Here is a 1,024,990-nt window from a genome sequence, read left to right as displayed (position 1 = left end):
AAAACTTCAAAAAGTGATGGTTTTTGCTGCCAAACCTACTGATTATCTTTGTTGAGCTAATTTTCAATGCAGCATTCTTCGAAAAACATCTTAAAAAAAGCAAACCAAAAACCATACTTTTCCTTAAAAAGAAACATATAATTAGTCACTACTAGTTTGCTTTTGTAATTGACTTTCTTCTCTGTTTTTTTAAAACTGCCAAAAAGCTGCTTCACTACTTTGAATTTAGTCATTTAAGCAATAAATCCAAAAACCAGGCCTCATTTGATTTTCGCTGTATCACCTTGTACGTCTTATTAAACTAGACATTCTGTGTAGAAAAAACTGGACAACAAAAATAAAACTTCAATCACTCTGTATCTGAAAATTTCTGGTTAAAAATTGTCAACGATTCTAATACAAAAACTTAATAAATATCCTGTATAATGAAATTAAATTTGCTTTCTTTCCTTAGGGGGTATTTCACAGCACAAACCTAGTTTAAGTTCAGGGTGGTCGAGACTGTTACAATAGAGATAAAAAATCACAATCTAAACCACAATTACAACTTGGTTTAAACTAAGTGCGATTAAGCGTTGAGAATTATGTGACAATGCATAGTATAAACATAAAATTGTTACAAACAAAGTTTTAAGTGCTGAACATGAATACAGATTTGCTAATAATGATTTTAGAGGCATCTGGCCACTTTTTGTACAGTCAGAATCTTCTAAAACTGCCAGAGGCCTTTACAAGTGTCTTAAACCTTCCCAGAATCTTCTAAAATTACCAGAGGCCTCTACAAGTGTCTTAAAATTTCTCAGAATATTCTAAAATTGCCAGAGGCCCTTACAAGTGTCTGAAACCTTCCGAGAATCTTCTAAAAGTGTCTTAAAACTTCCCAGAATCTTCTAAAATTGCCAGATGCCTCTACAAGTGTCTTAAAACTTCCCAGAATCTTCTGAAATTTGCCAGAGGCCCCTACAAGTGTCTTAAACCATCCCAGAATCTTCTAAAAGTGTCTTAAAACTTCCCAGAATCTTCTAAAATTTGCCAGATGCCTCTACAAGTGTCTTAAAACTTCCCCAGAATCTTCGAAAACTGCCAGAGGCCTCTACAAGTGTCTTAAACCCTCACAGAATCTTTTAAAATTGCCAGAGGCCTCTACAAGTGTCTTAAAACTTCCCAAAATCTTCGAAAACTGCCAGAGGCCTTTACAAGTGTCTTAAACCTTCCCAGAATCTTCTAAATTACCAGCGGCCTCTTCAAGTGTCTTAAAATTTCTCAGAATCTTCTAAAATTGCCAGAGGCCTCTACAAGTGTCTGAAACCTTCCCAGAATCTTCTAAAAGTGTTTTAAAAACTTCCCAGAATCTTCTGAAATTTGCCAGAGGCCTTTACAAGTGTCTTAAACCCTCACAGAATCTTCTAAAATTACCAGAGGTCTCTACAAGTGTCTTAAAACTTCCCAGAATCTTCTGAAATTTGCCAGAGGCCCCTACAAGTGTTTGAAACCTTCCCAGAATCTTCTAAAAGTGTTTTAAAATTTCCAGAATCTTATAAAATTGCCAGAGGCCTCTATAAGTGTCTTAAAACTTTCCAGAATCTTCGAAAACTGCCAGAGGCCTTTACAAGGGTCTTAAACCCTCACAGAATCCTCTGAAATTGCCAGAGGGCTCGACAAGTATCTTAAACCTTCAGAGAATCTTCTGAAATTGCCAGAGGCCTCTACAAGTGACTTAAAACTTCCCAGAATCTTCTAAAATTGCCACAGGCCTTTTCAAGTGTCTTAAACCATCCCAGAATCTTCTAAAAGTGTCTTAAAACTTCCCAGAATCTTCTAAAATTGCCAGATGCCTCTACAAGTGTCTTAAACTTCCCTGAATCTTCGAAAACTGCCAGAGGCCTCTACAAGTATCTTAAACCCTCACAGAATCTTTTAAAATTGCCAGAGGCCTCTACAAGTGTGTTAAAACTTCCCAGAATGTCGAAAACTGCCAGAGGCCTCTACAAGTGTCTTAAACCCTCACAGAATCTTTTAAAATTGCCAGAGGCCTCTACAAGTGTCTTAAAACTTCCCAGAATCTTCGAAAACTGCCAGATGCCTCTACAAGTGTCTTAAACCTTCCCCTAAATAAACCCCTTAAAGAAGGCTTCTGATTGTACAAAAAGAAAAAAGTGTTAAAATAGTATGAGTTCATTCCAAATGTCATTTCAAGTCTCTTGACAACAATTAACAAAGATCACGTCACAGTAAACCTTAAACATCAATCAAAAAAAATCCAAGTTATTTTCTATTTAAAAATTAGCTTTTACTTAACAAAAGTGCAGTTATATTTTAGAAGTAATAATTAAACCTAACAGAGTGTAATATCTACGTTACACCAGCAGTTCTTTGTTTTCACCCTTGTGCCCATTTAGGCTAGTTTATTACTGTAACTGGAAACTCACTCACTATAAATTACAAATTATAAAAAAAGATTGGGTGGGTAACAAAGCAGAAATTCAAAGGTAAACTTAGCCACACTAATGCTGTATAAGGAAATGTCTTTTAGTTGCATAAATGCCATCTAAATGTGGGCGAAAAGCACCACTAATGTTATGATCACAGCATTAGGTAAATTAAATACATTAATTTAGCAATGTTGATTTAACCATACACTGTGTTTACTTACCGTTAATCTCTGTTAATGTAATAATATTTGTTTTTAGGTGTGTACAATGCAATGAACCATACTTGATCAAATGATTGTTCTCGTGGAAAGAACTTAGGTAAACTTGTGACTCACATTTTGTCTAATTTGACAGCAACAAGTCAATGTCACCAGAAGTAACTACGTTTACAGTACAAAAAACCCACAAGGAACACAGCAGAAACGTAATATGTATCTGTAATATGTAAAGGGATAGAGGACAGGAGTTTTTAAACTTTTTTATAGTTTTATTACTATCTTATTTCAGCGGATTAATTTATAAGCAAATCAACAGTAAATTATAACGGAATTTAAATAATTTGGATTATCCCAACAGGAACTAGAGTTTCCAAGTGTTGATAGCTGACAATGACGGGTTCCTGTCCATTCATAACTCGCTTTCTCGTTTTTAAGAATCTGTACCAGGACTATTTCTAAATTGCTATACTTTGGTATATTCAAAGCACTTGTAGTAATTACTTCGTATGCTCTTAGAGCACATCAAAACTGACAACCTAAAACTTCTACTTATCTTGCAACATTTATTTGGCGACCAGTGAAGATTTATTCCCCGACCTCTTTGCTCTCTAAGCCCCTGCTTTTTACTATACAGGGTAATTCAAATTCGACCCTCACCATTGGGATCTCGGAAACTATAAGAGATACGAGAAAGTTTAAATTGGGGCAAAGTTGCGCAATTTAAAGCTCAACCAAATGCTGTTTTAAAAATTTTGATTTTCCGAGTACTTCCGAAGATATCCGAAAAAAACTGAAATTTGATTTTTTGTTTTATTTATTTCTAATCTTATTTGAAGAGATATTCCAAACCTAAAAGCACCTTTTCATTGCCACTTTTTCTCAGCTATTCGATGATGGATTCAAATTTGCCACACGACGTTTCGTTTTTGGCAGCCATCATCAACTTTCTTTTTTCTTATGGGCGCCATATTGGATTTTTAGCCCACCAAATAGTACGTTTTATTCTGATTTTAGTGATGTATAATAACTTATGATTTGCTTCATAAATAACAAAATAATTCATAAAACACTATTTTTACTTTAGTTATTGGCTTTGAGTTAATGGGCCGTTTTAAAAAATGTCATTATTTGACAGTACTTGTCAAACACGATAATTCGGACGATCATTAGAGCTTTTAGAGATTTTATCTTTGTTACCTTTGAGTGAATGAGACCTTTTATGAAGATTACTTGGTAGTACTTGTCACACGCAATTGGCCTGAACATACTTAGTCACAAAGGTGTACACGTGACTTAAACCGGTTTATTCACTCGAAGAGCTTAGGCCACTCGCTACGCTTGTGGACCTAGTTGTTCTTTTCGTGAATAAAAAATGGTTTAAGTCACTTGCTGTATAATAACTATTAAATCACTCTGAATGACATTCGCTTATTTACAGATGTAAACAAACAAACATCAATGTTACATCTAGGGGGCGCGGTGCAAATAATAGAACTGTAATTTTAGTTTTTTTTTTTAATATAAAAAGTCCAAATTTAATAAAATACTGTATAAGACACGTGACTAAACCGGTTTATTCACTCGAATAAATATGAATGAATAAAAAATGGTTTGTCACTTACTGTATAAATAACTACAAACTTGCACTTAACATTATAAAAAATTGAAATTTGGCAAAAAATGAAGTTCCTAAAATGATGATCTTTCTCTTGGAAACATAATAAGCCTTTTAAGTTAGAGATAATGCTAACAAATCTCTTTTTCTGATTAACCTAAATAGTTCAGCAATGCTTGTATAATAATAACATTTTCTGCGGGGGTTTCTTTTCTAGATACATTTTTAACTATGATTGACGCTCTAATGATCGTCCGAATTATCGTGTTTGACAAGTACTGTCAAATAATGACATTTTTTAAAACGGCCCATTAACTCAAAGCCAATAACTAAAGTAAAAATAGTTTTTATTGAATTATTTTGTTATTTATGAAGCAAATCATAAGTTATGATACATCACTAAAATCAGAATAAAACGTACTATTTGGTGGGCTAAAAATCCAATATGGCGCCCATAAGAAAAAAGAAAGTTGATGATGACTGACAGAAAACGAAACGTCGTGTGGCAAATTTGAATCCATCATCGAATAGCTAGGAAAAAGTGGCAATGAAAAGATGCTTTTAGTTTTGGGATATCTCTTCAAATAAGGTTAGAAATAAATAAAAACAAAAAATCAAATTTTCAGTTTTTTTCGGATATCTTCGGAAGTACTCGGAAAATCAAAATTTTTAAAACAGCATTTGGATGAGCTTTAAATTGCGCAACTTTGCCCCAATTTAAACTTTCTCGTATCTCTTATGGTTTCTGAGATCCCAATGGTGAGGGTCGAATTTGAATTACCCTGTATATTTAGGTTAAGGAAATCCATTTATAAGCTCTTGTAACGGAATTTCAGTATTGCGAATTTTAGCAGCAAAAAAATCTAAACCAAAAACCTTCAAATCAATAGTTAATAAGACTTCCAAAGTTATTGTGTTGCCAGGAAAACAAACACTGATAAATGGTAGTTTAATACAATTTTTTCGCCTTGCGTCAATTATCGTGTTGATCCCTCTTTTATTGGATGAAGTTTTTGAGAATTATTTTAATTAAACTGTTCCTCGTAATTGAGTAATTTAATTAACGGGCAACCATCAATTTTAGTTTTCTATAGTGAAGCTCTATTTTGTGGCTTTTTCCGGCGGAGTTATTAATAGAGATTGTCGTTTTAGAGAAACTTTACCTGTAAATTATCGACTTTATTGGTTGCGGGCTTAAAGTTTTAGTTTTGATTGAATACTGAAAATTGGTAAAGTTTGCGGAATATTGGCAATATGGTTTTAACTATTGATTGACAGAAAAGTTTGTCAGAATAAATATTTTCAGTTTGCACTTTTAAAACGTTATTTCAGTCTGCTTTAAAAGCATTCAATATAAAACTTTCAGTCCGTTTTGTCCCAATCAAAATTACACTAAAACGCAATTTAGAGGTGGGCAGGCTTTTGCGCGTTTTACCTTAAGTTTTACTTGGGGGTGTGTATTCAGCGTTAACTGAAAAGATAAACAGCGAAGATAAATGGCAACCTAACTCACTTTGCCAAATGGAATTTGCCAGGAAATTTTAACATTTAAATTCGTTTCAGTAAACACACCTCTATTTCAGGACGGATATTGTAATATAAATTTTAAAAGTGTTTTTGTAGAAATGATCTAGTGACAATTTAATGGTACAGAATTTTGTAATAACAGTTGAACATTTTAAATGGTTAGCGTTAGATTATGGAACTTTGGCCAGGATATTCGAAAATTGCTGCTGAACTAGAGCGCGAAAACGAAACCGGAAATCGAGACGGATTTATTAGATCGTATCTCAAATTATCTGGAAAGGTCGGAGAATTATCGCCTGGATATTTTCAGTAAAATTTCTCCGCATTGAATTGGTTTAGACTTTGATTTTTACAGACTTTTTGAACCGTGCAAGGTTATGATTGAATTTAGTCCTCCCCATTACATGCATTATTTTTAGTTTTAGAAGAAAACTTTAAATAAAAAAGCGGTAGATACGAATACGTCCACTATATTTCCAGACAAATTTAAAAAATACAGGATGTCTCAAAAAATCAAAACTTGTACGACATTCCCTAGCGTATTTGATTTCAAACCGTTTTAATAATAGCAACTTTGCAGGTTTAAAGTTAATTTATTTATTACTTAAGCAAATTACTTAAACAACCTCATATATAATTTGAGTTGTTTGCAATATTTGTTTAATAATTTGGTTTATACCTACTTAAAGCTGCTGTGAATTAAAACGGTAAATATAGTAGTCATTCACACACTTACATGTATACTACAACATTTGTATTAAAGTTTTCTTCTAAATCTAAAATTAAATTTGTAATGGAGTGATCCAATTCAATCCAGTGTTGCCAACCCTTAAATGATATATTTCTCAAAAAGCATTTAAAAAAAGTTGCCAGATTTCACTAAATTTTCCGCTTAAAATGCTATTATTACGTCTACTCAACATGAATTTGCTGGTCTCAAAACAAACAGAATTTGTCCTTAGGTTTTCAAAACATGACACACAAAATGATTTAGAACTTAGTATGTTGCTTTTGAGTATGTTTTTTACTTTTATAGTTCCATAGGCATTTTGACATATGGAACTTTTAAAAATCCTGCTCATGGAGCTCTAAAAATATTAAATGTGAATTTTGCTAATATTAAGAAAGTGTTGTTATTTTATAGGTTCATGGAGAAAATTTTGATAGTTTTCAAGTTTATGACAGATTGAAATGTGATCAAAATAAACAAATACACTTCACGACTGTCCAAGTTCTACTCATGGACTTATAATAAGCATTTAATATGATTACAACTGTATTAAATGTAACTGTGCTTTTAAGCCGATTTTGTAGTTTTCTAGCTTTATAGTTATATTTCATAATTGCCACCACTGTGACAGATTTAAATCTGTCCAAAATAGATGTGTTACCTGTCAAAGTTTAACTTCTAAAGCTATAAAGTCGTTATAACGTTGTTTAACACTTATTTAAAAGCTTTTCAAGTAATTGCTTTAGTTTATTAGCTCTATGAGCCCGATTTTGGCACTTGACACTTTTGTAACAGATTAAATTCGGTTACAAGTCGAGTCAGGATTGTCAAAATTGTATTCATAGACCTAGAAACAAGCATTAAATATAATTTGTACGGTCTTTAAGCAGTTTTTTATAATTCAATAGCTTTATAAAGTGGTATTTGACAGTTTCCAAGCATAAGACAGAAGGAAATATGGTCAAAATAAAGAGATACACATGATAAACTGTCAAACTTCTTTTTTCTAATCTATTTTCTTATTGAAAGTTTTCTTCTAAATCTAAAAATAAAACTTGTAATGGAGTTATCTAACTTCAATCCATTGCCAACCCTTAAATGATATATTTCCCAAAAAGCATTTTAAAAAAGTGGCCAGATTTCACTAAAGTTCCCTAAATTTTCCGCTTAAACTGCTATTATGACGTCTATTCAACATGAATTTGCTGGTCTCAAAACAAACAGATGACACACAAAATGATTTAGAACTTAATATTGCTTTTGAGTATGTTTTTTTTTTACTTTTATAGTTCCATAGACTGGTATTTGATAGTTTGCAGCATTTTGACATATGGAACTTGTAAAAATCCTGCTCATGGAGCTCTAAAAATATTTAATGTGAATTTTAACTGATTGTACTAATATTAAGAAAGTGTGGTCATTTTATAGGTTTATGGAGAAGATTTTGATAGTTTCCATGTTTATGACAGATTGAAATGTGATCAAAATATACAAATACACTTCACGACTGTCCAATTTCTACTAATGGGCTTATAAATAAGCATTTTGTAGTTTTATAGCTTTATGAAGTGATATTTGACAATTGCCACTACTGTGACAGATTGCAATCTGTTCAAAATAGATGTGTTACCTGTCAAAGTTTAACTTCTAAAGCTGTAAAGTCGTTATAACGTTGTTTAACAGTTATTTAAAAGCTTTTCAAGTAATTGTTTTAGTTTATTAGCTCTATGAGCCCGATTTTGGCACTTGACACGTTTGTAACAGATTAAATTCGGTTCAAAACCGAAGTCAGAATTGTCAAAATTGTATTCATAGACCTAGAAACAAGCATTAAATATAATTTGTACTGATTGTACTGTCTTTAAGCAGTTTTTTATAATTCAATAGCTTTATAAAGTGGTATTTGACAGTTTCCAAGTTTATGACCGATTGAAATATAATCAAAATAAAGAGATACACGTGATAAACTGTCAAACTTCTTTTTCTAACCTATTTTCGTATTGAAAGTTTTCTTCTAAAAATGAAACTTGTAATGGAGTGATCTAACTTCAATCCAATGTTGCCAACCCTTAAATGATAAATTTCCCAAAAAGCATTTTAAAAAAGTTGCCGGATTTCACTAAAGTTTCCTAAATTTTCCACTTAAAATACTATTATTACGTCAACTCAGCATGAATTTGCTGGTCTCAAAACAAACAGATGACACACAAAATGATTTAGAACTTAGTATTGCTTTTGAGTATGTTTTTTTTACTTTTATAGTTCCATAGATTCGTATTTGATAGTTAGCAGCCTTTTGACATATAGAACTTGTAAAAATCCTGTAATTGTTTTAGTTTATTAGCTTTATGGGCCCGATTTTACCACTTGACATGCTTGTAACAGATTATATTCGGTTCAAAACATACATTTGCGTGTCAGAATTGTCAAAATTGTATTGTATTTAAGCAGTTTTTTTTATAAATCAATAGCTTTATAAAGTGGTATTTGACAGTTTCCAAGCTTATGACAGAAGGAAATATGATCAAAATAAGAGATACACATGATAAACTGTCAAACTTCTTTTTCTAACCTACTTTCGTATCTAAAGTTTTCTTCTAAAACTAAAAATAAAGTTTGTAATGCAAGTCTAAGATCAATCAATAATGTTGTACATTTAATTTAGTTTTTGTTAATAAGTAAATATAATTGAAGAGAATAAAATATGATTATATTACTTGGATTTCATACAATACATTTTAATTATTAATGTTTTTAGATCAATTCTCATGTTTCAAAAGTACAATCAGTCGCTTTTTGAAGTTAGCTGACATAAAAATTCGATCTTTTCTGTATTGTAGAATCTGGAGTACCAAAAAATAGAATTTTTAGGTTAGGTTAGGAAATAATTTTGGATTTATTTAACGTAAAAATGTAACATATTTTTCAAAACTTGACTTCAAAAAAATAATTAATATTGGCGGTAATAAAAAAATACGCAAATTATATAACGCTACAATCAAATGTAGCCAGCTGGAAACTTTTTTTCATTATGTTCCCTTCCACTTTACAAACCCGGAAAAAAATTAATCCAGCGTCTGAAGTGGTCGGAAGCGATAATTTCGCTTTAGGCTTTTTTCTGTTAAAACCTCTTTTTGCAGCAAATTTTATTACGAGCATAAAAAGTAGACTAAATGGATTTAATAACATATTATAGTACTCCCCCATTTATGGGACTAATCGTTTCCACTTTGTTTTTATTAAGTCATTAATGCCTGTATCGATTTTCAATTCCAATTCTCATAAGGTCTTGATAATAAAAGTAGTTTTAACGCTGATAGACGACGTAAATCGTCCGGACACAAACAAAGGTAAAATGATGATTTGCAACGTCCATCTGCTAGGACACATGGGCGGGACGGAAAATAGAAAAACGCTGCAGCGATAAAATTCCGAATATTTTTTGAATAAAAACGTGAATTAAAATTCGATTTGGTTTAGTAACAGATGGGTTCTGGTTAATTAAAATTCTTGTTTCGAGTATTCCAATTTGTCCTCCATTTCATTATTCGATTTTTGAATGTGTTGTGTATTTTGGGTTGAACGTGTGAGTTTATAAGTTAGCAGAAACGTTTCTGTTTAAAGTTGTTTTTTAATTGTGTAAAGCTTTAAATTTGCTGGATTATCCGTAATCCAACTCAAGGAATTAAACCATAAAACGTAAAACGTCGTAGGTTTTAGTCAACTTTTAATAAACTCGTGTACAGGAACTATTATGTTTTCTTATTTAGTAGCTTTCTGTCACAAGTAGATTAATATTAATTAACTTATTAATCAATCGGGTATTAAAACTGAATTTTCAATAATGTTTATTGCCACTATTCGCGGTAGATCAACATTTCAGTAATTCGATTTAACTTGTTATTAACAGTGAAGAATTAATAATTAATTTATGGTTTAATTTGAATACATAAAACTAGCATTACTTTGTTGCTATTTTATATTATTTACTTGGTTGTTTTTCACCTTCAAATTCTAAATAAGTTATCAAACAAATCCGATAATTGGTGACATAAATTCCAGAGATGATTAGTGAGTGTCTGTTTCAGTTTTTTAGATGTTTATTGATGTAAGCTTTCTTACTTAAAGTCTGGATTACTAATAAGTAAATTGTTGTATGTAGTATTAGTATCTGCAATAAAATTATATTAGTACTTTATATTTCTGACACAAATTTGAAATTTCTTTTAGTAATTATTATTTACAAACTGCTGACAAATTTCAGCGAGAATTCAGCTTAAGGTCATTTCTAACTGTTCTGATACAGACACGTGGTAATATGAAAAGTCCTTAACTTTCTTATGTATAGAAATTTCGCATATACCTAATATAATATTATACAACGTGCGGAGATCAGCATACTTGGCATTGTTTTACTGACAGCCATCGTCTGCAATTTTGGCCTGGGGGACTTTCAGAGTAGAGGAGGGTATTTTCAGCATAAAGCCTGATTTACTAAGTGCCTTCTGTTTATATTTTTGAATGATTGATGTATAGAAATTATTAAATTATTCTTCTAAAGTCAGCTCGTATTTTATTTAATTACATTTCAAAAGTGACCCAAAGGAGCAAGAAGCTTCTAAGGGCTCCCAAATCAGTCTAACAGCTTCCAGATAATTCTAAAACAGTCTACAAGTTTTCAACATTGTGTAGAAGCATTGGGAGATGTCCAAAAACTCCTAAAAGCTTTTAGAACAATCTAGAAACCTCCAAATGCTCTTAAAGCATTTAAAAAGCTACCCAAATAGGCTACAAGCCTTCAAGTAGTCTAAAGCTTGCAAAACTGTTTAAAAACTTCCAGAAACCTCTACAAACTTTCAAAAGCTTCTGGAACAATCTAGAAACCTCCAAATATTCCTAAAGCGCTGTAAAAGAATTTCAAAAGCTACCCAAATAGGCTACCAGCTTATAAATGCCCCTTGAAGTGGTCCAAAAGCTTTCAAAACTCTATAACAGCATCCAGAAATCTCTATAAATTACCAAAAGCTTATAGAACAATCTAGAAACTTCCAATTCTCCTAAAGCAGTCAAAAAAGCATTTAAAAGCTACCCAAAGAAGCAAGAAGCTTCTAACAGTGTCCAGATAATAAATTTTAAACTCTAGAAGCTTCCAGAAATCTCCAGAAGCTCCCAAAAACTTTTAGAACAATCTAGAAACATCCAAATGCGTCTAAAGCATTAGAAAAGCATTTCAAAAGCTATCCAAATGTGCTACCAGCTTATAAATACTCTTAAAGTAGTCTAAAACTTTCAAGACTATTCAAGACTAGTGAATTAACAAGGTCAAAATATTGAAGAAAGGTAAAATTTCAAGGTCCATTACCATGTTTAAAAAACAGTAAAATATCCTAGAAATTGACTTGGCGGACTATTTGCAGTCATTTTAATCAATTTAAATTGTTTATACAAACGTCCTGATTGGCTACAGTCCGTTGGAGGTGAGTGCACATGATTTGACAATGCTGCCAAAAATCACATATTTGACTGTAAAAAATGTCAAAATCTATCATTCCGTCTGTGAAAAGTGTCATTCTGACGCTTACACTCAAAAGTTCACAAGTTGTAGGCCGCGTTCGTTTTTATGCTCCATGGAGCAAGCACTTTTTTGACGTCACAAAGACGTAATTTGAGAAGTCGTCAAATTATGGTTTTGCCAAATTTCGTCATCATGACGTCAAAAAAGCTTGCTTTGCGGCCATAGTAAAAGAAGTCATTTTTAAAGAAATAAACATTGTGGTTTTGACTAAAAGCTAAACTTGCCATTTTAAGTTGGGTCTGTCATTTTTAACATTTCAGTAAAAATTTAAAGCGAATGGTGTCAAATTGACGAAAAAAAAAACAACAAACAACGTAACCTCAAAAAAAAACATATATTTGAAATAAGAAAAAAGACTACCTATTAAGCAAATAAAATACAGGGTTTTAAAATAATCAAATCATGTGTCAAAAACTTGACAACTGATTGGCATATGTCAATTTTGACGACTCTGATGTAAAAAAAATATGGCAACTTTGCTAAGTTATATTATGCTGTCGGATCAAAGTTAACAGAGTTAGCTATTGCAAGTTTTATGAGAACTTATACAGGGTGATGTATGGACGCTTAAACTTTCAGGAAAAATGTAATATTTGTGCTGTTTTCATACATGTATGGAGCATATGACATACTGATTTAAGAACACTCGTTATAATTTGTTTGTGCCGACTAATTCAAGGTATAAAAATCACATTATTTCCGTCTTTTGCTATAAATTGTGACCATAAAAATTTGAATAAATCAACCTAACTGTTACGTCTCAGCTCATAAAAATTGGCAATAAATTTATATTCCACATTTCTATTCTGAGATAGTTTATGCCCTTTCGTATTCCCTCTTACCAGCTCAAATGCTTTGAGAACTCTCGTTTTATTATCATACGCTTCATTACTCGCAAGTTTCTAGAACTTGCAAGTTTAACTAAACCATATATTGACGCCCTGGGCGCTTCTTGCTATATTATCCTGGCAGTGCAGAAAAGTTAATTACCTGAACCACCACAAGAAAATTTCATCACAGTTTTTTTTTTACTATATGAAAGGAAATGGTGAAACTTTACCAACATTAACAAACTATAATCTGGGAAGTTTCACAGCAGCCGAAAAGTGGCAGAACTAATTTTCTTCAGTCGGACGTGTACTGCAAGCATAGTGTCTATCTCGTTAATGGGTGTTTGGGAAATAATGTAAGTTTAAGGACGTCTGATTAAGATGTAAGACAACGTCAGGTCTTAGTTAAAGATAATATTGCCTGATGTGTCAGATTTGCGGTAAGATAGTAAAAGGCGGCAGTGTTAGTGCTTTGCGGATTTTGTTTAATTTATGAGCGCTAATTGCGAGCGGGCAACTTTGCAAGAAACGTTGGAATATAATGGAATTTCCTAGATAAATATCCGCATTAGGTTTGAAGGAAAATTTGAAAGTTAAATTGGACAACTGAATAGTTTTCACTTTTAGGAAAAAAAAAACATACATTTTCATGTTTATTAACAAACACTCAAATAACATATCATTGAAGACTTACAACGTAAAATTTACTTAAGCAGGCTCGCAATGGTTTTCTACAGCAAGTGCATGGATCTTCGACTAACACTTGTCCTTCAGGACACCTGTTTGGACACCAAAGACACTCAATGGGAGGTGGACATTCAACTGCTTCTGCACTGAATACCACAAGACCTACAGTCAATAATACCATACACAGGATTACAAGCTTCATTGTTGTTAGTTTAATAATGCGCTAAACGTTAACAAACGGTTATTTATAGGCTGTGCAACCGGTTTTAAAAAAATCCCCGGCTGTAAATAACTATTAGTTGTTTTTGTCCTGGATGGTAGTAATTATTGACTTTTAAAATACAATTGCAGCTAGCAGATGTAGTTATCATTTAAAAATTGTTATCGTAAAAGAAAATTATAATGCGCATATTGTGGTTGAATTTATAATATATAAATATCGGTTAGAAAATTAAATAGTAGAATGATACTTTGCAACAAATAATATGATCGTATTGAATAATAATTATTCCTAGAGCTACTATAAAAGTTGCTATTATTATAGAACTAAGCTTTACATATTGTTATAATTAAAGTGTCCGACCTGCTGATATTTTGACAACTATTGATACAGTGCGTCTCATACTTTAACCACGTGCATTCTCACGTGGAAATAAAGCAATCAAGATGGTTTCATTGTAATACTCTTATTGATTTACGTATCAATAACATTGCAGGAAAATATAAAAATAAATAAAATTGAAAGACACAACACATTGACACAAACATTTTCAAAAATTGTTAGCTAGTCTTGTAATAAATACCAAATTTTTATAGGAACTTTTTGTCTGATTTCAGCGTGTTGTAATTTCGTGTGTTTTTAATTTGTGCACAGTAATTTCGAAACACTCTGTAAAACTAGTTAGAAATGGGTCAATTTTAAACAACGCGCAGATACGAAAAGAAAATGCATTTACTACTACATGGCTATTTCGATATACAGGATGTTCCAAACCAAGGAGGTAAACAGTAAAGGATTGCTCGATTAATCGGAAACAATGTGTTTCTGGCAGGTCAAACTTTGACACCGCTTTTCTTCCCTGACTGTACCAAATTTTGTAAAAATTTTTTTATGTTATTGAATAGGAAATTTAATGAGGATTCCAAAAATGTACTTAAAACAGTCATTTTCTTACTCCAAGTGGGTTTTACAAGCAATTTTGTCCGTGACTGTTTATTCAAACAGTGTTACAGTTCAAACTTTGACACCATTTTTTCCCTGACTGTATTAAATTTGTAGTGTTGTTTATGTATCAGATAGGAAATTTAATGAGGATTTCAAAAATTTGCTTAAAAACAGTCATTTTCTTACTCCAAGTGGGTTTTACAGGCGATTTTGTCCCTGAATTTTCGTTTGTGTCCCTGGCATTTTACATTTTGACACCACTTTTCTCCCTGACTTTACTTGATTTGTAGTGATTTTTTATGCCATTAGACAGAAAATTTAAAGAGAATTAGAAAAAATGTGCTTAAAAATATGATTCGGTCATTCCAAGTGGGTTTTGCAGGCAATTTAGTCCTTTAAACCGTGTTCAAAATTTAGATCACAATTTTACTAACTGACCAAACCAGTTTTTCCTGAATTACTCGAAAACGGTGACTGTTAAAAAAAAATTGCAGGAGACCAAAATGTTCCTAATCAACTCCTTAACTAGCACCGTAAGGTTTCAGGACCGTTTTAGCTTCCAGTATACAGGGTGTGAATGAAAAGTATGGTGATTGAATGTTTCGGTCACTCTGTACACATTTTTTGAGATAGAATTTTTGCTCAACACTACTGATGGAAAGAGCAGCTCAAGACGGCTAATTTGCCATAGTAAGATATTTGTTGGATAGACAAACAATTTATAAAAACGGTTTAAAAATTCTAAATATTTAGATTTCATAATATACTTCGTGAATTTCAAAGTGTCCAAATTTCAGAAAACGGTCATATAATCTGGGAAATTCACTTTTTCATTTATAATTCAATGTCAAAAACAAAATTTAAACTGAAAGTGTCTACGTTACAACCATACTTAAGTGGAAAAATGGATTACGTAACCTTAAAATTTACTTTTTAAAAGTTTTTAGTTCAATAACCATCCGAAAATGGACACGTGACTAGAAATTTTGATATTCAATTTTACAGTTATACAAATCAATTTTGAGTGTCAAAAATCACTGACAATTAGGAAAATAGTCACCTGACTGTAGGATTTTGAATTTTGGGGCAAATTTCAGAGTCATAACAAGAAGGAGCCAAAGAAACCGAAACAGGGAAAAAAAGTGGTGTTTGCATATGGCGGCCGTAAACTTCCTGTTGCGTCAGAGTCAGAGTGGCGTATATTTTTTTTTCAGTTGCGCTTTTATAAAAAGTTGGTTGAGTATGATTTACATTGAATTTAACAAATGTTTTCAAGTTTGGTTGGTGAGTTTGGCCCAGGAAATAGCTTATTTTTACATCTTTTATTATCTACTTACACATTTTACTTCGATATACAATAATAATGATGAGATAGTCTAATAAAAAGTCCGATCAAAAGAAATTCCATAAAAATGTTTTAAACACAAACAACTTATGGCTTTTTGAGCCTTTTCTCATTTTTGCCCTTTAGAAAACTTAGAATCCATTCCATTGCAAAATATTTTTGAATTTTAGCTCAGAGTATATGCCAATGTTTTGGTAAAAAAGTGCATTTTATGAAGGATTTTTTATATTAATAATCCGCCAATCTCCAATTTTTGTTGTTTTGAGTAAAACAGTAAAAACTGTTTGAAATTTGGCACTTTTGCAAAAAAATGTTTTATTTTAAATAGCTTCTATATGGGAAATTAATTGTTTCAGTGTAAATGACAGAACTCGAAATAACCTTTTGGTTTCTGAATGCAGCAAAAATGTCAATCAGTTCAAAAAATGAATATTGGCAGTTTTGCTTAGACACAGTTTGTATAAAACACAATACTTTACTTTCGGGTTAAAAGTGGTGAACCAATATGGTCACCTTCTGTTACTTGTTATTTTTACTCAAGGGCAAAGGTGACCCAATAAAACCTAATCTTAAAAAGCTCAAAATGTTTTTCTTAAATAATCAAATAAAAAGACGTTTCGCTTGTTGACTTTTACCAGACTTGAAACATTTATATTTGATTACGTTTCTCTTACCGATGTCGAAAAGCGTCTGCACAAGTGGAATAGGACGTATCGGAGACACTAGAAAACATGGGCATTATTGCTGAGTATAACCTTCCAGTAATAAATCCTTATATTGTCAAGGCGTAGCTGCTATAGGAACCAATATTGGCTTGAAAACTAATTGTACGATATAGAGAAAGTATATTGCCTGAACATAACCTTTAAGGACTAAGTTTGGGCAATTGATACTTCAAAGCGAACGACAAAAGTTTTGGAAGTTTTAAGCGAAACCGAAAATTATGAAAGTATGAGGAAACATAATTTTTTCCTGACACTTTACGGCCTTTATGAAAATAGTTGAAGATTTATTTACTAGTTTAATATTAAATCTAACATAGTTTTAATTTTCAGTAAACAAAAGTTTTATGGAAGGGGTACAGTTATCTCTAAAAGACTAAGTTCTGTAAGTAAAGTAGCCTAATTGAATAATTCTATCTTAACTCTAAAAATAATTACTTAGTTGAAGGCTGTTTTAAAACATTTTGAACAAATTACTTTTAATAATGTGTTTTATGTTAATAAGTTAGGAGGTTTATCATTTTGTTTGAACTAAATTATTGTGAAACTGTTAATTAAAAATAAGAACAAGATTGATTTTCAACGATGGTTTTCTGAAATTGCTGTAAACTTACTTTTGCCATTATAGTCGTTAAATGATATTTACTTGCAAGTACACTAAAATTCTAGCTACAACTACGCAAATTCACAAAACGAAGGAAATCATATTTTCCCATTTTCGACTGAAAGCGTAGCTATGCTGCAAATTATATGACGTTTTGGGCCTTTTTTTCAGCTAAATTAATGGGCCATTTCGGCTTGTAAAAATTTCGCCACCGACATATCGACTTTATTAGTATAGGGAGCGACGCTTTGAAATTTTTAATTGCGTCATACAAGAGAAACGGGACAAAATACTGCAGGGGGAAAGTTTGAAAATTCCATACAAAAAATGTGGAGTACAGAAAATCGCTTTTATTTTCCACCAGGTATGTAATAACGTTATTTCTTATGTGTAAACCAGGTGAAAGATGAAACTTTCCACCCGGGTGAAAGTCAATATGCGTTCTGTCATATCTGGGTTTACTTTTTATAGTAAAGACACTGTACCGCCACCTTTGCAACAGCTCGAAGCTCAGGTGATGATGAGTAACATCTGCGTCTTCAGAAATCTCCAAGTTACTTTAGAAACGTTTTAGCTCAAAATATTAAAGACAGAATAGCACAATAATGACGTTGTCAAAACTATCTAATCTCGGCAAACTACCTAATTTCTCGACAGAAATCAACACTTTCCACCTGAGTATGTAAGATACTATTTACTGAAAAAATATGCACGTAACCAGCTCAAAAAAAAAAAGTTTTTTAAATACAAAATTTAATAACACGAGTTTTATGTTGATTTTACTGCACAATTTGTTTTCTCTCCAACATTCTGAAAGCGAATGAATAAAATAATAATTTAATTTCGTTGTGTGTTATCACATCGAAATAATCGTAATTTACCCAAAATACATTTAAAAGTTTTTCTTTATGCGAGTATCTGTTTTCGTAACTCCATATTTGCATTGAACAATATTTTGCGGTTAACTCAATTTGCATAAATCTATTCAAAATTACCAGTAAATTTTTTTATAAACTACGGTAAATACTGGTTGGTTGCGATACTTTTCCGCACGCGATTGCGTTGAGTGCGGAAAAGATGCTTTCCACATTTATTCTACAAGCGGGTAAAATAATCCATATTCCTTGTTGTAGTGCCCTGTTGACTTTGAAAGTATTAAATCCAATCTTTTAAGCGATTGATCCGGTTGATACGACGAATTCAGAAAGTTCTTCATCTGATGAGTCCAATGGACTGCATTTTTGCAATATACATTGGGAGCAAATAATACTCAAACTGATGTACTTCACATTTTGTAATTGATATGTTTACTTTGATTGACATAACATAAAGCACGTGACAGAACCAGTTTGTTGTTACACGTAATATACAATGTTAATCAGAAGTTTCGAAGAATAAATGTTCAATAGAATTCTTTTAAAATTTGCCAACATGAATGAGTTTTACGGAAAAACTAATTAACTATGATAAATTCATAACACGGTGTAGGTAAGTCACATGACGACTATTTGGTAGTCTGTTGCATTGAACTTAAGAAACCCAAAAAAGTTTTTTCCGCACTCATTTTATTTTTTCCATACTAGTGCGGAAAAGACCAACTTTCTGTAATCATATGCGTGCGAAAAAGTAGCAAATTCTGCACGCGAGTAGAAAAATTTTATTATATCATTTTGTGGTAGATTATGCAGAAAAATCACTTGCATTGTCAAGTAGTTATTTTTACGTCAAGTAGTTACAATTAATCAATAACAAACTAATCAGGTAAATCACAAACAAGTGCTACGATTTTCGCAAATGCTGCACTTGAGAACTTCAAACTTAAATTTCCATACAATCTAACCTAACATTGGAAATTGACATTGACATCTAAAAAAGCGGAAAGCATGTTACAAAATGGTGTATACACAACAGATCGTTAAAATTGATAGGGAAGAACTGAACTTGATTTGCGGAAGTGTGGATTTGAGGGGAGATGAAAGATTTTATATCTCTGGCTAGATTTATGACCTAAAACCAGAGCATTGATTTTATTTTTATGACCGCTTTTGGCCGAAACAAAGTAATACAAGTTTTACATTTGCCAATAAGTACAACTTTATGTTTTATGCAAACGAACAATCAAGAGCGTTCCGGTAAAGATTGTTAGAGTTTTGGAAACTTAATTTAAGTATTTTTGATGAATAATTGCTATAAACATAATTTAGTTGTAGTTTGTTTTCGTCAAACTCTGAAAAATTATAGTCATTGAGTGGACATTTTTCAATTTCTGAGTCATCCTGGTTAATCAAAATCATTTTGTTCTTGAAAGTATTGTTTGCATTTCCATTGTTTTAATTAAAAAATGTAGATCATCAATCAATTGGTAACGTTTGCATCATCGTTTGTTATCTTTGCTGTATGCCACTTGATACTTTAATGCACTTGAGCTAAATAACAGAAATTTAATTTTCAGTCAAACTTTAGCAATATATTGAATGAACCAAATAAATATCGAATGGCACTATATCGACCATAACGTAGAGAAATAAATTACATTGTTATATATCATCGTTGGTTATCTTTTCATTTATTGCTGAATATAGTTACACCCTGGAGTGAAACTTATCGAATACGTTGAAAGCCTGCCCACCTATAAATTGCGTTTTACTGTAATTTGATTACGACAAAGCAGCGGGGGTTTTCAGTCTGTAGGGGTATAAACACATGCACAATGTAGCTTTTTTTAAAAAAAAAGATAAAATTACCTTAAATTTAGCATAACCCCATTTGGTTGCTAAAAGTTTTATCGAGTATTAAAACTGGGCCGATCTAAGTAAAAATTTTGGTTCATCTCTAAAAATTGCTTATTTCACTAAGTTTATAGTAAGTTTTCGGGGAATCAGTTTTATTACTCTGTTTTTTAGAAAAAGTCTTAAATATTGATAACTTTAGAGTAGTTTCCAAATCTTAATACAATTCTTTTTCAATGTAATTTTTTTTGTAGTTTTCTGCTGCCTCGCTATTATCTTTCAAGTAGAATATTGGTCAATATTTTGACGTGGTTTCGGTAGTCTGACCAAACTATGTCAGTAATGTATTCAAAATGAATGACACCATTGTCTACTATTTTATAGACTGTAATTGATTACCTAACTAAACCATAATATACACTATATCACAAATACTTAATAGATAGATAGTTTGGTTTAGTTTCATATTATCGTTAACCAGCATATCCCTGTATCTAGCTACAATTGTCTGCTCATGCTTGATTTGAAAAGTCAAGAAAATATGAAATAGTGTTATAAGGCTAGAAAAATATGGTTTTCTGTTCAAAATGTGTTCACTGTCACGAACGAAAATAATGCATCAGAAACAAAATTTAACAGTCCCATAAATTGCGCGTGGAATTCTCTTAAGCAACATTGTTAAGACATATGATTTCATTATGAAAAAATGTACTTATACAACAGAAATTTATAACACAACGTCGGTATTATAAATAATAGGCTTAATATTTGAAGGTTTTATATCTTGTTTTAGACTTCCTCGCTGTTCTTTTAATTTATTAGATAATTTGTTTCTGTTCTACGAGTATCATTTTTCTCTGTTCTTGAACGGAAGGAAAGCTTTACAAAGTAATTTTGCCATGTTTTTGGTTTGATATTGAATTATTTAGGACATCACTCGATTAACCGCAGATAAATTAGGTCTTTATAGTGTATGTTCATTTGCAAAACTTAAAATGTTATAAACAATTATTTCAGTTGGACTGCCAAACTTTAGAAGTGTTATTTACTTTTTCTTCACTGTCGGAAATTTTTTAACTGATTCATTGTGAAACTGTGTTTTGAACTAAACTAATTGAGATATCATATTGTCCGGTTGTTATTTGATTTGTAACTTCACCCTTTTTGGTTACAGATTCATCTAAGTAACTTTCTGCTTCAGTGGAAGAGTAGTATGATTTTTGCTATATTGAGATATTTAAGGCTTTTCAAAAGCTTCCACAATACTATAGAAACTCCACAAGCTTTTAAATTAGTGTCTAGGAGCATTCAAATGCTCTTGAAGCAGCATAGAAGCTTCCAAAGGCATTTGGAACAGTCTAAAAGTTGCTAAAAGCTACCAAATGCTCTTTAAGTAGTTTAAAGGTTTTCAAACAGTCTAAAAGCTTCCGTATGATTCTAGAGCAGTTTAAAAGCTTTCAATATTATTTCTACAACCGTTTCCAAATAAAACAGTCCAGTCCCTTCAATATGCTTTTTAAACTGTCCAAATGCTACTGAAACAGCATAGAAGCTTCCAAAACCCTTTGGAACAGTCTGAAAAGCTTCTAAATGTCAGCTAGTCTAGAAGTTTTGAAAGGATTTGAAAACATTTAAAACCTCCGTACGATTCTAGAGCAGTTTAAAAGCTTTCAATAATTATTTCTACAACCGTTTCCAAATTCCTCTAAAACAGTCCAGAACCTTCAATATGCTTTTTAAACTGTCCAAATGATCCTGAAGCAGCATAGAAGCTTCCAACACCTTTTGGAACAGTCTAAAAAGCTTCGAAATGTCATCTAGTCTAGAAGCTTTGAAAGGATTTGAAAACATTCTAAAGCTTCCGTACGATTCTAGAGCAGTTTAAAAGCTTTCAATAATTATTTCTAGAACTGTTTCCAAATGCCTCTGAAACAGTCCAGAACCTTCAATTGCTTTTTAAACTGTCCAAATGCTCCTGAAACAACATAGAAGCTGTCAAAACCCTTTGGAACAGTCTGAAAAGCTTCTAAATGTCATCTAGTCTAGAAGCTTTGAAAATATTTGAAAACAGTCTAAAGCTTCCGTACGATTCTAGAGCAGTTTAAAAGCTTTCAAAAATTATTTCTACAACCGTTTCCAAATGCCTCTGAAACAGTCCAGAACCTTCAATATGCTTTTTAAACTGTCCAAATGCTCCTGAATCAGCATAGAAGCTTCCAAAACCTTTTGGAACAGTCTAAAAATCTTCGAAATGTCATCTAGTCTAGAAGCTTCGAACGGATTTGAAAACATTCTAAAGCTTCCGTACGATTCTAGAGCAGTTTAAAAGCTTTCAATAATTATTTCTAGAACTGTTTCCAAATGCCTCTGAAACAGTCCAGAACCTTCAATTGCTTTTTAAACTGTCCAAATGCTCCTGAAACAACATAGAAGCTGTCAAAACCCTTTGGAACAGTCTGAAAAGCTTCTAAATGTCATCTAGTCTAGAAGCTTTGAAAATATTTGAAAACAGTCTAAAGCTTCCGTACGATTCTAGAGCAGTTTAAAAGCTTTCAATAATTATTTCTACAACCGTTTCCAAATGCCTCTAAAACAGTCCAGAACCTTCAATATGCTTTTTAAACTGTAGAAATACTTCTGAAGCAGCATAGAAGCTTCCAAAACCCTTTGGAACAATCTAAAAAGCTTCTAAATGCTCTTAATTTAATTTAGAAGATTCGAAAAGATTTTAAAACAGTCTAAAAGCTTCCGTACGATTCTAGAGCAGTTTAAAAGCTTTCAATATTATTCTACAACCGTTTCCAAATGCCTCTAAAACAGTCCAGAACCTTCAATATGCTTTTTAAACTGTAGAAATACTTCTGAAGCAGCATAGAAGCTTCCAAAACCCTTTGGAACAATCTAAAAAGCTTCTAAATGCTCTTAATTTAATTTAGAAGATTTGAAAAAGATTTAAAACAGTCCTAAAAGCTTCCGTACGATTCTAGAGCAGTTTAAAAGCTTTCAATAATTATTTCTACAACCGTTTCCAAATGCCTCTAAAACAGTCCAGAACCTTCAATATGCTTTTTAAACTGTCCAAATGCTCCTGAAGCAGCATAGAAGCTTCCAAAACCCTTTGGAACAAGCTAAAAATTTGAAAATAGTCCAATTGCCTCTAAGAACCCTCAATATGCTCTTTAAATGGTTCAAAATCTTCCAAATACTCCTGAAGCAGCATAGAAGCTTCCAAACCTTTTGGAACAGTATTAAAAACTTCTAAATGCTCTTCATCCAGTTTAGAAGCTTTGAAAAAAATTGAAAACAGTCCAATTGCCTCTAAAGCCTCTAAGAAACTTCAATATGCTCTTTAAATGGTTCAAAATCTTCCAAATGCTCCTGAAGTAGTCTAAAGAGATTTTAGAAGCTTCTAAAACACGATAGAAACTTTAAAAGTTTCCAACAGTGTCTACAAGCTACCAAATGCTCCTAAAAACAGCATAAAAGCTTCCAAAAGCCTTTGGAACAGTGTAAAAACTTTCCAAACGCTCTTGAACTAGTTTAGAAGAATTCAAAGACTTCAAAACATTCTAAAGGCTTCCGTATGATTCCAGAGCAGTTTAAAAGCATCCAATAACTTCTAGAACCGTCTAAGGTTTCCAGTTGCCTCTAAAGCAGTCCAGTATGTTCAATATGCTTTTAAAAAAAAATCAAAGCACCCACAAGATTCTAGAAACTGTAAAATCTAGAATCTTGTGGGTGCTTTCGATTTTTTTTTAGCCTCTTAGAATATTTAGAGCATTCTAAGAGGCTTCTTAAGTGTTAATTTCAAAATATCTGTTTTACACATTACAATATACTGTCATTTTAATATTCATTGTAACGACAGGCTTCAGCTAAAATGTGTCAGGTAAAAAATATACTTTATCTGAAGATAAGTTGGGGGAAATCTAATCTTAATTTTAAAATAATATACGTTATTGAAGGGGTTAAAAGTACAGTTGAAATAATACTCAATTTCTACTTTCAAATTAGTGTACACTACATTTCTGGCATGAAGAAATAATATTTGGGTTGTACGTTTATTCGATCCTATCATCCTTCTAAGTTCTATCTAACCTAATCTAAAACTGTATCTCTAAAGTAAACAAATGGCCGTTTTGTATATTCTGTAATATGTATTCCGTCTTGTTCCTTTAAATGTCTTTGGTACAAACATAGAACAAAGAGCAATTTTAACAAGTTTAATACTACATATCACACGTGTACCATTAAACTTTTAAAGGGCAGCTTCGCTTAGCTGGAGTCCTGCACATTTGTTCTGTAGGGAGGTCTAACACGTTCGTATAAAGCTTTTCAGTTTGCATGAGAACCAAAATGCCGAAAGCGTACAAATGTTCGAAATTAGCCAGTGGGCGTTTGCACTACAACGCAAAGTCCATTGTGTAATTCGTTTTTGTTCTATGAAATATTTAGACGGGACATTAATTTACTTTTGTTTGTTAGGGATAGGTCGTAATAGTCGGAGATAAATAGGGAGGGTGTTAAGCAACTCTAGCTATTTTTATTAGTGTGTGTCAAGGTAATGCGGCGTTTTCAACACGTACTAGCTTTATTTGTATGCAAAAAAGCTGGAATAACCCTAATAATGTTGTAACAGATATACACACTTGTTTTTTTTAATTATCACCTGCATAAAAAAAAGTCTCCTACCAGATAAAAATAACTTGGTTCTCAATTAAACTAAGTTAAAAGGTGGTTTAAATCTGTACCCAATTTTGCGGTTCGGCTGTTCTGTTTAAACCGAAAATTTAATCAAAAATGGATCTCTCGATAATAATAACGAAAATCCTTTAAGCAACTCTCGACTTCGAAAGGACTCAAACCAAGGAAATAATTAATGAAATGCTTTGCCACAAAAAGTTTTTAATTTGTAATGTCGACCTGAATAGCCAACACTTTTAGCTAGTTTGTTGTATTGTACCATGAATCCATTAAGGCGACATGACAGATAGGGAATGGATGATGTAGGATTTTCAATATTTTAACGGAAATGGGGCGAAAAGTTGATGTCTGACAGAAGAAATCGTTTTAGAGGATAATGCAAAGTTTCTGTATTGAGGTAATGCAGTTTCTATAGTTAGTTTATTATTTATGTGCTGTTGAATTATGGGTGTAACCTAATTCTGTCCTAATATCTTATAAAATGTAAATATTTTCATAAACTTTTTAAAATCAGTTAGAAAGGGTTTTAAATATCAATTCCATCATTTATGCCATTTGATGGATATTTCTAAAATATTAAAATTGAGTATTATAGTAATTTGAAACAATTTTCAAAAGTGTTACCTTCTTCAGCATTGTGATAATCTACAAAAGGTTGTCAGAGTCAATCCTCAAAAGTGCATTTATATCTCCATTGACTTTGAGCGATGCTGTGTAATTGTTGACATTTTTGATTAGGTTCGGTTATAAATTTTAAACCTTCCATATAATAATTTAGAATGTGCTAAATAAGAATAAAACGGCCAAATTCGGATGCAAGTAAGAAAATTTTGTTTAAAATTTATAGATACATAGTCAGTAACTGAGAAGTTTTAGGAAATTTTCAGACAAACTAAAAAAGTTGTCGTATGTCGGTGATTAAATGTGATATTGATTGACTTTATAACTGAGAAAAAACGTCAAATCATCGACAGGATGCCAATATGTAAAAGATCGATATTCTAGTGATCGTCTATTCATTTCTTTGTAATGGTACTCATTTCTTACCATTTATGCCCTAGAGAGATTTTATTCTCACTGGAGTAACTATAAAGACTTTTGATATATGTGAAGAAAAAAAACTTTACAAGTTCTTAACTCAGTTGCGTCAAATGGGAAAATTCCCACTTATATGAATATACTTATAATAATAATAATAAACATTATTTCAAAAAGAACTCAGAACTTACAAACAAAACGCCGAAATTACTTTTTAATGTCAAAAACTTTTTAAAAAATCTATACAAACGATAATTTTCTATTACTTCCACAAATTTATGGAGAAGTTAAATATTGATTAAAAAAGTTAAATCACACTGTGTGGAAACTCATCTACTACTACTTGGGTTTTGCCCAAATTGGTATTATCAAAGTTTTGGAGATAATGGACAATCATCTTTACGAATGCGAAAACGTTCATATTTCTGCTTAGAAGGAGTTTCAATAGTTTTAGGATTTGTATACCTGAGTGAGAGACAATTCTTTGGTAACTGCTATTTGAACGCTTTCACATTGCAATATCTGGAAAGACACCATTTTTTAGTTAAAGACACTAAAAAAACTAAAAAACTGTCACGTGACCTTTAAAAAAAATAAATTTTGAGTCTTTAAAATTTGGAAAAACAGCAACGTAACGTGAGGAAGTAATTTTTATTGAATCATTAATCCTTAGTACATTTTGACAACAGTCAAAAGTACTGATGTGTACAAATTGTAAAGCAGACATTCTACTTAATCTAACCTAAAAACGTGTCACGTGACCATAAAAAATAGTTCAACGGTGTATTTCATCAAGATTTATCATTATCTCAATACCAGGGGACTAATTTAAAGGCATTTTGAGGCATTTTAGGCAGTTTTAAGGCATTATCACTATAAGGAATTTTAAGCAATAATAGAAACATTGTGAGGTATTTTAAACTGTTTTCTGTTTAGTCAATCAACTTGCAAAGCAAAAATCCCTATTTGTCCTAAAAAATTATATTTTTCCAATACAGGAAGTTTTGACAAATATGAACAAGCCAAACTGTGGTTATTCTCTAAAACAACATTTACTAATGTTTTAAATAACTTACATTTTAATTTCTTAAATAGCAAGTATCAAGTTTTAATAATGTTTTAAGTTTCCACTGTCGTTTGTAACCATTTTCTTTTAAACATTCTTATACAGGGTGATTCCAAAGTTGGTGCTTTCCTTTCACCTACGAACAGGCTTCAAAAAATAGCTTTTTTTTTCATTTGACGCTTTTTCGAAATATGAACAATAACGAAGATACAGGGTGTCAAAATTTTACTGAAAAAAAAAACAAAATAAAGAATAACTTAAATTTAATTTAACTAACTACAGGTTATTCTTTAATCAACAGACATAAACAAAAACAAAAGATTTCAGCCGCTTTTGAACTAAGTTTTAATATTTGACATTTTAAATTAAAACAGCATTCATTTTAGGCACACATTAATATGGTTTTTATTTTTTTACTCGAAGCGGTGCATCGTAGGAAAAAATAATAAAAGGGGTTTTATTTTGGAAATTGAACAAGGAATTCAATAATAAATTTTATGTTGAAAAAAAAACTAGTAGGGTAATATTTTTTTTCGAAAATGTTTTTAAAATATTATACGCGCGCCACTGGTAAACGCAAAAAAATTGTTGTTTCTTGAAAATTCCTTTCCATGTAGCTACTGACACCTACAAAATTTTGTTTAATTACTTCAAGTGGTTGGCCAAAATCAGTAAATTTTTATTTTTTCAGTAAAACTTTGACACCCGGTATCTTCGTAATTGTTCATATTTCGAAAAAGCGTCAAAGGAAAAAAAAAGCTTATTTTTGAAGCCCTATTCGCAGGTGAAAAGGAAAGCACCAACTTGGAATCACCCTGTATAGTCGAAACAGTGTAATGAAAATAATCTGGCAATCGTGGTGGCCACAAAATTGACTTAGCTTATTAAGTTCATCAAAGTTACTAGTTTATATGAAACGTAAAAAAATACAATTTGGTATTGTAATTGGATTTTATTTAAACATTATGTAATACAAATAAAATGTTGCTCGATGATCCACTGAAAAAAAGATCAAAACTTTGAAAAAAACTGCTTAAAACAACTTTAAAAATACTTACATCACTTCCCAACTGGAATACATTGAGTATTACAGCAATTACAAGGATCTCTTTGCAAACGTTGACCAATCGGACAGGTAGTTTGGCAACTAGGACAATGCGAAGTAGGAACTGGACATCTTCCAGCCTGAACTTGCAAGACCAAAAAGGCTGCACTTAGAACCAGCAAACACAAAAAAATCACTTTCATTTTCTAGCTTTTAAGCAAACGTTCGTTACAACTAAAGTAAATTACCAGATTGATTGCACTGCTTATAAAATAACATAACCGCATATGTACTCTATAAACTAGGTCAATATGGAAATAGCTGCCTCAGCGCGTTTGAGGCTTTTACTGCTTATTGTGTTGGCCATCGTTACCAGCAAGTTATTATTGTTAATATTGATAAATGGTTTACATACACCCCGACTAAAAATAAACAGAATAGGAAATCCCTTAAACTGATACTCCTGTCGGAACGGTGTTCAGGATTAAATTATTACATTTTAACATAAATTATTATGTTTCGTAAACAATTTACTGTCAAAGTTGGATCGGCTGCAATGCGGAGAAAGTTATTTTTATCTGTCCGTATACCGGTGAAATCTCCAAAACGGAAATGTGCTTTTATTTCGCACACAAACTGAAAATTCTGGAATTTTCTTTTACCTTAAAGCTGGTAATAACACGATCCTAGCAAAACAATCTAGTTATATAAGCAATATGTGTGTTTTTATTTTTATTCACACAACAAAAGTGTTTCAAGGATTCTTGTGTTCAATCTTTTGAGAAAATATAATAATTCTATTTGCTTCAATAGAGTCAGTTTTTATTATTATCCTGAGTTGATCACTTGAAATTTTTAATCAGTTTTAGAGCATTTACTTATCCGTAACAATAATCAGCAATTTTCGGTTAACTTTAAACGATATTTGAACAAATTCTTGTTAGTTTAAACCCTGAATGGCTTTTCTGTGGATTTTTTATTAGCTAAGGAGTACGTGTGGTCAACTGCGATTACTTTTTAAAATAGTTGGGACCGATTTATTGGACCCCAAGAGTTGCTTGAGAAAGCGCTCCTGGGCATTTCAGCGAAAAGAGCTCACACACAGAAAACAACATCAAAACAAGGCTGAAACTGCACTAAGTTTTCTTTGAACTTTTTAAATTTTATTAAATTAAGCTATACTTAAAAAGTGAAAAAACTACTTATTTAGATTTTTTCATAATAGATTTTATGTGTTTGTTTTTTCCTTGTTTTCTGAATTTTAGAGAACTACAACAGAACAACTTGAAATTAGTTAGCTGTATACGGGACGAGAAAACTGTAATTTGCGCCCGTTGAAACAAAAAATGTTAATAATTTATTTTAATGCGATTTGCAAAAAAAATATGCACGCTTGCGAAGGAAACAGGAAAAAAGCCAATTTCGGTATGCTTAGATAACTTGAGACTAGCAAGAAAAATCGCTGTTTTAGTACAAAGATAATCCTTTTCCGCATTTCCACCGGGAAATTATTAGAGTGTCGTCTCTGAAAACGTTTGACAAATCTTTAGAAACCCAGATTTTTGCCTGGTTAACATGGGTTTTTCATTTGAAAATGCTTTAGTGTGTTTTTGAGCTTATCTTTTTTTACAACTCCTTTATGCATAGTTGAAGCTAACAGTTTTTTAGGTCATGTCATAGCAAATTAAATTAATCAATGTAATTTGAATGAATTACGCATTATTATTTATTAAACGTCCCAGTTTTAATACGATTTTCTTCATTTTCAGTAACTTTTTTGTAATCCTTTGATACTATACATCGAATTTCTACAATAATCCTCCCTAATCAAAGTCGATTTTAAAAACTTTAAAAATCTACTGACTGAGTGTTATTTAAAAATCTACACCATTTACACAGGTAGTTTAGAAAATATCACTTGGATTTTAGAGAATCCAATTTAAATATAAATTTCATCTCAGAACTTAAAAATTGTATTTCAGTATCGTAAATTTGATTTTAGAAAGGGTGAATTGGATTTCAGATTAGTCTCTTGTATTTCAGAAAAGGTCTGTTGGATATGAGAATAGTTATTTTAATTTCAGAATTTTTCACGTGTATTTTGAAAAAAGTTATTTCAATTTTAGAATTTGATTATGTTCTGTGTGTTTATTAGTCCATTTTTTTAATTTAATATCAGCGAATGGTTCTATATGTAGCAACAATTACGAGTTACAAAACGCCAACAAGAATAACTTTGTCAATGAATACAAATATTACATCCAAACTGGCATATCTTCATTTGCTAAAACTTTTAATAACTTTGTAACAATGACAGCACAATTACCTTTCACAAATGTTAGTATGAAGATTTCTGATATACAACTTTAATTTTCCAAATTACAAATAACCGTGTCAAAATCCGACTGATCTTTTCTGAAATTCAAGAAACTGTTCTAAATACAATTTGCAATTTCTAAAATTAAAGTTATTATTCTAATATTGAATGTACCGTTTCCGAAATACAAGTGATATTTCTAAAATCCATCACATCTAAAATTCAACTGATGCTTTCTAAATTACATAGTATGTAAATGGTGTAGTTTTTTGATGAAAGTGCGTACCTACGTAAATTTGGAACATACTAACCTAACCTAACCTAACTTTAACTGTTTTTTAATTATCCACAACAAATCGTTGAAATAAGTGAGTTTTTTACGGTCGAATTCTCAATTGAGGGATTTATTAGGTTTTGCGGGTGTTACCTCTCTTGATTCCTCCATATTGGATATAGGGGAATCAAACTAACATATTTACGTCTCAAAATGTCTACTTTACCATGGAAATTGTAAAATTTCCTTATACAAAGTGCAATTGCTATGGATTGAATTGCAATTTTATTCGGTTAAAAAATGAGACAAATATTCAGTCAGATGTGATGCCATCTGAATGTCTCAAGACACAGTTGCTAATTTTTTTGTAATATCTGAGCTATTGGCACTAATTAATTTTTTTAAACCTTAATCCTTTAGAAAAACATTTAATTTGAAGTAATGTCGAATAGATTAATTGGATATTTCTGTTTAAACAAGAAAACATGAAAAAAGTATGCTTTTTTGGGGAAAAATGTTTAGTCGATTAATCAATTCAAATATAGACGATGCTAAATTATTTCGACTGATTATAAGGGATCATTGTAAATATTTGTAATTATCTCCAGTATTTGTGTTTTCATTTGGATTTAACTTATCTCTATTCAGTATTTTTAGTTTTCCTTAATGTTTCTTATTTAAACAAAGCTACGTCTGATTTATTTTCTTGTACATTAAAGTTAATGCAAAATGTATAATTTCGAAAGAATTAATTTCAAGAATGTATGAGGCAACAAAAAATCAATCCAGGGTCAAACTTAATGATAAATTTCTCTATCAAAACTTCGGCAAATATACATAAGTGAAATTAAGTTAAAATGTAAATTTAAAATCACAAAAATAAACCATTATTTAAAAAAATTAAGTTAGTGTCGATATCTCAGAAATTTTGGCAAATATGATCTGAGATCTTATATTGCCACCAAATTAGGAGACAACAATAGTGATCCTTAGCGCCATTGCTCCATCCTGTAATTAGGGTAGAAATGCACCCTATCTGAGATATTTAAAGAAAATCGAATTTAGCTGTCATTCACTATACTCTTTTGAAATCCGACATTAAAAGCAAAAGTCAACCCTGTCAATTCGACTGGAATGGAAAATATTTGCTTTTTGCAGTAATTTAGTGTTAAGCGTTGGTCCAATTTTGAATTTTGTAACTGTCTTAATTTTAAGTAAACTGGGATATCTTTTCTCATTTTGCGAATAATTCAAAAATGGTAGCAGACATCTAAAAAATCCATGAAACAAAGAAATTTAACATGGAATTCTATGAAAAAACCTTTAGACTTCAATAGAGCATCTCACCTAACCTAATTCGTGTTCTGTACCTTGAAATTAGTTTCCTGAGTCTTCCATTACTTCAATGTACATTGTGACTTTTTTACTTTAATTTTTACTATACTTGTACAACATTTGATTGATATCCATTATTACTTTCAGACACTTTTACTATGAAATATGATCTACTGATTATACAGTAAATTTCGGAGAATATAATTCGATTAACCCCAAACAAAAGTCCATAACAATCAAATTTACCCGTAAAATCGATCAAAAGGCAACATAATACCAAATTCGTTTCCCAGCTAGATCAATACTGGATGGCACTCGGGTTATCGCTAAAGAGAAATTTATATTTGACCGCATATACATTTTATAAATATTGCCAACCTTGGCGACGTTATTGGTTTTAGAAATTCATGCAGCCATCCAGAGTGTGCGTAACCGATATCAATTTTTTAGGAAAAGGCAATTTTCCAGCTGCTAAATCATTCAGATGTGTAGGAAAGAATAGGCAAACGTTTTCGAAGCAAGAAAAATCCAATAGAACCTGGATTCAAATAAAACTATCCGATTCCTTTTCAGGGTAAACCATATTCGGAGAACGGGAGATATCTTTGCAGCTTTTTCCTGGAGAATGTATTTTTATGAACAAATTTAATTGGATCAAGCTTCATTTTTCACTGTAATTTTGTATTCTGCCAACAATACCAACGTGCGGCAACAAAAGAATAACTTTTCCATTCCAACAAAAGCTGGAAGTTTTATTTCGGACGTAAAAAGCTTATTTGCTGCTAGTTCCATTTGTTTTCCTTTAAGAGACCTTATAGTTGGACTGATTTACGGTTTTTGGGGATGCAAAACTTTTTATATCTAAAAGGACAAACGGAACTTCCATGTCAATATTTTTTTTATAGCCAATCAAGTTAATGATAACATTTGAATTAATATTTATTACTTCAGATTAGAACCTGGGGGAAAAGAAGTCCAAATTTAATAATCGTAAAGAGAAGGAAGATTTGAAATTACATTATAAAGGAGCTTTGTAAAAATTGTAAGTCGTCGGATCGTAATTATTTCCTTTATGGCCATAAAAGATCCAACAGTTAATCTTTTCCCTTAATTACATTTATGGGTAAACAAAGCTATTTGTAATGCTACTGTAGTTATAATAATATTGTAGAAAATGTTTTAGTATTTGCAGATGGTTACTAAACAAGCATCCGGAAATAACTAGGAAAGAATTGATGTTGACACAACCACAATTTGCCTGAGGCTTGTAATTCCAAAAGTGTTTTTGTTACGTTTATTTATGCGGTAAAGCTAGAGATTATTGAGATATTTATGACAGCTCACTGAGTTCAGGTTCATTGTTTGTGACAAAAAAGTGACATTACAAAAGTATTACTCTACTGATTGGACACATTCATAAGAACACATCGATTAGCAATCGATAGGCAATTTTCTTATGAATGTACTGACAAAATCCATTACTGATCGACAAAGCATTACTTAAACGTCATTTTGCTCATCTAATTTCGATTGCTAATCGATTTGTTCTTATAAATGCGGCCATTATCACACACACTTGGTTTGTCTAATAATAATTTAAGTCTTGAACCAGTAAATTGAATATTTCAGACACTTTGGGAGCTGTAACGTTGGAAAATTACTATATTTTTCTCTGTAACATCGTGTTTATTTGTATGGATTTGAAATGAAGCAAAATTGCTTTATGCATACGGATACCAGTAATCTTTGTTTTATTATTTTTTTTACACTGAAGAGAGGAACAAAATTGAGTGAAATCTACAAAGTTAGTTAAACAAAATTATTAACGTGAAAATATAGCAACAATGAGAGCAGTCGTCAAGCTTACATAGCAGAAATATTTGATGTTTTGTTGTTTTTCTGTCAAACTTAGTTTTTAGAGTCTTCCAGCGTTTTCAAAAGGTTTTTACAGGCAACTGGCAAATTTTAAAGCATTTTTGGGAGGTTTTCTGTTGTATTTTAGGATTTTGAGTATTTATAAAATTATCCTACAAATATTATACACATTACTGACTTTGGAATTCTTTGTTAATATTACATTATAAGCCAAGCAGTAAAAAGCAACTTTCTCGTTAGCTTTAAGTTGCAACCAACTGAAACCCCCGCTTTTATATTTTTTCCTGCTTTGATAAATTTGCTTTCCTGAAGTAATTTGAATGGCTGAAAAGACATGACGTTTCGCTAAGGGCTGCTAAACTGAAGTTGTTTGCTTAATTACGAAATCTTGCACAAATCCACTGAAAAGCACCGAATTCAGCTAGTTGGGGGGAGCCACCGGGGTTGACAAGGGGCAAAGGGGGTGTTTAATTCGGGGGAATCGTCCTCATTTATATTCTTAAGTGTTTGCATTCTGCAAGCTAGAAAACGATTAATTTTCAATTATGGACTGACGTCTTTATGTTTATAAAAAGAAATTTAACAAAACAGTTTACAGTCAAGATGATTTATTTTAGTTAAGACAAATAGAATTGCCTTTACATTATTTAGTTTGAAACAGCGATGTCAATACAAAATTACTGTAAAAGAGTAAAAATTTATTATTTTTAAAAGTTAAAGAGAGTAAGAAACTCATTAATTGACTCTGAAATCTAGTTTGAAAACATTCAAATTGCAATGTTCACGTGACTTAGTCCTGTCATGTTTAATTTAGAATGTAACTAAATTTTTTTAAAACTAATAATGCAGGTTTTCGATTACAAAACAAAAACTCGTGATTTTTAGAATTTACAGTACAAGTTTCTCCAAGTTTTTGATATTACATTTTCCAAGTGTATTATCTGATCTTTGTTAACCAAGTAAAAATGATGACGTGGCTTTCTAAAGCAATTTTAACTGTAAACAGTGTCGAAAATTTAATTTAAATTTTGGGTTCAATCAATGGGCATCTTCACTCAAAAAATAGTTTTTTTCTTATCTTTTTGGTGTTTAAGTAATTATCTTTTATTATGTTTGTTTAGTGGTTTGGTGGAACGCTTTGATGCATGATTCCTAGGACTTCTGAATATCAGAATTATTTTTAGAACATCTGTGTCAAAAAATCACGTGACTTAAGACATTAGATATTTGAGTTTTCTTCAAAGAACAATTGTGTTAAGCGCTCACATAATTTCACTTTAAAATTAGTTTTTTTTTTAATGTTGGTTTTTTCTGAAGTTTTCGAAATTCAAATATGAAATTCAAGTTTTCTAAGATCTCTTATTAACAATCAATTTTCCAGAATCTGTTAGTATTTTATTATTAATTGCTGTATCACAACTTCTTCAAAAATGTATCTTCATTTTTGTTTAAAATGAATATTTCAGAAAGATTTTTTTAGAGACAAACCATACATTTCAATTTTTACACTGATTGTATTGCTTTTAAGTAAGTTTTGTACTTTTATAGCTTGGAATGGTATTTGACAGTTTCCAAGTTTATGAACGATTGAAATATGCTCAATATAAACAGATACACGTCACAACTTTCCAATGGACCTATAAATAACCATTTAGTGTGATGTATAACTGTATTAACTATAACAATGCTTTTAAGCAGGTATTTATAGTTTTATAGCTTTATGGAATTGAATTTTCCCATTGAGACGGTTGTAACAGATTAAATTTGGTCTGAAATCATGGATATAAACAATAATTAATTATGATTTGTACTGATTGTATTGTCTTTAAGCAATGTTTTATGGTTTGATAGCTTCATGAGTTGTATTTGACAGTTACCATCATTGTGACAGATTCCATTATATCCAGAATAGACAGTTACATGTCACAACTGTCAAAAAACAACTCATGAAACTATAAAATGCATAATAATATGATTTACACTGATTGTATTGCTTTCAAAACCATTTGTGTAGTTTTATAGCTTCATGGAGTGGTATTTGCCAATTTCTAAGTTTATGACAGATTTAGATATGACTACAATAAACAGGCACACGTCTTGAATGTCTAATTTCTACTCATAGACCTATAAACAAGTTTACAACTGTATTAACAAAATAATGTTATCTTCCCGCTTTCTAAAAAAATAAGAAAATGTGCAACACTGAATTAAAAGTTTCTAAACCACGTCCATGACAGTTTTAAAATGCAGACAATATTAGGGCACTTTTTTACGAAAAATTCTGTCGTTTCCAGAAAATTTCTGTCGTAAAACATATGACTTACACACTTTCAAAGTCAAAACACAAGATTAAATTAAATTACTTAAAAAACTCTCTTTTAAATTATAAAATTCATTAAAACCAAACAAAATCTACACATGGTTGGGGATTTCGTATCACCAATTTGGCTCACCTTGTATATAAAGTTAAGTTTCAGCGTAAACCATATCCTGAACCTTACAACTTTCGATTTTGTCGATTTTGCTTTATTAATTCTCAAAATTTTCACCCAAAATTAATTATAATAATAGTTTCAGTACTATTTCACTACAATATGTAATTTAGGACCATCACATTTGATTCCTTCTGCCTATTTGTAACCAGACTTTTTGAGTGTTCCCGTCAGTTACGTTTACCGTAATAATTATTACCAGTTAAGTACGGTAATATTAACGCTATTACCGTAATTAGTATTATCGCCGTTTCAAATGACGAAGGGAAATCGAGGTTATAATTGTATAGTCACCTATAGCAATGGAAAAATTGTAGTACAAAACGTTCGTATAGTAAAATTGCTATTAATAATTACAAATTTCTAGAAAAGTCTACAAAGTTCTAGGGACTTTAAAGTATCTGGTTAACGAACTTAGTGCAAGTCTGTAGTAACTTTGTCAGTTTGCGTGATACTTGCTTTCTAACTGTTCAAACATTAATGTTTCCACGCCCAATTTTATTCCTGAAATTTGTTTCACAGAGTATTGCCAATAAAACAGATTCTCTTTCAATTTTCGATTCAAAGCAAGTTTGTAAACAAACTGGAAAAGTTTCCTACTCGGATCAACGAAAAAAAAAAACATAACGTCCCTTTTGGTAAGGGGTTTTTAGGATTAACATACATCCTCGCTTTCGACGGTCCTGCTTGGCAACATAAAGTGTGAATAATCCCACTTTTTGAGTTTCTCCAGTGGAGGATTAAAGCTGGCCATTTAATTCTCCCTCTCGTTTTAGGTACTGACCAACCCCTTTGCTCTGCCAGCTTTTTATATTGACCATCAGTATTTTTTCTCGTGGGGCTTAACTAGAAAAGCTGATTGAATCAAGTTCTTACACAACTCGATTCGGTTTAATTTGAGCTACAAATTTTGCCACAAAGACACTCAGAGACCCAGCTAAGGGTTCCGAATTGAATGCATCCTGTAATCTTGCTGAAACAGTTGTGGAGAACTATCCGAATTTGCACTCTAAAGCCAAAAGCACGAGATTACTTTAGGGGTTACAAAATAGGGTTTTCCCCGATTGTCGATTATAATCACACAGAGTTTTCATTCTGTAGTGAAATTAAAATTTAAGTGAAACAACTAACCACGAGCCTGAAATGAATTCCACCAAGCTTGCATTATAAAGCAATTTAAATTTCTGTTGAAAAATTTCACTTAATGAAACAACGCAGGACTTGATGTAGTAATTAAGAAACTTTTTAAATCAATAACCATAAAAATTTCGTGCACGGCTTCCGGGTATACTCCTCGACTGAAACTAATTAAAATGGCGTTCAACTTTACAATTTTAAAGTTGTCGCATTAAAATGATTGCGGTTGGAAATCGTACAGTAGAAAAATTCCCTTATAACTAAAATCCGGATTAAAAACCACTAAAATCGTGAAAAAATGCATACAAATCTGTAAAAAAGCACAAAACTCTTTCAGATGCAACTTTTTTTACTTTTCTTGAGTCAAGGAAGATTTTAGACTATTTTGAAAACTTTCAAAATTTTTTTGATCTACTTGATTTCTTTTGGGAGTGTATAGACTACTCTAGGAGCATTGAAAATTCTGGACTGCTTTTAAAGCATTTGAAAACTTATGGACCGTTCTACAAACTTATGGAAGCCTTTAAACTGCTTTAGAAGCATACGGAAGCTTTTAGACTGCCTTGAAATTTTTTTAGAGCTTCTAGACTAGTTGAAGCAGCCTTTAAAGTGTTCTAAAAGCTTTTGGAAGCTTCTAGAGTGTTTTGGAAGATTATCGACTGCTTGAGAAGCATTGCGACGACGAAATCGTAGATCGATTTGTGGTGATCAGACAAGTCCATTAATTTGCCATACCACACGAGTATTGTACAATATTTTATCTACGATTAACATAGAAACAATAATAATAATAATAATAGTGTTTAGTTAGCATAATTGCTACAAAAATCTCATAAAAGGTGAGGGAATGAGGGATTTTACAGTCACTAGTGCGATAATAGTTATTTATCTACTCCTAGCATGGTAATCATTCATTACATAGCTCATTTTGAGTTGCGTAATGAGCGATTTTACCGCACTAGTGCGATAATAATCGATTTTATCGCACTAGTGCGATAAAACAACTTTAAATGAAAAGTTCTGCTGTAATTGTTTATTGAATTTAAACATAACTTTGATAAAACCATGAACAGACCTATCTTAAATAGTAACTATATTTTACTTTTTATAAATATTAAAAGTGAAATGAATTCCTGAATTAGAAAGTTCTTGGATCGAATTTACACAATGATTTGAAGACGAAGAAACAGATTTAATCGAAGAAAATTCTTCTTTTACATTTGTCTTCTGCGTAGGAACTTTTTCACCCAGTATTTTATTAGCGGTTGTCTTTTTATTTGCCGTTGAAGTGTCAATGTATCCTTCGGCAACAGAATTACTTTTCCATCCTCCATGGCGCTTGACAGTTAGACGGTCTACTTCTGAATCAGCCAACAAGGATGTAGAAGAACGCCGGAAACAATGTCCAGTGTATTCATTCACGTGAGGCAAATTCAAAAAGGATGCGATTTTTTTGGGCATACTTGCAAGAGTATTGATACCAACAGGCTAGGCTGCCTTATGCACACTCCTTGTCTAAAGCCGACAAAAAAGCGTCCGCTCTGAAGACCTATACAAAATGTTGCGTATATTTTTTGAAATCGCATTTCCAAAAAATGTAACAAACCTGAAGGACGTAAAGATATGTACCGTCGTACAATATCAGTCATGTTGACAGTTTCCATGCTTCCAGCAGTGATATAAAATTCTCTGGCAATTTTTGTTTTTGTATTTGGAATTTTTATGTGAAAAACCGTGGGGTATGGCAATTAACGTACTCGTGTGATCATAACTATTACATTACTAGTGGGGTATGAGCATTTTTATAGTCACGAGTGGGAGTGATCACACGAGTACGTTAATTTGCCATACCCCACGGGTGATGTACAACATTTTATCTACGACCATTAGAAGCAGCGTAAAGTAAGAAAAAAATTCATATTTTGTGCAATGTGAACTATTTAGGAACGTCTCGTATATGCTTGCTACGGGTAGTTATTTGTTACCCTTAAATCTTGTCATCTACGCTGTACTGTTTTGGTGTTGTTGCTATGGTGGCCATTTGTTTCCACATATCACTTAAGCGACAATTTAACAGTGTCAGTCACAAATTTTTAAAAGTGCGTTTCGTTATGAACATGTCTGAAGAACTTCCGTCAGATATTGAAGAAGCTGCCGCAAGCGTGGTATCTGGCTTGTTGCCTGCCAAGTCAAAGGAGAAATACGAAAAAATGTATGAACGTTTTGTCACCTGGTGCGAGACCAGGAACATAAAGAGTCCCTTTCAAGAAAAAGTGTTACTCGTGTACTTTGAAACCTTGGCAGCAACCTATAGTTCATCCAGCCTTTTTTTTTTTTTTGTGTAAATTCGATCCAAGAACTTTCTAATTCAGGAATTCATTTCACTTTTAATATTTATAAAAAGTAAAATATAGTTATTATTTAAGATAGGTCTGTTCATGGTTTTATCAAAGTTATGTTTAAATTCAATAAACAATTACAGCAGAAATTTTCATTTAAAGTTGTTTTATCGCACTAGTGCGATAAAATCGATTATTATCGCACTAGTGCGGTAAAATCGCTCATTACGTAACTCAAAATGAGCTATGTAATGAATGATTACCATGCTAGGAGTAGATAATAGTATATTACACACCGGGGTGGGAAGAGTTTCATTACTGTCAAGAGATTAGTTAGATAGCCGAGACGCGAAGCGTCGAGGGTTAGCTAGGATCTCGAGACAGGAATGAAACTTCCTACCGAGGTTTGTATACTATTTTATTTACAACCATCATATTTCTATCAAAATTTACAAACCATTGTTTCATTCTGAACATATCTAGAATATTACATTTAACAAAAAACTACCAAGCAGTCATTTTTCTATATGCTTTTCTTCTGCTTTTCTGTTATGCTGTCCCAACGTGCCATGTCTTCTGAAGCTGTTGCAAGTAGTTCACAAACCTCAGTCATTCAGCAGCAAATTAATTTGTCGACCAAAGAGACAACTGTTGGAGACGCCAGTGCTGGTACTGGCCTAAATATTTCTATAAACACTTATAATAATTCAAATGTAACCATTAATTTCAATAAGTAGTTTGTTTTAGTTTAGATCATGTTAATTTTAGTATTGTAATGTATTATAGGCATTATAACCGTTAGAATGCATACAATTCGAGTTGTAATCCAGGACATTTTTCTCAATTTATTATTTGCGAACTGAATATCGATCCGACTTTATCTGACATTTAAAAAATTTGATTCAATCATCTTTTTTTTTTTTAAAAATATTAACAATCACAATTTTAGAGGGCGGGAAATGAGGGCGGGAAGTGAGGGCGAGAAGTGAGGGCGGGAAGTAGAGTGGCGCAATACGATACTTCCTAACCTTCAATGACGTTAGTAATGACAGCATTACATATATGGTTGTAAATAAAATCAATTATCATTACCGTGCTAGTACTAGATAAAACCTTTTTAGACTACTTTAGGAGAATTTAGACAGTTTAAAAAGCATTGAAAATACTGGATTGCTTTTAAGGCATTTGAAACCTTGTAGACGGTTCTAGAAACTTTTGGAAGCTGTTAAACTGCTCTAGAAGTATACGGAAGCTTTAAAACTGTTCGAAAAGCTTTTCGAAGCTTCTAGGCTGTTTTGTAAGCTTTTGCAAAGCATTTTAGAGCTTCTATAGTGTTTTGGAATGTTTTTACATTTTTTAGACTACTTTAGGAGCATTTGGAAATCATTTGGTGAGTTTAAATTTGTAAATTGATACTTACCCAATTTGCAACAGATAAGTGTTTTTGCGTAAATCGTTTACATTAGATGTCAAAGGTTCGTTGCTTTTATTATTAACAAAAAGCAAAATTTCTAGAAATCCGGACTCTACTCATAACCATTTATTCTTAATGGAATAACCGTTTTCTTGGCACGTATCCAGGTTGGCAGCAGCCATTGCAGGAAGGTATTATTGTAGTGAAAAGTCTAATTTATGGTTATTAAAGCGCAAACAAGTTGGCCTTTTCCCACTTAATTTCAGGCGATGGAATATTAGATTATGACGAACGTGCCATGAAATCTGTCGCAAATCTTGTATGCTGCCAGAGTTTACTACAAGACCGTGAAATTGAGTCAGGTTTCTTTATACCCAAAAAAAATCGTGGAACGTGAACTAGTTAACATGAATTACAGAAAAATGGGAAAATGGAAAGCATTCTTTTTCTACCATGTTCGGAAGTAGATTCTACTTTTAGTTATTTCCTTCTTGCATAAGAGATTATAGCATAGAACAATATCTCTGCTAAAATTTAAAACTTGTTTACATTTTGTCTTCTGTACTATTTTGTTGCAAATCTAGTAGATTCATAACAAAAAAAGAGAAGTGGTAAACTTAGTAAATTTAACGTGGGAGGAAGGAACCACTAAATAACTGCCTTTAAAATTTGAAAAAACCAACAAATCTAGTGTCAAAATGCATAATGTTGATTTACTGACGATTTCCCTAGTTTCTAGAAAAGTTAGTGATTTTGCCTTTCTCAAAAATACGTAGCCAAATTGTACAAATTTACCCTTTTTTCCTGTCGTTTTTTTTTCCAAATTTGTTTTCTTAACAATTTTGGGACTTTTCGCCAAAAATTACGAAAAACTACAATTTCAACAATTCTTCCAAATCAAAGTTGTATAGCACATTTGCGCCTATCAACCATGGTATTTAGACACAAAACGTGTCTAAAATTGACTAAAATTATATTGAAAAAATTCACTGTTTATAACTTGAAAATATTTGGGTACTTAGCCAGCTCAATCATTTCAACACATTCTTCAGAGAAGAGTACTTCTCTTGAAAATTTTAGGCAATTAGCCAGCACAATCATTTCACTGTATCATTCTCTTCTTCTAGCATATTTAACTCGACAAAAGTTAAAGACTTTCAATCTTCAGGAGTTGTCATGTATTCCTGAAGATAACATCCGAAGTTTATAACATTGTCACAGTTATAAACTGATTAAAACCAACATTTTAGTTTGTTATACTGTTTTCAGCTCGTTTTATTACAGTTTTTGATATCCAACCGCATACATGAACAAAATATAAAACAGTACTGTTTAGTAACTGGGAAAACATTATAAATATCAGTTTGGCTGACCGTATAATCCTTTATACCGTCTAATATTCAGTGATATCATATTAATGCCACACCAGTTCATTATCAACATTTTCATACACACATACGGGTCAAAATTGCATTTGCAACGAGTTTGTTTGTTGCGGATAATATTATTTAGTTTGGGGACTATAACCGGAATAAATACGGAATGACAGATTTTTTTACGTTAATAAAATAGTAAGCGAACGAATAAAAACATTTTTTTTTTCAAAACCAAATATAGCAGGGAAATTTATCAACGCCCTAAGTGGTCGTTAGTGGAAGTTTTACTTACTTCGCTTCGTTTAATACACCGACGTATATTCCATTATTTAATGTCCGACTGGAAATTTCTGCAGATGAAGGATTATTTACGCTTTTTAGGCCGTCCGGGGAATACTTTGTTGTTGGCTTTTCACCAAACTTACACTCCGTAAACGAAACGAATCACAAGAGTAATTTGTATCTTTTTATCCCCATTTCAGCCCTAAAAGTGTACAAAGAGGCTTATTCACTTAGTAGTTGAATCTTATATAAAACTGTGAATTGCCCTTACAAATGCATGGTAGTTTTTATTGGATGTTCTGGATCAAGTTTATATGAGTTATGACTTTGGTAAAGGTACAATCAAAAAAAACTTATTTGCTGTTTTAAATAACTAAAAACCATATTTTGGAAGCATTTAGGAAATGTATTTTTCACTATTCAAGTGATTTACTAACCTACAGACGACATGGTCTGAGTCAGTTGATACCAATCAAAAAGCAATGAAATTACCTCTTACTATCTTATTGCTGTTGAAAGACAGTTCAATTATGTTAGGCACGCAACTTTTCCTGACAACGTAACCAGGTTGTCTTAAATACCTATCACATCCCAGCAACCGTTTTTCCATTAAAATCTCACCGAGTCATTGTGATTTATTGATTAAATCAAACGCATCAACTTTTTCGCTCTAATTTTCCACTTGAGGTACGTATAATTGGTCGCCAGGATGGATGATAAATTGGCCGTGTCAATTTAAGATTGATAAATGACTTTTGCTTGTTTGAATAGAAAAGCTCTGTTTCCTGTCTTAAGTGGTCAAAATAATTGTTAAAAAAGTTGACTGGTTATCTGCCTAAAATGTTTAAGAGAAGAGAAGAAGAATGTGTTGAAAAATAATTGTTTGCTAATTGTCTAGAATTTTCAAGAAAACAGTAGAAGAATGTGATAAAATGAATGAGCCGGTTAATTGCCCCTCATAACATAACACTTTCGTACTTTAAGCTTAGTTTACGTTGACTGTGACAATACGAGAGAAAAAGTGACTGGTTGACAGTCTCAACCACATTTAACTTAAGCTTGGCCTAAATTACTGTGTTGAGAATGGGGCTCTTCTCAATATAACTTTAACTTCAAGAGGCTTGATTTACCTTTGAAGTTTTTCAACGTACTGTCAAAAACACTCTATTTTTTCCAGTTGCGTAGAAGCTACAAAAAGTATCCAAGGGAGATAAAATAAATAACCGTAGGGAGGGCTACAATTCGCTAAGGGATTAAAAGACACTTTAGTCACGAGGTTTATATACTATTTTATGCACTTTAGGATGCGAGAAACTAAAAATAAAAAAAATTACAAAACTAACAGTGGTTACAACGGTACTCTCGTATTACTGATAGTTGTTATTGATTGTTGTTGGCATGGTGGATTCACTTAAAATTTATTGTGCCCTGGAAGTGTTGCTATGGCACAAAACAAATGTCAATCAGTTGTTATCAAACGGTGAGTCCAGAAAAATCGTATTTTTTGAAAATGAACATTGAAGAGGCCGCCCAAGAGGCCATCGCTAGCCTTCTTCCGTAAAAATCTCGCGAGGCTTACAAAAAACAGTTTCTTGTTTACCAAAAATGGTGCGTTGAACAGAATGCAGAGAATTTTACGGATGAAAAGGTGCTCCTAGCTTACTTCCTGCAGAAGTCTAAGAAGCTCAAGGCATCTTCTCTATGGAGCCAATATTCCATGATCAAAGCCACGATAATATCTGAAGCAAACGTTGACATCAGCAAATACAGTAAACTCCAGGCATTTCTAAAGAGGCAGAATGACCATTATAAGCCGAAGAAGTCCAAGACATTGGATTTCGACCATATAAGAGATTTTCTTCAAAATGCTCCAGACGAACAATATCTAGCCCAAAAGGTAAGATTATTTTCTTTACTTTGAATATTTTCCTGATAGTACTACTAAAAATAACACCATTGATTATTTTTGTCTACAAAACTACAAAATGTACTGACAGTCGCTGGAGCATGTCGAGGAAAGGAGCTCTGCCAGCTAGACTGCAATGATGTCTCGGATCATAAAAGCTTTTTTCTGGTAAATCTACGGGGTACAAAATCAGGAAAGGATCGCTTGTTTGTGATAAAAACGTCTGGCGAAAACTCTACGAATGTAGTGGAATTAGTGAGAAAGTATATTGGTCTAAGGCCACCTACAAAGCATACACGATTTTTTGTGTCTTACAAAAATGGGAAATGCATGACTCAGCCCATAGGAAAAAATACATTTGGACAGCTACCAAGGAGAATTGCTGACTACTTGAGACTACCAAACGCAATCCTATATACGGGGCATTGTTTTCGCAGATCATCAGCTTCTTTACTTGCCGACTCTGGATCAACCATAGATGTGTTGAAAAGACATGGTGGCTGGAAAAGCAGTTATGTTGATGAAGGTTATGTTGAAAATTCATTGTATCAAAAGAAGAATGTTGCCGATCAAATATTCACCAATGTCTTCTCCGATGTGGATATGGCATCAGCATCAACCATAGAAAGATCAATTTCAGAAAATGAGACAACGGCAACGGCGACTGCTACGTATGTGCAGAATATGTTTACTACTAAAAATGTTGCTTCCAATTGTCCACCCTTCGTTAGCTTTGCAAACTGCACCAAAGTCAATATAAATGTAAATATATATAATAATAAGAACTAGATTTAAGTTATGTTTATGTTAATTATCCTTTTTCGTCCTTACACTTTAACAAATAAATAAAATTTCAATAAAATCATTGTTTAATTTGGAAGAATTTACTTTAAATCCCCCAGGGATTAAAATTACGTTTAATCCCTGCGGGATTAAACGTGTCTCTTTTATCCCTCAAATGAGGGATTAAAAAAGTGCACTTTTAATCCCTAAAGTGCATAAAAGTAATTAAATACGTAAAGAAATCTTTTACAGGGAACAAAAATCATTTGTATGAAATAATACGTATATGAAGAAAATAAACTGAAGTTGGAAGAAAATAATTATAGCAATTGTGGAGGAGAAGTAAAGATTGAATTACTAAGCCAAGAAAAGAAAAAAAATCAAGATATCAGATCTTTTTGTCATGTTATGGCAAACTGTTCAACAATAATTACACTTACAACATGTGGTGGGTTGGTGAAGAAGTTTCAGCTAAATACAATCAGAATATCCTAGTTTCAGAGTTTCAGGCCAAAAAATATCCTTTAGCTAGTTTTGTACAATTTGTTTCCATTATTTCTGTCTGGTAATGCATTTGTGCCAAAGTCATATTTAACTACTGACATATTTTTGGAGTTTCTAGAGGCTTTTCTTGCATGTACATTTAGTAGTTTTTGTATTAAAAGGGACTCCTGTTTGGAAACTAAACAACTGCTTAGATTTCTCACGGAATATTTATTAGGTAATTTAAAATTGACAATGTTAATCAGGGTATTGGAATTATGTCATAAATAACTCCATTACAGCGGGTTTCGCCTTGTTCGGTAACAGACACCGTCAGCAATATCTCAATTCCCTAGCGAAATCTCAGTTCCATTAGCTAAGTGGATAATTTTAATAATCGCACGCACTACCACCAATGTCAAATTTATCATCGTCCCAAAGTCCTGGCTGTACATTTCGGATTATTAAAATATTTACGCTAATTTAAAATAACACATTTATCGTTAATTGGACATCGAACAAAAATGTCGCGCATACAAACGGCCTAATTCAATTATTACAAAGTTAAAAATGCATAAGAAAAATATTAAAAGCTGCACGTGGATTGGGTGTAGTACAATCCACTTTTAATGCCCTCAATTGTTGTTGTAGTTAACATGAAAACAAGCATTATCGAGCTAAACCCTGACTATTTCATTGCATTGTTAGGTTTATCAGGGATTATTCCGCAAGGATGCTGAAGTTAAGCCTTTAGCGGGGGGTTCAATGCTGATGCTTTGAAAAGGTTATTCTTTTCTAGTTTATTCAAACTGGATCCAATAAAATGAAATTCAGGGATTAAGAACCTTTTATGTTAACTGCCTGAGGATTTTATACTGAAGGAATCTAAAAAAAAGATTATTATTACAAATTTGTAGTTTGCTTAAAAAGCCATCCAAGTGATCGTACAAAATTGTTGTAATATCTTTTATTTTTAAAAATTGCTTTAAAAAGATTCAAATTTTCATAGTGTTTTTGGGTTAAACTAAATACAGGGACAGTGACAAACTATCACTTTTCAGGCACGTTTTGTAGCTTAGTTGTTTGAGATTCGGGTTTCAAGTTGAAATGAGAATGCCATTTTTAAAAAACTCAGTTAAAAACAATTTTCTAAAAATGTCTAAGCATTAAATAATAGTATTTTAACGTGGATAAAATCGTAAAATGACTGAAATATTTTGTTCACGTTTAAAACTATTTAATAGTAGAAAAAATTCATGCAGAGTTCCGAAGTTTTAAACTTACGCCAAACCCTTACAAACCCAAAAAAAAAACAGTTTTGCAGACTCTAAAACACTTTTTTACCTGGAAAAGTTAGAAGATTAAAAAAATGTAAAATTTATCTATTTTGGCAAAGCCATAACCTTTGATGACCAACGTCGAAAACGTGGACCACTGTGACAAACCGTACTAGCTATGACGTTTAATGACAGACTAATTGCCATCTGACAGCTTTCAAAACTTATTAAACAGAGCCGTGAAACTGTAAAATGTCAAATAGTCGCGTCTCTTTGATAAATAACGCCGCAAACTGTTACTTTTAACTCTGTGGAGTTAAATCTGGCGGTTATGACTTTAAATGATCTTACATTTGACAGTTATGACATTTAATAACACTTCACAGCATGGCTTATAGTCAGGTGACATGTCTTATAACTATTATAACTCTTTCAACAGTGACATATAAAACTATCAAATGCAATACAATGTATTTACACCTCAATACAACTCCAAATTTGATATTTGTGAGGCTTAGTGACACTTTGGTATGTTTATTACTTCACCTGTCAGCTGTCAATTGTGAAAACTCAATCAGCGCTAACATACACCCGAAAAACGCAGATTAGTTGTATTTCTTTGATAGATCGCATTGCAAGTTGTCTTTAAAGCTTCATAGAGTTAAATTTAAGAGTTATGACATTAACAGACACTGTGATATGTTTTTTTTGTGTCACCTGAGAGCTGTCAAAAATCACGCAGCTGTAACGCGAAATTACCAATCCAAAATAGTTCTTTCTCTTGGATAAATCACACTGTACATTGTATTTACAGTTCTATGGAGTGAAATTTGACAGTTGACGTTAAATGAGCTAAGTATCAAAATGTTCCTTAATGTCAGAACTGACAAATTTCGCACCATGGAGCTGTAAACACAACTTATTGGTCACACACATCTATTTGGCATTTTATACTTCAAGGTCACTGTTGAGTGAGTTGTGACAATTATGACAGCTGACAGCTTATGTCAGGTGACGCAAGCAAAGTATTAAGTGGTCCATAACAGTTAGGAATAACTGTCAAATTTGGCTCCATAGAGCCTCAAACTTGAGTAATTTTATAGTTTCAGGTCAATGCTGAACGGGTTTCGACAGTTATGACAGCTGTCGCGTGACGTAAGAACACTATAAAAGTTAATTCACGTCAGAATTTTCAAATTTGGAGGATTTCAAATTTTTCTCCATGGAGCTGTAAAGACTACTTACAGTGGTTCCTCAAAGAAATATATTTCTTTGGCATTTCATACTTTCAGGTCACTGGTGCGTGAGTTTTGACAGTAATGACAGCTGTCACGTGATACAAGCAAAGTATTAAAGTGTTCCTTAACGTCCTAACTGCCAAATTTGGCTCCATGAAGCTGTAAACACAACTTACAGTGCAACTCCTCAAAGAAACACATCTATTTCGTATTTTATACTTTCAGATCACTGGTGAGTGATTTTTGACAGTTATGACAGCTGTCACGTGATGCAAGCAAAGTATTAAAGTGTTCGTTAACTTCTTAATGGCTCCATGGAGCTGTAAAGACTACTTACAGTGGTTCCTCAAAGAAATACATTTCTTTGGCATTTCATACTTTCAGGTCACTGGTGCGTGAGTTTTGACAGTTATGACAGCTGTCACGTGATACAAGCAAAGTATTAAAGTGTTCCTTCACGTCCTAACTGCCAAATTTGGCTCCATGAAGCTGTAAACACAACTTACAGTGCAACTTCTCAAAGAAACACATCTATTTGGTATTTTATACTTTCAGATCACTGGTGAGTGAGTTTTGACAGTTATGACAGCTGTCACGTGATACAAGCAAAGTATTAAAGTGTTCGTTAACTAAACACATCTACTTGGCTTTTTCTAATGTCCAAAATCGCCTGAATTGTAGTTTTTGATGTACATTTTCTGCAAAAATGAATTTCTGAGAATTTTTCATCTCTACACATGCCATATGTGAGTATTAAGTTATAAAGAGCTTAAAGTGACTTTTATATCTTTTATGAAGGTATTAGCAATGGCGACAGTGCCCGCTTTGCCTGATAATTTGGCGCTTTTGCTTCAATATCGCGAAAATACCCGGCAAGATTATAAAGTATATTCAATTAACGACTGCGAGCTTTCCAGAATTCGCAATGTGAATTAAGTAACAATTCAAGAGCAAGTGGAAAGACATTGTAGAGGAATTTAATTAAAAGTTGGGAAACCGCCATTAAAAGGAAAAAAAGTGATATTAGGGCTTTTAGCAGTGAGTTTCCGATCACTGGTAACTTTCCTAACTCCTCCATTGACTGACTGTAATTAAACTTCCCAGATTGATTAGCCTCTGTACTAATAATTAGGTAATTTATGGCTTCGTCAAGAATACATTATTATCACAGTGGTGGATTTTTTGTTCCAACACCAAATAGCACAGCTTTCAGATTATAATTGGGGCGGCAAAAAATAATTAGATTTTGGTTTCGCAATTATTCCCAGCTTCCAGCTTTCCAATAAATGCGGTTCGAATTTCAGGAAAATTGAATTTTCCGTTATGGTTAATTTTAGGCCCAACCTTTGGAAGGACGTTTTATTTAGTTACAAAAAAATGTTCTCCCCTAACGTACGCATCATTAAAACATAAGCCGTAAGGTCGTATAAACATCCCCGTCACGTAATCCTTCGTTTAATTATTCACAGGGTGGATTAAAAAAATTATAACTTTAGGTGAATTGTTAACTATACAAGCACACATTTAAATTACCTCGCTAATAAAGCCAGAATTGTGAACAATTTTGAGTCTAAGCCGATTTTTTTTTCCGTAAACCGCTTAGAATCTTACTGGTTTTATTAGGTAGCCATTTTGTTGGGGCGCAGTCAGAAAAAGTTGAGCATCCTGCTGGGTCATAAATCAGAGGCAGCAACCCCCAATAAAAAACAAGCGACCGTATCAGCATACGAGCTTTTTACATCTAGAATAAAAATAAATGTCCTGTCTTCTTGTTTCCGTTTTTCTTCGGTGCTTTCGTGTATGAAACATTTTGTAAATAAATATGGATTTTAAATAAAAAATAACTGACTGATGGGGTAAGTTTCAGATTAAAAATGCTTCTTTGGAAATAAAAGTTCTTGTCCCAATTTGTTATATTAAATTAGTTCTCATCCTGTGTTTGATAATGATAAATACAACTATGAGTTTAAACATCGTTGAGTATTTTTAATATACTTTACACTACAGGGTTGTCAAAAATATCAGAAATTTACTTCCTCCGTTTGTTCTAACAGAATGGCTCATTTTGAGGAACTGAAGGAAAAAGAGAAAAAAGGTACTTAAATTTGTACGAATTTGTTACAAATATACAAAATTTTATGTGAGTGTGAGCGGATTATTAACTTTTTATGTCAGACAAAAAAAAACAGTATCTCTCACATCATAGAAATTTGCTGTTATTACGAAAGTTTCACATTCAGATCGTTCTTTCTTAAATTACCGATCCAAAACCACTTTTAATCTTGAAAATTGGAAAAATGTAATTGTTTGTCAAAATTCTCAATTTTTTTTGCTTCTAATGGGTTCCAATGCACACAAAGAGCATATTTATACTAAAGGACCTTAAATAAAGTTAAATAAGCGCAAAAAAAACACTTTAAAATGTTTAATTTTTCAAAAAATTGGAAGAAGAAGGTATTGAGGGTCTTTTTTAACTACTTTTTGAGATACAGTATCTCGGTAACATGAAGACCTAGAAGGGCGAGTTTTGGCTCATTTTGTAGTATTATTTATCCCTTTTCTAATGGCGACTTAGTGAAATTGTGTGGAGTTCAAATAAAAAAGTTACAACCTTTCAAAAATGAAAAAAAAATACATTTTTGGCAAAAGTGCTATTTTGGCAAATTTTTATTTTGCTTCATAAGGGTTTCAATGCACATCAAAGGGTCTCTTTATACCAAAGAACCTTAGATAAGGTCAAATTAGCGCAAAAAAGTAGTTAATTTTTAGTTTTTCAAAAAAATTTAAGGAATGGGGAGGTGTGAGGGTCTTTTTTAACTACTTTTTGAGATGCAGTATCTCGGTAACATGAAGAGCTGGAAGGGCGAGTTTTAGCTCATTTTGTAGTATTTTTTATCCTTTTTCGAATGACGACTTAGCGGAATTGATTGGACGTTAAATAAAAAAGTTACAAACTTTCAAAAACTAGAAAAATGACATTTTTGGTCAAAAGTGCAGTTTTGGAAAATTTTTATTTTGCTTCATAAGGGTTCCAATGCACATCAAAGGGTATATTTATACCAAAGAACCTTAAATAAGGTCAAATAAGCGCTAAAAAGTACTTAATTTTTAGTTTTTCAAAAAAATGTAACGAATGGGGAGGTATGAGGGTCTTTTTTAACTACTTTTTGAGATACAGTATCTCGGTAACATGAAGAGCTGGAAGGGCGAGTTTTAGCTCATTTTGTAGTATTTTTTATTTTTTTTCTAATGACGACTTAGCGGAAAAGATTGGACTTTAAATAAAAAAGTTACAAACTTTCAAAAATTAGAAAAATTACATTTTTGGTTAAAAGTGCAATTTTGGCTTAAAAAAACCTTTTAATTTAAAAAAAAAATTCATAGAATGGGGGGGTATTAAGGGTCTTCAAAGGTTAGAAAAATTTTAAAATTATCACCTTGTCCCAAACAAAACAGTAAAAATATCCAATCACGAAATGGACACAATTTTACAATTATTACAGCCGGTGAATGTTTTTCTCGATGGCTTAAAATTGCCACTTTTGTACAATTTCCTTTTGGAATTGAGCGTTCCAAAAGGTCGTTATCGAAAGTGTGCTCTTCTAGGGTTAGTTCGTTTAAAGTAGGCCCTCGAGACTACAAATATGAAGTTCTCCTTAAGTATCTCGAACAATCTTACGGGTGCAAATAAACGGAAAGGGCTCTTTAAGGAGTTTTACCACTTTTTTGAATTTGTATACTCACGTAGGCAAATAATATCTTAACGGGTTATGAGGAATAAATTTGAATAAGTAATTATTTTGAAAGTTCTTCCTGAAGGTAAAGAATACAGGAAATAGCAGAAAGAGAAAAAATTGGGGTAATAAATGGAAAAATCTTTCAGCGTGACAGCATCACACTTATCTTAATTTTTTGGCTTAGTGTTTTATTGCTAAAACCCGCCGGTAATTAATCTTGCTTTGTTTTAATAAAGCACATTATGATTAAATGAAACACTCATTTACAAAAAAATGTGGAAAAAATTTAATTTACTCTTATCGCAATTAAGAAATGTAAAAGAAAAATTACAATATCTGGTTTGAAAACAACTTTTGCAACACAATATTTATTCAACTCAGTTTAATTGGAATACTGCATTGTTTTCTAAACTGAAAGTTTCATTTTCGTTCAATATTGTACGGAAATTGAGAAGTTTAGTAGGTGTTCGATTGAGTTATCAATTGAAGCTTTGCTGTACAAAAAAATAAGTCGCAATGTCCTCAAGTCGTAAATATCAATTTACTTTTTCCGAAAGTTACCAAACAACCATAAATTTCCCCCCAAATCTCGGTCGTAAAAGTGCTATTTGCAGATAGAGAGAGAGTTAATCTGTTTTAGTTTTCATGTGCTCCTTAAATTTAATTTAAAGTAATTATTCCGAGCGCAATTCACCTCTCCCACTGCGGTTGTAATAATTAATAACACAAAGAGAAAACAGGAAACTACTCGTTTACATTCTGACATTTCTCCACATATTAAAATAGCGTTTTCCTACATGAGAGGAGAATATAATTTAGTTTTAGATATTCTCTGACCCAGGGATATTAAATCGCCTTTGCCAGTCTGTTTTCGACAGTTACAATTTTCCATTTCAGTTATGAAATAAGCGAGAATAGAGCAGTTAACTGTTTGAACAGTTGGAAAGATATTCACTTTCTACCCGGAAATTTAGATACATTAACTCTTCTTTTAATATTTAAGTGAGTTAGCAGCATTACACACATTACAAGTAGTACATCATGGGTATTTTGCACAACATACTGTCATTTCTAATTATTTTGACAAGACATTAAAGATGATTAATCATGTACAGTTTGAAATTCAAAAAGTTTGTTTTACGTCCAAAAATTATCATCATTGGAACAACATTTTTCTTAAACAACTTTCTTATTTGAAAAATGTTGTATAGATTATTATACACCTGTGGATAGCCAATAAAATGGGCTTTCCAACCGTATATATTTTTTGGTTATCTTTAACTTAGCCATTACCCTGTATATTTCTTTTCTAAATATCTGCAAATAACAAAATACAACTGTTTTACAAATATAAAACTCTCACTGGGTTTTCTTGATGTAATTGAGTAAACAACGAATACCATTTATCTACTTTTCCACTTCTACACACGTCAATCCAATCTAAAATAAAACAAAAGTAGATATTTGCAATTTAAAACTATTTCCAGCAAAACCACCTCTCAATCAGTAGGAAAACTCGATGGCAAGTTGGCACATCCAAATGTAAATTTTTCTGGATAACTAGAAAGGCAAATATCAAAAAATGAGTTTGGTTCCAAAGATGTTAGGTGAAATTCAGCTTGCCTACTTGTTATTTACCAATCAATGGTAAATAATTTAGTTTCTTCTTGAAATCATTTTAAATCTGCTAGTGTGACACTGAATAGTCCTAAGATCGTAAATAACCATTGACTTTTCAAGCAGCCACTGAACATCGATATATCACAATTCACATTGTAAGTGCTTCTTGACACTGAAGTAATGGAATTTCTTTCAGCGCGGTTTTACCTTTTCTAATGGGTTTGTAGTAACAAATAATACAAAATTAAAATTCAAATTACGCTAAAAATTGTTTACATCTGACAGCTTTCAACATATTTAAATTGGGTAGGGAATTTAATTTTCAATTTATTGCGATCCAAAAATATAAAACCCTTTTTGTCTGTCTGTTCTCGACAGTGACAATTGCCCACTTCACTTCTGAAATATTTAAAATATAACTGATGAGTATTTAAAATAGTTCCCGTTTATTGCTTTTTTTGAATCAAGTATGCTATTTGTCTCCTGCTAATTGCAGATTTACATAATCCAGAAGTGAAATACAGTAACTACCCCTATAAAGCCGGATTACTCGTTATGTTCACTTAATCGCACCTATGTTTCTCTTATTATCTACAAATTGTAACATTGTTTCAGGCACTAACGAGTTAACTAAGGGACTTCGACAGCCCGTTCAATTTAGTACTCTCATCAAATGGGGCAGGAAACTTAGTGGTTAAATTAAACAGGTAAGAGCTGACTTTAAGGTTGGTTTGATGTTTTTAATTAACTCCAGATGGTTTGATAGTCTTTTTGGGTACAAAACGTTTCATTCCGCAAAAGGTAATGTTTCGCCTTCTCTTCGTCAAACGTACAAAAGGAGTTTGACAATAAGGGGGGGTTTTTGTTGTGATGTGGCCCTAAAATTAACTTGGAGACCGACAAAGCCTTTGTATCGTAGTCCCTTTGTCTCGCATTAATTACTATCTTATAAACGATTCTCATATTAGGTTGCTTATTTCGGGTCAAGATGATTTTTGGGGAAGAAGCAAACAGCACTTGGTAGGTACTATGTTGGTAACATGCAAGAAAGTAGAAGGAATTTAAAACTTCAAGTCAGTAACTTTAAAATGCGCCAAAATGACAGTTTGTTATTGCTTGTTTGAACAAGCCTTGTTGCAAATGACTTACTTATACAAAGAAATTTCAAGCAAGTCATAAATTTGTATATTAATATCTATTTAAATCACTGTGGTAGTTTTATTTATGTGAATGAAGTACAGAAAAATTTTATGGAGAATATCTAAAAATCGAAGAGAAAATTGAATCAGTGTAAAGTAGCGTAAGCCGGAATTTTATTCAAACCTTCCTTCTATTAATTTAAGAAGAAGGTTAGTTCAGGAAATAACCAAACTTTTCAACTTTGCGTTTTTTAAGCGTTTGAAACTTTAGCAGTTTTAAAAGTTACGTTCTATTATCAGCCTTTGGACAGTTGAGCATTTCCAAATGAATCGTTTATCATAGTTTTAATTTTAAAATATTATGGAACACACTTAAATTAAATTAACTAAATTAACTCTTTGTATATACAGCTAAGCTCTTTTGTTCCATGTATTTTTTTAGAAGTGGTATATCATATTAACAAAGATTATGAAAGAAAAAAATGCCTCAAACTTGTCGAACTGTTCTACTTCTTGCTAACTTCAATTGACCATTTTCAAGCAAACGTAACTATTTTGTCTGAAATTCTGTTTAGTTTGAGATTCAAAAATAGGATATTTTTGATTTTTTTTCTGTCTTGAATTTATTATCTTAGAAACTGAGACACTATTACAGCATTTTTCAAGAATACAGTTCAGTTATCTCGTTTATTATAAGCATCTAAATTGTCAAAATTTGTTCTAAAGAGCACAAAGTGTCAAAGTACAGTCGGTTTACTTGCAGTTGTAGAATAATGTGTTTTATCGCTTCATAGTTATTCTTTTGACAATTATCAAGTGACCGTCTAAATATAGTTTTTTCTGAACAGCTCAGAAAGTCACAGTACAGTTTCATGATTTATGGCAAATATTTTGACAGTTGTCACGTGATCATTTATATAAACGGTGTTCTAGTGTCACATGACAACAGTTACTACAGTTGTACAGTCGGTTTACTTGTTGTTGTAGAGTCATTATGTATATGCTTAATCGCTTCATAATAATTATTTTCAGTGTTGTCACGTGACCGTTGTGCTGTTCAAGTATCACGTGACACTGTCACGAAATTGTCAAAGTTTGGTTTTAAGAGCCCAAATAGTTCGAGTACAATCGGCTTACATCCAGTTGTAGAGTCATTATGGGTTTTGTAATATTTCTCTTCAAATTTTAAGCAATTAGCCAGCACAATCATTTCTACACATTCTTCTACTCTTCCCTTGAAAACTTTGGACAATTAGCCAGCTCAGTCATTTCAATAAATTTTTCCGCTCTTTCTTTGGAAATTGAAGTGTCATTTTCAAACAATTTTCATAAGCTGTCTGTTGTTGACCTCTATCTACTAACTAATACATTCTACTTATAGACAGAGCAAGATTTTTAAACAAATTTGCTTAATTACCATAAAAAGTCCGGTATTGCTTGTGAAATGTTCTTTCCATAATAGACCTTAGTGCATATAACATTTCAAAATAAAATTAATTGAAGAAGATTGCAATATAATCGAAACGATGGCTATTTTAACCAGTGAATGAGTTCATATATTTCGTTTTGATCCTGCGAAATCGACATTAAAACTTAGTGATAGTACCTTTCCTGAAAATCTGATTTGATTGTGATTTGTTTTCAAAACGGTCAAAGAATTTATTGACGTAGATATCATACTTTGAAAATTCTGTAATACATCAAAAATGTCTTAGTTGCGTCATAGGTGTTCTGGCGATAGAGGACAAAGACGAAAAAAATATACTTCGTATTTTCATCTTCCGACAAATTGGAAGAAAACTTCTACTTATTCATCAATGATTCTTATGACTTTTAACATCAAGATTTCAACTTGTCAGGCTGTAGAACCTTCTGAATTCTTAGTTAAGAAAACTTCCATCATTGAATAGAGTCGCAAATGAATTAAAATCAAAAAAGCTTTCGAATGAAAAATGTGAATTTAAAAAACACTACTCAGACATAATTTCTCGTAAATAGGTCAGTTCTGTTAAACCCTCTTTTCAAAACTCAATTATTTATCGCTTAAACTTAAACACTTCGTTACTTACTTGTAAGCCGCTCTAGTTTACTTGTACTTTAAAACAGAAAATCCCCTCTACGAGATGCAAATATTTATCGTTTGACATTTAAAATATGTCGACCTCGTTATGAGGTTGCTTAGATATGGAAATTGAGTCTTTTCTCTTTGGAAACTGGAGTATATTTTAAATGGGTTTCGGTAACTTTGGGCATCGACAACGTCTTACTTTTAAAAGGTTTCCGTGTCGTCTTTTGATGCTTTTTCATCGATCCCCACTTTTGTTTCGTTTATTTGCATACCAATGGAAAAACTTTTGCAATGGCATTTCAATGTTACATTTAAAAAACTTTTTTCCACAGAACTTTCTTGATGCTATTAGATTTAAGCGTGGATGTTACAGTTGGTATATAAATAAATTAGAATTTTTTTTTTCAAATTGTAGTCTCAAATTGTTTGCTTTGTGAACACGTGAATTAAGAAATTAAGAATTTAAGCCTGGATGTGATGGTAATTTGCGCGCTAGCGCTATACTAATCTAAAGCATTCAATATTGCATTTCGTCCCTCTAAAGTGCAAATAACGTTGCTGAATATAACACGACTTGAATATTCATGTCTGTAGAACATGCCCATTGCCAGTTGCATGCTTTTCCGGGGTTTGTCGGATGATGAGTAATTATAAAGTGTTAATATAGGATATGTGTAGTAATATAAATTCTGAACTTTCTATGCAGAAATTTATTCATATCTGTATAACACACAGGACGTCAATTTTGAAGAAATAACCATTTATAAATTAATTTGCTTTTCTAAGCCACAGTTATGAGTTTTCTGGTGATAGTGATATGAGCAAATTATTTTAGATCATAATGTTCAAACAATTCAGATTGTCACGAAAATGTACTGTTCACTTTGCCTCAAACACAGAACTGTAGGAATGCACAAAGTGATACCACTAATCAAGTCAATTTTACAATCTTCTAGAATGAGAATAGTAATTTATTCTAATTCAGTAAATTTCAACATAACTACTTACTTTTAGTAAGCTGTTTTCTGTGATTTAAAACGTATTTCTTTTTAAACGAATACTTTAAACCTGAAATGTATTATTTGATACTCTGCATATCAGGCACGTTATTGCAACAATTTGAATTATTACACGTTATTCCGATCTCGTACGTTTTCAAAATTGATTTTAGATCGTTGAGTTAGCATGTAAATGCGTTTTAGAAAATGTATTACCTTTACGAGAGATTTGATGCGTTTCCGTTACTAAACGATTATTGGCTTAGATGGTGCTCTGAATTTTATGGGTGTATTTTGTATAATATTTCCTGATCAAGTCCAAGTAAACTGCTGAGTCCGCCAAAATTTTTCTATTGCATTTCAGTTAAAATAGTTTGAAAACAAAACAATATTAAAAAGTCTAGTTTGGGTTATTGATTAGAGTCATTTTTAGTTTGCTAAACATCTCTCAAAATATCAGCACTGTAATCCGTCAATGGTTCCGCAGGTTTTTGTTCTCTGAATGTTTTGTAAAGTAACTACATGAAGCGAATTAATAACACTAATAAAAGTATTTCAAGAAATCTAAAGATATTAATTAATATTGAAAATATTTTAATTATGTTTTTATACTTTCTTGATATGGGTTTACATTTAGAAAAACAAAACTATAAGTACCTTAAAGTGTACCTGGAAGGTACTCACCTACTTATATATAAATTTTAAATAGACCACCCTATATTTTATTAATCTTCTGCATACTCCTCACAATTCTAGTATATGTTTAATGTACCATAGTCTCTATGTTTAATTGGTTTCTCTTCTTAAAATTCATATAGCATGCTTGCGGTCACGTGACCATATTTAAGGTCAGAATGTTGTTTGTGAAGGTCACGTGATCATTTTGACGAGAAAAAAAAAATGTTGGTCGCGTGACCGTTTTTAATCATCAAATTTAATTACGTAGCTCACATGACTATTTTCAAGCGACGAATGGCATCTTGACTCTTTTTACAGTTTAGATAGAATCATTGCTCTCATGTGAAAATATTCTAAGTCCAAGTAAGTCCAGTAAGACCAATTTTACGATTAAAAGAAATTTCTATAGGTCACGTGACCTTTTTCAAACATCAAATGGAAGCTTAAAGGTTACGTGACTCTTGTTGTAACTTTTGTTTTATCTACAAGTTTAAAATAGTATCGTTGCAGTAACGTGATCATATTGAGGATCAAAATGGTGTTCTGAAGATCACGTGATTCGTTTTGCGATTGATAGATATTTCTGAAGATTGCGTGACTGTTTTCAATGTCAAAATAGCATTCTTAACGTCACGTTACCATTTTTACGACTAAAAGGATGTTTAAGAAAGTCCCGTGATCGTTTTTATTTATCAAATTCAGTTACAAAAGTCACGAAACTATTTTCAATCGTCCAATGGAATCTTAAAGGTCACTTGACTGTTCTTACGGTTAAAATACAATCCTCGCAGTCACATGACCATATTTCAGGTTAAGTTGTTGTTCTAAAAAGGTCATGTGACAATTTTTACGATTGAAAGGAATTTCTGAAGGTCACATGAATGTGTTTACCTATCAAATTTACCTACAAAGGTCACATGACTATTTTCAAGCGTCGAATGGAATTTTGAAGGTCTTATTCCTGTTTCCCCGAGACTTCTAAGTCGATTTTAAGTACAACTTTTGATAAGTTGGGGAGGTTGAATGTGGCAGGTCAGGTGCAAACTAACAAAGTCTAAGCTAAACTTATCTAAGCTGTCCTTAAACTCAACTTAGCCAATGTGGGGGAAACAGGCATTATTTACATTTTTTAAGGATCAAATAGCATGCTTGCAGTCACGTGACCATATTTCAGGTCAAAATGTTGTTTGTGAAGGTCACGTGACTGTTTTTATTCATCAAATTTAATTGCGTAGCTCACGTGACTATTTTCAAGCGACGAATGGCATCTTGAAGTTCAATTGACTCTTCTTACAGTTTAAATAGAATCATTGCTCTCATGTGACAATATTGAAAGTCACAATATGGTTTTCTATGTAAAGTGACCAATTTAACGATTAAAAAGAATTTCTAAAGGTCACGTGACTATTTTCAAGCATTATATGGAAGCTTCAAGGTCACGTGACTTTTGTTGTAACTTTTGTTTTATCTGCAAGTTTAAAAATGTACACTTTTAGTAACGTGGCCATATTGAGGGTCAAAATGGTGTTCTGAAGATCACGTGATTATTTTTGCGATTGATAGATAATTCTGAACATTGCGTGACTGTTTTCAAAGTCAAAATAGCATTCTTAACGTCACGTTACCATTTTTACGACTAAAAGGATGCTTAAGAAAGTCCCGTGATTGTTTTTATTTATCAAATTCAGTTTCAAAGGTCACAAGACTATTTTCAATAGTCATACGGAATTTTGAACGTCACTTGACTCTTCTTACGGTTAAAATACAATTCGCGCAGTCACGTGACCATATTTCAGGTTAAGTTGTTGTTCTAAAAAGCTCTTGTGCCTATTTTTACGACTGAAAGGAATTTCTGAAAGTACAAAAGTCACATGATTTTCAAGCGTCGAATGGAAACTTGAAGGTCTTATTCCTGTTTCCCCGAGACTTTTAAGTCGATTTTAAGTACAACTTTAGAGAAGTTGAGGTTTGAATGTGATAGATCAGGTGCAAAATAACAAAGTCTAAACTAAACTTATCTAAGCTGTCCTTAAACTTAACTTATGTTGGGGAAACAGGCATTATTGACACTTTTTAAGGTTCAAATAGCATGCTTGCAGTCATGTGGCTATACTTAAGGTCAAAATGTTGTTCTGAAGGTCACGTGATTGTTTTCAACTATGAGATTTATTTATAAAGGTCACGTGACTTGTTATATTTTAATTTTAGTTTTTTTGTATATGCAAATTTTTAAGTTGAACGGTCTTCAAATCTTTTTTTAATGTTCATCCCTTAACAAGCTCGGCCCTTTGATATGATACTACGGTACTGGTTAATACATCCTAATCTTGTTTTAAGGAATAAGGCCAGAGCACAGTAACCTTTAATGTGTTTTGTGGCCTTTCTTGGGAGGACCACACACGTCCAAAAGGAATATTTGTCTTAATAAGAACATCTAGGGAATGACTTTAGATATTATGAGCTAAAATCTTTTAGATTAAAAACCTAAAAAGCTTTATATCAATGGAAATTTAATGGATAACATCTACAATAAAATCCGACAAGACTATCCGTTAAAACTGTCATTAAGCCTGGCCTTTTGCAAGGTCACGGGACAAAATGATCAATCCGAACGACAAGGTCAGAGTGCCCTTTATAGCTAATTGATGCTACAGTCAGTCAGCTGCATGACTAATTTCGAGCACAATGGCCGCGTTCCCATTTCGGCAAATCCGTCTTATAAATAATGTTAATCGAAAGTGACGTAGGACAGATTAAGGCCGGCATGTTTGAGGTGCTTTAATAATTACTTCTTAAGGAAAGTGGTTGGCTGATTAGATTTTGGACCAATTAAATATTACAATCAATTCGATTGGATCTTAACGAACCAGCGTTGTTAATGAACGTGGGATGCAAAATTATCTGGAAAGTCTTTTTGTCTGTGAGGTTTTCCAGTGACAAATTGCAACCAACCCTCGCAACTAAATTAAATTGCCACCAAAGTAACTAAGTCAGAACAATAATTTAATTACATAGAAGAAAAGGTTTGAGAACCTTAGATACTTTAATATAATATTATTAGTCCCACACAATTTTTATGAATGCGAAAATAATCAAAAACCCAAACTTTTTTATTTTGTCCTCACCGACCAATTTTCCTTCTTTAATCTTCAAGAGACTGCGAAGACTAGAGGATTATTATACTCTATGAAAAGCCCCTTCATTTATAAGGGCAGTTTTTCAACTTTTTAATACAAGCTGACGGTTTTTTTCAATCAATTTTTCAGAAAAGCGACAGTAAATAAAGGTGACAGCTAATCCATTAACTTGTCGCCCGCAAAACTCTCAATACTCCATTGAATTGCGTCAGAGAAAGTTTAAAATTTTTGGTTTTCTGATTACTCTTTCAAATGTTTATTAGTAGGGAATGATGAGGGAAAACACGCGACCAATTATTTTCAAATGTCAGATTATCTTCTAAAAAAATAAACAAACATTTTTGTACTGTTCTATCAATAGTTAACAGGGGTCCCCTACGTACAGATCATGCATAAAGCACGAGAAGAAGAACAAGAAGAATGTTCTGCCATCACTCAAAAGTTTTTCATTTCATGAGCGATTATTACAATTTACGAACTATTCGGAGGTAATATCCCTAGTGCATTTAATTTATCCGGAAAAATTCGGAAAAACGAGTTTCTAAGTATTATATATTTGTTTTTACAATAGCATGAGCAAGAATGGTTTTAAAAATCATCCGAGTCGAAGACGAGGATTTTTAAAGCCACTCTCCCTTATGCTATTATTTGTTAAAACAAATTACTTAGAAACGAGTATTCCAATTTTTCCACAGGAAAAATTAGATGCACGAGGGATATTTGGTAAGATTATTTCCTGAGTTAAATAAACATTTTATTTTAATTAAAACAATAAGAAAAATAATTAATAAGAACAATAACTTTGAAGCTAGAAAGGGTAACACTATTCTTTATGTTGTTGTGAGGAGTGTGCAATTTTTTTGATTTTTTTTTCCGGAAAAACTGCTGACAGCTAAGTTGACAGTTGTTGACAAGTGATTTTTCCACTTAAAATTTACATTTGTTATACTAATTCTTGATAGCGATTGGTCAAAATTGATAGGAAGGAAATAATCACCCAAAAAGTCAATATTTTAATACTACTTCTGCCTTGTGGTTTCCAACCGACATATTTTTTTTAGAAAACGTTGCAGCTGTCAGGTCATAAAACATCCTGACTATGGTTTGAGTTCATTACTAACTTAACACTTTCAAATTAACTTGGGACGTGAAATGTATCCCTCGTCAAGCTGGTTTAGACAACATCGTGCATAGACCGGAGATTTAAATTATTAAAGGAAACTCATATAGGGAAATGTGTGTGGAAAGTGATAAGTTAGTTGGAAAAGTATGTTTGTAATCTAGATGTGAAAGTTTTAGCAAACTGAAAAGATCTTTTAGGGATGTTCGTTGAGTTTCAGGATTTTAGAGGGTCAGTAAATTCAAAAAGTTTGTTAATTTCATATAATATACAGAGTATTACTCCAATTCATTAGGTTGTAGATTATTTGGATAAATAGTCCATGAATAATGATATTTTCTAACACTCACGAACGACTCCTAAGTACTACAGTTCTGTATTAGTTTCAACCAAACTAATAAAAAAAATTGAATGTCTAAACCAAAAAAAAAATCAAATTAAATATCTTTTAATAAATAGGTACTACTTTAATAATTTATTAAATACTGAAACTATCGTATAATCTTTAATAAAATACGAAAGGAAGGAAATGACAAACAGTCTTCTCCACAATACTTTATTATGACCTTAGATGGTAAGGTCTGCTCAACAAGTTTCGGTCACATAAATGACCATCTTCAGGAGCGACTCCACTGAAAGAATATGGACTACTACTTCTTTCTTTAATAAAATGATTAAGTATTAAATTGCAACTTTTCTCTGTAACTATCATTTAATAAGAAAGGAACAAAGGAAACACAGTTTTAAAGAACACAATTTTTTTGAAGAAAAAAGAAATTTGAGCGTTTCTAAGCATTTAGCCCAGCTCATTTCAACTTATTCTTCGGCTCTTCCTTTCTGACGCTTAAAGATCTTAATTCTTCTTTAGAAGGTGTTTGGCTTTTGAAATTATTCATTCTCTCTCAAAATTTCTGGAAAATTATCCACCTCAGTTATTTCAACACAATCTTCCACTTCTTTTCTAATGATAATAGAATCTAATTTGTTTTTAAAACGTGTTTGGCGTTTAAAATCGGTCATTCCACCTTCTTTCAAAATTTCTGGGCAATCAGTCAGCTCAATTATTTCAACACAGTTTTCTCCTCTTCTTTTCTGACACGAATAGAATGTAATTCTTATTTAAAACATGTGTGGCTATAAAATCCATCGCTCAATCTTCTTTAAACATTTCTGGGCATTTACCTAGCTCAATTGTTTCAACATATTCTTCCGCTCTTATTTTCTAACGCTTAAAAAGAACTTAAACTTTCTTTAGAACGCGTTTGGCTTTTAAAATCGATTGCTCATTCTTCTTCTAAACTTTCTGAGCAATTAGTCAACACAATTTTCCTTTCTTCTTTTCTAGCACGAATAGAAACTTTTATCTAAAACATATTACACATTTTACATAAGTTTAAAATCTCAAAATCACTCAGTCTTCTTTAAAAATGTGTGTGCATTTATCCAGCTCAATTGTTTCAAAATTTTCTTCTTCTGCTCTCTTTTTCTGACGCTCAAAAATTGGTCTTTCAATTTCTGGGCACTTTGCCAGTCCATTTATTTAACACAATCTTCTGTTCTTCTTTTATTACACGAATAGAATGTAATTTTTATCTAAAACTTTAAAATCTATCACTCAGTCTTCTTTTAATAGCCATCTCAACTATATCAACGTATTCTTCCGCTCTTCTTTTCTGAAGCTCAAAGAACATCATTTTTCCTTAAAATGTGTTAGACTGTTAAACCGGTCATCAGACTTCTTTAAAAATTTCTGAGCAATTAACCAACTTAATAATTTCAAAACAATCTTCCGCTTTTCTTTTCTGATACTAAACGAACCTAATTCTTCTTAAGAATTTGTATGGCTTTAAAATCGATCAGTTAGTCTTCTTATTGAAAATGTTTGGGCAATTAACTGGCTCAATTATTTAAATATATTTTACCGCTTTTCTTTATTAACACGATTATTTATTTTTTCTTTCATACATGTTTGGCTTTAAAATCTAACATCTCTTTCAAAATTTCAACATACTCTTCCAACTTTTCCTGCTTTTCTGATGCTGAATTAACTAAATTCTTCTTTAAAATATTTTAGGATTTTAAAATCGGTTATCCAAGCAAAGATAACAAAGTTTAATTTTATTTTGTTATTTTAAGATATTTAGGTACTGAATTTGTGTGGATATTGTAAATTTGGCTTGGAAATTTTAAAATTTTACATAAAAAGTGTTAAAAACTGAAATTATTCTGAGTAAACAATATAATTAACCAAGTCTGCAATACTAGCAATAAAATTGATTTGGACTACTCTTTGATTTTCTGAAATATTTATAAATTCAATGTGTAATTAATTATAATAGTGTGATAGCGTATCTAATCCAGGTTTTTTGGTTTCTTTACAACAAACATACATAGAAGATGCTAATTTTGTGATAAAGATAAAGGAGAAAGTAAAGATTTAGATATTGACAAAAAATAGCCGATCTTTTAGGGAGGAGTATAAGAATTTGTTGAAATGTGACTAATCCTGCTAACCTAACCTAATTCAAACATCTTTAATTAAACTAAAGCACACATCGCTGTATTTTTGTTCTGACACGTTCGCACTTATCCCTCATTCCCATTCTTTGCATTTGCCAGCATTAACCAAATAGCGGAACTCAAACATCCACAACGTTATTGAAGCGAAGTTGATCGAATAAACAGTAGAGTTAGTGATACGCTTCGTTTCCACACAATTGCCTTTATTCGCGGCAAATTTCCGCTTTCATGTATCGCATTCCATTGTGCACGAAAATTGCCTTCTCCATTATCTCATAGTGCTTGCAGGAATTTAATTAGGCGCCTAATTTGCTTCCTGTCGCCCTGTAATCATCTAAAACGAGTCGGACCCAAAAAATTCATTATTCCAGTGTTGTTTTTATAATTTAATCCCACCTGCACAGTTGAAGAGTTTTTTTGACAGGATCCAGAACATCCGGGGTTTAATTCGATTGTCTAACATCGCTTTGATCTAATTGAGTAATTAAATTAAGCCTCCGATCCTGCTGGGGTGCTCTTCTAATCATGGATTTATTTCAGCCTGGTGTAACCTTAGTCTAGCCAGACAAATGTTCTTATTTCATTAAGTTTAGGAGTTTATTAATAGCACAATCAACATTGTAACACAGATTGGAAGGTAATTAATATTTCGACGTCCTTATCAATATTAATCCCTCAAAGCTCGACCGAGAGAAACTTTTAATTAGCTGGAGAAGAGTTTCAACGAGTTTCAACGTCTCTCTTATCGACGTTTTCTTGCTCAGTTTTGATTGTCTCTAAACCCCTTTATGTTTAAAGTTGGCTCAATCTAGGAATTATTGTCAGTCCTTTTCACACTCAATCGAGGGATTTTTGTTAGAATGAAAAACGAGGACGTTGAAGTTTTAAAGTAAATTGTGATGGTAAAAGAGGTGGTAAAGAATTTATAATAAGCCAATTCGAGAGGACGAAAGCAAAGTTTTATCTAAAATTAGCTTTTAATTTAAATATGTCAATAAGTGAAGTTTGTATTTTTCTGTTGGGTATTATGGATTATCAGAAAAATGCTAAATTTTTTTATTTTGGTAAAAAAAATATTTATTGTAAAAATATGTGGGTTTTTTGATTAATCTTTTTGAACTGAATGAAGTGCTATTTTACCACAATTATCCATTAAGGCAAATGTTGATTTTACTAATAAGACATAATTTAGCTCAAAATAAGGTAACTAACTACCAGGCATCCAACCTGTTAAGTTTAATTTATCGTGATTGTTGTGTTGTTTACCAGTATATGTAAGGTTACTCACAAATATTGTTCACTGTTAAAGCCCAACTCATAATATTTCAATGCAGTTATATTACAAATGCTCCAAACTATTTAAACTCTTCTCGAACCTGACTACTTTAATCCAATTACCTCAGTTAAACCAGTAAAGTGTAAAATTGCTTCCATATACTCACGTAAACGAGAAGGTATGTAGTGTTTTAAGCTGCGAATTAAGCTTTTGTTCTGTATCGTCACCTTAAGAGGCTCCGAATAATAGAGAAAAGAGAATTAAAGTGAGCATTGCGGTCTCAATTTTAGTTTCCTTTCAAAGCGAGATCCATCTATAATAAGCTTATCTTAATGAAGTTTCTGAACTAAGCTACGGTGGCGATAAGTTTCGAGTTTTAGGACGCTTTTGTTCTGTCTAGTGACAATGCGATTAATGATCAGGTTTTGTTTAATGTTTTAGTAAAATTTTATTAACAAACTTACTTATAACTAACACTCTAAAAGTAAATCTGCATGTGAACTATTTGCGTAAATCATAGCACTGTTCGGAGTTTTTGATTGATCACAAACTACCTACCTAACTTCTGGTATTTCTAGAGTTTGAATCTGAAAATATAAAAGCAAAGTAATAGTTAACTAAAATCTATAAAAGTAAGCATAAAGAGACGTTTTGACTGAGTGGGTGAAAAACGAAAAAAAAACCACTATACAAACGAGCAGCTTTCGGTTCCTGTGGTGGTCTATCGGGTTAAAAATGTGGATTCCTCAAATGCAAATCCGAAGAGCCCATTTATTTGACTGAGCGCGTACATACACAAAGAGGGATTTTTCCTAAAGATAGGGAGGATGTCGGCCAATTTTTGTTGTAGCCAGATTTATAAGCTCGTGTGTTTTTGGGGCCTCGGATTGAGTTATTTAACGGATTACTTGACAGTTTGTTTAGGTAGATTTAGGTGCTGTCACGGACAATGAGGTTTTTTGCATGGCAAATGGACAGACGATTCTGAATTTCAAATTTTTTTTCTAATAATGATTGATTAGGTTAGAGACTAGGCAACTCTCAGTTTGTTGGTATAAAACTATATTGAATTCATAAGGTTAGACTTATTTTGAATCAGATTGAAAAAAAAAAACTAAATGTTGCAGTTGTAAATCATGGTATGACTTTAAGTATTCAGCTCAATATCTGAAAAGTTCTTAATTAGCACATTTTACAACAACAGAGACATAAATATTAACTCGCCTCATTTTTCTAGAGAGGAAAATAGTCTTCATTCCATTTTGGTATTCAAACTGCATTCACTTCGACTTACAATGTTTACTCTATGTCAAGGGTATATTTTAAATCTTCTGCTCTGGCTGTTTCATCAATAAAAGATTCTTAAAGCTGAAAGAACAATACAGAAATTGAAATACAAATCAATTCCAGTATCGGTAAATATTTTTTTAAGTTTTATCTGCTTTAGGTAATATACAGAAAATACCTTGTTTTCAAGTTAATATATTTTTTAATATTACTGAAAGATGAAAGTATGCAGTTTGACAATTTAAGATTGCTTATTACATTTTTATAATTGAAAAGTATATTACTTGTGGGTAATTAATTAAAATCTCTGTATCAGAATTACAAAAAATAATTATTTCTATTACTTATACAAATAAATAAACGTTTCCATAGTTTATTCGAAACTATTTGAAATTCAATAATTTTTATAAGTTTGTAGTTATTTATTAATTAATAAACTGACTTCTATCATTTTTCTTAAGTGTTCAGTACAAAGACAGATTTTCTCATAACTTTTTAGGTACAACCGAAAACTGTAATTTGCAGCTTACTTTTCCTAATCTCTTTTGTTGATTAACGGGAAATTATTGACAAACGGATATAATTTACGCGAGATCTTTACGAACCAAAAATCGATTTTCTCGGTTGTCGCCTTTTCCAGTTTGATGGCGCCACCATACGTTTTCCACGTAAATCAATTTAAACACATTGATTAACGGAAAAGGAAAACACAAAAAATTAGAAACAGCAGGATAAGTAAAATGCAACGTTGATTATGAGTAACTACAGTCTGTTAAAGATAAGGTTACAGTGACGTCAAATGTATGATTGACACTGGCTTTCTGGTTTTGCTTATGTTTTTTCGCATTTTTTTTTCTTTACTGCGTCATAGAAATTATAGAAAGAACCTTATACTTTTAAGTCTGTTCATTAGTCTGTAATACATTTCGTATTTTCTGTATTTGTTTCTAGAAAACTAATTTCTTAATTATTGTCATTTGTAATCTTTTGAATTTTTGTTTATTCAATAATATTTAGTCTCTGAATGACGCTATTTTGAAGATTTTGATCACGTGACTTTGTAATTTTTTTTTAGTTTTTGAAGCTTAGTTTTTTTACGTCAATTAGGACACATTTTTTCAAAACACGTGATTTTATTTAAATTTTGCTTGTTAAATGTTGATTTTACTAAAAACAATTCTTGAGGTTTCTAATCAAAGCTTTCAACTTGTAGATGATCTATAAATACAATTATTATTAACATAAACATTGACAAGTCAATTTTACATTGATGCCGAAATACCATATGGAATTTTCTATAACTATTGACTTCTTGAGTTTAATATTTTGTGAAATTTTGCTTTTTTTAGACTCCAGAAAAGACTTGAAAGAACTCTTTTTATGTCCAAACAATGTTTCTTCTAATACCAGAACAATTGATTACATAAATAAATAAAAAAAACGGTATACATGTAAGTCAAACTAAAATTAATTCAAAAGTCAAAAAATGTATTCAAAAAAATGTGATCCAATTGAAAGATTTTATCAAACCATGTGATTACTATGATTTAAAACAGAAAACTTTGCCGTCATTTAGTTATTTCATGAAATCATATTATTTTACTTGCTAGTTTTAGTTGGGCTTCTTTCTGTAAAGGTAATAATAAAAAAGGGACAAAAGCTGAAATCTCTCTTAATTTGTCATTTAAAATTCTTTAAGTAAAGAGTAAAACTATTATAAATATAAATTTTTCAAGCAAATGTAGGTTTTCCTAAGAATTTCAGAGAAAACTCATGACTGCCTAAAACTGATTCTCGTTGGCTATTATTAATGGAAATTACATTTGTTATCGTATCACTCATTTGAGGACTATTACAAGTGTGTGCAAATTATCATATTATCCTGGTTGATGGTCATCTGATGGCACAGAAGCTGAACTAACACAGCCTCGTTATTCCAGAGATAAGCGTCAATACGCTTTAACAGAGGAGAAATAACATTACATGCTAGTCAATGTTCGTAATAGCATTTATGGTCTGATAATCACACAAAACGATTTACAAGTTCAGAAACCAGTTAATAGCCTTATTACGCGTATTAAATATTTCTCAGGGTGGTTCAGTAAAAAGCGTATGCTACGTGCAAGAAATATTTATCCTTAGTGAACCGGTTTCGGCCCTTTAGGCCATCATCAACACTCTAATCTGTCGAGAGAGAAACAAGGGACAGCTCAAAGAGGTATGCTTGCTGTTGAAAGTTGGAAAAAGAAGAAATGAAATACCAATGTTACTCACTCGTCAAATTGAGGCCGATCCACCGGAGACCACTACGCAATCAGTCACCGAACACATGTCCAGGGCCGCAGGACAGGACGTCCACAAAATTCAGAATTATACTTAATCTAAGATTACACAACACAGATACAGCACCGTATGTTTGTTAAAATTTAGATTAGAGTGCTGATGATGGCCTAAAGGGCCGAAACCGGTTCACTAAGGATAAATAAAATTTGCACGTAGCATACGTTTTTTTACTGAACCACCCTGTGTTCTTTACCGTGCACACTTGGCATTATTCGCAAAGTTAAATATTTTTATCTATCTCAAGGAAAAACTTTTAATTTTTTTCTGTTTGCCTGATTTTATTTCTCCTTGATCTTCATAAAATTACATTTAGGATTTGTATTTATCCTTGTGCTGGTTAATCTAAACTTAACTTACTAGACCTTCACGACCATACCAACCTTGGAAGATAAAACACAATTTCCGGGCGCCTTACAAACTAAAGTTTAGGAACTTTATTGATAATAACACTTATCTTCTTTAATATCATCCGCACCACTCGCTTTTTTAATGAAAATAAGAACATAAATTTTCTTGGTAATAATCAGTAGCGAGACAACATAAATTCACCTCCGCAAACCTCTTTTCCGACATCGCACGATCCAGTTCGCCATTCATGCCCATTCTGGAAATCTCTTCCATGGGCGGTAATTTTCGCGTAGCCGCGGTCGCATCAACTTACCCGATTCGGTAAGTCGGTGAGTCTGATAAACGACGTGCTTTTGTTTTGGTAACGTGTTGCTTTTGTTTTTTTTTGCGGGCGCGATGCTTACCTTTATTTATTTCGGTTAGTTCTAATTCGATTATTGTGAATATTAGTTTTGATTCACTTTTTCATAATTTAGTACTGTATGACACACACTTTCTTTTAAGAAAGTGTGTCATCCACTATTTTTTATTTTCAATATAAATTGACCTTGTTTTTTCTTAATCATAAAAGAATTAAAAACATTTCCTTAGGGTATTGAAAGTTCGAAACGCAATTTTCTCACCCAGGCTGGCCAATATACGAGCTTTCGGAAATCAATTTAAAAACCCACACAATTCCTCGACTCTTTAATAAAAGCCAAAAATCTTCGAGAGCAAAAAGTTCATTGATTGTTTGTGATTGAAACTTGTTATCCTGACGTTCGCCGATGTTTTCTTAATTTTTTTTTTTTGGTTTTTGCCTTGAAATTTGGCTCAACTGCCGTTCATCTAATTCGTGACCAAACCGAGCACAAAATTACGCTCACTCGAGACTGAAAAGAAAAGAATAAAGCGCTTAAAGAGTATAAAGAAGGTATTCGAGTGGAAATATGGTTCATCTTGGGCCAGGGCTCCAATATATTACGGAGGGAGGACGGGCTTATTACGACCCCAATAATCCTGATGATGTCGCGATCGAAACAAAGAAACTGGTAAGATTTTTTAAATAAATTAATTAACCTTTTAGAAACTATTGTTTTACAAGTGGTTATACTGGTAAATGCAGGTCTGACATTTATATTTGTTTTTTATATTTATTTTTGGTGTGTATTGTTTGTACACGTGTGGAAGTAGTCTCTTGGCAATTATCCAGATAGCCGCTCCAGTTTTCGAATGTAATGTTTATTTGCACTTTTTTTTCTTTTACTTTATCTAGGTTATTATATTTATATTAACATTAATATATCTAATTTAAATAAATAAATAACCCTGCACAAGACATTTATTATTTTTAAAATTTTAAAGTAATTTAGCTCAGTGCTGAATATTAATTGTTTTAAGCTTGCAAGCACAGACTATACATTTTGATAAACTCTACTAGGAATTTATTTTTCAGAATGTGTCTTAAATGTATGGAAAAATTAAGAACTTAATGATAAATACTGAATCAAGGTAGAAAAACAAATTTATATTTTACTTAATAGTTAACTTTGTCAATTTTTGTCAAAGTTGCAGTTTTTTTCTGAATCCTCAGCATCTACTCTTCAAATTGACAAATGTCAATATCTTGTCAAATTTTTGACACCTGTTTTGCATATTTTATATAGATCACCCTGTATTTTATTTGCTCAATCAGATTTTTTTTTCAATGAATTTAAAATATATCTAACTTATTGAGGTTAAGTTGGCTACTTTTAAACTACATTTTGAAGATCACGTGACTGTTTTTGACAGACAGTGTTTCAAGTTCAAAATTGCATAATTAAAGTCACATTATGTGTCTCTTACAATTCCAACTTAACAACTCAACAACTGTCTATATTTGATTTAGTACTTTTTCTTTATCCAAGCTATTTTTTCTGGTCACGTGATTTATTTTGCCAGGTACTAACCGGCCTTTACAATGTTGCAAGCTCAAAATTAGATTATTAACGTCACGTGACGTGGCTTTTACAACTGTTTCAGTTGATTTACCAAATTATCAACATTTAAACTTGATTTCAAAAGTCACGTGACTGTTTTTGATGTGTCAACTAGCCTTTACAGTGTTGCAAGCTCCGAATTGCATTATTAACGTCACGTGACAAGATTCAGCAAATTTTCATAGTTCAAACTATTTTTTATAGTCACGTGACTGTTTTGTCAGGTGCGAACTGGTCTTTGCAATATTGCAAGCTCAAAAATTGGATTATCAAAATTACGTGACATTTCTCTTACAATTTCAATCTTTGCAACTGTCTAAATTTGATTTACCAAATATTGTGGGGTAATTACAAGTGATTTTGTCACCGACTGTCCTTTAAACCGTCATTTTTACAGTTCAAATTTTGAAAGCGGTTTTCTCCCGGACTGTACTGAATTTTTGACTGTTTTTGTAGGTTATTGAATAGGAAATTTAGTGAGGATTCTAAAAATGTGCTTAAAAATGTGATCCGGTCAGTACAAGTGGGTTTTACAGACAATTTTGTCGCAGACTGTCCTTAAAACTTTGTTTCTGGTAGTTGAAAGTTTCACAGCGTTTGTTTCCCTGACTGTACCAACTATTTTAGGATATTGGATAGGAAGATAAGGAATCCTCATTGAGATTCCAAAAATAATCAGTCAATTAATTTTTTTATTTTTTTTTTAATGTTTGAGCATGACTTTAAATGAAAACTGTATTTTATCAAAAAACAAATGTCAAACGAGAATAATAAGGAACATTTGTGTACGACAATTGTCTGCAGGAGGAAATTCATTTGAATATGAAATATATTTGATATGTTGGATCTAAAATCATAAATATCTCAAAAACGCCTTGATTTTTGAGCGACTGAAAGATACTTAGTTTATCTTTCCATATACCATGTTTTTCACCTGGACCATATTACCATAGATACATGATCCGATTCTTTGATCAAATTGAAATGATCTTGATTCAATCTTGTCTATATCGTACCCTACCGAGTTTGGCATTCAATCCGATCCACGAATTCTTTTTCCTCTAAACTAGGTTAGAAAAGGATAGGAACTGATCTAGAGAGCAATATCAGAATATTAAACTTGGAGGTGCTTACTCATACTGCATAGTTATTGTTCACTGTTAATTTTTTGTTTTAAATATTATTTAAAGATGAGCAAAACTATGTAAAACTGGTAAAACTCATATTGTTGTAGATTTAACAGAATTGACCTATCTACTAATGTGTTGATCACATGTCATTGTTGTCATTTCGATCCGGATTGGTGTTCAAACTTGTACACGTCGCTAAAAACATGATCCTCGATCCGCTTCGTTGGTCCAATCCACTTGGAAAAGAGGATTGGACTGAATTAGTCTACCGGATCAAAATTTCATTCTTACACATCAATGTTTTTCAAGTGGATAGAGCTTTATCCCATTTTAACACACAAGAATCCGATCGTAAGTTACGTTGTATACGTGATCTATAAATGACTTGACTCAAGAGATCTTTCAAATTCCTGATATATTTTTTAACAAACTGACATGTTATTTATCAAGTAAGAATAAATAGATTTATCATGCCAATTTGTTAATATAATAATCTCTTAGGATTTTTACTAATTTATTTTTGTTAATATAGCTCTAACACAATATTCATCACAACTTCCAATTATTGCGATCCTCTAAAATACGTCAACAAAGTTTTAATTCATTCGACAAATTGGCTCATTCTGGAAAATTGAGAACTATTCAATGCCTTTGACATATACACCCACAGCTTTACCGTGCCTTGGTTACTTAGATCCAGCTCAAAATCGTAAAATATTTACGAGGTTCTAAAACTCGTTTAACTTTCCATGCAGACGTGAATAAGAAGAACCGTAACAGCATGCTTTTTTGTAAGATAGGAAGCATCAGAAGGGAGTATTATAATTTTTTTAACGTTCCGTTTTCCATTTTAAATAAATTCGAGCTATATTTTCCGGAACAAAAGCCCCGTTCAAATGAAACCTGCACGAGGCGGGCAATTTTTAAACCTACCCCATAAATTTTCTGTTTTATTTTTCATACAGTTGTTACCACCTGCCGCTCTTTTTTTATTTATTGCGTTTAAACAAAACACCTTTACATTTTGCAAACCTGTTTACCCTTTTTACATATGGCCGCACCTCACTCATACGAGGCGTTGCAACGATGTCAACCTTCCGCGAAATTATTACATTTAGAATTTTACGTCGGCCTGGAAAAAGCAGGTTAAGGACTCCATTCCCGATAGGAATCTGCTGTTACGATGGATTTCACGGCTGCTCTAGAGCACCAGGCCAATTTCCAATGTTAATGGGCCGTTCGTGAGCTTTCAAGAAAATCCAAGGTAACGCATTTTACCACTATGTTTGACAAAGCTTTGAAGGAGTTTTTTGCAGCTGGCGAAAAATGTAAATCCGCCACGTTTATGGAATTAAACGAGGTACACATAAAGCTCTGTATTTAAGTGAGCTACTATTCAAATTGCTCTGCTATTCCGGGAAAATAACTCAATTACATGGAAGTGAGCTTTTTAAACGTATAATGTTTCAAATTTAACTCATACAAGGATTGTTAGTAGTTACACTGAAATGAAGGCAAATAGTATAAACTTTTCATTTTGAAAACTTAGAGAAGAAACATTTTTATTAGAAACATTTAATTTAAAGAACATTTTAATAATATTTTTGTCAATTTATAGACCAAACCTAATAAGTATATTGTATCATTTTCATAGTTTGAATCCTAAATGAATGAAACTATAAAGGACAAAAGGAATACCTAATTTTCAAATGTCAGTTGTTGTGAAACTACAGGGTGTCCCATAAGTAATGGTAAATAGTTTAATAGCGGATTTAAGAGACCAAAATAATTCAATTTAGCACACCTTACCTCAGACGAAATGTCAACGAAAACAGAAATACAGGGGGTTAAAGTTATTTTTTTAAAATGGTGTTTTTTTAATTACTCATGAATAACTTAGAATTTCTTGGTAAAATTAGATATTCGGGGGTTTTTGAAGATAACAAATTTGATTATCAACGCAGTTTTAAGCGAGCACGCAGAGGTCGCCCCCTGCAGAAAATAATTCGCTTTAAAATCGACATAACTTTTTTCTGGTATAGCCAAGTGACAGCTGTAACCCGAATATCTGTTTTCCAATATCTTCCTGCCAAAAAAGTAAGTATACCAAAAACAAACGGTTTTCGAGTTTTTTGCAATTAAAATGCATGACCTCAATGCATTTATAAAAAAAAAAATTAAAATTGGTTGAAGTAACTGTGTATTATTGTTCCAAAATGTCTTAGCAGCATTTTAAGTTGAAATTAATAACTTGCCTTGGTTATCTATTATTTCTTCATACACAAAATGCTTCAGGTAAAAATCTGGAGGACCAATTTTCGAACTTGGTGCTGGTCATATTTGGCTTCTCCGACCATCCATTTCTCACTTGTAATGAGAAATGATCTAAGGTTCCATCCTCCAAGAAGATTACAAAATACAATCATGTTTGGCACCGAATATTTTAATTGCAAATATCTCGTGAACTGTTGATCTTAAGGGTGCCAACTAAGTATACCTTTTTTGTTTAAAAAATATTGGAAAACCGCTACTCAGATTTCAGTTGTCACTTCGCCTTACCAGAAAAAAGTTAGAGTGATTTTAAAGCGAATCACTGGTTTTAGATGGTGACCTCTATAAGGTGGCTTAAAACTGAGTAGATAATCAAATTTGGCACCATCGAGAACCCTCGAATACCTAATTTTAGCAAGAAATTCCAAAGGGGAGCGCGTATTAAGTGAAAAAATGCATTTTAAAAAAATATCTTTGACCCCTTGTGTTTCTGGTGACTTTTTGTTTGAGGTAAGTTGTGCTAAATCGAATTATTTTGGTCTCTTAAATCCGCTATTAAATTATTTACCATTACTTATGGGACACCCTGTATATACTAAATGTTATTTTTTTATGCCATAGATTAGCGACAAATGGTTAGAACACATTCTGTAACAAATTACAAAATATTTAATTTACTTCTGATTCTTACACCCATTATCCAGTTTTGTAATCTTTAATTTTCTAGTAGGTACTAAATTCTTCAAATTATGCATATAAACTTATTTCTCGGGTTTGCTTTAGACCTCAATGGGCTTCTGCAACCTCTTTGAAGTACTTAAATCAATTTATCAAGAGAGCTGCAAAAGAAATTGAATATCGTATTTTTAAGGTTTTGCTTGGGGCAATTTGCTCGGCTTGTGTCAATGTTCGTTCTTAATTTAACCGAAAATAATGATAAGATCGAATACCCAGTTCTTGTAATGTATCTAATAATTGCTTGTACATATTTCGCAACATGAATACTAACTAGAATTCACGTTTTAAATTTATCAAAAAGCCACAGAGTGGTGATATTGCTAGAAAAGATCAAAGCCGTTGCTACGTGTATTTTAATAATAAAAATGCATTAAAAACTTCTTCTCCCTTTTGAAATATATGGTTTTATGTCATGCCATCATTGAAAAGTGTCATTTGTCAAAATAGAATTTTTACGGGGGCCATGTCTTGAAAATTGTAAAAAATGTCCTAATTTCAAAGTCAGTGACGAAATGGCGGCAGCAAAACAGACACCAGATTTGTGTTCTGTTGGGTATTTGAAAAGTGTTTACAGTTTAAAGAGCACTGAAGGGTCTGGACTGCTTTTAAAACATTTGAAACCTTGTAGACGATTCTAGAAACTTTTGGAAGCTGCTAAACTGCTCTAGAAGCATACGGAAGCTTCTAGACTGACTTTAAATCGTTTGAGAGGTTCTATACATAAGTTGAAAAATATTTGAAAATTTTTGGAAGCTTCAAGATTTTGGAGCTTATATAGTGTTTTGGAATGTTTTTACATTTTTTTAGACTACTTTTGAAGCATTTGGAAATTATTTAATCAGTTTAATTTTGTAAATTAATACTTACCCATTTACCAACAGATAATTGGTATGTTTTTGTCTCTCAGAAGCCTTCAATATCTCAATAGAGCTTGAAAAGCTTCAATGGAAATTAACCTATACAAAATAAAACCATACAAAAAATAGCAACAAATAAGCATAAAAAACTAAAGTAAGCACAAAAAGAAGAAAAAAGCATGAAAAAAACTTGCCAAATGACGTGTTTTTGCGTAAATCGTTCACATTAATGTCAAAAGTTGGCTGCTTTTATTATTAGAAATCCGGACTCTAGTTATATCAAACCAAATCAAATTACTAAAATTTGAAACCAACAAAGATTGCGTATATTATCATTTACTATTTGCACCAAACATAAATTTAAATACGAATCTTATAAGTTTAGTTTTTCTTTTTCGAGCGTCTAAGAATAAGGCATTAAACAAACCAATTTGCTACTGGATAAAATAATACTAGAAAATGAATTTAAAGGAGCCTTTCTAGAAATCTCTCCTATTCCAAGACAAGAAAGTGAACAAGTACTAATTTACTTTTTTGTAGCTGAGCAACATTATGTGTTAATGGGTCCAATAAGATAAAACTTTTTATTTACTAACTGACAAAACTACTCCACACCACACCCCACATTTTTCTACCTCACAAGTCTACCTTGTTGGGATAACCCAACATTTCCTTCCCTTTTACTCAATTTTACGACGATATATTCTAACACCAGGCAACTCCCGATAATCGACATCTTTGCGGGTGGTGCGCTGTGGCCTAGAATCTGGAGCTGTACTGCCAGAATCACAATCTTTCAAACCATCATCGAGATGAAGCGTTGATGTGTGAACTTCTTGAAATACTTATTCTGAACAACTGTTTTCCAAGTCTTCTACCTCACTGTCATTCACTACTTCATTGCCATTAGAATTGGATTGTACGCACTCCAAGAAGATTATCCAGTTGAGTCTTGAACTTGATTAGTCTCCGGCAAATTCATTTACTTTCTGAAACGGTAGGGAGGATTGTCTACTTGGATGTCGTTTCCACAGTTGGTTAAAATGGCGAGTAATAGTGGTATCGCCATTTAACGTAATATCTACCGTTGCTAAAGCCGAACCAATAATATTGAGAATAACCCCATTTACGCGCGTCAGCATTTAACGCTATTAAGCAGACTTTGAAAGGCCCACTACTTCTCACTCACTTTGACCCCTGCCAGCGCTTAATTGTAGCTGCAGATGCTTGCCAATCTAGGATAAGTGGAGTTCTACTTCAGCGATACGCTGACGATTGATAGTCAAATCGAGAAAGAAGCTCTTGCCTTGATTACTGTAGTGGAAAGGTTTCATAACCTCTTGTGGAGCCGCCATTTTATTTTGCAAACCAATTACCTGGCCTTATTCAATACAAAAGATATGAAGGGACTCAGTGAGCGAACGTCGGCGCGTCTCAAACACTGGGCATTAAGACTGTTTGGTTATGATTTCGACATTGAATATGTGAAGACCGAAGAATTTGGTAAAGCGGATGCCCTATCACGGTAAATTGATGAATCAAAAGGGAACTCAACTGATTCGGAAATGGAAGTGGTTACATTGCTGTAGTTCAAGCTGCTGATAAAACGTTCAAATAGATCACCATTGAGGTTTGCAAGATCAATAACATTAGCTATGCTTATATCCGTCATGAGTGTATCATAACGTTGTTAAAATATTGACCTACCTAGTACACTGGCGTGGATACTTAGGTGAAATACGTGCTTTTAAGCGATTGAACTCACTTTCGTCAAAGGCTTGTAATAACTCTACGCATTCAGTATCCGAGAGGACTTCGCTCCGTCGAACGTACTCTTGTGTCTGGAAAACCATTCTGGAAACGTGCAACCAGCTCTAGGGTCGTAATAGTATATTACACACCGAGGTGGGAAGAGTTTCATTACTGTCGAGAGATTAGTTAGATAGCCGAGACGCGAAGCGTCGAGGTTTAGCTACGATCTCGAGACAGGAATGAAACTTCCTACCGAGGTTTGTATACTATTTTATTTACAACCATCATATTTCTATCAAAATTTACAATTTATTGTTTTATTCTGAACATATCTAGAATATTCCATTTAACAAAAAACTACCAAGCAGGCATTTTCCTCAGAATAATCAATCAGTAGGCGAACTCCGTAACGATGTAGGAAATAGAAAACGCATAGAAATAGACAAGAAAGAAAATTTCTTTCTATTAACTGTTGGTACTCTCTAAGCTATTTTCTATCACATTTGGCTGACACCGTCAACAGAAAACGGGTAGCTATCGGTACTAAAAACATTGATTAATTTCTAGTAATAATAAATCTAGGGCTTTTACTTGTTTCCTCGTATTCAGGGTTAATGACAAATATCAATGACAATAATTTGAATAATTCTACCTGTTTTGCTTTCTTTCTCAGTAATTAATCATATATCTCAAAATTTTCATTCTAAAATAGTCCGTTTTGTTCCCCTTATTGTTGTTGTATTTATTGTAGTTCTGTTTTCAGTTTCTTATTTTCTTGTTAGACCATTAATATTTCTCAGTTCCTTGTAAACATGCTACCAATTGTTATGCATTTTGTGAAGGAAGTTGGATGGGACTTTAGGATGTTGATGGAACTCATATAGCCATAACACAACCATTCATTCCATCATGAACAGCTTACACCTCAAAAACAACAAGTAATAGATGCATTAACACTTTTACTAAAAACTCAAAAACAATGAAAGGGGGGTACACACAATCAATTGGTCCCCAACCCAACCTTATTGACACAATGTTGACACTGACGGGCATAAGGTTAAAAAACAAAACATTTGAATTTTATAAGACGACGGAAAAGAAAGATTGGCAAATACAAAATTTCATAGCCGCAAGAGAGATAAAATCATTGCAAGACCTCATTTGGTATTTCTATTTTACACAACCTGAATAGCTACGCTGAGTGCCGATCTTCGCCAATTGAAAAGTAGAGAGTACCATATATTACGATAGAGAAGGGTTTTCTATGATAGCAAAGAAATTTCCTTGCTATTCGTTAGAGAGTTCGCCTTTTGAATTTTAGAAGACGACGGAAAAGAAAGATTGACAAATACAAAATTTCATAGCCCCAAGAGAGATAAAATCATAGCAAGACCTCATTTGGTCTTTCTATTTTGCACAACCCGAATAGCTACGTTGAGTGTCGATCTTCGCCAATCGAAACGTAGAGAGTACCATATATTACGATAGAGAAGGGTTTTCTATGATAGCAAAGAAATTTCCTTGCTATTCGTTAGAGAGTTCGCCTTCAGAAGGCGAACTCCGTAACGATGTAGGAAATAGAAAACGCATAGAAATAGACAAGAAAGAAAATTTCTTTCTATTAACTGTTGGTACTCTCTAAGCTGTTTTCTATCACATTCGGCTGACACCGTCAACAGAAAACGGGAACTTATCGGTCCTAAAAACATTGACTAATTTCTAGTAATAAATCTAGGGCTTTTACTTGTTTCGTCGTATTCAGGGTTAATGACAAGTATCAATGACAATAATTTGAATAATTTTACGTTTTTTACTTTCTTTTTCAGTAATTAATCATATATTTCAAAGTTTACATTCTAAAATAATCCGTTTTGTTGCCATTTTTGTTGTTGGTTTTATTTATTGTAGTTCTGTCTCTTCAGTTTCTTATTTTCTTGTAAGACCATTAATATTTTTCAGTTACTTGTAAACATGCTACCAATTTTTATGCATTTTGTGAAGAAAGTAGGATGGGACTTTAGGATGTGTTGATGGAACCCACATAGCCATAACACAAAACCATTCCATCATGCTTACACCTCAAAAACAATAACTAATAGATGCATTAACACTTTAACTAAAAACTCAAAAACAAAGAAAGGGGGTGCAAACACAATCAATTGGTCCCCAACCCAACCTTATTGACACAATGTTGACACTGACGGGCATAAAGGTTAAGAAAACAAAACATTTGAATTTTAGAGACGACGGAAAAGAAAGATTGACAAATACAAAATTTCATAGCCGCAAGAGAGATAAAATCATAGCAAGACCTCATTTGGTTTTTCTATTTTACACAACCCGAATAGCTACGTTGATCTTCGCCAATTGAAACGTAGAGAGTACCATATATTACGATAGAGAAGGGTTTTCTATGATAGCAAAGAAATTTCCTTGCTATTCGTTAGAGAGTTCGCCTTCTGGTATATTGTTACCGTAGCTATGTGGTAAACAACTCACCAATATAAATAAATGTCAGATAAAGTCGGATCGATATTCAGTTAAATAATAAATTGAAAAAAATGTCCTGGATGACAACTCGAATTGTATGCATTCCAACGTTTATAATGCCTATAATACAAGAAATAGCAAGAAATCAACCAATTGGGCACAATACAATAGCTAATTATTCCCAAAAAATCGCTACTTTTATGAATTTAGAGAACTCGAAAGGCTTTACAGGCCACGCTCTAAGAAGAACCGCCGCTACGTTACTTGCCAACAGTGGAGCAAATGTACTCCAATTAAAAAGGCTGGGATGATGGAAATCTAGTACTGTGGCAGAAGGTTATGTGGATAGCTTAATGGAGAATAAAACCAAAACTGCCGTTATGCTGTCCCAACGTGCCATGTCTTCTGAAGCTGTTGCAAGTAGTTCACAAACCTCAGTCATTCAGCAGCAAATTAATTTGTCGACCAAAGAGACAACTGTTGGAGACGCCAGTGCTGGTACTGGCCTAAATATTTCTATAAACACTTATAATAATTCAAATGTAACCATTAATTTCAATAAGTAGTTTGTTTTAGTTTAGATCATGTTAATTTTAGAATTGTAATGTATTATAGGCATTATAATTTAAAAGAATGCATACAATTCGAGTTGTAATCCAAGACATTTTTCTCAATTTATTATTTGCGAACTGAATATCGATCCGACTTTATCTGACATTAAAAAATTTTGATTCAATCATCAATTTTAGTAGAGGTGCGCAATATGATACTTCCTAACCTTCAATGACGTTAGTAATGACAGCATTACATATATGGTTGTAAATAAAACTTTTTATTTACTAATTGACATACCACTGACAAAACTACTCCACACTACAGCACACATTTTTCTACCTCACAGGTCTACCTTGCTGGCATAACCCAACATGTGTTGTGACTAGAATAAGGACAAAATAATTTATATCCCTGTTTTAACAAAATAATTTATTTCAAGAGGAAAATGAATTAGTTATTCTTATACAAAGGAAATATAACAGGACTGACGTCTTTTAAAAACGTCTGGTACATATTAAAGCAACAGTTAATCCTTGCGTACTCGGCCAAGCTCAAGTCCGCCCACATCATCTTGAGCATATTCACAGAATTCAAAATCTGCAAAACAACCAAACCATAGATAATTCAGCTCAAAAATGCGTGTTTTGCTTACGTTATTACTCCCATCCCTTCCGGACATTTTCATTTGCAGAACGCTAACAATTTCAGTCACCGACTTAACAAATTTTCCGTGGATTTCAATTAAAGAATTCAAATCTTGCGCCTTGCTTAAGTCGTCCTGGAATTCGAGGGAAATCTTGGTAAAAACCGAGCCAAACACGAAATGCTGCAGGCTGTTTAGCAGGTTTACTAAACAGAATTTCAGACGGACCAATCTTGCCACCGCCTTATTCTTGAAAGTTGGCATTTTGATTTTGTGCTGTTTTCCGCCTTCTGCACCCAATTCTACGGTAATTACATTAATGCCAATTAAAATACTGAAATGAGGTAAAAATCAACCTGAAAATTTTAATTGATTAAGTGTATGCAAGGCCCATTTAATTTTTAGCACAAACTGGAATGCTTCATTGTATTGCTGTAAATCTGCAGGACTGACGATTATGGTTAAAGGCCACGAAATATCGTAATTTATAGTGATTAAATCGCAGGCTCTTAATGAGTTTACAAATACATGAGAATCCTTCACTTGTACGGAAGTTTTAGTATAAAAATTTGGGTAAATGTCTGAAAATATGTCGTGGAGTTGCAGGGTCAACCAAACGTTGTTTGGACGGTATTGATGTGAAGAGTTTGCCTGAAAATCGTTATTAAGTAAAAAATCAAAACCTTTATACAACTCACCTGATTGAAAACATTCTTATAAATAGGAAAAATTAGATCATCATCAAACAAGAACAAATGCTTGAGAAAAGCAAACTGTTTGTCCAGAAAATACTCATTTAAAAGCAAATCTTTGACCAGCAAACCGGTACCGGAAAACCTTCTTTCAATCACACCAAGCAAGATTGACTCAAAAAAGTTGGTTTTTGGAAAAACAAAAGTGGTAGCATTTGAGATCCTGCAAATTCAACTTAATTCATAATTTTAATCACTAATTAAATTAATCACTTTTGATGCAAAGTGTCTTCCGATTGTTCCTCTTTTTTAGGCGTTTTTTTAATAAAAAAGTCCTGGAAAGCGGCCATTAAAAATCCATCAATCAGGTCAACCATGTTTTCCAGTTTGCAAAGGTTTGGTTCGGTTTTTGATGGTCCGAATACGCTCAAGTTTTCAATTTCAATACTATCGCTATTAGTTTCTCCCACCTCTAAGTTGGATTCTTCTGGTAATTTGGTACCATTGTAAATACGGATTTTTTCGAGGACTTGTTCGACAAATTCCGTGTATATTGAATCTAAAAAAATCTTTGTTTTCAACCCAAAATTCAAGGTAAAAATTGCAATACAAGTTATAGTCATGTGATACTTTTAAAGAGTAAAGTATCAGTTAACACCTTTATAGGCTTGAATAAAACTGTGTTTTCCCAATTGCCTTAAAAACGTTACGTTTCTCCCAATTTCTAGAACCTTGTCAAAGAATAAGTTAAGTAACGAGCCAGGTTGGCACCCTTCAACCACCTCAAAATCAACGCACTTTTGATCAGCAACGATTTTCCTGAAACTTACAACTAAAACCTTGATAAAACCGGATATTTTTTATTACTGTTTAATCAGGAATTCATCAGTGTAATCGCACAGTTCATTCTTGGTCAACCAGGAGTCAGTCTTGGATAAATACGGATACAAACTATTGAGGAATAATGTTAGTTTTAGATCCTGTTCCTCTTTGTTCACAATGAAATCCAGAGATTTGTGTAGGTTTGTAATAAGGTAAACTGAGCAAGTTTTAGCGTTATACCGATGTGGGTGTAGTATAACTGCTTCATGGATTTCTTTTAAAATCTTAACAGGTTTGAAGATAGTCTTCAAATCATCGGAAAGATTGAGTAGTGTGTACGTACATTCTAAATATAAATACAATTGTCTTGATTTAACTGTTAAATATTTAAATTTCAGTAATACCTTGCTCACGCACTTTATCTTCCAAGTCGCACAACTGTCTGTAAACAGGGCCAAGAATTTTCTTCAAACCACTGCAATAACTGTGATACGAACTTGAAACTAAATTTTTATCATTAGTTAAATCATTCTGTAGTAAACTATCAAACTCTCTGAAAAACTCCAGTAGCTCTATGTAGATGATAAATTCACTCATATATTCATAAAAAGAGAACTAAAATAATTTAATTAATGTCAAGAGAATGAGAAATAATTAAAAAACTTACAGATCTGACACTGGCCAGTGTTACATCAGGTCTGGGCCTAATTCTGCTTTGGACCAGCTCAAATGCACTAGAGTTATGCAGGAATTGAAGCTGCCATAAAACCTCTCTTATTACAATATATTCTGAAATAATTGACGGTTCTTTAAGAGGTATTAAGTCACAGACTGTTTCCTTAATATATTCTTCCCTAAAATTAAAAATTACAAAATGAGTATTATCAGAAAGTTTTGTTCAATTTTAATAAAGCTAAAGCATAACTGAAACAGTAATCAGAATAGTTCTTATGACTAAAAATATGGTTGATCACAATATTAATGTCAATCTACAATTGTAAACTAAAACTAAAATTTAATTTCATACAAGTTCAATTAATCAATTCAAAACAGCATAATATTTTGTGAAATACATGTCTATGAACGAAATATTAACACACTATTAAGGACCGGTACTTTCACCTCCAGATAAATTTATTCTTAGTTTCTATGGAAATTATCTTTTGATCAAACTAATTCTGAAGTGAACAGCTTTGCAACAATTAAGACAATGGAATTTTGGACGAGTAATCTTGGCGTTTTAAATTCATGCCAATCCTCCATAAACCAAAAAAAATCATTTTCCAGATGCCCTTTCTGGATGGAAAAGTTTGAAAATTACATTCAAATCAATGTTGCCAAAGACAGAACACTTGATTCAGTCATTTTATCAACGTCGAAAATCTCAAGAAGCTTTCAATTCGTGTGGCTGGAAAAACGTGAACCACTTTGACAAACTGAACCAGCTATGACGTTTAATGACAGACTTATAGTCACCTGACAGCTGTTAAAACTCATTAAACAGTCTGTGGAGATAAATTTGAGTAATTTAACAATTAAGTGTAAAATGACAGTTTAAGACGTTCAATTTGATAGTTGTGATACTTTACAGTGTGACTACTAGTCAAGTCTTTATTAAAACTCATTTAACAATGAGATAAAACTATCAAAAGCAACAGTTGTATCTTGTTTTAACACCTCAATAAAGCCCCAAGTTTGACATTTCTGAAGTGACACTTTGTTATGTTTTTTACGTCACTTGACACCTGTCAAAAATCACGTGGTTCTGACACGAAATTTCCAATGCAAAATAGTTTCCCAGCTTGGATAAATCACACTGTACCTTGTATTTATAGTTCTATTGACAGTTTCAACAAGTGATGTGACTATCAAAATGTTCCTTAACATTAAAACTGACAACTTTGGCTCCATGGAGCTGTAAATACAACTTGCAGTGCAATTCCTCAAAGAAACACATCTATTTGGCATTTTATATTTTCAGGTCACTGGCGAGTAAGTTTTGACAGCTGTCACGTGACGTCAGCAAAGTATTAAAGTGTTTCTTAACATGCCAACTTTGAAATTTGGCTCCAGGGAGCTTAAAACACAACTACCAGTGTCATTCCTCAAATTAACAACTATTTCTAATTTTATAATTTTAGGTCACTGGTGAACAAGTTTTGAGAGTTATGACAAATGTCACATGATGTAAGAAAGGTATAAGTCTTCATTAACATCAAAATTGTCAATTTTGGCTTCATGGAGCTTGTTTTACAATAAAAATTGGGCCCAACACCAAACCCCATTAAAAACCAATATAACTCACCACAAAATTCCAATGTTAGCCTCTCGGTGATCACTCTCAGGCTTCATAAAACAACAATCCTCTAGATACCATGCATTCTGTATAGTAGCAAGTAACTCCTCTCGACTTCTCTTCAAATTCATAACACACATATTCTCTGCACTTCTTATTTGAGTTAATCCATCTGACTGTAAACATTTAGTGGTTGAGGCAACCAGTTCTTTAGCAGTGTCATCCTGTTCACTGTCATCAGACTCATCATCCTGCAATAAGCCTCTGATTAACTACCACAATTCAATAGAATGCTACATTTTACTCACACTTGACTCATCAAATTTGGGATTCCACTGCTCAATACCTTCATTTAAGTAAGTGCCCCAATCAATAACTTCTTCAGGCTGTTCAGCTTCTTTAACCAGCACTTCAGGATGTTCCAAAAAATGTTTTGTAGGTGCCTGGGACATGCATAGCAAAAATTTAACCATGCTCAATCGATTCATTTTCTCCGTCTCGGTAAGTAAGTCCGGTATGTAAGAGTGGTAGGCTAAGTTTAAAGCACTGGCCTGTCTGGCAAAGCCGTGAAATGAAAACTTCTCACACATACTGTTAACATTGCCATCAATGTCTCGCTTGTTGACAAAGTGTGTGGTGCCGGATTTTTTCAGTTTGACTGTAAAGTGTTTTAGAATGTAGCCAAAGGGCTCAGAGTGTTCCTAAAAATAAGGGGAGTCAGTTCAGTTTATGTGTTGTTTGAGGTTATACTTACTTCAAACCCTGATATTTCTTTGATAAGTTCTTTGAGTGGGTTGAGGATATCCGGCGGAAGTTCTTTAGACATGCTTCCAGTTTTTAAAAGTACAAATCAGTGTATGTTTATTATAAGAAATTAAATATCAAAAAATGTAAACAAACTGACAATAATAGTAACCTAACCTCAACTTTTGTTTTGAATTGACTGATTCGACTGGATTGCACGTCGTGGGTTTAGTCACGTGATCACATTAGTAACTCGTAATGAAATGTCAGATGATAGCGGTTAGGGTTTTAATTTAAGCTTTAAATTATAATCATCACTTTTACTTTTGTTGGTTCATATAGAAGACACTGTACATTAAAATAGAACGTATATTGCATAGATGACCAAGTAAAACTCACTAAGAACGCCCAGTTTCTGCGATTAAACTGCGGAGTATTGCTGGTTGCGCACTTGCGCCGATTCAGCGGTATTGATTTGTAAAGCGCGTACGGGGGATGACTGATTATTATTCAAAATTTTATATACCAGGAAAGATTGAAAAATACTTATTCGCTTATACAGTAGTTATAGTAGATAACATTCAATGTAAAATTTAGAAATTGAATAAATCTACTAGTTAAAATAAGCAACTTATGTGTATGGATTAAACCTTTTAATTAATAATTAGGGCATTTTACAATAATTAAAAGCATTGAATATCAATATAAAACCCATGTTAACTACTTTGTTGTTTCTAAAAATATGCATAAAGCTTTAGAAGCCTTAAATGGCGTTTGACCTGGATATTAACTCGCTGCTTTGATAAGACAAACTAATTTTATCATTTCCCGGTTAAATATGTAAATAAATACTATTCCAATATATTTTATAAAGTTTTAGTTTCATTGCAGTGGCACAATGAGCTTAATGGTTGTCGTTGCTAAAAGCTACGTAAGTACAATAATACACTTTCTGGGTATTGTTTTATATCTAAAATATACAAAAACAACATTATCTCACAGCTTTAAATTAAACACGCACAATAAATGTAATTCGTTATCTCTTAAAATACAGGGCAACGTTTCCTTTTATTTTCACGACAACAACGTTTGTTTTGTCCTATTCCAGTGATGCATGTATGTCTGATTATGGATTTGATCATCGGTACGACTGCTCGTGTATTTAAATGCAGTGGAACGGCAGAATTAAACTATAAATTAAACACATTTATTGTAATATCAAATACTTTTAGGTCAAAGAAACTTACCGTTATTAGGGATAAACATAGCAAAAAAGCTGCCACTAGTTTAACAATTTCCATGATGTTTTTAACGAAAGAAGGCTTCTGATGCACTTAACCGTCATGCTTGCCAATTTATAATGTTTTCCTTTTATAAAAATTCATAGCTGGGATTTTCCTTTATTATAGCGGCTATCTGATAAATAATAAATGTCGACCTCTTCCACTCAGTATTAATAGTTAATTAGTAATTTTTATGCGTGCTGGATGTAGTAATTGGTCTTATCGATCATTTATAACACTGGGGATTTTATGTGGGATTTTTTTATAAAATTTTTACTACATGACTGCTATACGGGAAATAATAACTCATTTGCTTGCTTGCTACCTTTATTAGAAGTATATTACACAATGTTAGTCAAAATTAAGTTGTTCTGTTTATTCTTTAGCAGATTCATCTTTAGCTGCACCGTCAGATGGTGGATCCTCCTTAAAAATTGACAACAATATTATGGAAAACTCATCAAGAATCAGTCATAAGTAAATTGGTAATATTTTTTTAAAGTAACCTAACTAAAAAAAACATAGAAAATCAGTCATATATGAAACCAAACTTCTAACTTAACTTCTATTATTGCTATAAATTAAATTCACTTATGAAAATTGGGGTGTAAAATTATAGTCACAATTAACTGAAAGGACCAACAAAAAAAGTCTGACAATTTTCTATATCTTACAAACAATAGCATAATAAGATTTAAGTATACATTATCTAAAAAGTTTTACTTGAAAGCTTAGTTTAAAAAAAAAACCAAATGATTACTTACTGCTGCTCTAACCATGGACACACCGGACATAACTGCCATTAGAGCGCTGATAACTAGAAAAGCAAAAGTTAAAAATTTCATGATGGTTCCGTAGTTTTTACTGAAATTCCAGTCAATAATTTACTTATATAGCCAAGCAAAATGGAATTATTAAATTAATTATCGTCATTTGACACTCTAGCGTAAATAATAACTTATTTATCACGTAAAAATACAAAATAAACACATCAGAGACAAGCAACAATTTTTTAATAACTCTAATTAAAATAATAACACAAAATAACCATTGTTTTTGCTATAAATAACCTCAGTATGGTAATTTCCTTATAAGAAAAAATACTTTTAATACTAAACTTGGTATACCAAAATTTAAACAAAATTTGACGTCACAAATTCCAATAGACATCCCAAGGCAAACGTTACTATTTGCGTGAAAATCAAAAATTGATTCGACAGCATGAAGTTAGGTAGAATGTTGTCAGATTTGTACAGCTAAAATTTTTGGTGTTTTTTCAGTGCTGTATTTTTGTCAAACAACCAAAGATCTCTGCTACAAATTTGAAAAATTCTTAGTTAAGGCATCTGGCAATTTAAAAAAATATCTTGGCACGTTTAGAACCCTTGTAGAGGTCTCTGGCAAGTTTACCGTAGTCTTTAGAAACTGCTGACTGTTTCAACAAAATTGGGAAGGTTTAGTATTTTAGAAGCTTTTGGCAATTTTAAAAGATATCTTGACACATCTAGGACCCTTGTAGAAGTTTCTGGAAATTTTCGGGAACTTTACAGTAGTCTTTGGATGCCTCTGACACTTTAAAAAAAGTCTGGGAAAGTTTAGAACACTAGGAAATGCTTCTGACAATGTTTTATAGGTTCAGTCGTATTTTAGAAGCTTTAGGCAATTTTAAAAAATATCTGGACACATCTAGAACCCTTGTAGAAGTTTCTGGCAATTTTCGGGAACTTTACAGTAGTCTTTAAATGACTCTGACAGGTCAAAAAAATCTGGGAAGATTTTGGACACTTGAAGAGGCTTTTGACAATTTCTTGATGGGTTTTCAGTGGAATTAGCTTCTGGCACGTTTACTGGCCTTTTTAAGACAGTAAACATCTCTGATAATTTTCGGAAAGTTTACAGTAGACTTTAGAAGCCTCTGACATTTAAAACAAAATCTGGGAAGGTTTAGGACACTAGAAGAGGATTTTGATAGGGTTTGAGTGGTATTTTAGAGTCTTCTGGCAAATTTAAAAATTGGCAGGTTTAGGACACTTATAGAGGCCTTTGGCGAGTTTTAAGAGGCTTTCAATAGCATTTAGAAGCTTTTAACAATTTTGAAAATTTTGCAGAAAGTTCGGGGTTTTTGTAAAGATTGACAGTGGTCTTTATAAGTCTCTGGCAATTTTTTGTAGAGGCTTCTAGGTATTTTTGGAAGGTTTACGGTAGCATTTGGAGGCTGTCTAAATTTACGAAGTTTAGAGTGGTTTCTGGGCCTTCTAGCAAATGGTTTTATTTTGAAAAAATTAACACTTTTCTGCACAGTCAACCATTTTTTGGCTGTGTCATCTACATTTTGATATATGTTATTCCTCTCTTCTATTATTTTCCATACTGTTTGGTATATTCTCATTTTGGTATTGTTCTCCCAGTTAGATTTGTTTCTCTGTCTGTCCTATATAATGTTTTCTCTGTTTTTTTTACTCAAAAATTAAAAATACAATTTACCATATTTTTTACTATTGAATTTATTAGAAATTGCATCAAAATTTATATTTTGTTTTAGTTAATGATGCAGAAACGGGACATCGTCCTCACAGCGGTATTCTCCTCCATAGCCGCCCTTATCATACTAGGAGGTGCCGCAGCTGCCTGCTACTTTTTCCAGAAGAGACGTCGCAAGCGGGAGGAGGAGGAGGATGAGGCTGAAGGAGGACGGATTGCTGCCGAGGAGAAAAAATCCCGTCTCAATGGTTTTCTCAGCTTGAAGACTCCTTTGATTTCCACCAAAACTCTAGGGTAAGTTACTTATTTCTATTTATTAAAGCGCCACCTATGGGGGCTCGAATAAAGTTAATTATTGATTTTTGAGGGTTTGACAGAGGGCGCAAATGAATCTCTATAGAAAATCAATGATAAATTGCCTTTTACAGTAAAGCTTTGCTTGTACAGATGTCGCTTGAATCGTATAAATGAGTTGCTGTTTTCTTCTTAATTTTCATTATTAGATAATTAAGCTTCAATTTAATAGCTAAAATTGCATTACTGCGACGTTATGTGTGATGTAATTCCATGGATGGGTACATTTAAGATTTTCAATAGTAGATCAATTTTATACATTTATATTCACCTGAAAGAATATATTAAATTCTAGATTAGTTATTGGTATACTAAAAATTTGAGTTATCCATATATACTACATTCTAAATGAATTCATATGAAAATCGAAAATCAAAATTATTACGGTTGGACTAATCATTTTTTGATAAAATGTGAGTTAATTATGATATTTTAATTTTTTGTATTTTAAATATGGTAGACTTTCAGTTAGACTCGTTATAAAAGTAAAATTTGCCATTTGTCAATTATGTTAAAATAAAATTTAGAAATAGAAATTTCCTCAGTTTAGATGTCCATCCAACTGCAAACTTTTTTGTAAACTTATTTAATAAAGAATTTTGCGCGAAACATTTTCAAAACTTAATCACACATAAACTCGTATTAGTGCCAAACTGTTAAAAGGCACCCTGTATAGAGTTTAATATCAAATTGCTAGTGCGATAATGAGAATGATATTTAGATGGAAATTGCGCGTTTATATCGGTTATATTGTTGCCCCAGGTGGGATGTTAACCAGATCGAGTTGCTCTAAAATTGAGCACTTTAGCAGACTTTATCAAAAATTCAATGCTTGCGCTTCTCTTATCTTTTTTTTTCGACACTTCTGCGTCAAGATTCTGAAAAATTGAATGATTTTACAGAATCCTGACACAAATCAAACTTTTGCCTTTACTAATCTGTTTTTCCTCTCTGACTTACAGCATTGCAAACACTATAAGGTAATCACTAAATGTTTTGATGTGGTCGTTGATGTTACTTGTTTGTGATTTTAGTGTTTTACTGTTAAGATTGAAATTCTGAGTGCTTTTGGTGTAATTATCATTGTGAACTCGCATTGAAACTTTACTATTAAGAACACTCTTTTATTAGCAGACATTATTGTGTCGCCCTGCAATTTTCACCCGCAGATTCAAGTTCTGTAAAGGGCACAAAGTCGTATTTAAGTGCGGGCCCTGGGCGATGATAAATTTACCAGCCAGATGCAATTACACTTGCAAAACTAATTTTGCATTAAAATGAAGAGACATATGCACAAATTTTGTTAGCAAAACCGCGCTCAGGTTATCTCTAAATCAGAATGTTTAAATTTACTTGCAATTTTGCTTTAATTGATCCAGCTTATCAGTGGATTTGGATGGATTGGCAAATTTGATTTGTGGTATTTCATGGATAAAACCAGTGATAGATAAGCGTCAAATGAACAGGTTAACTCTAGAATTTATTAAATTATGAATCGTAATTATTGTGGGATCTATGCAATTAAAACGGTTTGCATCGTGGATTTGCTGTTTATTATTATTAAATACACGGAAATGTGTTTTGTGCTTGTTTTGAAATAATTGAGAATTAACAATTATGTTGAAATTAAGTGATTTTTGCTTGGAATTATTTCTTTTTACTCAATAGGCTGAATTTGGCTAATTTCAAACGTAGCCCTCATAAACACGATATTGCACGATATACCCTTTGTTCCAGTTTTACTATTAGGATCTCAATTATAGTATGAAACACAAAGGGATGAACACTGTTATATACAAATTATTTCCCCAGAGGCCAATTGGTTTAAGCAAACCTTCCACTTGATATTGGGAAGCGAGATATTAATCACTAACAAAGTTGAATAACATGTCAAAATTTTGTAATTAATTATTATTTGATTTATTTTTAGGATTTGAAGGATTTATTGGAAAAGTATTAGTAGAAATAATGTGTCTTTTTCACTCAATTTGTCCTAAGTTAGGTTAGATTAAGTCAATCAAAGTCAAAGTATCTTTAGTACGTCACAGCAAATTCTCTCTATAATACTGAATTGATATGAATAATTTTTAATTTTTCTTTTGCACTCATCATTAGGTACTTTTCCTGATATAATTATTATGGGTAAATTTACGTAAATTTTGGTTTGAAAAAGGCTCACGTGTGATTTTGAGCGCCATTTTGCATGCAATGTTGCCATTTTGTTTGAAAGTCTTAGTAATTTACGTTTTATGTTTCTTAAGCAAAAAATCCATTTAGAACCGCTAAAACACCCCATTAAATTGTCGTAAAATTTTGCTGAATTTTGCCAAGATTGTTTTTCAAGCTCTTTCAAGTCATATCTCAGTTTTTCTTAATTATTTTCTCAATAACTTCCTTCTGACGTCATTTAGGTCAAAATACTGATTTGGTGATTTCGTAGGAAATTAAATTTTCTACTACTTTTCACTCATCACATTTCTTTGGATTTTGCCAAGTACCAGAGTTATTGGGAAAAACCAAGAAAGTTCAGTAAATAAACATTGACACGTTGCCTGCACTAAAATTTATTTTTCAAATACAGGGTGTTTCCGCAGGACTTAAGGGATGATAGATATAGACACCTTTCTTTTAAAAATATGAAAAAAGTGTCCATTAACTCTCTCTAAAATAGTACATTTAGGGTATTGTTACTTGTTCGAACGTTCAAATAAAATTTCAAAATATTAATCATGTTTTTCTATATAAGAGTTGATTTTTCTCAAAAACGACTAATTTTACAGCTTATGAGCACTGAGCAGACAATGAAAATTGGCTGATAATGAAAACTCAAAACCGTACTTGATGGATGTCAAAAAGTGTAGGTTTTGGTGGCTCTTAGGCTGTTTGGCTCTATGGCCTCGACAAGTGGCCTCAAACTTTCAAGATTTTTAAAAATACCAGACGTCTCTAAAAACTATGGCAAACCTTTCAAAAACTGTCAGAATCTTCTACAAAAGTACTGAACCTTCCAAGATTATTTTAAATTGCCAGTGGTTTTAATTATTTGGAAAGGGCCAAGGACTTTGAAACACCACTAAAAATTACCCAAAACCAGTGTCCTGAATTCGCCAAAAATTTGTTAACATTTTCAGAGGCCTTTAAATACTACTGAAATTCTCCCAAAAATAGCCAGAGGCTTCTGCGACTGTCCTAAACCATCCAAGAATTTTTAAAAATCATAAGTGATTTTTGAACTATTTTGTAAATGCCAGAAACATATAATAACCGCTAATACATAAGACCTATTTTACCACTCTGGCTATTCATCAATTTTAAGTCATTTTTTGGTTTATTTACAATGGTTTTGAGCTAAAAGATATATTAAACAGTGCAATAAAACTGTAAAATCTCATTACAGTGATAGTGGACTCTTTCCATTGAAAAATTTGAAATTTCCTGAAAGATCTCTGTGAAACCCAATGCTGAGTAAAGATGAAAAAAGATTTGAGTTACTTGCTTTGCAATTTTTAGTTATTTTGCATAGTTGAAATATCAAAATCGTCAAAACTTAAAAAAGCTCTTTGACTGCCCTGAACTAATGGGCGATTAACCAAACCTAACCAGAATAAAAGTTAGGAACTATATTTTAAAGGTTAAAATCTAAAAATGTAACTTTGCAAACGTCAATATCTTGACAACCGTTGCAGATAGATATAGCTTATGATACATTAATAATATTTGAAATCGATAGAAGTATTCAAAAATATAATAACTAACAGGGTGTTTCATTTAAAATAAGCAAGTTGGTACCTACTTCCGGTTGGATTGGACATACTGACTTTACTAAGTTTTAAACTAAACTAATACTAAACTTTTAATACTTTCTTATCGGTAGTTTTTCTTATATCGATCTATGTCCTTCGTCGTGGGACACCCTGTATTATAAAACACCCCCTAAGTCTCCCTTCTAGGTGCCTATTCTTGAAACAAGGGAAGGGAGTTATCAAGAGAAAGGTATGCAGAATGTGACAGGAACCTGCCATTATCAAGTCTTCTGTCACATTCTATCAGCATTTCTCTTGAGAATCCTGTTCCCTGCTTTCAAGAATTAGCACCCTGAGGTCTTCAAGGGTGAAATCTCCCTCAGAAATTTGAGTAGAATTTTGATGAATTCTGTCAAAGAAAATAGGTACAGAAGGTAGATTTTTATCACACATTCACAAGTTTTGTCTCAGTTTAATGCAAATAACTTATCTGTGGAAGCTTTTAAGGCAAAACGCTCATCTTGTGCTTCAAGTAAAATTCTTTATCACTTTTTATAAAGAAATTGCCGTCAACTATATCAAATTGTGTTAGAATAGTCATTTTAGAAATACTTCCTTCAGAGCAAAACTCGGTTTTATCCAAATTATTATCAAACTTTACTCTAAATTCTTTTATTAGATCCTTTCTTCATTGATTTTTTTTAAATTTTTTCAGTTTTAATGATGTTTGACTAAATTATTGATGTTTTTTTTGCTTCTTCTTTCGGTTACTTTTTTGAGTATCTTCAGGTCACTATTTGTCAATTTAGTTTTCTGTAATCTTCCTTTTTTTCTAGTTTATTCAACTTTCCTTGTCTTTTACGAACAATTCTATCTATCTTTTGTTACGTTCGATTTTATTTTTTATTGGAGAGTCGTTAAAACCGTGCATGTTTTTGAACTTGTTTAGTAACAACGTCAGCATGTTTGCATAGATTTTTCTAGAACGTAATCCCTTTCTGTAAATCTGCTGTAACTAAACCATAAAAAATGATTATTAATTAATTACGCTGATGTAAATCTGCTCTCTCTCGAATTGTGTAGTTACAATGTCAGGTCCACCCACTCAGTTACACACACATACAATGTCACCACAGTGGCACTGGCTACGTTCATTCCGGCTGGCCTGGTTCGCGTGTCAATCGATATGGTGCAAATGTTGTAAATTCCTGACGTTGACCCTGACATAGGAAGTCCGACTATTTCCCTAAACAACATTTAATAAAAGCTTTTGTTACTTGACGTGCAATAAATTCCTCGGACGGATTGGCCTAACCCTGTCAAAAGGGATCAAATCGCTTTTCTCGCCGCTACGCCTTCCACTCCTCAAAATTTGATATTTTGAATATTATCATCCCTCCCAAGTTTGATTAGCCGTAGAGCTCGATTACTTCGGATAATTTAATATTGGTTTAACCCTCTTGGGCCTAATTAACGACTTCATCGTTCGGCGTCATTGGGTCCTAGGTTTACCCTCAAGCTGACGAAAACGGTAGTTGATGACGTCTTAATTATGTCTTTTTGACATCAAATTAGTCTTAAGATCAAACTGAATTTAAAATGAAAGGTTAAGTATAAATTGAAATATAGTTTTGACGAGTTAGGCTAAAAATATGAAACCGTGTGTGTCATACTGCATCAGATTATGTTCCACTTAATATTCAATAATGTCACTGTCAAATCATCGGCTTGGTTTTCAATGAGATTGTTTTCCAACAGCTCAATTTGGATGTGATTTATCTCTGAGCATATAATTCACCTTCGCATAAATGTAAAACTCGTTGCTGAATATTCCAGTATGAATGCTGCGGATAACCTCAAACAACAAATGGCAAAACATAAAAGCAGTCAGCTACATGCTATTTTGCCTCTCGGGTGGTTCTTTATTTTTAAGTCGGTTTTCGTGTAAAGAATGGAGGTTATTTGAGTGGTATTATTGAGGACAAAAGGGTCAAATTTGCTTGCATATTGAGTAAATTGACTTTTTTTTACCGAAAACTGAAGGGAATTGAGATACAGCATCAAGCTCACAATAAATCTGTATGGTAGATATTCAAATTAGGCTTTAAAAAAACTGAATGATGTCACAATTTTATCTACTAATCAAATTTCAATATTGGGATTGATGTCAAATTTTAACAATAAAAAAGTGTATAACTCAATATTTTTGTAATATCAGAGTTCTTAAGTGATATTAGTGTCAACGTCGAATTTGTATTACTAACTTAAGCTATTTATTAGAAAATGCTATTCACTAATAACTCTGTTTTCATATATTTCAAAAATTGCCATCTTTCTGCCTCAATGTTTTTTTGTTTTGGATCAGATTTTGCACGGACTTCCTGTAATGATAATCGAGAGTCAACAAAATCTATTAAACTCAGCTTAGGAAAGTGCAGAGGCGAATAAGTAGTGTGCTTTTTAACACACTAATTAATAAAAAATAACTATTATAATAAAAAATAACAAGAAATGTTGGTTTGTAAATAAGAACAGAACCCAAAACAAGATGAAAGACGTTTATTTTAGTAGCAATTTTAATTTTTACAAACTTTTACTAAATTAATTGTTGTTTCATTGCTATTTAGGTATAGTTGAAATATTTTATCCTTAACTTGCAATCAATTTGACAATCACTGTAACCTAGCTTTCCTGAAGTTTTCCATGAAAATGGATTAATTTTTTTTTCAGTTTCTATCACGTTACTGGTTTAGAGTTTTTTTAAAAAAATTACAGTGATTTTTAATGAAAATCTAAAATAAAAGTTTCACTCTTTTTCAACCCAACTATCTGGAACTTATTGTTCTTCTAAAATGTATTACAAAGTAAATAGTTAGAAAGAAAGAAATAAAGTTAGAAACTCACAAATGTTTAGTAGAAAAGTATCAAAAAACGGTTTACATCTATAAAAATTAGTAATCAAAGGAAGTATAAAGATGTAAGCACAATCAATTATTTGAAAAATATAAGCAATCAAAGTGTATAGCAATTTGGATAAGCCAAACTCAGAAAATATAGATAATTGTAAAACAAACCATTCTAATAAATAAGGAACAGGAATAATTTAGCTAATATAGAATAACAGTGATAATTGGACTTTTCGAAATTTTAAATTATTATTGATAACTATAATCTTAACATTATCCAGAGTTGTATTTATCACCTTTTCAGTAATTTTGGTATTTTTCTTTTTTCAATAATTTTGAAACAAAATTTTGCAACTCTGTCTTGAAATCAAATGTTTGTCTAATTAAACGGAATTTGTAACTACAGGATAAAGCAATAGACAACTATGGTAATTGCCAGGCTGTAGTTAACTCCCTGTATTGCAAACTTTGGACATAGAACTTCTTGAAAACTAAAATCGTATGATGTGCTATTCTTAATAAAATCAGTAGTGTCACATTTAGTTAAAAGCACTCTTAATTTGATTACAAAATTGTCTGTAACTTTCTTAATGAAAGTAAACTTACGGTAATTAGATTTAAACAGCAACTTTATCCGAGAGCTTTTAAATTCTTCAACTCTTTAATTTAAGGTTTTAATAGGTGGATCGATTTTAAACGCAAGAAGGGTTAATTTAGAACACGACGTTTTAAACTACTCAGAGATAACGAAAATATAGTACAATGAGTGATCAAACAGTTATAAATTGTATTTAAGGATCAGGGGCCACTCTGTCGAGAAAATGGTTGTACCAAATTTACATTTTTCTAATATTTTTTTTTCAAAATGTAAATGATCTTAAACAATTATGTTACCATTAAACACTGCTACCAACTGAACTGCACTTAGTTGCTATGTTGCCAAGCACTTTAAAAATTCCTGGAATCACTATTAAAGTGAACTAACCAAATTGAACATTCTCGTTGCTGTAAAAGTTTGAAAAAAATTGATAGGTTAGGGACTATTTAACGAATTCTCACATCGACCAGGGGCGTTTTAGATGCATATAATGCAGTTTTAGCTCGTAAAATGCCGAGTTGATATTCTGAAACGGAGGCGAAAACGTGACAACAGCAAACATTCCTTATTTGCCGTAAAACTAACGGGCAAACGGAAATAAATGAATATTTCCCTGTGGAGATTCCGCAGCAGTTTCTGCGAAACAAACAGTGAAATGAGTTAAAACTTCAAAAATAATTGAAGTGAGTCCCTTTTAGACATTGCAATGTCCTTTACCAATTTGTAAATGTAATTTAGGTGGAGTGGACCACGTGGGAATTGAAGTAAACTTTGAAGCAGATTCATTGCTTGAAAGCCTTTTTATGTAGTGATGGGCGTAAATTTACCGTGACCGGTTATTTACCGGTAAGGTAAAGTAAAATTGGAAAAGTAAAATTCAGTGTGACAGGAAAATTTACCAATTTTACCAGTAAATTTCAATCTGACCATTAAATTGATGGGTATAATTGAAATTTACTTGACAGATATTATTTTTCTGTCATGGCTGTCATCTGAAAAGTAATAAATCTGAATGACTACACTTTTCATCTACCTTCTGTATAGTAGCGACACTGACGAACATTTTTACTCTGTATTAAATTTTTTGAAACTTGCCTCTGTTAGAGTTATTTAGCAAAAACTGGTTTAATTCAACAAATTTTCAAATCAGTTGAAGTTGTGATTTGAAATTTGAACACCCTGTAAATTGGTTGTTTTTGGGAGTTTAGGGAGATTGGACCACTCAAATTAACCGTCTTGAGCTCATCTTTCCAGTGCTGTTGAGCAAAAAAGTCTATCTGAAAAATTGCGTACAGGGTGAACAAGAACAGTCAATCACCATACTTTTCATGCACACCATGTATACTGGAAGCAAAAACGGTCCTGTAAATTTACGGTGTTGGGTTAAGCAGTTAATTAGAAACGTTTTTGGTCTCTTGAAATTTTATTATAACTTTTACTATTTCCGAGTTATTAGGAAAAACTAGTTTAATGCAACAAATTTTCAAATCAGTTGAAGTTGTGATTTGAAATTTGAACACTCTGTAACTTGGTTGTTTTTGGGAGTTTAGGGAGATTGAACCACTCAAATTAACCGTCTTGAGCTCATCTTTCCAGTGGTGTTGAGTAAAAAATTCTATCTGAAAAATGACGTGCAGGGTGACCAAGAATAGTCAATCACCACACTTTTCATGTACACCCTGTATACTGCAAGCAAAAACGGTCCTGTAAATTTACGGGTTTGGATTAAGGAGTTGGTTAGAAGCATTTTTGGTCTCTTGCAATTTTGTAACTTTTATCGTTTTCGAGTTATTTAGGAAAAACTGTTGCAACGGTGCAACAAATTTAGAAATCAGTGAATTTGTAATCTAAAATTTTATTTTTTTCGCCTGTAAAACCTACTTAGAGTAACCGAATCATGTTTTTAAGCACGTTTTTCAAATCTTCATTAAATTTCCTATTCAATTACCTGAAAAAAACCTACAAAATCAGGTAAAGTCTTGGAGAAAAGTGGTGTCAAAGTATACACTGTCAGAAAGACGGTTTTAATGGACATTTAGGGACCAAATCGCCTGTAAAACACACTTAGAGTGAGTGAAATGATATTTTTACCACATTTTTGGAATCCTCATTAAATTTCCTATCCAATAACCTGAAAAACATTACAAAATTTGGGTACAGTCAAGGAGAAAAGCGGTGTCAAATTTTGAACTTCCAGAAACACAGTATTCATAATTTACCAGTAATTTACCGGTAAAATTTTCCTGGCAAAGTAAAATATTTAATTTGATAAAATTGCTCGAGTAGTCCTGTAAATGAAATTGCTAGCTACATAAAACCCACACAAGTACTGTGTTACGTCATTAAGTATCTAATCAAGGACAACAATATAATGGCCATGGAAAGTTAACTAACCCCAAACCAAAACAAATAACGGGTTAATGTGATGTTTATGACAATATATTTTACAAAGATCGAGTCAACTTTGTGTTTAAAGACCCTGAACCAATTTGGCGACGAACAGGGCCTTTATCATCGGTTTTTCCCACGCTATTTCGGGCACCATAATTCAATTTAGTATTAAAAGCATAATGAACGTATTTTAGAGTTGCCTACACGTTGCTGTCATTATTAGGTATGAGTTTTGACTAGGTTTACCTGTTGTTACATTCTAAGTTTTGTTTCCATCACATTTGAATTAATGGAAATGTTCTTTATCTATTAATTACTTGAATTTGTTATTCTCCAGTCTCTTCATCAATTTTATTTTTTGTTTTTGACAGTTTAGCTGTTGTTTCTGTTCTACTTCTTAAGTTAAAGTAACTTCTGTTTCTGTTAGATCTGAAAATCATTACCAGTTCTTGACAAGTTTTAAACTGAATTAAATTGAAAATGTCGGATTGTAACTGAACGTAACCTCACAAGCTTATTAAACTGAAAATAATTTGTAATTTAAATCCTCCACAAAATATACGAAATAACCGGGAAGTTAATTCAATAGCTGTCGTCGGCAAAAATGTTTCACAAAAAAGTAAATAACTCGTTTCACTTAGAATTAATCATGAACCCCAAGGAAATTTTCCGTGTTATAATCGGAGCGGAACTACTTGGAATTGAATTTTATTACCGTAATGTACTATTTTTGATCGATCATTTATTTTTTGGTTAGTAATTTCCCTGAACAAACACAAGAGTTACAGTTACGGCAGATTTTTAATTTAGCTTTAAAAATAGCATCCGCATGAATAATCACTCATGATATTCATCCGGGAAACACAATACCCATCACTTCCATTAGTTTGTCTGGCTTTTTCCAGTACGACAAACAAAAACTGCATACATGTCACTAGATAAACGTGATTAGGTGGTAGAGGGACAATTTTTTACAACCCGTTTCGACTTTGATGCGAATTGCTGTTGAATTAGAGCTTTGATACAGTTTTGTGTACCACATACAAAACTCCAACTTTCAGTGAATTCTGTTTCAATCGAAGCGGTTTATGTTAAATATTCTATTTTTTGCAGATGTGGTGCAACGGTCGGTTAATCAAAAGTGTTCCCTTCGCGATTTCATGAAAAATTCCGGGTTTTTCCGGATTTCTGGCATATTAACCGAACAACTTTCAAAGCGAGTCTGTTCTGGAGTAAAATGATACGGACAAAAGAACGCTTGATATGCAAATTTTACCATTTTTAAGGTCTTCCGATTTGGTTAAAGTTACTCAGGCGAAAGTATAAACGTTCAAGTTAAATTTGAGCTAATAGCATTTTTGGCTCAAGTGATCTTGCATAATGTTGTGATGACAGCTTTTTACTTATTTAAGAATACTAATTATTAATTATTTAGGTAACCATTTTTATGATGAAAGTTTTTATTATCACAATATATCATTTGAGACTTTTAATTAAGACAAACCACCAACTCCAAATTTCAATGCAATTAACCATTTATAAACTTGCGTTATTAGAATTGCTTAATGTTAATAATAAATAAAATTAAAATTTTTATAGTGTCGAATTTCTATATTAACAATTTTGGCAAGTTAAACTTTTTTTTTTGGTTTTGACATATTAAAATTCTAGTCATTTTAGTTCTAATCCTAGGAATATAATAACTCAGGTCATTATTGATAAAGTGTGTAAATGTAAAAATAATGTAAATGTGTTTTTTTTTGTTTTATAATCTGCAAAATTAAATTTAAACTCTTAACTTTTTTCTTTCTAACTTTATGGTTTGCTCATGGCGACAAAACGATTTCTTGGTTCATTTTTAAAGCGTTTTTATTTAGATAATAAAAAATGAATAAAGGTGTAATTTTCAACAAGATTTACACCTTCATGGAATTTTATACTGACGTGAACAACTTTGATTTTAATTTTAATTTGAAAAGGAGGTTTTTATCGTCCATAGTTTGTTGAAAATTATTGTCGTTTTAATTTTAATCTTTTAATTTATGTTTTTTTACCTACTGAGCTATAAATGTTTACTAATTTGCTCGATTTATCTTGAATTAGTTTTTACCTGATCTTTAATGTCAGTTTATTAAGATTGGAGAAGGAAGGGAAAAATCATTCCATCGAAACCATTAATTACTTCAATATTTTTTGAATTTAGAAACAGTACTCTACAGGGTAGAAACAATTGCACGCAACCAACACACAAAACACTAATATTTTTTAGTGCTTTTTTTTAAAATTAAATCTGGCAACACTCTTAGAAACCATGACAGCGAGTTATAAAAGTATAGAAAAACCTCGCAAAAACTGGAAAAGAGTATAAATTAAAAAAAGCGCATTTTATAGCTTCATGGATATGATTTTGACGCTTGTGACATATAAAAACTACTTCTATTTATAGTAAATATAGCAAACTTGTCAATATCCATCCAGGTATCCAGGAGAGAGGTATAAAACTATAGAAGCTCCTTTAGTAAACTGGAAAAGTGTCCAGGCAAAAATCCTTGCCATAAATAGCTTTATGGTAAGGATTTTGACGCTTGTGACGTTTCAAACCTACTTTGGTCTGTTGTAAATGTAACACTTCCAAAATTCGATCCATTGAGCTATAAAACTACAGAAAATCCTCTTGTAAAGTGGAAAAGCGTATTAATTAATTGAATTGCATTTTACAGCTTTCCGGACAGGATTTTGATAGTTGTGACGTTTAAAACCTACTTCTTTCGTTTGTAAATGTGGCAACACTATCAAAAATCCAGTCCATCGACTAAAAAACTACAAAAACCCTCTTGAAAAACTGGAAAAAAGTATTAATCAATTGAATTTTATAGCTTGACGTCATTTAAATTTCGAAACAAAATAACAGATATTGATGCGGTTTGGACTATCATTTTGCTTGATGAATTGGCTTTTGGCTGGCGGAAAAACTTTAATTTTAATGCTCCGTAAGTGTCCTATACAGGGTGAGAAAGAAGCGCGTGCGAAAAAAACCGTAACCCAGGAAAATTGGACATGACGTACCAAACAGCATAGAGAAATTTGTTTGCAAATGTTATTTTAAAAAAAAAATACTAGTGGACACACTTAAGCCCAGTTTACACTTACAAGAAATTTTAGGTAGTTAAATCTGTTAAAAACCAGAACCACAAGAACCAAAAAATTTAGAAAAAAGTTTGACTAGGCTTTAACACCCTCTAGCGGCCAAATGGTCAAACCAATCACAATTTCTAAAACTCATATTTTTGGAAAGCTCTGAGTCTGTACCATTTTTTACTTTTTACAAATTATATTATTTATTATTTTTTACAAATAACTGAGTTATTTAACTGTATATAACATTTACAGTTAACTGTATAGGTATAACATTTACAAGGAGTGAAAGTCAAAGTTTTTCACGTCAGTAAAAAGCCAATAAATCAACCCCAGCGACAGTCCAAACCTCAGTAAAATCTGATATTGTAGGCGATTTTAAATGACAAGTACCAAATAATCAGAAAATGACAGTCATGGGGTCTGTTTGCAGAGGCAATCCATGACTGGTTTCCAACTCAGAAACAGTAAATGTCAAGTTTCATTGGGCGAATCACGTGACTGGACGTTTTCTGACTTATGGCCAATGTATGTAACTATTTCTCTGATTACTAGTTGGAGATTTTCTCTGCAAACCGACTTATGGTAGAAAAATTGATTTAAACAAAACTGTCTCAGTACAGTCTTGATGAACATGGAATTTGCTCTGTCAAATACTTACTGGTAAAAATTTTAACGCTGAAAATAGTACAGTTCTAGAGCTCTTAAAGCCAAAAATGTATATATTTAGTATTCTTCCAGTTCATAAATTAAATAAAGTGCATTTTATAGCTTCATGGGTATGATTTTGACGCTTGTGACATATAAAAACTATCTTCTATCTATAGTAAATGTAGCAAACCTGTCAATATTCATCCAGGTATCCAGGAGAGAGGTATAAAACTATAGAAGCTCTTTTAGTAAACTGGAAAAGTGTCCAGGCAAAAATCCTTGCCATAAATAGCTTTATGGTAAGGATTTTGACGCTTGTGACGTTTCAAACCTACTTTGGTCTGTTGTAAATGCAACACTTGCAAAATTCGATCCATTGAGCTATAAAACTACAGAATGCTTTTGTACACTGGAAATGTGTATTGAATGCATGCATTGAATTACATTTTACAGCTTTATGCACAGGATTTTGACAGTTGTGGCGGTTCAAACCTACTTCTGTCTATTGGAAATGTGACAACACTGGCAAAATCTAATCCATCGAGCTATACATATAACTATAGAAAATCCTCTTGTAAAGTGGAAAAGCGTATTAATTAATTGAATTGCATTTTACAGCTTTCCGGACAGGATTTTGATAGTTGTGAAGTTTCAAACCTACTTTTTTCGTTTGTAAATGTGGCAACACTATCAATAATCCAGTTCATCGACTAAAAAACTATAAAAACCCTCTTGAAAAACTGGAAAAAAGTATTAATCAATTGAATTTTATAGCTTGAAGTCATTTAAATTTTGAAACGACATCACAGATAGTGATGCGGTTTGGACTATCATTTTGCTTGATAAATTGGCTTTTGGCGGAAAACTTTAATTTTAATGCTCCATAAGTGTCCTATACAGGGTGAGAAAGAAGCGCGTGCGAAAAAAACCGTAACCCAGGAAAATTGGACATGACGTACCAAACAGCATAGAAAAAGTTGTTTGAAAGTTGTTTATAGAAAAAGATTTACTAGAGGGTACACTTAAGTCTTGTTAACACTTAACAAGAACCAAAAAATCTAGAAAAAAGTTTGACTAGACTTTAATACCCTCTAGCGGCCAAACGGTCAAACCAATCACAATTTCAACTCATATTTTTGAAAAGCTCTGAGTCTGTACTATTTTTTACTTTTCTTAACATTTTGACGTAACTCTTCAAATAACTGAGTTATTTAACATGTTTTGTTTGCCATTAAAACTTTCTTAGACACTCATTTTGTCATGTTTCACCCTGTATTTTCACAGTTTGTCCAGTCAAAAATGGTGATTTGACTCAATGCACAGAAAGACCACTTAATTACCGCACCAATAATTGACGACTGTCAATTTTGACTTTTTAATTTCAGGTGTGTGTAGCTTCGTTCCTGATAAACCGACCACGTCAAAATTGGGTAGATTACGCACTACTATTAGGAACAACAAAAGTACCAATTGTCGGAAACGTCATCCTGTCAACTGTCAAAGTGACAATCTGTTAAAAATTTTACAATTGAAATTACTGATATGGCTTATATCATGATTGAACACATTTTTGTATCAATTTTCGAACACCGGACGTTAATTAAGAAACTCCTAAAAACGTTCCCACATATTGACCTAAACAACACTTCCTTAGGTTAAAACCAAAAAAAAATTGTTCAAATGCGGACGATTTGAAAGTTTGACATTTTGTGCACGAGCTTCTTTTCCACTCTGTATATAACATTTACAGGGACTTAAAGTCAAAGTTTTTCACGTCAGTAAAAATCCAATAAATCAACCCCAGCGACCGTCCAAACCTCATTAAAATCTGATATTGTAGGCGATTTTAAATGTACCAAATAATCAGAAAATGACAGTCATGAGGTCTGTTTGCAGAGGCAATCTCAGGAACAGTAAATGTCAAGTTTCATTGGTTGAATTCTCACGTGACTGATGACGTTTTCTGACTTATGGCCAATGGATGTAACTATTTCTCTGATTACTAGTTCGAGATTGTCTCTGCGAACCGACCTATGGTAGAAAAATTGATTTAAACAAAACTGGCTCAGTACAGTGGATACACATGGAGTTTGCTCTGTCAAGTACTTACTGTACAATAGTACAGTTCTAGAGCTCTTGAAGCCAAGAATGTACATATTCAGTGTTCTTAGAAGTTGTTCTTCTACAAAATACTAGATGATTTTTATTTGTCTAGTACTGTGAAATTCGGCATGAAAAAAATAAGGGACGTACGCTACTGAGACCGTCAAAACGCGCCCGTTCCTCCACCCCTTCCCGAAACGCACGGTCCATTCTCAGGCTCCGATTCAGTTCTGCTCCACGATGCACGTCCTGAGCAAGGATTCGAACGCGGGTGTTACAAATCTAAATCTTTAACCCTTTTCGAACTTTCTCCGAACTTTCTGAAGTCTTTTTCCATCTGTCGCGATTTTTCTCCCCTATTCTGACCATAGAAATCCACGCGCGTTCTAGAAATATCACCTCATCAACCCTTATCTATCAACTATTGTGTAGTGTACAATTTAATTTCTTCGTTTCGATGTGTCGTTTCTTTTTCTAATTCTTAAACAAAAGCTGAAACCAAATCGGTGCTAAAATTTAAAATAATTAAATTAGTCGTTGTTGTTGTTAACGTAAGTGGCTTCCAGTTGCGTTCACTTTGTTTGAAGTTGACTACTTCAAAAGAAAGTCAATTTCAATATTGAACCTCTTGGGAATTTAATCAAAGTTATATTCCATAAAGAAAAACGGTAAAAAAAGACCAACACTTTAATAATTTCCCAACTTCCTTATAGTGTTAGGAAGTTTAGAGCTGGTTCTCGTATTTCCCACTATGTTGCAGGTTATAGAATACGTAATTTAAAGTAACGTGTCCCATACACGAAAGTTTGCTTGTTAAGTTGTTAAAGTTAGTAGAACTCAGTGAACTTTGTTATGTGGTAGCAGATCAAAATGTCCAGCATGGCCACTCTTTCACCTATGGACTTTTTCGATGGTTTAAAGAACAACAAAACCCTATCCAGATTTCTCTCTCAATCACTGTAAGTATTTAGTTAATTTATAAATATTAGCATACTAAAATACTAAATGGAATATGCCCTGCAATTATTTTATATTATGAATGAACATCTCAACCAGCATGAAACATTTCCCATTCTAACAAATTGGTCCCAAAAAAAGCAAAAAAGCAAGCTTTGCATTTCAATTAGTTACTGAAATTTAATGGTTTCCCATTAAACGAACTTCTCCAATTCAAGTGATGTTCTGTAATAGTAATTTCCCACTAAGAACAATTTAAAAGCACACCCTCTAGTTTGATTAATGCTTTCTGGTGGAAGACTTGCAAAGGGCAACTCATAACCAGGCAATTTGGGTCAGATAAAAATTAATTACTGAGGTTTCCTGCACGTGCCAGGTTTTTCGGCATGTAGGTAATGGACGAGGAAACGTCCATTGCTCATTATTAAAATCAATTTATCGTCAACGATCGAAGCTTGGAAATATCAATTTTATCGCCTGGCAGTCAGTAAAAATTTAGCAGAAAATTAATTAATATAATCTCACATTTTATTGATGCGTATTACCATTAAATTAAATTTTACAAAACGCAAAAAAAATATAAATTACTGTTTTTATGAACTCATAAAAATAAAATAATAACTATGTTTGCAGTAAAGCTGTGCAGACAGTATTTTTCAGATATTAATGAAAATTTAATAATGTTACAACATTGTTAATTGCATTTTATTAAATTTTATTTATATATTATTAGTAACTTTAATTGTGACAATAACATTGCTGTCCACTATATTGTCGGATAAATACGTAGTTTATTTGGTTGCCTTTTTCAAGTAGCGATCATCTCTTCTCAGACACATAAATATAATTTTTGAAAAAAAGTGAGATTGGAAAAGTCTAAATAGCAAGGAAAAAAATTGGGACAAAATTGCTAATAACAGAACCCTCTGAGAATTTTTTAAACATTTTTGGAAAGTTCAGAACACTTGTAGAAACATATGACAATGTTTGGGTGCTTAGTTGTATTTAGAGGATTGTGGCAGTTTAAAAATTAGTCTAGAAGCATCTGATCATTTTTGAAAATGCTGTTGGGAAGTTTAGAACAGTTGTAGACTTCTGGCGATGTTTGGGAGGTTTTTAGTAGTATTTAGAGACCTCTGACATTGCAAAAATCACTCTAAATACCTCTAAGTAATATACTTATCAGTTTTAGGACATTTTTAGAGACCTCTAAAATCTTTGAAAGGTAGTATTTGCAAACCTATGTCATTTCAATATATATAGGACACTTGTAGAAGCTTTTGGCAGTTTTTGGAATCTCAGCTGTATTTAGAGACCTCCCGTGTTTCAAAAATGCTTCTGGAAGTCAATGACAATTTCTAAAATACACTTGAAACGTTTAGGTTACTTCTAGGGACTTCTGGAGATGTTTGGGAAGTTTCTGGTAATATTAACAAACCTATGGCATTTCAAAAATGACTATAAAGGCTTCTGGTAATATTAAAACATTCTTAGAAGTTTAAGGACACTTCTAGAGACTTCTGGCAATTTTTGGGAGGCTTTTAGTAACATTTATAAACTCCTCGAATTTTCAAAATCATTATTGAACCGTCTAGCTATTTTAAAAACATATCGGTAGGATTTGGACACTTATAGAAGCTTTTGCCAATTTTTGGACGATTTTCAGTTGTATTTGGACTTTTGGTATTCCAAAAGTCTCTAAAAGCCTCTGAAAATTTCTAAAATACACTTCTGTCGATTTTTGGGAAATTTTTGGTAGTTTTAAGAAATCTCTGACAATTCATAAATGACTGTAATGGCTTCTGGCCATATTAAAATATTCTGAGAAGTTCAAAGACACTTTTAGAGGCGTCAGGCAACTTTTGGGAAGTGCTTAGTTGTATTTAGAGAATTGTGGCAGTTTAAAAATTAGTCTAGAAGCATCTGATCATTTTTGAAAATGCTGTTGGGAAGTTCTGGCAGTGGACTTCTGGCAATTTTTGGGAGGCTTTTAGTAACATTTATAAACTACTAGCATTTTCAAAATCATTATTGAACCGTCTGGCTATTTTAAAAACATATCGCTAGGATTTGGACACTTATAGAAGCTTTTGGCAATTTTTTTCATTTTTTTCAGCAAGATTTTCAGCTGTATTTAAGAACTTTTGGTATTTCAAAAAGTCTCTAAAAGCCTATGACAATTTTTAAAATACATTTCTGTCGATTTTTTGGAAGTTTTTGGTAGTTTTAAGAAATCTCTAACAATTCATAAATGACTTCTGGCTATATTAAAATATTCTGAGAAGTTCAAGGACACTTTTAGAGGCATCAGGCAATTTTTGAGTTATTTTCAGTTGTATTACGAAACCTCTGGCATTTCAAAAATGATTATAAAGGCTTCTGGCAATATAAAAACATTCTCTGAAGTTTAAGGACACTTCTAGAGGCTTCTGACAATCTTTAGGAGATTGTCAATAACATTTAGAAGCTTCTGGTATTTCCAAAATGACTTCTCTCAAAATCTAGGAAAGAACGAGAGGATATTTTAATTAATGCCACTAAATCTGGTTTAATTATTCCGAATTTTTTAAAAACATATAAGAATTAATGCATGAAAGTTATAAAAAAACTCAAACCATACAAAGAAACTTTTAATATACGAGTTTCTTGCGACTAAAAGCTACAAAAGATTAAACCTTTATGGACTAATAAAAGGGTCGTTACAACCTTCCTCTATCATTATTATTATTATGTATTTTTTATGATCCATATGTAACATGTTGTAGTGGTTTTTTTCTTTGAGAGCTTTCTGTTCTCCTTTTTCTTCTTTCTGAATAAAGCAGCTTGTCACAAAAATGTAGTTTGCCCATAAAAAATTGCTTTTAAATTTCGTGAGTACACTTTTTAAGGTAAAAAAGACAAAAGCACTTTTAAAAGTGACTTAAAAACGCATTTAGATGCACAGATAGATACGGGGCTGAAAGACACTTTCAGTTTAATGAAATTTTAAGTTGTACTAGAAAATGCATGCACATATTCACCCCCTTTGTAATTAAAATGCAAAACTGAATTTTGTTAACGTAAACCTACAAACTTTACGGATTGCGTGTGACGATCCTGGTTACACTTCCTCAACAAATAAATAATTGAATTGATTCAACCAAACAACCATCTGGAAATTCCCAGAATTAAAGGAAACATTGATCCGAACTGGATATTTGTCGTCACTCTGGCACGCTGGAAATTCTATTAAGTTCGAAATGAGACCGCATTAGAATTGACACAAAGAAAAAAACTGTTATTTTGCTAGTTTAAGTATCCAATTAACCCTTAATGTTGATTTCATCGACAGAAACACTTGCCAAGTTATTTGGTTTTATTACATTTTCGAACTAAGTTATAACACGTGCTGAAAAGGAGTTCTCTGATTTTTTTTTACTTAAGATTTTCCTGAACTCTATTGAATTATTATGAAAATATCTTCTCTCTAGATATTCTAAAAATTTTTAGTATTTCAATTGTATAACAACATATGCTACGGCAGAATTTTTTATACATATTAAAGAATTAATGAAAAGCAGACAGTTTTTCAAATTTAGTAGTCTGCTAGGCCATTTTTAAGGGAAAATTTTTATTCTGTTTAAAAATTGTTTGATTATTACATTTAATAAATCAAGTCAGCAAAATTTCTTAGGGTGCTACAGCAACATGTTTTCCCATAACACTCGGGATTTCAAATTCAATTTAATTATTGATGTGTGGTTAAATGTTGGAGTTTTTTTTTCAATTTCCGAAAAGTTGTACATTATTACTACTAAAATAAAACTTAAACTTTTATGAAGTTGATAAATAGAATGAGACAGTTAAAGTTAGCACTTAACTGTAAGCGATACTTCAAATCTTACCAGGCAGAACCTTTTGTTAGTTTTCAGCTGCATTTTACGCTCAAGATAAGAGCTTTGGATAAAAAGCTCTAAACTACAGAAAGTCGTAAATATCGTTGTTGTATTGATCGATTTTCCTTGCTTTTAAAGACCGTCAATGTTCTCTTATAACCTATATAACCACACTTCTGGTTATTACAACTTTCGCATTAAAGTAATAACTTTTCGGATATAAATCCTAAACTTTTAGCTGTAAATTCAACGTGTTACTTATAAATTTTAAAAAATATAGCTGAACTGCTTCTTAAATATTCGACTGATCTTTGTTTTTGTGTATCGGGCCTTTCCATCCTTTTCCCCTACACACTTGTTTGCCAAGTTTCTCAACAGTTTCGAAATGGAACGAATTTAATTGACGCAAATTTGTTATCAGTCTTGACGCGTTTAAAGCGGAATCAATGAGCAAATCTTGTTAACGAATTATTCTGGAACGTTCCAGTTTATTAAATTTCAGTCATCTTTGTTTCGTTGTTTATTACTTAACAGGTAAAATACGTTTTTGCTTGGATTAACTGAAAACTTGACAGCTTCAAATTTTTAATTAGCATTAACTACAAAAAGGAATTTCAAAAAAAAATCTGTGAAAAAAACAAGAACTAAGTTTATGTAATTTCTAATACTTATACAACTCACTTGAGAATTTTTATTATTGGAATTTATTGCATTGTTCTTCAAATGAATTCTGAACTTTTTCCATTACAAAATTAGGATAATGATAATGGTTTGATTAAAAAACACCACTTTTGCTAGATATGATCCACTTTACTTAAACTTCCACAATTGTTCTGAAAAACGCTATTTTCAAAAAACTGATCTTTATTATCATCCATTACTGCTAAAGGACCTCGTTTCTTCCGTTTGACCACAATTGCCATACAGTTTTTCACATTTAAGTCATGTAATTTAACCGTCGTATTAAGATAAGGATAATCCACGACGAACAGAGCGACATTTCTCCGGAGAAATCAGTTCACTCAGATAAAAGTTTATTCAACTTTTAGAAACGTTGAACTGCAAATTAAGGGATGCAAAGCGTTTTGTGTCTGGACCGTTTCTTTTTTAACATTTTGTTAAATTTAAATATCCCGGGTCTAATTTTGGCGTCTGTTACGTCATCCTAATTTGGTTTGGTTTTAGCTATACGTGTTCCACTCTAAAGTAGTTTTTTGACAGTTTGGAATGCTAAAAAACTGCGTAAAATAAAAATATGATTTACACAATCGAAGACCTTTTCCACAATTTGTTTTGTTTGTTTGTCTCTGTTTTTAAAATACAACTGTCCAAAAGTTTATAGCGCAAATAACCGCGTCTTTTTTCGAAATATCCTTTTTATGTCAGATTTTACATGTTTACTCGGTACAAATTGCTTACTGTGGAGGTTTATAAAGTTTATTATTCCTGCAAAATGGCATTTTAAAAGTTGCATTGGTATATTGACCGTAAAATGCGAGTAGAAAAGTGTTCTTTGTCTTGAACGTAATTTGTTTGTTACTGAAACTGTTAGGATTTATTATCTGTTTGTAGTTTTCTTTTAATTTAATACTATTCCATTCTGTCTGGCAATGTCAAATATTCCCCACATTTTTAGTGTTGTTGTTCACCGTTCAAACTATTTTGTGGTGACTACTGGCCTTTACAGTGTTGCAAGCTCAAAAATTGCATTATTAAAGTCACGTGGTATGTCTCTTACAATCTCAACTTTTGCAACTGTTTAGATTTAATTTACCAAATTTTCAACAATTAAACTACATTTTAAAAGTCACGTGACTAGTTTTGACAGTTGTCAACTAGGCTTTACAGTATTGAAAGCTCAGAATTGCATTATCAACGTCATGTGACGTGTATTTCACAATTTCAGATTTTACACTTGTGTACAACATTCGATTTAGTAAATTTTTAGAGTTCAAACTAATTTTTGTGGTCACGTGATGGTTTACAGTTATCTACTGGCCTTTACAGTGTTGCAAGATCAAAAATTAGATTCTCAAAGTGACGTGTCTCTTACAATCTCAACTTTTGCAACTGTCTAGGTTTAATTTATTAAATTTTCAACGCCTAAACTTGATTTTAAAAGTTACGTGACTGATTTTTTTAACAGGTAGGTGTCAACAAGGCTTTGCAGTGTTGCAAGCTCAAGATTGCATAATTTACGTCACGTGACGTGTCTATTAAAATTTCAGCTTTTACAAAATTGTCTAAATTTGATTTATCAAGTTTTCTCACAGTTGAAACTATTTTTTTTTGCCACGTGACTGTTTTACAATTGTCAACTGGCCTTCACAGTGTTGCAAGCTCAAAAATTGCATTATTAAAGTCACGTGGTATGTCTTTTTCAATCTCAAACTTTTGCAACTGTCTAAGTTAAATTTACCAAATTTTCAACGACTAAACTACATTTTAAAAGTCACGTGACTGCTTTTAACATGTGTCAACTAGGCTTTGCAGTGTTGAAAGCTCAGAATTGGATTATCAACGTCATGTGACGTGTATTTCACAATTTCAGATTTTACAACTGTGTACAACATTCGATTTAGAAAATTTTTAGAGTTTAAACTATTTTTTTTATGGTCACGTGACAGTTGACAGGTATCTCTGGCCTTTACAGTGTTGCACGATCAAGAATTAGATTCTCAAAGTCACGTGACCTGTCTCTTACAATTTCAGCTTTTACAAAATTGTCTAAATTTGATTTACTTATCAAATTTTCTCACACTTTAAACTATTTTATTGGCCACGTGACTGTTTGTCAAAACTGTCATCTGGCCCTCACAGTATTGCAAGCTCAAAAATTGCACTATCAAAGTCACGTGGTATGTCTTTTTCAATCTCAAGTTATGCAACTGTCTAAGTTTAATTTATCAATTTTTTTTTGGGGATGAGATCTTAGGTTATCTATGATTGATCTTATACGCTATTTGTCTTTATAAATAATATTACAATTATCTAATTTAACACTGCTATACAATCCACTTTCATAATTTTTACTTTATTGCCTGAGTTAGGTTATTTTAACTTCAAACTTGGATAAAAATTAATTTAACTGTTAAAACAAAAATAGCTGAAGTTTGAAAATAGGGTTTTAGCGTTTATTACGTTTAGTGTGTATAAATTTCAATTAAAACACCATAACGCAACAAAGTACAAAGTTTAATAAAGCAACCTGCTGCTACATTCTCACTTGCATTGAAAACGCAATTAATCCGTTTAGTTTAATTTCAAAGTAGCAAACAATGTGCGGACGGTATTGTCAAATTTAATTAGCAAGAGTTATTATTGAAGGAAATGATAGACAAGACAAGAATTTCGACTTATTAAACGTATTATTTGACTTTTTTTAAGTCGTTAAAACAATATGTAAAAAACTAATACAATTAAAAATCATTATAAAACTATTTTTGTCATCTATTTTGTCACTCTATCATTATTAACTTTTTTAAAATTCCTAAAACGTTTGATATTATTTTAAAATCTTTTAAATCAGACTTTGCATATCTTTGTTTAACTTTAACATCTATTAGCTTTTAGGTATTTATTAATAAATTAGGGCAACAAAACATTTTGATTAAGAGAAAACTCTGATACCTAAAATGACTTCACCTCGAATAAACTTAAAAATTATACACAAAGTATTGTTCTAATTGTTTGAGCAAAGCTAAATAAGCCACAGAACAATATTACGATGATTTATTGGTCCAATTTGACGCTAAATTAAAGGGCAAAAATGCCTCCATTTGGCAAAGGAAAATATTCTCTTTCATCAAGATAACGCGTAAATTGAATTATGCAAATGACATTTAAAAAAAAAGAGAAGTATTACTTATTTTCTTTGTAAAATCGACCTTTTGTGCAAATTGATCTGAGTATTTCATTCATCGTAATATTAATGGTACTATGTTGTTTTAATAAAATCGTCTCAAATTCTTTACATACAGAATTTTTTTCCCTCTTGACTTGTTATTGTTAGCAGCAGTTTTAAATGACATATCCTGTCATCTGCCATCCAAAACAAAGTTGAGTTGAGTAAACTATTTAAAGAAATTACTTGAATTGCAAAGATAAATTCTGCCCAATTAAATAAACTTTATTGAAGTCAATCAATTTTATTCTTCAGCCACAACTATAAAACGGTTTCGAGTGTAGAGCAAAGCGTGCATTTACCCTAAATTGGATATAAAAACTTCTTGAAGAGGTTAATATAGAAAATCGCTTAATTTAACAAAACACTGTTCTAGAATACAATAACTTAAATTCTCATTTTGGTTAGAAAATCTAGTTGAATGGAAAGTTATATTCCAGCTTTATTAAGGGTAAAACTATGACAATTTTAGATAATTTAACTGATTTTAGACTTTCGAGATTTGTTACGTTTTGCATACGTAAACTTTTGTTGAAATTGAATTCGTTGCTATAAATCTTATTATATTTTCCCTCATTTTGTTGTGATACTTTAAGCTCGCGGTCTCGAAAACCTGAGGTCTTACAAGTTGTTTGGGTGACCTAGTTTTAGGGGCCCTTGGAGACGCCGGGGCTCTTTCATTTAGCCATCAATTATGTCTCGACAGATCCTAATGTAATTCTGGTATCAACTTTCCATTATTCGCTTTATTTGGTACACACGTATGATAAAAGGTTTTTACCAAAAAAATACTACAATATATTATCAAGCTGGTAGGAATCAAACGCTATTGTTAACGCTCAAATTAACAGTGTTTTAAATTTAAACTGAACAACTAGACTAAGCAATGGCATTAATTATACTTAAAAGCGGCGAGCCTGAAAGTTTGCGCTTTTAGCGAAAAAGCGTAGCCAAAAGTTACGAAACAGAACATTTTCGTAACGGGGAAATACAATCGAAGTTGACTTTGGAGTTTCAATGCGAAAGTTTTTAGGGTTTAAGGTTAAGTTCGTCGCGTTATTTTGGTCGTGAAATTTTAACAAGTGACGTCGGAAACATCTGCAAGACTCATCACCAGATTTATGAGACATTGATCCATTCTTAATACAGTTTCGTGGTGGCAGCCTCAGGGTTGCGTTGACGTTTTGATTGAACGTTCTAAATTTCCAGTCTAATTAGAACATGGAAGCTTTAGTTTTTTTAGCTCAGTCAATGGAAACCACCAAAAATTGCCACCAATCCCTATTCTAAATACACACAGATTTTAAAGACAATCCGACCTTTAAATTACTTGGTCAGTATATGTGATGCTTATCCACTAAAATTAATTCATGCAAAATTATCGTAAAAGTGGCAAAAGTACTTTGTTTTCAGTCCACTCTAAAATGCCGCCCTAAACGTAGTGACTGCGGTCGTGTTTCGTAAATTGCCACTCTCCTCGATTTGCTACTCTGCACTACTCTGTGGAGCAGATGAGGTCCACAAAAATTGCATTTTTTATGTGCACAAACGATTTGCTTTTCCATTTCAATCAGGTCACAAAAAAGTTGGCATTTTGGGAATTGGTTCTAAATGAAATTATTAAGTTTTTCCTATAATCTTGAAAGTACAAGGTGGTCCAGTTTTAAATATCAATAATTCACCATTCGATAGCTCAACAAAAAATAAGTTGACATGTATTATGTCATTTTTGTAAAAACTCGTTTCTAAGAAAGATACAGTCCCCCAAATTTCAGTTTAAAAAATCGTTGGAACTGTCAGACCATTGAAGGAATTTTGATCATATTTGGAACAATGTGAATATAATACTCATTATGTGATGTTGATGACGTTTGTCATAATTGTGTAGTGTCTTAAATTCCTTGTTCTATTTGGAACAGAAAGTATATCAGGCAAAATTCTTAACCGATACTTCGTTTACGAGATAATTGAGTTTTTACGTATCAAAACCCAAAAAAAAGACATTCATGCTGTCATTTTTTAGAAGAACTCGTTCCCAGTAAGATACTGCCCTCCAAAGTTCAGCTTCAAAAATCGTTATTTTTCGTTATAATTCTGAGACTGTTGAAGTTATTTTACGTTAGTAATTTTTGTTAATTGGTACTCATTACTTGACAAAGTAAGTTTGAAAGTAACTTTGCTCTAAGCTGTCCGTGTCGGTACAATAGAATTGGTTCACTTATTTTGAGCTACATTAAGTTTTATACCTTTGGACTTCGCTCAAAGGAATGATAATTGATTATTTAATTATTTATTTATTTAATCTTCTTTATTTTTAATTATTGTCCCAATAAGTTTCCTGTAACAAACTCGTAAAAGGAGTTATAGGAGATACAACTTTCTTTAAATTGAACAAAGAAGTTTCAAGTCAAATATCCAGTCAGCGCAGAAAATCAGATAAGTAAGAGTGGAAAAACGAACACCATCCCCCTGTATCTATGCTACTTAACAAGTTTGACCAACGTCATTCACATCACATAATGAGCATTCATTTCATAAGGACTTATTTAAAATTTGATTAAAATCAACGGTCTGACAGTAATAGCAAAAAAATATTTTTTTTAACTAAATTTTGGAAAACTGTATCTTCCTTAGGAAGCGTTTTCCAGCAAAATGACACAATGCATGTCAACTTATTTTTTGATAAACTATCGGATAGTGGACTATTGACATTTAAAACTGGACCACCCTGTATATAGGATCATGCTTTGCACAATGCTAAAGTAGTAGTTTTTTTGGACTATTGAACGCTACAAATTAATTTTTTTGTAAATGTGTGGTGAAGGGTTAGAAAGAGATTTAGTTTAATAATATAAAAAGCAATAAAGATTAAAATCTATTTGTTTTGATAGGCTAATCTGCGCTTAAAATGTTACGTTATATAAACTATTTGAGTGTTGTTTTTGGTGGCAAACTTTGAAACCAAAACCTTTAAAACTTATAATTTGCAATATAGCACTAAATATTATAGTAAAATTACTGTTATTTATTTATATTTTTATAAACTAACCGTTTCTTGATCTATTCTTACGAATAATTTGAGCCCCTTAATTAACGCTCTATTAACTGATGAGCTAAAAAATCATCTTTGATAGATTTTTTAAACTCTTTATTTCGTATTTTTTTGTAACGAGATTTGATTATCCCTTAATATTCCTTATTAAAATAAATCTTTGAAGCTTAATAATTAACTTATGGACTTAGATTATAAGATAATTTTTTCTTATTAACAAAAATGGAATTTGTCATACTTGTTTTTCGTAAAATGTCACAGACAAAACTATATTTGGTCAGCTTTTAATGAAAATGCAACTGACACATTACAAAAAAGGTGGGATTATGTAAAATTGCGAATTTTTAGAAGTAGGTACATTAGCTAATAATGATATAACTGCATATCACTTACAGTAAAATTCAAACGTACAATAGGACGACGAAACAAAATAATAAATAGAAACGTAAAGGTTTTGAATTAGACAAAGTCAAATTTCAGTACTAAACTGGTCAATTTCATGAATTTAATAGTTAAATTTTATTAATTTTTATAATAAACTGGTGAATTAAATCTGAAAATTCAGTCACAAACGAAAATTTCCATAATTGTTTAATTTACTTTTTAAATTTGTTTTGTTTCTAAAAAACGAAAAAACCAAAATAATTATGAATTATTATTTATAATTCAGTTAACAAGTCACTTGCATTGTTGTCGGTTTGTGCTTAATTTACATTTAATTGTCGGAAACATGGCGAGAGAAAACTAACAACACTGACATGATTTTTCTTCTTTTTTCACACAAGGGAAACTGGTACGTCAGTTTGTACACACTTATCAAAGAAAATCAAAATTTTGACCAAAAAATTTAGTGAGAACAGTGTTTTTTTGAACAATTTGTCGGTGAACTGACTTGAAAAATGGATTCCCTGATCCCAAATTAGTCAAAATTGAGTAGTAGATTGGTATGTTTTCTAAAAATAACAAGAAAATGCATTGTGTGTGTTTTCTAATACATATTTTCAATAAAGAATCACCTGTATTGTAAATCGATCGATATAACAAAAATTATCATTAGGAATTACTTTTTTAAAATGGAACACCCTGTGTTTTATTATTTTTTTGAATACTATCGATTTCATACAGGGTGTCTAAAAAGTCTGGAATATTGCAAATATCTCGAAATCTGCTGATTTTATTTTTCTCAAAATTTGCGTCTTGTTAAAGTAAATAACAGCGCATGACGTGAGGGTGAAATGAGGTTCGCAAGTATACAGGGTCAGTCACAAAGTATACCAACTTTCTTAATTCAAACCTAACACACTGTATATTACTTCAGATTTTAAGAGTACTCATAAAGGCCAATTCAACGATATACGATTTTTTTTTTTTTTTTTTTTGATTTTTTTTTTGTACCTACCTGTATCAATGATAGGTGTAACAATGACAGCTAACGTCAATATAATGTTAAATTAATTGGCAAATTTTCCTATTACTTAAAATGGTGTTTTTGAGTGAGAAGGAAAAGACTGACATCTTAAGTATGGTGGGATATGGCGACCGCAAGAGAACGCAGCAGGAAGTATGTGATTTGTTTAATCAGCTCATTGACGTTAGCTGTCATTGTTACACCTATCATTGTTATAGGTAGGTACAAAAAAAAAATCGTATATCGTTGAATTGGCCTTTATAAGTACTCTTAAAATCTGAAGTAATATACAGTGTGTTAGGTTTGAATTAAGAAAGTTGGTATACTTTGTGACTGACCCTGTATACTTGCGAACCTCATTTCACCCTCACGTCATGCGCTGTTATTTACTATAACAAGACGCAAATTTTGAGAAAAATAAAATCAGCAGTTTTCAAGATATTTGCAATATTCCAGACTTTTTAGACACCCTGTATTTTTGATGTTTTCGAGATATTGACGTTTGAAAAATGTCACTTTTAGATTTAAAACTTTTGGAGTGTCATAGCTCCTAACCAGAATTAGATAAAGCCAGATTTGTATATTTTTATCCTAACTTTTTTAGATCTATCATTTGGTAACATTTTTAATTTTAACGGGTGTCAAATATTTTGTGACACTTAAAAAACCTGTCAAATTTGACAAAATGAGCGAGTAATAGATTTAAAACATAGCTCCAGGTTAGGTTAGGTTAGGAATCTGAAAATGTCATTTTTAGTTGGATTGGACATGCTGACTTTATTATGTTATCAAATTTCAAAACTTCCCTATTGGTAGTTTTTCTTAGAGCGATGTCTTTCGTCGTGGGACACCTTGTATAGTTACTCTGACGACTTTTCTTTAATTTATTTTTTAAAGAACATTTGGTTTATTAATGTTTGGTGTGCCGCAAGGCACAGTTTTGGGTCCATTACTATTTTTGTTATATATTAATGATATGGTCTACGCGCTTAAAAGATGTAAGATACTTTTATTTGCAGACGACACCATGATTTATATAATAGGGAAGAATCTCCGCGAAATGTCAATTATTATAAACAATGAACTTAATGAACTATTTAACTGGCTCTGTAATAATAAACTAAGCTTAAATACAAATAAGTCAAAATTCTGTGTATTTAGCAAAAAATCGAAAATAAACCAGGAAGACATTCACAGTGTGAAAATAACTGTAAACGGGGAAAATATTCTTTATGAAAAAGATATTAAATATCTGGGTGTAATTTTGGATGCCAACTTAAATTTCCATTCTCATGTCGATTATACATATAATGAGAAAATTCGCAAAAAATGTTGGATTCTTAACAAGGATTGGGAAAAATTTGTCAATGAGTACAAAATTAATGTTGTATAATGCCATTGCGGTTCCACATTTGCAGTTCTGCTCAACATTGCTGTTTAATTTACCCCAATACAAAATAAATCAATTGGAAATAATCCAAAACAGAGCAATGAGACTGATTTTAAAGTGTAATCATTATACTCCTGTGAAGTCTATGTTGAGTGTCCTAAATATGCTGTCTGTCAACCAAAGAATTATGTTTAATTTTTATTTGTTTATTTTTAAATTAAAGAAACGTTTTTTACCTGACTATATCTGCGATAAGTTAACAGTTTTTGAAGATGTACACAATTATGGTACAAGAAATCGTACAGATTTTATACTGACAAACAGATGTAACACGAATCAGTTGCTCAACTCTGTGCTGTATAAAGGCTTAATAGAATTTAATAAACTACCTGTGATTATTAAAACCTGCGATAATTTGACACAGTTCAGGAGGCTTTTAAAAAAATGTTTTATAGATAGGTTGTAGGATTTGTTCATTTTATTTAGTTTTAATTTGTGAGTGTGTGTTTTATTTTATTTTTACATTTCTTGTTTAGTTTTAGACATTAGTGTTCCCATTTAGATAAGACTCAAAACTTTTAGGTTATTCTTATAGTTAAGTGACCTTTTTATAACATGTATCTTTTGTAGCATTGATGCTAAATAAATACTTACTTACTTATTTCCTATAAAGATTGACTCTCTCGTTTTCTCTGTCAAGTCAAATCCAAATGTGAAAGCCATTTAATGAATGAAATTGAAATTGCATCAACATAATCAGGAACATTGAGTAAAACTATTACCGATTCTTAAACATAATTTAATAACTTTTAGAATTTTTAAAACTTATTAATAGAGTCTTTTGTAGAATAGCTTTTTGCTAGATCGCGTAATTTGAAATGTTTTTTTTTAATAGATAAATTTTAAAACTCGACAATTACTACATTGTACAATTTAATAAAACAGCAGTCGCATTCAAACTGTGCAGCATTTTAATTCATTCCACTCTCTAGTGTCTTCCTTTTTTACTGTCATTGTCCGAATAGAGCAATTTTTCATCGAAATTAATGAATGTACAAAAATTACCATTCCAACTCCGACCGGAGCGTGTTATACTATTATTAAAACCTGGGGGCAAATTACTGGAAACTTCCACGAGAACAAGGGCAGAGCTTCTACAAATTAGCAATTTTCTTTTCTACCTCCTTAAAACAAGTTTTATGTACGAAATGCGACAGAACCCACCCTTTTAAATTTAAAGACGTTTTGTTGCTCCAACCAAGGGCGAACACTAACTGGTCGTGACTGCGATGAAGTTTCAAATAGCAAAGTTATCCCCGTAAAAGTTAATTGAATGGGAATTCGGCTTTAGAGACACGATGAACTTGAACTTTAACGCCATAGACCGAATTACAACTTAAATGAATCTTCCGTTCATATTCGCAAAAGTTTGCAGATTTCTGATTGCAGCTCTGGTAATTTATCATTTGCGTGAAAAAAGGTAGTAAATTGTTTTGGGAGTTAACGACCGGAAAACGCTTGTTTTTTCATGTTTTTGTACAAGTTTTGCACGTTAAATTTTATATACCTTAATAAAGCCTTATGTAGTTTAAGTGGTTCAACAGCTGGTAATTTGATGTGGCAAAATTCAATTTAGGGAAAGAGCGTGGAAAAACTCAGCCATGTTAGGACGGGGTGTAAAATTTTAATAACCACCAAAAACCACTATATGAAATATTTAGGACGGTTTTAATAATTAAAGACTCCAAGTCCGGGAGTAGCATGTAGAGTTGAAATTCCACAACCCCTTTGAATATCAGCTTCCGGAACTATTTGCACTTGGGGGTTTCACAAACCCGTGTATTTGCCCCTGATGACACTATCACGTCCGCACAATTTGTCAAGTTTCTCAAGCTGAATTTCAACCAAGGAATTATACTTCGGATGCATGAAAATTATAATACAAACGTGTAAATAGATATCCTTACACAACTTTGTATTAAGCTTGTAAAACTTCCCAACATTACCGTGAAATAATTAAAGCTAGGTTGGTCAAAAGTTCTGTAACACAGTTGAACCTTAACAATGTGTAATAGTTATTTACCTAACAAGTGCCAAAAGTGGTACTTTACAGCAGATGTTAAAGAGATGGTAAGACGCTTTCCAGATGTGTTTTATTAAATTAAGCAAAAACGTATAGTAAAATTATTAAAATAAAAGTTTTTGTTTGCAAAGATTATTAAAAGTGTGTTCTTAATTATTAAGAAATCAAAAAATTATCCTCTACAAGATTGTACTAGAGCAGTTTTGCCCTACAGGATCCCCCAAGGGAGATATGTGCTTAAAACTTCCTTAAAGTGGAAAAAAGTAACTTAATTTACATGTAGTCAGTAGACAATTCATCCGTGTCACGTGATAATTTCTTTACTAATAATAAATGAAACACGTGACCCTTAAAAAAACTTCATTGTTTTTTGGAAAAACTGTAAGAGAGAAATGTTGTAGGGAATTTTATCCTCTACAAGATTGTACTAGAGCAGTTTTGCCCTACAGGATCTCCCAAGGGAGATATGTACTTAAAACTTCCTTAAAGTGGAAAAAGTAACTTAATTTACATGTAGTCAGTAGACAATTCATCTGTGTCACGTGATAATTTCATTACTAATAATAAATGAAACACGTGACCCTTAAAAAAAACTTCTTTGTAATTTGGAAAAACTGTCAGAGGGAAATGTTGTAGGGAATTTTACCCTTTACAAGATTGTACTAGAGCATTTTTGCCCTACAGGGTCCCCCAAGGGAAATATGTGCTAAAAACTTCCTTAAAGTGCAAAATTGCTTAGAGAAAACTAGTTTTCAATTCAACCGACCTTAATTCCGTTGTTCGGAAAGGTATAAAAACATTGTAAAAAGGGAAACTTGTAAGGAATTTGATTGTACTAGGGTACTTTTGGCCTACAAGGATACCCAAAGGATTTATGTGTTTAAAATTGGCTTAAAGCACAATATTGCTTAGATGTTACTAGTTTTCAATTCAACCGATCATATCTCTGTTATTATTTGCAAAAATGTTAAAAAACTGTAAGGAAGGAAAGTTTTAGGGAATTTTAGCGGAAATAATCAATCAAATACACTTAACTATGCCAGAAGAAAGCAAAATTGCCAGTTTTATTACCAAATATTCATTCTACTTTTGACTTACTCAAACTTTATCAACTTATCTATTTCTAAAAAAACTTTCTATTCGTTTTAATTTGCTTGTTGGGTTAAATTCACATTTTGAAACCAATTTGAATGTTTTCTCATAGATCCAAAATGCAAGAAATGGAAAATTATGCTAAATCCCTTTGGGTTCATAAAGTTATATTACGATATCCAAAAGTTCCGAAGTTAAAGTGCCTATTTACCTACAAAAGAAAACCTAATCAGAAACCCAAACACGTTCTAACCGATATTTCCTCCATCTAGACGTTAAAACGTTATTAGACTGACATTTAAAAGTAAAAAGAAGGTGTTCTCACAAAACCCACAAGGAATTTTTTGTGTTATATTGCATATTCTCCAGTAGTACCTGTCACTTATGTTTATTAATCGTTTGAGTTGGGAAAATATGATTGATTAATCTAAGCTGTCCCCAAATATACCAGTTTTGAGATCTAAATACACTTCATAGACTTGAATAAACGCTTTGGAATTTCCATTACTTTTGAGGCCTTTTCATCAGCACACACAATGAACCGCGCAAACACTTCATCTCAAGCAGACAGCATACAAATTAGAATCTTGTAAACTTATTTCCCTCATCTTTTCTTTGTGCATATACGTACTAGACCAACGTAAAAAAGAATTTTTATTCCACTTAAATCAGCCTTAAGGCATAACTCTCTGGCGGAAATGTTTAAATTCATGAACTCGCCGCCAACTTACCTAAATCCTGGCTAGAAACTTTTACACTGACTTCTTCAGTCTATACTCTTTGGAGGATGTACTACAGTAAAATTTGGTTAAAACTTTGGCGAAGCCTTGAGCAATACGTCTTCAGCTGGAGGAGGACAGCAATGATTTTAAATAGGAGGCGATAAATCAAGCACAAACATTCTAAACAAATGAGCCCGAAAAATTAATCGAAAATAACAGAGAGAGCCAGCTGGTAAAGTGTCGGGTATAAATTATTCGAAACGGCATTGCTTTCCATAGAAATAATTATCTGGACAAATTTATGACAGGAAGGAAAATAAATTATTAGGTTTGGTTTCTAATCTTATTAAAATTTGTTCACGTATTCCTTCTCTAAAGATGAGAATAGAAGATAATGAAGCTGTCACTGAATTCAATGGACAAACGGAACAACTTTGGATGGATGGGTTTAGTTTAATTCGTAACTGAAAGATCAAACTTACAGATAATGTCAACTATTATCTCTTTAGAGTCTAGATGTGATCTATTATTAGGTTCTGGTCTTGGATGGACAATGTTAAAAGAAAATCTGCATTATCCAGTATTGTTGATTTTTCATAATAATACATGTTATCGCAGAGTTTGTGAGGACTTTTAAGCGTGTTATTTTACATTGTTGGCACAATAGCTTATTACACTAAGCTGGTGGTATTAGCCTTGTCTCACGAAAATAATGTATTGTCGCCTTCACAGTATAAAATTAACTTTACAGATACATTATCTCTATTATTTAGCTTTTGAATAGCTTCAACTAAAAAGAAGTACTAAATTTTCCAGAGGGACACATAAAATCATAGCCAATTTAACTATTTATTAAAAAAATGTGTAAATAATTTTTTTGTGGAGAAGGCTGAGTGTTCCTACCCATCATTTTTACACATACACCTCCACTTTGAAAATATGGACTACTACTTCACGTTAATTATTTATTACTAACCTAAAAAAAGTACTAGTAATTGTGACCAGCAAATATGCATGTTAGGAATAGTACAGGGTGATTGATTGAATTTTGACCACCCCCTTAACTTCCATAATTTTGATTTTAGCAAAAAACGTTAAATAAAAAACTAGTAGATATTTAGGTCTACTTTATTCTTAGCTGAACAGTTATTATACAGGGTGTCCCAAATCTGAGTAACGAACCAAACTTATGTTTTTTTAAATACAATGACTAACTTTTTATCCGATATTTGAATTCTACGTCAAATTCTAGGACTAATTGATGTAAAATGTCTGTATCAATATTCAACTTTTTCCGCAGCAGCATCTGTTATACTTATTATATATTAACAATATTGCCTCGACTATGTGAATAAGGGTTAATTTGGTTACTCAAATTTGGGACTCCTTGTATAATAATTGTTTATCTAAGAATAAAGTAGACTTAAATATCTACAATTAAGTTGTTACAACTAGTTTTTTAACTAAAATCAAAAATAAAGAAGTTAAGGGGGTGGTCAAAATTTAATCAATCAAGGACGCTGCTGCAGAAACAGTTCAATATCTATACAAACATTTTACATCAATTAGGCCTAGAATTTGACGTAGAATTCAAATATCGGATAAAAAGTTGGTCATTGTATTTAAAAAAACATAAGTTTGGTTTGTTACTCAAATTTGGGACACCCTGTATAATAACTGTTTATCTAAGAATAAAGTAGACCTAAATATCTACTAGTTTTGTATTTAACGTTTTTTGCTAAAATCAAAATTATTGAAGTTAAGGGGGTGGTCAAAATTGAATCAATCACCCTGTACAATCAATCAAAGTAAAAGTGTTCACAAATTTATGCCAACCTGTCTTTTTAGTCACTTTTCAAATTGATTTTAGAAACACATGGGCAATATTAAAAAATACTTGGATTCTTTGAGGATGGATAAAAAAATGAAATTAATCTAGAGCTGGTGCTTAAAATAGATTCTTAAGGTTCTGGAATTTTGAAAATATTTTTAGAGGCTTCTGGCAACTTTATAATGATTGTATCAAGTGTGGAACAAAAGTATGCAAATTTCTATTTCTCTGACTCTCTGCTAATTGATCAGTTTTATTCACACATAAAATTGGCACAACAAGTAAATTTTCTTGACTGGAAATTGGATATTTTTGAGTATTTCGAAATGACATTACATGAAAACTGCTCAGAATTTTCTAGTTTCATAAGAAAATACAAAATTCCTGTCAGAATTGTTTTTAAAATTGTAAAATTGTCATACTTCATTTGTTACACACAGTATAAAACCCTGGGACGTTTCTAATGTCATTCTAGAGATATCTGGAAATATTAAAAGATTCTTGGAACTTTAGACTTTTGGCATTTTGAAAATGACTTATACGTCATCATGACTTTTATTTCATTTTCAGTACACGTAGTTTGTATACAGGAATGGAACTAAAAACCGGTATGAATAAGTTAAAGACAATTTACTGAAAACATACATGATAAGGATGATAACTTTGGTCAAATTTGTTCTGTAAACAAGTTTTTATTACAACATTTTCCGATGTTTATACATATGCCACATGCAAATAAATGCTCAAATATGCAAGATATTAAGGTAACTCAAACAGTTATAACTCATACATTTGGACATATAACCAGTGTCCTACTGATGAGGGAAAGTTAATTTTGTTACTCTCCGTTTTAAAGCGTATTTGTGGACATTTGGAAGTAAAATAATAATACACTTATAAGTAATAATATCACACAATTCTAGTGGATTCGCAGGAAATAACGTCCAGGAAGCTTCCTGTGAAGGTAATACAAAGGACGTGGTCGTTAGGATTGGTTTTGGGGATGTCCGGGGTGGTACAACCTGGATTTCTAGGTAATTCGGCAGGTTCAAGGCATTATAGGAATTTTTGAGGAGGAAATTTGCGAGTTTTAGGTTTCAGTCGTGGCACAAATATCCCCCTAAACCTCCCCAGACAATTTCAGCTCTCTACCTTTAACCTTCTTTCTGATTGGAGCCTTCTACCGGAGATACACTTGGATTTTCAAGAAATTTAGAGGTTTAAAGCATTTTAGGGATTTTTAAGGAGGAAATTTGTGAGTTTTAGGTTTCAGTCGCCGGAAAAATATCCCACTAAACCTTCTTAGAAAGTTTCAGCCTTCTACCTCTTACCCTCTTTTTGGGCGGAGCCTCCCAATCCTCCCACCTGTTGGCACCTGTTCATGTTGTGGTCCCTCAAGCATTTTAAGAAGTTTCACTGGTCTCTTCTAGCGGATTTGAAGGAAATAACGCTTCCTGTGAAGGTAGGTCAAAGGACGTGGTCGTGGGGCTTGGATCTGGGGTGATACAAGGAAGCTACACCTCGATTTCCTGAAAATTGAGAGGTTCTAAGCAATTTTGTGGTTTTTAAGGAGGACAAATATCCCCCTAAACCTCCCTAGAAAGTTTCAGTCTTTTATCTCTTACCCCTTCTTTGGGCGGACCCGCCCAATCCTCCCACCTGTTGGCACCTAATCATGTTGTGATCCCTCAGGCTAATTTAAGGGATGTTTCACTGGTCTCTTCTAGTGAATTATACACTACATTACTGGATTTTTACCTTTTAACACAAAGTAACTAAAAGTGGCCTGGTCATTATTAAAAAAAAATGCTCATTTAAGATAATGATAAATTAACGAAAATTTTATTACATGTGTTATTAAAATTCTGGATTTAATAGACCGACGAAAAATAGCATTCTGACAGTGAAAAATATTGTAATCAAGTAATGTTTGATTTATATCAAAAAATATAATAAAAATCACAATCAAAAGTTTTTAATATAACCAAACTAATCAGAATATTTCTATTATCATTATTTGATTAATAGTATTGATATAGTTATTACATTTTGATTTAAAACCTTTATTTCTGATCTTAGAACAATTATTTGATCACTCGATACAAATCATATTTAAATGCCATACCGGGACATCGATATACTTTAGAGTTAAAACTTTCGTTCAAGCATTTAGAAATCCTAAAAAGCCATTTTTTCAACAGAAATCTGCAGTTATCGCCGTATTGTCCCATCCGGACGATTTATGCTCATATATCATTGAATTATACGAAACCAGACGTTTTAAGGGAGTTTCTGTAATAATAATGAGTTTTTGAATAAATGTATAAATAATTGATGAAATCTGAAGTTTACATGAAACTCTTTCTACCATTGATTTGAATATGTTTTGCGTTCAATCCAGAATGCTATTTAATAATTTTAATCAAGAATAATAAGAAGAAATAGGTATATGAGTTTATCAAATTTTTTGCTCAACTTGCTACTGAAATATATTTGGGCTTAAGTGTCGTCTCTATTCATACACAAAACGTTTGTATGAGATATTTACAATTCCAGGACGTTCCTGCAATATATCGTCAAAATAGTGTCAAGATATGTTCATGTTCCTTTCGACCAAATCCTACGAGTCGTAAATCTCCACACGAGATTACGAATTTTGTTCAAGTGGTCAGCATACCAACCGAACTAGGACATATAAAGCAGAATTTACGTTCATATTTTATTAGGACCCTTTAAACGTCAAATATGGGTAAAATTGAGTAAAATTTTCTAATGCCACAAGACTTTTGTACAATTAGAAACAAAAAAACCATATGATAAGTGATTAACGATGTAAAACTGAATGGTTAACATAATTGAGATTTAGAGCCCTGTCAGTTGCAACCTTTTTGCCTGTTCTTTCACTTAAGGCCGTGTGAGAAATGGATATTTCCAGGTTTAAAACGTGTACACAAAGACGGGGCTCAGTGTCGGAAAATACGGTGAAAAAGGAACGGTTGTGCAAATCTAATAATTTTAATTTAAAGCCAACGAAGCGAAATCTGTATCACGTAGCGACTATCCGCATTTAAAAAACTAAAAGACAAATTATCAAATACCCACTCCTGAATATTTTCGTTTACATACATAGCGGCAACATTTGCATTTTTGCCGTTAATTTCTGATTAAAAATGCTAGGAAAGTCAAATAGCTTGAATTTGTTTATATTAACTGTTTTTATTTGCTTTTCGTCAAAAGTTTCTTTGTTGCTTACATTTAAGCGAATAATTTGTACACAATTTTTCAATAACTTACTTTGTCAAATAATGTTATCGTCAATTGAAGAAAATTTCATATTTAGGGATTTGTAACATGCAGAAATTTTACATGTAAAGGGTGCTACAAACATGTTATTTTCTTAGAGTTGTAACTTTTTTGTGTACAATTTAATTATAATTTTTAGTGACAAAATCAATTTTTTTTCATTATTTTTATATCTAAACGGTATAATTTACAAAAGTTGCTACAATTCTTGAGATTTTCTCAATAAAAAATTAGATTTAATCATGAGGAAGTTATGATTCTTCTAAACATAGAAAGACAGGTAGAGTTTTTATCTTAAAAATACTTAATAAATCGCCATTTAGCGTGTTGAGACACAACAAATTGGCTTATTGAATCACCCTACAACTGTCAAAATAATTGACTTTAGGACGGTTGGTCGAAACAGTCAAAACCAGATTTCTGAGAGAATTTAGTTAAATCTGTATTTATTTAAAAAAACTCATAGATTTGACATATCCACTATATATTTTATATATAGGGTGTTAAAAATTAATATAGCAATTGTAGAAAACATTCCTAAACAGTTATAAAACTATTCAAGAAGCAAAAGTAAGAATCAACTAACCTTAAATAAGACAGTTGAGTTGGGGTATGAAAGTATGTTTTACTACATTTTTGGCATTATTAATTAATTTTTACTCAGCAGCTGGTTAAACAGTAAAAAAGTTAGTGTAAAACTTTGAATAAAATGAATAAATTCAGTTTGTTTTTCAGTGTTGGAATATTCCTTCTAATTGAAGATTTCAATACCAATAAAATGAGCAGATTAAAATGTCAAAATAACCAAATTGTGAACTGTTAAATTAAAAACCGTCGATTTTAGACAATTTTGCCATGCAATCACTTTTTATTAACAAAAAGTACTGTTATCTGAAAAAGTTTTGGATTGAGTTTTGAATCTCAATTTATATGGAAAAGTTTTTCAGTAGTTTTTTTTAGTTACTCAGTTATTTCTCACTTTTACTTATACAAGGTGTTCAAAAGATAAATAAATGTTTTAAAATAACCCCAATGTAAAGTTGGCTGAAATCACTAAAAAGTAAACTGTCAAATTCGGACATTTTTATTACAGACACTATACAGGGTCGATAAAAGATGACTTTAGTAGCTACATATCAAGTTCAAAAAAATGTTTCTCTATTATGAATGTAGACAAACAAAACTGGCCTACAACTTATCCTACAACTAGAAAGCATTGGCATCACTGTAATGAAATGTTTTCAAAGCTCTTTAGATTTTAATGATAAACACGTTTTAAAGGTAGATTTAAAATTTAATTCTTTAGTAAGCCTCTGCCAATCATAACTTTTATTAAGACGATTGTTTTGGAATTACAGAAAGGTATCTAGCAAAGGAAAGTGTACTTATTCTGCAAATTAATTATTTATTTAAGCAATCCTCGTTAGTCTTCGTCTTGAAGCTAAATTTGTACTTTAATCATTCTTATGAATAGTCCATGAATTATTTGAAGATGGATGATGTTTTATTAATTTTTAAATACGACAAAATTATTATCAACTTATTCGAACGATATTCTAGAACTTTTCTTTGCAATTCTTATTCACATTGTTAATATTTCCAGAATGTGTGAATTTAAATTTTCTCTCCATTATCCTAAAAAGTATAAGGAACCACATTTCAACGCAAACCAGTTTACTTTTCGTTCTTATTTGCTGTTGAAATTCCACAAATGCTTTGCAAACACCAGCCAAACTCTAACGAAAGATAAATATCATGGTTTGTTTAGTTTGTAAATTAAACATAGTGGCAAAAAACATGTAGTCATAACAACTCCAGTACAAATAATTAAAAGCAGAGCAGTTAACTTTTGTAATTGATTTTAAAACTATTTTAATGTATGCTAATTGTAAAAGAACATTGTTTTAAATAGTTTTTCCTGCATATGTTTACTCGAGTTCTTTTTAGTCACTTTTACAAAAGTGAATTAATAAAGATGTGGTTAACTGAATTCAGGAAGAACTTATTGATCATTAATTACCATTCACAGCCGGTTCTAAAAGTTTTGAAGACAGAAACTCCATTTTATTGTTGCTTTATTCAAGTTGAATATAAAGCAATATCCAGGGTGAAAATTCACACAAAGACTTTTTCACTAGGGAACGACTTCGCGAATCTAATAATTTTAAATTAAAATCAGCGGACCAAAATCTGCAACACGTAGCGTCTGTTCTAATCTGCACTTTAAAAATGAAAAAGCAAATTGTCAAATGGGCTGCCGCTGAAGATTTTTGTTTACATACAGAGCGGTACCAATTTGCATCCATTTGGATTCTGTTTTTATTAAAAAAAAAATATTACTACAGTTTGTTCCACGATTTTTCGCTCTTTTCTGGAAAAGTAAAATATTGGAGGTTGGTGACTTTGTATTGTGTTGTTATGCTAAAGGTTATTTGGCTGTTTACTATGATAGACAAGTCCTAGTAAAAACCCTTGGCACGTCGTATTGTGTGCATTGAACTTCAATTTCCTGTCTTATTGAATCCTGTCAAATGTGAAATATTTCTATCCTTCTAGAACTTAGTTTTTGGTTATTCAAGAAGTTTGAATTTTTAGTTGTTATGAACGGTTTTGTTTGTGACCAACTGTGCTAACAAACTCCTGACAACATTCAAAATACTATTTTTTCTACGAATGTTTGCAAATAAGCTACTTTGCATACGTAAAAGTGTGTGCAAAGTGGCACTTTCCCGTACACTTTTTAAAATGCTGATTATACCTTGCAACAGTGGTTTTATATAGACTATTATACATAAAATCTGCTTAGAATTTTGCGTAGAATTCAAAAATGTAATAATATTCAGGGGTTTTATATAAAAAACACGACTTTTTTCACATTATTCTTCCGTACAGTTTAGGTAAATAAACCACCTTGTCTCTGTCTTTGAAAATGAGGCTTGTTTCCTTAGAAACCAAAGCTCATTGTCAAACAACGCATTTATATGCAATTTAAAGTCTATAACAGTGTTTATTCTTACTTATTTAAGTTAAAAAAACTATTTTAATAATGGATATCACTGAAGATGAACTTCCGGAAGATGTTCTAAAAGCCGCCAACATGGCTAGTTTGCAATTGCTGCCTCTCAAATCGCGAGAAAAATACGAGAAACAGTACGAGTTGTTTACCCAATGGTGCGAACAAAAGGGGATAAAAACCTTAAAGGAAGAGGTACTTTTAGCGTATTTTGTTACTTTAAGCAAAGAATTCAAACCTAACACAATGTGGTCAAAGTATTCAATGCTCAAAAATGTAATAAAAATAAAAAGAGACATCGATATCGGTGAATTTTATAAGCTCACTGCATTTCTGAAAAAGCTGAATGTTGGTTTTAAACCTAAAAAGGCGAAAATTTTTTTACAAAAGAAGAAATATTCAGTTTTATGAACTCCGCACCAGATGAAATTTACCTGTTAATTAAAGTTGCCACTATATTCGGACTTGCTGGTGCATGTCGAAGGGAAGAGCTAGCCAATTTAACCACTACAGATATTGAAGACAAAGGAAACCTCATAATTGTTAAAATTAGGGATTCCAAAAATCATACAGCAAGAAACTTTATAATATCAGAAGAAGTTCATAACGGAACCTACCTGCAACTGTACAGAAGATACACCGGCCTACGTCCAAAAAAGTCAAACAATCGTTTTTTCCTAGTTTACAGAAAGGGTAAATGTTTTTCGCAAAGTGTTGGAGTAAACAGTTTTGGAAAAATGCCTTCTGAAATAGCTATTTTTTTGAAGTTGCCAAATCCAGAACTCTACACAGGGCACAGTTATCGTCGATCATCGGCAACGTTCCTGGCCGATTCTGGAGAAGGAATCACTGACATAAAACGCTTGGGGGGGTTGGAAATCGACTACGGTAGCTGAAGAATACATTGATGAATCCACAAGTTATAAAAAAGGATTAAGTAACAAAATTCTGACCTTCAATCCTAAAGAAAGTGAAGCAGTTCCAAGTACCAGTATTTTACCTTCAGTTGCTCAATCTGCGATCAATTTAAAAAACGCGACCAACTGTACATTTAACATTAATGTTGTTAATAACAATAAATAGTTATAAGTTGTTGTTTTTAATATCAATAAAAATTAAAAACAAAATGTATAGATATTTCATTCGTAGAAAAAATATTGTTCCTAACACGTGTGCAAAGTAGTTTTCCCGCACTTGAAGCTTATCCGAACTCCGCTTCGCGTCGTTTGTCTAACTGCTTTCGCGTGTGGGAAAACATAACTTTGCACACTGAATAGGAAAACTACTATTTCGTACCAATCTCGTCTCTACTTTTTATCACTTACTTGTCAAATTAGATTTGAATTTATGATAAAACAGTTTTTTTTCAAATTTTGTCATTCTGAAAACGTGGAAGGGCTTAACCGATAAACGTGTTTTTGGATATGTTATTCCCTAGAGTTTCCGTGATAATTCAACGCAAAAATAACCTTGATACCTCCTTTACCTCCTGAGATATTAAATTTTTTCTCTTACAGTCTCATATTTTGTATTTTTTCCAATTATCTCACTTTGGCCCTGTAATAACCAGGAAGGACGTAACTAACAAGCGTGAGATATTGATATAATATTCCCTAGAGCCTCTTTGATAATCCAAGGCAAAAATAACTTTCCTGAGATATTCAATTGTCCCTCTTACACTGTCATATTTAGGTTTTTTCAAATTTTCCTAGTTGTTCCTCGGTTGTTCCTCGGTTGCTCCAAAATTAATAGATACATAAAATAAAACAAAGGATTTGACACAAGATGATGGATGACATGCAGTTTTGTTTCAAACTATACACGCAATTTTCAAAGTTGTGTTTGCATTAATATTTCATCAACCCGGAATACTAAAAAATATCCATATTGACGGAAACATTGAACAATAAATTATTCCCGCAATTTTTGCAATCACAAAAAAGTCCATTAATTTCCATCACGGTTTTTGCAAACATTTTTTATATGGGAAGTTTGATAGAAATTCTGTATTTTAATTTAGTTTATGCGTTTATTTATTAAAAGATTGCAAGGCTAAGCTTCAGCAAAAAAAAATCCTTGTCGTAAAATCTGAAGCGAAACGGTCATTTTTCCTCTCGACTGGAAACGAACATGTGGGAAGCATGTGAAAGTCGTATTTTTGGCTTTGATCCAGGTAGAAAACTCTTTTATTTTTTGGCAACCAAAAGCTACGATAATGTCCTATTTTGGTTTTTTTTTACTTTCATTCAACTCTCTATCTACTGTAGATTATCATGTGCTGTCATTAGCTCTTAAAATGTTAGTTTTAGTAGCTAAACAGCACCAACCTTCCAGCTCTAAAACCATTAACTATATAAATCCACAATTAAATTGGTAATATTGTTGTAATTGTATATCGTGTGGGAGCATAAAGCCCTTTGTCTGCTTTAAGCTTTGGTTATTAGCTTCATAAACTCGAACGAATTGAGACGATTATTTGCCGAGCTTTCCCAAACTAATTAGGCACAAAATTGGAGAAACTGCTCTGGTTTACACCTCCTTTCCGCTGGATTGGCAAACCTCAAGACTAACAAATATTCAATCACAATGAATGAATTACAGCTGCGTTTCCTATCGCAACTTTACTGCTCTAAGAAAGATAAAACAGGCGCGCAACGTCTCTATATCTCTATCTGACCTTGTTGATGGTTTGGCCTTTGAACGTAATCAGGGCTTCTGGAAAATCTCATGGATTTCGAGCTAGTACTGAGGAAACATTTTCTCGGGTAACATGCACAATGTTTATGATTCCCGTAGGAGAGAAGGTTTTTACCAGAATTTCAGTTTATTGTGCCCAACTGAAATGTTCACAAAATAAACGTGGTTTCCTTTTCGGTTTGGTAATTTGTGAATTGTTTTGTAATACTGTTGCATTTAAAATAATAGGGTTAATGTATTGTAAGTAATCTCTTTTATTGTGGATTTTCATTAAAATTTTATTCTGGGTCTCAAAGTCAAATTAACTTGAAATTAAAAATAAAGATTTATGGAGGAGAATTGCAAATTTGCGAATATTCTCGGCCTCACCGAAGCATCTTAACTAGAAATTGCTAAGAAAGCGTTATAAAAATATGAATCACAACAATTGGAAATAATCAACAAAAAAAGTTGTATGTAATACATGTAATGTGTAATTCATTTGGGTCATTTAATACGTTGAAGAATATTTCTGTTATAAACGAATCTGTTATTTGTTTTTTTTTTTGCATAATAATAAATGTATTTGAAATATGTGACTGACAATGACAAAAATAAAACCAAGTGTTAAAATTCTGTTGCTTTGCTTAAGCTTTGCATAATGAAAGTTCTATAGTGAAGAAAACCAAAGTGATTTCAAAGATGTCATTTAGATTTTCTCTTCCTCCCAAAAAATTGATTATTTCTTTTGAATTCCTGGTTTATGAAGTGGAGAGTTACAAGTAACTAGATATTATTTTAAAAATGTCTATCTTTGTCATATTTTGCTACAATGCCCAACGATCTAAGGTATTTCATTTAAACTTAGGTAGTTACTTAGGTGTAAGTCATCATCAATCATAGTGAGATAAATAATTGAATATAACTGGAAACCCACCAAGCAAACAAACAAACAGCAATATGTGTGCCCGTGCATAATATACAGTGCGTTTTTTTTAACGCGCAACATAGGATTTCACGTGTTAAATTTTTAAGCCCATGTTAGACCATGTTATTTTGGAACTACAAGTATAAAACTTGACGGGTGGCTATTTCGTACCCTGAAGCTTAAGTAAATTTACCAATTCGGCCTAAAAAGTGTTAAAAAACTTGCAAAAAACATCTTTTTTCGAAAAGGTTTTATCGTTTCATACTCCCTGTATGCATTGTTGTTCTTTGTTGTTTTTGACACTGGCACGGCAGGTAGCAGGTAAAATTTGGCGTAGAAAGTAAAACAGGGTGATCATTAACTTTATATCAAGAAAGTTAAGAACAAAAGAAGTATTTTTATAAGTGAATTGTTCAAATTGACCTCCGTTTGAAGCCAAACAGTATATTCCAAACAATCATATAATGCCCTTTTGACGTTCAAAAGATGTCGGGTCGTGATGCAGTCAAAATAAGTCACTTTACCTGCTACCTGCCCTGCCAGTATCAAAAACAACAAGGAACAACAATGCATACAGGGAGTGTGAAAGGATAAAATCGTTTCGAAAAAAAATGATTTTTTTCCAGTTTTAAATCACTTTTTGGACCAAATTGGTAGACTTACTTAAGCTTCAGGGTACTAAAGACACACCCGTCAAGTTTTATACTTGTAGTTCCAAAATAACATGGTCTAACATGGGCTTAAAAATTTAACACGTAAAATCCTATGTTGCGCGTTAAAAAAAACGCACTGTATAGGATATCCCTAAATTGGTGTCTCAAACGATAAGGAAAGATAGAGGAAGGAAGTACATTCAAAAATATGAGAAAAACTTCTTATAAACATACCCTCTGAGGCCCTTTTGGTCGACATACAGAGTATCAAAGTTGAAAAAATATTATCGTTTTTTGTAAATTTAGTTGAAATTTTACCTTTTTAGAAGGACGTCATCCTGTTACATCTTTGTTTCTCGCATATCAAACATATGAAATGAACAATTTTAGCAAAAAAGGCACGTTGTAGATTTTGCCATCCTGTCTAATTTAAAACCTTGTCATTTGCTGTCACTTTGATTTAAATAAATGAATAAGAAAATGTTGGTCAGAAAAACCAAAATAATACATTTATGAAGAACACAATGAGAGATCAAATGAATGTATGCTAAAACAGAATTATTATGTAGGAATGGAAAATTTGCAAAAAGAGTTATGGGACCAAGTTGGTAATGGTAATGGTAGGTGTGGATGGTGACAGATGTACTGCGACCTGATTAGACCCCATCTTCTTCTGCTATCACAAGATTTCCTTGTTCATATCACCCCCTCATGATTTAGTTCCTTTAGGAATTTCAGGATCTTGAATGGGTCTGTTCGAGGTATTTCTTCCACAGCCAGCTGCGGTAATCCCAGTGAGTTTAATATTCTGTGGCGTACAGCATAACACTCCAGCAAGATGTGGTGGGGTGTTTCTGGTTCTTTTCCGCAAAACCTGCAGATACTGTCCTCTTCTAGGCCTAGCTTCCTTAGGTGTTCTCTGAGTCGACAATGACCCGTTAGAGACCCCGTTAATGCCTTGAGACGTTAATTTTGTTGAGGTTAATCAGTGGCTTCGATCTTGCTCGGTTAAAATTGCCAAGGAGATCTTTCACCTGCCTCAGTCCTGGAAGTATTTACCAGTGCGTTGCTCTCAGTTTTTCTTCAGCTTTATTAAGTACTTCCTGGACATATGCTTTTCCAAGACCGCAGAATGGTTCTGGCCCGATCAGTGGCGCTGATGCTCCTTTTCGTGGTTATTCCTTCCTAGATCATTGAGCTTTCCTAGGCACTCCAGAACCATCATCGAGTTGATGTTGGATGAGCTTAACGCTTTGATGGCAGCTTGGCTATCGGAAAGGATCGCAATTTTCTTGTTCCGGTATTTCCTGTCGAAGTTAAACTGAATACCCCTTTCTATGGGGTGAATTTCCGCTTGAAAAATGCTAGGGAACTGGCCCATAGGTTCAGAGTATTTGGTGCGAGGCCCGTTAACTCTTGCTCCAGTCCCCTCGGGAGTTTTAGATCCGTCCGTATACCATATTATGGTATTTTTTCCAATGTTTGAATAGATTCTCTACTCCAATCTCTCCTGGTGCTCAGTTCCGTTCGAAATTATTTTTCGAAACTAAACTTCCTGATGATTTCGTCGGTTGGGAGGTCGGCGAGGTGTGCACTGCCAGTAGGCAGTGAGTCCCTTGCACTGTGTGCTCTCCTTTTAAATCCGGTCTTATCTAACCTGAGATGTGCTCCCCAAGCAGTTGTTCTCACCATGATGTGGAGCGGTGTGAGGTCGAGAATTACCTCTAGTGCTGCCGTGGGGGTCGATCTCATTGCTCCCGTTATGCAAAGACATGCAAATTTCTGCACCTTCTCTAATGTTTTCCATGTTGTGGCAAGTTCGGGTTTTCTGTGCCACACTACTGCGCCATATGTGATCATAGGTCTCACTATCATGGTATACATCCATCGCAGTATTGATGGGTTCGCAGTATTAAAGTCTTGTTCTCCTGGTGAAAGGTATCACTGTGATTTTTGTGAATATTTCAAACTTAAACTTGAAATATTCACAAAAAGCGATATTATTGTATCAACTGACACCTTTTATCTAGAAGAAGAGGCATTTTAGAGAGTATGTTTATACTCCCTAGAGCATCTGGAAATAAAACAATTTGATACAAACATTCTAGAAATTGTCCAAGTGGATGAAACACGGTTGAAAGCAATATTTTCCTATTGAACGAATTCAAAAAAACAAAAACATTGACTACTCAGATAAATCGTCGACTAAACATAAGGAGCGAAATGAGAGGGATAAACGGTTTTCGGACGAGTAACACCAAAACCTTTCAGAAATAAACGGAAAAATATTACGGCCATTGCCAAAGCGCAAATGAAGGAATGACGATATAAAAAGTCGTAAAAAAGAATTGATGGCGAAATAAGCAAAAGGCTTAGGGTTATCTGCCTGATGCCGTTTGGAGCTTTTTTTGTCGACCTCCCACTTGAACAGGACGATATAAGAAAATTGCTGAAGTATTGCTCTTTTTTTAATGAAAGTCTATAAGCATCTGGTATGGTTTTATAACCTTCAGATCCGCAACTCAAACGTGAAACATTAAACGAGATGGGTCCAGTATACAAACTCGACGGGAACAGTAATTGTTGTTTGGATTTTCTCGTCGTTCTTGTTTCCAAACTAAACTCCAATATGTCCGTGGAGAAATAACCGGCAAAATATCCATAAGCGGAAATAAAGTTGGGGTCGGTATGAATACGAGAGGTAATTATCGTTTCACTGGACCATACTAAATATGAAGGGGTTCGTTAACAAAGATTATAAGGTTAACGGGTTGTATTAACTTAATGACCTTTTTTGGAAAGTGTTTGTAATCCCCAATTAACTTAATGGAAAAAGAAATTTCGGTAATTTTACAAATTAAATAAAAATTAGAATATTTTTTTTTGCAGAATACCTATTTGCGGTTTGGTTTTCTAGTAGTTTTTTTAGTTGTTTGATCTTAGTTCCTAAGTTCAATTATTACACTAGAAAAATTTTCTACAAATTTAAGTAAGTTGGTAACAAGTTGAAGTTGGAATTATAGTACTGTAATTTTTGTGCTTTTTGCACCCTTTTTCAAATACCTTTATTGGATCCTACTTGAATTTGGTTACTTTGGTATTTAATGGTATTCTCCATTATTTTGCTGAATGTTGTAGTTAGGGTATTTGACAATAGTTTGTGTATTTTAGACTAAAACAGGTTAGGGTAAGTGAGATATCTAAAATTATCATAAAGTTTCGATTATGATGGAATTATTGTACAAAAAAACTGAAATTTGGGTTAGGTTAGGTTTGATTGGATAATCTTCGTCAAGTTATTGTTAGTTTAAAAATGTAAAACTAGTTTATAGTTTGTCGTACTTTGACGTCCTCTTTTTTATGCCATCAATCTGTAGGGATTATTGTACGGTTTTACTGTTGACGCCTGTCAAAATCAGTCATGTGACTTTTAAAATATGGTTTAATCGTTAAAAATTTGTCACCTGTCAAAACACTCATCATGTGACCATAAAAATAGTATAAAATGTAAAAATTTACTAAATCAAATTTAGACATTTGTAAAAGCTGAAAATGTATAATACACGTCACTTGAGGTTGATAACTAAATTCTGAGCTTGCAACACTGTAAAGGCTAGTTGATATCTGTCATAATCAGTCACGTGGCTTTTAAAATGTAGATTAAAGGTTGGAAATTTGATAAATTAAAGTTGAACAAATGCAAAAGGTGAAATTGTAAAATACACCTCACGTGACGTTGACAATCTGATAAATTATCTTTAGATAGTTGCATAAGTTGAAATTGTAAGAGATATGTCACGTGACTTAGATAATTCAATTTTTGATCTTGCAACACTGTAAAGACCAATTGACACCTGTTAAAACAGTCACATAGCGGTAAAAAATACCTACTTTAAACTGCAAAAATTTGCTAAATTAAATGTAGACAGTTGGAAAAGTTGAAACTGTAAGAGACATGTCACGTGACTTTGATATTTCAATTTTTGAGCTTGCAACACTGTAAAGACCAATTGACACCTGTTAAAATAGTCACATAGCCGTAAAAAATACTTTACACTGTAAAAATGTGCCAAATCAAATTTAGACAGTTGGAAATGTTGAAACTGTAAGAGACATGTCACGTGACTTTGATAATTCAATTTTTGAGCGTGCAACACTGTAAAGACCAATCGACACCTGTTAAAACAGGCACATAGCCGTAAAAAATACTTTTCACTCTAAAAATGTGCCAAATCAAATTTAGACAGTTACAAACGTTTAAAAACGTTGAAAATTTGGTAAATTAAATTTAGTTTGTTGTAAAAGCCGAAATTGAAAGAGGCACTTCACGTAACATTAATAATGCAATTTTGAACTGGCAACACTGTGAAAGCCGGTTGACACCTATCAAAAATAGTCACGTGACTTTTAAAATGTTGCCAGTTTGCTCAATCAAATTTAGACAGCTGCAAAAGTTGAAATTGTAAGAAATGTCACGTGACTTTGATAATCAAATTTTTTAGCTTGCGATGCAGTAAAGCTCAGTTGACATCTGTTAAAAACAGTCACGTGACCTTCAAGATGTAGTTTAAACATTGAGAAGTTCGTAGGTAAATTAAATTAATTGTAGACCACGTGGCAATGTTAGTCAAATAATTCAATTGTTTTGGTATTCATGGCTACAACACTGTTATGTTTGACAACTGCTTTTAAGGGGATCTATTTAAAATAAGCAAAACATGTGTCAAAAATTTGACAAGCAATTATCATTTGGCAATTTTGACAGTACATTCTGGCGATAGAAAAACTTGTACTGTAAGGCCCAGTTGTACTATCGTGGTTCAACCATTAAACCTGGTTCAAGTCAGAAACGTCACTTTGACAGCAATGCATTTCATATGGGAAAGTTCAACTACGAGTTGCAGTTCAACTGAACCAGTCTTTGAACTGTGATTGTACAACTGAGCCTAAGTTTGCTAATTAAAACTATGAGACAGAGCTAGCTAAAATATAAACAATCACCACATAAATATGTAACAATCCTACCAAAGCAAAACTAAATCCTGTCACGAACAAAATACGTAAAACTAGGAGCAGTTTTCCATCGACAAATAAACGTAACAAATTACACGCTCTCCTACATTCGTAATACAAATAAACAAAAAAAATCCCAGATTACACCTTAAGGATGTGTGTGTGCTGAAAAATACGCTTTTACATGAATAAGCGAGACCATTTTTGCACCCTTGAGACTCAGTTATGTATATATAATTCTTCTGTGAAGGGGTAAATAGATCTTATGTACTCCCCGAGGCAGATTGTTATTTTTGGGAGCGAAAGAAACGGTTTCTTTACCGTCTCCATTTTGTCTTGTCAAGAATATTATTAAATTTTCCTTTGAATTGGGAAGATAGTTTTGGTATGTAATCGGTTATAATGTATCATGCACGTTGGTGGGTGTCGGATGATAGAAAAACAAATGATTGATGAATAATAAATAGTATATTATTCAACGAGCATGTAATGATTTGCCAAACGAGCCGAAGGCGAGTGTTGTAAATCATGGAGTGAGTAATGGCCATTACAAGCGGGTAGAATACAAAAGGTACTTTTCTACGACTCTGTGGTCGGTCAAGTCATGTTAAAATCAGCACAGAACAGAGATATTAAAGTTTTATCTTATTGAACAACAGACTGACAGAAATGAGTTATTTAAAAATGAAATTAGTTTTTCTTTGATTTAAGTGACAAAATGTCTTCAATATCCAAACAATTTTGTTGAGCCCACTCTATAGAAACTTTCAGAGCTTAAATAGCTCATTTAATGTCTTATCTTCGACGCATAAATTTCATCATCACTTGGCAGTCATTTTCTTCCTCTGAAGAATCATCGTTATAGTCAAAGTTAACAACATTCTTATTCCATTCTGCTACATTTAGTATAGTTAGTCTGCAAACAAATAAGCAAAAACTTACAGCTTTTAGTCCGTGAAAAATCACTTTGTTCACTTATTTTTGCAAGAACTTGCTTATTCGACTTCTTTAGTTTTAATCATCGTCCTCAAAATACTGTGTCTTTGCGTATATACTAGATTGGACGTGTTAGAAAATATTGTTCATGTTATCGAGCAACTTTCTGTTCATGTTATGAGGTATGTAATGTGTGTTCACAGTATAAGAAAATAACACGCAGCACTCTTATACACAAATTAAAATATCATCTCTTGTCAACATGACAATAATTGTCACTTGCTATAGTTTGGTTTGGTCCCAGACAATTTGACTGCTATTGCAAAAATCAAAGTAAATTGAGATGTTGTAGCAATGTCATAGTAAATAAAGTAAATCAAAGTTTAGGAACAACAGTAAGGACTTTACTTTATAGAATGGTTAATAGTTTAAATTTGACAAATGAAGAAGCAAATTTTCACAAAAGTTTCATTCAAAACTCCATTTTACTTTGGTTTTTGCTATACAGGGTGTCCCACGACGAAAGACATCGATTGATATTGGAAAAAGTATAAATAGGAGAGTTTTGAAAATTTGGCAGGATACGGATGTGGGCATGCCCAATCTAACTAAAATATTTTCAAGATGGTTGCACTTCCGTTTATACCGGAAGTCAATCACAACTTTCTTATTTTAAATAGAACACCCTATATATTATTACATATTTGGATTCCTCACAAAATTCTGACCAACTTTTGTATAGAATGCCCTATGCCTATCTCTAGCCGTTTTCAAAATATTTGATGTTTTTCCAAAAAAGTGACAGTTGCAACGCTCAACATATTTTTGTACTATGTTAAAACCGTATTTCATTTTGCAATGAAACTTTGGGTTATTGTAAATAAAGGATCGTTTTATTAAACTGAGGGTGCGTAATGACTCATTCATATACAGGGTCGTCAAAAAAAATCATAAACTTGCCACTAAAAAAAATGAAAAATCTCAAGTTTTTTAAATAGAAACCCACATTTTTTATGACGGAATTATTTTGAGCATTAAAAATTACTATAAGTTTCAATTTACTTGCCTATACCTAAATCCAACCCATTTCGTTTTATTTGAGAATAAACATTTTTTTATTATGGTGCACGGTTGGGATTATGTGGTGTTCTAGTTGGACATGCTTTTGACACACGGTGATATTGGAGACCTGCAGGGCATGTTAATAACACTAGTTTTGAGTGTTTTGACAACTGCAAATATGCCGTCGCGGTTACGTTATTCAAACCAAGATTACTTAAATCTGTTTATTATTTACGGAGAATGTGATAAAGTTGTGAGTAGAACATGTGAGGTATTTGCCGCTCGTTATCCAGAAAAACCAAAGCCATCACCAAAAGCTGTCAAGCAAATAATTGAAAATTTTAAAAATACGGGATATGTGAAGATAAAAGCTATTAAAACAAAACCAATCCTTAATAATACAAATGTAGAAATTGCAATTTGGGGCTATTTTGTTGCAAATCCAACTTTGTCAATAAGACAAGTTTCCGTAGAATCAGGCATATCCAAAAGCTCAATTCAGAGAATCTTGAAGAAACATAAATTTCACCCTTTTTCATTTAAATTAGTGCAACACTTTCCGAAGAGAGTTGTTTTTAGTGAGTTTTTGCTGACTAGTCACTATGGAGATGAATTGTTTTTGAGTAATATTATTTGGAGCGACGAGGCCAAATTCACTAAAAATGGAATGTTCAATAGACATAATTCACACTACTGGTGTGACATAAATCCACACGTAATTAGAGAGAGAAATTTTCAAGAAATCTGGAATTTTTATAATAAAAAATGTTTATTCTCAAATAAAACGAAATGGGTTGGATTTCGGTATAGGCAAGTAAATTGAAACATAGTAATTTTTAATGCTCAAAATGATTCCGTCATAAAAAATGTGGGTTTCTATTTAAAAAACTTGAGATTTTTCATTTTTTTTAGTGGCAAGTTTATGATTTTTTTTTGACGACCTGTATACAAATGAGTCATTACGCACCCTCAGTTTAATAAAACGATCCTTTATTTACAATAACTCAAAGTTTCATTGCAAAATAAAATACGGTTTTAACATAGTACAAAAATATGTTGAGCGTTGCAACTGTCACTTTTTTGGAAAAACATCAAATATTTCGAAAACGGCTAGAGATAGGCATAGGGCATTCTATACAAAAGTTGGTCAGAATTTTGTGAGGAATCCAAATATGTAATAATATATAGGGTGTTCTATTTAAAATAAGAAAGTTGTGATCGACTTCCGGTATAAACGGAAGTGCAACCATCTTGAAAATATTTTAGTTGGATTGGGCATGCCCACATCAGTATCCTGCCAAATTTTCAAAACTATCCTATTTATACTTTTTCCAATATCAATCGATGTCTTTCGTCGTGGGGCACCCTGTATATCGGTGGTGCCCGTGGTACGTGAGTACGTGAAAGCTAAAAACCTCGAAGATTTGTTGTTTTTGTTTGTTTTGCTTTTCGGTCCGTTAATGGTTAATTTTTGGAAAACTTAAATTAGTTGAATTGACGAGTGGATTTGTCAATAGTGGGCAACAGCAGTTTACGGCCGCCATACTGAACCATTTTTGTCTCCCACTCTAGTTGCTTATCTTCCTTCCTGCTAAATATTTTTTTCCATTGGTATACTCATTACTCACGGGTAGGCAAGTTAGCATTATTTATTTAAAACTAGTGAATAATAAGCATATTATTAAACATTTTTTTGTAGAAAAAATAATGACGGGGAAAGAGTCGTTTCGTAAAGATGAAGGTAAACTATCGCTCCAGCTGCTGCGATCTTTAATTGAATCAAGAAGTCAATTTGGGCCAGACACGACGTCTAGGGTTAATTTCACCCTTAATCGGTTAATTTAACTTTCTGCTTAGCTTCACGCACCATTTAGGAATTTATTTAGGGCAAGCCTGCGGAAGAGAAACGATTTATGTGTCGTACCGCATTAGCTGTCGCAAAAAAAGATTACACAAGACTGTTGCCTCTATTAATTTACGAAGAAAAACTTTTACATAATAAAAAATTTCTGAACTTGTAGTCTGCAATATAATTAGGCGCTTATAAAGCCGCGTCTCAAGCATTTTCGATTTATTTTCACGAGATTTCAGACTTGAACGAGTTCAACTTGTTGCAAAGCGGATTACTGCTAATTAAAGGGAAAACGCCTTCTCACTCACTGTATTTACTGTGTTAATAATTTATTAAGTTTTAGAGTAGTAGAATTAAAAAAGACCCACAAGTACCTGATGGAATAGATACGGGTCCGCGAATCTAATCGGTAACACCTCACTAACTTTGAATCGGTTACCGCGTGACACAGAAACCACTTTATCTAAAACGCATTAATGGCCGCCCATTGGGGATAAACTCTCCATAATAGTGAAATCGGCAATTTGATGATATTATTGTGGAGAGGTGGGCATGCCTGAAATGCCACTCTCATTAACGGCGACTCTATTATTGGCAGGGATCGAATTAATTACCGTTAATTAGCGTCCGACCAGAACTAATACGAGTGGGTCACACATCCATAGAGAAATGACCTTTGAGCAATCACATTTAACAAAGCAGTTTTTTCTGAAATATTCCAAATTGTGGAGTAGGGAATCGATAGATTGATAAACTGAAAGAAATTATAATATTATGTTTGAAACTTCTTCTTTCTTTCTAATATGGTTGTCCATGCCTGTTTTGTCCTATTATACTTCTTCGAACGTTGATGTCCAGCACTCTTTCCAGCGTTTTAGAGGTCTGCCTTGAGTTTGTTTTCCGACAGAATTGTTTGTTTTTGTGATTTTTACAAGTCTGTTGTCTTCCATTCTGTTTACGTGTTTATTCCAGTATTTTCTTCTCTGTCTTACCTACCTTCCTATGTCTTGTATCTCGCTCCGTTGTCTAAGGTGTTCGCTTCTGATTCTGTCATGTAGTGTTTTTCCGTGTATACTTCTTATTATTTTCATTTCAACCGTTCGCATCATTTGTAATGTATTCGATATGTGTCTGGACTTGATTCGGCTGCATACGTTATGCAGCCTTATTTTACTGCTTATGTTGAGGTATTTGTTTTTCCACACAATGTCTCTTAGGCATCCTGATATTCGCCTTCATAGTTTGTTTTCTGACTTAATTCTGTAGATTTCCATAACTTGTTATCTCAGCTCCTAAGTATTTGAATTGATTTACTTGTTCTACAATTTTCTGGTCAATCTCCAGTTTGCATTTGTTGGCTCTTTTGATGATACGAGACATTTGGTTTTAATTCTTCTTCTTCAGGTGCCGTCTCTGTTTCGAAGGTTGGCAATCATCAGGGCGATTCTTATTTTTGAGACCGCAGCTCTAAATAGTTCGTTGTTATTGCAACCAAACCATTCTCTAAGGTTCTTCAGCCATGAATTACGTCTTCTCCCCACAGATCTCTTTCCTTCGATTTTTCCTTGCATAATAAGTTGCAACATTCGATACTTTTCCCCCCTCATGACATGTCCCATATATTGCAATTTTCTGGCCTTAATTGTCGTAATAACTTCTCTCTCCTTATTCATACGTCTCATCACTTCCACGTTGGTTATTCTGTCCACCCACGAAATCCTCAGTATTCTTCGGTATACCCACATCTCAAACGCTTCCAGTCTCCGCACTTCGGTTACCTTCAGCGTCCAGGCTTCCATCCCATAATATAGTACGGACAGCACATAGCATCTCATTAGTCGTATCTTCAGTTCCAGGTTCAGATCCCGACAGCAGAAAAGCCTTTTCATTTTTATAAATGTGCTTCTGGCCTGTTCGATTGTGATTCGTATTTTTTGTGAGCTGTCGTTGTTTTCATTAATGGTCGTGCCCAGGTATTTGTATTCTCTTACTCTCTCAATAGGTTGATTGTTTACATATATCCTACGAATGTCCTGAGTTGTTTTTGTCATCAACATATATTTTGTTTTGTTTATGTTCAGTGATAGTCCATATTCTTCGCTTACCGTGACCATTCTATTAATTAGCGTCTGCAGATCTTCGTATGTTCCAGCCAGAATAACTGTATCGTCAGCATACCTCAGATTATTTATTGTCATGCCGTTGATCTTAATGCCTATGTTCTGATCATCAAGTGTCCTATTTATTATGTCCTCCGAGTACAGATTAAAGAGGATTGGTGATAGTATACACCCTTGACGAACACCTCTCTGTATTTCTATTTCTTCTGATGTCATGTCTTCTCCTTACTAATGTTTCTATGAGCAAGTCATGCCTCACTTTATCGAAAGCTTTATTGTAGTCTATAAAGCCTATAAAGCCTAAATTTGTTTTAATGACCATATTTAATTGTATTGCTGATTGATTAAAGGAGTGAAGTAATCTCTGAAGGTCGTCTTCAGAATCTGCAAAGAGCACCGCATCATTTGCTTAACAGAAAACATTGAAGTAAGTGTTCCCCATTTTGTATTCTACTCTTTTAGGTAGATCTCCGACAATTTTGTCCATAATCATGTAGAATATAAATGGGCTAACTCACCTCTCTTATTCCTGTGCGTATTTGCACTTCTTCAGTTAATAGATGTCCTACTTTTATACTAGTCCGACAATAGTTATTAATCTTGAATATTAGTTTTATTAATATCTGGTTCACTTCCTTTTTTCGCATTATTTCAATGATGTCCACCAATCGCACCCGGTCGAAAGCTTTAGTCATGTCGACAAAGCACATATAAGCTGGTTTATTGAACTCTACAGATTTGTCTGTTATTTGCTTCACAATGAAGATAGCATCAATGGTAGACCTGTTTTGTTGATGTTTGAAACGCATAGAAGAAATCATTTTAAAGATATAAAGTTCACTATTCACTTAGATTACCATTTTACGGATTATTTTGCAAGGGCGTTCTTTCTTTAGTATTGATTAATCCTAATTTTAATATTGGGGTATATTTTGTTTGAGGTACTTTTCCTCAATGCTAAATGATCGACTGGATAACCAAACTTTAAAAACATCGTTTCCTTCAATTAATTTTACAGTTTTATCCCCCACTTTTGAATATTTTTATCGTTATTAACCATAATGATAATTCTGGGTGTTAGTTTGACCGAGTATTTTAAAACATTATAGGTATTTAATTATGTCGTAGAAGCAGATGCTAAATTATTGTTAAATTTGCTTATTTTGTAAAATATGTGTGTCATACTCTTCTAAATTGTGCTGAATTTCTATTTAACTCTATTTTAATGGAATGATGATATGTAATGTTCAATCAATCAATAATTGTGATCTGAAAGCCTGCCATGATTGTAGAAATTATTAATAAGTGGTGTACTTGCACAGTTTCAATAACTCATTAATTGTAAGCTTTAAAAAACCAGAAATATCTAATTTCCGGAATTTAATAAAAAATCTTAAAAAATAAGGGTTCTAGTCTTCATACTCCCAGTACGAAAAATAGGTGTAAATTTTGATTGTTTTACTAATAATAATTTTATTTAATTTCATATGTATAACTAACTCAAACAATTTTTTGAAAAACATTTTTTATATAATTTTCTCTTTCAAATATTTTATTACAGTTTACACTTAAATTAATATTTTGGTATTGATATTTACAGTTACTAGAATGTCCAGTATATGCCAGATGATGATAACGAATTTGTCTGCAAATTCTTCTTGCTAACATTAGTTAATTAAATAGTAATTTACGTTACAGGTCAGGGAAATGGGTTATTAAAGTACAAGTCTAGATGTTTTTCTTAGTTTTTTTTTTGTGATTTTAACAACTGTTAAATAGGTTGCTAACAAAATTATATTACTTTTCCGAACTAGTCCGGAAAAAAACATTTTGCCGGACTAGTAACGTAATGAATCATTTCCCGGACTGAAACCGACTACGTAATAGAGCATATTACGATACAGTATGAAATAAAAACACACTATATATCCCAAGAAGTTTTTTTTTTGATTTTGCAGTAAACATTAACATAGTAGTACTTGTCTGTCTACAGAATAATAATTAATTGTAAGTGATTGCAAAATGTTTCTTCCATATCAGCAATACTGTAACATGGTATTATAATCTACTTTACATTCTAGTGCGTTAAATGTTTTGCATAACAACTGATTTTGGATACTTAAACCAGTTTAATTATCAACATAAATACAGAAAAAAAACAATTTTGGTAGTTGAAACGGCAGTAAATTGTAATTTTTCTAGTTCCAAAAGTAATTAAATAGTGCAGTTGGAATTTGGAGAATTTAGATAATCAAGCGCTGAACCATCACGAAAAAATTGTATTGTATTTATTTATTTCAATTATGTTATATATTATGTATTTCAATTTTTTTCAGCGTGTACGTGGTTTAACAGTTATTTCACAATTATTAATTAATGGAAATTGAAATACATTGAGGTAAAAGTGGTTACATTCTTGTATAAAAAAACTGACAATATTTCAAAGCATCACAATAAAATAAATTTTTAAAACTGTTTTTCTAGCGTAATATGAAGTGCCTCTTTGCTTGAAACAACATGTGCAAGTCGACTAAAATGAAATTTCCTTAAAGCGTTGTGCATACATATGATATAACGCAGATGTGAGAGAGCGTGGCCTTTTACATTATTTTGTCACAAACCGTTCAAGAATAAAACTTATTTTATACAACAGTCTGTTAAACTTTTTATCTTCTTGTGTTTTGTATTAATTTTTTCTGTGTAATCAAAATAAAACTCTCAAATTCTGTACAATGCAGCTAATCTAATATATTCATTAGCTAGACTCTTGATGATTGCTATCAAATCAAACCAAATCTACCCTAAATCGTTCATTCATCGACCCAAACATCATTAAGATTATAATAGATAAGTTGGTGATAGTCTAGACTACTAGGCAATATGTAACATTTTCTTTCTGGTTAACTTTCCCTTAAAACAACAAGTTAAATTTGAAAAGACCAAAAGAAAAAGGAGACCTGCAAAGGGCCTAATGGACTTACTTCACGTAAAATTAAGTTAAGTGAAAGTTGTTTTAGCTAGTTTGTTCCACATTATTGTGGATGTAAGTGAAAAACCAGGAAAACCAACTATTATACCAATCAATATATTATTTTCCCCATTGTTATAGGGCTTTGTTAACAGTAATTATTAAGACAATAAAGCTATTCAACTAACTAACTTAATGAACGAAAAAAACGTATCATCAAAGAGAACATTGTCCTGCATATGTGTACAGGAAAATTATATTTTTGAACATTATAGGATCAATTGTAAATTGTAACTTTCTAAAAAACATTCAACATTTCAACAACCCTGTTTTCTTCCTCTTTTTATAACAATTTGGGCACTGAGAAACCATTGTCAAAGAACCACCAGAACATTTAAATTTAGATTAACAATTTAGGTTAATTATGAAAATTTTTTTCAGATTGTTAGTTTTTAGGAAATGTTTGTCCAGATTAAATGTTAATACCAACTCCAGGTGTGGAAATTTCCAAATTGTCCATATGAAATTATCAAGAGAAGAGAGAGTCATTGCACATAATGCTCTCAAGCAAAATAAAAAAACTTTGTAAACGACATGTGTGAGTTTACTGGAGCCGATATGACATAATTTGACATTTGGGCACAATTAACTGTCAAACTAAATCATACTTTCTGGTAAAGAGTTAACCCATATTACGTTGTCACATTTCTAACTTACCAACCAGTCACAGCTGTAAGTGTAAAAGCAATAAGTAAACTAACTGACAGCAACACGACTAAATTACATTAAAGTTTATTTGAGTTTTGGGTTGTTTAGAGATGTAAATTACTGAAACATTTTACACAACTTGCAACTACAAATTCTATAATTTGGACGACTCCATTACCAACATTGTCAAAGGTACTAAAACTATTCAACTTCCGTCACCTTTATCAGTTGTATATCAAAGTGAAGTTAAACTCAGGGATTTATCGATATATTTATTCGAGTATAAAACCAGCAAACTTTACGTGATTTCACAATAAAACTGCCAAGAAAAGAAATATGACATCGTTTGAATTAGTCGTGCTTCCGATTCGGAATTCATGATTTATTTTGAATAACCCCACGAACTAAATGAAATAAATGTGTGGTTAAAATTAATGGGTAATTAAATATAATAAATCAGTTTGCATTATTTAGCTGCTAATTCGATTATACGCATATACAGTTTGTCCCAAAAGTATTGTCTAGTAAGGTTAATTGGAAATTCTGTTAAATTCATGTTTAATAAATACCTTCTACGCCATTGGATTTATGTAATTAAAATCAGTGGCTTAAGTTAGTCAGTCAGTCTCAAATTCAATTTCAACAACTTATAACCAAGCCTAAAAATTATTTTTTTTGATCAGTACCACCTACACTAATAAATTTTGAATATTTTCCTATTATATTATTCACTGTTGCTTAACTATTTTTGAGTACCATTCTCATTAAGCCAGGCATACACATCATTATCTCTATCAATATTTAAAAGAATTATAGCAAATGCTGCAAAAGCTTCAATTTTTCCACATTTTACTAGGATAATATTGATAATTTGAGCCAGCAATTATTATATACTTACACGATTGCAATTTCAACAGTTGCTTCAGAAGCGAAATCTCTATTTTACATCGTTAGACCCTATCTAACCTATCTATCAATATTACAATGTACCAGTAAGATTTTATAAAGCGGTCTTTGAGTTATTTAGGATAAAATTTCTCTGGTTTCTGATCGATAGGTTTAGAAACGTTAACTATAAGTCGGTTACGATTTTGTCTTTTTAAACCAGAGGCGTACCTGTCAATATACTACAAAGACTTTGTTAAATTAATGTAAGTCACAAATTAGTTTTCTAAAACTGATCAATTCACTTGATCATATCATGAGTTCTGCACAATTTTCTCTCATTGACCGTTGGCGTGTCTGGCCTAAATAAATAAAATTACGTTAAATTTATGAATATTTGAGTTTCGATTCTAAAAACTGCTTTATTTCCAAACTTCAGATTTTCTGATTAATATTCCATCTACGTCAATGAGTTTGTTTGACGCTAAGAAAGTGCAGTTATTAAATTATCTTATAACCACTGGCGTATATTTTCATGCAAGAATAGAAAAATCAAAATTATCCATTCCATGAACCAACGATAAAAAGAGATAAATCATTAATAATTAATGCTTTCGACAAAGACGAAAAAACTTTTTAACTGACATGTGTAACAGTCTGAAAAATGTGACGTAATTTAGTGGTTGGTCACTTGATACAAATCACAATTTTTTTATCAATGATCATGTGACCAATTGTCAAAATAATGTCGGTTATGGCAGATTGAGACATACAGAGTGATTCCAAAGTTGGGGCTCTCCTTTCACCTGCGAATAGGACTTCAAAAATAGGGTTGTTTTTCCGTTTGACGCTTCATTCCTCATTTTTTTAAATATGAACAATAACGAAGATACTGGGCGTATACTATTGACATTTTATAGCATTTTTTATCATCTTTTCAACAATATATAGAAAATCTAGATTGGAGAGCAAATTACAGCGTCACAAGGCTTCAAACCTGGCAAAATCGCTGCAAACTCACAAATAGTGATTCAATTTTTGAATTAGAATATCTCAAAAATTAAGAAAGTTAGAAAAATGGTTCAACCGCCATTTTGTAGCATTTTTTATTCTCTTACCAATGATATATAGAAAATCTGGAATGGATGGCAAACTACGGCGTCAGAAGGGTTTAAACTTGGCAACAACGCTGCGAACTCACGAAAAGTGACACAATTTCTTAATTGATTTATCTAAAAAAACTGAAACAGTTAGAGAATTCGTTCAAACTCCATTTTGTAGCATTTTACATTTTCTTTCCAGCGGTATATAAAAAATCTAGATTGGAGGCCAAATTACAGCCTCACAAGGGTTCAAACCTGGCAACATCGCTGCAAACTCACAAAAAGTGACACAATTTCCGAATTGAAATTTCTCAAAAACTGAAAAAGTTAGAAAATTCGTTAAACCAACATTTTGTAAAATTTTTCATCCTCTTTCTAATAATATATAAAAAATCTAGATTGGAGTGCAAATTACAGCTTCACAAGGCTTCATACCTAGCAACAACGCTGCAAACTCGCAAAAAGTGACCCAAATTTTGGAATTGAAATATCTCAAAAACTGAAACAGTTAGAAAATTCGTTCAAACTCCATTTTGTAGCATTTTACATTTTCTTTCCAGCGGTATATAAAAAATCTAGATTGGATGCCAAATTACAGCCTCACAAGGATTCAAACTTAACAACAACGCTGCAAACTCACCAAACTGACACAATTTCTTAATTGATATATCTAAAAAAACTGAAACAGTTAGAAAATTCGTTCAAACTCCATTTTGTAGCATTTTACATTTTCTTTCCAGCGGTATATAAAAAATCTAGATTGGAGGCCAAATTACAGCCTCACAAGGATTCAAACCTAACAACAACGCTGCAAACTCACAAAACTGACACAATTTCTTAATTGATATATCTAAAAAAACTGAAACAGTTAGAAAATTCATTCAAACTCCCATTTTACATTTTCTTTCCAGCGGTATATAAAAAAACTAGATTGGAGTGCAAATTACAGCTTCACAAGGCTTCAAACCTAGCAACAACGCTGCAAACTCGCAAAAAGTGACCCAAATTTTGGAATTGAAATATCTCAAAAACTGAAAAAGTTAGAAAATTCATTCAACCGAAATTTTGTAGCATTTTTCATTCTCTTTTCAACGATATATAAAAAGTCTATATTGGAGTGCAAATTACAGCTTCACAAGGCTTCAAACCTGGCAACATCGCTGCAAACTCATAAAAAGTGTCACAATTTTTGAATTAAAATATCTCAAAAACTAAAAAAGTTGTTAATGTATGTTGATAGGAAATAACCTGTCAGTTAAAATTAAGTTAAAGTTATTTTCGTTTTTTCAGTAAAACTTTGACACCCTGTATCTTAACGAAGATACATCTGTAACTTTGGAATCACCCTGTATAACAAATATTAGGAACATTTATTGAATAAAACCACCTAAGCCAACGAGTGAAATGAAAAATAGATTTCTGTTCAAAATTGAATTTTACCAAAATCTGGTGTTGTCGCAGATTTCATGTAAATATGGCATCTCCAACTCGTATCATTATTTGCCCTGTATAAACAACTTACCATCTTCTACAAAAATTCTAGTTGATTTCTAATTCCTTCAAAACTGATTAAGACAACTTTCAAGTTTAGTTCATAACTTCAATCTCAATGTTAGCGTTAAATCTTTTAGTTTAAGTTACTAATCAAACGTTGAAAGTTTGCGGTTGTGCCAGCTGAATTGTCAACTTTTAATCTCGTGAAATTAAATTCTAGTCTAACTGGAACTTTGGAGCTTCGAGGCAAATAGAAAGAATATGTTGACTAGACTTTTTTAAGTAGTTATAATAAAAGATCAGTCTTGATCTAACCGAGTGTAAAGCAAAATTTACGCAAAGAGAGAATTTTCGTTACAAGCAGGAAGTAAGTTTACTCAATGGAAGTGAGATTCTTTTGAAGACGAAATTGCTTATTTATCCTCGCACCACATAAATCTGATTCGTAAGAAGAAAAAAGGAAAATCGAATATTTTCCGCTTCGCCAGGCTTCGTCCTGTTGAATACGTAAGTGACAGGCGAAATCATTTTACGGCAAACTTTTTAATGTGATAAACGCATAACTTCCCGAAGCTAACCTAGAATCGATAATGAAAAAGAAAAAAATTAAGCCTGGATTGGGTTGAAAAAGTTGCCGGGATCAAAGCTGTCGCCTATATGGAGGTGTTAAGAATACAACTTAGGGTGTGACCGAAATTCAGGGAGCTAAAAAGGTGCCGGGTTCGTTTTTAGAAAAGTGGTTGAAAGGTCACTCTAATGGAAGTTTGTCGGTTATTTAAGTATTATACTGGCAAATTCGACAGTCTCAATTTGTTAGAAAGGTTAAGTATATGAGAGTATTTTATGTTGATTGAATTAATAGTATTTTTATGACTCTAGCAGACTAGCCATATATCCTTTTAATTTCAAGCAACTGATGGGGAGTAAATATTATCAGACAATTGTATCTCTTTCTTATTGGATCTAGAAGTTTTTGATAATTTAAAACAATTCTTAGAAAATTTAAGACACTTGTAAAGGCCTCTAGCACTTTTTAGAGGGGTCTCAATAGCATTTAGTGGTCTATGGAACTTTCAAAATGATCTTAGAGACCTCTGAAAATTTAAAACAGTTCTGAGACATATTAAGACAAATGTAGAGAGACCTGAATTTCAGAAAGTTTTTAGTAGCATATAGAGGTCTTTGGCACATTCAAAACGGTCCTAGAAGCATCTGACAATTTAAAACAACTCTGATGAGAAGGTTTAAGACACTTGTAGAAGCTTCTGGAACTTTTTAGAAGGTTGTCAGTAACACTTAGAGAACTCTGGCAGAGGCAGAATCAGAATAGTCCTAGAGACATCTGACAATCTAAAACACGCCTGGGAAGATTTAAGACACTTGTAGAAGCCTCTGGTACTTTATAGAAGGTTCTCAATACCATTTAGGTAGTTATGGAACTTTCAAAATGGCCCTAGAGAACTCTGGATATTTAAAAAAGTTCTGGGACTGTATAAGACAGTTGTAGAAGGCGCTGGAACTTTTCAGAAGATTCTCAGTAGCATTATCAGAATAAACTGATAAAATCGTCATAGTTGAACCGTCAAACTGATAATACCTGATAGATGATGTTATAAAACACAATTTTTTTTACTCAGAAGTCACTAAACAGAGACTATTTAACATTTTTTCTAGATTAAGGAATTAAATGATTGATAGGTACACAAAATTGATCCCATTCATAGCATGATATTATGCTGAAACATTTAAATTTTTGATAGTTGGATAATCATAAAAAAACAGTATTAATAATTGTTCAGCTTGTACATTTACCAAAAAAACTAGCTAAATGGTTTTGGGGTTAGTTTTTTGCACCAGATGATCTTTCCTTATAGAAGAAAGACAAAGAAAAGACAACTTAAGACATCATTCACTACTCAATATCCTTGTTTCTCTTCTTCTTCAGAATTTGTTTCACTTTTCTCTGAGTTGAGTGTGAACTGTACAAATTGCCATTTTTCCAACAAATCTTCCAAAAAACAAACACACATTTCACACGTAGGATCGTTCCTAAACCAAAATGATCAATGGAATATTGGAAAAATCACTTTACAAATTTTTTGTATGAAGCCAACAATAGAACGATTTTCCGACCGAATTTGATTCAATGCCTACAAAACTTGATGAATCAAATTTCTATAGGCAAAGAAAAGCAAATAATGGCGTAACTGACAAAGGGAAAAAATAAACCATGGTTTAAAATACGTTGGTAAAATCAACAATTTTTAATCATATAAATGCATTGCACGAGATCCCAAACGCTTTGTAAACGTCATACACATCGTCTCAAATAGTTCTCGTTATATTTAATCTACTTAATCTAATTTTTATTTTTATTTTCTCAAAACAATAATATTCTTACTCGACTGTTTTACGTTTCAAACTGGAATTAAATATACTTTGTAGCATATCTTCAAAACTGAAACAACAGGCATTCTGAGCAAACTATTATAATGTTAAAACAAAAGTATGAACTTAGAGAATTACTACAATATAATCTGTTTCACTTAACCCCTAATCCTGGTTTGACGGAGATTAACCTCATCTTCCTCCGTTTGCTCCCAGATTTCGAGTTTATGTTGTGTGAATACAATATGAACGCCCTAACTGAATATGACGTTTTCGTTGTAGCTAAACATTTATCAAAATTGAACTGAACTGAAAACATTACATTTGCCCAGCATGTGACATCGAGCTACAAATCATTAATAACCATCCGAGAGATAACAAAACTCACGCAGATTTGATTTAGGAAACGGGACAAACTTCATTGAGCGCATATAATATATTTCGCTGGTGTGAAGGTAACTAATAGATCGGCAAATTGTAATTTATGGAGATGTGTCAGATCATTCTTGGAATATGCCAATTTGTGTTATGCCATATGCTAAAAGATTTGAAATTTAAAACTTTAATAACTGTTACTCTCAGTCAAGTTTCGATTACGTTATCGACAAGTTAGAGTATAGCTGCGAGTTTATTTCGACGCTCGGAACAATGCTATCCCATCTGGTTCTAAATTGGAACTTGTCCAAAACAGGAACGGGTTGATGTCGGGAATTAGCGATACCGGAACCTGTTGCGCATTGTCTTTTGTTATATTATTTTCTTTTATTCGCCAGTTTATAATGGAAGGCGAAAATATCAGGTGTCCTTTTGTCTTGTCATAGCCCGCGCAAATAGCTTTTTCATTATTTGTTATGATGCGGCATAGCAATGTTTACGTTATACTTTCCTATCTACTACAAGTTTTTCAAAATAATTTAGAAAAAATCGTTTTTCTAATTTTGGCATATAAAGTGACACTTTTCAAAACTGATTAGAGTGACAAAACGTTTTACTTTATGTAACTAGTTACATAAAGTATCACTTTATGTAACTAGTTATGAAAAGTTCATTTCATCACTCCCTGTTTTTATGCATTTCCGTAGAAACATATGGGCGACATCCATCATAACATGTCGTTGTCACTGTTTGTACAAGGTGCTATGAAAGTGAATATTTGTGTTAAATCACTTTAAAAGCTGGTTTTTACCGCTTTTTGGTCAAAATTATAAAAAATTATGTATGCAACACGTTTCGAAAATGTCTTATTGTGTAACTCATTCAAATTGTAGGACCTCGCTGCGCTCGCCCTACAAACATTCATTCGTTACACAAAATCGATCTTTTCGTAACTGGTTACATAAATAGCTATTATTAGATGAGTAGTCAGAGCAGTACCCAGTCCATATTATATAAATATAACAGAAATAAAAATATATAGCTTACTATCTATTTTTTGAATCAAACTCTTAATTTATGGGCGTAGCAACCCCAGGTAAAGTCAGTACTAACTAAGAAAATAACTTATTGAGAAAGCTTTACTATCCTGCACTAATAAATTTTTATTAACAGGGAAATATTTGGGTAGAAGCAAAGTTGACTTGGAGGCCCCACTAAAAGCAAATTTGAAAATTGATTTCTGCTAAACTACAAAAAGCAGAATTATTAATACTAACCTTGTTGAACAGTAGACCAGTGCAGCAAAAGTCAATTTTTTACCTGTTTTACTACCAAACTTACAGTCCATAAAATGACACTCATTTCATAGACCATTGATTATAAAAATAAACTTTATTCTTAATTCTACACTTATCATCTTCTTCTTCTCCGGATGCGTGTCCATTACGTCCACTCTTCCTTATAACTCTACAGGTATGCGGTCTGAGCCAAACGTCTTTCTATCTTTGGATGTATTGATCGCTCTTATAATTTCCTCTTTTGTGATGGGAGGTCCCGAGAGGTCTTTGTCGTCTACATTTTCAGCAGCAGGTCTTTCATCGGCAAAAAGGTTGCTAATATAGTTTTCCCATATGATTTTACGCTGTTGATCATTCTGCGCTAATTCTCCCTAATCGTTTTCTACATTAGAGAATGGACTCTTTCTATAGGTATACTCCTGCCGTCTCTTTTATCTTTCTGTGTAGGTTTAAGTCATCGTGTATTCTTTGTAGTTGTTCTAGTTCTTCACACTGTTGTTTCAGCCACTCATTCTTAGCGGTTCTTATCTTCATTCTAATGACTTTCTGGATTTTTTTGGAGTTATCACCATTCCCTTTGTTTTTGTACCCTCTTCGTTCCTCAAATAGCGCCAGTATCTCATCTGTCATATAATCGTGTTTTTGTGCTTTTCGTTTATGTCCCAATTCTGACTCCGCAACATTGGTCATAGCAGCCTCCATTTCTTCCCATACGTCACCCATGTTACCTTCCTCTACCGTCTGTGGATCTATGGTTGTCACTATTTTCTCATTAAAATTTTTGGTAACTTTGTTTTTTGTTTCTTCATCTTTAAGTCTTTCGTAATCTATCTTACGCTGTGATACATGGGCGTACATGGGTTTTGATTGTCATAATTTTCATTTTAATTACCGCCATCAACAGAACATGGTCTGAGGGCACATCGGCGTCCGTCACTACACTTATAACCAGGAATAACTCAAACTTTAATCAAACGGAAATGGTATAGTTAATGAAGAGAAGAAGACAACGTAGCCATTTTCCTTACAAATGAGTACTTTTCCAGCACGTGACTGCAGTTAACTAATAAGAAATGCGGAACACAATCGAGTTTGCGGAAAATACCCTCTGCTTAACTTGAAACCTAGTTTAAATCGCTCAGATGGGAATCCAGGCCTTAGAGTAGTTTATTTTGCCCTCTATATTACCATACTTGCATAATTATTATTAACTTCCGAGTAGCTTTTAAGACTGTTGTGATACTTATACACAGCTATGGAAATTTTAAAATTATTCATAGCAAATCAACGATAACATTTTTCACCATTTTGTGAAAAAGATGAAAACTTGTGAAAACTACACACTATTTTATAAAACTGTAAATTTTCTCATTTTCACAAAGTTTTTCTGTGTCTTTGTCGAACAGCATTGGTTTGTAATGTGTAAATATAAAAAAAGAGTAAATGTTTGCTTTTTTATTTCTCATTTTGACAACCTTGTAAATTGTCTATTTCTATCTTTGTTCGATCCCCGTTTGGAAATACTCACAAAAAGCAACCAGAGTCAGTATACGAGATAAATCATGTTTAAACTGGCTTTCTGAAGCCTAAAATCTTGTATGTAGCCTTCTTGAGGCTGTTTGCAAAACTAGTATGCGTTAGAGCCAGTTTTTTTACTTTTTCCAAATCGGAATAATAAAACCTGAGATGAATTTCATAAAAATCTGTTTAAGCTGGTGTGCTTTTCACAAAAGCAACACTTAATCTGATTTCTCCAAGTTAAATATTCATACAGCTCAGATTAAACGTGGCAGGTGAAAAAGCTTTGGTGCTTTGATACTCGTTTTGATGGAAAATGGCAAAATCGGATTTTGAAATCAATTCAATCTTACTAAGCTTCCCGGAAATCACGAACTTCAGAGATGTGGGGGAAAGGACAAAGATTTTTGGTGAAACAACGCACTTCCGCTTCTAAAAACTCGAGGCAAATTTGAATTATGTTATATGAATATATTTGCGAAATCTAACGGATTAAATACAGCCGAGCTAGAGCCAAAGAAATTTCCAAAATCATTCAAATAAATGGAATTGAACTATGTTAGCAGTTGTTAAAAATACTATTATACATATTTCGATTTTGAGCTTTTGTCAAGGTGGGATAATGATGAACATTGTTTGAAATGTTGGAAAAAAGTCAATTACTGGTAACTACCAAAAACTTCTATTAATTATGTTAAAATGAGTTAGGTTAGGAACTTAATTTGCTGATAACACGTGTATTTTCCAAAAAAAGTCAGATAGAGGTACCAAACTTGGGGAAGAGACCAATTGTTCAGAATGCAGCTGCTAAATTCGAAGATTTAAACAAATTGTCTAAATTTTGTAGTCCCAACTGTATTACTTCTTTTTTGGACGCCTTGTATACTTTTAATCGTTGTACAGTTCAAGGAGGAAAGAGGTGAAAGAGCAGTTCAAGACAAACATTTTGAGTTTTTTCAAAACCGCAAAAACAACCAAGATAAGAAATATTGAAAATTTTAGATGCAATTTAAAATAAATAGTTGAATGAGTCGAATATCTTGGATCGGTAAGAGTTACGGAATTTTTGCAAGCGACCATGCATGTTCAGAATGACTTTCTGTGGTGAGAACTGGCAGATCGTTAGTTACAAATTTAACTGTTTTTATTTTTGGTTTTTGAACACCCTGTATATGTTCAATCGTATTGCAATTAGCAGGAGGTGAAAGAGCAATTCAGGACAAATATTTTGAAAAATTGCGGACTTACGATAATTTCAAAATTTTGATGCAATTTCAAAAAGAAAAATCAAAATATTCAAACCAAAAATTCAAGTTGGAAACAGTTAGAATTACGGAAATTTTGCAAGCTGCCAGATATGTTCAGAACCACTTTCTGCATCCTGTAAACTAGGTTTACACCCTCTTAGAACCGGATAAACGCGGTTACAACTGGTAGTGCGTTAGTTGCAAATTGAACAGTTTGTGATTTTGTTTTTTGAACACCCTGTTTATGTTCAATCGTGTTGCGGTTAGCACGAGGTGGAAAAGCAAGCTTTTTACAGCCGTTGAAATCCACAAAATGGCGGCCTCAAAGAGAAAAGTCAAAAAGTCAAATATATCTCGGAATCGGTTAGAGGTATGAAAATTTTGTAAGAGACCTGTGTAATAAATTATGGTGCTTATCAACCCCTTTTTTGATATACTAACACTTTCAACTTACAAAAAAAAACATATTTTGACGTATTCTTTCTCATATTTTTCTTGAAACGCAGTTTTTTGGACATTAATCGTTATTCCCTCGGGCTCTTGACTTAATAAATGTGTAGTCGAATGTCTAAAATTGCTTTATGCCTACGATATAAGCATATTTTGAGATTAATTTGCGACGATTAAAGCCTTCTGCGTTCATATTTACTGTTTCATTATGAGCTTAATAGGATGTCCTGTGTTTTATTGTTTAATTGCAGATTTAATCATTAAATAGTTATAAACTGTAGCAAAATAGCTGTAATTGATAATCCCAAAATAATTTGATAATAAATCGATCAGCAATAAACAATAGTTGGAGCTTTATGAAGGATTACTGTAACGATTAAGGATTTTCATCGGGATTGACGAGCTTTCGAAGCAAAATCTAGATTTAAAGCTCTGCTTGGATGCTTTTTACTGCGTTAGTCAGTTTTTTATATGCTGCTCTGTCAGAATTAGCCACTTTCCAATCAAAGTCCAATTTCACTAAATTTATAGCAAAATTTGCCAGTTTTACCAATTTATAATGGTTTAGGTGTGATTTTATCTTCCAACTTTGTTGTAGCTGCTGTTTGATTTACTGTTATCGCTTTTAGATCCTTTGAAATGTAAAGGGCTTTGCCACCAAAGTACGTGTTAATCGCGGTCATAAAAAGTGCATTCTAACCTTGAATATACGGTTATTTAATGCAAAGTTATTCTGTAAACATATCCAAACTATTGGGATAGGCTTTCCATTTCAGCTCTGACATACACTGTTTATTATAACGCTGAATACACTTTGTGCAATTGTAGTGATAAGCAGAGACAAGGCAGGATTAATTAAAACTGAAAATTTGACATTGAGTGGTACATACAGTGTGAAAACGGATTAATATCACAAAAACTGAAATATTATACAAACTGAAATAATGCACCTTTAGGTATTCAATATATTTTAATAATTGATTCATACTTCTCACAGAATATTACATAATATAAGTGTTGCAAAAAGTACTTTTACGAATGGGTGCGTAATTGACTTAAAACACTGTACCATATGTACTATACTTTACGTACAATTTACTTATGCGATTGCCAAATATTTGTAATTTGTACATTTTTATATTACCTGGAGTTTTACTCATCGTAAACTTATGTATACAGGGTGCATCAAAAATAAGTTACAAGTACTAACTTATTTAAAATTTAATTTTAATTCTTGATTTTTTTGATTTTTGATCATTTTGATTCCACAAAATAATGTTATATTATTTCAACTAGTTATTTTTCTTTTTTTGATAAAAAACTACAAATTTAAATCTTGATGAGACAGGTCGAGTTAGAAAGCTGATGGAATAATATTCGCGGTTTATAATTTCAAATTAAAAAGTGAAAATTTGACTTTGTACTAGGTCTTTCACTGGGGACTGACCAACCCCCTTTTTCTGACTTCCCTGTATGTAATTAAAAAAACTGAAATAGCCATTTAATGTAGTTTAAAAAGTAGAATCCAAAAATGACCACAACATTTTTAAATTTTTCTTTTTTTTTTTATTTCTTAACATTTTATTTTAGTTTGTTGTAAAATTGTAAAACATGTCTTATATTCTACCCTCATTTGTTTATGGCTATGATTCCAGAGTTATAATTAATGAATGGTCCTCTCTCTTTTTTTATCAATATACAAGGTTCGTCAAAAGACAAATTTCGAAACATTATTAAATTTTTTTTTTTTTGTAAAATTATATGCAGCATTTCAAGGCACATTCCAAAAATAGTTAAATATACCCAGTGATCCATTAGAAAAAACACCATTACTGGCTGTAGAGCTTCTATTTGAAGGTTAGGAATATTTTGGTAAGTTTTTGATTCAACTTTTTAAAATACATCAAATGGCTATCTCAGTCCAAAAAGGAAGGTTGGTCAGTTCCCAGTAAAAGACCCTGTACATTACGATAGTTTGGAACCCTGTATAAATTGTTTGAAATTAGTTAAAGCTTAAAGACTATTAGCAGAAGTGATCGAGCTTCGAACTTTGGCACCAAAGCCGGGATTATAGAGGGGACAGTCAACTTTTTAGTCCGAGATTAGCTGTTATCGAAAGTGGCTTTTTACGCGGATCAACTTGCAGAATTAATGAACCATTTTACGGTGAATCGACAATCAAAGCTTTAAAATCGAATAAATCCGTTTCAAATATCAACGCCCATTGCCTATTTACCAATGTCCAGCTAGAACCCAATAAGATTTATCGAATGGCAATAATCGCCAACTCGGCGTAAAAAGACAAACTTTACTTCGGTCCGCAATAAAACTCTCGAACAAGGAAATATAATGAGATTTGAAATTGTCACACATACACATCAAAACTAAAATAGGAGTTTTCCTGTTTTATTTAAATCGGAAATTTTACGTTTTATTATTAGAGGAGCTTGTAAAATCTGACAAAAGCTTATCAGCTCTCAGCAGATTAGAGAATCACAACTTATGTAAATGATTCCCAAAGATTAAATCTAAATAAGCATAAAATCGTTTAACTTTTCCACTGGAGCCCTTTAAAGTCCAGAGTTTGCCCTTAATATCTGAAGTTAGTTATTATTCCCAACGAAATGTTAGGGCGGGTCGTGTCCATGAATATTTCTTATACCGTTTTTATGACACGAATAACTTAGTTTGCATACCAGAAAATGGCTGCTTGGGGCTTTGAAAAGCATTTATTAATATTCATCTCTAGCCTAGCATTTGCTGTCTTTTTGGGTTTGACCGACTTAATAATGGTCAAATAAAGAGGCTTTTTGATGGAATGACCGTCATTGACTTCTCAAACCTTTGAAGTAAATAAACAATAAAATTCATCATGTACACATTAGTCTTGATAAAAAGTAAGGCAAAAGGTAAAGATTTTTAACACAATTTAATCTAACACCATAGATTGCCGTGACTAAGTGCCATTAAGTTATACGTTTTCAATTAATTTTGATTGGATTGGTTCAATTAACGTGTTAATTTAATATTTTTGTTAGTGTGTGTAGTTTTAATAACCCCAAAGTTTTTATTAATTTGTTAATTAATTATTTCGCACTGCTTATGTATTTAATAATAACTCTAGCTCAAAAATTAGAAACTGAAATAATCCACAATAAATAATTTGATTCTGAACTAAACTTGAGTCTTCACAAAAAAATGATTGACAACATCTTTTCCAAATAACTTACTGTGTAAGACATGAACCGTTTGTTGTCCTCCAGCTTTTTTCATCCCTTGAGGCCTATTCGACATCGAGGGTTGAAAAGGGTCCCAGTGGTGTTTGTACAAAGGACAAGATTGGACGATTTCCATGTATACAAATCGCTTTAAACTTTAGTACTATGAATTTGATGAAACGATGTTTTGATTCTTTTACATTCTAATCCTGATATTGCCTGTTTTACTGTTGAAATTAACACTTGGAAAAGGAGAAACATTAATAACCAAAACCGAAATTAATCTAATCTGAAAGGTGTTGTGAGCCATACTAAAATTTTAACCCAGATAACAAAACTCTCAAAATCTCAATTTTTTAACTCCTGTTGTTAGACGTTTTAACGCTATTCGTTCACAACTCACTGGTTCTAAGTGAAATCATAATTTGGCAGAAAAAAAATAATGAGGCAATTTGCATTTTTACGTTAAAACAATTTTTCATCCCCTTTTTCGATCGTTAACAAAAAAACTTTTCGTGCTCGGTATAATCTTAACCTACCATACAATGCTTCTTAGAAATTGTCCCGTACTTATAGGACACTGTGTATATGCACTTATCGATCCTGTTAATTCTCCTTCTTATTCGAATCACGTTCTTTGTCTCATCTTGCACTCAGAACTTTTGAGGACGTTCCACTTTTTTGTTTATGTATTTAGCTAATCAGAAACTTTAAATTCAGCACGAGCGTTTCCGGTTGCTTCTTATTCCACTTTGGAATTCAAGGTTGTGACTATTATTTATTTTCCTTAATAATAATAGGAAGCTGCTATTTGATGGGGTATCTAACAGGCAATTTTCCCTCGTAATATCTAGGAAATCTCTCGCTACAGATTATCTGAATAATTTTAGACGGGGAGGATGGGATTTACGCGCTAGCGTTTTAGAGGGAGAATTCTTAATGATTCCTAGATCGCGAGACCAGAATAACTCCTTTAAGGGAATATGTAGGTTCACGTAAACATGACGAGAATTTTAAGGAAGGTTAGGTTTTATGTTATTGTGTATTACTGTCTCAAATTGGGTGGTTTTACGGGGTATCTCCAAAACTAGCCAAGGTAGAAGAATCCGGTTTTCGCAAACTTGTGCTCGATTTTTATGAATGCAACGATGGAGCAGTCGTACCTTCCACACCTGTCCTCGTTTCTGAGCAACAGGATGATTTTGAACTCTTCTGGTAATTTTTTTATTATTAGCGATGCAGAAAAGCTACAAATGGCTTTCCATAGAAACTAACGTAGAATCCAAATATTCAGTCTTTTTTGGAGCACATATTCGTTAAGATATGAACCAAACATATTTTTTTATCTGGTATATTTATCCAGATTTAGAATAAGCAAAAAATTTCCTTTTCAAAAATATAGAAAACTATGGGGTTAAATTTAAAAACAACGTATAAATCGATAATTTTAAAAATTATTAATTTAAATTAATTTAAATTGCTCCATGGAACGATCAGAAAATCACAATGTCACAATGACTTAATTTGACACTAGACCAAGTTTGCAAAAAGTGTGTTTTATAATCTTGTAGATAGTAAAATTCCCTACAACTTTTCCCTTTTACACTTTTATGATATTTTTCCAAAAAACCGCGTAACTTGGTTTTTTGGAAAATTTTTGGTTGAATTTGTTAGGGTCTATTACAGCACGTTTTTGTGCTTCGACACAGTATTTAAGAAATAGCTTCCTAAGGACGCCCTTTAGGGCATAAGTAGCCTAACATTTTGTAGAGCCCATAATTTCCTACAACTTTACTCTTTAACACATTTTTAAAATTTTTCCTAATAACCGAGTTACGCTTGGTTTATACACTGTGTGTAAAAAGTCCGGCAACCCTGAATTATTTCGCAAAATATACAACTTATTGAAAAATATCCTATATAAATATTGACGCACTTTAAACGTTTTACCGTTAGGTGACATTCAGGAATATACAGGGTTAGCCACAATATGGCAATGAATTGAGGTTATGTTTTTTCTTATGGAAGGACCATGTTTCAATGACATTTTCTGATTCGCTCTCTTATTCTAATCACATTTCATGTAACTTGTTGTATGGTTATCTTAAACAGTTTGGCAGCTATTTAATTAAATAAAAAAAATAAAATTAAATTAAATTATTAAATAATTTTAAATTAAAATTAAATTAAAATAAATTAAATTAAATAAATTAAATTTAAATTATATTAAATTAAATTTAAATTAAATAAATTAAATTAAATTAAATTAAATTTTAAATAATTAAATTTAAATTTTATTTTAATTTAGCTCATTGTCAGACAGTTCAAGGGGCACATTTTCAGCATTTAATCAAATAAAAATTTTTTACTTATTTAAAGTGTAGTTTTCTTTAATAATTAAATAGCTGCCAAACTGTTCAAGATAACCATACAACATGTTACATGAAATGTGATCAGAATGAGAGAGCGAATCAGAAAACGTCATTAAAACATGGTCATTCCATAAGAAAAAACATAACCTCAATTCATTGCCATATTGTGGCTCACCCTGTATATTCCTGAATGTCACCTAACGGTAAAACGTTTAAAGTGCGTCAATATTTATATAGGATATTTTTCAATAAGTTGTATATTTTGCGAAATAATTCAGGGTTGCCGGACTTTTTACACACAGTGTATAATAGCATTTAGGGCAAAAGTGCCCTAATATAATCTTGTAGAGAATGAAATTTCCTACAACTTTCCACTTTTACAATTTTTTCTTCTTCTTTGTCTTTTTTTTCACTTTCTTCTTCTTGTTCTTTTTATCCAAAAAAGAATAGATTTTATGTTTAATTTAATTTTTTTTAAGATCACGTGACATTTCCGCCATTTTGACATGTTTTATTCCAACCAGTTTTTCCAAGTCTACGTAATTTTTTTCCGGGCCATTTTGGTTTGCCTTTTTTAACATTTTTTTATACTTTTTTGTTCTGCAAAGTCACGTGACACACGCCCACACAATTCCGCCATTTTGATCGTTTTTTGATGGTGTCACGTGACCTTTGGCAGCTATTTTAAGTTTTTTCAGTTAATTAGTTTGACGGTTTGGCCGCTAAAGCGCGTCAAAGTTGACCATTTTTTAAAATTTTTTTGATGCCTTATTTCACTGAATCGTTAATATCTCGCTAATTTGATACACTCTGTGAAGACTTTTGTACATCAATGGATAGCTAATGAAATGGACTTTCAAACGATATGGCAACACTGTTTGATTAATTTATTGGTTCTGGGTCGCTAGAGGGCATTAAATTTGATGAATTTATTTTCTATTTTTTGAGTGCAGTGTTTGTCAGTAATGGGCTTTTTAAAGATACGACAACACTGGTTGATAGGACAATCAGTTTGTCCGCTAGAAGGCGTCAAACTTAACCAATTTTTCAGTTAGTCTTGAGAATCCAAGCAACTGAAAACAATTTTCCAATTTCTGGTGATATTTTAAAGATCAGAATTCACTACTGCTATTTTGGTGGTTTTGACCTGCAAAAACCGTTTCAGAACCTCTTGTAATAATTTTAAAATTCAGAAGACAGTTTGAAAGATACTGGTGACATTTTGGTATTTCGGAGCTGCAAAAATCGTTTAAAATCTTCTAGTAACCCGTGAAAAAATATTAATAATACTGAAAATACGAGGGTGGTTCCAAATTGTCATATTTTCAAAATCACCCTAAAACTCAGAAATGAAAGCAGCTGTACAAGGTACCATTGATCCATCGTTTCTTTCACAAAAAACCGCATTGCTCTATCTTTGCTAGTTTTTTGGAGATTCCGCGTAAAACTATCGAATTTGAGACACCCTGTACATATACACCTGATTGAACATTTTTACTTTTTTTCAGGTAAGTGTCTTCCATATTCAATACCAGATCTTCAAAGTAAGGTAATGTAATTATAAGTTACTAAACCATGTAATCGATTTGGTGATTTATCTATTCAGACTAAAGATAGAACGGAGAGCGATTGTTACAAGACAGTTACAAGTGTTACAAGCTGTTCACTGATTGCACAGACTTATGAACTTGAAAACTCCAATTTGCTGCACTCGGCATCATTTCGAAATGCATTTTAATCAGATTGAACATAATTTTTTAACTCAAGCTAAAAAAAACTTGGTAATACAGAGGGTGTGGCAAAATTTGAAGAACAATTTAGAATAAGATAAGATTTTTGAATAATTATTTTAGGTACTATTTACAAAACTAAATAGTAAACTTGATTTTTGCTCAAATATAGGGCAACAACTTCCCTGATGTGGGTTTTAAGGGCTCAACCACCCATATATCTCTTCAGCACATAAGTTTTTATCATATCTATGACCTAAACAGCTTAAACATTAAATGGAAAGTAAGGAAAAAGCCGACACTTGATGACAAGAACCCGTTTGTTACATGACGATATAAATCTGGGCCATCTTTTTTGTCGGTTTGATGTGGGCGTGTTAGTTTTACCATTTATTAATCCCACCCTCAACTTTTTCCCTAATGGAAAATACGACTTTTTGCCGTACTTAACAAAGAACTCGACATTAAAGTACTCCTAACTGCAATCCATCTCAAATTGAAATTCAGTCCGGGACGTCGTCGTTAAGCAGCGAGATGCAAATATCCGAAGCTGGTCCCATTTAAAAGAAAACGGTTTTAAGGGTTCCTAAAGCTAATCTCGAGTACATTTTAAGATTGATTTTAAAAGGGTCTGTCTCTAGATTAGCTATTTGCCCTTGAAGAACAGAAAAAAAATAATATTTTACACCCTTCAGAAAGCAGGTTGATAAGAGGCGTAATAAATTAGAGGGAGGAATTTAGAGACAAAAAAAGTTCAAATGACTAATTATGATTGTCAAAAAGATAAAGTGATCATAGAGTGTCAGATTAGAGTTATTTATAACAATTTACTCAAAAATATTACATATAATATTTTTTTCAATTATTACAGGAGTGGAAAATTTATGGTTTTTCATTTTTTTTTTAATTACAATTAAAAATCAAAATAAACTCCGACAACGAGTATGACGAAGCACTTGCTCACTTAAAAAACACTGCACCTGGCATAGACAAAGTGAAAAGCAAACTACTAAAAAGCTTAACTCCTGAAACCCACAAACTCATACTAGACTCACTTAACGACTGCATCAAATCCAACACAATTCCGGATACATGGAAAACTGGTATAATAATACCTATTCCAAAACCTGGACTTGACAACACACAAACACAAAATTACAGACCCATCACACTACTTCCAGTACTTAGTAAACTGCTTGAACTTATTATTAAAAATAGACTTCAAGAACAGATCGGACATCATATACCACCATACCAATTTGGTTTTAAACCAAAGCACTCGACTATACACCCACTTTTCATCTTAACCAACAACATACAAACAACACACCTCAACAACAATAAATCGGCTTGTTTATTCATGGACATAAACAAAGCTTTTGACAGTGTTTGGCATAAGGGACTACTCTACAAACTACATAGACTTAGCACACCAAAATACCTACTTTACACTGTCAGAAACTTACTGGAAGACAGACAACTGCACGTTCGAATAGACAACACACTCTCCTTTTCCTTCAGCCCTGAGCAGGGATTACCGCAAGGTTCACCTCTCTCACCTTTACTCTATAATCTGTACTGCCATGACATATACCACCATAACAAGCAAGACAAAAATCAAATTGACAAAACAGCATACATGTTACAATACGCAGACGACACAGCACTTATTGTTCATGACAAAACTACGACAAAAGCAGTTTTAAAACTACAATCATTTACTGACGACATCATGACATGGTTCTACAGATGGAGACTAACGCCCAACGCAACTAAAAACCAGCTTTTATTACTGAACCATCAAATAAAAAACGACTCACCAAACATAACCGCAGACGGACACACAACTGATCCCAAACAAGACGTAAAATACTTAGGGATAACACTGGACCAAAAACTAAAATTCACAAAACACCTTAAAAATGTCCGGACTGAAATTATTAAAAGAACAAAACACTTTAGGTCACTAACATACAAAAACAAAGGCATCAGTACCAAAACGGCAACTCAAATATACAAATCCATCTGTAGACCGGTCCTGGACTACGGACACTTACTTAGAGCAAACGCTACGGACAAGACTAAAAAATATACACAAATTACTGAACAAATTGCTCTAAGACTAATAACAAAAATACGACATCCTGCAAACCCACTACACAACCCATCCAACCAACTTCTCTACGAACGTACGAACATGACTAAAATAACTGACAGACTCATACAACTACAAACCAAGTGGAAAAATAACCCAAACAACTGGACAATTGTAAATCCACTATGCATAACAAGACAGACCAGACAATCCCGTTACCTATTCCCCGCTCTCACCCTATTAGAACATTTTAATTGAAACTATTTTTTATTTTTTTTCTTTTCTTTAGATAATTAGAAATAAGATAACCTGTACATATAAAAAAAAAACATGTATACATAGGCAGAAAGACCGTAACGGTCGATAGCCGTTTTTTGTTTTGAAAAATAAAGATTGTTTATATATATATATATATCAAAATAAACGGTTAACAGAGATGGGACGAAAGGTAACATTGGGTGAGTTTATTTGAGCAAATGTGATGTTATTTGACAGTTGGACATGTGACCACTTAAATATTGTCACACTCTTAATTTATGACGTTTTGTCTCATTTTGTGAGGTTTGCAATTGTATTTTCTTATAGATAACTTCATAAAGGTAAAGTTCAAAACCCCAACAAATGGCAGTTACGTCAATATCTTTTATTTCTTGCAAGCAATTTAATCGTGATAAAAAAATATATGGTAGTAATTACTGACTTGAGTAAATGTTGTCGTTTTATTAATTATACAAAAAATCTAACTAAAATAGAATGACGCAACAATGTAATACCTATAACATTTGTCACATTCAAATCATTTACTTGTCTATTAAATTCCTATTTTTGTTTAATTTTCCTCATACAGTGGCTTATTTCAAATATTATGTAGAACATTTCAAAGTGTCTCTCAGGAAAATTCTTTAATTTATTATAGTAAAAGTCCAAAAATTTAGAAAATGTGTAGAAGTTTAAATCTTTAAAAATGAAGGTTTTACATACCCTTGAAATTGATACAAATCCGATTTTTTGTACTTTTGGACAAGTTAAACGTAATTGGGAGAAAATCCTTAACGTGAAAAACTATAGAGCGGTTTTTCAAATATCTCATTTATGTATCTCAATATTCTCTAAAACATTTGTATTTAAATTTTCTTTGTATTTCTCCAAGCAATTAAGATAATAAACTCTACTCTATCGTTGTTACATACTCTTATTGGGAGGATTTTATTTCACTTAATAAAAGGTAAATAACCATTTTTTACAAGATACAGGGGGATTCAGGCTATTCTTGTCTGTGTTAAATCAGAAATACCATATTCAGTTTCACAAAAATTTGAAATCTTTTATATTTTGAACACTGCGTAGTGGACACTGTAGTTGGTTCATTAAGATTCATTAATAACTAGGTGATGTTTTAAGAGTTCTAGATTCTCTAGTAAAGTATGTACAGAGTGTCCCATATAAAATGCTCTCTGTTCTTATCCTTAATGGTGATTGAATTTTTTTTATAAATATGTACTACATTCAGGGTATTCATCAAGCAGTAAACTTACATCTTTTCAATGATGCTGCTCTACTATTTTCTGTAATCTTTTTATATGCGATTTTAATAATATACGGTTTGATACATCTGTGAGTCGTTTCGAAGATATTTACCGTCATTTTCAGGAAATTGATTAGGTTAGGTTAGATTAATATGTGCGTAATAAAATTTTACTATAACATTGTAATTTAGTAAATGCAGTTTACAGAATATACCAATGATTTAAAAAAATACCAACAAATCATCCACTTTTAGACTAAAGTTGGATTTTACTGTCATATTTAAGCATTTTTCTACTGTTTTGAGTATGTAATTGAAGTATTTTTTGTCTCAGAAAAAAGGCAAACAAATCCTCTTCTTTGGAATTTGATTAAAAACCCGAAGCGTTAGGTTACACTTCCAAATGCCTATTTCACGTCCAAAAGTCACGTTCATCCCTCTGCTGCTTTTAACTTAATGAAGCCTCTTTAAATTTCCCCAAGTGTTATCAAAACACTAATGACCTCGGCAAACAAGTTTTTCTGTTCTTTTGTCCCAACATATTCACTTACACGAGAATGTATTATTCACCTTTACAAAGGTATTTTCCCTACGGAATGTCGAAGGTTTATTACAGAGAGACGCAGTAAAATAAAATATTCCTATTACCCTGTACTCTCCCGTCTGGATACAAGTGGAATACGATTTTCTGGATCTGATTGCTTTCGAAACCGAAACAGGCAGAGTGTGCAAAAATAACGTTAAACTCGACCGACATTGTGCATTTAAGTTTCGCCAAAGTTAAATAAGATTCGTATAAGAAGTTAACTTGGGGTGTTAAAAATTCCGTTCGCGAATCCACAAGGTCGAAGTTTATAACCCTCTCCAACTTCTCCGCAAAATGTCTTATTACTATTAGTTTAATTTCCTTAAGTGCTCCAATCTGATTTTCGGAACTTTAAATAGTAAAATGTGAGTCATGCTCTTTCAAGTTATGAAAACCTCATTGCATTTACTCGGTGATTTGTGTGTTTGAACAGCGTATTAAAGTGGTAATTAATTAAACTATACATAACATGGTTTGGACATTAATTGGTCGTTATTTCTGATTTGTGGAGTTGCGGAAAGTAATTGTGCAACAAACAACCATATTTCAGATGAAACTGTAAAAAAAATTTTAAATGAATTAAGCTTGGCAAAAAGCGACATCTTTACTAGAAACACAGAACATTCTAGAAAATTGATATCGAAATAGAGATGTCAGAGTATGCTAAAAGAGGGCGCCACCATGTACCAAAAAGTGGATCAATATTGTTTTCTAAGATTCGTTGGTTTGAGGTATTGATCCAGAACAGTTCCAGGAGTTGGGTTAGTAAATATCAAACTAGATGGCTTTCTGAATTGTAGTAAAACCATAAAAACTTCACAGAAGCGCTGTCTTAGACTTTTACTAAAAAATTGTAACGTTATTTAAAGAAGGTTATTTCTTCGCATTTTACTGTCTTTTGAAAAAAAAGGTTGACAGAAATTATTATAAATTGTATATATTTGAATAATTATGTATATTTTAATTTATAGTCAAAAGTTATTATATAAAAAAACAGACAACCTTTAATTTCTTTTCCTAAAAGTGGCCACAGTATAGAATTAAATCAAAACCAATAAGTCACTTTTTCTTTAATTTTTCAATAAGGATAAAAATATTTATCATATAAAATTGATCTTGATTTTTATTCTTCTAGCCAACAGGTGGCGCTTTACGTTCTTTATTTTTAAACTTAATGGTTCTTATTATCTCACTTTCACTACTATACTGTTACACCCTTGTAAACTTTTTTAATTGTATATTTTCTCATTTGCTACTTATGTCTAACCCTAATTAGAAATTTTGTGGTCATTCTTCTTCTCAAAACTTATTCTATCAAAATTAGAACTGATGCAACATTTTTAATAACTAAACAAGCTAAAAGAAGTATTTAAGCTCAGAATTTAAGGTCAATTATGTCAAATTACAGAAATGGTAATTCTTTGATAAAATCGTATTTTAACACTGTGTAAGCAAAGAAAATAATATTTTTTAAATTACCGAGTTTGCAAATTAAAGGAAACTGGAATTATCAGAGCTTTACCATGACAGTTTAGATACAAGATGGCGGATCATTAAAAAAAGAATTCTTTTATTACAATCTCTTTAAGATAGAGCTCTTATTTATCCAAAAGGCTGTCAGAAATTGAAGATGACAGCCAGTAAGCAAAATGGGAGATATCAAATTGAAATGTCCGCCTATTTGTTCTGTCGTATCAAATAAATCTTAGTCAATATCTTTAAGATGAAGGTCTTAGTAATTGAACTTGAATTTGCAAAAATATCAACATTAATGTATCCTGTAAACGTCTAGTTACCGTTTTAGAAATTTAAGATAGCGGTCGTAATTTGCTTCCATGAAATTAAAATTAAAATGGTGGACTTTTTGTTTTATTACCTAAAAATATCTCAAACTGGAATTCAATGCTTCAAAAAATTCCCAAAATCTCGTCAAAAGTTCAATTTAAGATGGCGGTCGTAAGCAATAAAGAGTTTGCAATTATCATATTTGATGGTCATACACTCTTTGTAATTTTAACATAAAGATGAAAGATAGTGAATTTTTAAATGGTATATGAAGCTACAATAATCCATAATTTGCATACCAGAACAAAATTCCGATCATAATAACCCAAAGCACAGACATTCCAGTTGGATGTTTCCATAAATAGTGAATCTAATACCGGACGTAAAACGTGCAACATAACTAAAAAGCTAAAGTCATTTCTAAGTCGTATTTATTCGACGAAAAGCGCGGTTTTCCAACCACTGTGCAGGTCTTTTCACCGGCTTCGTAAATTAAACAAAAAGCGAAAACTTCTATTTGCAGCTCCACATTAAGCCGAAGTTTCCATCAAGATAAATCACGGGCTGCACTGCCATGTTCAGAACTGTAAATTTTAAATGAGTTTTCCTTATCTCCTTTTACAATTGTCTCGCTATTAATTGTTAACTTTGGTTAGGCCTATAGGAAACAGTGGCGGCGCTAACCGAACATTTTATATTACTCAGTCTGGAGGAGATTTCTGAAATGGACCAAGTTGATGACTCTTCATAAATCCATAATGGCGACCAGACGTCTTGCACTAGTAAAACAGAATGTTAAAATTCAGTGTGCAAAGTTGACTACCACTCTTGAATATTTTATTATGATAGGCAGATCATGTTTATTGATTTTCCCCCTTGCAAGGGGAAAATATGAGAGACAACATCTTCGCTTTTTTTTTTTGATAAATATAAATTGCCTAAATACAATTTGTATTTGGTTTGAAAAATTGGATACTAAGCGCAATTGACTCTTAATATCGACATTATTACCCCAGGTATTTTTAGAATTGAGTATTTGTTGCCATTTTATATTATTTGCTAATTCTTTTGTATGAGTGCCATATTCGATTTTTAAACAAAAAAGTAATGCGTTATTATGAATTTAAGTAGTCACAGGGTGTCCCAAATTTTAGTATAACTTTCTATGTGGAAACAATGTAGTAAACAGGAAAATGTTTTGTTTGTCAAACTTTATGAACCCTTATAGAATCGTTTACAATGTTATATTACCTTTTTAATTGTTTAATCACTTATTTTCATTTTTAACCCTGTTTAGAAATTGCGGATTTTAACAGCTTTCACGACGTCACGTGGTTTTTTTTGTGGTGTTTAATTTAGCATCAAGTTTAACTATACGCAAAAAAAATCAAAAGTGTGAAATCTGGCCAATCATAGCAGACCTATTGAGCTTTTCTAAAAATTATAGTAAATTTAAAAATTTTACGAATAATGGTACATAACCTAAAAAATTAAACGTGTTATTGGAATATATTAAATAAAAGAAAAATGTGATTTATTCTTAAAAAAAAAGTATTTTTAAGAATAAAGCGGAAGATGTAAACATATTATAACATATTAAATTCATGAAGTTATTAAGATATCAAAAAGCAAAAAAATACAGTTTATAAAAATCTTAGTAAAGTGCTAGATACAATTCATTAATAAAAGCGACAAAAACAGACGAGAATTCAAACATCAAAAAATTATAGGGAAGAAAAATAACTTGACAAAGAAACAATTACGACAAAACTTAAAAGGTATTAAGACAAAAATGCCAAAAAGTCGAAAAATTACATTCATGGAATAAATGTATACAGGGTGTTTCACAGAAAACATTAATATCGTAAAGTCAAAAAACAAAACATAGTTATGAAAATACTAGTTACAGTTCATAGTTTTGATCTACTTTCAAGTGTATGATGATGCTTTGGGACATAATTCAGCTGAATCAAGTCCAGGGTTCTTACTCTTGAAATCAGGGAATGGAATTCTCGATAGAGTTGATAGAATGTCACAGAATTGGATGACAAAAGTTTCTGCAACATTCTGTATATGTTTCTCTTAGTAACACTCTTGTTCTATCGTTTCAAAAATACTACCCCTGAACCATTGAAGAGTAAAATTTTCAGCTTTGGAAAATTGATTTGGCCATTAAAATTTGACTTCATACATTTTTCTAATTCTAACAAACAGTAAAACACAAAATGACAGAATTCAGGATAATTTACTTGTAACTTGCAATTTTTAGAGCTTGAAAGTGGACTATTAGTTTCAAACTTTTTAAAAGCTAGTTTTATGGGTTTTTTGACATTACTTCCAAGCTTTAAACTTAAAAATTTTTGAGTTATTATAGAGTGGATTATTCGCATTGGGCAGTTTTCAGGCAAAATGCGTAATTTAATAGTTCTAGGAATCACGTGACTCAAGGCATTGTAATGTAACACTGCTCCTTTGGACGGAGGGTTACAGAAACAATCCCTTTCCTAAGTGGGAGATAGTGGAATCTGATTACAATCCCTTCACACAAACTCAAATCAGCAGTTGTCTTATTTTAGGATTGGACGTTGATTTGGGCAATGTCATGACATTATCTTGCAACTTACACTAAAAGGCTTAAACCTAAGTTTTCTTTTGTTAAAATTTTACTGTATATTTTGTATGTTTTCAAATTATTGACATTCATGTCAAAAATTGAGTAAGAGACTTGTGAGAATTGAGTTTTGAATAACTTAACTTTACCAGTTCAGCAAAAATTTAGTTAGAACCTTGATTTTTGGCTCATTTTAGTACTTTAGTACTGTAAGTTTAATCATTAGGTTGTTCCTTGAAAATTTTAGAATTTCAAATTTCAAAAATTCTTTAACAAAATATCTGCATTACCCTGTTAATTAAAATCACCTAATTATTATAACTGACAAAATAAATACCTTTTTTTGGTAAATATATTATGTGTAACTTTTGGAGTTTGATAGGTTTACTAAAATAGCATTTTTGATTTTTTTTTACATATACAAGATTGCCAATATTACTACAACTAACTACTCACGTTAATACCGCAGAATTTCCTTTTATTACAATGTTTATAGATAATTTTCAATTGTCTTCACACCTTTAAAGAAAATCATAAAATACACATAATGCAAATAATAATTTGACACCACCAAGTGTCTGGATATCATGATCAATTCATTTATCATCGTATTCATATGGATGGGTGCCAGGAATTTCCGAATACGCATTGCCGAAAACGTCAATAAATTATCTTATCACCAGTTCAATATATGGAAAGCTATTAGCTTTTAATCGGGCAATTTAAACCCGAAAACGTCAGCACTCTCCTAGTAGCAATAAAAATGATCAACAACGAGTTTTGCATACCTATATGCAGGAAAATTTACGAGTGTTTTCACGTCTTCTTCGTGTATTATTCATCAACTGAATAATGTCAAGTTATTTTATTGAAATTGAATAATACAGTCAAAATGTAGGCAGATAACGCCCACCGTATAAATAAACGAAATTCTAGGGGTAAATTTTCTAAAAGCGACCTTCAGACCGGAATTTTCGTACATTAAACAAAATCCAGACGTGTGGGAATTCGGTCAGTCAGTAAAATCCAGAATTTCCGAATTTTAAGCTCCGGTCAAACTTTTGAATACTTCATAAAGTTTAAACGTGGAAAAATTAAAATGCTGGATGGTTTTCGCATTATTCGGTTCAGCCAAGATGCAAATGTTGTGTTATGTTATTAAGTGAGGAAAACCGTAATTTACACAAGTGATATTTAGTTCAAGTAATAAGTAACTAAGATTGTCACAAGTTAGATATCATCAATCAAAAAATTAAATGAGCTAGTTTTGTCAAAGACCAACATCTACTTTAGGCACATTTACTACCAGAATCCTATTTTATACAGAAATCTTGAATGTTTCAAAATGTATTATAATTTTGATTGAAAAAAGAACAATTGCGTGTAATGGCGATGAAATATCAAATATGTAAATTAAGGCAACTTTCATTTGTCAAAGTTTAGGTTTTCAGTCGTATTTAAAAGCCTTAAGCAATTTTCAACAATTCTTAAGCCTGGTTTATAAAAGAAAATTTAAATTTAGCTGTAACTCTAAAAAAATATGGTGTTCATAAAAGAAATATTTCAAGTCTTAAATCAATGACTGCTAAACGCCAAAGTTGTCGTTTGCGCTCATTTGACATAGGACAAAAATATTAAGTGACATTCGGGATTCCCACATACCCAGTGTTGTGATTTTGGAATACACAAACTCAAAAATAGAAATTGGAAAAATCAAATATTACTAGGCTTCAGTTTAACCGTAACCTTTAGCTGCCAGGAAAAACCATAACCAAATATTCAAATTCAAAACACAAATCAGCTGATTGTGTCATTGGGGACGCTTGCGCAGTAGCAAGATGATTTAACTTTAGCATTAACTTTAAGAAAATTTAGAATTTTAAGTAAATCCAAGGTCAGGAAATACAGCTAAATTTAAGGTTAAAGTTAAATTTCATTTATGAACGTCTTGATTTAAAACCACTAGTCTTATTCTTAAAGTTAATACTAAATTTAATGCTAAATTTAAATTTTGTTTTATAAACCAGGCTTTAGACAGTTTATGGCGGGTGTATTCAAAAAGGCGCCTTAAATCCCATTTAAGCTAAATTATGCTTTGACTGTGATAGATTAAGGGCCAAATGTCCAATAAAAACTTAGTCTAGGGTGTTGAAATATGGATTGGCAAATCACCCTTACAATTTTAAGCAATTCATATACAAAGTTTAGAACCCTTGTAGAAGCCTCTGGCCCTTTTTAGACGATTTTTCAATTGCATTTAGAGGTCTATGGAACTTTCAAATGGTCCAGAGGGCACTGGCAATTTAAATCAGTTCTGCAATCCTCCGGCAATTTCTAGAAAGTTTGCAGTATTATTTACAGAGCTTTAGCACTTCCAAAATAGTTCTGGAGGTAACAAGTTAAAACAGTTGTTGGAAAGTTTAAGACACTTGTAGCAATCTCTGGCACTCTTAAGGAGGGTGTCAGAAGCAGTTAGAGGGCTCTGGCAGATTCAAAATGGTCTTAGAGGCCTCTGATCCTTTAAAACAAATCTGGGAGCTTTAGATCATTTGTGGAAGCTTCTGGCACTTTTCAGAAGGTTGTCAGAAGCAATTAGAAGTCTATGGAGTTTTCAAAATAGTGCTAGAGGCTTCTGGCAATTTAAAACCGTTCTAAGATAGTTTAAGGCCGCATTCGTTTTCAGGTTCCATGGAGCGAGCAAAGCTTTTTTGACGTCACAATGACGTAGTTTGACAATTGGTCAATCTATGGTTTTGCCAAATTACGTCATCGTGACGTCAAAACCGCTCTGCTCGCTCTATGGAGCTTGAAAACGAATGCGGCCTATGACAGTTGTAGAGTGCTCTGGAACTTTTCCGATAGTTCTCAGTAGTATTCAGAGGTCTTTGGCACATTAAAAATGGTTCTAAAGACCTCTGACCACTTAAAAGACTTGAGAGGTCTCTGACACTTTTTAGAAGGTTCTTAATAGCATTTAGAGTTCTGCGGAATTTTAAAAATGGTCCTAGAGGACTCTGGCAATTTAAATCAGTTCTGGGAAAGTTTAAGACACTTGTAGAATCCTCTGGCAATTTCTAGAAGGTTTGCAGTATTATTTACAGATCTTTGGCACTTCCAAAATGGTTCTGGAGGCAACTGACAATTTAAAACAGTTCTTGGAAAGTTCAAGACACTTGTAGAAGCCTCTGGCACCCTTTACAAGGTTGTCAGTAGCAGTTAGAGGTCTCTGGCAGATTCAAAATGGTCTTAGAGGCCTCTGATCCTTTAAAACAAATCTGGGAAGGTTTAAAACACTTTAGCTTCTGGCACTTTTCATAAGGTTATCAGAAGCAATTACAGGCCTTAGGAGTTTTCAAAATGGTCCTAAAGGCTTCTGGCAATATAAAACCGTTCTAGGATAGTTCAAGACAGTTGTAGAGGGCTTTGGAACTTTTCAGATAGTTCTCAGACCATTCAGAGGTCCTTGGCACATTAAAAATGGTTCTAAAGACCTTTGACAACTTAAAACAACTTGAGAGGCTTCTGGCACTTTTTAGAATGTTCTCATTAGTATTTTAAGTTTCTCCCTAGAGGCCTGGCAATTTAAAACAGTTCTGAGAGAGTTTAAGACACTTAAACAGTCAGAAGTCACTGAATAGAGCATATTAGTAGATTAGATTTACTTCGTTATAAGTCTCGAAATTGAGAAAAAAATATAATATTGAGAAATTAACATTGTAAACCAGGATTTCTGAGAGGAGAGGGAATAGTTGCCAAAGTTATTAACATTTTGCAATACATTAGTAAATCTTCAGGTGGGAAATATTTAAATTAACTTAAAAATTAATCTTAAGTTACTTGATTATTAAATTACAATATGCATATTTTTGCGTATAGTTATAAGCAGAGCAGGTTTACGTCGTTATCATTTGACCTAAATCATTGAACAGTTTCAAAAATACAATCTGGAAAATTACTTTGTAAAAACCTGAGTAAAAAAGTTCGTAAGTGTATTTTACTTTTTCAGATATTTTAAGCATATTGAAAAGTATACAGGGTGCTTAAAATAAACTTTTTTTAGGGTATAATTATCATTCTGAAAGAATAATTCCATATGTAACAATGTAGAACACATTATTTGACATTCAATAATGAATTACTTAATTTGAGTTTATCGAATCAGTGACGCTGAAATTAATTTAATATAATGAATCCGCTTCTACGATTTCATTATACAAACCCGCTTCGTATGTACTTTAAAAACCAACCGGACTTGACCGGAATATTAAAACGACAATCATATCCGACTAAATTATGCAACCGACAACGCAAATGAATTTCCTCCCTCGAGTATTTTTTTTTTGTTTACGATTCAGTAATTGGAAATTTCCAAACTTGGATCAGTAATAAATTCGCTTTATTTTATCGCGATTCGTATTTTTGCTATTGTATTATTATTATTATGCTAATATTTATAATTCACTTTGGCTTGCAGTGGAATTAATTAATAGAGTTTGGAGGACCTAAAGTTTAATAAATAATATGATTAAATATACGCATTTTACTGTAAATATGTTGTTTTGGGTTATAATAAAAAACATTATCAAACACTGACAGTGAAAATTTCCTGATTTAACAACAAACAAAAGTATAAATTGTGCGTAATTTTTTCAAAACAGCTTGTTTTTCGACAAAACACCTGTTTAGAAGCCGAACCTTTAAAACACCATTAAGAGAATAATCCCTGAGGATATTAGGAAAGTTTTGGGGAAAAATAATAACGTCTAGGAAAACTTTTTAATCGTTGCCGGCGAGGATGTGATAATATGAAAATTTAGTCTTGACGGGTTCCTAAAGAACAAGAGATAAACGAAACTCTGATATTAAACTTTTGTCCTACCTTGGCTTATGTCTCCTGGCAGTTAGCGTAAGAATTGTACCGAATGCGAAACTAGCTTTTCGATTTTACAATACTTTTTAAGAAATTACTAGTTAGCTAACTGAGTTTAAATAGATCGTTCCGAAAACAGAACTAGCTACAGCATGGTAATTGACTCAATTTGGCTCCAAAAGCAAACTTGCCTACACAGGCGAAGAGGAATAATTGAGTTTCGATCTTCTGTTAGAGAAATTATCGACTTTGTAGGAACTGAAAGAAGGAACACGTAGATCTTTGTCGAGCATATATTAGAAAGTTATCGTGAAAGCTGAACTTCCCAGCAGCAAATTAATAGAAAAATAACCAGTCTGTCTAGAATTCCATTGTGGCCTAATGTCTAGTCGCAAACATCTGCATTAGCAAAATTACTAATGCAAAATGGCTGTAATAAATCGTCTCCGTACATCCGAGGTGTCAAGCAAAATTCTAAATGAAAAATTACGTGGATTATTCCTGTAGGAGAGAATTTCCTGAGGTTTGACTTTTCCACTTTATCCAGAATTATTATAAACAATTTCCGTGTAGTATAAACGACCTAACCAATTGGATCAAAAAGTCAACGAACTGTTAACACTATTTTGCATCGACGATGACGAAACTCGACTTGGGAAAATATATGCTGATTTGGAAAACTCTCGAGCCTGGTATCAGTTTTGTTATTCGATTGGAAAAGCATTTTACAGCTTGTCACAATTTACCGCCGATAAAATATTCGATCGGTCGTTAGGAAAAACGGAAATTTTCCCATTTGACGAGAGATTTTTCTAGACGTTTATCTGTTTGATATTCCTGTGAAATAGCTAAAACCCAGTAAATTCAGTTTCGACTAACTCTCAAAAAGGTCTGGAGTTTTTTGTGTAAACCTTGTTTATTTTACGTTAAAGTCTGAAGAAGTATTAAGACTATAAATGATATAGAGGAATTATAAAAAGTACTTTGTAGATTGTGTGTATAATATCTAATTTTTTATACCTTAGCAAAGTTTGTTTAAAAATCAGTCTTGCTTAACAGCTAAACTCAAAATGGAATTCGTGCAACTTTGAATTTCCTTTCTTATACAAATAAGAAAGCTATATTTTTGATACTTTGGAGATAGTCAATGGAATGGCAGTTATTGTGTTTTCAAAATAAACTTATAAATTTAAAGTAAGTGGCTGTTGTAGTTTTGGTTTTATGAAGAAATTCCAAGTACTGGTGGATTATTTTCTGTTTTTTGGTAATCAACAATGGTAATAAGGAATATGAACACAAGCAAAATTAAAAAATAAGAATGTTTATTGACAATAAAGAAAATTAAAAAAATATATATTATTCTAACACTAGTGTAACAGTTAAATCTAGTAAGTATGTAAAAAATAAACCAAACTAAAATTCTTACTAATCACTATCTTCACAAAAGATGCTTCAAGTGTTTTTTTTTTGCAGAGATTTTTTTTATAGGGTGGAAATAAGTGAATGTCATTGTCAACTACTCCTCTGACGTCAATTTGTTATTTTTTAAATTGTTAATTTTATAATTAATTTCGAAAATACATGTAATTTGAGGTCCAAGCAAATTAACATTACTCATAATCAATACCTTGTCATTATTTTCATATTTTTCACATTTGATTGCAACTTCTTCCTGAAGATTTCTTAGTCATTATTTTTTATTAATGAAAATAGTGTCACTATCAAAAAAGTGTGACTTTTAAGATTTCATTCACCCAAATTATTGTTTTTGGTGAATGGTTTAACAAGCTCTGTTGTTGAGACAATTATTTATTGTAATTGAATTTCAGCTGTACCGTTCCTTGAAATATAATTTAAGGAAATTTAGACCGCTTGGAATTTCTTTGGTTTAAGAAGCTCTTTCCTCAAACAACTTATTTAAAAATCAGTCTAATAAGGTTTGTGTAAAAGGAAGTCTGTTGAAAAAGTCGAAATAATTTGAATATTTTATAACATAAAATAAAAATAAATAATAAATTAAAATTTGTGTTAAAACAACATTCTTCCAATATGGAGATGATTATTACCAACAAAATTCTGGAATGGCAATGGGTTCTCCATTGTCTCCAATATTAAGTAATATTTTTATGGAACATTTCGAAGAAAATAACATTAATAATTTTAATTATAAACCAACAATCTGGTGGAGATATATTGATGATGTTTTCACAATATATCCATTCGGTAATGATCATCTCAAACAATTTCTAACTCACATAAACTCAATAGAACCCACAATTAAATTTACAACAGAAACTGAACAAAATAACGAACTTCCATTCTAAGACATTCTAATCAAAAAAGACATAAACAAATTTGAAACGAAAGTATACAGAAAACCAACCCACACAAATAGATATTTAAACTACAAATCCAATCATCCAATAATGGTAAAAAAAGGTATTGTAAAAAGTTTATTTGATAGAGACAAAATTATTTGCAATAATGAACAATTTAATAAAGAAAAATTATTCATTAAAAATGTTCTAAAAGAAAATGACTACCCTGAAACATTTATTAATAAATGTTTTAGGGATTTAGAACATCCAAAACAATCTGGAAATCAAAATCAAATTTTACCTTTTACTAACCTTTTTATTCCTTACATTCCAGGTATTTCTGATAAAATCAAACGAATAGCTAAAAAATATAACATCAGAACAATATTTAGAACTCAAAACACATTAAGATCACACTTAACTAAAACAAAACCTCACAATGAAAATGAATCTACAAGAAACGCGATATATAAAATTCCTTGCGAATGCAATCAATTTTATATTGGTGAAACCTCCAGACCTTTAAAAAAACGTATTAAAGAACACCAAAATTATTTAAGAACTGGAGACTTTCACAAATCTAATATATGCCAACACGCGTTTGATAATGATCATAGAGTCAAATGGAATGAATGTAGTATCATAGACAAAGAAACTTTTTCAAAAAGACGTAAAATAAAAGAAAGTGCATATATTAGATTAAACCATGACTCCTGTGTTGCTACATCCTCTATTAATATTGACCAAACTTGGTTAAATATTCTAGAGGAGGAGATAACACTTGGTCATATCAAACGAAACTGAAATTTCTTGTAATTTTGTTTTCATTATAAAACCCACCTTTCACTACAACAATAGATAACCTTTTCTATTGGAATGACAAAAATCAAAATTTATGTCAATTTTTATTGACAAAACCCTTCTCAGAGTTCCAAATTGAACATTATCAGGTTTAATATTTAATAAGTTGTTGTTTTCTGTGTTCTGCCGCTGTGTTCTTTCTTTTTTAGATTCTCTGAAGACGGTGGTAGATTTTCCACCGAAACGTCAGCGTTTTTAGGTAACAAGACCGAGCCTAAGTCAGTGGTCTTGTGTTGGGACGACTAGGTTAATGTTATTTTCAACTTGGTTGAAAATAGTGCGAAATTCCATTTTCCCAACAAACCTTTTTTGTGTGAGACAGAAAACCCAATAAACAAAGAAAAAATGAGTAACTCGTCTCAACAAACATATAAAACATATCTTAAACTATCTTGTTGAAGCACTTATTTTTTTTAATAGACATTAACTATTTGCTCACGTGAAAAATCAAACTATTTGAATAAGAGCACTTTGGTGTATTCTGTCACTTTTTGACGTGTAAACTCCTTGAAGACAACTTTAAAGACAAAACGCCTAAATGTAATCTTGTAGACCATGACATTTGCTAGAACTTGAATTACACTTTTTCATAGCTCCTTAAATAACGGAGCTACGCTAACTTGAAAAAGAGCACTTTGGTGCATTTTATCTTAAGAACAAATGATAATATATTTTTTTTTAATTTACTTTAAAGACATGTTCTTTCATTAAGAACATAGAACATCAGGAATATTTATAGTTTCTGCTAAAATCTTTGGAAGAGATTTATTTTTATGGTACGCTACTATTATTATTATAAATCATGAATATCGATCTAAATAATTTCAAAACTACTTACAAATTTAAATTTAATGAAAACTGTTATATTAGAATATCACGCAAGACACTACTAATAACGATTACCCTTAACATGGTTAGGAAAGTGGTTAAGCGGATTTATGTACGTACTTGCCGCAAATTCCGTTTTGATAATATCAGTTTACCGATAACCAATCAAAGCCATGCGATGTAAATTCCTTTCTGCCTCGTGTCTTGCAGGAATGGCATCAGTATCCAGTGTAGCTACCTCTAAATTTATATCGCCATTTAACTGGAAGCCTTCCAGCGTTTTATTGAGCTTTTAGGATTTATTTCATATCTATCATTGAAGTGAAATGTTTTCAGGACAGGAGCTTTACAATAGTGCCAGTTTAGAGAAATTGTGTCGTTTATCAGTTTTCTTCAAAACACACAGGGTTTCAATTGTAAGTTTAACACAAAAATAGTAAAAAAAATAATTTTGAGTACTCAGAGAAAAAGTTATTTAATCCTTGAAACTCAAACATCAATCTACTTGTAACAATAAGTTGTAGAAGTTTCTAACCAGGTTGTACTTAACCTATTTTGCAGCTATAATTACTTTAATTATATTTTGTGTAGTTGGTGGGTAATGTTTCTTTACTTCCCTAATTGGTTTTCAGCTAATTACGTTAAACTTTTATTAACTTATTACTTTATCCTACTACGTCACGGAAATTTCTTGATAAATTACTTCTTCTCGGCAATATGAATTAAAGGGTGTTTTCGATTTTCAATACGAAATGTGTTCAATTTTGTCCCAAAAATATTCTTATTGAAAAGTAGTTTGTTCATATAATGTTTCATCTTATTGTATCTACAGGGTGCCACAAATTCCTGTCTAAGTATGGAGATCTCGAAAACAGTAAGAGATACAGAGTTGGTTAAATGGAGGCAAAGTTGGATAATTTGGAATTCAATCTTATGCCGTTTTAACATTTAAAAAAATTCGATTACATCCGAAAATATCCGAAAAAATCCGAAATTTCGGAAAAAGGTTTTTATTTTATTGTAAGCTTATTTGATGGGATAATTTAAATTTGTTGACCCTTTGTTATTGCAACATTTTTCCTCTAGAAACTGACATAGTTACATTTAAAATCCGACGTTTCGGTTTTTGCCAGGCATAATCAACTTTATTTTTTTAAATGTGACACTGTTTTTTTAAGGCAAATTTTAAAAGTGCTTTGTTTTTTTGATTTAAATGACGTGCAACACTTGATTAATCTTTTGAATTTTGGGATATAATTTGCTGAATTAATAATTACTGATGATGATTGCCCTTACTCAAAACGCATGTTGTTAAATTGAATACATTAGTTTGTATGCTGTAAAATCTCAAAATTAAAATAAATAAAATAAGTGATACCTACTTTTAAAAGTTGCAATGACAAATTGTCAATAAATTTAAATTATCTCATCAAATAGCTTACAATAAAATAAAAACTTGTTTCCAAAATTTCATATTTTTTCGGATATTTTCGGAGTGGTAAAATAAAAACTTAGTAAAAACTACAATAGGAATAACCGTGTAACGGACAGAGAAACATTGATATACGGGAGACAAAGACAGAAAGCCTAAAAAAGACCAAATAGACAAACATTTTGCTGCGATGTTGCCAAATTCCTCTCTGAATTCGTAATCGGGATTTATAATTTTTCTAACAATTTTATTTAGTTTGATGTCTACTCTGTTAGCCATAAAAAAAATTAATACGTTCCCACCTTAATCTGTCATTAACGTTTCCAAAATATTAAGTGACTACGTTCGAAAATTCCAATAATAACCAAAATTAGTGGTTCTCTAGTGTCAATGTCTAACTTAACCTAACTAACTAATGTTTTGACAAGTGTAAATAAATTTTGTCAGGTTGAAACCCATAGTTATGGTATTGGTTTGCGTATTGGTCGAGCGTCACAGTGACATTTTTATGACAGATCAATGCTTTTTGTGAATATGACACGTTTGACAAATTAACGTCAAAGCTAAGTTACACAGTCAAATGTCAACAAACTTTAAAACTACAATTATGGACATGTAAAGTAAGTAAGTAATAACCAGGAGTTGGATTTTGACTGATGCGCTTCATGTGACAACTGACAGCTGACAACTGTCAAACCACTGTGTTGAATAAGACTACAACTGTCATTTCATAAACCATAAACTTCTAGTGTATTTTTTTTTCACAGCTGCCAAATTCCATTATAGACTAGCTTAAGTTGAATTTTGCTCAATTAATGGTAAAATATCATTCCAAGCAGCACTTTATAACTCTATAAGCCGATTTTTCCATTGCGCTTTATATGACAGCTGTCTATTGACATACTAAATCGACAACGGTGTCACAACTGTCAAAAAGTCTACCATAAAAATGCAAAATAGTTTGTTTTTGCATTTTTATAGTTTTTTATATTTTTAGTTTGTGATGGCACAAACTGCAATTTATATAGCCATGAAATGACTTTTACCACTTACATGAGTCAACTTTCAAATGTTTGTTCTAATTAAAATTTGTTTAGTGGGTTTTTTATAGTTTTTTTTTTTACTATTACATCAAATATTTTGAAGGAAGGGAATGTTGGAATGTTTTTTGTTCAAAACTTTAAACACAATTTTTGATAAATTATCTGTTTATTGTAGTATGATTATAATAATTTGGAAACTTGTTTTCAAACAAACCTCTAATTAAAACACTTTTTGTCATCTGCAATCCTTACCAAAAACGTCATTTAAGAACTTATCTGTTTGAACCAATTTTAAATCATTTAACGACAACTTTTTGAGATAAAAAAGAAAATGGACATAAAATGGCATGAAAAATGGGTAGTATCCAAGTCAAAGTATACCTATACAGTAAGCTCTCTTTCTTTTTGTCCAAAAATATGATTTAAAAAAAAAATGCTTAAATTTGGCGTTTAAAACCTCAAAGAAACTTTTTGTTATAATACTGTGCATATGCGTTATTTTGAGGCTGAAATGGGACAACACTTGAAAGTTTTGCTTGTAATATGAAATACCTTTGAGTTATGATTTTTTTGAATTTATGCAAGAGCAATAACCGACTAATTTAACGCCCTCTGACTTGCCTCAAGTGATGACAAGTTGATAAAAACCCTTTAAACCTCACTTTCACCAAAAATTGATTATGCCAAACTCGGTGCAATATTTGTAATTTTTATGTTTGCGATAATATCTATGGATTTTAACTTGAATAACCGAGTAATTGAACGGAAAACCAATCACCACAAAAATGGAGAAAATACTGTTTATGCCAAAAATAAGTGTGTGGTTGCAAATTGCAATATCTACAAAATAAAGTTTTTAGTTCATAACCTGCTAAACGTCATGTGACCTAGGCGAAAACATCACGAAAAATCAAACTCGGTTATAGTATATTCTATATTAAGAGCGGAAAGTATATATTTGCCGCTTGCACATGAAATTTGCAGCTTGAGGCGAAGCCGAACGCTGCAATCATGTAAAAGCGGCAAAAGTACTTTTGGCTCGAAATATAGACGATATTTTTTCGACGACTGCTGTGGGGTGGATTAGAAGGACAACTCACATCATTTTCGTCGCTCGAACTCATTGTCACCGATAAATCACTTTGACGGAATGTGGTTATTTCAAACAGGTATGTCAAGCGTTGTTATGGAAACGCCGAAAAAAGTTGGTGAGTAGATTGTTAGTAGAAAGCGAAAACGCCCTAGAGCAGAAAATCTCTCTTTCTGCTCGCGCGCGGCAAATAACCCCTTTCTGCTTCTAAATGGAAGCGTACATGAGGTACTTTCAAAGTAAGTCGTCGAAAAAATCTATTATTGCTTATCTTCCAATTTTGACAATTGTAGTTTGCAGTTTGTTCTAATTTTAAGTGGTTTCAAAACCTGAAACCCAATTAGAAAAAAGTTTTCCAATGTATTGGAACGTTGATCTTTACTAATAAATCATTTGCCTTTCTGAATATGGTAAAAACATTTGCAGTTTCTCACAATTTCAGTTCAGCCAGTGACTTTTTAGCGTATAATGCTAGGGTAAATGTGCAGCAATTGCGTAAATCTCTGCAGAGTGAGTGGTTTTTGTGGTTGGTCAAAAAAGCAGCTGTCAGCTTGCTGCATTTTCTTATACACAGTGCTGTGATTTACGCAAATAATGCACATGTGAATTAAAATCAAAACTAACCATGTCACATTATCAAAAACAATAATGTACTGAATTATTAAATCCCACACAAACATTTTGGAGGAAGAGGAGAAATGTTTTACATTATTACATTATTCGCTATTTTAATTAGTTGATTCAATAGCCGCTGAAAAGCAAAACATCAAAATTCTCTTAGGATCAACAATTAATCGTCCCTTTTTCCCCTGAAGCGTGTCCAGGAAACCCAAACGTCATCTATTTAACTATCTATTCCCTCCAGTGGCGAAATGAATAGGTCCGGGAGACAAAAGGCGACAATAACAAGTAAAGGCGCCAAAATACTACCAGATGGAAAGCACCGACTTACGTCCCGGCTTGTACGACGTTTGACCCGCATTCGGGATAAAACGGGAACGTAACTCTGGAATAACTTCTGGAGCGGACGTCCCGACATGGATTCAGTCGCAAAGCGAATTTTCCACTGTTGTGCCAACTTGATCACGCAGCTAAAGCGCGACCGTTCAAAGTTTTTCCGAAAGTTTTTTTGTGCGGTGATGAACTTGAATTTCTAGTGCCAATCATGTATTATTTTATGACTGGAGTGGTGCAAAATTGCGAACAAATTCTCAGGTAAATTTTGGTTAATTTTAAAAGAAACGACTGTCATAACGCGACAAGTTATGACAACCACCGAAATAAAAATGTTTTGCTGCTACATTGTTAACTTGATGGCTAAACAGTGTGTAATAAATATTATTAACCCGTTAAACAACTTTTTTTCTCTGAAAATAATGATTTTAATAACGTTTGTCAAAATGTGCGTATATCGAGAATACAATTTCCCATTTGACCTGCCTGACAAAGTTCATTAACCTTATGCCCTATATACACGCATTTTGCCTATGTTTACCTGGATGCAGCTTCCTTGTGCATCCCCGGAAAATTTCCAATTTCCTCCGATTTTAAAATGTCTCGGTTTAAACGAGGTCACATTTTTGTTTACCTAGTTGGTAAAATGTTAACGACCTGTTGCAACGTTGCGCATCGGTTTATTGGTGTCCATTTACGTTGCAAAAGTGCTGATGTTGACCTTTTACCCCTGAAAAAATTGGGATTCCGCGTGAAGGATTTCTGTCTAGACTTCAATCGTAAATCAATCACCAAGTGACTTATTAGATCAGTCTCCCATACAGAGAAGAAATGTAAAAAATTAGGATATTAGATTGATTTTGTTTTATTTGCTCAAAACATTTGAAAAGTTTAAAATAAGAGAGACTGGTAAATGGTAAAATCGGTTGTAGTACGTTTGAATAGAATTAGTTAGTCCAAAGAGTACAAAAAAAAACATAATAAAATAACAAAATACAAATATTTTCAGACATTCTGCAAACATTTGGCAACTATGCTTCTTGTATTCGCCACTCATTTTAGTTAAGCGTAAACAGAGTTTAAAGTGCAACGTTGCCATTTTTTGATGAAACAGCCTTGAGTTATAAAGAATAACTCTACTTAAAACTGTTTCAAACTATGAAATTAAAAAAAAACTTTTAATTGACTTTTTTCAACATTTTGAACACATTTGGCAACTGCACTTGTGCTTAACATAACCGGATAGAGATATCAAAATGCAACGTTGCCAGTGGATAATTGTCGACTACCATTTTCTCAGATCAAGTAACTGAAAGTTTCAAATTAACGAGGTTATAAAGTATTTACAATAATATGTACGAAGTTTCTTTTTTTTTTTTAATGAGGGTAAACAGGGCTCCAAATGCTCCGTTGCCATTTTTTTCGTTTGCTGATAACCCAAAGTTATGTTGTTTGTTTCATACTATAAAACTTCTAAAATATTTAATTTTACGATATAACTATCTTTGGTATCAAGTTTTGAGTTGAAATTGAGTTTTGACTGAGATAAATTTGGTAGTCCTACTTTTATGTATTTAGCATGGGTTTTAAAATACAATGTTGCCAATTTTCCAATCAAAAACCCAAAGTGAACCTAATTAATGTGTGCCCACATCTCCAAAGTGTCATCTTTGGGTGACATTTGAAGACACTTTTCACACGTTTTGCGTTTACGATAGAGAACTAAATATACAATGTTGCCATTTTAGCAAGTTGCTTCAAGCCCAAAATTAATAATGTTATACGTACGAGAAAGATGTGCTAAATATCCGTTAATTTGGCAACCGGGCTTTTTATGTGGTGTTACAATGCAACGTTGCCAATTTTCCAGGTCGATAAAACCGCAAATCTAACCAGTGTATAATTAACAATGTTGTATTATTAATAATGTATTATAATATAGTATTATTAATAATGTAGTCGTGAAATTGTTAATGATGGTAAAATGGAATAAAAAAACGTTGCCAATTGTTTGTTGGACCCTCAAAGTAAACACCATCAACAAATTAGAAGCGTTCGAGATGTGGTTGTACCGCAGAATCCTCAAAATACCCTGGACAGCAAGAATAACAAATGAAGATGTGCTAGCATCTGTAAACAAAGAGCGAGAGTTGTTCACCACCATCAAAAAGAGGAAAACTGCATACCTAGGGCACGTCATGAGGAACGAAAAATATAAATACTTGCAATTGATAATTGAGGGTAAGATAGAGGGTCGGAGAGGAGTAGGAAGGAAAAAGATGTCTTGGCTACGGAATATTAGACATTGGACGGGAATGCACAACATACAGACACTGATTCACACCGCTGGGAACAGGGATGAAATGAAGAATGTAGTCGCAAACATCCGTTAACGGATAGCATGACAAGAAGAAGAATTGTTTGTTCCCAAATTTAATATCTTTATTTTTTCAGCTTGTAATTATTAAATAACTTGATTTTCCCTTTAAAAAAACATTCTGTTTATATTTTTTCATTATAATTTTCACTAGAATCACTGATTGCTAACAAATAATCTTTATTAAACTAAATACAGAATACACACAGAGACATAGTAAAGATAAAGCAGAATTGTTGCCCTAACTTTTGGAATATTTCAAAATTACAGCAGTATTGATGATACTAAAAAAATAAAACTCTGATAGCATGTGCCTTAAAAAGGAAGAGTTATGCTGAGATATGCTTATATGGCATATTTAATCATACTTTATATGTCACAGCGAACTCACCCGGTATATTCTGAAAAAAACATGTGTAAAACAAACAAAACACATACAGACAGCTCAAAAACTATTGCACTGGTTGAAAGATTGTGATATTTTTTAAATAGATTTTTTTTTTTTAATTTTGCATAACCTTGCTGAAATGCTTTGCATATACAATACTACAAATTTAAAGTAAGATTACAAATACTAGAAAAAAGGTGAGTTAAACTGAGAAACTTATAAGTACCATCGCAGTTAATGGATTTGATTAAATTTTTGTATCATCAATATCAACCATTGCAATATTTATGGAAAAATACAATACAAAATGAAAGAAGAGACTTTTTTGGGCAATTTACATGGCAGATTGAATTTCATCCGAATATGCACTGCTAATCTGTTTTCTTCAAATGATATAAAGCGTTTTTAGTAATTAATTTTTTACAGTCTTTGTCCTACAATACCGATTCACTATGGTATTAACTACTGAACACACATTCCGCGTACAAAAGACGTACATTTTTTAGGGATTTCGAAATGAACAAAGAGCAAAACAAGGTTTCATTGATTCCCTATTACGTAAATCGAGCGAGCTTTAGTAAAAAATGGAAGGTTCCAACTTTTGCTTACAATTTATTGAAAACAATTTTTCGTTCTTGAAAGGACAATTTGTGATTCTTTTGAAATAAATTTTGTGATTATGGTCACCAGAATATATTGAAAACTTCTTAATCTGATACAGAGGCAAACGATATCATATTTTGTTTTATACAGGGTTTTTCAATAAAAAGTAGCCACCCTAAATATCTTCCAAAATAATTTCTCTGTTAAAAAATGCTAAGACACGTCAACAAAGATTGAAAGGGGGACATCTTTTTACGTAGGATTTGAATTTCTGCCATCAGCCCCTTTGCCGCCATAACCACCCCCACTAAGTTTTGAAATGGCACCATACCCTGTGTGGCACATCGTTCGAAAGGGTATTTCATAAGGAATTAATTGCACTATTTTATTTGTACATTTGCTTTGAATTGAGACCAAAAAAAATAAAAAATACGTTTTGTGTTTATTTTTTGTTAACTGCAGAAATAATAGCAAATAGCGGTTATCATTTAATTAATGGCTCAAAATAACCTTTTTCTAATTTTGGCATATAAAGTGACACTTTTCAAAACTGATTAGAGTGACACAACGTTTTACTTTATGTAACTAGTTACGAACGAAAGTATCACTTTATGTAACTAGTTCTGTTCTCTTCTTCTCTGGTACTCATTCAAATTGTAGGACCTCGCTGCGCTCGCCCTACAAACATTCATTCGTTACACAAAATCGATCTTTTCGTAACTGGTTACATAAATAGCTATTTAACTTCCATACAATAATACAAGCCACTTTGGAACTAAGGTCTGCAATATTGGCCGGCTGTGTTGCATAGACTTTAGATTTTAAATGCCCCCATAGAAAAAAGTCCAACGGAGTGAGGTCGGGTGATCTCGCAGGCCATTCCATGGGACCACGTCTACGAATCCATCTTCCAGGAAATCGATTGTTCAGATATTCTCGAACGGAAAGTGAATAGTGTGGAGGTGCACTGTCTTGTAGGAAAATTAGTTGATTTTCAAATAAATTTTCATCATTTTCTAGTAGCTCTGTTATGGTCGGATCAACAGTGGTGTCAAGAAGCTCAAGATAAGTAGCGCTATTCAAATTACCGTAAATAAAAAACGGACCAACGATGTGGTCTCCTAAAATACCTGCCCAAACATTAAGTTTTTCTGGATATTGGGTATGGGTTTCCCTAAACCAATGTGGATTCGTGTCTGACCAATACCTACAGTTATGCCTGTTCACTTCTCCATTCAAAAAAAAAAACATACACTCATCACCTAAGCAAATATTGTACAACAAGTTCACGTTGTTTGTCAGATTAGTAGACATAATTTCACAAAATTGTAGTCTTCTATCAAGTCATCTTCGTATAATTCCTGAACCAATTTTACCTTGTATGGATGAAAATTGTATTTTTTAAAAATTTTCCATACACTGCTTGTCGAAACACCCGATGCATGGGAAATTTGATTTAAAGACTGATTATTATCCATTGCAACGTGTCCCAAAACAGCAACTTCAATTGATTCATTAATAATTTGTCTTTCAGGTTAATGTTTTTTGTTTGTCACTGAACCAGTTTCCATGAATTTTTGCCTCAACTTTAAGACATACTGATGACCAATTAATTTACCTGGATGAAAAATGTACAATTTCTATTCTTTCGGCAGTCGTGTAAACCATATTGACAATGTTCCTTCAAAACGAACTTACAAGTTGACCGACTGAGGCAAAAACGTGGAATGGAAAACAGGTATTCGGTAGTGTTATCAGCAGTTTGACAAAAATAACAAAAAAATGTTTTTATTTTTTTTGGTCTCAATTCAAAGCAAATGTACAAATAAAATAGTGCAATTAATTCCTTATGAAATACCCTTTCGAACGATGTGCCACACAGGGTATGGTGCCATTTGAAAACTTAGTGGGGGTGGCTATGGCGGCAAAGGGGCTGATGGCAGAAATTCAAATCCTACGTAAAAAGATGTCCCCCTTGCAATCTTTGTTGACGTGTCTTAGCATTTTTTAACAGAGAAATTATTTTGGAAGATATTCAGGGTGGCTACTTTTCATTGAAAAACCCTGTATAATACTTGAAACTATATGTTGAGAGAGACTTCGTATTTAACTTCTAATGAAACTCAAACATTATGCATTCGAGCTTAGTATGCATACAACACTAAATTAAATTATTCCATCGTCTGTACTAATTACCTGAAGACGTGTCGTTTAAACTTCCTCAGCTTAAGATGGTTGTTTGTGTACTAAACTGAAGGATCGTGATAAAGCGAATGTAGACTAGTTTATGAACAAGTTACATCACTACATTCAGACCACCACCTGTAATAAGCCGCATTGTTTGAGTTGGGAGTAAAGTGGAAAGCAGTTAACGACTTGCGTTCAAGCCTCAATCTTTCCGTGACTGCACTTTAATCCGCTTTAATTAAAGCCAAAAACCAAAAATCCAAGGGCAAAAAGGATGCCAAGGCTAATAAACCTTGTGGAGCTTTTATGATAGTACAGCGATATAATTGGAGCATCGTAGTTGTCGGAATTAAAAAAAAAAGTTTCTTATTTTTGTCATAAACGACTGTCAAAATTCAAGACTTGTAAGGGTACCTTCTCTTCTACGTAAAAACACAATTTCAAATTCAATTTTTCGTATGAACGGGCACACGTTCAAAAACTTGGCTTTTATTTCCGTGATTAAGAGAATACGTGTTTCCGGCAAGTTTGAGTGAAGAAACGCGCCCCCTAGGCCCTAAGGCAAACTGAAAATTCCGGTCATAATCACTTTCGTAAGTTAATTCCGATATTCGGGCTTATTCTCTTCACGTGCCCCTCGAGTTACGTTCGGGGAAAAACTTGGGCAAATCTCGGAAAGTTTAGTAATTTTGTTTTGCGATAGTAATTTGCTTAAAGTTGATGCGAATTATTATTGTTGTTACCAAACATTCAATGGTTTTGATAGGGAGCTTTATTGCTGAGTAGCAGAGAAAAAAAGAGGAAGTTTTAGCATGAAATCGTGTGGAAAGCAATAAATTTCAGTGAGTTGGATCCTAGCCAGACGTCTTTTTCGGAACAATTACAGTGGGGAAATAAAGCGTATTAGAACGGTTATTGAATTGTTTTTTAGTTACGACACCATAATGGTTTTGCCATAACAGGATCGTTTTTGGATATTTACAACCAGAGTGAATATTTGATATGATAAAGCCGCATTGTTTAAATTTTAGTTCGTAAACTTGCCTCATTACTATTTATCATAGTAATATCGAGAAAACAAGGTAACGGCTTCGTGCTATGCAAGGTAATTAAAAGCTTCAGCTTCTGGAAGTGTTGTTTGCACGTGCAGTGCTCTCCAAAGTTTTGAGCCTGGTTGACCTAAGGCTAATCTAATCTAACCTTTAATAGTAGCCTTTCTATTACATTAACTCTGTGGAACTTAAAATTTGTTATTTAAAGAATAAGAAATATGTTTAAAACGGGTCACTTAAACGGTGTTTTCAAATATTCTTATAAAAAAGTTTGAAAAGCTTAATTGAGACCAACATTTGTGTTCTTCTGTCAAACTGACTGTTCTATACTTTTTTTTTTGAGGCGTATTTTTGGTTTTAATCAAAAAAATATGGTGGGGAACTTGATAGAGATGGATTTAAACAAGGCTAATAGGACATGCAAGTCAAAGTGAGATAAATAAATACATTTTGTTTCTATTCCCTTACATAGTTTTACTTATGATTTCCTATGAAAATAAAACATTGACACAGTGTTCCCAGGAATCTATTTCCTAAAGAAGCAAAGAAGAACAAACTAACCTAAAAAAAAATCAGTTAAAGAACATGTGACTGCTACAAGTATCCCAATTTGCTATTGCTTTTATTCCAATTATGCCACTTTTAAAAGGTTTCCCATTGTTCTCAGTCTCACAAGGATGTCAACCACCAATTGTATTAAATGTTTGTAATGTATTGCAATAAATACGTACAAACTTTTAAGTTTCTTCTCAAACCGCAACCACTCAATATGTAAATTTAAACATTTGCTAACTTTGAAACGGAGTTTCAGTGGCTGAATAAATATTTGTATTTCCGAAACCTGCCGGGGAAAGGCATCTTATTTGGTTCAGTCGCTCAGCTGTACACTTTTTCTTTTAGAATTTTTCTAGTTGAATATTCACGTTCAGTATAAATTGAAAATTTGGCTTCTGGCTATCCTCCGGTTGAATTATGAGTTCAAATACAGTCAGTGACCTAATAAAAATTCCACTTTTAATGGGTTCAAGAGGAGAATAAAATCCCGCACCCTCAAAAAACGGAAATAATGGTGCGTGTAAATCCGAGTACACTACAGTGCAAAATAAATTAAGGGATAAAGTAGCATCAGAAGTACAAGGACCTTTTGCACTAGATTTATGGACAAAAGCAACATGTTTAATTACGGTACCGATGCGATTTTCAATATCCTCACCACCATGTCTGTATAGCATTTTCGAAAACAAAGAGGCGTTGATAAAATGGATTATCTTGTTTGTGAAGGTATGGCAAACAAACGTTTATTTACCGACCGAAGAGCTTGTTAAAAGATAAATTGTAGCAAGTTTCGTTATTTACTTCCCCAGTTATTGGGACGACCTAATCATATCAACGTCGCTAAATTGTTTTCGCCATACGTGTGGAAACAACGCAGAAAAAGAGAAAACTGTCATATCTATATTTATTATTCTGCTTATCAAATAATATTTATACAAATATTTTGGTTCAAGAACCTTTTTAATAATGTTGCAATAATATTATTAGTTTCAAATGGCAGATAATAATAATTGTTTTAGCTAAGTTGGTTATAAAATCCAATACCTCCAAGAGACTTTAGAACTTTTTCTTTTTTAAAAGTACATACATAATAATAATACAATTACTGATAAAAGGTTTTTTGCGTAAAATGTAAAACACTATTATGGTCTTCTTATAAACTGTTTTTCTTTTATAGGTTTTTTACATTTATTTTTTATTGAATATTTTAGTTTAATCGTTGCACAAGCCGGAGAAAAAAGTCTGTTTTTCTAAAATTTTATTTTATAACCACGATTTTTCTTACACGTGCAATACAGATTGTTTCATAGTTTCTATTTCATTACTGTAGGATTAAAATTCTTTATAAAAGTAAAGCTTTAAGAGCTTACCTAACTTTTCTTGAATAAATATTACGAAATTAAACCTTACGGTTGTCTGAAATGTGATAATATATTGGAAAAGAGATTCAGAATTTGAACAAAAGTTTGTACATTTTTAAATTTAGGATTAGAATAACAGTGGTGGTGTTTCGAGACCAGTACAAAGATACAAAATAATAATTATTACGCAGAATTTTGATTAAAGAATAATTTGTTGTATTATGTATGCTGATGATATAGGTATTGGCGATATAATAATAATGATGTAATAAGGTCGAAATTGGCACCAAACTCAGGCGATTTATATCCTTGTTTATTTTTTTCTAGATTTCTATAGTATTTAGAACTTTCACTTTGACTTTGAAATCCTCATTACTTAGGGTAGTTTAAGAAAAAATAAATAACATATTGTATATATTATTAAATGCACTTTTTTTCTTATAAATTGCTTATTAAGTTATTAAGTCATTTGAGAGACCATTTTGAACATTTGTTGAAAACAAAAGATGAAAATCTTGTGCAATTTCAAGAGATCGATATTTTAAAGTAAGTTGTGTTTAAAGCTCCATAGAGGCAAATGAGATGTTAAGGAACACCTTAATACTTTGCTTTTGTCACGTGACAGCTATCATAACTGTCAAAACTCACTCACCAGTGACTTAAAACTCTTGAAAGTATAAAATGCCAAATAAATGTGTTTCTTTGAGGAATTGCACTGTAAATTGTGTTTACAGCTCCATGGAGCCAAATTTGACAGTTCTGACTTTAAAAAGCAGTTTTATACTTTTTTTACAACACGCGACAGCTGTCATAACTGTCAAAACCCTGACCTAAAATTAAAAAATTAGAAATATAGTGCTAGTTTGAAGAATTACAATGTAAGTTGTGTTTAAAGCTCCATGAAGACAAATTTGACAGATGGGATGTTAAGGAACACCCTAATACTTTGCTTGCGTCACATGACGGCTGTAATAACTGTCAAAACTCACTCACCAGTGACTTGAAAGTATAAAATATCAAGTGGATGTGTTGGTTTGAGGAATTGCACTGAAAGTTGTGTTTACAGCTCCTAGGAGCCAAATTTGGCAGTTCTGACTTAAAATATACTTTTTATACTATTTTTTTTATCGCGTGATAACACTGTCATAACTGTCAAAACCTCGGTCTAAACTCATTTACCAGTAACTTGAAACTAATAACTTAGAAATAGTTACTAATTTGAGGAATTACACTGTAAGTTAAGTTTAAAGCTTCTTGGAGGTAAATTTGACAGTTGGGATGTTAAGGAACACTTTAATACTTTGCTCACTCACTGACCAGTGACCTGAAAGTATAAAATGCCAAATGGATGTGTTTCTTTGAGGATTTGCACTGTAAGTTCTGTTTATAGCTCTATAGAGCCAAATTTGTCAGTTCTGACGTTAAGTGGTGCTATTTTGAATTGGTAATTTGTCTCAGAGCTGCGTGACTTTTGACAGCTGTCAGATGACGTAAAAAACATATCAAAAGTGTCTGTTAATGTCACAACTGTTAAATTTACCTCTAGGGAGCTATAAATACAACTTGCAATACAATTGATCAAAGAAATACAACTAATCTGCGTATTCCAGTTGTATGTTAGCACTGAAATATTTTTGACCGTTGACAGCTATCAGGTGACGTAAGAAACGTATCGAAGTGTCACTTAGCCTCACAAATGTCAATTTTGGGGCTTTATTGAAATAAAAAAACAAGGTACAACTGTTTTTCATTTGATAATTTCTTCTCATTGCTGAATGAGTTTTAATAGTTATAACAAGTATCACGTGACTATAAGCCGCGCTATAAAGTGTCATAATACCCCGTAACTAGTGTTTTTTAACCATGCACTTCTGCTTATATTCAGTTTGTCTAAAATACCATGTATCAATGAGAATCTTAGAAACGATAAGAGATACAGAGTAAGCAGATTTTGCCGTTTTAGGAGCTTTTTAATGTTTCGTTTGCAGCGTATCCAAATAGCCTCTAGTTGTCTATATTTCGTTGGAAAACTACAATCGAAACTTGCAGTTGACCTGAATTATTGTATTTGTTAATTATCTAGTAAAAGTTTAAAAATGTGTTCTTTTAAGTGTTACATGACGATATCTAAAAAACTTCCTATAAAAGTTTGTAATAATGATAGATAGGAGGACATACAAGAATCACTCAATTACTAGATGAGTATTTTATTTAATAATGGTTCTATTGTAAAGTTTATATTAGCAAAAACTGTAGTTTTTTCGAATAATGTCATATTCACTTAATTGTTGTATACCCTCTTTGTGTTATTGAAAGTTATCTAAGAATTTTCCAAACCAATTAAGTTAAAAATCAGTCTAAAACCACCCTGTATAGCTATACAGTAACAGTATTAAACAATCAATTTATTTACTAACAAATTATTATTAAGTTGTCCTAGGGCTAGTACTTTCAGTTCAGAATAATTTTACTCCAAAGATAATTTCTATAGAAACTGTCAAATCAGACGCTACTATTGGACAATTCCGTAATTTTTATAGAAATTATTCTAAAAATAAATTAATCCGGAGGTAAAAGTACCTACCCTTAGTAAGTAAGATTAGAGTCTGTATTTAATAATTTCCAATTAAACAGTCCAAAATTTGATTATTTTGTCAGTTACAGAGTGATTTTAGGGCATTTTAGCGAGAAGTTGCCCTATATGTAGTGTGTATTTCAACATTAGCCACTTGGCAACCCTGTTTTTTAAAATAACATAAACTGACAGCAGAAGCTAAAGTTTTACTAGAAGTTTTTTTAATGGGATGTATGATTAAATAGATCACTCAAATTGTGTTCAGGTGGTTTGCTTCTACAGGGTGGCCCGTCAAAAAAGTACCGCAAACGTACCTAACCTAATCTTGCTAATGCAAATTGGTATTGGTTGTTATTGGTAGTTATTGGCAAATTTATAGATTTTGCTACCAACTTGAATGTTGTGCAAGGAAAATTAAAATGTCGATATGGTTCAAATTCGCCTTTACAAAAATTACTTTATTAATGCAATATGCCTTTGCATTTGCAATAGATTTTATACGAAAATCGAACTTATTGAACAAAATTATGAATTGTGCTACTGGGTCCAGTGATACCTCATTAGAAGGCGCTTTTATTGTATAGTGCTGTTTAGTTTTTGAAAATGAACTAAATTTTAGAAAATATACAAAAAATGCAAAATGTGATTCAATTTTACTTTAAAACTTATTTATTTGAAATTTGTTAAACAGTTCTTTTCCACTTTGTAATGCCTTGCCGCTACGTTTTTGATTGGCCACCATGTATGTATGTTTACTCTGTGAGTTGTCTTAAAATAAATAAAAATCTATAGAATTATCAATAGTGTGATTGGCATTATTTTTTAAATTATTTCTTGCAAAATGAGATTGAAGTGTAAACATTTTAAACGTGTAATGTAATAATGAATTTTGCTAAACCAATAAGATTTTCCCTAGCAAATATTTGTGATGGAAAATTCTATTCCTATTAATACGAAAATTTGAATCAAATTACTGAACTATACCTTATTAAATGTAATTGATGGTTAAATGAGTTCATTAAATTCATTTAAGAAAATCTGCGCAAGAACTTTCCTAATTTGGTTAGCACTGCAGATCAAATTAGTTATACTTTCAGTTAAACTTCGATCTGCAACGTAATTGCCTTTATCAGGCAGTGCAACTAAATTGTCTTGCAATTTGGTTGCCATTGAAAGTTTCCAATTTAGTTTGACCGCTTTCTTCTTCTAAATTTAAATTTAGAGCGAGTTATAATTAGTTTTTGTGTCATTATTTGCTGAATTGGTAAGTCAAATGTTGACGCCAGATTCAGTTAGAAAAGAATATGGAAAACAAGTATTATTTTTCATTAGGCAAGTCTGTTGGTTCTGCCATTTTAGTTATTTGATTGACAGCTCGATAATTAGGCTAATAATGCTAATATGCTAACGAGCCCCTCCTACTATATGACCAAGATTGATCCGTTGCTCACTTAATTTGTGTGCTTAAGTCCAACTTTTAGTTTTTTTCCAAGTCTAGAATCTCGGTCATTGTTAGCTTGATATTGCTGCCAGATGCATCGAAGGGGCGGGACTCTGATCAGCTTTAACAACGATTAAATTTCCTAAAACTCATTTATAAATTTCCAGACGTATTTTGCTCAATTTGCTGTGCGTTTAATATATTTTGACTGGCAGTTTAATCACGCGGACCGTTAAAGTAACGATGAAAAATTATCGTTCCATATCTCGGTATTTGGATGCGGTTATTATGGCACAGATTTCGTGCACCTGCCGGACTTTTGTCGTGTTATCTGCGGATTATTGATGTTTTTCCCTTATTTTGCCAAACTTTCCAGTTGTTTTCCCCGTCCGAAGATGTCAGTGTAAAAGGGTTACAGCTTTGCAAATCAATTTTCAATAAACTGACACTTTACTAAACCGATTAATTTGTTATTATAATGGACCGATAATTTATATGTCAATAAAGCGCCACGTGGCCAAGTGACGAACAGATTTGGCTGGCCTAATTAAAATGGAAACTGCTTACTACTCAGTAAAGACAAAATGGGATTTTTTGAGGTTTCAATAAATTGCCCAAGTTTCAGTGTCAAGTTTGTGGGATGGTTCAAAAGGAAAACATATTTTTGGATCGGTGGTCTAATCAATTTAAGGGTTTCCTAGAAACCCTGTATGTCAATTTTTGTGTCGTATTAACAAAGCAATATTTGTTTTTTGACGGTTGATTTAACTATGCTATTGTGCTTTTTACTTCAATTATGACATACTTGCAAATGTTCCTATAAAAGAATAGTTGTACTCCAAAGACTGGCCACATAATCAATTCTACAGGAATATCCATATTTCTTTGACAACTGACATGTTAATTTTATCGACAATGCATCTCGAGTTGAATTCAGCTTCGTCTTTGTCGGCCCGAAACGTTATTTTCTATTCTATGAGAAAATGCGATTTACACATTTTAACGTTGTTCGTTTTACCGTACGGACAAAGAGCGAACTTTCCACGATTCAGTGGAACCGTTAGAGTTGTCCTAATTTTTTTTAGTTTTGATTTTTGCTGGAAAATTTCTTAACATAAGATATTTTACTTTTACTAGTCAATAGTACGTCATTCCTAACAGAAGTTTGAATAACAAATTAGAGAAAAACATAAATTTTAAGAAAATTAAGAATGCTTGTTTAAAAATCGTTTTCGAGATATTTTCCTGTGGAAACACACATATTTTAATACCAACGCCATATTGATGATATCTAATCCAATATTAATTACTTTTCCAGGAAGTCGATAAGTCATCACATAAATCATACATGAAGTTAACATGAAAAAATATAATGTTTCTAAGAAATAGCAGGTTTGTCACTTAAGTGTCTTGGCTACTAAGTAACTTAAAATAGACAGGTGTGGTAAAACTAACAGAGAAACATTGATAATTGCATGCGCGAGTCAAAGACAGAAAACCTAAAAAAATAGGTGAAAATTTTGCGACGATGTTGACTACTGTCAAATTAATTTTGTGATTGGAACGTTCCTAACAATTCCATTTATAACCAATAACAAAATTATGTATCTAATTTAGTAGATAAATTCAGATAAGCTTCTGGCAACATTGCCCCGAAGTTTTCGCTTACTAGATTTTTTACTGGGGTGCAAGACATCGTAAGATGGGGGAGAAAAAGAAAAAGATATTGGTCAGAGGAACCTGCAAAACTAACAGATCGCGAGATCTTAAATATGAATAAGAAGAAGAATATTTTTTATTATGTAGGTTCTCTGTCTTTGTTTTGCGCATGCAATTATCAATGTTTTCCTGTCAGTTACACGGTTTTTGTATTTTCTTACACAGTTTGCCACTGCTGTAGATTGGAATTCAGCCACATTTTATGGCATAATAATGTCACAAAAAACGGTCTGATGATGTGTGCAACAATTTTGGAATTTTCTGTATATTTGGTTATTAATATCATTTCCAGGATTCTAATCGCTTAAATTGATGGATTGTGATTAACTATTGATAAAACAACATTTTTTATAATTTTGACAGGTGCCAAAAAATTATAATTCTGCAAAATAACATCTGGTAAATAAATTTGCAATATAACACTGTAATAGACCCTAAAAAGTGAAGATAGAGTTACGACATTTCAAAACGTAAAAAAATCGATTTTTAAACCGCAGTAGGGTGTAGAAGACAGTTTTCCTATTTTTATTCATCTAACCTAACCTACTTCCGGTATAACATTGCTATCCTAACCTATAACCGGAACTGCAAAACTTACAAATATTTTAGTTGTAAACATGGGCACTATCTTGTCAAATTTTCGAAATTTTCCTACTTCTACTTTTTCTTATCTCGATCGATATCTTTGGAAGTGAAACATCCTGTATATGAGACAAAAAAAAAAGCAAACGTCACAATCAAAACATTTGATTTTCTTCATATACTATATTCTTCTAACTTGATTTCGGTTTTAAAGTTTTTAATGTGTTTTTGTTCAAACATTTATCTTTGTCTATTATTAGTATACAGTTAGTGTGTAAGTTGTTTTTAAGAGACTGGAAAATAACATAACAAATTCAATTTGACTATGTCCTAACGTGTTGGCTCTATACTGAGCCCATTATCAGAGCTGAGAGAAGCAAAAACAGGGCTAATATCAGTAAAAACGGTTAAACTCATAATTTTTTTCACTAAAACAATCTTTTTGATAATAGTTTCCAAGAATTTGAAACTTTTTTCATTTAAATTGTCCTTCGTACCAAGAAGTATATGCTAATAATTATTCCTGGAAAAGCAATTTCATGGTCAGATCGTATTTGAGTAAATCTTAAACTGTCTCGTTTTGTAATAGCTTTTGTATACGGAGTGTTCCGGCATGAACTGCTGGATTATTTAAAGCTGCTTGAGGAATACGTGGGATAGGAATATGGGGACTTTTAATGGGATTTTTGTTTGCTCCTTCAATACTCTTTGGGGAGGTGTTATAAGGGTTGGTGATAAATTTTGCACAAATTTCGGTGGAACACGAACCCCAGAAAAAGTGGAAAGAAAATTAGGTTGACTTAATAATATACAGTTTTCTGTCCTACTTAACCTAATTTCTTTTATGTTGTTTCGTAGAGCAATAACGAAATTAACTGAAAGATAATTTTCTGTTATTACTAAATATTATATTGTATTTTGTAATACTTAAATGAGTTGTTTAGTTCAAATTTTTTATGCAATTAAATATTTATTGGATGATGAGCATTTTCATTAATTAGCTCATTTAGTTCAAACTTGAATTGAAACCTAATTAAGTGACTAAACGTGTGATTTCTATAAAATTTTTATGTGATGGTATCAGAAAAATATGAATAAACAATGGTAGTGTATTCTAAGGACATTCGGAAAAATTGTTAAATTGCTTCGCTTAATTTTGTTTTGTTTTGTTTCTACATCACGAACAAGATTCTAAGTTAGAAAATACGTGGAAAATATTGTTGTATAATTTTACAGTTTCAAGAAAAATAAATGTTATTCCAAATATATTACTTGAAAGAAAGAAAGTTTTAGTAAAATTTAACAAAGTATTATAATGAGATCATTTGGACACAAGTTAAGTAAGGATTTTCACTAAAATAACATTCAAGAATGGAATTTCATTGTTTTTGATTAGTAATGGAAAAGTTGTTTAGAACTAAAGTAGATTAGCATAATTTTCAGTACAAAATTACTAACCCTAAAAAAAGCAATTTAAACTTAAATTTTCTGCATTGCTTTACTTATTCTCGTATTGCTGTTTCAAAAGAAAAATGGACAATATTCCGGCTCGGTAAGCCTACACGTGTACGCTTCATCCAACCTTAAAACATTAAAAACTGTAACACTTAAAAGCCCTTTCACATAAACAAAAGTAATCAGTGATTTGTGGGGAAAAGATAAAGACCCAGTTATAATGACGAGACTTTCTCGTAAGCGCTACTAGTAGCGTTACAATAGCTGTAATTTTCATAAAATATCATCCCCAATTAAAGTAATGGCTCGTCCTATCTTTTGCAGGCTTTTCTAAAGGGTGCAATCCGTAATTTGTTGAAAAATCCCCGTTCGACCTGGTGAAATACGTTTCTAATTACCTGCAGCTGAATAGCAAACAGGAATTGATTTCACCGCTTATTTTTCTAGTTTTCACTCTATACGTCACAAGAAAAACAGCCTGTAGAGAGTGTTTAGTCTTGAATTTCCAACATGGAAAATCAATTAAATTTTACTGTGAATATTTGCTTTCAATATGGCCGTGGAACTAGCGGAACAAAGCTTTGCACTATTCCGAACCAATTTTGAATTCCATTAATTCTCAGCTTATTTTCTTAACTTATACTTTGACGGACAAACTGGTTTAGGTTAACAAACTGTTTAGGAAAGTTGATTCTAAGGTCAAGTTCTTAGTTAAATAAATGTCCAACGTCAAAAGGTATATGAATCGTAAAATATATTATAAATAAAAATGCATTGAAAATGGCAACAGAATGATTATGCCAAATCTTTCATAAAAATTCCATAAGGAATCTTCCTAGGAATGGAGACCTTCAGTTATGTTTTGATACTGGGTGTGCACGGTGTAGAATCTAGGATTCAACAGAAACCAGACTAGACATTCAATATGATAAATTGTAGGTAATTCCGCAGAGATATTTTCTGTTGCAACACAACAAAAACAAATTATCTAGGACATACGCAAATCTAATTAAAGTTCAGTCACATAAACAGAAAATGTACTTATTTTCCTGACTACTGAATAACCAATAATCATAATAAAGTAAGTAAAAAGTCACACACGTGTATTTCTGCCTCTCCCATGACCCTCTTGCCTTATAATTTTCTATTCGTTTGATGCCCTGATAATTTATTAAGTTCTGGCCAAATAAAGTGGAGTATATCGCTTTCCCAAAACCGGATGCGGGGAAAGCATTGATTTATCACTGTCTCAGAATAGCTTCTTCGAAATTGGCCCTTGACACTGCAAAACCGCAGGTTTGAAACTTTGTTCTAATTTTCCCAATTCCATTTACTATACGCGTTTTACCGAAAGACGCCTTAATGGGGTTCAACGTGTTGCTGAAGTATCGATAACGTCTCGGTTATCGATAGTTCGGCAACATGTCAAATGCCGTTAAGGTGAAGCTGAATAGAATTCTTTACGGTTCGATTGCCAACGGGTTTGAAAAGGTCAAAGAAAATGTGGTCTTAATGGTTTAGGGGGTCAGTTACGTGTTTGGTGCTTGGGAACTTTGCAGATGCTCTCTTAATCTGGTTACGAGAAAGATGTTGGGCGAAACAACGATTCGTGTAATTGAAGCTTTTGGTAGTAAAGCACCATCTAATCAGATTTAAATGCAGTTGAAATCTTTATCCGTTATGGTTGTTAGCTGACATTTGTTTTTGTTGTTGCATCTTTTTCAAATTAAGTCTCTAAAACTTATCATTTACATTAATAGGGCCAAACCATATCAGTGTCCAATGCAACTGGGAAGTAAATAAATTTTTAATTTTACAAAACCTTATTTACCTATTTGTTTATATTATCATAATACTTTAATAAGTTTAAAGTTTAACATATTACTTACATGGTAAGAAAAACGTGGAGTTTAAGACTTACGTGGAAAATTAAAGACTAACTGTTTTTCTAGAAAGATATGTTTAAGAGAAAAAATCTATACGGGGTGTTCCAAAATTAAGACAGTTGTTAGAAGAGAAGAATAACTATAAGTTTGGTACAGTGAGATTTTTCTGCAACACAGTTACGAATGTATTACAGCACAGACAATATTCTCTGCATTGTCCTGTCGAGATTCTGGAATTTTCAAGTGGCTTCTAATACTCTTAAGTGCCTTTTGGCACTTTAAAGTGATGTTTAAGAGGCTTTGAGCACTTCCAAGTGGAGTTCTAGACACTTCTGGCAGTATCAAGTGACGTTTAAGAGGCTTTTAGCACTTTTAAGTAAAATTCCGGAGGCTTCTGGCACTTTCAAGTCACTTGGAATACTCTCAAATGGCGTTTGACACTTTAAAGTGAGGTTTCAAAGGATTCTGGCACCTTAAAGTTACTTCTGGTACTCTCAAGTGGCTTTTGGCACTTTCAAGTGACATTTAGGAGCCTTTCTGCAATGTTCAGAGAGGTTTCGGAGGCTTCTGGCACTTTCAAGTAAAGTTACAAAGGCTTTTAGTACTTTTAAGTAACGTTTCAGAGGATTCTGGCATATTTTCAAGGGGCTTCAAATACTCTTAAGTGACATTTGGCAATTTAAAGTGATGTTTAAGAGGCTTTGAGCACTTCCAAGTGGAGTTCCAGACACTTCTGGCACTTCCAAGTGGCTTCGGATACTCTCAAGTGGCTTTTGGATCTTTCAAGTGAAGTTTAAGAGGCTATTAGCACTTTTAAGTAAAATTCCGGAGGTTTCTGTCACATTCATGTTACTTCGAATACTCTCAAATGACGTTTGGCCCTTTAAAGTCAAGTTTCAAAGGTTTCTGGCACCTTAAAGTGACTTCTGGTACTCTCAAGCGGCTTTTGGCACTTTCAAGTGACGTTTAAGAGGCTTTTTGCAATGTTCAGAGAGGTTTCGGAGGCTTCTGGCACTTTCAAGTAAAGTTACAAAGGCTTTTAGTACTTTTAAGTAACGTTTCAGAGGATTCTGGCATTTTCAAGTGGCTTCTAATACTCCTAAGTGACTTTTGGCACTTTAAAGCGATGTATAAGAGGCTTTGAGCACTTTCAAGTGACGTTCCAGAGACTTCTGGCACTTCCAAGTGGCTTCGGATACTCTCAAGTGGCTTTTGGCTCTTTCAAGTGACGTTTAAGAGGCTATTAGCACTTTTAAGTAAAATTCCGGAGGTTTCTGTTACATTCATGTTACTTCGAATACTCTCAAATGACGTCTGTCCCTTTAAAGTAAAGTTTCAAAGGTTTCTGGCACCTTAAAGTGACTTCTGGCACTCTCAAGCGGCTTTTGGCACTTTCAAGTGACGATTAAGAGGCTTTCTGCAATGTTCAGAGAGGTTTCGGAGGCTTCTGGCACTTTCAAGACAAGGTACAAAGGCTTTTAGTACTTTTAAGTAACGTTTCAGAGGATTCTGGCATATTTTCAAGGGGCTTCTAATACTCTTAAGTGACTTTTGGCACTTTAAAGTGATATTTAAGAGGCTTTGAGCACTTTCAAGTGGCTTCGGATACTCTCAGGTGGCTTTTGGCACTATCAAGTGACGTTTCAAAGGGTTTTAGCACTTTTAAGTAAAATTTCGTAGGCTTCTGGCACTTTCAAGTCACTTGGAATACTCTCAAATGACGTTTGACACTTCAAAGTGCGGTTTCAAAGGATTCTGGCACCTTAAAGTGACTTCTAGTACTCTCAAGTGGTATTTGGCACCTTCAAGTGACGTTTAAGACGCTTTTTGCAATTACAAGAGAGGTTTCGGAGGATTCTGGCACTTTCAAGTGAAGTTACAAAGGCTTTTAGTACTTTTAAGTAACGTTTCAGAGGATTCTGGCATTTTCAAGTGGCTTCTAATACTCCTAAGTGACTTTTGGCACTTTAAAGCGATGTATAAGAGGCTTTGAGCACTTTCAAGTGACGTTCCAGAGACTTCTGGCACTTTCAAGTGGCTTCGGATACTCTCAAGTGGCTTCTGGCACTATCAAGTGACGTTTCAAAGGTTTCTGGCACCTTAAAGTGCTTTTAGTACTTTTAAGTAACATTTTAGAGGATTCTGGCACATTTTAAAGGGGCTTCTAATACTTTTAAAGAGAGTCAAAAATGTCAAAAATTCTAAATATGCCAGTTACAAGAAAACAAAAGACGATATCAAATTTCTGTTTGACGCATCTAACTCACGTTGAAAAAATACCTCTGTAATGCCTGTCTCATTTTAAACATTCCTAATAGTTTTGTGAACTTTGGTATAAAAACAATGAGACAAATAAATCAGAAACTCAACTTCTACTTATTTTAAAATGCTAAACAAGATTCATAAATTTAAAAATGTAAAAAAGCTTCTTAAAACTCTGAACTCGTATCTTATTCTTTTGAAATCGAGAAACTCTGCTCTAAAGTCATTAATTTTGATTTATTTACGCGACTTAAAAGCTGGAAATTAATAACTAAAATTTTGTCAATAGAACGCAATCATTATAATTCCTTTATCATTTCTTTAAACGACCCGTGTAAATTTAGAAGAAAAAAGTGGATATTGATTTGCAAAGTTAAAGCAGTGCCAATTTGTATCAGTTCAAACGATCGAGCTTAATGGCTGAGTTATATGATCAGTAAGAGCTTTTAGACTGGAGAGTATTAATAATCTATTAAAGTTCAATTTGGAGACTGGTATTTTTAAAAAAGTGTATTGATTTTAAATATACTCGTGTCGGGTATTAAGACGCAGACAAAAAAGATTTGCATGTTCATTAAGGGTGTCAATTTCAAGAGAGAAAACGCTAGGCATATATTTGCATTTTGATAAAATTCAAACTATAAACGGGGGTTGAGGATAAGGCCTGGATTTCCGTTGTTTTAGGGGTGGCAAATTGCCCGGAAGCCTTGACTTTTGCTCTGCCAGGTTTACGACTCTTGCGAGTTAATGAACCGACTGGATTCTATTTGGAAAGCACCTTGACGGTTTGAGGCAATCCCACTAAAGTAATGCTGCCTTGTCTATTTTATTTACGCCGTCAGAGATAAATGGTAAAGATGTAAGCACCATATTGTTTTAGTTTAAACTGATGTCGATGCTACGGTTTATTGTGTTCAAAGATCAGACTTTTGCTTTCCAAAAATGTGACTACATGAGGTTGTAGTTTTTACTGTTTGGTTGTTAGAGGGCTGACAAGTCATAGCAATATCGTCAGTTTTTCCAAACGGGAGCTTTGATTTGGATTTTAGTTTCTGGTGAAGTTTATGTGATATTAAAACATTGTACATCCTGTTAAAACACTACTTCTTCGAAGTGAAATAAGGAATTTTGTGTATAGACAGGTGGGTTGAGACGAAACAATACAATTTGGCACTCATTGACCTCACGAGCCAAATTCAGCGTCCAATGTCTCAACAAGTAACAACTATGCAGACTATAACAACACCGGAATCAATATTGATGAGTTTGACAGCTGTCAACTTTGACAAAGTTATTCTTCGGAAGCGTTTCTGAGATATCGTACTCTAAATTGGCTTGGCAGACTAGGACAACTTGAGACACTGCAAAAACACTTTTTTATTTGTTAATTTGGCAGGATTTTTGTTGATTTTTTTTTAAGACTTGAGACGTGGAAAACTAAAGACTAATTGTTTTTCTAGAAAGATATGTATTACGAATGTATTACAGCACAGACAATATTCTCTGCATTGTTCTGTCCAGATTCTGGAATTTTCAAGTGGCTTCTAATACTCTTAAGTGTTATTTGGCACTTTAAAGTGATGTTTAAGAGGCTTTGAGCACTTCCAAGTGGAGTTCTAGACACTTCTGGCAGTTTCAAGTGACGTTTAAGAGGCTTTTAGCACTTTTAAGTAAAATTCTGGAGGCTTCTGGCACTTTCAAGTCACTTGGAATACTCTCAAATGGCGTTTGACACTTTAAAGTGAGTTTTCAAAGGTTTCTGGCACCTGAAAGTGACTTCTGGTACTCTCAAGTGGTATTTGGCACTTTCAAATGACGTTTAAGAGGCTTTTTGCAATTTCAAAAGAGGTTTTGGAGTATTCTGGCACTTTCAAGTGACGTTACAAAGGCTTTTAGTACTTTTAAGTAACGTTTCAGAGGGTTCTGGCATATTCAAGTGGCTTCTAATACTCTTAAGTGATATTTGGCAATTTAAAGTGATGTTTAAGAGGCTTTGAGCACTTCCAAGTGGAGTTCCAGACACTTTTGGCACTTCCAAGTGGAGTTCCAGACACTTTTGGCACTTCCAAGTGGCTTCGGATACTCTCAAGTAGCTTTTGGCTCTTTCAAGTGACGTTTAAAAGGCTATTAGCACTTTTAAGTAAAATTCCGGAGGCTTCTGTCACATTCATGTTACTTCGAATACTCTCAAATGACGTTTGGCCCTTTAAAGTGAAGTTTCAAAGGTTTCTGGCACCTTAAAGTGACTTCTGGTACTCTCAAGCGGCTTTTGGCACTTTCAAGTGACGTTTAAGAGGCTTTCTGCAATGTTCAGAGAGGTTTCGGAGGCTTCTGGTACTTTCAAGTAAAGTTACAACGGCTTTTAGTACTTTTAAGTAACGTTCCGTATCCGTTTCTGAGATATCGTACTGCTTGGCAGACTAGGGCAACTTGAGACACTGCAAAAGCATTTCAAAACACTTTTTTATTTGTTAATTTGGAAGGATTTTTGGCTTTGACAAGTAACCGTATTGATTGGAACATTAGTTTTATGGCTTTGGAACTGAAGATCAAAATGACTTACTATTTAAAACTGGTATTAAATACATCTTCAGATTCAGACATGGAAACAGTAAGTTTTTCGATTTGATACCTTTACAAAATTGTCTAAATTTTCATTTTTCAACACTTTTGCAGAATCACTTTTTGCAGTCCGTAAGTCAACTGTTTTGTCAGTTACTGGATGATTCAATATACCAATTTGTAGCTTCTGACATGTGTACTGTAAAATCGTGAATAGCTGAGTTATTTAGTGGTAAATAACAAAGTCTAAATTTTTATGTAGTTTTGCCTTTATTTACAGGGTGTTATTGATTTGATTGTAACCATCATTCCTACAAAATGGAGTAAAGGCCAGTCCAGGGATAGTGGTCAAATCCTCCATACACTGACCAAAAGAAAGTTAGTTACAAAACCTTATTTACCTATTTGTTTATATTATCATAATACTTTAATAAGTTTAAAGTTTAACATATTACCTACATGGTAAGAAAAACGTGGAGTTTAAGACTTACGTGGAAAACTAAAGACTAATTGTTTTTCTAGAAAGATATGTTTAAGAGAAAAAATCTATACGGGGTGTTCCAAAATTAAGACAGTTGTTAGAAGAGAAGAATAACTATAAGTTTGGTACAGTGAGATTTTTCTGCAACACAGTTACGAATGTATTACAGCACAGACAATATTCTCTGCATTGTTCTGTCCAGATTCTGGAATTTTCAAGTGGCTTCTAATACTCTTTAGTGTCTTTTGGCACTTTAAAGTGATTTTTAAGAGGCTTTGAGCACTTCCAAGTGGAGTTCTAGACACTTCTGGCAGTTTCAAGTGACGTTTAAGAGGCTTTTAGCACTTTTAAGTCAAATTCTGGAGGCTTCTGGCACTTTCAAGTCACTTGGAATACTCTTAAATGGCGTTTGACACTTTAAAGTGAGTTTTCAAAGGTTTCTGGCACCTGAAAGTGACTTCTGGTACTCTCAAGTGGTATTTGGCACTTTCAAGTGACGTTTGAGAGGCTTTTTGCAATTTCAAAAGAGGTTTCGGAGTATTCTGGCACTTTCAAGTGAAGTTACAAAGGCTTTTAGTACTTTTAAGTAACGTTTCAGAGGATTCTGGCATATTCAAGTGGCTTCTAATACTCTTAAGTGACATTTGGCAATTTAAAGTGATGTTTAAGAGGATTTGAGCACTTCCAAGTGGAGTTCCAGACACTTCTGGCACTTCCAAGTGGCTTCGGATACTCTCAAGTAGCTTTTGGCTCTTTCAAGTGACGTTTAAGAGGCTATTAGCACTTTTAAGTTTTTCGATTTGATACCTTTACAAAATTGTCTAAATTTTCATTTTTCAACACTTTTGCAGAATCACTTTTTGCAGTCCGTAAGTCAACTGTTTTGTCAGTTACTGGATGATTCAATATACCAATTTGCAGCTTCTGACATGTGTACTGTAAAATCGTGCAATAGCTGAGTTATTTAGTGGTAAATAACAAAGTCTGAATTTTTATGTAGTTTTGCCTTTATTTACAGGGTGTTATTGATATGATTGTGACCATCATTCTCACAAAATGGAGTAAGAGCCAGTCCAGGGACAGTGGTCAAATCCTCCATACACTGATCAAAAAAAAGAGTAAAACTTGCTGCCTTTCTGAGCAATGGGAATCAAAAACCATTTTTTTTAATACACCAGGGACCTAATTCTTGAAAGCAGGGAATGGAAATCTCAGGAGAAGTGTTGATAGAATGTGACAGAAGAAGCTGACAATCACGGATTCCTGTTACATTCTACAGGTCTTTCTCTTGATAACTCTCTTCTCTCGTTTCAAGAATACGCACCCAGGGGTCTAATTCTTGAAAGCGGGGAATAGAAATCTTAGGACTAGTGTTGATAGAATGTGACAGCAGAAGCTGACAATAACAGGTTTCTGTCACATTCTACCGGTCTTTCTCTTGATAATTCCCTTTCCTCGTTTCAAGAATACGCACCCAGGGGTCTAATTCTTGAAAGCAGGGAATGGAAATCTCAGGAGAAGTGTTGATAGAATGTGACAGAAGAAGCTGACAATAACGGGTTTCTGTCACATTCTACAGGTCTTTCTCTTGATAACTCTTTTCTCTCGTTTCAAGAATACGCACCCAGGGGTCTAATTCTTGAAAGCGGGGAATAGAAATCTTAGGAGAAGTGTTGATAGAATGTGACAAAAGAAGCTGACAATAACGGATTCCTGTCACATTTTACAGGTCTTTCTCTTAATAACTCTCTTCTCTCGTTTCAAGAATACGCACCCAGGGGTCTAATTCTTGAAAGCAGGGAACGAAAATTTCAGGAGAAGTGTTGATAGAATGTGACAGAAGAAACTGACAATAACGGGTTTCTGTCTACCGGTCTTTCTCTTGATAACTCCCTTCCCTCGTTTCAGGAATACGCACCCTGATGTAATTAATTGTGTTTTCGAAATACAAACTCGTTGGGAAATCATCAAATGCTTACAATAACCGGTCAGCTCTATAATCAAATCATTCACATCTCCAATTAACGAAGCTAATTAAAACAAGCAAATTTTCATTTTTTTTAGCTCTCATTTCAGCAAGCCAACTGATTTTTTTCCAAACTAATTGATGGATACAGTGGTCGACTGAACTCTCTCTACAAGACCGCACGAATTTCCAATTTACCTTGTTTGGTATGGTATTATAAACGCAGCGAATATTGGTGATGGTTTATAAGCTGGTTATATGACCATCGGCTCATTAACCCAGTTTAAAGGGTTGTTTGAAGCAATATCGCTCATTAATAATGAGCAATGACCTGGAAGCGTTCGCTTTAACCTACTTTCTACGCAGAATATTTTCGGTGGCCATTAGAAGGGGGTAATAAAACTCCAAAAAAGGCAAACGAACGCAATTCTCAGCTGGGGTATTTTTACTTCCTGAGAGTAAAAATAAAATATTGTTGCGAAGCGAACTTTTGATTATTAGTTAGGATTTCTTTAGTTATTTGTTGTTACCCCTGTATGTTACGTTGCTTTGTTTACGTTCTACATTCTTTTGTCTGTGTTCTAGAAAATCCTGGCTCCGTTGCTTATATAGAGAGAGATTTATGTTATAGCTTAATGAGTGTGAGGGAGAAAGTCAATTTCATGAATATTTGGGAACTTTCTAGAAACCATGGAAGCCTATATAAGCAGCTGAACCAGGCCTGGTTAGTTAGTTGTTGAATTGATGGTTGTAGTGAAGTTGAAGTTGTCAGATAGCGAGGTTAAGTGTCAGTGTCAGTTTATTGTTACGGTGAAACAATATACGGTGTTGTTCAAGAAGTGTGTCATTAAGGAGTACGACGGTACATTTGGTGTCAGAAGTGGGATTGGAGAATCGAAGAAGAGTTCCAGAGGAAGACAGAATAAACCGACAAAAGCAGAAGGTGTGTTGAATGCCTGTGAGTACACGACAACAAAGTGCCAAAATGGATGAAGGAATGAAACAACTTATGGAGATGATTCAAGCAATGAAAGCAAGTCAGGACCAAAAGTTGGAGGAAATGAAAGCGAGCCAAGACCAACAGTTCGAAGAAATGAAAGCGAGCCAAGACCAAAAGTTCGAAGAAATGAAAGCGAGCCAAGACCAGAAGTTCGAAGAAATGAAAGCAAGCCAAATAAGTCAAGAGCAGTTCAAAGCAAGCCAAGACCAAATTAAAGACCAGTTTCAACGACAAGATGAAAAATTAGACCGAGTAATAAATGAAATAAAGGGAGAAATGGACAACAGGATGGAAATTTTGGAAGAAAAGGTAAATGAGAGGATAAGCGGTGTGGAGGAGACCGTTCAGACCTTGCGAGAGGAATTTGACAAACTACAGGAAAAGTCTTCAAAGCCAACCGTAGTCGCCAGTTCTAGTGTCTGCTCAAATATTAAGCCACCAGTTTTCGACGGTAAGACCTCATGGCAGGTTTACAAAAAACAGTTTGAGGCTGCCGCAGAGGCCAACAATTGGACATCAAGTGACAAAGCCACTGCCTTGGTTTTGTCACTTCGAGAAGAAGCACTGGAGGTTTTGCAGACTTTGGACGAGAGCCAGTACAAAAACTACGACGACTTAATCCAACATTTGGAGATGAGATTTGGAAATAAGCACCTAGAACAAGTATACGAAGCTCAGTTGTCTAGTAGGACCCAAAGAAGCACGGAAACACTTCAACAGTATGAAGCCGACATTGCTCGATTAGTTTGTCTGGCCTATCCAACGGCCTCTCACGACATTAGAGAGCGAATGGCAGTACGGGCTTTTGTACGAGGTCTTAAAGATTGTGACACAGAGCAAGCAATACGATTAGCAAGATGCCAAACATTGCATGATGCTCTTGCCTACGCTTTGGAGTTTGAGGTGGTCAAGCAAGTATCACGAGGACATACTCGAGTGCGTCAAGTCAGAAGCCTTACACCGGAACCGAGAAACCGATCTTCCAATTCAGATCACACAATAACTCAGTCAGACTTGAATCGTCAACTGGAGACATTTCGAAAAGAACTAATGGGAGCGTTAAATAGAAGAAGTCAGAACAACCGAAACGCTCAAACCACCACGTTTACTCGGTCATTGGAATGCTGGAACTGTGGAGAAAAGGGGCACATTCAATCGCAGTGCCGCAAACCTAGAAGAATGCAGAACCAGGAAAAACGAAGAGTAGCCAGTTTTCCGGGGCTAAAGCTGGCTCCGCAACACTGTCAATCCCCACCAACCATAATTAAAGTAGCCCGTCTTCAGCACGAAAACACCAGCTTAATAGTGACCGGTAAGATTTGCGGCCGGGATTGCCAAATGGTTGTTGATACCGGTTCTTGCCATACTATCGTAAGGCCGGACATAGTGAAACACTGCAGGATTAGCGACACTGGTACAAAGTTTATATTGGAAACTGCCGCTGGTGAGTCAATGCCTGTTCTGGGAATCCATGAAGCTGAAGTGAAGCTTGGGCGGCATGTCTTCAACCATACCGTTTTTGTGGTCAACATAACTGATGACGTCTTAATGGGCTTAGATCTTATGGAGCAACACAAGTTCCAGCTGGATTTGGAGAATAGACTGATCAAGACTGGACAAGACGAGATTGTTATGATGACACCCAAACAAGATATGCGTGTGAGGAAAGTCACGTTGCAAGAAGATGTCAACTTACCTGCAAGATCAGAGACCATCGTTAAAGTTAATTTGGATAGGAAAACGGAATTGAGCAAACTTCAGCTGATAGAACCGAGTTATGAAGAGGAAGATGATGCTGTGAAGAAGGGAGTTCTTGTAGCCCGCACCCTAGTCCAGCAGAAAAACGGCCAAGCATACGTAAAAATCGCCAATTTGAAAGAATGTGGTCAAAGATTAAAAAAAGGCGATATAATAGCCAAATCCGAACCAGTACTTATGGTGACTAAGGAGTCGCACGAAACAAAACCAAACCCCGACAGTGACCTTCCTGAGTGTTTGGTGCACTTAATGAAAAAGACGAGCTCAATTTTGACTGATCAAGAAAAACAGACTTTTGGCCGTTTGCTTCACGACTACAAGGACGTGTTCGCCTTAAATGAAACGGATTTGGGAAGAACTCATTTAGTGAGGCATAAAATTGAAACAGGGGATTATTTGCCCATTAAGCAAAGACCCAGACGACTCCCATTGGCTAAGCAGGCAGAAGTGGAAAATCTTATACAGGACATGGCAGATCGCAGCGTCATTGAGCCTTCCACCAGCCCTTGGAGTTCTCCTGTGGTACTTGTTACTAAGAAAGATGGGTCGACAAGATTCTGCGTGGACTATAGAAGACTAAATGAAGTTACTAAGAAAGACAGTTATCCCTTGCCCAGAATAGATGACACCATAGACACTCTGGCTAACGCAAAGTGGTTTACCACCTTGGATCTAAAAAGTGGATACTGGCAAGTGGAGATGGATCAACGGGACAAAGAGAAAACTGCCTTCTCAACTGGAAATGGCTTGTGGCATTTTAACGTCATGCCTTTTGGACTTTGCAATGCTCCGGCAACCTTCGAAAGATTAATGGAAACTGTTCTACGAGGATTGACTTGGAAAACCTGTCTTGTTTATTTAGACGACATCATTATTATGGGCAAAACATTTGAAGAACACCTGCAAAACGTTGAAGAAATCTTCAAGAAGTTCAGAGGGGCAAACCTGAAATTAAATCCGAAGAAGTGCAGCTTTTTCCAAGAAGAAGTCGAATACTTGGGACACGTTATATCGTCAAAAGGAGTAAAAACCGACCCGAAGAAAACTGAAGCTGTAAAAAATTGGACTGTTCCGAAAGACAAGCATGAATTAAGGAGTTTTCTGGGATTGTGTTCCTATTACAGAAGGTTTGTTCGTGGATTTGCTGATATAGCCAGACCCCTACACAAATTGACGGAGAATAACCAGCCCTTCGAATGGACTGCAACATGTCAGGAAGCCATGGAAGAACTGAAAGTAACCCTTTGTTCTCCACCAGTTTTGGCTTTTCCACGACCTGGGGAAGAGTTTATTGTGGACGCAGATGCTAGTAATATTGGTTTAGGCGGAGTTTTATCTCAAATCCAAGATGGTGAAGAACGAGTGATCGCCTATTTCAGCAAATCACTATCAAAGCCAGAGAGAAATTATTGCGTAACCAGGAAGGAGCTGTTAGCCGTAGTGAAAACAGTCGAGCAGTTTCACAAATACCTGTACGGACAACGATTCAGACTAAGGACGGACCATGCCTCTCTGAAATGGCTATTTCAATTCAAAAATCCAGAAGGACAAATAGCTCGATGGTTGCAAAGACTTCAAGAATATGACTTCCAGATTGAACACAGAAAAGGACGTTTGCACGGAAACGCGGACGCAGTGTCACGAAGACCTTGTGTGGAAGGTTGCAAGTACTGTAAACGCCTGGAGATAGCCGAATTTGGAAAGCCTTGTCGAAGGATCGCTCTGAAAAATGACATCGCATGGGATCGGGAAAACTTGGCTGCCGATCAACGAGAAGACCCCGATTTAGGACAGATAATTAACTGGAAAGAGCGTGGAGAAAGACCAAATTGGGAGGAGATTTCCGCTAAGTCTCCAACATTAAAGGGATATTGGGCATTATGGGAGTCCCTTATTATTGATGGAGATTTACTAAAAAGAAAATGGGAAAGTCCGGATGGGAAAGAAGAACGACTACAGGTAGTTCTGCCAAGAAACCGAGTTAGTGACGTACTGAAAGAAGCCCATAATGGAATTGGCGGAGGACACTTTGGCATTAACAAAACGTTAAATAAAGTTAGGGAAAGGTTCTATTGGCTACAAAGCCGCTCAGATGTAGAAGATTGGTGTCGGCGTTGCGCAGACTGTTTCAGTAGCAAGGGTCCCAAAACTCGGAGCCGAGGATGTATGAAGCAGTATAATGTCGGAGTTCCGTTTGAGAGGATTGCCGTTGATGTAGCTGGACCTTTTCCCAAAACTAATTCCGGAAATCGCTATATCTTGGTCGCAATGGACTACTTCAGTAAATGGCCAGAAGTGTACGCAATACCAAACCAGGAAGCCGCTACTGTAGCAGAAGTTCTGGTTGACAACTTCTTCTGCAGATTTGGAGTACCGAGGGAGCTGCATTCGGATCAAGGGCGTAATTTCGAATCGGCAGTATTCACGGAAGTGTGTGACTGATTGGGAATTAAGAAAACCAGAACTACTCCATTACACCCACAGTCAGACGGAATGGTGGAACGTTTCAACCGGACACTAGACAACTACCTAAGGACAGTCGTCGATAACAATCAGACAGATTGGGATCAGCACATTCCGTTGTTCCTGATGGCTTATCGATCGGCAGTACATGATTCCACTGGCAAAACACCAGCTAGTGTTGTCTTTGGAAGGGAGCTTCGTTTGCCAATGGATCTTCTTTTTGGACGACCGGAAGAACCCCCAGCCTCTTGTGATAGCTATTCAGAAAAATTGGCGCAACGCTTGCACGTGATCCATGAGGAAGTCCGGCAGAAGTTGAAATTTGCAAGCGACCGACTAAAGACAAGATATGACAAAAGGGCCAACAGCAGCGGATTCCAAGCCGGTGATCAGGTCTGGTTATACAATCCTGCTCGAAAGAAAGGAAAGTCACCGAAGCTACAGAGGTCATGGGAGGGACCCTACGACGTTATAAAGCGTCTGAACGACGTCGTCTACAGAATACAGCGAGGACATCGGGCGAAAATGAAAATAGTTCACCTGGATCGACTTGCACCTTACCGACCACCCAAAGCTGGTGAAGTTGATGATCGGGACGATCAACTCTAGGAGGGGGGCAGTGTTGCGAAGCGAACTTTTGATTATTAGTTAGGATTTCTTTAGTTATTTGTTGTTACCCCTGTATGTTACGTTGCTTTGTTTACGTTCTACATTCTTTTGTCTGTGTTCTAGAAAATCCTGGCTCCGTTGCTTATATAGAGAGAGATTTATGTTATAGCTTAATGAGTGTGAGGGAGAAAGTCAATTTCATGAATATTTGGGAACTTTCTAGAAACCATGGAAGCCTATATAAGCAGCTGAACCAGGCCTGGTTAGTTAGTTGTTGAATTGATGGTTGTAGTGAAGTTGAAGTTGTCAGATAGCGAGGTTAAGTGTCAGTGTCAGTTTATTGTTACGGTGAAACAATATACGGTGTTGTTCAAGAAGTGTGTCATTAAGGAGTACGACGGTACAATATGTTTTCTGTGGGAGTCCTTATGAAAGGACATTCAGCGTCAAGTTCCGGTTTTACTTCAAAAGGGACAAGCAAAACTACTTCTTTTCATCTAGTTCAGGATTTTTAAGCGTCGTTTTTGTTCGAACATTCTGGCTTTAAGGGTTTTTCTTGCTTTTATTTCAGTAATTTTAGGTTCACACTTTTCTAAGCTTAAAGCAGATTAAAATATGTTTTGTACTAAAAAAATGCGAAACTAGCGAGATGAAAGTTCAAGCTCAGGATTAGGGAATTTTTCATTGTATCCGTGCCGAGAGTAATAGTGCTGAAAATGACCAATCACTCTTGCCTGAAAATCCCATGACTGACATTAATTTAAGTGGCTTAAAGAGATCCGACTTTAAAAGCACTCTATTTATTCCGTAGATATGCATGAATTTTATAAACGATATTCGTGTCAATATCCAACTTTCTTGAACCTACCCCAACATAATTTACAGAGCCAATACTGTAACCGTTTTACTTTAGTTGACCTATAATAATAATATATTCTCAACCAGGATCAGCTGCAATAATCGACCTTCACTCTTAATTTTTTTTCCTTCTTTATCGATTTGGCTCGAATTATTCGTCTGAAGAACGTTTAGAATGTCAATTCCCTCTTTAACTTTCAAGGTGTGTAATAATGCACTTCAGATGAAGAGCGAGGATTCAGTTTGAATGAGAATTTTACTTATCTGTCAGGCTTGATGCTTCAACAATGCAATATTAGTATTTTATTGTTATTTTGAAACCATCACACTTTGCGACTTAAGAAAAACTTAAAAAAACTAGTACCCAACCCAACATTTATTACCACCTAATAAAAGCAACATTAAACATTTTAAAATATTAATTAAAAATGGAAAGAATTGTAATTAAAAACACAGTTAAAACATTATGAATAACTAATGTAAACTGAAGATTGCAGAACTTGTGTCGTCTACACCATTTACATATGTAATTTAGAAAGCATCAGTTGAATTTTAGAAACCATGTGATGGATTTTAGAAATATCACTTGTATTTCGGAAACGATACATTCAATATTAGAATAATAACTTTGATTTTAGAAATTGCAAATTGTATTTTAGAACAGTTTCTTGAATTTCAGAAAGATCAGTCGGATTTTTGATACGGTTATTTGTAATTTGAAAAATTAAAGTTGTATATCAGAAATCTTCATACTAACATTTGTGAAAGGTAATTGTGCTGTCATTGTTACAAAGTTATTAAAAGTTGATATGCCAGTTGAAAAGTTGAAATGAAGATATGCCAGTTTGGATGTAAATTTTGTATTCATTGACAAAGTTATTCTTGTTGGCGTTTTGTAACTCGTAATTGTTACTACATATAGAACTCACTATAGAATTTGCTAATATTAAATTTAAAAAATGGACTAATAAACACACAGAAACACAATAAAATTCTGAAATTTAAATAACTTTTTTCAAAATACACGTGACCAATTCTGAAATTAAAATAACTATTCTAATATCCAACAGACCTTTTCTGAAATACAAGAGACTAATCTGAAGTCCAACTCACGCTTTCTAAATTCAAATTTACGATACTGAAATACAATTTTTAAGTTCTGAGATGCAACTTATATTTTCTAAAATCCAAGTGATATTTTCTAAACTACCTGTGTAAATGGTGTAGTGACATAAAAGTAAAGTTTGTCAAATTTATCTTCAAAAGTGTTCTTCAGAAGATTTGGATGTATTTCGTTGTTTGATAGACACCACAAAGCCATCTTCTGAAGACATAATGTGTTCTAAAACTTCCTAAAGTGTATGTTCATGTGTGTCTTCCTTTTTGTAGTCATATTGCCTTGCATTTAGGCAACTTGCTCTACTCGAATTTACTGAAAAGTGTCCCGACAATGTATAAATAATTTTTTGCTATAATTATAAATAACAAATGTTATCGGTTTCTACACATAATTTAAAAGCTAACGTTACAAAAGAAATGTATCCATGGAAAAATCGTTACAATTCACATTTTGACTCGGATTTTAGAAAAAACAGCATTTCAAAGCTGATCAATTATTGCGCTGTTTAATAATATTTCTCCTTACGCCTGCTTTCTATATTTAAAATTATGCAGTTTCTATCTTACCGTTATTACATTTTAGTTTTATTCTATTTTACTTTTTTAATAGTTTTTGGTAATAATTTTTATTATACGGTAAAGTTAAAGTTTGGTTTGAAAGACAACATTTTGGAAAGTTAAAAAAAAAGAAAAAACTCCGTTTTAGCCTGAAAGTACAAAAGAAAAAAAAGTGTGTTAAAAAATAACGAAAAACGAAAAACTGCGCATTCTTTATGAAAATGTACGTCAAACGTTAAAAATTGATGTCATATGATACATGACGTATAATCACGTCACTTGATGGTGACAATTTAAATTCGCAGTTGGCAACACTGTAAAGTTATATTGGTACTTATCTACAACAGTCACGTAAACCTGAAAAATGTCGTTTTTTGCCTTAAAAAGTCTGTAAAGTACATTTAAACAGTTAGGAAAGCTGAAATTGTAAATCGCGTTACGTGCCCTAGATAACTTAAATTTGCAGCTGTCAAACACCGTAAAAGAAAGGTAACATCTGTCAACAACAGTCACGTGAACCTGGAAAATGTCGTTATTGGCCTTAAAAAGTCTGTAAAGTACATTTAAACAGTTACGAAAGCTGAAATTGTAAAACGCGTTCGTGTCCTAGATAACTTAAATTTGCAGCTGTCAAATACCGTAAAAGAAAGGTAACATCTGTCAATAACGGTCACGTGAACCTGGAAAATGTCGTTATTGGCCTTAAAAAGTCTGTGAAGTACATTTAAACAGTTACGAAAGCTGAAATTGTAAAACGTGTTACGTGCCCTAGTTAACTTAAATTTGCAGCTATCAAATACCGTAAAGGAAAGGTAACACCTGTCAATAACAATCACGTGAACCTGGAAAATGTCGTTATTGGCCTTAAAAAGTCTGTAAAGTACATTTAAACAGTTACGAAAGCTGAAATTGTAAAATTGCGTTGTCCTTAATTAATTTAAATTTACAGGTGGCAAACGAAAGCAAGTTGACACCTGTCAACAACAGTCACGTGACCTGAAAAATGTCATCTTCAAATTTGATGTTTCGAATCGTTATCAATTTTCCATACGTTAATCCGTAACACTAAAAAAATAAATGGTTACCAAAAGAGAAAAAAATATTGTCGGCTTGATGAAAACAGCCATTTCTACCCATCTCTTTGCTTATGGTAATTTTAACACAGCCCATTTTCACCTTGATGACGTGCAGCTAAAGTTATAATAATCAGGGTAAACGTATTGTTACTGATATAAAATTTTGTTTCAAATTAACAGAATTTAGAGTAGATAGGGAGAGAAATTTTGATAACCATATTATCATATTATTTATTATTATAATTATTCATGAACATTTTTGTTTATCAAATTTGGTTAAGACAATTCAGAAAATGACAAAAAACTTTCAAACTCAACAACTTCCGTTTGAACTCTTCTTATTGCCTCAGTGAGCAGTATAACCTCGTTTAAACAACAAAAAACTTCACTTTATTGTATATGGAAATGTTTAAGGTTTTTTAATTTTTATTCCGAAAAATACTGCTATGCAAATAGTGCAAATATGTGTTTTGAACCATACCGTGTATACCTAAATGTCACAAGAATTCGTCAATAAAATTTTTACGCGAAAAATTTACGACTTTTATCCCCTTGACACGAAACGACCATACGTTACCGGAAACATTCGGAGATCGTTCTTGGTAAGACGAAAATTTGATCGGAATCAATACGACTTACGAGGAAAACGGCACAGCAAAGCAAATAAAACGCTGATCTTAACTGGTTTTGACAAAATTAAGGGCATTAATAAAAGAGCGTGATTTCGGCCTGGTATAAACAGGAAGAAACACATGGGACGGAAATGCGGACTTGTCAATAATAATTTTGAGCGATGGGTCGATACGCATTAGACTGCTTCGGAGTTGGAAAATCAAACCCAATTTTGGATACCATTAACTAATAGAAAGCGTCACATCACGGTAAGTGCCTACATTAGGTCAATGAAATTGTGCTGACCAGAAAAAAAAACAGCTTTTGTTTGTTTTGTCAACCTTTCGTCAAGGTCGTAACTCAATTTTACCGGTCAAAGAAAGAAGCTAAAGGGTGCGGTAACTTAGTTTGGACAGCAGAAAAACTACTTTCTGTCAGCACTCTAAAAGACGGTAAATATGTTTTTACTTGTTTCGTGGTCGACAAAAGATCATGTTCGAGTAGCTGTCGTTTCGCCTCCATTTACTTGACGCTGGTTCTTTTCAGACCAGACTGTTCATTAACAAGTTTCTAAGGGACATTTTACTTTCATGATTCATCATTCGTCCATTAGTGTCTAATATGGGTAAGTAAATTAATAACTGGGAATGTTTCAGACTTGGCTTAGCAGGCTAAAAGAAAACAATTTTTTAAGGCGAGATTTTTTTATTTTTGTTAATACCAAAAAACAATACAAAATTGTAATATCACATACTAAAAAAATATTGCTTTTGCTTATTGCATGGTGACAATAGATTAGAGGCGCCATATTACATTTTCTAGATTTAACGGTAACTATACAGAGTGTCCAGAAAGCACATGATCTAAAGGGTACATATTCGCATCAGCAAATCATGATTTGGATTTTGCAGTTACTTTTAATTTTTTTATTTAGGATTTGTTTACAAAAACAATGCTTTACATAATTTTTACAACACTTTTAATAAAAATACACTAGATCAAGACTACGTGATGAAATGATTAAGGAACTCCAAAATATCGATCTAATATCTAGAAATTAATAGCAAGAAATAGTTATGTATTTGATTAGTGTAACAATGCAATCACTGATCTTCCAAATCTATAAACTAAGAAGCAAAACATTTAGCAAATTTGTGTTATATTCAATAAATTCAATAGGAACCATTAATCAATAGTGAAATGGTAAACTATTTTTGGTTTTATTCAACGGTAGCTGGTTTTAAAGTTAACTAATCAGTTGAAATGCTGTTTATAATAGTAGTTAGTTTCAAAGTTTTGACAAAAGATAAATTGCCAATACTGCACGTGGTTTGCCCCCGGAAAGTCTAAAATGAAATTCACAACCATTTACTCCTTAAAATTATGGTACTTTTTCAACGTTCAACAACAAATTTTGAATTTAGACTGTTGTCAAGGTAAACTTTGTCCTATTCCTAGATACGGTTAAAGATCACCAACACCAAGTCATTGAACGTACATCTCACGTCTTTATAGAGGCAACACGTTAGTTACACAACGAAATTGCAGGGAAAGTTTACTTGTATGAGATCCGCCACGATTGTCCTGAAGGAAGTTTGTTGTCCCCAATTTTCTGCACAATTTCATACGTAAAACCCCAGATTTCACTAACTGGGAAAACTCGTTTCCTTGTTGGACAAAAATGCAAATTAATAACAGTAATTAGGGTTATACATATCATAAAATTGAACGAGGGCATTTATTGCATCGAATCAGTCCGATTGCAAAGCTGAATGGCCGAAAGGCAAAATGAAACCGGGGATAACGGATGTTTATCGATCTAATCTGGTTCTATTTTGCCCGGTATTTTAAATATTTAATGAGGAAACGAAAATAACTCGGTAAATGCCAGATGAATGACATCCCCTTAGTGAAGCCCTTGATTAATAATGATTCCAACTTTTTTGTACTGTTAAAAAACGTTAAGTTTTAGATGTGTAGGCTCTAAACATTGTTTTATTGGCATTAAACTGGGTGGTCCATCAAAATCAGTAGAGTAACAGTTTTAGGATAAGTGCAAAGTACAATGGTTTCTTTAAAGAATCAATCTAGAAAGTATGAGAAAAGAAAACATGTAATTTACACAAATCTAGGGTTGGACTTGTATTTTTTGAAAATTCTAGTTTTCACACATGCCTTTCAATTTCCAAAACCGAAATACAGAACAGATCCGTAATTTAAAAAAATCTAATTAGTGTCCAGTGTTAGTAAGTTTAAAAAACTATTGGCAACCAATTCCAAATTTTCATTACCCTAATGTCTCTATTCCTCTTCTTCCCTCCAGCTTTGGTGTAGTCTTCCTCGTTTGCTTTTGCAAAATGAAGGATTCCAGTTTAAAATCTTCTTAGGAACTTGGTCCTTTCTTTTTTCATTCTCTTCTTGGTCATTTATTCTTCAGTCTGTTCTCTCTGGGTAGTTGTATCTTCATTTCTCTTCTTTATTCACTTGTCTTCTAGTTTGTTTGTACAAATTTTTTTTCTTCTACATGAGACCACTATCCTAGGTAAATCATACTTCTTAAATCTTTTTGTCTCCACCTACATTAATATTTCTATACTAAAAGTGGATTTGAGATTGGCAGTCATAACCGATTACTCAACTACAGTGTTTACGAAAAAGTTTTTCGTAACAGATCAGTTAATTTCATCACTAAAGCTGGCTTAACACGTCTCACAAATATTTACTTATTAGACAACCGACTTTCTATGTGAAAATTGCTTTAAATACATATTTTACAAATTGTACTTTTTTATATTATGTACATAAAGTAACAAAATGTCAAAGTGGATGTACTTTTTTTTCACAAAGCTTTTTATTTTATTCTATGTTTATCCAATTAACAAATGAATCCAGGGTTAAGTTGCTTTGTTTACGTAAACAATTTTCCAATGTTTTATTAAGTGCCTCCGGAAAAAAGAACCCAATTCCACCGTTTAGATAAGCAAACAAGGATTGTTACACATGTAAATTAGTTTCGTGTTTTAGGGATCGACCGCCTGACCCTAACCTTTAAACCGAAGCCAAATTGCCTAGTTATTTTACTGCGTTTAATTAATCAAATCCACAAAATGAACGTTTAGCTAAATTTTTTTAGTTCAGGAAGGTTTTTAAAGACAATTTTATTGTTTAGGGAGGATTTCTCTAATTGCTTTTTTCTACTTTTAGTGTTTTGGGTATGAATACAAATTTACAAACAAACGACTTGACCTGAGGCAATGTTCGTTTGTAAAATAAATGAAAAGCTTTCTGGCTCCAAAAGCGGACAGAAATTACTAAAGTTGAAGGTCGTTGTAAGTAAACAACCAAGTGTGTCTGGTACATTTATACAGGCAACAATCAACTTTAATTCGATTTTCTGTGCTAAAGTGCGAATTGAGCTTCCGATGATGGAGGACACGTGTAACAATGCAGTTATTACTGCGTCACTCATAAAGTTGGATGTGTAACTGAGATTGTTGTTTGATTCTGTGTTTGTATTAGCACAAGTATCGTTTGAACGTTGTTCTGGATATTTTACATACATACAAAGGTGGGGTTTCGTATAAAATTCAGTTAAACTCTTTTATTTCATAATCCTAAAACAAAATACATGGAGAACAAACTCAATTTTCTTAAAAAAGCATTAATTGGTAACTAAACAGACTTCAGAACAGGAATTCTTTGATAAAAGTTTTGCTGCTTCTTTGATACTACTTATAGAATTTATTTGCTTTCATTGGAATTAATACCTAAATTGACCACCATTTTTCCTATGACCTGCTCGGACACATAACAGTTTAATTACTCCAAGGTACACAACATTTTTTCAAATGGCCATCATGATTACTATCTATTACTATCTCACTTTACTTGATTTTTTCCTATTATTTATTTTTTTTTGTATATTCAGTTGTTTTTGAGATATTGACGTTTGAAAATGACATTTTGAATTGCCATAGCTCCTAACCAGTATGAGATTGAGCAAAATGGCGTGCATGTTTCTATCTTAACTTTTCCTGACATATTCCAGGGTTGTAATGCAAAGTTTAGATTTTTTGATCTTATAAATTTTTGACACCTGTCAAAATTAAAAATAACTGGATAGATCTCAAAATGTTAAGATAGGAACATGCAAACGGTTTTGCATTATTTTCGTTTGCTGTGACAGTTCAAATAATAAAAAGTCAATTTTTCAGACGTCAATATCTCGAAAACGGTTGAATACAGATATAGGTTGTGATACATAAAACATACTTGAAATCTTGAGGAGAATCAAAAAATGTAATTATATACAAGGTGCTCCATTTAAAATGGTGAAGTTGGTACCAACTTCCAGTATATACGATGGTACCTCAAATGTTTTGAATGTGACGTTTGCGTATATTTATTTGTCACATTCAAAACATTTACTTGCCTATTACAATATTATATCATCTTATTTTTGTCAAATTTCAAAAAATCTTGTATAAAAATATCAACAGAATTATCTTATATTATAAGTTGTTTTTTGATCTGTTTGTTGCTATTATTTTATACTTTTTTATTGTTTACTATAAATAAATATGTATGGTTTCTTTATTTTTCTTTCTTAACTAAATGTTTTCCACACGTGATAAGAACATCATTTTTTCTACGAGCGTTTTCCAATAATTGAAAATATATGATAAATTAAAAATAAAAAATAAATTTTTAATAATACTACTAACTATATTGTTCTTTTATACATATTCATATAATGTATGTAACTAAAATATAACAGCACATTAAAATTATTAAGTACAAAAATAAAACTTTAAAAAACCTACAAACTTGATTACCATAAATGGGTTATTGATGTGACGAATTACCTTTAATCTACTTGTTACTAATATTAATAATAAATGAACAATTGTTATATGGAATAATAATTTTGAATATAATACATAAATTAACACAATTTAATTTTCCTATCCTAGTGTGGGAAAATAATCTCTTTCCGCACTAGTGCGCAAAAATGATTTCTTTACGTACTAGTGCGGGAAGGTCTATATTTCGAGAACAAAAATAGTGCGGGAATGTTTTCATTTGCGCACGCTCGTGGAGTAGTAGAGAGTAGAGTATTTTTACAGTTTTTGCTGTTTTTCCAATAACATATTTTGCTTACCTGCTGAATTTCATATTTCTTCTTTAGTAATATAATTCTATGGGTATTGATTGTTGCTTTTTCCAGTTTATTTTACCTTTGAGTTCAGATTGTGAAGGTTGAGGAAAAATGTTGCAGTATTCCTAACTTAAACCGTATGGTGTCCCAAGTAATCACCTCCTGAATTTACCTCACTTTATATCGTCGTTCTATACAACGACAAATATACTATTTTAGAAAACACTTTTTTGTTATATTCTTTTTAATGCTGTATTATTACAACAAATTATTCTTAAAATAAATAATAATAAAACTTTGTTTAAGCCAACTTTTTTTCTTTCGTATTTTTATTTTATTACTTCAATATTTTTGCTGAAAATATTGATTAATAGTTATGTTGTCATGCTGTTTTATTTTGATCACTCTTCATCTTCATTTTCACGTGCTTTTCTTCATGACAAAAGTATATTGTACTTTTTTGCGATTTTAATAAAACTAACTTGAAGGCTTAACAGTTTGATTTAAGCTTAAGATTACTTTCAACACCAACAGTTTTTCAAATCTTCAAGTTTGAATTACTTTTTGGTTGGTACCTTGATTAACGAAAACTGAGTTTGCAAGCTATTACACTATTACACTCTAAAACTTTGAAAAAAGCTTAAGAAATTTTATAAAAGCTCTCATATGACCCAAAAAAGGGGATATCTGCTCATAAAGGGATCGTAAATAAAAGATAAACGTAATGACCAAATCGTAGTAATTTCAGCTAAGTAACGCATTTAATCGTTTGTAGAGAAATTCCCCATGACTTTATTGAAAGAATTTAATTTCTTTAGATTATGCTGCTAACGATCGCGTGTCTTCCAACCCTAAAGTGTGCATTTTCCCAATTTTGTGTCGTTCCTCCACACTAACGGAAAACAAAAATTAATGCGTCCCAGTTGTGCCTTGTTTCAGCAATATTAAATTTTCCAGCCGCCATATTGGCTCCCTTATGCTATTATATAGAATTTACTGGCCTTAACATGACGAATTGTCCTATCATAATATTGGATGTTTCGGGGCATGAAAACTTAAATAAGTCTACGGCTTTGAGCATCTATTTCCTTTTTCCCTTAACGTGAAAATTCTCATCTTTCATCCAGTTTTCCTGCCTGACTGCTGACACTGCATACCAATTTATTCATTTGTTATACTTTTATTCACGTAACAAAAAGTTTTTCTTATTTATTATGTATGTAGGCTGTTTCTTTGGTGTCAAGGCCTGTCTCTTAACGTTTTTGATTGGTATATATGTGTTGTTCAATAGAGAAAGTTTGTGAACATTTCCTAGAAATAGCATTAGATAAACATGAGTAGCATTTACTATGGTAATTAACACCTTCAATGCAAATTTTATTCCGAGAGAATTTTCCTTTGTTATAAATTAGTTTCAAAGTAATCAATAACAGATGTAACCAACATTTGTTATGCTTATAAGGACAAAAACAAGAGTTCTCATAAGAACCTCAAACCAAACTTTCCACTTATCCACAAAAACACAATTCATCAGGACTTTTCCAGTGACTGATAGCGCCACCTAGAAACCTGGAACGGAAACCTTACTTAATAACAAATTGATTTTCCCGACGTAGTCTCTTGACATTCTATCCTTATCATAAAGCTACGAAATCCATCCATTTGCGTTTCCTTCCTGCAGGGTGAGCTACTGATGTTTGAATCGACTTTTTAACTAACTACACCACAAAGATTAACTAGACTGTATTGGTGCAGGGAGGTAAATTAAAGCTACACTACAAAGGCGGCGCCCTCACTCATGTTCAGACTGTATGTATGCAAATTTTCTCATCCAAACACTGTATGCCTCTGGCATACAACAATTACTTTGCACTCCTCAAATAACCGGTTTTTGCCGGTCATTGTTAGGTTTTTAATGGGGTTTGCAACTTCAAAGAAGAGCAGAAAATAGTGTAGTTAATTTGGAAAAAAAAACAATTGTAGTAAAGCGAAACTAAGAACATTTTTAGTTAACAAAAGGACTATTAACACCTGAACCATTAGTTGTTAATTAAGCGAAATTTAAACTTTTACCCCTAATGGGAATATTTCCTTTCTGTAACGTTAATTTATTTCACTACTATTAATACCATAAGCAAAGTTTTGCTAGAGTGTTTGTAGTGGTAGAAGTGGAAATAGAGCTGAAAATTGAGTTAAGTCGATGTAAAATAGGGTAATTTTAGTTTTGGCCCTATATTTTGCTATTATGTTATGAAACTGCAGCCTGGCTTTCAATATTCCCATTCTACCTAGTTTTGGAAAATAATAGTAATAGAACGCAAAAAGTATGATACTAAAATAGTTGTATCTATATGGGTTTACAAACGAAATTAGTATTTAGTAGTAGTCACATGTGCAACATTCGCAAAATTTATTTCTGCATCCTCAGGACATGTTCATTATGATTCCGTGTTACATTGTTTACACAAGACCTATTCGGACACATACACGAGGTTATTTATACATATAACATTTATTTAAAAGATTAAAATTCTTTTTTCAGATTAACACAATACACAAATTAAAATGGTTAAAATCTAGTGGCGATCTACGTTGGCTATATTATGAAACAATCCAAAAAACAGACGAAAAATGTGTATACAATACATTGAAGGTCCATTATCTTAAGTTTTTCCTATTACCTTTATTTCTGACATTTCCAAGATTTGTTTTTTTTTTAAATTGTCAGTTTTTGCTCTTATTACTGATAAAAGCTTACTCAGGGAAACACTTAATAACTGCCCAGTTGTGGTACTGACAGTTACGCAGTAAACCAACTCATCAAACCACCCACTTATGTCAAGGTTGTCCGCAACAATTTGCAGCCCCAGGGAGCTTAATCTGGTTAGGTATTAATTCCGACAAATTCCATTATTAAATCACCTGCAGCTAGTTGTTGAGCCATTTTTAGACTGTCGGTGTAAATTAGTTTCTTAGTCGGGGTAAAGCAGCGGGGACGTTTCTTTCATTAAAACCCTTTCTTGTGCGAATATGCCCTTCGGGCTATATTTACACCAGCAAATCGCATCATGCTTTCTCAATGTCGGAAAATTTAATGAGAAATTGTTTGAAAGAGAATAGGCAAGTTGTTTTAAGTATAGTTTAAAGGTGTATAAGAAGTAAAATAAATTAGGCATTTTAATAACTTTAACTAAGGAAGCTAAGAGCTCAATGGTTGTAATTTATTTTATAGGTTCAGGGTAGGTTCTTTGCATACTCATTGGCTCATTTATTACGACAAGGTTTACTAATTACTTTGGTAATATATGTTAAAGTTTTGGAAGTTGCTTAAAACAGGTCAGACTTTATCTAGTAGCAATGGAAAAGTATCAAATTTGAAGAAAAAGAAATTGGACAGTCATCACGAGTATCCGTTTATTTTATAGATACTTTAATCTGTCAAAAAGTTGTAAACTAAAGCTATAAAACTTGTTAGCAAAACAAGCAAATACAAACGGTGTAAATCATTTTTTGTAAAGCAGGTTTTACACTGCGCTTTGATGTCAAAGAAATTCATGAATTTATTCATGAAGCTGCTTCAAGGACAAATTTTACCAGTGTAAAACAAAATTTTATGTCAAATTTACCTTCAAATAATTTTACTTCAAATTTTTCACCAAATAGGACAGGTTCTATTTTCATCCAACTTATTTGATCAAATTTGCCGTTTTGCGTAATGCCAACTGCCAACAGATAAAAACGAAAAGTAAAGTGAGGTTAAAATCAGAGACTGACTATTAGTATTCAGTTGAAGCTGCAGAATTCAATACATAAATACAGAATTCAAGGCGATTATGAGATTTCAAAATATTCAAAAAACCAGAAAAATAAGAAAACAAAGTAGGAATAATTTTCTTGGTTGGCCAAACTGTTTTCATTGACAGCTTTGACATAAAAGTTTGATAGGTGTAAAACGAAATCACATTATGCTTCAAGATATTCATGAATTTATTTGATGCATAAAATTTGATCAAATAAATGTGTCCAATTTCTTTGAAGTAAAACTTTTGGTGTAAAACCTGCTTAAGCATTTTATAGTTTCATGAGTTGTTTTTTGGTAGTTGTGACGTGTAACTGTCTATTGTGGATATATTTGAATCTGCCATAATAGTGGTAACTGTCAAATACAACTCCCTGAAGCTATCAAACTATAAAACATTGCTTAAAGGCAATACAATCAGTACAAATCAAATATAATGCTTGTTTATAGTAAAGGTTTATGAATACAATATTGACATACAATATTACAATCTGACATACAAATCTATGTTTCGGACCGAATTTAATTTGATACAAATGAACGAATACGAAGAATTTTCTTATTTAACTTTTTTTTCTATCTCTTCAAATAAAGTGGTGGGAGTAGTCCAAAGTTTGGTTTGAAAGAAATTAAATATCTCGAAAACGGCTACTCGTAGAAACTTCATTTTTGCGGCATTTTAAAGAGCTTTTTCTGTCTTGTAGAGTGTCCCAAAACAATGTTTCATTTAGTTTTCGGTCTTTTCGATAGAGGGCGTTTTTACAAAAATTGCACTTTCATCTTAGATATCTCGAAAAAATCATATGCAATGGTATAGCTTCCTATTACCTATTCCATAAGCAATCAGATTATGTATCGTTGTGTGAAAACTGCACTACTCTATCTCTTTTGTAATACGAGATATTATTGAAAAATCGTTGAGAATAGCTTTTTTACAGTTATAAACATTACATTATTAATCAAATTAGAATACTATATGTTGCATAGGGTTTGATTATAATGGCAGTCATTAGGACACGCAATTCCGTTTTGATTCAGACAACGAAAAAAATCTCTTTTTTTCACACACGATAGAAAATCTGATTTCTTATGGAATAAGTAATAGGAAGCTATACCATTGCTTTTGATTTTTTCGAGATATCTAAGATGAAAGTGCACTTTTTGTAAAAAACGCCTTCTATCGAAAAGACCGAAAACTAAATGGAACATTGTTTTAGGACACTCTACAGAAAATGCTCTTTAAAATACCGCAAAAGTTTCTACGATTAGCCGTTTTCGAGATATTTAATTTCTTTCAAAGCAAACTTTTGACTACTCCTACCACTTTTATGAGATGTTTACTATACTTCCATTTAAATTGTGAGAGTTTTTGGACATTTTTCATTTTAGTGGTATCGAAACGCCCCCTAGCGGTGAATTTAGAAAGCTGAAAATTATTTCCAGCATTTACTAATAAAACATTTTTTTGTAGCCATAATTTTTGTAGAACAGCCGCGTGCACGGTTTATTGGGACACCCTGTACATCATATTAAATACTTGTTTATGGGTCCATGAGTAGAAATTGGACAGTCGTGACTGGTATTTAGTTATTTTGAGCATATTTCAATCTGTCATTAATTCAAAACTATCAAGATCAACTTCTCCAGAAAGGTATAACGTAAATACTTTCACACTAGTATAATAAGTTAAAATTCACATTAAATTGTATTTTAGAGTTCCATGAGCACGATTTTTTGACAGAGGTGACGTGAAGCTGTTTTCTTGCTAGTTTCATGTGCTAAAACGCTGCAAACTCTTAAATATCACGCTATAAAATTTAAAAAATATATGTTCAAAAGCAATACAGTTTTAAATCATTTTAAGTAGATTTTATAAGTTGATGAGTTGAATTTTGCTGGTTGTGACTTATTCTAAAAATTCAGTTTATTCTGAGATCAGCATATCCATATTGAACGTCTACGTAATAATAGCATTTTAAGTGGACACTTAAACGATTTGCAAAGTATAAGAAGGTAGAATCAAAGCAAAACTTAAATTTTAGTAAAATCTGGAAATATTTGTGGCAAAATTATATCATTTAATGGTTGGCAACACTGCCAACTATAGTATTGAATAAAGTAGATATCACAATTTTGCTCTATTTTCTAATCGTATATATTAACACTTTAATTGAAATATAATATTTGAATTCTACTAATAATAAAACAACCCAAAATTGTTTTGATTTTAGTAGGTTGGTAATAGTTCCACTGTAATAATTGTCATCGCAACCGAGTGGCGCAAAACTTAAATATTCGGAAATTTAAAGTCGTTTTGAGTCTAAATGGCAACCTGCAGAATTGAAAAAAAATGTCAATGGCAAATATGTATATTCTCCATAAAGCTTTTAGTACACAAATAAGTATTTTGTAAGCATATTTACCCATTTACTATTATAAGGTACTATTCTCTGCTGTGGGTATGAAGCTTCTAATACAAATACAAAAAAATATCTTCATTACTGTTGGTTGATTGGTTGCTTTACCATCGGCCATAAAGCCTCATAAAGGTTTACACTTCACCAACTTCGCTCTCTCTTTCTTTAAGCCCTTTTCGGAGCTTTCTAATGTTATTTTCTTGCCATAAGAATCGCTTCAGGGGACAGCAACGGATATCCGGAAAGACACTAAAGAAAAAACGGGTATTTCAATGCCTTTTCAGAGGGGTATCAAAGGAAATTTTATCCTAAAATCCTAGGGATACGCTAATGTATTAACTTCGCCTATTTAAGATAAGTTTCTTTCATTTCAAGGCAGGATGGGCTCGCTCTAAAAGGGTAACAACACCCTGGATGTTTCCTTAAAAGTGTGGATCGGTTACATGAACATGTAGCGGCCGCCACGAGGCCCTGGCAAAAGGGTCGATGTTACCATGACAACGTAGTACTCACGTTTCTATTTCCTTTTAACGCTTGATTTTACAAATTTATGTCATACCTGTCGCGCTAATCTCAATTAGACACAGTTTTGGGGCTCTAAGATGGCTTAAATTTAGAGCGCCAAGTAAGAATGTTAAGTTTAGATATCGTTGAGTTATTAAATGAATGGTTAATTTAACTGCTCATTTTAGTGGTTGATAATTCCACTTATTTAGGTTCATAGTTGTGTTCGTAGCTAGTGTGGAAAGTGATAATTTTCCACACTCTGGAGTAGCATTGCGTCTGGTAAAATGCTACACAATAATGTAATAGAAAGTAGCAAATGTCACCTTCAAAACATTTATCTTTCTAATATATTGTTATGTCATGCCAAATTAATTTAGTTTTTGCTATACGTGATTTTCATCTTGGTTTTTGAACTTGGCAAGTATTTTCAGTGAAACTCTATAAAATTCGTTTATGGCCTGAAAAACTCAATCAATTTTTGTAGCAGTTCAAACTTTGACACTGAAATTTTGTAGTGTTTTTTCAGGTTATTGGGTAGAAAACTTAATGAGGATTTCAAAAATGTGCTTAAAACTGCATTTTTCTGGTTACAAGTGGACTTGACAAGCAATTTTGCCCTTAGAAAAACACTTGTCAAACTGTGAAACTGTGCTCAAAAGTAGCAAAACTCAGGATTTATAAATATTTTCTTGCAGTATTCAATACAAAACGTGTTTCTGAGATTCATGACACTTATTTTGACTGTGGTCACGTGACTGCCTAGCTAAATTATGCTCCAAAAACCACGTGATATCTGACCCTAATGTCAAAACTCGAAACTTTTTTATAAAAACGTTATAAGATTGTTCCTCATTTGGTACACTTTGTCAGACAAATTTTACTTTACTTATGTTATTATTGATAAACCAAAATTGTTAAAACAGTAAATAATAAATCAAAACAGCCTTTTTTTCAGTCTTTATTTTTCAGGATTTTATTTTGACAATATTGACCGAAAATTACTTTAATCAAATTAATGGCAGCCATGACAGGAACATGATATCTTTCAAGCAAATTTCAATTAGTTACTCGTAAATTTACTAGTCAAATTGGAATTTACTGGTAAAATTGGTAAATTTTCCTGTCATACTGAATTTTACTTTTCTAATTTTACTTTATCTTTTACTTACCCTAATGAAAATTTCAGTTTTTGACTATTTTAGCTAATGAATTGGCCACCAAATTAAAAGACATTAAAATAATTTTTAAGGTTCTATTCAAGATAGACCCCAAAAAACTGAAAAAACTAGTTGTTGAATTTCAAATGTAATGATTTTAATACAAAGCTCAAAGAAAAAGTTAGATTTAAGTGTTTTTTCAAGTTGTTGTGATTGTTTCAGTGAGTGATTTTAGGTAAATTACCGACTAAATGAAAAAAAGAAATTTAAATTTAGTCTGCATAGTCCCATAGAAAACAATATGGAAAGCGATTTGTGTTCATTCAATGTTTCAAAACCACAATTTTTCACATATAAGCTCTTTCAAATGTAAGTAGACTAACAGTAAATAAAAATGAAAAACCTTTAATGAAGCAAAAATGTAAGGATAATATTTTAGAGAAGCGAATATCACTCAAAATATTTACAAGCAAATGAGTAAATTATACCTTATGAACAGTTTTGGTTTCGTTGCTTCACCCTGTATTATACTTGCGGGTTCACATGTGGTATTTATACTTACTTAAGACAATCTCCATATCTTCTATAGCTAAATCAATAGTCGATCACTACGGCAACCTTGTACAAAGTATGTTGGCATTTCCTATTTTTATATTAAAATATTTAATATTAATAAACTACTCAGATTTATACTATTTCATAATAATGATATTAAAAGATTTTGGTCCGTTTGAGAATATAATTTATTGCATATTTATTTACGGATTTGTATGTGCAACACAGTAAAATTTTGAAATATGGTATTTTTTTTATTACTGAATTAAAGTTTTGGAGTAATAAAACCGCGTTTAGGAGAATCTCTTAACTCACCCCAATGAATTTTATTAACAAATTTGAACATTACTAGAAGATTTCAATTGGTATACCTACAATAACCAGTTTACAGACCACAACCTTAATAGAAAATTAGGGAAATTAGTCATGTGAAACACCACCTAAGCATAAAAGTGGGTTGTTTTACTTGGATGATTCCATTGATAATACACTATTGGCGACAACCTGAAATTCAGGACAATCACAAAAACCATGGAAATTCACATCGTTAATGCTGCATTTTTTAAATACAAAAAAAGGATGATTCAAAAATGTTTCTGAATCAGAATCACCCTGTTTTTGAAACACACTGGTGCAACTGACTGTTAGTTATTTTTGTATAAAAACCGAAAAAATTTATGAGACATTTTAGTATTTCTAGTATTTTACTCCACATTTATTCTTAAAATAGCGTAATCCACAAATAAAATTGATTCTATCCAGCGGGTTCACACATAAATGACTACTCTCTGTCTCAGAAGAAGTGGCAGTGACGACATTAACTGTGACGTCATATTGAAATTTATTAATGTCTCAGATTAGTTCTCAAAATATTTTTTGATATTTTGTAGTTGCTGGTTTAAGCGTTTGTTCCGGTGATTTAAAGAGCTTTGTTTTTGTTGAACCAGACATCCAACGAGGTGCGTTATTGAGATATTCAAGAAAAACAACGATAAAAATAAAGTTTTTCTCTAATTTAGGATTTTTGAGCCTACTATATACTAATAGCGGCCATATTAAATTTTGCTTAAAGTGTCAAACCTCTTTTACTAATTTCAAACTGGGGAACACGAATCTGACGTCCATTTTGCTCTAACTGTCACGGTATCGGAGATGATCTTAAAATTATGGCGCTCTTGACATTTTTTAGGGCGTGGCACCCTTAAAAAATCATATTTTAACAAATAACACTCTACGTTATATTTCTACCATTAACCCAAAACTGTCTAGGCAGTAAAAGACAATTTTCAAAATTCAAAAAACCGTCTGTAAAATATATCAGAAATTCGGTTTTTTATTTTTCAGTCTCAAAATGTCATATTTAGTAAAAGTTGCCTATCATCTACCACGTGGTAATTTCACACCCCTAACTCAAACCGTTTTTGATATATTATTGAAAATATCCGAAAAACAATCAACTTTGACGCCCTCTAGCGGAAAAACGGTACAACTTAGCCTGGTCCGGTCAACATCACGTGATAGCCCCATTCATTAGCTTTCTTTTGTCATATGGTGTGTCTACACAGAATATTTCAAATAAGCGAGTTATGAAGAATTTTTTGGAAAATTGCACAATCATTTTCTGAAACTGTCTTTTGGTACTATTCAATTTAAACTTGAAAAATGATTGTGCTATCAAAACGACACAAAACAAAAATAATTGTAATTGTAATATCAAAATTACAAATACAAGTTTGCAACTACCCAAACCCAAAAATCAATAAATTCAAATTACAGCAGGAAAAAATTCGAGAAAAGTGTCAGCAAACGTCAAAAAAATCAAAATTAATATTTTTTAATGGCGTCGCGCATAGGATTGCGTTCAGAAATATATCGCTGGTGCACATTTCGTGAAGCCATTACACATTTGGTCACGTGACACCTGTTCGTTTTTTTAATATGTTGATCAGATGACGTGGAGTTATTTCTGTAACCCTGCGCTAGCCCCGAATATAAAAATTCATAAATAACATATGTCAATGACGTCACATTTCCATCTCGATCAGTTCACTTTTAATAGAAAAGGAACGGCAACTATTACGTCACTGGCACAAGCCATGGCACGGACTTTACGTTTATATCGATCAAATTGAATTTGCTTATTCAATCCGATCAAGTAAACCGCCATAAAATCCTCGATATAAACAACACAAATTAACGATTTGGATTGACTAGTCGATCCTAAATATTAACAGGATTGAAACACTGAATCCGATTAAAACGTCACTTTTTAAACGATATATACGGGATTGAATGATCTAGCATTTGACAACTGACGTTAACAAAGACAAGTGAATAAAGTAATCACAAAAACAACTCTTATTTTTGTTTTTTCTTTATAAACGATTTATTTTCTGCTTTTTTTTATTTTAAATTTTAAGGCTCTCAATTTATTCGTTTTGGTTTGTTGGAGAGAAAACCGCAAACCCCGAAAACGAAAAGGGTCGTTTGACAGCTGACTGCGACAAAATAGGATTGTTGTCATCAGTGTCAAGTGTCAGTTCCATTTCTGTTTTGTATCTTTATTCATTTTGTTGCTGTCTTGCTCTGGTTTCATCGGCTTGTCTCCACTAAATTTAAGTTAATATTTTTGTTTTCATAATTTGAGAATATATGATTCTCACCTTTTTTAAATAAAAGGAACCACTTTTATTGCGATTTTCATATTCAGTACTTGTTCTACATTTTTAACTATCTTTCTTGATGACATTTAATTATAAAACTGACTATTTTCTAATTTGTTATCAAATTGTTCAAATGTTGTAATTTATCCTAAAATCACTTAAAATAATCCACAATTATATTTTAGTAACGTTGCCAAATCGACCATTTTCTTAAAATTACTTCTAACTGATCAATAATCGCATTTTTGTAACGTTGTCAAGCCGAACATTGTTCTAATTTAATATCAAGTGATTTAAATGTAGTAATTTTTCCTAAAATTATTTAAAATAATCAACAAATTTCAGAACGTTGCTAAACTGATCAGTTTTTTAACTTAAAACTCAATCTCTGCAATGTTGACAAACTGACTCAAACGCGGTTTCAAAACCCAGCTCAGTCAATTTTTAAAAAATGTTGGAAAATCCAAAAAAAAGTAACAGTGTTAAGGACGTTTAACAAATTGCAATATAGTGTTTAATTCTTATAAAATAACTCCTAATAAAGTTGTAATTTCAAAAAAGTAACTATAAATAAAAACCAATTTTGGATTGTTTGCCACCACTCAGTTCACTTTGTTAGAGGGTTGGTAAACAACATAAAATACTGGATTAGGATTCTTAATAACTAACTTAAAACGTTTGCTAGAAACTTTTAATAAAAAGTTTTACCTTTTACAGTCTGGTAAACAGCTTGAAACTAACAATTTTACCTTTTGCAGTTTAATAAACCACTCAAAAGTCATTCTTAAGATGCCTGACTGCTCAATTTGAGACATTCTTTGGTTTATTGATCGATTTCATTATAAACTTAAAGAAGTTGAAACAGTTACATTATCTATTTCAGAGTTTTTATGAATTACGAGTTTAACAGGAAAATAATCAACTAAAAAAGTCCAGTGATTCTTTAGAGTTTACTGATCAATCTAAAATACTCGCTTAGTTTGTTGACAATTTTAAGATCAAAGAACAACTTTTACAGATTATTAGTCCAGTATATAATCGCACAGTTAACCAAAGAACTTTTTTAATTTTGATTTACTTGATACTGTCATTTCAGCATCAATTTTTAATGAAAACAAATTGTAAGCTCAATGGTTCGATATCGTGTTTCCTTGCTTAAGCTGCAACAGCAGTACATCATTAATGTGCATTGACCTGAAACTGCCACGACTTGTGACCTAATTTAAACTACTCCACGTTTACAAAAGCTTTCGGATCTGAATTGCGATTATCTCTTCCCACTTTGGTCGATTCGTCTTGTCGCAATTAGAAGAGGATAATGCGTCCTACTACGAGTTTTGCGTAACCAACAGCCTTGAACTTGACTGCGGAATTTAATAACCGGATTCGTATTTTCTTTCTGCGTGTTTGACAAACAAAAATTCGCATCAAATATTGCTTTTGCACTTTATTTCCAATCTTATTCGGAAAATGTCAATGTTATTGCAGCAGTTCAATACAGTTTTCACGCTGTATCGATTAATTCGTTGAATGCTCGACAATTACGGTCACTATAGTCAGTTTGATTGCTTTTTTTCTCAGCTATTAAACTTTGAAGCTGGAGAATGAGCGTCTAAAGTCAAGTTTTAATATCATCGTATTTAACTTAATGAGTTAAACTTTTAATTGAATTTTGCTTTGCTATCTAGTAAAACTGAACCAATTTTTTTCTTTTTTTCAGGTAAGTACAGCAAACCACCTGCCGGCATTCTAGCGAGTAAGTAACGGGAATAGCGCGTTTCTGTAATTTCGTCATTGAGTATCACCCAGGGCTATTAAAAAGCAGAGGAACAAAAGGCTTTTGTTGTTCCTATTCGACGAAGCGACAGCGGCTCGAGATTAAACCGAAAATTGTCTGCCTTTTTCCAATGTTGGCAAAGCGAGACACGATACTTTTGTTCGTCAGAGTTGAGTGGCACTGCATAAAAGATCTATTTTATTCACAGGCTTAAACTTAGAAATGACCTACTTGGAAAAGTCTTTTAGACGATTCCATGCAGTCGTCTTAAGGTAGTATCAACGTTTTAAAATTTTACCGAGGGTGCATTTTAAAATATCTCAGAAATGGTAGGTAGGTAGTATTTTGAGGCAAGTTTTTAGGCCTTTGAAAATGTATTCATGAAAACCGAAAATCTTTTTGTCTTCTTTGAAATGCACTTTTTTAATGATATTGCAGCAGACTGATGAATTTGAAGTATCAGGAGGTAATAGTAGTAGTTTCATTGCAAAATGAAATACGGTTTTGATAGAGTACAAAAATATGTTGAGCGTTGCAACTGTCACTTTTTTGAAAAAACATTTCTTCTAATAAACATTTCTTCTATTATCTTCAAACACTTTTTCTAATTTTGGCATATAAAGTGACACTTTTCAAAACTGATTAGAGTGACAAAACGTTTTACTTTATGTAACTAGTTACATAAAGTATCACTTTATGTAACTAGTTATGAAAAGTTCATTTCATCACTCCCTGTTTTTATGCATTTCCGTAGAAACATATGGGCGACATCCATCATAACATGTCGTTGTCACTGTTTATACAAGGTGCTATGAAAGTGAATATTTGTGTTAAATCACTTTAAAAGATGGTTTTTACCGCTTTTTGGTCAAAATTAGAAAAAATTATGTATGCAACACGTTTCGAAAATGTCTTATTGTGTAACTCATTCAAATTGTAGGACCTCGCTGCGCTCGCCCTACAAACATTCATTCGTTACACAAAATCGATCTTTTCGTAACTGGTTACATAAATAGCTATTTCATAACTAGTTACATAAAGTAAAACGTTTTGTCACTCTAATCAGTTTTGAAAAGTGTCACTTTATATGCCAAAATTAGAAAAAATCTATTTTTTGCAATATCTGGGAAATGGTTTTACAGATCTTAATAAAACTTTCTGCAAACTTGTATTTATTTAAAGGTCGTGTTTTAAATTTTCACGTTATTACTACAACAAAATGGACTATACTTTCTCTACCTCGTGTATAATGGATATTATTCTTGTAGATGATGCCACAACTCGCCTGGCGGCTTTTCTTGACATTTCTAATAACCTAAACCTAAAGAATATATGACTTTTCATAAAATATGTAACTTGAGCAGTTGATAACAATGCAAATTTAAACATCTGCAACCTCAAACTCACGTAGTTTGCTGTTTTGTATGTTACTTTTAGTTTCACCCCAAGATTTCAACTTTTAGCACAAAAAATGCAAATTAGCATTATAATTAACCGTTTAATTATAACTAATGAGCGAGAGAAAAAAAAAGGGAGCCGCACACACTGTAAATTCCCTTCGCGTCTAACTTTGCCGCTAAAGGGTGCGTGTTGCACGGGGTCCGTTCTTTCCCCTCGGCATCGTGTCCCTGCGCCCCTCGGCCCCCAGAAAAATCGCGCCACAAGTGGTAGTGTGCCATGGTGCCCTAGACAGTTGCGAATCGACAAACGCGGCGGCGGTTCACGCGACCATCCCGACGTCGATGCGTCTTTGTTTTTGTCCCGCATACTGTCATTTGTTTGGACACGATGTCCATTTTTTCGGTTCACATTTTGGTGTCCATTAATTTGACTAATTGTGCCGGTTGTTGTTATGGTTTGTATTGGTGAGCTAGAGAGTTGTTGCCATATCTGTTCTTCAAAATTGCGGAGAGTCGTACTCTGTAAGGTTATGTAAAGTAGTCAAATTAACGTGCGATTAATTAAAAATGTATTAACTAGCATAAATATCGATTTGGTGGTAGTTATTAATGAAAGAATTAACTATTATGTCACAATATAATTTTATATTCATGCTCTGTATATCGATTAGAAAACATACATTAATAATATAATATGCCGGCTTTAATAATAAATTCAAATAATTTAGCACAAATTATGAATCTTACTTAAATTTATTTGGATGTTCAAAGCTCTACTACACCTTTATATCACTTCAATTAGTTAGATGAAGTAAGCTTAACTTAATTAAGACTTACCTAATTTCCCACAGCTTATGTCCATATACATGACTAATTGGTTCAGAATTAACTAAATCTTGAGGTAATACGTACCCAACACTGGCTAATTAAGGTTTAATAATTCAATTAAATTGGCTTAAGAGCCCATCCAATATAATCTTAGTAACAGATACTAGAAACCTCTATCCACCTGAATTAATAACATTTATGTTTTAAAGAGTTAGAAAATTCTTAGCCTCAATCGCTTTATAGAACAGTATTTTTTTATTTAGATCTCAGAAAGGGTAGAAAGTGAAAGTATCTTAACAAAAATAAGAATATTTTTTAAAATTTAATACTCTACTGCATTTATGTAAAAATTTGTATATGGTATAACGTATAAAAAAGTTCTCTTGAAATCTATCTCAACCTAACTTAAAAACAAAGGGTTTCCTCGTTTGCATTATGTTCTTGTTTTCTATTTGCTGTTATTTGGTTACTTATATCAATTTAAATTTCATCCTGAATAAACCTTATCCGTGCGATCATATGAAACACCGTTTTTCAAAATTTTTTTCATTTCAGTAAATAATTTAATTCAAAAATTACTCATTAACTGAGTTCACAATTGAGTATTTGATATTGAGACTTTTAAATACACAGGATGTTGTTATGTTTTTTTTAGGAATCAGGATAGGTTAATTAATTAAAATATAGTAATTTTCGCAAAATATTGTTCTTCGTAAAAATGTCTTTGAAAAATCTCCAACTGAAGGTGCTTTAACAGTACTTTGATTCTGGCAATTAAAACTTGCTGCAGGTTTTCTATTAGAACTTTGTAAAAATATCAATTAATCTTTTAAAATACAGTTTTAAAGTTTTAAAAAATACAGAAGATCCAAAGTACATTTATTTTCGTCTACGACATTTTTTGTCTGAAGATGGCTTTGACTATTTGAACATTAATTGATTTCTACTCAAAAATACCTATTTTTGCAAAAATCACTTTGTAAGGCAGCTGTACTAACTTTTTTTAAGGTAGTAATGCCTTAAATTGAAGTTTCTTAATTCAAAATATGATTTTAGTTTTTGCCAGAGAATTGTCGAATTATCTGTATTGACAACTATTAAAATAAGTACCATCAAAATCGTCTAAATTGCAAAAAAGATATGTAATTTATTGCGAGGCTCTTCAAGTAACTTTTTTTGACTTATTACAGCATTTGGTAAGGCTGGCAAATAAATTTTTAATGCGGTAGGACTTTCATGTTTTCATGCAAATGGCAATTAAGTTTCATAGCTCAATAAAGCATAATAGAGCAAACACCGAAACAGGTTCTGCCGTGGAACATACAGAGCTATTAGTGCTATGAAAAGTTTTATTGTTGAAACTAGAATTTAAATGGAAAATTTAGTCATACATTTTAATTCCACAAAAATATCTCAAGTATCATAAAAATTAACTAATCATTCTCAAGATTTGTGAAAATTGTATACTTTACCGGCTAATTGTAATTAATTATTAACATACATAACCTACAAATAATGAAAGTATTTATTTCTATTTTTTTAAATTGTTTATCAAAAATAAGATTTCTCATGTGACAACACTGGACTAATATTGAACATGCTGAATTTAATAGGGTTGATAAGGATTAAATTTGCTTTTTTAAATTTGTTATTTGAAGTAACAAGAAACTTGTTGGAAATGTTTGTTTATGGAAAAGATACAATACGCCTCTGGATTTTAGATTCATTTTACTGCCAACACAGCAAATTTCAAGACCGTAATTCCCTGATTTCAGAATCATTGACTAAAATTGTGTTTCCTTTTCTTTGTTGTATTTCCAATGATTTTTAGTACATTCTGATGTCTAAAGAGCAATTTTCAGTGCCGTAACCGATCGATTTTCAAAAATACTGACTGAAATTGTGTTTGTTTGCACTTTAATTGACTTTTCTGTTTTTCAATGATTATTAGTACAATCTGACTGAAATAAGGATTGCTTGTGGAAAAAATGCAGTACGTCTCTGGATTTAAAGGTCCATTTACTGCCAGTACAGCAAATTTCAGTGCCGTAACCCTACAATTTCAAAAATACTAACTGAACTTGTGTTTTGCTTTGTTGTAACTGACTTTCTCTCATTTTTAGTGGCAATTTTTACAGTTTGAGTTAAGTAAGGGTTGTTTGTGTAAAAAATGAAGAACGCCCCTGAATTTTTGGTTCAATCTACTGCACACACAGCAAATTTCAGGGCCATAACGTCCCGATTTCTGAAATACTGACAAAAATTGGGTTTTGTTGAATTTTAACTGACTCTTTTGTATTTTCAATGATTTTTAGTACAATTTGACTGAAATAAGGATTGCTTGTGGAAAAAATGCAGTACGTCTCTGGATTTAAAGGTCCATTTACTGCCAGTACAGCAAATTTCAGTGCCGTAACCCTACAATTTAAAAAATACTAACTGAACTTGTGTTTTGCTTTGTTGTAACTGACTTTCTCTCATTTTTAGTGGCAATTTTTACAGTTTGAGTTAAGTAAGGGTTGTTTGTGTAAAAAATGAAGAACGCCCCTGAATTTTTGGTTCAATCTACTGCACACACAGCAAATTTCAGGGCCATAACGTCCCGATTTCTGAAATACTGACAAAAATTGGGTTTTGTTGAATTTTAACTGACTCTTTTGTATTTTCAATGATTTTTATTACAATTTGACTGAAATAAGGATTGCTTGTGGAAAAAATGCAGTACGTCTCTGGATTTAAAGGTCCATTTACTGCCAGTACAGCAAATTTCAGTGCCCTAACCCTACAATTTCAAAAATACTAACTGAACTTGTGTTTTGCTTTGTTGTAACTGACTTTCCCTCATTTTTAGTGGCAATTTTTACAGTTTGAGTTAAGTAAGGGTTGTTTGTGTAAAAAATGAAGAACGCCCCTGAATTTTTGGTTCAATCTACTGCATACACAGCAAATTTCGGGGTCGTAATCTCCCTATTTCATAAATACTGACGAAAATTGGGTTTTACTGAATTTTAACTGACTTTTCTGTATTTTTAATGATTATTAGTACAACCTGACTGAAATAAGGATTGCTTGTGGAAAAAATGCAGTACGTCTCTGGATTTAAAGGTCCATTTACAGCCAGTACAGAAAATTTCAGTGCCCTAACCCTACAATTTCAAAAATACTAACTGAACTTGTGTTTTGCTTTGTTGTAACTGACTTTCCCTCATTTTTGGTAGTAATTTTCATAGTTAGAATTAAGTAAGGGTTGCTTATGAAAAAATGCAGTACTGTCCTGGATTTTAAAGTCAATTCTCTGACTCAATCTGACTGAAATAAGGATTGCTTGTGGAAAAAATGCAGTACGTCTCTGGATTTAAAGGTCCATTTACAGCCAGTACAACAAATTTCAGTGCCCTAACGCTACAATTTCAAAAATAGTTAGTTAGTTAGTTAGTCTTCTTTATTTCTAATTATGGTCACAATACATTTCCTGTAACTACAAAAAACATACATGAAAACACAAAAAGAAACAGCGTCATTTTAAGAATGAGTGTACACCTAATAGTCTCTTACATAATCCCTGATACAATATGGCTCTAAATTAATTAACATCTGTTTTACCTTTCTTTTAAAAAGTTTCTCATTTCTTTCTAATTTTAATACTAACTGAATTTGTGTTTTGCTTTATTGTAACTGACTTTTCCTCTTTTTTGGTAGTAATTTTCATAGTTTGAGTTAAGTAAGGGTTGCTTATGAAAAAATGCTGTACTGTCCTGGATTTTTTAAAGATAATTTACTGCCTACACAGCAAATTTCAATGCCGTAACCCTACAATTTCAAAAATACTAACTGAACTTGTGTTTTGCTTTGTTGTAACTGACTTTCCCTCATTTTTAGAAGTATTTTTTTTTGTTTTTGTAAGAAATGCAGAACGCCCCTGAATTTTAGTTTCAATCTACTGCATACACAGCAAATTTCAGGGCTGTAACCCGTCGATTTCAGAAATATTGACGGAAATTGGGTTTTGTGGCATTTTAACTGATTTTCCTTCATTCTCAATGGTATTATCACAGTCTGCCTAGAGTAAGGGTTGTTTGTGGCAGTACGTCCTTGGATTTTGAGGTTAATTTACTACTTACACAGCAAATTTCAGGGCCTTAACGCCATATTTGAAAAATATGTGTTCTATTTTAACTGACTTTGATATTTAGTACAATCTGACTGAAATAAGCACTGTTTGTGGTAAATATGCAGTACGAGGTGTTTAGTTTTAAGTTTAGTTTACTACCAACACAGCAAATTTCAGAGCCGTAACCCTCCGATTTGAAAAATACTGACTGAAATTTGGTTTCGTTGAATTTTTCTGAATTTTTACTTAGTACCTACAACCTGGGAAGATATGCAGTACGTCACAGGATTTTAAGATAAATTTACTGTCCGCACAGCAAATTTTAGTGCCGTCTTCATGAAAAAACAAAATACCTGATGGTGGTTGGCAAAAACTGAAACGTTGTATCTTACTGGTGCTATTGCCATGTTTAGAGAGGAGGAGAGTATTGATTTTCAGTTTCCTCACCAGATAAATTAGCAGAAAATAAAAATTATTATATTATATATTATTATATTTTCATGCTCGAAAAACGAACACCCTGACTAGTATCTACAAAAATAATTGAAACCGAATATCAGCCTGTAGCTTTTACTAGATTGTTATACCTTCCAACATTATCAATATTTCTAGGCCAAACTACAGCAATATGTAGAGTGAAACTTTGCAAACTAAAACGTGTATAAAATATCATGTAAGAACAAAGCAGTGATGTCAAATAATCTGCACGAAGCCGGAATATTGTGTGGCAAAGTGTAAAGAATATCCCCTGCCATACTTTCTGATAAAGGGTTATTCATATGGGTCTTTGAATGCTCCTCCGACCGTGGAAAATAATCCGTTCGGAGCAACAGATCGATGCTTGGCCCTGACTCCTAGCCAGTCGCTTCCTCTGATTTAAATATACTATATATTTATGAGATGGGGAAACCTTTTTCTGGGTCTTTGGCTCCGGAAAAAAAAGCAGCAAGAAATTGACGATTTTTTTTAATGATTAAAGTAGTGACCTTCTGACCTAAAGATTTCAATTGAAGATATTTCAGCGCTTCAGGGGATATAAATGAGAACCTATAATCGAACCATCCAATTCCAGTTTTATCTATATGAAAACATCAATTCTTGTTCGAAGACAGTAATGGTCTTTGCTTATTGGATTTTCAATCTGCATTAAAGGAACATTTATCAATGAGGTAAATATCAGTACGAATCGATGAAGGTTAGGAGTGATGAGTTCAGCATAGTGTGGATAAATGAGGTTTGGTTAGTAATGATGCCGAGCTTAGTGCAATACACTCAGATACTAATTAATCTCCCCCCGATAGAATTGAAGTTCGACCCACTAAGCTTAAGGGAATGCCAAAGCTTAAGCCTTGTTCGAGGCGGTTCACAATCAATCAAGTAAATGAACTTTAACGAGCTGCAATTGAGACCGAAGGGATTTTCAGTTTTCACTTTAAAACACACGAACTTTGGTGGAACAACAGTTGTTGAATTTAACTAGTCACTTGAATCAACAAATTGAGGTGTAACGTAAAACCTCATCTTAAGAGTGGTTAATGTTAATCAATTAAAAAAAATTTTTCAATATAAATTAATGATCAAATTGAAAAGTGGGCCAGTTTTTCATCGTCTTTCCATTATAATTACTAATTACCAAAGCTAATCGATTAGTAATTCCTGGCTCTTCAATTAATCAAATCTAAAACGCAACTTTTTAGAGTCTGGTTAAGTTTACCTCAAGGTTTTTATTATGGGACATCCGTAATTTATTTTGTTCTCAATGCATTGTAAATAGAAGTCTAAGAGTAGTTTTTTATGATTTGTGAAGAAGATTAGAAAGTCTGGACCAGGTCATTTAGGCTTCAAGTAACAAATTTTTGCTCAGAAAAGTTCTCTATATACTTTTTCTTAAAAAAATGGATTCACTAAATGCATACACTAATGATAAAATGTATTTTATTAGTCTGCCGTGACTAAACCAATTTGATAGCCATCTACAGGGTGGTCCAGTTTTAAATGTCAATAATTCACCAATCCATAGCCAATTAAAAAATAAGTTGACATTCATTATGTCATTTTCCTGAAAAGTGCTTCCTAAGGAAAATACAATCTTTCAAATTTCTGTTTAAAAAATCGGTTTTTGTCATAACTGTCAGACCGTTAGAGCAATATTGATCAAATTTGGAACAAGCACTTTATTACACGTTATTACGGTTAAAGACCCAAAACTAACCCAACCCAACTCAAAAATTGGAAACGGAAAATTCACTTAAGAAGTTTAAAAAATATTATTGTAGCCAGTTTTCATAATTTCCAGACAAACTAAAAGACTTTAGTTTTGAAAATTGAATTAGAAAAGATAAACATTTCAGAAGCTTAAAAATTGTGTTTGTAACCAGTTTTCATGCAAATCGAGAGACTTTAATACTAAAAATTGACTTGTAGACATAAAAACTACTTTTTCAAGAGTTTGTTACTACAAATTCATACATTTAAACCTTAAAAATTGACTTGAACCCCAAAATGTAACTGAACTAATGAAAAGTGACATCAGAAGCTTAAAATTTGCATTTGAAGTAAGTTTTCATAATTTGAAGACAAATTTCAATATTTTAGTCTTGAAAATAGTCTTAGATGCAGGACATTAACATTAGATTCATGAAAATTGTCTTGAAAACGAACTTTTCGTGCTTTTTACTTTGCTTTTCATTTTCTTCGAATTCTGGACTATTTTTAGTGCTTCAAAACTGCTTTCAGCTTGGAAAATCGAGTTTCAAGACTATCTTCACCAAGTTATTGACATAGCAAACTTAACAAATAATTTTTACATTCTTCATAGACTTAAAATGGCATTCCAAGCTTTGTCACTATTAAATCGACTTCTAGACACCTCAGTGCTAAAAATGCGGGTATTTCTTAATAAACTAGACTGTTTTTAGTGTTTTAAGGCTGTTTTCAGTGCCTCAAATCGAGTTTCAAGACTATCTTTACAAAGTTTTTGACTTATGAGGCCTAAAAGCCAGTTTGTCCACTGACCATAATCTTGAAAATGTTATTTCAAGCTTCTTCACTATTAAATTCACTTCTACACTCATAGGTGCAATAAATTGTAGCACCTCTAAGAAATTCAGACTGTTTTTAGTGCTTTTTAAGACTGAAAAATCGAGTTTAAGACTATTTCCAAAAGTCAAGTTTCTTCAGTAATAAAAGTAAAAAATGTTGGTACCAAATGCTACAATAATAGTCTTGAGAACTAATTTTTAGAAATAAAATGTCCGAAAATTTAATTTACTTCTAGACTTGTTGTCCAGTCCAGAAAATTGAGTTGTACACTAATTAAAGTCTTGAAAATATACTTTTGGACTCTCTTTTGTCCTACTAAGGTCCGTTCTAGCATTAAAAGTCAACTTTTATACTATTTTCAGTAGTAAAAAATGAGTTTCATGCACAATACAATCTTTGTCTTGATTTCCGGACTTTTTTTAGTTCTTGAATGCCAGTTTCAGACACTCAACCAGGATGGCAGTCTGAGAAAGCGAATCATAAGACCATTCCTAGTAGTAAAAAAGTTTTTAGACTATTCAGTACAAATTTGGACTTTCACAAGTCTTGGATGTTCAGTTTTAAACTATAAAACGATTTTTTAAATTGAAATTTGGAGGACTGTGTCTTCCTTAGGAAACGTTTTTCAGAAAAATGACATAATGCAAGTCAGCTTATTTTTTGATTAGCTATCAAATGGTGAATTATTGACACTTAAAACTGGACCACCCTGTAATTAAGTGTATAAAGTAACAGGTAATCATCAAAGCCTTTTGAAATCCAAACAGCTAAATTAGGGTGTGGAAGGGAAATTTGCTGCTATAAGATCAGTTGCCCCCATTAATCGACCGCTGCCCAAAACACCATGCAACAAGTTCCAATTACTCAAGAATCTGACATCAAGAACAGGAACTCGCATTACTTTCCCGATTGCAAGCATCCTGGAAATTTGCATATCAATAACCGAGCCGTATTGATCAAACACAGTTGATATATTGCTGTTGTACATCCGCTATTAAATGGCACCATCCCTCTGTTTCCTCGTTCTACGAGAACGTATTTAGAGGATTGTTGGAAGGGATGGAAGAAGAAAAGCGATTAATCACAAACACATAAAATTAATTACGCCAACCTGAACAACTCGTGCATTAATCTCGGCACGGTGTTAAGCACTGCCGAAAGTTGACAGTTGTGTTTAATAATTTTAGTTTCTGGCAGAAACTTTGCCAGGTTTACGGGTCAACCAGAACTTCTGGATGCGTAACCACTGGGAAATTAATATAACGTCTATACTGATTATGTCAGAAAAGTTTGAAGGGTATTACTTTTATACTGTAGATTAACGAGGGTCGAAAGTTTTCAGGGTTTTCAGAAACAATTTTTATGTTGTATGTACTGCATGCTGTGACATTGTTCCATCCACGTTTCACACCATTTACAAACTCAATTTCAATGCGATTGCATAGACGAAGTCACACTTTGGGGTGTCAATTTAGTTTTCAAAAGTTTGAGAGTCAAATTGTTTGTTAATTTGTAAGCTAAAAGTTTTTTTGAAATGAACCTTGATAAGAGTTAATGCAGAAGAATTTTTAAGCTCTGAAACGTTCAAAGAACCCAAATTATGAATTTGCAAATTGATTTATATTGGAATCGTAAAGTCAAACTTTATGTTTTTAAAAGTGAAAATCCAATATTTAAGGTTGCAAATGACTATTACTAAAGTACTAAAGTCACTATTTTGCAATTATGTATTACAAAGACTACAATAAATAAGACTTGATTATTCACTAAAAATTTTGGCAAAAAGTCTGTAATTTACTAAATCAACCAGTAAATCTCTAAAATAAACCTTAATTTTTCGCCTTCACCTTAAGACAACCTTGACAAATCGGGCTTCCAAAAGCTTTTTCATCATAAATTATATTTATATTCTGTTTTAGAGCAAAGTTTTAATTTTCGTTCTCATTTTGAATTCAGACAGAAGACGGAATTTATGACCTCGCCACTCCGTCGGGATTCGCGGAGAAAACGATTTCGAAATTACTTTTTTTCGGTGCAGTTCTAGTTTAATATTTCAACGGTTTCGAACAGGTTTAAACACTAACGCTCAAACGTGTTTACACGGAAAATCGATGCGGTAACTCCAACCTGTCCCAAATTTTGCCATGAATCGATAAGAGGCACCTCTCTAATTAAGTTCTAAATGTAGAATCGTGTCTCTATTTAACGCCTCTATTTAGCGCACGGCTTCTTAAACTTTAGAACTTTCTAAAGGAAACGATGAGATTCCAGAATATCCAATTTCTCACCGTGTAAAAGGGGAAAGTGGAAATTTGCTAAAGTAGGTTGATCCTCTTATATTACGGAAATTAGGATTTTTCTTTTGCTGTATAGTTTAAAACGTGTTAGAAAAAGAAATTGGACAGTTTATGATTATTGTTTGATTATTATTTATTTTTTTGAACTGTTGTAGATTTCAGATCATTAGAAAGAGGATAAAAATACTACAAAATGGGCCAAAACTGGCTTCTCTAGCTCTTCATGTTACCGAGATATTGAAATTCAAAAGTAGTAAAAAAGACCCCTAATACTAAACTTTTAAAGTGTTTTTTTGGTCCTTATTTCACCTAATTTAAGGTCCTTTGGTATAAATATGCCCTTTGCTGTGCATTGGAACCCTAAGGAATTGCCAAAATTGCACGTTTTGTAAAAATAACATATTTTTTGACACACATTGCTTTGACCCTAAATTACTCGCGTATTTCACAAGTTACGTCAAAATATGATAGAAAGCAAAAGATAGAGCAGATTTCAAGCTTTCTAAAAATATCCTCACATGAGTTGATTGATCACACCGTTTGGCCGCTAGAGGGCATCAAAATTTATTCACCACAAAATCACATATTTTTTACACACGTTGTTTTGACCTTAAATTACTCCCTTATTTGACAAGTTTAACGTCAAAATAATAAACATGTATCTATTTATTTTAATCATATTTCAAACTGTCATAAATTTGGAAAGTGGTAAAGACCACTCCATGAAGCTATAAAACTACAAAACTTGTTCAAAAGCAATAAAATCAATTATATTATTATACATTTTATAGTCTGATGAGTGGTTTGTTGGCAGTTTTGACGTGTAACTGTCTATGGTGGTAACTGCCAAATACAGCTCCATGAAGCTATTAAAATGTAAATAAATGCTTAAAAGCAATACAATCAGTACAAATCATATTTAATGCTTTTTTCTAGGCCTATGAGTATTTAATTAATTTAATCTGTTACCAACCTGACAAGTGTCAACATCGGATCCATAGAGCTATTAAACTACATAATACAATTATTTGAAAAGCGTTTAAATTTTATAGCTTAACAGATTCATTTTGGATATTTTTACTCCTATCACAATCATGGTAACTTTCAAATATCGCTTCGTAAAGCTATACAACTACAAAACCGTTTTAAAAGCACTGTTAATACAATTGTAAATAATATCAAATGCTTGTTTATAAGTCCATGAGTAGAAATCAGAGAATATTTCAATCTGTCATTAACTTGAAAACAATCAAAATCTTCTCCATGAATTCATAAAATAACCCTTTCCTATTCTAGTACAATCAGTTAAAATTCACATTTTCGAGCTCTATGAGCAGGATTTTTAAGATATGTGACATGGAGCTATTTTTATTGGAGCTAGTTCTATATGTCAAAATGCTGCAAACTGTCAAATACCAGTTCTACGAAGCTATAAAATTTAAAAATAACCTGCTCAAAAGCAATACAGTTCTAAATCATTTTATGTGTTCATGAGAACAAAATTCTGGCAACTTTTTTAAAACTACTTTTGGGAAAATATTATTTAAGGGTTGGCAACGCTGATTAGAGCACAAAAAACGTTGTTAAAATAAAAAGGGTTCCTTATTGAAAGCTTAATTTTGTCTGATAGACTAGGATTTCAGGGTTTCTTTGAAGTAGATGAGATATCCAGAATATTCTTCAGCTAAAAAAGGACACGTAACATTAATCCCCTTTGGGAATTTTTTGCCAAAAGCTTTAGCTTCTTTTAAAGACCTCCCTGATATTTTCTGTAACTAAGTGTATGGAAATGACATTAAAAATGTTTAGTCTGTAGATTTCAATTTAGTTTTACATATTTTCGCCATATAATAGCTTTGCTAAGCAAACCTACAAACTGGATTCTAACACTATTGATTTTAAAACACAATTTTATTCTCACACTAAATTTTTTTAAATTATTTAAGACAAATTGACCAAAACCGTAATTAAAACTTTGTGGAAAGTGATGGTTTTAAATATTTAAATTTGAATGGGGACAAAAGCTATACAGGTAGCAATAAAAGACTACAAAAAAGTGCTTGAAACGTTGCGTGTCTGCTATTTGGGGAAAAAATGTCCTATTCCGCCCTAAATGGAGATGTAGAGTTGAGTATAATATTTATATGGGAATTTATACCAACAAAGAAAATGGGATTTTTTCCATTTTGTAAATCATTCAACATTTTACATTACACAATTAAAATAACTTTGCGTTTTTTTCCAGGAAACACTTCCTGGAAAAGTGCTTACTACAACCTTGTTTATTTGTCCAAAAGAAAAATCAATTTACTCAAACTATTTTTTGTAATTTTTTTTAATTGGAACACTCTGACAGGAAACGATCAATCACGTATAGCTTAACACTGGCAAACCAGCACAAACTTTAAATTTAATTTCCTGTCAATCACTTCATAACAATTTATTATAACAGTTTTAAATTATATGCAAATTCAGCTGTTTGCTCAAACCGGTTCTCGGGATAAAATTTAAAAAAAATCCCTATGGAGTTTCACTTATTGATTGATTGAAAAGCTAAAGCGATGACCAGACCGTTGTTAACTAGTTCGTTCGTTTTTTTTTTTGAAATTCGCTCATGTGTTCATGCTGATTCCGATTTGAATGAAGTTTATTTATGAAAAGGAAACCGATTGTTGCCAGCATCCATTTAAAAGTGTTGAGTTTAATTTAATAAAGTTGTATTAAGAAATTAGTCGGAAAATTGTGTTTATTAGAAGTAGATGTAAATAGCTTAAGTAATTTACTAAATCAATGTGGAACCTGAATAAATTTTCCGATCCATTTTCATATCACAGCTTTTTCTATTGCAAAATTAAAGTAGAAACAGTGTAAGGGTTTGTGACATGTAGCAAACCTTAAAGATATGAGACAGACAATTTATAATTTAAAATGCTGCTGCTGCTGCTTTTGCTAATTAGTCAATAACGGTGAAGAAGCTAATAAAGAAAATAAAGTTTTGACAAAAATTGAAAAATGACACGAAATTGGTCCTTCACACACACCACCTCCTTCATCTGACTCATCTTTTGTAATTTTACATTCACTTTTAATATTTGATAACTGAATTTCTGTTTGACAGTTAAATTTTAAAATTCTTACTGTTTTTTCTGTTCTAAAATTGAAGTTATTGATATTAGTGATAATTGCAAATTATCATAATCAATACTGTAACCTAACAATATCCTTCTTCTGATATTGTAAATTTGGAAATGGTAAACATAGTTTTACCTGTTAAACTTGAAGAGAAGTATGAGGTTCTAAAAACAATAGTTTGCCATAAAAAATCAAATTGTAAGCCTTATGGTTCCTTCAATATTTACGGATCAAAGAAAATGGAAGAAATCAAAATGGTGTTCCCAACATAAATCAAACTTTAGTTTCAGAAAAGTTTGATATGAAAGAATAAAATACCCATTTGGTATGGAAGCAGGTCGATAACGATGCTAGGAAATATGAATAAAGGGTGGAAAAAACGTGCCTAATATTACAATAAAATGTTTTGGGAACTTTGTACTTTTGCTCAAAGTTTTCTCTGATATTCAAATGAATAGAAATAGTTTTAGGTTACCAATTAGTGTGCAACTGCTCTTCACCTTAACGTAATTAACATAACAATGGTAAGCAAATACAGTAAAACCATCATTAATCTAGATGGTACAGTGAAAACTTGCAAGACAGTAGAGTAACCGAACAAAATAGAGAGTCGCAGCTTTGTGTACTAAGAATACAACACGCCCTGAGCCTAAAAGGATTACTACGTTCGCTACGAACCATTGTTTTCCCGGCTTTCCATTAAGTCTTCTAGGGCTTGATAGGCATTCATTCCCAATGGAAATGTCGTTTTCCCCATAATCGAGGTTTTGCTGTTTCAGATCCAATTGGCCGGGGGCCGTTTCAATTCCAAATCTTATTAATTTTGAACCAGAAAGATGTTACTCGGGTTAATTGACATTTAAAATGATCAGCTTATACTTATTGCCTTGTCCAAAAGATTGTCAGAAGTTGAGATTTGAATGTGACAGATGAGGTTCAAAATGACACAGTCTAAACTAAACTTATCTAAACTGTCCTTAAACTCAACTTAGCCAATGTAGGAAAAACGGATATAAATGTCTTAAAAGCGTTGAAAACAAGTAAATACAAAATTTTGACAAACTTTATTTTCTTTTTTGGTTTTGGTTGATACAGTACAAATATTTAGTTCAAGAAGAAATCTAATAAGTTTCCTTTCTACAATGTCAATAATTTACCACTTGATAGCCCATCAAAAGATAAGATGACATGCATTATGTAATTTTCCTGAAAAGCGCTTCCTAAAGAAGATACAGTCCTTCAAATTTCATTCTAAATTGTCTGAAACTGAATTTCAAGCACTAAAAACACTCCGGAAATCAAGACAAAGGTTGTTGCGCATAATACTTATTTTTTACTTCTAAAAATAGTGTAAAAGTACTTTTAAGGCTAGAAATTACTTTACTAAGATTAAAGAAAGCCCAAAACTGTATTTTCCAGACTTTAGTTGGTGTACAACTCAATTTTTCTGACTGAATTAAGTCTAGAATTCAAATAAACACTCGAAACAGTCCAAATTAAATTTTCGGACTAATTCATTTCTAAAAATTAGTTTTCAAGACTAATATCATAACATTTAGTGCCAAACTTTTTTACTTTAATTACTGAAACTTGACTTTTACTATTATAGATAGTCTTAAACACGACTTTTCAGTCTTGAAAGCACTAAAAACAGTGCGAATTTCTTAGAAACGTTCCAATTTTTTGCCTAGATAAGTGTAAAAGTCAATTTAATAGTGAGGAAGCTTGAAATGACATTTTCAAGACTATAGACAGGGTAGAAATTTGCTTTCAGTCCTGATAAGTCAAAAACTTTGTGAAGATAGTCCTGAAACTCGATTTTTCAGGCTGAAAACCGCCTTAGAGCACTAAAACAGACTAGATTTTTAAGAAATGCTCGAATTTTTAGCTCTGAAGTGTCTAGAAGTCAATTTAATAGTGACAAAGCTTGAAATGACATTTTTAGGCCTAAGGAAAATGTAAAAATTGTTTTTTTTAAGTCTGCAATGTCAATTGAAACTCGATTTTCCAAGCTGAAAGTAGTTTTGAAGCATTAAAAATAGTCCAGTGTTTTAAGAAAATTAAAAACAAAGTAAAAAACTTGAAAAGATAGTCTTGAAGTCAACTTGTATGAACTTCAAGACTAAAATATTGAAGTTTGTCTTCAAACTATGAGAACTTATTTCAAATGTAAATTTTAAGCTTCTGATGTCACTTTCTACTGGTTCAGTCACTTTTTAGTGTCCAAGTCAATTTTCAAGGTTTAAATGTGTGAATTTGTAGTCAAAACTTCTAGAAAAGGTAGTTTTTCATGTCTACAAGTCCATTTTCACAACAGTAAAGTTTTCTTTTTTTTGTGCGGAAACTATGAAACTGGGTACAAAGACAATTTTTAAGCCTCTCAAGTCAATTTTAATTGTTTCAAACTCAATTTATTGGTTTCTAGGTCTATTTTCAACACTAATGTTTTTCAATTTGTGCGGAAACTATGAAAACTGGCTACAAAGACATTTTTTAAGCTTCTGAAGTCAATTTTTACCGTTTTCAAGACAATTTTCAAGTTGGGTTGGGTTGGTTTTGAGTCTTTGAACGTAATAACTCGATTATTTTGTAAACAAAGTTTCAAATTAGAATTTTATATATATATAAGAGATATCTTTTTTCAACTTGAAAAAGGAAATTAAAAGAAAACTGTCATTTTTTGAAAATATCTAGTGACGTAGAAAATAAGGTGGAAAAATGAAAACACAATTCCTTAAGAAGCATTTTTCAAGAAAATGACATAACAGCTTATAATAGTTGTGTGCAACATCTGGTGACATCTGTACTCAACTCTATGAGTTAGAAGTACAGATGGCGTTCCAAAATCTAGGAACAGCACCATTAATGCCGCATCATTCGGTAAACACCGATCTGATTGGTTGAAAATGGTGAGGTTTTGTTTTTTGTTTATCAATCCCAATCCTCTGACCGGTTTCGCCGTATTACGGCTCATCAGAGAGGCTATAGGGCTTGATAACCAAAGAACAAAACCTTCGTTCCAGTATAGTCAACTGGATGCCAGAAATGATAGTTGTGTGCAACATCTGGTGACATCTGTACTCAACTCTATGAGTTAGAAAGTACATACATAACAGCTTATCTTTGAATGGGTTGAATCAAGTGGTAAATTATTGATATTAAAAACTGGACAACCCTGTATATAATTTTCTTTACAATTTCATGTTCAAAATGTTTTTAAACATCCTCCTTCCTTTTTCTTTACATAAAACATGCATTTAATGTCGAGTTTAATGTAGTTAAAATTAAATTATTGCTCAGTTAGGAATTAGTTAGTTATTAGTTAACTGATTAGGATACATTATTTGGAGTTTTTCCGATTTAGACAATTTTTTTGACTCCCTTTTTGAAATTTTCAAAAGGTTTTTTGAAATTACAGATATTTAGCTCAAATTTTTATTTAAAAATATTGCAGGGATTGGATTACTAAATATCTAACTGATTACAAAAATCCATATTGTTCATGGCCCTTTTTGAACACTCACTTTTCACAACACAGTTCATTCATGTTTGACATGTACACAGACTAAATGTCAAGAATGGGTAACGGTTTTCTAAATAATAAGCTCAATTTGGGATAATTTGTAGGTCGTAATTAATATTAATTGTTATGTATCGATATCGTTATCTTCTAGTGCATTGTAACATTCCACACATTAACAGTTTTAAGTTCTTATGCTATGCTTGTGGTTGTGTCGATCTATAAATCCAGCTTATTATTAAAAACAGATATGGCAACTGTATTTTTCAGCAAACCAAGTTAATTGTTAACGTTAGTGGCAATCTACAACTAAATAGACAATCACTTGTTGATACTGTTTGTTATTAACTAGTTTTAAGACAAATTACGAAACTTGACAGTGTGAGTGAGTTTCCATCGAGAAAGCGAAAAGTTTTGGAACAGACCGGACCTCAAGCCATGATGAACAATGTGGCAAGCGTTCTCAAGGTCTATAGAAATACTAGTGGCGTTCTTCGAATATTATTCAGCCAGGTGAGTAATTTAGAGAATTTGGGCCGTTCAAGCTATCCCTGTGACAAATTGCTTCAAATACTCCTAACCACGGAATGTCCTCCACCTTCTAATTTTTTTTGGAGGAATTAAGGACAGTAAGCCCGAAATATTCTGGACCCTTTTCAACCAATTTTATTAGTCGCTATTACAAAGGTTGAATTAAATTTAGACCAGGTTTGAATCCTAAGTGTTTTTTTAAGTTGGCCAAAGTTTTGCACTTTCAAAACTTGAATAAAATAGTTCAGCTGCAACAACTTTAATTTCATTCTGAAAACTTGTTTACCCAACTTTCAGCCAGCTTAAAGTGAACTATTGTTTGTAGCAGTTTGTTCACGAATATTTTCCCTAACTGGTGTTGTATAAGCAACTAATTGGATCACTTAAATATAATGATTGTAGCACGCTATTTCCTAATTTACCTTTTTGTTCTATTGGCTTGTTGTCGAGCCAAGCCCTGGATCTCACAACAAACAACATATTAGTAAATAGTGTCACGTCTTGTCGAATTTAGGCTAAAACACACACACATTCGTATCAAGGATATAATGGGAGCTAATATTTCAACGCAGATACGAATCATATATCCATACAATAATTGCCTACGTGCCGAAAATGTTTGAAATTGTAATGGAAAGATTATTATTCCTTTGCTGATTTATAGTTAACATGCCATGTAATTTAATCAGTACAAATATACAAGTAAATAGTGAGGTAATTTTGTCCACATACACAAAAATATGGAAAATTTTTATTTGCAAATGTTTTCGGAGTTTTTAATATTTTTTCTTCGTTAAATTCTCAGAAATTTACCAAGAATATTCTTTCACGCTTCTTGTTATTGGTCAGTTGTGAATAATGTTTGCTTTTCATCACAATCAAAACATAAAGTTATGATTACAGGATTGGTCCGTACATTCAGACAGCTTGTAGTGACTTTATTTTTGCAGATAGAAAAAACTGTTAATACAGAATTTATAGGGCTTCTCCTAAAATAATAAAAAATGTGATTTAATTTTTTTTTAAATCACAGATTGAAGTGATTAAATGTTATTAGTATTCGAGTTGATGCTCCATTCAGCGTGCAGACTGTAAGACAAGACTACTTTAAAAATGGTGAGGTTTTGTTTTTTGTTTATCAATCCCAATCCTCTGACCGGTTTCGCCGTATTACGGCTCATCAGAGAGGCTATAGGGCTTGATAACCAAAGAACAAAACCTTCGTTCCAGTATAGTCAACTGGATGCCAGAAGAACAACAAAAAAAGATGCAACAAAAACAAAAAAAGCAACAACAACAACAACATGCTTTGCACACAACTATCATTTCTGGCATCCAGTTGACTATACTGGAACGAAGGTTTTGTTCTTTGGTTATCAAGCCCTATAGCCTCTATGATGAGCCGTAATACGGCGAAACCGGTCAGAGGATTGGGATTGATAAACAAAAAACAAAACCTCACCATTTTCAACCAATCAGATCGGTGTTTACCGAATGATGCGGCATTAATGGTGCTGTTCCTAGATTTTGGAACGCCGTCTGTAATTTCTAACTCATAGAGTTGAGTACAGATGTCACCAGATGTTGCACACAACTATCAAGACTACTTTACTTTACTGACTTGAAAAGTCTGTAAATTACTTTGGGAAATTATACATAAACAGTTGGGAAAGCGGAAATTTTTAAAGCACGTCTCGTGTGATTGTGACAATTTAAATTCGAAGCTGGCAACACTGTAAAACTGTCAACAACGGTCATGTAACCCGGAAAATATCGTCTTTTAGCTAAAAAAACCTTTAATTACATTTTTAAACAGCTGGGAATGTTACAATTTGAAAGGAATGTCACGTAATCGTGAAAATTTAAATTCGCAGCTGGCAAAGCTGTAAAGTTAAGTTTAAACTTGTCAATAACAGTCATGTGACTAGGAAAATGTCAACTTCAACCTTGAAATGTCTGTACATTTCAGTTGGGAAAGCTAACATTGTAAAAGTACGTCACATGATCGTGACAATTTAAATTTCCAGTTGGCAACACTGTAAAGTTAAGTTGAAGCTTGTCAAGAACAGTCACGTGACCAATAAAATGTCATCTTTAGCCTTGAAAAATTTGTGAATTACATTTAAACAGTTGGGAAAGCTGAATTTATAAAAGGACGTCTTCTGATCGTGACAATATAAATTTTGTAGCTGGCAACACTGTATAGATAAATTGATATCTGTCATTAACAGTCACGTTACCAATACAATGTCATCTTTAACTTTGAAAAATATGTAAATTACATTTAAGTAGTTGGGAAAGCTGAAATTGTAAAAACACGTCACATGATCGTAACAGTTTAAATTTTGTAGCTGGCAACACTGTAAAAATAAATTGATATGTGTCAACCACAGTCACGTGACCAATAAAATGTCATCTTTAACTTTGAACAATTTGTAAATTACATTTAAACAGTTGGGAGAGCTGAAATTGTAAAAACTCGTCACATGATCGTAACAGTTTAAATTTGCAGTTGGCACCACTGTAAAGTTAAGTTGAAGCTTGCCAAGAACAGTCACGTGACCAGGAAAATGTCACCTTTAACTTTGAAAAATTTGTAAATTACATTTAAACAGTTGGGAGGGAGAGCTGAAATTGTAAAAACACGTCACATGATCATAACAAATTTAAATTTGCAGTTGGCACCACTGTAAAGTTAAGTTGAAGCTTGTCAAGAACAGTCACGTGACCAGGAAAATGTCATCTTTAACCTTGAAAGTCTGTAAATTACATTTAAACATTTGGAAAAGCTAAAATTGTAAAAACACATCACATGATGGTGCCAATTTAAATGTTCAACTGGCAAAACTGTAAAGTTAAATGTACATTGTCTATAACAGTCACGTGACCAATAAAATGCCATCTTTAAAATTGAAAAATTTGTAAATTACATTTAAACAGTTGGGAAAGCTGAAATTGTAAAAACACATTACATGATCGTAACACTTTAAATTTGCAGTTGGCAACACTGTAAAGTTAAGTTAAAGCTTATCAAGTACAGTCACGTGACCAGGAAAATGTCACCTTTAACCTTGAAAGGTCTGTAAATTACATATAAACATTTGGAAAAGCTAAAATTGTAAAAACATAACTCATGATGGTGCCAATTTAAATGTTCAACTGGCAAAACTGTAAAGTTAAATGTACGTTTGTCAATAACAGTCATTTGACCCGGAAAATGTCACCTTTAACCTTGAAAAATTTGTAAATTACATTCAAACAGTTGGGAAATCTGAAATTTTAAAAAGACGTCTTCTGATCGTGACAATTTAAATCTTGTAGCTGGCAACACTGTAAAGATAAATTGATATCTGTCAACAACAGTCACGTGACCTGGAAAATGTCATCTTTAACCTTGAAAAATTTGTAAATTACATTTAAACGGTTGGGAAAGCTGAAATTGTAAAAACAAGTGACAATTTAAATTTGCAGCAGGAACTATAAAGTTATATTGACATCTGTCGACAACAGTCATGTGACCCCAAAAATGTCAACTTTGATTCAGTAATTTTGACAACACCGAAAAGCTGAAAAAGCGTTTAATTCGTGTGGTGGGAAACAAGATGGGCCACTTTGACAAACTGAACTGGCTATGACGTTTAACGACAGTCTTATAGTCACTTGACAGCTAAATAATGCCGTAAAACTGTAAAATGTCAAATAGTCGCGTCTTTTCTTCTTTTCTTTTTTTCTGTGGAGTTAAATTTAGCATTTGTGACGTTAAATTTGACAGTTTTGGCACTTAGTGACACTTCACAGCTTGGTTTCTAGTCAGACGCAAAAATTAACTTGTCTATCGGAAATTTCCCTATTATTGGATCATAAATGGGTACTTATTGTGTTTGGAGCAAGTTTCCTATTACGAGACGAAGTGAGTGGGAAGTTTTCTAATAACCGTATCGCTTCGAATTATAATAGAATTTATTCAAATTCGCTGCAAGTTTTGCATTTAGACGTTCTGCAAACAGGTGGGACTGATATCGCTTTCCGCTCCTATTTTGTGCCAGTTTCGTGCCACCAGCCAACTGGCATATAACAGCACAAAAGGTGCTCACTATAGTAGGAATTCTGTCTGAAAATTCAATTCCGCCCCCGCCTCTCTCTCTTTTGTCGATAGCGTTTGCATTATAATTAAAATGTTCTGGATAATTGACGGTGGTTCCATTAATATTTAAAGCAGCGTCAACCTGCACGATTAAGGAGAGTTTATATCAATTATTCAGGACAGGAACAAAACGTGGTAATTGGGAGAATTAGGAAAACGGAGATGCTGGCACAGTTGTACTGCTTTTTATTGGTCCAGATCCAGTTGCCGCATTCTGCTAAAATCCTGATACTTTTAGGCGTTATAAGACCTGAGGCAATATTATAGGACTATACTAAAAGAAAAGATCCGCAGTCAACACCGCAATAAAAAGACCCAAATCACGTGTTAGCAAGTTATGAAGTATCTCTAATGCATTTATCCTCTCTTAAATTGCGTCCTGTTATACCCCTACTTGGAATTCTACTCCTTCATTCTCTCCTATACCGTTTTAACGTATAGAAAAGGGTCAGTTTAATCAACTCCTTAGCTTCAATCCGGTTCTGTGTCCGAGCGCACAAAACGGCTATTCTTTAATATGAAAAATGCAGTTACGTTCAAAGAGATTTAGTGTGTCGTATCTCCATAAGCAAACAAGACGATGTATAATAGTAACGTGCAAAGCATGAAATATGGATAGTGCTGAATTCTTGATAAGGTGCCAATGTCGCTCGGTATAGTAAATAAACGGTATAGGATAGGGATGGGAGCTTGTTGCTGTCCTTTTAAGCTATTTTATAGTGAAGTCTTTGGAATTTATGTGGCAAACAGTTGGTTTTTTGCCTTTATGTAGGAACAACATTTACTCAACAAAAGGTGTTGTAGTAACATTGATATAAATTAGTATGGAGACATATAAGGCTGCAACAAATAAAATTATTAAACGAAATATGCCCATTCATTCTTTTTCTTTTAAAACAGGCTTTTGGAATATTGCTGAAATATAGCAGATCTGACAAGACAATCAATAGCACAATTATTTCTGTTAACATGATATTTTTGAAATTAGTACAAATTGTGCTAAAAAGGCAGACATCGACCATAAACTAACAAGAAACCAGTCGAAATTTTACCGCAGAATAGTAATAGTTACCATCCGGTTGCTACTAACTTACACCCGAAACTTTAACTGGAACATAATTGGCATAGTTCCAGAGTTGTTGCCGGAAACTTTTCAAAATATCACTCCGCAAAATTAGTAACAGTTTAATAAAGTTGCTAGGAAAATGTCTACACCAGGCTAATTTCACTACTCACTTGTAGATATTGAAAATTCTCAGAATTTTTGATGAATTTGAGAATGCTGAAGTAGAGGCACATCAAAAGCTATTTTGGAAGGAATTTGGACTATTTGGAAATAATAAAATGTCCAGCAGATGTGCTTCTTGAATGATCCATACTGTAAGTAGTCTTTACAGGTTAATGGAGCCAAATTTGACAGTCCTGACGTTACTTTTACACTTTTCTTACTTACGTTACTTGAAAGTTGACAGAACTGTGAAAACCCATTCACCAGCGATGCAACTAATCTGCGTATTCCAGTTGTATGATATCGCTAGATCTGTCAGGTGACGTAAAAATATGTGACACATTAAAGTGTCACTTAGCCTCACAAATGTCAAATTTGGGGTATTATTGAATTATCAAAGGTACAACTTTTTTGGATTTCAAGTTTCATCTCACTGCTGAATAAGTTTTAATAGTTATAACAAGTTTGACAGACCTGACTTTTATACTTTTCTTACATCACGTGACAGCTGTCATAACTGTCAAAATCCGTTTACCATCGACCTGAAATTATAAAATTACAAATAGTCGCTTATTTGATAAATTACACTGGAAGTTGTGTTTAAAGCTCTGTGAAGGCAATATTGACAGTTGGGACGTTATAACAACTTGAATACACTTGGATACTTTGCTTGCGTCACGTGACAGCTGTCATAACTGTTAAAACCCACTCATCAGTGACTTAAAAGTATAAAGTTCTAAATAGAGGTTTTTCTATGAGGAATTGCACTATAAGTTGTGTTTACAGCTCCATGGTGACAATCTTGTCAGTTCTGAGGGACTCTTTGATACTTACGTCACACAACGTCACAACTGTCAAATTTCGGTTCACAGACTGTAAGTGGCTGCAAATGTCACAACTGTCAAAATTAACTCTATGGAGCTATAAATACAAATGCGATTTATCAAAAAATATAACTAATCTGCGTCTTCCAGTTGTATGTTAGCGCTGAATCAGTTTTGACAGTTGACAGCTGTCAGATGACGTAAGAAACATATTAAAGTGTTTCCCCAACATTTTTTTGCTGGTTGTGTCGCGGAAACAGGCATTAGCCTCACAAATTTCAATTTTTATTAAGGTGTAAATACAAGATAGAGCTGTTCTGGATTTGATAGTTTTATCTCACTACTGAATGAGTTTTAATAATATAAATTTTCAAAATTTCATATCTCCATTATTTTTGGGGTTTCAGCGACAGTAAACACCTCAAAATGTTCGTCTTAATCTGCTCTTTCACCTCGTGCTAACCGCAACACAATTGATCCTATACAGAGTGTTTAAAAAACAAATAGGAAACCAGTTCAAAAACACTCTAAGTGGGTGTAAATCTAGTCCACTGGGTGCAGAAAGTCATTCTGAACATTATTGGTCTCTTGCTAAATTTTTGGAGAATTTCCAAAATTCCTAAAAAATAGTGCAAAGTTTAACCTTCTTCAAACCAAAAGGTCTTATAGCATATTTACTGAGGCATATTCGTTTCAGGTCAACGTTTTGCTGTTTTAGAGTTATAACTATAATGCCTGATTTTTAAAATAACGTTTATAGAACAGAACGACAAAGAGCACACAATATGAAATATAACAATAATAATGAATACAAATATAATCCAAAATAGCTCAAAAATGTATTAAAGCTTTTTGGGACAAATACAGTCATTAATTCCATATTCCTTATGAAAAATCGTGGTTCTTGCATTTAAATTCCTATAGTTTTTAAATTACCAACCCATTACAGTTAACCTAATAAGATAATGAGGATTTACCACCACAAACTTATATTTTTACCTCTAAAAGGAGTAACTTGTGCAAATGTTCGTTATAACTCATCTGCTATATCAAAATAATGAAAAAATCCAACAGTCACACAAAATCAAACACTTCGTCTGGAATATTACCAAAATACATTGTTTCACATACTAAAAATATAATTTTTATAGTATAATTAGAAATAATCTACACGTAAATCTGTTTTAATAATTAATTTAAGTAGCAAAGTTTAAGAAAAAACATTTAATGTGAATTAAGTTTAAAAGGCATTTTCTTGCATGTATATTGATGAAAGATTATGTTTCCAATCATTTCCTAATTAAGTAAAAAGGCAATACCATAAAACAATCTGGCTGTTTCAGAATTTGTGATCAGTAACTAAGTTATGTTTTACATGTGAATTAGTTAACTTATTAACTTAATAACTTTAAATTGATAAGTATCAAACTTATTAAACCCTGACACAATAAACTTCTCTTCAACATGGTAAAACTGTGGTCTGGCTTATTAAAACGTCATTAGTCGTCTGGAAGTTTTTCATTAACTTTCATGCCTCTTTAATTAAAAACTGGAAATGGTGCAACGTTGTCCGAAACAAAGGAAACGACCTTTTCGCATTACGAAAATCTAGAAATCATTTTTTTACTTTACATTATATGTGTCTAAGTGTGTGAGGTCATAAATACTGCAGCGTTTTAAAAGTATTCCATTATCTGACCTGAAGATCTGCCACCATAAAGTAAAAGCTCCAGTTTATTGCTTGGATTTATATCGAAACTCGTAAATGTCTTTGGTTTTGTGTAGTTTACTGGAAATTTATTTTTATTAAGTTCCACCGGAATGGTCATTGGATAAATAAGTGAAATGTGTAGTTTTTTAATGTTTAATTTTACTAGTTGGTTACATCATAATTCATAAAGTTGTGAGAAATGTAAACAAAATTTAAAATTATTTCTGAGCTGTTTACAGTGTTTTTTAATCACAAAGATTTTCTTTTAAATTCTTTGCCTGCAAACTACAAATTTGTTTTTTTTTAGGAAGAGAGACTGAAACGTAAATACCTACTAGTTAAATTCAAACAATGAAATCAAAATTTGGTGAAACTACAATTTATTTCGATTTAAAGAGTGAAACCGACCGTTTATATAATTTGTTTAAGTTAAAAACTCATAACAAAATTTTAATTCGAAAATGTTAATTAAGAATCTAGTTAAATTTTAAATAAAAAATTAGCATTCATACAGGGCCGACTAAAATTTAATTAAAACTAGTTATCAAGATCAAATTTTCAACAAATTTAATTTATTTTATGTTCACTCTTATCTTACTTATAGTAGTCAGTAAGTTTAATGTTTAAGCAACCAAAATAATGATTTAGTTAAATTCAACTTTTAGAAAGTATACATTTTTAATATAGTAAATCATACTAGATTCCATAACAGAGGCTGGTTAAGTTAAATTTTGGGATTTCATTTAAAATTAGGTTAATTCAAACTAGTTTTAACTTATTTATTCATTTTTTCAACTTATATAAAAGTAAATTAATTCACATGTAGTTGAGATTGTAATCTAGAAATGTTCCTTTGTCCATTTCCAAGTATAGAAAAAAGTACCTTTTATAGTGTCTGTATAAAATGCAAAATTTACCTTATCAAAGGTGAATACGCAATCACGTCACGCATTTTACACGAAACGTGGCCATTTTTCATAGGGTTAGAATAAAACCCGAGTTTGATTTTTTTCCATTTTAAGAACTCCAATAAATAATTCATATCAAAGGGGGAAAAGCGAAGCTTTTTCGGTCTCTCGCTTTAATAGTCAAAGACACTAATAACAGGATACTATTATTAGAGGTCCTGGTAAATGTCAAACAATTTTTTAATAAACACCAATAATTAATCACTCACCATCATCCCGAATTAGATCTAAAACATTGATTTTTCGTGAAAAAAAGGGCCGGCAAACTATTAAAACGAGTTAGTCTCCGGGGATTCTTTTAAAAACGGGACCCATCGATCATCGGTAATGTATCAATTTAATCCCCTTGCTAAAGTGGGGGGACTTGTGATGTACGAGGTATTTTTTCAGTTATGTCGGATATTGTTCAGTAAATATTTAAAGTGAATTTTGATAAATTTCTCTCGAAAACAGAAAATGTGATAAATTTTCCCGCCGTGCAATTTCCTGGACGAAAATGCTCCAGATAAATCACGATTCTGGACCGAATAAGTCGGTTGCGGAATCTGGAACTGGGTCAGAAGTAGAGCGACAAATAATCGCTAAATTGAACTGGAAAACAAGTAAATCGGTGACTTTTTCTTTGAAATATGGTTTTGTTGTTATTATTCCACTGCGTGTTTCGTTTAACTCAACCGGTTGTACGAACGTTGTTTTCTTGACCAGATGTGTAATGGGTTCCAATCAATCATTTCCTTTAGATATTAGGAAAAAAAACAAACTTTTTGACTAGTATACAGGGTTGATCAAACATTTTTTTTTTTGGTAATAATGTCATACTTAAAATAGTACTTTTTTGCCTATTTTCAAAAGCGTCCAAATTATTTGATTCAAAGGTTTCCTAAAGCTATATTTGTAAATGAGTTTCTATTACATTTTGCAGATACTATTTTAACTTAAAAAATTGCATATTTTTAGTACATTTTCTAAAAGATCTTACTTATAAATAGTCTGCAACTTTTCTTGAGGACGGTTTTTGTTATATTCAATTCTAACCAACTGAATCATCAACACTTTTTACCTACAAAAAAGACGTTTATTGGCATAAACTTACTAACATTTTAATGAGGTATGCAGTTTTAAATAAAATTAATGGTAGGCAATGTTAGTCCTTATTTACATTTGCGTTTTATGGAGTTAATAGTACTACGAACTCCAGGAAAAACACATTTTTTCCCCTAAAATCAACGTAATTTCCAAAATTGGATGTACGTGCAGTCGAAAATGGCATGAAATATACTATGATGTAATCCAAATTGCCCTTAAAATTAAGACAGTTTCCTTATATAGTTAGATACATAATTGTATATGTTTGAATTAGTATAAAAACATATTTAAAAATACGTATTTTCTCGAATGGTTCAATATACCAGCCATTTGAAGACATATTTTTTTGTCCAATCTGTACAGTGTCTAAAGTGAAATTGTCAAATGAGTTATTTAATAATAAATACAAGGTAGAATAAATTTGACATTTTTCATTTAAACACCTTGTAAATTGATTATTTTGACAGTTACAGAGTGGTTCAATTTACCATTTTGTAGGTATTAGAATCCTCTTTTGGCCACCCTATAGAGTGTCTAAGGTGAAAATGTCAAATAACTGAGTTATTTAGGCTTAAATAGAGAGTGGGCTGAATTTGAAACTTTTCTTTTTAACACCCTGTAACATGGTTATTTAAGCTGTTAAACTGTGTTTCTGGCAATTCAAACTAGAACACCGCTTTTTTCCTTGACTGTACGAAATTGTGTACTGTTTTTTCAGGTTGTTGAATACGAAATTTAATGAGGATTCTAAAAATGTGCTAAAAACCGTCATTTTCTTACTTAGAGTGGCTTTTACAGGCAATTTTGTCGTTGCCTTTTCTTTCAAACTGTGTTTGTGGGAGTTCAAACTACGACACTGACTGTACTAAATTTTGTACTGTTTTTTCAGGTTATCGAATACGAAATTTAATGAGGATTCTAAAAATATGCTTAAAACAGTCATTTTTTTCCTACAGGTGTGTTGTACAGGCAATTTTGTCGTTGCATTTTCTTTCAAACTGTGTTTGTGGGAGTTTAAACTAGGACACCGCTTTTTTTTCTGACTGTACTAAATTTTGTACTGTTTTTTCAGGTAATTGAATACGAAAATTAATGAGGATTCTAAAAATGTGCTTAAAACAGTCATTTTCTTACTAAAAGTGGGTTGTAGAGGCGATTTTGTCGTTGCCTGTCCTTTCGGACTGTCTTTCTGGGAGTTCAAACTAGGACACTGACTGTACTAAATTTTGTAGTGTTTTTTCAGTTTATTGAATACGAAATTTAAAGAGGATTCTCAAAATGTGCTTAAAACAGTCATTTTTCTTATTAAAAGTGGGTTGTACAGACGATTTTGTCGTTGCCTGTCTTTTCAAACTGTGTTTCTGGGAGTTCAAACTATCCTAGTTTGAACTCCCGCTTTTTTCTGACGGTACTAAATTTTGTACTGTTTTTCAGGTTGTTGAATACGAAATTTAAAGGAGATTCTCAAAATGTGCTTAAAACAGTAATTTAAAAAAAAAAACTTTAACATGTATTTTTTTAATAAAACATTTTTGAAATATGATCTATACAGGGTGTTTTTTAATAAGTGTCCGATATTACACAGGGCGATTTCTTAGATATTTTAAAGGTAAAATGTCCATATAGCGCAAGGTATTACTTATCGAGCTACAGGGTGTTAAAAATTTATTTTAATTTTTGTTTTTTTCTTAGTAATTTCGGAAGTAATTAAAACAAAACTGGAACTTGGAAACTTAAAAAACACACTATATAACAAACTAGCACTATTTTTTGATGTAGCATCGATGTTTGAAATTTTTCGCAATCAGAAAACATGTCGAAATTGGCATACAACACATTAACATTTTAATCTACCTTGGCGCTATAATTACAAAGAATGGTATGCGATTTTGAACCTTATTTACATGAATTTAATTCACACTAAAATTAGAATTAATTTAGTAGTGCAAACAATTGTACTTTAAAAATTAGTAGTGTATTAGGTAAATAAAGGAAAAGAACGAAAACTCAAAAAGTAAATTATGATTAAAATTTATGAAAAAAAAGTATTTCCATGATTAAAATTAAACAATTTTTTGTATTTTTTTTAAAGGGCAATGTGATCTCTGTTGCAATTTTCTAGTAGAGAATCCAAAAAAAATTTCAAATTAATTTTAAACTAACAGGCTCAGTGTGCAGCTCAGTTAAATGCTGGCCGAATTTAATTGCTTTAACCATTTACTGCCCACACAAAAGGCATGCGGTCTGTTTGCACATTAAATTAGCATTTTCTGTAAAAGTTGATTCAAAAATATTAGCTAACATGCTGATATTTCATCAAAATAGACCTGAACAAATAATAATTCCAACTCAGAGTAAACAAGTGCTATTTTTTAGCGTTACGTTTCTGGTAATAACTCTTCGAAACCGGACCTTAACGGATAAAGCGCTATCTTAAGCTCGAAAATTAAGCGATTAATCACGGAACAAAAAACGTATCAAGCCCATTTAATTAAAAAAAGACTTCCCATGAGATTTTCCCATGATTTACTGACGTAAGTAAATTTTCAGACCATTAAAGAATGAATGAATCCTTCAAATTTGTTTTTTTTTTCAGAAGTTGATTAATGATTATAATGGAGAATTTTGACAAATTTGAAATTTCAATAATAGGCACAGTGCCTCAAATATTGAGAAAAATGGATTATCTGACTTGTTTTGATAATTTCATTAAAATGTGTAATAGAAAAGTGTTATATTATAGTGCATTTTGTATTAGTTTGAGAACTTGACTTTTGACATAAGTGACGTCAAATATTTTCCTGAAGATGCCTCAAATAATAACATAAACCCCAATTTAAAAAAAAATCGGTTGTATTTGAGACGTTTACTGATTATGGATCTGTCCTCCATCCAATTCAACTCGTAATTTTTATGTATTCATAATTCATGAAATTTCTCAAATTGAACTTGCTTGTAAGATAAATATTTCCTTTGTTATCCGCCGAATAATAAAAGGAAATATTGAAACGCTCGCAGGAAACAAATTTAAATTTAAATTAGTTCGAAAATCGATTATACTGAGTATTATTCAAGATGAAGGAGGAAAGAGAACTTGTTGGCCTGCCAATGTATTTTCTGCAATTTTACAACCTGTTTTTTGATTAATAATTTAATATTATCATTATAATTAGACTTCTTGTTGCTTAACTGTGAATTAGGGAAAAAATATTGAATCATCTTAATTTGGTTGGATTGTAGGGAAATAAAATAAGTTTTATTTAATTAATCTTATATCTGAAATAGTATATTTTAATGTTGATGAATTTGTTGTACAAGCCTATATTAAAAGGAAAGAGGTTAAATTACTTTAAAAAATTTCAATTATACATACTTAACTAATTATTCAATATTTTCTTTCAATGCATTTATTTGCCAAACCAACATTTTTCTTCGTTATTGTATAAAATAACTGAAAATCCGGCAAACATGCAACAAATTATTTATCCAGTAATAAAGCATTAACAATCCAATTATATTGTACAGTGGCAGGAAGTGTCCAATTCCAGTCGATAAATTAATAAATCTTCCATTGTTTGGGCAAAATTACTAACAATTGATCAAAATTAACCACATTACTACCTGAATGAGTATCGGAACGAATGTACCGGTAATTGTGTGGAAAACGCGTACAATTCGCACCTCTATTGCTATCCGCAGACCTTGTGGAGAATAAATTAAATAAACAGTTACAGATCGCTTTGCGTTTGAATGTTTTGCGCTCCATTAACTTTAAACGCCCTTGTAAGTATCCGAACCAGGAAAAATGCCGAGCAGTCTATTTTATTTGGATGAATAAACTTGGTTAAAACATCCTCTCAAAATATACGAGAACAATTTTAAAGAAATGTGTGTCATTCACTTTTAAATTATGCAGACAACATTTTTGCTAATATTTTTTTTTGTTTTGTTTCATGTTTCCTTTGATGCTTCTCCTCACCAATTGGATCAACAGAGCTCAGCTAGAGTAAGTATACCAATTAATAATGTTTTACTAGATAACTGACTTATGACTGGTCAAATAAAGTTGTAGAAACTTTTCTGGAATTGTTCCAAGATTAACGATCCCTTCCGAGTGACAATAAAGCAAAGGTGGCCCTTATAAGACATATTTCACGCGTTTTCGTTCGCCAAAACGTTCCGAAGGCATTAAAGCCCTTGATGGATTTATCTGGGGTTCGCATTAATTTCGCAACTGGTGAACCTTGCGACGCCCCTGGATTTATCAAGGGGCCTTAACTAGATTTAACAGAAAAACGAAGCAATCTAGATTGAGTGTTATTTTTTAATCATTTTAGATAAATTGGTTAGTTGGCATTACAGCTGCAGATAAACCAAAAAAAGTTACGATAATCTAGCAATTGTGACACTTTTGTGAAGTTAAGAATAACTATTTAAGCATAAATAGTAGTGGCACAAAATTTGACAGTTTTTACTTGTGTGTAACTTAGTTATTTAAGCAGTTACAAAATGGTTCAATATACCAATTTGTAGGTCATCAAAGCCTCTTTTGACTACCCTGTATAGTGACTAAAGTATAAATGAGGAACGAGGAATTTAACAATAAATACAGAGTGGACTGAATTTAACTCTATCCACTTAAACACCCGGTCACTTGGTTATTTTGACAGTTACAAGGTAATTCAATTTATCATTTTGTAGCCTTTAAAATATGTTGTTCACTCTGTACGATAACGTAAATTCACTGTTGCCAAACTTTTTTTTCTAATTTAGTACCAAAATTTTGCAATGTTGTCAAACTGATAAATTTTTCCAATTTATTACTAAATTTTTTACAGTTTCCACACTTTTGCAATGTGACCAACCTAAATTTCTTTTAATTTTTAATAAAAATTTTGCAATGTTTAAGTTTGCTAAATTGACAGTTTTTACAATTTATTAACAAACTTGTGCAACGTTGCCGTTGATATGTTTTTTAAGTTGACAAATTTTTGCAGTGTTGCTAATCTGAAGTTTTTTAAAATTTATTACGAAAATTTTGCAATTTGTTATTTTTCTCAATTTATTACTAAATTTTTTACAGTGTTTCCACACTGACATGTTTTCTAGTTTACAAATTTTTGCAATGTGACCAACCTAAATTTCTTTTAATTTTTAATAAAAATTTTGCAATGTTTAAGTTGCTAAATTGACAGTTTTTACAATTTATTTACAAACTTGTGCAACGTTGCCGTTGATATGTTTTTTAAGTTGACAAATTTTTGCAGTGTTGCTAATCTGAAATTTTTTAAAATTTTGTACGAAAATTTTGCAATTTGATATTTTTCTCAATTTATTACTAAATTTTTTACAGTGTTTCCACACTGACATGTTTTCTAGTTTACAAATTTTTGCAATGTGACCAACCTAAATTTCTTTTAATTTTTAATAAAAATTTTGCAATGTTTAAGTTACTAAATTGACAGTTTTTACAATTTATTAACAAACTTGTGCAACGTTGCCGTTGATATGTTTTTTAAGTTGACAAATTTTTGCAGTGTTGCTAATCTGAAATTTTTTAAAATTCATTACGAAAATTTTGCAATTTGATATTTTTCTCAGTTTATTACTAAATTTTTTACAGTGTTTCCACACTGACATGTTTTCTAGTTTACAAATTTTTGCAATGTGACCAACCTAAATTTCTTTTAATTTTTAATCAAAATTTTGCAATGTTTAAGTTGCTAAATTGACAGTTTTTACAATTTATTAACAAACTTGTGCAACGTTGCCGTTGATATGTTTTTTAAGTTGACAAATTTTTGCAGTGTTGCTAATCTGAAATTTTTTAAAATTTTGTACGAACATTTTGCAATTCGAAATTTTTCTCAATTTATTACTAAATTTTTTTACAGTGTTTCCACACTGACATGTTTTCTAGTTTACAAATTTTTGCAATGTGACCAACCTAAATTTCTTTTAAATTTTAATAAAAATTCTGATGTTTAAGTTGCTAAATTGGCAGTTTTTACAATTTATTAACAAACTTGTGCAACGTTGCCGTTGATATGTTTTTTAAGTTGACAAATTTTTGCAGTGTTGCTAATCTGAAATTTTTTAAAATTTTGTACGAAAATTTTGCAATTTGATATTTTTCTCAATTTATTACTAAATTTTTTACAGTGTTTCCACACTGACATGTTTTCTAGTTTACAAATTTTTGCAATGTGACCAACCTAAATTTCTTTTAATTTTTAATAAAAATTTTGCAATGTTTAAGTTTGCTAAATTGACAGTTTTTACAATTTATTTACAAACTTGTGCAACGTTGCCGTTGATATGTTTTTTAAGTTGACAAATTTTTGCAGTGTTGCTAATCTGAAATTTTTTAAAATTTTGTACGAAAATTTTGCAATTTGATATTTTTCTCAATTTATTACTAAATTTTTACAGCTTTGACAAGTTGATGTTTTTTCAATTTACGAGTACATTTTTGCAATGTTGCCAAACTGATCATTTTTGCAATTGATGATTATTTTTTGCTATGTGGCTAAATTCATATTTTAAGGTAATAAATTTTGCAAACTTACAAATTTGATTTAAAAACACATATTTTACTAATCAATTTGACGGCAAACTTGATTGGCAACCTCGCAAATGTGTAAAATAACTAAGTACTGAACTAAATAACTGAATAACTGAGTTATTAAAAAACTAAATAACTCAACTAGAGAGTGGGCTGAATTTGACACTTGCATCTTTAACACCCTGTAACTTCGTTATTTTTAAAGTTACAGGGTGGTTTAATTCAATTACCATTTGCCCTTTAAATCTTCTTTGGATCACTTTGTATAGAGTCTGTAGTAGAAATGTCAAACAATCGAGTTATTTTATAGTAAATACAGAGTGGAACTCTAAAATTGTATCACTTAAACTCTAATTGACCAGCCATATATCGCTATTAAGAGCCATGACTTTAGGTTTAGCTAAATTTTTACTCTTCTGATTTAAGGACAACTGGCAGTCCCCAAGCAAAATCGCCGGCAGGGAGCAGTGCGGGGGCGCTAGTGCCGCCAGAGGCGCGCACTCCCACCGCCCCCAACAAAGCCCTGCAGAATGTAAAGGGGGACCATCCGTCGGTAAGCCAACCTGGCCAGGATGTAAGCATGTTTATTGTACCTTTGCTAGATTGTTAAGTGTCTGATGATGACAAACTAAATGTCCACATTCTTCTTTCTTCTCTCTTTAAGTGTTATGTAATTTGTTGAAATAGTAGCGTAGTCGGTGTGTAATCCGTACAAATATGTGCATGTTTATTGTCTTCTGGTGTTTGCAGGTAACTGGAGTAATGTGGAATTTAGTTTGTTATGTAGTTTTTGAGGTACTGACAGAAGCTCCATACGGTTCATTTAATAACAAATTACTAGATTTTAATATCAAAAGTAAAATTTTAACAGCAGAAGTAATCTTCCAAATATGATGACGTAACTTTCAGCTGCAGTGGTTTTCTCTAAAAGCTTACTTTTAACGTAGAAGGCTCAAACTTAGCTACATAACGGTATTGTAATTAAGTGTGCACAAACAACTATCGTAAATGGAAAATATTTATTGTTTGTCCTAGCTTAATTGTTAAAACAAACGTTTAATCAAAATTCAGTAAATTCCCATATAACCATTGGGTTTGTTAATAGTATATTTGGTCAACAACAATTCAGACATTTTGGTGAACAATTTATTGTTGCTTTTGTTAATTTTCAATAATTTTCGCTAGACTGTCGTCTTTAGTCATGATCATCTAAACTTTTAGTTCTCAATTTATCACTCTTGAATAGTGACAAAAATTACTATTACATTTTTTATTTATTGCTGCTTACAAAGCTTTTTTAAAATTACTTTCTTTTTGATTAATATTCCGACAGTCGTTCAAGTTAAATAGTTCAACAGTTTCCTTGAACTTCAAAAGCATTTAAATAACTTCTCCTGAAAGGAATGAGGTAATTTTCTGTAATGGACTGAAAAAAATTCCGTTGCTGCGATAAAACTAAGAATTAAAATGTCCCCCTTTTTCTGCCCTTTGATTTATAACTGCGATCTCTGATAGAGCAAAAATGACGTCTAAAGAAGATTGATTGTTGCTACAACTTGCTAGATTTTGGAACGACTGATTACAACAGGTTGATTTCAAATGGAATAGCTGAATTTTATATCTTATTGTTTGAAAAAAAATTAAAAAATATTTGACTTATGTTATGTTTGACACCCTGGTTTGATATAAAATCTAAAAATCCAATTGTATGACATAACGTCCGAAATACCATTTTGTCGTAACTCAGAAAGCAGAGAATAGAATAAACTAACCCTCAGACTTTCAAAAACACCAAATTTAAGATCAAAACCATTATAATTGTTTTATTGAAGCGTCACTTGTTGCCAGGAAAATTGGCAGTTTAGCAACACTGCACTAAATAGTAACGTATTTATTTTCACTTTTCTAGGGCCAAGTAGGAAAACTTGAGCCTACTCCAGTGTTGCCAACCCATAAATAAAATGTTTTAAAAATTTTTCCAGATTTCATTAAAACTTTCCATGATTCTTTTTTAAAGTTTTGTTTTAGTACTACTTTCTTATACCTTGCAAATCCTCCAGTGTCCACTTAAAATGCTATTATTACGTCTCCTTAACATGGATTTGCTGATCTTAAAACAAACAGAATTTTGTCCTTGGATTTTTAAATTATTTTTAGAAGTCACAACCGGCAAAATCCAAATCATAAACCTATAAAATTTACTTAAAATTATTTAAAACTGTATTGCTTTTAAGCATGTTTTTTTAAAACTTTTATAGCTTCATAGAATAATATTTGATAGTTTGCAGCATTTTGACATATGAAACTAACTCCAAATAAACAAGAAATTTATATCATTTTATAGCTTCACGGAGAAAATTTTGATAGTTTTCAAGTTTGTGACATAAACAGATAGACGCCACCGACTGTTCAATTTCTATTCATGGACCTATAAAGAAGCATTTAATATGATTTACAACAGGAATAACTCTAAGTGCTTTTAAGTAGGTTTTGGAATTTTACAGATTTATGGAGTGGTATACGACAGTTACCACCAGACAAATTTAAATATCTCCAAAATGGACGCGCTACGTGTAAAATTGAACTTCTGAAGCTATAAAGTACATATAACGTCGTTCAACAATAAATTAAACGCTTTTTAAGTGATTGTTTTAGTTTAATAGCTCTATGGATCCGATTTTGCCAGTTGACACTTTGTGTTAAAATTAAAAATTGTGTTCATAGACTTATAAACAAGCCTTAAATATGATTTCAACTGATTGTACTGCCTTTACGTAAAGTTTTATAGTTTGAGAGCTTCCTGGAGTTGTATTTGAAAGTTACCATCATTGTGACACATTGAAATATATTTATAATAGACAGTTACACGTCACAGTTGCGAAAAAATAACTCATAAAACTATAAAATGCATAATAATATGATTAGCACTAATTGTATTGATTTTAAACAAGTTTTTGTAAGTTTCCAAGTTTATGACAGATTGAAATATGATTAAAATATAAAACATACACGTCACGACCGTTCAATTTTTTTTCTAATTCTGTATATAGACAAATATTTATTTTCCTTTAATGAATAAGTTAAAAAAAGCGTTAAATTAGTCTTTCAAAAAAATGTAAAATTTTTCCCAAATATCCTAATCTGATTCGAGTTCCCGTAATTAGGGAATTTTTCCCAGACCTGGCAACACTTGTTATTTTTTAACACTTCTAATATGTGAATTTAAAACTTTCTGGGACTGGCATAAGTGACAATTTTTAAACTTTGTGCTCCCCTGTACATAACCAAGTAAACTTACTGTGTAACCTATCAAATATTTTAAGCAAACACCCGTCCATCTTGGCGTACTTTCCAAGGAAAACCACTCGATTCAATTGGGAAGCCCTAGAGCCAGTTTCCTTTAATTACAACTATAAACACTTGACCTTCTGCGGTTATTTACTTAGGTCGGTGATAATTGAATTTATTCCTCTCCTTGGAGCTTTTGTGAGTACCCTCAATATAAATGTGTATATAATAACATAGATATCGTCAAAATGTACATAAAAACCGATAATCGGAGCTGAATTTAGTGTTTAACTGAGCGTAGAAATTGATCAGAATTATTAGCTGTTCGTAATTTAATTATGCGTGCATAAAAGCCATGTCTCTGTGTGTATAACTGTTTTGGCAGCCGTGATCAGTATAAATTATTATAGCTGTTTGTCGTACTATTGTATTAATTGATGTTATTGTCATTGTTTATTAATTACGTGACTGGATAATACCCTATTGTTAGCGTGGTTAACTGAAAATATGATTTAATGTTTATCAAATTTTCAGCTAACCATCTTGAGCTGTGTGTCAATGTTTCATGTGCTCGGTGTGTTTTGAATGTTTCCATGTTCTGGCTATTGTATTATACTTTGTTAGGTGCGTGTAATTTACCTTCGCATCTTTATATCCAGTCAACATGCCACCGACCCATTTTGGTTGCATAAATTACTTGATTTCACTAGGGACCGTCATTTTTGTAAATTACTCCAGTCAGGAAACCGTATTTTATCTCCTTTTCAAGCCTATTCACGATAACAATAGTTATTTCCACTACAAGGGAGAAAAATGCAAGAAAAATACTTTCACTCCCTGGGAAGTAAAAGTGATATTTTCTATAGGAGGAAGGTACCTACTTTCCAAAACTGAGAGCTGATGAGTTCTTGTAACTTGAAAAGTAAAATACTTCATAACTAGTGATACAAACATTGAGTTTTAGATTTAGTACTAGTACTTTTTGCAAATTATACGACAATTTCCTAAATGAAAAAATAATTATCGGCATAACAGCATGGACATATTTGCTTAATTTTCTATGCCTTTAAGTGTTTGAACAAGGTATATTTTTGATTTGATTAACCTGGATGGCTAAAATATTCCACAAATAGAGTAAAATTGTAATGTGTGATTTTTCTTTAAAATGTTTATTGAAAAATGTTCCCACCAATTTTTATTTTGATAAGTTTCTGTTAGTAAATTGTAAATTTTATACTTAATAACTAATTTTTCGGAATATAAAAGTTAAATTCAAGGATACTAATGAAAATATTTTATGATAAAATAAAATAGCATAAATGGGTTAAGTTCGGAACTAACTTTGATATGCATGCAAAGTGATACTTTTCGTAACTAGTTAGGAAATTCATTGAAATTCACTCTTTACACAAAATCGTGCTTTTCGTAGATGGTTACATAAATTGCGCAAATTTTCTCCAACATTATAATATTCTCTCCATTAAACGAAGAGGGGGGATGAAGCTAAGTGGCGATTTCACTCTTCGCTCGCGACACATTGTTCTGCATGGCAAAAAGCGTTATGATTTAAATTACTTTTGCAAATTGGAAAAGTTCGGCCCCAAAATCGGTGACATCCGGCGTTCCAGAGACTCGAGCGTGTTTAGTGCCGTCATTTAGGAAGGCTGTTATAACAAAAAAAAGCTGTTTTTTTTTCGGGCAGGCTATGAAGATGAGAAGACATTTTACGTAAAGTTTTGTACCAAAAAACCAGAAATAATGGTTTACTTTCAAAAAAAATAAAAGCTGTTCTGGAAGAGCTTTTTTGTGTGAAAACAAATGTCACTCAGTTACTACAGAAAAAAGTTGATACAAAGTTGATTATTTTGGTTAATTGGTTGATTTATCCTGCACGTTCTAAATTTTGAGTTACATGATCGTATAATTTCCAGAAAAATTCGTTTTTTTAAAACCACCATGATACTATTGAAAATATTTCTTTAAAATTTGGTACAAGTTTTCAATGCATTTTTTGATGTAGAAACAATTTTATGTATTTTCTACCAGTAAAAAAATGCGCCACTGCTTTTTCTCAAAATCAAAATGATTTATTGACTTTTCTTACATTTCTTAACAATTTCGTTCTATTGATTTTATTTCGTTTAAAGCGTGGTTTTCGTTTAAAAAAATCAAAATCTTTTCCCTTCAGGGAAAAAATTTTAAAAGCCTGTTGATATTGTAGTAAATTAATTTTTTTACTTTTTTAAGTACGAGGTGATTAACTTAAAACATCTTTATAATTTAACATTAGAACTACATCTATCGTACGTTCATTAAACTGCTTTCTCTTATGCTACAAACGAAGATGTTTGACTTAACCAACCAATCATCAGTGTCACAAAATATTTGACATTCATCACATGAAACACAAAAAATGTGTATATTATGAGTATTGTAATATGTAACTAATTCACGACAATTCACAGTGACCTAACCTAACCTAACCAACAATCAAAGAGTATGATAAAGCTTTGTTACAAATTGGGTGTTTTAAAGTGATCTTCAGACCTTCAAAAACTAACCTTTTGGGACCTTAAACTATTTTATGCTACTCTCACAGCTTTTTTTATGTAGGCAACAAGTTTTACCTCCTGTTTTATATTTTACTCTTCTAGTTGTATTTTAAAAATTTAGTTTTCACTGAAAGGTTTCTAACGCGTTTTTCTGCTGCCCTAGAAACCTTCAGTTTCTAGATTTATAACACGTTTTGTTAATTTCTTGAAAGATTTTCACTCCTTATCATAATACAATCGACATTTCAAATCTTCTCCATTTGCGCTAAAATACCAGGGATGTTTTTTGTTATAAAATAGCAGAAGCTTATAGAAATATACAGTCAAAGTATCAAATTTCTTAGCATGAGGTTCTTATTAGTAATATACGCTTTTGCAGAAAAATGCATCTTGATGCACTAAAAACGTGTACCAAATTTTAAAGAGATATCTGCAACCATATTATTGGGGTTCTAAAAAAATAAAATTACTAGGACATGTGAAGTTTTAGCTTTAAAATGGGCCCAAAAATGACTTCCTTAAGTATTAGCATATCATTAGGAAACACCCTGTATCTGCCTGTAATCTACCTACTTTTGGAGAGGAAATCTAGAATGTACCATGTTATTCTCTATAAATTACCCAAAAACTACATTAAGAAACAGTTAAACACGAAAAAAAAAACAAAAAAAAAAGTAAAAAAAGGGAAAAGAAAAAGAAAAAAAAAGTATAAAGTAAAAGTTATACACAAAAATCGTGTGTTTTCAACTGGGTTTTGTTAAGGCACTATACTGATTTCAAAAATATACTAATTATCATACTTGTCTTGAACCGGTATTAAGTTATTGCAGTAAGTTACTGTGGTAAAAAATGGTTTTAAAACTGCCAAAGTAAGCCATAAATAATAAATACAATATTGTGTTTAACAATTGAAATATCATTAATTAAGTCGTCAAAATTGTATACGAGGTGTCCCTGAACTGGTGTCACAAAATGTAAGGAGAGTAAGGAAATGGTATATCCATAAATATGCTTCTTAATCAGCCTTATTTGAGATACAGGGTGTCAAAGTTGAAAAGATTGAAAGTTTTTCAGCAAACTTTGCAGAAATAGTCTCTTGCAAAATGCCCTTTTTCAATTTATGTCGATCGATTTTGCATTTTGCATTACAAAAATTTGAAAAAATGGGTGCTTTAACAACGTTTTTTAAAAGCATTGTACATCAAAAATTACTAATGGGAATTTATCAACAAACCGATCTCCACCAAATTTATTAAATAGCTGTTAACTGTCTGCCCAACATGTTTCGAGTGTATCATCTTCAGGGGCCTACCATAGTGACAGTCTGCTGGCTGTCATTCTGCAAGACTGTGACTATTGTTAAGCCCCTGAAGATGAATTTTTGATACACACGAAACATGTTGAGCAGATAACAGCTATTTAATAAATTTTGTGGAGATCGACTTACTTTCACTTGAAGATTTTGTAGTTTACGTTCATTTTGTCCCTAACTTCTACACCACTGAAAAAGTGAGTGTTTTAATAGTTATTTACCTAACAAGTGCGGAAAGTGGTATTTTCCCGCACGAGACTGCAGTTGACAAGGTTTCAAGAAAAGACGCTTTCCGCATGTGTTAGGTACAACATTTTTCCTACGAGTATCAATTTTCATTAAATTGAAGAAAAGGGTATAGTAAAATTACTAAAATGAAAGCCTCTGTTTCCAAAGATGATTAAAAATGTTTTCTTAATTGAGAAATCAAATAAACAGTTATGGTTTTTGATTTATATATTTTTTTTTAAATAAAATTAGTGCGGTAAAGTTAGTTACTTTTCCGCACTCATTTTTTCTTCGCTTGAACATCTTAAAAAGGTTGGTGTTCATGGGTATTTTTGCTCTACACATATAAACTTAAAAATTTCAGGTTTATTATACATTTATTGTAAATTAATCTTGCAATGCAGAAAAGTACTAATGTAGCTTCCGCACGCACTTTCCACACTCATTATGTACTAATACTCAAATGAATGCGGAAAGTGCACTTTACCGGACACGAGTAGGAAAAACGTTTTCTAAAATTTTCGTGTGTTTTACAATCATCAAAAATTACTGTTAGTAAATCTTTTAAAACCCAACTGTTTTCGAAAAAAATAGCATTTTTTTACCAAACACATGGATTTTATGTGATAACAATTTAAAAAATTGGAAACGTTTACTAAGAAAAATTAGATTTTAATATTTTTTTTCCAAAACTAAACTTAACAAATAAGTAATTAATGATTATTAATAACAATTTTAAAATGTTCAACATTGTTTAAATGTAAACTTTTAGAAAGCGTTCAAAAAATTGTAAAATTAGTTGTTTCTGATCATAAAATGTAATTTTCTTCAAAAACAGTCGGTTTTTTGAAAAAAATAATTTTTTATATATTACACTCCAAGACTCCAAGATTTTTGGATATACTGTTATGTATATCCCTTCTCACAGGTTGTGACATCATGTCTGGGACACCATGTATAGTAGCAAAAAAATTATGTATCATTTTGAAAATGTTAACAATTTAGAACGGTTCAAAATAAATATGATATAAGTAACAAATCTTTGAGATTAGGAAAAAATAGCTTTTCAGAGATATAATAATATACAGGGTGAATAGGTTTGTCTAGGGTGAGTTTCACTATGGAAACTGCGAATAACTGAAATTTTTATAATATTTTATTATACTAATATGACTATTCTCATATCTTATTTAAAATAACTGTCCAGACAGCCAAACGTATCGACTTTACATCATAAATTCAATCCCAATTTGATGTCTCAAATACCCGACTACGAACCGTGGAAAACCGTACAATTTCGAGCAACATGGGAAAGTTCCCGTTTCGACAAGGCAACAATGTTTTCTTTCATCCCATCGTATAAGCGAGCGCAATAGCTTCTCCCAGATGGAAACAGATCATCTAAATTTCAATTTCCTGTTTCCCAGGCTCGGGTAAACTTTATCAGGAAGCCGTAAATTCTTGTTTGGACGCAAGTTTAGAGCGACTTAATTAAATTCCGTCAGAATGTCCGATAGGACAAATTTGTAAATGCAAATGTAGGACCGGTAGTCTAAAACCGTTACCATCTAAGTGCGGTTCTTATTCTAACCGTAACGGTAGAATGTGAATAGGAGTTTAATTCGGATCAGTGCCCGCCTGGAAAAGTAGAGATTGTTGTATGTTTACAGAAAACGGCTTTATATTTCTTGCGGAGAATCTGAAACAAGTCAGAAAACTGTACAAAGACATAACTGTGTGATTTTATAAAGGATCCAACACTAACAAGATGTTCTTTTATCTTTTCTAGGTTGCCTTTACTCTTTTGTTCAGAAAATTCAATTTAGAAAAAAAGTTTCATAGCTTTAATTCTATTCTAATTGTCTACTGTTCTTACTCTGTGACAGTCTAAAAATGTGTGCTAATGATTCCAAAATGTAGTTAGATTACAGTTCTTTAGAGTGCAAATCTCTAAAGGCCAACTGTAAGTAAATGTCTGTAAGGGGTTTTATTTAACAATCAACCCAAATGCATCATCAATAACGTTTTGCTATTTTCTTATTTTTCTAATGATTTAGACAGAGTAAGTAAGAAAATAAAACATACATTTTTTAATCGACTAGTGAAAAAAATTAATAATTGTTGAAGTTTCGCAAGGTTTTGTACGTTTTTTTCTCAACTTTCCTACATAATCAATCATCATTAGTGTCTTTTGTTTTTATACCAGTACTCAGTCATCAATCAGGCCACATACAATGAGGACAACACTTTTATCATTATGGTTTAAATTACATTATATTGGGTGTTGTTCAACTAAATAGAAAAACTTTTAAAGTTGATGATATCCAACATTACAGTAACTTTCGTTTACACAACAGTTTTAGTTAGGAAGATATATTATTTCAAGCTATTCAGCATAAATTAATGCAATCTTTCTAACAAAGCTCGTAATAAAATTGAACTTGATTAAATCAGTCTCTAAAAGCGTAAAGTTTGGACGGATTTAATCATTGCAGCTGTTAAAGTTTTCGAGTTTCTATAAATTATAATGAATAATTTTAATAAACTTAAAGATTACCAAATAACGTCAACACATCTTTAATTTAACAGTAATAATATAATTTTGTTTAATTCTACAAGGCGGTCCAGTTTTAAATGTCAATAATTCACCATTCCATAGCCCAGTAAAAAGTAAGTTGACATGCATTATGTCATTTTCCTGAAAAATGCTTCCTAAGAAAAATGCAGTCCTTCAAATTTCAATTTAAAAAATCGGTTTTTTGTCATAACTGTCAGACCGTTGTAGTCATTTTGATCAAATTTGGAACAAGCACTTATGAAATTATTACTTATTAAGAATGACGTTTGCCAAAATTCTCCAGTAGCGTAGATACAGGAAGATGGATTTCATTTTTCTGCCTGATTCTTTACGTCACTGGATATTTTTAAAAAATTTCAGTTTTTTTTACTTTACTTGTCCAATTTGACAAAATAAGTACCTCTTGTAAAATTCTGATTTGAAGCTTCGCTTACGAGATAATTGAGTTATTACGTTCAAAGACCCAAAATCAACCCAACTTAACTTAAAAATGGTCTTGAAAACAGTGAAAATTTACTTAAGAAGCTTAAAAAATGTCTTTGTAGCCAATTTTCACAGTTTCCAGACAAATTGAAAGACTTTAGTTTTGAAACTTGACAGTAAATTTACTTTGAAACGGTGAAAATTGACTTGAGAGGCTTAAAAATTGTCTTTTGACTAGTTTTTACAAATTGAAAGATTTTAGCCTTGGCAATTGACTTGGAAACTGTGAAAATTGTCTTGAAACGCTTAAAAACTGTCTTTGTAGTCAATCGTTATAGTTTTCAGATAAGTTGAAAAACTTTAGTAGTGAAAATTAGGTTGTAGTCATGAAAAACTACTTTATCTACAATTTTTTACTACAAATTCACTCATTTCAACCTTGAAAATGGACTTGGACACCAAAAAGTAACTCTAAATCAATGAAAAGTGACATCAAAAGCTTAAAATTTCCATTTGAAGTAAGTTTTCATAATTTGAAAATACATTTCAATATTTTAGTCTTGAAAATAGTCTTAAATACAGGATATTGACATTAGATTGATAAAAATTTAATTGAAGACTAACTTTTCAGGTTTGTTTCCTTTGCTTTTCATTTTCTTAGAACTCTGGACTATTTTTAGGGCTTTGAAACTGCTTTCAGCTGGGAAAATCGAGTTTTAGGGTTATCTTCACCAAGTTTTTGACATAGGAGCCTTAAAAAACTATTTTTACATTTTCCATAGGTTTAAACATGCTATTTCACGCTTTGTCAGTATTAAATTGACTTCTAGACGCTTCACTTTGCTTTAAGACTGAAAAATCGAATTTTAAACAATTTTTTCTAGTAAAAGTTATGTTTCAGACTCTTCATTGATGAAAGTAAACAATTTTGGCATTACATGCTACGTTATTAGTCTTAAACACTAATTTTTAGAATTAAATTAGTCCAAAAATTCGGACTGTTACCAGTGTTTAATTGAATAAAAAAAATCCTGATTTTTGACTATTTTCAGTGTCAAAAATTAACTCGTAAACCTCACAGATGACCAGATTTGAATCGTTTTGAACCATTTTAAAGTAAAAAATACAAAAACCCAAGTAGGTAGACATTTTTGTCAATTTTGAATAATATCCAGTGAGCGTAGAAAATAAAGACTATCCCCCTATATCGACGCATTTAATAGTATATTCTATATTAAGAGCGGAAAGTATATATTTGCCGCTTGCACATGAAATTTGCAGGTTGAGGCGAAGCCGAACGCTGCAATCATGTAAAAGCGGCAAAAGTACTTTTGGCTCGAAATATAGACGATATTTTTTCGACGACTGCTGTGGGGTGGATTAGAAGGACAACTCACATCATTTTCGTCGCTCGAACTCATTGTCACCGATAAATCACTTTGACGGAATGTGGTTATTTCAAACAGGTATGTCAAGCGTTGTTATGGAAACGCCGAAAAAAGTTGGTGATTAGATTGTTAGTAGAAAGCGAAAACGCTCTAGAGCAGAAAATGATTCACTTTCTGCGCACGTGCGGCGAATGACCACTTTCTGCTTTGAAATGGAAGCGTACATGAGGTACTTTCAAAGTAAGTCGTCGAAAAACAATTTTGAAGGTCTGTGTCTTCCTTAGGAAGCGTTCTTCAGGAAAATGACATAATGCATGTGAACTTATTTTTTGATTGGCTATCCATTGGTGAATTATTGACATTTAAAACTGGACAACCCTGTATATGATATTTGAATATCATTTCCTAACCATCAGTTTCTTTAAGGCTCTATTACATACTAAGAGCTGGTTTTACCCATACGCTTTAACCGTGCTTTGTTAAATTAAGTGGTTAAATGATTCTATTGAAATTTGATTAAAACTTCTATTGTACTTGACTAACCTACTGTAACCTAACCTAGAAATGAAACTTTTCTACTTATACTTAGTTAAGGGAGTTGTCTAGACATTCATTAGAACAAAGTAGCATTTTTAATTAAAAGAAGTAAAAACCAATTTAATTTAAAAAATAAAAAAACATGTCTAGACTAACAGGGTGTCCGGAAATAACCTCAAAATATTTCGGGAGAAAACCGTTAACCCTAAAAAATGCTTCTTAAGGTGGCCTGAACTTTCAAAAGAAAAAACCCTGAAGATGGTTTTCTTAAGCATTTTCGAAACGGTACCTTTTTGTAAAACTGATTTTTTCCATAATTTCTGCAATAAACCAGTTTCAAAGTTATTTATATACGATTTGACAACATTATATATTTACCTGTACAGCTATCTAGACTAAAAAACCAAGTTAAAAGCCAGAAATTAGGGTTTTAAGTCAATTTTCATGTTATAGACATTGTTTTCAACATTGGAACTTAAAAACTGCGTTGAAAGCTTGGATTTGGACTTTCAAACGTTGAAAATTGACTAGTTCAGCACAGTGGGTATAGTTTGTGATAAAACACTGTCCAGTTTGACAGGTGATAACTTTGGTTGTCTGTGAGCTACAGGGTGGATTTTTTTACCAAAATGTAGCTAAAACAATGCTTTATTTGACCATTCTGTACAACTAGTCTGAAAAATGTGTAGTGACAGCACCAGAAAGAAAAAACGTCAAAGTAACACTCTAAGCCAAAACCAACAAATTACTGTCTATTTTAACAGGCCATAACTGTGGTTGTGTATGAGCTACAGGATGGATTTTTTTAGCAAAATGTAGCTAAAACAATGCTTTATTTGACCATCCTGTACAACTAGCCCGGAAAATTTTGTAGTGACTGCGCCAAAGGGAAAAACGTCAAAGTGACACTTTAAGCCAAAACCAACAAATCACTGTCTATTTTGACAGGCTATAACTTTGGTTGTGTGTGAGCTACAGGGTGGATTTTTTTACCAAAATGTAACTAAAACAATGCTTTATTTGACCACCCTGTACAACTAGCTCGGAAAAATTTGTAGTGACAGCGCCAGAAGGAAAAATGTCAAAGTAACACTCTAAACCAAAACCAACAAATCACTGTCTATTTTGACAGGCCATAACTTTGGTTGTGTGTGAGCTACAGGGTGGATTTTTTTTACCAAAATGTAGCTAAAACAATGCTTTATTTGACCATCCTGTACAACTAGTCCGGAAAATGTTGTAGTGACAGCGCCAGAAAGAAAAACGTCTAAGTGACACTTTAAGCCAAAACCAACAAATCACTGTCTATTTTGACAGGCCATAACTTTGGTTGTGTGTGAGCTACAGGGTGGATTTTTTTACCAAAATGTAACTAAAACAATGCTTTATTTGACCACCCTGTACAAATAGCCCGGAAAAATTTGTAGTGACAGCACCAGAAAGAAAAACGTCAAAGTAACACTCTAAGCCAAAACCAACAAATTACTGTCTATTTTAACAGGCCATAACTGTGGTTGTGTGTGAGCTACAGGGTGGATTTTTTTACCAAAATGTAACTAAAACAATGCTTTATTTGACCACCCTGTACAACTAGCCCGGAAAAATTTGTAGTGACAGCGCCAAAAGGAAAAATGTCAAAGTAACACTCTAAACCAAAACCAACAAATCACTGTCTATTTTGACAGGCCATAACTTTGGTTGTGTGTGAGCTACAGGGTGGATTTTTTTTACCAAAATGTAGCTAAAACAATGCTTTATTTGACCATCCTGTACAACAAGCCCGGAAAATTTTGTAGTGACTGCGCCAAAGGGAAAAACGTCAAAGTGACACTCTATGTGTATATTAGAAAAAAAGACAGGTTTATACAGATTATTTCCTTCCTATCAATTTTGACCAATCGCTATCAAGAATTAGTATAACAAATGCAAATTTTAAGTGGAAAAATCACTTAACAACTGTCAACTTAGCTGTCAGCAGTTTTTCCGGAAAAAAATTCGAAAAAATTGCACACTCCTCACAGCAACATAAAGAATAGTGTTACCCTTTCTACCTTGAAAGTTATTGTTCTTATTAATTATTGTTCTTATTGTTTTAATTAAAATAAAATGTTTATTTAACTCAGGAAATAATCTTACCAAATATCCCTCGTGCATCTAATTTTTCCTGTGGAAAAATTGGAATACTCGTTTCTAAGTGGTTTTAAAAATCCTCGTCTTCGACTCGGATGATTTTTAAAACCACTCTCGCTCATGATATTTGTTAAAACAAATTACTTAGAAACTCGTTTTTTCCGAATTTTTCCGGAAAAATTAAATGCACTAGGGATATTACCCCCGAAAAATAAACTAAAATCCTATAAAAAATAATTTTCAAGTTTAAAGTTGGTTATATAATTATGTTATGTTATATTAATTTGCTTTATAAACCAACCATTACAGTGAGATTAAAGTTAGAAGTCATATGACCCAATCTGAAGCGAAAAAATATGACTTTATGACGTCAAAATTTTACCACACTGTATTTCATATATGTTAGTAGGTATTAACTAATGTAATTTCAGTTTCAGTTCAGTTTTTACTTCATTTTTTCAAACCTTTCTAAACTAAAAGCTGCAAACCTACCCAAGTTTTTCCACGTGGAAATATTTTATTCATAACAACGTTTCCACCTCAGTTGCAACTTTTTCTAAAATGGAAATAAATTCAGAATTGTGGGTAATGTTTCAAGCATTTAACTCCCAGTAACAAAAATCGACTGAAAAAACTATAATTAAAATTGCACAATCTGTATGCAACTGACTTCGGGGCAATTTGCTAAATTAATAAAAATTTTATTTTGCCGTGTTAAAACTCCGTAAAATTCAACTTTATCGGGCAGTTATAAAACAATTTTGCATTTCACCGCAGTCCTTGAGTTGTCGAACGAATGTTGCTAATTTAATTTTGTAAATATGGAGTTTAGACGGTCACATGTCAGCCTTGAGGGTACATTTTAGTGGAAACACCATTAATGTAAAATGAAAACCCTTTTTAAAGTAGGTGATCGTGAGGTTAATGGATTTCTGATGTACCTTATCTCAATTTTGAAGGGTTTAAAACTGCATTAACACCCTATAACTTAATTTTATGACTTTATAACAGTTTTGGCATTATCTATGTTATATACCTCCAGACATGAAGGCAATTTCAACCCTGAATGGCTAGTAAAAGTTTGAATTTTCTTTTTTTAGATGGCCTTTCTGCAGAGCCGCTCAATATCACTAGTGGATATGTACATTGACAATTCAGAACCGTCAGAAAACGTGGGACAGATTCACTTTTCATTGGAGTACGACTTTCAGAATACAACACTTATACTTAAAATTATGCAGGTAAGTTTTAGAAAAAAAACTAAACTTAACAATTGCTCAAGCACACAAAGTTTTGATTATTCCAAATCCACAAAAAGAACGAACTCGACATTACGCCAGGAAATAGTTTTCTAGGGAGTTCAATAAATTTGGGGAGATGCGCTTGAAATTTAAAACCGTCAAAGTTTCGTACAAACGACAGTTAACCGAACAGAGAAACTTTGCGTTCACGTAGCAGGAATATTAAAACTTCATAAAGTTCAATTCTGCAACTCGAAATAATATGTTTCGTTATGACGGAAGTTCAGTTTTTTGATTAAATATTTAAGACGTAAAGTGTTTGTTTGCAATTCACTTAGACCTATCGACGATCTCTATCCAAAAACTTGGTAATTCGATTTAGCAGTGTCTATTTGGATTAGTTTCGGTTCAAAGGGATTTCAACGTGGATTCAAGGAATCCCTGTTGGTAAAAGGCAAAAGCAACCTTTAAATTCAGCTGAAGGTTTGGGAAAGTACATTAAGTCTCGGTTTTGCTGCTTTTTGTTTCTATCGAATTTAACTGTAGCAAAGTTTTTAATTCCAATAACGTAACTTTCATAAAGTTTTAATATACAGGGTTACTCAAAATTCAACGTGATTTACACCAAAAATTTCACGGATATGCCAGTATTGTTAGAAAATTCGTTTGCCACGTCAATTTGACATCGAGGGTAATTCAAATTGAAGAACTCTCACCTTTGGGTTTCTGGAAATGATAAGAATTAGGAAAAAGTTTAAATTGGTACAAAGTTGCGTTATTTAAAGCTTAACAAAAATGCCAATTTATAAATTTCAATTTTCTGAGTATTTCTGAGAAAAAAAAATGAAATTTTGATTTTTTTTTTCTATTTATTTCTAACCTTATTTGAAAAGATATCCCAAAATTGAAAGAACGTTTTTATTGTCACTTTTTTTCAGGTAAACGATGACAGTTTTATATTTGTCGCCCGACGTTTCGTCTTTCAGCAGTCATCATCAAGTTTCTTTTTTCTTACGGGCGACATATTAGACTTTTAGACGTCAAAATAGTGCGTTTAATTTTGATTTCAGTTACGTATGACAATTTATGATTTGCTTCATAAATGAAAATGAAAAACTTTATTACTCACTTTTATTACATTATTTTTAGATTTATTAGAATTTTATTAGAATACAAGCACTTTTAGAGCAAATTGACGGACTTAGTTTTATGTCCAAGATAAAGGTCATCAGTATAAAAACTTTAGTTTTTAAAATTTTATTTATTTTATACAAGTGTCAGTTAAATTAATCTTGGCTTTTTAAAGACACAAAATTTTGTTGTCAAACCTGTCAAGGTGACCATTTTTACTAATTTTGAAATTAGAGCATTTTTGGCAGTTTTCAAGACATGACAACCATAAAAAATGCAATTTTAACAAATGACACTTTACGTTACATTTCCACCATTAACCTAAGCTAATTAAGGCAGTTAAAAGAGATTCTCAAAATTAAAAAAAATTCCAAAAAAATTCATGGGTAAAAAAAATTTCACACTGCTAACTAGAACCGTTTTCGAGATATTTAGAAAAATGTCAAAAAGTAAGAAAGTTTGGCACCCTCTAGCGGCCAAACGGAGCAACATAGCAGTGCCCACTAAACGTCACGTGTTATGTTTACGTTCATATGACGTGTCAATACAGAATTTTTTTAATAATCAAACAATTTTTTTGCAAAAATGCACCGAAATTTTGTCCAAATGAAAGTTTTTAGTGACCTACAATACTGACCGCCGCCATATTGGATTTAGACGTGACAAGGTGGCCATTTTAACTAATCCTAGCACGGATAACAATAACCTGGTGTCCGTTTTGCTGTAACTGCACCCATTTTGTCACTGACTTGAAAATTAGGTCAAATTTTGGTCAAGGTTGGCCCAACAACTTGGTAATGTGTGAACGATTGATAAAACTCTTACTACAATAGTTTATTTTATACCTTGACTTTCCAGTAGAACAGTTCATATAGAATCAGCTATGAAATCAGTTTAAAAAGTTTATGGCTACATCAAATTTATAAAACTTTTCCTCTACTTTGTCCTGTCCCGGTTGTTTGTTTTGTTATTAATACTACAAATTGTAAAGCAGTGATGCATTGATGTGATTTACACAAAATAGACCAACGTATTGCAAAGCTAAAAATAAAATTTATTTGCCTCCAGATTTGAGCAGTTTCAATTTGAAATAAAAACTAAAGTTTACAAGTTGGTAAATAATGGACGGTTATCACAATTTCATTGCTTTGTTTTAAATAAAGCTTTGATCATTTTCTTTATTAAAACTTTACTAAAATAATATTGACAAAATTCAATTTTAAAAGACTTTTATATTATACCTATATTTATTAAGATCATAAAAATAAAAAAATTGAGACAATAATTGATGATTTCAAAGCGATGAGGGTTGAGAGTTTTTAAATAGATTAAAGATACCTATTAACTGCCTACACTTAAAGTACAAATTATTTTAGCAAAGCCACTCGTATTGTTCTATAATGATTGTTTAAACCTTAGATACTTTTGAGAAACTTTGGGACAATTTGTTAAAGTGTTTATTTCTATTCTGTATTTTGGCTGTTTTTCATGTATGCGTTTTGTCGTTAACTCCTAAAAATCATTATTGACAATATAAATTCGAGGCTTATTTTGGCAGCTACATACATGTTTATTTTCTCCCTCCATTTAAATACGTGCGCGATATTTATACGCGGAGTATAAATTTAAAATGTACAAAAGCCGAAATCGACAAGTCATAATAATATATTACATTATCGTAAAATTGGATTTGCTAAAATATTAACGTTTCGCGTACCTAAATAAATCGGTCGACAGTTTCGCGAGGGTGTAAAAGTTTGCTTTATGTTACTTTCGCCCTCCTGTTGATTAATGGGTTTTGCTTTAAATTAGAACCGGTATTTGCCTTATAAATTCATCCTTTGTTGGATTACCGCCGGTTTAAGGTCTGGGAATTTGGTGGTTATTAAGCTTTTGAATTATAGTATGTGAAGAATGAGTGCATATTAATTTCTATGTTAACCGGTTTATATTTTCAATTTATAACATTTACTTCGTATAATGTTTGTCTTGTTGTTTTTGCCTAATCAACAGATGAAACCTAAAAGATTTTCGTTACATTTCATTTACGTGGGTAAAAATTTCCTGTGCGAGTCATTTTGAAATGCTGAATTCTGAGGTGTTACCTTTAGAAGTTTTTAGAATATATAACCGTCATCGTTTTTAGAGTTTTTAGAAGTTATTCAGTAGTATTTTAAGACCCTTGGCAAACTACACAACTTACTGAAAATTCGAAAATGCAATTGGTAAGTTTAGAAAATCTCTGACACTTTCTAAATGTTTCTAAACACTTTTGACATTTTTAAAATATCTCCAGCGATTTGTGCCAAGTTTAGGAAAGTTTTTAGTAGTATTTAAAGGCTTCTAGCACTTTTGGAAGATTTAATAAATTTTTATAAGCTTCTGGTAATTTCCTAAATGACTCTAAGGCCGCAATTTTATAGAGGTTTTTAGAAAATTTGTAAAAAGTTTTTAAAGGTTCCTGGCCCTGACTTTACAGTTTTTTGGCAGTTTAAAAAAAATGGTAAGATAAGTACATTTGAAGAGGTTTTTGGCAAATTTTTGGAAAGGATTCAATAATACTTCTTTGACACTTTCTAAATGATTCTAGAGGTTTCTGGCACTTTCAAAATGATTCCAGCGATTTCTGACAAGTTTTGGAAGGTTTTTAGTAGAATTATAGAGTTTTTTAGCAGTTTTAGAAAATTTAATATAATGTTTAAGCTTCTGGTAGTTTTTAAAACGTCTCTCAGGACTTCTGGACATTTTAAAAAATTTTGGAAAGTATAGGACAATTATCGAAGTTTTTAGAAAATTTGTAAAAACCTTTTAGTAATGTTTAGAGGCTCCTGGCATTGACTTCATAGAAGCATACTTCTAGAGACTTTTAGTAAATTTTTAGAAATGATTCAATATTATTTAGATGTCTCTGGCACTTTCTAGATGATTTTAAAGGTCTTGACATATTCAAAATCACTTTTTTTCGGTAATTTTTTAAGGTTTTCAGTAGTATTTTGAGACTTCTGACATTTTCAAAATTACTTTAGGGGCCTCTAGCACTATTGAAATTTTTTGGACACTCTTAGAAGCTTTTGGTAATTTCCAAAATGTCTCTGAAGGCCTCTAAAAATTTACACAAATTGTTAGAAGGTGTAGGGAACTTCTAGAGGTTTTTTTCAATTTTTGGAAGGTTTTAAGTAGTATTTAGAAAACTCTGATATTTTCAAAATTACTTCCTCCAGCACTTTGGAATATTTAGGACTCTTTTATAAGCTTCTAGTAATTTTCAAAAATCTCTAAAAGTCTCTGGCCATTTAAAACAAATCTTGTATGGTGTAGACCACTTGTAGAGGAATTTGTCAATATTTGGAAGGTTTTAAGTAGTAATTAGAGGCCTTCAGCACCTAAAAAAATCTTGTACAGTGTAGGCCACTTGTAATGGCTTCCAGCAAATTTTTGGAAAGCTTTCAGTAGTGTTTAGAGTGTTCTGACATTTTTGGAAGCGTCTAAATGGCCTTTGGTCATTTTAAAAAATACTTGAAAGGTGTAGGGCACATTTTTAGGAGGCTTTTAATAGTGTTTAGAGGCTTCCGGTGTCCAAAATGACCGTAGAGTTTTTTGGCAATTATAAAAAACTTTTGAAAGGTTTTTAAAGCTTTTGTAAAAGACCCTAGAGATTGAAATACTGTTTTGTCATTTTTGGTAGGATTGAATCAACACAGCACCGTTTACAGAAGAAAAAGCTCAATTTGAAAATAAAAAAATTTATTATAAGCAGTGCCCTAATGATAATTCATTTGTGGCAATTATAAAGTACCAATTGTTTTTAGTTATATCATTTAACTGAATTAGAGAAAAAAGGGACTTCCAGAAAATTGATTTTTTTCGGATATTTCCAGTAGTATTTTTCAATTTCTAACAGCTACTTGAGAAGAATTTTTGATTTATGAACAGATTATCTGAGTTGAAGTTTTGAACTCTGTACACTAACAAATCGAAACTTTTCTTAAAATCACAGTTTTTAAACATAAATTTTAATCACTGATTATAGATGCTTTTATTTCAGATCTCTCTAATCTCGTTTAAATTGATTAATCCATTTCTGACCAACTACTACTTCAATATCATTCACTATCAAGATAAGACCACCTTTTTTCTACTTTTCCAGGGTAAAGATTTACCAGCCAAAGATCTATCGGGCACGAGTGACCCTTACGTTAGGGTTACGCTACTGCCCGATAAGAAACATAGATTAGAAACCAAGATCAAGAGGAGGACCCTTAATCCGAGATGGAACGAGACTTTTTACTTTGAAGGATTCCCCATTCAGAAATTACAATCGAGAGTGTTACATTTGCACGTCTTCGATTACGACAGATTCTCCAGGGACGATTCTATAGGGGAAGTGTTTTTACCGTTGTGTCAGGTAAGTGAAAAACGAGCAATTTCTTGTTTATCTTGCTTATCAAGTGACATTTAAATGGAGCGTTTAGATCGTGCAATTTAAAGGAGAAGGGAAAAATTGAAAAGGGGAACTTCCGGTTTAAGTAAGTGGTATTGATGTTTCTTATCCGGGAAAAGTTTAAGAAACGAAAACCAGCTACACCAAAATACAGATGAACGTGAACAACAATTTTTGTTTTTGTTGTTATGTTCAAAAACATCAATACCTTATTATTCTCACTAGTTTTTATATCAACTAACTCGAATAATACAAATATCGCAACTGTCATAGTTTTCACTCATAAGACTGTGTAACTGTAGGTTACTTACTGAAACTGTCCCAACTGTAAATTCTCAAATTTTGGCCACCCTGTTTGAACTGAAACTTTTAGTAATTTTTTAAATCCTGACCCTAAAAATGACTAAAAAAAGCGATTTTTATACACCGCTCGCAGCAAAAACTAATCGCAACACTGCGGAGCTTTTCTCCTTAGGGAGGTAGTGGCGATTATGGGCACAAATTACGATTCCAGGAAATTAATTACCCTTAAGCGGTTCGCATTTATCCTTTTCCAGTTTAGCCGCAAAAATATATAGCGCTCGTCCTAATTCGCATTTTCACGGCGGGAAATTTCGGTCATTTTCAAAGTAATTACCGGGAAAACGCGCGGGATAACGTGACATTTACTTGTGCGATTACCAAAAGCGAGCCGTTCGAATTAATTCAATTTAATTAAGTTGAATTTGAACAAAAGGAGAACGTAAAATGTCGTCATCGCGACTAATTAATGGGAGAATTGTATGGTTTGTTTGAATTAATGCGGCGGCCATTTATTAGTTTCATTTTGAAACTTTGTTACTTTGTACTGGCTAGTGGTCACAAAATTTTGAACGAAAAAAAATGTATTATTTTATAATTGAAAAGAAGTGTGTTGAAACTCTTCGTTCTGCAACAAAAAATAAAAAAAAATCCTTATCAAGTTGACCGTTACAAAATCGTCTGTACAACCCACTTTTAGTAAGAAAATTACTGTTTTAAGCACATTTTCGGAATCCTCAGTAAATTTCCTATTCAATAACCCAAAAAAAAACTACAAAAATTGGTACAGTCAGGTAGAAAAGCGGTGTCAAAATTTGAACTGACAGAAACACTGTTTGAAAGGACAGTCATGTACAAAATCTCTGATAAAACCCACTTGGAATAAGGAAATGATTGTTTTAAGCACATTTTTGGATTCCTCAGTAAATTTCCTATTCAATAACTCAAAAAAACACTACAAAATTTGATACCGTCAGGTAGAAAAGCGGTGTCAAGTTTTGAAGTGACAGAAACACAGTTTGAAAGAACAGTCAGAGACAAAATCGCTGGTAAAACTCACTTGAAATAAGAAATTGACTGTTTTAAGCACATTTTTGGAATCCTCAGTAAATTTCCTATTCAATAACCCAAAAAAACACTACCAAAATTAGTACAAACAAGGAGAAAAGCGGTGTCAAAGTTTGAACTGACAGAAACACAGTTTGAAAAGACAGTCATGAACAAAATCGCTGTTAAAGTCCAATTGGAATAAGAAAATTATTGTTTTAAGCACATTTTTGGATTCCTCAGTAAATTTCCTATTCAATAACCCAAAAAAACACTACAAAATTTGATACCGTCAGGTAGAAAAGCGGTGTCAAGTTTTGAAGTGACAGAAACACAGTTTGAAAGAACAGTCAGAGACAAAATCGCTGGTAAAACTCACTTGAAATAAGAAATTGACTGTTTTAAGCACATTTTTGGAATCCTCAGTAAATTTCCTATTCAATAACTCAAAAAAACACTACAAAAATTAGTACAAACAGGGAGAAAAGCGGTGTCAAAGTTTGAACTGACAGAAACACAGTTTGAAAAGACAGTCATGAACAAAATCGCTGTTAAAGTCCAATTGGAATAAGAAAATTATTGTTTTAAGCACATTTTTGGATTCTTCATTAAATTTCTTATTTAACAACCTAAAAAAACACTACGAGATTTGGTACAGTCCGGTAGAAAAGCGGTGTGAAAGATTGATCTGACTGAAACACAGTTTGAAAGGACAGTCATGAAGAAAATCGCTGATAAAGCCCACTTAGAATAAGAAAATGACTGTTTTAAGCACATTTTCGGAATCCTCAGTAAATTTCCTATTCAATAACCCAAAAAAACACTACAAAAATTAGTACAAACAGGGAGAAAAGCGGTGTCAAAGTTTGAACTGACAGAAACACAGTTTGAAAGGACAGTCATGAAGAAAATCGCTGATAAAGCCCACTTAGAATAAGAAAATGACTGTTTTAAGCACATTTTTGGAATCCTCAGTAAATTTCCTATTCAATAACCCAAAAAAACACTACAAAAATTGGTACAGTCAGGTAGAAAAGCGGTGTCAAAGTTTGAACTGACAGAAACACTATTTGAAAGGACAGTCATGTACAAAATCTCTGATAAAACCCACTTGGAATAAGAAAATTATTGTTTTAAGCACATTTTTGGATTCTTCATTAAATTTCTTATTCAACAACCTAAAAAAAACACTACGAGATTTGTTACAGTCCAGTAGAAAAGCGGTGTGAAAGATTGATCTGACTGAAACACAGTTTGAAAGGACAGTCATGAAGAAAATCGCTGATGAAGCGCACTTGGAATAAGGAAATTACTGTTTTAAGCAAATTTTCGGAATCTTCAGTAAATTCCTATTCAATAACCTAAAAAACACTACAAAAATTAGTACAAACAGGGAGAAAAGCGGTGTCAAAGTTTGAACTGACAGAAACACAGTTTGAAAGGACAGTCATGAACAAAATCGCTGTTAAAGTCTAATTGGAATAAGAAAATGATTATTTCAAGTACATTTTTGGATTCTTCATTAAATTTCTTATTCGACAACCTAAAAAAACAATACTTTTGTTGGAAAAAGAAGAATTTATTTTTTTTAGTGCCAGAAAATAAGAGCGGAAGACTGTACTGAAATAGTGAAGCTGGCTCCAATTTTTAAATATTTCAGCTGGATAATTACGCAGAAATTAAAAAAAAAAATCCTTTTTTTTTAGCGTCAGAAGAGAAACGAGAGTGTACTGAAATGTACTAGGTATGTAATACCTGGCTCATGGTCCCAAAGCTTAAATATTTGAGCTGGGTAATTGTTCAAACATATTGTAAAAGAAGAATTTAGTTTGTTTTGCGTCAGAAAAGAAGAGCGGAATAGTGTGCTGACTAATTATCCTGAAATTTAAATGTTTGAGCTGGCTAATTGCTCCAAAATTTTGAAAGAAAAAAAAACTTAGTTATTTTTGCGTCAGAAAAGAAGAGCGAAAAAAGGGTGCTGAATTGATAGAGGTGGGTAATTGCCCCAAAATTTAAATGTTTGAGCTGACTAATTGCCCCAAAATTTTTAAAGAAGTCGAATTTAGTTTTTTAAGCGTCAGAATAGAAGAGCAGAAGAGTGTGTGTGTGTGATTAATATCGTATCTAACAACTGGTCCTGCTTAATGATCTGATCATTTAATCTGTAAGATAATGTGGCCGTCTAATTTTAATTTAGTTTTAAAAAATGACAAACAAGAGATTTACACTTTGTCCTGAGGATGACCGAAATAAAGGGGTCGAAACGTCGACAACAGTAAAGAAAAATCATGTATTTAATTTGGCCGCAACACACCAACAAATACTTTAAAAGTGCAAACTTTCATACGGCCACTAAAAGCAATTTGCAAGAAGAATTTTAAATTGATGAATGATCACACAACCTTCTCCACAATTTAGCACTCAAATAGATAGAGGTAACGGTCAAAATGCTCTAAATGTTTCGGGCACATAAGTACCCGTTCCTCAGGAGCTGTAAAATTATACAATCTACCAAAGAACTCACAATTATAAAGAGAAACATACCTTAAAATAGGGAGAAAAAAGAGGAGAGAGGTAATTGCCTTGAAATTTAAATGTTCGAGCTGCCTTATTGCCCAGAAATTTTGAAAGAAGATTTTAGTAAGTGTCAGAAGAGAAAAGCGGAAGAGTGTACTGAAATAATTGAGCTAAAAGACAGACATTTGCGTAATAACTTCCCTTAGTGAATAATACTGCCATTAATTCCGAATAATTTAAGCTCACCCGTTTCTAAATTGCTCAATTTTACAGTCAAAGTTTAGAAACCTCCAAGAAAACCATCAGAAACGATCGTAAATTTTCAAGAGAAGACAATTACCTCAAATCGACAACTTTTAAAATATAACTGTAAAGGGCACTCGGAAACTCTCAGAGAACTTGTTGCTGCATAATAAGCATATTAAACGAAGTTGAATCATGAAGACTTACGCCTTAAAATTGGAATTGGCGACGGGAAGCCAAACAATGCCATCCATTAAAATGTTGGACTAGTTCCAGAACTGGGTTGGATGGCTTTTAAGCCAGTTCCGGTCCTGAGAAGTTGCCTGTTTTTGATTTTTGGCTTGGCTAAGTGCGATAATAAGCTTGCGAATTGTGTTTGGCAGACAATGATTTGCTCAAAGTTGCTGAAGTTTTACTGAAAATCAAATAAAATTACTATGAGAGAAAGATGAAAACTAAAATTTTATCTATGACATTTGAAATTATTTAACTAAACATAACAACTAACGGAATTTAAAAAATTCTTAGTTAACAGAAATAGTAAACTTAGTAAACTCCAACAATACCCAATTCTGCATGTCAAAAACTACCATTTTGGCTGAATTAATCCGGATTAAATTTAATTCAATTTGAATGGGGTGCAATAAGAAATGGAATACTAAAAGAGCAGCTTTAAGATTTCTGGATCGTGTAATTTGCCGGCTCGAATTTTAATCCTAAAACGCTTGGGAATTTGCTTCAAAAGGAAATTTTTGCTTTTTTTCGGTTTGTTAACGAGTGAGAGGAATGAATTCCAATTCGGTTACTCGAGATTATTAATTTAAAATTGCTTGACTTTTTTCCAGGTTGATCTCAGTGAAAAGCCCTCGTTCTGGAAAGCTTTGAAACCTCCGGCAAAGGACAAGTGTGGCGAGTTGCTTACCTCTCTGTGCTACCATCCGAGCAACAGTGTTCTTACCCTAACCTTGCTCAAGGCACGCAATTTAAAAGCCAAAGACATCAATGGAAAATCTGGTAAGTCCCAGAAAAATACAAATACATGAGAAATAGCACGAAAAGCCCGGGGATCTATCGATCCGTTTTACTTGCACACAACTTTCGGCAATTTATGCCCTACTTTTAAGATGTCATAATCCGTCTTCTCCGCTAATATGGTCCTATATTTTTCGTCCAAAATTGCTTTTGTAACATGTGATTTACCGGAAAATTGGTCATTCAGGTCTAGCAATATGTGTTTAGATCGTCTTTCCAACATTTTTCAGATCTCGTTATAACTTTATGCTTTTACGCGCTAACGGAAAAGTGTTCCAGCCCTGGCAGAGTGCATTTTCATAATTAATGGAAGATTAAAAGTCTGTTGGAAAATCCCGCGTCGCGAATGAAACAGTAAATGGCAATTAGAATCGCAACCGTGTATTTTCGTTTACGTATGTGTGTAATACTGTTAATAGAGCAGTATTCGTGTACCTACCTACTGATTTTAAAGGTAAAAGAAGGCCAGAGACACATAATAATTGTTTTCTGAATTTCAAGAGTAATATGGTTTCTGCACGTGTCTACGTACTACACTTTACCTACGACCAAGTGTAAAATCTTGTTTTCGCAACTTACATAATTCAGAGTAATTTTTTCATAACTTACTTACCACACTTATCATAGAATGTACTATTAAGTTAATTATCATTTAATTAATGTACGTTCTTCATTAAAATAGCTTTTTGTAGTGTGCTAATGACCAAACTGCAGTTATGCTATATAACAATGTCCTGCAGGGCTTACAATTATTATTTGGAAAAGCGCTGCATCATTTTCAGGGCAGTTGTTATTTGCTTTTTACACAACAGATTTTCCTCCGTTGTTATATTACTACGTGCCTGCTTGTAAGTGATTGATGCAATTATAACATATTTTTTATTTTTATAACAATATTCAGTGACTTTCTCTCAGTAAAAGTTTCCAAGTGTTTTGGATTTAAAACTGACTGATTCTAAATACAAATCATACCGTCCAAATTTGCGATTAATTTTATGGAGCTAGTGAGTGACAAACAAAATTAATATATTTTAATTCATCATACAAAAAAAGTTCCTTATATGATGAATTAATGAAAGTTCTCCGATGGTTGCCAAATTTTCCTGACAACGTTTTTTGCTCATTAACTAAGAGCTGTTTAAAAAATGTTTGTCCTACAACGTAAGCTCTATTCACAAAACTTAAAATACCTTTTTTGTTATTGTAAATGACACCTTTTGCTTTGACCCATAATAACTGGCAGTTATTTGAAGACCCACGCCAAAAGGTAAATACTGGGTGGCCCATCGAAAATGAACGAGACGTTTTTAGGAGCCCTGTAGAATATTTTGAACAACCCTCTGACACGTCAACATTATTTTTGAGAGGAACAACCTAACCTACCTCATTAATAGAATTGCGTCAAAGAATCGTACAGGAATGTCTCAAATTTCTCCAGATTCTAGTAAATGTTAGAAATCACCTTAAAGCAAATTTGTACTACTACATGATGGTGAAGATTTTCAGTATTTGATAGTCTAGAATGTCTTGGTTGATTACTTTAATGGATCATCATAATTTCATCTTTGTGCTGTAAATTGTTATTACCTTGTTCAATTTGACAAGCCAATATTTCGAGTTTGTGTGTGTCTAAAAGTTGCCTCCTTGTGTTTCTGCTCTCCTGATAATATGCTCGATTTTCTGTTAAAATTTGGGTTTGGACAAACCACTGGAATCACATCGAAAAAGTGCCTTACGAATGTTTTTGTTTCACTTCGATATTTTAATAAACAAAAAAGTTGTGAGGAATTTTCAATATGCGCAAAATTTGAAAAACGCCCTCTAGCGCCGCGAACTGACAAGATATCGAAATACGGTTTTTGCCATTAATCTTTTCTCGAAAATCGACCTCTAGTCATGTATACTATTTTTTTTCTATTTAGCCTGGAAATGAGGTTTTCCTGTCAAAACAGTCTAAATCCGGACCCCTGTCTAGGAGGAGGTAAATTTAGTATTCTTGATAATTTGACGAATTAAGCAAGTACCAGAAGTAACTGAAATTTACCTCTTTGTGTTTCTGCTCTTCTAATGATATGTTGGAAAATTGGGTTTTCTATCAGAAGCACAGAAGTATAGGAGGAAGTGAATTTAGCATTCTTGATAATTTGACAAATAAAGCAAGTATCAGGAGTAGCAGAAATTTACCTCCTTGGGGCCTATTCTTGAAAGCAGGGAACGAAATTCTCAAGAGAAGTGTTGATAGAATGTGACGGAAGAAGCTGACAATGGCGGGTTCCGGTCACATTCTACAGGTTTTTCTTCATAATTCCCTTCAAGAATACTCGTTTCAAGAATACACACCCTTGCGTTTCTTCTCTTTTGATAGATAATATGCCTGGTTTTCTGTAAAAATTTAATTTTCTATCAGGAACACAGAAGTAGCAGGAGGTCAATATAGTTTTTTCAGAACTGACGAATGCGCCAAGTATTAGGAGAAACTATTTTTTTTTTTTCGTTCGTGTTTCTGCTCTCCTGATAATTTGCTGGATTTTCTGTAAAAATTGTGTTTTCTATCAGGAACACAGAAGTAGCAGGAGGTCAATATAGTTTTTTCAGAACTGACGAATGCGCCAAGTATTAGGAGAACATTTTGTTTTTCGTTCGTGTTTCTGCTCTCCTGATAATTTGCTGGATTTTCTGTAAAAATTGGGTTTTCTATCAGGGATACAGAATTAGCAGGAGGTCAATATAGTTTTTTCAGAACTGACGAATGCGCCAAGTATTAGGAGAAACTTTTTTTTTTTTTTCGTTCGTGTTTCTGCTCTCCTGATAATTTGCTGGATTTTCTGTAAAAATTGGGTTTTCTATCAGGGATACAGAATTAGCAGGAGGTCAATATAGTTTTTTCAGAACTGACGAATGCGCCAAGTATTAGGAGAAGCTATTTATTTTCGTTCGTGTTTCTGCTCTCCTGATAATATGCCCGGTTTTCTGTAAAAATTGTGTTTTCTATCAGGAACACAGAAGTAGCAGGAGGTCAATATAGTTTTTTCAGAACTGACGAATGCGCCAAGTATTAGGAGAAACTATTTTTTTTCGTTCGTGTTTCTGCTCTCCTGATAATTTGCTGGATTTTCTGTAAAAATTGTGTTTTCTATCAACGACACAGAAGTAGCAGGAGGTCAATATAGATTTTTCAGAACTGACGAATGCCACAAATATTAGGAGAAACTATTTTTTTTTTCGTTCGTGTTTCTGCTTTCCTGATAATTTGCTGGATTTTCTGTAAAAATTGTGTTTTCTATCAGGAACACAGAAGTAGCAGGAGGTCAATATAGTCTTTTCAGAAATGACGAATGTGCCAAGTATTAGGAGAACATTTTTTTTCGTTCGTGTTTCTGCTCTCCTGATAATTTGCTGGATTTTCTGTAAAAATTGGGTTTTCTATCAACGACACAGAAGTAGCAGGAGGTCAATATAGATTTTTCAGAACTGACGAATGCCACAAATATTAGGAGAAACTATTTTTTTTTTCGTTCGTGTTTTTGCTCTCCTGATAATATGCCTGGTTTTCTGTAAAAATTTAATTTTCTATCAGGAACACAGAAGTAGCAGGAGGTCAATATAGTTTTTTCAGAACTGACGAATGCGCCAAGTATTAGGAGAAACTATTTTTTTTTTCGTTCGTGTTTCTGCTCTCCTGATAATTTGCTGGATTTTCTGTAAAAATTGTGTTTTCTATCAGGAACACAGAAGTAGCAGGAGGTCAATATAGTTTTTTCAGAACTGACGAATGCGCCAAGTATTAGGAGAAACTATTTTTTTTTTCGTTCGTGTTTCTGCTCTCCTGATAATTTGCTGGATTTTCTGTAAAAATTGTGTTTTCTATCAGGAACACAGAAGTAGCAGGAGGTCAATATAGTTTTTTCAGAACTGACGAATGCGCCAAGTATTAGGAGAAACTATTTTTTTTTTTCGTTCGTGTTTCTGCTCTCCTGATAATTTGCTGGATTTTCTGTAAAAATTGGGTTGTCTATCAGGGACACAGAAGTAGCAGGAAGTATTGTTTTGAGAATTGGTGAATACGCCAAGTACAAGGAGTAACTAAAATTACCTCCCCGCGTTTCTGCTATCCTGGTGATATGTTCGAGTTTCTGTAATTGCATTTTCTATCAGGGACACAGAAGTAAGAATGCCGTAAAACTGTGCGTAATTGACTATTTACACTGACGGTTGTAGGTAAACATATTAACCTGCTAGAAAGTGTTCTCTTCAATCTTGTTATTTCAATCGAGTGCCAAGGGTTGAAAGGAGAAGATTACGCCCACGGCTGAAGTTTGAGTCCCAAGGATCTTAAATTGGATTTTTATTCGTCCCATCGTACATATGTACTACGTTTTACGCACAATTAATTGAACTACTAGTATGGTTAATTTTACCATTGAATATTTGAAATGCTTGATTGATTTTTGCCTAACTTTCAATTGACTAAGTTACACAGTCAACTTTTCTCTCTTTTCTTTTGTGTTTTCTATTAAAATTTGTTTCAGATCCTTATGTAAAAGTGTGGCTCCAGTTTGGCGACAAACGAGTGGAAAAACGCAAGACAGCAATCTACAAATGCACCCTCAACCCGGTATTTAACGACACGTTCAGTTTCAACGTTCCTTGGGAGAAAATCCGGGAATGTTCCCTGGATGTGATGGTCATGGATTTCGACAATATTGGCCGAAACGAGCTGATAGGTCGAATATTGTTGGCCGGTAAGAATACCATTTTTTCTTCATTTGTTGAACTGGAAATTGTACTAATATCAATCTTGTAATTTATCGTTTAGGCAAAAATGGATCCGGGGCATCTGAAACGAAACACTGGCAGGATATGATCACGAAACCGAGACAGAATATTGTGCAGTGGCACAGGCTTAAGCCCGAATAAGCTTTTTGGTAACACTCTTTCGGTTTATGGGGTTTATTTTTAAAATTAAGGTGGCGGTGTCTTTGTCTGTTAGTTACTTTATTTAGTATTTTGCCAACTTTCAATTATGTGACAATAACATAACTACCCAGTCCTCTCCAGGGCCAAGTCTGAATTGTTTCTTGTAAACAATTTTGGCTTGCTTTTGCACTCTTAATTTTTTTCTGAAATAACCCTCTTAAAACTAAACCACAGCAATATGAGGGTCAGTTCAAAGGTGTAAGTGTGATAGTGAGTTTTGTAGGTGCCTTGTGAGGTTTTATTGGGACCATTTGGACTCGCCTCAATTTTGCTGTGGTTCTACAGGATGAGTAATTTAAAGTGTAATCTTACAAGTGGTTAAGTTGGACACTTCCAAAAACTCACCCTGTATACACGAAAAATATCACGATAATCGCACAAAACCGCGTCTATCAGTATTAGTTTTTTTCCTCAAAAAATATCCGGTTCTGAAAACTGCAATGTATATACTTAGCACGGTTTTGTCTTTTTCATAAATCAATATCTCCACACACAAACACACACACGTTCTCACTTTAAAAATAAAAAAAATGGAAAGAAAAACAAAAATACCTAAGAAAGAATATCTCTTTTTTATCTTAAAGAAAACTAATTGAAGAGACATATTTTTTGTGATACCTTTAAATGTTAAATATAATATTGTTATAAATATTAATATTTTAAAATTAATGGTAACTAAGATAAGTATTAATAAACTATTGAGAATATAACTTAAATAGTCTGAGTTCTATATTCAATAATATCAGACGAAAAAAAATGTATTTGGAGCTTACTTACAAAGGGTGTTCACGATAAGTTAAAAAATTAAATTATGTTATTTCAATAATTTTCAAATACGCTAAAATTTTTAGAGTTTTTGCAATCACAACGTCAGTACTACTCAATTTGAGTGATTTTAATAATATAAAGCGAAAAATTAAAGTAAAATGGCATTTTTAAAGTAAAAAATTTACGTTTTTATTACTTTATTACAGATTTTACTTTGATTTTTGCCTTACGATCATTTTTCAAAATGGCAAAATTTAAAAAACCCATTTGTTTATATTTATATCGTGGGCACACTGTATACTTACAGATGATTGAATATAGAACGTTAAACAATTGTTAAAAGTATTTTTCTTATAATATTGGCGGCAGCATTGTTGAGTTTTCGCTAATGATAAAGCAAATTTTATTTAAAATTGCGCATATTTGATGTAATTTTTACAAAGTAACTTGTGTGTTAGATAAAACTAGTAAATTAGTACACTAAAGCGGTAAAATGCAAAGTTTTTATATCGGTGTGCTTAATGACGTTTAAAAATTCGACATTGAATTAGTTATTTTACCTATAATATTTGGATAAGCTGTAATTGTCTTGCGCATGCAATTTGACTTTTAGGAGAAGCTTGTTCAAGTATTGGGTATCTGGTTATTTAAGTATGTGTTTTTCGTTCAAAAAACATCACTATAATAATAGTCGAGAGAAAAAGTGACATTTTTGATGTGCTAACACGTACCTAATGTAAACGAGGAGGTATCGACGAATTGAACGACGATAGTCTTTAAAAAAAAAGTTTTAAAAAAAATCGAAAAGTACTTGGTAGAACAGAGTTAATGTTTAGCAGTTACACACGTGTAAGTTGTAATGTACTTTAGAGTTTAACCGCAACAATTTTAAAATATTATTTATTAATTTCTCCATACAGTACCTACTACCAGAAAATTCTTAGTTACAGGCCCTTAAAACAAGTACAAATTTTAGCTTGTTCGTTTAGTAGACTGAACGGAACGGTCAAACTGTAGTGCCTGATTTCAAACAAGACGTATCGTTCACTAGTACCTACGTTAAAAAAATAAACTATACAGGGCGGTCCAGTTTTAAATGTCAATAATCAACTATCCGATAGTCCATCAAAAAATAAGTTGACATGCTGTTGATTTGCTGAAAAACGTTTCCTAAGGAAGATAAACTCCTCCAAAATTTAGTTTAAAAAATCGTTTTTTTTTTTTTTTGCTACAACTGTCAGACCCTGTTTTTCGAGCAATTTTGATTAAATTTTAAACAAATACTTATAAAATGAATGCTCATTATGTGATGTGAATGACGTTTGTAAAACTTGTTAAGTGACGTAGATACATGTCTTAAATCCTTCGATTTATGCAAGATAAGCGTTCTTACACCAAATAAGGTTTAGGCAAGTGTCCATAGCATGTTATGAGTGAAATGAGTGGGAAATCAGTGATTCAGAAACAGTTTTTGACATTTTAGCTTACAGGAAACCACCAGACTGTTACCAGTGGTTCTTAAATTGTCTTAAATCCCTCCATTTGTGCAAGATAAGCGTTCTTACACCAAATAAGGTTTAGGCAAGGGTCCATAGCATGTTATGAGTGAAATAAGTGGGAAATCAGTGATTCTCACACAGTTTTTGACATTTTAGATTGCTGGGAACCACCAGACTGTCACCAGTGGTTCTTAAATTGTCTTAAATCCCATAGATTTGTGCAAGATAAGCGTTCTAACTTCTAACACAAAATAAGATTTAGGCAAGAGTCCATAGCATGTTATGAGTGAAATAAGTGGAAAATTAGTGGTTCTCAAACAGTTTTTGACATTTTAGGTTGCAGGAAACAACCAGAGTGTCACCAGTGGTTCTTAAATTGTCTTAAATCCATCGATTTGTGCAAAATAAGCGTTCTAACACCAAATAAGGTTTAGGAAAGGGTTCATAGCATGTTATGAGTGAAATGAGTGGGAAATCAGTTTTTGACATTTTAGATTGCAGGGAACCACCAGACTGTCACCAGTGGTTCTTAAATCCTTCGATTTGTGCAAGATAAGCGTTCTAACACAAAATAAGGTTTAGGCAAAGGTCCATAGCATGTTATGAGTGAAATGAGTGGTAAATCAGTGGTTCTCAAACAGTTTTTGACATTTTAGCTTGCAGGAATCCACCAGACTGTCACCAGTGGTTCTTAAATTGTCTTAAATCCCTCGATTTGTGCAACATAAGCGTTCTAACACCAAATAAGGTTTAGGCAAGGGTTCATAGCATGTTATGAGTGAAATGAGTGGGAAATCAGTGGTTTCCAAACACTTTTTGACATTTTAGCTTGCAGGAAACCACCAGACTGTCACCAGTTGTTCTTAAATTCCTCGATTTGTGCTAAGTAAGCGTTCTAACACAAAATGAAGATGTTCATTTTTCCACTCTATTTTCTACGCTAACATGGATATTTCCCAAAAATTGAAGTTTTTAAATTTCTTTGTTCAATTTAAAGAAAGATCGATGTCTCTTGTGAAACTTTGATTCAATTCTTTGAAAAATTCAATAAAAACTTTCCAATACAAATTATAAGTAATAAGTATTACTTATTTTAATAGACATTTTTTAAGTAATAAGCACAGGTACTTCATTTAAAATATACTAGTGACTTTTGAACAAGTATTCCATTTGTAAAAGTATTTCAGTAAACTACTAGGTACTACTACCAAAATCTACTTGAAGTAAAGTAATAAGTTACTTCAAGTAGATTTTGGTACTAAGTAATCCTGCTCTTCCGGAGACTGTATCTTTTTAAGGAAGCATTTTTTACAAAAATGACATAATTGCATGTCAACTTATTATTTGATGGGCTATCGCATGATGAATTATTGACATTTAAAACTGGACCACCCTCTTTAATATTAACTATTTTTGTTCAAGACTGTCTTAGAAAGCAACCAAAAAAAAAATATTTTTGTGCGCTAAATGTATTGATAAACTCTTGGAGCATCCAGTCAGGAAACACTGAAAAAACTATAAAATAGTGAAAATTATCGAAAATGTCGACGTTTTCAACGATTTGATCTTCTTCTATTAAAACTTTACCACAGTTATTAAGACCTGAAAGCTTTAAAACTCATTACCTTAGAAAGTCGGTTATGTAAACCTTGTTAAAACGACACTGTGGCTTAATCATCAGTTCCAGTTTTCAGTCATCGCAGTCTAATTATTATTAAAGTTTACACCGCAGATTTGCGGCTGGAATGAATTTATCAAGCCAAAATTTGCAATTTGCTGAAAGACGGTGATTTAAATACTCGATAAAACATTATTTAGTCAAGAAGTTTTGCACCGTTTACAGCTTCACTTTTGTCTTAAGTCACAGTTGTCTAAATCTTAATAGCAATTCAAAAATGAAGAGTAATTTCCTATACTCTTTACTATTTTATCTCCGATAAGCTATCACCATTAAGTTAAGTGTAATCGACGCATAAACAACAAAGAAATTACGTTTACACCATACACTTTAAAACTCGTTACCATCGAAAGTATATGTAGTCACAGTGAAAATGACAATCCCATCGATCATCAGTTTGGGTAAGGTAATAAAGGTTTGTTCAGCAAACTTTACCTGGAATGGGAAATTTTAGATATTGATAGATTCAAATGTATTTAAATAACTATGCGGAAAGTAATACTTTTTCGCACTCTGTTGTTTGAGTGTTCCCACACAAAAAGTAAAAAAGTGACTTTTTCAGTGTTTTCTGACTCTAGACTTAGATTTGTTTACATAAATCACCAAACATTTTTGAGCCTTGGTGCAAGAAAGGCCAAATTACTGAATAAGTTACCGGACATTTTTTTATGATACGCACCGTTTAAATTAAGAACGGTTTCAAAGATCGCACCTATCAGTTTCAATGTAATACAGTGTGAATTATAACTATTAGCCCTGTATGTAAATATATGTTTTAGATTTAGAAGAGTAAGAGAATATTGTAGTGGATTTATTAGTAAATAAACGTATTTAAGTTACTTTGAGGTGTTTTGGGGGGACTGACACAATTAGTTCGATAAACAGTAGTTATATTTTCACAACATTAAACTTATAACCTATACAAGTACAAATTACGCGATTTCAATTCAAAATAGGTACAATACTTTTCATATATAATGTATATGTATATAAAACGTCCCCTAATGTAGCAGGCTATTCACATTAATTACAAGCTAAGCTAAGTTTATGTACAGGTTTTACTAAATGACAAAAAACAAACAACTCTAAGGCTGCAACTATGATATTTCTCTTCGAAAACCTCCCCGCATTTCTAAAATCCTTTTGATTATCGTAAGTACTCGTTTACTGGAAGGGAGGCTTCAATCAACAAATAAATTAACTAACCTCTTGTCTAATTTACGTCTTAACTCAGTCTTATCACAACATGTCTAGGTTACTGCTCTGATTTACTTTTAGGCATCGATAATAAAAGACAAGAAAAATAAATTGTGACGAAATTCGTTGATTACAAATTTGGCTCTAGACAAACTCAACGACTACGTTGTCCTCCAACGTGGCGCCCCTCCTACAAAACGTCATAGAAATCGTTTTGCAGAGAGTCTCCTTTACTCAGGCATACGAGGAATCTTTGCCCAAATTGCTGGAGGTGCTGGAACGACTAGTAGAGGAAGACAATCTTCTCTCAAAAAAAAAGAACGTTTAAAAAAGGTAAGTGGGTGAAGGTGGAGAAACTTACCTTCTAGCGTCGTTAACAATGGAAGACTTGTCATTTCTGACTGGTGAACCGAGCTTGTGATTGGCCAAGAAGGTGTTGACGGATTCGTCAGAACCGAAACTATCGTCATCACTACGACAAATAATTTGTTTAGAAATACTCTGGAATTGGCGCAAAGAAGGATAATCAGGAATAATTTGACTAGGGAAAAGGGATTAGAAAAGATTTAGGAGAAATAATGTGGGAAAAATGTCACAACAACCACTATAAATATAATCCAAATTTTAACATCACCAGCGTGTTGCTACGTTCTAAAATAGAATGGAAACTTTATGATGGCCCTAAAACTCACTTAATACAGAATGTAAGAGATGTTTTAGATCTGTCTCACTTGAAAATTAATTGAACTATTTACATATGAAAAACGATTCTGCAAAGTGTTTCCTATTTCTGACAAGGCATAACGAATTTAGCAGCAATTGAAGTTTAAAGGCAAACCAAGCGCGCCAAAACGACGAGTGTCGTGTGACGTCATGAGGCACGTTTAGGTTTGGTCGTGTTTAGCGCTTGTAATGCTGTTTCTTTTAGTTTGATTATTAATTCTCAAAATGCAGCAAACGTTAATTAAAATGCCATTAAACAAAGAACATTTTTTCAGATGGAATATGTAAGTAGTTCAAATTTTTAACGTACGCAGGACCTTATTAGGAGGTTTGTGGGTGTAAGGAGATTTTCAATAGTATTTAGAGGCTTCTGTTAATTTGAAACAGTTTTTGTAAGGTTTAGGAGTCTGGTAAAAGCCTCTGACAATTTTTTGGAAGTTTTTGATAGTATTTAAAGGCTTCTGGCCATTATAAACGATATTTACAATGGTTAGGACACTTGTTGAGTCCTTTGACAATTTTTTGGAGGTTTTTGATAGTATTTAGTTGCTTCTGGCCATTATAAACGATTTTTCTAATGGTTAGGACACTTGTTGAGTCCTCGGACAATTTTCAGGAGGTTTTTGATAGTATTTAGAGACTTCTGGCCATTACAAACGATTTTTCTAAGGGTTAGGACACTTGTAAGAGTCCTCTGACAAAAATCAGGGTAATGATGGATTTCATTTAAAAAAATACTACTTTACCACATATTCCTGCGACATTAAATACATATTCCCAAAATTTCATTTCAATCAGATTACAAATGAACACGTAAGCAAACAGAAACAGATTATCGACTCACCTGTCTGACTCATTGGAAATACTGTCTTCCAGCTCCCCTTGTATGGCTGACTGCAAATCGTCAATCCGCTTCAACGCCAACCTCAAATCAGCTCGAGCAGTCGCCGATTCAGCCTCCAACGTCTCGCACCTCTTCTCCAGCTCCTTTTTCTTTATAATTACCTCACTCTCCTTGGCCAAACTCTTATTCAGCTCCTCCTTAACCTCCCTAAGCTGTCGCTGTAACTTCCTCACTTGGTCCTGCGCCTGTTGTTCTTTTACTTTCGACGCTGTTATTTCCGCTTGCAACTTCTCCGCATTCTCCTTCAACCTGGTGATTTGTACTTCCAGTCTAGACCTCGTGGTTTGTTCCAGTTCTAGCTTGGATTCCAGCTCTTTCACCTTCAACTCGGATCTCTTGTAAAGCAAATTGGAGGATGCTCCACCCATGCTTTCGGCGCTCTCCAAGCGGGAACTTAGTTCGGCTAGTTGTTCCTTCAAATGATTCCGTTCGACCTCCAGTTCGGATACCAAAGAAACTTGTTCTTGTAAAGCTACTTGGTCGACGGACATTTGCTGAACTGCGGCCTTGTACTTTTTCAAAACTTCAGCCAGTTCTTCTTCGTTTTCTTCCAATTGACTTTGAAGATCAGATTTTTCGCGCAGCAACGCGTTAGCTCGATCTTCCGCGTCCGATTTTTGTTTGTGCGAGTCTTCTAGCAATTGTTGCACTTCCAGAAGCTCGTGCTCCAAGCTTTGCTTGGTTTTTATGGCAATCGCTCTAGAACACTCCAAATCATCAAGTTGGTTTTTCAATTGTCTGATCATATTTTTGCCGGGAGTTTCAGCTTTTTGACGTTCCAGTTGGGCTTGGGTGTCTTTGAGCAAGACCTTGGTGCGTTTCAAGTCACGTTTGAGACGCTGCAACAAGGCTTCGTCTCCTGCCCGGTCTTGTCTTTCCATGTCAGCGGCCGCTTGCAGACGACGTTCCAGTTCATGTTTCTCACGGAGTAAAGTGGTGCGTTCTTCGTGCTCGTTTTCTAGTTGCTGTTCTAAGGCTATTGAAGAAAACAACTCAGTCAAATTACCAAGTTTATAGCTTATTTTGTAAAAAAATATGATAGTTCAATGAAACGAGCGATAGAAGGAAGTGGAACCTTTTACTTTAAATTTCATAAAACTGTTTTTATTAACCGCCTATTTCAGAAAGGTGTAAACTAAAATACGTGGTGGTTACGTCATCATGTAATTTAGGAGCCACAAAGTTTTTTAAGTATGATGTTAAGTGCATTTTTAAGAGATCATTGATGTTTAAGAAAACTTGTCATTTTCAATAAAATCTTGAGGGTATTATCTTCTAAGTGGTAGCAAGAATATCATATACTGTTCTCGCGGACTGAGTTTACCCGTGCGTCATCCCCCTGTGATTTAGAAGTAGACATGCATTATTGACTTCATCCTTGTCTATTGTTCACTTTCAGAAAGGGTAAATATCTAAGTGAATGTCTTCCAAAAAAAACATTTACTGATTAGCGCTTCTATTTCAGTCATTGTCAGTTTGACAACCATCGAAATTTATTTGATTTGTTTACTATTAATTATTTTCCGTTTCTTTGTGTTGTTAATCATTTATAAAGTTTTCTATTTACCACACCACCATAGTTCTTTTAAGAGCTATTGTTTCTACGCTTTTAACATTCTGTAAGTACTTTCATAATATTCTTATTAATATTTTTATTTTTTTTATATCGGCTGTCATGATCTAACCAAAATTGGCACAATTACTAACCTGTTTTGAAAAAAAAGTGGGAGTGTCTATTATGGTTTTTATTTAGCCATTTGGGTTTTCCTAAATTCGGAATTACTTACTATTACAGTATTTTTTTAGAAAATGCCTGGAAAAATTCTCCACAGACAAGCCCAGCAGTTAATTCTTAACCTTTGTGAATATTTTGAATTGGAAAAAACCAATGGAGGACCGTTAGAAGCTTTATCATCTGTTCAGGAAGAAAATAAGAAATTTTAAGACCTTACATATTCTTACTGATGTATTTTTTTTTGATACTAGAAGGTTGTAGCTGCTTTGAAAATTTCCCGCAAAACTGTTTATTCGATTCGGAAAAAACAAGCAAGTAATCTTATGATTTTCTCACCTAGAAAATGTAAATCGAGATGTTATCGACGGGCCAAGACCACTGATTTACCTGAAAGCATTAAAGTGGATGTTCGAAATACATTATATGATATGTACAACGATAGTATGTTAATAATAGTAAAATATATCTACTTTTGTAAGAAACATCCATTAACATTTCATTGTTTCCAAAGACTGAGATTTTTGGGTTGCATTATAAATTTTTCATAAAAATTTCTTGAAACATATTCATAGAAAGATTCATTCAGTCATAGAAAAATAAAATAAGCGTCTAAAATGTTTTCCAGCGAGTTTAAAATAAAATAAGTAGATTGCAACCTGAAAATGAGATATGAGATACTACAGCATCACTCAGAATGTCTTATTGAATTTTTAATTTGTTGTATTTATTTTAGAGAAACATGTAACCATCCAGAACCTAAATCAAGAGCTTAAAGTTAAAGAAATACTACATATTGGTGATACATCTCTGCGAATTTTGGTAAATAAATTAGGTTTCAAATTTAGACGGAATTCTATGATCCAAACGGAGACTCATAAATAAAAAATGTTATTTCGGTCAAGATATTTTTGATTTGCTTTGGTATAAGGTTGTTTTAGTGCAAATTTGCAGCCAAAGATCTCTACTTTCTGACTGACAATACATGCAAAATTTTAAACGTGACGAAGCTTTAGACACGCTTTTTTCTATAATATGAACACAACAGGTTTGTTGACGAAAACTTGATTTGATTCATATGATTATAAATGACGTAGCTTTCGTGACGCACGGGTAAACTCACTCCGCGAGAACAGTAAACGCTTTAAAGATAAGAACTCTAGTAAAGACAACAAAAGAACAAAAATATTGTTTTGACAAGCAACTTACCTTTGACCTTCTTCTGAGCATTACACCTGGCCTCTTCTACCTCTTCTTCTCGCAACTGCGCTTCTTTTTTGGCCTCTTTCCTCATAGATTCCAACGTCATTTCCAGGCGTAGTTTAGCCTGCTCGAGCAGTTGCACCTGACCAGCGAGCTCATCCAACTCCTCTTCCTGATCCTGAAGGCGTCGCTCGCAGTCAATCTTTTGTTTTCTGAGTACAGTCACTTCTTCTTCAGTTTTACCTAAATTACCTCAGATTAACATAACTTTCGGGAAAATTAAGGGAGAAAAACTTACCGCCGCAAGTGATTTCGTCAAATTCGCGCTGCAACGCTGCCAGTTTTTCCTCTTTGAGCTCCAATTCCAAGCGAACGTCCGCCAAAGAGCTATCCATCGCGTATTTCTCGGCCATCAACACTTCTTTTTCTCTAGCCAATCTGTCCTTGGCCTGTTTCTCTTTCTTCAGCTCGTCGTGGAGCATTGCAGCTTCTGAGTCATATTTCCTAGAAATAAACTCATTTCAAATACTCGATTTTTAATAAATTAAAATTCAGTCGCCAAATAATGAAATGTGAAATATACCTAACCCAACTTTAATAACAATAAAAAAATAGCAAACCAAAATAACTTGTTGTTGTTCTGTTACTAAAGAAAAACAGAGCATTAGTTATATGGCCATTTCTGATGATCTAATACTAAATAGACATCCTCAGACTAGCTTTGTTAAGTCAGCATTTATTTTCCTATTTATACAGCAGCATTTGTGCATGTAATTAGTCATTAAGATATCTCGCTTGGTTAACGTTCAAATGTAATTTCGTTCGTTTTTATTAAATAAAAGTTTTTTAAAAACAGAAGTTGCATTAATAAGAACAAAATTGGCGCAGTCGGTAGGATCCTTTCGGAGTGCGAAATAAAATTCGGTTTTTGTGAAAAGTTCGGAGTTTTCGAAGTGAAACGTGTGTCCGTGAATGTTACATCACTGGATTAAGTAGCACCCTCTCTGTGTCAACAGTTAAGAAAGGATTCTGAAGAAAAGACCAACGCAAAAGCATCTTGTGACTCCTGGCAGACATCGCTTTCTGGTTCGCCATAACGAGAGAAGCCAGCAGGGATATATTAGCCGTGCTAGTGTCCCCTACGAGCAGTACTACCCTGGATAGTGAAGCTACTTAGCGACGTACCGCTTGATACAGGACGAAATACTGGGAGACAACTGTGAGTCAGTAATTTCCTATAGTTGGTGTACCTGTTAGTTAAGGATGAAAAGTAAATGAAGAAATTTACTCAAAAAGATAGAGTATTAGAGGATATATCGTATCCAAAACGAAAAATTAGTTTAGATAAAAATTTAACTTCAAGTTTAACTAATTTGTATACGGAAATTTCTACAAATTTTCCGCTTCAATTAGAAGAAATTGATAATAGTAGTATAAGAAATAGTTTAGAGACTAATTTACGAGTAAGTACCCCTATTGACAAAATGAGTGATGCTTTAAGATCAACTGTTACTCTTTTAAAAACTTTTGACGGAAATCCACTGAGATTGGAATCCTTTGTAAACCAAATTAATACATTTCACACACGTTACTTTAATGCTGATCCATCACAGCAAGAATATGTAATTTTGGCAATAAAATCTAAAATATTAGGTGCTGCTGAAGATTTTCTTTTAACTCGCCCAGATCTTAAAACTTGGGACGAAATTAAAAATGCCTTACAGCAAAAGTTCAGTGACCCAATCACCAGAGCTAACCTGCAGCAACAACTAATATTTCTTTCTAAAACAAATGAATCTACACAAGATTATATTCAAAAACTAAAATCTCTAGTTACTAAAATTAACACAAAAATCTGTACTGAAGTAATGAATGCGGAAGCAAGAAGTATATTAATTTCTCAAAATGAACTTACCGCGACACAAAATCTCTTAGCAAATATTTCAAGTGAATTGCGAACTCTATTAATTGTTCAAAATCCCCAAAATTTGGACAGTGCAATTGATATAATAACCAATTATGAAATATTGACTAGCCAAACCACTTTCAAAAATAACTATTTACAGAATCAAAATAAACCAAGTAACAAACCTGCTAATCAATCCTTTGTAAACACTCAAAAGCCTTTCAACTCTTTCAAACCTCAAAACTCTTATAGACCACAAAATCAATTCCAAAAATCACAATTTCGACCTCAAAACCATCAACAAAATGCACCAAATCAACGAAACCATCCAAAGCCGCAATTTCCACAACCCATGTCCGGTGTAAGTACCATAAAACGAAATTTAACTCCACCAGGTCCTCAACCTCAACAGAATAGACCTGAATACAGACCTTATAATCATTTCCAACAGACAAGAAAACCCAATTTCTCTTTTCAAGAATTAACACATCTTGAAAATGAATTTAATGATGATTATTACCAACCCGAATTTGACAATAACGACGACGCATACTTTGAAACTGAAAACCTTGAAGATAATCAATCAACTTCGATGTTACCTCCAGAAGAAAGTTTAGTCGATCAGCTTGAAAATTTTCATCTACAAGCCTCGGACAAAACCAACCATGTTTAAGTTTAAACAGTATGCAGATCAATCAATTACCTTATATAGAAATTCCAAATTATAACATTCGATTACTTATTGATACTGGATCACATGCATCTCTTCTTAGACCATCAATAGCAGAAACACATTTTCCAAATTTAATCGAACCTTATGTAAGTACACTACATACATGTGCAGGTTCAAGGAAAGCAACAAGTAAAGCAAAAATTCCCTTATTTTTATGCTTTGGCATAACAGATTCGATAGAATTTATACTTTACCCATTTCACGAATATTTCGATGGAATCTTAGGAATAAAAGACATTCGTAAACTAAAGTTAGGCATTGACATAGAAAATGAAAGATTAATCAATCAATATCTGGAAATTCCATTTCAGTATAGACGAGATTTCGATCATTATGTCATTGAAATTCCACCAAAAACCATTCAGAAAACAACACTAAGAACTGAATTACCTAACAATACGACTTGGACAATGCCCTATTATCGTGACAACGAGATAGAAATTCAACCAACACTAGTATCAATCGTAGACAACACTTACACTCTTGACATACTCAATCATACTAATAAAACTCTTACTCTCGAATGTAACACAAAAAACAATCTTCCTTTAGAATCAATAGATCTTAATAATTTTGAAATTTTTTACTTTGAAACGAAATATCACACAAACAAAAAACAATTTTCAGAACATGAAAAAGTTAACTTTGAAAATTTAATAAGACATCAACACCTAAATCAGGAAGAAAGGGTTCAACTTTTTAAACTAATTAAAAATTATTCACAAGTTTTGCATAAGCCTGGAGATAAACTAACATTTTCAAATAAAGTTAAACATGTCATTAACACCACCGACGAATTACCAGTTCACACTAAAAGTTACCGATACCCTTACGTTCATAAGGAAGAAGTGAACAAACAAGTCAACCAAATGTTAGAAGACGGAATAATTCAACCATCTAATTCCCCATGGAGTTCACCTATATGGATCGTACCAAAAAAAATGGACGCTTCTGGTCAGAAAAAATGGCGATTGGTAGTCGATTACAGGAAACTTAACGAGAAAACTGTCGACGATCGATATCCCTTACCAAATATCACTGATATATTAGACAAGCTTGGTAGATGCCAATATTTTACAACCCTCGATCTAGCCAGCGGTTTCCACCAGATTGAGATGGATCCCAATAGCATATCCAAAACAGCTTTCAATGTAGAGCATGGTCACTATGAATATACTAGAATGCCATTCGGATTGAAAAATGCCCCTTCAACTTTTCAGAGAGCAATGGACAATGTCTTACGCGGACTACAAGGAAAAATTTGTTTAGTCTATATGGACGACATAATTATATATTCCACCAGTTTGCAAGAACATTTAGATTCCCTAAAACAAGTTTTTGACCGTCTAATTTCATACAACATGAAAATTCAACTTGACAAATCAGAGTTCTTACAAAAAACTGTCGAATTTTTAGGACACGTCGTGACCCCTGAAGGAATAAAACCTAACCCTAAAAAGCTGCAAGCTATAAAAAATTTCAAAATTCCAAACACCCCAAAAGAAATTAAATCATTTCTTGGACTTGTAGGTTACTACAGAAAATTTATAAAAAATTTTGCTAAAATCACTAAACCTTTGACTAATTGTTTGAAGAAAAATGTAAAAATTATTCATGACAAACCATTTTTAAATTCTTTTAATTTATGTAAAAACATTCTAATGAATGACCCAATTCTCCAACACCCCGATTTTGAGAAACCCTTTATTCTTACAACAGACGCATCAGACTATGCAATCGGAGCAATTTTGTCTCAAGGTTCAATTGGAACTGACCTTCCTATAGCATATGCTAGCCGAACCCTCAATCCCTCCGAATGTAACTATTCCACTATAGAAAAAGAACTTTTAGCCATAGTATGGGCTACTAAATATTTTAGACCCTATCTTTTTGGTCGAAAATTCGCTATAGTCACCGATCATAAACCACTTCAATGGCTCTTTTCTATAAAGGAACCCAATTCGAAACTTGTCAGATGGAGACTAAAATTACAAGAATATGACTATACTATAAATTATAAAAAAGGAACACAAAATTCCAACGCTGACGCTCTTTCGCGCCCACCTAGAGAAATAAACCCTATCTCTTATGAACAACCACCATTAACACATATGTCAGCCGCATGCGAAAGTAACAATGAGGAAAACGATCAATATTCTTGGCGAGATAGAATTAAACATTTCTTTGAATCACAGGAAAATCTATTTGAAAATCCGAGAAAAATTCCAATCAAAATAATTTCCGACATTCAAATAAAGCCACCAAGAAAATTACAAAGTTCAGAAAAGCCACAGGATTCAGAAAAATCATTTAGCACTGAAACAGCTAATGAGTCTGACCTAAATTCAGAAATTCCTCAAGAAAATAACCAACCCCTAGACGACAACTCAGATACTCTAACGGTCCACACGTCTCAAGAAAATCCTATTCTAGGAGCACCATATGTTAATAAAAGTTTAAACACCTACAAACATCAATTAATATTTAAATGGACGGATAAAGATAAACCCTATACTCTGACAAAGAGCCTTTTCGAAGTAAAGAAAAGAATAATTATCTTTATAAACAAAGAACCAGTGACCGAGGAAATTCAACAACTATTTATAAATCATTTACCCCCAGACACCTACTGTCTACATTTTCCAAATAAGGAATTGGAGCCAATAATAATTCGAATCTTTCAAGAAACATTCAAAAATAACTCATACAAACTCTTTATTTCTAACACATTATTAGAAGACATTACAAACATCAATGAACAAAAAGAGATTATTGAAAGATATCACACCACAAAAACATCTCATCGAGGTATGACCGAAAATATCAAAAATATAAAACAACGATATTACTGGCCGAGTTTAGAAAGAGATGTAATTAATTACGTAAACACATGTGAAACCTGTCAACGGACAAAATATGAAAGACATCCATACAAGGTAATTTATAAACCGACACCAACCGGAAATAAGCCTTTTGAACATATATACATGGATATCTATTCTATTTCAGGTCAGAAATTCTTAACAATAATCGATAATTTTTCAAAATTTGCAACAGCTTATCCTATAAATGAAACAGCAATCGAAATATGTCAAAACTTAATTAAACTGTTTTCACATCATGGAACCCCATGCAAAATAACCACGGATAACGCACAGTCCTTTAAAAGTAATTTAGTGCAAGACCTTTGCAAGACTTACCGAATCGAGTTACACTTTACAACACCGTACAACCCAAACTCAAACTCTCCAATCGAACGTTTTCATTCGACCCTCAGAGAAAGTCTTATTGCAATTAGAAATGATCATCGAACAAAAACGATTCAGGAACTTGTAGATATCGCAATACTGAATTATAATAACAGTATTCATTCCTCACACGAGTATACGCCTTTTCAAATTCTCAAAGGAAATCTTAACTATCAGTTAAATTTTGAGAAAAACCTTGATCAAATTCAAACAGACTACATTCATGAGTTAGCTGAAACCTTTAAGGAATTAAATACTAAAATAAACTTAAAATTAAGCGCTAAAAAAGCCAACGTTTTGTCAAAATTAAATGAAAAACGCGAAAATGACCCCGAGATACCTGAACTTACAGAACAACTAATGTCAACTCCTTTTACTAGAACAAAAAATCTAAAACCTAAATATAAATTCACTAAGTTTAAAAATCAAAGACATCCTAAAGACATTAAAAAACAATTGTAAATTTCAGATGAAGATAGTGCTAATTCTACTACCATTACTGGTCAACGCTCAGTATAAAATTGAAGAAATTTCAAACCCCCTACTGCCCGTACAGGAAGGACCAAGTTACATAATAACCAACTACCATCATGTTTATTATCATATAAACTTAACTAATATAAGGCAAAGTTTAATATTAACTGAAAAAACTCTTTTGCAAGTTAATCAAACAATTGATAAAGTACAAAAACCTATGTACAATCTTTTAGTTACTAGAATTAGTGATTTACTAAATCAAGTATATTCAATCAAAGACTTTATCACTCATTACAAGACAAAACGTAGAACTAAAAGAGGACTATTCAATTTTCTGGGAAAAGCACAAAAATACTTATATGGAACATTAGATGCGGATGATGGCGAACGTTATGACAATTACATTAAAATCATCCAGGAAAATCAAAATACTTTACATGATGATATTTCCTCAACTCAAACCATTGTTAAGCAACTAATAAAAGACGTTGATACTCAGCTGTCTAACATAAAGTCAAATCAGCAAAAACTGCAAGACCGTGTGAACGACTTAACACAAATGACTCAGTCTACGTCAACGACTATGTACTTAGTCATATTACTAGATAACTTGGAAAACAATATTCACATCCTCAATGAAATTCGCAACAATGTGCAAACTGCTATCAATTTTGCAGAAATTAACGTACTACATCACAGCATCTTAAAATACAAAGAATTACGAGCGATTATTCATAAATTGAAACCAGAAACTCGAATTCCTTTTGACAACTTAATCAAATACTACGAGACAGCTCACACGGACGTAACTATAAAAAATGACCTAATCATTTTCTACATTGCGATCCCGTTGATATCCGGTAAACCCTATACATTATATCGAGTTTATCCGATCCCAATCAATAATCAAATAATAACCCTTACCAATCCATACCTATTAAAATCTTCAAATGATTTCTATAATTTAAAGGAAAAATGTCCAAAAATTGAGAAAATATCTCTTTGTTTAGAAGAAGTTTTAAACTCAAACGAACCTTGTGTAATGAAATCAATAAATCTAACAAATCATTGTCCAATGGTTCCAATAAATTTCAAGAAAACTTCAGTCACTCAATTAGAGGATAATTCTATCATAATAATACCAACTCAAAGTGAGAACATTCAATTTCAATGTCCAAATCAAAAATCGATTGAAATTATAAATCAACCATCATTAATTTTACCATCAGAATGTTCAACAAAAATAAAAGATAAAATTTATGAATCTCAAAATCCAGAAATCATCAGTTCACGATTAAAATTGCCAACCATCGTTATTGATGAAAAATTGGTACAAGAAATTGAACCTTTACAATTAACGGAAATTAATCTAGATAAGATTCATGAAGACTTAGAAAGAGCAAAACAATTAACTGTACATCATCTTAAGAAATTCGATGTTGTTAGCTCTAGCGTATCAATTATATTAATATTAGTTATTATTTTTATCATTATTGGTATTGTAATTTACTTTTACTATAGGAAAAATAAAGACAATGTAAAAGTGGACATACAACTAGAAACCCTCGAAAATGTACCCCGATTTTCTCAGTCTTAGTGAGGGAGGAGTTATATGGCCATTTCTGATGATCTAATACTAAATAGACATCCTCAGACTAGCTTTGTTAAGTCAGCATTTATTTTCCTATTTATACAGCAGCATTTGTGCATGTAATTAGTCATTAAGATATCTCGCTTGGTTAACGTTCAAATGTAATTTCGTTCGTTTTTATTAAATAAAAGTTTTTTAAAAACAGAAGTTGCATTAATAAGAACAAAATTCATTTTTAAACTTAATATAAATATAAATATAAATATTGTGACACGGTGAACGTATGACACCACAATTTCCGAGGTATAGTACTTGAATCAAAAGAAAACCATTTAATGGAAAAGATATAAGAATGCAGTTTATTATTGTTTTAAATAATTATTAACTCTTGTTTTGGAGTTGATCTTACTTTTAAAAACCCAAATTAATAGCTTACCTTTGTTTCTTTTCCAGGAGATTGTTTCTGCTGCTTTGCTCCTCTAGAAGCAGTTTCAAATCGTTCATTTCACCGGTCAATTTTTGTACTTTGCGTTTCCACGTTCCCACCACTTGCCTCTGCTCTTCTACTTCTTCATATGCGTCCGATAACTGCAGAGTTAACATGTTATTACATATAAAGCAGTAAAAAGGTGCACGCTGTATTGTTATATCATTACAATACAAACAATTCGAGCGCAGTGTCTCACGTCTCTTATCAGTTAGTTGATAAAGCCGGGCCATAAACCTTAATGTCGGGTTATGTTGTACAATTCATTCCTTAAATATTTTCCGGTATGTTGTTTTGATATCTGGGTGTTATGCAGAAGCAATAACCATTTTAATGATAACCACAAAAATGTACAGTTAGCAATAATTTAAATGCAAATTGAATATTGTAACAGAACATTTCTGTTTAGGGTTTGTCAATATTGCCCGAAAACACGACTGAACCATAGCAAAATAAGTTCAAGACCTCGACCCAGACATAGAAAAAAACGGAAACAAACCGACAAATTATATACAAACAAAAACACGAAAGGCGATGAAATCCGGTTTAGTAATTATAAATTAATTGATTGAAAGTGATTTATAGAATATGAATTTTGATATCAAGCAATAAGGATTTTGTCCACGACCAACCAATAATGTACTAATATTCAGCGTGTTGACAGAAGCTAAATGAAGGTCATATAGCGTCAGAGTGATTAATGAAGAGGAATAATGATCATTATTCCCTCTCGACCTAAAGGTAGTTGCACACCAAGCATAAAACATGGGATATGCCGTATTTCTTGCATGTAGACATCCACTTATGTCTTTGCAATTACTGCTAATTCAGAATACCATTTTCTTAACAAATACACCGCAATAACACAGTACAGGAGTTTGCCAAATCATTAGGTAAATTCCATAATTTATATTTGAAATATTTTTGGTGTATGACCGTCCTTAGTTCTGTGGTTTTTTAAGTTGACATTGACCAAGGATTGTAAACAGTACAGGAGTGCTTAATCCCATAAGCGCAATCTTGCCGGTATCGGCTCGGGCCGGTGACGATTTTTACGTCACCATGGGGTCGGAGTAAACCGAAATCACAGGCACCCTTGACAATCTCGTACATAGCGTCTCGGGCGAATATTTAGCGTATTGTGCGCCCGAAGGCCCACTGTGACGTCAGAATTCATTCGCCGCCGGGAAACAAAATCGGCCGATCGAGCAATCCTGTACTGTTTACCGTCCTTGGACATTGACAACGTCAGTGCCCTTGTGGTCGTAGGCGGCCAAGGATATTAAACAGTACAGGATTGCTCGATCGGCCGATTTTGTTTCCCGGCGGCGAATGAATTCTGACGTCACAGTGGGCCTTCGGGTGCACAATACGCTAAATATTCGCCCGAGATGCTATGTACGAGATCATGTTCGTGAATGATCGACTGCAATCGCGCATCGCGCAAAACAATCGCGCAAACCCGAGAGACCCATGGTGACGTAAAAATCGTCACCGGCCCGAGCCGATACCGGCAAGATTGCGCTTATGGGATTAAGCACTCCTGTACTGTTTACCGTCCTTGGTAGGCGGCAACGCTGGGGGTGCGTTCAGAAATAGGGCTGGTGTGCGCACCGTGGCCTTTGTCACATGCCACCATATAGTTATGTAAATAAATTGTTCACGTGATCCATTTTTTCCCAAATTCTGTCACGACTTGTACACCGACGGCCATTCTAAACGCGATCCTAATCGTATCGAGTTTGACATTTCAGTTGTTATGGCGGATTTGAGAGATTACCTATATTATTTATTATCTACATAAAAGAGTATCAACTTCTAATTTGCCTGCACTTGTCATTAGTGGTAATGGACAGTGGTCGTGGACAAAGTATAGTATTATCCTCGTTTTTTATGGCCATTAATCCCACGGGAGATTTGCGTCCCTCGCCTGCGGCTCGTGACGTAAACATCCCCCTTAGGGATTAATGGCTATCATAAAAAGCTCGTTGAATAATATACTATAATACATAATTTTGTTGTGTAGGATAGGAAGATAATTTTGAGGCGTTTACTTGTCACACCCATGTGAGACAACGAATTTCTCAACAACTCACAAAAAAGTGATTTTGATAATTTTATATGGTTTTTGTTTATCCAAACTGACTTGTAATATAAAGTGGAATATTGTTGCTGATATTATTAAACATCTGAAATATATTCCATGAAATCCATGTGAACCTACTTGATAAGGTTCATATGAATAACAAACCATGGCAGGTCTAGTTACACAGCAGAGAAAAAAAAACAAACAATACAACGTTGTTCAGCACTTCTGGTTAATTTAAGTGTCAATTTACCCGACACTCGAGAACCTGACATATCAAATAATACAAGTGCAGTTTGTATACAATCTCTAGGAAGTATACAGAGACGGTTAAAGGTTTTGTTCATAGAACAGTGTTCTTTTCTTTTATGTTCACTACAACATACTACCATGATTTTCTTCTTGACTTACCTTCTTTTCCAGCTGTTTCTTCAAACCTATCAGTTGTTCCAAGTCGTCTTCGTGCTGTTGCTGTAATCGCCTCTTGGTAAACTCCAGCTCTTTCAAAGCCCTCTCGTATCTCTGTTTGTAGACCCCGTCGTTGTCACCTGAAACTCCTACTACTAATCACCAGGTCTTTGACTAACTGGCAAAAATCACTTACTGCCTTCTTCATCTTCTTCGGCAATGCCGTTCAGGTCTGATTTAGCGTAAAGCAGTTCCATTTCCAGTCTTTCTGAAGATTGTTGCAACTCTTTGTTTTTGTGTTTGGTTTCGGACAGTTCCTTTTCCAGACGTAGTCGTTCCGACGTTTCGGCGTCTAATCGTTCCGCCGCCAAGGTCGCTGTGGAATGTTCCTCGGCCAAGTCCACCGTCATTTCGCTCAACTAGAAACACAAATGCATTCCGATAAGCTGATTCCAAAAAGTCGTAAAAGTGCAAGTTTAATTAAAATCCCCATTTCGTAATGCGTGGACGAGAGAATGAATTATTATCATCGGGTCTCGTTTACGATATGTAAACCAATTCTAGCCAGAACTAAATTTACGCACTATTAATAAATTATATGCCAAGGTTGCCAATTTGCAATTTAGGCCTTTTGCTTTTCTTTTGGCTGCAATGCTGCCAGCCAAGGTTTCGATACGATTAAACGAGCGAGCCAACGACCTATAAATTGGCATTCCGAAATTAGTTTCCATAATAATTGATCTCGAAACTAGAGCCAAAAATTCGCAAATCAAATGCAAAAACATGATATATTGGTGCGAAATAATTTATGGAATTCATTTATGCTTCTAAGCGAGTTTTAGATTCCTTGCAAATTGCTAAATTAAGACTAACAGAACGATTATGAGATTATAGCTTAAGACATACGGTCGTTTAGTAACATAATTATAGATTCAACAGGTCTTAATTATATACACCTAGGAAGCTTTTGAAAGAGTAAATTTAAAATTAAGGCACATGACAGTTATGTAATTTTTATATAAAATTGAAGCGTAGCAAAGCTTTGGTGTCATGTATGATCTAAAATTGTTTAGATTGAATCAAATGTATGTGTTTCACTTTCATGTCATCTTGAAAATATATTTTAACTGCCCTGCCTAATATTCATTAAAAGAACTTATTCTGCATACCAAACAAAACATCCCAAATCCTGTACTACTACTGATAATAAAATATTTGTTTCACATAAAAAAGATAAATAACTCAATCTGACAACGTGTTAAAGAGAAAAAGATATGCTAAAATAATGTTCGACATGAGTAAATTGCAATATGGCGGCACAAACGATGACGTAGCCGCCAACTACAGTGGCTTGCTCTATATCAAGTTATGGTTTGATAGTGAAAAGAGATTTATCTAAGAAAGATCATGCAAATATATAGTTTAAAATGTCACATTTTCCAGATACAGGGTGTCAAATTTTGATTTTTTAAATTTTGTTTAATGTTTGTGTCGTCCGAGAAATAGTTTTACAAATAGTATTGACAACAGTCTACTTTAATTGACACTCTGTATATTAGAACAGAAAAAATGGAATCATAGTGACAAATGCAGTGTTTAAGACATTATTCAAAACAAAACTGTCTTAGATAATTAGCAATACCGTTTTCAAAGCTTTTTTTACTGAAAATTACTAATCACTACTAAGAAAATTTAAATACAATAATTATTACTCAGAATTATAAGAAGCCAAAATTGAAAATATATGGTACATAGTTTTAGAAGGATCTCTCTCACTTTTTAAGCCACAATTATTAGAATTTTAGTAAAAAACATTAAAACTGGCTTAAAAAGTGTTTTTTTTATTTTTTAAAACAAATATAAATAATTCAGAAGTGATACTTTTTGCTTACCAGTTGAAAATTTAATTTAAATAATCTGAAACATTACTATTTTAGAGACAATGGTTTTGTTATAGAAATTAGTATTGACTGAAAAACTAATTTTGAAACATAATAAATCAAACTTGTATTTGTATTCATTAATTAGATGTCAATGGTATTCATAAAATGTTACTTAATGAAATAGTTTTGCAATTTGTACACCGAGTCAATATTCCATCTTCAAGTTAGAATTTACAATAAAAAACTTGAAAAATTACCTGAAACTAACGTTTTAAGTCTTCAAATGGTACCAAGCCAATTTTTAAAATTAAAGCCTCTCAGTTTTCCTGAAAATTATGAAAACTGGCTTGAAAGAGTAGTTTTAATCTTCTGAGTTATTTATTTAATGGTTTTAGCGACACTCTTAGGTCTCGAAATCAATACTGATAATATAATTGTTGAAATTCCATCGAAAAAAATTGAAAATAGATTTAAGTCATTTTTCCAAATTAATGCCCCGTAGTTTGTCTGAAAGACAAATTTTAAGCCTTCTACTAATTTTTCATTATTTCAAAGTCACTTTTCCTTTTTCAAGTCAATTTTTATGGTTTTAGCAACTCTGGAACTGTAACTTGATCCGTAAATTTTGAACAGTCGTCTAGTAAAGGTTCCTAATTTTAAAGAGACTTTTCTCTGGGATTTTAGTGTTGAAATCCAAAATCAGAAAACTATTGTTCATTATTTACATAGCGTCACATTTCCAGGCTTAATTACAATTTCAGGTAAGAGAAAATTCTAGTTGTAACACAGTAATAATGGTCAAAAAAGTGAAATTTTTTTAGTTAAAAATAAGTGGCCTTTTCCTACTATTCATAGAAATTTCATTGATAAGCACACCCATTCAAGATCAGAGCTGTCAGAACAGAACGTCAATTGGCATAAAAATTCGCCAAAAACAATTATTTCAAACTTCTATCAACAACTAGTATAACTTTAGGAATTTGTTGAATTTGGCTAGATAATCTCAGCTATTCCACACGTTTTCTCTCCAATTTTGTCGCCCGTAAACCGCTAATTACGCTTGTTTCTGACTAAAACACCACCTGATATCACTGAGTGGTATTTTTAGAAAATTTCAAACACTCACGTTCCGCAATCATACCTCATCGATTTCGGCATCGGTATTGCAATCTTCGGAAGTGTCTTTCGTTGCTAAACTTTTACTAACACTATCACCCCGACTCAGGAAACCCTTAATCATTATATTTGTAGCGCTTTTGGATCTTTCCCCATTTTTTCCGATTGTCAACTGGTTTTTATCCTTTTTCCCTCCCACTCTCTTCCACTCATCCATAACATGGTCAGTCCTTTGGAGAAAATTGGAGATTTTGCTGGACAATGCATTGGAAGCAGTTTCCCTTTCTAGGTGAGCGGGGATTGGAGTCACGTGCTGTCTCAATTGACCTTTAGCCCCCAAAACGAATGAGAGGTTAGCGTCAAAGACTACTGAAGAGTCGTCTTTTGTGGAAATATCATCTTCGTAGTCCAGAGATTCGTAACTTTGAGGAAAAATCCTTCGAGAGTATCTGGCTGGACTTGGTGTTGATGTTCCTAGATATGAGGGCTGATAGTCCGGGGTTAATCTTGGAGTGTGAGTTCTTGGAGGTTGGTATTCTGGAGTGAGTCTTGGAGGTTGATATCTTGGAGTAAACCTTGGGGGTAGTCTGGTAGGGTAGTAGTCGTCGTCTTCGTCTGATGAATATGGTTCTACGATCGTTGGTTTAGTAACGCGAGAGTAGGTCGAGGACGGTATAAAAGGCATTTTTAGGGACACATCCACGCTAATGCTAACCGGTCGAAAAAGTTGGGAGACACAGACTGGAAGGTTGCCGGTGTATATTCGAAAAACTAGACAACCAGGCCACTTGAGCTACTTCCAGGCCGAAATATTCTAAAGATATAAATAGTGTGCGTGATTCCTTCAAGCTGGAAATTTGCAATTGTTGTGCACTGACCAGGGTCACTATAAACCAACCAGACAAGCTATGTTGACGTTTTGTTGCTGCTTAAACATGAATGCAAAACCCCGAACGAGTGTAACATAGTAGGTCTAATACTGGGACAGCATCCAAATAACAAATCTAAAGTTGAGAAGTAACTAAAATTAACCTGATTCATGTAACCACCGATCGCGGTGCATTTTATTTTGAACGTTTCCAATGCGAGAGTCAAATTTCTGGTTTACGGAAGCGAACATTTTTTTTAAAAACACAATCGAAAAAGACGCACCTTAAAGTGACCAAGAAAAGCACGCAAACGGACACTAAAACGAGATAAATCTGAGGGAATTACGGATTTAGGAGTGTATAGAATATTTTCGATCGTAAAGTTGAGGATTTTTGCGCTTTGGTCGGTGCCGGCACCTAATGGGACACGTGAGAGCGGTTATGGCGTGTAGTTCTGCGAGATAAGGACCATGGGAACAATAAAGTTGTATACTCGGGTCAATGGAAGGATAAGACCCAATTGGTCCATTAATTTCACCAAAAAAAAATCAACGGTTAGTGTTAGCAAATCCCTAAAAACGAGTTGCATTAAGGTGGTTAGCAAGGTACCAAAGTTTAAAGAAACGTCATGTAGTTCAGTAGGGCTCTTATAGTTTTTGAGATATTTACCTCCAATAAGTTCAGCCAAGTGTATTTCTTAAAAACAACAACTTTGCAATATCAATATATGCTACATGCATATTTCAGCAAAAATAAAAAGAATAATGGTTTTGATATAAAAAAATAGGTTAGATACAATTATTGAGATTGAAGCTAAACAATTTGGAAGTGCAAATAACTAAGAAATGATTCTACGTAGACAAGTTCCTGTATATTATGCATACAATCCATTTTTTTGTAAACAAAATTTGACTATGTTGCTTTAGACATTTATCACGGCGTAATCTAATGATCTAAAATACCGGGTGTCCCAAGTGAGCAGACCTGCGGTTTACGCCACTTTCTTTTTGGTCGAAATTCTTACTAATTTTTAGAAGTTTTAAAAAATCTCCATGTAAATTAGTTTATTAACTAACTAAATACGCATTTAAATAGGGTTCAAGGTATGCTATAAGGTGATTGATTGACCAGAAAACAAAACGTGCAAGATTTTTGGTAAAGTTGGTATTAAATTTGATATTTTAAAGGACACACCCTGTATATTATGGTAACTTGCGATCAATTATTTAATTCTAATTCTTTTTACATAAACTTTTCCTATATCTTATTTAAATACTTTGCGAGTAATTAATTTCAATTTTTTTCCTTCAGACCTCCATCCCAATTTTTTTTTTATAAAATACGCCACTGGAATTAGTAGGAAATGTTAATTTCAAAGGTAACTTAAGGAGGTCCTGTGCAATGGTTTTGAGTAGGAAAATCCACATTTTACAAGATTTGTCAAAGTTAGTGACTTTTTTGCTAATTATAAAAATTACAGTTGGTTCATTTTTCCAAATGGAACAACTTGTGTTCTTTAAAATATTATAAAATACCATTAAAATCCTTTTCAAATAATGTCATGTTCCTAACCTAACCTAAAGAATAAAATTTTGGAAATAAACAGATTTCTGCAAAAATTGGATTCTGGAGATATCTGATGATGACTTTAAATAACGAAAAAAATTCTCGTTTTTTACTAAAAAATCATCGAGTTACTTGTTGGTGTTGCAAAAGATACGGAATTAAAAAACAGCCCGCCCTAAGGATGCAAAACTAAAATTTGCGAAAGGTCGGCTACTGTGATTTCCAGTACAGGTCCAACTCCCAAAAACCGAAAACATCAGCTATTCAACCGAGGAACGTAAATCAAAATGTTAAGATTTCTTAAATTCTGCATTAGAAGTGATAAAACAACATTAACAGTTACATTACGTTATTTTAGGTCAAAATCATAAAATAATCCAGTTTTTGCAGAAATCTGCTTTTATTTGCGAAACCTCATAACGTCTCTGCTACGAAGAGACATTTCTTATTTTCCAAAAAACCTATCTCAGGTAAGTTGTGATCTTCTTACCAAAACTGGTTTTTATTTCCGAAACTTACTATTTAAGTAAAGGACCATGTGATTTCTCTTATAATATTTGGCAAAACACCGGGCTTTCAATATGAAAATTTGAAAAATTTAGTGTAAGACCAAGTTTTTTAGTCAAAACAAAGATGAATATGATAAAACCCCATTACCCTAACCTAAAGATTGTAATTCTTTACTAATTCTAGTAATATAGTGTTTACACCCATTACCATCTAACGGTGATTAATGAGTCATTACTCATTTATTAGTAAAGATAATTTTGACCATAAAATTTGCAACAGTAAGTGCATAGTATTCTAGATTTCTAGCCTGTTTTTGTTAAAATTTATTATCCAGTAACCGGGTAGGTTAAGTAACAAACCAAACCTACAATGAAAATCAATTAAAGACAAGCATGTACTACTATATAACTTTCACAACAGATAAAAAATTTAATTGCAAACTAGGACGTGATCCGTTTTAAAAGTGAAATGAGTGTTGCTTCCTCAAAAACATTTAGTGGCTGCGCCAAGCGGTTTTTCATTTAAAATTTTACATCTCGTGCCAAGAATCGCACAAAAAAGTGATTAAAAGTACCGGAAAAGCCGGGATGAGAAAATTGATTAGTAAAACGTCTGCTAGAACGTGTGGCTGATTAACTAACGGTGATGTAATATTAAAGTTAATAAGAAAATTGCCTCCTTATTACTATAGTAAGAACACATTTAAAACGGGAGTAGTTGCTAGTTATTGCAAATGGCCCGTGGCTGGTATAACAGACATGCCATTTCGTATTTCTTCTAATGGCGATGATTTGCATCACAACACTATATCGTCCATGTGATATTAGCCCCGGGGACGAAAAAGTGCGGATTAAATGAAGATCGATGACTTGCCGAAATGAAATTGCTTTGACCGTTCCCCCACGACGAAAAAAATCCGCTGAGAATTTCATTGTCGTGTCTGGGCTCATTAGCGATCTTGAATAGAATGATCGGCTTTTTCTGGACCCTGATTTAATCCAATTTCGTTACTCAAACACCGCCACCTTTATAAGAAATCACTTTTCATGTCGGAGGTACAAATTTTTTAAAAGGATCTTCTGCAACAGGTGAATGACATTGAACAAAATGATTGGTTTCATGTTTCTTTGTGAGCTCACCTACAATTTAAGTAATCATATACCTTCAGGTATAATGAAATATGAAACAATAGAATGTAAATTTGGAAATACCAACTGTTTCTGGTTAATCTACATTAGGTATCTGCGAAAGACAGGAAAAAGTGTGTAATCTGCTTGAACAAAAGTCTTTTATGTAACTATTATTAACTTAGTACTTGTCGAGATACTGGAAGGAAGAAAAACATAAAACATATTACAGTCCAGTTAATTTAGTTACATTTTCAGGCTTGGGTGACAACATGGAGTTCTTACAAGAAGTGTACCTACTTAAAATACCAAAACTACTACTGTATTCTGTCAGCACGTATTATAAGAACAACGCAACATAAGATGCTAAAATTAGGTTGTCATTTACCACATTGTTCTCCTTGGTTTCTTTTCTAATACGTTCTTACATTATAGAGGATGTTAGTCATTGAATTGCAAAGAGAGAAACAAACGAACAAAACTATACTACTAAAGTTATATTATACAGATTGTCTCAGTTTCAAGTAGCTAAGCTTTTTTGTTTTACAATAATTGATAGGAACAATTACTTTTAGTTTGAATTTACTTAGAAACTGTAACCATTTTTAAGCTATTTATAATATTATAAAAATCCTTGTTAAATTTTTGAAATATAATTATTGAAATGTAAAAATTTAAATCAAATTCACCTGTTCACTAGTATCTTAATTACAAAGTATACTAAGGACAAAAATTATTAAAATGTATATTCATTAAGGAAACGGTGGATTAAAAACAAGTTTTAAAGACCCTTTGGGCTAATGACCATGCGTGTTTTTCAAAGAGCACATCTACAGTATATGCAAATTGTTATACATCTGCTTCTTCCTTCAAACATAAACTGGTTAAATACACGGATAATCAAAGTACAAAAGAAAAAACAAGCTGATTTTAGTGTTGTTGCGTTGGTACTATTGCCAGCTCAGTTTGGCAACGTTAGTTAAATGGGAATATTGATCATTTTTATGAAGATTGTAAATGTGACAATATTGAAAAAATGATGCTAAATTAATCACCAAACTGACAACATTGAAAGAATTGGGAACTAAAATGAGAAAGTTAGCCTTAGATCAGTTTGGCAACGCTGCTAAAATGTGCATGGTGAACATTTAGGAGTAATTTTAAGAAAAATGGTTAATTCTGGGAACATTACAAGGGACTAATACGAGTATCTTGTAAACAAAAATCTCAAAAATTACATAAGTTTCAGCGAAAAAATTAAATTGTTTTTAAAATTTAAACCTCCTGTATCCTTCTAACGGTGTAACTTTGTGTAGAATTAGATTAACTCGAAAGTCAGGGTGGTACAAATTGAACTTAGAAAGTATAGTAAAACTTAACCTAATCTAACCTAACATTTTCAAAAATCAAAATTAGGCACTCTGGCAAATCAGCTGTTTACGTCATATGTCATTTTTGGAAGGGCAAACACAGGAAATGCTATCACTAGTTTCATTTTAGAGATCGCTGCTATATGACGTTTTTCCTTTATTTTGTGGATAATTAGTAGTGAATTGTTAATTTTATTAGACACTCCAATGATATGTCAAATACAGCTAATTGAAACTTTTGGAACGGCAAACACGGCCATTAAAACAGACTTTCTTATGAATTTGGCAGGCATTTTTTGAAATATCAACTGAAAGTCTTTAGAAAATCGCTAAATTTCAGCTAAAACTCTATGTATTCATAAGAAAGTGTGCTTTAATGGCAGAGTTTGCCCTTCCAAAAGTTTCTAATTAATAAATGTCAATGAAATGGCTGGTTCAGAGTAGCATATTCAATTGACTATTACTTCAATTGACTACTGAAAAAAAACTCGTTTGATAACGACTTTCAAAAATCAAAACGTCGGAAAAAGTTGCAATAGAAATGTGCTTTTTAGTATTCGATTACTTTTCGTTTTTGCCGGATATGTCCGAAACTACTCGAAATATTGATTTCCTGCTCTGTGAGTTTAAAAATTGACTTTGCAACTTAAAATCAAGATTTTAGTGTTTCAACCATTTCAATTTAGTTTTCGAAAGTTTAGTTTGAAAATTAATACTTTCAATTATTTAACTGGTAAAGATTGCAAACTCAGGATTGGACTATAAACTCAATTTTCAAATTCCTTGGATTTCTACACTAGTTCAACAACTTGACTTAAAAAAAACGTAGAAATTGGCCCTTTAAATTGGACTATTTAGTATAATTTGAGGTGACTTTGACTCAAACATTTGAGCTAAAAATTCTTATTTTTTAAATTTTCGACATTGATTTTTAGTGTGAAAACTATCCTGATTTTCACTAAAAATTACCATAAAGTCAACCTAAGCTGAATCTTATTTTCATTTTAATTGACGGTTTTTCAATCATTGAAAGGTTTTAAGTTCCAAATTTCTTTTAAACCACTTAGTAATTTAATGGGATTTACTATAATAAAACAACATATTGATAAAAAGCAAAACTACACCTTATTGACACTGAAAATTAAAATAACTCTGTCGAAAGTAAGTGCACCTTTTAGCACGAATATTTAAAAAACTATACAATTTTTGTATCGCCCTACTTAGGTCACTATGTATAGTGTTTGAAGAGCAGAATTGATCCAAACATATACGGGGTGTCCCATTTGAAATACACATTATTTTCAATGTAATTCACTCAGGAAGTTAAAAGGATCTTTGACTCCAAATATATCGAAAACTGTAGATTTTTTTTAATAATGCACTGTGTAGAGCTTGACAATATACAGGGTGTCACATTTAAAATATTAGATTTGTGTGACTTTGAACGCAATGACAACACTTTCAGTGCAATTTTCTGTTATGTGGTAGTGTAGTACCTATACTGATGTCATGATTCAACTTTTGAAAAATTGTCGAAAATTTACATATAAATCCAGTGTAGCAAGCTCAAGTCTGACTTTATAGAAGTTTTTTTGTTCCAAGCCAAAATCTCTTTAAACTCTTTACTCCACTTGCTACGATATTTAGAAAGTTTAATATTTTTTTGTTCAATATGACAACACTGCGGCAGCAGCAGTGTAACAAACTACCAGAAAATCTACAGTTTTGTTTCAATAACTCTCCATTGAACTTTTCACAACCTACTACTAATGGCCTAAACCATCTTATACGGCCGGAATTAGACACGCCCAATTACGTTCGGTCATCTAACGTGAAGCTATGTTCACACGTCCAGTTTTTACGCTACGCATAATAATTATTTATGCTTGCATAGCTTGGTAACCCAATACAAGTAGCACTGGGTCAAATTACAAACGAAAAAACTTACCTTGGCTTCGAGTTTGTCGTTGTCCGTCTTCAGGGACGTTCTTTCCAATTCTAGTTTTTGGAACTTGATTTTCAATGCTTCTAGTTCATCCTGAAACAATATTAAAATTTAGCTAGGTAGTTGAGTTTAGCTGCAAAATCTGGCAACACTGTTTTTGATGCAAATATAAAGTAAATTACCATCAACCCTCTGTTATGCTCCAACCAATACAACCTTAACAACTACAGCACTCGAAACCATATCACTTACACTAAACAGTAATCTCTAAAAGGAACCTAAGAATTTATTTTTCCACTCTAAGCTGTGGGAAAACTCGAATAAAATAAAGGAAAATTACAATTTCAAATTCACCATCTAGAACGCAAAGGAAGTGTATATCAAAGCCAAACAGGGTCAAAGCGGCTTTTTTTTCAAAAACGTACAATTCCCAACAAGCCTGAAGGTTATACAGAAACCTAATACCATCCTCATTGTTGTTTTTTCAATTGACGTTCCGGTTTGATGGTGCCCTTGCAACCGAAACGGGTTAGAACGACGCAAGTTGTGCATCTGCAAATCCGATTAATTTTGGAGAAGGGTGTGAAATTATTCGCTAATTAGCGATCTCGAAAAAAAAAAGTGAAAGGGCGTTCAGGTTGGTAAAAAGCTACCTAAAGATGGGCTGTAAATAACCACATAAGGAGTCTCATGGCACAGTTACTTAAAATTAAAAGCTTTCTCTTAATTCATCAGTAATTTGCATTAATTTGTTGAAAAAAATTACGTGTTTTTAAAATTTATAAATTTATTTTATCTGTTACTACACCAAATGCCTGCGGTATATAGAAACTCAATAATTAAAATGACGTGACAAATTTTATAAATTTGTGTCATTATAGTGACATTATTTGCATATAAATCCAGTTGTTGCTTAAATAGCAACGAACGGTATTGCCAAATTTATACGTCTATTGTCCTGGTGTGATGAATTTTATTCGGTTTAATCAAGCAGGAAAGCTTTCTGATTATACTTGTTTAATAATTTGCTATTAAAATACCTTCATACTTACTTACTTAGAAATATACCAAAGAAAGTTACTCGAACTTTACTGTTGATGCACCTAATTAAACTTTCCAATTCGACCAAAATCAATAAATGTTTGAATATAATAATATTGTTTCATTTTACTAGCACAATGTAATATTATTTGTACAATAATTAAGAAACTTTTTCTAACTTTTAAAATGCTTTAGTTAGTAAGTATTGTAAGTAATAAGTTAGTAATATTAACCGAATAGTTTTACAAACTTTCTGTCATTTTGCACTTTTAATTCACGTTTCTCTGTTTCCATTGAAATTCCTTCTTTTGAGAAACCGAATTAAGTGGAAATTTTCTAAAAGGGAATAAACAGATCGCACAGATAATACAAAAGACGATGACTGACAGACATAGATAAAACACAAAAGTTAAAACTATTTAAAAGAGTTTGCAAAAGTTTGGTGCTGAATTAGGAAAATGACCAATCTGACAACATTGCTAGAATTTGGTGCTAAATTAGGAATATGCTAAATTAAGCAACATTGCAAAAATTGGGAAAAAATTTAAGAAAATGATCAGTTTGCTGCTGAAATGTGATTATTGATCATTTATGAGTAATTTTAGGAAAAGTGGTCGATTTGGCAACATTGAAGGTAACTAATACATGTAAAAATAGTTTTACAAATTGTGTGGCTTTTTTGCAGTTTTAAACCACATTTTTTTATTGTTCCCTTGAAAATAATTGTTCTTTTGAAAAACCGATTTAAGTCGAAATTTTCTAAAAGGAAATAGAGCGCACAGATAATACAGAAAATGTATAACAGCAGACAAACCGAATTAAAACTTTATTTAAAAGGGATGTAAATATTTATTAGTAATTTTAAGAAAAATTTAAATTCAACAAAGTTGCAAGCGACTAAGACAAGTATAAATAGTTTTACAAATTATCTGCATTTCTAATATCTGTCTCTATCTACTGACGAAAATATCAGAAAAGCTAAATAGACAATATGACAATTGAAAATGAAGATGACTTTCCAGAAAAACTGGAAAATATCAAAGCATATTAAAATCAACAAAGAAAAATGTCAAGAAGATAAGATGACAAATGTATACACCGGTAAACATTAAGTAAAATCAATTAAATACAGCCTGACTGGAAAATCAATGCTTCTCAACCATATACCGGGTGGTCCAGAAAAGTGTCAGCGGTCGTCAAAATGTTACTATAATTTTGCACTTTTTTCAAGTCATAAAACCACCGGTTTCTGGTCTGGAAACTATGGACTGTTTACTGGACTGTTACTCAAAATGTTTTACACCTAACCTAACCTGTCAGTGGTTTCCAGAATGTCTTGAACCAAACAAAATCAAGCTTTTTTGCTGTATCAGTGGTTGTCAAAATGTTTCTCTAGTTTTGGAATTTTACTGTCCTTTAAATCAGTGGTACTCAAAATGTTTTTTGTATAACCTAACCTAACCTGTCAGTAGATTCCCAAAATGTATTGAACCAAACAAAATTAAGCTTTTTGCTGTACCAGTGATTCTCAAAGTTTCTCCAGTTTTGGAATTTTTGCTGTTTTTAAATCAGTGACACTCAAAATGTTTTCTGGCTAACCTAATCTAACCTACCAGTGGTTCTCAAAATGTCTTGAACCAAACAAAATAGAGCTTATTTGCTGTACCAGTGGTTGTCAAATTGTTTCTCTAGTTTTGGAATTTTTACTGTTTTTAAATCAGTGGTACTCAGAATGTTTTTTGTCTAACCTAACCTAACCTGTCAGTGGTTCCCAAAACGTCTTGAACCAAATAAAATTAAGCTTTTTTGCAGTACCAGTGATTCTCAAAGTGTTTCTATAGTTTTGGAGTTTTTACTGTTTTGAAATCGGTGACACTCAAAATTTCATTTTTCTTGTTGGAATTTCCGTCTCACCGCCCCAAAAGGTTTGGTTGGAAAAATAGAATTTCACGCTATTTCCAACTAAGTTGAAAACATAAATCTTGATATAATAAACCATCTTCTGAAAAACGTTTACTTTGACATGGAAGAGGCAAAACTCATTCAAAAAGATATCTGGGACCTAATTCTTGAAAGCAGGGAACGGAATTCTCAACGGAAGTGTTGATAGAATGTGACAGGAGAAGCTGACACTGGCGGGTTCCTGTCACATTCCACAGATCTTCCTCTTGTTAACTCCCTTCCCTCGTTTCAAGAATACGCACCCTGGGGTATGAATGAAAATCAAAAGGGTATACAATCCACTGAATACTCACGAACCCTTCAGCATTTGGAACGCGACTAGAAAATACGAATAAATGTATCACCTAATGTCGACAAGATCTTGGGGCTTAAAAATACTTAACATTTCCTGGAGATGTAAAATGTAGAACACTTGGAAGATGTAAAACCTTCTGAAAATGACGCGAATATAATTAGAAAATACTGGGACATGTCAACGATATAACAGACCTGGGACACTTTAGATGACTTGCCTGAACAAAAACAGTTTTCACGATTTGAATATACCACTAGATGAAAACGACAGCTAAGTCACACTAACGTATAATCAAATATGCATCATAACACAGAATGTCTGCAATCTGTTGAAATTACAAACCAAATAACACTTTCTTAATTAAGACATCTTCCATTAACTTCATTTTAAACCGAGAAAATTTATTCATTTCATTACATTAACAACGATTTCTTCATCGTGCTCATCTTTATAAATAACAGAAAAAACGTTAAGGTTGATAAGAATTAATGTTCGTCATTAAGTCTTCCTAGATTTTTGCATCATCATTACAATAAACCATTAAGACGACAAACTTCGTGATCAAGTTCGCAATTAATGGCACAATCTCATTAACCTAGATGCGAAGTGGATTTTATAGATTTAATGCCTGGTAGGCGAGGTCATTAAATTGCCATATAATATGTCAAAGTTTGTGTTCAGTGTTAATCTTATTAGTATGATTTGTCTAGTCCTATAGGCCTGTGCCATGTTTTCCAGCCTACGCGTGCAGACAGAAATCAACAAATAATAGATGTGCGTTGTAGGTAGAGGTGGTCCCACGGTATGCAACTTCCCAAGCATCAAGTGCATACAGGAACTTTCTGACAATCTAACGTTTATTCAAAGAGCTATCCATTAGCAACTTGACCGAACCACTCTATCAAGATTGTATGTATAGATAAAATTATTCCATTAACAAACTTGATATCAAAATAACATTTTTAGCGAACCACAAATCAAGAAGATTTAAGGTTATGCTAATATTGACTGCCTTTCACTTATTAATAAGGGGCAATCAGCGGAGTTTATCATTCGAATTGTTTATCACATTCTTCTATAACGTGAAATTGATTATGCACGGTGAAATCGTAACAATACACTGTCGAACGCCTTTTGCAAGTCAATCATGACCTCGAATTGGCCGTCGGCGACTACAACGATTATTGACGATCCAACGTAATAATTTGCTTTTGGGAGGAAGAGTCCACCAGTCCGTAAATAAAATCGTAGAAAAGTTCATCAGCCTCACGACCATTCGGAGAGAAAGTACACCAACTTACTGGGTTACTAATTAAAGGTTCGCCAATCGCGAAAAATGCTTTGATACAACCGTAAACGTCAACTTGTCGGCTTTCGAAAATGTTAATCGCGCTCAAAAACACACGATAGTTGTACGTACATAGAGCTCGATTCAGATGAGAAAAGGCCACCGCATCATCAATGACGCAGTTTTTAAAACTATTTCTTTCTCCTTCTACAGTTGCCGTCGCATTAGATATAATCAGAGGCGTCCTATTAAAATATTCCCGAAAATAAATTCTTAAGCGGTCAAAAAGCCACTTGGCAACGTAGTACGGTTTTTTACTTGGGCACAATTAAAACAAATGCGGGTGCGGCCAGGGACAGATGGACCCTTTTACATGCTTTTACTAGCCGGCACTCTAAACGATGTTGCCAAGTTTAAAAAAATGTAGTGGCGGACAGGTTGAGTTTAAAAATTAGGTTAGGTTAGTTTCCGTTTTAGTCTGGTGTTTTGGTTGTGTTGTTGATGGTCGCAGTTTGAGTTCACGTGTTATAAGTAAAAATCGTTAATTTGTCATAATGTCTCCAAAAAAGATTGGGAAGAAAGGTGTTGTGATACACAGCCAAGGGCGTGAAATTGTAAGTAACGTCTTAGAATTTATGAAGAAGGAGGCAGAAGGAGTTTCCATTCCTTTGAATAACTACAGGTATTGTCTTTGATTAAAAACGACGAAAACGTTGAATAATATAATAAATATCATTTTAGAGAGAGAACTATAGCAGCTACAGGGGTGTCTAGATCTACTGTGCAGAAGATATCTAGAGAAGCACTACATGTTGAATGGGGAGGGCCAAGCTCATCATTTCACACTCCTACAAAGAAGGGACAGATTAAAAAATTAAAATTGGATAACATCAAACCTGATGAAATCAAAAGAATCAGAGAAATTATTTATGATTTCTATATTCTTGAGAAAAAACTTCCAACATTAAAAGGTAAGTTTATAATACATTAGGTATACCTACAGAGTCTTCAGAGTTTTTCTAGCAGAACTTACCATGTTTTTTACAATTAAATGTAAGCCTAGTTTGCTATATGTATAAACCTTGATAATGTGTTAATTGAAAATTTAAAACAACAAAATTTAGACTAAAATGGGATTATTTTTTATCTTTACAGGTATTTTGCAAAAAATTATTGACCAGCAAATCTTGACTGAATCCATTAGTGTAAGCAGCTTAGGGCGATTGCTTAAGAACATTGGATTTTAGTATGTTTTACATCTTGGCAATCATGTACATCAAAATAACTTTATCTTTTGTAGGTGGCAGAAGACACCAGACAAAAGAAAATTCTTGTGTGAATCATATGACATTCGCTTAAAACGAATAAATTTTTTAAAAAAATTGGTGCAATACCGCTCAGAAGGTCGCAATATTGTATATACAGATGAGACATACATTCACAGTAGTCATATTCATGACAAAGGATGGTATGATGAAAGTTTTAAAGGCTTACAAAAACCAATTTCTAAAGGACAACGCCTTATAATAGTGCACGCAGGTGGAGAAAAAGGATTTATTGAAAATGGATTGCTTATATTTAAGTCAGGTAATATTTATGTACACCTCAAACCTACTTAAGTACTTCCTCCTGCTTAAATAAAATAAGTTTATATAACAAGTAATTAATAAGTTTAACCACATTTTACACATCATATAAGACACATAATGTTTGTACTATGATTTTTTTTTTTTTTTTTTAGGTTTAAAAACAGGAGATTATCATGATGATATGAACCATGAGAATTTCATGACTTGGGTAAAAAAGCAATTGCTTCCTAATTTACCTGACCGCTCAGTCCTTATTATAGACAATGCAGCCTACCACAATGTTACTGTTAACAAAAATATTACAACGGCTACTAAAAAAGGAGATATGTTAAGTTGGCTAGTGGAAAAAGGAATCCCAGCAGATCCTCATTTAACAAAGCCAGAGCTGTATCAAATCATACAAGAAAATAAATTTAGATTTCCTCCACAATATAACTTAGATAGGCTGTTAGAACAACATGGGCATCTTGTGTTGCGTTTACCACCCTACCATCCAGAATTAAACCCAATAGAAAAAATTTGGGCTTTGGTTAAAAATTGGGTAGCAGCTCATAATACCACTTTTAAATTGTCTGATACCGAAGCTTTAACAAAACAAAAATTTCAAGAGGTGTCTGAAAAAGAGTGGTTTGACATTTGCCAGCATGTAAAAAAGTATGAAGAGGAGCTCATAAAAAAAGAGCATATTTTTGATGATACAGTGGACCAGCTTATTTTTACTGTTAACACTGGTTCATCTGATGATAGCGATGAAGATTCTGGTGATGATGATGAATGTGATGCCAGTTTATCCGAAGAAGAATTAGGATGCTCACTCCTAGACTAAGTTTTGGATTTTTGTTTTATGTTATGAATTCGTAATTTGTATATGTATATGTATTTATAAATAAACAAAATTATCAAATTTATAAAAATATATGATTATTAAATTTAACAAAGATAACAAATTTTAAATATTACCTCTTCTTCATGAAACCCTGTATATCAAAAACGATGCAAAGGCAAGCTGAAAGTTACTTTGAGACTTCATTTTCAAGGTCTAGCTGCACTGTAGGACCTTCAAATTAAGAATAATTGAAAAAAGAAACCAGCTGCCTATTTTTATCTTCCAATAATTGATTAATTGCCCCAAGACAATGTTTTTTTGTGGTTAACATTGCCCTAAGTTAAGTTATATAATTTGGATTTAAACTAATTGGTATTTAATATTCTTCATCAATCATCACCCTGCAGCTACAGCAGAAAAATAATTTGCACAGATCTTTTTAACCGAAACACACTGTATGTTTTTTTAATTTACCCTTTGCTTGTTTTCTTGTTTATTTTTTAAATTAATATTTAAAGAAATGGGACCAGAGACCTAGGCCAATTTTGTTCTCAAAGCGTCAATATTATGTATGTATATGTATTTGGTTTGTTTTATAAAACCTACTTACCTATCCTGTTTTAATACAATTTATGAAATGAAAAAGCAAAAACTACACCTATTTACGTTAATTAAATTTCATTTCACTGAGCAGAGAATAGCACGCCATTGACTCGCTGCATCAACTTGGAAAGTAACGAAGGCAGCAATATTTAAAGCGAGACGTACAGAGATCGTGACATCATCGTTTGATGACGGCCGTGGCCTTTTCTTAGCTGATTCGAGCTCTACAAGTCGATTTAAACTGGAAAAAGTCTATTCTTGAAAACGAGATAAATAATTCATAACGTGCCGCATTCAGTACGTCAATACTTAAGGAGAAAAAACGCGGATTGGGATTTATGGACATTTTTGCCTTTGAAAAAAAAACTGGTAGAAAGCGGTGTTTTACATCTGTTCGATGGGAATTGAATAGCTTTTTGTTCCGCCATATTAACTCCAAGTTAAATGATACACAGGACGATGAAAGTTACAACGAAAGGACTTAAGCATTAACACTTTACACAATTAAATTGATTAAAAAAAAAACAATGCAACATGACAACCGCAAAAAACAAACTGATGAATCAAATTTAAACTACAGGAAATTGTTTAAATACCGTTTGAATGAATAAAACTGATTGACTAATCAACTCCTACAACACAATTAATATTTGCAAATTTTCACAGTCAATTGATTAATATTGCACAAAACCTCAAGATAATTAAAACCGTTTCAAGGTTGGTTTGAATAAGGAATTAAGGTAAACTAAACTTAACGAAGCCGAAAAATGGTACAAATAAAATATCAATTACTAACGAAAGTCAAATTTTTGATAGTTTGTAAAGAGTAGAGAGAGGAGACTCAATAGTTTTAATTCTACTCGGTTTAAAGTTGTAAGTTTTATTTTGATGAATTGTTTTAGTTAACCTGTTTAAGGGTAATTTTCCTAATGACATATTTATTAAACCTGATATTATATCCTACTTTTAAATTTTAAACTTAAATTTGGTTGAATTCATTTATTTTTAGTGTGTGACTGCTTTCCAAAATTATATTAGATTTATTTGTACTTTATATAAGTTTGTTAATGTAACATTTCTTAAAAAAAACCTTTAAAAATTCAATTTTTCTGTGGTGAAATGAAGTATTTAGTAAAAAGTCATCACCATAACCACTTGGTCTAAGTGGCTTGGTCCCTGTAAATCATACAAAATGAACCAAAATTTGTATACCAAATTTCAATGGAAAAATAGAGGTTGAAAATGACCTAAAACAAATCGGTTGCTTTAAGAATTCAATAATTGAATATAAATTATACATAGTGAAATAAACAGGAAAAAAAAAGAAAACAAAACTGGAGAAAATGTAACGTGAGAAAACTAAAATGTTACGAATGTTACAAAATCTACTTTAGGTGTTTTGATAAATAATAATCGAATACAGTAAGGTACAAATTGGCTTGAAACATAATACTTAATTAATAGGACTTTCCATAATTGATAGCAAGCAAAAATGACCTAACCTAACCTAACGATATCAGAAATCTTGATCTGATAGACAAATAACCTCCAGCTTTAAAATCAAGAAAATACAGACCCAAGTTTTCAAAACTGACGTCTTTGAGACACAAAACACAAAAAAAATGTCATTATGATTCATAATGGCATGAAACAAATCATTTGCTTAAAGAATTCTGCCCTAAGAATGACAACTGATAGCAAGCAAAAATGGTCCTTAACTACATCAACTATTATGATAGAAAATAATCAAAACACAATAACAGATTCAAAATATTTCAGTAAAGAAATAGTTAAAATTACTGCTTTCAATCCCCTCTAATACTAAGCAGTTTAGAAAACTGTTTAACGGTGTGTAAAGCCTATTTTCTGCTACCTATTTTCCTACAAAACAATAAATAAAGGTACACAAGTATATTACAACTTTAGTCCAAAAACTCATGATCATGGGTTTATGTAGTTTTATCACCTTTTGTTTTGCTTTTTACTACATTCTTCCTGTTTTTATTTTTCTATTTGTTTATAAAATAACAAATCTACTAGAAAAATCAATCGATCGATTTGTACATGGTTTAAAACTTTAAATTCACGTTAAAGAATTTTCTTGAAAATTTGAATGATACCGAAAACTTGTGTAGTATGTGCCAGGATATTAATAAAACGAATTTGTTCAAAATTCAGAAGTTACGGACCTGGTCTATGTCAGAAAAAAACCCTTTGGCTATATTCTATACAGGATCGAATTGAGGACTATTTTGAAAATAAATCTTGAATCTGTTGAAACTCCATTCATCCAAGAATCGTGGATGAAAACATTATCATGAGCAGCATAAATTATTTCTCGAAGGAACAGCTTGGACAGAGCCGTACTAAGGTATGACTGGGATTTTCAGTACACAAAAGATTAGGGTGAGTTAGTGAAAACAAAATTGACCATGCCGATCCTGTACCTGTTTCCTAACTAAGACAGGACCGAATTTAGACTTAGGTTTATAAGTGTAAAAATTGTAGAAAAATCACACTTTTTCAGGAGATTGTCTACTATAATTTACAGAATTGAGCTCAGGGACTAACAATACTGAATAAAATGCATAATATACAGCATGAAACGTACATTACAAGTATTTTGGAAAAAAATGAATTAAGGGAAATAATTTTGGTTGTGGTGTGGTTAAACACTGAAAGTTTATAACAAAATCTCTTCTTATTTTTGTAGTTTTAAAGTGATTATGGTACCAAACCTTTCACATCAAACTGTCCAATCATTTCTAATGAATTAGTGTAAAAGCAAACCGAAGACTAATTACACTACTTTACTAAAGTAACCCTAATGAATATTTAATTGAAAATGACTCTCATGATTTTAACTCATAATTTATATTTTAATAATATAAAGAGTAAAAAACCATTGCGGGTTCTACCATCGGTTTCAATCTACTGAATATAGAGAGTTTGTTGTTACTTTTACGTCTGATTAACATGTAAACCATGGAAAATCCATGCAATTTTTATCAATTGTACCAACATTATATTAATAATTGTTATGACAATAAAAATATTCATTTAAACATTCTTCATTTTTTCTTCATTCATTTTAACTGCAGCAATCAATACAGTATTATAGACAAGTGTCCCTCCAATAAGATTTTTTTAGAAAATCTGGTAATAGACATTAATTTCTTTTATTTAAAGTAACACCTAAGTACACACCATGCGGCCTCCCTCAAAGATTCCTAATTAAACTCTCTTGCACATCCGGCTAATTAAGTCTGTCGAAAGATCCATTCAAAAGAACATTACGCAACGGCTTAGCGCGTAACGATTACGAATACATTATTTATTGGATTTCTATCGACTGAAGAAGCCTTGACGGACATTTTTTACACTTCCTCAAGATGTTTACCCATCGCAACATTCCTACGACAGCTGGCGTTGACATTATTTTACCATCGGCAAAAGCAAACACAGTTTTATGACGTTTTATCTATACACACACAGTACACTCCCAACATTTAAAAAAACTCACCGTTTTAGCCCGGAGTTCCTCTTCAGTGCGATGGACATTGAGGAGGGGAGTTACCCGCACCAACAGCCTCCACCACGGCCAGTCCCGCACCAACATGAACTTTCTGACGTTGCGTTGGAGGCATCTGACCGCCAGATCTTGGAGTTTTCGTTGCTGAAGCTTTCTTCTAGCCAAATAGCCGCGGCATTGTGATTGGAATGATATTATTACTCCTGTCAGTCGTTCATCCCTTTGAGCTTCTAATTGGGAAACGACACCAGTTCGGAAGAGAATCTACAACAAAATGTATTTGTTTTACAAAATAAGTTATGTCGTTTCAAATAGAATAAGTAAAATAAATTACTTTATTATATGTATGCGTCACCAAAATGTAGGTTTTTTTCAGGACTTAATACAATTTTATTTAGATCCCTATTAAACAACAAAGATAATTTGGTGAAGAGAGTTGTTGAGTAAGTTTCTCGTTGAAACCATTCAACCTCCTATTTTAGCTCTCGTTTTTAGCATATCAATTTATATTAAATCTCATACTAAGTAATTAATATACATATAAATTGTCACAATTTGTCGAAAAGCAGAACAATTTAAAACCAAACGTTATATTGATGGTATAGAGCAAGCCGCTGTACTTGACGATTACGTCATCGTGTATATTACAATATTATTCCGGTTCATTCTTGTGATATTACAAGTTTATCAAAAATGTAAACATGATCATTGAATGCAATTTATAAGAATCTGATGTTTTGCATATAATACTTTCAAGCTACTTTGTAAAAACCAGTACATTTTTGTTATTTATTTTTGTTGCTTGATATTTATGATATTTTTCAACACTGGAAAACGACAATGACAGTAAAGCCTCGGTCACGCTTTTATTTTGATTACATGTAGCGAAAAAACAGATGCCGGCTCAACTGTCATTTGCCTTGATTTGCACTATAGGTAGGTATCTGATGTAATTAGAAAATTTTCTAAATAATATTTTTTTTTTACCATTAAATTGTTTGATACTCTTATCTTAATACATTACAATAACGTTAGTTTATAGAATAAAGTTTATTTCAAGTGACTTTCTAACAGCTTATCTTAAGGTAATATAGTGGCCTAAATACTAAAACCAGTTATCACAATAATTAATAGTGTGTCAGTAATACAAAAGTTTTATCACCACTCCCCTTGTTTTGTAATTTGTGACCCTCGACGTAACCTTTTTTTATACAGGGCGATTACAATAATAAATCGATAGATGTTCTTTTGATACAATATCACTATATCAAAACCAAAACCGTGACTTACTATGGCCGGTAAAAGTTAGGTTACACACGAATGAAAGGTAAAAACTTTGGCAAGAATAAATAAATTCTTTTTGTTTTAATTCTCTAATCTTTCATACTACAAACAACTCAATTTTTCTAAAAGTAATAATGAACGTCACAAACTAAAAATAAGTGAATAATTTGAGAATCATTATAAATTCTTAATAGAAATATATTCCTGTTTTGGTGTTGCAATTCTAACAGTAACTATGACAGTATCTAAATCTCGGCATGAACGGTTGATCTAGCAAAACTTAGGTCATTTAACTGCAGTTTATGATTATTGTACGTTTCTTGTGCTTAATCACGTGAAGTAAACGACCTTATAACCTAAAATCTTGACAACTTTATGTAATTTTGGTAGTAAACTCAAAAATTAATATTATCTTTTAGGCTAGATTGTATTTTTATAGATCTAAGGAATAGATTGATTTAGTGATTAATTAAGTAGTAAGAAAGTAGTAGAAAATGTATCTTAATTATTTATTTTATCCGCATATTTTAGTAGTAAAACTGTGTAAAACTCAGTTTGGTAGCAATAACATACAGTGTGACCCATTTAGAATGGAAACACCCCTATAAAATTTTAGGTTATTAACCGATTTCAATGATTTTTTTTTTGAAATAATTAGGAATGAAATGTCTATTATGGGAGAAAATTTTAAATATTTATTTCAGTTTTCAGGTCATATTACGAGACTTTTTCTTGATAGAAAATGGAGAATTTTTATTAGCGATTTTTTTATTGAAAAAATTACTACGCCACTGGATCTATAGTGCTTTCAAATAGCTGTGACCAAATTTTTATTTTATTTTTTTTTTTGATTTTTTTTTTTTGATTTTTTTTTTTTGATTTTTTTTAAATTTTTTTTTTTTGATTTTTTTTTTTTTGATTTTTTTTTTTTAGTAATTAATCAATTAATAAGTAATAATAAACAAGTAAATAGTAACACCATTTCTATGGCAACAGTTGATGCAGGGTGTTCTTTTGTGACCGTTAGCTTAGAGGATTTTTGAATTTTAATTTGTCATAACTTTGTTATTAATGAATGGATTTTCATGAAATTTTGGTCACAGCTATTTGAAAGCACTATAGATCCAGTGGCGTAGTAATTTTTTCAATAAAAAAATCGCTAATAAAAATTCTCCATTTTCTATCAAGAAAAAGTCTCGTAATATGACCTGAAAACTGAAATAAATATTTAAAATTTTCTCCCATAATAGACATTTCATTCCTAATTATTTCAAAAAAAAAATCATTGAAATCGGTTAATAACCTAAAATTTTATAGGGGTGTTTCCATTCTAAATGGGTCACACTGTAGAAAATTGTTGCTATTTGAAAATTGTTGCTATTTACTATATTCATGGATTTTACCTATCATAATAATGGTAATTTATCTCAAAAACGATCAGCTTAAAATTTATTCGACTTTCACCCTGTAGTAAAATGCAACTATTAAATTGTGTGCAGCACAAAATTGTGAATCAAAATTAATTAAAAAAATTTATTGCTGCACCTGGATGTGATGTCTGGATGAAAAAAAAAACATTAAGGCAATTTTATTCAAATAATGTAGAGAATTTTTAAAATTTTTACTGAGATCTGAACAACAAAAACTTCACATTTCAATAATAAAAATTGAAACATCAATACTAATTAATTTTACGTGATATGTTCAAAACAACAATACTACTTATCTGAGTAAAATCAAACAACAATATCAATAATTTCAATATACAACAATATTAATATAAACGTTTTGACTGTGACGTTTGCTTCTTTATTTGTCACATTCAAAACATTTTGTTTAGTTTTTTTCTTACAAAGCTAATAAAATAAAACTTGCAGTTTTTGTTTTTAAGATAACCTACTAAACAACTCATTACTATTAATGATTTTAAATAAACTATGTAAATTAAGAACTTTCTCTTTTTAAAACAGCGAACGCAGATTTAGTGTCAAAACGTTGGTTACCTCATCATAAATTCAATTATTATATTTGAAAAAAATTGTGTATTTTTCTGTTATTCTTGAATCGCAAAGGGGTTCAATGCTGGGATAACAGCACCCAACCAGTTCATGTTAACATAAACAACATCGCAATAATATGATCTTAAGTTAAAACATATCTCAACATTGTGGTAGTAAAAAAAATAGAAAATTTAATAAAAAAAAACACTGATATTAGAAACCTTTACTGTAACCGGAAAGCCGTAATAGTTTTTAACTTTTGTCCTTCTCAAATTACTCGTACAGAGTAAAATCTCTACTGAGACCCTAGACAAAAAGTACGTTTGCTTAGGATGTTTTAAACCCTTCCCCAAGTCACACGAACCCATTTAAACAAAAAAAAATATTTAAGACCAGGTAAAAAACTTCAAAACCCACCTTGTTGGGAACATCCGCAACTACCACGGAAATATCACGTGGTAACTCGACTTTTGAATCCAAAACAGAGGGTAGCGACTCGGTACTAGTACGACTGCGTACCGAAGAAGAAGTTGACTCGTCACAGTCAACTTCATTGGAAATATTCCCGGAATCATCGGAGTTGTAGTCTAGATTTTTCTTTTTTGGGTCTTTCACTATAAAATCACTGTTAAGGTAGAATTTCTTGTCGACTTTGTCCTGGACTACCACCGTTTCCGGTTTATTTTTTGCAGGGGTTAATTTCCTGGTGACTACTTTAGGTGTCACCTTCTTCGGGCTGCTGTCAACTGTCCTAGATGTGGGAATCTTTTCCTGAGGCTTTTTTGCCACTACAGAAGTCTTGTCCTTCTTATCTCTCTTGGAAGCATCTTCGACCTGTTTGACTAGTGTGTTAGCCTTTTTCACTCCTGCACCTGGTGATTTAACACTCAGCCTATTTGGAGAGCAAACCTGACTCTGTTTTGGAAGACTTTTAGGCGGTGTGGTCACAGTTCTGAGATTTTTAGGAACAGTTTTGACGCCACCTTTAACCTTATCCTGCTCACTTTTGGGTATTCTCGGTTTCGATAAATTTTGCACGCTTCTGGCTTTGCTGACATCAGCTGAAGATGCTCCAGGTAATGACAGTCTGGGTTTGGCTAAATTCTGAACGCTCTTGGCTTTACTCAACTCCACGCCGACCTTCTTTCCACCTGGAGCACTTCCATTGCTATCTAACTTGTCCAGATGGCAAGGAGTACTGGGAAAGCTTTTTCTCAAACTGGAGTTTACCGGAATTTTACTTACTGAACCGTGCTTCTTCGACAGGCTTAAGTTTGTGGTACTTACAGCCTTTGAGAGAGCAGGAGCAGGTGCTGGATGCTCGATGGTAGTACTATCTGAGAGACTGTTGATCCTTTTTACTAACTCTTTTACTTTTCCTGGGGACTCCACAACTACTGTGGGTTTCATACTTGGAGGTGCTGATTTAGGGAGTGGCGGTGGGTCAATTGAAATGGGGACAATTTTAACCGGGGTGGCGTTTAAGTCCAAGTTTGTCATGCTTTTTGTTTTAGCAGGGTTGCAGTTTTGCAAAGAGCTAGGGGCATTCTTTTTCAAAATGCACTTGGATTCTATGATACTGCATGTCTTAGCTTTTACCAATTTGGGAATTTTGGTTATTTTAGGGGTGGGTTCTGGAGGTTTCGGTTGGGTTTCGGCAAGTTTTTTCGGGTGTTTACGAGGCGGTGGTACCACTTTAACTGGGACTTCTGGTGGTTCAAGTAAAGGGCTGCTGTACTCATCCAGAATTTTGTCAAACGAGTTAATAACAATTCGCAATTTGTCGCTAGTAATCGAGTCTGATTTGACTTCAACATTTTCGTAGTCAGGAATTGGTTTTCTAACCACTTCGATTACTGGAGGTTGACGTTTTGCACTCTCGTTTTTATCCTGTTTATGCGACTTCGACTCACCTCCAAGCCATTTCTTATGGGTCTCGTAGATTTTCTTAATGAAAGGTTTGCCCATGTACTTGGGTTTCTGGCTGCTCGACATCCTAAATTACTGCTGGAGGTTCATTCTATAATTAACCGATCAGTACCAGCACGGTTAATGTAGTCAGACACGGTCTGTTTCACCAGCTTCTAAAAGGAGTTACAACAATGTTTTTATAATTTTTTTTGTAGTTAGTTCCGTTGTTCTTGTGGGTCACTGTAACGCGATGCTAATTCCGATTAAAAATCCAAACTCACGCAATTGTAGTAGAAAGTGATTGGGACAAAAAACAAAAATATTCTCGGTGGTACGGAGGTTCAACTTTTACTTGAACGAAGAAAAAAAACATTAAAAATTGTGAGAGACACTAAAACCGCGCGAACTTTTGCGGACGACACCTAGACACCGTCTTCGAAGGGGCAAGGACAAGAGTAAACTGATGCCGAGTCACGAAGTGGACCATGAAGACCGTGAAGCCGGTGCCACCGGTGGTACCGACTCGGCGTGGTGCACCAGCTCGTGCACTTGGTTACAGCTGCAGGTCCCTTCGAGATGGCCGGTGATTGAAAGTTGAAGTTGCTTCGTTTTTTATGGCTCGTTTCACCTGACCTTTTCATGTTGCGGGAATTGTCTTAAGGGCTTTTTAGGTTATACGTTTTACAACGTACTGGGTGATTGATTGAATCTTCTTTGAGTTAAGCATCAGCAAACTTATGTTTTTTTCTTATGAAATGCCTAGATTTTCGATTGGATATAAATGATGTTCATTAATCAGTAATAATAATTTAATAGTATATTCTACATAATTCAAAAAATATAACAAAAAGTTAGCAAAAAATTACTTTAGCCACGTCTTCTATTACAAAAATAAGCCTACTATATTCGAAAAATGCTTAAGTGAGAGTGCTAAAGTTAACTTCCATGTCACTGAAAAAAATTGGCACTTTAAAAACGTCTTCTAAAGCTTTAAAGTGTACGTCAAAACCTACTTTTGGTAATTTTTCAAAAAACTCACATTTCTTCAAGAAAATGGCATTTTATTCTTAAAAAACATGGAACTTAAGGGAAAACAAATAAATCAATTGGAAACCTTTACACCATAAGAAAATCTAAATTTTTACAAAATTAAATTTAGCAATTTTTAGTTTTTTGAATTAACAGTTAATAATTAACAATTTCAAAATTTTCAACATAAGTTGTGACAATGTTTAACTTGTACTTGTACTAACATTTAAACTCTTAAAAAATCAATATTTTTTTATTATAAAAATAAATAAAATGTCATTTTCTGAAAAAACTTTTTCAGACGTTTTTTTAGAAAAATCCTTGTTCTTATATGTATTTAAAAAAATTGCCTTTAGAATTTTTTTTAAAAGCACCCATTTTTCCATTGGCATAGAAGTTAAGACGATATTATTTATTCAACTTGGTCATCCTGTATCTCAAACAAAGGGCATTTAAGATTTTATAAGAGGGTATGTTTATAAAAACTTTTTCTCATATTTCTGAATATATTTACAGTTTGTAACACACATTCAGAGACACCTTGTATTTTTATTTGATTATACCTTTTCTTAAAACTCTTACAAGTTTTTTGTAGAGCTTCACAGAAAGTTCACGTTTCAAAAATTTCAGTTATCCATTTAAATTAGCTTTTTGATACTTAATACCGTTTTTCAATTATTTGTCAAATTGTAAATTAATATTTAATATTTTTTGTGATTTATGCTCCATTTATGTTACAATAAAGAAATAGTACTTGTTTTGTTAATAGTAAGATTTTAATAAACACTAACATATTGAAATGGAAATTTCGTCGTCATATTGTATTGTTTTTAAGCAAACCGTTTTTTCCAACAGAAACTATTTTTGGATAAAGAAAACGTCTCGATTAAAATGTTCCATAAATAAGTGTTTTTTAAGCAAAAAAAAATAGCTACTGTCAAAAGATAAACAAAATGGCGTTGCAGTTTTTAACCTTGACTACGTTTTTAAAGTCTTAACTTTAAAATTCCAAATGAGAATAGATATTTTTTTCGCAAAAAATGAGTAACTTTCCTAAAAATAATATTTTTACAACACTATCATTAACAAAAATATAAACTAACCAACTACTTAATGTATGTAAGTGTGGAGAAGAAACATCCCGAACCAAAAAAAAACAAGATGTGTTAAATCCGATGATCTAGCAGGTTGGTAGTACCGATTTAAGACTGACTAGACTGACTAGATTGTTGCTGTTGATCAGGACTTAAAAACCAAATAAAACCAATGAGTACTTAAACTTCCTGCAACAATGTTAACCGGAAATCTGTGTTAGAGAGTTATGCATCTTTTGTGAATCAAGCGCAAGGTAAATGAACCATCCGGTATCTCTAATACAGGGTGAGTCAGAATGGGTAGCCAAAAATGAAGAATCAGAATCATGTCATGAGGTGAAAGTACAAAGTATTGTTCTCGTGGAGTAGTACGGTACAATTGATGTCAGAAGTGAGATTAAAAATCTAGCAAGATCGAAAACCACGAGTACAGATAACGATGAGGACTGCAAGGAGAAGATTGTGAATAAATGTTTTCGATTACAAAGCAAACAAGGAACAACAAAACAGCTCATGGAGATGATAAATAAATTGAAGACAAGATTAAAGCAAATCAAGTCAGGATCAGTTCAATTGTAGAAATGTACCAGTTAGATTGTGTACTTAATGAAACTGAAAACAGTATGGAGGAGATTAAAAAAAACTTCAAGAATATGAAACAGATTAGAGAATCGTTCAAAATTTACAACACTAAGTTGACAAGAACATGACAATATTCCTAAGTTCACCAAAATAAAACTCATTGTAAAGAGCTGCTGAGACAAATAATTGAATGGCAAAACCACATTAGTTCTGACACTTCGAGAAGATGTTCTGGAAGTTCAGTAGACTTTAGACAAAAAAGGAAGAAGCCTTGTCTGGATATTGGCAAACAGTGTGAAGAGGCAGAATATGAAGAGCCATGCAGAAGAGTAGTTTTAAACAATGGCACAGCCATAAACCCATTAATATGAAGATAAAATGCACTACTTATTGCAACTTCGAAAAATGTTGGGTTATAGCCTTTTATTTGACTTTTTTCTTCTAAACCAAGCCAGTCTAGGTACTTATTTAAAGGAGATGTAATATAATCTGTTTCGAATTTCTTGCCTTACTTTTTTTTATCCATGTCTAATTTGGTTATATCTCGAATAGTTGACCGTTTCTAGTATTATTCCCAGTCTCGGTTCACAGAAATCAGCGTAAAAAAACGATGAGCCTTCCAACATGTCAACTAGACTGCCATAAAAATTGCGAAACCCTTTTGTTCTCAGCGGTCGGGTCTAGTTTTCTATTAGGTGCAAAAAACCGATTCCGTTCGTAAACCTGTCGTTACTTTTTCGCAAATCGATTCCCGACTACCATACCGAGCAACCTTTAGCAGCATATGGTAAGCTGATCGAATAAAAGTTGACGAGATTGCCGGTAAGCGTTCACAATATAAATCTACTTCTTTCGCCTGTAATCTAGCCTGGTTTACACCATTTCAATTGACTGGTTGATGTCGTGGTCCTTACTAGGATAGTTTCCATTGATGACGCTCACATGACACGACAACAAACGGACGGTGTAAACCTACCTGGAGGGCATCGCGATCATGCAAGAACGGATACCATGCAGTCTGCGCCTTATCGGAGCATCGATGAAATTAAGATTTGTGTATGTTTTAACATTTAATTAGAGCGCAATATTTATGACCTCAGGAAAGAAAAATTAATTTAGTCGCGGCGTGCTTCTTTTTTTCCCGTCCGTGGGAACGTTCGACTTTCTAAAGTCGACCAGGATTTTGAAGGTCAATGTTGCGGCCCCCCACGAAAGTAAAAGGTTTTAAATTTTGGCTGCACAGGTTGCTGACTAGGGAATGGCAATAAATTGGAAGACACTAAAAAAAGAGAAAAGTCAAAATTTTAAACGGTTCAATAACCCTATCCAGTCTTTTCTTCTTTTTCAACTGGATGAGTGTTTTTGGTTTGGAAAAATTTATATGGAACTAGATTAGTTCCTTTCCCAACGCCTTGAGGAACAATGCTTTCTTTGCCCATCCTGTACACCTTGTAAAAAAATAGCTATTTATGTAACCAGTTACGAAAAGATCGATTTTGTGTAACGAATGAATGTTTGTAGGGCGAGCGCAGCGAGGTCCTACAATTTGAATGAGTTACACAATAAGACATTTTCGAAACGTGTTGCATACATAATTTTTTCTAATTTTGACCAAAAAGCGGTAAAAACCAGCTTTTAAAGTGATTTAACACAAATATTCACTTTCATAGCACCTTGTATAAACTGTGACAACGACATGTTATGATGGATGTCGCCCATATGTTTCTACGGAAATGCATAAAAACAGGGAGTGATGAAATGAACTTTTCATAACTAGTTACATAAAGTGATACTAGTTACGAAAAGTAAAACGTTTTGTCACTCTAATCAGTTTTGAAAAGTGTCACTTTATATGCCGAAATTAGAAAAACAAACATTAGTCATAGCGCCAGGAAAAAAAACGTCAAAGTAAAAATAAGCTCAATGTCCATTGTGGCAAGCCATAACTCTGATTTTATGACCTTTACTGGGTGAATTTTTTTACCAGATTTTTAGCCAAAATAATGCTTTATTTAACCATTTTGTGCAGCTTTTACAGAAAAATGTATCCATCAAAACAAATTCAAGCTGAGTGTGTCAAATGCACTGTCATATTTGACATAACTCTGGTTCTGGGACCGTTACTATGTGGATTTTTGTAAAAAATTTTAGACAAAATCATGTGGTTTATTTAACTACCATATACAATTTTAGCACAAAAATTTGTAGTAAGACCGCCAGCCGGAGAAATGTCAAAGTGAAACCAAACTAAAGTTTAAAATACACTGTCTGTTTTGACAGTCCATAGCTTTGGTTCTATGTCACCTTCACTGTGGATTTTTTACCGGATTGTAGGCAATAATTTTCTTCACCACCGGCTTGTCCAAAGAAGAGTGACAATGACAAGCAAAAAATGTGCAAATGGAGCTTAATGTGCAAAATGCACTATTTTGACTGACTCTTGCCTTTCTAGATCCTACAGGGTGGATTTTTTTAACAAATTTTAACGAAAATCTGATACAGTTTGAAGGACAGAAAAGTTGGTAGTTGCAAAGTAAAACCAGGCCAAAGTTCGAAATCTCTCACAAGTCTGCTTTGACAAAGCATAACTTTCATTCTATGACAGTTACAGGGTGTTTTTTTTTTACTAGATTGTAGCCAAAACAATGGTTTCTTTAGTCATTATCAACAGTTTTACAAGAAAAATTGTTAGTGGCAGCGCTATACAAATCTATTCACATTTCGAAAACTACAAGAGATACGACCGACACATGTAAATTGTAACAAACTTAGAATTTTCTTGTACCCACTTTGTTTTTAGAATTATTTGAAAAAAAAAACGCTATAGATGTATTCTAGATGACAAAATACTTTATTTTGAGGTTATTTAGCTCATAAACTTGAAAAAATTATAAATAAAAAACAAAGTAAATTTGAGTGATAGAACAATTTTTATGATAATTTGACATCTCAATTCGCTTCACTCTTTTCTGATTTTTGAAGGAGAAATTTGACAACCTTTCAGTATACAGGGTGATTCCAAAGTTGGGGCTTTCCTTTCACCTACGAATAGGGCTTCAAAAAATAAGTTTTCTTTTTCCTTTGACGCTTTTTCGAGATATGAACAATAACGAAGATACAGGGTGTCAAAGTTTTACAAAAAAAAAACAAAATAAAAAATAACTTAAATTTAATTTTAACCAACTACAGGTTCTTCCTTATCAACAGACATAAACAAAAAGAAAAGATTTCAGCCGCCTTTGAACTAAGTTTTCATAATTTGACAATTTAAATTAAAACAGCATTTAATTTTAGGCACGCATTAAGACGGTTTTTATTTTTTTTACTGGAAAACGGTGAGTCGTAGCAAAAAATAATATAAGGGGTTTTACTTTTAGAATTGAACAAGGAATTCAATAATAAATTTTATGTTAAAAAAAAACAGTAGGATAATATTTTTTTTCAAAAATGTTTTAAAAAAATTATACGTGCGCCACTGGTAAACGCAAGAAAATTGTTGTTTCTTGGAAAATTTCCTTTCCACGTAGCTACTGACACCTACAAAATTTTGTTTAATTACTTCAAGTGGTTTGGCCAAAATCATTAAATTTTTATTTTTTCAGTAAAACTTTGACACCCTGTATCTTCGTTATTGTTCATATTTCGAAAAAGCGTCCAAGGAAAAAAAAAACTTATTTTTTGAAGCCCTATTCGCAGGTGAAAGGAAAGCACCAACTTTGGAATCACCCTGTATTTCAAAAACCGTTTTTTAACGTGATGTGTTTATAAAACGTGAGAATGGTAAATACAGTGATGCCAAATTTGTACCTTTTGCACTTTTACCGCCCTTACGATTATTTGGCAGTCAATTACTTATTCTGACATTTTACCAGTTTTTACCTCTCTCTATCTTCTCTGTATCTGGTTCAAAACTGTGTTCTCTATACAAATTATACTGAGTGATCTAGTCAAGATTTTGCCCAACTTTCTCGTGTGTTCCCCTTGAGGTATCACATCCTATATTATCCATTCCAACAGTTCTATCCAATTTGTTTTCAAATTATCTGCAAACACTTAATAATGATGAACGTTTATAAGCAAAATTATTCTTATTAGGATTTCCTGCGTTATTTATTAATGACCAAAGCAAAATGTTGTCTATGCAACTTAGTGTAAATCGTACAAGTTAGCATTGACAGAGTGAAAGCTATCAAATAAGTTCATAACCTCAATCCACTAGGATTCCAGACGTTCTAGTGTGGCTAAACACACTTTTTCACAAATCTAACAGCAGGGAATTGGGATTGAACCATCCAAAACACTAGTTTAATAGACTAATGCAAAGCATTTGCCTGCATCATCCGACCTGACCATGGCATCACAATCTTTCGCAATTAAAATGCAAAAGTAATAAAATTAAAATTCCACAGTATGATTAGCAACTATTGTTTAATGGCAATTACTCTAACGGTACGCAACGTCTATTCGCAATAAATCCTGGCTATTTTAACGCCTCTTTGGTTAAATAAGGCACGAATTAATGTCGCCATATTTCGCCTTTAACGTTCTGGAGATTTGCAGACCCCGATATACAGTCAAACGTAAATTATCATTCATTTTGCCTGTTTAAAGGTGCGCTATACCGGTAATAATAATTATTATGGAAATGCCAACCCTGGATTTTCGATAGGGCAACTAGTAGAAAAAATTAGTTGGAAGACACAAAATGCATGCAACATTAGGGTTGAAGTCCTTGTTGTCTCAATAGTTATCTCGTTACAAATCTAAAGTTAGCTTTAAAAAAACCCAGTTTATGACAAAGAGGATATTTTTCTGATACGTTTCAGAAAAAAAACAGACTTCTTAATCTTCCAGGCCCTCATTTGAATAACGGCCAAAAAAAGAAGATTGGGGCTCACCTGTTGCTCGCCACTCCAAGTACCGTTGCTTCGTTCTTTATTCGGCGAATTGAAAATCGAACATGGATAAGACTGATGCGGGCACCTTTCTCCAATTTCAACGGGCCTACTATGCTAACTTCCACTTTAGAAATCGTTTTAACACAACTTACTAAACACCAGTTTTACAGGTACGTTAACCATTATGTCACTGAGAACAACTGAAAGAGTTGATAGATCACCATTCAGGTCAGCATAGTAGGCCAACGTCAACATTTTTGTTGAGAGTAATTGAGTGAACCAAATACGAAACGTTCTCATGAATAATATACTTATGCTGTTGCGTATGGTCTTTATTGTTACGTTCTTCACCTTGACAGGCATTGACTTACAACATAAGGTAAAGGGGTCGGAAGAATTCAAAGGTCTTGCACGCCACTGATCAGTTTGAATAGCATCAAGAGAAGTTATATCAATGGGAGAAGTGCAGCTTTTAAAATTAGAAACGTCCTCCGGTTTGAGAATCGACCTTTATATGCAAAACGACAAACCGAGAGAGAATCGTTTATGCTGTTAAACTTTACGACGGATTTGTTTTTTATGCTGATTTAATTGCGCGATTTACCAGATTTACGCCATGAAAAGTACGCTTTTACACGACCATTCGCCGGCTACTGGACTTAAAAATTACCATTAAATTCGAGTCGGCACTTCACTGTTGAGCATTGTCTCTTTAATGGACAAGACATTTGCTACGCAGCACGTAGGATAGCAGAGGAAAGTTGGAATTAAATTATTTTCAAAAAGTGCACAAAAGTGGCAAGTGAAATGAGTTGAAAGTGAAGCTATAAATTTTACGACCATTATCTGTTATAGAGAAATATTTTTAGTTTTTTTGAAGATGTTGGTTTAAGAGTTTCAACGAGGCAAATGTTTTCTTTCCTACCATGGAATGGGAAAAGAACCGTGTTAGAGTGCTTATAACCAAAAATTCAGGAGATTCTTCATTAACATCAGTATTGATTGTCCAAGCCTCCTAATGGAAGTAATGGAAGAAAGAATTGAATCAACTTTAACCCAAACTACCGAAAGCCAAAAAATGGGAACAAAACCTTTAAAAGATTGACAACCTGCCAAACAGCAGCGGAGGCATACACCATCCAAGAAGAACAAAAAAGATTCTTCTCTTGTTCAACCTTTATTTGTCCACTTCTGTGCGTAGGCTTCTTTCATCTATTTCCATGCCTTAAGAAGATTAAGCTTAACCTAGAACCTATCAACTATATTATGATTATCTACGACATAATTCATATAATAACAAAATTGATAGTTATCATTACTAAAAGTATTACAATATTGGTATATTGAACAAAATTTTAACTATAAATTATCAATTTGCAACTTTTTTGAATTGTTATTATTCTGTTAATTGCTACTCGTTCACTCTAAAATTTTAGAGCATTCTAAGCAATTGTCCCATGATCTGGGTAATGGTGTCATCAGATGGCGGTATTGTATATGTGGCTGATTCAAAAGATAATTTTTATTTTTAAAATTCACTTCGAATGACATTTGCCATTAATTATTATATGTATATTTAAAACATAAGTTTTATACAAACGCAACTGTGTCATACTGGGCCTGTTAAGGCATTAATTTTTGTAAGCCAATTTTGATCTAATTTGCATCTAAAATTTTAAAATAAAGTATGAACTTAAGTTTATGTAAAAGTGCTTTAATAGTGTGTATGATATTCCTATTTCAATCCAGTTACATTAGCTTTTTCTCGGGTTTGTCATTGTTTTTAAGATAACTAATATAATGCTGATAAGTCTCATGGTATTTTGTTACAACCATGAAAATACCTTTATTGATATTATATTTTCTGGAATTAGAAGGTTTTGCCTGTATCAGAGTTTATTTAGAACACATTTGAGAAGTAATTCTTATTAGATTAAGTACAAAGATAGAGATGAAATAAAAAATGAATGATATAAACGGCTCTTGAACCAATACAGTAAATAAACACATACAGCAGTCTCTTATAACTTCCTATTAAACGCTGATTTATACTCATCGTAAAAATAAATTGATAACAAAATTTCACTGAAACAATACCATTTAAGTGCACAAAAACATCAGCTACTGAGTGTTTTACCTAAATTTACAATGCTACAATGCAAAGTTTGTTTTTTTCCAAAATTAAGTGTCTTATTGTCTTGCCATCATTTTAAACAACTCAATAGTTTAATTTTTCAAACCAAAACCTGAACCACATTACATAGAGAAATTCAACCTCGAATAGGCTGTCACAGAAGATAACACAAAACCCAATCAACAGAGAGACGAACGACAGTGTAGACGAACAATGGAAAACCCTAAAACATAATATCCTTAACGCAACCAACGAAGCTCTAGGAGAAAGACAGGTAGATGACAACAGAACAAATAAAACACCATGGTTTACACCGGAAATAAGGGCACTATCAGAACACAAGAAGAAAGCACACATAAAGTGCGCAACAGAAACCAAGAAAACTGGAATCTATAGAAAACAGAACGAAACAGAATAAATGTTAGAATCAGAGAGATAAAAGAAGATTACTGGGAAACGTTCACCAAAGAGATGGAGACAGATATGTACGAAAGCCAGAGAAAGATATGGGGAATGCTAAGAAGGAACAAATTAGAAATCAAGGATACTATGCAGACAAATAAAATTAATGCGGAAGAATGAAAGATATATTTCGAAAACTTATATAAAGAAGATGAGGGAATTGAACAACTACTAATAGAAGAAGACCAAGAAGAAGACATTGAGATAGAATTGACAGGCAGTACGATAGAACACATCTTGAAACATAACGCTACGTATATTTAAAAAGGACAATTATCGTGGAATAACGCTTGTCAACAGCATCCTCAAAGCCTTTACTAGGACTTTGTTAGAGGAAATAAACAAAACTAATCAAATTCGCGAAGAACAGCAAGGTTTTTGAAAAAACAGGTCTACCATTGATGCTATCTTCATTGTGAAGCAAATTAATCAAAACAGAAAAATCCGTAGAGTTCAATAAAACAGTTTATATGTGCTTTGTCGACATGACTAAAGCTTTCGACATCATTGAAATAATGCGAGAAAAGGAAGTGAACTCTGGTTCACTTATAAATAAAACTAATATACGAGATTAATAACCACTGTTGGACTAGTATAAAAGTAGGACATCTATTAACTGAAGAAGTACAAATACGCACAGGAATAAGACAAGGTGACTCACTTAGCCCATTTATATTTGACATGACTATGGACAAAATTGTCGGAGATCTACCTAAAAGAGCAGAACTTACATCAATGTTGTCTGCTACGCAGATGATGCGGTGCTCATTGCGGATTCTGAAGACGACCTTCAGAAAAACACTACACGACAAAATCAGAAGTGAAGACCTTAGGCAACGGAGCGAGATACAAGACATAAGAAGGTGGGTAAGACAGAGAAGAAAATACTGGAATAAACACGTAAACAGAATGGAAGACAACAGATGTGTAAAAATCGCAAAAAAACGGTCGGAAAACGAACACAAGGCAGACCTCCAAAACGCTGGACATCAACATCCGAAGAGGCATAATAGGACAAAACAGGAAATTAGCCTACCTATATGGATACCCATATTAGATAGAAAGAAGAAGAATAGTTTCATGTCAATTTCGTCCTAATTTCCATTTAGGTTTACACTAAGACAAAATGTTGATGGAAAATAACATTAGTTTTTACTATGTAGTGTGCAGAATGCCTACAAAATCAGTTTAAATAAAACCAAAGTTAATCTCATTAAGGCTTAATTTGGCTTGCCATCATACTGATTTACACCGGTAAATCTCGTTCCAGAACTACTTACTTTCAAGCCAATTTCAACCTAATTTATACCCATTGAAGTTATACACCATTCAAAATGGCTGACAGCAAGTTATGCGCTTCTCAAAAATTATTCTATTATTGTTCTTTAGAGATTATAACTAGAATACTGTTCCAAGAGCTTAATGTTCCATATACAGTAGGTTCCATTTAAAGTTTCATGCTTAAATTAGAGTCTTATTAGATTTAACTCTAGTTTATGCAAAATTGTGAAATTGGGAGCCAAATCACCTGAAAGCTTTTACACTTACACACACAGAGTAACTTTACTGCTTGTTTTCAATGTTGAAAACTAGTCAAAAAACATGACAAATTCTAGTCAAACACTTGTAAGTCTTAATCATGCTGGAACAAGGCATTTTTTAAACCAAATGTCCGTAAAACTAGCCGGTATCAACCTAGTTCTAACAACTAACAACACCGATCAATTTCAATGAATGCAGGTTACAGGCTTGGTTGAGCTAATACGTTTCCGATAAAATTTAAGATACCTGAGATAGTTGTTCTTAGACAAGCCTTGGCAGTTTCCTAGGCTCAAATTTTTCGCTCGTGCCGGGCAATTTAATATTCGCATGTAATAATTATTGCGAGGCTTCGAGCCATGAACCGTTACGCGTACATACATAGCCAGAACGACAAAAATATGAACCGCGTTGTCCATATCTGCGCTTGATCGGATTTGGTTTTATTTATTTTCAGACTAAACAGCACCAAGGCTGAACCCCCCCGACTTTAATTGACCAATGAAAACACAAGAAAAACGACCCTATTATTGTTTTTAAGTGGAAGCAAAAGACGTAATTGTGGCAGATCCAAAACAAACTGATCAAAAGTTAACTAAAAATCTTGAAACAAAATTACTAAAGATTAGATCATCAAAGTTGATCCATACTGAATTAATTTTGGAGACAAGAATGTACGAGACTTTTTGATGGTTGATCAAAGTAACTTCTACTACACTTTGTCAGTCGAGTTACTGAACATCCCGTATAAATCAAGAATGAAGACCAATGTGACCGATATTAAGGTATATTAATCAAAATAAGTCCTCAGCAAATATTTACTAAAAATCCAAATCACAAAGTATTAGGTCACTCATATACGTGGAATTCGTGTTCTTTATATTCTAACTAGGAGCAAGTAATAAAAAGCAGATTGTGTATGTGTGAACTGGAACTGAAACAGTTAATTTCATAATAATTATTATAAATTTTATGTTTGTTGTAGTTGAATCTTGTGGGAATCTTTATAATGACATTCATCTGAATACCACCCAGAAATCATCAGGCAATCAAACATGGAGGAAAATTTAAATAAGGTTTTAATGTAAAGCATATCTTGATTAAGTTTATAGCGCAAAACTGATTAAGGAGAGTGTTTTATGCTACACATGTCCGCCTGATAAAGCGATCGCAACCGACTAATATTCCAGTTTTTGTCAAATGTCAATTATACAGTCTTGATCCGTGTAAAACAGAACAAAAACCGCTCCGTATCTGAGGTCGGTTTTTCATCAACGACATCTAATTAGTATTTAATTCGTTAAAATGCGGAAAATTTATCGCCGGTTCGATCTGCCAATCGTTTTCCTCTCTGTATTTGGACAGGAATTTCCTTCGGTTAATAATTTTTAGCTTCGAGTTCACCAGCACGAAATTAAGCCTTAAGAGTACCATTGACCCGGCTGATAGTTAGATAGCGTCGTTTATCGGAACCAAACGACGATCAGATTATATTGTGCACTCGCCGAGGTTTAATCGGACATAATGGAACCGTAATTTATACGTTAAATTAAATTAAAGGAAAGGCAGGCACGAAAAAGCCGACTTAACAGTTCTTTAGATTGGGTTCTATGTTTGCCGTTAGACGGTTCTCAGTTGTAAATATTGGCGTGTACAATAATTGCAGACGCGCTATTCCATGTCTGATTTGTCCTGATTTGAATTGGTACACACTAGACATTTTTAACCTTAGAATAAATAAGGATGAGCACATGAAAGTACCCTAAAATACTGTCAAACAAGAGATCAAAATCTGCAACAACAACATACACATTAAATTAGCAAAAAGTTTATAATGTTTGTTCATTACCATCAAGATTTAAATAACATTTTGTTCTGACTTGCTATTTATTTCAATCAAAATTTTAGGAAAACTGACTGTCCTTTCAAATTGTATTTCTGGCAGTTCAAACTTTGCTACCGCTTTTCTCCGTGACTGTACCAAATTTTGTTATGATTTTCAGGTTATTCGATAAGAAATTTAATGAGGATTCCAAAAATGTGCTTAAAACAGTAATTTTCTCACTCTAAGTGGGGTCAACAAGCAATTTTGTCCATGATTGTTCTTTCAAACTGTGTTTCTGGCAATTTAAACTTTGACACACCTCTTTTCTCCCTGACTATACCAAATTTTGTAGTGTTTTTCAGGTTATTCGATAGGAAATTTAATGAGGATTCCAAAAATGTGCTTAAAACAGTCATTTTCTCACTCTAAGTGGGGTTTACAGGCGATTTTGTCCCTGATTGTTCTTTCAAATTCGGTGTCTGGCAGTTTGAACTTAGACACCCCTCTTTTCTCCCTGACTGTACCAAATTTTGTTATGATTTTCAGGTTATTTGATAAGAAATTTAATAAGGATTCCAAAACTTTGCTTAAAACAGTCATTTTCTCACTCTAAGTGGGGTTTACAGGCGATTTTGTCCCTGATTGTTCTTTCAAATTCGGTGTCTGGCAGTTTGAACTTTGACACCCTCTGTTCTCCCTGACTGTACCAATTTTGTTCTGATTGTCAGGTTATTGGATAAGAAATTTAATGAGGATTCCAAAACGTTGCGTAAAACAGTCATTTTCTCACTCCAAGTGGGTTTTACAAGCAATTTTGTCCCTGACTGTCCTTTCAAATTGTACTCTGGCAGTTAAAACTTTAATACCGCTTTTGACTGTACCAAATTTTGTTATGATTTTCAGGTTATTCGTTAGTTAATAGGGGTTAGTAAAGTTTACAGGCAATTTTTTCCTTGATTGTTCTTTCAAACTGGGTGTCTGGCAGTTTAAACTTTGACACCCCTCTTTTCTCCCTGACTGTACCAAATTTTGTAGTGTTTTTCAGGTTATTCGATAGGATATTTAATAAGGATTCCAAAAATGTGCTTAAAACAGTCATTTTCTCACTCTAAGTGGGGTTTACCGGCGATTTTGTCCCTGATTGTCATTTCAAATTGTATTTCTGGTAGTTCAAACTTTGACATCGCTGACTAACAAATTTTGTTGCTATTTTCAGGTTATTGGATAGCAAATTTAATAAGAATTCCAAAAATTTACTTAAAACAGTCATTTTCGCGCTCCAAGTAGGGTTACAGGCAATTTTGTCACTGATTTTGCCTTCAAACGGTGTTTCTGCCAGTTTAAACTTTGACACCCCTTTTTTCTCCCTGACTGTACCAAATTTTGTTGTGTTTTTTCAGGTTACTAACAATGTAAAAAAATGTGCTTAAAACATTTTCTCACTGCAAGTGGCTTTTAGCAGCACTTTTGTTCCTGACTGTCAAATTGTGCTCAAAGTTGCAAAAATTAGAGTTTAGAAAAGTTTTCTAGTAGTATTCAGTACAAAACGTGTTTGTGGGATTTATGACAGTTATTTTGACAGTGGTCACGTGACTGGCAAGCTAAATTATCCTCCAAAAACTACGTGATATCTGTGACTTATGTCAAAACTGTCAAAATCTGCCTAGAATTTGGAAGAATTACAGTTTTACTAAACTTAATTCTCGAAACCCAACGTGTTTCTAAAATTTATGACAGTTATTTTGACAATAATTTTCAGTCAGTTGTCGTCATTTTTCTCATCTCAAAAACATATTATTTCTAATAATTTAAAAATAAGATAATAAAGAAAAGTAATAAAAATCTTAAAATGATATTTTTTCTACGTTCATTAAAAAAGTTGGAACATTTGGTACAAGAATCACTTTGTCAGTCGTTTACTTCATTTATTGTATTAATAAACCAAAATCTCTAAAACAATAAATAACAAATTTAAACTGCCTTTTATTTAGTCTTTATTTTTGAGAATTTTATTTTGACAGTATTGACCGAAAATAACTTTAATGAAATTAATGACAGCCATGACAGAAAAATGACATATTTTAAGCAGATTTCAGTTAGACCTACAAATTTACTGGTCAAATTGGAATTTACTACTAAAATTAGTAAATTGTCCTTATACACTAAATTTTACATCACTACCATGTGTTCGGGTACCAACAGTGTTCGTAGTTCGTGATTGGTCAAGAAAAAGCATCAAGCTGAAAGCTGCTTTTTTTGACCACTCACACACAAACCACTCACTGTAATGCTGTAAATTATAATGTAAGAAGTCCCTGATAATATGACTATCTGGAAGGTAACAGCACAATGTCAAATTCACCATCAAAGTATAACGTATTTCAAAAACTGTTATCACTATAAAACTATAAAATTACTTATTAACATAATCCTAAACTGAATATCAAAGTATGAAATACCTGGATATAATCAATGAATTCCCGATTCTAATCAGTGTGTTAGCTCATTAACCTTTAAGTTTTTCTCTCTTTTAATCTGAACAAGTCATCTGTTGGATGTGGTAATTTTTTGACAGCAATTTCCCAGCCTAACAACAACCGTAAAATAAAAGTTTTATCGTTAAAACTGTTAACCTTAACCATCGAGAGAGCCGTTAAGGCATATCTTGTACCTTAGTGACGATAATTGCCGTTTACTAACGTTTCGATGACACACATTTTCATGCATATTAAAAAAATATGCGCAATCTGCTTGTGTGCGAACGAAAATTGCATCAGTATTAACCCACTGAATTTTGATTGGAAGAATTGCTACTTAGAAAAACAAAGGTTGGTGTGCAATTAAGTAACAGTATAGTGAATGTATGCGTAACGTGTTTCCTTAAATCGGTCGGTTGCTGTAATTATGTCTTTCAGCAATTTGTTATTTTAATATTAATTAATGGAAATTAAAGTTTCAAAGTAAACGCTCACTCCCAACAGGACTTACTGTATTTGGAGTGATTGGTGGGTGAAGCACTGAAGAGTGGCACAAGATACGCATTAATCATCACACTGTACGACATCTGTTATGGAGGAATCTTCCTTGGATTCCAGTGAAAAAATTATGAAATTTTATTGGCTGGCACGTTTCGCATTGCGTGTTCAGTTATTTCAAATGGGACTTGTAACGGGAACCTAACCTTCTCTCGTATTAATCAAAATCGTATATGCTCGTACAGAACTTTTAGATTCTTCCCTGAAGATGACGAAATTTTCTCTTGTTGCGTTTCGGTGCGTATAAACAGTAAATGGATGCGTGAAACGTGTAATTAATTATAAGGAGAAACTCTCGGTTTTGTTGCAGCTTAATCGTCAGGTAATTTATAATCTACTATTGGCATATCTTAAGTATAAAACTTGTCACGATATTTATTGTCGCTATTTGGTTAGCAACAAAAATCAACCATGTAGTGCGAAGTGCGTACCTTTATTAGATCGCTTTCTAGTTTTTACAATCTAGACTGTTCCGCTTTTCTGTTTAGATGTGTGGGAATTACCATCAGATAGAATGCATTTAATATGCTGAAATTGTCAGCCTGATTTGTATATATTGCCAAATAAGCACTTTCCTAATAGCAGGTATTTAGAACTTAAAAAGGAAATCCGTAATGTTTTGCAGTGAATAACTTAGTAGTGTGAATCTATCACTATGCAATAATATGTTTTGTAAACATTGTCCTGTTTGCATGTTATTTTTCACTTATCCCAAAATGTCAAATATGTATTTGACTTTGAAGCCAAAATCTGCTAAACTTCAGCTAACAGTCAATTAATTATTTTCTGTCCTTGTTTGTGTTGACCAACAGAAATATCACTAGCATGCAGAATTACCACCAGCAAAATCACATTTCTTGAAGAGCAATACTTTTGTAAAACACCATGAACTTAAAAAATTGAGTACAAAGTGTCAAATAAAGAAAAACTGCAGCGAAAAGCCTTGAAACTCAATTTCTACTTTAATCATACATTCCACATATCTAATATCACCTGTGCTTTAATAATAATTACTCTGTGTACTTTCGTCAATATCAATTGCGGAAAAAACCAACCAATTAACCGTTTTTTTAAATCAAATTGATGAGGAACAAAATTATCTCTAGTAATTGCATAAGTGCATCAAAATTGCCAATAATTTCGCCTGGAAGCTTGTTATCTTGTAAGCACACGTGTGTTGACTTCCTTACACATTTTTATCTTCAAAGAGCCCGAAGACGCACAGCGTAAACGAGATGTCATTTCCACTGGTTAAGATAAAAACTGTTTATTGGTGAAAGATGTTTAGGACCAAAAAAGTGACTATTTTCTTAGTTGGTTAATATCCAAATAATGAATTGTCAATAGTATAAAAAGTTGGTAAACACATAAAGTCGGCAACAAACAGTCCACGAGAATGGGCCTTAATAATAAAGTAAGAAGACTTTTTCGTTCTGGTTGTTAGCGGAGCTGTAGTTAATCCTACGCTTTCACTCTCAAAAATTCAATAAACATAAATCGATCTTCGAGAAGAAATGCTCGGCGGCACGAAAGGTTTTTGCGAGCGTGTTCGTTTGCCCACGAAGAAAGTTTCGGTCTTCATCAATTCAATCGAACATGGATTTTTTTTTCATTTGGCGCATTCCTAGAATATTGTTTGCTTCCAATTAGATCTAACTTGGAAGTTTTAACGCACGCTTTCCTTTTTGCTATGTACACAACGACATTCAGGAAGACATTCCCCTGTAATAATTCACGCGTTGCAAAAAGGGAAACTCGAAAGATCCACCCATTATTACATGATCGACAACATTACCACCTCATTAGACGCTGAATGCCGATCGATTAGTCAAATTATCTAACTAATAGCCGACTAGCTACTTTTGGGCAAGGAAGACATAAAAATCCAAGTCTCGACACTTTCACCAAGGTGCGGAGACAAGAAGGTACTATCACTTTTCCGCATTACGAAAAATACTAAAACTATGCACGTGTTTCTCTTATTATATCGTGTCTAAGTATGTCTTTAATATACCTCCTTTATCAATTTTACATATGAGTTTATCAAAAGAAATTTCCAAATAAATATACCGTTCTACTGAATTTGTTAAGACGATAGTTATTATACAAGTCCCAATTCATTTTTTCATTACAGGTGAACGTTCCTGATACAGGGTCAATTAAATTGAGGTATATCACATTTTCACGTAAAAGTTTTTAAGAGAAATATGTGGCTTCTAAGTGGAAACTCTGGAAGTTTTGAAAACAATGCATTAGTATCACAATGCAGTATTTTCTAAATAGGACTTTTATGCAGAATTTAATAACGTAGGTATTTAGAAAAGTTCTGTCATCATTACTTTGGGAAACTTTCCAGGTTAAGATTCAGATGATCATACAATTGCTCAGGAATTCAATCAATATTTTGTAAAAAGCATAAATGACATTTTAATGGGTATTCCTGTGAGTTCCGCATTGAGCGAGGTGGCGATCGAAGACTGCAACACTTGCTACAATTTTACAAGATTCGAAAGCTTATCAATGGGAGATATTAAATCTATTTTGAAGGATACGAAAAATGTTGGGGGAGGTGTAAGTGGCATATCTAAAGAGGTTCTGTGTGATGTCTGTTTTGTGGCGTGTGATCGTTTGTTGAATGTTGTCAATACGTCACTGTCCAGTGGAGAATTTCCACGTAAGTGGAAAGAGTCTACTATTGTTCCTGTTCCTAAGGTACCAAATACTACTCGATATAACGAATTTAGGCCAATCAACACTATAGAGGTGTACGAAAAAGTACTGGAAATTGCAGTTAAAAAGCAACTACAACAAAATAACATTATTGTAGTCAATCAGTCTGGTTTTCGTGAGCGTCATTCATGTGAGTCTGTGGTAGTGAATTTATGTGATACTTTCAAGAGTGAGCTGGACAAGGGTAATTTTGTGTTGGCAGTGTTTCTAGATTTTCGTAGAGCGTTTGAAACAGTTAATAGGGAGATACTACTGAGAAAGCGCGATGTGCATGGGTGTCGGCTGTACGGTTCTGAGATGGTTCAAATCATATTTGTGTGACAGATACCAGAAAGTTAAATTTAAAAATTACATATCACAGTCGCAATGTATTAGACATTGCGTACCGCAAGGAACCGTCTTAGGACCGTTGTTGTTTCTTCTGTATATTAACGATATAATGGGGGCGGTGAGAGGGTGTAAATTGGAATTATTTGCTGACGACACAATGTTGTACATGGCGGGAGGTGAATTGGATATGATGGAGAGGACTGTTAATAGTGACTTGGACAATTTATTCAACTGGCTCTGTAAAAACGGGCTCAGTGTGAATGCGTCAAAGTCAAAATTTTGTTTGTTTGGGAAGAAACACAGTTTAAAATCTGTAAATTTTCAAAGTCTGAATATAGTTATTAACAACCAAAATATAATCCATGAAAATGAAATAAAATATTTGGGTGTCATTTTTGATCAGAGTTTAACATTCTACGCACATGCTGATTATATAACAAGAAAATTTGCGCAAAAGGTTGGATTTGGATACATTGCTCGAGTGGGAAGTCAGTTATCAACAAGTACTAAATTGCTATTATACAACAGCATTGCCCTTCCACATCTCGAGTTTGGTTCTTTCCTCTTATACAGTCTTCCTGCTTTCAAGATCGATCAAATTCAGATTGTCCAAAATCGCGCCATGAGATGTATATTGAAGTGTAATAGATACACCCCTGTCGCAACAATGCTTAATGTTTTGAATATGTTGTGTATTATACAAATGATCGTGTTTGCCACTCATGTGTTTGTTTTTAAAATAAAGCACGAACTTTTACCGCCTTATATTTGCAGTAAGATAAAGTTTTTTAGGGATGTGCATAGTTACAACACGAGAAACGGTTTCGATTTTATTTTGAGTGAGAGATGTAAAACTAGTCAGATGCACAATTCTGTGTTGTATAAAGGTTTGTATGATTTTAACATGCTGCCTAACTATGTGAAAAACTGCAACACTCTTACCGATTTTAGGAAATCTTTAAGAAAACATATTCTTTTAATGTAATGTTAATTTCTAATTTTAAAATTTTCTGTTTTGTTTGTAGATTTAAGTTCATATTGTTTTTATTTGAGTGTCATTAATTCCTGTTTTTTATTCGCTTGACCATGTAAATGTTGATATTTATAGCTTTTTTTATGCTAAATAAACGTCATTATTATTATTATTATACACCAATAGATTATTAGTTTAAAACAGATTTTACAACCATTTAACTTTGTAACCGAGGAAAGTTACCAAGAATCTTAAAAAGAGAATCTTAAAGGTCCTTTGTTTACCTGACCACTTCTTAATGTTTGCAAGGCCATAACTTGGTTATTCTTAGAAATTTGAGGACAAGAAAAATGTCAAAATGTAACCAGAAAACCTGTAGGACGATTTCCAGGCATAAAACTGATATATTCATGCTGTAGAAGGATTTGTAAGGTGGTTTTGGCTTTCTAGAGTAAATTGTGAAATTCCCGCTTTGAAGGACCCTTTGAAACAAGTATTTAGGCTTAAAACATGCCAGTGCAATAACAAATCCATTAATGTGACTCACACACAATCTCGGATTTAGTAGGTCTGTTAGGTGTCTGTTACCTTAGAATACGACCTAAAAACGCTATGCTAGGATTGGCCTGAAAGATACTTGGATGTGATATCAAACTTCCAGGAGCAGATTTTTAAGCACCCAACGTCATTTACAGAGTATACTGTTGTTTTTTTTTCATTTCAATTGTGCTACAAACCTCAAAACAGTCAAAATCCTAGTTTGAACCTTTAATAGATTACAGAAATGTCAGTGAAAGCTCCTTTGAACTTTTGAATGCTATAGATTGTATTATAAAATGGGATATCCCCCATTGAATGTGTCTAAAAAATGCATTGCAGCAATATTTTCAAAAACATGTGGCTCACATCATACACAAAACAAAATATTATCTCCCACATGACAATAACCAATTAAATTGAAGCAAGTGTATCCTTTAGTTTCAATGTTACCTAATACTTTACACGCAACATTGACCATCAGGTTCTCTATTGCAACTAGTGCTGTCATCCAATTACCAAACGAGTCGACCATTAATCCGACGGTGTTATATAAATTATCGAGTCTATTGATTTTGCATATCATTAGTAATTATACCAGTGCAATCACCTCCAGAGACCAAGAGTATCAAGACGACCCACCGATTTTTCCTTGTTAACTTTCTCTCAGGTGCAGAAAAGCAATTAAAAGATGTATAAGGCGCCGCGTGTGGCTGTTGCGGTTGGTAAATTTTCTGATTTGTTTTGTTAGACCTCTTGGTCTAATGTTTAAATTGGTTTTTTTTCTGGTCCCCATGCCCCGAAACGAATTCGTGTTTTAACTGTTTCTCTCTGTTTGAATGGCATCGGCGGACAAAAAAACTTTGATATTGTCGGTATAGAAATCCCCGCAATTGGTGTGCTTGATTCGGTCCGTTTTTAATTGGTCAGTGAATACCAAAGCGAAAGCTGATAATTTACCCTCAAACGCTCAGAATTAGAGTAACCACTACCGCAAAGTGAAAAAGACGTGACCATTTAATGGGATGTTATAGAAATGGAGCTAAGAATAACAGCGGAAAAAAAGCAACTGTCAACAATCACCAAGTTAACACTCTAAATTAAATTTTGAGAACAGTTGTTCATTCTTTTTTTAGTAATACTCTATCAATACCTGAATGAATCATCTTTATTTTTGGGTTGACTAGTGATATTAGGTTGCTTTTTCCATTGAACCAATTTGTGACATGGATGATATTTTTAATGCAGTCAGCGGAACGCTGATAGGATAAACCAACATGGGAAGTGGTTCGTTAATGTCACAGGATTAGTTAATTGTCCGAGCTCAGTTCAGTCTCTTTTAAATATGACACTTAACGGAGGCTAAAGCCTATTTATACGAAGATTAATTACTAAGCTTTGGTAAACCAATCTTGATACTAATCTGCATCAAATGTCACAATTAAGACATGTTTGATTATTAGCACAACTTCATTATCTCACTTACTTTGAGATAATTGTCAGGTGGCGAGTTTAAAACAAAAATATTTTGGTGTACAGATAAAAAAAAGTTTGTTTTAACTGGAACAAACTTCACTGCTTGTCGACATGATAATAAAATCAATATAACTTTCTTTATAAAATATAAAGTTGGGTTTTATACCAACTAAACATAAATAATAATTTAAATGTACGTGAGACTAGAAGAACTTCTACTACCACAAATTATGAAGTTTCAGCAATATAGTTAATAGGTAAAATATTAAATAAAACCCTTTAATGAAGAAACTTTGTGATATTTAGATGAACTGTTCGATTTAATTGTAATTCAGCCTCTCTCTATGATTACAGGAAACCACACTTTGTATATTATATTGCTATATAGAAACTGAACACAAAAACAAATCAAAGCCTTGACATTGCTTGATGACCGTGTAATAAAACTAAAAAACGATCGCCATATGGCGCAACAATTTTCACGGTAAATTTCATTCAATGATATTCTCAGAGAGCCGCTTTATTATCGCCACTATTCGGATTACCGTAAATAGACCGGTCGCGCGTAAATCTTGTAAATTTATTATTTATCGCAGAAATGCCGTGTAAATTCAACATCTCAAGAATTACAGCCGCAGAGAAACATTAGCTCGAATTAGTGGGCAAACATAAATGGGGCGTATTTTATGGCCGTCTAACTGAATATGCAAAATCGATGCATGTTAATAAATAATAATGAATTTCTCGACGAAAAAAATGGCGCCGCAACCTGACTGAGTTAATTGAACTATTAACAAACCAACCCCTTTATAAATGGAACAAGGTTTCAAAAAAGTAATTAAAAATATAATAAATTATAGAGCTGCATACAAATATGAAAAAATCTAACAAGGAAACTCACCTGACTTAATCCGACTCGATAACTAGATAACTCCAAGTCCATGGCCAAAAGCATGTCTTCTACTGCTCGTTTCTCGTCTAGTACAGGACTGGTGATCTTGTTGTCTCCTGCCAGAATTCCAAACTTCCGTCTGAACTCTCCCAGAGGCATGAAAGTGGGAAAACCTTGCTTGTAGAGGCGGACTGAATCCAAAATTTGAGCCCCACGAATCTGAAAGAAAGTTCATTTATTTCCCAGTCAAGCTGAAGCTATTAAACTGAGCTTTAGTATCGTAAAAGCTAAACTTCAGCCTAGCTAGTCTGTCCGATCTGTTATTAGTAATCATTTATCAGAAAATTCATACCAATACAATTAATCGTAACATTGATAACTTTCTTTGATCAAAATATCAAACAATATTTCAAGAGTTGTTGCCAAATTATGAAACAAACTACTTCTTAAAAGAACAGTAAAATTTTGCCTAACTACCTAAAAGATATTTTATAGTTTTATTCTATAGTCGAAAAATCTTTTGTTAGGGAAATACAAGATGTTAAAGTTTGAATAAAAAAACTAAGCTTGAAGAAATAAGTGGCCACTGGTTTTTCATAAAATACGAATCAATTTTGGATTCCCTATTCAATTTAGCTCAAAAGTGCTCTCTTTTTTCGCAACATCCTGAGCAAAAAATAAGTTTCTGTTCATGCTTTGTAATCAATCAGTCATAAAAAGTGTTGTTATTGTTAATTTGATTTTTTGGTGACCTATACGAACGTGACTGGAAAATTAAAAAGGTAATTTTTTTTGGAAATAATTATTTGCGCAACAAGGGAGGAAAGTACAAGTGTTTCTTGAAAATATCTGGAAATTTTTTATCCAAACTTTAACACCCTGTATTTCCCTAACGAAGGATTTTTCACCTACAGCTTAGACAGCAAATTTTACTTTTTGACGTAGAGACGTATATCAACGTTGACAAATTTTCCATTTTGAACGTGTTTTACCAAACTATATTCACCATAATACAAAGTGTTACAAGTTTCGAGATATTACAATTTTTTTTTGTACATTTTGTAATAATCCTTATAACAACTTTTAAGTTTTTCTTCAGCTGTTAAAGCTTTATAGTACCCCAGAAATATGATTCCCATACTTAATTCCATGAGGCAAATATCAAGAAAATGTTTAAAAATACTTGAGCAATATCTCGTACTAAGAAAACAATTTCATACTATTGGCGTTTCAAGATAATACACTCCATCTGGTGTTCAGTTTTAAAACAAGTTTCGAGCTTTCCAGCTGTCATTTCTCCATATACAGAGTGTCCCATAACTATATGACAATCTCTCGGGAGCATACAGGGGAAGTCAAAATAATATGATTTGTTCATACAGTGTGACCCATTTAGAATGGAAACACCCCTATAAAATTTTAGGTTATTAACCGATTTCATTGATTTTTTTTTTGAAATAATTAGGAATGAAATGTCTATTATGGGAGAAAATTTTAAATATTTATTTCAGTTTTCAGGTCATATTACGAGACTTTTTCTTGATAGAAAATGGAGAATTTTTATTAGCGATTTTTTTATTGAAAAATTACTACGCCACTGGATCTATAGTGCTTTCAAATAGCTGTGACCAAATTTTTTTTTGATTTTTTTTTAATTTTTTTTTTTTGATTTTTTTTTTTTTTGATTTTTTTTTTTTAGAAATTAATTTATTAATAAGTAATAATAAACAAATAAATAGTAACACCATTTCTATGGCAACAGTTGATGCAGGGTGTTCTTTTGTGACCGTTAGCTTAGAGGATTTTTGAATTTTAATTTGTCATAACTTTGTTATTAATGAATGGATTTTTATGAAATTTTGGTCACAGCTATTTGAAAGCACTATAGATCCAGTGGCGTAGTAATTTTTTCAATAAAAAAATCGCTAATAAAAATTGTCCATTTTCTATCAAGAAAAAGTATCGTAATATGACCTGAAAACTGAAATAAATATTTAAAATTTTCTCTCGTAATAGACATTTCATTCCTAATTATTTCAAAAAAAAAATCATTGAAATCGGTTAATAACCTAAAATTTTATAGGGGTGTTTCCATTCTAAATGGGTCACACTGTATAAACATTTTTCCTAAAGTCACTCCTAAGGAGATATCGAGTCCCAAAGAACTGCCTTCCAATTAAGGTTTTTGGCCGTAACTTCTGAACCACTTTGTATATTGTAATGATTTTTGGGTTTAATGTTTTATCGAAAGAGACCTTCTATTTGACATCAAAACCAGGTATCTCATATTCGTTAAACTAGTTTTTGTATGTAAATTAGTATTCAAAGTTTGTTTGTAGAATAACGAAAGATATGGAAGAATTCTCGTTAATTGAATAAGCATTTAATCATTTAATTTTTTATTAATTTTATTTTATTTTTTAATTAATATTTTATTAATTTTTCACCTCTGCCAATCTCTACTGTCCCGATCAGCTTTCATACTTTTTCGTTTCGTTCTGCATTAACTTCCTTTTCCATGTGTATTTTAAACAAAAAACGAATTCAAGAAATATGTTTATTAACATTGTGTTTTAAGCAGTTCAATGAAAAATCGATTTATCTCGAAAACCGTTCATTTTATCGAAATAAAAGAAAAGTACGATTTTTCGACAAAAATGTCAAAAGTATCCAAAAATGGCGTTTGCAGCTGAAAATATAGACAGCTGTCAAAGTTTAAGCAAATTGTGTCTTAGGTACCAGTTAGTTCCTGTTTTTCTGCTAAGACGAAATACCTGGTTTTGATGTCAAATAGATCTCTTTCGATAAAACATTAAACCCAAAAATCCTCGCAAAAATCATTACAATATACAAAGTGGTTCAAAAGTTACGGCCAAAAACGTTAATTGGAAGGCAGTTATTTGGGGCTCAATATGTCCCTTAGGAGTGACTTTCGAAAAAAAATTTATATGAACAAATCGTATTATTTTGACCTCCCCTGTATGCTCCCGAGAGATTGTCATATAGTTATGGGACACCCTCGATATTTATCCTATTATTTATAATGTTAGGTTAGGAAAAGGTTGCCCGATTTTAGTTCAAATGGCGCTGCGATCTTAACTTGAAACGCCAATAGCAACTTACTATTGATAGTTTGCTGAGCCAAAAAAAATAAACAACTGTCGGTTGTTACATTTTACAGCCACAAAATGCAAACGTATAATTATAATAAAAAGTTTTAACTAAAAAAATAATTCAAGTTTTAATATAACTTTTAAAGGCAATTTAAGCTACACCAATTTGACCAATACTCCTTGAAATTCTTAACCCTTTGTGAAATAATAAGTATAATAAAAACAACAACTTGTATTTGATTTTTAATTAGAATTTGGGTAAAACCGTAAAAAACGATATTGCAGTGAGTCACTTGGTATGCAAATTGTATTTCACATGATAGAATATGATAATTAAACAAACTCACAAAAACAAGTTTTTCAAGTTTCAGTTTCCACAAAGCAGGGCAAAAACGTAGAGTTTTCCTGTGAATGATTCAACAATTTCTTGTTTCCCTACACTCCCATATTAAGATTCGTCATACCAGAACCAACGCGCAGCTACCAAAAACCAAACAAACTTGGCATGATACAAATTCCAATAATCTCTGCCAACATAAACGTCAATAACTAAATTATTTGCATGAAATTGGTAGTAGTAAGCAGTGTTGTCAGGTTGACATAGCTAAAATGTATGATGTTTCAAGTCTTTCTGTCAAACCTAGTTTTTAAGGATTTTCAAAATAATTCTTGAAACGTTGAAGAAAAAAGTTGAAGACTTTCGTTGAGTCCTCGCTGGCAAATTTCTAGAGATTTAGTAGTATTTAGGAAGCATCTGACATTTAAAAAATAATTCTAGAGGCCTTTAAAAGTAAGTCTAACTTAAAAATATTTACAAAAGGTTTAGGACCTTTTTAGAGCCCTTTGAAAATGTATGGCAGATTTTCGGTAGTATCTGAAAGTCTGGGGAATCTGTAAAATAACTATAGACATCTTAAAAAAGGTCTGGAAAGGCTTAAGCAATTTGTAAAGGTTTCTGGCCATTTTTGGTAGATATTCAGTGGTATCTACAGGCTACTAGCAATTCCAAAATGATTCTAGTGGTATCTGGCTTTGTGTTAACATGTTAGAGCATTGCTTGTCAATCACTTTACGATTTCAAACTTCTACAAGTAAATCAAAACTTACTTGTGAACGTAGAAGAGGAATGTTGATCAAAGCTTCTTCATTGTTTCCAGTCGGTGACTTAATGCTGATCAAGGAGCCGTTGCTGTCGCAAACTCCGGCGTTGTGCTGAGGAAGAAGACACTGAACAAAACCCAACTTCGTTCGCCTCAGTGTTTCAATCAGACCGTCTACCGTGAATTTCATCTAAAAATGAATATGCAAAATATTGCCAAATTGATAAAACCTATTTTATTCACTTGTAAACAAATGCTTTTCCTCTTAATAGCCGCGTTGCCTCCGGTAAAAGTCCTTCTAATGCTGGAGGCGCGTCTCAACGACTGTGAACCGTCCAAACCCACCACGGAACCGCTGAAATTAGATGCGCCAAGTCCTCTAACTGACACAAACAGTTTACTAATATCCTCCCTGAATTTAAAAGTTAAATAACAGTTTATGTTAAGAAACACAATTTTAGCACTAAATTTACTTGGAACTTTCTTGAAGTATTGTTATAGCAACTCTAGAAATTGGATTTTCTCTACTTTGCTTGAGCCACCCTTTGGTACCATATAGAACCGGGTTGGTGCCTTGTAGATGTTGCAAAATAAACTGTCCATTTCCAGGAGCCTTCCTCAGCAGCAGCTGGTGATCTCGATCTGCATAGTGGTTGAAAAGCTTCTCCAAAAACGAGTCATCGCTACCTAGTCAGGTCAAAAAGTTATTAAAATATTACTAACTCTAGTAAAGTGATCAAACCCACCTCCTGGATAAATGGCTTCCTCATCCAACAACCACAATAATCCCCTCCTGTCAGCTTCGTGAAGATCTGTTTGCGAGGTCCTTATGACTGTACTCTGAGCAGCCTTGTCCAGCAGGTTAACCAAAGGCTGAGGATTAATTAAGTTCTCATTTTCGTTTTCGTCGTACGAGAGATCGATGTTTTCTTGCAGATACCTGAATTAGCAAAACCTCTGTACTACCAAACATTAAGACTCTTTTAGAAGCCTTACCGGTCTTTAGGAGCCACCAAATTAGTATGATGAAACAGCAGCTGAAGACGCTCCTGTAAGTAATTATGACCCAAGTCTTCAAAAGTGGCTCCCACCTGTCTACCGCAAGTGGCGGGATTCTGGAATCCAGGAACATCGACCAACAAAATTGAGTTGCTAGTGTAAGTGTTGGCCGATATTGCTCTATAAAACATTAGGATAAAGTCAACGGAAATTTGTCTATACAATTATAACGAACCTGTTAATTAAATTAGTAACGCAATTGAACAATTCAGAGTACAGTCCCATTACTAAGCCTTCCACTGCCTCCAAACCTACCGCTTCTCTCTCAAGACCTTTGTCGGTCGGAGAAGGAGTTCTAAATGGTGCTCTGGGTTGATTAGGAGTCACCTAAAGAAAATTACACCAAAATGTTAATTGAAAAAAGTAGTAATGACGGAAAAAGCAGAAGATTATAGTTAAAACAAACAATTTAGACATTATGTTTCAGATATTATAATAACTAAAATGTAGGACAATAATTAATGTAAGCTAAGACTGAATTTGGATTTAAAAACACTGCAAATATCACAAAAGTAATTGAGACAAAAATTTGGGAATACTATCCCAAGTAAAGTAAAGTATCCCAAATTCTTCTAAAGATATTAACCACAATTTACAGCAGTTTCAAAAGTTGAGAAGGTTGTAGAAGCATTCGACGTTTTGAAATTATATATTTAATTATACGACGTTTTGAGTCTATAATGGAAGAATTGTAGTTATCAATGGCATCTGGCATTTTTATACAGGGTGATTCCAAAGCTGGTGCTTTCCTTTCACCTGCGAATAGGGCTTCAAAAAATAAGGTTTTTTTTTCTTTGACGCTTTTTAGAAATATGAACAATAACGAAGATACAGGGTGTCAAAGTTTTACTGAAAAAATTAAAATTTAATGATTTTGGCCAAACCACTTGTAGTAATTAGACAAAATTTTGTAGGTGTCAGTAGCTACGTGAAAAGGAAATTTTCCAAGAAACAACAATTTCCTTGCGTTTACCAGTGGCGCGCGTACATTTTTTTTAAAACATTTTCGAAAAAAAATATTACCCTACTGGTTTTTTTTCAACATAAAATTTATTATTGAATTCCTTGTTCAATTCTAAAAATAAAACCCCTTTTATTATTTTTTGCTACGACGCACCGCTTTCGAGTAAAAAAATAAAAACCGTCTTAATGCGTGCCTAAAATTAAATGCTGTTTTAATTTAAAATGTCAAACTACTAAAACTTAGTTCAAAGGCGGCTGAAATCTTTTGTTTTTGTTTATGTCTGTTGATAAGGAATAACCTGTAGTTAGTTAAAATTAAATTTAAGTTATTTTTTATTTTGTTTTTTTTTAGTAAAACTTTGACACCCTGTATCTTCGTTATTGTTCATATTTCGAAAAAGCGTCAAAGGAAAAAAAACTTATTTTTTCCTATTCGCAGGTGAAAGGAAAGTACCAACTTTGGAATCACCCTGTATATCCTGCAAGAAATAGTCTTCAAAAAATTCACAAGACTATTAAAGACAAAAACATTAAAGCTGAAGTATTTAGTAATTCTCAAAATATCCTATTTAATAACTCATAATAAAAATACCTACCATTCCACCTGAAGATAAACCAAAAATCACTCTGGAAAGTTCTTCAGCAGAAGTACCCAGCAGAGTGGCCGCTCGTTGAGCACTTTGAGGATTACTAAACTGGTATCTGTTATTGTGACCAGCTGAAATACCATTATGGATATCCAATTGAGTAAAGTACTGATATTTAAATACTGCAACTCACCTTTAACAGCTCCAGCGCACCCTAAATGAAAAATAGCAGCCAACACCGAGAAGATCACCTTCTGGTCCGCTTCTCCGATTCCCAAAACGCCGAAAGCCGCACAAGTTTTATGGAACTCTTGCTGCGCCCTCTGCTTATCTTCGTGCTTCTGCAGCAGACTCATCAAAAAATTTGTTTCATTTCCGGACAGGTTATCCAAGAAAAGTTCTTTCCGTAACAATCCTTCCACGCCGCACAGCAATCTGTTCATGATATGATAAGTGGTTTCTCCCTCCGTTTTCCTAGATATCCGGCTTTTTTCCAGCAATAGAATCTGGATGCTGGCAGAGGCAACCACTCCAGCTTGATCAAAGTCCAAACTGAAGATTTGCGTAAACCTGGTAGCGTTGGCGTTCATCACCGTTTTGCAATTGCCGAAACTTTCCAGAATCGTCCACATGGCAGTTAGTTTCTCCAGGTTTAGTACGTTGTTGGCAGCGCCTGCTGCGGTAACTAGATACTGAACGCAATGCCGGAAGTTGGAGGTTTTTCCAGAGCCGGACCGGCCTAAGAACACTAAAGATTGATCTCTGCGAGTAGACAGCATGTTGTGGTAGGCTGACTGGGCCATGGAGTAGATGTGGGGTGGCATGTCCTCTGATTTGCAACCTTTGAAGAGAGCTACCACCTGTCAAGAGAAAAAAGTTTGAAGTTTGTTGTTAAGTGGTTGAGACAGAGAGAAAATTCTTGATTTTTAGTACAATATACTACGACTGTTCCTGTTGACTCCATTATACCATTACTTTTACTTTAGTGACGCTGACACTTGTTGGTTACTCCACCTTTGGAGGAAATGCCGTTTATGAAACAAAGAAAGTGTTTCCTCTGGCTTAAACCGCAACAGAAACCTCTACGTAGAGGTTGACTTTTCAAGAATGTTATCGGCGTTTTCTACAGTATACAACATCATTGATATAGAGACTTAAAAAGCTTTCTCCATAGGTGGCGTCATCATCACAAATTATCTTGACGCTACCGGAGTAATATAATAATGGAAGCAACACGATTTAATTATGTATGTCAGCAAGTGCAAGGAATTGGAGAATTATTGAAATTAACTAAAAAAATATCAGAAGAAGCCATTAGTTTTTCAAAGAGGTTGTTTTGAAGCACATACCTGTCTATTACATTATTTAAAGGTCATCTGCTACTGCTAGTAACTTACTTTTTCTGAGTAGATAGCTAAAGGAGCCATAGGGTTGACCACCAGAAGAGTTCTACACCCAGCATAAGTATGAATCAAATTGGTTGAATACCTCTGTCTTAAGGTATGGAGGACACTAGACTCATTCAAATGTCTCAAAGCAGCCAGGTCTTCCGCCCGATCAAATTGAGGAGGATTCGCCTAGAAACTCAGTAAAAAAACGTGTTCTTGACAGTTTTTCCTACATTATACCTTCTCAATATCATCCTCATCCACCACTAGCACTTCTCCGGAATGTTCCAGACGTATAGTAATCTTTCCAGGTTCTGATTGGGAGTCTGGTTCCCTTCGGGCGGCCGCAAATCCGCCCCTGTGCATCAGCCATACTCTTTCTGCGTCCAACCATTGCTTCTCCTTTTCCAAGTGTTCTTCAGATTTCGCCTGAAACCAGAATTAAAACCATATAAAACCTCAATTTGTAGTTGCGTTACGGCAATTGGTTTAATGTAATGCTGTAACAACATCAACATTAACATACGGATGAGTTATTCGTGACTAGAGGCAAATTTAAATTTTTTCTACATTCAAGTGTGTATTCGACGATTAGAAACACTCTCTCCAATGGAAGCGAAACGAACAAATTAATTTGCTACATGTGCTCAAGATCTTAATATCGCCTTCGAGGCTCGAATTCGACTTCCTGACTGACCCGCTTTAAAATTGACATGCAAAAATCGGTACGCGGAATTTTCCAGTCGAGCTTTTAATATCTTTTGACTTGTCGAATGCACTTTAAACTATAGTAAAGTTAAACGGGTCGAAAAATGATCGGACAAGAACCATGTGAGTAGTGCGTATCATGTATGCAAATTGGTCTTAAAGTTGATAGTTTGAAAGATGTTTTACCTAAATTGTAATAAACTGTTTCTTAAGGAAAATCATCATTGCCTCATGGTTTTAAAGATGATAACAAAATATCTGGTTTGGGGGCAACCAGTTTTTTTTTGCATTTTTAGCATATTCCAAAAGTGTTGAAGGTTTCAAGGTGGTTGACATACCATTATCTCTACAGGCCAACATTTAGCTGTTGAGGCGTGGAATCTTGTCAGCCTTTATAATTCTATTTGACAAATATGGGGGATTTACGACGATTGTCTGCGAAGAGGAACCCGTAATTGTTTGTCTGATAAACAAATAAGATATAACCGCCATAAAACCAGTTTAATTTAGCGGACGCTCTTAGAGGCTGTTTAATTTGAATTTTTTAGTGTAAACAAGCTTAAAATGCATTAGAAAATCTGGTATTTTAAAGTACTATATTTCAAACTAAAATAGAACTGATATTAGGAGATATGTTGAACTTTTCTTAGTTTATTATCGGCATTATTGTGTCACGGGCATGGCATTAGAACAAGAATATTTCCATATAAGTTACTCGACCATAAAACACAGGAAAGTAGAGCGGCGCGGCTGTTTAAGACTATTTAAGAGTCTAATCTTTATAGCAGAGAACAAATAATGCAGAGCCCATTTTCAGAAATAATGAATATTAATATGTTTTGTTCTCAACAGGGGCGGATCCGCAGCTTTCCACTCGCTTTTCTGCTATTGTAAAATGTTGTATTTTTATTGTTGCACAATGATTCTATTCCGATACAGATTCATAATACTGATTCAATGCGAGAACAAGAGAATTCAGTTTCATTGTTTCGGATAGCTAAGTTTTTACTCATCTTATTAAAGTTCTCTCTTATCTTATTGCCGTTGAATATATGAGATAGATATGTGTGTTGATTCATTAATTTTACTTTCATTAATTACGGTAAGAGACAATCCAATATTGACAAATTTTACATAACTAACAACAGGCAGATGCTCTGGTTAAAATACATAAATTAAGATTTTTGGAACAATAAATATTGAGATGGGGCAGATTCGGATGTTCAGCTGTGGACACAATGATGATGATGACGATGAGTTGAAATCACTGTAAATTGAAGCTCCATTATATCCTTATACAAGTTGTTTCTGTTGAATCCTGAATAAATGATCCAGACAAAAATGCCATAAAAGTTCAAATGTGTCATTGAAATCGTGGATATTTTCCTGCCGTCAAATAGTAATTATAAGTTTTATAAAACAGGATTAATCTTAAACTCTGTCACTATCGAACCCTTTATAAACGCCATTATCTATAGCTTATTTCAAAATGACTGTCCTGCCACCAACTAGAAGTCAAATGTTAAATCGTACAAAAGCAAGTTTAGGCAACCAGTACTTATTAGGTATTTTTCACATGAATAAACAAAGCTGATAACATACATATAGAAAAACAAATACTCCAACACTTGTATGAATTTACTTTGACTATTTAAGTAAAAATGTTAATATTTGTAGAAAGTTTTACTTCATGTACCTAACCTAAAACTGCTGCCTTCAAGTAACTACTCGCCAAAATAGACGAAGTGGCAATAAAATTTTTGTAAAAGCTGTCGAGATGTAATTCAATGGTTTTCTCTTCAGATAATCTAGTTTATTAAAAAAAAAAAAACTCAAAAACGACAATGTTACTAACGAATAAATGTTACTAATAGCTCCAAAATATAGGGCAAAGTTAAAAATACATCAACTGAAATTTCCACATATGCACCACTAAAATGGCCCACATGGCCTACCTTGTATACTCGTACTATTTGGTTCAATATTATGACTTCAGCACAAATAAATAAGTTCCCCATCTTATTGACCAACGATCTCATCTGCATATTAACTCACCTCTGTGTGACGTACAAACTCTCCTAAATCCTTCAAACAATTGGTTTTATCACTAACATTAAAGTACCCCAAAAACTTTCTACTGCTGCTCATCACTGCCACATCACTATACTCTACACACTTCACCTTATTCCTCCTAAAACTACCTCTAAGGTAGCTTCTTGGAGGGGCTTTAGGAGTACTTTGTACGGATTCAGGTTTCCCATTTCGCTTAATAGATCCATTCCTCGATCTAACAAACGGACTCTCCTCTCCAGGTTTATCTGCATTGTTAACCTTCTTCTTCAACGCTCCTCCATCGTCTGAGTTCTTCCGCAGTCCACCCATCCAGCTTGCTTCATCCACATCGAAAATATCCAAATGACGCATCTTGGCGGTTTTTGCTTCAGAGGCTTTGGTACCGCTGCTGTACAACCTGGTGGTTACATCGTTCTGTTTTCTCAGCACTTCCTCAGAACTTTTGGTCTTATTATCGCTCGAGTCTATAGAGTCAGATTCGCTAAAATTTTCTGAACTGATGCTGGCTGTTTTGGGTTTTGGTGGTACTGGAGGTTTGGTTTTTGAGCTTCGCAGAGAAGCAGTTCTCTGGAAAGGACTGGAGTCCTTTTTAGAGCCTCTTAAAGAAGGGGATCGTTGAAATGGTTCGTAGGTACCATGACCGTGCGCTTCTCCCTTACATCCGGTGTGCTGGAGGGTTTTCTTCTTTGGAGTGGGAGAGAGGACATCGCTGTTCCTCAAAGAGTTCACGAAGGTGGACGCAAAATTCAACATACTATGTAGGAGACTGTTTTTGGGTCTAGTTTAACGTAGGTAAAAGTACGTCAGATGGTCAAATCGATCAATGGCGCTTCCACGACGAATAATAATGGCTTGCGCAAACTGTCAAGGTCTGGGCCGGTGTGACTTAACTTTAACATATGGTCTCGATTATTAACGAGAAGGTGTAATGCGGGTTTTGCAACGATTTATTAATTTACACGGATTTTACACTTGCAATAAGAGTCGTCGAAAGGATGCAAGTGCCCCAGGTTTCCTTTTTAGGAAGAGCTATAACCTTCGTCAAGGCAAACAATAACCACGTCCAAGTCAAACTTTCTGATTTCGGTTAGTATTATTTAACCGCTTAAATCCTAATCGAATTGGTCAGCACTGATCGACTAAAACTTCCCACGACAAGAACAGGAACAAAGAATAAGTAGGAAAGCGAAACAGCGTGTACGTCCTGTATATTAATGAAGTTTTAGGTGTGCAATAAAATGCAACCGTATACAATCCCACGTGGATTTCATTAATAAATAGACAAACAGACCGTTAATTATAATTGAAATTATTAATGAAATGTGTCGGTCGCCTACGTGCATAAAAAAATGGAAGGTCGACAACTAGCTTGGGAGTTTAAAGGAAGCAAATAGACTAAAAGAGAGGAAATCAATTTTGTTAACTAATTAACAACGAGATCGTAAATATTGATTACAGAACCGTGTGACCAATCCAGAAAAGGAGCCAGACTCAAAAGGGGCGCAATAAATAGTACCCAGGACAGAAAGTTAATTTGCATAACTCAGGACTGTCGCATTAATTACCTTCTTCAAAACCGATGAAGATGTTACTCTCAAATCGAATTTCACTTGTTAAGTAACAAGAAAACGTGGATACCTAACGCTAATTGGTATCGGCCGAAAGTTTGCCAAAGAGATAAAAATCGATGGACAAATATGTAAAAGAGCAATTATCAAACGGCGATACTCAGTTGGTAATGCACGATAAAGGCGGCTCGAAAATGACGAAGTAGTTAAACACTTACAACTCGTCACTTTCCAAAATCGGTACTACCAACACTAAAGTCATTAATAACGAAAATGAAACCTACAGCATTCCCGGATTAACAACAACCTATTGTTTTCTTGCTCAATCATAATAATATTCATTGTAGGAATCGTGATTTATTATATGATGTAAGGCTGTGGTAGCGATTTGCATTTCTTTCAAGGTAACTTTCAGACACCTGAATTTCAGGACCTTTAAAGAATATGTAAACATTTCGAATGCTAATTTTAGTTCTCAAGCTCTGCAAACATGCTGAGCTGTTAGTAAAAGCGAATAGCTAATATAGAGTTGTTAATAGTCCTTTATTGTTTACAAAAATGACAACTTTTATACCGTATCTTGAAAGCTGCAATAGTAAGAGAAACTGCTTTTTTGGTGGTTTATGAGAATAATATTTTGTCCAATATTCAAGTGAACAAACTACTTATTGGATATTGACAGTTAAACGTAGGATTTAAATAATAATAGTAAGCTAATTTAACAGTCAGATTTGCCGGTTGTTAAAACTTTGTTTCATTCCATAGAAAAGCGTTTAAAATTGTATGAAAATAACAACAGAAAAACTCAACTAACTTGACCAATAATACTAAAGCAACTATTCATTAAAATTGCATTTATAAATGTCCTAACAAAAAATTTGGCACATTTCTTGTTCTACACAAAAACAACTGCCATTAGTATTCCAGTTTCAAAATCAACAATACCAAAGCATCAAAGCAAGGACGTCAAAGTTTCAATGTGTGGTGTTGAATAATATATGGCAGGGTTATTGGACCTATTTAAGAATCATTGAAATTGACAGCACTAGATCATTGAAACAATCGAACCGAAAAAACACTCTGAGATGATTAAAAGGAATACTTTGTTGTGTCAGTTGTGTCTCTTAAGTAGAATTTTATAAACAGGTCAGTTCAAAATAACTGAATAAAATTGAGTCAACAATGTTGCCAAAGTGAAGAATAATTTTAAAATAAAAATTGTTAATAATTTAATCTGAACTTTGAAAGCAAAGCTTCAACAAAAAATTGCATAGAAACTCATCAAACATTTTAAAGAAAAAAGAAACTCTTCTAAAGCAAAAATGTTAAATTCGGACCGGAAAAGCTGGGGCTTACATCTAATTGACACAATTAACTATGAGAAGATTGAACTTTTGGCCCAAAAATCTTTGTTAAACCGACTTTAGGGTTAACATACCCTAAAAGTTGGCAACTACTCGCTACCTAAAACCGACGCATTACACTTCTCGCTCAATCATCAAATTTCAACCGAAGAAAGCCCCAATTAACACTTATAAAATTTCACTACAAGACACTTAACACAGATCGTAGCAATAAAGGCCGATTCACACTGCCATCGGTCGCGCGATCAACGCACGTGAGCGCCGCAAACTGTCAAACCGAGCGGACTACGAGCCAATGAAAAACCGATCTAAACTCGGATTAGGTTAAGCCACATGGTCCTCCCCCAATCCGCGGTTTGATCGTGCAAACCCGGCTTTAGTTTGAGGGTGTGTAGGGTATTCAAGTTAATGGCGCTCGATAATTACATGCATCTAGGTATACATAAGCTACTTTTTTATGTAATAGTTTTATGTAAATGACGCCGTCACCAGCAGGTTTCGGAGAACATGACACGTTTATTAATAACGCGAAATAATGTTATAATTCACTTCAGGTGTGTTGGAGTTTGTCCGTAGAAAAAAAAAACTGTAATTAATGCACAATTTGTTGTTTTCTATCTCAAAACGTTCGGATTAGAATCGTGAAAGAGAAAATTGTTAAAAGGAAATGTCAAAAAAGTGACAGAAAGATATATGAAATAATTAATGAAAGAGAGCCGATATGAGTCTAAGGAAAGCTATGATTTCCTTTAGATAATGATTAGATACTGAAGAAAGTAATTTAAAATGGAAATTCTGTCTGACACGTGCGTTAATTGGAAAGATCTATATTTAGCCACAAATACAAGCATTGTAAATATAATAATTACGTATAATTGAATCAAATATGACAATAACTGTTATTACCTGAAAATATCCATGTTTCGATTATTTCCCAAGGGGTAGTAAAATGTTGTACACTAATTCCTAATATGCCAGTAATGTCCACTAATTTCTTGTATTGCCCAGTAATTCCTAATAATTAACCTAACCTAACCTAGCCTAACAATACCCACTAACTTCCTGAATTATCACAACTGGAGAGTCTAGAAAAACCTTTTTTAATTAAAAAAAGTAAAAATAAGAAAATATGCGTGCAACGAATTAACCCAAATGGGATACCCTGTATATTTTTTCATTTTTGTATTCTACGTCAAATTCTAGACATATTTCGTGTATTAATGCCATATACTCGTACCTATCTGTATCCGTTTCTGAGATATTTACCATTTCATGTGAAATTTGATATTTTTGGTTTATAATTTTATTTTAATAATAAATATTTTTAATTTATACATATCAAGAAAGGTTTTTTTTCTTGGTTTTTGTGTTTTGTCATGTTAGACAAGGTTTGTTCTAGGAATGGGCGCAGAAAAACGTCAAAATATATAATACAGTGTGGTCAAAAAATCAGTTCTAAAAAAGGACAGAAAGTCTAGTTTTTCAAACGAAACACATTCTTATAATTCTGTCTGATTACCTGTTCAAAATTAAAAAAAATTGTACTACGCCCCTTATTTAAAAAAATCACTTTTAAAATTGATACATTGAACCACCCTGTAACTGTCAAAATAGCCGAATTAATGAAGGATAAAGTAGTACTTGTCAAGTTCAGTCAAAACTATCTTTATTGTCACACACAACACTTTGTATAGACTTTTATATGTCAATGGATAAAAAATAAAATAGGTTTTCAAAACAATATGGCCGCCTGTGTTGATGGGTTGTTTTGTTTGGCTGCCAGAGGGCTCCAAAGCTAACTAAATGTTTTTCTTGACTGTTACCGCTCTAATATCTTTAAAAGATTTTTTTTTAAATCGGGCAGATACGGCCCTGATATTTCGCACAAACCTAGCACAATGATTGCCAAATCTAGAGTAGAAGCAACACTATAGAAATACAATCATTAAGGTCGATTTTCGCTTACACTAATTGGCCAACATAACGCAAATCCCATTAGGATAGTGGCGGTGTTTCAAGCAAATTTTACCCTTACGAAAATTGTCATCAAGTAATGTCCACTAATTTCTACAGTTTGTACACTATAATGCCCCAGTGGTTTTCCTTCTCGTTATTTCCAGGAGCAGTTTATCAACAACTTTTATTGTAATCAACGTCTTTTTTGTTCAAATCAAAAGTAAAACTGTTAAGAGGATAGACAAACAAAACTCATTACAGACTATACAAAATGGCCGCCAATGCAACATTTCAAAACATGAAATCTCCAATAACATCTTAAATAGTAATGTCATTTAATGTCAAATACAACTTTAAGACGCCATTTTAACATGAATGACAGTATCTGTCATAAACTGAAAACCTAAGTTGATGTAACAGATTACTCTATCGAACAAATTATAAAAAGTAAAATAAGTCCAAAAAAAATTATGAAAAGCCACTAACAAATGTCGAGTAAAGCAAAAAGAAATTAACCTCAAAAATCTTTAAAAATTAATAAAAAGAAAGCTAAGAAAAAAACTTACAATAGTACAAAAAGGAAAGAAAGTACCTGAACAATTTATGTTACGTAGATAAGACAAGGAAAAAAGTAACCTAAAAATTATGAACAAAAACTGACGTGCAAGCTAAAGAAAACTAAGAACATTTCAAGCACATTAGAAGGCCCAACTTAGCAAAACAAAAAAAAATTAATCAAAAACAACACAAACAAGAAAAACGAGAGAAAAAAGTGGAGAGAGAAATGCTACTAGGACTAAAAACTAAAAACTAAAAAATTGGTCTTCCTATAGAAATAATCGAAAGTTATCCATAAGAATCTCGAACGAACACCCTGTATACTAATAGACTATCTAGAAATAAAGTAGACAAAAATATCTGCAAGATTTGTACAATTCAATACAGTTCACAAAGGAAAATCAATAAAACCACCATAATACAGAGTGATCTAAATCTAATTTGCATAAATTCTCCAGTATCTGATACATTCCAATTTAAAATCAATATGTATGACAACATCCTCAAGTAATTTTGTTTGCGTTTCTTTATTTGAGTAAGCAGTATTACCAACTTAGGCATTTTAAATAAATCCTCCTTGAAAGCCGTAAATGTAAATAAAACGAAGCCACCACTTTGTCAGTTGCCACTCAGAATATTAATTAAACCAATGCTGTAAACATTGGCCCTTGAAACCTGATTCAATTCAGTTGCACTGATTTGTTGAATTTAATTCAGATGTTGTGCATCTAGCACAACAGACTGTGTTTTTAGCAAATTTATGTGTATTCCATGGACAAACTGAATCATGTAAATGTAAATTGTTTGATTCCTCTTGATTTGTAGTTTGAAAAATCAATATGTATTGTGTCACAACAGCTAAACTTTCTGAAAAATGCTTCCTAATACTTTAAAGCCCAGAATTAATGATTATAAAAATGCAACATGCATTGGCACTTTTATGTCATTGGAAATTTAATAAAATAAAACAAATGACGTTACAATCCCTGACTTACATCCAAATCAATTTAAATTGCTGCTTAGGAACCACATAGTAGTCATCATCAAATAAATTTACCATATAAATAAATAAAAGACAAATCGACTGTAATTTAATAAATTTAGTTAGTGCATATCATTCAAAGAACTCCTTTATAGGGTTTCGTGACTTGAACTGACTATTTGGACAAACGAGATATTCAAACTTAGTCCAAATCTTATGGGATGTATTTTGGTTAAGGAAATTCCTCCTAAAAATAGCGAGAAATGGTCGTGCATAGAAATTTTATTGTAAAACGCTTCTATGTCACTTCCGTTGAGCCTTATTCATAGAACGGACACTTCGTGACTAGTAAACTATATAAGGTTCGAAACAGTCGTTCTGCATATAAAACGCAGCACTTTTCCACCTTCAGGACATCGGACTAGTATAAATTACTTTTGCCTTACAACGACCAGGTGCGCAGAGTTCTAGGTATCAAAGACCTAACCCTAGAAGATATTTTATAAATCATTCACAATTAATAATTTATATTTTTTTGTGTGAAGGTCGGCCAGGCTTGATCTAGGGCATTCTAGTACGGTTATTGTATGGTAATTAATTCCAAACAGACGACAGAGACGGATATTGTACCTTTTGGAATGCGGCTGTGTAAATCATAAAGTACATTTTCGACACATTTTACAGTAAAATTCGAGCAGTTAAATTTTACGACTCTGGTGTATGTGTATTTTACAGTTGAATGACACAACCAAAGTTTTACAACTTTTCTTTCCTGATGTGGGTCTTTGATAAAACCTTTTCCTGAAGGATTGTTTTCCTATTGACCTTCCGCACTTCTTTTCCATTAAAAACGTGGGCTGTTCAAGTTTAAACACCTCTCCACAACTGGCGTCTGTATCAGTTTTTTTTTTCGCAAACCTGAGCCGAATCTATAATTTGCGCCACTACCAAAGCTCTATGCAAATGAGACTTTAGAAGCATTGTCGACGAACGAAGCGTATTTTACGAGTATGCCTACGAGAATCCATTCCACTTCCCACTGTCCAAACACACAGAAAAAAAAAATGAAAATTTACACCGCCGGAATAATACAATCAATATAAGGCGATTAGCAACAAATTCCCTTCTAAACAAAGACCGGTTATTAGTATGTAACAAATTTCCCAATAGGAATTGGCATGATCAGAACAGGAAGATAAGCTTGTTCATTTCAGAGTCGTTGCCTAATCGGAGCCGTATCGTTCTCACAACTATTCCACGACTACAAAATTAGAAGTAATAAATGCTTATTAACAATTTATTGCTGAAATCGCTATTAAATTTACCATCTATTGTGTTGGACTTAGATTTATAAGGATTGTTGTGTTTTTCCATGACTTAAAAAGCTAGCTGATTAAAAAAAGTTGTTCTAAGATGGAGATGGACAGTTTAGCAATTTAGAATTTAGATGCAAAAATTGAGAGAGAAAAACACAATTCAATTTACGTTTATTTTGAAAACTATTAAATATTTTGATACAAATTTTGTGGTGGCACTATTTTTTTTTTTTGGTTGGTTTGGTAAAGTTATTATTTGTTCATGGGAGATGTGCTCTATGAATGTGGATACGAATTTCTTATGTAGGAGTTATTTCTTCGGATTATACTCAGTTGAATTATTAACTGTGTTACTAGGTAGTTTCTTTGGTAGGCATTGCATTTTTAAGGAAAAGTGATGTCACATTAAAACAAATAAAATTTATGAATTATTGGTCTGATTTTTTGGAATTTACAAATTATGACATTTTTATAACTCCTAAATCTTTCAATAACTAAATATCTAGATTTGTTTTTTTAAAAACACTTCAGTATACTAAACATTGCATTTTAAAGAAAGTGGATTTTTTATATAAGGAATGAAAAGTCACAGAAGACAGAAGAAATTAACAGTACTAGAGATGATTCAATAAATTCTCAGAAAATTAACTCTGTCAATGACCTAAAACTTCATGTACATTCCAAAAATAAAATAAAATACCTATATGGCTTTCTATTTGAAAAAGTTGTATTTTTTTAATATTTTTGTATCGCACTGTATACCTATTTAAATACTCTACACGAAGATGCCTATTTGAAAATTTAATTTTTTGTATTTTCTCTAAATTCCATTAACAGAATTTTAAATAAATTTGTTTAAGGTTTGCTGTCCAGCATTTTCATAATTTACTTAAACTTGCTTTCAATTATCTTAGTATATTCTCTAAAAATAATATTCTGAGAATTTTCCATCTCTAAACAGTACAAGCAAAAAAACGAAATTCTAAGGATAGAATTACTTTTTTCCTAAAGAAGACTGTTTTCAGATTAAAATGGTACTTAAAATTGGCACAAAACCAGGTAAATAAGGTCACAATTTAAAATCTGTACGGGATGATATTAAATAATAAGTAATCATCGTGTTACCACAGTATAAAAATAGTCTTTTTAGACTGTGGTGTTACTATGAGTTTGTCAATCTGAAGCCAGAATTGTAACTTCCATTAACTTTGGCAAAAAAAATCAGAATAGACTGCAAAGTCTACTAGATAATTAACCTAAAAAAAAACAGGTGCCAACTTGCTTATTTTATATGGAACATCCTGTATATTATTCCATTTTCGTATTCTCCTCAAACTTGTCAGAAGAATACGTTCATGTAACACATTAACGATATTCAACTGTTCTGGAGATAATGACGGTGTGGAAATGACATTTTTACATTTTGGAATGTCATAATATGGCAATGTTTGGCAGGTATCAGTAATTTAACTGAAATTATATATTATTAATTATTTGACACCTTACACGGTCAAAATTAAAAATGTTAACGAGTAATGGATCTCGAATAGTTAAGGAAGACAACAGACATTTTAATCGCTTTGCTCTATCTACTACTTCTTTTACAAATATAAAGAAGTAAACATATAGCTTTTTTTTGAAATAATTTTATAAAAGTTAGTTAAAAGAACAACAGGTCTAAATAAAAAATACCCTACAAATTGAAATAGACGGATTAATGAAGCAAATACTCAATGAACTATCAAGTCAAATTATTACTCTATTTTTGTACTAATTTTGGTTTTGAATCACACGGTTTACTGTGAACGTTTCTACCACCGTTGTGGCCATCTTCAATTCAACGTAGATTTTTGTACTTTGTATCACTTTCACAATTTTAATCACTAGTAAATCAAATATCGTTCTAGTCTTTTGACTTAATGATATAGCAGTAACAAAACTTTAAAAACGCATATCATTGAAAAATCTATTTTTCCTCGTTTTAAAACAGACATGTCGCAGATAGAAACTTTTAAATGATAAGAGATTTTTAGAAATTCAGACAATATCTTTTATTTTTGACAGCTATAAAATACGTAAAGAAGAAGTTCATCATCTAGCCAGTTTTTGGTCGAAAAAAAAATCGATTTTTTTAAATGTAAAAATACTATTCACTTCCGAAAGCAGGAGCTTTAGTATATCAATAACCGAAGGCAATATATACTCAAAAATAGAAAGTGGACACCTTTTTCCACTTTATAAATTTAGATCGGGCTTTTATAATCCGTTTTCTTTGACGCTGGATTTCTAAAAACAGTCACACGAAAATAGCTACATTTTTAAGGACTTTTTTTCCCATATCCGTTCTGCCACGACTTTGGAATTCTAAAGTTTCAAGTGGAAAATTTTACACCTTTTACACATCAGTAAAACTAACTACTCCACCTTCTCGACCTTATTGCTTAACCAAGCCAGTTTTTTGCCACACGATTAAATGTGTTTAATCCTTTTAAGGAACAATTCATAATCCAAATGGTTTAATCGACTCGACTTAAAGTATAATGAACCATTCGAGAACCTGACTTCTCTGATTTTTTTTCCAAGTACACAACAAACGTCGAAAAGTCGGCCAAACGGCTAAAAACCACTTTAGTGTCGTTCTATTTGGCCGGTGGGCGAACCAAACGAGGAACCGACAAACCGTTCAGTCGGCTAACATGAAGTATTATACAGTACCCTGAATTGTTATTTATACCTATCCATTAGTGCCTCATGATTTCCCATTTGGCAACCTTGACAAGCTAAAGCGATAAAGTTACTTAATCCCCCAGGTAATGTAAGGTATTTGCAAAGGATTGGATGATTGGAATTTGTTACCATGTCGTGCCTCACTGGACTATAAAGCACAGTGAATTTAGTTATAAACTCTCAAGGGCTTAAAAATGAAAATCCTTTTTTTTTGTTCAAAACAAATCCGACTTATGCAATATAGCTTGAATTTCCTGAAATAAATCTGATAATGAAATTTACTTTGTGGTTCATTTTGTACCTGTTTCTTGTTCTGAAGGGTGACTGGTGAGATAAACAAAAACATACTAAAATTGTAGAAAATGTTACGATTATGAAAATGTTACGTTTAAAACTATTTTTGATTAAGGTGATCCAAAAAAAGTTTTTTGAGAGATTCTTTAACTTAACTAAACTAAACCTAGTAGAAAATAAAAAATATATATTAATGTATATGTAGTTGATGTAAATAAAAAAAGTAAAAATAAATAAAATTTAAGGTTCATACATTATTGAATTCGAAATCAAAAGGGCTTTAAGAATCTGCTATTAAAAAAAATGACCGCATTTAAAAAAAGATGGTTCCGCAAAGACGAAACGTTGGAATGAAAAACTGATAATGCCATTTTAAAGAGCTTTAAAAGTTGCTGTGAAAAAGTGTCATGAGTTTTGGTCTAGGTTCAATATTAACGGCACAAAAAAAGAAAATCAAAAAATTAACTTTTTTCAAAATATCTCAAAAACCAAAACAAATTTCGACGTTTTCTAAATGCCGTTTTATTAAGACCATGATTACGCAACTTTTCTCCCATTTAACCAAATCTGTATCCTATATCTTATCGTTTCCAAGATTCCCATAGTGGCCCTCATCTTGGACCCACTGTATATAGATTTTAATTTTTTTTCTCTCTATATTTCTGACTGTTGATTATTATTCTTTTTTTATAAGAACTGACAGTTCCAGTGATAGCAAATAGTCGTTTTGGCTTTTTTCGCCAATTTGGCAACTTTATGACCATATTCACCAAATTGTTATCAAAGTGATGAGTTTAACTCTGAATGATTTTACATGTGTTTCCATAGCAACAAACGGACTGTTAAAGTTATCAACTTGATAACTTATTGGTGAATATGTTTGTTAGCGATACATTTTTAATGAAAAAATAACCGTTTTGTAAGTTTGAATGTTAAAATTGCCAGTATGACTTTTAATAAAAACATCAATTTTTAATCCTTTAAATTTGACAAGTTTTAACATTCTCAACCGTTTTCTTTTACTGTAATTCTAACAACTTTTTACAGTTTTAGGATCAGAATGATACTTTTAATAGACGAAATGACGGATTTTCACAATTTTGTAACTTGTTTAATTTACAAATTGACTAAAGTGGCCGCAAATAGTCCAGTAAGTTGTAATTTTCATAAAATTTACTAATTCAACGTTGTGGACCTTGAACATTTACTAGAATTTACAGTAAGTCAAGTAAATTTTCATGATATTTGATTGTTTTATTAATGTTCTGACCTTTAAAAATTAACTAAAACGATTGCAAATAGTTCGGTAGGTACGTTAATTTTTTGTCATACGACAATTTTTCAACGTTTTGACCTTAAAAATAGACTAGGAAGATTGAAAACGGTTGGTTAAGCCAATTTTCATTAATCTTGACTTATTTTCAACATTTTACCCAACAAATTGACGAGATCAATTTGTATTATATTTGTTCTAAACTATACACACTATTTAAGCATCTAGTGTGTGCTATTGACGTTTGGAATTCAAATGTTTCAAATTATCACAAATATTTTATTTGTTTGATTTTTACAGAAAAGCCCTACATTTTTCAAAAAGTAACAAAATAATCTGAATAAAATATATAATTTTGAAACCAGAAAAAAGAGATCTTCTGATTGTTGTGTGTGTTTCCATTTAAAGTAATCAAAACATGTCACAGATGTGACAGGTGATTGACGTATGTCAATTTTGACATCCGTATCTGGCGATTCAGGAAAAATACTGCAACTTTATTGTCAGATCAAAACTATCGATTAACGAAGCTATTGAGTAAAAGATAAATAACCAATCCGTATAAAACCCTCAATCAAACTGTTTAACTTGATTAATTCTTGTAGTGTCAAATAACATGTAATTTAATTTAAATTTTCATAAATTAACTATGTAATTGTTTACATAACTACATAACAATAGCGTCAAGTGCATTATTAATTACGTGCTTGCGCTAATTAGCTTGTTAAGGATTGGTCGAGAAGTTTACGATATAAATAATAGTGGATCATCGTATAAGCCACCTTGTATTCTGTATATATCTAGTCCAATAAAACTTATACAACTCTATTGGTCGTTAATTTTCCACGTCATCTTCTACATACATTTCCACTTGTGCAACATGATCATTATCCCCATTTCTGGGTCTGGCATTAAGGCATTATAACTGCATCTTATATTTCACATTATAAATTTAAATTATACGTCAACCATAAATTATGGAAATAGACGTAACAGTATCCAAGTACTAAAAAGGACGGCCGCTTCTCACAATAACTATCTAAAATGGTTAATGAGATGTTATTAAACGTTTATTACTTCAAGTGATGATAACAGTTGCACAAGATAAAAGTCTACTCAAATTTGTGAAAATCGCTTTACAACGCAAACGAATTCATGTCAGGATGGCCGAGCGGTCTAAGGCGCCAGACTCAAGGTTTCCTTGCCTACTAACATAGGTTACGAGCGTTCTGGTCCTCTTTGAGGGCGTGGGTTCGAATCCCACTTCTGACAAACTTTTTTTTTATTTTTGCTACCACCTTGTAAGTAACCAGCTGCATCTGTGATTAATTACAACCTGCCTTTCAGCATACAATAATCAGAGAAACGGTACACTGAATAGATTATTAATAAATAACAATCGGGCGAAATGTCACGGTAAACCAACTAGAAGCAACCATATACAAAATGAAATAAAATAGAGAGGCGCTCCTCAATTTATGGTGTGCAATCAAAAGTGGAACCTGCTGTAATTTGGAAACCAGACAAAAATTCGCCTAATGGCAACGCATAGCAATTATCAATTACACGAACTTGCGCCCTGGGGTACCATTGCCAGGTGGTACCCACTTGTTAAGCCGCCGTGCATCTGTTACGTAACCAAACATGGAATTCTATTTGCTAGTGTGTTACTTTCATTGCTTCGCCCAGTCATCTTGCTAATAGGTGCATTAATAATGGGAAACTATTAATAATATTAGTAAAAATTAGATCAAGGAAAAAAAGGTTAAAAGGGTGTTGGTGGGTAATGGTGACCTTGCTGTGCTTAAAAAGAAGATATTACAGCCTTTTACTTTAATCATTAACTGTCTTAATTTGTAATTGTATTTTAATTAGATATTATTAAATTCATAGCAACTGAAAAAAAAACTACTTTTTAAATTATTAATTAATCTCTGTCAAAATTACTATGATGTAATAATTAAACTTATAAGTCAATCAATGTCAATTGGCTATTGAAAAATGTTCACTCGGTAATTGCACACGTCTTTGTTTCACTGAATCACCACTTACATTACACACACCAAATTACATTTTTGGAATGATTGAGTTACACCTATACAGTCTGTCCCAAATTCGATGCTCACCATTGGAATCTCAGTTATTATTGAAGTAACAAAAATGTTTAAATTAGAAAAGAATTATATGGCTAATTCAAATCTTTTTTGAAAAACATTCTATTATTTTTTGTTTTCAAGATATTTCGAAAAAACTGAACAGTGATGATTTCTTACATGGCCATTATTTTGCAAACTGTTTATTGGACAGCCGGTTAACTTCGACATTGTTGGGACACTTTGTTCTGAAGAATAATTTGGTTGTCCCAAAAATGTTCTATCTATGTATTGTGGCCAGCCCGTTTGCCAGATATTACCCCTCTGGATTTTTATATGTGGGGAGCCACTAAAAATGAAGTTTACGAATTTGATCATCCTGAAACAACTAAAGAATTAGAAGTTTAATTTTGTTTATTGTGTAATACATCAATAAAATGGTAATTTTTTGGGCTATCAAATAGCACAAAATAGTTATGGTTTCCATATGAAAAAAAAATTATATCATAACCTTAAAAACAGAAAAAGATAGATCATTTTCCTGGCTACCCAAATATTCATCAGAACAACGTGCGCTAATAATAAAAAGCTGTCCACTAAACGGTTTGCACAATAATGGTCAAAGAAAAAATCATCATTTTTCAGTTTGGTTCAAATATCTCGAAAACAAAAAATGCTGGGTTATTTTTCTAAACAGATTTGATTTAGCCCTGTAATTCTTTAAAACTTTTCTAATTCAAACATTTTTTACCTTCAATAATAACTGAGATCCCAATGGTGAGCATCGAATTTGGGACAGACTGCATAACGCCAAACAACAAAGTAGTCTGATAATCAGTGAATTCATTATTGTTGCCAAAATGCAGAAACTGATACAAAAACTCAGGGTCAAGTACTTGTAAAAGTACAGGTTCAACAAATCAGCACACCTTAATAAAGAAACTATTAATTACAAGCAAAAAATATTCCCACTCTTTATCGTTTATCATATAAAAATGTTGTTAATTTTACTTGAATTAATTCCGAAAAACTTGGAAACAGTATGCAACCCGATATACCTACGAAACGAAATAGCGCCATCTAACGGCAACCAGTACGGTGTTACGACTGCAATGTTACTGGTACCTGCAGTACTTTCTATTAATTCTTCCCATGCTGGTGAACTAACTATTAACATTAAGAGAACGAGTAAATCATAAATAATCGTGTAAACATGACGGATTTGAAAAAAAAATATAACAATAATAAAAAAAATAGGCTCTTAATTTTTTTTAACACATTTCACACATATTTTTTAAGAATAATTATTATTGAAGTTGGATATTCAGGATTTAAACAAAAAAATCTCAAGGTGTACCAAGCAAATTATGTATTTTTTCAATTAGCGTTTGCTTATGGCTTGATACAATGTAGTCTATAATCTGTTGATACGAAATACCGGAAAAAAACACTAGAAATGTTAAAAATATGAAAGAAGAAATATCATAGACTGATCAGGTTTTACTATTTTAGTTCTAACACATGCCACTCCTCCTACAAAGATCAATAACAAGAAAATTCGTATGCAAGTGTAGATACACTTTAAGCTACTTATGTAGCAATGTAGCGCCATCTACCAACAATCGGTTGAATTTTCAAACCACAACGTTAGTGGTACCTGCAGTACTTCTTCTTACTCATTAATCTCTACATATTGGTGGAGTCTATTTATTTGTAATCTAAACTTGCAAGAGTCTTAATAATCTTGAAAACAGCGAAAATTCAAATCAGAATTGTCTTTTATTACTAAATTCTGTTTATTGAGTACATCTGTACAGTTTATAAACTAAAATTTAAGACGTTTATTCAATTCTGGCCAAAAAACTTGCATTGTGCTCAGTACATCTGCAAGTAGTAAAGGCACAAAATACTAAATATGAACGGTATCTAAAATTAATTAAAAAGAGTAAGAATTATGAATATTATACACAATACAAATATTAAAATAGTACAAGGATTGATTGAAAAAACTATAGGACAAAGTTAGAAATGCAGTGTTGTTCATTAGCCCATTTTTATCACCGGATTTTTGTTTCCTACTCTTTCTTTTTTATTTCTTCTTATTTTTTAAATCCTTCTTCGTTTAATACTGAAACTCAAATAGCAACCAAGATATCCATTACACACACTAACACATTCGGATTAGCAAAATAATGCACTCATCTACAGAGTGTCTTCTTAATGTGTGATATATTATTAAAGAAGAGGGGCAGAATATCTTCAAATGATTGAGCTGGCTAATTGCTTGATTGATACCAAAAGTTACACATGTTTGAAAAAACAAGTGACCTGAATAATTGAAACATATGAATTACTCTATTTTTTTAATGGTATCTTAACCAAATTTCGTATTAGGGGTTATTAGGAATGTAACAATTTTTTAATATGCAAACTTTGACCCCTATATTAGTAAATAGAATTTCGAAAACCTTCTAATTTAGAATTAGACAAATCTGGTTTAATACCACATTAAATCAGCATTTTGCTACTCAGGAATATGTGGTAGCATTTCCTTTGTACAGACATTCAGTATAACATCTGAAGAACTACTTTTTCTTCAAATCTAATGGCCGATTGCATTAAAATGCACTCTTAAGCTAGCTTAAGCTAAGTGGGCATTTAAATAGTCATTAAGGGTGATTCTTGTTTGGCAGAGAATTTGTATGACAGATTACGTTTATTAGGTAATTTATGTAAACTTTAGCATTAACATTAATATTAGCAATAAGAATAAAGCTAGTGGTTTTAAATTGTGATGTTCATAAACGAAATTTAACTTTAATTTTAGCTGTAACTGCTGACTTTGGTTTTACAGAAAAATTCTAAATTTTCTTACAGCTAATACTAAAGTTAAATCCCCAATGTTTAAACTCCCTGTTAACATTGAATTTGTGCTTTATTTATGAAATATCTAAACAGAAATTAAAAGCATAATCTTTTACTATTGATTTAGTGCAGTAGAATGGCATTAGGCAGCAAAACTTGAAAAAAATAACATTAAAGTGTAGGTTACCTTTCAGAAAACTGTATGGTTAAAGTAAAAATTTTATAAACACCCGTCTTTCTTAAGGTTAATACTAAATTTATTGCTAATGCTAAAGTTACAGCTAAAGTAACAATTTCTTTTATAAACTAGGCTTTACTTGAACCTTACCAATTTCAACCGAAACCATTTCAGTCATCATTTAAACTCAAGTTGATGACATTTGACGTTATAACACTCATAAAAGTATAGGACTCGTTAGGTTGGCCTCTTGTTTATAAACATAAATTTAGTAATATTTTTATGAATTACTTGATAAAATTAATGTGCCAAATCTCCGGAATCACTTAAAAGTACAATTTCACAACAAGACGGTATAAGCGACAGAGAGAACCCATTACAAATTATCTTGGGGGTATTACGTCTGCTGCAAAGGACATTAAAACTGTAAAAATAAGCCTCTATCACTATATTTACTCCTTCTGGCGGAAGAGTGAAGGAAAGCTTTGAATAAAACAGTTAGTTAACATAAAGCTTCCACAAAAGAAGCAAAACAATAAAATTATTAATTGATGTAGTCAAGTAAAACTGAAACAACTTTGCTGAATTAAAATATTTCTGGTAGGTCGTGACCGATTGTCAATAAAATAACTAATTACAATTTTCGGCTTAACCAAGTGTATAATTGAGAAAAAGGTTGATAAACAAGTATGTAACCATGTTGTCGCTCTATTCTCCAAGGTAAAGGACCAATACACAATGACAGTAGCATTGTTTCTGAAAGATCAAGCACCCAACATTTCAAAATCTGGTTCGTATATGAATATCACTCGAACTGAAATGTTTTATTTTCTTTTCGAGTGTTTCCTCAACAAATAACAAATTGAACTGACTAAACAGTCAAATATTTGGGTTAAAGACCAACAGACTAGTGACACGAAACGCATGCTTGTACTCGAGGCGACGAACACAAATTCCAATGTTAATTCCGAACAGTTAAGAACCCTGATATCAACACTAACAGCTGATGGCATTTGTTTTGTCGGTCATGCAGATGAATCCTCTTTACAGAACCATATACAAAGTCGCCTGAACCGGAATTGGATACTGAAATAATAACACTGTAATTATGCAACTTCCTCGCCTCGTTATCTATGTAAGGCTGCGCGAAACAATGGACGCTTTCTTCTTGTAAAAGTTGATGCCCTAACAACTTTACTTGGGAAAATTACGACTAATTAGCATTCGCAAGCGAATTGAGTACGGTAATGTCGGATACGTGTAAGCAGCTTTTGTATCGCCGCTGAATAACTGTTTTCATAAAGATTTGTCGTGGCCCAATTTTTTCTTACAAACGTCACAAGGTCAATCATCGATTATTTATATTGATCTACATACTTGAGCACACTGAAGCGAAAAGTGGTGTTGTTTGTGTGGATAACAAATTTTTTTACATGGAGAAGTCTGCCTTATCAAATCTGAATCAATTAAGGCCAAGAAAGTAAAGTGAAAGAAAACAATCTCATTTGCAACAAATTTGTTATGGTTGATTGAATAGAAAAATTACCGTGAATCTAGTTTTGAATGGTGGCGGTGTGGTTTTCTGGCTTATACTGACATAGAAAGCGGATAGGGATTTCTACAAAACACCTCTAAAGTTTAAAATCAAAGAAATCTCATGATAGTTTGATTGCATAAGATTCATCAGAATTACTCATTGAAGGACTCATGAGATTAGTAAAGGAATATCTATATACTGTCAAACTTAATCTCTTGGGTTAAAGACACCATTCTGATCAACTGGATGTCCAGAGAAGTTAACGACATCCAACCACCTACACTTCCTTTCAAATTTAGCAAAAGTTGAAAATAAACAGAGGAATCTGAGTAGGAAGTGGTTGCAAAGAGCAAAACATCTTCAAAAAACCAGCAAATACGCCAAGCACTATAATAGGAATGAAGAAAAAAAAAACAAAAATCTTCTTTGACTTGTGAACCCAACTAATATTTGCTAAAAATTAGTCTTGAGTAGTTAAAGATTTGAAGGATTATTGACCTAAATTGCTTAAATTGGGGCATGATGTAACAAAGCTAAAACTGGAAGTCGAACAAATAAAGGACCCTTGGAATTTAGTAGATTTCTGCAACACATGGTATTGTAGAAAAAGCTATACAACCATACTATGGCAGACTAAAAAAATATTCTTTTTGAGGAGAACATTCTTGATCATAGACTTTGAAATAAATTCCAATTAGCTAGCTTTGTGGTTTCAGAGACTTTAAAAAAATTAAAACAGTAATAATAGCACTCACCATTATTTTTAGCATCTTGGAAATATTCCAATACTTATATCTAATCTATTTAGGATAAAATAGTAATTTTGTAGTTACAAAATTGCCGATTGAAGGAAGATGAATAAAACCTCATTTATAAAAACAACAAAATGAGAACAGCATTTTGAAAAAGTCAAATTAACTTAAAATTGTTGATTGTGCATTTTAAAGACAGATTTGTCTAGCATTTTAAAAGAACATGCAGTACTTATTGATTGAGTACCTTCATCAAGAATCTTACCACTTTAACAGTGCAATGTGGACTAACACACTGTTTTTTGATGGCTTAAGACAGTACATATTTTTGGCATTTTAGAGCTATTAGACCAATCAATTATTGGTCAAATGTTCTCACTCATAAATCAACAAAATTGTAATTTGCTATTTATTATAGAACGTAAAGACAGACTACACCTTATTATGTTGTTGAAACAGTAAAATTTCATCTTATTTCACTTGGTATTCCAAAAAACACAATTTTCTAAACACTGAAACTCCAATAATCACTGCAATTACTACATGTTCACACTGTTCAAAAAAAACAGTTTAAAACCAACAAATAACAACATTACAAAACCCCCAGGTCAAAAATTTGCCTTTTACCTTCAATTATCACATCTTGAGTAACACGCTTCTGACAGCGTCTTCGAGGGTTCTGCACGAGTCCTCCAGGTCAAACTTTTCAAGCTAATTGCCATAACCTGGCTCTTCAAAGTGTAACAGAAAACAGTACTATTTCTTTGCTATTAAATTATAAGACAATTTGGTATTTTACTCAGAAAGTTATATTCATAGGACAACAGTAAATTCCAAAATTACTAGACCATTACAACAGCAAACATACAGTAATAATTTAACATGTCAAACATGGGATTGCTAAAACACAGCTTTCTAGCTAGAAACTAATAATATAAATTATGTTCAATGGGTTAGCAATTTTTTACATCTGCAACTTTGAGGTCTCTCTTTGAAAATTGGAAAAATTCTTCATCAACACGCAACATTTTAATGCCAGACAGTATCTTTGGGTGTTTAAAATCCGTAGGAGACCCTCAGGTCAAATAATAGTACCACTGATGCAATAATCTCATTATTCAGACTGTAGTAACGTTGCAGAAAAAAACTGGACCAACCAAACCCACTCCAATTTGCTTCGATAAAAGTACGTAACCTCGTAAACAAGTGCCCACCCAGACAGTAATTTAAACATAACCGGAATCTAAACAATACGACTATTATAGATAAAGTGAAATCGCATACAAAATCCACCCCCCGACAGACTAAACACATGCATAGTGTAACAGTACCTTCAACATTGAAATGCGCATATAATTATGACGCCTAGAATGTGCCGTAATATGTTAAAAGGTAATTACAGGCTTAACGTTACTAACGAGTTATAATGCGTATGTTAAAGAAGCAATTAACACTTGATGGCGTTCATTAAACGTGTGGCAAATGGTAAAAATATTTTTTAAATGGAAAGAACAATGAGAGGGAACCCAAATCCGACCTTGACGGAGATAGACATGCGGAAACCAAATGTAAACAAACCGGGTCGAAAACCGGGTTAGCGTTAATAATGTAAACGGTTTTGTATATTTTAAGACCGAATTAATCCACGCTCGAATAAAGAGAAATGAGTGGTATAAAAGTCACCAATTTCAGTACAACACAGTAACAAGGTTGGGTTTTAACCAGATTTTTAAAACTGCTCATAACTGGACTCCTCTGCCTTTTAGAGTCATGTAGCAAATCTACAAGTTTCCCACTTGGAACATGTTTGGCACACCTAAGGTGATTGTTAGTTTTTCGTTCAATACTTTCAGAAGCAAAGAATCACAACGAACTTACTACTCTAACTTTTCTAGGACCTTGTATTATGTAAAAAAGGAAAGAAAACTTGAGAGCTTTAGAGCAATGCTGGTCAAGAATTTAAAAACAATCTGTATAGCAAGTAATCACAATAAAAAATGTACATTTTTTTTCAGAATTTATTTCATAAAAAAAAAATTAATGCTTTCATTTAGTTCACCCACTGTAGATACAGGATGTATCAACGATAGAGCAAATTTAAATCACTCCATTGGCGTGATTGAAATTAAATTCATTGTTCATCATGTGTTAAATTCTGTATGGTTTCTGTCAATACTGTCCATAGCTTGTATTTTTTTTATTATCATTCATACACAATTGTTGTTAGTACCTAGATGCTAAAAGTATGTTTGGTACAAACCTTCTACACAGTGAGTAAAGTGGCTAGAAAGTGGTTAGAAAGATAACCTTAGTTTACGATTTTGAACGATAGTTCAGCAAAGTGTCGTTGAAGGTATATAAAAACCAGAATTTTGACTGAACTTACGTTCATAAAGGGTGTATACAGGGTGTCTAGTTTAAAATCCTAAACTTGTTGCTGCTGAAATATTATGGAAACCATTTGGAGGTACAAAGTTGGTTAAATGGAAGAACAGTTGCCTACTCCTACCAAGATAATCCTGGTTGCTGATGAACACATTTGAAAAACATTAATATTTTACTTATTATAGGTAAGTCATCAAAATTGTATATTATGGATAAGAAGTATGATTCTGAAAACACTGTCAAACAGCAAATACTGCATTTTACTTATAGGCACATATCATTCAATTTTAATATTTTTAAATTGATTTTGAAAAGTGCTCTTCTACCATGTAAAAAATGTTCATGTTGGCATAACCAAATCACCAAAACACTCCATCGCAAGTGACACAGATGTTCCTAGTAAAATGGCAGTTTGTTTTATATCTAATTAAGATTTTGCATCTTCTACTTCAAACTTTGATCAATCAATGAACTAACAGGTTGTACTCGTACAATCATTATAAGTATAAAAACGATTAACATTCCATAGTGCAGTGGTTACTATTCCCATAGACTAACTAGGTATTACTATTAATTCATAAAAATATGTTCAGTCAGTATGTTATTCCCCAATTGCACATTTTTATATATTATTATAGCATTTAATTATGTTCACGTTTAACTTTTTGGAATTTTCAAGCCAGTGACGTGCGACCTAGTTTTATTAATTATTACCCTCCCTCAATCTGTTTAACTAAATAACCATTTGGCCTCAAATTCTCGCCTTTCCGTTCGGATTCCCTTCCCCCCTGATGTGGCACAAACTGATTAAACAACTATATAAAGAGAAAATAAAAGTACATTTCAGAGGCTTCGGTAAAGTGCATTACCCACTAACCTTTTGTTTGATCGTTAGGATCATGCAACGCATCAGTGGCGTTCCAAAATGCTAAATACCCATTTTTTTTAATGAAAAATTGTCTAACCTGTGTTTAGAACAAAGTGGACGGTGATCAACTGTACGGATTTCAGAGCGAAACGCGCCGTCTAACACCTCTGTAATTGCCATTATGTCATTTCCTAGAAAACTCTTATTCACTTGCACTAAATCGACTAATTACCACGAGAATGTAGACAATCTCGCCGAGAATGCTAAACAATCATACATAATGCCTGGTGCTATTTATTGGAGATTAAACGCAATCAAAATCGCCGGTGGGAATGTATCTGAGATTATTTCCCATAATTTAAAAAGGTATAAATCTCGCCAATTCAATTAGATTGTTATGCGGGTTTTCTTTGCCTTATTTTGCGATGCGGTACTTACCGTCGGGGATTTGTTGAATCGTCTGCTACCCGATCTTTTCAACGTGCCGCCCCTGATATTTGAATCGTCCAGCACGATTTCGCCCCCGTCGTGTGCTGATCTACGACTCAGTTCGCTTAGCTCCGCCACTGGTTGTACCTGAAATTTGATTGTTGAATGTTGTTTGATAATTGCAATAATAACCAAAAATTTCACAAAATTGGGAAAATTGTGTCCATTAAAAAAATAAAACAAAATTATAGTTATTTTGAAATAACTTTATTCCATCCCAATAACTTACACTAATACAATATAACATAATTCAACATATGAAAAGTCTTTCTAAAAAGTATAAATCACTATGCTTATATAAAAATTGATAAATCTGGTGATCCGGTGTCCACTTGGTAAATTTGAACCAAAATAATTCTGGAAACCGCTTGAAAATGTGAGGAGGATCTGTGTCTTGCTGCAAATCGAATTTAGTTGTCACACTTTAGAGTTAGGTTAGGTTAATAGAGTTTATTCTGGCATGTATTTTTATCAATCATAAACTGCTTTTCGTAAATACTCTAGCAGCTTTTCGATTGGTCACAAAGTGTTAAACATGCTCCCCTAAAACTGAAACGTGTCAAATATTAATTTGAGTAATTTGATATGGTTCAAGCTTCCAGGATGTGTCACTCTTAATAAAATCACCAACTTTATAATCAAATTAGCTGTCCTTTTAAGTAAAAGTGACATAAGTTGGTCGAAAACTACCAGCTCGTAAAATTTAATTAAACCGATGTCACTTTTAATTAACGACAGAATTGGACATTTAACTTCAATTTGGACTTTAATATTTCCCAGGTTTCCCTTTCAATAAAGATAGTTGTTTCAGGTTGAAGGTAATTATAGGAACATCTCGATAAACCTCAATACTTCAATGTATAAACAAATTATTAATCCATATGTATACAACAAATTGTACGTTTGACATATTTTTACAATTTTTTGTGAGGGAATCCAAAGACAGACACAAACTTAAAAAGGTATTTGGTTTAGAAATCATTTTAAAAAATAAAAAATGCCAAAACACGCCAGTAGTAATTTTACATGAGCTGTTCAAAACCACAATGGAAAAACTGTTTTATGTTTATTTTAGTAAAACGTCTACTACATTACAGATATAACAATACAATTCATCGTAACATTAACTTTAGGTAATAATTGGCTAAAAAAGGTAAAAACACCTGTAATTTTGATTTCGTGTAACGTTAACAAATCGTTGGATACGTTATAAACTGATGTTTATCAGCAATTTAATCCAAGATGTATTATCGAATTTAGTTCAATGTCTTTATATGTATTATTATTCACAAAAATCTAGTTTGTTTGTTGGTTTCTTATTATTATTATTTTACAATATTATACGTCTTTTATCAGGTATTTTCTGCCTGTTCAAAATCCAAAATCTAAAAAAAAATGTGGTTGCTACTTCCTAAATGTTTTCCAAGCACCCATTTACAAAGCAATGTAAATTGATTATGGATTGTAATTTACTTAAAAGCAAAACATTGTTTTCTTTCAACATAAATCAATGTTTTTCTTTATGTATACAATGAAACAAAAACTAAAAAAAAATAGCAAAACGTAGAAAAATTTTAAAACTTTTGATGAAACACAAAAAAATACACACAATATTCAATGAAGTTTAAGTACTTTTTTTAAGTTTAAGGCTTTTTCAGACAACTAAAGAATATACGGAGTATTAGTATAATTACAGGTCCCAAAATACTTTTTTGAGGAGGCTCTGAGACAAGGCGTTAAAACCAATATATTTGTTATTTCCTAAAACGTTTGAAAATCTAGAAAGACAGGAATTTTCTTAACTCTTCTGAATAAAAATGAGTTTTGAGTTTTTCATAGGGTCGTAAGTATAACATTTGATATGTATCTATTAGAAACACCCTGTATATAAGCTCACTCATTGACAATGCCAAACATTTTGAAAACCAAGGGACGAAACAACAATGCAGTGTTTATGACAGAATTAAGTAATTTCCACTAATCCAATATACAAACATGAATTTATAGCTTGAGAGTTTATCGGACTTGTTTATTTATCATTGAAGCTTAGAAGGTTGCCTATTATCTGGTAAATATACATCAGCTGGCCCATTAGCTCAGTTGGTTAGAGCGTCGTGCTAATAACGCGAAGGTCGCGGGTTCGATCCCCTCATGGGCCAATTATTTTTTATTATAACTTTATGTAAAATAAAATAAAGTCTTAAAAGTAACACCAAACTTATAATTTAAGATCAAATTTCAAACAAGTTTTTGTAATTAACCTGAACGTTTTGTTTGACTAGCAAAGTTTCTCAGAAGCATTACCCCAGAACGACAAAGTTAATTATAATGAAGAAAGTTAACTTAATGACTATGTAAAGTAATGAGTAAACTTTATCCAGTGTAAGTTTCTTTTGTTGCAATTTCCCATTTTCAGAAATTTTTCATGCATTTTTCAGACAAGTGGTGTTTTCTTGCCTGAATTAAGAACCTATACTTACTTAAAACCACATTGAGGACAAAACGTATAAGGCAAATGTGACTCACAATTATGTGAAAAACGAGAAAAGACAAAACCTTGAACAAATCAGTATTCAGTTTAGAACACACTGTATACAAAATGTAGAAATCTTGAAGTCATCCACTATTGGGTTTTTTGAGATGTTATAATTTTGTTAACAAAACTGTGTAATTATATTAAACTCGACAAATTCATCAATTGGAGTCACATTTGCATCCAACTTTTTGTTATTCAAAAATTATGTATATTCGTTATGTAGTCTAGTTTTAAAATTGGAATTGAACCACATTTCCTGCGTAACGGGCAAAGTCTACCGCGTATTTCTAATATTAACCAAATTTAAAATTTCAGCAGGAACTTCAGCAATTATCAACTGATTTCAATTTTAATTGCGGTTTTCTGTACATACATCCCTGAGCAAATGATTTGGCAAAACAATTACCGAAAAGCGGAGGCTTGTTGTCAAAAACTTTATTATCTTTCTCATATCGCAAATATTACTTACACCGCAAAACAAAGAAGAGATTAGATTACAGATTGAAGCTGACGGTATGTGAATGATTGTAAATGAAAAACATTGCAATTGATTGCTTAATGTTTGTAGAACAAACATTAATCAGAATCAATATCAAGCCAGACGTTGTTATACTACTTAGATTTTCATTCACTCGACCCTTTTCAAAAAGGGGAACGAAACAATAAACAGTCAGGAGCAAAAGGGAGTAAATTCCAGACACAACCGCTTGATTGCCTTTTTGCATAAATCAGTCACATCAGAGTGCGTGTTTTTAACCATTAAGCTATTAAGCACCTCCCGATAACCAAATTACTTTATATAGCCTCCGGGATTATCGGACTTAATCACCGTAGAACGTTACAAAACCCCACATTATCTGGCAGAAATAGACCAACTGGCCCATTAGCTCAGTTGGTTAGAGCGTCGTGCTAATAACGCGAAGGTCGCGGGTTCGATCCCCTCATGGGCCAATCACTTTTTTATTTTTTTTTAAGGTTTTAAATAAAACTGCAGTCTGACAGACCCTCTATCAAATGTTTCCTAATGAAATTTAGGGAGTTTTAATTGAACTTTTGCGTGCGTCTGACCGTATACGAAATGAGTCACTAAATTGGGGACAGTGAAACACAAAAAATTAGCAAAATTATCCGATTCTAATCAGGTTCTTCGCAAATAATCAGAGCGAAAAACTAAAAGCATTGTTTGGTTGTTCGAGGAAACTGCGGCGAGCGTAAAACATCCGTTCATTCCGACCATGACACCAGATTGTATTTGTTTTTTTTTTTTTTAATAGTGTAGTGGGTTTACAAAACGTACGATTAATTACCAGACAAAAGGACATCAAAACATGTGTAACTTGTTTATTATATTTGTAGTTTTGATAATCCACCAATCAAAGTGTTTAACTTAACCTACTAACTATGCTAATGTGATTCGTCAGAGTTAAACAACCACACTTAACAATAAGTTTTCTAGCCACAAGCCTCAAGCTGATCTAACTAACCAGATTTACTACTCCACTTGCATAAGTAGTATTATTCATAACAATCAGTTACAATAATTATTAATTATAATGGCTTGTTACAATAATGAGAATGAACAAAATTGAATTATCAATTATTACTGTTACATTTGCGATTAATAATTAATAGTTAGTCAAAAAAATATATTAGCCGGAAGTCTTACAGAATACACCTAAAGTAGCAAAACAAAATATCAAAAAATTGAACACATAATACTAGAATCAATCTGTAGATTTTTTAAAATCCCATGTAAAAAGAACGCAGAAATGTTTTTTATTTAATTGGTTGTATGAAAAATATACAGAGTGAAATGCTCGGTAAAATGGCGCATAACTTTGCTATTACCTATTTTGATCAGCTACTAGAACATTCAAATAAAAAATAGAAGCACTATTCCAAAGGAAGATTTCAGATTCACTCAAGTCTTCTCCAACAGGACTTGTGTTTCTGGTAGAAGCAAAGTTTTTGAAAATAGGTAATTACTATTAAACTAATATTTTGATAGTAAAACCGTTTCACTCCTACCAGAAAAACAAATTATATAAACTAACCACAATTAATACCATGGAAGCACCAAGACAACTATACAAACAATCAAACCACGGTTGGTTGGTACAACAAAAGTATTCATGCAAATTATGGTAAAAATATCAATATTAACACACCAAGAACTTGCATCCAAATCTGAAAACATTCGACAACCTTTCCTAAACTGTCTGAGTCGTACCTACACTTTACAAAACACTTTATTTGGTAATAGAAACAATTAGAGTCGGCCGCAGACCGAAACAAAGTTATTAGCAAGCCGGAAACAAGAAAATGAGGCTTTGAAGTGGCCCAAAAATGGGCTTGGTAATTGGCGATTTGTAATGGTTCTTAGAAATAAATAGTAATTTTCGGAAACTGAGCAAAGAAATGCGATTTTAACGAGCCACTTTATAAATGACGACGCATTCTCCAAATTAAATTGCTGGTTAACCAAGCCAGTTTAGGAATATAAGTGGAAAACTTTTACTCTCGGATTAAAGTAAGGTTATATAATAGTAGTAGATTCCCACAGTCTTGATGCACTTTTTGTCTTCCATAAATCGATTCTGTCTTTATGGAGTATTAGAAAAAAAAATTAATTTTTTGGTAGTGTCTGTTATTTATGATTAAGTTGGGAAGCGGGCTAAATTCGCATTTCAAAATTATATCATACATTTTCGTAATATTTTGATAAAGAGGGAAAGATGCTGCATCTTTACCAAGGACACACTTTGCATTTGCATTGGTAATGGACTAGATTAACCTTCTGCAGAAATGTGTAAAAGAATTCGTATATCTCCTTGCCAAATCACTGCTTCTACAAAATTGTAAAAGTTGCTAGTTATTGAAATACGAAAAGGGCAAAGATCCATGGATAAGTAATTTCTCAGTTGAAGCTTACCAACAAGAAAAACAGTTGAAGAAACCTGTCGAGGATACCAAAAATACAAAAAAAAGCTGAAAGGAACTAACAAAACAAAAACAAACAAAGTAAGCAAAAAAGGATCAGAATTATAAAAATCCATTTAAAAAGCCTTTGAAGAAGCAGAGTCTCAGAAACAACCCTTCAACAAAAGCCCGATCAGAAGTTAAAGTAAGCAAAGCTGTTAAAAAATACTATAAAATTTCTTCTACTGAATATAGGCAGAACGAAGAAGACAACAATAGGTGAATGAATGACACCAATTATGCAAAACTGGTTGGAAAAGCTCAAGATGCAGAAGGTGTTAAGAATACTGAAACTAGAAAAGTTGTTGCAGTCATCAAAGATAGCAAACTGATATGTGCGCACCTAACAGGTGCGAAACTGAAGAAACAAGCAGTACAGAAAGAATCTGAAGATCCAAAAGACACAACAGCAATGGTTTGTCCAGTCGGTGGAAAAAGAAAATAACAAGACTCGAAGATATCTATGTACTAGACCAGCTGTAGAAAAAAACTGATAAAAAGAAAGAAAAGGTTTCTATTGAGGAAGCTGAGGAGAAATAAAAAAAAACCAGGTGTAGATGAGGTTTACGCAAAACCCTTTGTACTAACAGAAGATAGTAAAGAAACATTCTAAACTCAATTCAGCTGATATAAAATCAGTGAAATTCCATTAAGCCATTCCATCCAACTAAGACAGATATTGACTTAGATGCGGTAATGGTAATAGAGTACTGTAGGATTTTGGATCCTAAAGAACATTCCAGCTCTCTCAGTGCTCCAGGTCCACTTCATCCAATAGGTTTAATAGTTTTGTTGAATGCTCTTGAATATCGCCAAACTCTCCAGAATCTTAAAAATGTTTTGAGCAAATAAATCTTAATTGCTATAGAATCTTTTTAGTGATATTGCCACATCCGTGTAGAATACATTCAGTAATTAGTATAGTATCAGCAAGAACAACATGAATAACAATGCACGAATAAATTACGAACCTCTTGGGTCATTATCCTGGGGGCTGTCCTGGCAGAAAGAGCTTATCTAGCTTGCCAATACTCTAGCCAATACTGTGTATCTTCTGAGCCTAATAAAAGGTTTAGCTGCAAGCGCCATCGTACTTATCTTCCCTTTGGACACCTCCTTCTATTCCTTTAACATATTTCTATGGTGAGTCAAACTTCTGTCTGTCTTTAACAAGAAAACCAGTTGTTGTACGATGTTGTTTGTCTCCTCCAGGTCCTTAACATTTGAAACTGTTGTCCCTGAATTTTTGCTCTTCAAATTTCACTTTCACTTTGCCCCTATGCTCAGCACAAGCTCTAGTTTGTCGGATCCATAAACTGTTATATTTCTTCTCGTATTTCTTATATTTAATGATTGTCAAATTGCTTAACATCAGAAAGTCAAAAACCAACTTGGCTATAAATTCATTCGGTATTTAACTACAGCAATTTATTTCACCTTTCCAAACGGTGATTTCCTGACTTTCAACATTAAAGCCGTTTCCAACTTATTTTCGTTTTCCTGGACGCCTGGCTGCATTTTATTGATCCCCGGCAGGAACGCAATAAAGATGATTAGGTAGCCCAGAACATGTTTCACTTACAGACAGTGGAGAGATAAGGCCGGTTTGTATAAACGCCGTGCAATTTAACCGGCGAGGGATTTATAGGATTGCATGGTTTTATCTCAATTTAATTTGTTTTATCGCGGTATCGGTCCGTTTGATGTGCCCGAGGCCACTGTGTCATATAAGGAAACTGAATTTATAATAATAAATCTTAAATCATGACAGTACATCCTGGTAACGCTGAATCAAAAAGTATACTTTTTTTCGGTTTGACCTTTACGCTATGCATACAATGCGCTCATATCGGCTCTATTACCAAACAATGACTCGTTTAGGAGAGCGATTAAAGAAGTAACTGTCTGCTGTTGGCAGGTACTAGACCGAAATTTATAGGTGGGTCTTAAACGACCAGAAACAACAAATTTTCTTGTCTATATTTGTTACAGGAGGGAAGTGATCTTTTTCCGTCTCGGTTCACTAATTTATAGACATGGGGGCTTTCCAATTAAAACCAATTTTTCCTGGTCTCGTTCAGGGATGTAACTTATAAGCCGTCAGCGCCAATATAATTAATAATTACTTGTACTAACTGGTACATCACGCCAACATATGGTTGGAAATTTTCTATACCCACAACCATCTGTTTTTTCTCTGGTATATAAACTGAGAGAAGATTTATTTTTTGGTAGTGATGTCACAGTAAACAATACTTTTGCGTTGTTGTTGATTTTTTAGTGTCTGTCAGCTAATTTGTTTCCCGCGGAGTCTTGAGAATGAAAGTGTATTGGAACCTGCAGGGCATATCTGCGCACATTTTATACAGGCTGTAAAGTTTGTATGCGAAATTCAAGCAGGTTTTTTTATGACACCCCAGTGGAATCTTAAAAATCCCATAACAGTCGTAAATCAACTTTATGAGATTCATATCCTTTTAGTATTTACGTACCAGAGTAACATGTGCAAAAAGATTTATCATTCAATGAGGTTTTTATGAAAGGGAGATGTCAAACGAGGGATGGTAATTTTCTGTGGAGTAGTCATAAAAATCGAGAATAATACCACACTTTGTCCACAAATTGCGGGAATAATGGTATTATTCCAGCATACCTTATTAATCCCTCTAACGATAAATGACAATCATCATTTAGCTTCTCTCAACCAGCTGAATGTTGGGTATAGTGCATTATTATTTCTCCTCCTAAAGTTAGAGATTTCTAAAAGTGAAATATATAAATCGGAATTTTACATTAAGCATTGTAATAACTAAAATGTTTGTTTTTAATGTTTAATATTACGATATCTGTGGTTACTATGTACATTACCAACTCGATATCACATCGATTACGTGTTTACATCCAATCACGTTTATTGGAATCCTGTGTGTGTCATCGCGCGTTTGAACAATATACAGGATGTCCAAAATTTGAGTTCCAATCTGCAGCTCTCTCTATTTATTTAAATTACTCAAAAGATCTCAAGTTTTCTATGTAACTACTAGATAGACAGGTAATCACGTTTGAATTAATATTGTTTTTATGGTTGTCCTAACATGATGACAAAAATTATGAAACTTACTGCACAGCAAAAACTATACTATTTCACTAATATTAAATATCTCCAAAAAAAACTAATCAGAATTATCAGCTGTATTAAAATTAACAACAGCTGATCCTATTTTTAGTCTGGTGTTTGAGCAGGTGTAAGGAACTGGTGCACTTTCTAAGCTTTTTTAAGACTTTTTTTATTCTAACTTTAATCATTTCCAATAGGTAATTGAATATTGATTATAAATAAGTGTCTGTGTCACAAATTTTATTCCTACCTGCATAAACTAATATGATAATATTTATTATTCATATCCTATGATACCTATCAAATTTCGTAAAATCGATTCCTAAGTAACACCGGATTTGAATATACATATCTTATACCACTATTGTTCTTCCAAGGTCGAGGTATTGGTTTTGGCATTATACAGAGTGAAACTGGTATTTGCCTTCAACACCAGAAAGATACTTCTTCAATATTTGAACACAAATTCTTCTTCCGGGAAAAAGAACGGCTAACAAGAGCAGATCTTCAACCATTGGAACATTTTTAAAGACAGCTATTGCTAGATTTTTTAACTTAAAAACTCGCTTAAAATGTGTTGGTGCAATCGGCCCATAAAACAACCTACGGACCTAACAGTGTAATGACATACATCAGGTTTTAGTAATTTAAAAACGGTGAACCGTTACTTATTGAATTACTTGCTGAAATATAGGAAAAACAATTTAAAACTGGTACACGTGCTGAAGGCATTTAAAAAAGGTAACTAAATAACTCACAGGAAATAATCGAACGAAATCTATAAGCCCATTACGTACAGCTTATTATCCGTGGAATACGACTCGTGGGCAGTAAAACTCGACATTTTAACCGGCAATGAATGAAAATGCCTTTGTATCGTCCAGCCTACGATCCACCAAACCATTCAATATGTTCCGTAATATAACTCCCCAATAATACTTTCTCAGATCAAACGGTTATTTTACTACGAACAGTTATGTCGCGGTCTCCTGCACTTGCTAGCAAATGTTGGGATTTTTGACCGTGTGTCCCACAAATTAAACTAAGTTGGCAACCTCATATCAACAATGTGACAATTTTTGATAGTAAGTCACTTACCTTTAACGTAACACTTTCTCCAGAAGCTTTTATCATATCGATAATCTCTTCTCTGGTTTTCTCTTCCACCGGAATGCCATTGACTTCAAGGAGTTTATCACCAGGTAGCAGGCCGGTTTCGTTGTGATGCTGCACCATGGTTCCAGGTTCGGCAAATATCACAGCTCGCATACTTACACCACCTGAAGAAAAAAACAATTTTTTAATGTAGAAATATAAGGAAAGTCAAACCTGGATTCTTTTTAACAGTCCAGAAGTGTGATGTTATGTTATGTATCACTGGCAAGATGAGTTAAATAAAGGTATAATGTCCGTTTCATGTTGTACGGTGTTATGTTGTACCTGATCTGTCACATTGAAACCTCAACTTAACTTAAGTTGAAACAGGCATAAGTTAGGTACTTCATACAATCTGTTAATACTTGACAACAATGTTCATATTTCAAAATTACAAACTATCATGAAATCAACAGGTGTCTTTGTGTTTGTGGTTGAGCAAATACAATAAGGTTAATTGGGTTGAAAATCGTGTATTCTCCTCTCAGTTATAATAGGATTTTATAATGCAATATAGAACAGAATCATAATAGTGTAGATTGTTGGAACTTCAGTTTCGTAAAAACCTCTTTAATGTTTCTTTCATTCATATCACTTACGGCATTTCCTCACCTTTTGCAACGCAAAAATTGTGTAAATCACGCAGCGTTTCCCTAACCCTCAAAACCATATTTTTTGAGTATGTCAGAGGCCAGGCCAGAGGTAGAAAGTTCAAATTCAGCGGTTTCCTAGAGGTTTCAAATGGACGAGATATTTAATCAAACATTTGATAACTGTGCTAGAAAAATACAAACTTGAGAAATTAAGATATCATTAACGTTAAGCCAGTTGGCTTGCATTTTTCTAGCACAGTCATCAAATGTTTGATAAGGTAAATATCTCGTCCATTTGAAACATCCAGGAAGCCACTAAATCTTAACTTTCTACCTCTGGCATACCTACAAATCTACTATTCTAAAGATCTTCCCAAATATGGGCTAATATGAGCATCGTTAATTGCTTATGTCAAACAATAACAGAGAGGCTAACTGTATAAATTTATAATAATTGACAAGTATCTAAAAAAGTAACCAGAGAGTTCCTACCTATCTTCTTAACTAACTTATTCCTACCTATAATTTTCTCTTGTGCAGTTTATTTTAGACCGCTATTTAAATGATCAGATGCCCTATCCCTGAAACCAATTTTTGGTAAAATATGCTCATTATCGTTTGTTAAATTTAGCATCATTTTAAGAGAAGGAGGTAATTTTATACTGGGTAGAACACTTAATTTGAATATACACCCATTAATATACCTTCATACTTAAGATTACCTTAGGCTGAGTTGAGTTTTCAATTCAAAAAGACAAAGAGCACCTTGTTTTATTACCAGACAATAACAATTTTTAAGATTTTTCCTCATATTACACTATCCTAACTAATTAAATCAATCTAACGTTTTCCTACTCACCTTCCAAGCATTTATTTCCAGCCCTTTCCAGTACCATAGCCCTTCTCAATGAAAAACCAAAATCACTTCTTGGAGGCTTCTGCCTCTGCACTACCAGAGTCCTGGGTTTCGGTAACACAATGGGAACAATTTCCGGAAGTGGTAACTCTACGTCGTCAAAATTTGACGTTCTGGACCATCGATGAAAGCCCTGGGACTCACCCACTGGACTCAACGAAAACGGAGGAGTGGCAAACGAACTGTTGGTGGTGTCCGTCAGACTGTCTGCACTAGGTGACGTGGAGGTAATCACCAACAGTTGACTGCTCATACTGAAGCCATTCTGCCCGGGCAAATTCTGGTAAGTGATCAGTTCGTTCTGCAGAGTGTTTCGCACCAAATCGACGTGATCGTGCCCGTTGAGACCGTTGGCCTCGCCGTCTTGGGTAAGGGTAACTTTAGGCGCTTTCAAAATCCCTCTTTTAGGGGGTTTTGGAGGTAGCGGAGGACCATTTTTTTGGTTTAGGGAGTTTAGACTAGTCTCTGAACTGTCCGACTGGGTGTAGCCAGGATCGAAGTTCTGGTGGGTTGGTGAACCTGAGATCAAAGGGGATTCGGTTCGTTCTAGGCTGGCTAGGAAATCAGCAGTGTAATCCGCCGTTATTCCTGAGGGAAGCTTTTCTTTATCTTTGCGTCGTCCTCGAAGTTTGAGAGATCTTCGAACCTGCAACACATTATTTCTTCAGTATTTTTTCAATCTGATATTTTTATAAATTATATAACTGAAAGCAGGGACAGTATATTTTTATTATGCTCCAGAAAACACATTACAAAAGTGTCCCTGACTCTTGCATTTCATAACATTCTAATTAAATGTTTAGCATACGGTCTGGCAGTCAACTAAATCAGTTCCTAAATCTGTTTATAAATTGTTGTATGACTAATACAAACCAGTGATAGAATAGAGGTCACTGATTGGCTGACTGACCTCGTGTAATAATAATAATTTGATTCAACTATTTTGACGTAATGTCACCACTCTAGGTCAAAAATTATAAACCAAAATAGAATATTACAACCAAAGCCTGATAAATCAAACTGTAAACAGATATAGTGTTGCTTAAAATATGTACACCTCTAGTTCGGCCTTGATATTTGCACTGGACTAATGTTTATTTAATTTTGATATTCATAAACAAATCTACAAATCGCTTAAGAACCTCACCCAGCCGCTCCCATTGTGACGCTTCACGAAACTGACCTATCTTGATGGGTCTGAAGCAACCAAATACTTAATATCTAATCAACCAGATGCTTGTTTGTGTAATTTATCCCCATTTCCTTATTAGTATTTCGGACAGAACTTGCTGTTATTTCATTGCATAATAAAAATGTCTTTTTAAACTGTATTAAATAAATTACGATATCTGTAGAAACACACCCAGTTGACAATAAGAGCAAATTCCTAAACAAGTGCACACTTTCCATTAGCATTTTATGTCTGTTTTTACCAGCTTCAACGCAATAATCGCAGAAAAAAACTAGAGTAAATTATGTAATATACTTCTTGAATTACATACAAATTGATATTAATGACCGTTATTTAATAATATACGATATCAATAAATAATGCTAACACTGAAAACCAGAGCGATTTTTGTTGTATTTACAGTTTTTGAATAAATTTAAAATGATAAATAACTCTCTCAGGACTTAGTTTTATCACTTTGTCACAAAGCTGCTTAAGAAGATAATGCGTAAAATAACAGTGATCCACTTACTTCTAATCGTAACAGTTCTTCAGCGGATAGTGTAGTCCGATCGACTTTTTGCTTGTCCTTCCGGTCCTTTTTGTCCCTTTTTCGTTTCTCCTTATCATCTTTGTCCGATGTCACTCCCTTGATAAAACTTTTAAACATGGCGCCTTATCTGCAAAAAAGTTTAAACACTTTTAAAACAATTTTTAAGTGCGATTCGAGGTCGTTTGTTCCTTGATAAATATTTTTGGGACGTGGTCCAATTTGCGCAAAAATAAACATACTAGTGGTTTCTGGCAATTTAAAGTTTATGATGTTGAACACATTTGATTTCAAAGATTTCAACGTTCATTAACGCGTCCATTACCCTCGTTTTCCTAGTGCAGAATGAAATTATCCAGGTTTTAAGTAGGTTGGATTTCATTGAAATTGAAAATGGAGTTACTACTACACCTTGATAAACGAAAACAAAGGCCTGCAACATTAAGTGAAATGCATTTGGGTAAATTAAAGTTATTTGCACTAAACATTATAAATGAAAATAAAAATCGAGCTAAACTCAACTTTGATTTTAAAGAGTATTTGACAATTTTGCTTTAAGTAAGTAGTTAAGGCAGTTGGATTTGTCAGAAAGTAATACAAGGTGCTCCATACAAAGCCCTGACGACTTTTCCTTCATACTAGTTTTACTTCTCTAAAAGTTGTAGGTAATGTATTTTCTTCAGAAGTATTAGAAAATAGAATTTATCCTGGAATATACCTACTGAACAAATTAATTAATCTGTGACTTAACCCAAACAGTTCAAAACATTATTGTTCAAATGATTGACCCACTTAAATGTCCCAGATTATTGTAGTTGCTTTCAAAAAGAGTATCCAAAAATACATGTGCCATTTGGTGGCTACAAAAAGTTTCTTGTGGAGGGTTTAGGCAGGTTTAGGGATTGAAACACTACAGCAGCATTAAAAAAAAAAATTTTTGCAGTGTACAAATTATGGCTGCTTTAGTAGGATAGTGTCACTTGTGTAGAACCCAAACCAAAATTTGAGGATACTATTCCCGAGAATATTCCACTATTTCCACAAAATAAAACACAAACCTCAACAATAACTTGGTATTTTGCACCTTCAAATAACAACTCACTTTTCAAACCTTTTTAACTTTAACCAAGTTTTTAACCTTATAAATGTAGGTATAGAAAATAAAACCCAATATTTCACAGAATATTGATATGCTTGAAAACTGAGTTAAACTGACTGTAACAATTTTCAACATTATTTTTTAGTTATTAGTCAAATAGAAATAAGCAGTAGGTACACTTCAGAATATACATTTCTTGTAAATGGTTATCTCTGGGGTTATCTAGAGTGTCATCTAAGTAGGAACTTATTACTATTCTTCTCAATCTCTCTACCTCTGGCCTCTGGCTCTACCTATTATCTTATATCTACTTTATATTTCTAGTCTTATTTTCACTATTGGCAACATTATTTATTGCTTAGAGGCAGTTCTTTCCTAGTCATGTCAATTGGACAGCTTTTTGCAGAAAGGTATCATCTCTAAAAAAATGAAAATGAGTAGGTAATCATAAAAGCATTGTTTTGACCAAGGTTTTCACCTCGGTTTTCACAGTAATACACAATTCTTGATAAAATTCAATTTAAATTAAGGGCAATTTCCACTAATATGGTCTTTAAATATGAATATGCTACTAAAATGCCATAAAAGTATTTGGCTATTTATTTACTGTTTTTGTGGGTGATTTGTTCCTTTCTGGGTGCATATTCTTGAGAAAGACCTGTAGAATGTGACAGAAACCTGCCCTTGTCAGCTTCTTCTGTCACATTCTATCAACACACTTCTATTAAGAATTCTGTTCCTTGCTTTCAAGAATTAGGCCTCTGCAAAGAGCTGTCCTACAACTGCTCCAAAAATTGTGGTTGCCATGGCAACCAAAGACAAGAAACCAATAAAAAGGACAATAACCTTAGTTCAATTTGCCCTTATAACTAACATTATGCCAAATCACATTAAAAAAAACTAACTAAAAACTTGAATTAACACTAGACAGTGCTTGAATGTAAAGTATTATTTGTTCTGGGTGTGTGAGCTCATCACTTCTCCTAAGATCATATTGACAAACCTTTAAGATAAAGATTTCTGTGGAAAGTGAGTGACCCTTTAAAGTACACAATAACAGCAGCCTGGATAAACAATTTAAAAACGATTAACTTAAAAGGGTGGTGAAGTAAAGTGTAGTTAACATTAACTGCAGCTGACTTGATGCAAAATAAATCAATACATTTCTGCAGTCACTTTAAGGCTGGGTCTTAGAACAAACAGAAAAAACTCACATTCAAATTTCAAACATTCCCGAGTGGACAACAAACCTTTTGTATTGAAAAATAATGCATTGTTAGAAGACTAGAAAAAATTGAATAAAAACCCATACACACCTTGTTTATGAGCCGGTCAATGACGAAAAAATTGCATTATAATCCTAGAGACACGTTGAACATTCACAAGCACCGCACATAACTAGTTTCATACGAAAAACCGTGAAAAACTAAGGAAAATCGCAAAGTTCGATTTTTTCTCTGATATTTTGACAGTTCGATATTATTTACATACGCGCACCGCGCACCCACTATTGGTCGTTCAACCGGTCAACAACTATTGCTGAAATTTATTTGTTTTCGCACTCACACTTCTTTCAGCCCTTCAGGAAACTTCAATTGTTTGACTATCTTTGTCTGTAGTTGCTGTACGTTAGGTTGACAAGAGAGAGAAGGAAATCATGCCAGTGTGTCTGAGCTTTTTCAACGTCGGGAGTGTTGGGGAGATGGCGCTGATGCTCAATGAAACCATCAAGCTACACAATGATTAGGATTGACTTAAAATAAATGTTTATTCGTTTTATTACTATCTTATTTGCTGTACCATTTTTTTACTGATATGTTTTTGGGGTCTTGTGAAGAATAGCTAACCACGAATTTTGAGTCAATTTTTTTTTTTTGGGTTAGGTTACGTCCTATATAGTACAGATAAAAAAGAAAAAATGCGAACGATCCACAATTTTTGTCACAAAATCGTTCAAAAAATCCATGATTTTACAAGCATTTTGTGGAATTTGATCAGCTGATTTGGAAAGTTCGTCTGCGCTGTTGCCAAATCGCACGCGTAGTCTGAAATCAAATATTACATCATTCTTAAAAATTGTAGAAGTGTTTTGAAAAAAGAATGAATATGAGAATATGTGAACCTATGCTAACCTAGTGGCCGATCACATAGAGTAATCAAAAACATGGTTATGCTGTAATGGTTATTTTTTAAATATTATTAAAAAAAAATGCTTAGGTGAACCTATGCTAACCAAGTGACTGATCACTTAGATGGCAACAGCGGACAAAGCATCTCGTCGTAGTAAATTCATGGTTAGTTATTGTTCACAAGACCCATGTTTTTGAAATAATTAGAGGGTCAGAAATACTTTCTAATCAAACGCAAGGCTTTAATAAAGCGTTTAATAACTAATACCTTTATTGTCCTAAACTCAAACAGTGACAGTGACATCTGACAGACACCCAGCCAGCTGACGTCGCACGTCAGATAAAAATAACAATGGCGAATTTCTGATCATTGAAAACGTCAAGTGATTTTTAATTTCGTTTATTTTGTAGTGTTTTTTTAAGTTTTCTGCATTTTAAAGCCCAAAATAATTCCCGCAAAAGTAAGTTTCAAATCCATACATATTTTCTAGCGTCGACCACTCCTTAGTACAAAAACTACAATTGTTTATCTGGTCATTACTTTTTTACTACTTTAGGAAATAAACTCTGTTGTGACTAATCCAATTTGCCTTCCTTGTTAATTCAGCATGGAGAACGCGTCAGGCTCAAGGGTCCCCTCTAAGCTGGAACAAACCCAGCAACAGGTTAATGAAGTAGTTGGTATAATGAGAGTGAATGTGGAAAAGGTCCTGGAGCGAGACCAGAAACTGAGTGAGTTAGATGCCAGGGCTGACGCCCTCCAAGAAGGAGGCAAGAGGTTTGAGCAGCAGGCCCAGAAACTCAAACGAAAGTATTGGTGGAAGAATATCAAGATGATGATCATCATTGGGATTATTGGTGTTATTTTGCTCATCATTATTATTGGTAAGTATGTTATGGTTATCTTATCAGCAGACTTATTATTAAAGGTATTGTTGTTTTATTGTTTAAGAGTTTTGTTAATACTCTGGCAATGTGTTAGAGTGAATTTAATGTTTTTTTTCAGTTTCTATAGCTGGCACTGGATCAAGTTCTAATGACAGTTCTTCTACAACTGTCAAGCCTGTTGAGGCTGCAAACTCAAACTCCTCACAGTGAATTTAAATTTGTATCTTTTGAGTTTAGATTTTGATAGAGACTTCATGTGTTTATGGACCAATCACCCTGATCAAACTACTTTAATCAGATATAGACTTTAAACTTTAAAGTCTGACATTTTTCAGTTAATTTACATATTTTTCTCTTTTGACAAGTGGTGTGTTAGTTCCACATACCTTAAATTATTAATTCAGGTGCCTTAATGCTGTGTCAATTTTGCTATAAACTAATCTATTTTCATACAAATATTTATATGTTTTTATTAAATTAAGAGATCTATTTGCACACTTTACTGCACTTAAAAGTGTTAAGTATGAGATAAATTTAAGGTGAGGTTGCCAAATGTGCATAAACAATTTAAATACTTTCCCAATATAAGAACATGTTATGAAATATTATTTACTTTATTTAGGTTATGGGCATTTGTTCAGTATTTAAAAAAAAAACATTGTAATAAGCAAATAATGGTGCAAATCATTGATTTACAGGCTGTTTCTATAACTTTTTGCACAACATTGTGTTTTTTACAAAGTCATCAAAAATGTTAACAAGTATAATATATTATAAATAGTTTAAGTTTACAGGATTAATGTTTATGTGATTCTTGTGGTTAAAGTGGCCAATATATTATTCATATTTAATTTTTTTTTATTAAACATATTAGGTAGTACCTATATCAGAATTTAAAAGGCTATTTTGTGGACAACCATAATTAATAACACATGCACAGGTTTTTCTTGAGTAGGTATTTGTATTGATTAAATTCTAAAACACCATGGGTATAAGGTGCAAACAGTAAAAGGTGCAAAATAAGTTAAATTTGGATATTTTGACAGCCAACAAAGACAAGTTTTAACATTTTATTCTACATAATTATTATGGTATTAAAACACTCTTAATTTAGTGATACCTGATGATTACAAAGAAAGACATTTTCTGCTTTATAATGTAGTCATCCCAGAAATCAGATTTGCTTTTTCTCTTTAATTCTCACATATTTTGTAATTATTTATGTGTGAAATATTACTTTTTCTGAAATATCTGTATATACAGGGTGTCCCGCGAGGTAAGGGACAAAATTTCACTATGTGTTCTTTAGGTAAATTCGAGTCGAAAATGTTCTATGAACATGGGTCCGCAAATGCTTCCTTACCAAGATACGATTTTTTTAAGTTTAATAGTTTTATTGTGTTGCAAAGTACAATAACCTCACAAAAATATTTTTTTACAAAAAAAATTAATACCTCTTGGAAAATAACTGTTTATAATAATTGTTCAAAGTGTCCATTTTCCCATTGTAAGCATAGTCTAGCCCTTTTAATGATGTGGATGAGAGCCATTGTAGTTTTCGGCACAAAATCACTATTAAATTTAAAAAATCATATCTCCGTAAGGAAGCATTTGCGGACCCATGTTCATAGAACATTTTTGACTCGAATTCACCTAAAGAACACGTAGTGAAGTTTTGTCCCTTACCTCGCGGGACACCCTGTATAACAAAAATAATACAAAAATAGGATGACACAACAATGCAATAGACAATTACTCCATTTTGAATGTGACAAACAAAGAAGTAAACATCACATTCAAGACTGTGTACTTGTCTATTGCATTGTTGCTTCATCTTATTTTAATTTTTGTATAAATTTCCCTTTCTTTTTTACTTGTTTACTTTTTTGGTACAATACCCAGTGCATATTTTGCAATATTTTAAATTCACTGTTCTCTTCTATTACTATATTTTTTAACACAGCTATAAGGTGGTGATTTAGGTTTCAATACATACAACTGCTATAAACTATATCCCGGAAATGAAAATTTCAGGAAATTAAAAAAAACAAAATTCCTTTGACTGCAATGCATTTTCTGCAATGTTGGACTAAAGAATTGACTGCTCGTAAAGTAGGCAACCTTTTTTTTATATATAACCAACACCCTGTAGTTTCTGAAAGACGCATTTCCGGGATATAGCTTATAGAACAAACTGGGATTATTTTTGGACGTAGAATACGTGGTTAAAATTTGTGTATTAAAATCTGAATCACCCTGTATTTTATTGCGATCTAAGAAATATAATTATTTTATTGTTTATAAAATCTTGAACTCCCCTAAAAAGTACCTATAATTACAAGAAATGCTCTGCCTAACGACTTTTCAACTTGCAACACATTTTTCTACCATTTTTTATAAGTTGCTTCTAATCTCCTTAAAGTGTTCTGATTCAAATAATTTGATAAAAATTTATTAAATGCAATGTGGTTTTTATGGATATGGCTTTGAGACATGACTATTTTTCTACTAAAATCCTAATGCAGAGTTAATGGGAAACTAATGCAAGGCTGAGTAAGAGATATTACCATTTTTCACTAATTATTTTTGCATATCTACAATAATTTGAGACCTTATTTCAATCATTCAATGCTCACTTATTTATTTATTTTTATACTGTGTACAAAGCTTACTCTCTATAAAAACTATTGTTATACATATAATATCACAATACACTTTTAATTAATTAAGTACTCTACTCTTCATTAACTTTATTACACTTTTATTTATCTTTTGTATCAAGTTCAAGTGTACTTTTTAAAATTTCAAATCCATCCTGATCCAATTCCTTGATTACTGCTCCATCATCATCCACCAAACTTTCTTTATTACTCTCCAACTGTTGTTTCCACATCCCTGCATAGATTCCATCTTCTTTTAACACCAAATCTCTATGCCTGCAAAAAAAAATCATGAAAAATCTGATTCAAATTGTGTGCATCAGTGTTACCTTCCCCTTTCCACAATTTCGCCGTCTTTTAGCACTAAAATCTCATCCGCGTCTATAATTGTAGACAGTCTGTGGGCTACAACTACTGTGGTTCTGTTGGTACACATTTTATTTAAAGATTCCTGAATGTTCCGTTCTGTGTGGGTGTCCAAGGCGCTGGTGGCTTCGTCCAGAAGAATAATTGTAGGGGCTTTCAGTAAAGTCCTGGCGATTGCCACTCTCTGTTTTTCTCCGCCACTGAGTCTTAAACCTCTCTCACCAACCTAGAATTTGTTTAAATACACAAAGTTTGTGTGGTTTTATTTTGAGACTTACCACAGTGTCATATTGTTGTGCGAAAGACATTATTCTATCGTGTATGTCAGCCCCTTTGGCTGCATCGATAATTTCAGCTTCAGTAGCTTGAATACGTCCGTATTTTATGTTATACCTGCAATTGAACAATTCTAGTCATATAAATTATTTTCAGTTGGCGTACATACTTAATAGTTTGGTTGAATAGCACCGTATCTTGAGGCACTACCCCTATAATAGCTCTTAAAGACTGCTGAGTGACGTCCTCTTTGATATTGTAACCATCAATTACTATAGCCCCAGAATCTACATCGTAGAACCTAAACAGCAACTTTATGATTGTGCTTTTTCCACTTCCAGAAGGACCCACCTGAAAAATGTTTCAATTAAACTCTTAACTAGAACAAGAAAAACCAAACGTACTAGAGCCACAGTTTTTCCAGGTGGTACCGAAAAACTGATGTTTTTGATGATGGTTTTCTCAGGAGTGTAACTGAAACTAACGTTTTTGAACTGGATTCCACCTCCTTTGCTCACTAACTCCTTAGATTCAGGAGCGTCTACCACTTCTTGTTCTTGGCGCAGCAAATCGAACATGTTTTCCATGTCGATGAAATTGTTTTGAATTTGTCTGGAAAAGATTTGTTTTACTTGGATTATAGCATGGTTGTTGGGAAAATTTAAGGAATTTCAATATTTTCTATAGAATGTATTCATTGCAATTGTTCGTTTTGGTGCAATAAGATCTTTCACAGCACAAACGCCTTAAATACGTCATATGATGATATTATCCATCAGTTAACTGTACTTTTCATTTGAATTGTAATTACTGGAGTGTTCCCAAAAGTTAATTGTTTTCATAATAACCAAAAATCTCAAACAAGATAACTGTGTGTAACTATGATAAGATATTATTCAATATGATAGTACCTGTACTGCATCCCAATCATATTTAAGGGCATATACAACTGTACAACATAACTGGCAAAAAGAACATAGTCTCCCACTTTGTATTCTTCAGAAGTCACCACATAGTAGGCACAAAGAAGACTTCCCAATAGTAATCCTAGATTAGCCACCAAATTCTGCACTGCAGACATCATATTCATTGTGACGTTAGACTTGAATTCCTCAACCTATGTTTGGGTATTATATTAATGCATAATCAAGTGTATTTTAGTTAAAAAAAACTCACTTGGTACTTGACGATAGTCTCTTTGAATTCGTTTACTTCGTAGGCTTCAGCTCCGTAGTATTTCACAGTCTCGAAGTTGAGCAACGAGTCCACACTTTTTGCTCTGGTTTCGTTTTCAGCCAAATTAGCCCTTCTTCGGTACTTTGCCCTCCATTCAGTGACCATAATTGTGGTAACTGTTAAATTCATCAGACATGTAAAGGCAAATCAGAAGTATACTTACAAAGATATAAGGTCATGGTTATGGTGACAATCAGACCGAATTTGTAATTGAACGCTGTGAAGAAATAGACAATGGCTATTAGCAAGTCAATGAGCGTAGGTCCAAGACTAAAAAGGAGCATTTGCAGTAAACTATTGATGCTCTCAGTTCCCCTATCCATTATTCTGAGTACCTCCCCAGTTTTGCGGTTCAGGTGCCACCTAAGGGACAAGCTGTGCAGGTGTCTGAACAGCTCGACTTGGATTTCTTTGCTGGTGTATTGGTACACTCTAATCCACAAAAAAGACCTCAGGTTATTAAGGAAACCTCCTCCTCCACCTCCACCGCCTCCTTGTAGAAACTTCAACGTTACATAGGTGACTATCCAATCCCATCTGAATTCTAGGGGGTGGTCCGATGATTCCGTCAATGAGTCCACTGAAAATTTAAATTTTCGTTAACAGTTCAAATTTTGAACATTTGGTTGACTTACCGATTTTTTTGTTGTATAAGGGAATGTATAAGTTTACAGCCCTTCCTAGGGCTAGCAGCACAAAGCAAAATATCACTCTAACCTGGAGGGTTGCTGACTTTTTAGGCCACAAAAACGGCGATAAAGTTTTTATCTTTTTCCATATCCCTCTCCAAGTTGATTTTGTGTCTTTTTCCTACAAATCAAGATGTTGAATTTGTATAGCATATTTTAATAAACCACTTACCTTGAACTTTAAGTTAACGTTGATGTTCTCAAACTGTACTTTGTCCTTTTTGGGAGCAGAGGGGTCGGTGGCACCCTCTCGTTTGCCATTACTGAAATTTTAAGTTAAACAATGTTTGACTATATTTTAAATTGGTCTTACTCGTAAAGTTGATGGCGAGGATTACGTCTCATTTTCTCACAGTCATACTAACTACTTTCAACATTCACATTATATTTATTATAAACAGGCCTTTTACTCTGATATCTTTCTATTGTTCTCATATTTAACTAAACAATAAAGTGCGTTTTTTCGTTTCCTCGCGAATAAATATTGTGAAAATTGAGTTTTTTTGTAAGTTACTTATGAAATGAAGAATTAATTTTTTAGTTAAAATAGCCCGGTACGCTCTGTACTCCTAAAATGTTATTATTATTTTTACTAAAATGTGGGTTGATTAACACACGTAAACAATATTTTTATCTCTTGGATACATTTACACTGGCATATAAAAAAGAATGATTGTAATTTCCTGAGATTGTGAAACATGTTGAATTGTGTGTGTGTTTCATTATAAAATCCATACAGTTAATTATGTTTTATTAAAGTGTTACTACATTTTCCAGTTCTTAGATTTTGCATCAGGAATATACATCAGATTTGTTTATACTGTTAATTTAACAAGCCAGTTTGGTATTTATAGAAACTAAAATATAAATATGGCAGAAATGGCAGATAGTTTTCTCTAAGGTAGTTTATAGAAATTTAACAGAATTCAACTTTTTCATTACCTTTAAGCTTTATAAACTGTTCTATTACGAAAATTTTGTGGTTAATTAAAAGCAACAAAATTAAATGGAAAAAATAGAACCTTGAATGTATTTCAGGATGAGTACTCCGTTTTATTATTTCGATTTGGTTGATATCAATAATTATTGTGTTTTAACTGTTATCATTAATAAAGAGTGAACAAATCTTCAGACTGTCTGATGTTTTCTATTTTTGCATTGAATCTACATATCTCTTTATTTGGTTTTAATTATAACGCGGCTTATTGGTTATTTATTTATTTTTATCTACCTTATCAAACAAAAGTAATGTAACTGCCCCTTTCAATTTATTTATTAATGGGTTGCACTGACCCCATATCTTAACAATATTCTTCCTCAAAATTTGCATCTGGTGCAGTGTTTTAGATTTAGTATAGGGGTTAATGTGATAAAAGTAGATAATTTAGAAAATTGCCTCAAATAATTTTTGGGACATATGCAGATGTTTTGTCAAGTCTGGTGAGGTGACATTATTATTTAATGTCCCTTGTCAAAATGACATAAAAATGCATTTAATAAACTTGCATTAATTTATGTTTAAGCTCACTAAGCTGAGTATAGTTTGAATGGGGAAAGTTTAGGTGCAAAATGTCACAGTCAAAACCAAACTTAACCTAGCAAGCTTAAAATTAGCTGACTACAGGTTTTTACACCATTTTTACTTTAATCTTGTGGCATCTCTGTAGTACCGAAATAAGGTAAATGCGCAACAGTATAGATCATAAAAATATATTAATCCTCATCCCCTGTATAATAAGTTTTCTGCATATTTAAGTGTATATTTTTCCTGCACATGCACACTATACTTATGTTTTTGCGAAATTTAGTTTAACCCATTAAGTTTTTTTAGGAAAACTCATATTAATCCAAATATTACTGAATTATAGTACAGTAAAAATGTTAATCAAAACTTTAACAATCGCTTAGTTGTGATTTTCAGATAACGTTTATTAAGAATGCAGATAATAAATAATACGAATTAACTGTAGGACTTTGACGTTATAGGGCTTACTTTACTACAAATTTTCATTAGGTTGCGCAATATTAAACTTTTTTTTAAATATGTGAAATGTCTGTTAACCATCACGTTTTAAGATGATCTTACTGGAAATATTTTATACTTTTTAAATGCTTCAACAATACCGACTAAATATTAAATCACTAAACCTCAAGTAAGGTAAATCTGAAAACCTTTAAATCTTGACTGCATAAAGCCTATTTTTCCTTGTCGCGTTTAGCGTTTACCACTTGAAATAAATAAAACTTACGTGAGTAATGATATCTGCACATCAGCGTCGCGACGTCCAGGACCTCTGCGTGCCATTAGTATAGTATTTTCACTACTTTGTACCGGTAATCGGTAATAGTAACTGTCTGGGTTCACTTTTAGTCAGTACACTCGTAATTTGTCGGCTGCTTCAGCACGAACGTCAGTTCTCGCACAAACCACACCAACAATTGATTTGTTATTAACATTCAATTGAGTTTTAAAGGTCGACAATCAGCAAATTCGATACGAGATTACCAGTCTGTGGTTTAGCGTTGCGGGGAAAGTTGATCGTGTTCGATGTTTTACTTTATAGTACAGCTGTTATCCAGCGGGATTCTATTTTTGTATTATTGCATTAAATCTGGTTTTTTCAATGTCATTGGGACTGGCGTCCCCTAGAGATTATCCATGGTACTAAACTAGACTATTATAATCAATAAACTGGTGTTCAATTAAAAAAGGTCAAGAAGATTTGCGGTTTAACTTGCTTTTTGGTTAATTCTTTAACATTTTTAAGGTAGAACTTTAATATGACTTCCATGAAATTTAATTAATCATGACCTAATTTAAATAAATCTTTTAATCCATTTATGAGATTTTATTCAACTTATTAAATTACTGTTAACCGGATCATTATCATTTACTGTTTGCTCCGCATTGCACCATCATTCTCCATTTGTATTTTATGTTAAATAATAAAAATATTAAATTATAAATCTTGATGAGTTTTAACTTAAATTACTCGATACTGCAGTTTTGGTCTTCTTCCCGCAGACATGCGGAAATTTAAATTACAACTTTAACAAAACTGTTTTAAATAAGCTAGGAAAAGTGGTAAAAAATCATGAATATAGTTAAATATGATGAATTAAAAACAAACTTCAATAAAACTTGCTGAAAACTAGAATCTGACAAAATATGCAACTTTTAGCTTATGAGGTTTAAGTAAGTCATCTCTTCTTTTGAGCTTTCCGAGTCAAAATTATGGTTTTTGACAGTTATCTTCACTCACCAATCTTTCTAGTAGGTGGTTTTGTAAGTAACTCTGTATTATAGTAATATTTACATCATAATAAGCCTGTTATTTTTCTGTTTTAATCTGCACAGAAAGGTTTAGGCACAGGTGCAACAATTTTTATCTACGTAGGTTTACTTACTCATACGTTCACCACTTTTTGATTGATTGATGGCGAATTATAATTGACCACCCAGTTCTCCAGATTTGAATCCCAGTAACTACTTTTTACCAACCGAACGCTTCTCAATGCGACGACCACCGAATGATAAGCCTGATGTCTCACGTCCTCAAGGTATTTCTCTGCATCGTCCACACTCGAATATACGCCAGATGTGAGGGGCAGATTGGAGAGACACAATTTGGATTTAGGAACGGAGTGGGCACGCGCGAGCTTCTCTTCTCTCTCAACGTTCTCACACAGCGATGCAAAGACATGAATGTTAATATACCTATATACGCCTGCTTTATTGACCATTGAAAAGCTTTCGACTGTCTTGCACCAGAAGCTCATTGAGATCCTAAAATACACCGGAGTCGATACGGGAGTTCTAAACATCATCACGCAGCTGTACTGGCACCAAACTGCAGAGATTAGGATAGAGGGCATAACATGCGAAGAAACAGAAATCAGAAGGGGCATTAGACAGGGATGTGTCCTGTCCCCTGCTCTCCTATTTAATATATACTCGGAGGCAGTGTTCAGGGAGGCACTGGATAATGTGAAATAAGGCATTAAAATCAACGGCACCCTCATTAATGATATACGATTCGCCGACGATACGGTCGTGGTCGCCGACAGCCTCCCACATCTCCAGAATATGATGGACCTCATCGTTGAACATAGCACACAGTATGGTCTACACATAAACGTTGCCAAGACCAAAGTGGCCGTGTTCTTCAAGACACCAAGACGGGCGATCCTTCATATTAACAACCAGGCTGTGGAACAAATGCCGTCCGTTAAATATCTTGGAGTCCTCGTCAACAAGAACAGTGACCCTAAAATGGAAATCAGATCAAGGATAGAACAGGCCAGAAGGACATTCATTTCCATGAAAGAACCTCCTCTTACTAGTAAAAGACTTACAGCTCCGCATACGTATATTGCGCTGTTATCTTCCCAGTGCTACTCTGTGGCTCCGAGAGTTGGACATTATGCCAAAGCAATGAAGAACCGCATTGACGCCTTTGAGATGTACTTGTATCGCCATATACTGCGCATATCCTGGGTAGACAGGATAACCAACGAGGAAGTGCTAAGGAGAATAGGTAAAGAACTGCTGACAACCATCAAAGAACGAAAGCTCCAATACATCGGGCACATTATGAGGGGGGAGCGGTACGAGTTCCTCCGGCTCTTTATCGAAGGGAAGATCGAGGGCAAACGGTAGAATTCATGGCTAAAGGATATACGTCGATGGTGCGGAGGTACATCTATAGATATCTTCAGGGGTGCGGTTTCACGAACCATTTGGATTGGAAGAAAAACTACTTTTTAAAGAAGACACAATTTAAAGCATCTTTTTAATAATAATATTCAAGTCGATAACAATAAATCATACTGTAAATTCTTACAAACATTATTATTTGACTCATACTCCGTTTAAAACCTTTAATATAATTTATTTTCTAATTGTTTACCAAAATACTAGTTTTTGTATAAACATCCACTTAAAAAAAAGCACACTGAAAGAAAGTTCAAACCATCAAGGGTTTGTTACACTATAAAAAACAATTACACCTAAAAGGAAATTACAATAAAATATACAAACCAAGTGATGAAACCTACACTGCACTAACCTCTGAGTAAAACCAGTCTACTCAGCTATGCGACTAATATACTACAAAATATCAGAGTGGCTCAAAATAAAGTAAGTTTTACAAAGCGCCACTCTGTTCTAGGCTATTTTCAGCAGAAGAGGAACCATCCTTATTTTCTTGTTGTTGTTTCCACATGTTGGCGTACACCCCTTCTTGGCCTATTAGGTTTTCATGACTGTAATACAGATTTTTTTTAACAGAGTTGCATGAAACTTCAAATGTCATTTTTACCGTCCCCGTTCAACTATCTCTCCATCTTTTAGTACCAAAATCTCATCCGCATGAATGATAGTGGATAAACGATGCGCCACTATCACTGTAGTTCGGTTGGCGCACATCCTATTTAAGGATTCCTGTAAATGTTACAAAAAAACGTTCACCACAGCACTGACAGCAATAATAAGTGATTGTCAAACCTGAATATTCCTTTCAGTTTGTGTGTCTAAGGCGCTGGTTGCCTCGTCCAACAATATAATAGTCGGGGATTTCAGCAATGTTCTAGCAATGGCTACCCTTTGTTTTTCACCACCACTCAGTCTTAAACCTCGCTCCCCAACCTAAATGTTTGAAAAGAAAAATTAATAAATAATTACTGTTCTCGCGGACTGAGTTTACCCGTGCGTCATCCCCCTGTGATTTAGAAGTAGACATGCATTATTGACTTTATCCTTGTTTATTGTTCACTTTCAGAAAGGGTTGGTAAATATTTAAGTGAATGTCTGCCAAAAAAAAACATTTACTGATTAGCGCTTCTATTTCAGTCATTGTCAGTTTGAAAACCATCGAAATTTATTTGATTTATTTACTATTAATTCTTTTCCGTTTCTTTGTGTTGTTAATCATTTATAAAGTTTTCTATTTACCACACCGCCACAGTTTTTTTAAGAGCTATTGTTTCTACGCTTTTAACATTCTGTAAGTACTTTCATAATATTATTATTATTATTTTTATGTCGGCTGTCACGATCTAACAAAAATTGGCACAATTACTAACCTGTTTTGAAAAAAAAGTGGGAGTGTCTATTATGGTTTTTATTTAGCCATTTGGTTTTTCCTAAATTCGGAATTACTTACTATTACAGTATTTTTTTAGAAAATGCCTGGAAAAATTTTCCACAGACAAGCCCAGCAGTTAATTTTTAACCTTTGTGAATAATTTGAATTGGAAAAAACCCATGGAGGACTTTTAGAAGCTTTATCATCTGTTCAGGAAGAAAATAATAAATTTTAAGACCTTACATATTCTTACTGATGTATTTTTTTTGATGCTAGAAGGTTGCAGCTGCTTTGAAAATTTCCCGCAAAACTGTTTATTCGATTCGGAGATTTTCTCACCTAGAAAACGTAAATCGAGATGTTATCAACGGGCCAAGACCACTGATTTATCTGAAAGCATTAAAATGGATGTTCGAAATACATTATATGATATGTACAACGATAGTATGTTAATAATAGTAAAATATATCTACTTTTGTAAGAAACATCTATTAACATTTCATTGTTTCCAGAGACTGAGATTTTTGAGTTGCATTATAGATTTTTCATAAAAATTTCTTAAAACATATTAATAATAAAGTCATAGAAAAAATAAAATAAGCGTCTAAAATGTTTTCCAGCGGGTTTAAAATAAAATAAGTGGATTGCAACCTGAAAATGAGATATGAGATACTACAGCATCACTCAGAATGTCTTATTGAATTTTTAATTTGTTGTATTTATTTTAGAGAAACATGTAACCATCCAGAACCTAAATCAAGAGCTTAAAGTTAAAGAAATACTACATATTGGTGATACATCTCTGCGAATTTTGGGTAAATAAATTAGGTTTCAAATTTAGACGGAATTCTATGATCCAAACGGAGACTTCTCATAAATAAAAAATGTTATTTCGGTCAAGATATTTTTGATTTGCTTTGGTATAAGGTTGTTTTAGTGCAAATTTGCAGCCAAAGATCTCTACTTTCTGACTGACAATACACGCAAAATTTTAAACGTGACGAAGCTTTAGACACGCCCTTTTCTATAATATGAACACAACAGGTTTGTTGACGAAAACTTGATTTGATTCATATGATTATAAATGACGTAGCCTTCGTGACGCACGGGTAAACTCACTCCGCGAGAACAGCAAGTACTCTTCTCCAATGCAATTTTTGTAATAAAATTACGAAATTTTGCAACATATTTATAGTTGATTCTTTACACACTAAGCAAAACAGCAGCGTTTGTTAGGTTTGTAATTTACTCATGGCGAAAAGTACTTAACTTAGAATGTAACTAACAATAAAAATGTTGCAAAACAAGATCCACAATTCTAAACAGCTAAAACAAAACTTACTTGCGTCTCGTACTGATCAGGGAATGTCAATATCTTTTCGTGAATGTCAGCGCCTCTAGCCGCCTCTATTACGTCAGCGTCCGTAGCTGTCATTCTGCCATATTTAATATTGTACCTAGGGATAACACTTTATTTAGTAATAATTGTTAAATTTCGGCAACATTGATCAATGACAAGACAAAATTATTTGTTATTGTATCTGACAACTTAAATGGCCCATACATTATACAATTAGTTGTACGACAAGTTGTACGATAGATTGAACAGACAATGGATGCGACAAGTTGCACATCATTTTGGCCACAAACACAAACGATCTGAGCATCAATCGGTCTTAAAGATTTGCAGTACGTTTTAAATTTCTGTAGCACACAGAGCATCATGCCGCGTTTGTTGTCAAAAACAACTACAGCAGCAATAGTGGTCACTTTGTTTTATACTCTATGGTTTCGAGTTGTACAACTTGTCGTACAACTAATTGTATAGTGTATGGACCGTTTAAATTTCATGTCAATTTTAATTTGCGGCAAAAAGTTATTGGTTTTGAAACACCCTGTACATTATCACATTTTTCACTCCTTTACTTGAATGGTTTGTTTTTAGGGTTCAAATAAACTTGCTGTCACGGGACCATATTTTTAAGGTCAAAATGTTGCTCTAACGATTACATGATCATATTTAAGATCAAAATGTTGTTCTGAAGAAATTTAATCTGAATCTGATTGAAAGGGAGCCTCAAAAAAGGTCACGTTACTCTTTAAAATAGTATCGTTCCATCCACATAACCATATTTAAGATCAAACTGTTTTTCTGTAGCTCACATGACCATTTTTACGAATGAAAGGTATTTCTGAACGTGATTGTTTTCAACTAGCAAATTTACCTACAAAGGTCACATGACTATTTTCAAGCGTCGAATGAAAGCTTGAATTCCTCTAGAAGTTTAAAATAGTATTATTGCACACGTGACCATATTTAAAAATTATAAAAATAAAAAAAAATCGTTCACATACTTGATGGTATTGTTAAACAAAACAGTGTCTTGGGGTACCACTCCAATCGCCCTCCTTAAAGACTCCTGAGTGACCGTTTTAATGTTCTGTCCGTCAATAATAATAGCTCCAGTTTCCACGTCGTAGAACCTAAACAGTAGCCTGATTATGGTACTTTTACCGCTACCAGACGGTCCCACCTAAAAACGATAACGGAAATCAACTTTTTTTTATTTATAAAGTTTCTCTAGCATGTTCTAGACCAAATTAGGGTTAAATCGGAAAAGATGAAATGAATCGTACCAGAGCAACTATCTTTCCTGCAGGTACTGAAAAAGTGACGTTTTTCAGAACCAGTCGTTCTGGAACGTAGCTGAAACTGACGTTACTAAACTCGACCGCTCCTTTTCTGACCGCCAGGGGGCCAGCCCCGGGTGCGTCAATAACTTCTTTCTCCTCTTTGAGAAGATCAAACATGTTTTCCATGTCAATGAAGTTTTTCTGAATAGACCTGAAAATGATTTATTGCGCTTTTTTAATTAACGTTTTAAATAAAATGGATATTTGTATAGTTTTACAGTAAAATATGTAGCTTTTCAGTCAAATTGGTATTAACAACCAGAGTCCGGTCGTTAGTTGTGCACAGTACTGTCAAGTTTTTCTTTAAAAAATATGTAATGCCATTAGTAGTTTACTAACATCAAGATTTTTTATGTATTTTATTTATGGATGATTAATGTCACTAAGAATGATTTAATATTGTCCTTAAAGGTCAGTTTTTTCGCTTTTTAGGTTTTGTTCTATGACTTTCAAGTAAACCGTCGTCGCTCTACAAATATACAAAATCAAGATCAGCAGTCGGATTGCGAACACTCGATACGAAACGAGTCTGTCTCGAATCATGATTGTAAATGCTGTTTTGTGATACTCTGTGAACTCGATACGTCAGACACTAAAGAGAACGCTTTATCAAATATGCTATCAAATATTTCACTTTGTTTCGAATTCACAAAGTATCACAAAAATCATTTAACATCACGATTCGATACCAACTCACTTCGAATCGAGCGTTTGCAATCCGACTACAGTTTTACGCATTTTAAGTCTCAAGATTGATAAAAATAAAATTCTCAGACCGTGTTTTAGGTTTGCTTTAAAAATCACAAAGTATCTTTACCCATTTTATGTTCTTCAGGATGATGGAGAAGATTTTTAGTACATTGATGTGTTTGAAGATTAAGATCACTTAAAGTGTTAGCTAGTTTAGATTCTCCACGCTCAAAACTAGTAATTTTCAGCATTTCAGGTCTATTTTAAGGTTAAATTCACTTAATAATTTTGCCACAATCATTGATAAAAATTACGTTAAAATTACTTTCTAATAAACTAAACGTTAAAATTAATTTCAAAGAATCTGGAAAAGTACTTTACAATCTCTAGATTAATGAAAATGTCTTCTGCATAGGATTTTTAATATTTACCTATTTTAGCATAAAAAATTAGTTAACACTAAAAGACATTTAAAAAGCCCATTTAGTTATACCAACAAAAATTCGACAATCTCTTTTTTAATTTTGCCTTCCTATGAAATTATGGCTTCATAATTCTGTTTTTTTTTTTTCCAAAAATAACACCGGAAACACACCCATACAAACGAACCACACAAAAACTAGGATAATACAAAAATTACTCACCTGTAATAAGTACCAAACCAATTAAGGGGTACATACAGCTGCACAATGTAAGTGGCAAACAACACATAATCACCGGAGCTTAATGTCCGTTTATCAGCGACCATATAAGCGCACAATAAACTTCCTGCTAACAATCCACTGCAAATTATAATATTTTGAAGTGTATTCAGCATGTTCAAAGTCACATTCGACTTCCATTCTTCATCCTTCAAAGCTGTGATTACACAAAGCTAAACAACCTAAGGCCACACTTACCTGATACTTGAATATTACATCCCTAAAAGCGTCCACTTCGAAGCTTTCAGCTCCATAATATTTCACTGTTTCAAAGTTCAACAGCGAATCCACACTTCTTGCTCTAGTTTCGTTGTCCGCTAAGTTCATCCTTCTTATAAATTTCGTCCTCCATTCAGTCACCCAAATTGTAATGCCTTGAAAGTTGTATTTACTTGACAAGTTATGAGTTACTCTAGCAGCCCAACTTACCAATATACAAAATCATAGTAACAAATACAATCAAACCGAACCACATATTGAACGCGCTGCAGAAGAAAATAATAGCCACCAAAATATCAATCAAAGTGGGCGCTATTGAGAAAAAAATGTAGTTCAACAAATTGTTGATACTGTCAGTCCCTCTGTCCATCACTCTCAACACCTCCCCAGTTTTTCTGCTCAAATGCCACCTTAATGAGAGACTATGCAAATGTCTGAATAGTTCAACCTAAAAGTCTTCAATATAGTATTACTACAGTTAATTGAAACTTGGACTAACTTCAGTTTCTCTGGTAGTGTATTGAGAAATTCTGATCCACAAAAATGATCTTAAATTGTTCAGAAAACCCATTCCCCCAGTGCCGCCTCCTTGCAAAAACTTGAACGCTACATAAATCAGAATCCAGTCCCATCGAAAACTCGGTGATTTACCCGACAATGAATCGACTAAAATAACAAACCATTTCAACCCTCCTCACAAAAAAAAAACCAAAGCAGTCTTACCAATCAATTTGTTGTAAATAGGCACATACAAATTAACCACTCGACCTCCAGCCAATAAAAGAAAACAGAACAACACTCTGAACTGAAGTAAAACATCCTTTTTCGGCCACATAAATGGCATTAAAGTTTTTATTTTCTTCCAAAAGTTTCTCCATGTGGACTGATTCTCGTTGGTCGCCTGAAATGGTCGTTTTACAGTCCCAAATTTTGACTTCATTTCAGTCAAATGTCACTTACAGCAGGTACATTTCTGGTGGAATCATTTAGGCTAAAGTAATCGATATTCTGAATAATTCCAGGGGCTTTCAGCCCAAGCACAAACAGCATCAATGAACTCACATATCTCAATATAAACAAGGACATTTCAATTTTATTTGTGACACTAAAATCAGATGTGGGTTAAATAAATTAAAAACTAAGGGTTTGCGGTGATTATCTTACCCATCCAGCTGGAACCACCAGTTTTTTCTGTTCAAATTCAAAAAAGATAAATTCTCAGAAACAAAAATTATGGTCCAGAATAGCAACAGTACTATTCCATGACCTCTAGTTGGTATTGATGGAAGTAAATAGTGGCGTTCTACTCTTATCACCCACAACGAATATGCGTAGGCAAATAGTGTTAGGACTAGGGAAGCTACCTATAATTGGGGTTACAGATAGTTACCTAATTACTTCATTGGTAACAGTGTAAAGTAAAGTATCTGACTACCCTCTTGATTTTTAGTGTTGTTACTATTTATTGAACATGCTTTAACACTAGAATATTGATTCTAATTATTAAAGAAATTTAGTCTTCAAATAGCGCTAAAAAGTGAAGTCTCTAGAAATAAACTTATAGATTGTAGAAGTTAAATCAGAAGAATGTACGGTAAACGGTAAATTATTGAGAATTTTCCTTTACAAACATTCTCAGATGTTTGAATATTTTTTCTTCATTAAGTTCTCAGTGATTCTCTCTTATGCTTCTTTTTATTTTTCAGTTGTGAAAAATGCCTTTTTACCACAATCAGAACATGAAATCTGAAGCATTGTATTCATGTAGATTCCAAAAATAAAATGAAAAGTATGGTTTTGCAACCATTCAGGCAATGGAGTTTTGGACGAGGGATTTTGGTGTTTTGTTATAAAAAAACAACTTTTCCACGTGGAAAAGCTTTAAAATTACATTCAAATCAAAGTTGCCAAGTCAAAACTTTTTTGATAACGTCGAAAAGAAGCTTTTGATTGGTGTGGTTGGAAAAAACGTAGACCACTTGGAGTTGAACTAGCTATGACGTTTAATGACAGGCTTATAGTCAGCTGATAGCTGTCACAACTATCAAAACTCATGAAACAGTGCCATAAAACTGTAAAATGTCAAATAGTCGCATTGCTTGCGACGGTAAATTGTTATTCATAACTCTGTGGAGTTAAATTTTGCAGTTGTAATGTTAACTGACAGTTTAAGACGTTACACTTGACAGTTGTGACACTCCACAGCGTGGCTTATTACACTTGTTATAACTATTAAAACTCATTCAGTAGTGAGATAAAACTATCAAAACAGTTTTTTGATTAATTGCATTGCAAGTTGTATTATTTATATTGTTCTACCGAACTTTGGATACTTGGAATGATAAATGACACCGTAGAAGTATTTATAGTTCTATGAAGCGAAATTTGACGTTAAGTGACGTATCAAAGGATTTCTTAACGTCGTCAAAACACACAAATTTGGCTCCATGGAGATGTAAACACAACTTACAGTGCAACTCATCAAAGAAACACATCTGTAATTTTATACTTTAAGTTTAATAGTTAGTGACTTTTGACAGTTGTCACGTGATGCAAGCAAAGTATTAAAAGGTTCCTTAACGCCCCAACAGTCAATTCGACTTTAAACACAACTTCCAATGTGATTCCTCAAATTGTCAACTATTTCTAAATTTATAGTTTCAGGTTACTGTTGAACACTGTTGATTACCGGTTTTGACAGTTATGACAGCTGTCAAGTGACGTAAGAAAAGTATACAAGTGTTAGTTAACCTCAGATTTGTCAAATTTGCCTCCATGGTGCTGTAAATACAACTTACAGTGCAATTCCTCATAGAACCACATCTATTTGACATCTTATACTGTTAGGTCACTAGTGAGTGAGTTAATACAGTTGTCAAGTGATGCAAGCAAAGTTTAAAGTGTTCCTTAACTTTCCACCAGTCAAATTTGGCTCCATAGAGCTTTGAACATAACTTCCCAAGTAAATTCTCAAATTAGCAACTATTTCTAATTTTATAGTTACAGATCATTGCTAAACGGGTTTTGACAGCTGTCACGTGACATAAGAAAAGTGTTGATGGACACATTGAGCTGTAAATACAACTTACAGTGCAATTCCTCAAAGAAACAGCATTTGGTTTTATAATTTTGAAATTTCCAAATAGTCCAAATTCCATTTCCTGAACAATCAAAATTGTGCCAATCTTTTGAATTATCTTAAAATTCCCTAAATTTTTTTGGCATTTCCTGAGTATTATCTCTAATCAAAATAGATTCTTTCTTTTTATGATGATGAGGCTGTAAAATTGAGTGAAAAAGTTGAATAGGCAGCTCTGATGGATGTTACACATTTCATTAAACAATATAATTGGAAATATATTGTGTCAAAGACACTAAGTGTTCAAGTACATAACATCTTTTAGTTTTGCAAAAAATTAATTGAAATAATGCTCTAATATTGCAAAAAAAATAAAAATTTGCCAACAGCTCATTATGCAACATTAAAATGACTAATCAAGTATAACCCAGCTTTGACTATGAATTTAAAATAACATTTAAATAATTGGCAAATAGGGTGGTATTAAGTACTTTCACCTTACTAACTTACCATATAACCATAAACTACCGAAGGGACAAATACTGTGGCTGCTAGAATTACTCTTACAATTTCAATTAAAGGAATAAGTGTTGTTAAGAATATTTGTAGGTAATATAGCTTGGATGTGGTCAATTGATTTTGTGACACTTCAGTACCATATTTGCGATAAATGCAGAGTTGAATTGTTCCTGAAAATAAACTCATTTACAGCCAAAAATAATCTAAATGTAACTATGCCTGACTACTGATTATTCATTAGTCTCTTAGCTTACCAGCAATTAGAATAAATCCAGCAATAATGCTGCTTGTTAAGGTGTCCATAAAACATGGATTGACACCATTGTCCACATGAATATGCCAAATAGATGCATTTGGGGGGCAGTAAGAGAAATTTTCTCCCAGTGCCATTTTGTCTTCTGAAACCTACAAATTGCTTTGATAAGGAATTGTGTGCCTGTGATCACATACTTGAATTCAAGAAGGTCAATTCTACTTCTAATCAAACTTTTTTATAACAGAACAAGTATGCATTCAAATTGCGTATATTTCATTGAGATTATCGTGATAACAGGGTCAAAGAAACCATACTACTACTGTAAAAATCTCTTTTCTAATAAAAATCTAAAATAGTTTTTAAAGACCACTCACCTGATTAAGTACTCATTCAAATCACTATCACTAGACGAGCCATAAATAAACGGTAACTTGTAAATGAAAGTAAACTTTGATTTGTTTAGCGGCTTAACTCTATTTCTGTTTAGTCATTACTAGGATTAATTTAAAAATATAAATAGCAAATTTGCAAAGTGTCAAATCAAACAAATGTTGTGATTAAATTTAAGGTTATGTTTTGAATTTGGTCTATTTTGACAGTATGACATTTGGGTGAGTTACCGTCAATATGTCAAATGCCTGGCATATCATTGAGCTTTATCGAGTGCCTAGAAGAGCTGTGCAATGATAATATTGTTAAATTAAACTTCTCTAGTTGTCCTTAAATTCAACTTAGTCAATGTTGAGGAAAGGATAAAGCTCAATGATTTTTTATGAGTATAAGTTCAAGCAACCACGTATAGATGGTGCAACACATAACATCACTGAACTGTAAAGAGAAAGTGGAAAGGCTATAGAACTAATATTAGCGCCAATATTCTTTGGAAGGGAATGCGATCTCAGATAAATGGGTCAAATAAGACTACTGCTTTTTACCCTCCCATCACTGTAGCCCAAAAGGAAGTCGCTACAAGTCCAGGAATTTTCCCTTTCGGGAAGTTCCCAGAGTTGCATCGGCGTTCTCTGGCTGGGACATATTAGAGAGTTTTCAATGTCCCTTTCCTGATATTATACCAGGTGTCCAACAGCACCCTGGACATAGGAGATTAACATGGGAAAACGGTTTTGATTTTTTTGCGCCTGTACGGCTGATTTGATTGAAAAATCGTATTAATGAAAGTTGTAGTACCTATCACGGATTAGTTTTCTGTATTTTTTTCGGATCTCTAACTTGAGCCCTTTCGTCGTAAAACACCAACAAAAATGCGAAAATTTTAACTTTTTTAAAAATTTTTTTTTTTTTTAATTTTAAATTTTAACCGTACCCGCAACAATGATCTGTTTACCCGTTGCCCGACAACCGCCTATACAGTGCAGGCCAAAAGTTTAACTTTTCTCATTTTTGTTCGTGTTTTACGACGAAAGGGCTCAAGTTAGAGATCCGAAAAAAATACAGAAAATTAGTCCGTGATAGGTACTACAACTTTCATTAATACGATTTTTCAATCAAATCAACCGTACAGGCGCAAAAAAATCAAAACCGTTTTCCCATGTTAATCTCCTATGTCCAGGGTGCTCTTGGACACCTGGTATATGGTATGGTATGGTTGGTGGTGATTTTGACGGGATATTTCGAACGCGTACTCATTCATCTAATGAACATTTCCTTATTGCAGGTAAGTATAATATAGGTTAAGGACAGCTCTGACTAGTAAGTTTTCTTGACAATTGGCGAAAGTACCATTAGGAGCAGCTAAAAATTTACCTCCTCGAATTTCTATTCTCCTGATAGAAAATCCGATTTTTTGAAAAAATTGTCAAAAGTTGAATTTATCAGAAGCACAAAAAGTGCAGGAGGTAATGTAAGTTTTATTGACAATTGGTGAAGGGACCAAGTATTAGGAGCAGCTAAAAATTTACCTCCTTGAATTTTTATTCTCCTGATAGAAAATCCGATTTTTTGGAAAATTGTCAAAAGTTGAATTTATCAGAAGCACAAAAAGTGCAGGAGGTAATGTAAGCTTTATTGACAATTGGTGAAGGGACCAAGTATTAAGAGCAGCTAAAAATTTACCTCCTTGAATTTTTATTCTCCTGATAGAAAATCCGATTTTTTGAAAAAATTGCCAAAGGTTGAATTTATCAGAAGCACAAAAAGTGCAGGAGGTAATGTAAGTTTTATTGACAATTGGTGAAGAGACCAAGTATTAGGAGCAGCTAAAAATTTACCTCTTTGAATTTTTATTCTCCTGATAGAAAATCCGATTTTTTGAAAAAATTGTCAAAAGTTGAATTTATCAGAAGCACAAAAAGTGCACGAGGTAAAGTAAGTTTTATTGACAATTGGTGAAGGGACCAAGTATTAGGAGCAGCTAAAAATTTACCTCCTTGAATTTTTATTCTCCTGATAGAAAATCCGATTTTTTGAAAAAATTGTCAAAAGTTGAATGTATCAGAAGCACAGAAAGTGCAGGAGGTAATGTAAGTTTTATTGACAATTGGTGAAGGGACCAAGTATTAGGAGCAGCTAAAAATTTACCTCCTTGAATTTTTATTCTCCTGATAGAAAATCCGATTTTTTGAAAAAATTGTCAAAAGTTGAATTTATCAGAAGCACAAAAAGTGCAGGAGGTAATGTAAGTTTTATTGACAATTGGTGAAGAGAACAAGTATTAGGAGCAGCTAAAAATTTACCTCCTTGAATTTTTATTCTCCTGATAGAAAATCCGATTTTTTGAAAAAATTGTCAAAAGTTGAATTTATCAGAAGCACAGTAAGTGCAGGAGGTAATGTAAGTTTTATTGACAATTGGTGAAGGGACCAAGTATTAGGAGCAGCTAAAAATTTACCTCCTTGAATTTTTATTCTCCTGATAGAAAATCCGATTTTTTGAAAAAATTGTCAAAAGTTGATTTTATCAGAAGCACAAAAAGTGCAGGAGGTAATGTAAGTTTTATTGACAATTGGTGAAGGGACCAAGTATTAGGAACAGCTAAAAATTTACCTCCTTGAATTTTTATTCTCCTGATAGAAAATCCGATTTTTTGAAAAAATTGTCAAAAGTTGAATTTATTAGAAGCACAGAAAGTGCAGGAGGTAATGTAAGTTTTATTGACAATTGGTGAAGGGACCAAGTATTAGGAACAGCTAAAAATTTACCTCCTTGAATTTTTATTCTCCTGATAGAAAATCCGATTTTTTGAAAAAATTGTCAAAAGTTGAATTTATTAGAAGCACAGAAAGTGCAGGAGGTAATGTAAGTTTTATTGACAATTGGTGAAGGGACCAAGTATTAGGAGCAGCTAAAAATTTACCTCCTTGAATTTTTATTCTCCTGATAGAAAATCCGATTTTTTGAAAAAATTGTCAAAAGTTGAATTTATCAGAAGCACAAAAAGTGCAGGAGGTAATGTAAGTTTTATTGATAATTGGTCAAGAGACCAAGTATTAGGAGCAGCTAAAAATTTACCTCCTTGAATTTTTATTCTCCTGATAGAAAATCCGATTTTTTGAAAAAATTGTCAAAAGTTGAATTTATCAGAAGCACAAAAAGTGCACGAGGTAAAGTAAGTTTTATTGACAATTGGTGAAGGGACCAAGTATTAGGAGCAGCTAAAAATTTACCTACTTGCGTTACTGCTCTCCTGATACAATTTTTTTTCTGTAAAAATTGTCAAAAAAAACTTCTATTTTGCTGTGGTGGCTGTAAGACTGCTAAACTTCATCATCATCATCATATAGCAGCTTGTCTCGTCCACTGCTAGACATAAGCCTTTCTTAACATAAACCATTTTGCTCTTGTAACCTTTGTTCTTCATTTCGGATTTTATCTCGCAGTGACACTCCCAACATGGACCTTTCCATGGCTCGTTTGAGTTACTGCTAAACTTACCTTTATTAAAATCATTGACTTATAAAATTAGACCATAGAGATGAGAAATGAAACACGTTAAATATTTTCAGTTAATTTATTTCTTACATTCAGTAAACATACTATAACATTAAATTTCAAATACACCAATAACTCGAAATATTTTATTTCTAGTGTGCTGAGAAAATGATCTATTACAGGGACGACCTATATAAGTGATAAGAAAACAATAGAAAAACCGCATGAAAAAGGGAAAAAATTCGTTGTGTCCAAAAAACGTTTAGAAAATTAACGTTTTTTTTTTCATATGTGTTGTGTATGCGTGTGTGTGATACAGTACGACGACACTTATTAATATTTTTTCTGTTACTTAATAAGATAGGTGTGTTTATTATAGACATAGAGTAACAATATATTTTATGTTCAGTTTAAATTTAAATGGGTCCTTCTTCGCATATCTTAACTACGATCCTTAAAAATTTGAAACTTTATATACAAATTGACTATTTACCATATTTCAGTACGAAAAAATATCACAGATACAAATATGGTGTCAAACAAAACGAACTTCTATTGGAACACATCAGAATAGAGGAAAAATAAATAAAACTATAGCGAGTAAGTGGAAATGAAAAAGAAAATTTTATTCCAAAAAATCAACAAAAACTTAGGTTTCTTTATTGGGGGCAAAAATTATTTTTTTGTTACCGCAGAAGCGTTTCCGTTTAATAGTACAAAAAAATGCTTTCAAATATATTATAAACTTAACTAACAATTTAAAGCTTGTCTTTCATACCTATAAATACTAACCCAAAAAATCCGTCCTTGTAACATTATAACGTAACGTTTTAACTCTTTTTTGCAACCAAAACAACCTTCAAAAATCATATAATAACACTATAGATCCCGTATACATTTTGTAAAACGTATACCAGAACAAATATATCATCAATTATTAGTAACTATATAAAACTTCGTCTTTTTTGTTTTACTTCTGATAGCCCAATTTTAAGGGGGGTAATTCCGATCCAACTGAAAAACTTCTACGAGAAGAAAGTGGTCTGTGAGCAATAAGTAGTGTTTTAAGTAGTATAAGGTCCCTAATTTAGCACACGCAAAGGTGTAAAATTAACACTTACGAAAAAATGGCATTGAACCTGAGCAACATTCGAAACAATCCATCCAAAATACTACAATATCGATTTACTATCAGAATTTGCACCTTAAAAAAAAATATCGAAACGCGCGTAAGTACAGTTTTTTTTACGAATAAATTATTTTATAATATTGAGCTATTCTCGTGGTTTGAAAGGCAGTCGCCCGATCTGTAAATCCGCAGAAAAAACTACAACTAAAACTTACAGAAAAAAATATATATTTATGTATAAATTCATATCGACGCGGTGTTTAAACGGACGTCCGCCTCTGAAACCGCAAAAAGTAAACCGTAAATTAAACTAAATAAGGAATTAATAAACTTTGTACAAGACCTTAACTAAAGCGTCAGTATTCACAATTTATGTCTTTATAAACTTTACTATGCACAGCTTTACAGGCAAGAACTTATCAAGTTTTTGTCTTGGAGAAATCAACAACTTTACATAATATTGCCGTTCGGCGGCGGTCTTTTCGGGGGGCGGCCTTCAACGAATCACTAACCTAAAAACTTTATAGAACATTCTAGAGATTCTTACGCCACCGTTTTAGTTTCTTTTTTGTGTTGTTTGTGCTGTTTTTTTGCCGCTACAACGACTGTTAAATATTTAGTTTTATGAAATTTATTAGATTATTGGAATTAAATGGTTATTTGACTGAAATATTGTATTCAACGGATTTGAGTAAAAAATGACCCACTGGGAAAAGAGGTCATTTTCTACTATGTTTTGTTGTTAAAAAATATATATTTACATTAGGAGAGATACCAAGAAAAAATACTATCCTGAGGATGTTCAATTAAACGACAAAACGTCAATGGTTTGAATAAAGTAATAAATTACCTTATGAATTGTACAAGGTTTCTAATGGTAAGTGTGTGAAAATGTCAAACTGACGTATAGTACTACAAACGTACAAATTTGACAGCTGTCATTTATCGGTAAGTCTACAAAATTTTCAACCTTCTAACACGAATTTTTAATACCTTTTAAAGCAACATTTTGAGTCACCAAAATAACAGTTGGCAGAACTGTTTATGCCAAGAAGCAAACCAACAATATGCCATCTGTACACAAATTGTAATTATATGAAATTATTGTTCTAGAGATTTTCGACAGTGGCTGCCAACATTGGTCCACCCTATAGGTTTTCCTGAATTTCTAGCAAAAAATTGTTTTTGTATTTGTGTCATCAATACGTTTTTTTTGACAGCACAATTGACAGCCGATCTGTTGCCAGTCTAGAATCTTGCTCATTTCTTCACTGTCAAATAGATTATTGATCATCTTTTTACCGCCGTAAATAAAGGTGGTAAATATATCAAAGTTTAAAAGTTCAAACTCACTTAAACACCAACATGATGGTGCAAACAAACTTTTTTCAGATATAATAAGAAAAGAAAATCTATTCTATCTGAAACCCTTTCCTTCAACTTTGGGGAATTAAATGTCAAGGTTTACTAGGAAAGTACGAGAAGTCCCCGTAATTTACGTAATAACTAAATTTTTAATCAAAAAGCTCTGAAAATGACTAACCAAAGATCGGTCTAACCTTATATTCTCCTAAGTTACCAAACAGACAGCACAAACAGATCCAAGTTGTATTAGAAACAAGCAAATTGTTTTAATAAGTCTAATTCTTAGAAACTAATCATTAATCAAACATGTATATTGGTCTGTACTAGCATTTGACATACACAGTTGACAATCTGTCTGTCTGAACAATTTTGCTCACCTCTCCAATAACTGTCAAATAGATTTCTCAGGTAGATCACATTTCAAACACACTTTAACACCATTTTGGTGGCTAAATCTCACTTTTTTTCAGATATAATAAGAAAAAATCTTTTTCATGTGAAATCTTTACTTGTTTACTAGAAAAGTGCGAGAATTCCACGTAATTGACATGACAAAAACCTCTGAAAACAACTAATCAAACTCGATCTAACCTAATATAGTCGTACGGTCCTAAAAATGGTAGAATCTGTTGTTTTTGACATTTTGTTGAACCGCGAAAGGTAAAAAACAGCGGATTTGGCCACTTTTGAAATGGCGGGACTGCCATTCAAAAGTGGCGGGAAAATGCATATTTTCTTTGCAATATTGACAGGGTTTTACAAAAACTTGAATTACTATATTTGTTAACTATGCATGAGAAAATAAAAGATTGTCATTTAAAAGCTTATTGGTTGGAGTGCCCTTCAGATTCCAGAATGACATTATTGACATTTATTACAGTAATTATTGTTTACTGAGTTATTACTCGAAATTCGAACATCCTTTACATATTTTGAGGAAAATTTTAGTGTTGACCAAACCCTCAAGCTTAACTATGAACCTGAATATGAACCAATGCGTGAACATATGCGTGACATGTGTCAAAGTCACGTGGTCTGAGAACCAATGAAATGTAGATATTCTCTAATCAAACCAAAAACGTCACTGCACGTTTTGACAGACTTTAGTTGTTTATCTCATGTTGTTACACCACTGCTTGTCTAGTAATGTTGAGAACTGAATGAGTGCGGTGTAATGAATTTAACGAAAAGTACAGTCCGATTCTCAAAAGTTGATCTACACATGACAAAGGCAAAATCTACGAATTAAGACACATACGTCCTCTCAACTGACATTTGACATTAGTCACGTAATGGTCAAGTTTTGCGAATCACACTGTAAAAGTCTATGTTAACACTGATGGGAGAGCTGGCAAGCAAATACAACCAAATAACACTCACACAAAAATAAGAATACGATAATAATAATTATTGTAGCGCCAGTTATTCAGCTATTTTGCTTTTGACTCACAGTGTGTGAATGTAAGTAACTCTATTTCTAAATAGGATGAAACTAAAACTTTACTTTTTCTTTAATAATAAATACACAAAATTTACCATGTAAAGTAGCAATGTCAAGGAAGAAGACAGAAAATCGCCTTGATGTTGCCCCATGACGCACGCAGACCAATGTCAAACCGGCAATTAATCTAATATTTGCGGGAATTTGATTTTAATTACGGTAAATAGTCGCTCATGTAATTAAATCGTTCTTGCAGCGTGAGAAAATGGATATAACGCCACTATACCACGGTACAGCACAAACTTAACAAAAACTGAATCATTATAGTGGCGTAAATGAGATCAACCATCGCTTTTGAAGCTAACACCGCCACCCCCTTACCAAACCGCCCCATTCACCCCCCTTTAACCCTTCTACCTTAATAACTCTATTTATCCTTTAAACCTCCCAGTATGGAATGCTCCATCAAACTAGAATTAGGCTGGTAATTCCGAATCTGGTGCAGCGAAATCAACTGATTGGGGAACCCGTTGCTGGGCTGGCTTTTGGGTATATCCAGGCTGTTTTGCTTTGGAAACGACAACGCGTCATAAATGTATGGCCTATTGGGTGCTAGCTGATGGTTCAGGTGATTCAAATGGCCTGACATGGAATTGATGGGCGTGAACGCCGAATTCGTGTTACTCTTCGATATTGAGGTGTCGTAGGAGTTCCCCAGGTTGGCGCCCGGAGTACCCGGCGGCGCTGACGCGTTTTGATTGCTAAGCTGTTGTCGGATTATCACCAAGTCGTCGTTCTGCTCCAGCAGACCTCTGGGGATGTCTGAGGGATAATCGTGCATGTTCTCAGCACTATCCGGCGAGACTTTAGGCCAGTATGGATGTTCCAAACCTCGATGATTTAAACCTGCAATGAAAATCTTGATTAATATAATGTAGTACCTGTATGTTTGTAGAAATATTAGCAAATTAGCTTGTAGAGAAAATATCAGATTTTTTTCATTAGCTTTCCATGAATTAGTTGGATATTTTTTCATTTCTTATGTTTAGTCACTCGATCTGTCCTATCAGGTCACTTGTCCTACAATTAGGTCATTTAAAACTGTTGAATAGAGTAATTTGATCATTATGACATATGAGGCCAGCAGTTCAAATTTAGCAAATGAAAACTGTTCCAAATAGGAATTTGAATGAAAAGTAATTAAACGTCATTTTTGCTTCAGTTTCAATAATTATGGTAAATCCCATTGACCAAACGCTTTGTTCCAAAACAATATGAACCATAATGAGTTTTGTATATGTATAAAACAATATGCAACTATTTATGGTAGAGTTGTGCTTTTGATGAACCGATCTGATCGAAACACTTGGCAGATTAATAAAACAAGCCTTCCTTTACGAATTCTGAAATATTCAGATTATCGTCTACCTTTCTTAAAACAGAACATCCAACCCTACTTGGGACACTCTAAATAACACTGTCCGGCAACGACAAATTGACCATAACTTCCATTCTAAACCACTCAGAACAGTGATTTTAGTTGTGAGTCGGTCAAATCCGTAACTGCATTAGTTCAGAATTTATTAGTTGGAAATAGCAGTAATAATGTAATGCCCTTTCTCAAACTGCCTTGTTTAGTATTAGTTGTCTTAATTGTTTGCAGGATTTATTGAAAAAATGTACAATACGGTCGTTAATGACAGTCTACACCGCAAATTTCAGGTCTCTAACTTATTAAATCTAAAAACTAAAGTTATGTAGATTAAATGTTTGTTTTTCTGCTGAGTGAGCTATTAGAAGTTAATTATAGAGTGTTATATGCACTAGGACTATAGTGCAACATCACACCTACTCTCTCTGGCCCGCGGCGTCTGACTGAGACACAAGACAGCGGTGACATTAGACTCCGTTATAGTCCGAGCGCATACGTCGTGTTTAACTATGAAGATTGACACTTACCTAACGCAGGACCAATAGGTGGCCGTTTATCCGTCCTTTCCGCATGTTTTTGCATGTGCTTCTGTAGATATGTTTCCTGGGTGTAACTTTTTCCGCAATACTGGCAGATGTGGGTTTTAAGGTGTTTGCTCTCCTTGTGTTTGGGTATGTGCTCCAAAAGCGATGGCTCGTCGCTGAAGCATTTATAGCACGAGTTGCATTTGTACGGTTTGTCTGTTTGGTGGCACCTGGAGTGCGACTGCAGGTTGCTGAGCTGCGAGAACGCTTTCTGGCAACCCGGATGTCGGCATCTGGAAAATACGCAAACTATTAGCCGGTGCACACTTCGTTGCCGCTGAACTGGGAAGCCGGTTCTAATTAAGCGAAAACAAAAGGGCGAGAGAGAGAGAAAAAAAGAAATGCTTGCACAATAATGAATCCTTACAATGGAAGGTCTATGACAATGATCTTGACGATTTGTATATGCAACCGAATGCTAATGCGCCGAGCAATTAAACGGCTAATAAAAAAGGCGACCACCATGTCGTGTCAAAAGAATCGAATACATTCGTTTCGATCCGATTAACAATTTAACAAACAATTACAATTGAAAATGAATCAGATTTCCCTGCCCATGTAACGTGCGAGAACAATAATGAATATTTATCGTGCCGCGATTTACACTTTTTCTGTCAAGGCCAATAAACGCCGATTACCACATCGAACGGGGATGCGATTTTCATCAATGGACTTGCTATTTTACTCGGTTGTTTTCATGCCCATACCGTAAAAATACAGATAATCTAAAGTTATTTTTAGAACCGTGTCAATTCGTTTTTTTTATAACCACAAGCTCAATTAAAACATTTTATATGTAAGAATTAAGACTATATAAGCACATGGACTACACTACTTGTACTCTATCCTTGTTTAGCTCGCGCCCTGGATACAAGACAGACGTCAGATGCTACAATAGTACGAGCGCTTAAGTTGATTTTTAGACAAATTTAGAGCAACTGATTCTTAGAACATTTTTAAAATAAGAGAAAAATAAATTACAAAAAAACGTCTCAAAAAACAAACTTTCCCGTGTTTGTTTCTGTGTGTCTGCGCTAAATGGCGGTTATCTAAAAACCTATCGGGGAGAAAAACACATTTTCGCGTAGTAGCAGAGAGAGGCACCGAAATGGAATCATAATAGGAGAACGTTCCTTGAAATAACAAAAACCGAAAAGAACAAAATAAACATCGCCGCTGCTCTAGCTAGATAAACACGTTTTGATTATCTAAAACAAAATAAACGTCTTTTAATTGCGCGGGCTCTGGATAGTCGATTTTAATGGTTTTTGATTCGCCTAATGTTTTATTAATGACGTGTCTTGAGGCTACCACGCTTTATCTCCGGATCTATCCGTGTTTTTTCTTCTCAATTTACCAACATATCAAGCAATAAAAATTATCTTGTATTATATGTGGCCCTGACGAGGAGACAGCTCTGATTGCAAAAATTTGAAAAAAACCTCATTAAGATGGTTTAATTGTATAATAATTTATTGTATAACCCTCATCCTACTAACTATCATGATCTGTTATTTTGACAGGTGTCCGAGTGGTGGGAAAATGTGTCTTCAAGGAGTTATGGCTTAAAATCCTTTTAGGAATTAATTTTCCTTTAGATGTTAGGAAATTTAAGAGTTGATCTCTAATGGTAAGTGTGCAGCATTTGCGTAAATCACAGCATCGTGGATATAGTTTATGATTCGTCAAGAAAAAGCAGTAAGCTGAAAGCTAAAGATGTAGAAAGGAAAGAGACCAACTCTTAAGTGAATTCCCTAACATTGTACTTTTATCCTTTTTTACTAATAACCACGTATACATCGTAAGTTTCGATCGGATAAAGCTCTATTCAGTTGAAAAACATCGATGCACACACGCCAGATTGAAATTTTGATCCGATAGAGTAATTCAGTCCAATCCTCATTTTTAAGTGGATTAGATCGACGGAGGGGATCGAGGATCATGTTTTTAGCATGTTTGAAAACCAATCCGAATTGTGACAATGACATGTAACCACCACACACTTAGTTATGAATAGATCAATTCTGTACAACCTACAACAATATGAGTTTTACTCATTTTTAAATAAATTTTGAAACAAAAAATTATAACAATACAAAACTATGCAGTATACTCTATAAGTACCTACAGGTTAAGTTTGACTATCTTGTTTTTTTCTTCTCTGTTAACCTAGTTTAAAGGAAAGACAATTCCTGGATCGGATTGAATAACAAATTCGATACTATACGATATAGGCATGATTGAATCAAGTTCATTTTAATCCGATCGAAGAATCGAATTGAGTTTTATAGGATGTATACGTGCTGATTGATTCAAAACAAAGGACTGATAGAGAACAAAGTCCTAAAACAGGTTTTTTTGGATGTCAATCCTAACGAAACTGATTATTTCTATGCTGTTGAGTTATTTGTCATCCATTTCAACTAGAATCATTGAAGGTTGTTATGATCACTAATTTATCTAGTAATGCAAGTCAAATTGTCAAAATTGAAAATAAATTCATAAAAATATGGTAATATCTGTCAGCTAATCTACATTATTTCCAGAAAAAAACCACACAATGAGATTATTAAAAGGTTTGTCACTAAAACCTAATTATTTTGGATATTCAAAAAGTAAATTTGACAACCAGTTAATTTACAGTAATAACATTCAATTTAGGAAATCATGATAAGAACCACTTTGAAGCTTCAAGCTGATAAACTGTTAAATCGTTGTTTTTTTGTTTGTCTCAAGGTACTGAATCTGGACATCCTGAAGGCACTACCGCACTTTTCGCTTCGTATTGACCTTTACATGTTCAAAATTCGATTTAAAGCGATCGAATGATAGCAAAACCATTTGACTTACTTATAAGGCTTGTCTCCTGTGTGCGTCCGAATGTGCTGCTGCAGGTGACTAAGCTGCGTGAATTTCCTTTGGCATATTTCGCATCTGTAGGGTTTGATTCCTAGATGAATCCTGGTGTGTTGCGAAAGATAGGAACTATTGGCGAAGGCTTTGCAACACTGCGAACACTTGTAGGGTTTGGCCTCGCGCATATGCGCCTGCGTGTGCAGCTGCAGCTCAGCTTTGGAACTGAATACCTGCAACCAAAAAAACCGAGGGTAAAACTCTGAAAATACCTCACAGAAAGGGAACTAGACGGAAAATTTCCCTTTACACCACTCAAATAAGGTTTTTTTGAAACGGACTAGAGAAAAAGAGGGAAAAACAGGTATTTTTTTGGTTGGTTCACAGTTACCGTTAATTCAAAAACCAACTGTAATTACACTCATGGAATTACCTAATACAATACAGTATAACACTTGTTATGCAAATATTACATCATCATTAGCTCAAAATAGTTCTTCGTGTGTCTCTCTGCGCATATTTGACAATTATCTTCCTTAGACGTTTTGTGATATCTTTACGAATGAGTACTAACACATTCTACTAAATGATGTCTTGAATTTAAGATGCATTTTGAAAATCCCACATGTGACGTTTTACTTGTTTTTGGAATTGACTGTATACCATTTTAACTCTAAGAACTTCTAGGTTTTACCAAAAAATTAGTCTACTAACCACTAAAGTCTTGAAAGTACCTATTTTTTGGTTAGCTACACTAAGAAACAATTATTATTGTATAAACAACTATAAACAACTATTTATTGTAGTTAATTCGAAAAATAGACGAGTAATTAGTTTACCAAGAGTTTTTGTTTAATTGGATATTCTGACTGGCACAGATTCTAGAATGCGTAAAAACCAAAACTTGAAAAGAATTTCAAGTGATAGTTTCGCAATCTTACAGTTCAATAATTGGCTTTTTTGTTGTAGATGTAATTATAATTACAATTGCGGTGATTCTTGGAAACATAGAAAATTTCAGAGAGTTCATAAGAACATAAAAAGGGTTTTATTGATTGTACCTTTACCACGCGGTCACGATATTAAAATCGGTTAAGCACCTCATTTACCTCTTTATTTCTTCCGATTTGCACGATAAAATTCCCGCCAAATAGTTTCGAGATATTTATCTCGTTACACCTTAACTGGCAGGCGCTACAAGGTGGGGAAACTAAACGGTCTGTAATTAACATTCTCATTTCGAGTGACTAGGCGCGATATATCATAAAAGTTATATTCTTTCGAATCAAGAAACACAAAGAACGAACCATTCCACGGCCTTCGAAAATTCAATACCATGGTCATGTTCAATGTCTGTTCTCTAATCTTGCTGCCTTTTCTCTTCACTTCCCGGTTCTTGTGTATGGATATTTAAGGCGTCCAATCGCTTTCAAACGATGTCGTTCCCGTAGGCCGAAACCACAAGTTGAGACTTATACACGATACACGTCGATTATTTATTGATATTTACATAATTGTACTTAAAAGTCTTTGAATTATATTTCTGGGTTTAAGTCTCATTTTGATATAACAAACCAGACACACAGACTCTTAAGTCTAGTTGGCATTTAAATGCTATACTCTCAATGTGTGTTCAAAATGGGTTATTGTATCGCCATTATTATTATTAGTACTAGTCTGACTGTCAAGGTTATTTAAGTTTTCCAAGCGACTAGAACACACGAAAAAAAAAACCAAACAACAATCTGGTTTCGTTGTTCTTTTGTTTTGCATTGATCAGGGGCGCGCCCACTATTTTAAATGTCAGCACCCAGGTAAATTGATATAACCAGTGTTGCCAACCCTTAAATAATATCGTTTTACCAAAAGCGTTTTAAAAACAAAATTACTAAAATTTTCCCCTAAAATTTACTAAAATGTTTTTCTTGACTGTTACCACACTAATTTCTTTGATTAATTTTTTTCAAAAATCAGCCAGGTTCTGCTCTGATATTTGGCACAAACCTAGTCAAATCTAGGGCCGTAGTAAAATTATACAAAAAAAATTAAGGTCAATTTTCGCTTGCACTAAGTGGCCGAGCTAACGCAAAATCCATTGACAGTGACGATGTTTCAGGCAAATTTGACCCTTATCAAAGTTATTATTTTCACAAAAATTACAACCATTAGTCACGTGACCGTGTTTTTTTCTAATTTTCCAGGATCAAATTAGTCCTTAAAACTCCTTAACTAGACAAAACGTGTTTCTGGTGCACCCTGTCACTAAACCGTAAATAACACGCTTATTTGCAACACTTTATATACACTTTTACATGTCAATTGATAGCCAATGAAATGAGCTTTCCATTGACGTGTACAACATAATCATTATATGAGCAAATATAGTAAGAATATTCCTTATAGTTACAATGGTTATAATGCACCAGCGGCTTGAGAATAAACAGTGTCACGATTGTCCAATTTCTACTCATGGACCTATAATTCCTATAAACAAACATTTAGTATGATTAACAACTGCATTAAGCAGGTTTTGTAGTTTTATAGCTTTATGGAGTGGTATTTGACAATTACCACCTTTGTGACAGATTTAAATATGTCCGAAATAGACGTGTTACCTGCCATAATTTAACTTATAAAGCTATAAAGTAGATTTAACAATAACCCACAACAAGCATTATAGGTATATGATTTGTATTTGTGTAACTTATGAAACTATCGAACTATTGTATTGCTTTTAAACAAGTTTTGTAGTTTTAGAGCTTTATGGAGTGATATTTGACAGTTTCCAAGTTCATGACAGATGGAAATATAATGTAAATAAACATTACACGTTACAATTTTTCAATTTATTTTTCTAACCCCGTATATAATTTATTTCGACAGTCCAGATGATGGTCAAAAATTGGTCTCAAAGAGTCAAGTTTTTCAAATAAGCACCCAATTTTTAAAATTTTATCTTACTGCCTTTTTGAACGATTACAAATAACTCTTAAAAATACAGGTAAATTATACTTGAAAATGCCTAAAGATAGGGTGATTAAGTTCAAAAAAACTGACTTTGACAACTTAAAAAATATGAATTTTTGGATGTAAATTTTAGACAGTATAATTGTGATTCCGAAAAAGGACAGAAGCTTAAAGTTTAAACTGTGTGCCAACATTTCGCAAAATATGTACTTTATGTCTGTAATAACTATGGCGAGACGCCATTTTAAAATTTGTTTTTGCTTTTAAAGTTAAATATCTTCAAAACATTTATACCTAGGTATAGGACATTATACACAAAATGTTTCTGAAATAACAAGCAGAATCCAAAAATGCAAAAATATACAGGATGTCCCATTTAAAGGCATCAACTCTAGGATAATTTTTCTGCTTAAAGTCTTCAAATTAGCAAAATAGTCTTTTTCTATAATCCTGAATCCGAATGTGGCTTCAGTAATGAAATAAACCGACCTCAAATGTCAAATTTTCACAAAATGTATATGTAACTTAATAACATTAATTATTAATTGTGTTTAAATTACGTACATTTTGTGAACATTTTGACATTTGAGGTCAATTCGGATTCAGGATTATAGAAAAATACTACTTTTGCTAATTTGACTAAATAAGACTTTAAGCAGAAAAATGATCCATATAAAGAGACAACCTGTCCATTATTTTAAACTGGATACCCTGTAGAAGTTTAAAGGTTGTTGATAAATGGAGAAAAGGCATTTTTGACAGCTCTGAAGTTATTAATGGTAAAACTGCCCTTTTTAAGTATTGTAAAAGTGAAATTAATACACTTTATTAACGAAATTCATGACGTTCCTATTGTTGCAGTTAATCAAAAATAACGGCAAAATTTGGTTAGTTAGAGATTTTAAAGAATTGAAAAATGAGCTCTAGTGTTAAGGTCGAGTTTTATCAAGTTGGATTAACTCTTAAGGTTAAGGTGGAAAAACCATGCTATTGTGCACGTGACTTTTTTGAACTTGATGGTTAAGTCGGATTGAGAAATTCAAAGCAATCTTTGTCGTTCTTTGGTATTAGATTTTTGATTGGCAGAAATTGGACAAGCAAAATCAAAACTGTGCGTGTTTCTTGTTTAATCAAAATCCGCCAACAAGAGGAACCGAAAAAAAAACCACATGAAGACAATAGATTGACTTTTTGTTGGTTCGCCTTTTAATTATAACCTGCCCACCGACCATTACCATTTTAAAAGATTTGGTTCGGCTCGGTAATTGCTTCGATTTCAGTCTTGTTCAGTTACATAAACACATACCGGATTACATACATAATATTATATATTTTATACGTAGTAGATTGATAATGACCTTGGTCTTGGTTATGGTTATGTGTATTGTTAACGGTGCGGCAACTTTTAGCTTCATTCTGCTTTCAGTGATTCAATTTATAACAGAAATTGTTTAATCATTTTCCTGAAGAAAACTTTACAAACCGTCTCAATCTTTTTTAGTACACACCCGGTATAGAACGTTATCGTGGTGATGAGATCTCCTTCGTAGATTAAATTTGGCCTGGGGGCCCAAGGCGCATTAAAAAATCGAGCTCTCTGCCTGTCCATCAAACTGGTCTATGTATGTGATTTCGGTTGTTTATAGATTGAGCAAGAAACCGACAACGTCGCTTACGTAACCGTCTTGTACGTTTATTAAACAGTCAAGTTTTGACTGGACCTAAGGCTCGGATTTATCGTGCAGGTGCCGGTTAAAGAGCTTCAAGATTGTCGCGGAGATAACTTCACGATAATGCTCTCATTAGCGAAAAACCGTACAATTGCCATCGTTAGGCCGAAATAATTATGATTTACATAAAAAATACATTTCATTAACGCATTTTTGAATTTTCGTTTTATTAAGTCCGACACGAATGTCTGGTCCGGCTTCTCGTTATTAATTGAAGGAATTTAAATTTTGAACGGCACTATAGACAGACGATAACCAGTGGCTACTTAAGGTGATGTCTTTATGTTTGATTCTAATTATTTCCAACTGGAATTGGTAATTTTTCAGATTCTACCGACCGTTTTGGGTGATAGAACACACACGTTTTATTAAGCTGTTATTTATTGATGACGCTTTCTTCTTAACGTCCACTTTCAATTAGAAAAAGAACACACACATATAATTGCATGCAAGCTATATTTGTATTTCATGACAGCAACAACTATTTGCGTGGTGAAAACCAGTGGCGCACCAAGCACACCCACCCCACAAGCTACACATCATACCGAGGGGTAGACCGCCGATAATTTTTTGTACACCAAAATGACTTTTTTTCATACAAAATACCTTGAAATTCCTTTACCTAAATTATTTAAACTGCCTCAAAATGCCTTCAAGTGGTTACCTACACATTTGTGGCATTCTTAAATTTAATTATAAGGCCTCTGGTATTGGGACAATGATAAACCTTGATGAAATACACCCTTTAAACTTTTGCTTTGGTCACGTGGCAGTTTTTAGGTCAGATTAATTAAGAAGCATGTCTGCTTTTACAATTTTTACATGACACACACATTCTAAAAAAAAAATACTTCCTCAGGTTACCTGATTGCTTTTCCAAATTTTGAAAACCCAAAAGCTTAAAATTCATTTTTTTTTAAGTCACGTGACAGGTTTTAGGTTAGGTTAGGTGTAAACGTAAAGGTTTTTCCAAATTTTTGATTCTTGATTGACCTTGTGCCGAAAGATTCAAATTGATTTTCTAAGGTCAGGTGACTGTTTTTTCAAATTCTAACAAACAAAAATATTTTTTTGTACGATTGTCTGAACATACGCGTCATATTTTGACGTTTAAACGAATCTTCTAACTGTCATAGTAACCAAGTTAGCACGTGTCAAATAAAGACAGCTATCATTTAAAAGAAACAGTTGAAAAATTAAATATATAGTATTTTAAATTTAGACAGTGGTAAAATTGTAAGAACTACGTCATGTGACTTTGATAATTTAATTTTTGAGCTTGCAACACTGTAAAGACCAGTTGACATTGTCAAAAACAGTCACGTGACCTTAAAAACGCAGTTTAAACTTTGAAAAATTGATAAATAAAATTTGGACAGTTGTAAAAACTTAAATTGCAAAATACGTCACGTGACTTGGATAATTCAATTTTTGAGCTTGCAACCCTGTAAAGGCTAGTTGACATTGTCAAAAACAGTCACGTGACCTTCAAAACGCAGTTTAAATTTTGGAAAATTGATAAATAAAATTTGGACAGTTGTAAAAACTTATATTGCAAAGTACACGTCGCGTAACGTTGATAATGCAATTCTGAGCTTGCACCACTGTAAAGGCCAGTTGATATCTGTCAAAATTAATCACGTGACCGTTAAAATGTGGTTTAAACTTTAAAAACTTGGTAAATTAAATTTAGACTATTTTAGACAGTTTAAAATCTGAGAGACACATCACGTGATTTTGATTATGCAATTTTAGAGCTTGCAACACTGTAAAGTCGAGTTGACACCTGTCAAAAACAGTCACGTGACCTTAAAAATGTAGTTTATATGCTTGGTCTACTACAATGTACTCCTTAAAATATCGTAAAATTTCCTTTATTTAGGCTTTATTTCACTCAAAATTCCAATGAAAATAACATTTTGAAATATACAGTAAATGCCTCAAAATCCTACGAAATGCCTTAAAAATATCTCAAAATGCTGGTAATACTGGCAAAGTGCCTCATAATACCTCGAATGTGTACACCAAAATACTTCGGCGATCTACCCCTCGCATCATACTGAAATACCATTCTCAAAACATATTTAGGACCGCCACTGCGTAATTAAAATTTATTTTTAATGCGAATTAATATATTAGACGATTTCGTGCAGCGCCTAGACAGACAGAGAGGGTCGTATGTGCATTTTAATGAGGTTAACCAGAGAGAAAAAAAGTGGTGTGCATGTGCAACGTCGCAATCTACGGCAAAAATCAATTTTGGAAAAAGGGGTTTAATAATCCCCCGTGACATTTTTACGTTGGGTGGCCTATATTGGTAAATTTGGGTGGTTTTTGAGTGAATGGATGACGTGGGGAAGAAGTCGCTGACGTGATCACCAAACGCAGTCAGTCTACCGTTGGTTTTAATTAGCGCCGTAATATCGCTTTTTTTTTAATTGATTAATTGAAAGTTGGCCTTATTGTGTAATCAATGTAAGTGTAAGCAAGGATGAGTAACCAAAATAATCAGTAATTAAAACTTTTTGAATGTAATTTTAAGTTTTATTTGTTTTTAAAACATCTTGAAAATTGCATATCACCACATTATTTATTCAATAAACAGTGGAAGTTGCTTTATAAAAAAAGTTAAAAGCAAAATCAACACTTAAACTGTCTTAAAGACATTTTTGTTTAAAATGGGTTAAAACGAAGCAACTTGTAAAATAACTTTAAATTTACGTGAAGTTCCTTCTTGTACAGTGGTTTTCTAGAAAAAATTCCAAAATTAGTGTATAAATATAAAAATTCCTACTTCAATGAAGCTTTCAAGAATTTACTAGGTAATCAAATTGTAAGTTAGTAACATTGGCAGGAAAAATTTACAAACCTACCATAACTGATGCATCTGATAATGAATTAAAATACATAAAGACTGCTCAAATTATCAGACGTTAATCATTAAATTAGGATCAACATACTGAAACTAACAACAAAGTATCTATTTCATGTAACGACAATATGAAAATTTAAGAGATTTTTTTGAGTGTGAAGTTTTAGGTTAGAGTTAAAGTTAGATTGGTTAGAGAGGATATTTATGCTAAAAGATTCAAGTTAACAATACATGTTATACAATACATATCTTTGAAAACCCCAGAAACCACGAAAATTAACCAAAAACCACATTCAGTATTTTAATATAAATTAATAGACATTTTCATACATATTTAGGTTAAACACTGTATTTTTTTGACGCTCGATGGTCTCATAATAATTTACACCATTATTTTTGGGAAAACTACCTTCCATTTTTTTTGAAAATTTTTTATTTATGTTTAAATCAATCAACCGAAACAAAAATAGCAATGTTCGATTTTCAAACACATGTCATTTTTGAACACACTTGACAACTGAAAAGCATTTTTCCTGTAGCACACCTTTATCCTTCTTGAAGCACACCTCAAATTGTTTTCTTTTGATGTAACTTAGTGATTAGCCAACTGACTGAATTAACTAAAAAACTTGACGACAGCTAACCTAATTAAAAAATATGAGTTTTTCAATAACCAGTAACAATTAACGAAATAAATAAAAACAACAAATTGTCAAGTGACATATTACGCCTGCTACCTTATTCAAATGTAAATTTGTTGAAAAAAGGACGGACAGCAAAAACTACAAATACATTAAATTAATTAAACGTGTGATTGACAGGAATCAAATAAGTGATCAAACGATTTATCGACATGTTTTTTTTTAATCTGTCAAAGAGATTTATGTACTATTCAATGTCGGGACTAATTAATTCTGTTAATTATTATGTTTTAGTTTTGCATTAAATCTAAAATTAATTATTATAAGACACAAGTTAGTCCTTGAAGTAGTTTGGAAACTTTGACCACAGCCTAATGTTAAAAGTAGTAAAACGTACAGGGTTGGGTTGATTTTCTTTTCCTTTTATCCAAATTTTGGACAAAACTGCCGTTTTGTTGTTAATACTCTCGAAATGAAAATTGACACTAAATGTAGAAAATCTGTATTGAAAAAAAAATTACACAATTTGACTGCAAATTAGAATATGAGTTTCTTTTTAACTGTATTTTTAACTATTTAGCTAGTTTTACAAAGTAATAAACTTTAAATTGATTATTGAACTAGAAAAGCGAACTATAAAAAGGTTAATCAACTGTATTAAATTGATTAACAGGTATAAAAGGTCTAATTAGCTGTCTAAATTAGATTATCGAAATCTGGTCAGACAAATAGACACAGTCTAAACTCCATTTAGATCTCATTTTGATATACAGTGTATACTAGGAACTTACTTATAGTTTTTAACCATTATATGTAGGTGAAAAAAGATCATAGGGTAAAGAAGACTTATATACAAGGTGTCCCAAAAACAATGGTACTAATTCTTATGGAGCTATACAGTGTCACGAGAATAAAGCGATTAAGCTACAAATCTGTTGTAACCTTCCTAGGGTCTGAGAATGGCATTGTCACCCAAATTCTTCTAAAGTTGTTGTTTTTTAAAATTTTTTTAACAAACTGTAAATGTTCAATCGTGTTGCGATTAGCTCAAGGTGAAAAAGCAGTTCAAGACGAACATTTTCAGCTTTTTACTGTCCCTGAAACTCCAAAAATAGAGGAGATACAGAATTTAAAAACTTTGATGCAATTTGCGAAAAAAAAGTGTCTGTGAATATCTCAAAAATTGTGAGAGATAAGGAAATTTTGCAAAATATTTAGAATGACTTTTTGTACTTACTTAACTTAACTTAACTAGGTTTACACCCACATAGAACCAAGTGAACGCGGTCACAGTTAGCAAGGCTGTAGTTTCAAATTTAACAGATTTTCTTATTGTTTTTTAAACACCTTGTATATGTTCAATTGTGTCGCAGTTCGCACAAGGTGAGATAGCAGTACAAGACGAATATTTTGAGTTTTTTAGGACCGCGAAAACACCAAAAATGGCGGAGATATGAGATTTCTAAAAAAAAAGTAAAACATGTCGAATATATCAGAAACGGTTAGAGAAATTTTGCAAGGAACCAAAAATGTTTAGAATGACTTTCTGCACCCAGTGAACTAGGTTTACACCCAGTTAAAAGCTGGTAAACGCGCTCCTAACTGGCAGAGCGTTAGTTTCAAATTTAACTGCTATTCTTTTTGTTTTTTGAACACCCTGTATATGTTCGATCGTGTTGCGGTTAGCACAAAGTGAAAGCGCAGTTAAATACAAATGAGCTTTTTACAGTTGCTAATACCTCAAAAAAGTTAAAAAATGAAAACTTTGATGCATTTCCAAAAAATTAGTAAACAAAGTCCAATATCTCAAAAATTGTTAGAATTACAGAAATTGTGCAAGAGACTAAAAATGTTCAGGATGACTTTCTGCACCCAGAGTACTGGATTTACACTAATTTAGAACCGCGTAAACGCGGTTACAATTGGCAGAGCGTTAGCTTAAAATGTTACTGTTTAAATTTTAATTTTTTGAACACCCTGTATACGGGCCATCGTTTTGCGGTTTGCACAAGGTGAAAAAGCAATTCAAGACAAACACTTTGAGCATTTTACAGTTGAAATCCCAAAAAAAGCGGAGATACAAAATTTTTAAAATTTTGATGTAATTTGCAGGTTGCTGGTTTTACAATTCAATTTGATCTTTTCATGGAAAGCACTGATTTGGATATTGATCATTATTTCAATTTAAGCTGGGCAAATTTAGTTTAGAAAAAAAGTTTAACATACACTAAAGAAAAAAAAAAAAATTGCATAGAAAATATTCACTGAACTATGCAAGGAATCGCTTAAATAGCAAATTAAACAACCTTAAAAACCAAATTCGATTACTGTCCGGTAATCGAACACCGTATTTATTTACCCAACAAAATTTAATTACTGCTTTCAGCCACAAAGTAATTTAATTACTTAAGTCGGCACGCGATTATAGGTTAACGTTTTTACGTAAATTTAATTACTGTACTTGAAGTAATTGTAATTTTTTACTAAATTTGTTAATAAAGTTTTTTGAGTTGTGGAAACGGCAATAGGTTTGACAAAACTCCCTAGAAAAAATCCCGTTAGATATAGACCAGAGGCCCGTCAGTCAAATTTAATTATTCCCGAGCGAGACTAGTTTTTTCTTGTCGTGTTTGCTTTTTTTTCAGTTCGTTTCGTATTATGTTGGCTGCACCGGACCCGCGATGGCCTTTCAGTAGCATTCGGATGCTTTTATGTCGGCTAATTTCGAACGGGCAAAAAGTCGGCCCTCGAACTGGCGATGTTGTGTTTGTGTGTAGCTATTCGCTTACATTAACAAGGTTGGACTTGTTATTAAATGTAATTGAGTTTCGCCACCGGACTCTACAGTCCGTGTTTATGACGCTCTCGTCAAATGAAGATGTATATCTCGGACAGACCGAGATGAATATTTTATTCCCGGAACGCCACTGTCTCTATATAGCCCCACAATCTATCCAATCATTATAAAACGATTCTTTATTTACCACGCTATTCCATCATCCATCCGATCGCCTTAACCTTGACGTCTCGAGTTTGAAAAGCCGTCAGACAACTGACCTAGGAAGCAGTACCCATTGCCAAAATACCTCCGGGTTCCCCTGTATAGGCAACAACACGCCGGCACCACTAATTAAGTACATATGCATTGTGTTGTTTAAGAAGTTTACATAATGTAATGGTTCTCGCGCCATGAATATTCATACAACTTTGATTTAGGACGATAGGAGGCGCTGCCGTCGCACAAACAGTACCACAGGTACCTAACACACACGGAATCTGTAGTGCGTGTACCATGATTCATGCGAATCCCTGTTTTCCGGGTCTTTGCCAAGGTTGTATCAACGCGTACAGGTTGTTACATCAATTTGTTTCACACTATTTCCATACAGTTTCTATACGTCATTCGCTACTTGATCGTACTAATTTCCTATTTAGTCTATAAGTAATTATTCATCTATGCAATTCTATTAGATTGCGATGGTCAAGTAGAAATATATTGACAAACTCTGATTATTAGCTAAAAGTGTCTAATAAGTATAGGGTGGTAATATTATTAATTGGTTTGCTTTGTAGTATATAGGGTGTTCGATTTTTTGATCATCACCATAGTAATCTCCGTTATTTGAAATTAATTGGGGCAAAACTGAACAAAAAAAAAAACAATTTTTTGTAGCTCCTCAACTGAAATAACCCAATGCTCAGTCGAAATTGCTACTTAAAAAAAGCAGTTTAGTAAACCCTCTCACCTTTTGCCATGTAACTTCTTAAGGACGCCCTTAAATGCAAAAACACCTTAATACAATCTTGTGGAAGATAAAATTCGTAACTCCTCAAATAACGGAGCTACGCTCAGTCAAATTAGAGTTACTTTAAAAAAAAGCTGTTTGGTGCACCCTGTCACTTTTTGCCTCTTAAATGCAAAAACACCTTAATACAATCTTGTAAAAGAGAAAATTTCCTACAACTTTCGTTCTTTACACTTTACCACATCACGCTAATTTTGATAGCTTAAAAAAGAGTCAGATTTGAGCTGTAATATTATATGCAATTTATACTGTTCAATCAAATTTTTATTGAAAATTGTAATTAAAAGCCAATATTCAAGGCTTCCTTATGTCAATTTCTGACCTTTGATTTTGAAAATTTTGACTGTTTCAAAATCAAAAAATTTTTCAAGTAAATTCTAAAAATTTTAAATTAAAATTCAATCTGAAAAATTGTACTTAAAGCGCTCAAAGTTAATCTATTCAAAGAGTAAAAGTTGACTGTTTAATAAGTTTTAGTTTCAAAAAATCCGGAACATTTGCCCACGTGATATAATTACTATCTGACAACAGAATGATCTTGTGACTGGTGCCAAACCGTCAGTGATAGTGTCATTAACTAGCAACATTTGTAGTATAAGTAATAAATACGAATAAGTTTAATTAAAACTGTGAACAAAAAGAAAAACGTAATTTAAACCACATTACTCAGTAATTACCTCTATTACCTCTATTTAATTATCTTTTTTTTTTTCTAATGATGTTTTGCTTTGCCAATTTAAGCCATTTGCACTATTTATATCTATTTTTGACACCAAAATTGGCAATGTTGCTATTTGTTATTGGAATCTAAAAGTTTTGGACACTTTTTAAGCCACATTTACGACACGTGAAGACACGTTTTCATTCAAAGGCTGCTTTGTGTACGTAATTTAAAAAAAAAATGAAATATGCCAAAATTAGTCTTTTTCGCTACATTTCTGGAAAAAAATCGAAAACGGTGACAAATTCAATATAAAATATATATTTAGCTTTTTTCTTATTTTTGGTCATACATAGACAAAAACTGGTTTGACGCACCCTAAAATTTGAGCACTTGGTATCTCGGTTATTTTTGGAACTTCAGAGAAACTTAAACTCCTCTAAAAATTACGTACAGTACACCCCCTGTATAGTAGCGGCATTGGCGGACATGAAAATTTACAGGGGTGGTTTGAGTAGTTGATTGCAATCATTTTGGCTCTCTTGCAAATTTTTCCTTACTCTAGCTGTTTCCGGGTTATTTGACAAAAACAGATTTGGTGCAACAAATTTTCAAATCAGTGAAAAAGCTCAAATGGTCTCAAATTTAACACAACACCCTGTATCTCGGTTTTTTTTGGGAGCTCGGGAAGGTTGAACCATTCGAAAGAACCGTCGTGAACTCCTCTTTTCAGTGGACGTACAAGGTGACTCAAAAACCTGAACCACTACACTTTTCATGCATCCCCTGTATAGTAGCGGAATTAAGAAGTGATTTTAGTAGTTCATTGCAATCATTTTGGCTCTCTTCCAAATTTTTCGTTACTCTAACCGATTCCGAGTTATTCGGCGAAAACCGGTTTGGTGCAACAAATTTTCAAATCAGTGAAAATGCCTGAGTGGTTTGAAATTTTAACCCTCTGTATCCCGCTTATTTTTTGGAAGTTGAGCCACTCAAAAGAACCGTCGTAAACTTCTCTTTTCAGTAAAGTTGGGCAAAAAATTATTAAAATTACGTACAGGGTGACCCAAAAACCTATAATTTTCATCAAAAAAGTCTCATGTCAATAAAGTCTAATTTCGCTTATCAACAAAATTCGTTTCAATAAGAAATTCTATTAGAATAATCTTAAAAGGAAATTTGAATCTTATTTGCATTTGCTTTAGAATCCTTTAAAAATTCGATTTACAGAATTTAGCTTAAAGCTGTTTGTTACTTGAATCGCCAGAACTTGATTTGAAAAATAACTTGCGTTACTTGTCAAATTTTTTACATATTTTTGATTCAAGAAGGTTCAATTTTGATTAACACAAGTATGCGCTTGTATGAGGAATTTTATTAGAGCAGAGATTTGTTTTAATGGGATTTTGTTTATAGCGACATGTCTCAATTTTCCCTCAAATTTTCTGTAAAACCCATCAAAACAGACACATTTCAATTATTCGTATTTTGTCTGGTTTATTTGAAGTTAATAATTTTTTTTGGAATTTTTACATTGGCTTAGATAAATTATAATTTAATACTATAACTATACACATTTTTGATGGAGAAAAAGTGTATTGACTGAAAGTACTTAATCTTTGGATTACTGTGGAAAGTAATTACATACAAAAATAGAATTGGTTGGATACAAAATTTGATAAATCACATATTCGTGGCAAAATATGATTTCGGATCGATTCCTTCACGGTCCCTTTAATATTTTTCTATACAACAATGGCTTTTATCAAATATTAACCGTCTTCATTTTGCGGACAGCTGACACACTTTCCGGGTTCTAAGAACATGACGATGGCAGTGCAAAGTGCCCACCAATTGCAATTTGAAAAACTCAATTTGCAAATTGACGTTTGAATTTTTCACACCTCGTCAAATCGCACAATAGCAAAAATAATAAATATATTACGTGGCAAAATCTGCGTTGATAAAACACAGTTAAAAGTGGTTAATCTGCGGCGCTACTCTATAAAATTCGCAAATAAACCGTCTCACTTAACACTGGTCATAAAATCGATTTTTTAATATTAAACAAAGTTCAATTAGGGAAAATTTGAAAAGTGGATGTTTTAAATAGTACGTTTTTGCAGCGAACAAAACGTTTCGAATTGCGCCGTCCTCAGTGAGTGCGGTTAACACAATTTAGCAATCTTTAATATACAACAGTATAATATTAGTTTGAAATTACGATAAACGTGATCAGCCTTGTGTCACATTAATGTTTTCTAATGGTTGAATTTGAATAAAGGTGTTAGCGGCGGCAATTACACACACCGTTTTTCATAATATCAATTTTCGATTTATCGACAATAGCGCAACGTAAATTTTGATGTGAAGTCGACTGTAAAATCACCTTCGAAATGACTTCATCTAGTATAATAATGGAAAAATTAACTATCAGGAGATGTTGGTGCAACTGCTTGCAAATCTATTAACTTTTTTTTCTTTCAGAGGGGATAGTGACGCAAACGTTTTAAAAGATCAACAGTCAGGAAGTCTGGCAATCACGGGGGCCACTAAAATCTAGTTGATCACTGATTTGTATCGAAAAAAGTGCCCATCAAAACGGGTTTTTCTTCTCGTCTTCTATCTTGTTTCCGATTGATCCTCTTTACTAGAGGAGAGTGTTTTTATTTTCTTTGGTTTTGCGGTCGCGTTACCAAAGTGTGTCAAAATCATACGTGCGCGACGACCGTTGTGCAACTCGAGAAACAAGAACCAACAATAAATAGGAAAAAAACTGGATCGAAAATTAGATTTTAATTTCCTTGAAACCAAATAAAATATGCCGGCTTTTTTCTGCCTGTTTGTACATTGGGGTCTAGGAATGTTCTTGTGTGTTACGTAAAAGGTGTGTTTATAGTCGTTAAAAGTGTGAAAAGGTCTCGTTCACGCTGATTTACTAGTGGACGCCAATAATGGAAACTTAATATTAAATCGAAAGTTAATTATTATTTTCGCTATATACTTTCTCTGGGGAATTTCACTTGGTCCGGACACAAAAAGTTAAGCCAGCTTTTTTCGCCAACATTCAAATAAATAAATACAAAAACAAAATTCACATGTATGCGGTTAGAACAACAACCACTCGTTTTCGATATTGTATATTTTTAGCTTTCGATTAATGGTGGACAGCTGAATTTGTTCACATACCCTACAAATACTAACTGAAGACCGAAAGTAAATTAGAAAGTGCACGAAAACAATACATTCACCTCCAGAAAGACAAAAAATTGTTTTTTTAATGTTTTAAACCTTAAATTTTCGACAGAATAAACTTCAAATTAATGTTAAATTATAACCTAATGTATACAAAACAATAATTGTCTGGATCTAAAAAGTTGTTAAACCTAACCAAGGAAAACCTGAAGTTAGAAAAGGAAATTCGGTAAAAAGTTGTAGGATTACATAACCTTAGACGGATATCAGTTAACTGTCCCACAATCACTAATATAAATATAAAACTAAAGGTTTGATCAAAGTTTGAAAATTCAATTTTTCTTACTGCAGATGTCAACTGGTTACTAGACTTTAAGTGTTTTCCAGTATTTTTTAACTTTAAAAATTCTAGGAAACTGTATTCAGAGTTTGAGAAACAAAGTATAGTTCAATTAAGAGTGAAGATAATCAAGAGTCAGTTGTGCCAAAAAGTACAAATTTGAATAAAACTTATGTTAAAATTTCGATTTGCAAAACTTTTTGTTCCAGTTTAGTACGATTTTAATGTTTGTTTCCTGCATGAAATCCAGTATTTTCTCAACTGTATAAAAACTAAATAAGCTAAACAAAACATCAGAACCACACTAGTCAACTATGCCGGAGGTACCAATAAAAAACTGGAAATTTCATCAAGTGCTATAATTTGGGTTTGGACAGTTAGGTTAGGTTATGTAGTAACTTTAATCCTGTAATTCGTAAAATTGAAAAGAAACATTCTGAAGAGGTATATTCAAAACACCAGAAGAACATTAGTCAACTAATCTAAAAAGTAACACTTTAATTATTGTAAAGCTAACAATTCTGAGTTCTAAGAGTAAGTAACTTAGAGTCAAAATTAAACAAAACATGGGAAAAATACTACAGTTTGTAAAGTTGTTGGTTGGTTTAGGTTAGGTAGTAACTAACTAAAAAAATTCTGAAAAACAGAACACCAGGACGTTAGTTAACTGATGTAAAAAGTAATACTTTAATAGTTAATCGGGTGTTTCAGTGTTAAAATTTTATTTTGCAATACTGTTTGTTTATTTTTGTCTACGTTTAACTCCTAGTTTCAGAAGAATACGAGTTAACTGTGCTAAAAGCCAAATCTCTATAAACATAATACTGAAATTTAAAAACACTTTTAAAATTACATTTCATAGTTGTTAACTAGTCGTAATCTAGTTTGTACTAGTTTGACAAAGAAAACTCAATAGAAACTTGAACCAGGAAGCACATTTGCTAATTGCTCCAAAACGATTCTAATTCTAAGATCAAATTGAATATTGATTGATTTGAATAGATAGAAATAAAGGACAATAGTAAATTGTTCGTTTGTCAGTGATCCCAAAAAGTAACATTTTAAGTGTAAAGCTGATTTTAATGTCAATATTTCTTTGTAATATTATTTTCTGTTTGTATATTGTAAAAAAATTGTATATAATTTCAGAAACAGTCACACATTCAGGACACTAGTCAACTGTGCCAAAAGCTTTAAAAATGGAACTGAAATTTTGAGATGAGTTTGAAAATCACATAAAGTTAGGTACGTACTTAACGTACTAGGTATATGTGTTCTACAAGTTTGAGAAGAAAAATTCGACCAATATTACTTCTTGACACTAGTCAAGTGTGCCAAAAGTCAAGACACTAAAAATAAAATTACAATTTTTAAATCAGTTTCGAAATTACTAATAATATATATTAATGTTTGCAGCTGGTTGTTTTTAGATTAGATAGTAACAGGAAGAGTAGTTTTAACATTCAATTACTTTTAACTTTGAGAAGGAAAATTCTGATCAGTACTAGAATGATCTATTATTGGGAATAAAGGAGAGCAAAGTTGTCATATAATTTATTAGGCGACGTATCGGTTTTATTTATAAAAATTTTATCAATCTTGGTTTTGTCCCAGCTTGACAAGCAAAATTATGTCAAACTGCGCCAAAATTCAAGGATCTAAATGTAAAAAGTGTCAACTGGGCCACAGAAATGTAAATTTGAGAACAGTTGAAAAATTGCCACACACACACTAGTTATTCCTGCTGGTTAAGTTAGGTTAGGTTATATCATTTACGATTAGGATAGGTTAGGTAATCTTACAAGAAAAATTATTACAAAAAGAATTGTTCTGTTTTTAAAATTTCTATTTAACAGTACTATAATACTGTATTTTTTCAAGAGTTTGAGAACTAAACAATTATAGAACATAATATAGAAAAGTCACCGGTACTCTGTGCCAAAAGGCCACACAACTGAAAAAGTTTGAAAAATGCCATTAGAATGGTATTGCTACTGCTGATTAAGTTAGGTTAGGCAGTCTGGACACAAGTCAATTGTGCTTGAACAAAATTGTAATTTTGAACATTTCAACTGGTGGTTGCTTAACTTTCCTCAAGAGAAAAAAATTTGAAAATTTTGAACATAACTGTGGAAGACCATCAGTCAACTGATGTACCAAAATTCATGGCTCGTAACAGCTAAGTACAATTTATTGAGAAGATAATTAAAGTTACAATTACGTCAATGATTGGCTAGTTTAGGATTTGATTTTTCATCACACGTGAACCCCTTTAATGTATGAAAAGCTATAATTTATAACAAATTTCAATTAGGTTTCAATGTGCTAATTAAAATGACACGAGTTGCATTTTTAGTACCACATTATAGTTGAGAAAAATACGCGGAAATGTAGTGTTTGTTATACATCCTGTACAAGTGTCAGTAATCCCAAAATAGAGCTTAATAACACGGTTTGAACCTCTTAAACAGTTACTATCGAAGAAAACGTATAAAAATGATTTATAGATAGCTTTTAAATTGCCCACATAATTCTTGCCAAAAGCAAGAACGAGTTTTTGGACCAGCGAGATCGTTCAAGGTGAAGGCTGATGAATATTTTTAATTATGTTCTTAGAACATACACTTGAAGCTCTATGACGACGCTTTCGGTCGTAGTCCAACAAAATAACGAGGTTTATGTAGTATTCACACTAAAAAGTCCGGTTTACCATACGTGAAACAGGTAACAGGGAGCTGTAAAAATCACCCTCTTACCTTCTTTTTAAAATGTTTTTGCAGCTGCTTTAGGGCTTTGAAATTTGACTATATAATCATAGTCGTAATTAAGTCAAACAGTATCAAAACTGCTTTATTGGAAAAAACATTTGCAATACTTAAATTGTTGGTGAGAAATTATAATTTTTTTGCGTCAATTAATTATGACTGGACTTCGATTAAAGACATCAAATAAGTGTTAGAGGAAAATACCGAAATTAATTACTCTAACCATGCCAAAAAAAATACTTATATACTGCTTTTAGTTGGTTTTTCTGGCCAAATGTTGCTAATGGTTTTATTTAATTTTTTAAAACTAGTTTCACGAAAGCGATGTATGAGTGTTACTAATAAAAATATTATTAAGTAAATTATTTGTGCATTCTGTATAATAACAAACGAACAATGTTTCTTGTGTGAAATCAAAGTTTCTGGTTCATAACGATACTTCCACTCTAGAATAAATTAAATTCAACAACAAAATAAACAATAATAAAAGTCTACTTTTCATAAAGCCACTCAAAAGTCTGGCAATGATTTTTAATTTATTATTAATATTTCGATAATTTTTCAAGTAGATTTAATTGGTTAGTTTAGACATATTGTGTTGCCCTACTTCGAGTTACTAAATCAAATCAACAATCACCTTTAAGTTTTACGTTCTCTATTTCATTTTTCAGCTGTGAAAAATTCAAATTCAATCTCCAGCCCTAATTTTCTTAAACGTCTTTTTTTTCATTTTTCAATATCTATTGGAAATACAAGGTGTTGAGAATGAGTCAAAAATGTTGCTGTCTCTCTCTATGAATGAATCTAGAATTTTTCAATATTTTAGCAAGGGTATGTTATCATCAAACTACTAAATCCTGAATAATCTTTTAAATACATATTTTAACTCTATTGTCGTAAAAGTAGCACATTTGAACAGTTTACAATCAAAATTCTATTTTCTTGTCACGTGATGGTAACTTTTACAACTTTACCATTCCTACTTTATTTCGGATAGTAAAAACAAATTATTTGCAGCTTGTGTGGGTAAACTAAAAAGTGATAATTAAATATAAGGAAACTTAGTTACTATTTATAAAATAGCTAAGTCCGATATGGGTCGAAAATTAATAGATGAGGGTATACCAACTTGAAAACGTAAACAGTTGTTGCAAAATAGTTAAGCTTATTGCTCCCGGTCAAGTTTGTTAGTTAATAAATAAGGGCATGACGTTTACCACTATTAATTAGTCGATTTAGTACGTCATGACCATTAGAAGGCAGCCAGCAGATAACCTTCGTGTTGTAGTTGATGATTTTGACAAGTTATCCGGGTAGTATCTAGTTTTATTTGCGAATAACATTTATTTTAAGTTTTTTAGTTTGTGTGTGTCAATGACCATTAATTATTCAAACTAAATAGATTAATGACTTTGTTATAGAAGTTTAAGATTAAATTAGAGGTTAATAACATTTTTTACACCTTCTGTTTTTCTTTTTGTGGTTAAGTATTCTGCAGTAACATCAGTTCACAAATTTAATAATTAACTGCTCATTTAAACTAAAAATATCTATTTCTTAATATGTACTCGACACGTGTAAGTAAAACTGAGGATTATGTACGCCACAAAATTTTTGGATTTCTCATTAAACTAAAACTTTGTTTGTCAGAATTTGGAAAAACAGTCACCTGACCTTAGAAATTTTCAATTTTAAGCTTTTGTCACAAGGTCAGTGTCAAAAATGTGGAAAAACTTTTACGTTGTCATTTAACTTAACCTAAAAACTGTCACGTGACTTTTAAAAAATCAATTTCAAGCTTTTGGGTTTTCAAAATTTGGAAAAGCAATCACGTAACCTGAGGTAGTTTAAATTATATTTGGATTTTCGATATTTTTAGCTTGATGATTTATTAAATATTACGCTGTTGCCAAGTTTAGTGATTCTTCATAATAGTTTAACATAACAATGACACACAACAATGTAAATTTTCAGTTTAGATTTCAGCCAGAAAGTAAATTTTTATTGTCGGAAAAATTAAGCCAAATTTTTAATTAAAAGCCAATTTTCTAGAGTTTAAATAAAAAGTCAATTAATCGGAAACTTTTGATTTTTAATATTTTAGGTATTTCAAACTAAAAAAAATGTGTGTGATTTGATATTTTTCGAGCAAATTCTAATTGGTGTTGGGTATAAACTAAAAATTCGTATTTGCAGTTTTCAGAGTTAAAATTTTTTTAATTTCTTAAAGAACTATTTAGAAAGGTTAAAAGCAAAGTTTTTAATATACCAATGATTTAAAAACTTTAAAATTAACAAAGTCATGTAAATAAAAGGTAAAATTTGACCTGGATTGTGACGTATTTTTGTGGTTGAAATCAAAGTTGGAAAGTCAATTAGAACTATTTAAAATACAAAATAGTGATTTAGAAACTTAGAAAGTCGGTTTTTGTGGTATGAAAAGCCTGGTGAATCGTGAATTGCCTAAAAAGTAAAAAAATGTGAAGATTATTTTTTTAAAGAAAGATTTGAATTAATTTCTAATGAATGGAGTAAAATTTGAAAAGTATACTACATTTAATGCAGTAAGGGTCATTTACCAAAACATTTAATTATTGAATCCGAAACAAGGGAGCGTTCAAAAAGTAAATAACTTTAATTCAATTTGAATACATATTTCGATTCACCTTATATTACTACTAAATTGAATATATTTTCTACGATAACAGCAAAAAATATAATTTTTCCAAACCACTCGTCTATAAGTTGTCATATACAATATAGGACATCTTGTAAACTTAATTTTGTGACCATACAGAAATAGATAGGTTTCTCCAAGGGTTTCTCATACTATTTACCTGTCTATTTATTCATACACAGTATTTGTTTTAAAACTGAGTTTTGAACAATATAGTTTTATATAATACATTTTGTATATGGTTGAAATAGCATATGTTTAGTGCAAATTAGGAAAAAACAGATGAGGCAGATACATGTCCAGTGTTAGGTAATTCTTGTAAATTCACTGGAGATACATAAGTACTATTTTCGCAAAAATAGCTCAGTGTGTGCTAAATTGATAAACTACCTCCGTTTCTCCTTTTTTTTTCAAAATAATTTGCTACAGGAGTGTTCTGTAGGTTGTCTAAAAGAAGCAAGACTCAAAATATGTTATAAAAAGTTTTCAATTTTACCCCATTAAAAAATTTTGGTGGGAAGGCAAGATCTTCTAGATCCAAGGACGGAAGATCTATCAAATTACCAAATAATCCCATAAATGGGGATTTTACTGTACTAAAAAATTGCTTTTAGGGGTTCGTTAATGTGTACTATGTAAGTTAATATTTTTAAATTAACTTTTTCTAAAATGTTGTTTTAAATTAAAATAATTACATTTTAATGAATTTCACATACAATTTAAAACAATAAGACAAAAGTTCAGCAAACAAGCAAGCAAACTACTTCTTAAAACAAAAACTGTACGAAGCATGTCCCCTCCTATATGGTAAAATCAGAAATGTACATTTTTGTTTTCAGTTTAAAGTCATATTTCTGGAATATTGAATTCAATCAATGTTATTCTAATATTTTGACTTTTATAAACATTTATAACGAAATTACCTGAGAAAGTGGTGTAGAGTATAGAAGAAACGTTGAAATATTGAAAAAAAAAAACTTGCAATTATATAGAATCAATGGTAAATAAATATTTAATAAATCTTTGGCCTTATAAATATTTAGTGCGTCCTACTGTTACGATTATCAAATGCGACCTTCAAGTTCGATTTAGATGCATAAATTAAGGTTTTGATTGTTGTCTTATGACTGCCGAATTTGGGCCAAATGTATGTACATAATCATAATAGTCGTTGCATATTTTCGGTCAAATTCCTTTTTAGAACATTTTTGGTTACGCACTTACCTTTTCCTCGTGAAAGTTTTCCCCAACGCTTAGGGGGGTGGGAGGGGTGGTCGGTGTCGTTCCCCGATCGGCCCCATCGTCTCCCCGAACGCCGCCGCCGCCCCCCTCCAACGACCTTGAACTTTCCCGCAGGTTTTCCAAATGAGCCTTATACTCTCTGTATTTGAGGTCGCTAAGGTCGGGATTTCTCAAATTCTCCCTCTCCGGTGCGTAACCGAGATCATTTAAGTTGCGGTCAAGCCCGTTGCCGAGATTGCCCCTGTCCCCCAGTGGTCTGTCGTTGTTATTCTGATGGTGGGTAAGGTTAAGGTTACGATCCAGACTTTGGGTCAAGGACCGTTCCAAGTTGAGCCTTTCCAAACTGAGACTATGATCTAGGTTCATTCGTTGATCGTGATGCAAGATCCGTTCCAAGTTGCGTTCTTGCAAAAGCCGATCTGAATTCAGGCTTAAGTTGAGTTCGAGAGGGTTGTTGAGGCTTTGGTGCTGGTGGTTGTAATTTCGGTCCGGATTTCGATGGTAGTCTTGATGGTGGAGGTTGAGCCGGAGGTCGACATTGCGGTCGCCCAACCGATCTCCCAGACTCCTCAAAGTGTCAATCGACCGCTGGAGGTAATTGGTGTTGTTTTCCAAAAGCATGGTGGGAGGAGGTTGGTGGAAGTCCAATCCTCCTGTTCGGTAATCCAGTCTCGAATCCAGGTTTGTTTTTTAAGTTTTTTTTATTGGTTGTTCGGGACGGTATACGCGGTCACACTGGACGCGGCATCAATTTCTTAACTAGTGTAAATTGGTTTAAGAAATATTCTCTGTAGTAAATATGCATGTAAAAACTAATAACAAATTCGGTTTGCTAGGAAGGGCCCAGCAGTCAGTCAAACAGTCAATGGTAATCACAATCAAATATCACTCTCGTGGGGGTTTTGTGTTTTTCTAAGGTACGAAGTTACTCCGGCGTAAAACGTCTCGAGAACCAAAAAAGAAAAAAGAAAAAAATGAAAAATTCCCAAGATCGGACGCGAAGTTGCGTTCCGCGCTCAAGTTGATCGTCGACGTAGTCGTCAAGAGTGGAACGCAGCTAAAAAACGAACGCGTCTACATCGAGGGCAAAAACTACACTAACATACTAAAACATTACAAAAAGCCGCCGCTTTCTGAATTCAGTCGAGCCGGCAGGCAGCATCCAGTGAGCGCCGGCACGGAGGGGTAACGGGTGGGGGTAATTTGTGCGTCGAACCGGGGTGGTGGGGGTAGGCCGTAGCACTGAAATTACGTAACAACGTAATATTCGAACAAGTGAAGTCGACGGATCGTCTGCCGACGCAACGTGGGGTGGGGGTGACGGGGGTAAGGACGGCGGCAGCGGCGTCTCGGCACACAACGCGTTTCCAAGTGCGTATGTTCAGGACGCCTTGCTACACGCGACATGTTTCACTTTTTTTCCATCAGTTTCACAAAATTTCTTACATTTAAGATAACTTTTTGTATTTAATTTTTTTATTATTAGCGAGTTTTTTTCTATGTTCATATTAAAGCATTGCCGGCTGGTAATTTAATTAACCTGTAACTACTCGTGTAAAAAACTATGTTTTTCACACTACTGTAATGTTGCCAAGTCAAAATATTTAATGGCGGTAGATCAAATTCATCATCATTTAATCAGTCAAAAAACGGTGGATCAAAACAAATTCAATCTTTACATTATTATACAGGGTGTCTTTTAATAGTTGTCAAAAATTTTAATCATTGATTCTTGCTATAAATATAAAAACCGTAGGTACAAAAATACAAACTTTTTATTTTTTTTCATTAATACATTATTGTTTTTTAAGTTTTGACATCAGTGACAGATATCACGTGGTTTTAAAGGATAATTTAGCTAGGCAGTCACGTGACCATTGTCAAAATCATAAATCTCAAAAACACTCTTTATATCGAATATTGCCAGAAAACTTTTCTAAGCATTGATTTTTGCCAGTTTTGACCCCAGTTGACTAGTGGAAAACATGGAATTTGGACATTTTGACAATGATTTTTCTTTAAAGTTATATGACAATTATTCAGTCAACTAGTAATAGAAATTTGTTTCTTAAGGGCGAATTAAGTATGATTAATTTCATTTACTCTTATAATATTATAAAATCGTAAGTTTTTTTTTTAAATTAGAGGTTAGATTACATAAATCAAGAATCTTTTCTATACACAAATAATACAGTTAGTAGAACCTAACTGTTTACTATTGGCATTTCTTCAGACAGAATCTCAACTAACCATCGAGGAGTTTTAAATAAAAGTTAAAATGTATATGTGGTGCAATTTACAAAAGAGGACAGAAAAATATGGCCGTCCAACCATACTCAAACTTCAGAGGCCATTTTTCTAAGTTTTATAACCTCGAAGTCCTTCAGGTCAATGTTCTTGCTATTATGCCTAGTATTTAACCATTAAGTCAGAAAGAGGTTTTAATTTGAACTAATATTCAACCACAACCTCAAAGAAATAAATAATTTGAATATGTTATGATTTTGAAATGCGCATTTTTTGAGTAAAAAATTAGATATACAGGGTGTCCGGAAATTGAGACCATCCAGTTGACATTTTCAAATGAGAACCCCCATTTTTTATGTTTTCGAAAAAATAAATGTTGAAAAAAAACTTCCACCGTACACATCGGGCTGGTGTTTGGTTTATTGTCACAAGGTTTGCATTGTTTTTTATTTTTATAGCAAAGCCATTCATTTTAAAGTTTCTAATTTATCTGTTTGCTTTGTCTGCGACTTTATTTCAAACAAATAATAATATTACAATGCGTTTATCATCAACACAAACAATTGAAATTCTGTGTTTTATTTAATAACAAATATCCAGAAAAGCCAATAAACCAGTCAGTAGTTAGTAAAATTGAAAGAAAGTTTTAAGATACGAGTTCTGTAGAAAATAAGTCAAAAAGTAGACGTCCTGCTATAAACGAAGATTTTTTTTTTTTTTTTTTTTTTTTTTTTAAGTTTTGTGATGCACCTAATCTTAAGATTAACAAGCATCCTAAATATAACCTAATTTACTACAGTGATTTAACTGTGACATTCCCAGCGGTCCATCACAGGTTTTCGCGTGTTTCGCACCTGGTCAACTGTTGTGCCTAACCCGCACTGTACTCTGCTTTTTCACAGTTCACTTCACAGGTTCACAAGCTCAAACGGTTTAGTTCTTTTGAGCCTCCTCACTGTGTTCTGGTTGTCTAGCAGTTGAAGCGCTTCAACATTCGGATGGTTGTGGAGTCTTTCTTCATGTCTCCTGGCTGCTATCGCTATTTCTTCTTTGACTGTCCGCACCTGTAGCTCCCGATGCAGATCCTCATTCCGAACATACCAGGGTGCATTTACAATGTTCCTTAGTACCCGATTCTGAAACACTTGTAGGCAATTGTAATTGCTTGGTTTGGTACAACCCCACAACGGAAGGCCATATGTCCACACTGGTTTAAGGACCTGCTGGTAAACCAGTAGTTTGTTTTTGATGGAAAGCTGCGAATCTCTTCCCAGTAGCCAATACATGCTTTTATATTTGAGTTTTAATTGTTCAGTTTTCATTTTAACGTGAACTTTCCATTTAAGCTTGACATCAAGGTTAAGACCTAAATATTTAGTAGTTTGTTTGCGAGGAATTATATTGTTGTTTAATTGCACTGAAAGATGGTTTACTTTTCTATTTGTAAAATTCATATGAACAGATTTATTTTCATTTAATTTAATCCGCCACTGTGCAGTCCACGCGTTTATGGCATTTACTGCATATTGAAGATTGGCAGTTGTCTCTTCTATGGAATTTCCTACTGCTAGAACTGCAGTATCGTCAGCAAATGTTGCTAGTTTTATGTTGTCTGTTACAGGTATGTCGCAAGTATATAACAAGTATAGCACTGGTCCAAGGACACTGCCTTGGGGGACTCCAGCGTTTATGATTTTTAATTCCGAGTACTCGTTCTCTTGTTTGATTCTGAAGGTTCTTTGACATAAATATGATTCTAATAGCTGTGTATACTGCAATGGAAAGAGCACCTTTAATTTCTTGATGAGGCCATCATGCCAAACTTTATCAAATGCCTGGGCGACGTCTAGAAAGACGGCGGAGCATATCTCCTTCTTTTCTAGGCAGTCTTCAATTATTTCTGTTATTCTATGTACTTGATCCACTGTAGAATGTTTGTTGCGAAACCCAAACTGATGGTCAGGAACCATCTGTCTTTCATCAATGATTTTCTTCAGCCTTGTATGAAAAAGTTTCTCAAATAATTTTGATAGCACAGGTAGGAGAGAAATGGGTCTGTAAGATTTAGCTTCGTTTACGGTTTTGCCGGGTTTTGGTATCATAATTACGTCTGCCGTTTTCCACAACATAGGAACGTATTTCAAGCGAAACGAAGCATTAATTAAATGGGTAATTTTAATAACCCCTTTTTTTGGGAGTTGTTTAAGTATTTCTCCCGTAATTAAATCATAACCTGGAGCTTTTTTGGAGTTTATGTTTTCTTTTATTTCTTTGATTACCTCCTTTGGTGTTACTAATTTTATTTCTAAACTTTTTTGTGTTGTTTCTGTTTGAGGACATTCTGCTTGTTTCTCGTTTGGTTGGAAAATATTTTGCAGGTAAGTGGCAAATAGAGCAGCTTTTTGTTTGTTGGTTCTAGCCCAGATGCCACTCTCTTCTCGAATTGGAGGTATTGATTTTATTGGTCGATTTAATCTTTTAGCGGCTTTCCAGAGTGAATAATCTGAGTTCTGATCATCAGTTAGTTCCCTAAGGTACTTGTTTATTGACTCATTTTTAATTTCTTGAATTTCCCTCTTTAATTGTTGCGTTAGGTTGTTTAGTACAGTTTTATTTTCTCTCGTTCTGGACTTTTGCCACTCTTTTCTAGCTCTCCTCTTCTCTTTTATAAGATCGCGTATTTCCTTGGGATAGTTTATTCCAGCGGTTCTTCTTCTTATTTCTGGGGTGTTATTCCATGCTGCTTGCTGAACATCAATAATGAATTTTTTTGATTCTAATTCTAATTGCTGTATTGATTTGATAGGTACGTTCAACTTAATTCTTTCGTGAATTTCCATTTTAAAACTTTCCCAGTCAGTTTTTTTATTTGTTAGGGTCGGATTTGATCCTTTAGTTATGACGTATTCACTGAGCGTTAGTAGGATCGGTGAATGATCAGAGGATAGTCCGTGTTCTTCCTCAATGTGTACATGACTTACTGCAAGTTTTCTTGAGACGAAAAAATCTAGGAGATCTGGAACCTTATTGATATCCGTTGGCCAATAAGTAGGTTTTCCAGTTGAGTGCCATTTGGCATCTAATTTGATGATAGCTTGGTACAGTTCCTTTCCCTTTTTTGTTGTCAACCGCGAACCCCAATGGGTGTGTTTGGCGTTGAAGTCTCCGCCGACAATGAATTTTTCTCCTAACGTAAACGAAGATGAAAAACTAAATGATTTATTATCCTAGAATCCTAGAAATATGAGCATTTGTCAAGTTTCCCGCGACTCTGATATCCCTAGTTACCTCACTACAGCAGGATGATGCACCACCACATTATGCAATACAAGTTAAACAATATGTTAACAAAGTAGCATTTCCCAACAGATGGATTGGAAAGGGTGGATCAAATGAATGGCCTCCAAGATCTCCTGATCTCAATCCTTGTGACTTTTTTTTTGTAGGGCCATCTCAAAAATTTTGTTATTTATCTAAACCTGAATCAATTGACGACTTAGAAAAAAATTAGAATTAGAAGAGAGTGTGCTAACATTAGTCAAGAAACCATAAATAGGGTCCAGCGTGAATTTATCGTTGGTTTGGGATAATGCCAGGCACAAGAAGGGTTTCAGTTTGAACAACTGTTATTTTCTCGAAAACAGCTGAATATCGACATAGGATATGCTACATGAAAAATACCCAGAACTTTACGTAGAATCCATGATTGCAATAAAAAATAGGGGTTCTCATTTGAAAATGTCGACTCGAAGGCCATATCTCAATTTTGAGACACCCTGTATATTTAATTATTTTTTCAAAAAATTCGCGTTTAAAAATAATAACATATGTGTCCGAGCATTTTTTTGAAAGATAATTTCCTGAATTGTAATCGAATTTATTCCATACTTTATTCTTCATTCTCTTTTACTTTATACTCTTGTCTTCGTCTTCTTATTTTATAATATTTCAGTACTTGTCCATAAAATTGCTATGGTGTACATAATACACCTCGCGAGCAGTAGTGCAATGTTGCCAGGTCTACTGTTAAAACGGTATATCTACCGTTTTTTATATATAATCTACCGTTTTTCATTACATTGTTATTATGTGGTTTGTAAAACTTTTTATATACTTTTTCAGTTTATTGAATTGGAAATTTAATGAGGATTCTAAAAATGGCTCTAAAACAGTCATTTTCTTACTCCAAATTATCCTCTAAAACCACATGATGTCTGTCACTAATGTCAAAATTTGACTAAAATTTGCAAGAATTACATTTTAACACAGTTTTCGAAACAAGACGATTTTTTTAGATTTATGGCAGTTATTTTGACAATTGTCACGTGCACGTATAGCTAAATAGTATTCTACAATCACGTGACAACTGTCACTAATGTCAAAACTGTCAAACTATGCTCTAAAGTTGCAAAAAACAGGGATTAGAAACGTTTTCTTGTAGTATTTGATATAAAACGCGTTTTTGAGATGTATGACAGTTATTTCGACAATTGTCACGTGACCGCCTAGCTAAATAGTGTTCTGCAATCACGTAACAACTGTCACTAACGTCAAAACTGTCAAACTATGCTCTAAAGTTGCAAAAAACAGAGTTAAGAAACGTTTTCTTGCAGTATTTGATATAAAACGTGTTTCTGAGATTTATGACAGTTATATTGACAATTGTCACGAAGCTAGGTTAGGTTAGGTTATGTTAGGTTAGTTTTTAGAAAACTAGAAAGTTTTCGCTATATGATATAGTATTTAGTTCTTTTGATTCTAATATTAATCAACGCTAGCGATATGCGTCTAGTAAAGATATATGTAGAATAATATACAGGGTTTCAATCAAAAAACCCTTATGTTTGTTTCATAATTAAAAAACCGACGCTAGAGAAAAACTGAATACGTTTCTGGATTCTACAAAAAAAAATATCTAATAGAATCCGTTTTCACTTCAAAAGTGTTATTTTTCAAATTTTCTTTGCATCTTAATAAAAACAAGCTAGATACCTTACAAAAGTGTCGAAAATGGGACACCCTGTACTTACTATTGATGCGTTGGTTCATCCTTAGTAACCTTATCTTTGTCCAGAAAATAGCTTGAATTCTCCAAATGTTTCTTCCTCTTCATCAGATTCTTTTACATTTTCCTCTGAATTGGAATTATCATCAAGTCTTCTACAACTTTCTGAGGTATTTTATGACATTTACTTATAGATTCCTAACCAAACCAAAAACACATTTTTACGTAGAATACGATGGCGTGTTTAGAAAAAATCTATCAATACTACAAAACTTTTAAAGAAGTTACATGGAGCGATAGTCAAGTCTGATTAACTTCTTGTCACTGTCAAATTGCCGCTTTGTTGCAAATTTTCAATTTGCAGTTATCGTATATCAACCGTCTTAGAACACCGTTTCATGTTAACTTAACAAAACATGTGTTAACATACAAATTATAACAAACATGATTATGACGTAAACAGAATTGTTTTCTCATAGGGGTAATTATTCGTCTACATTTTACTGTCACATCGAGGTAAGATATATTTGTAATAATAACTCCTCCATATGATGCATAAAATGCACATGTGGTGGATTTTTTCAATATCTGAATTATACCAGTACAAGTACGTATAAGTTGGTTTTACTGTATGATGAATGAATTACAGAAAAATAGGCATACACAATAAACTAGAAGATTTAGTAGCAAAACCTGTTTAACAAGTATAATAAGTGAAGGATATTAAGGTCAGACAATATTCAATTCATTTTTCAGTTAAAATATTGATGATTTTTTTTCGACGATTTTTTTACATACAACGGTTTTAAGGAAAGTCTAATGTGATCAAATCAGGTGGCAACGGCAACTACTTTGATAATGCAGTTCTGAATTTTTTATAATAATTTGTTGAAAATATTACGTAGTTGCTGTTCATGTTCACAGTAGTGCAAAATGTAAATTAGTTTATAATGAGAGTTCGTACTTCTAATTATATTTAATTAATTAAACTGTTTTTACAATATTTATATCATTTTATGAATAGTTCTCTTGCATACGTTTATTATTATAATGCTAATTTTCGCACATCTTCAATCTGCATCCAAAACAAACAAGTCGGGTAAACAACCTCTACAAATATGTATCAACCTCTTCAAACAATGTAAATTTGTTATACGTATACATGCAACAAGTCAGTAAACCTTTCTATCTAGCGAAAGTGCCGATTAGTTACGTATTTGATTTACTTTCGGTAGATTTGCTTTTTAGTAAATGATAAAAGTTTGATTTAAAACAATTACGATTCTCATTGACAAAATTTTCAAAGTACATTCATTTATTTAATTATCTTAATTATCAGCTGTTTTATTCAAAGAAGAGTTTAATTACTGTTATCTGAAAATGATAATGTTTAATTTCAGATAATAAGATTTTACTGGCTTTGGTTTTGTTTTTTTTTAGCTATCATTGTCTTGACATTGTGTTTTGCCACCCTGACACACCCACTCTGTATGTATATTAATTGTTTTTGTGATTCTTTCATCTTTGGTATTTTTACAAATATTTGTTTCGACAAGTTTTTGAATAATTAATTATTTTGAAATGTTAGACTTTTTTTTGGGGTTAAGTTTTTACCGTCTACTAATTACACAAAATTGTAATCCAATCTTAGTCAATCCCAAACATTTTAATAGATAATAAATAATATAAATGATGTTAATAAGCAATTACATTATTTGTAGTCACGTGACCGAATCTATACACGGATACCGATGTAAAGCTGCACGTTTTCACTTAAACTCTAATAAATACAGTGTGTCCCAACAATAGGGTATTAGTGCGTTACCCCGTTTGCTCTAAGCAGTTTGAGGAAAAATTTCTGGTAAATAGTACAAAATTCAAAGTGGTTCAAAAATACACTTGTATACATATTTATCCTTTTGAATACTTTTTTTAGCTAATGTTTGCTATTATTTACTTCAGTCTGATCTTTTGGTTTGTATTTTTATCTTATTGTATGTTTATTCATCATTAACCTAATTATTGTGAAACTTACAGTTTGTAATATTCAACTAACGTTTTTCATTAAATTAGCTTGATTTTTTGGTACTTTTACCTCCAGAAAAATTTATTCTTAGGAAAATTTTTATAGAAATGACAGAATTGTGCAAAAATAGCGTCGGATTTCACGGTTAATTATCTTTGGAAAAAGATTATTTTAAGTGAAAGTAGTATACTTCATACTAATGCAATTTTACTTTACTTTGTCAGGTTAAGCTGGTTTTCCCTTACTGATTTGATAAATTCTTTAGTTAATTGATAATAAACCGTGTTCCTAAGGGAATAAAAAAGGCTTTCAGAATCTAACATAAAAACATCAGGATCGTATTTAGAAAAATTAAGTTGATGGTGGTTCTGTCACAGGTAACGTCAGTTTAAAAAGCATTAAAAGTGGCTGTAAATAAGTTGTCGAAAAATTCATTATTTAAATACTGGGTGTTTCGGGAGGAAAGGGAAATATTTTGGGAATGCGTTCAGGAGGTTAAAATAAGATAAATAAACCCATATTGTTTAATCCGATTCTTAACCGTTGCTGATATAATCGGTCCTTAAGTTTTTTGTGACTGTTTTTCAGTTTAAAAGCAATACAAACAAATAATTGTGGTCTAAATAACAAAACTATACTAATTTAGAATATTTTCGAAAATACCCCCACCAACTTCAATAGAAGCTGCAGCACGCTTGTTAATCTGTTGAGTGGTACGCTGAATTGCTTGGGGATTGTTTAAATTAAATTAATTGTTTGAATTAAACAGTATGGGTTTATTTATATTATTTTAACCTCCTGAACGCATGCCCAAAATATTTCCCTTTCTTCCCGAAGAACCCTGTATATCTGAAAAACCGAAAAAAAATTTGATGTTTTCTAAATGTAATTTTATCCTGATTCTAACCAAATCGTATCTTGGACAAACTGTATACTTTTTGGTGTTTTATAGGGAGTTCCATTTAAAATATGAAAAATGGTACCTATTTCTGGTCTCCCTTTTGAAAGTTTCTGAGACGTCCCTCATTGATGTTGTTAAATTTTTCTGTTTGTACTGTTTGCATAATCGATCGTTGTTCTGGACTATATGTGACTTCTGCTAGAAATTCTCTACTAAACCTGATGATTAATTAAACTAGTCTTACACGTAAAATTACAAAAGTTCAAAAATAACGTAAAATATGGGCTCTAAAGGACTGATTAGCCTAACAGACATTTTCACACATAAATTAGGCATTAATAACGAGCCAGATCATTAAATCTCCAAATTTAAATGGACCAATTTACCGGAGGAGGCACAATGGTTGACGTCTAAATAAAAAATCGCGCGACAATTTTTACGCGTCAAATTATTTCGTCTCGGCACAAAACTAATTTTGACAAATCGTGTCCCGACGCTGGAAAAAAACTACCCTTAATAAGCAACACCTCCCTAATCGACTTTTTATTCAAATCTAGAAGAAAAACGCTTAGTCGGATTCCGATATAATTATTTCCATGGTAGTGACAGAGACCATCTGACTGATGACGGTGCTCTTCAATCTCCGCGTCAGCCTTGATGCTTTTTTTTCTCACGAGGATATGCAAATCGGCCCTAAACAATCCGTACCTGTGTGTGTCACGATTCCGTAGTGGACCCTTCAAAGGAACTCCGGCATGGTACGGATTCCCCTTATTTAAATAACCATCGCCCAGCTGGTTGCTCTGCACGACCAAGTGACAGTATCGGGCAAGACTTGCGCTGGCCGGTTGGACGTTTGGTCAGATTTAACAGGGGGGGCATTTGAATCGGAATAATAAAAAAGACCTTAGCGGGTACTGAATGGGTGTTTTTATGCCAGTTTAAACGTGGACCACCTTGCTTTCGAAAATGCACGGTCACAGTCTGAACGTCGCTATGACCAGGGGTCAAAAAAGGGACCAGATTTTTTCGGGAATAATAATCAATTCCCATTCACTGGAGATTTTTTTCCGTTACGTTTGGTATTAGTAGGGTAGTTTTTAACGTATTTTTTTTCTTCCAACGATTTTTTTTTGCTCACGTGGCTCGTGCCTTCTGTGTCCACTGGGGGTTTTGATTGCCCTAGTCGCTGTCTATTAAGGGTTCTATAGAGTGATATTTTTTTGCTAGACCATGATTTGCAAATTATTTTTATTCCCTTCAATGGAAGTTTTAATTAATTAGGTCAGTGGTTTAATGAAGATATCAGGAAAGGATTATGTTCACTTTTGTCATTAATATTTTGGTTTTTTATTGATTTGAATAGGAAAAAATAGTTTGATCAATCCTTCTGGTCAATTAACCACTAATTGCACTGTCGGACTTTAAACTGAGTATATATAAGTCTCTAAATCTTCATTATCACAGTCTGACTTAAACTTAGTTAAAATCTATGACAGTTCAATAAACGAAACAGTTGAAGAGGGAGAAAGGAGAGGAGAAAAATATACTGGGTGGTCTAAAACTGAAAATATTTTAGATGTCGAGGTTCTGAAACTTGAAAATTACAAAAAGTTACTAGTTTTTAGTTTTTAGAGAAAATATTGTAGTTACCTATCTTATTTCATTGTTATTTCATAATCGAAAAAAAGCGTTTTAATTCGTTTTTTTTAAAACCAGTATCAATCCCAAATTGCTTCGTAAGATTTTTAAAAGCTTAATCATTTAACTGAAAAATTTGCAACTAAAATGCATTTACTTCTTTCACGTTTCTGCTTCACTCTTTATAAGTAAACTTGAATAAATATTCACACTGTTCACTTTTTTTCCAGTTTAGAAAAAACGTCAATCAAGCCACTTTATAGAGCTGGAGCATGACCATTCAGGATGAATGTTACCGGTTGTCCCGCGACGTGTGAATGGTTACTATAGGATCTCCATCTTTTTTTTTTCAGTTAGAGAACCCGTCTGCCTTTTTTACGTTTCGAAACAAGTTCAACACGCGGCATCGAAAGTGGCTAAAAAAACCGCAGGTTCATTGAAGGAGGCTTTTTTCCGATTTATTGTTCTCGGCCTTGTCGGGTTCCGTCGTGGTTCGATTCTGCGCTGGCCAATTTGTTGCCTCAAGTGTCCTAACCGCAACTTGTAATCATATTCCATGCTAATTATCGTATATACCAGGTTGTCAAATCGGGGAGGTTTGCAGGCTTTAATCATTCAGAACAATTACGATTACAACTTTTTTTCATCTGGTTATCCGAAATTCCACCTTAAATTTTTCCTTCCTACTATAAACTTCACGAAGGACTGTTGCGTGTGTACTATTTCAAGAAACCAAACTAATTATTCCGGAGATTTCGTATGCTCCTTCTATAATTATAGATTTCTGTATAATGACCTTCCTCTTCGCGTCTCTCTGTCTTCGAATGTATGGTTTTGCCTTTAAATTTAAGACAGCACTAATAATATTCTGACATGCAAAGGAATTCTTTTTAAGTGACCAGGGCATTAGTGGTTATTTTCTACATCCGTTTCATTAAGAACAACTCTCACACATAAAATACTTATAGAGGATTGGGGTTTTTGGCTTCTCTGTTCTTCAGAGAGAACCGATTTGGATGTTGCTGAAACTAGCATTTCTTAAAATGTTCTAAATCTGACAATCATTAGAGCTACGTTCTTCAAAACATTCAGTGGTTAAGTCCACAAAAGTTTTGGGGTATTAAGCCTTAAAGGAATCTCTCACCCTTTTTTTACAACTAGTATTACCCATTGCGATAATAAACGCATAAAAAACCCACAGGTCAGCATTTTATCTAAAAGATCCTAATATTCTGTAATTGTTGGCGTCCCTTTTGGTACCAATGTCTTAAAATCCGCAGACAGACAGAAGAATTATGGTGTTATCATAAAACACCCTGTATCCATATAGTAATAGCATGTTTCATGTTTGTTTAGAAACGTATTTCAAATATACATTATGGTGTGTCCTTATTGGACAACCATATTTCTGATACCATCATATTGCATTAATAAGATAAACTTGATAATCTGTTAACCAACCAAATTTTGTTGTTTTATGTATGTATCATTGTCATACTATTGCAATCTACGTCTACTTCTAAGTATGTCATGTATCTAAAGTCAATCGTTCCCGAGATATTTACTCTTTTGCCATAATTGTCATTTGCTGACTGAAAAATTTTATTAGAATGTATTAATAAACCTTTATTACTTGACTGTTAAGTAAGGTCTATTTGAACAATACATGTTTAAGTTTTAGTAAATAATTATACAGGGTATCCAAAAAATTGGTGTAAAAACTAGATTTCAAAAAAGATTGAAATTAATTTTTTTATAGAACAAGTCAAGTTTGGCTAAAGTGATACAGTTTGACTGCAATATTTAGACAGTTTGTTTAATTCCATTTAGGAGCTGCACACTGAACAATTACGGACTCTTCAAAAATTTCCGTAAATCTAACCGATTCCGAGATATGGTATTCGACTTATAACGATTATAAAAATTGTTGCCCAGTTCTATGTAACTTAGGTCACTGGGTGCAGAAAGTCATTATAAACATTTTTGGGTCTTTGCAAAATTTTCGTAACTCTAACCGTTTCAGAGATATTCAATTTTTTTTGGAAACTGTATATAAATTTTGTATCTCCACCATTTTTGAGGTTACACCCGCTGTAAAAATCTTGAAAGGTTCGTTTTTAACTTCTCTTTCACTTCCTGCTAACCACAACACGATTGAACATATACAGAGTGTTCAAAAACACTTAAATTTGCAACTAACGCTTTGCTAATTGTGACCACGTTTGCCCAGTTCTATGCTGTAGAAAACTTAGTACACTGGGTGCAGAAAGTCATTATAAACATTTTTGGGTTTTTGCAAAATTTCCGTAACTCTAACCGTTTCAGAGATATTCGATTTTTTTTATATTTTTTTTGGAAACTGGGTATAAATTTTGTATCTCCACCATTTTTGAGGTCACAGCTACTGTAAAAACCTTGAAAAGTTCGTTTTGAACTTCTCTTTCACTTCGTGCTAACCGCTACACGATTAAACATGTACAAGGTGTTCAAAAAAAGAAAAACAGTTAAGTTTGAATTAGCGATTACCGATCTGCCAGTTGTGACCAGTTTACCCGGTTAAAGGTTAGTGTAAACCTAGCTCTCTCAATGCAGAAAGTTACTCTGAACATTTTTGGTCTTTTGCAAAATCTGTGTAATTCTAATCGTTTCCGAGATATTTGACTTTCTTAACTTTTTTTGGAAATTGCATCAAAATTTTGTATCTCCGTCATTTTTTGAAGTTTCAGCGACTGTAAAGAGCTCAAAATGTCGGTTCTAAACTGCTCTTTCACTTCGTGCTAACCACAACACGATTTAACATATACCTACAGAATGTTAAAAAAAAACACAGTTAAATTTAAAACTTTGTGAGAAAATTGTGACCGTGTTTACCCTATTCCATGTAAGTGGCGTAAACCTAGTCTACTAGGTGCAGAAAGTCATTCTGGACATTTTAGCTTTCTTGCAAAAATTCCGCAACTCTAACCAGTTCCGAGATATTCGGCTTTGATAACTTCTTTTTGGAAATTGCATCAAAAATTTGAAAAGTTCATATCTTTGTCATTTTTAAGGTTTCAACGACGGTAAAAAGTTTAAAATGTTCGTCTCAAACTGCTCTCTCACTTTTTGCTAACCGCAGCACGATTGAACATATACAGGGTGCTCAAAAAATAAAAAGAAAGACAGTTAAATTTGAAACTAACGCTCTGCCAGTTGAAGGTTGTTAAGTTTAAAACTAATGCTAGTTATTTTCCTATTAACGATTATTATTAATGCATTTTTTGTTTGCTCCTTGTTTTAGTAACGTAAATTTAAGTAAATAAGAACCAAAATCGCTTACCATGTATCTTAATTCTAACGTCAAAGTCCATTGAGATATTAGTATAATTTTTGCTCTTTTCAATCTTAAATACGTTTAATTTTTGTGAGTAGCAACGTCAAGTTTACCAGACACTTATTGAAAATTTTGACTTGTATTATAACATTACAAGAGTTATTATAATATTGATAAATATCAAGTTTTCAGTTTCTGCCAGATTTTGCCTCTCAATTTTTATACTGAATAGCCCCTTACAACACTATATTTCGTAACATCAACATCATTGAAGCTCGTTTTATGAAAAAATCAAAACCTTCTGATGATGATACACTGTGAATAAAAAAAAAAAGAATCTGCACCCTAATAAGCAGTCGTCTGGCCTCCATCCCTCAATCAAAAAAAGAGACTGTTTGCTATACATCAGAGGGGTGATATACTTTTGCCTATACGAAAAAAGTGACCTTAACAAAACGCGGTCAAAGTTACACAGTAGAAACAAATATAGCCGGTCAAAGGTCCTCAGGTTAGGAAAAGGGCCTTATAATTTATTCCGCACTTTTTGTTACATATGGGGAACGTGTCAGCGAGAGACACTCTGTATAACAGCTTTCTTTAAAGATGATTATCGGCAATGTCCTAATCTCGAAAACAACTTTTATAACATGCACCTTCATTGTGTCCGGCAGCTATTCCTAACGGTATGGCCGGCTCTTCATACTGATTTAACCCATTTTTTGTGCAATCGACCTCTTTTGAGCAGTTCAATAGGATGTACCGTAACATTCTGTGATGGTAAATTAACAAGTTTCAGTATATAACTGAAAATTGTCGGCAAAGGGTGGATAATTGGACAAGGCAATCAACCGTTTTATTATTTTACTGCTAGCACAAAAAAAGAACGTCTACAATCTTCACAAAAAAAAACACCGAGAATCACTTCCGTCTAGGTAATATTGGGCAATTGGGAAAAGGGTTATACAACCCTTTCTTTTATGGTCCCGGTGACGGTTTATTGGGAACTTTTACCAGCTTTTAGGTGGTCAGTTTAAAGAAAACCTTGCACAATTTCCAACTCATAAAAGAGAAGAGTTTATAACGTGAAAGGTAAAGCTGCCAACTGGAAAGATTGCGGTTGACGAGTCGATGTTCAAAAATAATTAGCTTTTATGTCGATGAACTGATCAAGTTTTAAGCGGATGCAGTCCAATTGGTTAAATTCAAATTACTGGTTGTGTTCTTGCAACACTTGTTTTTGGATTCGATTGAAAAACGCGTTATCCTCAACATAATAAGTATTTGCGAACTAAAATAACCAATAAGATAGCAGAGTAAGTTGTAATTACAAGTTTATTTGTGCAAATATACTTTTTTAGTCAACAAAAAATTAATTAAAGAAAACATGAACAAATGTTTGTAAGTTTTGAATATAACTCCTTGTTTCCTATAGTCAATATGGTTGCAAGTTTTTTTATTACCCTGCATATCCAAGAAAATGTTTAAAACACCAAAAAATTGATCACCACCATATTTCGAGACAAGCAAAGATTATAATGACAAAATAGCAAATATTTAGCTGTCTTGATTTTTCCGTGAACAACATTGAGTTGACAATAAAAAATTAAAAAGAAATGGTATAGTAAAATGGCAGTGACGTTTACGTTACCAGTTTTGTTTCTGAAATTGCAACACCCTGTAGCCTGTAGAGAAGAAACGATGTATTTTGACGGTATTTTTAAAAGTAGGAAAATGCGATCGACAGATTTGACACATTAATTTGGTTTTTGTAGATAAAGAAAATGTTTTTAAATAATTTGATTTTGGAAACTTTCATGTAACCCCTGTATCGGTGTGTTATAGAACTTTTTGAATAGAACCTGTTGATGCTCACGTTTTTAAATAGAACACCATGCAATATAATTTCTCCTCAAAATGATCCAGATTTGGCTTTTGAAAGTTAAAAATATACAGGATACCTCCCAATGTCGCTACGAGACAAAAAGTCAGGTCGTTTAAAGACAAAAATTATTTAACATATGTCTGAAGTTGCTTAGTTTTTGAGGTAGAGGGCGTTGCAGTAAAAAAAGTTAATATTAATATGTATAATTGTATACAATACAACGTTGTATAAAGCATACATAAACAATATAAAATGAATCTGTAATTAGGATTTCAGAAACTAAAGAACTCTACATAGTTTATAATTTTGAGGTTTCGTACCATAGTCAGAGAACTCCCTGTATATTTCTCTCTTTATTTGCATCAAATTTCTTTAAATTCATTTTAGTAGCCATTGTAAAAATAATTATAAACTATTTAATTGCCAATTGTTGAACTATTAAACTATGACACATAAAACAAGACATTATTTATAATTGCAAAGCCTGGTGACGTATTTGCTCGTAAAAACCGAACGCGTAATTTTTAGAAAATATTTGTTTTATGGCTATCATTTTACCGATTCATAGAAATAATCTATATATTTTAAGGAGAAGAATAATATGCAAACTTGCTTGGTATATTAAAAAAATATATTGCAATAACCTAAATAGCATAATATACGTTAATGCAGTGATTATGTTAGTAAAACATAGCACTCGAAAAGATTTGAAAAAGTGAGTGTTTCATTTTAAAATATTGTAGGTATAAGTTTTACTCAATTTACTAAAACTTCAGTTACAAGGTGTCAAGCAAATTTTTTTGTTTTTTATATGATTCAATCAATCAATATACGGAAAAACAATTTTTGTTCATGATAAAGTGAAAAAACATTCAAAGATAAGAATATATATGAGTTTATTAAATGGCATCTTTTAGACACTTACAGCGTATCAAAGTGTCAATTTGGCAGTCTTATTCACATTTGCTACATTATGACTTATACTATTGCTTCTATAGTAACTTAAAAAACTGCCATTTTTTTTGTACTAAAGCAAAAAGTGTACTTTTTATCTTTCGATCACCAACATAGTGACTGAATTGTCATATCAATAAAAAAACATTTTTTTTTTAATTTAAAGTTTATTTAATTGGTATTTCGATAGCATTTAAAAGACGTGATATTTCCTGTATTCGAGATCTCATGCACATCAAACAGCCTTGATTCTAATCAGTTCTCGTGACAGTTTTGCAAAAAAATAGATACAAAAAAGTCTCTAAATTAATTTGGAGGTGAAGCGTGAAAAGTCTGTCAGAGAAAAAAAAACATAATCGCGGTAGTTTGATGTTAATTATTAAAATTATGAAGACTCTAAAGTGATTGCTGTGTGTAAAATTTGATAATTAATATGGAAATACCAAAAACCTGGTGAACAGAGCGTTGAGAGAATTAATTTAGCAAAACTTGTGATCAAACTTCAATATTTGTTGAGTTTTTCTAAAGGCTAATCTAACTTTCAAGATTTCAAATACAGATTGATGTTTCGTAGAGTTTTGAATAAAGGTGGCAGAAAGAGAGAAAATATACTGGCAGAATCACTTTACATCAGGTACATCAGACTGAAAAAAAAAAATGATTTGCGGAGGCGAATGACAAGGTGGAAAGCAAATCGATACCGAATAATACGAGGCAACACCGCGCTGAATTCGCCTCAGATTCGGGTGTCTTGGTTGTTATATTTATAAAGAATATGAACAATCAATAGGAAACAGGGTTTGCGACGCCCTACCCCACCTCGATATTTTTTGGGAACTCCAGACGGCGGGAAAACAGTCGATAATGCCCACGTATTTCGGCTAAAAGCCGCATAAAATATTCGATTCCCCAACACACGTTAAACGATTTTCTGGATGTCTTAATAATGTTTGAAAGTGTTTCCACCACAAAAGCAGACGCAGATCAACCGATAATCTCCCCCAACCCCTTCGGTGGCAACTCGAAGAGTAACACCTGTAATCCTAGTAATCGGCAACAATCGCCCCATTTTTTAAAGTACCAATAAGTGGTCTATTTTACCCATTGATCGACCTTTCTTCAGTCTTCCCAAAAGGATTGATCTGATTTCAGGCCTCAATCGCACGAGCACATAGTCGGGGGTTTTATAATGCAGATCCGAGGCGTTTCGCTACATTTTGCCACCCTTTCATTCAATGCACCCCTATTGAATAGATTTGTCAATATTACGGTGTCGTTAATATTGAAAACCGATAAATATTTTGAATTGAGTAACGATCTTAATAGTCGCATATATTAGAAGGGGTTGCATTTTTATCCGGCTAATGGATCGGTATTTTGATGTTCTAGTTAGCATCTTTTTCTGTCTTTTGATGCAGTGTCGAGGTTTTGTCGATAGGCATTGAAGTGTGCGGTGATCGGTGGGAAAGGTGGTTTGCATACCGCATTATGTCACCACTGATGGATTAGTACCGATCAACCTATGCAAATCTGTAGTTTCGACAGCATGTGGCTGGGAATTTGTTTCTGATACATTCATTCCATCACTAAAATATTCTCATAGAGAATCTCATCAATCGCAAAAGTGCATTTCATTTTACATCAAACTTTTCAAGGTAAAAGCTGTAAAACAAAACAGTTTCACCAACCCACCTTAGTGTTTAGGTCCTAATAACTATTTGAACTTGTTTTTATTGTATTTTTAATTGTAAAGTTGTAAATATAATTATTATAAATTAGTTGTTTCTTAGCCTAGGTTTTAGGTTAGAAAAACGTTGCGAAAACAAAGGTAATTCTTAAATAAGGAATACCCCTCACTAAGTCAGTGTTGTTTTTATTTACAGGAATGAAATATTTAAACCGTCTAAATAAACTTTGAAAACCTGAAAATCCTCTTTAAAAATTGCATAGTGTCTTCAGTTATTTAGAACAAAGAATATGTTATTTATGCTTAACTATCCTCAGTTCTTATGACAAAACCCATTACGATAGTGATTACTATTACATAATGATATTGAATAAAAATTTTATATCAAATTTAGTTTGACATTGATAAAATAAGTTCTTGAAGCTTTATGAATAAATTGATCAATTTGTTTGACATCAAACTGCGGTGTAAACTCTGCTTTATAATGAAATAGTTATGCCTGACAATAGGTCTGTTCGGAGAGGCAATTTTTCATCTCAGAAACAGTAAATGTCAAGTTTTTGACGTGACGTTTTTGACGTCACGATGACGTAATTTGGCAAAATCATAATTTGACCAATTGTCAAAATTAGACACACTTACATATTGGCAGAAAGACAATTTCAGTTATCATCATAACGTTAAAACAAACAACTTTAGTAGTCAGTAGAAACAATTTTCTATAAGCTTTATTTCATGATTCTGAACCGTTCAGGAACTGATTTGTGTCATCTGCATGAATGGGATAAGTGTTGCTGTGTACTGATTTACAGCACTATATACAAATTATCGTGCAAATGGTCCAAACCCATATTCGAAACAGTTTAGAAACAAAAAGTTTGAGAGCGTTCATTTGAGGAGAGTTTAATGAATTTTTTACCGAAAAGATTTACAAGCAAATAAGTTAAAATGATACAAGATAATGATGAAAATACTCCCGATTGGTTTCAGAAGAAGTTATTCATACGAATTGGCATTCCAAGGAGGTGAAGCAATAAACTGACTGAATGAAAACTTCAAAACTGACCCATGAATCTCTAAGCAGCAGAATTTAACCGAAATTTCTCAAAAACCTGGTGGACATTCCAAACTAATAGCAAATAGTTAATTAGAAACATTGAAGTCCTGATATGTGTTCAGTAAGAAAAATTGTAGAATATCTCATATTTCGATAAAATAAAAACATTTTCGTTTTGTTCAGAAAACTGATTCAAAAAAATATAACTAGTAAACGCTTGAGCCAACTGGGAAACTAGTGATGTTTGTTATAAAAATATTTCAGTAAAGTAAAGTAGAAAGCAGGACATGGTTTATGGAAGTTCAAGAAAATCGAACATCCAATTGGATCAGTAAGTTGAGAAGTGCAACAATGGAAAAGCAAGCGATATTTGAATTTAACTGAAATTTTAATGAAAAAAAAGATGACGGGCATGTGCCTCAAGTAATCCGAACCGTCTTGATCGAAATTCTAATGAAAGCTAGACGCGCAGCACCCCCAATAAAAAATCTCCCGGCTAATTAAAATTCTACTTTTTAATGACGCGCAACCTCTCAATCATAATCTGGCGTATCAGTGTCTGACCCTATGCGAGAGCCAGCTGTCATTTTTTATTGTCATTACCGACCGCCTAATATACATAAAAACTGACCATTAAGCTCTAATCTCATTAAGTGGGGTTGCCACCCATCATCCCCGTTGAACCCATACGTAAATTTCACTCTTAACCATCCCAATTTTCATCTGGCCGCCATATTTATTAGTCGTAATCATCTTCGATCATTATGTACTCTCTCTGACCCTAATTATCAGAAGAGTGATCTTGGCGGTTATCCTTCTTGTTCCTACCCCCACGTTAGGGCTTTCATTTGAGTCAAGTCAAGTGTGCTGTGTGTTTTTGGCCTTCTTCATTTTTGATGTCCCCTAAGGCCGTTCCTATTCGAGCATAATCTAAAATGTTTGTGAAAAAAACATCTAGCACCTGGTCAAATCTGGTGTGGCATGCAAAAAGAGCGATTGATTAAGGTTTCATGACAATGTAGGCACCCTAAGTTTGAATATTTCTAGGTAAACCTAGAATGGTACCCTGAAAGAATTTAGATGGTATCTTAAAGTCGCACTTCACTAGACTTAAATACTCAATTAACAGTGTTTTAAATAGTACAAAGTAGGAGAGATGATTAAAATTTATATATGAATTGTTTGCGCTTTAGAACTACTTATTTATTTGGTAAATTCAAGACTTTTCTACTGTATCACTTGTCTAGGATTTTTAACTAAAAAAATCATAAAATTTTGAATATGCTACTAGAGCCAATACGTGATATTTGAGTTAGCGGAAATAATGATTAGCTGTTTGAATTAATCATTGATTTGATCAGACATTTGGTTGAAGTTTGTTTTGTCATTTCGTGGTCTATTCACAGCAAATTAATTAAATCTTTAAGGCGAAGCAGTCACAACAATTAATTTTGGATAATCTCTTATTAAATTAGTATAAACTTTCAACATGACACACCTATTGATTGGTTTGTCATGTCGACCTTTTCAAAGGTTTTGTTAAAACTAATTTTTGTATCCTTAGTTACAGTTTTTTTTTATTTAAAATGAGAAAAAAAATACTGCCTTGCTTATATTTAACAGCTTAAAAAAGTTTTAAGGACACAATTTTAAAACTAATTTTCCATGTTACTAGAAGGAGCTAAAATAAACAAAACATAAAATAATAGAAAAATCATAATAACTAGATAGTTTAAGATTTAGTGGAGGCCATCGTTCAAGTCTACTACACAAGACAAATGAAGATATACGACTATATTTACTGGTAAATAAGCAGAAGTTAAATCGCATAATGTACCACCCGTCGTGCATCATAATTTATATGGTACCGGAACAAATTACCTGGATCCAACAAATTCTTCACGATGGCCGCAAGTTTACGCCCACAAATCTTTGACTCCTTTTTTCCAAAGTGGCATTTTCTGGTATTAAATTCAATTCTACATGCGGGAACCCGCAACCATATGGGAGCCCGAAAGTAAAAGTACCAAGGTCGAAGGTCTTCGGGTACACAGGTGGTGCTCTTACTTTTTTCTATAGTTTTAAAGGTGCACACAATAGGGTCCCGAATGGTAATTATTATTTAGTTTTTTGTGGCCCGCCCGACGTCCGGATTTAGACTGTTGAGATTTTTTGTCGGCCCTTATTCAAATTACTTTTGTTGTATATGGCGGATGGACGCAATGTGCCAGCCAGCACTTAGGAGGGATGCTATCGAACAACATTAGGAAAAAAACTAGGTTTGATTGAACGTGTACATTTGGTGGGTACAAAAAGTTAATGGTTAATTTATTTTTAAGTGCGTTTTTTCCGCAGTTTTTTCTTTATTTTGGTGTTAAAGGGTTGACTTCCTTTTTAGTGTACAGCCGGTGTTTATGAATGGAAAATAGAGGGTGTCCCACGATGGATGCAATACAACAAAAAGTTTTAAAAATTGAACAGCTTTATAAAACAAAAAGTGTTCAACAAAATAAAGTTATAAGAAAATTACCCCACAAACTAACACTTTTACAAAAAGCAAAAGAAACAGTAACAAAACAATTTTTTGATTTGATTGTAGCTTGTATATTTGTTTTTTCAGGCTTTCACTCTACAAGGTGTTTAAATAAGTGTTAAAAAATCACACTGTAACTTGACTAAATTACCAGTCATTTTTTAACGTGTAATATGGATGCATGATTGTCAAATGTTAATATTACAGAAATCACAATAAATGAAAAAAAACCATTTTGTAGCTTTCTCTGAAATAAATTGTAATTATTTCTAAATAATTTCTTAAAAAGTTAATGTCATTTAAGGTCAATTTCGCTTTAAACAAATTGTTTTTTAGTGTGTTTTTTTATAGTAACGCATATTGATTATAAGCAAAAATAGACCTTACTTACATTCAGAACTATTTAATAGATTGTTAAAGATCAAATTGGCTTAAAACCTAATTGGGTTTCAAATTTGCATTTGTGGACAAAGTAACGTCGTTAAAGTATAAAGAGTCAAATTAGTGATGCATGTATGGAAATTTTGTTTAGTTTTTTTACAGATACAGGGTCGGTTAAGTGGGGAGAATACTAGAAAACTATACAACTTAGAATAATAAATAAATTATAATTTGTATATTAGTTTAATAATAGTGTTTTGTTTAATAAAAACGTTTTTTTAACTAATGTTTTTTGCTGTTTTAAGGCCTACTTAAGTTATTATACATAACAAGAAAATGCCTCAATAACGCCTCTATTTCAAAACTGTCCTTCATGTGGTTTAGAAACTAAAAGGCAATTTAAATGAAGTGTTGCACATTTTCTAATTGTTTTTGAAAACGTAAAAAGATAGTAAAATTTAAAAAACTGGTATAGGTTGCAGGAAATTAGCTGGTAAAATGGATTATTATTGGTTTGCGTTTGGACAAAAATGTGTATGACACTATAGAGAGTGGTAATAAAACAACAACAAGCTGACCATTGGCAAAAAGATCCACCTTGTAACTTAACTGTAAGTGTTACTGTAATGGGATTTTCCACAATAACGCTAATTAACTTATTACATTAATTAAATTAAAATTATTTGTTTTTTTAATCTCCTTATTGACATTTAAATAGTTTAAAAATTAGAGTCAGTGGCGTAGTATATTTCATAGAGTTTCATCTAAAAATAAGTATCAAAAAATGTGGTTAAAGCCCAAATTCGCTTCAAACAAATTGCTATTTAAATGGAATTTCCCATAGTAACGCAGGTTGATAATACACAAAAACAACGTTATTAAATTATACGTTTCAATACTACATTATTATTTTATTGATAGCCAGTGGTGGAAAGTTTAAAACTAAAAGTTTAAAAAGAAAGTGAATGTACTTACGGTCCAAATTGGCTTGAAACAAAAGAGTTTTGTAGTGGAATTTCCTATAGTAATATACCTTAATAATATGCAAAAATAGACCTTACTTACCTAAAAAGTTGAGTTGGATTCTCAATATGCACATTTTAATGTTCATTTGAAAAAAAAATACAGTGAAGGTATTAAAGTCCAAATTTGCTTTAAAAAAAAGACATGGATGCCTGTTTTACAACATACAATGTGGTCAGATTAAAAGAAAGGTTATTCATTAGTAAAAAATTTGCTTTGCAAAAAAAGCAAGTTTATCTACTACTTGTTTTACACTGTACAGGGCGGTCAATATAAAATTTCTGATAACAAAGTTCAAAATGGCGATGTGGTGGCTGAAAAAGTCGAGGATGGATAAGTTATATTTTTCTTAATTTTTTTCTGTATTTGGACTGTCCTTGACCATGTATATATTAATAGCCCGTCCTGCATTAGACATCAATGTTGGTGCTACTTCTCTAAATCTTCAGTATTCCTCTAGGCAAAGCAATTAAGTCGACATTAGTCTTCGCAGATGTAAGGAATAACTTCAAAAACCAGCTTTTAAGAACGCTGATGTTTGTAGTTGCTTCACCAGACTCCCGTTCTAATAATGATTTAAATTTAATAATTAGTTATTACGGAATTCTAACGACCTTGATGTCTTCTGAACGACGGCTCGCATGATCACTAAGAGGTTTAAAGTTTTTGCCTTCTAGTGGCTAAGAAGCTAATGAAGGATTAAGGTTTTGCACGCAAACTGGACTTGAAAAACTGACTCTTGTCTTCTCGGTTAGGTGCGATTATGTCCGAAGAAATGGCTTCCCCTAGTCTGACGGTTTTCCGGATCTTCACTTTTTAGGGTCAGCGACCCCAAATCGATCAATATCTCGGGAACGTTTCTCACCAGAAATTCGGAATACTTTTACACGCTCAAGGGACTTTTAGCCCGGCCGGATCATAGGTCAAACTAGGGACTTTAGGGACACCTGTGCTTGGAAATTTCTAGGAAATACGCTCAGTATGTTAATCCGAAAAACGTCAAAATAAACATATGACCAATGAGTTGGAATTTAAGGGATTCTAGGGTTAGACGAGAGCGGATACCCATTTAATCTTCACTGGCGGCCACTACGAACAATCAAATTCAGACCGTGGCAAACAAAAGGGCGCTAATTAACCTCGCATCGACCATCGGCAGTCATTCGGTCGTATTGTGCCCTAAATGATGAAGTTACCTGAGGATTTTCAGACTAGAATAGTACGAGAGCATTTTTAATATCACAATTAAATTTTTAATTCAAGTTTCGTGATTTGACTAACCCCAGTTAGTCAAATAGAAAAAATGATTTTTAATTCAAATCGTAAAAAATTCCTTAATGAATACGTTATTTTTAAGTACAGATGCAATTAAATTCAACTGATTGTTGCGTTGAAGAAGCGCAAGTTTCAAATTTTTCAATTCTACACTTTAAGTTTTTTGAATCGTTCTTATTGAAATTTTAGTATACAGGGTAATTCAAATTCGACCCTCACCATTGGGATCTCGGAAACTATAGGAGATACGAGAAAGTTTAAATTGGGGCAAAGTTGCGCAATGTAAAGCTCAACCAAATGCAGTTTTAAAAATTTCGATTTTCCGAGTACTTCCGAAGATATCCGAAAAAAACTGAAAATTTGATTTTTTGTTTTTATTTATTTCTAATCTTATTTGAAGAGATATTCCAAAACTAAAAGCACCTTTTCATTGCCACTTTTTCTCAGCTATTCGATGATGGATTCAAATTTGCCACACGACGTTTCGTTTTTTGGCAGCCATCATCAACTTTCTTTTTTCTTATGGGCGCCATATTGGATTTTTAGCCCACCAAATAGTACGTTTTATTCTGATTTTAGTGATGTATAATAACTTATGATTTGCTTCATAAATAACAAAATAATTCAATAAAAACTATTTTTACTTTAGTTATTGGCTTTGAGTTAATGGGCCGTTTCATAAAATGTCATTATTTGACAGTACTTGTCAAACACGATAATTCGGACGATCATTAGAGCTTTTAGAGATTTTACCTTAGTTAGCTTTGAGTTAATGAAACGTTTTATGAAGATTACTTGGTAGTAGTACTTGTCACACGCAATTGGCCTGAACATACTTAGTCACAAAGGTATACACGTGACTTAAACCGGTTTATTCACTCGAAGAGCTTAGGCCACTCGCTACGCTTGTGGACCTAGTTGTTCTTTTCGTGAATAAAAAATGGTTTAAGTCACTTGCTGCAAAGTAACTATTAAATCACTCTGAATGACATTCGCCTATTTACAGATGTAAACAAACAAACATCAATGTTACATCTACGGGGCGCGGTGCAAATTTAATAGAACTGTAATTTTAGTTTTTTTTTTAATATAAGAAGTCGAAATTTAATAAAATACTGTATAAGACACGTGACTTAAACCGGTTTATTCACTCGAATAAATATGAATGAATAAAAAATGGTTTGTCACTTCCAAAATAAATAACTATAAACTTGCACTTAACATTATAAAAAATTGAAATTTGGCAAAAAATTAAGTTCCTAAAATGATGATCTTTCTCTTGGAAACATAAATAAGCCTTTTAAGTTAGAGATAATGCTAACAAATCTCTTTTTCTGATTAACCTAAATAGTTCAGCAATGCTTGTATAATAATAACATTTTCTGCGGGGGTTTCTTTTCTAGATACATTTTTAACTATGATTGACGCTCTAATGATAGTCCGAATTATCGTGTTTGACAAGTACTGTCAAACAATGACATTTTTTAAAATGGCCCATTAACTCAAAGCCAATAACTAAAGTAAAAATAGTTTTTATTGAATTATTTTGTTATTTATGAAGCAAATCATAAGTTATTATACATCACTAAAATCAGAATAAAACGTACTATTTGGTGGGCTAAAAATCCAATATGGCGCCCATAAGAAAAAAGAAAGTTGATGATGACTGACAGAAAACGAAACGTCGTGTGGCAAATTTGAATCCATCATCGAATAGCTAAGAAAAAGTGGCAATGAAAAGATGCTTTTAGTTTTGGGATATCTCTTCAAATAAGGTTAGAAATAAATAAAAACAAAAAATCAAATTTTCAGTTTTTTTCGGATATCTTCGGAAGTACTCGGAAAATCAAAATTTTTAAAACAGCATTTGGTTGGGCTTTATATTGCGCAACTTTGCCCCAATTTAAACTTTCTCGTATCTCTTATGGTTTCTGAGATCCCAATGGTGAGGGTCGAATTTGAATTACCCTGTATACAGTGTGATTCAAATTGAACGTACAGAGTACTTTACTACGGTACTGAACTGCCTATACAGGGTGCTGCTACGAAAAAACATGACGGATTGGAAAATTGAAAAATATACTATAAAAGCTAAGTCGTTAAAAGTACATTCTGCGTTATAACTTACCTTACCTTACCTAGCTAATAGTCCAAAAAGGATTTAATTTTTTTTTAAATATGTATAAGTACCAAATAGTTTTTGAATAGAATTAATGAAGTAAATAAGACAGTCTTTAGCTGTAAATAGACTAAAAACCAGACAAAAAATATATTTTCGGTTTTTAGAAAAAATCTTAAAAAATATGCAGTGTCGTGCTGCTGGGTAACACTACAACATCATTTTGTTACTTTCCATGTTATTATTATTAAAGAATAGTGAATTTTTGGAAACATCCTGAATAAGCTAAATTTTCTGGTGAGTTTTTTTTACGTAAAATTTAGAATTTTCTGACTCGCCCTGTATAAGTCTGTGTAAGGTTTCTTATAGCCAACCCACTAGATTTAATTTAATTAGCGTTAATATCGTTTTCTGCAATTAGAAAGCGGGCGGAAAGTGGTACTTTATTACCCTTAACGTCAATGCAGAATCGTCTTTACTACCCGCTTATTTAAAATTGAAAAATGATTGGTTATTTAGACCAACAATAAACGGATAGTGATGGTATTTCAATAATTTTGGCTAAAAAAATTAGACAAAACAAAATGTCTAGCGTCGTTATACGTAAAACAGGCTGAAAGCATCATTGCGACCCTTGTCCCTATTACTTTCGACTTTTTATACTTTTACTTTGGTAATCTTAACATTAAGCACTTTTCTATAATAGCTATTCATTGTCAAAAATAATTAGAAATTGATTAGTTTATGAAAAATTATGCTAGATCACACAAGAATAATAGTATCAGTAGTTGAAAATATTTAAAATTTGAAATTCCCCAAATTAAAATTACAGGGTGTCCTATTTAAAATAACCCTAGTTTCCTAGAAGCTAATCAAAATATTTTATAGTAACTTTGTATTGGATGAGAAAGACAACTTTAATGCTAAATATCTCAAAAACGGTACACATTTTGCAATTGCATATGTCATAGAGTAGGCCATAGAAACCAATAATATACATGGTGTCTCAAGTAAACTAACTTTTATTTTGAGCACTGTAGGTAACCTTCTGGTTACTGCACAGTTTGATGTAAATATCTCGAAAATCATAAATAAGTACTTTGCAAATATGTCATAAAGTAGGCCTTGGAAAGCAAAATCTGCGAACGCAATAATATACAGAGAGTCCCATTTAAAATAACGCTAGTTTCCAACTCAGAAGGTAATCAAAGCATTTTAAAGTAATTTCGTATTGCAGGAAAAACCCAACTTTGATGCTAAATATTTCGAAAACGGTAGACATTGTAGTAGGCCTTGGAAAGCAGAATCCGAGAACTAAGTAATAATATACAGGGTGTCCTACTTAAAATAAAGCTTATTTCAAGTTTAGTGGTCAAACAATGTTCTGTAAGTTGGACGCTAAATATCTCAAAACTCTTCAAAAAGTTAAAAAGGTAGACCTGGGAATGGAGAATCCAAAAATGTAGTAATATACAGGGTGTCCAATTTAACATGACGCTAATTTTCAACTTGTAACACTGAACGCAGAGATCTCCTAGTTGAAGACAATTTTGACGCTAAATATCTCAAGAACCGTTTCAAATAATATTACAAAAATCAACATTAATCGATTAGTATTGAATGACTGCAGTAATGGCCACAAAGAATAAACAGTTTAGTTCAGAAATCTTTAGCGCTAATAATTTAAAAGTTTAAGGTTAAGTTTAAGTTTATGAATATGATTATGACTATAAAGTTGGGTAAACCCGGCCTTAAATTGTTTCTTCATATTAATTATATGGATGTTAACATATTAATGTCCAACAGAGCTATTATTTCATCAATAATGACATCTATTAAGGTCAATTATCTAAGAAATAATGCCCTAGGGCGTTATTTTTCATAATGGCCTCAGGTGAGGGCAATATTTTTTATAATTCCCTCTGACCATTTTTTAAATACGTATCTACAGAATGAAAATCGGACATTAAACATTGAAGACACCACAGGCATTACAGGAAATAATGCCTAAGGTCGAAGTAGATTTCTTGGGTCGGAGGCCCTCGTGTTCTACCCTATCGACCTCATGCATTATTGTCCTTATAATGCCCTTGGTATCTTAATTACTATTCACTTTTTCTGAAACATGCTAAGAAAAAAATCAGAAACAAAACTTTGATTCCATTCAGTTATCAATTGAATGGGGCTAATGAAGAAAATGATCAGGAAATGACTTGGACCGTGTACTAAACAGAATCCTCCCAAATCTCGTTGATAGACAAAGACGGCCAGATGCAAGGGCATAAAACAAATGACGATCTGGTCGATTAAAGCCCTCCGAGAGCGTGTGAACGCATCTAGGGATGCCGAGACTGAGGGTCATGTACTTTGTGTTTGGGGTAGGTACATGGGCGTCCCTTTGGGTTTTACTACCATCTTAGTTTTTTCTGTCTGTCAGGAGAAGGTTTAGGTGTTGCGCCACTGAATAAGGGTTTCCTCCCCCGTCTGTGGACGTATACGCATACCGGGCGACTCGAAAATAAATCATTATCATCACCGAAAGTGAAATTATTCAAATATGCCAGGTAAATACAGGTGGCGACTGAAGTCATCAGACCGGCCCAGATTTTTTCTCGTTTTTTTTTTACGACCACTTTCTCGTGTCGGAAGGGTTAAATAAGGCAGACATAAGTGGTCAGTTTTTTGTTCTAGGACAGCTGATAGGCTCGCGATGACGTCCTATCCTTGTATCGTTTAAGTAACTGGTCGTGATCGATGTGATACGCACGCACCCACGTGGAGTGGCTGCTAAAGTTCAGACGTAACACTAAAAACGCATAAATAACGGTCCTGACCTGCCTTAAGGCCGCGCCAAACACCGGCATTGGGTCGCAAAAAAAAAATGGCCGCAAAAAACTCTGTTATTCTACATCGACAAGTTTTTTCTTGATTTTCACAAAAAATGCTGCTTTTTTGCTTATGGCTGGTGTGAACGAGGTTAATGGTGTCGTTTATCGTTTCAGCACGTGATCATTTTTTCTTAAAATGATATCATTTTTATGTGTGCGTATCATGAATATGGAAATAACGCTGCATGAGTCTGGAGATATTTTTTTCTTCCAGTTTAAATTTGTATGCAATTTTAATCGAGCAAGAGTTACGACTTACATGTTTTTTTCGTACAAAAAAACAGTCCTGAATAAAAACTAGACTTTTTTAATTATTGTGACGCCACAGAGTAATTAATTAATATTATAGTCAAAGTTTAACTATTTGGAATGTTAAATGCACGTGTATAGCATATTAATGGAAATTTAAAAAATTGGACTTTACTTATTCTAATTTTTGTTACTCATAAACCAGGCAAATTGTTTTTTTTTCACTATTAGCAGTACTAGAAACAGTTCAACAAAACAGTGCAAATTTGTTAAAAGTAGAAACTCTATTTATACAGTGTGTAACAAAAGTATGGAAATCCTTACAAAATTTCCAAAATTTTGTACAGAAAGCATTCTTCTACCGTTACACGTTTTTCTATATTTGACAAATTTTTATTGTCTTACGAAACACCTTATATTTTAGTTATATTATATTATTATTGAATTTTTCCAAACTTACGAGTAGCATGTTTATTTTGTTTCCGAAAATCATACATTTTGAATTAAAACTTGCAAAAACAAATTCTTTCTAAAATTAGTTAATTTAAGACACTGTTTCCAATTAATTTGGTGACGTTCATGTTTCTATACAGTGTGTTTTGTTTTAATGGTTTTTAATTTAATTCCCTATGCTTTAGTTGATTATTGGATTTTTCGACAAATTTTGATCACTTTTCGTGTATAAATCAGTCATCGGTCTATTAACTGCTTTCTATTTTTCCTTGACGTAATTTTTTTTGTGAAACAGGTTAATTTGAAAAAATTTACATGAAAAATATTCAGAATTTCTGGGCGAATCCAATAATCAACTAAAACTAAAATATAAAGAATTCCAAAAAAAAATCAAAATTGTTTGTCACTTGCAGAAAACCGTTGAAACCAAACACACTGTATAAAATCTGAAAATAAATAGATAATTTTTATTCAAAATGCATGTTTTGGAAACTTTATCTGTCAGTTTTTATAATTTGCAATTTGAGATTTTAGACCAGTCATTGCTGAAGAACACTGGTAACTCAAAATGGGTCAAATTGTGTTGATAATAATAGGAACAATCAAAGTAAAATGGAAAAAGGTAACAATTGTATATACAAAAAGTAAATGTTTTAATGTATCAAATATAGAAAAATAAAACACACACATTTATTTTACTATTACATTATTACTATATTTTTACTTTATATACATATTTTTTTGTTTTTTTTTTTGGTTTCATTATAGTGATATGCATGCTGGATTCAGATTCTTTTCCTAAATACACCGACTGTCTGTCTGAAATTTTCATTATATTTTTATGAAACCATGAAATAATTGGCAACAGGGTCACTTTTTCTAAACAATATGCAAAAGCTACAAACAGGGTGTGTTCAAGTATAACGTTATATCCGAAAGATATTCGTAAACAATCAAATTGTCAATTTCTCTATTTTGATACGAACTATTAATTATAACATTTGAAAATACATATTAGATACTTATGACAAAAGCAAAAAACCCTTGTAATTATTCCAATCTAAATTTTTTAATAATACAACAGCGACAACACCCTGTATAAGAAAAAAATTACTTAATTTAGTTTGAAGCAATTATACACGGTGCTACTTAATAAAAGTATGTAGTAAATTAAATGGCATATACTAACCTTTTATGTAGATAAGTTCATAATAACCATAAAAGAAAAAGTAGTTTTTAAGATACAAGGTGTCATAATTATATGAAATATCTACTTATTAACATCTAATAAATTATTCAGTTATGTTAAAATTTTGTTATAATGATATTATTATTATTCTTTAGTGCTAAACTATATTAGCTTTGTTATAACAGCCTGTATAGTTTGAATTAACAACGTTTCAGCTCTGTTCTACATCATCAGAAAATGTTAATAGTTGCCAAATTTTTACCATAAGTGGTAATTATTTTGAACACTTTCTTCGGTAAACCTCTTTGATCTGTTTTCAAAATTAATTTTTGGTAGAAAGTACGAAGTTAACAACATCAGGGGCGTACATTTCTATTTGCGACCATATTAGTGAGATTGTTAGCCAATACGCCACTGGACTCAATATAATTTCAGCTTATTTGAAGTAGAGCTTGATAAGCTTATTATTATCATAGAGTCCGGATTAAAAAGCAGTAAAATCGGGGAAAAAACCACTTAATAAGCAAAATTATTTCCCTCAAAAAGCATAAAAATCTGTAAAAAAGCACAAAACTGTTTCAGAGATTCAAATTTTTTTTTTTAAATGCTTTAGAAGCACGGAAGATTTTAGACTGTTTGGAAAATTTTCAAAAGTGTTTTGAACTACTTGAAAGCATTTGGAAGGTTTTTGGACTGTTTAAACAGCATATTGAAGGTTCTGGAATTCTTTAGATGCATTTGGAATTGGAATCTCTTATACGATTCACAAAATTTTTTTGGAAGCTTCTAAACTACTTTAATATCTTCTGGGAGCTTCTAGACTAGTTGAAAAGCGTTGGGAATCTTTTAGACTGTTCTAAATGATTTTGAAAACTTCTAGACTATTTTGAAATTTAGACTGCTTGAGAAGCATTTTGGAGTTTCTGTAGTGTCTTGAAATCTTTTTAGACTACTTTAGGAGCATTGGAGATTCTTAAATGCTTTTAAGATATGTGAATTTGAAAGCTTTGAAAGTGCTTTAGAAGCATACGGAAGCTTTTATACTGCCTATGAAATTTTTTGTGAGCTTCTAGACTAGTTGAAGATTATTTGGAAGTCTTTAGCGTGTTTTAAAAGCTTTTGGAAGCTTCTAGACTGTTTTGGAAGGCTTTAGACATATTTTAGAGTTTCTGTAGTGTTTTAAAACCTTTTTAGACTACTTTAGAAGCATTTGGAAGGTGTTTGCGCAGTTTAAAGAGCGTTGAAGGTTCTGGACTGCCTATAAGACATTTGAAACCTTGTAGACGGTTTTAGAAAGGAAGCTGTTAAACTGCTTTAGAAGCATACGGAAGCTTTTGAGAGTTTCTAGATAAATTGAAAAGCATTTGAAAGCTTTGGAAATTTTTTGGTCGGTTTAAGTTTGTAAATTGATACTTATCCATTTTGCAACATGTTTTTGTCGTTCAATATCTCAATATAGCAATTTTTTGTCAAAGCAGTTATTAGATTAATTTATTTTTAAAAACTTGAAAAGCTTGTTTTGTAAAAAACTAGTTAAACCATACAAAAATAAGCACAATTAACGTTGATAAAACTTTGACACTCTGTATCTTTGGAAACTCTCAATTTTATGATTGATGCTCACGTAAACTTTTCTGTATAAAGTTGACAGATTACTTATTTTATAATTAATATTAATTTTCTGATTACATACACCCTTTATTTTGTTGCCTTAACATTTTCAACGAACAACATTGTAATAATTTTACAAAACAGTATTCAAGGAGAATTTTCCTGCTTTTTATGAGTTTTCTTTCAATAATTTTCAAAAAACCACCCATTTAAATTAAGAGGGTTTTTGATTAGTTAATATTTGAAAGATTCAAGTAACTGAACAAAACAAAAAATACTATTAGACCAATTTCTTAGTTAACCTGAGCAATAATTCAAAGCAGATAATCATTAGAGTGTTGATGGCAGTGATCATACGATTGTATCCGCCCCACATTTCGATGAGTTCGGAAAGGGTATTCAATAGGGGTGGAAATTGAAATATCGGCAAAAGGGTCGGTTATTGAGCGATCTATATTTGAAGATCGACGGCATTGTATTGGTTTTGTTAACGAGCGCGGTTGACTTTCGCGTGGCCCTTGTATATGGTGACGATAATGAAGGGTTTTTGCCCTAGCACGCGAACTGATTTTTATCCACCAGGTATAAATAAAATCGGGTCGGTCGTACATTTTTTTCCGAATAAAATAGATTATGAAATAGGGATCGATTCATATCTATCGATAAAAAGTAGAATGCGGGGAAGACAAATATTTATTCGGAGGCCGTTTTGTGGGTTGATCTCGACCTTTTGTACCGAAAATCCTTCATTGTATCCACTCAAGACTCAAAATTAAAAAATCGGCCCCTCGTAGAGATTAAAATCTGTTTTCTATTCATTAACATTACACCCTCTCGTCAAGTTCTCTCCGACGGCGATAATAATGTAGGTCTCAAGGTCGCGTCGATCAGCCCTAATTTCCCTCTCTGTCTGGCCCTTGAAGATGTCAGCGTTTCGTCTCTTTTCCACCTGCCGCCCTACACCTACGATTCGAGCCCTCGGCATTTTCTCACAGTCTGGACCGGCAACAGTCCCAGATGCTATGCGATCGTCGTAAATTTTAAGTTTTGAAAAATTAACCCCCGGTGGCTGTTTACTATTTTTACGGGGGTGACTTTAACAGGGATGAATGGAAAATTATAATCAGAGTTTTTTTAGGAATCTGCTTTTCATTTTGTTTGCACACGGTGAATTATTTTGACTGATTTTAAGACTTTTTTTTCTGGGATGTTTAGTGTTGATGTAAGTTTTCGTTAAGTATTTTCATCTTTCCCAACAACATCATCTTTGACAAGAAAATACTGTTTACTGTTGACAATTTTATAATTACGTAATTGCAGCACTCTTGTGCAAACTTGTATAGTTTGTGATTGAACTACCAATGATCAAACTACCCACTGTGCTGTGTTCGTCAAAACAATCGACAGTGTTTCGTGGTCATGATTGAGAAAAACGGTAATATCCAAAAATAGAAAGGGTAAAACAGCAAATCAGTTTAGCTGAGTTTAAAGCAAAATACAAAAAGCGTCCAAATTGCGTTCATGAAATTGACACATTCCTTGATTTTTAGTTTCTACTGGAAACTCAATTAATTAGCCAACTTACTATAACAAAATTTTATTTTTAAACTGACTATACTGTCAATTTCCTGCCCAAAATTCAGTAAAACTAAAAAACCCTTGACTGACGTGTGTGACACTGTACAACTGCAAAGCAAATTTGGAATTGATTCAAGCTTTCATTGTTCATTCATTGTCTTGTATAGGTTAATGACTGTTAATTAAAGTGACGTCTGTCAAAATTGGTTCTATAAAGCTATAAAACACATTTAATTATTTCAATTGGAACACTTGCATTTACAGTTCCATGAATGGACACTTTGATGTCGACTAAATAACACGAGACAAGTGTCACACATGTTAGTAACGTCAAATTAGGATAAATAATTGACATATAACATTACTAGTAAGGAGAATCAAATTCAAACTTTTAAACTTATAAAATTCAATTAATGTTAAGTCTACATGAGCAGCATTTATTTAAATCGCTGTACAGTGTGTAAGTTGTGATTGGTCAAAAAAAGCAGCTTTTAGCTTGCTGCTTTCTCTTAACCAATCACAAACTATGAACAAAGCAGTTATACAGGGTGGTCCAGAATTAAATCATCACACTGGATATAATTCAAAATTGACAAAAATATCTACTTAGTTTATTGTAATTTTTACTTTAAAATGGTTCAAAAAGATTAAAATCTGGTCATCTGTAAGGTTTATGAGGTAATTTTTGACACTGAAAATAGTAAAAAAACAGGATTTTTGGACATCTTTACTGGCGTTCAATTTGTTAGACTATAGGTAGTGTAAATCTGATCATTGAACACTTGTAAGAGTCGAAATTTGTACTGAATAGTCTAAAAACTTGTTATTTACTACTAGAAATAGTTCTGAAATTCGTTTTCTCAGACTGCAATCCATTGTCGAGTGTCTGAAACTGGATTTCAAGCACTAAAAACCGTCCAATAAAGATTGTTGCGTATAAAATTTATTTTTACTAAGACTAAGGAAGTCCAAAAGTCTATTTTCAGGACTTTAATTGGTTAAAAACTCAATTTTGCGAATTAAAACAAGTCTAGAATTCAATTAAACACTAGTAACAGTCCAAATTAAATTTTCGGACTAAAAAATTAGTGTTTAAGACTAACATTTTATACTTTTATCACTGAAAAAACTGAAACTTTCCTTTTACTATTATAAATAGTTTTAAACTCGATTTTTCAGTCTTAAAGCACTAAAAACAATTTTTTGCTTCGATGAGAGTAGAAGTCAATTTAATAGTGAAAAAGTTTGAAATGACATTTTCAAGACAGTGTACAAATTGGTCTTTCAGGCTTGATAAGTGACTGATAACTTTGTGAAGATCCTTAAAATTTGATTTTTTATTTTGAAAACAGCCTTAAAGCCCTGGTGTGTGCCTAGAAGTCAATTTAATAGTGACAAAGCTTGAAATGGCTTGAATAAGCCTATGGAAAATGTAAAAATTATCTTTTAAGTCTGCTATATCAAAAACTTGGTGAAGATAGCTTTGAAACTCGATTTTCCAGCTAATTCTTCTATCGTTATTATTCTTCTCAAAAATAGGCGAAGAGAGTTCGAAGAAAATGAAAAGCAAAGTTAAAAAACTTGAAAATTTTGTCTATTTTAGTCAATTTTCATAAATCTAATGGCAATATCTTGTATTTAAGACTGACTGATTTTCAAGACTGAAAGAGTGAAATGTGTTTTCAAATTATGAAAACTTCCTTATATTTTTGTCCAAGTCAATTTTCAAAGTTTGAATTTGTAGTCAAAAATTGTAGGGAAAGTAGTTTTTCAAGTCTCAAAGTCAATTTTTAATACTAAAGCTTTTCAAAATTTATCTGAAAACTATGCCGACTGACTACAAAGACAGTTTTTAAACCTCTCAAGTTTAATTATCACAGTTTTCAAGTCAATTTTCAAGACTATAGTCTTTCAATTTGTTTGATAACTATGAAAACTGGTTACAAAAACCATTTTTAAGCCTCTCAAGTAAATTTTTACCGTTTCAAAGTAAATTCGCTCGTTTCTAAACCAATTTTCAAAACTATAGTTTTTGAATTTGTCTGGAAACTATGAAAACTGACTGCAAATACATGTTTTAAGTTTCTAAGTAATTTTCACCGTTTCCACGTCAATTTTTAAGTTGGGTTGGGTTGGTTTTGGGACTTCTCAATTATCTCGTAAACGAAGTTTCAAATCATAATTTATAAGAGATACTTATTTTTTAAAATTAAACAAGAAAAGTAAAAGAAACTGTAATTTTTGAAAAATATCCAATAAAATAGAAAATAAGGCAAAAAAAATTAAAACCATCTCCTTGTATCTACGCCACTGCACAGTTTTGATAAACGTAATTAACATCACATAATGAGTATTCATTTTATAAGTATTTGTTCCAAATTTGATCAAAATTGCTCTAACGGTCTCACACTTATGACAAGAAACCGATTTCTTAAACTGAACTTTTATTAAGGATTGTATTTTCCTTAGGAAGCATTTTTCAGGAAAATTACGTTAATCATGTCAACTTATTTTTTGATGGGCTATCGAATGGTGAATTATTGGCATTTAAAACTGGACCACCCTGTATATTCAATGCAAAATTTTGTATGTCTAAAATGTTGATATTAATTATCAAACAATAATGAGTGTCATTCACAAATCTGTTTAAATTTACATCATAAAGTTGTAAGATTGCAAAACAAACTTGACTTCCAATAAATGATGGAAAATTTCAGTTTTTTTCCCACAAAAAAGTAGCACTTGATTGATTCTATTACGCTGCAATTTCTAACCCAGATATCACGTTTATGATTCAGTCAAAGAAAAGCAGCTTTTAGTTTGTTGCTTTTTCTTAATCAATTGCAAACCACGAACAATGCTGCGAAAGATACCAAACTACCACTCAGCTTATGTGTCATTTTGACGTTTTTGTCAAACTAACTTTCAACCTGCTTAGCATCTATTGTCTCTACATACAGTAGAACCGAAAAATACCAAAAAAAAAATGCATATTTTCTAGTCTCGTTTAAGAAAATTTAAGGTTATTACCTTAAAAGTGTGTCTACACAATTCTCAAAACTTTTCTCTAAAATTTGGTTGTCTCTCCTTGTAAAAAAAACACTTTCCAGTCATCCAGTCTTAATTCTTTCGTTTTGCTCCTATATTTTGACTGAACATAATGGTAAAAAAAAATCTAATTTACTCACATATTGTTCGTGACTTTCACTCCAAGTAGTTTGTAGTTTTTTTAGTAAAAACTGAAGGTGAAAACAAGAATGTAGTATTAGGTTCGATGGCAAGTGCTACCGACAAATAACATCACCGTTACAATTTTTCAATTATAATGCCACCTCGTTCGTAAAATCGATTTTATCGTCTAAGATTTTTTCGCCTTCCTTAATAACGATGTGTTTTCTACCAATTTGAATCTCGATTAAAACCTCGACCGAAATATATTTGGCGCATCGTCTAACGCGTGGTACTCTTTTTCACTTTGATAGAAAATAAATTACCTTTTTTTTCGCTATTAATTTAACTGTATTAAGCAGAAAGAGAGCCTCTTCTCAGAACCGCAAAATTGACAAAATTACTTTTTTTTTTCATCGGCCAGCTCGAGCTGCTGTTTGGTTATTAGCGGTACCACGGTGGTTTACAAGTATTTTAATTAGGTGTCAGTACGACCGCAGATTTCTATTCCGTATAGTTCGATTAGAAAGGCCCTAGGAAGCGAAAAATTTTGTCGCATACATGTTGTCCTGGCATCTTTTTTTAACGTGGAACCACTAACGAGGGTCAAACGATTTTTTTTACCTGCTCTTCGGTGTGGTAGTATTCGGATGGTACCACCTAAATCAGATTTGTTGTACTTCATCGTAAATAAGCCAGAAAATTACGATTAATCATTCTGGTGTGTGTTTACAAACTGGAATTTTCGAGGAGAAGAAAACTCAGACAAGGAAAGCATTCTGCAAGGGTTAAATAGCGCAAAAACCAAGTTCAAACCCAAAACTCCCCACTGACCCTAAAGGGCCTGAGGACTACCTGATCGTAGTTAATAATCTTAAGTTCGCGTTCTTGATCGTTGAATAATCGATTCGCTTTCTTCTTTCAACCCACGCCACCTAGGAAAGGGACTCACTTTATACGTGTGTATCGAATGGATTTTTTTTTGTGTTGCCTTGAGTTAGGTCACACGCTCCAGTGAATGAGAGCCAGATTCCCAAAAAAATAAACGTAAGTCGAGTAAAAAGCGAGAAGAAAGGGCCTAGTGACGTGTGCTGTGTGACAGAGACAGACAACTTTTTCATTTAGATGGTGTGGTAAACAAATATTTTTTTTCTGATGCATAACTCAGGTTAGGATGATAATCTAATTTAAGTTTTGCTTCATGAATTTCTACTTTACTTTACTATCCAATATTTTTCAGTTAAACATTAGTTATACAAAATGCAAGGGTTTCCCTATAAAAATTTGTTTTTTTTTTGGCCATCCTATAAATTCTACATAGTCAGGAAATCGATACTAACCTCAAAATTGTCTTCTTTTAATTAACCGACAATCTCAGAGCTTTTTTTTTTGTTTGATTTTCTGTTTTCCCTTTTTGGACTGTAAAAAGCTCAAAATGTTCGTCATTAACTGCTTTTTCACCTCGTGCTAAACGAAACACGATTGAACAGATATAGGGTGTTCAAAAAACACTTAAATTGAAACTAAAGCTCTGCCAGTTGTGACTGTGTTTACCCGGTTTTAACTAAATGTAAATCTAGTTCACTGGGTGCAAAAATGTATTTTGAACATTTTTGATATCCTGCCACATTTACAACGGTAACCGTTTCCGAGATATTCGACTTTTTAACTTTTTTTGGAAATTGCATTAAATTTTTGAAAATTCCGTATCTCTGCCATTTTTGGGTTTCCAGCCACTCAAAATGTTCGTCTTGAACTGCTCTCTCACCTCATATAACCTGCAATACGATTGAATAAGGGTATTCAAAAAATAGTTAATTTTGAAACTAAAGCTCTACGAGCCTAGTTATTCTATTAATAAAAACCGTTTTTCAAGCCCGTTTTTGTTCATTAAATTTGGCATTTTGGAGATGAAGAGCTAGAGAGGCCAGTTTTAGCTCATTTTGTAGTATTTTTTATACGTTTTCTAATGGCGTTTTAGCGAAATCTTTAAGAGTTCAAACAAAAAAAGTTGTCAATTTTTTATTTTGCTCCAAGAGGGTTCCAATGCACAGCAAAGGTCATATTTATACGAAAGAACCTTAAATCAGGTAAAACAAGTACAAAAAAAGCACTTCAAAATTTATAATTAAAAAAAAAAACCTTTTTTTACTATTTTTTTGAAATTCAATATCTCGGTGACATGAAGAGCTAAAGAGGCCAGTTTTGGCTCTTTTTGTAGTATTTTTCTTTAATCTATAAGATTTCAAATAAAAAAGTTATAATCATTCAAAAAATGAAAAAATGTGATTTTTTTTTATTTTGGCTATTTTTTGTTTTGCTCCAGGAGGGTTCCAATGCACTGCAAAGATCATATTTATACCAAAGGACCTAAAATTAGGTAAAACAAGTACAAAAAAGTACTTTAAAATTTTTAATTTTTCAAAAAAAAATGAAAGAATTAGAAGCCTTTTTTTACTACTTTTTGAAATTCAATATCTCGGTGACATGAAGAGCTAGAGAGGCCAGTTTTGGCTCTTTTTGTAGTATTTTTTATCCCTTTTCTAATGACGTTCCAGCGAAATCTATAAGAGATCAAATAAAAAAGTTACAATCATTCAAAAATTGAAAAAATGTGATTTTTACTAAAAGTGCTGTTATGGCAATTTTTTATTTTGCTCCAGGAGGGTTCCAATGCACAACAAAGGTCATATTTATACCAAAACACCTTAAATTAGGTAAAACAAGTACAAAAAAAGCCCTTTAAAATGTTTAATTTTTCAAAAAAAGCTTAAAAAATCTACACAAATGTCTAAATTGTAAACATTGTTCGATTTTATGTCTAAAATGAATTTTCTTAAATTCTGTAATTTTATATATTGTAATTGTTTATAACGGTTAAAAATCAAAAAGTTGTAATGTTTAGTTTAAAAATTGTTACGTGCAAAATAAAAATCAACATTTAAAAAAATTACAAAAAAGAGGCTCTAGAACTTTAAATAACCCATCTTCCTATTTAGAACTAGGGAAGAAGGTTTATTATACAAGAAAGAAAGTGCTTACTGCTTATTAAAACCAAATAATTAGAAAAGTCTTTAAAACTGCATTCTAATAATCAAAAAAAGGAACCTAACCGAAATCACAGTTCTCCCTCCATTTCAAATCAATTTCAAGCCCCACCGCCAAACATCCTGAAACTCTCTTAACGAGCCGTGTAAAAACACAAAAAAGTAGCAATTTTTCTTCATCTACCACCTCCGACCGAACCAAATTCGAAACAAAAATGTTTCAGCAACTCCGCGTTTCCGGCCTGGGGTGCGTTTCCTGTGCGTTCTATCGAAAAAGAGGGTGCGAAATTAGTTTTTTTTTTAAGTTGAAACGAGATATTTTTAAAGAAACTAGACCTAAAACTAGGAGCCGCCCCCGCCATCGTATTCCCCTGTATCGTCGGCGGATTCTCGCTGCGTCACATCCAATCTTCGGATGTTATGGGAAAATCGAGCGGCTGCAAATCGGGCGATCGCGGAGACCTACTATGTATACAGATTTATACAGGGGATTCGTTGTTTATTTTGGTATATTGGCGAACCGTGAAATAGGTTGCATTGTTTGCCACGCAGCTTCAGCGAAGAATAGCGGTTTTTGTATAAAGTAGGAAGTTGTCATAGAAATTGCACAACTTTAAGAAAGTGAAGCACTTTTATGATTTCAAAGGTTTTTCAAAGGAATGTCCATTCTAGTCCTGAAAGTCACTACTTTCTTCAATTCATGTCCCAAACCTTCACAAAAATGTTCTACGTCTTACCTCCAGATACTGTTATTCTCTACCCTTAAAGTTTTGGGAAGAAATTGAACATTTCAATGCAGTTGCTATCTTCAATATGTCATATTCTTCAACTCAGTTATTGTGGTGTATTTTTGGTACTTTGTAATAAAGAAGTCTATCAATAAAGTAATCAAGTAGTCCTGTTTTTATAAATTTAGTGTTGCGGCTGAAAGGAGGTAAAAGAGCAGTTTAAGACAAACATTTTGACTTTTTTACGGTTCCTAAAATCCAAAAAAATACCGATATTCGGAATTTTCTAAATTTTGATGCAATTTTCAAAAAAAAGCAAAAAAGTCAAATATCTTAGAAACGGTTAGAGTTAAGAAAAATTTTTCCAAAAATGTTCAGAATGACTATCTGCTCCCAATGGACTGCGGGGTAAACGCGGTCACAACTGACGTTAGTTTCAAATTTAACTGTTTAGAGAGATAATGTTTTTTTCACCTAAAAAGTGCAAAAAAAGCAATTTTTAAAGAGTTTGAAATGTTTTTTCCTTTACGTTGAAAACAATTAATTCAAAAAAAGGCCAAATAAAAAAGTTTCATTTTTTCGAAGCTCTTTTTGCTAGTAAACGATATCCCCAACTTTAAAATCACCCTGTAGTTCAAATTGGCCCCAAATACTTTGATTTACACATGTGGATTTACCACAAACATTAAAAGTGATAGCAAGCTAAAATAGTCTCTAATAACATCCAAATAATTTATGTTGAAGAAAGAAAATGATATTTTTAGAGTTAATTACACAAGGTGTCTCCGGATGTAAACTCTAAAATTAACATTAAAATATTACAGTTAAACTCTAGATTGACGTTTAAGTATAACCTATAAAACTGGCCCTTAATGTCTTCTAGCAAGGATTAAACACCATTCATGGGTTGTTATATCACAAAACATTAATGAAAAGAAACAAATTGCTTCAAATAAGTCATTTTGTTATGAATACTAGAAGCAGTAGTAAGCAAAAATGACTATAATAAAATTTCGTTTTTCAATCAACAAATTAAGCAGTTTTTGCTTCGATAGATTGCTGTAAAAGTATTTTATATCTTCCAGTCGTTAAAGATATTCGAAAAAGTTTATTTAATTGAAACAAAAAGATCAGTGTTGTTGAAATTTGCTTGAAAGAAGACAGTGTTCTATGGGGTTCTGCACTAAAAATTCAAAATAATGGCAAACAAAAATGGACCAAAACGAAATGAAAATAAAGTTTTGATTAAGAAATTTACAGAAAGTTTTGAATTTCTATTTTATTTCAACTTAAATTTACAGTTCATTTTCCAATCACGGTACATAATTTCATGCTATTTAACAAGACAGAAAAAAACCTAGAAAATCCTCAAAAAATAATCGTTCATGATTGGTTTTCTGTATTATACCATCGAAAACTTGTGAGTTTACCTTAAAAAATTAAAACTAATGAAAATGGTTCCAAGCTAAACTGATTGCACTATTCTCTCAATTTCTGACTTAGTGTCTATGGTTGCCTAATGTGGCTCACCCTGTATGTTTAAGTCGGCCTAGAGAGCCTAAATTTTTTTTACTTAGTGTTAAGAGTTTACTGAAAGTTATTCTGCAAAATAAAACATAATTTAAATCACACAAATTAACAGTTTTCGGCCTGATCAAACCTATAAAAGGCCCGACCGATCTGGCACCCCTAAATATACACCTGTTCCCGCGATCACCTTGAAAAAATCTCCCCGAGCACCGCTTCCCACAAATTCACTCCCCTTCACAAAAAAAAAGCGAAGGCAAATCTCGATGCTCTAAATTTAGTCGACCAACAACTTTTTTGTCTTTTTCAAATTAATTTCGTGTCGCAGAAACTCACCTGAGGACACATTTTGCATTGGTATTTTCTGGGTTGGACTCCCCCATTTTGCATGCCGCCCATTTTCGTCGCGTTTATGGGCTGGGGCACCACCAACAGGGCTGGACTAGAACCCGGCACCCCCGGACTAGAACTGCTCGAAGTGGACCGGCCCGAAGTGTATAATCCGGGGGTGTTGGCCATATGGTCTTCCATTCCCGCATAAACTGCAAGAAAAAGATTTTCCAGTAATTTTCTACTAACACAGGAAGGGATTAAAATAAATTTAGCATAAACTGGCGATCCATTAAAATGCAAATTTTTTTCAGTTGCAACAAAAATTATCGTCAAAAGTTTCAAGTTGAAGCTGTCGTGCGTATAAACGACCGCCAATGTAATTGTTTAAAAGAACCCCATTCTAGTAAAGGTGTTTTATTTAATTAATTCGGATTTTTTTAAACGAACAGTTGGCAGGTTTATCCTTGATACGTCAACGTTATGGGACGGCTTAAGAGCATTAATTAGTCGACAAGAAATTTGCGAGACATTACGCCAAATTAACATCTCCAGTCTTTAATAACGATAAACGTTAATTATGATGGATCCTATTAGCTACGAGGTTGCTCCGAATGAAGAAACTCGATGTAGGAAGTTATTAAATTTTATAGCCGATCGATGAGCTGATGGTTTTATTGGCCGTGCAAAGACAACATGCAAGAAACGGGTTTTGAAAATTCGAAAATGTTTAGAAAATAATAAAATATATTTCAGTTCTAACTAGGGAGAAACTTGTCTATCTTAGGGTGAGTATTTTGACTTCAGATTAATTTTGTTCCAAAAATAATTTTTATAAAAATCGGACGCTATTATAGGTTAATTCTGTCATTTCTATAGAAATGAACCTATGACTAAAATTATCCGGAAGTTAACGGATCGGTCCCAAGTATATTTGTATTATTTTTTAGCTGACTTCTTCTTTGAAAATTTGAAGAGAAGCTTTGTTTTAATAAGTTTTGCTTGCTTTAATAATAGTTAAATTATACTCTTTTTACTTAAAGTGATGTTATGGACCTTAAAACCCTAAAATTTAAAGTACCTGTTGCCATTTCTCCAACACAAAATTCAAATTTGATGGGTTTAAAAACATTCATTTTGTCCCTGACACTTTTTTCAAAGTGTTTTTGGCAGTTCAAAGTTTGACTCCGTTTTTCTCCCTGACTATACCAAATTTTGTAGTGTTTTTTCATGTTATTCGATAGGAAATTTAATGAAGATGCCAAAAATGTGCTTAAAACAGTCATTTTTTCATTCCAAGTGGGTTTTACAGGCGATTTTGTCCCTGACTGTCCTTTCAAACGGTGTTTCCGGCAATTCGAACTTCGACAGCGCTTTTCTCGCTGACTGTGGGACCAAATTTTGTAATTTCTCAGGTTGTTGGATAGGAAATTTAATGAGGATTCCAAAAATTTGCTTACATTAGTCATTTTCTCACTCCAATTGGGTTTTATAGGCGATTTTATCCCTGACTGTCATTTCGAACTGTGTTTCTGTCAGTTCAAACTTTGACACCACATTTTTCCCTGACTGTACCAAATTTTGTAGTTTTTTAGGTTATTGGATAAGAAATTTAATGAGGATTCCAAAAATGTGCTTAAAACAGTCATTTTCTTATTCCAAGTGGGTTGTACAAGCGATTTTGTCCCTGACAGTCCTTTCAAACTGTGTTTCTGGCAGTTCAAACTTTGATCTCACTTTTTTCCCTGACTGTACCAAATTTTGTAGTTTCTCAGGTTATTGGATAAGAAATTTAATGAGGATTCCAAAAATGTGCTTAAAACAGTCATTTTCTTATTCCAAGTAGGTTTTTCAGGCGATTTTGTCCCTGACAGTCCTTTCAAACTGTGTTTCTGGTAGTTCAAACTTTAACACCACTTTTCTCCCTGACTGTACCAAATTTTATATATTCTCAGGGTGTTGGATAGGAAATTTAATGAGGATTCCAAAAATGTGCTTAAAACAGTCATTTTCTCATTCCAATTGGGTTTTACAGGCGATTTTGTCCCTGACTGTCAAACTGTGCGAAAAAGTTGCTAAAATCGGGGTTTGATAAAGTGTTCTTGCAGTATTCGATACAAATCGTGTTTCTAAGATTATGACAGATATTTTGACAGTGGTCACGTGACCGTCTAGCTAAATTATCCTCCAAAAACTGTACAAATTTTCCTACGACATGCGAGAATTACAGTTTAACACAGTTTTCGAAACGAGACGTATTTCTGATATTTATGACAGTTATTTTGACAATTGTCAGCTTGTAAATGTAAATTACAAAATGTTTAAATAATAATAACTTCAGATCGTCATTTTTTTTCATCTCAAGAGCATTATTCACACATGATCTTTCGTAATTTAAACATGAGATAATAAAGAAAAGTGACAGAAAGCTGAAAATGCAATTTTTTTAGAAAAGGTTACTTGTTCATAAAAAACTTTATATTATTATATATTTTATTGACCAAAAATGACTTTAATGAAATTAATGACAGCCATGACAGGAAAATGATATCTTTCAAGCAAATTTCAATTAGACTCACAAATTTACTGGTAAAATTGGTAAATTCTCCTGTAACACTGAATTTTACTTTTCCAATTTAACCGGTCACGGTAAATTGACGCCCATCATCAAAAAGAACTGAATTTTCTAGTGCCAGTAAAAATATCATTTTGAAAAGGCTTTTTAGCTACTGTTTCTTCCTATTAATGCAAACCTTCTTAGTTTCATATCATTTTCTACTTGAATTAAACCTTAAATCAAGAGTTTAATTTTGGCATTGCCGGCGGTGTTTGGCGTTTAGTTTCCTGTTCGACCGGTCTTAGAATTATCAATTTTGATCGCTCAGAAACAATACAGGGCGCGCCCAGGTAAAAAAAAACACCAAATTTGACTTTGGTGATTTAATACGGTTTTAATTAGCGACGACGTTACGCAATAAACTGAGGCGTTTTCATGAATAATTTTGCAGTAAAATTAGCGCGGTTTACAAAGTATATATAAACGCGACAACCTAATAAAATGTTCGCATATCGTTTATTGCAAACGTCCTCGCGATAAGCGCCAATTTCTGAAGGGAAATATCAGCAGTAAAAGCGATTATCGGCAATTACAGTGTGACGAAAAAAACCCGCGACCATCTGATATACGGTTTGAGCGCGAAACGGCCCCATAAACAAGACTAAATTTTTCAAGAAAACTGGGCCATCCTGTATCATCAACATTATAGCCGGACCGAACTGACACGAACGTCCCCGTCTTAATTAAAATCTTTAATTTTATGTCTTCATATTATATGTATAAATGCGATATGAATATCTACAGTGATGATCGACTCGGGGAATCATGCAGGTACAATTACTAAGGTGGACATTAGCCAGTTTGAACAGCCTACCATTAAATTACCCACTTTGGCGCTTTATGTAAATTATTTACGGTTTTTTGTTGAGCCGCCCTGATATCTAATCCGTAACTTTTATGCATATGCCAATAATCTTGCACTCGTACAGACATAGAAACTCGTCGGGACAGACCCACATATGCCAATTTACTCACCAGGGAATGTTGAGTTATTAATTAATTTCTCGCAAGACACAAAAAACTGGTCACAGGTGGTTGTGACCATTTGTCAAAATCTGCTTTCAGGTGGTTGTATTCCGGATCTAAAAATTATTAAGATTTTGCAGCTTTGTTCTTCTACTGCTGTTCCTAGGTGTTTGTCAGACATGTCCTACAGAAGGAAAATAAGGTAACCGCATGATATGTTTACGATTTCCACCTGAAATTTGATCTGCTCTTCCTTTACCAGCATTGCAGGCTTCTTTACTTTGACTTTCACAAGAACAAAAAATAGCAAAACTAGTGTTGTAAGTATTTGTAAATTCAAAATTGCAAAACTAGTGTAAGTTGATTGTAAATTCAAAATTTCAGTGCTTCTGTATCAATCTAGTGTAGTGCTCACATTCAGTTGCCACCAGCCACCAACCCTGGAATCATCCTCATCATCTTCAGAATGATATACTCCTAATTTTTTTGGTAGCAAACTATACTATCTTTGAGGTTTTTTAGGTTTTAAAACCTCTATTGAAGAATTTGAGGTGCAAGAGAAGTTTCTTAATTGTTTGAGAATGCTCTTCATTTTTGCAGGATTTACCAGCTTATGCTCTATTCCTATGGAGAGATTTAGAGTCATTATCGTAAAGGCTTTAAGTTTGTGTGTTTCAGAGAAAAAACTGCAAAAAATCTTAAACTTGGTTTTAGCGTTAGATTCCCCATCTTCGATATAGTATAAAATAAGTGTTTATGCTGGATCTTAAATGAAATGAAATCTTAAATGTTAGTTTGACAGTTGCAAATCTTCAAATAGAGCAAAAAATTTTAGGTTGAGTAATAACTTGATTTTGATTTTTACTAATTTGAAGTAGGTTGAAGTTGGAAAGTCCGATAAACGTGAAATCAGCGTGAAAAAATTCGTCTAAAACAGAAAAGACCGACTTTTTGTACCCAAGTCCCATTTTATTTGAAAAACAAGTTTTCAAGGTGTTAGTAGTTTGTGATTGATCAAGAAAAAGCAGCAAGCTGAAAGCCGCCTATTTTGACCAATCACAAACCGCCCACTGTACTGACATTTACGCAAATGGGAACTACCATTAAGTCTTTTTTCAAATTTAGGAAGTCACAGTTTCGGGTTTTATGACAAAAATGTTAACACTTAAAAATGGCAAACGCAGAAATTTGCTTGATAGTCAAAAGCTTTTGAGAGAGTTTTTAAAGATGTTGTCAATTGTCAAATCGGAAATGAGTCAAAAAGCATGATAAATAACACTACAGCCACTCTTTAGGTTTGATAGTTAATTTTCAAAGTAAAATTTTAGGAACAAGACGTTACAATCAAAGTAAAAAACCGAGTTACTGAAGAGCTTTTGAGCCAGTTTAACAGTTAAAGTTCAAGTTTTCGTTAACTGTAAAAAAAATATGAAACAAAAGTCAATAATCATCAATAAATCAATAATGGTTTATTAAGTAAATTTTCAATGTTGCCTGATATTTGTATCGTCATGTGGTTCTTAAATAACAATAGATTAAACAATATTTAATATAACGCTAGTAACTACAACATAATAATGATTTGTTTCTGACAAAAATGCCATGACATAATTACCGCTATTTTTTAATACAAGGTGTGACATTTACAAGCTTTTCTTTGGAATTAACTGTTAGTATTCGTTTTACAGTGGCTAGCATTGGAAGCCAAGTGTACCAGGACATCACCCTGTATATGTATTCTATACAGGGTTAGCCATCCAAACCGTTCATTAAAAGTTTATTAGGATTCAATATTAATAGAAATTTGAAATCTTGGAATAAAGTTTTAAAAATATTTTCATTTTTCTGTCACAAGTTGAGGTTAACTCGCTTATTTTAAATGGAACACCCTGTATATTATTGTATTTTTGAATAGTCCTATAACGTATAGCTATCTGCAATGGTTTTCGAAATATTGACGTTTGAAAAATAACTATTAACTATTAGTTTTTGGTAATTATTAGTTTTTGGAGTGTCATACCTCCTAATCGGAATAAAATAGAGGCTTGCAGGTTCTCTTAACTTTTTGAGATTTATTGCGTGGTCATATTAGAAAATTTGACAGGTGTCAATTTTTTTAATGATATCAAATTTTTGACACCTGTCAAAGTTAAAAATATTACCAAATGATTCATTTCAAAAAGTTAAGAACATGCAAGCCATTTTACTTTATCACATTCTGGTTAGAAGTTATGACACTTAAAAACCTGAAAGTGTCATTTTTCAAACGTCAATATCTCGAAAACCGTTGTAGATATTTATAGGTATATTCAAAAATACAATAATATACAGGGTGTTTCAATTAAAATAAGCAAGTTAACATTAATTTCCGGTTAAACTAGAAGTGACAGAAAGAAAAATATAAAACATAGCACTTATCAAATTTCTTTTAATTCCAAAATTTCAAATTTGGATCCTAATAAACTTCTAATGAACGGTTTGGGTGGCTAACCCTGTATATTACTTTTTTGACTAAGGCCCAGTACTTTCAGTTCAGAATAACTTTATTCTAAGGATAATATCTATGGAAACCGTGATATCAGACTCTGCTATTGTTCAATTCTGTCATTTCTATAGAAATTATCCTAAAAATAAATTTAAATTTAAAGTACCGGCCCTAAGTAGAAAAAAAGATGATATTTTAAAGAAAAATAATCAAGATAGTCAATAGTGACAAACTGTTTTATACAGTGTGTCCCTAATTCCTGTTATCAGAAACTATAGCACCTACATAAAAGTTAATTTTGAATATTAGAGAAAATGTAAATATGATATATTTTTTCGAGAAAGACAACAAATAAAAATTGCAATTATTCTGATTAGACACCTGTCAATCGAGAAATCAAAGCACCTTAAAATGGCACAACATAAAAACTGTTGATGGTTAATGTATACCAAAAATCAAGTTGTTATGACTTTGGTAACAATGAGCAGTGTTGTCAGATTTAAATAGTAGCTCTGTATTCTCAAATTTACGTAAAAAATTAACATCAATCCAGTGTGTTATATTGTCTGCAAAGAGGAATGAGGAAAAAACAACTTTACAAAGTGGGTAACTTGGGTATTGCTGCTACATAGAATTGCATTCATTCAATGTTAAGTTAGTAGCATTTTAAACATTTACTTTATCTCCACTTTATAATCAACAATGCTTTTTTTCTGACTGTGACGTAATCTTAATTTACTTTGATTTGCGGTTACTGTGACATCATCATCGACATACGTTTATTGCAATTTAAACAACTACGGCCCTGCAAGAATGCATTCTACATAAACGAGTAAAAAATCGGATAGTACCGAGTAACGACAAAAGTAATTTCATGCATGTTCGTATATTTTCTACTTTAATTCATAAGTTCTCGATTAAATCGCTTTTTTTCACAATCATCCTTCGTCATTCCATTTTCTATTAGACCATTGATAATACGGTTACCGAAGCGTTGCGACGATGAACGGGTTGAAATACTCAATCTTTGTAATGAAGAAAACGCCATTTTGTTTATACGTGTACCGTTTTTGTTATTCCAGTGCCGGCTAATTGGTTGTTCAACCACTTTTGCTAAAAATTTCTCTTTAATACCGAAAGTCAAACCGCAACACGGTCACGTGCCACACAGTGATTAGCACCGTCGATAATGGGAAAAACAAGATCGATTGTTCGGAAAACTGTTGTCCGGATTAGCCCCGACTACAACTTTAAAAAGGTAGAGGGCCGGTCGTAAAAAAATGAAAAAGATAAAAATAAAAAAGATTAGCAAGCAGAATTTTTACGGCATAGACATAAACGTAAAAGTATATTTTTACGGCTCTTGCAGCAAAAATAAAAACAAACCGAATTTTACGGCCCTCAGTCTAGCGTTTTATTATTATACTTTCCTAGCTTTTTTCAGTTTATTTTTTTTCCTGTTCAAGTTTCGACTGTAAACTTAATTAAAAGATGTGTGTGTGTGGATGTATCTCGAGTGGAAACTTCAGCACGGTTTTTAAAGGTTAATGAAGCTATTTAGTTTAGCGCCTCTAAGTGTACCCTTAAGGACGAATATTTGACTTTTTAAGTGGATTCTCTGATTAACAACATTTAAAAGTTCAATTATATGTTACAGAGTGTCGTTTATTTATTATAGAAGTTCTTCTTTCCTAACTTTTCTCAATTAAGGATAGAGACAAGAAAGTTTCTTAGAACAATACAATCTTAGGGAATAAGATAAAATAATAAAAATAAAGCTATTCCGTTTAAAAAACTTGACTTTCTGCCATTCTTAGAACTGCATGTTAAATGTTTTGAGGTCTAAACATGTTTAATTTCACATCAAATGGTAAATATCTGAGAAAAACTGACAGAAGTCTGGAATTCGACGTAGAATACGAAAATGCATAAATATGTATACCATTTAAAATAAACAAGTTGACATCTATTTCCGGTTAGACCGGAAATAAAAGATAGTTTTAAAATATAGCATCAATCGAATTTATCTTTCATATTTCTTCATGGCACTTAAAAAACTATTATAGGAAAACACATTTCAAAAAAGCTTTAACAACAGTTTAAGCCTTAATTGTTACTTTCAGAGTAATACAAGAATCATAATACATTTAAGAAAATTCAGTATAATAAAGAGCAACTACTAAGTATTATTTTTTAAGTCCATTACAACTCAACTAAAATTGCCATGGCGTTGTTATATCTTTAAAAGTTATTCAGGAAAAAAAAAATCATTTTTAGGTAAATAGGCAAGTCTAAAACCTGCCTTGGGCAATTGGCTATAAGAGATTTTGCATGTTTCTGAAATATGGTCCATAAATTGGGGTTTCGACGTCGTATCAGAAGTGAAATAGCGTCGATATTGGTTTTGTAGTAAAATTCTGAAACGTAAATCAGAGTTTTAAACTCAAATTCTTAGAGTAAAAATTATCCAATAAAAATGGAAAAACACATTAAAGCAACAAAATTGTGTAACGGTAATGTTCTTGAAAGGTTGATAAAAATTGTTATTTATCATTCAATTTTGAGTTGATAATAGTGAAAATGGCAATAATAAGGTGACTGTAGCGATAATGAAGTCCAAAAAGTGTGTATCTGTAACAAGAAAGTCTCTGAGCAGTCCCTTACGTGAGCAGAGCATTCTACAAATCCAAAAAATCTCTGATAGAGTTTTTGAGGCAGCTTGAACATCTTTGGAAATAACACTGATAACAGAAAAAAGGATAAAGCCATCAGTAATTTAAAAAAATGTTCTGGGCCCAAACCCCTTGAATAAGGCTACCAAATTTTCTGAACATCAGATCAGCACCACCTCTTTTTGAAGGATAACTTGAAAAGGAAAATGATTCTGATAAAACTGGAAGAGACGAACAGATGACACTAAAATGGTATGTTAAATGTGTTTGAGTGATCTAACAAACATTTGGATAAAGCAATTATAAAACTTATAAACACTTTGAAAAAGGTTGTGAGGTTTCCTGGAGGATCTTGTAAAGATGATGCTGCTATTTTTAAACCACCAATGTGATTTTGAATTTTTGGTACTACCGAGAAAGTGGATGGCGTTGAAGATGGAAAAATCCTGGACACTTAAACCCTTGAACATAAACTTTCTGAAAAAAAGGTTAAAAGTACTTGAAATAACGAATATTTGAGCATGTTAGAACCATTTCAAAGAGGATCTGAAGACAGCTTGGCAGTTACAAATCTGAAGATGACGTTCAATCAAGACAAATCAGAGAGCTTGCTGAAAAAGAGTTAAAAGTGCCTAAATCAGCTGAAAACAATTAGAAACCTAAAAAACTTTCTGAAGAAGACCTAGAATCTGGAGGATAGAGACATATTGAAGATGACACTAAGAGGCTGTTTTGAATGAGTTGGGCAAAAGCTGTTTGAGTATAGCTTTTCTTCTAGCTTCTAAGAAGAGCACTATACCTTAAGATATTATTATTATATAACAAAATTGGGAAGGAGATTTGGTTGGTTCCAGTATTCTAAACTAAAAGCTCCTACAGTATTTTTAAAGTGGATGATCGATTTGGCATTTTTGCAATGTTGTACGACTTCTCCATAAAGCTAGCTCCATATTTTATTAGGTACATAAGAGATATGCAAATGTTGTTTTGTCATTCTCTAACTTCAATACTGGATGGTTTTAATACCAATCTAGTGTCTCCCAAGAGATCTAAAAAAGAAATGTTATAAAACTGATCTTCCGAAGTTTCCCAGATCTCACGTCTGTCAAGTTAGGTTAGGTTAGTTATGTATTTTCTTTAGTTGTTATTAGTGCCATGATCAGCTTCCAGAAAATTCGTAAAACTTTTAAAAATCCGCTTAAATAGGCATTCAAAATTCCCTTTTACATACTAATAATAAAAATAATAATAATAACTCTTCTAAACAACTAGAAATAAAAGAATGTTGGAATTTAATCCACAAGAACAACAAACAACGCTATTCCGCTTTAAATCTGCTATATCTTCTATTACGACAAAACATTCCTATGGTTTGCCTTTTAATAATTGTGTTACCTTAAAGGCCAAGTTTCTTAACAGAAATGAAAAGGGGTGAGAGTCGCGTTCATCGTAAGATGTCCTAATGAAAATGTTATAAGGGTTGAATTACCTTTTTGCATTTGGTTGTGCTCGTTCATCTTGGATTCGTACCCCTGTTTGCCCATGCCCATGGTATTCCGCGTCCAGTTGGGGTAGTCGTCTTTGCCGTGCTGCCCACACTAGAACAAAAAAAGTATTATACATAATTATTCAAGTAAAAACATGAATACTACTCCAGCTCGATTTTAATAAATTCCCCGTTTAATAAAAACGTATATTTTCGAAAAAAAAAAAATACAAGCAAAACTGGAGGAAAAAAATAAGACCAGTATGAAAAAGTGTCTGTCGGGAACGAGAAAGGGAAGGGAAAAGGGGGGGTAAACAGGCGACCTTGTCGTTGCCATGCCTACCAGACAACGCTTACCCCGCGCCGCGTCCCCCCTTCTCCTCCCTCTTTGCCATCCCTCGATTTCCCTTTGAACTTGGGGAAAATAACAATACACTTGTCAGCAAATAAGCAGATGATGGTTCTTATTAGCTAACTAAAAATAGCTTAATTCAGAATGGCAACACTGGCATTAAGTGTAGACGAATTTCTATTGTTTTTTTCTTCACCCCCACAGAAGAAAAGCTTCTTTGTTTTCCAATTTATTAGCCTGGATAAACAATAAAGTTTTCGCTCCAGAAAACCAAAATAAATGCTAAAACCACCAACAAAAACTCATTTAATCGATATTACAACTGGGCTGAGGACGTTCAACAATAGTAAATAGTCAACCTATTAACGATTAATGGGAGTCTATAATTTTGTCCCGAAAAAACGGAATAATTTAATAGTCATCAATAAAATAGTAGGTCCCCCAACAAAATAACTTTGAAAAAGGTCAGTTCAAGGTGGCGTCGATTTTGTGTTACAAATTAGTCAAAAAAGTTTCAGGTGAAGAGTCCCTTAAGCCCAAAAGGTTTCAGAGTCTCAGATACCGTTATTCCGCGAAATCAAGGAGCGCAACAAGTAATTTATGGGCGGCTCTTAGCCCAATTAAGGGAGGGTTAAGTTGATTTCGTTCTCTACGAAACTCACGTTGCCTTTCCATTTTCGCTTTTATCGCCTTTAAAAGCTCCCCCGTTCGGACTTTTTCGCCTTTATTGTTTTCGGCCGACCTTTAAAGATTTATTCTCGGCCTTTGACTCGCCAGCCACTTGTTTCTATTAAACGGAATCTGGGCCGGACGTTCGGCATTAAATGCTATTAGTTTCTTTACACTATGGAATGATGGCCGAATTGGACGAAGAATGCCCTAACATATTGGATTTTAAAGAACGAATGTAAGCATAGCCGGTAATGGACTAGATTTATGGGACACTTGACGAAAATTTAGAAGAAGGATGTCTAATCGACATTCTTTTGATTAAGGATCGAAATTACTCATCATGTTGAATCCAATAAAAAATGTTAAAGATTAATGAGGGAGTTATTCAATATTCTAGACACTTTGGGCTATATTGTATTAAACAAATGGAGCTTGTAACTTAAAAACTGAATTTGTGGTGAATTTTCAAAATTTCAGTTCAAACTATTAACTTTGTTGTTCTATTTTCTATACAGGGTGGTCCAGCTTCAAATGTCAATAATTCACCAATCCATAGCCAATTAAAAAATAAGTTGACATGCATTATGTCATTTTCCTGAAAAATGCTTCCTAAGGAAAATACAGTCTTTCAAATTTCTGTTTAAAAAATCGTTTTTTTTTGTCGTAACTGTCAGGCCGTTGGAACAATTTTGATCAAATTTGGAACAAGCACTTATGAAATTATTAGTCATTATGAATGACGTTTGCCAAAATTCTCCAGTAGCGTAGATAGAGGAAGATGGTTTTCATGCTTTTGCCTAATTTTCTACGTCTCTAGAGATTTTTCAAAAATTACAGTTTCTTTTTTGTTCCTGATGGAAAAGAAATTATCTCTTATAAAATTCTGATTTGAAACGTTTACGAGACAATTCAGTTATTACGTTCAAAGAACCAAAACTAACCCAACTCAACTTAAAAATTGTCTTGGAAACGGAAAATTCACTAAAGAAGCTTAAAAAAATTCGTTGTAGCCAGTTTTTAGTTTCCAGGCAAACTGAAAGACTAGTTTTGAAAATTGACTTAGAAAAGATAAAAATTGATTTCTAAAGCTGAAAAATTGTGTTTGTAACCAGTTTTCATGCAAATCGAGAGACTTTAATATAGAAAATTGACTTGAATTCAATATTATGAAGTCTTGAAAACAAACTTTTCCTGCTCTTTACTTTGCTTTTCATTTTCTTAGAATTCTGGACTATTTTTGGTGCTTCAAAACTGCTTTCAGCTTGGAAAATCGAGTTTCAAGACTATCTTCACCAAGTTATTGACATAGCAAACTTAAAAAACAATTTTTACATTCTTCATAGACTTAAAATGGCATTCCAAGCTTTGCCACAGTTAAATCGACTTCTAGACACCTCAGTGCTAAAAATTGGAGTATTTCTTAAAAGTCTAGACTGTTTTTAGTGCTTTAAGGCTGCTTTCAGTGCCTCAAATCGAGTTTCAAGACTATCTTTGCAAAGTGTTTGATTCATCAGGCCTAAAAGCCAGTTTGTACACTCATAGTCTTAAAAATGTTATTTCAAACTTCTTCTCTATTAAATTGACTTCTACACTCATAGGTGCAATAAATTGTAGTTTTAGTGATTTTTATAACTGAAAAATCGAGTTTGACTATTTCCAAAAGCCAAGTTTCTTCAGTAATAAAAGTAAAAAATTTTGGTACCAAATGCTACAATTTTGATTTTGGTACCAAATGGTCCTAAAATTGACTTATTTCAGTCCAGAAAACTGAGTTGTACACCAATTAAAGTCCTGAAAATAGACTGTTGGACTCTCTTTAGTCCTAGTAAAGTCAGTTCTAGCCTTAAAAGTAAACTTTTAGATTATTTTTAGTAGTAAAAAATGAGTTTCATTTGTATTAATTTCCGGACTGTTTTTAGTTCTAGAAATCCAGTTTCAGACACTCGACCAGGATGACAGTCTGAGAAAACGAATCATAAGACTATTCCTAGTAGTAAATAGCAAGTTTTTGGACTATTCAATACAAATTTGGACTCTCACAAGTCTTGAATGTTCAGTTTTACACTATAAAACGATTTTTTAAATTGAAATTTGGAGGACTGTATCTTTCTTAGGAAACGTTTTTCAGAAAAATGACATAATGCAAGTCAACTTATTTTTTGATTGGCTATCGAATGGTGAATTATTGACACTTAAAACTGGACCACCCTGTATAAACTATTAGTTCTGTTGCACTATTTGGCAAATATCTCCTTTAGACGACCATTAAGTGTAAATAAAATTGCCCTCTTTCATTCTTGTACTGAATAAAATTTCCTTCGATTTTACATCTGTCAATTTTTTTGCTATTAGTGAAAACTAAGGAGAAATGATCAGTTAAAGTTAGAATTAACAGAAACGTAGAAAAACGTCCTTATGCTAAAAGGTTCAGTTAAATGTGGTTCACATGGTTCGAAATAACGACAGCTATATTAAAATAAAGCCTATATTTATACTAAAAATAAATTACGCTGACGTGGTTTAGTTAATTATTTTATCTGTAAGAGTATGTTTTAGGAAACGATTGGCGCATCCACCAAAATCGCGTTTTGTTAGTAAAATTTTCAGTTTTTACGTCAAAACTAGACAATTTACACCAAGAAGAGATCTCTCGTGACAGGTTCTAACCACCATGTAAGATGACAAAAACAGTGATTTAATTTCTCTACCACTGTCAAGTAATATGCGCATTCCAGGTGGTTTTAGCGTGATTAATAATATCTATTCCACACCTTCCAAGTTGGAAATCACTGCTGTTAACCAAACAAATCATCTCCATTTCATTATACACTCCCTACACCCAATCTGGTAATAGTACCAGCACCAGACGGTCAGGTTATTCTTTTCATGGGGAAACACCTGACAGTTTTGACCTAAGTTTACTCATAGAATTCACTTCACTTCTTTTTAGAACTGTTCTAGTTGTAATCATCTTCTCGTGTATAACTCACTCACCAATAATAACCGTAATTATACGCTCATTTAAAAATATACTATTTTGAACGTTTATGTGATTATACCTTATTTTTGCTAGCCACTACTTTTGATATAAGTGCAATTTTGAGGCAGTTTGGTACGTTGTAATAATTTTTCCAGTGACTACCTGACTACCAGTGTTTGGCTTTTACAAGAAAACTAGAAAAAACCATGTGGAACAGTCTCTATTCCATATTCCTCAATAAAATTTAAATGTTTGAGGAGAATATAAATAATCTAGAGGTTGTAAGAGAACATGATCTGTGGTAAGTTCAAATACGTTTGAAAACAGTTAAATGGTGTGGTGTATGTATACCTTTGATTAGACCAAAGAACATCAAAACAACGAAAAAAGTGTGATGTAATAATAATGTAATTGGAATTTCTAAGAAGTCTATATGATGATTCAAAATGTCAATATTCTTCATAACCATGTCACCATATCTTTTTAGTTTAACACCACCTCAGTGAAATAGATTGTATAAGACGTTGGAGACTAGTAGTTAGAAGCAGACAGAAAATAGTAAAATCAATGAAAAATGATTTTTACTCTGAATGGTAGAAACGTTCAATCACAACGTTCTACCATGACTGTGCAAACCCATATCTCTTGGGAAATAACCTCAGCTACTTGAGCTCATAATCCTGCCCTTGCCCAAAACATTTCAGACATCGTCGCCGAACATGGTATCGATCATGATCAGGACATCGAACAACACCGAAGAAACCGGCGGCCATGCCAACCAGGTCTTTCTTGGCCGCTCCTGTTGGAGACCTGCAGAAGTGCGTCCGCGGTGCCGCAGGTCAGGATCGGCGTCGTCGAGGCGTCGGCGTCGCTAGACAGTTGGGAGACGTCGTGGGCGGCCTGGGATCGATAACGGGAGCGGGGGAGTTATCCAGGAACGGACTCAAACGTAAACCTCACTTAGCATCTTAATACTATTAGCTTTGGAGAAGTTCAAACTTGCTTTAACACCCTGTTTGATGAGGTTTTAGTGCTGGTGAAGGTGGTGTAACTAAAGTGACAAATTTCATAGAGTTGATAAAACTTTTTGGAGTTGGAGGTCGGCCCTGTAGACGAGTTTGGTTGGGCTTGCGCTACAGTAGCGCTAGAAAGAGGAAAAGAAGAAAAAAAAGAGGATTTTTTTCGTGTTTTTCGTTGCCGGGAATTTTTTCTTGCTCTATTTTCGTTCGGCGGCCCAGGCAGCTATACCGCCGTTTTATATATCGATAAACGGCCACGTTCTGCACCGGCTGCACTCAGGGGCCCTTTCTTTGTCTGGAATTTTTCCATAAAACGGGAGGAGAAATATATATTTGACAAGAAGAAATATCGTGCGGATACTGGGACAGGAAATGGCGGGTTTAATGGTGATTTAGCGATTGCATTTATGAGAAACCCCACGTGAGTGGGGGAGAAAAACATATCAACGTAAACAACGCTTGATTGAGATAAAATGCGATTCGTACTCAGTCAGATTATGCACAAGAAGTTGACTTTTTGAAAATCTTCAAGTTAGAGACTTAATCGCTTAATAAAACACTAAGTAAACGTCAAGGGGTCGTATACGGCATTATTAATGCCGGTCGTTCTTTGAATCTTTGCTTTTTATAAGCTCCGCATTCACAAAAGTGCAACGTAGACGTCTGCAAGTCGTGAACCATACATCTCGAAATGAACGTCATATATCAAGCGAGTGTATATAGCAAATCCACTTTTTATTGCCTTTTTGTCCACGTTCTCTTCAGTTAGAGAGGCGAACGGTGAATTTGAATTTTATGCTTCGCTCACCACGTTCGTCGCCTACAAAATACGGACGTGGTGGGTGGAACTCTACAAAACTAACCCATGACGGAGGACAACTGCAACGCAATTGCGAAGGTTAGATGCAGCGTCGACTGAGTGATAATTAGAGTAGAGGCGCGCGTCCCGACGCCCACCCCGTGGACGGCGGCGCCGGAGTTAACGAAGCCCCAGGTGAGAAACAAACAGCCTTGAACGTCGACCGGGATTAGGGGTCATGAGCGCCACATTAAGGACCTCATTTTGTCCTCATTATAAAGGGAGCAACATTACTTTCTCGAGGAAATTACAGTCTCATTCGGAATAATTACAGTAAAGAATAATTTGTTTGTTTGAGCCACATCATCAACTTTTTTTCAATATTTGATGACTTAATTCAGTTTTTTGTTTGTAAGCTACGAAATTCGATTCTAAGGACGTAGTTCTATTAAATATTTAGTTTGGTAATTGAAGTTTCTAGAGTTAAACCTTTGAACAAATCGTAGAAAAAAACGACAGAAATAATTTAGTCTAACACTAGTCTAGATAATGACGTAAACTTCTCCAGAGGTATTTTTAATGCTACAAGTATAGTAATTTTAGAACTCATTTAAAGAAATCATTTTTAATATAAAGAAGCTTCAATAGTTATATTTGTTAAATCCACCTCTGAATTTTCTTGGAATTTTAAATTTCAAACCAGTTTTTAAAGCGAACGTCAAATTTTGTTTAGTCACATGACTATTTTGATCAATATTAGCAGCTTAGAAGTTCGATAAATTAAAAAAATAATTTTTACAGATCATGTGATTTGTCCAAACAGAACTGTGCAGATCCTTATAAGTGTTGAACCACGTGACCAATTTTGTGATTTTCCAAATTTGATTCTTTAAATAACAAAGTTTGTTTCTGTGGATCACGGGACCAATTTTTGCTCCCACCTTAAATTTGCGAAAACTTACAAGAAAATCAATTTCTATAAATCACGTGACTTGTTTTTCAAAGTAGAACTCGCGTTCTTTGAATTCTAAACAATTATTTTAATTTCCAGACGGACGTGAGTCACGTGACGGTTTTGACAATTATTATTTTAGACCGTACAACGCCTAAAAATTTGAAAATCAAAATTTGACTTTTAATAGGTCACATTACTGTTTATCTGAACTGACGGAAAATACCCATGGTTTCCCAAGTTACATTTTTTTTTACGAGTCACGGGACCGTTTTGGAAAATTATTACTTCTAGCCTAAAATTTAAAAAAAAATCAAAATCTTTACTTGATTTTTGTGAGTCACGTGACTGAGAAATGCAAAATTTCAGACTACATATTTGTGGAATACAAATTATGAACCATTCCACGTTTACCCTAAAAATGCAGAAATCTTTCAAAATCCAAATTTTGCGCTTTTTTGGTTCTCATAAGTTTTGTTACAACCTTGTAATGTTGTTATTGCGTCTTCAATTTTCTAATAAACTTATACATTTTTAAATTCGCCAGGTTAGATTTCGAATTTTGGTGCCTATTTTCCAAGCATATTCAGATTCAGATTTGTTTCTTCAAAAACTTGAAAATGTAATCTTCAGAGAGTTTTTTTATATTAATGTTTGATTAATTGCCTTTTCTATATTGACATTTTTGTATTGAGTCAACTTCGGATTTTAATAATTGCAGCATTATATTAAGTCTACATTTGCTCCGAAGTTTTAAAAAGTGGTACAAAACAATCAAAAATTAAGTTAATATACCTATTAATCAGTAATGGTTTCAGTACTATATGAAATTACAGGAGTAATCAGTATTTTAGAATTTCTGATTATAACATAAGAATTTTATGTTTCTATGCTCCTTTTTTTTTATTTTTAACATAAATTATGGATAAAAGCAAACAATAATTTACTTTATTGTTGGATTTTGTTTTCACTTTTTTATACAATTTTCCTTATTTTCAGTTTTTTTACGCAGAACAGGAATTTTTCTTAAAATAGCTATAACGAAACAATTACTGTATACAGTCTGTCCCAAATTCGATGCTCACCATTGGGATCTCAGTTATTATCGAAGGTACAAAAATGTTTAAATTCATATCAAATCTCTTTTGAAAAATAACCCAGCATTTTTTGTTTTCGAGATATTTGAACAAAACTGAAAAATGATGATTTTTTCTTCGGCCATTATTGGGCAAATCGTTTAGTGGACAGCTGTCTAAACTAAACTAAAATAAATATTTTTATACCATGCGATGCATCAATAAAATGGTGATTTTTTGGCCTATATTAGATGATAATAAAATTAGATATGGCTTCCATAAGTAAAACAAGAGTTAGTGTCCTAACCTCAAAAATAAATAACGTTAGAGCATTTTTGGGACAACCAAATTATTCTTCAGAACAAAGTGTCCTAACATTGTCGAAGTTTAGCGGCTGTCCAATAAACAGTTTGCAAAATAATGGCCATGTAAGAAATCATCACTGTTCAGTTTTTTCAAAATAAATTGAAAAGAAAAAATAATAGAATATTTTTCAAAAAAGATTTGAATTAGCCATATAATTCTTAAAAACTTTTTTAATTTAAACATTTTTGTTACTTTAATAATAACTGAGATCCCAATGGAGAGCATCGAATTTGGGACAGACTGTATAATTACCTAGCTTATTAAGATTTTTTCAGTATTTTTTCAACTGGTCTATTTATATTGTCTGTCGTTTCTTAGGGAACAAATTAATCAATATTGTTTTGTTAATGATTAGTATAATTTGAAATATTTAATATCAGTACATCGGCCAGTTATAAATTACTGATCAATCAGAAACAATCTAAATAATTAAACGTGTCAGATTGACCTGATTAGTTTCTAGTAGATTAGCAATAAGATTTATGTAAAAAATAATTTGTTTATAGATGATAATCTCACTCAATTTTAATGAAATTATTGTTTTTTTGCCACTAACAAATTTAGATTCATACAAATTTAAAAAAACTTTTAAGGTACTTTGGTTAATACTATATTGTTTCTGAAAATATTCAACTAACTTTTAGTACCCGACATGATAAAAAAATCCAGAACTGCTTTATACACCCATTTGAATAATGGAAATCTAGGTTGAAAAATCAGTGACAATACAATAAAACGCGCATTCATACATAATTATAACCAACCGAATCATCCGCCATTTACATACCGGTACGAAGACAAAAAACCAAGAACAAAAAAAACCCTCAACCCTTTAATTTTTTCCATCTGCTGATTCTCCCATCAGCGTTATGTATTTTTTTTTATCTTAGGCCTATTCTCTTACCGGTACAAATTCTCACGATGCTAAAGCTCTGGTGCATCATTTATCTTTCATTTGTCTATTCGGTAATAGGCATTTTTGTCACGGAAAAATTTGCATACCGGCAAACTTGATGAGTGAAGAACCGACCGACTTAAGGGGGGTTTAATACTTTAACGCGTATATGCAGATGTAATTTGCGCAGGGACGTATTAGGCCTAACCCTCCAGGCTTGTGCATAACACCGGGAGAGCTTTTCAGTTAGGACTGGATTCGATCCTGGTTGGTAGATCTGTTTTTGTATGCACTAGGTGCGTCATTATCTGGCCTACAAAGGGGCCGATGTTAATTCTGTTTGTTTATGCACGGTTTCGTGTGCAAAGGAATCTCCTCTTGTGGACCGATTTTTTTTTTGGGAGGATTGTAAAAAATGTACGTTAACTCACCCTAACAATTTAACCCTTTTTTTGCTGGGTATCTCAGTTTTTTTTTGTTGGTAAACCGTTGACAGTTACCGCCATAACTACCAAGTAATCATTGTCCTAATAATAAGTAGATCAACCTAGTAAACTAATATACTAACAATTTGAAGAAAAAACAGTTTACAAACTAATTTTTTGAGAAAAATTTCTCATCATAGAACAGCCGTACATGCAAATCGCAATCACAACAATGCCCTTCTATTAATTTATGCGGCCCTTTCACAGTCTTTAATAAACCCTTTTGCCGTATGCAAACGAGGGCAGTCCGAGAGACAAATGGAAGATAGATGATTCTATTATGCGTCCACCATCGTGAGAAAGCGGGTAAGAGAATAGGAAAAGATACGCGCACACAAAAAAAAATTAAGGGAGACTGAGAAACGAAAAAAATTAAGGGTTGGATTTTTTTTTTGTCTCAAACGGGGTAGCTTAATATGCAAATGCGATCCTGGTTTTTTTTTTCAATCGGTTAACCCGGAAACTGGGACGTCTTTTTAGCGGTTGAAGATACCTGTGTTTTTTATGATTTTTTTTTATATATTTGTATGATTGTGTTTTATTCCGAATGCAAAATTAAAAAGAGTGCAATTGAGTTTACTACTTAAAATCAAATAAGACTAGATTTTCTATTTTTATCAGAGGAAAAGTTATTGACAATTATTATGGAGAACATTTTATCCGGTTTTTTATGTGCGTATATTCTTGGGCAAAAAATAGTTGTATAATACAAGAATACTATTCTAAAATCAAAAAAAATGTTTCATTACTAGACCAAAATATTTTCAGTTGAATTCATCACTAAAACCAAAATAGAACTTAGTTAAAAAATTAAAAGTATAAAAAATTAAAATATACAATAAAATAAAATGAAGAAAAATGTAAATCTTCTTCAGTTTTTTATTTTTTTTTACTATTTCTATGTTGATCATTTAATATGTAGTTATTTTTTGTAAGACAAGGCAACCACAATGAAAAAGTTTAGGTTTTCTTATACTTTTCTTAAGTAACGCTAACTTAAAGAAACTGCACTAACTCTGTAAAATTGATCATTATTCAGATAGTTTAAGTCTTCCAAAATACCATAAAAAAATAAAAATATGTGGAATTATTATTATTATAAAACTACTCAGGAGCAGGTAGAATGCGTTTTAAGATTGGATTAAACGTCAAAAAATAATCCTAGTTTGCTATATAATCCATGGTCCAAAGATTTCGATATGGAGGAGAAATGGAATGTTTTAAAAGTTTGAAAAAAAAACATAAATTTATTTAATTTTTCAAATATTTTTTTAAAACTTAATAACTGTATTTGTCATCATTTAACGATAAAGTTTTGCAAAAATGTCATTTTAACTTTTAAAAGACTCACGTCAAAATATTATCTTAATCTGATAAACGACCTTCAAGCGTCCAATTTCATATTCAAAACAGTCACGTGACCTTAAGATTGTCACTTTAACCTTAAAAATCGAGTCTCTTGCAATTCTATTGTGACTTTAAGAATGGACATTTTAATTTTAAAAATAGTCGCGTTACTTTTAAAATTAAATTTATTGATTGAAAACAGTCACGTGACCTATATAAAATAAGTTTCAACATAAAAACGGTCAGGTAATTTTTTAAATACTATTTTTGCATGAAAAAAATTCTCTTTGTAATTTTAACCTTAAAAAAAGGTCTAAGGTCATGTGACTTTAGGAATGCCATTTTGTACTTAAAAAGAGTTACGTGACCTTTAGCATTCCATTGCGACCTTAAAAATGCTTTGCCATTTAAACCTTAAAAATAATCACGTGACTTTTAAAAGTGGATTTGATAATTGTAAGCGACCACGTGATCATAGTAATGTCATTTTAACCTCAAATAGAGTCACGTGTTCTTTGTGATTTGAATTTCAAACACACGTCACGTAAAATGCAGGAAAACGTCTTATTCTTAAAAATAGTCACGTAAACTTAAAAATGCTCATTTTACTTTTAAAAATAGTCACGTGGTTTTAAAATTAAATTTGACAAATGAAAACAGTCACGTGATCTTAAGAATGACATTTTAACCTCGAATAGTGACGTGACCCTTGTGATTTTAATTTGTCGATTGAAAACACGTCACGTAACATGCAGGATAACGTTTTATTCTTAAAAATAGTCACGCAAACTTTAAAATGCTAATTTTACTATAAAAGTAGTCACGTTGTTTTGAAATTAAATTTGACAAATTGGAAACAGTCACGTGATTTAGGAATATCATTTTAACCTCAAATAGTCACGTGACCTTTGTGATTTGATTTTGATGATTGAAAATACGTCACGTAACACGCAGGAGAACGTGTTATTCTTAAAAATAGTCACGTGAACATAAAATTGCTCATTTTACTTTTAAAAATAGTCACGGGGTTTTAAAATTAAATTTGACAAATGAAAACAGTCACGTGATCTTTAGAATGCCATTTTAACCTCAAACAGTTACGTGATCTTTGTGATTTCAATTTGTCGCTTGAAAACACGTCACGTGACATGCAGGATAACGTTTTATTCTTAAAAATAGTCACGTGAAGTTAAAAATGCTCATTTTACTTTTAAAAATAGTCACGTGATTTTAAAATTAAATTTGACAAATGAAAACAGTCACGTGATCTTTAAAATACCATTTTAACCTCAAACAGTTACGTAATCTTTGTGATTTCAATTTGTCGATTGAAAACACGTCACGTGACATGCAGGATAACGTTTTATTCTTAAAAATGGTCACGTGATATTTAAAATGCTAATTTTACTACTAAAAGTATTCACGTGGTTTTAAAATTAAATTTGACAAATGAAAACAGTCACGTGATCTTTAGAATACCATTTTAACCTCAAACAGTTACGTAATCTTTGTGATTTCAATTTGTCGATTGAAAACACGTCACGTGACATGCAGGATTACGTTTTATTCTTAAAAATGGTCACGTGACATATAAAATGCTAATTTTACTACTAAAAGTAGTCACGTGGTTTTAAAATTAAATTTGACAAATGGAAAACAGTCACGTGATCTTAGGAATGTCGTTTTATATAGTCACGTGACCGTTGCGATTTGATTTTAATGATTGAAAATACGTGACATGCAGGATAATGTTTTATTGTTAACAATGGTAACGTGTATTTTAAAATTAAATTTGACATTTGAAAACAGTCACGTGATTTTCAGAATAGCAGGTCTTAACTTAAACGAAAACTTAAATTCGAAAATGTTACTGAAGAAGCACGTTTTGTAGTGAAAAGAAGGTTGGTTGGTCAGTTTTACCAGTGGCGTCCTTACAGCCATGTTACAAGATATTTAACAGAAGAAAATGATATACGCCACTGCTTTTTTATAAGATACAAATCAGTGTTAATACAAAACCTTCGACTTTCGTCACTATTTAATTTTCAAATTTTAATTCAGTTTTTTAGTAAAAATATGTGAAATCTGTCTGTCTGTCTGTTTTTTCGAATGAAGAAAATAGTTTTTGAAAAACTAAATAAATAAAAATTTTGAAATTGAATAGTACGCAACAGAGTCGATGGTTTAGTATTGATTTTATGGATACCTACATTTTCCTGATTTACAATTTTGAGTAAAGCTAACTTTGTAGGAAAATTTAAAAAAATAATCACCAGTTAACATTCGACTTATTTAAACTGAGTTAACATAAAAATCAAAACAAAAAATAAACAGTTTGTAACAGTTAAGTTTCTGCATTTTTTTCACACGCACATAAAATTGCACCAACCCTTTTTTGCATAAGCCGCAAAGGTGTCTCACTAATGATCGTCCTCCTGTAATCCGTCCTTTATTTCTCGCCCGGTCCTTTTACCTTTAAGGGCCTAACCCGGTAATTACCCTTTCCAGCACGCTTAAGTAACTTTCGCTAGTATTTCCCTTAAAAATTTAAAAGGTAGAAACGAACAACACTTTATCAATCTGCATAATCCACTTGGAACTGCATAACCGGTGCTATAAAGCCGTTTATGTAAATATTTGAGTGGCAAATATGCTTATTAGGAATGAGACAATTGCAGGAGGAAGATAGATGGTGTTCTAGGTTCGTGAGAACAACTGGATAAAGGGTTATCACAGAGAAAAAATTTGCATACTATATCAGTTGTTTTATTTTTAGTATTCAACCAGTTGCTTTTGTTTGAACCACCTGTATCAACCATATGCAGCTTGAATTAAAGCTCAGTCTCGTTAATCGAAATTTAGCCGTTTATTATTCCAAGTAAGTTTTGTTACCTCTGGTATATACAACATATACCGAGGATGACGCGGCCTGTTAATCAGACACTCAAGATGTGTTTTAAGGAAAACACATGGCCTGACGACGATTTACAGTCGACCAGATATCGGACGACATATTTTTCATCTTTCATACGTTGGATTTTATATGGATATTATATGTTGCTTGGTGGCTCTTAGTTCAGTAGCGTACGAACGACACAAAAGTGCAATTTCAGTTCGATATTAATTAATCTTAACAAAGCACCTATATTTGTTCTAGAGGGATAACACTAAGTGATGACGATTTCAAAAATGCCTTGTTTTATTATTTCACACAAATCATCTGGTTTTAAAGATTCTCTCTTTTTTGGGTCATTTTTAAAACCTCGCCATTTCTAAACAAAACAGATTTTAATGCAGTTTGGACTGTCATTGGGCTTGGTTTATTGGCTTTTTATTTATGTAAAAAGTTTTGCTTTAATGCTCTTTAACTGCCTTATACAGGATGTGAAAGAAGTGCGTGCAAAAAATTGAAATTTTCAAGTAGTCCCCAATTGACCAATATTTTTGTTTGGTTTTATTTTAATAGAAGGAAGTGTTATTTAGGTCAATATCTCGGGACGTTTTTGGGCGTTTCCCAATTAACGTCCCATATCTCAAGAAATATTGATTTATCCGAAAAAGACGACATTAGAGTGCTCAAGCTCTCAAGGTGTAGATCAACCCCATGACCAGGGTGGCTAGAGACAATCAAAGTGGAACAAGAACGTGTGCCAAAAAAAAAGTATTAAGTTACAGTCACTTTACTAATACATATTTTTAACTTTGTTCTTACATACACTTGTTGTTTAAGGTATTACCTCGGGACGTTTTTGAGCGTTCCTTAATTAACGTCATGTGTCCGAAGAAATATTGATTTTCCGGAAAATGGATATAACACTCTTCAATCTTGATTTAAGCCATATTAGCAAGTTTGTATGTACCATTCAAATGACGTTGTATGTTCAACATAATCTGAGTACTTTTCAGGACAAGCCCCATATTTAATAAAACCTTACAGGGTGTCCATCGGACAGTGAGTAAAACTTGAAATTGTTTGCACAAGTCGTTTTTCCACTAACTGACTGTAAACACTCTGTACGGTTCTATCGGTCGAGGAAGTTGACTTAAAAATATGCAACACATAATATGGGACCTACACGTGACTTAAAATGACAGTTTTGACAAGCTACTGCCTTAATTCGAGATTGAGCACTGCCATGTCGCATTTTTTGGGTAAATCGATGTTTCTTGAGTCACAGGATGTTACTTGAGGAACGGCCAAAAACGTCCCGAGATATTGAGTTAAGCAAAACTTCCTTATGTTAAAACAAAATTGGGGACTACTTGAAAATTTCACCTTTTTGCACGCGCTTCTTTTCCACCCTGTATAGTACAGTGGCGGTGCTTTTAAGTCAGAGTTTTTTCCATCAACTAAAAGCCAATAAATTAAGCTCAATGACAGTCCAAACCGCATCAAAATCTGTCGTTTCGTTTAGAAATGGCAATGTTTTAAAAACCTGGTCCTGGATGTTATGTGAGTTTTCAATAGTGTTTTATAAGAATCTTGTATTTTTCTTGGTCTTGTCTTGTCTGTCTTGTTCATTGTAACGATACTGCAAAAGTGGTAATTTGATTTTTGCCGAGGTAAGTAAGACGTTTATGAAAGTAAAGGTTATGCAAGAATATTGAAAACAAGAACAAGATTAATGCAAGAAATCCCTGAAACGGAAGTTTGTAAAAAGCTTGTTTGTTTTTGTAAAACAAGACAAGATTTCTTGTTTTGTGAAACTTTTGCGGTCTTTTCCAGAGGTTCCTTAAGTCCTTAAATCAGGAAAATCGTTAAACCCATTAGAGGTCCTACTTTTTAATTTATTTACGATTTGAAAGCTCCATTGCATAAACTTAAAGATTTCCATATTGTCAATATATTTCATTCTATTTTATATTGAAAACTTGACATATTACTACATCGAAACAAAGTAATAATTTTATAATTCCACTGTTGTCACATCTACAGACATTCTATTCAACATCGTCGAAAATTTGATAAAAACTGGAAATTTTGAGAGTCTACATGTTATTTGACTTTTGTTGCTACATTTGCACTATAAATACAGTTCCGATCATGTTGCCATTGCACACAAGAACCACTAACTCTATACCATACTATGTCTGAAAACAATTTTCTTAAACACAATTTTCCAATTTACTGTTAAAAGTGCTTATAACACTCTTATTTTCAAGAAACACATTAGAGGTTAAAACTATATAAATTAATAACTAAAATGTTGCCAAAAATGCAAATATGTTTTCAGTAAAATGTCGAATAATTAAAAAAAGGAATTTAACTTAATAACTGATCCTCTTCACACTGTCAAATTTCAACAATAGTTTACACCCTGTATCTTGGAAACCTTGAAATGTTCGAATGCAAGTTTTTTTTAACTTAACACTGGCCCAGGAGTAAACTCTACAGGGTGTTAAAAATCACAGGCTAAGTCTTGAAAATACAGAGTTGGTTGAATTACGAGGAAATGAAATGTCACATAGCTTTTAAGAAGTAAAATAATCTGCTCAGAGACATTTGTGGTCGTTTCCAACACCCTGTATATCCAAAATGCTATGGCTGAATGTCATTACCAAAAAAACGCTTGGAAAGACTAGAGAATAAAAATTTGTTATTTATGGTTATACAGGGTATCAAATTCTGAGCTGTACACTATTTATGAAAAAAAATAGATGAATCACTTTGCTAAGCCCTTAAACCATCCACCTGTGAAGTAGATAAACCATATTGGATGACGACTGTTTACCTGAAATTAAAAGTAAATGAGAGTAAAAGTGTTGGGGTCGAATAATACCCTAAAAACATATGTGTGTTTGGCTATTAAAAAGATTTTTTCTTCCCACGCCAAGTCGTTGACTCTTAAGTCTTCGCCGGGGGGTTGCCCCGGAAACTCATCATCAAACAGATGCTCCAGGTCAATAACGTTCTTAAGAACGAATCGAATTTTCGCTTTTAATTGTTTCATTCCTAACCAAATTGGGTCATGAAGTTAGCACCAGGTGAACTAATTTTTTTTCTAACCTAAATTCCAGTTTGGAAAAAAATAGGTCACGCGCTCAACCTGTCCTTCACAAAAAAGTGCAATTCTTCGGCAAAAAACGCCCCTTTTACGGCAATTTTTTTTTTTTGTACGAAAAAAGCAGATTTGTCTGTTCACCGGGCCCCCCCTAATGACGTCGACTACTCGGCTGGGCGTCATCTTAAGCAGAAAAACACTCGGTAGAAACGCTACCATATGTGTTTGGATGTTATGTGACTGAGATGTGAAAAAATGCCCGACAGCCAGCCAGTAAAAGTAATAAAAAAAAACGATCTATTTCGGAATTCTAATGAGCAGCAGCATGTAAGCCGATACCTTTTATAAACTTTCGGTTTTTTTCTGCTGCGTTTTTTTCTTCTGGAAAATGGTCGCGGAATTCAAGTGCTCAGGATATAATGGGGTGTCGAGGCTTTTATCAAAATGGGACAGTAGTGTAGAAATGCGAGCAAATTAATTTCCAATCGATTTTAGGAAATTTCTCCGATCGTTCAACATTTTTTCAAAAGCAAAGTTTGAAGTTTGATCTCCACATCTTAAAAGATGCAATACTAAAGTAATTATTGTTATAGTTCAATAGATTGTTTACCAATCGTCATTACAAAAATTTAAGTCCCAAAAACTGCACTAAACGCAGCCAAGCTCACTGTTTTCCTAATTTAGTGCTCCTATTTAGTACTTTATTTGTTGTCATGTTGCTAAAGTAACCATTTTCCAAAAACAATCAATGAAAAACACTTTTACAACGTAGCCAAACTGACTATTTTGCTCATTTAGTACCGAAATTTTGCTTTGTTGAAAATCGACCATATTTCAAAAACAAACAATTTCTAGATCTTAAATTCTATTAAATTCAATATGAAAAGCAAATTTGACTTAGTTTTTTTTAATTTTAAATACTAGACGTAATCTAATAAATTACAACATGGGCAATATTTGATTCAAAAGCTTTTAATTACCGGATTGAACTAAATTTATGGATTTTAAGTTGAAAATTCCGCATTTACCTAAGTTTTTGAGTTGTAAACTTTATTCATGAACCAAATTTTGAACAAAAATTAAATTTGCGTAAATTGTTGATTTCAAAATGTAATGTATTAAATATTAATATTGGTAAAAATTTGCTTAAATGAATCTCAAATCCGAATTTTACTTTTACTTAAGTTTAAAAAGGTAATTTATGTATTTCTAAATTTTAGTTGAAAGTTGTAATCTGGTCCTAATTTCATCAATTTCTGACTTTTCTTGCAATTTAAACAGTTTCTTAGTTGTATACATTAGATTGATTTAACCAACTGTAACCAATAAATTTCACTCAGTTGTGACTTCCTGAATTTATCTAAACATTTGATTTGTATGACAAACTTTAACTAAAAGCTTTCAAATTTAAATAAAAAACCTTTTCCAATTAAGTTATTATTTTAATAACGTCCTAAAATGCAAAAAAACCCAAGTAACTTCAAATTTTTGTAAAAAAAAAATTATGAAAAAAAAGTAGTAGTAATACTTTAAAAAATTACCTTTTTAGTGTTAAACAATACAGTATTTTAACTTGCAAACCCATATTTAAAACATTTTGTTGAAAAAAAAAACATAATAATTGTTAATTAAATGTGGATTATTTTTCCTAAACTTTTTACCATTTAAAAAGTATTATTAACGCAGTACAGAATTTCAAACGTAACTATTTAAAAAACCATTTTACATGCTATTTTATTAATTAATATAAATACAAAATTAACATATTTACTAAAATAAATGCTAGGTAATCAATAATTAAAAATATTAATTATTTTACGGAAGTTAATTAGGTTCAAAATATGGATTGTAAGTGCAATGTGGCAAAAAACAACTGCAGCTTTTACGTTTAATTAAACATAATACTTTTTTCTGTCTACAATATTATTTCAGATAATTACAATACACACGCAATTATAGGTGATATAAACTTACAATTGCATGGAGGGTGCGGAAACCATCTATATAGGACTGTGGCAATTTAAATGCCAATAAAAGAATCAAAACGGTACTTTAAGAACCTTATAAAAGCTCAATTTTAACGATATATCACTTTTATATCTTTCCACCTAATTCCAATTTTATGATTTACGACAAGTCGTGGTAACGACTCTAATATTTAAAGCTGTCATTAAAGCGCTCCATAGATTTGCCCTTTAACAGAAAGAAAAAATGGCGTCACGGTTTCACCTGGCTCGAATTAGGTTTAATCAAAGCCCTTTTGTCTCTGTTACTAATTCGGACCGTATTCAAACACGCACCCTTAATACCCGGAACAAGGAAAACAATGTGACGAGGCGAATTTTGTCGCCCTTTTCATTCACATGCATCCTTTAACCCCTTTGGTTGGTATTTAATAAATAAGCCGGTTTCATACCACGGGGTAGCTCAAAGTTGTACGTTACTACCATGATTTTTTTGTCTTGGTAAAAAAAGGCGCCTTTTTTTGGTAGGGTTCGGTTTTTTCTGGCAGTTTTTTATGTTGGAGGGAAAAAAGTTGTGTAACTAGTAATTTGCATTATGCATCACACAGATCTTGAACGGTATAGAAGGAGGCCATTTCTTCTACTGCATAGCAATACAAGGAATTTATTGCTTTGAGAGTTTTATAAGAGGAATTATTTGTTTGTGCTGTAAACCAAAGTTTAAATTAGGTTACGCTCATTGTAACCATCCAGGTACTGCACAAAAGCATGCCATTAACAAATACAACAAAATAATACATAACAAGTGTTGTAACAAACATTTTTCTTACCCAAACGTTGTAGTAAGAGAAAAGTGTAAACATTAAGTTAAATCGTTTATGATATTGTAGGAGACAAATCTTTGAAATATTTTGACGCCCTCTGGCGGCCAAACCGTAAATTTTTTTTCTGCTCGTTAACTGTCACGTGGTAGTCCCATTCATTGCCTATCTAGGGTCTTATGACATGTCAGTGCTAAATATTTAAACTAAACGAGTTTTCAGCGATTTAATAGAAGAGTACACAAAAATTTGTTCAAAAATCAAGTTTACAGAAAGTGGAAACCGTGAAAAGTTTTAATTGTTCAGGGTGATTGTTAATATTTTACTCAATAGCTAACAACAGCATAGTTTAGATTAGCAGAGTTGCAGAATTTTTCTGAAAAACCACAATCGAATGACAAAATTGACATACGTCAATAGCTTGTTACATTTTTGACACATATTTTGCTTATTTGAAATAGAGCACCCTGTATATTATTTGCTCAATCGGAAAATCTATTTTTCCTGATTTTAAATATATCTTACTGATTGAGGTTAGGTTAGGTCAATTTTCAAAAATATAAATTGTAGTTGTCAAACGTAACAGTCCTGTTGTCATGAATACTAAAATAATTGAATTATTTGACTAATATTGTGTGCAACCTTAAAATTGCATTGCAAAATTGCAGTCACGTGGGGTGTCTCTTACAATTTAAGTTTTTACGACTGGCTAAGTTAAATTTACCAATTTTTCAAGGTTTAAACTACATTTTGAAAGTCACGTGACTGTTTTTGACAGATGTCAACTGGCTCTTACAATGTTGCAAGCTCAAAATTGCATTATCAAAGTCACGTGGGATGTCTTTTACAATTTCAGCTTTCACAACTGTGTAAATTTGATTCACCAAATTTTCAACGTTTAATTTTTATTTTAAATATCACGTGACTGATTTTGACAGGTGTCATCTAGCCTTTACAGTGTTCCAAGCTCAGAATTGCATTATAAACGTCAGGTGATGTGTATTTTACAATTTTATTTTATACAACTGTCTAAATTTGATTAAGTAAATTTGCACAGTTTAAACTATTTTGTATGGTCACGTGACTGTTGTGACAGGTGTCAACAAGTCTCCGAAATAGTGCTCAAGCTCAAAAATTGAGCAATCAAAGTCACGTGATATGTTTCCTACAATTTCAACTTTTGCAACTGTTTATTTGACCGCCATTTTAGAATAGAGCATAAAATTCGCATTCAAGGAACAAAAAAAAAACAAAAACAAAATGGCGTGCGCTCATTTGACGGCTATTTTGAGTCAGTGTCGCACTCGGGTTACTGTCCGTACTTTTAAATTTAAAAAAAAAATGCAAAATGGACAATCCTGACATGTCATGTGACTAGTAATTTAGAAACAAAAACATTAAAATAGAATGCCACTAAAGAACATTTAAAAATACTTTGCGGTAATTTCACTCTTTTTACAAGGTGAAGCTATCTTTTCACCAGTTTCAAAAAATTTGTTTTTTTGTGTTGTGGAAAAAAACAGTGACGTGCAATTATTTTTGAAAAATACCTTATAATTATACTCGAGTCACTGTTAAAGGAAAGAAAAATGTTTATTGAATAATTTTCCTTCTATAGAACTTTTGACAGTGACGAACTTGAAGTTAAGTGGTTTGACATTTATCATGAAACTTCAGTCTCTTAAATAGACAAAACTTTGACACTCTGTATTTCCATTGGTGTTGATATTTCCAAAAAAAGCCAAAAAAAACTTGTCTTATTTTTTGGCGCCTTATTCGTAAAAAAAGGAATTCAAACATCCACTTTGAAATCCTTTTGTACAATTTGGAATAAGACAGTTTTTGGACATGATATTTAAAACTATACGTTCCCATATTAACCGCAACATTTTAATTTCTATTAAAATTCAATCTAAGCCCATTATAGAACAGACATTATCCATGTTAATCTTCAAGATCTAACCTCACTAATAACAAAAAGGGTGGTAAGACAATGCCTCACACTCGAACGGTTCGCAAAAGGCTTGATGGGTGGATGTGCGTATGGTAATGCGAGGGCCATCCGATATGATAATGGGCGATTATGCAAAAGTACCCCTTGAAAGCAAGACGGGGCGCACCCCGCGGTGAGGTTTTAAGACAAGGAAGCGGAAGGGTATACGGGGGGAGCCTTAATCCGCAGCATTTTGCATAGGCCGGTGATTTTTCTTTTTACCGGTTCGAATTTGAATTTTACAGCTCCAGGCTGGAATTTTTGCATTTTTCCCATAGGTTGATGGGGTGTCGAATGGAAATTTTGCGTATGATGCAGCATATAAGTTTGTTTGAACAACGCAAGTAACTAAAGTGTGTCAAACATACCTAAAGCTACAGTCAAAAGTGCAATTATCACTTTACAGCTTTTTGATGTTAGTACTTGTGATTGTGAGTAGTATGATATTAGATATTTATACTACAAGTGACTTAACCCATTTACAGGTTTAAATCATGTGTTTTATACAATTATCAGTCAGTCAAATTTTGATGGTTTTACGGGGTCTTAATAAGTGGTAAACATTTTCGTAAATTAGTGCTAAATTTTCCTGGAACGAAACTACCTTTGTTATAATTTAAATGTTTCAATTATTGGCTAAAAAATATGAAACAACCTGTATGAGCTATACAGTTTAGCACCCATGTCCACTATCAAAACGGTCTCCGGTTTACCAAGTAACCATAATTAACAAAAAAATATATCAAATATTAGTTTACGCACAAATGGTGCTGTAATGTTGTTTATTTTCAACCATGTATGTAATAACCTTATTTCTTAAGTGTAAACTAGTTGGAAAGATGAAAATTACCTGCTTTTACTTTCCACCCGAGTGAAAAGTGAATACTTTCCACCCGGTTGAATGTCAATATGCTTTTTGTCATATCTGGGCTTACTTTTTACAGTTAGTAACATTTGCGTTTTCAGAAACCTCCATGTTAAAAGCACTTTTGGTTGAAAATAAAATAATATACAAACCACGTAACCTAACCTAACCTAATTTCTCGACAGAAAGCAAACACTTTCCACCTGAGTATGTAATATACTATTATTTACAACCATATATGTAATGCTGTCATTACTAACGTCATTGAAGGTTAGGAAGTATCATATTGCGCACCTCTACTTCCCGCCCTCACTTCCCGCCCTCATTTCCCGCCCTCTAAAATTGTGATTGTTAATATTTTTGAAAAAAAAAAATGATGATTGAATCAAAATTTTTTAATGTCAGATAAAGTCGGATCGATATTCAGTTCGCAAATAATAAATTGAGAAAAATGTCTTGGATTACAACTCGAATTGTATGCATTCTAACGGTTATAATGCCTATAATACATTACAATACTAAAATTAACATGATCTAAACTAAAACAAACTACTTATTGAAATTAATGGTTACATTTGATTTATTATAAGTGTTTATAGAAATATTTAAGCCAGTACCAGCACTGGCGTCTACATCAGTTGTCTCTTTGGTCGACAAATTAATTTGCTGCTGAATGACTGAGGTTTGTGAACTACTTGCAACAGCTTCAGAAGACATGGCACGTTGGGACAGCATAACAGAAAAGCAGAAGAAAAGCATATAGAAAAATGACTGCTTGGAAGTTTTTTGTTAAATGTAATATTCTAGATATGTTCAGAATGAAACAATGATTTGTAAATTTTGATAGAAATATGATGGTTGTAAATAAAATAGTATACAAACCTCGGTAGGAAGTTTCATTCCTGTCTCGAGATCCTAGCTAAACCTCGACGCTTCGCGTCTCGGCTATCTAACTAATCTCTCGACAGTAATGAAACTCTTCCCACCCCGGTGTGTAATATACTATTACGCCCTAAGGTTCCAAAGCGCAAATATAGCTAATTATGCACCAAGGGCGTTAGAGAGAACAATTTCAACGTCTGATATCATTTTTGAAGGTAAAGTCAAAAGGGTTCCGAAAAAATCCGAAAAAATCCAAAGTTTTAGAAAGAGAACAAGTTTTGAAATTTCTGGAAGTGCTCCTGATGACATTCATCTGCTACATAAGGTAATACTGGTAATGGGATTATTTGGTGGATTAAGACGAGATGATTTAGTTAAAATAACCGTTGATCATATTGAAGATAAAGAGGGTGGTTAGATTTGTAAAAGTGCCAGAAACTAAAATATTTACTTCAAACATGTTTTACTATTGTCGACGAGGAAAAAATAGGTGTTCTAAGTATGATAAGAAGATATGCAGCACTAAGACCTAAAGGAATAAAAGAGCGAAGATTCTTTCTTACATATCGTAAAGGTCGCTGTACAGGATGCTGCATTTTCGATGGTTTTACGGGGTACAGAGAAAACGGTAATAGATAGAAAAAAAGTAGCATACGTGTTCTGATCTCTTTTTCTGAGCTGAGATGACTGGCGAAAAGTGGGCGGCGCAAATTTCTTTTGTTTTAAAGATACGGCGGGTTTTTGAAAATTGTTATTAGTTGAACCTCTTCAGTATTTCAGTTGCTCTTAAAGTTATCAAAAAATGAAGAACGGTTCCCGGAAGAAGTTTTCATGTAGAATCCAAAGGCGTAGTCAGTTTTTTTCTATTCCGTTTAGTTTCTGACATATGAATGAACATCCTATATATTTTTACGTCATTTAATTCTGTTGATTTTTACCTTTTCAACGGTGTATTACAACATATAAGTTTGTAGAGGTTAATCCTGTTATTTTAAAAAAAGACCTTTGCTAAGCTAAAAAAAGGCCAATATCTAAAATACCAAACAAAATCGGAAATCATATAAACTAACACATCAGAAAATTAAATATTTTTAATAAATCTATTAAAAATCTAAGTTACAAACAGTTCTACCGTCACTTTAATAAGAAAAGTGGCCATTTCTATTTTCTACTATTTTTAAGGTAGCAGTTGAAAAAACCCTGGAAAAAACTGTTTATAAACGACCTGTAACATGTTAATATGAACATATCCAAATTTTATTTCGACTGTGGGTATTTTTATACGTATTATTTAGCACTTTTTGTTAAGGAAACGCTTTTTTTCTAATTACCAAGATTAATGTTTACAAACTTATATGTTTTAATACACCGTTGAAAAAGTAAAAATCAACAGAATTAAATGAACTAAAAATATATAGGGTGATCTATTGTGTACCTACAGCTATAGCAAAGTACTTGAAATTGGAAAATCCGGAGTCGTACACTAGCCACTGTCTGCGGCGACCATCGTCTACTCTTCTTGTTGGAGCAGGGGCTACATTTCAGATTCTAAAACGACATGGAAAGTGGAAAACAGTTGCAGAAGGATATATTGAAGAAAGTATTTCTTCAAAAAACAAGGTTGCTCAAATGATAGCTAGTTCGGTGTCTTCGCACGAAAATGCAAAAGGAAATTCTGCGATAAAATTATATCAATATGAGAAAACACTGGAAGAATCGATTTCAAACATATGCGAGACTCAGAACAAAGTCATTACTACACCATTTACACATGTAGTTTAGAAAGCGTCAGTTGAATTTTAGAAACCATAAGATGGATTTAAAAAATATCACTTGTATTTCAGAAAAGGTATTTTCAATTTTAGAATTATAACTTCGATTTTCGAAATTGCAATTTGTATTTCAGATTAGTCACTTGTAGTATAGAAAAGAGCAGTTGGATTTTAGACGTGGTCATTTGTAATTTGGAAAATTAAAGTTGAGCAAAAAAAGTTAATAAAAAAAAAGTAAATAGTTTAACGAATATTTTTAATAACATCGATTTATCTCGAAAACCGTTTATTTTATCGAAATAAAAAAAGAGTACAATTTTTCGATAAAAATGTTAAGAGTATCCATTAATGGCGTTTGCAGCTGAAAATAATGACAACTGTCAAAGTTTAAGCAAATTGTGAAATAACGCGTCCTAAAATACAAGTGACCTTTTCTGAAATACAAGTGACGAATCTAAAATACAACTTACGTTTTCTAAAACCAAATTTACGATAATGAAATCCAACTTATATTTTTAAAATCCAAGTGATATTTTCTAAACTATATGTGTAAATGGTGTAGAGTTTCGGACCATTCCGAATTAGTTGATTCTGCGTTATTTTCCGGAACTTTATTTTGGAAATAAAGTTTAGTTAGTTTTATTGTGTTAATTTGGTTGTTTGTGGTATAAGTGAATATACTTGAACGTGAGATGATGAGATAAATAAACAGCAACATCAAAATAATTAAATAAACAGACATAATTGAAAAAGGTTTCAGGGCGTTATGAACACTATAACCTACACCGTTTCCAAGGTATTATTTATTCATAATATATAGGTGAAACATAAATAACTTTACACCCTAGTCTAGTCATTGGCAACGAGCACTAAAATAAATCTTAATCATACTATAGTAAAAGTTTATTACGTCACAATGTTTATGAATTGTGTTAATATTGAGGAGATTCCCTGGGTCCTGAACACTTTTATTCCTTTTTTATTCAAGGCTAGGAGCCGCCACTGATAAACAAAAGTGTTATTTTAAGCGTTTTATTTCTCGGTCCTGTTGATTCTGCTAGAAAATTATTAAGCCACCCTGTATAAGCGGGAGGCTGAAGTGGTAAAGACTTATCTCGCCGCCCCACTTAGGAACTGGGCGATAAATCAGCGGATTTCGATTAAACACTTGTAAGCAATTTAGAAGCTTGTTTATGGCTTTAGCATCTGCTTTAGACGATTAACTCTTAATATCGGGTCCTTAAATTTAGCTCGTTTCGTAATTCTCACTTCGTTTGGTCATTCCTTGGTTTGGTGTTTGCTGCAGGTCAATTAGTACAGTAAATCTTAAATTTTGAAGTGGTATTATAATAGACAATCTTTCGAACAGTTTCAATAAAGCAAACACCGCAAAGCGTACCATTCTCTCGACGACAAACCGTGACGAACATCATTAATTCCTCCCAATATCGCACGGTAGCAACCATCAAAACCACGTCCACATTTACCAAAAAAAAAATAACCTATTCATGCATGAAAAAAATAATTCTTGTGTCTATGCATTCGTTCCGTCAGGTAGCCAATGACTCGACTGTTTCCTTCTCTTTTTTTCCCCGTTCAGCGTTCCTTTTGTGCAACGAGAAGAAACAAAACCAAGTCAAAACGGCATTTAGAACGTGGAGACAAATTCATTGAGTTCCGAGATGATTTATGAACGGAACCCCCGGTATACGGAATACGGAATAAATTAAAATGTCAATACGTTTTCGGGGTATGGAGAGGTAGAAAGCAATTTGGATTCGATAAATCTAAGAATGCGACAAGAAATGTTTTTTTGATTGCCCCGGGACGCACAAAAGTTTCGTAGTTTACGATGAAGGGTTATGACATAGAAAGGTCTATGTTGGGTCTTGTTAGGGGGTGATTACAATACAAGAACGACTACCTTCTTAGATCTAAATCATGTACGAGGGGACTGAAAAGATTCCAGCCCCACAATGATCAAAGCATGATTTTTAGTAATTTATGTTGTTCGACTTTTTAAACTGGAAGGGCAAAATATTGCATTTTGTCATCAAAAATTTGCTTTGTTCCGTGCTTTAATCCGTAACATTGCATCAAATCTTAGTAGTAGAATCCCATCGAATTAACGTCAAAATAACCACTTTTAAATTCAGGTTATTACTTTTCAAGTGAATATCATAAATTTGTACAAAAGTAACTGCATTTGCAACGTGTCAAGTTTAAAAATTACATGTCTAATGTTATTGGTGTAATGTTTGGTGTGCCGCAAGGCACAGTTTTGGGTCCATTACTATTTTTATTATATATTAATGATATGGTCTACGCGCTTAAAAGATGTAAGAGTTTTATTTGCAGACGACACCATGATTTATATAATAGGGAAAAATCTCCGCGAAATGTCAATTATTATAAACAATGAACTTAACTGGCTCTGTAATAATAAACTAAGCTTAAATACGAATAAGTCAAAATTCTGTGTATTTAGCAAAAAATCGAAAATAAACCAGGAAGACATTCACAATATAAAAAAAAACTGTAAACGGAGAAAATATTCTTTATGCAAAAGATATTAAATATCTGGGTGTAATTTTGGATGCCAACTTAAATTTCCATTCTCATGTCGATTATATAATGAGAAAATTCGCAAAAAAAGTTGGATTCTTAACAAGAATTGGAAAAAATTTGTCAATGAGTACAAAATTAATGTTGTATAATGCCATTGCGGTTCCACATTTGCAATTCTGCTCAACATTGCTGTTCAATTTACCCCAATACAAAATAAATCAATTGGAAATAATCCAAAATAGAACAATGAGACTGATGTTAAAATGTAATCATTATACTCCTGTGAAGTCTATGTTGAGTGTCCTAAATATGCTGTCTGTCAATCAAAGAATTATGTTTAGTGTTTATTTTTAAATTAAAAAAACGTTTTTTACCTGACTATATCTGCGATAAGTTAACAGTTTTTGAAGATGTACACAATTATGGTACAAGAAATCGTACAGATTTTATACTGACAAACAGATGTAACACGAATCAGTTGCTCAACTCTGTGCTGTATAAGGGCTTAATAGAATTTAATAAACTACCTGTGATTATTAAAACCTGTGATAATTTGACACAGTTCAGGAGGCTTTTAAAAAAATTTATTATAGATAGGTTGTAGGATTTGTTCATTTTATCTAGTTAAGGTGTGATTGTGTGTTTTATTTTATTTTTACATAGCTTGTTTAGTTTTAGACATTAGTGTTCTCATTTAGATAAGATTCAAAACTTTTAGTTTATTCTTATAGTTAAGTGACCTTTTATGACTTGTATCTTTTGTAGCATTGATGCTAAATAAATACTTACTTACATTTAAATGATGATTTTTTATACTGGACTTAAAAAGAGTTTTACAAAGCTTGTATACAGATTTAGCTCTGTTCATCAAAAATCTCAGATTTATGACAAGTCGCATGTGTATTATAGCTTGTTTTTAAACATGCATGACAATATGTTTCCCATCAGAAAAAAATCGATTTTCGAACAGTCAGTTCTTTAAATAAAATGAAAAGATTATAACTGCTAGGACATGAACATGTTCAAAAATATTCAATGCACACTCGCATACAGACACCACTGATATTATTAGTAAAAAAGTAATAAGGACATTTTAACATCACAAAATGTATCTGGAAGATTTGATCAAGTTTTATTTCCCAACAATATGCACACTTTAATTATTTTGTGTTGAGTTTATGTTATTTTGTGAATTCAAAAAAACGTGGTGAATATAACTTCGATTTGTATAAATGGAACACCCTACTCTTTATACCCTACCCGATATTTGTAAATAAGTTTCAATTAGATGCTACAGGGCGTTTGTAAAAATATTCTTTTTCATATAGCACACCCAGTATTAATACATTTCTCTCATCATGTCTCTCTCTGACATTATAACTCTAAAAAAAGCTATTTAATACATAACAAACAAACAAAAAATAAGACAGTTATACATTTTGCTTCTTCTGTTTTATTAATACTAAAATTATTATTTGCATATACTTACTTTTGGGTACTACCATTCTGTTTTGTCATTGTCTATTTAATTAATAACCTTAGTTCCACTAATCTAATAAAAATCAGAGTACAATTGAAACACAGTTTGAAACTGTTTAAATTAGATTAAAACAATGTCATTATATTTTTTTTAATCAACCTTATTTTGAACGTCCTGTAGTATCTAATGCCACTTTTACAATAAATATTGTTATTATTTTATCATAAAAAAACAGATATAAACGTTGTATAAACATTAGATACACATGAAAAAAACAGTAAAAAAAACAAAAGACGGGTTCAAACGGACTCAAACTGACATTTGACAATCCTACACTGACTGCTTGAAGGGTTTAAGCAAAAATTAATTTTTTGTCTACACTAAAACTTACCTCTTGATTCCAGCCCATATAGTGGGACATGGCAGGATCCATATGTTCGGCCATAACACTCATCCAATGCACCAAGCCTTGCGCCCCCTGGCCTCCCATGCCGCCCCCCTGGGGCCCGGCGGGATTGCCGCCCGTCTGCGACGTATCCCATCCGAAAGCTTTCTGAAACAGAAAAGTAACGTGAACAACCCATCAGATTTCTTTTTGTTTCTCCATATTCGGTGTTTTTATAAAGTCAATCACTTCGTATTTACTTATTGATGTCCGTATTAACTGACCATTCCCTTCGACTAAAACGTTGGCAGCGGGGAATCGGTCCTAATGACACTTTTACGGTAGCCGCCCCCTCATTACCCCCGTACGTTGTAGGGCCGATATTAGATGTAAAGTGGTTGTATAGGGTTTGACTTTCAATAATTTAGACGTCATTTCCGACCCTAATTCGAATTTTCTTTTGTATTGCTCGCACGTAAAATGTCAATTTCCGTGCCCGATTAAATCGATATCGATATTTTAAATTTTGTAGTGCACAAGACGGTGCAACACGAAAAAATATACCCACTTCAGTTTAATTGCATACAGTTGGCCAATTTGGTGTGATTACGTATTAGGTATAGTTTCAATCATCATAAGTATCTCCTCAAACTGGTTCTAAAAGAAATACTCTTGTATTTATAATTGTTTTTGTTCTATTATATTATTACCTGCTGGCTGATACTTAATATATCAAAAAATGGGAAATTAAAAATCAAAATCTTCTCTTAAAGCTTTTGTTGACGACAAACCAAACCAGTAAGATGTAGAAGATCTGAGGTACCTAAAAACTTAAATTTGAAAATTTTTACTTGGGTTTGCTGGTTTGAACGGCCTGGAGAAAATTTTATTACCTAACAACCTCTTCTTTTCTGACCCTTATTGATCTTATTTCTCTAAAATATGTTTGGATTTTGACATTCAATTATTTCGCTTTTTTCTGACTTTTATTGATGTTCTTTTTTACAATATATTTGAGTTTTAAAATTGATTAGTCAGCCATTATTTTTAAATTCTTCCACTCTTCTTTTATGACACTTTCTGTACCTACTTCTTCTTTAAAATTTTATTGGTTTTTAAAATTGATTAGCCAGTCTTCTTGCAAAATTTCTGTGCATATTTTTTCAATTCATTCATTTTCAATTCTTCTATTCTTCTTTTCTGACACTGACTGAGTTTAATTCTTCTTTTAAAATTCTTGGCTATGAGTCTGCCCAATCGTTTAAATTTTTCCACTCTTCTCTTCTGACACTGACTGAAAAATTCTCCTTTAAAACATGTTGGGCTTCTGAAATGGATGATTCTTTGATTCTGAATGTCTTCTTTCAAAATTTCTAGACAATTAGTCAGCTTAATTCATTCATTCCAAATCCACAATGACTGAATTTGGTTCTTCTTTAAAATATGTTTGACTTAAAAAGTCATTTCTTGGCACTTTCCAGGCTCAATTATTGAAGTTCCTCCATTTTTCTTTTCTAACCTTGACTGAACTTAATTTTTCTGTAAAATTTGTTTGGCTTTGGACATTGATCTGTCAGACTTCTTCCAAATTTCTGAGCAAATTAGCCAGCTCAATCATTCCAATTCTTCTATTTTTCTTTTCTGACACTGACTGAAATTCTTTAAAAGTTTCAAAATACATCAGTGAGTCTTCTTTCAAATTTTCAACAAATACAAAAGTAGGAAAGTTTAATAATGGAAAATTTTACATAATGCTAGTAATTTTTATTTCATCTTGTATAAACAGGGTGTTTTTTTTGGATTGACCTTAGAACAAGTAAGAAAGTTAATATTTCACTATGTGCAACTCCGCTTCTGACAAATCGATCTTGACGAAACTTGGAATAGACGAAGACCTATATTTCAATTTTTTTTCTATATTTTTTGTAAATTAAAGAAATTTTTAGTCAACATTGATTGGAAATATTCATAATAGAGCTCAGAAATAAAATTTCGTCAAAACTTCGAGACGATGTCGTTTATCCTCAAGGAAAAAGAGCGAGTTGAATACTCAATACTTTCACATGGTAAATCCCTCTGTATAAAAATATTATCAAAACCTGAAGAACTACTTAACCGAAACGTTGGTAAAAAACTGAAATTCCAACAGCTAAATAATATTAAAAAAAAAACATGAATTAAACATTGGCAGCTGGTTTGTGCAATTTAAAATGTCCTCTAACAAAAAATTACCTGATCAAAGTCTCTGTCCTTGCCGAAAAACATATTCTTGTAAACGTTGTTCTTATCGTCGCTATTACTGGACGCCATCACCGCTTTGGCCAGTAAAGTTTTATAAAACTGGGTCGGCAACAGTAGCTGGTTGTTATTGTAGCTGTCCAGTTTGTTCATGATCTCGTTGTACTTTAACGCGGGCTTGTACAAGTTCAAACTTGTCTCGTTATTATTACCGACAGTCCCGCAGGAATCGCTCGAGTCCGAGCTGTCCATGACGGCTTCAGGAATTGGCCGGATCGACGTCATTTTGCCGCCAAACAGTTGTTTAAACATCATATAGTTTTGTACAGAAAAAATATGGTTTAACTATACTGTATACTAAGTGGTTTATTACTTGATCAGTAATAAAATATTTCAACTTTTTTACTTTTTCTAGTGTATTAGCAAAATATCGGTTTCTTCTTCTTTTTTGCTTATTAATAGGAACTTGGTAGACTTGCAGGAACTATGTTTAGGTATTACCAGTCGATTTTAAGTCTCTAACCCATGGGGTGTTGGTGTTTTACACAGTTTGAAAAAATACCTGGAAACTGGACTTTGTTTAATGGTAAAATTTATATAAAGTCAAAATTGTGTCATGTAGAAGAGTATTAAAATTATTATTCTGTGAATTTCTAGCACAAATATATCTAACCTCTAACATAAATAATTGTATGATTGTATTTTTCTTTAAAACCCTTAGTAACAGTGACCCATTCCCTTGAATTGCTGAATTACGATATTTAAGCCAAATTCGTGATTAAATAAAAAAAATGCTGTCTCAAAACCTGTCAATCTGCCAAATGTAGAAAATAAATTATCAACATTTTAGTAACCGAAAAATCAAGCAAAATTAGGATAAAACATCAAACATGCAATGTTGTCAAGTGTAGTATTGTTAAAAAAATTTGCAAGAATTCTTTTACATTGCCTCTAAACACTTGTTCATATATCCAAAAATGGTTGTTTAATTGTCAAGAATCTCTAAAAATTAATTCACATTCACAAGAATTTTTAGACAAATCAATAAAATTGAAAATTATTGCCCTATAAATATGATAACTTTTCAAATTTGTTACGTGATATCAATTTTGTTTGAGTTTTAGTATACAGAAAATACGGATGACGTATTTAATATACAGGGTGTTCCATTTGAAATTTCTAAGTTTTAGTTTTAAACAAACTTAGTAACGATTTTACATCTCTTACATTTGACAAGATTTTAAGTTAATATTAATTCTTCACACAATGTGTAAAAAATATGATAAACACCTTTTTGCAAGATTATTTAACTGATTTTACTGCTGTTTTTAAAGCTTGCTGGTCAGTTTCCAAAAATTTAAAAAAATTATTTTGTACCATACATTGATCTTCATGGTATATTTAAACTTTCTAGATTACTTAGTTAAAACAACGTTTGTCATTTTACTCTGGTCGTTGGATATTTAAACAATTACACAATATTATAAACCTGCAATTGTCTCAGTTTAAAAAGTGAATGTTTGATGGGCTTTCTGGAATTCTAGTTGTATTTAGATTGTCACGCTATACTTATGTGAAATCAAAATGGCGGTATCCAATCTTTGGCAAATGATCCTTATTTGATTAAACGAGGAAGTTTAAAATACCAATCACCATGGAAAAATTAAGTAAAAAGTATACTGTTTCAATGGAAAAAACTTTGAATTTTTTTATCTTAACACTTCTAGAGTGATTCTACTTACATTCGAGGTAAACAAAGATTTTAAAATTTAAAATACAATTTGTGGATTTAAAATATAATATGAAAGTTCATAAAAAAGACAGTTTTAGCTCAAATGTGACTAAAAAACACTGATTTTCCCTTCTATGGCTTTTTTCTGCAACTTTTTAAGTAGAATCCAATGACTGTAGATAGTTTTTCTTATATTGGGCTTAGTTTTTGAAATACAAACGGTTCAAGAAAGAAAAAAGGATCTTTTTAGTCTTTTCAACGATGTATTATATTACAAATGTTTATAGGAGAAAATCTTGTTATTAATTGAAAACGTTCCTTAAACAAAAAATCTAATATCTAGAATCAAATTAGCAATATTACTAAAAATGTTCAACAAAGAAGAAAATATAATATGTCGTATTTGTAATGATTCTTTTCTATGTACAATTTTTTAATTATCACCCCTGTATACATTTGAAATTGTTTTTTGTCGTATATTGTTATATAGACAAAAATTAACAGAATTAATTAACATAATTACTAATCCGGTGTATCGTGTCAAAAAATTTGAACTTTAGTTGTTCATTGATTTGAAATAAGAGCTCTTAAAAAATGTTAATACAGATGACAGAACAAGTAATGCTTCATTTGAAAGGGCTTTAAAAAATATTTAAAATTTAACTTAAAAACGTTTTTAAAACTATTTTTCTACAAACTACCCTAGTTGTTTTTACTACTAATTTCAATACATTATTAGGGGAAGTAATAATTGATTACATAAATATGTCCAAACCAACTAATCTTTTTAACAATTATTATTAATCACTAAATAATAATAAACAAAAAAAAAACTGTTTGATGTTTGCTCAGCATTATTAAAATTTAGCTTCTGCTCAATTAAAAAGTTAACCAATGGCACCGAAAATTAATACAGCATATTATTATTATAATTTAACATAATATTTTCGTTATTTGCTTCCCATTCGAACGTTAAAACATTTATTAGCATTCGTAGGCGATGGTTATTAAAATATTTTAATTAAATTTTAAAAAGCTTTCAAACCGGTGGATGTTTCGTAATTATTATTTGTACGATTCGTTTATATTATGTTTTAATATGGCCCGGGCAAAAATTAATATATAATTTATCATTATATTCCGGTCGACGCTATTATAGGCCGCCGATAATTAAATTCGGCATTTTGTTATTATAATGCAACAAAAAGAAAAAACTGCCTCGGACTCGGTTGTATTTTGTTTGAATTAATTATTTCGGTTTTACCCCAAAAATCATTCGCTTTTAAAACTAATTACATATTAATTATAAGCAATAATTATTCGAAAGCTTTTTGCCCCCCAAGCTTGTGTAATTTTAAATAATAAACCATATAATATTATGTTCCTGGTTGAAATTATCGAAATGGGAATTACAATATTTTTTCTGGCCCTTTAATTAAATCATATTTATTTTTCGCGCAAGAAAAAAAAAACCAGAAAGTCTTATTCAATTTCAAATAATAACCCGAACAGAATGCTTTTCCTGGTTTTATCCATTAAGGAGATGAAAATTTAATATTCTTGGTCGATGAATTTCAAAAAAGAAATCGAATATCAGATGCCGCCCGCTGTAATGACATTCCATAATGTTCAGGGTGGAATTGTGAAACGGGGAAGGTTTAAAGACTTTTTTAATGTAAAAGACAAAGTTGCAAAATATGATACCAGTTACAAAAAGTACGATTTTTGATGTTTTATACAAGATTTTTTAATTTTTTTTCTGAAAGTAGTGTTCCATTTTTTTAATATTCAAAGAAGACAGGAAATAAACTTTTTCTTCTCCATTGTAGAAAATGTTTATTTACGGTTACAGAATATAGAACATTTCGTAACTGTTAAGCAATATCAAACATTATTTCTTCTTGTCTAAGTCTTGATGAACATTTTCTGTAGAATTATCGGGGGTAATTGCACGAGTGCATAAAAATTACCGATAATTTTGCATGAAAACTTGTTATCTCTTAACTGCATGAGTTTATTTTGATATTTTTTTGGCGAAAGAGCTCGACACCGAAGGTGGAGGGCTTTTTTAGAAAAAAATATGAAAATGACCGAATGCAGTTTGCAAAGATAACAAGTTTGAACGCAGAATTATCAGGTCATTTTTAAGGCACGAATGTAATTTGGGGGAATATTTCCCGAATAAATAAAATGTTTTGGTTTTGCTGCAACTGTAGATTGCTCAATGGAGCTCAACGAGCAAGTTCCAAACCGTTTATTAATTTTTGTTGACATCGCGTTTGACATTTTTTGGTTATAAAAAGTCAAAAAAATGCGCATGGACAATAATTAGTGTACTAGCAATAGGCTCTACAACAATGCAGTCGTTATAGATACGTACAGTGCAATTATCGAAATGCAATTATCACTTTAGAATGCAATTATCGCTGTCATTCTGGTGAAAATGCACTGCTCATATGGGACATTTATCACATGAGGGAAATATTCGGGGGCAATACCATAAGAGCTCAGATTTAGCCGGATAATTTTTGTGCTTGTCTTAGAACACTTTCTTTTTGGTGTAACTGCACGAGACCTGTTGTAACTAAATCACGAGAGCGCAGCTCGAGTGATTTTGCCAAACAGGTCGAGTTTTGTACCATAAAGAAAGTATGAGAAGACTAGCGGAAAAATTATCCTGCTCAAAATCTGAGCTCGAATGGTATTTGATAAGACAATTCCATGAATACAATCAATAATATATTAAGACTGCGATTACCTTGTACTGGCAGAAATACATTTTTCTGGTTCTTTTGATTTTCTCCGATCCGAAGCGAGCCATAACCAAAACAATACGAACAAAAATCAAAATTGACAGTGCCAGCAAAAATCTCAAGGTGAGACATTGCAACAATAGAAGTGTAGTAAAAATCCATGGAAACGATGAAATCAACAGCAAAATTTATCCGATTTTTTTATCCGCTAGCAAACTCTCTTCCTTCCTTATTAGCCGATAGCAAACCGTGTTTTGATGACGTATATATGGCATTTTTTGTACATGAGTGGAATTGTCGCTGTCATTCTGGTGAAAATGCACTGCTCATATGGGACATTTAACACATGAGGGAAATATTTGTTTTAACCCGACTACTTTGAATTAAACCTTATAATTACAAGTGACTGATGGAAATAAACAATGTAAAAAATACAGTCTTCTGTTTAAAAATGTGTCACGTCAATTCAAAATATTTGAAATGTTTTTGGTTTGTTTTGAGTTTGAAATAATCTTATTTGGAAACTGGCATTAGTGCGTTCAAAGTGACTTAAATCAAACATTTTAAATGGGACACCCTGTATATTGATCTGTTATTCGGTTCAGCTTGTCAAGACCAGCAAAGTGAGCTAAAATGTGTCATAGAAAAAATAAGCGGTTTTTGAGATATTTAAGGTCAAAATTGGTTTGAACCACCTAAAGGAATTGCTTAAAAAGTGACATTAGTGTGTCAAAAATAATAAATTACAAAATATAAGTTCATTATTTATTACTTTAACGTCCATTTTTCACTTAAAACAGATTACTAAAAACTTTAGTTTTTTAGTTTTTTTTACTTGTAGAAATATTTAAGACATGAATTGGATTCATCCATTTTTGAGTCAATCTATATATACAGGATGCGTTTTTGCAAAGATACAAAGTGTACAAAAAACTGTCCCACTAAGAGTAATTAAACCGAATTTTGTAACGGTCGATAGTAACGATTCATTTAAAGTAAAGTAAAAATTGTTAAATTCTTTATTTTGCTAGTTATTAGAGTATTTTTTTGATTATGTATAAAGCATAATTCCTTATAGAATATAAGGATAATTTAAACTTTAAAGTCAGTATAAAGAAAATAATATCAATATATTATTTAAAAGCATTTTAAAATCGAGTAAAAAACTATCAAAATTGGGATCTTGATGTGAACTAAAATAAATCTGTTTTGCTCAAAATATAACAAATTACAAAAGAGTTCAACAAAAACAAAATAATAATTTAGTGTAGTGATTGTATAAAAATTGTGAGTATGTGTTTTTTCGGAAAAGTAAATTTGTAGATTAATGTAAAAAACATACTAAATTAAACCAGAAAGACAAGTCAAATTTGCTTCAAAACAGCAAAATGTCTCATTAACAAAAACAAAAATTAAATTTAAAACAAAAAATGTAACTCTATTTTTAAAATTGCTGTGATGGATGATAAGTATCAATCGTTGTAGATTAAAAAAAGTTTAATCAATAACTAAAATATCAAAAATGATCCAAAACAAAATTATTATTTTATTTATTGACATTCTTGTAAATCCTTCACAATGATGGTATTTTTTTAACTAGTTGATTAAAAAATCTTTTTTATAACACCTGAGAGAAAGAAAAAAATTTATTTTTGAATTATTTAACAAGCTTGAAAATCCTAAATTTCATAAAGCCTAACATCAAAAAATATTAATTTCATTACAGAAGCGTAATAAAAAAATGTCTAAAAAGTAATTACTTGATTGAAGTTGAGAAATTAATTTTCTAATTATTTCATTGTTGTGCGATCAAAAATCAACCATTAAAAAAAATCCAGTTTCCAGAAACCTTTTTTCAAAACACTCGGTGAAATAGCAAAAAAAAAATGGCCGATCCAGAGCGTCAATTTGATCGTCCGTATAACGAATCACAAGCGTCGTGGTGCCGACGTCGCCTGTCATAAAATCACGTGCGTCCAGCTCTCATTCACACAGAGAGCGATCTCGGAAAATTAACCCCCTTTAATGAGCGCATCGACGGTGGAGGGGGATAGTACCCCTCACACCCGCGCACCCCCGTCCCGTCCACCCTAAAACCGTCCCCCCCTCTTAGTCTCGTACACCTTCGCACTTAATTTAGTCCGTGTGTAATTAGTAGGGGAACGCTGGCGCGAAAGTCGTCCGACCACTCAAAGGGCTAGTCCACTGTTAAGGGTTGAAGGGCAAGACCCGAACGGTATGCAGCAAAAGTGCATAGACTGCAACGATGCCGACGACGGACTGAAGCGGCGCGTCGGCGGCGTCCCGACGCGAAGAAGTAGGTTAGGAAAGAAATAAGAAAAAGAAAAGTGCATCGGCGTCGTTTCTGGCTAAAAAATTGTAAAAAAATGTATGTACATATACGGGGAAATAAGGTTAGAGCACATATAAGAATTTAATATTGATTGGTTATACTTCTTTCCTTGCATCGCGGGCGCATTCGCCGTTGCCGCCGTTTAGGGGATGAGGGCGGGGACAAAAAAGGGGGGACGCGGGTGCATCGGAGACGCCGACGACGACCGACACGAAAAAATGCATTACGGCCGGTTTGTCGATCCTATTCTTGATAAGTGTCCGACCGCCTGGACGAGCCTGATTCATGCCGAATTTTGTCCGGTCGGATGCAAATTGCTCCCACTTTAGTCCGAGACCAAATGCAGCCTCGCATAACTCACGAAAGTATGACACACCGTTTATTATTTCGCTGCATGGATTTTGCCATATCATAAATTCAATTAGCCCCAACGATTTATTTGGATTAGTACAGGGTGAGACACTATTAATTCAATTTGAACTTTTCTTTTAAAAACAAGACATAATAACTGTGGTATTGACAGTTGTTATAACTCCTTGGGGAGGCCCTTAAGAGCAAACTCTCATCTTGTAAAAGATAAAATCTCCTACAACTGTCATTTTTTTCCTTTTTTTTGTAGCTCCTTAAATAACGGAGCTAAGCTCAGTCAAAATAAAGTTAGTTTAAAAAAGTGTGAGCGTTATAAATGTCAAAATATTATTTGAAGAGTCACGTGACCGTTTAGCAATTAAAACATATTTTCAAAGTCACGTGACTATTTTCAATTATCAAATTTAATTTTAAAGGTCACGTGTGGTCACGTTTAACTTCAAAACCGAATTTTAAAGGTCACATGACATGATTAGTTCTAAACTGATACACGTATAGATTTTAGGTTTAGACTGATATTTTTAAAGTCACGTAAATCTTTTTAGGGTGCAAATTATCACGTGGCTATTTTCAATCATCAAATTTATTTTTAATGGCCAAGTGACTCTTTTTTAACGTCAAAACAGAATCTCAAAGGTCACGTGACCTTTTTTAAAAATTAAACTGGTCACGTGTCGATTTTCAGTCAAGTTTAACTTTAAAGTTCACGTGACTCTTGTTTTTTAACGTCAAAACGGATCCTGAAGGTCAAGTGCCTATTTTAAGATTAACAATGGAATTCAGAATGTCACGTGACAGTTTTAAATGTCAAAATATTATTTGAAGGGTCACGTGACTGTTTTGCAATTAAAACTGATATTTTCAAAATCACGTGCGTATTTTCAAACATCAAATTTAATTTTAAAGGTCACGTGATCCTTTGTCACTCTTTTTACAGTGAAAATGGACGCAAGACAATTTCCAAGCAACAAATTTATTTTTAAAGATCACGTGACACTTTTTTTTAACGTCAAAACTGAATTGTGAAGGTCACATGACCGATTTTTAGTTTTAAACTGATACACGTATAGTTTTTAGGTGTAGACTGATATTTTTAAAATCACGTAAATCTTTTTAAGGTGCAAATGATCACGTGGCCATTTTCAATCAGCAAATTTACTTTTAATGACCAGTTGACTCTTTCTTAACGTCAAAACAGAATCCTAAAGGTCACGTAACCGTTTTTCAGTTTAAACTGATATTTTAAAAATCACGTGACTCGTTTTTTCAGATTTTGTGACATCCTGCACAAAAAAAAGTCACATTTTTGACACAAAGTGATACAAACGTACAGAGTGGTCAATGAGAGAAACCCTGTTACAAACCATACGAGTTAGGAACAAAACTTAAATACAATTCTATTAAGTGTCTTTTAAATTTTTGTTTTTTTTAATTTACAGGGTGTTTTAGAAAATTGTGGGGTTAAAAAACTACATGCTTTTTTAGTGACACACCTTATTTTTTCAGTTAGGTTAGGTTACTCCAGTTTTTATAAAACATTTTTGAAAAATAATGTTTTTTATTTTTTTTAAAACGTCTTTTTATTTTAATGAAATTTCAGTTTTTTCAAAAAAATTATAGAGTAAGATAAAAAAATATCCAAACATCACATTTCAACTCCATTTATTGTTTTTTTTTACTGAAACATCATGAGTTCCTTTTTCTATAATAATTATTCATACAATTTTCTATCAAATAATTATATTTTTTAAATTAATAAATCTGTTGTATTTATATAAAAATATCTTTCACATATTCCGAATACCCAAGACAATGAGACAGGAAAACAATAAAAACCGCATTTGCTTATATTTGCAAAATTTAACGTAAATGCTTCAAAATTAAAAAAAAAACAATGACAGGGCCATTTAAACACCTGTCAAATTGTCATTTAAATATTGATACCGTTTTCAACGTGTTTATTGTTGTTCTTCTCTTTGTCAGTAACTGCATTTTAATTCCAATGAATAAATTATATCAAAGTATAAAAAAGTTCTATTAAAAAAATACAAATGCAGTTGTAAAACTGAATTTGTAGCAAATTTAACCAAAAAATTGCTTGAAATTCAAATCATTATTCCCTTCCTATTCAAATTTAATCGACTTCCACTAATTTCTTTAACAGAAGGGTGCAATGACCCTCGTTATTTGTACTGATTTTTTGTCTATATGCACGATAAAAAAGCCTCATCTGTTCACATTTTTTTTGTATACACACACAATCTAATTACAACCACGTGTTGCTGACGGATTTCACTCAACTCTACAATGTACCACGTTAATAAAACAGGTTTCTGGCGCTAGTCAGGCCATTTTTTTCTTAGTCTACGTGTGGGGTCACCTGAACCACTCGCACATTACCACCCTCCTGTTAATTTAAAACTTTTAATTTTCGTTTTTACTAATTGTGAGAAAATTTGTAGCGGAGTGTAACGGTCCAGTTTGATCAAAATTATTGCACGTGCAAAAACTAGTTTTAAAGGGTCACTGTACAGGTCATGAGAAGATTCTCTATGAGAACTGCATAGTGCAAAAACTTGGCAAACGATTTAAAAGCGGCTAGATGTAGATCTCGTAAAGGGGTTGACTGGTTTTGCCAGTTTTAATTACAAAGACAACAATAAACTTGATATATTTTGGCACATTAAATAGACACTGACCGGATGATGAGAAAAAAGTGCTTAATTTCTATGAGAACCAGAATTTGATGATGGGAAAAGTCGTAACGGAATTCGCGTTTTTTTCCAAGTTGCTATGTAACCGTTTCCAAACTGAACACCGCAGGCGTCTCATCTTCCATCAAAATAAACCGACATTTTCGATTATGATCTGGACGAAAAAACCGACGATTTGCAAATCAATTTCCGTCAAACGAGACCCGGAAAAACGAAAATAATTCTTCCGGTCAAAAAACGGGACCGCAGAGAGGCATCCAAAACTTTGGACAAAACACCGAAAAAACAATCCAGTGTTATTTCGTTCTCCGGAAAATAAACATTTTTTCCAGAGCATTTTTCAATTTTTCGATCATCTCGACGCGGCTTGTTTTCAATATAAGTAGAGAGGAGACCTTTATAGGATACATTCTATGTATATTCTAGAGTCGGGACGGGCGAGCAATGTTATTTTTTCATTTTTTAGCTTGTTATCAAAGAAAACAGCTTGTAATAACACCGGCCGGGGCTTAAGGACGGGCTTTTTCCGATCAAGCACCGAACTGAAAGTGGCCTCTTCTAACGTTTATTGCCCTTAATGCTGGAGGTAAGACGTGTGCAGTGTTTTTGTACAAACATTAACAAATTATCACTTTTAGAAACGGCAAAGGACACGAGAAAAAATTAGCTTAACGTGAAAATTTTCGAAGGAATCAGTATCGATTTACATTTCCAGACAACTTTTTTTTTCTCATTATGTCTAGGCGAAAAAAGCGACGACGAGTTGCCATGTCGACGATTTTCCAGACCATGTTATTTTCCTTATTGTATCTTGTCCCATCTAATTTTACTTATGTCCCTGACAGAGCTGGAAGACGGTTTGATCTAAACTGCTAAGTTTACGCCACAACTTGGCAACAAACAACTTAATTCCCAACTTTTTTAAACTAATGTCCCAGTTTACTACACTGTCGAGAATAGTAACGGACTAAATGAAAATGAAAAAACTCATTATTTTACATCTAAAGTTTGTAAAATTTGACTAAAGTTAAGTAAAAATTACAAAAATTGTCTGTTCCTCTGAACTTTATACTAAATGAATAAATAAAGTAATGCTCTGAAAAAACAAACAAGTAAAATACCTACTTCAAAAATGTATTTAGTTTGTATCTTCTCATTTTGAACTGTATCATAATAATTAACTGTTTCACATTATCTGTCTTTAATTAATTATTTTTACATAAAGTGCAAAACAGTTTGCTTATAATTCTTGAACAAATCAGAAAAAAGTTCTGATACTGACATATTGTATATGGTCAAATAAATTTTCATTGTTCTTGATGCACTTTTAGAGCTAAAACTTTTTGAGAAAACATGATTAGCCATACTAAATTTTATGTTTTAAGAGAAAATTCTAAATTTTTATTAACTTTACCTGACGCAATTTGACAAATAAAACTCTCTGACGAATGTAATTCTCTCTCTTTGAAGAAATGAAAGAACTACTAACTGTATTCTCTTAATAGAAAAATTATTGGAAAACGCATTGTAAAGCTAAAATAATTAAATTATGTTTTTTTTTTTAGTACAAACACATATAAAATTAAATTAATTTTTAGTTTTTGAACTAACTCTTTCTGTATATTCTGCGATTTGGTTTCATAGTCAAAAAGTGGCAAAACTTGTTTTTTTCTAATTTGGAAACGCTCACATTTTGTTGTTGTTTATACCTTGTTTTGTAGTTAAAATTGATTTGGTTATTCAGGGAAATCCAAAAAGTCGCTTCTAAGATCAAAAGCTCTAAAACATTTATTTTTTTGGTTGTTTCCACATCGTGGCGCAAAAAACTGCGTTACTTGCTCTGGTAAACTGTCTAAACTGAGAATTTATAAGACAAATTTGATTTAAATCTGTTTTGATAACAAGGAAATTTGAAACTTATTTCTAAAATCAAAGTCTTTAATTTTGATCTTAGCTGGAAAATATATTTTTTTCTTAAACTACACATATTTTGAGGATATTTTCAGTGTTTTCTTCATATCCAGTACAGTAAACAAACTGTCCAACTATCAGGTTGTACCTAAAAAGGGCATATTTTTCCGCAAAAGCTGTGAAGTTTCCTTTTCTGCATTTTGGAAAACAGTGAGAGGAAGATAAACCTAATCACAAAATTAAATCTATTTCCGCTCAAATTGAGTCAAATGTGAGTTTTGGGAAAGTCAGATTTTGAAGCTTTCAGGGACGGGAAGGAGAAAAAAATCTGTTTTTGGAACTGTTTTGTAAAAAATAGTTTAAAACTATTTGCCCTAAAGCTCTCTAAATAATAATATAATAGAATAAAAAATTTACAAGAAACATTTGTTATTATATTCAGTTACAATTTTAAATTACAGCAAATTACATTACATTACTAATTACATTAGCAATTTATGGAAAATTGTTTAGATAGTGTAAAAAGCTCTTAATTTGAAAGTATTTTAGAATACTTAACAACACCAATAACCACAATATAATTCAAACTTTGAGGAATTAGCAAAAATATCTTATTTACGATTATTTAGGTATGAAGATAAAAAATATCATATTCATTTGGACTTTTTTAGGTGACATCAATAAGTTAAAAAGTTACAGGGTGCTAAAGTTTGAATTTCAAAATATTTTGAGTGTTATATTCATGCACAAAATATTTCTGCCAGTGGTGCACATCATTTTAAAGTAATTAAAATTGATTGTAATACAACCTATTCTTGTCCAAAACATTCAATTTAACCAGAAAATTCGGTTTACCTCCATTGAAAATCAGTACAATCTGGTTTTTTTGAAATTTGAAACAGTCAGATTTTACAGCTTTTAGAGCTTTTTAGTTAAAAAAGAAGTAAAGTAAGCTCATAAGTTCTCTCAGTAATAACATAATACTTGCAGCCACAGTTACACAGTGTTAAAAGTGAATCTTGACAACAAGTAACAATTTACAATAATTGGTTAAAAGCTGTAAAAAACACTTTTTTTCACGATATTTTTAAATATTTAATAACACAATTAACAACACCGATAACCACAATATAACTCTAAGTTTGGAGAATTGGCAGTTGTATACAGGGTGGATTAATAAAATGAGGAAGAATGTTAGAATATAAGTTAAATTCTTGCAAATGAAATACGTACGTATTTCTCCATCTACACTTTACTCATGTGACTTTCAAATGACTCTACTCATCCCAAAAAAAAAATAAATTGAATGCTTTAGTTAATGTTGCAGAAGACTTAACCACTCAACTGAAAAATCTATCCGGTCACGAAAATATGAAAGCTATTTGTTCAATATCGATATTGAAATAAGCCAGTCAGGTCGACGAACGTCCAAATTCATCAAACCAGTGATAAAACACATTCTTATCATCCCCCCCGTTTCTCTCAGGAAGCGAAAACTAAGACGTCACATGTCTCGGTTGAAAAAACGTCACGATTTTCTCTGAGGAAACTAGCCGAGCTGCACTCGTACTGAAAAAAAAACCAAGCAAGGTATATTTTATTGGATGGGAGGTGGGGAAGGAAGCCAGGGGCCTTGACGAGGGGTAAAAGATGGGTGGAGGGTAGGGGGGCGACACAAGAGCATAAAACGCCCCCACAAAGCGCAGGTCCCGCAACTCGCGCTATGCCGAAAAAAAGCACAAAAACTTTATTTCAAGGAAAACACATAAAAATATATAACATCCGATGCACTTTATTTGCTCATTTTTGCAGGCAAATAAATTGTGTTCGGCTCCAGTTTTGAGTATAATGGAGTTTTCTGCCAGAAATGTGGAAATATATTGCTGGCTGTGTGATGCGAACGACTCGAACATAGAGTCATTGTTAACGTGGTTTTTTCCTTAACCGTGAATCGTAAATCACCAAAGCGATAATCAAAAGTCTTCTTCGTGGTCTTTTAAGGAAACGTTTCGTCGACGACGACGACGTCCGAATTAGTTTGGGGAGCGAAGTTGTAAACGGAAAATAACCACGTGTTGATTAAAATAGGGGAGGAAAGCGCGACAGAGAAGGGAAATTGAGATGGAGAGGGTTTGTTTAATGACTGACGAAAGTTGGGGCGCTAAATAGAGTGCGATTACATAGAATACTCATTATTAACCCCGTTTTGCTAGCGAGCGCCTCTTTTGCCTTCGAAGTTTCCGGAACGGAATTTGTCGTTTTGCTTTCTGCTAGTCTGGATTCTCCGGGATCTTGATTTCGAAAGAGAGCTTCCACTTTCCCTTTTCGTCCTTTCTCCGCTAAATGAATTTTAACGAACCATTTAAAGAGTACTTGTGGTTACAGACAATTGTTAACAACGTTCTTATGAGAACATGCAAGTTTGATGACAAATTATTATTTCCTGATAAACATTACATCAGTTTTTCTAGGCCCATTTGTTTAAGCTGACTTCTCAAGAAACAATATTCTGAAAGGAAGCCTGTGAGTAAATGTTTTTTTTCTTGGTTGTAACTTCAAAGAAATATTTTGGAAAAAACCGTCGAGTTGCTCCCGGAACTTGACTCATTCGTCTCTTTCTCTCATTTGAGTTAAAAGTGTGATCTTTCAGCAACCAAAAGGAGCAATAGTTATTTTTCTAACAAGTGCAGAAAGCAATAATTTTTTGCTTGTGTTCGGCCAAGCAGTTATGCAAAAAAAACTTTTGAAAAGCATCAAAATTTTAAAACAAATTTTTTTCTTTGAGAGTTTGTAAATTATACCTAAACCAATAAAAATCAATAATTTTGTATTAAAAAAAATAGTTAGCTTGTAATAGCTGACTAAATCTAAATTTGTTTCTAGCTTCGTAGTACTCTTCAACACTATAGGAACAGTTCAAGCTCTTCTCCTGGTTTTCATTACATCAATTTGAAAATAATACATATTCCTTGTTCTATCATGCTGTTGATTTTGACGGTAATAAATCCAAACTTTGGGTGGTTGATACGCCGAATTCAGGAAGTTGTTTATCTGATGAGTCCAATAACTATATTTTGCAATATATTTTCGGAGCAAATACTCAAACTGATATACTTCACGTTTTGTAATTGATATGTTCATGTTTCATTTATTCAATACTAATAAATAATACCTTGGAAACGGTGTAGTTTATAGTGTCCATAACAACCTAAGGGCGTTATTATAATGCCCTGAAACCTTAGGATAGGCAAGCATGGAATCAATTGCTGAATCAAATATAAATGTGGTGTCACTACATCCTTTGGAGGATAATGGAAAGAGAAGGAGGATTTTTATTCTTCCAAGCTATAAAAACTTCGTATTTCCTATCCTAGGATGCTCTTGCATTTTTAGGTAATAAAATTCGTTAGCCTGTGCTGCATTTTGTTTTATATTTTCTAAAATTTTGTCCAGCTTTTGCCATTTTCACTGACTGACAGGAATATCAAAGTCATATCATTCAGGTCACAAAATTCCGGTAAAGGTATACCTTTTAAAATGCCAGAAACAGTAAATAATTGCTGAATTAGGTGAAACATAAAACATTGTATTCACCACAGACGTTAGGGAAAATCTGATGTTCATCAGGCCGAAACCTATCCTTCAGGACCTCCTAACCCTGCAAGATATTAGGTTCTCTCTAACGCCCTTGGTACATAAATAGCTATTACTTAATAATTAACTATGATAAATTTATAACATCACTGACGGCGTAGGAAAGTCACATCACGCTTATTTGGGAGTATGTTGCATTGAACATGAATTAAAAAATTAGTATGTGCGACAAAGTATCAAATTCTGCACGAGAGTAGAAAAAAGTTTTACTCTCTTTTGTAACTCCACTTTAAGACCACCACTAATATACTACAAATTTTCTATAATTTTAAGAACTGACTGTGGTTTTAATTGCAATATCCTGTTTGAGACAAGCGTTGTTAAGGTTGCAACAAACACATCTTTCTTCTTCTTTTTCTTCAAGAACGTTGGCAATCACAATAGTCCATCTACTACAGCTTGGAATAGTGCCACAAAAGTCATCTTCGTCCAATATCATTCAAGCACGCATGTCAACTAAATAGAGTGATTTGAGAAAATTTTTAAGGGCTGTAAGTATTCGGGTCAGCATTAAAACTGTTATTTCTTGTGTATGGCAGGAGGAAGACGATTCAGCCAAACGGGGCATTTCCTGCTTAAAAAGCTTTAATTGGTGAATTTATAAATATTGACCGGATAATAAGCTCATTAGGTTTCAAGTTCGACGTTGCCCCCGGTTAAAGCATAGTCGTGCCACTGTCTTCGTGTCCAAACGAGTTTCTTATATTCGACAAGTACAAATGCTAAAAAAGATTATCTTTTAATAGCATTAAAATACAAAACTTCCTTATCGTATAATTGCTTTTTTTCAGTAGATACACATCTTCACTTTTTTAGATATCTCAAATTTCCTAGATATCATCTATAATATCTGCATTTACAGAAACTCAATTAGAATGTTATAATTAAAGGGCGTTTCTTGTTGCCTGGAAGTACTAAAAATCCAGATTATCACCTTGAGATGTGGAATGTAAGCGATCAATCGCCTATCTAATAAGAGAATACATTCAGACACCTGTCAGACGCTCTTAGCGCTCGTTGTCACATCATCTCGGTAGGGGATGGGCCGCCCCCCCCCAAATAAAGGGCGGCACAATCATAAAAAATTCATGGCAAGTACCGAACTGGGGCCCAGACGCCTCGCTTTTTTCATCCGCCGCCGGTGGAAATCGATATAGAAAAACTTCACCCCCTCGACCGTTTCCAACGACCTTTTTTTTCGGTTCTTGACCTAGATCGCGGTTCCTCGGGCGATCCTACATTTTTAATTAAGTTTGATGAAAAGAGATTAATATTCATGGAGTGAAACAATTTTAGAGCCAGCTAATTTAACACTAAGTGCGAAAAATCACCGTCAAATGAATAATAGAGTGGGGGACAGGGTAGAAACCATCAGTTCACAACGAGTTATATAAAAGTTCCCCTAAAAACGAATGACACGCACACCCTACGAATTTTTGGGGATCGATGTAGGTCAAGAACCTGTTCCCGACGAAGGCCAAACTTTGGGGTGAAGAAACTGTCTTGTTTTTCGCAAACAAAATAATGGGGTGAGAGCTGATTTTGGGCCCTAAGGGATTTTATAACAATTTGTATTCAGGTTGTTAACTGTTGATTAAAAAGCCGAAAGATTACGTTTGTTTGAATTACTTATCTGTGGCAGTAGTAATAAAATTCCAAAACTTAGAACTAGATCAGAAGAAATAATAAATTACTGTACTTTACAACTTTAAATGTGTCTGAAAAAGGGTTTGTGTAGTAGAAAAAAGAGGGAAATTGTGACTTTTTAAGTTACAAGCTAGATTTTAATGAGACAGACTTTTATTAAAGTTTCAAAAAAACTAAAAAAATTAGTTCGTATTATCTATTTGCCATTTAAAACGATTTTTGACATCCAAGGGAGTGCCAATTCTCTTAAGAGTCCTAGTTATATGTTTCCTGTATCTTGTAGACCCATTTAATTGCTTATCACGTCAATTGTACCTTATTTTGAAACGGAAAACGGGTTTTGATACTGTTTCCACTCTTATGGAGCATTAATTGGCTTTTTGCTAATATGTGCAACTCTGATGCTCTGGAGTCACTAAGGAGAAAAGCACAGAATTTTTTTAGGTTAATGTCAATTAAGTATTTTTTTTTCAAGTTGTCTAGTATTAACCAGCGGAAAATATGTTAATATTTTTGGATAAAGTTTGTTTTTCTCGAAATCGAGGTACTGAAAGTTGGCCTACATTTAAGGAAAACAAAATGTGGAAGAAGCTCTGAGGAGCATTAAATCTTATACTTAAAAGAATCGTTGATAGAAGATAGATAATAGAGACAGTATCTTCGTTTAATTCTAGATTAAATTAGTAATTTTTGAAATCTTCTGAATACAACTTTTGATTAATTGTGTGAACAAATAAAAAATCGTCTAAAATGAATTCCAAAATCCAAAATAGAACATTTTTCAAATTCATGATGTTTTACTTGTATAGGATGTCCCATTTTCGATCCTACAAAGGTCGGTTATTTTCAAAGATACAGAGTTGCGGTTTTCGCAACATTATGGTAGTTTTTCGTGAAATTAAACATGGCGTCAGAAGAATTTTTGTACAAAAGTGTAGAAAATGGGACACCCTGTACAGGGTCGCTGAGGAGTAACCAACCTCTTTTTTTGACTTTCTTGTATGTAATTAAAGTGAATTAGCCATTTGATGTAGTTTAAAAAGTGAAATCCAAGAATTACTAGAAAAATGTTACTGGCCTTAAAGTAAGAAGGGTCAATAATGGTATTAAACCTACCGGGTGATCCATTAGAAAATCAGTTTTTTAAGTACATACAGGGAGTCTAAAAAGGAGAGTTGATCAGTGAATAACCTTATAGAATAATTGATCTGATGTCAAAATTAACATATATTTCAAGTACTTGTCAAATTTTTGGGACATGTTTTGATTATATTAAATGGAATACTGTGTATTTTATTTGTTCAATCAAAGAGCTTTTTTCTGATTTCCTAGTTAAAAAAATTACACAAATTAATCGTGTAAGTATAATCCTTTTACTATACCAATGAAATGCAGCTTAAGCATGTAGAAATTGGGACTGGTTATATTTAGGAAAGGACCTTTTCACATTTGTATGGAAAGCATTCCACAGTATCCAAAATAGACAACCATGAGGAAATATAATTTTGAGAGAACGTTTTTCGTTAAGTTAAAGAACCACCAATGAATTCATCACTTACTGTCTGAGGGAAGAGTGTTTGAGTCAAATACTGAATACTCTGAGTTAACAGGAAATTATTTCAAAACTTTTTAGGTGTAAATTCACGCAATAGGAAGATACAAATCTTAATCAAATCAGTACAACTTGAATGCTAAATGTATTACTGATTTTAGTTGCGTGATCAATGATAGTTGAGACTATTACGTTGAAATAAAATATAGAATAATAAAGTTTAATAAAATGTGCTAAAGAGATGTTATCTCTTAATCACTTAGAAGTAGTGTCACGTTGCCCAACTTTGAGATTTCCAAAGAAAACCACAATGCTGGCTGTTTTTTACAATTTTTTTGGAAATATTTGCATCACTTGTCAGATAAATAACTGCTACTAAACTTAGAAAAACAAATTAACCAGGAGAGGGCTCGTTCTCACACTTTTCCGCATTCATACATAAATCATATCCGATTCAAATGGAAAACGGGATGGCGTAATTATAGGCCCCATGAAAAAAAAATGTACGCCCATAAACTAGAATGGCGACAATGCGAAAAAGATGCGATATTTACCCGACGCTTTATTCGATTAAAACCCCGACAATCGGTAATTGGGTATCTGGGGGTTGTTTGCTCTGTTTGCGGTGTAAAGTGACAAAAGGGCTTTTATGGAGATTCACACAAATATTAGGTAGCTAAAAAGCTTTCCCTGCTCTTTTCGACCCCTCCGGGGGTCTAACTGACAGTTATATGCGAATGAAACTAGTTAATTTGATATTCAAATTTGGAAAAGTGAGCCAGATAGAATAACAAACAAGATGTAGTAATATACACAGAAGGGAACAGAAAAAATAGTAAATGGTAATTATTAGGACGTATTTGCGTAAATTTCAGTATTGTTCGTAGTTTGTGATCACAAACTACCAAAAAGACTTAAAAGACTCACAAAGTATCAAAACATTGCAATTAAATGATTACAAATTGACTTTCTGTTCTAGAAAATTAACTTGCCCAAAGTTTTGTTTTTAGCTTTGGATCAATGCAAAGTAAAAAATTCAACATAATATTTTAATGGTAAATAACTAAATAAAATTTTACGACTGTATAAAACAGTTTCCTTCACATTATGAACATGTATAAATGAGATAAATTTATAGTTTTTGTCATTTATATGGCAAAGTTACTGAAAAGAAAGCCAGGTTTGACACAGAAAAAACAACGGGCGGCGAGGTCCGCTCTAAGCATTTCTAAAATCCAAATCCCAATTCCCAAATATAAATTGCCGAATTATAAACCGGGGGAAATGTTTAAACGTCCGCAAAAGGACCGAAAACACGAGGTCGGTCGGCACAAGAACAAAAGAATTTTTGAAGAACTGTAGACGGATTGACGGACCGCTGTCAAACTGGCGGGCAAAAACCGGTCAACCGAATGAATTTTTCTGTCGTTTTGTTTTGTCTGTTTGTGACAAAAATGACGACGAATGCAGCTGATGATTGCTAATTCTTGATGAGGCCGCTCTCGGGGCCGTTTTCGCTTAATTTATTGCCCCATCGTCCCAAACTGGAAAAAATCGCCTCGAAATTCATTTCTCTCTCTCTCCGCCTGCCTTTTTGATCACTTAAATGAACGTGGATTATTCTGCAAATTATTTTATTTTTAACATTAGCTTGTCACTGTTGTTTTTTTTTCTCCAAATAAATAATTGGTAGGTAATAGTTTATTATCATTTGGAAGGCGGAAGAAAGTTTTTGTTCAGGCCAGAATAATAGGATCTTGAGTAATTAGGTTTTTTGATCATATTTACGCAACTTTCTTTATGGACACAATTAAATACTTGTATTGTTTTATCTCTTTAATTTTTAGAATTAATAAACAAAAACGTTAAAAAGTACAATGAATTTCGCATCAACCTCCAAAACTTAGACCGAGAAATCAATCAAATCATTGTATTGACACATGTTAGATTAAAAGTATATTTTAATAAAAATTAGTTAATCAGTGGATTGCAACGTTTTATACATCAGGATCGATTAGATTAAGGCAAATTTGTGCAACTCTAATATTTGAAAAATACAAAATACTTCCGGAGATATCCAAAAATATACGAGATTTTGGAAAGTTATTATTTTGTTCTGTGCTTGTTTGAAGAGATCATTTAAAATGACACATTTGGTGTTCTTCCTTTAATTCCTTAAACACAATACCTAAACCGGATACAGGGTGAGCCAAGTTGGTGATGCATGTATGGTAGCTTTGTTCTTCTTTTTTTTTGTATTTTAGATACAGAGTTGGTTAAAGAGAGAAAGTTATGACTAGAGTCCGGATTTCTAGAAATTATGCTTTTGTAAATAATATAAGCAACCAAACTTTGACATCTAATGTAAACGATTTACACAAAAACACGTCATTTGACAGATTTTGTTCGTGCTTTTTTTGTTTTTTTCTTATTTTTGTGCTTAATTTAGTTTTTTGTGCTTATTTGATGCCATTTTGTGTATGGTTTTATTTTGTATAGGTTAATTTACTGCAATTGTAAATTAACTAGCTATATTGAGATATTGAAGGCTTCTGAGAGACAAAAACATATCAATTATCTGTTTACAAATTTAAACTGACCAAATAATTTCCAAATGCTCCGGAGTAGTCTAAAAAATTGTAAAAACATTTCAAAACACTATAGAAGCTCCAAAATGCCTTGCAAAAGTTTACAAAACAGCCTAGAAGCTTCCAAAAGCTTTTCAACTTATCTATAGAAGCTCTCAAAAGATTTCAAGACAGTCTAAAAGCTTCCGTATGCTTCTAGAGCAGTTTAACAGCTTCGTCTACAAGGTTTTAAATGCGTTAAAAGCACTCTAGAACCTTCAATGCCCTTTAAACTGTTCAAACACTTTCCACATGCTTCTAAAGTAGCCTAAAAAGGTTTTAAAACATTTCAGAAACTTTAAAATGCTTCTCAAGTAGTTGAAATCCATCCAAAAGCTTTTAAAACAGTTTAAAGGCTTCCAAATGATCTTCAACTAGTCTAGCAGAAGTTTAAAAGGTTCCAAAAGTTTCTAGAACCGTCTTCAAGATTTCAAATGCTTTAAAAGCAGTCCAAAACCTTCAATGTTTTTTAAATTCTCCAGAAACCTTCCAAATGCTCTTAAGATAATCAAAAAAAAATACTACAAAAACTCCAAAATACTTCTAAAGTAGTCGAAAGCCTTCCAAAAGTTTTTAAAACAGTCTAGAAGCTCTCAAAACATTTTTAAAGTTTCAGTATGCTTTTAGAACAGTTTTAAAGGTTCCAAAAGTTTCTAGAACCGTCTTCAAGCTTTAAAATCCCTTAAAAGCAGTCCAGAAGCTTCAGTGCTCCTAAGGTAGTCTAAAAAGATTTCAAAACACTACAGAAACTCCAAAATGTTTCTAAAACAGTCGGAAACCTTTCAAAACAATATAGAAGCTTCCAAAAGCTTTTAGAACAGTCTAACAGATTCCAAATATTCTTTAACTAGTCTAGAAGCTTCCAAAACTTTTTAGAACCGTCTAAGAATTTACAAATGGCTCTAAAGCATTTCAGAACCTTCAATATATGCTCTTTAAACTGTCCAAAAACCTTCCAAATACTCTTCAAGTAGTTTAAAAAGGTTTTAAAATACTCCGGGACTTCCAAAATACTTCCCAAGCAGTCGAAAGCCTTCCAAAATGATCTAAAAGATTCCAAATGCTCTTCAACTAGTCTAGAAGCTCCCTAAAGGTATCAAAACAGTCTAAAAGTTTCGAAAAAACTCTAGAACTGTTTAAGAATTTCCAAATGCTTTTAAAACATTCAAGAACCTTCAATATGCTCTTTAAATTGTCCAAAAACCTTCCAAATGCTCCTTAAGTAATTAAAATAAAATTTTTGAAGGTTTTCAACCATTCAAACATATTATGTTTAAGAAAAATTTGTATTTTTTTAACTCTGAAAGTGAAAAAATTGTATGTCTTTTGTTTTCTATTAGGAAACTTTTGAAGGCCTACTTTACAAAAAATCTCATTTTGTTCACTTTCCAATTATGTAAAAAAATTAAATGGCCTTCATTAAATTTATCAAAGTTATTGTACATAACTCGAAAACAAATGACGATACATCTTTTGTGAAAATGTCATCACATTCTTCGTAAAAAGTTGCCTTAACAATATCTTCATTTCAAATCTACCATTAACGTGGCTTAGAAACTAAAAGGCACTTTTAAATGCAGTGTTGCATATTGTCTCATTTTTTTATAAAATGGGAAAAGATAATTCAATTTATAAACTGGGTAAGAATTTGACATACATTTTTCCACTTAAACCACCCAAGATAAACAAAATAGTAAAATACCCATACATGCATCATCAATTTGGCTCACCCTGTATACAGTGTGCTTATTGAATGAGCGAAAAACTTATTCTGAAATGATTAATGTTTAGGCAGTATTTATTGGAGAACAATCATGGGTTCATTTTCAAAATTTTAAGTATCTAAAAATAGACCAAATTTGATGCCCTCTAGCGGACAAACAGCAAAGTTTTTTGCATGCCCTATTCAATGTGATAATAATTGTGAGCTAGTCACAATTATATGATAAAGTGTGGTAGCATCATTTGGCCCAAATGAATCTTTGAACCACCTAACACGGACTAAAATCACATTAAAAAGTATAGGTACCGTAAAGTGAAAAATTATATGTTTAATAAAATACAGAATTTGCCAAAATTATTTTTAGCTCAAAAATGAAGCTTTTTTAAATTCTTTAAAACAACAGATTGTTAATCGAGTTTTTCCTATAGGTTCTGAAATTTGGAACACCCTGTAACTGGTAAAAAAACTTAACAATACGAAATTTGACCAAATTCAACTGTTAAACAAGCAAGCTTGGAATGTGCAGAGAAATTGGGATGTCTAATTAAAAAGTACCTAAAAACGAAAAATTTTGGTGTAAATCAAACAAAATGTGTTTAAATATTTGAAAAATATTAAAAATAAAACTTTAGATTCCATGATCTTTCTATAATAAGTAGTAATGTTCTTTGTCCCTTCTCTATAAACTTTTTTGTAACTAATTATTTTTGCACATCTCAGACGAGAAGAGAGCCAAAATAAAAATGAAAAAATATCGACAAATTAAGTTACTGAATCCGATCTAGTTTCCATAAAAAACAACTTCTGAATAACAATTCGATAATATTATAATTTCACCAGGAGTTACGTTTTTTTTTTCATATTATTTGAAAATTGTTATTCTACAATGTGCTTGATTATTGATCCTAAAAAACTGTTATTCATTGATTATCATTTTACTCCTGAATTACCTGAACTAACTACCGCAATTACGACCAAAATAAGCAAGCTGGCATTAAATTTGTGAAAGATAATCGCAAGAAAAACGTCGCCGAATTCCGGAATTCGTTACCCATTAAATTGATAAAGATTATTTCAGACCCTCACCTGTAAACCTGAAACACTAATACACTTAAGATTCATAAATACCTAATTTAATTCCACAGTGCACCTGGGTCTCCTTAATTTATTAAATCGCCGAGATGGTACCGATACAAACAGAGAGGTTGCCTCAATTCAATAAATAAGGTATTTTCTCTTTCGTGTTTTTTTTTCTCTTCCCTTGAGGGGATTTAACGTAACTCCTTTTAACGAAAAACATTTTACAAATTGGGTACACGTTGCAGGAATTTATTCGGTAGCTAGTAAACTGGCGTATAATAAAGAGACACCCAACCAAAAGAAAAAAGCTTTTGAAAAAGAGAGTTCTTAATGTTCCAAAGTGTAATAAAAAGTCGTAGATCAATCGCGATTCCTTTTGTTCGCGTCTCTATGAAAAGTCTGACAAACTAGAGACTAGTGGCGGAAGTTTAAAACTCGAGAATTATGATGGAAAAATGGAAAAAGTTTACCGCAGGGATGGCGACCTAAATATTTGATTAGGCAGTCTCAAAAGCGGGATATTGACGGTCGCTTTTTACTTCAAAAAATTTCAATTCAGGTTCCTATTAAAACTCTGATGATAACGTATTATTTTATGTAAAATATCCAATAATTAATATCAATTAACTGATAAATTTTAAGTCATTATCATTAATCTTAACTGTAATTATTGATTCTAAAAATCAAAGAAATTAGTTAAGTGAAAACCAAACTTAAGTTAAACAAAATAAGAAGAGTGATCCATTTGAAAAACTTAACTTTCTGTCCGTTTTTTTAGAACTCACTTTTTTGTGACCTTGTTTTCTAATATGTTTAAATTAAAATTAAATTATTCCCATAAAATGGTAAATATCTCAGAAACGGATACAGAACACGAAATATGCCTAGAAATACAGCAAAAATATACAGGGTGTCCCATTTAAAATAAGCAACCGTTGATATCTACTTCCCGTTGGTATCTCCGATTGAATTGTTGCACAGTTTTCATGTTTCAAAAAATTTGTTTTTACTACTTTTTGAATGTGAATATCTCGGTAATATGAAGAGCTAGAGAGGCCAGGGTTTTTGCTCATTTTGTAGTATTTTTTATCCTCTTTCTAAGGACGTTTTAGTGAAATCTATAAGAGTTAAAATAAAAAAGTGACAATCAATCAAAAATTGAAAAAATGCCATTTTTGCAAAAAGCGCAATTTTGGTAATTTTTTATTTTGCTTCAGGAGGGTTCCAATGCACATCAAACAGCATATTTATACCAAAGGACCTTAAATTAAGTGAAATAAGTAAAAAAAAGCACTTTAAAATTTTTTATTTTTCAAAAAAATTAAAAATGGGGGGTTAATTGAAGTATTTTTTTACTACTTTTTGAAATTCATTATCTCGGTAACATGAAGAGCTAGAGAGGCCAGTTTTTGATCATTTTGTAGCATTTTTTATCCTCTTTCTATTGACGTTTTAGTGAAATTTATAAGAGTTGAAATAAAAAAGTGACATACAATCAAAAATTGAAAAAATGCCATTTTTGCAAAAAGCGCAATTTTGGCAATTTTTTATTTTGCTCCAGGAGGGTTCCAAAAAAACATAGGTACTTTGCCTCTCTGTTTAAAAAAACACAAAGATAATAAGGAATAACAAAATCAAATCAACATTTTTAATGGAAAACCAACCGCAAGGCGCCATCTGGAATCTAGTATTAGAACAACCCCCAAAAATTCTTCATCCCTCTCATCTCGAGCAGAGCCCTTTAGAGATGGGGATGCGAAAAATTCGATAACCCACCCTGAGCGCCATCTAACGGTGTACAGTTCCGTTAAATTTGGGGTGGCCAAAATTCTGTAAGGGCGCATATTTAATGATCAAAGAGGGCGCTCCTCTCTGAACTGGAAAGAGATTTCGCTTTTGCTCGATCGATTTTATTATTCTGTATTAAAGGTAATCGATTTTTGTTTACGTTTCTGACAGAAAAAAAAAATGTATAAGGTGTCATTAGTGAGTTAGCGCACAGGAATTACGTCGCTTCCCTAATCATGTTTAATTAAAAATTATTTAAGGCAGGCATTCATTATGTGTTATTAGTTGTAAATTTACATTAAACGCAATTAGGTTATTTTGAGTGTTAAAGGTGAATTAACAAGGGCACCTACAAAAATATAATTAATTGACAAAACAAGGAAATAAATTAGGAATTTACGTATCAAGCTTGTGATGTTTTATAAGCTTAAATTTAAGCAACGTTTTGAGGTCATTTTAAGTCAAAAACCACCAAGATGATCACCACACTGAGGTCAAACTACCGCTGCATTCAATGACTCTTAACAAATCCAATGGTGCAAGGTTTGGGGTATAAATGCATTTACCTGGATGACATCACTGCAAAAAGGTGTGTCCAAAGAGAATGCGAAGGAGGGAAGGCGCAGCTATTGGCCAGCCTAGCTCCGCCTACTTGAAAGGGTGGGAGACGCCTACGAAAGAGTTTAAAGTTGCTGGAGCTCAGGTTCTGGCCGGAGGTTGGAGTTGTCTTTTTGGCGGTGTCGCAGTTGATTAACGCTTAAAACTAAGCAGAAAGCAGCTTTTTAGCATTTCAGCCTTAGCAAAAAGCTGTTTGCAACCACTTACTAGCTAGACTTGTCATCTTGGATTATCTGATCGACTTAACGAAGCACATATTAAAGCATTTTGCAACATTGTAACCAACTTCAAGTTAATACGTAAACCTGGAAGTCGCCCTGCTAGCAGAAACCGGAAGTGACATGACAAATGAACCGGCGCCGCACCGTCTTTTGTCCTCCGTCGCCCTCCTGACTTTCTGATGTGTCCACTTTTTTTTCCGCTTCCAGCGAAATAATGTAGCGGATCTAAGCACATCAATTTTCTTTAAGGACGCGGCTCGACGTTTTGTTTTGGTTCGTACTCATTCAATCGCGATAACAAGGTTCGAATCGAAATAATGCAAGTTTCGGTTCGATTTGTTTGATAGAATGGATAATCCTGAGTCACTGGTAACGCGGCCGGGTTTTGATAGTGTGAGCTTTGAGCCAAGTTGTTTCAAGTCAAAATTTGACTCTAAATTCGCATAGCTAGGAAAGTGAATTGCAAAATACTTTACTTTTACTTTAAATCAAAATAACACCTACGTCACAAACAAAACACCAATTAACCTATACGATTCACTTAAAAACCGCAACAGCACAAAAAACAACAACTCTATCTGTCATATGAACTTTTAGAAGTTCTCTCAGCTGGCAACGTTGCTACTAAGTAAAAGTCAGAGCAACCATGACACAATCTGACAAGTTTGACAGTTTTGACGTTAAGGAACACTTTGAAGCTAAGTTTTCATAACCGATCTTGCGTCTAGTTATTTCCTATTGGTCAACAGTATATTATCAGCTGATAGATCTGCTGAAAGTTTAGAATGTCTATCTCATTTTAACTCATTCTAACAAAACAAGATGGCCTATAATACTCAGGTTACCACTTCCGCCAAAATACGCCTTTTGTCTCTAAATACAGCGTTTTTAATTGTCACTTGTTACTAATTTGTTAAACAGTTCTGTAAAATATGTTTTAACAGTTTGTAAATAGTTTTTTACTGCTATTTAGGAAATTCAACATGTTTCTCATTTTCAACATTCAAAATTGACTAAAGTGACTGTAAATAGTAAGCCAACTTTCATGATACTAAACTATTCATCATTTTGACGTTTATGATTAGCTAGAAACACTGAAAATAGTCGTTAAGTAACTTCTCTTTGACTAGTTTTCAATGTTTTGCTTTTGAAAATTGACAGAGATGACTGAAAACAAAAGAATTAGTACATTTTTATGACATTTGACTAGTTTTCAAAGTGTTGACTTTGAAAACTGAATAGTTTACAAGATTTTGACATTGAAAATTAATTATAAAAGCTAAGAATAGTCCATTTTCAGAATGACTAGTTTTCAATGTTTTAATTTTCAAAATTGGATAGGACAACTGAAAATATAAGTCAATTTTCATAAATCTTGTCTAATTTTCAATAATTTGACATAGAAAATTAACCAGAATGGCTGACAATAATATAATTAAATGATAAGCCAATTTCGATGATACTAAACTATTTTTCATCATTTTGACATTTATGATTAGCTAGAAACACTGAAAATAGTCCGTTAAGTAACTTTGATTATATTTGTATAGTTTTCAATGTTTTGCTTATGAAAATTGACAGAGATGACTGAAAACAAAAGAATTAGTAAATTTGTATGACATTTGATTAGTTTTCAAAATGTGGACTTTGAAAACTGAATAGTTTACAAGATTTTGACATTGAAAATTAATTATAAAAGCTAAGAATAGTCCATTTTCAGAATGACTAGATTTCAATGTTTTAATTTTCAAAATTGGATAGGACAACTGAAAATATAAGTAAATTTTCATAAATCTTGTCTAATTTTTAATAATTTGACATAGAAAATTAACCAGAATGGCTGACAATAATATAATTAAATGATAAGCCAATTTTCATGATACTAAACTATTTTTTATCATTTTGATATTATTTATGATTAGCTAGAAACACTGAAAATAGTCCGTTAAGTAACTTTCATTATATTTGAATAGTTTTCAATGTTTTGCTTTTGAAAATTGACAGAGATGACTGAAAACAAAAGAATTAGTAAATTTTTATGACATTTGATTAGTTTTCAAAATGTGGACTTTGAAAACTGAATAGTTTACAAGATTTTGACATTGAAAATTAATTATAAAAGCTAAGAATAGTCAATTTTCATAAATCTTGTCTAATTTTCAATAGTTTGACATAGAAAATTAACCAGAATGGCTGAAAATAATATAATTAAATGATAAGTCAATTTTTCCCATATATCTGGTTGCTGGAAAGGTCGGAAATTTTGATGGTAGTCAAGCGTCTTATGAGTTTTGACTAGACTTCCAATATTTTTACGTTAAATTGAGTAAAACATCTGACAATAATTCATCATTGAGTCAAATTTCATGATATTTGACTGGTTATTTCTATCATTTGTACCTTGAAAATTCATAATTTAGGCAATTGTCATGGTATTTGACTAGTTTGTACTTTTTTAATTTGAAATGAAAGTTGCAAATTAGTCTAATATCATGAAAATGTATGCAATTCTAATTGGGGACCGTATTCATGAAAATTGACTATTTAAAAATCAATACAGAGTTGAGAACCATAAACTTAAGATTGCCTGTCAAAATTTTACAAACAGACGCAAAAAGCTCAAAATTGTCAATTTTGCTTCTACCAATAGGAAATAAGGGACGTCAGACGCAAAACGCGGTTATGAGAATTAAGCCCTATACTTTTCTTACGTCATGTGACAGTTGTCATAACTGTCAAAACTCACTGACCAATGACCTCACAGTATAAAATTCCAAGTAGATGTGTTTTTTGAGGAGTTGCACTGTAAGTGGTGTTTATGGCTAATGGTAACGGTCTGTGAATCATGTCTCAATGGTCATGGAGCAAAATTTGACAGTTCTGACGCTAAGGAACACTTTGGTACTCACGTCGCTTAACTTCACAACTGTCAAATTTACCATAAAACTATAAATACAATATTGCTGTGTGATTTATCCAAGCGACAGAATTACTTTGGATTGGTAATTTCGCGTCGTAGCTGCGTGATTTTTGACAGCTGTCAGGTGACGTAAAACATATCAAAATGACTGTCACAACTGTTAAATTTAACTTTATAGAGCTAGGAATACAATCACAGAAATACAACTATAATCGGCGTATTCCAGTTGTACGTTTTTACGTTGAATGAGTTTTGACAATTGACAGCTGTCAGCTGACATAAGAAACATATCGAAGTGTGATTTAGTCTCAGAAATGTCAAATGTCGGCCTTTATTCAGGTGTAAATACAAAGTACAACTGTTCTGCATTGATAGTTTCATCTCACTGCTGAATGAGTTTTAATCGTCATCTGACTATAAGGCACGCTGTAAAGGGTAATTAAGTGTCATAACTGTCAAATTGTACGTCTTAAACTGTCATTTAATGTCACAACTGCCAAATTTACCTCCACAGAGTTAATAGAGATGTGACTAATTGATTTTTTACAGTTCGACGGCACGGTTTAATGAGTTTTGACAGGTGTCTGGTAACTATAAGCCTGTCATTAAACGTCATAGCTAGTACAAAGTGGTGTATGTTTTTCCCACCACATGAATTCACAGCTTCTTGAGCTTTTCGACGTTGCCAAAATGCACCAAGAGTTGTGATTTTGGCAACGTTGACTTGAACGTAATTTCCAAGCTTTTCCACGTGGAAAAAGTGTTTGAGAGTCTGAAAAACTGACACTTTTTCGATTTGTAAAGGTTTGGCGTGAGTTTAAAACGCCGAGACCATTCGTCCAAAAACTCCTTTGCCTGAATTGTTGCAAAGCCATATTTTTCATTTTATTTTTGGAATTTACACGAAATTTTTGTTTGCTTGTGGTAAACAGCAATGCAATTTTTATTCATAACTGACTAATAAATAGAGGGGTAAGAGAACATTCCCAATAAACTACCGAGAAAAATAAAAAATAGAGATAAAGAGAAGAAATATTCAAAATTCTGAAACATTTTTGTAAAAGAAAATTCTCGATAATTTACAGTTTTCCGTAAATTACCTTGGACTATCCCTAAAAGCAACAACTTACGTATCTATAAAAATGTGCAAGAAAAACACAACTTAAAAAAAAAATGACAAAATGACAAGTGAAAGGCGGATGTTCATTTATAAAGCAGGATGGAACTAGGGCTCCGTATTGTCTGTATACAATCTAAAAAGTACACACATACACATCCAGAGAGCGGTTACAGTAATTAAATCCTGGTGGACAAAAAAAGGGGACAAACCGCAGAAAATTAAATTAACTTGAGGTTTGCATTCGTGCCCCTATTTTTTGTCCGGTCGCATCTAATGCACTCTACCAGTAGCAATAACCTGTCCTCATTGTTACGGCAATTTTATGGAATTCTTTGTATCAGCCCATCATCATCTTACCAAGTAATACCTAAAGTAATTACGTGGAGCGCCGCCGACGATTCCAGTTTAATTAAAATCTCGAAAACTACAAGTCATGTTCGGCGGATCTACTTGCTTTGACCAGTGACGTCGGTTTGATTAAATGCTATCAAAAACCAGGAAAGCTTGTAAAAAAAAAACGAAAATTAAACCAGAAAAAATACAAACATTTCTAGAAATGCAGATCTCAAAATTCATAAATCTGATAGGTCCTTGTAGTTTTCTTAATAGGGTTGGGGCTACTGTTGCGCCGCTGTTTATAATGAAGTACCAACGGGTAAATTGGGCAAAACGAAGCTTATTGTCTGTAACTATACCGGCGTAATTGGCTTTTGTTGGAGGGAACCGTGAAATTCCGGATTAATTTACGACAATGAAAGTGTCCCTCGTATGAGTTGCGGGAAACGAAACTTCCGAAGAGTTCAGTGTTTATTCATGTGAAGTATGTACAATCAGTTTACTTCAAATTGTCTCTTGAAACCGTAGCAAGTCAAGCGTCTCACACATCCACTGAAAAAAGTTTGCTTTTACTTGCAATATAGCCAAAAAATTACAAATAAAATAACATGTAGTTTTCCTTGAAATGGGGATATCACCTTGAAATGGGGCCTTAAAAACACCCTTGAAAAGTGGCATAAAACCGTTTCAAATTGTAAAAAGGTCCGGCTCTATCAAGGTCTTCGAGACCACTTTATATAAAACCAATTATCTTCTAGAGAGAGTCCACAGATTATTAACCCTAGCAAATGGAAGACAAAAAAGCTTCATAAATAAACCTCCATAATACTATTAGTCCTTTTTTGTTTATATTATAGGTTGATTGACACTGTTGGCAACTGCGACTATTTTCCCAGCTATCTGCTCATCAAGTTCCGAAAAACGGCACGCGCATGGCGACAATGTCGTAGTTTTAACACTTCTTCTTGAAATAGGCTTTCAGCCTGTTTTTCCAGCTTTAAGGAGTTCCTTGCGACGTCGACATCCAGCTATCCCTCCACCTCTTTGGTGGTCTGCCTGACGGTCTTCTAGAGTGTGGTCTTCCATTCTGTTGATTCCACTCTCGCCGTCTCTGTCACGTCAATCCTACAATGACCTGTATGTCACAGATTCATCTTATTTCTTGGTTGGGTATTCTGCTACGTAGCGTGTGTCCCGTGATACTGGGGAGCGTTCTCATCTCTGCCGTTCAGGTTATGCTCTTGGTTCTGCTGGTGTCTGCCGTAGTTTCTGCGGCATATGTGATTATTGGCCTTACGCATGATTTATATATACTGGTATTTGCTTCTATTTTTAGGAACTGATTTCTCCATATAATGTCTTTCAAACATCCTGCTATTCTAGAGGCCTTATCTATTTGATTCTTTACCTCAGATCTCCTGTCTTGATGGGCGGTTATTTCTACCACTAGGTATCTGAAGGACATAGGTTCTAATATTTCATCGTTAACAGCTAGTTTGCATCTTCTAGGTTCTTTTGCTACAACTAGTGATTTTGTCTTGTTTATCGCAATCGACATATTGTAGCGTTTCGCTGTCAGGTAAAATTGATGAAGTAGTCTCTGCAGCTCATCTTCGTTTTCTGATATAATTACTGCGTCATCCGCGTAGCACAGTATTGTTATTTGTCCTTTGTTAGTTCTGTAACCATGCCCCGCGTTTTTAACGTCTTTTATTATTTCGTTCATGATTAGGTTAAAGAGTACCGGGCTTCGAGAGTCTTCCTGTCTTATTCCTGTTCATATGGGCCCTTCTTGGGCCAGGCTGCTGTTCACAACTATTCTAATCGTTGTATTGGTGTTCACTAGTTCTATTTCTTCCGGAATGCTGCCCCGTCTCAATATGGTTGTGATGTCATTTAGCCTCACTCGATCAAACGCTTTGCTCAGATCTATGAAGCACATATACGCCGGTTTTTCGTATTCGATTGATTTCTCGACTATTTGTCGAATGATGAATATGTCGTCTGTGACCTGTTTTTCCTGAATCCCTGTTGTTCTTCCATTATGGGTATGTATTCTGAGATGATACCGCATATGATTTTCGTGAATAGTTCATCACGGCACTTAGGAGAGTTATTCCTCTGTAGTTTCCTGGTTGCTTGTTGTCGCCTTTTTTAAAGATAGGGAGAGTGATGCTTTTCTTCCAGTCGGTTTGTATAGTTGTTTCATTTAAGATCTTCTGGTAAAGATTGGCTAGTTGTTCGCTTGGTGGTTTACCAACGTACTTTATCAGTTCGTTGTTCAATTCGTCGATTCCTGGGGCTTTTCTGTTTTTTAGTTCCTTGGTATATTTTTCTACTAGTTCGTGGGTGATACGGGTAGTTGCTTCTGCCATTGCTGGCTTTTTCTGCTGTTGAGTCTCTTCTTCATCGATTGATTAGTCATTTGTTTGAAGTAATTTATCCATGCCTCGCCCGAGATATTTGTTACTGTTACATATTCGGTGACTTCGCGTTTCCTTCGTCTTATCAATCCCCATATCTTTTTTTGGCTGCCATAGAGATCGTGTTCCATATCCGCAGTGAAGGTTTCCCAGTATTCAGCCTTTATTCGTCTTATTTCTGCCTGCATTCTGTTCCACGTTTTAACACTAACTGTACAAAATTTCGGGGAAAACGAGTTTTCAGAATATTGTTAAAAATTTTTGTTACACTGTATATAATACAGTAATATATTTATTCTGCCATACAGGGTGTAGCATTGCCATTTTGGAGACGCTAAAAGCTTAAGAAATCGGTTAAAGGGAGGACAACTTGCTTGATCTTTTCAATATCCAGTTTGCAGCCACATTTCGGTTACAACTCAATTTTTAAATACTGAACTTAAATTAAATTTAATTAAATACGTAGCTCAATGATGTATTACAGTAATTGAATTTCTGACGTTATTAATGCCAAATTGCCAAATTTCTCCAAAAATCCATTTCTGTGAGTGATGAATGAGTGACCCGAGCTCATTTTAACTGAATTTAACGATTGAAAACACTCACGAAACCTTAGCAATGCTATTTCAACCTTAAAATGAGTGACCGGTGCTTTACGAGTCCATTTTGACCTTTAAAATGTGATATTTTAAATACCATCTAAACCTTAAAAAGAGTATCACATCTGACATTCGCTTCGATCGTCAAAACGGTCACGTGACGTTTTTACCTGAATTTAACGGTTGAACACAGTCACGTGACCTTCAGAACAAGGTTTTTAACTTTAAAATGGTCACGTGACCTTTAATATACTATCTAAACCTTAAAAGGAGTTACGTGGCTCTTGGATCGTCAAAACGTGAACTTTGTAACTAAACAGTCACGTGATCTTCATCAGGACAAAGTTTTTAACTTCAAAATGGTCACGTGATCTTTAATATACTATCAGAACCTTAAAAAGAGTCACGTGACCTTCAGAAATTCGCCTGAATCGTCAAAACTGACTCTTGTAACTGAATTTTACGATTGACCCTCAAGGTTTTTAACTTAAAAATGAAATTTGGCAATTATTTAAACAGAACCAAACTTACAGAGTAAAATCGTGAAATTTGAATCAAAAAAGACTCACAGAAAAACTAAAAACTGGCAAATTTACTGATTTTTCAAGTTCAAAGGGCTTTTCAAAGTGTCGATAAAATTGTTTTGCAACATTAAATAGTGATTTGAAAGAATTGCAACAATTTTCTTAGTTTATACAAACAAACTAAGATTAAAAAAATGTTGATTTTGAAAAAGTAGGGAGATTGCAAAACTTGCAATTTTTTCCAGGCAAATAATAATGTTGGCTAGACTATTTTGAGAAAAAGTAATAAGGTTTTACACTGAAAGAATCAAAATGAGTTATTAGGCATATTTTAAAATTGCTATAAAACATCGGTATCTTGTTTTATCAGAATAATTTAAAATGAGATAAACACTCTTTTTTTGCATTTGACTCTACTTTTACCACAGAATACTTATAACAAGTTTTAGTCACGGTTTAATGCCTTCCCCTTAGAACAAAAAAAAAGCCTTAAAGAATAACAATAAGTTACGGCCAGATAAAAAAGCAACGGTGTTGATTAGTTTAAAAGCACAAAACACACTCGACTTCTCTATGCAAATTGCGTTTTTCCGCTATATTCCTCTTGCATGCGCTGATAAATCATTTTCCATACACATTAATACGTGATACATCTAGTGCATACATGCAATATCACTATCCTTTCAAACTAATTGACTGCGGGTCCCTTACACCATAACACTTCTATTGTTCCAGTGAGGTTGTTGATTTATGTGCTCATATGCGAATGTCTTAGCAAAGCGAAGTTTTTTCTTCTTATTGATGATTCTAATGACAGACAGACGTCCTCTTTGCTGATGCAGAGAAAAGAGGAGATACTCCCCATCTCCGTGGGGCGCCTCCAGGCTAACGATAATGACACAAGCCACCCTCTTAAACTCATTTGTACACGTCCAATGCATATAGTTCTGACTGTTTATATATTTGCCACTCAAAAGTGGGAAAAATCAAAATAGAGAGATTAACTAGATCACTCAATCTGAGCTGTAACATATAAAACGGCCGAAACACCATTAATAACCGATAATCGCAAACATCCCCTATAACATAGATATGTCTCGCCGGTCTGCCGAAAAATTGTCTAATGTTCCCTTTAATCGACAATCAATAAAATCAATTTATTTCGCCCTTCTTATCGGTATGTCGTTTTGTCCCTTCGTTCTTTGGACATATGTCCGCCTACTGGCTACACTGAATAATATCTTCCTAGAGAAAGAGTCTGAGGGAAAGATATGCCTGTTTGAGCTTAATGGCTTTTCCAAAATTTTAGTGACATCTACAATATTAAATGCAAAAATTGTTTTTTGGTTTCCATTAGAATAGGAATTATAATGCATTAGGATCAAATTTCAGTCATAAAAACATCTACTTTCATTATGTGTTCCCAATCTAATCGCCATCATTTCTTACTCTTAGGAAGTTTAACAGTTAAGTGAAATTACTTAAACAATTAGTTTTTTAAGTTCATCATAAAGAAAAGTTAATTTAACAAAATATTAATGAATATTACAACCAGATGTGCAAATTATAATAATGTTTTTCTACGAAATAGATCTCTGCGCTATTGATGTTTAATAAAGTACCAACATAACAATGACACGCATATTAGAGAAATCTGAATCTGTTGATTATCTATTAAGTAGAATATCTCAGTTTCGAAAAACTGTCAAGAACAGACTGATTGATGAAAAACTATTTACTATTTTTTGGTAAGTGTTTTTTTAGTCATAAAGTAATATAGTGATAAAAGGGAAACACCCCGTAAACTATAACAATTTTAAAATAAAAAATGTTGACAAATGATTTGCAAGTTCTAATTTTATTTTTGCACTGCAGTTGGTGGATTTGACAGCTGTCAATTTTTTGAGAAATCATATTTTTGAGGCCCGTTGTTGAACTTGTTATGAATTTTGTGTGGTGACTCAAAAAAATACAAAATGCAAATGCGTGTTTTTAGAACGAAGGAAGAAGAATTACAGGTAAACTAAATATTTTATTTTACCAGGGAAATTTGACTGGTAAATTACAATTACTGTACTTCTGGCAGTTCAAATTTTGAAACCGCTTTTCTCCCTGACTGTAACAAATTTTGTATTGTTTTTTCAGGTTTTTGAATAGAAAATTTAATGATGATTCAAAAATTGTGCTTAAAACTGTAATTTTCTTATTCCAAGTGGAGTTTACAAGCGATTTTGCACCTGACTGAGCTTCCAATATTTGTTTCTGGTAGTTTAAATTTCGACACCGCTTTTCTCCCTGACTGTATCAATATTTGTATTGTTTTTTCAGGTTATTGAATAGGAAATTTAATGAGGATTCCAAAATTGTGCTTAAAACTGTAATTTTCTTACTCCAAGTGGAGTTTACAAGCAATTTTGTCCCTGACTGTCCTTTCAAACTTTGTTTGTGGTAGTTTAAATTTCGACACCGCTTTTCTCCCTGACTGTACCAATATTTGTAGTGTTTTTTCAGGTTATTGAATAGGAAATTTAATGTGTATTCCAAAATTGTGCTTAAAACTGTAATTTTCTTATTCCAAGTGGAGTTTACAAGCGATTTTGTCCCTGACTGAGCTTCCAATATTTGTTTCTGGTAGTTTAAATTTCGACACCGCGTTTCTCCCTGACTGTATCAATATTTGTATTGTTTTTTCAGGTTATTGAATAGGAAATTTAATGAGGATTCCAAAATTTTGCTTAAAACTGTAATTTTCTTACTCCAAGTGGGTTAACAAGCAATTTTGTCCCTGACTGTCAAACTGTGCGCAAAAGTTGCAAAAATCAGGGTGTAGTTTAGGGGTAAGTTTTCTTGCAGTATCTATTCGATATAAAACGTGTTTCTGAGATTTGTGATAGTGGTCACGTGATTGCCTAGCTAAATTGTCCTCCAAAAACCACGTGATATCTCTAAAACTAAAATATACATAGTGACCCAAACTTCAGTAAAATAGCTTTATGGAAATGTTGTATAATAAAACCCACCGTTTTTGCAATACACGGTGTTACAGATGTTAAGTTTAATTTTACAAAATTTTCAATATTTCGCAAATATTTAACGTGGATCAAGAGATCAGTCTAAAATTGTTTTTTAGAAAATTTTAGAAAGGTCTAAAAAAGGGCTAAAGTAAAAATACTACAACAAACTTTTTAAAAAATTAGAACATTTTACAACACACACAAAAGTAATTTCAGAGGGAAGTACTGATTTCTTGGTTTGGTGCTTAATTTTCAAAAAGTTACCTGTCAATTCACCAAAATACCATTCAACTATTTAAACTTTGATTTTGCTGTTTAAGTTTTGCTATTTTGCCACCATTAGAGTAGTAGAGCAACAGTACCTGAAACAAAGAAAAACCTAAATTAGCATAAATAATACATGTTTAAATAACCTGAGTAGTTAATATTCTACTCAGTTGAAATATTAAAACATACAAACTTATTGTTTTTACACAAGCAATAAGTCTTAAAAATAAATTACAACCAATCATTCGTGTTATAACAAAATTACTTCTGTTTTCTGATATAAATCGTTTTTCTTGAACGTGCCTGATTTAGGCGGATGCACCGTACAAAACCGATTTATCTTCATCTATAGCCGCAAATTAAGCGATTCATCAAAATCACTTAATTACCATAAATTGCCTCATTACTGGGTACTCTTTGCAAAATGTCTTTATTCAATATTTTCAGGAAATTATCCACGCCAATAAGACGGAAGTTGTTGTGGAATCTCCCACTCCAGTTTCCGTCTGAATTTGGACAAATCTACGATATCAGTAATTAGAATGCAATTTTTGCATATGTGAAGTAAACGATCGGATAAAGAGCAGAAATTGGCTTCCATTAGGATTTATTCAAGAATTAATCCAAGTTTAATTAATATGGGAAGATATGTAAAACAACATTACTCGCGGAAATCCGTTATAGAGTGATTAAAAGCTTGAAGAATGACAGGCGTAAGGATGCGGATGACATAATAACATTTTAAACTGAGTGGATTTATAGAGATAACTTGGTAAGTCCACTTTTCACGGATAAAAGTGTGACCGACCGATTTTTTCTAGATTTTCCTGTTAGTTCGAACTAAGACGGTTTCCTGTTGCGTGCACTTTCGTTCTGAATGGGATTTAGCAATACCAAGTCGGTTTATTAAATTAGTTATTAACCGATTCCGCATTAAAAAATTGTATACACTTTGCACTCCAAACGCCGTGAAAAGTGACCGTTATTAATCCGAAGAATTGTTATTGCTCTTTGATTATGAAAGTAAAACCAACCGGTTCAAGTAACTCACGCTTTCAATTAACCATGTTAGTCATTTTTCCATTAAAAATAATAATTAAACTGTAAAGAATGTAAAGTATCAGTTTTTGTTAAAAAAATTAATAATAGGTTTTTGAAAATGGTGAAAAATTACTCACAATTAGATATTCAGATTTATAAGTTAGACAGTTTTAAAAAATGAATAAAACAAATAAAATGAGTATGCACAAAAACTGAGAGCATTCGAAAAATTTGTGGTATTTTTGTAGAACAAAATACTTTTAACAGCATAAAAACGAAGCAAATTGCAAGGACTAATTAGAAAACATTGCTCGTTCTTAAGAAACTAATTTAAGCAAAAAAATAGCTGCCAATTTGAGATAATGAGGATTAAAGGCGTTTTGCCTTTATAAGCCTCATATAAACTATTTGTTTTTTGAGACAAATACTCCTAGAAGTGAAAATTTCTTGCTAAGCTAATATTTTAAGTTTGTAGGTATTTGAATCAATTAAGTCCCAGAAAATTAGGATAAGTTTGTATTAGGTTACTTACTTGAAAAACTGATAAATATTGTTTTTTTCAGTATTCAAGGTGCATAATTTTTTATTTTATTTCTTTGCCAATATTTGACTATCCCGTATCATAATTTTCGACGTTTTTCTGAACTCATTTTTAGAACACACACTTTGTTTATTAACACGACAACCCAAAGAAAAAAGGTTTTCTGATATGTGTAAATTAAATTTGTATTGGGGAGTCAAAATGTCAATTTTGACATAAAAAAGTAAATATCTCAGATCAGGATAGCTTGCAAGCATGAATTTTGACAAGTCAAAATAGTAAGGAGTTATTAGGTGACAATTTAAAGCCAGTAAGAAGCATTCTGATTTTATTTTGACAATTTGGAGACAGTAACATGCTTCAGGCACCAGTTTTGATAATCCTAAATCAGCAGGATAGCTTACAAGCTTTATTTTTGACAATTCAAAGACAGTAAGAAGCACTCTGGATTTATTTTCACAATTAGTAGACAGTAACATACTTCATTCACCAGTTTAGACAATTCTAATTCATCAGGATAGCTTGCAAGCATCATTTTTGACAATTCAAACACAGTAAGAAGCATTCTGGCTTTATTTTGACAATTTGTATAAGCTTCAAGCACCAGTTTTTTAAATTGTGAATCATCAGGATAGCTTGCAAACTTAAAATTTGTCATCAGACAGTAAGAAGCATTCTGGCTTTGCCTTGAAAATCTGAAGACAGTAAAATCCTTCAAGCACCAGTTTTGAAAATTCTAATTCATCAGGATAGTTCGCAAGCATAACTTTTGACAATTCAAACACAGTAAGAATCATTCTGGCTTTATTTTGACAATTTGGAGACTAACATGCTTCAGGCACCCAGTTTTGATAATCCTAAATCAGCAGGATAGCTTACAAGCTTTATTTTTGACAATTCAAAGACAGTAAGAAGACTTCAAATTTGACAACTCAAAGACAGTAAGAAGCATTATGGCTTTGTCTTGAAAATCTGAAGACAGTAAAATGTTTCAAGCATCAATTTTGAATGGATATAGATAATACGGAAAAGGCTAAGCCTAGTCTTTGGTTATTTCTGGTGTAGGCATCGTTTGGTAACAATCTGTACCTAGATGCACTAGAATGCTTATTGTCAAATCTATAGTATAGCTATAAAGACTGTGTTTATAAATATATTTCTTATATTGGTCACATAAGTTTCCTCTAGGTTTTTGGTCACCTATATGAAACGCTCTGTATAATAAAAACTACAAGCACTGATTTTCAAAATTAACCAATGTTCTGAAAAAATCTTTCAAAATGGAAGATTTTTATAATAATTGCATTTGGCTTTAACATTACAAAACAAATCATAGTGCCTACTAATAAGAGTGATGGTAAAGCGTACTAAACGTTTTAAAAGTAAATAAACAATATACGTTAAATCAAATCAAAATGTGATGACTTCACAGCTAAAAAAATGCATTGTTGCCGTAGTGTAACGTATGGTTTTGAAACCCATTCTGCTTTACTTTTAGAGCATAAACACTCGTCAAGTGGGAAATTTGTATCAATAAGTTTGACAGAAAAACAAAAATGGAGGTCTGACGCTTCTTTGACTGTCAAATTAACTTGATTTTCCTGTTGCCCCAAATAGCTTGGTAATGTTTGTTTACTTCTAGGTTTCCATGACGGAAACAGTGACAACAACACGTAATCTACTTCTTTCAGCACTCCACACATGTAGAGGGCTGAAAGTTATCATTGTTGTTTACGTTAGCAACTTTTCAAATCCGCAAATTTTATTCATTTTGATTTTTTGTATAGGACAGAACATCACTAAGACTGTCACCATAAATTACGTCTAATTGTTAAAGACTGTTAAGTAGAGGAATTCTACAGGAACGCAATACCAACACGTCAACAATTGTCGCTCCGACAGTTTAATCTCCTATTTGGGTCAATAAACCTATCTGGTATTCACTATCAAGGCGAAATTCGCATATTCGCCTGCGTAAAAGGAGTTTGTTACTTCACCTCAATGTCAATGTTACATTAATGATGGACGTATAAGGTGATAATGCATTAAGTTAAAGTATAATGCGCTTGTAAGTGTGTAATGTCGGTTCATTCGCCGAGTCATGAATGAGGAATTTTCAGCTTGCTTATGTATTTTGTATTACGCGCACCTTAAAAACTATGTATATGACGCGCCATCACAAAGCTTTTTTTTGCCAATTAATTAGACACACAGCGGTACCGAGGCATTTTTATGGTACCATACGACTGGGACTGGTAGTAATGAAGCAATTATTCTTACATTTTCAAAGTGCTGGGCTCTGAGATAACGACGTTATTAAGGCAGAAAGGTCGCCTTCGTAGGTTGTAATCAAGAGGTAATACTCGATTACAAACTTCTTAGGTAGCTCAGCTGATCTGGTCTCGTTAACCTAAACCAAGTTGAACAACCTTTGTTCTCTTAGATAGTAAAACCAGTACGATTTCCTCGAAGAGAGCCACCGATAAGCCGGGCCGGGGGCACAAATGTCCCCCCATAAACTTTGCATGAAAAGCGAATTATAATGGGGCGACGGCCCATCAATAAAGCCCAAGTAATCGAACCAAAACAAATGAGTTCCCATTTACATTTCAATTAGACTCGATCTTGTCTCATTCCTTGATGACGGCAGTTTTTATTCTGGGTTTGGATTGCCACTGTCTCCCAGATTATTATAATTTTAAGCCCGCCGGTGCACCTGCCCCTCTCTGCATAATATTAATTTAGTAATGTTTTCTAATCCTGCGTCCAGGGAACTAGGTCGACGCATTTTCCAGCTCTCCAACGGAATTCACCACGTCAGGCAATTTGTTAATTATGAAATTATTGGACTCGGTTCAAGTTCACATGCGCAATAATTAATAGCATTAACCTGCTGCAACTGGTTTTTCTGGTCTCCGGTGTGGGTAAATAATTGACTGTGAAGGTTCACGCATCATTGGCGTCACCGGGAGGTGGACGTTTTTTGCTTTCTAGAGCTGCCAACCCGTAATCTAGTAAATGACACGATAAAACACTTAAAAGAATGAAAAACGTTCTGCCCCACAATCCTACAAATTAACGCTACACTATATTCAAAATTAAGATAAAGTGCAAATTAATTAAAATTTATAATCTAGACTTTTGATCTTAAAAAGGATCAATGAATTACGATTTTTTGGAAACAGTTTGTGAAACTCTTCACTATTTCTCAGATGACTCAAATTGAAACCGGCAGATTTTTTATTTTGATCGTGTATGGTCAAGATCAGCAACGATCAAATGCAACGTTGTGCGTGGAAGTAGGTAAGTGGCATGGAACCTTGCCCGCAAAAAACAATTAAATTTGAAACTAACGTTCTGCCAGTTTTGACCGTTTACCCAGCACTAAGTAAGTGTAAACCGAAGGTAAACTTAGTCCGCTGGATGCAGAAAATAAATCTGAAAATGTTTGGTATTTTGAAAAAACCATTTCTGAGATATTCGAATTTTTTTGGAAATTGTATAAAAATTTTGAAATTTTCGTATCTCGCCTATTTTTCGGATTTTAGCGACTGTAAAAATCTCAAAAAGTTTGTCTTAACCTGCTCTCTCTAAATTTGAAAAGTCATCAGAGAAATTTTGGCCAAAAGTCAGAAAATGTCATAGTCACGTGAGCATTCAATCAATAAAACTTAACATTTACTGTTTCTGAGTTGAAAACCAGTCAGTAATTGCCTATGCGAACAGACCTATTAATCTCAAATTCAAATTACCAAACTTTTTGAGTTTTGTTTTCACAGATTTGGGGCTTTGTTGATTTGCAAGGTAGGTTTAGTACCTAATACCTACTTGAGAGGCACTAGAAGAACTGAGAGTTAAAAACTACTGTCGCTAAGACAAAATAACAAAAGGGACATAATATCACCGATAACCCTAGAAAAATGGGATGATTACTTTAGCAAGCTCCTCAAAGAAAATAGGCCACACTTTCAAATCGAAGACCAGACTAGTACAATACAGACGACAGCATCTCCAATTAGAATAAATTATTATAGAGACAAAAAATACTTGTAAGTAAAAATACTTAAAAAAATGGAAAATCAGCTGGACCCGGGAATATACCGCCTGAGTTATTTAAGTACGGGACCGACAAACTTTTTAAACAACTTATTTCAAAACTGAAACTGAAAACATCTTATATGTCGACGATCCACAAAAAGGGAAGCAGAGAAGAATGCGACAACTACAAAGGCATCATCGGAAAGATACTTACTAAGAAAATCGAAAATGAATACAGCGACTTTGAAGCGAAAGAACAAGCCGGCTTCAGAGCGGGAAGATCTACAGTGGACCTCCTCTTCTGTCTCACCCAGGCGATATTACAGAAAACAGCATTTCAGCAGGAAATACACCTACTATATGTGGACCTAAAAAAGGCATACGATAACATCCCACAAAGCAAAATCTGGGAAGCCCTAGAGGACTAACATCAACGCCGTCAACTTAATTAAAGCCATAAAGAATCTTTATAATGACAATACAACTAGAATAAAACTAGCAAAAAGGATATAAAAAGGTTTTAGAATAGTTTAAAATATATCTGGAACAAGCTTTGAAAGCATGGAAACAAAAGTGTAAAGATATGGGCATCCCACTAAATACCACAACTTTATATACTTTGAGCTTTGCAGACGATCAAGGAATTTTGACTCAGGACTACGAAGACCTGGAATATATGACCCGAAAATTAGTTGAAGAATATACCAAATGGGGCCTTGAAGTGAACGTAAATAAAACCGAATACATGTGCATAGGCGGACTAAAACAAGACCTTATTCTCGAAGATACACAACAGAGAATAAAACCCTGCAACAAATATAAATACCTGGGAATGTACATTACGAACGACGGTACCACGGATGAAGCAATAAGGGACCGAAACATCCAGGGACGTAGAGCCATCAACCTTCTAAACAGTGTACTATGGGACAAAGGCATCTCGAAAGCCAATAAACACCGAATATACAATAGCATCATCAAAAGCATAGTCACATACGACAGTGAGGTGTGGCAATTAAAATAACGCTCAGAGAACTCGTTAAAGGTAACCGAGATGGACCTTTGGAGACTTTGGGGAAGGTCGGAAAGGATCTAAAATGAACGGATTCAAGAAATTATGAATGTCAGGCATACACGATACACGTGGCGCAACTCAAATGGTATGGACTCGTCCAGAGGATCAGAGAAAAAAGGCTACCCAAGCAAATCCTTAACTGGACACCAAATGGGAGAAGAAAGAGAGGGTGACCCAAAAAACCCGGAGAGAGGGCATCATTACACAAGTTCGAGAAAGAGAATTGGAAGAAAACCTGTGAATGAACAGTGACCAATGGCGACTGGAGATCGGAAGACGTCGAAGAACGTTTTAACAGTTTAAGATATCAATGTAGTCATTCTCATAAAATTTGCCAGGCAGAATTGGTCGTAAATAAAAAATATAGGATGTTGCTGGTTTTACAACGTCCTCCTCTTACGTTCAGAGTTTCGTTTCAAACAGAAAAATAGTGAAATTAAACTGAAGCTACATATTTGAAGCAAGACAGCAAATTATCCGTGTTAGAAAAGGAGTAGACATATTCTAGATATCCTCCTCTTTTGAATTGAATCTAAAGATCACTTGAAAAATTTACTATTTTGAACAAGTTCTACGAGCGTGAGCGAATGATAACTTTCCCGCACTATTTTTGTTCTCGAAATATAGACTTTCCGGCACTGGTGCGTAAAGAAATCATTTTCCCGTACTATAGTGCGGAAAGAAATTATTTTCTTGCACTAGGGTGGGAATAGTATATTCTATATTAAGAGCGGAAAGTAGTTATTTGGCGAAGCCGAACGCTGCAATCATGTAAAAGCGGCAAAAGTACTTTCGGCTCGAAATATAGACGATATTTTTTCGACGACTGCTGTGGGGTGGAGTAGAAGGACAATTCACATCATTTTCGTAGCTCGAACTCATTGTCACCGATAAATCACTTTGACGGAATGGCTTTATTTCAAACAGGTATGTCAAGCGTTGTTATGAAAACGCCGAAAAAGTTGATGGGTAGATTGTTAGCAGAAAGCGAAAACGCTCTAGGACAGAATATGATTCACTTTCTGTACACGTGCGGCAAATAACCACTTTCTGCTTTGAAATGGAAGCGTACATGAGGTACTTTCAAAGTCAGTAGTTGAAAAAATTAAATTATGTTAATTTATTTATCATATTTTAGTTAGATACATATTAAGATGTATAGAAAACAATATGGTTAAATTCACTATTATTAAATATTTCTAATTCCAATTCAATCATTTATTTTAAATTTTTGTTTTTTTTCTAATTTTTCGAAACGCTCGTAGAAAAAATGATGTTCTTATCACGTGCGGAAAGTGCCTTCCCTGCACTCGTCTGATGCCCAAACTCGCTTCGCTCCATTGGGCAACATCAGTCAGTGCGCGGGAAAGTATCACTTTCCGCACTTGTTAGGAAAATAACTATTGTTATAAACTTTCTTCAGGGATATCAGAAAAATTCTTTTCAGGGTATGCTGTCATGACATTGGTTGAAATAACTAATTAGTCCTCAAACACTACTTAGTGGCCTTACGTTTCATTATTACCTTTCATAACCACCCTGTATGAAATATGTGAAAAATAAGGAAACAAAACGGTCTGCAGAATAATCTAACAAAAGCAGAAAAATTTCCTTCAACGATCATAAATAAAAATAACGTCTGTGGCAAAATTCCAAAAGAATAAAAACCAGTCCCTCATTAAAATCTTAATGGACATTTACGTCTTTATCACACGGATCGGCCCTATTTAAAACATGTCGTTAAACCGTCCGTTACTAATCCCGACGCGATTGCTTTCCGCTTAAATCAAAAGTTAATAATCACTTATTTCTAATTATTATCATTTTCCTCAAAATGCTATAAAACCTTAAAATAATGACGTCCAATCAGTTTCGAAGGCATAAAACTGGGGATATTCATGTCGTTTTCGCGGGTTTCGTCAAGTTTTATTCATGTTTCGCGGCCGTTCGAACCTTATAGGCAATTAGTACTCTAAATTGAGTGGTAAGCTACCATAAAAATAACCTGGCATTTTTTCATTTCATGCTTAATGTAGTTTACTATCAAACTTGTCTGATGATGAGAAAATCAAATAAACGAAGCTCTCTCAACCTGAAAAAACAGAATATTTCAATGCAATTTAAGTAAAGTACTTTCTCGCCTAAGCCGTCATACTCATTACGCCACCTGTCCATTATTAATTAACCAGATTATAGGGGATGGAGTGCAATATATTCTGTATCGGTCTGAATCAGGGGAGATCGAAGTAAAACTAGAATCGCAAAGCTTCTTCAAGCGTAAGTGACTGGTAGTATTTTCATTTAGGTTCCCCTGGTGGTACCTCAATTATCGCGCAATCAGATCGTAATTGCCAAAGCGCAGCTTCAGAACTGCCATAATTTTATCATATTATTAAGTACATAGTGCCTGGAAGCTTTTAAACTTGTATGGTCAGCCTTGCGTGGCCGAACACCCAGGTAATTGCTGTTTATTTTTGAATATGTTAATCCGCCTTATAATTTATTTACTTAAATGATATCCATGCAAAATCGCTCTACTTGGAGCAAATTCGATTAAGGCAGTCAGGCAAACTTTTAGCTTTTACCGTACAAACCATTGCACCAATATTCACCACTACCTCCGTTAAGATCTGCGGTAGTATTTCAGTTTCAATTGGTAGTAAATTAATGGGTTTTTCAGCAAATGACAAATAAGCAAGCAACGTGGAGCCAGGGCATGAAATAGCGAAGAGAAGAAGCGAAGAAGACCGCACAGTAGCGGAGGCGAGATGCCGCCGTCCGATAAAGCCCTATATATTTGCGAGCGCGACAAGTGGGGCCGTATTGCCGATTTCAGTCACCAGATAACGCCACCAAACATGCCTCTATATTATAATCCCCAGAACGAGACCGCGAAAGATAAATATGCTTCCCGACAACTGTTTTCCCATTCGAGTCAGCCGAACGGATTTATATCCCCCCGGTTACAGTTCGTTTTGACCCGTATGCAAGTTGATTTCAATGAAATTGACCCAATAAATATGGTGATTTCTGTTTAAATTGCATTGCTGAAGAATAGTTCAAAGATGCGAGATAGCAAATAGTTTTCGTTCATCTTTTGACTCAAACTCTAATAACCTAAACTCACTGGAAAATCTAATTTGCAAAATAAGATACATCAATCAAGTAAAATGTCTGGCGTCCACCAGTTTTGTCGCTTTTTTAGTATTGTTTTAGAATGCCCTCGCTTAATTTTTACTTTCGACCTAAAGCTCTAGTAGAAATAAAGCCCAGTTACAGTCAAATTTAAAAAAAAATTAAATAAAAAAATCAATTTTTAGCACTTTTGGTACGTATACTAATTATTGTAGTCAATATGTCACTTTCACTTTTTACGCCACATTTCGACTATCATCGACCCAAAAATATTTTACAAATTCAAAATTTTTCCTGAAAAATGCAAAAAAAAAACGTTATAATCAAGCAACTTCCCACTGGGAAATACCGCGATCAATATTTCAAAAACTGCAAAAGATAATTTTTCGAAAATTTTACGGTTTAGTCATTGCGTTAAACAATTAATGAACCAAAAAAACAAATTTTCACTTTTGTAGTATCTTGTAAGTATACCTATACTGTATACCGGGTGAGTTGCATGAGTACACCTAGATATCTTAATTAATAATAATGCGTTTTTCTTTAAATTATGGTGGTGATTGTATGTGAGAAAATAAAGTATCAAGATATTAGGGCCAATTTTAGTTAACTTTTTCTACCAGATTTAGAAACAGCATACCCAAAAACCCCTTTGTTCTTATTTTAAAGTCTTATAACCTAACTGTGACAAAAAGAAAAATTTACTTATTTAATTATTAATGTCATTTCAGACAAGTAAACGATCAAATAACACACTAGTGTGTTATCAATTTCCTTGTTATAGACTGTTTGGTTTGGGTTGGACTTTCATGAAGGTCTAGAACCCCAGTGGCAATACCAAGGACATACGCCACTGAGTTGCATACTACAAACTCTTTAGAAGTGATCGACAATCACAATGCTAGTAAACTGTTATTCCTTTATTTGGGACATTTAGCCGCCCACACCGGAGCTGAAGGTACTGAATTGGGAGTCCCTAATGTCACTGCTGTACAACTTAAACTTAAACTATGCCTTAAACTATGCTATACATATATTTTGAAATTATGTTTTCTCCCATACAGACATTGTGAACCGTCTGGTTAGCTCAATAGGTCAAGTAGTAAGAAAAATTGAAAGATAAGGGCATGCTAGAAAATTCAGTTGTGGTTTTTCTATCCGATAACGGTGCTCAAACTGACGGGATGTTCGAAAACTATGGATCGAACTACCCCCTTAACGGGGAGAAGTTTACCCTACTGAATGGTTCCGCCATTATTTATAATCCACTTCTAAGAGAGAAAGGGTACAACAACAACCATTTGATGCATATAACAGACTTTTATCCCATTCTAATCAATGCAGCAGGTATAACTTATAGGGTGGTATATAAAAAATGGTTTAAGGTGGTGACCCAAGTTTATCCCAGTCTCGAGATAGAGTAAACCAGTGGAAAAGCATCTCTAAAAATTCGCTCTCCAAGCGAAGTCATATTTTACTAGACATTGATACGCAAAATGGGTATTCTGGGATTATTGGGGCTGCTGGAAAGTATAAATATAATATAAACTCAAAAGACCAGTATAATTTACTAAATTTTAAGGTTCCTACTTGAATGAAAGCTACGACCGAGCTTTTCCGGAATTCGGTAACACTACTTTGTCGCCAGCCTACAACATCGAGCAGGTCCTCCAGAGTGACGTTAATTAAGCTCCTTCTACAATTTATCAAAGGTAGCAAAACCTTAACTCCGGAAGTTGTAACAAAATTGAGAAACCAACTAAATATTAGAACTTGTAACGGTAAAGTTCGGAAAGAAGATTTGCCTTGCCTAGGTTGGCCACCCTTACAAGTCTTCATTTAATTGCTTTAAAATGTCACCGATTATTAGGGCAATGCCTGTTTGACCTCGAAAACGATCCTTGTGAAACTGAAAATATTGTGGATAAGAATCCCTTGCTTAAAGGAATGCTAAACAGCAAGCTAGATTGGTATTTGCCTGAAAGTGTTTCATCCAGAAAAAAATTGACTTGAACGCTGCTCCAGTGAAACCAGACCTGGTTCCTTTAGCTTGATACGAATAGATGCTATACCAATAAGTAAAATTTTAATTAGATACCTATTACTTTAGAACAGTTAAAAAAAATGATTTTAGAAATTTAGCCCTGGGTGCCGATTAAAAATGATCTAATGTCAAAAAATGTTACCAAACATTACGGTAATTTTCGGTAATATTACCAGTAAGTGTTTATTCAAAAATTTTATTTATCGGAGCTATTTTTTTGCCAGTTTCTCTAAGATTGAAAAATTTTAAAGATGTCAATTTTTTTATTGTTTGACACCTGTCAAAAATAATAACAAATGATAAATCTCAAAAAGTTAACATAAGAACAAGAGTTCTTCTTGTTAGGACTTATGACACTCCGAAATCTAAAAATGTCAATAGATCAATATCTCGAAATCTCTCTCTCTCTCGAAGTCAATAGATTTTTAGACGTCAATATCTCGAAAACCCTAAAAAATAATAAAAAAAACTGTTTCTTTTTATTTGTTCTAATGTATTATTTATATTTCGAATTTATACAGCAAAAATTGAGTTTGTGTTTTAAAAGTAGGTTAAAAAAGAAACAAGTCGTTTTTATTTACTGCTGCTTAGCGCAAAATAGGTGGTTAATCTTACTGACATATCTTTTGCATCTCATTAAAACCCTTTTGTAAATTCTATTTTCCAACGATTCACAACTTTGTATGTATAATTATACTTCCACAAATTAGCTCATCAATTTTAGAGACATCTCTGTATATTTGATGGTCGTGTATATCAGAAAGAACAATATTTATTCTGCGCCCTTAATAGAAAATATACTATTTTCAGAAAAATATCTTTGCAACAGATGAAGTCAGTTTTTAAATACTTGATTTTCTAAAATTTGTAGTTTATAGCAATTATAGCAACATCTGTTGGATAAACACTTCAAAATTATGTATAATCCATGAAGAATATGTTATGCTCTCCTCAATTTGTAGATTCTTCCTTTTAAAATTCCTTGAGACGTGACTTTCTCTTTGTTTAGTTTGAGACATGCTTCAATGTCTGAAGATCGTCGAGTGTAGTCTTCGGCGAAGCCATTCCGCAAAGGCCATCGAAATTTCGTGGAATTTTTCCAAGTGGCGAGTTAGAACCAAACAGAATGCGACAAATTGTTAAAGCAGCTATCGTCTAACGTTAACATACCGGAGAAATAAGCGGACGTTTTCCGCAACTGTACCGAGGCGTAATGAAACTTTCCTCGGCATTCCCAACTCGCGATAAATTCGAGACAGTGCCGGCCGACAGACCGGACCTGATCCAGTTTTTCCATGTTGGGCAAGGTGTTTGAAAAATGTCGACGCGTTTTTCTTGTCGATCGCCAACGCTTGCCAGGTATTCGGTCAGTACGCGGGGAATGATAATTTTATGCCCGTCCCCGTCGTTTTAATAACCGTTTTTGATCCGAAAATGTATTTACGACATTGTTGGCGTAACAACAAGTACTACCAGTTAACGCAAGTACGGCCCTGCATCGAATAACGGTCGGGCGCTTCCTAATATTTCGCCTCCTTTTAACCAGTCTCAACGTCAAAACAATTTTAATGAAATCGCAGATTATTTATTTATGGAATTATTGACATTCGTTTTATGCTGATTTCGTGATGGTATCTCGCAGTGCTAATTAATAGTAAACTCTTTTGCTTGTTAGTTAACTGCGAAATGGGCATTTTTCGCTCTACAAGAATTCTACACTATGCAAGGAAAAAAGTATTGTGAGGAAAGGAACACGCAGTGTGGGTATACTTTCACATCGTTAAGTCCCTTATACATTTCTAAATAATACACACAATCCAATCTCAGTAGGGCAATATTAACATCTAAAATAATTAAATGACACTAATTGCTACTGTCTTTCATGTCCGGCATAATTGATACAATTTCTAACCTACAGAACAAATCATTTTAAAACAAATGAGCAAGTTTTAATGCAGGTTTTAATTGTTTTTGTGTTTATTAACTACTTGAAAAACACTAAGGACTGGAAATTGCAAAACTTTTGAAAAAACCTTTTTGTTTTGTTCTGATCTTATTTGATGAAATAATTTAAAGTAATAGATTATTACAACTTTTTCCCCTCTACAAATGTGACAAAACGTGATTTTTTCAAAATGCAACCCCAATCTTTTAGAACAAATTCTGAAAACTGTGCTCTGATTTCAATAATGCGCAACACTTGTTTGTTTGAAATTAAGGTTAGAATAACAAAAAAAAAATCTGACTCTAATGTAAGTAAAAAAATTAAATAGGAACTCCCTGTGAATTATGTCAAGTTAAAACATCTTTTGATTGGAAAATAATAAATAAGCACTATTTTGTTACTACGTTTGTCATTCTACAACATACTGTATTAAATTTAATATCATTCGTCTCCTGTTGAATCAATCAACATTATTAATTAATAATTCAGTGAATTTTAATGTAAAATTTAAACAAACAAACAAGTGTTGCGGATTACTTTATTCAAAAAACTAGTTACTTTCAAGGATTGTTTTAATAAAAAATCGAGACCATACGTAATAATATGGTTGTCACATTTTCAAGCAGAAAAAGTTGTAACAAAACGTCCTAAAATTTCGTATTTTCTCAGATTTTCGTCAAATTGCAAAAAAATTTCAACTTTTTCATAAATTCATTAACTCTGTATTTCTTACTATTTTCAAGATCATCACAGTTTCTAAGATATTAACTGATGTTATTTTGATTTACAGGGTGTCTTTTTCTATTTTATTTCTTCGAACGTGTTGTGTAGTGCGCTCTTGATGTTCTCCTCCACAAAATACGGATTCATTGTTCAATTTTGCAATTTTTTCGTATCTATAAGTTTTCCAGTGATTTAAAACATCCCACTTTTGGTTTAGATTTGCTGTGATACTGATTGCAACATTTTGCAATATTGAAACTTACTGTAAAACTAGCTGCTGTCAAGCAATTGGTTCTTGGGTTTTGTTGTGAACAACACCCCAAGAACACCAAATTGTCAAAATAACTGTCTAAAACCTCAGAAACACGTCTTGTTTCAAAAACTGTGCTAAACTGTAATTCTTGCAAATTTTGACAGATATTACGTAGTTTTTGAAGGATAATTTAATTAGCTAAGCAGTCACGTGATTACTGTCAAAATAACTGTCATAAATCTCAGTAACACGTTTCGAATTGAATACTACAAGAACACTTTTCTAAACCCGGATTTTTTGCTACTTTTTATCACAGTTTGTCAGTATTACAGTGGAGGAAATACAAAATAGCTTGTCAAACCCAAAAAACTTAGAGTGAGAAAATTACTGTTTTAAGCACATTTTTGGAAACTCTATTAAATTTCCTATCCAATAACATGAAAAAACACTACCTACAAAATTTGGTTCAGTCAGGGAGAAAAGCAAGTTTAAACTGCCAGAAACACAGTTTGAAAAAACAGTCACAGACAAAATCGCCTGTAAAACCCACTTGGAGTAAGAAAATGACGGTTTTAAGCACACTTTTGGAATTCTCATTAAATTTACTATCCAATAACATGAAAAAACACTCAAAAATTTGGTACAGTCAGGGAGGAAAGTGGTGTCAAAGTTTGAACTGCCAGAAACACAGTTTGAAAAAACAGTCACAGACAAAATGGCCTGTAAAACCCACTTGGAGTAAGAAAATGACGGTTTTAAGCACACTTTTGGAATTCTCATTAAATTTACTATCCAATAACATGAAAAAACACTAAAAAACTTGGTACAGTCAGGGAGGAAAGTGGTGTCAAAGTTTGAACTGTCAGAAACACAGTTTGACAAAACAGTCACAGACAAAATCGCCTGTAAAACCCACTTGCAGTAAGAAAATTACGGTTTTAAGCACACTTTTGGAATCCTCATTAAATTTACTATCCAATAATATGAAAAAACACTAAAAAATTTGGTACAGTCAGGGAGGAAAGTGGTGTCAAAGTTTGAACTGTCAGAAACACAGTTTGACAAAACAGTCACAGACAAAATCGCCTGTAAAACCCACTTGGAGTAAGAAAATTACGGTTTTAAGCACATTTTTGGAATCCTCATTAAATTTACTATCCAATAACATGAAAAAACACTACAAAATATAACTTTCAGATTCAACTTTTTGTGTTTACAACCTTATTCCCTTTAAAGCAAGAATTATCAGCATTTTTTTTTTAATACGAACCTATTTTTGTATCACATTCTGAATTAAATCTGGTCCTGATTTAAATGATGTTCAACACTTGTTTATTTGTTTCGTTGTTAGATTAGGTTTCAAAGTTTGTGGCTTTTATGAGTACTCTTAAAATCTGGTGTAATATACAGGGCGCCAACTTAGAAAAAAAATTAAATCAGGTAGTTTTCGAGATATTAACAAACTTTTTAGATATATTTTATCCCGAATATCCCAAACTGGTTTCATACATGTAATGGAATCTCGGTAAATATAAAAACTAAAAAAATGCATAAATGAGGAACACTTTCTTCAATTATGTCTTAATACTGCATTTTAAACATATGAGAGATCTGAGAAACAACAAAAACATCTAACTGATTCGACATTTGGCTTTAATTTATGTGAGTAAAAATGATTTGATTCAAATTGTCTCAAATCTGACACACACGGTGGTTCGGTGGTACATCAAACGAAACTATATTCAGTAAAATAGGTTTGTAGATTCACATTCCTGCTGTGGTTCGTCATTATATTTAAGTCAAAACACCGATCGAGGAATTTCTTCCCAGCATTTTGGTGAATTGTTAACTGTGGCAGCCGAAAACAGAAACCGCCTTGTTTTCGGGCTAATTGATAGTCAGTTAGTGTATCTTGAAGCCGCCCAGGTAGTTGACAATCGACCTTACGTCGTTCCTTGCATGTTGCTGCAACTTTGTGAACCACAAGTGCAAATAACATTGTATTGATGATTTCTACCGCAAACAAGACTGTTTTGAAAAAATTGCCACACTTTTTACGTAGGTACACCAGTCTGGTGTTAATTATCAGCATTATTATCTAATTAACGACTACCCAAAAGGGAGTGATTCTAACACTAACAGCGACGCGTTTCTCATCTTCGGCGCTACATCAAAGACTACAAAGTCTACGGCCTCCGGAGTAGTAGGCCCCCGGGTGACGTCACTATATAAAGTAATTGACGTAGGCCTCTTGTCGATTAATTAATTAACAAAGATACGGCATCAATAGGCGATCGTTATCGGTTCGGCTTGTACGACCGTGGTTCTTTGGGAACCACCGGCTCCTAATAATCTACGCTTCTTGTTCGTGTTGTCTATTGAAAGTCGTTTTGGGCGTGTGTTGCTGTACTTTATAGAAAGTACAAGTAGCAGATCTAAACAGTTTTTTTCTACATTTTTTTTTCCACCTAAAATTGAATTTAACTTTATAAAGTAGAAATAGTTAAGGATAAATGCAACATTTTTTTCAAAAAAAGACAAAAAAACAAATTACTGACTTTCTAGATCTATGAGCGAGTTTTGACAGCAAAAAAATTGCCTTAGTGTCACGTGACCACTCTGTCACCCACGTAGTAACTGACAAAATAAGATTCAGTCGAAACGATGAACTATACAGGGTGATTCCAAAGTTGGTGCTTTCCTTTCACCTGCGAATAGGGCTTCAAAAAATAAGTTTTTTTTCCTTTGACGCTTTTTCGAAATATGAACAATAACGAAGATACAGGGTGTCAAAGTTTTACTGAAAAAATAATAATTTAATGATTTTGGCCAAACCACTTGAAGTAATTAAACAAAATTTTGTAGGTGTCAATAGCTACGTGGAAAGGAAATTTTTCAAGAAACAACAATTTTCTTGCGTTTACCAGTGGCGTGCGTATAATTTTTTTTAAATATTAAAAAAAAAAATATTACCCTACTGGTTTTTTTTCGGGGGTAATATCCCTAGTGCATTTAATTTTTCCGGAAAAATTCGGAAAAAACGAGTTTCTAAGTAATTTGTTTTAACAAACAGCATGAGCGAGAGTGGTTTTAAAAATCATCCGAGTCGAAGACGAGGATTTTAGACTCTTAGATCTGGACTACTTAGAAACAAGTATTCCAATTTTTCCACAGGAAAAATTAGATGCACGAGGGATATTTGGTAAGATTATTTCCTGAGAAACATTTTATTTTAATTAAAACAATAAGAACAATAATTAATAAGAACAATAACTTTCAAGCTAGAAAGGGTAACACTATTCTTTATGTTGCTGTGAGGAGTGTGAAATTTTTTCGATTTTTTTTCCGGAAAAACTGCTGACAGCTAAGTTGACAGTTGTTAAGTGATTTTTCCACTTAAAATTTACATTTGTTATACTAATTCTTGATAGCGATTGGTCAAAATTGATAGGAAGGAAATAATCAACATAAAATTTATTATTGAATTCCTTGTTCAATTCTAAAAATAAAACCCCTTTTATTATTTTTTTCTACGACGCACCGTTTCCCAGTAAAAAAATAAAATCCGTCTTAATGCGTGCCTAAAATTAAATGCTGTTTTAATTTAAAATGTAAAATTATTGAAACTTAGTTCAAAGGCGGCTGAAATCTTTTGTTTTTGTTTATGTCTGTTGATAATGAATAACCTGTAGTTAGTTAAAATTAAATTTAAGTTATTTTTTATTTTGTTTTTTTTTTCAGTAAAACTTTGACACCCTGTATCTTCGTTATTGTTCTTATTTCGAAAAACCGTCAAAGGAAAAAAAAAATTAAGAATTTAAAAATTAATTAAATTTAAATAAGTGAAAAGAAACCCCAACTTTGGAATCACCCTGTATAATATAAAAGTAAAAATTTTAATTGCTTTTGAAATATCAGACACAAATTGGTCTTTGACAGTTGTGACGTAACAATCACAATAATAAAACAAATACACAAATATCCACATTCTAATAATTACTCACACAAAATAACTAACGTAATTTTTCATAATTAGGAAATGCCATTGCAATATAAAGGTTAATTAGACTTAGTAGTTAGTTAAATTTTATAATTCCAGTCTTAAATTGGTCAGAATTTTTTAAGTTGTATATTTTGTTCAGGCATTACATAAGTGTAGAAAGTCACATTTGCAGTGTTTTTTTTCGAACACTAATGTAAAAGAAACTGAATAAAAACTTATATAGACAAAATATGAGCGACAACTTAAAATATAAAATAAAAATACATTGTTTTACAAGAAAAAATACGTAGAATGTTTATTATGACAAAAAGTACTAGTACTAGAACTCATCATCTATTTAGGAAGAAGGAAAAGGACAGAATTCATCAGAACAGATCAAATAGAGAAATTACTTTTACGGATTGACGGAATAATGGCACCAATATTTTGAAAAAATGCTAACATAGTACAGTATAAGTAAAAATCAGGAACTTTTTCTTTGAACTATCAAGAACTCATAAACTTTATAGTGTTATGGGTATTTTTTTGACAGTTTTGACATAAGAAGTGTCTTTAAAGTCACGTTAGAACTCTCAAAGCTTTGCTTCAGTCAGAACGTGGAGATATTCTCTTGATGTATTAGAGGCAAAATGGTTTTTACAGGTGCATTGTATTTTTTTTTTACATTTATGACTTAAGAATCAAAGAAAAAAAGTTATACAAACGTGAAAAAGTAAATTTCTGTTAGACTATCATAAGCAGTCATAAACTTTCTTTATGGGTGGTTTTTTTTTAGAGTTTTGACATAAGTAACAGAGTAAAAAGTGTCTCTAAAGTCACGTTAGAACTGTAAAAGTTTGCCCCAGTCGGAACGTGGAGGTGTAAAAGTAAAAGTTTAAGTTCTCTTGAGGTATCAGAGGCGAAATGTTCTTTATAGTTTTGTGGGTGGTTTTTTGACAGTTGTGAAGTGACAACTGAAGAAAAACCACGTTTTACTGGTTTCTCGAAGGTGTATTAAATGATTCTGGTAGAATTGTTAAATTGTGAGATTGAAAAATTATTTCACGTTTTGAGAAAGTTGTTCCAAAGACGTAATAGTAGTTATTAGCAGTCGATACGTAAAAACAGAATATAAAAAGTATAAACGGATATAGAAACTGACTAAAAAACAGACCAGGACCAGAAAATACACGTCGTCTTGCAAAGGCCTTTGACAGTGTGTTTATAGTAGAATTGTTGGAAAATAGTAATGCTAACACCAAAATAGTTACTGAAGAAGAGAAGTTCCTATGTTAAGACACAAAAACTAGAAAATGGGATCTGCCCAGAAGATGAAGCACCTCACAACTTATGGATATTTAGGAATGGAACGTTGGACGAGACAATATCGGAATGGAAGATATTGCTGAATTGCAGTTTCAATAACAATGGAGTTCTTTGACGAATAAAAAGAAGAAATAATGCTGTGACTGATTTGTGTCGAGAGGTTAAGTGTAGCTAAAATTCAATATATTGAGTGGTTGTCAATGTATGTAACCTTAAACTCTTCTTATTCTCAAGAAGTGAAATTCCTTGTTTGTTTATGAGAACACATCTTTCTCTGTACGTGAATCTGGTTATATTTAATTTTCTCCTTTTCTTTTGTGTAATTGAGAAAACAATAGTCAATGACCATGGCTACAGCTGTCGTGGTTTTGATCTGCATAACACTACCATTTCCATGTGGTGGACAAGTGTTCCCTTCATTTTGATTACTATTGTTTGTCGTAATTGCAACCTATTACATAAGTCATACATCATTCAGGTTAGTTTTAAGTTTTTTTGAAATTCTGACCCATTTTTTATTCATTGAAAAAACCGAGGGTCAGTGGAAACGGTCTTTAATCGTTCGCCTTAACTCACAAACGATGCAAGGCATGCGAAGCCCAAAAAAAGACCTGCCGAAAACAGACAATGATCAACAATTTCGCAAATTCGGAAGCGGCTACCGGTTTTATAATCCTGCTAACTTAGCTTATTATGTGCCGACGACTGACGATGACTTTTTGGAAACTGGTTTTCTACGAACGTGGATCTTTGACTAGAAGCCGGCCTCGCACGCTCAATGGACTGCAGACTATACAAACGACCCAAAAAAATAAAACAACCCAAATGGGTAGTTTACTTATGCAGCCGGACGCAGGCAAAAAAAAATTAAATTAAACTCGATTCAAGTGGGTTTACGTTTTTGAGATTCTAATCGGTGAAGTTGTTAATGACCTGGACACAAACAGCGTTAATCGTTAATATAAAGTCATTTATATTGTAGATAGTTGGCAAAACAAACGCAAAAAACTCGAATTAACTTCAGTAATAAATGAAGTCCATCTCATACCTTGTATGACAATTTATGGTCATACGTAGGCGTGTCCGTGCCTCCGCCCATTTGCCGGACAATAAAATAACGACCGTTGACACATGACGTTTCCGGCGATTCGGTTCGTTATGTCATTAACTGAGACCGAAACTTCTCACTTTCAGTTTGTACTAACCAACCTGAAACTAAATTTGATTCTTACCTTGCTTTGGGTGGCGTAATCCAAAGCCAACATACAATCGTTGTAGCCGTTTTCAGTCTTAATGGTTGTCGCCATGGGAGCGCAAAGCTGGCCCAACTGATGACCTCCCACGGAGTCACGATACCATGGGTACATATTCATCTGAAACAGACAAAAAACACGGTCTGGGTAAATGCAATTAAAATCGCTGTAAAACAATTAGCTTTCAATCACTAAGTTCAAATAGGACATTGACAATATTATAACTCGATTAGGAGGTTGGTTGAACTTTCACGAGAAGATTTTTTTTTAAGTGTAGTAGCAAATGACATCCTGAGAGTCGTTATACAAAACCAGATCGTTATGCGGTAGAAAAACATGGTTATGTTTGATATTATCTTGTTTAAAGTTTAGTCAGAGTAGTCTTTTAGCAAGTCTACGAGTGGTTACAGGTCTTACAACTTTAGTAATAATATAACTAGTTATTGACAACTTTGTATAAAGAATTTTGAAATGTCTGAAAGTGTACGTCATTCTGTTGAGTATAATAAGTAAAATGCAGTAGTGGTTGTCGTTTGTGGTTGGTCAAGAAAAAGCAGCAAGCTAAAAACTGCTTTTTTTGACCAATCAGAAACCCCACTGTGCTGCAATTTACATAAACTTAACATAAGAAATATCAAATAAAGAGAGTATAGACGTAGACGGTAAGGTTGGAAACAAATGAATAAAAATTCAATTGAATCTTTTAAATCTTTTATACTTATTACTTTGTTAACCGTGATAAAATAAGAAAACTAAAAACAATAAAATTCAACGCTCTAATCCAATCAACAAAATCCAAAAGTGTCTTTGGCCCCCTTCAGTTTTCTTTGATTAACTTTGCTTTAAAAAATTGAAAAATATAATCGTTTTTGCATCAGGCAATCCGTAAACAGAGTTAAACCTAAATTCTGCATTTGTTTTTTAAAAAAGCTTTAAAGGACGTTAACAAAAAACTTTGTGACCTTCAAAAAAGTTTGAAATTAAAACTATCACAAAAACTTAAAATAGATTACATTATTAGGGTTATTTTTAAATTTTCAGAAAAACTTTGTATATGAGAATTGTACTTGATCACCAAGTATAAAATTCATGGATTTCCCAAAGTTACCGTAAACTTCAAGGTTAATGAATTTCCATGAAAAACCACATTGATTTTCTACTCGGTAGTATGAATTTCTGAAAGATCTAATATCATATCAACCGGAAACATCTTGTACAAAATAGCCGTTTGTTGTAACAAAAAACCAGTAGATAATAGCAGTTTTTTAATCTTAACAACAATATTTTTCATCTCCTTAACAGATTAGAGTAAGGGTAAAGCAAAGTATTTATTAATGTCGGTAGAATAATCAGTCAAAAAATGGCAAATAACGATAGATTACAAAATAAATAATTTATATAAGACAAACAAATTTCATTTTACATTATTTTGTGTGTGTTGTGTTTTTTTAATAATTGCGAAAAATTTTAATCATCGATTCAATATCGAAAACTGATGCATGTTTACTATATAAATCACCAATAATTGTTTTCTAAAGTTTTGATATTAGTGGCATATATCACGTGGTTTTAGAAGATAATTTAGCTGTCATAAATCTCAAAAACACGTTTCATATCAAATAATACAAATAATGCAAGTAAACTTTTCTAAATCCAAATTTTTGCTACTTTTGAGCACAGCTCGGAGCAGTTTGACAGTTTTATTAGTGACGCTTGTAACACTATTTAGTTAGATGGTCACGTGACAATTGACAAAATAACTGTCATAAATATCAGAAACACGACTTGTTTTGAAAACTGTGTTAAACTGTAGTTCTAGTCAAAGTTTAGCAGTTTTCGAATTAGTGACAGATATCACGTGGTTTTAGAGGATGACTCAGTTAGGAAGTAACGTGACAACGGTTAAAATAATTGTCGTAAATCTTAGAAACACGTTTCACGTCAAATACTGCAAGAAAACGTTTCTAAATACTGATTTTTGCTACTTTTGAGCACAGTTTGACAGTCTTGACATTATAGTGACAGTTGTTACGTGATTTTAGAACACTATTTAGCTAGACGATCACGTGACCATTGACAAAATAACTGTCATAAATATCATAAACCTGACTTGTTTTGAAAACTGTGTTAAACTGTAGTTCTTACAAATTCTAGTCAAATTTTGACAGTTTTGGAATCAGTGACAGATATCACGTGGTTTTTGAGGATGATTCAGTTAGAAAGTAACGTGACAATGGTTAAAATAATTGTCGTAAATCTTAGAAACACGTTTCACGTCAAATACTGAAAGAAAACGTTTCTAAATACTGATTTTTGCTACTTTTGAGTACAGTTTGACAGTTTTGACATTAGTGATTGTTACGTGATTTTAGAACACTATTTACCTAGACGGTCATGTGACAATAAAACAAAATAACTGTCATAAATATCAGAAACACGACTTGTTCTAAAAACTGTGTTAAACAGTAGTTCTTGCAAACTCTAGTCAAATTTTGACAGTTTTGGAATTAGTGACAGATATCACGTGGTTTTAGAGGATGATTCAGTTACACGGATGATTCAACACGATTTTTCTAAAACTAAAGACTTTTCTAAAACCTGACTTTTGCAGCTTTTGAGCGCATTATGACGTTAGTGACAGCTGTCATGTGATCTTAGATCACTATTTAGCTACACGGTCACGTGACAATTTGTGAAAATAACTGTCATAAATCTCAAAACACGTCTTGTTTCGAAACCTGAAAGAAAACTGTGTTAAACTTTAATTCTTGCAGATTATAGGCAAACTTTGACAGTTTTGACTTTAGTGACAGATATCATGTGGTTTCTGAGGATAATTTAACTAAGCAGTCATGTGACTGACTTGAAGTAAGAAAATTACTGTTCTAAACACATTTTTAAAATCCTCATTAAATTTCCTATTCAATAACCTGAAAAAACACTACAAAATTAAACATGTGGATTTGGCAATTCGCTTTATATAAAATGTTTTACAACCCACATAATGGCATGTTATTAAAAACGTATATTATATACAAAGAAATACAAACAAAACGGTAGATATAGGTATTGTTTTAACGATAGAACTGATGGCAATAATGGCTGGCTGAACAGAAATGAATTTACAGACCAATCACAGTTTTATGAGTGAAATATGAAATCAACCAATCACACCTATTTCTGACCGTAAAAATAGTGTTGTAAAAAAGAGGAATGTCAAAGTTAAATCACTGTTCACTTAATATAGTATAAAAGCAACCAATACAAACTTTTATCATATGAGAAAGATGCAAACTTGTAACTTAAACAATGTATGGTAGTTTGTGATTGGCTTCCTTTTCTCGACCAATCACAAACTATACGAACAGTGTTGCTAACTTACGCTAATTATTACTTAATGCTAATTTTTGACCTCTACATGGATAAAAACCTTTGCAAGTCTAAAAACCCAACTTACTATGCAAGTTAATTTTCCATCTAATAATGTTAAAACTAAAGCCTTCACGGACAATTAATGTTAATACGAGTACTAAGAATATAATTTTTCTACAACTGCTTAATAATATGAAAGCTTTTTACCAGATAATAACACTTATTACTCGTGAATAATGAGTCATTACTACATTTGAGCTTACAAATAGTTTGACTCGCACAATGTTTCTGAAATTAGTAAGAAGAGAAATATCTCAGAAAGTTAAATAGGACCCTTTATTAATCTTTGTGCATATTTAAATAGACTTGGGTAGTTTGTGATTCTTGACCAATCACAAACTATGAACAGTGCTGCTATTTAAGACACAAAACTTTCCAGGCTGACAGTTGAAACTTTGTATGTAGGTACACAGGGAAATGTAATTTTTCCTCTACTATTTAATGATTTTCAGTGTTACATGAACTTAAAACAGTTTTCTGGGTAATTAGTATGAGTAACTTTCCAAAGGTCAATTTTATAATGAATGACGGTAGTCTGAATTCGTTTTGTTTATCATTGGTCCGACCTGAAGTAATTTAGCCGATAACCGTATAAACGATTATGATTGTCCTTATTCCATATTAATAGTTATTCATTAAAATATTTATTATAATGAATAGTAACAATGTCGGCGCAATTCGACGGTAATTGGCTATGACCGTGACATTTGAAATTTCACGTAAGTCGTAAATACCCTTGATTTTCTGAACAATCACGTTAGGTCCATCTAGACGATAGAAAGTCACGGGCGAGTTATCGAATTTTCCGGTTCGACCACAAAAAAATTCATACGGAGTGGAAATAGTAGCACTCGCCTAACGGAATGAAAAACTGCAAAAACCAAAAACGAAACCGCAGCTTAATTGACGACATTGCGTAACAGATCGACCGATGTATTTGAACGACGAGAAGATTTAAATGGAAACAACAATCGGAGTGAAAAAATTCTTCATCTCCTGGAAAAAATTAATGAACCATTCTGGCGTGGTGGATCCGTCAAGCGAACAAAAACCCAACGATGGAGGGCACTAATTAAGCTGGTATAGGACGGTTTTCTATCGCAAGAGTTTTGCGGTTTCGATCGTGATATTTAGCTTTATAAGGACTCGGGATGTTTTTTTTATCACTTATTGACATACTTTGGCAGATTCTCATTAGTGGAGGATTTCAACTTTTTCGGTTAACCAGTACCATAAACGTATAAACCCATCCAACCAACCACTGATTACGTGTTATATAAAATTGATTTCAATGTTATTTATTGTGTTTCTGCATTAGAAAAACTTTCTATTTAATGGTAATGCATGCGAGCTTATACGCCTTTACGCTACTTTAAATCAATATTTGCTTAATTTCAGTTGCATGCTCACAGGTGAAATAGTTTAGAGAATAGCTTCAGTTCAGTTTTGTTTTATACCCTACACATCTTGGTAGACAAATTTAAGCAAAACCTTTATCCAACTTCCATTTGTCGTTAACTAGTGCGATAATTAGGGGTTATTGCGGTTGCACGCTACCGTAACCCTTCAGTTACGATGACTGCAATTTTCGGTCTGACCCGAATGCATCAATGGCTTGGATTTCCATTCATTGGTTAATTGGTTTATTTTTAGAATTTTTATGTGGTTAGATAATCTGGTTTGCTCGAAAACCGACCCATTGTTTTCGAGGATTCTTTAAAATTTTACCATTTATATCAATTGTACTTTTGTTACTTAAATTCAGAAGGTACACAGGTTGTGGTTTGACTTTACTACAAGACGTGGAAGAACAGCGCGTAGTAGTGAGTTTGAACACCCTGTATCTCAACATTGTAATGTCTTCTTCTGTGAATTGTCTGTTCTTATACATTTAGTAGTTTATTTTTTCGTTGGCCATATTCAACGGCAATTGCTAAGAGGCAATCTAACATGTAATGGCAAGAATTTCTTCCAAATTTTCGTAACTATGAAGGACCAGATTTCGTAGTTACGTAAAACCAACCTCACCTACTTCTTCCAAGTAACTAACTACAGTTGTTCTTATTTTACGTGCATATACACAATAATACTACTACTCTAAATACCAAATTAATTTACAGGGTGGTCCACCAAAAAAATTGGCAAATAAGGTCGATAGAAGTCTACTTTTTTTAATTTTTAAAGTTACAACACCAGTTGACTGGGTTTACACTGTTGACAGGTAATTTTTAGTAATGATTTGTAAATTACCGGTAAAGTAAATATTCTATTTTACCAGAAAAATTTTACCAGTAAATTAATGGTAAATTACAAATACTGTGTTTCTGGCAGTTCATATTTTTACATTGCTTTTATCACTGACTTAACTTGATTATTGGATAGGAAATTTAATGAAGATTTCAAAAATGTGCTTAAAACAGTCATTTTCTCACTCCAAGTGGGTTTTACAGGCGATTTTGTCCTTGACAGTTCTTTCAAACTGTGTTTCTGACAGTTCGAACTTTGACACCGCTTTGCTCCCTGACTGTACCAAATTGTGTACTGTTTCTCAGGTTATTCTATAGGAAATTTAAGGAGGATTTCAAAAATGTGCTTAAAATAGTCATTTTCTCACTCCAAGTGGGCTTTACAGGCGATTTTGTCCTTGACTGTTCTTTCAAACTGTGTTTTTGACAGTACGAATTTTGACACCGCTTTGCTCCCTGACTGTACCAAGTATTGTAGTGTTTCTCAGGTTATTGGATAGGAAATTTAATGAGGATTTCAAAAATGTGCTTAAAACAGTAATTTTCTCACTTCAAGTGGGTTTTACAGGCGATTTTGTCCCTGACAGTCCTTTCAAACTGTTTCTGGCAATTCAAACTTTGGCACTCCTTTGCTCCCTGACTGTACCAAAGTTTGTAGTGTTTCTCAGGCTATTGGATAGGAAATTTAATGAGGATTTCAAAAATGTGCTTAAAACAGTTATTTTCCCACTCCAAGTCGGTTTTACAGGCGATTTTGTCCTTGACTGTCCTTTCAAACTGTGTTTCTGACAGTTGGAACTTTGACACCGCTTTGCTCCCTGACTGTACCAAATTTTATACTGTTTCTCAGGTTATTCTATAGGAAATTTAAGGAGGATTTCAAAAATGTGCTTAAAATAGTCATTTTCTCACTCCAAGTGGGCTTTACAGGCGATTTTGTCCTTGACTGTCTTTTCAAACAGTGTTTCTGAGACAGTTTGAACTTTGACACCGCTTTGCTCCCTGACTGTACCAAATTTTGTACTGTTTCTCAGGTTATTCTATAGGAAATTTGAGGAGGATTTCAAAAATGTGCTTAAAATAGTCATTTTCTAACTCCAAGTGGGTTTTACAGGCAATTTTGTCCTTGACTGTCTTTTCAAACAGTGTTTCTGAGACAGTTGGAACTTTGACACCGCTTTGCTCCCTGACTGTACCAAGTTTTGTAGTGTTTCTCAGGTTATTGGATAGGAAATTTAATGAAGATTTCAAAAATGTGCTTAAAACAGTCATTGTCTCACTCCAAGTGGGTTTTACAGGCGATTTTGTCCTTGACTGTTCTTTTAAACTGTGTTTCTGACAGTTCGAACTTTGACACCGCTTTGCTCCCTGACTGTACCAAGTTTTGTAGTGTTTCTCAGGTTATTGGATAGGAAATTTAATGAAGATTTCAAAAATGTGCTTAAAACAGTCATTGTCTCACTCCAAGTGGGTTTTACAGGCGATTTTGTCCTTGACTGTTCTTTTAAACTGTGTTTCTGACAGTTCGAACTTTGACACCGCTTTGCTCCCTGACTATACCAAATTTTGTAGTGTTTCTCAGGTTATTGGATAGGAAATTTAATGAGGATTTCAAAAATGTATTTAAAACAGTCCTTTTCTCACTACAAGTGGGTTTTACAGGCGATTTTGTCCTTAACTGTCCTTTCAAACTGTGTTTCTGACAGTTCGGAATTTGCCACCGCTTTGCTCCCTGACTGTACCAAAGTTTTTAGAGTTTCTCAGGTTATTGGATAGGAAATTTAATGAGGATTTCAAAAATGTGCTTAAAACAGTCCTTTTCTCACTACAAGTGGGTTTTAAAGGCGATTTTGTCCTTGATTGTCCTTTCAAACTGCGTTTCTGACAGTTAGAACTTTGACACCGCTTTGCTCCCTGACTGTACCAAGTTTTGTAGTGTTTCTCAGGTTATTGGATAGAAAATTTAATGAAGATTTCAAAAATGTGCTTAAAACAGTTATTTTCTCACTCCAAGTCGGTTTTATAGGAGATTTTATCCTTGACTGTCCTTTCAAACTGTGTTTCTGACAGTTCGAACTTTGAGTCCGCTTTGCTCCCTTACTATACCAAAAAGGTACGGTCACTTAAAACCATGAGAAGTAGACTGTAAAGCGCCATCTAACGACCGCAGGAAAAATGTGTCCAAATTCGGGTTACGTATCTCAAAAAACCTCTGAGTATTGATTTGAAGGTAATACGTTACAAAATGTACATTATATTTTTAAAAAATCGATTTTTATTTATTAACTTTACCACCCTGTATCTCGAAGACGGAGCAATTTCGGACAAAGGTAAGTTGCTTCAAGATTTTGACAGACCTTTTAGAGACACCCTGTATATGTTTATTTTTGACTTGTACTAGTAATCAAGCTTAATCTGCTGTACCAACCAAATTATCACCTCGATATTTCGATTTTTTTCCCCTCATTATGGTGTCGTTATCCTTCAATGCAAAATGTACATTTTTTTTCCATCGATTTTGTTTTGGAAAGCGACTGATGGAAAAAACTTGTTAAAAGCGCGATATTCGTACTAAACGCGGAAATTTATGGGTCTGTTTTTCCACATGGTTTGACAACCTGTGATTAACCCACCGTTTTTTTTTACTCTCACTCGATGCGATACCATTTTTAATTAGCCGCTGCGATATGGGGCCGTAGCCGTGGTACGATTAGAATGTCGACCGTTTATTGGCCGAAAAGGTATTATACACATGTAGATATAAGGAAAAGCAACAATGGTGGGCAATTATCGATAATTAGGCGTTGTGCAGGCCGTGTAATTAACCGGAAAAAATGCCATCCAATTCTTGCCAATTTCACCACCGTCAGTCACTTATTTAGAATAAAACAATAAATTCTTCCCCACGACTTTAGTCTACTTCTTTCACATGTGGGGCACTGAAATCCACAGTTATGCCCTGTTCTATGCTGAGGTCGCTTTTTAATTTATTGCTCCTGCATTAAATACCAGCTCGATACAATAATAATTAAATTAATTAAATTCATGCATGCATTAGCAGAACAATATTATAAATCTAAAATTATAATTTGATTTCCAACGCGTAACGTTAACACGTAAGAGGTTATCTAACGGGCAACAAGACCACCTTGACAATCCACCAAGTGCAAGTTCAAAGCTAAACACATGTAGTGCATTAGTTAATAACAAATTTTAGTAAATTATTGAATATTTTTTAGGATAGGATTGATCAAAGGAGTTACATAAAATTGCTCTTTTACCAAAAACTCTTCTCAAATTGTTTGTTTTTAATTTCCTTTAGATAGTTCTAACTTTTATAGTTTTAACAAAAAATATTTTTTATAGCGACGGTGATATTGTTGTGGAAAATAGTTATTAACCTAACCTAACCTAACCTAACCGTTAAATGGCGGGAAAGACGCTTTCCGCATGAATACAAAGTAAAAATTATTTACAAAAAACGCACTTAATGAACATTATTAATTTGCTACACTCTCACTAAAAAATAATTCGTTTGAAAATTTGTGTTGTTCCAATCAGGTAGTTGCTGCAGAATCTGTAAGAGGGTGATTTCCTCAGGGATATCAAAATTGTCATATTTAAAAATATTAAAATCTGCAGCAGTAGGTATAAAATTACAAGAAAAAAATTTGTTCTAAATCTTAACCTAGTAAAATTTGTTGATAAAAATATTTGTAACAACGTGTAATATTGTCAAATCTGTCATTATTAGTAAAGGTTAATTTCCTATTAATTGCTTGAAGTAATTTTCTCTTTTGGGATCAATTCAAATTTGTCTTATAAATATTGAAAACATAAATATCAGACAAATGCCGGTGACTTTTAGAATTTAAAAAACGGCTCAATTTCCTCAAAAAATAAAACCCACTTGGAGTGAAAAGTACCATTTTTAAAATGCCCATTAAATTTCCTATCCAATAGCATGAAACTTTTGATTTGTTCAATTTGACAGGTCAGGGACCAAATCGATTGTAAAACTCACTTGGAGTGAGAAAATTACTGTTTTAAGCACATTTTTGAAATCCTCATTAAATTTCCTATCTGATACCTTGAAAAAACACTACAAAATTTGGTACAATCAGAGTAAAAAGTAGTGTCAAAATTTGAACTGCCAAAATGCCAAAAACACAATTTGACAAGACAGTCACGGACAAAATCGATTGTAAACTGACTTGGAGTGAGAAAATAACTGTTTTTAAGCACATTTTTGGAATCCTTATTAAGTTTTCTAACTAATAACCTGAAAAAACACTACAAAATTCGGTACAGTAAGGGAGAAAAGCGGTGTCAAAGTTTGAAATGTCTCAAAACACGGATTTTGTTTTAATATATGAGGGCTTTTATTATTGACAGTGAAAATCCACCAATCAATCAATTTTTAAGACAATTTTCGTGTAATTTAATAAGTTTTAAAGACAATTTTGGGGTACTCTGACTACGTTTACACCGGTGACAGTTTAAAAAAATTGAATAGTCTAGTTACACCTTAAAAGCTCATTATGTAGCCTTGAGTTGGGGCTACAAAATGACGTAATAATATACAGGGTGTCCCGCTTAAAAGAACCGATTTAAGGAGTTTGAAGGCAACGAAGACACTTTCAATGCCACTTTTCTCAGAAATTCACACCACAACTTTAACCTCAAATATCTCAGAAACCCCGTATTGCAAGCCTGTTCAAAATAACATTCAAATACAAATTATTTTTCTATACATTTTTACTTTTAATTTAATTAAAACTGCTAAACACAATGCTAAACAAATAACGTTAGCTTGCTGAAAGTACTAAATATAATCAATGACAAAAATCTAAAACAACTCGATTAAACACAATTAATTACTGTTTTTCGTGACTATACCATTAATGCTGACGCTTAATTACCTAATTACAATATTGAAATATGACCAGGAAATTTTTTTTCTTTGTAATAATTTATAGGCGCCTAAACTTTATTTCCGGGAAGTTTGAATAGTACATCCTCGGCCATAGCCCATACTTGTTTCTAAACAAAATTTTGCATAGTTAGATACCGTCATTTTTATGGGCTAATGTATAAAGAAAAAAAATCAGATTTTAAATGATCTGATAAAAAAATTGAAAACATTTTTTCAAAATTTACTTCAAAATGGTGAACAAGCATGGCAAATTTTATATGAGTTTTTTTGTATTAGAAGTAAAAAACTGTTTTTCGGAGCACAAAATTTCTTATACAAGATTTTGAAAATTTTATGTCCAAGGTAGATTGGATAGTGTCATACAGTAAATTGGGCCGAAAATTGATTACGAGGGGTAGACCGCCGATAGATTTTTTGTACACCAAAACGCCTTTTTGCATACAAAATACCCTGAATTGCTCAAAATGTCTCATAGTAATAATGCCTTAAAACTTCCTAAAATGCCTCATATTACCTTGAAATACCTCGAAATGCCTTTAAATTATTTAAACAGCCTCAGAAGGCCTTCAAATGTTTACCTACGCATTTGTGGCATTCTTAAATTTAGTTATAAGGCCTCTGGTATTGAACAATGATAAACCTTGATGAAATACAGCCTTAAACATTTGTTTTCGTCACGTGGCAGTTTTTAGGTTAGGTTAATTAAGTAGCATGTCTGCTTTTACAATTTTGACCTTTGCCAAAATGTCATAAGGACTAATGATTCAAAAAAAAAATGATTTCCTCCGGTTACCTGATTGCTTTTCCAAATTTTGAAGACCCAAAAGTTTAATATTCATTTTTTTAAAAGTCACGTGACAGTTTTTAGGTTAGGTTAGGTGACAACATAAAGCTTTTTTCCAAATTTTTGACACTTGATTTGACCTTGTGCCGAAAGCTTAAAATTGATTTTCTAAGGTCAGGTGACTGTTTTTTCAAATTCTAACAAACAAAACTATTTTTTGTACGGTTGTCTGAAATTACGGGTTATATTTTGACGTTTAAACGAATCTTCTAACTGTCATAGTAACCAAGTTATAACATGTCAAATAAAGACACCTATAATTTAAAAGAAGCAGTTGAAAAATTAAATATTTAAGTATTTTAAATTTAGACAGTGGTAAAATTTAAGAACTACGTCACGTGACTTTGGTAATTCAATTTTTGAACTTGCAACACTGTAAAGACCAGTTGACATTGTCAAAAACAGTCACGTGACCTCCAAAACGCAATTTAAACTTTGGAAAATTGATAAATAAAATTTGGACAGTTGTAAAAACTTAAATTGCAAAGTGCACGTCACGTGACGTTGATAATGCAATTCTGAGCTTGCGTCACTGTAAAGGTCAGTTGATATCTGTCAAAATTAATCACGTGACCGTTAAAATGTGGTTTAAACTTTAAAAACTTGGTAAATTAAATTTAGACTATTTTAGAAAGTTGTAAAAGCTGAAATTGTAAGAGACACATCAGGTGACTTTGATTATGCAATTTTAGAGCTTGCAACACTGTAAATCCAGTTGACGTGACCTTAAAAATAGAGTTTAAGTGTTGAAAAATTTATAAATTATTATAATAATTTGTAATGAATATTGTTTCCACTTAATATCATGTAACAAAAATTTTACCATAATAATTACATGTGCGGTAAATTTTTTTATATTGATATACTATATTGTCTACTGCTTGGTCTACTACAATGTATTCCTTAAGATATCGCCAAATTTCCTTTATTTAGGCTTTATTTCACTAAAAATTCCAATAAAAATATCGCAAAACATTTTTAAATATACAATCAATGCCTCAAAATTTGATAAAATGCCTTATAAATACCTTAAAAATTCCTCAAAATGCCTCATAATACGTTGTAATACCTCAAAATACTGGTAATACTAGCAAAGTGCCTCATAATACCTCGAATTACCTTGAGTGTGTAGGTACACCAAAATACTTCGGCGATCTACCCCTCGACTCAAAACCAACTAAGGTAAAATTAGTTTTTATTGAATTATTTTGTTATTTATGAATTTGCTTCATAAATAACAAAATAATTTTATAATAACTAATTTTACCTTAGTTGGCATGGGTTGAGACGTTTTGTGAAGATTATTTGGTAGTACTTGTTAAGTTATTATACATCACTAAATTTAGCCCACCAAAAATCCAATAAGAATAAAGAAAGTGGATGATGACTACCAAAAAACGAAACGTCGTGTGACAAATTTGAATCCATCATCGAATAGCTGGGAAAATGTGACAATGAAAAGATGTTTTTAGTTTTGGGATATATCTTCAAATAAGGTTAGAAATAAATAAAAACAAAAAATAAAATTTTCAGTTTTTTTCGGATATCTACGGAAATACTAGGAAAATCAAAATTTTTAAAACTCCGTTTGGTTGAGCAACTTTGCCCCAATTTAAACTTTCTCGTATCTCCTATAGTTTCCGAAATCTCTGAAGTGAAGGTGGAATTTGAATTACCCTGTATATTATATAATAATCGATAATAATCGTCTTTTTCTACTCCTAGTAACATAATCAGCTGTTTTTGACATTTCATTGGAGTGCCTAATTTCTTAAGGTCCCTAATAATTGTTATGGTCAGGTCGCCTATGGATGGCAATTGTCACAAAAAGCGTATGTCTTAGATAACGTTGCAAATAACAACGTTGAGGCTGTGACAGTTGATTTCAAACTATATACGAACTTATCAACGACCATACGTTCATGCTAGAACGAGAGAACCACAGTATACCTAACCTAATGATATTTCTACGCAAACGGCTTTAATAATAATGCTTTGATGACATGAAAATTGGCTAACATCTTAAAGTGTCAATTCAAGTCTCAAATCAAATGACACTTTAACAATCCTCAAAAGTCATCTTAAAGTCAAGTATATTACAGTAAAAAACAGTGTTAATTAGTACCGTCATAAACAATTACAATATTTTAATAAAAAAACTTGTTTTGTTGTGAAGGAAAAAATTCCTGTAGATGTTTAACGCCTAACTGAAACTCAATAAATAATGTAAATTATTGTTTACCTTGTAAATGTTTTACGCCAGCGGCTCACCGAAACAAAAAAAAAACCACCGAAAAAATCCAAAATGTTGGCACACCACTGGATCCGTACACTGGTCACGTCCGTCGCTTTTGCCCCGGCACAAATTGGGCAAATTCCTATTTTTATCAGCGTGCAGGAATGTGGATTGTAACTTTTTTTTCTGGTAAATTTTGCAAATTTACCTCTTAACACTGTGGATTACTTTTAAGTACTGCAGTGTGGTTTATTTAAAGTACTTTCCAGTTTTCTTTTTAATTTAAGTCTGGAACAACTTCAAAATCAACAACCGGCGGTACTGAACCGAACCCGCACTAAGTTTCCAAATAAACGGCAAAAACCCTTCATGATGATCGAAAAAAAACCTACGGATTGCACAAAAACGCCCTTTCGTACGCCACTACTACAACACGAACGCAAAAACTTCCAACTGAATTTTTTTATACAGGGTGGAAAAAAAAAGTCCGGACCCGTGTGGCTTTTAAGGCCGTTTTTTCTTTTTTTTGCTCAGCGACCGGAAAACATAGTTGGCTACGAATCGCAGAGACCGCGATTGCCGACTGTGCGATCGTTGACGAAACGCGGCAACAGCAACTTCGAGACCAGTTCGGGCGTCTTCGCGGAATGACGCCGCCTACTGCCATCGAAACAATGCACCAAAGAAAAGCGTGGCGCGAGCGAGACAAGGAAAGTGAATTGATTGTCGTTTTTTTTCCTCTCTGTCGGATAAAGAAGGATTTATGGGTGTCCCGATGGATTGGAATGGGACGGTCGCGAATGTTGGGATTTCGTACGCAAAAAAAAAAACACGCACGGACATCCACGGAACCAGTTGGTCGGTTAATGGTATGAAATAGCATTGAAAAAATTTCAGCTACCTCGCCTCGGCTGGCCCGTTTAAAATAAATAATTGTAAGTACCATTATTTATGTATCCATACACTGTGTACATTTTGTCGTTTCAAACACATATTTTAGCATTGACAAAACAAAAAGGAAAATGATGTAGGGTATTCGCGTTTCAAGATAAGAGATACTCCCTCTTTGAAAAACTCCTTAGTTTTGAAAACAGTTTCGGGCATCCCATCTGTCATTTCTCTGTTTGTTTACGTTAATTTTGGTTAGGAATTTAACCACCGCCTACTATACTAGAATGCCTAGAAGGTGCTTGTCAAAAACTCCATTATGGCGGAAATAGTGGTGACAGTTTGCGTTTGTTTGTATTGTGGAAATTGAGTTTTTTAAGGATTAGTTGAATTTTTACGGTTTAAAATCAAAACTTGAGGTTATTTGCGTAAGTTATTTTTGTTTGCTGTCGTTCATAAGTTTTTCAAGCCACATTGTAATAGCAATTCAGGAAAAAGCCCAACCGTGTCAGTTTTTACTTTACAAAAAACCGGATCTAACTCAACAGTGGTGGAACACTTTGAAGTGGGATGATTTTTCTCCAACAATATACTCAATGGTAGGTACAAGTGCTTTCTAGTACAGTAAACTTATTAAGTACTTGTTATATGCACAGGTATGTGAGTTACATTTTAAAGCATCCTTCAATGTGAGAGCAACAAAAATAATTTTGAATGAATGTTCTTGGTAATAACATAAAAACCATTTACCAGTTTTGCTTACCTAGTTTCAAGGATTTACAGATTTTCTTACATTGAACAGTGTTTAAACTAGTTTGTTGTGTATTGTACTTTCCAGGACAAATGTTCTAACCAATTTGTTTAGGCTGGACTTGACTGTGTATAAAAAAGCTCTATCTAGGTATACATATCTGGATCGGGAATGAACCTTTTTTTGATTTTTCACTCACAACTTGCAATCAACTACACGAAACAATTAAAAAAAAACATTTTTTTTACTGCATCTGCATACGTTTGTGTATAAAACGAAAACCGCTAACGCCGCCATTAAAAGTGACATTTTAGGCTTTCTAGTATAGAGGGCGGTGATTTAACACATGAAGTGACAGTCTGTCATATTATTTATAATGTTAGGTTAGGAACGGGTTGCCCGATTTTAGTTCAACTGGCTCTGTGATCTTAACTTGAAACGCCTTTAGTCGATCCCAGATCGATCTTTTCGAAAATGGGTTATTTTCCGGAAAAACTCGATCTTATCCGTCGATATTTCACATGTGGTATACCATATTCATTGAAAAATAATTAGTTAAGTTCCGATTGACGTTTTGAACTATTACATAATTTTTTAATAAAAAAATGATAAACCACCTTGCTTTATATTGAATTTTTTAGTTGCTTTGCCTAAAAGTGGGCTTTTAAAAGTTGCTTAATAGAGCTGGCTTTAAAGTCAGATAAAAAATTAAAATAACAGGTGGATGGGATCGAATTCAAAGATTGATCTTTTTTTCTCGATTTTTTTGGAAAATCGACATTTGAATCGATACTAAAAATCGACATCCCTAAAATAAATATTCAAACCATTATCACAAATCTATTATTAATAAAATATACCTACACCTTCGAGAAAAAAGAACAAAGTATCAGGAGGTAATATACAGGGTGATTCACAACCTTATAGACACAGAGCAGGGGCGTGTAGAGGATCTCAAAACAAGTCGAGTTGCCGTGTACAGGGTGTTAAAAAAATATTGGTCTCTTTAACTCCTACAGTTTATGAGATATTTTGCTCAAATTTTAAACTTAGGCTATTGTTTAGACTGAGGGGTAGACCGCCGATAATTTTTTGTAAACCAAAATGCCATTTTGCATACAAAATACCTTGAAATGCCTTTAAAATACCTCACAAGGCTTTATTATTGCTCAAAATGTCGCATAGTAATAATGCCTTAAAACTGCCTAAAATGCCTCATATTACCTTGAAATGCCTTAAAATTATTTAAACTGCCTCAGAATGCCTTCAAATTTTTACCTACACATTTGTGGCATTCTTAAATTTAGTTATAAGGCCCCTGGTATTGAGACAATGATAAACCTTGATAAAATACACTCTTAATTTTTTTTGGTCACATGGCAGTTTTTTGGTCAGATTAATTAAGTAGCATGTCTGCTTTTACAATTTGTACATTGACAAAGGTCAAAAAGTCATAAGGATTATGATTCAAAAAAAAATTACTTCCTCAGGTTACCTGATTGCTTTTCCAAATTTTGAAGACCCAAAAGCTTAAAATTTATTTTTTTAAAACTCACGTGACAGTTTTTAGGTTAAGTTGGGTGACAACGTAAAGGTTTTTCCAAATTTTTGACACTTTAATAACTTAATAACTAATTAACTTAATTTAACCTTGTGCCGAAAGTTTAAAATTGATTTTCTAAGGTCTGGTGACTGTGATGCGTGGATGTGTACAAAAAAAATGATCTTTGTTAACTACAAACTTTGGTTTATTTAACGAAATAAGAACGTGAAAAATAGTAAACGCGTGATTGTTGCCTTTGTCGAAAGTCGTATCGCTTCTGTTCTTGCGGCACACACACACACACGTCCCGTCTCTCTCTTCTCAGTCGGGATCGCGGGGTTGCCACTGTGACTTTTTGTCTATCACTTTCGCGTCGTAACATGCCGCCCGCGTTGAAAAATTAAAGTTTTTCAAAAAAAAAACACGCACTGAACTGTCGAAATCGATTGTTCCTTACTGAGCGTTTTCTTCGCATTGAACCAGCTCGTCCTGCATAGGGAGAATGCACACCTTCTTTAAGGATCGTCTGGTAATGGTTCCATTGGGCAGCCTTACTGAGACCACTCGAATGACATTATCGTAACCGGGATGTAGCTCCGTCACTCTTGCTAGAGGCCATCTTAAAGGGGGAAGGTTGTCCTCAACGAGAATTACTAAACTTCCAACTGGCAGCTGACTTCTGAGGTCGTTTTTGGTGTTCCACTTGTTCCTGACCTGGAGAAATGCAAGGTACTCTCGGGACCAACGGTTCCAGAAATGTTGAAACAACTGTTGTAATTTTTGGTATCTGGATAACCGTGAAATATGCATATCCTTTAAATCTTCTTCCGGTGGACTTAACAGTGAGTCGCCTATTAGGAAATGGGCGGGGGACAAAGGTAAAAAGTCATTGACATCGTTAGAAATTGGTACCAAGGGACGCGAGTTTAGACACGCTTCAACCTGCACAAGCAGAGTGTACATCTCCTCATAGCTTAGAGATGAATTGCCTAATACGCGCCGAAGGTGAAATTTACAAGACCGCACAGCAGCTTCCCAAAGCCCACCTAGATGGGGTGATTTCGCGGGTATGAAGTGCCAACGAATTTGGCTGTCAGCTAAGAATTTTGTCACGCTTTCATTGTGATCTTTTTTGTTGATTAGGTCATACAACTCTAAAAAATAGTTGTTTGCGCCTACAAAATTCGAGCCGTTGTCCGAGTAGATGTCGTGAGGTTTACCTCGTCGTGAATAAAATCTCTTTAATGCATTCAGAAAACTAGAAGTTGACAAATCTTTTACCAGCTCGAGATGCATAGCTCGAGTAGCAAAACAAACAAATATGCAGATATACGTTTTAATTAGCTTGGTTGTTCTTAGAGTTCCGTCCTTTACATAAATAGGTCCGGCATAATCCACCCCACATTTGGAAAATGGTCTACTCGGTACTACTCTTGAGCGAGGAAGAGAACCCATTAAGAAATTTGTCGGTTTAGGGTTGACTCGATAACATACTTGACATGATCCGATTATACGTTTTACGGCATTTTTTCCATTAATAGGCCAGAACTTCAGACGTATGATAGATAAAAGATTTTGAATACCAGCGTGCAAATTTTTTAAATGTGCTTCTCGTATTATTAAATCGGTTAATCTGTGCTTATATGGCAGTATAATAGGGTGCTTTTGTTCGTATTTTAATTCTGAATTTGTTAGTCTACCTCCTACTCTAATTATACATTCTGAATCAAGAAATGGACTTAAATTTAATATTTTGCTGGTATTGCTTGTCATTCCTTTGCGTTTGAGATCTACTAACTCTTGCTTAAACACGCTATGTTGAACTAATTTTATCAAAACCAATAAAGACTTGTCAAGTTCGTCTACAGTAAGAGTGTTGTATTCATAGGTTTTCTTCAACAAGGATCGATTTTTAAACCTGAGAATGTAAGCAACTACTCTAGTTAGTTTTGTTAAACTAGAAAATTTGTTGAACAGATAGTCGTTGAAACTTGGATTGATTGGTAACTCAGTACTTACATTTACAGCTGCACATCTATTGTTCGTAAATTGTACGTTTGACTTTAACTCTGGAAGATTATCAGTTATGATTGTTATGTTATCTTCGAGCTCAACGTCAAGACGGTCGATCTGTAAAAAGTCAGGTCCGTAAAACCACATGTGGTTATCCACTAACTCTTTGGGATTTAGCCCTCGTGATATGATATCTGCCGGGTTTTCCTTACTCTTTACATGTCTCCAATTTGTGACGTCGCTAAGTTCGGTTATTTTTGCAACCCGATTAGCTACAAAAGTTTTTAAATTTTGAGGTTCTATTTTTAGCCATGCTAGTACTATGGTCGAATCGGTGAAATAAGTTGTTCGACAAATCGGTAAGTCAATAATATTTTTGATTTGGTTCATGAGTTTAGACAATAAGTGAGCTGCTAAAAGTTCTAATCGTGGAAGTGTCTGTTTTTTCACAGGAGCTACTTTGGATTTAGCCGTTAAAAGGGTAATGGTTTTCTCACCGGTTTGAGTGGTCGAACTAATATAGATACATGCGCCATATGCTTTCTCAGAGCTATCACTAAACCCGTATAGCTCTATAGTCGAGTTCGGTAACGTCACGTGTCTTGGTACCTTTACATTATTCAAGTGTTGAATCTGAGATGAAAATTCAAGCCAATTGTCAACCAGGTCTGGTGGAATATTGTCATCCCAATCCAGATCTAGCTTCCAAAGACTTTGTATTAATAGCTTTGCTTTAATCGTGGCAGGGCCTATAAGACCAAGCGGGTCGAAAATTTTAGAGATAGCTGAGAGAATCGTTCGTTTGGTAAATTTATTTAAGCTAAATTTTACGTCAACTATATAATTCAAAGTATCATCGACAGGATCCCACAAAATGCCCAACGTTTTTAGTTGTTTTTTATCACGAAACAAAACTAAATGGTCTTCATTTTTATTTCCGTTTAACTGCAAAATGTTGTTTAAGAACGACTGATTGTTCGATGACCATTTTCGTAGTTTAAAGTTTGCTTGAGCCAAAATTTCTGAAAGTTCTTGATACACTTCTGTACATTCAGTTTCATTATCAAAACTCGCTAAAAAGTCATCCATGTAAAATGCTTGATCAATTAAATTTGATGTTCTTGGATAATTAGCTCTGTTTTGTAATGCTAGCTCTTGTAAACAGCGTGTGGCTTGAAAAGGTGCGCTTGAAGTACCGTATGTGACAGTTTGTAAATTATAAACTTTAATTTTTTCTTCCGGATTCCATCTCCACAATATTTGTTGGAAACGATGTTCAGTTTCATCGATTAGAATACAACGATACATCATTTTGATGTCAGCACTTAATACATATTTACGTAAGCGCATTCTTAATAAAATCGAGAACAAGTCTGGTTGTACAGTCGGGCCAACTAATATCAAGTCATTAAAGGAAATACCTGAACTAGTTTTTGCACTGGCGTCAAATACTACACGACATTTTGTAGTAGAAGAGTTCCTCAAAACAGCTGAATGGGGTAGAAAATATGAGTTACAATCATTAATGTTTATCGAATCTAGTTCGCCTTTTAACTTCATATGTCCTAATGACTCATATTCTCGCATAAAATCTAAATAAGCCGTCTTCAATTCCGCGTTTTGACCAAGCTTTCTCTCTAAATAATAGAAACGTTTTAGAGCCGTCGTTTTTGAATTGCCAAGTTGAGAATTTTGATTTTGGTTAAATGGATATTTTACAATAAAAGTACCGTTCGAATGCCGTGTTGTCGTTTCTTTAAAATAGTCTTCGCAGTATTGTTGATCTTTTGAAAGATGCGTTTCGTTAGGTAACTCCTCTAGCTGCCAAAATTTACTCAAAGTTTCTTGTAATGTTTTATTGGTTGTTCGTGCGGAAAAATTACAGACTGTTTTTTGAAAATCCAAAAAGTTTAAAGTACCGGTCAAAATCCAACCTAAACGAGTTTCTTGTAATCCTAGCATTTTGTCTCCGAGTTTAATTCTTCCTGTCATTAACAAATCGTAAAATATTCCTGCTCCTAAAAGTAAATCAACATCCTGTGGTTCATTGAAAGTACTATCTGCTAATCTAATATTTTTTGGAAAAATGATTGCTGAAGCATCAAATCTAGTAAGTGGTAGTTTTTCAGTAATGACTGGCAATACAAGAAATGACAAGTTTGCTTGAAATTGATTAAAGCGAGACTTTATGAAAGATTTTGCACGGTGCGTTATTCGAGTTAGACTTTGACTAATACCTGAAAGTGGTAAGTTAATGTTTTCGAGTTGCAAATTTAATTTGCTACAAAGTGATTTAGTAATCAGATTTGATTGACTACCTGAGTCCAGTAATGCTTTACACTCGTGCCAATGTCCTTTATTATCCGCTATCAATATGACAGCTGTTGATAATAATACTTGATTAGTGTGAGACGCAACATACGACAACTCGCCTGAAATTTCGTTTATTTTCCAATTTGAAACTTGATTGGTATTTGTCAGAATCGAACTGTCATAAACTTGGTTTATATCGTTAGGATTAGTAGCAAGCATTGCATGTTGCCCAGCTTCAGAAGAAGCTACATATTCTCGAAGTTGTCGTGTGTTTCCATCCGTGATTTCCCCTGAATTATCTGTCTGTGTCCTATTGACATTATTCTGACTGCTTGAATTTTGCGAAAAACCTCTGTCAATATGTAGTAATGTATTATGTTTTTGATTACAGGTTCTACATCCACCAGATCTACAATCATACTTTGAATGTCCTGTTCTTAAGCAATTACTGCAAAGTTTAAGCTTTTTCACTTCATTAAACCTTTCTGAAGGGTTTAAATTATAAAACTTGGGACAGTGATAAATAAAATGATTCTCGTTACAGTAATTACATTTTACAGACTGTGACTTATCACTCCTGTCAGTAAGTCCATATGCACATTGCTGATTTAAATTGGCGTGAGAATTGTTATTCGAATAGTTTCTGGTACCTTTAAATGGAAGTTTTGTATGTACTTGATCTCGTGATTTGCTTTGATTTACGTTTAATTTTGAAAATTCATGATTTATTGCTTCAAGGGTACAACACTTCTTTGTCAAAAATTCAATAAATTCACTTAGTGTTGGTAGTGAATCATTAGTTTGTTTGCTTTCCCATTCTCGAATACTGCTACTGTCTAACTTATGCAAAATTAGTGGAATTAACAACGTGTCCCATTGTTCAACTGGTAAAGATAATTTTTGTAGCGCACAGATATGCTGATTTACCATGTCTATTAATTTTCTTAATTGCAAGGGCGAATCCCTATGGACAATTGGTAAATTAAAAAGAATGTTATTAACATGAAAATTAATAATAGCTCGTTTATTTTCGTATCGTTTTTTTAATAACGCAATGGCAATAGAATAATTTGAGGCGGTTACATCTAAAGACTCTACTAACTTTAGCGCGTCTCCCTTACAGCATACCTTTAGGTACAAAAACTTATTTACTTCACTTAAGTCGGTTCTATTGTCCACTAAAGAGTCAAAAATGTCTTTGAAACTAAACCATGTTTCATAGTTTCCGTAAAAAGATGGTAACCCTAAGTCTGGGAGTTTGGCAACAGCGCCCGCCTGTGGCAGCGAAATGTGCGCCTGCGCCGACTGTGACGATAATGACGTGGTAGGAGAGGAAGAAGAGTTGTTTACCGAGAGGTTGCAAACTTTGTCTGCATCTGCAATATATTTTTTTGCATATGAAATAGCCGCATAAAAAGCAGTTTCCGTGTCAAGTCTATTAATTTGTTCCTCATTCGACAAAAATTCTAAACGGGTTTGAATTTTATCGAATTCTGAAAAATCTTCTTCCACGCTCTTAAGCCGAGTTTCCGTTTGAAACCGATCAATAGCATTCGATAAATAATCATTAAATCGATTTAATCTTTGACATATTACTTTACGAGCATGCCTTAATTCCAAAATGTCTGTGTCGACCGACTCTGTTGAATTAGAACTCTGCATTGTTTGCTTTTTTGCTTTTGGCATTCTTATTTAGCACAAAAATAAAACACGTGATGATTCGAGACGAGATATTTTAAACAAAACGAGAATATTCGAAACAAATGTATATACGAGTACTGCCTGGGTGTGAAATTTGCAAATTTCCCTTTTCTTGCAACGTGAATAAATCCTAAACTTAATCGAGATTCGTGACGTAATTAAAATACGAGAATGGACGTGTAAATTCGCGATAATTACTGTACACTTTGCTATTATTTTCAGGTCGAAACGTGTAAATCCATAAAAAATAACGTAAACTGTGGCGAACGATGTAAACGTTTTTCTAACGATTATCAAAATAAGTACGGTAGGAATGATTAAAAGGATACAGGCGCTCACCTTTTGTTTCTTGTTGATTGTGGTTTGGCGATCGACGTACAAAATGGCTGCTTTTCTTGGTTCTGTTTCTGTTTCGATGCAATTTGCTTGATTCTCCAAACTTCAATTTGGAATCTGGCTGACGAAGGACCACTATGATGCGTGGATGTGTACAAAAAAAATGATCTTTGTTAACTACAAACTTTGGTTTATTTAACGAAATAAGAACGTGAAAAATAGTAAACGCGTGATTGTTGCCTTTGTCGAAAGTCGTATCGCTTCTGTTCTTGCGGCACACACACACACACGTCCCGTCTCTCTCTTCTCAGTCGGGATCGCGGGGTTGCCACTGTGACTTTTTGTCTATCACTTTCGCGTCGTAACAGACTGTTTTTTAAAGTTCTAAAAAACAAAAACATTTTTTGTACGGTTGTCTGAAATTACGAGTTATGTTTTGACGTTTAAACGAATCTTCTAACTGTCATAGTAACCAAGTTAGCACGTGTCAAATAAAGACACCTATCATTTAAAAGAAACAGTTGAAAAATTAAATATTTAAGTATTTTAAATTTAGACAGTGGTAAAATTGTAACAACTACGTCACGTGACTTTGATAATTCAATTTTTAAGCTTGCAACACTGTAAAGACCAGTTGAAATTGTCAAAGGCCAGTTGATATCTGTCAAAATGAATCACGTGACTGTTAAAATGTGGTTTAAACTTTAAAAACTTGGTAAACTAAATTTAGACTATTTTAGACAGATGTAAAAGCTGAAATTGTAAGAGACATAACGTGACTTTAATTATGAAAATTTTAGAGCTTGCAACACTGTAAAGTCCAGTTGACACCTGTAAAAAACAGTCACGTGACCTTAAAAATGTATAGTTTAAATGTTGAAAAATTGGTAAATTATTATAATAATTTTTACTGAATATTGTTTCAACTTAATATCATGTAACAAAGATTTTACCATAATAATTACATGTGCGGTCAATTTTGTTATATTGATCCACTATATTGTCTACTGCTTGGTCTACTACAATGTATTCCTTAAGATATCGCAAAATTTCCTTTATTTAGGCTTTATTTCGCTCAAAATTCCAATGAAAATATCGCAAAACATTTTGAAATATAGAGTCAATGCCTCAAAATTCTATTAAATGCCTTATAAATACCTTAAAAATACCTCTAAATGCTTCGTAATACTGGCAAAGTGCCTCGAATTACCTCGAGTGTGTAGGTACACCAAAATACTTCGGCGATCAACCTATCCCCTGTGCTATAGCAAATCTGGGCATGTAGACCAGAGCATTATACATTTCTATTCATAAAACAAAACAAAATATCAGTGGACCCAGATCCATTAGGGTTTTTTCTAACCGGTAGTAATATTACCGTAATTTTATTGTCAGTAACAGTAAATTCGCTTTTGAAAACTGATAAATGAACTCTTGGTAATTTAACGATTCTACGGAATGAATTTTTCGACACGTGACCTATATTTTACAATTTTTGCCTCGGAAAATCGGATTTTGCACATTTTGGCAGTTACAGAATATTTTTGAATAGTGCCGCCATACCTTTACAATGTTGCCAGCTCGAAAATTGCATTTTTAAAATCACCTGGCGTGCATTTTACCATTAAAAATTTAACCACTGTCTAAATCTCATTTAGCAAATTTGCACAGCTTTTGTAAGGTCACATGACTGTTTTTGACTATAGTGTCTCTTTGACGGCTATTACCCACTATGGTTCAGTCGCTGACACCACCAATATATAGCGAAAATCATAGTAAAATGGAGTGACGTAACAGTTGAAATATGTTTTGAATGTAACGTTTGCTTCTTCATTTGCCAAATTTAAAATATTTATGTTAGAGGTATAGAACAACGAAACAGTTTGTTGTTCGTTCTATACAATTTTTGCCATGTTCTTGGCTTGCAGACGCTGAGTGCTACTTGGTTGACTGTTAAGTCAGTGGATGCCTTTATTTGATCATTTCAGCGTATAAGAGACCTATACCTCTGGGCCTAGTACCTTCTAACTAACCCTGAACTATTAGTCGCTCCAAGTAGACCTCTTCTCTTCTCTGAATGTGTCCGAAGTATCTAAGGATTCGAGCTTGCACTATTTTGGATAACCTTTGGGATTCGTTTACTTCTTGGATGATGGACACATTAGTTCTTCTTGCTGTCTAGGAAACTCGTAAGATTCTTCTTCTCATCTACGAATGATTTCCTGAGAACAGCTCACTCTCATTTGAAAATCAGTGCTCCCAGATAGATGTATTGGTTCACGACTTGACATTGAAGTGAAGGATATCTGGCATATTATTTTGTGCCCTGTCGATGATCATAACTTTGGTCTTTGAGTAGTTGATGGCCAATACAAGGTTATTATTTTCCTTTTTCAGTTTATGCAGGATTTGAACAACGAAACATACTTGAGAAATAACGAAATCAGTTTGACTTTGGTTGAATGCATTTTATACCTTCATCAATACATTTTTTGCATGTATAACATTTGTTGTGTGTTTGTTCAAATGATTAATTTATGGTGGTTAAATACATAAATAGTAAATAATTTAAGCCGGAACCCAAAACGAAAACAAAAAAGAAAAGAAAATCAAGTGAAAGCTATCATTTTTGTAATAATATTCATCATCAGTCAATGCTGGGTTGTCATACCACAGGTGGGAAAATCGCAAAAGGATATTTTATTTTAGTATTAGCAATAAGAAATTTTGGATTTTAAAGTAAATTCAATTAGGTACTACTAATACTAAAATTAAATTTTGTTTTATAAGCTAGGCTTAATAGTTCTGTCCTAAACCTGGAAACTGTTCAATGCGATCCCGTGGAGGTACAAAACAACATAACATACTTGAAAAGTGTGTAATAGCTGTGAAATTGAATAATGTACTATTATTATACTGACAAGTATGATCTGCAGTGAGAAAACAGTTAATGTTCTTAATTTTAAATATAATCAGAGTAAAGACAAATGGAATGATCATCATTTGTAATGGAATAACTTTGAAATTCACGATTTAAGTACGAAATAAAGAAAGTTGAAATATGATCGAGAACTCTTAAAATATCGTTTAAATTGATTTAAAAATATACATTTTTAACAAAAAAATTATTCATACATATTATAATGTTGCGAAAAATATCTAATGGCATATGTTTACAGAGTATGTTTCTCTTATTTTTGAATGAAAATTTCTGTATTTAGAAAATGTACCAGTTTTGTATTTCTTATCATTTACAAAATTCCTAGTATATTTAAAGAAGAAATATTTCTAGAATAAGAGACAATACATGGGTAGGTATTTCTTATTTCTCTTTTAACAATTATTATTTGGTTTTAGGTTCAAAATTCCAGCATTTGGATAGCGGGAAACAAAAGTGGGGCACCAGTTCAGTATCGTCAGTCAAAGGGGAGGAAATGGCAGTTTTTGTCCCATCGAGCCCCCGACCTACGCCAAGGCCATCGTCGTCATCGGGGCGAAGCACCCAGCAAAAAGGTGAGCGTCGCCGTTTTGGTAAAATATGTCGGAGGTTTTTGCGCGGGGCCCCGTTTTTCCTTCCGTTTTTCTTAGACTGGGGGCGCCGTCTTAACGAACCCAAATAAAACGTTTTTATCCCGGCGATGCGAACGTTTCCCTATCCTATTCTCCCCTTTTTGTTCCGGTATAATGCTATCAACCTTGATCGAAGACTACATTCCAGTTTTTATTCTTCTCCCAGGCCGAAAATGAATTAGGCGCCAATTTACGTTTCGGCTAATAAGACATCCTCATTTATTTTCTGCATATGTAAACATATTAGGGGCTTATCTCGGAGCTACCTTGTCGTTGCACGCCACAGTCCTGACAGCGAGGCTTTTTGATGTATGGCCGGGGCTCGAGCCCAGACAAAAGAGCCCTTTTTTGCCAACGTAAATGCATTAAACATAACATTTGACTCGGGGGCGTTGCCGGTTTTTCAAGGTAGGAACGTAATCGCGGCTACGGACCGCGACCAATCAGGAGGCCGGACGATCGCTCGACTACCTGCCATTGGCCGGGCCCGGAAGTTCCCACCGACTAGGCGCGTTGTAAAATCGACGGACGTGTCGCTTACGTTGTCTTTAAACCCAAGAAATAACGCGTGTAGGATCTGACTGCAATCTGATTACACAGATAGAAAACTTCTCAAAGTTAACATCTTCCTGGATAGAACTTAAATTAAGTTTAGTTGATTCGCTGAAAGTAAACCGCTGAGTAAAATTTGGTACACTAATTCCTAATTATGCCAGTAATACCCACTAATTTCTTGTAATGCCCAGTAATTCTTAATAATTAACCTAACCTAACCTAGCCTAACAATACCCACTAACTTTCTGAATTATCACAACTGGAGAGTCTAAAAAAGTAAAAATAAGAAAATATGCGTGCAACGATTTAACCGGAAGTAGATATCAATTGCTGCTTATTTTAATTGGGACACCCTGTATATTTTTTCATTTTTGTATTCTACGTCAAATTCTAGACATATTTCGGGTATTAATGTCATATACCTATATGTATCCGTTTCTGAGATATTTTGATATTTTCGGACTTCAAAACATTTTTAATTTATACATATCAGGAAAGGTTTTTGTCTTGGTTTTTGTGTTTTGTCATGTTAGACAAGGTTTGTTCTAGCAATGGGTGCAGAAAGACGTCATAATATATAATACAGTGTGGTTAAAAAATCAGTTCTAAAAATGGACCGAAAGTCTAGTTTTTCAAACGGAACACATTCTTTTAATTCTGTCTGATTCTCTGTTCAAAATTAAAGAAATTTGTATTACGCCATCTTATTTAAAAAAATCACTTTTTAAATTGAAACATTGAACCACCCTGTAACTGTCAGAATAACCGAATTAATGAAGGTTAAAGTAGTAGTTGTCAAATTTAGTCAAAACTGTGTTTGTTGTCACACACAACACTTTGTAAAGACTTTTATATGTCATTGGAAAGAAAAAAAAATATGTTTTTAAAAAATATGGCCGCCTGTGTTGATAGGTTGCTTCGTTTGGCCGCCAGAGGGCTCCAAAGCTAATGTTTTCCTTAACTGTTACCGCTCTAATATCTTTAAAGGATTTTTTTTTAAATCGGGCAGATACGGCCCTGATATTTGGCACAAAGCTAGCACAATGATTGCCAAATCTAGAGTAGTAGCAAAACTGTAGAAATACAATCATTAAGGTCGATTTTCGCTTGCATTAACTGGCCAACATAACGCAAAACCCATTAGGATAGTGGCGGTGCTTCAGACAAATTTGACCCTTACAAAAATTGTCATTTGCAAAAACAGTTTTTCAAAAAATTTCCAAGCATTACGTCGTGGTAGATCTAGTAAGTCACGTGACACAATAACAATATATAAAGTACTTGAAAAATAATTCTTAGAATATTACATAAATATAGAAAAATACTTTTCCAGGTACCTACAGGGGAGCCAAATTAAAGCCTTTTGGCCTTTCTTTGAAATTTTTAAATTAAAATCAATTTGATGCGGGCTATATTTTAAAAACATTTTCTATCAAGTGGATGGCTTATTATAAATGGAACACCCTGTATATTTTTGGATTCTGCTTGGCATTTCAGAAACACTTTGCATATTATAAAAAAATTAACTAACTCCGACTTACGGAAATAAGTTGTAACGGCTGTTAAAAATTATAAAAACCACTTTTCCACCTAAAATCATTTACATTCTGTTTGAATGTTAACAAGCTAGTTTACATAAGTACAAAAAAACATAACAGAAACTCAACACCATCTTAGGCATGCCCATTATCGTCATTCTTGAAGTACCTAAATACGCTGCAATGTTAAAATTACTAAAAACATATGTCCATGCATTTTTCAGAAGTTTTTGTGGCTTTGTCATTATAGTCGGATTGCCGTAATAGCTGGAGATTAACACCCGGTCGCTCAATCGCAATAATTCAAATCAAAGCACAGTTCATTTGACTACCATTGTTGTCAAAGTGACGTTTCTAATTAGAACAATTTATTGGACAGTGAAGGAAACTCATGAAAGAAAATTCACTCATTCTAAATAGTATGGCAAGAAACCCGGTTTATTTATACTTTTAAATGTATAGATTAAGTCACGATGACAAAGATTAACATAAAAACTAATTTTAATTAATATTATTAATAAATTATTAGAAATTTATTGCAAGAAGCAAGAACCGGAAAAAATGTGCCATAAGCAATATCAAAAAATCTAAATATATCTTCTTCTCTTTTTCTAATAATGCCACATGACATTATTGACACACGTCATGTCGTGATACTCTTCTTAATAGAAATAGTGATGGCAAAATGCCAAATAATTTTCTGCGCAACAGACAGCAGTAAATTGAAAATTTCCAACATCACCGAATGTGGTAATTTTTTTATTAAAACTGTATTGAACAATCCTATTTGCCCAACATTGTTTTTTCCTAATTAATTTTCATTGTTTGATTAAGACACACTTTAGTCACACGTGTCATTTGTAATGACTGTTAATAACAGTGTTTTCAGTAGCTGGTATTAGATATAGTACAAAGTTTACGGAACTGCAACGTTTCCATAAATATACTTTAGTAGTTTTAACTACTCTACTAGAAAAAATAATTTAAAATCGTGTTAAATGTTTTATGAATTTAATTTTTATTTATTTAGTTATAGAATCTCATCATCTGACTCTTGAACTGAAAATACTGTAAAAAGTGATACTCCTAGAAAACAATTGACCAGGAATTTTTAAATTTATTGTAAGAAGCGAAAAAGAAAGAACTATTGCAAACAAACCAACAATTTTTACACAAAAGGAGGCAAAACTGTAACGTTATTTTGCAACTAGTCACATGAGCACTTTACCAGAACGTTTGATTGGTTTTACCCGATGACTAAACTGTCAAAATCAATATGTCAACAGTACGGGGAAAAAACGACCTTTATGCTTGTTTCCCCGACACTTTCAAGTCAATTTTAAGTACAATTTAAGCTAATTTGAAATTTGAATGTTACCGATCAAGTGCAAAATAACACAGTCTATACCAAACTTTCATAAGCTGTCCTTAAACTCACTTAGTTCACATCAAACAAGCTGTTATGTGACTCTATACAATAATAACTCAAATAACATGCAATTCCAACCAAAACTGGACAGTGGACGTACTAAAATTAGTATATTTTTTTTAAATATGTTTTGTTTTATTTCAAAATTTTAAATTGATAATGACATTTTTCAAAGTAATATGTTACTTTCGAACATTTTTTACCAAAATTACCAGAACTAGCAAATTAAAGTTGGATTTTGACAGTTTTACGTTTGGCATAGTATTTGTTCCTATCGTTCATTTCGTACAAACTTTTTCAAATTTCTTGCATCTGTATAGGAATATATATTTTTTTTAATCTTGCTCAGGTAATAATATTTCAGATTAACCGATATGTAAGTTCCTACTGAAAAAAACCTATTTTTTTGCCAGTACAGGTCTGTTAATTAACGGCATTGAAAAGGGCCAAAGAGTCTACAATAAAAAAAGCCAGGACCGTACTTCAACTAGTTTTGGAAACACAAATTTTGAAAATTTGTGACTTGTAGTCGTTGACCCATATTTTTGTTTAGTACAGCACTGGTAATAAACAAAGATTTTCAGAATTAGTAGAGTAAATCAAGTTTGACCAGCTTGCCTAGTTTTGACCAGATCGGTTCATTAGGAGCTCTACCATAAAAATTCACATGTTTTTTGTAAAAAACATACAAAAATGATTAAGGTTCATATTAGATTAAAACAAACTCTTTGCTCAATGGGATTTGCCATAAGCATTAAAAGGGATAGGAGGCAAAAATGGACCATTATGATATTGAAATATTTTTTAATAAGAAAAGCTTACTTAATTTGATTGATTGACAGAATGGGCCTATCCCACATATCATAAATTTTTGTTTTAATGACTGGAATCGAAAGAATAGGATCAAAAAACTAATTTTTCATATTCTTGAAGAAAAAATTATGGTCGTAAATGTTCCTACATTAGTTTGAATTTGTCCATTAAATTTAAAAGATATCTGTTTTGGCGCGCATGTGACGTACGTAATTCTGGGCGATTTTATTGGCTGTTGCACGCCATCTGTTTCACTTCTTGTCGCTGATTGGTTGATAGTGTAGTACGTCACCGGCGGCGGGCATTTTAAACATGAGATTAATGTAGTCTTTATCTTCATTTTTTTTCTATTTAGACTTAATATTTTTGAAAACAAAAAAATACGGGTATAATATTTTCAATCCGTCTTTGTAGTTATGATATAAAAAAAAATTGTGGGACAGGCCCATTCCAAAACTGTAGGTTAAGCTTTTATTGGACTACCTATTGGGCAGAAACTTTAAAAATGAAGGTTAGGTTAGGTTTTCTCTAAGGGCCGTTTGCACAGATTTCCGTTAAGTGAAGCATATAATTGCCACTTAAAATAAGCCAAAAAATGTTGTCACTTAAGATTAAGATTCACTTAACTTATTCTGGTTTGCCTTTGTCACTGTCAGTCATGTAAATTAGAACTATTATTTATTAAGGACCAAAAAAGAATTGGTCTTTGTTTATAATAGAAATGTTTTCCAATATAAAAAATTATCTAAATGTTTTCACTTTCCAAATTATTATTCCCAGTGACTGTGTCCAAAACAAGCATTGCTTTTCTCAAAAGTTATTATATTACAACAGTCTAAGAACTATTTTTTATATAAATTTAATTACTTCCGAAGTTAAATTAGTACAAATATCTCTTTTCGAATTTACACCGATTTTTTAATTATCCTTTTAAAGTTACATTTATATCTTTTCTGGTATCATAATTTTGTGGGCTATATTCATGTTGTGAAGCAGACAACGTACAAAGTTTTATTATTCTTAAGAGAATATACGTTTTTAGGTTATTCTGTTGGCTATTGGCTGTAGTAATCCAATCCAAGTAAAAAATTACTAGACATCTATAAAAATTTATCTTTCTTAGAAATAATTACCAAGAATATTTTTTAGGTTAACAAGGTTTTTTCTCTGTACTTTTAGTAGAAACCATCACTGACTAAATCTACCTGTTACTGAGTATTAAATAACAAAATGGTAGAACACTGCTGAACATCACTGATTTTACCACAAAACTCCGTTTTGTTTAGGATTTAAAAATCTGACTGTAGAAAAAAACACTGACAAATCCCATTGCGAAACACATAAAACATTCAGGAAGGACAAGCTCCCTAATTCCCATATCGTAAACAGACCGAAACTAGGAAAACCGAAAACGCGATAAATCATGCCGGAGTCGTTTTATATTGCTTTTGAATGGGGAAGGAGCGCGTGTGGTGTGCACGGTTATCTAATATTAAAAGGGCCGACGACTTATGAATTCCACAGAAGTAGATTATGAAAGTTGAAAAGTTTTTCGTTGTCCGGTCGAGGCAGCGGTTCCCAAAAGTTCTTTTTTCGCACTTATGGGGGCGCAATGCAAAAAAAAACTCCCCGTAGACGAGGGTACCACGTTAAACTCCTATAGTAATATAAGAAAAAACGCGGCTATGTGCGAGTAGAAAAAAATCCAGTTTATGCAATAAACTGTTCGTTATCTTGCCTATCATAGATTGGTCGATCGGACCATCGTTGCACTATTTTTTCTCTAATAACCCCTCGTAATTACCTGTATGCCTGCATACATTACCACTTTTAAAATAGTAAATAGCAGCCTTGATGAATAGGACAAGAAAAACCTTAGTCCAGTATTAATTAAACGAAACCTAACGAACATATTAGCTACCCGGCAATTATGACCGACATCGTGTCAGATTTTTTTCCTGTATAGAGTTCCGTATGACGCTGCCGTAAAAACGTCCCTCATGCACGTTAATTTCACTACAATTAAACGGAAAAACGTTGTTGTTTAGAGTGTAACAATTGGGGGTGATCAAGTGTATTAAATTCCATGTGTAATGTGTAATTATTGAACGCGTTGGTATATGGAGGTCAAAGTGGAGAAAAACAGTTTTGAAACTGCCGACTTAAACCTCGACTGACCAAGCGGTAACATCTGGCCTGGAAACACGCCTGGAATATAGGAGCGATTTGGATGCTTGCTATCCAGTTTATTTTTGCATATTACACAGTGTAAAGTGCATCCAGAGAACTCGGGATGAGATTTTCTTTTGAAATAAAAGTCTATTATCTTGCAGTGGAGGTGTAAGAATACAGGATGCGGAATAACACTGTCTTTGCCACTTAATAGTTCATCAAGAATTTACCAGTTAACATGTTGTATTCCACACGTTACGTTAGTCAGACGGGCAGAAAATTCTCCACTAGAATCTATGAACACACTACAAAAAAAATACTAATTTGGTCACAACCAATATGAAATCTAACTTTGCTCGCCACCTTCATTTCAATAACCATACTTTCAATGCCCAACAGGGTCTTAAAGCTTGGCATGTTTGCGATAAGAGTATAATCTCATGAACCTCCTGAAGGTGTTGGAAATTGGTAAAGCTATATAAGACAGAGAACACTCCTGGCTCAACGACCAGCTTAACCACACTTCTACAGCATTTTTTAAGTCGTTGACATTCTAAATTTCTATCGAAACAATAAATAATTCTTCTTGTCAATAATTGTCTGCTTTTGATTATAGACTTGTTTCTTCTTTCGTTTTGGTATTTATACATCATTCTTTTGGCTTACCTTTTTTGGGGTTTAATGGCTAAGTTGAGATTTGAATGTGACAATTCAAATACAAAAGGTCCCTCTCGTTCACCACAGCCCTGTCCCTCGTATTCATTCTTCGTCCCATTCTTAGACGCTTCTCGCCTCACGTTTGCAATCTATCCTCATCACGTGTTTCACTATTTCTTCTTCCATGTACTTCCTGCTTATTGTTTATCCCTTTCGAGCCTAATAAGTTGTTTAGGTAAGAGGATGAGTTGACCTGGCAGCAAAGGGCATTGATAGCCTGTTCTATCTCACTTCCTTAAACAAAACTGGACTACTCCCTGAACTTTATCTGAGTGTTTCCTGCCACTCACTCATTCATCTTTCCTTTTTTCTCTCACTATTTTATCTTTCATTCCTCGACATACTACGAGTATATTTTCCATACGTAGTCTCACTATGTAAGTCTGTCTTTATATCCCTTTCACCCTAATTTCTGTTGCTTTTCCTCTTTTCCACCAGAACCTGCAATTTTTGCAAAAAGTGCAATTTTGGCAATTTTTTATTTTGCTCCAAGAGGGTCCCAGTGCACAGCAAAGGGCATATTTATACCAAAGGACATTAAATCAGGTGAAATAAGTACAAAAAAGCACTTTAAAATTTTTAATTTTTCCAATAAATTGGGGGATATTAGGTTTTTTTTTCACTACTTTTTGAAATTCAATATCTCAGCAACATGAAGAGCTAGAGAGGCCAGTTTTGGCTCATTTTGTAGTATTTTTTATCCTTTATTGGTGTTTTAGTAAAATCTATAGGAGTTCAAATATGAAACTCAGATTTTTCATAACTGGCTGGGTGATAAACCTTGTGAAAAAGGTATGGTTCATTTTTTTCCCGTGGCGGTTACGTCATCATTTGCCTTTCTTGTCTATTACATGCGTTCCGAGCGCGATAGAATTTTGACGTCATCTAGTCACGTCGGCAATGAATCAGGACGACAAGGCTCGGAAAATCGGCCGCCATTGTTGACAAAAAGTAAACAAAGGGACATTTTTTATTTTTGATGTAAATTTTACAATATTTTAAGGAGTATTTTGATTTAACTTATTTTTAACTGCGATACTACGTGTGAGACTAGATAATGTGTGTGTGTTTCGGTAGTCAGTTTTGAAAATGCCACCTTCTTAATACACTTTACAACTATCAAGGGGCCCAGTGAAACATTCTGAATGAACTAGAGTTTGTGGAACAGAAAAGGATGCATTTTCTAATAGAAAACACTGTTACAATGAAACAGCCCATATATTTACTTACTCCCATGAAGAGTTTTTACAAGAACACTACAAAAACCAAGTTTATTCAAACCAGTGGTTCTCGAAGAAACATAGATATACTCTAAAGGTGTATTTAGCAGAAGCTGACAAGGTGATTTACCTAATATTATAAAAAGGACTCTAGTAGAGATATTAATGAGCTGCTAATACTAAATAGCTTACGTTTCAGGTACCTTTATTTGCCTAATCTGGAGTTTGCTTATCATGCTTTGAAAGGGTCCAAATTTACAAAGTCCCATTATCAATTTGCTCTAAAAGACTCTGAACAAAAGGTGTTTGAAGTTATGGTTATAATGGTGTTGTCAAAATCCACATGCAGAGTGTTGAAAAAACAAATTTCTAATAAGTTTCAGGTAATATTAGAAAGATACAAGTTACTTAATACATAAATTTGATCAAATGCCATTAATTTGCAGAATTAGCCCTTGTAAATTTTGCCGTATCTTCTCTGACTATAAGGCTAGAAACAGATGGTGCTACTGTTAAATACAGTATTTTACATCAGATAGTAGGTTAATTTACTATTTTAATTGTATTATTTACACATTATAAAATATACAAATAAAATCTTTAAAAAGTACACTCGAGTTTCTTTTTTCTTGTCTAGTTTTCTTCATAAACAATCATAAAATTAGATAATTTCTTTAACTGCGGTACCTTTTATAATAAATTGAACTAAAATTGAAAAAATATGTTAAATAAATCACACAACAAAACCAAATTGATATGAATTTAATGCTGCTGAGTAAATTTACAAAAGGAAATAAATAAGCAATCTATATCACAAAACCAAGAAGCAAGTTCTTAAAACACCAACAATTCTGTTATAAGTTAAAACACTGCTTTAGGATTTAATAGTCCCCAGGCTACACACATTGCCTTTCCTTTCTTGCAAATTTTATGGAATAATTCTTGAAACGTTGGTATTGGGCTGTTAATGACTCGTTTGAATGCACCTATCTGTGATGTTCTTTCCAGATAATTTAAATTGAATGTGGTTGTTGTTCCCAAGCCAAAGCTTTTTTGATTGGAACTTTCCGCCTTCGTTTACCACCAAATGTTGCAAGTTTTCCAGTTTGGTGAAGAAAAATCTTAAATTCTACGAAGGTCTTGCAATAACAACACTAATTAATAAACTTAAACAACCCTAAGTTAAGTTTTTATTTCTTCTGTTAGTAGTTTTTGGTGTTTTTCAACTTTTTAAAATTCCTAATCTCAAAATGTTTAGCCGACTGTCAGTTATGACTGTGTCCTATGTTGCCACATCTTCCACGAGCAGATGTGAACCTGGTGTATTGTTTGTTGCAGTAATAAACGGACCGATGAATTATATAGATTTCGGACAAAAAAGCATTTATTGCACACAAAACATGTGAGATTCTTAGAATGTTTTTTTTTCATAACAATAGTTTTCTCATTTTCATTTATAATTGCTTAATGAAAGATACATATTGTGAGGTTTAAAGGAGGAATTTGTCAATACGGCAACGTCCAAACAGTTGATTAAAAAGATGGATAGCCTAGCTTGTAATAAACAACGTGCGTAAATTTTAATATGGCGGAGCATTTGATGACGTAACCGCCACGGGAAAAAAATGAACCATAGATCGTTAAGGAACAATTGGAATAAATTGTAGTAGGTTAGGTTAGGAACTGTCTTCACTTCTGTCTCAAACAAGTTTTCCCATACTAGCAACAAAATAATTTTGACCTCATTTTAAATTTAGTAGGTCTATCAGCTGCTGGAAATCTGACGGGAACTGCAGAACTAAAAAGACCGACGATCTACATTCCATCCTAACGTCCGAATATTTCCGATTTCGATTTTTTTTTAATAAGCAAAAAAAGCCGGGTCCCGGATATTTTCGTCCGTCAGCTCTTCGAAAATATTTGTCCGACAATCAATCCGGACCTTAGGACCGGACGTATTATGCGCATATTTGAACTACTGCGGACAAAACCGCGGCATCGACAAAAAGAAGACCTGGGGCTTCGTCTTCTTTTGTTTAGCCGCCTGTAAGCCGGCTAATTCGAATAGTTGGCCATACCAAAACGTTAATGGGATACCGGGGAGAAACGTTTTTCAAGGGGGCCGTGGGCAGAATTAATTTAATGCCGAATTTGCTACCGTTTCGTAGCCGCGACGTGCCCTAATGACACTCGTCGTCCGCAGTTTTCAAGCCGAACATCCAAATGACTGAATGAAATTTTTTGAATTGTTCAATATTAAATCATTGGGAAAAGAAGATTCAATTTGTTCTTCCAAATTAATCTTCAAATCAAAAACTATTGTCACGTTTAACAAGGGTTGCGTGACTTTCACGTTTGATTGGTCATCATTATTTATTGGACGTTAATTTGGGCAATTATCTGAACCAAGATCTGAAATTTGAAGTAGATGTTTTGAATTTCTGGAATAGTTAATACTATAAAATAACAGAAGTAAGACATTTCTAGTGAATGAAGAAGCATCATACACTGTAGAAGTTATACATTGAGATCATCAAAGACATGGTGAGGAAGACTCTGAAATACATCAGTGTGTCCCAAATTGGTTCTACCTGTATTGGAATCTCGGTAATTGTAAAAGTTACAAAGTCGGTTAAATGGGGAAAGTTTTAGAGAATTTTATGTAAAACTTATTCCCGGTTTCCAAATTAAATTATCTTTCTCCGTTTTCCGGAAAATTGGGAAAACGTCAGAGGGTGCATTTTAAACAATTGCTTACAGTTTGCAACACAATTAGTATTTACGTATTTAAAAAAAATCTATGCTCTTTAGTTTCCGAGATATGTGTGATAACTTTGTAAATTCTTATATCCATATTGGATTTTTGTATTTTTGAAAAGCACTTAAAATGTCCTTTTTAATGATGTACCTGATAATGGTATTATTTACTTTTTAAAGGACAGAAAAACGTTTTTTAAATTTTTGTTATTGTTAGCCTTGGAAAATGTCGCCGCCATTATGAAAAACGGTAAAAGTTGACTTACGCTTAGAAAATGTCTTTGTAGCCAGTTTTTATAGTTTTCGGACAAATTAAAAATCTGGAAAATTGACTGAGAGCCTTAAAAACTGTCTTTGTAGTCAGTCGTCATAGTTTTGAGATAAATTGAAAAACTTTAGTATTGAAAATTGACTTGTAGGCATGAAAAACTACTTTTTCTAGAATTTTTTACAGCAAATTCACACATTTAAACATTGAAAAGTGACATCAGAAGCTTTAACTTGAATTTTGAAATAAGTTTTCATAATTTGAAGACAAATTTGAATATTTTAGTCTCGAAAATAGTTTTAAATACAGGATTGTGACTTTAAGTTAATGCAAATTGACGACTAACTTGTTTTTTTTTACTTTGCTTTTCATTTTCTTATAACTCCGGACTATTAAAACTGCTTTCCGCTTGGAAAATCGAGATTCAAGACTAAATTCAGCAATTTTTGACATATTTTTTCGACACTTACAAGCAAAGTTTTTAACTTATCAGGCCTGTAAGCCAGTTTGGAAGTATACAAGTTTGTGTGTAGAATTTACTTATCGGTTCAAAAAATTTTAGTATTTCTAAGAAATTCGCTTTTTTAGGGCTTTAAGACTTAAAAATCGAGCTTCAGATTCTTCAGTAATGCAAGTAAAAAATTTTAGCACTAAATGCTACGATTTTAGTTTTAAAAACTTATTTTTAGAAATGATTTAGTCTGAAAATTTAATTTGGACTGTTTCCAGTGATTATTTGAATTCTCCAGAAAATTAAGTTGTACACCAATTAAAGTTCTGAAGATAGTCTTTTGGACTCTCTTTAGTCTTAGTAAAGTCATTTTTAACCTTAAAGTCAACTTTTAAACTATTTTTAGTAGGAAAAAATGAGTTAATGCGTAACAATCTTTGTCTTGATTTCTGCATTGTTTTTAGTGCTTGAAATCCAGTTTCAGAGACTCGACAATGCAAGTCTTAAATGGTCACTGACATTTGACAGACAAACTGTTGTGAACTAAAATCGTACAAACAAGTCACGTGATCGGTATAATTTAAGTTTGGAGCTGGCAACACTCTATAAAGGCAAGTTAACCTGGAAAATGTCTTGAAAAAATCTATGATTTACATTTAAATAGTTGAGAAAGCTGAAATTGTTAAAGCACGTCACTTTTAATGGTGGCAATTTAAATTCGCATCTGGCAACACTGTAAAGTTAGGTTAGGTTAGGTAGAAAATGTCGTTTTTAACCTTGAAAAGTTTGTAATTATATTTAAACAGTTTCAAAGTTAAAATTGTAAAAAAAACACGTTACGTGACCTAGATAATCTAAACTTGGAGCTGGCAACACTTTAAAAGCAAATTGACACATGTCAACCTTAGTCACGTGACCTAGAAAATTTCGTCTTTAATATTGAAAAGTATGTAAAATACATTTAAATAGTTAGGAAAGCTAAAATTGTAGAAACAGGTCACGTGAGATAATTGGATTAAATGGCAACTGTGTAAAAGAAATTTGACACGTGTCAAAACAGTTACGCTTACGAAATAGTTTTAAAAGCTGGAATTGCAAAAACACATCACGGGACAGATAATTTAAATTTGGTGTTAGCAATACTGTAAGAGCAAGTTGACTCTTATTAAAAAGAGGAAAATGTCGTCTTTAACCTTGAAAAACCTGGAAATTATACATTTAAACAGGTGGGAAACCTGAAATTGTAAAAACACGTCACGTGACAATTTAAATTCGGATCTGTCAACATTGTAAACTTAGGTTCCCGTCAACCGCAGTAACGTAACTTGAAAAATCTTGAAAAGTGTGTAAATCACATTTAAACTGGTTCGACAGAAAAGCTGAAATTGTAAAAACACGTCACGTGACCATGATAATTTAAATTTGCATCTGGCAACACTGTAAAGGCAAGTCCATTGTTTCTAAATGGTAGCGATATACGGTTCCACTCTATAGTGGTGGATTTATGAACTGTTGCGAAAAATCTGTAGTACTCGCCTACTTTTTAATTTTTTTTTGCATGAAAGATGTGATGTGGCTTTAGGTATACAGAATTAATATTACAAAATTTAATACAAAATTATTCAGAAGAGAATGACAGAATAATGACACATTAGGAGACTTGGAATCGAGCTATTTGAAGAGAGTGAATTGCATCATTTATATCATTTTACATTTCTGATTATATTGCATTGATTGCATTGACTACTTAATTATAATTATACAGTGCGTTTTTTTTAACGCGCAACATAGGATTTCACGTGTTAAATTTTTAAGCCCATGTTAGACCATGTTATTTTGGAACTACAAGTATAAAACTTGACGGGTGGCTATTTCGTACCCTGAAGCTTAAGTAAATTTACCAATTCGGCCTAAAAAGTGTTAAAAAGCTTGCAAAAAATCATCTTTTTTCGAAAAGGTTTTATCGTTTCATACTCCCTGTATGCATTGTTGTTCTTTGTTGTTTTTGATACTGGCACGGCAGGTAGCAGGTAAAATTTGGCGTAGAAAGTAAAACAGGGTGATCATTAACTTTATATCAAGAAAATTAAGAACAAAAGAAGTATTTTTATAAGTGAATTGTTCAAATTGACCTTCGTTTGAAGCCGAACAGTATATTCCAAACAATCATAAAATGCCCTTTTGACGTTCAAAAGATGTCGGGTCGTGATGCAGTCAAAATAAGTCACTTTACCTGCTACCTGCCCTGCCAGTATCAAAAACAACAAGGAACAACAATGCATACAGGGTGTATGAAAAGATAAAATCTTTTCAAAAAAAATTTATTTTTTTCCAGTTTTAAATCACTTTTTAGACCAAATTGGTAGACTTACTTAAGCTTCAGGGTACTAAAGACACACCCGTCAAGTTTTATACTTGTAGTTCCAAAATAAGATGGTCCAACATGGGCTTAAAAATTTAACACGTAAAATCCTATGTTGCGCGTTAAAAAAAACGCACTGTATGAAGAGCTTCAGTTTGCCTTCAAAAAATTCTTCAGATATCTCAGAAGAACTACTTGTAGAGAAGAGACCTAACAAAAGACTGTTGTTTCATCAAATATGTGTTAAAACTCAAATTTGAGTATAAATTTGACTGTAACTGTCTAATAATTAACACTTTTCTCTATTTTTGATTTTGATTTGTAACTAAACAGACCTTCAAAATCAAACGTATAAACCAGTTTTACAATACCTAAAAAAATTTAACGCTAGTAAAAATTAGTCAAAAAATCCTGTTTATTGACTATTTTCAGTGTCACAAATTAACTTATAATCCTCCCAGATGTCCAGAATCCTTTTAAACCATTTTTTTTCTAAGTACCAAACTTGATTAAAGTTGCTCCAATGGTCTGATAGTTATAGCGATTTTTGAAACTGAAATTTGGAGGACTGATTCTTCCTTAGGAAGCGTTTTTCAGGAAAATGACATAATACATGTAAACTTATTTTATGATGAGCTATCGAATGATGAATTATTGACACTTAAAATTGTACCACCCTGTGTATAGTTGATGAATTGAATTAGGCTTGAAGGTCTGTTGTTGTCAGAAGTGAAGCATATTACAAGAACGATATTTGTCAGCAAGAAAGGCAAGAAAACTACACAAATTCAGTTACATCCAGTTAGCATAGGAAAAAATCTTAAACCTGATAAAGTAAAAAGCATTTCATCTTTGTTAGCAATTCAATGGAGACAGTGGAATGTATATTTGATAATGTTGAAGAACTTATTTATCCATTAAAGTTTTTTGTTTTTTATTTTGAAATGTTTAATTATTAAGCGTCAATCACACGTTTATCCCTCCCCTTTTACCACATTTTAAAATCATAACTAACACATTTCAACTTTATCAATTTGACAACATAGTTTCAACTTTCAACGTCCTACTAAATAAAATACGTTGATAAATTTGTAATGAAATACTTCTGTCATCCAGTTGAATGTCCTCTCCGAAAACGTTGCACGAGCCAATCGAACGAATCATAAGGACAAAAAACTGGACAGGACACTATATTTACCTAAAAGCCGTTCTAGATAGTCAGTACTCCATTATTTCCTATTTGAAAGTTAATTATTTCTGCGGTCGGTCAAGCCATAATCGAAATCCGCAGGTATGTCAGCTCTTTTCCCTCCAGTGATTTTCTGGTTACAAAAACCGCGTCGCCGTGTGGCCCATAGATTTTAGTAAATTAATTATTATTCAAAACCGCTAAAGTTAAGTACACAAGTAAGTATGTAGCAACGCTAAAAGCCGCGGGGCTGATTGGTAAATGTGTATACGGGGGCAGAGAAGCGCATATTACACAGGCAACAAAAGGTCGTACCCGAACGTAAAAAGGTTAATGACTAATTTAAGATGAGGGTTTAAGTACCGCCTTAATGTGAAGAAGTTTCAAGTTTATTACAGCCATTTGCTTGTTTTTTTTTTGTTTCGTTTGTGCATAAATATTGCGTTAGGAGCAGTAAATCACTGAAAGTGATGGATTGGGAAATTTTGCGGTATAGTAATTGAAAATTTGAAAACTGGCTAGAACACAGGCACAGTTTTCTTTACAAGGTGTTAATTTCCTTAAAAGCCTTCCCCGGCACGGACAAATATATCAAACATCGAAAATGGAATAATTTAATCTCGTGTTTGCGCCCCAGTTAGTCACCCCAGTGTCGATTCCTTTCCCGAATTTAATATTTAGGCAATTTTCATTTTCCTTTCTTTCGGTCGACTAGACGTAAAATTTGATTAAGCTGTCTTAGATTATAGTACAGATTTTTCAAGATTAAAAGGAATTGAACTGAGATATTTGATTTAGGATTGACACATATGCCATTTCATTTAAGTTTAATTAAATTATGATAAGACTACATTTGCAATATTTGTGCAATTTGCAGCACTGGTCGTAGTTTGTGATTGGTCAAGAAAGATGCTTTTTTTTACCAACACGTGACGTGACAAAATATCATTCTTAGGCCCAGTTGTACAATAGTGGTTCAACCTTTGAACCTGGTTTAAGTTAGAAACGTCACTTTGACAGCAATGTATTTTATATGGCAAAGTTCAACTACCAGTCGCAGTTCAACTGAACACAAGTCACGTGTCTCTTTTTACAGTGGATTTTGGGTGGGAACACTGGTCGTAGTTTGTGATTGGTCAAGAAAAAGCAGCAGCTTGAAAGTTGCGTTTTTTGACCAACATGTAACGTGACAAAATATCATTCTTAATGTCACGTGACAGTTTTTACGTGTAAACTAATAATTTTGAAGTCACGTGTCTCTTTTTACTGTAAAAATGGTCACATGACCATTTTGTGTGGCAGCACTAGTCGTAGTTTGTGATTGGTCAAGAAAAAGCAGTCAGCTGAAAAATGTTTTTTTTTACCAACACGTGACGTGACAATATGTCATTTTTAAAGTCACGTGACAGTTTTTACGTGTATGTAAACTAATAATTTTAAAGTCACGTCTCTGTTTTTACAGTGAAAATGGTCATGTGACCATTTTGTGTAGCAGCACTAGTCGTAGTTTGTGATTGGTCAAGAAAAAGCAGCCAGCTGAAAAATCTTTTTTTACCAACACGTGACGTGACAAAATGTCATTCTTAACGTCACGTGACAGTTTTTACGTGTAAACTGATAATTTTAAAGTCACGTGTCTCTTTTTACAGTGGAAATGGTCACGTTACCATTTTGTGTGGCAGCACTGGTCGTAGTTTGTGATTGGTCAAGAAAACGCAGCAAGCTGAAAGATACTTTTTTTTACCAACACGTGACGTGACAAAATATCAATCTTAATGTCACGTGACAGTTTTTACGTGTAAACTAATAATTTTTAAGTCACGTGTCTCTTTTTACAGAGAAAATGGTCACATGACGATTTTCATTATTCTTTCTTTTTTAAAGTGTCTAGTGACCCTTTTTTAACGTCAAAACGGAATCCTAAAGATCACGTGATCACGTTTTAAATCAGCAAAATTTGAGAGATCACGTGTTGGTTATTGAGTCTTAACGTTACTATTTTTAAGGTTGAAATATCATCCTTAACGTCACACGTCACCTGACTAAGTTTACGTTACCCTTTTGTAAGGTAAACTCCTCACAAATTTTAACTTTTCTTTGAGATTTGCTTTATTATTAAATGTTTGTAGAAAAAACTAATTACGCCACTGTATTTTATATTCTTCATTACTTCATATACTTACGCTACTACTATTCTTTCATTTGCTTCTTCACTTTTCTGATATTTTAGTGAATAACAGAAATACGCAAGGAGTCCCAAATTGCAAACTATTCACAGAGTTCAGTTCAGAGGTTATTTTAATAGAAAACAACAAATTGTTTAACATTTTTCTGAAATCGACTGTGATTCTTGGTTAAAATGAAAAAACAGCAGAAAACCAACTATAAGGACGCCATTGGGTTTTCATCGAAAAAGTGACTTGTTGTCTGTTTTTTCGATTTAATTTCAATCTGAAATTTACACTTTTAAAATTAATGTGCATTATGCAATCACCTATAAAAACTCAATAATGTTTCTACTTAATTATATAAATTAAAAAAAAATTAAGTAGACGTATTTAACATTTTACTCACCAACTAATCATTACAATTATTTGGTAGAAAAATGCGTTTAATTTGCTAGCCCGCCCATGAGTTTGTTGTCAACTTTTTTGTTTAATTAGTCGTCGGGTGTGTAATTGTGCAATTAATGATTTCCGCCAATTAACTGTGGTAGTAAATCTTCGGCCAAACGTTGATACAGTCAGGTGAGTCACATAGCATATTACCCTGAAACCGTTTTAGGTCTTTCTACCATATTAGATTAAGATATTCAGACGTATAGTGGCCATCAGTAGGGACCCGACTTAATTCGAGTGCGGACATTTGTCAACTTTTATATTCCGTAATGGGTTCATTTGTTCTCTAAGTGGCTGCTGGACGTGTCCACTTAAATTAGGCCTCAAGACATACACTCAGTCAAAAAGGGGGACAGCAAAGTTTCTTCACTGCTCCCTCCATTCTCTCTATGACTTTAATCGAAATCAAAAACCGTATAACAACTTGGAAAAACATATAACAACTGGTTATTCCTTTACGACTCAATAAGACGTGGCGAAACTTGTATAACTAATCCCTCTAGCAGCCCATAAATGCCCAATAAACCGAAATAAAGCGGGCGAAGTGCCGAACGAGTGAGGCTGCGAAAACTGCGCCCCAGGGCGCATTTAGGGTCGCATAAAGGGCCATGTCTGTTCGAGAAAACTTGTTCGACTTTTCGTATTGTTTGTTGCCCACTTCCGGAATATTAGTTTGACTTTTTCCCCTTTATTTATATCGAGTTTTTTTTGAGGGTCTAATTCGTTTCAAATTAATTTTCTCACACGCTAAAATAGTAGATTCTGTATATGTATTAAACCAAAAATCGTATTTTTGTCAACGTTACAAAAATCTCGTTCTAAATAAAATTAGAAGAATTGTCAGTTTGGCAACACTCTAGAAATGTAATTATGGTTCGTTTTTGTCGATTTGACCATATTGTAAAAATTTCGTAAGAAACTAGACGAAACTTCATTTTGGCAACACTGTAGAAATTTGTCGTTTTTACGAAATTGGTCAATTTTACACCGGTGCAAAACTTTATACTAAATTGGAATTGTCAGTTTGGACGCAATGTAAAAATGCAATATTGTTCGTTTATACGAAAACAGTCCTTATAACAAGGTTGCAAAAATTTTATATTAAATTAGAATGTAATGTACTCGTATGTAATTATGGTTCGTATTTACGAAAATAGCCTATTTGACAAAATTGCTAAAATAGACAATTTGGCAACACTGTATAGGAATGTGATTATCGTGTATTTTTAGGAAAATAGACCACTTGGCAATGTTGAATGAGACAAAGATACTAGAAAAGAAATTGGAGCTTAAATAAACAGTGTTTTTGAATATTTTTTAAAATATCTGTCTCAAATTTTTCATAAATTTTTCCTTTGTTTCCTAGAAAAGTAACATTTTTGCAATGGCGCCAAAGTGTTTCGACATTACCAAGATCACGTGAGTCAAAATCTACCAATTTACCTTTTTCGATTATGTCAAACTTCATTTCTTGATAATTTTTGTTTACTCTTGGTTTTGATTTGTAACAACTCGATTATTTGACAGCCTACGTCAAAAAAGCAGTATGATAACTAGAGTCCGGATTTCTAGAAATTTTGCTTTTTGTAAATAATAAAAGCAACCCAACCTTTGACATCTAATGTGAACGATTTATACAAAAACGCGTCATTTGACAGATTTTGTTGATGCTTTTTTTGCTTTTTTCTTCGTTTTGTGCTTATTTTAGTTTTTTGTGCTTATTTACTGCTATTTTTGGGGGCTTCTGAACGACAAAAACATGTTGCAAAATGTCTAAGTATCAATTTACAAATTTAAACTGACCAACAAATTTCCAAATACACCTGAAGAGGTCTAAAAAATGTAAAAACATTCCAAAACGCTATAAAACCTCTAAAATGCCTTGCAAAGCTTACAAAGCAGTCTAGAAGCTTCTAAAAGCTTTTAGAAGAGTCTAAAAGCTTCTAAAGCAGTTAACAGCTTCCAAAAGTTTCTAAAAGCGTCTACAAGGTTTCAAATGTCTTAAAGGCAGTCCAGAACCTTCAAGGCTCTTTAAACTGCCCAAACACCTTCCAAATGCTTCTAAAGTAGTCTAAAAAGGTTTTAAAACACTACAGAAACTCCAAAATATGTCTAAAGCCTTTCAAAATAGTCTAGAAGCTTCCAACAGCTTTTAGAACACTCTAAAAGCTTCCAAATAATCTTCAACTAGACTAGAAGCTCTCAAAATATTTCAAGGCAATCTAAAAACTTCTAAAGCAGTTTCAAAGCTTTCAAAAGTTCAAATTCACATGTCTTAAAAGAAGTCCAGAACCATCAATGCTCCTAAAGTAATCTAAAAAGATTTCAAAACACTACAGAAAGTCCAAAATGCTTCTAAAGCAGTCGGAAGTCTTTCAAAACAGTCTAGAAGCTTTCAAAATCATTTAGAACAGTCTAAAAGATTCGAAACGCTTTTTAACTAGTCTAAAAGCTCCCAGAAGATATTAAAGCAGTTTAGAAGCTTCCAAAAAATGTTGTAAACCGTGTAAGAGATTCCAAATGCCTCTAAAGCATTCCAGAACCTTCAATATGCTGTTTAAACAGTCTAAAAAGCTTCCAAATGCTCTCAAGTAGTTCAAAACACTTTTGAAAGTTTTCAAAACAGTCTAAAATCTTCCGTATGCTTCTAAAGCAATTTGAAATCTTCAAAAAAGTTGATCTCTCTGCTTTTTTACAAATTTTTATGCTTTATTGAAGAAAATAATTTTGCTTTTTAAGCGCTTTTTTTCACGATTTTAGTGCTTTTTAATCCGGACTCTAATGATAACAAAAGATAGTTAAAATTGTGAGGTTTTCAAAAATATGCCTACATAAGATTGTAGCGTTTGACCGCTAGAGGGCGTCAAAGTCGATATTTTGAAATGTCTTTAAATCTTTTTGAGTTAAAGAGTTGAAACTTGCTGGATGATTAAGGCCATACTTTCTCATCTAGACCATCTTGTTGTAAATCTAGTAGTGTTTATGGCAAAAATTGAAAAAGTGGTGTAAACTGTGTACATTTTGCAAATTCAAAGGTTCATGATTTTTCGATAAACTTCAAAATTTTCTCCAAAAGTCCAGAAATCCAAGAATAACAAAATTTGCTATCTAAAACAAAGTTTAAGTACTATGGTTCTTAGTTCGGCTTTTTTAGGGTCAAGTACGTCAAGTTATACAAATTTACAGTAAACTTTTCAACTTTCTATACATTATGAAGGTTTCTTTATCGATTTTGGGACACTGTGTAAACCATTTTGAGCCTTTACAACTGGGTTATTTGAGGAATTACATTCTTACTTACATTCACAGGGCATTTGGTTAATAGATAGTTTAGTGTCTAGGCTTTGTAAAAATATCCCCACGTGAGATTGTAGCTCTCATCGTTTGGCTGTTAGATGGCGCTAAAGTCATATATAATTAGAATTGTTGACACAAATAATGAAAAAGTTAAACGGTTTTCCTCAATATTTCGACAAAAATCAAGTAAAAGAAGAATCCACGTCTACGTTAAGGCATTCAAGTCTTTTAAGGGGGTAGTTTTAAAACTGCCTCCTCTGATAAAATTATTCATATGTTTCTGGAGTTTTTATAAAAGATATTAATATTAATATTAATGCCAATACCACAAGGTAAACTAAAATATTTATACTTTAAAGGTAATATCCATCACTAGCTTTAAATAAACATATCCAAGTATAGAAAAATTCCTAAAATTATTAAAGAGTTTCTTTTTGGTTGTTTTTCCATCAGTGTGGTCGAACACCTTCGTTAGCCGATGCAAATTTATTGAAATCGCCTTGTTAACCGTTAATTTGTTTCACATGACAGGTGATGTAAACGCGATCGATTTTTTCCGCGATAAATCACTGGCATCTTTAATTCGCGCCAGTCGAAAATCGGTGACATCAGCTGATCTTGAACGCACAACACCGATCGATTTTCATCCCCGTTTCATTGCGCGCGGGGATTCGAAAAAAAAGTGACCTACATGCCACCCTCTCGCAAATAATAAATCTTGTTTTCTTCCGGGGGAGGGTGTCGGCCCACGAGGAGGGATGAAAAGCGAACTTAATTGAACAATGCAGCCCGTTTCTGCTGAATCATCAAATTCGACTTTGTCGTGCCTTATACGATATAATTGCCACAGAAATTTTCCCAATATGTTTTTACTTTAGATGCCTGGTTCTTGAATCAATATAAGGTGTGTAATTAACTTGATTTTGGTGTGAAAAAAATGTGGCAACAATGTAAGGTAGTTCATACAGTAGCAATCGTCTCATCAACTCGATTATCAACAAACAACCGCTACTGTCCGGCAAAAAAGGCGCTACATAAAAAGGTTTATAAAGCCTATTCATGCAGCGAGGTAATTGGTTTTGTGGGTGAATGTGTATTATCCCTTTTGATCGGCCCGGTAGCAAAGAGTCGACGTCCCATTGTTATTTATAGGCATATCATTGCGGCTTCTGATTAATCTCCTTCGGCTTTATTGATGATCGTAAAACATGGCCGAACACTCAGGCCGCAAGGTATACAGATCGCGAGGCCTCTAATTCGATCTATTACGTTTTTTTGATCGACTTATTCGAGAGTCGATTGACCTCTTCAACAAGTGTAATAATCCTCCAGATTTTCAATAAAATCACGGTTTCTTTACTTTGGTACCAGGAAATGCGAGAAAGTTCCTTACGATCCAGAAAATGCATTTAGCAAACTAATAAATGAGCAAGCAACTTACTTCTGGTTCCTGGCATTGACCTGAAAAATTTTAGATTTAGACTTAATAGACGCGCAAAAAGAAAAACATTTGAAAAACTGAACTTAGATTTAGTGCATTTAACTCAGAAATACGGTTTTTAAAGCTAAACACTTTAAAAAACTGGAAAACTTAAAGTACTGTAATAATTTCCATATTTAGAAACTTAACTTTGCTCTAAAAGTAGGCATCAAATGGAGATTAGGCTTCTCAAGCAACTGTCAAATACCCATTGGCGTAGGTGGTGCATAAGACGTTAAAGTTTTCTTTATGTTTAAGTAGTGAAAATCTCGTGGTTGAAATGAAAATACGCCTCTGGTTTAAGGAAGGAAAAAGGTAAACTGGATTCAAGCATTAAAAGTATAAAAGATCTCAATTTTGAAGAAAAATGTAGTTTTAGAGACAAAACTTGCGCTACTGGTTTAATGAGACAATTGTCAACGTACTAAACAACAGTGTCAAACTCATTGGTCTAAGCTTTATTACAAAATCCAAATTCGATTCTCAAAATTTCTCTACACTACTGATTTATTAAACCCTGTCTGAACATAAGAGAAACCTGCAAAATACATTGACTTAGGTGGTATTGGTCAAGAAGTCGCAATTTATAGAAAAATTGTAAAAACACACCTTTTGACACTGATTTAGTAAGATTTTGTAATATTGACAGATGAAAGATTATTGATTTTCTTATTTAACTTTAAACTTTGAAAATGACAACGATATCATGTGATGAAGTGAGCCGCCAAAACTCACCTACATGTACAGGGTGTCCGGATTTAGTGTGTTTTGACAGAAAAACCCTATTTCCCGGCTAAATAGGAAAAAACTAGAATAAAGGTCTAGAGCTCGATTTTTGAAAAAATATTAATGACAAAAACCGTGTTTCGAATAGAAAGCGTTTTTTGAATTTTGCCCATTTTGAAGTCTCTTCACAACTTTTTTGTTTATTAAAATATCGAAGTGAAACACAAACATTCTTTTGATGTGATTCCAGTGGCGTGCTTAGTTTTTTTCTGCTACCTCCCGTTTTCTCAATAATTGACATAACTTTCTTATTTTAATTGGAACTCATAATCGAATATAACTTTCTATTTTTAAACATCTACCACCATGTACGTATGTCCATAATTATTCCTACAAATAATTGAAATATGAAGTTAACGCAATGAGTAACAGATATAGACCCAATAACGAATTACTCTTTCAGTATTTTCACCCACATTACAGTAACTAACAACTAAAGAAGTAGTTGTAAGTTTTAAATTAACGGTAAAAAATAACTAAAAATACTGTCATATAACTTTGACTCAAAAGATAAAAACACAGCTGACAGCTGATTTCAACACCTGAGTCAAAGCTAACTTGAATAAAAACAAAAAAGTGTAATATCTCAGTTATTTTTAAGATTAACTATCGACATACCCATTGTAGTAAAAGGCATAAAATGGAAATTTTTTTGAAAGTGACCACGTTTTCATTAGGAATTCAATTCGATTTGAAACTCGGTCCCATTGCAAAATTATATGAAAACCAGTATTGAATTCGGTTTCAGTTTCAAAGTCGATTCGCTTATTTCTAAGATCGTATCAGGATCGAAAGTGCATGAAAACGGTATGGGTATGAAATCGAAATATAGTGACTGACAAATAAAATACCAAAATAACTGTCAAAGTTTCGCGACAATTCACCTGACCTTTTGCATATTCTACCATTTTATAATATTAAAATTCAAAATGTTTTGATTGGTTCCATGCATAAATGCTATTAAGTTGAGCGAATCTGCCTTCATGAAAAACATACGTGATGCTCAATAAAAAGCTCAGTCCTAATATTAAGATCAAAGCAGTACTTCTATTACTAAAACGGACGTTAGGACTATTATGAGGCATATTTTGGATTGCAAATGGAATTTAATTTAAAAACATAGATAACCTAACCTAACCTAACCTATAATGCTTAAAAATTTTGGGAAACTCTTCAAAGGTTGACACTTGTTGTTAAATTACTTATACTTGATAGGTTTGACGTAACTGTTTAATGTAAAAAAAAACCTCAAAATTTCGAAACAAATTCAGTTCAATTTGAATCATACGTCATGAAAACAGATAACCTGTTTTGAATTCAATTCGAATTGAATACTACATGACAACGTGGTCAGTTATAGCCAACTGTCAAATAAAGTTAAATTTTTGAGAAAAGAAAAGACATTAGCAAAAAACCCAGTACGGCACTGGAATCGAAAAAGTACCTTAAGAATGTTTTTGTTTCACTTCGATATTTTGATAAACAAAAAAGTTGTCAGGAATTTTCAAAATCGCTCTCTCTAGCTCCGCGAACTGATAAGATATCGAAATACGATTTTTGTCGTTAATCTTTTCCCAAAAATTGATTTTTAAACTAGTAGTTTTTTCTTCTCTAGCCGGGAAATGGGGTTTTCCTAAATCCGGACACCCTGTACAAGTAGAAAATCATAAAAAAAAACAATGTGTTATTGTGTAAAAATCGTTAAATAACAAGGAATAGAAACACATCTGCCCTAATTAGGCCATTTCCCACGACATTACAGTCATTATCCCTTAATTGATGTGACAAGATCATTGAGCACGGTCTCTTTCAGAAAAAAAGTGCATTTTTTAGCTTTAACTACCTGTTCGTAGCGAATAACCGTTTGTAGCACATTTTTTCCTTTACAAACATCGACAAAAGGAAAAACGAGTATTAGAATTGTTTTAATAAATGTAACGCTTAACGCCGGCATGTTATATTTGACTCTTTATTTGTCAGCATTTTTCTCCTGCAAATAGACCGTCATCAAAGCGGGAAAAGCCTAGCAGGACAAAGGCTGTATTAGTCAGGATTAGGCGGGCCAGCTCAGCTGACGAGTTCAGGTTTTAAGCTAACTGGCTACTAATGGACCAATTTGTCAACTTTTTCATCCCGACGGTCGTTGTGCAAATATGTCTTCAGATTTTTCTGTCTCTCCCCCCGTTCTGTCAGAAAAATTGTTAATCTGCTTAATGTCTGAACTACACACCATTGAAAAGTTTCAACTATACCACATCCGGATGGGGGTAAACAGAAAACAATCAGTCACAGTCCTAACGATACCCTCAAAAGCAATCGTCTCGGATGCACAAGACATCGTCCTGCGTAAGTAATACTCTTCTATATAGGCCGTCCCTTTCGCTCATCATTTATAATAGTAGATTAGCCTGTTCCAAATGAGCCTGGATAAAAACCTTTTGAAGGATTTGCGCCTTCAGACACTTTGCTAACTGTCTTCTAATTCCCTGTTGTCTATCTCGCTGCAAATCTACCTAACCATCGATTATGGGGGATTTCGCGTCCAGACAGCATCCACTTTAGCTGATTTTCATCATCTACTTCTCTCGGATTCACATAGACTGTGGCTGACAGAAAAACGTAAGAAATGTTCAATCTTAATAAAAATATATACAGGGTGTTGATTTCATAACTTTATTAATAATAATAAATATATTTATTTCAAAATTATGCGTTTGTATAGAAGAAGAAGAAAGTAACTACATATTTCATACATTATTACTTTTAACCTACATTGCGAAAAACCAATATAATCATAAAGTATACATATAATTTCACTTAAAACATATACAGTGTGACCCATTTAGAATGGAAACACCCCTATGAAATTTTAGGTTATTAACCGATTTCAATGATTTTTTTTTTGAAATAATTAGGAATGAAATGTCTATTATGGGAGAAAATTTTAAATATTTATTTCAGTTTTCAGGTCATATTACGAGACTTTTTCTTGATAGAAAATGGAGAATTTTTATTAGCGATTTTTTTATTGAAAAAATTACTACGCCACTGGATCTATAGTGCTTTCAAATAGCTGTGACCAAATTTTTTTTTAATTTTTTTTTTTTGATTTTTTTTTTTTGATTTTTTTTTTTAGAAATTAATCAATTAATAAGTAATAATAAACAAGTAAATAGTAACACCATTTCTATGGCACCAGTTGATGCAGGGTGTTCTTTTGTGACCGTTAGCTTAGAGGATTTTTGAATTTTAATTTGTCATAACTTTGTTATTAATGAATGGATTTTCATGAAATTTTGGTTACAGCTATTTGAAAGCACTATAGATCCAGTGGCGTAGTAATTTTTTCAATAAAAAAATCGCTAATAAAAATTCTCCATTTTCTATCAAGAAAAAGTATCGTAATATGACCTGAAAACTGAAATAAATATTTAAAATTTTCTCCCGTAATAGACATTTCATTCCTAATTATTTCAAAAAAAAAATCATTGAAATCGGTTAATAACCTAAAATTTTATAGGGGTGTTTCCATTCTAAATGGGTCACACTGTAGGTACATCATTTGTGACGGAGCAAGAAACTGGTTAGTATGGCTAGCTTGTCTAATATTTCATGGTAATTTGTTGAAAAATCTTATACAATTATAATATGTTCCATTTTCATAGACCAGCCTATGTCTTGTGTCTCAAACTGGGTTTCGAGCAGTTCGACTTTGACACCGCTTTTCTCCATGACTGTATCAAATTTTGTGGTGTTTTTTAGGTTTTTGGATAGTCAATTTAATGAGAATTTCACAAATGTGCTTAAAACAAGTCATTTTCTTAGTCCAGGGTGCGTATTCTTGAAAGGAGGGAAAGGAATAATCAAGAGAAAAACCTGTAGAATGTGGCAGGAATCCGCCATTATCAGCTTCTTCTGTCACATTCTATCAACCATTCTCTTGAGAATTTCGTTCTCTGCTTTCAAGAATTAGGGCCCTGGTGGGTTTTACAGACGATTTTGCTTCTGACTGTCCTTTCAAACTGTGTTTCTGGCAGTTCAAATTTTGGCACCGCTTTTCTCCCTAACTGTACCAAATTTTGTAGTGTTTTTTCAGGTTATTGGATAGTAAATTTAATGGATATTCCAAAAATGTGCTTAAAACAGTAATTTTTTTACTCCAACTAAGTTTTACAGGCAATTTTCTTTCTGTCTGTCCTTTCAAAATGTGTTTCTGTCAGTTGAAATTTTGACACCGCTTTTCTCCCTGACTGTACCAAATTAGGTTTGGTTTTTCACAGGTAATTGAATAGGAAATTTCATGAAGATTCCAAAAATGTGCTTAAAACAGTAATTTTCTTACTCCAAATAAGTTTTACAGGTAATTTTCTTTCTGTCTGTCCTTTCAAACTGTGTTTCTGGCAGTTCAAATTTTGGCACCTCTTTTCTCCCTAACTGTACCAAATTTTGTAGTGTTTTTTCAGGTAATTGAATAGGAAATTTCATGAGGATTCCAAAAATGTGCTCAAAACAGTCATTTTCTCACTCCAAGTGGGTTTTACAGGCGATTTTGCTTCTGACTATCCTTTCAAACTGTGTTTCTGGCAGTCCAAATTGTGACACCGCTTTTCTCCCTGACTGTACCAAATTTTGTTGTGTTTTTCAGGTAATTGAATAGGAAATTTAATGAGGATTTTAAAAACGTGCTTAAAACAGTAATTTTCTCACTCCAAGTGGGTTTTACAGACGATTTTGCTTCTGACTGTCCTTTCAAACTGTGTTTCTGGCAGTTCAAATTTTGACACCGCTTTTCTCCATGACTGTACCAAATTTTATTGTGTTTTTCAGGTAATTGAATAGGAAATTTAATGAGGATTCCAAAAATGTGCTTAAAACAGTCATTTTCTCACTCCAAGTGGGTTTTACAGACGATTTTGCTTCTGACTGTCCTTTCAAACTGTGTTTCTGTCAGTTCTAATTTTGACACTGTTTTCTCCCTGACTGTACCAAATTTTGCTGTGTTTTTCAGGTTATTGGATAGGAGATTTAATGGAGATTCCAAAAATATGCTTAAAACAGTCATTTTCTCACTCCAAGTGGGTTTTACAGACAATTTTGTGCCTGACTGTCCTTTCAAACTGTGTTTCTGCCAGTTCGAACTTTGACACCGTTTTTCTCCCTGACTGTACCAAATTTAGTAGTGTTTTTTCAGGTTCATATATAGGAAATGTAATGAGAATTCCACAAATGTGCTTAAACAGTTATTTTCTCACTCCAAGTGGGTTTGACAAGCAATTTTTCTCTTGACTGTCAAAGCTCTGTGCTCATAAGTTGCAAAAATCAGGGTTTAGGAAAATTGTCTTGCAGTATTCAATACAAAACTGTTGTTTCTTTGATTTATGACAGTTATTTTGACAATTGTCAGTTTGTAAATGTAAATTACAAATTGTTTAAATAATAATATCTTCAGATTTGCGTCATTTTTTTCATCTCACATGTTATTGGTCATAATTTAAACATGAGATGATAAAGAAAAGTGACAAAAAACTGAATATGCAATTTTTTAAGAAAATACTACTTTTTCATAAAAAAGTTTTAAGATAGGAACTCATTTGTTACAAGAATCACTTTGTCAGAAAAGTTTTAGTTCATTTATTTTATTATTGACAAATCAAAATCTCTAAAACAATAAAGCTGCTAATTCAGTAAATTTAGTTAGGTTGAGATTTTTTATGGTAAAAATTCATTTATTTTTTAATTTTTCTCTAAGCTCAAAATCCAAAAATTTGATCTTCTAGGTTAAGCTTAAATTGATCAAAACGGATTTTCTAGGGGCCGTTTATTTTAGATTCTAGTTCAGAGAGTTTTAAAAAATTGATTTTCAAAATTTATTTTTTAAGGCTCTAAATTCAGTTTTGTTGGAACCTACTTAGGTAATTTAAGACAATTGGATGAGTTAATAAGTAATTTTGCACTGAAGAACTTAGAACAGAAGGCATTTTATACTTGGTTAGGTTTAGGTGCAGCTGAGAAAAAAATTAACAATAAAGTTTCATCACTTAAAAATTAAAATTGTAATAGTTGACTTCCAGTATTTTTATATTTAGTTTTTTATCTCCTTTGATAAATGAAGGTGTTAAAGAAGTAAATCCAGGCATTTCCAGCTAAGTACACTACAACTGAAATAGTTGAACATACTTTGATCTTTAAAGCTTTTAAAATAAAAATAAATTATACCTACTAAAGTGGATGTACTAAAGAATTTAGTTCAATGAATCAGTTTTTCAGTCTAATAGTAACGGGATTTTTTTATTATTTGGCTAATACTTGGTTGATCTCCGATCCAAACTTGGCGCTAAATAACACGTTTAGTTACCCTCCATTAAATTAATTCTTTTGAAAAGAATTATTGGGGCGTTTTATTACCTTTTTACCATATTACCTCGGGCGTATTCCGGTCCTGGTTTTCAGGTCGGCAATTTAAATTTGCATCCCGTATTCAGATGATACGACCCACACGAGTTTGGCGTAGGTATTATTTATTTCTTCATTTACAGACACCTCTAAATTTAGTACACCTATATGTAGTAATTAATTAAAAATGCAAACTAACTAGAGCTAGACACTTTGTGTAAATTGGAGTCGGTGACACCTTATATATCACGTAATCTAAGTTGGTTGATAACTTGTAGAATTGTAGAGGAAAAAGTGTCTTGAAGGGCATGAGGTAGTTAATCTTGGTTAAAGTCGCGAAACTGAACAATATTTCAACCAATAACCGATAATTTAACTTCCGCTAATGAGGTAGCTTGCATACAGGACCGTATATTACTAAGCTGACAGCTTGATATCGGGTAATTCTACTGTTAATGTTCGAAATTAAAACAACTGCAAACAGCAATTTTGCTGGTTTTACATAAGCGACTGCGCCATTTATTATTAGGAATTGACTGGCAAATTAGCTATGTGAAGTAGGAAATTTACATTCTTGACCTGGAATATTTTGTTTTACACCATAAACATTGAGGAAAAGGATAATTTAGTTAAAGTGACGGAAATGTAGTGTGAGAAAAAGAGGAAATTTTGAGTCTGAGAAAACCGTGACAGGTATAAATGTAAAAGTTGTTCAGAAAAACTAGTGATATGATTTCGTCACATGTGTAGAACGTTTTTCAACTTGGTGGTCCCTAATGGAAGGAACTTAAGCACCTCGCCAAAGCCGATCTTAAATAGTCTCATTCCGCGCTCTCCCATCCATTATTCATGGCTACCCATTCTTGCACCTTCGCGTTCTCAACCTGTTACCATTTTAAATACCTGAAACCCACATATAAAAAGTCATTCCTCGACCAATTACGCCCGGACTAAACTTGCATAAGCCTGTAATTTTAAAGCCATCAGGACAGTATTTTCACACCGCCGGTGTTTTTGTAATTTGACACTTCCGTTTTTTATTGCCATTAAACCGATCTGGTTAGGGTTACGCGGGGTCCCCGGCCCAAGGAGCCTCCGGGACGTCTTTGTGATAACCGGCCGACGCGGTTGACAGATTTATGGGATCGAGCCCCCCGGGGGCCGATTTATTATTCTCCTATTAGGTGCACCTGATAATCAGGTGATCGCAAAAATGTCCCTTTATGATGTACTACCTTAAATGAACTGCTAATGTTCCACCAGATTTAAACATGTTTTTTGCTACTCCTACAGGAAATAAGCAATGAAGTCTAAATTTCATTTTTAAGCAACCAAAAAAGCCTGATACTCGTATTTTTTAATTTTTTTTTTTACTCACTTTAAGTTCGAAAAAAATAAAATATAAATGATTTTAACCAAAAAATAAGCTAATACAGTTAGTTTTCAAATAATCGACAGTAAAGGGATGTTTGCCTTTAAATTATAAAATAATTACTAGTAACGTTATTTTGATATCCTTGGAAACCAGGGTTGGGTTGTTTTAAAACAACTGTTTTAACACAGTTGTTTAAAACACGTTTAAAACACTGCAAATAAAACAGGTGGTGTTTAAATCAGTGTTTTAAAACTTATGTTTAAAACACTGTTTTTTTTTCAACTAATTAAAAGCTGATTATTATGTGCCTATATTTAATTTATTTAGTGTTTTCAATTCTTTGAGCCTGTGGTTTGCTGTATTGTAATTTTTAAATTAGAGTTTTTCTTGTTTTTTTTTAAATTTTTTTCAGTATGAAAGAACCAAAACTAAAAAAAAAAATCAATTTGAAACATACATTTTAATGCTACTTTTTTAAAAGGAATATTTATGCACTAGGCAGCTACCAGCTCTACAAAACTTTATTGAAAATATAGTTAACTACATAGGAACAGAGGTATAACACCTGTAAAGTGTAAACTGTAAAAAAATCTGAACTTAACATGTCACATGGGTAATAAGTTATAAAAGTTAAAAGTCAAGACCTGAAAAAAAAACATAAAAGCTAATCTTCAGCATTACTAGTAGTACTAGTAAGGTAGTGCCCACGTTCCCAAGCTAAAAACTATGACAACTTTTACGTACATTATTTAACATTTTTATTTAGATGTTGAAACATGGTCAAGGTTGCCTGTATACTGTATTAGATAGCAAGATAAATATTGTTTTAAAACACTTTTTTGATTTTAAAACAATGTTTTATTTCACACGCAAGAAAAGACTGTTTTAAAACAAAAAACATGTTTTTTTGGTTAAAAAACAAGTTTTTTGTTTTTTTTAGAAAAAAACAATTTTCACCCAACCCTGTTGGAAACATTGTAAACTCATGCCTAATGCGCTTTTTCTGTCGTGTTCCAACTAGTGTATCTGTATATCCTTCTCTATTCAACGTTATTGAAACAGTACAGTAATGCTCTAGTTACAAACTAGAGTTCCGGAAAATTAAAATTATGGAAATTTTTCCAGAAAAATTTCGGTAATTTTCTTGAAAAATTGGAAAATCTGAAAATTCAAAAATAATCAGTTTTTACATTTTTGTACTATTAACTAGTTTGAAATTAAGAAAAAATTACTTCAAATTTCTTGACCATTCTAGTTTTTAATAAAAATTGTACCCAATCAAGGTGAATTTGTGGTAGAAATTTCAGACCTGAAACGTTCCTGAGATATTGAGCAAAAACTGCAAAAAACGAGAGTCAAATTTTACGCCCTCCAGCGGCTAAACGGGACAACATAATGCCCGCTTTGCGTCACGTGATATTAGCTTTCATTAGCTCTCTTTTGTTATACGGTAGTTTTATACAGGGTGTTTCAAATAAGTTAGTTATTAACGGAATTTTAATCTAAATTAGGGATTTTTTGAGCCTACTATACTAACGGCAACCATTTTGGATTTTCCTTAATCAAAGTGATTTTTTCAACTAATTTGAATATGGGGAACACACATCTGGCGTCCATTTTGCTCTAACTGGCTCCGTTTCGGAGATGACCTTGAAATTATGTCAATTTTGACACTTTAGGGCGTGGCACCCTTGCAAAATGACATTTTGACAAATGACACTTTACATCATTTTTGTACTATTAACCTGAAGGTATTTAAGCAGTTAAGGTTAATTTTGAAAATAAAAAATTTTCTGAAAAAAATCAGGTGAAAATTCTTGACAATTTATAGTTTTTAATTTTTCAAGGTCAAACGGTGCATGGTACCAAAAAAGTGTATAGAAGGCAATAGAAGGTAAAAGTTGCATTTCATCGAGGTGCATTTGTGCTATTAAAAACTTCAGACTTCTCACCTGAAACGTTCTTGAGATATTGAGCAAAAACTGCAAAAAACGAGAGTTAAATTTGACGCCCTCTAGCGGCTAAACGAGACACAACATAGTCATGCCCGTTTTGCGTCACGTGATAGCCCCGTTCATTAGCTTTCTTTTGTTATACGGTGTGCTTATACAGGGTGTTTTAAATAAGCGAGTTATGGACGATTTTCTCGAAAAGTGCACCAAAATTTCGCTCAAATTGTGAATTTCTGCTTTCGAGGGGGTGGTCAAAGTAAGGCTGCTAGAGCAAAAACAATTGAATATCGATACAAACATTTTATATCAAGTAGGCCTAGAATTTGAGGTAGATTTCAAAAATCGAAAAAAAAATTATAAGTTTGGTTTGTTGCTCAAATTTGGGACACCCTGTATACTGATGGATTATCAAGGAATACAGTATATGCAAATACCTACAAGATTCATATTTGTTATTTTTTATAAAATGAAAATTTAACAAGTTACAAGGATGTTAAAAATTAATTGAATCACCCTGTAAACTACTCCACTGTATTGTCAATAACTCGGTTATTTTGACAATTATAGGGTTGTTCAATATACCAATTTGTAGCCCTTGAAATTCTCTTTTGACCACCCTGTATAGCGTTTTTACCTAAAATGTCAAATAAGTGAGTTATTTACTGTTAAAACTGAGTTGTTTGATTTTGACAGTTTTTACTGTGACAGTCCATAACTCTGTTATTTTGACAGTTACGGGGTGGTTCAATATACCAATGTGTAGCGCTTGAAATTGTTTTTTGATTAAAGCTTTTATACCGGGAATGTGTTCTCCAGAAGGGATAAATTTATAAATAATATTTTTTTTCAAAATTCATATTATGTTGAAAAGTGTTGAGGTTAGGTGTATAACATTTTTCAGAAAGTTTCCGGTAATTTTCCAGTAAAAATTGGAAAATCTGAAAATTCAAAAATGATTCGTTTTTAGGTTTCATTATCAATGTGTCACCTGATCAACTTATTTAAAAAACGAACCGGCGTCACGTGACAAACTGTCAAATGACTTCACGGAATGTGCACTGTCGATATTTCTGAACGAAATCCTATGTGCGCGACGTCATTGAAAATTATTAATATTGGCCGCATTCATAAGAACTCATCGATTAGCAATCGCTAGGCAAATTTCATCTGAACGCACTGACAAAAATCGATTACTGATCGAAAAAGCATTACTTAAACGTCATTTTGCTCATCGAACTCAAAATCCGATTTTTCGATTGCTAATCGATTTGTTCTTATGACTTGACAATTGTTGACTTTTTTCGAAATTTTTCCAGCTGTAATTAAATTTATTGATTTAGTATTTTGTGTTTGTAATTTGAATATTTTTGGTAACTGAAAATGCCTAAAGCATTACAGTAAGTGTGAACCGCAGCTCATTTTGGAGTTTATGGAATATTTTCATGTAAAAAACGAAGTGAATAAACTTTTGTTTTTCCCTTTTAAGATCCGTTTTTAAAGTAAGTAATAATTATATTATTTTTATTGAAAAACTACATTTCTGCACTGCCAATACCAGGAATTTTCCCTGTCATCTATTGGTTCTACAAAAACAAATCACAAAATATCAAAGAAAATCTCGAGAACTGAACACAAGTGACGTCACGGTTAATGTCGTCACTGCCACTTCTCCAAGGACAGAGAATACAAAGCTGGGTTTAAGTTTAGTTTGGAAATATAGGAATTTACTACTTATCAAATTGTACAAGAAGCAAGAAAACCGATACGCTATTTATTTTTAATAATTGTAATATCACCATTAATAATTATTATAAGAACAACACTAATAATTAGATAACATGTTCATATGAAAAAAATCAGCACATTTATCTTTAGTAGCATTAATACCTATGATTAGTATAAATATAAGCTATAAATATGCTTTTTTTATAAAAAAAAAATACGTTGAATTATGTCAGTTGTGAAAACAAGACTAACAACAAGCATTAAACACTTCTTACAGCACTAGTTAGGTAACACACTATTAAGTTACTGTCTTAAGACTATAATAATTGAGGTACAAGGTTTAAGTCTTGAAATAGAAATTTTTTGGAATGTTGGAGCATAACGAGATAATTGACTAAACGAGTCAAGGTTTCAACAGAATTCTATGACAAACAATTTGAAGATAATGTCACTTTGTGTCAAGATTTCAAAATATCTAGACTCAAATCTGGTATTAAGGGATTAATCCAACGTTAAAAAAATGTCGGTATAATTATAGTTGTGTAAAACTTGGACTATTACCCGTGCAACTTCAGCAATGATTAATCAAGAACAATGGCCAGAACGCACATAGGGCTGAAACTGAGCCAGATAACAGAGAGATAATGATGTGAAGTGAGCGTCTTAATTCAGAATGAGAAATGCCAGGGACATTTCCCTCTTGTGCTCGATTACAAATGGTCTTTCGGGTCCAGGGTCAGGCAGTAATTTTAAACAGATCCGCAAATTAGCCGTACGACTCCTTAGATAACTTCATTTTCCCGGTGATAAACTGTGCCACTTTCCCTTACTAAAGAAGCTCATCCAGTGTGTTGTATAATTTAGGCCATGTACCGAGTAGGTGCATTTTTTTTATCGCACTTGGCGACGTGATAAAATGAGTAATTTTTGTCCGGGTGTGTGAAGCATAGTGAAGCAATTTTCTTAACGACCGTTTAAACGCGATCGCATTAAAACGCGCTTAATAATACCTCTTCTTGATTAAAATTCGTAATATATGACACTGGATATGGAAATATGACTGTGAGAACGTCCCATTAGGCAAATATGCCAATCAGTCTATATTATACGGAGGCGAGCTTGACAAGGAGAAGTCGAACACTTGACGCCTTCTATGTTTATCGCAACAGGTCCGGACTTTATTTAAAATCACTTTCATCATTTTCAATCTTTAATAGAAAAATTAATTATCACAAATTTTTTTTATCATTCTTTTAAAAATACCCGTTATTGGAAAAAATTAGGATGGTTTTATGCAAAATCATTATCAAATACGTGTTAGCATACAGGGTGGTCCAGTTTTAAGTGTCAATAATTCACCATTTGATAGCCAATCAAAAAATAAGTTGACTTGCATTATGTCATTTTTCTGAAAAACGTTTCCTAAGGAAGATACAGTCCTCCAAATTTCCATTTAAAAAATCGTTTTATAGTTTAAAACTGAACATTCAAGACTTGTGAAAGTCCAAATTTGTACTCAATAGTCTAAAAACTTGCTTTTTACTACTAGGAATGGTCTTATGATTCGCTTTCTCAGACTGCCATCCTGGGTGAGTGTCTGAAACTGGCATTCAAGAACTAAAAAAAGTCCGAAAATCAAGACAAAGATTGTATTGTGCATGAAACTCATTTTTTACTACTAAAAATAGTATAAAAGTTGACTTTTAATGCTAGAACGGACCTTATTAGGACTAAACAGAGTCCAAAAGTATATTTTCGAGACTTTAATTGGTGTACGACTCAATTTTCTTCAACTTTCAACAAGTCAAGAAGTAAATTAAATTTTCGGACTATTTTATTTCTAAAAATTAGTTCTCAAGACTATTATTGTAGCATTTGGTACCAAAATTTTTTACTTTTATTACTGAAGAAACTTGACTTTTGGAAATAGTCTTAAACTCGATTTTTCAGTCTTAAAAAGCACTAAAAACAGTCTGAATTTCTTAGAAATGCTACAATTTATTGCACCTATGAGTGTAGAAGTCAATTTAATAGTGAAGAAGCTTGAAATAACATTTTCAAGACTATGGTCAGTGGACAAACTGGCTTTTAGGCCTGAGAAGTCAAAAACTTTGTAAAGATAGTCTTGAAACTCGATTTGAGGCACTGAAAACAGCCTTAAAACACTAAAAACAGTCTAGTTTATTAAGAAATATCCGAATTTTTAGCACTGAGGTGTCTAGAAGTCGATTTAATAGTGACAAAGCTTGGAATGCCATTTTAAGTCTATGAAGAATGTAAAAATTGTTTTTTAAGTTTGCTATGTTAATAACTTGGTGAAAATAGTCTTGAAACTCGATTTATTTTCCAAGCTGAAAGCAGTTTTGAAGCACTAAAATTAGTCCAGAATTCGAAGAAAATGAAAAGCAAAGTAAAAAGCACGAAAAGTTCGTTTTCAAGACAATTTTCATGAATCTAATGTTAATGTCCTGCATCTAAGACTATTTTCAAGACTAAAATATTGAAATTTGTCTTCAAATTATGAAAACTTACTTCAAATGCAAATTTTAAGCTTCTGATGTCACTTTCCATTAGTTCAGTCACTTTTTGGGGTTCAAGTCAATTTTTAAGGCTTAAATGTATGAATTTGTAGTAACAAATTCTTGAAAAAGTAGTTTTTATGTCTACAAGTCAATTTTTAGTATTAAAGTCTCTCGATTTGCATGAAAACTGGTTACAAACACAATTTTTAAGCTTCTGAAATTTTTATCTTTTCTAATTCAATTTTCAAAACTAAAGTCTTTTAGTTTGTCTGGAAACTATGAAAACTGGCTACAATAATATTTTTTAAACTTCTTAAGTGAATTTTCCGTTTCCAAGACAATTTTTAAGTTGGGTTGGGTTAGTTTTCGGTCTTTGACCGTAAACGTGTAATAAAGTGCTTGTTCCAAATTTGATCAATATTGCTCCAACGGTCTGACAGTTATGACAAAAAAAAACGATTTTTTAAACAGAAATTTGAAGGACTGTATTTTCCTTAGGAAGCACTTTTCAGGAAAATGACATAATGAATTTCAACTTATTTTTTAATTGGCTATGGATTGGTGAATTATTGACATTTAAAACTGGACCACCCTGTATATTAAATTTATGAAAGTATCCAAGAGCGTCATCAGCCTATGACCTAAGGGAGGGCATGTTTATATGGAATGGAAGATGGGATTTTATTTAAAATTGCAAGAAACTTGTTTAGTGAAACCCATTTCCCGATTATATTAATTGGAACATAATTTCCGAGAGTTTTTCGACCACTTTATTATGAAAATCCTGTACATTTTTTTCATTGATGCTTCTTAATGAATTTCTAGAGGGGGGAGCAGGTGCTTCTACTTGCTCCCCCTTGGCGACGCCCTTAAAAGTATGCAATTCTTAAATAACTTTGCTTCGTTTTTGGCTAAGAAGTTATGTATGTATCAGATCCATTTCCCATATTTCCGCATTTTCTAAATTTGACTAGAAAATTCATGTGCAACATTGACGTAAATTGCAGCACAGTGGGTTTGTGATTGGTCAAAAAAAGCAGCTTTCAGCTTTCTGCTTTTTTTTACCAATCACAAGCTACTTACTATTCAGCAATTTACGCAAATGCTGCTCATTGTTCATTAATAAAGTGAAATAGAACTAGTACTTTTAGGTTAACAAATTATGTTCTCTTAGGGCTGGTATTTCCATCTGCTAATAACTATTTGGCCACTAAAGTGTATTCCAAACATTAATTGTCGAATAAGTTGTATTCGTATTTCAAGGCAAGTTTATTTGTCGAATTGCTATTTGGTGAATTGGTATTAAAAAGGAGATTTTGTCATTTCTTCGGAATCTCTGACTGTTAATTAAGCTCTTCAAAGACAATTTATTTGAAAAATTGAAAGATTATGTGTGCGTGATCATAAAATGGAAAAACCAAAAAAGAAAAGTTACTATAGAAGATTTATCGTTATCATCAGGTGTCCCTATGTAATTATTAGAGACACAGTACTTGTCCAACTATGTTCCAGTTTAGAAAAATAAAAAAAAACGAATGCGGTAACTTGAACCAACTTGCGGACTTGGAAAAGCATATGTCCAGGAAGTATTTAATAAAGCTGGAGAAGAACTGAAAGCAACGCACTGGCAAAGACTTCCAGGACTGAAGCAGGCCAAAGATCTCCTCGGCAATTTTAATCGAGCAAAATAGAAGACACTGATTAACCTCAGCAAAATTAGTCTCAAGGCATTAACGGGGTTTCTTGTCGACTCAGAGAACACCTAAGGAAGCTAGGCCTAGAAGAGGACAGTACCTGCAGGTTTTGCGGAGAAGAACCAGAAACACCCCACCACATCTTGCTGGAGTGTTATGCTGTACACACTGAGATTACCCCAGCTGGCTGTGGAAGAAATACCTCGAACAGACCCACTCAAGATCCTGAAATTCCTAAAGGAACTAAATCTTGAGGGGCTACTATGAACAAGGAAACCTTGATATAGCAGAAGAAGCTGGGGTACAATAGATCTAATCAGGTCGCAGTACATCTGTCACCATCCACACCTACCATTACCATTACCATTACCAACTTGAACGAAGCTTGAGGAAAAATCAGTTTAGAATTCTATACTCAAAAATTGTAAAAAATTATTATTTAAAAAAGTGATAAAGTTCTGTAAAGAAAGTATATGATGTATTGAAGAGGGAAATAACCCTCTTTTACATGACAAATTAGGATACTATAAAACTGAAAGAACCCTCTTCAATGTATCTTAAAAATGTTCTTTGAATTACTTTGATATTGTCTAAATTTGTATGCAAATTCAAGGCAATAAAAAAATCAAACAAACCAATCCATTTAGAACACTTTTAAATTTTATAAAACGGTTATGTACCTATATGCAATTTAACTTTCTGTTGTGAGTAAACAACTATACATAGGTACTTCTTGTAATTGGTTTTGTAATTTTACTTTTACTTGCTTTCCCATGATTGATTTTTTCAAAATCTCCTACAGTAAAGTAATATTCATCCAGATGCATATAACAGAAGGGTTGTTAAATTTCTATTTTAAAAACTGATTTTTGATTTAAAGACCCAAACCGAATGAGCAAATTTGGGCGTCTTCCTCGTTAATATTATCCATATAGCTACTTGATGTATCAAATAAAAATTCTTCAAATAAATCTTGTTTCACGTTTGATATACACGACTGAGTTTTATTTGTCTAATGTATTTATAGTGAAGTTTATTAGCAGATGAAAATACCGGCCCTTAGTGTCTTAAAATTTGAAATAATTGTTGTTCGTCTGGAGCTTTGGAGCAAAGCAACTTAGCCTCACTTTTGATCAGCGGCAACTAAAAATTGTTAAAAATTTACAAATCATTTAAAACAACTTACTTAATATCATGTGGTAGTTAATCTACCAGTAACTGAGGTTTAATTAACACTGTTATTTACAATAACATCAAACAATCATTGACCAGTATGTAACAACAAAAATGTCGTTAACGTTTCGAAATAATCGAACACTCGCTATAGATAATGATTGTCACTGCGGGATTATTTGCTTTGTAATCCCCCAATAATAACTCTTTTCTTTACGCCCCGACACTGAAAATAGATTAGGAGGATCGCTTCAGTTCACGCAACATTGTCTTCAACTCTTCTCCAGACGTAATTATAGCACGAGAAAGTCAAATTTGCTGACTAAGCAGAATCGAGAGAGAGAACATCAACGGAATTAGTTCGGGTTTAAGGCGTTTCTAGCGTCTTTAGGGTAAGATGTGGTAAGAAGAATTGAGCTCTGAGATATTCAAAGTTTCAACCAGTCATCCAACACAAATACACGTAAAAATCTAGAGTAGGTTAATTTGTTTAGTTTTAACCTTGTAAATGTTCCTTCCAACATTTTTTTGCAACCAGTGTTTAATACGATTTTATTCGCTCGTCTAAGTCGTATACGAAACATTGCAAAAGGCAATTTAAAATTGCATTGTAGTTTACAGATAAGTGGAATTTCAGAACACTTCAAGTGGAACATTCCATATTAAAACTGCAAACGGTTAAATTGCGTTAGTCAGTGTTTATAAATTGAATATTAGAAAAAAAAAATGATTAATAATATTATTTTTTTTTAAGAGGCTTATTTTACCCTCAAGGACCGATTTTAAATGAAATTCAACAAATTTACACGCGTAAACCGAACAAATTGGCTTAGGTACATTACGTACACATCTGAAACAGAGGCTTAGAATAGGACTCCTTTGAGAGTTCGTCTTAAACGGGGGTCCCGGTAAATAATTAAAAGAGGTTTTAATCTTGCATGGTTAGTTTAATCGGATTATAGAAGAGCTTTAAAATACACCAGGACTTTAGTTTTAAGCTAGGGACCTTGCTGATTTAATATCAGAATAAACACGACTTAGTTATAGTAAAATGCTAAACTTTTTAAACCTAAAAATCTAAAATAGTCTAGTAAATTTTTTTCTTGATGCAATATTTGAAATATTCCAAAAAACTAGTTGTTAATTGCATCTTGCAGCTCTGATAAACACCAGGTTCTTGGGTAACCAAATAAAAGAGCAGAAAAAAGATCGAAGCAAAAAAATATGTAAACATGTTTGAAAAAGTTAGTAAATTAAGCGTAACAAACAATTGTCCTAAATTGTGTTATTGAGAATATTGTTAATAGTATGTTCATTATTTCATCACCACTTAGTGCAATAATGCACTAAAATTTGCTGGGATCAAAGACCTGCAATAACTGTTTGTTTTCACTGTTTGTAGACCAACTAGAAAAGTTGGTTATCTATTAATTAACTTTTATTGTACAGGGTGGTCCAGTTTTAAGTGTCAATAATTCACCATTTGATAGCCAATCAAAAAATAAGTTGACTTGCATTATGTCATTTTTCTGAAAAACGTTTTCTAAGGAAGATACAGTCTTCCAAATTTCAATTTAAAAAATCGTTTTATAGTTTAAAACTGAACATCCAAGACTTGTGAAAGTCCAAATTTGTACTGAATAGCCAAAAAACTTTTTTACTACTAGGAATGTATAACTTATGGTCTTATGAACATACTGGTTGAGTGTTTGAAACTGGCATTCAAGAACTAAAAAAATTCCGGAAATCAAGACAAAGATAGTATAAAAGTTGACTTTTAATGGTAGAACGGACCTTACTAGGACTAAAGAAAGTCCAAAAGTATATTTTCAAGACTTTAATTGGTGTACAACTCAAGCAGTCTAGAAATAAATTAAATTTTCGGACATTTTATTTCTAAAAATTAGTTCTCAAGACTATTATTGTAGCATTTGGTACCAAAATTTTTTACTTTTATTACTGAAGAAACTTGACTTTTGGAAATAGTCTTAAACTCGATTTTTCAGTCTTAAAAAGCATTAAAAACAGTCTGAATTTCTTAGAGGTGCTACAATTTATTGCACCTATGAGTGTAGAAGTCAATTTAATAGTGAAGAAGCTTGAAATAACATTTTCAAGATTTTGGTCAGTGGACAAACTGGCTTTTAGGCCTGATAAGTCAAAAACTTTTTAAAGATAGTCTTGAAACTCGACTTGAGGCACTGAAAACAGCCTTAAAACACTAAAAACAGTCTAGTTTATTAAGAAATACCCGAATTTTTTAGCACTGAGGTGTCTAGAAGTCGATTAAATAGTGACAAAGCTTGGAATGCTATTTTAAGTCTATGAAGAATGTAAAAATTGTTTTTTAAGTTTGCTATGTCAATTACTTGGTGAAGATAGTCTTGAAACTCGATTTTCCAAGCTGAAAGCAGTTTTGAAGCACTAAAAATAGTCCAGAATTCGAAGAAAATGAAAAGTAAAGTAAAAAGCAGGAAAAGTTTGTTTTCAAGGCAATTTTCATGAATCTAATGTTAATGTCCTGCATCTAGACTATTTTCAAGACTAAAATATTGAAATTTGTCTTCAAACTATGAAAACTTACTTCAAATGCAAATTTTAAGCTTCTGATGTCACTTTTCATTAGTTCAGTCACATTTTGGGGTTCAAGTAAATTTTTAAGGTTTAAATGTATGAATTTGTAGTAACAAATTCTTGAAAAAGTAGTTTTTATGTCTAAAAGTAAATTTTTAGTATTAAAGTCTCTCGATTTGCATGAAAACTGGTTACAAACACAATTTTTAAGCTTCTGAAATGTTTATCTTTTCTAATTCAATTTTCAAAACTAAAGTCTTTTAGTTTGTCTGGAAACTATGAAAACTGGACTGACATTTAAAACTGGACCACCCTGTATATAACGTCTTTTTTTTTTAAGTGTATGTAATGTTTTCAAGTGTGGTGTCTTCCTGCAAAGACCAATTAAGCGTATACTGGTCTTACTTTAAGAGATAAGATGTCTGTGTCATCATTTTGTAGTATTTTTTATACTTTTTCTAATGGCGTTTTAGTGAAATCCCGGAGAGTTCAAATAAAAAAGTTACAATCATTTTTTACAATTTTTTATTTTGCTCCAGGAAGGTTTCAATGCACAGAAAAGGGCATATTTACACCAAAAGACGTTAAACTAGGTGAAACAAGTACAAAAAAAGCGCTTCAAAATTTTACATTTTTCAAAAAATTTTAAAGAATGGTATAGAGGTCTTTTTTTACTATTTTTTGAAATTCAATATCTCTGTAACATGAAGAGCTAGCGAGGCCAGTTTTGGCTCATTTTGTAGTGCTTTTTATCCTTTTTCTAATGGCGTTCTAGTGAAATCTATAAGAGATCAAATAAAAAAGTTACAATCATTCAAATATTGAAAAATGCGATATTTGAAAAGAGTGCAATTTTGGCAATTTTTTATTTTGCTCCAGGAGAGTTCCAATGCACAGCAAATGGCATATTTATACCAAAGGACCCTAAATTGAGTGAAACAAGTACAAAAAAGCGCCTTAAAAATTTTCATTTTTCAAAAAAAATTAAAGAATGTATTAGAGGTATTTTTTTACTACTTTTTGAAATTCAATATCTCGGTAACATGAAAAGCTAGACAGACCAGTTTTGGCTTATTTTGTAGTATTTTTTATCCTTTTTCTAATGGCGTTTTAGAGAAATCTTTAAGTGTTCAAATAAAAAAGTTACAATAATTCAAAAATTGAAAAAATGCGATTTTAGAAAAAAGTGCAATTTTGGCAATTTTTTATTTTGCTCCAGGAGGGTTCCAATGTACAGAAAAGGGCATGTTTATACCAAAGGACCTTAAGTTAAGTAAAGCAAGTACAAAAAAAGCACTTTAAAATTTTTCAGTGCAAAATTCTATTTTCCCAACAAACCTTTTTTGTGTGGTGAGACAGTAAACCAACTAGAAACGAAGAAATGAGTAAATCGTCTCAACAAACATATAGAATATATCTCCAATAATATTTTTGCCTGCGTTTAAAAGAAAGTTAAAATACTAGTTTGTGCCTAGTTGAGTCGTATGTAAGGGACGCTTTCCAGACTAGATTTAAAGATAGGAGAAAGGATCATTAGCGCGGATCAGTGAACATTTCGGCGATCGTTCTTATCCGATACGAAAAGCCGCGACGTCCTGCGTGACAGTGTCACAATGGATGTCTCGGGGCGGTCAATGTTATGTTGTGGTGCAATTTTTCCACGTCACCGCAAGGCGACTCTTTGTCTGATAAGGGATGATGACGGGGGACCGATGATGCGACTTCCTTGTCGCCTTCACTCCCCCACGGGTGATGTATCGCACAGCTAATGCTCTCTCTCTGGATATTTTAACTTACGAACTTCCGGTCTTCGTATACTATAACCTGAAGGAGCGTCGTCGAAGGCGACAAGTGTTTTTGAAATTAATACAAGTCAACAGTGGCTGAGCATGTGGTTCGTATTTTTTGTCGCCCCCAGACATATGTGTAACGTTTTAACACTTTTTCCGAGGCCAGTGCACTATAATTTAAACACGTTTTATGAATGTGCACGGCATTCCAGAACCGCGACTTCGCATCACGTTAATGCACTTTTAAAAATAGAGTACCACAAAAAACGGAACCGACAGAGAAAAAAACGGGTTAATCGATGTTTTGAGAACCGCTTTTTGTCAGCGCGTTTAGCGTGACAACTGTGCTTTTTTTTCAGTTTCTAATGATGCGAAATAATTAAGTCGATTATGTAATTTCTACTACCTGCTGACGATTACACGGCGTGACGCTTACTACATTAAATTTAACAGAATTTTGAAGACTTTCTTCTGACTAAATTGTTGTAGGCATATTAGAGATTATTACCTCTGATGATGAAATGATTTCATATTTAGTGACGTTGATTTGATCGTGATTACTCTTTTTGCAGTCGCATGACTAAATTATATCACGACTTATGAACACCGAAAAATAAATTTGATTAACAGGTATGATTTTTTTTATGTTTTGAGTTAACGTGAAGTTATCCATAAAACCCTAACCATAATTTCGTGGAATGTACGATCTGCACCAATGAGGCCTATAATATGTTGGTACAGACCGTAAGACAGACTCACCTCGGGACATATATATAATATATATATATAGGCCGGTTTAGAACGTCTTTCGACGTTGTCCGACACCTAATTTCCAGCCTCTTCGGTCTTCACAATCTTCAGGTGTTAGATTTCTCTCACTCATGCATTTATGCATGGTTTTCTGCTACTCCTGTTTTGGCCTTCCTCGTTTTCTTCTGCCTGTTGGTTGCCAATGAAGTATTCTTTTAGGCCATCGGGTATTTGACATTCTTTCCACGTGTCCGTACCACGTAAGTTGCTTGTTTTCGATATCCTGTGTTATTGCGTCTTCTATTCCCATCCGTTGTTTTATAATGTCGTTTCTTATTCTTTATCTTCGTGAAATGTGCATCGATCTCCTAATTGCATCTATTTCAACTGCCTCAACTCTTTTCTTGTGTCTATCTGAAATTCTCCAGGTTTCTGATCCATATAGGCGGGTGCTTTTTACCATTGCCTCATAGATATTAAATTTCCGTTTCTTGGTTATTTCTTTGCTCCATATGATTCCATTCAGAGCTCCGATTACTTTTTTGGCTTTGACTATTCGCTTTCCGATTTCTTTTACATCTGTTCCTGTGTTGTCTAATGTAATGCCCAGATATTCATATTCCTGACACTGAAGGATTTCTTGGTCATTGTCCAGTTCCAAGTTTCCGTCCTGAGTTCCCACACATAGATACTTTGTCTTGGCTATGTTGACTGTTAAGCCCCATTCTCTGTATTCCTCTATTAGCTTTCGCATCATGTACTGCACATCCTCTTTATCATTGGCTACTATGACTTGGTCGTCTGCGAACTGTAGGGTAAACAAGCAACTATCATCAATTTCTATTCCCATTCCCTGGACCTTTCTTTTCCAGTTTTTTAGTGCCATCGCTATGTATATTTTAAAAAGAGTGGGAGAGACACAGCATCCTTGACGCAATCCTTTATTCACCATAAGCTCTTCAGTGACACATTTGCCTACCCTAATTCTTGATTTTGATTCCCTATATAGTTCTTTAAGGGCTGTTACGTAGGTGTGATTAATGTTGGATTGCTCTAAGACCCTCCATAGTTTTGATACTGGGACTGTATCGTAGGCTTTTTGTAGGTCAACAGATGCTAGGTGCTAGGTTTCTAGCACTTCTCTTCTCTATAACTTGTTTTAGAGTAAACACGTTGTCTGTACATGATCTTCCTGCTCTGAAACCGCATTGTTCTTCCTCTTCTTTTCCTTTATAATCCTCTTCAATGAGATCACGTAAAATTCTACCATATAGCCTGCTCAATGTGCTGGTAACCGAGATGCCCCGATAGTTATTGCAGTCCAGTTTATTTCCTTTTTTGTGAATGGAGGAGATGAGAGCCATTTTCCATTCCTTAGGGACGGAATGTCCGTTCAAGCATTTATTAATAATAACTGTTAAATTTCTAAAGAGCTTTCGAGTTCCATATTTTAACATTTCGGAGTATATTCCTTCTGGGCCGCTAGATTTACCTGGTTTAAGGTTCATAACAGCTTTTCTCACTGTTTCCTCAGATACCTCAACTTCCTCTCCTTGTACATTGAAGTGTCTTGGAGACTCAGTTAAATATTCTTGTTTCCTAGATTCCTGAAGTAGGTCTTTGTAGTGTTTTAACCATTCTTCGGGTTTAATCACTTGAATGTTCGCCCCGTCTTTTCCTGGGTTCTTGACAGTTGATATAAATTTCCATACTTCTGAACATTTTCTTCCTCCTATATAGCTGTTAATTTCTTCACACTTCCTATCCCAAGACTCGTTTTTTGCTCTGTTAATTTGCACTCTTAGTTGCCTTTTAATATATTTGTACCCTTCAAGGTCTTCTTCATTTTTTGTAGTTAGCCATTTCAGATATTTTTGTTTTTTTTCTTGAACCATTGTCCTCCACCTCGGGACATAACCTTAGAAAAGTACACAAATTGAAACGGATTTATTAGTAGTTTAAAATATTAATATATATTTTTTTTGTTTGATTTAAACGGAGACGCTTTTCTTATATTCTCAGATGGGTTTGTTACTTCTTAAGGAACCTTCAAAAGTACATCCTCCAAAACCTCCAAAAAAATAAAATTCAATTTTAAGCAACTCAACCTGGGATGTTGCAGGCTGTAGAATGTTTGGCTTAAGAGGAGCGCTGTTCTAATATTATCAGATGCCAGGTTGAGTTGCTTAAAATTTTCTTTTTTCTTTTTTGGAGGTTCTTGTATACCGCGATAATAAAGTATTGGTACTTCTAAAGGTTCCTCAGGAAGTAACGAACCATTCTGAGAATATTACAAAAGCGCTCCTCTTAAACTAAACATTCTACAGCCTGCTACATCCAAGGTTGAGTTGCTTAAAAATTAATTTTATTTTTTTGGAGGTTCTTGTAGACCGCAACAGTGAAGTGATACCCACAAGTACCAAACTTTGGATGGCCGTATTAACGGCCCATTAACTCAAAGCCAATAACTAAAGTAAAAATAGTTTTTATTGAATTATTTTGTTATTTATGAAGCAAATCATAAGTTATTATACATCACTAAAATCAGAATAAAACGTACTATTTGGTGGGCTAAAAATCCAATATGGCGCCCATAAGAAAAAAGAAAGTTGATGATGACCGACAGAAAACGAAACGTCGTGTGGCAAATTTGTATCCATCATCGAATAGCTACGAAAAAGTGGCAATGAAAAAATGCTTTTAGTTTTCGGATATCTCTTCAAATAAGGTTAGAAATAAATAAAAACAAAAAATCAAATTTTCAGTTTTTTTCGGATATCTTCGGAAGTACTCGGAAAATCAAAAATTTTAAAACAGCATTTGGTTGAGCTTTAAATTGCACAACTTTGCTCCAATTTAAACTTTCTCGTATCTCTTATGGTTTCTGACATCCCAATGGTGAGGGTCGAATTTGAATTACCCTGTATAGTAGGCTCTTATTGGTGCGGATCGAAGTGACACATTTTATGGCTGAATATTTATGGATAAGTTTACGCTAACATGTTTTGAAGTCATTTTGTCGATAGTTACTAGAATTCCAAGTTAATTTAGCATTTATTTATTTTTATTATGTATTGTCTGACATAGTCTATTTCTCACTGTATGCAGCTTGAATTCTTTAACAAAATCTTGCTTTAGCCTATTTTACCTCTTATCTGTCCTTTATATACCTTATAATTTTTTGTGAATTTTTTTCCTCTTGTTTAATTTCTTATAGAAAAAATTCGTTTTGAATCGTTTTCTGTTCTGTCTAATAATTTTAGTTTCATGATGTGTTTTCTATTTCACTAAACGTGGATTTTCCTTTAATGTTGTTAGGCATATTTTCTTTTTTCTCTTTTCTTCTCTAAAAAATGTGATAAGATTTTTGAAATGGAAGAGCAAAACGAAGAAGAAAAAAATTTACGAGTCATTGACATATCTTGTCAGTTGACAATTGAAGCTACAGTATAGTCTGTTCAATGATTTTTCTGGATCTATTCTATTTATGGAGTTTCCTTCCTTTCTGTTTTCTATTGAAACTTTTACCCGTTGTACACTTTTTGTACAGCACATTGTAAACTGGTATAACAAGGTAAATATAGTGATAATACGTAGAAGAAATAGTAGTGAATTAAATGATGTACTATTACACAGGGTATACTATTTGATATAGTTCACTTTTTGGTCTGTGAAAACACCAACAACCGGTTTGGTGGACTTTTGTGTTGAAACTTTTACTGTGTATAACTCTGATGTTCACTTCTGTTTTTTTTACATAAAAGGCATTGAAAAACTGATTCAATTGACGTTAATAATATACAGAGTGTGAGATTTGAAATAGTGCACTTTTTGCCCTAAAGTTTAAATAATTCTATTGAAACTTCTTAAAGATGTCTAGTTTGGAAACCGGTATCTACGAGATTAACATCTAAAGATGAATTTTTCAACGCTTAACAGGCTTAAAGTTGCCCTTGAAAAACTTAATCGAATGACGTAATAAGATACATCAGAACGTCCCATTTAAAATAGTGTCATTTTTGGTCTTTAATGGCGGATTGCACCGACGTAATTAGGGACAACCTAAGGTTCGCATAAACTAAGTTGTGATTTGACAGTGACAGATAATGTGCAAAATGTCATAGTCAAATTAAAACCTAGTCTAGGGTGTCCTTAAGTATGTCGGTGTAATCGGCCCTAAATGCACCACCTCTGTCACCGTTTGACAGATATAAGGTGCTTTTCAAAATTCGTACTTTAAAAACTTTTAGGTGCATTATTTTTTATTTCTGAAAATACATTTCTACTGCAACTTTTTACCTAGAATCCAGTAGTGTAAATAGTTTTTTTCTATTGGACACGGTTAAATAGAACACCATGTATATAATTTAATTTTTGAAAAAAACTTAAAATTACCATTCTAATGACATAAAACACTTGATATTTCAAATTTTTTCTTTTTAACGATTTTTTGTGCGTATCTCTAAAACCGTGTCTACTAGAAAAAAAAGACTATTTACACTATTGGATTCTACGCGAAAAATTGCTGTAGAAATGTATTTTTAGGAAGTTTTGTAGTACGAATTTGAGAAGCACCCTATATCACCAACAGATATTAACCAACGAATTTCGTCACTAGGTTTTGTATCAAATTTCAGCTTCAGACACCGACATCAGTTTTTGCCTATCTCTATTAATAAGAGCACTTTCCATTTAAATACGTCCAATTTGGCCCACCCTGTACAGTAAACATCGAGTATACAGGGTGTGCCATTTGCAATAGGGCTTTTTTAGTCTGGCAGAGTTAAAAGAGTTAAAAGCAAAGTAGAGTGTCATATTTGATTTATCTTTATAAAGTTAAATTTTTGATACTCTTAACTAGTACAGTAACATGGCCCGAAATACTGTCATAATACTTTTTCAGAAAAATCATTGACACAAATATACAATGGGCCAAGTGTCAAATTTAATGGATAGCTTACATCCAAAAAGATTATGAACGAATTTTATACAATATTGATTTGACATATTATTTCAAATAGTATGTCATAACGACTATAAAATTATATTACACCTTATGGATTTTTGCAATCAATTTTGTGATGTTATATTTTTAAAAACTTTATCTTAAAACCTTTGGAAATCTTCTAATGATCTTCTTATTCTTTGTAATATACCAAATCATCTGCAAGCATTGGAGAATTTGAAACGTCGAACATTTTTTGAAATTGCTACGATTTATATAATTATTGTGTGTAGTACAGTTTTACGGGAAAAGTCGAGAAGTTTGTAGAAAGTTCTTAAAAGGATGTTTAAAACACATTTCAAAAAATCTTTATTTACTTAGACAAATCCATAGAAGATATTATTAAAGCTTGGAGCATGTGAAACCTTCTAAAGATGAATGATGAAAAAGAAGCATTATATGTTATTTCAGAGAAGAAATTATGCTTCATCCAAAAAGCAATCTGTTTCATTCACTTTTCGTCTTCATCGAACCGAAGAAAATGCTGTTTTCCATCAAAATATAGTTTCTGTCAAATCAATTGCATAGATTACTCTTTTCTGATTGCCTATCACGTTTAGACCAATATACACGAAAAGCAGTATAGATTTTAATTACGTGAAGGGTCCCTGACAAGAATCCGCATCACATACAAACAACAAAGAGTAAAAGGAGAAGGAAAAGCAGGCAACGGCAGTGCCAACCGAATGACAAACTAGCTAACTGTGGATCCGACAAGCGGCGGACTGGCAGCAAAAACTGGCGGCGCAAAAAGTGGCGGCGGCGGAGGCAGCAAAAAGTGCTCCAAGGGGGGCGGCTTCGAAGAGGGTAAACGCGAACTCCAGAACGGAATTAGTTTTAGTTTCGTTTCTGGTCCGCTTGAAATATCGATGTGGGAACGAGCATAAATTCGGGTCAAACGGCTCTCGTAACCGTTTTGTCACTTGCCAATGTTCAATGGACACCAAAACAATTTCGTGAGGAAATATTTGTCATGTTATGTTAGTTAGGTCGTGGAGAAAAAAAGTAACAAACGGCTTATGCAATACCGTGTATAATGATAATTTCATATTAAAACGTTACGCAAGCACGGGATTAGATTTATTTGCTGAAACGATAGGGTTACCTAACTAATAAGCGTGAAATGAAAAATTAAAAATAAATTTTTAATTCTTCGTTTCATGCTTAAAAATATTACAGATAGATACATATTTTAGTCATAATTCGTGCGGCAAAAACGATAAATCAACATCGATACACTGCATTCACCGTTCAAATACGCCTGGTTTGGTTTTCGTTACGTGTATCAGATGTTGCAGAACATTTGCTCATAGAAAATCACTGATAATTACTGACCAAACTTATGAAAAAATATTGTCATGAAATCACTTTGAAATGTCCAGCAATAATAAAGTAATTTCTGCGTAGAATCAGTTAACTGACAGAACATAACAAATGTGATTATCAAATGCGTTTTTCAAAATTACATGTTGAACAAAAGCTCAATGCAGATATTTGTGCCATAAAGAAAAATAATAGAAAAGTAAACTTCCAACCAATTCAGATGAGCAAATGGTACCAACATTACTCACAGCAACTCAAAGAAGATAGAGTGCCATATCTTACAAACTCTCCAAAAGCGTATCAAGCACAGGGCCCACGAGTGGAAGTTAGTTAGTACAATTGAATCGATGAAAAATAAAAAAGCTAGCGGACCAGAAGGAATATCAGCGGAATTACTGAAATTTGGGACAACAAAACTCATAAAGCATATAAGGGAACTGTTTACCAGATATATTAAGGGGGAAAGAATTCCTTCTAAATGGAAAGAAGCATGGATTACCCCGATTCACAAAAAGGGTAACAAAGAAGATTGTTCTAACTATAGGTGTATATCTGCTACCAGTACAATAAGCCGTCTCTACGGAAAAGTTCTCAGAAACTTTATAGAGGAAGAGTACAGTCTTCTGGAAATTGAAGAACAAGCTGGTTTTTGAGCCGGCTGCTCTTGTCTGGACCACATATTTAGTCTTGTCCAACTAAACGAAAAGAAAGTCGCCAGGAACAGAGAGACGTATCTTCTGTTTGTCGATCTTACAAAAGCATACGACACCGTTCCCGTTCAAAAACTATGGCAAGTACTAGAAAGGTTCCGAATGAATGTCACGTTAATAGATGCGATCAGACAACTATACGACCATTCTACATCTAAGATCAAATTGAAAAACAAAATCTCAGACAGCTTTTCTCTGTTCTCTCCCACACTATTTAAAATCTATCTGAACGAAGCTTTGAGGCGATGGAGAAGATCATGTAGTGGGATGGGCATACAAATAAGTGATGACAGAACCTTATACACCTTGCACTTTGCAGATGATCAGGTTGTTATCTCACAAGACAAAGAGGAAAAGATATCTATGTATTGGAGACGACAGAGATGACCTTCACCCACAAGAAAACGAAATGATAAGCTGATGTACTGAATATACATACCTGGGGACAAAAATTGATAACGGAGGTCGTACAAAGAAAGAAATAGAGGACCGAATTATAAAAGGGAAAAAGCTGATGGGCTGCCTGAACTCGATCCTATGGTCCAAATGTATCTCTCGAGAAATGAAGCACCTCTTATACCACTCAATATTCAAAAGTATAGTGCTGTACGGATGTGAAACCTGGCAATTAACAACAAATTTAGAGCGCCGGTACTATCTTTAGAAATGGACTTTTGGCGTAGATCAGCAGGAAGGTCGAGATTGGAAAAAATAACGAATGACAAAATTAGGGAAATTATGAAGGTAGAGACAACTATAGTAGAAGAGATCCAACGTAGACAACTAATATGGTATGGACATGTGGAGAGGATGGAAGATACTAGAATATCTAAGCAGATCCTCAAATGGATGCCTCCTTAATATTTAACAACAGTGATTCTGATAAATTTTTGACAGCAACAGAGACAATAAACAAACAGACAAAAACCATAATCAGACTCAAATTAACCACACTTTGACTGCTTCGACAAGCTGAGGTGACTTATGTTGTTCTTTGCAAAAGTAATTAGAATTATTCTCAAAGGTAAAAATGGAACAAAAACATGAAAATTAGGTATCAACAACCAAATTAGGTGAATATTTTTCAAATGGCACTGACAGTCTTTTTAGGCAAGTTTTCAAAAAAAACGATGATGTAATTACGAGTTGCCCTGGTTTGAACTGTCCAACTTTGGTCTACTTCACTTTAAACATCATTGCCAGTACCTTGTATAACTAGATTCTACTAACAAATTAGATTTAAACGAAATCAAAAATTGCTAAAATCTAAAATCATTATTGATTGGTATTAATTCAAACATTTCACGCTTTCTCCAGGCCGAAAAATGACAAACTAAAATTATTTAGTGTTTCTGTTTACTTTTATCACACAATTCTAACCGTAACTTTTACTCTATAACTAGCAGAATTTCCGAAAAACCTTGTATATAATGATTGGACTTTTCAATTCGCCTTCGTAACAAAAACAGTTAATTAAATATCGGTTAAACAAAAGTATAAACTTCCCAATACCTACGTGGTTGTGTATATCTCGCCTTCAAATCGAGCTTGAAATCATAATAAAGCAGCAGTAGAATTAAGAAGAAAAAAAAACAAATTGCGTTTTTATTCGGTTTTGCAACGAATTAATCAAAACCGGACAAATAACAATTCCTATTATAATTTATCCACTTCTTTTCGCATTCTCCATGGGCAAAGGATTTTTTAAAAAGAAAAACCGATATATTGTTTTAAACCGCAAATGGCACACGCCATTATTATCAACTTTTTTCCGTTTAACTAAAACCGCGATATATTTTATTTTTCGTCTTAACGACCAAATCTAGGTTAATTGTACATTGTACTACATTTATCGAAAATACGGTAACCTTTTCAGGTTATACAGGGTCTCTCTAAAAGAGAACTGAAGCGATTGGAGAGTTAAAACTTTGGTCATTAATGGGACGGAAGGCTGTAATGTTTCGCTAGCCGCCTTCATATTTATAAAAGGAGTTTTTGTGAGGGGTTGGAGGGGCAAAATTCGCCCTCTTTAGACGACCATAAATTTTGCTGCGGTCATCGTCGCATATTAAAATTTTATCGCCAGTCTCCGTGTCCACCTCGAAATTAAATCGCCTGTTAAGGCAGGAGAACTAGATTACTCACTTTTATTTTATCCAGAAATATCCAGTGTCGCACGGTTAATATAATAAACCACACTAAAATCCGTGTTTTTGAGCACAAAATACACTTAAATTTTACTTTAAATAATAATTTATTTGCAAATTACACAAAAAATTACATTTACATATACAGAGTGTTACAAATTCTTAAGTGAGTAACAGATCAAAAAACTGTTAAAACTATTACAATATTAATTGATTAAAAATATTTGGCTTTCGGACACAAATTAAAAATTACGGTTGTTTTGTTCTCCATTCAGCTGTAGTCGAATTAAGAACTAGTATTTACCTGATTCTGATGTTAATAAATTGATGTATCAATGTTATTAAATGAGAAATTTCACATTTACGAATAATAAACAACTCAATTATTAAACGTTTCGAATAAGCTTTTTGCTATCTGTGACTGTTTTTGAAGAAATAGCAAGTTAATGTTTGCTACGATTTTTGAGGTTTATGCTTTCTTTATAAAGTCCTGGTCATTTAAATAAAATTTTCTAAAACATTTTTTTTTGAAAACAATGAAAAATTAGTCTACGTTACATAAGTGTATTAATTTTTATTAGTTAGGTTAAGTTAGGTTAGGATAGGATATAGATAAAGGCAGGGATGTAAAATTTCCGGAAAATTAAATTTATGGAAATTTTTTGAAAAAATTGGAAAGTCTGAAAATTCAAAAATAATTAGTTTTTTACATTTTTGTACTATTAACTTGTAGGTATTTAGGCAGTTGATGTTAATTTTAAAAATAAAAAAATGTTACTTAAAATTTCTTTAAGTGTATAGAAAGTAAAAGTTGTATCCCATCGAGGTGCATTTGTGGTAAGGATTTTAAGACTTCTAACCTGAAACATTTCTGAGATATTGAGCAAAAACTGCAAAAAAGGAGAGTCAACTTTGACGCCCTCTAGCGCCTAAACGGGACAACATAGTCGTACCCGCTCAACATCACGTGATAGCCCCGTTTATTAGCTTTCTTTTGTTATCGGGTGTGTTTATACAGGGTGTTTCAAATAAGCGAGTTATGGACGATTTTCTGGACGAATTTCTGCTTTTGAGGAGGATGGCCAAAGTAAGGCTTCTAGAGCAAAAACAATTGAATATCGATAGAAACATTTTACATCAAGTAGGCCTAGAATTTGACGTAGATTCCAAAAATCGAATAAAAAACTATAAGTTTGGTTTGCTGCTCAAATTTGGGACACCCTGTATACTGATGGATTATTTAGTAATAAAGTATATGCAAATATCTACAAGATTCATATTTCGTATTTTTTTATAAAATGAAAATTAACAAGTTACAAGGACGTTAAAAATTCATTGAATTACCCTGTAAACTACTCCATTGTATTGTCAATAACTCGGTTATTTTGACAATTATAGGGTGGTTCAATATACCAATTTGTAGCCCTTGAAATTCTCTTTTGACCACCCTTTATAGCGTTTTTCCCTAAAATGTCGAATAAGTGAGTTATTTACTGTTAAAACTGAGTTGTTTGTTTTTGACAGTTTTTACTGTGATAGTCCATAACTCTATTATTTTGACAGTTACAGGGTGGTTCAAAATACCAATTTGTAGCCCTTGAAATTGTCTTTTGATCACCCTGTACACCATATATAGTAGAAATGTCACGCTACCGAAAGATTAAAGCTTTTATACCGGGAATGTGTTGTCCAGAAGAGATAAATTCATAAATAATATTTTTTTTCAAAATTCATACTATTTTGAAAAGTGTTGAGGTTAGGTATACAACATTTTTCAGAAAGTTTCCGGTAAAAATTGTAAAATCTAAAAATTCAAAAATAATTAGTTTTTTAATTAATTGTACAACAATCCAATATCAATTAAAAATAAAGTTTAATGTACTTTTAATCATTTACCCCCGTTTGCACCGTCGTTTTCTAAGCCGAGCTTAATTTAAGTGTGGGTCAGACTGTGACAGTACAGGTAAAAAAAGTCACACTCTAAACCACACTTAAGCTATGCTTAAAGTACGACGGTGCAAATGGCGGTTAGATGTCTTAAATTATCTCATTAGAATGCATGATAAGTTTGATAATAACAATGACAAGTTTGACAGTTGTTTTCCCTATCAAGGAAAATTTTAATTTAAGCATCGAGTAATTTCCAAAAATGGAAATTTTCCGACTCAAAAATTACTGCTTTTACATCTCTGGATATAGGGTGGTTAAAAAAGTTGAAATTTACATATTTAGGCGTCTTGTAAATGTCAAAGTATCAAATACAGACTTTAATTCACTTGAAGTTGACTTTATTATTGAATAATTCACTAATTTGACAATTTTGCAGTGGGTGGTCAAACGAATGTTTTCTGCTCAACAAATTGGTATATTTAATCACCCTGTAACTGTCAAAATAACCAAATTAGAGACTTTCAAAATGAAAACTGACAAACTCCGACGTCATTTTAGTCCAAGCTGATTTTATTTTTAATTTTTTTGTTATTTAATACTTTAGTCAGTTTCACTAGTGTGCAACGACGTTTTTAGGCCTACACATATTGAGTCACCTTGTATCTGTCACAGTATTTGACAGATTAATTTTTTAAATTAATTTAATTCAAATTGATTATTTTAAATAACTCTAATATGCAAAAACGTACGGAAATAGCATGACTTAACAACTTAAGAAAAAAGTAAATGTTTTGAACAATGGGAAATAAAAAAACACACGTCACAATCAAAACCTTTCTATTATGTTAGTTTTGCCATATTTGACATTTTCGCTCTATATAGGGTGGTCAAAAAAAGAGTTCTATTAAAAACTGTGGGAATTTTTTATGAAAATACCAAAGTATGACTTGAGAACGGTATTTTTCTCAAGTTCAAACCGTTAGTTAGTTTGACGCTTGACATTTACATATACAATCCTGTAATTTTGTAAATAACAATACTGAAACTCGTCAAATCAAAAGTTGTTATAATTTATCTTAATGATCGAATGTTACTTTCAAATTACCGTATTTTTTAACATTTAAACACGTGAAATTTGATTTTTTTTAGGTAAAATTTCAGTTTTAAATTACAGTTATATTTTTTGACTTTCAAACTGTCAGATAAAGCTTAAACATATAAAAATAACATTTTCACGACATAGTTTGGCAGCACAGAATGACTGTCGATCTTAAATTTAACTATTCATCGTTCAACAATGTTTTTAAGGATTAAAAATGTTATTTTGGAAGTAAATTATCGTCGTTCTTAACAATGAAACCTTTGAAATTCAATTTTGCAACTCAAATTTCCGTTTCAAAATTTTCTCTTCAGGTAAGATATATGACTTACATTATCAAAATAAGCTTGATACAGGTTATGGTTAACGATCTACTAGAATCAAGAAGAAAAAGAATTGGGCGCAAGTATCAAAAAACAGTTGTAAAGAAAATCTGATTAAATTGACAGCAAAAAATGTCAAATTTTCGATTTTATCTTAAACTTGTACGAGATTTCCGTATTTTACCACCAAATTAACATACCAAAAATTAATAACTCATTTAAAATTTCCTCACTGTCCTAATTAATTTTAGAATTACCCGGTATACCATAGATTGGAAATTATAAGAAATCACTTCCAAATTTGAAGCAATTTGCAAACTATCCAGATGAATGAAAAAAAAACCAGACAAGTGAAAAGATTAGAAAACTTGAATTTGATATATTAAACACTCTGTGTATGCATCCTCTAAATTTTGCTGATGGTTTGAAAAGTAAAAGTACGCTACTGATCTGATTGTACTTGAAGGTGAAGGGAAGGGTACAGGGTTATAATTAACGCAGTCTCGTTAATCACATCAAAGTTTGGGTGGCCGAAAGGGCAGCTTTGTTTAAGATTGCGGAATATAAACGCGGCCGGACATTCCCAAGTGCCGCAAGTGAAGTAATTACGGAGATGATTCGATTATTTTGAAAGATGGCGGTCGAAGGGAAGTTGCCACGTCACTGTAAAGCGAGAACGACGATGACCAAAGAAGGAGTTTCGCTTTAAACCTCTTTCTGCATTATTATTATTATTAGCCAGGAAATTATCGAGTGGTTTGACTGGTAATTAAACGCTACTTCTATTACGCCTGGTATATTACGTGTATAGGGGTAACAAATTATAATAATTTGTTGGAAGTGCATAGCTTACACGAGAAAATTATAATTAAATCGATTCGCGTATAATTGAACTAATTTTTCACGAAACAAGGTGTTTATGTACAGCTGGGATTTGAATGGTATTAATAGTGGTGGAACCACCTGTAAACCACCATACTCTACATAAAACCATTTTGATTTTTTTTTTTAAATTAACTTTTTATTTGTCTTTTAATTGTTTATGTTTGTCATCCAGACAAGCCATCCTACACATCCTATGGACGTCCTAAAAAGGACCGTAACACACCATAGGACGTTCGATGAATGTCCATTTTAATATCCTGTATCGGGAATAGCCGTCCCTGGACTTAAAATGAACATTCCGTTGGATCTTGTGTGCTGTTTGGGAATTTAGGCCATGACACACAAACCAAAAAAATGACAGTTTTTCAGACTCTAAAACACATTTTCCACGTGGAATCGCTTGAAAACGAACGAACGAATCTACGAACTGAACTAGCTATGACGTTTAATGACATGATGATCATCTGACAGCTGTCACAACTGTCCAACTCATTAAACAGTGTCGTTTAACTGTAAAAGTCAAATAGTCGGGTTTCTTTGATGAATCACTCCGCAATTGTTATTCGTAGTTCTGTGAAATTAAATTTGGCAGTTGTGACGTTAAATGACAGCTTAAGACGTTGAATTTAACAGTTATGACAATCCACAGTTTACTTACAGCCAGAGGACACTTGTTAAAACTATTAAAACTGATTCAACTATTAAATGCAAAACAGTTGTACCTTGTATTTACACCTTAATAAAGCCCCAAATTTGTGAGGCTAAGTGACCTTTCGATATGTTTCTCTCTTTTTATCTGACAGCTGTCAACTGTCAAAACTCATTCAGCGCTAACATACAACTGGAATATGAGACAGATTCGGTGTTTTTATATTAAATAACTTTGTTATTTTACATTTTTTACTATAGAAATTTACATATTAAGGCATCCCGTAAATGTCAAACTAACCAATGTATGCTCTGTTGGACTTCAAACTATCAAATGCAGACTTTAGTTCACTTGAAGTTGACTTTATTGTTGAATAATTCATTAATTTGACAATTTTGTAGTGGGTGGTCAAACGAATGTTTTCTGTTCAACAAATTGGTACATTTAATCACCCTGTAACTGTCGAAATAACCAATGGATTGTTCATTATGGACTTTCAAACTGACAAAACTGACAAACTCAGACGTCATTTCAGCCCATGCTAATTTTATTTTTAATTTAGTTTTCAACGACGTTTTCAGGGCTACACATATTGATACATTGAGTCACCTTGTATCTGTCAAAGTAACCCAGTTATTTGATAGACTATTTTTTTAAATTAATTTAATTCAAATTGATTATTTTAAATAATTCTAATATGCAAAAACGTGTGGTATGTTTCTCTCTATCTGACAGCTGTCAAGTGTCAAAACTCGTTCGGCGCTAACATACAACTGGAATATGAGACAGATTCGCTGTATTTCTTTGATTATTTCCTTCCTATCAATTTTGACCAATCGCTATCAAGAATTAGTATAACAAATGTAAATTTTAAGTGGAAAAATCACTTGTCAACAACTGTCATCTTAGCTGTCAGCAGTTTTTCAGGAAAAAAATTCGAAAAAATTGCACACTCCTCACAACAACATAAAGAATAGTGTTACCCTTTCTAGCTTGAAAGTTATTGTTCTTATTGTTTTAACTAAAATAAAATGTTTATTTAACTCAGGAAATAATCTTACCAAATATCCCTCGTGCATCTAATTTTTCCTATGGAAAAATTGGAATACTCGTTTCTAAGTAATTTGTTTTAACAAATTACTTAGAAACTCGTTTTTCCGAATTTTTCCGGAAAAATTAAATGCACTAGGGATATTACCCCCGATAAATCGCATTGCTAGTTGTATTTATAGCTCCATTGAGTTAAATTTAGCAATTGTGACATTAACAGACGATTTAATATGTTTTTCACGTCACCTGACAGCTGTCAAAAATCACCCAGCTGTGTCGCAAAATTAACAAACAAAAGTAATTCTATCGTTTGAATCAATCATTCTGCAATACATTGGAGTGGAGACATAGTTCTAGGGAGCTAATTTTGACAGTTCTGACGTTTAGTGACGTAAGTATCAAAGCGCTATGACAGCTGTCAGGTGACGTAGAAAAATTATAAACTTGTTCCAAAACGTCAAACTGTCAAATGTTGCTTCGTGGAACTGTAAAGACTACTTACAGTCGAATCTCCGAGAATATTTTATAATTTCCAAAAAATCCATATACCAATGCCTGAAGCTTTTGATGTTCATTTACTAGCCTTTTCTTTACCATTTTCTTGATTTTTCCTAAAATTTCTTCAATTCTCTTAGCAATTTCTCCAAAAATACATTTCTGAGAATGTTCCGTCTCTATGCGTGCAGCATTTGCGTAAATCTCAGCACAATGGGTAATTTGTGATTGGCCAAAAAAGCTACTTTTTTAATAAAAAAAATTACTTTTCTCAAAAAAGAATAAAAATCTGTAAAAAAGTTTTTAAAAAGCACAAAACTCTTTCAGAGATGCAAATATTTTTACTTTTTTTGAGTTCTAGAAATTTTTTAAAGCTTTTAAACTGCTTTAGAAGCATACGAAAGATTTTAGAAATAGAGACATTTGGAAGATTTTTGGACAGTTTAAAGAGCATATTGAAGGTTCTGGAATGCTTTAGAGGCATTTGGAAATTCTTAGACGTTCTAGAATTTTTTTGAAGCTTTTAGACTGTTTTGATATCTTTTGAGAGCATCTGGACTAGTTGAAGAGCATTTGGAATCTTTTAGACTGTTCTAAAAGCTTTTAGATTGTTTTGAAAGGCTCCCGACTGTTTTAGAAGCATTTTGGAGTTTCTATACTGTTTTGAAATCTTTTCTTGACTGCTTTTAAGGCATTTTAAACCTTGTAGACGGTTCGAGAAACTTTTAAACTGTTTTAAAAGTATACGGAAGCTTTTAGACTGCCATGAGTCTTTTTAAAAGCTTCTAGAGTAGTTGAGGATCATTTGGAAGCCTTTAAAGTGTTCTAAAAGCTTTTGGAAACTTCTAGTCTGTTTTGGAAGACTTTCGACTGCTTGAGAAGCATTTTGAAGTTTCTGTTCTGTAGTGTTGTTCTCTGTAATTCTAACCGTTTTCGAGATATTTTCCAAAAACTACTTTGATGCACTTTTTACCGAAAATTAGTTCAAAACTTTAACACCCTGTAGCTTGGTTCTTTTTAGGAGTTCATGGTGGTTCGACCACTCAAACGAATCGTCTTAAACTGCTCTTTTCAGTGGTGTAGAGGAAAAAATTGTATCTAAAAAAATTGTGTATAGGGTGAGCAAAAATAATGTTCCACTAACAATGTTGTGCACACCCTGTATACCGGCAACTGTATTGAAGTTCAAACGTTACGTAGTTTGGTTTAGTGATCTATTAGGAACAATTTTGCACTCTTGTAGTTTTTATGTAAATCTAACCGTTTTCGAAATATTTACTAAAAACAACTTTAATTCAGGCGGCGGTCAGTATAGTAGGCCAGGAAAACCTTCATTTTGACAAATCTTTGGTGCATTATCCCAAAAAATCGCGAATAACTTGATTATTTGAAACGTACCGTATAGACACATTAAATGTCGTGTAAGTGTAAGTGGCTAATGATTAGCGCTATCACGTGACGTTGAGCGGGCACCGCTAACTTGCCCTGTTTGGCCGCTAGAGGACGCCAGACAGATTAATTTTCTTCGGGCATTTTTCTATAGAAGCTTAGAGCTTCTATAGATAAGTTGAAAAGCTTTTGGAAGCTTGACTATTTCTTTTAGACTACTTCGGAGCATTTGGAAATTATTTGATCAGTTTAAATTTGTAAATTGACACTTACCCATTTTGAAACCGATAATTGGTATGTTTTTGTCTCTCAGAAGCCTTAAATATCTCAATATAGCTATTGCAATTGTAAATTAGTCTATTCAACTTAAAACCATACCAAAAAATAGCAGCAAATAAGCACAAACAACTAAATTAAGCAAAAAAGAAGAAAGAAGCAAAAAAGGCATTAAAAAAATTTGTCAAATGACTGTGTTTTTGCGTAAATCGTTAACATTAGATGTCAAAGGTTGGTTGCTTTTATTATTTACAAAAAGCAAAATTCCTAGAAATCCGGACTCTAGTGATAAGACACTGATTATAATATAAAAGGAAAAATCTTCGCGAATCTATTTGACTGACTGGCAAAGTAAATGCCAAAATAGAAAAATGAATTAGATTCTCAAAAGTCAGTTAAGTAGTTTGTAATTGGTCGAAAAAAGCAACTTTCAACTTGCTGCTTTTTCTTGACCAATCACTTGGTCATGCTCATGCTTCTTAGCAAAGTTAAAAAGAGTTTGCTCTTCAGTTCTTCATATTTTGTTGTGCTGATTTGTAGCAAAATGTACACTTTTAAATAATCATAGTAATTGCTTAATAATGACACACTTTTGTGCTTGTAATGAAAGGGGTAACATTTAATAGATTTACCATGTTACAAACAAAACGAATAATATGATTTTGTACGGAAAAAACTCAATAGAGCGCTTGAATGCGGGTACCACATGGGTACCTCACAAAAGATTTTTTTTCTTAACCGGGCAATCTGTATTCCTCGGTCGAACTGATATCGCACAACGTCGATAAGTGCCGTCGATTGTTTTTATGCATTCCTCAAGTACGTGCGTGTATTTTATATTACGGGTTTCGCCATAGTTTTTAGTTATGTTTTAAATTGATTTCACACTCGCCGCTATTTTAATTCCGTTTTTCTCCTTTTAGAATGCATAATTTAACGCTCGGCGAGACTCATATTTAATTGCTTCATAAAAATAGCGCGCGAGCCACCGATTCACTTTTGTGTGTGTGTGTAGATGCTGGGTGGAAAGTGCTATTTTTCAAACGGACAATAACGCGGACTTTTCCGCACTTTTGTTCACTTGCGCCCAACTATATTTTTTCCTGTAATTCTTGGAACAAAATTCAATTTTTATGCTCTAAATGTATGACCGCGAACCGATAAAATGCCTGTTAAAAGCTGGCAGAATTTTTCGTTTTAAAGGGCGCCAAAAATTCCCCGGTACGCGAACTGGAATGATGAAGGCGTAAAGTACAAAAGAAAACGGCTTCCGGACAATGTAAATAGAATTTCTGGCCGGTCTTGTGAAAAAGTCGACAAAAAGATTTCCATTTAGTGGCCGGGTTGAGCAATCGCCAAAACCAAAGGCAAAAAAGTCCGTATATTTCAATGAGGACGGCAGTCGGAATGGCCCAAAGAAATCGGTACCGCACGAGACTTAAATTACGTATTAATGATTTCGAACTTGGGGCCTTTTTTCACTCTGCTTAACCGCGACCTTCATTTGTTTTCGCGTTTGTCAGCTAATCATCGTCAAAAAGCTCCACAATTGATTTACCGCTTGAGTGCGGCAAAGAAGTGACAGATTCTACAAAAAAAAAACGACGTCACACCATCACTTATTAATGTAGTTTTTTAAGTTAAATAGGTACTGCGAGAAAAAGTATACTTGACCTATAATTACAGTATTTTGATTTATTATAATAGCTATTTATATTGTCACGTTTAGGGGGTAGCGCAGGAACAGAAACAACAAACGTAGTACAAGCATGACTTCTTTATTCGGCGCTGCATAACTCTTAGTATTGAACACTGTCCAAGAGGGGGTGTGTAGATGCGTGGGTGTGGGGGTATGGGCGTAAGGCCTTCTGAAGTGCCGCCAAGCGGTACCCGCTCGATACGAGCAGGGTGCCCCTATGTCCGACACGCCCAAAGGACTTACTTTAGGTACTGCAACAGGGTAACGAGCCGTCCGGGCACTAGGAAGTTCGGACTGTCGCTCGTGACCTCCCTCTGGGGATGACCCCAGAGTTCGGTGATTTAGCCGAGCTACGGTGCATCTTTTATACCAGTCAGCGACCTCATTACGCTAACCTTGCTGACTGTGCTGGTTACTGGGTGTGCACCGTAACTACTAACACGGGTGTGACATCTCCCCCTTCCAATAAGTGTTCGCCCCGAACACTAAAAGTCCATGTTTACAAAATCAACTCACTTATTTTCTAATCTTACTTTAAAAAGCAGGTGGGGATGTACTTTATTCAAACCAACAATTATTACTTCTTAAAACTAAAACATGTTACTTATTTGCTAAAAAAGGGGTGGGGAAAGCTTTATTGAAAAAATATCTTAACTACTTCTACTTCTCGATTTTTAGACGTTGCCATGTTTGCATACTCAAAAACAATTATTCCTTTCATTGGGTCCCCTTTCAACCTTGTTGTTGCGTCCATCTGCTTGCCTTCTCATTTAAGCGTAAATTGTCCCCTGCATCGGGCACCATCTTCTAGTACCTTCTCTCGGTACTACCTTGTCTAAGCGGAAATCCATCGCTTAGCTTCGACATCTTTGGTCCATTGCGTGCTCTCTTTTTAGCACACGTTGCTTTGGACTACTCTACATCGTCATTTCTAAGCCCATCTGGAGAACCTTCTTCAGCCCTTCATTTAAGGGACTCTGGGTGCACGCGGCTGTAGAACCGACGGTGCGGAACCCATCCGAAGATGCTGGTTTCTCCTAGGCTTGCTCCTCTTCTTCTCGCTTCTTTAATCAGGTCAATTTGTCGATGGACGCAACGAGGTAATTAGGTGGCCCCTAAAGTCAACAATTAATTAGCAAACAAGCCCGACTCCAATAACATAAACAGACATAACATGTATTTATAAACAAAACACCTTATACTTGCGCGATTTTGCTACCTCAGCAAAGTACCTAGGTCGGGAATGGCGTCACTGGTCTAGAAATCGAGATATTGTTATTGCATTAACTATACATACACTTATTTTATGAAACCTAGTTATCAAAAGTTTAGTTTTATCTTACCCAATACACTACAAACTAAAATGTGCTCCTATACACTAAAATGTTTAGGGCAACCTACAGGCCGCTCTTGATATAGCCCTACTCAGTTCAAGCAACTGCGGACCTGCAGGCTGGTCCTTCAAAACTCGTCTTGATTCTTCTGGGGTGTGCTTGAACTTGTGGGGGTGGGCATGGTTGAGTCGTCTTCCTGATCTCTCTTTCTTTCTCTCTCTTCTTTCTTCTGGTCTTTGCCTCTCTTCTTTTTCCTCTGTTATTCCTTCATCTTTTCCCTGTGACTTAATTGGCTTCAATTTGCGAGGGTGTGTCTATCAATATGAAGATTAATAGACGGGGATTGAACGGGGCGCCTCCACCATGTCACGTTTAGGGGGTAGCGTAGGAAGAGAAACAAGATCGTAGCTTAAGTATGTCTTCTTTATTAGGCAGTGAACACTGACCAAGAGGGGGTGTGTGGGTGTGTACGACTAGTGGTAGGTGCGTAAGCCCTTCTGAAGTGTCGCCAAGCCGTCCAAGTGTAACGAGCCGTCCGGGCACTAGAAAGTTCGGACTGTCGCTCGTGACCTCCCTCTGGGGATGACCCCAGAGTTCGGTAATCCTCGATGGCTTGAGACGCTGATTAAATACTCACATCGTGACCCCAATTTGCCGGTCTTGCTGATTCAGACAGTGCACTAGGGGAGACCGGGACCCGACTAGGTAACGGAACATAGTGCAATTTATGTTATTCGTGACATCTCCCCCTTCCAACGCCTCCACCATGTCACGTTTAGGGGGTAGCGCAGGAACAGAAACAACAAACGTAGTACAAGCATGACTTCTTTATTCGGCGCTGCATAACTCTTAGTATTGAACACTGTCCAAGAGGGGGTGTGTAGATGCGTGGGTGTGGGGGTATGGGCGTAAGGCCTTCTGAAGTGCCGCCAAGCGGTACCCGCTCGATACGAGCAGGGTGCCCCTATGTCCGACACGCCCAAAGGACTTACTTTAGGTACTGCAACAGGGTAACGAGCCGTCCGGGCACTAGGAAGTTCGGACTGTCGCTCGTGACCTCCCTCTGGGGATGACCCCAGAGTTCGGTGATTTAGCCGAGCTACGGTGCATCTTTTATACCAGTCAGCGACCTCATTACGCTAACCTTGCTGACTGTGCTGGTTACTGGGTGTGCACCGTAACTACTAACACGGGTGTGACAATATAACCAGTTACGAAAAGTGCGATTTTGTGTAACGAATGAATGTTTGAGTGAGTTACACAATTAGATATTTTCGAAACGTGTTTTATAGTACATGATTTTTTCTAATTTTGGATGGTAAATAGTTAAAAGTGCTACAAACTAAGTAAATTATAGTTTCACATCCAACATCTATGCTTTATTTCCAAATGAAATATCTATGGTGGCTTGTGCGTGTATTGTTAATATATCAAAATTTTACCACGTCAAATATTGTTTAGGCTGTAAACATTGCGACAGATATTTAATGGTGCGATAATTACACTGAAAAATGAACAACTTAGATTCAGAATTACCGAGTGATATCGAAGAGGCTGCAAGAAAAGCTGTGCTGACTCTCATTCCCGAAAGATCTAAGTCACCGTACGATACAGCTTACGAAAAATTTGAAATATGGCTTAAATCAAATAAAGGTAAAACACATAAATGAAAAAGTTATGCTTGCTGACTTCTTAAATCTTCAACATTATGGTCACTTTATTCAATGTTGATAGCTGAGCTGTCTCTGAAGAAAGGCATAGACATTAAAGGTTATTACAGTTTGATTGTGTGTGTGTTTACTAGAGAAAACGTGTCGGAGTTTTTAAAAGAAGCAAATGATTCCAAGTGGCTGTTAGCTAAGGTAGGCCTAAATATTACACAAAATTTTGATATAATCACTTAGATTATTATTTTCATATATCAGGTGATCCTTATTGTAGGGGTAGCAGGCGCCTGTCGAAAGGTGGAATTAACGTTTCTTCGGAATGAAGATGTAATAGATGAACACTCGCATTTTCGAGTTAACATTTCAATCACAAAAACAAAAACATCTCGTGAATATGTCATAACCGAAGAAGGTATTGGGGAAATCAGTTTTGTAGATATACTAAGAAGATACATTAATATGCGACCAAAAAATTTGAAGCACAACAGATTTTTTATTAATTACCTACAAGGTAAATACAGTATACAACCAGTAGGTATTAATAGTATTGACCAGTTACCAAAGAAAATTGCTGAATTACTTGGCTTAAAAAATCCAGGATTATTCACTGGACATTTCAAAGGTCGTCTGCTACCTTTCTTGCAGACTCTGGAGCCAATTTGTTGAAAATAAAACAACATGGGGGATGGAAATCAAACTCTGTTGCCGCCGGATATGTTGAAAACTTGATTGAAAACAAAAAAAGCATTTCTGCTAGCATTCTTGGTGAAACAAGCAGTGCCAAATCACTTGCTGTAACAACAAATTCAAGCAACAGCAAGACAAATTCGGGCATCTACTTGTGTTACGGGCATCTACTACGTTACGTTACGAAAAGTAACACAAAGTGTTACTTTTCGTAACGTAACGTCATTGTTGTCACTGTTGTCAAAATTAGAAAAATGTGGTTTTTTGTATTGTTGGTTTGACATTATGTTTAAATTGCTCACTTTAAGAAATCATCTCTCTTTAAAATATAACTGAAAAATATTTACTCTGTACGTATTTAATTGGTGTTTAGTACATTTAAAATTACATTCAACAATTTGATCACTTTTCAAAATTATAATGTTGTAGTATTAGTTTATCAATTTAAAAAATTAGTCAAAAGTAAAGTGTTTCTAACCTAACTGACTGTTGATGTCTTGAGTTGCCAGTTGGAGTTAATTATTTTAAATTACGACTCTAAGTGGCTACAAATAAATACAATTTTGAAATTGAAATTTTGAAACGGTGAAAACTGACTTAAGAAGCTTAAAAAATGTCGTTGTATACAGTTTTCATAGTTTCCAGACAAATTGAATAACTTTAGTTATGAAGATTGACTGAGAAACCAGTTTGAAACGGTAAAAATTGACCTTAGAGGCTTAAAAATTGACAAATTGAAAACATTTAGTCTTGAAAACTGACTTGGAAACGATGAAAATTTACTTAAGAGGCTTCAAAACTGCCTTTCTAGTCAGTCGTTATAGTTTTCAGATAAGTTGAAAAACTTTAGTATTGAAAATTGACTTGTAGGCATAAAAAACTAGTTTCTCTAAAATTTTTGACTACACATTTAAACTTGAACACCAAAAGTGACTCTGAACCAATGAAAAGTGACATCAGAAGCTATAAATTTGCATTTTAAGTACGTTTTCATAATTTAAAAACACATTTCAATATTTTAGTCTTGAAAATAGTCCTAAATACAGGATATTGACATTAGATTTATGAAAATTTACTTGAAGACTAACTTTTCAAGTGTTTTAATTTTGCTTTTCATTTTCTTAGAACTCTGGACTATTTTTATGGCTTTAAAACTGCTTTCAGCTTGGAAAATAGAGTTTCAAAGCTCTCTTCTCCAAGTTTTTGACATTTTAGTGCTTTAAGGCTGTTTTCAGCCTGAAAAGCGAAAGCGAGTATTAAGGCTCTTCAGGATTTTCACAAAGTTTTTGACTTATCAGGCCTGAAAGCTAGTTTGTACACTGTCCATAGTCTTGAAAATATCGTTTTAAAATTTTTTACTATTAAATTGTCTTCTACACCGATTGGTGCAAAAAATTGGAACATTTCTAAGAAATTCCGACTGTTTTTAGTGCTTTAAGATTGAAAAATCGAGTTTAACACTATTAATAGTAAAAGTTAAGTTTCAGACATGAAATGGCCATTTCATCACTAGTTACAAAAAGTGTTACTTTTCGTAACGTACCGTCATTGTTGTCAAAATTAGAAAAATGTGGTTTTTTGTATTGTTGGTTTGACATTATGTTTAAATTGCTCACTTTAAGAAATCCTCTCTCTTTAAAATATAACTGAAAAATATTTACTCTGTACGTATTTAATTGGTGTTTGGTAAATTTAAAATTACATTCAACAATTTGATCAGTTTTCAAAATTATAATGTTGTAGTATAAGTTTATCAATTTAAAAAATTAGTCAAAAGTAAAGTGTTTCTAACCTAACTGACTGTTGATGTCTTGAGTTGCCAGTTGGAGTTAATTTTTTTAAATTACGACTTTAAGTGGCTACAAATAAATAAAATTTCGGTTAAAAATAGATTACAGACTGGCACTGTGTGTCCTCCATTTGTTGTCTACATGAATATTTCAAACTGACACTTATAACGTGATTGACTTTGAATACAGTGTGTCCCAAAATGGTTCTACATGGTATTGGGATGTCGGTAACCGTAACAGCTACAGAGTCGGTTAAATGGGGAAAGTTTTAGAGAATTTTATGTAAAACTTATTTCCGGCTTTCAAATTAAATTATCTTGCTCCGTTTACCGGAAAATTGGAAAAACGTCAGCGCATTTTAAAGAATTGCTTACAGCTCTTTAACAAAGCCAAAGACAGTTTTGAAACTCAAACATTATTAAGACACTTTTTTACGTAGAACACGATGACGTAATTAGAAAAAATCTATCGTCATTGGTTTCCGAGATATGGATGATAACTTATGGCCGCCATCTTAAATTTTTGCATTTTTGAAAAGCGCTTAAAAAATCCTTTTCAATGATGTACTTAATGATGGTATTATTTAGTTTCTAAAAGGCAGAAAAACGATTTTTAAATTTTTGTTATAGTTGGCCTTAGAAAATGACACCGCCATTATAAAAAAACAAATGAAAATCAGTGTGTAATCAGTATTATAATTTACAAAATCGGAAAAAAAAATTTCTATTTATTGACTTCATTACTTGATTTTTGTGTACAAAATAATGTAAAATTTGGCTGACATTGGCGTTTAGTTTTGACTTAAATAAAAGTTTTGATAAAGTTGCTGTTTTGTGGAAAAAGGTAGACCGTTTCGAAACTTTTGGAATACCCTGTTTAAACTATGCTTTTATAGATTTAAAAGTCTTGCCATAATCCAAATAATCTGTGAAATAAATTATTAATGGGTTACAAGACCACCGACGCATATCTTTTCTCGATCCCGAAAACATAAACCGCATTCAGTCGGGCATAACGTAACAAATGATCGTAGCCGAACCCAAATGAGCACCGTCCACGATAAAATGCTTAATGTAATGTTTATTTTCTCAATTGAGGGTGAACGTTTAAGCCCTACAACCCCCCTTCACCCTTCATCGTACCGCCGCTTTCTCCGTTATTCTTTCACCCCACGTCTTCGACGACATTATACCAATTTGTTCCCATTCTCAGTTACGCAATTTATCTCTCTATTTATTATCGTCTACACGACTCTGAAACCATCAGAGTTAATGCTAATAAACAATAAACTATAATAAAACAATAAATCTACGTCGTCCGATGATGGAACGGTGTAACGCCACTCATTAGGCTTAACTTACAGAATGTAGACCTACAAATGGTCAACGTAATAACCGGATAATTGGAGAATTATTATTCATCGATGTAGTTAGCGTTAATTATACACTCATGATACAAACGTAAGAGACTGACGAGACTGAATACTCATAAACGGCCACAGATGCGTTGGAAACCTGAACGACATCTGCCCGAACGTTCTGCATTTTAATACAAGTATTTCTGAAAAAAACATTCGAATTTAAATAAAATCTTATTAATATCGCAATTTTTTTACCAAAGTTTTAAGAAATAAACACGTTGAGGAAAAATTAGTATACCAAAAGGGAATGGAAACAAATCTCAGAAAGATGCTATGATAAAATTCCTAAACTGGTTGGTTTAAGTTAAGGTGAATGAAACTAACCTTAAAACAACAAATTATATTAAATTGTAGACAGGAATATGACAATGTATAAAATACAAATAATCTTGAACTTGCCACTAACACCTTATACGAATACGTCTTAAGCACATAGAATAACAACTTGCAAAAGTTTTATTGAGTATACAGGGTGGATCACAATGAACCGCCGTTAATCATTATGGAAAAACCACGCTGGAAATCCATAAGGAAATTGCCAGTATACCATCAAAGTCGATGGATGCAGTGTATCCTAAACTATATTCAAGATGAGTACATTTCTTTATTTTAAAAGTCGAATTCTACACATATTTTATGTGTATTGTATTACCAACTTGACATTTGCAATCTTCAAAAAAAACTTTATTTCAAAAAATTGACATCTGTCCGTCAAATTTCTAGAAAATTACATTACATAGATTTAACTCACTCTAATAATGGGAATTGACCTTAAATAACAAATTATTTTAGTGTGTACAATTTCTAAAGTCGATTTTCAGGACTTTAATTGGTGTATAACTCAATTTTCTGGATTAAAACAAGTCTAGAATTCAATTAAACACTGGTAACAATCGAAATTAAATTTTCGGACTAATTTAATCCTAAAAATTAGTGTTCAAGACTAATATCGTAGCATTTAGTGTCAAAAATTTTTTTTTTCACTACTGAAGAGTCTGAAACTTAACTTTTACTATTATAAATAGTGTTAAACTCGATTTTTCAATCTTAAAGCACTAAAAACAGTCGGAATTTCTTAGAAATGTTCCAATTTTTTGCACCAATCGGTGTAGAAGACAATTTAATAGTAAAGAAGCTTAAAATGACATTTTCAAGACTATGGACAGTGTACAAACTAGCTTTCAGGCCTGATAAGTCAAAAACTTTGTGAAAATCCTGAAGAGCCTTAATACTCGCTTTTCGCTTTTCAGGCTGAAAACAGCCTTAAAGCACTAAAATGTCAAAAACTTGGAGAAGAGAGCTTTGAAACTCTATTTTCCAAGCTGAAAGCAGTTTTAAAGCCATAAAAATAGTCCAGAGTTCTAAGAAAATGAAAAGCAAAATTAAAACACTTGAAAAGTTAGTCTTCAAGTAAATTTTCATTAATCTAATGTCAATATCCTGTATTTAGGACTATTTTCAAGACTAAAATATTGAAATGTGTTTTTAAATTATGAAAACGTACTTCAAATGCAAATTTAAAGCTTCTGATGTCACTTTTCATTGGTTCAGAGTCACTTTTGGTGTCCAAGTTTAAATGTGTAGTCAAAAATTTTAGAGAAACTAGTTTTTTATGCCTACAAGTCAATTTTCAATACTAAAGTTTTTCAACTTATCTGAAAACTATAACGACTGACTAGAAAGGCAGTTTTGAAGCCTCTAAGGTCAATTTTTACCGTTTCAAACTGGTTTCTCAGTCAATTTTCATAACTAAAGTTATTCAATTTGTCTGGAAACTATGAAAACTGTATACAACGACATTTTTTAAGCTTCTTAAGCCAATTTTCACCGTTTCCAAGACAATTCTTGAGTTGGGTTGGTTTAGGGTCTTTGAACGTAACTCATTTATCTCGTAAACGAAGTTTCAAAGCAGAATTTTATAAGAGATACTTAATTTTTCAAAAAAAAAACTATAATTTTTGAAAAATATCCAGTGACGTAAAAAATAAGGTGGAAAATTGAAAACCATTTTTCTGTATCTACGCCACTGGACAGTTTTTACAAACGTCATTAACATCACATGATGATGCATCATTCAGTCAGTCAATCACTTAGTCTAGTTATGACAAGAAACTGAAGGACTGTATTTTCCTTAGGAAGGACTTTTCAGGAAAATGATATACTTATTGTTTGCTGGGCTATCGAATGGTGACATTTAAAACTGAACCACCCTGTATATTCAGATAGAGGCAAAGAAAAAGTGTGAATGTGATCACTTTTCAAAAACCTGCATTAATAATTTCTATAAAACTATGTTACTTTTTGAATTGTTTCACTCTCCAAAGCATCAGACACTGCGATGCTGCAAATACTATCGTCTGCATACAAAAGCTCTGTGCCACAAGATATGTAATTTGGTACTCAAGTCCTTAGGGTAGATATTCTTTATCAACTTTTATTCGACATAAATGAGTTAATAGATTAATTTAGGTTACTTAGAGCCGGTAATAAATAATTTTATTCCAAAGATAAGTGCTATTGAAACCATGGAATCAGACACTACCGTTGGTCAATTCTGTCGTTACTATAGAAATTATCCTATGAATAAGTTTATCCGGAGGTGATAGTACTGAGTCAAAACTCCTCTTCTTTGTCAAGTAGTCAGTAGTGTGTCAACAATATTGAGTGTGATCTGCACAGTCTGTTTGAGTAAAAAACTCCTTACTTTCATTATATTTTATATTATCAAACATTTTGGTGGAATCTGTTATATTTTATGAGAGAAAGATCACTCTTTTAAAAGATAAGGACATCTTTTTACCCAAACACTAGAAAAGGCTTTTAGGATATTTATAGGCACCAGCAATTTATCTTAAATTTCTCTTATAATTGGTTTGAGTGTCAATCTGTTAAAAATTAGTCAAACCAAACTGGTTAAAGTTTTCCCCCTTTGAGCACCGAAATGCGAATAAACATCATAAATAACTGGTCTGGTGTACGTTTAACGGTCAAAATCTGTCCAAAACGTGAACTTCGCGGCAACTTAACTCCGTATATCCGTCATTTATCACAAAGTTTGTCTGCTGCCGGGGACGTCTACTTATGCCGTATTATGAAGAGCCGAGAGACTCCGAAGGGTTTGGCCCTCCCTCTTGAATACAACTTAACTCCCAGTTAAAACTTAAAGAAATAACTTTCTGTGGAGGGCAAAAGTGTCGTCTAGACTGCACCAGACAATACTAGCGACAGAGCGGAAAGTATCTTAATTATGAGCGGGTGGAAAGTAACGGATCGACCGCAACCACCGGAAAGGCGAATTTCCACGTTATTAAGAAAATTTTGAATTATTAACTGTTCCCCTTCGCGGTGTAATTTATTGTCGCCATTAAAATAACGAGCCACTTGTCAACTGCCAGAGATGGAGAATAAGAAGACGACACTACGAAACTTAGCAGGCGACGAAAGGGGGACACAGAGATGGATTTAGAATGATTCAGTTGTATCAATTAAGGCTAAAGTAAATAAAACTTATAAAGTAACAGTGGAAGGTTAAAAAACATTACAAAATGGTTTATTTTAAGAATTCCGTTTGATAAACCTGTTATGTTTCATCAAGTATTTGAAGATTTTTGATGTCAGTCACTGTCATGCAATTTGATTGTTAGATCTCTTGAGCTTGTATTTTTTCTTTAGTTCAGTGCGTGAATTTGTTAGCACATACATTTGCTAAAGAAATGTGCAGTTTTTGTATAAATAACAGCCCGATTTGTAGTAACTAAAAGCTGATTTTTTTACCAATCACAAACTAGCCACTATGCTGAGATTTACTCAAATGCTCAAACTTAGCATTAAAGCTTCAGGCAGCATTTTGGACTACTAAAAAAAAACGGGAAGCATTATGACCTCAAATTGACACTTTAAAGGTCTTGATATACTTTCAGATTTTGATTTACTCACACAAAAAGCATTTTGACTACTCAAAAACATCGCAAATCCTTCTGTCTTTAATTTGACATGTTGAGAACTGATGAATTGCTTCCAGCATTAGTTTTAACAATGTAAACTTCTCAGAAATGTCTCAGGCATCATTTGTGACTATTCACCGTTAGCGAGACACATTATGGCTACAATTTTACACTCTAAAATTCTTAATAATACTTTCAGTGTTTGTGTTTACCCTGAAAATGGTTTAGAAAGCAATTTTGACTGTTTAAAAATATCAAGAAGCCTACAGTTATGTATAGTTTGAGAATTTAGGAGCAATATAAATAATTCCAGATTTCGTTTTGGCAATTTAAAGTTTTTAGGAAGGATTTCGGTAATATTTTTGTCTACTTAAAATCATCTAAAAACCTGCCTATTTAAAGACATTAAAAATTCTTCCAGTTTTGGTTTTTACAATCTAAAGGCTGCAAATAGCATTTTTGTTTGTCTTTAATTTAACAATTTAGAAACAGTACAAAAACTTTTGGCTATTATTCTAATAAAGGTTTCTAAAAGAGTCACAGACATTATTTTTGATTACTCAATTACATCGAGAAGACTTTTAGAAATGTAGAAATGTTTTCCTGTTTTGTATTGACAACTCCAAGACAACAAGCATTCGGACTTTAATTTTGACATTTTGGGAACACTGAGGATTTTTGGACTTTTTATAGTTATTTACCTAACAAGTGCGGAAAGTAATACTTTCCCGCACGGGACTGCAGTTTCGCTTTGCGTCGTTCGGGCAAGCAGTCAAAGGGCGGGAAAGATGCTTTTCGCATGTGTTACAACACTTTTCCTGCGAGTATCAATTTTCATTAAATTGAACGAAAATGTATAGTAAAATTACTAAAGTCTCTGTTTGCAAAGTTGATTAAAAGTATAATCTTAATTGAGAAATCATATACACTGTTATTGTTTTTTGATTTAAATGTATATTTTTTCACAACACTTTTCTAATGTTTTGTTTTAGGTTTAACATTTTTTCTTTGAGCTTTACTTTACTTTAATAGAAACTAATTACAAATTTAGCGAAATATGTACTATATTCAATTTTGCCCAACAAAAAATTGCACTTCAAAAAAATCATAATTTATATTAATTTAAATCTTACATGAAAAACAAATTATAAAAAATCATGATATTTCTAATTCTACATTGATCGGTTTTAAATAAAATATAAAATAATTTTATACACCATATAAAATTATTTAAGATCGATAAATGTTTTCGATTTTTACTGCAGAATCCATTTCAGTTTGCTCTCGAACAGACTGAAATGTAGTTTGACTTGCTAATAATGTTTGGCCCATGTCTGTACAATGGATTGTAGAATCTTATAAAGCTACCGAAGTTCAATTAAGACTGTTGGACTGGTCATCTGGCTGTTGATAGGGAATTACTGCTTGTAGGTTTTTGGAGTATATTTTCTGCAATCTTCTTTTTATTAGCGATGGACTCTTCAACGTATAACTTCCACGCACCGTATCTCTTAATTTTGGTGATATTGGATCCAGAGTTTGCCAGCATTGTAGCTGAAGATCTACGAAAAAGATGGCCGGTGTACATTTCAGAGTCCTGAAGTATATAGCTATTTTGCCCAAGGTGTTTATTCCTAAGCATTACATCTCCTATGCGTACATTTGCCATCCTTGTAGACTACGTCAAGTGTACCTTGTATCAGAATCATCATAATTATACACTACAAATTTTCTTATAACATGGGTCTTTGTGTTTGGAATCGTTTACTATCAAGACATCACCTTTTTCTTCAATATTATCTAAGGTAAGCTTTGTGAGTTCTTCCCTGCGACAAGCAGTATACCTATACACCCCTTCTTGGATATAGAAGGTGCTTTTGATAATACCTCTTTTAAATCAATCATCACGGCAGCCAAAGAAAGAGGACTTGATGACACCTGCTGCAGGTGGATCAAGGGCATGCTCAAAAACAGATTGGTACACTCTTCACTCATGGGTGAAAGTCTTTCAGTGCAAGTAGCTGGAGGATGTCCCCAGGGTGGTAACCTATCGCCTATCCTATGGAACCTTGTCGTTGACGGACTGCTCAATAAGCTGAGCAGGGAAGGCTTCCATGTTAATGGATATGCCGACGACATAGTTATCATGGTGAAAGGGAAGTTCACAAGTACAATACGGGAAAGGATGCAGATGGCCCTAAATACTGTAGCAAGATGGACTGCAAGTGAAGGGCTGAATATAAGCCCCACAAAAGCCACCATCGTCTCATTTACCAGAAGGAAAAAATTGGATGGAATTGGACCAATTTATCTTCATGGTGAAGAGTTAACATTCAAGGGAGAGGTTAAGTATTTAGGAGTCATCCTAGACTCAAAACTAACCTGGAACCAGCATCTGGAAAAGGTCATAAACAAATCGGTAACCACATTTGCAATGGTTAGACGAATGTATGGAAAAACATGGGGTCTCAGACCTGGTATGGTGCACTGGGTGTACACCAGGGTGATCAGACCAGCAATAACTTACGCAGCTGTAAGCTGGTGGCCAAAAGTCATGCAAAACACTGCGATACACAAACTAGAGAGGATTCAACGAATGGCCTGTCTAGGCATAACTGGTGCAATAAGAACCACTCCTACTGCGAGCATGGAAGCTATATTAGACCTGCCTCCACTGGACCTAATAATTTTAGGGGAGGCAAGATGTGCTTACCAAAGGCTCCGGGACTTGATTGACCTGCCGGGGAACATAACAACGACAGGTACAACATCAATTTGGAACACAGTAAGGGATCCAATTCTTGAAATGAGATCGGATTACATGTGTCCTAAATATCACATTCAGAGGAAATTTGAGGTAATACTGGATCAAAAATTCTGGGTAAATAATGCGAAAAAACTGACCCAGGACTGTCTAATATGGTTCACAGATGGATCTAGACAGGAAAGGGGAAGTGGTGCAGGAGTTTATGGCGAGAGACCTAAGGTAAGCATCAGCATACCACTAGGAAAACACGCCACAGTTTTTCAAACGGAAATATATGCTCTGTTATGGTGCATAGAAGAAAACATTAGAAGGACTTACAAAAATAAGCAAATTCTAATAATAACTGATAGCCAGGCGGCCTTGAAAGCACTGCTTACGTGCAAAACATCGTCAAGACTGGTAGATGAGTGTTTACAGAGAATTACGGAACTGGCAGAACATAACAGGGTAAAACTTGTATGGGTACCAGGTCACTCAGGCATTCCTGGAAATGAAAAAGCAGATGAACTTGCCAGGCAAGGCTCAAATGCAAACATGATTGGACCAGAACCATCTGTAGGCATACCTAGATGCTCAACAAGACGGGTCACTGGAGAATGGATCAACACAAAACACCTGGAACGCTGGAAGACGTACCCAGGAAATAAGCATGGGAAGCAAGCTATTGCAGGACCAAATAAAAATAAGGCTCAAGAACTGCTAAAGTACAGCAGGAAAGAACTGAAAGACCTAACAGCGCTTCTCACAGGGCATGGACCTGTGAGACAACACCTGTTCACCATGAAACTATTCGATGATAACCTGGACTGCAGACTATGCGGGGAGGAAATCGAAACGTTTGAACACATCATATGTGAATGTGAAGCACTTGGTCAAAGGCGACAAACAATCTTCGGGAAAACTAAGTTAGTACTGAAAGAGATACAAAGAGCACCAAGCAAGGACCTTCTTCACCTCGTACGGGAAACAGGGATAATGGACTGGTGTAACTAAAGTACCACAAACATGGGGACAGTACAATAAGCCATTAGGCTTACGTGCTATCTGGAGCTGACAGCCGACAGACCCATGGAGAAAGAAAAAAAAAAAAAAAATACCTATACACCATTTGGGGCTTCAGACAGGAAATTTTCAACTTCCTCTCTTTCGAGAACCTTTGATTTCTTAGGTCTATATCCGTCATTGGCTTTCTTCAAGAACGCTGTTAGCTTATAGAATTTACAGGTCTATGTTATGCTTGACTTTTAAGACCAGCTTTATCATTTATTTAGATCATAACGTAGTATCTTTTTGAAGGGTGATTAAAATATGCAAGAAATACCTCCTCTTCTCGACGAAAACTTGACTTTTTTTGAATGTGTCAAAGGCCATGAATTCTTTGTGGTACCGTTCTCTCCACCTTTCTGGAACCAAGTGACTGCTTGCTTCCGTAGCTTCGTCAATGATTTCTTGAGGAATTTTGTCGTAAAATGAATACATTTTCAGTACAATAGAATTATAGAACAAGAAACTCTCATGCCTTTTAAAAGGTCTAATTGATGCTCATTGCTAAATATGTGTAACAAATGTCATACCCTTATTGTTGATTTTCGTTAATAAACTGGTACGAACCAGCAACACCTACCAATCAATAGTTACTCAAAATATACAGGGTTCGTTGGGTGATAAAATCAATAAATATACGGGACATTTAAGGCTTAAGTAGAACTTAAGCTCTACAGGTTACATTTAATTTTCTTCCCTTGAACATCTCATAAAAAAGTTGGTGCAAATAGGTATTTTCCCTCTAAACATATAAAATTGCATCTTTATTATACATTTATTGTAAATTGGTCTTGCAATGCGGAAAAGTGCACTTTACCGCACCCGAGTAAGAAAAATTACAAAACTACAGTTTTGATCACGTGACTGCTGCGCTTTTCTGAACTGCAATCAGTTGAATTGTACAAAGTTTAAATTCTAATTACAATAATTTCAGTTTTGATATTAATAATCAAGTTTGTTTGTTTTAGTGATTCTGGATTTCTTCAAGCTTACAACTTAAATTTTGAGCTTCATTTTCTTTATCGAAAACTTGTACATAATTCAACTATCGAAATTATTTAACTAAAATAGTTGTGAAAAACATTTTTCTGAAATATTCAAGATTTACTGATACTGCAAACTGCCCCTATGCACACATCCGATTAACAATAATTATTTTCAACAAAAAGTTAACAACAAACTAAACCTTATCAGATTTATCATCAACAATTACGGGGCAAGTTTACACTAATTTAAACCATTAAATTTGATTTTATACCGGGGTTTTTTCAATTTTTTATTCCGCAAGACCCGCATTCAATACATAATTTATGTTAGTTAGTGGAAACAATCGTTGTGTTCAATCAGTATACTAATTATATTGTTTAAGAACGATCGTCAATCTTTTTTAACACTCTATTTTGCTTTTTTAAGAAATCCAACTAACAGCAAAAGCATTAATGTTAATCAATTATAGTAAGATTAACATTATTGCTTATGCTGTTGGTTCATCTTAATGTTTGTTACGTCTTTGATTTTTTTTTTTAACTTAAACCAAATATATTGTATCTGTTCTGATTTTCTTGGTAATAGATCATAAACTAAACGAACGGGGGGTCGTTTTCGTTGACTACTAGAAAGCATTCTGCCGCCCCTCTCCGAAGGTGGTCAACGTGAATTATGGCTCCGGAGTGACCGCCGCCGGCCGTGCCATTGCCGCCGTCGAGATTTTCTCCAATAAATCATCTTCTCCTGCACCACTACTGTATCTCCTGCACACACACTGACAAAACGCTTTTATTTGACAAATCTTACACGACGGCGACAGTCCGCGCTCCCTTTTGTTTTATTGCATTTTATTCCCCCCTTTGGGCGAGGGGGGTAATTTATGGCCGGTCTCCGGAGGGAATTTCCTGGACAGATTCTTGCAATGTCTTTTAAATCGCTTTCGACTCGGGGAACAGGAATTAAAAATTACGGCTTTAACCGAAACTGTCAGTCTCGGTTGATTTTCAACTCGTCAAGGCCTAACCGAACTCGCATTTAAACCATTCAAAATGGCCGAAACCCAGCCCCGTTCTGGGCATTGTAGTCCGCATTACATTCATTCATATATTCTTAAACCTTTTGTTTACTCTTATTTATTTTCGGTTGTTTTTGTGATAGCTACGTTCTCAGCTTATTCAATGGTTTGTCAGAAAATTTTCCTTAAAACATTCCACATGGGCTTAGTTTATAAATGGGTTAAACGTTTTTACATTTTTGTCACGCTTTACGAATGTTCTTAATGGCATTTACATTGAAGGTATATTCCAAAATAAAATTGGGAATATGAGTGGAATTTTTGGTTTTACCAGACCTGCCTATTCACATTCTTTACAAGTGCGGTCAAAAGTAAATTAAATAATCAATGTGACATTCTCGACAAATATACTGCTCGTCAAAAAAATGGGACAGCCAAATTTTTGGGTATTTTTGAGCGGCTGATTCACTCGATTTTAATAATTATTTTGAGGATTAAAAGGTATTTTCTTCCTCTTTCTGATGTTTTCACGGAAACGAGTATACAGAGTGTGACTGAGGTGTAGTCAATGTTTCAAAATAACCTTAATCGAGTCTTGTGGTCAATATCTCTAGACGTTTTCGCCAGTTTGGTCCGTTTTCAAATTTTACTGCAAAATTTCAGAATGGGGTTATTTTTACGTACTTTTCTTGTTTTTAATTTAACCATTTCTTTAAATCTTTTATAGAAAAAAAAAGGGATTACCATTATTAAACTAATAGTGTTATTCTTTATCCAATATCATTACTTTCCATTAAAATCACTGAACATGCCAAGATTTATGATAAAAATATGATTTTGTTTTCAAAGTTTTATTTGGGTCATCCTGTATAAGTAGTTTTTCCTTTCTTTTTCCACCAAAGATTTAAAGAAATGGTTAAATTGAAAACAAGAAAGTACGTAAAAATAACCCCATTTTTGAAATTTTGCAATAAAATTTGTAAACGGCCTTTAATCACCAAACTGGCAAAAACGTCTAGAGATAATGACTACAAGACTCGATTAAGGTTATTTTGAAACATGCGAGAAACAGCGTTAGACCAAAGTTTTCATTTTTTGACTACACCTCAGTCACACCCTGTCACACCAACTTTCAAAAAGATCATATAGGTCATCAGAAAGAAAAAGAAAATACCTTTTAATCTTCAAAAAAATTATTAAAATCGAGTGAATTTGAAGAAACATCCGCTTAAAAATGACCAAAAATGTTGCTGTCTCATTCTTTTTGACGAGCAGTTTACTACAGTGTAGGACATTATTTATGGTTTTCTTACAATATCTCGAAAACCGTTTGAACGAATTTCAAAGTTTTGTCTAAGTTTCACCTGTTAAATTTTTAGTTTCCGGTTTTAATTCGCCTATTTTATTTACACACAAAATTGTAAATACATATACATATTTTCAAGGTACAATTATTATTAATTACGTATTTTAATTTCAGATTGGAGCCTCACACTTTGAACTATCATAAAGGTAAGTCATACATTTTAAAACAAAAAAAGAAAACAAAAGAGGCATGAATGTAAAATGTAGTTAACAAAAATAATATATTTATAGGTAATATTTTTTTGTATCTTTTGGGTGTACCTTTTTAGGATTTAGGATTTCAAAAGTAATAGTTTGATGGTACCTTCCTCAATTAAAGAAAAATCAATTATGTAAACAGGTATGACAGGTACTACATTTATGAAACACTCGGTATATTCTACAGGTAGAAGCAGATGTGAAAAAACACTAATTTCCAAATTTTCGTAATATTTAAATAGATTTTTGAAAAAAATTAATCACTGACTTTGACGTCCACTGACTGACAAACATTGGCATTTCATTGGCTATCTGCGGTCATATGATGTGTCTATAGCAAATGCAAAATCATTAGTTTTTTTGGAAAAACGCTATAAATTTATGTATACAAGGTGCATCAAAATTATGTTACAAACACACACGTTTTTTTTGGTGTTCCAAATAAAAATTCTTATTTTTGGTTACAATTTTGAACAAATTTTAAGTATATTTCAGGTGCCATGTTTTACACCTAACTCTACATTTATCGAAATACTTATGATTATTCGTATTACTAATTGGACTATATCAGCTGTATGGCAAAATAAAACTGAAATAAGATGACGTAAAAAAATAGTTATTTTTCTATTAGATTATTAGGTCATCTCAGATTACTTTGATTTTTACCAGTGGTAGTTATTGATGTCTTTATTTGTCACATTGTCATCCTATTTTTATGTAATTTTCCGCATTTATATAGCATATAAATTATAGCTTCAAAAATCACTTTTATTAGTGTAAAACAGAGTTTTATGTCAAATTAACCTTCAAATAAATAAGACAAGACTAAATATTTTCAATCAAATTGTTTGATCAAACTTGCTGTTTTGTCTGTTGCCAACACTTAAAACTGAAAACGTGAAGTTATTTTTTTTTTTTTGTTTTTGGCACATCTACAGAAGGTTTAAATATTTAATTTCCTCCAGGTTCCAAAACGGTTTAATTACAGCAAAAACCACAACATTTTGATTCAAATTTGCTTGAAATTAACCACTATCTGAATGGGTTTTGCCATAAGGACTGCGAATAGTTTGATGCAAAAATGAACCCAAATTCTTTGTTCTAAATAAATGAATAAATTTTCATGTTCAGCCAAAATTCAGTTAAAACCTGCATTAAAACTTTTTGTCTACGTGTAATGACAAAATCAATGACAATATTTTATTAAACTAAAAATAAGATTTCATCCATTTGAAAAATCAAGAACGTAGCCAATTTAGAGTGGACAAAAGCCGTCCCCCAAATAAGGTCAATACAGGGCGATTGTAAAACGAAAGAGAACAATTTTATTGGCGAAACAGTCCTAAATGAATGCGCATTTGTCCTGTTTTTCTTCGCAAACGCCTCCCGTCGTTTTTCAGATTCCTTCGCTGGTTTCTTGTCTGCGAGACCGAGAACCGTTGAATTTTATTTGTTTCGCGTTTTACGCGAAAAAGGCAAAAAAAAAACCGGCAGAGTTGAAAAAGAAAATGGCTGTGAACGCAGGTATTTAATTTGGTTTTCTTTCGCGCATTCGTCGGCCAGTTTTATGTGTGCGTTACGACGATTTATTAAGTAAGCAATTGCTTTATTATTTTGTTTTTCCCTCGGTGCTAATGACATAATAGAATTCTGGTATATTCGTTACATGGACCAATCATTCGATCTTTATGACAGTTAATTGTCAAATAATATACTGTTTGAAACGTCGAACGATGGCTGTCGGTATGATTTTATCGAAAAAAATTACAAAAACCTTATACGGGAAACCTTAGTACTCAGAAGTATAAAATTAAAAAAGTGTAAGAGAATTAGCAAGATTCTCAGTAATATCTAAAGGACATGAAAATTAAAATTTAAAAAATAGTATAATATATGATATACTGTTACCACTGATTAGTATAATATAATATCTGGTAATCAAGTTTAATAAAATAGTTAATGTCAAAATAAAAAAATTTTAAGCCTCTTACAGCATTTTTTAAAAACTTTCTGTTTTTTCAGATAGTGTCAAATGTATTATATAACAAATTTTGAGGTTCAAAATCATATTCAAATGTTTAAGGAACAACAGTTCTTTTAAGTTCTTCTGCAACATTTAGTTAAGAGAAATTTGAGGTTTCACAGCATAAATCTAGTTTAAGTAAGTTTAGCTTCTCATTTTCAAGTTTTTTGAAAATTCAACGTTTTCTCCAGAAAGATTCTTTAGTTTTCTTAAGATCTTTATACAGGTTTTTAGGTGTTTTTTGAGAAAGTTTGGTACAGCCTTTATTCATAAGTATTTCGAACGCTCTTCAAAAACTTACGGAAAAAAACTTTCTAGTTCTCTTAAGAGTTCTTTCAATTTTTTATAAAAGTTTTTAGAGTCTAGATGTTTCTGTGAGTTTTTCAATAAAAACCTTCTTCAAAACTGTTATATTTTAGTTCTATTTTAAGTCCTGTTGTTTCACGTTTTAAATGAAAAATGTCCAAAAACTCTGAAAATTTAAATGGAAAGGTATAGTAAAAATCTAATAAAAGTAATCCTCTATTCTCAACAAAGAATTTTCCTATTTAACTTTTTTTTCTATCTCTTCAAATAAAGTGGTGGGAATAGTCCAAAGTTTGCTTTGAAAGAAATGAAATATCTCGAAAACGGCTAATCGTAGAGACTTCGTTTTTGCGGCCTTTTAAAGAGCATTTTCTGTCCTGTAGAGTGTCTCAAAACAATGTTCTATTTAGTTTTCGGTCTTTTCGATAGAGGGCGTTTTTACAAAAATTGCACTTTCATCTTCTCTCGAAAAAATCAAATGCAATGGTATAGCTTCCTATTACTTATTCCATAAGCAATAAGATTATCTATCGTTGTGTGAAAAAAAAATTGTTTTTTTTTTCGTTGTCTCAATCAAAACCGAATTGCGTGTCCTAATGACTGCCATTATAACCAAACCCTATGCAACATATACTTAGTATTCTAATTTGTTTAATAATGTAATGTTTATAACTGTAAAAAGGCTCAATATCTCGTGTTACAAAAGAGATTGCTGCAGTTTTCACACAAAGATAGATAATCTGATTGCTTATGGAATAAGTAATAGGAAGCTATACCATTGCATTTGATTTTTTGGAGATATCTAAGATGAAAGTGCAATTTTTGTAAAAACGCCCTCTATCGAAAATACCGAATACTAAATGGAACATTGTTTTGGGACACTCTACAGGATAGAAAATGCCGCAAAAAAAAAGTCTTTACGATTAGCCGTTTTCGAGATATTTCATTTCTTTCAAAGCAAACTTTGGACTACTCCCACCACTTTATTTGAAGAGATAGGAAAAAAAGTTAAATAGGAAAATTCTTCGTAGAGAATAGGGGATTACTTTAATAAGATCTTTGCTATACCTTTTCATTTAAATTTTCAGAGTTTTTAAACGCCCCCTAGTGGTGGATTTAGAAAGCTGAAAATTATTTTCAGTATTTCTTCTTGGCCATATTTACTAATAAAAAAAAATTCTTGTGGTCATACTACGTATAGTTTCCGAGGAACACCCGCTTCTACGGCTTTTTGGGACACCCTATACAGCTTGTTACTTACTATTTTTAAAGAATTACTATAAAATGCCAACTTTCTCTGTTACTCATCTTTCTTCCTGTAAAAATTTAGTAGTCCATCATTTTGATCTAATATGCTATTTTTACTGATTATTTCCCTCATTGTACTAGCAGCCAATAAAATTCAATGAACCTTTCTAGTTCGACCAATGAGAGCCGTTATATACTGAATAAATCCCTAGTTGCATAAATCCCTGAATAAATCCCTAGTTCCCTAGTTTCTTTGGAAAAAATCCTTCGACCTGCGGTCTCAGGATTTTATCGTCGAATTATTTAGTCTCAATCATTTTCCAAGCAAAATTTTGCAAAAAATCACCTATGCACAGTTTACCCGATAAAACTTGAACGTCTCGGGATATAACCTATGAATATTAACTGCAAAAAAATGAAAAATTATCTCAAAAACATTTTAATTGACTTACAGACAGAATTACTGCAAAATTACTACAAAAAGTACTGCTGATTACAGCTTATGCAATCCAAAATAACTTTCAGGTCAGTATAAATAATCACAAAACAATAAAATGTTTCCCCTAAATAAGGATTCTCCTAGAAATTAATTAGCAATAAATTCCAACGTTTCAATAAATAAAACTAATAATTTCATAACGTCTCCAATATTGGAACGGCTGTATATTCTAGCAGAGGGGAAAATTTTCGGCATTTCCTGTGAAAACCCCAACTTGTCACTAGAGATAAAATATAAATTACAACTCCAATATAAATTTTCGTGCTTTTTTCCTTCTTTGACCTGTTTAGAATGTGTGGCAAGTCGAGCTTCTATAGCGATATAATTGGTCTATAATAGGCAAAAAATGAGTTAAGAAGGAAATTTTATATTAACAAGCGACATAATTATTTTACTCTAAACGATAGAAAAATCCGGCCTGGAGACTGAATTTTTGATTAGTGGTCTGTTAAAGTTTTAATTGATTTAACATATGATTAATGGCGAGAAAAAACTGGTAGCCTGTCACTATAATTACATTTTTGTGTAAGTAAATTCTTGACTCGTCGAGAGAGAGAGGATACCACCGAGTGGTTTGATTTGTCAGGGTTACCCGCTCAATTACCACACGAGTGATTAAACTTTATAAATATTAATTTCCACGCGGGTTGCCCATTAACATTGTATTTCGGAAACACGCACGAGGAATTTAATGAGGGAAATTGGAAAAAACTCGGTTGTCACTTAGAATCACTGACAAACGTAAATGTGATTGAGATTATATTGGAATTTAAATTGAGTGCTACAAAAAAACTCTCATACACTCATACAGATAATTATATCAGGTGATTAAGTCGATATTTTCATGTTTTTTGTATGAATTTATCTTACTTTAGTATAATTTTTGGTGTTTAAGATGGGTCAGTATCACAGCAGCACACATCAAGTTAATTATACCGGGTGTCTCGTTAATTTACATTTTGAAATAGGGCTTTAAAAAAAAACAAAAATGTTATCATACTTTACCCAATTTTAATTTTTCAACAAGCGTTAAAAGGGTTGATTTAAGTATAACCTAAAATTGCAATAGTCATTTTGAGGCTAAAATACCACTTTAGGTAAGTAATAGTATTTTTTCACTATTTCACCTAAAGTTTTAGACTGAACAATGATTAATTTTGCTTACTTAATTACTAAAATAGTAAATTATCTTGAGTTATATGTTACAACTTTAATAAACACTTTATTACATTCACAATAACATCCTGAACTTTCTTTTACATAATACCAAAAATTCAGAAAGCTCTTTACCTTTGATTGTATTTTTTTAAATTAAATACACCAAAACTATTGTTGTTATACTGTGATGCACTGTATTTTTAGAAAATGCATGAAAAAACTGTTTTCAGTCAAAAAAAAAAACTCTCTAGCTCTCCATGTTGCTGAGATATTGAATTTCAAAAAGTAGTGGAAAAAAGACCCTTAATATGCCATGACTTATGCCAGCAATTCTACAATCAGATAATTTAAATAATTGGGAAGTTATTGTTATGGAAGTTTTGTTATTCATCTTTACTTTTTCTATTTAATACATCATTATTAAGGCACTTTAATAGAAAACAGGTGCACTTGTCAACTTGTGCAAAAATGTATACATTTTTCTAGTTTGGCTGCACTGTCATACATCACTGCATTATCGCTTATGCCTAAAGTTATAAAACCCTTTTTGTCTTTTTGCGATCACTCTAAATGATCGATCAGTGACGAGAAAGACGTGATATTTCACTCTCTCCCGTTTGACCAAACCGAGTCCGTAACATTCTAATACTGTTTCGAGGAGCCGGAGGAAACATAAGATTTTTTGCGTTAATTAAGGCCCCGCTCTAATAGGAGTTTTTGCCGGTGGAACATGAGTGAAAAGCAGATTAGTCCGGCTAAGGCCCTTGCGATATCGCAGCACCGTCATTAGCCGAGGCTACCGCAGTTACTCATATTCGCTGGCGGGGGCTCCAGTTGATGGATTAAGAAAGATATCAGAAAAATGTCTGCTTTGATGTCCGTTTATATACCAAACTTAATATGCAAATATCATTTCATCATCTATGGTTCGTTCTACTAATAATATTTATTAGAAGAATGTATATGGTTTTTATCAAAGTTCTGGAGTTGATGAATCAGCATTGTCTTTTCTATGCAAACTGAACAAATGACTGTAATCTTAGACGAGAAACTGCAACAGTTTTAAATTATAATGACAGAATTTTATGGCTCACATTGTAATGCTTCCTAAATTTTTAGGTTAGGTTTTCAGGAGTTGTATCCATTTTTCTCCTTATTTTGCCAAATTTGATAAAACCTTTTACTTTTACTTTAACGTCCATTATCTTCTAACGCAGTCACAGTTAGTTATTGGAAATTGGAAGTCAGGGATACTTAGCTATTTTCTGAGCTATTTTAGAGAACAATTTAATAAAATTATTATCCACATCTTCCGTGATTATTTGCGCTAATTCATTGGTTTGGCAGGATCCTCCAAGCAGGATCCTTTTTATCGATTTCCACTCTTTTCTTCAGTTCTAAAGTTGCTCATAATCTGGAATACAGAGATGTAAAAGCGATAATTTTCGAGTCGGAAAATTTCCATTTTTGGCATTGTACCGGAAAATTACTTTATGCTTAAACGAAAATTTTCCTTGATAGGGAAAACAACTGTCCAAGTTGTCATTGTTATTGTCAAACTTATCATGCATTCTAATGAGATAATTTAAGACATCTAACCGCCATTTGCACCGTCGTACTTTAAGCATAAAGTTAAGTGTAGTTTAGAGTGTGACTTTTTTCTCCAGTACTGTCACAGTCTGACCCACACTTAAATTAACCTCGGCTTACAAAACGAGAATGCAAACGGGGGAAAAATATTGTTTACCCAACTTCAACACTTTTCAAAATAATATGATTTAAAAAAAAAATAGTATAAATTTATCTCTTCTGGATAACACATTCTCGGTATAAAAGCTTTAATTTTTCGGTAGTGTGACATTTCTACTATATATGGTATACAGGGTGATAAAAAGACAATTTCAAGGGCTACAAATTGGTATATTAAACCACCCTGTAACTGTCAAATTAACCGTGTCTTTGGCAATACAATGGAGTAGTTCACAGGGTGATTCAATAAATTTTTAACATCCTTGTAACTTGTTTAATTTTCATTTTATAAAAAAAACACCAAATGTCAATCATCATTTAGATATTTGCATATAGTTTATTCCTGGATAATCCATCAGTATACAGGGTGTGTCAAAATTGAGCAACAAACCAAACTAATAATTTTTTTATTCGATTTTTGGAATCTACGTCAAATTTTAGGCCTACTTGATGTAAAATGTTTGTATCGATATTCAATTGTTTTTGCTCTAGTAGCCTTTGACCACCCTTCTCGAAAGCAGAAATTACCAATTTAAGCGAAATTTTGGTGCACTTTTCCAGAAAATCGTCCATAACTCGCTTATTTGAAACATCCTGTATAAAACCACTGTATAACAAAAAGAAAGCTAATAAATGGAGCTGTCAGGTGACCTTGAGTGGGTACGACTATATTGTCCCGTTTAGCCGCTAGAGGGCGTCAAAGTTGACTACTCGTTTTTTACAGTTTTTGCTCAATATCTCAGAAACGTTTCAGTTTAGAGGTCTGAAGTTTTTACCACAAATACACCTCGATGGAATGCAACTTGACCTTCATACCACTTTTTTGGTACCACGCACCGTTTTACCTTGAAAAATTAAAAACTAGAATTGTTAAGAATTTTCAAAGGTGAAAATGATACCTGCTGATTTTTTTTAGAATTTTTTTTTAACATTTACCTCAACTGCTTAAATACCTTCAGGTTAACAGTACAAAAATGACGTAAAGTGTCATTTGTCAAAATGTCATTTTGCAAGGGTGCCACGACCTAAAGTGTCAAAATTGACATAATTTCAAGGTCAACGGTGCCAGCAAAATAAACGTCAGATTTGTGTTCCCCAGGTTCAAACATGGGTTGCAACTTTTTCAAACAACGCACCGTTTTACCTTGAGAAATGGTAATGGGTGACGAGTGTTTACTGTTTGGTCTGGTTTCTGAATTTATTACGTTGCCATAGATTTCTAATGCCATAATTTTTATCTGTCAAAAGTAAATAAATTATAACCTCAAAATCTAACAAAACAGGATATTAATTGTAAACAGAGACTGACTTTTTAAATTTTCTGTAGGCCTGTCTGGCCAATATGTAACATTTTGGCAAAACAACAAAAACATGAGACTAGTACAAGGGATTTGGTACCTTTGTCTATTAGGTTGGCCAAACCTTTAATCCGCCATTTTTGGGTTTTTTGCAACCTCACGATGGCGCAGGGTCACTGACCAAACCGGAACGGCCGCTCACGTTGCATTATCCCAAAGTAAACAAGCAATTATTGTGTGCTCTTCCGAAATGAGCCACTTTAAATCCGTCAGTAATAATCTTGGCCTCTGAGTTGGCAGAAAGCCGGCCGCGTCCCTAATAAAAATTTAATTAACGCCGGACCTCAAAAAGACCGCGTGGTAGTAGAACCCAGATGAGTACCAAAATTCATGAGAACCACTTGCAATATAGTGCATAAGATGATTTTTACAGTACCCACAGACAATTTTTGGTTGTAAAGCGTCACTGTACTCGATTTTTAAACCCTCTAAATTGTTCGATCGGGGTAGTTTCATTCAGGTTTTGGGGGCGTTAGGGCGTTAACAGGATCGACGGATAATCTGGCAACAAATAAACGACGATAAAATCGAAAATAAGCGATTCGTTCGATTCGGAGCTTCGACTTAATTTCATTAGCTCACCCTGAAAAGTTTTAGAGCGGGGAAGGATTTAACTGAAGAATTGGGTTGATTGGGTTTAGTGGGGCGGGAAATTAGACCATGTAGCTTTTTCGACTCACAAGGGTGATGTGAATTTTTTTTAAGTGTTAAATACGTTTTTGTTTATCTGGTTATACGACAATTGAGAGCCATTTTTTGGTTAACACTTCTGAAACAGTTTGGAAACTAACTATAACATGCACACTTATTACTGCTAATATTAGTACAAAACTTATTATTAAATGTAGTAATTATTGTAATTGGTGTAAATAAGAATCATTTTTCTATACTGTACTTAGAACGTCAATGTCAAGAAAAAAACAGTGACTCCAATTTGTACAGTCGTATTTTAAACCGAGTTTAAGTTGAGTTTGGTTTTGAATGTAACAGAACCAATGAAACAAGTCAGAGTCAAAGCTGCAAAGATAGAAAGGCTTCCATGCTTAGTTCATTTTATAGTTATAATTGGATTAACTTTATAATTTTCCACTTTAAATTTCCTTATCTAAATACCTATAACAGTTTTTTCGTTAAATAAAATGCTAGCAACTTATTGAAACAACTAAATTTTTTAGTTAAGTTTGATTTAAAATATTTTGAAACCGACTACGTAATACGTAAAAATATCTAGTTGAAAATATGTCTTGGAAGTTGACAAATCAGAATACCTTCTTATTGAATTATTATAATCAATACCTCAAACCGTAAATTTGGGAATAGTTTTGTTTTTAAAAAAAAAATTGTATTTACAAATTTTATTAACTCATGTTACTGTGTTTATTCGAAAAGTTTGGTTTGTTTCAATTGGTCAATACAAATACTAAAAATGGAACTTTTGTCCCATACTGAACCAAGAATTTGCATTTAGGACACTTTGTACCCCCAAAAACATAGTTTAGGTCCTTGATAGGGGTTTCTTCCTTCTTCTATAAGACGAATATGCTTGGTTGCAATGTTAAAAAACAAAAATACCTCCATGATCATCATCAGTGTTCTCAACTCAATTTTCTTCTGTATAGTCTTCATTTCTTAACTCTCTACTAACTTAACTCTAACCTAACTTAACTTCTTTAGTACTCCTCGAATTGATTGGAGGATGATTTGTTGTTCATTAATATTCATTCTATTTTGTTCATTTCACTTCATTGTTGAATATAATTTGATTGTTCATATTTTCTTGAACTTTGTTCCTCAGCCATAAGCACACTTTTGCAAAATGGTATTTTGCAACCGATTTATACATAAGCAGAGAACGTTTCTCTCAATTTCTCAAATGGGCTTAATCAGATCTTGTACAGTTGATACTTTGTTTTGAATTGTATGGATGATTTATTCTGGTTCAGTTAGGGGAATAGTTAATTATTTGATAGTTTAATTGAACTACAATAGTCCTGAATTTTTTGTAAATTAGTCATGTTCTTGTCTTAAATACCTCACTAAATCATCATACACAACTAAAGTCATTTGGTTGATGAATTTGATTAATAATGTAATGTTTAAAAAAATATATATAAAATTTTGACTTGCATCTCATTTTAAAGAAAATTTCACGTAGTTTCTAGAAATGACAGATAAAATGTGACGTCGTAGGTCGCCATTTTGAATTTTCTGTCAAAATATTTCCTTTAAAATACGGTGCAAGTCAATATTTTGACAGAAAATTCAAAATGGCGGCCTGCGACGTTATTTTGTCTGTCATTTCTAGAGACTACGTGAAATTTTCTTTAAAATGAGATGCAAGTCAATATTTTGACAGAAAATACAAAATGGCAGCCTGCGACGCCATTTTGTCTGTCATTTCTAGAAACTACGTGAAATTTCCTTTAAAATGAGGTGCAAGTCAATATTTTGGCAGAAAATTCAAAATGGCGGCCTGGGACTGTCAAAAAATAAAACTTTTTTATTTGTCAAGTTTCAGTTGACGTCTCGGTGTCATTTTATGTTAGAATTTCCCGGAAAAGACGCTGGTGCAGTCAGTTTTTTGATATCTCAAAAACTAACAGAGTTTGACCTAAAATTTAACATTTTAACCATTTCTTTGCCAGGAACTCGGCCGGATGAAGAGATACATGAAATCTGACTAAAAAATATTTACAATATGTGATATTATAGTAAAGGAAATTTGACGCCCTCTAGCGGCCAAACGGTGTTAACAATCAACTCATGTAGGGATATTTCTGGAAAGCTTGAAATCTTCTCTATCTTTTGTTTTCTACGACATTTTGACGTAACTTGTCAAATAAGGGAGTAATTTAGGGTCAAAGCAACGAGTGTCACAAAATATGTGATTTTATGATGAAGGAACTTTGACGTCCTCTAGTGGCCAAACGGTGTTATCAATCAACTCATGCAGGGATATTTCTGGAAAGCTTGAAATCTGCTCTATCTTTTGTTTTCTATGACATTTTGACGTAACTTGTCAAAAAAGGGAGTAATTTAGGGTCAAAGCAACGTGTGTCAAAAAATATGCTATTTTTACAAAAAGTGCAATTTTGGCAATTTTTTATTTTGCTCCAGGACGGTTCCGATGCACAGCGAAGGAAATTTCACGTAGTTTCAAGAAATGACAGACAAAATGGCGTCGCAGGCTGCTATTTTGAATTTTCTGTCAAAATATTGTCTTCAAGTAAAAAAAAAAAGACATTTTTTTTTGTCATTTTTTTTTTCTAAAAAAGCCCTCCACCTTCGTTGTCGGGCTCTTTCCCCAAAAAAATATGAAAATAAACTCATGCAGTTATGAGATAACAAGTTTTCATGCAAAATTATCGGTAATTTTTATGCACTCGTGCAATTACCCCCGATAATATTTTGATAAGAAAATACTGGTCATAACAAAAAAGTTTGTCTTGCATTGCTTAAATGTTTTGAATAAAATTTCCTCCATTTTCCAGACGTATTCCAAAAATTTCTTTTGTCTCCATTTTTGCCACTCCATGATCTATATCCTTCCAAACTTCAACGGTCAATGATTTTAGGCAAAAATCTCTACCGATAACTTTACTATAATACTCCAGAACACCAGATTTGTAAGCCTCAAAACACAAGAACCCAAATTATTGACAGCTGCCACAAACTCAAGTCTCAAAGGGTAATCAAATGATGCCCTTCATAAAAGTTGAAGTTGTATTGGCATATCTATAATTCTTATTACGGACTTATTAGACAGACTGCCAATACGTCCAAAATGGATTCAAAAAGGGTCCTTTGTCAGTCGAAAACAATTTAACGATATTAATTTAAATTTATGCGGCCCATCTAGACTAATAAAAAGCTGGCAGCAAAGTGCTAATGACGTAATAATAATGGTTGTTCACAATTAATATCTCGTTTTATAAGCCGAGAGGCTTCGGTATGGCGCGAGCCGTCAGTTGGGCCAGTAATGGCCGTTCATTTACATCTGATTAACATACGCATATTTCGCCACTTTTAATATTTTGATAATGCCCCTTTGTGTGGCCATTAGAAAATGCTAATCCCGACCGACGCTTTTGTTTTCAAATGACTAATTAAGGCTTGATGGGGTCTGATGACGTGACGCTTATGCGGTTGGCTACTCCAGGTTCTAATGTTCTGGAAAAAAATGATTTATTCCAGTGCATTGTACGTGCTATTGGTAGATGAAAATAGTCCAGGTAGGGTGATTGTTATCACCCTTCATGGCTGCCTCAAAGTCACAATTTTCCCCCAAGTGTATTTTAACAGAAAAAAAAATTGGAAGACAAAAGAAACACTGTGATAATACACTAACAGAACCGATCGTTTTCTTTGTGTGCTAATCAGCGCATCATCAAATTCCATCGCATTCTGCAAATGATTTGGAGCTAATTTAAAGACTACATTAGGCCTGGTTTTCAATTTGTAATTACCTCGGCGGGCCCGAAGAACCGAACCCCCCGTTCCATGTTTATTTATAATACGTCTTCTGATTCCGATATATCAGCCCCTTTGTCGTTTTGCGCTGGTCCCGATTTTAAAGTGCATATATTATCGATATATCTTAGTTGTCAGTGCAACGGCGACATTAGAAATGCTAAAATATGCCATCTGGCGGATGATTTATGGGCCACGGCTTTATGTAGAGGGCGCTCTCTCCTCGCCTTTCGGAAACCTTCCGGCGACTTAAAGTGGAAAATAAACTTGGAAATGCTGTTTCGAAATGTTGATCTCAATTGAGTACAAGTTTTACCCCAAAGTTTAATTCACTACATTCCTGAATAATTTTTTTATTATTAAATTTGTTATCTTGAGATTTGAAATAATTTATAATATATTGAAAAAAACTTGGAAAACCGTGATATAAAGTGTTCACTTTGTACTGTAATTACTATAATTAGTCATATTGCCAAAATTGACATAACTGTTGTTTTAATGACAGTTGAATTACAATATGTATAATACAAAATTAATTGACGGTTGCTTTTTGACTATATTACTTAATTAAAATTTTGAATTGTAATTAATTAATCAATTCAGTTTTAAATACAAATTGAGCATTAATTGATGAGCATGATCACAGCTCCGCATCTTATAATAATCATATAATTCGTACGATTACAGTTAAACAATAAACCAACATTAGTTTTCTTTTTCAAAATGATTCTAGAGGTATCTGGCAATTTGGAAAAAGTTTTAAATTCATTTCCAAGATTATTCTAAAAGCTTCTGGCAAATAAAAAAAAATATTGAAAGGCTTAAACAGAATTCTTCAGCTATTTTTAGCAGATTTGCAGCAGTATTTAGAAGACTCTGGCAAATTTAAAAACATTCCTGGAAGGTTTAAGACATAATGATTCTATGTTTAGGTAATTTTTTGCAGAAGTATTTAGAGGTTACTGACATTTTCATAATGCATCTATAGCAAGATCTAGAGGCTTCTATCAATTTTGGCAACCTTGCAATTTGGGGTAATCACGTCATCATCATGAAACTGTTTCAAAGATGTTCAGAAAAAAAATGCAATTATTCAGTGCATGTGTATTTCCAGAAAAATTTTAAAGAGTCGATTTAATAACCATAATTCAGTAATGTGGCACTGGTAGATTGTCAAAAAAGTGGAAATAGCACCTACAAAGTAGGCGGAGTCTTTTTTGGATCTCTGCTACGCTGGTGACACCACACTTATCGCCAAAGATGAACAGGAAATGTCGAGTCTTATTGAGCCAGTAGAGAGAGTTTGGTCTACAACTGAACCGTCAAAAAACGAAACTTATGTTAATAGATCGCACGCACAGCATGAAGAAATGCCTAGTATTCAAAATGTCGAGAACGTAGGAGAAATAACCTATCTAGGTGCCCACATCAGCAGAAATGGCGGATCAGAAGGAGGATAGCTCTTGCCAAAACGGCCATGACCAAACCAAACACAATTTTGGTTGTTATGTACCGATCGAAAGATCGGTATATAACAACCACAACAATGCAGATTAGTAACACCCTCGTTTTTCCAATTATATGCAGCAGAATCCTGGACCTTAAAAGTCACAGACATCGCCAAGTTGAATGCGTTTGAGATGTGGGTCTGGAGAAGAATACTGAGGATTTCCTGGACAGCCTGTAGAATCAACGTATCCTTAAGAACTTAACATTCAAGTCAGATTGTCAACTAGAGTCAAACAACTGATTCTCAATAATTTTGGACATGTCAGCAGGAGGAAAGATAACAATCTCGGAAAACTTATAGTCCAAGGGAAGGTAGAGGAAACACGACCTAGAGGACGTTCTCCAAAACGATAACTGGACCAGGCGAAGCAGTTTACAGGAGAATATTTCCAAGACAGCATTAGAAGCACGTCAGATAGAGAGGAATGGAGGGAAATTGTTACAAACACAACATGAAACAAACATAAGTAATCGAAAATGATATTTACTTAACATCCAAGTCAGATTGTCAACTAAAATCAAACAACTGATTCTCAATAATTTTGGACATATCAGCAGGAGGAAAGATGACAATCTCAAAAAACTTATGCTCCAAAGGAAGGTAGAGGAAACAGGACTTAGAGGACGTTCTCTAAAACGATAGCTGGACCAGGTGAAGCAGTTTACAGGAAAAACTTTCCAAGTCAGCATTAGAAGCACGTCAGATAGAGAGGAATGGAGGGAAATTGTTACAAACACAACATGAAACAAACATAAGTAATCGAAAATGATATTTACTTAACATCCAAGTCAGATTGTCAACTAAAATCAAACAACTGATTCTCAATAATTTTGGACATATCAGCAGGAGGAAAGATGACAATCTCAAAAAACTTATGCTCCAAAGGAAGGTAGAGGAAACAGGACCCCTAGAGGACGTTCTCTCAAACGATAGCTGGACCAGGTGAAGCAGTTTACAGGAAAATCTTTCCAGGACAGCGCGTCAGATAGAGAGGAATGGTGGTACGAACGAATTTGCCACTAGAGGCTATTGTGACTTCACCAGACACTGATGTAGTCCTTGTTCAAGACAAACAACTTAATAATCGATTATTATAGGTTTATATGAATTGGCTAGCAATTTTCCATATATTGAAATTCATATTTAAACATTGTCCTGTATAAATCTTGAATAGAAACCGCACTTAAGCAAGCTGGGTAACTGGTAACCAGTTATTAGTATTCGCAGCAGCGGCGGAAAAAATGCAAATTGTATCGACTCCTCCCAGAGCAATTTTTCAAACTGCCCTTGTCGGAAATTGCACCTTAATAATATTATGATCTACTGTGATAAGAAAATAACTTTAATCGCGTAATAATTAACCGCGCATAGTATACACTTACGAATAATATATTTCTTAATTTAGCGCGTTTCCATCAAACAGAAATTACAGATAGTATCTGCACTTAGGCTCGGATTAAAAGTTGTGGCAACAGGAGCAAAAGCGTCGGCCACTTTTTTCCTGAATATTGATTAACGACCTTGCTTCAGACTAAATAATAATCGGCCACTTCCTGCGGCGGGCACTTGAGGCTGAAACGTCGGGACGTCGACGACGACTACGTCGGGTTGGATCCTCTTTTGGACCTGCTGACTGTTGCAATATTAATTATCCTTTACATCCTTAAAAGACACGTCAACAATGACTCCATAACAATGCTTTATTATAACTATATCAGCGTAATTAATGGTTGCCGAGTATGGCGGTGACTCTGGCTTTTGTCTGTAATTACGGGGCCCTAATGAGTTTAAAGTAGCTGCTTGCGGCTTATCGGACTTATATAAGTCGATGGGGGACGCTTAATGTTTTTGCGGAAACAATGGCGCGCTCTCCTGCTCCTCCTCGACTTTTGCCTAGTCGATGACTAGCTTCATGATTAACGTATCAAAAAAATTATTTTCAAAACTAATTACGATTTTCCTTATAATCAAAAGTTATCATTTGTTTCACAGAATATAACCAACAATGGCCGCATTCATAAGAACACATCGATTAGCAATCGCTAGACAATTTTCTTATGAATGCACTAAAATCAATCGATTATTGATCGAAAAAGCATTACTTAAACGTCATTTTGCCCATCGAATTGAAAATCCGATTGCTAATCGATTTGTTCTTATGAATGTGGCCAATGATAAGAGACCCGCCATATAACTATGCGTGCATGACGTAATTTTGAGACCAGATTGACTACGTTTCTACTGCGTTTACAACATTACAACAAATTGAAATAATTTTAGACATAAAAAATATCGGAAACAACTAACAGTTTACCCAACCTAAAATTCAAGTAAATTACAATTTTCCTTATTGTATAGGTAGCATTTTGTTTACCATATTATTGAATAGTATTAATTTCATATTAGCTTGATGGGTGCAAACGAACCAACACATGTTTACAACGTTGTCGATAAAAATTCGATTTGTTTTCATAGCAGGTGCCATATTCTTGAACTAGAAAAAACTGAAATCATTAACTAGCTAATAGATGAAATCGCCGATACATATTTGTAAAGCTGGCTCAAATACTGTCAGTTGACAACTAACCTATTTTAACAGAATGTCGTTAACCTCACAAATGTGGCGGATCCTTTAGTTGTATAGCAGTAATCACCATCCAATTGACAAGTGCATATAGTTGTGGTTTTAAACAGCCAAAACACGTAACTGATTGTTTTGAAGGTGTATACAACATAATAATGTTGTAACTTATAACAATCCAAGTAATAATATATTATTAACCAAGGTTTAGACAGAAGCTATTATTGACCCTTTGTCAAGTTCAATAAAAGCTGTCTAAACCGTGGATAATATAGCGTTTTTCCCACTATTAACCATATTTTTGATTGTCATGTTATTGAAAATTTAAAATACTGGGATAACAACATGAGGATACAACCTAATTTATCTGCCTTTGTCAAGTCAAGAAGTATATTTCATATGTCTTATGTCTTAATAGACATTGACATTATTATTTAGGTACCTAGGTCAATAATATTTCCTTTTTTGTGGTGTTTGTGCCAGACTAGAACTAGAGATTAGACTGTATTTTTGACCTAGGTCAACAATGACTCTGAAGGTAGAGAAAACTAATTTCCCAAGTAACTAAGAGGGACCCCACCCTCCCAAAATCATTCAGACCAATCTGTCTCTCATCCTTCCTCCTGAAAACACTGGAGAAGATGATAGATAACTATATTAGAACCGAGATACTGAAGAGGGTGCCTCTGCACCCCAGACAGCACGCTTACAGAGCGGGAAAATCAACAGAAACCGCTCTTTTCGTGTTTAACGAAAGCATCCTAGAATCAATCGAGCACAAAGAAATGGCTATATGCGCCTTCTTAGACATAGATTTTGATAACACCTCTCACGAGGGAATCAAAAAAGTCCTGACAAACAAGGGAATAGACAGAACCACATCCAGGTGGATGTGCCAAATGCTGACTACAAGAACCGCTGAAACTTTCAGATCAGCACAAATCGAGGATATCTACAAGGAGGGGTCTCATCACCCTTAATGTGGAGTCTGGTAGTAGACGAACTTCTCGGAATTCTTGGGGGGAGTAACTTGTCTTGGCTGTGATGACGACAGAGTCATTATGACCAAAGGCAAATGCGAGGGAACCCTCTGTGATCTCGTAGAAAGGGAGCTAGAGACCACCAGAGGATGATGTTCATCAGTGGGATTGAGAATCAACTAATCAAAAGCCACAGTGGTATTTTTCACCAGGAGAACAAGACTTCAGCCGAAAACTTAGAATGGCGGCATCAGGTTAAGTATCTAGAACTTACCTTACGTCGGAGTAGAGGGTAACGAACCAGCAGATACTCTGGCACGAAAAGGAGCATCAGCGCCACTGATGGGGCCAGAACCATTCTGCGGCCATGGAAAAGCATATGTCCAGGAAGTACTTAATAAAGCTGAAGAAGAACCTAAAGCAACGCACTGGCAAAGACTTCCAGGATTGAGGCAGCCCAAAGATCTCCTCGGCAATTTGAATCGAGCAAAATAGAAGACACTGATTAACCTCAGCAAAATTAGTCTCAAGGCATTAACGGGGTTTCTTGTCGACTCAGAGAACACCTAAGGAAGCTCGGCTTAGAAGAGGACAGTACCTGCAGGTTTTGCGGAGAAGAACCAGAAACACCCCACCACATCTTGCTGGGGTTACCCCAGCTGGCTGTGAAACAGATACAACTTTCTTTCGGCCGAAAAAATATCATTTCACGGCCCAGGTATACAAATAACTATTCTGATTCAAAACAATAATACCTGAAAAATGTTTCAAATTACAAACCCTCTAAATTTAGGTGTTTTTACTGTTCATCATCATACTATTCATAAATGTATTTGTTTAATTCTTCTACACTATTATCATATTTTATATAAGATGTAAAATATGAAGTATGTATGTTAAATACCAAATGTTTTTTGAAATTGCAGGAGTCCATGTTCTCAAAGAAACCGAAATAAGCATAAATCGAGAAAAAACCAGAGATTTTTGGTATTTAAAACAACATGGAAAACAATGTTATTGTTGTTATACAGGGTGTCCGGAAAATACGTGTACAACGTTTGACGACAGACTCCTGACGTCAAAATATGTCGATCTAAGCCGACTTAGTTATATCCAAAATTGTCTCGTTTAGCCGGTAGAGGGCGTCAAAAATTTGTAAAAATATTGTATACTGTATATTGGGCAATATGCAAAGCAATTCAAAGTCGTTCTCTTGGAAACTACTATACCTACTTGAAATATTATTATGATGTGTTGTGAATTAGTAGAACAAAAATGAAGGAAATCTTTTTTAAATATAGACTAAACTTTAGAAGATTTACATTAATGCAGGTGACAGAAAAAGTAGTTTCTCAAGTCCCTGATTTCTTCACTGTGATTAAAGGAGATACAGGAGCAAAAAGAAACGTGGTCGACAGCTGTAAAGTATCGCACCCATTTGAAATTCATCTGGCAAACAGCATCCACGACCGTTTTAATAAATCCGTCATAAAATCTACATGTCATAGCGGAATGCTATATCTATATTACGAGGACCATTCGCGTTCGGTGTAAACGTTTTCCTAGAAAAATGCGCAATTGATTACTGCCACTTTTAACTCGGTAACGGCATGAGAAGAATATTAATACCCCGCCTATAAGAAATCGGCGAAGGTTTTCGTAGAGTCACGTTTCCATCTATTCTCTCCGGCCAACAAAAACTCTCTTAACGTAATTACCGAGCTTAAGGCCAAATTAAACCGTCTTAATTACTAAACGTTTCTTAGGCAGCCGCGTTTTCAACTTGCATATTGTATGCACAAAATGGTCCCACCGTTAAACTTAATCCGTGAAAATGGAACGAGATTTTTGCGCTCAGCTCTGCATAAATAATGCGTGGAATAATTTTATTGCCTGCAATTTGCACTATACGCTACAGTGGCAGTGCAAGTACAAAGTTCGTTTACCTACGACCTCAGTGTAAATAGCTAATTACGCATAGTTTTCCGTTACGTAATGACCCTCTTTACGCACAGTTGTTGGTTGCTATTGGATATATAGGTATTATAAAGCTGTAAAAAAAGTTTTAAGATCGGCCAAAATGTAACTGTTCTAATGCTGGAGAAAATTGATTTCGTTTCCATTTCTTGCTTGATCAAAGTATTTTTCAGAAGATCATCGCATTGTTTATACAGTTTTAAAGTTTTAAGTATAAATTTCCGGTTCGTCTAGAATATCATCTGCAATACATCATGACATCAAGTAATGCTACCGAAAGTATTACTTTTTTCTACAAACATTCAATAATGATGCATTTTTCGCTTCCAAATCTTAACGAAAAGTTACCATTTACTGATGAGTTTACTTTATCGCGCGTTGCCAAGGGTAGCGAGCGATAAAATTTTTTTCGCTTGCTGTCCAGAGCAACGGCCACAATGCATGCCATTATTGGAAATGTCAGTGTCACCAGTTTGATGTCAGTATTCAATTGTGTATAGTTTTGATCCTGTTTTAGAGTACCTACGCAGTAAGTTTAGTTGAATTAGATATTTAGCGATGTTTGTAGAAAAAATATTGTATGTATTACGCGCACAATGTGACTTTTATGCTCCCACTTTGTGTTGCGCAGGAAACGTCATTCTCAGAGCATAAAAGTCATACTTTTTGCGCTTAATACATAAATAACTATTAATAGTAATAATAATTCAACTGAGGTGTATAATAGCAATAATGTAACACTTGCCTCTCAGCAAGCAAAAAAACAAATACGCCATTTGTTCTTAATTACTGTAATATCACCATAAATCATTATTTTAAGAACTAACAATTAGATAACATGTATTTGGAAAAAAAAGTATTTTTTTTATTTTTTTTTTAGTAGCATAATTCCTATGATTAGTACAAATATGATGCTAATATGTTAAAAATATATTTTTTATGAAAAAAAAAATTCTAAATTATATAGAAAGCCAGGACTTTACACTTGGTCGTACGTAAAGTATAGTAAATACACGTGCTCTATAGGCATTTTACGCACTCATGATAATACTCACGGCTTATTCGTGCGTAAAATGTCTCTTACAGCACTAGTTACGTAATATACTATTTGTATGTGTGAAACGTCTTTTTGAATAAGTTTTTCTGTCTGAAACTGTAACCAGTGACAAACAGTATGGGTTTATTCAAAAAAATACAAGGTGTTTGATTTAAATTAATACGTTAAGTGACGATGTGTGCAATGCAATTTTCTGTGAAATGTAATTAAAACTTTGCCTCTAAATATCTCACAAACTATTCACCCTTTGTAAAGCTTATAGCAGGTGGTTTTTTAGGTCTTGATAAGCAGATTTCAATGACTCGAAATAATACAGGGTGTCCTATTTGAAATAATGAAAATTTGGAACGCTGAAGGCAAGTTTTTGCGTTTTTCGCTGGTGGCGCTGCAAATCTTATCAGGTAAAATTTTAAATATCTCAATATGGAATAATTTTGTTTTAATAAAGTGAAAACCCGTTTGAAAGGTTATTTTGCTTGCCTATTCCACAGTTCACTTTAGTTAGGGTCATATCGAGTAATTGAAAACGATACTTGTTTACTATTTCCAGTATTTCAAATAATGCAGTTACTAGCACCATAATTTATTGTAGTATGTCATTAGATATTTAAGATTTTTAAAATTGCATTTTCTATAAAATTTCAGTTATTTCAAAAACAAAGTGGGGGGTGTTCAATTGTTTTTGTAATAAGTCGCTGTAACTTTTTAAAGGTTTGAGCAATTTTAACAAATTTGGTATCGTTGAAAAGAGCATTCCTTGGGCAATAAGAATCAACTATAATATAGTTGAATCTTACTCCGCCAGGGGGCTAGTTTTGATACCATGATCCAAATTCCAAATTAATCAAAAAAATCTGACTGTTATGACTTTTTCTTTATGAAAAAGGACTCAAGTAACATCCAAATAGGCTAGTGAAAACCGTTTTTTAAAATCTCGTTTTTAACCTCAAATATTGGGAAAATCAGATTAATGTATCTTTGAAGGCCAAGAATCGCGAGGTAAATGTCCTAAAACTATTAAAAATTTAGCTACGAAATGAATAAGATGTTAAAGAAAGAATTACAAGTTTAACTAGACCATTTAAACTTTATTTAAAACAAATATACATCGTCAGGACATTCATGTTGCTCGAAACGGACGAAACGCATGATAAACTTATCACTTTAATATTACTCTCAAAATTCTTACTTTTAATGTATAAAGTAAGCCTAAAACCCAAATAGGTACTGTTCTCGCGGTCTGAGTTTACCCGTGCGTCATCCCCCTGTGATTTAGAAGTAGACATGCATTATTGACTTCATCCTTGTCTATTGTTCACTTTCAGAAAGGGTAAATATCTAAGTGAATGTCTTCCAAAAAAAACATTTACTGATTAGCGCTTCTATTTCAGTCATTGTCAGTTTGACAACCATCGAAATTTATTTGATTTGTTTACTATTAATTCTTTTCCGTTTCTTTGTGTTGTTAATCATTTATAAAGTTTTCTATTTACCACACCACCACAGTTCTTTTAAGAGCTATTGTTTCTACGCTTTTAACATTCTGTAAGTACTTTCATAATAGTATTATTAATATTTTTATTTTTTTATGTCGGCTGTCACGATCTAACCAAAATTGGCACAATTAATAACCTGTTTTGAAAAAAAAGTGGGAGTGTCTATTATGATTTTTATTTAGCCATTTGGTTTTTCCTAAATTCGGAATTACTTACTATTATAGTATTTTTTTAGAAAATGCCTGGAAAAAATCTCCACAGACAAGCCCAGCAGTTAATTATATTATTATTATTATTTCTTAACCTTTGTGAATATTTTGAATTGGAAAAAACTAATGGAGGACCTTTAGAAGCTTTATCATCTGTTCAGGAAGAAAATAAGAAATTTTAAGACCTTACATATTCTTACTGATGTATTTTTGATACTAGTAGATTGCAGCTGCTTTGAAAATTTCCCGCAAAACTGTTTATTCGATTCGGGAAAAGCAAGCAAGTAATCTTATGATTTCCTCACCTAGAAAACCTAAATCGAGATGTTATCGACGGGTCAAGACCACTGATTTATCTGAAAGCATTAAAATGGATGTTCGAAATACATTATATGATATGTACAACGATAGTATGTTAATAATAGTAAAATATATCTACTTTTGTAAGAAACATCTATTAACATTTCATTGTTTCCAAAGACTGAGATTTTTGGGTTGCATTATAGATTTTTCATAAAAATTTCTTCAAACATATTAATAATAAAGTCATAGAAAAAATAAAATAAGCGTCTAAAATGTTTTCCAGCGGGTTTAAAATAAAATTAGTGGATTGCAACCTGAAAATGAGATATGAGATACTACAGCATCACTCAGAATGTCTTATTAAATTTTTAATTTGTTGTATTTATTTTAGAGAAACATGTAACCATCCAGAACCTAAATCAAGAGCTTAAAGTTAAAGAAATACTACATATTGGTGATACATCTCTGCGAATTTGGGTAAATAAATTAGGTTTCAAATTTAGATGGAATTCTATGATCCAAACGGAGACTTCTCATAAAAAAAATGTTATTTCGGTCAAGATATTTTTGATTTGCTTTGGTATAAGGTTGTTTTAGTGCAAATTTGCAGCCAAATAGAGATCTTTCTGACTAACAATACACGCAAAATTTTAAACATGACGAAGCTTTAGACACGCCCTTTTCTATAATATGAACACAACAGGTTTGTTGACGAAAACTTGATTTGATTCATATGATTATAAATGACGTAGCCTTCGTGACGCACGGGTAAACTCACTCCGCGAGAACAGTATATTATATCCAAATTCCACATTTTATATATAAAGATTTTTTGTAAAATTTTATGCCTCAAATCTAGGATTTTGGGTAGTTTCTTTATTTTTTGCAATATGGTTAAAAAATAAAAAAATGCGAAAAATGTGGAATATACTTAAGTGACTTCTATATAAAGTTCAGTATGCGTTTAGTCCTTTTTTGAAGCCACATGAATGTTATGATAATAAATATTTTTTTATAATGCCTAAATGAATTCTATTTAGACCCACAAGTGGCTTAACATCTTATTAATCTTGTAGCTAAATTGATTTTTAGTTTTAGAAGCCTTCAAAATTCCATTCATTTAATTTCCCCAATATTTTAGTTTAGAAACAAGATTTTGAAAAACGGTTTTTAGTGGTCTATTTGGAAGATTTGGCTACTTTTTCATACAGAAAAAGTCCATTTGATTTTTTTGATTTTTTTGGAATTTGTGTCATGGTGTCAAAACTAACCCACTGGCGGCAAAGGATTCGACTAATACAACTATATTTTGGTTGATTCTTATTGCCCAAGGAATGCTATTTTCAACGATACCGAATTTGTTAAAATCAGTCAAATCGCTAAGAAGTTACAGCAGGTTATTACAAAAACAATTGAACACCCCCCACCATCTTTCTTTTCGAAATAACTGAAATTTTTGTTTTACGAAAATGCTAGATAAATTGGTTCTCTCTCTTTAAAAATGTGAACAAAGACTTGAAGAAAAAGCAATTTTTAAATTTAAGATGGCAGTTGGCACCTCTAGTGGTCATTTTAAGAACTTGAAAATATTTTCCAGCGATTCTTCATGGCCAATTTACCCAGTAATTTTTGTAACCCCTAAGTTATATGACGTACGGTTTCTGAGATATATGTCTTATTGGGTCACCCGGTACAATTTTTGTAAAACAGATAAAGTCTAGTATTCCCTCTTCCTGGACTTAAAGACTGGAAATTTGAACGCATTCCACAAGGGGTTTATTTTTCTCTTCTGATTCATAAATAAAAAGAAATGTTTAAAATTCGGCTCGGTAAAAGGTTGAGAAATTAGCAAAAGAGACTCGTCCGCAAACAAATCTCATTTCCCTTCTCTTAATTTTGGAAAGCTTGGGCCTAGTACACAATCTGGAACATGGAATAAACAAATAAATCTCCCGAAAAGTAACAATCTGGTATTAAATCGCCATCAATCGAGCAAGAGGACGACACAGCCTTAATCGAAAAGCGAAATCAAATCGGGAACAATTAGAATACTAAAGCCGTAGAGAGGTCGTGGTCAAGCCGGACCCCGGACATAAATTAACCATTTCTTAGACAAGCAGAGAGAGAGAAGAGCTGATAGCGAATATTAATTAAACGTTCCCGCTTCCTAGTGGAACTTCGTGCATGCCATAATTTAGGCCGCACCACTTTCCTAGACAAATTTATATACATATAGCAAGCGCGGTCGTGGGGGGTAAACTCGCTCTCCAAATGTTTGAAAAGGGTGGAAAACCAGGGGAATGTCGCCGTTTGCCGTATTAATCTAGACAAGCTTGTCGGTACGAGTTTTACATACTTTTAAGCGCAATTAAAGAAGAACCGACCCAATTTCGTCCTTAAATCCACGCGTGCCCGCACACTGGCAAACAATACAAACGAGCTTTGTCCGGATTGTCATGTGTAGAAGGGCTTAGGGCGAGACTGGCTCTTTAACGGACGGCCTAATTCCCTTTTTCGGGGTTTACTTTTGTGACGGCCCGATTAGGCCAGTGTCACACTTAATCTGTTTAGACTGGACCCTCTCGTTCTGCTAGCTATTTACATATGCGATTTCGGTTGCGAAGGTCTCTTCACATTCATCCTATTCTTGCATGTTCAATTAGTGGCGATTTTTTTAAATGTATTTTACTTAAAGTAGGTACGTATTTTATAATTTTACAAGTGGAATTTTGACATTTGACCGTCAGTTACAATTCTGTCCTAAACCTGGAAACTGTCAAATTTAATCCCATGGTGGTACAAAACCACGAAATATACTCAAAAAGTCACAAAATCAGTTTGACTTTGGTTGAATGCATTTTATACCTTTATCAGTGCATTTATAACATTTGGTTTTTTTTCTAACTTAATTTTTGGTATATTTTTAAATATCACAACCGTCAGTCAGTGATTAATTTCTTTCAAAAATCTATTTAAATATTACGAAAATTTGGAAATTAGTGTTTTTTCACATCTGCTTCTACCTGTAGAATATACCGGGTGTTTCATAAATATAGTACCTGTCATACCTGTTTACATAATTGTTTTTTTTTTAATTGAGGAAGGTACCATCAAACTATTACTTAGTGTTTTTCTGTGTTGTATTGCACTAAAGTGACATTTGCAAATCCTAAAAAGGTACACCCAAGAGATTGAAAAAAATTATTATATATATAAAATGTATTTTACCTTTTATGATAGTTCAAAGTGTGAGGCTCCAATCTGAAATTAAAATACATACTTTATTATTATCAGTATTATTAGTATAATACTTAATAATAATTGTACAAATAATTGTACCTTGAAAACAGGTATTATTATTATATGTATTTACAAGTTTGTGTGTTAATAAAATAAACGAATTAAAACCAGAAACTAAAAATTTAACAAGTGAAACTTGGACAAAACTTTGAAATTTGTTCAAACGGTTTTCGAGATATTGTAAGCAAACCATAAATAATGTCCTACACTGTAGTAAACGGCTCGTCAAAACGAATGAGACAGCAATATTTTTGGTCATTTTTAAGCAAATGTTTCTTCAAATTCACTCGATTTTAATAATTTTTTTTGAGGATTAAAAGGTATTTTTTTTTTCTTTCTGATGACCTTTATGATCTTTTTGAAAGTTGGTGTGACAGGATGTGACTGAGGTGTAGTCAAAAAATGAAAACTTTGGTCTAACGCTATTTCTCGCATATTTCAAAATAACCTTAATCGAGTCTTGTAGTTATTATCTCTAGACGTTTTTGCCAGTTTGGTGAATAAAGGCCGTTTACATATTTTATTGCAAAATTTCAAAAATGGGGTTATTTTTACGTACTTTCTGGTTTTCAATTTAACCATTTCTTTAAATCTTTTGTGGAAAAAGAAAGGGAAAACTACCCAATTTAAGTAAAAAGCTTAATCTGCGTTATACAGGATGACCCAAATAAAACTTTGAAAACAAAATCATATTTTTATCATAAATCTTGGCATGTTCAGTGATTTTAATGGAAAGGAATGATATTGGATAAAGAAGAACATTATTAGTTTAATGATGCTAATCCCTTTCTTTTTCTATAAAAGATTTAAAGAAATGGTTAAATTAAAATCAAGAAAAAAAAGTACGTAAAAATAACCCTACTCTGAAATTTTGCAGTAAAATTTGAAAACGGCCCAAACTGGCGAAAACGTCTAGAGATATTGACCACAAGACTCGATTAAGGTTATTTTGAAACAGTGACTACACCTTAGTCACACCCTGTATACTCGTTTCCGTGAAAACATCAGAATTTGGTTTTTTTTCTAACTTAATTTTTGGTCTATTTTTAAATATCACAACCGTCAAAATTCTCTTTATAGAGTTGAAAAACAACAAAACCTCATAAAATATAGTAAAATCAGTATCAAAGTATTTTATAGCTTTATGAGTGGAATTTTGATAGTTATGACATTTGGCCGTCAGTTACGGTTCTGTCCTAAACCTGGAAACTGTCATATTTAAACCCATGGAGGTACAAAACCACGAAATATACTCGAAAAGTAACAAAACCAGTTTGACTTTGGTTGAATGCATTTTATACCTTAATCAGTGCATTTTTGGCATTTATAAAATTTGGTTGTCTGTTTCTGACTTAATTTTAGTCTATTTTTAAGTATGACAACCATCAAAATCTTCTCCATTAAGCTGGGAAACCACAAAACAATCTTAAATTCCCATAATTTTAGTATAAACACTACCATAAGTATTTTATAGTTTTATGAGTGGAATAAATGGATGGATAAACCTGAAAACTGTCAAATTTAATCCCATGGAGGTACAAAACCACGAAATATACTCGAAAAGTAAGAAAATCAGTTTGACTTTGGTTGAATCTATTTTATACCTTCATCAGTGCATTTTTGGTAATTATAACATTTTTAGTCTATTTTTAAATATGGCAACCGTCAAAATTCTCTTCATAAAGCTGAAAAACAACAAAACACTCTTAAAATATAGTAAAATCAGAATAAACTTTATGAGTGGAATTTTGATAGTTGAAATTGTCCCACTGTCTGTGAATCCCATGGAGGTACAAAACAACGAAACATATTTGAAAAGTAACATTATCATTTTGTTTTTTGAATAACTGCGTAAATCTCATTGAAACAGGATTTTACATACTTTTAGCTCGCTTTGACATATTCTACTAAGTTGTCAAACGGACTTCTTTTTCTCGTCGAAAGACACTTCTCAGATTTCTCTTCAATCCAAGTTGGAGCAAAATTATCATTATTATTAAAATGTGTTTGAAATGTTGCAAAACTAACTAATTCTACCAAGATAGTATGAAATGGTTTAGTAATACTGTCAAACTGACAGATTCTACTAATTTGGTTCGAAATGTGGACAGAATGTTGTCAAACTGACGAGTTTTCCTAAACAGCATGTTTGATGTTTTTAATATAATAGTCAAGGAGGTTTTACAAACTTGATCCCGTTTAAGTCAAAGTAAATCCATATTCTAACTTCTACTACTCTTTTTGATATTCTTTTTAGTATACTCCGATACATTCTTTTACAGGAGCATTTTCTTATTATTATGAGATGGTTTAAGTGTTGGTTACTTCATTTTCTAGAGAGCAAAGACAACTTCAGGTGGTTTCACATGTTCCAAGTGACTTAAGATCTCTTCTTCGGCAGTCGCTTTTAGATTATTATTTTGCTCAATTTCCCAGTCGTGGAGAGGAGTTTTAAATGGAACAAGCCACCATAATTATGCTTCTTAAAGGTATTTCCAGTAGTTATAAAAAACATCATTAAAAATGTTTAACATCTAAAACAAATTTAGTGTAAGTAATATTCTTAGTGACCTGTTTACTTGCTATTACTTTAACAAAACCGACAGAATTCCGTTTTGTTTCAATTCATCAAAGACGTTAATTTGAGCGAGATCATTAGGTTGTCAACGGGGTCCAACCACCCCTAGGAAAAGCGCAAGGAAAATTGCTTAAGGGGATTGCCAAAGCTGATGATATTTCTTATTGCGATAGGGCCTTAATGGAAAGCCGAGACGATGAGCGAACGTTACCACTGTGTAACTATTCAATTATCGGGGGCTTTTCAATTAAGCTCCACCTGCAGCTCTAATCTTTTCCCGAAATCCATCAATTAATGGAGGAAAAAAAAAATGGCGGTGAGGTAATGCATGCATAATGCCCAGGAGTGAGTAATTACTTTCCATAAGCCTTTAAATTTTCCTTCGTCATTAAACTCTTTCCTGGTGGGGTTTTAAAACAAGAAAATCCTTTTCTACGAGTATACGTGTGTCGCTGCTTGAAAGTTCATTAATAATGCTCCCTCCAAGGCGGGTCCTGTAAGTTTTTCTGGCACTTTTAAATTAGACCCCTTTCTCCCTTTAATTGTCGCTTAGACTGTGCAGATTAAACGCAAACTTTCAATACAAATCCCTAGCTCTATGCGGTAATTAAACTGAAAAAACTACAGCGACACTAATGTCGAGACTTCGACGAACTGTTTTGTACACCATCCCCGATGGTTTTTTTTTTCGAACCGATAATGTTGGCGAGCAAACAATGAATGATTAGCTTGCGTATTATAAAGGTCCATAAACCCGAACCGAAGGCTATTACAGAAGCCGAGATGATTGTTGCGGGATGAGATGCAACTAGCGGACCTGGTGGAGCGTGTCCATGGCGGTTTTTCAGCCGGAGCAGCACGTACCTCATTAAAGGCGGGAAATGTGTGGCTCACCTTCGGCTACGTTATTATATCTGGGCGATTCGGCTTCCGTTCAAAATACTTAAACAATCTTGTGTGACCAATTCAAATAGTCCAACCCTGTGCCGAAAGATATTTCCGGATCCCGGAGTCATTTTTCAGGGAGAGGAAAAAACATCGGTACGCCTTCCCGGTTCTTTTTTTCGTCCGGCTCTACAGAATGCTTTTTTTTTGTAGTCGTTTCCCTCATTGCCCGCCTGCAGCCGAAAACGATATCTCCGTTCGGGAACATTAGCACGCTCCCGTTTTGTCCCGTTATCGAATTTATTCTATTGCCAGCTGGATACGGATATGACGGGGTTCGATTTGGTCCAAAAGTCTGCTACTTTCAGATTCAATGTTACTTTTATATCTATGTCTGTCATTTTAAATCATTTGTGTAAGAAATATTTTCTAAAATGATGTTTAAAGTAAAAACTCATCTTAAGAATTAAGCTTTTGTTAAAACATTCAAACAGACTTAGGATATAATTATATTACATTAAAATAGAAACAGAATAAAATGGAATACCCATGGCACTTGGCTCATTAAGTTGTTGACTAATAGCTAGTCAAAGAAGAAAAATAAATACAATTTGAGTTACCACGTTTTGGTTTTTCAAACATTCATCCATGTCTTTTAATGCTTAAAATATCTCTTCCTTTGCATGTCATTAAAGTAACAAATCACAAACCTCATATAAAACTATAGTTCTGGTAAAAAAAGTGCCATAACTCTACTTTGAGCTTGTAACATAACTTGCGCAATAATTCAAGTGGAATTTGAGTAATTTCTTCGCAAATGTTTGCTTTTAATGCTTCTATCATCTGTGGTCGATTAATGTAGACCTTACTTTTCAAGTATCCCCATAGGAAAAAATCTGGTGCCGTCAAATCATGGAAATGAGGCGGCCACTCAATATCTTCATTTTTTGATATCAGCTTGGCAGGAAAAACGTCTCTAAGATCTACTAAAACCAGAAGTTTTGTAAGTTCTTCCTCCATTAACATTAACTGCATTGCCTGCTATGGATGTTGTAACCTGCTATTTCGGTTTTACAAATTTCTTTCCTCCTAAAGGAAATTATGGAAAACATGCTATTATCGGTAATTTTAAAGCTTTCGTAGTATTACCAACATTTTTTGGTTTAATGGACGATTTCTTTTATTGTAACTACTTACTTCACTAGATACGTCGCCGCAGGAAGGTAAATGTTTTAAATTTGACAAAAAAGAAGCAAACGTTATATTCAAAACATTGATTTTTCTATTAACGTCACTCCATTTTACTTTGATTTTTGCTATACATGGTAGTTTTAAGTGTCAATAATTCACCATTTGATAGCTAATCAAAAAATAAGTTGACTTGCATTATGCCATTTTTCTGAAAAACGTTTCCTAAGGAAGATACGTCCTCCAAATTTCCATTTAAAAAATCGTTTTATAGTTTAAAACTGAACATCCAAGACTTGTGAAAGTCCAAATTTGTACTGAATAGTCTAAAAACTTTTTTACTACTAGGAATGGTCTTATGATTCGCTTTCTCAGACTGCCATCCTGGTTGAGTGTCTGAAACTGGCATTCAAGAACTAAAAAAAGTCCGGAAATCAAGACAAAGATTGTATTGTGCATGAAACTCATTTTTTACTACTAAAAATAATATAAAAGTTGACTTTTTACTTTTACTAGGACTAAAGAGTCCAAAAGTATATTTTCAAGACTTTAATTGGTGTACAACTCAATTTTCTGGACTGGACAACAAGTCTAGAAGTAAATTAAATTTTCGGTACATTTTATTTCTAAAAATTAGTTCTCAAGACTATTATTGTAGCATTTGGTACCAAAATTTTTTACTTTTATTACTGAAGAAACTTGACTTTTGGAAATAGTCTTAAACTCGATTTTTCCGTCTTAGAAAGCATTAAAAACAGTCTGAATTTCTTAGAGATGCTACAATTTATTGCACCTATGAGTGTAGAAGTCAATTTAATAGTGAAGAAGCTTGAAATAACATTTTCAAGACTATGGTCAGTGGACACACTGGCTTTTAGGCCTGATAAGTCAAAAACTTTGTAAAGATAGTCTTGAAACTCGATTTGAGGCACTTAAAACAGCCTTAAAACACTAAAAACAGTCTAGTTTGTTAAGAAATACCCGAATTTTTAGCACTGAGGTGTCTAGAAGTCGATTTAATAGTGACAAAGGTTGGAATGCTATTTTAAGTCTATGAAGAATGTAAAAATTGTTTTTTAAGTTTGCTATGTCAATAACTTGGTGAAGATAGTCTTGAAACTCGATTTTCCAAGCTGAAAGCAGTTTTGAAGCACTAAAAATAGTCCAGAATTCGAAGAAAATGAAAAGCAAAGTAAAAAGCACGAAAAGTTCGTTTTCAAGACAATTTTCATGAATCTAATGTTAATGTCCTGCATCTAAGACTATTTCCAAGACTAAAATATTGAAATGTGTCTTCAAATTATGAAAACTTACTTCAAATGCAAATTTTAAGCTTCTGAGGTCACTTTTCATTAGTTCAGTCACATTTTGGGGTTCAAGTCAATTTTTAAGGTTTAAGTATGAATTTGTAGCAACAAATTCTTGAAAAAGTAGTTTTTATGTCTACAAGTCAATTTTTAGTATTAAAGTCTCTCGATTTGCATGAAAACTGGTTATAAACACAACTTTTAAGCTTCTGAAACTTTTATATTTTTTAATTCAATTTTCAAAACTAAAGTCTTTTAGTTTGTCTGGAAACTATGAAAACTGGCTACAATAATATTTTTTAAACTTCTTAAGTGAATTTTCCGTTTCCAAGACAATTTTTAAGTTGGGTTGAGTTAGTTTTGGGTCTTTGACCGTAATAACGTGTAATAAAGTGCTTGTTCCAAATTTGATCAATATTGCTCCAACGGTCTGACAGTTATGGCAAAAAATCGATTTTTTAAACAGAAATTTGAAGGACTGTATTTTCCTTAGGAAGCACTTTTCAGGAAAATGACATAATGAATGTCAACTTATTTTTTAATTGGCTATGGATTGGTGAATTATTGACATTTAAAACTGGACCCCCAGTGAGTATTGATACTCACTTATCTACTCAAAACTGGTGAGTAATAAGCATATTATTAAACAGTCATCAAAAGACAACTTTATATCACACCCTAAGTGAAACAAATAAATCAAATATTCATATTCTCTAAGTGTTTGGAGTGCTATTTAAGGTCCAGTTTTTCAGTGGCGTAACCAAAGTTTTACCCTATTCTCATTGATTTTAATCGCAGTTTCTTTTAGGACCACCACTGATGGATTTTCGAAAAAAACTAGGATAGGGGTAAGTCCGGTCTCGCGATAAGAGGCGGCTATTTCTTATCGGTACCGCGTCTAATGTATTAGAAAGGGCCGAAGGGTCAGTTTAACGTGATTTAGCGAAAGGGGTCGTTACAAATTTGATTTCTTACGTATCGTGCGCATTGTAAGTGGCGAGACATTTGCCCCCGACGTTCGTATAAATCGCCCCCGGAGTCTTGCCCTATCTTTAGCCCCGATGGGGGTGGCGGTGTTTGATTTATTTTAAGGGAGCTAAAGCGGCCAATTTACTTTGTGTGCATATTAAATAGGTTGGACGAGTGGACGTGACGTGTGCTGGACAAGTAAATCAGTCTTTTTCAAAAACTTACAAATCAGTAATATGATTTTGATGTTTGTACAAGTTTTCCAAAAGATTAATTCCGAAAATGTAATGCTTTTTATCAAGAAAAATTGTCCAAAAAACAGTTTTTCTGAAACACATTTTTTGACGAGTCTCAAATTCGAATTCATGTCTTAAATCTATAATATTCTAATTCACTTCATAATCAAATAATATTTTTAATTGTTTCGTCACTTTTACAGTAATGTATTACATTTTGTTGCTTTGCTCTATTTCCATGATTTACAAAAATGGTATTTTATAATGTCTGTTGTGTAGTAACTCTCAAATATTGCTTCCAGAATGTTTTATAGAGCTAACTATCTTAATGAAAATCAAATTTACATGTGAACGAAACAGGAAAAAACTTTGTTTTTAAACTGATTAAGTAAAATTTTTGCTACTGAACTCGCAAAATAGCTATTTAAGATATGCATAGCATAAATAGCTGTTTTGTGAAGCTTAAAATTTGTATTTTACTGATATCATCAAAAGAGAAAAATAGAAATTTAAATTTTATTTGAAGTTCTTGCAACTATTTTTGTAAAACTGCCTTAGTTTCAGAGTCAGTGAAAAAATGGCGGCAGTTACAGCAAAACGGACCCCAGATTTGTGTTCTCCATGCCAAAATTACTCAAAATGGCCACCTTGACACGGCTAAATCCAATATGACGGCGGTCAGTATAGTAGGTTAAAAAAAACCTTAATTTGGCCAAAACTTTTCTAAAAAATCGCTAATAATTTGATTACTCGTAACATCCCATATAGACATATCCTATGATCGTAGGTAGCTAATGAACGGAACTATCACGTGACGTTGAGCAGACACTGCTAAGTTGCACCGTGTGTCCGCTAGAGGGCGTCAAACTTAATTACCTTTCTTCTCACATTTTTCTAAATATCTCGAAAACGGTTTGACCTAGCAGTGAAAATTTTTTACCATTTATGTCCCTGAATAATAAAAAACACAACTTTTATTAAATAAAACATTTTTTCGTACCCTTGAAACATAAAAAACTATATTAATAAAATTTTTTTGGACAGTTTTTTAATTGTGTAAGTCGTCTTCAACTGCCTTAATTACTTTAAATTAACACTAGAAATGTATCGTGACGAGTCATTTTTCAAAATGTAATTTTTAAAGGTACATACTATGAAAACTGAAAATGCCAAAAATGCCCTAATTTCAAGATCAGTGACAAAATGGCGGCAGTTACAGCAAAAGGGTCACCAGATTCGTGCTCTTCATGCAAAAATGGTCACCTTTTCTGTAAATATCGGAGATTCTTCTTATCAGGAACACAGAAGTAGAAGGAGGTCAATTTAGTTTTCTTGACAATTGGCGAATGCTCCAAGTATTGGGAGCGTTTCAAATTTACCTCCACGCGTTTCTTCTCTCCTGATGATATGCTCGATTTTCGAAAAGAATTGGGTTTTCTTATCAGGAGCACAGAAGTAGAAGGAGGTCAATTTAGTTTTCTTGACAATTGGCGAATGCTCCAAGTATTGGGAGCGTTTCAAATTTACCTCCACGCGTTTCTGCTCTTTTGATAATATGCTCGATTTTCGAAAAGAACTGGGTTTTCTTATCAGGAGCACAGAAGTAGAAGGAGATCAATTTAGTTTTCTTGACAATTGGCGAATGCTCCAAGTATTGGGAGCGTTTCAAATTTACCTCCACGCGTTTCTGCTCTCCTGATGATATGCTCGATTTTTGAAAAGAATTGGGTTTTCTTATCAGGAGCACAGAAGTAGAAAGAGATCAATTTAGTTTTCTTGACAATTGGCGAATGCTCCAAGTATTGGGAGCGTTTCAAATTTACCTCCACGCGTTTCTGCTCTCCTGATGATATGCTCGATTTTCGAAAAGAATTGGGTTTTCTTATCAGGAGCACAGAAGTAGAAGGAGGTCAATTTAGTTTTCTTGACAATTGGCGAATGCTCCAAGTATTGGGAGCGTTTCAAATTTACCTCCACGCGTTTCTGCTCTCCTGATAATATGCTCGATTTTCGAAAAGAATTGGGTTTTCTTATCAGGAGCACAGAAGTAGAAAGAGATCAATTTAGTTTTCTTGACAATTGGCGAATGCTCCAAGTATTGGGAGCGTTTCAAATTTACCTCCACGCGTTTCTGCTCTCCTGATAATATGCTCGATTTTCGAAAAGAATTGGGTTTTCTTATCAGGAGCACAGAAGTAGAAGGAGGTCAATTTAGTTTTCTTGACAATTGGCGAATGCTCCAAGTATTGGGAGCGTTTCAAATTTACCTCCACGCGTTTCTGCTCTCCTGATAATATGCTCGATTTTCGAAAAGAATTGGGTTTTCTTATCAGGAGCACAGAAGTAGAAGGAGGTCAATTTAGTTTTCTTGACAATTGGCGAATGCTCCAAGTATTGGGAGCGTTTCAAATTTACCTCCACGCGTTTCTGCTCTCCTGATAATATGCTCGATTTTCGAAAAGAATTGGGTTTTCTTATCAGGAGCACAGAAGTAGAAGGAGGTCAATTTAGTTTTCTTGACAATTGGCGAATGCTCCAAGTATTGGGAGCGTTTCAAATTTACCTCCACGCGTTTCTGCTCTCCTGATGATATGCTCGATTTTCGAAAAAAATTGGGTTTTCTTATCAGGAGCACAGAAGTAGAAAGAGATCAATTTAGTTTTCTTGACAATTGGCGAATGCTCCAAGTATTGGGAGCGTTTCAAATTTACCTCCACGCGTTTCTGCTCTCCTGATAATATGCTCGATTTTCGAAAAGAATTGGGTTTTCTTATCAGGAGCACAGAAGTAGAAGGAGGTCAATTTAGTTTTCTTGACAATTGGCGAATGCTCCAAGTATTGGGAGCGTTTCAAATTTACCTCCACGCGTTTCTGCTCTCCTGATAATATGCTCGATTTTCGAAAAGAATTGGGTTTTCTTATCAGGAGCACAGAAGTAGAAAGAGATCAATTTAGTTTTCTTGACAATTGGCGAATGCTCCAAGTATTGGGAGCGTTTCAAATTTACCTCCACGCGTTTCTGCTCTCCTGATAATATTCTCGATTTTCGAAAAAAATTGGGTCTTCTTATCAGGAGCACAGAAGTAGAAGGAGGTCAATTTAGTTTTCTTGACAATTGGCGAATGCTCCAAGTATTGGGAGCGTTTCAAATTTACCTCCACGCGTTTCTGCTCTCCTGATAATATGCTCGATTTTCGAAAAGAATTGGGTTTTCTTATCAGGAGCACAGAAGTAGAAGGAGATCAATTTAGTTTTCTTGACAATTGGCGAATGCTCCAAGTATTGGGAGCGTTTCAAATTTACCTCCACGCGTTTCTGCTCTCCTGATAATATGCTCGATTTTCGAAAAGAATTGGGTTTTCTTATCAGGAGCACAGAAGTAGAAGGAGATCAATTTAGTTTTCTTGACAATTGGCGAATGCTCCAAGTATTGGGAGCGTTTCAATTTTACCTCCACGCGTTTCTGCTCTCCTGATAATATGCTCGATTTTCGAAAAGAATTGGGTTTTCTTATCAGGAGCACAGAAGTAGAAGGAGGTCAATTTAGTTTTCTTGACAATTGGCGAATGCTCCAAGTATTGGGAGCGTTTCAAATTTACCTCCACGCGTTTCTGCTCTCCTGATGATATGCTCGATTTTCGAAAAGAATTGGGTTTTCTTATCAGGAGCACAGAAGTAGAAGGAGGTCAATTTAGTTTTCTTGACAATTGGCGAATGCTCCAAGTATTGGGAGCGTTTCAAATTTACCTCCACGCGTTTCTGCTCTCCTGATAATATGCTCGATTTTCGAAAAAAATTGAGTTTTCTTATCAGGAGCACAGAAGTAGAAAGAGATCAATTTAGTTTTCTTGACAATTGGCGAATGCTCCAAGTATTGGGAGCGTTTCAAATTTACCTCCACGCGTTTCTGCTCTCCTGATGATATGCTCGATTTTCGAAAAAAATTGGGTCTTCTTATCAGGAGCACAGAAGTAGAAGGAGGTCAATTTAGTTTTCTTGACAATTGGCGAATGCTCCAAGTATTGGGAGCGTTTCAAATTTACCTCCACGCGTTTCTGCTCTCCTGATAATATGCTCGATTTTCGAAAAGAATTGGGTTTTCTTATCAGGAGCACAGAAGTAGAAGGAGATCAATTTAGTTTTCTTGACAATTGGCGAATGCTCCAAGTATTGGGAGCGTTTCAAATTTACCTCCACGCGTTTCTGCTCTCCTGATAATATGCTCGATTTTCGAAAAGAATTGGGTTTTCTTATCAGGAGCACAGAAGTAGAAGGAGATCAATTTAGTTTTCTTGACAATTGGCGAATGCTCCAAGTATTGGGAGCGTTTCAAATTTACCTCCACGCGTTTCTGCTCTCCTGATAATATGCTCGATTTTCGAAAAGAATTGGGTTTTCTTATCAGGAGCACAGAAGTAGAAGGAGATCAATTTAGTTTTCTTGACAATTGGCGAATGCTCCAAGTATTGGGAGCGTTTCAATTTTACCTCCACGCGTTTCTGCTCTCCTGATAATATGCTCGATTTTCGAAAAGAATTGGGTTTTCTTATCAGGAGCACAGAAGTAGAAGGAGATCAATTTAGTTTTCTTGACAATTGGCGAATGCTCCAAGTATTGGGAGCGTTTCAATTTTACCTTCACGCGTTTCTGCTCTCCTGATAATATGCTCGATTTTCGAAAAGAATTGGGTTTTCTTATCAGGAGCACAGAAGTAGAAGGAGGTCAATTTAGTTTTCTTGACAATTGGCGAATGCTCCAAGTATTGGGAGCGTTTCAAATTTACCTCCACGCGTTTCTGCTCTCCTGATAATATGCTCGATTTTCGAAAAGAATTGGGTTTTCTTATCAGGAGCACAGAAGTAGAAGGAGGTCAATTTAGTTTTCTTGACAATTGGCGAATGCTCCAAGTATTGGGAGCGTTTCAAATTTACCTCCACGCGTTTCTGCTCTCCTGATAATATGCTCGATTTTCGAAAAGAATTGGGTTTTCTTATCAGGAGCACAGAAGTAGAAGGAGGTCAATTTAGTTTTCTTGACAATTGGCGAATGCTCCAAGTATTGGGAGCGTTTCAAATTTACCTCCACGCGTTTCTGCTCTCCTGATAATATGCTCGATTTTCGAAAAGAATTGGGTTTTCTTATCAGGAGCACAGAAGTAGAAGGAGGTCAATTTAGTTTTCTTGACAATTGGCGAATGCTCCAAGTATTGGGAGCGTTTCAAATTTACCTCCACGCGTTTCTGCTCTCCTGATAATATGCTCGATTTTCGAAAAGAATTGGGTTTTCTTATCAGGAGCACAGAAGTAGAAGGAGGTCAATTTAGTTTTCTTGACAATTGGCGAATGCTCCAAGTATTGGGAGCGTTTCAAATTTACCTCCACGCGTTTCTGCTCTCCTGATAATATGCTCGATTTTCGAAAAGAATTGGGTTTTCTTATCAGGAGCACAGAAGTAGAAGGAGGTCAATTTAGTTTTCTTGACAATTGGCGAATGCTCCAAGTATTGGGAGCGTTTCAAATTTACCTCCACGCGTTTCTGCTCTCCTGATAATATGCTCGATTTTCGAAAAGAATTGGGTTTTCTTATCAGGAGCACAGAAGTAGAAAGAGATCAATTTAGTTTTCTTGACAATTGGCGAATGCTCCAAGTATTGGGAGCGTTTCAAATTTACCTCCACGCGTTTCTGCTCTCCTGATAATATGCTCGATTTTCGAAAAAAATTGGGTCTTCTTATCAGGAGCACAGAAGTAGAAGGAGGTCAATTTAGTTTTCTTGACAATTGGCGAATGCTCCAAGTATTGGGAGCGTTTCAAATTTACCTCCACGCGTTTCTGCTCTCCTGATAATATGCTCGATTTTCGAAAAGAATTGGGTTTTCTTATCAGGAGCACAGAAGTAGAAAGAGATCAATTTAGTTTTCTTGACAATTGGCGAATGCTCCAAGTATTGGGAGCGTTTCAAATTTACCTCCACGCGTTTCTGCTCTCCTGATAATATGCTCGATTTTCGAAAAGAATTGGGTTTTCTTATCAGGAGCACAGAAGTAGAAGGAGATCAATTTAGTTTTCTTGACAATTGGCGAATGCTCCAAGTATTGGGAGCGTTTCAATTTTACCTCCACGCGTTTCTGCTCTCCTGATAATATGCTCGATTTTCGAAAAGAATTGGGTTTTCTTATCAGGAGCACAGAAGTAGAAGGAGATCAATTTAGTTTTCTTGACAATTGGCGAATGCTCCAAGTATTGGGAGCGTTTCAATTTTACCTTCACGCGTTTCTGCTCTCCTGATAATATGCTCGATTTTCGAAAAGAATTGGGTTTTCTTATCAGGAGCACAGAAGTAGAAGGAGGTCAATTTAGTTTTCTTGACAATTGGCGAATGCTCCAAGTATTGGGAGCGTTTCAAATTTACCTCCACGCGTTTCTGCTCTCCTGATAATATGCTCGATTTTCGAAAAGAATTGGGTTTTCTTATCAGGAGCACAGAAGTAGAAGGAGATCAATTTAGTTTTCTTGACAATTGGCGAATGCTCCAAGTATTGGGAGCGTTTCAAATTTACCTCCACGCGTTTCTGCTCTCCTGATAATATGCTCGATTTTCGAAAAGAATTGGGTTTTCTTATCAGGAGCACAGAAGTAGAAGGAGATCAATTTAGTTTTCTTGACAATTGGCGAATGCTCCAAGTATTAGAAGCGATTAAGATTTACCTCCACGCGTTTTAGTTCTTCTGATAATCTGCTCGATTTTCGAAAAAAAATGGGTTTTCTTATCAGGAGCACAGAAGTAGAAGGAGGTCAATTTAGTTTTCTTGACAATTGGCGAATGCTCCAAGTATTAGGAGCGTTTCAAATTTACCTCCACGCGTTTCTGCTCTCCTGATGATATGCTCGATTTTCGAAAAGAATTGGGTTTTCTTATCAGGAGCACAGAAGTAGAAGGAGATCAATTTAGTTTTCTTGACAATTGGCGAATGCTCCAAGTATTGGGAGCGTTTCAATTTTACCTTCACGCGTTTCTGCTCTCCTGATAATATGCTCGATTTTCGAAAAGAATTGGGTTTTCTTATCAGGAGCACAGAAGTAGAAGGAGGTCAATTTAGTTTTCTTGACAATTGGCGAATGCTCCAAGTATTAGGAGCGTTTCAAATTTACCTCCACGCGTTTCTGCTCTCCTGATAATATGCTCGATTTTCGAAAAGAATTGGGTTTTCTTATCAGGAGCACAGAAGTAGAAGGAGATCAATTTAGTTTTCTTGACAATTGGCGAATGCTCCAAGTATTGGGAGCGTTTCAATTTTACCTTCACGCGTTTCTGCTCTCCTGATAATATGCTCGATTTTCGAAAAGAATTGGGTTTTCTTATCAGGAGCACAGAAGTAGAAGGAGGTCAATTTAGTTTTCTTGACAATTGGCGAATGCTCCAAGTATTAGGAGCGTTTCAAATTTACCTCCACGCGTTTCTGCTCTCCTGATAATATGCTCGATTTTCGAAAAGAATTGGGTTTTCTTATCAGGAGCACAGAAGTAGAAGGAGATCAATTTAGTTTTCTTGACAATTGGCGAATGCTCCAAGTATTAGAAGCGATTAAGATTTACCTCCACGCGTTTTAGTTCTTCTGATAATCTGCTCGATTTTCGAAAAAAAATGGGTTTTCTTATCAGGAGCACAGAAGTAGAAGGAGGTCAATTTAGTTTTCTTGACAATTGGCGAATGCTCCAAGTATTAGGAGCGTTTCAAATTTACCTTCACGCGTTTCTGCTCTCCTGATAATATGCTCGATTTTCGAAAAGAATTGGGTTTTCTTATCAGGAGCACAGAAGTAGAAGGAGGTCAATTTAGTTTTCTTAACAATTAGCGAATGCTCCAAGTATTAGGAGCGATTAATATTTACCTCCACGCGTTTTAGTTCTCCTGATAATATACTCGATTTTGTTTGGAAAAAAATTGGGTTTTCTTATCAGGAGCACAGAAGTAGAAGGAGATCAATTTAGTTTTCTTGACAATTGGCGAATGCTCCAAGTATTGGGAGCGTTTCAAATTTACCTCCACGCGTTTCTGCTCTCCTGATAATATGCTCGATTTTCGAAAAGAATTGGGTTTTCTTATCAGGAGCACAGAAGTAGAAGGAGATCAATTTAGTTTTCTTGACAATTGGCGAATGCTCCAAGTATTGGGAGCGTTTCAATTTTACCTCCACGCGTTTCTGCTCTCCTGATAATATGCTCGATTTTCGAAAAGAATTGGGTTTTCTTATCAGGAGCACAGAAGTAGAAGGAGGTCAATTTAGTTTTCTTGACAATTGGCGAATGCTCCAAGTATTGGGAGCGTTTCAAATTTACCTCCACGCGTTTCTGCTCTCCTGATGATATGCTCGATTTTCGAAAAGAATTGGGTTTTCTTATCAGGAGCACAGAAGTAGAAGGAGGTCAATTTAGTTTTCTTGACAATTGGCGAATGCTCCAAGTATTGGGAGCGTTTCAAATTTACCTCCACGCGTTTCTGCTCTCCTGATAATATGCTCGATTTTCGAAAAAAATTGAGTTTTCTTATCAGGAGCACAGAAGTAGAAAGAGATCAATTTAGTTTTCTTGACAATTGGCGAATGCTCCAAGTATTGGGAGCGTTTCAAATTTACCTCCACGCGTTTCTGCTCTCCTGATGATATGCTCGATTTTCGAAAAAAATTGGGTTTTCTTATCAGGAGCACAGAAGTAGAAGGAGATCAATTTAGTTTTCTTGACAATTGGCGAATGCTCCAAGTATTGGGAGCGTTTCAAATTTACCTCCACGCGTTTCTGCTCTCCTGATAATATGCTCGATTTTCGAAAAGAATTGGGTTTTCTTATCAGGAGCACAGAAGTAGAAGGAGATCAATTTAGTTTTCTTGACAATTGGCGAATGCTCCAAGTATTGGGAGCGTTTCAAATTTACCTCCACGCGTTTCTGCTCTCCTGATAATATGCTCGATTTTCGAAAAGAATTGGGTTTTCTTATCAGGAGCACAGAAGTAGAAGGAGATCAATTTAGTTTTCTTGACAATTGGCGAATGCTCCAAGTATTGGGAGCGTTTCAAATTTACCTCCACGCGTTTCTGCTCTCCTGATAATATGCTCGATTTTCGAAAAGAATTGGGTTTTCTTATCAGGAGCACAGAAGTAGAAGGAGGTCAATTTAGTTTTCTTGACAATTGGCGAATGCTCCAAGTATTGGGAGCGTTTCAAATTTACCTCCACGCGTTTCTGCTCTCCTGATAATATACTCGATTTTGTTTGGAAAAAAATTGGGTTTTCTTATCAGGAGCACAGAAGTAGAAAGAGATCAATTTAGTTTTCTTGACAATTGGCGAATGCTCCAAGTATTGGGAGCGTTTCAAATTTACCTCCACGCGTTTCTGCTCTCCTGATAATATGCTCGATTTTCGAAAAGAATTGGGTTTTCTTATCAGGAGCACAGAAGTAGAAGGAGATCAATTTAGTTTTCTTGACAATTGGCGAATGCTCCAAGTATTGGGAGCGTTTCAATTTTACCTCCACGCGTTTCTGCTCTCCTGATAATATGCTCGATTTTCGAAAAGAATTGGGTTTTCTTATCAGGAGCACAGAAGTAGAAGGAGGTCAATTTAGTTTTCTTGACAATTGGCGAATGCTCCAAGTATTGGGAGCGTTTCAAATTTACCTCCACGCGTTTCTGCTCTCCTGATGATATGCTCGATTTTCGAAAAGAATTGGGTTTTCTTATCAGGAGCACAGAAGTAGAAGGAGGTCAATTTAGTTTTCTTGACAATTGGCGAATGCTCCAAGTATTGGGAGCGTTTCAAATTTACCTCCACGCGTTTCTGCTCTCCTGATAATATGCTCGATTTTCGAAAAAAATTGAGTTTTCTTATCAGGAGCACAGAAGTAGAAAGAGATCAATTTAGTTTTCTTGACAATTGGCGAATGCTCCAAGTATTGGGAGCGTTTCAAATTTACCTCCACGCGTTTCTGCTCTCCTGATGATATGCTCGATTTTCGAAAAAAATTGGGTTTTCTTATCAGGAGCACAGAAGTAGAAGGAGATCAATTTAGTTTTCTTGACAATTGGCGAATGCTCCAAGTATTGGGAGCGTTTCAAATTTACCTCCACGCGTTTCTGCTCTCCTGATAATATGCTCGATTTTCGAAAAGAATTGGGTTTTCTTATCAGGAGCACAGAAGTAGAAGGAGATCAATTTAGTTTTCTTGACAATTGGCGAATGCTCCAAGTATTGGGAGCGTTTCAAATTTACCTCCACGCGTTTCTGCTCTCCTGATAATATGCTCGATTTTCGAAAAGAATTGGGTTTTCTTATCAGGAGCACAGAAGTAGAAGGAGATCAATTTAGTTTTCTTGACAATTGGCGAATGCTCCAAGTATTGGGAGCGTTTCAAATTTACCTCCACGCGTTTCTGCTCTCCTGATAATATGCTCGATTTTCGAAAAGAATTGGGTTTTCTTATCAGGAGCACAGAAGTAGAAGGAGATCAATTTAGTTTTCTTGACAATTGGCGAATGCTCCAAGTATTGGGAGCGTTTCAAATTTACCTCCACGCGTTTCTGCTCTCCTGATAATATGCTCGATTTTCGAAAAGAATTGGGTTTTCTTATCAGGAGCACAGAAGTAGAAGGAGGTCAATTTAGTTTTCTTGACAATTGGCGAATGCTCCAAGTATTGGGAGCGTTTCAAATTTACCTCCACGCGTTTCTGCTCTCCTGATAATATGCTCGATTTTCGAAAAAAATTGGGTTTTCTTATCAGGAGCACAGAAGTAGAAAGAGATCAATTTAGTTTTCTTGACAATTGGCGAATGCTCCAAGTATTGGGAGCGTTTCAAATTTACCTCCACGCGTTTCTGCTCTCCTGATAATATGCTCGATTTTCGAAAAGAATTGGGTTTTCTTATCAGGAGCACAGAAGTAGAAGGAGGTCAATTTAGTTTTCTTGACAATTGGCGAATGCTCCAAGTATTGGGAGCGTTTCAAATTTACCTCCACGCGTTTCTGCTCTCCTGATAATATGCTCGATTTTCGAAAAGAATTGGGTTTTCTTATCAGGAGCACAGAAGTAGAAAGAGATCAATTTAGTTTTCTTGACAATTGGCGAATGCTCCAAGTATTGGGAGCGTTTCAAATTTACCTCCACGCGTTTCTGCTCTCCTGATAATATGCTCGATTTTCGAAAAAAATTGGGTCTTCTTATCAGGAGCACAGAAGTAGAAGGAGGTCAATTTAGTTTTCTTGACAATTGGCGAATGCTCCAAGTATTGGGAGCGTTTCAAATTTACCTCCACGCGTTTCTGCTCTCCTGATAATATGCTCGATTTTCGAAAAAAATTGGGTCTTCTTATCAGGAGCACAGAAGTAGAAGGAGGTCAATTTAGTTTTCTTGACAATTGGCGAATGCTCCAAGTATTAGGAGCGTTTCAAATTTACCTCCACGCGTTTCTGCTCTCCTGATAATATGCTCGATTTTCGAAAAGAATTGGGTTTTCTTATCAGGAGCACAGAAGTAGAAGGAGGTCAATTTAGTTTTCTTGACAATTGGCGAATGCTCCAAGTATTAGGAGCGTTTCAAATTTACCTCCACGCGTTTCTGCTCTCCTGATAATATGCTCGATTTTCGAAAAGAATTGGGTTTTCTTATCAGGAGCACAGAAGTAGAAGGAGGTCAATTTAGTTTTCTTGACAATTGGCGAATGCTCCAAGTATTAGGAGCGTTTCAAATTTACCTCCACGCGTTTCTGCTCTCCTGATAATATGCTCGATTTTCGAAAAGAATTGGGTTTTCTTATCAGGAGCACAGAAGTAGAAGGAGATCAATTTAGTTTTCTTGACAATTGGCGAATGCTCCAAGTATTAGAAGCGATTAAGATTTACCTCCACGCGTTTTAGTTCTTCTGATAATCTGCTCGATTTTCGAAAAAAAATGGGTTTTCTTATCAGGAGCACAGAAGTAGAAGGAGGTCAATTTAGTTTTCTTGACAATTGGCGAATGCTCCAAGTATTAGGAGCGTTTCAAATTTACCTCCACGCGTTTCTGCTCTCCTGATGATATGCTCGATTTTCGAAAAGAATTGGGTTTTCTTATCAGGAGCACAGAAGTAGAAGGAGATCAATTTAGTTTTCTTGACAATTGGCGAATGCTCCAAGTATTGGGAGCGTTTCAATTTTACCTTCACGCGTTTCTGCTCTCCTGATAATATGCTCGATTTTCGAAAAGAATTGGGTTTTCTTATCAGGAGCACAGAAGTAGAAGGAGGTCAATTTAGTTTTCTTGACAATTGGCGAATGCTCCAAGTATTAGGAGCGTTTCAAATTTACCTCCACGCGTTTCTGCTCTCCTGATAATATGCTCGATTTTCGAAAAGAATTGGGTTTTCTTATCAGGAGCACAGAAGTAGAAGGAGATCAATTTAGTTTTCTTGACAATTGGCGAATGCTCCAAGTATTAGAAGCGATTAAGATTTACCTCCACGCGTTTTAGTTCTTCTGATAATCTGCTCGATTTTCGAAAAAAAATGGGTTTTCTTATCAGGAGCACAGAAGTAGAAGGAGGTCAATTTAGTTTTCTTGACAATTGGCGAATGCTCCAAGTATTAGGAGCGTTTCAAATTTACCTCCACGCGTTTCTGCTCTCCTGATGATATGCTCGATTTTCGAAAAGAATTGGGTTTTCTTATCAGGAGCACAGAAGTAGAAGGAGATCAATTTAGTTTTCTTGACAATTGGCGAATGCTCCAAGTATTGGGAGCGTTTCAAATTTACCTCCACGCGTTTCTGCTCTCCTGATAATATGCTCGATTTTCGAAAAGAATTGGGTTTTCTTATCAGGAGCACAGAAGTAGAAGGAGGTCAATTTAGTTTTCTTGACAATTGGCGAATGCTCCAAGTATTAGGAGCGTTTCAAATTTACCTTCACGCGTTTCTGCTCTCCTGATAATATGCTCGATTTTCGAAAAGAATTGGGTTTTCTTATCAGGAGCACAGAAGTAGAAGGAGGTCAATTTAGTTTTCTTAACAATTAGCGAATGCTCCAAGTATTAGGAGCGATTAATATTTACCTCCACGCGTTTTAGTTCTCCTGATAATATACTCGATTTTGTTTGGAAAAAAATTGGGTTTTCTTATCAGGAGCACAGAAGTAGAAGGAGATCAATTTAGTTTTCTTGACAATTGGCGAATGCTCCAAGTATTGGGAGCGTTTCAAATTTACCTCCACGCGTTTCTGCTCTCCTGATAATATGCTCGATTTTCGAAAAGAATTGGGTTTTCTTATCAGGAGCACAGAAGTAGAAGGAGATCAATTTAGTTTTCTTGACAATTGGCGAATGCTCCAAGTATTGGGAGCGTTTCAATTTTACCTCCACGCGTTTCTGCTCTCCTGATAATATGCTCGATTTTCGAAAAGAATTGGGTTTTCTTATCAGGAGCACAGAAGTAGAAGGAGGTCAATTTAGTTTTCTTGACAATTGGCGAATGCTCCAAGTATTGGGAGCGTTTCAAATTTACCTCCACGCGTTTCTGCTCTCCTGATGATATGCTCGATTTTCGAAAAGAATTGGGTTTTCTTATCAGGAGCACAGAAGTAGAAGGAGGTCAATTTAGTTTTCTTGACAATTGGCGAATGCTCCAAGTATTGGGAGCGTTTCAAATTTACCTCCACGCGTTTCTGCTCTCCTGATAATATGCTCGATTTTCGAAAAAAATTGAGTTTTCTTATCAGGAGCACAGAAGTAGAAAGAGATCAATTTAGTTTTCTTGACAATTGGCGAATGCTCCAAGTATTGGGAGCGTTTCAAATTTACCTCCACGCGTTTCTGCTCTCCTGATGATATGCTCGATTTTCGAAAAAAATTGGGTTTTCTTATCAGGAGCACAGAAGTAGAAGGAGATCAATTTAGTTTTCTTGACAATTGGCGAATGCTCCAAGTATTGGGAGCGTTTCAAATTTACCTCCACGCGTTTCTGCTCTCCTGATAATATGCTCGATTTTCGAAAAGAATTGGGTTTTCTTATCAGGAGCACAGAAGTAGAAGGAGATCAATTTAGTTTTCTTGACAATTGGCGAATGCTCCAAGTATTGGGAGCGTTTCAAATTTACCTCCACGCGTTTCTGCTCTCCTGATAATATGCTCGATTTTCGAAAAGAATTGGGTTTTCTTATCAGGAGCACAGAAGTAGAAGGAGATCAATTTAGTTTTCTTGACAATTGGCGAATGCTCCAAGTATTGGGAGCGTTTCAAATTTACCTCCACGCGTTTCTGCTCTCCTGATAATATGCTCGATTTTCGAAAAGAATTGGGTTTTCTTATCAGGAGCACAGAAGTAGAAGGAGGTCAATTTAGTTTTCTTGACAATTGGCGAATGCTCCAAGTATTGGGAGCGTTTCAAATTTACCTCCACGCGTTTCTGCTCTCCTGATAATATACTCGATTTTGTTTGGAAAAAAATTGGGTTTTCTTATCAGGAGCACAGAAGTAGAAAGAGATCAATTTAGTTTTCTTGACAATTGGCGAATGCTCCAAGTATTGGGAGCGTTTCAAATTTACCTCCACGCGTTTCTGCTCTCCTGATAATATGCTCGATTTTCGAAAAGAATTGGGTTTTCTTATCAGGAGCACAGAAGTAGAAGGAGATCAATTTAGTTTTCTTGACAATTGGCGAATGCTCCAAGTATTGGGAGCGTTTCAATTTTACCTCCACGCGTTTCTGCTCTCCTGATAATATGCTCGATTTTCGAAAAGAATTGGGTTTTCTTATCAGGAGCACAGAAGTAGAAGGAGGTCAATTTAGTTTTCTTGACAATTGGCGAATGCTCCAAGTATTGGGAGCGTTTCAAATTTACCTCCACGCGTTTCTGCTCTCCTGATGATATGCTCGATTTTCGAAAAGAATTGGGTTTTCTTATCAGGAGCACAGAAGTAGAAGGAGGTCAATTTAGTTTTCTTGACAATTGGCGAATGCTCCAAGTATTGGGAGCGTTTCAAATTTACCTCCACGCGTTTCTGCTCTCCTGATAATATGCTCGATTTTCGAAAAAAATTGAGTTTTCTTATCAGGAGCACAGAAGTAGAAAGAGATCAATTTAGTTTTCTTGACAATTGGCGAATGCTCCAAGTATTGGGAGCGTTTCAAATTTACCTCCACGCGTTTCTGCTCTCCTGATGATATGCTCGATTTTCGAAAAAAATTGGGTTTTCTTATCAGGAGCACAGAAGTAGAAGGAGATCAATTTAGTTTTCTTGACAATTGGCGAATGCTCCAAGTATTGGGAGCGTTTCAAATTTACCTCCACGCGTTTCTGCTCTCCTGATAATATGCTCGATTTTCGAAAAGAATTGGGTTTTCTTATCAGGAGCACAGAAGTAGAAGGAGATCAATTTAGTTTTCTTGACAATTGGCGAATGCTCCAAGTATTGGGAGCGTTTCAAATTTACCTCCACGCGTTTCTGCTATCCTGATAATATGCTCGATTTTCGAAAAGAATTGGGTTTTCTTATCAGGAGCACAGAAGTAGAAGGAGATCAATTTAGTTTTCTTGACAATTGGCGAATGCTCCAAGTATTGGGAGCGTTTCAAATTTACCTCCACGCGTTTCTGCTCTCCTGATAATATGCTCGATTTTCGAAAAGAATTGGGTTTTCTTATCAGGAGCACAGAAGTAGAAGGAGATCAATTTAGTTTTCTTGACAATTGGCGAATGCTCCAAGTATTGGGAGCGTTTCAAATTTACCTCCACGCGTTTCTGCTCTCCTGATAATATGCTCGATTTTCGAAAAGAATTGGGTTTTCTTATCAGGAGCACAGAAGTAGAAGGAGGTCAATTTAGTTTTCTTGACAATTGGCGAATGCTCCAAGTATTGGGAGCGTTTCAAATTTACCTCCACGCGTTTCTGCTCTCCTGATAATATGCTCGATTTTCGAAAAAAATTGGGTTTTCTTATCAGGAGCACAGAAGTAGAAAGAGATCAATTTAGTTTTCTTGACAATTGGCGAATGCTCCAAGTATTGGGAGCGTTTCAAATTTACCTCCACGCGTTTCTGCTCTCCTGATAATATGCTCGATTTTCGAAAAGAATTGGGTTTTCTTATCAGGAGCACAGAAGTAGAAGGAGGTCAATTTAGTTTTCTTGACAATTGGCGAATGCTCCAAGTATTGGGAGCGTTTCAAATTTACCTCCACGCGTTTCTGCTCTCCTGATAATATGCTCGATTTTCGAAAAGAATTGGGTTTTCTTATCAGGAGCACAGAAGTAGAAAGAGATCAATTTAGTTTTCTTGACAATTGGCGAATGCTCCAAGTATTGGGAGCGTTTCAAATTTACCTCCACGCGTTTCTGCTCTCCTGATAATATGCTCGATTTTCGAAAAAAATTGGGTCTTCTTATCAGGAGCACAGAAGTAGAAGGAGGTCAATTTAGTTTTCTTGACAATTGGCGAATGCTCCAAGTATTGGGAGCGTTTCAAATTTACCTCCACGCGTTTCTGCTCTCCTGATAATATGCTCGATTTTCGAAAAGAATTGGGTTTTCTTATCAGGAGCACAGAAGTAGAAAGAGATCAATTTAGTTTTCTTGACAATTGGCGAATGCTCCAAGTATTAGGAGCGTTTCAAATTTACCTCCACGCGTTTCTGCTCTCCTGATAATATGCTCGATTTTCGAAAAGAATTGGGTTTTCTTATCAGGAGCACAGAAGTAGAAGGAGGTCAATTTAGTTTTCTTGACAATTGGCGAATGCTCCAAGTATTAGGAGCGTTTCAAATTTACCTCCACGCGTTTCTGCTCTCCTGATAATATGCTCGATTTTCGAAAAGAATTGGGTTTTCTTATCAGGAGCACAGAAGTAGAAGGAGGTCAATTTAGTTTTCTTGACAATTGGCGAATGCTCCAAGTATTAGGAGCGTTTCAAATTTACCTCCACGCGTTTCTGCTCTCCTGATAATATGCTCGATTTTCGAAAAGAATTGGGTTTTCTTATCAGGAGCACAGAAGTAGAAGGAGGTCAATTTAGTTTTCTTGACAATTGGCGAATGCTCCAAGTATTAGGAGCGTTTCAAATTTACCTCCACGCGTTTCTGCTCTCCTGATAATATGCTCGATTTTCGAAAAGAATTGGGTTTTCTTATCAGGAGCACAGAAGTAGAAGGAGATCAATTTAGTTTTCTTGACAATTGGCGAATGCTCCAAGTATTAGAAGCGATTAAGATTTACCTCCACGCGTTTTAGTTCTTCTGATAATCTGCTCGATTTTCGAAAAAAAATGGGTTTTCTTATCAGGAGCACAGAAGTAGAAGGAGGTCAATTTAGTTTTCTTGACAATTGGCGAATGCTCCAAGTATTAGGAGCGTTTCAAATTTACCTCCACGCGTTTCTGCTCTCCTGATGATATGCTCGATTTTCGAAAAGAATTGGGTTTTCTTATCAGGAGCACAGAAGTAGAAGGAGATCAATTTAGTTTTCTTGACAATTGGCGAATGCTCCAAGTATTGGGAGCGTTTCAATTTTACCTTCACGCGTTTCTGCTCTCCTGATAATATGCTCGATTTTCGAAAAGAATTGGGTTTTCTTATCAGGAGCACAGAAGTAGAAGGAGGTCAATTTAGTTTTCTTGACAATTGGCGAATGCTCCAAGTATTAGGAGCGTTTCAAATTTACCTCCACGCGTTTCTGCTCTCCTGATAATATGCTCGATTTTCGAAAAGAATTGGGTTTTCTTATCAGGAGCACAGAAGTAGAAGGAGATCAATTTAGTTTTCTTGACAATTGGCGAATGCTCCAAGTATTAGAAGCGATTAAGATTTACCTCCACGCGTTTTAGTTCTTCTGATAATCTGCTCGATTTTCGAAAAAAAATGGGTTTTCTTATCAGGAGCACAGAAGTAGAAGGAGGTCAATTTAGTTTTCTTGACAATTGGCGAATGCTCCAAGTATTAGGAGCGTTTCAAATTTACCTCCACGCGTTTCTGCTCTCCTGATGATATGCTCGATTTTCGAAAAGAATTGGGTTTTCTTATCAGGAGCACAGAAGTAGAAGGAGATCAATTTAGTTTTCTTGACAATTGGCGAATGCTCCAAGTATTGGGAGCGTTTCAAATTTACCTCCACGCGTTTCTGCTCTCCTGATAATATGCTCGATTTTCGAAAAGAATTGGGTTTTCTTATCAGGAGCACAGAAGTAGAAGGAGGTCAATTTAGTTTTCTTGACAATTGGCGAATGCTCCAAGTATTAGGAGCGTTTCAAATTTACCTCCACGCGTTTCTGCTCTCCTGATAATATGCTCGATTTTCGAAAAGAATTGGGTTTTCTTATCAGGAGCACAGAAGTAGAAGGAGATCAATTTAGTTTTCTTGACAATTGGCGAATGCTCCAAGTATTGGGAGCGTTTCAATTTTACCTTCACGCGTTTCTGCTCTCCTGATAATATGCTCGATTTTCGAAAAGAATTGGGTTTTCTTATCAGGAGCACAGAAGTAGAAGGAGGTCAATTTAGTTTTCTTGACAATTGGCGAATGCTCCAAGTATTAGGAGCGTTTCAAATTTACCTCCACGCGTTTCTGCTCTCCTGATAATATGCTCGATTTTCGAAAAGAATTGGGTTTTCTTATCAGGAGCACAGAAGTAGAAGGAGGTCAATTTAGTTTTCTTGACAATTGGCGAATGCTCCAAGTATTGGGAGCGTTTCAAATTTACCTCCACGCGTTTCTGCTCTCCTGATAATATGCTCGATTTTCGAAAAAAATTGAGTTTTCTTATCAGGAGCACAGAAGTAGAAAGAGATCAATTTAGTTTTCTTGACAATTGGCGAATGCTCCAAGTATTGGGAGCGTTTCAAATTTACCTCCACGCGTTTCTGCTCTCCTGATGATATGCTCGATTTTCGAAAAAAATTGGGTTTTCTTATCAGGAGCACAGAAGTAGAAGGAGATCAATTTAGTTTTCTTGACAATTGGCGAATGCTCCAAGTATTGGGAGCGTTTCAAATTTACCTCCACGCGTTTCTGCTCTCCTGATAATATGCTCGATTTTCGAAAAGAATTGGGTTTTCTTATCAGGAGCACAGAAGTAGAAGGAGATCAATTTAGTTTTCTTGACAATTGGCGAATGCTCCAAGTATTGGGAGCGTTTCAAATTTACCTCCACGCGTTTCTGCTCTCCTGATAATATGCTCGATTTTCGAAAAGAATTGGGTTTTCTTATCAGGAGCACAGAAGTAGAAGGAGATCAATTTAGTTTTCTTGACAATTGGCGAATGCTCCAAGTATTGGGAGCGTTTCAAATTTACCTCCACGCGTTTCTGCTCTCCTGATAATATGCTCGATTTTCGAAAAGAATTGGGTTTTCTTATCAGGAGCACAGAAGTAGAAGGAGATCAATTTAGTTTTCTTGACAATTGGCGAATGCTCCAAGTATTGGGAGCGTTTCAATTTTACCTCCACGCGTTTCTGCTCTCCTGATAATATGCTCGATTTTCGAAAAGAATTGGGTTTTCTTATCAGGAGCACAGAAGTAGAAGGAGATCAATTTAGTTTTCTTGACAATTGGCGAATGCTCCAAGTATTGGGAGCGTTTCAATTTTACCTTCACGCGTTTCTGCTCTCCTGATAATATGCTCGATTTTCGAAAAGAATTGGGTTTTCTTATCAGGAGCACAGAAGTAGAAGGAGGTCAATTTAGTTTTCTTGACAATTGGCGAATGCTCCAAGTATTGGGAGCGTTTCAAATTTACCTCCACGCGTTTCTGCTCTCCTGATAATATGCTCGATTTTCGAAAAGAATTGGGTTTTCTTATCAGGAGCACAGAAGTAGAAGGAGGTCAATTTAGTTTTCTTGACAATTGGCGAATGCTCCAAGTATTGGGAGCGTTTCAAATTTACCTCCACGCGTTTCTGCTCTCCTGATAATATGCTCGATTTTCGAAAAAAATTGGGTTTTCTTATCAGGAGCACAGAAGTAGAAAGAGATCAATTTAGTTTTCTTGACAATTGGCGAATGCTCCAAGTATTGGGAGCGTTTCAAATTTACCTCCACGCGTTTCTGCTCTCCTGATAATATGCTCGATTTTCGAAAAGAATTGGGTTTTCTTATCAGGAGCACAGAAGTAGAAGGAGGTCAATTTAGTTTTCTTGACAATTGGCGAATGCTCCAAGTATTGGGAGCGTTTCAAATTTACCTCCACGCGTTTCTGCTCTCCTGATAATATGCTCGATTTTCGAAAAGAATTGGGTTTTCTTATCAGGAGCACAGAAGTAGAAAGAGATCAATTTAGTTTTCTTGACAATTGGCGAATGCTCCAAGTATTGGGAGCGTTTCAAATTTACCTCCACGCGTTTCTGCTCTCCTGATAATATGCTCGATTTTCGAAAAAAATTGGGTCTTCTTATCAGGAGCACAGAAGTAGAAGGAGGTCAATTTAGTTTTCTTGACAATTGGCGAATGCTCCAAGTATTGGGAGCGTTTCAAATTTACCTCCACGCGTTTCTGCTCTCCTGATAATATGCTCGATTTTCGAAAAGAATTGGGTTTTCTTATCAGGAGCACAGAAGTAGAAAGAGATCAATTTAGTTTTCTTGACAATTGGCGAATGCTCCAAGTATTGGGAGCGTTTCAAATTTACCTCCACGCGTTTCTGCTCTCCTGATAATATGCTCGATTTTCGAAAAGAATTGGGTTTTCTTATCAGGAGCACAGAAGTAGAAGGAGATCAATTTAGTTTTCTTGACAATTGGCGAATGCTCCAAGTATTGGGAGCGTTTCAATTTTACCTCCACGCGTTTCTGCTCTCCTGATAATATGCTCGATTTTCGAAAAGAATTGGGTTTTCTTATCAGGAGCACAGAAGTAGAAGGAGATCAATTTAGTTTTCTTGACAATTGGCGAATGCTCCAAGTATTGGGAGCGTTTCAATTTTACCTCCACGCGTTTCTGCTCTCCTGATAATATGCTCGATTTTCGAAAAGAATTGGGTTTTCTTATCAGGAGCACAGAAGTAGAAGGAGATCAATTTAGTTTTCTTGACAATTGGCGAATGCTCCAAGTATTAGAAGCGATTAAGATTTACCTCCACGCGTTTTAGTTCTTCTGATAATCTGCTCGATTTTCGAAAAAAAATGGGTTTTCTTATCAGGAGCACAGAAGTAGAAGGAGGTCAATTTAGTTTTCTTGACAATTGGCGAATGCTCCAAGTATTAGGAGCGTTTCAAATTTACCTCCACGCGTTTCTGCTCTCCTGATGATATGCTCGATTTTCGAAAAGAATTGGGTTTTCTTATCAGGAGCACAGAAGTAGAAGGAGATCAATTTAGTTTTCTTGACAATTGGCGAATGCTCCAAGTATTGGGAGCGTTTCAAATTTACCTCCACGCGTTTCTGCTCTCCTGATAATATGCTCGATTTTCGAAAAGAATTGGGTTTTCTTATCAGGAGCACAGAAGTAGAAGGAGGTCAATTTAGTTTTCTTGACAATTGGCGAATGCTCCAAGTATTAGGAGCGTTTCAAATTTACCTTCACGCGTTTCTGCTCTCCTGATAATATGCTCGATTTTCGAAAAGAATTGGGTTTTCTTATCAGGAGCACAGAAGTAGAAGGAGGTCAATTTAGTTTTCTTAACAATTAGCGAATGCTCCAAGTATTAGGAGCGATTAATATTTACCTCCACGCGTTTTAGTTCTCCTGATAATATACTCGATTTTGTTTGGAAAAAAATTGGGTTTTCTTATCAGGAGCACAGAAGTAGAAGGAGATCAATTTAGTTTTCTTGACAATTGGCGAATGCTCCAAGTATTGGGAGCGTTTCAAATTTACCTCCACGCGTTTCTGCTCTCCTGATAATATGCTCGATTTTCGAAACAAATTGGGTTTTCTTATCAGGAGCACAGAAGTAGAAGGAGGTCAACTTAGTTTTCTTGACAATTGGCGAATGCTCCAAGTATTAGGAGCGTTTCAAATATACCTCCACGCGTTTCTGCTCTCCTGATAATATGCTCGATTTTCGAAAAAAAATGGGTTTTCTTATCAGGAGCACAGAAGTAGAAGGAGGTCAATTTAGTTTTCTTGACAATTGGCGAATGCTCCAAGTATTAGGAGCGTTTCAAATTTACCTCCACGCGTTTCTGCTCTCCTGATAATATGCTCGATTTTCGAAAAGAATTGGGTTTTCTTATCAGGAGCACAGAAGTAGAAGGAGGTCAATTTAGTTTTCTTGACAATTGGCGAATGCTCCAAGTATTAGGAGCGTTTCAAATTTACCTTCACGCGTTTCTGCTCTCCTGATAATATGCTCGATTTTCGAAAAGAATTGGGTTTTCTTATCAGGAGCACAGAAGTAGAAGGAGGTCAATTTAGTTTTCTTAACAATTAGCGAATGCTCCAAGTATTAGGAGCGATTAATATTTACCTCCACGCGTTTTAGTTCTCCTGATAATATACTCGATTTTGTTTGGAAAAAAATTGGGTTTTCTTATCAGGAGCACAGAAGTAGAAGGAGATCAATTTAGTTTTCTTGACAATTGGCGAATGCTCCAAGTATTGGGAGCGTTTCAAATTTACCTCCACGCGTTTCTGCTCTCCTGATAATATGCTCGATTTTCGAAAAAAAATGGGTTTTCTTATCACGAGCACAGAAGTAGAAGGAGGTCAATTTAGTTTTCTTGACAATTGGCGAATGCTCCAAGTATTGGGAGCGTTTCAAATTTACCTCCACGCGTTTCTGCTCTCCTGATAATATGCTCGATTTTCGAAAAGAATTGGGGTTTCTTATCAGGAGCACAGAAGTAGAAGGAGGTCAATTTAGTTTTCTTGACAATTGGCGAATGCTCCAAGTATTGGGAGCGTTTCAAATTTACCTTCACGCGTTTCTGCTCTCCTGATAATATGCTCGATTTTCGAAAAGAATTGGGTTTTCTTATCAGGAGCACAGAAGTAGAAGGAGGTCAATTTAGTTTTCTTAACAATTAGCGAATGCTCCAAGTATTAGGAGCGATTAATATTTACCTCCACGCGTTTTAGTTCTCCTGATAATATACTCGATTTTGTTTGGAAAAAAATTGGGTTTTCTTATCAGGAGCACAGAAGTAGAAGGAGATCAATTTAGTTTTCTTGACAATTGGCGAATGCTCCAAGTATTGGGAGCGTTTCAAATTTACCTCCACGCGTTTCTGCTCTCCTGATAATATGCTCGATTTTCGAAAAAAAATGGGTTTTCTTATCACGAGCACAGAAGTAGAAGGAGGTCAATTTAGTTTTCTTGACAATTGGCGAATGCTCCAAGTATTGGGAGCGTTTCAAATTTACCTCCACGCGTTTCTGCTCTCCTGATAATATGCTCGATTTTCGAAAAGAATTGGGGTTTCTTATCAGGAGCACAGAAGTAGAAGGAGGTCAATTTAGTTTTCTTGACAATTGGCGAATGCTCCAAGTATTGGGAGCGTTTCAAATTTACCTCCACGCGTTTCTGCTCTCCTGATAACATGCTCGATTTTCGAAGAAAATGGTTTTTTTTTGTCAGAAACACAGAAGTAGGAGGAGGTGAATTTATGATAATTTGGCGAATGAAGGAAGTAACTGAAATTTACCTCCTTGTGTTTCGGTTCTCCTGATAATATGCTTGCTTTTCTGTAAAAATTGAATTTTCTATCAGAGGCACAGACGTTGCAGGAGGCATTCCTAGTTTTCTTGACAAAACGGTGAATAAAGGAGAAGGAGAAGGTATTTAAAAAAAAATAAAAACAAATGGTGTTTTTCAGAGCATTTTATTTTGTACTAAATTGTTCACAATAATATAATTAAAAAAAATAGCAAACTAAAACAAACACTTAACATTTAAATGGCTTGTTCTTCTTGTTACACCCTGTAGTAAATTTTTTCCATCAATTCACTAATGTTAAAAAACATTTTTGTTTCAGATTCATGGTAACATGAAAGTAAAAGTAGCTCCACCTAACCAGCACAACGCCAACTACTAAACGCATTGACCAGTGGCGCCATCTGTGAAGAATTGAGCAAACCTAGTAACGAGAATATTTATGGCGTCTCGATCGAAACTTGGATCGGTTGACTAAATGTCCGCAAAGATGGCAGCACCCGCCAAAAGATCACACTATTTCAAAGCTTCCTTATGACATTTTTCACTGGCTGTCCCACTTTGATCTTGGGCTGTTTCTGGTAAGTTTATCTAACCATAGGCGTACTTATGATTTTTTATTTTTACCTGCTTGCCTGCCTGATCACTGTAAAATAAAATATATTGGAGCAGTTGCTAAATACACATTTTTTGCCTGCGTAACTTAAAGTAAATTCAGTGAATGGATTGGCTAATGGTAATTATGATGGAGATACGCCACTGGTTGGGAGTAAATACGCTTTATCTGTGTGTACACGCCTTGAAATCAATACTTTCATTTGTGCGTGCAATAATTTGAGCTTAACCAGGAGCGCCCCTTATTTTTTCACTTTGAATGTAACCAAAGGTAAAAGGTTACTTTAATGATTGACTATCAATCAATTAAAATTGGTTCTGAAATTGTTAGTAGGTAATTAAAGACAAATTTGATTAATATTTTGCTTGTTATTTTTTGCTCTATAGTTTCTATCATCTATCAGAGAAATATGAATATCCATTGGCCACAAGTCAGAAAACGTCATAGTCACGTGAACATTCAACCAATGAGACTTGACGTTTCTGAGTTGGAAACCATGCCTCTGCTAACAAACTATTTTGTTTACACTGATTTGACTTAACTTAAAGGAGACCTGCTAAAATTTTCTATTACTATTAAACCACCCTGTATAGATGATTTGAAATGGAAATTACGTGTTTTTTCCAAAAAATTTTTTATGGTAACAGTAACAATGCACTGGAGCAAAAATAGGCATATCATGTGACGTTTTTTTAATTGTCATTTGTCAAAGGTGAAAATTTGTTGATAAATTGTTAATGGAACCTAATATATATTTTTTGATTAATTGATAGACCTTTTTCTTCTGATTCCAAAAATATTTAATATGTTGACATTTTGTAGGAATTTGTGGCCTCGTGCAGATACGTCACGATGATGTAATTTAACAAAACAATATGGTGACCAACTGTCAAAATACGTCATCGTGACGTCAAATGATGTCCTTTTATTTATTCATGGCAACTGCGATGTTCAGAATCAATTCTTAAATTCCATTAACTCGAAAACGGCTAACTAAATGTCAACTTATACATTTTGAAATCAGAAGAAACCTAACTAAAGCTTTTGACGTAACATGGTACAATGGTTTTGCCAAATTGCGTCATCGTGACGTCAAAAACGCTTTGCTCGATCCATGGAGCTTGAAAATGAATGCGACCTAACTAACCCTCATTAGAAAATACAAAGTAAGTGACAACACTGTTCACACAAACAAAAAACTGTCAGTAACTATCAAACACTAACCTGATACACCCACTTAATGACGTCACGTACCCCATATTGAAACGTCACGGATCACCATAATATACATCATTCCGACCCTCATCATTGACGGAAACCATAAAAATCCCAGACAGATGTCTTTTGTTTCGGCGAGCGTCAGCCGTTCAAGGTTGGTCGGGTAGCGTCGCATTGGATGATTGCCCGGCCAATGGCAATTGAAAGCTCCGCCCCGTGGCTCCTCCCACCGTCGCGTCGCCTAATAAAGTGTTTCGATCGCACTCCTCCCGTCACAGACTTTGGGATTTTTGATAGTGATCTGATTAATGCTGCTACAGTTTGAGGTTATGGGATTTTTATATTCTGATCTGAGTTATGGTGGTTTTGTGTGGTTTAACATTGTTTAGTCTCAAGCTCAGACAAAAATATTTAGTTGTAAGAAAAGTAAGTGCATGATGAGACAATTAATTATGTATAAAAGATAAATGAAGTGGCTGTGTGGCCTAAAGTAGGAGATTCACATACAATTTCTTGCTCAGTGAACCAGCGATGTGCTTTTAAGATATCACGGTTGTTTCCGGCGTTGCCACAATTCAAACCACACCCCAAATGCCCAAGGCATATAATGGCAGCCAGTGGCGTAATAGTCATACATTGCCTATGCAAAGAAAAAACGTTAATATAAATGGACGTCTTAAATTAAAATGGCACAGTGTAAATCTCAGCATTGTGGGCTGTATAGATTGTGATTGGTCAAGAAAAAGCAGCAAAGTGAAAGCTGCTTTTTTTGACCAATCATAAACTACCAACAGAGCTGCAATTTACGCAAATGTTGCACATTATTACTGATAGGTAATTGCTGGTACATTTTTAATTTGACAGTTGACGTACCTACATCAGTCACACTTGTCATTTGTCAAATCTAATAGTTATTTAACTGTAGATTACTATAAAATGAACAAGGAAACAATATTTTTCTGAGAAGTTTTGTCTTTCGTTCTGAAACCTTATACATACAGGGTGTCAAAAAAATTTCTTTCAATTATCCGCAATTCTAAGTCTAAAACTGTCCATTTTGAATACATTTATTCTTTATTTTCAAATGGCGATGGGGTGGGCCACTGCGCCAAGACCATCATTTTTAAACATCCGTTGTCAATTACAGCATACAGGGTGTCCCATACATATACCAACAGAGTTTCAGGAGCGCCAGAGGACGTTAAAACAAACATATTTTACTCAGTTTATCTACAACTGTTTTACTTCTGCCGTTGAAAACTAAGAAAAAAGTTATTTTAAGATTGAGCTGGCTAATAGTTCATGTTGATGCATTATGAGTTGCATTTTTAATCTTAAAAAAGTCACGTGACTTTTAAAAACATCAGCTTAAACTGAAAAACAGTCACGTGACCGTTTAAATAATATTTTGACATTTAAAACAGTTACGTGACCTTCAGGATTTCGGCACTTGGAAGAATCGGTTGAAATGATTGAGCTGGCTAATTGCCCAGGTTGTTTTGGGGGAAAACAAGACGAACTGATAAAAGGAGAGTGGAAGAATACGTTTTTAAGATGGAGTTCTAGACATTTTTTGAAGCTTTTAAAGTGCTTCAGAAGCATTCGGAAACTCTTAGACTAGTCTATAATTTTTTTGGAAGCTTCTAGACTGTTTTGATATTTTTTGAGAGCTTCTAGACTAGTTGAAGAGCATTTGGAGTCTATTAGACTGTTCTAGAAGGTTTTGGAAGCTTTTAGACCGTTTTGGAAGGCGTTCGTCTGCTTGGGAAGCATTTTGGAGTTATCCCGTAGTGATTTACAACCTTTTTAAACTACTGGAGAAGTATTTGGAAGGTTTTTGGACAGTTTAAGGAACATATTGGAAGATTTTGGAATGTTTTAGAAGCATTTAGAAACTTAAATTATTTTAGAATTTTTTTTCATATTTTTTGTGAGCTTCTAGACTATTTGAAGAGCATTTGGAAGCTTCTATAGATTGTTTTGAAAGATTTCCGACTGCTTCAGAAGCATTTTGGAGTTTCTGTAGTGTTTTGGAATCTTTTTAGACTACTTTAGGAGCATTGAAGGTTCTGGACTGCTGTTAAGACATTTGAAACCTTTAGACGGTTCTAGATATTTTTGGAAACTGCTCTAAAAGCATACGGAAATTTTTGGACTGTCGTAAAATGTTTTGAGAACTTCTAGACTGTTCTAAATGCTTTGGAAGGCTTCCGACTGCTTCAGAAGCATTTTGGAGTTTCTGTAGTGTTTTGGAATCTTTTTAGACTACTTTAGGAGCATTTGAAATAAGGTTTCTCTAGCGACTTAGGGATTCTGTTAAACTGCTTTAAAAGCATACGGTAGACGGTAGCTTTTAAACTGTCTTGAAATTTTTTGAGAGCTTCTAGACTAGTTGAAGATCATTTGGAAAGCTTTTGACTGTTTGAGAAGCATTTTGGAGTTTCTGTAGTGTTTTAAAACCTTTTTAGACTACTCTAGGAGCATTTGGAAAGTGTTTGAACAGTTTAAAAAGCATTGAAGGTTCTAGACTGTTTTTAAGGCATTTGAAACCTTGTAGACGGTTCTAGAAACGTTTGAAAGCTGTTAAACTACTGTAGAAGCATACGGAAACTTTTAGACTTGTCTTGAAATCTTTTGAGAGCTTCTATAGAGAAGTTGAAAAGCATTTGTAAGCTTTTTTGCAAGGCATTTTGGAGCTTCTATAGTGTTTTGAAATGTTTTTAAATTTTTTTAGAGTACTTCAGGAGCATTTGGAAATTATTCGGGCAGTTTAAATTTGTAAATTGTTACTTACTCATTTTGCAACAGATAATTGGTATGTTTTTGTCTCAGAAGTCTTCAAATATCTCAATATATAGCTATTGCAAATTAACCTATACAAAAATAAAACCATACAAAAAATAGCAGCAAATAAGCACAAAAAGAAGGAAAAAAGCATGAAAAAAATCTGTCAAATGACGTGTTTTTGCGTAAATCGTTCACATTAGATGTCAAAGGTTGGTTGCTTTTATTATTTACAGAAAACAAAATTTCTAGAAATCCGGACTCCACTAATAAAAGAAAGAATGGAAAAAGAAAACTTTGTCAAGTAGGCATTTACGCCAGTGTTTACGTAGAACGGCATCACTCATCAGTATTTCTGATCGTGATTGATATATTGGAATATTGAAGAATCTGAGAGAAAATAAGGAATTTTTAAAAAATGTTTATCAAAACAATCCTGGTACTTTTTTCGATGAAAAACTTAGGACACCTTGTATGTCGTGGTAGCTAATTTGGTCCACTCACGATACTGCGTCGTCGTACTTGAAAGTGCAGCCATAATCAATCAAATTGAGTTCAGTTTCTTTGGATGATAGGTTTCTTATAAAATAGAGCCCTGTCGGTTCTAGTTTCATATTCAGTGTGGTTATACAGGGTGAATTTGTCAGAACATTCTACCAGTGGTTCAAATTACAAAATCTTATCTATTGTTCAGTTTTGTTCACAAACTTCACAACCTGCCTTTGATCTAGATACTTTTGTTGTGCAACTTTCTAAAAAACGGTTAAGAAATTTAAAAGTGAAAGACCTTCAAAGAACACTTTTCGTGTAAAATCCATTACCGTTTCAGTTTTGTATAGGAGGTATAAACTCCTCCAAACTTTTCTTTTTTGTGACACATATCTCGCAAACGAGAATCCTGAGAGAAAAGAAAGTTTCTCTTGTAAGAGGTAATAGTTTTACGTTGTAAATTAAGATCCCCCTGTATAGAATAGCCATTTTTTGATCTATCTACTAGCAAGAACATTCAAAAACAGCCCCAGACGACGCTTCAATGATTCACACGACGAAATAATTATATAAGCTGAGCGTTCCTCAGACCCGGCCGATAGAACACGAATCCACCGGAATAATAAACTGAAACGTTGCCAGTTCTACACCGATCCACTCTCTCTGTCCCCCATGTCAGACCCTCGTAGATGTCTCTCTCGTTCTCTCTTTTCTTGTGTGTAATATTTTCGTAAAGAAAGGTTTATTGTGTTTGAACGGCTCCGAAAGGTTTCGCTTCAAAGAAATGCAGTAATTGTTCGGCGACGTAATACCGTGGCATAAATACCTGGTTACGAAAGCCCCTGAGTTGGATAAATAGCCCCTAAGGACGAAATATACTTCCCCCACTACCTGAATTGTCGAGGGAGGTAATTTACCGTCCATATGACCGCCCTTACACCTGCAGCCGGATGTGGCATTGTGGCTTTAAACATCTGCTAGTCAGCTTAATTAAAACAAAATATGATTAATGACCTTGGGATGGTACTACTTGATGGTGGTGTTAGTGGCAACCCCGCTTAAAGGGTGGTCGCAAATAAATTACGTCACAAGTTTGTTTAGTACCTGAAAAAGGGCTGAAGTAAATAAAACTGAAGTTTGTATTAACTATTTTTTTTTTAATGAAAATTGCAAAATAATATTTTACATTTAGATTTGTAGAGTAGTTGATGGAAGTGACTATCTACGTACATTAACTATATTACAAGATTTTTATCTAAAAATAACAATAATTTAAAAGAAAGTAAAACATCAACAGAGTTTTTTACTAGACTAAGGGTAAAAACAAAATGTACATGATATTCAGGGTGGATTTTTAGATAACTAATAAATAATATTTACAATACTAACCACCAAAACGTACATTTTCCTATATACTTTAGAGCAACAAATAATTGCAATATTTGATAAAATTCAATAAAAAAAAATTGAACAAGTTTAAATCAAACTAAAGAAAAAGATTATTTCAATAAACATTATATCGAAAGTTTGAACCCTGTGTGTATATTAAGTGACTTATTTAATAGGTACACAATAAAAACATACATGCGTGAAACTAGTTAAGAGACAAATCCTGATAAGGTAGGTAAATTCAATTTGTTTCCTGAGATTTTCGGTCGAACAGCCATTAGTATTCTAGTTAGGGCGACTAATTAAGGCTTGGACAACAACCACAAATCTAACATACAACTAGTTTACGTTTCACAAGTGATAATTTAGTCAATTACATACCAAAATTGGCAACATTGCAAAAGACTACACCATTTTAGGCATTCATGTATTTCGCATGATGTAACAAACCTGATGAGTAGGTACCTTTAACTGTTCTGGTTCATTATGCTGCAAACAGTTTTGAAATTCATGGTTTGGTAGTTTAGTAGCAAAATACTGTAAAAATTACACATTTCGGATGAATGACATGTATAATTTGACAGTTTGACACCATAAATCAGAGAATAATAATGATTTTTTTATAAACTGGATGTTTCAACACAAACTGCGCACCCTGTACAGGGTGCTGCATTTTCGATGGTTTTACGGGGTACAGAAAAAACGGTAATAGATAGAAAAAAAGTAGCATACGTGTTCTGATCTCTTTTTCTGAGCTGAGATGACTGGCGAAGAGTGGGCAGCGCAAACTTCTTTTGTTTCAAAGATACAGGGGGCTTTTGAAAATTAGTCAATTTGGAACCTCCTCTGGATTTCATTTGCTATTAAAGTTGTCAAAAAAGGAAAAACGGTTTCCGGTAGAAGTTTTGACGTAGAATCCAATGGCGTAGTCAGTTTTTTTCTGTTACGTTTAATTTCTGACATATGACAGTAAGTTATATTTTTTTAAATGGAACACCCTATATATTAATTCTGTTGATTTTTACTTTTTCAACGGTGTATTAAAACATATAAGTTTGTAAACGTTAATCTTGGTAATTAGAAAAAAAGCGTTTCGTTAACAAAAAAGTGCTAAATACCTAATATTTATAAAAATACCCACAGTCGAAATAATATTTGGCTATGTTCATATTAACATGTTACATATCGTTTATCAACAGTTTTTTCAACTTCCACCTTAAAAATAGTAGAAAATAGAAATAGACACTTTTCTTATAAAGTGACGGTAGAACTGTTTGTAACAGATTTTTAATAAGATTTATTAAAAATATTTAATTTTCTGTTGTGTTAGTTTATATGATTTCCGATTTTGTTTGGTATTTGACATAATGGCCTTTTTTAGCTTAGCAAAGGTCTTTTTTTTAAATAACAGGATTAACCTCCACAAACTTATATGTTGTGATACAACGTTGAAAAGGTAAAAATCACCAGAATTAAATGACGTAAAAATATATAGGATGTTCCATTTAAAAAAATGTAACTTACTGTCATATGTCAGAAACTAAACGGAATAGGAAAAAACTGACTACGCCATTGGATTCTACATGAAAACTTCTAGCGGGAACCGTTCTTCCTTTTTTGATAACTTTAAGAGCAACTAAAATACAGAAGAGGTTCAAAAATTGCCAATTTTCGAAAACCCCCCGTATCTTTGAAACAAAAGAAATTTCCGCCGCCCACTTTTCGCCAGTCATCTCAGCTCAAAAAAAGAGATCAGAACACGTATGCTACTTTTTTTCTATCTATTACCGTTTTCTCTGTACCCCGTAAAACCATCGAAAATGCAGCCCCTGTACATTATGTCGAATGTTTTTGATTATACCAAAAATTGCAAGAGCATAGCTTTTAACAGTTAAAACCAAAACGAGTAGTTTGTGTAACTCACTAATAAATATCAGTTTAAAAAAAAATTTATTCAAGAATTTAATATACAGGGTGTTTCCTTTTAGTTTCGGAAGAAACTTCCAATTGGTTTACAGCGCCCAAAGTGTTTGAGATATTTTATACAAATTTTGAATAAAGCTGTAAAAACTTTCGAAAGTCATATGCCGCTTAATCAATAATAATGTTTTTTCCTCAATATTTATTAAACATAACCCTACAAAACATACACTAAGTGTCAAATATCTCAAAAACTTTGAAATGCAATATATTTTGCTTTAGATTGGTGAAGAAACGACTTCTTGAAGTTGGGAGATTTAAATAACACCCTGAATAATTACGTTAGTAATTGGGAGATTCGGAAGATTGGACTATCAGGGTTATTACAGTATGCAGGTTAAACGGTTTGCACAAAACTAATCGAAAACAGTCTTTTTGCTAGTTTTTCTGTATGTTTTATCTCGTAGGTTAGCAATGACGACATAATCGATTTGAATCACTCAGTATAAACTTTTTTTTGTCTCTCCTTATCTCATCATAGAGCTATAAAATGAGGAATATCAAAGAAAAGTGGGATAACTTATGTAATAAAAAAGGCGTATCTTATTTTGACATATTAAGTTGAAATGAGATAGAGTATTTACTACAGAATACGTCATCGCCAAAGTTCGTGTAAATGTACACGTTTTGAATGTGTAATGAAAAAGCATATATGTCACTTTCAAAGCCTGTTCTATTAGATGTTATTATGTCATCCCAATTCACTGTGATTTTTTCCATATTAACTGTTTGTTGCAAAAAGTTGGTGAAAATATAGAAAAATCATTTTTTATGCACGTCATCAACCTTGTAGAGCTCGAATCAGATGAGAAAAGGCCACCGCATCATCAATGACGCCGTTTTTAAAACTATTTCTTTCTCCTTCTACAGTTGCCGTCGCATTAGATATAATCAGAGGCGTCCTATTAAAATATTCCCGAAAATATATTGTTAAGCGGTCAAAAAGCCACTTGGCAACGTAGTACGGTTTTTACTTGGACACAATTAAAACAGATGCGGCAGCGGCCAGGTACATTTGGACCTTTTTATATGCTTTTACTAGCCGGCACTCTAAACGGTGTTGCCAAGTTTAAAAAAATGTAGTGGCGGACAGGGAGACTTAGGGGGTTAGGTTAGGTTCCGTTTTAGTCTGGTGTTTTGGTTGTATTGTTGATGGTCGCAGTTGAAGTTCACATAGTGTTATGAATAAAAAACGTTATTTTGTCAAAATGTCTTTCAAAAAGGTTGGAAAGAAAGGTGTTATCATATACAGCCAAGGCCGTGAAATCGTCAGTAACGTCTTACAATTTATGAAGAAAGAAGCAGAAGGAGTTTCCATTCCTTTGAAAAACTTGTTGTCTTTTATTTTCTTTATTAAAAACGACGAAAATGTTTCATTTTACTGATAAAATAATAGCACGCCACTGACTGGCTGCAACAACTTGGAAAGTAACGAGAGCAGCAATATTTAAAGCGAGACGTACAGAGATCGTGACATCATCGTTTGATGACGCCTGTGGCCTTTTCTTAGCTGATTCGAACTCTAACAAAGAATAGATATTTAACAAGAAGAGACAGTTGAAAAGAGAAAGCGAATTAGAGAAAGATAGACTTTGCCTACCAAAGTTAACAGACAATCGACTGATATCGGTTTTGATCGTTAATTATCAGCGGTTTCATTGGTTGGTCATTCAGGTTGTTAAAGAACGTTGCCATATCTCAGACCACATCAAATATTTATTTTAAAATATCAGTTTAAAGTTAATAATAGTTAATAAGAATTAATGATTAAGAGACGAACTTAAAACACTGACTCAAAAAAAGTAAATAATGATATAAGAAATTAGTTTATATTTGATCCTGAAAATTGGATGCAATTTTTATTTCAGAATGAAATAAGATAAGAGACAACATGTTGCCTACCAAGGCAAACCGAGGTAAGCCAAAAACGACATCCCAACTTCTTCTTGTTAAATAGCTATTCTTTGCTTGTAATTTCTACTTTACTAAGAATTGAAGATCACGTGGCACCCTAATTTTAAAAGTTTAACACAATCACGTGCTAAGGTAAATTGCGCATAAGGGTGCGTATTCTTTAAACTTGAGGGTAGTTATCAATGTGTGAGAAGAACCTGCCATATTGTCAGGTACTTGTCACATTCCATTGAAACTTTTGTTAAGAATTCCTTGTCCAGAAAAAAGTCACAGATCCCTTCTCCAAACAAAATAATGTTTGCATCATCAACCATTCATTGGATGATGTCCATATATAGATATCCTCCAACGAACCCTTGATGATGATTGTCTTTTTAATGTCCTTCGTCATAAATTGTACTTCAAGTTATGAACTTACTTACGCAACTTGTGATGTTTGGGCATGTTTTCATAACAAAATCAAAAAGTGGTGAAAACTGTATACTTAACAAAAGATCGCCCTTGATGGGTTCTATTCTAACCATCTTTCAACTTGTAAGTTTCGACAAAACTTGCAGAAAAACATTTATAAAGTATAACAAGAAGAGCAACTGAGCTTCTTATGTTGCTGATTGGCAGATGAAAAATCAGAAAATTAACATCACCGCATCCAGGATTTAATATGACAAGTTGAAAGATTAAAAGACCTTTCTCCGTCTTGCGCACAAGTTTGAATGAGAACGTTGCTTTAGCAATCACATATACGTTTCTGTATCTCTTATGTATGTCGTACCTCATTACACACTGATCTTACGTGCATGTAAAGCTAAAATAATTCTTCAAACGTAACCAAGCTTCATAGAAATGACATTAGAAAAGTTTTTTCCTATCCAAGTTAGATTAGTTTCACGTGGTGTTAATATCCGAACTTCTCTTTCAAATTGATTTTAGTCTCGAGTATCACGTAACCTTAATACCACAAGGCTGACACATTTATCATTAACGTTTTTGCTTGTTAAGATCAAAGTTTATGAACCTGATTCAACCGTATACATCAATATAATCAACGAAAACCACCGTCAATGTCATAATGCACTTCACTTAAAGTATTCACGTTTGACCGTGTGACCCGTTCAAACTTTGCAGGTACTTCTCGTACTGTAGCAACGGACCTTGGTTTCGACTGAGCCAGTTCTGCCGATTGTGCATCTCGAAATGTTTCAACAGCATGGCGTGCTGAAAAGCCGCCAACTGATTGGTAGCCAAAACTGACGGGTTCAGGTTAAAATTGGCACTGAGTTGCGCCAGATTCTGGATATTGTACTTTTCCAGGATTTCGTTCGCTGTTAATGTTGGACTAGACGATGCTTTTGGGGTTGGGGTGGGTAGTTTGGGTTTCACTCCTGACGAGGGTAGGGCAGGGGCGTACATGTGTTTGACGACTGGGGAGGATTTGGGAGAGGGAGTTTTCGCTTTGGGTGAGGGACAATTGGAGGTGGGGAGTTTGGGGGAGCTTGAACTAGGTGATGGCACTTTGAACTCGGTTTTTACAGTTTTGAGTTCGTTCAGAGGTGACACTGAGGGTTTGCACTCGAGGATTGTGTTTGGTACTGGTTCCGCTTTCACTGGAGATACTATCCCGTTTGATTTCATCACTTTTGAAGGGCTTTGCTGCCCCACGGACACTGTATAGTTCATTCCAAGGCTGGTGGAGTGTAGACTGGCCACTGTTTGAGGGACTAGTTTGGGGCTTCTTGTTGGGGGTGGCAACCTTGGAATTGGTACTTTAGGTGCAGCTGTTTCTCCTTCCTGAAGCTTTATTTTAGTCTTTTTGAACAGTTGCGTTGCAATCTCTAAAATGTTCTTTTTAGCAGTGGTTTTAGGTGTTGTGGTGTCTTCAGTGGTACCTTCGACTGGCGAGGTCTTAGCACCTTCCGGAGGCTTTTTCAGAGACTCCTCAAAAATTTTTTGGAAAGTTTGAGGGGTCCTAGGGGTCAGCTTGACGGCTTTGCTAATTTCCGGAACAGGCGCAGGCTGAATCTGAGGTTTGGGGGGTATGTTGGTCTTCACAGGGATTTGAAATTGTGGTTTAGGTCCCACAATTTGCGACACTGTAGTAGACATGGGAATTTTCTCTGTCAAACTTTTGGCAATTTGAGCAAGATCCTCGTCTACTTTTTGTTCGCTGTCGTTATCACAGAATTTGCCAAAATCCAGCGCAGGTGATTTAGCAGCGCCTGTTGTAGTTTCTTCAGGAAGTTTCAAAATTTCTATGAAATTTTTCACTGGAGGTGCCACAGGCGGCACACCAGAATCACTATCGGAACCTTCTTTGATTGTTATTGAAAGCGAAGAAGGAATTTTGCAAGAACTTATTAGAGATTGCAGTCCCTTGTTTTGTTTGTCTTGAAGGATGATTTTCACTTTGTTGGGTTCAATTTTTGGGATTTTAGCGTCGTTTTTGACAGGACTGGTGCTTTTTCGTTTTTGTCCTCCTGATACTTTGGCAGGTTCTTTCTTCTCCTGGATTGGGGCTAGTCTCATGTAACTGAAGAATCTTGACTTTTCGTCATCCACTACTGGGACTGCAAAAACATGGTCAGCTTCAGGCTTAACAGACTTAGGAGAGCCAAACTTTTTTAAATTCTTTTTGGAAATTACCAGTTTTGGTATGGTTACTTGACCCTTGGGATACTTCCTCGGACTCTTGAATTTCGAACCTTTTTTGATGGTTTGCTTGATGATATGATGCCCAATAGGCCTACCGTCTTTAGTAGAAACTGGTTTGATTTTGGTGATGATTTCCACGTTTTCACTGCGATTGAGAGTGATACTAGTGTAACTTTTGGTTTTCATCACTGACGGTTGTTTTGGGGTTTTGGGAAGAGCCAATTTCTGCTCGGGTTCGGGCGATTTGATTGGTGAAGGAGGCTCCATTTTTGTGGTCACCAAATCCAGGGTTTTAGGAACTTCTTGATTACTACTAGCTACTAAGTTTGGTTGTGCTGGCGGTTCAACTTTGGGAACCACCAAATCTTGATTGTTAGGAACTTCTTTATTACAACTAGTCTCCAAGTTTGGTTTATCCCTGCATGGTTGTGGAGGTGGGGTAGTATTGCACTCCTCTTTTTTGATTTTAAACGGGGTGGCGTGCAGCGCAGAAGATTCTTGAGGAGGTTTCTCTTCACGAGGTTTCTCAATGAGACGTTCACTATTGCTAACATCAGCCAAAGGAATTTTGATGTCAGGAGGTTCTTCTGGGGGTCTTTGGGTGATTTTTCCTGTTGATTTTTTGTTAGATTTGCGATCTGGAGTGCTGTTTTTCCTGGTGGCCCTACATCGTCGAAAGTGTCTTGGTATAAACTGTGGCATAAAGCTGACAGGGCTGTCTGCATTCCTGGCTTTGTTTTGATCAATAATTCGAAAAAAGAATTTCATCAGTTCGTTCTGTAACAATTAAATTACAATTACAAATTATTTTGATGGTAGGGGGGGTGTAGCATACCCTTTGCCAGGAATAGATGTAGGCAATGTCTATAAGAGTGTAGTGGTCGGGTAAAGGAACTCGTTTGTACAAAAGATCGATCTATAACAACGAGAAGACCGCAAATTTGTGGATCTCGGACGTAGAGGAAATAAATACTCACGAAGAACTGGTTGGTGTCGACGTTGTACTTGTTTCTGACAAACTTCTTAAGAACCTCGACTCGACACATGCCGGGGCATAGCAGGTACCTCTTCATCTGGGAATCTTGGTTCTCGTCGACGTTACCGTTAGCTTTTAAGGTCTCGGGATCGGTTGCGATTCCGGGTATTCGAACAGCACCAGGGGTGGAGTCATCACTGCAACAAATAAAGACACAAATTAGATCAAGGTTTTTCTTTCAACAATAGTTTAAAAGTAGTTTCATAGATGCCACAGCTTGGTTGTTCGGAAAAAGAAGTGCGGACGTGTTCAATAAATCAAAGTTGAAAACAGGCAGGCAGAAAACGAGCGTCGCGCCAGCGGAACGTTCAGAAATAACTTCCAGATTGTTATCTTGGCAAGTGGCCCTCCCGACCCGACATGAGAAATACATAATAAAAACGATTCATTCATAATTCAGGCCCCAATCTTTTCGGCTCTCTTCGTGTTAAATTTATTACTAGAAACCCAATACGATCACTTTCAAGTCATTAAACGTAATTCTTTTGTTTCTGCATTGTACCTATAGCAGAGCGAATCCATTCGGCGAGGTTCGATTGCAACAATGGTACCTAATCACCATTTAAAGTGTAGTAAACAAACACGGGCTTGTCTGATCAAATCTAATTCACACTGAATTTATATTGGGACCCTTAATACGAATAAAAATTCCATCAATTTAACGATGACGATACGGCTCATTAAAATTATCAAAACATTCGTTTTCAGCCCCCCAAATCGTTCAGGTACGAAACTCGAGACACTCGGCCGAAACGATAAGAATCTTCCTTCTTTGAATAAACAAAACACAAAAGACCGCGTCTTTATAATTTTAATGAGACGTTGGAGTTATTTGTATATCATCATCAGGAAACTGGGTAAATTTCATTAATAAAGTTCAATTTCACAATAATTGAATGTTAACCCCGCTAGTTCTAAACAAAAAAAACACCACATCCTGGCCCAAGCAAATGATTTGGTTCGTTCTATCTCTTTCCAGGGGTGGAAACGGCGCGGGCTGATTTGTAATCGGGTCAATAAGGGAGCTCGTATCGGGGCGGGGGAGGGACGACGCTCAAATACGAGGGTGAATTTTAATACCACTGCATATTTTTCTAAATAGGTCAGTAGATTTTAGAAAGATTACATTAAAGCAAGATTCAAGTCTCTGCTTTGATTTAAACTGTGAATAATATGACAAAATGTGTTGTGTTCTACGTCTGTTTCGAGTAGGGATTTTTGTAATGCGGTTCCCACTTGGCCAGTGTGGAAAAATTCGAAACCAAGTAATTCGTCTTGCAATGCTGATTTCTGTTGTGAAACTGAGATTAGAGCGCAAAGAATTTCCTTTGCTTATGTTCCGCTTTGAATGTGTCAAAACATTTAATACAAAAGTCCTTTTATCGTATTTAAATTAATTTGTTCCAATATCCATTTCTTTAGGAGTTTCTGTTTCCTATAATGTAACTGAAATGGAAGATTGCTATTGAAAAACGCTTTAGCATTACACTCCAATCATTTTTGATACATATTTTAAAGTCTGGTGCTTGGATAATATTATAAAGTAAGGACAGTAAAGGAAATGTAGTGAAGACTGTTTAATAAAAAAAATAATTACCAGGAGTGGTATTATTGAAACAAGAGAAGCTAGTTAGGGAACTTTTATCAAAACTTCTCAAGAGAAAGAACCTGCCAAAGTATCAGGAGGACAAAAACGAAAAAGCACCAGCCTTGTCAAAAACGACGCTAAAATCCAGGCTAAAATCCCAAAAATTGAACCCAACAAAGTGAAAATCATCCTTCAAGACAAACAAAACAAGGGACTGCAATCTCTAATAAGTTCTTGCAAAATTCCTTCTTCGCTTTCAATAACAATCAAAGAAGGTTCCGATAGTGATTCTGGGGTGCCGCCTGTGGCACCTCCAGTGAAAAATTTCATAGAAATTTTGAAACTTCCTGAAGAAACTACAACAGGCACACCTGCGCTGGATTTTGGCAAATTCTGTAATAACGACAGCGAACAAAAAGTAGACGAGGATCTTGCTCAAATTGCCAAAAGTTTGACAGAGAAAATTCCCATGTCTACTACAGTATCGCAAATTGTGGGACCTAAACCACAATTTCAAATCCCTGTGAAGACCAACATACCCCCCAAACCTCAGATTCAGCCTGCGCCTGTTCCGGAAATTAGCAAAGCCGTCAAGCTGACCCCCAGGACCCCTCAAACTTTCCAAAAAATTTTTGAGGAGTCTCTGAAAAAGCCTCCGGAAGGTGCTAAGACCTCGCCAGTCGAAAATACCACTGAAGATACCACAACACCTGTAACCACTGCTAAAAGGAACATTTTACAGATTGCAACGCAACTGTTCAAAAAGACTAACATAAAGCTTCAGGAAGGAGAAACCGCTGCACCTAAAGTACCAATTCCAAGGTTGCCACCCCCAACCAGAAGCCCCAAACTAGTCCCTCAAACAGTGGCCAGTCTACACTCCACCAGCCTTGGAATGAACTATACAGTGTCCGTCGGGCAGCAAAGCCCTTCAAAAGTGATGAAATCAAACGGGATAGTATCTCCAGTGAAAGCGGAACCAGTACCAAACACAATCCTCGAGTGCAAACCCTCAGTATCACCTCTGAACGAACTTAAAACTGTAAAAACCGAGTTCAAAGTGCCATCACCTAGTTCAAGCTCTCCCAAACTCCCCACCTGTAATTGTCCCTCACCCAAAGCGAAAACCCCCTCTCCCAAATCCTCCCCAGTCGTCAAACACATGTACGCCCCTGCCCTACCCTCGTCAAGAGTGAAACCCAAACTACCCACCCCAACCCCAAAAGCATCGTCTAGTCCAACATTAACAGCGAACGAAATCCTGGAAAAGTACAATATCCAGAATCTGGCGCAACTCAGTGCCAATTTTAACCTGAACCCGTCAGTTTTGGCTACCAATCAGTTGGCGGCTTTTCAGCACGCCATGCTGTTGAAACATTTCGAGATGCACAATCGGCAGAACTGGCTCGAAAAACGCTTTAGCATTACAGTCCTATCATTTTTGATACATATTTTAAAGTCTGGTGCTTGGGTAATATTATAAAGTAAGAAGGACAGTAAAGGAAATGTAGTGAAGACTGTTCAATAAAAAAATAATTACCAGGAGTGGTATTATTGAAACAAGAGAAGCTAGTTATCAAGAGAAATGTACACAGAATATGACCAATCGTCTGCCATTATCAACCTGTTTTGTCACATTCTACTAACTTTTCTCTTAAGAACCCCGGCTGAAAGCAGGGAGCAGGATTCTCAAGAGAAGTTTTGATAAAATGCGACAGAAGAAACTGACTATGGCAGTTTTTTGTCACATTCTGCATTGCACTGCATTTCTCTTGGTAACTCCCTTCCCTCATTTCAAGAGTACGCACCCTGGTCCCATATTCTTGCAAACAAGAGTAGGGAGTTATTAAGAGAAAGTAACATAATTTGACAGAAACCTGCCATTGTTAACCAGTTTTGTCACATTATATCAACACTTCTGTCAGCAATTCTACTCCCTGCGTTCAAGAATTAGAGAAAAAATACATATTTGCTAATTTTCTCACCGATTTAACCGGAAGTGGATGTCAATTTGCTTATTTTAAATGGGACACCCTGCATATTTTTGACGAAGAAGTCACGAATTCTAGACATATTTCATGTATAATGTCATATTCACCATTTTATGTGAAATTTGACTTTTTAGTCCCCAAAAGAAGTTTAATTTAATTTACGTGCGTATCTCGAGTGCGCATCCATTTTCGAGATATTTAGTTTTATATTTGTTGTATCTCATTCGCAAAACAAAATATTTATTGCAAATATCTAAGAAATACTCACTCACTTTTATACTTTTATATCTTTTTTCTGAAAAACATATTTTTTTTGATAACCCAAATTTAGCTACTTAATTAACAATTGGTCGTAGTTTTAGTATAATGTCTGAATTTACCATCTGTGACAACACCGCTGAGAAAAAAATCAAGTTGTTTTTTACAATAAGTTATTTAAATTTAAGGAAAAATATATTTTTGCTTAATTAAAAATAGGCGAATTTTAAAAAATGCAGACAAATGTACCATACTAATTTGTACTGTTGTTTAGTATACCACGTTTAAATAGTTATCTTCTGTCCGACAATGCTGGGATGATATTATCGTCAAGATTGTATGGCTGGTTGCATAATCTTGAGTAGCAGTAGAAAGACAAAACAAATTTAACCGTTATCAAGTAAAAAAAACTATACCAAAGATCAAACCCAACTGTGTGGTGCCAACTGCAACAGAGAAAATAATTATTTCCATGAAAATCAGGTTGATTTGACAATTAAGTCGTCAAAACCTGTAGTAATATCTTAAGATTAATTAATTATTGTTATGAAAAACGTCTACCAATAGCAAATTTCTGTCACATTCTGTCCACGTTTCCCTTGATACTCTCCTCTATGTTTTCATGAATGCGGCTTCAAGTGTTAAACTTTAAGACTTACGGTAAGAACTAATAATTATCCTTTTTTTTGGATTTCAAATTAAGGGCTACACACAAGAAGAAAACAAACTTTAAAACACATCTTCTCTACAGGATAACCCAAACGAAGACAGCTGAGAGAGAATGTGAGATGCTAGAACGACTTTTAATAAAGATAAAAAGTGAACTTTCCTTAGATCTCTTTTCAATAAACCAGCAGCTTTTCTTCGGTGGAGGTATTGTGGTTTCGATTTCGATACACTGCAGTCTCTGAATCGAAGCGTGACGCACCTGGATTAGCCACGTTGTTCCCCTTCTCTGTTGTTTTTGACAATCACGATCCGTTTTCAATTAACGCACACACACAGAGACACAAGAAGTTAATTGGCGGCGATTTTACAGCAGTAGTCAGTCCATTTAAAATTAAATGGTTTTCCATCGATTGAAGCAATATTGATACGGCCCCGTTTAATTCAATCGGACCGTCGAACTTTCGGGCACCAAGCGCGCTAATTGGTCCGTTTCGCCATCACACAGGACCGTTCGGACACAGTTTTCGATGACGTCAATGTGGGGGAACGTCGTGTGCGGCATATTCGAGTTCCTAACATTGTTTACGTTACGTAATTAGTTTGTTTATCGACCTTATTACCGCTCCGTTTGCACTGCACGTTAATGGACTCGGAGATGATAACTTTAACCAGTCCGGACCATCCCTCGGCGACCGCAACAACACCTGTCACAGACCAAGTCCCGATGACTGATGAGGCCGTTTTGGGGTCCGCGACTTTATAACCTGGTCGACCACGAGACAGAGCCAAAACAGGGCTAATGGGACACTAAAATTGCACGTGCTAGAATCGATATTCCCGTTTTGATTGGCTGGAACATCGAAAGTCTACGAACAATGTCCATAAATCGAGTTTATTGGAACGATACTAGGTGGAGAGATGGTCCGAGTAGGTTTAAAGTGGAGTTTTTATCTCGACCGGGCAATAAAAATCGTTCCAATATCCGATGTAACGCAATCTTCAAGGGTAATTCGCTTAGAAGCGGTTTAAAGCAATAGCAGTTTCACTTGAAACGATGGTAGAAACACTCAACTCGGATAAAAGCAAATCACACGGTTAATTAACAGGAAACCGTGTAGATGGACCGAAAAACTTGGTGCAGTTACCTATAAAAGTGGTAAGGAACAGGAGAATGACCCGAAAAGAGTCGAATTCTTACGGAAACAGACTGGGCCTTACAGCAAGGGTGGGTTATATATACCTATATATATATTGAAAACTTGAAAAGGGTGCTTTTATTGATTGCTGCATCAGCCCTCAACCATCTCCACGTTTAGTAGTCTTGGAAAATGAAGTGAAAATTCGATTTATGTTTATTTTCAACTTATAAGTATGTAATTTTGTCTAATACCTGTAAGGTAGCAGTTAAAGCGAGTGCTTCAAATGCTTAAAAAAAAATTTTAAAAGTCTTTAAACTTCAGTCAGGAACTTGTTGACAAGAACTGTCACCAGTTTTGTTGATGTTGAAAATAATTGACAAATTATTTGGCCGAATAAGTTTTCTGTCAAAATGTCAAACAAAAGGATTCTTTCACCACACTGTATCATTATATCCCATAACCTAACTTTTTAACTTGTACATACAGGGTGATTGTTTATATTTTACTCAATAGCCAACTCTGTTAATTTTGATCTGACAGCATAGTTTAAATTAGCAAAGTTTCAGTATTTTTCCCGATTCGCGTTATTAATACACTCGTTGGATAAACAACTCTCGAAACCAGTATTAACTCACGCAAGTACAGGGTGTTCCCTAAACATTGATAAAAAATATTCTTGAGGTATTTCCAGACTTGATCTCTTTGCATTCATAAATAATCTATATTTAAAGACAAAAATATTCTCTGAAGACGATGTTTCTTAATTGTTCCGAAACGTTTCATACAATTTTTGTATACGCATAGCGTATACATTTAATACTGAGTCATAATTCAGTTACAAAAAGGCGTACCATACTGCAAGGGTTAAGGGTAAAACAATTTCTATTTTTAGGGTGAATTTTGATATTTTGCTTTTAGGGTGAAATCTATCTAGATTTTCGACAGTACAATTAATAAAAATATAAATTGGTATCAAATGATTATAGAGTCGTTACAATATAAAAAACTGAATTACTTTATGAACGGTTTCAGAAACTAATCCCTCTTTTGGACAGAAAAAGCTTTTTTCACCAGTATGGAAACATTGCATTATCAAACAAAGTTTTGCCAATGTTTTATAATAAACATGTAAATAGAAATATCAAAATTTATTTCTGGTCGCATTCGTTTTCAAGCTCCATGGAGCGAGCAGAGCGCTTTTGACGTCACGATGACGTAATTTGGCAAAACCATAATTTGACCAATTGTCAATTTACGTCATTGTGACGTCAAAAACACTCGGCTCGCTCCATTCAGCGTTAAAATGAATGCGGCCCCTGTTTACGTTACTTTGCAGAACATGTCTATTTTAGAAAATTAGTCTAGCGTCTTTCAGGTACATAGGTGAAAAAATCTTAAAATTACCATTCTAATGACATATAACACTTGATATTTCAATCTTTTCTTTTTAACGATTTTTTTGGAAAACCGTGTCTAATAGAAAAAAACTATTTACCCAACTGGATTTTACGCAAAAAGTTGCTGTAGACATGTATTTTTAAAAATAAAAAATAATGCACCTGGAAGTTTTGAAGAACTTCCAAGTCGATTTTAAGTACAACTTAAGCTAAGTTGAGTTTTTAATGTGTCAGATCAGGTGCAAAATAACACAGTCTAAACTAAACATATCTAATTCCCGTACTTATAAACGAATCTCAAGTTTTATAAACAAAACTTCGGTAATTCTCGGCAAAGCATAACCAAAGATAGTTTTGCTAGTAATTTTTAATTTTTTAACTTCATTTTCTAGGAACTTTCGTGTTACCTTCATTGCCAATGTCAAAAATGTTTGCCAATTTACCTGGAACGCGGAAGTTGTTGTTTGAGCGTTGATTGTAAGTTATTTGAATTTGGTTTGGTGGTTTTATTTTTTAAATATTTATTATTTCCCTTGAGGTACGTATTCAACAATAATTTTATACATATCTTTACCATCTATATGCCTATAGGATCATAAAGAAATTTTTTGATTTTTAAAATAACAGCCTATACCCAAAAAGATAAGCTTTTGTTGACTAATTTAGTAGACAAACACAAATTAGTGGAGGACAAACGAACGACGCAGCAACTGTACAAAAAAAACAAGCAGAATGGACAGAAATTGCTACAGAGTATAATTCCCAAGGATCTATAATAACTGTGCCCAGGAATGCTGTCAAACGTAAGAAACTGTGGAATAATTTAAAACAGAAGTAAGATGATCAATAGAAATGTTTATGTGGGTTGCTCTATATAATTTTATATCGTAGAAAAAGAAGACAAAACACAGAACAAACATTTCAGCGACGAGCAACTGGAGGAGGCCCACCTTTGTAACATATTTTCATCATTGATGTATTCCAAAAATTCATCTGTATCCTCTATATCAGCATGTGCCATACTGCAATTATTAATTATATTGAAGATCTATGGTTTATACTTGAACAATTTGTGGTAATAATACTTACACAGTATCTATTTCCTGAAAAGTTGACGAAATAAACCACAAACTTTTTGATTTTTTTATTGTGTTTTGATTTGAGTTTTTAAACCCTCTAACTTTCAATTTTAGACAGTTTTATTTTGAAACGTCAAAAATTAAACCAAGCAAAGTCGCGATGTAAGCACGACAGAAGTACGCCTTAGAGGTTAAGTTAAAATTGTACTTGAGTACGACTCAAGTCTGAGAACGAGCGAAGCATTGTTTATAAATACGGGCATAAGCTGTCCTTAAACTCAACTCAATGTTGAAAAAACGGACATGACATAAATTTGACAGCTTCTCTCTATCTCAATCAACTTTTACGGTTTTAAACAAAGCAGCCCTAATAATTGGACCACCCTGTGTATATCTGATTTGAAGGCGCAACCCCAACTTCGGTTGGTATTAACTTCAATGTTTTTAAAGCCACTTGAGCTGTTAATCCGAAACCATTTATAATACTTAATGGGAGCATGTGGGTTTTTTTGATCCACTTGGGGGTCAAACCGGTTTGAACTACCAACATAAATGTAGTTAGTGACTTTGATAATAATTGGAGCACAAAAGAGTTGTTACTATAGCTAAAATGGAACGAAGAATGGAATGGAAATGGACGAAGTTTCGACTGTAGCTGCAATCTTCAGGCTTTATTCTGATTTACGTTTTAAGCTGGGTTTATACAGCGCACAATGCATAACTTAATGCATAACATTGCACAAGAAATCACAAGTGTTTCTTTTTGGTGTTTATACAGTCGCACAACATATAATTTTTAACCAATGAAAAGAGTTTATGACAACCCGTGATAAATGTCATTGCAATGTAAAATGTTATTTTTCTGTCACTTGCCATTTGTCAATCATGTCAAGCACAGATAAGGACGATAAGGCAAAAAAGGTGTGCTTGCTGTTGTAAAGTTGGATAAGGAAAAAAAAAAATTTTTAATAACAACAATATATTAGAATTCTCCATATTTAGAAAGCCAACACAAACCGACGATGCCATCCCTGATGATTCCAACCACCACTCGCAACACAAGATGGCAGCGTTCAGGTGTTATTATTCCATGCTATTTCCTGCATAGAATAACCTTCTGATAAATAACTGAAAAACAGAACTGGCAATACTACACATTTTTATTTGGAATTGAGAATATACTTACTGCAGAGTGAGGGCAAGGCGTTGGTTTGGGCTAATTGGATTTTTTGTCTTGTCTTTCTGCAGGAATGGCCCCACAAGAGCTAATAACTTATGGAACATTCTGGAGTCATACGCGTATATTTGAAAAACTGCTCTGTATCATGTTTTTCTGCAAAATGAACTATTTTTACAAAAACACTATGTTCATTGCGTTTTCTATTCATAGGTCGCGTTTTAAACCTCCGTATTCTCCTTTTCTTGACATCTAAGCTTAATGCTGTAGCTGCAGCACCCATCAAGAGTAGAAGCCCCAATTGTTGCCAAGGTTCCATCTGCAATTGTTTAATAAATTCTTGATGTAAAGAGAAACTAATTAGCACTAGATAATTTTTACCACTAAACTCTGTTTTTTCCGTAGACACTTTAACTGTTTTTATTGCACTAAATGACCAAAAAATCACAAATACAAAATCAACAACAAACCACAATTCTTGAACAATTCAAATCCACAATTCATAAGCAAAACAATAACACAATGCAATGACGGACGGCTGATGTCAAAATATGACATTACAAAATTTTGCGCACGCGTACAGCTGTTTTCGCATAAGAATTGCATAGAAAGTTAAAAATTATGAACTTTCTATGCATTATTGTGCAAGTGTTGTGCGCTGTATACACGATAGTAGGCATTACTGTAAAGCCAACTTTCTATGTTATGCATTAAGTTATGCATTGTGCGCTGTATAAACCCAGCTTTAGTGATGAATGGGTATAGAACAAGCCACCACAGTAGTTGGTAGTGACCTCCGCCACGTAACTTCTTTATACATCTTTACTGAACATTTTGTAAAGACGTAGCAAAGATTGTGACGTAACCGCCATTTACCCTAGTTTGGAACTTAGTAGTTTTCCGACAAATGATGACAAATGATTTCTAAGATTATGCGTGTTGAAGCAAGAACATTAAATCATTAATATCACTATACAAACTAGACTCGAAATAAATAGACGTCACTACAAACGAACATAACACATAACGAGCATTGATAATGATAACTTTTCCTTAAATGTAAATTATTAGCTTTTCTAAGTGTTTTGTCCAGTTGCAGCAAAAACTTCATTGATTTTGACGTAAATCACCATTTTTCTGACCTCACACAGTATGAATGAAACAATCTCAACCAATTTATCAGTGGCTGGAGTCGGGAGTAAAACAATTTGTAACGGGGCTCACAATCAGTCATATCAACGTCAGGGGGCTGTTCTAATCGCTATTCGTGTCACGCATCCCCTAATTAAAAATAATTCGGTCATTGTGGTCGCGGGCCTCCACCCCCCCCCCCCCTCCCGACAGCCTCATTACAGACGCGAAAAGACACAAAGGGCGCAGATGGCGCACTCGATAACACGATATTATGTGTACTTTCCCCGGGGTCGGGGCGAAAGGGCCGGAAACCGAGGGCGTGTTATTGACATGTGCTGCCGCCGGCTCAAAACTGTGCTGTTTGGCTCTTTTATACATTAAAAACCGAACCTGTTTTCGAATTCTTTGATCGTTTAGATTGTTGTTGATTGAAACTAGTAGAATTTATTCTTGAATGAAACTAAGTAGACTTACTATAAACAGAATTGTATAGCGGGAGTGAAGTAGAGCTGGATTAACACTATGTCTACTACAGATCTCCTATTTCACGAGAGGGGTGGATGGGCAAAGGAAATTAACAGCAAGCGGTAACTAGGCAACCGGGACTAATCTTCTTAGGGCTGCTTTATCAAACAAAAATAAAAGCACTAATAACTTTAGCCTTTGAAAATTTTAATACTATCTTCCTTGACATGCATCTCCTTAGAGAAATGTTGTCTTTAAAAACGAAAAAGTTGAAGAAGCAATTGATTAGCGTCCTAAAGTAAAATTTAGTGCTATCTGCTGCAACAAACACCGTAAAAACAACAAAGTAACCGGTTCAAAAGCACACTGAAAAAGTTTTCGAAAATATCTTATAACGATTTTCACAAATGAGTAACCTAATATGATCACTCTTATTTAGACTTCGGTAGATTCCTTATTTGTCAAGTTTGTAGAATCGTAAATTATTTAACTACTATATTAATCTGACTTGACCTAGGATTTGAAAAAAAACACCTAAAAAGTCAAAATAAGAAAAATAAAAGGTATTGTTTGGGTTGAAATTTGCAAAATACTGTGAAGTGTAATTAACTTTCCCAAAAGATAGATACTCAGTTATAAGTGAGTTAAAAAGGTTTATTCTGTTATATCCAGTGCTTAAAAATACACTCTTTGAAGAAAACGTGCCAAAAACGTTAATTTCTGCGTTTTTGAAAACTTTAAACCATTAACTAACTAACAATAAGTAGTAGTTTAAAGACAATATCTCACTACGTAGTTCTCATACATTAGAACCAGAAATTATCTGGTGCAACACACTGTAGATGACATTAATCCAAAACTTGCTCGAAGAAGCTAAAATTGCAATTCAAAATATGTTTCCCACTTTGAAAACCTTAAAAGAAACCCCAGAAAAAGTCAGGCACGTGAAGTCTGAAAAAAGAAAACGGCTCATGGCTTGGTACTTCAGTGTTTCAAATAACATAACTTGGTTATTTTGGGAATTAAGCAGCCGGAAAAAAAACACTCTATCCAACTCTGTCAAAACCTTGGAAACAAGTTGCCAAATATACTGTCTATCAAAAATCTTCCCTCTGTTTCAGCATGAGATACTTATTGTTTGAGACGACATAAGTGGCTTATTTTTTTAAAGTTTCACCACCAGAAAAATGAATTAGTTACCAAATAAACCAGAGACTCTTAAAATGTAGCATTGAAAAAATAATCTAATTTCCAATTTGGAAATTAATAAGGTGAGGAATTGATACCAGTAATGAATTTAATAGTAACCTCGAATGAGTATATTATTCGAGATATTATTACTATTTGACAATGTTGGAAAATTACTCTTTATTATAATTAAACTTTGTATAGTATTTAAAGTCAAAAAGTAATGTTTTAACTACCTAATGCACGTTCAGAAAAAATTAAGAAAACTCTCTAAGAAGCTGTTTTAAAATGGAACTTTTGTTACACAATGTCCATGTTTAAGTTAAACTGTCACAGTTATTACATAATTATTGTGAATGGCTGCGTAATTAAGCGTAGTGTAATTCCATTGAGGTTAAACGCGCTAATTAGTCATTACAGTTGATTTTTAAACAGCTCTTTGTGTAAATTTGGACAATTCCGTAAATACAATTTACACAGTACACGAAAATCCGTTGATATTAAATGGCCTGTGATAATTTAACCAGAAGTTGACCAAACCTGAGAGTTTTGATAGTAACTTTATGAAGTGGTATGCAATTTGCCTCTAGCATAAACAGTTGCCAGTGTTGCAGATGCAGGAATAGGTGAAGTAAAAAGCACCGCAAATATCACCTTAAGGGCATCGGTAAAGCAAAACCTCTTATGGGAGATTCAATGCATTTTATGACAATCTTTTAACCCAAATTAAAAAAAAAACTAGGCTAGGTATTGCTGTTTTTTAAACGGCATATGAAAGAAGACACTTGCTAGAATGTGCGAAAGTCAATATAATTTTAATAGTACGTCAATCAAAATATCTAGAAGCATTTTAACAAAATGCTAAAATTACCATAATTTTCAAGTCACTATTTTTCCTACCTGCAAAACTTTTTTGGTGACAAAAATAACTTTCGCACATTCCCCAAACCTTTAGCTATTTAATAAAAAAAAAATCACGCATATAAGTTAAAAATTAAAGTCGTAATTTGGGTTAAAAGATGGGACTAAAAAATTGTTCGAATTAAGGAGCGGAAATCTTGCATCTTTGTTCCATATCACTCTAGGACCCTCGTCGCTTAAACAGTAATGTCTGCGTTAACACTGCCGTAGTTTTATCGACAGAAACAAAGAACGAACACTGTTTTTTATATATTTTTCTACACGTAGGCCAATCATCGCGATCGAAAAACGTAAAGTCTTTACCGATCCCCTTAAGGATTACTTTATCAATATATTGCTAATTTAACCCTAATGGAAAAATAAATGACTAATCATTTTCTTTGATCTCTGATTAGCAAATGTGAAAGCACTTTGTTAATCAACATAGAAGAATACCACTTTACTGAACATGTAATTATGAACTGTTACCAAAAAACAACATTAAAACCTAAAGAAAATGCCACCCTAATGTTAACTGCTTTATTTTCAGAACAACCCTAAGTAAAGAAAAAACATTTCTTTCCCCTCCCCCAGCCCCTCCGACGAATTCCTAGCAACACGAAAGGGTCCGACGTTGATGGAGTGAAGAAGAGAAGATTGAAAAGAGACAAAGACATAACCAGATGTTTGGAGTTTCACGGTTGGACTCCCCCAGAGGACGACGTTTCGCGAGACATCTTCAGGACGGAATTATTTTTTAATTATTCCGAGTCGGAGCGGTTTCTAATGGGATCGCGATTTATTGTCGCTATTATACTCTTTCACTCCATTTATTACAGCGAATCGAATTGGCGCTGCGAGAGATGGTTAAGTGTAATTACCCTCGACAAACATTTTTATTTCTCTATGTGTTTGGAAAATCCTTTGGAATAAAGCTGGAAACTCGAAAAGCGTAATAATTCAAGCAATAAACGATTTGTCGTCGATTTGTGTCTCTGTTATTGGCTTTTACAGGAAAAATATGTATCTGATTTTTCAGTTTTAAATCCTCTATCGATGCGAAATCCGACGCGTAAATCGGTTTTATATACGTTTAGAGTGATTTGATATTATCGAGTTTATATAGTTTGTAAAATATTAAAACGGTGCGGATAAAATGAGATGTGTACTCCATACCAACAAATTAGAACGTCCTCAGTAGTGAAAAAATAAAACGATTCCATATTTGATATTATTTAGTAACCTTTTTTGATAGATAAACAATCCTTGGCCTACGTCAATCAACAGAAAAGGTTTTAGAAGGCCATTTCTTCTAGATTATAGAAGATATAGAAGAAATAAAAAAGGAGGCTGATCGGTAGTTTAGTATTGATTAGTATTAATTATGTTACAAGTTACAACTATATAAAAAATTGCTCCTTTTTGGTAACAAGAACAATTTTGTCCGATCGAATGTCGAATAGGTAAATCCTCTGACTTTTGACGTACTGTTTCTAAAATCCTTCTAAAGATGACTTTTACAACAATTTGCAAATGTGTCAAAAACGTCAAAAGCGCTCTTTGAATGCCTAGTTTCTTAATTTGTTTAGTAACAAGTAAGATGACATTTTGGTTTATTTTTGCTTCAAATTTTTCTTAGTTCTTATGGCAAAACCCATTAAGATTAAATCATAATGATATTTGCCGTTTTTGCGGTGGTTAATGCTATAGATGTGTTAAACACCAAAAAGTGAACTTGTTGGAACACTTATTTTGATTATTTTGAAATAAAACCACCTAGTTAAAAACCACCTAAGTTAACACTTGTCAAAACAGTCACGTGACCATACAAAATAGTTTAAACTGTGATGCAAATTTGTTAAATTAAAATTACACTGGAAAAGCTTAAAATGCAAAATACACGTCACGTGACCGTTGATATTGCAAATCTGAGCTTGCTGTACTGTTAAGGCTAGTTGACACCTATAATCACCGGTCACGTGACTTTTAAAATGTAGTCTAAACGTTGAACAATTTAATAAATTAAATTTAGACAGTTGTGATCTGTCTTTACGTAAACAGATCTTGAACAACCAAAAACTTGAAACAGTTTGAAATAAGCCTAACGAATCCTATATAATAGCCACAAGGGTCATAAATAGACTGAAAATGCAATTTGTGAGTACCAGAGTCGTTATTTGATTTTGAGACGTTTAATGGTATCAATTGGGGAGAGACTAGGCACAAACGAGACCCATTCAACGTTCTTTGCTACAGGATCATTATTATTGATCCATAATACCGTGAAAAACGTATGTTCGTAGCAACAGTAAAGTATTATAATCAGGCATTATTATAAGCTGCTACATTCCTTAGTTTCATGTAGATAACTATAAATAATTACTGAAAAAGTGTTCGGAAAAACCATAAGGTGAGATATAAAGCATTTTAAAGGTACCATAAGTGTTAGGACGACTATAATGCTATATTTATTAGAACGAGTCCTATCCCTAGGATTTCCTGCTACTATTTACAACACCATTAATTCTGTAACTAACTCCTTCAATAAGTTAATACTCTATATCTGCAAAAGTGACTTCTGCGGTATCAAAGCACTCGACAGAACTACAAAGTGGCAACTAGACAAAATGTCACGAACCTTCGACTGAAAAAAACACGTAAAACCGGACTTCAAAAGGCGCACTAATAATTTCTTCGAAAGCATTCCCGGCCGTCCTTACGTCCGTAATATTCTCAGGCGCAACACAATCATTACGCAAAGTTCCCCCCCTGTTCTCTCTTTCTCTTTTTATGCGAACATTTCGTCTCGTTTCGTCACAATTTTCTTTGGCGGAAAAAAGTTTTCCCGGGCTAGACGCCGGACTACTTCGTTCGGGGGATTTAGTTCCACAATTTGGAAAAAGCATCAGTTCGTAAATAATAAACTAAGGAAAACGAGGAAATCCGTACCCGGAGGGTTCTAAGTCCTTATCGAGGGTCAGAAACTTGTCAACTTACGTTTGGTGTCTTTGATAAGGATAAAGCGGGTCGGTTGGTGGCTGTTTGGATGTTGGGTTATCTTAATTAAGCGTCACGGGATCTAAACTAGTTTCAAGAATTGAAAGGAGCAAAAAAAATAATCAAACTAGTGAAAAAGTCGAGTGATTAAATGAGAACATTGCCGAGCAGCCATCAGAAAGCCTAACGGGTCGCGTCTGTCGTTAAGTCTAATTCTAAATTAAACATCATAATAGTTTCATCGCCTAGGATGTTTTGTTCTTTCAGACTAGTGGAATGCAATGCCTTGTTACACAGTAGCGGACATACGTTTAAAATACGATCAAAAAATTGTTTTAAACCAGTGACACAAAAGCGAGATGATTAGCTCTTGATAATCTAGAATATATATGTGAATGAATATCTATCATATATACATGCTTTATAGACTACAATAAAGCTTTCGATAAAGTAAGGCATGACTTGCTCATAGAAACATTAATAAAGAGAAGAATAGACCTCAGAGACATAAGAATAATATCAAACTTATACTATGATCAAAAAGCAGTAGTACGAATAGAAGACATGACATCAGAAGAAATAGAAATACAGAGAGGTGTTCGTCAAGGGTGTATACTATCACCAATCCTCTTTAATCTGTACTCGGAGGACATAATAAATAGGGCACTTGATGATCAGAACATAGGCATTAAGATCAACGGCATGACAATAAATAATCTGAGGTATGCTGATGATACAGTTATTCTGGCTCGAACATACGAAGATCTGCAGACGCTAATTAATAGAATGGTCACGGTAAGCGAAAAATATGGACTATCACTGAACATAAACAAAACAAAATATATGTTGATGACAAAAACAACTCAGGACATTCGTAGGATATACGTAAACAATCAACCTATTGAGAGAGTAAGAGAATACAAATACCTAGGCACGACTATTAATGAAAACAACGACAGCTCACAAGAAATACGAATCAAAATCAAACCGAGGCCAGAAGCACATTTATAAAAATGAAAGTAGACAGAATTCGGAGAGTGCAATTTTAGCACTAGCTAAACCAGTCACAAAACATTTATTGTCCCATCATAAGTCGAGAGTACGGTAGGAAAAAGAATCAGAAGCTTTCCAGAAATGGTGCAAAGATGTATTGATCGCCTATTTTGTCGACAATTTCAACAATAGAAAGCTATCTTACCCAGTAAAAAAGTCGACAAACCTAAGAATTCGGTAGGACACAAACCCAAAAAGTCTAGCATGTTAAAAGGAAAAATATCGAAATATTCATTAGATCAAGATTTTCTACTGTAAAAGATAGGTTTTTATAAGAATAATATGTATTGTTTATTCCTTTGTTTCAGTACCAATTTTTCAGTTATTATTGGTCATTATAGATGGTACGCCATGGAAACTGCGGGGGAATGTAGAAGAGATGAGCTGAATAAAATGACATACCTTCAGAATATTTGTGGTTTTTGGACTATACAAGAATATTTCAACAAATACCTCTGAACCAGCAAGTGCACCTCATAAGTCATTAGAACTAATTCCATCGGAAAGGCGCCGTGTCAAATTTTTCAATCTGCAAGATGTCCGAATCATATACAGGTCATTGCTTCCAAAGATCCTCCACAACTCTTCTGAAGGCCTATTCTTAAAAGCAGGGAACGGAATTCTTAAGAGAAGTGTTGATAGAATGTCAGAAGAAGCTGACAATGGGGGGTTCATGTCACATTCTACAGGTCTTTCTCCTGATAATTCCCTTCCCTCGTTTCAAGAATACGCACCTTGGCAAACACACATTATGACCTTAAAACGTCACGGTTGATGAAAGTAAACGACCAACACTGAAACTCTTGGAATGTAGGTAGAGAATAATTCTATTTGTCTACTATATTCTTGGTATGGAGGCTTTTGTGCTCAAATCAGTAGGAAGCCACAACATCGCATGAATTTGGTACTTCGTCCAACATCTAGAATATAGCTGATAAATAGAATTCCATTCTACTTTTATATCACACGGGAGTCCCAGTGCAGGGCAGAAAGGAGTCGCTCAAAAATAACATTTCCAAGTCGTCAAGAGATTCAATGAAACAGTTGGAAAGACGATCCAGATACAGAATCCTACCCTAGACTGCTCCAAATCGATCGAGCAGTCAATTTACCAAGAATCTTCAATTCAAGATCCAGTTCTTAATATCAAAAACCTCAAACACTAATTATTATTCTTACCGGAAGCCGGTAATGTACTGCTTACCGCACGAAACAGAGTGCAGTTTTTAAGGTTAAAAACAGGATGTTGGGGTCGTAATTCCTTTTTAGAATCTTTTCACGCCTTGACAGACGGTTCGGCTCGCATCGGGGGGGTCCTCAATATATCCGTAAGCCATGAATATATTATCAGGGTTGAAATTTGTGAGGCGTGAACGAATCTACGCCTCTTCCCTTTTTTCGTGAATTATTTCTGGGCGCCCTTTTTACCGCGTCAACATTTCCTCCACGAAACTATTTTCAATACGCTGGCAAGACGTGCCTAATTAAATCGGCGCTCTTTTAGTTCGAGGAAATATTAGTTAAGCTGAAGCAGGAAATCTTTACACGCAATCGAGGTAACTGGTATAATTTGTTTAGAGTAGTAACTCAGTTGACCGTAAATAGCGATGTTACACCACCGTATAAAAATGTATTCTTACGCCATAAAGTGCGTGCTTCCCATTTAACATTTAGCGAACATATTATAATTTGATAGCCAAGGGGACGTACAAGTGCGACATCCCTTTTGCCACGAGGGTGGATCTCTCCCCCCTTATTCTTCTTCTCTATTCCATTTCATCGAGACGCTCATTAGACGCGCTTTACATAATAATTGGATTCGTTTTTGCAATGAGGCGCGTGCAATTTACGTTCCGAAAAGAGAAAGGTGTCGTGTACGGTGTGGTGGTATCGCTGTTATGAAACAGTTCAGAATTATTGGCTATGAGAGATATCGAAACTGGTAACATTGTTTCGGGAGACCCAAGGTCGCTACAGTGCGACAAAGACGACCATACATACATTCGATAATGGGAGAGACGGGCGTCTTGGGGCCGCGATAAACGGCTTCCGTGCGTGTGTTTGCCTCTTGATAAATGCCAATAACGACGGCGAACTACGAGCTACTTGTTGGCACCAGTTTTAGTCCGGGCGTTTGCGATTTTTGCCATCGAACGAGTGAAAACCGTAAGTTCAGGATTGGCACTCGGACTATCCGGACTCACTACACCCGAAATGATTCTCTATACCCAGTGAAGTGACGTAATTTTGCACAGTTCCGTGCACGTTCACAGCGGTAACAGATTATCCGCTGTTTCTAATGGCGGTGTTGACGACCTTTCCTCGTTTAACGAAAACTGACGAGGCACTTTCTGGATTAATTTCTACTGGGTCTTTTAAGCCTTGGATTATAGATAGAAACCCACCAAAGCCAAATTAAAATTCAGTTTTGCTTATAAATAGTTGGTCAGGTGATTACGTCATCAAATGCGTTCCTCACATAGAATTCGATCATGACAAAATTTTGTTATACAATAATAAAACCAATTTTTGTAATCAAGTAGAGCGTAGTAGTTATTTACGTATCAAGGGCTGAAAGAAGAAGATTACGCCCGCGACCGAAGTTTGAGACCCCACGCAAAGCGGAGAACCTTTTATTCTCTCAAGTTTGTAATCCTTCTTTCAGCCCATAGTACGTACAACGTTTTACGTGGTTTTACCCACAAAACTAGCAGGAAATCACTGTTAGAATAGAATTAAAGGTTAATTTTTATTTTACCGCCCGTTGTTAATGACGACGAACTTTTTTTACCGCTCTAAGACGTAAAGTCATGGTAACCCAGACGTAAACAAATATTACAGAGCCTTGTGTGTGTAAAAATAATTCTTTTTGCCATAGAAACCTAAGCATACACATTACAAAGCCACTTGTGCGTAAATGTAAACACTGCTTAAAAAATTTTCCACTTAAAAAAAGGATTTTTTAAATAAAATCCTCTACAGAGTGTACAATATCCTATTACGATTTCCTGAGGTAAAAACATGGTGATTTAATCAAGTAACCAAGATTCAAATACTTCATGTTTTTCTACATGTTATAAGAAACATTTCTTCATATTCTGGATAGAAATACTCTTCTAAATCTAAGACCACTAGTTTATGCGATACTTAAGTTTTCCATATCCATAGTAAAGTAACAATTCCTACAATTGAGTACCTGAAGAAAAAAACTATCTATAAACAGTTTCAACTCGTTAATCAACTAAACTTTAAGAATCAAATATCTCCAGAAAGCGTGATCTTAGAGATTTTTGTCAAAAGATTTTCAACCGCTCGTAGAAAAAATTTTGTTCTTAACACTTGTGGAAAGCACCTTTTCCACACTCGATTACTGCATTACTGACTTTCCGCTTTCCGCACTTGTTAGGAAAATAACTATTATACCAAATTTTTAACCTAAATAGAAAAGAAAATCCATTATCTGAAAAAGAAATTTTTCCTCCTTAAAAATTCCCGATACAAAATTTAGTTAAGATAGTACATTTACAATAAAAGTATGTAGTTACTATTTTTCAATTCTTAAATCTGATCTTAAACGTATTTCGAAAAAAGTCCACTTTTAAATAAATTACACAAATTTGGGCAAATCATTATGTAAAAATTGATTTAGTACACAAAATCTGTTTAATAAATGTGGCTACAAGAAAATGCTGGAAATATTTTTCAGCTTTCTAAATCCACCGCTAGGGTGCGTTACGATACCTCAAAAATAAAAACTCAGCTGCAATATTTAACTAGAATGGTATAGCAAAAATACGATAAACGTAATTTTCTGTCGTCAACGAACAAATTTGTTACCTAACTTTTTTCCCTCTCTTTATATTAGGTGGTTCAAAGAAATGAAAAATCTCGAAAACGACTGATAGCAGAAGTTTTGTTTCAGCGGCATTTTGAAAAACATTTTCTGTCCTGTATAGTGTCCCAAAATAATAGTCCATTTAGTTTTCGGTCTTTCCAGCAGAGGACGTTTTTCCATAATTTACGGTTAAAAAAATCAAATATTGTCAAAACTGCAGTACCTACTCTATCTCTTCTGTAACACAGATATCAGTGAAAAATTATTGGGAAAGGCCTTTTTACAGTTGTAAACATTACATTACTGTCTAAATAAGATTACTATTTTGGATTACGATTTCAAATGGGGTAGTTATAATATTTCATCTCTATAGGATGTTAGTATATGTAGGATTACGTCCATAAACTCAAAAAAACAAACAAAAAATGTAATGCCATTATAACCACCCAATTTGAAACATATTGAAATATGTAGTTGTTTGTTTGTGTTTCAATGGCTTCTGTTCTGTCCAGAACAATTTGCCAAACAGAATATGTAGTTAGTCAGTAATGTGTTTTGAGATATCTGTGATAACAGCGTAATTTTGACCCGTCCTTCTACCAGAAAGACCAAAAATTGAATTGAATGGGACACTTTATAGGACAAGAAATGCTCTTTAAAACACCGCAAAAACGAAGTCATTTACTAACTCCAGAATTCACGCCCTGAATAAAACATTGAAATTTCGTTATACCAACCTTACAGGTTGTATTAAAAAGCAGAAAAAAATACGCTGCAATTCTTGCACACAAGAAAATTTACACAATGCACTTGATGACGTAGTTTCCAACTAATGGCTCTTGCTCTATAGGTACTATGTAAATTAACGCAAACATGAAAAATAGGTAACATTTTGGCAGTTTATGTATGAATTATTATACGAGTATCAGCGACGAAAACAAACAAAACTTGCAACAAAGCGAGTTTTATCGGAGAATGAAAAAGCAAACTTTTCAAACGGAAGTTTAAATCCAAATGTATTATTTGATTCCAGACGCAAGCGGTATACGAGTAAATAGCATATTGTTTATACGAAATAAAGTTACCTGTCTTCTTGTCTTTGTTACGCTGGTTTAAATTTATCTCTCTTTCTGTTTGTGTACTATAGGTTAAAAGATTCATCTTTTTTGTTCATCAAAGATGCTTTAGTATCTTCTTCTTCAGGTGCTGTCTCCGTTTCGAAGGTTGCCAATCATCAGGGCGATTCTTATTTTTGAGACCGCAGCTCTAAATAGTTCGTTGTTATTGCAACCAAACCATTCTCTAAGGTTCTTCAGCCATGAGTTACGTCTTCTCCCCACAGATCTCTTTCCTTCGATTTTTCCTTGCATAATAAGTTGCAATATTCGATACTGTTCCCCCCTCATGACATGTCCCATATATTGATTGCAATTTTCTAGCCTTAATTGTCGTAATAACTTCTTTCTCCTTATTCATGTCTCATCACTTCCACGTTGGTTATTCTGTCTACCGATGAAATCCTCAGTATTCTTCGGTATACCCACATCTCAAACGCTTCCAGTCTCCTCATTTCGGTTACCTTCAGCGTCCAGGCTTCCATCCCATAATACAGTACGGACAGCACATAGCATGTCATTAGTCGTATTTTCAGTTCCAGGTTTAGATCCCGACAGCAGAAAAGCCTTTTCATTTTTATAAATGTGCTTCTGGCCTGTTCGAGTCTGATTCGTATTTCTTGTGAGTTGTCGTTGTTTTTATTAATGGTCGTGCCTCTAGGTATTTGTATTCTCTTACTCTCTCAATAGGTTGATTGTTTACGTTACGTTGTATCCTACGAATGTCCTGAGTTGTTTTTGTCATCAACATATATTTTGTTTTGTTTATGTTCAGTGATAGTCCATATTCTTCGCTTACCGTGACCATTCTATTAATTAGCGTCTGCAGATCTTCGTATGTTCCAGCCAGAATAACTGTATCGTCAGCATACCTCAGATTATTTATTGTCATGCCGTTGATCTTAATGCCTATGTTCTGATCATCAAGTGCCCTATTTATTATGTCCTCCGAGTACAGATTAAAGAGGATTGGTGATAGTATACACCCTTGACGAACACCTCTCTGTATTTCTATTTCTTCTGATGTCATGTCTTCTATTCGTACTACTGCTTTTTGACCATAGTATAAGTTTGATATTATTCTTATGTCTCTGAGGTCTATTCTTCTCTTTATTAATGTTTCTATGAGCAAGTCATGCCTCACTTTATCGAAAGCTTTATTGTAGTCTATAAAGCATGTATATATGTCTTGATTTATATCTAGGCATCTTTGTGACAGGACATTGAGTGAAAATAGCGCTTCCCTTGTTCCTAGGCCTTTACGGAATCCAAATTGTGTATCGCCGATGTCTATGTCTATTTTCCTGAATACTCTACCATGGACTGCCTTCAGCAGGACTTTCAATATGTGAGCCATCAAGCTAATGGTACGGTAGTCAGAGCACTGCTTGGCATTTTTCTTTTTTGGAAGAGTTATAAAAGTTGATAGCAACCAGTCATTTGGTATTATTCCTGTTCTATATATGGTATTGATTAATTCTACCAAAATATGAATCCGGTCTTCCTCTATCAGCTTTAGAATCTCCACTGGCAGTTGGTCCGGACCTGCAGCTTTTCCGTTCTTCAGCATCTCCAGTGCATATGTCACTTCATCCTTAATTATGTTCGGGCCTAAATCCCCTTCTATATTATCAAGATTGGTTTGTCGTCTTTCATCTTCGAATAGTTGTGTAATGTAGTCTTTCCATATTTCTAATTTTTGTACTGTTACTGTGACTGCTTTAGTATAAAAACCAATAATTGTTTATTATAATTTATGGCAAGATTGTATGAACATATAAAAATGTGATTTAAGAATTCAACAATAAAAAATTTAAAATTACAAGGATCGTTGACTCGGCTGCTATGTCAATATCAAACGACTTACTGACCTCGTCCCCTTATCGTTGGGCCCTTAAAACGTCCCTAAGTATTCCTATAAAGTTGGGCCCGTCAACGGGCCGTAAAAAGGGCGGCAAATCTTGGCGATAAGAGGAATTTGTTCGGGGATACAGTTCGGACATTTATTGCGTGTTATTAACAACCTGCTCCGAGATTTACGCTTTTCGATCCGTAGAAACCGAGCTATTTCCGACGCACTATTAATTGGGCGTCTATTTTAAATGAACGCATCGCACCTTCAACAAGAAGAAAAAGATGGGATTGTTAATTTCAAACTGTAGTTCAAAAGCTCAAAGCCCGATTTACGGAGTAATCGTAAAATAAACGAGCGTCTGCATTCCGGGAACTTAAATGCGATGCCGCGGTGCGGCTTATTGTCGTTTGGTGTTTATGCTTAGACTAAATTTCTAGTTTTTCTGTGAAGTTAGTTTATTGACGGTGTTCTAACCTACTTGTATAAGGTGTCCAGATGGCAACGCCCAAACCCAGCTGAATTTGCAACGGTTTCATATCTAATTAAGGCGCATTCCGAATCGATTTCACATCATTTTTAATTCAGGATACTGCACGTACAATATTAAAACCGGCTCTGTAATTGGAGTTATGGATTGCCGAACCGGCATTCGCAACTTTTTCAGGACATTTCGTTTTGGTGTATGTATCACCCAGTATACGGATACAAGGTGGTCTAATTTTTATTGATTGTATCATTTGAAACGTGTCAGAAACCATAGAAGAAATTACCGGAAAAAATCGGCAGCCGACCCGAAATTACCATAATCTCGACAGTTATCGTCGTTTGTGCATAAACAATGGAGGCATAAATTTCCATTCGTAATGGCAACGGCGGCTGTTAATATTTTATAAGCGAAAAGGCGTATTATAGTTGGCATATTTCGTATGTATGTATGTTGTGTGTGTGTGCCGAGGCTTGATAAACACTTTGCAACGTCGGTCGTTGATGTTTGTTAAGGTCCCGTCTGTTTTTCTTAAACGGGTATGTAAACGAGACGAGTAGGTGCTTCTAGAAGAATTACTGTTGTTTCGGCTTGAAACTGTAGCCACCCTTTCTAATCCTTTAAGTGAATCCTCGCAAAACAGAATGATGAATAAAGAGAAAATAAAACGAGGACGTTTCATTAGTAAAACTTAAATGCAGTTTGGGCAAAAAGTCCAGAGTGAGATTTGTATAAATTTTCATAAATTCTTAATAATAACGTCAAGGTTAATAATTGTCCATTCCATCATGTTTGCTTCATTTCAAATTAATGTACCTAGCAAGTTTAAAAGTTGGTATAAATTCAAGATAATTAAATAAGAAATTTTTTAAAAAACTGTTCCGTTAACCACTTTGGTTCATTTTTGAAATAAAACAATGAATTTTAATGCATTTTGGACTACCATGAAACTTGATTTGTTGGCTAAGGTAGGAAAAAAGCGCGTGCAAAAAAGTTTCAATTAAGCATTTTTTAGTCTGTTTTAACCGAAGGGTAGACCGCCGATAATTTTGTGCACACCAAAATGCCTTTTTGCATACAAAATACCTTGAAATGCCTTTAAAATACCTCACAATGCTTCTATTATTGCTCAAAATGCCTCATATTATCTTTAGTAATTTAAATTCCTTTAAATAATTTAAACTGCCTCAAAATTATTTCAAATGTTTACACATTTGAGGCATTTTTAAATTTAGTTGTAAGGCCACTGGTATTGAGACAATGATAAACATTGTTGTGTATTGTTATTGAGGTGTATTTCCTTTAATTTTTTTTTGGTCACGTGACAGTTTTTAGGTTTGATTAATTAAGTAGCATGCCTGCTTTTACAATTTGTACGTGACATTTTGATCCTTGTCAAAATGTCATAAGGATTAATGATTCAATCAGGTTACATGGCTGTTTTCTCGAAATTTTAAAGACCCAAAGGCTTAAAATTGATTTTTTTTTAAATCACCTGACAGTTGTACGTGACAACGTAAAGGTTTTTCCAAATTTTGACACTTGATTTGGCCTTGTGCCGAAAGCTTGATTTTATAAGGTCAAGTGACTGTTTTTCCAAATTCAAACAAAACATAATTTTTGTACGGTTGTCTGAAATTATAGGTTATATTTTGACGTTTGAACGAATCTTCTAACTGTCATAGTAACCAAGTTAGCACGTGTCAAATAAAGACAGCTATCATTTAAAAGAAACAGCTGAAAAATTGGTATTTTAAATTTAGACAATTGTAAGAACTACGTCACGTGACTTTGATAATTCAACTTTTGAGCTAGCAACACTGTAAAGGCCAGTTGACATTGTCAAAAACAGTCACGTGACCTTCAGAACGCAGTTTAAACTTTGGAAAATTGATAAATTAACTTCGGACAGTTGTAAAAACTTAAATTGTACAATACACGTTACGTGACTTGGATAATTAAATTTTTGAGCTTGCAACACTGTAAAGGCCAGTTGACATTGTCAAAAACAGTCACGTGACCTTCAGAACGCGGTTTAAACTTTGGAAAATGGATAAATTAAATTTAGACAGTTGAACAAACTTAAATTGCAAAATACACGTCATGTGACCTGGATAATTCAATTTTTGAACTTGCAGCACTGTAAAGCGACAGTTGACATTGTGAAAAACAGTAACATGACCTTCAAAACGCAGTTTGGAAAATTGATAAATTAAATTTAGACAGTTGAACAAACTTAAATTGCAAAATGCACGTCACGTGACTTTTCAGCTTTCTGTCAAACTTACTCACGTGACGTTTAAAATGTAGTTTAAATTTTAAAAATGTAAATTAAATTTAGACAGCTGTAAAAGCTGAAATTGTAAAAGACACATCACGTGACTTTGATTTTGCAATTTTAGAGGTTGCAATACTGTAAAGTCCAGTTGACACCTGTAACGTGACCTTAAAATTGTAGTTTAAACGTTGAAAAATTGGTAAATTATTGTAATAATTTTTAATTAATATTGTTTCAACTCAATATAATGTAACAAAGATTTTACCGTAATAATTACATGTGCTTATGCTGTTCTGTTCGATTTTCAGTCAATTTAGTTATTTTGATACACAGTATAGTCTACTGCAAAGCATTCCCTTAAAATATCGCAAATTTTTCTTGAAAGAGGCTTTATTTTGCTCAAAATTCCAATAAAAATACCACAAAACATTCTGAAATAATCAGATAATGCCTCAAAATGTCTCGTAAATACTTTAAAAATACTTCAAAATGCTTCGTAATACTGGCAAAGTGCCTCATAGTACCTCGAGTGTGTAAAATACTTCAGCAATCTACCCCTTGGTTTTAACGTACAAAGTGTTTTTAAGTTAATATCTCGAGACGTTTTTGAAAAAAATTCAATTTATGCGAAAAAGACGACTGTGCAGTGCTAAAACAGTTCTCAATGCAGATAAGCATCTCGAAATACTATTAATTTGAACAAAAACCTAATAAAAACCAGGGTTATTCTAATAAAATTGTATGTAAAAAAAATAATGAAGATTTGAATTTTTAAAAACCACTTCAAACCCGAACTATTAAATAATTTTGTTGTGTGTATTTGCCGACACTAATGTAGCCATTATCTAGTTTTTAAAGTGCAAAACAAAGATTGATTTTATCAGGTCATTGGATTGCTTAGGAAAACATAAGTAAATGTGGCTTATCCAAACATGCAATTTGAAGAATCAAAAGAAAAATCTTTAAAAAAAGTAGTCCATTTTAGAAAATATACTTCATTGATATTTGCAAATCTAGAATTAGTTTAATGTATTTTTGATAAAAGTTCATTAATCCTATAGTTTTCTAGGTATTTCAACTTGAAATTTTCAATCGTTTATGTAAATTTTACAAAAAAGGCACTTTCTACATTATTAAGATAAAAACAAGTTACATTTTCTGCCAAATCATAAAATAACCCTTCCGTTTTCCGCTTTTTTTCTTCCGCTCGCTCATTCTCTTTGCCGCAACATGTCGGCAATCAAACATGCCCTAGGACCTTCAATTAAACCCGCCGAGCCGTCAAATACCTGATGCGCAGTTCAATACGACCTCAAAATATTTACAATCCAATTAATAAACCAAACAATAGACAATCGAAGCGCGAAAACAAAAGAACTGCGTCGCGTGCAGGAGAGGCTGGCCTACTGCAATGCATTATTTATGAGCGAAGGCCTATATCGATTTTTCGGGGCCTGTGGCCCCACGCGGGGGCCCCGTCGGTGACGTCGACGTGCGTGACCGATAGGCCGGACGACCAAAGGGGGGTAACTGGATTATCCGAAAGAAAATTAATGAGGGTTGGGAAAAACACACGTTGCGATTGTTCAATGACGGCCATTTATTGTTTTATCTGTCAATTTCGATTTGTTCACTGTTGTAAGAATTCACACTTACAAGTGCACTCAAATGTCAATATTTAACTAGTTGATTAACAATTAAGTTTCACGATAATTGATAACTCCTGAGAACCACTAAACCAAACATAAATTTACAAATTTTTTTAAATTGATAATTGAGTGCTCCTATAACCATCAGCGATGGAACTCTGGAAGGGAATAGAAAGGAAATTTCTTTCCTTGTCTCCCTTTAACTTACTTTTCTTTCTGCAAGTCTGTCTGTGTGTTTAAATCTCTATTTATATCTCTATCAAGTTACATAGTACCTCTACTGGATTACTTTTAACACGATTTTCTATACCAACTCTTATCAACTACTTTAATCGCAAACGTCGTGTAACTGTATTTCCGGCAGGGTGTGTGCCAAGAAAAACAACAAACAATCCGAAAATAGAATAAATATTTATTTACGATTATTAGCTGAACAACCGCTGAACACAGATTATTTATTATTAGTGCTAACTTTTTACGAGGTTTTTATTTGACGTATTGCCATCATTTCCTGTACATCCGCTACATAACCGATAGGTTATTACGACTTTATTGTAATTGTAAGTCCTAATCCTGACTATGGAAAACTAGTTAATTTACTAGCATATATCATCATAAGGAAAATTTTCTTTATTTGCTTTCTATATATTTTCTATAGAAGCTACTTTGTCACATCTCGACAATTCGCATGAAATTGGATACTTTATAAAGGTAACATGAAGATAATTAATTTCTGCTTCTCAGACACTACAAATGAAGGTGCAAATATGGCTGCTGGAAAACACGTAAAATTATTAAGTATCTAGGCATGATGAATTGTATTAAAAGTTGACAAACTTAGAAAAAGAACGATTAGCGGAAAATATAAGTAGTTTAGTAATAGTATATTATTACCCAAGGTTTAGACAGAAGCCTAAACCGTGGATAATATAGCGTTTTTTCCACTATAATCATATTTTTGATGGTCCTTTCATTAAAAATTAAAAACGACAACAACATGAAGAGACAAACTTATTTATCTGTCTCTGTCAAGTCAAGAATATTTCATATGTCACATGTCTTAATAGACATTGACATTATTATTTACCTAGGTCAATAATATTTTCTTTTTTGTGATGTTTGTGACTAGACGGTATTTTTGAATTAGGTCAACAATGACCATTAAGGTAGAGAAAACTAATTTCTTCAGTTACTAAGATATGTTTATCATGTTAGTAGTGGAAAAAAAGGTTTATTAAACAAAATAACTCCATTATCCAAAATTATTACTGCATATTTCGGATATTTAATTTGTATTCTTTCAATTTTGGTAAGAGTTGCCAAAGGGTGGCAAGAAGATTACCGTCCAGTTAAAACTTAACGAAGTATTAGTTATTTCTAATTTCCAGAAAGGATAGAGGGCACTCAAATAAACATTTTTTCTACGAATGTTTGCAAATAAGCTACTTTGCATACGTAAAAGTGTGTGCAAAGTGGCACTTTCCCGCACACTACTTTTTAAAATGCTGATTATACCTTGCAACAGTGGTTTTATATAGACTATTATACATAAAATCTGCTTAGAATTTTGCGTAGAATTCAAAAATGTAATAATATTCAGGGGTTTCATATAAAAAACACGACTTTTTTCACATTATTCTTCCGTACAGTTTAGGTAAATAAACCACCTTGTCTCTGTCTTTGAAAATGAGGCTTGTTTCCTTAGAAACCAAAGCTCATTGTCAAACAACGCATTTATATGCAATTTAAAGTCTACAACAGTGTTTATTCTTACTTATTTAAGTTAAAAAAACTATTTTAATAATGGATATCACTGAAGATGAACTTCCGGAAGATGTTCTAAAAGCCGCCAACATGGCTATAGTTTGCAATTGCTGCCTCTCAAATCGCGAGAAAAATACGAGAAACAGTACGAGTTGTTTACCCAATGGTGCGAACAAAAGGGGATAAAAACCTTAAAGGAAGAGGTACTTTTAGCGTATTTTGTTACTTTAAGCAAAGAATTCAAACCTAACACAATGTGGTCAAAGTATTCAATGCTCAAAAATGTAATAAAAATAAAAAGAGACATCGATATCGGTGAATTTTATAAGCTCACTGCATTTCTGAAAAAGCAGAATGTTGGTTTTAAACCTAAAAAGGCGAAAATTTTTACAAAAGAAGAAATATTCAGTTTTATGAACTCCGCACCAGATAAAATTTACCTGTTAATTAAAGTTGCCACTATATTCGGACTTGCTGGTGCATGTTGAAGGGAAGAGCTAGCCAATTTAACCACTACAGATATTGAAGACAAAGGAAACCTCATAATTGTTAAAATTAGGGATTCCAAAAATCATACAGCAAGAAACTTTATAATATCAGAAGAAGTTCATAACGGAACCTATTTGCAACTGTACAGAAGATACACCGGCCTACGTCCAAAAAAGTCAAACAATCGTTTTTTCCTAGTTTACAGAAAGGGTAAATGTTATTCGCAAAGTGTTGGAGTAAACAGTTTTGGAAAAATGCCTTCTGAAATAGCTATTTTTTTGAAGTTGCCAAATCCAGAACTCTACACAGGGCACAGTTATCGTCGATCATTGGCAACGTTCCTGGCCGATTCTGGAGAAGGAATCACTGACATAAAACGCTTGGGGGGTTGGAAATCGACTACGGTAGCTGAAGAATACATTGATGAATCCACAAGTTATAAAAAAGGATTAAGTAACAAAATTCTGACCTTCAATCCTAAAGAAAGTGAAGCAGTTCCAAGTACCAGTATTTTACCTTCAGTTGCTCAATCTGCGATCAATTTAAAAAACGCGACCAACTGTACATTTAACATTAATGTTGTTAATAACAATAAATAGTTATAAGTTGTTGTTTTTAATATCAATAAAAATTAAAAACAAAATGTATAGATATTTCATTCGTAGAAAAAATATTATTCCTAACACGTGTGCAAAGTAGTTTTCCCGCACTTGGAGCTTATCCGAACTCCGCTTCGCGTCGTTTGTCTAACTGCTTTCGCGTGTGGGACAACATAACTTTGCACACTGAATAGGAAAACTACTATTTTGTAATCAGGAATCAGTAAAACAAAATTCTTCAGCATCGGGATCAAATTAAATTTAGAGCAGCATTTGAAAAACCACTATTTTGTGAAAGAAATAGACATATAAATCTGAAAATTGTCATTTTACTTTTCGCAAATTAGCTCTTATTAGATACATTATTATTTGAGAAAGTTAGGTTAATGCAGTATTATTTCGAATAAAATGTTCCTTCGTTTAATTGCTTCAATTTAGGAAATAACTAGGTACTCTTTTCTGTATTTCTGTGGTAATTTGGGCACCAAGAAATTTCCGAGCTCTAATTTAAAAAAAGTTTATTTAAGTGCACATTATCATTTCTGAAAATTAGGGTTAGTAATTCTGTGACCATATAGACATTTTCCCTTAATCTGGACTAGTACAAACATTAGTTTTGCACTTTTCTTCAAAATATTGAGATTATCAATGCAGTTTTCTAGCTCACCATTAATAACACACACACACCTTTATAACTTGTCCTGATTGAATTTAAATAAAATAACTATGTTATTACTGCATTTTTCAAGCTTTACCAAGTGGAATTCGGTTTATATACATTAATAACACACTAAACCAGATCAATGCGATTGTTAATCAATTTATGTTATTTACCCTCGATTTCAGCATTATATGTTAGCTCCAGTTTAATCGGACAGGACGAGTCCATAAATTATGTAAATTGGCATTACCAGCTGGCATTTATGTATTTGGCCGTTTTCAGTCACTGAAATTATTTCGGTTTGTCTTAATTTGTAGCCTTCGTTAATGCGATTTCCGTTGTTTGCTTTATCTCATAACCGGACCTGTACGTATAGAGAAAAAAAAAGCTGGGTGTACCCTAAACAGCAGACCGCTTATCGTTCGTTCAAATTTAGGCTGTCAATAAAGGGCCCCCCTAAGGGCAACTGAGCGGCGGGAATAAAAGTTTACAGGCCTTTAATGTTCGGCAAACTTTTTCTTCATAAACCAGCTTCGAAGCAATTATCGGCAACACTCTTTCACGACAGCTCCACTGTGCAATTTCCTGTTGTTATTCCTTTGTTAGCAAAAAGTGATCCTCGTTTTATTTTACTGTGATTTCTTTTTATTGATACTGACACTTAAAATCGTTATTCGGGGGAAAACCACCAAAGATATCAAGTGTCACACGATCTAAAATAAAAAATCGATTCAATTTATCTCTTTCCCTCTTTGCCTAGATACGGGAAATCGGAGCCTGTCAAGGGTCATCAAAACGTACAATTCCATAATACCACCGGTGGAATAAAGGTTTTATCAATCCTTCAGCCCTCGATCAACAAAATGCAGCCCTTAAAAGTGTGATTGAATATAAGTTTATGGCTCTTTAAGCGACTTTAAAAGAGACGACGAGTGACGATGTTCCCCATTTAGAAAGGCAATTAATTGCTTGATTAATTAGCGCGGGACAATTAACGATACCGGTTGTATTTCTTGTTCGGCGTTCCAGTTAATCATTAAAGTCTTTTTTCCGTCCTGTAGGTCTTCAAACTATCGGAATTCGATCCGACGAGCTTTTATTAAAAATTCGATTTCTCACATATAAAAACTAAAAAACAATTATTTTTTTAATTGATGTTATTAGTGTTATTACGTGTATTTATTATGTATCAGATTGATTTTTTTCTTCAATTTCTAGAGGATACATTCAATCATTTGGGTTGTAAAGAGAGAAACAACCCATGTACAGAATGATTGGTAATATTCTATTCAATAGCTAATTCTGTTCGGACAGCAAAGTTACAGTATTTTTCCTGAATCATCAGAATTGGCATATGTCAATCACTTGTCACTTGACACTTGTTTTTTCTACTTTAAATGGAACATTCTGTATATTATTGCCATTTTTCTAATTTCAAATATATGTCTGTTTTTATGTTATGTTGGTAACGCTCGTTTTTTTTTAAAACTGGCTGTTCCAGTGATAAAAAAACAGTGGTTTTGGCTTTTTCCGTCAATTTGACCACTTTTGAGTTGCATTTTTAATAAAATGTCAAAAATGACAGTTTTAATAGTTTCAATATTAAAATCGTCAGTGCAGCTTTATATCAAAACATAAATTGTAATTTCTATAAATTTGAAACATTTTAACATTTTCAATCGTTTTCTTTTACTGTAATTCTGACAACTTTTGACTGTTCTAGCGTCAGAACACTTTTGACAGACGGAATAACCGACTTTGACAATTTTCTTTATTGTCGAACCAGGCGATTTTTGGCAGCGTTGCCAAACAGTTGAAAATTGACTAGAATGACTGCAAATACTCTCAATAAGTGAATTTTCATAAAATTTTACTGTTTCTCAACATTTTGATCTTGACAATTGACTCGCACGGGTAAAAACAGTAAGGCAAATCAATTTCATGACATTTGACTATTTTTAGACGTTTTGACCTTAAAAATATACTAGAACGATTGAAAACCGTTAGTTAAGCAAATTTTCATTAATCTTGATTGATTTTCAAAATTCCAGCCATAAAAATTGACCAGAATGACTGAAAATCGTCTATTTTTCGAAAAGTAACCCACATAACCTCAATATAACATATATTTTTCGAAATCGGAAACAAGAGATTTTCTGATTGAGCAAATGAAATACAGGGTAATCCATTTAAAGTGATCATCACAGGATTCAACGATTTGACAAGTGATTGACATATTAACAGAGTTAGTTATTTAGTAAAATATGCTCGAAAATATGTTAACGTTGAAATATGCTACTGTTTGTACCAAAAGGTTTTCTTTCTACGAATCAAGATAACTGAATAAGAACAAAAAATGTAGCAAAATATTGGAAACGGTAAAATAAAGTGGTATTGGGAAAAAATAATTAGAAACAAATTGCGGTTCTGTATTTATAAGAATCTACAAGGTGTTCCATTTAAAATAATAAGGTTGCGTACCATTGACTGTTTGATCAGATCTCTATAAATGTCTAAGGTACTATTATCCACTGTTAGACACCCTGTATAAAAGTCAAAACCATCACAAGTGGTGGCACATGACGTACTGTATAAAAAAATCAGCAAGACAAATTCAAAATTGACAATTCTATACAGAATAAGTTCATTTAGTATGCAAAACACTTGCCTTGAAGTTGACAACATAGAATATTCTGATTAACAAAGCATTTTACTCTCGAATTTCCATATAGCGAGGTAATTACTGACGCAACCGTCATTTGCCTTAGTTTAAACCGTACCAACTTTACCTTTACCTTGTCACGATTATTATTATCCTGAAGATGAGATTTACTAAAATCTTCCTCACCTCCTAGTTGCATAATAATATCGTCATAACTGACATCAGATTCACCCTGACCATTCATTCTAATATTCTAGTAAATAAAGAAAATTTAAATAAATAAGCTTGAATAAAAATTCTATTATAGGGATGCCAAGTTATTTTTAAGGTAAATAACTAAACCTATCTAACTTACTTTCTACCTAAAAATCCCGCTTCTAAATATATCATTGAAACTACCAATATCTTTAATACAAAATAATTACAAACTACTTACAACTAATACTCTTCGTCAAAGAGTCCAAATTGTCCAAAATAAACCGTCAGTTGACCAATCTTCTTCTTTTCCGTTGAGTTGGATTTTTAACTGCAAAGGCTGTATCTCGGTAACAGCCGGGAGGCCTCCTCGGTTATCGATTTAACCACTTCTGGAATAGGTCCTCTATCACAATCCGCTCCATGTCATAACCTGGACTAGACGGTACAATTGCTGATAGCACTCGGTATTACACTCAGTAACTTCCGTTCCGGAAGGAAACAGCTTTCTAAGATCTCCTGATCTTCAATAGTCTGATTTTTGCTCGATTTTTTTAGAAAACTGAAGCCTGGTTTATAAAACAAAATTTAACTTTAGCATTAACTTTAGTATTAGCATTAAGAATAGAGCTAGTGGTTTTAAATTGTGATGTTCATAAACAAAATTTAACTTTAACTGTAAATTTAGCTGTAACTGCTGACCTTGGTTTTACATAAAATTCTAAATTTTCTTACAGCTAATACTAAAGTTAAATCTGAAATGTTTAAAACTTCCTCTTAAGATTGAATTTTTGCTTTATTTATGAAATTTCTAAACAGAAATTCAAAGAATATCTTTTTGCTATTGATTTAGTGCAGTAAGGTGGCATTAGGCAGCAAAACATGAAAAAAATAACATTAAAGTTAGGTTACTTTTTAAAAAACTGTATGGTTAAATTAGGGGTTTTATAAACACCCTTCTTTTTTAGGGTTAATACTAAATTTATTACTAATGCTCAAGTTACAGCTAAAGTTAAAATTTCTTTTATAAACTAGGCTTGACTTTCCAGCTCTCATTAAAAGTCTCTCTTGACAATCAACGTACCACCTTTTTCACCTCCTTTGAAGTTCATCAAGTAATACTGTTAATTTTCTTAATAACTACATACAATCCTACTAAAACTAACTATAATGGTAAACACTTGACATCCCTACAAAAATGTACCTTTTCTATAAATTAAATAAATAAATTTTCTTTATTTTCTTGAAAAAAAAATCCCTATTTTCAAGACCTCATAGAATACCCATTATGTTAGTACACTCAGTATATAACCAATTGACGACTATTTTCTTTGGGTGGATAACAAAATTAGTAGTCTACATGCAAAAACTAATTACTACTTTACAATAAACTGGAGATAAGATCAGCCTGATAGGATTCAACTTCATCCTTTCCCCGCAACACTGATCCTTCCTAATTAGAGTTAATGCATCCAATTAAACTCTCATGGAAGTTTAATTCTCATGTTCGTCGCGAGCCGATGGGACTGTAACCGTTTATCTGGCGGGCACGCAAATCACGGCAAATATGCAGAAACTATTTGGCAACTAAATTCTTGGGTAGATTGTTGCCTGTTCGCTTCATTTAATGTAACTATACCCGTAAATACTTTCTTTTAAAAATAACTTTGACGTTGATGATGATATGGCAACGTTGTGTAGTTTCCCTCCAAGTTTATTTCCCGTTGAAGTTCTCTTTGGAAATTACGTGAATTCCATCTGGTGGGTGGCAAAGCGCACCTCGAGGGCCCGCGCCGTGTAATCCATAAATTTATCAAGAAATTTCCCTCCGTCACGGAAACGCAATTAAAATTTAATCGAATTAAAAAGTTTCCTTAAAATCTCTATCGCCAAAGTCTCACGGACAAAAGGGTCGCTTTTCAATATCAACTTGACTTCGTGCCCGAATTGCCTCAATTGGATACTTGTTAGACACTTTTGAACAGTTTTAACTAATTAATATAGAACGTTAACAATAGCAGTACAGAAAAAGCAAAATCTCGGTTAAAAAAAAACATTAATTATTTCACACAATAACATGGTAATTAAAATCATAAACTGTCGGTTTGTTCCCTTTATTTGGAAACAGCAACAAAAACGTATGCTCAATGCAGATTAAACCAATATTTTAAATTTATATCCGCCCACGGACGCAATTTCACCTGCACATTCCCCCGAATTTCGTTTATTAATTGGTAACCAGTGGCGTACTAACAGGAACGTCACTGATTGCTTAATTATAATCTAACCTGGTGACGGGGAAGATTCCAAGACGTGTAATCTGAGACTTTGTCTCCATTTCCACTTAACCTTAGATGATTACGAGCGGAATTAATAACGATTAGGGGTTGGGAATGGTGAAAACCGCGAAGCTGCCGTAATAAGGCCCTTTTGTCGTAATTAAAAAAAGTCGGATCATTAATCAACGCGGAAATATGAGTTTCCCCAGCTTCTGAAATGTTCACACGACGATTCTTTTTGCAGAATAAAAAATATAACACGTTTTTCACATCGTGCACAAAAGGCGAACGTATCGCACGTCGTTGATTCTACCCAACAAGATTACAGCTTTAAATACAACCAGAGGCGGCGTGAATAAAAATTCGAAATGTGTTTCTAAAGGCTCTAAGTAGTCTAAGCAAAGGAACTGGAAAAGAGTAGTTTGGAGCGTTAACAGTCATGTTGATGCCTGACTACCTGAACAAAGTATTGTATTGTAGTAACGTTTAGATTAGTAAATGTACAAAACTACGCCACTGACCGAGCTAACTCATTACTCCGCATCCGTATGTACGTAACTCGTATGCAAATGACGTTTGGTCGCTGTATACCAAGTCGAATGGTTGCTTTCTTACATTCAACTTTTTAGTGCCCATGTAAAATATTTGATTTTTTTTTGGTTTAAGAGAAAGAAAATTTTAGGGTTCCTCCAGATTTAAAACCCTTATTTAGTCTGTCACACATTGTAATTCTTAAACAAGTGGGAGTGCGTTAAACCTTGGGTTATAAACCTACGCATGTCCATTGATTCGTATATGATGACTATTGAAATGGGACTCATACGATAATCAATATCACTTTAAACTGACCACTTTACTTCCTCCATGGAGAAAAGTGGATCATTTTCTCTCTAGGGAGTAAAGTACGTGCTTGATTTTCCATGAAAAAATATCAATAAAGTATTTTCAGCGCTATTTTCAAAACATTATCGAAAAACATGTAGTACTACACAGCCTTGTGCTACCCAATTATTTTATTCTGCTCCAACTAAACGACAGTTTAAAAGTTGACTTATATACCTTGAATATACAGGGTGGTCCAGTTTTAAATGTCAATAATTCACCAATAATTCACTAACCCAACCCAACTTAAAAATTGTCTTGGAAACGGAAAATTCACTTAAGAAGTTTAAAAAATATTATTGTAGCCAGTTTTCATAGTTTCCAGACAAACTGAAAGACTTTAGTTTTGAAAATTGACTTTTCATGCAAATCGAGAGATTTTAATACTGAAAATTGACTTGTAGACATAAAAACTAAGTATATTTTCAAGAATTTGTTACTACAAATTCATACATTTAAACCTTAAAAATTGACTTGAACCTCAAAATGTGACTGAACTAATGAAAAGTGACATCAGAAGCTTAAAATTTGCATTTCAAGTAAGTTTTCATAATTTGAAGAGAAATTTCAATATTTTAGTCTTGAAAATAGTCTTAGATGCAGGACATTAACATTAGATTCATGAAAATTGCCTTGAAAACGAACTTTTCGTGCTTTTTACTTTGCTTTTCATTTTCATCGAATTCTGGACTATTTTTAGTGCTTCAAAACTGCTTTCAGCTTGGAAAATCGAGTTTCAAGACTATCTTCACCAAGTTATTGACATAGCAAACTTAAAAAACAATTTTTACATTCTTCATAGACCTAAAATGGCATTCCAAGCTTTGTCACTATTAAATCGACTTCTTAAACCACCTTAGTGCTAAAAATTCGGGTATTTCTTAATAAACTAGACTGTTTTTAGTGTTTTAAGGCTGTTTTCAGTGCCTCAAATCGAGTTTCAAGACTATCTTTACAAAGTTTTTGACTTATCAGGCCTAAAAGCCAGTTTGTCCACTGACCATAGTCTTGAAAATGTTATTTCAAGCTTCTTCACTATTAAATTGACTTCTACACTCATAGGTGCAATAAATTGTAGCATCTCTAAGAAATTCAGACTGTTTTTAGTGCTTTTTAAGACTGAAAAATCGAGTTTAAGACTATTGTCAAAAGTCAAGTTTCTTCAGTAATAAAAGTAAAAAATGTTGGTATCAAATGCTACAATAATAGTTTTGAGAACTAATTTTTAGAAATAAAATAGTCCGAAAATTTAATTTACTTCTAGATGCAGAAAAGTTGTCCAGTCCAGAAAATTCAGTTGTACACCAATTAAAGTCTTGAAAATATACTTTTGGACTCACTTTAGTCCTAGTAAAGTCAGTTCTAGCATTAAAAGTCAACTTTTATATTATTTTTAGTAGTAAAAAATGAGTTTCATGCGCAATACAATCTTTGTCTTGATTTCCGGATTTTTTTTTGTTCTTGAATGCCAGTTTCAGACACTCAACCAGGATGGCAGTCTGAGGAAGCGAATCATAAGACCATTCCTAGTAGTAAAAAAGTTTTTAGACTATTCAGTACAAATTTGGACTTTCACAAGTCTTGGATGTTCAGTTTTAAGCTATAAAACGATTTTTTTAATTGAAATTTGGAGGACTGTATCTTCCTTAGGAAAGGTTTTTCAGAAAAATGACACAATGCAAGTCAACTTATTTTTTGATGGGCTATCAAATGGTGAATTATTGACACTTAAAACTGGACCACCCTGTATAGCAAAATTCAAACAAAATTGGTATGACAAATTTCAAAAGTACCTATGTACCGAGTTCGAAACTAAGAAGAGAGAGAGGTACTGTATTGGGGAAACTATCCACGGTAGAGGCTTGTGGCAAAAAAAATATAACCAAAACACGACGAGATAATTGATAGATGTGACAACGCTGGAAAAATATTTTAGGTGAATTTCTTTTGTGGAGACCTGGTACGTATTACCTGCATCTGTCAATTCTTAGACATATTTAAATTATTTTTTAGAGTCATCTGACAATTTTGAAAGAGTTCACTAAATAATTCTGACGTTTGGCACTTTTTGTTACGATTTTAAAGCCTTCTGACACAAAAAATGCTTCCTGAGATGCAGGTTTGTCTAAGGCAAATAACACACACCATGCAACAAGAAACCAACCATCATTTTCGGTAAAAAAAGTATTGGATCCTTGTTGCAAAACGGCTTTAGAGAATTTTTTAAATAATTTTAGAATTCATTAGCATTCTAGTCTCGCAATTTTAAAAAAATCATGGAAAAATGTGTAAAGTTCTTAAAAGTTCCTACCATTTAACAAGATTGTTCTAGAGGCAATTGGCATTTCTGAAAGTTTCTTGGAAAGATATACATTTTTAATAATTTGGTCCTCTTTGAAATGATCATTTGTCAATTTTTAGAAATTCTTCGTAGATTTAAGTAATCATAGAGTTTTGGTATTTCCAAAGTTTCTCATTCATGAGAAATAATAGTTTTTCAGTTAGGACACAGCAATAATAATAGATTCTTGGAATACTTACGACGCCCTTGGCAAATAATTTTTGAGGTATCTGAAAATATTTATTTTGAAACATTAATAATTCGGTTTTGTCTGGCTGATGCGTGGATGTGTACAAAAAAAATGATCTTTGTTAACTACAAACTTTGGTTTATTTAACGAAATAAGAACGTGAAAAATAGTAAACGCGTGATTGTTGCCTTTGTCGAAAGTCGTATCGCTTCTGTTCTTGCGGCACACACACACACACGTCCCGTCTCTCTCTTCTCAGTCGGGATCGCGGGGTTGCCACTGTGACTTTTTGTCTATCACTTTCGCGTCGTAACATGCCGCCCGCGTTGAAAAATTAAAGTTTTTCAAAAAAAAACACGCACTGAACTGTCGAAATCGATTGTTCCTTACTGAGCGTTTTCTTCGCATTGAACCAGCTCGTCCTGCATAGGGAGAATGCACACCTTCTTTAAGGATCGTCTGGTAATGGTTCCATTGGGCAGCCTTACTGAGACCACTCGAATGACATTATCGTAACCGGGATGTAGCTCCGTCACTCTTGCTAGAGGCCATCTTAAAGGGGGAAGGTTGTCCTCAACGAGAATTACTAAACTTCCAACTGGCAGCTGACTTCTGAGGTCGTTTTTGGTGTTCCACTTGTTTCTGACCTGGAGAAATGCAAGGTACTCTCGGGACCAACGATTCCAGAAATGTTGAAACAACTGTTGTAATTTTTGGTATCTGGATAACCGTGAAATATGCATATCCTTTAAATCTTCTTCCGGTGGACTTAACAGTGAGTCGCCTATTAGGAAATGGGCGGGGGACAAAGGTAAAAAGTCATTGACATCGTTAGAAATTGGTACCAAGGGACGCGAGTTTAGACACGCTTCAACCTGCACAAGCAGAGTGTACATCTCCTCATAGCTTAGAGATGAATTGCCTAATACGCGCCGAAGGTGAAATTTACAAGACCGCACAGCAGCTTCCCAAAGCCCACCTAGATGGGGTGATTTCGCGGGTATGAAGTGCCAACGAATTTGGCTGTCAGCTAAGAATTTTGTCACGCTTTCATTGTGATCTTTTTTGTTGATTAGGTCATACAACTCTAAAAAATAGTTGTTTGCGCCTACAAAATTCGAGCCGTTGTCCGAGTAGATGTCGTGAGGTTTACCTCGTCGTGAATAAAATCTCTTTAATGCATTCAGAAAACTAGAAGTTGACAAATCTTTTACCAGCTCGAGATGCATAGCTCGAGTAGCAAAACAAACAAATATGCAGATATACGTTTTAATTAGCTTGGTTGTTCTTAGAGTTCCGTCCTTTACATAAATAGGTCCGGCATAATCCACCCCACATTTGGAAAATGGTCTACTCGGTACTACTCTTGAGCGAGGAAGAGAACCCATTAAGAAATTTGTCGGTTTAGGGTTGACTCGATAACATACTTGACATGATCCGATTATACGTTTTACGGCATTTTTTCCATTAATAGGCCAGAACTTCAGACGTATGATAGATAAAAGATTTTGAATACCAGCGTGCAAATTTTTTAAATGTGCTTCTCGTATTATTAAATCGGTTAATCTGTGCTTATATGGCAGTATAATAGGGTGCTTTTGTTCGTATTTTAATTCTGAATTTGTTAGTCTACCTCCTACTCTAATTATACATTCTGAATCAAGAAATGGACTTAAATTTAATATTTTGCTGGTATTGCTTGTCATTCCTTTGCGTTTGAGATCTACTAACTCTTGCTTAAACACGCTATGTTGAACTAATTTTATCAAAACCAATAAAGACTTGTCAAGTTCGTCTACAGTAAGAGTGTTGTATTCATAGGTTTTCTTCAACAAGGATCGATTTTTAAACCTGAGAATGTAAGCAACTACTCTAGTTAGTTTTGTTAAACTAGAAAATTTGTTGAACAGATAGTCGTTGAAACTTGGATTGATTGGTAACTCAGTACTTAAATTTACAGCTGCACATCTATTGTTCGTAAATTGTACGTTTGACTTTAACTCTGGAAGATTATCAGTTATGGTTGTTAAGTTATCTTCGAGCTCAACGTCAAGACGGTCGATCTGTAAAAAGTCAGGTCCGTAAAACCACATGTGGTTATCCACTAACTCTTTGGGATTTAGCCCTCGTGATATGATATCTGCCGGGTTTTCCTTACTCTTTACATGTCTCCAATTTGTGACGTCGCTAAGTTCGGTTATTTTTGCAACCCGATTAGCTACAAAAGTTTTTAAATTTTGAGGTTCTATTTTTAGCCATGCTAGTACTATGGTCGAATCGGTGAAATAAGTTGTTCGACAAATCGGTAAGTCAATAATATTTTTGATTTGGTTCATGAGTTTAGACAATAAGTGAGCTGCTAAAAGTTCTAATCGTGGAAGTGTCTGTTTTTTCACAGGAGCTACTTTGGATTTAGCCGTTAAAAGGGTAATGGTTTTCTCACCGGTTTGAGTGGTCGAACTAATATAGATACATGCGCCATATGCTTTCTCAGAGCTATCACTAAACCCGTATAGCTCTATAGTCGAGTTCGGTAACGTCACGTGTCTTGGTACCTTTACATTATTCAAGTGTTGAATCTGAGATGAAAATTCAAGCCAATTGTCAACCAGGTCTGGTGGAATATTGTCATCCCAATCCAGATCTAGCTTCCAAAGACTTTGTATTAATAGCTTTGCTTTAATCGTGGCAGGGCCTATAAGACCAAGCGGGTCGAAAATTTGAGAGATAGCTGAGAGAATCGTTCGTTTGGTAAATTTATTTAAGCTAAATTTTACGTCAACTATATAATTCAAAGTATCATCGACAGGATCCCACAAAATGCCCAACGTTTTTAGTTGTTTTTTATCACGAAACAAAACTAAATGGTCTTCATTTTTATTTCCGTTTAACTGCAAAATGTTGTTTAAGAACGACTGATTGTTCGATGACCATTTTCGTAGTTTAAAGTTTGCTTGAGCCAAAATTTCTGAAAGTTCTTGATACACTTCTGTACATTCAGTTTCATTATCAAAACTCGCTAAAAAGTCATCCATGTAAAATGCTTGATCAATTAAATTTGATGTTCTTGGATAATTAGCTCTGTTTTGTAATGCTAGCTCTTGTAAACAGCGTGTGGCTTGAAAAGGTGCGCTTGAAGTACCGTATGTGACAGTTTGTAAATTATAAACTTTAATTTTTTCTTCCGGATTCCATCTCCACAATATTTGTTGGAAACGATGTTCAGTTTCATCGATTAGAATACAACGATACATCATTTTGATGTCAGCACTTAATACATATTTACGTAAGCGCATTCTTAATAAAATCGAGAACAAGTCTGGTTGTACAGTCGGGCCAACTAATATCAAGTCATTAAAGGAAATACCTGAACTAGTTTTTGCACTGGCGTCAAATACTACACGACATTTTGTAGTAGAAGAGTTCCTCAAAACAGCTGAATGGGGTAGAAAATATGAGTTACAATCATTAATGTTTATCGAATCTAGTTCGCCTTTTAACTTCATATGTCCTAATGACTCATATTCTCGCATAAAATCTAAATAAGCCGTCTTCAATTCCGCGTTTTGACCAAGCTTTCTCTCTAAATAATAGAAACGTTTTAGAGCCGTCGTTTTTGAATTGCCAAGTTGAGAATTTTGATTTTGGTTAAATGGATATTTTACAATAAAAGTACCGTTCGAATGCCGTGTTGTCGTTTCTTTAAAATAGTCTTCGCAGTATTGTTGATCTTTTGAAAGATGCGTTTCGTTAGGTAACTCCTCTAGCTGCCAAAATTTACTCAAAGTTTCTTGTAATGTTTTATTGGTTGTTCGTGCGGAAAAATTACAGACTGTTTTTTGAAAATCCAAAAAGTTTAAAGTACCGGTCAAAATCCAACCTAAACGAGTTTCTTGTAATCCTAGCATTTTGTCTCCGAGTTTAATTCTTCCTGTCATTAACAAATCGTAAAATATTCCTGCTCCTAAAAGTAAATCAACATCCTGTGGTTCATTGAAAGTACTATCTGCTAATCTAATATTTTTTGGAAAAATGATTGCTGAAGCATCAAATCTAGTAAGTGGTAGTTTTTCAGTAATGACTGGCAATACAAGAAATGACAAGTTTGCTTGAAATTGATTAAAGCGAGACTTTATGAAAGATTTTGCACGGTGCGTTATTCGAGTTAGACTTTGACTAATACCTGAAAGTGGTAAGTTAATGTTTTCGAGTTGCAAATTTAATTTGCTACAAAGTGATTTAGTAATCAGATTAGATTGACTACCTGAGTCCAGTAATGCTTTACACTCGTGCCAATGTCCTTTATTATCCGCTATCAATATGACAGCTGTTGATAATAATACTTGATTAGTGTGAGACGCAACATACGACAACTCGCCTGAAATTTCGTTTATTTTCCAATTTGAAACTTGATTGGTATTTGTCAGAATCGAACTGTCATAAACTTGGTTTATATCGTTAGGATTAGTAGCAAGCATTGCATGTTGCCCAGCTTCAGAAGAAGCTACATATTCTCGAAGTTGTCGTGTGTTTCCATCCGTGATTTCCCCTGAATTATCTGTCTGTGTCCTATTGACATTATTCTGACTGCTTGAATTTTGCGAAAAACCTCTGTCAATATGTAGTAATGTATTATGTTTTTGATTACAGGTTCTACATCCACCAGATCTACAATCATACTTTGAATGTCCTGTTCTTAAGCAATTACTGCAAAGTTTAAGCTTTTTCACTTCATTAAACCTTTCTGAAGGGTTTAAATTATAAAACTTGGGACAGTGATAAATAAAATGATTCTCGTTACAGTAATTACATTTTACAGACTGTGACTTATCACTCCTGTCAGTAAGTCCATATGCACATTGCTGATTTAAATTGGCGTGAGAATTGTTATTCGAATAGTTTCTGGTACCTTTAAATGGAAGTTTTGTATGTACTTGATCTCGTGATTTGCTTTGATTTACGTTTAATTTTGAAAATTCATGATTTATTGCTTCAAGGGTACAACACTTTTTTGTCAAAAATTCAATAAATTCACTTAGTGTTGGTAGTGAATCATTAGTTTGTTTGCTTTCCCATTCTCGAATACTGCTACTGTCTAACTTATGCAAAATTAGTGGAATTAACAACGTGTCCCATTGTTCAACTGGTAAAGATAATTTTTGTAGCGCACAGATATGCTGATTTACCATGTCTATTAATTTTCTTAATTGCAAGGGCGAATCCCTATGGACAATTGGTAAATTAAAAAGAATGTTATTAACATGAAAATTAATAATAGCTCGTTTATTTTCGTATCGTTTTTTTAATAACGCAATGGCAATAGAATAATTTGAGGCGGTTACATCTAAAGACTCTACTAACTTTAGCGCGTCTCCCTTACAGCATACCTTTAGGTACAAAAACTTATTTACTTCACTTAAGTCGGTTCTATTGTCCACTAAAGAGTCAAAAATGTCTTTGAAACTAAACCATGTTTCATAGTTTCCGTAAAAAGATGGTAACCCTAAGTCTGGGAGTTTGGCAACAGCGCCCGCCTGTGGCAGCGAAATGTGCGCCTGCGCCGACTGTGACGATAATGACGTGGTAGGAGAGGAAGAAGAGTTGTTTACCGAGAGGTTGCAAACTTTGTCTGCATCTGCAATATATTTTTTTGCATATGAAATAGCCGCATAAAAAGCAGTTTCCGTGTCAAGTCTATTAATTTGTTCCTCATTCGACAAAAATTCTAAACGGGTTTGAATTTTATCGAATTCTGAAAAATCTTCTTCCACGCTCTTAAGCCGAGTTTCCGTTTGAAACCGATCAATAGCATTCGATAAATAATCATTAAATCGATTTAATCTTTGACATATTACTTTACGAGCATGCCTTAATTCCAAAATGTCTGTGTCGACCGACTCTGTTGAATTAGAACTCTGCATTGTTTGCTTTTTTGCTTTTGGCATTCTTATTTAGCACAAAAATAAAACACGTGATGATTCGAGACGAGATATTTTAAACAAAACGAGAATATTCGAAACAAATGTATATACGAGTACTGCCTGGGTGTGAAATTTGCAAATTTCCCTTTTCTTGCAACGTGAATAAATCCTAAACTTAATCGAGATTCGTGACGTAATTAAAATACGAGAATGGACGTGTAAATTCGCGATAATTACTGTACACTTTGCTATTATTTTCAGGTCGAAACGTGTAAATCCATAAAAAATAACGTAAACTGTGGCGAACGATGTAAACGTTTTTCTAACGATTATCAAAATAAGTACGGTAGGAATGATTAAAAGGATACAGGCGCTCACCTTTTGTTTCTTGTTGATTGTGGTTTGGCGATCGACGTACAAAATGGCTGCTTTTCTTGGTTCTGTTTCTGTTTCGATGCAATTTGCTTGATTCTCCAAACTTCAATTTGGAATCTGGCTGACGAAGGACCACTATGATTCGTGGATGTGTACAAAAAAAATGATCTTTGTTAACTACAAACTTTGGTTTATTTAACGAAATAAGAACGTGAAAAATAGTAAACGCGTGATTGTTGCCTTTGTCGAAAGTCGTATCGCTTCTGTTCTTGCGGCACACACACACACACGTCCCGTCTCTCTCTTCTCAGTCGGGATCGCGGGGTTGCCACTGTGACTTTTTGTCTATCACTTTCGCGTCGTAACACTGGCAACATTGCAAATTTTTACTCATGTGACGAGTAGTAGTGACGTCATATGACGGCAATCATTTGCAATTGTATTTGAAAAGTTAAGAAGAAAAAAATTTGAAGTTGCCTATTGAAAAATGGGAAAAACCTTAACTCAAACTTTCAACCTTTATTAAATATTTCAAAGTAGTAAACTAAAAAACTAAATGTTGGGTTAGGTTAGGTAAGTAGGAAAAAGTGCATTCGTTCAATTTTTGCTAAAAATGTCACTTAAACCGTTTTGCTTCAAACTCCTTTATTCAATGTATGTAACAAATAAGTGGCATTTTATGCAACAACTCAATTTTACGCATAATAAAGTCATATACAAAAAGACGTATGTATTTGGTAAATTGTTTAAAAATTAAATAAGCTCTTTATACTAAAAAAACTTTTCCCAAATAGATTTATGTGGTTTTCGTCTTTTACTAAAAAAGACCAATTTCCGAGTCTCGTTCGAGGCTTGACATTTCAGAAACTGAGCGAAATATAATAAGCTTCGGGCTCTCCCCCCAAAAACGGGCCCGTTCAGTCGATAAATCATTAGGTGGAGCAGAGGGAGGCGAAGGGAAAACCCGTTTTACGGCATAAGCACTCGCCCTAATGCATTTCGTTGGTGTCTAATGAAAACGCGGGCCCTAACACTCTACTGCAGTTCTTTTCAGACTAACCCAAAAATGTGCTTTTACTTTTATTGACTCACTCGATCAGCGTGATAATGATTTTTCAGCCAGGCAAGTAATTAACAATAATGGAAACGTTAAAATCCCCGTTGTCGCCTGTTGCCCGGGCGCCCTTGCCCTGGGGCAACGGAAATCTGATTATGGGAGACGAAAAAAAAAAGACTACCAAAGAAACAAATCAAAGCGAAATCGGGATAATTAAATAGGCGACTCACCGAGGGTCCCCCGAATGCAAAACACCTCAGTAACAGGTCGCTTTTAATTAGTAGATGGGGGGAGGTTAAGCGACAAACTTCGGGACGGTTATCGAGATTCGTCTCCTCGGTTTCCCAGGAAAAGTCTGATTGTTAACGAGGTTGGCTCGTTGACCGAAACACAATCGATATTGGGCAGATTACCGAGATCAAATGCCAAATTTTGCGGTCGGTGCGGGAGCTTCTCTAATTGGATTGGGAGTGTCGAAATATGGTCAGAAGCTGACGCGGAATTTCAACGGTGATGTTTCACTGTAAATTCGTCGGATATGCCAAAAAGTCAATTACTTATTCCAAACAGAGTGGTAGATTAACGTCAGAAAAATTCAATCGAATTGGCTGGCTTTGCCACACTGAAATAAAATATAATAGGTGATCTTTTTTGACCAAGTTGGCAGCACCGCTTTTTAGAACAAAATGAATTAACTCAAGTGTTTTGTGTTCTAATAGAATGTCTGATTTAGCTGTAAAAATGTAAAAATAGCAACAATTTGATATTCACACTGTCATTCGTGTAAGAAACAACGTCTGATTCGATTACTTTTGATAACAGTTTGTAGCTTTAAATGTTTTTTTTTATCACATAATATGAAATTGCATGTTCTGAAAAATATAGGAAAAACAGAGATATTTATGATTTTCTTTCAATACTAGGGAAAAAGGAAAATAAAGTTAGTTAGTTAAAGGAAATTTGAAACTAACAAAAAACAAAAAAATGGGGTAATTTTGAGACTTAATAGTGTAAACAGTATACATTTATGAACAATAATTTGCCCTAACACATAATAAAAAAACGCCTAAAACAGTCAAATTTATGTTAATCTTGATGGGAACTAGTCTAACCTAACCTTATCTCTAAGAAAACGCATTTTTTTAGTGTAAATCGATTTGACTTTGGGTTGAATGTTTTTTGGCCCTCTACTTCTACCTTACTGGAAAAATAAGTACTTTAAAACCATTTTCTAAAGTTTTGGAGTATTCTACGTCAAAAGTTACTTTTTCTAATTTTGTGTATTTTAAGAACATTACATTTTTTTCAAACATTCTTTAAAGTTTAAAAGTAAATTCAACATTGTTAAAACCTCACTTTTCTTATGGTGTCATTGTTTCCAATTCATTAAATTGTTTTCCTTTAAGTTTCATGTTGTTTGGTCATTTTCCTCAAAAACAGTCAAATAATTTTTGATCTATAAAATTCAAAGCCTTTAGAACATATTTTAGAAACACCCATTTTTCAGTGGCATAGAAGTTAGGGGCATAAAAAACTAGTAAACTACAAAATCTTCGTCACTGCTTTATGCAACTTTCAGTTTCTGACACCAATTCAGAAGTACCCTGTATAGATAGCATTATGTTGATTTCAGAGTTGATTTTAGACAATTATGGAAAATAGAAAAAAAAAAGTGCTCCTACAGCTTTGAAATTTGGCATAATCAAAAAAGGTTAAGTTTGTAAAAAAAAATGTCCAATAAACTAGGGAAGAAATCATGAAACCCTGTGTTTGGACTAAAATCACTCCCTTAGTCCCTATCCAACTTCAAAAGGCGTACGTAACGTAAAAAAAGGTATTAAAGATGCTTTAAAGCAAAAGCAGCACTGTATCCTTTCACATTCGTGCATTTTTTTGAGTTGTTACATCTTTTCATAAGAAAACAATTCCAAAACTGTGTTTCTTTGGTTAGAAACTGAGGCTTAAACCTAAGCTCTTCGAATCTTCAAACGTCATAAAAAACGGAATCCGAGCAAACTAGGTGCGGATTAACATATACAACTCGGTAATTTAGCCGGTAACAATGGGATCATAAGAATTTCAAAGCCTTCACTCGGCCGAATCTATTTTAAACCCCTCGCGCAAATAATGAATACTAACAAGCGCATTATTTTGCTCGTTAGTGTCTTCTGCCTCTTCCACACGTAATATTTAGCCGAATGGGGTGGTCAGGATTTGCTAAAGGGATGAACTTTGAAGGGGGATACGATGATCAGGTGCTTGTTTTGTTACTCGTGACCTTTCTAATTTGCTTTACAATGTCAACCCTCAAATAGAGGGTGTGCAATATCTTATACCAGAAATCAAACGACATTAAGATGACGTCACAAACGTCAAAGGTTTATGACGATATTGTTGATTTAACAGGTTTAGGCTGAGGATAGAGATAGATGTCATTGTTCCTCTTATGTCAACTATTCCTCGCCTCCAAATTAGCTAACTGATACAAGTATTTCTGATAACATAAATGTACCAACAATTTTCTATTTACTCTAAGCTTTCAGTACTTTCTAGAGGATTGCTCTTAGAAAGTTTTGAATGGTAAAGCAAAGAGGACACTTATAAGACGTCTCAATGCCAGCAACAATTTATTTCACCCCAATTTGTAAAAGGGGGGCGCGTAAGTATTTTCAAGGGTTTTAGGACAGCGTTCTTAATTACGAAAGAGTCGTCCCGACGCAGCATCATAAAGGACACGCGACGCTATGACGTTCAGCACGCGTGGGAGAACCACATATGACGCCGAGATAAAAATAGAGGGTGTCTGACAAGGAGAGAAGAAGCAGCACCAATGGGCGAGAGAAGGACGGCCACGGAATGCATGACTGACGTCCTTCGTTTTATTTTGCCTCCCCTCGTGTTTCGCTCTTGGCTATTTAGTCAAAGTTCCTATGTTCGTATCCTGCTTCCAAAAACCCTTCAATTTAATCAAATATTTTCTTATGAAGTCATAGATGAATAGTTTTTTCAACTGTGTGAGGAACGACTGATATTAGATGAGATGAAAAGGTGTTAAGGAAGAAACATTGGGTAGCGGACTAAGACATGCTCAGTGTGGCGAGACGGAGCAGGATTGTGTAACAACAAGTTGCGATGGACCCCGGATAGGTGGAAGCTGAAATTGCACTTTTCGAAACTGGTTTGGAATTTCTGCGAGATTCGGAAGCTCGCTTTGGGTTTCGTTCAGTGCTCAATTGTCCCATGGGAACTTGCATTCACTAATTTAAAAGATTAAAATAAATGGAGGGTGATGCTATGAGTCTAATACATTTAGAAAATCAGAAAGGCTAGTGCATGGCAACAGTGTTATAAATGGGACAACTTGAATACCAGTCATTTGTGAGGATCACTTTTTGGAATCTTCAATGATAATTGTCTTCATCAAGCAGGTAAGTGCGGGTTTTTTCGTCAAGGCAGCAAAGTCGACCAAGAAAAAGGCTAATTCCCGTCCTTTCAAATGGCGCAGAAAGAGGGCAGTAATAAACTTAGCACCTTAGAGAAGGGTAATTTGTCACTTTCAAAATTATGACCAGTCATAAATGTCAACATTTTATGTAAGTTGAAAATAAAAATGTCTGAATGAGAGAAACAAAGGAAGCTTCTACTTTCTATTGTTTGCTTTTGACTCATGACATTAAATACATATTATTTACTTCGAACTGTGTGATGCTTTATTGATTTGAAACGTCTCTTCTTCAGTCTACACCTAAAAACTCCGGTAAGAAAATAAATGATTGCTTAGACAAAATGTACTTTAAAATAACTTTGAAACTCGTTTAGTGTCATAAAGTCGTTAAAAATCCGCTTTACCTAATTGTTCAAAGCAAATATTATCAATGTATTGCAACGTTGTTAAGTTTTGACCTATTTCGTTTTTTGTGCATATCGTGATGAATGGTAAAAGGAGAAGGTAAAGCTTAATTCATATACTCGTATAATATAGTCTAATATCAAGTCACAGGACAATAATTAAAGTTGTTCTTAATTTGAAAACGTCAATGTAATTTTAAATTTAGAGATCTTTTTTTCAATTACACTACTCACGGAAGAAATCGACATAGCAAAATGGTTTGTTATTGTGTGAGTTACGCAAATACTGACATGTAAACCTCTATTCGTTCATTAATATCTATATATTATTAGTGACTGAAACTGACTGAAACTCTTTTCAATTTTATGTCAACAAAAGATGTTACGGGATGATTTCAATGTTAAGTGCATGTAAAATTGCCGAAAATTATGCATGAAGGATGTTGCCCTAGAAACTAGAAACAGCTTGAATGAATTTTATGGTTATTTGACAAAAAGTGCCCGATCCAAAGGAGAGGCACATTTTTAGGGAAATAACCATAAAATGCATGAAAGCTGTTTCTTTACAGCAACAAGTCTGAATGCAGTGCACTCGTTCTTACCCTAAATTATGAGAATACCAAGCCCAATTTTGATAAAAAGACTGATTTCTAGAATTCCATTAAATGCAGAATCATCAGACTGATAATAAAAAACTCCGTAATTTATTTTGTACTTTATACCTAAGCCTACACCAAATATCCAAAAACCGGCAAACATGTAATCCTTCTTGGATGACAACATTATCTATTCGACTAGAATATATTATGGATTTCGCTCAATAACTCTGAGGTATAATCCAATAACCGCAAAATTCAAAACCCCTGAAAACTTTCAGACCTAAACAACTACATCGTATAGTTCGGTTTGGTTTGTTATTCCAGCTCAACTACCGGCAATGATTTATACGAAATTGTGGGGGAAAACTTATTTGTTCGCCTTCGCCTCTGAACAAGGGGAGAAATCTCTTCGTATTTTAACTCGGTTTAAAACTTAAAAAAACATTCGAGTCAGCAAAGAAATAGTTGTCAACTCATTAACGAGAAACCCTGTTGGGTTAAGTGGAATGACAAAACACAATTCCGATTACGTCACATAGATAAACCTCTAAAATATGAAAATATCAGATCCAGCTGGCGAGATGGTCGCGGCCAGATAAGCACCGGATCCCGGGGGTAAATAAATTAGTTATTAAAACGCTATTTGTACCTGTCATTATGTTTTACTACCCCCCTTCTGGCCGGGTTGTTTCGCTCAATTAACTCTCAAAAGTCACTAGCACCGAAAATAAAAACAAAACGTCACTTACCAGATGTACTCCAACGATAAGCTGATCATTTCTTGCGGGTTGAAGATCGTTCGTTCCGTGTCTTCACCTCGTTCTTCAGGCGATACTCGAGCGGCTATTTGGGGATGTCCCTTGTAGAAACTTTTCCTTCGCTTCATTTCTAATGAGAACAGTTCGGGGACTAGTTTGTAGACGATGTCTTGTAGAGTTTTGTCTAACCTATATGCACCAAAAAACATGTATGTATTCATTAATGTAATTATAAAATTTATTTATTTGAAACTGACTTAAAAGGGTGGTAAACATGATGGCTGAGATTCTATATAGTTTGGTCTTAGTGATAAGTACGAAAAGATTATAGTAATTTAAAAATATGCAGTAGTTTTATTAACTAAAATTAAAGAAACCTTTACACAAAAAACTTCTTCTCTTATAGGTACCTGAATTTGGAATGTGGGCATTTGCATTCCACTGTAAACTCCTTAAATAGAAACTGTCAAACTCACACTTCAATTCTACTGTTTTATGTGGCCATTTTCTTCAACAATGTGAAGCAAAATTTTAATTAATTTAAATCACCTGCGCCACTGTTTTTGATTTAGAAGTACTAATTGTGATTGTATTTTCAATTTTGGTTGTAAATAAGGTCTGTTTTCGCTCCCCGGCAGATCCTTATTTCTTTAATTTCCTTTAGAATGTCAACAAATTTCGGTTATATGGTAACTATTTTACCATATTACTTTAAAATACACAGTTTCTTGTATAGTAAAACTAACATTTTGTATCTACAAAACTCGATGTATGTAATGTCGAAATTGGCGCAAAACTCCTTAGCATTTTAAGGGGATTGGTCGTTATAACTGCCACTAATGGTAAGCGATTTTGTTACATGGATACCCGAAAACTGTGATATTATAAAATTGAATTCCACGCCAAAACGTATATTTTTATTCACAACTTTCGAGTATATAAAGTAGAATTGGAATGAAGCAGAAAAGACATAAAACTTGATGGCAAATACCTAAGCCACCTTCGGTTTGCGGACGATGTGGTTCTCATAAATCAGGTTGTTGGAAAATTGCAAGACATTGCAATCAGAGAACATACCTGAACAACACAAAAATTATGACTAAAATTCAAAAAGTTCAAAACACTCACTCTTACCATCAATTCCGTAAATAAACCTAGAATAACGCAAAGAGCCATTGAACGAATGATCTGGGTGCGTATTCTTGAAATTAAGGAAGGGAGTTACTAAGAGAAAAGCAGAAGAAAGTATTCAGAACGTGAGAGAAACCTGTGATTGTCAGGTTCATTTGTCACATTCTATCAACATTTCCATTAAGAGCTCCGCTCCCTGCTTTCAAGAATTAGGGCCTAGGAGTAAAACACGAATCGAAAATGTCCTAGCAAGAATATCTGTTGTCTGGAATAAGTGGAAGAATATCTGGGTTGGATGTCAAGACGAGTCCAGGTGGACAAAGCGCATGGTACAATGGAGACCGCGTCTACGTAAAAAAAAGTGCTGGTAGACCGCAGAAACGTTGGCTGGATGATATTAGAGAGAAGGTTGGTAGAGACTGTCATCAAATGACAGTACACAACAAGGAAGCGTAGAAGACGGAAGGGGAGGCCTAAGTCCATAAGTGAACCATGAAAGGCTGTTGAAGAAGAAGAAGAAAAAGTAGAATTTGGTCTGAAACTCCCTAGCGTTTAATTCTAGACGATTTTGGGACGAAATTAAAAGTTTAGATCAGAGGTTTCTAAAGTGGTTGGAATATGGTGAAAATGTAGCTGCTTTGAGGGGTTTACCCAAAAATTCTAAAAGTGGTCTATGAGAAAACAAGACGGTATGTACTGCATACCATTGTAACTTGCTTAAATGATTCACCAATAAAATTCGTTGCATGCAGAAAATCAAACCAAAATAGGACAACCTAACAATGTTATACCATTTTTGTTACTTTTGATTATCCTCCTTTTTTAATCTATTGTTTACTGTACTCTTGAAAAGCTTCACTACTAAATCATCTTGCTAAAGGCCTTTGTTTAGTATAAATCAACTGTTTACCTTATTTTACGACTTTCAGCACTTATCTAGAAAGTCTGTGAAAGTATGCATTTGATAGGTTGCTTTGCTCTAGCAAACAGATGTTATAGATTTATGATTTATGATAATCAGAAATAGATAAAGAAATTGGTCGGCTTCTAAACAGACACATTATGGTGCAGAAAATAGATAGGTCCAGGAGACAGCAAAGGAGTACAAACAAAAATTAGGATTATTTGGGAGGGAATTATGAAAAGAAAAATGATATACAGTCACAATGTCAACCAGTTCTGTCACATTTTATCAACCCTTCTTTTGACGATTCTATTTCCTAATTTCAAGAATTAACTGAATATAAAGTGTCATCATAATTTCATCACCTGTAAATTTTTTTATTTGCACTTTACAAAAAAGTCTAATGATAAAACCGACTTCTCCAGAAATCAAGTATTTCAACTTGATATTTCGCGGCACAACACCCTCTTTCAACAAGCGACGATTTCCATCTTAAATGTCGCGTTAGCGTTTCAAATTACTTAGCCTGAAGAGGAAGAAAAAGTTGTTTCAAACTAATTATAACTGAAGAGGTTTACTGACGGGCGCGCAGCATTCCACCTTGAAAATACCACCCTCGTCGTCGGTTTTGCTTTGCTTTCTCCCCAAAATTATACGAATTCATTCCGGCCCGATATTTGGGAGTATCACTCGTGTAAAAGGAAATTTAATCCCCGGGTCCTCGAAGGTAGCCGGGGAACTTTTGAATAACTCTCTGTCTTCGCGCGAAATACATCAACGTCGCCGACGTTTGCGAAGCGAAACGGCCCTATTTGTCAGGTAACGTGAGAGAATTTAGTTTTGTAGGTTATTAATAAAGTTAATTAAGGAGTTTTTGGGTGTTTTAGTTGCCACATCAAATGGAAGATGTGAATCGTTTGGTGCAACCGTTACCCCCTCAGCAATTACGACAATAAGTCAGACCAAACCTAATACCCCATTTTAATAAAATCCGGGCCAACTGTCGCAGGTACATAAATATAGTCCGGTGACCAGACGACCTTACGGCATCCTCTGGGATTTTCTGCACCTGTTGGTACCCGGGCCCCATAAATTACGTATGCAAAGGCTTTTAAAAATACAACCCCTCCAAATGTGTTAACTTTCCATGTATCTTTTCCATGCAATTCGGCCTGAGGGGCGAGTTAATTCGCTCTGTTTTTTCCTCTTGTGCGTGCAGGTAAATTTGTTTGATTGTTTACACTTTTGCGATCGTCTCTGTGTGCCGGGCAATTTAATAGAGTGCCGTTTCGGAGCCGATCACGCTCGACTAGACTCGTCGAATAAATTATGCAAAAAACGGGAACAAATCAAAAATTAAAGGGAATCAATCCGGTTCGCAGATGCAAACAGGCATTAGACGCACGCTAAATTACCCTCTGGAGGATTCCGACCGATTCCGCTGCCAGACCCCGATTGCGGGGTGGAAACGAAAGGGTTGAACGTCGGGGTGATGCACGAGTGCTCCGTTTTTAATTGGGAATATTATTATTTAAACATTCCATAGTGCCGAAATATGTTTTAAGCTAAAATGTAAATCAGTTAGAAAGTAAACTGATGACAAATTAATAAATATGTTTAGTCGTTAAGGGCTTTTGAACAAAAAGGCCTTAATCGACTTCCTGACGCTTTATACAACTATTGTTGAAAAGTAGGTAATGTGGCAACACTGGCAATCTAGTCAAAAATTCAAAAGTCAATAGGCTCCATCAAAAAAGGTTTCTACTGCATTGAAATGCAACGATTTTGATCACTAATTAAGATAAGCAAAATGTAGTAGACATTGGCCGCCATTTTTAAGCTGACTTATCACAAAATCGAAGACTATTCGGTTTGTGGCATTATCTCAAAGCTCCAATCAACCTACCGGTTTTCGATTGACATTTAACTATTAGTATTATTTAAAACGTGGTAAACGCACATTTATTTTGACTGAACCTTTCCTTATCAATCAGTCTGTTGACACATACATCCTTGATAACATCCGTTGTTGCCAAAGTGTTCAAACCACCGTTTGTATTATGTTATAGATAAGCAATATCAGACAATGTGTATGTTTATCCAGCAACAAAGTGCATTCACTGAATGACATTTTCCCCACTGTGCATTCCAATTAAATCCGTATAATGCGTATTAAACCATTAAATTTTATTGTCGAAGCAATCGTCTGTAACTTCATCTCCAAACAGATTATCCTTATAAATGGTCCGATCCGAAGGCGGTACAACAGCTGAAAGGCATTATCGAGCGAAACAACGCGGCCCGGTAGGATTCTCGCCCTTGGGTGCCAATTGCCGCGATGGTACCGCGTCCGATGGTACTTCGACCACGACTTTTTACCACTAGCAAGATGTTGTCAAGCCATGCAACCCATAACAAAAATACAAGTTGATCCACTGCTGTTGATATACTCTTGGAAAAAAAAATGTTTTGTGTAACAAATGGAGAATCCATCAAAGTTTTCAAGGAAATTACACTTTGGATAATAAACACCCTGTCTTATGGAATAAAAAAAATCGAAAATTATGTTCTACTTTAAGGGAAGAAATGAAGCTAATATTTCACCCAGGTCTAATTTGAAAAGAATGTCAACCAGGTCGCCCTTAATCCTCCATATCCCGAACACGGCGGCAAAGAGAAAAGGCAATTTTGCTCGCCGCCCCCAAACTTAAACGGAATCCAAATCCCCCACGTGGAGAAGCTTACGGTGCCGCGGCGTTTCCAGGAGGATAGTGGGCATGCGTCCCGCACTACGTCATCGATATTTTGGCGCGATTGGATAGGTCAGAAAGTGCGAAGGTATAGGAATCTTTAATAGTTGCCTTTAAAACGTTATCACCAGACTTTAATGTCCTTTACCAGTTTGGATTTACAGGCAAATGATGCTAAGGCTTTTAGTGTAATATACTATTTGAAAGAATATACCCTGTTTGCTCAAGTATTCGTGGAAGCATTGATTTTGGCCTCTGAAATATTGTAGGGATATTACCGATACCACATGGGAAGGCTCCCTTTAAAATATCACATTCCAGCCTTCTCTTAGTAAGGAATTTGGAAGTTTTCCTTTGTTTGCATTGTAGAATGACTCTCTTGAAGTTTTGCTGCCTGATTCAGTCTCAGAGCGCTCAGAAAAGCTTCTTTTTTGATCTGAATTAACAGGTGATTGAGGCTTATGAAAGTCTCTATTACTGCCGTTGGAGTAGTGGCATAACACGTGTGCATTTTTGCCCACCAAATGATTACCCAGAACTGTCTCGATTAATTTCGAAATGAAAATATTACTATTTCCACAGATCTCATTTAATAAAAGCTCTATGCCGTGAGAGTTTGTTATGGTCTTCTTTGGATCTTCAGTTCTCAAGTAACCCTAATACTTTATGACAGAGACAAAAAGTCAGGCTAGTTAGGTATAGACTTTTTTCACTTGGTTATTTTAAGGACATCATGTGACATATTTCACCATTTTGTAGTTTCATAAATCCACTTTCAATCATCCAACATAATGATACTACAAGTGTTTTTTTAAGATTATCGAGACCGAAGCTGAAATTGTAAGAAAAGACTTCAACCAAATGCTCAAATTGCGATTCATCGGACTCAATACAACCTAACTTAACCTAACCAAATTTTTAATACAGAAAAGAGTGTGAAGTAACACATAGTGGGGATTAATTATCACATTATCAGACCAAAGTGATAAACGACTTCCTTTAAATAGCTCAATAGAAAAACCTAATAGACGTCTGGAGAACTAGTCCACAGAATAGGAATCTATTTGCTATTCATACTCTAAAAAATAAGTTAGGTTGGGTATAGGTTATAAATTGGAACAGAAAAAATTAAATAGAATACAGAGAATTCCCCTTTAAATTACGTTCAACGTATTCCTTTTATTCAATATTACTACTTGTGTTTTTAAGTCATGTTTCTGTAACAAGTGCCTAATTATCCATTTTTTCTTATTAGTTCTTCTTTCTCTGAGTGTTCACATTTAAATTCAGTAACTTTTGTACTGCTTTATTATATTATATTATTATTTATTAGTGCGCATTATTATTATAAAAATTAAAACTTTGCCAGAAGTCATACTTAGAGACTGTCCTAAAAAAAGGTGTTATTCATAATGGTGTATTCTACAGACTGGAAAATAGAACAATCAAATCCTAAGTAAGGGAGCTACATCCCTCCAAATAGATCATCATGAAGATGGTCTCTTCGTCATAATTTCGAAACCGGTATTTAAAAATGAAAGGGTAATTTAACAAAACAACTGGCCATGATAGATTACAACCAAATAATTAAGAAGAAAAAAGTAAAAAATAATAAAAAACGTTTATTAATGAGTTCATTTAGTTATCTGAAGTAAGAGTTTCTTAAAAACCTGTTTTTTGGTTTTCAAAATGTTGAGTTAGGTACTAATAAAAATTAAAAATAAATCACAAAGTTTGGTTAACAAGTTTCCTCTATAATAGCACTTTTTGTTGTATCTACTGAAAATTAAGTAGGTACTAACTGGAACTAACCTTCCTTATGAATCTTCATTTTCGTATGTCAAACACATATTGACGTTTTAACAGCACATTTAAAAAACGTTATACCTACTAAGTTCTAAGACCCCCAATACTGTGCATATAGTTGATCCATTATTTGAATTACTGCATAGATATCTTGATAGATAATATAGTGTGTCATAGCCTAAAATAGTGATTTCCGGCTAAATTTCTTAAATCTCCATAAATAAACATTCATAAAATCCATAAACTAGCTTTATGTCATCTCAATTAATGCTGAAAAAATGGGGTTGCAGTAGTTTTTCTTTACACGTTTGACAGAACATTAGCAAAAATTTAAAGTGTTTCAGGAGATTAAGTTACATTCCACATACAGTGTGACCCATTTAGGATGGAAACACCCCTATAAAATTTTAGGTTATTAACCGATTTCAATGATTTTTTTTAAATAATTAGGAATGAAATGTCTATTACGGGAGAAAATTTTAAATATTTATTTCAGTTTTCAGGTCATATTACGATACTTTTTCTTGACAGAAAATGGAGAATTTTTATTAGCGATTTTTTTATTGAAAAAATTACTACGCCACTGGATCTATAGTGCTTTCAAATAGCTGTGACCAAAATTTCATGAAAATCCATTCATTAATAACAAAGTTATGACAAATTAAAACTCAAAAATCCTCTAAGCTAACGGTCACAAAAGAACACCCTGCATCAACTGTTGCCATAGAAATGATGTTACTATTTACTTGTTTATTATTAATTATTAATTGATTAATTTCTAAAAAAAATAAAAAAAATTTTGGTCACAGCTATTTGAAAGCACTATAGTGGCTTAGTAATTTTTTCAATAAAAAATCGCTAATAAAAATTCTCCATTTTCTATCAAGAAAAAGTATCGTAATATGACCTGAAAACTGAAATAAATATTTAAAATTTTCTCCCGTAATAGACATTTCATTCCTAATTATTTCAAAAAAAAAATCATTGAAATCGGTTAATAACCTAAAATTTTATAGGGGTGTTTCCATTCTAAATGGGTCACACTGTATAATCACTTCGTTACCTTTCAGTGTTGTGGTGTGTGAACTCTTGAACCTGGTGTGAATACGTCTCAACGCACACACTATTGTTAGACTTTCCCCGAAAAAAATATATGGTTCTTAATTTCCCTCGCTTCACGAGCCAGTTGTCTCCGATGCCGTGGTTAGATCGATATCTGGTATAAATTACGACAAAGAAAGGCTGTAGAAACTGGCAACAGCGCCGACGAGGCAAAAGAGAGAAAGGGAGAGTGGAGCGTCGCGGCGAATAGAAAACGTGAGAACGACGACTGGTTTATAAAGGTATAAAACACACACAGGACGATCTACCTTGCCTGAACCGTCTACTACCGTAATTACTACAAAGCGAAAGGTTGAAGCAGCCTAAAGCCCAGATTACACACGGCAGAAACCATCGAGCGGAAAAACGCAAATGGCACTTAAGACAAAGCAAAGCTTTAAAGGGTCCCTCGATCCACCGACAGCCATTTTAAAACGCATAAAAACCGGTAAAAGCCGTATAAACGAGTGCACTCATCACGTTTACACCTAATTAACCCAAGTGTAGCGGTACTAATTAATTGAAAAGCCGCGGAAAAGAAACAGTTACGTATATGACGGCGGCAAATGCGAGAGAAAAGTCGTTTTATTTCCCCCCTATTCCTCGCAGCAAACCAACACTAAAAGAAAAAAACAAAAATGTTACTTACTTTAAGTTGGGCTTTGCCTTGTTTATGATCAGCTCGCACACCGGACAGTAGCTATTGCTTTGCAGAAACTTTATGATACAGCTTCGGCAAACTGAAAACAGATGTTCAAGAAATGTTAATTAGTTAGAAACGGTTATCTTGTTAGGTGTTGTTTTATTCGCTACTAACGAGATTCTAGTCACTTTTATTGGTTACAGAAAAATAGTGACCAGAATATTGTGTCATACTAAACGTAAATAAAAAAAAGCAAATTCTTTCATGCACTTAGTATAGAATTCTATTTTATATCACGTATTCTTGAGTTAACAAGATCTGTAGAATGTGACAGGAACCCGCCATTGTCAGCTTCTTCTGTCACATTCTATCAACACTTCTCTTGAGAATTCTGTTCCCAGCTTTCAAGAATTAGGTCCCAGATGTCAAATGTAGCTGGATGGAAAACCTTCTTCACGATTTATTAATACAGAAATTAAGTTTTGGAAATTATGATTTGGATTTAGGAGCTTCATTTGAATCAAAGTGTACGAAAGTAGCAAATACCTTTTTTGGCATTTTTAAAGTAATTTTAACTCAACTTCCTTTGTCCAAATCTAGTAGAGACATACATTTGTCTTAGGATGTTCAACAGACAATTATCTACTCTTGAATAACCTCAGTGTTTTATTGTTTAATGCCTCATTGTACATACAGAGTGTCAGAAACTCAGTATACAGAGCTTTTAAGGTAGAGAATCACAAAAAATACGAAATTAATTGTTCTTTAATCCACCATCCATTTCCAATATTAATTGGTTTTTGCTGCCTATTATAAGTAGCACAATTGATTGATTGATTGATTTTACAATTTTTTCAACAATCTGGAATAGTACCAATACAAGTGCAGTTTTGTAAAAAACTCAGTAAAAACTCAGTTTTATAATTTTTGCCATAAAACAGATTTAGCTGATCTTACTTTATTATAGAATTTCCGCGTTTGTGTTGATCATGACGTCAACTGACATTAATGACAGTCGGAGTAGGTCGGGATAAGTTAAGTTATGTTAGTGTTATTGTAACACACTCCAGTTTCATAAAACAGACTGATGTCGTAACTGTCATTTGACCAGGTTTGGAATCATCAACAAATATTGTTAATATACGGACATTCAGATCTCGATTTATTGTAACTCCAATTTCCAACTTCTGTAAAGTTGATAATGATGCGCTTTATCAATCGGATCAAGTCAGTTATTCATAAGAAATTTTAGAAATATTGCAACACTTTCGTATTAGGCGAGGTATTAGGTTAAGGAAAACATTTATTTTGGCAACATTGTAGAAATTTAATATTGAATTTCTGAGTAATTTAGGAAAATAGTCTGAAAATCAAGTTTTCAGTGTCACTCTTTATCTTCTACAACGTGATGTTTCGATTTCTGAAATTTGTCATCAAATTGTTTTTTCTAAATACGGTCACGCCACTTAATAATAGATCTGAACTATAATAATTCTAAAAATCGAAACGTCGTATCGTCAAGTAATTCTTTTTGAAAATTTTGGTGTTTGTCAGATATCTCCGGAACTATTAGGATTGTTAAGCCTGTAAAATGGCATTTAGTTAAACACAAAAACGAGAGCAACTTTGCGTCCATTCAATCGACCTTGATGTATCTCTTACAGTTTTCGCAATCTCATTGCTTGACACACTGTATATTGTTAGCAAACTACAGAGTGATTATTTATCTCTTCATTATTGTATAATTCTAACCATTTTTACAGAAAGGTTGATCTTCATGCAATTGGTATAAAAACCTTTAAAGCGAAACACTTTGTAATATTCACAGTATGGAAAGACTTCTGACCAAGTTTGGAGCATACCAATATTAAAAAATATGCCCGCCAAACCGGCTTGCCTGTTCATATATTAACTGTACCCAGTAAAATTTTAGATTTCAAAAAAATACATTTTTGGATACGTGAGTTATGTATCATTTAAATTAAATAACTTGGTTACGGTGATCAACAATCTTCTTCTGTTACTGCAGTTTTATATACTGAAAGTGACGACCAATAAGGATCCTGTAATATTAGTGTCCATTGGTAGTAAAAGTATCTCCTGAGTCAATTACTGATTTAGCATTTTTAGAATATATCCGAGAATATATCAGATTTGACTGATTCTTTGTTCAATTCAAAGAGCATGACATCTTTGAAGATGTAAGTACATTTGTCTAATAAGTAAGCTCTAAGAAAACTCAAATTTAACCCCTAAACCCAACAAGTTCATTTAAATTACAAGAACTCTTTGAAAACTAACAAAAACATCTAAATGTAGGTACTTACAAGAGTGTAAACATTCCGTAATAGTGGTCGCATCTATGAGATACCCTTTGCACAGATAACAGGTCAGGTACTCGTTTATTTCGGTGAGCTTTATCTTGTCCTGCTTAATATCTGGCAACTCCATGTTGGTAGGTATCCGCCTGAAACAACGTATAACACTAAGTTCAGCAATTTTTCTACTAAAAACCGAAACCACACTTAAATCAGTAAAATTAACCTGAATCTGTCGGGAATCGTAAACAAACAATGGAAAACGGACAACAAACTGTTTTGACACTGACACATATTTGTGAGAAACAAAACAACCATCGCCATGTTGATTTGAATGACGTGGACGTCAAAAGAGATGGGTTACAGGGTCAGTCATATGTTGGCATAGTTGGTTCTAGTTGAATTCTGCCTAGTATTTCTCTGATAAGTTCCCCGTTTTTCAGGTTAGAGTGTTTACTAAATGGAGTAACCTTTATATTACACAAAAACTCTAATTATTTTAAGCTACAAGCTGAACTCACAGATGAATCCTTTCATCTTGTAAAAAAAAAGCTGGTAAAGTTGCAGACAGATCAAAACTCCTAAATTTGGGTGCTAAAAACTACTGATCACTGAGTGAACCCAATAATCAGTAACGTTTAAGCGGAACCGATTATTCAAATCGATCGAACAATACTTAATGCACGTCATTACGAACACAACGAATAGTGAAAGATAAGCCGGAATAAATTTTGTTTAATCTCTTTTTATACAGGGAATTCTATCTACTACCAGACCAATGGATCGGGCCGCCGATATATCAAAAGAGAACTTTCGCATCGTCAGTGTTATTCCATCAGTTTTCCAACAACCTGGGGGAACAACTGCGGCTGCAGCACGGTGGAGGAGGTTTTCTTTTAGCCCCGTACAAGATTGGGAAGTTGATAATCGGCGATCGGAGGGGAGAAATTACTGATTTACAGTCTGGCAAAATAAAGGCAACCCGAGCGAACACTCTTCAAGACGCGTAATGAACGGAACAAGGCCCGGGGGCCCCACACCAGCTATATAGCCTCGGATCGTGTCCGGACTCTCGGACGCAGGAAATTATCCTCGGAATTATCACGACGTGATTGGACTGCCATACAGGTGACCGAACGGCCACTCCCTTGTGTTTTACTCTACAAGATTATTTATTATTTGTTAAATGGGTTAAAACGCACACGGATCCCGTTAATGGGGAAAGTTTCCTTAACGCGGACGCCATCGTTGATGTTTATCGTCCGATTTGTGAACGGGTGAAAGGCAAATTAGGGTGATTAGATCAGGTCTTAACTGTTCCTGATATTTCTAACCACCAACTTTATTGCTTCTGTCTCAAGATAGTGATCCAGATTTGTGACAGATCTGTGTCTGGTGATCCACAACTTGTAGCATCTTGTTCAATAAGTCATGTCAATATCATTTTTCGTTTTAAGTAAGTAAACTAATAGGATCTCTTGTATTCTTAGTTTTTACTGATTTACCACAGAAGGTTTGTCTTCACAGCACATTTCCAACCAGTTTGTTTCCAAACCAGTAGCAATGTGCAAGATATTTCAATACGAAATAGTACCGGACCCCAACCAAACCAAAAGTTTTCGTGTTATAGTACTCATTTTTAGTAGCAGAAACCCAAAAAGAAGAAGAAAAAACCGCGTTTGTATTTGTTGCATATTTTATTGCAGGATGTAACTTAATGATAAATCAATTTCTCACAGCAATAAGAACGAACCTATTTAACTGGCTCTTTCTAGGTTTCACCAAATAGAATTTTTAAAAACTTTTAGAAACTTTCCGTTTCTTGTACACCAAAATGCCTTTTTGCCTACATAATACTTTAAGGTGAGTTCAAATACCTTTAATGTAGCTCACTCTATCATTGATGAAATTCCGATACAATGTCGTAAAATATCTAAAATGTGACTCAAATTGCCTTTCATACAATTCAGACAAGGTAAATTGTAAGGAATCTGGAGAAAAAATACAGCCTTGAAATCACCAAATGCTGCACCTAAATATAAATAATTTAGTACAAATGATGTTCATTTTAAAAAATAATCACAGCATAATGAATTGAGAAATTTAAAAAAATTTCCGGAATCTGGGTTCAGATATAAATTCACTGACGTCAATTGTTAAAATTTGACATTAACATTTTTGAACTTTGCATTTTTTGAAAATAATTTTTAAAGTGTTTTTAGTGAAACACAGCTAGGGAACAACAGAACACTTGTAACTAAACCAAAATTAATCACATTTAGGCTCATTTTTGCTTGTCATTAAACCCAGTTTTACAGTGAAGATTACTTAAAGTTCAACTAGTTTCATGCAAATTTCGACTTAATTTGCATCCAAAACTTGAACTTTCTAATTCAAATCTAGTGCTTTGCCACTTTTGTGTGTTTTTTTATTGGATCGACCCTAATGTGAAAACACTTTTAGACTAATTGAGTACATTTAATTAATCCAAAATAAAATTTGTTTAGGCTCATTTTGGTTTGCCATTTAAAACCAGTTATAACGGTGAATTCTGTTCCAGTGTCATGCTAATTTCGACCTAACTTACATCACAGTTAAGTTTCCACCATTTTTTTAAACATTGACATATACAGGGTGGTCCAGTTTTAAGTGTCAATAATTCACCATTTGATACTCGATTTGATAGCTAATCAAAAAATAAGTTGACTTGCATTATGTCATTTTTCTGAAAAACGTTTCCTAAAGAAGATACAGTCCTCCAAATTTCAATTTAAAAAATCGTTTTATATTTTAAAACTGAACATCCAAGACTTGTGAAAGTCCAAATTTGTACTGAATAGTCTAAAAACTTTTTTACTACTAGGAATGGTCTTATGATTCGCTTTCTCAGACTGCCATCCTGGTTGAGTGCCTGAAACTGGCATTCAAGAACTAAAAAAAGTCCGGAAATCAAGACAAAGATTGTATTGTGCATGAAACTCATTTTTTACTACTAAAAATAGTATAAAAGTTGACTTTTAATGCTAGAACGGACCTTACTAGGACTAAAGAGAGTCCAAAAGTATATTTTCAAGACTTTAATTGGTGTACAACTGAATTTTCTGGACTGGACAACAAGTCTAGAAGTAAATTAAATTTTCGGACTATTTTATTTCTAAAAATTAGTTCTCAAAACTATTATTGTAGCATTTGGTACCAAAATTTTTTACTTTTATTACTGAAGAAACTTGAGTTTATTAAGAAATACCCTAATTTTTACTATTTTTAGCACTGAGGTGTCTAGAAGTCGATTTAATAGTGACAAAGCTTGAAATGCTATTTTAAGTCTATGAAGAATGTAAAAATTGTTTTTTAAGTTTGCTATGTCAATAACTTGATGAAGATAGTCTTGAAACTCGATTTTCCAAGCTGAAAGCAGTTTTGAAGCACTAAAATTTGTCCAGAATTCGAAGAAAATGAAAAGCAAAGTAAAAAGCACGAAAAGTTAGTTTTCAAGACAATTTTCATGAATCTAATGTCAATGTCCTGCATCTAAGACTATTTTCAAGACTAAAATATTGAAATTTGTCTTCAAATTATGAAAACTTACTTCAAATGCAAATTTTAAGCTTCTGATGTCACTTTTCATTAGTTCAGTTACATTTTGGGGTTCAAGTCAATTTTTAAGGTTTAAATGTATGAATTTGTAGTAACAAATTCTTGAAAAAGTAGTTTTTATGTCTACAAGTCAATTTTTAGTATTAAAGTCTCTCGATTTGCATGAAAACTGGTTAGAAACACAATTTTTAAGCTTCTGAAATGATTATCTTTTCTAATTCAATTTTCAAAACTAAAGTCTTTCAGTTTGTTTGGAAACTATGAAAACTGGCTACAATAATATTTTTTAAACTTCTTAAGTGAATTTTCCGTTTCCAAGACAATTTTCAAGTTGGGTTGGGTTAGTTTTGGGTCTTTGACCGTAATAACGTGTAATAAAGTGCTTGTTCCAAATTTGATCCATATTGCTCCAACGGTCTGACAGTTATGACAAAAAAAACGATATTTTAAACAGAAATTTGAAAGATTGTATTTTCAGTATTGTTATTTAGGAAGCACTTTTCAGGAAAATGACATAATGAATGTCAACTTATTTTTTAATTGGCTATGGATTGGTGAATTATTGACATTTAAAACTGGACCACCCTGTATAGTAAATTTAGTATGAAATTATCAATTTTATAAAAGTGTTAAATTATCTTTATAAAACAGCCTCATATTTATGGATTAATTAATTTTGAGCTAAGATTCTGGAGGTTTCGGAAAAATACTGCAGATTGGCAAATATCCATTCCTAAATTTTAATGAGACACCCTATAAATCTGATGTAATGCGTTTTTAAATGTTGGTGAGTCTTGTCATCAGCTGGTTTTACGAGTAGAAATCTCATCAAAAACTAGTTATAACCTGAACGTTTTGTTTTTGTATTCTGTCTCATTTTAGTACTCTATCATTACTACGATAACTACTACTATTACTAGTATACGTTTAGTGACATTGCTACGTCATCCTATTTTACTTTGATATTCGCTATATGTCAAAAATGAGACCTAAATTTAAATTGAAAGTAACAAGTGGAATCTTCAGTTTCTATTCGTTATTCTTGAACCGGACTGATTGAATGAAAGAGCAAATACGTGTCGGGGGGGCCACTGAAAAAGAGTGACTCATCTAATTCGAATTTAACCAGCAGAAGCTGAAAGCCCGGACCGGGTTCATTGTGACGGCCGACGCCATCATGCCTCGACGGGTTTATTAAATCTTGAGGTTGAAAGGTCGAGGCCGAAAAAACTATTTTGGGACGCCACTGGGTTCGATGTGTCGCGTGCCGACGTTCAGGTAATAAAATTTGCAGGTAGACAGCAGAAAATCCCGGCAAAGAAAGAAGCGTCCTCTGATAAAAGGATTTCCCCAAACTGATTCCCTGAAAGGGTCCGGCGGCGTGTAAACTCACGAGAGGGGAGATCTACTTTAAAATTAACCGACGGTGTTGATAGAGCTACTTAACTCTAGCGGAGAGTTATGCAGTTGCTTAAACTTAGTTTGTTTTCGACATTAGTGCTTTCCCTTCCTTCCCACTATTCCTGAATATAATTTAAGCTTCAAAGGCAAACCCCAACATTAAAACATTATACTGGGTGTGACTTAACTCATCTAAAAGTGGTGAATAAACTTTTGTCTAAGAAACGTCGTTTTCAAAAGACAAGGATAAATCATTTTATTCAATTTTTGTCTACTATTACTATACAGGATGACGAAACAAATTGTTAGCAATTGGCAATGACCCTCATTGGCCACAATCCATTCTTCAACTTTGCAAGTCAAATTTTTCCTAGATGCACCACAAATCGTGTTGTGCACTGTTATTTCCATAACACTTGCCAAAGTTGTTGACTGGATTTTGAGACTTGTGACCTCAGAGACAATTTAATTGCTCGTTTAAAGTCATGTGACACCTATCAAACATATCTCTCTCTCTTCAATGGCTCTACAGCCCAAATTGAGCCTTGGCCTCCTTTATCTTCCGCCTTCAGCAGTGTCGATGTAACGCCGCTCTCCTCCAGGTTCTGACACCTATCAAGTTCAGGGCGTTTTCTGTCACTCCATCCTCCCATCTTTTCCGTGGTCTCCCTTTTGGTCTTCTGCCTTGCATCCTACTATTGAAGGCCCTTTTTGGTAGTCTGTTATCCGGCATTCTTACTATGTGGCCTGCCCATCGTAGCCTCTATAGTCTGACGAATTCTGAGATAGGTGCCTCCTTGAAAAGTTGGTCAATTTCATGATTATATCTTCTTCTTCTCCATGTCGCATTTTCATTTAGTGGTCAAAAGATCCGTCTTAGTATTCTTCTTTCAGACACCTTTCAAACACGTGATAAGTGTCCGCTGTCAAATACGTCAAAACTCGTTCACAATTAATCAAAACTTAAAAACCGATTTTGCAGTCACAAAACGTTTAAACTATGTTGTTTTATACGTTTATGACTGGATTTTGACAGTTGCGACGTCAGAGACAATTCAACAGCTTCTTTACAAAACATGTCACAAATGTCAAAAATGAGACCATGACAGTATTTCGTTGCAGTTATATGAATATGTGAATGATGCATTTAGAGCTTCAAGAGCACGATTTTAACAGGTATAATTCAATCTAAGGTCACGTGGCAACCTCTATGGCAACTGTCTGATCTGATCGAAAAATCGAGCTTTGACATCTATGCTAGTATATTCCTTTCTTTTGAAGAAAATTGGTTTTTTCCATACACATTTTTAAGCGTTATCAAAATAGCATTAAAAATTAGTACACCTAACCCCCTCGAGGTCGGTATTTCTATAACATGCCCTAGTTCAATCCGCAGTAGGTAAAAAAAAGGGAGAAAAGAACAGAATAAAGGGGGTCCTACAAAAATAGAGCGAGATAAAAGGTCGACGATGCCGAAGGGCCGTAGTGCGAACCCCAGAGGGTCTCGTGACTAATCTCCTTTCACACCGCTAAAAACGTCATAATTCACGTGACGAGATCTTGTCTTGTTGCACTCTGGCCGTTTGGTAAGTGTCGAGTCATCGATATAATTTATGGCTCGTGATATTGTGAATGAAAACGCCGTTTAGGCTGTTTTCTGGAGGTTAAGTAAATTTGTATTGATTTTAGGGGTTTGTGTACGCCCCAGTTTCGGGGCTCGGTCTCCTAGGACTGTCTTCGGTGCATCTGAAAGTTTATTCACATGTCAAGATCAATTTTTATGTGTTTCTGAGAAGGTTATAAAATGTGTTTTTTTCTTGTTTGACAGTGGATAAACTATCATTTAAAGAACTATATTATCTCAATCCATGTATGTAGAAATTATGGCAATATCTGTTTGTTAAGAGCGGTTTAAGACAAATTTTGAGTTTCTTACGGTCCGTAAAACCCAGAAAATAACCGAAAAACAGAATTTTGAAAATTTTGGATCGTTTTCAACAAGTAATAAAGGGAAGATTTAAAGAGAGTTTTTGAAAGGAACCAAAAATGTTCAGAATTACTTTCTGCAGGTTAGTTAAATTACGTCGAGTTATATCATAACTGAATTTATTTTCAGCACTTTTTGTATGAAGCAAACCTTATTGCAGTTGGCGTTTCATTTATTTTCATATTAAGATGTAGAATTTAACATCAATTTTACAAATTAGGTTAAATATTACCCTCAATCGATTGACTCAATCAAATTGAAATATTTAGTTACAGTCACAGAGTTACGACGTAACCGCCATTTCCTCTATGGAACCAATAATATGACAAGGTGTTTTTAAGTATAGCCTGATGATGGCTTAAGGCGAAACCGTTGAATTCATCCATATATAATATGCTATAACCAGAATGACGTTTTCCACTTAAATTAAAATTAATCGTTTACTTAGTCTCCTACATCCTGGCATTAGATTACTTATTATAATACAATTTTAGCCTCAAGTTAGGTCGTTATAAAGTATGGCAGTTTAGTTTTCGCTTATTAATATTTTATTAAACTTATTGAATATCTTGCATACAGGTTCTGTTCTAGAACAAGTGAGAAGAATGGTATTGCCTTGAAATAGAAAGCAAAAGAGAAAAATTTATGATAACTATTAATTTACAGATGACAATAATAAACTGTGATTGTTATTGGACTGGCACATGTCACTTATGAAGTTTTCTTCACTAACTTGCCACCGATTTCCTACAAATAATTTTGAAATTTCCAAAGCTCTGTAATTAGTTTAGAAAGTTAACTATTACAATAGAAGTTAATCTGTAGATTAAGACAGTGAACATCTCAATCATAATGATAAATTAAATCCTACTTTTTTGTTTACATTCAATTTTTCATTTACATTTAAATTTTTTTTTACTTTACTTGTTCAATTTAACAAAATAAGTATCCTTTATAAAATTCTGATTTAAAACTTTGTTTACGAGATAATTGAGTTATTACGTTCAAAGACCCAAAACCAACCCAACCCAACTTAAGAATTGTCTTGAAAACGGTGAAAATTGACCTTAAAGAAGCTTAAAAAATGCATAGTTTTCATAGTTTCCAGACCAATTGAAAGACTTTTGTTTTGAAAATTGACTTATTAACCAGTAAGTTTACTTTGAAACGATGAAAATTGACTTGAGAGGCTTAAAAATTGTCTTTGTATGCAGTTTTCACAGTTTTCAGACAAATTGAAAGACTTTAGCCTTGGCAATTGACTTGGAAACTGTGAAAATTGACTTGAAAGACTTAAAAACTGTCTTTGTAGTCAGTTGGTATAATTTTCAGATAAGTTGAAAAACTTTAGTATTGAAAATGGAATTGTAGCCATGAAAAACTAATTTATCTAGAATTTTTGGCTACAAATTCACACATTTCAACCTTGAAAATTGACTTGGACACCAAAAAGTGACTCTGAACCAATGAAAAGCTTAAAATTTGCGTTTGAAGTAAGTTTTCATAATTTGAAATTACATTTCAATATTTTAGTCTTAAATACAGGATATTGACATTAGATTCATGAAAATTTACTTGAAGACTAACTTTTAAGTTTTTTTTACTTTGCTTTTCATTTTCTTAGAACTCTGGACTTTTTTTAGGGCTTTAAAACTGCTTTCAGCTTGGAAAATCGAGTTTTAGGGTTATTTAAGGGTTTATCAAGTTTTTGACATAGCAGTAAAAAACTATTTTTAAATTTTCCATAGGCTTAAATATGCCTTTTTACGCTTTGTTAGTGTTAAATTGACTTCTAGGCGCTTCACTGTGCTTTAAGACTGAAAAATCGAATTTTAAGTATTTTTTATAGTAAAAATTAAGTTTCAGATACTCTTCATTGATAAAATTAAACAATTTTCGCATTAAATGCTACAATATTAGTCTTGAACACTAATTATTAGAATTAAATTAGTTCAAAAATTTGGATTGTAACCAGTGTTTAATTGAATAAAAAAAAGTTTAAATTGAATGATCAGTTTTACACTATTTATAGTCTAAAAAATTGAACGCCAGTAAACATTAGTCCAACAATCCGGTTTTTTTACTATTTTCAGTGTCACAAATTAACTCGAAAACCTCACAGATGACCAGATTTGAATCCTTTTGAACCATTTTAAAGTAAAAAATACAATATCCCAAGTAGACATTTTTGTCAATTTTGAATAATATCCAGTGAGCGTAGAAAATAAAGACTATCCCTCTATATCGTCGCGTCTAAACAATTTTGAAGAGTGTCATTCAGATCACATAACGAGTACTCATTTCATAATTGCTTGTTCCAAATTTGATCAAAATTAGTCAAACGGTCTGACAGTTGTAGCAACTTTGGAGGTCTGTGTCTTCCTTAGGAAGCGTTCTTCAGGAAAATGGCATAATGCATGTCAACTTATTTTTTGATGGGCTATCGATTGGTGAATTATTGACATTTAAAACTGGACCACCCTGTATACAAACAGCAACTCCTATACCTACCATAGAAGATAATTAAATTATTTTAGAACCGGTTTGGATATTTTGCACGTATGGATCAAGCACAGGTGCATGCCGTATCAAAATAATTATTAACGGCACTAAACATGCAATAGGACCGAACCCATGTGCAAAACCTGTTGAAAATAAAAAGTCAAAACAAAGCTAAAGTGGACCGAAATTAATTAAATAACTGTCGATTAATACAACATCCGGATTGTAAAACTGATACGATTCATATTTAATTTATTGTATATCTGCGCGAGCATTTTGATAAAATGCTAATTCAGTCACGCGAAACCACTAACCAAGAAATCATAGTTGTAAATACACATTTAGAATAGTTTAACAGTTTTGCAACCAACATAAGTTTAGAAAGTCTGAATTTGTACTGATTTTGTTGTAAGAGTAATGAATATGCCAATTGAGAGTAAACAGCTCTCTAAATATTCTAGAAAAACTTAGAAAACTACTGTAGATTTTGTATTATTATTAATATTCTCGTCTATTCCTATCGTTTTCCACGTTACTAACCAAAAAGAAAACAAGCCAAATTTTACTGTTTTAAATCCTCTCAAAAGCGATTAATTGCGACGATCATTCAATACTCTTACAAAACTGCAACTTGGACTACACCATTCCTGTATTTTCAAATTCATAACAAAAACCACTGCAGCAACCATTATTCTGTGTTATGATATTTTTAATCAACATCAATACGGCATTAACACTCTTGACAATCTTCTTACTTGCTTAATTTGATATTGCAAATAAAACTAACAATAGATTCAAAGCCAAAAAAGGCCTTTTAATACGCTAAAAGCGGCCCGAGCAGATAATTGACTGTTTGAAAAACCCCAAATTAGCATTTCAGCTTCGTAAATTAACCACATTTCTAAGTTTCCAATTTTCTTTTCTCTTATATTGGCCTCTTCCCAGAGCAATTTTGAATGGTAATTTTTTACGATCTGAAGCCTAAACTTGAGTGAGGTTAAGTTGGAGGGTCACAGGCTTAAAAAACTTTTAGTCTTTGATTACATTATTGAAGCTATTTTTGTTTAGTTTTGCTTCATTTTGTAAAACACGATACCCAATTTATTTGCTTATTTTAGCTTTCAGTCTTATGGATTTTGTGAAAGGAAACCGAAGCTAACAACGCTATCCCTGGGGGTAAAGATTTACGCACTCCCCTGAAGAATTTTAATTACGTTAAAAGTCTTTTTGCCCTGGAACTGGATTACTGTCCCTGAATTTTTATTTTGATCCATTTCTTTCCTGTTTATGTATTCTCTAAAACAACAGAATGAAACAAATAACGTGCTATAGAAGAGCAATAAAAGGAAGTTTGTTTAATTAGCCCGAGGGTGTTTTAGCCAGTTAGTTAGACTTTATAGCGCCTATCCTCGTATTTTACCCGAAGTGTTTATGCCGTACAATTTTCAGACCCTGCTAACCAACAGACTATATTAATGTGGCGTTAAACCACCCTTCGGACACCCGATATCCGTTTGGCTAGAAAGAGACAACCGGAAGATTATCTATATAGTGCAAGAGAAACGGATAGAGAAATATCCCGCATCGGTTCGGTTCTGCGAAGAAGTGCTAACAATGGTGGTTGTGAAGGTTGTGGGAGAATTTTTTTCAGTCGACAAACAGGGTTGTCGGATTTTCCTTGTCGTGCCGAGCAACGTTGTAAATTGACGAAAAAAGCAAAGAAGATAAACACGCCAGGAACTTTCTGATATTAAAATGTAAACGACAAGAGTTCAGTTTATAAGTAACCATACTTTAAACGGATGTCGTGACCCGGGGCAATGAAATAAAGCGCACCACATTTATACGGGCTGATAGGCCGCCAGAACTGATGGACTTATACGGGGTGTTGAAATTATCACTTGTTTGAAATGAAAGTTCAATTGGAACGACGACAACACTGTATATAAACAATTTACTTGGCGTGGAAGTGTGCAGCAGGCAGTTAACGGCAGATCGTTCATTCTTTGATATATTCTTTTATCTGCAGTGTGATACGTGCTAATCTCAAGGCTCGAGCCATTGACTTGCCGGTCCCACAATGCATACTAAGTTTGAGTTTAACCTAGAAAACTTTAAATATGTGATTATGTATACGCCAGTCGCTATCTCTGGACGTATTTATAGTCGGATGAAACGAAAAGGCATACGTTTGGATTTTCCCAATCACTCAGAAGATGATGTTATTTTCCATTAAATCTTCGAAATTGCTTCTAAGTCTTGCCTGATGGTTCGGCCAAAATAGATGCATTTGTCATAACAAACCATAATACTTTCAAAGCTAATTTACTTTATTAAGAAGATTACTTTATTTATCTATTATTTTTCGAGTATTATCTTACCTATCTTCACATTAAATGTGGACATTCTGACTCTCACATAAAAATTCAGTTTTTGTTCATTGTGTCTAATATTAAATCTATAGGGTGTTCCTAAATTGTGATGGTTCATTTTGATATTTTATTTCCGTTTCTCACGTTTCTACACCATTTCTTACTGTAATTCAGAATAGTCATTTGAAATTCATAAAGAGTCAAGGGTAATTCAGAAATCGTAAAGTGTAATTCAGAAATTGTTAATTGCAATTCAGAAAGTAGGTATATCAAGTGTAATTCAGTTTAAATTTTTAACCTAAATTGTGATATTTTTTTTTTATAACTTTCATTGCATTATAAAGTATATTAATTTATTAAAGTGCCTTGGAGCCTTAGCTTTGGGAATTTTATCCACATTTAATGTATTTTATGGAAGTGCCTTTGAATGTTATGAATTTCATTTGATGGTTTCTGAATTTAATCGATTTTTTTCCAAATTGGCTCATCCCACATAACGTAAAACTGCGTTTCAATGCATAGCTTAGTCTGAAATATCGGAATTTGTAGTTTATTTACAAAAAGGAAGGTTTTTTGGTAATTTACAAGACTTTGAAAATGCGTAAATAAATTCAAATCGACGGTTTTGCCGCGTATATGACGTGGACGACTTTCAGCAGTTCTATTGGCTATGGGTGTCTGATGGTTGACAGCATCTTCCGATCAGCTGATTTATAACCTCAAAGTCAAGTCCCAAACTGTCAAAGTTGCCAAATAATACACAAACAAACACAGTCACAAACAAAAAGTAATTGATTTCAATTTGACATAATGTCTTTAGTCTAGTGTTTTGTATTGTTAGAAACTTAAAAACGGTAAACACTGAAATGTTTATAGAAATAAAGACCGTCTTTTATCGTTTCTAATTTGTCAAGATTAATTTTAATCGGTAAAAGTTTACAAACTGGCAATACTAAAGCGGGCCTAGAAAAAGCTAATGATAGAAGTGGCTCTTCGCACTTAATTGGTTGAAAACCGTCTACGTCATATCTAGCAGGAGTTTTAAATTTGAATCTTTTTATTTAATTTTTGTTATATAATAACGTTAGTTAATAAAATACGTTTTTTTTGTCATATATCATACAGTGTGACCCATTTAGAATGGAAACACCCCTATAAAATTTTAGGTTATTAACCGATTTCAATGATTTTTTTTTTGAAATAATTAGGAATGAAATGTCTATTACGGGAGAAAATTTTAAATATTTATTTCAGTTTTCAGGTCATATTACGATACTTTTTCTTGATAGAAAATGGAGAATTTTTATTAGCGATTTTTTTATTGAAAAAATTACTACGCCACTGGATCTATAGTGCTTTCAAATAGCTGTGACCAAAATTTCATGAAAATCCATTCATTAATAACAAAGTTATGACAAATTAAAATTCAAAAATCCTCTAAGCTAACGGTCACAAAAGAACACCCTGCATCAACTGTTGCCATAGAAATGGTGTTACTATTTACTTGTTTATTATTACTTATTAATTGATTAATTTCTAAAAAAAAAAAAATCAAAAAAAAAAAATCAAAAAAAAAAAATTAAAAAAAAATCAAAAAAAAAAATCAAAAAAAAAATAAAAAAAAAATTTGGTCACAGCTATTTGAAAGCACTATAGATCCAGTGGCGTAGTAATTTTTTCAATAAAAAAATCGCTAATAAAAATTCTCCATTTTCTATCAAGAAAAAGTCTCGTAATATGACCTGAAAACTGAAATAAATATTTAAAATTTTCTCCCATAATAGACATTTCATTCCTAATTATTTCAAAAAAAAATCATTGAAATCGGTTAATAACCTAAAATTTTATAGGGGTGTTTCCATTCTAAATGGGTCACACTGTATATAAATATGTGGGATGAGCCCATTGCACTTGATGGTTTCTGAATTACAGTTCCTTATTCTGAATTACGCTTGACCTTTTCTGAATCTCACTTGGCCTTTTCTGAACTACATTTGGAAATGTAATATACAGAATGTTGAAATAAAAAATTTTATTTAGGTTTTCGGCTCTAATAGATTCCGAAAAACAATCTGCTAAGGGTTTCGAGGGATTTGCAAAGATAGTCATCAAAATTAGTGCAGAATCATATTTAGCTAACCACAGGTTTAACTATATTGTCTAAAACTGACTTAAGCACTTTTAAGACGGACATAGAAATATCGTGACTATAGAAACTCGTTATTAACTTTTAATAAAGCTTAATTTAGCTTAACACCATTGTCAATTATAATGGTAAATCTCATTAGCTCCCGGGTTTGTTCCAACCAAATTTCGACCTTATTGACATTTTTAAATCAATTTTTTTACACGTTGATTTAACTATGTTAGAGGTTAGAGTCGGTTGTATAGGTTATAATTAAACAACAATCTATAAAATGTAAATATTTAAAACTTTATTCTATACTTACCTTACTGTGTAAATTGACATTTAGACAGAATAATCCTTCAGTTTCAAACAATTTAAATGGATGTCGATAAAGTTCAATTTTGGTTCTCATTACTGTTTGTTATAACGACAAATCAGGTTAAGAGACTTATTGTTGTGTTAACGTAAATTCGTCTTTACTGTCATGATTTTGATAAAATTTAAATGTCAAATTTGAGGTGCAGAAACATGTAATAGTTAACCACAACTTTATCTGAACTGGATAAAACTGACTTTTAATATTCTTCAGGCGCAAATTACATTACAAGGTTTCAGTTACATTGGTGTTTTGGGTGTTTTACTAAAGCAGTTTACCTGAACCTATACATAATTGGGCCTTAACAGAATTTAATTTACAATTACAGAGTTTTGCTCTGTAAATCGGCCCTTAATCTTAAACAGAGAGAATATTGGCTGAACTTTAAGAAATAGATGTCAATAAGGTTTATTAGTTTATTTTACCCTCTTATTATTGCCTGTCCCATTCAGTAAATTTCGTTAAGAAAGTGATTTGCTTCAACGTAAATTTGTCATAATTGAGGTGATTTTTGAAAAAAAATTACTGTTAATTTTGAAGCTGCAAATAAGGCTGAAAATACTTTAGGAACCCGTTAACGGTAACTTTTACAAGTTTCAGTTATACACAATTGGGCATTAAAACCTCGGCCTTAACATAGTTCGAAGAGATAACGTGTAAATTGACCTTCAGTTTCAACAAATATAGTCAGTTACTATTGAGTAAATCCCATTAAGAAACGGTTTAAAGAAAATTCGGCATTATTGACAGGATTTTGGTAAAATTTGACATACAGGAACATGTTTTAGTTTACCTAAGTTTATGTGGTTGGAAATGTGTAAAACTTACTTTGAGCACTATTACAGGGGTCAGTTAAATCGTAGTTTTAAGTTTAACTGAACCTCTACTAATTAAGATTCAACTGTAGTAATTGGCCCTTATTAATTTTTTTTTTGTTTCAGACATATTTTGAGCGTAAAACAAAACTAATTTCTGAGAAATAGAACCGATTTAATTGATCGGATAAACTTACAGCACCCTCCCATGAACCAATGCTTTTGAATTGACTATTATGATCGTTTTGCACAAAAAAATGTCGTTATTATATTTTGAGTTATAATTATTAGGCACCTGGCCTAGCCACCCCAACCCCTATTTGAACCCTAATCTCTTTTCCATCATTAACTTAGCTCTTGTGCAGTGTGAATTTCCTCAGGTTGTTGTCATTAAACTTGGGTTTTGTGCCGGTTAACCCTATACTTGGATGTGTTCGTGTTTGATGAAGCATTAACTGAAATTTTACATAAAAAACAGCTGAAAAAAGTTGAAAAACAGTCGCACTGCCTATAAACTTCCCATTTACTTTCGCACTTGCGTAAACTTTATTTTAACCAACCCCATAATACAAGGGGGTAAATTTTTCAGTAAAGTCTGTGAAAGCGGGAAAAACACATTATGGCGAGTGATCGATTCGCTTTGCATCTCTTTGACGTCGTTTCAAAAGGGGGGTTGTTGGTGCGTTCAGCTCCTCCCCCTGCTTCACGGCTAATTTGTTCCTCCCAAATACAAAATCCACACTTTTTGGAAAATTAAAACTTGAATGACCGACAAAAAAAACTAACACCATGTGGCACCTCGTGTGGCACTTCTAACAAGGCCACGTGACTCGGCAACTTGAGACGAGGGGGTTTCAAAGAGGAAAAACCAAAATATAGGAAGCCGTAACCACGGATTGATTGCATTGAAAGGGCGAATTGGAATGGGACAAAGGTGGAATATCGATTTGCGTCCTCTTTCCCCCCATTTTTCGTCCACTGCAAAGATCGAGCAGGTTATTTGATATTCATATCGTGATATCTGCTTGTTTGGCTTCCGTATTCATAACTTTCTATGCTACTTGCGATTTTTTTTTTTTCGAAAATCGTGTTTTAAAGTTGACCTGTTGCTCTTCTAGCCATTGAAACGATACAACGGCTCCTAATGTCATTTTCACCGTTGGATTGGATTTTTGCTGATGTGAGCAATTTTGACCAATTTGCTAGGTTACTTAAAATAAGCTTCTGGGAAACATACAATTTTAGAAATGTTCAGAATCCTCTGATACAACACAGAGTTAAATAAAAAATGACATGAGCGGGTAATTTGTCTTTTGCGGGCGGCGTGCGACCTGTAATCTGCAAACATAATTTGTTCCGCCGTCTGAAACAAACATCCACCCCGATTTGAGGGTTTTTTTTCCCCCAGGTCGCGTTATTAAAGCGGGTTCTTTTATTAAGGCAGGTAAATTCCCGTCGAAACTCAATTAAATATTTGGGGTAGTAACCCACAGGCGTCACGATCTCTATGTGAACCGCGTGAACATTTAAATGGTACTGCCAGAGGAGTCCTGTAAACAGGGGAAAATTCTTTGAAAGTTTGAAAAGTGCAATAAGCAATAAAAAAAGGTCGGACCGCGTTGAATGGCTAAACTTTTATGGCCCAGATGGGACGTTTTTGGTCTGAAATTTTCCGTTCCTAAGAACCGTTTTATTTGCATTTAAATGTTGCGATCTTCAGCCTAATCTGGTATTTTTAGGGTTACTGCCGCTTTAACCAAATGGAACATCCATACTTGTATTGGTATACTCCCTGATTTTTAACCTGATAAATTCCTCCCTATATTACTTACCACACCATTTATTATTAGATTTTGTATTATTATCAAAACTAGCCAACACAATGGTACTACTCAGTGGTTCAAGCAAATGTAACCCTTGGATTTGGAGAAGCAGTGCCAAATTGAAATTTTTCCTAATATTCCATCGTACAATTAGCCCATAACCAAAAAGTGTTTCCAGTGCACCCTGTCACTATGAGAAAAAAACGATTTTATCTTTAAATTTATAAATATGTTTTGATTTGAACTAGACGAAAATATAGATAGAACGTTCCAAAAATTGAGCGTTTATGAGTTGTTATTCCGTAAAAATTGTAAGAACTCGTAATTTCAATTATTGTAAGAGAAAATAGACAGTGGAATGGCATATTCATCCTTATTGTATAATATAAGTATTATTGTCAATTCGAACAAACAATACCTATAAATAATAATAAACCTATCTAATCAAATAATGTAATTTTTATCTTAATGACATAATAAGTGTCATTATTGTCATAATTTTTAGAGAATTTTTGAAGGGTTTTTCAACACGTTATCTTCAAAACCGATCCTGATTTAGAAGTTTGTAAGAGTGAGATAAGAAATACCTAAACCTAAGTGAATGGGACATCTCATTCACAATCAATATTTCTACCTGCTTCTTTCATATTTTGGACACGAAAACGGGGCCTTTGGTAAAAAAAAACGATTTTTTTGACAAGTTTATCGTCTCAGTAAAATGTTTTTTTGATTGATTATCGAGTGTCATTTTAGTATTTTAGATAATTGATTAGAAAATCAAAATATATGGATGTAATCAATTTTTAGAAAAGAATAACTTTTTGAGTTTTAACGAGGATAAAAAATAAGTCGGTATTGTTTTTTAGCAATCTAAAGTGATTTCTATTACTGCTATCTAAAGGTGTAGAAAATACGTCAGCGGCAATTATTCATATAATTTTATTGATCAATGAAGTGCGATAATGATTAAAGTTACCTAATTCTCAAGTTAAATTTACCCACAACGTTCTCATTCAAGCTTAACATGGAAAACTCCGACAAAAACTTGGAAAATTGTTTGCACCTAGACAGATTGTTTAACAAGTTTCGAGACTAACTTGATAATGGCGTATTGGGCGTATATTGGTTAATCAAACCCACAAACTAAAAATTATAACTCTTCTTTAACTAGTTGAAAATGAATTAACGTTTACTTTTTAATTAGACTCTGATCCTAATTATGATATTTACTGGATTCTACAGAAAATTATCAGAAAATATGACAGATAACTGTCAAATTATAGTACATCTATAAAATAGGTAAAATTTTACAGCTGATGATGAAAGTGGCTTCTCGCACCTAATTGGTTGAAAACCGTCTACGTCATATCTAGTGGGCGTTTTTAAATGTTACTATTATAAAATTTTAATCTACTATGACAAACCGAGTTTTTGCATTCTCGGTGCCCTTTTTGATAACCAAGTTTGCAGCATCAGGAAATAATAAATACCAGTGGTTTTTGTATTATCAATGCTAAAAGATATGCTAAGAGATAATAAGAGTAGTCTTCGAAACGAATCCTTATTAGTTACCAATTTTTAAATGTATCTTGTTAAGTTTATAGATTGACATAACATAACATAACACAAACATTATGCCTCTTTCACAATGAATGTTAACATAATAAGAAACACATAAACATAAGGAAAAAGTTAAATTTTTTAAAACCTTTATTTATGTATATTTTGTTAACGTTTTATATAGAAATGCCGCTATGCCTTACAAATTTCAATCATAACATAGATAAGCTTTGAAAAGATCTATTTTACGTTTATGTTTACGTCTTTCTTATGTTAACGTCCATTGTGCTGAACAAACACCTGCATAAACAAAAAGCCTCTCCCCCACAAAATCAGCATAAAACAATTCTGGATGAGCAAAGTTACTTACCTTTGTAGTAAAATTTTCAGCTTTTTTAAATCACGCGCCAGTCTGGGATGGATCGGAGGGGTGACGTGACGTTTCTCAAGTGGCGTTTGACAGGTGACAAGTGACATTTTTGGAAAAGAGAGAGCTATGGCGGCACGAAAATTATGTTTCATTTGACTTTATGTACGGAAGAAATAAGTTTATGTGTAGGATCGTGTGTAGGTAATCAAACCTTAGTTCCATCCTGACAAAAAGGGGATGAGTTTTATTGGTGGAAAACCTGTCACACCTTTAATATTTTAACTTTTCCACGCCCTCTAATCCCAGCTTTAATCAATCCTTTTATATTTTAACATTTAAAATAATTTAACAAATAAAAAATTAAAAATGAACAATACCAACCTGGTTGTGAGCGTGAAGTACCAAACCATGTGTTTCGTAAACTTTTTTAACTCATTAACTTAACCATTTTAATGTAAAATGGTAAGGACGGCTTTACCGGTTTACCGAGTTTACCCAGCTACATAAACATAGCTGTGGTAATAGTGATAAATGGGAAACTTATTCACTAATTGTTAAACTGAAGATAAGTATTGTCATAAAAAAAAGATTGTCTATAAATAAACACGGTGGGAATTTATAAATTTAGTCAAAACAAAAGGAACTTAAAAATTAGGAATTTTCTTCTTTTATGTTTTATGTCTTAAGAGAAACATACAAAATAGAGGATAAAGTTGAAATCATGCAAATGTCATTAATTTTTTTATATAGAAGTTGATACAGTTTTTAACAGAGAGATTTTAATAACAATATCAGTCAATAGGGAGCTTTATTCCCTGACCCTTTTGAAAATTGCTAAAACTATATGTTGTGCCTCTAAAAGCAAAATCAAAAAAGTTATTTCAATTTCATATTGTATTAAAAAGTTACGACATTAAAAAACTAATAATTTATTATACTAGAGCTTGCAACCCTGTAAAGACCAGTTGACATTGTCAAAAACAGTCACGTGACCTTCAAAACGCAGTTTAAAATTTGAAAAATTGATAAATAAAATTTGGACAGTTGTAAAAAACTTAAATTGCAAAATACACGTCACGTGACTTGGATAATTCAATTCTGAGCTTGCACCACTGTAAAGGCCAGTTGATATCTGTCAAAATTAATCACGTGACCGTTAAAATGTGGTTTAAACTTTATAAAGTTGGTAAATTTAATTTCGAGACTATTTTAGACAGTTGTAAAAGCTGAAATTGTAAGAGACACATCACGTGACTTTGATTATGCAATTTTAGAGCTTGCAACGCTGTCACGTGACCTTAAAAATGAAGTTTAAATGTAGAAAAATTGGTAAAGTATCATAATAATTGTAATGAATATTGTTTCAACTTAATATCATGTAACAAAAATTTTACCATAATAATTACATGTGCGGTCAATTTTGTTATATTGATGCACTGAATTGTCTACTGCTTGGTTTACTCAATGGTCTACTACAATGTATTCTTTAAAATATCGCAAAATTTCCTTTATTTAGGCTTTATTTCGCTAAAAAAGTTCTTAAAAGCAGTTGTTTTTTCATCTTAGAAGTATTCAATTTTCTATCACAACATAAGAAACTGCAAAATGTCAACTGGCAATCTGGCAACAGCGGACACAACTCCTTAAAAGTGGAGATCAAGAAGGTCGCCTTTGTATTATATCTGTCTTCCTTGAAAAAAGCGTGTGTGAGAAAGAGAACGCGATAGCCCGCAACTAAACCCTAGGTAATAGGAATGCATTTTCAAAACGTCAAACTTTCTGATGACGTGCTGTAGTAATACCATCACCATTAAAACATTGTGTCTTGTCAAACATAAAAATTAAATATTTATAATAAATAAGTTTATAATTATATTTTCAGTAAAATTTTTGATTATGTCTTAATTTCGTGTATGTGTGTAAACCCGGCTTGTTCCATAATTGAAAGCCGTTTTACACTAGACAAGTTTTAGCTCTGTCTTGACATACGCAAGCGCATTTTCTAGTCAGCTGATCAATTTGTTGATTCTCTTTCTCATAAAGTAATTTACCAAAATACTTATACACTTTGTTGTTTTAGGTTAGGTTTGTAATCATCTTTCAGTTGACAAAACCCTCGATTACGTAACACAACATACAATTAACAATAACTTGGAGATAAGAGTTGCGGTTTTCAACAACAACACCACCTACCGGATTTTTATTCTGTGTGATTTATAAACAGTAACAGAACTGTGTGTATTCAACTGAATTTCTACCGCAGAAAACACTACGGAAAAAGTACTTAAAAACCGACCCTTGTAAAGGGCAGGCAACAATGGATGACGTCACGAAACCGTCCCACCAATAGAAAAGCCTCATTGTGTCGTTATTGCTGGTAGCAAATTAACGAGAAACCGGTCGAGACTCAATTAAAGTGATGAGAATTAAAAAACTTTGCACAAAATAGGTGTTTTAGTGTAGAAAAATCAGATCTTACCGATTCAACTTCTAAAACATTCCAGTATCCACATAATCCAACTTCAGGCACCACTAAAACTATTATTATTGTTTTTACACTATCACCGTACTAAAACAAGCCACTCATGGCCCACTATTACGACTGAATGAAATACATTTAATATTCAAAGCTTTTTGATAGAGTTTAAAGTAATTTTTACTCTTAAAATTTGACTATACAAAGTGGAATTCAGCTAAAGTACACGTAAACCATAATCAACCATCCAAAGATGACAGAAATGTGCACTAATCAGTAAAAAAACAAAAGCCTAAAACTGACAGTAAACAGTCGGGGCCCGCTTGATGATAAATACACAAGCCGACCTTATTGGTCGACATAACCTCGAAAGGTGCACATTATGCCGGTTTTTTTCCGGACAACCCACGCAGTTTTTCTGAAAAACTGTCCCGGGACAGCGTTCGGTATACGAAAATGACGTCCGGAACGCGTTTTCCCGTTTGGTTCGCACAATAAACACGGATTTTTCAGGACGGGACGACGCTCCAAAGCACTCGACGGTTTCGCTCGACAGACTGATGCGTTTTGTTCACAGCTGTGCGACAGAGAGGGCACGATTACATAGGCCGGTTATGTATTTATTTTCCCCTTATGTATCACTCAGGTACATAGACCGTTCTACCGCCGGTTCGTATTCTGCCAGCTTTTGTCGGATAACGAGTCTCCAGTACACTGTTAAAATTCTATATTTATTGCAGCTGATGCATTGAAAGGTATTTACTTTGCTATTTATTATCAACGCTTTTTCGTTTTTTTTTCTAGGACTCACTTGCTTCGACGGTACCGTTTTTCTAGCCATATTTGAGATAATTAATTTGAGAGGCCAAAACCCCGTTTTCTTTACGGCTTCAGTTTAAGTTAATCCAGGGGCGTCCCCGTTTTTATAAAACGCATTACACATCCAATTTTTTTATCTTTTAATGTAAAAAAATGGCTTATTTACTCGTCGATTAGTCAACAGTGTTTGTTTATGTACTTGAGTAGGTATTTACCGGTTAGGGTCTTGTAAACATTAAATAATTAAAAAATTGGTCACCAAATTTTTTTTTGCATTACGGCTTCCAGAAAAAAAAAGAAAAATTGCGGTAAAATCACAATTTTCTTCAAAAAATAGGTAAAAAACCAAAAATGATTTGGTGGAGAAACCACAATTTGCCTAACTGCGATGTTGTCAAATATAGGCTTAAATAGCTGTTACTCAGTGAGTTGTACAATTACCATTGCAGTACAATTAGTTATAATTTAAAAAAACAATCTTTGCCACCTATACTAATCGGATATTAAGCTACCAAACATATTTTTATGAATAAAAACAATAAAAATCAGTTGAAGTTTTAAATATTAAAAATGAAAAAAAGCGTCTGGCAACGTCGTATAATTCACAGAGGATAACTGATATTTGACAGTATGTACGTCAACTTCAGATGTCATTCAATGCTCCTTCAATTATGAGGTCAAAGCATAGTTGCCGCTATTTTCCTTTTTTTACAAGAAGGGTGGATGAATCACTTTCGCACTTGTTTAGTCTTGTTCAGTTATTAATGCATATTTTCCTCCTAAATTTGGAATAAACAAATATTGGCACTTATACGAGGGGTAGACCGCCGATAATTTTTTGTACACCAAAATGCTTTTTGCCTACAAAATACCTTGAAATGCTTTTAAAATACCTCACCAATGCTTCTATTATTGCTCAAAATGCCTTATAGTGATAATGCCCTAAAATGTCTGAGACTGCCTTGAAATATATCAAAAAGCCTTTAGATTCTAACTGCTTCAGGATACTTTCAAATGTTTACACATTATGGCATTCTTAAATTTAATCATTATAAGTCTCCTGGTATTGAGATAATGATAAATCTTGATGTAATACACAATTAAAAATTATTTTTTTTATGGTCACGTGACAGTTTTTAGGTTAGGTTAGGTGACATCGTAAAGGTTTTACCAAATTTTTGACACTTGATTTGACCTTGTGCCGAAAGCATTAAATTGATTTTCTAAGGTCAGGTGACTGTTTTTCCAAATTCTGACAAACAAAAATACTTTTGTACGGTTGCCTGAAATTATAGATTATGTTTTGACGTTTGCACGAATCTTTTAACTGTCATAGTAACCAAGTTAGCACGCGTCAAATAAAAACACATCATTTAAAAAAAAAACAGTTGAAAAAAAGGTAATTTAAATTTAGACAATAGTAAAATTGTAAGAACTAGGTCACGTGAGTTGATAACTAAATTTTTGAGCTAGCAACACTGTAAAAGCCAGTGGACATTGTCAAAAAGAGTCACGTGAACTTCAAAACGCAGTTTAAACTTTGAAAAATGGTAAATTAAATTTAGACTATTTTAGACAGTTATAAAAGCTGAAATTGCAAAAGTCACATCACGTGACTTTGATTATGCCACTTTAGAACTTGCAACACTGTCCAAGCCAACTGACACCTGTCAAAAACAATCACGTTACTTTAAAATGTAATTTAAATGTTGATCATTTGGTAAATTAAATTTAGACAGTTGTAAAAGCTGAAATTGGAAAGTTACGTGACGTTGATAATACAGTTTTGAGATTGCAACACTGTAAAAGCCAGTTGACATCTGCCAAAATTAGTCACGTGACCTTTAAAATGTGGCTTAAAATTACAAAATTTGGTAAATTACATTTAGACTATTTTAGAAAGTTGTAAAAGCTGATATTGCAAAAGACACATCACGTGACTTTAATTATGCCATTTTAGAGCTTGCAACACTGTCCAAGCCAACTGACACCTGTCAAAAACAGTCACGTGACTTTAAAATGTAATTTAAATGTTGACTATTTGGTAAATTAAATTTAGACAGTTGTAAAAGCTGAAATTGTAAAATACACGTTACGTGACGTTGATAATACAATTTTGAGCTTGCAACACTGTAAAAGCCAGTTGACATTATCAAAAACAGTCACGTGAACTTCAAAACGCAGTTGAAAAATGGTAAATTAAATTTATACAGTTGTTAAAACCTAAATTGCAAAATACACGTTACGTGACGTTGAAAATGCAATTATGCATATTCTTGCAACACTATAAAGGCCAGTTGCACCTGTCAAAATTAGTCACGTGACCTTTAAAATGTGAATTAAAATAAAAATTGGGTAAATTACATTTAGAATATGTTAGACAGTTGCAAAAGTTGAAATTGCAAAATACACGTCACGTGACTTTGATTATGCCATTTTAGAGCTTGCAACACTGTCCAAACCAACTGACACCGGTCCAAAACTGTCACGTGACTCTAAAATGTATTTTAAATGTTGATCATTTGCTAAATTAAATTTAGACAGTTGTAAAAGCTGAAATTGTAAAATACGCGTTACGTGACGTTGATAATACAATTTTGATCACTGGGAAAGCCAGTTGACACCTATCAGAAACAGTCACGTGACCTTAAAAATGTAGTTTAAATGTTGCAAAATTGGTAAATTACTTAATAAATTAATTATTAAATTATAAACTTTGTAGCACACTTTTATAACAAAATTTAAAAAACGTTTTTTGCCCTTTGAGTGCCCTTTAAAAACTAAATAATAGCATCATCAAGTACATCAGTGTAAAGGATTTGTAAGCTCTTTCCAAAAAATGCAAAAATTCAAGATGGCGGCCATAAGAGTTTACAAAGTTATCCTCCATATCTCGGAAACCAATGACGATAGATTATTTCTAATTACCTGCGTGAAAAACTGCCTTAATAATGTCTGAGTTTCAAAACTCTCTTTGGCTTTGTTAAAGAGCTGTAAGCAATTATTTAAAATGCAGCCTTGACGTTTTCCCAATTTTCCGGGAAAACGGAGAAAGATAATTTAATTTGGAAACCGAAAATAATTTCACATAAAATTCTCTAAAACCTTCCCTATTTAACCGACTCTGTAGCTCCTACGGTTACCGAGATCCCAATACATGTAGAACCAATTTGGGACACACTGTATGTATTGAGACGCATTTTTACGTTATGTGGAATGAGCCCATTCGATTTGTAATCCTATGGGAATTCCCTGTATAAACTATCTCGTCAGCTTAATCTCGTTTTGTTATTCAAATTTCTTTGATCTTTGTTAACTCACCTTAACTTTAAGTAGTGGAACTTTTTAGCGGAAATTTGACATATTATGACAATTTTTTTTATAGTTTAAGTCAATTAGTTTCAACAAAAAAAAAATGAATAGCATTTGCCGTATATACATTTGGGAGACTAATCCCCAGAAAATAAGAAAGAAAATAAAAAATAAAGCAGAAATAAAATAGAATACGAAAAAAACTTTCACAGATATACGTGTATCCAAAACTAAGTCAACATCAAGAAATGTGGAAAACTAAAAGTAAAGAAAATACAAAAAAAAAGCAAAAAAACAAAATGGAATTACATGACTTAGCCTTTAAAATAAAATTTCGACTGAATGAGCCTAAAAATAAGGAATACAAAACAACAAAAAAACTCCATACAAGTGATAAAGTAGGTTTTGGTCTAAAATTATATATTTTTTTAATTAAATAAGTAATTTTCACAAATTTTAACTGTGGTTAAGAGTTAGAATCTTGACATTAACACACATGTACGAGTTATGCTGAAATGCAATAATTAAGTTGGTTTTTAGACCCTTTCAAATTTACAATAGACTTTTTTTACGTCTTTTGATACTATTTAAATTGTCATACTCGACAATCATAGGCTCGAAATATCATAAAATAGTTATGTATGTAGTAAAAGTGAAGTGTGAAAAATACTTCAGTGATTGCTGCCCTCCACAGACACTTCCGGAGCAAAAAAGCCCCTTTTTGCTTTTAAGAAATTAAGGGCAATTTTCAGCCGTTGATACGTAAATACCTAATTAAGGTTAGAAAGAAAACAAAAGATATTTAAATTTAGACCTCTCCGACTCAATTACGTTGTCTAAAGTTCTGCTCATGATTACCACGAACTAGAAAGAATGTCCTGTTCAAAAAACAATATAAAATCCGAATGTGATCAACAGACACCTGAACCTGACAGTTTTCAATATGTCTAGACATATCGGACGAGGGAACATCCCTAATTTGAGGCAACTGATGATGGAGTCGATAATTCTTTGTTTGCGATTTAGCCAATTTGCTATTAGAGGAAAATATTAACTTTTTTGAACTGTTTCACCCAAATTGGAAACTCATTCTTTTAACTGTAAAAAAATGTAAAAACTTCAGTTATTTTCCGTATTATAAAGAACATATGGCAACCCCGAAATCCTGTTAAACTCCTAAACAGAACGATAACAATTAAAGAAGAAAAAACATCACCCTCATGTTCGCTGAGAATTAGTTGTTATCAAGAGTCTCCCCCTATACGAAAATATATTCTGGTGCGTCAATCCGTGTAGCCGAGGCAATTCGGGACATCAAAAACGGGAAGCTTTTAATAATTGCCGAAAGAGAGGCCCTGATAGGAATTTCATCTAATTACGGTGTGCTCCCTCCGAAGGGCGTGGGCGTCAAACTAGGGCCTCTGGGGCCCTTTGTCCCCCAACGTCGAAGATGAAATTGCAATAAATGCACGCTTACGATGCAGGTTGTCGAATCGATAATGCTTTTGCCTCGGTTTGCGATGGGGTGCGTTTTTTTTTTAATGGTGCCATTTATGGGGTATTGCATTTGATGTAGGTTATGTAGCGGAAACTCAGAAATTGTTATATCCAGTTGTTTTCTTTGATATCTTAATTGAGAAGTCTTAAAGAGCAAACCAATTTTATTAAATGAAAACTATTTATATTGTAGATGCAGAGTAAACTAAATCTGAAAAGTCTTATTTATTCGACATTCCCCTATCGATAACATTTTTTATGGATTACGACACAACGTGTCTCTTCTCAAATATCCCCCAAAATCGCAATTTTATACAGTGAATTTTAAGATATTTAGGGATTGTGATATGTCGAATTGGTTCGAGGGTTTATATTGGAGTTAGATTTATTTCCCTGTACTTGCAATATTGCAATATACAGGGTGTTCCATTCTTGGACGAGCAGTATACAGGGGGAAATTTTATTATTATCCTTTAAAATGGCTAGTGGCAGGGTTTTTGTAGCAGAACTTTAACTATGTCTGTGTCATGTTTAAATATAGCAAACCATAACTTGGTTTGCTTTTGTAAATGCTTTATAATCGGTTCTAAGAATTCGAATTTACAGTGTTGCCACAGCACCTCTATTTTTTTATTATAAGGGAGAAGGTTTTAGGCAATCAACTGGACACTTTTGGTTATCAGTTAAGAACCTGACAAAAAAATTTAATGAACGAAATATTAGAAAAGTGATACAATTTTACACAACCCAACAGTGCTGTGATTTGCGCAAATACTGCACATGTGGATTTACCATTAACGCTATAGACAAAACTGTGAATTCAATGTACTGTCAACAAAAACAGATGTCATGCAATCCCGCCCCAAGCCGCTGATGTGTTGCCAGATATCTGTAAATAATGTTTTAACTAAGGGTTAAGGGTGGAGGTCCTCAATGTGACACAGAGCTAGTGCGAGAAGGAGTGCCTTAGGGTAAATCCGCTCAAAACAGTAATTATACCCTTCACCAGAAGGAGGAAGATGGTATTTCTTAAACCGCCCTCCCTCTCTGGTAAGACATGCTGCGCAGGTGGAATATCTGGGAGTCATTCTAGATAAAACACTCACCTGGAACCCGTATGTGGCAGACTAGTCAGTAAAGCTAAATCCTGCTTTGGAGATGCAAAAGCATCTGCGGGAGATCCAGAGGTCTAGAGCCCCAGCAGCTATACTGGCTTTACACCAGCACAATTATACTGTACTGACCTACGGGGCCATAGTCTGGTATGGCAAAAGCCTCCAGAGTACCGTAGCGAAGAAACTTCAATCTTCAATCCAAAGACAGGCATGCCTTTTTATCACGGGGGCGTTCAAGATACGCCCACGTCCGCGTTAGAATGCCTCCTTAACTTACCCTACCTTCAGCTCTTGCTGAAGAGAGAGACAAGGATGGCTGGAGATACATGAAGCCTCGAGGGCCACTTGCGGAAATTCTAAATAGCGACTCCCTTGATATGCCCTCCGATGTTCTGCCGAGCACGGCAGTCATCGATTTCTGCTACAGGACCTATGTGGACTAGGCAGAACAGGCTGATGACCTAGTCCGAGCAGATCTCTGGTGTAATCTCTGGTTCTGCTGGTTTACGGACGGCTCAAAGTCCTCAAAAGGGATTTCCGGGTCACTCCGACTTCACAGGGACTTCACGACGAACTGGCTGAGCTGGTTGTGGAGGCACTGTGTTGAAGGCACTCGGTATGGTGCATGATGAAGCAAAGAAAAGCATTACAGAGTGGTGTTATCAGGAACACTCCGACCTATATGGCTGAGAACTACAGGGTTGTCTCACTCCAAGGAGTTCATTAAGGGGCCCTCTAAGAACAGGACCAACAATCTCCTGCAACTCAGTATACCACACCTGAGGGCTGTACACCGGTCACTGTCAACTAAGGGCTCACATGCACCGGATAGGCCTGGCAGAAGACGCCGAATGCCGCTGGTGTATAGAAGATGACGAGTCGGCCGCGCACCTACTGTGCCGCTCTCCGGCTCTGGCCAACTTCAGGTCCTCCATATTTGGACGTCGGATCCTCCAGATCAGTCGAGTATTCTGGATGAGCTCTAACTTATGTGTGAGCCCCAATAGACCTGCGGTCGCGATGGAAGGCAGAATATGCCCACTCACGGTACATAACATAACAACGATTAAGGGTGGAGATTTGATGAAATTCATGTTATAGGGAACAATTGGATTATTTAAGAATTTCTATACTAAACTGAATCAAAGGCAAAATTGCAACATTTTAGGTGTGTGGCGATGTTGTAACTTTTCTCATCTTTGACAGTTTAGTTTAGATTAATGACAAATGACGGACAGACTGTATATGAAAGCAAAGCACCACATTTAAGAGCTGATTGCACCGACATATTAAAGGCATCCTAAGCTAGGTTTTAATTTGACATTTTGCACATGATCCGTCACAGTCAATTACAACTTAGCCTAGGTGAACCAAAAGGTGTCCTTAATAAGGTTGGGTACCATAATGGAATTTAATACAGTTTATTCCTTACAGTGTGCTATTGTCCTGCTTTTCAATATTAAATTACCAGTATTTTTATAAGGCTTAAATAAAATGTTAAAATGAGTCTGGAACGATTCCCCTTGACGAAATCAGAGGCTCTTTAATTCCGTAACGTAGGTGGAAGGCTAGAGTCAGGTAGCAAATTATTCATTCTTTGTAACAATCCAGTGCATTGTTGCCAAAGTTATTAACACTTGCGTAATAATGTATCAATCATCTAATTTTGGTTAATTTGGGTATGTTCTGTTGTGTGTCTAAATGAGTGAAATTCTGAAACTAAAAAACAAACATTCTGTATTTTAAAGTGAATATGGCAACCTGCCACCTGCATTCAATTAGATTGTGATTCAGTGAATGATAGGTAACTCTTTGAAAGTTGAAACTTTAACATTTGGTAAAAATTCATATTAGACATACGTCCTTACATATTTTGTTTCGCACAGTTCGCTATAAGAGAGATGGGGGGGCAACTGGCCCTTTTACGTCACATGACACTTTTCCGTATATGATGTACCAAATAAGTGGTGGATCACTTGAATAGAGCTGCATAGTTTATTAGGATTTCGAACTTCAACTAGGATTTTGTTTTAAAAATTCACCCTGTATAATAATAAACAGAAGTTTGTTAAGTTAAGAAGAATTTCGTGTTTTCTGAATTAAACTAACTAGATTTAATTAAAGACATACACGGTGTCTTAACAATGTAGGATAAAAAAAAATGTGTTGTATTAGTATAAAAAAAATCATTCTTAATTTAACAAAGTGGGAGGAAAATGTAAAGTTTTAAGATTTTACCGACGAATGTGTATTGAATTAGTCAAATAGTCGGTGCTTACAAATTTTCGAATTAGTTCACTTTTAAAATGATGAACTTACACTGTTTGATTGATCAGAATTTTAGTTGAATATTACTTTTATATTTATTAACTGGATATTATTACATTATTTTACTATTTTATAGGCAAAACTCAAAAAAAGACATCAACATTCTTGTGCTATATGTGCAAAGAACATTTTTGGTGCGTTGCAGTTCATTCACATGAATTAATGCACGAAACGTTAATCTGGTGAACTTCGTTAACTGGAAAAATTAAAATTCTTATCGCAAACCGACTAAGAGTATGTGTAACCCGTAAATAAAAACCAGACTTTAAAGCGTGCGTTGGATATTAATTTATGTGACTAAAGGCCAATCCGCATTCGTGCATTTTGTATGTACAAATACATAGAATGCTATAGGCAAGACTGAAAATCGATGTTTTTTGTGATTCAAAGCCAATTTCAACCGCCTCTCGTATTTACATATTAAATACACGGCGCGGCCTAATTATAACATATTCGAGTCGATATTTAGTGAGGTAGGGGGTAACTGTTTCCCCCCTCTTATCAACCCTATGCACAATTAATCGATATACTTTTAAACCCATATTTCTTTATTAATTCATCATCTCCTGTCGGAAACACACACCAAAACAGGAGGTTTCGTTACGTTGCGATAGGTTTACATAGTTGCCGGTATTGAAGTGGCTTTGAAAGAGAGAGGTCGAGAATAGGGTCTGGACATAGGCGTCCCATCACAAATTTACCACTAATATTCTGTTGGTTCAATGTATCAAAGCTTTTCAAGCTGCAAGTGCGTTAAAGCGTCACACAAGAAAACCAATCCATCGATTTTACAAGCGATTCATGGGGGGTACCAATATTTTTTTTAAATAGAAACGCCACTGGCAGTCTAAAACCCAAAGACCCGACTGCCACGACCGGCTGCAATACATAACGTGGGCAGTTGAAGGCAGATATAATGAAATTCCGACCTAAAAGCCCTCCGGAGTGGCCTATGTACGGCGGCAGGGACTAAGGCCCGTTTACACTAAGCGAGAACGGAACGCTTTTGAGATTTCCACTAATTAAGGATCGCTTAGGTCCTAAAGAATTAAGTCTATTATGTATTTTGACGTGAGGAAGCCGTAATATTTTAACCCATTCGAAAATCTCAGAATCTAAATTGAGTTCAGTTTTGAATGGGACAGATAGATCATCAAGTCAAAGTCAAAACAAAAAATTGGCTTAATTGTATAATTAACCCCCATTTGCACCGTCGTATTTTAACCCAGTTTGGTTTCAAAAAAATCACAGTCTGAACTACGCTTAATTTAAGCTTGGCTTAAGTTTTGCGCTTGAACTGTCACTTATTCAAATTTTACTTAACTTATGTTAAGTGTAAGAATGTCTTAGATACGTTTATACTGTCAGTCACATTCAAATCTCAACTTCAGTTAAAATCGACTTGTATAAGAATCGAGGAAGCGGCCATTATAGAAAATCCATAAATTATATGCTGACAGCTAACTAGCAATGTACTAATACTTGCTAAACTTGGATTAAAGACTAAAATGGATATTGAATGTAACAGATCCAAAAAGCAAATGTCACAGTCACAACAACATTTAGCCTAAGCCGTCCTTAAAAGCCAATGTAGCGAATGTCGGAGGAAACGGGGCATTATGTATGCACAAGGTTAAACAAGTTTAGACTGTGATATTCAGTGCCCCAATCAAACAAAAATAAGAAATGACAACAATATAATCAACAGGTAAATCTGGTAAATGTTATGAATGTGACGTTTGCTTATCTTACACATTCATAGTCTAAACTAAAGTTAGACTTAGATATAAAATCATCAAAATAACGTTCCATAAGGCCACATAATATGCATTATACTACAAGGTGATTATTAAGCTGAATTAAACAAGTTGCAAACACATCGTTATGTTAATACAGGGTGTCTAAGTTTTTATTTTTTTAGAGCGTTAGACATGACACCTAAAGTTAATATCTTTTAGAGGTTTTTCCTCTTTAGTCCTCCCACTTAAACTTCTCCGAATTTTTCGTACTACGACACTGCTCTATAGTTCTTTATTTAATTTTTTACACTTTTCTTGTCTACTGCATTTTTTCGTATCTGCCACCGTTTTTGAGTTATCGGCGAATCAATTAAGAAAACCGTACCAATTTAGCTTGGTTTTATTTGTTGAAGTTGAAAAATGCTCCATTTAATTACTGCAAAACTAGGCGAAAGCTACTTCTTTGCAAATAATATAAGAACGATAACAAAAACGAAAAAATGTTACTAAATAATAAAACAAGTTTGGGTATAAAGACACTTTGTCGATAAAAATAACATCGGTCATCTTGTATAATTATGTAGCCTCGAAGGAGTTAGTTTTGCTCTAATTTTCAGCCCAATACCTCAAAAACTAATTGTAAAAGCTTACTAGAAAAAACTTGGAAAAAAATTACTTTGACACCCTGTATCTTGGAATCGAAGCACTTGGGGCTCTTTTTATATGAACACTTCAAAACATAGTGTGCAAGTGAGTGTATGGCCTTTCATCAAGAAACACCCTGTATTATTTATTATTATTTTACAGTTTTTTCAGATATTTACCTCATTTTTTACGTAAGATGGCTGTGACGCCCAATTTTTTGCTAGTGTTTCTTTTTGTTTAACACCTATCTCATAAACAAAGTGATGTTTCTCTTTAACTGTTTTTTGAATAAGAATATAAACTACAGTATGTTCCACTAATTTTTGGCCTACTACATCTAGAATGTGGTTCAACATTCTGTAGGTTGGTTAGGTTAGGTTTTGTACATAATATACACTTGGTAGGAGGATAATTTACCAGTAAAGTAAATATTTTACTTTACCAGGAAACATTAACCGGTAAATTACGAATATTGTGTTTCTGGATGTTCAAATTTTGACACCGCTTTTCTCCCTGACTGTACCAAATTTTGTAATGTTTTTTTCAGATTATTGGACAGAAAATTTAATGAGGATTTCAAAAATGTGGTAAACATAGTCATTTTCTCACTCTAAGTGTGTTTTACAGGCGATTTGGTCCCTAAATGTCCATTCAAACCGTCTTTCTGACAGTATACTCGTACTTTCACACCACTCTTCTCCAAGACTTTACCTGATTTTGTAGGTTTTTTTTCAGGTAATTGAATAAGAAATTTAATGAAGATTCGAAAAACGTGCTTAAAAACATGAATCGGTTACTCTAAGTGGGTTTTACAGGCGATTTTGTCCCTAACTGTCAAATTTTTAGATTACAAATTCACTGATTTCTAAATTTGCTGCACCAAACAGTTTTTCCTAAATAACTCGAAAAAGGTGAAGGTTACAAAAATTGCAAGAGACCAAAAACGTTTCTAATTAACTGCTTAACCCAACCCCGTAAATTTACAGGACCGTTTTTGCTTCCAGTATACAGGGTGTGCATGAAAAGTATGGTGATTGACTGTTCTTGGTCACCCTGCACGCAATTTTTCAGATAGAATTTTTTACTCAACACCACTGGAAAGATGAGTTCAAGACTGTTAATTTGAGTGGTCCAATCTCCCTAAACTCCCAAAAACAACCAATTTACAGTGTGTTCAAATTACAAATCACAACTTGAAACTGAAACTGATTTGAAAATTTGTTGCATTAACCTAATTTTTCCTAATAACTCGAAAACGGTTAAAAGTTACAAAAAATTGCAGGAGATCAAAAACGTTTCTAATTAACTGCTTAACCCAACCCCGTAAATTTACAGGACCGTTTTTGCTTCCAGTATACAGGGTGTGCATGAAAAGTATGGTGATTGACTGTTCTTGGTCACCCTGCACGCAATTTTTCAGATAGAATTTTTTACTCAACACCACTGGAAAGATGAGTTCAAGACTGTTAATTTGAGTGGTCCAATCTCCCTAAACTCCCAAAAACAACCAATTTACAGTGTGTTCAAATTACAAATCACAACTTGAAACTGAAACTGATTTGAAAATTTGTTGCATTAACCTAATTTTTCCTAATAACTCGAAAACGGTAAAAGTTACAAAAAAATTGCAGGAGATCAAAAACGTTTCTAATTAACTGCTTAACCCAACCCCGTAAATTTACAGGACCGTTTTTGCTTCCAGTATACAGGGTGTGCATGAAAAGTATGGTGATTGACTGTTCTTGGTCACCCTGCACGCAATTTTTCAGATAGAATTTTTTACTCAACACCACTGGAAAGATGAGTTCAAGACGGTTAATTTGAGTGGTTCATTCTCCCTGAACTCCCAAAAACAATCAAGTTACAGAGTGTTCAAATTACAAATCACAACTTCAATTGATTTGAAAATTTATTGCATTAAACTAGTTTTTCCTAAATAACTCGAAAAAGGTGAAAGTTACAAAAATTACAAGAGACCGAAAACGTTTATAATTAACTGCTTAACCCAACCCCGTAAATTTACAGGACCGTTTTTGCTTCCAGTATACAGGGTGTGCATGAAAAGTATGGTGATTGACTGTTCTTGGTCACCCTGCACGCAATTTTTCAGATAGAATTTTTTACTCAACACCACTGGAAAGATGAGTTCAAGACGGTTAATTTGAGTGGTTCATTCTCCCTGAACTCCCAAAAACAATCAAGTTACAGAGTGTTCAAATTACAAATCACAACTTCAATTGATTTGAAAATTTATTGCATTAAACTAGTTTTTCCTAAATAACTCGAAAAAGGTGAAAGTTACAAAAATTACAAGAGACCGAAAACGTTTATAATTAACTGCTTAACCCAACCCCGTAGATTTACAGGCCCGTTTTTGCTTCCAGTATACAGGGTTGTGTATGAAAATTATGGTGATTGACTGTTCTTGGTCACCCTGCACGCAATTTTTCAGATAGAATTTTTTGCTCAACACCACTGGAAAGAGGAATTCAAGACGGTTAATTTGAGTGGTTCAATCTCCTTAAACTCCCAAAAACAACCAAGTTACAGAGTGTTCAAATTACAAATCACAACTTCAACTAATTTGAAAATTTGTTGAATTAAACCAGTTTTTGCTAAATAACTCAGACACGGTGGAGGTGGAAGTTTCAAAAAATTTAATAGAGAGTAAAAATGTTCGTAAAGAACTGCTAAACTAATACCTCATAATAGTCATTCAGATTTATTACTTTTCAAATTAATGACAGCCATGACAGAAAAATAATAAATTAAGTAAATTTCAATTATACTCATAAATATAATGGTCAGATTGGAATTTACTGGTAAAATTGGTAAATTTTCCTGTCACACTGAATTTTACTTTACCGGTAGCACGGTAAATTTACGCCCATCTCTATTCTATATATTATCTTTAAGGTAGAGAAGTAAAATAATAGTTAACTTAAACACACAAAAACCTGACACAATAGTAGACTGGTCAATTAACATATTATCCGATAATATTTTCGATTTTCCCATGCCACCAAATGTCAGAATACAGATCGGACTGATTTATGTCGATTCTGCGGACAAGAAACATGGTTTGTCTCGGCTAAAAGCCGGCTAAAGCGAATCGGACATAAATTATGCATTCAAGTGTCACCGCCGGTCCGAATAAATTGATGCGAAACGGACATGTAAAATTGTCTTTATTGCTATTCGTAGTTTTCAAGTTAAATATTTCGCGTTTTTCTTGTCTCGTTGTTGTCGTTTGTTTTCCAGCGAGCGAATCCGCATTTCTAAGTACCTACATAATGGATTGTCCGACAATTACGTCCAGAATGAAGTCATCCTTGTCACTGGTTAATCCGATGGTTTACCAGAGGACGTTGATCGGATGGGATTTACATACGAGTGACAGTTTATATAATTAATCCTCAGTATGTTTTTGCTTAACAAAAGAAAAATTGTTTTTGTTGCAATTTTGTTAGCAATGTGATTTTTAAATGGTTTTGTGACCTAAAAGTGCGAAATGTATAATCTGTAACCATCAACCATGAAAAGTATGAGTTACCGGAACAAACCTCAACTTGTTGAATATTTCAACTTTTATATATAGATAAAATTTAATTTTGAGACTTTTATTTCACTGATCACAATTTGTGTGTTACTTTGTTGTTTTGTTTCACCAAAAACTCAAAAATGTAGATAACCACTTTGGCCTGTGGATTGGTTTACTTTATTAGCCTACTTGAACGATGATCAGTTAATCTTTGATTCATTATTTGAGTAATTTATTTAGTTTCGTGTCTGTGACGTATTTTATAGGGTTTCTCTGTTTTAGTGCTATTAATATAAAAGAAATATTGTTTTGTCAAAGTATCAGCGGCATTTTGGCATTAAAGCAGATAAAGCAGAGGCCATTGTCACGTGATTCAACCAATAAAGGCTAAAATTTCCTTGTATTGCGGTTATATGACGATTCTACTGTCATCTCCCGCCATAATGATAATTAACATTAGAAGATGCTGTGTTTCAGGAAAACAGACATTCATTCTACGAAGACGTAGAAGGGCCACAGACGTTATTTTTCTTAAATTTTTACTTCAAATTCAGAAATTAACTAAATTCCGACTTCAAACTTGGAATTTATGAATGTTGTCAGACTGACAAATTCTACATACTATGTGTTTTTGCAATGCTGACAAATTCTACTAATTAAGATCAAAGAGTGTTTGCAATGTTGTCAAACTGACTAATTTTACTAATTTGGTTTGAAGACTATATGCAATGTTATCAAACTGACAAATTCTACTATTTTGGTTTTTTAGAGTGTTTCCAATCTGTCCAAACTGACAAGTTCAACTAATTTCTTTGAAGTGTGTTTGCTTGCAATGTTGCCAAATTAACAAACTCTCCTAATTTAGATCGAAGACTGTTTGCACTGTTGCCTAACTGACAAAATTTGGTAATTTGGTTCAAAAGTGTCCTTGCAATGTTATCAAACTAACAAATTCTACAATTTTGGTTCGAAGAGTGTTTGCAATGTAACCAAGCTGACAAGTCCGACTAATTTCTTTGAAGTGTGTTTGCAATGTTGCCAAAGTTAACAAATTTTACTAATTTGCTTCGAAGAATGTTTGCAATATTTTGCCAAACTGAAAAATTAAAACTAAAAACTAAATTCAGAGTTGTGGCCCTTCTACGCCTTCGTACGTTTTAGCAATTACGTTAAAGTTACCTGATTCTGTCAAAGTATAGTCAAAAGTTTGCGTTTTTAAAGTCGAAATTACCGGAGTTACTTACCTGGGTATGTTTTCAAAATGTCGATAATGGTGTCGTCTACCATATAAAGTTCCAAATGTAAACTTTTTAAAATTTATGCTTAAAAACGAGCGTTTACGTCTTACATTTAAATATTACATCGCTAGTAACCAAAATTGTATCTTTTTATAACAAAATAAGAAAGAAAGTTAAAATGAGCCGGATCTGATTCCCTGTGACGTCGTAAGAGACATTTCGGTTTTTCTCGTAAAAATATCTTATTGGGACAACTTTTGAACACGATTGGACCATACAATCAATGCTTAATCGGCATTTTTCCAGCACAAGATAACTTTCTAAAAACAAATCAGTTTAAAATAAACATAAACTATAACCTACAATTCCAATTTCGTATTTTTCGGCGGTTGACATTTGGTTAAAATTGATATTAGACATACGTCCATACATTCCATCTCACTTAACTTACTATAAACAGCAGAGAGATAGAAGGCACATGTCCCTTTCTACGTCACAGATATAAGGTGTACCAAATAGGTACGGTTTTTAGTGACGTTTTCTTCGCAGTAAAATGTTTTATTTAAAAGAAAGAAATGGGAGACAAATATTTTTTTCTTAAGTGAAAGTACCGGCATAATAGTAGACAAAACATTATTTTTCAAAATTAACCAAGAAAGTGTTGAATTACCAGAAAATGTTTAAAACTTAATGAAGGCTTATTTTAGGATACTCTTTCTAGTTTTAGTCAGATTATTTTAAATATAATGTACATTTTGTAACGTATTACTTTCAAATCTGGTACTCAGGGTTTTTTTTGAGGGCCTTCTGATGGTTTTAAGTAAGCGTAACTTTTTTCTCGGTGTATAATTTTCTTATTTATTTTTAAAGAAAATAATGTTTTAAACATTATAAAGTAAAACAGGTACTCCTGCTAAGAACTGCTAATGTAAACCTGGCTACCAGATTAGAAAGTAATATTCTACAAAAGGCACAATACATTTTTATTTTTTAACTTTACCACCCTGTATCTCGAAAACGGAACAATTTCGAACTAAGGTAAGTTGCTTTAAATCGGCTTATTTTGATCAACTATGGTAATTACGTGCGTTTGAATCGTTCTCTGATTGGTTACATCTTACATATGTTTCGTACTATTTAAATGAGCATAAATACAATTTTAAATTATAAATCAATAAATAAATCTTAGGTGATAAACCTTAAAAATGTTAAATGAGCAACCATAAGGTATAGAAACAAAATTATTACATTCAATTGCCTGATGGCTATTAATTACATTATTACACGTCATACTATTCTTCTTTGATTTTTACTGATAATTTGAAAAAGATGTATTTTTTGCACTTGTTCCATAAATAACTATTATTATTATATTGGTCAAATAAACGTAAAATGTTTCCACGTCTAATCTTATAATTCTACAAATTTGGGAAGCAAAAAAAAAAACAAGGCCACCCACAACCATTCCCGTGGCAATAATGGCCACCCACCCGCTTAAAGCCCATCGAAATATCGACCTTCCAGCTAAATAATCCACGCTACACGACCAACCAGGGCTCAAGAGGCAGAATGAAATAAAACCGATTATACCCACTTTGAACAGTCAAGCAAAGGACACTTTGTTTCTCTTTTTGTATGCTTATGAACAACTCGCGGCCACCTTCTTTCTCTGTTCAACTGTGGCACTAAAAAAAGAAAAGAACTGTTGAATCCGGAGGTGCATAGCATGTTCAGAGAAACGACTCGAATGTTTGAACAGCGAGGGGAACGAACGCAAATCTATGTGCACGTTTATCGAGTAGATGGCGCCACCAGTGTTGTGAAACGGTTGGCGGTAAAAACAGGAGCAATCTCGTACTCCTGTTACTGGAAGTTATTAGAATGATGTAACAGGAGGGGTTGACGCTTCATCAGGTTTGTCCTTGTCTTATGTTGGAGGAACTAGTAGAGGGACGTAAACGAGGGTGTGAGTGAGACAAATCGACCGACATGTTGTAACGCTTACATGACACAAGGCCAGTGTGAACTCTTAACATTTCAGTAAATCATCAGGAGCAAATAAACGTTTCGTGGTAACTCGATAAGCTTTCATAATTTATATCTACAATTACATTCATTTTTTTGGTAAAAGTACAAGTAGTAAGCAATACTGTGGTAATATTATTGGAATTAATGGACTTCTTTGACCACCTGAAGAGTACTTTTGTATAACAACATAACATAATTAAATAAGAATATTATCTGTTACATTTCATCAATGCATCTTACTTTTCTTCGTACTTTTCTTTAAACTTCAATAACTTTTTCATATACATTAAATCTGGAAAATTAAGTGTATAAATATATTATCATGAGTATTTTTGAATTACTAATTTTGTCAATAAATTGTCCATTTGTCCATATTTTTTTCAAAATAGAATAAAAAGAAAAAGCGATAAGTACGATCTTTTTGTTGAACAGTGCAAAAATATAATATGTCAATAATGCGTTTTTTAATTGTAAATATACCCAATTCTTATAGTTTTTGTATCAAAATCTTTAAAAATGTTTCATGAAAGGGTTATTTTACACAGTATAATACTTGAATTTTTTCTATCCCAATATAGGAAGTTATACAGGACAAAAAAAAGAAAATGGTGATGTAATAAAAGTTTGTAGGTATATGATGGGTTTAACAACAAAAAAGTTGAATTTTGAGAAAAAAACAGTATAAAAGCTTTAAAGATCAATGTGATAACTTACCATAAACTGGTTCAAATTTTACAAAATATCTCAAGACAGTTTCAGTCAGTTTATGTTTAAATAAGAATTTAAAAGTTTTCCACCAAAACCAATTCCTTAGATTTAGTGGAGTATACGGAAGTACCTAATGCAAAAAAATACTGAAAACCAGGTATAAAAAAATATTAGAAAAAGAAAATGTTTGTTCATGCGGTAAACTAATTTTAGAATAACACTCCGTATTAAAATGATTTAAATCTGAAAAAGCACCATTTGAAAATCTGAATTAAATACGTTTTTGCTTTTTTATTTAGGACAATATTTTACAAATTATTGATTTTCTGTTTTTCTAACACTACATGGAAAAATGTTGATTCTGTTGTTGAATTTGACATTTCAGGTTTTTCAATTTAAATTCAATTTCAGCGTTATTGGGTAACGATTTCCTATGTGTAGTGTAAGAAGCTTGAAAAGATTCTTTTACTTAGCATAGATTGAACTAATTCCACCAAGGTGTTTTACAATAAATAGTATATTGTACAACAAGGGTGAAAAAGATCGTCTCTATCGCACGAGGGCGATATGGCTGGATAGGTTGAGGTGTTGAATGGATTTGATTCATTGTAAATTGTAAGTTTGTATCATTTGCTTTATCATATAATAAAGTAGATGTTTTTATTCTTTAATTGAACACTAACTGAAACTTGCACGGCTTTTTCATTGCCTCAAAACATAAGCCAAAATGCAATGTTTTGATGCCAACTGTCAGTGAGGATGACAATCAGAAGAATTATTTCGTTTACGTTCAAAATGAGCTGTAATTGGTCTGTCTATTTCTTTACGCACGCTGAAGATTGTCTGTGATTGGTCTATTTCTTTACGCACGCTAAAGATTGTCTGTGATTGGTCTATTTCTTTACGCACGCTTTGTCTAGGATTCTGTATTCGTTCAACCGTTGGCAATTGCCTACTTATCCGTTCTCTAAACTGTTAAGGAATGAACCAAATCTCTGTAGGAGTAGAAAAAATCTTTAAAACTTCAGAGTGTTAAATACCTACATTCTAGACTACTATTACTCCTCGACAAAGGTTTTCTATGAAAATACTTGACAAACATTTTATGAAGCTAAGGAAGACAGTTTTTCATTGTATAACATATTTAGCCAATGCACTTTGCTCCTATTTACCTTTTTCTTCCCCTTTATAATTAATTTTGTCTTCAGCTCTTGATTTGCTTACTTTACATATTTTTTCGATTTCGATTTTCCAACTCCAAATCCTGAAATATATCGATTTTGTTTACCTTTTGTATCAACGTTCTCCAAAAACAAATTTGTACTGATTTAATTATCTTAAGGTTCGTCAACGTCAGGACTCAATCGCCCGCATTGACTAGTTTCAATTTTGTCTTCTTTTCCTGCTTCAACAACATTTTGGCACCAGCACATTTTCATTATTCTTTGTTGCACGTGCTTGCTCACAATCATTTGCTACACAATTTATTTGATCATTGTTTATGTTTGTTGTCCAGATTTTTCTCGTCGACAATATCTGAAACTGGACCTTTACTTCTCAAACTTTGGTTTTCCGAACTTTTTTGGATATCTAAGCTAATCATCAATAGATACTGAACTCTTATGTCTCTAACTTAATGGAGTCTTCGATTTCCATAATTTATTTAGGAGACTGTACTGGAGAAGATTCATTTTCTTATATACTATAGGAATGTATAACTTTCTTACAGTTTCTTCATTCGGCGGTTCTGTAGCAATCATTTGAAATTCGTTTCTGGATAAAGTATCATTCATTTTTTACTGTGTTCTTCAACAGAGATGAAATTGGCACTTGGTCATCAATATCCAGTCAGTATCGTTCTACCCCTTTGAAGCTTTTTTTTCAAAGATAACACTTCCAACTTTAGGGCATAGGTGAGAGCTCCCGATGAGATTTTCTCCTAACCAATAGAAAGTTTTCTGACATAAGTGAATTTCGACAGATTGACAACAATGGCGGTTTTAAGCGTTTTGATATAATAATAAATTGATTGAAGTTTTGTTATTTGTTTATTTATGTGATTTATTTTTATTTCTGCTGGAAGTCTTCGACAAAGTTTTGAAACTTTTTAAAAGTGAATTTACAACATTTGAACTTAATATAATAAAATACAAGTAAGCAACTACAAGAAAAGTGAATTTCTTCTCTCATTTCTGTTGTAGATGTATCCCATAAAAAGTTACGTCTTTTTCTTCTTCTTCTTGAAATAGACTTTCAGCGTGTTTTTCCAGCTTTAAGGAATTCCTTGCGACGTCGACATCCAGCTATCCCTCCACCTCTTTGGTGGTCTGCCTGGCGGTCTTCTAGAGTAGAGTGTGGTCTTCCATCTCTCGCAATTTTAGCAATTCTATTGTCTTCCATTCTGTTGATGTGTTGATTCCACTCTCGCCGTCTCTGTCTCGTCAATCTTACAATGTCCTGTATGTCGCAGATTCGCCTTATTTCTTGGTTGGGCATTCTGTCACGTAGCGTGTGTCCCGTGATACTGGGGAGCGTTCTCATCGCTGCCGTTCGGGTTATGCTCTTGGTTCTGCTGGTGCCTACCATGGTTTCTGCGGCATATGTGATTATTGGCCTTACGCATGATTTATATATTCTGGTATTTGCTTCTATCTTTAGGAACTAATTTTTCCATATAATGTCTTTCAAACATCCTGCTATTCTAGAGGCCTAATCTATTTGAGTTTTTACCTCAGATATCCTGTCTTGATGGGCGGTTATTTCTACCTCTAAGTATCTGAAGGACATCACCTGTTCTACTATTTCGTCGTTAACAGCTAGTTTGAACTTTCTAGGTTTTTTTGCTACAACTAGTGATTTTGTCTTGTTTATCGCAATCGACATACTGTAGCGTTTCGCTGTCAGGTAGAATTAATGAAGTATTGTTATTTCTCCTTTGTTAGTTCTGTAATCATGCCCCGCGTTTTTAACGTCTTTCCTTCATGATTAGGTTAAAGAGTATCGGGCTTAGAGAGTCTCCCTGTCTTATTCCTGTTGATATGGGCACTTCTTGGGTCAGGCTGTTGTTCACAAGTATTCTGGTCGTTGTATTAGTGTTCACTAGTTCTATTTCTTCCGGAATGCTGCCCCGTCTCAATATGGTTGTGATGTCATTTAGCCTCACTCAATCAAACGCTTTGCTCAGATCTATGAAGCACATATACGCCGGTTTCTCGTATTCGATTGATTTCTCGACTATTTGTCGAATGATGAATATGACGTCTGTGGTAGACCTGTTTTTCCTGAATCCCTGTTGTTCTTCCATTATCGGTATTTGTTCTGAGATGATACCGCATATGATTTTCGTGAATAGTTTCATCACGGCGCTTGGGAGAGTTATTCATCTGTAGTTTCCTGGTTGTTTTTTGTCGCCTTTTTTGAAGATAGGAATAGTGATACTTTTCTTCCAGTCGGTTGGTATAGTTGTTTCATTTAAGATCTTCTTGTAAAGATTGGCTAGTTTTCGCTTAGTGGTTTACCTCCGTACTTTATCAGTTTGTTGTTCAATTCGTCGATTCCTGGGGCCTTTCTGTTTTTTAGTTCCTTGGTATAATTTTCTACTAGTTCGTGGGTGATACGGGTAGTTGCTTCTGCCATTGCTGGCTTTTCCTGGTGTTGAGTCTCATCTTCGCCGAACATTTGTTTGAAGTAATTTATCCATTTTTCGCCCGGTATAGTTGTTAATGTTACATATTCGTTGACTTTGCTTTTCCTTCGCCTTATCAATCCCCATAACCTTCTTTTGGCTGCCATAGAGGTCGTGTTCCATATCCGCCGTAAAGGTTTCCCAGTATTCGGTCTTTATTCGTCGTATTTCTGCCTGCATTCTGTTCCTTATTCCTGTATTCTGTTATTTAAGTATCTCAGGTAGGTTTCACGTTTTTCTCTTGCCATTTGTTTTACTTCCGGCGTGAACCATGGTGTGTTATGTTTGAGTTTTTATTTATCCTCTTTTTGCCTAATGCTTCATTGGCGGCAGTTTCAATGTGTAATTTCACTTTTTTCCAACTAGCTTCCACGTCTTTTTGTAGAGCAAAAATTGAAAACCCCAAAACATGTCCGCAGATATCAACCAAGCCCATGAAATGACATAAGAAAGGATGTTCTAAAATTATCTCAGCTACCAAATGCTCTGGTTTGAAATTCAACAAATTTGCCGCACATTTTGTTGCATAACTGTGAAGAAATCACTTTTGAAGCAATGTGAATGACGGTCCTGATTCTAGAAGAAACCTTTTAAAACTTTGTTTGTTTATTAAATTCGGCTGAGGCATTTCGGAGATACATGTCGTTAAAAATGGCTGTATCGATCTTTTCTGTAGACCAGTTCATGTACTCTACAAACGAATGATGAGTTTGTTGTTAACTTTTTGTATTAGTAACAATACGTGACAAATTAAGGTCCTATAAAATTTAAACGTTATAATACAGAAAAAATGATTATTTCATCTATATTTGGTAATGTTTGTCCGGTTTTTTTATATCTTTTCTGTCATTTCAACTTGATGACATATTGTTCTTTGAAAATCATTAACCATTAGTTAACTATATCCGAATTGGCGCTAAGTGATCGTTAACCTCTTTTCAAAACCGCTACTGCAAAACGCCCATAAAAAATCGCCTTAATCCCGAAGCTCGTCTAAACAAAAAGCTCTAAAAATAAAAATTCCCCTCGACTCGAATTCAACTTCCAAAGCCTATACTTAACACAAAATGACGAGTCTAGAGAATTCACGAAACGTTTCCAAGCAGGATATTTTACAGTCGTCTAGTTGAGCAACGTTGCCGGTATATTTCTGACCCATTTTTTGGTTATATTAGCTCAGTTTCGGCTAATTTTCTCTATAAACTTACATCAAACACTAGCTGAGGTCATGCTTCTAGTAATTTAACAGGAATTTGAGGTCTTAAACGCGTTTTTCTCCGGTAAATTCCTGGTAGCATCTGTTCGTGGTCGGTGAGCTTTAGAACCAAAACTTGTCTGGGCTACAACCAGAGCTTTTCAATGCGGCACTTTCGATCGATACGATAAGTTCCGGCGGTTGCGCAGTACCTTCACAGGGTCACAGAAGGCCACAAAACGAGGGAATGTTCCACACGAAACCAGCCGGAGTATTTCGATTCGAATGCAACGTTGGTATTTTCATACTCGAACAGATTATTGAACATTTTTTGTCCACCAGTTGATGTATACTGAAAATCAAAGAATATTAGGGTGACGTCACAAACGTCAATAGTTGTATTGTTGCCTATTAAAGGTTAATTACTTTGTTTTAAACATTGATTTTTCTGATTTACTATAATAGAGAATTCTTTATTGGTGCTTTATGTTCAATCGGTCTTATTCCATTCTTGTTGTGTTGTTCTTCAAAATACTCTAAAATTAACTTTTCCAGTACTTGAACTTATAAATATTAGTTTTACGTTACAGCGTCGAAAATAGCAAAACAACAAATTGCATTCGATGGCAACAAAATGTCAAAGATCACATGCCAGTTGAGTATATTGCTATCAAACTGCTATAGATCGAGTCACTGGAATTGACGGTGACGTAGTCGCGTAAGCCGCCATATTTTTTTTAACACAATTCGACTTGTTCTAAAGCCTAAACAAATACTTATTAACAATAGATCATGTTTGATCAGGAGGTTTACGATTTGAAAATCTACTTGACAAAGCCTATACAGTGCGTTATTTTAACGCGATCATAAATTTTTAAGCCCATGTTAGACCATGTTAGTTTGGAACTACAAGTGTAACGATGAACAAGAATTAGGGGTCTTTTTTTACTAATTTTTGAATGTGAATATCTCGGTAACATGAAGAGCTAGAGAGGCAAGTTTTGGCTCATTTTGTAGTATTTTTTATCCTCTTTCTAATGGCATTTTAGTGAAATCTATAAGAGTTCAAATAAAAAGTTACAATCATTCAAAAATTGAAAAATAGCTATTTATGTAACCAGTTACGAAAAGATCGATTTTGTGTAACGAATGAATGTTTGTAGAGCGAGCGCAGCGAGGTCCTACAATTTGAATGAGTTACACAATAAGACATTTTCGAAACGTGTTGCATACATAATTTTTTATAATTTTGACCAAAAAGCGGTAAAAACCATCTTTTAAAGTGATTTAACACAAATATTCACTTTCATAGCACCTTGTATAAACAGTGACAACGACATGTTATGATGGATGTCGCCCATATGTTTCTACGGAAATGCATAAAAACAGGGAGTGATGAAATGAACTTTTCATAACTAGTTACATAAAGTGATACTTTATGTAACTAGTTACATAAAGTAAAACGTTTTGTCACTCTAATCAGTTTTGAAAAGTGTCACTTTATATGCCAAAATTAGAAAAATTACATTTTTGCAAAAAGTGCAATTTTTGGAAAATTTTTATTTTACTCCAGGACGGTTCCAATGCACAGCAAAGAGCATATTTTTACCAAAGCACCTCAAATTAGGTGAAATAAGTGCAAAAAAAGCACTTTACAATTTCCCATTTTTCAAAAAAATTTAAAGAATGGCGGATTTTTTTACTACTTTTTGAAACTCAATATCTCGGTAACATGAAGAGCTAGAGAGGCCAGTTTTGGCTCATTTTGTAGTATTTTTTATCCTCTTTCTGTCTTGTCCGCACTTCGCTGGTGCACACATTGCATATCCAGCCATGGTGCATACAAGACTTACTTGGTACACTTGTTAGGAAAACTACTATTTTGTCCTAATGACTAGTTGTTTGTCCCTAGTTATTTGTTATATAAATGATATATCTAGCGTACAGCGTTTTCAAGAAAATTGAGACCAAATATCCAAAAACTGTAGGTTCAAAAATTCGTAAAATCTAAAATTTAAATAGGATATTTTATTGTAATAGGAACGTGCAAATTCCCTAACTTCAATAAAAATTTAGATTTAACGGAATTTCAGAACTAGAAATTTTCGATTTTTAACGCCATTTTCTCGAAAACGGTATACGCTAGATATGTCATTCACATAGCAAATCATCAATTTCAAAATCATTCAGCTGTACTCTTCAAAAATACAATAATATACAGAGTGTTCCTTAAACTTCATTTCAACCAGTAAACAAATAAATCTCTATGCTGCCGATGCATACCATTATATTATGTAGAACAGGCTTTTAGAATTCAATTTATACAATTCGAGACACCCTGTATGCATTTTAAAGCCATCAGATAAACAGATGTTGTTTATGTCTAAAATAACGCTAATTCTAAAAAAAAACACAAAATACAGCATACTCGTAATAACAATAATAGTGACACTACATAATTATACCATTAGAAGTCACACAAATAGCAGAATCTATGGTTCATTTTTTTTCCCGTGGCGGTTACCTCATCAAGTGCTCCGCCATATTGAAATTTACGCACGTCGTTTATTACAAGCTAGGCTATCCATCTTTTTAATCACCTGTTTGGACGTTGCCGTATTGACAAATTCCTCCTTTAAACCTCACAATACGTATCTTTCATTAAGCAATTATAAATGAAAATGAGAAAACATTATTGTTTTGAAAAAAAAACATTCTAAGAATCTCACATGTTTTGTATGCAATAAACATTTTGAGGTTAGGAATTTTAAAAAGTTGAAAACACCAAAAACTACAAACAGAAGAAATAAAAACTTAATTTAGGGTTGTTTAAGTTTATTAATTAGTGTTGTTATTGCGACACCTTCGTAGAATTTAAGATTTTTCTTCACCAAACTGGAAAACTTGCAACATTTGGTGGTAAACAAAGGCGGAAAGTTCCAATCAAACTTTGGCTTGAGAACAACAACCACATTCAATTTAAATTATCTGGAAAAAACAAGTCATTAACAGCCCAATACCAACGTTTCAAGAATTACTCCATAAAATTTGCAAGAAAGGAAAGGCAATGTGTGTATCCTGGGGACTATTAAATCCTAAAGCAGTGTTTTAACTTATAACAGAATTGTTGGTGTTTTAAGAACTTGCTTTTTGGTTTTGTGATATAGATTGCTTATTTATTTCCTTTTGTAAATTTACCCAGCATTAAATACATATCAATTTGGTTTTGTTGTGTGATTTATTTAACATGTTTTTTCAATTTCAGTTCAATTTATTGTAAGAGCAGGTAGGTACCTCAGTTAAAGCAATTATCTAATTTTATGATTGTTTGTGAAGAAAACTAGACTTCTTAGATAAAAAAGAAACTTGAGTGTACTTTTTAAAGATTTTATTTGTATATTTCATAATGTGTAAATAATACAATTAAAATAGTAATTTAACCTACTATCTGATGTAAAATACTGTATTTAAACTGTAGCACCATCTGTTTCTAGCTTTATAGTCAGAGAAGATACGGCAAAATTTATAAGGGCTAATTCTGCAAATTAATGGCATTTGATCAAATTTATGTATTAAGTAACTTGTATCTTTCTAATATTACCTGAAACTTATTAGAAATTTGTTTTTTCAACACTCTGCATATGGATTTTGACAACACCATTATAACCATAGCTTCAAACACCTTTGGTTTAGAGTCTTTTAGAGCAATTAATAATGGGACTTTTTAAATTTGGACCCTTTCAAAGCATGATAAGCAAACTCCAGATTAGGCAAATAAAGGTATCTGAAACATGAGCTATTTAGTATTAGCAGCTTATTGATACCTCTACCAGAGTCCTTTTTATAGTATTAGTTAAATCACCTTGTCAGCTTCTGCTAAATACACCTTTACTCTATATCCATGTTTCTTCGAGAACCACTGGCTTGAATAAACTTGGTTTTTGTAGTGTTCTTGTAAAAACTCTTCATGGGAGTAAGTAAATATATGGGCTGTTTCATTGTAACAGTGTTTTCTATTAGAAAATGCATCCTTTTCTGTTCCACAAACTCTAGTTCATTCAGAATGTTTCACTGGGCCCCTTGATAGTTGTAAAGTGTATTAAGAAGGTGGCATTTTCAAAACTGACTACCGAAACACACATACATTATCTAGTTTCACACGTAGTATTGCAGACAGCGCACACAATGACGTCACCGCCAACTACGGTGACTTGCTCTATAACAATTAACAATCATTGACATTTTTATGGATGCGTCACTCTTTTATAAATGATTTAGCTTCAATTAGCATCAATATCAATTTGTTTATGGTTTTGCGGTTGGTTAGACTGCGATCCGATTAAAAAGCGAAATTGGCGATAATTTCGCACCGCTGCGAGAAGAGAATTACCGGCACCGAACAAACAAAAAGAGGGCGTAAAACATAACAACAGGATTAGGGAATTCAAAAAACGAGGGGAGTGTCTGCAAGCTGATTTAATATTCCTTTGGTATAGCGAGGCAAGAGAGTGTTTTGTTCGAGGATGATTTATAATACCAACTTTTAATCAATATAGTACAATGTACAAGATGGTACAAACCCCTCGACAAACCCTGAACGATTTGTTCCATTTTTTATTATTTCGCTGTTACGTTTTAATTAAAACGAAACAAACTCACAATAAATTTCAATGAACAGTTTGTTTATCACGATGATTTCATATGAAGTTATTAGCCGTTTAAGGCTGCCATTTACATTCCACAGTTTAGCCTTTACGAGGCGATTAATTATCTGAGCAATTTGTGGCGCGGCATTCGATAAACTCCCACAAGTCTCGCCGCATAATACACCCAATTAATTCACCATATTCTACACCACGAGGCCGAATAACAATGGCCCTGATAAATGATAGCGGAAAGTAAATGATGGATAAAACGGACATATCCGGTGTTGCCGCCGTTGCTGCAGTTTGTTACCGCCATCGCAGATTAATGGCTTACGATTTGTTATTTTATTTTACCTTTTCAAAAAATATTTTTATTATAAGACTTTTTATATACAGAGATACGAAAAAGTTTAAATTGAGGCAACGTTGCGCAATTTAAAACTGAACCAAAGGCCGTTTTAAAAATTACGATTTTCCAAGTCTGTCGGCAGTCATCATCAACTTTCTTTTTTGTTATGGACGCCATATTGGATTTTTACACGACCAAATACAGCATTTTATCTGAATCTGAAAACAACAACTTAGGATTTGCTTTATAAATGACAAATTAATTCAATAGAAATTAATTTTGCATTAGTTGGCTTTGAATACAGTCAAAAATGTCTTAATTTTAAAGTCAATGACAAAATGGCGGAAGTTACAGCAAACCGGATTCGTGTTCTTCATGCCATAATTAGTTATTAAAATGGCCCCTTGACAAGTCCAAATCCAATATGGCGGCGGTCAGTATAGTAGGCCAAGAAAACATGCATTTTTCCAAAAATGAAAAGATTATTTGAAACATTCAGTTTTCAGTAGTTTTTATTATCAGTTTTGATTTTTTGGTCTTATTTTCTCTACGTCACTAGATCATCAAAAATTACAATTTCTTTTAATTTCCTTGCTCAGTAAAAAGTAAGTATCTCCTATAAAATTCTGATTTGCAACTTTGTTTATGAAATAATTGAATTATTCCGTTCAAAGACCTAAAACCAACCCAAATCAACGTAAAAAGTGTCTCGGAAACGCTGAAAATTTACTTAAAAACCTTAAAAAATATCTTTGTAGCCAGTTTTCATAGTTTCCGGGCAAAATGTAAAACTTTAGTTTTGAAAATTGACATAGAAACCAGTAAATTGACTTTAAAACGGTGAAAATTAACTTGAAAAGCTTAAAAATTGTCTTTGTAACCAGTTTTCATAGTTTTCAGACAAATTGAAAGATTTTTTTAGTCTTGAAAATTGATTTGTAGACATAAAAAGGTTTACACAATATGAAACCAAATTTCAATATTTTAGTCTTGAAAATAAATTTGCTTTTCATTTTCTTAAAACTCTTGGCTATTTTTAATGCTTTAAATCTGCTCTCAGCTTGGAAAATCGAGTTTCAAGACTATCTTCACCAAATTTTTGACATAGTAGACTTAAAAAAACGATTTTTCAATTTTTCATAAGGTTAGAATGTCATTTCACAAGCTTCGTTACTATTAAATTGACTTCTAGACACGTCAGTGCTAAAAATTCGAGCATTTCCTAAAAATCTAAACTGTTTTGAGTACTTTAAGACTGTGTTCAGTCTGAAAAATCTAGTTTCACAAAGTTTTTGACTTATCAGGCCTGAAATCGAGTTCGTACACTGTCCATAGTCTTGAAAATGAAAATGACATGAAAATGTTTTTATTGCTTTAAGACTGAAAATCGAGTTTAAAACTATTTATAATGGTAAACGTCAAGTTTCAGACTCTTCAGTAATAAAGGTAACCAGTTGGAAACTAAATGCTACAATATAGCCTTAAAAACTAATTTTAAGACATGAATTAGTCCAAAAAAATGAATTTGGACTGTTTCCAGTGTTTAAATGAATTCTAGACTTGTTTCAGTCTAGAAAATAGAGTTGTATACCAATTAAAGTACTGAAAAAAATCTTTTGGACTCTCTTTAGTCTTAGTAAAGTCATTTTTGGCATTAGTCAACAGACTAATTTTAGTATGTAGTAAAAAAATAGTTTTATGAACAACCATCTTTGTCTTAATTTCCGAAACTTTTTATTGCTGAAATCCAATTTCAAACACTCGACAATGGATTGCAGCCTTAAAAAACGGATTATAAGACTATTTTTAGTAGTAAATAACAAGTTTTTAGACTATTCAGTACAAATTTGGACTCTCACAAGTCTTGAATGATCAGTTTGGCACTACTTATAGCCTAAAAAACTGAACGCCAGTAAAAATTAATCCTGTTGATTATAACTGTGATATTAACCTTCTTTCTGTGACTTAACCTTCACAGCCTCGAAACTCTATCTGATGTGTTTGCTAGAAACAAAAATGATCCTTTACATCGTCTATTTTTTTATCAGTTTTCTATGGGCAAGTTTGGTGTAAATCGAGTGTATTTCTGTCCTCCTCTATCAAATGTAATTGAAACAGTATATTTTTACACTCTGTAAATTCAACATTATTAGAAACAGACATTACAGTGTGCTGCTAGACGTCTCCAAAGCTTTCGACAGGGTTTGGCACAGAGGACTTCTAATCAAGCTGCTGGATGCCGGCTTTTCAGTCGGCCTGGCAAAACTAGATCTTTTCTTTCAGCTTCAAGCAGGAGCAGTGCAGTGCAAGGTGCAGTACTGTCGCTATTTCTCTATAACATTTCAGATGTTTGACATGTTTCAGATTCGCCTAGAACTCAGCGAACCAGCTTATATAGCACTCTACGCGGATGACACTGCGATCATGGCCCGGAGCAGGAGCGTCCGACTCCTGACCGGATATCTGCAAGCGGAGACCACAGCATTAGAGAAATGGTGCAACAAATGGAAGATCGACCTAAACGCGGAGAAAACGCAGACCATAGTCTTCAAAAGAAGACCAAAGATGAGGATAGAAGGCAACGTCCGGTTAAAAGACCTGGACATCGAGTGGCGCAACGAGGCGACGTACCTTGGGGTCAAGATGGACAAAAAACTCACGTGGGAAAGCCACATAGAATACGCCAGACAGAAAGTCAGAGCGAGCAGAGCAAAACTATACCCCATGACAAGCAGGACATCGAAGCTGGCATTTCGGAACAAAGTGACGCTCATTAAGTCTAATCGCAGCCAAATCGCACCTGAAGAAACTCCAAGCTGTGGAAAACATTGCGCTCAGGACAGCGGTGGACGCCCCATGGTACGTCAGAAATGTGGACATCCAGCGAGACTTGAAGTTCACCACCGCAACGGAAAGGATCAAGCAGGGCGCAGTGAAGAAGTTCCAAAAAGCGAAAAGCAGCGAAAATCAGTTAATGCAAGAAGCAGTGAACTACGACCCGGAGCTAGAAGCACCCCACAAACGACCCTGATACCAGTTATTGGATAACGGGTAATTATTAATAAGTTTTTCATTCTGTTTCAGATAGACGACAATTCAAGGCCAACCAGCCAAGAAGAGGACAACAATTCCCCCCAGACCTTCCCCCCGGGTGGCGAAAATTTTATTCTCAAAATTTGGGTAGAACCTTTGCGCAGTTATCGCGGTGCTAACTGGGAGAAATGGAGGACAAGAAGAGCGCCAGAAGAGCCCCTCCGTCAGCGGGGGCATCCTTCTCCTAGGACAGAGGATGCTTCCCAACTCTGGGAACTTCCCGAAAGGGAAAATTCCTGGACTTGTAGCGACTTCATCTTCCAGACCTATCCTTTTGGTCTACAGCGATGGGAGGGTAAAAAGTAGTAGTCTTGCTTGACCCATCTATCTGAGGCCGCATATAGCCAAAGCCAAGCCAAAGACTATTGGCGAGACATTACAGTGTCTGTATGGTGTGTGGTATGGGATGATGTAATGGTCAAGAAAAAGCAGCAAGCTGAAAACTGCTTTATTTGACCAATCACAAACTACCCTCTGTGTAGAGAATGACGCAAATGCTGTATTTCGGCTTCTTACTGTGTCATCAATGATCTAAACATGTTCATTTATATTTTATAACTATGAACCTTAGGTATAAATTAGTCAACGAAAAAATATGAAACTCGTGAATTGGATTGTCCATACTGCATATCTTCTCTGGAGGCAAATAATCCATTATATCTATCCTTGTTTGGCAATAGACTAGAAACACTAATCGAGTAGGTAGCATTTTCTACATATTTAGTAAATAACGTATTTACTTCGCTTATTTACTTTTGCAGTGTGCGTTCGCTCTTATCAGAGTGACACCAATTCATGACTGATTTATTAATTAGGATGTTGATATTCAATCGACTAATTCAGACGTTTAGTGCGGCAGTTTGGGTCATTGGAGGTCGTGCTGTTGCAAAATTCAATTAAGTTGTCATTATAAAATCATTCGGTAATTGTCAAGTAGTTAACGAGTGTTTCGGAACGGCGGCGCTACATCAGTATCACGATTAAGTAATCAGTCGTAAGTCTGCGAGCTTTCGTCATTCCTTGTTGTTCCTCCGGTGAAATATCCCCTTTTATCGATTGGCGTGCAGTGGACTACAATCTTTTCGTTGGCCAAAACCCACACCCTCAAGGAAGACGTCATTTCCACTCAGATTTGAAAAGCTTGTAAATCACAAGTGAAATAAGATTTTTAAACTCTCATGCAGAGTGTTCACATCATTTTAAAGTGGGTAACTCAAAATTGGTATGTACGTTAGTATGAATGTAAATTTTTGGCTTGTGTTTTCCATGTTGGCGCCTGTGGAAATGTGAACCGCAGTGTTCGCCCACTCGCAGGGCCCCAAAGACTCCCCATCGTGCCGTATCGCCTGCCCGCAGCCACAGGTTCATCCTTTACGGTTGTCGAGTCGCGGGCGAGCCGCTTTATCTCCTTTATTCATTGTTTTGACGTTATTGATCAAGCCTCTTCTGAGATATTTATGTGTCCTCGCCACTCGGCGACGACGCTGCTTGATCGTTTCATCTTGATTGTAATGGTCGGCGGCCTCTTTGCCCTCGTCTCCTTCTCTTTCCACTCCCGTAGCATTTTAATTAGTTTTTGATGCAGATATCAGTGTCACTTACTCAGTATAAATTCAAAGTTAATATTCTGTAAATTTTAAGGTCAATATTCCAGTTTGTCAGTTTATGGATAAGTCCTTGGTCGTTAGAACCATCAAACAAACCGGACCACATTTTGTAAATCACAGACAAATCCTAATTATTTTACCTGAAATGATAAAATACGCTCAAACCTATTATGCATAAACATTACAGAATGAGATTTAGATGGATTATATTTTAGAGCTTTAAGAGCTCCCTAAGCTAAGTTGTAGTTTGACTGTGACAGATTATGGGCAAAATGTCACAGTCAAATCACAACGTTTTGCGTCTTGCGTATTTCTTGTTAGTGAAAGCAAGATTTGAAAATGACAGCCCGCAATAAGCTGAAAATTTTCAACTTCTTGCGTCTGTTTAAAGCTCCATTAGCAACCACCAACTCTGTTCGTGCCCCTAAGCATGTTCCACCCCAGACCATCACTGAGCCTCCACCATAGGAGACAGTGGGAGTAAAATTAAATTGTTCATCTTGTTCTCCTCGGCGGGGATATAACCTTTCCCTGCCGTCGATGGAATTAACACAAAATCGACTCTCATCTGTGAACAAAACATTGGCCCACTGATCATTTTCCTAATTTTAGTGCTCTCTAGCAAAGCCTAGTCTGGCCACATGATGATGTCGCTGGAGTAATGGAGCTTTCTTGGTTCTATAAGCCTTCAAACCAACTTCCTTAGTCCAAGCACTTGTTCTTCTTCCACGTACTTCTTCCAGTTCGCTTCTTAGTTGCGATTATGTTTTACGCCTATTTAATAATGTTTGGTCAGGGGGGGTCAGCCGTGGTTGACCGTTTTCTTCCTTTACCTCGTCTCCTCACATACTCTTCCGTTTGTCTCCAACGTCTTACATTACGATATATCGTAGATTTTTATTTTCCCAAAATGTCAACAACATCGCTGTAACTTGTACCAATTTCAATCAACGCCATATCACCCATGTTGGATTTTTAAGAATAAAAATGATGAATGTTCTTGCCTTTCGCTTGACAAGAACCAATGACGTATAGCAAATTTGATTAGGAAATCATGGCAATATATTACCTCTAAAACAGGTGTGGAAAAATAAGATCAATATCCACATTTTCTTCGAAACCCTGTATTTTCTTTAATAATTGAGATATCAGAGGGAATAAAAAAGGGAAATTTTCAGAAAATAACGGGCTACAATTTGATGTTATAAACCGTTTTCAATTCTCAGTTGTTCTCTCCACAGGGTGTCTCAAATAGCACAGAAAAATCCTTACTTCCTTTTCGTCCCTGTATATGACATAAAGAAAACCATTTAAAAATCGTAATAAGACAGATGTATTCATGAAGAATCAAGCAACAATTGTTAAACTAAGTATACTGATTTTCAAAAATTTCCATTTTTGTCTTGACATTGACAGACATAAAATCAATTCGGGATATCAAAAATGTGACACTCCTTACTTGAATTGTATCTTGTATTTAGCTGTTAAAGTCACAACTAGAAATGGATTTTATTTTATCAGCTTCTGAACTTAGGTAGTTCGTAGTGTGAAAAAAAAAACGATATTTAAACAGTAATATAGGAGATAACCTAAATATTTCATTAGAAAATGTTTTCAAAACTTAATGCGCAAAAGCCTGTATTTTCCGAACTATCAACAATAACCTTGTGCGAAAAAGAATCGGTATTTTGTAACTAAAACACTAATCTCTGACCGGCTTGATTATCAGGTTTAACACATTTGCACTCTATTCATCGTCTTTAATTCTGTCTAATTTTTAATAATTAGCTCAAATTGGATAGCCTAGTTAAAGTGCTTGTAAGCTTAGTTGACGTTTGTTTCTAATTTAGACAAGCAATAACTATCAAAGTTTTACGAAGGAAAATAACATTTTTATAGCCTTAGATTCCAGATATAACTTTCCACGAGTATGTCGAAAATATAAATGTCACGCACGGGCGGAGACAATATCGGTTACACCAATTTTATTATGGTTTCATTTGGTTTGTAACTTGAAATCAGTTCATTTCTACAAAATGAACAATTTGTCACTAAATTTAAACTCGTTAAAAACCTTGCCGATTTACCTCCCACCACACCAAAATATAACAAAACACGAGCCGACACTGTATTTTTCCTGCTATAAAGTTCGCACTCCGTCCATGTTTAACCGAACCGTTTACGGCTCGCTTTCCCCACATTTAATGACGCCATTTATATTTCAATTTTAATTAGTGAAGGTATCTGGCTTTCTACGTTTATTACAGCTAACATTAAACGCCGGCTTCGCGCCAACTTTCAACTAGATTTCTGAGTTTTTTTTCCACTTTTGGGGGTTTCCACGCAATATTTACGCTAGTTCTAGTTAAGCGTTCAAATATCTAGCGCAAACGAGCGGAAAGTTGACTTACGGGTCGTGGCATAACGTCAAACGGAATTTATAGCGCTCGTTGGTTTTACACGCTTACACACATGTCTTTTTATCGAATGGTTTTACCGATTGAGGACAAGGAGAGTCAGTCAAATTTATAATGCGAAATTAGGAAGGAGGTCACAGTCGTTGTAGCTTTTAACCGGCACGTATGAACGAACCGTGACATTTTCTCGGCAACAGATATCAAAAAGAATTTTTTTTTTACGTAATTCACAAGTGGAAAACTTTCACCCAGTTAACAAAATTCAACGTGCCTTGGCAATGAACCAAAATTTAGTGAATAACATCAAAATTCACTGCTTTGAAAAAACCAAGGTTTTCTCCATTAACCTTTATTTTAAAACAATTTTTAAAGCGAAGGTCGCCTGCGATAACAATACAGTAAATATTACAAGACCACCAGTTTTAATCATTAAATACAAAATTGGTATAAAAGTAAAACTAAACGATACACCACAAAGCGGTTTTATAGTTTGCATAGAATAAACTTTCTATATTTTGGCTACATAATCACCTAAAAAATGTTGGAAAAAGTATGCAATTACAATGCAAAGTTAGAGATTTTTTTATACAGTTAAATAAAACTTTATTTAAAACTAAATTTTGGAATTGAGAGAAATTTGATAAGTGCTATATTTTAAATTTATTTTTATCTTTCTGTCACTTCCGGTTTAACCGGAAGTATATGTCAGCTTGCTAATTTTAAACAGAACACCCGGTATATTATTATATTTTTAGATTCTGCTACATTAAGAGACTTCCTGTCTTCAATCAAAGGTTTTCTAGCTTCAATTTGACAATTTCTATCCATTAAAATGCTTACAGTATTAATATGCCAACTTCGAGTACAGAAAGAAGCCTTCTGGTTATAATTTGACTACTGGAAAACAGTAAGAAGCTTTCTGTCTTCAATCAAAGGTTTTCTAGCTTCAATTTGACAATCTCTATCCATTAAAATGCTTACAGTATTAATATGACAACTTTGAGTACAAAAAGAAGCTTTCTGGTTATAATTTGACTACTGAGAAACAGTAAGAGGATTCCTATCTTCAATCAAAGGTTTTCTAGCTTCAATTTGACAATTCCACCTTTAAAAGTGCTTACAGTTTTAAATTACAACTCAGAGTCTTAAAAAAGGTTTCCAGGTAGCACTTTTGACTTTTCAAGGACAGAAAAAAGTCTTCTGGTTATAGTTTAACTACTCAAAAACAATAAGAGACTTCCTGTCTTCAATCAAAGGTTTTCTAGCTCCAATTTGACAATTTCTATCCATTAAAATGCTTACAGTATTAATATGACAACTTCGAGTACAGAAAGAAGCCTTCTGGTTATAATTTGACTACTGGAAAACAGTAAGAAGCTTTCTGTCTTCAATCAAAAGTTTTCTAGATTCAATTTGACAATTTCAAATTTGAAAGTGCTTACAGTTTTAATTTACAACTCAGAGTCTTAAGAAAGGCTTCCAGGTAGCACTTTTGACTTTTCAAGGACAGCAGTATTAATATGACAACTTCGAGTACAGAAAGAAGCCAAGTAGGTTTCATGTATGATAACCTATATCTATCTGCAACGGTTTTCGAGATATTGATGGAGTGTCATGCTCCAAACCAGAATGAGATAGAGCAAAACGGTTTGCAGGTTCTTATATTCACTTTCTGAGATTTTTTGCGTAGTCATATAAAAAAATTTGACAGGTGTCAATTTTTTTACAGTTACAAATTTTTCGGCACCTATCAAAATTAAAAATATTACCAAAGAAAAGATCTCAAAAAGTTAAGAGTATGACACTTTAATATCTAAAAATGACATTTTTCAAACGTTGCATATTGATAAAGGTATACTTACACAAAAAGTATTTTAAATCGATAGGAGTATTTAAAAATACCATAAAATTCCAGGTTTTGTATTTAAAATAAGCAAGTTGACATCTACTTCCGTTTGAACAGGAAGTGACAGAATACTTAATTCAAAAAATAAACTTCTAATGAACGCTTTGGGTAGCTAACCCTGTGCAGCACTACCTTGAAATTTGAAATTTGTATATTCTTACAAAAAATTTTCCAGCTGTAATTTACTTCTAATTTTCATTTTTGACCTGAAGAATCTAAGTAGCTTGGTGTTTGAGAATGATTTTACTGAACACCCTGTATACTGGTTTTCAAATAAGCATGAGTGATTTTAACTTTTTTACCCTAGCCTTGAAGAAGTTTACATTGTTTTTTTGAACAAAGCATGTCGTCTGCAACAAAATCCTTTTGTTCATCAACTAAACAACATGCATTTTCAATTACTTAAAGTGAGGTAGATAATCTGTCAAAATTTGTTGTTTTTTCTGTATATCTATAAATTTGTACCTCGTTAATAGATACACAATATCAGATAAATGCAATTTTGATAGTCTTCCTTTCTTATCTTCTCTTATATTCGTTACAAAGTGGTACAAAAGTTCTTCTAAACATGCGTTTTTGCTTAATTTTCTGTTCGTCTCCGTATTACAAAAATGGCCATCATTTTTAATACCTACGTAAGTAAATTACTCAAACACCGCAAAAACATTTAAAATTTGGTTTAAGTGAGGTGAAGCTGACATAAATTTGCTAAAAATTACAAATTAATAACGACTACAAAGAAAAATAATTTTATTTTATTTTATAAATAACTTAAAAAAAATGTGAATAGATAGAGGAGGTGAAAGAGCAGTTTTGAGTTTTTACGCTCCCTGAAACCCAACAAATAACTTTTTGAATAAAATTTTCCAAAAAAAAAGTAAAAAACTGAAATATTTTGAAAACAGTTTGAGTTACAAAATTAGTTACAAATTAGTTAACAACGTTAAGTTTTTAAAATTTCACTGCTTTTTTTATTGTTTTTTGGAAGTCTTGTATATATTTAACCATGTTGCAGTTAGCATGAAGTGACAGAACAATTTAAGACAAACGTTTTGACCTTTTTACAGTCGCTGTAACCCCAAAAATGACTGGGTACACTAGTTTCAGCCACTGGAAACGAGGTAAACGCGGTCAATACTGGCAAAACGTTAATTTCAAAATTAACTGTTTGTTTTTTGGACACTGTGTATATGTTTATTTGCGTCACCGTTTTTAAGAAGTGAAAGAGCAATTCTAAACAAACATTTTGAGTTTGTTACGGTTGCAAAAACGCCCCCAAAAAATGGCGGAGATACGATATTTTAAAAATTTTGATGCAATTTTCAGACAACAGAAATTTTGCAGAATACCAAAAACATACCGCCAAGTGAATTAGGTTAGAACTGGGTGAACGTGGTCACAACTGATAAAGCGTTATTTTCTTTCAAATTTACCTGTTTTTCTTTTTGTTTTTTGACACCCTGTATATTAACCGTGTATCAATTAACCCGAAGTGACAGAACAACTCAAGACGAACGTTTTGAGCTCTTTACAGTCGCTGGAACCCCAAAAATGGCAGAGATATAAAATTTTCTATAAATTTTGATACCATGTCAAAAAAAAATGTATATCCCGGAAACAGTTAGAATTACAGACATTTAACATAAAATGATAAATGTTCAGAATGCTATTTTGCACCTAAATGACTGGGTTTACACTAGTTTTAGCTACTCAAAAATAAGGAAACGCGATCAGTACTGACAGAACATTAGTTTCAAATTTATCTGTTTTCTCATCTCATCTTTTTTGGACACTCTGTATATATTTAATTGTGACACGGTTTATGGGAAATAAAAACAAGCATTTTGAGATTTTTATGGTTGCGGAAACCCCAGAAATGACAGAGGTGTAAAATTTTGAAAATTGGTACGCAATATCTGAAAAAAAGCAACAAAATCGCATATCTCGAAAACGGTTAGAGTTACGAAAATTTTACAAGAGACCGTAAATGTTTAAAACTCTTTTTTGCAAATAAATGACTGGGTTTACACTAGTTTCAGATACTCTAAAATGAGTAAACGCGGTCAGTAGGTACTGACAGAACATTAGTTTCAAGCTTATCTGTTTTCTCATCTCATCTTTTTTGGACACTCTGTATATATTTAATTGTGACACGGTTTATGGGAAATGAAAAAGCAGTTGAAAACAAGCATTTTGAGATTTTTACGGTTGCGGTAACCGCAGAAATGACAGAGGTGTAAAATTTTGAAAATTTGTACGCAATTTCTGAAAAAAAGCAACAAAATCGCATATCTCGGAAACGGTTAGAGTTACGAAAATTTTACAAGAGACCGTAAATGTTTAAAACTCTTTTTTGCAAATAAATGACTGGGTTTACACTAGTTTCAGCTACTCGAAAATGAGTAAACGCGGTCAGTAGGTACTGACAGAACATTAGTTTCAAATTTATCTGTTTTCTCATCTCATTTTTTTTGGACACTCTGTATATATTTAATTGTGACGCGGTTTACGGGAAATGAAAAAGCAGTTGAAAACAAGCATTTTGAGATTTTTACGGTTGCGGTAACCCCAGAAATGACAGAGGTGTAAAATTTTGAAAATGTTTACGCAATTTCTGAAAAAAAGCAACAAAATCGCATATCTCGGAAACGGTTAGAGTTACGAAAATTTTACAAGAGACCGTAAATGTTTAAAACTCTTTTTTGCAAATAAATAACTGGGTTTACACTAGTTTTAGATACTCGAAAATGAGTAAACGCGGTCAGTAGGTACTGACAGAACATTAGTTTTAAATTTATCTGTTTTCTCATCTCATTTTTTTTGGACACTCTGTATATATTTAATTGTGACACGGTTTACGGGAAATGAAAAAGCAGTTGAAAACAAGCATTTTGAGATTTTTACGGTTGCGGTAACCGCAGAAATGACAGAGGTGTAAAATTTTGAAAATTTGTACGCAATTTCTGAAAAAAAGCAACAAAATCGCATATCTCGGAAACGGTTAGAGTTACGAAAATTTTACAAGAGACCGTAAATGTTTAAAACTCTTTTTTGCAAATAAATGACTGGGTTTACACTAGTTTCAGCTACTCGAAAATGAGTAAACGCGGTCAGTAGGTACTGACAGAACATTAGTTTCAAATTTATCTGTTTTCTCATCTCATTTTTTTTGGACACTCTGTATATATTTAATTGTGACACGGTTTACGGGAAATGAAAAAGCAGTTGAAAACAAGCATTTTGAGATTTTTACGGTTGCGGTAACCTCAGAAATGACAGAGGTGTAAAATTTTGAAAATTTTTACGCAATTTCTGTAAAAAAGCAACAAAACTGCAAACTGCATCCGCATATCTCGGAAACGGTTAGAGTTACGAACTTTTTACAAGAGACCATAAATGTTTAAAACTCTTTTTTGCAAATAAATGAATGGGTTTACACTAGTTTCAGCTTCTCAAAAATAAGTAAACGCGGTCACTACTGACAGAACACAGTTTCAAATTTATCTGTTTTCTCATCTCATCTTTTTTTGACACTGTATATATTTAATTGTGAAACGGTTTATGGGAAATGAAAAAGCAGTTGAAAACAACCATTTTAAGGTTTTTACGGTTGCGGACACCCCAGAAATGACGGAGATATAATATTTTTAAAATGTTTACGCAACTTCTGCAAAAAAGCAACGATATCTCGGAAACGGTTAGAGTTTCGAACTTTTTACAAGAGACCATAAATTTTTAAAACTCTTTTTTGCAAACAAATGACTGGGTTTACACTAGTTTCAGCTTCTCGAAAATAAGTAAACGCGGTCACTACTGACAGAACACAGTTTCAAATTTACCTGTTTTCTCATCTCATCTTTTTTCGACACTTTATATATTTAATTGTGACACGGTTTATGGGAAATGAAAAAGCAGTTGAAAACAACCATTTTGAGGTTTTTACGGTTGCGGACACCCCAGAAATGACGGAGATATACAATTTTTAAAATGTTTACGCAACTTCTGCAAAAAAGCAACGAAATCCCGGAAACGGTTAGAGTTACGAACTTTTTACAAGAGACCATAAATGCTTAGAACTCTTTTTTGCGCCTAAATGAGTGAGTTTACACTAGTTTCAGACGCTAAGAATAAGGTAGACTCGGTCAATTCTGGCAGAACGTTGCTTTCAAATTTAACGGCTGTTTTTTTTTATTTTTTGAACACCCTGTGTGAACATATGTTCAATCGTGTTGTGGTTAGCACGAGATGAAAAAGCAGATTTTAGTAAGTTCTAAAAAAACGTGGAAAAATAGCAAAAATGTTTAGAATAGTTTTAGGCACACAGTAAACTAGGTATACACATACTTAGAACTGGATAAACGCAGTCACAACGGGTATTAGAGGGCTAGTTTCAAGTTTAACTGTTTTTCTTGTTTTTTGTATATGTTTAATCGTGTTTTAGTGACAACGATGTTCAAGACAAACATGTTTAGGTTTGTATAGTCGCAAAACCCAAATATGGAATGGAATTTTCTAAATTTTAACGCAATTTCCAAAAAAAAAGTGAAAAAATGCATATCTCGTAAACGGTTAAAGTTACGAAAATGTTGCAAATACGAATATCTGTTCAGAATGCAGCTGCTAAATTCGATAATTTAAAGAAATAAGAAAAAATGTTTTAAGCGCAATTTAAAACTTTTGGTAAGTACAGCGTCGAAAACAGGCGAAAAGATGACGTAACTGTCTGATACTCTGGTTCGCTCTATAGAAATCTTTTTAATTTTACAGTAATTCGAATTGTGGCTGTATTACACTACTTTTTTAGTTAAAAACCAGTTATTACAGCTGTTTTTATGTTGTGTTTTGTTAATAACCTCTTTCCAGTGACCGGGACAGTGATTTAACGTTCTTAATTCATATTATTATAGTTTTGTCACTATTTTCTGTAATCACACACGTAGCTGCATAGTAACATTTTTGTGATTGCATACATATTTGTTAAATAAATAAATAAAGTTTTATTGTCATTTAACATAATAATTAGTATAACAAAATCCCAATCAAATTGTCAAACATTTCGGAAAAATTGTCGACATTTTAGCATTAACAACTATGTTTAACAAAGAACAAAAGAACCTACCTACCTTTGTTGAAAACAGCTGCATAAAAAAGGTTTCCCATCAACGCGAATGGTCGAAAACAAAACCGGTTCCAGGCAAAATAATGGTGGCCTCCCCAGAGTTTATTAAATTAGGGTCTGGAGGAGCAGCCACCAATTTACTCATCAATCATTTCGCAGAAACTTGACAGCGATTTTGCATTAACCTCAATGATGTTTATATTTATTACTAGACGGGTTTTGAATAATAATTTTTGTTTTAATTGATTATTATCATGGCAGAAAATATGTGTTAAGCGTGGGCACCGAGTTATTCGCATCTCTCTATTGTTTAAAAAAAGTTTATCGCTAATTTCAAATTGTAATCAAGCACCGATATAAATTATACATTCAGATCGTTCAAGGTTACAAACGTATAAATAAATTGGAGGTTTGATAGCGAAAATATTGCGTGTACATATTTAAAGCGTCTCGTATAAGTGTCTCAAACAAAGTTCTTAATGTTAGTAGAACGAATTATTCCGACTTTAATCTGCAATGCAAATCGACCACCGGTCTATACAGATTCCTCTGCGTTTGCTTTTATTCTCGCTTTTTCGGAATGGAAGTTCGTAAAACTTTCAAACAAATTACAGGACGAGCGCAGCAAATTCAAGAACACATTCATTTTGAATGTAGGTGTCAATTCTTGTAGCAGAATCCCCCCAGAAATCATTCGATTCAACCTATTATATACTAGATTAGTAAATTCAGGCTAAAATATGATGAACACTAATATTAATAATTGATAATTAATTACAACATTTTCTTTCTGATGTTTAGTAGCAACTGCAATTTCATGTGAAAAAGCATGGTTTTCCGCACTTATTAGAAAAATAACTCAAGTATTACTTTATATGACACAATCAGAAAAAAAGTCATCCCTTTTCAATGTTTTAATCGATTAACCAGTGAGTGTAATGGTTATTGTATAAAAGTCAAGTGAACTTATCTGAACACGTCGACGTCAGGAAAACTCGTCGATCGAAGTCGAAGGGGAAGAAAACTCCAACTAGAGGGGTGAAACTGGGGAAGCGTAGCCAAGGAAACCAACAAATTGCGTTGGGCTTGGCGGGTCACAAAACCCGCTTTCGGAAATTGCAAGTCCATTTACCCGGAATTTATTTTCTCGATGATGGTCATTATCAGCTGAAAAGGTGTCGTGCTAATTCAATTATGACCAAGTTATTTTAATTACATTTCTTGACTGAAATGAGGGATTGCGTTCACACTTCTTGGGTTTAACTTTTAATTGCAAAAATTCAAAAGTGTATTAATTATGTTTTTTTTTATAAGGTAAGCATAGATTAAGTCGAAACTTACGTACAGTCTTGTATACCGAATATCAAACCAAATTAGGATGACGTCATTATTATAGCATAAAATGTTGATTCGACAGTTGTGTTGGTATCAGTAAGAACGAAAACTATAATTCATTGTTTTAAATAAAATGTTATTCTTTTTTTATTTAAGATGTTAAAACGGCTCAACAAACGATGTGAAAACCTTGTAGCCAATCAAAAGTATGGTCCATTTATTTTCCCGTGGCGGTTACGTCATCATTTGTCTTTCTTGTCTATTACATGCGTTCCGAGCGCGATAGAATTTTGACGTCATCTAGTCACGTCGGCAATGAATCAGGACGACAAGGCTCGGAAAATCGGCCGCCATTGTTGACAAAAAGTAAACAAAGAGTCATTTTTTATTTTTGATATAAATTTTACAATATTTTAAGGAGTATTTTGATTTAACTTGTTTTTAATTGCGATACTACGTGTGAGACTAGATAATGTGTGTGTGTTTCGGTAGTCAGTTTTGAAAATGCCACCTTCTTAATACACTTTACAACTATCAAGGGGCCCAGTGAAACATTCTGAAGGAACTAGAGTTTGTGGAACACAAAAGGATGCCTTTTCTAATAGAAAACACTGTCACAATGAAACAGCCCATATATTTACTTACTCCCAAGAAGAGTTTTTTCAAGAACACTACAAAAACCAAGTTTATTCAAGCCAGTGGTTCTCGAAGAAACATGGATATAGAGTAAAGGTGTATTTAGCAGAAGCTGACAAGGTCATTTACCTAGTACTATAAAAAGGACTCTGGTAGAGGTATTAATGAGCTGCTAATACTAAATAGCTTATGTTTCAGTTACCTTTATTTGCCTAATCTGGAGTTTGCTTATCATGCTTTGAAAGGGTCCAAATTTAAAAAGTCCCATTATTAATTGCTCTAAAAGACTCTAAACAAAAGCTGTTTGAAGCTATGGTTATAATGGTGTTGTCAAAATCCATATGCAGAGTGTTGAAAAAACAAATTTCTAATAAGTTACAGGTAATATTAGAAAAATACAAGTTACTTAATACATAAATTTGATCAAATGCCATTATTTTGCAGAATTAGCCCTTATAAATTTTGCCGTACCTTCTCTGACTATAAGGCTAGGAACATATGGTGCTACTGTTAAATACTTTTCCATCAGGTAGTAGGTTAAATTACTATTTTAATTGTATTATTTACACATTATGAAATATACAAATAAAATCTTTAAGAAGTACACTGGAGTTTCTTTTTTATCTAAGAAGTCTAGTTTTCTTCATAAACAATCATAAAATTAGATAATTTCTTTAACTGAGGTACCTACCTGCTCTTACAATAAATTGAACTGAAATTGAAAAAACATGTTAAATAAATCACACAACAAAACCAAATTGATATGTAATTAATGTTGCTGAGTAACAAGTTACAAAAGGAAATAAATAAGCAATCTATATCACAAAACAAAGAAGCAAGTTCTTAAAACACCAACAATTCTGTTATAAGTTAAAACACTGCTTTAGAATTTACTAGTCCCCAGGATACACACATTGCCTTTCCTTTCTTGCAAATTTTATGGAATAATTCTTGAAACGTTGGTATTGGGCTGTTAATGACTCGTTTGAATGCACCTATCTGTAATGTTCTTTCCAGATAATTTAAATTGAATGTTGTTGTTGTTCTCAAGCCAAAGTTTGATTGGAACTTTCCGCCTTTGTTTACCACCAAATGTTGCAAGTTTTCCAGTTTGGTGGAGCTTTTCGACGTTGCCAAAATGACTGAATTAAAAGCTTTGGCTTTGGCAACGTTGATTTCAATGGAATTTTCAAGCTGTTCGACGTGGAAAGTGTGTTTTAGAGTCTAAAAAACTGAAATTTGTTTTATTTGAGCTTAAAACGCCATCTCATCCTCAATTCCATTGGTTGAATTGTTGCAAAGCAATAATTTTCACTTTATTTTTGGAAAAGATTCTCTCTAAATTTAGCGTTAAACATTGAAATTTTCAATATTTGGATGGCTGTAGGAAGCAAACAGTCGATATCTACTTATCCACAATTTTCCTGCTACAGCCTTACAAATATTGAAAACTTCAATGTTTTAATGGTAAATATGACTAAATTTAGAGATAAGCTTCTTGGCCGCCCTGTACAAATAAAGTTTAGTAAAAACCTGTTGCAAAACCATCACTTTTCTCATTACCTATACATAATATACTAGAAATATTACAAAAATGTATATTTTTTAGCATTATTACTTGACTGAATTTCGTTAGCTTTTGCTAAATTAACAACATAATACCAAGTCCAAGGACAAACTTGAAAAGTATGTTTGCATATACTTTAAAACGACCATATTAACAATAATAGCAGACAATTGAACGGATATTACGTTATAAAATACCGTGAACCCCAATTAATTCATTATTATCATAAAGCACACACAGCAAATCGGTATGTCAAAGGTTTTTCGGTATTTGATTGTCACCGCAAAATAAATACTGTTGAGATAATGAGACAAAATTTTCCATGTCTGGTTTATTTTTGTGGTTGTGGGTCAACAATAAAAGATTAAAGTGTATAGATACACAAATTACTATGGTGCTTAGCAATTTTTTAATGCGTTATTTTCACAAAAAACAGTTTGTCAGTTTGGTTTGTCAAAGACCAACTGTTAATTTAATATTAAAACTTTTATTGGTTTGTTATTATTTGTTTTGTAAAATGCACAGTTAACTAAATTAAACTTAAAATGTTTCCAGTCCAGTACACCACTGGAAAGAAAGCATTCACTTGTTGCTTCATTACAAAGTTCCGTTCTCTTTTATCGTCGCTTCCGTTTCCCACTGCAAACAAGCTGCTTTATGGTAGGCTTGATAACTAAATTGTTTGAAATTGTTTAACATGACTGTCCGATTAAATCAGCGCAAATGGAATCAACCTAATAACAGACAGAGCCAAATATTGAGTCAAGTATTTTTTGTTAAATTAAGGAAATTAAGTTCCGACTGCACGAATCAACTCTTTTAGTAATTAATGAAAGTATACAGAGTGTTCCTGAAGAAAAGTAATAAAATATGAAATTAAAAATCATTATTTGTGTTACTACTACTACATCATCTTTATGTGAATGTAGTACGTAAGTATTCACATAATTTTTTAATTAAATAGTTTAGTTTTTAGGTTAGCCCTTTGCAAGGTATGCCTACCTTTTATCAGTGTTGTACCTGAATAGTGCTAGAAACCAGTAAAAGTCAAAGAAGTCAGTGACGTTTATTTATAACGCCCTTTAGCAGCTACTGCAAAATGACCAGAGATTCAGAAATGGTCAAACGTAATTCAGTATTCAAAGGCACTTCCATAAAATACATTATCTGTGGATAAAATTACCAAAGCTGAAACTCCAAGGCACTTTAATAAATTAATATACTTTATAATAATACAATGAATGTTATGAAAAAAATAACTCAATTTAGGTTAAAAATTAAACTGAATTACAGTTAGAAATATATTCTTAACGACCAATATAGGAGATATTCAAAAATTATACAGGAGCCTATAAAAAACCTTCAACCCTCAGTATATTGAAGAAAACCGACATTTTATTAAGGCCATGTATAATGGAATATTTTAGTTCCATTCCCTTCTCAAATACAAAAAGTGTGCGTCATAATGGGACCGTCAACTATAATTTTTCTTATATAACACCTTATTTTTATGACATTTCCTGCTTTTTTCTTAAATTCCAATATTATTTTTCACACCATGTTTTATGGCCAGCTCTCTCTCAGTATTGTTAGGCAGCTTTGTAATATTAATAAAAATGTTAAAATTATGTTGTAGGCATTATGGATGAACGCTTTAGCGAATCACTGCTTTTTGTGTAATCACTTGAAGTTTGAACAATCTATTTATTAATTTATTTTAGGTTGCCTGACTATTAATTAACAATTTGAGAAAAATTGTTTACGCATATCATATTCCCAATTTAACTTATTGTCAAGCAGTTAAGGATGTACATTTTGAGTATTTAATTAAAGAATAGTTTAGTGTAAAAATTGTTTTTTTATTACAAATGAAACTTGTTTACTGTTTTGCTATCCACTAATATTATTCACCGAGCTTATTATTATAGCCATTATTCCCTAAACAAATCTCTCATGAGAACAATGACCATAAAAGAAAAATATATTATATTATACTTTGTCCATGACCAAGAGCCTTCTAAATACTACAGAAACCCCTCCAAAAACTGCCATAGGCTTTAAAGAGTGTCTTAAACCTTGCCTGAATTTTTTTAAAACTGCCACAGCCTTCTAAATACTACAGAAAACCCTCCAAAAGCTGCCAGACGCTTTAAAGAGTGTCTTAAAGCTTGCCTGACGTTTCTAAAATTGCCAGAGGCTTTTAAATACTACAGAAAACAATTCAAAGGCTGCCAGAGGCTTTTAAGAGTGTCTTAAACCTTGTCTGAGGTTTCTAAAATTGCCAGAGGCTTCTTCATACTACAGAAACCAATCCAAAAGCTGCCAGAGGCTTTTAAGAGAGACTTAACCTTGCCTTGGGTTTCTAAAGTTGCCAGAGGCTTCTAAATACTACAGAAAACAGTTCAAAAAATGTCAGATTCGTTTAAAAGTGTCTTAAACCTTGCCTGAATTTTTTAAAACTGCCACAGGCTTCTAAATACTACAGAAAACCCTCCAAAAGCTGCCAGAGGCTTTAAAGAGTGTCTTAAAGCGTGTCTGAGGTTTCTAAAATTGCCAGAGGCTTTTAAATACTACAGAAAACAATTCAAAAGCTGCCAGAGGCTTTTAAGAGTGTCTTAAACCTTGCCTGACGTTTCTAAAGTTGTCAGAGGCTTTTTATTGTCACTTTTGTCACGCAGAAAATAATCTATGTCTCACCTATCCATTATTAATAAATACTACCTGGAAAACGGTGTAGGTTATAAAGTCTACAACAACCTGAGGACGTTATAGACGGGCGTTATTATAACGCCCTGAAACCTTTTTAAATATTAGCAGGGGCATTTTACTTCTTTCATGCCATAAAAGCTACGTATTCCCCATCCTGGAATGCTCTTGACTTTTTAGGTAAAAAAACTTTCCTTGACTTTTTCTGCATTTTCTTTTATATATTTTAAAATTTCATCCAGCTATTGCCTTTTTCCCTGACTGACAGGAATATCAAAGTCACATCATTCAGGTAAAAAAACACTGAACAACATACCGGTAAGGTATGAATTACTTTTCAATCCCAAACTATTCCTCGGGCTGATTCGATAACAACTTTATTATTATAATAAAAAATAATTCTATAAGATAAATACATTCGACACCTTTTCTCATAACTTTACTGTACTTGACCATAAACCATGATAAAACAAAGCAAAACTTTATTGTTTAAAAGCGCCGAATCTCCGTATTTACCGAGATAAAAGCCAATAAAAGCTGATCTAAAGGTCGCTTTTATCCGAACGTGTGGGACCGAGGGAGGCCATAAAGAATTCGTAATGGACGGCCAACTCTGGTCTGTCAAACTCGGACTAGACCTGGGGGATCGAAAGATCGAATCGCCGAGGAGAGACACAAATAACGTAAACATCGGAACGAATCTTAAAAGGGACGAATTTAGGGTATTTTGTTTTAGTTGTTTTATAAACAAATTTTGCAATTTAGCATTACAGAAGATGTAATTTTTGGCTCTCTAGAATGTAATCAATTCCATCTTCAAAAACATTTGGTAAAGAATTTCAAAAACTCATTCTGCAAATGACTCAATCCAGTTTAATACTTTATAACTTTCTTTTATAGGAATACAATTTGTTTATTGTTTAATGTTTTCCTTTTAATGCGAGTGTTGTTACTTTGTATTGGGAAAATGGAAAAGTGTAAAAAGAGAAGCAGAAAAGACTAATTTTTATGGAGTATTAAGAAAACTTATACAAACTCAACGGGAAGGATCATTTACAAGGAACGACAAAAACTTATAATTGAACAGAGAAAAATGCTAGTTTTTATCCAAAATATATATAAACAATCTTTATTCTCAAAGAATAGGCTATCGACCAATTGGACTTTCTGCCCGTGTTACAATTACATAGAGAACGAAAATTAACAGTAATATTTTCCAAAAAAAATCAAAATCTAATTTACAGTTAAAATCTAAGTTGTTCCAATAGGATGCAGGAGGGACAGGAAAATCGGGAATGTCTCGTTTGTCTTCTTAGACAAAGAGGGTCAAGTATAGTCCAGTTGTTAGGGTTGTTTTTCCATTTAGTTTGAATTTCTAGCAGTCTTTCTGAAATTGTTGTCATTTGTGTGCGTCCATAAAGGAGTTCGATGGATGGATTATGTAAAGGGTTATTGGAATGTCTAATTTTTGTAATTAGTCTTAGTGCAATTTGTTCAGTGGTTTGTTTGGTTTTCTCAGTAGCGTTTATCCTCAATACATTTTCATAATCTAGCAGGGCTCTACAGATGGATTTATAAATTGCCGTGGCTGTTTTAGTACTTATTCCTTTGTCTTTGTACGTTAGCGATCTAAAGTGTTTTGTCCTTCTGATAATTTCAGTTCTAATGTTTCGTAAATTTTAATTTTTTGTCAATAGTCACTCCCAGATATTTTATGTCGTTTTTGGGTTCAGTAATGTGGCCGTTAGCTGTAATAGTGGGTGAGTTTATATTGATTTTATGATTAAACAAAATAAGTTGATTTTTAGTGGCATATGGTGTCAGTCGCCACTTATAAAACCATGTCATTGTATTGTTTGTCAGATTCTGAAGTCTTTCTGCAGCAGGTAGTTTTGTCATGTACGACAAGTGCAGTATCGTCCGCGTATTGTAATATGAAAGATGTGTTGTCAATGTAAATTTTGTCTTGAAATTGATGGATTGTATGTTATAAAGAAGTGGGGCAAGTGGGGAGCCTTGAAGAAGCCCTTGCTCGGGAGAGAAAGAATAGGAGTAGTCAGTATTGATGCGCACTTGTAGTTGTTTATTTTGTAGTAGGTTTTTAATATTGTAAAGGAGGTATTTTGGTATTTGAAGTTGATGCAGTTTATACAGGGTGGTCCAGTTTTAAGTGTCAATAATTCACCATTTGATAGCCAATCAAAAAATAAGTTGACTTGCATTGTGTCATTTTTCTGAAAAACGTTTCCTAAGGAAGATACAGTCCTCCAAATTTCAATTTAAAAATTCGTTTTATAGTTTAAAACTGAACATTCAAGGCTTGTGAAAGTCCAAATTTGTACTGAATAGTCTAAAAACTTGCTTTTTACTACTAGGAATGGTCTTATGATTCGCTTTCTCAGACTGCCATCCTGGTTGAGTGTCTGAAACTGGCATTCAAGAACTAAAAAAAAGTCCGGAAATCAAGACAAAGATTGTATTGTGCATGAAACTCATTTTTTACTACTAAAAATAATATAAAAGTTGACTTTTAATGCTAGAACTGACTTTACTAGGACTAAAGAGAGTCCAAAAGTATATTTTCAAGACTTCAACTTTCAACAAGTCAAGAAGTAAATTAAATTTTCGGACTATTTTATTTCTAAAAATTAGTTCTCAAGACTATTAGGTATTGTAGCATTTGGTACCAAATTTTTTTACTTTTATTACTGAAGAAACTTGACTTTTGGAAATAGTCTTAAACTCGATTTTTCAGTCTTAAAAAGCATTAAAAACAGTCTGAATTTCTTAGAGGTGCTACAATTTATTGCACCTATGAGTGTAGAAGTCAATTTAATAATGAAGAAACTTGAAATAACATTTTCAAGACTATTGTGTGGACACACTGGCTTTTAGGCCTGATAAGTCAAAAACTTTGTAAAGATAGTCTTGAAACTCGATGTGAGGCACCGAAAACAGCCTTAAAACACTAAAAACAGTCTAGTTTATTAAGAAATACCCGAATTTTTAGCACTGAGGTGTCTAGAAGTCGATTTAATAGTGACAAAGCTTGGAATGCTATTTTAAGTCTATGAAGAATGTAAAAATTGTTTTTTAAGTTTGCTATGTCAATAACTTGGTGAAGATAGTCTTGAAACTCGATTTTCCAAGCTGAAAGCAGTTTTGAAGCACTAAAAATAGTCCAGAATTCGAAGAAAATGAAAAAGAAAGTAAAAAGCACGAAAAGTTCGTTTTCAAGGCAATTTTCATGAATCTAATGTTAATGTCCTGCATCTAAGACTATTTTCAAGACTAAAATATTGAAATTTGTCTTAAAATTATGAAAACTTACTCCAAATGCAAATTTTAAGCTTCTGATGTCACTTTTCATTAGTTCAGTCACATTTTGGGGTTCAAGTCAATTTTTAAGGTTTAAATGTATGAATTTGTTGTAACAAATTCTTGAAAAAGTAGTTTTTATGTCTACAAGTCAATTTTTAGTATTAAAGTCTCTCGATTTGAATGAAAATTGGTTACAAACACAATTTTTAAGCTTCAATTTTCAAAACTAAAGTCTTTTAGTTTGTCTGGAAACTATGAAAACTGGCTACAATAATATTTTTTAAACTTCTTAAGTGAATTTTCCGTTTCCAAGACAATTTTTAAGTTGGGTTGGGTTAGTTTTGAGTCTTTGACCGTAATACCGTGTAATAAAGTGCTTGTTCCAAATTTGATCAATATTGCTCCAACGGTCTGACAGTTATGACAAAAAAAAACGATTTTTTAAACAGAAATTTGAAGGACTGTATTTTCCTTAAGAAGCACTTTTCAGGAAAATGACAAAATGAATGTCAACTTATTTTTTAATTGGCTATGGATTGGTGAATTATTGACATTTAAAAGTGGACCACCCTGTATAATAAGCCTGCATGTCAAACACTGTCAAAGGCCTTGTTTATGTCCATAAATAAACAGGCTGACCTTTTGTCGTCTAAGTGTGTAGTTTGTATGTTATTTGTTAGAACAAAGAGTGGAGTGGCAAAATGTGATTTGGTGTTAAAAACGTTTCTGTGTTTGCATTTTTCACTTATTATTTTAAAGTGCTTTTAAGCTTGCTCTGTTTTCAAAATTCTAACCAGTCTAGTTAATATACTGTAAGTACTAAATTACAATTAATTGCAACCTCACTTTTTCCATAAAAGCAACTTTGTCTTTAAAGAATGATAATAGTGCTCCTTAGTTTTTCAGAGGACTTTCCAGAATAACTCATATCTCTTGTAAAATTTGTGGTTAGGATTTTTCTTTTGCCTTGCAAGTTGATGTTTATTTCTTAGAGAATAAAAACCAGGGTCCTAATTCTTGAAAACAGGGGAATTTCAAGAAAAGTGTTGATGGAATGTGACAGAAGTAGCTGACATTGGCAAGTTCCTGTCACATTCTACAGACCTTTCTCTTGATAGCATCCCTTACCTCGATTCATACATCCAGCTAGTATTTTTTTTTATAGTCAACAAGAAAGACAAGACATTTGACAGTGAAAATTGGATATTTTATTAAAAAAAATATTTGAAATGAATATCCTAAAACCTACAACTTTTGTAAATTGCAATGTTTCACTCCCTGGAAAAACCTTTTAAAAAAAAATTGTTTCTAAGCAAATGATTCATTTTGTGTCTATATTCAAACAGTTCTTAGTGAAAGTAAAAGCACTTTAAAACGACTGTCAACAAAAACCAAACCGTACGAAAACGAATCAGATCGTTGAAATCCCTTTCGTGCCGATATATTTTTAAACTTGCCGTGCTTATTTTGACGCTCGAAAGTGACCTTAGACTTTGTTTTTGTGTAAACGGAATGTTAATCAGCGTATTTCGGTTCGGATACTTTGAAGCCAACGTTGGTATTTGCTAAACATTATACGCGAGTAAAACGGTTTGCGTTTATTAGCAGCCACGGCTGTCGACATTAGGTCTGTTCCAAAAATGTCAATATCACGTAACGATTCAACCAATAAGCTGATTTTTAGTTGGAAACCAGTTACGAATTGTCTCTGAGAAACAAACTTATTGTAAATTAAATAATGCAGTCGACAATCTGGATAAAACCATCCAGCTAGACAAAAAAACACAGACTAAACGTATTTATCCGTCCTTGACATAACTTTGCACATGATATAGCAAACTATGATGCTATTTCGAATTAATTTGCGAACGTTAAAGTTGCCGGTTTCACGGTTATCGGCTGTTCATGCTAATTTCGTAGAAGGTCTATATTAATAATAATAATAATATTTGGTTGGGTTGTTCAACGTGACAAACATTAGGTTTGTTCACAACAGCCCGATAATGATAAAAATATATGTGATAATGAGCGTAAAAGGGTGGACCAGAAAAAGTATTCCATTAAATTGTTTGTTCTCGACACTTTAGAACAATGGATTATGTTGTCTGTTCTATTTACCTTTCTAAAAAGTTCTATCTGTTCGTTTATGTCGTGTTATAAGTAATCAGAACTTACTTATATTTACGTATATTATAAATTAGTTTACGCAGCTGTATAACATTTGTCTAAAAGTTGCTCAATTAAAAGGTAAACCAAATGCCGTTTTAAAAATTTCGATTTTCCTAGCACTTCCAAAGATATTCGAAAAAAACTGAAATTTTATTTTTTTGTTTTTATTTATTTCTAACCTTATTTGCAGAAACATCCCAAAACAGAAAAAACATTTTTATTGACACTTTATCAGCTATACGATGACTGTTTCGTATTTGACGCCCGACGTTTCGTCTGTCGGCAGTCATCATCAACTTTCTTTTTTCTTATAGGCGACATATTACATTTTTAAACGTCAAAATAGTACGTTTAATTCTCATTTCAGTGATGTATGACAACTTATGATTTGCTTCATAAATGACGAACTAATTCAATAAAAACTAATTTTATTTCAATAAGTTGGCTTTGAATTTATGAGAAGTTTTATGAACATGCCTTGACAGGATCTGTCAAACGCGATTATTCACACTGCACACTTTCAATTTTTTTTTTTTCAAATCAAAAACTTTATTAATCACTTTTACACATTATTTTTATTTTAAATTAAGTTTGTTTTCTATAACGTTAAGTGTAAGTTAGATTAATCTTGGTTTTTTAAAAAACACCAAATATTAGCACAAATGAAACTTTTTCCTAGGATACTATACTGAACGCCGCCATGTTGAATTTAAATCTGTCAAGGTGGCCATTTTTACTGATTTTCGCATGAAGAACACGAATCCGGTGTCCGTTTTGCTTTAACTGCCGCCGTTTTGTCACCGACGTTGACATTATGGCATTTTTGGCAGTTTTTACGACATGGCACCTATAAAAAATGACATTTTGACAAATGACACTTTACCTCACATATTTACTATTATCCTAAACTAATAAAGGCAGTTGAAGATGATGATTTCAAAATTCAAACATTTTCCAAAAAAATTATGGAGTACCGCCTATAAAAACGTCAAAATGTTGTTTTTTTTTTTAATTTTTTAAGGTCAATCGGTTAGTTGTACGGAAAAATGTTATATTTAATAAAAAAAAAGCGTCTCTTTGAAGGGCATACATAGTAAAAATTTCACACTGCTCACTCAAACCGTTTTCGAGAGATTTAACAAAATGTCCGTAAAAAGGTAATCAAATTTGCCAAGTAATCAAGACGCCCTCTAGCGGCTAAACGGGGCAACTTAACAGTGCGCGCTCAACGTCACGTGATAGCTCCATTCATTAGCTACCTACGATCATATGATATGTCTACGGGATGTTTCAAATAATCAATTCATTTTTGGAAAAATGCACCGACATTTTCTTCAAATAAAGGGTTTTCTGGGTATACTATACTGCCGTCGCCATATTGGATTTAGACGTGTCAAGGGGCCATTTTAACTAATTTTGGCAACATGAATCTGGTGTCCGTTTTGCCTGTAATTGTCGCCATTTTGTCATTGACTTTAAAATTAGGGCATTTTTGACTGTATTCAAAGCCAGCTAAGACAAAATTAATTTGTATTGAATTAATTTGTCATTTATAAAGCAAATCATTAGTTGTTGTCATACACCACTGTATTCAGAATAAAATGCTGTATTTTTGGTCGTGTAAAAATCCAATATGGCGTCCATAACCAAAAAGAAAGTTGATAATGACAAATATGAAACCGTCATCGTATAGCTGATAAAAAGTGGCAATAAAAATGTTTTTTTCAGTTTTGGGATATCTTTGCAAATAAGGTTAGAAATAAATAAAAATAAAAAATAAAAAATCAAAATTTCAGTTTTTTCCGGAAATATACAGTGCGTTTTTTTTAACGCGCAACATAGGATTTTACGTGTTAAACTTTTAAGCCCATGTTAGACCATGTTATTTTGGAACTACAAGTATAAAACTTGACGGGTGTGTCTTTAGTACCCTGAAGCTTAAGTAAGTCTACCAATTTGGTCTAAAAAGTGATTTAAAACTGCAAAAAAATCATTTTTTTTCGAAAAGATTTTATCCTTTCATACTCCCTGTATGCATTGTTGTTCCTTGTTGTTTTTGATACTGGCAGGGCAGGTAGCAGGTAAAGTGACTTATTTTGACTTCATCACGACCCGACATCTTTTGAACGTCAAAAGGGCATTTTATGATTGTTTGGAATATACTGTTTGGCTTCAAATGGAGGTCACTTTGAACAATTCACTTATAAAAATACTTCTTTTGTTCTTAACTTTCTTGATATAAAGTTAATGATCACCCTGTTTTACTTTCTACGCCAAATTTTACCTGCTACCTGCCGTGCCAGTATCAAAAACAACGAAGAACAACAATGCATACAGGGAGTATGAAACGATAAAACCTTTTCGAAAAAAGATGATTTTTTGCAAGTTTTTTAACACTTTTTAGGCCGAATTGGTAAATTTACGTAAGCTTCAGGGTACGAAATAGCCACCCGTCAAGTTTTATATTTGTAGTTCCAAAATAACATGGTCTAACATGGGCTTAAAAATTTAACACGTGAAATCCTATGTTGCGCGTTAAAAAAAACGCACTGTATATTAGCTATTTATGTAACCAGTTATGAAAAGATCGATTTTGTGTAACGAATGAATGTTTGTAGGGCGAGCGCAGCGAGGTCCTACAATTTGAATGAGTTACACAATAAGACATTTTCGAAACGTGTTGCAAACATAATTTTTTCTAATTTTGACCAAAAAGTGGTAAAAACCATCTTTTAAAGTGATTTAACACAAATATTCACTTTCATAGCACCTTGTATAAACTGTGACAACGACATGTTATGATGGATGTCGTCCCTTATGTTTCTACGGAAATGCATAAAAACAGGGAGTGATGAAATGAACTTTTCTTAACCAGTTACATAAAGTGATACTTTATGTAACTAGTTACATAAAGTAAAACCTTTTGTCACTCTAATCAGTTTTGAAAAGTGTCACTTTATATGCCAAAATTAGAAAAAATAATTTTTAAAACTCCCAATGGTGAGGATCGAATTTGAATTACCCTGTATAGGAATTAAATATTATTTTTTTCAGATTTATTAGGATATTTTTATCTTTTGGTATATGTGACAGTTTTCGTGTAGCTGCTCATGTTTGCTGAACTCTATTGATTTTAACGGTTTGATTTTCTTTACCCAATTTAATAATGTGTCCCAAATAAACATACTCTTTGCATTTTTCTATGACTTGATCTCCAAAACATATAGCAACATTTTCAATTTTAGTCGTAATTTTTGTCTACCTCAAGTCCATAACTAATCATATGTTCAACTTCCTAACTTCTTGACAAATCGAAGATGGTTTAGATATTTGCCATCAATTTGTATATCTTTTCTGCTCCATTCCAGTGCCTAGAAAACATCTTCCAATGCAAGAGTGAACAGCTTTGGGGAGATGGTGTAACCCTTTCCAACTTCCCTTTTTATAGGGATTTTTTTGGTTTGTATGCTATTTTTGTAAGGGATAAGGGATGTTGCGTTATTGTAAAAATTTTTAAGCAGGGTTTATACCTTGAGTTAACCCTTTGCATTATTTAAGACTTCAAAAATAGCCCACAGTTCTATATTGTCGAACGCTTTGTTATAGTCAACAAAAGCAAAGTGGTTCGTTATATTCATTGAATTTTTAGAATCACATCTCTTCTGTAGCAAAGACAATTTTAAACTGTACTACACTCTTTATTCAAATTATTAACAAATTTTCAAGAACGCCAAAAGACGTCAAGTGATTTTTTTTTGCCTATACAAGTAAAATTTATTTCTACCTTTAAATTTCAACACCCTGTAACTCTAATCTAATCTAATCTTGAGTCAACTGATGGCGGACTAAATAGTTGTTTTGACGTTTTCTAACGTTCTTGAAAATTTGACGATTTATTAATGAACCAACAACAACCCAGTTTATTATTATTAACATGATTAAGCTATTTTAATACAATATTGTACTTTTTCTTCAAAAGTAAATTATCTTTTTCAGTAAGCTAATTCCACGTGTAAGTAAAAAAATTATTTATCTACTCCTAGCATGGTAATCATTCATTACATAGCTCATTTTGAGTTACGTAATGAGCGATTTTACCGCACTAGTGCGATAATAATCGATTTTATCGCACTAGTGCGATAAAACAACTTTAAATGAAAATTTCTGCTGTAATTGTTTATTGAATTGAAACATAACTTTGATAAAACCATGAACAGACCTATCTTAAATAATAACTATATTTTACTTTTTATAAATATTAAAAGTGAAATGAATTCCTGAATTAGAAAGTTCTTGGATCGAATTTACACAAAAAAAAAAAAAGGCTGGATGAACTATAGGTTGCTGCCAAGGTTTCAAAGTACACGAGTAACACTTTTTCTTGAAAGGGACTCTTTATGTTCTTGGTCTCGCACCAGGTGACAAAACGTTGATACATTTTTTCATATTTCTCCTTTGACTTGGCAGGCAACAAGCCAGATACCACGTTTGCGGCAGCTTCTTCAATATCTGACGGAAGTTCTTCAGACATGTTCATAACGAAATGCACTTTTAAAAATTTGTGACTGACACTGTTAAATTGTCGCTTAAGTGATATGTGGAAACAAATGGCCACCATAGCAACAACACCAAAACAGTACAGCGTAGATGACAAGATTTAAGGGTAACAAATAACTACCCGTAGCAAGCATATACGAGACGTTCCTAAATAGTTCACATTGCACAAAATATGAATTTTTTTCTTACTTTACGCTGCTTCTGATGGTCGTAGATAAAATGTTGTACATCACCCGTGGGGTATGGCAAATTAACGTACTCGTGTGATCACCACAACTCGGTCTACGACCTCGTCGTGGCAACACTCCCACTCGTGACTATAAAAATGCTCATACCCCACTAGTAATGTAAATAACTATTACTTACGACACATTATAGCCAGAGTATTATTGTTGCTCTACTGTGCTTATGAGTAACGAATTTAATAAAATTGTTGTAATAAAACTGATTGGCATAGTCGTATTATACGATTATGATGCAAAAAAAATATTTATGGCCAACTCATTGCCCTTTCAGCGAATAAAGACCAATTAGTTCCCATAAAAAAACCAGTCTAACAAGGCTTGGTTTTAAACGCAAGGCGGCGACTTACATAATTAACCGCTCTTTAATTAAAATCATTTACTTGACTAGTTTGATTTAAAAGTTTAATAGCTAAGGCATTAAAACAGAAATGTTATTAATTATTTAATTTATTCTGCAAAAATTGAATATTATTCTATACAATAATTGTTATAAGAGATTAGTGTAAACAATGCAAATGCTCTCGAGTATTTAAGAACAAAAAAACGGATCTGTATAAATTAATTATAATTAATTGAACTACATATTAAGTATATAGACAATAGTATAATATATAATAAGACAAACATACATCTAAAAGTATATAAACAGATTTTTTTATTTAAAACTGTGTTGTAACTGAACTTCCAAAAAGATGTTGGTTGATCTTTTACAAACACAATAAGTTTGTATTTTTGTATACAAAATTTAACTTTGGTACTACATACACAAACAGTTATGTTACTAAATTCGTCAATTACTAGCTTCTTTGAATAATTTAATCAGTTGACTGCTTAAACACTTCAGCAATCCCGTATAACTGAGATCATTTTAAACCGATTTGTGATCAGCAAAAACTGACTTTTCTCTCCAGCAAATTATTTATAAACGATTTTTTTTAAATTATCCTTTCTTTGTAATACTAATAACCAACATTCTTCATTATATTGTTTGTCCGAATCTTGCAAAATTTAACACAGATGTTCTTTCAAGGTTGTGTTGGTAAGGATTTCTTGAAACTGTTTTCAAATGGACGCTTGCAAACCTTTTCTGGTTTACCGTTTTTATTTTGGACCCCAAAATGGTCATGAATTCCATCACTTTGTAACTTGGAAGATGAATATGTTTTTAAAGTTGTTAATAGCAAAGTTTCTATGTTAATAAAACAGTATGTTTTGTTTTTATGCAGAAGTTTATAAAAATGATGAGAAACTGAGAAAGCCAATTAAGGTTTTTAAAAACGGACGTCTTTCAAAGTTATACACCATTATATGAGTTTTAAATGGAAAACCAAAAGTTTTTTGACAAGAGTTGATTGTATTCTTTTATATTTATTATTGTTATAGTTACTATTTTTTACCATTTTGATTTTATTTGTGGTTTTACAGCTGAATTGTTATTAAAAAGTATCGATAGGTAAATTCACAAAACTACCAAACTATCGTTTCCAATGATTTCAGTAATTATTTTACAATCATTCCTGTTGCCAGTGATTATGTAGATGTATAAAGAAGATATTACTTCAAACAATAGCTCTAAAAACACTATTTTAAATATTATTACGACATTCAATTTGGTTTACATTGTATTTTTCAATATTATAATTCCATAATAAGAAAAACCAACTAAGAATGCAAGGTACTGTATTTGGAAAGCTATCCAACATGGGGGCTTGGCAACAAAACTTATAACTAAAAGGGCCAAAACACATCTAATATATGTTTGTAATTCGAGCGTTGCCATATCTACATGAAATCAGTGGCAACAACGGATTATTGTACCAAAACTCAAAAAACAAATGTTGTCCTGAAAAGTGTCTTTAAATTTTGTCGTTTTCGAGATATTTACCGTTAAATATTGAAATTTTCAATATTTGGATGGCTGTAGCAGGCAAACGTTTGATGCTAGAACAAAACGGTTTGCATGTGCCTATCATACTTATCTGAGATATTTTAAGCGCATTTTCACAATTTTCAACATTTTGATTTTTTTTGAAATTTTGATAAAGCTGTTTTTATGTATCAAAACCGAGCCTAAGTCAATCTTGTATTCAACTCAGTTAAAAATAGTGTGAAATTCTATTTTTCCAACAAACCAGCAAAAAACAAAAAAAAAATTAGTAGCAAATTCACTGTCTAGGAAAGTTAGTATTTAAAAAATGTCGTTTACGTAATCTCCATAGTGAAATAGTACTCTTATCTTATCTTATCCTACCTTTTTGTAAGAAAATGGGGAATGCTACTATACCTAATCAAACTTTATTAAAAGTTCACTTTTATCTTAAAGCTAATGAAGAAACATCGCTAAACCGATGAAAATTGTATCAAGGGATTAACACATATTTTTGTAATTAGTAAAAAAAGATACGTGTGACATCACGTGCAGTTTTTTACTTTTGTCAACGTCGCTTTTAATCAGTTTGTGAGTGCAAGAAAGGCAAGACATGAAACAGACAAAGATTGACAATATTGACATTGGCGTACAGCAAAGAAGAAATTATTCAATATAACATCATAACCAGTATAACCACAGTTTAACCTCAATAATATTGATATTGAATATGGTTTTTATTTTGTGAACTTTTCCTTTCAGCCTTTCCAAGTGTTTAAATGTACTTTCTACTCTTGAGCAATCATATACTATTTACAATAAAATGATCTTCACAACAGTACAAGCAATGTTGCCAGGTTTACCGTTAAAACGGAACATCTTTGTGGTTCTTCTACCGTTCTCATGTTTTTTGTATATAATCTACGGTTTTTAACTACGTTATTGCCATTATGTTGGTTGTGAAACTTTTTATATACTTTTTCAGTTTATTGAATAGGAAATTTAATAAGGATTCTAAAAATGCGCTTAAAACAATCATTTTTCTACTCCACATTATTTTCTAAAACCACGTAATGTCACTAATGTCAGAATTGTCAAAATTTTACTAGGATTTGCATGAATTACATTTTAACACAGTTTTCGAAACAAGACCATTTTATGAGATTTAACAGTTATTTTGACAATTGTCACTTTCATAGTCTAGATAAATAGTCTTTTGAAATCGCGTGACAACGGTCAATAACGTCAAAACTATCAAACCATGTCCAAAATTTGCAAAAATCAGGGTTTAGAAACGTTTTCATGCAGTATTTGATATAAAACTGGTTTCTGAGATTTATGATAGTTATTTTGCCAATTGTCACGTGACCGTATAACTAAATAGTGTTCTACAATTACGTCACAACTGTCACTAACGTCAAAACTGTAAAATCATGCTCAAAAGTTGCAAAAATCAAGATTTAAAAACGTTTTTCTTGAAGTCTTTGAAATAAAACGCGTTTTTGTGATTTACGACTTTTGACAATGGTCACGTGACTGCCTAGCTAAATTATCCTTTAAAACCACGTGATATCTGTCACTAATGTCAAAAATGTCAAAACCTAAAAAACAATTATTAATAAAAAAAAAATAATCTGTATTTTTGTAGTATGGTTTTTATAGCAAGCAATCAATGATTTAATTTTTGACAACTATTAAAAGAACCGTGTATGCAGCAGTAAAAAATAAACCAATTCAAAGCCAAAACCATAAACAGTAAAATAGGGTTAGGGTGACGTGATCTTCTTTCTTGACGCGGTATTAAATAAGTATCAACGTTGCCAAATAGTGAAAAACTGCATGTGTATCTCATCTTTCTTTATTACATACGTGTACAAAAATAAGAGAAGGCCGAAAGTAAAAGTAGATAATGACCCTTTCCAACTTTAGATGAGGTTAACAGGGTGAATATTATCTAATTCGAGTCTCATAATTGAGAGTAAATTCAAAACAGGAGGTAGGGGATTCAAAGTACCTAAAATTGCTTATATTCCCTGCATCAGACTTTATACCTAGAGGGCGGAAAGAATAACGTTTTTATTTATTCGATTCATGGTGGTATAGTCTTTCTTTCGACCTGTAGTACGTACGACGGTTTACGCACGATGTTTCTCTCCCATGGAAAGTAAAGTAATACTTATTAAACTTTGTCACAAAAAAAAATGTGTAACCTTTCCGCCCATTGTTTTCAGAGAGAAAAACCCCCAATTTTGTCCGATATGGACACTTTAGGCGTAAACAAACATTACACAGCCAATTGTGAGTAAGACATCAACCCGTTCAAAAATGATCACATATCTAGCAAACTTTCAGAGAAAGTAAAACTCCACTTGATTGGCAACGAAAAAAACCAGAACGATTAAAATGATTTGCCCGAATAAGTCATCGTCGTTAATGATCTAGTTGCGACCAAATTGGCCATCAGACCATGTGGGAACCACAACAAATGGGTTGCGCGTGCCGTAATATCCATATTTAATTGAGGGAAGACGTGTAAATGACGGCCAGGCATTTTTATAGATCGCCATCACGCCGAACGGAGGCTTTATTAATGATCACGTGTGTGAGCACTCAGGAAAACCGCTCGCCGGTACTTTAGTGAATGCAACAAAACCAATTCGAAACGAACCAGGGCGATAAAGGAGGCTTTACGTCCGGTTTTACGACTATGGTTATGTTAATAAACACGTCAAATGTGTTAAGCTTCTGCTTTTAATCTGATTGAGACAAGTTTAAAATAAGCCAAAAGGTTTACTTAAAAGTTCATTATTTTTTTCTCAAAGAAAGACTAATTTGACATTCTAGTTAAATGGTGGAACATTGTAAAGCAATCTAATTATCAATCTGTTAGAATGTTAAAGCTGTTGAAAGAAAGTTTAGTGCGGACTTTATAAATTTTGTGGGTAATTCCCAGGGATGTTTTTTGATTATTTTTTTATGTTTCATCATGTGCATATTGCTTTAAAAAATATCTTCCTGTTTCGTTAAAAATGCCACCTTTTAGTAAACAAACATTTTCTGTTCGTTAATGTTAATATATTGGTATTTTCAATTGTTAGTTTCAATGGCTTTTGCCTTATTTGGGCTACAAAAATTAGCTTTACCTATTTCCAGTCTGTATAATTGTGTATAACGTAATTTACTAAACGTCAAATTGAATTCACATTCTGTCGTTGAAACTTCCATAAATATCCGGCCGTACTGACAAGAATACCAAGTTTATTAAGCAGAAAATTATGTATATTTTCTTTTGTTCGAAAAATTCAAGGTATTCCAGTTTGCTCGCACTATGGTATCGTTTTTTTCGTAAAATAATGTTGCTTTTAATATGACTCAATAGTGTTAAGTTTAGAAATTGTCTCAATGTTTATCGTTGCAGTGACAAAATAGCTATTTATGTACCAAGGGCGTTAGAGGGAACATAATGAAGAGATGTTTATAAACTGTGTAAATTAAAGCGAAATCAGAAAATGTTGGACAGTTGAAGAATTTTTTTTGTCGCTCTCTACCATCGGCAACGCGGGATAAAGTAACTCCTCACAAAAGGGTAACTTGTCGTTGAGAAAAGCGAAAATGCATCATTATTAATGTAGAAAAAGTTATTTAAACAAAACTAAGTAGGTATAGTAACTTTCTTTTGTTTAGCTGGGCATTAAGATTTGCTTGCTTTTTCAGGAAAGTTATTGAAGAATCCATAGGTCGAATAGTTTTCCCATTGAAAGGTATTATTGCGAGCAAATTTTGGTTCATCGTCGAAACGGGTTGCTATAACAGACATTTTTTCTTGTATATTCGGAAAATTGTGTTTAGTCGTTTCAGTTAATTTGCATTTTTCGTATAGCTATATTTCTAATGGTTTATTATTCTTAAGGAATTGGAAAAATGACTCAATTCAGTGATGAATATACGGGATATCGGATTTTTCTATATAACAGAATTTTATGGGAGAAGTTTAATTTCCTTCTTTTGTGTACTCATCAGCGGGGAGTTTTTACGATTTGATATCTGATTAAAATTAAATTTTGGGAATATGTACCAGGTTAATGTAGGAACAATTAGTCAGGAATACACTGGGTGTCGCAGAAAATTGTGGCAAAGTAAAGTTAAATTAATGTATTTTTTTAAAACAGGACACTTAGTATAGGTATTTTATTGGATTGGAGATCTCTTCTTAAATGAATGTCACATCTATAACGTGCACCATTTTCGTAAGGACCAAAAACCAATATCTATACTTTCCACATTTAGAAATTCTTACTTACTTTTTCATAAGCTATTTAATAGTGCCAATTACAGTATAGAGTTTTTTTCAAATTTTCAAAAACCAACTGAAAAATTCTCAAAATGGTATTCATTTTGACAGAGTTCAGGACAAATTAAGATTAAGGCTAAGATATACGATTTTTTTCAGTAAAATTTTGACACCCTGTATCTTCGTTATTGTTCATATTTCAAAAAAGCATTAAACGATAAAGAACCTTATTTTTTGAAGCCCTATTCGCAGGTGAAAGGAAAGCCTCAACTTTGAAATCACCCTGTATAAATGTATAGCAGCTAGGTTTCTAATTCTTTTATTATAAAATGTAATATTTTTTAATGTTACTAAAAGAGGTTGCGGTTACCATTTAAGCTCTTTAAGGTGAATGGTATAATAAACTGCTCGTCAAAAAGAATGGGACAGCAAAGTTTTTGGGTCTTTTTTGATCTTCAAATTGAGTTACTCGATTTCAATAATTTTTTCGGGGATTAAAAGGTATTTTTTTTCTCTTTCTGATGACCTAAATGATCTTTTTGAAAGTTGCCACTAACGACACTGATTTAATTTTTTCGCTCTTGTTTATATTTTGCTTTTTACTAGCTTAACCTCCCTCTAATGAGTCTTTTCAAATCGGTAAATAACTGAAGCATCACTGTCAATTTCAATTATCAATCAATATGTATTTGATTGATAATTGATGCTAACCTTAAACACACACTGAAGCCATGTTGCCGAATGCTCTCGTAAAAAAGGTCTTGATAGACAAAACAACTTTCTTGCACTGATACGGAGAAATAAGTTAATATACCTATAGTTTTGTTTAAATAACTTTTTTCTACATTAATAATGATGCATTTTTCGCTTTTCTCAACGAAAAGTTACCCTTTTGTGAGGGGTTACTTTATCCCGCGTTGCCGATGGTAGAGAGCGACAAAAAAAATTCTTCAACTGTCCAACATTTTCTGATTTGTCCGAATTCAGACTTCGCTTTAATAACACAGTTTATTAACATCTCTTCATTATGTTCCCTCTAACGCCCTTGGAACATAAATAGCTATTTTGTCACTGCAATGATAGGGCCGATTGCTTCATCTATTAGTAGCAAAAAACAAAATTAGTTTAGTAGGTATCTCTCTAATCTTCACGAAAACAAAACTTTTTAAATCACCGGGAATCTGGAACGCTCAAGCTGGCAACCGCGAAATATCAATGAAAACCTTTGGAACTATAGTACCTTAGTTTATCCGGCGAACCTACGGAGTAATAAAAGCGAAAATTAGGACTGACTGACGTCATCATTTATTGCGTCACTGCCACTTCGGCAGGGATGGCTCTCCACTTTTCTTCAGTCATATTCTGAAGCCATCTTTCAGGAAGCGATAGAAGAACACAACGTGGGCGTTAAGGTGAATGGTGTATGGGTCAACAATATTCGTTATGCGGACGACACAGTTCTAATTGCATATAACATGGAGGATTTGCGGGATATTCTTGGGACTGCCGGGGAATGCAGTAAGAACATGGGCCTCAATATCAACACCAAGAAGACTAAATTCATGATAATTACTCGAAAGCCACAAGAATTTCAAAACTTAAGTCTAACATATGAGAATCAACCAAAAGTGTGCTGTGTGAAAACTGGGAATCAGACACAGAAATCAGATGCCGGATTGAAAATGCCCGCAGTGCGTTCATGAAATTCAAAAAGATGCTCACCAATACTGATTTCGATCTTGGCTTGAGAATTAGATTTGTCAAATGCTATGTCTGGACAGTGTTGCTTTATGGCAATGGGGAGGGATTGACACTGAAGGTGAGCACTATGAACAAGCTGGAAGCATTCGAGATGGGTCTAGAGGCGTGTACTGAGGATTCCATGGACTGCAAGAAGAACCAACAATGAGGTCTTGAGAATAATCAATAAAGACCGCGAACTGTTAGACACCATTTAACGTCGAAAAACAGCATACTTGGGCCACGTAATACGTTACGAGAGGAACCAATTCCTGCAATTGATAATTGAGGGGAAGATTAAGGGAAAGAGAGGAATCGGCAGGAAAAAGATGTCATGGCTCCGTAACGTTAGGCAGTGGACAGGACTGAGGACAATGCAAGACCTAATGCATACCATGCGTAATAAGGAAGGGTAGACAAATGTGATCGCAAACATCCATTAATGGACAGCAGAAGAAGATTGTAGGTAATAAGTAATATACTATTCAGATCGTTTTGAATTTATTTACGGACTACTGATCAAATACGAAATAAATGTAAAATCATAAATAACAAAGCATCAGGCTAAAGTGATTACAAGTCAACCTACCAATAATAGTCTAGAAATTGCTACAAGTTGGTGTCCTGTTCAAAATGGTGCACAGTTTAAAACTCCGCAATAAAAGCAAATATAACCCTCAACTAACGACTGCCCACTACCATTTACGATCACCTTTAATAAACACTTTACGGCCGCAATAAAAATCAATCCCCGTTCCCACTCATTCATCAACGTCGTGTCCCCCACCCCTCTCGCGCTCTTGCCAGACAGCTGCCTAAAATCATCAAAACCCAGGCCGGACCGAAAATTCGAACCAAAAATAAAATTTGAAAACAAAATCACACACACAGCATACACAACAAAATGGTATGCGAGTTCCCCGCTAAGCCGAGCGGCGCTTTCGGCGTCTTTCGTCGTTTTCCGCGTGACGTCATGGCGAATTTCGCGTCCTGATTGGTCGAGGGCGGGGTTTATTTCAGGCGGGTCGAAGCCCAAGCTCAGTTCTTTCGATCAGCTAGTACGTTCGAACCGTTTTGAATGCCAACACGTTGTCGTTAATTTCGCGATTTTTTCCTTTCAAATTGCATTTTCCGGGTTTTTCTTCACGGTACCGGATCGGAAACAGTAAGACAGGTCTTCTGTGAAAATTTGATCGCATTCCGACCATTCTAAGCCGGTGAAATTGCCAGGTGAATCCCGAAATATTTTAACATTAATCTGTGTATGTAGGCGATGCGGCGTTGTCGGTTGTCGCGCGATCCTAGACGTTGCCGATACGATTTTTTAACGCTGTAGCGGCAACCATAGCGGCTCGAGACAGTTGAATGCGCAACTTGGAGGTAATGTGAATTTTTTGTGTCATTGCACCGTTTTTACCTTGCTGTAGGACTTTCGCTGTAGTGAATTACCGCTTATTATCCTAGTTAATTACAGCGTTACTAGTTGTTGATTGTAGTTGTTAGTTAGTAGCAGTAGTTTGCATGCAAACTAATTATTTACAGGTTCACATAAGTTAACATTTGCTGATATCCCAATTGTAAAAAAAAAGAAAGTCATCCGAAACGAATGGGCCACAAAACGAGGACTTATAGAAAATGGTCACCTTGAATAGAAAGGCCATTATTCCTCATTGACGTCCTAATGTCGACATTTGTTACGGTTTCAAGGAAGGCCGGATAATAGCCCAGAAAAAACATCTGATCACCATGCCGGTCAGCTGATTCCAAAAAACAATTAAACAGACAAGGAATTTGTTTAAATGTTAATGAGAGTGCGAGTGAGACCACCCGTTAGTGGTTCAAACAGGCTCTGGTAATGTTGATGCTTCAACGGCCCTAACCCGAACAAGTTAAAGAAGAGAAATACGAAATAAACAAATGCCGGCGCTGCTGCACGAAATAACAAACGACGAGCGGCAATAAATACATCACGGCTAGTCGGCTTTTTCTCTCCGTCCTCGTTCCGCCGCATAGCACCGCGTACCTCTTTGTTTAAGTGCTAGTCACGAGTATCGCCGCTTTTCTTTTTTTAGGCAGCCGTAATGACACGCTATCCGTCTCTCTCGCAAATTACTACTTGCTTTCGACTTGCTCCTCTTTCTTTACCGGGGCATTGTTGCCACGCGTAACCGCTTCCTTTCCTCCTTGTCTCGCACCGACGTCCGTAGGGCAAGCGTCCTTGTCTATTTCATTAAATTTGGGCCTTCGAGCCGGAATGTTGCCGTTCGAGAGGGCTTTAGGGATCTCTCTGCGAGATTACGCCGGTTATGGGTTGCGTCCCTTTCGGTATGTGTGTTTGTTTCGGAGCCTCGAGGGGTGCAAAACGTAAAAAATAATATCAGTCAGGGGAGTTGTGAGGGGTCCCGTAAGCTTTAGTACGGGTATTGATGGGGTTTGAACTCATCCCATGTAGGTATAAAATTTGACATCAAACAAAATCTATTAAAATTTAAAAATATTAAGACAAAATTAAGAAAACAGAGTTTGGTTGGAGGAAATAGCTTCAGTGGCACATAAACCGCAATTAATCGAAATGGATTGATGACCCAGAAAGACTAAAGTTTTGATGCAAACTTAATGATAACTTAGTGCCTACATTAAACGTACAAAACACTACAATCCATTAGAAGGTAAGTATCTCGCTACTTGTTAAAGAAACAATATGTCAATTGATGATTACTAATGTATTTATGAGTTACCAAAAACCTTGTATCTTAAGTACCATACGTTATGGAAAATCTATACACCAATGTATTCAATAGTGAACAACCCACCCTAAAAATTAGTATTAAACATTCGTTGAAACCAAAGGGACCAAGGTATGTATATAAATTGTATTCTCTTGCAATGTTGTGATATTCACAATATTGTCAGTGATGCTGTTTTCCTCGAATTTGTGATCTATAATAACGTGTTCTCCTACACGAATTAGCTCTTCAGTTGTAACTGTATTAGCAGCATTGCTGTTTATTAGATCTTCAGCATTTTAACAGGTGTTTGACATAGAAATCTAACGATGTGACATCTGGACCATTGGATGGCCTCTCTCTCTCTCTATATCTAATCCACTAAGAACTTGAGAAGGTTTTGTGATGATGAAGAACAATTCCTAGATGTACTTTAGCCTGGAGGTACTTTGTTGCATGTTGCGATCAATCAATCTTTCTGGAAGTCAATTGCGAAAAATCAATATGACGTCGACAAGCTAGCAAATAAACCTCTTTGGTACAGTAAAAATCTTCAATTTTTGGACATAAACCCTAGTGATTCAACTTGGTTCCACAATATTTTGCACTATCCGAGGAATTAACAGAGCACAGTTCATCAAAATCAGAAGGTTGTTTATGAACATTCTGGAAGTTTCAAGAAAATTATCGAGACATAATTAATTCCTTTCAAGAAAAGTTAATTCTAAAAACCGCTCCTTATATCGTTATTAGCAAATCCCATTGTTGTGTTATTGGATAATATTTATGAAGTAAGTTGAAGTTATATACCAGAACTATTCTTAAGTTCCTATTTCAAACCTAACCTAACCGAAATAGAGGAAAAAGTAAGGTAATATTTTTTTTGATTTTATCTACGGATTCTCATCAGTTATGTACTGAAGAGTTTGGGTTCCATATTTCATACACTCTGTATATGCCATTAACGCAGTGAAATTTTGTAATGAATCTTTCAAAACTTGGGTTTTAGAAATAGGCAGTTTGTGAATCAATCATCGAATATCTTAAAGTAAGTTTGCAATTTAGAAAAACCATTACGTTCTTCAGAATTCAATATACTTAGATTATAGCTGTCGGGGTGGCAATAAACTTGCGGCCTTAAAGCCTATTTTGCCCCCCGTTACTATCTGGGATGAGGCTCATCACAATTTCTCCTGCTAGTTTCAAGGCCTTAATAAAGGCCAGCAGCTGAGTCGGTTTTAGAGAAGAAATCTTCAACAAGTTGGTCTTTGTGTTTGAGACTGTATCACATTCATAAAGCAAATGTCATTCCCACAGAATCTGCAGTCTCCGTGTTTTCCTCGGCCTATCTGCTTTAGATGGCCTCTCAAACGACAGTGTCCTGAGCGTAGGTTTCTTTTGCTCAATTTCACAAATTCTCTACTCCTTTACCGGTTGTAACGCCCAAGAAGTTTCGTAGAGTGCGCCAATCCAGTGAGTTAGCAGAGCATGGCTTTTTCGTGTTTCTCCTTCAATTTGAGCTCGCGTTTAAAGGTGTAATCCCCCAAGCTACAGAAGGGTTCTCTTCTTTTGTAGGCAGAATGTTAGCTTTCTCATTTCCTTTAATTCCTCCTGAATCCTCTCCTCATGGAACCCAGAGCAAGGTGATTCTCTAAGTTAAGAAATTGGTAAAATAGTGATGATTATACAAAACTCACAAGAAAGGATCCACTACTAAGGAACCTACTTAAAAGTATTTGAGACAAATGCTCCATCAAAGGCAGATCAAACTTTAATTTAATAAGAGTGAAGACAATAAAAGAAACTTTCATACTTGATTTAAATAGGAACTGAAGTCGGAGAATTGTTTAAGTGAGTCTCAAACTCATAAGAAGCTCACTTTATAGAAGAGTCATTTGGCTCTACATTATTCTTATGCTGAATTTATACTTATAGTTTATACTTATTGCTTAAATATACCTATATTATCCAACACGTTCAACATAAACAGTTCCAGAATCTAGTTTGTATGAATGGTTATTTTCGTATCTTCATTTCTTTCTCTAACAGATGTAAATATACTGTCTTACTGAAAATGCATTTTCATTCATTAACTTATTCGTGTGACAACCTAACCCAAATTTACAAAACTGCTTTGCTCCACAACATCTCCAACGAAATATACACAAGACCCCGTACTATTTCGAGTTCCTCTCTAATTAGTAAGAAAGCGAGTCGGCAAGTGTTTTCGATAAATAATATTCGATGTTTGTTTTCGCTGCGAGTTGACTGTTATTAATTCTGTTTGGCTTAGTAATATAATCATAGAATGTTTGGTTAAGCCGTTAGCATGTGGTGGATGTTGGAATTTTGTGGCCGCGTCTTGGTTTGAAGGATTCCATCCGATTTTATTGGCTTGGCTTTAGACTATCCAAAATATTTATTCTGTTTTTGCCAGAGTAAACATTTTAGTAAGGGAGGAAGTGTGTAAGTAAAAGCAATTTACGAAAACCGCGTCGTCTTTCCTGCGCCTTAAAATCTCGGAAACGGCAGCGGTTAATTTAACAGTCAACTGATCCCAGACAAAAAGGTAGAAATTAGCTTAATCAATGTAGCGTGAACCTTACCGAAACTATTCGGCTTCCTAGCAAGCTTTTTCACTTTTCGCTTCACAATCGCGATGAAGCAACGTCAATACTTTTATGACAATTTGATGAAATTACATAGATCCATCCCTGTACCGCAACCATCAAGCATAAATTTTAAATATGTGAACGGGAACAGCTGCGAAAATAGCTCGGGTTTTGTCGGATTTTAGGGGCGCATCCAACCTGAAAACATGTTCCGGATCTGTCAACTTGTTGGGTTCCTTTCCTAATCTTTAAATACGACTTCTTAATTACTCACACTAAGCGATGAAAGCTGTATCCTCGAAAGTGATGAGTGAAATTTATAGTAGCAGACAGAATAATTGAATATGCGATACTGTTAGCTAATGCTACTTTCGTTTTGAGAGATAATAAACAACCGATAACGCTAATTGCCTAAAATGTGTTGTTGTGGACAGGCTGCTTTTAATCGAGCACCGCCAATAATCGTTGATTATAATCAAATCCCGTTCACTCTATCCATATATTTCTTAACTCTGCAGATAGTTGAATTTGTTCCTAATAGATATTAATGTTAATGGCTAGTGTATCGGGTTGATTTATCGACGGATATTGTGGACGTAACCATGTCAGTTGGGTTCGAATTGAATAGGTAATTATCTTGATTAGTTAAGAAAATTTGAAGCTCTTTATAGAACACTAACACAGTATAGAATTGCAGAAAGATTAATTGGTTAAGCCATATTACAAAATCTGTTACTAAGTCAAAATACTGCAGTTTTTTTTTACTTTTGCGTTAGTATATATGTAAACTAAGAGTGCTAATATCAAACTATCTCATGTTCATTAAAGATGTATTATAATTAATTGTTCCTCTCCATAGTGATCAGTATCTAATGATATTTTCTTAAAAAGTCTGATTAGTCAAATATTGCTAAAGATTTGCAATTTGACATGCATTGACTACTTTATGATTATGATATGATCATGTCAAGTGCATGAAGTTGCTCAAGAAACTCTCTCAGAGCATACGCGGAAAGGAAAGGAAGAAGAACTAAAACCAAAATCTTTGTTCTAAATTGTGAATAAATCCTTTTTGGGTTTGGGAAAGGGTAAAAGTTTCGATACTAAACTTTCCTGGAATAGGTACTGAAACTAAAAGGAGCAAAATACTCTTGGCGAAGGTAAAACCGTGAATGGTACTTTGGTTCTACCAGATATGTAGAAAAACTTCAGCAGCATCTGCTTAGATTTGCAGAAAGGGAGACTCTTTTAAATCTCAATTTAGATCAAAAAAGGGATTTTGAGTACTCTGAGACTGAACAAATCGTACTGTCTCAAAGATTCTGGACTTAATTTCATTCGAATCCGCAATGCAACCAGCATATACTATGCACGCAAAGGTAGTCCAAATTCCTTAGGAAAGATTTAACCTAAAAGACCGTTAAAGCTATAATATGATGTCAGTGGTTTATAGCCGAGTCCAGTCATAAATGGGCGGACCGGTAGGTTTTAGCCCAAACTATAGGCGTCAAAGTCATTGGGTAATAGCCCTACAATATTTCAGGCTGAAGCTTAGATAAAACACTTCCTAGCCAACCAATTCAAGGCATCATTTTTCTTAAAATCAAAGTGGTAACTGTTAGCCAGTAATAAAAACAGAATCACTGGATGCCAAGACGTGAAGGCAACAAATTGACAAAACCAGTAACTTAAAATCATTTAGAAGTAAAACTCGTTGTGGAACTTGAAGTGAGTAAAAACCAATAAAGTTTACAAAAGAATGATGAACAGTTTTGAGAGAGATATACGTGCAGCCCTTTATAAAGAGAACTGCGATATTGAAAGATTCTGAAGATGACAAATAACAGCCCGAAAACCCAAGAACGTAAAACGGACTTAGATACCAGAAAAGCAACCTGCTTTTTTCCCGCCATTTGTAATAAAGGAGAGATTTGCAAACAGGCAGAGGTCAGGCAAATAACTGTAATAAGTATTGAATAGTAATGAGGACAGGGAAGACGTCAGTTCCTAAATTAACAGAGGCGCCTCAGAAAGGTGCCGAAAGGAACGATTTCTAAGCTTCTAAGAACGGCCTCAATAAAACCCATCTCCTCTGGTTTACAGAGATAGGAGAGTAAAAAGGCGGTAATATTTCTTTATTTTCTTCTTTGAAGCTGTCAAGAAAAAAATCTTGGTACAAAGCAAGAATCAAAGAGTCTGTAAAAACATCAAAAATCAGGTTGGGAATACTGTTTTAGTATTCCCAACGAAACAACATCCAAACCATGCTACAACAAAATGTCGGTTTTAAAATATTTCTTTCATCATACTTCTCAAGCTGACTGTAACACGAATTCTGGTGTTAGGTAAGCCAAGTAATATGTGACGATAAGTATTTTTGAGAGAATTGACTATTTTTATACGACTTGTTCCTAAATGCGTTTTATAACAATGATAACACAAACAAAGATTGTTTCCCTTCCTATTTCGTGATTTTCTATTGTTATTCATTAGGAATCGTGTTTTGCTTATGCGTTCATGTCTGATGAGAAGAATTCTACATTAAGATTCACAATAAATGATAGACGATTAAGAGGGGTTGCTGTCTAATGAAATATGGACTAAATTTTTAGATATGATCACACGTTACACTTGTATATCTAGTTTGAAGAACAAGACCAAAAGATGTCAATGCCAGAACGTTATAACCAACCAGAGAGCTGTGAAGATGAAACTACTCGTATTGTTATCACATAATTATTGAATTGTTAAGTTTAATGTGAACATTGCTAAATAGGTGAAACATTTGAGGAAATGGCTGACTTTTCAACATAAGGTTAAGCAGTAACCAACCAAATTATAACACGATCCACGACACTGAATTAATTATCGTCGTGATCATCATTCTTATAGGCCAGCGCCATTTTGGCTTCCCTTCGGCCATCAACAATAATAAACAACCTGGTGTTTACACCTCGATTGTGATTAATACAATCCAAACAATCACGTGCACACTCCATTAAGTAGATAAAAGAAACCGAGCTCGGCTATAATAAACGCGTCCGATTAAGCGATTAGATTTGTTTGATGATGATCCTCATCGAGCTGTCACTCGAGATTCGAACACAAAACAAACAAAACGTAAATTGCTCGAGTGGAATGGCGGCAAGATAATACGAAAAAACATTGTTACCATCCAGTTTCCAGTAGCCTGATTTACATAATCTCATGCCCTTTCAATGTTACGATAATTTTTATTGTAACACTGTGACTGTCATTACCAAAAAAATTGGCCCTCTCTCACTCACTCACGCACACTTCCCACCCTCTTACTGCACGGGCGACACGCAAAGCGTAAGCAGTTAATTACGGCCCCCTCGATATTCGTTTGTTTAATGATGCCCAGAGGGAGAGCGAGGCCTACTTGACGAGTCACGTTCAAGGGTCGGAAACAGGCCACTCCCATCTCTTACGTCATTCTGATCTCCTGTTCGGAGACCCTGCAAAACCACGTGGCCATACCCGATCCGCAAGGACGAATTTGGGACAAAATGAAATATGGAAGAAAGGCCAATGTGTGTGTTGTAAATTGTTTTTAGACCTCTGTCTGTTGGTTTGTACAATATTATACTTTTGGGGGTTGTTAAAATCAACCCCTGTTTACGTAATGTACTGCATGTTTAGCGAATTGTATGGTACTGATAACCTCATAACCAATGAATAGTGTTTGAGCATTGCATTTAATTGATTTATTTAAACTGCTTCTTCTCTTCTTCAGTCTTCATTTCTTCCCTATCCTTTGCCGTTTGAGTCACTTTGTACTTCACTGTTATTAAACTTAATGTTTCAAAGACTTGCAAAGTTTCACTTGCAGTTATTTTTAGGATTCTAATTTATTTAAACTTCACTCACACTAATAAAAGATTAAGTGTCGTTTTAGAAAAATTAAGTTTATGTCTCATACTGGTATTATAAAATTTCGATACGTAAGTACTTTTTTTAAACATTTGAGAGGAAATAACACTGAATATCGATAATAAATTCCAGAATAGATAAAATTGAAATGGCACAATTATTGTAAAATCAATCGTAAAACAATTGGAATGCGGTTTAAGGAAATTCACAAAAAAAATTAAAGAATCAATAATAATTCACTTAATCTAATAACCTTTATATTCATATGTTAGGAAAGGTCTAAAAATCAGGAAATTCCAAGTTTTTGTTGTGAAGCAAATATGGATAATCATTAATCTTGGATTAACTCAGTAAGTACCTTTGTAATAAGGCTTGTGCAATCTAAAAGAACAGAAAATGATTTGTAGGAATCCCGATAGATTAATGTCACTTCTCAGTACAAGAAAAGGACATTAGTTAATATTATTTAATCAAAATGGAAAGATGATAACCGGAAGATAATGGTAACCAAATGGGAATACACTCGTATATTGGTTCTATTCAAGTTATACCTGTCTTCTTTTCAGATTTTTTTACCAGTATATTTTAGAATATTATTTGGAAAATAAAAAATCTTGTCCTGTGATCCCATATAAGTTTGGCAACCATTAGTCACGTGCACACATAATTTTATGCTTCAAATCGAACAGTAGCTACAAATTGTAAACAAGCGAGAGAATGACAAACAGTTTGTTGTTTATGAATATCTTACATTCATTAAAAAACAGATACGAAATGACCGTATATTGATGATCTATACATTCAGGAAAAAATGGACATTTAGGAATAGTTAATAATTAATTAATATATTATAATAGTAAAGAGGGGTGAAGCAGAGAGGAACATAGTAACCCTTTTTGCTTTTTGGCTTCATCAGGCATGTAACTTCATCTGTATAAAAGGTGGTTAGAAAACCAACTGACATACACATAGTGAAACATATACGGGTGTAACCTGGAAAAGGAGGGACAAAAACACACTTGGATATCACAAGATACTTTTGTCCCTGGATGATTTTTGATTTTTGTCCCTTATTATGAATAGTAGCTATACGAGTACATACAAGTTCTTACATTAATTTTGTCTGCTTAGCAATGGATTGATCAGTAATACAGGGTTGTGTTAAAAACTTAGATATTAAAAATCTGATTAAAAACTTTCAAACGTCAAGTACATTTTCGCCTTACATAACATTGCTAATTTTTTATTGCTTAACTTCTAGTTTAAAAAGCTAAAAAAGTACATTCTCGACAGTCTTCATCTTCTATAAGATCTATACGTTGGTTTGTACACCTTAAATGTATACTTTACGTGACCAAACTCTTTGTAAATTAACATGATGTTAATTGTAATCAATAAAATGATTAACGTAAACCCACTGGATTAGTAGTTAATACTTGAACCTTTAAACTGAGAATGAAGAATTTAAAATTAGATAACTTTTAACTAGAAGACATCTTTGTAACTAATCCGGTAGTTTAAAATTTATAAAAAAAAAGTTATTTCTAGAATTGCAAATAATATGCAGTTTTTAGCTTTAATATATTTTAGTTTTCCTTTAAATGTTTTCCTTTCTCCGTTGAAAAGATTAACTATTGGCTTTCAGCATCTTCGCAATCAGAATGTAAAGCTTTTATCGACCCTCCGCTCAAAGTGATTATCCGCAACCCTCCCCTTAGGGTGAAATCCGAAAGGTCCACCCACCTTCAAGGATGTTCTGCAACCCTGCTAAAAATCCCTTTCTAATCATGAGCAGACAATTTTGAAAACTCATACTTGTACCACCAGAAACTTTCTGAAAAGTTCACAAACTTCGAAGTTTGTGTAATATACGAATGTTCCACTTCGAAAGTTTTTGACCCATTTTTCGCGTTTTTTCCAACTCTTAGGTTTAAAGCTATTGATTGACTTTTTGCATTAAGCAAAACAAGTAACAGAAATATACCTGGAAAGCCCTAAACATCTGCCCTTTTCGCAAAAAAAAAAAACAATAAAAACCCTCGGTCATTATTAACGGGCTGAGGGTGGCAAATAAGGGCCCCTCCCACCTTCTACGCCATCCTGATCTCCTGTCTGTGGGCCCTACGAGCCCACGTGGCAAAGGGCCTAACGACAAGGTCGACTAGAGGACGTCCGTACCGAACGTGGCACCGGAGTAACACAAAATGTCGTCCGTCCTTCGTTTTTTGCGTGAGCGAGACAATGACAGCCGTCACCCGGCAGGCCGTTCTGGTTGGTTTCGAATCCGGTCAGGGGAGTGGGGGGTGGAGGGAGGGTGAAATTGACGAGGGTAGCCGGATGGCGTCTTGCCGTAGGGTGCATGATAAATGAGAGTGGGATGGGGGTGGTTGAAATGAAGCGGAAAAAAACGAGTAGTAATTTTAATACATAAGGGGAACTTTGGGATTTTGTTTGTAGCTTATATTTTCTTTGTTTTGTTTTGTTCAAATTGTTTGTAATATCAGTGAGTTATGTTTATTTAATTAAAACTGGGTACTTTACAAAAGTAACGTTTTTGCGTTGCACACACTTAATACTCAAGAATGTATATTACTGCAAGTGTTTTCTGAGATATTCAGTATCAGAAAATTCAACAATACCAGTAACATATACAGGTGGTTCAATTGCAGGACACAAATACTTGCCTTTCTTGGTTAATTATTGCTTTATCGTGACAAGCAGAAGGCAAAACAAAATGCTTTTCCACTTTTTTTATTGAAAATATAATAAATATAAATAATCACTTATATATTCAGGTAGATTTCCTCATATTAAACAAAAATAACAATTAATTTGCTTAAATAAAGATTTGACATCATCAACACCGGTATTAAAACATTAAAAACTCTCACAAAAGTAGATTAACTAATCCAGAAACAATAGGATCTCGAATATCTACAGATATTTTATGACTGAAATTTAAAATGTTGTTATGTGATTGATTAGCGTATAAGTATAAAATTCTGTTTTAATCTATATTTATAACTATAAGTTCAAACATTTTTTTTATGTTATTAAGCAAATATTATCAGAAAGGATTTCCTATACTGCTTCCTTCTTAAAATCCTCTCTTCTTCCGTACTATACTTGTTCATTTTTGTTAATAATTATGATATTATATGTCTTGTTAGTAATAAATGACATTAAGACGGACAAATCACAGAATATGGTAATGTTGTTTTGAAGATTACTTTGAAAAAGGACAATAATTGTAAAGCTGACTTTTAATACTTTTTCTGATTTTGACAAATTTATTATAATATCCAGGTAAGAGAGTTAAACAAAAAAGCTGTAGGAAGGTACACTAGACAACCAAAAATCTATTTTCTAGACCATTTCTGTTTTTAAAAGTGCAGCAATTAAATATTTTACTTTACCAGGAAAATTTGACTGGTAAATTACCAGTAAGTTACTGGTAAATTACAAATACATAGCATTTCTGGTAGTTCAAACTTGGACACCGCTTTTCTCCCTGACTGTATCAAATTTTGAGGTGTTTTTTCATGTTATTGGATAGAAAATTTAATGAGGATTCCAAAAATGTGCTTAAAACAGTCATTTTCTTACTCCAAGTGGGTTTTACAGGTGATTTTGTTTATATTTTTTCAAACTGTGTTTCTGGCAGTTTAAAAACTTTGACACCGCTTTTCTCCCTGACTGTATCAAATTTTGTAGTGTTTTTTCATGTTATTGGATAGAAAATTTAATGAGGATTCCAAAAATGTGCTTAAAACAGTCATTTTCTTACTCCAATTGGGTTTTACAGTCGATTTTGTTTCTGTTCTTTCAAACTGTGTTTCTGGCAGTTTAAAAACTTTGACACCGCTTTTGTCCCTGACTGTATCAAATTTTGTAGTGTTTTTTCATGTTATCAGATAGGAATTAAATTTCCTAAAATGTGCTATATATAAGATTCCAAAAATGTGCTTAATCCAATCACTTTTTTTACTCCAAGTGGATTTTTCAGGCGATTTTGTCCCTGACTAAACCGTGTTCAAATTTGAGACCACAATTTCAACTGATTTAAATATTTGTGGCACAAACCAGTTTTTTCTAAATAACTCGAAAACACTGAAAGTAAGAAAAAAAATATGATACCAAAAATGTTCCTAATCAACTCCTTTTTTTACAGGGTGTGCAAGAAAATTATGGTGGTTCACTATTTTTTTCATCTTGTACGCAATTTTTAAGATAGAATTTTTTACTCTACACCGTTTTAAAACAGTCCTTCTAAGTGGTTGAACTACCCTAAAGTCCCAAAAATAACTAAGTTTCAGGGTGTTCAAATTTCAAACCACAATTTCAGCTGATTTGAAAATTTGTTGCATCAAACTAGTTTTTGCTAAATAACTTGAAAACGCTGAGAGTTACGTAAAATTGCAACAGACCAAAAATGTTCCCAAGCAACTCCTTAACTCAGAACTGTAAGCTTGTAGGACCGTTTCTACTTCCAATATGCCGGGTGTGATTGACGGTTTTTGGTCATCCTGTACGCAATTTATCAGATATAATTTTTTGCCCAACACCACTGGAAAAAGAAGCTCATAGGGGTTAATTTGAGTGGTTCAACCTCCCTGAACTCCCAAAAATAACCGAGTTACAGGGTGCTCAAATTTTAAACCACTTTTTCAACTGATTTGAAAATTTGAAGAGAGCAAAAATGTTTGTGAAGAACTGCTAGACTCATTCCACTTTCACAGTCCGTTAACAAATTTACTGGTGAAATTGGAATTTACTAGTATAATTGGTAAATTTTCCTGTCTTGTTTTACTTTTCCAATTAAGAAATTGTTGGTTAATGTTTAATTTAAACAATTTTAATAAGAAATTTGTCAAGTTTTGTAAACTCAGAGTATTCAGCAAAGTCTGGATTATTTGCAAATCGTGCCGATTTTATACCCCAATTTCAAATCTAGATTCATACAAAAATTGCAACTTTACCTACTAAAAAAGGTTTAGAAAGCAACAGTTTTTAATTCTACTTTCTCATATAAAAAAATCCATTAAAAAATATATCGAATATAAGCCTGAAAGAAGAAATGCACACAAACAACAGAAAAGTTCGTAATAACTAGATTAAAGAACTAGTAGACTTAGTAAAGTGACTTTTTAAAGAATTGAATGTTCTTAAATATTTCATAGCAACAATGTTTATATCCAATCAATTATTTAAAACCTACTATACAGAAGTTGAAAGTTAGACAAGATAGCATTATACAAAAATGATTGTGGTAAACTGGACATAAAAAAGTACAGTTCTTGCTTCTTAAATGGTCTGATGATGGTTAATAACCCGAAACCGGTAACCAAATTGGTTTAAGACGACTTGGAATTATTCTTATTCACAAATTCTTTCTTTTGCATAAGTCACTTTGAGAATTAGAAGACAACTTTAGAATGTTTTTTGGTTAGTATCTCAATAGTAAAAAATGCTGATACATGGATGATCAATTGGATTCATATCTGCACCTCTAGCAGACTTGGGTTTGATTCAGTTATTGTTTGTTGCATCGATTAATTCTAGAAATATAAACTACAATTTTGTAAATGTTAACGCTAAAACAATGATTTAAAAACCAAATGTTTACGCCATATCAGCAGAATTGACTACATTTTTGTGTCTCATATCTTTATTATAATATAAACACGTCACACATTTTGTTATAAAAAATTAAGACTCTAACTGAAGAAATGAAGAGTTAAGCTATTAATTGAACAAAATATTGATTATCACTTTCGTCTGTGTAAAAATAGAAGACTGACTTACGTATCTGCATCATTTTCTTTGGATGTTACTGTATTTTGGTTTGTATTCAGTTTAGTACATTTTTCTTCCCAAAATGGCTTTCCTTAGGGTGACTTTCATTCATAACCTTTCAATAAAATACAAATTTGGTAGCATTTACTATACAAAACAATACACATTTAGACAAAACAGAAATTTCCACTTTGTTGTTGTTCATTACACTCATTAGTTAGTAATTTTTAATGACACGTGATGAGTGAATTACTTCAACAACATTTATCATACTTTGAACCCAAATTGTTTATTTATTATGCATAATGTTTACTAAAATTATTCTTGCATGGTGTGCCGTTATACTTGTGGTTCTTCTCATGCAGGGGTCAGTAGGAAGTGGGCGTACGTTTGGGAGGGGCCGACCTGGCCAGGCATGACACTGCCCGGGTACCATGCAGCTGGCGGGTTCTCTCTTGTGCACCCACTTTCATTTTAAGCATTAACTAATTTTTAAAGTTCAAGACTAACGAAAGCTATTTAATTTCAGTCGGAATCCGTCACTATGGAGTGTACCCGAAAAAAGCAACCTTTAAGTGACCTCAATGAATTTTTCACCTGCAAATTGTGCAGCGGGTACCTGGTGGACGCCACCACGCTGGTGGAATGCCTTCACACGTGTAAGTGTTTTCAACTATTCTGTTCATAAATATATAAATAATAAATGCAAACTGGTAAAACGAGATCTAGGCCGACACCCAGATCCTTTCGAGTAAATATTATTCAAATCAGACTTAGTCGTTTAAACAATTAGACAAAGGAGTACTATTTAAACTTAAATAGCTTGCGATGCGGGCATTTTTGATTTGTTTGGGTTGCTTTAATAGCCTGTTTAAAGGTTAATACCCGTATTTCGTGGCTAATGAGATTGGTTATTTGGTTATTTATAGATCGGTCCGACGCTTACCTGAATTCTATGCAATTTTTATTTTACCGTCCTATGATGTCGTAACGTAGAAAAATATACTGAATCAATAATTGTCAGTTTGCAGTTAGAAAGTTTTGAATTAATTATTTAGTACAGCGTGGAAACAACATTGTTTTTAACTATCTAAAATTTGTTAACAACTATTTTCACGATCAACAAGACTTTTAGTGTTGGGTTGTTGTATCTATCGAGTTTTCGTAGAAGAAAAGAAGGAATATGACTTTTTTTTATGATTTCTTAGTTTTTTCTTGTCGAATTATTAAAAAAATATAGTTTCAAAGATATTCGGCAAAAACTGAGTGAATTTGTACAAATCTGACGTTTCGATTTTTAGAAATTATTATCAGGTTTGTTTCTCAAATTCAATCACTAATTTGCGTTGCTAAAATCCTGAATTTTAATTTCTTTTTATTAACCTAACCTAACTTGTAATAGGTATCATCGGTACAGGCTATACATTAAATATTTCTTTTAATTTGTTAATACCACTTAAGTTGAAGATTTTGTAAACTTCTGATGAACGGACTTTCATGATTGGTGGAAGGAGACTTTTCAAGTTTCAGATGATCAAAATTATATTAAATGTAGTACGTATTCCATTGGGTAAAATAGGCCCAAATTAAAAGATTTTTTTTATCCTGAGGAATAAACTATGCCTCCAACATCGGTGGAATAGACTATACCTCCCTTTAAAATTCTGCTGAAAAAACTTCAATTTGCAATTATAGAGGATTGCACCATGCCTGCAAGTTAGTGGAATATATTGTACTATAATATGACAGTTATATTTGACCGAAAACAAACTTTGTGATCACAAACAAAAATAAATTGTGAACAAAAATGTACACTTTGTTTTTTAGACTAGTTTTTTCAAAATATTAATTTTTTTGAGATTTTATAGAGCCAAACGCCATCTAGCAATCTTGTAGGGAATGAAATGCTTTGCAACTTTTCTCAATTGACATTTTCTACAATTTAATTAAAAATCCCCAGTTTGTTCATTTGGCAGCTTTTCTTCCATTTAACTAAATATATTAACCGTCACCGTTTTTAAGATCCTTATAGTGGCCATCCTTATTTTGGACACAGTGTATATTAACCGAATAATAATAATTGTTTAGTTAGATACGGCAACACTCCCTATTCTATTACTATTTACTCTTGTGTTTAACCAAAAAATGTCGGATTTACGCTTCTTGTTATTTTATTATACAGGAAAAATTCGATGAGTATACAGTGTGTCCCAAATTGCTTCTACATGTATTGAGATCTCGAAAACGGTAAGAGCTACAGAGTCGGTTAAATGGGGAAAGTTTTAGAGAATTTTATGTGGAACTTACTCCCGGTTTCCAAATTAAATTATCTTTCTCCGTTTTCCGGAAAATTGGGAAAACGTCAGAGGCTGCATTTTAAACACTCTCTAGTCTCTAACAAAGCCAAAGAGAGTTTTGAAACTCAGACATTATTAAGGCACTTTTTTACGTAGAACACGATGACGTAATTAGAAAAAATCAATCGTCATTGGTTTCCGGACGATAACTTTGTAAATTCTTATGGCCGCCTTCAAGATGGCTTCCTCCATATCTCGGAAAGTAATGACGATAGATTTTTTCTAATTTTTCATCGTGTTCTACGTAAAAAAGTGCCTTAATAATGTCTTAGTTTCAAAACTCTCTTTGGCTTTGTTAGAGAGTGTTTAAAATGCAGCCTCTGACGTTTTCCCAATTTTCCGGGAAACGGAAATTCTCTAAAACTTTCCCCATTTAACTGACTCTGTAGCTCTTACGGTTACAAAGATCCCAATACATGTAGAACCAATTTGGGACACACTGTATAGGATAGATAGAAAAATATTGTGAACTATATTATGTAATTTCATTTCGATTTTCGTAATAAGCGATTTCCCACCACACTTGTACACACATGTCACTAGTGTGATAAAGTATACCGTAAGACTACAATAAAATAATTATTATCGCACTAGTGCGGTAAAAACTCAAAGTTATAGAGTTAAAAATGAAGTGTGGATCATAGATAAACTATTATACCTTACTCATGTGGTATGACAAATTAATGCCACCACCACCATTAATACATATATCTTACTCGTAACTATAAAAATGCTCATACGACACTAGTAATGTAAATAAACTATTATCTAACTAAAGCAATACTTATTTTAGTTTGCCGAAGTTGTCTCCTTCGTCATTTTGAGGGCAACAAAACTCAAGTCCAGTGTCCAGTCTGTCCCGTTTTGTACAAGAAAAAGTCGCAATGTTTTCGGTTAGTTTTTGGTTAAGACTTTCTTCCGTTTATTTGCTCTAATGTGATACTTTTTTAGACCCGATCTACAACTCCAATCACTCATTTACAAAACAGTTCCCTCATTATACTCGAGAGAGATGCAACGACAAGACGAGTTCCTTCGGAACTCCTCTGAGGACAGTATCGTGGAAGAGGAGGAGAAGGTAGAAAGTGACATAGCTTGGATGAAAACACTTTTTACCTCACGCGTGCAATTACAGAAATCTCTAACCCAAGACAGGCCGTCGTTTTTCAATCAGGACGACTTAATATCCTTGTCTTTGGAGTATTACCAACCCCATTTGGACACTACGGACGTGGCCAAAAAAGACACTGGTGCAAGTGAGACTTGCCTTAATAGTGACAGTGCTCCACCCAAAAACAATGGACAAACTATAAGTGATAGTGATAACTTTAGCGATAACACGGGTTGTGACAAACGGTTTCTGCAGTGTCCTGCTGGAGTTAACATGAAACACCTACAGAAGTTTGTGAGGATGAAATATGGCCTCACTGCTGATCACCGAGTGAGTACTTCAAAGGGTTTCCTTAGTAAAACCGTTAAACTTGGTAAAATTGTTTTCAGGTGGATATAATTTATAAAGGAGAGGTCCTCCCTAACGACTTTAGTCTGATGGATGTGGCGTATTCATTCTGCTGGCAGAAGGTGAGTTTCTTCTAGTTTATTTCTTTAAAAGATGTTGTAAAAAATCGGTGTTCAATACAGGGTTCCAAAATTTAACGTAAAATTTCGGTTACTGCGAGATTTTCAGCTATACAGGGTGTTACAAATTCGAAGCGTTTGCATTCTGTTACTTGCTGTCCTGTAAGTTCTTGAGGATGAATTTAAGGACAAAACTCCTCAATGCAATCTTGTAAAGCATGAAATTTGCTACAACTTTTTTTTTAAAACTCTTTTTTATAGCTCCTTAAATCACGGAGCTACGCTCACTTAAAAAATTAAAAACAAGTTGTTGAAGAGGGCGCTTTGGTGCAGTCTGTCACTTTTTAGTCTGCAACTCGTTGAGGAGGCTGTCTTGAAAATAAGAATTTTTTTTTCAAGAAAATAAAGAAAATTTATTTATTTAATTTATAGAAAAGGTACATTTTTGTAGGGATGTCAAGTGTTTACCATTATAGTTAGTTTTAGTAGGATTGTATGTAGTTATTAAGAAAATTAACAGTATTACTTGATGAACTTCAAAGGAGGTGAAAAAGGTGGTACGTGGAGGTAGAAGGTGGGAAAAAAGGTTTTTTTTGTTTTTGGTTGTTGATTGTTAAGAGAGACTTTTAATGAGAGCTGGAAAGTCAGTTTTCTAAAAAATTCGAGCAAAAATCAGACTATTGAAGATCAGGGGATCTTAGAAAGCTGTTTCCTTCCGGAACGGAAGTTACTGAGTGTAATACCGAGTGCTACCAGCAATTGTACCGTCTAGTCCACGTTATGACATGGAGCAGATTGTGACAGAGGACCTATTCCAGAAGTGGTTAAATCGATAACCGAGGAGGCCTTCCGGCTGTTACTGAGATACAGCCTTTGCAGTTAAAAATCCACCTCAACGGAAAAGAAGAAGATTAGTCAACTGACGGTTTATTTTGGACAATTTGGACTCTTTGACGAAGAATATTAGTTGTAAGTAGTTTGTAATTTTTTGTATTAAAGATATTTGTAGTTTCAATGATATATTTAGAAGCAGGATTTTTAGGTAGAAAGTAAGTTAGATAGGTTTAGTTATTTACCTTAAAAATAACTTGGCATCCCCATAATAGAATTTTTATTCAAGCTTATTTATTTAAATTTTCTTTATTTACTAGAATATTAGAATGAATTGTAAGGGTGAATCTGATGCCAGTTATGACGATATTATCATGCAACTAGGAGGTGAGGGAGATTTGAGTAAATCTCATCTTCAGGATGATAATAATCATGACAAGATCCTTAAGGACAAATTACCTAACATATGAATTCCAAATGCTTAATTTTTGTAAATAACTTGAAATAACTGAACAACAAAAAAGGTCAGTATCAAGGTCTATATTTGAAAAACAAAATGTCGGAGCTGAAACATACAATTATATCAATCACCCTGGCCCAAATGAAAATATGACATTGTAGTGACTCGCAAGTAAACGTACTTTTTTGTTAACACTCTGTATAATCGCAAGTTTGTTTGTTGTTGTATTCACGCCACGGTTTGTTCGCATTTATTATTGTAACACCACAGGTCCGGATTGGTTCTATTCTAATAACCTGTACTCTATTACACTAAAGCTTGTCGACATCCAGTCCAAATCTGTTAACGGCCGCCCCCATAAAGTTTTATTCCGATCGGAAAATTTTAAACGGCTCCGCGATGTTTTGCCAGAACTTATAGTAACGTTAATGAAACATGAAAATAAGTGTAGAGCTTTCGTGTAGATTAATGTCGAGCATGGATTTGCGTCTCCGTGATTAATTCCGACCACGGGAATTTGTTCGGAACAGCAACGAATCACATGCTCATGAGGCTGTTTGATGTTCTTGAAGGTCGAAAAAGTGCAATTATGCTGTGCAAATGTGTTTTGAATTTCTAAGTATAGACTTGTTGATAAAAATAGTAATCAAATTTGAACTGGACATTTTTAAGCCATTTCTAAATGTGTGGCTTTTGTTGAAATGAGAGAAAATATTATTTGCGCAACAAGGGAGGAAAGTGCAACTTTTGCTCCCGCGAACAATTTGAGGGCCGACGCAAACTTTGTAGCAATTTGGTAAGAACATTGATTAGTATCAAAAGCCATACATATTTTAAAGGAGAATTAAGCTCTATGGTATAATTATTCAGAGACATTTAACTTCCCCCAAGACAGGAATTGCTTTGTTTCGAAGAGTTACTCCTTCATTTTACACCTTTTGGTGAAAAGTTTTCCACCTGATCTACAATCATGATTGCACTATATATCCAGTGCACTTTCCATAAATTGCCTTATTATAGTGCTGCTTTGGCCTTGTACTATGAGGACTGAAGTTGTCAAATTCAATAACATTAAAGGTAAAGACTTTTCGGGTTAAATTAATCTCTAAGTATCCTGATCGATTTGTAAAAACTACATTCTTGGAAAATCACATCAAAATTTAACCGGATATTTATTCACTTTTTACAGTATTTTCGTTATTCACTTTAGAATCTTTGTGTTATTTAATACTCTTCAAAAGGTAAAGCAGTGTGTGATAATGATAATATTAATTTTAGTAGTATAAATAGGATTTAATGTCACCGGAACAAACTTCTATAGTGCTTTTTCATTTAATCTAATATGTCTAATGTGTAATATGTAGTTTGATCAAAAAGCAAGATAAATATTAATTTATACAGTGTGTCCATAAAGTATGGAATAAATTCGATTAAAATTCTTTCAGGAAAATACTCGGACACGTATGTTATTATTTTTTAAACGCGCATTTTTTGAGAAATATATTAGATATACAGTATGTCCCAAAATTGAGTTAAGACGTTCCAGTTGACATTCTTAAATGGGATGACCTATTTTTTATTTGATTTTTAGAATCTACGTCAAATTCCAGACCTACTTGATGTAAAATGTCTGTATCGATCCTCAACTGTTTTTGCTCTAGCAGGCTCGATTGGCCGCCCCTCAAATCGAACAGAATTTGAGCAAAATTTTGGTGCACTTATCCAAAAAATCGTGAATAACTCGCTTATTTGAACCATCCTGTATATACGAGCCATATAACAAAAGAAAGCTAATGAATGATGCTCTCACGTGACGTTGAGCAAACACGGCTAAGTTTCTCTATTCGGTCGCTAGAGGGCGTCAAAGTTAACCTTGCTTTTTTTGTAGTTTTTGCTAAATATCTCAGGAACGCTTCAAGTTAGAGGTCTGAAATTTGTACCAAAAACGTACCTCGAGGGAATAGGGTTTGTCCTTGAAAAATTAAAAACAAAAATTGTCAAAAAATTTAAAGGGTGGTTTTACCTTTGATTTATTTAGATAATATTTTATTTTTTAAATAAACTTCCACTGCCTAAATTACTTCACGTTAATGATACAAAAATGACGTAAAGTGTCATTTGTAAAAATGTCATGTTTTAATGGCACCCTTAAAACACTTGCACTGAAAACCGTCAAAATTGACATAATTTTTAGGCCATCCCCAAAACCGTGACAGTTGGGGCAAAATGGATGTCAGGGTGATATGGTATGTTTCAGATTAACGGCTTGACCCAAAAAAGTGAAAAACAATTTTTAGTTTCCGGGAAATATCTCAAAAACTGTGTAAAGCAAAAATGGTTAAAATTTTCAAAAAGTTTTACTTTGACGCCCTCTAGCGGTCAAACTGTCACACCCATGACCTTTTTTGAATGTGCCGTTGAAAAGCCTTTGGTTTAGACTATATTTTACCTTCAGTGACCTTTTGTCGTAACTGTTCAAATAACTGAATTATTTTAGGTTAAAGCAGACGTGGTTAAATCACTTTGAAGGTTTGACTTTGACGCCCTCTAGCGGCCGAACGGTGCAACCGATTAACTTAAATGAGCATATTTTTGGAAAGCTTACGACCTGAGCTATCTTTTCACTTCAATCGCTTTTGGTCGTCAACTGTCAAATAAGCAAGTTATGGAAAATTTTTGGAAAAAGTGCACGAATATTTCGCTCAAATTAGAAATTGAATTTAATAATAAAAGAAAAAATAATTTTGTTTAATTTAATTCTTTAATTACTGTTTTTTTATTATTATTGAGCACTATTTTCAATAAAACATGTTATATTTTTCAACCGTTATTTTCTCGAAAACAGCTGAATATCTACATAGGATATGCTACATGAAAAATACCCAGAATTTTATGTAAAAACACCATAATTGCAACAAAAAATTCTCATTTGAAAATATCAACTCGAAGGTCATATCTCAATTTTGGGACACCCTGTATAGCAAACTTTTTCATAAAAAAAACACACGTGTCCGAGCATTTTTCTGAAAAAATATTTTATGTGACACACTGTATATTCTAATTTATTTGACCATCAGGTGACTGGCTGAATTTAAATAATCTACTAAAACGCATTCTCCCTATTCCACATTTTCGTCTGTACCTGCTGCAAGTGGGCTAAACAAAGACGAACAACCCCGCTCGATAACTCAAACCATTGAAACCGTTCCTGCACCCCATTTTCCATCTTTGTTGGTCGCTTCCGCTGTTCATAATAATTTTATTATCCTCCTGGCAGCAAGGGGCGAAGTCCAGGCGGGATAAACTCAATTTTACAGCATACAATATGCATCGAACTGAAGTCCTTTTTTGGCTTAATGTTGGGTAAACAACAATTATAAGCGTCGTCAAACAGTAAAGTAAACGTTGCGTAACACACGTCTCTTGTGCAAGTTAACACTACGCCGTGCATAATTGTCGATTCAACATTTTCAACACTCCATATCAAAAAGCATGACATGTAAATGAACCTTTAAGTTAGTTAGTAATGAGCAGTTTTACTGTACAGCAAGCCATCCTAATTTGAAGCAACGTAAAAATAACATGTTCTGAATATAACGTTATCGCAAGCAAGGAGCTTATCAAAGGTCGCGAAATTACGGACAAAAATTAGAATTCATTGTAAATTTTGATTGTTAGTTAACCAATAACAGATAAATGACAATTTGCCGGTACGTTTTTTCATTCTTTTACTTAGCTTTGGTAGTATAATTTGATAATTAAAAACAAAGTAAAAAACAGTTTATGTACGCGCTATACATATTTCAATGTACAGCCATATAATAAATTCAGTCTGACTTCACAGAGTTAAGTCATAATTATTTAAGTGGGTACGTATGCGATAGACAAAGATTAAGTGTTGCAATTCTTTAAAATTTCATAGCCTTGCATGTTTCCTTTACAATTACCACTAATTTTTGCGTATAGAGATAACGTTAATTCGTCTGTCCTATCATTGCAACACGTTCATCCGCTCTTCTTTTCAAACGCTGATAGAACTCTTCTTTCACTCTTCTTCAAACCAGTCAAGTCTTCTTTCAAAATTTCTTGGCAATAGCCGGCTTAATCGTTTCAACTAGGGATGTTCCACCAATTGTCGTCAAACACATAATACTTACTATATAACAGTAACTACCATGCTAACAAATTGTTGGAAAATTAGATGTTACATGGGGAAGGAAAGTATAGTTTCTGTAGAGAAAATTGACATTTTTGTGTCTTTTTACAAAAATATTTGTACATCAACCTAAAATATACAGGGTGGTCCAGTTTTAAATGTCAATAATTCACCAATCCATAGCCAATTAAAAAATAAGTTGACATTCATTATGCCATTTTCCTGAAAAGTGCTTCCTAAGGAAAATAGAGGCCTTCAAATTTCTGTTTAAAAAATCGGTTTTTTTTTGTCATAACTGTCAGACCGTTGGAGCAATATTGATCAAATTTGGAACAAGCACTTTATTACACGTTATTACGGTCAAAGACCCAAAACTAACCCAATCCAACTTAAAAATTGTCTTGGAAACGGAAAAATCACTTAAGAAGTTTAAAAAATATTATTGTAGCCAGTTTTCATAGTTTCCAGACAAACTGAAAGACTTTAGTTTTGAAAATTGACTTTTCATGCAAATCGAGAGACTTTAATACTGAAAATTGACTTGTAGACATAAAAATTAAATACTTTTTCAAGAATTTGTTAAAAATTGACTTGAACCCCAAAATGTGACTGAACTAATGAAAAGTGACACCAGAAGCTTAAAATTTGCATTTGAAGTAAGTTTTCATAATTTGAAGACAAATTTCAATATTTTAGTCTTGAAAATAGTCTTAGATGCAGAACATTGACATTAGATTCATGAAAATTGTCTTAAAAATTAACTTTTCGTGCTTTTTATTTTGCTTTTCATTTTCATCGAATTCTGGACTATTTTTAGTGCTTCAAAACTGCTTTCAGCTTGGAAAATTGAGTTTCAAGACTATCTTCCCCAAGTTATTGACATAGCAAACTTAAAAAACAATTTTTACATTCTTCATAGACTTAAAATGGCATTTCAAGCTTTGTCACTATTAAATCGACTTCTAGACACCTCAGTGCTAAAAATTCGGGTATTTCTTAATAAACTAGACTGTTTTTAGTGTTTTAAGGCTGTTTTCAGTGCCTTAAATCGAGTTTCAAGACTATCTTTACAAAGTTTTTGACGTATCAGGCCTAAAAGCCAGTTTGTTCACTGACCATAATCTTGAAAATGTTGCTTCAAACTTCTTCACTATTAAATTGACTTCTACACTCATAGGTGCAATAAATTGTAGCATCTCTAAGAAATTCAGACTGTTTTTAGTGCTTTTTAAGACTGAAAAATCGAGTTTAAGACTCTTTCCAAAAGTCAAGTTTCTTCAGTAATAAAAGTAAAAAATTTTGGTACCAAATGCTACAATAATAGTTTTGAGAACTAATTTTTAGAAATAAAATAGTCCGAAAATTTAATTTACTTCTAGACTTGTTGTCCAGTCCAGAAAATTCAGTTGTACACCAATTAAAGTCTTGAAAATATACTTTTGGACTCTCTTTAGTCGTAGGAAAGTCCGTTCTAGCATTAAAAGTCAACTTGTATATTATTTTTAGTAGTAGCTTTCCTAGGACCATTCCTAGTAGTAAAAAAGTTTTTAGACTATTCAGTACAAATTTGGACTTTCACAAGTCTTGGATGTTCAGTTTTAACCTATAAAACGATTTTTTAAATTGAAATTTGGAGGACTGTATCTTCCTTAGGAAACGTTTTTCAGAAAAATGACATAATGCAAGTCAACTTATTTTTTGATTGGCTATCAAATGGTGAATTATTGACACTTAAAACTGGACCACCCTGTATATGATCTCAAACCTTACAGAAATACTTATTTTGGTTGACTGCTTGCTACTAAATGTATGTTTTTGGAAAAGTGGAAACTTTGGGACACTCTGGAACTACGTACTTATTAACTTAAAAAGAAAGACTAAATTATCCAAAAAATGCACAAATTTAACAATTAAAACATTTTATCTACTACTAGCACGGTAATGATCCATTACATAGCTTCCTTTGAGTTACGTAATGAGGAATTTTACAGTCACTAGTGCGATAATAATGGATTTTATCGCACTAGTGCCGTAAAACACCCTAAGAGTACAATAAAACAATCATTATCTCACTAGTGACTGTAAAATCCCTTATTACGTAACGTTAGAGTTAAAATTTTGGAAAATTAGTCTCACTCAATCATTTCAACACATTCTTCTGTTCTTCTTTTTTTTGACGTTGATGAAACTAAATTCTTCTTGGCTCTTTGATAATAATCAATCAGTGATCTTTCAAAATCTTGTTTTTGAGGTTACTTAAACTGCATAATTTTATGCAGGACAAATGTAATTCTCATCATACTGGACTTTTATAATTTGTGAATCCAACTATAGGACACTGTCCTATGTAACTTAACTGGATTTTTAACTGAATCACCACATTAAGGAAAACCATTATAGAAACACGGATAATTTAGATCAATCAAATTCACTTTGTACCAAATATTTGAAAAAATATTTCAATTTTTGGATAGATTTCACTTTTTATTTAATTTTCTTATTCTGTTATAAGAAGTCTCGTAAAACTAGACCTTTATCATTTAATAATTATTGAGTATTGCATAGAAATTTCAAACTTTTTTCGATATTGTTTGGTTTGGCAAAAATTGAAGGTCGCCAATGGACTTTCATTGTAATCGAATTTTTCCGTAAATTCAAACAGCTGCAACCGTATCACATTCACAACTTTATTACTGCCGAGACCAAATATTGACCTAACGATAAAATATACAGCGCGAGTCGAGGAAGCGATTAGACAGCCCCAATTTAGAAAGTGCCCGCATATTTATGCAACTTTTATCCTTCACCTCCATACAGTTCGAGGTACCAAATATGATTTTTCATAAAACCGCGAGCACCGATAGAAACCAAAACCAAGAACCGGCCAACAAACGCAAATACGGACAAAGTTTGAACACGACGATCGTGATTGCTTTGCACATGTCGACTCCTTTTAAGGCCGCAAAACTTCCACGAAGCTAAATAAAACTAAGTAAATCTCATGCTCTAAAGCAGTCAAGTGGTCCATTCAAATGCAAACGACTTCGTGTCGGCAATTATCGCCTTAACAAATGATCCCGCTAACGTTTACGGGTTGGGGGACCGGACGAACGAAGGAAACGTGAAAAGAGAACCGTACAAAACTCGGATTTGGAAAATCTAAGTTTTCTACGGACTTTCTGCATTTAAATTTGAAGGAAATTACAATTTAGAGAATTCTACGAAGACGTAGAAAGGCCACAGACGTTATTTTTCTTAAATTCCGACTTCAAACTTTGAATTTAGTTAAATTCCGACTTTGAACTCGGAAATTAGTTAAATTCCGAAAGAATTTAGGTAAATTCCGACTTCAAACTTTGAATTTAGTTAAATTCCGACTTTGAACTCGGAATTTAGTTAAATTCCGACATCGAACTCAGAATTTACATTGTCACATTGCAAAAGCTCTTCAAACCAAATTAGACAACATTTTTCAGTTTGGCAACATTGCAAACATTCTTCGAAGCAAATTAGTAAAATTTGTTAACTTTGGCAACATTGCTAACACACTTCAAAGAAATTAGTCGGATTTGTCAGTTTGGTTACATTACAAACACTCTTCGAACCAAAATTGTAGAATTTGTTAGTTTGATAACATTGCAAGGATACTTTTGAAACAAATTACCAAATTTTGTCAGTTTGGCAACATTTCAAACAGACTTCGATCTAAATTAGGAGAGTTTGTTAATTTGGCAACATTGCAAGCAAACACACTTCAAAGAAATTAGTTGAACTTGTCAGTTTGGACAGATTGGAAACACTCTTCAAACCAAAATTGTAGAATTTGTCAGTTTGATAACATTGCATATACTCTTCAAACTAAATTAGTAAAATTAGTCAGTTTGGCAACATTGCAAACACTCTTTGATCTTAATTAGTAGATCTAAAATAGTAGAATTTGTCAGTTTGACAACATTGCAACTAAATTCCGAGTTTGAAGTCGGAATTTAGTTAATTTCCGAGTTTGAAGTCGGAATTTAGTTAATTTCCGAGTTCTAAGTCGGAATTTAGTTAATTTCCGAGTTCGAAGTCGGAATTTAGTTAATTTCCGAGTTTGAAGTCGGAATTTAGTTAATTTCCGAGTTTGAAGTCGGAATTTAAGAAAAATAACGTCTGTGGCCTTTCTACGCCTTCGAAAAATTCTCATAACTTTATTTTTGGAGAAAATAACACTAATTTAAGAGAATGATGAAGAAAATTGCACATCAAAAGCAACAAGTCAGGCAATGGAGTTTGGAAGTTATAAAGTGTCAAGTGGATGTGTTTCTTGGAGAGGAGTAGTCTTTACAGCTCCATGGAAACAAACTTGACAGTTGAGTACTTTGCTTATGTCACGTCACAGCTGTCATAACTCTGTCACTAGTGACCTGAAAGAATGAAATGTTAAGTTAAATGGATTTGTTTCTTTGAGGAGTTGCAATATAAGTTGTCTCTACAGCTCTACAACGTATTAAAGTGTCACTTAGCCTTTCTATTGAGATGTAAATACAAAGTACAACTGTTTTGCATTTGATAGTTTCATGTCACTGCCGAGTGAGTTTTAATAGTGTCATCTGACTATAATTCCGCTGTAAAGTGTCATAACTGTCAAATATAACGTCTTAAACTGTCATTTAGTGTCACAACTGCCAAATTTAACTCCACCGAGTTACGAATAACAATTTGCAGAGCGTGATTTATCACAGTGACTATTTGAAATTTTACAGTTACACGACACTGTTTAATAAATTTTGACAGTTGTAAACAGTCATGTGACTTAGACGTCAAACTGGTCTACGTTTTTCCAACCAGTGTGGAAAGAGTCCTTTATTCATCATTTTGGAAGTCCAAGAAGTCTCCAAATCCTACTGAAATTCTTCCAAAAATTGTCAATAGGCATTACAAGTTTTCTATTTCTTCCAAGTGTGTTTTCCAATAATTATCATAGTTTGCTAATACCATCAAACCATTTAGAAGTGCCAGAGACACTTAAATACTACAGAAGTACTCTCTAAAATTGTCAGAGTCTTAAATGGGCAATGACTTGTAGACTCATTTTGGAAAAACCAGATGCTTCTAAAACCTACATTTGACCAAAACACAGCAATGACATCTGGCGGTAAGATACCGTCAAACAATTTAGCTGTATAAATATGTTCCATCTCTCATTACTACTAAATTAATTTCAGTTTCATACAAATAATATTGTTTTGTTGAAGTTTATGTTGGACTTTGTTGTTGTCACAGGAGTTTTGTTTGAATTTTGACTTGTGCACGCTCCGCAAGGTTGTTTGACAGTTTGTCACATGATTATTATGTTTAGGAATGCCAATGATATCACGTGGGCCAGTGTTAAAATGTCAATTGACCGAAGACGATAGTAAAAACACATGAAACCTCACCGTAATCAGAGAAAAAAAACAATTCAAAAATGTAAAAATCTCATAAGAAAAGTTGATGATGGTTTTTAAAAACCAAAACGTCTTATCTCAAATATGTTACTATTTTAGAAGAAGACAATTAAATTATTCGGTTATCTCCAAAAGCAAAATCTCCAAAAACCTAATTTAATAATACCTTGCATCTCATCAAACAACCGAAATGGTAAAACGACTACCCTGTACCTATCAGTGCGATCAAACAATAGCTAACGTACTTTTCACATTTTCTAGGTTATGCAGTGATATTATTGAACACCTGAGGGTAATAAACTGTGCCAACATGATTCCTATAAATCAGTGATTAAAACACAGTAAACGATGTCCGAGCACCTAATTATAAAAGTGTAATCGAACAGAGAACGGGCTAGACTAGACACCTTTTGTATGGTAATTGGTCGTTTTCTGAACACAATAAAAACGAAAATAGGCCTTTCTTTATGACGGACAAACTCTTTCTTAATTTGCATTAAAATGACGTTGCTGATGGCAAATTCACACAATACCACCTAATGGTACCAGCTAGACAACAAAATATTTACGTACAATAGCGAAACAAGTGCTAGTTCAACAACCTGCGACTATCTCTTTTTCAACGGACTGTTTCGGGTACCCGTTCATACGCCGGCCACTTTTCAGAACAGGAAGCTAATCAGTCTCTTCGCGCCAACTAAACGGCGATTGTAAACCATCTAACAAGGCAACAAGTTTCTAGTCATAAACCTCAATAACAATTTCCTTCTTTGGTCGACCACCTTATCGGATTTAAGCTCGACACATGTGCGAATATCGTAGAGTACATCAAAAAAATAAATCCCGGCCTCAATAAAACCGCTAACCAATCTAAAAATAGTACCCGCGGCCTATACACTCAGTGGCGTGCCGCTTAAAATTTTAAAAATTCCAAAAAATATTCACCTACGTTTAATTTGTTTCAGATCAAACCCATGAGATTCTTCTATCGGATCTTCACCCCTATGAAGATAAGACCAATCAAGATAATCAACACACCAACTCCAACAGGAGGAAAGCAACTACAAATAGTCCCAGTTACTGTCTCTTCAACTCCAACAACACCCAAATCCCCTAGAGTAGAACCGGTTTTGTGCCCTCATGAAGAAACTGAAAGCGAACAACAAGACAAGGAAAGATTGCTGGCCAATCTACAACTGCAAAGCAAATCCAAAGCACTACAAATTGCTGAAGCGAAAAAGGCCCAGACAGAAAAGCTAATCAAAGACTGCGTTTTTGATTACGAGGAGCCGGACCAAGAGGAGATTAAACGGTTTGCTGAAAAACGTGACAGAGAATGGGCGTTGCAGAAAAAACTGGAAGAAGAAACCAGCGCAGACCGAGACGACTTCTTCCTCACATACCCTAGTAAAAAGAGGAAAAAGAGCAAACACTCAAAAAACGACTCCAACGGCCACAAAGAGAAAAAACGGAAAATACACGGTGATAAAATTCACGCTGAAATCACAAACAATGACAAGTCAGACTTGAAACTCAAAGTGAAAATCACCACAAACGGTCACAAGCACAAACACCACAAAATCGAGAATAACTCTGAACTAAGCAACAAAGAAAAATTACTCCAAATGAGGCAAGTGCGCCACAAACCAACCTCAGGAAGCGATGAGCCCATCCCTACAATCAAATTCCCAAAATCCTATTTAGCGGAGCCATCAGAATCTAAAAAGAAGAAAACCACTGAACTTCCAGCAAAAACCTTCAATCCAACTGAAAACAACAACAAACCGGTAAAAAGCAAAGAAGTGGCAAAATGTCCCACTGGAAGTGCAGTCAAAAGACCTGCAGAATACGCATTGAACCACCAAAGTAAAGTAGCCAAGAAGGAAGCTACTTTGAAAGCGTCTGAGCAAAAGACATTTCTTAAATCAGCTGCAACTAACACCGACAAATTCACCCCCAAAGAACAGAAGGTCAGCCAGAACAAAGCTCCGACGCCAGTAAACAACAAAGTGTTGCCAATAGGAAGTATTACAACTAACAACAAAAGCCTCGATCGGAAAATTGCTAGTTTACAACAACGATGCACGATTGAACCTAAACACCCCTCGAACAGCGTTCGATTAGAAGGCAAGACAACAGACAAAGGCAAAGCACCGCAATACCCTCCAGGGTTTACTGTCAGTAAAATTGATAGTGGTGTCAAAAGGAAAGATGACAGCACTGATCAAGATCAAAGACCTAGCTTGGAAATTACGTTAATCCCCCCAGTGTCCAAGCCAGAGCCTAAACTAGTCCCAGTTAAAAGGCCTCCACCAGGAACCATCCCATTAGAAAGAATCAAAAACCTTAAACCAGGAATCAGCATCATCCCTAAAATACCTGACAATAACGGAGTGTTAGATCTCTCCAAAGCTAGCAAATCCCCAGAAGTCTCCCCAAGAGCATCTCCAAAGACTGAACCAATTAACGGGCTAAACTCGATGGTAAACAGACAATTAACTCCCAGGCCCCTTAACTCACCAGGTCGAGCAACCCCAGAAAACAAAATTATGCAATTATCCAATTTGCAAATGCTTTCTAAAGTGGCTACAGAACATCCAATCTTAAACAAATTAGCCGCTAACAACATCAACAAAACGCGGCCGCAGATACCTAGCCTTCACTCTATTACAAAATTTGTACCCACCGCCATCAGAAGCGGATTACCACCAAGGATGCCGCCAAAGCTGAACGACATCCAAAAATTCCGACCTGCAAGTCCGCAGATCAGAAGCTTGAGGCCGAATTCTCAGAACCAGAATATCAGAAATATCCCGAATCCCAGTCTGATCTTGAACAGGCATCAGAATCTAAGTCAAAACAAACCGAGTCCGGTGCACCAAGCCGACAGCGTCACGGAGAAGAAAGTTGCTTCCCCAAAACCTTCACCAGTAGCAGTCACTTCTACTAGTAGTACTCCAGTGGTGGAGCAAAAAGTTTCGGAGGTGAAGTGAGTAGTGAGTTTGGCCAAAATAAGAAACTTTTCAAAAGAGTTCAAGTTTAAGCTTCATCGTCCCATATGTACTCGTAATATCCGCTGCAAAGTAAATGGTAGTGACAGCATTACTAGAAATATATTGTAATTTACAAAAGTGTTTTCTGATAACCAAACCATTTTTAAAATACAAGTTTGCATGCAATTATGGCGTCACTGCCATTGCTGTGGAAAGAAAAAGGACAGATACTGAATTGTGATAAATAGTATATAATTCTTACACGTAGAAATTGTACATACTGGACTACATAAATCACACATTGTATGGAGTAGAATTAGATTATGTATATTTTATTGTATAATATTGTGGTTTTAAGTGTATTTAGTTCCTGATTTCGCAAGACTTTAAGTAATTTAGTGCACACTCTGTTATTGAACTTGATCGCCACTCGATTTTTATACTGTTAAAGTTTTACTTTTAATTTGTTTTAACTCTGTTGTATATGTTTGTTATATTTTATCTTTTTGATTATAGTTTTGTTTTTTAAGAACGATACCTCATTGTTAGTTTTAGCTTTACAACGTGATTATATGATAATTGCTGGTACGGATTTAAATTATATTTTAATATATGTAAATAGGCTTGTTTATTATTATGGTACATTTTAAATGAGTGCTAGATGTGAGAGAATGGTAATTATTGATGGTATATTGTCAAATGCATTTTTGTTGCTGGTACCTGAGCGATAAATTTTTTTCTTGAGGTCTTATTGTTTATATAGTGTCATCTTTTTATAATAATATGTATACAGGATGTCTCACCAAAGGACTAATTGTCGGATATTCAGAAGTTGGCTTCATAAGTGCAATTTTTTAATGTAATCCGGCTTAACTTCTGAAGTAAACAAAATTGTAATCAAAGTGTATCTAAAACAAAATGTGCTTAGTATACTTTTAAACTACCTGCTGATTTTATTTATAAGACTAATGATAGACTGAATAGTTGTCTGAATAGAATAATCCTCTTTAGTGACTACAAAGCTAAGACATCCCGTATATCATATTAGTGGAACGGACAAATAACCGAATGTACAGGCTGACCAATAATAACAATATTGTAAATTCATTGTACTTTGATAATGTGTAATTTTTTTGTGTAGATTATGTGTAATATTAAAAACAATATCAATGAAACATGTTTGTTTGCTTTCATCATCCTTTATCCTCGTCGGATTTTACCATCAAGTTAGCAAAAAAAAACGAGAAAAATACTTTTTAAGATAAGGCAAATTTAAATATATGCCTCGTAAATAAAGATTATTCTAATATAACATTCCAGGTTGCAGCTTTATAGTATTATAACCACACGTCTACAATAGCTGGTATTTATATTTCAATTTTTTTTTTATACAGTGTGACCCATTTAGAATGGAAACACCCCTATAAAATTTTAGGTTATTAACCGATTTCAATGATTTTTTTTTTTAATAATTAGGAATGAAATGTCTATTACGGGAGAAAATTTTAAATATTTATTTCAGTTTTCAGGTCATATTACGATACTTTTTCTTGATAGAAAATAGAGAATTTTTATTAGCGATTTTTTTATTGAAAAAATTACTACGCCACTGGATCTATAGTGCTTTCAAATAGCTGTGACCAAAATTTCATGAAAATCCATTCATTAATAACAAAGTTATGACAAATTAAAATTCAAAAATCCTCTAAGCTAACGGTCATAAAAGAACACCCTGCATCAACTGTTGCCATAGAAATGGTGTTACTATTTACTTGTTTATTATTAATTATTAATTGATTAATTTCTAAAAAAAAAAAAAATCAAAAAAAATAATCAAAATTTTCACATTTGGTCACAGCTATTTGAAAACACTATAGATCCAGTGGCGTAGTAATTTTTTCAATAAAAAAATCGCTAATAAAAATTCTGCATTTTCTATCAAGAAAAAGTATCGTAATATGACCTGAAAACTGAAATAAATATTTAAAATTTTCTCCCGTAATAGACATTTCATTCCTAATTATTTCAAAAAAAAAATCATTGAAATCGGTTAATAACCTAAAATTCTAAATGGGTCACACTGTAGAAAGCAAGTTTAGCATTATTAAACCTAATACAAGTAGTAGATTATTGTCATTAGGTTATGTCAAATAATTTTCTTCGAGAAAGAAAGAGAAGAAAACACAAGAAAGAGACAAATTTTCTACGTAACTAAGTGTCTACAAAATAATGTTGCATTTTAACATATAGGAAACAAAAATGCAGCAGTAGGTATGTAATAACAAATATGACTTTACAAATTTTTACATTATGCTACTTGGGACTACAAATTGTGGTCAGTAACAAAAAAATCAGAAATGTTATATTTTTTTAATTCCGCAGCCTTTTAATTGTCAAAGATAAGAAGGAGATAAGATAATTTGACTCAAGAAAAGAAAAAATATAAAGTAAAATATCTTGGACGATTCCTGAATTGAGATATAACAATAGTCAAAAAATTGCTAATAACTGAAGGCTGAATCCAAACTTTTAACATCCACGATTTTATTTATTAATTATTTTTCTAAGGTCGGTTGATGGACCACCCTGTATATGAATTTTTGAACTAAGTATGATAATTAGAAACTTATTAGCTTAATCTTATATTTCAACAAAGCACAAAAAGGCATAATCTCATTCATAGCTTTGGATTAACTTGTTACCATACAGGGTGAGTTTTTTTGAATAAAATGTTGATATAGTTTTCTCTCTACAGAGCGCAAAAAATTCGAAATACTTTTCAAATTAAGTACATTTCTGAGACAATAATTGTAATTATTGAAAATACACTGAAATTGGTTATTCGATTTTCAATCCGTGAATCGTAAAAAATAAGTATTCCATTTTTCGATACGACCGTTGTAAATGCAGAATTTGATTACTAGTGAACCAGTCAAAAACGTAACAAATTGTCTAGGAGAAATTGGTGGTTTGGTGTGATGCTTAAAATGTAATTTGTAACATCACTTTTAGAGTTTCTTCTAGAGAAGTCAGTTATTGTTTCTCTATGGTGTTTCTGTTTGGTGCACTTTACTATTTTTTTAGTGAAAATAAGAAACGTTTGTTTTGCTGGCCAAAAAATCCAAAACTACCCGAATAAATAATCATAAAACCTATTCGATAACATTTTGCGTCAAATTGCTATCATTATTCGATACAAAACGGAATCGCACAAATCTATTTTCTTTGATACTAGAAAGCATAAGTTATGCATCACGTCAAAAACTTTTTTATGTATAACGAATTGTTTATGCAAAGTCCTATAACAAAGTTGTTGTCAGAGGATTGATGAATTTGAAGAAATTACGTGTCTACCATGAATATGAGTATCTAATCCGGGTACTTTGATCATCACAGACAAATAATGTTTGTTCGTTTTTAAGAAATTTTTGTTTATAAAAATATGGATGAATTTACCTTAGAAGACTATAGCATAGAAGAATGATTATCGTCCTGGAGATCAAATATCAGAATTATTTTATAGGAAAATGCTTTGCAGAAAAACAAAATATTGTCTAAATAACAATAAAGTTGTAAATGTTATTCTGTTGGAAAACCTAAGCGATATTTAAAAACCTAATCACCATTAAAAGTTGTTCCGAGTAAAATTGTAATGTTAGTTGCTCTTCAAATCTATATATTCAGCGAGTTCTAACAAATCAATCAATTTTGAAAATGACGTACAGAAGGTTGGAAAAAAGATAATGTTTTGGGCTAATTCTGTGATATTGATTGTTATTTAATTTATAATTTGCTGACAATCGGTCTTTTAATGAGGTGCTTTTCGGTTATATGTATTTTCGAAGAACTGTAGCTGCATTCTTGACATGTCGATGGCATCTTTTCGATATCGAAATAAAGTTGATTTCGATCTCGACGCAAAACGAAGTGCAAAATAATATTCTTAATTTTGAATCAGTTTTCAGTCACGTGATTTACCCAGAAATTACCGACTAATTTACTTACAACAAAAAGTATACTAAATGCGTCATTGTGGAAATTCATTCACAAAAAGGTTAAAATAAGTGGTCAAAATGATCACGTGATCTTAGCAACTCATAAAACATTCGATTAGGATAACAGAGAGATTAATCAAATTGTATTAAAATAGCATTTTTTGACAAAATTGTATTACTAACTAAGTAAAATACAGTTAAGGTTCACATTGGAGTGAAACGAATTAACAACTTTACCGGATTTGCTATTTTAAGTTACATTAATAGTAAGCTAAATTAGGTCTTATTTACAATTTTTGACATCTGCCAAAATCAGTCACACGACTTTTGAAATGTAATTTAATCGTTGAGAATTTGATAAACTAAATTGAGACAGTTGCAAAAGTTGAAATTGTAAGAGACATGTTACGTGACTTTAATAATTCAATTTTTGACCTTGCAACACTGTAAAAGTTAATTGACATCTGTAAAAAAAACAGTCACGTGACCTTCAAAATACAGTTTGAACTGTAAAAATTTGCTAAATCAAATTTAGACAGTAGCAAAAGCTGAAATTTTTTAACTACGTTACGTTACGTGACATTGAGAATGCTATTCTGAGCTTGCAACCTTGTAAAGGCTAGTTGATCTGTCAAAATCAGTCACGTGACTTTTAAAATGTCGTTTAGACGTTGAAAATTTGGTAGTCCGCTAAAAATTATCAAAATTGTCACAAACTAACTTTCGGCTAAAAGCACTGTTGCTTGATCAGTTTGGAAGTTTAAAAGGTACTCCAGATGTGCTGCACTTCCAAAGATGATCACGTGATCTTAAAAATCCAATTTAAAGCTTGACCATTGATTGCCAGTGTTTGTTAGTTACATATTATATAACTTTAAGTTTGTTATAGTTGTCAATATGATCATGTGACCTTACCACCTATTTTTTTGTGATCAGAAATAAAATTTGTATTTACAAACCACGTTTTTCGTGGTGACTGATTTCATCATGTGACTTAGTTTTATTGGGGGTTTGCCAAGTTTTAAGAATTAAATTTCAACATTTTTGGCGTTAGTGTCACGTGATCTTGTTAAAGACTATTTCAGTCCGCAATACCTAAAGAGTCAGTTTTGGGTCATGTGACATTAAGAATTCGAAACTTGGAACGTAACAAGTTCTAGTATTTATTTCGGGAATTCCCATTGGACAATTTTTTTTAACGTATAGGTACTATTAGCGATAAATCACTATCCTTTTCTTTCCAAGTTATAAAAATTACGCATTTCTACTTCGTAATAATAATTATAATTCTTAATTATTTTATTAATTATTTATTATAGTTCTCAAAAGAAAATGGAGTTCACGTCGTTTATAAGTTAGCCTTAGGTGGTTGGCTTTTTCTCTAGAAAAGGAACGTAAATCGTTTTGCTCTACTAGTCTCTCTTGAAAGAGTTTATGGAAGTATCAAAACGATTTCGATCCAAAATAGTAAAGAATTCCATTTGGTCGAAATACGGAGGTCCTCCCCCTTATTATTTTCATTTCAACCGCTATAGTGCTTAGATCCGAAATTTTTGGATAGATGCTCTCTCTAGATGAAAGGAAAATGGCCTCCGGCTTAACCGGATTTCGATTTTTTTCTTTTACCTACACACATCTTGACTCCTCTGGGGCCTAATTCTTGAAAGCAGCGAACGAAATTCTCAAGAGAAGTGTTGATAGAATGTGACAGAAGAAGCTGGCAATAGCGGGTTCCTGTCACATTCTACAGGTCTTTCTAATTAAAAAATAATTCCCTTCCCTCGTTTCAAGAATACGCACTGCTGTTTATGATAGAACTAAAGCTGATATACGGTGGGTCAAAATTTCTGTTTCTAATGCTAAAACTAGCTTTATTTCACCAGCTTTAGTTAATGTAAACTAGCGTCTATATAAGCTTACTTAATTTACGCAGAGAAACTGAAAAAGTAGGTATTTATTTTGAAACAAATAACTTTTCATTCGTTACAGGTGTTTACCCTTTGTCATTGTTATCAATTATCGTCACTAAAACCAGTTGACAATAATTGATAATAGGAAATCACGAAATCCCCGATCGAATGTTGACTATTTGCGCTAGACTTAGCCCGACTTACGCAATCCAACGACAAACAATCGAGCATCGAAAAATCCAATCGATCAACTGCAATAGCAGCTAAAGCGACCGCATATAAATAAAGCAAAATTACATCATAATTTTATCGCGTTTACACCGAATATCTCGATCCTAGTTGGCTATGTGACCGCGTCAGCAAAGCAAACCAGCGATAGCGTGACGCCGAAACTGGTTTCGATGGGGGCCGCGGTGCGGCGCGGAGCAAGGAGGGCAAGCCCCATGCACACAGCACCAAAAGCAAAAATCTATAACGGAGCAGTAAGTTGCTTGCCGTGGCTTTTTCGAATCGACGTAAGCGAAACGTGGCGAGCTATTTTAAAGCGGACGACCGTGACGCCATGGAATAATTATTATGATGGCAGATCTGGTTTAGATGTTTCTGGTGATGGTTTTTCGAATATTCGAAACGTAGAGCATTGAAATGTGTGTTTTTCAACGCGTCGGCGTGTTTTCCGAATATCCTGGAAGGTTCACGTCACAAACGAAAAAGTCCAGAGAAGAAGTCATTCCTGCTATTCATGTTCACATTCATCATTCATGTGACACGACAAATATCTCCTTCAGCAGCTTATCCTTCAGGATAAAGTGAACGGTAGAAGGGGTCCGGGTAGAAGAAGAAAGTATTTTTTGGCTGTTTTGGCAGCCATTTATATCCAATTGTTTAGACAAGCTGCTAATAAAGTTCGAATCGCCATATTAATAGCCAACGTCCAAACGGGATAAGGATAAGGAACGAGAAGAAGAGCATTAAAAATTTTTTGTGATGTTTTTAGAGGATCATTAAAAGCAGCCATTGTTGAAATGTATTGTTAACATAATTAACTAAACTGAATCGCAATGTAACTTCTTATTAAAATACTCAGTTAAAAGCTACCAAAAAATAAGTTGTAGGCCGATTACCGGCTTGAGTTCCTAATTTGCTGACCCATTAGAAATTCTTGCTGACCGGCATGCAGACGGGTAGTTTGGACTATTCTACATGCTGTACAGAAATTTCAACAAAATCAGACAAAGAATGGTCTAATTACAGTCTTGCTGACCCATTAGAAATCCTATTCAAGTTGTCCGGATCGTAAATACGTTATTTTCTGTCCGATTTTGATATTTCTACACAATGTGTAGAATAGACTCAACTGTCATTCTGCATGACGGTCAGCAATAATTTCTAACGGGTTAGCAAAGTTTTTTCTACCACATGCATGTCTTACATGGGTCAGAAAATTAAGGAGACTACAAATTATTTATTTTGATTTTGTATCCTATAAACGAACTGTGGCGGTTTTTTTTTATTACAAATAACTAATTTTATTTTAGTTAATCTGAGTGTCAATACTGCTAATTTATGGAACAGTTTCTAAACTGAAATGGGGTGGACAACATCAGACATGGAGGAAATTAGAAGGATTGCTATTACTATTAGATATCATAAAAAACGTTTCGAGAAAGTATTCACTCTATTCAAAATCTATCAAAGCTATTTCCTTACATCAACATTTTTTAACGTCAGTATAGAAAATGTAAAAAATAAATACGAAAAGAGCATATCGACACTACTTTAGAAGAGCTGTCTGTACACAGTGAACGGCAAAGTTTGGAAAGTCAATTTCAGGTTCAAAGTTTGTTTTAGAAAATTGGCATGTCAATTTCCATTTTTGGCTGCGATATAATTACAATTACAAGTATTATTTAATTATTAGATTGCAGGTATATTAGGGAACACTTGCAAAATGCAGTGTACAATTTGTCAAGAAAGTGTCAGAGAACACAGATTTACTAGTGGCACTTTTACTCCCTATGGAGTAAAAGTGATATTTTCAGTCTTCAAATGAGGGAAAAAAAGTTTTACTTTCTATAGGAATCTTAAAAGTAGAAATTTTACTTTAAAGAGCGGAAGAAGAAGCGGAGTTCGGGCACCAGACTAGTGCGGACAAGATTTTAGACAAGAGCAAAATAGATACTTTGCACACGCCAGTAGAAAAAACCTGTAGACTGTATAACTGTATTTATTTAAACAAACAGCCATATCTTATACCTTATTAATGTGTAATATACAGGATCATTCACGGTGATGGTATAATAGAAGTGTCTAAGAGAACGGCTCAATGATTTTTGTTCAAGTTTAGAGTGTAGATTGATAAGTGTAGATGGCTGGATCCAAATTATCTGTCTAAAGTATTTGGGGCTTTAAGGTGTTGCCAGATCATTTCAAAAGAATGAAATGAAATATATATTCTATAATCATATTTTTGAATTCCTCCTATAGTAACCGGCCTATAGTAACTATTCTTAATATGTAGGTACTTTCCTATGCCTATCTTGCACCGTTTCATAGATATTTCAAGAAATAGTAGTTTTTAGCAAAACGCTAAACGAGTATTTCACACAATAATTAAACAATAATTAAATTTTTAAGGCCTAAAAGGTTTGCTAATGTAACCTTTTGTCCTCAGTTAGATAATACTACATGGTTGAAAAGTACAGAAACTGGAAAAACTATAAGGTGGTCAATATTTACCTTTTAGTCAGACAGATAGGAAAACTGCCAAAAGTTCATTTTTTTAAATGGATCCAGCGGTGTATTATGGTTTTTAATAAAAAAACATTAAATTTATAATAAATTCATGTAATTATATACTTTTCTGTGGCTTATTTAGAGTTTTACCTTAAAGAGCTCATAAAATCGTAATCCATACCACAGCAAACATTTGAAACCAGTGCTAAATTTGACAAATATCTGTCAGAGCATGTTGTAGTTGTAAAAAATATCTTAAAAAAACTGTCAATGATTGCTTCTATAGTTTTGTATGAAACTATATATTTTACTGATTATTAGACAAATGATCTACCATAGTGGAATTTAAAGTTCAAAATTAAACTTAATACAGTTTATGCTTTACAATGTGCTATTAAATCTTGCTTTTCAATATCAAATCACTAGTATTTTTATAAAAGGCTTCAATCAACTAATTTTTGTTAATTTGAGTATGTTCTGTTGGAGTATGGAGTAAAAAGTAAGTAGCAAACATTCTGTATTTTAAACTGAATATGGCAACCTGCGACCTGAAACGACATTAGAATGTGATTCAGTGAATGACAGTTGGTTGAAAGTTGAAACTTTGACATTTAGTAAAAATTCATATTCGAAAAGGTTACATAGGACTTTTTCGTATATGTATAGTGTATCAAATGTGTGGTTTTTACTAACTTTTATTTGCAGTTAAATACATCGAAAGCAAAAAAGAAAAAACATATTTTCCCAGTAAATACTATTAATTATAATTATCTACAACAAAATTTTTTTTTTCTGATAGACGAACCCCATTGTGGACTTTTAATTTTTTTTAAACGGCGCATTTTTTGGATTCACTTCTTTCATTCGAAAGTATTTTCGACTGACGATTTTCGATTTCGAACTGACTAAATTATAATTATTTAGATAACTTTGTTATTAGAACATTCCTAAACATTTCCATTTACTTTTATAACATATTTAGTTCGGCTTCTGTGTAATTTGTTTTAAAACTTAAGAATAATAATAATTGTTTTTCGTTTACTGATCGAACTCACGAACTGCTATTGCATTGCAACCCCTCCCTATTGTGGCATACTTCAACTGTCAAATAAGATTACAATCTATCATACTTGTTTAGTTAAAAAAACAATAACAGAGCAGTAACAGTGATAATTATAATAATAAGCCAGTATTATACCTCAATATTGTAAGATTTTGGCAAAACAACCAACAGAATTGACCCTTTTTACGCCATAATAATGCCAAACCTAACGTGTAGAGAGCTCACATCACATCCACATTGAGAGATGCTAAGATGTAGTTAAACTCATAGAAAACATTATACATCTATGTAGATTTACATGTCAATAGAACTGTTTGAAGTCTCGTTTTGACAGATTGGATATAGCTATTTCGATAATTTATCTTATATCTAATAAGCTGGTTATATTTGGTGTGCTTTCACATTAAACAACCGAAACTCTACAAAAGTTGTAAAATGTTTTATTGTTTTTCTATTTGCTAATATCAGGTTTTGATAAAAAGGTGTGTACTATAGTAAATAATTAGTAAGTCGGACTATAAGGGTGAACCTGCTTTTACCAATGCAAATACAATACTATACTATAGATAACACCACAACATGCTATTTGTGATGCTATTTTATACTGTATACCCAGCTAATAAGTTATTTATCAACAAAAAAGTAATTCAACAATACTCACTTGATAAATATTTTCATGGAGAGAGTTTAAAAACTAGATCATTTCCAACAAGGTTTTCATAACCTTTAAATAAGTCGGGGTTTCTTTCGGGATTAAGAAACTTAAACCTGCTAGACGTTGCTCTTGGTTCATAATCTGACACTCTTATATCACCTCACAAAACTCACTAACAACACAAATATGCAACTTTACTATAATTTTTAGTACTTTAGTGAACGATATTCAAATTTTAAATTCAAAATAGATGTCATAGTGACAACAACAATGACAACTAGTAATTAGTCGTTTTCTTTCGGATCTAAACGCGATATGATCTAAAAATCACGTGGCCTGCGTATAATTTTGTAATCATGAGGTCATGTGATTTTTAGAAAAAAATAAAGTGGCTCCCTCCGGCGGCTGATTCTACGAAATAGCTTTTAATCAAATGTCAAATTTTGTGTCTTCATGGCCTCCTATTTAAAATGGAGATCTAGATTTATAATGTTTTCTATCGAATAATCCAAGAACAAAATTAATTTTGTCGACGGTATTGGATTTTGGCAACAGCGTTGTCGTTGTAGACCAGTAAAATTTGCTGGCTTTAGGTTTTATCGAAAAATAAGATAATTAAAATTTGAAAACGGCGCACCATCTTTCTGAACGGGACTCACCTGTCTAAAACTTCCTGGCTTGAAGGAGAGCGCTCTCGTTAAGAAATGTGGATTCGTCGGCTTGGATGGACTGGAGTGAGTAACACTCGCGAGTCGCGGTAATACGAAAAAAAAGTCAAAAAAAGACGTGACAAGTTGAGTACGCTTTTTAGCTTGATGCTGCTAGGTCGACACTTTGAATGGTACTGTCGCTATTGCGCACGCAGTTCTAGGTGTCCCTTATGATAGACAGTGTGCCGTATTGTCGCGGAAAAAAAGGTAATAAAATACGAAATTTATAGGTCCTTAAGCGCATAAAAAGAGACAAGTTTTAGAGTTTATGAAACACAAGATCAAGTCAATAAATAAACTAGACAGTAATCAACAAGCGTACTGAAAATATGGCCTACTTGGTATTTTTTTCGTTTTCTGTCTTTCTCCCACGCATGCAATTATCTACGTTTCTCTGTCAGTTACACGGTTTTCCTATGGTCGCTTTTGGATTTACCACACCTGTATATCAAAGGCGTTACTGAGAAGTCTTCTCCCTGATGAGGCCTGATTGAAGTTGTGTCGTTGCTATTACCTATACGAACAATCAGACAAAAGTCCTATGACGTAACAATGTAATGAACAGGTAAAAGTCTTAATTACATTTCTGTCAGGTCATTCTTTTTTTCTTTGGCTTTTTGTATATTTTCTTTTTTTGATAGTGTAAGTACCAATAACACTTATAAATGTTGATCAACAAATAACACGACATTTTTAATTTTCTTTACTGGATTGTATCAGTTTAATATTGACTTTTTAATTGGTGTTGCATTTTCTGTTATTAGCAGTTTATCCTTGGTCAATTTTTTGCTATCAGAGGCATTCTTCAGCTAATTACTGATGATGACAGTCGGAATCGGCGGCTGCAACGTCCGGTGCTATTGCACCTTAGAGCATGGAGGAATTTGATCGGAGCTTATTAAGCGCTAATTAGAACGGAAACGCCAGCAACCAAAACCGCTCTAATTAAACGCTTACTTATAGTTAAGCCGCATTTACATCAACACACTATGTTAGCGGGTTATTTAAAATTCCTATTCGCGACATCGATTTCAGTCATTTTATATTCCTCTACGGTTTTAAATAAAGCCATCATGCCAATTCCGGAATGGAAATCCTCACATTTAAAGCGAGGAGATCCTCTGGCCGCATTGCGTAAAGTTCGATTCTACACGACGGTTACCGAAGCCGTAAGGCCCCGTTTACAGTATACGATATCTAAAACGAGAGTCAGAACAGAATCATTACGATGCGCGCTCTGTTTGCTATTTATTTATTACGGCCTACTTGCCAAGCCGTGAACAGAGCGCTTCTAAGTGACTTTCGTTTTATTTTTGGGTTTTCACCATTGTTTTCTTTGGTAACTACAGATGATCAGTCTGATAACACGATAGTGTAATAGATTACATCTTTGCAAAGCAGGTCACAGACGTATTTGACGCTGACGATTATTTTATTCCAATCAGGTTTGATGATCAGAAAACGGCCGAAGGATAACAACAAATTTCTAAACTTGAATAAGACTCCCGTGTGGGTAAACTGTAATGAGTATTGAGTACGTGATCACAATACTACTACACATTGATATGCGTTTTTCAACTGAATGAGAATAAATTCATTCAGTTGTCAACAGAAATGGAAAAGAGAAACTGACCAAAAGGCAACATACCTACTATTGATCACGATAATGTTAGTCTCGTACATTAAACACTTGCAACCAAACATTTCAGACAGAATAAGTTAAATTTTGTTGTTGTAGAAGAGTTACATAGAAAAACGCCATTAGGTAGCGAGCCATTAGTTATTAGAGTTAACATAAAACTGAAAAATCAAACAAAAGTAAGAGCATCAGCTTGATATTGAAGAGGAATCTGGTGTGAAGTTTGTGTTTATGATACTTGTATTTCGGTGTTGATCAGATTTTCTGTCAGTTTTCATAATTGGAAACTGACAAACACACCACAGACCACAGCTGATGACAAACAAGTACTTTTCATGAACACTGTCAGTGAATTGCTGGACTTTCATAAGTCACAACACCACAGTAAATGAAGTTATAGGTACTCCATTTTTTTCCTAAACTTGAGCAAAAATGCATGTTTTTGTAACCGCGTTTATTTTGACATTTACATATACATTCTTACAAGTAACATAGCCCACAGCAAATTTTATTTGATTTTCCTATATCAGTTTCATGAAGAGCAGTTTGCTTGAGCACAGCTGCAAACTGGCAGTTGTCCTAAATCTTTGAACTAACTCCAAAGATGCCTTCGGAATTAAGATAAATTTGATGCTTTGGTTTAATTTAATTTAAATGAATAATTTACTTTTTTTAATTTAAATCTTTTCTGGTGTAACCAGAAACCAGAAGTAAATGTCAACTTGGTTATTTGGGTATTTCAATCCGACTGTTAAAAAGTTTAAAATAAAATGAGTTGAGCATTCCAAAAGCCAGGTATACAGCGTAATTCAAATTCGACCCTCATCATTGGGATCTCGGAAACTATAAGAGATACGAAAAAGTTTAAATTGGGGCAACGTTGCGCAATTTAAAACTGAAACAAAAATTACGATTTTCGAAGTACTTCCGAAAATATCCGAGAAAAACTGAAATTTTGATTTTTGTTTTTATTTATTTCTAACCTTATTTGCAGAGATATCCCAAAACCGAAAAAACATTTTCATTGCCACTTTTTATCAGCTTTACTATTATCGTTTGATATTTGCCGCCCGACGTTTCGTCTATCGGCAGTCATCATCAATTTTTTTTTGTTATGATGGACGCCATATTGAATTTTTACACGACCAAATACAGCATTTTATTCTGAATTCAGTGATGTATGACAACAACTTATGATTTGCTTTATAAATGACATAACCTAGATGGCTTTGAATACCGTCAAAATGTCCTAATTTTAAAGTCAATGACAAAATGGCGGCATGTACAGCAGATTCATGTTCTCCAGGCCAAAATTAGTTAAAATGACCTCTTGACACGTCTAAATCCAATATGGCGGCGGTCAGTATAAAGTAGGCCAAGAAAACCCTTCATTTGAAGAAAATGTCGGTGCATTTTTCCAAAAATGAATTGATTATTTGAAATATTCCGTACACATATTATATGATCGTAGGTAGGTAATACATGGAGCTATCACGTGACGTTGAGCGCGCACCATAATGCCCCGTTTGGCCGATAGAGAGGGCGTCCAATTTGATTACCTTTTTACGGACATTTTCAGTCTGAAATTTTACTGTTTGCCCCTTAAAGAGACGCTTTTTTTATTAAATATAACATATTTCCGTACAACTCACCGGTTGATCTTAAACAATTTAAAAAAAAAACAGATTTTTTGACGTTTTTATAGGGGGTACCTATACTCAGTGAAATTTGACGTTTGCAAATATCAACTAAGTATACAGGATGGTCCAGTTTCCATGGCGGAAATTTCAGAGAGCGATAGAGAATCGAAAAATAATATGAGTTTGCATTATAAACTATTTAAAAATTTTAATTTATTTTTTATTTTATTTTTTTATTTATTTTTTATTTTTTATATCCAGTGATATTGGGCAGAACTATAAAGCAAAACTAAAAAATATATAAAACTTTAACCCCCTGTATTTCTTGAACGAAGCTTTTCTCGAATATAGTTTATAATGCAAATTCATATTATTTTTCGATTCTCTATCACTCTCTGAAGTTTCCGCCATGGAAACTGGACCACTCTGTAGGTAGGTAGGTACTTGCTAAATACTAAGAATTGAAATTTTCGGTATTCAGACAGAGAGAGACAGAAAGTTTAAGAAGGGATGATTTGCACTATTATGTTGATGTTGTTTTTGAATTTTCAAAGATCAAAATTGTCCACCTACCTCTTTTTTGCTTTTAATTAAATTTTGAAAAAATATTGTGGCCTGAACTAAGCAGCAAAATCCATGTAGAAAGGCATCAAATACAAAGTTGTCATATACGAAAATCCAGTGTTGCCACTGGTAGTTTTTTCAGGTAAATGTTGTGGCACATTATTATAGAAACATTTGAAAATCGACCTTAAAAAACGGCAGTTTAGTAACAGATCTTTCTGGATTTTATATAGTATAAGCATCAGTAATGGATATTGCTTTATAAACACCACTTACAACTTGATTTATAAACTTTTGTCACTCCGAAAACCTACCTACTCTACTATACCTACTAAAAGAGAAATAGTACTAATTTTGTCCAGTTAAATATACTAAACTCTTTTCCAAACTTTGGTAAGTGAAAGCTATATTGTGACTATATAAGTGCAAATAGTTTTTTCAGTAAAAAAGTTTTTCTAACTAAATATTAACACTATAGGTTAGGTTTTATTTTTACAATTATTTCACACCTTACAGTTTGTTAACTTTTATAATAATTACTTTTACAAACCAGTTTCTAAAGCAATTTCACGACAACGTTCTTAGTCGATTTTCAAGAAAACCGCATAAACAAACAAAAATCCGCAAACACTCTAATAACGTCCTTTTCACCTGGAAGCATAACCGGGCATCCATTTCGCACTAAACATTGCCATTTCGTCAATAAAAAATCGCTCAGAAATGCCACCTTGGCGTCAAAACATCTGCCACTTTCCGACCAATCAGCGCATGCCAAAGGAGTGGCCAACTCACTCCCTAATCGCTGAGCCGGCCAATCACAGCACACTTTCCCACCCGAGCGTCTCACTAGGCATTCGCCCGATATCTCACGCTGTTTCTGTGCTCCTGGTGGCGAGGATCGGAAACACTGCGAATGTTATTCAACTGTTTTGTTGCTAGGCCAATACGTCAGAAGCAACGTGGTGAACCCGGCCTCGGTTTAGTCGGTTTTCCTTAATTAATTGACGCGGAGTAACCCTGAGCGACGCGTTCAGTCTGTGTGTACCAATGCTGCGTGTTTTACAAGTGGCAACCAGTAGCGTAGTTTATACAGGGATTTAAAAAAAGAAGTAATGCACGTTGATGAGGAGTTGTTTATAATGTAAAGTTGAGTTTCTTAAGTCCGGTCATTGCCCGCATCAATGTCAAAGAGGCGTCACCGGACGGGAAACATTTGTTATGGGAATAAATTTTCCATTGTATTTAAATTTTAAATGCAGTCATATTTTATTTGTGGTTGCCTTTGATTTTTCTACAAAATAATGCTTAGTAATAAATAGATTTTTATAAATTTTTGATTATTCTTATTAGAGAACAACAATTCAAAATTACGCCCTTCAATAATATGGTTGCCAGTGTACGAAATATTAGATAAAGTCTATCCCAGGGCAATGACATAATACGACAGATGACAGCACTGAACACCCGATTATGACCACACCCGGATTTGACAACACCCGATCATGACTTCAACTTCACTTTTTGTTTGAAGTTATTACTAATGCTTTCTGTTTTTATGTTTCAGGTAACAGCCAGAGGACCAATCCAGCCAAGATGATGTCATTATAGGCTATAGGGTATGGAAATCAACCTTCTAACCTCCGTTCCAAATAAACATTCTTGGATGATTAAATGATTAGCCCACTAACTCATTTGATCACCCAAAAAATATTCCAAGACCTCCACCAAGATGACCAGCTGACGAAGAAAGAAGAAATCAAGACAAGAAGGGCCCCGTTGTCAGCCATCCCTCACCCAGGACAGGGGACGCCGTTGCAACACTTTCAAATTCCCGAAAGGGATACAGCCAGTATTGCTAACGGAGCCCTTCTTCCGGACCTTTCCTTTGGTCTACAGCGATGGGAGGGTAAAAAGCAGTAGTCTTGCTTGACGCGCTTATCTGAGGTTTACATTCCAGTCATGAATAATGGCGCAAGTGACATAATAATTGTCGTTCTTTGTCTATTAGTTGTGAACTGAGCAAGACGGAATTTTGACGTCATTAACGTATGTTCTTTAACTAACCGTTAAAATTCGGGAAAATTCGACGTTGGCCCTGTCGACAACACCATTTACGCCAGTTGCTGTCCATCAACGGACGGTATACAGGTCTGGTAAATCCAAAACCGACCTTAGGAAAACCGTGTAACGGACAGAGACACATAAATGATTGAATGCGCGTGACAAAGACAGAACACCTCCAAAAATTTTAAGTAGGCCATAATTTTGTATCAGTGTTGTCAAACTGACTGATTTTACCGACTGGATTTGTGGTTAGATTTTAATCGCAGATGACAGATGAAATATTACTACAATAGGGAGGTCTCGTAATGCTACAGCAATTCGACTGCTAAATGAAAAATAAGTAATTTCATTCAAATCGTTAAATAAATTTGACAGAAATCGGACTAAATACAGCTCACATTTACCGACTATAATAAATTAGGAATAATCCAACAACAAAATTAATTTTGTCGACGCTATTGGATACTTGGCGTTTATATATATGTAATATGGCCTACTTCATATTTGTTCACTTTTCTGTCTTTGTCCCGCGCATTTAATTATCTACGTTTCTCTGTCCGTAACACGGTTTTCCTATGGTCGCTTTTGGATTCACCACCCCTGTATATTGATATCAATGAGCAAAAAGAACAAGTATCAGGAGGTAACAATAATACAAATTATAACCCGTTTGTGCATTAAGCGAGGGGGACGGAAGTTGATTGCGCATTCGCCTACTGCGCAGTTGCATTGACGCAGTCATTGAAAGTTTGGAGTTTCAAACCCGCAAAAATTTGTTGTTTGTATTTGTTGTAGTATAGAGTTAGTTTGTTTTGTTTGTTTGTGGTTCTTTAACAGTTGAGTTTTACAAATTTAAATTAAGTTGTACAGTGGACAAGATTAAATTTAGATCTGATAGTGCCAACCGGAAGTTGACGGCCGCCATATTACTCCCCCCGCCTCCCCCTTGTTTCTGTCCCCCTCTTTGATTGCTATTGCTCCTTCCTGCTATGTTTACATTTTTTTTATTCATTGATTGATATGGTTCACCGCCTACTATACTAGAAAGGCTAGAAGGTGCTTGTCAAAAATTCCAATATGGCGAGAATAGTGGTGACAGTTTGTATTGTCGAAATTGAGTTTTATGAGGATTAGATGAATTTTTACGGTTTAAAATAAAAACTTGAGGTTATTTGCGTAAGTTATTTTTGTTTGCTGCCGTTCATAAGTTTTTCAAGCCACATTGTAACAGCAATTCAGGAAAAAGCCCAACCGTGTCAGTTTATAACTTTACAAAAAACCGGATCTAACTCAACAGTGGTTGAACACTTTGAAGTGGAATGATTTTACTCCAACACTATACTCAATGGTAAGTACAAGTGCTTTCTAGTACAGTAAACTTATTAGGTACTTGTTACATGCACAGGCATGTGAGTTACATTTTAAAGCATCCTTTATTGTGAGAGCAACAAAAATAGTTTTGAATGAATGTTCTTGGTAATAACATAAGAACCATTTACCAGTTTTGCTTACCTAGTTTCAAGGATTTACAGATTTTCTTACATTGAACAGTGTTTAAACTAGTTTGCTGTGTGTTGTACTTTCCAGGACAAATGTTCTAACCAATTTGTTTAGGCTGGACTTGATTGTATATAAAAGAGCTCTATCTATACATATCTGGATCAGGAATGAACCCTTTTTTGATTTTTCATTTATAACTTGCAATCAACTACACGAAACAATTAAAAAAAACATATTTTTGTACTGTATCTGTATACGTTTGTGTATAAAACGAAAATCGCTAACGTGTGACAACTGTGCAAAGTGACATTTCAGGCTTTCTAGTATAGAGGGCGGTGTATGGCTCCGTTTTTCTGTACTAATGAACGGAGATCCATTTATTTTTATGGTTTTGAATCTATCCGTCTTTTTGACGGTACGGTCCGTAACGTGCCGTGACTAATGGGCGAGAAGCTTAAAATTTATAATTTTGGTTGTTTGGCGTTTGTTGACAGAACTTATCTCGTTGTAACTTAAATTTGTCGATTAGGTTATTATTTTGTGTGAGTTGTATTTGTGCTTTTCATACTTTGATATTTTTGGTAACCGAAAATGTCTAAACAATACAGTGAGGGTGAACAGCAACTGATAGATGTTTCATGTGACATACAGAGGGTTGGTTGTTTCTTACCTTACTTTGCAGGTTTACCATCAAGAAAAATAACACACACAACACAGTCCAGAATCACTACCAACACTAGCCTCGATAACCTCAACACCGCAAGTAAAATAATAACGACAGTGATTTAATTTATCCGAAAGTTGTTATATTTTGCTTTTTACCAGCTTAACCTCACTCTTGTTAGTCTTGTCCAATCGGTAAACAACTGAAGCACTGTCAATGTCAATTGTCAACCAATATGTTTCTATCCTTTGCTAACCTTAAAAACGCACTGATGCCATGTTGCCGAATACTCTCGTAAAGACGGTATTGATAGACAAAACAATTTTCTTGCACTGACACAAAGCATTGCTTCATCTTTTAGTAGCAAAAAACAAAAATAGTTTTTTAAAAATGCTCTATACCCGAACTTTACAATATGTCTGTCCTAACGAAAACAAAGCTTTTTAAATCACCGGGAATCTGAAACGCTCAGGTTGACAACCGCAAAATATCAATGAAATGCTTTGGAACTAATGTACGGTCTACTAATGTTGGAACTATGTCATACATATTTTATGATTAGTTTATAGATAGTTTTCTTTTGTTTCGAAAAACATACAGGCTGATTCATAAAGAATGTGAGATCGGGAAATTGAAACTACACGTCAAATGATAGCAATTGACGCAAACATGCCCAATCCAAATGTTAATAGTTTCGCAGATATACAAGGTGCTGGAAAATAATTGTTATTCCTAAAATATCTAAGAAACTTAAAAATGTTTGACGTTATGTCTTCTCCGGTGACAAATAAGATGCGTATTGCAAGTTTTGTATTGCTCATAGAAGGCGCCACTTTTCGCAAAATTAACAAATCTACTGGCCTTTCTTTCCATTTTAAATTTTTCTATTAACCCAAACATTTCACTAAATCCATTTTTCTCGAAAATGAGACAATAAGAATACATAACTTATGTAGTGCTTAAGTGCTGCTCTTTCAGATTTTGAATACAACGTCACGTTCAATGCACAAGGTGAAAAGTTATGTACCTAAATGTATGTAAAATTGGTTGTAATCTCTAATTAGCAACACATAAATTGCAATAGACATCTTATTTATCATCGGAAAAAATCAACGTTTTTCAGGTTTGTACCCAAGTATTTTGTAAATAATGACAAAAAAATTGATTAAAACTTCAACTTTCAGATCAGACATGTTTGGGTGATTCGTTACTATTTCACGTACAATATTTGGAGTTTAGCAGTAGTTATTAGCAAAAAATAAAAATGTTTGTCAATTATTGCAAATGAAAAATTTTGCATAAAATGGTAAATATCTCAAAAACGAATAGAGATTAGTATATGATGTTATATATGAAATTTGTCGTAGAATCCAAAAAAAATAAGCAAAATATTACCGGGTGTTTTATTTAATATGTGGTATTTGCTTCCGATATAACCGAAACTGCCACCATGCATTTTCAAAATACTTTTTTGCAAACAAATTTGCCTTTGGAAGCCTAAATAAAACTGACAAAACTGACTGGTCTTTGGTGATCCGATTACTAAACACAGATCCAATTCCAATTAAAAACCCAACTCACATCATATAGGCTGGAAGATTAAAAAGCAACAATTTTCCATTAGTTTTACTGTCACTTATATTAGTAATACAGAGTGTCCAAAAAATCTGGAATATTGCGAATATTTCAAAAACGCAAAGCAAAAAGCATATTGTTATAGTAAATAAGAGCGCGTGACGTAAAGGTGAAACTAGGTTTGCAAGTATACAGAGCCAGTCACAAAGTATACACACTTTCTTAATTCAACACCCGCTATATTACTTCAGATTTTAATAGTACTCATCAAGATCAATTTAATTTATTTTTTGAGGGAATTATATAAAAAAAATCAATAAGTAAGTTCCTATGTACTCGTATGTATTTGCCTATTTAATTATTCAAAACTCATATGGTTTTTGAAAGGTTTACCCACCTATAACAATGGTAGCAGAAACAATAATAGCTATAACGTCAATATGATTTTAAATTTTTATAAATCCTAAAGTTAATAAAATTTTCGTACTACATAAAATAACGTTTTTGACTTGTAAAAGTAGTAATTCATTAAATGAGTGAGTGATCTTAAAATCTGAAGTAATATACAGGGAGGTATGAATTAAGAAAGTTGATCTACTTTGTTACTGACCCTGTATACTTGCAATCCTCGTTTCACCCTCACGTCGAGCGCTTTTACTATAACAATATGCGTAATTTTCAAGATATTAGCAATATTCCAGACTAATGGCGTTTTAATCTAAAAGTTGAGTTTTGTATAGTGATGAAAATGTTTTGAACAATTTCCAATTAACAATTTGAATACAGCAATAATTCGAAGTTTCTAATGTGATGTGACCATCCTGTTAGGTGTAAAATGTGTTTTACAGAGGCGGTAAGTTTAGTATAGACAGTCTTGACTCTGAAAATTTGTTATAATAATGACACAATATACCGTTTAAAAAAAAATCTGAATTTTCCACATTTAAAAATATCTAAAAATGAATAATGTTAAGTTAGAGCCTAAAAACTTGCACATTACTATCTTAGTTTTGTGGTATTATCAATTTGAGTTTTAAGTATTATTTTATTTTAAGAATTTAGTGAACATATTTTTACAAATATTTTTATACGGTAGGTATCTGTATTGAGGACATTTTTTAAAAACTCAAACAGGTCAATACACTACAAGGGTGACCATTGACTATAGCATGTTATTCTAGTAAACTAATACACTATTTCTAGTATACATAATACACTTTCCGTGTCATTTCCTTTTTCTACAGAAACACACAATCGCATCCATTAACCGAAAATGCGATCGGCACGCCGATATATACCCCGTGGGCGACCGATATGGGGGATGAGTCACGACCAGAACGGGGGTGGCACCCCTCGTTTCGTTCGTTTTAATCTCGCTCAAACGCAAATTAAATTGCACGAAACTCGCGGGGTGTTGGTTGTGGGGGTTGACGCTGACGTCTTTCGACTTGACTGTATACGGATTTTGCATTTTGAAAAAAATCCCCTCTATTTTATTAGAGAGTTATTATGCGACCAGACTAAACAGAATAAAAATTAATAATAAATCAGAACTAGTTAAGTAAGAAATGTTTAGGTAACATTGTAA

General features: G+C 33.4%; 14 protein-coding genes, 4 long non-coding RNA genes, 3 other non-coding genes and 1 pseudogene across 37 annotated transcripts; 12 read left to right on the top strand and 10 right to left on the bottom strand.

The window, feature by feature from the left end:
* The first annotated feature begins 71,404 nt into the window (after positions 1–71,404).
* Positions 71,405–282,511, top strand: LOC145725871 (uncharacterized). Of its 2 annotated transcripts, none has more exons than XM_081974784.1 (3): positions 71,405–71,862; positions 91,608–91,840; positions 92,863–93,440. In XM_081974784.1, the coding sequence occupies exons 1-3, from the start codon at positions 71,761–71,763 to the stop codon at positions 92,882–92,884; spliced, it is 357 nt and encodes a 118-aa protein (XP_081830910.1). In that variant the 5' UTR covers positions 71,405–71,760; the 3' UTR covers positions 92,885–93,440. The 2 variants fall into 2 exon arrangements, with proteins under 2 accessions (XP_081830910.1, XP_081830911.1); XM_081974785.1 differs by lacking the exon at positions 92,863–93,440 and adding an exon at positions 282,375–282,511 and having other exon boundaries at positions 71,406–71,862; positions 91,608–91,844.
* Positions 83,000–89,228, bottom strand: LOC145726284 (gamma-tubulin complex component 5-like). Of its 2 annotated transcripts, XM_081975303.1 has the most exons (13): positions 89,030–89,227; positions 87,793–88,972; positions 87,347–87,739; positions 87,048–87,289; positions 85,410–85,596; positions 85,147–85,357; positions 84,788–85,088; positions 84,579–84,739; positions 84,194–84,479; positions 83,927–84,143; positions 83,585–83,879; positions 83,238–83,530; positions 83,000–83,182 (listed from the first exon to the last, which is right to left on the bottom strand). In XM_081975303.1, exons 2-13 carry the CDS (start codon positions 87,862–87,864, stop codon positions 83,036–83,038), a joined length of 2,805 nt encoding a protein of 934 aa, XP_081831429.1. In that variant the 5' UTR covers positions 87,865–88,972; positions 89,030–89,227; the 3' UTR covers positions 83,000–83,035. The 2 variants fall into 2 exon arrangements, with proteins under 2 accessions (XP_081831429.1, XP_081831430.1); XM_081975304.1 differs by lacking the exons at positions 84,579–84,739; positions 84,788–85,088 and having other exon boundaries at positions 89,030–89,228.
* On the top strand, positions 107,676–341,400 carry Syt7 (Synaptotagmin 7). 7 transcript variants are annotated; one of them, XM_081974766.1, is made up of 9 exons: positions 107,676–108,386; positions 279,404–279,415; positions 282,401–282,548; positions 297,511–297,651; positions 302,930–303,187; positions 308,176–308,344; positions 312,892–313,104; positions 313,179–313,287; positions 341,309–341,400. In XM_081974766.1, exons 1-8 carry the CDS (start codon positions 108,298–108,300, stop codon positions 313,277–313,279), a joined length of 1,131 nt encoding a protein of 376 aa, XP_081830892.1. In that variant the 5' UTR covers positions 107,676–108,297; the 3' UTR covers positions 313,280–313,287; positions 341,309–341,400. The 7 variants fall into 7 exon arrangements, with proteins under 7 accessions (XP_081830892.1, XP_081830893.1, XP_081830891.1 ...); XM_081974772.1 differs by lacking the exons at positions 107,676–108,386; positions 341,309–341,400 and adding exons at positions 248,283–248,442; positions 265,188–265,430 and having other exon boundaries at positions 282,401–282,527; positions 313,179–318,123; XM_081974768.1 differs by lacking the exons at positions 107,676–108,386; positions 341,309–341,400 and adding exons at positions 248,283–248,442; positions 265,188–265,430 and having other exon boundaries at positions 313,179–318,123.
* Positions 318,158–434,092, bottom strand: Mhcl (Myosin heavy chain-like). 7 transcript variants are annotated; one of them, XM_081974747.1, is made up of 26 exons: positions 433,862–434,092; positions 431,429–431,576; positions 429,669–430,371; positions 428,160–428,341; positions 418,378–418,515; positions 392,683–392,871; positions 392,452–392,631; positions 391,248–391,914; positions 391,064–391,185; positions 389,680–389,831; positions 389,442–389,624; positions 389,192–389,385; positions 388,919–389,132; positions 388,689–388,857; positions 388,453–388,635; positions 384,242–384,451; positions 355,493–355,765; positions 344,369–344,458; positions 334,176–334,398; positions 333,983–334,128; positions 331,435–331,586; positions 323,342–323,547; positions 323,050–323,286; positions 320,049–321,084; positions 318,843–318,953; positions 318,158–318,782 (listed from the first exon to the last, which is right to left on the bottom strand). In XM_081974747.1, the coding sequence occupies exons 2-26, from the start codon at positions 431,564–431,566 to the stop codon at positions 318,716–318,718; spliced, it is 6,165 nt and encodes a 2,054-aa protein (XP_081830873.1). In that variant the 5' UTR covers positions 431,567–431,576; positions 433,862–434,092; the 3' UTR covers positions 318,158–318,715. The 7 variants fall into 7 exon arrangements, with proteins under 7 accessions (XP_081830873.1, XP_081830874.1, XP_081830875.1 ...); XM_081974748.1 differs by having other exon boundaries at positions 333,983–334,125; XM_081974749.1 differs by having other exon boundaries at positions 333,983–334,119.
* On the top strand, positions 349,103–351,948 carry LOC145726217 (uncharacterized). The gene is given in 5 exon segments (XM_081975210.1): positions 349,103–349,633; positions 349,693–349,922; positions 350,107–350,197; positions 350,252–350,538; positions 350,693–351,948. Coding segments are annotated over 5 exon segments (1,410 nt in total). The 5' UTR covers positions 349,103–349,505; the 3' UTR covers positions 351,367–351,948.
* TRNAL-CAA (transfer RNA leucine (anticodon CAA)) lies at positions 408,419–408,533 on the top strand. The gene is made up of 2 exons: positions 408,419–408,456; positions 408,489–408,533. It is a non-coding gene; the product is annotated as a tRNA-Leu (tRNA).
* Positions 420,514–420,587, top strand: TRNAI-AAU (transfer RNA isoleucine (anticodon AAU)). Its single transcript has one exon. It is a non-coding gene; the product is annotated as a tRNA-Ile (tRNA).
* TRNAI-AAU (transfer RNA isoleucine (anticodon AAU)) lies at positions 421,842–421,915 on the top strand. Its single transcript has one exon. It is a non-coding gene; the product is annotated as a tRNA-Ile (tRNA).
* Positions 434,093–434,973: 881 nt separating the features above from the next.
* Positions 434,974–436,413, top strand: LOC145725870 (vesicle-associated membrane protein 3-like). Its single transcript, XM_081974782.1, has 3 exons — positions 434,974–435,135; positions 435,282–435,559; positions 435,681–436,413. The coding sequence occupies exons 2-3, from the start codon at positions 435,283–435,285 to the stop codon at positions 435,770–435,772; spliced, it is 369 nt and encodes a 122-aa protein (XP_081830908.1). The 5' UTR covers positions 434,974–435,135; position 435,282; the 3' UTR covers positions 435,773–436,413.
* A 1,761-nt stretch (positions 436,414–438,174) lies between these two features.
* LOC145725858 (ATP-binding cassette sub-family B member 6-like) lies at positions 438,175–443,179 on the bottom strand. Its single transcript, XM_081974759.1, has 11 exons — positions 443,039–443,179; positions 440,962–441,052; positions 440,736–440,910; positions 440,264–440,680; positions 440,041–440,216; positions 439,776–439,981; positions 439,269–439,476; positions 439,034–439,215; positions 438,867–438,981; positions 438,552–438,814; positions 438,175–438,498 (listed from the first exon to the last, which is right to left on the bottom strand). The coding sequence occupies exons 1-11, from the start codon at positions 443,092–443,094 to the stop codon at positions 438,324–438,326; spliced, it is 2,064 nt and encodes a 687-aa protein (XP_081830885.1). The 5' UTR covers positions 443,095–443,179; the 3' UTR covers positions 438,175–438,323.
* A 139-nt stretch (positions 443,180–443,318) lies between these two features.
* Positions 443,319–445,636, top strand: LOC145725865 (uncharacterized). The gene is made up of 2 exons (XM_081974777.1): positions 443,319–443,451; positions 443,972–445,636. The coding sequence occupies exon 2, from the start codon at positions 444,877–444,879 to the stop codon at positions 445,447–445,449; it is 573 nt and encodes a 190-aa protein (XP_081830903.1). The 5' UTR covers positions 443,319–443,451; positions 443,972–444,876; the 3' UTR covers positions 445,450–445,636.
* Hmt-1 (ABC transporter ATP-binding protein/permease Hmt-1) lies at positions 445,551–455,591 on the bottom strand. Its single transcript, XM_081974758.1, has 16 exons — positions 455,408–455,591; positions 455,032–455,182; positions 454,769–454,947; positions 452,344–452,543; positions 452,140–452,284; positions 451,903–452,080; positions 451,679–451,845; positions 451,390–451,627; positions 451,159–451,334; positions 450,904–451,109; positions 449,513–449,720; positions 449,231–449,409; positions 448,218–448,332; positions 446,296–446,436; positions 446,111–446,232; positions 445,551–446,054 (listed from the first exon to the last, which is right to left on the bottom strand). Exons 2-16 carry the CDS (start codon positions 455,165–455,167, stop codon positions 445,937–445,939), a joined length of 2,508 nt encoding a protein of 835 aa, XP_081830884.1. The 5' UTR covers positions 455,168–455,182; positions 455,408–455,591; the 3' UTR covers positions 445,551–445,936.
* Positions 455,592–458,986: 3,395 nt separating this feature from the next.
* LOC145726000 (zinc finger protein rotund-like) lies at positions 458,987–651,142 on the bottom strand. 2 transcript variants are annotated; one of them, XM_081974928.1, is made up of 8 exons: positions 650,574–651,142; positions 636,853–636,993; positions 575,341–575,502; positions 545,663–545,771; positions 535,440–535,645; positions 467,723–467,958; positions 464,816–465,105; positions 459,522–463,762 (listed from the first exon to the last, which is right to left on the bottom strand). In XM_081974928.1, exons 2-8 carry the CDS (start codon positions 636,991–636,993, stop codon positions 463,284–463,286), a joined length of 1,623 nt encoding a protein of 540 aa, XP_081831054.1. In that variant the 5' UTR covers positions 650,574–651,142; the 3' UTR covers positions 459,522–463,283. The 2 variants fall into 2 exon arrangements, with proteins under 2 accessions (XP_081831053.1, XP_081831054.1); XM_081974927.1 differs by lacking the exons at positions 535,440–535,645; positions 545,663–545,771; positions 575,341–575,502; positions 636,853–636,993; positions 650,574–651,142 and adding an exon at positions 490,604–491,717 and having other exon boundaries at positions 458,987–463,762.
* LOC145725898 (uncharacterized) lies at positions 577,442–584,451 on the bottom strand. The gene is made up of 3 exons (XM_081974814.1): positions 583,907–584,451; positions 577,567–578,134; positions 577,442–577,468 (listed from the first exon to the last, which is right to left on the bottom strand). Exons 2-3 carry the CDS (start codon positions 577,885–577,887, stop codon positions 577,442–577,444), a joined length of 348 nt encoding a protein of 115 aa, XP_081830940.1. The 5' UTR covers positions 577,888–578,134; positions 583,907–584,451.
* On the top strand, positions 621,721–627,360 carry LOC145725897 (arylsulfatase B-like; annotated as a pseudogene).
* A 165-nt stretch (positions 651,143–651,307) lies between the features above and the next one.
* On the top strand, positions 651,308–831,666 carry LOC145726011 (uncharacterized). Its single transcript, XR_014177465.1, has 5 exons — positions 651,308–651,502; positions 663,470–663,625; positions 746,358–746,389; positions 803,750–804,008; positions 831,038–831,666. It is a non-coding gene; the product is annotated as an uncharacterized LOC145726011 (long non-coding RNA).
* LOC145725996 (uncharacterized) lies at positions 809,671–902,730 on the bottom strand. The gene is made up of 7 exons (XM_081974923.1): positions 902,438–902,730; positions 881,037–881,176; positions 878,716–878,806; positions 870,366–870,563; positions 817,444–817,639; positions 817,302–817,382; positions 809,671–817,243 (listed from the first exon to the last, which is right to left on the bottom strand). Exons 2-7 carry the CDS (start codon positions 881,158–881,160, stop codon positions 814,907–814,909), a joined length of 3,027 nt encoding a protein of 1,008 aa, XP_081831049.1. The 5' UTR covers positions 881,161–881,176; positions 902,438–902,730; the 3' UTR covers positions 809,671–814,906.
* Positions 826,737–827,320, bottom strand: LOC145726010 (uncharacterized). The gene is made up of 3 exons (XR_014177464.1): positions 827,182–827,320; positions 826,810–827,119; positions 826,737–826,751 (listed from the first exon to the last, which is right to left on the bottom strand). It is a non-coding gene; the product is annotated as an uncharacterized LOC145726010 (long non-coding RNA).
* A 325-nt stretch (positions 902,731–903,055) lies between the features above and the next one.
* On the top strand, positions 903,056–903,506 carry LOC145726012 (uncharacterized). The gene is made up of 2 exons (XR_014177466.1): positions 903,056–903,189; positions 903,239–903,506. It is a non-coding gene; the product is annotated as an uncharacterized LOC145726012 (long non-coding RNA).
* Positions 903,507–924,567: 21,061 nt separating this feature from the next.
* On the bottom strand, positions 924,568–925,082 carry LOC145725993 (uncharacterized). The gene is made up of 2 exons (XM_081974918.1): positions 924,923–925,082; positions 924,568–924,722 (listed from the first exon to the last, which is right to left on the bottom strand). Exons 1-2 carry the CDS (start codon positions 925,080–925,082, stop codon positions 924,568–924,570), a joined length of 315 nt encoding a protein of 104 aa, XP_081831044.1.
* A 21,238-nt stretch (positions 925,083–946,320) lies between these two features.
* On the bottom strand, positions 946,321–1,013,597 carry LOC145726154 (uncharacterized). Its single transcript, XR_014177507.1, has 2 exons — positions 1,013,053–1,013,597; positions 946,321–946,588 (listed from the first exon to the last, which is right to left on the bottom strand). It is a non-coding gene; the product is annotated as an uncharacterized LOC145726154 (long non-coding RNA).
* Positions 970,896–1,003,862, top strand: LOC145726153 (uncharacterized). 2 transcript variants are annotated; one of them, XM_081975119.1, is made up of 7 exons: positions 970,896–971,235; positions 985,413–985,542; positions 988,034–988,133; positions 988,192–988,318; positions 988,376–988,681; positions 988,741–988,821; positions 1,000,660–1,003,862. In XM_081975119.1, exons 1-7 carry the CDS (start codon positions 971,221–971,223, stop codon positions 1,002,685–1,002,687), a joined length of 2,787 nt encoding a protein of 928 aa, XP_081831245.1. In that variant the 5' UTR covers positions 970,896–971,220; the 3' UTR covers positions 1,002,688–1,003,862. The 2 variants fall into 2 exon arrangements, with proteins under 2 accessions (XP_081831245.1, XP_081831244.1); XM_081975118.1 differs by having other exon boundaries at positions 988,192–988,681.
* Positions 1,013,598–1,024,990: the final 11,393 nt, after the last annotated feature.

This window comes from Ips typographus, linkage group LG3 (assembly GCF_016097725.1).
Source record: "Ips typographus isolate SLU linkage group LG3, UJ_Ityp_2.0, whole genome shotgun sequence".
Classification (NCBI taxonomy): domain Eukaryota; kingdom Metazoa; phylum Arthropoda; class Insecta; order Coleoptera; family Curculionidae; genus Ips; species Ips typographus.
This window is presented reverse-complemented; position numbering and strand designations above follow the sequence as displayed.

What these genes read in the sequence shown, in the direction of transcription:
- LOC145726284 (XM_081975303.1), bottom strand. Translation starts at nt 87,864, where the DNA reads ATGTCTAAAGAACTTCCGCCGGATATCCTCAACCCACTCAAAGAACTT. An exon ending in CACTGGCCAGTGTCAGATCT is followed by an intron (nt 85,358 to 85,409) that starts GTAAGTTTTTTA and finishes AAATTATTTTAG; the next exon opens with TTCTCTTTTTATGAATATAT. An exon ending in ATAAGAATGTTTTCAATCAG is followed by an intron (nt 83,880 to 83,926) that starts GTGAGTTGTATA and finishes AACGATTTTCAG; the next exon opens with GCAAACTCTTCACATCAATA.
- LOC145725865 (XM_081974777.1), top strand. Translation starts at nt 444,877, where the DNA reads ATGATGGACCTCATCGTTGAACATAGCACACAGTATGGTCTACACATA.
- LOC145725858 (XM_081974759.1), bottom strand. Translation starts at nt 443,094, where the DNA reads ATGGCACGCAGAGGTCCTGGACGTCGCGACGCTGATGTGCAGATATCA. An exon ending in AACCATGACCTTATATCTTT is followed by an intron (nt 440,217 to 440,263) that starts GTAAGTATACTT and finishes TGAATTTAACAG; the next exon opens with TTACCACAATTATGGTCACT. An exon ending in ATGATTGGGATGCAGTACAG is followed by an intron (nt 439,477 to 439,775) that starts GTACTATCATAT and finishes AATCTTTTCCAG; the next exon opens with ACAAATTCAAAACAATTTCA.
- Hmt-1 (XM_081974758.1), bottom strand. Translation starts at nt 455,167, where the DNA reads ATGGCACTGGGAGAAAATTTCTCTTACTGCCCCCCAAATGCATCTATT. An exon ending in TATTTACAACAAATTGATTG is followed by an intron (nt 451,846 to 451,902) that starts GTAAGACTGCTT and finishes TTGTTATTTTAG; the next exon opens with TCGATTCATTGTCGGGTAAA. An exon ending in CAGGAAAGATAGTTGCTCTG is followed by an intron (nt 449,410 to 449,512) that starts GTACGATTCATT and finishes TATCGTTTTTAG; the next exon opens with GTGGGACCGTCTGGTAGCGG.
- Syt7 (XM_081974766.1), top strand. Translation starts at nt 108,298, where the DNA reads ATGTCCAGCATGGCCACTCTTTCACCTATGGACTTTTTCGATGGTTTA. An exon ending in TTATACTTAAAATTATGCAG is followed by an intron (nt 297,652 to 302,929) that starts GTAAGTTTTAGA and finishes CTACTTTTCCAG; the next exon opens with GGTAAAGATTTACCAGCCAA. An exon ending in TGTTTTTACCGTTGTGTCAG is followed by an intron (nt 303,188 to 308,175) that starts GTAAGTGAAAAA and finishes ACTTTTTTCCAG; the next exon opens with GTTGATCTCAGTGAAAAGCC.
- LOC145725996 (XM_081974923.1), bottom strand. Translation starts at nt 881,160, where the DNA reads ATGGAGTTGCCAGATATTAAGCAGGACAAGATAAAGCTCACCGAAATA. An exon ending in TTATCGTTGGAGTACATCTG is followed by an intron (nt 817,640 to 870,365) that starts GTAAGTGACGTT and finishes TATTTGTTGCAG; the next exon opens with TGATGACTCCACCCCTGGTG. An exon ending in TCGACACCAACCAGTTCTTC is followed by an intron (nt 817,383 to 817,443) that starts GTGAGTATTTAT and finishes TCGTTGTTATAG; the next exon opens with ATCGATCTTTTGTACAAACG.
- LOC145725871 (XM_081974784.1), top strand. Translation starts at nt 71,761, where the DNA reads ATGGTTCATCTTGGGCCAGGGCTCCAATATATTACGGAGGGAGGACGG. An exon ending in CGATCGAAACAAAGAAACTG is followed by an intron (nt 71,863 to 91,607) that starts GTAAGATTTTTT and finishes ATTTTGTTTTAG; the next exon opens with TTAATGATGCAGAAACGGGA. An exon ending in ATTTCCACCAAAACTCTAGG is followed by an intron (nt 91,841 to 92,862) that starts GTAAGTTACTTA and finishes TCTGACTTACAG; the next exon opens with CATTGCAAACACTATAAGGT.
- LOC145726000 (XM_081974927.1), bottom strand. Translation starts at nt 491,242, where the DNA reads ATGCTTTTGGAAAACAACACCAATTACCTCCAGCGGTCGATTGACACT. An exon ending in ACAGGAGACAAGCCTTATAA is followed by an intron (nt 465,106 to 467,722) that starts GTAAGTCAAATG and finishes CGTATTTTCCAG; the next exon opens with ATGCCGACATCCGGGTTGCC. An exon ending in ACCTATTGGTCCTGCGTTAG is followed by an intron (nt 463,763 to 464,815) that starts GTAAGTGTCAAT and finishes TTTTCATTGCAG; the next exon opens with GTTTAAATCATCGAGGTTTG.
- LOC145725870 (XM_081974782.1), top strand. Translation starts at nt 435,283, where the DNA reads ATGGAGAACGCGTCAGGCTCAAGGGTCCCCTCTAAGCTGGAACAAACC. An exon ending in TTTGCTCATCATTATTATTG is followed by an intron (nt 435,560 to 435,680) that starts GTAAGTATGTTA and finishes GTTTTTTTTCAG; the next exon opens with TTTCTATAGCTGGCACTGGA.
- LOC145725898 (XM_081974814.1), bottom strand. Translation starts at nt 577,887, where the DNA reads ATGATGTTTAAACAACTGTTTGGCGGCAAAATGACGTCGATCCGGCCA. An exon ending in AGGACAGAGACTTTGATCAG is followed by an intron (nt 577,469 to 577,566) that starts GTAATTTTTTGT and finishes TTGGAATTTCAG; the next exon opens with TTTTTTACCAACGTTTCGGT.
- LOC145725993 (XM_081974918.1), bottom strand. Translation starts at nt 925,082, where the DNA reads ATGTTCGGCGAAGATGAGACTCAACACCAGGAAAAGCCAGCAATGGCA. An exon ending in CAAACTGATAAAGTACGGAG is followed by an intron (nt 924,723 to 924,922) that starts GTAAACCACTAA and finishes GTATCATCTCAG; the next exon opens with AACAAATACCGATAATGGAA.
- LOC145726153 (XM_081975118.1), top strand. An exon ending in GGTGGAATGCCTTCACACGT is followed by an intron (nt 985,543 to 988,033) that starts GTAAGTGTTTTC and finishes TACTTATTTTAG; the next exon opens with TTTGCCGAAGTTGTCTCCTT. An exon ending in ATTCATTCTGCTGGCAGAAG is followed by an intron (nt 988,822 to 1,000,659) that starts GTGAGTTTCTTC and finishes AATTTGTTTCAG; the next exon opens with ATCAAACCCATGAGATTCTT.
- Mhcl (XM_081974747.1), bottom strand. Translation starts at nt 431,566, where the DNA reads ATGTTTAAAAGTTTTATCAAGGGAGTGACATCGGACAAAGATGATAAG. An exon ending in GTGCGCTGGAGCTGTTAAAG is followed by an intron (nt 391,186 to 391,247) that starts GTGAGTTGCAGT and finishes ATGGTATTTCAG; the next exon opens with CTGGTCACAATAACAGATAC. An exon ending in GTTTATCTTCAGGTGGAATG is followed by an intron (nt 389,832 to 391,063) that starts GTAGGTATTTTT and finishes AATTTTCTTTAG; the next exon opens with GTGACTCCTAATCAACCCAG.